Below are 1,153,433 nucleotides of genomic sequence, written 5' to 3' on the forward strand. Positions count from 1 at the left end.
AGTTTTTCTTTAGGGAGAAAAGGGCCATTTTTTTAGTTGAAAATCATATTGATGGAAATGTTTTGACCAGCTCCAGTGACAATCTTGTGCCTGTTGCAAACACACCTTTTACCAAGGGTGGCCAAACGTACTGACCCTCCGAGAGGCATACAACAATATTCAGAAGCTCAAGAGCTGGGGCGCGCCTGCCGGGGCTCAGGGCTTCATCCCTGCTCCTGCTGAAGCCCTGAGCCCCAGCAAGTGTACCCCACAGGGCTGAAGCCCCGAGACCCCCCGCCCCACTAGGCAGAAGCTCCTACCCCACCACCCTGCTGCAAGGCAGAGGTCCCAAGCTCCCTGCCCCCAGTCTGGTAGGTGAAAATGAGAGGAGGCATGTAAAGTAAAAGACGCATGTGGCCCGTGAGCCACTGTTTAGCCACCCCTGCCTTATACAGTGAAACTGTGGCTCCTGTTCTCTTCTCATATCCATTAGTTCAATCATTTTTCCCCTCATAGATTCCAAGGCCAGACGGGACCGTTGTGATCATCCAGTATGACCTCTTGTATATCACAGGCCAGAAAACTTTCCCAAAATACTTCCTTGACCCGATCTTTTAGAATAACCTCCAATCTTGATTAAAAAAGGGCAGAGATGGAGAATCCACCATGACCCTTGGTAAGTTGTTCCAGTGGTTAATTGCTCTCACTGTTAAAACATTAATTTATTTTGGGAGGGAGGCGGTGCACGTTGCTAGAACGGGGACTGTGTTTGAAACAAAGCCCCTACTTTCTCCACGGTGATGCTCCATGCTGTATCTCTCTGGCAGAGGAGTGCACCAAGAGGCTGTGGTTATTGTTTTGCTTTTTAAATACCCGGCTAGTTACCGCAGTCCTTTTTAAATTTTAATGCATTCCTATAAAGACTTTTCTTGCGTTCTCTAGCATCAGATACCGTCTGACAAAGAGGAGCGGTGAGACATAAAGAGCACTGTTCAAACGCATGTGAGAATCTTGGTTGAGACTTGTGACAGGTCTGCTGGTTGCCTTTTCATAATGATCTCCCAGTTTTATAAGTCCATTTTAGTCTTTCCAGTGCATCAGTCTTCCGTACTAGAAACTGCAGTGAGTGAGGTGATCCACTCCAAGTCTGATATGACCCGACCCTCAATATATTGTGTCCCGTGGGTGTTAAAGCATATTATTCAGCCCTTTCTGATTCTATTACACCTTTTTTGAAGAAGCATCCCAAAGCACTTCACTTAGGAACCACTTCCCCCACCCCTGCAACTTGGTCTGGGGTGGAGAGCAGCAGCTGTTTGGCAGCACGCAGCAGCGAGTCCAAGCCAGGAAGTGAAGAAGAATATTGTATCCCATTGACCCTACAAGGGGGATTAATGCAGAGGAAATACAAGTACAGTAGCTGGAATTCAGCAAGTACAGCAAAGCTAAACAAATAAATGTACGGGATCTTCAGTTTCCATCGGTGATCAAGGCATTGGTTTTACATCTCAGCCAAGAGGTGGCACCTGGAGCTTCCCCAAGGCCCAACCAGATGATCACAGTTGTCCCTTCTGACCTTATATGAATCTACCACTCTCGTAGGACTTTGGTTTACAGGGAGGAGTGTGAGTCTCTACTAAATCAACCACGGATCCTACTTTTCCTTTGGGGGGGTCTCCCATCCAGATACCAACCAAACCTGGGCCTGCCATGAGAGCTCCTGTGATCACCGCTTGAGGGAGTTCAGATAGGCTGGCAATGGAATAAAACAGGATGAATTGCCAAGAACTAGAGAGATCAGATGATCACATCAAGGAGATGAGGGTTGGAGAAGGCCTGTTAGATTATCCAGTCCAGTTCCTGGCCAACATAAGCGTGATCATCGTGGTATGATTTTCCAGGACTTCGTCCCTCTCTTAAAACTGATGCTTTTCATGTCATTGAGGTTCATGACTAAGGGCTTTCTGCAGACATATAGTAGCAATATGGCGTGAAAGGCAGATCAGAAAAGGTTGAAGGGTTCACATTTAAGATAAACACTCAAAAAACTCCAAATACTCCATCCCCTGGACTATCCAGACCGCAGCATCTGAAGTGAGTAATTGCCAGAGGTGACGGCATGAAGCCCAGGAATCCAGTCACAGGGAGCACTTGGGACAATACCTGCTCTTTGGAATAACCTGGTGTGTTCCAAAGGCAATGCACCAGATCTCAGAATTTCCCCCATGGATAAAAGGATTGGGGCCTTTCCTACAGTGCCCTCCTACTCCCAGACCAGGCATTGCTCTTGCTGAGGCAGCCCATGCCCTGGATGAATTCTGTCTGAGCTCTCTCCAGCAATCCAGGGAAGAAGTATCCAGCAGGGTGAGTTGTTTTATTTTAAGCCTCCTCAACAAACACAATCAAAACCTTGCAGACTCTTCCCTCAAAAGTCTGTGCAGGCTGCATAGTTGCTTCCCCAAATCTGTCCCTCATGCCAGTAATCAGAATTTCCTGGCTCTTCCCTCCGAGCTCAGCAATAAAAGACTCCATATGGTCTCATAGAATCATAGAATATCAGGGTTGGAAGGGACCTCAGGAGGTCATCTAGTCCAACCCCCTGCTCAAAGCAGGACCAATCCCCAACTAAATCGTCCCAGCCAGGGCTTTGTCAAGCCTGACCTTAAAAACCTCTAAGGAAGGAGATTCCATCACCTCCCTAGGTAACCCATTCCAGTGCTTCACTACCCTCCTAGTGAAAAAGTTTTTCCTACTATCCAACCTAAACCTCCCTTATGTCCTTTTGATTTCTGGTGCAAGTCCTCTCTGCAGTAGCTCCAGGAACAGTTCACTGGGACCACGGCCCCTCAGCTTTCTGGAGGGTTTTGCAATCCTCTCTTTCATTTCCTGCTGCCCTCTTTTAGAAGGGTCAGTGAATTAAGTCCCAGCCCTTTCTCAGGTGCAGTGAGCAGGGCTAAGCAGCCAGCCAGCAGCTGCAGGCCTTTGGGCCCAGACGTATTCCTTATATACCTTCACACCATATCATGCTGCCAGCAGCTGCGGTCAGTGGAGACTCCTGAACCAGAGCCCTCTGGACATGAGAGAGAAGAGGAAGCTGGTATGATGTTCTCTGTGGTCCACTCAGCACTGGGACTCCCTCCTATGCTCTGCAAAATAGCCTGAGTTTATTGGCCTTTATTTGCTTTCCTTTGCTGCAATGGAGTGGGAAGGCTTGGGCTGGCATTCTTCATTATGTTTGTCCTACTGGGTTTTTGTTGGTTGTTGTTGAGATGATGGCTGGTGGCTGACAGGAGGATAATGGCTGAGGGTGCTGCTGATTTTATAATTGGTCTTTTTAAGGAATTTATCAGCAGCCTCTAGAGTAAAGGCAATCAGTGCCCAGTCTGCCAGGAGGCCAAATTCCTTTGGGCTTTTCCATAATGATAGCGAATGATTAAATGACCTAGAGCAAAGGATACCTGCTCCCACCTGCTGGGGTGTTTGTCTAAACTGAAATCAAACAAATTCATTAATCTGTGCTCAAAGGTTTCAAAATTGACCATGGGGGTTTTTTGTTTTGTTTTTTTGGCGGGGATCAGTTTTGGGGAGCACTACGTGAGACACCATAAAGAGGGCCTGACTTTCAGAAAATACACCATCCCCACCCTCTAAAAATTGAGCCCTTTTACTGGTGTCTCAGGTTGGACACCCAACATCACCAGCCACTTTTGAAAATCTTGGCCTGGAGCAGTATCGCTTAGGGGGCAGGGAATACGGTGACCTTTTAAAGGGGATGGTTCAGCTGCACCGAGATGGGAGAGGGCACTAAACCTCGTCAAAGGCTTTCCTCACCCTCCTCAGCCTCCTGGCTTCAAGTCAAGCAATGACAAACCCTGGGATCTGCTGACAGTAGATTACATGTGAAAGATACTCAAGAAATGGGATGGGCAGATGTCTCTTTATTGTTTTGTTTTCCAGCTAATGTTGTACCCATGAATCTCATAATTTGGTTCACTGATTGAACCAAAAAGATTGAAAAAAATTGTTTTAGATCAAAGCAAATGTTGTGTTCTATCTGAGATGATTTATGGGGAATCATTTAGTTTTGTTTCATTGGGAGAGCTAAATATCATGTAATGGGTTTTTAACATTAAAAGTAGGTAAACTCTGACACAAAACAGCTTTTGGAAAGAAAATGTCAAAACATTTCATCTTGACATTTCTGAAAAGTTTTCCCCCTTTTTTTTATTTTGCCAAATCTATTTGCCGAATGCAACCTGAATTTGCAAATCATTTTGATCAGCCTGAATCTGCCTATTGTCAGCAAAAAAAAAAACGATTTGCATAAAATGTTTTGCCCATATCCAGTGATCATAATAATGGACCCTAATAATGGGACTCACTGACTAAGGCTGTTACCTGCATCAAGAAATGATCAGCTAAGAACATGCCTTTCTCCGAGTTTCATCTGAGCTCCCTCACCACTGGCTTTTTGTTCTCCCTCATCAGGCCAGAGATGAAACAGAAGACTTGTCAATCACTGGTTCTTATGACAGCAGCCCACACTCCCATCTCTCTAGAAGTTTCTGCCAATGGCAGTGCTGGAGCCTCAGTGTTTGCCGTGCGAGTTTCAGTTATATATAGTGCATCTAAAATAAAAAAATTCCTCAGAAAAAAGCCTAATTTTAGCTGCTACTCAAATCTGCAGATTTGGAAGGAAAATCTCACACGAATTATTCTGCAGATTCTGAGTCACTCGTGTGGGAGCACGGAACTGCACACGGAGTGACATACACAGCAACACATGAAGGTATTGATGCTAATAATAGCTTACATGGAGAGAGCTCCTTTCAGCATCCCACGGGGCTTTAAAAAGTATCAGGCAGATGAACAGTACACATCACTGCATCCACCTCTGGGGTGGAACACGACAAGGGCCCGATCCAAAGCTCCGTGAGGTCAAGCCTTTCGGTCAAGCTTTGGAGCAGGCCCCAACTTTTTAGCAGGGCACAGGAAGATGATAGAGCAAGACAGAGGACTGACTCTGCAAGTGCTTAGTAACTTTTCTTACCTGAGTAGCTCCAGGGGTGTCAATGGGACTAATTCACATACTTAAAACTGAGCGTGAGCTTAACTTTACGGTGCTCAGCATCCTGAAAGATCAAGCTCTGTCAGTAGCTACTGAAATCTTGCCCCAGCTGATCGATTGGTCATGTGCGTGAATGCTTATATCAGTACTATGAAGCTGGATTTGAGCTAGTGACCTTGTTGGTAACCCCCTAGGCATCCAATCCCACCCCCCCCCCCCCGAAAAAAACTTTATTGATGTTTACAAACAGCTGAGCCTAATTCTGACCTCATTTGCCCCATGGTAAACCTGATGTAACTATTGAATTCAACTGAGTTATTTCTGATTTACACCAGTTTATATGAGCTCCGATGCAGGCCCACTGATTTTTAACCACGTGGCTTGTAATCATTTGATTTTCCTGGTTATGTTTAGTGACTTTCCTAAAGGAAAGTTAATCCTCATTGGTTTAGAAAAACGGGACTATGCTGTTCTGATCTGATGTATCGCAAGGACAAGCCACCAGTTTGATATTTCTGTGTTTTGGGCTGTACTGACTAAACCGTACTGTGTGAGTGCTACATATTAAAACAAAGAGCTGGCTTCATAAATTACCTTTATCCAGCAGGTGCCCTTCTTCCAGTAAGTTGAAAAAAAATATTGTTAGGGTTCCGATTTACAAAGGTGTACAGTGAATAAAATGACTGTATAATATCACAAGATTTCTGTGGGCCATATTGCTCCTGCTACAATTACAATTAAACGATACCAGTAAAATGAGCAGGTTACGTTATCTGCATATTTTAGGAGTTGAAATAAAAGTACATTAAACTTGCTGATATGTAGAATAAAATCAACATGACTGAAGAGAAGCATTTTTCACCATATAAATGATTGATTAAACTAATGGGGCAAAACCACAGTGAGGGAAACTGAACAGATCTTTCTAATTCTCGGAGGCCAATGGGATTTCTGAAATTGGATCTCTGTGTTCTGTCTGTACAACAAGTATCACTGCATCTGGGAACTTGGTTACAACTTGGCTATGTCCTAACTGGCTAACTGATAGAGCTCCAACAATAATTGTAAATGGGAGAATCGTCGTCCAATGGGGATTTTTTAATGTTTTGTTCAAAAATCTGTTTAAAATCTCTAGATGATTAGTTGAAAGGACTTGTGTCCAGTTAAAAATCATATATTTTAAAAAATGTCCTGGCCTGCCAGCAGTGGGGCCAGTGACTCTTAAAAAAGATTTGGGGGTTGTGACAGATAATCAGCTGAATATGAGCTCCTGGTATGATGCTGTGGCCAAAAGAGCGAGTGCAATCCTGGGATGCATAAACAGGAGAATCTGAAATAGGAATAGAGAGGTTATTTTACCTGTGTGTTTGGCATTGATGCAACCTCTGCTGAAACACTGTGTCCAATTCTGGCCCCACAATTCAAGATGAATGTTGATAAATTGGAGAGGGTTCTAGAAGAGCCACAAAAATGATTAAAGGACTTGTCATAAATATAAAGGGAAGGGTAAACCCCTTTGAAATCCCTCCTGGCCAGGGGAAAGCTCCTCTCACCTGTAAAGGGTTAAGAAGCTAAAGGTAACCTCGCTGGCACCTGACCAAAATGACCAATGAGGAGACAAGATACAAGAAAAGCTGGGAGGAGGGAGAGAAACAAAGGGTCTGTGTCTGTCTGGATGCTGCTCTTGCCAGGGACAGAACAGGAATGGAGTCTTAGAACTTTTAGTAAGTAATCTAGCTAGGTATGTGTTAGATTATGATTTCTTTAAATGGCTGAGAAAAGAATTGTGCTGAATAGAATAACTTTCTGTCTGTGTATCTTTTTTGTAACTTAAGGTTTTGCCTAGAGGGGTTCTCTGTGTTTTTGAATCTAATTACCCTGTAAGATATCTACCATCCTGATTTTACAGGGGGGATTTCTTTATTTCTATTTACTTCTATTTTTTATTAAAAGTCTTCTTGGAAAAAACTGAATGCTTTTTCATTGTTCTCAAATCCAAGGGTTTGGGTCTGTGGTAACCTATGCAAATTGGTGAGGCTTTTTATCCAACATTTCCCAGGAAAGGGGGGGTGCAAGTGTTGGGAGGATTGTTCATTGTTCTTAAGATCCAAGGGTCTGGGTCTGTAGTCACCTAGGCAAATTGGTGAGGCTTTTTACCAAACCTTGTCCAGGAAGTGGGGTGCAAGGTTTTGGGAAGTATTTTGGGGGGAAGGACGCGTCCAAACAGCTCTTCCCCAGTAACCAGTATTAGTTTGGTGGTGGTAGCGGCCAGTCCAAGGACAACGGGGGGAATATTTTGTACCTTGGGGAAGTTTTGACCTAAGCTGGTAAAGATAAGCTTAGGAGGTTTTTTCATGCAGGTCCCCACATCTGTACCCTAGAGTTCAGAGTGGGGGAGGAACCTTGACAGGACTAGAAAACATGCCTTATATGGATAGACTCAAGGAGCTCAATCTATTTAGATTAACAAAGAGAGAGTTAAGGGGTGACTGGATTACAGTCTATAAATATGTACACCGGGAATAAATATTTAATAATGGGCTCTTCAGTCTACCAAAGAAAGGTATAGCGCGATCCAATGGTTGGAAATTGCAGCTAAAGAAACTGACTGGAAATAAGACGTAAATTTTTAACAGTGAGAGTAGTTAACCATTGGAACAATTTACCATGGGTCACAGTGGATTCTCCATCATTGGCAATTTTTAAATCAAGAAGGGATTTTTTTCCCAAAAAAATCAGCTCTAGGAATTATTTGGGGGGCATTTCTATGTCCTGTGTTACAGAGGAGGTCAGACTAGATGATCACAATGTTCCTTTCGGACTTGAAGGGTACAATGTACTTTGGCCAGTGCTCTTCATTATCTCTCTACTGATTTTTGAGTCTGCTGCAATCTTTACCAGCACTGATTTTATATTTTCTTCCAGATCAGTCAGAGTGGGAGGGACAGGTCAGTTCTACAAAGCGATCTGGATCTCACAGAAAGCTGGCTCACTTGAACAACATTTGTTTTAACACACCTAAATGCAAGGGCAGACATCTTAGGAACAAAGAAGGTAAGTGATAGCTATAGGATGGGGCTGGGGGACTTTAAAAGCAATGACTAAGGCCCGGTCTACACTGGGGGAGGGGAATCGATCTAAGTTACCCAACTTCAGGTACGTGAATAGCGTAGCTGAAGTCGACGTACGTAGACCGACTCACCGCAGTGTCTTCACTGCGGTAGGTCGACTGCTGACGCTCCCCTGTCGACTCCGCCTGCGCTTCTCGCTCCGGTGGAGCACCAGAGTCAACGGGAGAGCGCTTGGTGGTCGATTTATCGTGTCTTCACTAGACGCGATAAATCAACCCCCGCTGGACCGATCACTCAGGGGTAAGTGTAGACATGCCCTAAGGAAGGGACTTAGGGGTCGTGGTGGAAAACCAGCTTCACATGAGCTGTGCAATGCAGTGTCAGAGAGCAAATGTGCTTCTTGGATGTATAAAGAGGGACTACTGAGTAGAAAGAGAGGTGTTTTTGCCGCCATATATGCCATGAATGAGACAGTCACTGGAATATAGTGTCCAGTTCTGGTGTCCACATTTTAAAAAGGATGTTGACTAACTGGAGAGGATTTGGAAAAGAGCTGAAAGGCAGATGTGAGGTCTGGAACCCGGGCCTTACAGGGAGAGATTAAAGAAGCTCAAGCTATTTTCTTTGTCCAAGGGAAGGTTGAGGGTACATCTACGCTGAAAAAAACAAAACAAAACAAAAAAGACTCGTGGCAGGGAGTTTCTGAGCCTGGGGCAAATGCCTCAGGCTCACAGCACTCATGATATGGGGCTAAAAATAGCAACATTCAGGCTCATGTTGGAGCCCAGGCTCTGAAACCCTGTGAAGGGAGAGGGCCTCAGCGCTGGGGCTCCAGCCTGATCCCTACTACCTACACTGCTATTTTTAGCCCCATAACCCAAGCCCTGTGAGCCCTAATTCATTGACCTAGGCTCTGAGACTCACTGTCCTGGGTTTGGGGGATTTGATTTGGCGGCGTGGATGTGCCCTAAGAGGTGACTTGATCGCAGTCGCAAGGACCTACATGGAGAGAAGAGTTCTGGTGGTGGAGGGCTCTTTCATTTAGCAGACAAAAGCAGAAGAGGGGTTAAAAAAAACCAACGACAGTGTGTCTACAGGTGAGAGGTCTGCTAGCCACAAACAGGAGGAAAGCAGCAAAGAAGACGTGCCTTGCTAACACGCTGCATTGCTGATAGGTGGCTTCGGTTCTTCCTGGCTCTTTGGCCATGTACTACGCAACCCATATTGACCCTGTTTAGCTCTCTGTCTCCCTGTAGTGGCAAGTCCACACTAAAGGTTTATGAGTCTATTACTGCTCTCTGCTAGCAAACCTGGTTTTCTGCCTTAGCCAGTAACAGTTTATGCTTTTAGATCCTAGGGGTTTTGTTCACTTCCCACTGACATCTCATCTAGCGGTATTGTGCTCGAAGAAAGAAAAAATTATGACATGGGGCCCAATTCTCCTTTACATAAGAATCCAGTTTCATCATTTTTTCCCCTTCCTCTGTGAGCTAAGGTGACCTGTGACTAAGGCTTGAATAAAAATCCTCATTGCCTACTTACTCCAAGTATGCAGCGTGCATGGGTCACATGAACTGCACTGCAAACAGAGATGCCGCCTGAATGAAATGGAGAAATACAAATAATCTCTCTGTACTGTATGATAATGACCAAAAAGTAACTGTCTAAGGGCGCCAGAAAACTCTGCCATGAATGCAGCATTTGTACACTGAGCCTATTTACTTAACAGGTGTCCTCTGGGCTGCGATGCCAGGCTTTGCTTGCCAAGTTTGCAGAGAGAGGGAGCCAGTTTGAATAAACAGAGGGGGAAAGACAATTCTGAAGGCATTTTCTTTGTTATTTAAACAACGTTTATTGTAATGAGTATACAGAAAGTACAGTGCTGCTTTGCTGCATGACTACAGAAAGGAGAAGCTGTCTACATATTTTCTCCTAGTAAATGGGAATAATTTAGGTTAGCCCCAAAATGCAGAGCTTTTCACTGTTTTCAGGATGGGTTTTGCTTCATTTAAATAAAGTCTAGCAAGTGCAAAGGGCTGGATTTAAAGATTCTCCTGCACTGTTTGGAAAACAAAAGCCAACAACATCATGCTGTTGTGTCCCCAAGGTATTCTCAGTGCACAGTCAATAAGTCCTGCTAACACAAGCCTCTAAGAATCAGATAGTGAAACTGACTACACAGAAAGTGAAATTGACCAGCCCCCCACTATACTGGCCATACTTAGGGAGAGTGAAAAATGTGAGATGCCTTTCCGCCAGAAGAAAGACACTCACAATACTGACATCCCTTATGCTCCACAAACCCCCAATCAACAGTAACAAGAGGAAACTAATAACATAAGAAAAACAAAAGCCCCACTATGACACAAAGGCCCCTTGGCAAAGAGTCCCCTGTTCTTTGCAAACAACTCTCATCACAGACCTGACAAACTCACGACATCAAATACCTTGCTTACAGGGTATTTGTCCACCAAGGGTAACCTATAAGGTCTCTACTGAAAGCTTGCAACTTACCGATGTTCACAATCATGATGTGATGTCTATATGGGTAATATTTAAGGAATAATATCACTATGTTGAAGTTTATGCCTTTATAGTCTTAAGGTTGAAGGAGTCAGCCTGTTTATGCAGGAGTGAGGTGCCAACCCTCCCTGGTCAGCTGGAGAGTTAATGCAAGGTTCAGTTGTCCACCCTTGCTCCAACCCAGAACAGTCAATGGAAAACCATCAAAGACAACTGCAGCCAATGAAAACCACTTGGAGGTAAAAAAGGAATGTTGTAACAGACAGGGGATCATCCTGTCTATGAATAAAGACAAGAGATTGTTTCAGTTGAACACAGTGGGGAGAGACACTCTATATCCATTCATTGAGGAGACATCTTGTTGAGCGGGGATGTTTTTCATGGATGATTGGATCCTGGCTCCTGAGAAGCCAGCCAGCTCTGCAATGGACTAAACTTTGGGAAGAAAACCTATTGTGTTAGATAGGGAATTAATAAATGTAGACCCAAGTTTGCATTTTATGATTTTTGTTTTGTAGTGTTTCCATCACTCTCTTTTGTTTCTAGAGGAATCTGCTCTTTCATAAGTAAATCTACTTTTGTTTCATCACAAGTGCTGTGCGTTATACAGAAGTGGTGGTCTGAGGTAAAATGGGTAAACTGAGGCACACTGCTCCTTTGGGGCAGAGGATCTGAGATTTCTCTGCGTGGCCTACATCAGGAGCTGGATATCACAGGGGAATGTTTCAAGGGGGCAGGGGTGCACCTCTGGTTAACCTGCAAGATGAAGTCAGCACGGTAATAGCCCAGAGGAGAGCGCTTGAGGGGCTGAAAGGCTGGTGGTGCTGCAGTGCTAACACCCAGCTGCCGCAGGTAAGACTCCCCCTTGCTAGAGGCTGGGGTAACAAGGTGGCTTACAGTCCTGGGTACCCCAAGAACCATCATATGTGCCACACACAGAGCTCTTTCCCCAGAAAGGGAGGTGTGCCTGAGACCCCTTTGAATCCACGAGGGACTTTGCTGTTGCGGCTGGTTGGAAGGTGCTCAGACACCGCAGTGACGAGCAGCCGTTTAAAGCCTTACGATGGAAAGCTAAACAAACGGTGTCAATGGCAGCACATACACCTAATTCTTAAACATGACGTTTAAATAAGCTAGGCCCGAGCCCAGCAATCTGATCCAAACACAAGGATCCCTGTGAGCAGATGGTGCCAGAAGTCCTGGGTTCAATTCCCACTGATTATAATCATGGCTGCGGCCAGCATTCATTAGTCACACAGCAAGGGCAGACACCAAGGGAAACTTAATCTGTACTTGGACTCAGGGCAGACAACCGGGACCGCCCCGGTTTGGGAGCTGTGGAGGACAGTTCAGGTCCTGGTGCAAGCTGAGGTGGCCCCAAGTACCATTCCTTGCTGCGATAGCCTTTCTGGGTAAATCTACACTGTGATAAAAGGGACTGTGGGGCAGGGGGCTATGGCCCCTTCCACTTTTTACCTGCCGTAAGGGGAAGCAATGGGGGGAGGGGACAGAGAGGAGCGAGCGCAGGCAGAGTCTCGGAGAGAAGAGGTGGCGGGGAAGGGGTGAGGACTTGGGGGGGAGGGGCAGCGTGAGGGCGGGGCTCAAGGAGAAGGAGCAGTGGGGGCAGAGGCTGGCAAGTGGTTTGAGCATCTGTGGCCCTCCCACTTTTAGGGTGCTTCTGCTGCTCTTGGCTGCTGGCCCAGGTCACCTGACTTGGGCTTGCAGAGCTATGAAATTGCCGCGTAGATGTTCAGACTGAGGCTGGAGCCCAGGCTCTGAGACCCCCCGAGAGGGGAGGGTTTCAGAACCTGGGCTCTAGCCTCAGTCTGAACATCTACACTGCTACTTTTAGTCCCGTAATGCAAGCCCCACAAGCCCAAGTCAGCTGACCCGAGCTCTGAGACTCGCTGTGTCGACATACCCTGTGGGGAATAGGCGGGGTGCAGCTGCTCCCCGGGCTGCCCCAGAATGTCCCCTGCCTCCGGGGCTACAGCAAAGGTGGCGGACCTCGCTGTGGGCTGAGGGATTTCGTGGCAAGGCAGGTGGGGTGAGTAGAGTGGCCCCACCGGTGCCATGTGGCTGCATTACGGGGCCAAATTCCAGTTCTGTTCAGCTAATTTGCTCACTGAGCTAATCTCCATGCCAACAACAGTGACCCACTTGGCTTACACCCTGTCACACAGCTTCCTAGGCTACACCTGTCCCTGCCACAGTGGCAGAATTTGCTTTGCTCCACAAAAGCTACTTGAGTGCACTCCTGATGTCTTTGGCAGCTCAAGAATGGCTTGGCCAACTCACACTGAACCAGGGGACTCCAAGCTGAGATATTGTATTGTATTATATGCCAACATTTTTATGGCTGACTTAGAACAACACTTCCTCAGCTCTCGTCTCCTAGTACCCCTCCTCTACTTGTGCTACATTGATGACATCTTCATCATATGGACTCATGGGAAGGAGGACCTTGAAGAATTCCACCTGGATTTCAACAATTTCCACCCCACCACCAACCTCAGTCTGGACCAGTCCACACAAGAGATCCACCTCCTGGACACTACAGTGCAAATAAGTGGTGGTCACATAAATATCACCCTATATCGGAAACCTACAGACCACTATTCTTACCTACATGCCTCCAGCTTCCATCCAGAAAACATCACATGATCCATTGTCTACAGCCAAGCCCTAAGATACAACCGTATTTGCTCCAATACCTCAGACAGAGACAAACATCTACAGGATCTTTATCAAACATTCTTAAAACTACAGTACCCACCTGGGGAAGTGAGGAAACAGATTGACAGAGTGAGACAGGTACCCAGAAGTCATCTAATACAGGACATGGCCAACAAGGAAAATAACAGAACACCACTGGCCATCACGTACACCCCCCAGCTAAAATCTCTCCAGCATATCATCAACGATCTACAACCTATCCTGGAAAAGGATCCCTCACTCTCACAGACCTTGGGAGGCAGGCCAGTCCTCGCTTACAGACAGACCCCACAACCTAAAGCAAATACTCACCAGCAACTACACACCACACCACAGAAACACTAACCCAGGAACCAATCCCTGTAACAAACCCCATTGCCTACTCTGTTCCCATATCTACTCTAGCAATGCCATCATAGGACCCAACCACATAAGCCGCACCATCAGGGACTCATTCACCTGCACATCTACCAATGTGATATATGCCATTATGTGCCAGCAATGCCTCTCTGCCATGTACATTGGCCAAACCAGACAGTCTCTATGTAAAAGAATAAATAGACACAAATTGGACATCAGGAATCGTAACATACAAAAGCCAGTAGGAGAACACTTCCATCTCCCTGGACATTCAATAACAGATTTAAAAGTAGCCATCCTGTAACAAAAACACTTCAAAAACAGACTTCAAAGAGAAACTGCAGAGCTACAATTCATTTGCAGATTTAATACCATTAACCTGAGCTTGAATAGGGACTGGGAGTGGCTGGCTCACTACAAAAGCAATTTTCCCTCTCCTGGAATTGACACCTCCTCATCAGTTATTGGGAGTGGACCACATCCACCCTGACTGAATTGGCCTGGTCATCACTGGTTCTCCACTTGTAAGGCAACTCCCTTCTCTTTGCGTTCCAGTATATTTATGCTTGTATCTGTAATTTTCACTCCATGCATCTGAAGAAGTGTTTTTTTACCCACTTTATTGGGTATTTTATGCCCAAATAAATCTGTTAGTCTTTAAGGTGCCACCGGACTCCTCGTTGTTTTTGTGGATACAGACTAACACGGCTACCCCCGATACGTGACAGGCTGAGGTATTGTGTGCTGGGCTCTTGCTAGATGTAATTAAAAATGGAAGATGAGCATAAGCCCCCAAAATGGAGATTTATAACGCAAATGGTGACAAGGCCGGATTTTGTCTTTATACCTGCAGCACACAGAGCAAGGAGGATCTTGTCCACCATGAGCAGACGTTTAATTAGATAAGTACTTCATAGTCCTGCCTTGCAGCCAGTGTGAGATGAGTTTGGTGGTCTCTAGTGGATGGATGCCCTCTACACAGGAGTCAGAACTAGAGCTTACCTCATAGAATCTTTGGAGAGAAGCCAAGGATTGAGTAGACAATGGAGACTGGTCATGGGGTCGGAGCTGGAGCCCACTGGTAGGAGAATTTGGGCAAAGGTTGTATAATGACTTTTATCTTAGCTGTCAATGGGGATTAAACCCTGGACCTCCAGCGCTAAGCACATGAGATGCTGCAGCTTGAGGTAAATGACTAAGACACATAACAAGTTTGTAATGTCAATGGATCAAGCATAGAGTGGGACACAACACCCAGTGAACTGTGGGTTACTAATGTACTACTGTATCCACCCTGGGGGGAAACAGAGGGTTCTTGTCTGCAGGGCTGTTAAGCTGGCACCAGTACTAAATTCATGCATACAGTTTAGTAATATTATCTTCCATTGTCAGGGCAGCTTTCATGCCAAGGCATTTTGTACCTACATATCGCTGAATTCTACGGCGCCATGACCTTGATGGGCCTCTAAGCACTACTGCACTACAAACCATAGAGAATAATATATGTGACAAAGCTCTATCCTTGCCTCCATGGGTCCCGCGTTTCCTGGCAGATTTCGCTAGCCTCAGTGGTTCACTGTGACCCTCCACGTAACCCTTCTCTCTCTAGAGACAAGGTCACAGTCTACTGAGCCATTTTCATCATAAGCCAGCGAGGGAGGTGAGGAGAAGTTATCCTTCCTTGCACAGTCTCTGTTGTCTCCCAGTCTCAGTGATTAATCAGGGGGCAAAGGTTGGGGGCCCACCCTCTAGTCTGGGCTCCAGCCCAGGAACCCTAATAGTATCAGCTATGGTAGCTGACCTTTTAGAAACATGACATGTAATATTCCCTGGGCTACTTCCCCCACAGCAGCCCTCAGTTCCTCAAGCGCCACTTCACCCTTACCTCAGGGCCTCCTTCCTTGTGCCTGATATGGTGTGTACTGTCAGTCTCTCCAACAGCACAACTTCCTCCCACAGCTCCTGACATACACACCCACCTGACTGACGGGGGGTCTTTTAACTAGTTTAAGCCAGTCCCTGATTGGCTTCAGGTGTCCCAATCAACCTAGCATTCTCCCTGCCTTCTGGAAAGTTCTTAATTGGCCCCAGGTGTCTTAATTGACCTGGAGCAGCTGCCATTTCACTTATCTTGGTACCAAGGATTTGTTTAGCCTGGAGCTAATATATCTATCTCCCACTACTTTTCCATAGCCATCTGGCCTTGCCCCAACACATATACATGAGTGAAATACAGCCAACCAGCCCAGAGCACCCTACGGAACAATGGTGGAGAGGGAAACCTGGGACAAGTCAAACAAGGTAACCTACGGCTTGTATTGAAAAGTGCCATTAGCTGTTTAATGACAAAGTTTCCTCTGCATCTGGTAAATGTCAAAGCACTCACTTTATGTACTGATGAAGGGATGATGTTGGGGTGAGAGTTTAATTTTGAACCTATGAGGCATTTCAAGCCTGAGGCCCCATTTTCTTCTTCTTAGGAGGCAAGCCATTCCCCATGAAGCCAGTGGAGGCTAGGGCTTGTCTGAACAAGAATGTTGCACTGGTGTAAGTTGAGTCAATAAAAAGCGTTTCCTGAGCTGGGCATGGTGCTAGTCGCAGCCTCTGGAGGTGAGAGAGCGGCTGTTAGATAACAGTGTGTCACCTGTAAGTGGGCTTGGGGAAGCTTGGCATGAAGTGGGGGAAAGGGGAGTGAGAGGAACACTGCGCTGACTCAGCACCTCTTTGGCCACGATCTGCTGACTCAGAACTGCTGGCTCACACCCAAATCCGCAGCGTCAATTCTCCTCTTAATTTTCACTCTCTATTAATGAATCTAACACCAGTCAGCTAATTCTCCATCTCTCCCCCCACACGCACAGCCCTAGCAACCACAGCACTAGCTTTCCTCACACCCGGGAGAAGCCTCGCTGCTGGCTTCCCCCTCTGGGAGTGGGGGGGCTGCTCCATCTGCACACCCAGCTCAGTCCAGCGCTATCTGCTGCGACTGCCAACCAGGGGGCCAATTAGTGCCAATCATGGGGCGTTTCTTCTGATCTACCAACTGTCCGCTGAGGATTAGATGTGGTTCCTGTCACAGTTTCAGGGTTAAATGTATCTTTGGCCCCCTCATGCCCTGGGTCTTCCTTGAGGGCACCTAGTTAAGATGTCAGGATCCCAGTCGTCATCTCTCTCAGGCTGAGACCCACATCTCTCACCCTCCAGATGGGGCTTGTAGTCCCTCTGTACCTCACTGACTGGGATCCAGCACCTGGGTTAACCGTTCTCCAGAGGCTACAACAGTGTATGCCGGTTACCAGCCAGATTTCATAAAGCAAAATACATTTATAGGGTAAAAGCATTGCAGGGCAAATATATAAAAACCAATAAACATTCCTACACCTCAGAGTTACGAATACCCTGGGAATGGAGGTGGTTCATAACTCTGAAAAGTTTGTAACTTTGAACAAAACGAAAAGGAGGACTTGTGGCACCTTAGAGACTAACCAATTTATTTGAGCATAAGCTTTCGTGAGCTACAGCTCACTTCATCGGATGCATACTGTGGAAAGTGTAGAAGATCTTTTTATATACACACAAAGCATGAAAAAATACCTCCTCCCACCCCACTCTCCTGCTGGTAATAGCTTATCTAAAGTAATCACTCTCCTTACAATGTGTATGATAATCAAGTTGGGCCATTTCCAGCACAAATCCAGGTTTTCTCACCCCCCCTCCCCCACACAAACCCACTCTCCTGCTGGTAATAGCTTATCTAAAGTGACCACTCTCCATACAATGTGTATGATAATCAAGGTGGGCCATTTCCAGCACAAATCCAGGGTTTAACAAGAACGTCTGAGGAGGGGGCGGGGGTAGGAAAAAACAAGGGGAAATAGGTTACCTTGCATAATGACTTAGCCACGCCCAGTCTCTATTCAAGCCTAAATTAATTGTATCCAATTTGCAAATGAATTCCAATTCAACAGTTTCTCGCTGGAGTCTGGATTTAAAGTTTTTTTGTTGTAATATAGCAACTTTCATGTCTGTAATTGTGTGACCAGAGAGATTGAAGTGTTCTCCTACTGGTTTGTGAATGTTATAATTCTTGACATCTGATTTGTGTCCATTTATTGTTTTATGTAGAGACTGTCCAGTTTGACCAATGTACATGGCAGAGGGGCATTGCTGGCACATGATGGCATATATCACATTGGTGGATGTGCAGGTGAACGAGCCTCTGATAGTGTGGCTGATGTTATCAGGCCCTGTGATGGTGTCCCCTGAATAGATATGTGGGCACAGTTGGCAAAGGGCTTTGTTGCAAGGATAGATTCCTGGGTTAGTGGTTCTGTTGTGTGGTATGTGGTTGTTGGTGAGTATTTGCTTCAGGTTGGGGGGCTGTCTGTAGGCAAGGACTGGCCTGTCTCCCAAGATTTGTGAGAGTGTTGGGTCATCCTTCAGGATAAGTTGTAGTTCCTTAATAATGCGTTGGAGGGGTGATCCAACTAATCACCCCCCGCTGTTTTTGGTTCCTGAAGGAGCTGTGGTGACCCTTCCTGCCAGAGTAGCATACAATCCCTGGCCCACAGATACATAAACATACATCCCTGGCCCATGTCTACACTGCTGCTTTTGTTGGTGTAACTTATGTCACTATGTTACACTGACAGAAGCGCTGGTGTGGACAGAGCTTCTCCCACCATCATAGCTAATGCCGCTCGTGGAGGTGGTTTTACTATGTCGATAGGAGAGCTCTCCTCCGCCCCCGGCTTAGAGCAGGTACACGAGCGATCTTACAGCCGTGCAGCTGCGTCCGTACAGCTCTGCCACTGTAAGTTTTCTAGTGTACACATGGCCATAAACTTAATACAATACGGTCCCCCAAAACATTGCATGTGGCTGCAATATCCATTACCGTTGCCACAGCAACACAGTCTGGCCACTGTCCTACATAGCTGGGAGTAAGCATGTAATATCCTTGGATACACATACTAGTAAGCAGAGGTCTCTATAAACCTGTGTAATTGTGCGTTCCTAGGCCAAACACTACAGTGCTGTAAATTGCAGACTGTGTTGTTCAGTATCTGGGTGTCTGTGGCAACCTAGTGCAAGTTACATAGCCTTTGCGGTCAGCGGGTGTGCAACACGAATAACTTTCACTTAGTCTTCTGGATCTTTAGCTCCATTGACTGCTGCTTGATACCGTGGCACAAAGCAACCTTAAGATCAGTTTAAGCAGCAAGTGGCTTCCATGTCACAGCTGTTCCCAGCGTTGCAATCTGGGAAAAAGGGGAAAGGATCAGAACATTCCCATTCTCCAGCAGTGCCTACCAGCTGCAATGGACCCTTAAATCATGCTGAGGACCTAACCAGCATCCAAGCCAGTCCCAGGATTTGGGGCAGCCCTGAACATATCTTGACAGCAGCTGAGGATCTAGTCACTAACACACAGTGTACCACATGCACAAGGAAGCTGATTTGCTTTGAATTTCCTGGCTTTAGTGTATTTAAAATCTCAGACATAACATTGCATTACCACAATTTAATTAAGTCCTTCGTTCCTAGAGAGTAGGCCTTGGCAGCCGGGCTCTGAAATACTTAAGTGGAATGATATAGGAGTGTGGGAAAAGGCTGCATTATGTGTCCGAGAAGCTAATTAGGAACAAAAATACGATATAATCCCAGCAAGGAGCTCTGATGGCCTCAGGCCAAAGTAAAACCATATTAGGCCTCCTTACCTGGTAAAGACACTGCAAGTATGCAACAAGATTGGATGGTTTCCTAAAAGATCTGCTCTAGGAATTATTCTGGGGAAGTTCTATGGCCTGTCTCATACAGGGGGTCAGACTAGATGATCACAGTGGTCCCTGCTGGCCTTGGAATCTGTGGATTTTATGGTAGTAGGAAATTAGAATCCCAGCATAAAATGTCCTAACGACTTGCATGGGTCGATAAATGCACAGAGGCACTGCTTAGTGGCTAACACAGGGGGCCCTTCATTAGGAAAATGGGATTCTATGCTTCACGGAGGAGCTTGATTCCCTACTGGTCACAAAGTGCTTGGAGATCCTCAGATGGAAGGTGGTATTTAAGAGCAGAGTATTGTTACCTATGTCCCTGCATCTTGCATTAGGCCTGTTCTTAATACACTGTCAAAGCTCTTTATATTGGGGATTGTAGTGTGTGAAGTGGCAGGTCCTCTGTGGGAGATGATGTGTATTCCATACCTTGTAATGTGGTGGCAGGGATCATTGGTTGAACAGCTGGTTGAACAGCTCTCATAATGCTAACTAGGACTATGCCGCCTGAAATGTGTGGCCTGAACGCCTTTGAAGGGTTCTGTCTTTTCTGCTCAGAGATCCCATGGGGGTAAATGTTCACTGGCACTGAATGGCTCCACCAAGCTATACTGAGACACCTCTTCTGAGGCTTCTGGAAGAGGTTGTGTGGACTTTGATGTCATTGACACTCTGATGACATGCAGTTCCGCTGTATGTCTCTTTCTAATCAGACTCAAGGTGCTGGTGCCCTCTCACTGCCTGGCCCAGATAGGCCAGAGGAGAGCAGGCTGGCTAAAGACCAAGGACTGCACTAACTTCCTATCTGATTCTGCATGCAACCTCTGGGTACCAATATTGGTCTTTAAATTGCTGCAATAAGATTATCCTCAAGAGCTCAAGGGACTTTGGCACCTAATTCCCACTGAAATTCAGTGCGGAACTACCTAAGGAAAATCCTAGCCTATGTGTCTTGGGGCCTTGCTCCTTGAGAGACCTCTCCCTGTTCAGTCATAGTTCTGCAGATCAGCCATTGTGCTCCGGCTAACTGTCCCTAGAGTAAATGCCTGGAGGCTGAGAACAGTTCACAAAGGAAGGCCCTTGAGTTGAGGAATTCACCTCCTCTGAGGGCCAGAGAGCCTGGGTTTGCTAAACTTTGGGGCACAGGATACAGCCTGTCAGTATTCTCAGGCATCGGCCTAAAGAGCAAGAGTAGCGGGGACTGATGTTACCTTTGGTTGGGGGTAGAGTCTCAGGGTACATCTACAGTGCAAAAAAAAAAAAAACCCCACTTCAGGGAGGCCCAAAGCCTGCATCAACTGACTCTGGCTCGTGGAACATTGCTAACGATAGCAGTGTAGATGTTCCCATCAGGCTGGAGAGCAGGCTTTGAAACCTGGCAAGGGGGGAGGATGTCATAGGCCGAATGGAAATGTCTGCAGGGCTATTTTTCGTCCCCTAGCACGAGTCCGAGTCAGCTGACCAGGCTCTGAGACACACTAACGTGCCGGTTTTTTTGCAACGAAGGAGTATCCTCAGTTAACACTGGTTGCCCATCTGGTGGTGTTTGTGTGTTTTCAGATTTGTATCTCCACGCAGGGGGAGATTTAATGGGCACATTTTTAAAAACCGGAAACAAAAACTGAAGTCCTGCTGGGGACATCGGCTTTGAAGAGCAGCGAACGAGAGTGGTAATTGGTCAGAAACCAGTCAAGCGTTGTTATTTGGAGCGCAGCAGGACCCACAGTGTAGTAGCCAGTTTGCAAACATATAATAAGATGCCCCTTGCGCCAAAGAGCTCAGTGGAATGTGGTCAACAAACAGGGTTAGGAAGGGACTATCCATCTTCATGCTTCAGGAAATAAGCCAACCTCTACTAATGGGGGGTAGGAGGAAATTTTCCCTGCAATTGAGTTAATTGCAGCAGGGTTTCTTGCACATTCCTCTGAAGCACCTAGCACTGACCACTGTCAGGGACAGGATACTGGACAAGATAGACCATGGGACTGGTCCCCCATGGCAATTCCTCTGTTACTGCAGACAACCTCTACAACGGCAGTAGTGTCTGTTTGTGCTGAAGAAGACAACTGTTTAAAACAAACACCCTGAGCCTCCTGAAATGAGTACTTTGCCCTGCCTTAGTTCCTGGCATCCAAGGATCTCCAAGTATCTAACAAACACACTAAATAATAGTGTCTCTCCTCTTACATCATTATTTTTACGCTGAGCCCAGTGCATGCTGGGACAGGACTTTGGGAGTTTAGTCCACGTCGTGTGTGCACTGCAGTCATGATCCATACGCCTTCAATTCATCAATTCCGCGACCGAACACAGTGCTTTGGTGGACATAATGCCTCTAATACCTTAAAGCACTACTGCAGTATCGGCAGCAACACCTGCAGCAAAATCAGTTGGGCTGAATGCAGAGCTGACTCCAGAAAGAAGAACAACGCAAGCTGCACTGCGTTAACAGTAGAACGCCAGCCTGTTGTCAGAGACCGCTTGAGCCTTTCTTGGGGTGAAAAATAAACCCCAGCTGTATGGAGTCCAGAAGAGCATGTGTGTGTGTGTGCCTTTAAAATAAAGATATTGACTGTTAATAGTCTGGCAGATTCTTAAAGACTGATGGCTGCTGGAATTAGTATGATAAAAAACCACCTAAAAAGAGGATGTGATCAGGTACATTGTCCTGCCCTACGAGCAAGCAAAGAACAGATCTGCAGCTACACAACAGGTTGCTGTAATCCCATCACACCCAAACCGGGTAAATACTTACTAGGTGGGTGATCACCGTGAACACTTATGTACCGCAGGAAGTGCTGAATCCTGACTTTAATGGGAGTTTTGGCTGAGTACAGACTTCAGAATTTGGGACCACACCCATCCTTTGTTTCCATCGGCCTATCCAGGTTCCTAGGCCATAGCTGTCACCATGGTGACTGGACCTCTACATGATGTCATTAAATCAATGTGAGGTGTTGTCACTGATTTAACTACAACCTGGATTTTGTCCTTGGTCCATAGAGTGGGCCTCGACCTGCTTTCCACCGAAATCAATAGCAAAACACCTGTTGATGTCAACAGAATAAAGACCAAGAGAGGGAGGAGGGCTACTGCACTGGGACCCAGGGATTCAGTTTCCAACTCTGCCATTGACTCACTGTGTGAAATTGGGCAAGTTATTTAATAGCTCTGTGCTTCATTCCCCTATCTGTAAAATGGGGATAATAATACTTCCCATCACCCAGCCTTTGTATGACTTGTCCGTTTAGACGGTAAGCTCTTCAGGACGGGAAGTGCCTCTTACGTGGTGTCTGTACAGCACCTAGCACAATGAGGCCCCCGATCTCAGTTAGGCCTCTAAAGGCTACTGTAACACAAACAACAAGCAGGCCCCATATCTGCGCCATGCTACGGTCTACTCTATGTATCTGTGCTAATTTGGCTGCAGGAAGATCTGAAACATTCTCTGAATTTTTAAATGTCTTACAAGTTTTATTTTTACAGCAGAGCTGCCAAAGGTGAGCCTGGTCTCACCACCTACGCATGCACTTTACAAAAAAAATAAAAGGACTGGGTTTTAATGTGCTAGGAGAAAGTCCTGAAATCACTGCCTACAGGCAGAGTGGTATTTTAAATCTTCCCAAAAGAGTTGATGATGGCAAGACCCTTAAATTACCACCTACATCCACACACCCACATATGTGTGCGCTCAGATTTCTGTGTTAAAATCTGTAGGCACAGAGCCCCAGGAAACAGACTTTTTTTAGACAACTGGGTTTAGGTTTCCTCTGCATTTGTTGACAGAACAGAGGTGAGAAGCAGAGAAGTATGTGTGCAAGCCCTAGATCCCAGCTACAGCTACAGGGTATTTTTTGTAGAAAAGTACAAGCTCCCTCTGGGCTCATAGACCTGAACACTTAGTTCGCAGCAAGCAGGGGTATAACAACCCCACCCTAGCCTGCTATGCACTAAGTGTCTGTGCGGACCCAGCAGCTGCGCACTAAAAGCACTGCCGGGTGCTTTGATCTAACCCACTTTGAAATGGGAGGAGACTAGAGCGCACTGGGGTGCTTTTAGGTACTCTTACACCCCAGCTTGCTGCAAACCAAGCGATCATGTTGATGGGAGAACAGGCTCGCTCCACCTTGAGCTTTGCCTGTCTCCGGATCAACCTGTGGTTGGGGTCTGAAGACAATGGGAGAGTGTCAGCATCACATCGGGGCAACTGGCTCTGCCGTAGCCCCTCTGTGGGCATATGGTGAAAAATTCTGACCATCAGGCAATCAGTCTTCTTCTTAGCATATGCGCAGCATGCCTCAGGTGGCATGTGACCGGGATTCATCACCAAATTTGGTCTGCTAGTTGAATCATGCACTTCCCCAGCCCCAGGCCAGGCACTGATGAGGAGAGTGATGTGAATGCTGATCCATGTGACGGAGCAGACAAACTGTCACTAACTGGCTAGACATACCCAGGCTTTGTTCACAGAATGGTGGAGGTGGGGGCGCAGAGGAGGGCTTCCACCGTCACCACACAGCCCAAAGTATCTCTGTCATTTTGATTTCCACTTCACAAATCCCAGTCCCCAGAGCCTTTCAGTGCCCTACAGCAGAACAATCTCTTGAGCCTAGGTTCCTTTCCCAGCCGCCAGACCCTGAGCATCCACCCTACCATCAAAGTCAGTGGGAAGGGTGGGTCCACAGCACCTCTGCAAATCAAGCCCTTAGGCTGAGTCAAACTCAATCAGCATTGGCCTAGCTCCGCTCCCACTGAAGTCAATGGGCATTTTACCACTGAGCCCGCTGTCAGCGTAAGGCCAGGGCTGAGTGCTTCGGAAAGTCCCGCCCTTGCTGTGTAGAATACGCAGCTGTGGTGCAGGAATCTCCCTTTTTCTGCCTAGGCTGCCAATCTCTGATGCAGATGTCGAAGTCTGTTCTTCTTATGATTCTCTTCAATGCCTCTTCCAGATGTCGAAATTATCCCTAGAGCTCTCTGGCTCCCTGTGGTTCTCCTCCATACGTTTTGCATGTTTTCTTCTGATGGTTGGAACTTGACACTGAATATAGGTAGAAAGCTGTATTTAGGGTGGCTAATTAGAATACAAATAGAGCATGCAAACATGCCTCCTTAGGCTGCAATTGGTATTAAGTACTTAACTCCTAGGTTCAGTTCATGGCTGCTGCTGACTCAGTGTCCCATCTGCCTCAGTTTCCCTACTTTTAAAGTGGGAATTATTATACCTACCTATGTCAAAGGGGAATGAAGATTTGAAGAGTACTTCGAGGGCTTTGGATAATATATGAGTGTAAAAGAATTGTTGTTTCTAATAATAATTAAACCAAAACGGCACAGAACTTTGAGAGGGTTTCATACCTGCCCCCCACCCCGATCTCTATAATGGTCCAAGCCAACACCTCAACTACAAACACCTGCTGCAGCATTTGAATTCTGGATCCAAATTTCACAGTGCAGGCCCATCTCATGACTCAGTCGCCTATCAAAATACCACAAGGTGTCTGCCTCGTTTCTTAAGGATAATGTTGTGTATGGCTCTGCAGGAACCACCAGCTGGAGCTCCATCCTGAGGTCTCTCCATCCTTGCAGAGAGTGCTTTAGAGCGAGGTCTTTTGTCGTTCAGAAGCAACCCCTTCTTGCCAATGAAGGTGCAGGGTTTGATGGTTAGGAAAGGTGGGCTCAAGAGTCCACATCACAGCCACCGCCAAGAAAGCTGGCGCCCTAAAACACTGATAGCATCAAGGATTAAATGCAAGTGTATTACAAAATGCGGGAATAAATGTAACTAGAGTCAGCCCTTTGAGTCTGGTCCAAGTCATTAGTGACAATAACCATGTGGAAGGCATGTTGTATTGTCAGTTCCATTACTGGTCGGCCCAGGGTCCACATCATAACTGCCACACACAAATCTGGCATCTTAACATATTAGTAGCATCAAGGATGAAATGAGCATAGAGATGGGCACCTGATATTGGCATAGGAGCAACACCCCAGTTGTGAGTCTTCTCCACAGACAGGCCAAGGATGTGACATGGCGTGTGAACTGTTCTCATATTCCTAGATTTGTTCTTTCCAGTTCATGGCGGAGAGTCATTGACAGTGGTGTAAGGAAAGCTGGCAATGCTTATTTTTATGTTGTATCTGCCTTCTGTGGAACTCTTCAAGGCTCTTAGTCCAGCACCTTTGGCCAGCATTAATTCACTCCTCATTTTCTACAAGAAGATCCCAGTGACGTTACCTTTTCTGAAAGTGAAGAGATTTCTTCCAGCAGGACTTAACTGTTTTTGAAGTGCAGAAATGGACAGCACACATTCTGCTGGTGACACCACCGTTAGAATCAGAGAATATTAGGGTTGGAAGGGACCTCAGGAGGTCTTCTAGTCCAACCCCCTGCTCAAAGCAGGACCAACCCCAACTAAATGCTCCTACTAATGCAGTCCAATATGCCATTAGCCTTCTTGGCAACACTGCTGACTCATATCCAGCTTCACATCCACTGTAATCCCTAGGTCCTTTTCTGCAGAATTGCTGCTTAGCCAGTTGGTCCCCGACCTGTAGTGGTGCATGGGATTCTTTCATCCTAAGTGCAGGACTCTGCACTTGTCCTTGTTGAACCTCATCAGATTTCTATTGGCCCAATCCGTCTAGGTCACTCTGGACCCTATCCCTACCCTCCCGCGTATCTACCTCTCCCCCCAGTTTAGTGTCATCTGCGAACTTGCTGAGGGTGCAATACATCCCATCATCCAGATATTAATAAAGATGTTGAACAAAACTGGCCCCAGGACAGACCCCTGGGGTACTCCTCTTGATACCAGCTGCCAACTAGACATCGAGCCATTGATCACTACCCATCGAGCCTGACAATCTAGCCAGCTTTCTATCCACCTTATAGTCCATTAATCCAATCCATACTTCTTTAACTTGCTGGCAAGAATACTGTGGGAGACCATATCAAAAGCTTTGCTAAAGTCAAGATATATCACATCCACTGCTTTCCCCATATCCACAGAGTCAGTTATCTCATCATAGAAGGCAATCAAGTTGGTCAGGCATGATTTGCCCTTGGTGAATCCATGTTGACTGTTCCTGTTCACTTTCCTCTCCTCCAAGTGCTTCAAAATGGTTTCATTTCATTAACCTGCTCAGCCTCGTCTCCAAGAATATAGATGTCCTGGAGCTATATGATAATAACAAGCATTGATGTCTTTATACCCAAGGTGGCTTCCCACTTCCATGGGGTTGGAATCGTTTCAAAATCCAAGGCTCACTTGACCCTTCTGTGAACTTGCTGATTGAGGGCAGGAAAAAAAGGAAACCCTTCCCTTAAATTTCACTGGACATTTTGTCAGCTCAAGATGCTTTTCCTGGAGGAGTCCCAAGATTGCTTTGTCTTTGAGGTTGGGGAGCACGCCAATGCAGGCTTTGTTTCCAATCATGTTCCTTCCAGTAATGCCGGTTGGAAAGTCACACCTGCCTCGCATGATGAGGGCGATTTCTCCTTTTTCTTGAAGATTTCTTGAAGATAAATTTCTGGCAACTAAAATAAATCAGAAACGTCAAGCCTAACAAACAAAGGGCTCGTTAATTAAAGAAGTTCCGTCAGTGATAGAAATAGGAAGCTTCACAGAGATTTGGTTGGGGTTTTTTCTGTCAACATCATCATAAACCAAGCCACCATCAAGGGCAGTGTGAGAAGAGACCTAGAGAAGAGCGGGGAAGTAAGTGACATTATCAAGGTGCAAGCAACAAATCTTTGAGAAATAAAACATGAATATCTTTACTGCAGATGGAGTTGGAAGTGATGCTTGTTATTAAAGTTGCCTAACACTTCCCAGTATAACCCAATCATAAGTGAACTCTTCTTCTTACTTTATCCTGAATCAGGTCACTGCTACTTTGTTGTCCCTCTCTCTGTTATGTCCATCTGTTGTCTCTTTTCCTGTACATGGATTGTAAACTGTTTAGGGCAGGGCCTGTCTTTCTATTATATGGGTGCACAAGGCCTAATCGAATTAGGCTTCTATCCTTGACTGAGACCTCTACACACTATTAACTCGGTACAAATATTTAGTAGTAAGAGAGCTGTCTGGGTGTTTTTCCAGAGCTGTTACAGGTATCTTAGGATCCAGTAAGCATTTCAAATTATTCCCTCCAATGTGCACTGCTTTGTATTTACTGCGGTTGGTCAAGATTGGAGAAGACCACTTGGGTGAAGAGAATTGGATCATCTTGCTTAATGCTTGAGGTTGCTCAAAACTACAGTTCCAGAGCACCCATCCTCTAAAAATCAAGCCCGTGTAAAGTCTCTTTCTGGGTACCCAAAAATGTGGGCCCTTGTCTACACCAAGTTCAGAGATGAACATTTAAAACAGATTTAAATTCTGTCTCTTTGAGTCCATTGTGGTCTTCATAATGGGACTCTCTCTTTCATGACTAGTTTTTTATATATTAACAAAAACAAAACATAACACAAAAGCCATAGGTTTATAAATGTCCAAAAGGAGAAAATACTTAAGTATCAGTAAGCTAAAGTATTATTTATGCCATTTAAGGACCACTAAACTCTTAAGAAGTTGGCCTGTGGTAAGAGTGACTATCACTTGAAATGACTGCTCCTTCTTGTCTCCCCTAAGGCAGAATGCCTGATTCCTCCAGATATTAGTGGTCCCTCTTGTCTACATGCAGCTGGTAGCAAGCCTCTCAGATAGACAGACCAATGCTAACTTTGCATGAGCTAGGATGCTAAAAATAGCAGCATGGACATTGCAGCATGGGCATGGGCTTGGGCTAGCCTCCTGAGTCCATGGATCTGAGCTCAAATGGCTAGATTGAGCCACTGCCCATGCTGTAACATCCATGCTGCTATTTTTAGCACGATAGCTCCAGCAAAATTAGCACAAGTCTGTCTACCCAGCGTGGGAGCTGCACTACAGACATACCTCTGTGATAGTTAGAGACAAAGAGAATTTACTGAGGGTAAGTAGTTTGTTTGTGGTGCTCTGTGCAAAATCATTTTTCACTCAGAAAGTCATCAGTGCCTAAATGGATGCCTTCTTGGTGCTGAAGTTGTGGCTTGGCATTTCTTCGGGAGAACGCTGAAGATTTTATCCCAAATGGATGCTGCTTGGACACCATTCCCCAATGGTAACTTTACAGAGATTTACAGCTGCAACTCAATCTTTTCTGGGTTGGATTCCCTGGGAAATGTGCGACTTTCACTCATTTAGCATAAGAATTTATAGACCTGTGTGACGGGGTGGACTGGCCCCACACTGGATCAGAAGGGGTTAATGCAGCGCTCTTAGCAGCCGAAGCCACACCCCCTCGACCCTGCTGGGTGTGCTCCATCTGCTGCTGCAGTATAAAAGGGAGCAGCATAGCCAAGGAGGAAGGACACTTGGTAGAGGTTCCGGCCCAGGAGCTGTTACAGCTGTTACCTACAGGAGGTGAAGAGCCCAAGACCTGGACCAGAGGCCTGCCGCTACCCTATGGACCGCTGCTGCAGGAAAGCTGGTAGAAAGTGACCCAGGGAGGGTAAGGGAGTGGTACCTCCTACCCTCATGAGGGCAGCATGTTTCGCTGGGATCGCCTGCTGATCCAGTGACTGACCGCTGCGCAACTGTTAGGGCCCTGGGTCGGGACCCGGTGGAGTTGGGTGGGCCTGAGCACCCCTACCAGGGCCACCCCCCCCTGCTGACGGCCCCTCAGGCACTGGCCACTTGGCCACCCTACCCTACAGTCGAGAGTGGCTGTATTGACTCCGGCCGCTAGGCCACACTGCCCTGCCTCTGAGGGTGGTTGTATTGATGCCGGCCATTGGGCCACGCTCCCCTGCAGTCAAGGGGAGTCCTGTTGACTCTGGCCACTGGACTATGCATCCCGGAGGCTGAGCACAACCATATTGACTTCACTGTGAGGCTACCATGCATGTACCCCACCCCGGGGTAATGGGCAGTACTGGCCCCTCAACAAGCCGCTGTACTGGGCAAGACCATGGTCCATCTTACCCATTAGCCTGTCTCCAACAATGGCCAGCACCAGTGATTCAGGGGGAGTGTACAGAATAGGGCAATTGTAGAGTGATCCACTCCTGTCTTCCACATCTGGCTCCTGGCAGTCAGAGGTTTAGGGTCGCTCCGAGCGGTTGCATCCCTGACCATCTTGGCTCATAGCCATTGATGGTCCTATCCTCCATGAACTCATCTAGTTCATTTTTGAACCCCATTATGCCTTTGGCCATCACAACAGCCCATGACAATAAGTTCCACAGGTTAGTTGTGTGTTGTGTGAAAAAGTACTTCCTCTTTTTTCTATTAAACCTGCTACCTATTAATTTCATCGAGTGACCCCTGGTTTTTGTATTGCAGGAAAGGGTAAATAATTCTTTATTCCCTTTCTCCACACCATTCATGATTTTACAGTCCACTTTCATGTCCTCCCTTAGTAGTCTCATTTCTAAGCTGAACAGTCCTGACCTTTTTAGCCTTTCCTCATATGGAAGCTGTTCCAGACTCCTGATAATATTTGTTGGCATTTTCCAGATCCACTGTATCTCTCTTGAAATGTCAAATACGCTTTGACAAGACTAGGTTAACTCTTTTTGCTTATGATATAAAGCATCCATTATTGACTTAATTACTACGTGGCATGTGACCTCACAAGTAATGTTGGTTGTAACCCTTTCCCCTTTGTCCCAATTAACAGTAAAACATTCATGTTGCATAAAGTCCTTATTTTAAATAATTGTATTTAACAATAATCCTCTGTATATTGAATATATTATCTTTATTTCCAAGCTTCCTAGAAATAATATTTATATCTCAACCCAAGCCTTCTATTAATTTTCTTTGGACATGAATCAATTTACACAGGTATCACAATATAATTTATCCAATAATTTTGAATCAAAACTTTAAAATTTCCCAGTAACTTTAGTGTACTTTTCAACATTCAAATAAAATTAATACCCAGTCACTATAATTTGGTGAATATAATATGTGTGCATTTTTATTATTCAGTACTTTAAATCACAGCAGGAAAACAAAAACTGCAATACAGTATAACTTTGTGATGAAGCAGAGAAACCCCTCCAACACAGGAAGGGTTAAAGAAAGCTTTTGGGTTCAGCTTGCTCCGCCCCGCTATACCTGTAACCAATGCCAGGCTTGGAGGGAGAGATAAAAGAAGGGAACCTGGCTCAATTCAGGGCTGACTGGCAAAGAGGCAGGAACCAGCTGTCTTCCTGCCTGAAGGGAAAGAGCACAGACCTGCCAGTCAGGGCAGCCACCTGGAAGTACACACTGGGCGCCCAGCAAAGGGAGGCTACAAAGTAACCCCAGCACCAGAGGTAAGGGACTGAGTGAACCATAGAGACATTGTGGAGCTTGGTGGCATGGTGGCCCTGCCTGAAAGAACCTAGAAACCCCCCCCCCCCCCCCCCCCGCACACACACACACTGTTCCTCAGACTTCCTGTTAACTGCTGGAAATGGCCCACCTTGATTATCACTACAAAAGGTTTTCTTCCCCCCAGCCTGCTCTCCTGCTGGTAATAGCTCATCTTAAGTGATCACTCTCCTTACACTGTGTATGATAAACACCCATTTTTTCATGTTGTGTGTGTATATAAATCTCCTCACTGTATTTTCCACTGAATGCATCCGATGAAGTGAGCTGTAACTCACGAAAGCTCACGCTCAAATAAATTGGTTAGTCTCTAAGGTGCCACAAGTACTTCTTTTCTTTTTGTGAATACAGACTAACAGGACTGCTACTCCGAAACCTGTCAAATCTTGTGGTCAACCAGTAAGGCTAGAAATGGCTTTTTTCCTAACTGGAAGCTGAGATTCTCACCATAAACACTTGCCTCTAAGTATCAGGAGACTCATGAAAAAATCATGAGAGTTGGCAACACTGTGATCTGAAGCCCACTGACATCAATGGAAATCTTGTCCTTGACTTGAGCGGGCTTTGGACAGAACCATGCAATGGGTTTTTCAGAATCAGGATCACAAACTTTAAAATGACATGGCAGACTTTAAATATCTTAATGTTATAAAAGGACCAAAGAAAACACTGAACAAAACACAACCTCATCCATTATATTTATTCATCTTTAAGCTAGATTTTAAGAAAGGAGAAAAACAGAGCGGTCTCTCTATAGTGCAGCTAATTAAAAACATAGGAATGTTTTGGCTCTGATATTTTTTTCCCCGACAAACCAACTCATACACCAATTAAAATTATCTTTAACACCTTTAAAGAGGAAGCACTAATATTGTTAATGTACAGGCTTTGAACATTTGTAATTGGGAAGAACTATAGCCTCCATCTGTAGTTTTTAGTGGCTCTTGCATATGAAGGATCATTTAAACTTGTCTTAAATGTTCCATTCAAAATGCCTCTTTTAACTGTAAATCTGTTATAAAAGATGCAAAAAAGCACATGCCCACATATCTAGATGTACTGTATATGTATATGTGTACACATAGATGAGTGTGGGTGAACATATGCCTATGTATATGTAAAATCTCTCCCTGGCTATAAATATGTCATAACATTCAGGTGTACTTAGCACATCCACTTTTCCATGATTTCAGTTGGAGTTGTGGGTGTTCAGAAATCTGAAACTCAGCCCCACATGTGATGGGGTATCTATCCCACACAAGGCCTGAACAGGTGAAATAGGCCAATAAGCCTTCTAGGAGAGCCAGGGCCTGATAAGGCCGAATGGCTGAAGAAGCCCAGCTTGGGGAAGAGCTGGGCGAGGCTTATCAAGAGAGGAAATTCGTGGTGGGAAACGAGTGAGCAGCCGGCAGAGGGGCCTTGGTAGAGGGGGCTGAGAGGAGCAAGGGGTGAGTGGGGCCTTGGGGGCGGAGAGGAGTGAGCAGCAGGTGGGCAGGGGGAGCCTGGGGGAGGGAGGCTGAGAGAAGTGGCTGGGAGGCAGCCTCAGAGGAAGGGACAGAGCAGGGACGAGAAGAGGCAGAGCCGGGTCTCAGGGGAAGAGGCCGAGAGGGAGCGGAACCTTGGGGGAAGAGGCTGAGCCGGAGCAGGGCCTTGGGGCCGTGTCGGGGGTGGAGCAACCACCAGCAAAAACAAAAGTCATCATCTGTGGCCACCAGGAAGCTCCACTGGTAAATCTAGAGGGCCAGAAGCTAGAGAAGAGAGGTAGGAAAGAGCCCAGGGAAACAGCAACGGGGTCAGAGACTTGGCTGCTTCCCTGGGCTGGAACCTGGAGTCATGGGCAGGCCTGGGTTCCCCTACCAGCCACTGGGAAAGTGGCATAGATTTGGAAGTGGATCAGAAGACTGTCTGAGACTGAAGCTAAACAGTTTGTCCAGGAGAGGACTATAGTGACCTGGCCAGGGGGGCTGAGTCACAAAGCTGGAGCATGCCGAGACCAGAGAGAGAAAGAGACAACGCCACCCCCAAAGGAGGAGGTGCCAGACTGAGTGAGAGCTGATCCCCGGACCCAGCCACAAAGGGGGTGTCCCAACAGTGAGTGAAACACTACGGTGATGAGTGCAGTATGAGCACCTTTACAGAGTACTTCAGGCATAATTCTTCCCTTTTTAGCCCTGCAGAGCTGAGCGATAGAGGAACTTAAATGTTACTGATGCAGCACTGAATATAACCCATCCTGTGCCTTGTGGTAGTGCAAATTTGGATGGAAATTCCTCATTTTGAGGGAAAAAAGGATCTCTTTGGCAGAGAAATATTGTGTAAAGAAAGAAGTAGCAGCTGTGGAGCGTCTCAGAAGTTTGCAGCGTTAGAAGCAGTCAGAGGGATGATGGAAGGACTGCAGGCAAGGCGGTCAAAGAAGCACGTAAATGCAATTTATCCCGTGGTTCTGCTATGCTATAAATATGTAATCGCACCACAAGTGGAGGTGATAACCATGTGATAAATAATCGTAGTGCATGGTAAAACAAATCATCAGACCTTTAAAGCACTGTGAAGCTGCCAGATGGGATAGATCCATATCATGAGACCATATTATTGCTTAGACCCGTTCAAATGTTGTGGAAGTGCCATGCTGAATAACATCCTGTTCCTTAGAATGCTGTTTTGTAACTCACCCTGCCATCAGCCTGCAACTGAATATGCCGTAGAGCAAACATCTCACCGCCCATCCACTGCCTCTTAAACGGCAGCATGCACTGATGAAATCAATGCCATTTTTATCACTTTCCCCATAAATGCATAGATGTATCTGTTCGGCCGAGAAAATGTACAACTGGCGAACTCAGATGATCCTCCTTTCTCTAAACCTGAGGCATCAAACCCAGCATGACCAGTGCCATGAAGAAAGTAATACCCTTTCTGTAAATGTGTCCTTTAATGTGCAGGCCAGGGCTTTGGAACGGTTGAAATCTAAAATTACTGATCTTTCTGATGACCTCTGATGGAAGGGTCACTCTCTGAAACTCTTCAAATCTGGGAATTTTTTTTTAATGAGCCCATCAATATGCAAGAGGAGAATGGAAATTAATTGTCAGGCACTGGAATCTGGTTTAAAATGATTGTCCTTTCCCGTTGCCTGTAGCGGCAACATCCGATTGAGGTTTTCTTCGATACTCAGTAGCCCATGGCGAACGAGCATACCAAGTTTGAAGACTCTAGCCCAACAGGGTCATGGGAATTGTGTTCCAGGGCTTTGCTGAATCGGGGCCTGTACAGTTAAAATGCACTATGCTGAGCACTGCTTGTTTGACTTTCCTTCTGATATTAATTACATCTTTAACCTCTTCCCGCTGCAAATAATGGAGCTCGAATATTTGGGGTTTCAGAAGGCAGCCGCGGATGTCCACTGTAAACGACACCTCCTGCTGTACAACTCACATGCCTCTCCCCATCACATGATCATTACAATGGGCCACATTCTCCCACCCTTACTCAGGGGGGAGTAGGACCTTACTGTGCAGGTACCTCCATCAATTTCAGTGGGCACTATTCCTGGTGTAAGGTGTTATCCAGTGTAAGGGTAGCAGAATCTGGCTATTGCAAGTAAAATGACTAATGAGTATTTCTGCCCCATGGGCAGAGATGTCGTGAGACTTTCTTGAGATTCAGGTACCTGATGCAATTAATGCCCTAACCTGCAGTTTTCCTTCTTGCTGGGCCCGACAGCAGTGGCTGTGACTCATACATAGAATATTTTACACATTTTCTTCTCCGGGAATAGAAGGCCAAACGTAACAGACTGTAGCAGTAACCCGCTTACCCTGAACAGTAGTCTATGAGGGAGCTTTGTCGTGTGAGAACAACATTTTTCAATAGATGATTAAAGGACTGATTTGGCAGTAATTGTGTTATGAACGAGATGACAAGACTTCTTCCACCAGCCAGTTATTATTTATTATTGTCACATGCATGAGCGATGGGAATTTGGAAGGGTAATTTCATGATTTGTTCCTAAGGGTATGTCTGGACTGTGTACACTTTAACGTGAATTCAGTGCTGGTGAAAGACTAACCACCAGACTAATGGCCCTGGAGGCTGCAGTCCCCTTTCAATTAATGGAAGAGGGGGTAATACGGGCAGGAGCTCTGCAGATTTCCTCCACTGCATTCTGGAGCATGCCTCAATCATGACCTGCAGGATCCATCTCTAATGAGGGAGACGATAGATAAGCCTCCCTAGCCTAGTCAGTCCTTTGTCTCTCTGCTCTCAAGCCATGGTGGTGTGGACACTGGGCCGAGATTCATTCATTTTAATGCCCACCGCATAGCCCATAAGTGTTTGATTCCACCCATTCCCTCAGGTTATTATTTCTGGGTAAGCCCTTGCCCCTCCAATGGGGGGATCCAAAGAGCTATGCAAAGCCTAGACGCAGGCAGTGTTCTCTGCCCCTGACAATGGTAAGGAAAAAAGACGACTAGGGAGATATGATAGAAGTCTGTAAAATCATGACTGGTGTGGAGGAAGTAAATAAGGAAGTGTTATTTATACTTTCTCATAACACAAGAACTAGGAGTCACCAAATGAAATTAATAGGCAGCAGTTTTAAAACAACCAAAGGAAGTATTTCTTCACATAACGCACAGTCAACCTGTCGAACTCTTTGCTAGAGGATGTTGTGAAGGGCAAGACTATAACAGGGTTCAGAAAAGAACTAGATAAATTCATGGAGGATAGGTCCATAAATGGCTATTAGCCAGGATGGGCAGGGATACAAAACCATGCTATGAAGTGTCCTTAGCCTCTGTTTGCTAGAAGCTGGGAATGGGCAACATGGGATCCACTTGATGATTACCTGTTCTGTTCATTCCCGCTGAAGCATCTGGCGTTGGCCACTGTTGAAAGAGGTGGTGGAATCTCCTTTCTTAGAGATTTTTAAGGTCAGGCTTGACAAGACCCTGGCTGGGATGATTTATTTGGGGATTGGTCCTGCTTTGGGCAGGGGGTTGGACTGGATGACCTCCTGAGGTCCCTTTCAACCCTGATATTCTATGATTCTACAAATCTATGAAGACAGGATACTGAGCTAGATGGACCATTGGTCTGACCCAGTAGGGCTGTTCTTATGTTCTTAAGTACCCAACAGCTTCCTGCCTTCCACCATAAAAGTGTGTGCTTTGGGGTGCTGCTTGTTCTCCCCATTTGGTTGGTTTCTGGTGAGTGGGGAAGGACTATTGACCTCTATGAGAGTCCCGCTGTCCGCACACCTGGAACAGGCTGCTGGGAACACTGAGCTCTCAGAGGAGCTTGTTCACTGCAAAGGGAGCAGTTGAGTATGGCTGAAGGTCAGTGACGTATGGGGTCACGATGCCTAATTGAGGTCTTGCGGTAAAATGACTCTTAGGTAGCAGACACAGAAACAGTCACAATTTAACACTGGGTTTTATTCTGCTTTCTAGTGCAGTATTTCACAGCTGCATACAAACATGAGCACTGGTTTCTCTAGTAGCATGTTCTCCCTTAAACCCCAGCCACCAGCAGTGTAGGTGGAGATGGCTAGCAATGATCTGCAAGACCAGACCAGCTTTATAGGGCACTAAGGCTGCAAACAGATCTAACTCCTTGGGGCAGCTGGGCTCTGCCTCTTGTCCTAAAGGACAGCTTGTGCTTACTGGGAGCCAGCGTTCTCCTGACCCCATTTGAAGCAAAGTATCTTATGTGGCTCTGTACTGAGCCGGTGTGGCTCCTCGCTGCCCAGGAGGGGGACGAGCCCGTCCGGAGGCCGGGGTGGGCGGAGCTAGCTCTGAACCCGCCCCTCAGAGGGTCAGGCGGTGACCTGGAAGTATAAAGGCTCGCCCTCAGAGCTCACTGGAGGGCCAGACGCCGGGGAGACCAGACGCCTCCAGCCTCACCCGTGACTGGGAAGCCCCTGCGGCCCAAGATGCATGCCAGGACTGGCCGGGCCTGCCCTGTGCCCGCCACCCGGAGGAGGTGCCGGGCCTGCCCTGTGCCCGCCACCCGGAGGAGGTGCCGGGCCTGCCCTGTGCCCGCCACCCGGAGGAGGTGCCGGGCCTGCCGCTCGCCCGCCACCCGGAGGAGGTGCCGGGCCTGCCCTGGGCCCGCCACCCGGAGGAGGTGCCGGGCCTGCCGCTCGCCCGCCACCCGGAGGAGGTGCCGGGCCTGCCGCTCGCCCGCCACCCGGAGGAGGTGCCGGGCCTGCCCTGGGCCCGCCACCCGGAGGAGGTGCCGGGCCTGCCCTGGGCCCGCCACCCGGAGGAGGTGCCGGGCCTGCCCTGGGCCCGCCACCCGGAGGAGGTGCCGAGTCTGCCCTGTGCCCGCCACCCGGAGGAGGTGCCGGGCCTGCTGCTCGCCCGCTACCCCAAGGAACCCATGGTGCTGGACCCCCTGGAGGACACCACCGAGACTCAGGGACCACAAGAGGGGGAGTCAGGAAGTAGCCCAGGGGCAGCCGACCCTAGTCCGGCTGTGGCACGGCCAGAGCCCATGTCAGTGTGTTGCGGCCGGGATCCCCACTGACACAGCAACAGGTCTTCTGCTGCTGCTGGGGCCCCGGGCTGGCACGCAGTGAAGTGGGAGGACCTGCGTCCCCCCGCCACCCAACTCACGGGTGGCCGTCTCCCCCTCTCCAAGACTGTTTGGAGGCCTGGGCTCGCTACTGTTTGCATTGTCGCCGCTCAGCCCTGCCTGAGGGCCTGAGCTCCTGACTCATTATTGCCCCGCCCTGACCTAGGGCCCCGGCATAACTGTACTTATTTTCAGCCTGCACAAAAGCTGCCAGGGAAGACTTCCGCGGCCGAACTAATTCCCCAATCCTCAAGCTGTGCGTAGTGAGCCAGTGTGGTTTCCCTCCGCCCCGGAGAGGGTCGAGCCCCGGCTAGCCCCTTTACAGGCTCCTATAAGGGCATGTCTTCACGAGCAACGTTAAAGTGCTGCCACGAGGGGAATAGCTACCAGCACTGGGAGCCTGGCTCCCAGCACTGGTGCACGGTCTACTTCACAGCGCTGAAACTTGCAGCGCTCGGGGGGGGGGTGTTTTTTCACACCCCTGAGCAAGAAAGTCGCAGCGCTGTAAGTGCCAGTTCCCTAAGCCTCCAAGACAGACCATTCCAACCAGCCACCATAGCAGTGCATCACCGTGGGGTCAGTGCAGACCGGCTGCACTGCAGGGAAGCAGGGATTTTTATCAGCCATTCAGAATCAGGAGAAGCATTACAAAAATTTCCTTTTCCAGGCACGTTCCGTTTTTGACCCGTCACCCTTGACAGTGGCCTTTTGAGACCTAACATTGAGATGAACCAGATGGCCCAGAAAATGAGCAATGGCCTCCAAAGCCTTTCACCTACAGATTCCTGGCTTTGATCCATCCCATGCTGGTAGTGACTGGTGTGTGATACGAGGGATTGTGAAAGGGGGGTTGTACATCTATGGTAGGACCCAGTTTTCATAAGACCTCCCGACCTAGCTGTCTCTATTGATCTCATTGGGACCTGTTGCATGCTGAACTCTACTGAAAATCCAGTCACTGAATTTGTGCCTAAATGGGAGCTCAGCTGTCTCAAAAATTCTGGCCACTAGTTACTAGTGGCCTGATGCTTTATCACAGTCACAAGACGAGAGGGAAAGTCATATCAAACATCAAGCAATTTTCAGACACTAATCTAAAAGAAAGCTCTTAATTCATGCAACGTAAATGGTCTCCAAACCACTTCTCCAGTCTCAGGGCCTAGCGCTGGTACCTGTTAGTGGTATCAAGGCTTCTCTGGGCACTATGTCTCCTTAACCATTTTTGCTCATTTACTTTTCTAAATTCCCTCTAGCTTGTGAACATGCTTCTGTTACTGAGGTGCCCAGCTATGCATGCCATATTCCAGGTGAAATTGATCATACTGGAGCTATGTAGAGTAGTAATATCTCCTCTGTGATGTGATGCAGCCCAAAAACTGTATTGACTGTCTCGGTCACCACATTGCGCCATAATTTGAAGCGCCATTGTCCACCTAATTAAGTCCTAGTATTCCCTGCAGACAGTTTTTACTTTCTCCAATTGCTCAAGGCACGGTGTTGCTGGAGGCGCTCCCTTTGGATGAGACAAAATGACTGCCTTCAACCTTCAGGCTGCCTCTCCTGACTGTCACCAAACTTTCTGGAAACATCTCTAGCCTGGGACGAGATGTTGCATGGGAAATTTCAGGGAGATCGCTTTGTCTTTAGAGACATTCCAGGGAGGGGATAATGGGAAACTGTGTATAAGCTAAACAGCAGAGCAGCCATTGCTGTTCCAGCAACATTGCGTATTGGCTTTACACTTACTGTAAGCGAGAGAACCACAAATCCAAGTCAAGTGCATGGAGCGTGGAGGACACAATTATTATTACTATGAGTAACACCTAAGCATGCCTATAAACATATAATAAATCAGTGTCCTTCCTCTTGTTTTTATTTCACGCACAAGATTTATGAACCTGTATATTTAGACTGTGGATTTAGAGTGCCTGGCGCACAGTCCGCTCTTGGCACAATAAAAGGTTTTTCATGGCATGCTCAGAATCTCCTTTGATTTGGCTCCACTTTAATGATTTAAAATAAGGAATCCATCCCAGACTGCTGAGGGTTTGCTCAAAGTTAACGAGGTCAAGAAGACATGTAAGGTCAACTTTGACTCTCACTTTTTGTGTCAAATTTAGCTTTCTAGTCCTGAACTTTAGGGCTTGGCATAACTCTTCATAACTCCATTTGTCAACATCTCTGCTCTCTTTCTTCCTAATATCCCATTCACCCTCTCCTCTCTATGACTCCCACTTCTGTTTTCACGCCTTCTTCTACACTGCCCCTTCTTTCTGGTGCTGCCTGCATGCACCCATGCACCAGTCAGGAGATGATTTTCGAGTTGGGGTGGGAAAGGTGGTGATATTCATCCAAGCTCTGCCCACAAAATAAGCTCCACCCATATGAGTCACCAGAATGCCTTGCCACTCCCAGTAGATGTTCAAAACAGGTCTCTGAGCTCCTTGAGCTTGGCTTCCCCTTCAGAGAGGTGCCAGTATGGGCCCCTACCATCTATTTCTGAGCCCTGGCAGCAGAAAGCAAGAGTTAATAGATGCAGCTGGGAAATAGTTGCCACTGGTTAGCCCGCCTGCAACCTGCTTAAGGAAGCTGTTATGCTACTGGGAGTGAGACGGTAGTTTGGGAATGTGATGGGAGAGATTTTGTGGTTTGCTTTTTAAAATCTTATTTTGTTTTAATTTATTTGCAAGAATGCTGTGTTTGTTCCAGCTTGGAAAGTGCTTTCAAGACACCTTTGAAAGGAAAAGTGTGGACCTCTTGTTTTGTTTCTTCTGCCCGCATAAGTGACCCTGCTTTGACTGGGATGGAAGAATCTCAGAGGCTGTGGCTTGGCTTGGCTTCTGTTCCACTTGCCTCGGGCAAGGAATGGGGCTTGGGAAGGCAATAGGGAGTTTTGGAGTCACACCTGGGCTGCTGCCTTTGTTCAGGGCTTAAGACTGGGCCTTGCCGTTGCAGGGAGGTTGAGAGCTCCCCTTGGGAACTGAGGGACCACCAGGGGCTGTATCTGACATGCATCCGCATTCATGCATGATTCCTACTGACCACACTGGGAGCAAAATGGGTGTTTCCGATGGCAGAGTTAGGCCAGTGTGTTCCAATTAACACAAGATTCTAGTCACTTCTCCTGCTTGTGTCTCCTTTTAGTTCTGACCTCACTTTGCATGTAGGGCCATAGAGATCACCCATAGTTCTGTTTGTCTGCTGTTTCCTCTCGTGGGTGAACCTTGCCTGACCAGTCTCAGTTCTGGAGCCCAAAGGTGAGTCTGCACTTCTTGGAGAGGGGACACTTCTCCTCCTGGCAGAGATTCCTAAGGGCTTGGGTTTTTTATACCCCCCTACCTCCTCCCCCAACAAATGCTGAGAACCCACAACTTCTCTTGAAGTCAATAAGAGTTCCAAGTATTTGAACTGCTCAGGATTAGGCTGTATGTGTTTGGAAAGAGAATTATTATTATTTTTATTTGTTCTGTAGACCAGGGCCCCATTGTGCTTGGAGCTGTACAAACACAGAACAAGAAGACAGCCCCCATCCCAAAGACCTAACAAACACGTATCATTTCCTTTTACAAAGGGCAGCACTCTTCCCTATCACACAACTGTGTGCAACAGTGGTTCTCAACCTTTTCCATAGTGGGACGCACTTCCTGTCTTCATTTGAGAAGAGCAGAGTGAATGTGACCTCTAGACAGAGAATTCATGTTCTACAGCAATAGCCCAACTGTGTAAAACTCACAACAGCAGCTAAAGAAACCAATCCTAGATGTAATTTTCTCACAGGGCTTTTAAAAAATGCTGTAGACAGTTTGGCATTAAAATGGTTCCCAAAGTGACACCTTTCTGATTTCTTGTCATAAGGCCGCTAACCCACAAGTAGGGTGAGCTCTTAAAAGCAAGAAAAAAGGTTGTCCCATTAGACCACATCCAGCGTCTTTCTTTGATGCACATAAGGCATGTGAGAGCAGGGAAAAGTCTGCCTCATACTAGCTGGAAGGAAGAATAATTTTAAGAAAGGTCTCTTTGAGGCTCTGCAGGAGATCTATTTTACATAAATGTTTAATGCCTTTCTGGTAGCTCATCAATAATGGAGTTTGTCCTTTTCCATGAATTTTTGTATGCAGTTTGGGACAAAACCTCAGGAGCCAGCTCTTCCAGCCAAACTGGGATTACCCAACAAGTCGGGGTCAGACTGGGAATGTCAGCTCTAATAAAAATACAAGCGTGGTGGCATTGGTGGTTAAAGCCTCTTTGCTGTCATTTGCCTGTTTTCCTGGTAGTTGTGTGCGAGGGAATGCTGGGTGAGCACAGCAGGTAAAGGCTTATTTTGGATTGCAATTTACTCTGCTGAAATGGCCACTCGGAGTGGAAGTTAGTCAGGGGTGTAGGGAAAGGGCAGGCTGGCCAAGGGAGTGTGGGAAAGCAGCCTAACGAATGCCCTTTTGTTTTAGCCTAGCTGGCCACAAGGCTTAATTGCACCCAACCAAGCAAAAAGGCAGGCGGCTCACAAGATGGCTGCTTCTTTGCACTTGCATGCGTCTGGCTTGAGCCATCACAATTATTGCCCAGGAGGAGCACTTGAAAAGGGGCTTGTCTGCACAATAGGATGAGAAGCTGCATTGGAGTGCAGGGCTGGGCATGGGTATCTGAGGATGAGGAAGGGATGCTCCCTCTTCTGGTTCTATCTCCTTGCAAGAGTCTGCTACCCTGTTCAGCTGCTATGCAGTCTGTCTTTTTATTTAATACAGGGGGTCCCCTGGTTACACTGGGGTTGCGTTCTTGAAAAGGGCAATGGATACTGAAATGACATACTGGAGAATTTTCCGCATAAGAAATAATGGAAGGATGCGTTTGCAACTTCACCACACTCACCTATGACAATGCTTTTTCACCTAAACAGTGTACCTTTTTCCAAGTGACATGTCCAGTACATATTTTACACATAAAACATTGAATAAAATAATGCAGAACCCTACTAACACTGTTCAAACATATAGAACATTTTAATACAGTAAATACAGTACCGTAATACAGTATAAAACAGTGTCAATTATGCTAAACTTAGGTAGGGTGGCAGCTGGATTTTCTTGGGCTGGCTTTTCCAGGGCTGGCATTTTGGTTGCAGAAGTTTTTTAAAAGGATTTTATCCACGTCTGCTCTCCTGGGTGAATCTTTGAATGGTAGATCTCCCTGTAGCAAGCCACTACATCACTGAGCGCCCTGGAGATTTTGGCAAATCGTTCACGAAAAGGATCACCGCTCTGTATGATTTCCGTCATCTCATCCAGCAATCCAAAGAAACAAGAGAGATTTTTTGTTGTCAGACTCCTGGCTTCCTGCCCTACATCGTCGTCATCATTGTCCTTGCTTTCTTTGAATATCCGTTGTTGGTCCAGCTCAATCAGTTTCTCATTTGTCAGTTGCTCAGTGTGAGACTCCAACAACTCCTGTACATCCTCCTCCTCCACCTCCTTGAAGCAGACATCCTTTGCCAACTTCATAATTTCTTGCTCGAGAGCAGGAATGCCATCAAATCCCACAAAGCTGTGGACAGCGTCTGGCCATGCACGGCGCCAAACACTGTTCATACACTGCAAAGTGACCTCTTCCCATGACACGTCAAGGTTCTCCATGCCCTTCAAGATGTTGTAGGACTTCCAGAACTCCTTTACACTGGGATTTCATTCACTTGCCACCTTCATAAGCAGCATGGAGAACATCCTCCATAGGTAATAAGCCTTGAACATGGCCAGCGGACGCAAGTACAGTACCGTACTGTACAATAGGGGAATGTTCCAATTCACGTCAGTCCCGATCCATGCAAATGATGGATATGTGAATCGGGTCCAATGTAAATTAGAACATGTTCCCCTATCGATAAGCGATAGATATCTGAAACAATGGATAAAGCGGAGATGTATACTGGGGACTCCCTGTACCTGGATGGGAACGTCTTACCTGGCTGGTCCTAGTGTTGCCACCCTCTCTGAAATTATCCCACTGTTCTGCTGTTGGTGTTTCTACGGCTTTTCAGAAGGGACAGAGTCAAATGTTAGAATGAGAGAGATTGCAGGCTACTAAAAAACAAAACCTTTCAAAGTGATTACAAACTCTGTGTTGACTTTAAAGGAAGAGGGAGAGAGGGGAAGGTTTAAGGATATATAACTGGAAAGCCCAGGAGCATGTGCTTTAATTAAATTTATCTGCCTGAGTCACCCCTCCCCCACCGCAGCTGAGACTGAGTCTGTGATCATGGTAACACGCTGGATTTGGTGGCGTCAGTAATGTTTTCCTTTAGCCTTGTCTACACTAAAAAAACCTCTTCTGCGCTGTCCCACCCTTGTGACTTGGTTGATAGTAGCAATGGGGGGACAAGGCAACAGCCGCCAGCTTGTTTAAGCAACACGGCCCACACACCGTGCTGAGCGGGGCTGGAGAATGCGGTGCTGACAATGTTAGTGGCCATCTGGGGCTAGGGACCGTGTAGTTGCTACTCTCCTCGGAGCTGACATAGAGGCAGCAACAGTGGGAATCTCAGCAATAAGATCCTAGTGTAGACAGAGCCTCAGAGAGCTGTGGGGCAGATTTTTAAAGGTATTTAGGCGCCTACCGATGCAGGTAGGCACCTCTTAGGATTTAAAAAAGCTTTCTTTGACTTCAGTGCAAGTTAGGCATCTGGGCACCTTTGAAAATTCCACAAAGTGCCAATCTGCATCTTTAGGCCCCTGAAGGTCTGTCCATCAGTGCTTTCTGACCGGAACCCCAATTCTCTTTCCGGCTGTGCAACATCTGGATTACGGCATCAAGCACAAACCCAGCAGGTCGAAGGTTGGCCTGTCTTTGCTATTTCTAGAGCACTGATTGCCAGGTGGCCAGATTCTGAACTGCCTCCTCCTGTTGAGGAGTACTGTCTCCTGCGAGGAGTCACACAAGTCATTCTGCTGAAGCTCCGTGTAAGTCAGGGTGGCAGAATCTGGCCCTTAATGCCTACACTTAGCTGAGACCTTGGTTTGACTAGGGCTTGCAAAATGGATTTACCTTTTCTGTTAAAGGCTCCCTTTACCAGATATTAGAGTGACGTGCTATAGCTGCACATTTTGTAGGTGAGTTTTAATCTGGTTGTCTGGAAAACCAGGCTTTTTAAATCAAAGAAATGTATTAAATGAAAATAAGTAATTTTTAAAATTTGTATTGGGGTAGCACCTAGAGGACCCAACCCCATTGTGGTAGGCACCGCACAAGCAGTACCTGCCCTGAAGAGCTTACAATGTAAGTGAAAGATGAGAGCACAGGGAGATATAACAGACTGATGGTGAAAGCACAAGTTAACACCTTGTGACTTAAGGCTTAAGTGCTCCATACTGCCAGGTACGAGACCAGATTCAGTTTGCAATATCTCTGGGCCTGATTTTAAACTCAGTCACACCCTAACACCATTGACTTCAATGGAGTTACTCCAGATTTACAGCAGTGGCAAAGATCCATTGTTTCAGTGCTGCGAATGGTGTGGAGGGAAGCTTTGTGTGGTCATTCAGCTCTGCTCCCACCGGCTTACTAAAAGAACAATGTTCCAATGCCTTGGAAAGGAGTCTCGTCCTGTTTCCTTTCTCTGGAAGAACAGAGGTTGCACTGGAGGTCTGGCAGGGTGCGTGTATCTCTACAAAACAATGACGATAAGACGTTATGTAACATACACAACTGCAGTTTCAGGTCAACAAGTTTATTGTAAGCAGCCAAACTGCAGGATTGCACAAGCTAAACAGGGACAAGGTTGGTCTGTATCTGGAGGGCCGACCTTTAAGGGAGAGGCAGGGTAGTGCAGAAAACATAGCCAAAGGCTATCTTCCCTGTGAGTCAGTATGCCCGATGCTGGAGGAGACCTTCATTCGGGATGAGAACGAAAACTCCTGACTGCTTGTAGTCATGAAAGATCCCACAGCATTGTTTTATAAGACTAGAGAATATTAATCCCAGACCCTGATGAGAGCTGGGCAAAACTTTTCGGGCAAATAGTTTCTTTGTCAAAAAGTGCAGTTTCAGATTGACTGAAAGTAGTCACGACTTCATGTCGAGTTTGCCAAATAGTTTCAACCATGCTGAAGAAATCAAAACAGTTCAGTGATATCAGAATGAAATATTTCATTTTGACCTGAAAAAGCTCATTTAAACTTTCAGGCATTTTGACAAAAGAAAGCAAAGAATTCACAAAACAGCCAGAGAAAGAAGCATCACCACCACGCTTCCCTTGTAAGCATTAACCCAGGGGCTAGGAAATTTACCTGGGATGTGGGACACCCCGGTTTGGTTCAGTTCCCCCAGCTGCCTGACATGAAGAAGAGACTTGAATGGGGTCTCCCACATTGTAGGAGCGTGTCCTAGCCACTAGGCTATGGGCTAGTCTGGTATATGTGAGTTAAAATTTTCAGGGATGCAGCAACAGCAAAACCACCACCTTCTCCTCTGCCAGTGAATTGGTGAATCCTTGACTTGTTTTTGTCAAAAAACCTGAAATTTTGGAATTTCAACATTATAGAAATATTTCAACTCACTTTTTTTTACTTTTCAATTTGCCAAAAAATGTTGTCTTTGTTTTGACCTGAAATTATTTGTTTTAAACTGCCAGCAAGCTGAAAAATCTGTTATTTGCCCAACTTTAGTTCTGGCCTCATTCCAGGCTTGGTAATCATATACTCCCTACTTAAATACCACTGAAACTTCCAACTGGATGTGGTAGTCTTCTTCACCTACTGTCCTAAACTCTTGTGTAATGGTTTCCATGCTGTTCAACAGGCACTGTGTTCTAATGCAGAAGTGGCTGCATTTCAGCAGTGGGTGAACTGCATTTAAGAACTGGTCAAAAGTTAATTTGACACCAGTGGCAAGATTCCCATTGATTTCAGTAGGCTTTGGATCAGTCTCCTAGTTTGTATTTCAGTTTACAAAGTGCTTTGGGATCACTTACAATGAAAAGCTCTATATAAATTGAAGTTACTGTTATTATCACTTATAATTATGTGCCTCCCATAGGAATAAAACTTTTTTTAAAATTGTTTTACTCCGTTATTTATCAGATCTTGGATTAGAGTTTAAGTATATCGACATGTCTGATTAAAGGGTATGGAGCCAGCTAGAGGCTGGTTGCTTCATTTTCATGAGATACTTTGAGTCATGATCAAGCGTAGATTTTCCCCCTCTCCAATTTGATAAAATGGGACCTTCCTTCCCCCCTCCCCCAACACAAAACATCTGCTAGAGTTCACCAGTGAGATAATATGGTATTTGGGTTTGCTGTGGGAAGAGAAATGGTATTTCTCTTCCCACAGCAAACCCAAATACCATATTATCTCACTGGTGAACTCTAGCAGATGTTTTAAGGATACATGCATTCATCCTGATGATATAGATAAACATAGGGAAACAACGGAGAATGATTTGCAGTCTCTTTCCATACTCCGGTACACTCGTGTTGCTTAAATGAGTCAAATGTTTTGACCTTAAAGAGATGTTCTTAAAATGATAAAAGTCATGGGCCAAATTCTTAACTGCTGCGAACTGGCATAACTCCATTCACTTCAGTGACACTATGATGATTTACACCAGTGGAGGATCTAGCCCTGTGTAATATAAAAAATGTTTTATGTGGGGTGCTTGTTAATTTTAGTGCTAGTGAAAGCTGACACATTTGTAACGATTAACAGTGATTAGTTTTCTTCAGTCTCTCAGCTGACATAATTACGACTACATTCATCCTTCCAATTTAAACATGTTTATTGTACATGCAGCTACAATTAATTAACTATGCTGGGAGATGTAATAGGGTGGTCTGCCTCCTCTAAGAGCAGTGGGGCCTGAGCCCAGCCAATCCCTATTTCAAGGCATGGACCTTTTAAGGACAGGGGATCAGCAGACAAGTTGGGAATAGGGGCCAGGTGTTGAGCAGGTGACTGCCTCCGGAAACACTGCTGTGAGCTTGGGCGTGGCGGGGAGTATGCCATAAGGAGGTATTAAGGAAGGTACTTTGGAGTGGGACCACAATCTAGATGCTGGGGGAGCCTGCCTGAATCACAATGTAGCCCCAGGAAGGAGAGTATGATGGGATCCCCGAGGTACAACCTGGAACTGGGGTACCACTGTCCCCCTTAACTTTCCAGCCTGGGTGTCTCTCAAAATGCTTTGCTAGTGACAAGCAGCAAACCCCTCCAGGTGCTGTGATCACTCAGCACAATAGCATGTGGAGACCCACACCCAGCTAGACTGTATGAATGTTTCCTGAGCCACTCATGAATCACACGGAGAAAGGCACCAGCTGGTTCCCCCCCCACTCCCAGCCTTGCACCCCCAGACTATACCGTCTTGCCCTGGTCAGAAGCCTGATCAGTGTAAGTTTATTACCCTGTCCACCCCTCCCTCAATGTGGAGAGGACACACACCAGCCTTTGTACCAGAGCTGAGATTTCTCAAGCACTTCAACCCAAACATCCTGTTTTAGGTAAAATATAAAACAGATTTATTTGAGCATAAGCTTTCGTAGACTAAAACCCACTTCATCAGATGCATGAAGTGGAACATACAGTAGGGAGGTATAAATATGAAAAGATGGGAGTTGCCTTACCAAGTGGGGGATCAGTGCTAATGAGCCAATTCAATTAAGGTGGAGGTGGGCTATTCTCAACAGTTGTCAAGAAGATGTGAGTGGAAATCACTTTTGTAGTCCTAATGAGCCAATGTAAACAAGGTGGCCCATTTCAAACAGTTGACAAGAAGGTGTGAGTATTGGCCAAACCGGACAGTTTCTGCGCAAAAGAATAAATGGACACAAATCTGACATCAGGAATTACAGTATAACATTCAAAAACCAGTAGGAGAACACTTCGGTCTTCCTCAACACTCAATAACAGACTTACAAGTGGCAATTCTTCAACAAAAAAACTTCAAAACCAGACTCCAACGAGAAATGGCAGAACTGGAATTAATTTGCAACTGGACACCATCAAATTAGGCCTGAATAAAGACTGGGAGTGGATGGGTTACTACAAAGACTAATTTCCCCCTGTTGATCCTCACACCTTCTTGTCAAGTGTTTGAACTGGGTCACTTTCACCTTAATTGAATTGGCTCGTTAGCACTGACCCCCCACTTGGTAAGGCAATTCTCATTTTTTCATGTGCTGTGTATTTATACCTCCCCACTGTATGTTCCACTCCATGCATCTGATGATGTGGGCCCACGAAAGCTTATGCTCAAATAAATTTGTTAGTCTCTAAGGTGCCACAAGGACTCCTCATTGTTTTTGCTGATACAGACTAACACAGCTACCACTCTGAAACATATAAAACAGATTTATTAACTACGGAAAGATAGATTTTAAGTGATTATAAGTGGTAGACATAAGAGGTCAGAGATAGTTATCAAAGAAAAGAAAACATAAATGCACAATCTAAATCTTAAAGTTTATTACAGTAGGCAGTTTTTAGATCAAGCACTTTTCTCACCCCGCTGGGTGTTTCAGTTTTTAATACACAGGCCTCTCTTAAGCCTGGACTAATCCCCTCAGTTGAAGTTTTCGTCTTTTCGGGGTTCTTGTTGCTTCCAGCATAGGTGTGGGAGGAGAAAGGGCAAGGCATGCCGAAACTGTTCCCTATTTTATATCCTTAGTCCATGTGCCTAGAGACACTTGCCCAGACATGTCCAGATGGGCTTTGCGGAGTCATAGAGTTGAACCGTCCCCATTGTGTGGTGTTTGGGCAGCTGTCATTGAATTGTAAATTCCTTGATTACAACACCCTTGCTGATGAATGGCCATTGAGCACCCTCCTGAGAGTGGTTTGCCTTCTTGGTATGTCCCTAGCAAACTTACAGCATATTTCGTAACAATCATTCAGCAAAATCCTATAACTTGATATACACTAACAATATACATAATTGGACAGAACAATCAGAACACTGGGTTTCAGCAGATCATGACCTTTCATATGATATCTTACATGGCATGCTTTGTATGAAATATATCATAATTATATGACTGTGGTGAATGTGGAGGTTCCAGGGTGCTGCTTTGAGGTACAGAGTTCCACAGAGGGCTGTGGAGCCCCTGAACCAAGGGCAAGAAGATTGTTAGTCCAGGGAGCAGGTTAGGAAGAGACCTAAGGAAAGGACTCCAGTGAAACCAGGGGCTGGCGGAGGTTTTCGATTCAGGGGGAATTCTGCAGGAGTTGGGTCTTGAAGCCCTGGAAGAAGAGTGAAGTGGAAACCCCAAGAAAGAGGGAGGATTTGGGCCTGTAGGGCCATAGGTGAGCGTATGCTATAAAGTAGAAATTCCCTCCAAAGGGGGACTGTTGTTTTAGGTACTCTGGGCTATGAATGAATTAATGGGAGAACCAGGAGGCAACTGCAGGCAGGGTGCCTCTAGTGTCACACCACGCCACGCGGGGGAGTGATCTACCCCTTTAGAAATGTAAAAGTTCTAGAAATTTTGAAGGCATGGGAGAAACCCGGTTTTCTTCTGTTTTTTTGGGATAATATGGAAATCTGGGGGAGAACTAAAATATCTACAGTAGTCACTTATTGAAACTAAACTTTATTTACTTCTTTAAGAATGAAAAATGCATTATGTATATGTATTATGTAGTTAGCATGAAGAATGTACTGTTCGGTATATTTATGAAATAAATAAGTATAAATACTTTACTTTTGAATAATGACAAACATACCTAGTATTAGAGATGGATCTGCACACTAAGTACTTAAGTGTATTTTTTTTTGCCTGCTGACATCTTTCTCAAACTGGGGAAAAAATTAAAATTTCCCTTGTGACTTCTCTAATCAGAATCTGTGTCTGAAAGATCCACAACTTCTGATTCTGAACTTTCACTGTGCTTTTCACGTACTTCATTAAACTGAAGATTTGCATGAATGGAAACAAGCTCCTCAACTCTTTCACATGTGAGCCTGTTTCTTGATTTTGTGTGTATATTTATTTCCAAACATCGACCAGTTTCTTTCACATGCTGCAGAAGACGGAGGAGTCAGAAGCAGAAGAGAAGCAAGAGGAGTCAGAGGTTGTATTGTATAAAGGCCTTGCCACTATGGTTTAGGAGCAATATGTTTGCCAGATTCTCCGTTTGTGCTCCTGGACCAAATACCCAAAGAGTGTCTGTATTCAGCAACATTTGAAAGTATTTTTCCAACATCGAGTCCTAAGTGTGTTGTTTGATTAGTAATCCAGTCATATAAACACTGCTATCATCACTAACATTATTCCCTTAGAACCTTGGATCTAAGAGGTTTGCAACATCGTGTATTGATTTGCAGCAAAATTTTTCCTGTCTACCGATAAAGACCTTCACTTTTACTTCTTCCTGGCTTGTGAGTGGAGATGCACTTAGATTGTCAAAACCAGTTGACTTTCTCTTGGCTGTAAGTTGAGGAATGTCTGACGAAAGGGCTTTGTCTGATTCAGATACAGTGATTGCAGAAGCAGTTGGCTGAAGAATCTTCAGTGTTCAGCGGGTGAATCCAAAAGATATCATCAGCAAGTACAGTGATTCAGACACTTTTCACTACTTTAAGATCTTCAGTTAGCATCATTTCTGGAAGATCTTCTATGTTTTTTAACAAACCTTTAAATACCATCACTACAGTTCCCCATCTTGGTTTGCTGGAAAATTTGCGTTACCATTTTATTCTTAGCAACACGTTTTTTCCTGCTTCTTCTTAAAGACTGCAGCTACAATATGAGTAGTTTTCACACATTTTATAACTTTTCTTTGCTCTTTTATAGATCGCTTCCAGTGTGCTCAACTTCATGAAATCATTAAGAAGCAGGTTTAGGCCACAGGAAGCACTTCCTAGTGCAGTAATACATGGATATTTGTCCATGATGACATCTCATGCTGCTTTCATTTTATTGGCATTGTTAGTCAGCAGAGCAAATATTTTCCCACTTCCAATCTCCTCTAGTACTTCACATATTTCACTACTAATATACTCTGCAGTATCTCAGGGCTCTCCTGTTTCCATGCATTTGTTAAAAAAACTGGTGGAGGTGTTATCACAAAGTTTATAATTCCTGCTCCCTCCCTACATTTGTCCACCCTTCCGTAAGTACTGCCCGAGGGCTTTATTGATTTTTTTCCCTTGTACAATCCACATTACGTGTTTATATTCTGACTGTAAAAGAGGCTTGCTCGGAGAATGTGTGCTGGGTAACTGGTAGGATGATGCGAACTGTTTAAATGCTGCCTTCCAATAAGTGTTTTCAGTGACTTATAATGGAGTACCAGAGGCCTACGTTGCTCTTGCGAGAGCTTGGTGTCACGGGATGGTCCCCTTAGAGTCCTTTCCAACTGGCTACAGCCACTCCAGGGCTTTTTGACCACACCCATGCTTTATTGTCACTGCCTTGCCCACTGGGGAAGAGCACCCCGTCACAGGTTTCTCTCTTCAACCACCATCCTCCACCTCGGAAGGGGAGGAAAGGACTGCACAGCAGCCTCCTCCAGGCCTATGAAAGAGGGTGAAGATCCCCTGGAGCTGCTGGAGAAGTAGATGTGGAGTTGATGGGGGGCAGGGAGGTGAGCAGAGGTAGGGATGAGAGCCTCTGCAGTGGAGGCCAAAATGACCTTAATAAATTGGGGAGCGCTAGCGATGCTAATTCTCTCTCTCTCTCACACACACACACACCTCCCCACTGCAGGGCAGGGGGAATCAAACATCAAAAGAACAAAAAACAATATTATCTTAAAAAAACAATCTCATGACTTTTTGCAGGGGGTCTGACTTGATTTTGGAATCTTTGGGATTGGCGATACTGTTTGCTCTGCGTTGCATGGCTAGAGCAGCCATGACTCAGTAGTCATGAAGTGCTTGTGCATTCGGCCCATTATGTCTTATGTTTACCTTTTGAAGGAGTGTTCTGTGACTTTCAGTGGGTGCTGAACCGATTCTGCTGAGTATGACTGTTTGCCATGACACTGCATACTGCCATTGGCCTCTTCTTTTATTTTACTGACTTTCTAGTATACTTTTCTTAATGAACTAGAGGGTACCAGGTCCCATTAGAACTAGGCCCTTCTGGCCAAAATTCAATGAATCCTTCAGTTAATCCCTTCTGGTTTCTACTGGAGAACAAGTAGTAACCAAATAGATTCACTGTTCCATACCAAAACCTCATTGCCAACTGAAACAAGTAGGAACTAGCTGAAAATTGGTGGTGGGTGAAATTCTCCTCTTTTGTATCAGTTCCTTTTCTGTTTGCATTGGACTTGCTTTGGTGAAACTGAGGCGATTTTCCTTGGGGTATTTTAATAGAAGAACTAGAAAACTGTTTTTCTCATAAAGGATATTGGTCCGGATTCTCCACCAGCGAATTTAAGCTCCTTGTCTTCAAGCATGGGAGCTTGAACTAGACATAACTGTACTAGACACTAAAAACCATGGACTTGATACTGGATTTATGGTTCATGACAACAATCTGTAACCCACTAACCCACTCTTTTTGTCCTGTGACTGCAGAGGTGTTAATGGGCCATTCTACCTTGACTGGTCCCTTACAATACATGCTAACTACTTACGCTAAACAGTCTATTCCATCTTGCAATTAGCTGTGATGCTTGGAGTAACTTTCCCAGACCTGAAGAAGAGCCCTGTGTGGCTCAAAAGCTTCTCTCTCTCTCTCTCTCTCTCTCTCTCTCTCTCTCACCAATAGAAGTTGGTCCAATAAAGATATTCCTTCACCCACCTTGTCCCTCTAATATCCTGGGACCGACATGGCTACAACTACACTACATACTGATGCTCCTTTGTCTTGGACCTTTGGCAATGGTGCAAAGTGAGAGCCTAACACTAGCATTCTGATTTAGCCCTATTTGTACCTGCTTTTGCCAGGTGTAAATGATTACACAGAAGTCCAGTTTAAAATCTAAATTCAGTATTAATTATTATTTTTATCACTTCTATTGTGGCAGCACCTAGAGGCCAACTAAGTCAGGACCCCACTGTTCTATGCCCACACAAACATGTAGAAAATTGCAATCCCTGCCACAAAGATTTTATCATCTAAAAGACAGGACAGAACAGGTGACTGAGACAAAAGAGCAGGGCTGGATGGGGTGAGGGCTGTGGAAGGCAGAGTAGCAAAAATAATAGGATCTGGACAATTCTTAGCTAGTCAATGACAGTAATTAGAGTTCAAAAACCAGTAGTAGAATATGGATTTGATTCTGTTCCTATTATGGTCACTGGGAGCTTTGACTTCAGTGGCAGCAGAATTAAACTCTTTATATGTAGATTTAAACATTTCAAATAAATATGCTTTAAAGCGCGCTCTCTCGCTCTATTTTTTATCTCTCAAGCATGTCATGAGTTCAGGATTCTGTGTTTTGCCTAGCAAGATCGATTGCAGCCCAAGCAGCTAGAGCATCATAAAGAATGAAGGTTCCACTTGTCCTTCAGATGTTAGTACTGTCAGGAAGAACCCTGACCTTAGGTTTAGCAGTTAAAATCCCTCTCAGTTTACCCTTAGCAGTGCTCTTGTTGCCGGTTTGGAAGGGCATCCTCCTTATTTTAGCTTCATTGAAGGGGCCAAATTCTTTTCTTGCTTACACCATGCAATGCCAGCTGCACTGGAGTAGGATTTACCCTTCAATGTTTATTCTTGTCTTTGATCCAGGCATCTGTGTGGCCTTTTTCTTCTTCCTTCCCCAAACTGGACCAAATCCTTTTCTCACTGAAGTCGATGGAACATGGAATTTGCCCCAGTGTCCGTTATTGACTTCAAAGTCTCCTTCCCCACCACCTGAGTTCAGTTCTGTTCACTCCCCATTGCATTATGACTATTGCGCCCAGCATGCATTCCTTTAGCTCTGTTGACATTAATTTCATTTGCCACTTGTCATCCCGAGCCACAGTAGTGAGGAGGTTCAATTTAAACTCTCCAGCGTTCATCAATGAAACTGATCACTTGGGTCACTTAGAGCATTGGACACGCTTTATTGATGAGATGATTGACTTATCACTACCGAGGGTGCAAAGTTTATTTTTTCTAATTCACAAAGCACAATACTTCTAAAACCGCAGGGTCAGCTCTTAGCGACACTGATGGAAATCTGGAGATGCCTGTATTGACTTCACTGGAGTTAATTCAGAGTTTTCCCAGCGTAACTGAGATCTGAACATGGCCCACAGCCAGAATACAAACTCTCTATAGCCAGTGAATCTTACCCATGACGTATCATACCTGCCAGTTAATCACTACCATGGGACATTTTTATTGATACCATTGCAACATTTGATGAAAACATCTGTTTTGTGTCAAGATTTGATGGGCCCTGGTCCAAACCTCTTTTGGACTTTAAATGGACTGAAATAAGGTTGTTTGGGGAATGCTCAGTGCTCTCTGGCCTGGCTTTACTGTTGCTGTAATAATGTTTTATTAAACTGCTTGCATATAACAACAAGGTACAGATATGCTGCAGTGAGCTAACGGAGTTGCACTCTTTGAGGAAATCTCTGATCACTATCATGTAGCCCTAAAATTTGGAGGTAAAAGCCAAACTTGTGTTTCTTTAGAGGAGCATTCAGACTGGCTTCCTCTGCTGATATTTGCAAAGAAATGGAGAGGTAGTCCTCCAATATTCCTTGCAGTTGAGCAAGGAGTAGGTAGCTTTGGCAGCTTTGCTTATGGTTTCTTGTTGCAATTGTATTAGGAGTCTGATGGATTTGGTGCAGAAGATGTGACGTGTCCTCAGTACACCACTCGCCAGAAGCATGTATTTAAGACCCAAAGCTGCTGTCTCTTTCAGGTCAATCTATTTACTACATGTAGCTCTTTACCTTTTTCCCCAGCTGCATTTCATGGAATCATTGAACTGCCAGGCTGAAAGGGACCTTTAAAAGATTATCAAGTCCAGGCCTCTGCACTAAGGCAGGACCAAGTATACCTAGACACTGTTCTTAAAAACCTCCAGTGATAGGGATTTGACAACCTCCCCTGGAAGCCTCTTCCAGACCTTAACTATCCCTCAAGTTAGAAAGCTTCTCCTCATATCTATCCTAAATCTCCCTTGCGCAGATAAAGCCCATTACTTCTTGTCCTACCTTCAGTGGACATGGAAAATAATTAATCACCGTCACCTTTATAATAGCACTTAACATATTTGAAGACTGTTATCAGGTGCCCCTCAGTTGTCTTTGCTCAAGACTAAATATGACCAGTATTTTAACTTTTCCTCATAGGTCAGGTTTTCTAAACCTTTTCATTATTTTTGTTGCTCTCCTCTGGACGCTCTCCAGTTTGTCCACATCTTTCTTAAAGTGAGACACCCAGAAATGAACACACTACTCTGGCTGAGACTTCACCAGTTTTGAATTACAGCAGGACAATTATACTCCTGTTAATACACCCCAGAATATTAGCCTTTTCATAACTGCATCACACTGTTGACTCATATTCAATTTGTGATCCAGTATAAACCCCAGATTCTTTTTAGCAGCATTACTGCCTAAAATGCATCCAATGAAGTGAACTGTAGCTCACGAAAGCTTATGCTCAAATAAATTTGTTAGTCTCTAAGGTGCCACAAGTACTCCTGTTCTTTTTGCGAATACAGACTGACACGGCCACTACTCTGAAACCTGCCTAGCCAGTTATTCCCCATTTTGTAGTTGTGCATTGGATTTCTCCTTCCTAAGTGTAGTACTTTGCCATTACTGAATTTCACTTTGCTGATTTCAGACCAATTCTCCAATTTGTCAAGGTCCTTTTGAATTTTCATCCTGTCCTCCAAAATACTAGGAACCCCTCCCAGCCTCTGCTTACACCAGCATTATTTGTGGGCTCTTATTATCGGTATTCAGATGGCTGCCGGCTTTGTGAGAAAATGTGCATGCATCTCAACAGTTTTAGCAAGAGTGATGATTTATGTTAAAATTCACAATGGAAAGGGAACAAAGTTATCTCCTATTTTATTTTTATTCTCTTTAAGATTTGTCATCTATTCAAGGAACAGAAACAATACTGCGTGACTTATAAATAAGAGTGAACTGTTGAAGTGGCCACTTTTGCTAATTCATTATTGCTCAGCCTATTGAATGAGAACTTATGCATAACTAGGTCTTAAGGAAGGATTCTGCCAATGCACTAGTTATGTCTAGATGGCTCTAGATCACTACTGTCACGCTTTGGTTAGGGAAGTGGTGAGCTGAATCTTCTGCTATTCTTAGCCTTTAGCCTTTCCATCTGTAACCTTTGATTTAGATAGTCCCATTAATATGATTAGATGCAAACTTTAAAAATAATGTCAGCCCAAGGTTCGGTCCTTGATTTGGCTACAGGTTATTTACTTAATTCAGTCTAAGAACCGTGAGTGACACGAGGGATGAAATTCAAACTGTTATTATATGATCAAACTAAAGCAAGTGTGCACAAAAACACTACAGGTTTCAGAGTAACAGCCGTGTTAGTCTGTATTCGCAAAAAGAAAAGGAGTACTTGTGGCACCTTAGAGTCTTTTTGAAAAACACTACAGTTTAACAACTTAACTCTACATTTATACTCACAGTCCAAAGATGTAATAACACCAAGGGATGTAGGATCCTTCCTTTAAGCTGTGTTTGATGGTGTATGGAGCGCCCCCTACATTTGGAGCTACCCTATTGATAGTACATTATAATAAGCCAATCAATGTTAAATCTACCTTTTTACCATAACTATTCTTCTGCTACCATATTTAATCTTCCATACCCCAAAGCCAAATATCTTCTTTTTACTATTAATATCAAACATCCTTCTAATTATCATGTGCATCAACGCAAATTCTGCCGTTACTAATATTCCACAACATCCCAAAAATCCCTGTACAACACTTGTTAAAACCAAAATATATTTACTATATGATCCAAGATTATGCCTTGAGTCACTTCTATTAATACCTCTATTCACTCATGCTAACAAACCTAACTTTAGCTAATACAAAGCCTAATCTTCAGGCCTAAAGGCGTGCTCTCTATTTGCATTTCAACACATTTTAAATAAGCAAACAACACCCTCATGGTCTACACATCCACAGCCATGGGTGTGTCTGCTTGACCCAGCTGTTTCATCATGTCTGCCCGTAAACTGTAAGATCTCTGGAGCAGGGTTTGTTGTCTTCGTACTTGTCTATACAGCACCTTGATCCATGACTGGAATTCGTAGCTATCCCCATAATAGAAATAACAACATCAAGACTAGTTTGCAAACAACTTGCAAAGAGAAAAACAGGCTAAATTTACAACCTGTTATCTACAGTGAACAGCACAGCTTTTGGTTCTGAGAGAGCTGGAGACCATCTAAACTCCCATAAACTTGGGATATAGTCCTAAATTTCAATTTCCTTTATTTTTTTTATTGTCCAGTTGTTTACCAATGCAGCCTGTATGCAAATTCCTCTAACAACTGCTGGCATGGCTTATCACAAATGATGAGTTCTAATGATCTTTACAATTATACATATACTTCACTGAACACAAAGACAGGTTTCAGAGTAACAGCCGTGTTAGTCTGTATTCGCAAAAAGAAAAGGAGTACTTGTGGCACCTTAGAGACTAACCAATTTATTTGAGCATAAGCTTTCGTGAGCTATAGCTCACTTCATCGGATGCATACCGTGGAAACTGCAGCAGACTTTATATATACACAGATAATATGAAACAATACCTCCTCCCACCCCACTGTCCTGCTGGTAATAGCTTATCTAAAGTGATCATCAGGTGGGCCATTTCCAGCACAAATCCAGGTTTTCTCACCCTCCACCCCCCCACACAAATTCACTCTCCTGCTGGTGATAGCCCATCCAAAGTGACAACTCTTTACACAATGTGCATGACAATCAAGTTGGGCTATTTCCTGCACAAATCCAGGTTCTCTCACATCCCCCCCACCCCCATACACACACAAACTCACTCTCCTGCTGGTAATAGCTCATCCAAACTGACCACTCTCCAAGTTTAAATCCTGGAGAGTGGTCAGTTTGGATGAGCTATTACCAACAGGAGAGAGAGTTTGTGTGTGTATGGGGGTGGGGAGGATGTGAGAAAACCTGGATTTGTGCAGGAAATAGCCCAACTTGATTGTCATGCACATTGTGTAAAATCAAGTTGGGCTATTTCCTGCACAAATCCAGGTTTTCTCACATCCTCCCCACCCCCATACACACACAAACTCTCTCTCCTGTTGGTAATAGCTCATCCAAACTGACCACTCTCCAGGATTTAAACTTGGAGAGTGGTCAGTTTGGATGAGCTATTACCAGCAGGAGAGTGAGTTTGTGTGTGTATGGGGGTGGGGGGGATGTGAGAGAACCTGGATTTGTGCAGGAAATAGCCCAACTTGATTGTCATGCACATTGTGTAAAGAGTTGTCACTTTGGATGGGCTATCACCAGCAGGAGAGTGAATTTGTGTGGGGGGGGTGCAGGGTGAGAAAACCTGGATTTGTGCTGGAAATGGCCCACCTGATGATCACTTTAGATAAGCTATTACCAGCAGGACAGTGGGGTGGGAGGAGGTATTGTTTCATATTATCTGTGTATATATAAAGTCTGCTGCAGTTTCCACGGTATGCATCCGATGAAGTGAGCTGTAGCTCACGAAAGCTCATGCTCAAATAAATTGGTTAGTCTCTAAGGTGCCACAAGTACTCCTTTTCTTTTTACTGAACACAAAGTGCCTGATAGAGCTTTCATGGACTTAACAGACCCTTCTCTCTTGCAGGAGCACAGGTCTCGTCTCACGACTTCCTTGCAATTTTAAGACAGGCAGCAACCATTAATTCAAAGTTTACAATGTGGGAGAGAATGATTTGTTCGGTGAGTTTCTTGGCACTTACATTAGCAAAGTGTTACTTAATTTGTGTCCAGTTTAGTTTTTCCTCTTATGGTTGTATGTAGATTATTGGGTTGTTTTTGTTGCTGCTGCTGCTGCTGTTATTGCAACACCCAGTGCAGCTACACGCAGAATGTAGACAAAGATGTTTAAACCTATTCCCCTCATAGACTTTCGGAATCTGATGCCATTGGCAGGAAGGCTGCCAAAGCCCAATCTCCAGGTTATAGCTGTAGCCCATGGAGTTCTGTACTGGGGCCCATAGCTGCCTTCCTCTTCACAACAGAGATTTCACCTGCAGAGAGACTCAAACATGAATGTAATACTCAAACTTGAGCCAAGCAGAAGGCCACCTGGAACAAGTTGGAGAACTGTACGCTCAGATCTGTAGTCTTTGTAGCCCATGCTTCTGTATTAATGGCGAGCAAGCGGCAAAGGCAGGCTGCTTCCAGTATTTACGAATGGGGCATGGTCTTTGTGGCTCCCAGAATGTTACTAAAACAGCTCTCACCTCAGCAAAATGAGAGCACTCGGTATTAATAAAAGAACGACACCTGGGAGGAAGTCCAGAAAGTGTGTGGAAAAACACGTAGCTTTTCAAAATCTCTGATCCTTAGGCAGGCAATATCTTGATGTGGTGATCGCTCATCTTCACAAATTAGCACTTAGTGTTACCTGGGGTTTTCAGAACCCCCAAGAGTGGTAACTTAATTATTTCACTCTGGACAGTGTCAGGAATAAATTAATCGAAACACAGCAACTCCATCTGATCAAGGATTAATGCAAGTAAGCGTGCTCTTGTCTAACACTGCAGTTTATTAGATTTAAGCACACACAGACATAAGCAATAGGTTTAGAACATCCCAGATATTTACCTAAACTCTGGCACGGTATTGAGTAGTTAACAGCAGGTACGCAGGGGCCAGTTGCTCACCCGCTGGGGAGAAAAGCTGTCAGCAAAAATGTCTCTCAAGACGGCTTCAGAGGACTTACATTCTATTAGCTAGGTTTTTTAATAACTATCTTCTACAAAACACATAGGTCATAATGACTGCTACTGGATCATCACTTTTCCTAACTTTCAATAAACTTCTAATATCAGAGGCACTTAGTCTTCCATCCACTTATCTTCTTCAGTCTCACTTACTTACTTTCCTTCCCATTCTCCATTCTGATTAGCAGAAACTGCCTCCTAGATTTTGACCTTGCCTCTAAAATCCTGCTTCTCAATTAACCCTTAACTAGGTGGTGTTCTGTTTTATTAATTCATGGAGGCTGAATGCACATAATATGGTTGCAGTTGGCTTAGACTGGGGCTCCACTGTGCTAGGAGCTTAGGAACACATGAGTCTCCACCCCAAAGGACATACAGTCTCAATGGACAAAACAGACTAAGGAAGTCTTGAAGTAGTCAGAAACTGAGACTTCAGCAACCTGCCCAAACCCTCACCAAAAGTCTGTAGCAGCCCTAGGGTTGGGTTTGAATGTGTAAGGGGGTGTCCATATCAGGAGAAAGGGGTAGGGTTGAAGAGAAATCAGGATCCTGAGACTGACAGTCCCCACAGCCAATGGGGAGAGGGCAGTGCTCCAAGTCAGCTGGATTGACAAGGCAGGCAGGCCAATGCGGGAATCAAGAGCCTGCCACCCATCCTGCGTGTGAACTGGAGCTGCCTGAGCCAGAGTAGAACCAAGCTAAGGAGAGAGCAGCAGCCTGAGCTGAGCTGAGCTGAGAGAGCTGTGGGCCAGAGACAGAGGGGCCGGAGAAGCAGCCCAGAAGGCAGAGGTGAGCGGGAGGCAGAGCAGCAATGAGCCAGAGGAAGCAGAGCTGGGGAGCTGGAGCAGCACAGGCCAGCTGCGCTGATGGTGCGCCAGGGCTGAGCTACAGCGGGGAGCAGTGGGGCCAGAGCTGGGATAGTGGATGCCCACTAACGCTACAGCCGAGTGTGTGGAGCAGCTGGGGAGAGCGAGGTGGGATCCTGATCAGAGGGCCCAGCTTAGGGAGATGTTGCCAGACAAGACGCCTTGAAGTCCGGACTTGGAGGTGGGGACGCAAACCCAATGGGAAGGTCAATGCTGTGGAGAAGGGTCCTCCCACCTAGAGCCTGAGGGCGTGTGGCCACCACTAGAGCTGGTGTCTGACCCACAGTATCACTGCAGCACAGCCAGGGCCTGGGAGGGAGGCTAGGGACATGTGAGGAATAGGCTGGGAACTTTTCTGAAATTGCAAAGACTGCTGGTTATGGTGTTCCCCAGGCCTATGGAAGGCTCCCATTCCTTTAACCTCTTCCATTTTCCCCATATTTTTCTTACAGTTGCTGTTTATTAAATTGTATTTGGTTTAAACTTAATGTAGTGATCACTGGGGTCAGGGAAGTGGCTGGTGAGCGGACAACATCCTGGAGTGGGGACACCCTAGCCCCTGCACTAAGTGACCATGACAAGACGGGGGTTAAGCCTCCCAGGAATCCTGGACCCAGCTTTATCAGGGTTACGAGGATTGCCGCATGGTAGAGTGGAAGAGGAGTTCTCAAGGTCAGGTAGGTATCCAGGTAAAGGGAATTGGAGCGAGGACTCAGATCCTTTTGCTATCTGATTCCACCGGGGTAGTACAGAAGCCAGGAAAGTTCCCCACAATAGCAGGACCATTTTGCTGCTTACAAATGTCCTGCGTCCCAGCCTAATGCCTTAACCACAGGAGCATTCTTCCTGTACAGCTATGATATGCAAACTCTAAACAGGGTCACACAACTGGCCAGCACAACTTCTGAGGCAGTTCACTTGTTGGGAAGAAAGTTGATGCAATCAAAGTCTGAAGAAGCTCTTTGTAAATCAGAAACAGAACAACCATCCCCAAGATGGGGTATTTTTCTGTATATTTCAAGACCCTGTGCTGCTTGCTTGTGGCACCATATAGGGCTACATAAACTGGGAACACGGTTTGTGTGTATTCCATGCTGGAAATAAATCTGAATTTCTAACTCTGCTTTCTCTTCTAATATTTAAACCCCTGGGTTTGGCAAATTTGTCTTTTGCTGACTGCAGAGAAATCCGTCAGGATTGCTGTGTCACCGCTCCGAATCCATCCTCTGCCTACTTTTTGGAGAGTTGATGCAGTTTTGCAGCGCTCTCCAGTTGGCAAACACAGACTATTTTATCTTCGTATCCACTCTCTTGTCACTGCTACTTAATCTTGCATTAAAGAAATGCAGTTCTCTGCCCCCTCAAATAAGCTATCACATCATGGGCCTCAGTCTCTGTAGTCCAGACAGAACGAGTCTCAAACATGTGAATGAAATAATCAGCTGTTCATTCTGTTTTTTATCCCCCTTCAATAAATGTACCAGTTTGGACACTTTGTGGTCTCTTGCTGCTCCCCATAAAGGGCCTGCACTTACAATACGCCAAAGGTCCTTGACCCCTCTTGAAAAACAGTAATAGATAAATAAATATTGGTAATAACAAGGACCAGCCATAATGCACGTAAGGCACTCTTAGATCCTTGGAAAAGCGCCATAGAAATATACAGAGTATTATTACTGTATTATTAATTAACTCAATTATTGATATAACAGCATTGTTTCATACACAGAACCAGCAAGATGCACACACTGCAATCCAAAGCAATTATGTTATTATCATCCTACCTCCTCTCCTCTGGAACACACTGTCTGTTGTATCTTATGTAGGGACTGTGTCGTTTATTGGTACATGCACACTTATAATAGCACTTTTTAAAAAAAATTATTCTCACAAGGCTCAACGGGAAGTAAACACGACCAGTTTTGAAAATCACTAGACTGTCTTGAATTTTGCACATTGCTATTTTGATCTTAGGCCAGGTCTACATTACAGACCTATAACAGTCTGACCGCGTCGCTCAGGGGTAAAGTCCACCCCCCTGAGCGATGTAGTTATACCGATCTAATTCCTGTGTAGACAGCGCTATGGGGATGGGAGAGCATTTCCCGTCGCCACAGCTACAGCCTCTCGGGGGGGGTGGACTGACTATGCCGACAGGAAAAGCTCTCCCGTTGACGTCATAGCAGTGTCTTCACGAAAGTGCTACAGTGGCACAGCTGCACCTGTATGTGAAGACAAGCCCTTAATCTGAACTTTTTGTGGGACAAAAAAAGAACAGCAAAAAACAGTGTGTGTCACCAGATCAGAGGCATTTGCACACTGCAAGCAGGACAGCAGCCTTTTCTTATCAGTGCATTTTTATGGCCTTTGTCCCTAAGGGATTTTCTGCAAAGGCCGCACCAATAAATGATTTATCAATGCAGCAAAAGATCAAGGAAACAGCTCTGCTTGTGGTTTGGCGCTGTAATATCTTGAAGTTTATGGAGGCTTAGGTGGCCTCTCAGCCCTTTTAAAACTTTTCTGGCAGGGCTATCAGTGCAGCATTACATTTCTGAAAAAGCAGTAGGCTTGACAACTCCTTGTTAAAATGAAATGTCGTTTAAAGGCCCTATCAAGAAAATCTATCCTTATAACTCACTTCTTCCGTGAAGCCGTCCAGTGCTTGCCCACTTCAGTAAAACTGCTGTCACATACCTAATAAAAAAACAAACAAACAAAAAATCTAGTTATGCACTAAGACAGAGCTATTCCGTGGGTCACCAAGTGCATCGTGTACCTGAATTGGATTGTCAAGCCATTTAGATTGTAAATGCCCCCGGAGCCGGGGCTGTGTTTTACTATGCTTTGTACAGAACTGAGCACACCGTCAGCACTTTAATAATAATGTAGTTAATTTTATTTGTATGATGTTTCTGGTGGCATTCACCATGTGCTAAGCACAGGCAAACACAAAGGAAGGCACGTTCCCTTCCCCAAAGAATTTACACTGTTTTTATGAGTAACTCATAACACCTACAATGATCAAAACTGAACTGACTCTTCTTCTTTCACGCAAACTGTTTGCTTTTTTGCACCTCTATCAGCCTGGAATGGTTGGTTTTGCTTTAGGGCCATCCTATATCTGCAGTGGTGTCATGGGCCAGTAAAACCACTTTTCAAGGGAGGAAATTAATTCTCCACCTAGGGTGACCAGGTGTCCGGTTGGCAGTGCTGCTCCCTGCTAGCCTCCGCGATGTGTGGCTCCCAGGCAGAAGCCGGCATGTCCCCCGTCCGGCTCGACACATAGGGGCAGCCAGCAGGCTCTGCACGCTGTCCCGCCCGTGCAGCTCCCATTGGCTGGGAACCGTGGCCAATGGGAGCTGTGGGGATGGGGCCTGCGGACAGGGCAGGGTGCTGAGCTGCCTGGCCGTGCCTCCATGTAGGAGCTGGAGAGGGGACATGCCACTGTTTCCAGGAGCTGCTTGAGATAAGCGCCGCTCAGAGCCTGCACCCCTGACCCCCTCCTGGGCCCCAACCCCAATACCCCTCCCACCCTCCAAACCCCTCAATCCCAGCCCACCCCAGAGCCCGCACCCCCAGCCAGAGCCCTCACTCCCCTCCCATGCCCCAACCCTCTGCCCCAGCCCTGATTCCCCTCTCGCCCTCTGAACCCCTCGGTCCCAGCCTGGAGCACCCTCGTACACCCCAAACCCCTCAACCCTGGCCCCACCCCAGAGCCCGCACCTCCCAACCCCTCTTGCATTCCAACCCACTGCCTCAGCCTGGAGCCTCCTCCCGCACTCTGAACTCATTTCTGGCCCCATCCCGGAGCCCGCACCCCCAGCCAGAGCCCTCAGCCCCTCCCGCACCCCAGGTCCCTGAGCCAGCCCAGTGAAAATGAGTGAGTGAGGGTGGGGGGAGAGCGAGAGACAGAGGGAGGGGGCCTCAGAGAAGGGGCTGGGGCAGGGGGTGGGGTAAGAGTCTTCAGTTTTGTGTGAGTAGGAAGCTGGCAACCCTACCTCCACTTGATGACATGAAAACCTTTTGAAATTGTTTCTCATCACTTGTTTTCTTGAAGAGTTTCACAGAATCTAATACAGGTCTGGGGTATGCTGTTCAGGTTTGCAAGCAGGCACTTGCAGGCTGACGTGCCAACCTCACTAACTAGGGAGAGAGCTGTTGGTTCTCAAGGTATTGTACCGGTGACCCCTTTCACACAGCAAGCCTCTGGGTGTGACCCCCCTTATACATTAAAAACACTTGTTTATATATTGAACACCATTATAAATGCTGGAGGTGAAGCGGGGTTTGGGGTGGAGGCTGACAGCTTGTGACCCCCCCCCCCATGTAATAACCTTCCGACCCCCTGAGGGGTCCCGACCCCCAGTTTGAGAATCGCTGGTCTAGAGGGTGTCCTAGCCATGATCTGGGAGGGCTGTGGGGCAACAACAGCACAAGGACTGGTGGGGAGAAGACTGGAGCCAGGGGAGGAGCTCGCAGGTATGGCATTAAACCTGTGTGTGTGTTTGGTGAGTGGGTGGGGGGTAACTGGAGTCCAGCAGGCCAGGAGCTTGGGGAGAGGGGACCAGGGGATAGCCAGGGCCCAGGGATGAAGTGGGCAGGATGCCGGCAGAGGATGAGGAGCCAGGATTGGGACTAGGCCCAAGTATGGGAGGAGCAGGGAGGAGGAGAACTCAGGATCGGGATTGGGACCAGGGCCAAGGAGGGGGATGAGATGAGGAACCGAGCCAGGATCAGGGCCAGGGTACGAGGAGCCAGGATCGGGGGCCGGGGGCCAGGATCGGGGCCAGGGCACGAGGAGCCAGGATCGGGGCCAGGACACGAGGAGCCAGGATCGGGGCCAGGGCACGAGGAGCCAGGGCACGAGGAACCAGGGCCGGGGGCCAGGATCGGGGCCAGGGCACGAGGAGCCAGGATCGGGGCCAGGGCACGAGGAGCCAGGATCGGGGGCCGGGGGCCAGGATCGGGGCCAGGGCACGAGGAGCCAGGGCCGGGGGCCAGGATCGGGGCCAGGGCACGAGGAGCCAGGATCGGGGCCAGGGCACGAGGAGCCAGGATCGGGGGCCGGGGGCCAGGATCGGGGCCAGGGCACGAGGAGCCAGGGCCGGGGGCCAGGATCGGGGCCAGGGCACGAGGAGCCAGGGCCGGGGGCCAGGATCGGGGCCAGGGTACGAGGAGCCAGGGCCGGGGGCCAGGATCGGGGCCGGGACTCGAGGGAGGCGGGGGCGGAGGGGCGCGCCAGGCTCGGCCGGGGCGGGGCCTTACCCCGGGAGGGGCGCGGGGCGGCCCCCTGCGGAAGCCCCGCCCCTTCCTGCCCGGCGCGCGGCTCGCTGGGAGATGTAGTTGGCGAGGCGGCCTCCGCGGGGAGGGGCGGGGCGGTCGCGCGGTCACGTGATGTTTGGGTTGTCCCCGGCGCTGCCCGCACAATTGCAGGTGAGCTGCGTGCGGCGGGGGGCGCCCGGCCTCGGGGCGGGGACCCGCCTGCAGACGGATGGCGGGGGATCTCTGGGGGCCCCCCTGCAGAGAGAGCAGGGTGTGTGGGGGTCGGGATCCTGGTTCCCCCTGGGGAGAGAAGGGGGGGTCAGGGCCTGCAGGGCCCCCCCCGGGGAGAGAAAGGGGGACGTGTGTGGGTGGGTCAAGGGCCTGCGGGGTCCCCCTGGGGAGAGAAGGGGGGGTCAGGGCCTGCAGGGCCCCCCCGGGGAGAGAGGAGGGGGTGTGTGCGTGGGTGGTTCAGGGCCTGCAGGGCCCCCCCCCGGGGAGAGAAGGGGGGGCGTGGGTGGGTGGGTCAGGGCCTGTGGGGTCCCCCTGGGGAGAGAGGAGGGGGTGTGTGCGTGGGTGGGTCCAGGCCTGCGGGGTCCCCCGGGGACAGAAAGGGGGACGTGTGTGGGTGGTTCAGGGCCTGTGGGGTCCCCCTGGGGAGAGAAGAGGGGGTGTAGGTGGAGGACCTGGGGGGGGTCTCCATGCAGAGAGAAGGGGTGTGTGGCTGGAGAACTGGGGGTGGGGGCAAGGTGTCCCCATGCAGAGAGAAGGCGGGTATGGGTATGGGTCTGGGTCAGGGGCATGGGTTGTCATTTTCTCCCTTTGCAGCAGAACGCCTCATTGTTTTTAAGGGTATCTGTGTATTTCTCCAGTGCCCGAGCCTGGTCTCTCTCGGGAGCCTTCTGCAAACGAGGAGGGTGCAGGTATTAGGGAATCATAGAATCATAGAATATCAGGGTTGGAAGGGACCCCAGAAGGTCATCTAGTCCAACCCCCTGCTCAAAGCAGGACCAATTCCCAGTTAAATCATCCCAGCCACCTGTCCCGTAGGAGAGTCTGAGGTCCGGGTGGCTTCCCTTCATCTCCCCCTGTTGGTCCCCACATAGTGAGGGGGAGAAATGTGCAGAGGGGAGCTGGCTCACTAGCTTGACCTTTGCAGACCTATTCATGTGCCTCCCCCTGAGGCATTTCACTGAGGGTGTGTGAATGAATACCAGCAGTTTGAGCTCTCCCATCTCTCCTGGGGGTGCCCCACAGAGAGTGGGAGGTGGGTAGGTGTCAGTTTTACCCATGTCTCCTCGTGGAATGCTCCCTCCAGAGAACTGCCTGCAGATGTCACAGCTGAGCTCTCCTCTCAACTTCTCCTGGGGTGCATCTGCAGAGAGTGTGTGTCTTGTACGGTGGCAGTTACCTGAACTCCCCTTCCCCTGTGTCCTTCCAGATCAGAGTGTTTTTCATGCATAGCAACCACAGGATTTTGTTTTCAAATGGCTTGGGGGAAACACATTCATGGTACACCTAAGTAGATGGATACATTTTCCCCCTCTAGCTGGAAATGTCACTTTGAAGCTGTTTCCTAATGCTTTTTTTAATGAAAACAGTGAAAGTTGGATAATACATAACCTCTCTCTGATATAGCAACCTTGGATGATAGTCAGTTCTGACCATTGTTAAATAAAAGGTTTTGCTCACTTATGTCACTCGTGGATATGATATGGTGATTGTTGTCTTGGTGACTACTACCTGGTATTACATGGCATGTTTTTAAAATGGCATTTATCACCTCTAGGAAGGTGTTACTAGCAACACCTCTATCAGAATCCAATAATGCAAGCAAAACTTCTTACAACTTTTTTCAGGTTTAGAAAGCATCACTTTCTACACAGCGCTTGAGTGATATAGAGCAGGTTTTTTCTGTATATTTTTAAATTTCCAAAGAGCTAAATGTCTTTATAAATGCCCATAAAACTAGATTCATAGTATAAATATCAATCAAAATCAAACGTTTAAAGGGATGCTGTCAGGAAATATAGGTCCCATCTGTGTCTTGGTTTATAAAATATATCAAAAATAGTTTCTGAAACAGCAAAAATGTTTTCACAAATGATTTCACAACATCAACTGAAAACCACTTGTTTGAATTTCAAATAGTCTCCTACAGCGTTTACAACCCAGTATTTGCACGTGCTTAACTTTAAGCATGTGAATATGTCACTACCTGCATGTGTAAAGTTAAGTAGGGATGTAAATGTTTGTGTGATCAAGACAAAATGTTGAAAAGCAAGCTAGATTTTAAATGTTCCCCCGCCCCCGTTTCAACTAGTAGTGGTGACAAAGGTAAGACTCATCCTTTTAAAACTATATTTACCCTGGTAGTGACCCTTTTAATTAAGCTGGTATTTTTCTTAGTCATGAGGGCAGTAAGGTATTGAGTGGCATATTATCCCTCTTGAGCTTTTTATTGGGTTGATTAATGATGACTCAGCCCCAGCCTACGTCTCTGACTTTTAATCTTATAGCATTTCTCCTCTGCTCAGTCACTGACTCCAGCCTTGATGTCCTCTTTGTTTTCGTTTCCCGCTCTTGGCTCTGACTTCTTCAGTGATGACACCTACATGCAGAACGCCTTCCCTGTGCCTGCTAACCAAGCAATAAATGTCTCTCATCATTCCCTCCTAAAAACTCAGTTCTTCCACACCACCTACAAGCAGTGAGTTAATGTAAAGAAAACCCCAAATGTGGCTTTAATGGAAGCACAGAGACTTGTGCCCAGCGTAACTGCAACCAGGTTATCTTAGCACTGCTGTAACCCTGCAACCCTTGATGTTACACTCTTCAGTGTCATGTTGTGAAATGAGATTGTAGGGCATATGTCTTCTTCTTGGCTCTGCAAAGCGTGTAGCAAATTTTTGGGTGCTGTATAAATATGATGTATAATTTTGAGCTCTGAGTCTGCAAGCTACTCTGCCTGTGTTTAGGCGGATGCTACTGACTTAAGTAAAGCTATGTGTTAGTGTAAAAGTGTGTCCAGGCAGAACAGCTTGCAGGATTGGGGCCCTATTTTACAGGAGTGTGTCTGCTCTGGAATCAGCATTCTTAACAGTAGTTGGTATCACTGTTACAGAACCCATTGGTAAATACTAGTAAAAACTTGAATCCAGGATATGGGCTGTAAAGTTAGTGGCTGAATGGAGGATGATAGACCCGTACTAGCATCTATATAGCATCCATTATTGCAGTCCCTATGTAGGCAAATTCCCACTGAAGTCATCACTGGGATTTTTTTGTGTGGATAGCAGTTGTAGAAATAGAGCCTGAAAAATGATTCCCTTTAGAACACATACTTGCAGCGTTCCTAGAGAGAGAGTTTTTTATATGTATCTATGTTACCATAATGTGAAGTTTGCAAAATCAAGCTTTCAGAAGTTAAAAGATGCCAGACTTTATGCCCAGGCTGCCTCATTTCTGCCTCTTTGTGTGTACGCATTATAATGGTTACTTACACAAGGTTTATTTTAAAGAAAAAGGCAAAGCCAAATTCTGACAGCAGCAGTAGGCTGTTAACCTGTGTCAACAAGCTACTAGAGGAGGCTACCTAACACAATCAGAGAGTGTTAAGAATGCATGAACAGCCCCTTTTTACGGACAACATTGCTAAGAACGTACATTTGGCAGATTCTTTCTGAGAGGCAGCGTGGCTAAATGCATCAGACTTGGGACTTCTGTATCAGAGATTTGTGTTCTGTTGCCAGTTTGTGTAATCTTTCAGTGGGGTACTAGGCCCTGCTCAGTTCTAAATGTTGTGCAGGGCACTAATTAACAGAGGTGAGTGTAGAACTCATGGCTTCTTGATTCCCAGGCCAATGTACCCCAGCGGCCAATGGGTATTGGGAGGAAGATCTATTTTGTGGTCCATCCAGTGGAGTACTTTGCATTTGTCCTTACTGAATTTCATCCTGTTTACTTCAGACCATTTCTCCAGTTTTCCAGCTCATTTTGAGTGATAATCCTATCCTCTCTAAAGCACTTGCAACCCCTCCCAGCTTGGTATCATCCGCAAACTTTATAAATATACTCTCTATGCCATTATCTAAATCATTGATGAAGATATTGAATAGATTAAAATAGAAAGAACTATAAAAATCTTTTTTTTTTTTAAAAAAATCCTTTCTGCTCTCTGACTTTCTACGCTTCACTTAGCTTGGGGAGTGAACCTAGCTGAATCACTTTCACTTGGTTTCCCATGCATAGGGGATTGTCAGCAGGGACATATGTAAATCTACAAACTTTTAACTGATTTAAAAAAATCATAAAACATTTGTTCTTATTTTGAGTGAAATTCACCTCAGTGCAGTGTGTCCGCATGAGGCCCTTGGCACCACTTAAATTGCAAATCTCTTAATTTAAAACTTTAATTTGCCTGGAGCTCTGATTTTACAATGAGTTCAGCTCCGAGTGGCATATGTGGCAGTGGGAGCTCCAGGCAGGCACAGGAGACTATTTTCATCCAGTTTATATAGGATTGGGGTTTTAGTTGGTAAGGAGAGCATTGTGCAGCCATTCTGCATCAGGGTGAGTTTGGCTCATAAAGTTCCTGATCCAGCGTTGGGATTCACAGTTGCAGACCCATATGACTGCAGGACCCTACACAGGCTCTGGGAAGTTCAATTATGTGTGGATTGTTTCGTCCAACTTGTGATTCAAGCACATGTGTAAAGTTTAGCATGTGCTTAACTACTTTTCAGAACTGAAGCCTTAATATTTGTGTCTAACCTATAGTACTTGACAGTATCTGTTGTGGTGACATTACATGTTATCAATGTTCTCTCTAATTTTTTACATCCATGTATGGAATGAATTTTGTTATGTGCACCAATATGGAAGTGACGTGTGGTGGGGGTTGGTCAAGGGGTTCGGAGTGTGGGAGGGGGCGGAGGACTGGGGCAGAGGGTTGGGGTGTGGGGGAGTGAGGGCTCTGGCTGGGGGTGCAGGCTCTGGGGTGGGGCCGGGGATGAGGGGTTTGGGATGCAGGCTGCGGCGGGGAGAGAGGACTCCCCCCAGCCCTCTCTTGCCACAGCAGTTTGGGGCTGGGTGAGAGTCGCCTCTCCCCGGTCACGGCAGCTCTGGCTGGGCTGGGCTGGTCCGGGCCAGGGGAGAGGCTCCTCTCCATGGCCCTGGCAGTTCCGGTGGGGCTGGGCTGGGTCATGGGAGGGCTGCCTCTCCCTGCCTGTGCAGCCATGTGGCTGCACAATTTACAGGGAACTTAGTATGTTATGCTACCTGTTTTTTCTTGTTGGATGTTTTCTTTTTAATATACGAAAATAGAAAATAAATGTTTAAAAGGCTTAAGCTATTTATCTTGACATTGCAAAACAGAATATTCAGTATTGCTGGGATGGATTTGAAGATTAGAAATTGATGATTTTGCAGTGGCTACTTAATGATGATAACCAGCTCTTAGATCTCAGAGTATTGCAAAGGATGTCAATATTATTATCCCCATTTTACACGTGGGGAAATGTAGGCATGGGGCAATGAAGTACCTTGATGAAGGTCATCCAGCAGATCAGTGGCAGAGCTGGGAGTTGCAGGTGTCCTGAATCCCAGTCTGATGCTCTGTCCATGAGGTCACACTGCTTCCCCACGTATTATCCCCTAATCATTATATAATAAGACACTCAAACACAATAGCTCTAATGAACATACGGCTATTTCCACCAAATGATCAGTAATTTTGGCATTTTAAAAACATTGCTGTGCATTTTTAATTGGCATTCTACTTCTGCTAAAGGGATCAATGTAAGAATTGCACTTAACAGTTTTCTTTACCTGTATTGCTAATAATACCCAAGATTATAAAACTATAAAGAATTAAATACATCTGATTTACTTGTACTGTTTGCAGAGTGGGAGAGTGGGTGTCCCTTGTTTGTATGTCTCTTGTCCCTTTCTTGTACAGTAAAACTACCGGTAAATTTCATCCTCTGGTTCTTGTGATCTGGCACGATGTTGTTGGGAGTGCTCAATGAAAGAGAGAGAGCTGTTTAAAAAAAAAAAAATCCTCCTCTCTACATTCACTCTGATTTCCAGCCCGCCAGCTCGTAACAAATATTTTACTGACAATAAAATTGCATCGTCAAAGACAGGCTGAGGAAGTTGGAGTGTTTATTTACACATATTTGTAACTTTGTTTTGCAGGATTGGGGTCTGAATTGATAAGGAGCACATTTTTAAATCTACTGTACTTTGGTTGTGGTGGGGCTTATCCTCAGTAGCTATTAGTGTTTGCTGCTCACTTGCTGTGCTATTTAATCAAAAGATTGCTGGGAAGGATATAAACTTTTATCCTTCAGGGCATGAGCATAGAATGATGGGGGTTAGGAAGAAACTTTTCCTATTCACAGGTTACTCCATAACTTGTTCCTCCAGGGATTCTTGCACCTTCCACTGAAGCATCTAGAACTGGCAGTGGTCAGAGATAGGATATTAATATGAATCACTACTCTGATCCAGTATGATAGCTCCAGTTCAGTTAGGAAATGAATTGTATAGTTAAGTCTGGGAGGGATGCATGCAAAATAAAACTACAAAGTTTATTCCAACTTCCTCTTGGATGGAGTATCAAACTAAGGGCTTGTCTGCACTACCGGGGTAAGTCAATATAAGTTAAACCACTCCAGCTATGTGAATCATGTAGCTGGAGTCGATGTAGCTTAGGTCGACCTAGTATCTTCAGTGTGCTCCGTCGACGGAAGGCGCTCTCCGGTCGACTTACCTGACTCTTCTCAGAGAGCTGGAATACTGGGGTCGACTGGAGAGTGCTCTGCCTTTGATTTAGCAGGTCTTCACTAGACACACTAAATCGACCCCGCTAAATTGATTGCAGCAGCATTGATCTCTCCGTAGTGAAGACCAGCCCTAAGGTTTGGTCTACGCTGCAGATGTATATCAGTATAACTACATCACTAGAGCGTGACAAATCCACACCCCTGAGCAGCGGTGCTGGAACAATTTTTGTAGTGGGGGCGCTGAGAACCATTGCCCTGTATATCATGGAAACCACTTCAAGCAAGGGGTTGCTGCAGCACCTCTCCCTCCCCAGTTCCAGCACCTATGCCCCGGAGCAAAGTAGTTATATAGACCTAACCTCATGTAGACAGCATTGTGTCAGCAAGAGAGTTTCTCCTGCCAATGTAGCTACTGCCTCTCGGGGAGGTGGATTAAATAAGCCGATGGAAGAGCTCTCTCCTGTTGGCTTGGAGCATCTTCGTTAAAGTGCTAGAGTGCTGCCGTTGCACCAGTGCGGTGTTTTATGTGTAGATGTGCCCTAAGATGCAACATTTGTCGTATTGCAAAGCTGTATAGTCTTAAGAAATATGTGGATATGAAATGTCACGTTGTTTTAGGGCTTGTTGAGCAAATGCTTATGATGGCTTATGTGGGTATTTTTTGTCATGCTATCTTTATAAATTCTCAAAAGTGCAAATTAATTAGCTGTAAAGTGTTTTGTGCTCTTTACTGTGTAACATTGTCATTTTCTTTTACATTCATTCCCCACACTAATGAGGCCTGTATATGGCACAAGGCATGGCTCCACTACAAAGATTTTAAAAATCAGTTAGGCAACCCTAGAACATTAAGTTAGGGAAAACATAAATATAAGTCCTGCTCTGAAGTTCTGATACTTCAGAATTCAGACTCAGGGTTAGTTTACATACAGAAGTTGCATGCATGTAACTCAACTTGTGATGTTTCTGCATTGATTTAATTGAACTGGTTCAGCAGCATTACACCTTTAGCTAAAATCAGTGCAATTTCTGTATTTACACCCGTTCTTGCTTAGGACAAAAGGAAAGATTAGAGAGCACAGGAGTGAAAATCCGTGGTTGAAAGCAAGGTAAAATAGGTGGATGTTGAAGAGGCGTGTCAAGACACTTGACATTGATGAAGAAGGATGTTTTGAACACAGGGAGGGGTGTGTGTGTGTGTAATTGATCACATTTTTTTCCTACGGGACACCGGCCTCATTCAGTGCGCAGGATGGATTGTGTGCACTGAATGAATAGTATTTTTGTTTTATTTTCATCGTTCAACGTGTGGCCCTGGGCTTCTTTTACTGCACACTCTTCAAACTCTGCTGTGAATATGGAATCATTAATTTCCTCATAAACTTTCCTATGCCACTCATCCCTGTAGCATCTGAGTGGTTCACAAACGTTACACAAATTTATCTTTGCAGTACCTTTGTGAGGTTATTCCCAATTTACAGATGGGGAACTGAAATACAGAGACATCAATGTCAACTGTCAACTAATTTTGGGTGCCCAGTTTGTGGCATCTAGGACCTGACTTTTCAGAGTCCTTTGCCTTATGTAGCGCCTTGTGTTTATGACACTTCCATTGACCACAGTTGGGAGTACTCTGCGCTTCAGCAAACCAGACTCAAGTGGAGTAAATTGGCCACCCAGAAAAGGAAGACCTATGAACATTTTGATTTGACTTGCCCAGCATCACACAGGAGCTCTGTGGCAGAAGCAGGGATAGAATCCAGTTCTCCAGGGCAGCCATGAGATTATCCTTTCTCTTGCAGCAATCCCCTGCATCATTCAGTACACACCTTTCAACTTCTGCAATGAATGAGGCAGGGTCCTACAAACAGTTTCCTTCATTACACAGCCCTGATTCATCCCTAGAGCAGGTCTGTCCTGTAGAAAAAATACTGTTAGAGATGGGTTTGTCTCTTCTGTGCTCTCAATCTCCCAGCTCTGTTCCTATGCCCTGGCCCACATTGACTCTGGCTTCTGGGAGGAGCAACTGCAAGGAGAGTCATGCTCAGCTGGGATCTGGAGCAAGTTCTTTGCAGACAGAATCATTTGAGAATTTAGCTGCTGAGCTCTAGCAAGTTTCTATTCAGTATGTGCAAACTGAGATTTTCAGAGGTTCATAACTTTGACAAATGTGGGTTGATTTTCATGCAGATGGCAAAAGGCACAATCGTGACACCAGGGCAAATCCTTGCTCCAAAGCATGGAGGTGCTAAAATTTCTTAGCAAAACAGCTGTAAGAATAATTTAAAATGGGCAAACCATACAGAATCATAGGGTTAGAAGGGACTGCAAGGATCGTATATTTTCCCCTAACTTCATTCTGAGAAACAGCGGAATCATTTTTGTTGAAACTGTCTAGAACAATTCAGCCCGAGACAGACATCTAAGTTCCAACATGGAAAATTTCAGCATGAATGGTTAAAGTTTGGCCAAGTTATAAGCAACTGAAAAGAGGGTCTTTACTAGGAAGTGTTGGGCAATCTTTATTCTAGGTATTGCTACCTGTATTTCTTATAATATGGCAACTAAATTGCTATGGATCTGTTTCTGTATAGTTTAAGATGAATAGGCATATCCTATTAAAAATTTGAAAGAGCTCATAGACCAGGGATCAGCAACCTTTGGCATGTGGACCTCCAGGGTAAGCCCCCTGGTGGGCCAGGCCAGTTTGTTTACCTGCTGCGTCTGCAGGTTCGGCCGATTGCAGCTCCCACTGGCCGCGGTTCACCGCTGCAGGCCACTGGGGGCTGCAGGAAACAGCACGGGCCGAGGGATGTGCTGGCTGCCACTTCCTACAGCCCCTATTGGCCTAGAGCAGCGAACCAAGGCCAATAGGAGCTGCGATCGGCTGAATCTGTGGACGCGGCAGGTAAACAAACCAGCCAGGCCCACCAGGGATTTACCCTGGCGGGCTGCGTGCCAAAGGTTGCCGATCCCTATCCTAGATCATCTATAACGTCTGTCTACAAGCTCAGAGCTCCTGATGGAGAAACTTTCAGATACTGCACTTGGTTCTAGCCAGAAGGCTTTTGTTGTGCAATTTGTTTTATATTTAAATCTTGCGCTAAAGACATTTTTTTTAAAAAAAGGCACTGCCGTTTATCTGTGTAGTAATCTGTTTAGTAATGGGAAAGTTAGATGAGACTCTGCAAGAACCTAATAGAACTGTGCTGACTCACTGGCTAGCATCTTATTTAATAAAATGCTGTGAATGACTGATTTTCTTAGCTTGCTATTTATTTCTCTTTCATCTGCCTTGAAATGGGAACTGCAGACGCTGATCAATTGAGTTTGTATAATTTTATTGTGGCTCTTGTAAGTACAGTACCTCTCTGCTAAAATGTGCATTTGTCACTTTCTGTAGTGGTACCATTTAGTGAATACCTCTCTCCTTCCCTTATTTCAGTTGCATCAGTCACTTATGGGGGCTATTTTATCTCTCTACAGTGGTCAAAGTATACCAGTGCTGCCACATGTGTGGATAATCTGGTAATATTAGGAGATCCTCCATTTAAGGTGCTAACCTAAAAAGCATTGTGTGAAGGTTTTTTGCTGCAGATGTTTGTTAATGGTAATCAAAGTGAACTTTTTATGGTAGTTACTGTAACAGGCCTATGTGAAATCTGGATCTGGAGAGTTAAGTAGATGATATCACTAATTAGCAAAAAATTATATTGTCTGATATGCAACCTTACAGGTGCTGTGCAGCATTATGGCTTAGAGCAATTTCTTCCTTCACTGTGTTTCTTAGCATCTTAAATGTAGCTTTCAAACTGTATTCTTTGAGCAGGCATTTTGTGTCTGTGGCTGTTCATACAGTGACACAACCTAAAGAAGTAGCTGTTGTTTACTAGTAGACCTGGGTGAACGTTGGTAATTTTTTCACAAAAAATGTTATTTTTTTGACCAGTTTTATTTATTTTATTTTATTTGTGACAACCTCAATCTTCTAGTGCTTATTGGTGCTTTTGCCTGAGCTGTGCGTATAAACATATTACTAAATGAGTGGCAGTGGCTTTTGCATGATTCCTAAGCATTGTGGGGATTTCCTTAATGCCACCAGCATTTGGGGTCAGATCATTAGCAGGTGTCAATTGTCATTGACACCTGCTGAAGATTTGCTTCTTTAAGAAATCCCTTCTCCGTTTAGATTGTGCCTTTCTGCTTGCTTTTATTAAAAGCATGCTGCCCCATCTAACCCATGCACATTTGTAGTTGTAGGAATGGAACATTGTCCTGAGAGCCAGTAAGTTCATAAATACACCCTGCCAAGTCTGGGCATGTCCAGTTTCTTGGCTTGCCTGTCAGTATCGCTTCAGATGGATGGATGAGTTTCAGAAGGTCTGGGGCTCCTTCTTCATTCTGTTGAAGTAAGTGGGGATGGAGTAGTGGGCGGTTGACTAGCGATAGTGAAGTTCGCAGGTAGAATTACCAGTTCATTGACCCCAGTGCTGGAATATAGGTGGGTGTTCTCGCTCAGTTCTGAAGTGAATCAGCAGAACTGTTAGTGCGGAAGCATGCACAGATCTGCCAGTGCTATATGGCCTTTATTGAAGTTCTCTTACAAGCAATAAAATCGTTCACAATTTTAGTGGTGGTGCAAAATCAAGTCATTTTAGTGGGAGCTTTTTTTCCCCCTAATGATAACCAAGGTCAAAATATTAAAACTTTGATACTGAAAATGATATTTAGGCAGCCAGATATATGTGATGCTGATTTTCAGTGTGCAGAGAACCTGCAACTTCCATTACATATAAGTGCCTGACTGAAATTAAGTGCCAAACATTTGGTATCCAAATTTGAAAATGCTGGCCTCAGGCTTTACACTACTCTGCTTTGAAAAAACTACCGTTTCTTCAAAATAAAGTACTGATCATGCAACATAGTGAAGTTTCATGGCTCCTCATTTACTATAACTCATTCTCATTCTAGCCAAATGTCAAAACTGGGATCCATTGAAATGAATCTTATTGAGTGGTATAGAAAGTATTGTGATATTATAATAAGACAGGATGCTCGACTCTGAATTTCCCTTCTATGGTACAGGGATGTATGACAAATCTGTCCAGATGCTATCTTTTCCCCTGGTTTCTAGCATGATTGAAAAACCAGGGTGAAAGTGAAGAATTCCCTCCACTGACAGTATATAATACTCAGCTGAAGTATCACTCGAGCGTCAGGTAGATGGAATCTTCCCTGCAGTAGAAGTGCAGAAAAGATTCCATTTTCTCTTGTTAGCTTCCCATGTACATCCATGCATTTCAATCACAAATGTTCTCATTTCCACCCGGAGATACATTTTCTCCTTTCCTCTTTTGTTGCTCTGGCCTGGATCTGCTCTCCTTCCCCGTGATGGCTTCCTTTAATATCTAAGTGTGGGAGAAATCTCCATAGCATTTTCCACAACCTGCCCCATTTCTCACCTTCTTCCCCAGCCAGGGTATTATCTCCTTCCATTCTTATTCATTTCCCCTTCTCACAGTCCATTTTCTAAACTCTTTTTGTATTATTATTAATAGCTTGTATTGTGGTAGTGCTTAGGAGCCCCAGTAGTGGACCAGGATACAGCCCTATTGTGCTAGGTACTGTACAAACACAGAACAAAGAGACGGCCCCTGCCCGGAAGAGCTTACAATCTAAGGCGTGGTCTACACTGGGGGGGGAGGATCGATCTAAGTTACTCAGCTTCAGCTAGGTGAACAGCATAGCTAAAGTCGACGTACTGAGGTCTGCTTACCACTGTGTCTTCACTGCAGTAAGTCGACTGCTGACGCTCCCCTGTTGACTCTGCCTGCACCTCTCGCTCTGGTGGAGTACCGAAGTTGACGGGAGAGCGCTTGGTGGTCGATTTTATCGCATCTTCACTAGACGCGATAAATCGACCCCTTCTGGATCGATCGCTCTGGAGATAAGTGTAGACATGCCTGAAGTATCTCCTTGGTTGCCCACCTGTCGTCACCATCAGTGTCATAAAGGGCAGCATGCGGAAAACACAAGCTAAAGCTTTTCTTATCTAAATGGAGCTTCTCTTCTCCCTAATGCGCAAAGTTTTAACGTCCTTCCTCCTTTGGCCCATCTGACAACTGCTGGGGCTTCTTCTTACTGGTCCTTCAGTGACTGAAAATCTGTATGACACCTGTAGCCCCTACTCAGTGGGACCTTTTTCTGTCAAATGCATTTGACCTACCCTGCCTTCAGCAATAGGGGAGGAGGGGAAGTATCCTTACCAGAGGTAAATCGCATGCTTACTCAGCAAGATCAAGGTCTGACAGCTTATTGTGGAGCTTGTGCTAGCTTGACTCGGAACAATACATCTAATTGTTGGAGTGTATACTGCAGCTATGGAGGCAGGGCGAGTAATACATTTGTCCATTCATTTGTGCATTTTAAATGCTTGTCTGACTCCACATACACCACCCTCCATTCCTTTCCTGCCTCGACCTGTACACAAATACATAGAGAGCAAACCTCAGAGAGCAGCCCAAGCATTGCAAAAAACTATTGGGCATATGTTCTGACTTCACTGAAAGCTGTTCTTTTCCTCAGCTTTTCCTTCCTTTTGTAACTAGCAGCACCACCTTAGAGAGACAGCCCCTTTCTCTGCACTGCATCTCAGCACGCGAGAGGTTAAAATTGGAAGCTACAGTTATTTTTGGCCCTCTCTGTCCCGTATTTACAGGGCCTTTGAGACCCAGGCCCCATTTCCTCTGCTTTACAGTGTCAGATCTCGTTATCCCACATTGTGGCCACTGTGCTTCTGGTCAATGAAAGTCTGCATGGGAATGTCCTTGAAGCCTGTTCAGAAAGGGGCTTATTGTTGAATGAGGATCATCATCAAAGCTTATTGCTCCAAACCCGCAGCCAAGATCTGGTGTGGTCACTTATCTCAAATAGCTCCTTGGGAGTACAGGAGGTTTATGGAGGGTGCTGCATCAGACAGCATTCAAGGGCTTCCTTGCCTAGGCTCTCCGCATTCACATTTGGGGTCATTCCTCAGCTTCCACTTGGTCATATTGTCACCAGTCTTTGCCACCCTAGCTCAATTTAGAGTACTCTAGTGTTTTCATTTGAGGTCAGTGTGTGGAGGGAGTTGTTCTGTAGCAACCAGGTTCTCTGAGGCCGCAATAGAAGGCATAGACTTTGAGTGAGGAGACTCTCCCTAGCGGCTCAGCATACTACCACTCCATCACTTGCCTGCTTAAGCAGGTTGGACCTGGTTGGATATTGTATCTGGTCTCCTGCATGGCAGTATGCACAGTGCTACGTGAACTAGGCAGGAGTGACCACTGACTCCCTGGTTGGGTAACTGGGCTGTGACCCTTGGCTCCCAACACAGTGTTTGATAAATAACTCTGCATTCTGGGTGTCATTCCCTGGGCCCATTTACATCTTGCCAAAAATAATTACTCTCTTGGAGAACAGAGTTTACTGATGAGAGAAGGCAGAGAAAAGTGCAAGTCATCTGCAGTTCAGACTCTTCAGACTCCCTTGTTAGGGCAGCAAGGGATGAGTCTACACTGCAGTGTAAGCCCAGGGTTTGTAGAACTCAAGTTAGCAGACCCTGGGTTTGTTAACTTAGGGCTTCAGCATTTACACTCATTTGTAACCTCAGGTTAGGAATTGTTGAATCTGCACTGCATTGTGTGGGCCCAAGTCCAACCACCATTATCCCAGACTTTCCTAGCACCCTAGGAAAAGGAGAAGGTGTGTTTAAGTTCGGGAGTGTCTGAAGGTTTGCCTCTGCACCCACAGGGCCTAGGCAGCTGGACAATGAGTTTGAGCTCTCACGATTTGGGGTACTAGGCAGCAGTTCTGTGCCCTGAGAGTAGGCCTAGACACATACTTGAGACTGGGAGAGTGGTTGGACTCCGTTCAGGCTCTGTTAACTTAAACCACTCTGGAATTCCCCTCATAGCAGTCTGGTGCGTGGCTCAGAAGGGAGTGCCCTGACAGATCTGAGACACCATAGTCTGGCCATCCAAGCACCACTGAGCCATCTGGTACTGACGGTCCCATCCCTAGTCCGGCTGTCAGAGCACCTTGGATCCTTCTGGTTCTGATGATTCCATCCATAGTCCAACCATCAGAGCACCACGGAACGGTCTGGTTCCATCCATAGTCCGGCCACCCACCTGCCATTCTCAGCTTCTGAAGAATCTTGTAATACCTTCCTCTCCCCAGTGAAAGGTTCCTCACCAAAACATTCTCCTTGAGTCTATAATAGCAGGCAAGAGAAGAAAATGTTATCCCTTCCATTGTATATAACACTGCTCATTTTCAAAGCACTTTACAGTCAATACCGCCTCCATGAGAAATAGCAGGCATTACTCCCATTTTTACAGATGGGGGGAAACTGAGGCTGGTTTATATATGGTCAGTGAAGAACTGGGATTACATCACCATTTCCTGGTCCCCAGTCCAGTGCACAGATCAGCCTATACCTATGGTGTAGCATTTAAACACTAGGTTTTCTCTTCAATGAAACTTTAGTATGCAAATTATTTTCAGAAGAAACCTTAAGGTGGTTTTGGCACTGCAAGTAGGACATCAGAGCAGTGTGTTTGAATAAATATTTAAGCCAGGGATTTCATCCAGAGGGCGAATGGGGCATGTTTATTCTAAAACTTTCCTTTCTACATTGAATTGCTGTTGTCCTAACAGACTGAAATGTATGTACCTTTGGAAAATACTCGATTAGCACTGGCAAAACGGAGATTAAATTACATTTTGTAACTCTGGGTTTTGAGGGCTGCAGAAGCACTAAACTCTAGTTGCCTTTCATTTGTAAATGATTACTGAGCCTTGGCCAGGGAAGAGTTTTCTAGTGGCTACCGGAAGTGGGATGAGGAGTTCAGAGATCTGGGTTGTATTTTCTGCTCTGCCGCTGTCTTGTTATGTGAGGCTTTGCAAGTCACTTCAACTCTGCTTCAAATTCTCAAGTTGCTAATGGATTCACTAAACGTGTGTGAGGTAGGGAAGCTTAAGTGTTTGTGCAGTGTGTTGAAACCTTTGAATGGAAAGTGCTACACGAATACAAATTGTGTTATTTGATTTTATTCATTGCCAATTTCATGATGGTACCACTGGAGAGGGAGGCAAATAAGTTAAAAAGTTTGTGGAGGGGGGGAGTGGGAGAAAGGTAGCACTTTTGTAGTCCTGAATCATGATTGTGGTAACTGTTTCTTCTGGGCATCAACGTTTAGAAAGTAAAGAAGTTCTAGGCTAGTGAAATGTCTGAAGTTTATTTCTAGTGTCAGCAGGTTTCACTTCTTTGAAAAGGCCACTCAAAACCTAGCTGTATTCCTCCTCCTCCAGCCAGTGAGCTATGTGAGTGTAAAATAAAGGTAGTCAAGTATCATGTTTCATGGGTTTAAATTGATGACTGCTGGAGTCAGGAAGGAATCTTTCTCCCTCCTGCTAATGCACACCATTGGACATTTGGCCAGATATCGTCTTCTAAAGCATTTGGGTTCGGGCCACCGCTAATCTTGATGAACCAACAATTGGATATGTTATGGCAAGTGCTACATTCACCTATTTGCCAGACCTGCTGTATTAGCATTCCTTTCTATTTTGCCTGACCTCTTGTTTAGTACCCAAGGCCCTACTTAACTTGCGATATTGCAGAAATTGCAGGTTCTGCAATATTAATTTTCCACCGCAGTTTTGACAGCGGGGGCTCTGGCATGCACGGAGGCTGGCAGCAGGAGCCCTGGCTGCCCCAAGGCTGAGAGCGAGAACCCCCGTGGTCAGCCCCGGGCCACGGCTCTCAGCCCCAGGTGGCCGACAGTGGAAAATCACGGAAAAGTAATAATGCATTTTATTACTGCAAATAGTAAGGTCCGTTATCACTTTTCTGCAATTTTCCATGGCTCGTCTGCACCTCAGCCGTGAGTTTTTGACAATCTTCCCGTGATTCAAGTAGGGCCTTATCAGTGTCCCCACTTGCTCTTATTTTTGGCCTTTTTTAAAACCTTTTTCTTTGCTTTAGCCGCTCTGCAGATTTATGAATGGTCCAATTAAAAATTAAATCCATACACAGTATTGATGGGTGGGTTGAGGAAACCCCAAATTTCCACACTAAAGTATAAATGTTTCACGGGACAGAATAAAAAATGTAACCATGTATATTGAACTGTGTGTGTATGGTGGTGATGGATTCTACTTCAGCAGACATTGGCTGGAAGGAATTGATTGAGGTTTGTTTGTGGAGCAACACAGTTACCCTTTCCAGGGGATAAGCATGCTGCCTCTGCACTGCTTATAACTCAAGCAGACTGTCCAGAATGGTCTTGAACTTGAAGCAGGGGAATGCACTACACTTGTTTGTTTAACTAAGATTCACCATGAGCCAGATTTGTCTGCTATTGGTTATCAGCCATAGTAATATGCCAGGTGGAGGGATGGGAGGGCCTACAGCTGTGATATTATATTTTATATTCCTCATCCTACAATGTGCTTTAATTAACTTTGAGTCTTTGGATATTTAGCCTCCATTGTCAGGGGGAAATCTTTTCAGCTCTGTCAAGTTACATGTCAATGGCTTTTTAACTATATACTCTCAAGTGCTACTTCATTTCTTTCTCCAATTGTCCATTTGCAGCATCTTCCTAGAAGTTTTAAAAAATTGTAATTGAAGGGCTGATGTTGCAGTGTGTACTCAGACTCCTGCTCAGTTCAGTTCTAATGTTGTTCCTTTGTGCTTTGCCTGCAGGGTTGGACCTGTGTAGCATCTTTCATCAAAGAATCTCATAACCCTTAATTAACCCTCATAACCCCTGTTTTAAAAGTGAGAAAACTGAGAGATTGAGAGGTTAACTGACCTGCTTAAGATCACCCAACCAGTCAATGATTGAAGTGGGAATAGGACCAGGAGCCTTGAATTTCACTTTGCTTGCTTTGACTTTCCAGTAGAGGATAACACATTGTAGATCTTAAAAGAAAATCTTTTTTTTTAACAGAATTGTCCTTACCTGTGTAATTAATAAGACTTATATTATGATGCTTGAATATTTTGAAAATCTAACTTTTCCCCAGAAGTGCTGTTCACTGTTTGCTTTTCTCTTATCTTGGATAATGATGAGTCAGCTTCATATCTTTCTAGTCAGTTTCAGTTTCTGGACTTCATGAGAGACCGTTCGAAAGGTTGGTGGAGATTTTGTTTATTAAAGACTTGAATTTAAACAGAGAAACTCTCTTCTAATACAGTCTCTAGGGGGGAAAACCCCTCACTGGAACAGTTCTGTCTGTCATGAGTTTTTTAAAACTTTGTTTTTACCAAACTAAACTGTGATTCTGCTTTGATCTGACAGTGTCCTTTTATTTTACATATTTAGCATCCTGTATTATTTAGGTTTTGAATGTATATAGAATCCTGTTATTCCCAGCCAGAACTGAACACTTTCAAAGCAGGCCTTGATTGCATGCCTTAAGCAACTTAGCAGTCGTTGCAGCTCACCTTGTAAAAGTGATAACTTCTTAAAAATCAAAACAGCCTTCTGAAACGTTAACAGAATATCTGTGAGAACTTTAGTTGTAGCTCATGTCTGTACAGTGCCTTGGTGGAGTACAGCACTATATAAAGACTGTTAAATATTTAAACCACTCGTATTTTGGGAAAAGCAGCTTATCTGAAATTCACTCATTGTTCATTTCCCTGCCAAGACCAGAAATTAAGATCCTTTCCCTTCCTGTATTTGAAGACCTCATTAATGACAAAAACTGGGCTTTTTCATTCCGCTCCAGGGTGTTGTGATATCTTCAACTCTTTTGTGCAGGAAACTGGAATCTGGCTCTCTGCTCTCCATACATAAGAAGCATTCAGATAAAAATATCTATTTGGACTCAGTAAGTCTGCACATATACTATGCTAAAGACTTGTGATCTAAAGCAGGCTTTTGATAGATCTTAACAGGTATGATATCACTTGTCAATCAAATTAAACGCCTACCTGACATCCTCCTACTATTTCTCTGAGTCAGTTTTCTTTGGTTTGGTCATAAAAACACCTTATGATAACCATAGCAACAAGAAAGACCCGCCTCTCACATTCAGAATCATTACCATGATATTTCTCTGACATAATGTGAATGTTGCATGTATATCTGTGATGGATTAAAAACCATGCTGGTGCTGTGTGCATAGGTGTTGACTTTCTAATGTGCTGGAGGGGTGCTTCCCCCGGCTCTGCCCCATGCCCTGTCCCCATTCCACCTCTTCCCCAAGGCCCCACCCCCACCTTGCCTCTCCCCCCCCATCTCTTCCCACCCCGTTCCGCCTCCTCCCCTGAGTGCGCCCTGCCCTCGCTCCTCTCCCCTCCCCACCCCCAGCGCCTCCTGCACGCTGTGGAGCAGTTTATCCGTGGCAGGCGGGAAGTACTGGGGGGAGGGGGTGGTGCTGATGGGGGGCTGCCAGTGGGTGCTCAGCACCCACTTTTTTCTTTTTTCCTCTAGGTGCTCACCCTTGGAGTCGGCACCTATGGCTGTGTGTACATATAAATGAACCCCTTTAGTGAAATTTTTTTTCACAAACAAACCATACTTTGCTATTAGTAAAGCTGCACTAAAATCACTGCAGGAGCATTATTAATTATTTGTGTTATGGTAGCGTGTTGTGTAACTTCAATCAGAGATAAGGACCCCATTGTGCTAGGCACTGTATAGAAACAGAATCCTAGAAATGTAGGATTGGAAGGAACCTTGATAATTCATCTAGTCCAGCCTCAGCAATCTCTAGATCATCCGTGGTAGATATTTGTCTAACCTGTTCTTAAAAACCACCTTTAATCTAAATCTTTCTTGCTGCAATTTAAGCCCATTGCTTGTTGTTCTTGGATAAGGAGAACAATTTATCACCCTGGTCTCTACAACAACCATTTACGTACTCCTGTTATCAATTCCCCCTCTGTCTTCTCTACTCCAGACTAAACAAACCCAATTTTTTAATCTTTCCTTGTGGATCATGTTTTTTTAGACCTTGAATCATTTTTGTTGCTCTTCTCTGGACTTTTTCCAGTTTGTCTTCATGTTTCCCAAACGGTGGTGCCCGGAACTGGACACAATACTCTATTTGAGGCCTTACCAGTGCTGAAAAGAGTGGAAGAATTACTTCTTGTGTCTTGCTTACAACGTTACTGTTAATAGATCCCAGAATATTTGCTTTTTTGAACAATGTTACATTGTTGATTCATATTTAGTTTGTGATCCATTATAATATGTAACAAAGAGAGAGTCTGTCCCAGAGAGCTTAGAAAGGACCTGATTGACGAGACTCGTGTGGTGGGGATGGATGGGAGGACGGGCAGAGCTGCTGCTAGGCATAAGTAGACTTAGGCTATGTTGCTCCAGGGTGTGAATATTCCACCCCCCGGGCGATGTAAGTTACACCAACATAAGCGTTGGTGTGCACAGCGTGATCTCGGTGGGAGAGACATAGTTCAAGCCACTTGTGGGAGTGGGTTTTTTTATGCCGATGGGAGAGCTCTCTCCCATCAGTATAGACTGTTTTCACCAGACACGTTGCAGTGGCAGCAATGTACGGATAGACATACCCTAAGCAATTGCTTGGGGCCCCGAGCGGCTCGAAGGGGCCCCCTATTCATTATTAGTATGTGTTGTGTGGAGGGGGGCAAAACTATTCCTGTTTAGGGCCTCCAGTGGGCTATCACTGACACTGGAGGATGAGGTAAGAGAATGAACAGAGATGAGCAGAAAAGCAAAAGAGATTTGTCGCGTGTGGTGTATTGAAATAATTTAACGTGGTCTCTTGTACTTGTAGAGGTACACGTTCAAAGCATTGCACAATTATTAAGGAACTTGAGAGGTGGGCATAATGTTTATCCACCTATGAAATAGGGGCACTGAGACACAGAGAAACATTTGAAGTGTAGGTGCCTAGATTTAGGGCCCTGATCTTGTATTTGGGAGGCGCTCTTGCACTCATTGACTTCACTGGGAGTGGCAGATACTCTGCTCCCCAGAAATCTAAGTCATTTTTATTTAGGCATTGAAATAGGAATTAGATGCCTTATGGTAGGCATCTGAGTTTGAAAATGTCCTAAAGCCACATTGGAATTTATTGGCAGAAATCAGAGTAGAAGTAAGTGTTCCTGGCTTTTGGCTCCAAACTCCATCCTCTAGACAAAGTAGCCTTGTCTTTAAGACTTCACTATGAAGAATCTTGCTACATCTGAGCTCAATGTAGGCAAATTTTCCTTTTTTTTTTTTTTTTTTGAGTTGAGATAAATCATCAAAATATGTAATGTTTGTATAAATGTAACATGTAATTGATCGGATGAAGATAGATAACTGCAGTTGTCAGGCATGGCCTCGATAACTCACTCAGAGCTTCACCATCTTTGTGAGTTATTGGAATTTTGAAAAGAGAGCTTCTGAAACAGTAGCATACAGCAAGCAATTAGGAAAGGACTGTGCTTTCCCAGAGAGATGGTGGTGGCATTAGAGGGATGTCTTCTCACATGCAGTGTTACCAAGAACACTGAACGTTTTCTGATACAGCATGCAGGTCAGAAAGAGACACAGGCCCTCCAAGAGCCTATGTCAAAGGTAGCGGGGGCCCGACATGTTTGATTTTCAGTTACAGAGCCATAACTGGTATGGGACTGGGTTACCTGACCTTCTCTTCTACCTGCAGTGGTGCTCCAGCTGGATTCCCCCTTCGTTATAATTTGGAGAGTGCTGTTGGCAGAATGTTCTCCACCTTGGTTCCCAGTCTGGAGAATTCAAATCCTTACGCCACTAGCCTGTGGTGGATTAGTTGTCTTTTTGGGTGTGCTGGGTAGGGCTTGATGGGTTTTTTTATTGTGTATGTTATTGGTCTGTATCACTCGTGTATTTGCTGATAGGTGTTTATGTAAACCTTAAAGCTGGATGAGTGAGGAGCTTTCTGTTCTGCTGTGTAATGTGTATATGGTGTGTGTGTATAAAGTTATGCAATGGGTGTCAATAGAGTTTTATAAATAAATGGTGGTGTAGAGAAGGATTGCAAGACATGGCATAAGCAACATCAAATTATTTCCACAACGGCTGGACACAAAATGTCATCAATGGTATTATGTATTGGAGCCTTGTCTTTAGAAACCATAAAATCTGACCCCTGTACAGTACAGTAACAGGGAAGAAATAGTTGAGCAGTTTGACAAGATGTTGCTGACTAAAATAGCATAGACCTAATTTAGGGAGAGACCAAGAAAAACCCTTGAAGAAAAGTATAGCATCTCAGAGGGCAGGTTTTTGAAGAGGTAGAAATGTACTGCCCATCTCTTACTGGTCAGGGAAGAGATGGTGATAGGGTTGTAAAGACCTTCACTGGGGAGAAGGATTTGAATGAATAGATGGAGCACCTCAAGGAGGGCTTTCACTCTGAGTGCATTTTCGAATTGGAGAACTTCCTTGCATGGTGCTTTCAGTATAGAGGTGGCGAATGTCGCTCTCCCACGTGAGGAGATGTGGTAGTCTTGAGAAGAGTATGGAATGCAGTCTAATGGCTTTTGCTGGATGGCATACTCCAGGAGTCTGATGCTAGCTCCGCCACAGGCTTGTGGATGTTGGGCAAGTCACTGAACGTATCTCTGCCTCTTTAGTTGAGAGACGATGATATTTACCTGTATAAGGGGAATAATCAGTTGTCTAATTTTAGAAATTCTAAAGTGGTCTGTGCCTGAGTTTGCTGTGTGTGTGTGTGTCATCTGAAAGTGTGGGGACTTTGGCGGTTTAGCTGGAGGGAGTGAGACATTTGAGAAAAATGGCAACATTTCCAAAAGGGAGCATTTTAAAAATGTTTCCTCTGCAAATGTTAGTAAAGACTTGTCCTTAAAAGTAGTGGATAGAAAACTCAAATGCCTTCTGAAGAATTAGTCTCCAAATTTAGTGCAATAAATTCAATCATTAAAGTATGAAACAGTCCTGCTTTAAGTGCGAACCTCAGTACAACCCTAACTATGGAGTATCTACAGACATCGCTCTAATATATATGTAGAGAGAGAGAAAATGATTCCTTCTGGGAAGTAGTAATTTTTGAGTTCAAAGCTAATTGAATAATCTTTATGGCGTCTTTATAATCTCAGGCTAATTTCAATTTATGAGATGGTTACTTGGTTTCGCTTTTGTGTGACCCACAGTCTCCTCTTTCTTTTGTTTCTAGTTACTATTTCTGTGCTTGCTCGCTGTTGCTACGCTGCCTGTGTGGTTGGTGGATGATGCTCCCTGCTTTGTTGCTTTTCATGAATGATGTCATGAAGTGGGTTTTAGCCCATGAAAGCTGATGCCCAGATAAATCTGTTAGTCTCTAAGGTGCCACAAGGAGTCCTTGTTGTTTTTGCTGATACAGACTAACATGGCTACCCCTCTGAATTCTGTTGAACAGTGGAATCAGTACAGGAGAGAAGCAAAATAACTTTCTTCCTGGTGATTTTGAGTTCTGCCAGTACTGCTCTTCAGGGACCCTTTCTGTCCTTATCAATCATGATGGTTAATCCCAAAGGGACGTAGCCTCCTTGCAGATCAAGGGCCACCTGTATCGATCTCTAGCTAGGCCCATGAGATAGTCTGGTTGGATGTTCAGTCTGTGACCCTCTCAATGCCTATCTACCATTGAATATATGCACAGCATAGGATTTGTTCTTCTGTTCAGGGCAAGACGGAATGTCAAATATGGCTCAGATGCCATGGTAATAAACACACAGACACTATCTCCCTACCTCTGTTGTCCCAAATAATAAAGGTTCCAGTTCTGTGTCTGCTGCGGTTTGGCCGTATTTATGTGGGGATGATGTGGATGGTTCAGTAAACATGTTAGCAGGAGAAGCTTTCAGTTTAAAATTAAAAAGGGGTGGGGAAGAAATTGGGGAACTTATCTTAGGATCCATAATTCTGTCATGTGAACAGAAGAGCAGATCCATGCTGGGAGAGAATAAAACTGTAGGTAAGAGAACTAATTTTGCTGTTCCTCTTGTGTGACCCCTAATGTTCTTGGTCCCTAGTTTGTGCATCTCTGGGCTGGTCTGAGCTTCTTGAGGGCAAAGTGCCGGCCCCTTCAGCCACCCAGAGAGGTGACTCTGTTATGTAGAAGAGTGTCCAGGATGGGTTAAAAAATGAAAGTGGAATGCTTACAAATGCTCGTCTTCCTCATTCCTATCAGGTGGATGAAGCAATTTCAGGAGCAGATTTTTCATTTCCGCTCATTTCTTCCTAGTTGGTGGTCCTCCGATTTCCTTGTCCGGTCTCTTCAGTTCAGTAAGGAAGCATGCTCGCAATTGAGTAGCATTATTTCAGGCTTCTAAGCTAAAAGACATGTTGATGAGGCAGAGAATCTCCAGTGTCCATCACGGCTCTTCAGTCACTGGTGACTATTTCTTTGATCCTTCAGCTGCACGAGGCTTCACTTGTCAAGGTGCAATGGACTGGCCTTTTAAAATGTCACTTGTACTGGTGATTGCAGCACCAGGTGTTGTTTAAAGGAAACTCTCAATTCTTACCAGGAATGCTGTTATGGTCCCTAGCACTGTGGCTGGAATAGCTCTGCTTTGCTTACTGCCCTTTCATACCTGAGCTGCAGGAAACTTTTTTTCATTCTGTGGTTTTTGATCTACCCTTCTTAGGATATACTGGAACTCGGAGAAATAGAGGGATTGAAAGGGATTCTTGGAACCCATCAAATAGCACTTATATTTTATTTCTCCTTAAACACACCACTACTTCAGCGTCTGATGTCATTATGTCTGTAAAGGATTTCCTCTTACCCTACCTCTGTCATCCCATGATTTGGGGAGACCTAGTAAGCAATAGGCATGTATTTTATAGAGTATCCCATGACATGAGGAATTGGCCTGTAGCACCAAGTATACCTTCAATATTTAGTAAATAATATGCAATACAGCCCTTTTTACATTTTACACATACTGACTGACCACCAGCACTTGTTAATAAGATGAACAGAAAACAAAAAAATCAGTGTTTTTAAGCTCCTCTCACTGGCCCCAATCTGATCCCTATTTTGTAGCCCAGCCTGGCTAGGAATATAATAGTGATCTCACCACTGTTCCCAGTACAACACTTAATGAGTTCCTAGTGCTGAAGCGGTCTTACAGGTACAGAACCATTACATCTCACTCCCTGCCAGATGATCCTTATGCTGCTTTTCCATTAATATTCTGATGCAGTGGTTCTGTCCATTTCTTCTCTGCAGTTTGCTATCAGTATGGTTTCCTCTTGGTCCAGGAGCACCGGTGCTCTTTGCTATCCTTCCGGTGTTTCCCCTGTGGAACACACTGCCCACAGGATTTCAGGTTCCCAAAGTGGATTGGGACTCTTGCACTGGTTTATTTTCCCAAGCTCCAGGTTCTCTTTCCTTTTTTATTTCTCTTCCAAGCAGATTTTTTCCATCAAACGCTGCAGGGAGATAGAGGTAATTTACCTAGAGGGGAAAAAAATAAGCTTTGTTTTCTTTATCGAGCTCAGTACTTGATTCCATTCCCGTTTACTGTGGTTTGGATTATAGGATTATCTGAGCTCTGCAGCCTCTGTCCACCTGGTTCTAGGTTTTTCTGACAACAGCCTAAAATATTCTGAGTGTGCTACTTCTTAAGAGTTAGTAATTTGCATTTTCTCCACCCAAACTTCATATGCATGATTGACTCAAAGCTCTAGGCACCAACTCCCCCTACTGGTCAATTGACAGATTGCAATGTATTTCCATATTTAAAGAGGATTGATTAGGGTCCCTCACAGAGAAACCCAGGTTGTTTACATCTGACTAAGTTTTGTTCTTGCGGCCCTAGTCTAATTCTAGTTAGTGATTTCAATTAGACTATGGGTATGTCTTCACTACCTGCCGGATCGGCGGGCAGCGATTGATCCAGCAGGGATCGATTTATCGCGTCTAGTTTTAGATGTGATAGATGGACCTTCGAGTGCTCTCCTGTTGTCTCCTGTACTCCAACGCCATGAGAGGCGTAGGCAGAGTTGACAGGGGAGCGGGAGCAGTCAACTCACTGTGGTGGAGACACCACGGTAAGTTGATCTAAGGACATCAACTTCAGCTATGTTATTCATGTAGCTGAAGTTGCGCAACTTAGTACAACCCCCCCCCCCCCCCCGACCTCCCCCCCCCGTGTAGACCAGGGCTAAGACTCTCAGACCTTAACTATCCACATAGGATACAAATGTCAATGGCGCACAACCCAATTGTGCCACCACTTTTAAAAATTTCACTGGCTAACTATTGCCCTGGCTTAACTGGATCAGAAACTGCGTTCTCTCTCGGTCTTGCAAACCTTCTGTCTATAGGGTAGGGTGATTATCCAGCCCTTCTTAACCATGTAAATCAGTAGGCTCTTGGCCAGCTTTTTCGCCCTCTTGGCCTCCTTTAAATAACTATAATTAAGCTCCACTAATGTCTTGTGCATAGTAATTGAGAATTTCACTTTTCCCTTTTTCTGTCAAATTAGACAGTCTTGCAACAGGCCTCATGGCTCATACTTACTATGCAGGTGCAGAGCCATTTACTGAGACATAAAATCATCACTCATAAAGTTTGCAGATGACACATGGATTGGGAGAGTAGTAAATGAGGAAGGGGACAGGTAACTGATACAGAACAATCTGGATCACTTGGTAAACTGGGCTCAAGCAACCAATATGCATTTTAATACGGCCAAATACAAAGTTATACATCTAGGAACAAAGAATGCACACCATACTTACAGTATAGGGAACTCTATCCTGTAAAGCATTGTCTCTGAAAAAGATGTTGGAGTCATGGTGGATAATCAGCTGAATATGAGCTCCTAGAGCAAAGCTGTGGTCAAAAGGACTAATGCAATCCATGGATGTATAAACAGGGGATCCTCATGTAGAAATGAGGAGGTTACATTACCTTTGTATTTGGCACTGGGCTGACCACTGTTGGATTGCTGTATCCAGTTCTGATGTCCAAAATTCAAGAAGGATTAGAGTAGGTGTGACCGTTTGTGCCTGGAGGGGCCACACTGAGATTGATCAGTCAAGGCAAACAGCAAAGAATGGGGCAGACGATCCCCCAAACAGGTGGTTATTCTAATAATTAGATTCACCAAGCCAGCGACAAAACAGCTTCTACATTACCTTGCTGGTTACCCAGAGCCCAAAAAACACAGCTCCCTGAAAGCAATCCACTCCTGGGCTCCCACCCAGACAGATTCTGTTAATCATATATAAAGTTCTACCAATCCAAAGGGATTGGACACATTACCTGCCAGGTCAATGAATATTTCAGATCTTACCCAAATACATACTTCCAGCCAATTCTTATTAACTAAACTAAGATTTATTACAAAAGAAAAGAGAGAGTACTGGTTAAAAGAACATTATACATACAGATATGAGTAAAGTTCTTAGGTCAGTTCATAGTAGAGATGGTGAGCTGCTGAGTTTAAAAAGTTCCCTCAGAATCAATTTCATAGGTTGTAGTCCAAATAGGCAGTCCATATATAGAGTTTGTTCAAATTTTTCCATGAGAATTAGCAGGGTCATCCAGACTGGAGCTGGAGACCTTAGTCTTCTGACTGTAGCTTCCCGTGATCAAGCTTAAGCAGACCTGAGATAACAGGATCAGGTCCTAGAGTTCTTCTATAGATCTCTGACAGGCTACTATAGCCTCTTGACAGCATGACAACACAACAGACTTTCCTTGAATGCAGAGTAAGTAATGCACATTGTTGCTTTGAAGTAAAAATCCCTATTTCCTATGTATACACAAGTAAACTAGTAGTATTAATTAACATGGCAATTATCCATTCAAACAATCAAAGGATTTAGTTCTGGCACAGACAATTTAAGATCAAGACCATGTAAGTAATATTATTTCCTGCAATATCTTAAATCTTTGATCTTAAGGTTAACTGAACCATCTGTAAGCATAATATAATGTAATTAAGACATGAAAGGGAATTAGCATCCACAAGCTAATCTGGTTACATGGTTAACATCTAACAAGATATAGGTAAACACATACAATTAGTATTCACCTCTAATTCTCTAACAACACAGGTTTGCATTTCAAAGCTCTAGCCTATTTAACATGGCTTTGTTAGCTATTTATAAGGAATGGCACTAATTACCATTTATATACGTTTCTAATATGTCTTTAAAGGTTGAATTTGAGTCACTTAGCCTGCTAGTTGCTTTAACCCTTTCTGGTTCAGTGTCACTCTGGGTTTAGAGAGTTTCATTGGTCTTCATGGCTGAGGATGTGAGGGAGATTCCCAAACCTGAGCCATTCTTTTTAGGTGACAAATCTGAGGAACTGTCCCAGATTGAGGTGGTGTTAGAGGAGGTTTTGGAACAAATTAAACAGTAATAAGTCACCAGGACCAGATGGTATTCACCCAGGAGTTGAAATTGCAGAGCTACTAATTGTAGTATGCAACCTATCATTTAAATCAGCTTCTGTACCAGATGATTAAAGGATAGCTAATGTGACACCAATTTTTAAAAAAGGATCCAGAGGTGATTCTGGCAGTTACAGGCTGGTAAGACTAACTTCAGTACCAGGCAAACTGGTTGAAACTATAGTAAAAAAAAAAACCCCCAGAATTATCACACAGATGAAAATGATTTGTTGTGGAAGAGTGAACATGATTTTTGTAAAGGGAAATCATGCCTCACTAATCTACTAGAATTCTTTGAGAGGGTCAACAAGCATGTGTACAAGGCAGATCCAGTCAATATAGTGTACTTAGATTTTCAGAAAGCCCTCACCAAAGGCTCTTAAGCAAAGTAAGCTGTCATGGGATAAGAGGGATGATCTTCTCATGGATCGGTAACTGGTTAAAAGATAGGAACAAAGGGTAGGAATAAATGGTCAGTTTTCAGAATGGAGAGAGATAAATAGCGCGGTCTCCCAAGTGTCTGTACTGGAATCAGTGCTGTTCAACATATTCATAAATGATCTGGAAAAAGGGCTAAACAGTGAGGTTTGAAAATTTGCAGATGATACAAAACTACTCAAGATAGTTAAGTCCAAAGCAGACTGGGAAGAGTTACAAAGGGATCTCACAAAACTGGTGACTGGGCAACAAAATGACAGATGAAATTCAATGTTGATAAATGCAAAGTAATGCACATTGGAATACATAATTCCAACTATACATATCAAATGATGGGGACTAAATTGGCTATTACCAGTCAAGAAAGAGATCTTGGAGTCACTGAGGATAGGTCTCTGAAAGCATCCACTCAGTGTGCAGTGGCAGTCAAAAATGTGAACAGAATGTTAGGAACCACGAGGAAAGGGATAGATAATACGACAGAAAATATCATGTTGCCTCTCTATAAATCCATGTTACGCCCATATCTTGAATACTGTGTGCAGATGTGGTCACCCCATCTCAAAAAAGATATATTAGAATTGGAAAAGGTTTAGAAAATGGCAACAAAAATGGGGTATGGAACAGCTTCCGTATGAGGAGAGAGTAATAAGATTGGGACTTTTTAGCTTGGAAAAGAGATGACTAAGGGGGATATGACAGAGGTCTATAAAATCATGACCGTTGTGGCAAAAATGAATAAGGAAGTGTTATTTACTCCTTCTGTAACACAAGAAGTAGGAGTCACCAAATGAAATTAATAGGCAGTAGGTTTAAAATAAACAAAAGGAAGTATTTCTTCACACAACACACAGTTAACCTGTGGAACTCTTTGCCAGAGGATGTTGTGAAGGCCAAGACTATAATGGGGTTCAAAAAAGTACAGATACATTCATGATGTATAGGTCCATCGATGGCTGTTAGCCAGGATGGGCATGGATAGTGTCCCTAGCCTGTGATTGCCAGAAGCTGGGAATGGGCGACAGGGGATGGGTCACTTGATTACCTATTCTCTTCATTCCCTCTGAAGCACCTGGCATTGCCCACTCATGGAAGACAGAATACTGGGCTATATGGACCTTTGATCTGACCTAGTATGGCATTTCTTATGCTCTTAATAGTCATGAGAATGATGAAAGCATTGCTAAACATGCCCTATAATGAGATGCTCAGGTAACTCAAGCTATTTAGCATAACAAAGAACAGGTTAAGAGATGATTTGATCACAGTCCATAAGTACCTGTGTGGGAAAGAAATATTTGGTATTAAGCTTGTTACTCTAGCAGACAAAGGAAAACATCATCCAGTGGCTGGAAATTGAAGCTAGACACATTGAAATCGGAAATAAGGTGCAAATTTTAGCAGTGAGGGTAATTAACCATTGAAACAATTTACCAAGGATTGTGGTGGATTGTCTGCCCTGGGCAATTTTAAAATTAAGATAGGATGTTTTTTATAAAAGATGTGCCCTAGTTCAAACAGGAATTAATTCAGGCAAGCCCTGTGGCCTCTGTTACACAGGAGGACAGATTAGATCACAGTCATTCCCTTCCTGCTTTATAATCTGTGAATTGCTGAGTTTACAACAGCTGAGAAGATGAATTGTTAATGGGTACAATTCTATTTTTGCCTTATTTCTTGAAATGTTTTCATTTGATGCTTCCTGAGAGAGAAGAAAGGAAGCTGAGAGGAAAGCAGAGCTTTCATCCGACTGGATCACAAGCATGAATATTGACAAGAAGATAGGCAAGGAAAGTTCCTCCTCCTGGATAGCTTGGCCTGAAATGCTGTCACCTAATTTATAGGCAGCAAAACATCCTCTGTGGTGGTCCCATCTCTGGGGGTAGGGCAGGGGCAGTTGCAACCATCTAAAGAGCGTGAGGTCAGGCAGAACTACTCTTGTTACCGATTGGACGATCATCTAGCTTCAGTATTCATCTGTTCTTACTTTGCCTCTGCAAAGGTTGGTCATGGATGGTGGATCTCAGGGGATTTGGGAATGAGATATGGAAACTTTGAACCTCTAGTTGATCCATTTCACGTTTGCCTCAGGTGGATAGTAACTGGATGTTGTCATCTAATTTCTGTATGAAATGAGTTGATAGGTCTCAGTCCTGTTCCTGTGGACAGATGCTCACCTCAGAAAATTACCATCACAGATTGGTTCCCAGGAGGCCAAAAAGGAAGCTGAACTGATCTCACACTTCTGGTGTATTTCTATCCAGATCAGAGTGAGGCATGTGGCTTGGGCGTTGAGAGGGAAGCTTGCATTGGGGCTGCCCAGAATGCTGACTAGGGGGATAAAGAGAGAACACCAGAATCCATGTCTGTCACTCTATTGTATCTTGCATGAGTGAGAAATATATTAAAATATAGGTGGGATTACTTGGAAAGTCATCAAAAGAATGAATAAGTAGATACATGAAGGAAGCAGTTTGTTGTTTATGTAGAACTGTGTGTATTTATGTGTGTATACTGGGTGAACTTATACCTTTTAATCTGGTATGACGCTGGGAGAAGTTTTCCTACTTTCTTTACCACATTAACAAAATTTGTGTAAGACTAAAGAAATCCCTTTTGCACCTTCTAAATGGATGATTGAGCTTTCAGCAGTTACTTTCTCACTATGGAAATCTTTAAACCATTATACTTGTTTTCTTTAGCAATTGTATTAAAAACAAAGTGAGTTGTTTCATCTTTCCGAAAGTGCTTTTTTCTGCCTGCTGTGTGCAAAAGCATTTAATTGATCTTTCAGACAGTCTAGAAAAGAGGAGGGTGGGAGGAAAAGATATTTCACGCAGCGCACAATTTTTGAGTTTTGTCTCAAAATAAGAAATGACTTTATCACCATTTATGTATTTAGCCACACATTTTATGCATGTAGTGTAATTATGTTTTGTCAGCATACACAAGTTTTTGAAAAACCCACACCTTGATCAATATTATCCAGCATATCGCAGGATACTGTCATATCTGTCACAGTATAAAGCTCAGGGTGGCTCGAGAGGTGGTTTTGTCATAAACTCAGTGTTGGTTATTACAGCCCTGACTGGTGCTATCACCATTATTTCTGTGGTAGTTTTTGGTGTGGTGTAGTTCTGATTTTAACTGAGGGAGAGGTTAGTAGCGTTTGCAGAAGGACATTACAATAAAGATAATTAAAAATAGGATAAAAAATCCCCTCATTTGCCAGACTTAAGCAGACTAGTATCCCCCTAGACCTGTATTCTTCAGAGTCCAATGCCAGGAGGCATCAGAGGTAGATGTAAAACACCCTCCACTCCCTCAGAAATGTGCAATACGATATTCCAGAGGGGAGATTTCTTTAGGAAAGAAGTCTGGGCAAAGTAGGAAATGATTGTTGAGGTCTTCCTTGGCTGATGAGTTTGCCACCATGCTTATATGAGGCTTTGGCACTTCTTTTCTAAGCTAACATCTTCTGAACCACTGTCAGATGATGTCAAATTAAAGGCCTGAACCCCTTCAAGGAGTATCTCATTTAGTATTTTGGATGTATCGAGACATACCTGTCTGAAACTTGACATGCCCTGGAAGATTCTTCTTGAGAAGATTTCTGTCCACAAAACCTATAGGTAACTTTCTTATGTAGCGTTATGATTGGTAACTGTGAGAAAGATAGGGTATTGAAGCCTGATCTTTAGATTATGTAATTATTTATATTATTATATTGATTACTTAAGAATGTGCAGTTATTACTTTACATGTTCTTGTCGCAAGATCAGGCTCAGGATTATTTAAATGATTATATACTTGGCAACCCTGATGTGTACAGTTGCAACACTTGCACTATAGGAACTTTCCTATATTTACAAATAGTTTATTAATACATTTAGCACAGTCACAATCACCCCAACTCAGTAAAATTGATGGAGATATGACAGAATGTACATCTGCACATCCATATACTCACACCATCCCTGGTAGAGCAATCTGAAATGTTAGCCATCATCTTCCTCATCACTCATGGCCATCATTCTGGCCCATCCTAAGGATTACATCTTCTTATTCCTATCACCCCTAGGCTGGGATGCAACTTTCATAATATGATACTCTGACAACACTATGTTTTGATGCATATTCAGTAGGGGTATTTCCCTTTTTCCTTATTTGCATATCCTTACCTTATTAACTTTGGAATGTCCTTCCCCTATAGGTTAGTACAGCAGTGATCTTAACTTATTATCATATACGTCAATTCTTTACCATGGCACTCTTGTTGTTAGGTGTCGGTGGATGTAGCTCATGTACCTGTTATGTATATCAGTTCGTTGCCAGGACACTCTTGTGGTTGGACTCATGCTCCTGTGGTCAGAAATTCCCCTAAAACACTCTATTTTCAGCTCCCCATTACTTGGGGTTTCCATTTGGAAAGTTTCTGTGCAAAGTTTATCTGTTCAGAGTTCGTGAGCCTCAAGCCTTATGCTAACTTGCTGAAGCTAATGTCTTACAGTATACAGGCTTGTAGGTTTCTTGCATCAGTGCTGAAAAATAAAGCAGAATATAATAAAGGCAAGCTAGCCACTGGGCTACAGTATAAAACAAACCTTGGTTAAGCAACAGCTCAAGTGATTACCTGTATCACTCTTTTCAGGGTTCTTTTAATTTTGATTGCCACTTGGGTATCTCACGTGTGCTAATTGGTTAGCAACTCTGGTGTTGCTAATACAACAGAGGAAGAACAATCCAAAGCTAGATCACAACAGTTTAGTCAATTACTTATGTACCTGCCAGTTCACCAAAGTCATCTTCCCAATGGATTTCGAGCAGTCTGCTCTTTCTAATCTACTTTCCCACAAATTATATTAACCACAGGATCTGACTAACACTCCTATCTAACATAAACTCCTACATTTATGACAAACTATATAGACTGAGTGCAGTGCAAGAAGCTTTCACACTTGGTCTCATTTTATGTCTCTATACACCTGGAACTTGAAAGACTATGAAATCGTTACCAATAGCAGACACATGTACAGTGTTCTACAAACGTAGCTAACAGCAATTCGTTTAGTTTTAAAGCCACTTTATAACAACCTCTGTTGGAAGCTGTTACAAAACAAGGAAACCGACTAACTCTGTGACAATCTGGGCATGAGCATGCACGTTTCCTTACTAATTAGACACTCACTTTCAGGAAGTGGTCAACTGATTGATTAGAGTTGCGATAAATGAAGTGCGGGGAAGCTCTGTTTTATGGACACCCAGCCAGCCAGTTAGCTATAAAATTCCTCTTATTAGTTGTTCTCTACTTGTTTTACCTGCAAAGGGTTAAAAAAGTCCAGGTACAAGGAAGGGAGTGGGCACCTGACCAAAAGAGCCAATGGAAAGGCTAGAACTTTTTAAAATTGGGGGAAAAATCTTTCCCTTTTTGTGCTGCTGCTGTTCTCCGGGGAATAGGGGAACATGGTAGCAGTTATGCTGTGAGAAGCTGAAGGCCAGGTCTAAAAATCATCAGACTCATACCTAGAATTGGTTATTTGGAAACCCAGATATGTAAGTAGATCAGCAATGTCTAGAAAGACATGATTAGGTTTATTTCTCTTATTTTGTAAGGCTTGTGGACTCCTCTGTGCTAACCCCAGATGCTTTTGTTTTGCATGTAACCTTTAAGCTGAACCTCAAGAGAGCGATCTTGATACTTAATTTTTGTAATTGTTTTTTTTTAAATCTAGCAATAGTCTGAGCTTTCAGATGCATTTTCTTTCTTTTTGTTTTTTTAATAAAATTTACCTTTTTTAAGAACAGGATTGGATTTTTGTGTCCCTAGGAGGTTTGTGCGTATGTTGTTTAATTAGCTGATGGCAACAGCTGATTTCCTTTGTTTTCTTTCTCAGCTCTTCCCTGGAGGTAGGGTGAAAGGGCCAAGGGTACCCCACAGGGAAGAATTCCCAAGTGTGCCTTCCTGGGTCCCAAGGGGTTTTTTAGCACTTGGGTGGTGGCAGCATCTTCCCATCCAAGGTCAGAGAAAAACTTGTGACCCTGGGAGTTTAATACCAGCCTGGAGTGGCCAGTATTAATGTTTAGAATCCTTGTGGGCCCCCACCTTCTGCGCTCGAAGTGCCAGAGTGGGGAAAGGACTATCATGATCATCTAGTCTGACCTCCTCTGCATTGTAAACCACAGAACCTCACCTTCCCACTCCCGTAATAGACCCATAACCTCTGGCTGAGTTACTGACATCCTGAAATCATGGTCTGAAAATCCAAGTTACAGAGAATCCACCATTTACACTAGTTTAAAACTGCAGGTGACCCATGCCCCACTCTGCAACAGAAGGCAAAAACCTCCTAGGGTCTCTGCCAATCTGACTGGCGGAAAAATTCCTTCTCGACCCCAAATATGGTGATCAGTTGGACTCTGAGCATGTGGGCAAGATCCACCAGCCAGACACCTTGGAAAGAATTCTTTGTATCAACTCGGAGCTCTCCCCATCTAGTGTCCCATCACTGGCAATTGGAGATATTTGCTGCTAGCAATTGCAGATCAGCTACGTGCCATTGTAGGCAGTCTCATCGTATCATCCCCTCCAAAAACTTATCAAGCTCAGTCTTGAAGCCAGTGAGGTTTCTCCCCCACTGCTGCCCTTGGAAGTTGAGTTGTCTGCTCTCACGATCCAATCAGGGAATGAGATGTCACCATTTGAGTTCTTGCAACTGGGGCTGATATTGTCCCATCTTTGTGCAATGCATCTCGTCATTCCAGCTTGCATAAGACAAATTAGGCCACACCTGTTGGTACAACCATCTTGGGACATGGCAAACCAGCCACTGTGCAAGTTTTTGTCAGCAACTTACCTCGGCAAGCTGCTTTTTGTGGGCCTCCACTGGGATGCATCCCTTGGCTAACTCTGCAGTTATGCTTGCTCAAGTTGTAGTTTCTCCTTCCAAACTCTAACTGCTGAAATGTCTAGTTTAAAATTCATATAATTTATACAAAGTCCCTCCCTATTCTTTGATGCTCTTTAAACTTGTTTTAACAATCCTTCATACAACGCAAAATCACTTCAAGAAAAGGAGTACTTATGGCACCTTAGAGACTAACCAATTTATTTGAGCATAAGCTTTCGTGAGCTGTACCAATGATACGCTTGTCATCACATCTGCTGCTTGCCAGGAGCTAGGATTCATGATGTGATGGAGAGACTGCCGAGACTCATCAAGTTCTTGGATTGCTACCCCTTCCTACTTCTCCATGTGGGCACCAATGATACTGCTAAGCATGACCTTGAGTGGATCACTGTAGACTACATGGCTCTGGGAAGAAGGATAAAGGAGTTTGAGGTTCAAGTGGTGTTCTCGTCCATCCTCCCTGTAGAAAGAAAAGGCCCGGATAGAGACCATCAAATCGTGGAAGTCAATGAATGTCTACGCAGGTGGTGTCGGCTTCGGATTCTTTGACCATGGGATGGTGTTCCAAGAAGGAGGAGTGCTAGGTAGAGACGGCCTCCACCTAACAAAGAGAGGGAAGAGCATCTTCGCAAGCAGGCTGGCTAACCTAGTGAGGAGGGCTTTAAACTAGGTTCACCGGGGGAAGGAGACCAAAGCCCTGGGGTAAGTGGGGAAGTGGGATACCGAAAGGAAGCACGAGCAGGAGAGCGCAAGAGGGAGGGCTCCTGCCTTATATTGAGAAAGCGGGACAATCAGCGAGTTATCTTAAGTGCTTATACATAAAGTCAAGAAGCCTGGGAAACAAGCAGGGAGAACTGGAAGCCCTGGCACAGTCAAGGAATTATGATGTGACTGGAATAACGGAGACTTGGTGGGATAACTCACGTAACTGGAGTACTGTCATGGATGGATATAAACTGTTCAGGAAGGACAGGCAGGGCAGAAAAGGTGGGGGAGTTGCATTGTATGTAAGAGAGCAGTATGACTGCTCAGAGCTCCGGTATGAAACTGCAGAAAAACCTGAGAGTCTCTGGATTAAGTTTAGAAGTGTGAGCAACAAGGGTGTTACCGTGGTGTGAGTCTGCTACAGACCCCCAGACCAGTGGGATGAGATGGATGAGGCTTTCTTCTGGGAACTAACGGAAGTTACTAGATCGCAGGCCCTGGTTCTCATGGGAGACGTCAATCACCCTGATACCTGCTGGGAGAGCAATACAGCGGTGCACAGACAATCCAGGAAGTTTTTGGAAAGTGTAGGGGACAATTTCCTGGTACAAGTACTGGAGGAACCAAGTAGGGGCAGAGCTCTTCTTGACCTGCTGCTCACAAACGGGGAAGAATTAGTAGGGGAAGCAAAAGTGGATGGGAACCTGGGAGGCAGTAACCATGAGATGGTCAAGTTCAGGATCCTGAGACAGGGAAGAAAGGAGAGCAGCAGAATACGTACCCTGGACTTCAGAAAAGCAGACTTTGACTCCCTCAGGGAACTGATGGGCAGGATCCCTTGGGAGAACAACATGAGGGGAAAAGGAGTCCAGGAGAGCTGGCTGTATTTTAAAGAATCCTTACTGAGGTTGCAGGGACAAACCATCCCGATGTGTAGAAAGAATAGTAAATATGGTAGGCGACCAGCTTGGCTTCACAGTGAAATCCTTGCTGATCCTAAACACAAAAAAGAAGCCTACAAGAAGTGGAAGATTGGACAAATGACCAGGGAAGAGTATAAAAATGTTGCTCAGGCATGCAGGAGTGAAATTAGGAAGGCCAAATCACACTTGGAGTTGCAGCTAGCAAGAGATGTTAAGAGTAACAAGAAGGGTTTCTTCAGGTATGTTAGCAACAAGAAGAAAGTCAAGGAAAGTGTGGGCCCCTTACTGAATGAGGGAGGCAACCTAGTGACAGAGGATGTGGAAAAAGCCCATGCCCCAGATCCATTTCCTCTACTGCATCCAAACCCATCAAAGATGTTAGCGAACCGATCACGAACAGTCACACGAACAGATCTTGCTAGTATGGCCTTTAAGAGCTTGAGCCTTCACCATTAACTGAAGTGCAAACCTCAGAGGTTGGAAGAACACACTGCACAGGGAATTAGTAACATAATACATAATAGTTCACCTCTAGGTCATGAATTCATGTCTGTCCATGATCAGGAGAGACTAAACACAGTTCAGTGTCTGGTGATCATAGAACATCAGGGTTGGAAGGGACCTCAGGAGGTCATCTAGTCCAACCCCCTGCTCAAAGTAGGACCAATCCCCAATTAAATCATCCAAGCCAGGGCTTTGTCAAGCCTGACCCTAAAAACCTGAGAAGAAGGAGATTCCACCACCTCCCTAGATAACGCATTCCAGTGCTTCATCACCCTCCTAGTGAAAAAGTGTTTCCTAATATCCAACCTAAACCTTCCCCACTGCAACTTGAGACCATTACTCCTTGTTCTATCATCTGCTACCACTGAGAACAGTCTAGAGCCATCCTCTTTGGAACCCCCTTTCAGGTAGTTGAAAGCAGCTATCAAATCCCCCCTCATTCTTCTCTTCTGCAGACTAAACAATCCCAGTTCCCTCAGCCGCTCCTCATAACTCATCTGTTCCAGTCCCCTAATCATTTTTGTCGCCCTCCGCTGGACGCTTTCCAATTTTTCCACATCCTTCTTGTAGTGTGCGGCACAAAACTGGACACAGTACTCCAGATGAGGCCTCACCAATGTCGGATACAGGGGAACGATCACGTCCCTCGATCTGCTGGCAATGCCCCTAGTTATACACGCCAAAATGCCGTTAGCCTTCTTGGCAACAAGGGCACACTGTTGACTCATATCCAGCTTCTCGTCCACTGTAAACCCTAGGTCCTTTTCTGCAGAACTGCCACCGAGCCATTCGGACCCTAGTCTGTAGCGGTGCATGGGATTCTTCCATCCACTCTGCACTTGTCCTGTTTGAACCTCATCAGATTTCTTTTGGCCCAATCCTCCAATTTGTCTAGGTCCCTCTGTATCCTATCCCTACCCTCCAGCGTAGCTACCTCTCCTCCCAGTTTAGTATGAGCTGCAAACTTGCTGAGGGTGCAGTCCACGCCATCCTCCAGATCATTTATGAAGATATTGAACAAAACTAGCCCCAGGACTGATCCTTGGGGCAGTCCGCTTGATACTGACTACCAACTAGACGTGGAGCCATTGATCACTACCCGTTGAGCCCGACAATCTAGCCAGCTTTCTATCCACCTTATAGTCTATTCATCCAGCCCATACTTCTTTAATTTGCTGGCAAGAATACTGTGGGAGACTGTATCAAAAGCTTTGCTAAAGTCAAGAAATAATACGTCCACTGCTTTCCCCTCATCCGCAGAGCCAGTTATCTTGTCTTAGAAGGCAAATAGATTAGTCAGGAATGACTTGCCCTTGGTGAATCCATGCTGACTGTTCCTAAACACTTTCCTCTCCTCTAAGTGCTTCAGAATTGATTCCTTGAGGACCTGCTCCATGATTTTTCCAGGGACTGAGGTTAGGCTTACTGGCCTAGAGTTCCCAGGATCCTCCTTCTTCCCTTTTTTAAAGATGGACACTACATTAACCTTTTTCCAGTCATCCGGGACCTCCCCCAATCGTCATGAGTTTTCAAAAATAATGGCCAATGGCTCTGCAATCACATCCGCCAACTCCTTTAGCACCCTCGGATGCAGCACATCCAGCCCCATAGACTTGTGCTTATCCAGCTTTTCTAAATAGTCCCAAACCATTTCTTTCTCCACAGAGGGCTGATCACCTCCTCCCCGTGCTGTGCTATCCAGTGAAGTAGTCTGGGAGCTGACCTTGTTCATGAAGACAGAGGCAAAAAAAGCATTGAGTACATGGCTATGTAAAAGAAAATTAGCTCTGGTCATTGATTATATATCCCTGTCTGTGTCTCTCTATAGAGATATAGATAAATCTTTTTTAAGCTTTACCATTTCCATACAGTGACTGGAAGGATCGCATCAGCTATTGGGACTAGCTGGAGAGGAGGAGAAAGCAGTTATTGGTTAACTTCAGCTAATGACTGAAGTCCAACCACTTTCAACATCTGCTGCCAAGTTCTAGAATGGGAAATGAGCAGGGTATGTCCTTCTCCATGCCTGCCAATTGCAGAAGAAATGAGGAAATTCTACCACTCTGTACCTCCTGACAATTCACTAATGTTTGTAAAATTTCAAGTTTCCTTTTCACATGCGTATCTTTTTCAGTTTTGGTGAAACAGCTAAAAGCGACCGTAAATTCTTGTAGATTGGTAAATGTCACAAGCACAGTTCAGCTACTCTTGTAAGATTCCTTCATAAACATTTAAAAGAACAATAAATCAAATGTAGTGCTATGTGCTAAAGGTCTGCTGTGGAGCCTGGTCTGTGCAACAGAATGCCCTAAATTATCTGTTGGATGGAGGTTGTGATCCAATTTCCTCTCTGCATTTGGGAGGTTGGGATGGGGTGAAAAAGAAAACGAAAAAAAAACCTGCTTCAAATCAGTCTGGAGGCAGCCGTGCTATAAGAGACTGAAAATTATATTTTTGAATAACAGCCCCAAAATAAATCCTAAACTGCGTCCATAATGGTGGAATGAGCATGCAACTGGCAGGCATACAGAAGGACACCTCTGAGTCCAACCACTTTCAACATCTACCACCATATTCTGGAATATGGGGTGAGCAGGCTGTGTCCTTCTGCCTGCTTGCCAGCTGCAAAAGAAGGTGGTGAGTCTTCAATACATGGTAAGCTGTTTGCTGGTGGTAAAGATCTCTCCCTGCCTTTTTCAGCACCTCTTTAGAGTGGGAACTTCAAGAAATGTTGGCTCTTTCACTGTTTTGGTTTTTTTGTGGGCTATTTGGATGACTTATCAGAGATTTACTTCTTCCACACCTTTCCAAATACATGGGCATCCTCTGGTCTGAGCATTTACTCCTGCTCATTCCACCACAATGGAGGCAGCTTAGGATTTATTTTCGGGCTTTCTGTTTTCAAAAAAATAATTGTCGGTCTCTTATAGCATGGCTGCCTCTGGATGTATTTGAAGCTAGTTTCCTTTTTTTTTTTCCTTTTTCACCCCTTCCCACCCCCCCCGAAATGCAGAGAGGAAATTGGATCACAACCTCCATCTAACAGATAATTTGGGGCATTCTGTTACACAGACCAGGCTCAGCCGCAGACCTTTAGCACATGACATTGCATTTGATTAATTGTCCTTTTAAATGTTTATGAAAGAATTTTTCAAGAACAGCTGAATTGTGCTCGTGACATTTACCAATCCACAGGAATTTACAGTCGCTTCGCTGTTTCACCAAAATGGTAAAAGATAAGTTTGCAGAAAGGCAACTTGAAATGTTATGAAAATTAGTGAATTGTCAGGAGGTATGGCGAGGTAGAATTTCCTATCTGATGTAAACTACGTTTTTACTCCCGTCTCAAGTACATCAGCAGCTACACAAACTTTTGCCTGTAATAACCACTTATTCCATCCCACCTAAGTTTGCTGTCAGAGAACGACAGCTTTTTTTTTATTTAAGCATTGAAGTGATAATGCTGGCAAGAGTAACTCCAATGTGCAGCCTAACTTTGTATTACTCAGTCTCAATACTATATGTAGTCTAGGAAGGATTGGATTTTTATCGGTAAGTGTCAGAAAATGTCCATTTCACTTATATATATATATATATATACACACACAGACAAAATATTTATAATAATTGAAATTTATAGATAAGGAAAGTAAGAAAAATGCTTATTGAGAATTTAATAACATTTGATTTAAGAATATTTACTTTTTATATTTTGACATGATGTTGACAATTTGTATTTTAACAGTTAAGCTTTAACATTTTGAATCTCAATGTCTACTGTCATTAAATAATTTTTGTCTCACTTCCCGCCATAATTTCCTGGAACTGTGAAAATTTAAATTGATAAAAAGAAAAAAAAATGCTTAGAAGTAAACATCAATATTATCTATCAAAATTATAAAAAAAAGTCAAATTCTGCCAAGCGTAAATATATGTACTTAACAAATCTTAAGGGCAAATGTGTTAAGCACAAAACATTGTCATTATAATAAAATACAGAATTGTAGTTACATAGGATGATTAGGAGCGGATTGGCATCTTGCTTTCTCTGTGTGGTACAGTGAAGTTTGTAATTATAAGGACATAGGAATTGTCAGACTGGATCAGACCCAAGGTCCGTCTAGTCCAGTATCCTGTCTTTCAACAGTGGTCAATGCCAGGTACCCCAGAGGGAATGAACAGAACAGGTGATCATCAAGATGGAAGAAGCGATAGGCCAGTGGTCCCCAAACTTTTCAGGGCCATGCGCCCCCTTACCCCTCTCCCCTGCCTCTGTGCTGCCAGGAGTGGGGGCGTGGCTCCTGGGGGTTGGGGGGATGTGAATAGGAGTAAGGGGCGTGGCGGGGGGCTGAGGCTGGGGCCGCAGCTGGTGGGACGGGTCTGGGGCAGGGAGCATGGCTGGGGCCAGGAATGGAGCCACAGTCAGGGGCTGATTCTGGGGGTAGGGCTGGGGTTGGAGCCACTGCCAGGCCACTGTTGGGGGATGCGTCTGCGGGTAGGCCTGGGAGCTGGGGCCGTGGGTATGAGCGGGGCCAGAGCAGGGCTGGATGGTGCTGCCTCCCTACCCACTGTGGGGGCTGGCCTGGGCCCAGCTGTGCCCCCACAAGCTTTCCTCCATGCCCCCATGAGGGGGCACGCTCCACAGTTTGGTGACTTCTTCCAGAGACTGACCAGTTGTTATTACCCTCAAACTATGTTAACTATGTGCCTGCTTCATGATGTTCTGCCTTTTTCCAACCTTGCACTTGTGTAGACATAAAGGGTGACATTTTTTCCAAAGCCACGTAGGGGATGTAGAAGCACAAATTCCACTGAAATTTGTATCATAATAGGGGATGTATTCAAAGGTACAAATAAGGGTTCGGCACCTAACCTCCATCTGTGCCTTAGAAAACTTCTCCATGTGTCTGAATCCCCGAGGCAGCTTTGAAAATCACTGCTAGCAGGTATTGATAATAGGTGATTTTCTGTATGTGACAGTCTGTTATCCTGCATATGTTAGTGCATCATGATTTCACTTGTATACGTTTATTTCCTCTTCAAAGTGTAGCTGTGGTCAGAGAATGGTGTAAGTCCTTACTTAGTGTCACTTGACTCACATCTGCTCGCTTCACAACACAAAAACATGTTTTCCTACTGGTTAGCTCTGCAGAGCCACTACCATGGTGGGCGAGTGACCTGAAGTCTGTTTTGCTCATGTGTCACTCACTGAATTGTCAGCTGAGTTCCAGCCTTCATGTCTTGGCTACTGGTAATGATTTAATGGTAATGATTTAAGGGAAAAGGGAGTGCTTGCGAAAAGTTTTTCACTGTTGCTTGCTGCGGTTTGCATCTGCTGGTGTTTTTATCAGAGCACATCTCATCGGCATGGTGCTTAAAATGCATGGGACAGCTTGTCTACAGGAAGGCATCATTGCTAAAAGCAGTGGAGCTGACCCAGTGTTCATGGTGGGCAGTGTTTGCAAAATTTCCTTGGTGCAGGTGAGGCTTAAAAGGCCAGGCTGCATGGTCAGATCTTAGATGGAGTTTGTAGATCTAGCAGTTATCTTTTGAGTTGTAACCGGAGCTTGGTATTTGAACAATCCTTTACACTTCTCTCATGCCTTTTATTCAGGAATCTCAACGCACTTCATTTGGCCCTCCCAGGTAGGGAAATACTGAGAGAGAATAATTTATAGAACCTCATGGTGTGATGTCATTTTGTTAGCGTTTAACCACATTTTAAGTATTCAATAAAATATAGTTCCTGAATTAACAGAGAAGATTGTCATTGCATTGGGTCCTTTGTGGTTTTGTGTGAAGTCCTGCTGCTGTGTGAGATAAATAAATCATTATAGCTGCATTCTTAATACCTGAGTATTATGAGTAGTGTTGCACAGAGCTTTATTTGGAAAGTTTGCTGAATTTTCAGCTTAGTGTACACACTGCAGAAGTCTTGATTTTTTTTGTAATGGTCTTAAAATCTGTAGATACACATTTTCTTTGCTTCCCATAAACTGCAGAATGAAATCTGTGTTTCTAGGGACTGTCTTTTTTGCTTATTTGTGTGTTTAGGGCTAACACAGTTTGGCTGATAGATGTGCCTTGTTGAATAGGAGAGGCCTAGAGGTCAGCCAGGGTCTGCATGGGAGAGGGTCTCCAACTCCCTAACAATCCACACGCACCCCTAAACCCTCCCCCAACTGTTTCATACTTCTCCCACCCAAACCCAACAATCCTGAAGGTTCACTTCCAGGATCCAGACCAGCAATTACTTCCCTCTCCCTCAGCTCCTCCGTTACCCCTGACTCCCCCAAGAAGCAGTGCGGGAATTATGTTGTATTGTGTGTGTATTGAATCATTACTCAGAGTTCTGTATTAATATACCTTAGTAAAGAATCTATTTGTCAAAAACATCTTTTGAATCTTTTTTGTCCTCTGTTTTGTTAGACATACTTGCTGACATTTTGAAATAAATTACCAAAATAATTGAAATGGGCGTGATTATATTGTGTTATTTTGGCAAATAAAATATGCAGAATTTTGTGGAATTTTAAAATGTGCACAGAATTTTTAATTTTTTGGTTCAGAATTCCCCCAGGAGTAAAGTTCTTCCATAATTGTTCATTATGGGATTTCTTGTACTGCCGTCTAAATCAGATAGTACTGTCCACTGTCTGGCGAGATACTGGAATAGATGATCCGCTCTGATACTCTATGGCAATTCTTATGATCCAAAGTTAACTAGAAACAACTTGATTCATCCACTGCTTGTTTATCTTAACGTGATGGCTGATAACGTAAACTGAGATTTACAGGTTGACCTAGTTCATTAGCAGGGTAAGTTTAAAGTGATAAACACAAGTGATTGTTACTAATCCTAGCAGGTTTCTGGTGTTGATAGACTTGAATGACAGCTGGGAGGGTACTGAGTAGATTGGGAAGGACATCACTGAATTTATTAATGTAGAATGCAGTGGATAGAAGAATGTTGCAAAAATGTCTAGATCAGAGGTTTTCAATCGGTGCGTTGCACCCCCCTTTGGGGGGCACGGGGGAAATGTTTTGGGTGGCATGGCTGGAGCCCAGACCAGCCCCTACAGAGGGCGGGCAGGCAGGGAGCGCCGCCCAGTTCCTCTCCTGGCCCCGGCCTTGGCTGTCTGCCCTGTACCAGGGGTCCTGGCTGCCTGGAGATCCGTTCCCGGCTGTGGCTGCCAGCTCCATGTCTGGGGCAATGTTCCCTCTAATTTTTTTCCATCCATGTGCAGAATAAATTTTGTTATGTGCACCGAGGTATGTGCGGATGTGTGCCACCAGTAGAAACAAAAAACCTAGATATGATCTATATTTTTAAAAAGTTATCGTAGGGATAGTTACTCCAGCCAGGACAGGTTAGGCATTTTTAGAACTCACTACCCAAAAAAGTAAATTTAAGTGTAAAAGAGAAATAAAAATTATGACATAGACCAGTCAAAACACTAAAATAACACTCTGAAAGAATAAAATTACAGAGAATATATGTGCATTGCAGAAGGAACCAAGAAGTAACAACAATAATACAAGTATGTGTTGGGAGGTGAGTGTGACAGAGACAGTATATGTGTGTGTGTAACAGAGGGTGTGTGTGTGTGTGTGTAACAGAGGGGGTGTGTGTGAGAGACACAGAGATGGTGTGTCACGTGGTGTGTGTATGTTTGTGACACTCAGACTGTGTGAGTGCGCGTGCTGGCTGCTGGGGAAAGCTGTGCGCTGTCTCTTTAAGACACTCACTGAAAGCTCTCCTGCTCTGTCCTGAGGCCTATTGTCTCCCTTCCCCCATGCTGAGGAGATGGGGTACATGGGTGGGGGGAAGAGAGAGAGACTGTATGAGCTAGCTGCTGGGGAAATCTCAGAAACTGTGCACTGTCTCTTTAAGAAAGGCACTCAGCCACTCACCATTCAGACAGTCCTCCTGAGCCAGCCTGTCCCCTCTGCCCTGCTTTGGGGAGATGGGGTACAGGGGCGCCCTGACATCAGCACCGTCCCCCCCGCCCCCATTATGCACAGCCAGCAGGAGAGTCCCAGGAGCAGCTGCAGGACGGAGCAATGTGGGCGGAGGAGCATTTGAATCTCTCCTGCATGCCGCCCAAGCACGCAGCTTACAGGGAACACAGGTCTGGGGTCCTGCCTGTCTGCCCGGCATAATGCATAAGCTCGAGGGGATGAGGTACTTAAATAAAATGGGTGAGGTTATTTTTTTTTTTTTCAGACTCCCTGAGCAATCATAGTCAAAATCAGGCCGAAGTGCTGTCTAAATATGGGTTTCACAGCTTTAACTTCAGGCACTCAGGTTTTTTTGGCCATATTGTTGTTATTAGAGGTTGGGTGAATGGGAAGGGTGCCTGTTAGAGCAGGAGGGGGGCCTGTTTGTTTATCTAGTCCATCTCTGGCCACTGCAAGATTGTTTCTGACCACATATTTGTTAGTGCTTGCAGTGTATTCGTTGGCTATCATTTGTTGGTTTCCAAAAATTCCTCTCCTTCCCAGTCTGATCAGCCAGACTCGTAGTAGCCATAGGTTCTGGGTCTATAAGAAGATGCCGTGATAAAGTTCCCTTTTTTCTCTGGCCAGACTAGTAGAACAGCAGTGCTGAATACATGTATTTTCCCCCTTTTTTCCCTTGTTGAAGGAAAATAGCAACAGGGGAGCTCCCTGAAAGAGATCAGCACTAAAGAGAATTGATTTTGCAGTTTCCAAGTCATGATAAACCTAATTTAACCCCCTCTGTTCCCACTACTGCTCTGAACCCCACTGAGTAGAACAGAACCCCAGGCAAACTTTATTTGCATAGGGGTTAATTATTGCAGTTCATCATTTATGAATCTCTGGAGACGAGCATGGCACTATATAAACAAAGGCAGACAGGTACCCTGAAGAGCTGAAAAACAAAAGTCCCCTGGTGGATTTGACTGTCCAGTGTATTGGTTCTGCTGTAATTGTTTTGTGTACACGATTTCCAGAAAGCAGCACCTCCTGCTGTCAGCTTGGAGTTGAAAGACTGTCCCGTTTTGGAACGGGTACCATGAGCGAGTGCTGTATCTGGGACACCTGGAGTAATCAGAAAGGGAATGAGTGAGTGGCAGCATATTTTACGGTCTGTTTGTCTTCTACAATGGCCCTTTTTAAAACATGATGTGACTAAAAGTCTTGCAACATATTTGTAATTGGTTTTTTTTTCTGGTTGGTATGGGGGAATTCCCGGAATTCTTCCTCATCTCAGCGTTCCCACTTCCACTCCGCTGTCCCTCTGGCTTAAGAAAGCTGCAGAGGGAAAATGTTGCTTGTGGTTGGTAGCGGATGTGGAGCCTTCCACCTTTAGGGCACCAGTGCAAATCTTGATCGGGATCGAAAATTCTCATCTGATGGCTGTTTGTTCCATTATTTTATTTTTGTCATTATTAACGTACATAAATGGAGAAAATATAATCATCTGGATTATACTGATGTTTGTCCTCCTTAATATTAACCTAATAAATTCACATTTATAGCACACAGTGTCCGAATGAAAATAGCTACTCCATCCTCCCCACCTTGATGCTATTTCATTGTTAGACCCATGTCTTAGAGCTTCTGGAATTTTTTTCTCTTCGTATAGCTTTCCCTGTATAAATCATGTAAATCATCACCAGCTGCTGTATCGGTCCCTTTTTATGGGACTACCTGCTGTGTTTGCGTCTGCTTATTCCCTAGTATTTTTAAAGGATCCATTTGGGTCTTTTTGGCCGCTTGTCTTCACTTTCAAGGCCTTTCCCAGTCAATCCCCACCTTTCCTACCATCTCTCATCCACTGTTGAGCTGTCGATCCTCACCTCTGAGCAGCCTGTTATGTGAGCCTTTATTTCCTACATGTTAAATTTTCAAGCAAGGACCTTTATATTTTTTCCCTTGCTGCCCCATGCGCTTCAAAGAAGCGCTCTGTAAACACCCACAAAACTAACTCATTATCTTCCTTCCCCTCTTAAAACTCTCCTTTGCCGGGATGCCTACAAAAAACTTGACAGTGCTGCTGGCATGCTCTGACCAATATTCTGATCAACATTGTCTCATTGTTTCCTTGCACTCCGCCTTTGGTCTTTCTGTATCCATCTTTTGTCTTATACTTCCCTTTTAAGCTCTTTGGGACAGGGACTGTCTCCTGGTAGAAGGCTTTTGATTATTTCATTGGAGATGCAGGTTAGACTTGAGGGATGATAATGACCAGGCTGTAATCATCTTTGCGTTTGTTTTTCTCCTGCCTTCTTGTACGACTACCGCTCTACAAGCTCTTCACGTGACTTTTCAAATACAGTCAAAGGCAAACTGCTTGCTTCTTTCAGAAATCATGGCTGTGTTTGTGTGGTGCTGAGGAGGCTATTTAAAAACAATATATAACACTGCTGCTGGCACGTGACCTCAAATCAGATCACCCATGTTGTACCTGTGTTGTTGGATTGGCGGGCTGGCGCTCTGGTTACATCCATGGTGTAAGTGAATTAGGCCCCCAGGAGCCTGTTTTTATTACTGTTTTATGTGGCATGATCTTGTTTTTCTCACTTTTGCACACAAACTTGCTTGCACTGTTGTTCCCTATAGAATAAATGACTACGTTTTAGAAAAGTGAAGTGCGCCCTTCTAAGTGAGAGAGAAAATTACTGACACGTGAAGCACGAAAATTATTGAACATGCAGCAGTTTGCAAACAACCCCCGCCTCGCAGCCCTGCTGCACCATCTCAAAACCAAACACAAGCAGAGGGCCAAATTCCTCCCTGGTGTAACGCCATTGTGGGAGCCAAATTCTTCCCTGGTGTAACTCCATTGGGAACACTGAGAAACAGTGGAGTTGAACCAAGAATGGATGTAGCTTGTTCTTTGTATTCCAGTAGCACCTAGGGGGCCCAGCTGAGACCAGGGCCCCATTGTGCTAAGCACTGAACATACTGGGGGTGACACAAAGAGCTTACAGTTTACCTGGACAAAGCAAAGTGGGGAGAAGGGAAGTATTGTTATCCCTGTTTTACAGATGGGGGAGCTGAGATATAGAGGGGTCAAATGACTTATCCAAGGTCATGCAGGGAATCTGTGGCAGAGGTGAGAAATGAACCAGATCTTCAGAGTTCCAGTCAGAACCTTAACCATAAGATTGTCCTGATGGCAGGAGAAAAGACAGTTCATCCTCCATGCCTATATGCTGAGACTGCCAACAAAGACACTTCTCTAATAGGTGCTGTGATGTTGCTCTCTATATGCTTTATGGAAGTATGCTTATGAATATGACATAACTGGAATATGCTTTACGCTAAATACCCCTTGTATGGTGTTATTAGAAAGCTTGTAATCTACTAAGTGTGTTCATCCTATTTATTTGCATGTTTTATTTCTATATCTGGAGTTAGGAGAATAAGATCTAAACTTGTATCACTGATGTAAACATATTAAGTGAAGGCCATTAAGGGTGCTCCAGAAACAATCAGTTGTAAAGGGCCTAAGTTACTTGAAAGCCTTCCTGTGTACGTGTGGGCCAGCCCATGGGGAATGGAGACTAGGGGTCTTACAGTGACATGTGACCATGTCACCTGATGATGAAATCCATCTTAAATCTGGTACTTTTCCATTTAGAAGGAGGGGTGGGGACTCAGAGAGACAAAAGATTCATGCTCTATGCCAAAGCTATAAAAGAGGGTGGAGCTGGATAAAGGAGGCTGCCAGTCATGAGAGAACCCCTGGTTACCACCTGGATCTAACAAAGACTGTACCGGGGAAAGGATTAGGCCCAGACTAGGAAGGAGTCTAGTCTGTGAAAGAAGCTCATTGGAACATCTTTGAGGGTGAGATATTACCTGTAATCAGTTTCTTAATGTATTAGGCTTAGACGTGAGTGTTTTGTTTTATTTTGCTTGGTGACTTACTTTGTTCTGTCTGTTATTACCTGAAACCTTTTAAATCCTACTTTTTATATTTAATAAAATAACTTTTGTTTATTAATAAACTCAGAGTAAATGATTAATACCTGGGGGAGCAAACGTGCATATCTGTATCAGTGATTGTTGTTTTGTGAACAATTTATGAGTTTACCCTGTATAAGCTTTATACAGGATAAAAAGGATTTATTTGGGGTTTGGATCATATTGGGAGCTGCGTGTCTGGGTGCTGGAGACAGGTAACCTGCTGAGCTGTTTTCACTTAAAGCCTGCAGCTTTGGGGGCAGGCCCAGATCTGGCTGTGTGTTGCAGCAGGCTAGCATGTCTGGCTCAACAAGGCAGGGTTCTGGAGTCCCAAGCTGGCAGGGGAAACGGGCTCAGAGGTAATTTCAGCATATCAGGTGACAGTCTCACGGGGATCTCTGTGACTGAACCCATCAAAGATGCTACCAGACTTGGGTCATCAACTGGTTTCCTCTAGGTCATCACAGAGACACCAGATGACGGCAAATTTCAACCCCTACAATGAAAGTTGGAATCACATGGGAGACCTACAGGTGAAAAGGCTGCTATCTCTTCCCATTAGGGATGCGGTTGGGGAAGGCGACTGCATGCTTTAGTACAGTGGTTCTCACTGTGGGGCCCCTATCTGGGGGTGGGAAGGGAGTGCCCTGTATTCAGTCCCCAGTATTGCTCCGCCTCCAGGCCCAGCTTCTCCCTCACTCCCTTTCTGCCCCCCAGACCAGCTCTGTTCGCAGCCTTAGCGCCACTCTGGCCCCAGCCTGGCTCTGCCCTCATTCCCTCTATCCCCAGACCATCTTTGATCTCAGCCGCAGCTCCACTCCATTCCCTGCTCTGCTGTAGTAGCTAGGGCAGGGCACAGGTGAGGTTTAATGTGAACTCCTTTTGACCTTGGGCAAGTTGCTCTTAACCTCTTTGCCTCGATTTTCCCGTCTGTTAGTTGAGAATGATATTCCTTTCCTGCCTTGGAGGGGTGCTGGGGATGAAGAAATGTTTGTGCGGTGCTTTGCAGAGAAATCCCTCTGTAAGAGTCAAGTGCTGTCCCATTGTTACTTCCTGAGCTGCCTGGTTCTTCCAAGTTTATAAAACAAGCAAAGAGGACCTTGAACTACTGCCTCTGGGGAGGTGTTGGAAAGCTGAGGGCAACAGCATGTCGTCTGTCTTGTTCGTTTATCTCCCAGAAGGAAATATTTCCTCTCGTCTCCACAGAATCAAGCTGCAAGATTGTCTTACCCCCACTGCCCCAGTGAATTGGCTGCAAAGGGGCTAACTGTGACAAACTGACCAAGTGGGAACCTGCCTGCCAGCCTGGCTCTGTGACCTTTTCTGACCTGAAACCTTTGAAGAGTCAGTTATGAAATAAGAGCGAGCTCGCCCCCGCCCCCAAGGTCACATGCTTCTCACATAGAGCCGTGCCCCATACTCCGAGTTAGAGGCTGCTCTGACTCCGCTAGCCGTGTGTGGGGAAGAGAGATGACATGACTCGCGCTGTTGATGATAATGGCTTATGTGATCTCACTTCATTATATTTGATTGGAGCACAGAAAGTCCCATCTGTATTCATGAGCCAGTGAGTCTGCAGGGGGTGGGGTGGGGAGAGAAGCAACATTCATCCTTGTTATCAAACCCCATATTCCTTCAGCAGAGGAAAGCAGCTCGGCAGAGTTATGCTGGGGGCTGGTGCACAGCTGTGCATGTGAGGATGGAGCAAGGCTCCGAGGTCATGGGAGAACTCTTCACCTCTGTAGTAAGGGAAAGAAGGGTTAGGGAGCCCCTGTGCTGGCCTGGAAATTTGGGGCTGCTTCACATTATCTGGGACCCCCTGGGATACAAGCCTTTTGCTTTGGAACAGCCTGGGCGAAACAGGTGTTTGTAAAGCTGTGCAATCTTTCCCTCCCACCTTTTCTTTCATAGAGAAGCAGGGAAAGGTGACTCATTCCACCAGCCTACGAGGAAACTTTAATGAAGAAATGCATTAAAAAAAACTCCTCCCATTTGGGGAGGATGGTGCTTCTATTGTCTTCGGTTATGAGATAATAGCAGTCAGGCTGTTACTTTTTATTACTTTATTTTTAATTGTCAATTAGTGAAAATATTTTACTGTCCTCTTCTTGATTAATCTGCTGCCCATGTTGGGATCAGAGCTGAGTATTAAAATCATGATTTGGGTGTGTTTAATTTGCCTTATGTTAATTGTCACATTGTGCTCTGAAAAGCCCTGAGGTGCCTCCGGGCCCAGCTCTGGGAATCTGGATGGGACCCTACTAGAGTCGCAGGGTAGTTGTGAATAGGTGAGCTGTTGCATCACCTTACAACCATATATGCTTCCCAAAAGTAATCGGAGCAAATGTAATGATTCCTCACTGGAAAGGAGATGGTGGAAGATTGGCTTTCTTAGGGTGCTTGGTTTGGGCGTCAAAGCTTTTCATCTCTATATGGCATATTCCCTTCTAACCAAAGTTAGTAGTGACCAAAAAGTTACCATGTAATGGGTGTTGGCTTGTGTGAAATGAATTTTGGAATCCACATCACAAAAATAGCTTATCTGGGACTTGAAAATTTTATCGCACCCCTGCTAGTGCAAGGATTGAAGCCTACTATCCAGGGTGAAACATTTTTTGTGTCACCACTCTTATTTCCTATCTTCCTCCCATTCTCCACCAACTCCCCCCCAGCCCCCCCAAAACAAAAAAAAACCCAACCTGCCCGCCCCACCCCCAAAAAAACAGGTTCTCTCTAATTCAAAGGGATAAACGTTATGTTCTGTATAAATCTGGAGCCCCAGTTCCTCCTTACTGAAAGAGAGGAGGAGCATCCCCTTCATCTCCTGACTGCTCCAATGCGGGTGTATGTCTCCTCTACTCTACCCTTCATTCATCTTTCTGGCTGCTGCAAAGGGTGTGTCCCCTGTGCCCTATTCCTTTCCCAGCCTCTGTTTTGTAGATCCTCGTCCCTAGTGACTTGCTCCACAGACTGCTTCTAATGCTACACACACTGCTGCCAATCAGCAGCACAGTTAAACGGACCTGATTCTGGTCCATTCACTGCTATCTGCAAGATCCTGAATAGCCACATTCACTCTGTTGTAGCTTGGGACAGCTCTGAGCAGCAGCAGAAGCACTGGGTCTATCTGCCTGCAGGTTCATGAAGATAACACTGGCTCTCATAGACGCAGTTCACTTGAAAAGTTGTCATTGTAACTATAAGAGTTAGAAGATATCTAACTGCTACTTCTCCCCTCCTACCTGCCTGTTTTGCTTGTTTAAATGGAAGATTGTATCCTGCAGAAGTGGATGGCTTAGACCCTTACACTCACTACAGAAAGTCTGTCAATCTCCACTGGTGAGTAAACTGCAATCAGACAGTGCTGTCTTCCAGCAGTATACTTCCTTGAAAGAACGACAGTAAGAGAAAACACATTTATTTCACATAACAAAACCTTTTGTCCACAAATGCTTTCCATTCATCATTTTTGGAATTCATATTTAAGGCAGAGAATGTGAGACAGTGCCTAAGTTAAGGGAAACAATATTACACATACCCGAAGAATGTTTATTTTTTATCAGTTTTCAGGAGGAGTTCAGTTTGTGCTATAAAAAGGCTATACTTTGCTTCTGTGCTTTTATACTGGATTCCTTGAAGTTGTAGTGTTATACCTGTAAAACCAGTAAACCCATTAGCTTTCAAGACATCCTATACAGATCAGGAGCAAACGTTGCAGCCTTTGAGACACTGTATATTAGTGTTCAGAACAGTGAGTGGGGAACTGGATGTGAATGTTCAGACAGTGGGTAAATTCTGTCATGCTCTGGGACAACTGGGTCAGTGATTGAAGGGTGTTCTGGCAATATTCAGAATTTCATTTGGCTTTACTCGTTTTTCCCAACTTTAATTTACAAAGGTTTAATGGACCTTGATTGTAGTGTCATAATATAATTTGAGGATGTGAACTGCAGTATTTCTTTACCATAACCTCTGCATTTTGTTCACCTTTATTTAAATACAGAAAGGAAAATGTTTTCAGAGGGGGGTGAGGAGGCGAGAGAAACGGGGGGGGGGGGGGGGGGAGGGTTTGCTCTGAGGTTGACCCCATCCATTTTTATCTCGTTATATGTCATTTTTACCTAATGCTTTTATATTATTTGAACTGTGCTTGGGTTTTAGATTTGATGCAGAGATGAAGTTGCTATAACAACATGATGATTCACATAATTCCAGTGACAATCTGCTGGGGTTTATTTTTCGATCATGAAGGCTTATTTGGTTCTGATGGGGATTTCTACCTGTTTTCAGTTAGTATGCTGCATTGTTTTGCCTATACAATTTTTTGGGGGTTACCACTGCTTATAATAATACCTGCCTGTTATACAGTGCTTTTCATCCCTAGTACTTCACAAAGGAGGTCAGTGTAATTACATTTTACAGATGGAGAAACCAAGGCACAGAGAGAAGTGCCTTGCTCAAGGTCATTTATCAGAGCAGTGGCAGAATAGAACCTAGGCATCCCGAGTTCCAGTCTAGTAATCTATCTACTAGACCAGGCTGCTTCTCCAGTTCCTTCTTGGAGCTGAAACTAAGTTGCTACAGGTTTTGACTTGCTAGTCACTGCCATTTAAAAAAAAACCCCAACCTTTGATTCTCCATTTGGGTCATGGAATCATGAAGATGTAGAGCTGGAAGGGATTCATAGAATCATAGAATATCAGGGTTGGAAGGGACCTCAGAAGGTCATCTAGTCCAACCCCCTGCTCAAAGCAGGACCAATCCCAAATTAAATCATCCCAGTCAGGGCTTTGTCAAGCCTGACCTTAAAAACTTCTAAGGAAGGAGATTCTACCACCTCCCTAGGCAACGCATTCCAGTGTTTCACTGCCCTCCTACTGAAAAAGTTTTTCCTAATATCCAACCTTGCAAGAGGTCATCTAGTGCAGCTCCCTGTGTTGAGGCAGGATTAACCATCCTGGGTGGAGTGTGTGCAACTCATTCTTAAAATCCTCATGATGGGGATTCCACAACCTCCTTAGGTAACCTGTTCTAGTGCTTAACTATCATAGAATCATAGAATATCAGGGTTGGAAGGGACCCCAGAAGGTCATCTAGTCCAACCCCCTGCTCAAAGCAGGACCAATTCCCAGTTAAATCATCCCAGCCAGGGCTTTGTCAAGCCTGACCTTAAAAACCTCGAAGGAAGGAGATTCTACCACCTCCCTAGGTAACTCATTCCAGTGTTTCACCACCCTCTTAGTGAAAAAGTTTTTCCTAATATCCAATCTAAACCTCCCCCACTGCAACTTGAGACCATTACTCCTCGTTCTGTCATCTGCTACCATTGAGAACAGTCTAGAGCCATCCTCCTTGGAACCCCCTTTCAGGTAGTTGAAAGCAGCTATCAAATCCCCCCTCATTCTTCTCTTCTGCAGGCTAAACAATCCCAGCTCCCTCAGCCTCTCCTCATAACTCATATGTTCCAGACCCCTAATCATTTTTGTTGCCCTTCGCTGGACTCTCTCCAATTTATCCACATCCTTCTTGAAGTGTGGGGCCCAAAACTGGACACAGTACTCCAGATGAGGCCTCACCAATGTCGAATAGAGGGGAAAGATCACGTCCCTCGATCTGCTCGCTATGCCCCTACTTATACATCCCAAAATGCCATTGGCCTTCTTGGCAACAAGGGCACACTGCTGACTCATATCCAGCTTCTCGTCCACTGTCACCCCTAGGTCCTTTTCCGCAGAACTGCTGCCTAGCCATTCGGTCCCTAGTCTGTAGCTGTGCATTGGGTTCTTCCGTCCTAAGTGCAGGACCCTGCACTTATCCTTATTGAACCTCATCAGATTCCTTTTGGCCCAATCTTCCAATTGGTCTAGGTCCTTCTGTATCCTATCCCTCCCCTCCAGCGTATCTACCACTCCTCCCAGTTTAGTATCATCCGCAAATTTTCTGAGAGTGCAATCCACACCATCCTCCAGATCATTTATGAAGATATTGAATAAAACCGGCCCCAGGACCGACCCTTGGGGCACTCCACTTGATACCGGCTGCCAACTAGACATGGAGCCATTGATCACTACCCGTTGAGCCCGACAATCTAGCCAGCTTTCTACCCACCTTATAGTGCATTCATCCAGCCCATACTTCCTTAACTTGCTGACAAGAATACTATGGGAGACCGTGTCAAAAGCTTTGCTAAAGTCAAGAAACAATACATCCACTGCTTTCCCTTCATCCACAGAACCAGTAATCTCATCATAAAAGGCGATTAGATTAGTCAGGCATGACCTTCCCTTGGTGAATCCATGCTGGCTGTTCCTGATCACTTTCCTCTCATGCAAGTGCTTCAGGATTGATTCTTTGAGGACCTGCTCCATGATTTTTCCAGGGACTGAGGTGAGGCTGACTGGCCTGTAGTTCCCAGGATCTTCCTTCTTCCCTTTTTTAAAGATTGGCACCACATTAGCCTTTTTCCAGTCATCCGGGACTTCCCCGGTTCGCCACGAGTTTTCAAAGATAATGGCCAGTGGCTCTGCAATCACAGCCGCCAATTCCTTCAGCACTCTCGGATGCAACTCGTCCGGCCCCATGGACTTGTGCACGTCCAGCTTTTCTAAATAGTCCCTAACCGCCTCTATCTCCACAGAGGGCTGGCCATCTCTTCTGCATTTTGTGATGCCCAGCGCAGCAGTCTGGGAGCTGACCTTGTTAGTGAAAACAGAGGCAAAAAAAGCATTGAGTACATTAGCTTTCTCCACATCCTCTGTCACTAGGTTGCCTCCCTCATTCAGTAAGGGGCCCACACATTCCTTGGCTTTCTTCTTGTTGCCAACATACCTGAAGAAACCCTTCTTGTTACTCTTGACATCTCTGGCTAGCTGCAGCTCCAGGTGCGATTTGGCCCTCCTGATAACATTCCTACATGCCCGAGCAATATTTTTATACTCTTCCCTGGTCATATGTCCAACCTTCCACTTCTTGTAAGCTTCTTTTTTATGTTTAAGATCCGCTAGGATTTCACCATTAAGCCAAGCTGGTCGCCTGCCATATTTACTATTCTTTCGACTCATCGGGATGGTTTGTCCCTGTAACCTCAACAGGGATTCCTTGAAATACAGCCAGCTCTCCTGGACTCCTTTCCCCTTCAAGTTAGTCCCCCAGGGGATCCTGGCCATCCGTTCCCTGAGGGAGTCGAAGTCTGCTTTCCTGAAGTCCAGGGTCCGTATCCTGCTGCTTACCTTTCTTCCCTGCGTCAGGATCCTGAACTCAACCAACTCATGGTCACTGCCTCCCAGATTCCCATCCACTTTTGCTTCCCCCACTAATTCTACCCGATTTGTGAGCAGCAGGTCAAGAAAAGCGCCCCCCCTAGTTGGCTCCTCTAGCACTTGCGCCAGGAAATTGTCCCCTACGCTTTCCAAAAACTTCCTGGATTGTCTATGCAGCGCTGTATTGCTCTCCCAGCAGATATCAGGAAAATTAAAGTCACCCATGAGAATCAGGGCATGCGATCTAGTAGCTTCCGTGAGCTGCCGGAAGAAAGCCTCATCCACCTCATCCCCCTGGTCCGGTGGTCTATAGCAGACTCCCACCACTACATCACTCTTGTTGCACACACTTCTAAACTTAATCCAGAGACACTCAGGTTTTTCTGCAGTTTCGTACCGGAGCTCTGAGCAGTCATACTGCTCCCTTACATACAGTGCTACTCCCCCACCTTTTCTGCCCTGCCTGTCCTTCCTGAACAGTTTATAACCATCCATGACAGTACTCCAGTCATGTGAGTTATCCCACCAAGTCTCTGTTATTCCGATCACGTCATAGTTCCTTGACATCACCAGGACCTCCATTTCTCCCTGCTTGTTTCCAAGGCTTTGTGCATTTGTATATAAGCACTTGAGATAACCTGTTGATCGCCCCTCATTCCCAGTATGAGGCAGGAGCCCTCCCCTCACAGACATTCCTGCCTGTGCTTCCTCCCGGTATCCTGCTTTCCCACTTACCTCAGGGCTTTGGTCTCCTTTCCCCGGTGAACCTAGTTTAAAGCCCTCCTCACTAGGTTAGCCAGCCTGCTGGGAAAGATGCTCTTCCCTCTCTTCTTAAGATGGAGCCCGTCTCTGCTCAGCACTCCTCCTTCATGGAACACCATCCCATGGTCAAAGAAACCAAAGCTTTCTCTCCGACACCACCTGCGTAGCCATTTGTTGACTTCCACGATTCGACGCTCCCTACCTAGGCCTTTTCCTTCCACGGGGAGGATGGATGAGAACACCACTTGCGCCTCCAACTCCTTTATCCTTCTTCCTAGAGCCACATAGTCCGCAGTGATCCGCTCAAGGTCATTCTTGGCAGTATCATTGGTGCCCACGTGGAGAAGCAGGAAGGGGTAGCGATCCGAGGGCTTGATGAGTCTCGGCAGTCTCTCCGTCACATCGCGAATCTTAGCCCCTGGCAAGCAGCAGACTTCTCGGTTTTCCCGGTCAGGGCGGCAGATAGATGACTCAGTCCCCCGGAGGAGAGAGTCCCCGACCACCACCACCCGCCTTCTCCTCTTGGGAGTGGTGGTCGTGGAACCCCCAACCTCAGGACAGCGCATCTCATGCCTTCCAACCAGCGGAGTCTCCTTCTGCTTTCTCGCCCCAGACATATCATCTGGTCCACTCTCCGCAACGATACCTGTGGAGAGAACATGAAAGCGGTTAGTTACCTGTGTCTGTGTTACTGGAACCCGGACATTCCGCTTACCTGTTCTGGAGGTCACATGTTGCCAAGCCTTGTAGTTGGAAGGCTTTTTCCTGATCTCTAACATGAATTTCCCTTGGTGCAAGTTAAACCAGTTGCTTCTTGCCCTACCTTCAGTGGACATGGAGAACTGTTGAGCACAGTCCACTTTATAACAGCCATTAACATATTTGAAGACTGTTACCAGGTCCTCCTCCCCAGCTTTACAAGCACCCAGTTCTTGCACCCTTTTTGTTCTCTGTTTGGAGAATCTTCCTCCCAAAGGGGTGGTGTTACAGGGCCCATCCCCCCTGTTCAGAGTGATGTTCCTCCTTATATTCTACTGTCTTAATCTCTGAAGCATCCAGTGGGAAATTGACGGAATCAGTAATGTACCATTGACCAGCCTGAGCATTAAATTAGAGCCTCTTTATCATGTCCAACAAATGAAATCCAGTTGACAATGTAAAAAGGTCCTGGCTTTCTGTCCTGCCTAATTGTGTTGAATTACAATTACATTCTGAAGGGAGAGCCTAAGAGGGGTCAGTGTAGCTTTAGATGGAATAGAAATTTGTAAATGACAAAAGAGGCGAGGGAAGCAGCAGACACGTAGCAGTTAAGGCACTAACAGAAATACACCACACTTTTGTATTATTCAGAGCTGAGTGCTCCGTGCATTAAATTTCTGAGTGTACGTATGCACACTGCTCTTGGTTGTGTTAGTGTTTGGGGGTAATCTGAGTTGAGGAAGCAGCCCCTGGACCAGGAAGTACGCCAGTGGGTGTCACATGGCACTATTAGCCCATCATACAGCAAATGCTTCTGGCAGGGGGTGATCGTTAACATGATGATGTAGCTGTTCTTTCTTGCCTCTGATTTCTGTTGTCCTGTGGTGGTCAGAGCTGTCTGTTGCTGTCTCAGTAAAACCTATGGCAGAGAACACAGTCACTCATGTATCTATTTGTTTTCATGTCTTAGATAAGTGGCTCCTCCCCCCCTTCTTTCTGTCATCCAGAGTTGCACTTGCTCTGCCTTTCTAGTGTGCCTTGGTTGTATGTAGAAGAGATACAACTGATTATGCACCGATTCTCAGAGTCTGCAGAAGGGATAGGCTGACAATCAATCTGAAAAAGAGAAAGATCATGTATTAACCTGTGCCAGGGAAACCCTACACAAAACTGAAAATCGCCATTAGCAACACACAGCTGAGTGCAGTTATAGGCTTCTGCTGTCTTGTCAGTGTATTGTCAAATGATGATACTACAGACAAGGCGCTGACAAGTAGTATCAACAAAGCCAGTTTATTGCTTGGCAGACTATCAGACTGAGTTGGCAGCAACATGGTATTAAGCTTCAAACCAATCTAAAAGTCTATACGTTGTGCTGTTCAACTTACATGGGTGTGAGACCTGGACCTGGGACAGGCATCACATTAAGCTTCTAGATAAATTCAATTTACTACATCTGCGTGCCATGTTCTGCATCAAATAACAGGATAAAGTTACCACTAACGAGGTTCTGGAGCTTAGTTACGTCCCAGGGATCAAAGCCGTGCTCATCGCACCCCCATGACTTTGGGCTGGCCATGTGTTGAGGATGGCCAACACCTGAATGCCAAAGCAGTTGCTGCATGGGGAACTGAAAGTGGGCAACCGCATGTGCGGTGGCTAGAAGAAACACTTTAAGGACACACTGAAGCATCCCTTGAAATGGTGCAACATTGGAGTTGGCAGCTGGGAGTTGTCAGCAACAGATTGACCATGCTGGCGAGCAGTAGTCAACAGTGGGGTTCCCCAGTTGGAGATTAATCACTGTATGGCTCTTGAGGCACAGAGGCTGAATCGTAAACAGTGGCGGACTCAGCAGGCACAGATTATAATCTCTTCTTCGGCATCGAGCTACCTATGCACTTCCTGCAGAAACGACTGCCACTCACCCGTTGGCTTTTTTAGCCTCATCCATACTCACAAGACCTAATACAATCGTCAGGGTCATCTTTGGGCATGCAGGACAACAACATGTGTGCCTTATTGTTGTATTTACGTACCCCAAGTAAAAATACTGCAAAAGTATCAGTACTGAAAAATAGATTCCAGTAAGATATTGATGATATGAGACTGTACCACAGTACCAGACTCAAGGCTGGCAATACAGCTTTTATATTATCATTGTAGGTAGGGCTGGAACATTTAAATGTCCATCTGCCGTTGTTTCCCCCTAGGTGGAGTTTTGATCCCCTGACCAAGCTGACAGTCCAACCTGATTCCAAGTGATCTTATCCCTGGCATGGACTAGAATCCTCCTAGTGTGATATGCTTGACTCTGTGCTGAAGCCGAGGCTGGTAGGAATAACCTGGTTGGAATGCTGCTTCTGATCATGTCTATGCAGATGCTGTGGTGGAAGTGAAGATGCCCTTCTTTCTTCTCTTCCCTTAGAGCTGTGGCATTGCACAGTCTGCTAGCCTTGGCCTGTAACTCCTATTATGGGCACTCCTGCTATCTCCCTGCCCACTGCATCTGTCTCAGTCATCGATAACGTGCTGACCTGAGAGTGGCTAGGCACTGCCATATTGATGGTTGAGGACAAAAGGTGGTTATGTCTTACCAAGCCATTGATGGGGCTCTTTTGGCAGTAGGGTAAATTCTCCTCTGAGTTATGTGAACCCTTTAACATCCCAAGGTAGACTGATGAAATGGGTGTCTGGCTACGATGGTGATGGGGGTGCCTTGATCTCAAACTGGAAGAGGTAATTGTTTGTGGAAATAGCGTAACCACTACTCACACCTCCAGTCCCACCCCAGAAATATAGGTCCCGAGTGTGGGAAGCTGAGCGCACTGAGCCAGAAAGTATCTGGAATAGTCCCATGCTTGTTGGAGAGGGCATGATACCATGAGCTAACCTGGAGGAATTCTCAACCTTGTGGACAGTGAACTTACCTGGAACAATCTGTTTTAGAGACTCCAACAGCAGTGTGAAAGAAAATTTGGTCAGCATAGCAGGGTCATGGAGGTGCCAGAGAGGGCCTGTATACCAGCCAGCTGCTGGGGCATGAAAGTGAAATGAGGGGAGGAATGTAAGGGTAGGAGGCAGGGATTTCCCTACACCCCCCCATGGGGGTGTTTACCCCCCACCCCGAATTTCCCCAACACTCCTCCCCCCCAGTTTTGTGAACTAGTTACATGCAGTGTTGCCAATTTAGTGATTGTTTGGAAATTTTGAATTGAAACTGAAACATTAATACACACTTTAAAAGCATATAATGTGTATCATAAAATACGTGTATCTGAAAAAGTGTAATAGATTTGAAAAGTATGAACATCGACTAGCTTCCTTATACAGCTGTTGTTTTTTATGACCATGTCAGTGCATTCATTTCGGTGATGTTGGCCAACCTAATACTTTCAAATTATGATTTGTTAACAAAGTCTAAATGAGCTCTCCCTGACAGCTAGTGATGAGCTGGGGGTTGGGGGGAAAGGCTTCAGGACCAGATTGTATTTACACTCACGCCTAACCTACCTAGGTATCCACCAAATAGAGCTGTGTTGCCCAAGTAATAGATTTTGGCTGGGGTTGGGTTACAAATCATTTGAATGCGGGGGGGTGGGTAAAGAAATGTTGTTGTTCCTATTGTATGAGTAAAGGGCAGTAGAATTGTACTTAGCCTGTGCTGATTGAGGGCATCAAGAGAGAGGGTGGGGGCAGGTGTTTTGCTTGCTGGTCTGCCTGATCACAAGTACAATTTGACCTGTCCCTCTCCACTGTTTAAAGACAGAACTGATTAGGCGCCATAGATAGTCTTTTGTTGTGTTAAGTGATCACTACAGCTGAAATCACTGATAATCAGGTCTAAGTTCTTAGACCTGCTGTGGGACAGTGTTTCTGTGGAAGAGACGGCCCAGCCTGCACTAGCAGCGAGGTTCCCCCGCTGAGAGCTCAGCTGAAATCACTTGAGAGCTGGGTAGAACCTCAAGAGACCAGGTCGCAGAGGTCACAGTTGCAGGTGGCAGCAGAAGGTGACTGTGCAGGCCATTGGCAACAGAGCAATGGAGTGAACGGTGGCACAACAAAAAACAGTGGCCAGAGCGAACAGTGAGCAGCTGGAGGAACGAGCAAGGTGCCTTCTTGCCCCCCACCTGGGAGGTGAACTCATATGAAAGCACCTCTGAACTCTGAGTTTCCACTGACCAAGGACAACACCGGTGAGTGTTAATGAGGCTGTTAAGAATGCTGGAGACACAGCATAGTTCATGCAAACAAACATGGCTGTGGCATCATACTTTCTATAGTGACAAAGTTCCTGCTCTACCTTGGTGGGTTTTGCACTTATTGGCGGATTTGCTCGCCTTGGAGCTTCACGGTAGCCCGCAGCTTGGTCGTTTTTCTGAACCCACAGTCCAGGTCGACTCCTCCTGTGTCTGACCAGGAGTTGGGAGGATTTGGGGGGAACCCGGGCCCCCCTCTACTCCAGGTTCCAGCCCAGGGTCCTGTGGAATGCAGCTGTCTAGAGTGCCTCCTGGAACAGCTGTGCGACAGCTACAACTCCCTGGGCGACTTTCCCCTGGCCTCCTCCCAACACCTTCTTTATCCTCACCACAGGACCTTCCTCCTGGTGTGTGATAATGCTTGTACACCTCAGTCCTCCAACAGTCCGCGTTCTCACTCTCAGCTCCTAGTGCCTCTTGCTTCCAGCTCCTCACACACACACCACAAACTGAAGTGAGCTCCTATTTAAAACCCAGGTGCCCTGATTAGCCTGCCTTAATTGATTCTAGCAGCTTCTTGATTGGCTGCAGGTGTTCTAATCAGCCTGTCTTAATTGTCGTCCAGAAGGTTCCTGATTGTTCTGGAACCTTCCCTGTTACCTTACCCAGGGAAAAGGGACCTACTTAGCCTGGGGCTAATATATCTGCCTTCTATTACTCTTTTGTAGCCATCTGGCCCGACCCTGTCACGCTATTTAGGCAAGAGATACCACACACTACAAACTGGAGGCCAATGTTAAGTGCATTGTCACTTGTTCATCCTGAATTTGAACACTGATTTCAAACAAGACCAGCAAATGCTCACTATCTTTCTGCAAGAAACTCAACTGACTGGCTAGATGTATGTGGTGCAACAGTGAAAAACTCAACAGTTGAAAAAGTGAAGAACTCTCTCACCACATTCAAAAAATTTGCATACATGGCTGATGAATGCACCAATGCAAATGGTCATCAAGTATTAAGTCATTGTGTACGTTATCTTGATGTCAGTTGTAGGCCAGTACATGCATTTCTAGATGTTCAAGTTATAGAAGACTGATTGGCTGCATCTGTGACAACCCACATCTTAGAAGAGTTAAATGCTTGTCAGTTGGACCCCTGACAGATGGCTGCTTGTGCATTTGATGGAGCTGCAAACTTCTCTGGAAGACATGGTGGAGCCCAAGCTTTGCTCAGAGAAAAATGTAAGCCTAGTCTCTCCTATACACACTACAGAGGCCGTCTACTCCAACTAGCATTAGTACGAGCTGCAGACTCTTCAAAAGACATTAAAAAAGCTATAAATTTAATGTATTCATTATATTCTTTTTTCAGCAAGATTCCAGAAGACTGAATATCTTGGAAAATATAGAAGATACACTGGGACTGCAGTTCAAATTAGTCCAACCTGGGAAAATCCTCTGGCTTTCTCATGAGTGATCCTTGGCTGTTGCCTTAAAATTACTCCAGCCATTATTACTGGCTCTGGAAAGTATCTACCAAGCTGGGATGGATCTAAGTAGTGAGGCTGGTGGATTACTTTTGCTACTATGTTCAGAGAAGACTATTGCCATTCTCTCTCTTGTAAGTCTACTGTTGAAACCACTTGGGTCATTAAACAATGCCATCCAGGCATCTGCTACAACAGTAGTAGATCTTTGTCCAGCAATAGAAGCTACATTTGGATCAATCAGGGAGCTATCTATTGAAAAAGTACTGGAAGAAGGAAAGACTTCAGTCCGGAAGTTGATTAATGAAGGCATTTATATTGAATCCTTAAGCGAAGAGGACAAGAAGTGTTTGTTAAGACAACTGAAAAAGTACACAGACTTGATTCTTAAAAATCTACAACAGCGACTTCTAGATTCTACTCAACGTCTACATAGCTTTTACAGATCCCTGTCTTTTGGGGGGAGGGATAGCTCAGTGGTTTGAGCATTGGCCTGCTAAACCCAGGGTTGTGAGTTCAATCCTTGAGGGGGCCATTTGGGATCTGGGGCAAAAATTGGGGATTGGTCCTGCTTTGAGCAGGGGGTTGGACTAGATGACCTCCTGAGGTCCCTTCCAACCCTGATATTCTATGATTCTGTAAAACACCGACAGTTGAGTGGAGTGAGGCACTACCAGCAATGGGGCTGCCATGTGCTCAGGACAGAATAGAGAATTTGAACCCAGAGTGGAATATCATACGACGAATGAATGAAGATTTGACTTCAACTTCCTTTTTATCATCACTAGTGGCTCGACCCGATCTTTATGCTCTGTTTCCTGGGCTGAAAGAAGTAGGAATTCATCTCTTGCTACTCCCAGTCACAACAGCTACACTTGAGTGTTCTTTTTCATCACTGAGTAGAATTTGTGTTTTGAAAGAAGTCTCCTTCTGCCTGATCATGTGAATGAACTAATGAGCATATCAATTCAAGGAATGGAAGTACCGGACACACGAGAAGCCACCAAAGATGAATGCATTGCATTCAAGAAGTTCATTAACAGAGTTGTGCAAAATTATAACAAGAAACCAAGAAGGATGTAGATGTTGTGCTCCATAGAAGGCTTGAGTAGCCAATTTTAATTTGCGTGGTGATTTTAAAATCTAATAAAATGGTCATGAAACATTTTTCAGTTTTTTACTATGGTGCCATTATTTACTATGGTGCCATACAGCCCACCTTCACCCTCATGGTCTCACCCCTTTTTCCCCCTCCACCCCCCCATAAATTTGAACACCACCACCTAATTTCAATTCTTGAGGAAAACACTGGTAGGAGGTGTAAATAGTTTCTGAACAAGTGATTCATAGCTGGAGATTGAGTGTCTTGAAGTTAAGTGCCATGAGCCAGCATGTGCCCTGACTCTTGCTCCCACAGTGCTAATGATGTCTGCTGGAGTTGCAGAGGGTGAAAGGGTAGGCATAGTCTGGCCAATTGCATGCAGTGGTGGTGTTCTGTTCTTGGGGATCAGTGTTACAACTTGGCCCTGCGCCCCAGTGTATGGTCACTACTCCGTTGGATCCCACATGCTTCCAAGCCACCTGGGTCTGGGCAGTCTAGTCACTTCATCTAACTCTGGGACCCTAGGCTCAAACTGTGTTTGTGGCTGGTAGAGCCAGGGAGCTAACACTCATCAGGCACAGGCAAGCCTTCCTCACAGTCAGGGCAGGTGGTAGCGAGGTGCCTTATAACCCTGGGTAGCCCTTGGAAACGTCATATCTGGGTTCAAGTCCCTGCTTTGCCACAGACTTCCTGGGAGACCTTGGGCAAGACACTTAGCCTCTTTGTGCCCCAGTTCTTCAACTGTAACATGGGGATAATAGCACTGCCCTGCCTCAAAGGGGTCTTGTGAGGACAAATACATTCAAGACTGTGAGGTGCTCAGATGATCCTGTTATGGGGGCCAGATAAGTACCTGTGGTAGGCAGTGGAAATTCAAATAGATTTTTAAAATTCCTTTCTTCAGTAATCGAAGGTGTTGTTATTGACACAGGTAAAAATCGCTATATTTTACATCTTACATATCGCTATATTTTACATCTTACATTTTACATATCTTGGCAGTGTGTCTGTGTGTGCCCCAGAGGCAACTTACGTGTGAGGAGGGTTGCTATATTTCTGCCAGGTATGGCTCTTGTGGCAAGTCAGGAGAATTCCAGTAGAACACACCAGGTAATATTCTAGACGGCAGCCTTGTTGAACATGGTCTGACTAATCAAGGAGGAAGCTGTGTCCCCCTTGTGTGACTTCTCTATTAGTATTGTGTTTCTGTGAGTCTGAATGGCATTTTCATTTATAAGGGAGGGGATAAAGGAAAGCTGCCCACTTCCTGTGGGTCAAGCACATAACTCAGCAGGAGAACTGCTCATAAAACTGCATCATCATTACCAAGCCCTTGAGGATTTTTGCACCAGTGACTTCAGTGTGGCCTGATCTCTGAAATGCATCAGCTACTTTTGTTTTTCTGAATGCAGTGACAATTCCTCTACCAACAGAGATTGATATCCTGTCTCCTCCAGTGACTGGAGGCTTCAGGTGAAGCCCAGACCCATAATACTCCTCTGCTAACTGGGTGAATATACCTTGGGTTCCGAACATGGATGATTTCTTTCTGGCCCTCAGCTGGTGAGCCACGTAGACCCTGAAGCATGAGGATTGACCCTCTTTCTCGTTGCCGTCCCAGCATGTGTCACTGCGGATAGGCGCAGATTCTCCGCCGGTGTAAGTTCATCATAGCTCTGTTGTCGTCAATAGAGCTGGTCTGCTGTAATCCAGCAGAGGATTCAGTCTGCTGTTCTTAAAGTGTTTTGTCCTTTTTGTGACTTTCAGTAAGATGCCTCCATTGCATCCTGCCCTAACAAGTTCTTTGAGCCTGACTTTTCAGAGCTGATGGGCATCCACAGCCCTTACTATTGTCAGCTGGGATTGTGGGTGCTCAGCACTTTTGAAAATCAGACCTGTCCCTTTCAAAAAATGTATTTACTTCTATCTTATTAGGGTCCCAGGGTGATCTCTCCTTTCAAGGACTCTGTATAACTCACTCTGCTTGGGAATTACCAACATCCTGTATTTCATTAATTAAACTGCACTTGCGATTTCTACCCTCTTGGCCGCCCCCCGCCCCTTCCCTTTCATGTCTGACCCTCTTACTAGGCTGAGCTCTTAAGGCTTCTGTCGTATAATATACTAGCTCTTATCCTATTCTCATCACTGTCTATGTGGGCATCTTCCAGTTGCACATTAAGCAATGTGACTAACATCTGTTGTGGGTGGCTCGTTCTCTCTCTCATCTTTTCATGAAGGGGAGAGTTGTGTGTGCAGGGGTGTGTTTTGTTTGGGTTAGTTGGGTTTTCATTTTAAATGTATCTGCTCTCGTGTGTTAGAGAAGGCAGGTTGGTGAAGCGTGCCTTGGAGAAGAAGGTGGGGACGTTTGTCTGGGCCTGTTTTCTCGTGAGTTTGTTCCATAGTCTTGAACCAGTCCCTGAGAAAGTTCTGTCTCCTGCACAGATGAGCTTTACCCTTATGTTGGAAGGTTCCATTGTCTGAGGAACAAAGTTTTTGCCTGTGGTTTTTACCCTGGAGCGTCAGGTAATCTTTTAGGTATGCTGGGCCCACTCCATTGGTACATTTTGAAGCTAAAGGACTGAGACCATGACTCACTGTTCTATGGCAAGCCAGTTTAGTGAGCGCAGGACAGGTATGGTGTACTCATGGCATCCAGTGTTGCTGAGCAGACATGCTGCAGTGTTCTGTACTAGTTGGAGTTTCCTGAGGGCTGATAACCACATGCCTAGGTTTGTAGCATTGCTGGAGTCCAGATGGGAGGTGACAAAAGTGCGTATACGTGAGGCCAGGTCATCCTTTCCCAGGAGGAGGTGAAGTTTCCTAGCCAATGGGAGATGATAGAAAGCATGATTAGCAGATGTTGCTTTGAGAATGTCTAGTATCGGTGAAGGATTACAGGAGAACTCAGAAGTTATGGCCTGAATGGACCATTTGTGGATGTGTATCTTCAACCGAAGGAGACTACACAGTGGCCGCAAACTGTTCAAAATGCTTTCCTTTGCCCACCAGTATCCCTTCTGTCTTGGTTGGTTTCATCCTCAACAAGCTGTTTTTCATCATCTATGAGCTTATCTCATCCAACTGGGCCATGCTGGGGGTACTGGGGTTATGTGTAGTGAGAAATAAACTGTGTGTCCCCTGCACATTCCTGGCAGCTGTGTCTATCTTGTCTGACTAGTTCTCCGACTGGCTGCATGTAGATGTGGAATAGGACCGGAGAAGGATTGTGGTGTGGGTGCCGTTTCCCATCTTTACTCCTTAGGTATGTCCCGCCAGGAAGGACTCAAACCATGTTAGCACATTCCCATGTTACCCCTGCTACCACTGTAAGGCAAAACAGCAGTGTCTGGTGGACAACAGTGTTGACTGCAGCACATAGCTCCAGGGAGATGAGAATAGATGTCTGCCAGGATGAGGCCTCGGCTGTGCCAATCACGAATAGCATCGGTTACTCATGACTAGGGCCCTACCAAATTTGTGGCCATGAAAAATGTGTCAGGAACCATGAAATCTGGTCTTTCGTGTGCTTTTACCCGATACTATCCAGATTTCATGGGGAAGACCAGCGTTTCTCAAATTGGGGGTCCCGACCCAAAAGGGAGTTGTGTGTGGGAGGTCCACACAATGTTATTTTAGGGGGGTCATGGTATTGCCACCTTTACTTCTGTGTTGACTTCAGAGCTGGGCAGCCAGAGAGTGACGGCTGCTGACTGAGGGCCCAGCTCTGCAGTCAGCCGTGCAGAAGTAAGGGTGGCGACACCATACCAGGCTGTCCTAACTTCTGCGCTGGTGCTAGCAGGAAGCTGTCTTCAGAGTGAGTGTGTGTGTGTGTGTGTGTGTGTGTTTGTGAGTTTATATAAATATAAGCTAGTGTGGTATTGATTACTGTAAAATTTAAAATGGAAAGAGCATTGGACTTGGGGAGGTTGTTCAGTATATGGACCAGAATCACCAAAGATGTTGCAAATCACTAAACTTTGGATTTGAATAAGTAAAGGACATTGCTATTCATTATTAATCAAACATGGGAATTGGGATAGTTATCACGTAAAGACTTTTCATTTCTGATAACAGATTGATGGCTAACGGGCAAAGGCATTTATTAGTATTTTCCAATTAAATCCATGAAAAATAGTTCTTACAGCTATTGCAAGGGACCGTGGCATGTTAAGGACCCTCTGTTTACTGATGCAAAAGGCCATCTATTGTAGTCCATTTGCTTGAGGATAAAAGTGTTGGCAGCATGTAGCCGCAGCACGCTATTGGATCTCTCAGAAACTGGTCAGTACCTGGCTGATACGAGACCACAGGAGAATCTGGTGGGAGACCTTCCGAGTGGTTGATTAGATAGTGCCTTTCCTTCTTTATCAGCACCCCACCAGCATTAGTAGTTTTGTGCTTCTGAAGGTTCCATTGTTTGGATGAGAGAGAACTGAAGTCCTGGTAAGGTGCCAAAAAACCTTGGCCAGTGCTTATAGTGGGAATCATCTGGGGCATGATCCAATGGGACTATTCACATGCTTAAAGCTACACATGTTCTGAAGTGCTGCACCAGGGTCACCATGGTCGGTACCTGGCAGGATTGAGGCCCTAAAGAAACCAGGCCCTTCCTTAAAAGCGATTGGTGGAAGTCGAGAAATCACTTGAGTTTTGTCCCTCACCCCTCAATACATAAATACACCTGGTAATCTGGAAGATTTCTAAATCCCTTAACTCCTTCATTTGTTTCCTTATCTTTAAAATGAGGATAACCCTCATTATCTCAGAGAAGTTCTGATTAATGTGTGTAACGTGTGATGTGAGCGATAAGTGTTGCTTGGTTTTGTGCTCAGTCGTGATCTGCAGCCCAAAGTACATGAGATGTTCCTGGAATCCAGAAGTCAAAGACATAGAGCAGCTGTGAAAGTATCTGTGTCTGAAAGCAGGGAACGTGGCATATTTCCCTCCACCCCAACACCACTCAGCAATCTCTGTCTTTCGTTCCAGATTGCACAGGATTCTTGTCTGACGGGGAGAACAGAATACAAGCAACTCTACAGGACCGTGTTTCCAATATAAGGTAAGGGGGAAAGGTCTTGTCTATGGTTGGCGAGGTTGGTGTGAGTTGGGAGGTGGTGGAAATCTTGGACACTGGTTGCACAGTCACGAACATCTTGCACATTTGGCCATAAAGGATGGGTTGGTTTTGGTTCTTCATCATGCATATTTAGAGGCACAGCACTCTCTCTTTGGCTCAGGGTTTGCACAATGGGGCTGTGGTCTGTTGAAATATTAGGCTCCGAAACAAGGTCTGTCCAGGTAGACGTTCTGTTCCCTGCAAGGCTCCCCACAGGCTCCAGGTAATGTTATTTTGAAGATGTTAAGCTGTGTCTAAACTAAGTGGCATTTCAAATCATGTTAGTTAACGTTATGAAAAAAACACCAGTTTACTCAGTCTGACCAGACTCTCAGCCATACTTGTCTCCCTCCTACTCCTGCATTCTTGTTGTCCCTACCACCTGACATAGCCCACCCTACAGGTCACTAGCTAGCAGAAGTGGGTCAAATGCCGCACCCCTGCCTGCTGATCCTGGTGTGGGCTCTGCCTGTAGGACGTGCATCTCATAGATCCTGTCTTAGTCTGCCCCAGAGTGGAGATGAGTCGTGTTCAGAGTGCATTTTAGTCTTGTCCCAGAGGGTGTATTCTACAGGATGTGTTTCCAAATGCATTTCCAAATGTTTTTTACACTAGCTGGCTGATTCCTTCTGCTGCATTTCATTGGTAATGTATGTCCATTGGCCAATGTTTTGAAATTCGGTTGCTTGAAGCTGAGCACCTAAAGTCAGCTGGAGCTACAGGTGCTCAGGAGCTCTGAAAGTCAGGTCCCTCAAATATAGACTTTGTGGGTGAACAATTAAGTTACCCCTGTGTGAAAAGTTTTGCCATTGGGCTTAAGTGTGTTGTGAAATGGAAACTTACGTGTAAAGTGCTCTAAGAGATGCCCTGATTTATGGTCTGTGGCTCTGCAGGTGTGTCGACTTGCACTTGCTAGGTCCATGCCACTCCAGTGTGTTCAAACCACTATCCTAACACTGGAAGACTGCGTGCTTGCTAAAGTTACCTGGCTGGGCACTTGCCATCTGCTTCACCAGCACATTTCACAATGAATAACTCCATTCTTGGCCGAGGGAGCACAAGCAAAGATGCATTCAGTGTGTACATAACTTTTCCTATAATCGCTGCTTTGTTCTCCCTTGCTTCCAGAATTCCTACACTTCAAGTTGTAGGAGGCAGCCCTTGATTTACATAGCTGCCTTTTTCGTTAAGTAGCTTGGGCTAGTAACTAGCTAGTAACTGTGTGTTTCAGAGTTAGATCCCATAACTCCAGCATTGATAGGAGGGAGAGTAGGGTTTTGAATGGCTGTTTTTGCAGCCTGAATCCAGTCTTAACTTTAATGTAAATGATTTGTTCACTATCTGACCTGAGAGTTAGTGACCCTTTACCAATCACACTGCTCTGCAGCCTTGGTTTGCCTTTCTTTGTTCCTTGGGAAGTGTGTGCAGGTTTGGGTTATTTTAGGGTTTGTTTTAGGACTCTTAGTCAGTTTGTCGGTGCCACTCTATTTTCTGCAACTTTACAGCAGGGATGTGGGAGCTGTAGACGGACTCCTGGTTTGATATCAGGAAAGCGGCTCCGTTCTGTATGAACGCTAATGGGCATAGAGACTTCAGCTCCCTGGTCTATCCAGGTTGGCTGGTCAGGGTAAGGGAAGCTTGCAATGTTGTTGCTCCTCCTCTGTGGATAGAGAATTTCACTGTCCAGGGCTGTCCTCCTAGCACCAATTTTGCCTAAAAAACAAATGTAAAGATCTAGCATTCTAAAGCGTCAGATCGCAGCCTGTCCCGGCAAGAGATGTACAAATCACTTTCCCTTTTGTTGTGTAACTAGCTACCCCTGAAAAACAAATTTCCCTGTGTGGGCTCTCCCACTGGGTTGGTAATTCTCCAGTTCTGACTTGTTTTGGTACAAAATTTCCTTTGCAGGCTGAGGATTGAAAACTAGGTCATGCTGGAATGTGGCCTTGAGGAGTTGTAACTAACCCCTTTGCACTCGCTGTAGACAAGCACATTGTGTTTAACATTGCAGACTTTTAGCAGTCAAGGGAATTAACCATTGGAGCAGTTTATCTAGGGATGTGCTGGAGCCTCCATTGCTTGGAGTCATTAAATCAGTATGCTGCAACTTGACCAGACGTTACGGGCTTGATGCAAGAATCACTGGGTGAAATTCCCCGGTCTGCGTTATACAGGAGGTTGGACTACGTGATCGTAATGGTCCCTTGTACCTTTAAATTCTGTGCGTCATGTCAACTGGGATTGGGCCGTGGTTTACCTACACTAGGCTGATGTGATGTTAAATGTGACAGCCTGTCTGCACAGACTGCAGTTGTGTGTAGTATCGTGTGCCCTGAGAGGGCTTGTTTACCCATCCTGTTGTGTGCCCGTTTCTATGGTATCTGAGCACATTCTGATACTTGCTGCTCACACTGTGCCTGTCTGCTCTGGGCATTGCAGTGGAAGCCATGTTCAAGGTTCAGCCACCCACTCAGTGGGTCAAGGACATGAGGAATGCATACAGGAACTTGTGGGAGGTTGTTCGGAGGTGGGAGGGGAGTTGCTCAAAGGCTGAGGGTGTTCTCATCCATGGCTTTGCCTCTGCCCAGGGCTCTGCAGGGGGCAGCAGCCGGGATTCAGCATGCCCCTATAGTTTGAGACTGTCTCTCGACAACCCCTGCTTGGATGTTTACCTGTTGAAAACACCCTTCAGAGCAAAACTAAAGATTCAAAATAGAAAGATGTCTCGTGGTTCAGGGATTCTGAATATATCTAAATCTGAGTTGATGGTGTCCCTTTGAATCCTACCTAATTCAGCAGGGTTTAGGTCGCCATACTGGTAACCTTGCCCGACCTGGGACTGACACAGAGTGACCTCTGATTAAGCCAGATGAGTGTCAGACTGCTTTGCAGTGGGATTTGTAGCTTTCTTCCACACAGCTGCATTGTGTGATGCTTACCCTGCTGATAGACTTCAAACTTGTTTTCTTTTTAACTTTGATACATTACCAAAGGAATGGTACAAGAACTAGGGATCACCCAATGAAATTAATAGGCAGCAGGTTTAAAACAAACAAAAGGAAGTATTTCTTCACACAACGCACAGTCAACCTGTGGAACTCATTGCCAGAGGATGTTGTGAAGGCCAAGACTATAACACGGTTCAAAAAAGAACTAGATAAATTCATGGAGGATAGGTCCATTAGCTATTAGCTGGGATGGGCGGGGATGGTGTCCCTAGCCTCTGTTTGCTAGAAGTTGGGAATGGGCGATGGGGATGGATCACTCAATGATTACCTGTTCTGTTCATTCGCCCTAGGACACCTGGCATTGGCCACTGTTGGAAGACAGGATACTGAGCTAGATGGACCTTTGGTCTGACCCAGTGTGGCCATTCTTATGTTCTTTTGTAGGTTGTGTACTGGCTGCTCTTACCTCTTTTAGACTGAAGCATGCTGGCACGGAGTTCATGTTTTACTGCAGCATGCTCAAAATATTGCCCTCTTCCAGAGCATGCTAAAATAAATGAAAAACTTGAGACAAAAGCCATGCTCTGCATCTGACCTCATTGCCATGTGTTTCATGTTCATGATCTCTTTTTCAGAGTAGCAGCCGTGTTAGTTTGTATCCGCAAAAAGAAAAGGAGTACTTGTGGCACCTTAGAGACTAACAAATGATCTTTGTGTGTGTTTGTGAATTAAGCCACTCACATTCACGGCTAGTGAGGTAGTATCAGAATCTCTCTTTTATAGATAGGACAACTAAGGAATGGAAAGGTTTCTTGCACCAAATCATACAGCAGCTCTGTCGCAGAACTCAAACTTCCTGACTCGCAGTTTTAACCACCAGATCATTCCTCTGTCACCACTGCTACATCCTCAGAGCTGGCCAGTATATTCCCACTCTTCGTGGGACTAGTTCCCTAGACGGTATTTCAAAAGCACTGTAGGATCTTTGGGTGCATGTTGGTGCTTGCCGATATTGTGTTCTTTACAATATTCCTTGGGATATTTTTAATTAAAAATGTGATGCCACCAAATGGCCGAATTGTGTGTTGCTGCGTTCCCTCTGCTGCGCCTAGTTCCTGCGATGTGCTTCCCTGTGTTTTAAACATGCATAATTGCAGTTAAATAAAATAATCACCATCCCCCTGGGAATAAGTGTGGGACCATTCCTAACAAAAATGTCTGGAGAGCGAACAAAATGGACTTGACTGTCCAGTTTGGTAGGACTTCTCTTCACTGTTCTAATTCTCTCTGGCCTTTAAGGAGATGCTGCCATAAGCTGTCTAAATTGTATCTCTTTTTAAAATATTTTCTCTCTTAATTCTTTGAAATAACCATCTGGAAGCTGGAAAATGCCACGTCGTTCTGCACCAGCTTGGATGACTCGCTTTCTCATTTGGGTAACTTTATTTTAGACTTCCCGCTGTTTCTGGCAAAGCTCAAAATTATTGTGGCTTAAAAACGTCCTTGTTTGAGTATAAGCTTTGATGCCTCCGCTCTGGGAGGTAGTGTAAACTGCTGTTGCAGCAGAGGGTGCAGGCGAGCACAGAGGTGCCTGCCTCAGTTTGCTGACTGAGATTATCTCTGCAACGTTGGAGGTAAAATGTAAAGGAGCTGGTCATCCTGTTCTCTGGGGTGATTCATTGGTCTGTAGCTAACACCAACTAGTATCCCATCTTGTGCTTTGTCTGCTAGGAGGTCGATCCATGAAGCATTCAAGATAATTTTCTTTGCTGTGTTATTAGTGACTCGGAAACAGGTAATGCCATATTGGACATAGAGTGCCACTCCCCCTCCCCTTTTGCCCACTCAGTCCTTCCTAAACAGTTATAACCATTGATTGTAACATTCCATTCATGCATATCATCCCACCACATTCCAGTAATACCAACTAGATTGAATTTATGCTCATAAATGATTAATTCCAGTTCTTCTTGTTTATTACCCAGGCTCCTAGCAGTGATGTATAGGCAATTAAAGAATTACTTCTCTTCCTGACTTTTGGTTTGTTGGTTAGTTTTTTTTCCTCAACATCTTAATTTTGGTGTGTAATAAATAAGTTCTCATATGTTCCCCCTTTTTACCCTCCGCTTTTGTTATTAGTTTAACGCCCTCCTGATTGCTCTAGGCTGCCTGCCCTCAAGGAGATTGCCTCCCCCTCAGTAGAAGGGGAACCACTCCAAACTATACAGCCCTGATAGAAGGGGGACCAATGTTTCACAGAACCCACACCCTCTGCCCTACACCACTTACCTAGCCAGCGGTTCGCTTCCAGAAGCTTCTCTCTCCCTTCGCTCATGGGACAGGAAGGATCTCAGAGAAGATTGTTTGGACATTATTCTTCTTCAGTACGCTTCTGAGTTCCCTGAAGTCATCTATTAGCTTTGAGAGATACTTCTCATGTTATATATCCCTGTCTGTGGGAAAAGAGGGGTGCTGAGGGAAGGGCGAATTTGTTTTGATGAATGGCAAGGGGCATACAGGACAATGGAAAGCTTGTCATTGCTAAGGGCAAACCTTGGATATCGTTGTCTAAAAGATCTAGTCAAACTCACCCAAACGTTGTGGGCTCAATGCTGGAATCACTGAATGAAGTGCTATGGCCCGTGCTATGCAGGTGGTTGGACCAGACTGTAGTGATATCTTGTGGCCTTGAAAACATCTGAGGCTGTGAAAACATGTCTTCTCCCCAGCCTTCTCCTGCTGTGCTGTGGTCTGCTACACCAGTGTGGACTTGCTGTGGCATCTGTGCTTGGTAGGCACAGGACCCTTTCCTCCATTTCCCCACCCCTCCCCTGCCTTCTCCAAGTCTGGATACTTGGGATTAAGGGGGAGGAATTAGCCTCATGTAAATTGCTTTTTAATGTGTCTGTATTTTTGGGTGTTGGAACTGGACTAAATATTCAGGGTTTAAAAATAAAATAAAATAAAAAATCCAGGTTTTTCCATTGCCTGGTGTGGAATCCTCTCTTCTGGGTCTTAAAGCCACAGTCGATGTATGGTGACCTAAGTCATAAATTTCCTCCATGGTGGGAATTACCATGTGAAATTCTCTGGCTTGTGGTTCGCAGGAGGAGGGCAGACTGGATAATCTTAATGCTGCCTTAAAATCTATTTGAATCTTTGTGTGAGTTGCACATGAGCCTGGCATGTGGCAGGAGAGATGTTATTAGCAGTGCTGTCTGGAGCAGACAGTTCTCAGCATAGATGAGCATATTTTGTTCTGTCTGCATGGCCAGGCTTAGCTTTTCCTCCTCCATAATCTTTGGCTATCATGTGTTTTGAAGGCTTCCCTTGGACAAGGGCAGGTCTCTGAGCAAGCTTCGGAGGGCAGCCAGCATATTCCTATCAGCTGGTGCATCAAATTCTTGTGAGGATTTTTGTAAGAGAGACTGATCCTTCAGACACTCCTGTTAATGCAGTGTGGAAAAGAGAGGCTTTGGGTTGCTTTTACTTTTAAGGATGTGAACGGCTGAATTAATTAGTAGCTGAATGGGTAGCAGCCCTTGAACCTGATTGCCTGCAAAACTGGGATCACTACAGAAACAAAATGAGAATCCCCCTTCTCTTTTTGAGTTTTCTGTCCTAAAGGAGAGAAATTGGGGTGAGATAGTAATGTAGTCAGGGTGTTGAGTTGTGGATCACATGGTTGCGTATCTCAGTGCAGTTCTAGAATAGAATTTAATGGTGGTTGCAGATCACAGCAGAGGAGCCAAAGGATCGTAAGATATATTTGAGGGTTCCACACCAATGGTAACCAGAACCCAAAGGTTATTTCCCATCTAACAAGACAGGAAAGCTGTGGTGTAATATGAGAGATTCTAATCACATCTTAAAAGAAGGTAAATCCAACCTTTCCTTTAGTAATTGGTTATTTTTTTTTTAATTTCAAAATTTCAATGCAAATTGAGAAGTTTTGATGGAATTTTCCTCATTTCCCCTTCCACCTTTCAACCGGCTGCATTCTGTCGTGAGAAAATAGCTTTAAAAAAGTGAGGTGACTTATACAGGGAAAAGGCTGGGTGATTAAGCAGTAGCTGTTAGCGAGAGGCACAAGCACCATTTGCAGCGAGTAGTAGTGAATCAGTGAGTGACGGTTATTTCTCAGAGGGGTGTTGCGAGTTCACCTTCATGACAGCTGCTATTTGTATTTGCTCATAACTGCCCCAGCTCCTGCTTTGGGATTAAAACTATCCAGGGTGGAAGTGAGTTCTTTAGGAAATTGGGCAACATTCATGAACTGTTTGAATTAGGAAGAAATTTACTTTGCCCATTTGTTGTTTGTGTACAAACCGTTTGATAGTCCACTTCTGACCCCTGCCCCAAATGGGCTGAGGTTTAAAATTATTATTTTTTCTGTTGTGTTTGCAACCAGATGTTGCAAATGGGATCTGGGCACCTTTGTATTAGGCATTTTATGAACACAGAATAAACTTCACATGTGACTAGTTCTCAGTGAGGAGGAGTTGCTTGATAAGTTATAACCTGGGGCAGGGGGAGGGTGAAAATAATTGTAAAAGCCTGATAGGCAACAACTTAACTAAAAAGCCTATGGCATTAAGAATCTTGTTCTTTCCACCATTTAGAACAAACCTGTTGTCAAGCTCTAGGCATTTTTACCATAAAAACAGCATTGTGCATCAGCCACAGCGAAGTTAACAAAGGTGAACAAAAAAACCTCCCTTGCCAAATAAGAACCTGCAGCTGCAGGCTTTGTTTATGGAGAGGATTGAATTTAAAAATCTTCTGGGATGTGCCAAACAACCCCAGAGTGCCAGCTAGGGAAGGGGGGATTGTTTTTATTCTATTTCTGCCTCTTAAACTAAAACAGGGAGTGTGCGAATGTGTATGTATGTATGTATAATAAAAATGGTAAAGCAGCATTGAGGCTGAACATTTGCATATCACACAAAATAGTCAAGAAAAACTTAATTTGAGGTTCCAGTCGCCAGTCTTACCTGGCTATGTGAACATAAGTAATAATGTAGACTCCTGGTGAGACCATTAAATGCCTGATCCTGCAAGGCGCTAACTGTCCTTGGCTCCCACTGAAACCAGCCCTGCTTGAGGACGTGCAGCGCCTCACAGGATCAGCCACTCGGTTTTGGGGAGTCTAACTTGAGATAACAGATCTGATTTTCCATAACTCCCTTTGACTGCAGGAGGAGCTCTGAGTGCTCAGCACCTCTGCAAAGCAGACACCAGTTATCTCAAGTTTGGCACCGAAAAATAATAGCCCTAACTATCTAACTTAATATGAGCTATGCGCAGAGCAACCTTGTGTAGGAACCTTTTCATTTCCTGGATCGGTGCTCAAGCTTGCTTCCTTATTAATGCACTTATTGCATTTAATATATATGCTGCTGTTGAAGGCTCCAGGCCTGCAGTCTGCTGCATGGTGGGACCCCATTGCCTTGGCTGGGACTTCACCCAGTGGTGTGTGGAGTGGCTTGCGGAGCTGGGGCCACATGTATTGTGACTGTTCACTGTAGGTTCTGATAAGGAAGGAGACATTTTTGAGCCTGAACTATATGGCAGTCCTTGTACTTCTTAAAAAACTATTCTGCTGGTAAAGGTCATCATAAGGTGATGACAAATATCTCTCCCCCTCTGAACTTCCCCCAGTAAATGCACCGTGTGCAAGGGAAGGAGCCATGGAACAGGACTTTCCCCACTTGACCCTGAGAATCTCCATCCACTCATCCAGTAGTGACCATCTTTCTGTCCCATCACAGTGTCCCATAACGGTTGGTCCAGGAGCTTCTCCTCTGCAGTGCGTGTTTCCTGGAACAGCCTTTCTGTATCTCCCTGCCTCACTGGCTCCGCATCTTTTTTCAAATATCATCTGAAAGTGTCTCTCTTCTCCTCTGCCCTTGCCTCCATAAATAATATCAGAGGGAAGAGGGAAATTAACTTGGAGAAGCTTTTTGATAGTTTGTATGTCAGATGCTATATAAACTAGTTATATTGGATTGCATTGCTCTCCACTTCAGTGCAGCCATTGATTGCTCACTGGCTCTCGGCCCATTAGTGCCGTTAGGTATTTCGCTTTCCTTCAGCCAGCGCTTTTTCTTTTCTTCCTAGTTAATGAAACCGGAGGAGCGCTGCACTCAGATCCCATCTTCAGCCAGTTCACTTCTCCCTGATCCTCCCTCTGTCTCCGGAGAAGCTTTCATCTCTTATTCTTGCCACCTCCTGGTCGACAAGTCAGATAATTTGCAGAGTAGTTCGATTGTCCTGCCGGTTGGCAAAGGTCATTGCTCGCTGAAAGCTTTGGTTATAGGACCATTGTTTGTTATGTGTGTTACAGTAGATGGAACAAAACATGTAGGGACTGGCCAAAGGATGACAAAGGGGGCAGGTCATGGTGGGGGAGCAAATAATTCAAAGGATGCAAAGGCCCAGGTTTGAAAGGAATCCATTCGGGTGGGATAGGAGAGAGGGTTATAGCAAGGAGAAATGGGATAAAACTGAGCAAAAGAATACTTAAGGCTGAATATCAGGAAAGCCTACTTAAGAGAAATGGCTGTTAAACTGGAGAAGTTTCCTAAAGAACATGATGGAAGCACCATTGCTTTGATGGTATACGACTAGCTTGGACAAAATATTAGAAAACACAAGCAGAACAGTGTGGTACTGACAGGGGTAGGTGGATGAACTGATCTTATTGTTCTCCTCCTCCCCCATCTCTTAATTTCTTTGATTAGAGGTGCCAGTGTAGCTCGGTGCCATATACGCCCACTGTCATTGTGTATATAATGCTGAAGAAAAATAATGCTTGGCTTGCTACAGAGCTGATTGCTCTAGATGTGCCCATCAGTAACAAAGGCAAAATGCCAGCCTTGAAAAGTTTATAAACTAAATTAGGCAGATCATGACCTGGGATGAAAAGGAGGGGAAACAACCAAAAACAAGGGGAAGGGGAGAGCGGCTTGTAGGGTAGACAGTTATTTATAAGGAAATCAGGTCATTTAGTTTGTTGTCTAATTATAATGGAAGGATAGGAGAGAAAGTTAGATTGTGATCAGAAGAGTTGGCTCATGAAATTGAGGGGATAAACAATTCTCTCTCTAAAAAATTGAACACATTTTGGAATTGTTTTGCAGCGTGGAACTGCTCCTTAACAGTTATAGGACCAGAGATGGGTAAAGCTTCTGTTTTTTCATAATTAATCTTGAAGTCTGAATGGCTTTCCAAATCTGTCACACAGTTAAATCAAATTTGGAAATGCTATTATTGGGTTCGTTAAGTGTCAAATGGTTTCACCTGAGTATTGTTCTGTGTTCTTTGCCACAAACATTGATCTCTATTTAGCTCTTTACTTTTATTATAAACTGAACAGGAATTCTTTCTTGTACCTGTTCCTGCTTTTGTCAAAAGAATTAAAAATGCACACAACACAGCTTTGCTTTATTTTTATCTGGAGCCTGGAATAACAAGTGGTCTTGCTGGCCAGAAGAGAGTTGCATGGGCAGAAACTTACATTGGAGTGGAAGCATGCATATTATTTTGCCTGGTTCTAGCCAGTAGAGTTCCTCATTTCCTGAGCACAACAAATTTGTTGAAATTACAACACCTGTGAAAACCTGACCACACCCGAGATAGTGTAGCTTTGTATCTGTTTTTCTTGTGTGATCATTAATGTGACTTGTAACTTTGTTCTCATTTCTAGCTGTAGAAATATTTTGCTTTGGATTTAAAAAGTAAACAAGAAAACACTAAATTGATGGGTTCCTTCTGTTTGATGTAAGGCTAACAAAAACAGATCCATTTGTTTTTAAAACCTCTAGAGACAAAACAAGTCTTAAAGCTATGAGGAGGAGGGGAGAATACGGTTTTAGGTACTTCATAGCTTTGCTCGTTGGTGCTGTTGGCTCATTCCTGACTAAAGCCAGGCCTGTTCGTTTCTCGTCCCCTGTTGTCTCATTTCGTCTCTTCCACTACAACTGCAGTATGCAAATAGTTGAGTAAGGGAAGGATGATTTGCACTCCCACCACACAATAATGAGTTATTCATAGTTAGCAATGGATGAAATGCCGGGTAAAGGAGGAGGAATGGAGATGATGAGAGAGAGGTGATAAAGAGACATTTGACTTCCGAGACAACACACGAAGCAATACAATTTCACAGATCCAACATAGGTCAGGACTATTCGAGACCCTGCCGCAGTTGGTGGGTTTTGTTACAGTTTCCAAAGTAATCTCTCTCTCCAAACATATGAGACATTGGTCAGCATCCTAGATGCCTCACAATTAGGGTTCAGACCAGGGTTCTGAACAGAGATGGCTCTAGTGGCACTAAAACAATGACGTCTTTGTGGTCATGAACACAGATAACTCCAAGCTTATACTGCTGGGCTTCTCTGCAGCCTCTGACACGGTGGACCACAGTGTATCACGAACACGCTTACATGACACAGCAGGAGTAGAAGGCCCAGCAGTACAGTGGCACTCATTCCTTTTTGACAGAACTCTTGAGTGGTGATGGGTAACTGCCCTTCCTCTCCAGAGGTGCTCCCCTACTGGGATCCCTCCTACCCCCACTTCTCTTTAATATCAACATAAGACCACTATCAGAGGGGTAGCTGTGTTAGTCTGTATCCACAAAAACAACGAGGAGTCCGGTGGCACCTTAAAGACTAACAGATTTATTCGGGCATAAGCTTTCGTGGGTAAAAAAACCCACATCTTCCGGTGCATGGAGTGAAAATTACAGATGCAGACATAAATATATTGACACACAGAGAAGGGAGTTACCTTACAAGTGGGGACCCAGTGTTGACCGAGCCAATTCAATCAAGGTGGATATGGTCCACTCCCAATAATTGATGAGGAGGTGTCCATACCAAGGGAGGGAAAGACCCCTGGGAGAGAGAGTGAGATCCCCTGGACTCAGCTGCCAGCAGGATGCTGGTGACATTCACTGTCTACCTCAACTGATGCAACCACTACCACGACTAGAACATCAGACTGCTTACAGGATGATGAGCCGCTGGTGCAAGAGGAACCCAGGCATGACTGGTTGGAAAGGGGAAATGCATTGATGAGTTGGCCATCTCCACCTCCCATCGAAGGCTCGCAGCCCACATTCGTCAAAGTGGTCAAAGCCTTGGGGTCCTGCCAGACTCATAAGAACGGCCATAGTGGGTCAGACCAAAGGTCCATCTAGCTCAGTATCCTGTCTTCTGACAGGTTTCAGAGTAACAGCCGTGTTAGTCTGTGTCCGCAAAAAGAAAAGGAGGACTTGTGGCACCTCAGAGACTAACCCATTTATTTGAGCATAAGCTTTCATGTGCATCCAGTGAAGTGAGCTGTAGCTCATGAAAGCTTATGCTCAAATAAATTGGTTAGTCTCTAAGGTGCCACAAGTACTCCTTTTCTTTTTGTCTTCTGACAGTGGCCAGTGCCAGGTGCCCCACAGGGAATGAACAGGTAATCATCAAGTGATCCATCCCCTGTTGCTCATTCCCAGCTTCTGGCAAACAGAGGCTAGGGACCCTCACTAAGCTTGGATGACAAGGTAGCATCTGTTTCCCAAAATGCCCTTTTACCTCCAGCGTGCTAGGAAACTCCCAGATGAAGACCTGCCCACAGTGATCCCAGCATTCGTCACCTCCAGGCTGAATTACTGTAACTTGTCTCTGAGGCTGAATGTGTTCACAGGCTCCAGATGGTACAGAATGTGGCTTCCAGCCTTCTCCTTGGCTCAGACTGCCATGAGCATACCTGGCTCATGCTCAAATCCCTCCACTGTCTCCAAATCAGCTTACGATGCTGGTTTAAGGTCCTAATCTTCGGAGCAATTAATGGATCAAGCCCCAACTAAATCAAAGATTGAATTTTGATCTATGAACTACAGTGACAGCTGTGCTCCTTTGGGGCGGTGCAGATCACTAAGCCCAGCATGAAGCATGTGAGAGCTGAGCAGAGTATTCTCGGTCATGGGAATCCAGCTATGGAACAGTCTTCTAGAGGAGATCAGGAGAACCCGGAGTCTGGCCAGCCATAGGGAACATTGCAAGCCCTTCCTCTTTAAGAAACCCTTTCCAACATAAATGATGCACAAACCATGAACACCCCCTACCATTCCCCCCAGCTCCCTACCCTGAACAGAGTTTTGACACTAAAAAAGGAGATGTGCCAGAGACGCAGAAGCGGCTAGGGACTTTGCTATTGGTTTTACGTGGTAGATGCTCAAATGCCCTGGTGATAGATGGCAATATAGAACCCTACACGGATAGATAAGATAGTTATTGGACTATGCCAGGTCCAGCAGGTAGGAATGAGCCACCCCACCCTCCTGCCCCTGCATTTGTCCTGCAAAACTCATCTTGGGATCCAAGAGTTAAATAGGGGTCTTCAAAGGGCGTGTCTTCACCACAGAGTTAGCTGTTGCCCCTAACGCAAGCTCCATCCACACACAAAACCCTTTAACTTGAGTGTGTGGTGGTTCTTGAACTCAAGCTGGCCGATCCGCCGGGGTGCAGGCTCTAGTTCGAATTAGCACAACTCCTCAGTTGCTAACACAACCACTCTGTGTAACTTCAGTGGGATTGCGCAGTGCAACTGCTCTCACTTGAGCTTGGCCTAACTCAAGTTAATTTGACTGTCGATTTGTGAGCTCTGCGATGAAGATGTAGCCCAAGGATTTTGGTAAGACAGATTTTCCTGTCAGATACACCCATACAGTCCTATTGTCTTCAAATTCTGTCACCAGTTACATGTTTGCAAACCATATTGTTTTTGGGTGTAACAGTGGGCAGAATTGCCACTTGAATTTATTTAAGAATTCAGCTGCTGATACTGGAGGCAGAATAGAATCCAATTCACTCTCCTTTTGCTGTCTTGAAGTCTACGAATGAGCCCCCTCTCACAGAGCATTATAACTGCTGGTCCATCATGCTGCAGTTGGAAGTGTTGTCCTTACCTCTGAGCAGAAAGCCTTCTGAGTGGAGCCTTCTGCTTTCTGTTATGGGAGATGTGTTCCCATTCACCCAGCTTTTTGGTTTGCCTCATGGCCATAAAGCTATTGCTTGTCGACTCAGGGTTCCTTTCTAAATGTTTTCCTGCAAAATAGCTCCCTGCCCTTTATGTAAATGTAACAATTCTATTAGCATAGTCTGAAGATGCATATTAAACCAAACAGCCCTAATCCGTTTTTAAACATCACAGTTCATTAGCAAGTCTGTCCTTGCTGTGAGAGAATGCAGCCCTTAGCTGGTAGTGGATTCGGGTAGCTGCTCTGCATAAATACACTGGGTGAAATTTGAAATTTAATTAACCCCTTAGCTGCTGGACATCAATGGCACCTCCCCTGCCACTGTGTTCCATTGACTTGATCGCACATTCAGTGATTAAGACATACCTGCAACTTGTAGCAGCTGTGGTGCGGCCTGGTCATATCTGACACCCGTTCTTCCTTTTCCAGCTGTAGAGGAACCTCAGTCTGAGTGGGGGTTGGGGAACTGTGATGTAGCAGGCTGCTGATCCTTCAGGTGGCAGTTCTGCAGCTTACAGTGCAGAGGACAGAAGAGAGGAAAACATTCTGTGTGCCGAGGGAGATGTTGTGCGCTAGTTAAATAGTTGAAGATGTGTGCCTCAATTCTCCACCTGGTTTAAACTGATTGCTTGCTTGAGTCAGGAATGTCTGCCTCCTACACTTCTCGCCAGACACTGACTAGGTGCGTGATGTTGTTTCTTTTCCCTTCCCTTCCCTTCCACTCACATATCACGACTTGGCCACTGTCAGACTGTAAACAAATATTATAGCAATTACGTAAAGAAAAACTCTTCTTACAGAATGTTATTAAGCATTCAAAATCCAGTACTCAGAAGTTAGGAAATACCACTGAGTTGGTAAGTTTCCTGATGGTGGGGTATCTTAAAATGCTGCTGCAGTTAGGATGTAATCTAAATTATGTCAAGGGAGCCTAGAACATATGTTTGTATAAAACTATATGAACACATGAACCGGAGCTAGCATTGAAATGCAGAGTTTGGGAGTGGTTTTGTGTTTCAGATCCACAAGTGAGTTCCCAAGGACAGCCCTCTGGTAAGAAGCTCTGCTCTCTGTGTCAGACAACATTGATGTGATGTGATTTTTTTGCCTGTTCTTAGACCCTGCTTAGAGGCTCCAGGCTTCTTTTCAGCCTCTGGCTAGTAGGTGTCATTTCATAGAACCATAGAAATGGAGGCCATCTTAGAGACCTCAAGAGACCTGCACTGAGACAGGACCAAGTAAACTTAGACCATCCATGATGGGTGTTTGTCTAAGACCTGTTCTTAAAACCCCACAATGTTAGAGATTTCACTACCTCCTTAGCTAACCTGTTCCAGTAAGTAACTATCCTTATAGTTACAAAGTTTTCCCTAATATCAAATCTAAATCTCCCTTGCTGCAGATTAAGTTGATTACTCCTTGTCCTGCCTTCAGCGGACAATGGAGAACAATTGTTTGATTATAACAGCCCTTAACGTATTTGAAGACTGTTCAGAGATTCCGAGATTCCAAGGCAAGACGGAACCATTGTGATAATCTAGGCCGGACGTCTGTATAACTCTGGCAAGAGAACTTAGGCAAAATGATTCCTAGAGCATATCAAACATCCAAGCTTGATTTAAAAATTGCCCGTGATGGAGAATTTACCGTGACCCTGGGTAAATTATTCCAGTGGTTAATTACCCTCACTGTTTAAAATGTACAGCTTATTTCCAATCTGAATTTCTCCATCTTCAACTTCTAGCGAGTGGATCATGTTACACCTTTCTCTACTAGACTGAAGAGTCCATTCTTAAATATTTGCTCCCCATGTGGGTACTTATGGATTCTAAGTACTTCTTCACACAACACACAGTCAACCTGTGGAACTCATTGCCAGGGGATGTTATGAAGGCCAAAACTATATGTGAGTTCAAAAATAATTAGATAACGTCATGGAGGATAGGTCCATCAATGGCTGTTAGCGAAGATGGTCAGGGATGCAATCCCATGCTTTGTGTGTCTCTAAGCCTCTGACTGGCAAATGCTGGAACTGAACAATAAGGGGATGGATCTTTTGAAAAAGTGCCCTTTTCTGTTCCTTTCCTTTGAAGCATCTGGCATTGGCCACTGTTAGAAGACATTTCAGTAGTGGTTGCACTAGTGCCAATGAAAGAGGTAATATAACCTCTCTACCATAGTCACCGACTCTGTGGGTGCTCCGGGGCTGGAAAAAAATAGTGGATGGTGAACACCCACTGGCAGCCCTGTGGCTCAGCACCTCCCCCACCCTTGGTGCTTCCTGCCCACTGGCAGCCCTGCTGATTGGTTCCTCCTTCTCCCTCCCAGCACCTCCCACCTGTCATGATCATCTGTTCCGTGGTTTGCAGGAGGTGCTCAGGGGGAGGGGAAGGAGCGGGAGCAGGAAGAGGTGTGGTTGGAGTGGGAAGAGGTGGGGTGGGTTGGGGAGTTGGAGGAAGGAGTGGGGCCTGGGGCGGAGTGAGGGTCGAGTACCCCCTGGGATCTGAGTAAGTCGATGCCTATGCGTTCTACTCCTACTTGAGATTCTCCTGTTTATGCAACCAAGAATTGCATTAGCCTTTTTGGCCATGGCATCTCACTAGGAGCTCATGTTCAGCTGATTATCCCCTACGACCACCAAATCTTTTTCAGAGTCACTGCTTCCCAGAATAGAGTCTCTTATCCAGCATACATGGCATACATTCTTGGTTCCTAGATGTATATGTTTACATTTAGTCATATTAAAAGACACATTGTTTGTTTCACCCAGCTTACCAAGCAATGTAGGTCACTCTGTCAGTGACCTGTCCCTCCCCCAATTTTTGTGGTGTTTTCATTTTTTATCAGTCATGATTTTATGTTTTCTTCCAGGTCATTGATAAAAATGTTAAATTGCGTAGGGCCAAGAACCGATCCCTGTGAACCCCACTGGAAACACTGATTCAGAATTGCATTTTGAGACCTATTATCAGGTCCCCACTCAATCATTATATCTCAGTACTAAATATGCCCAGATTTTTTAACCTTTCCTCACAGGTCAGGTTTTCTAAACCTTTGATCATTCTTGTTGTTCTCTTTTGGACTATCTCCAATTTGTCCATATCTTTCTTAAAGTGTGACACCCACTGTGGGACCCAGTACTTTAGCTTTCAGCACTGCCGAGCAGAGCAGAATAGTTACCTTCCATGTCTTATCTACCACACTTCTTTTAATACACCACAGAAACATATTAACCCTTTTCTCAACTGCATCAGATTGTTGGCTCATATTCAATTTTTGATCAACTATAACCTCCAGATCCTTTTCAGCAGTACTACCGCCTTGCCAGTTATTCCCCATTTTTTTAATTGTGCATTTGATTTTTCCTTCCTAAGTGTCGTACTTTCCGCTTGTCTTTATTGAATTTCATGTTGTTTGTTTCAGACTAGTTCTCTAATTTGTCAAAGTTGTTTTAAATTCTGTTCCTGTCCTCCAAAGTACTTGCAACCCGTCCTAGCTTGGTGTCACCTGGAAATTTTATAAGCATTCTCTCCACTCCATCATCAAAATCATTAGTGAAAATATTGTGTAGTACTGGACCCAGGACAGACCGCTGGAGGATCTCACTAGATACATCCTCCCAGTTTGGCAGCGGACCATTGATAACTACTCCTTGAATATGGCTTATTAACCAGTTGCGCATCCACTTTATAGTAATTTAATCTAGACCTCATTTGCCTAGTTTGCTTATGAGAATGTTAGACTATGCCAGAAGCCTTACTAAAATAAAGATATATCACATCTACTGCTTCCCCCCATCCACTAGGTTAGTAGCCCGGTCAGATAATTTTTTTTCCTCTAATTGTTTTGTGGGAATTTTCTTGACGAGAAAATGTAGGAAGCCCTAAATAGTAACCATTAGCATATAGGGTAGTGTCCCTGTCCAGAGGAGGTGGAGCGCATGATGGCTTTTTCTGGGTATTTTTGTTTATTGTCTGGCCAATGGCAATTGTTGACTCTTTTTGATTTTAATGCTGCCAGCTGGCAGGCTTACTTTATCAGTGTTTTGGTTCTTGGGGCTGCTGGCTTAAGTTTTAATTAGGGCACTCCAAGCTTCTGTAGGGGTGTCTCTTCTTTAAAATTTGGTTAAAATGTTTTCTTTTGAAATTGACGTGCAATGCCTAGCCAGTGGGGTGAATTAAGGACAAAGAAACCCTGATGGGAACAGCAGTCAGACTTTTCCTCCATGGTTTTTAATTTATTTGTTTTTAAATCTTGATCTTCACAGTTCTTACATCAGCCCTACCGGAAGCTTGGAATTAATTTTTCCTTATCCCATCAGTCTCATTCATGTTTTGGTTTGTCACCACAATTGACTGATCCCTGGGAACCTCCGTTTTCCTTACCTCTGCTCCTCTCTCGTGCATGTCCATCATGGGGGCCAAGTTTGGAGCTTGGCCCCACAGGAGAATGGGGTTTCAAAACACTTGACAAATGGTTAGGCAGCTGGTGTGCTGTGAACATACTGTAATGACTCCCAGTTACATTGTGCTGCCTGTCTGTTGTATCTATCTGTTGTCTCATTTTATGCTTGGACCAGAAGCTGTTTGTGGCATGCACGCTGTCTGTGTGTGCGTGTGTACGAACGCATGTGCAGTGCAGTGGAGACCTAATGCCTGACTGGGGCCTCTAGGTGCTACCATAATACAAATAAGAAACAATTTTCTTTGCCCAGTGTATATGTAGGTTATGGCTCCTAAATCAAAGCTCTGATCTAAAGAGCGCACCTTGGTGCGGTTCACATCTGCTCGCTGTGTGCCTGTCTGTTAAGCCGAGGAAAGCCAGTGTTTATTGCACGCTGTCTACCGTAACTCCAAGGGAGTGAACGGGATTCTCTTCTGCCTAGTGCACAGCATCATCAGCTCAGTTCCAGCTGTGGCTTCGTTTGCTGTTGGCTGTGATGTATGGGTACAGGAAGAAGAGCCTGATTTTCGGCTCTTGGGCCAAGCGGCAATGAAACAGATACATCTTGTTTTGATTTGCCAAAGGAGAGAATTTTAACATAGAAGTGAGGGAGGGACAAATTACTATGAAACAAGGATATGTCCTTTTTGGATTCTTTTTCCTGACCACGACTGCACTGAACCTGGGAAAGCCAGAACTATGGCCCCAATTCAACAAACGGGGTGTGTGTGTGTGTGTGTGTGTAAGTAAAAGTCCCATGGGACTTCAGCATGTGCTTACAGTTAAGCGTGTGCTTTAGGTTCTTTAACGAATCGGGATCTGTATGTCTTTGAAATTTCATCTCTTCCCTGCTTCTACTCCCCCTTGGACACCTTTACCCCCTATTGGAGTGGGCACCTCAAAGTTTCTCCTATTGGCCTTCTTTTTGAGTACTGGACTCTGTATTTTGTTCATCTTCTTCAGTCAGGTTCCATCTTGGTTCTGGGGTGGGTACGGCTGGGCTGGAGGTAAGGTTGCCGCTGCCTTTTCCAGTCCAGGACACATTCATTGACACACAGGGTTATTTTGCTCGTTCCACATTATTTTCAGGACAATGCAATGGTCCTGGGCATGGGATTTCCCATATAGACTTGGCAGAGTCTTGCTAAATTTCCGTTGGGTTGTGGCCCTACCTGGCTTATGCCAATAGTTTAATCCTTGCTGGATCCCATAGTAATTCCCAGTCCTGGGGATAAAGTCCCAGAACAAGGACTCTGTGGTGGTGTAGATTCCTGCTTGAACAAGATGTGCAGAGTATTAATCCATGAAGATATGAAATACACAGTTTCCTTGGGTTACCTCTGACATAGGTAGCCCTGTTGTTGTTCCCACAGGGTCCGGAGGAAACCAAGCCTGTGTTTCTGGTGCGGTTTACCTGAGAATTTTGGATAGACCTGTCCTTGGGGACAAATAGCTGTTGCAATTCCTTTTGTGTAGGGAGGTGTCTGAAGGAGAGCTCGGGGCAACTTTCCATCACTGTGAGCAAATTTCAGGCCACATGCTCCTGGAGAAGAGGTTTGAAAGGAGCACCGCGGGTACTGTATGTTCCTGGGCTGGGAGAGAATTCAAATAACACGGGAAGCTGGTAACGCTTACCCTTGGCCGTGTGTGAGTATTCTGAAAATAATATCTAATAGAACACCGCACAGTGTCATTCCAGCGGGATCATGCTCTACTGTCCTAGCGAGATGGGAGTCTTTGCTTTTGGTTATAGGTTTTATGATGGAGGAGACCTGTGAAAACGACTGGTTTGCTCTGTAGAGAGGCTGAATATTGATGAGATATGCTTCTTGCCATGCTGTGTGGGAAAGAAGGCAGGCTTAAGTTTGCTGAATTTCAGAAGTGTGCACACACTTGTCAATATCTGGCTCCCAATAACATGCTCTTGAATATTTTTCAGAGTTTATTTTTTGGTAATGTGTGTGTGAACTTCAAAAATACATTATTTGGCTTATAAACCTTAGCTCTGGAGTGGAGCATTTATGTATGTAAAAAAACCCACACAACCACAACACACCTGCTGATGTATGAAATGGATATACAGGCTTATGTGGAAGGAAAACTAGACATACACTTTTAAGTACCACTGAAATTCAGGGGACTAGGAGAAATTTTGGGGTAACAGGCTCCAGATTGATGGCTCTGGAATCTGAAATCCTCTTTCTATCTACAGAACAGGTTCAACATCGTCAATACTTTGCAGGGAAAAATAGGGACAATTGGCATTTGCCATGGGAAAAATACTATTGTCGTAAAACGTTAGTACATCACTAAAGGAAATCCTGCCATTGAGTTTTTGCAGAAGCTGTTGTATTTACTACCATGTTAATATACTGGAATGAAGCTGTATTAAAATAGTATAGTGAAGTCATAGTGACCGACCATGGTATTTGTGTAGAAACTCTACTATTATTTACCAACAGTCAAACACACAATATTGTGTGAAGATGTCGTGTAATATTTGCTATAGTCCACAGTACTGTCCCATTTACCATAGTGTGCTGAGGCATGTGCTAGAAGCACACTGTAAGTAGTAAAAAGAAAAGGAGGTCTTGTGGCACCTTAGAGACTAACCAATTTATTTGAGCATAAGCTTTTGTGAGCTACAGCTCACTTCATTGAATGCATCCGATGAAGTGAGCTGTAGCTCACGAAAGCTTATGCTCAAATAAATTGGTTAGTCTCTAAGGTGCCACAAGTCCTCCTTTTCTTTTTGCGGATACAGACTAACAGGGCTGTTACTCTGAAAACTGTAATTAGTGTAACTTACACTGTAATGGTCTGTCCTGAAACCTACAGTTAGAAACATAGGCTGTGATAGAAACTCCACTGAAGTCAAGGGAAAGACTTACACTGATGTCCATTGGGCTTTACTTTGGACACGTAAAGCAGTGCAGCCCTTCCTCCTGTGAGTAGTACCTTTTAAACGGGAAGATATGGTTGTTAAAGACTGTTTTATTTGCTGTGCTTTTACTTTAGTTTCTATAATAAAATGTCTCATCATAATCATACAGTGTGGTGTAGTATTTGGGTTATAAGACATTGCACTGTATAAAATTTATCTTAATTGACTAGTAATAATGGCAGCTTTTCCCAATGGGTATTTTTCTGCTGTAGGATGCTGGTCTCTATGGGGCTGATCTGACCTTCCTTACTTTAGGAAAATTCCCACAGCCTATAATAGGATAAGGAGTAGCCTGTTAATTCATCCTCCTTTTTAGACCAGTGATCAAGCTGCGATAAGGGACGGTTCTTAATGTCACCTTGTCATTTGTTCTTATTTAAGTAGGATCATGAAGAAACCCCATATTCTTTAGTGTCTCCAAAATATGCTTTACAAATAAAAGGCAAGGTCCCTGCCCCACAGGTCCTCCATTTTGATTTTAGATGGGACACAAGCGAGGGTGATATGCTAGTGCAAGGGCGAGGGGGTGAGGAAGCAGACCCCAATTTCTCAAAGCACTTAAGTGTGTGCTGAAGCCTCATTGTGCCCTTAAGAACTCCCGTGCTGGGATGTCCAATCTTGGTATTACAAAGGCACAGCTTTACAATTTGCCACGAGTTTCAAGGCAGCACCTACTTTGCATATATGCATTTGCATAATTTTTAAATGAAAAATGTAGCAGTGCTATTTGCTTGTATGTGTGTCTTCCTTGGTTCTGGGAGGGGCATTACTTACTGTTGAATGTCAGCAGCCCCAAAGCAACCTCAGAAACCTTGATCAGTTTTGCTTCCACTCTGCAGTTAAAGGGAAGGAACAGTTACAAGCCACAGTTTAGGGCTTTTGTGGGCTGCATCCAGTTTTTATATTGGTCAAAATTCACTGCCATTTGTTTCTAGCTCAGTGAGAAATTCCCTGTGATTGAGGGATGTGGCTGTTACTTAGCATTTTCAGGACAGTGCTGTATGTTTGTACAACACTTCTAGACTGCAAAGAGCTATGTAAGTGCCATGGACTAATGTTCCCATTTTACAGGTGGGGATACTGAGGCACAAACCCATGTTCCCAAAGAGAGAGCAGAGCCAGGTCTAGATAAATTTTTGGCTCCCAGCCCTGTGCTCAGAGCTCTGGAGTTTGCTGTTTATCTGAATGCTCTGCCCAGAGGTTTCTTTGCTGGTGGTATGGATGCTATTTAAGCACCAGCACTCATTAATATTTTTCTCCTCTGTCTGTGGTTAGTGCTTCCTTTTCACAAGCTTTCTCAATTTTTGAAGCCTTCCAAGGCCAAAATATGACAGAACAATGATTCTTGGTTGAGCATTGTGTTTTTACCCTTCTATTATGTTCTTTTGTTGTCTTCATTCAGTGGATCACAGGCACCTGATGGGAAGTAGTAGAGGAAAAGACCAAATCAAAACTTCCATCAAATTCCGTTTTTTAATGTTCTTCCCCACATAAAAAGGTGACACATAATCAATCCTCCAGTGACCCAGCTGTTGTGCTCAGCGGCCTTTTGCTTGGATGTTGTTATTTTCTAAGTGCAGGTATCACTCTTGGGCTTTAAGTGTGCTTTTGAATGTGGTTGTTTAACTATACCTCTGCAGGATAACACTTTTCATCAGAGGTTCTTGGTGCATTTGACAAACATGAATTAACTAAGTCTCCCTATCCCCTTTTGCAAAGGTATGACCCCCCTTTTACAGGTAGGTGAACGGAGGGATAGGAGCTAAGTGGCTTGACCAAGGCCACATTAGTGAGTGAGTGGCAGGGTTAGGAAGACCCAGAAGTCCTGACTTTTGCAAGATAGCATTCCCTTGTTTGTTGCTGAATTTGAAATTGCTGCAAATTTTTGCATGTTCCCAAGTATCCTTTGCTTTTGACTCTGGCTCTCTCCTCCCCTCCTTTCTTTCACTTCTTTTCTGCCTTTTCATATTTTCTGTTGTCTTCATGATGGGCTGAGAAATGGAATTACTCGTGGGGGAATTCTGCACCCCTGTGGGGATGTAGAATTCATACCCTCTTCAGATTTCGTGGCTCCCCCGCAGAAAAATGGGGGAGCAAAGAAATCGGTGGGGAGCAGACGCTCCTTCCCCTGGCAGCCTGGGCGCGTCTGCTGGGAGCAGCCAGCAGCAGAGAGCAGATCACCGTGGTGGGGGGAGGAGGGAGGGTCTGTGTGTGTGTGAGCATCCATGGAGAGATGTTAAGGGGGTGGGGCTGGGCGCCTGCCTGCGTGCGAACCAGTCGGAGGGAGGGCATGGCTACACTTGCAGATGTAGAGCTCTGAGTTAAACCCGCCTTCGGAGAGCGCAGAAGGGAAAGCGCTGCAGTCTGTCCACACTGACAGCTGCAAGCGCACTGGCGTGGCCACATTTGCGGCACTTGCAGCGGCATTGGGAGTGGTGCATTATGGGCAGCTGTCCCACAGAGCACCTCTTCCCATTCTGGGGCTGTGGCTTGTGGGAAGGGGGTGGGGGGCATTCTGGGTCCCGTCCCAACGCCACGTGATGCAGCGGTTCGTATCCCAGCAATCCCTGTGCTTCCGTCCACATTTGGCACCATCTTTCAGTGTTTTTTGTAGTGTGCGCTCTGTCTTCCCTTTCGGTCTGCGAGAACGGAGCCCGAACTGCTTCAGAGTATGCTGACGAGTCTTGCCAACATGTCACGTTTGGCCGTCGAGTTATTCCTTATGATCCAAAGTGACAGTGAGGGTTCTGACGATATCGACTGTAGTAACATATACGACACGAGTTTGCTTGTGGCATTCACGGACAAGCTCACCACCGTAGAACGCCACTTTGGGGCTCGGGAAACAAGTGCTGAGTGGTGGGATCACAGGGCTGGGTGGTGAAGCTACAGGTGTTGGAGGCGGCTGGTGGTGGTAAGAACGCGGATGTTGGGGAAAGTGGGTTGGAGGTGACTTGGGAGCACAAGGGAAAGAGTTTTGGGACAAGGGCTGCAGTGGGGGTCGGGCACGATAGTGTTCTGCCTGCATGGCGACGAGCGCCTGGATCGAGTCCGCTTGGTGCTCCATTATGCTTATCAGCCGATCCGTGCTTTGCTGCTGGAGCACCGTGTTTTTGTGCCGGCGGGCCTCATTCTGCTGACGGATCCTCCTTTCACTGTCCCGCCACTCCTGCCCTTTTCGATTTTCATTACTTGAATGCTGCATTACTTCATGCAACGTCTTCCTTGTTTCTACGTGTTTCAGAGAAGCAGCTGTGTTAGTCTGTGCTCGCAAAAAGAAAAGGAGGACTTGTGGCACCTTAGAGACTAACCAATGTGTTTGAGCATAAGCTTTTGTGAGCTACAGCTCACTTCATCAGATGCATGCAGTGGAAAATACAGTGGGGAGATTTTATGTACACAGAGAATATGTAACAATGGATGTTACCATACAGACTGTAACAAGAGTGATCAGGAAAGGTGAGCTATTACCAGCAGGAGAGCGGGGGGGGTGGGGGGAGGGAACCTTTTGTAGTGATAATCAAGGTGGGCCATTTCCAGCAGTTGACAAGAATGTGTGAGGAACTGTGTGTGTGTGGGGGGGGGGGAATAGTTTTACTTTGTGGAATGACACATCCACTCCAAGTCTTTATTCAAGCCTAAGTTAATTGTATCCAGTTTGCAAATTAATTCCAATTCAGCACTCTCTCGTTGGAGTCTGTTTTTTAAGTTTTTCTTGTTGAAGAATTGCCAGTTATAGGTCTGTAATCGAGTGACCAAAGAGATTGAAGTGTTCTCTGACTGGTTTTTGAATGTTATAATTCCTGACGTCTGATTTGTGTCCATTTATTCCTTTACGTAGAGACTGTCCATTTTGGCCAATGTACATGGCAGAGGGGCATTGCTGGCACATGAAGGCTTCTACGTGGCCTATTTCTGATTCTTTGGAGTCTTTTGGCCAGTGATAACACAGACGGCTGAGATCTCAAGGTTGCATCTGTAAAGGCAAAATGCAACACTTAACAGAGGCAGCATTGTTCACACCAGACAGAGCAATGATTCCCCTGTACTTAAGGGCAAGCACAGTCTACACAATGGCATAATTTGCCTGTCCCAAAGCGAGCACACATAACCCACAGGAGCCCCAAAATGGTGAGTAAGCACAGGGTCAAGCATGACAGATTGTTTCATGGCTGTATTGTCCTCTGGGTTTCTGTGCCTTGGGGAGAGCCAACAGCGGCAGGGGACCCCTATACCGAACACTGTTCCCACATTTTCCACAGGAGTTCGTCCTGGAAGATATCTCGCTGCTGAGGGTGACCTGGGAAGCAAGGGAGGGTCTTCTACTGCAATGCGGATTCCGCCCTGGCCCATATGCAGCTTGCCTGTGTGCAGCAATGGTCCCCCCGCCCCTCATGGCACAGTGGTGCGGACAAGTTAGCCTTACTGGGACGAGAAACACAGTGGCTCTCTCGAGAAACCTGCCAGGCACATTGCCCAAGTTCTGGATGAGACCTTTGAAGAGATCACTGAGGCCGATTACCATGATGTGAGAGAGCACATCAACGCCCTATTCCACATCTAGGCATGCATGCAGCCCTAAGCCTCCTCACCCCAAGAGCCCGCACTGAATAACTTCCTTCCCAAAATAAAAGCTGCTGACTGGGAACCTCCTCTGGTGTTTGTCCTTCCCCAAGCACCGGCCGCCACGACTGGCTACCTTCTTCCTAGCTTGAGAACAGCTCCTGGCTGCATGCATCTAGGGATTCTGGAGTGTCTTCCTCTGCCTCAGCACCCTCACTCCCACTTTGCTCCTCCTCCTCCTGCCTTGTTGGACTGGGCTCTGAGGTGTCCATGGTGGTACTCGGAGTGGAGGTGGGGTCGCCCCCAAGTACCACCTCCAGCTCTTTGTAGAAATGGCAGGTTGCGGTGGCAGCACCGGAGCAGCTGTTTGCCTCACGGGCTTTGCAGTAGGCATTCCGCAGCTCATAGAATCATAGAATAACAGAGTTGGAAGGGACCTCTGGAGGCCATCTAGTCCAACCCCCTGCCCAGAGCAGGACCAATCCCAACTAAATCATCCCCGCCAGGGCTTTGTCAAGCCTGACCTTAAAAACTTCTAAGGAAGGGGATTCCACCACCTCCCTAGATAACGCATTCCAGTGTTTCACCAACCTCCTAGTGAAAAAGTTTTTCCTAATATCCAACCTAAACCTCCCCCGCTGCAACTTGAGACCATTACTCCTTGTTCTGTCATCTGCTTTCACTGAGAATAGTCTAGATCCATCCTCTTTGGAACCCCCTTTCAGGTAGTTAAAAGCAGTTATGAAATCCCCCCTCATTCTTCTCTTCTGTAGACTAAACAATCCCAGTTCCCTCAGCCTCTCCTCATGAGTCATGTGTTCCAGTCCTCTAATCATTTTTGTTGCCCTCCGCTGGAATCTCTCCAATTTCTCCACATCCTTCTTGTAGTGTGGGGCCCAAAACTGAACACAATACTCCAGATGAGGCCTCACCAATGTCGAATAGAGGGGAATGATCACGTCCCTCGATCTGCTGGCAAAGCCCCTACTTATACATCCCAAAATGCCATTGCCCTTCTTGGCAACAAGGGCACACTGTTGACTCATATCCAGCTTCTCGTCCACTGTCACTCCTAGGTCCTTTTCTGCAGAACTGCTGCCTACCCATTCAGTCCCTAGTCTGTAGCGGTGCATTGGATTCTTCCGTCCTAAGTGCAGGACTCTTCACTTGTCCTTGTTGAACCTCATCAGATTTCTTTTGGCCCAATCCTCCAATTTGTCTAGGTCCCTCTGTATCCTATCCCTACCCTCCAGTGTATCTACCACTCCTCCCAGTTTAGTGTCATCTGCAAACTTGCTGAGGGTGCAATCCACACCATCCTCCAGATCATTTATGAAGATATTGAACAAAACCGGCCCCAGGACCGACCCTTGGGGCACTCCGCTAGATACCGGCTGCCAACTAGACATGGAGCCATTGATCACTACCCGTTGAGCCCGACAATCTAGCCAACTTTCTACCCACCTTGTAGTGCATCCATCCAGCCCATACTTCTTTAACTTGCTGACAAGAATACTGTGGGAGACGGTGTCAAAAGCTTTGCTAAAGTCGAGGAATAACATGTCCACTGCTTTCCCTTCATCCACAGAACCAGTTATCTCATCATAGAAGGCAATTAGATTTGTCAGGCATGACTTGCCCTTGGTGAATCCATGCTGACTGTTCCTGATCACTTTCCTCTCATCTAGGTGTTTCAGAATTGATTCCTTGAGGACATACTCCATGATTTTTCCGGGGACTGAGGTGTGGCTTACCGGCCTGTAGTTCCCAGGATCGTCTTTCTTCCCTTTTTTAAAGATGGGCACTACATTAGCCTTTTTCCAATCTTCTGGGACTTCCCCCGATTGCCATGAGTTTTGAAAGATAATGGCCAATGGTTCTGCAATCATATCCGCCAATTCCTTTAGCACTCTCGGATGCAACACATCCGGCCCCATGGACTTGTGCACGTCCAGTTTTTCTAAATAGTCCCGAACCACTTTTTTCTCCACAGAGGGCTGGCCGCCTCCTCCCCATGCTGTGCTGCCCAGTGCAGTAGTCTGGGAGCAAGTCTGCCTTGTTCATGAAGACAGAGGCAAAAAAAGCATTGAGTACATTAGCTTCTTCCACATCCTCTGTCACTAGGTTGCCTCCCTCATTCAGTAAGGGGCCCACACTTTCTTTGGCTTTCTTCTTATTGCCAACATACCTGAAGAAACCCTTCTTGTTACTCTTAACGTCCCTCGCTAGCTGCAACTCCAGGTGTGATTTAGCCTTCCTGATTCCATTCCTACATGCCGAAGCGATATTTATATACTCATCCCTAAAAAGAAAAGGAGTATTTGTGGCACCTTAGAGATTAACCAATTTATCTGAGCATAAGCTTTCGTGAGCTACAGTTCACTTCATCGGATGCATCCACAAAGTAAAACTATTTCCCCATGTTTATTCCCCCCGCCTCCCCCCACGGTTCCTCACACATTCTTGTCAACTGCTGGAAATGGCCCACCTTGATTATCACTACAAAAGGTTTTTTTCTCTCCTGCTGGTAATAGCTCACCTTACCTGATCACTCTCATTATAGTGTGTATGGTAACGCCCATTGTTTCATGTTCTCTCTGTATGTAAAATCTCCCCACTGTATTTTCCACTGCATGCATCTGATGAAGTGAGCTATAGCTCACGAAAGCTTATGCTCAGATACATTTGTTAGTATCTAAGGTACCACAAGTACTCTTTTTCTTTTTATAATTTAAGTGAAAATCCAAGATTATAACGGGAATGCAGGGTATTGGTTACCAAGTATTTGTAACTTAACTTTCATGTGTTTAGGAAATGCTGAACAGTTATTGTGAGATTTTTCTCTATGGTAGTTTAAATAAATTACCAAAGTAAGTGAAACTGGTGTCATTATATAGCATTATTCTGACAAATAAAATATGCAGAATTTTGGATTTTTTTGATGCAGAATTCCCCCAGGAGTATTGAGTGCCTGGCTGTAAATGGAGTGAACCAGAACATGAATTCTTCCCACTAATATTCCTCTGTTTTCTGTAACTCCATTGCATGTTCTTTCGTAATGTCTCTTTTAATTTTAAAGAACTCTTTCATTTGAAGACTTTCTGATTCAGACAATATTGATGTGTCTAATCTCTGCTGAATGAACTTAATTCTTTTTATAGGCAAGACCTTGCAAAGACCTTCCTATTTTTCTCACTGAATATGTATAAAACTTTAATATTAGCTCCATGAGTCTTGCAATGTACTTTTATTTAAAGATGGGAGTCTTTTCTTTCTGTTTTCGGGAAGGAGGTAAGGGAGAACTGTAGGGTGAGGGGATGGGGGCCAGGAATTAAGAGATCAAAAGAAATGTAGATGGTATTGTCACGGTTCCTCCCCCACTCTGAACTCTAGGGTACAGATGTGGGGACCTGCATGAAAAACCTCCTAAGCTTATCTTTACCAGCTTAGGTCAAAACTTCCCCAAGGTACAAAATATTACACCTTGGACTGGCCGCTACCACCACCAAACTAATACTGGTTACTGGGGAAGAGCTGTTTGGACGCGTCCTTCCCCCCAAAATACTTCCCAAAACCTTGCACCCCACTTCCTGTACAAGGTTTGGTAAAAAGCCTCACCAATTTGCTTAGGTGACTACAGATCCAGACCCTTGGATCTTAAGAACAATGAACAATCCTCCCAACACTTGCACCCCCCCTTTCCTGGGAAATGTTGGATAAAAAGCCTCACCAATTTGCATAGGTGACCACAGACCCAAACCCTTGGATCTGAGAACAATGAAAAAGCATTCAGTTTTTTACAAGAAGACTTTTAATAAAAAATAGAAGTAAATAGAAATAAAGAAATCCCCCCTGTAAAATCAGGATGGTAGATATCTTACAGGGTAATTAGATTCAAAAACATAGAGAACCCCTCTAGGCAAAACCTTAAGTTACAAAAAAGATACACAGACAGAAATAGTTATTCTATTCAGCACAATTCTTTTCTCAGCCATTTAAAGAAATCATAATCTAACACATACCTAGCTAGATTACTGACTAAAAGTTCTAAGACTCCATTCCTGGTCTATCCCTGGCAGAAACCAGCATACAGACAGACACAGACCCTTTGTTTCTCTCCCTCCTCCCAGCTTTTGAAAGTATCTTGTCTCCTCATTGGTCATTTTGGTCAGGTGCCAGCGAGGTTACCTTTAGCTTCTTAACCCTTTACAGGTGAGAGGAGCTTTCCCCTGGCCAGGAGGGATTTCAAAGGGGTTTACCCTTCCCTTTATATTTATGACAGGTATAAATTGTTCAGAACACCCAACAGAAAATGTGACTCTTTTCTCTATCTACTTATATGGCCTTTGTAAATGTTAATGATTCATCAGCACAATTCCCCTAGGAGATGTGATCTATCTTATCCCCGTTTTACAGATGGGGAACTGAGACAGTGCGATTAAGGCTCCAATTGATTCATCCGTAAACACATGCTTATGCCTCACTGAAATGAGTGGTGTTCAGCACAAGCTCATCGACACTGCGGATCAGGGCCTGAGTGATTTGGCCCAGGTCACGCAGGACATGTCCTGAGCTCCTCTGCTTTAACCACAAAACCTTTCTTTCTTCTTGTTTTCCCTTAAGCTGTGTAGAGAATTGCACTCTGCTAATTACATAGCCCTGAGAAAAAAGAATGAGGAGTACTTGTGGCACCTTAGAGACGAACAAACTCAGTGCTCTACCAAACACTGAGGATGAAAACACCAGTGGACCCCGCAATTGATGGTAGGCTTGAGCCAAAGCCAGCTTGTCTAATCTGGATCCCTTTGAATTTGGGAGTGTGTGGTGGTCAGTGTTGAATTCCCGGATTCAAACTCGCTGCTTCCGTTTTGGTTCTGAGTTTCCTCCCAAACCAAAAGGGGTCTGTGTTGCAAGTTCCCCCTCTTCCCAAAATGTTGTGTCATGATCTGTTCGCCAGTTGACCATCTGACTGCTACTTTTACCCCAAGGGTGGCTGCATTTCAGTGGCAACCTTATTCCAGCCCATGTATCGCAATAATGATTTTTGCTTCTGTGGTTCCTCTCATCATAGAATCTCAAGCTGCTTTGCTATAAGGTAGGTCAGTATTATTCCCATGTGTTTTATAGATGGGGAAACTGAGGTACAGAATGTAAGAGATTTTCCAAGGCCTCATGTGTTAGTTATGAGGCCATCCTATCCCTATATACTGTATAAACCACTTTGAGATCAGTTGGGCTCAAAGACCCTCTGTAATGTAAAGAGGCATAACTTTCAGTGAACTTATTTGTTCTTTGGAATTATGCTTGGCATAACTCAAGTTTTTAATAATTTCAACAGATAATATTAATGTTTATTTTACAGCATTTTAAATCGATTACATTTTTGCAGTTGCAGGACATTTTTGGGGAGGGTCAGGCAATGAGGGAATCTGACAATAATTATGCAATGGTCGTATACCAAAAGATTCAAAAATTGTCATCACATGTCAAAATATACAAAATAAATATCCTTAACTCATACTCCACTACGTTCTCAAGCAGCATTTTTCCTCCTTTGCCTGGATGTGCATTCTGGTTATTATCAATGGAAATATTTTATTAATCCATTTGTGTATGCGTGTGGTGAAATCGACGTTTACTAACATTTACCAATAAAATCCAATCCTTCGAGCGGGTGAAGTGATAAGCACAAGATGAAAAATTACCCCAAATGCAATAATTAAAGTTAACTCTCCTCTCGGCATTTGGATTTTATTTTATTATTTTGAAAAATGCTCATTTATAGTTGCCCAGAAGAGTTCCATATGTCTCTGTTTGTTAGGACCAGTGGAGCTGTGCTGAAAGAACAGCTGCATCAGTCCCATTATAGCTCACAAGCACTGCTGTCTAATTCATTGCCATTACAAAAAGGCTTCTAAAATTATTTTGAACAGTTAACCCCAGAGCTGTCTGCTTCTATTATGTTCATGTCGAAAGTGCCCTCATATTTTGTGAATAGGCTGCCATTAAATTCAGCATCTCCCGCCATTCCCTCCCTCCCGACACCTCATATCCTCTCCTGTCTCACTTGCATATTGCTGGCTTCTTAAGAGAAGTAAGGCAGCAATTTTCTTTACTTGGAGATCACAAGTGAAATATCAGAAAATAACCCCATTTATGGTGTTTATCATCCCTGGAGGAGAAGCTTTCTTGAATAATTTCTTGTAGAAACTGGGTAAACCTTAACCTCCATGATGTTTAGGAGAGGACTTTTCGCTTTTCATGTCTGAAGGCAGTGGTTGTGTACAGAGGTTTAGGGTTGATTAAAATGTTGGATCCATGTCTTGCAGCGCAGTGATCTCCTTGGGGGAACTGGTGGAATACCCCATTGCTGGGGACACTTCCATGTCTGCTGGATGAAGCACTGTAGGAAACACCATAGGGAACAATCCTGAACTGTCCATGCGGAAAGGGATGCATGTATTGAAACAGATGTGACAGTCAGGCCAGATGGCTACAGGAGAGTGATAGAAGGCAGATATATTAGCCCCAGGTTAAGTAGGTCCCTTTTCCCTAGGTAAGATAACATGGAAGGTGCCGGAACAATCAGGAACCTTCTGGAAACAATTAAGACAGACAGGCTGATTAGAACACCTGTAGCCAATCAAGAAGTTGTTAGAATCAATTAAGGCAGGCTAGTCAGGGCACCTGGGTTTAAAAAGGAGCTCACTTCAGTTTGTGCTGTGTGTGTGAGGAGCTGGAAGCAAGAGGCACTAGGAGCTGAGAGTGAGAACACGTACTGTTGGAGGACTGAGGAGTAAAAGCATTATCAGACGCCAGGAGGAAGTCCTATGGTGAGGACCTCAGTCCCTGGAAAAATCATGGAGCAGGTCCTCAAGGAATCAATTCTGAAGCACTTGGAGGAGAGGAAAGTGATCAGGAACAGTCAGCGTGGATTCACCAAGGGCAAGTCATGCCTGACTAATCTAATTGCCTTCTATGACGAGATAACTGGTTCTGTGGATGAAGGGAAAGCGGTGGATGTGTTGTTCCTTGACTTTAGCAAAGCTTTTGACGCTGTCTCCCACAGTATTCTTGCCAGCAAGTTAAAGAAGTATGGGCTGGATGAATGGACTATAAGGTGGATAGGAAGCTGGCTAGATTGTCGGGCTCAACGGGTAGTGATCAATGGCTCCATGTCTAGTTGGCAGCCGGTATCAAGTGGAGTGCCCCAAGGGTCGGTCCTGGGGCTGGTTTTGTTCAATATCTTCACAAATGATCTGGAGGATGGTGTGGATTGCACCCTCAGCAAGTTTGCAGATGGCACTAAACTGGGAGGAGTTGTAGATACACTGGAGGGTAGGGATAGGATACAGAGGGCCCTAGACAAATTGGAGGATTGGGCCAAAAGAAATCTGATGAGGTTCAACAAGGACAAGTGCAGAGTCCTGCACTTAGGACGGAAGAATCTCATGCCCCGCTACAGACTAGGGACTGAATGGGTAGGCAGCAGTTCTGCAGAAAAGGACCTAGGAGTGACAGTGGATGAGAAGCTGGATATGAGTCAACAGTGTGCCCTTGTTGCCAAGAAGGGCAATGGCATTTTGGTGTGTATAAGTAGGGGCATTGCCAGCAGATCGAGGGACGTGATCGTTCCCCTCTATTCGACATTGGTGAGGCCTCATCTGGAGTATTGTGTCCAGTTTTGGGCCCCACGCTACAAGTAGGTTGTGGAAAAATTGGAAAGAGTCCAGCGGAGGGCAACAAAAATGATTAGGGGACTGGAACATATGAGTTATAAGGAGAGGCTGAGGGAACTGGGGATGTTTAGTCTGCGGAAGAGAAGAGTGAGGGGGGATTTGATAGCTGCTTTTAACTACCTGAAAGGGGGTTCCAAAGAGAATGGCTCTAGACTGTTCTCAGTGGTAGCAGATGACAGAACAAGGAGTAATGGTCTCAGGTTGCAGTGAGGGAGATTTAGGTTGGATATTAGGAAAAACTTTTTCACTGTGAGGGTGGTGAAACACTGGAATGCGTTACCTAGGGAGGTGGTGGAATCCCCTTCCTCAGAAGTTTTTAAGATCAGGCTTGACAAAGCCCTGGCTTGGATGATTTAATTGGGGATCAGTCCTGCTTTGAGCAGGGGGTTGGACTAGATGACCTCCTGAGGTCCCTTCCAACCCTGATATTTTATGATAAAGACGGTGTTGGGAGGAGGCCATGGGGAAGTAGCCCAGGGAGTTGTAGCTGTCGCACAGCTGTTCCAGGAGGCACTCTAGACAGCTGCAGTCCACAGGGCCCTGGGCTGGAACCCGGAGTAGAGGGCGGGCCTGGGTTCCCCTCAAACCTCCCAACTCCTGGTCAGACACAGGAGAAGTTGACCTGGACTGTGGGTTCACGAAAACGGCCAAACTGAGGGCTGCCGTGAATCTCCGATGTGAGCAAATCTGCCAATAAGTGCAAGACCCACCAAGGTAGAGGAGGAACTTTGTCACACAGACTAGAGTCAAACCATTAGTTCCTCTCTGATTTGGATGATTTTTTCCCTCCCCCAGTTCTTGTAATGACAGAATAAACCTGATTAATGCTCTTCTGGTCTTGTGTCATGGTCCAAAGGGGGAGGTTTGGATTATCCTGCTGTAGAGTTGACAGATCAGCTGTTGAAGAGCTGGGCATGGGGGAAGTATTATTATTATTTGTATTACTGTAATGCAGTTACAGATGCCCCATGCTGCCTAAAATAATTTCCATTTATTATTCATTAATCTTCTTTGGCTCCCAGGTTTGCTGTAATATTAGACATCTGTGTAAAAATCCTGACTCCTTAGCTTTAAGAGTGCATTTTCCTAGGCGGTGTTTGTGCTTCTTCCCCGTTGGTTTGCTGGGAGGAAATAAACACGGCAAGATCTGATTTTTCAAAGCAGTGGCTCACTAGGAGGTGTTAGTGTGCCCACTGGTTTACGGACAAGGAAAGAAGACAGCCATCATTGCAATACGAACGATTACTCAGCAGACGTAGTGCATAATGGTCAGAACAGAGGAAATGGAGGCAGGACTCCTGGGTTCCAGGCTGGACCCCTGACTATCCTGGGCAAGTCACTTAGCTGCTTTGTGCCTCAGTTTCCCCCCTCTCATATGGGGATAATACCTGCCACACAGGGATATTATGAGGATTAGTTAATGTTTAGAGCTTCCTGAAACTGTGAAGCCCCATGTAAAAGTAATGTCTGTTACTTCTCTCACCCATTGTCTGGGGTGGGGCTCGGGGGACAGCAGCAGCAGTGCCCCGGCAGAAGGCATCACTCCTTACAAGAGACGTCATGGGGCTGTTCCTGCTCTCTGTGCATTTTTTTTTCTGCTCCTTCCCTCCCTCTGTCTGCCTTCAGCTTTTTATCCACTGTCAGAGCATGAATAGGTCTCAGCGAGGAGAGAAAATGGAACTGATTTGGGATCAGTGTCTCCTGGGAGAGAACTAAAGAGACGGCAGTGGGAACAGCAATAGGAGTCCATTATAACAGTAATAAAATGGAAAGGGGGTTCTACATGTCTCTTGAGGAAATGAGGATCTGACCGTAGCAGAATCCACCTGGATTGTTCCCTGCATGTCCTGAAATTCCCTTCCTCAGTGAGCTCATCATGATCCTAGTTTTGTTTGACAGCATAGAGTTTTTGCTGGGCAATCTTTGTCTTTTGTATTTGATGGACTTATGCTTATCAGCCCATCCTTCCATTTTCCTGCCTGCATTGTAGAGTGACTTTTGCTGTGGCTGGAGTGTCATGTCAGTCAGGGCTGGAGCTGAGAATGGGGAAAAGGATTAAAAGCAAGAATCTGTTCTAAGTCGGACGCTCAAGTTTGAAGATGAGCAAGTGGGAGCTGTCAAGCTCATGGTCCGACTACTGCAATGTTGTGTGTCAGACAGGTGCCAAGATTGGATGCTGCACATGTAGCCATACCCCTCTGTAGCACACCCACTTGTGCAATGCCATACCAGGGGGCGGGGAGGGATATTGTGATCATCTTATGTCCTTGGCCCCTGTATCTTCTCTTCCCCCCAAATATAATAAAGCAAACCTTTGAAGTGCACCTCAAGATATGGTTCTCTCCTCAACTCTTTTCCCTTTCTTTCTGTATTTTTTGTAGTTCTTACAGTCCTTCATTTGCATTCAGTTGAGAGTCGTGGTAGGAGACCCACAGTGAATGAGACAATACTCAATATACATGGAAACAGGTAGAAGGATAAGTATCTCTTACCTGACAGGAAACCAGCTTTTCAACTTTTCTGGTGATCAGTCCCCCCAGACGCAGACTTTAAGAACATATTTTCAGCATATACAGAATTCTTACACAGTGTCTGTGCACATGTTTCACAATGATATTGATGACTAGTGTGATACCAGCTTTTATTTGAAACCTCACATGGCACTCTGGTGAACTGGAATATAAACACCAGACTCAGGAGATCCCTGTAACCTCCCTGCACCCCCTTGCCAGGTGGCATTAAGGGGTTCTTTGGGTCACAGGAGGTAAGACACCTATTTTCCTGTCCGGTCATTTCTTTATTGTATGCCTCACAACGTATGCCTATTTTCGTAGTGAGCCACAAATGAAATAAGAGAACATGAAATTGACAAGAAAGGAAATCTACAAGGTGAAAGAAACAGTAGGGCGGGGGAAGGCTGAGGGGGTCCTGTTTATGAATAAAGACAAAGGATTGTACTGGTATATCTTAAGGGGCAAAGAAACAAATTGAGTCCTTCACCTAGGACACAAGCTGACAGCACATCTGTCTCATGAAAGGAGGGTCACAGCTGTAAAGCACTGCAACAATTTTGGGTGAGCATTACTACAAGAGATGAGCGTATCTAGTTAATTAAGTCTAGGCTCTAGAATGCGTGTTATGATTTTGTTTCCTATGTGACCATTTGTTTCCAGTACTTCTACTTGCTGTTACTTGACTCTCTGTGCTTTGTTAGATAAACTTGTGTGTGATTTTGGTGTAAATGTATTGAGGTGCTGTGTGTTCAGTGGAGCAGTCGTCTGAGGTGGAACTGATAAGCCCTGTTTCTTGAGAAGCCGAGAAACTGTGAATATGGCAAGGGTCCAGTGGAACAGGGCTGGACAGTTCAGGGAGACACTTGGGAGGGTTGGATTGTGCCCATAGCTAACCTGTAGACAGTGGGACCTCCGGGCCCAGAGGGGAATGCTTGTGTTGCCTGTGGGTGGTGGAGTTGGGGAGCTGACGTCCACCAGGGACTGACTAGCCTCCCAGGTGGTAGCAAAGTGCTTCACATCCCTAGGTACTTCTGGCAAGCATCAGAGGTCGTGGTCCATGATGAGGACTACTATCATCATCATCATCACCACCGTGTTCCCATTACGTCTCTGTTGGTTAGGGGAGTGACGAAGCTCCTCCACTCCTGTCTGTTTCTGGCAAGTCTTGCAATGGTTCCCCAGCTGTGCCTCAGGGTTTCATCTCGGCTTCCACAGCTCTTCGCCATGCTGCTTTTGGGCAGCCTCATTTTCGCTTGCCTTCAGGTGTCCATCTTATTGCTACTGTGGTTATGGAATCCGTTTCCATGCGAAGCACATGGCCAATCCATCTCCAGTGCTTCCTGGCAATGATGGTGCTCATATCCTCTTGGCTGCACTCTGTCAGTAGATCTTGTTTTAAGATTGTTCTGGGCCAAAAGATACAGAGGATTTTTCTGAGGGAGGTTGTATGGAATGAAGACAGTTGGGACATGTCAGACTTTCTCATTCCCCAGCATTCTGCACTACAAAGTAATATTGAAAGTACGCAGCTCTGATAACCTTGAGTTTGGTTGAGGGCTACTAGATGCTATGGAAGTACAAACAATAAATAATAACAATAACCCATTGACTTCAGTAGGCTTTGGATCAGGACTTGAGTGCATACAAATGGGTACATGCCATTGCATGTGGCTAAATGTGAACGTTTGGCTCCAAATATATTCCTGAGAAACAATCTGCTTAATTTTCCAGCCAAAAGGTAGTGCTGATCGCTGCGTTCCTTTTATGGTCAATTTCTGCTGTTCCTAGAGGGAGCGATGATTCGATAGTGCCTAGAACATACACTCATTGAGGAAAGCATGGGCGAGACACCCAGATATGGAGGGATTGAAAAGTCATTGATAATAAGCAAATGGATGCTTTATTTGGATGTGAGCAATATGTGAGCAATGTGAGTATAGTGCCTTTTTTCAAGATTCAAAATGCTTTAAAGAATTACAAATTTGTATACAGGTTTAGCTCTAGTCTTCCATTAGAATAGACAAATACCAAAATCTAAATATATTTACTTTTCCTCATCCCAGAGTTGCAGTCACCTTTGGGATGGGACACAACGTCTGTATAAATTAAAAACTCCAGTAATTAGATTTAATTCCTTTGAGAGGTGAGTGCTCAATGAATGCTGACATAAAGGAAAGAAAAAGGACTTTTTCAAGGCATTTCTTAGAGATGCTGTACATAGCTCTGTCCATGAAGCTGCTGTTTGATCAGTAATTGTTATTTTAGCAATGCTTTTGAGCAGTAAGTCCAGTATGGCATAAGAGAATCAGATGCACTCTACTCAAAGCCTTGGAGGTCAGACAGTTTACCTTACATTGTAAGGTAAGTTTGTTCAAGTTTGTTTCTTTTGTTCTTTCTTTTAAAAGGAGAAAAAATACTTTCAAGTGAAAGGCACTTACCTCCCTGCTGGACTCTATCCATGGTAAACTTGCAGTTTTAAAATTAGGCCTTAAAAAAAAAAAAAAAAAAGTTCACAGCACCAAAAAAACTCTTCATCTGCCAAAAGTTTAAAGGTTTAGTTTTCCCCTTTAAAATCAATTAGCAAATTTAAAATGTCATCGATATATATATAGGCTGTAGATACACAATGTGAGCGTTCTGCTGGATGTTCTCATTTGGTGGTTGTGCGTGGAATCGGCCGCGGGAATCACATGCTGAGCTTTTCTCGTGAGTCATGCTGCCTCCCGTTAGAAACACTCCAATCCAGCCTTGTAGTTGTGCCATACATCATCATCACTTCCCCCCATTCTGTTGGTCTAGTGTCAGTTTCAAACTCCTACTAAGACTGTCTACACTGCAAGTGGAAGGTGTGATTGTACCACGGACAGGGACACCTATTCGAACTGTAATCTAACTTTAACAGCGGTAGTGCGGACCATGGTGACATGGCTTCAGCATAGGCTAGCAACCGGAGTACAAGACCACCGGTCGACCTTGGATATGTACTCCGGTTGCTCGCCCATGTTGAAACCCATATCACCACATCTATACTGCTGCTGCTGCCTGAGCTAGCTAGATTAAAGCTAGCAAAAGGATGCCTAACTGTATGGCAGTCAGACCTTCGCTTGCAGCATAGACATACCTGAGATGTAAAATAGGCATCCAAGTTTTAGGGTCCCGAGTCTAGGCACCCCACTTGGAAAGTTTTCGGTCCTTTCCAAAAGTGAACACTTCAGCTCTGTTATCCGATTGTCAAGATGGAAGATTCCTGCTGGCTAGCTAAGTTCATACGTGGCCCTTGTCAGTGTAGTATATTTCTGCTTTTTAATTAGTGACTGTTACCTATAATGTTCTTTCTGGCATTCAATGTAGTGATTAGAACACTTTTTGTAAGGCACTGGAGTTTTCACGTGGCTGTGAATAGTTAAGTTGAAGAACAGGAAGTGAAGGCACTTATAAGCATGCGGTGTTATACCCTGCTCACTGTGAATAATCCACATTTTTACTCCCTACCTGGTAACTCAAATAAAAGAACATAAACCTCAGTCTTAGCTTTCCCTCTTTGTTCCTAGGCTTCTCCTGTAGGAACACTTCAGTCCCAACTTTAACCTCCTTGTCCTGTTGAGTCTAAGTGGATCCACCTGCTGGTATGTCCCAATGGTAACTGCACTGCACCTTCATGCCGCATTCAGACACCTGCTAACAGGATGCATCAACAGCTGTCTAGTGTGTTGATTTTTGTATTGGTTTCCCTAAATGGGGCTGTCACTTGAGTTTGCCCTGCCCAGACCTGATGTCTGCTGGCTTGGGAAGCAAGCCTGCACTGGTAACGTACTCGCTCAGACCTCGTTGTTCGCAACAGTAGACCCCTGTAGGCCACTGGGATATGAAGAGAATAAAGGAGGAAATGATATCTAGGGACTAGACTGACTGTAGCTGGAGATCTGAAGTGGGGGAACGTTACTCTTAGCTAAGATGGAGTTCCCCCATAGGGGAAAATTGTGCTAATCTCGTTCCGTCTTTGGGAAGCAAACGAAGACAGGAAATTAGATTGTTGGGTCCCGGTTAGATAAGACATTAGAGCAGAGGTATCCAAATCTTGCAGTTCCAAGGGTGGTGTGGGTGACTTGCCAGGAGTGCCAAGGCAGAAGTTAGTTTTCATGTTCATTTAAATAATTTTTGAGACGGTTCTTGTATAACAAGTGCAATATTTGCCTAGCCTTATTCCAAATGCTGAAACTGGCTGCTTTCATATTTGTAGATCGCTGTATATATGTATTCACGTATTTTAATTTCATTCTCACGGAAAACTTGAATGTAGCTGTATGAGTATATGAATACATGTGTGTGGATATGTATTATGGAGGAGATTTTATGCACTGCTTCCAACAGAGATGGATTTATCAAGATCAGCTGCTAATGGATAACGTCTTCTCTGTCAGTAGATGCACTTTTGAGACACAGCCTTGGCACAGTACGCACACATTCACCTCCTCCTCAAATCGCTCCCCCATGCGTATACGTTTAAAAAAACTCCAAATCCGGAAAACGAAGACACAGAAAGCTCCATTCTGAAGCAGTCAGGGTTGCAACACACACAACATGCCTGACACAAACCCACAAAGGAAAGGAAAGGAATTCTGCCACACAAGGGATGCATGCCTTCCAACATCCCCAATAGCAGACTGCCCCCCTCCTACCACAACATACTGCAGCACCAAGCATCCATAACAGTATCGGGAGGGGGAAGATTAGTGAAGAGGTGTGTGCAGAGCGGAGGGTTGAGGCTGTGGTGTATTGGCTGTGGTCGCAACAAAGTGTGCGCCTGGGGATGGGAGAGTAGAGGATACGTACTTGTTGGGTGAGTTCATTCTTATTTATTTGCTTTTGTTGCATGTGTAGCAACTGTAACTATTTCACACTTAAGTTCCTGTGTTTAAAAAAAGTGTGTGTATTGAAGGCATAGCGGGTAGAACTGACAGTATAATATGTCTCTGTGTGTACGTGTGTAATTGTACACGCACAAACACAGTACGCACACAAAAACCTATCTTAAAACAACTTCGAAGTTGCAAAGTCAAGGACTGAAAAGTTAGGGAATGCCTGACTTAAAGGGGGTGTGTGTGTGTGTACTCTAATCTTTCGTACAATGTTTACAACAGTGATTTTAATTCAAGGGATTCCATGCCTCCTGTGTAATACTAAGGCTGTGGCTACGCGACAAGGCTTTTAGCAACACGTCCGTGCCTCTAGAGCCGTCCCGCTAGAAGGCACGCTGTGTAGCTGCTGTTTGTCGGCAGGAGAGCTCTCTCCCGCTGACCAACATCTTCCACTCTCCACGAGCTGCTGAGGCTCGCTCGGAAGGAGAGCGCTCTTCACTCCGGTGCTTTTCGTCGGTAAACCTGTTGTCTTTCGGGGTGTGTGTGTTTTATTAACACCCCCGAAAGACAAAAGTGTTGCTGACGACGTGCCAGTGCAGTCAAACCCTTCCTGTCTTTGTTCCCAACTTAAGTGTGACATGCTCGTTGGACTCAGCGAGGGAATGCTGTTCCTCTCTCATCTCCTTTGCCTCCTCATCCTTGTATGTTCGCCTTCCTCCCTGAAGGACAAGAGGCCAGTTGCCCTAGGCTTTGGCATCTCGATTCCACGCTACCATAGGTGGGGTGCTGAGAACTCTATGGGCTTTTTGTGGCTATACTGAATCACTGGCTTTCTGAGGCATGGTGACGCAAATCTGCGATCTAGGCTGAGCTGGGAAGAAGATTGCCAGCTCCACCAAAGAGAACGCACCTTTCTGAATGACCCCTTTCCCATCCTCCTCAGTCCTGGCAGCAATTAGAGTTTTGTCACCTCCTGTCCTCTTCCTGCCCTGCCTTCCTCAGACAAAGATCATGCCCGCCTCAGCCACAGCCATCCTGAGCTGCCGCATACGTCCCCAAGAACAGTGTGTTTAATGCTGGGGAATCTGTGGGTGAGGGAGGTGCTATGTTGTGGGCTGCTGGTGCTCCGGTTATGTTCAGAGTGGTGGTGGTGGGGGGCTCTCTTTGAAATCTAAACATCCAAAGCGGGTTTGGTCAGCTCATTAGGGCTAACGAAATTGTTATTGGTCTTCACAGTGTCATGGACAGGGAAGCTTTGAGGCTTACGGTGCATCAAGATCACCAGCTCCCATGAGACAAGAGCAAAGAGGGAGCTCTGAATTGAAATGGCAACACATTTCTAGAAGATAAATGAAAATAATTTTTAAAATATGCATAGTTAACCTGTGGAACTCATTTCCACAGGATATTGTTGAAACTACGACGCATACTTTCTGCTTCTGTGTGCTTTTCACTTAAGGGTCTTAACACGTTAGAAACATTTACCCTCACAACACTCCTGAGAGATAGGAAAGCAATATTTTGCTATTCAATTGATGGTAAAGTAGAGTACAGAATGGTTAAATGGCTAAAGTAACACTGCAGCTGAGTACCAGCATCAGGAATAGTGCACACGGCCCTGACTGCCCTAATTAAGGGATTGGACACTTAGACGAATAAATATGACATCTGCATTTTACCTTAAACTTGCTGCTGAAGGGCAAAAGGTCAGATGGGCTGTTAGATGGGCAAAAAACGGGTACACACTGCAATCTTGAGGTGTAGCCCTATTTGGCAATGCATGCTATCAGTATTTGAAAAGAGAGCCATTTTGCTTGGAAATGCAGGTCATATGATATGCTTCTGTTCCCTGAGTTGATGAGGTCTTGCTGTCTAAATCAAGGTTCTGGTAAAAATGCTCTCAGTCATGAGTTAGAATATTCTGCAATAATCACTGAAAATTCACTGCTTCAAATATTCCTGCTAGTCAACTGATTTGCTAGAATGTTCCTGGAAAGCAAATGCAGTAAGGATGCAGGCCCAGCCAGTGGCCAGCCCTTTAAAGATTCAAGTTTATTTGTGGAAAACTTTTTTCAGTATTCACCCAGAAGTTTTGTCCCCAACTTGCGGCTTCTCAGTTGGTTGGTTGTGTTTTGTGTTTTTCTTCAAAGTTCATTTAAGATGATATGGCTAAAGGGTGACTTTGGTAACCTTTAAAACTGCCATTTAAAGTACAGTTGTAATCAGAAAAGTGACTCTGCAAGTGACCTTGTGGCACAGGGTCCAGTATTTCTTCTCTCAATGTTGTCCCAATGTGCTCAGTTTACTATACACAAAAAACTGATTTTTGTTTTTTTCCCTAACTAGCAGTGCTGCAAACTCAATCTGGAGAACTGGTTGCTCTTTCTGTTTGACGTTGTCACCGGTGACAAAGATTCAGCAGTCCGAACTGAGCTTGACAGTTCTTTTGATGAAACGTGAGGCAGAACAGACTCCCATCTCACTGTTCCCGATGCTTTTGCGGTGCTAATGGGAGCTGGACCTTGTTTTGGTCAGGAAGGGTAGTGGAGCTGACTCTGAGACACACAGGGAGCAGATGCATTTGGTAAGATGGTGTTATTTTTACATAGTCCCTCTTGTGTTACCTGATGCACCTCCAGAGTTATCTGTAACCAGCGAGGTTGGGTCACTTGTTAGTGCTCAAATAGCTGTATGTTCTGAGACACTCACCTGTACAAAGGAATTCCATATGTTCTCAGATTGTTTCTTTTCAAATCAGAACACTGCCACCGTCTGTCTATATAGCGTATTGGTCAAACACCTGGAATCATCTTATGTCATTGTGGTGGGGTAGGCCAGAGCGGCTGCACAGAAGGGCAGTGAATCAGGAAAAGGCCTACTGGGTGCCAATCAGGGCCAGTATTACAGCCAGCCAACCAGGGCTAGGCTAGGCCCTATATAAGGCTGCCCAGGAAGGGAGCAGGCAGTCTGTCCCAGACCTTCAGGGGGGATGGTCGGTCTTCTAAGCAGGAGACAGGCAGCTCGGACAGAGCAGTGCTGGGCAGGCTCGGGGAGCATAGAAGGGCTCCAGCCCAATACCTGCCAGATTGCGGGCCCTGATAGAAAGGGCCTAGAGAGTGTGAAGGGCCAGAGGGGAAGTAGCCCAGGGATAGTTAAACAAGGGAAGAGATGGCAGGCAGGGAGGCTGCCACTAGAGGGTCCCTGGGTCGGGACCCAGAGTAGTGGGTGAGCCTGGGTCCCTCTCTTCCTCCTTGTACAGCACCTGGCCATGGAAGGGTGGCCGTGACAGGCCCTTGAACAGAGGGGCTAGACTCGAGGGGCTGTGGTTGGCCACTGCAGCAGGAGCGAACTGGAAAGACTGCTGTTAACACCTCTCCCCCGCCCCCCACCCCCCCAGGAAGGGGGCGAGTGTGGTGGACTTGGGGGCACTGCTGGAGGGCAGTGTCCGGAAGAGGATGCCACGAGCTGGGAGCAACATGGGTCGAGACGCCAGTCAAGGGCGAGAGACGGACGGGACACCACCGGCAGAGGGTGCTCCACATGAACTGAGCTATTTCCCAGAGGTACCAACAGGAGGCGCTGCGGTGGTGAGTCCCAACCCCGTCGCAGTCATTTGTCTAGTTTTCCAGCCAACATAACTTGTGCCCAGCCAGGTAAGCATTGTTTACACCAAACTTAATGGTGGCTATTTAGAGTGGAACTGCACTAGGCAGACACTGAAGAATAATAAGACTTTTTAAAATCTGCATGTGCTGCTGAGCATCTGTGCTTTTTGTCCCTGTCCCCTACAGCTCGGTAATAAGTTGGCTTACATGTTACAATTGTATTACAAAACCCCTTTTTTTTTTCTTTTTTTTTTTTTAATGTGTAATATATTAGACTTGTTCTGTCTTAAAAAGCCCCAGAAAAAAACCATCCAGTTGCTCCTGTCCAATTGTGGGAGGATGCTGGAGAATCTCATTATAGCCGACTGGCTCTTTTAATGTGAAATGTGATTCCATAAATACAACCAATTAATGAAATAGGAAGAGCAGAGCTAGAATGTGCTTCTCCTCCCCGTTCCCGTTCCCTTTGGCTTGAAGCCTCCCTTATGACCGAAGATGAGAGTGAGCGAGGGAGAGAGTCTGATTGCTTGTATAGTTCAGATGGGGGGCACTTAAAGAAGCTAAATCGTTCTGTTATCTTGGATGGAACCCAACTGGCAGCATCTGGAAGTGCCTTCTTGACAATCCGCAGTACATAGTTAACCTGCTAGTACTCAAGCCATTAAGCTAAAACTGCTCAAGATTAAGTTGTCCGTAGCGGCTGTGAAATATTCAAAGTTATTTGGTTTTTTTGATTAATCCACTTTTATTTTGGTGCTGCTTCATTATTCTCTGATGCCATCTTATGAGAGACTCTGCATGAGGTGATACAGATTCGGCTCGGAGGCACGGTTAGGGGACTAATTGTTGGTGATTAAATAAATTACACACAATTATTACACACAGCCCTATTGGCTGGAAACCTGGGCATACCAGTAAATTATTTTTTCGGACCCGCTGGCTTTCATTTGCTCTGCTCTGTCTTTTTATCCTGAGACATAGAGTGGAAGGAGGACATTGGGTAAGTTTAAAGGAAAAGTCTCCAGTCCCATTGATGTCTGTAGGGTCTGGGAGAGTGCTCTGCATTTTCCTGGGTCTGCTCCAAAGCAGGCAAGCTACATAAGCACTAACACACCTTGCTTTCTTACTTCTCTCTTTTGTCCTCAGATTTTTAAATGATGTGTAACGGTTCTCATATAAATCTGTTTTCCTGCCTAGAATGTAACTAGTGGAAGCTCCAGCCTTGATACACTGAAAACTGGTCTTGACAATGCGATGGAGAATAGACCAATGGTACAATGCTCCACTGGCCCCAGATGGATGGATTTGATTCTCTAATTAGATCTTTTCTATCTTTGGTTTCTAGGCCGTTGTATAGACTGTACCATTAAGGGATCTTGCCATTCTGCTGCAGCATGTTCACTTGAACTGAATAAAAGCCTCACTAATAATCATAATTTTATATTTATATGGCCCTCTTCACTTGGCTGGATCTGTAATTCTTCCATTACATACACAAATAGCAGTTTTGTCCTTGGCAGAAACAAAATGTCATAAATTGGAGTTATTTTTAATTGATATTTCTAACCTTAATTGTGGCAGGTTGTTGGTTCTTCAGACTTTTCCTCTGGAATGAAATACACAGGTAGCGTTTTCACACTGTTGAAAGGCACAAAAAATGAAACCCAATACATTCTGTTCTTGTTTGTCAATGGGAAGAAATAGCCATTTAAAATATGAATAATGTAGATTGGATGCAGGAGTTTATGGGAAATGTTGAACCAGTTCTGCTCATTGAAACGAACTGAAAGTTCACTCAGTAATGAGCCACTCTTTGCTATGAATAAACTGTGAAAAGTGCATTTGGAAATGATTTTTAATGATAAAACTGACATTTTGGACTCCTGGATGGCCATGTGGGAGCCCAGTATGTACACTACGAGACTGTGAAATGGGACTAGTTGCTAATAAAAGAAGAGAAAAAAAAAAGAGGACATTTCTAGAGCATCTTCTATTCTGAAGTTGGTTGGGGTTATATGAGTGTAAGTGAGAGCAGAATTTGGCTTGTTACATATACAGTAAATACTTTGCCCAATGCTGAAATGCAGCCCCTTCTGGGGTGGGAGGATAGTACCTATTTAACAGCATACAGAAACACTATCTAACAGTTTCACACAGGAAGCTTTCCAGAGTGAGAATTTTAGGGAGGTTGAATGGTACTATCCAAGTGGGAATTTAGCCAGGACACTTGGGTTCGTGTCCTCTTTTAGGGAGGAGGAAAAATGTGCCGAGGGATCCTTTAATGCTCCCCAACTGAAAGTCCCAAGGGACAAGTAGCGGGTTGTATGAGTCTCTCCATTGAATTTCTATCTGCTGTGTTGTCGGTTTTCTCCTGGACAGCAATTTCTGGTCAGTCTGTTGGTGCGTTTTGTAGGATGGCATGTTACTGATGCCTTTCTGCATCTTCAGTGAGAGTAGACTGAGTACCCAGCTGTGGATTAGCGTGGGTTGATTATGGTGGCAGATTGAGCACCTAATTATTTGATCCTGGAGCACCTTTTAGCCAATGTGTTCTGGATTTGGGGCATGCTTGTTGCTAATGCCCAAGATCTTGTTAAGAGTCTGCCCGTTAAAACACACAACCTAGCGGAGTGTTTCTCTTTTCTTCTCTTTCCAGGTATGTCATAGGGTAGAAACTTACTAATTCACCGTCATGAATTTAAATGAAAATGAATTAAGTTTTTTTTTTTTTTAAATTTAAATAACCCTCTGCACATTGTGCAAGTGCAGAAGAACTGAGTGGAACAAGCAAGTGGAATGGGAAAGTCGCATTCATGAGCCGAAATTTGATCTAATTAGTGTTACTGAAGCCTGGTGGGATGATTTGCATAATTGGAATGTCAGAATCACTGGTTATTACCTGTGTAGGAAGGAGAGAGTTGATAAAAATGGATGTGTGTGCGTGTGAGGCAGTGACACTCTCCATTAAAGACACCGTTACTTGTTTTAAAGTCACTGATAACTCAGGAGAACAGGATCTTGAAATCATACATATAGGCAGAGGGTGAACCATGGGCTTGGGGAGGCGAGCCACTGGCCCAGCCCTCCTCTTCTGCCTGAGGCTCTGCCCCTCCCACCTCCCTTCCCCCACCAGAGCCCAAAGCCCCTCCCCCACACGACCACCAGTCGTCTCCCCCCCCCCCCCACGCCCAAGCATCCCGGGCGGCCTGACCCTCCGAAGCCCCAGAGTGCCAAGTGGGCAGTGCCCCCCCGAACACTGGGCGGGCGGCACAAGCACTGGCTCCAGCCACCCAGAGTCCCTGGCTGCAGGCCGGCCCCAGCCATGGGGGAAGAACTGCAGAGCGCCAGTGAGAAGCAGGAGGGAACCTGCGGGCGGAGCATGGGCGGGACCACATAGCGCTGTTTGGGGAGGCACAGCCTCCCCTAGCCTTTTATCCTCGCCACCCATGATCATACAGATCAGTGTGCTAACTAAACCCAAGAAAGAGGTACTGGCAAGGCTGTGATATAGACCACTGAATCAACTGAAAGAACAGGATGAGTTACTCCGCAAGCACCTCTCTGTAATGTGTGGAAAGAAAAACTGTGTTATGTAGGACTTCAGTTTGGGAGATGTATGCTGGAGGTCTCCTGCAGGCAGTAGTAAAACATTATTTAGAGTTTCTAAAAAATATCGATTTTCTGACACACAAGATTTTTCACCCAACATGAAGTAACTCTATCTTGAATCTCATTATTACAGATAAAGATGAATTGATCTCTGGGCTGGAAATTGCAGAGGGACCAACGATCATGACCTGATCACATTTGATATGAGCAAAGAGAAGACAGTCCCAGTGAGTTATGTGTATACATGGTGTTTGGCCAATGTACATGGCAGAGGGGCATTGCTGGCACATGATGCCATATATCACATTGGTAGATGTGCAGGTGAATGAGTCTCTGATAGTGTGGCTGATGTGATTAGGCCCTACGATGGTGTCCCCTGAATAGATATGTGGACACAGTTGGCAACGGGCTTTGTTGCAAGGATAGGTTCCTGGGTTAGTGTTTTGGTTGTGTGGTGTGTGGTTGCTGGTAAGTATTTGCTTCAGGCTGGGGAGCTGTCTGTAAGCAAGGACTGGCCTGTCTCCCAAAATCTGTGAGAGTGTTGGGTCGTCCTTCAGGATAGGTTGTAGATACTTGATGATGCATTGGAGAGGTTTTAGTTGGGGGCTGAAGGTGATGGCTAGTGGCGTTTTGTTATTTTCTTTATTGGGCCTGTCCTGTAGTAGGTAACTTCTGGGTACTCTTCTGGCTCTGTCAGTCTGTTTCTTCACTTCCGCAGGTGGGTATTGTAGTTGTAAGAATGCTTGATAGAGATCTTGTAGGTGTTTGTCTCTGTCTGAGGGGTTGGAGCTCTACAATACAACCGCATTTGTTCCACCACTTCCCTTCACATCAGGCACACTGTCAGAGGCTTGTTCACTTGCACATCTACTAATGTGATATATGCCATCATGTGCCAGCAATGCCCCTCTGCCACGTACATTGGCCAAACTGGACAGTCTCTACGTAAAAAAATAAATGGACACAAATCAGACGTCAAGAATTATAACATTCAAAAACCAGTCAGAGAACACTTCAATCTCCCTGGTCACTTGATTACAGACCTAAAAGTTGCAATTCTTTAACAAAAAACCTTCAGAAACAGACTCCAACGAGAGACTGCTAAATTGGAATTAATTTGCAAACTGGACACCATTACATTAGGCTTGAATAAAGACTGGGAGTGGATGTGTCATTCCACAAAGTAAAACTATTTCCCCATGTTTATTTCTCCCCCTGCCCCCACGGTTCCTCACACGTTCTTGTCAACTGCTGGAAATGGCCCACCTTGATTATCACTACAAAAGGTTTTTTACTCTCCTGCTGGTAATAGCTCACCTTACCTGATCACTCTGGTTACAGTCTGTATGGTAACACCCATTGTTTCATGTTCTCTGTGTATATAAAATCTCCCCACTGTATTTTCCACTGAATGCATCCAAAGAAGTGAGCTGTAGCTCGTGAAAGTTTATGCTCAAATAAATTTGTTAGTCTCTAAGGTGCAACAAGTCCTTTTTTTTTTTGTGGACACAGACTAACACAGCTGCTACTCTGAAACCTGACATTTTTAACAGTAACACCAAGGAGTCCGGTGGCACCTTTAAAGACGAACAGATATATTTGAGCATAAGCTGTCAGGGGTAAAAACCCCACTTCTTTTACCCACCAAAGCTTATGCTCAAATAAATATGTTCGTCTTTAAGGTACCACCGGACTCCTTGTTGTTTTTATGGATACAGACTAACATGGCTACCCCTAGATTTTTAACAGTGAGGATGATTAACTATTGGAGCAAACTACCAAGGGAAGTGGTGGATTCTCCACTGTAATTCCACTCTCCAAGGTAAATGAGGTTCAAACGCAAACCATCAGCATATCAGAAGAATCAAAAGTCAATTAAATTTTAAAAATCTTGTCAGTTTTAATAATCTGAAGCAGTGTTTGTGAAATAGGGAAAGACTTTTAAAAATAATGCAATGGACTTGTGTTTGTGCTCATGTGTGCATAACACTGCTCTCCACTGGACAGACCCAGAACAAGTCTGCTATGTTTCCAAGACTCTATACTGCTTAGAGGTAAACAGTGACTCTCTTAGTTGCTCCGCTTTTGAAGCAGGTGAATCGGAATTCTGTTTATCCTGCTTGCAACTGTGAAGTGCTGAGTAACTGTGCCCAATGTGAAATCTTAGGTGATCATAGATTTGTTAAAAGAAAAGGAGTACTTGTGGCACCTTAGAGACTAACCAATTTATTTGAGCATGAGCTTTCGTGAGCTACAGCTCACTTCATCGGATGCATGCCGTGGAAACTGCAGCAGACTTTATTTATACACAGAGAATATGAAAAAATACCTCCTCCCACCCCACTGTCCTGCTGGTAATAGCTTATCTAAAGTGATCATCAGGTGGGCCGGATTTGTGCTGGAAACGGCCCACCTTGATTATCATACACATTGTAAGGAGAGTGTCACTTTACATAAGCTATTACCAGCAGGAGAGTGGGGTGGGGGGAGAGAGAACCTTTTGTAGTGATAAACACCCATTTTTTCATGATTTGTGTGTATAAAAACAAACATCTTCTGTATTTTCCACAGTATGCATCCGATGAAGTGAGCTGTAGCTCACGAAAGCTTATGCTCAAATAAATTGGTTAGTCTCTAAGGTGCCACAAGTACTACTTTTCTTTTTGCGAATACAGACTAACACGGCTGTTACTCTGAAACCATAGATTTGTTACAATCTCAAAAAATAAATCTCATCTGAAATCACTATTTCAGCTTTTTTTCCACCATTAAACTGTGTTGTGAATTTTTCATGGTTGTGATGCATCCCCCTGTTGCCTAATATGCACATTGCAAGTTCTGTCTTTGTTTAGTTTGTGCTCGGTGCCTTGAACCATTGGGCCTTGATGTGTGCCCATGGCCACTGTGGTACAAAAAATAAACTGGCCCAGGTTGGCTGCAAATTGAGACTCAGTTCGTAGGAAAGGTTTGTGAACCTGTGATAGGGTCCCTCGGGTGCAACCTGGACTGCTGGAGAGTCTTCCAAACCCACCGCCTGGGCTGTCCTTCACACTCTGATGCTCATGTCAAGCTCCAAGCCTCTGACAGGCACTGCACTTACACAGCCACTCACAAAAACAACGAGGAGTCCTTGTGGCACCTCAGAGACTAACACATCTATTTGGGCATAAGCTTTCGTGGGCTAAAACCCACCTCATCAGATGCATGGAGTGAAAAATACAGTAGGCAGGACAGGAAAAGATGGGAGTTGCCTTACCAAGTTGGGGGGTGAGAGCTAAAAAGGCCAATTCAATCAGGGTGGATGTGGCCCATTCCCAACAGTTGACAAGAAGGAGTGAGTATCAACTGAGGGAAAATTACTTTTTGTTGTGACCCAGCCACTCCCAGTCTTTATTCAGGCCTAATTTGATGGTGTCAAGTTTGCAAATTAAAGCTTATGCCCAAATACATTTCTTAGTCTCTAGGGTGCCACAAGGACTCCTTGTTGTTTTTGCTGATACAGACTAACATGGCTACCCCTCTGAAACCTACAGCCACCCACAGGCAGGAACACACTCAACTTGGTTACATGAATGCTCTCCCAGCCACTCATGAGCCATCAATAGGGAGGCTCCAGCCAGTTCCCCCGAGCTCTAAGCTTTGCACCCCAGAACTGTACCGTCTTACAGTGAAAGTTTAAGTAGTTCGCCACTCCCTTAGTGTGAAATGGACACACACTTGCCTTTGTAGTCTGAGCTGAGATCCCCCAAGCAGTTCTTCCAAAAACACAGAGTTTTAGGTAAAAATATAAAACAGATTTATTAACTATGGAAAGAGATTTTAAGTGATTATAAGTAGCAGGCAGAGAGATTAGAGTTGGTTACTTCAGAAACAAAAATAAATGTAAAAAGAAAAGGAGTACTTGTGAGACTAACAAAGTGCCACAAGTACTCCTTTTCTTTTTGCGAATACAGACTAACACGGCTGCTACTCTAAAAAATAAATGTGCAGCCTAAATTCTAATTTAAACAGACTAAGCAAGATTTGAATCAAGCCGTGTCTCATCCTAACAGGTGGTACAAGCAGCTTACAGTGCCTCAATACAGAGACTGAACCCTATTCCAGCCTGGGACCAAACTCCCTCGTTCAAAGTCTTTTTCTTCCAGATGATTTTCCAGGTGTTGAGTTGGGGGAGTGGGGCGGGGGAAGGGAAGAGGCAAAGTGATGAAGTCACTCTCCCTCTTTTATACTTTTTTCCAGCTGGCTAGAAAGACCCTTGCTGTGACCTGTGTTAGTCCATAGCATAGGTACTTTCTCGGAGAAGTCTCTGGGATAGTGGATTGGGTGTGGATGAGCCATTAACCCCTGTCTGGCTGGTGATTGCTCCCCCTTTGTTGTATGCCCTGGGTGTTCCTGAATTCACAACATATAACAATACTTCAAAACTTCACATACAATCCAACAGGATATTAGTGTTGAACAGATCAAGACTTTTAAAATAATTCCTCACTAGGTTTGCTTTGTACAAAACACATCATAATTATATGACAGAGGTGAATATGGGGATTCCAGGCTGCTGCTTTGAGGTACAGAGTGTCCCAGAACCTCAGTGAAAATTTCAACAAATCTAGGATGAATTACAGGTTTTTCGTTAGACCACATGTTTTCAGGCTTGGTTGCAAATGTTTCACCCAAAAATATTTCAGGCTTGGTTGCAAATAGTGAAAACCCATGTGCCCTACTTAATCAGATTCATGTGGGTAAGGAGGAGAATGTTCTTGGGGGTTTGGAGAATCCCTGTAGTCTGATCACTCTCGTGTCGGGGGGTGGGGAAGAAAACCTGGATTTGTGCTGGAAATGGCCCACCTTGATTATCATACACATTGTAAGGAGAGTGTCACTTTACATAAGCTATTACCAGCAGGAGAGTGGGGTGGGGGGAGAGAAAACCTTTTGTAGTGATAAACACCCATTTTTTCATGATTTGTGTGTATAAAAACAAACATCTTCTGTATTTTCCACAGTATGCATCCGATGAAGTGAGATGTAGCTCACGAAAGCTTATGCTCAAATAAACTGGTTAGTCTCTAAGGTGCCACAAGTCCTCCTTTTCTTTTTGAGGATACAGACTAACATGGCTGCTACTCTGAGAAATGTAGTCTGTGTGTATCTTTTTCTCTCACTTTACTTATCACATGGGCAGTTGTTCGTAGATTGCTAAGACCAGAAGGAGCAGTGGCATTCCTTTACTCTGATTTCTTGCAGAACCCAGACCTTGAAATGTCAACAAGTGGTTCATTCATCAAGCCCCTAATTTTTGGGTGAGCTACAGCAGATCGTTTAGAAAGACATCCAGTCTTGGTTCAAAGACCTCAAGTGATGGTCTACCCCATCCCTTGGTGAATGTTTGTAGCTGTTAGTTTTCTTCAATGTTCAAAATGTGCATCCAATTTCCCTTTTGATCTTTGCTGACTTCAGCTTCCGGCCACTGGATATTGTTATCCCTGGTGACATAAGGAGTAAAAAATATTTCAGTGCAATGTGATTTTTGAATTGAGCTGAAGTAGGGAGAAAGGAAAAAGCTATAAAGCTAGAATTAGGAGCTTTTAAATAGCTAATACATAGCACTTATATTCTGCATCAGGGCTTAAATATCTTGGTTAAATGGCTCAATCAATAGAGTTTCCTCCCCCGATCATATTGATTGTTATGTTTAAGACAGAGATTTCATATTATTCTTGTCTCTGTGTTAGGTGAGCAAGAAGTTGTTTTAAAAACTTTAGTTCTAAAATGTCATTCCTGATTGAAAATTTTTTATGAAATGTTAATTTTTTGGGGGTGGAGGGTTGTTTCTATGGGAGATGGCAACTGTGTGGAACATGTATTATCGATCCTTGGAAAGTGTGGAAGAAAAATCCAGGCTTTGTACAAACCTTAGAAGCCTTTTTCTGTCTCTTATTTACCATATGTCATGTCAAGTAATTGTAAGCTTTATGTATTATCTCCTTTGTTCGTAAATATTTTTCTTCTGCTGTCCTTCCCTTTTTAGTGCACAGAACACTCCTGTAAACAAGATGGTACATCTTTAAAGCTCTTGAGTGGCAGAGGAAGGATAATAAGACTAAGAAAAATGAACTCTCTCCAGACCCTGTGAATGGCCTGAACTAAACAGAGCACATGTTGACTCACATACGTTTGCTTTGTAGTGGCAATTATCAGAACCAGGGCAGTAGGAACATGCCAATGCGGAGGTTAAAGGGCTACTCTTTGCAAAAACACTCCTGAACACCAAATCCAGAGTAAGGGCCCAGTCATGTGAGGTGTTGAGCACCTTCAGCTTCCTTTGGCTTTCTTGTGGTATAAGGCCTCCATCTTCTATGGTGTCTTTTATTTAAAAATGGAACCCGGAATTAAATAACAATAGAGGGAGCTGGAAATGAAGAGGCAAGGGAGGAGCGAGATGCTTTCAGCTGAGATTTGCAATTAGATGGAGCGTTTGGGTGTTTGGCTCTGAGGAGAGATGCAGAGGAGAAGGCACTTGCCCTGAGAGTGACAAGAACGTGTGGATGGTCAAAGAGACTAGTATGAGCAGAGGGAGTTGGGATGGGAATAGATGCACAAGGTTCACTTGGATTTGTTAAAGCCTGACTGATTTTTTTAACAATACAAATGGAGTGGAACTCACTGTAAGGGCCATGTCTGACCTTTCCCATAAGTGACTCTTTTAAAACATATAGTAAAATTTTGTCTGAACTTGAGCTTGAAGTGCTCTCTACTCTGAGGCTACTTTTAGCTGATATATTTGATGAAGTCATTTAGGACAGGGATTAGTACAAAGCATTATTATCCCTGTGTTTTGCTCTACTTTTCAAAGCACTGGCCTGTTTTAATTAACCCTTGCCGGGCAGGTAAGTATTATCCTTATTTGACAGAGAAACTGAGTACAGTGAGGGAAAATGACTTGCCCATGGCCACGGAGGGAGTCAGTGGCAGAGCCGATATTGTAACGCAGGCGTCCCTGTCACCCATTTGCGTGGGCAGACCTCCCCACCATGCTGCCATTATCTATAGGAAACTGTGGTGACAGGTAAGGTACAAAGACATAGACAGCCTGTGTTTGTAGTTTAGCGTGCACCTTCACTTGTTCTAAGTAGAGTTGGCTTCCCAGGTTTTTGAAACGTCTTTGTGCCCATCGAGCACCAATGATAGCTGTGAGCCATGAGGATGTGTGGATGGAAGAGGAAATGTCTCATTTTTCCTCCTTCCTCTCTGACTTCCCCCACATGGGAAGCATGTGTCCTTGCTGGAGAATCCAGTGCTTGAGGTGGAAAGGAACCTTCACTAATTTAAAGCTGCCTATTTACTCATTTAGAGGGAAGAAAGAGGGCAGCATTCCTGGCTTCTCCCAGATCTTGCCGGTGTAATTTCCATGGTGCTGTTACCGCAGTGTCAGGTGTGGGACAGGTGGGTTCAGGGAAGGGGGTAAAATGCATGGGGCAGTTTTGTTTATGACATAGGAAGAAGTCAGGTTAGAGTAAGGGTTTGTGGGGCTGAGAGTCAGGGCATAGATCAGCTAGCAAAGCTCAGCCTTCTCCCACCCTGCACTGACCTGCCACTCACCTCTTCCCATACTCTCTGAGGGGCTCTTCCACCTGCTTTCCCTGGAGCTGACAAGCTCCCTGCCAGGGCTGGTTCAGACAATGCTGCCAAACCTGCAGGCACAGAGTGGCCTGGGTCATGTGAGCTCCGCTCACACTGGCAAGCTGGTGCCACATGGCGTTGCTCCGAGCTGCTTGGGCTGGCAGCCGGTAGCCCTTTCCAAAATTTTACCATTTGTGGGTATGTTCCCTGCTGACTCCCCCTCCACACCCGCCTGTTAGGGCCCAGCACTGGGGCCTTAGTGTCGGGGAGCAGGCTGCACACTGAATCGCGGGCCTTGGCATACAAGGGGCTGCTCAAATGGCTTTGTAGGGGGAGTGGCATTGGTTGAACTGATTACACCCCGGCATTCGGCATTTCTGCCTTGCTCTGTCAGCTGCTTTGTGCTCAGGGCACTGAGCTGAAGTGGGCTGATGGCTCTTGAATTTCAAAGCCCTGACTCGTTTTCACTCGTGCCCTTCTGGATCTGGGAGCTCGAGCTGTTCTTCCCTCCTCGCTGCAGTTGGCTCTGCAGTAGAGCCCCTCTGGGGAATCAGGACTCAAGGCCCCCTCTGTATGTCCCCTTTAATGTTGCACCCTGCTTCTGGGGAGCAAGGCCAGCAACGAATATGGTGTTGCCAACCCCAGACATTCAAAAATCATTAGTCAGGCTCACCAAAGATCATGAGATTGGCTTTAAAATCATGACATGATGTAAACATACCAGATTTGGGTTCTCTTTATTTGCCTTCCGCTTTTGGAGCCTTTAGGGTGCACTGGGGTTACATTTTAAAGCTTTCTCCACAGCCACGAGGGCTAGAAGAGGGCTACTTTTTCTTTAAGAATTGAAGGCTGAAATCATCCCATACCCACTTGACTCCAGGCGCTGGGGCTTTAAGGAAAACAACAATGATCATGAGACTCATGACAAAATCATGAGCGTTGGTAGCACTGTGAATGGAATTAGACTGCGGTTTTCTATTGCACTTTTCAGACCCAAAGCACTTTGCGAAGCAGCGGATTAGATGCTGGTTGAGGCAGCAGGACTGCAGGCAAACTTGGCTGCTCAGCAGTAGTTTGCACTCGGCTGTGAATATCTGGATGTTTTATATTCACGAACTCAGGTATTAGATGAAAAAGATGTGAGGACAGGACAGTTCCTAGTGGGACACTGTTCGGCGAGCATCTTCAGGTTCCCTGTCTTTTGTCTAGTTTTCTTACCTCTTTCTCATGCTCTCTCTCTCCTTCATTTCTTGTGGAAAAGGGGGAAGGACAACTGACATAGGCCTCATGGTAGAAGGGATTTGTAAGTGTGATTTAGTGGCTAGGACGCTGGACTTCGGCCACATGGATTCTCTTCCTGCTTCTGCTGCTGACCAACTCTGGGTCTTGACTGGGGTCTCTAGGCAGTACTGGAAAACAAATAAATAGTAATTGAAGGAGGAGAGGACGTGGTAGGCTGGGTCAGGGTGGGAGCTCCTGAGACATCCGTGAAACTGGGAGGAGTGCATGCAGTTGGGCTGGAGACCAAGCAGTGGTTGAGATGGTGAAGAGAGGTGGGAGCTAGGTTATGAAGAGCGTTGAAGCCAGGATGGGAAGCTGAAAGGACAGGGAAAGCCAGGGAAGAAGGGACGAGTACGTGGGTGAGGTGGCAGGAGCAGGGGACATTGCATTGGAAAATCCTGCTGACAGAAGGCACATCTTGGATAGGGTTCTGCTGAGCTCAGGATAGCTCACTGGGTCCCAAGCTGTGGTCTGCTGATGAGATGGCTTTTTTAGCTGATGCCTTTGAACAGAATCAGGCATTTATTGAGGGCAGGCCACAGAAAGAGGGGTTTAAAACTGGTGGGGAGGGAGGATCCCATTTTGCTCCTGGGAAGAGAGAAGTGGGTTGAGAGCCTAAACCTTCTCTTCCCCAAAAACATTCCTCTTAACTCTCATCCCAAATCGCCTGTAAAAGCAGAAGAGCCCAAAAGGTGCGATCAGTGTAATTCCACTGACCATCTCAGGAATACATGCCCTGTGCTAGGAGGAAGAGGGCAACCAATAGCTCTTGTTAGTTCTGCTGTCCTCAACACAGAAACCCCCCAAGCAATTGGAACCGATCATATTGGTTTTGTGAGGTTAGCTTCTGCAGAACCAGATATGGAGCACTTTAAGGCTGTCCAAATTGATGGCAGGGAATACTTGGGGCAGAGGGATACAGGGTCCCAGATCTCTCTGGTTAAGCAGAGTGTGGTCCCAAAGACCAGTATGCTACCTGGCCAAATGGCAGAGATTGTGGCGGTGGGCGAATTATGGCAGATTCCTCATACCACTAGCTAAAATCCATGTGTTTTGGGAAGGTTTGGAAAGTGTTTTGACTGTGGGGGTAATAGAACACCTCCTATTTGACCTGCTCCTGGGTAATGATTTTTTCCGTGTAGCTCAGGTTAAAGTATTTGCCTGCAGCAGGAGGGAGTTTTATGCTGGGACCCCCGAGGGAAAGGGTAAGGTCTCAGGAGTTGCTGAGAGAATGGGAGAGAGTCTCCTTGATTCTTCTGCAGCAGTGAGAAACCACATGCTTCCAGTGGGAGGGTGGTTGAGACCAACTCCTGCACTGCAGCTGGAGGCAACACCATATCAGGAAGGGATGAGGGTGTAATGCCTGCCAGGGAGAGAACTGTCCAGATTGTTAGCTGCCAGCAGCTTGCAGCTGAATCAGAGGCAAAACCAGGTCTAGGGAGCATAGAGCAATGTGTCCCAGAGGAGAGCCCAGAGAAGGGGCAGGGGATCTCAGAAGCCACAGAGGTGGGTGAGGATTCCTGTGACTCTGTAACACAGGGAAGCAGGGTGCTTCCAAGTATGGGAAGGGCTGAGACTAGCTCTTTTCCAGCAGAAGGCAACATGCCCTCCAGTGCAGGGGCAGGAGAGGTGTCCTCAGTGATTAAGGAAACCATCCCAGTTTTTAGCTGGCAGAGTTTTGCAGCTGAACAAGAGACAGAACCCTTCCTCGGGAGCACAGAGGAATGTGTCTTAGGACGGGACCCAGAGGAAGAAACTGAGGAAGGACTAGTAGGGGTACAAGAATGTCTCTTCCCTAGTCATTTGGGACAGGATGCCCAGGACACTCAGAGTATGGCTGGGTCAGCATCTGTGCACCCAGGCAGTCAGCCTGTGACCCAGGTTTTGAGAAGGAATGGTGTGACTGACTTCGTGGAAGGGAGCCATCACACAGCTGACTTCTCAGGGACAGAGAATGGGGTGGCAGAGGGCACACGGATGCTATTTCTGAAAAGTTTTTGGAAGGTAACTGTGTCTCTTTACATCAAGCTGCAGCTCCAAAGCGTGGGACAGCAGAGGAGTTGGGACCAGGAAATTGCCAGGGGGTCGTTTGTGAGAACAGAAGTGACCCATCTGACAGAGAAGGGAGTGTTTTCCCCCAGGCTGGTGAGACACAGAGAGCAGTTATGGGAAAGCTGCTGGGGAAAGGTGACTCTGATCAAAGGGTAAACACACCTAGCCCACAGAGCATAGGTCATAGTCTCCTGGGAAAAGGGGGCAAGGAAGGACTCAGTTCTAGGAGGGGGAAACACCGGGTAACCCCAAAAGGGGAGCTGGATTTTCTACATATGTACAGTCCTGGGGTTGGGAGACTGCTCCCCAAAGGGCCAGCCAATGTGCAGGATCCCCCTGGACTCTTATCTTGCCAGACCCTGATATAGCAAAATGCCAGAAACATGATTAAATTAAGAGCCCACACAGAAGGGAACACCGGAGGGAAAGAAAAGCCAGTAACTGATTACATGGGAGAGAGTCAAAGGACACCATGGGTAATGAACAAACTAACCTCAAACTACATTATCTGAACAGAGGGCATGGTATCATAAAGATACTAGTAAACACCCATCTGTGATACATTTTTTGGTATTAATGTTAAGTTTTGGGATAAGAATTTTGGCACGGATGTTAAACCTGGTAACGCTAGTTCTCAGTTAATACCTGTGAACAGATTTACAGCTGATCACAGTAGAGAAACCATAACAAACCTGGTTTGCTGTGTGTGTGAATGGGGAAACTGAGGCACGCTGCCTTGTGGCCTTAATGACTGGATGCCAGGTTTACATAACACAAATTGTCTTCAAGCTAGTCAGTGACTAATCCTCTTGCAGTAAACTAAGAGGGGAGGTGTGATGCTCTGTACCTCGGGGGAACACCCTGCACCCCCATCTTCATCTTTATAAAATGACTGTGTGGTATCCAGTGCAAAGTTTGTTATGTTGGATGTCTTCGGAAGGCTCATGATGCACTGAGCATGGTTGTTGCAGTGATGTTAAAGTCATGTAAATAAGGTTATAGGTTATAATTTCATGTATGTAGTTATAAGGCTGAAAATGTATCCTCATAGCTTAAAATAAGCCCAGGCAAAACTCTCCAAGAACAGAGAGGCAGTTCACACCTCATCAGGGCATGGATGGGACAAACCCAGCCCAGCCTCACAGGAACAATGGATGCTGGCCTAGGCAGCAACAAAAGAATCTGTTAGACACTTGAGGGAGTCACCCCCTTCTTTTGGTCAGTCTGGGACTGCGTGAATGGGGAAACTGAGGCACGCTGCCTTGTGGCCTTAATGGCTGGACTGCTTGAGATAATGCTCACCCGACTCTGAAGGGGGGGCAAAGCCAAGAGGGAAGAAAGGACATGATAAAAGGGAGAGACGTTTGCCATGCTCCTCCTCTCTTTTCTACCTCCATATACAGACATCACCACCAAGTGACTGAAGTGCTGATCAAAGGGGAGAGCCTGGCTGAAGAGCAACCACCAGCCTGTGGTGAGAAGCATCTAGGTTTGTAAGGACATTGAAAGTGTTAAGATCAGCTTAGAATGCGTTTTGCTTTTATTTCATTTGACCAAATCTGACTTGTTATGCTTTGACTTACAATCATTTAAAGTCTATCTTTATAGTTAATAAACCTGTTTGTTTATTCTACCTGAAACAGTGCGTTTGGTTTGAAGCATGTCAGAGACTCCCCTTGGGATAACAAGCCTGATACATACCAATTTCTTTGTTAAATTGATGAACTCATATAAGCTTGCAGTGTCTAGCGGGCATAACTGGACACTGTAGGACGGAGGTTCCTAGGGTTGTGTCTGGGTCCGGAGATAATGGCTAATGTCATTCAGTTGTAAGTAGCTGGGAACAGCTTAGATGCCAGAGGCTGTGCGTGAATAGCCAAAGAGTGGGGGTTCTTACACCAGAGCAGGGTAAGCCTGGCTCCCAGAGTCAAGGGTTGGAGTGACCTAGCAGATCACCAGTCCAGATAACACCAGAAGGGAAAGTCACACACATACCCACAGTTTTTTCTGTTTGCTGGTCCCCTTAAATCCACACTCACTTAGGGTCCCAAAGCTGTTCCAGTAAACAAAAACAGCAGGCATCTCAAGCTGTGACCTAGAATTTAATCTGTCATCCAAGATTTACTAACTTTCCATGCAGTTAAATTCTCCTTTTACTGCATGTGTTTAGTTCATCTAGTGCTATATTTACTACAATAGATAATATGAAAGGTCTTGTACATGCTGACATAAAAGGAGATTTTTGTTCAGAGTTGTGTTTGCATAAAAGAAGCACTGTGGTAGGAGAGATACAGTGACTGTTGTAAACTTCCATTATCAAACAAAGGTTTAATGTTGTTCTGAGATCAGAGGGAAAGATAGATGTGTGTAATATAATAATTCATAGAGAACAACACTAATGGAAAGTAGAACACACTCTGTTTGCAGCAGGCATTCCTTTGTAAAAAGGATATTAGAAGACCAAACAACAAAAAACATCTGTTTTAATATTTAATGCAGAAGGGCAAAGGTGCAATTTGTCTATATAATTTAAATACTTCCACCTAAATAGAAGTAAGAATAGAGTGTAAACAGCTACCAGGGAGGAAAGTTGTGTTTGCTCTTTCAGTTACATACTGAGAGTAAAATAACATATTTGTTGTTGGGGATTGAAATTGACTTGGATCAATGGTTTTTAAGACCTGTGCTTTGAAGGGGGTTACTGATCCTGAAAGCAGGGCAATGAAAAATCTCACACGCCTGATAAGAAATGGGCAGAGTTCTCTAGAGATTGACATGGCTTAAGCCATCATTTTCTGCAGGGTGCATGAGATCATTAAAATAAACGGTTCCCAGTTCTAATGGTTGTGGAGATAACCTTCCAAGTGTAAATCAAATGGAAAAACATTGCAGTACTGTCTGCAGACTCAGGAAGATTGTTTCCATGCCTCTGTTGCTGCTCAGAGCTTTGCTGGGCAGCAGTGAAGATCTCCTCTATGTCAGTTTTATGCTGCTGCAGAAGCCTGTATGCACTGCAAGAAGTAGGCAGTGGTGGTGGTCATGAAGTGTTGTGTGTGTAGCATATCAGACCTTTTCTCCTCATCCTTGCAGCAGTCAGGAGACCCCGAAGGCATGTAGCACTGGTCCGTCTCCCTTCCAGCAGCATGTGTGTTTATATGTGAGATGGTGGAGCTCACATTTATCACACCTACTAGCTGGAGACTGATATCTAAAATGGCTCCCTAAGGAGGGTCCAGGTACCTGGTGCCCTGATAAAAATCCCAGTAACTTCCCCCTTCCTAGCAGATGGGGGTTTTCACCAGGTTGTTGTCCCCTTGGCCTCACTATTCGAGTCTTTTGCCTTCTTCCTTTTCCACATTTGGCTCTGGCTACTAGGTGTCTGGTACCTTTTTCAAGCCCTGTCTGAAAACATTTGTACTGGTCTGGCCAGAATGCTTCTAGCCTTCAAGGTTAAAATAAGTATCAGACTTTTTTAAAGTCATGGCATTCTGATTGTCCTCTTGCTTCCTGCAAACACCCCCTCCCTCCTTCTTCCCCCTCCACCCCCACTTCACATTTCAGTTGCAATATGATTTTACTAGCCACTGTTTCTCAGATCCAGTGGAGTTGATTCATACATTGTTGTTCAAATACTGGGGTTACAACATTCCGGTTACTGGGAGGTGGTGTTATTGTTATTAATTATTATTATTATTATTAATAATGAATAATATTTATTATAGTGGCCCCATCCAAGGTTAGGGCCCCATTGCACAGGTCACTGTACAAATGCAGAGTAACGATACAGTCCCTACCCTGAAGAGGATGTGATCTAAATAGACAAGACAGATGAAAGGAGGGAAGACCAGTGACTTGCCCACGGTCAGCTAGCAGGCCAGTGGCAGAGCTGGGAGAAGAACCCAGATTTCCTGAGTCCCAATCCAGTCTAGTGTCGTACCCATTAGACCACCAAGCCTCTCATAGGTATTATTGTATAGATGTGCAGCAAACATTTCTAGCCCTGATGGTTCATAAGATATAAGACTTTTAAAGTTGCCACTGGTCTCTCTCTGTCTAGCAGTGATTTTATGGCACTGGTCCAAAGTCCTGGATGGTAGAGCAGTATAATTTTGAGTTTCTCTGCTGTGGTCCTACTTCACATTGTCAGGGAGTAAGTGAAAGAAGTTAGGTATGAAATGGCTCTGTTCTGGTGGCACCTAGGGCTGGAGATGATTTTGGTCGATCATCTAGCCTGGCCTCCTGTATCACACAGGCCATAGGACTTCCCCAGAATAATTCCGAGAGCAGACCTCGTAGCAAAATATCCAATCCTGATTTAAAAAGGGCCAGTGATGGACAATCCGCCACAACACTTGATAAATTGTTCCAGTGGTTCATTGCCCTCCCTATTAAAAGTGTTCGTGTTATTTTCAGACTGAATTTGTCTAACTGCAATTTCCAGACAGGAAAAAATAAATTAGAGAGGTACTGACAACCTCCAGCTTCCAGGTAAATGACTTGCTTAAGTGGTTGTGTAGCTTAAAGGAAGGACCTGAATGAGGAGCTCATATGACAGCAGAGTGTGGAGGGAAGGGAAGAACAGAAGGAGAAAGTCTAGGGGGGAGTGGGAGGAGGTGAGAAGGGGAGCAGAGAAGTGAAAGCTGTTTGTTGCACTGCAGTAGAAGAGTTCTGAGGTACAGTACTAACCTTAAGTCAGTGGTGTTAATGTGAAGTTACATCAATCTTAAAATTGTTAGTAGCAGCTAATGATGATTTATAATATTGAAACACTCATTAATCTGGAGTAGAATTTCTCCTTGCATTGGCCTTCCCCACCCGAACCCTTCTGCATAACAGCCTTGCAAACATCTCAGTCTCACCTCTCTGGGGAGTGAATGGTTTGAAGTGGCAGCTGTTTCCTCTGCTAGGGCTTCCTGGTGGACAGCTGGTATGTGCTCATCATTACAGCTTGCCGCACTTTGGTGTATCGGTGAGGGTATCTGCAGGTGTGTTGCCTTCTTCTGGCCGGCCCTGCTGTTCCCACCTACTTTCTGCCTCATTGTTGTGGTATTGAGCTCTTTGCACGTGTGGGCTTTGAGGCTTACATTTATTTCTTTCTGTTACGCAGGGCAGTAAAGTCAGATGCTTGTTAGCCAGCTCATAGCACAGCAGATGCAGCGGTAATCTAGTAATGTATAGTGACTGGAGACACTGTCCATATTGCTCGCACAGTTTGAGACAGAGTAACTAGAAACAAGGTTCGGCACAATACCCGCAGCTCAATGAATTGCATCCCCATAGGAGCTAAAACTGCAGTTTCTGCCTTATTAATTGAAAAAAGCTGGTCCGCTAGAGAAAGCGACTGATTTTTTACAGTAGGCCCTGAAATGAGCACTCGTGCATCCTCCATACAATTGTAATAATGATCTTGTATTGACAGAGCAACGTACACCCAGGGGATCCCAAAACGCTATTCAAATATCTGAATTGCAAATAAATTTGCTTCGCTGGGGTTGCACAGGTGTGAAGAGAGTGGTGTGTTTGTCTCTGTTTGTGTGTGTGTACAGAGGCAAAAAGCTGCATACAGTATTAACCTGAATGTTCCACGTTTCCAAGAGGCAAGTGACATGTTCGGTATTAGAGCGAATAGAGAAATGCCAATTATTTTCCCTGGGAAAATTTGAAAAATGTCATGTTTGATTTTTTTTCCCTGAAGTTGATTCCCCTGCCCCCAACCCCAGATTTAAAAAACCGACATCTAAAAAAATTGCTTTTTGAAAACGGAAAACCAAAACTTTTTACCTTAAACAACAATTTTTACGGAACAAGATGTGACTTTGGGTTTTTCAAGTAAAAACTGGAAAATGTTGCCCAAAATTGGTCTCCAAGCCATTTTTATTAACAATGTTTTAACAAAAGCAAGCAAACAAGCAACACCAGACAAGTGAACCAGCTCTAATTGAATTCCCATCTCCTTGTTAGGGAAGAAAAAAGTTAATTGTTGTTGTTACAGTAGCATACAGAGACCCTCATTAGGATGAAGACCTAATTGTGCAAAGCGCTGTACAGACATATATAAAAGAGCGTTGACTTTATTTGAACAAGTCACTTCCCTTCTGTTTGCCTCGGTTTCCCCTATTCCCAACAAGTCATTGGTGTGATCCATGATGCTGCAAAGACTTACACACATGATTAACGGTACTGCTGCAAGCAATGACATTGATTTCAGTGGGAATAATGATAAAAACCTCCATGTAAGGGATGAAGATGTTGAAAGAGTTCTTCATAGTGCAGCTGTGCTGAGTGGGTCTAAAATTGATTGGGACAGTATGTGGAGTTTTGTAACACCTTGAATAGCCTCTTTCAAATCCAGAAGAACACAACCCGCATATCTTAAGGGCATGGGAGTGGGATACTGAACCATGCCTATTTGGGGCACCCGACTTGAATGCGGAGTTTTAGGCAGTGAATGAAAGTTGTTACCCTCTGATTGCTGAGCTTGAGGCCTGGTGGATCTGCAATTGGGAGGGGTGATTACAGCACATGTAGACATACCAGAGCTAGATCAAAGCTAGCTTGAGTTACAGTAATAGTGAAATTGCAGCTGTGTGGGTGTCTGCATGGGCTACCCTGTGTACATACTCGAGTGGCTGCCGCCTGTGCTAACTTGGCTTCGCTCCTGTTGTTACTTGAGCTCGCAAAATCAAAGCTAGCTTGGGCATGTCTATGCTGGGGTTGCCACCTTTCTAATTGCTGGTAACTGGACCCTGAGGCCCCGCCACTTCCCTGAGGCCCTTCCCCTTGCCCGGCCTCCTTCCTCGAGGCCCTTTCCCCATCTCCGCCTCTTGCCCCCCAGGCCCTGCTCCCTTCCTTCCCTCCCCACATCACTCACTGGATTGTCTCAAGGAGCCTGCCTGCAGGTAGGAGGTGGCTCAGCTGAGCAGGGGCTGGCGCGGGTTAATGACCTGGTGCCTCCCCTTGCCCTGTGGTAACCGGACTTTTGGTTCCAGTGCCGTTTAGCCCCGAAAACCAGACTCTCCAGGTGAAAAACGGTCAGGTGGCAACCCTAGTCTATGCATGGTGCAGTCACCTCCCCATTGCAGAGCAGACGTACCGCTAGGATTAAATTCACCCCTGTGCAGAGCGTAGGGTTGCCAGGCATGTGGTTTTTGACCAGAACGGCTGGTCAAAAAGGGACCCTGGCGTCTCCAGTTAGCACTGCTGACCAGGCTGTTAAAAGTGTGGTTGGTGGCATAGCGGGAGTCCGGGGCTAAGGCAGGCTCCCTTCCTGCCCTAGTTTTGTGTGGCTGCTGGAAGCAGCCACCAGGTCCTTGCGGCTCCTAGGCGCATGGAGGGCCAGGGAGGCTCCGTGCATTGTCCCTGCCCTGAGGGCCCACACCACAGCTCCCATTGGCCGGGAACCACGACCAATGGGAGCTGTGGAGGCGGTGCCTGCAGGCACGAGCACAGTGCACAGAGCCTCCCTGGCTGCCTGTGCAGGGCTGCAAGAACCTGGCGGTTGCTTCCTGGGAGTCACGGTAAGTGCTGGCGGGATCCCGAACCCCCTCCCTCACCGCAACCCCTTCCCCAGCCCGGAGCCCCCTCCTGCACCCAAACTCCCTTCCGGAGACTGCACGCTGGGGCCTCAGGGAAGGGGTGGGGCAGGGGTGCTCATTTTTGTGTGATTAAAAAGTTGGCATCCTTAGCAGGGGGCCAGAGCAAATCCTATGCACCACTTAAAACTTCCTTTTAAAATTCACCCAGCCTGCAGATGTGTACGCCAAACAAAGCACCCTCATGACTACAACTACAATACCCACCTGCGGAAGTGAAGAAACAGATTGACAGAGCCAGAAGAGTTCCCAGAAGTCAACTACTACAGGACAGGCCTAACAAAGAAAATAACAGAACGCCACTAGCCGTCACCTTCAGCCCCCAACTAAAACCCCTCCAACGCATTATTAAGGATCTACAACCTATCCTGAAGGATGACCCAACACTCTCACAAATCTTGGGAGACAGGCCAGTCCTTGCCTACAGACAACCCCCCAACCTGAAGCAAATACTCACAAGCAACCACATACCACACAACAGAACCACTAACCCAGGAACCTATCCTTGCAACAAGGCCCGTTGCCAACTGTGCCCCACATATGTATTCAGGGGACACCATCACAGGGCCTAATAACATCAGCCACACTATCAGAGGCTCGTTCACCTGCACATCCACCAATGTGATATGTGCCATCATGTGCCAGCAATGCCCCTCTGCCATGTACATTGGTCAAACTGGACAGTCTCTACGTAAAAGAATAAATGGACACAAATCCGATGTCAAGAATTATAACATTCATAAACCAGTCGGAGAACACTTCAATCTCTCTGGTCACACAATCACAGACATGAAGGTCGCTATCTTACAACAAAAAAACTTCAAATCCAGACTCCAGCGAGAAACTGCTGAATTGGAATTCATTTGCAAATTGGATACTATTAATTTAGGCTTAAATAGAGACTGGGAGTGGCTAAGTCATTATGCAAGGTAGCCTATTTCCCCTTGTTTTTTCCTACCCCCTCCTCCCCCGCCCCCGGCGTTCTGGTTAAACTTGGATTTATGCTGGAAATGGCCCACCTTGATTATCATACACATTGTAAGGAGAGTGGTCAGTTTGGATGAGCCATTACCAGCAGGAGAGTGAGTTTTTGTATGTGTGTGTGGGGGGAAGGGGGGAAGAAGACCTGGATTTGTGCTGGAAATGGCCCACCTTGATTATCATACACATTGTAAGGAGAGTGATCACTTTAGATAAGCTATTACCAGCAGGAGAATGGGGTGGGAGGAGGTATTGTTTCATGGTCTCTGTGTATATAATGTCTTCTGCAATTTCCACAGTATGCATCCGATGAAGTGAGCTGTAGCTCACGAAAGCTTATGCTCAAATAAATTGGTTAGTCTCTAAGGTGCCACAAGTACTCCTTTTTTTTTTTACCCTCATGACTGAAACCCTTATTGCCAGCTTTGGCTGAAAAGGTCTGGACTGAATCACTTACAGAGGCTGAATTCCCTTCTCAGCCCTGGAAAGGGGTTCCTGCCTCCGGGTTGAGTCACAATGGCAAGAGACACAGACTGGGGGTAGCCGAAATTCCTCCTGGCCTTTGCTGTCCCTTGGATAAACAGTCTTCCAGCATTTTGGTTTGAAGGCCTGTTGGTGGAGCATCTCTCACCAGAGCTTCAGTTTGCTTAAAAAAACTTTTAATTTTAAAAAAAATACAGATTGCATCCTGCATAGCTTTTGTTTGCATACTCTTTCCTGCTGACCCCGGACTTCTCTTATTGCATCAGGTTTGTGTCCAACCTTGCTTCGTAAAAGCCTGCCCTCTTGAGAGAGTAAACAGCAGGTTTGTTGTCAGATGAATGTTCAGTTCAGTCTCTAATGGATGGACAGATGCTCACAGCCAGAAGTCCAGAATTAGATCTTCGTAGGCAAACGGTAAATACAAATTCCCTTTGGGACAGAAGGGGAATGGAATCTGTCATCTAAGGAACCAAGCACAGTAAGAGTGCAAGTCCTGCGTTGTGAGTAAGCTTAGAAGGTGGAAGGATTCGATTTTTATCGGTGAGCGTCGGTAAATGATGAAAAAAAATTTCCACTGATGAAAATTGAAATGTACAGAGAGGAAAAGTTAAAAAAAATATGCTTCCTGAAAACTTATTAGACACTGTCATGAAATAATTATCTGACGCTGCCATATAATTTCTTTCAACTGTGAAAATTTAAGTGGATAAAAATGGAAAAAATGCTTAAAAATAAACATTGATCTTATCCACCAAAATTATTTTAAAAAATTCAAATTCTGCCAAGCATAATTACGAGGGATCGTAGACTAAAGAAGGCTCTGTTTTGAAAACTCGATCTTAACCTATGAAGCGATTTGATGCGACAGGGATGCCTCTTGCCTAGTTTCTGCCCAATTGTAGCACCTTGCATCAGAAAATCTCAGTGCTTTACAAATATTAAAGAACTATTAAATCAGTTGAAGAAATCTGACAAGCCCATTTGAGAGAGAGAGAGAGGGAAGTATTACTATCTCTGTTTTATAGATAGAGAAATGGAGGCCTAAGGAGTATGGAACTTACCCATGGTCCCACGGGAAGTCTATGGTGGAGCTTCTCTGAACTGTGCTGTAATCCACAGGGAAATCTTTCCCCTTCATAGTTTCTTAAGCCTTGATCTTGCAGTGCGTGGTGTGCGGGTGAGACTCCTGTATGTATGTTAGGTTCATTACAGGATTGGGGCCTTCGAAATGACAGCCTTTTCTTCTGCAGTGTAAGGCAATAACATATCCTTCCTTATGTTGATATCCAAATAAAAAATCTGAATGTGTGTGAAAGGATGCTGTCAGCTTAGAGAAGGCTTAATTTCTTTTAAAGTTACAAAATCTGAATATGTATAAATAAAACAATAACAGAAAAACACAACCCCCCCTCACTTTTTTCCTTGGGCGCTTGTGGACGAGGGAAAACCCACCAACATAATAGTATTGTGCTAGTGCGGCAGAGCTAGGGAATGAGGCCGACGATAGCAAAGCTGGAAAAGGTTCAGCTAGTTTCAGTGTCCATGCTAAGTGAAATGCAAAATGTAAATTTCTGAAAAGCTGCAACATCAATTAAATGCTTACAATTCTTTTAGTTTTCATCCTCGGGGGTGTGGGGGGGGCGCAGGAAAAGAGATGCACAAATATGGAGTTGAAATAAAGAATGCATAAGGCTTTTTTATTGGGGAGTAAAAGGAAAAATTAAGAGCATCTTTATGAGGTGTCCTATCACCCCCCACCCCCAAAATGGGCACATAGCCAGGGAAGGATAATCGGATAAGGAGAAAACTGGCCCCATAAATTGCAGAAGGATAGATTTTGTTTAAGATCCATTGGTCTTTTTTCTGTGTGTAACAAACTTTAACACAAGTTGTGATCAAAATTTGAATCCTTAGCACCAAAGCACAGACTTTGAACTATCACTGAGCTTAAAGGAGCTAAATTAGCTGGCAGGAGTAGTGTAGGCTATTATACTTTATATGGACTAGCCATTAGCAGATGGCTTCCAGTGCCGAGGAGGTGAGTGGGAAGCGAGTAGGTCGAAGTGTTGGGAAACACAGCCCTCAGGGATTGTGAGCTAACATTGGAGGACTGTCAAAACCTATGCTCCGTAACCCGTCAGCTGTATCCAGACTGCAAAGTAGGTGGGTTAGAGCCCACTTTAGAGCAAAACCCAAGTTCTAACCTATACCTCTAGCTGGGCAAACAGACCTGGGTTCAAAACCCCTATACATCCAGGTTTTTAAGGGTTTTGTGTGTGGGCAGAAGCAAGTTTGGGCTAAAAGCTGGGGAAAAGCCTGGGTAAACTCTTCCGTGAAGACATACTGGGACCCAGGAACCTGTTGGTGCCAACTAGCAAGGGGCACAGAGACCATGCATAAGGGGTCACAGGACTCTTCTGAGTCTGATATTCACCAAAAGAGCATCATGGGAGATCTCAGATAAAAGCTGGTGCCACACAGGTCATCATTATTGTAGCAAAACATATGTATGGAGGTTGTGTAAGGAGTTATGTATATACACTGCAAATGTGTTCTTAAAGTCTGTGGCCAGGGACTTGTCACCAGCTAAGGTGAAAAACAGGTGTTCTGTCAGACAAGACATGTTTATCTAGCTGGCTGTTTACATGTAAATTAAGTATTGTATAGTTCACAGTGGGTCTCCTCTCACCAGTCTGGACTTAATGCTAATAAAGATTTGTAAAAATTTCATAGAGAGAGAAGTAACAGGAAAAGCAAGAAGCAAAGTGGGGGAGGGGAGGAGGAGGGTGGGCTGGCTATGTTGAGGTTCACCTCAAAGATTTGTTCTAGTATATTTAGGGAACAGAAAAGACACCCTGTCTTCCTTTACCGAGGAAGTGAACAGGCAGTGAGTTTACTTCATGAAAGAAGGGTCTCAACCAGGTTTTAATGAAAACACTGGAGAGAACTTTGGTGTAACAAGCTTCTTTAGACAAGAGGTTAACCTGTGAGTTAAGTTTAGTCTCTAGCAAGCGTGTTACGATTTTGTTTTATATGTAACCATTTGTCTCCAGTATCCTTCCTCACTATTATTTGAATTGCTGCGCTTTGATAACACAATTATTTTTGCTTTCACTATAACTATATCTAAGAGCTGTGGTGTTAAGCAAGGTGATGGTCCTGAGTGAATCTTACAAGCTGGCGTGTGCTGTTGCTTTGAGCACAGCAGGCCTGGTAATTCTGACAGTGTCCAATGGATAAGGGGCTGCACAAGGCAGGGAACGCTGAGAGGACTCGAGGCTTGGTTTGTGCCTTTCACTAGACTGAACAGAGAGAGCAAAGGCTGTGGAGGCCTGGAAGGCAGAGCTTTTGCTGCTGGAGGCTGGTGGTTTCAGGGAGCTGATCCACAGCAGGCATGGATAAGACTGCTTCACGCTAAGGCAGAGTTGTGAGGCACCTCGCCACATCTGGGTACCTCTGGGGAGCATCATACATACCTTAACAGAGGACGTAACACATGCTTTATGAGTGTATTACACATGGAAGTCTGAAAACTCTTATTTTCTTCAGGCCTCGCATTGCCTTGTCCAACACAGAGACATGTTTTTGAGTGTTTGTTGTTCTCTCTTAAAAGCTTAACTCAATTTTAAACAAGATATAGGCACAAAAATCAAATTAAAAAGAAAGATACCAAGATAGGAAAGATACCAAACTAAGAAGTCACTGATAATGAATGGAACGTGAGAAATGATATTAAAGGAGCTATTAAGTTATAGGATTCCTAATGCTTAAAAGCTGTTCCATTTTGTCACGCTTGAGAACCACTCTTAAATTGTTCAATCAAGAAGTGAATGGATTCAGTGGTTTGTAATATGAAGTTGTGCAGTCACCCTTCTGATCTTGAAAGCTTATTTTAATGTTGAAGGTTAATACATACCGGCGATTGCCATTATATATTGCATATAAGATGTACTTTGCCACAGTAAAATAACGTAGGCAGTAACTAGCAAGTTTTTTAATGGTGGTGTCAAGGTTCCTTCCCCACTCTGAACTCTAGGGTACAGATGTGGGGACCTGCATGAAAAGCTCCTAAGCTTACTTTTGCCAGCTTAGGTTAAAACTTCCCCAGGGTACAAACTATTTTACCCTTTGCCCTTGGACTTCCACTGCCACCACCAAACTTTATCTGGGTTCCTGAAAAAACGTAGTTTGGAAACATCTTTCCCCCCAAAATCCTCCCAACCCTTGCACCCCACTTCCTGGGGAAGGTTTGGTAAAAATCCTCACCAATTTGCATAGGTGACCACAGACCCAAACCCTTGGATCTTAGAACAATGAAAACGCATTCAGTTTCCTTACAAGAAGACTTTTAATAGAAGGAAAAAAAAGAATCACCTCTGTAAAATCAGGATGGTAAATCCCTTACAGAGTAATTAGATTCAAAACATAGAGAATCCCTCTAGGCAAAACCTTAAGTTACAAAAAAGACACACAGACAGGAATATTCATTCTATTCAGCACAGCTATTTTCTCAGCCATTTAAAGAAATCATTATCTAACGCATACTTACTAGATTACTTACTAAGTTCTAAGACTCCATTCCTGTTCTGTCCCCGGCCAAAGCATCACACAGACAGACACAGACCCTTTGTTTTTCTCCCTCCTCCCAGCTTTTGAAAGTATCTTGTCTCCTCACTGGTCATTTTGGTCAGGTGCCAGCGAGGTTACCTTTAGCTTCTTAACCCTTTACAGGTGAGAGGATTTTTCCTCTGGCCAGGAGGGATTTTAAAGGGGTTTACCCTTCCCTTTATATTTATGACAGGTGGTCACTGCATTTGAGAGTTTTCTGTCGATAAACGTTTGCATACTCAGCTGTATTTTCTGATTATAGCATGTCATCTAATAATTTTACAAACTTGTTTTAGTTTGGTTCTTAGTTAGTTGGTACCAGAATAATTGGTTCATGGAGACCTTGAAACAAGGTGTGACTGAAATGTGTTGCCTGTTAGCCAACCAGCAAGAGTCATTAATGGATAGGCCAGCTTTGTGCATCTTGAGCTCACCATGATGTATTGCGATAGAGTAAGTGAGGCTTGGAGGTAGACACAGGTCAAAACACAACATGAACATTCCTATAAGTGACATTCCATTCTACCAATGATCACACACTTATACAACCTGCTACCATAGACTCTTCCTTTCTGACATGAGCCCATATCCACGCACCAGCTTCTTCAGAGGAAATCCTCAACCTTTACTGTTTTGTCCAGATGTTGCGTGCATATAGAATCATAGACTTTAAGGTCAGAAGGGACCATACATAGGTGAGAGGTTTATTGCAGGAGTGGGTGGGTGAGATTCTGTGGCCTGCGTTGTACAGGAGGTCAGACTAGAGGATCGTAATGGTCCCTTCTGACCTTAAGAGTCTAGTCTGACCTCCTGCACAACGCAGGCCACAGAATCTCACCCACCCACTCCTGTAACAAACCCCTAACCTATGTCTGAGCTATTGAAGTCCTCAAATCGTGGTTTAAAGACTTCAAGGTGCAGAGAATCGTCCAGCGAGTGACCCATGCCCCACACTGTAGGGGAAGGCGAAAACCCCCTAGGGCCTCTTCCAGTCTGCCCTGGAGGAAAATTCCTTCCCGACCCCAAATATGGCGATCAGCTAAAACCTGAGCATGTGGGCAAGACTCACCAGCCAGATATCCAGGAAAGAATTCTCTGCAGTAACTCAGGTCCCACCCCATCTAGCATCCCATCACAGGTCATTGGACATATTTACCGCTAATAGTCAAAGATCAAATTAATTCCCATATATCGGTGTTTGCCATATAAATTAGATTTTTCCTTTACAGTGGCCATTTTAAGCTTGTCCTTCCACTATTCCAGGAGCTCCATCCTCAGTGGCTGGGGGAATGGGTGGGACACAGCTACCTTGAAAGGCAGAGGATATTGAAGCTGGCGGACTCACTGAGAGCTGCTGCAGTGCTTTCGGGACTGTGCCGTTAGGGAAGGTTCCCCGTGCATGAGGCACTGCTGAACGTAGCTTATGAACCCTGGGTGGCTACTACCCCTCTGGTCCTCCTCAGAGAGTGGTTCAGGCTTGTGCTCTTGCTTCCTTCAGGAGCTGCACAGCACACTGGATGATTTTGTGCCCTGTTAGCATTAGCACAACCCTCCGTGGAATTCAGTTTCCTGATTTAGGTCCATGGTTTAGGTCTAACTTGCTTCACAGGAAGTGAGGCCTTGACTCTAAGGAAGATCATAAAGGATGAGATCCTTGATGGTTGAGTAGACTGCTCTTCCATCTAAAGTCCTTTACAGTTGCATGGGGAATAGGATGCAATTCGAAAGCGGAGGGAAGGGAGACAGTGTATGGTATAATGGGAGAATGAGTAGCTCTATGTCTTTCCATGTTTAGCCAGTAGAGACATCTATGTCATTCTTCAATCACTGTACTACCTGTGTCACAATAAATTCCTTGAGAACTGAAATATGAGATAAATCCACCCTGCCCATATACTCGCGGAGGAGTGTTTTTCCGATACCTTTAAATACGACTGATGGTCATAGAAACTTGCTGAGACACATTTCTGAAAGGGTGAAGGGAAAGGAAGGGGCAATGTACTAATTGTAAATTAACCGTGGTCTCTTATATCTCTGACCAGAGAACATCCAATGGAGACCAATTAGTTACTGCATCTTTTGTTTTGCTTTTAAGAAGCATAATGCTAAATTGATCAGTTGGGTCAAGGTCAGATAAAAATTGAATATTTAATGTGTTACAAACTCCCTTCTCACAGAGTGATGGGCTGGGAAGCAGAATCAAATAGGATGGAAAGCTTCAGTTTTTGTCCTGTTAACCCAGTAACCTGAGATATTACAGCAGGCCTGTTTGGGAGAGTTAAATTATTATCGTTGGAATTACTGTAATTCCTGGAGACTCCAACAGAGAGAAACATAGCAATAGACAATCTTTGCCTTGAACAGCTTACGGTGTAATGATGCAGGCCCAACAAAATGTGGGAGGGGGGCACAGAGAGATAATGGACTTGCCGACATTCACAAACAGGAAGTCTGTGAAGGATCCACAAATTGAACTCGCCTTTCCTGAGTTCCACTGTCTTTACTGCAGGACTGTCTGGATAAATCCATAGATATCAGTCACTAAATTGTGGTAGATTCAGGTTCTAAAAGTAAGGGGCTGGGTTCTGACAGCGTTACTGATGTTAAGTAGCATCTTTCTACATGAGTCCCACTGGAACCGTTGGGATTATTTGCAGAGTAAGGTACTACTCAGGGTGAGTTGGAGTGGCAGAATCAGGACCAAAACTAACAAATGGAATGAAAAACACCACCTCTGTCTGGTCTATCTGTGAACAGAGGCTGAATGAGATCAAGAGTCTGGCAAAGGTAACTTCATATAAGAAAAAAGAAAAGGAGTACTTGTGGCACCTTAGAGACTAACCAATTTATTTGAGCATGAGCTTTCATGAGCTACAGCTCACTTCATCGGATGCATACCGTGGAAACTGCAGTAGACATTATATACACACAGAGACCATGAAACACAATACCCCCTCCCACCCCACTGTCCTGCTGGTAATAGCTTATCTAAAGTGATCATAAAGTTGGGCCATTTCCAGCACAAATCCAGGTTTTCTCACCCTCCACCCCCCCACACACAAACTCACTCTCCTGCTGGTAATAGCCCATCCAAAGTGACCACTCTCTTCACAATGTGTATGATAATCAAGGTGGGTCATTTCCAGCACAAATCCAGGTTCTCTCACTCCCTCACCCCACTCCAAAAACCACACACAGAAACTCACTCTATGGATGTAGAAGCCCTCTACACCAACATTCCACACAAAGATGGACTACAAGCCGTCAAGAACACTATCCCCAATAATGTCACGGCTAACCTGGTGGCTGAACTTTGTGACTTTGTCCTTACCCATAACTATTTTACATTTGGGGACAATGTATACCTTCAGATCAGCGGCACTGCTATGGGTACCCGCATGGCCCCACAGTATGCCAACATTTTTATGGCTGATTTAGAACAACACTTCCTCAGCTCTCGTCCCCTAATGCCCCTACTCAACTTGCGCTACATTGATGACATCTTCATCATCTGGACCCATGGAAAAGAAGCCCTTGAGGAATTCCACCATGATTTCAACAATTTCCATCCCACCATCAACCTCAGCCTGGTCCAGTCCACACAAGAGATCCACTTCCTGGACACTACAGTGCTAATAAACAATGGTCACATAAACACCACCCTATACCGGAAACCTACTGACCGCTATTCCTACCTACATGCCTCCAGCTTTCACCCTGACCACACCACACGATCCATCGTCTACAGCCAAGCTCTGCGATACAACCGCATTTGCTCCAACCCCTCAGACAGAGACAAACACCTACAAGATCTCTATCAAGCTTTCTTACAACTACAATACCCACCTGCGGAAGTGAAGAAACAGATTGATAGAGCCAGAAGAGTTCCCAGAAGTCACCTACTACAGGACAGGCCTAACAAAGAAAATAACAGAACGCCACTAGCCGTCACCTTCAGCCCCCAACTAAAACCCCTCCAACACATTATTGAGGATCTACAACCTATCCTGAAGGATGACCCAACACTCTCACAAATCTTGGGAGACAGGCCAGTCCTTGCCTACAGACAGCCCCCCAACCTGAAGCAAATACTCACCAACAGCCACATACCACACAACAGAACCACTAACCCAGGAACTTATCCTTGCAACAAGGCCCGTTGCCAACTGTGCCCCACATATCTATTCAGGGGACACCATCACAGGGCCTAATAACATCAGCCACACTATCAGAGGCTCGTTCACCTGCACATCCACCAATGTGATATATGCCATCATGTGCCAGCAATGCCCCTCTGCCATGTACATTGGTCAAACTGGACAGTCTCTACGTAAAAGAATGAATGGACACAAATCAGATGTCAAGAATTATAACATTCATAAACCAGTCGGAGAACACTTCAATCTCTCTGGTCACGCAATCACCGACATGAAGGTCACTATCTTACAACAAAAAAACTTCAAATCCAGACTCCAGCGAGAAACTGCTGAATTGGAATTCATTTGCAAATTGGATACTATTAATGTAGGCTTAAATAGAGACTGGGAGTGGCTAAGTCATTATGCAAGGTAACCTATTTCCCTTTGCTTTTTCCTACCCCCCCCCCCCCCCCGACGTTCTGGTTAAACTTGGATTTAAACTGGGAGAGTGGTCAGTTTGGATGAGCTATTACCAGCAGGAGAGTGAGTCTGTGTGTGTGTGTGTGTGTTCCCCCGGGGGAGGGGTGGGTGGTGGTGGTGGTGGTGAGAAAGCCTGGTTCTGTGCTGGAAATGACCCACCTTGATTATCATGCACATTGTAGGGAGAGTGGTCACTTTGGATGAGCTATTACCAGCAGGAGTGTGAGTTTGTGTGTGTGATTTTTGGAGGGGGGTGAGGGGGTGAGAGAACCTGGATTTGTACAGGAAATGGCCCACCTTGATTATCATACACATTGTGAAGAGAGTGGTCACTTTGGATGGGCTATTACCAGCAGGAGAGTGAGTTTGTGTGGGGGGGGGCAGAGGGTGAGAAAACCTGGATTTGTGCAGGAAATGGCCCAACTTGATGATCACTTTAGATAAGCTATTACCAGCAGGACAGTGGGGTGGGAGGGGGTATTGTTTCATGGTCTCTGTGTGTATATAATGTCTACTGCAGTTTCCACGGTATGCATCCGATGAAGTGAGCTGTAGCTCACGAAAGCTCATGCTCAAATAAATTGGTTAGTCTCTAAGGTGCCACAAGTACTCCTTTTCTTTTTGCAAAGACAGACTAACACGGCTGTTACTCTGAAACCTGTCATATAAGAAAGTAATTGACAAATTTTTGGCTAACCCCAAACCAATGAAAAACATGGGTGTTATAATTCTATTACATTTTGTCACATACGTTTTGTCTCCTAAAGACAGCACGGCTACATAAATGGTCTGTTCATTCACTGCATGAGTGACATTAGACATCTTGAGTTTATCTGAGCAAAATCTATTTTAGTGGAAAATTCTTGACCCTGGAAGCTAGGTGAGGAATAATTTGGGGACTAAATAAAGTGGGGGAGTAGAAACTGAACTATGTTTAAAAATATTTTGGAATCAACGTTGATCAGTGAGAGTGTCCTATAATAATTTCAAATACAAAGTTATCTGTAAGATTTTTCCAGCAAATTGCATTGCTGCTTTGGGGCAGGGAACAGGTAGAGTCTTTGGCTTCCATCTCGTCAAAAAGAAGCATAAGTTTTGGCAACAGCAGATCTGTAAATATTTTATAGAATTCAGTAGGGAATCCATCTGGACCAGCGTTCTTTTTTTAGCCTTCACTTCTCTTATGGCTTAATTTTATCCACAGAGAACCGCAATCTTAAAACTTCTTGAATTGACTTTGAAAATGTGTTTTGAAATAACCCCTCACAATAATGGAATAGAAGCAAGTATTTATTGTAGATCTATTTAAAATGGGCCTATCCATCCCCTTTGCCGCTTGTACACACTTTGTTTTACAATGAAAGCATTTACTTACAGTACCTGCGATATAGGCAGTATCCCTCAGAATCTAATTGATGTAACTGTTTATAATACTCAGATGAAGTAGCGGGAATATGCTTTTTTTCCTCATGAGTATTTAATAATTAAGAGCCAAATTGTGCTGCCTTTGTTTACGCAGAGCACACCTTCTTCCTTGAGCGGTCTCATGGAAGTAAAGGAAACTGTACAAGGAATAAAGTAGAACTTAACATGATGAGTATGTATATCCCAATCTAGTCCCAGGCTCTTTAAAATTCATGGAATATTTTGGTTTAATTGCTTAATTTTATGTTTGGAGTTACACTAATTAAACTGTGCTTCAATTCCAATGTTTTGTTTCATTTCATTTCATTGCCTACGACTTGGGCATCATATATATTGTTTTGAAAGGATTCCCTGCCTGATAAGTCTCTCTCATTGTTGCTTTTGTGGCTTCTTTTACAGTCTGGAAAAGGAGATTTGGGTTCAGATTTGAAAGAAAACAAACAAAAAATTCTATATTTAATTTAAAGGTAGTGTTTTCCATCTTCCCATAGTAGATTTCTCTTTAAGGTTTTTCCAAGTAAAATTAGACATGATCTGATGAGGCAATATTCTCTACTGTGAGGGTTTAGAAAAAGAGTCCTTCTCTTTGGGATTAACTAGCCATCCTAGATCATCCAGACTTGACTTTCTAATCAGTGATTTTAAAGCGTTATGAGCCTTGGGAGGTATATAATGTGCCATGGATCTGTACTCCTAGACACTCTCAGTGACTGCAGTCATTTCCACAATGTAAGTAAAAGAGCAACAGATAGTAATACTTCTACTGAAAAGGTTGCTGCCCGGATGAATATTTTGTTTCTCTTCTTGGATGGGGAGAATAATTCATCTGAAGCTGAGATCTTGCCACTGTTTTAGTTCCAGAATCAGAAAAGGATACGTCTCTTGAATCAGTTCAATCAATCAGATTCAAGAGTGGTTTGCATCATTTATGAGCATGTTTGCTTGGCATTTCTAGTCTCTCTACAGGACCCATCTCCATCTTGGAACTCCCTAGTGGTTCAGGTAATTTTCTCTCCTCTGAATATATTTTACCTCCTCAGAAAATGGAATATTTCCTTATTTTTCCATTGGCTGTATTAGCCTTTGAGCATTACCCGAGGGTATTTATTATCCCAGGCAGTTTTAGGCTGAGAGTAAATTCATAAGATTCTAAGGCCAGAAGGGACTGCCATGATCGTGTGCTCTGACCACCAGGACATGCAGATTGAAGCTGGATTGAAAGTACGTCTTTTAGAAAGATGTCTAATCTCATTTTAAATGTCCGCAAGTCCACTACCCCTCTTGGTAAACTGTTTAATTGCCCTCACAGCTAGGAAATTGCATCTTACTGCAAGGCTGAATTTGTCTAACGTCAGTTTCCAGCCGTGAGATCTCGGTATGCCTTTGTCAGCGCGGTTGAATGGCTCTCAACCGTCACATCTCTTTTTCATGTGTAAGTACCTGTACACAGAGATCAAGTCACCTCTCAGTCTTCTCTATTTCCAGCTATTAAATCAGCAATCCAAATGCATTTAACTAGGAACCAGCCTGTTTCCATAGATATTTTTAATAGCATTCTTCAGGAGGAGGCTGGTAGAGAGGTTCTGTTATGGTGGATCATATTAAAAAAAGTTCTGTATTAAAATCACAAATGAGTTTGATTCCCCATTGTTTAAATTCCAGGGTATCACTAATTAAGAGGTCTCTTGGTTTTTGGTCTCTTATTTTTACTGTTTCTTTCCCTCTCTGTGTGAAACTTGCAAGCTGCTGTTGTGTTAGTACATCCTAAGACAGAGTCTGTTCTCAAAGCAATACTTTGTAACAACAACTACTCAGGCAGAGAGAGACTCAAAGCGATACTTTGTAACAACAGAAACAGCACACAGAGACGCCCTGCCCTTTTGTTGTATTTATCTCGCTTTGTTAACAATTGTGATTAAAATAGAGATAGAGGATGTATGTGGATGGGTGCTTGGTGTGGATAACTGAATGATCAGGGAGGTGCCAGCCTAAGAATCCAGTGTCCATTGACTGAAGAAGGCGTCAAGTGGAAATAACCAGAGGACCCCCGGAGGACAGACTGGAATCCACCCAACAGCCTCAAGAATGGGAGAACCAAAGAACAAGATAACATCTGGCAGCATGGAGCTGTCAGGAATGTGCCATCTGCTGATTGATTCAGCAACAGCATGATGAAGCAGTTCCCATAGACTGGCATAGGAAGAAATTCCTATAAAAATGGACTCTAGAAAGTGAGAATTTTGGGGTCTGATTCTGCAAACCAACTTCCAGGAGCATCTGACAAGGCCCTGCTCCCTCCTCGTGTCCAGGCCACCTGGCCAGTGGCTTGGCACAAGCAACTGTAAGGCTGGTAACTATGATAACAACCTTGCAGAATCTGTCTCTGTCTGTGTGTTTGTGTGTGTGAATAAATATGAGATTGAATGGAATTTTATAGCTATAACTAACTGCTTACTATGATTCTTTCTGTATTCACAATAAATGTTGCATTTTGCCTTATTAATAAGATCCTTATTTTGCCTTTAATATGATCCTTCTGGTTTTTATTTTATTGGTATAACAGTTCTCCATGTGCTAATCATAGGCCTTTCACATAGCTGTAGTAGTGCAGGAACCATGACTGCACCTAAGGAGGATGCAGAACTCTGACTATACAGGGAGACGATTTCATATGAATAACACTCTCTACATCTATCATCTAAGGATCTCAGAGCACTTCCTACTGAATTCTTACAACACCCCTTAAGGTGGTTGGTTGTATCCTCGTGTAAATGGTGAGTAAACCGAGGCATGGCGAGGTAATGACTTTCAGCTCGGAATTCTCAGCACTTGTGAAAGTGAGGCCCTAGGGGTCCTAAAGTTAGGCTCCTCAATTGGAATCTGTATAATAAGTGGCAGCTTTCATTGTCTTTTAATGGGAGCTGCTGAAGGCTCATTGCTTCTGAAAGCCAGGCTACGTATATAGGAGCCTAAATGTGGGTTGAGGAGATACATGGTAGGCTCCCGTTTTTGAGAATTTCGGTCTGTGTGTTTAAAGCTAAAACGAGAGGTCACATTTGAAAATCCCATTGTGCGAGGCACTGTTGAATAAGAGACTGTCCCTGGCTTGAAGAGCTTGCAGTCTAAATAGACAAGACAGAGAAAAGGTAGGAGGGGGAAGAGGTACAGAGAGTGGAAGTGACTAATGTCACATGGCAAGGGAGTGGCAGAACAATGATTATAACTCCTACTCTGATGCCCTGTCCACTAGTCCAAGCTGCCTATGTGCATATTTGGTGGCTACTATCTTGGCAGAGTTTCTACAGCTTAAGCTAAAGAGTCAGGCTCAGTAGCTGGGACTGGGAAAGACTCACTTTCTCTGTGGATCGGACAAAGAGAGGGACACACAATACACATTAACCACTGCTTATGCTCAAATAAATTGGTTAGTCTCTAAGGTGCCACAAGTCCTCCTTTTCTGTTAACCACTGGGTTGCTCTCTACATGAGCTATCATCTGTGCCAGGAATTCTCTTTCTCATTTGTGGTCCTACAGAGGAGGGAAAATTACCAGAACCACGAGGGAGCTCCAATATATGGGGATGGGTACTGTAGAGAGACTAGAATGCAAAGCAAACATACTCATAAATGATGCAAACCACTCTTGAATCTGATCGATTGTCAGATTTATTTTTGTGTGTCTCCTCTTCCCTTCAGCCCATCACCAATGCCTATTTATTTTTCTTTGTCAAATCTCCTTTATTCACCATTATGTTTTCTGCTGTTTCGCTTACTGTACGTGCTATTTCATGCTTTTCATTTCATTCTTGAGTTTTCAGTTTCATTTTCCAATAAAAACACTTTTCTTCTGTACAACTTGTAGCTGTAATTTTCCTGAATGTTTTTTTTTCTGCTTCTATAGATCTGGACGTCTTCATATATATATAAATAAAAATATATATATTTGATAATATAACAAAAGAGAAGGGTGCAATAAGATATTTGAATTACAAGTGTTTTGGAGCATATCCTAACTCCATTACAGAGTTTTCTTCATTGCTATTTATTCATTCATTGTAAAATGACATTTTCGTAAAGGTTTGAAAAAAAAAAACCTGTCAAACAAACAAATCATGTTTAAAAGTGCAGAATGGGAGGAAAAATATCCTATCAGATCTGAACTCCTGCCCTATATGTGATATTAATTCACAAGAACAAACAAGATCAAACCAAACAATAATAATAAATCGGGGCCTATTAGGTTAAATGAGCTGGATATAGAATAACATTTAGCATTTTATATTTCTTTAATGTATGTAGTTTTGTTAGAATTATACCAAAAAAAAAAAAAAAGAGAGAAAGAAAGAAAACCCTAAAAATCCCATCTATTGAAGGGACTAGGCACCCTGGCCATAAATAGCAAAAATGAATCAAATAAAACAGCCAGCAGAAAACACACCCCTTTCCACCTCCATTTGATTCTTCTCAGAGCCCATAGCACTGTATGCTTTCATAGCTGGGGACAATCTGGGTCCAGACACCCCAGGGGGAGCTTGGGCTGGGGGTGCAAACCTCCAAAGAATAAGCAATTGAACCAGCTGGTTGTATACAGTGTTATTGTGGTATAAAAATATGTTGGGTAAGATCTATTGTGAAAGCTTGCAGTGTCTGAACTTGATAGTCATTGTGAGGTATGTGCATAGACTGTGGTTCTGAATTGATGTATTTGTGTAGATATAAAGCTGAGCTCATAATTTTGTGCTGCAATATTCAGCTCCACCTTACAACAGGGAGGTAGTCAGCCAAGCAGGGAGGGGATGAGGCTAGCTCCAAGCACCTAGCATTGTACATAGAGTGGCCAAGCGCTCAGGTTTTGACTGGAAAGTCCGGTCGAAAAGGGGACCTGACAGTGCCCAGTCAGATCTACTGACTGGACACCCAAAGTTCAATTACTGTGGGTAGGGGATGCGGGGAGGTGCTGGGTCATCACTCGCACCAGCACCTATTCAACTGGGGCACCTCCTACCTGCATTGGGCGCCTGCAGCTCCCAGTCCCGGCTCTGCAGGTGAGTCCCTCCTGACATGGGCGGTGTGCGGGGGGGAAAGGCAGAAGGGGGAAAGCAGCGAGCGAGCGATGAGGGGGAGTGGAGAAGAAGAATGGATGGGGGCAGGGTCTTGGGGTAAGAGGCTGAGTGGGGTGGGACCTCAAGGGAAGAGGCAGCCAGGGAAGATTCCGGCACTCCTGCTGCAGTGTCAGTTTTTTAAATATTAGCAAGTTGGCAACCCTAACTGTACAACCTAGGAAAAGACAAATGATGGACATTCGAGTTAATGGAAAGACATTGAAACTGAAAAGAAACCCCCAATCTTGGAAAATGAAGAAAAGAGGGAGTTTCCTCCACTGTGAACAACCACGAGTCTTCATGACAGGAGGAAGGGTGGGGGGAAACTTTTTAAAAGTCGGCTTGTGGCTGAGGATTTTTTATCCAGAAATCAAGGACAAGTATCTAGACAGGATGTCCCTGAAACTCTGGATCTCCTCTATGCTGGAGGTACACTGAGAAACTGTTCAGAGACAATAGGTAACTTATATTAGAAAAGAGCATTTGGCTAATAGAGATGTGGAAACCTTGAAGCTGGGCCTTTGCTTATTTTCTGTGTAACTTGTATGTCTCTGCTTTTCCTTACTGTTCATCTTTGAGTCTGTGATTTTCCTGTTAAATAAACTTATTGTTTATTTTTGCCCCAAGTAAGTCTCTGTTGCGGAATCTCTGAGAAGTGTGTGCGTGCCAAAAGGAACTGATAACTGGGGTCAGGTTTCACTCATGTGGGAGTGATGAACCAGAGGGGGAAAGTCTGTGTGTCTGGTAGTTCGGAACTTGAGGTGGCCAGATTTGGGGAGACTGGGGTTCAGAAGGGCCTTTGCAAAGAGTCACTAGGCTTCTGGAAGCCAGGGTTGCTCTTATATTTGTGTGTGATGGTGATAGCCATCCATCCATCAATAACCAGCAATCAGGAAAATGGAGTGTGATGATGATCACTATAGTGCAACGGGCAGGCTGCTGGTGAAAAGCAAAGCAGAGTGATTGGAGGAATGTTGTGGTGAAATGCAGGTTTGAGGCGCGGTGCAGCTGTTTGCATTACATCAGCTCAGGATGGCAAGCTGAGCAATGTTAAGGCCCCTGACCATGGAGTTTTGGAGGAAAACTCTTGCCAGAGAGACTGTTTCCTCCCTGTGATAATGGGAAGTGTTAAGCTGACTCTTGTCGGAGGGCAGAGTGAGCCTGTTGCCATTTAAAAGGGAATGTCCTGGTGCTGCTTGTGTCCTCCCCCCTCCAACTGTGCATGGGCTGTGGTTATAATGTGATGTTTGCGTGAGTTGCACACAGAAAGGAGCTCTTCCACTCCCTTTGTCAGCAGCAGGAGTTTGCTGGCTTCAAATTTGCTTTTCCGGTGCTTCTGCATAAACAGGATCCTACTGTACCAAGCCAGAGAGAAAAACAACCGCCCCTCGCCACCACCCCCCTTCCCCACCACACAAGCCATGGAGGTCGCAGGGGAAGCATTAGACAGTGCCAGGGGAGAGAAGCCAAACAGGTTTGCCCTAAAGTTACCTGAGGGTGTACTGACAATGCTGCTCCCATGCCTGTGTGCAGACTGGCAGGCTGCCTTGGGGAGCTGCTAATGCCAGTTAGTCTTAGCAAATGCACTATTTGAGATTGTTTTGGCCCCTGTGCCTTCCCTTGAAGATCAGACCATTGTCTTCCCCCTCTGCCCTCTCTTGTGCTACCCAAAGCCACTCTCCTTCCAGCTGAGAGGAACTGGATGGTATTTCCTCTGCATCTCAGCATCCTCACAGCCCCAGAGCCCTCAAGGGTTATGATGAAGTCCATTTGAGTGTATTACCATTGAATTCAGTGGTAACAGGACTGGGCAATGAAACACCAAGGGTTCTAATTACTTCTTTCTGGCTAGATCTCAGGGCCTGTACACATCCTTGAGCTCTCTGCTGCTTTTGAGACTAGATCATTAGATCTTTTCCAGGGTGGATTTGATTTAAATCATGATTTAAATCACTAGTCAGGAAGACTCGATTTAATCATGGATTTCTACATAAAAGTGCATTCTTTTTGGTTGTTATAACCTTAATACATATTCTTCACGACTCAGAGACAGATGTAGGTTTCATTTTTAGAAGGTACACACTATACATTTTTAAAGTGATTTATTTTGAAAACTTTTCAGATTAGTTTTACAAGTATATCAGAAAATGAATGATTGTTTGGTTATTTCATTTACCAAAGGTAATTGAAGCAGATATTTATGAAGTCATTGGAAGGTGAACTATCTTCGATTCAACAGATTAATCATTAATATTTGGAGGATTTTCTTGCCATGCTGTATTTTAAGAGGAGAACATCACCAGACAGACATTTAAATTGTTTTATTTAACTAAAACAACAACATTATGTATTCTGGATTTTTTTTCTTCAACAGCAAACATATACTCTTTTAACAAAACAAGCATATGCATTTTTGAATTTAGTTAAACATTCAAGTTTTTTAAAATCAGGTTTGTTTTTGTTAAAATTGTTTTTAACTAAAATAGTTAATGAAATATTAAAAACCAAAATACCAAAAATTAAATTGACTAGGTGAGCCAGGTCAACATGAGAAACTTAAAATATTGGCTTCTGCAGCTAACTCAGTCTTCTTCACCTTCATTTTCCGGTTTGTTCATAGTCTGGAAAAGAAAATCAAGCTTTCCTGCTTTTTCAGGTCCCAAACAATTTCTCAATTTGGAATGAATATTTGTCCAAATATTCTTTCTACACTGGCAGAAGAAGGTACTGCTGTTAAAAGTGAGATTATCACTTCAACAGTCTTTGAATCCAAGTGCTTGCTTAAGTGACTTCTACCAGTTTGCGGATGTGACTTTCTTTAAAACATCATCAGCAAACATGTATTTCTTGAATGGTTCTTATTCCCAAACTGGGTCTCTTTTACAGCCTGCTGCCACTATAGGTTTTCCCTTCTAGTGAGAGCTTGGTATGGTAGATCTCAAATCAGTGAAGGCTACACTCAGAAAGACCTCAAGACTTCTGGAATATGCTGCTCAAACGAGTCACCTACTACAGGACAGGCCTAACAAAGAAAATAACAGAACGCTACTAGCTGTCACCTTCAGCCCCAACTAAGACCCCTCCAACGCATTATCAAGGATCTACAACTTATCCTGAAGGACGACCCAACAGTCATACAAATCTTGGGAGACAGGCCAGTCCTTGCCTACAGACAGCCCCCCAACCTGAAGCAAATACTCACCAGCAACCACATACCACACGACAGAACCAGTAACCCGGGAACCTATCCTTGCAACAAGGCCCGTTGCCAACTGTGCCCACATATCTATTCAGGGGACACTGTCACAGGGCCTAATAACATCAGCCACACTATCAGAGGCTCGTTCACCTGCATATCTCCCAATGTGATATATGCCATCATGTGCCAGCAATGCCCCTCTGCCATGTACATTGGTCAAACTGGACAGTCTCTACATAAAAAAATAAATGGACACAAATCAGATGTCAAGAATTATAACATTCATAAATGAGTCGGAGAACACTTCAATCTCTCTGGTCACTCGGTTTCTGATCTCAAAGTGTCTATCCTTCAACAAAAAAACTTCGAAAACAGACTCCAATGAGAGACTGCTGAATTGGAATTAATTTGCAAATTGGATACAATTAACTTCGGTTTGAATAGAGACTGGGAACAGTTGATTCATTATAAAAAGTAACCTATTTCCCCTTGTTTATTCCTTTCTCCCTCCCCCCCTCCCCCCGCTGTTCCTCAGACGTTCTCGTTAAACCCTGGATTTGTGCTGGAAATGGCCCACCTTGATTATCATACACATTGTAAGGAGAGTGATCACTTTACATAAGCTATTACCAGCAGGAGAGTGGAGTGGGGGGAGAGAAAACCTTTTGTAGTGATAAACACTCATTTTTTCATGGTCTGTGTATATAAAAACATCTTCTGTATTTTCCACAGTATGCATCCGATGAAGTGAGCTGTAGCTCACGAAAGCTCATGCTCAAATAAATTGGTTAGTCTCTAAGGTGCCACAAGTCCTCCTGTTCTTTTTGCGAATACAGACTAACACGGCTGTTACTCTGAAAGCTGCTCAAACAGTTTCACTTTTGTTTCTATTGCCTGTCCCTCCCTTCTCACATTTATCTCCAGACTTCTTCTCCTCGTCCAGATCTATTCCGCCCCCCAAAATCTTCTATTCATTGAACTTGTTGAAACTTTGCACTTTTAGAGAGAGGTAAGGGATTGACTCTGTGTACCTAAATTTGCAGAGGGACAATAGGGTTGAGGTCTGTTATTTCTCACCCATATTTATTTATTTAAAACATTTTTGCTGTTAACAAGCATTTTATCTCTGGAGACACAAATCCACAGTTTGAGAACTGCAAAACTAAGCACCTCTGATGGTACCTTCTAGACTGAGCACTGAGTCCCATTGGGTAGATAGAAAGATTAACCTAAATCTGTACAGAAGCCCCTGGACCATCATAAGATTGGGTCCCTAATCCATGAACTATTGGAACTCATTTACAAAACTTTTCTGAAACGTTTAGATGAATATATTGTCTCATCCTATAGAATTAGAATTTATAATCCCTATTCCATGATGAGATATCTTTGACCTATAATGTATCTTAAATAAAACTCTTTTAGATAGGTTTTTTCCTCAAAAAGCATTTTATAAAAAAAATCTGATTTCAATTAAAAAAAAATCAGATTTTTTTAAAAACATCATTTATTTTTATCCACCCTGATCTTTTCCCCTTAGACCAGGGGTTCTCAACCTCTTTCTTTCTGAGCCCCCTCCCCCCCAATGCTATAAAAACTCCACGGCCCACCTATGCTACAACAACTGTTTTTCTGCATATAAAAGCCAGGGCTGGCGTTAGGGGGTAACAAGCAGGGCAGTGGCCCTGGGTCCAACGCCACAGGGGGCTCCACAAAGCTAAGTTGCTTAGGCTTTGGCTTTAGCCTCAGGTTGTGGGGTTCGGGGCTCCGGGCTTCAGCCCCATGCGGTGGAGCTTCGACTTTCTGCCCTGGGCCCCAGCAAGTTTAATGCCAGCCCTGCTTGGCACACCCCCTGAAACCTGCTAGTGACCTCCCTCCTACCCCCCCCCCCCGGGGGCCCCCGGACCCTTGGTTGAGAACCACTGCCTCAGACCATGTATCTTCTCTTTAATTCCCCCACGTTATCCTCTCCGGTTATCCTGCTTTCCTGACCACTCCCTTTAAACTGGTGATCTTCCTCTTTCCCATTGCCTGCGAGAGTACCCCCCCAGGACTCGCTGCTAGACTCTTTCCCCAGTCACATGTATTGTAGCAGCACCTACAAACCCCAACCAAGATTAGGGCACCGCTGTGCTGGGCGCCAAATATACACATAGGAAGAGACAGTCCTTGTCCTGAAGAGCCCTAAAGAGACGAGACAGGCAAAAGTGTGGGAGGAAAAATGGAGGCACAGAGAGTGGAAGTGCCAAGGTCTCCCAGCAGTTCAATGGCAGGGCCATGCCGAGGACTCAGAATTTGCTACCCAGCCATGCTGCCTTTTGTTGCGGCTGACTCAGAAAGCTGGCAGTCCAGGAATGTCGGAGTGAAACTCACCATGTCTCCTTCCCATGGCCTAATTCTCAGAGATGCTGAGCACCTCCAATTCCAGCTGAAGTCAGGGAGAGCCATTAACACTCAGCTCTTCTGGAATTCAAGTCTTCAGTCTCCAGAGCCATCCAATCCCTGCTTCCTTTCTTCTTTTTCCCCACACCCACCTCCCCATCCAAACCCTTTAAACAAACAAGGAAAAGAGGTGAGGGGTCGGGGGGGGGGGGAGGAGTGATTGCAAGAGATATTCATAACCAGGTATTGTGATCTGAATTTTAAAATCAGCTTAGCGGGAGTGTGAAGAAAAGTTGCAAGTTTTGTTGTTGTTTTTTTTTTTTTTGAGGGGGGGGATCATTTCCCACTTATATCCCTTTTAATATCTTTCCATTTTACTTTCCTTCCCTTCCCCCCCTTGCTTTAGTTATTTTCCCAATTTACTAATAATGAGGAACTGGCTATTTGACAATGGGTATTTGGACTGAGGCCTTGTCTTCACTGGGGGAAAAAAAAAAGCATGTGTGTTACTTGGAGGTAGCATCTTGAGATGAAGTCCTACTTGAGACAAGGCATGGGTAGTTGTAACTTCAATGTAGCTAGGCAAGGTGGTCAACCCTATACCCATTCTATCCCCCACTTGGGGTTGACTTCAACCAGCTACATCAAGATAAATTTAAAACTGCCAGGCATTGTCTCCACTAGGATTTTACATCAAGGTAGCTAACTTTTTTTTTTTTTTTTGCAGTGAAAACAAACTGAATTGATGTTTGGGAGCTGATTGGTAGCGTCTCTTTTGTCCTACATTTCTTCCATTTCCTTTGTGGAGTCTGAGATTTTAGTGACTTTTTTTGTAAAGCACTTATTGGTCAAGTCTTGGTGTTTTATCTCTTTTGTGACTCAGACCCATTGGTGCGGTGTTAGTTTTTCCCTCCATATTAATGCATTGCTTCCCTTGACGCTATCAGGTGCTGTCTGGGCATATCAGGGGGAGAATAAATCCCTAAGCATGCAGCTAACAAACCTGAAGTAGAACCTCGGGTAGCCAGCTGAGATGAGGCTTTTCATCTTCTCCAGTTTATAATTGACAACCTGTTCCTTTTCTGTAACTCTTGGCATGACTGGCAGGTACGGTTTGCTCAGTATAGTGTTAGCGTGTATGTTTGTTTTGAAGAATGGAATCTGTCTCTTTGAAGTGAGCTGTAGCTCACGAAAGCTTATGCTCAAATAAATTTGTTAGTTCCTAAGGTGCCACAAGTACTCCTTTTCTTTTTGCAAATACAGACTAACACAGCTGCTACTCTGAAACCTGTCTCTTTGAGTCTGTCTGTGTGATCTTGGGCTTCTTTTGGACACACACAACCAAATAAATAAATTAATTAAATAAATTGCACTCATCATAAGTTGTTTTAAACTAGTGGCTGACTGATAAGGAGTTTGCCTCTTTACGCTACCTTGTTTTGTCAGCAGTCTTTCCTGTGTCCCTCATAAACTTTTTGATGAAAGAGACTTTGAGATAGAAACTCCTTTGACAGCAAAGCACTTATAAGGAGAAGATCAATCCAGTCATCTAGACCCTCTCTTCCTCCTTCCCTGATTGATGTGGGATTGTTCTCTACAATGTATTAGAATATTATCCGGAGCTTAGTTGAATTTATTATTGAGTAACTCAGGTGCTGGGTTCTTTCATCAATTCTCTTGGGCGAATATTTCACATTCTAAAAGATTCTGCTATCTCACTCAAATTCACATTTACTTTCTACACATTACATTTTCGTGGATCATCCTCGCAATTCCTCTCCCTCCTGCATCTTCATACCTTTTCAAATAACTGCCGAGAGTTATCATATCCAAATTATTTGAGTTTTGGCCAGACTATACTGCACATATTTCTTTCAATCCTTCCTGATAAATGGATGGGTGTCTTAAAAAAAAAAAAAGGTTTAGATCATTTTTTCCTTCTAGTTTGCAAAACTGTTTGGTTTCTTGCCTGTGGACATTTTGTGTTACCATAATTTCAAATACCTGCTTGCATGATTGACAGGGAGCATCAGTGCTTGCTTTTGCCACTTGTTGGTCACAAAAATATTTTTAAAAAATGTGCCACTTTCATGAAAAAAATGTTTTTGTATTAATCAGTAGCATTTGAAACAAAGGCAGTCCAAGCCCTGCATTATCTCATGATGGCAGGAGAAGAACTTCCAGTTCTAATACAGCCGCTGTGAAATGAGGTGGGGATCTTACTAGGGTTCGTAGGGTAACTTTGAAAAAGGTTTGGGACTCCTGGTGAATAATCAGCTGTCATGAGCCCCCAGTGTGATGCTGCGGCCAAAAGGGCTAATGTGATCCTGGGATGCATAAAGAGGGGAATCTCAAGGAGGAGTAGAGAGGTTATTTTACCTCTGTAAGCTCTCTGGGGCAGGGACTGCTATTTCTTGTGTTTATACAGGGCCTAGCCTAGCACAGTGGGTTGATCTGGTTGAAGCATCCAGGCATTGACACTCTTAATGTTCTATAAAGGTCAGAACTTGAACTGGGGGAGGGAGGATGTCATGTATTGTACAGTCCTGTGTGCCTTTGAGAACCGAGAGCATTGGAAAATCCTATTACTCTGCTTTGTTACATTATTTCAGCAATGGTATATTTTTCTTTATTCGAAGTACAAGCACTTTACTTCACACCAGTCTCTACTGTGATTGGGGCCGTGAGGAAATGGGGGAAAGGATTTGAAAAATCACTTCTTACCACTCATTCATTTAAAAACTGGCCAGGCCACCGCCCACTAGGGAATGCACTACGTAAAGAACGCTCCTTTGGCTGAGGGAGGGGAAAAAACGTTGCTCGGTGTTTTTATTCCCCTTCTTCCACTCTCTCTGATCAGCACTTGTCTACACTGACAATGCGTCGACCTAAGTATGTCAGCCTAACCACTGGTTTCAGAGTAACAGCCGTGTTAGTCTGTATTCGCAAAAAGAAAAGGAGTACTTGTGGCACCTTAGAGACTAACCAATTTATTTGAGCATAAGCTTTCGTGAGCTACAGCTCACTTCATCGGATGCATACTGTGGAAAGTGTAGAAGATCTTTTTATATACACACAAAGCATGAAAAAATACCTCCTCCCACCCCACTATGCCTAACCTCTATGCCTCTTGCAGTGGAAGTTTTATTAAGCTGGCGTAGTGGGTGACTTACAGCCGTATGAGTGACATTTTAGTGTAGACATTTACAGAGTTAGCTTGACGTAAACTACCTTGTGTTGACCTAACTCTGTAGTGTAGACCAGGCCTTAGAGAAATCCAGATTAGGGTTGCCAGGTGTCCAGTTTTCAACCGGAATGCCTGGTCAAAAAGGGACCCTGGTGGCTCTGGTCAGCACCGCTGACTGGGTCATTAAAAATCCAGTGGCGGGGCTGGCAGGCTCCCTACCTTGCTCTGCACGGCTCCCCGAAAGCGGTGACATGTCCCTCAGCTCCTAGGCGGAGGCATGGCCAAGGAACCATGGCCAAAGGGAGCTGCAGGGGCGGCACCTGCAGGCAGAGGCAGCCTGCAGAGATGCCTGGTCATGCCTGGGACATGTCACAGCTTCTGGGGAGCCCTCCGAGGTAAGCGCCGCCTGGAGTCCTCACCTGCTTCCACATCCCAATCCCCTACTCCAGCCCTGAGCCCCCTCCCACATTCTAACTCCCTTCCAGAGCCCTCACCCCCTCTTGCACCCCAACTCCCTGCCCCAGCCCTGAGTCCCTTCCGCACCCTGAACCTCTCATTTCTGTTGCCACCCAGGAGCCTGCAACCCTAGCCCAGAGTCTGTACCCCCTCCCACACCCCAATTCCCTGCCTCAGCCGAGAGCCTCCTCTCACACTTCAAACCTCTTGGCTCCACCCCCCAGCCTGGAGCCCCCTCCTGCACCCCAAACCCTTCATCTCTGGTCCCCCTAAAACCCGCACCCCAACCCCCTGCCCGGTGAAAATGAGCAAGTGGGTGAAGGTGGAGGAGAGTGAGCGACAGAGGGAAGGGGAATAGAGTGAGCGGGGGCGGAGCCTTGGAGAAGAAGCAGGGCAGGGGCGGGACAAGGGTGTTTGGTTTTGTGTGATTAGAAAGTTGGCCACCCTAATCCAGATTGAAAAGATATACGTGGGGAGAGAAGTGATCAGAGCAATTATTCACTGGTTGAAGAGGTCTCTTCTTTTCCTCCCTTTATTGTCCATCATAATGAATTTGCTTTTCCCTACTAGTTAAGATCTTCTCTGAGATATGGTAGTGTTAGATTGACTCCTTTTAATGATCTCCAATTAATTAATTAACTCCTTTTACTTATTATATTCTATTTAGAGGGACCTTTCAGATCCTTTGCATTTCATAAAGGATGTTGTTGTTTTTGAATCCTGACTGAACTGCATGCTTTTAAAAATTTGTTTCTGTCTCTGTCATCCTTTGCGCTAATTTACACTCCAGTCAGTCTGGGGCACGTGGTGGTGGGAGGAATAGTTCAGGGAACATTAAAGCATGTTAAAAACCATGAAAACATAAGAAAGAAAATTGTGGCACGGGGTGTGTGTGTGTTAAAAAAACAGTTTTGTGAGTGTCATAATGCACAGACCTCTAGGGGTCTGAATTAATCAGAAGGTTTAAATTAGGAATGGATTTGGCTTTAGGAGCCAGGTTGTCATCTTGTTTTCTGATCTCTGTTCCGCTGCTGACTCACTACGTAGCCTTGGTCAAGCCACTTCACCTTGTCTGTAAAATGGGGCTAATATTTTATTCTTTACTTCACAGGTGGGTTCCGTTTCAATGCCCAACCAGGGACTTGGGTGCGGCTGGGCTGCTAGGCTCGATCCATGGCTTTAAAACGTCAATGTGTTATGTACCATGGTGGGATGCGTTCTCAGTGACCGGCTCTCTGTCCGTTAATTTAGAGACGTAAATAAGAAAATCTGTACTTGTGATCTGAGGTTCCAATAAAAGGTCTCTGCTGGGTGAATTAAAGAATGGCTGTAGGAGCACATCTGGCAGAGAGAAGGGAGAAATGCTGGAATAGACCTGATTCTGTCCAGAAGAGGGTGGTATCGAGCACAAGCTCACCCTCGTCTTCTCTTTCCTCTTCCCAAGGAAGGGTTTGTACATAAGATCAGTGGCTGTAAGCATTAGCTGGATGCCGTCTTTCTGACATGTTGTGTGGAGATCTGTCAGTAAATGTTGCTACTTTATCATTCTGACAGGTCTTTGAATGTGTGTGCGTTTTTGGCATCCAGGCAAGGGAATAAGAAGTCAGACTCACAAAAATTAGGGATAAAAATGGTCTCTGTCACTTGTTTGCCTGCAGAAAGTTCTTTGGTGCCTTTGTCTTGACCAGCATTAAACGACTCCAGTGACGACACTTGCATCTGGGAGGGGGAAGACTATGTCACAGTCTAAATGATTTCACCCTTAGGGAATCTTACCTGTTCATCTCTATCTTTTCTTTGCTCAGTTTCACCCTCCTTGAACCATATTTAGCCACTCTTCTCGCTCCTCCTTCCATTAGTTGTTAGATAATAATAACCATTCTGTTATCCTTCACGGCCTCCAAAACGTTTTACAAGCACAAACTAATTCACAGCTAGGGTCAGTGAGTGGCATTATCGCCTTATTCTCAGTAGGGAATCTGAAGGGAAAAGGTTAAGGGAGTTGTTCTTGGCTTCACTGTAAATCGTTGCTGGAGCACTTCAGAATTCTCGTGTCCACATTGCCATGTTTTTCTGTTGGACCAGGCTACTACTACGTTAGCCATCTCCAAGAAGCGTTTCTAGAGAGGCTGCCCATGAGTATCCCTGTTGGTACAGACCAGTGCTTGAAGAGCTTCTCAGAAACCTTGCACTTGCAATTACAGGGTCTTCCTGTGAGCAGTAGGAATGGGGGGTTTAGAGAACAGTATGTTTAGTGGTGGGAGCAGAACATCTAGATGTAGTAATCCATGATTCTGTCATTTTAAACAGACTGTCTGCCAGGTGCCTCCTTCCCACAAAGTGGGATTCCCAAATTTAACTGTGGTCCTAGCATCTGTGTGCCTGTCTCTGCAATATCTTCCTTACTGGCTCCTTTATCCTGTTGATATCCGATGCCAATGCACACACAGTGATTGTATCTATTAATTTGAACAAGTGTAACACCCCTGTCTCTGTTTATGTCTGCATATGGATCATCCAAAGTTAATAGCTTTGCTCCGGCTACACAGGAGAAAATTACAGAGCCTGATTCCCAACCCCTTCTTCCCTCCTTCCTGTTCGTGTACAGCAGCTTTGCATTAATATTCATAATCCATAACCAGCGAAAAGGAAGATGAAGCCTGGATTCCTGAACTGACTTGAAATTTAATTTTGCTGTTCACTGAAATATGTAATACTTCTGTTTTTGCTTCGTGCATTGATAGATTAAGACTGTTCTACTGTTCATGCAGGGTTCACAAAAAACAGACAGCATGGCATGAAATGGCAAAGAGAAGACGGCACTACAAAAACCCAACTGATTCACCCAGGCGACGGCTCAGTGCAGCAATGGTGGGAACATTTTGGTAATAAAGTATCTCTCTTCCTCTGCCATTTTCTCCTTAGAGTAAGAGAAGGGGTGTTTGCCCATTAGCTAGGCTTCAGTTAAAACAGAATGTCACACCATGGCCAAGTGAACTGATAATGCCTTTCATGAGCATATATCAAAATTGTTTTATTACCATTATCTAAGCCTCACGGCCCTTGCAGCCTTGTTGGTTGGTGTGGCCTAGAAGAGAAGCAATGGAAACCAGTGTTTAGATGCTGGTGGTTTCAGACTCCAGAAGCATTTTCAGTATGTTGCAGAAAAGGTGATGGATTACTCCTTTATTCCCCGAGATCTACTCCTCCTCCCTTCCTGTTGGGCCATACTATTGAGCTGGCCACCAAAGTATCTGAAAAACCTAACTGCTCCTATGAGGAAAAAAATCTTGTTCCCAGGAATAGACCTTATAACCTCTGTATCCCACCTGCTTATTGTGTCATGATGCTATCCCTGGGAACCCAGCTTCTCCATTGCACCTAGTCCGTGAAACTTTTGTGATGTCACTGATGGAGGACGTCTTCTGGTCACCACACATGGCTACTCTTGCTTCTCTGGAGTTGAATTAGTCAGCAGTGGGGTCTGCAAGCCAGTGATAGCCAAGCTAAGCAAAATACATTCAGTGCACGGAGTCCTTGCAGTCATCAAAGGCGTGGTCTACCCTGTATATCTCAGTACTCCACAGCGACTTCAGTACCTACCCCATTAGCCTCTCCACCTGAGCCGAACTACCCTGCTCCTGAGAAGCATGTGCAATGGTAGCCACAATGAGCAGATCAAAGGCTGCCAATTACTTTGGAGGACTTAATTCCTGGAAGAGATGTTTCCATGTTTGGAAAAAACGAAGGATGTAATGTCCCGAAAGGAGCCTCGCCATGTTTCTGACGAGGTCTTTGGAACAACAAAAGAAGCTGCTTCCCTCAGAGAATCTATGCTGGGTTTTACTTTGAGCCCAGTGCATGCTGATTTAGGATTTCGGGTATCTGCACAGTGCTGACTAAACCCCCAGGCAAAGCAGCCATGATCAAGTGTCTGTGCTTTGAATCAAGGAGTTCCCAGTCACCTGGGACAGCCCATGGATCTTACCCTTCCCTCTAGAATCTCCTGAAGATCAAACTGTTTTGTATAGAGTTCTAGCTATAAAGAGTACACCCCAGTCTCTCTTCGGGTGTATTGTTCTAAGTTCTGGGGCAATTTGTGCTAGAGACTGTAGGCTCATTAGGGCTTGGTTACTTCAGCACATCTGGCTGCTTGGATAGCCATGCACAACTGTGCCAGAGGAAGAATTACGGATGTTGACAGCTGGTGGCCTTGGCAAGAGATTAGCCAAGGCCACTTGATCAGCCAGTGGAGACTTTGAGAGGAGAATTCCAGTCTATAACAAGGTTGAGGCACCTTGGTGGAACAGTGTTGATGGGGAGTCTTGCAGCATCTCTGTCTTTGCCATGGAGACATAGCACTACTTCCATCTCCAAGCACCTTTCACCAGCATTGAAATTAACTTGGAAACCAAAGTGGGGATGGGGGCGGAAATACACAGTCTTATCTGGCTACCTGCTCACTCTGTCCCAATACACTTGGGACACCAGCTCTGGATAACTGCACTGAGCAGTCACTTCCTGCAGGTAATTTTGAAGCTTTTAAACATATTGCTTCCTAAACTTGCCTTGTACTAAGCCACCAGAGAACAGAATGTTAATATTGCAAACACCACAAAAGAACTAAAAGCATAAATTAGCTCAAAGACACTTTTTTTTTAAAAGTAATCTCCTTACAGCTATTCTGATTGACCTCTGACACATTCGGTATGAAGCTCATCAAGAGTATAGGGATTCGTGCAATTATATCAACTCAGTGTTAAACCCAGTGATTTTTAGAAATACTCCGACGATAGAGCTTGTTCAGAAGTTCAGGATCTCGGAGGAAAAAGAGTGGCATCTCTCCAGGTGATGTTCCAGAACGATATAGTTTTTTAAATAATTGAATAAATCCCTGAAAACAAAAGCCTGGAAAGTGACATGACTCCAGCATAATTGACAGATTGGAGCCTGGAGAGCAAACCATTTGGAAAGGACTTGGCATTAATATTAATATTATGCAAATATATGTGGTATATCTCACCAGTGATCTAAAAGCATTTCAGGGTTAGTAAGTTTAGCCTCACAGCATCCTTGCAAGGCAGGTCAGTGTAATTCTATCCATGTTACAGGTGAGAAAACAGATTTAGGTGTTAAGGTCAAGATTTTCAGAAAATGCTCAGCTATCCCCTTTTGAAAATGGTTTGTGGTCTGGAAAATAGGCCTTATAATGAGAACCTAAAGAGGATCAATCTATTTAGTTTATCCAAGAGGACGTTAAGAGACAGTGTGATCAGTCTGTCACCTACATAGGGGACATGTATCTTGGCTTTTCAATCTAGGAGGCAAAAGTATAGTAAAACCCAAAGGCTGGAAATGGAAGTTTGCACAGTTCAAACTGGTAGTAAGATGCAATGTTTTAACTGTGTGGAACAGCTCACCAAAGGATGTGGTTTATTCTTCTTCACTTGGAATCAAAATGGATGCCTTTCCAAAAGATATGCTCTAGTTCAACTAAAGGCTGTAGAGTCTGATGCAGGGATTAGAGCGTGAAATTCTCTGGCCTGTGTTATATAGGTACACTAGATGGTCCCAGTGGTTCCTTTTGGTTTAAAATCCTATGAAGAAGAGTGTCAAGTTGGTCAACCAAAAACGGAGGCAACCATTGTCACAAGTCACTTCTGAAAACCTTGGTGTAAGGGACTTGCCCATAGGTTTTACAGCAAGCCTTTAGCAGAGGTGGGAACAGAACTCCTAGGCTGTTGCTCTAATCACTGCACATATTCAAGGATTAAAATAATTCTAATCCTGAGGTGTGTTTGAGAAATAAAGAGGGACCTAGTTCTGGTACTTTTTGTTGTGGCCCTGCCGTTCCCCAGGGAGGAGAGATGCTAATGGAGGAACTCACGGCAATAAAGTGAATCCATAAATAGAGCTCGAGGTTCTTCATGGATGGGAAATTGGTAACTTACCCCAGAGGAACAGCCTGTGTAGATGGGTGAAGGTAACAGTATTGCTCATCCTAAGTTTCCAAAAATCATGAATCAGGATCCCCCAAATCCCAAAATTTTAAATAAGAAATTGTGATTATTTTCATTTGTCTTCTGGTTTTGAGCCGGTAGGATTCACATTTTCAAACTTTTCTCCACAACTGTGAGGGCTAAAAACGTATATTAAAAATAATAATAAAAAAAGAAACAAACAAACCTGAGATCCTGTCAGGATCACATGACTCAGGAGGCAGGAGCTTTAAGAAAAAGAGCAAATGTCACAAAACTCACTGAGGGTTCCCAAGACTGAGAGAACACCATAGTCTGGGATTAACATCACTCGATGGAGACACTTATGTGGGACTAGATTGAATGAAGCTGCTCTGGGAGCTGTAAATTCCACTTTCCTGTGCCTGCTAAGCCCCCTCTAGTAGACCTCTCTTGTGGGTCTCAGGCAGGGACTCTTGCTGCGCTGGGTAAGAGCTCTGGCAATTGGAGTGGCTAATGGTAAGTAAGATGCTCCATCAACATGTTCTAAGGCCACACCTCCTTTCTTGTTAGTGCCACCCACCATTTGGGCGGCAGTAGCCTCCTTTGATCACCCTCAAAGGGAACGTTGTGGCCCCTTTACACCAATTCAGCCCGCCTTGGTGGACTTTCCATCGCTGGAAACCGACCTTGTGTCTTTTGGTGGCCTCGCTTTGAAGTGAAGCTAGCTTTTGAGTGATATGCAGCGCAGAACAAGCTAACGCCCCGATCCTGGAATGGGATCTTTGCAGGCAGAGACTGGTTGTGTGCAGGCCCAGGAATCTGCCCACACAGATCTGATGGCAGGATCAGGCCCTAATAATTCAAGAACAAGCCAGAGTCCTCAGCTTTTGATTCCCCGTGATGCGAGCAGGGAAGCTGTAGCTTTTCTGGACTCCTCCTGTGCCCTTTTGTCTGCATCTCACCTGTCTAGATGATGACTCTGCCTGTCCCATCAGAGAGTGCTGGGCTGACCTAACCTAATGGGAAGATAATTTAGTATTTAGTCCGTGGTTTACAGCTCCCTTTTCATTAGCTGTATGTGAGTGAGTGGTTTGTCTGCCACACGTGGCCTGTGCACCAGGGGTGACTGCAGTCTCTCTCCTCTTTGACCCATTAGGCCCATATACAATCTCCGCTAACTCAAGATTTCCAGAGCTGTATCCACTCCCAAGCAGATGGTGTCTGTTGCTTCCCAGCCCCCAACACATCATCAGGGAAACTTTGGGTCTGGTCCATTAGGCAACACAGTCTCTCAGTTTGCATTAATAACGCAATTCAGAATAAAGTTGTGCTGTGTCTTGGAAGGATAAATAGCAGAGGAATTAGGAGGTGTAATTGGGTGTCTCATTCTCCACATCACCTGTTTCTTTACCCAGGGCCACACAATCGGGGGTGGGGATCGGATGGCAGAGCAAAGCGTTTAACACAAGTTCTCACTCCTAGACTGTGTCTCTGAAGATCAGAGCCCTCAGGCTTGGTCTCCTCTTGCTCCTCTCATGACTCCTTTTCCTCTAGAATTCCTGCCTCCCTTTCCTAATCACATTCCCAGCTGGAGGGCAGGGCGATCCTAGGACTTTGCTTCTGTTCAAAAGGGAGGAAGTGATGATCCAGTAGTTAGGCTATAGAGTTCAGGGCCAGAAGTCTGACTGCCTTTATATCACAGGCCGCCAACACCACTCAGCACCTGCTCCCTAAACCCAACAGCTATTACAGCTCACAGGAGACTAGACTGCTATATGCCACAGGGAGAGAACAGGAGGGACCGAGGTGCACCAATGCCCGAGGCCCCCTCAAAGTCAGGGAAATGATGAAGTGAGATATACCCAGATAATCCTGGTAAGTGATGCACACCCACATGCTGTGGAGGAAGCTGGACCCCTCCCCCCACTCCCGGTCACTGCTAATCTGACTTGGTGGGAAATTCCTTTCTGACCCCCCACACGGCGATCTATTAGACCCTGAGCATGTGAGCAAGAACCAGCCAGCCAAGCCCCTGAGAGAGAGAGAGAAAGCTCAGTGCCACCTGAAAGCACTGGCCCTCCCCATCCAATGTCCGATCTCCAGCCATGGCCGTCCCTGATCCTTCAGAGGAAGGAAACAAAAATACAAAACCAAACCAAAAACCCTCCCAGAAAACGTGCATGGGGAAGGAATAATCCCTTCCTGACCCCTGCCAGTGGTCAGCTGGAACCCTGGAGCATGAACTTTCGGAACATAAGACAGAAACCAGAGGGCTGCTGAGCCCTGCCCCCACCATCACAAGGAACCCTATCATACAGTCACACTCATCAGTTTCTCCATCTCGCTCTCAAAACTAATTAAGTTGTTTTCTCCCCCAGCTCCTTTTGGGAGGCTGTTCCAGAACCTCACCCCTCTGAGGGTTAGAAACCTTCTTCTAATTTCCAGCCTGAATTTGTTTGTGGCCAGTTTATCCCCATTTGTACTTGTGCCAGCATTGTCCTTCAGTTTAAATAGCTCTGCACTCTCCCTGGTGCTTACCCCCCGATGTATTTATAGAGGGCAGCCAGATCTGCTCTCGGCCTTCTTTCTGCCTGGCTAAGCAAGTCGAGCTCTTCCAGTCTCCTCTCATAGGACAGGTCCTCCGTTCCCCGACCATCCTCAGAGCTCGTCTCGCCCCCTGTTCCAGTTTGAGTTCATCTTTCTTGACCAGAATTGCACACAGTATTCCAGGTGAGGTCTCACCAGAGCCTTGTGCAATGGCATTAATACTCTGTCTCTGTCCCTGCTGGAAATGCATCTCCTGATACATCCTAGAATCACATTTGCTTTTTCACAATCGTATCACATTGCTGGCTCATAGTCATCCTCTGACTGAGCCTCACATCCAAGTCTCCATCCTTCTCTTCGCTTCTAAGTGATGAACCCCCAGCTTGTAGCAAAAATTCTTAATATTAGACCCTAAGTGCATGACCTTACTTTGTACTATTTCTGTCACTAGCCTGGGACTCAGAAGACCTGAGTTCAGTTACCTGCTCTGCCACAGACTTCCCGTGTGATTTTGGGCCAATCACTTCGTCTTTCTGTGCCTCCGTTCCCCCCATCTGTACAATGGGGATAACAATCCTTCCCTGGCTCACAGAGGAGTTGGGAGGATAAGTAGATTAAAGATCATGAGGAGCTCAGATACTGCAGTAATGGGGGTTGTAAGTAAAGCTACATTTTAGCAGAGGTATTTTTATTGAAAGTCACAGACGGGATGCAGGAAATAAACAAATCATGGAAATGTACACAGGACTGGCATTAGGGGGTAGCAATCAGGGCGATTGCCTGGGGACCCCCGCCACAGGGGGCCCTGTGAAGCTAAGTTATAGGTGGCGGGGCTGAATTAGTGAAATTTTGAGGAAGTCACAGAAGTCTCGTAAAATCACAGAATCTGTGACGGATTTTAGCCTTAGTTATAAGTAAGGCTACGAGTCTGTCACAGATTCTGTGGCTTTACTGGACCTCTGTGACTTCTTCAGCTTCAGCGCACCGTAGCAGCGGGGCTGGAGCAGGCTATCTGCCCCCCGCCCAGGAGCAGTGGCCTGGGGCTGACAGTCAGCCCCATCTCCCGAAGCAGTGACCCAGGGCCAGCAGTCAGCCCCTGGGGCTGGAGCATCGACCACCACCACTGGAGTAGTGGCCTGGGGCCAGGTCAGCCCCCAGAGCCAGTGGTTAGCTCCTGCTGCCGGAGCATTGGCCCAGCGCCGGTGGTCCCAGCGGTCAGCCCCCATCGCCAGAGCAGGGGCCAGTGGTCAGCCCCCAGGCTGGTCAGCAGCTGCCCAGAGCCAGCAGTCAGCCCCTGCTGCAGGAGCAGCAGTCCTAGGCTGCCGGAGCAGAGGCTGCCACTGCTGGGTTGCCCCCAGGGGCCGCCAGAGCAGCGAAGTAGCATCCAGGGCTAGAGCAGTGGCCGGTGGGGGTCCCACTTTTAGGTGTCCCCCCCCCCGTGTCTTTAGTAAAAGTCGTGGACAGATCGTGAGGTTCCGTGATTTTTTTTTTTTTATTGCCCATGACTTGTCTGCGACTTTTACTAAAAATACCCATGACAAAATCTTGGTTGTAAGTATCTAGATAGAAGTGTTGTCTTGTGAGTCCTAGCTCCGGTTCCCAGCTCTGTCACTGTGTGCTGCAGTTTTACTCAGCTGAAAACGTACCTACTTCATGGGGATGTTGAGGCCTAATTAATGTTTGTACCGTGTATTGAGATCCTCAGCTGAATGACACTAGAGCGGTGTGAGGAACTGTATTTATTGTTCTCTATTAGTTATGCTTTTTGTATTGGTTCGTGCCTTTTGATTCCTGTACTCAGTTTCTTTTTCACTGTAGCTTCTCTTGTCTGGCTTCTCGGAGCTGAATCTCCCTCTAGGGCTATTCCAGCTTCGCTCCTGGGGGCCAAGTGTACGGGAGGCTGGTTCTGCCGCAAGGCCTAGGAATCTCGTGGCACATCCCCTCTGTGCAGAAATGCCGCTCAGCTGGTGGATGAGATCTGCAGCTTGACAGGGAACTGGAGTGCAAATGGGAGTCGATTAGCTCTTAGCTTTTTTTTTTTTTTTCTTGAGGCAGAGATAAATTGCCCTGCTCTCCGTTTGTGTGGCATTTGCTCCAGTCGGAAAAGGGCAGTAAGTGGCTCCCCTGGGATGTCACAGATTCCATTGCCCATACTAACGGCAGCAGTAATTTTGCCTGGTGTCGTGTAGCTTCAAAATAAAAATGTGCAGCAGCTGCCTGTGGCCAAAGTCCAAGTGGAGGTGTGGGGTCCGGAGACTCTGGTCTTCCTGCAGGATGATTGAAATGAAGTGCTGCAGTGCAGACCGCTGAGCCGATTCACTGCAACAGAGACTTCGCCTGTCGCTGCAGGCTTTGGTAGCTGGTACCATGAATAAATTGAAATGAATAAATCCCTAATTCATACAGAAACTGCTCTTTCGTACCTTCGATACACCTAGGCTAGATCATTCATAGGTAACTCCAGACTTGTATTTTCAAGCTCTTTCCAAAACGGGGCACATGCGTTATCCCCATTGTATGCACAGGCAAACTGAGGCACCAAGCAGGTGTCTTTCTTTCCTGAGGTCACACATCGAGGCTCTGGGAATAGAACCCCGGGTCTGCTGACTCCCCACCTCCTGCCTTAGCTGCTGGGACCATGCTGCTTGTGTATGTACGTGGGGGGTGTCTGGGTGTTTATTATACCCTTCACCCCAACATGCAGACACAGCTGATCAGCTCCCAGTTCCTGCCATCTCCCATGCTGCAGGCACCATTTCCAGTGAAGGGATCTCCACTGAGCAAGGACAGAAAAATCATTGTTGTATGGTCCTCCTCACGCTCTCAGCAGGGAATCTACTGTCACATCCATCAGCCCCATCTGCAGCCAGAGAGCTTCTCCATCCACTGCCCTTCTTCCTGGCCTCACCACCACAAGCAAGGAGAAGGGGCTGCCGTTTCCATTTCTGCTCCCTGGGAGTCGGGGAGCCAGCACCACTTGTCATGCTGCTTCTTCCCCTGTTTGCCACTTCTGCCACTTCCTGGCTACCTACCAACCCTGCCTCAGCACGTTGGTCCTTATTTCTTTGGGCCATCAGGTCCCCAGGGCCTCCAGGGTGAGTCATGTTTGGCCCTTCAAGTCCTGGGATCCCCTTGAAATAATCTAAGGCTTCTGGGGCAGTGGTTGCTGCATTTTGCAGAGGCAAGGAGGAGGTGGAGGAGGAGATTTAGGCTTGCAGCTGCCAGAAGTGTATTGAATTCAGTCCATTGCTGCTTGATGCAGCATCTTTTTACAGGCAAGGAGGAATAACTCTGGCTGCAGTTTTTGTACTGGAGGCCCAGGAGATTATGATATGGCCATAAACTGTCTGTCTAGAGCTCGTCAAGCCTGCAGTATGACAGATAGACTCCTGTCCAGCTCTGTAGCGAAAATGCTGCAGAAGGCAATGGCTGCCTTCCTTTGCTAACACTACCCTGCACTTGCCTTCCGCCTGAGGATCTCAAAGCACTGTGCACACGGTAATGAATGAAGTCTCCCAACCCCCGAGGTGTTACGCTCATTTAAGGCACAGAAAGGGGAGCTGATTTACCTGAAGTCACACAGCAGGTCATTGGAAAGGCTAGGGACGTAACTAAGGAGACATGAGACCCCTCCCCTCTCACTACTGGTGGACAAGGTTACTAGGAAAGCTCTGGGCTTTGTTTCCTTTGCAGGATCTTTTAGGCAATGCTTGTGGACTTTAGCCAACTGTTCTTTCTTTGTGTCCTTTTTCAGCCTTAAGAGAAAATCTCCATTCACCGCTGTGTAGAAAATGTCTTATGGTTCCATTGATGGGAGCGGATTCGGAAGCCGGAACCCCTTTGGAGGTCCATCGAGACAAGGATATCAACCCCTAGGTAAAGTATTGATTGCGTGCTGTACTTTACCCTACCTGACTACGCTGGGGAAGGCAGTTTTAATTGCTAATGTATAACAAGGCTGATGTACCTCAGTAGACAAATGCTACACTATATGATAGATCATTTTGCGTGGTGATTAGGTACAAGGAAGTCAAGTTAAAGATCTCCTCCAGCCCCTCTTTTCTGACTTCAGTACTGAGAGCTAGACAGAAGATGTGAGTTGCTTTTCAATTGCTCTCACAACACATCATAAAATATCAAGACACGTCATGCAATAAGTCATAGGAATGTAGCATTGCCTAGGCAAATTATATTGTTGGTCCCTCTAGACTAGTGGTTCTCAAACTTTTGTACTGGTGATGCCTTTCACACAGCAAGCCTCTGAGTGCGACCCCCCCCTTATAAATTAAAAACACTTTTAAAAATATATTTAACACCATTATAAATGCTGGAGGCAAAGCAGGGTTTGGGGTGGAGGCTGACAGTTCATGACCCCGCATGTAATAACCTTGGGAACCCCTGAGGGATCCCGACTCCCAGTTTGAGAACCCCTGCTGTAGACCCTGCAGTAGCCAGTACCTGATGCTTCAGAAGAAAACATACATCACCACTGCGCACCTAGTTACTGTACAGTGCTATGTAGTGTGTGATTGTTCCCTGAGCAGCATGCTGCCCTTTCAAAGCACATGATTTAATCACCATTGTTCAATCTTTTAGGGCTATCTTGTGCAGTCCTTATGTTGAGGATCAGTTGTGCAAATAGTCCCGCTGACTTCAGTGAGGCTGTTTGCATGAGTAAGTAGTGACCAACAAGAGTAAGGGCTTGTCTGCATTGCTGGGTAACACGTGCTACTGGGGTGTGATTTCCAAAGCGCACGAATGTGTTGCACATTAATTGACCCGTTCAGACCTTGCTGGTGCACTAAAGGTTCCTTGGTGCGCTGAAAACGATAGATTAATAGAGCTGAAGGCCAGAAGGACCAGCAGATCATCTAGTCTCACCTCCTGTCTCTCCCAGGCCACCAGCACCCGCACACTAAACCTAACAATTGAAATTAGACCAAAGTATTACAGCCCACAGGAGACAAGACTATTATGTGCCACAGGCAGAGCTAGGAAGGAGGGAGGTGCACCAATGCTTGAGGCCCCTGCAGTGGCAGCATAATGATTAAGTGAGATATATCCAGATAATCTTGGCAAGAGACCCGCACCCACGTGCTGCAGAGGAAGATGAAAAACCCACAAGGTCACTGTCAATCTGACCCAGGGGGGCATTTATTTCTCTGTTCCACATATGGTAGACCCCGAGCATATGAGGAAGAACCAGTCAGCCAAGCACCTGCGAGAGAGAGTGAATGCTCAATGTCACCTCACAGTCCTGGCCCACGCTGTCCTGGGTCCCATCTTTCGCCATCTGCATCCCTGATGCTTCAACGAAAGGGGACCAAAAACTCGCCTAGAATGCACTGCGGGAGAGGAGGGGAGAAATCTCTTTCTGACCCTTGCAGGTTGACCATGGGAATCCTTGAAGCACGAGCTTTTAGTAATATAAGACGGAAAGAGGAAGTGATCCCCACCCAGGGCAGTGTGCTGAGCTCTGTCTCTGATCATCACAAGCAGTCGTGAATTTGGCCAGCTCTCTCTGATTAAGTTGTTTGGACTCATGGCTCCTATTGGGAAGCGGTTCTAGAACCTCACCTCTATGATAAAAACCTTCTTCTAATTTCCAGCCTGAATTTATTTATGGCAGTTTATACCCATTTACGCTTGTGTAAGCATTGTCCTTCAGTTTAAATAGTTCTTCACTCTCCCTGGTGTTTACCCCCTTGATGTATTTATGGAGAACAAACATATCACCTCTCAGCCTTCTTTCTGCTAGGCTAAACAAACCTAGCGTTTCCAGTCTCCTCTTGTAGAATAGGCCCTCCAGTCCCCTGATCATTCTAGTAGCATTTCTCATTACCTGTTCCAGTTTGAATTCATCCATCTTGAACATTAACATAATGCTGTTCCAAGTACAGTGCAGCACCTTAGTGTGCTTTAGAAATCACACCACGGTTGCGCATGTTCCTATACGGTGTAAACAAGCCCTTAAGGATTGCACCGCTGGGCTCTTAATTTGCACCGCTACTGATGTTGACAATGCTCTCAATCTTATTTAGCTCCAGTGACAATATTTAATTCAGTAATATCTTGCAACAGTGAGTTCCCCAGGTTGGCTTGTGGTCTAGGTGAAGATATATTTTTGTGATTCTGCAGTTCCAGCTTTGCAATATCATTGGCTGTCTGCCTTGTTCTAATATAATAGGATGTGTGAGGAATGCTGGGGGCTGCTCAGTTTTCACGATATCCTCAGTTTTGGGGCGTGATCGAATTACTGTGTTGCATATTATGATGCTTGCTTTTGCATGTTGCATGGTGGCTCATTCTGCTGGGTTTGATTCCAGCAGAATGTATCAGTCATTGAACTAGTGCATATAACATGAGTAGCATGGGTGAGAATTTAGTGTACGACGTTGTTTACCATATATGTTCAGCTGGGGTCTTTTGCTTGCAGCGTTTTTAGAGGCATTTGTGGGGACTGGAGATAGAACATTTCACGGGCAGACATAGGATTCTGTTCCTGTCTTCTAGGTGTATTTACAATGGGAGTGATTGGAATGATGTGCAGAGGGAAGCTGGGCATGATGTGTCCACCGTGGGTAGTTTACCTCACAGGGATGCTGCATCTAATCTGTGCAGCGTGCTATTACATTACAGCAGTGGGCACAGAGAGTCACTCGGTAAATACATGCAAACCCAGAAATAACATTTAGCAAATGGCTGCACTTTTCTTTTTTAACCAAAGCTCAGAAATAATCTCCCTGGCCTCCCACCCCCTTCTTTCCCGAGAGGCTTTGGAAATGGTAAAGTAAAAAGAGGCAAAGCATCCAGATGTCAACCTGTATGTTTTAAATGGTCTCTAATGCACAGTGTGAGGCTGCACTTTATAAACGCAAACTCATTATACAACTGTCATGACACAAAGGGGAGCTAATGACTGCAACCTCATGCTTTAGCTTTCTGAAAGAATTTGCTCTTGTGTCTGCCCTCCTCTGAGGCAGACAGTTATAGGAAATGTGTATCCCTATCGGGTATTATGGGGAAAAGGGGGTGGCAGACTTTTCTGCTCAGATACCACGGTAATGAGTGAGCTATGGAAACCTGGAGAGAGCCGTGGGCAGGAGCATGGGGGTGTATAGCATTACTGATGGCAAGGCTGCTTTCTCTCCACTCACAATGATGGGGAGCTGATTCCTTGGTGCATTCCCATGTGTGTGGAGGGGGGTATCCTAGTGTATAGTCCACCTGGTGGTCCTAGAGCAACATGGAGAGACTGTGATGCAAGGGAAGATTCACACCTCTAGAGGAGCTGCGATAGGCTAGGCAAAGAGGAGGGAGGAGGGCCCTGCCTATCCCAAGCCTATCCTAATCTCAGTGCACATGCCCCCTAGGTAATTTTGCTGTCACTGTGCATCTTCAGCGCCATTGAAGGGCTGACGTTTGCCATCTTAGCAGGAGACCAAACTACTTTGTATACATTGCTATACAGTGGGTGGAAACACTCAGATGTTCCAGGAAGGGGGCTCAAAAACGGACCTAGACAGGTGCTTTTTGGAGTTTCAAAGTCTACATATTTTATTCTAGGGATTACATCCGTTTAAAAAATCATCCATTTTAAACCAGCAAATTATCTTCCCTCTGTCACTAATTATATATAGGTGATCAAAGCAGAAGGAGTTTTATAAACCCCATTTGCTTGTCACAGTTTGTGCTGGTTGATTTCGTGTGAAATCCACCCCTGTGCAGAGAGCCTGGGTGAAGCCTATGCACCATGGTAGAGGCTCTGTGCTAGCACTTTGCAAATGGGCTGAAAATGTTCCACGAGGAATGTTTCCTTGTGTCCAGTCAGGTGTTCCCACGAGAAGGGAAATAAAAAGTGGAAATGTTTTCTGGGTTTTGGTTTTCTTATGAGTTTTGGCTTTTTTTTTTTTTTTAAACAGAATTTTAAGTACTGAGCCAAATTCAAGTTTTTAGTTTTAAGCAAATGCTCCTGGAAGGATTAACTCTCTGGAAGTGAAGCAGAATGGGGTATTCTGGGAAGCCAAAGAACAGTGACCGCAGAAGCCCAGAACGCAGGGCTAGGTTAGTGTTGAGTCTTTGTAAGATGTTATCTGGTCCACAAAACTTTGACATGGAGTCCATCCTTCCCCACTCTGAACTCTAGGGTACAGATGTGGGAACCCGCATGAAAGACCCCCTAAGCTTATTCTTACCAGCTTAGGTTAAAAACTTGCTCAAGGTGCCAACTTTGCCTTGTCCTTGGACCCTATGCTGCCACCACCAAGCGTGTTAAACAAAGACCAGGGAAAGAGACCTCTTGGAGACGTCTTTCCCCAAAATATCCCCGCAAGCCCTACACACCCCCTTTCCTGGAGAGGCTTGATAATAATCCTCACCAATTCGTACAGGTGAACACAGCCCCAAACCCTTGGATCTTAAGAATAATGAAAAATCCATCAGGTTCTTAAAAGAAGAATTTTAATTAAAGAAAAGGTAAAAGAATCAGCGCTGTAAAATCAGGATGGAAAATACTTTATAGGGAATTCAGATTCAAAACACAGAGGATCCCCCTCTGGGCAAAACCTTAAAGATACAGAAAACAGGAATAAACCTCCCTCTTAACACAGGGAAAATTCACATAAAACAAAAGATAAACTAATCCGCCTTGCCTGGCTTACCTATACTGGTTGCAATATTGGAGACTTGGATTAGGATGGGTTGGAGAAGATGGATTTCTGTCTGGCATCACTCAGTCCCAAGAGAGAACAAACAAGTAAACAAAGAGCACAAACAAAAGCCTTCCCCCCCCCCCCAGCACCCCCCAAGATTTGAAAGTATCTTGTTCCCTTATTGGTCCTTTGGGTCAGGTGCCAGCCAAGTTACCTGAGCTTTTTAACCCTTTACAGGTAACAGGATGTTGTCTCTGGCTAGGAGGGATTTTATAGCACTATATACAGAAAGGTGGTTACCCTTCCCTTTATATTTATGACAATCCCTCCTGCTCTTCTCAGGCTGTGTTCAAGTACAGATCGAAGAAGACAGGTAGGTTTATTTTTCAGGCAAGTGGAAGTGAATCTTTGAGTTGCTCAGTAGTGTGCGTACTTGCTTGGCTTTTGAAAATCAAGGGATTGCCTGTCTCTCTGGCTTGCTGATTCCTTCTTCTCTCCCGGGCCCTGTCGCGTGTTCAGTGCTTTAGGTGCTTTCTAAAATTTTAGAATGGAAGCAGGAAGAGCCTTGGTCTCATTTGCTAAGCAAAAACCTCTGAGTCAGGAGCCCTGGGTTCTGTTGCTGCCTTTGTTTCCTCATCTGTATAAGAGGATATCATCAGCCTATCTGACAGGGATGTTGACTTGGTTTGGTCATGTCTGTTGAGCAGTTTGCCCTCTTACTGTGCCTTCTATGTGAGAATTCCAAACGATTATTCTTTGTACTACAATAAGTATTAATAATTACTTTGCGACTCTCCTGGTTTTTGGCTGTCCCCCAAGGGAGTGTGTGTTGGGGGGGGGGGGGCAGAAAGCGGTATAAATAGAAATTAATAAGATGAAACTGGGGGCCCTGTTGCTCGGGGACATCTGGACGAGGGCTGGCCGGACCACTAGAACATACAGCAGGGAGCAGTTCTGTACTAGCTGTGGAGTGGGTGGGTTGGCCTGGAGAACCTTTTTGTCTTTCTTGCATCTTATCTCTGTGCTTCAGTGTCATTTGAGCCTCTGCTGTGTTCTTTGCCCTTTAATCCTGATAGAGCGAGTGACACCTGCGGGCTGTCTTTCGTTGTAGGAGTCCTAAATATTATTGTTAATTAAATGTCAAGGGAGGCTGATTTGGAAACCCGTATTCTGCCTCCACTCTCCCCTGAGACGGATTAATGAGTTAATGAGAAAACTTTCTCAGTGTAGAAACCCCATGGTGAGGTCAGAATAAAGGGGTATGCCTCCTTTCGTCTCCAACATATATCTGTTTGCCGAGTGCATATAATCCTTGATGGATATATGTGTGTTCTTGAAAACAATGTTCTTTACTTTATGTTTACCAAATCAGTGCCAGCACCCCCTTTTTCAGTAACAACCCTACAAAAACAAACCAAGGTGTGTAGCCTGGTAGTTGTTAGGGGGCTTTTCCATTACCCCCTCCTCTGGTTTTTGTCATGGAGACAGAAAGCAGAAGACTGGAAATCCGAAGTGGAGGCAATGCAATATTTATTGGGGTTAGTTTTAAGCAAGCATATCCATAGCTCTGATACCACAGAGCCTTGTTTCCCAGTGTCCTGTCCGCCCCCCTCCTTAGCAGGCATAAATATACCTGCAATGCACACCCTCGTTCCCATCTCTTACAATTTATGGTCATGTTTTGTTTTGGAGGGTCCTGAGTCTGGGTTCTTCATCTCACCTCTTTTGTATTCCATGGGAGGGGTAAGGAGTGAGGTTGTATTTTGGTCAGGGACAGGCATTTCTTTGGCCTTAGTGTTTCTTACACCTCCCCCCAACCCCGTTGCCCTTCCTGACTGTTGCTTGACCTTGCCTTGAGATAGGAGTTGAGGCAGTCTTCAAGTGTACGCTTGTATATGATACTCCCACCATAACCAGCAACACTTTAGCTGTTCTTACGTGTTCCCATTATACTAACAAACCCATCTGACTAGACAGAAGCAACATACACAGTGTCTTTGTTCACACATATTAGTAAGAATATAAAAGTATCAAAACTCAAGTGAGCAAACAAGACCCAAAAGTCTATCTCGGGCAAATATACAGGCCTGAATTCTACATTATCACTAACACTTCTAATGTGCAAACAACAAAACAGAACCATGAATTGCGAGACCCTGTTTTTATGAGCCCGACTATGCAATAACAAACCAGAGTGGTGCAGTGCTCTTGGGTAGCCCTACCATAACAAACTGATGTGCCTGGCATGTTAATCATATGCCAACAAGCTATTGTGTCCAGCCCAGAGCTGTGGATGATGAGACCCTATAACAAGATCGTATGTATGCACCATGAAGGAAGAAGAGCATTCGGGAAGAAATGCTCATCTTTCAAGAGTTTATTTTGGAGATCAAAGAAAGGAGCAACCAAAAAAAAAAAAAAGAGCTTTAAAAAAAAGTGTTGAAGATACTTTGAAAAAGTTCCTTGCCCAGATGTATTTCCAGTGCATCTTGGCTCCTTTTCCTCTGAGCTAGTTACTCATGTACTCATCTAGCAAGAGAAGATAAATTATTTGGAAGGGAGGAAAAAGCCTTCCCAAGCTGACATGGTGACAAATGGAATTGTAACTATTAGAATATTCGCAAAAAGAACACAAAAAAAATGTTTCAGAGGAGCAGCCCTGTCCGTCTGTATTTGCAAAAGGAAAAGGAGGACTTGTGGCACCTTAGAGACTAACAGCAAGAATGTTGTTGCTCATGGAAGAAATCTGATAACAGGGTCTTGGATTGCACAGTCTTTGCCCTTTTCTAGCCAATCTATTTAGAAAGATGTATGGATTCCTTTTGCTATAATTTTGGAATGGATCTTGGACCCAAATTTATGGAGGTTTTGGGGCCCAAAAATACCTTTGTTGAACGGAAAAAAGGCAAAATAAAAATGTTCAGATTATGCAGAGCATTTTTCATTTATGACATATAGCACCTGTTATCTGGAAGGATCCCAGCATGCTTTACAAAGTACACACAACACACAATATTACTGAAATGCAGCCACTTCTGGGGTGGAGGATGGCACCAAACTGAGGCAGAGCATGCTGAGCAATAATGACATATCTTTGGCTAATACGCTGGGACAAATTCCTGCTCTCTTATAAACTGCCACCTGGTGCCCACACAGAACAGACAGGGTCCTTATTTCTAAGGTCTCATCCCAAAGACTCGGATGAAACTGAATTTCCAAAAGTGCACTTTTCTGTATGTCCAACTTTCAGTTGTGCGTCAGAGGTTGCACACAAAAGTCAAAGTTGGTGTGGATGTGCAAGACAGGATCATGGAAGAATTCACCAGTGAAGATTCACTGTTAAAATGTGCAGAACTCAGCTTCTCTGCCTGGAAAGGGTGAAAGACTGAAATGATCCTGGCGGGATAGGAATTTTTTTCATATAGGAGGTGTCTCATCTGTCTGCAGTACACTTAAAAGAAATGAAACACTGTTATAGTGAAGTTGAAATAAAGCCCGGAATCGTTAATGTGACAGTATGCAAATTACAGCCCTGCTATAGTGAACTCATTCTTCCGGGGTTGCTGTTCTATGGGGGGAAATGAACAGAGATCCACTGCCTATAAAAATGCATAGAGATCAAAATAATGCAAATGGCATAAGTTAAAATGCCACAGGCCAAGTAATTCTTAAAGGTGCTTCTCTGTTCTTCACTTACCTTACTGTGCCGTGGTAATTTTAAGGTGGGATAGGGTGAGCGAGAGTCATTTTACATTGCAATAGTGAGGTGTAGTGGAGAGGGCAAAGGAGACTTTTGGATTAGTGGTTAATTCTCAGGAATTGAATACTGTGTCACAAAGCAGATAGGTAATGGCCTCTCACCTGTATAATTCTAGTGCAGCCATGTCTGGAGTTTATGTTCGCTTCTGGGCACCCATGTTACTGCAAAGTTCAGAGAAAAGTAGTAAATAAACTTTAGTGAGATGGAAAATGAGCTTCTCTTTCCTTTCAAGTGCTCACTTACGTATAATGTAAAATCCTAACTACATAGGTGGCTTCACTCATGTACTATTATTTATTATTATCCAACTACCTAGGAGTTCTAGTCATGGACTAGGATCCTGTTGGCCTAGGTGCTGTACAAGCACTGAACAAACAGAGGTCCCTGCTCCACAGAGTTTACAATCCAAGTATAAGACGACACAATAGGTGCATATAGGCAGACAGGAGCGCGAGGGAACGAGACTACATTTATCAGCTTGATAGGCACACCAGCAGCCTAATTGTTGTCACGTTTTTTGTAGGTATCACGGCAAGCAAGAGTTTAAGGCAGATTTTGAAGGAGGAAAATGAGTTAGTTTTATAGGTGTTTACAGGGAACTTCTCCTAAGCAAGTTAAAATGTGCGTCTTCTAATGCAGACTCTTTACTGCATAGTAACACATGTCATGCTCTGTTTACATTGGGTACCTTCCAATAGTTCCAATGGTTTGGAGAGTTCTTGGCTCCAGAAGAGTTCACTAACAACAGGGGAAGCGGATAGCATCTTTCAAACTAGTCAGGCTTCCAGTGGATGCTCGCTGAGCCCTGCACACCTGGGCAGACAGCATGTGCAAGACTTTTAAAAGTGTCTGCTGTCAGCAATTCAAACCAGATTGTCACATGCATGCATGTGCTTGCAAATCAAGGTGCAGTAGAGTGTGGGTGCCCTCATGTTTTTGCAGATACACTTTTGGAAATTCTGTCCCTATAATGTTAAAATCTTTTTATTGATAAAAAAAGTTGTTGTGTTTTAATGACAAATTGGATCTAATTTAGGAAGAAAAAATATATCAAATCTTTCAGACTGCAGAGAAGCAGTTGATTAGGATCGGGCTCTGGGGTTCTGTTTCGTAAGGACATAAGAATGGCCATACTGGGTAAGACCAAAGGTCCATCCAGCCCCGTATCCTCTCTACTGACAGTGGCCAATGCCAGGTGCCCCAAAGGGAGTGAACCTAAGAGGTAATGATCAAGTAATCTCTCTCCTGACATCCATCTCCACCCTCTGACAAACAGAGGCTAGGGACACCATTTCTTATCCACCCTGGCTAATAGCCATTAATGATGGCACCTTAGAGACTAACCAATTTATTTGAGCGTGAGCTTTCGTGAGCTACAGCTCACTGCTCATGCTCAAATAAATTGGTTAGTCTCTAAGGTGCCACAAGTACTCCTTTTCTTTTTGCGAATACAGACTAACACGGCTGTTACTCTGAAACCAGCCATTAATGATGTCAGCAGTTATTCGCTCTCCTTCCCTGCTATATATGCTCTGTTTTAAACAGCTTCTCTTATGGGTGTTTGTTAAGCATATCTATTATCCTTTGCCTTAAATAGCCCTGCCTGAAATTATCCTCAGCTCCTGACTCTTAGATTCATCCCCCCTGGTTTTCCATTCCATCACCAGACTTTAAAATCAACCAACAACTAATCCGTGAGGATTCGATTAACCCTATTTGCAATCTGAAAAATTCCCACTGCCGTTCTCCAGTGAGAATGAGCCTTCCTGTTTTAGCCTTTCCTCACCCTTTAGATTCTTTAGGCCGTCATTACTTTTATTGCTGGTTTCCCCGGTATTGTCCCATTCTCCAGTGCAAATGTGGGACTGCACTCGGTTCTCGAGGCTGGATTTAGCAAATGCTTTATGCAGCAACAGTATCACTCTCTCCAAAGCCACAGTGATATACTGACCATGCACAACAACCAGCGCAGCATATTCCCCTTAGGGTTAACGACAGGCCATTATACTGGTCCCTAGGGCGTCACTGTTACCAACCTCCTATTGAACCGTGCATGTGAAGCTGGGATTGTTTGGAATGGGAGGTAGCTAATGAGCCAAAGTCTTGTAAAAGACACACTGCCACAGACTACTGGCAAGAACCTTGGCTGGTTATTTAATTTCCTCTGTCAAATGAGAATAGTACTTACTTGACATTGTAAAGCACCATGAGATCCTTGGACAGACGGTCTTATGCAAGGCTGGTCAGACTTGTACTCATAAAATGATAGGTTTCATAAGCCTGAGAAAAGGAAGGAGTGACAGAAACAGAATAAGAATAATGGACTTTAAAAAGCAGACTTTAACAAAATCTGAGAACTGGTAGATAAGGTCCCAGAGGAAGAAAATCTAAGGGGTAAAGAGGTTCAGGAGAGCTGGCAGTTTCTCAAGGAGACAGTATTAAAGTACAACTGCAAAATATTCTGATGCAAAGGAAACACAGGAAGAATAGTGAGAGGCCAATATGGCTCCAACTCTTTAATGACCTGAAAATCAAAAAGGAATTCTACAAAAAGTGGTAGCATGGACTAATTGCTAATGAGGGGTACAACAGAAAAGAAAAGGGGTACAGGCATGGAGGGACAAAATCAGAAAGGCCAAGGTACAAATGAGTTACACTTAGCAAGGCACATAAAAGGCAATAAGAAGAGGTTCTTCAAATGCATTTGGAGCAAGATGAAGGAAAATGTAGCTCTTCTACTTAGCCGGGAAGGAGAGCGAATAACTGATGACATCAAGAAAGCTGCGGAGGAAGCCAAACTAGGGAAAGAACAGGTTAAAGAATATTTAGATAAGTTGAATGCATTCAAGTTGGCAGGGCCTGATAAAATTTATCCTAGGATACTTAAGGAACTAGTTGAAGCAATCTTGAAACAGTTAGCAATTATCTTTGAGAACTTATAGAGGACAGGTGGGCTCCCATATGACTGGAGAAGGACAAACATAATACCAATTTTAAAAAGGGGAAGGAAGGGGGAATTATAGAACAGTCAGCTTAATTCAATATCTGGAAAGATACTGAAACAAATTAGTAAACAATTATTAAGCGCCTAGAGAATAATAGGTAATAAGTAATAGCCAGCATGGATTTGCTAAGAACAAATTACGCCAAACCAGCCTAATTTCCTCCTTTGACAGGGTTACTGATCTAGTGGACAGGGATAAGGTGACCAGATAGCAACTGTGAAAAAACAGGAGAGGGGGTTGGGGGTAATAGGCGCCTATACAAGAAAAAGTTCCAAAAAATGGGAATGTCCCTACAAAAACGGGACATCTGGTCACCCTAGATAGGGAGGAAGCAGTAGACATGATGTATCTTGATTTTTAGTAAGGCTTTTGATCCAGTCCCACATGACATTCTCATAAGCAAACTAAGGAAATGTGGTGAAATTACTATAAGGTGGTGCACAACTGGTTGAAAGTCTGTACTCAAAGAGTAGTGATCAGTCATTCTCTTTCAACTGAGATATCTAGTGAGTCCAACAGGGCTCAGTTCTGGGTCTGGTACTTTTCAGTATTTCATTAATGACTTGGATAATGGAGTGGAGAGTGTGGTTACAAAATTTGTCAATGTCACCAAGCTGGGAGGTGTTGCGAGCACTTTGGAAGACAGGATTAGAATTCAGAATGACCTTGACAAATTGGAGAATTAGTCTGAAATGAACCAGATAAAATTCAATAAAGTCAAATGCAGAATTACAAAATGGGGAATAACAGGCTAGGGGGTAGTATTACTGAAACAGGATCTGAGGGTTATAGTGGATCACAAACTGAATATGAGTCAACAGTGTGATGCAGTTGTGAAAAAGGCTAATATCATTCTAGGGTATATTAACAGGAGTGTCTTATAGGAGACACAGGAAGTAATTGTCCTGCTCTACTTGGCACTGGTGAGGCCTCAGCTGGAGTACTGTGTCCAATTCTAGGTGTTGCACTTTAGCATAGATGTGGATAGACTGGAGAGAGTCCACTGGAGATCAACAAAAAGATAAAAAAAAGGTTTATAAAACCTCACCTCTGAGGAAAGGTTAAAAAAAACTGAGCATGGTTAATTTTGAGACAAGAAGACTGAAGGGGGACATGATAAGTTTTCAAATACATTAAGGGCTGTTAGAATAATTGGTTACCATCTTCTTCTCCATGTCTGCTGACGGTAGGACAAGAAATAATGGGCCTAATCTGCAGCAAGGGAGATTGAAGTTAGATTTTAGGAAAAACTTTCTAATTTAAGGTGGTTAAACTCTGGAAGAGGATTCCAAGGGAGGTTGTGGAGTCCCCGTCATTGGAGGGTTTTAAGAACAGGTTGGACAGACCCCTGTCAGGGATGGTCAAAGTTTATTTGGTCCTGCCTCAGAGCAGGGGCTGGACTCAATGACCTCTCAAGGTCTCTTCCAGCCTGACATTGCTCGATTCTGTATTTCTATTATTATTACCATAGCATATTATTTCATTGAGAGCTTAAGAAGTACTGCATTGACAGCTTATACCTTCCATGAGCCAGATATCTCTTCCCAGTTACACTGATTGCAGTGTGAACTGCGTAACTGATGGCAGAATTTGGTCCTGATGTAATAGTGAGAGTATACAAGGCACTTGCTGCCTGACACACCTCATTGGGGCTGCAGGTGCTTTGGACTTTTCACGGTAGTAGTAGGGAAATTAAACACGGTGAAAAGTGGCTGCTTTAGCAACCCAGTGCATTAGCTGTTTTCAGTTAATTGAATAATTTGCTTAGTTTTTTTTTCCACTTGAGTACCATTAAATGCACCCCTCCATGCTGCAGAATAATTACTGGTAAAATTCTCATTGACAAACTCAAGCTGTTTATGAAGTTAGTGCCCGCACAGGTGCCAGGTTCCCTGTGCCCCAAGAATGAGATTTTCTTTTTATTCTGACACTTGGTTTGTAACTGCCAAATTTAACACATCAGAAATCCATCAAACCTACGCACAAGATTGCCTTGCAAGATTGCCTGCAGCATCAACCCAGTGGACAGAGTTACCCAGCCTTGGCATGCTATGCTGAGGAATGGGAGATAGGTAAACTACTCCTGCCTCTTCTCACTGCCACTGGCTCTTCTTCATCTCCTTTTCACATCCCTCCATTCCCACATAGCTCCTTTTACCGTGATTTTGGACACTGACCACTCACTCCTGATGGTAAAAAAAAAGCCTTGGGATTTACCAATATCCTAGGGATTGTGAAGTATTTAGAGCCATGCATTCCCCATCCATGTAAAATCACACAACAGGGGAAGATTTGCAGCAGTCTGCAGTGTTGGAGTGAGATATGTTACACTGCATTGTCCCTTTGACAGCGAAGGAATCGGGGGAGCTGTGCAAGGGGCAAAGGGCAGGCCTGTAAATTCCAAGTAGGGTGGAGTTTTGTGTGAGACTCCTGATAAAAACCAGGGGACCACGGTCCATGTGAACAGAATAGCAGTCCCTCAATGTTCTGGTTTCATGGCAATGAGGTCATTAAGTCCCTTTGGCTAATTCTGTGATAACTCTGATGGTGTTTGCAAGGCACGAAGAAGATAATGCTGACTTGGGCCCCAAATCTAGCAAACGCTTAAGCACTTGCTTAACTTAAATACATGAGTAGTCCCGCTGAAGTCAACTAAAATTAAGCATGTGGTTAGCTGCTTTGTAGAATCAGGGATGCATGCTTCTTCCAGAGTGGCTTTCACTTACTACAATGCTTTGTTAGAGGAACGGCTTTCTAAATGCTTGTGCTTCACTGACCCCTGTATTATCTGAATGCCTTGAACAGCCACTCACCCCTGACGACTGCTACTCCTTCTTCATTTGTATAAATGTAGCACCTATAAGCCCTTGTCACGGGTCAGGACCCCTGTGTGCGAGGCGCTGTACAAACACAAAATAAAGAAGTTGCTCAGATACTGTGATAATGGTAAATGGATTACCTAGATAGACAGACTGGCAGAATTGAGAACAGAACCCAGCGGTGTTGATTGTTGAATCTCTGTTCTAGACACACGGCTTTCCCCGTGTGTCAGAGGAATTTTTCTAGGACTAAGAGCATACAGCCGTACTCAATCTGAACCACAAAATAAGATCACCCACTCTACGGATTCAAAAAATCGTTTAAAAAAATATATATATATAGTCAACAAAACATGTGTTGTGTGGTAGGTTTCTCCATGGTGTTTAATCCTGTTAATAACGTTGCAGAACATAAGCACTGAGCTTTGTTTTTTCCCTGGGGATGTTCCACCTCTGTGCCGCCCCAAGGCCCCGCCCCCACTCCACCCCCTCCCTGAGGCCCTGCTCTCTTTCTGCCCTGCTCCAACCCCTCTCCTGAGGTCCCGCCACTCCCTGCTCTCCGCCCTCCCCCAAGCTTCTCCCGCAGCTGCTGAACAATTGTGGCTGGTGGGTGCCGAGCACCCGCTATTTTTTTATAGCCATTAAAAACCCATGGCGTTGGCACCTATGTTGCAGAATATTCTTTGTTTCCCTAATCTAGTTGCCGTCGTTTTAGAAGAGATTTCTGCTGTTATGTGACACTGATCTTACCAGTGATTTAATGAATAAATGAAACTTAAATATAGAAGATACGTTGCAAAAGCATAATGAACAACTTGTTTGTAACAAAAAAAAAACAAAAAAACTTTGCTAATAGATCTAACTTTGAAACTAATTCCCACGCTGAAAACTTCTGCCCTTCCTTCTAGCCGTTATAACTTTATAAGTGTTCCTCCTAATCTATGTTTCAGTGATGCTAACTGGTGAATATATTTACATAAGTAACTAGTGAATCATTTTTACAGAAAAACCCAATGGAGTAAACAGATGTGTTAATGAGCCATATCAGTGCTGTAGAAATAGCCTCTCTCATTAAATCGCCTCTGGGGTAAAGATAAACTCTGTTAGTAACATTTCTTCCCTCACCTCCCAACCCTGGTGTTCAGCATTGCTCTTCTGAGCTCCCTCACCAAAATAAGTGTGTTAAAAATCATACCTAGGGCTTCCATTCTTTAAAAACAAAATCAGTGTTACAGGCGACTTCCTGGACAGTATACAACTGGAAGTACCAGCTGCAGCTATAGGGAGATTTTGAACTATTTAAACATCTCCTCAAAATAGCATCTCTTGCGTTGCCCATTCCGTCATAGTTCAGACCCAAGTCTTAAGAAGGGGATCCTCTCCCCACTCTATGGTCTTTACATTTGTGGGAATCTGTGCCTTCCTATGGACAAAACTAAGTGTGGTAAACACATTTCCCTGGTTGTCTCAGCAATCGTTTTGTCATAGCATCAACCCCACGTCTGGGTTCAGAGTTATTCACATTCTCATGCTATGGACCTAGAAAGTGTTCCAGGGTGGGTTTACTTCTCTGTAGGGGCAGGCAATCTCCTTGATTTTGGACTTGTGGAGTTCTTCCTGAAATCCATCCATCCAGAGTGGAGTTTGTTTAGGGGATGTTATAGGGCCTGTGTTATACAGGAGGTCAGTCTAGATGGTCACAGTCGACTCTCTTTGGGCTGTGGACTCTATGAATCCTCACAATTACTTCTTCTGAGTGGCCCAAACGTCCATGTGCATTTGAAGGATGTAAACACTAAAGGGTCAGCGGTGTATTTTGAGTGACATGAGGGGTAAGTTGGAATAAGAAAACTGAGCAAAGGGAAACAAGTTTAGGATGAATATTGGGAAATATTTTCTACTGGTGACATATATTAGACTGAGGAAAGGAAATGGTAGAAGTCCCTTCAGTGGAGCCGTTTAACGGTCTGTTACATGAAGCACCAGGGAATATGTTGTGGAAAGCCACTCACATTGCTCCACTGGGGATAATCTAAATGACCTAAATAAGTCTCTTTCATCTCTAATTTCTCTGTGTCTGTGAATCAACTTCCCTTAACGTACAGTATCTTTAATGTGTTGACTCATCGTCTCTCTCCTGGGTAGTCACAGTCTGTATGTAGTTAAGTGTTGCATTTGTTCCTTGAGTTGAAATGTCTGGATTTCAGCCATTGTGTCTGGGAAGTCTGTGGCCAGTTTTAGACCTTGGTCCTGATAGAATGGAGTGGACATTGCTGTTTTATTTGTTACATCGGTTATGGTCAAGATTTCTGCCTGCAGCTTTTTGGCGGGGGAGGGTGAACACAGAGTTTGGGTCCTGGGCACAAAGTTTAGCAGGTACAAACTGCACCATAATATCTGCATTGAGTCATAATATTGACTTTCAGTGCTGCAGTGGCTAGTCCCATGGAGCTGAGTTTTGCGTCTGCTTTAGTCAGGTTGTGTTCATACCTGAATTACAGGGAAATGAAGGGATTTGTGTGTGTAAGTCTCAGTTGCAATACCATTAGCCCACAGAAATGTCACACTTAGCAGTTCAGCCTGATGCTGATGGATGGATGACTCACCAGAATGGTACTGTCACACGGTGCATCTACCTGTGATATTCCCACTGGAAAGGTTCCTTTTAATCATGCTTTTAACGGTTCTCCTGGCTTTACTCAGAGATCAAGACTATACATTCGCAGCATCTTGTCAGATCTTGTATGGGGTTAGAACAGACACATGGCAGCTGCTAATGTGTGAAGCACATTGTATGAAACAAAGCACAAACATCTCCTGCCAGTCAGCAAAACCTCCTCAAGCTAATACTATACAACTCATATTTGAGTGCGTCTAATTAACCCATCCGAGAATGCATACACAGTCACGTCCTCCAATCCCGTTACTACCTGGTATACACACTCCCTCATGCACCTCTGACTGTCCATATGGCTGGATTTTTCCTCCTTTATTTTTTACATAGCATGAAGCGCATTCAGGCAATATCCGGCTATGTTAGCTACTCCACCTGCAACAAAGTACAGATTCCAAGGCCAGAAGGGACCATGGTGGTTATCTTGTCTAGTGGTTCTCAACCTCTTGGGCTCAGGACCCATCTGTAAATATTTATGGCCTGTTGTGACTCAGTAAATAGTCTGGGGATGGAGGTCATGGGGTGGTTTTTGGTAGGGTCCTGCCCCCCTCCCTCCCCAGTGGGGTAGGGTTCTGCACAGCACTCAGCCCACAGTGGCAAGCTCCAGCAGCTCCTGGGCTGTGGGACCGGCTGGGCTTGGCTCTCTGTTCGAGGTGGTACAACCTCTCAGGTTTGGCCCCGCCCCCCTGACGGGACCAAATTTTTGCGACTGGAGTTGTGACCTGGCTTATGGAGTTGCAGGGCCACTCACTCATATTTGGCCTAACTGGACTCCTGTCGTCATGACAGCTGGTCCAAACCTGAGTGGTGTTGGGACCCCAGAGGTTGCAGTGCCTGGAGCAGGTAGGCGAGCCCAGCCAGTCCTGTGGGACAGGAGTTGCCACGCGACCATTTGAAACATTTTGGAGACTCAATTACAGACCGGTAAGTTGAACGTCAGTACTGGGCAAATTAGTTGAAACAATAGTAAAGAATAAAATTGTCAGACACATAGAAGAACATAAATTGTTGGGCAAAAGTCAACATGGTTTCTGTAAAGGGAAATCATGTCTTACTAATCTATTAGAGTTCTTTGAAGGGGTTAACAAACGTGGACAAGGGGGATCCAGTGGACATAGTGTACTTAGATTTCCAGAAAGCCTTTGACAAGGTCCCTCACTAAAGGCTCTTACGTAAATTAAGTTGTCATGGGATAAGAGGGAAGATCCTTTCATGGATTGAGAACTAGTTAAAAGGCGGGGAACAAAGGGTAGGAATAAACGGTAAATTTTCAGAATGGAGAGGGGTAACTAGTGGTGGTCCGCAAGGGTCAGTCCTAGGACCAATCCTATTCAACTTATTCAAAAATGATCTGAAGAAAGGGGTAAACAGTGAGGTGGTAAAGTTTACAGATGATACTAAACTGCTCAAGATAGTCGAGACCAAAGCAGACTGGGAAGAACTTCAAAAAGATCTAACAAAACTAAGTGATGGGGCAACAAAATAGCAAATGAAATTTAATGTGGATAAATGTAAAGTAATGCACCTTGGAAAAAATAACCCCAAGTATATATACAATATGATGGGGGCTAATTTAGCTACAGCTAATCAGGAGAAAGATCTTGGAGTCATCGTGGATAGTTCTCTGAAGACGTCCACACAGTGTGCAGCGTCAGTCAAAAAAGCAAACAGGATGTTAGGAATCATTAAAAAGGGGATAGAGAATAAGATGGAGAATATCTTATTGCCCTTATATAAATCCATGGTAGGCCCACATCTTGAATACTGCGTAAAGATGTGGTCCCCTCATCTCAAAAAAGATATACTGGCATTAGAAAAGGTCCAGAGAAGGGCAACTAAAATGATTAGGGGTTTGGAATGGGTCCCAGATGAGGAGAGAATAAGAGGCTTGGACTTTTCAGCTTGGAAAAGAGGAGACTAAGGGGGGACATGATAGAGGTCTATAAAATCATGAGTGGTGTGGAGAAAGTGAATAAGGAAAAGTTATTTACTTGTTCCCACAATATAAGAACGAGGGGCCACCAAGTGATATTAATGGGCAGCAGGTTTAAAACAAATAAAAGGAAGTTCTTCTTCACTCAGTGCACAGTCAACCTGTGGAACTCCTTGCCTGAGGAGGTTGTGAATACTAGGACTATAACAGGGTTTAAAAGAGAACTGGATAAATTCATGGAGGTTAAGTCCATTAATGGCTATTAGCCAGGATGGGTAAGGAATGGTGTTCCTAGCCTCTGTTTGTCAGAGGGTGGAGATGGATGTCAGGAGAGAGATCACTTGATCATTACCTGTTAGGTTCACTCCCTCTGGGGCACCTGGCATTGGCCACTGTTGGCAGAGAGGATACTGGGCTGGATGGACCTTTGGTCTGACCCATTGTGGCTGTTCTTATGTTACCACTCCCTCAATTTTTGTGTCAACTGCAGACTTTATCGATGGTGATTTTATGTTTTCTTCAAAGTCATTGATAAAAATGTTAAATAGCATAGGGCTAAGAACCGATCCCTGTGAGACCCCACTGGAAACAAAACTGCTTGATGATGAGACCGCATTTACAATTCTATTTTGAGAACCATCAGTTAGCCATTTTTAATTAGTTGAATCATTAATGTACATGCAGTTTATATATGTATTAGATACGCAGCTTAGGTAGTTTATGTTTCATATATCAGATTTATAATATCAAAGTGGCTCCTTTTACATATGACACGCTCAAGTGGTCTTTTATTTTAGACATGGGTCATTCCGTGTAGCCCAGTGTATAATAAAGTGTGTAATACTGTCATTCGAAATCGCAATAACATATGTAAAAACACATGCAAAATGTTGAACTTGTGATAAATCACTTCTGTCTACTTTTCAGAGTTAAAGGCAAAACATGTCTCTGGTCTTTGCTCTTAAATTTTAAAGGCCAAATGTTCTTGCAGATAGGTAGGAACTGCAGATGGGCTGGAACTCAGGGGATCTGGAGTCTATTCCCAGCTCTGCCACTGATGTGCTATATGACCTTGGACAAGTCACTTCACCTTTCTGTGCCCCTTCCTGCAGACCTTAATCACTCCTGTCTGTTTAGAGTGTAAGCTCTTTGGGGAAAGGACTGCCACTTTCTATGGGCATTTATAGTTTGACTCTCTATGGCCTCCCATAATACAAATAATTACTATATCAGCATTCTCACACTATATCTGTATTTACAAATATTTCCCAACAATACCTTTTAAACTTGTTCCTTGCAACAGGGCTGGAAGAAAGATTTATATGCAGTCTTTTGTGGGAGGTGATGAATAAAAACTTAGATATATAGATAGATACATCCATTTACACAAACTTTGTATCTGCATATTTGCATGTTATATGCACACACATAAACTGTCTCAGTATATGAAATGACCAGTCTACACGAGATGATGAATGTAAAATGATGTTGTTCAGCCACCTTTTCGCTTTAATATAATTTAATTTTTACTTTCCGTTCCTTGCAGTTACAGTATCCAAAAATGTTGGAAATAACCTCTTTTTTCCTCTACTAGTTTTGACTTTTGGTAGGGGAAAGAAATGGCAGCTAGAAGTGAGGAGGGATTAAAGATCAAACATCATGGGAAAGGAACTGACAGATGTAAACAGGTAGAGACTGGGCTTTGGGCTTAGCTGGGATTGGAAGGACATGTGGGAGCAGGAAGGAGTTTGGGATTGAACATTAGGTTTTGTCTGGTGAGGGAAGATTCAGTTAGGATTGGGTATTAGAGTGTGACTGGGCACTTGGATAATAAGGGTACCCTATAAGTACTAGGTACGTAGATGGTTGTTGCTGTGTGGAAGAAGCAACAGTGTAGGATCTAAGACATACATTAGGTCGGTTTAGGCAGGCTTATGAACGCATGTTGGGTAGCAGAGACGGCTATTTTAAAGAATGGCAGCAAAGGTCAAAGGCATTACCTATTTATAAACTAACTAGTAAGTAAATGTGAGTTTAGCTGGTAAATGGGAGACTGGGGGGAAACCTTGGCAGTGATTATTAACTTGGCTGCTTTGCTTTAGTGACTTTCTCATTTCTGTGCCAATGTGATCATTTATTGTCCATAAAGCTTGGGGAATGAATGAAGTTTGTTAGCTTGTTCTCCCTCTGCTGGCTTGCTCTGAACTGCAGAACATGTGATACTGTACAACTTACATAAACTGTGGCTATTTATTTTACTCAGTGATAAACAGAGACATTTTTGTATGTTTGGATATCTAGAATTTAGAAGACAATCTCCACCTCGTTATAACACTGTTGAAGTTCTGGACTAGAAGGGGCATGGAATAAGATTAAGTGCTGCAGTTTTATTAAACTGTAATAACTCATCCATAATACTCAGCTTGGATATCATGTCTCTGAGGATTTTGAAGCACTTTAGAAAGTGAGTGTTAGGCCCATTTTATAGATGGAGAACCCAAAGCACAGAGAGATTGAGCAGCTTGTCAGAAGTCATGAAGATACAGTAACTCAGCTGAAAATACAGCCCAGAAGTCCTGACTTGGAATTCCCCAATATAACCGCTTGCCTCGCACACTGCTTCCCCAGGTGTTTCTCGAGTGCTGACGTGCTAAGTTTCTAAGTGATGCTGATTTCCGCGGAAGCATGTTTTCTCCTGCATTCTTCGGGCAAGATGCCTTCAAATTTGGTTCCTTGGTTTCTCTGTGTCAGAGATCATTTGTCTTTAATGTTGTCTTGAGAGATGATTTCAAAATAAAATGAGAGTGCATGGCTTCAGCAGTGCCCCTCTGTAAGGAGGACCAGGCGGGCTGGAGCTCTGCACAGAATTTCCAGGAGGTTGTCCTTTAAGAAGTCCCCAGCATCTACCAGGAAGGAGAGACTCAGCAGAAGCAATTGTAGCCTTCTGCCCCAGGGGCCAGGGCCTATTGTAGTCTTCCCTCCCGCCCCTAACCCTTTTGCAAAACCAGATTTTTGGAGGTTCCCCTCAGTAGCTTCCTTCCCATCTCAGCAAAAACAGAGGTACTCCTGTGATGTCAGCAGTTCTAGTCAGTGCTTAGTAGGTCTGGGAGTCTGACTGTGAGTGGGGGAATTTGGGGAAAGGGGAGTGACAGAAAAGATTAGGTATCAGAGAGGCTGTAAGAACCACTTCTCAACCATGTCTTCAGGGATCTTAGAACATGAATGAACGGACAGTCTGTTCAGTGAAAAGTCTTAGGGGGTAAGGTTCTCACTGCCACTCTGACACCTTTACTCTGCACGGAGATGCCCGTAATAGCCCAGGGTAGGGATTTTCTCATTCTCCTTTCACCACTATCAGAGGGGTAGCCATGTTAGTCTGTATCCACAAAAACAATGAGGAGTCCGGTGGCATCTTAAAGACTAACAGATTCATTTGGGCATAAGCTTCCGTGAGTAAAAAACCCACGTCTTCAGATGCATGGAGATTACCAACATTGTCTGAATCATAGAATATCAGGGTTGGAAGGGACCTCAGGAGGTCATCTAGTCCAACCCCTTGCTCAAAGCAGGACCAATCCCCAACTAAATCATCCCAGCCAGGGCTTTGTCAAGCCTGACTTAAAAATATCTAAGGAAGGAGATTCCACCACCTCCCTAGGTAACCCATTCCAGTGCTTCACCACCCTCCTAGTGAAAAAGTTTTTCCTAATATCCAACCTAAACCGCCCCCACTGCAACTTGAGATGATTACTCCTTGTTCTGTCAACAGCTACCACTGAGAACAGTCTAGATCCATCCTCTTTGGAACCCCCTTTCAGGTAGTTGAAAGCAGCTATCAAATCCCACCTCATTCTTCTCTTCCACAGACTAAATAATCCCAGTTCCCTCAGCCTCTCCTCATAAGTCATGTGTTCCAGACCCCTAATCATTTTTGTTGCCCTCCGCTGGACTCTCTCCAATTTTTCCACATCCTTCTTGTAGTGTGGGGCCCAAAACTGGACACAGTACTCCAGATGAGGCCTCACCAATGTCGAATAGAGGGGAATGATCACGTCCCTCGATCTGCTGGCAATGCCCCTACATATACATCCCAAAATGCCATTGGCCTTCTTGGTAACAAGGGCACACTGTTGACTGTGTCTGTGTGGCACGAGCCTTTCCCAGAGAACTTGTTCTGTTCTTTGATTGGTTTGCAATGCCACTGTCTGACATATCCTGGCTGCAAGACCAGTTGACTTTGTGGCAGCCCAAAGCACATCTTCTTTTTTTCCCACCGGTGGCGATTGTATTGATTTGGTTTTATTTAGTACTATATTAAATGTGTGGTGTGTCATATTTAAGGGGAGATAGCCCCTAGCTTGCCTATGACAGCTCTCTAAAAACCCACCTGGGAGTAATTGGTTCTTCCAAGTGGCTGATTATAAAGATCAGTTAAAAGCGTACATCTAGGGGCAAAGAATGTCGGCCTTACTTACAGGATGGGGGACTCTATCCTGGGAAGCTGTGAGTCTGAAAAACATTTGGGGGTCATGGTGAATAATCAGTTACACATGAGCTCCCACTGCCGTGCTGTGGCCAAAACGGCTAGTGTAATCCTTGGATGCATGAAGAGGGGAATCTTGAGTAGGAGTAGAGAGGTTATTTTGCCTCCATATCTGGCACGGGTGCGACCGCTGCTGGAATCCTGTGTCCAGGTCAGGTGCCTACAATTCAAGAAGGATGTTGATAAATTGGAGAGGATGCAAAGACGAGTTGTGAGAATGATATAATGATTGGAAAACATGCCTTCTAGTGGTAGGCTCAAGGAGCCGAATCTATTTAGCTTAACGGAGAGAAGGTGAAGGGGTGACTTGATTACAGTCTGGAAGTGCCTACATGGGAAGCAACTCTTTAATAGTGAGCTCTTCAGTCTAGCAGAGAAAAGTGTAAAACGGTCCAGTGGCTGGAAGTTGAAGCTAGAGAAAGTCAGACTGGAAGTAAGGCATGCATTTTTAACACTCAGTGTAATTAACCTTTGGAACAGCTCACCACGGGTCGTGGCGAATTCCCCGTCACTGACAATTTTTATATCAAAATTGGATGTTTTTCTAAAAGATCTGCTCTAGGAATTGTTCTGGGGAAGTTCACTGGCCTGGATTACACAGGAGGTCAGATTAGATGATCACAATGGTTCCTTCTGGCCTTGGAATCTATGAATTAGTAAAGGAGTATTTGCATGCACTAAATAGGGTAAGTCAGGGGAGTGGAGTCAGGAGGAGGGTGCTTCTGAGGAGAAGAGGCTTGTAAGGGGAAGGCAGAGGGAAAGTTGTCCCAGGGAAGGAACAGGAGTAGCCCAGTAGAAGGAACCAGGGGAAGGCTCCAAAGAGACTGTTCCCCAGGGGAAAGGAGCCAGGAGTACCTTGAAGAGAAGGAATCAGTGACTGTTTCCAGGGGACAGGAACAAGAGCCCTGAAGGAACGAACCAGAGTTTCTCCAAAGTTAGTTGGCCTTGACCCTGGAATAGCAGATGCCCTGCGGGTACCAGAATAAAATCTTGCTGATGTTCATTAATTTCTGTTGCCAGTAATGAGACCTTCTGAAGGGGTTGTTCTTTAACACACAAAGTCTGTTTGGATTTGTCTGTATCCAGCTGACAGTAAACTAAGGCAGGGCTCGACCGCAGCGCCTCGCCTGAATGCTAGGGGGTGCACAGTGGGAGGTGGTGTGTCTGCAGGGGATCATGGGATGCTAGCCGTTCTGCAAATCTACAGAGAAAAGGGGCTTCCAGTGGCAGAAATGCGACTTAGCCAAGCCTAGCCCATGTTTACTTGGCACCTATGCCACTGGCAAGTATCCATGCAACTAGTGAGCAGGCACAGTGCCATCCTAACAGATGGGCATGAGGGTAGGCAGCCAACGCATCACACAGCATCTTGTATGTTTGGCAGTGCAGTACATGATTCCCAACTGGAAATATTGAAACAGGCTGTGCACTCCGAGCTTACACACACACATCGAGGGTCTGGCTATCGTCAATCCAGCCCTGAGCTGCATTGATTTCGGAAAATTAAATGTAGAAAAATACTGCCCGATGCGGCCTGCTGTCGTTTACGGCGGGGCAGCTGGCTCTTGTTGACATTGGAGAATCTGTTGCCAAGAAGCGAGAGGAATCCTCATCAGTTCTTCACCTCGTCCCACTCTTTGCTAGTACTTCAGCTAAGTAGGCGCTCACCTCTGGGTCTTCCCCTCTCCACCGGAGCCAAGGACAGTCTCATTTGGCAGCTTTACAGGAATCAGATTATAAGCGTGCCAGATAGAAGCGCGTTAATGGAAGGTCAGTGTGTTTTATCCCTTTCAAATCTACACTTTGCTGTTGCTTACTGTGGTATGATGACGGTGCTTTGTTTATCCCAAGCTCTTCAAAGGCATTAAGGGTGATTTAAGGAATTAAGTCACCAGCATCCTGGTAAAGTAAGTAGGTAGCTTCCAGTTTCACAGATGGGGAATCCGAGGCACAGATTGGAAAACATTCAAAAGCATCTGTGAAAATAAATCCACCTGAGGATCTCCACCCAGATGGTGGGAGAACCTGGCTGCACCCCGTTATTGGCACTAGGTGTCTTCAGCATAGGCCCCAGGTCCTTACAACTTGCGAGGAGCCCTGCCCTTCCTTCCTCTCTGGCTCCCCCTGGGAGTTCGCTGCACTCTCCGTAGGGTCAGGGTGAAGATCTCCCGGCTTGGAGTTTACTCTGTGGCTCCAGGAGTCCCTCCAGCAGTCTCCTGCTTAGGGCAGTCTTGCTCCTGCCCCCACAGCTGACTGACTGATGGGTCCAGATGGGTGGGACTAGCCCTGCTTCCCAGGGCATCTCTGGCACCTTCCTTGTCAGGATGGAGTCTATACACGCCGTCACAGCATTTCAGTATCAGGAGCCACTGTCCTACATTCTAAAAGTTAAAGCCAAAATTTTAAGAGACTTTAGGTGTCTAAAGATGCAGATGAGTGTCTAATGGGAGTTTTTAAATTCAGTTTTCAGAGTAACAGCCGTGTTAGTCTGTATTCGCAAAAAGAAAAGGAGTACTTGTGGCACCTTAGAGACTAACCAATTTATTAGAGCATAAGCTTTCGTGAGCTACAGCTCACTTCCTCAGATGCATATCATGGAAACTGCAGCAGGCTTTATATATACACAGAGAATATGAACCAATACCTCCTCCCACCCCACTGTCCTGCTGGTAATAGCTTATCTAAAGTGATCACCAGGTGGGCCATTTCCAGCACAAATCCAGGTTTTCTCACCCTCCACCCCCCCACACAAATTCATTCTCCTGCTGGTGATAGCCCATCCAAAGTGACAACTCTTTACACAATGTGCATGACAATCAAGTTGGGCTATTTCCTGCACAAATCCAGGTTTTCTCACATCCCCCCCACCCCCATACACACACAAACTCACTCTCCTGCTGGTAATAGCTCATCCCCCTGGATGAGCTATTACCAGCAGGAGAGTGAGTTTGTGTGTGTATGGGGGTGGGGGGGCTCACTCTCCTGCTGGTAATAGCTCATCCAGGGGGATGAGCTATTACCAGCAGGAGAGTGAGTTTGTGTGTGTATGGGGGTGGGGGGGATGTGAGAAAACCTGGATTTGTGCAGGAAATAGCCCAACTTGATTGTCATGCACATTGTGTAAAGAGTTGTCACTTTGGATGGGCTATCACCAGCAGGAGAGTGAATTTGTGTGGGGGGGTGGAGGGTGAGAAAACCTGGATTTGTGCTGGAAATGGCCCACCTGGTGATCACTTTAGATAAGCTATTACCAGCAGGACAGTGGGGTGGGAGGAGGTATTGGTTCATATTCTCTGTGTATATATAAAGCCTGCTGCAGTTTCCATGATATGCATCTGAGGAAGTGAGCTGTAGCTCACGAAAGCTTATGCTCTAATAAATTGGTTAGTCTCTAAGGTGCCACAAGTACTCCTTTTCTTTTTAAATTCAGTGGGAGTTAGGCGCCGAGTGGGATTTTCAGAAGTGCGTATCAGCATCTTGAGACACCTGAAGACGTTTACACTCGGGCCATTAGGCTAAGTCTGATTGAAAGTCAGTGGGACTTGGCCTCCTAAGACATGTAGGGTACAAGTACTATGCAGCTCGGAGCGAGCCGCCCAGCCTGGGCACACAGACGCATATCAGCTCTGCTCCAGCTAGTGCGCTAGAAATAGCAGCGTGGATGATGAGGCACAGACTAGCTGTCCCCTCCTTACCCCTGGGTCAATGCTCGAGCAGCTAGCCCATACTGCTGCCCATGCTGCAACATCCAGACTGCTCCTTTTAATTCGCTATCTTTAGCAGAGCTAGCGGGCATCTGTCTACCCAGGCTGGGAGGCACGCTTCTGGTTGCAGTGTAGACAGACGGACAGCTGCTTTTGAAAATTTTACCCAAAGAGGCGAAGGGGTGGTGTAATGGTCCCTCGCCCTCTCGTGGGGCGGGAGGCCGCTCAGTCTGGTCCCGTCTAGCCAGGACCAGAGTCCGTAGGACAGTCGAGCCCAGAATAGGGCTGGGTGACCAACTGTCACAGTCAGGCTTTACCCTGAGCTTGGGTGGCTCAAGCTGTCAGCCCTTAAACAGAGTTTATATCTGAGCTGGGGCCTGGGCTCAGGCAGCCAGCGACCAAACAGTCTCAGGGCTGACTTTAGCCTGGGTGGAGCTCAGGCAGCCCGCAAAGAAACAGTCTTCAAGGGTGACTGGTAAGGGAGGCTCCTTCTCCAGAGCAGGAGCTTCTCAGGGAAGTGTAGGGAGTTGGCCCCCCGGGGTGGGGTCGCAGGGGGACGTGGGCCCACCCTACTCCACCGCATCCCAGCCCAGGCAGGAGGAGATTCAGCCGCAACACGCCGACTGAACCACAGCCGGCTGCACTGGGGCTGCCCCTGGGCTACTTCCTGCCTCCCTGGTGGTTGGTACCTGTGGCCTCCAGGCCTCTTCTGGCTCCTCGGGGTACACGGCGGCAGGCACTCCGGGCCAGTCCGCGTTGGCGTCTGGGAATCGGGAACAGCCAGGCATAGGTTCCTCTGGGACGCTGCAGAATAGGCAGAGCGTCCTCCTCCTCCGCAAGCTCTGCCCCAACTGTGCTGCAGGGCCAGTCTTTTATACTTCTGGCCACGCCCCGCTACTTCCAGTGGGTGGGGGGGGGCGATCTAGGCTCCGCCCTGCAAGGGGAGTGTAATGGTCCCTCGCTCTCCCTTGGGGAGGGAGGCTACTCCGCCTCACTACAGGTGGGTTTCGAAAATGAGTGTGTGTACATAGACCTGTATGCAGGTAGCCACTACGGAAACACACAGCCCTGGTCTACACTAGGACTTTAGGTCGAATTTAGCAGCGTTAAATCAATGTAAACCTGCACCCGTCCACACGATGAAGCCCTTTATTTCGACTTAAAGGGCTCTTAAAATCGATTTCCTTATTCCACCCCTGACAAATGGATTAGCGCTTAAATCGGCCTTGCCGGCTCGAATTTGGGGTACTGTGGGCACAATTCGACGGTATTGGCCTCTGGGAGCAATCCCAGAGTGCTCCATTGTGACCGCTCTGGACAGCACTCTTGTCAAGGTTCCTCCCCCACTCTGAACTCTAGGGTACAGATGTGGGGACCTGCATGAAAACCTCCTAAGCTTATATTTACCAGCTTAGGTCAAAACTTCCCCAAGGTACAAAATATTCCACCCTTTGTCCTTGGATTGGCTGCTACCACCACCAAACAAATACTGGTTACTGGGGAAGAGCTGTTTGGAAACGTCTTTCCCTCCAAAATACTTCCCAAAACCTTGCACCCCACTTTCTGGACAAGGTTTGGTAAAAAGCCTCACCAATTTGCCTAGGTGACTACAGATCCAGACCCTTGGATCTTAAGAACAGTGAACAATCCTCCCAACACTTGCACCCCCCTTTCCTGGGAAATGTTGGATAAAAAGCCTCACCAATTTGCATAGGTGACCACAGACCCAAACCCTTGGATCTGAGAACAATGAAAAAGCATTCAGTTTTCTTACAAGAAGACTTTTAATAGAAATAGAAGTAAATAGAAGTAAAGAAATCCCCTCTGTAAAATCAGGATGGTAGATACCTTACAGGGTAATTAGATTCAAAACATAGAGAACCCCTCTAGGCAAAACCTTAAGTTACCAAAAAGATACACAGACAGAAATAGTTATTCTATTCAGCACAATTCTTTTCTCAGCCATTTAAAGAAATCATAATCTAACACATACCTAGCTAGATTACTTACTAAAAGTTCTAAGACTCCATTCCTGTTCTGTCCCCAGCAAAGGCAGCATAAAGACAGACAGAGAGACCCTTTGTTTCTCTCCCTCCTCCGAGCTTTTGAAAGTATCTTGTCTCCTCATTGGTCATTTTGGTCAGGTGCCAGAGAGGTTACCTTGAGCTTCTTAACCCTTTGCAGGTGAGAGGAGCTTTCCCCTGGCCAGGAGGGATTTCAAAGGGGTTTACCCTTCTCTTTATATTTATGACAACTCTCAACTCAGATGCACTGGCCAGGTAGACAGGAAAAGAACCGCGAACTTTTGAATCTCATTTCCTGTTTGGCCAGCGTGGCAAGCTGCAGGTGACCATGCAGAGCTCATCAGCAGAGATGACCATGATGGAGTCCCAGAATCGCAAAAGAGCTCCAGCATGGACCAAACGGGAGGTACGGGATCTGATCGCTGTTTGGGGAGAGGAATCCGTGCTATCAGAACTCCGTTCCAGTTTTCGAAATGCCAAAACCTTTGTCAAAATCTCCCAGGGCATGAAGGACAGAGGCCATAACAGGGACCCGAAGCAGTGCCGCATGAAACTTAAGGAGCTGAGGCAAGCCTACCAGAAAACCAGAGAGGCGAACGGCCGCTCCGGGTCAGAGCCCCAAACATGCCGCTTCTATGATGAGCTGCATGCCATTTTAGGGGGTTCAGCCACCGCTACCCCAGCCGTGTTGTTTGACTCCTTCAATGGAGATGGAGGCAACACGGAAGCAGGTTTTGGGGACGAAGAAGATGATGATGATGATGAGGTTGTAGATAGCTCACAGCAAGCAAGCGGAGAAACCGTTTTTCCCGACAGCCAGGAACTGTTTCTCACCCTGGACCTGGAGCCAGTACCCCCTGAACCCACCCAAGGCTGCTTCCTGGACCCGGCAGGTGGAGAAGGGACCTGCGGTGAATGTACCTTTTAAAATACTATACATGGTTTAAAAGCAAGCATGTGAAAGGATTACTTTGCCCTGGCATTCGCGGCTCTCCTGGATGTACTCGCAAAGCCTTTGCAAAAGGTTTCTGGGGAGGGCAGCCTTATTGCATCCTTCATGGTAGGACACTTTACCACTTCAGGCCAGTAACACGTACTCGGGAATCGTTGTACAACAAAGCATTGCAGTGTATGTTTGTTGGCGTTCAAACAACATCCATTCTTTATCTCTCTGTGTTATCCTCAGGAGAGTGAGATATAATTCATGGTCACCTGGTTGAAATAGGGTGCTTTTCTTCAGGGGACACTCAGAGGAGCCCGTTCCTGCTGAGCTGTTTGCCTGTGGCTAAACAGAAATGTTCCCCCCTGTTAGCCACGGGGAGGGGGGAGGGTTGAGGGGGTAGCCACGTGGTGGGGGGAGGCAAAATGCGACCTTGTAACGAAAGCACATGTGCTATGTATGTAATGTTAACAGCAAGGTTTACCCTGAAAGAGTGTAGCCACTGTTTTATAAAATGTGTCTTTTTAAATACCGCTGTCCCTTTTTTTTTCTCCACCAGCTGCATGTGTTTCAATAATCACAGGATCTTCTCCTTCCCAGAGGCTAGTGAAGCTTAGAAAGAAAAAAAAAACGCACTCGAGATGAAATGTTCTCCGAGCTCATACTGTCCTCCCTCACTGATAGAGCACAGACGAATGCGTGGAGGCAAATAATGTCAGAGTGCAGGAAAGCACAAAATGACCGGGAGGAGAGGTGGCGGGCTGAAGAGAGTAAGTGGTGGGCTGAAGACAGGGCTGAAGCTCAAATGTGGCGGCAGCGTGATGAGAGGAGGCAGGACTCAATGCTGAGGCTGCTGGAGGACCAAACCAGTATGCTCCAGTGTATGGTTGAGCTGCAGCAAAGGCAGCTGGAGCACAGACTGCCACTACAGCCCCTGTGTAACCAACCACCCTCCTCCCCAAGTTCCATAGCCTCCACACCCAGACGCCCAAGAACGCGGTGGGGGGGGGGGGCACCAGCCAACCAGCCACTCCGCCACAGAGGATTGCCCCAAAAAAAGAAGGCTGGCATTCAATACATTTTAAAGTTGTAAACTTTTAAAGTGCTGTGTTGCATTTTCCTTCCCTCCTCCACCACCCCTCCTGGGCTACCTTGGTAGTCATCCCCCTATTTGTGTGATGAATGAATAAAGAATGCATGAATGTGAAGCAACAATGACTTTATTGCCTCTGCAAGTGGTGATCGAAGGGAGGAGGGGAGGGTGGTTAGCTTACAGGGAAGTAGAGTGAACCAAGGGGCGGGGGGTTTCATCAAGGAGAAACAAACAGTACTTTCACACCATAGCCTGGCCAGTCATGAAACTGGTTTTCAAAGCTTCTCTGATGCATACCGCACCCTCCTGTGCTCTTCTAACTGCCCTGGTGTCTGGCTGCGCGTAACCAGCAGCCAGGCGATTTTCCTTAACCTCCCACCCCGCCATAAACGCCTTCCCTTTACTCTCACAGATATTGTGGAGCACACAGCAAGCAGTAATAACAGTGGGAATATTGGTTTCGCTGAGGTCTAAGCGAGTCAGTAAACTGCGCCAGCGTGCCTTTAAACGTCCAAATGCACATACTACCACCATTCTGCACTTGCTCAGCCTGTAGTTGAACAGCTCCTGACTACTGTCCAAGCTGCCTGTGTACAGGTTCATGAGCCATGGTATTAAGGGGTAGGCTGGGTCCCCAAGGGTACATATAGGCATTTCAACATCCCCAACAATTATTTTCTGGTCTGGGAATAAAGTCCCTTCCTGCAGCTTTTGAAACAGACCAGAGTTCCTGAAGATGTGAGCGTCATGTACCTTTCCCGGCCATCCCTCGTTGATGTTGGTGAAACGTCCCTTGTGATCCACCAGAGCTTGCAGCACTATTGAAAAGTACCCCTTGCGGTTTATGTACTCGCTGGCTTGGTGCTCCGGTGCCAAGATAGGGATATGGGTTCCGTCTATAGCCCCACCACAGTTAGGGAATCCCATTGCAGCAAAGCCATCCACTATGACCTGCACATTTCCCAAGGTCACTACCCTTGATATCAGCAGATCTTTGATTGCGTGGGCTACTTGCATCACAGCAGCCCCAACAGTAGATTTGCCCACTCCAAATTGATTCCCAACTGACCGGTAGCTGTCTGGCGTAGGAAGCTTCCACAGGGCTATCGCCACTCGCTTCTCAACTGTGAGGGCTGCTCTCATCTTGGTATTCTTGCACCTCGGGGCAGGGGAAAGCAAGTCACAAAGTTCCATGAAAGTGCCCTTACGCATGCGAAAGTTTCGCAGCCACTGGGAATCGTCCCAGACCTGCAATACTATGCGGTCCCACCAGTCTGTGCTTGTTTCCCGAGCCCAGAATCGGCGTTCCACAGCATGAACCTGCCCCATTAGCACCATGATGCATGCATTGGCAAGGCCCATGCTTTCAGAGAAGTCTGTGTTCATGTCCTGATCACTCACGTGACCGCGCTGACGTCGCCTCCTCGCCCGGTATCGCTTTGCCAGGTTCTGGTGCTGCATATACTGCTGGATAATGCGTGTGGTGTTTAATGTGCTCCTAATTACCAAAGTGAGCTGAGCGGCCTCCATGTTTGCCTTGGTATGGCGTCCGCACAGAAAAAAGGCGCGGAACGATTGTCTGCCGTTGCTCTGATGGAGGGAGGGGCGACTGATGACACGGCTTACAGGGTTGGCTTCAGGGAGCTAAAATCAACAAAGGGGGTGGCTTTACATCAAGGAGTATTTCAGGCAGGACTTCACGGAGAGTTCCAATAAGAAATGGTGCACTTAAGTTATTGTTCTTTTTGGAACAAGGAGGTTAGCCTGGCCTCTGATTGATACATGGCTAGATTTACCTCGCTGCACCTTCCCTGTGAGTGACTGCAGTGTGACCTAGAGGAATGAGTCCCCTAGACGGGGGAGGAGGCAAATGAGTACAAAACAAATCTGGTCTATTTCTTGTTTTGATCCACTCCACCTATCTTTTACATCTTTGGCTGGCAGCAGACGGTGCAGAGGGACTGCATGCCATCCACATCTCATGGCTGCTCGGCAGAAGATGGTACAGTACGGCTGCTAGCAATCCGTATCGCCTGCCTGCTCACCATAAGACAGTTCAATAGGACTGACTGCAGGACTAAAGAGAATGACCTGGTCAAGTCACTTCAAATTTAGTCCCTGCACCCATGTCTGCCCAGGCGGTCCCAGCCGACGTGGCCAGGAGCACCTCGGACACGACGATGACGGCTACCAGTCGTATTGCACCGTCTGCTGCCAGAAGGCAAGGGGTTGCTGCTACTGTGTAGCAATGCCGTACCGCGTCTGCCAGCACCCAGGAGACATAGGGTGACGGTTACCTGAGCGGGCTCCATGCTTGCCATGGTATGGCGTCTGCACAGGTAACTCAGGAAAACAGGCGCGAAACGATTGTCTGCCCTTGCTTTCACGGAGGGAGGGAGGGAGGGAACGGGGGCCTGACGATATGTACCCAGAACCACCCGCGACAATGTTTTAGCCCCATCAGGCATTGGGATCTCAACCCAGAATTCCAATGGGCAGCGGAGACTGCGGGAACTGTGGGATAGCTACCCACAGTGCAACGCTCCGGAAGTCGACTCTAGCCTCGTTACTGTGGAAGCACTCCGCCGAGTTAATGCACTTAGAGCATTTTCTGTGGGGACACACACACTCGAATATATAAAACCGATTTCTAAAAAAACAACTTCTGTAAATTCGACCTTATTCCGTAGTGTAGACATACCCACAGAATCATAGGTCATCAGATCCAGGCCTCTCCGCTGAGACAGGACCAAGTAAACCTAGCTCATCCCTGGTAGGTGTTTGTCCAGCCTGTCCTTAAACACCTCCAATAATGGGGATTCTGCAGTCTCCCTTGGAAGCCTCTTCCAGAGCCTGACTACCCTCCTCATAGCTAACCTAAATCTCCATTTTTATTTGTTTGTATAAGGCATGTGCAAATGTGTGCAGGTGGTTCTCAGATGAACAATTAGTTCGTGGCAGGCTGGGGTGTCTATCTCTCCTGCACTGTTTCCAAGTGGTGCCTTCTGCCATGCACTAAAAATTCCCTAGTGGATTTTAGGCTGCTCCCCCCCTTTAAATGGGAATAGTTTAAAGTGCACTGGGGAACTTTTAGCACCCAGCGGTAAGGTCCACCTGGACACTTAGTGGTGTAGATTTATATGTCTTCTTGCTGCGAATTTAATGGTCGTATAGACCAGTTCTGAGTGCCTTAGACGCTGCTGTTTGGGGTGAAGCTTGGGCTCTGAAGCTGAGCCGTGCTAGCCTGAGTCTGTCGACCCAGGCGGGGAGGCTTGTTCCTGCAGACTCCAAAATGCTGTGTAGACGTACCCGACGTGTGACTTGCCCAGTGTCCTAGAGGGAAACAGTAACGGATTGAGGAATAGAATCCATGAGTCCCGATGCTACTCAGCTCTAAACGCTAGATAACATTCCCATACCTACTAGCGCTCACTGTTCCTAAAGGTTGCATCTAGATGACAAGGGGATTGCTGTGCTAGAAATATGTGCACAGACGTAAAAGTAGATAAAGGAGAGAGAAAAAAAAAAAGCTGTGTTAAGAGGATTAAAAAATAATACAAACATATTTTTGTACGGAGGTCAGCAAATGTGGCTCTGGATTCACACAGGGAGCAATTCTGTTGTGTAAGAACCACACTGAATGAGACCATTAACAGAGTCACTTCATTAAGTTTCAGAAAATTTCCAAATTTTTGGGAAGCAATTGAAGGTGACATTCTGAATAAAATAAGACTGAATGAACGCTTTACTCTCTCCCTCCCCTCCTACCTCCCCCATCTTATATTTGCTACTGTCAAAAGGGCACAAATCACAGATTCGTAAAGATACATTCATTCCAAAACACAGTAGAGAAGGATTTTGTCTTTATGACAAAACACAGCAGGAAGATTTTATCTTTAAAATCAGATACAGCTGTCAGTGCTTCAGGTTTATTTAATGTAATGGAACATTGAAATGGATAGGGAAGGATAAAATACGTTTGGCTACTTTAATGGACTTCTGAACACTGGCTGGCTGGTAGGGCTAGTGCAGTGCTTTTCAGACTATTTATATGCAGCCTACAAAGTGTTAGCTGGACACAGTGCCCCCACCTAACCCCCCCACAAACCCGTATGCTCAGCACCCTCTGCCCAGAGACCCCTCCACGGATTGGGGCTAGGAGTGGAAAGCTGGGCGTGGGGCAGGGACCCCGACCCCTGTCGTGTGGGCCCGGGGGGCGTCCAGGACCCTGTTGTGCGGGGCTGGGCAGCAGCCGGATAGCCGGACCCTGAGCCCCGCTGTGCGGGCACAGCAGCTGGGAGCCCGCCCCGCAGCAGGGCAGCCAGGAGCTGGCAGCCCAGAGCCCACCATGGCAGGGCAGCCGGGAGCCTGGAGCCCACGGCTGGTAGCACACAGCTGATTGGGCTGCATGCGGTTGAGAACCTCTGGGCTAGGGGTATGAAGCCAGCATCTAACAGCAGCAGAGTAGCTAAAAATCTAATTTTCATTTGGTAAAAGAATGAGTTTTTCAAATACTAACTTGATTTTTTTGTTTACTTGTTGCTCTTTCTTTACTTTCGTCCCTTCTATAGTCTTCAATTGCTGGCTCTTTTGTACTTGTTCCTTTTGTTTCCTAATTAGTGGAATTTCAGAATTTTCATAAATATTTATTACTCTTTAAAAAAAAAAATTGACACTCAAAATTCTCATCTGTGCTGCAAAAAGACAAGCCGAGAAAACTTGAGTGTTTTCTCTGAGAAAAACACACAATCAGACACGCAGTTAATAAGCCAATCGTCTGTACTATATTTGCAATATACACCGCATTCTGATAGGTTGAACTTCCACAAGTCAAGACAGCTGAAATGCTTTGGCCTAGCTGTACTCCGTCCTCCGTATTTGCAGTTTGACTTATGGGACAATGGGACTTAAGCTCTGAAATCACCAAGAGGCTTGGAAAATTCCACCATTAAGTGCCTAAAGATGGATATAGGAGTCTAATTTTTTTTTTTTTTTTTTTTTAAATACACAGGGCGAAATATGAAGTCTGAATAACTTTGTTAATGTATTGGAACTTTCTTCGTTGTTAACACTGAAGCAGTTTTTGTTCTGAAGCGACAAAGACTCTTTATGCCGCTGAGAGAAACATTATTTAATAAAAATATAGTTTCAACCTCTGATGCTGTAAATACTTAGACACGTGCTTGATTTTAAGCATGAGTCGTCTCACTGGGGTCAATGGAACTGTCAAGGGGAATAAAACTATGAACATACCTCAGTGTTTGCAGCACAAGGGCCTTAATTTTCAAAAGTTTGTGTTTTTGCCTGTGGTTATTTTGTAAAGCTCACACAAGATACCTCACTATTGATGATATTTAAAACAAGCAAGTAAACGTTGATAATGTAGTTCAGTATACATTCCAATCTGAGGTTTCCATAACACAGTTTTTCAAATTAGTTCTACAGAGCCTCAAACAAATTTTAATAACAAGGATTTTTTTTAAAAAAAAATCAAGTGTTTTAAATCAAATTACTTAAATCTTTGTGATTTTAAATTGCCCCGCCCTGAATGACAGTATGCCAAAATGATAGGTATTTCTTTGCAGGATGCATAAATGAAGTTAAGATGAGTTTTTTTAATTATCCACAGCAGTGGTTCACAAACTTGGTTTGTGGCTTGTTCAGGGTAAGCCCCTGCCAGGCTGCGAGACGCTTTGTTTAGAATCATAGAATATCAAGGTTGGAAGGGAAGGGACCTCTGGAGGTCATCTAGTCCAACCCCCTGCTCAAAGCAGGACCAATCTCCAATTTTTGGCCCAGATCCCTAAATGGCCCCCTCAAGATTGAACTCACAACCCTGGGTTTAGCAGGCCAATGCTCAAACCACTGAGCTATCCCTCCCTTGGAGCTTCTGCAGGTATGGCCATTTGCAGCTCCCAGTGGCCACGGTTCGCCGTTCCCGGCCAATGGGAGTTGCGGGAATTGGCAAGGGCCAGGCCACCGGTTCCTGCAGCTCCCATTGGCCAGGAACGGCGAACCATGGCCACTGGCAGCTGCGAGTGGCTCTACCTGTGGACGCTCCAGGTGAAGAAAGTGTCTCGCAGCCCGCCAGGGGCTAACCCAGAACAAGCCGCAAACCAAGTTTGGGAACCTCTGATCCACAGTGACAAATTATTTTTTTTATTTTAAAAGTAAAGCAACAGCTGCCCAAGTTGCCACCATGTATTGCTTAGAGTGCAATTGAAAATGAAATATGTGCCCGTGATATATTTATTGTTCATATTTCAGTAACACCAAGAGCCCTAATCATGGTGCAGGTCCCCATTGTACAAACACAAGGTAATAGACAGTCCCTGCCCCAAGGAGCTGACAATCTAAATATATATATGATTTTGACTGCCATTGTTCTTTGAAGACGGTGATGGATTTACACATTTTTCTGAAAATAAAGGAAGGACTAGACTGCTTATTCTCTGGGATTTAAAGTAAGAGGGGATGGGGCAGATGCTAGCTCCCTTTGCTGTGCTTAAAGCAGAAGGAGAGTTCTGCTTCTTCCCTGGCTTGGCAAAAGCAGTGCTCCTCCACAACTCGCCCCTCTTTGAATCATAGAATCATAGAATATCAGGGTTGGAAGGGACCCCAGAAGGTCATCTAGTCCAACCCCCTGCTCAAAGCAGGACCAATTCCCAGTTAAATCATGGCTGGTGTGAGGAGTGCTACTTCTCCTGTTTTGATCTGCATTAATGGCTGTGACTGTCCACATGTGACCGGGGCTTAGTTGAGCTTATATGGACCTGAAGAATTCAGATAAAGGGCATAGAGATATGCCCCATGGTCTATGTGTACAAATCTTGGTGTGGTTTGTACATGCTTGGTTGGGAACACTTCAATATCCAGCCTTTCAAGGAGCCAGCCTTAACATGGTGAAGTTCCATGCTCGAGCCTACGACTACTGCAGATGTGCCTTCCTCCACCCATGGGGATGCCTTTGTATCTTCCGCTGCTGGAATTGCGCCTCATATCGATGGAGAGCTCAAGGATTATACTCCGGGGTATCCCATGCTAAGAAGAGAAGGCCCAATTTTTGACCGCAAGAGACCGAGACTTCTGTGCCGTCAGCTGCTCTTTCGGGCCAGGATCTTGAAAGCAGGTCCAATGACGCAATTCAGGTCCCAGAACTGGGAAGTCGCAGCAATGTGAGGTAGCCCCAGGAGGAATTACCCAGGGTTCCAAGTGGGCTCACGCAGTCCACAGTGAAGGTTGTGTTGCTACAGTTTCACTGTTCTGGGACCCAAGCTAGCTAGATTAAAGCTAGCTCAGGTATTCCTACAGGAGGTACAGTCCTAATACCCAAAGTGGCATTAGGTAGTTGTGGTTGGGCCACTTGCACTCATCATCTGTTGGAAACGTTTCTGTTTGTCAGGGTTGTTTGCCCTTCTCTTCTGTTTTCCCATGCTTGCTCTTTTCAGTTTCTGTCCTTCTCTCCCTTGCTTTTCTTGGCCGGCTTTCCTCAAGTGCAGGAAGTGACATTGGTTTATGGACCTGCATAAATGCTTTCATAGTTTGGTACCAGCATATTTACATTCGCTTTTTCCTTGGTGCATGCTGCAACTATGCCCTACACTCATACCGACTGCTCATCTCAAAGTGCCTAGAGCAAATGCTGACTATTGGAAGACTGCATCCCATAGGGGAGGGGTCTGCAGCCCCAGACAACTGGAAGAACTGCTTCCTTCATTGAAACAGGCGCGCGCATTGTTTGGGTTTAGGAAAACTTCTTAATGCGTTCTGATCTGAAATGGGGAACATTACCCGGAGGCTCAGATGGATTGTCCTGCGTTATACCGCATGTAAGAATATACGATTGCCCTCCCTTGAAAGCCTGGCCAAAATGCATTTTGCACGGATATCCACGTGAGCAACTTTTTCAGTGCAGTAACTCGATTTCCCCTCAGCTGCTGACAGAAGGATGTACGTGGAGACATTTCCCTTGAATGTGGTTGGATTAATTATCGTTTATAAAGTGCTATAGAAGTGCTAATATTGATGGTCATTATGTGAGGCAAACCTGCGGCCTGACCAGGGCTGCAGCAACTCAGTTGCAGTGACTCATGCCTCCAGCAGAGCCTGCAGTGACCCAGCCCCCAGGCTGCAGCAGCCTGTCCTTGATCATGGCCCTGGTCAGAGGACCCCCCCAGGCACAGATATTTCACTGACGCCACCTGGGCTTCAGGTTACTGTGTGCAACAGCACTACCAGGAACCCTCCTGCTGCCTCGCAGTGTAACAGATTCCCCAGGCTTCCAGTCTGCCCTTGATCTGGCTCCTGTTCCTGTCTCAGCCTTACCCGAGCCTTGTTCCAGCCCACTCCAGGCTTGTCCGTGCCCTACCCTGACCTTGCTCCAGCCTTGTAACTGACCCACTCCAGCCCTGCATCCCTCCATGACTCCCAGACATTCAGACTGATTCCAACCCAGTTTTGACCTTTGGCATGCATCAAGACTCCAACTCTGATACTGATTTGGTTTGTCTGTACACTGTGACCTTGGTTCTGACCCATGGCCTGTCCCCGGGCCTGGTTTCAGCAGGGCCTTTGGCCCGGTCCTGACCCTACCTCTGGCTTCGACCACTGCTCCAACCCACCAGGCTTGACTGCCTGGATCCAGAGCCTGACACATCGGACAGCCTCCTCTCATGTGATGTTGGCTTGTGCTGCAGGCATGATTCACTGGTGATTAAAGCATGCGAGTGGGAGTCAGTTGACCTGGGTCCTGTTCTGGGCTGTGCAACTGACTCGCTCTGTGCCCTTGAGTAAATCACATATCCTCTCTGCCCCTTGATTTTATCTGTCTGAAAGATGGAGATATCACCTTGCAACGAGTTAGTTTGTTACTGGCCTGTGAAATGGTGTGCGTGGAGTTAAGACAAAAAGTTGACTAGAAGGCTAACATAAGGGCTAGGAGATCGTATGACAACTTGTCTCATATTTATTTCCTGTTCTGGAAATGAATATTAATTTGCTAGAGATTTTTTTGTACTAGTTAATCTGCAGTCAAATAGCCATTGTGGAAGATCTCATAAACTAAGTAGTGATTGGATGGGTAACCTCAGAGGAAACCCATGTATTGCAAGAAAGGGAAACCTGGGATTGAGTAGGCAGCACTCTTTTCTCTGAATTAATACTGGGTTAGTGTCCCAGCCTGGTGTTATGGGTTATAGTCATACTAGTCCCCAGGGGGTTTGAAACAGAGAAACTGACCCCAATTTGTTACATGGTGGCGGTGTATTCCAACATGGGTAAACCTCTAAAGGAAGGTCTTCGCTACCCGCCGGATCGCTCTCCCTGCCACAGCCCCGGGGCCGGAGGAGCTCCGTGACCCTGATGATTTTTGTGGGGGTGCGTGCGCCCCTGCTTGCCCCCCTTGTGCGTGCCCCTGCATGGTTTCCATGGTTTCCATCATCAGCAACCCCACTATAAAAATTGTTCCAGCACCCCGTATATAGTTATACTTTTTTACTCGGGCTGTCGATTAATTGCAGTTAGCTCCTGTAATTAACTCAAAAAAATGAATCACGATTGTGACCAGGTCCCAGCGGTGCCAGTTGTGGTCACTCAGTTAGGGTGAACTGCAGAGAATGGGGCAAACAGTCCCCAAAAAGCTGGTGAATATTCCAATATTTAGATTTACCAAGCCAGAATAAAACGGCTTTTTATTACCTTACTGATTACTCAGAAGTCCAAACAACACAGTTCCCTTAAAGTGATCCAGCCTCAGGCCTCCATTCAGGTACCTAAGTCAAATATGACGATTTCTGAAAATCTTATTTCATCCTATAAAAGAAAAGTTTCTACCAATCCCAAAGGATCGGATACGTCACCTCCCCGGTTATTGAATATTCCAGACCTTACCCAAATACGTGCTACGGCCAATTATTCTTAACTAAACTAAAATTTATTAAAAAACACGAGAGAGAGAGAGTATGGTTAAAAGATCAATATACAGACAGACATGAGTTGAATCCATTGAGGTTCAAATTCATAGCAGAGATGGTGAGCTTTGTAGTTGCAAAGAGTTCTTTCAGAAATAGTTCACAGGTTATAGTCCAATGTCCAAATACCATATTCAGGGCATACCAGCATAACTGGGACCTCAGTGTTGCTACTCAAACTTCCCCTGATGAAGCTTAAGCAGATCCTTGATAACAGAATCAGGACCCAAGGATCGTTTATACAATTTCATGTCCTCTTTGACAAGTTGGAGTTCAAAAAGTAATTAACGTGACTTTGAAGGAGGTCCATCGCCCTACTTAGCTATAGAATTAACATCAGGCAATGTTAATTCCTCCACCAGTCACAGTACGTTTCAAAGAATACCAAGATAGCCCGTGTTTACAATTCATTTAAATGATAGAATGTTCTTTTGACCTCTGAATTATCAGAATACAGCACAGACAGGGATTGTTGATTACATTGTCGACCCTACTCATACATATGTAAATACACAAAACCACAACCATTATCTCCCCACATGTCTTTTGAGGGTTATTTATTTTGCAGGATGTTTAACCCTTTCTAGCCATGCGTCACAGGGGTTTAAAAAAATTATCGTGATTAATCACAGTTTTAATTGCACTGTTAAACAATAGAATGCCAATTGAAATGTATTGAATATTTTGGATGTTTTTCTACATTTTCATATATATTGATTTCAATTACAACACAGAATACAAAGTGTATATTATTTTTATTACAAATATTTGCACTGTAAAAATGATAAACAAAAGAAATATTTTTCAGTTCATCTCATGAAAGTACTGTAGTGCAATCTCTTTCTTGTGAAAGTGGAATTTACAAATGTAGATTTTTTTTTGTTAAATAACTGCACTCAGAACCAAAACAATGTAAAACTTCAGAGCCTCCAAGTCCACTCAGTCCTACGTCTCGTTCAGTCAATTGCTAAGACAAACAAGTTTGTTTACATTTACGGGAGATAATGTGGACCACTTCTTATTTACAGTGTCACCAGAAAGTGAGAACAGGTGTTCTCACGGCACTGTTGTAGCTGCATCACAAGTTATTTACATGCCAGAAATGCTAAACATTCATATGCCCCTTCATGCTTTGCCCACCATTCCAGAGGACATGCTTCCATGCTAATGGCGCTCATTAAAAAAAATGTGTTCATTAAATTTGTGACTGAACTCCATGGTGGAGAATTGTATGTCTCCAGCTCTATTGTACCCGCATTCTGCCATATATTTCATGTTATAGCAGTCTCGGATGATGACTCAGCACGTGTTCATTTTAAGAACACTTTCACTGCAGATTTGACAAAACACGAAGAAAGTACCAATGTGAAATTTGTAAAGATAGCTACAGCACTCAATGCAAGGTTTAAGAATCTGAAGTGCCTTCCAAAATCTGAGAGGCATGAGGTGTGGACCATGCTGTCAGAAGTCTTAAAAGAGCAACACTCTGATGTGGAAACTAGAGAACCTGAACCATCAAAAATAAAAACAACCTTCTGCTGGTGGCATCTGATTCAGATAATGAAAATGAATATGCGTAGGTCCGCACTGCTTTGGATTGTTATCGAGTGGAACCCGTCATCAGCATGGACGCATGTCCTCTGGAATGGTGGTTGAAGCATGAAGGGACATATGAATCTTTAGCACATCTGGCACGTAAATATCTTGCGACGCCAGCTACAACAGTGCCATGAGAATGCCTGTTCTCACTTTCAGGTGACATTTTAAACAAGAAGCGGGCAGCATTATCTCCTAAAATGTAAACAAACTTGTTTGTCTGAGCGGTTGGCTGAACAAGAAGTAGGACTTAGTGGACTTGCAGGCTCTAAAATTTTACATTGTTTTATTTTTGAATGCCATTTTTTGTACATAATTCTACATTTGCAAGTTCAACTTTCATGATAAAGAGATTGCACCACAGTTCTTGTATTAGGTGAATTGAAAAATACTATTTCTTTTGTTATTTTACAGTGCAAATACTTGTAATCAAAATAAATAAATAGTGAACACTGTACACTTTGTATTCCGTATTCTGTGTTGAAATTGAAATCGGTATCCACAGTTACATTTGATAGACTATAAATTATGTGTAGGTATGTATAAAAGACTTTCATGCTTTAGGGCATAACTGATACGGGTTAGAAATAAATATCCCTGTTAGGTAGGGTATTCTTTAACTGACAGTGGGAGTCCTTGCAGTGTCCAATGAGCCTGTGGAACTCATTGTCACAAGATATAAGCGAGGCCATGATTTTAGCAGGATTGAAACAGATTAGACATGAATATGAATAACAAAAATATCCAGAATATACATCCTTCTGCTTTGGGATATAAAACACCTTCTAACTATTGCAGTTATAAGGGATTGTTCCATGAGGGAAGATTGTCCCAGGGCTGCACACTTACAGAGTTTCTTGCACCTTCCTTCAGTCATATGGTGGTGGCCACTGTCAGGATACTGGACTTGTCTGATTCCTATACACCTATCTGCTTTGCCTCATGCAGGTGTTGTGTGGTGAAATAATGTTTTGTAAAACTACTTTGCGGTGCTCTGATGAAATGTGCTTTAGAAGGGCAGAGTACAGTTGTTATGATGCGAGAGTAAATATCCATAAAGCTGCATTTGTATAAATACAAACAGGGTAGGGATGGGGCAAATAAAATAAAAGAACACATCTGTTTTTATGAAAGTAGTTGCGATCTCATTGCAGGGCTTGTCAATGAATAATGAAGCAGGCTGCTGGGTTTCTTTTCCTTTGTGCCTTTAGCTGAGATTTATTTCCTGGAAGTTTACGAGGCCCACTGGCGCACTTACTGGGAGGTTTGTAGAGGGTTCTGCATTATTGCTGTGTGTGTAAAGAAAAAGAAATAGGGGGTTGCGGGGTGAGTGGCTAACCAAACCCCTTAGTACAAAGCGCTGTTATGTTATCTGCAGAGGTCCCCTGGAGGTGGAATTGATGTGGTTCCACCTCCCGAGGGCATTGTGCATTGGGGAGCTGCATGTGGGGTGCTCACCCTTCGCATATTGAGGAGCATGAGGACTCTGCAATAGCAGGGAGCAGGCCAGGGTGTCTCTCCAGTCTTCCTTATTGGCCACTATTGGACAGAAATAGCCTCTGCGGAGCAGCTATTCTGGCACTTCACAGCTTGAGGCAGAATGTTTCTTTCGCCTACCCCACCCCAACCCTAAATTTGCATTGTGTCCAGCCTGCTACATAAGCTGTGTTCCCGGGTTTGACCCTTACTAAGGGGATGAGGGGATGGACACTCTTGGGATTAAGGCACAGGGCTGGTACAGAGGAGACCTGGGTTCATTCCTCAGATTCCCCGTGTGATGTTAGGCAAGTAACTTCCTCTCTTGTCACCTCAGTTCTCCATCTGTGAAATGGAGACGACACTTCCCTACCTATGTGGCAATAAATCAATTACTGGTTGTGAGACTCGTGCAAATAAGGTGAATGATGAACAGAGATATGGATGTGTCTTGATACATAGGTAGAAAGCAGACGAGTTCTCCATCTGCTTTTTTGTGACTCTGGTGAGAATCTGCTGTGTGTGGTTTCTGTTATTATCATACTTTCTTTTATGCCGTCTGCTAAACTTAAACCCAATAACTGCGGCTTCCGCCCCCACCCTCCATTTTGTGGTCTTAGCAAAGTCTGCTTGCCATGGCAGTTTATTATGTATGTCACTCTCGTGGTGCATCTTCGGGGCTGTTCGTGCAGCTTGATGTAAGTTTTGCCCAACTGGCTGTTGTTCTCGCATTCTAACTGTAATGTAGACAAAAGAAAAGTGGTTGGAGGAGGGTGTAAAGCTGGGGATGAGAGGCAGGCAAAGACATGGCCAAAATAACCGAATGGTGATGATGCTTTGTAGAACATCAGATCCTTTGCTCCTTCTGCGGCTTGTACTAAGTTTTGCCCAGGCAAACTCCTATGGCAGTTGGAGTATCTTCTTGGAAAGACTAAACCCAATGAGAGTTTGTCTGAGTAAAGCCCTCAGTGTATATCATTGCTTGCATGTACATTGATATAGCTTGATTTGCGATTTTGAAGTAAAGAACCGAGAGGTTGGTTGCGAATTACTTTAAATGTCCTGTCTTTAAAAAAAATCCCAAGAGCATGCTTCCCTCCCCCTGCACTCTCCTGTTTGCTTGTGTACTTGGAACAGGGGGAACAAGTAGATGTCTCCTTTCTTGGCCTTGTGGAGACAGTACTCTGTGTCTTGGGTTTGGGATACTTCATGAATGTTAAAGCTTCCTGTCACTTCAGCTGGGTGCAGTCATCTGAGTAGGTATTTTGTCTCTGCATGTTAAACAGCTGCCACATTTCCATGCCAGAGGTGGTTGTATTTCAATAGTGGGTGAAACCATTCCTGTGCAGAGCATATAGAGCCATATCCTACTCTTTTACACTGGTGTAAACCTGAAGTAATCCTATTTGTAATTTGAGGTGCATGTGTGAAGGGGGTGGTCTCAGATTTACACAATGTAACTGAGGGCAGGATCTGGCCCATAGGTTGGAGAGCCCTCTTGAGTGCTTTGGGATCTTTGGAGAAAGTAGCTGTTTGGATGCCAGTTGTTATCCTCTAAGAAGTGGCATTTGCAAACCACAGCTGCAAACCAGAGGGCTGGTTTTAGTAAACTGACTTTAGGATAGTTTGTTTGCTGCACGACATAGGCACCTGGGGACAATGGAGAGAATGAGACATTAAACCCAAGTCTTTGTCTAGACACACAGAATGAGTGAAACCTGCAGTGAAGAGTATGGACCATCTTCAATAGGTAACTCATAGACTTTGAGTGGTATTCACTTTGAGTGGTATTCCAAGGTATTCAGTTCAGTTCTGTTTGATCTTTAAAGAACCACATCCATGAGAGGCAGCATGTTTTTTTCTCTTGTCCTTGAATGGTCCCTTAGGCTAGATTTCACTCTGTACCCGGTGGATACAGGAATTCATGTGCTGCGGAAGAGTTGGTGCTTGTTGCAGCTTAGCAAAGGTGTATGATGCACTCCTACTTGTGATTGTCATGCCCAGGGGTCAGCCATTGTGGGTGAAGGCCCAGGTGCCCTTTGAACAGATAGCAGGGGTTGTCCTCACGCTATCTCCAAAAGTATTTTTATTTGGGATACTACTTTGGATCCTTTTCGTGACCTGCTGTAGTGACCTGTAAATCCATCTCACCGGGGGGCAAGAAGCCTTTGAATGGGAAACGCCCATCTTCCCCTCCATAGATGGAGCGGGGGACGGAAACATGCACGCACCCGCTCTGTCTGGTGGTTATAGCACAGAGGTGTCAGCCCAGCTCTGATGCGGACTCCTGCTCTGGCCCGCTTTAAAAACTGTGCCTCTGTTTCCCCCGCTGTATTTAAGATGCTTTACTCGCAGTACATGGTGCTGTTCCATTTGAGATCTGTGTTGAGGTGGTTGTCCTTGCTCTGTGACAGTAACAAAATAAACTTTCATACTGTGGTGCCAGTTGATAGGAGAAAGCGTACCTGGTTCTGACTGGAGGAGTCTGGGAATTTTTCGGTGTCGGAGACAAAAGTGATGAGCAGGAATTGGGATGTAGCTGCCTGCTGCAGAGTTTTGGATCACTTTAATTCCACTGGCCCCAGACGTGATGCGTTGTCATAAACACCCTGCCTTAGATTATCCTTTGTGTGCTTAGCACTGCTCTCTTTGTCATCCTCTTGTGATTTGAAAGCGTCAGATATGGATACCTCTCTGTGGACAGAATCTATTACATGTCTCTGCCAAGCAGAACCATGTTGTCTGCTTTATTTCCCCTCCTGTCTCAAACATGCAATCTGTTCTTTGTCAGGGCTCAGCTAGACACATTGTTGAGCACCAGTGGGACTCCCTCTGCAAAGAGTGGGTCCTGTAGCTGCTTCTCTTCTTAGTTTCATTATCCATCTCAAATGGGTTTTTAATGTCTTAGCTGAATTTATGGTGCTGAGGACTTCATGCACCTTCAGTTTCTCTGGCAGCTTGGCAGGGAGAGTCTGACTGATGGGCTCCCAGGTTCTTCATGACCTAGAGGAGAACTAGCCTCCAGGGTTGCAAATGACACGGGATCTGTGTTTGCCATTAGCAGGTTCCTGCGGAGTGTGAGTGACAGAGCTTTCAGCTATACTTAATGAGTTGTAGTCCTAAGTTATAGTAATTACAGGTTCTTGCCACATGAATCAGTCAATAGAACAGGAACAGCAATTGTACATACAGTTCTGCCACTCTGTCCTATATTTTTCTTTCTGTCCACTTGTGAGCAGGTGCCTTTCCCGAGCTGCTGTGCAAACACCATCTATACACAATGTAAAATCCAAATCTTTACCCTTCATGGGGTTTGACTTCATTAACAAAGACATGAGCAGTAACACAACAGGATGTAACTCAAACCACCTCCACAGGCATGGCTGCTCCCAGGGATCCTTTCTCAGAACTGTTCAGCCCACACCCTAGGTCCTGTCCCTCAGAGAGCCACTCTCATTTCCCTGGGATTCAGGTGGGATAAAAAGCTACCTGCCTCAGTGAGTCTAATCCATTTAACCCTTTCTCCACAGGATTTACCTCATGCTCTCTGAGTGGAGCGTCTCAGGGAAACACTGCCAACTTGTTACAGCTAATCTGTCTTCTGCTGCCAGGCTCTAGGGTATTGCTCTCCTGTCTCCATTTCCCCAAAGAGTGGCTCCTAGAAATAGCACACGGATCGTAGGGGTAGGTGGCTTGTACAGGAGCCTGGGGACTGTTTGTGAGGGGCACACTCACTCATGTCAGTTTTAATAGTCAGATGAACATATGCTGTTTTTATTAGTCAGTAAATCTGTCAGGAGAGGAGTTGAGACATTCCAAAGTTTAAAGGTAATTAAAGTCTGAGTAGTTCATAAAGCAGGATGCAGCCTTAGGGGCCCTGGCGAGGCACTGAATGTTTCAGGTACTCGACAAAAAGATTCCAGACATTCAGGAAAACAACATGGGCCTTCTCTAATGTGAGTATATCCTAGAGACACAAAGAACAAATAAGGCACTTGCAGCTTATTCCTCTGGGGATGAATGCAAGATAGTTCCCTACTGCATGTTCTCTGCTGTGTTGTCCAGAGCGGTTTTAAATGTCCTCTCATCATGGGGCTTCAACTATTTCTCTAGGTGACTAATTCAGAGTCTAATAGTTCTTGCTGTTTGGAAATGCTTCCTGATGTCTAACCCAGTTTTTCCTTTCAGCTTAATTGCCTCCTGTCTAGTTTCCTGCTTCACCTTCCTGGATTCTGTAGAATAACAAACCATGATTGCAGACACTAGTCACTGGTGCTGAGCAGCCACAGGCTTGAAAAATGTCACAGGCTCAAACCCGGGAGCAGTTTGGGAGGTAGCAAACAGGTATCACGTGACAGGTGGAGTAAGGCACCATTGTTATGCTTAAGGAAACAATGATAGCGGTTATACAGGAGAATGCACTTTTTAAAGCAAGAAAAAAAAAGGGGGGGGGTCTGAGCATCGTCTATAAAGAACAAAGGCCAGTAGACTCTGGGGTGAGTGAATACAGTATTCTCCAGTGGGCATCATTCAAATTTGGCATTTCTACATGTGACGTCCCGTAAAACTTTGGAAGGGATGCTGTGTATTGCATGAGAAAAATAACATCTTTAACTGGGAGCTCTTCAGGAGTCCATCACTTGAGAGTTTTACAATGGAACTGGCCAAGACGTTGGAGAATATTCTGTTGGAGGGCAGTATTAAAAGGAAGAAATAGCTGCCTCAAAGGGTGAGACACCGTAACGCAGGAAATATGAAAATGAAAGTCACTAAGGAAATGTGAACAACAGTTGTTGTAAACTAATGGACTGACTAGTGCACGCAGCCTGGAAAATGGGGATTGTGGAAGCATCCATCATGGCTTTTTCACTGAGCATTTTAATGCATTTATCCTTTTCTTTTTCCAATGAATCTTACTCTTGTAACTTGCATTTCCTCCACTTGCAAAGGGTTATGTAGCATGGATAGGACAAAATGGTGCTGCTTTGATTTGGAAGGGAAGAAGAGGAGGGAGGGAGGAAGGAAGGAAAAATAGGCAGGACCTCTGTGCTATTTCACTAGGAGGGTGGTGAAGCACTGGAATGGGTTCCCTAGGGAGGTGGTGGTATCTCCATCCTTAGAGGTTTTTAAGGCCCGGCTTGACAAAGCCCTGGCTGGGATGATTTAGTTGGGGTTGGTCCTGCTTTGAGCAGGGGGTTGGACTCGATGACCTCGTGAGGTCCCTTCCAACCCTAATCTTCTGTGATTCTATGTACTGCTCATAGGTTAGAGCTTATTAAAAGTACACTTCTGCAGTGTAAAATGCCATCTATTGTTCTGGGCAGTTCCCGTCCTGTAGGGTGGAATCAGCTGAATTCCTGGGGAGGGAAAAAAAGAGAGAGTGAGGAGTCATAAGCACCAAGCTGAAAGTCCATCTTAAAAAAAGAAAGAAAAAGAAAAGAACCCAGCCAAACCAAACACGGCCCTGTGCACGACCCTGTGCACATAATTCCCCCTGAGGAGAGGAGAAGAGAGTGAGTGGACCACACAGTGCGCATGGGAGTCACATTGCTTACTGCACTTCTGGAAGGCGCTCAGATACTATGGTGATGAAGTCAGTGTAAGATCCTATATTACAGAATAGAATTGTAAGTACTAAGACTGTAAATAGCCACGTTCTTTGCTTCGTCCAGAGTTCTCCAGAACAGTGCGTAGCAGGCCCTGACAATATTGAAATGATGGCAGGCAATGGGGTGAGCGCTGCTATCTGACATCCTTTTGGAAGGAAAGAAACCAGACGTGGTAAGAAAAACGAAGCTACTTGACCTGAGTGCTTCCTTTGAGTCTGACTCAGCTTAGCTAACTACAAGGACAAACCCAAGTTCTTGCCTTTGTTGGCTGTGCAGAAGCCAAGCCAGCACCAGGAGAGCCAGTCTGTTCTGCCGTGTGTCCTAGCATCAGAATTGACAGTTATGCAGAATGTTGATTACTGGTGCGGGCGTGAGAGGTAGAAAGAACAATTGGATAGCTGGATTTTAGGTGTGTTCTGCCATGGCAGATGGAAAAACATCATTTGACTTGTAATCTGAGCACATTTGTGGTTCATTTGTCGAGTAGGGATAAACATGATATCGTACAGCATCAGGCTGGTGTTGTCTTTTTCTGACTGCATTACATTACGGTACCAATCCTGTAGCCCTAATGACTTCAGGGTTATTACTCACATAAGTAAGGTTTCAGGATTAGGCCCCTTTGAGAGAACAAGTAGAAGTGTATGGATGTAAACTCATGTGTTTGCTTTAGCCAAGAAGCATTCAGCTGTAATCTCTTCAGGGCAGGGACTACATAATCATATGTGTTTGTACAGCACCCAGCACGATGACACCCTGATTCTGGTTGGGGCTTCTGAATGCTATTATATAATAAGTATTCAATAGTGAGCACTTAGCTAGCTGGCTCACCCTGCCAAGCCATGTTGGCCTGTGTATGACCATCATCACTGATGTTAGCACATTTATGCAAGCAATGATTAATGATACAGAACCAAAAGAGAACAGAAACAAATGTTTTTTTTTGTAGGGCTTGCATATATTGCTGTTATATTTTAATAAGCTCCTGGTAAGAGAGCAGTAGAATATTTAAAAAACAAAACAAAACACACATTAATAACAAACAAACAAAACTAAAGCTGTATCAATTCCAGAGGGAATTCCTGTCTACTTACCCTTCATAACTGCAGTAGCTGAGTGCTTCCATTTGGAGACTTAACAATTTGAGGTACAGTAGGTCATATTTTGGGACTGAAGCATCTAGAATATGTCTCCAGTATTAGTGCTGGAAAGAGTGGATACTTGGTGAGCTGTCTTTGGTCTGGCAGCTAGGCAACATCTCTAAAATGGGTTCATAGTAGCATGTAGGACAGATACCATATATTAGACAAGTAGGGAAGGAAGTGTGGCTGAGATGCTAGGCTTCTAGGTTCCATGGATTAGTCCACGTGTTACTCATGGCTGGATCTGATTCATTAGTGACTCAGTTCTCCTTTACATTTCATAGAATTCATAGAGGCATAGAATATCAGGGTTGGAAGGGACCTCAGGAGGTCATCTAGACATATTTCAGGTCTATATATTCTGTGGAGCTCAGTCAGGGTGTGGCCAGCTTAACATGCCTGTGTCAGAAGCTGACAATGACGGCTTCAGTCCTGCAGGGCTGAATTTGAAATAAGAATCGAATGGTCCACAGTACTTTACGAAGCATTAAGCACAGCACGTTGTGCCATCGGAGTGGATGCTGACCACAAATGCATTGGTCACTATTCACTCAACATCTTCTCCCATCAAGCTGTAAACATCCCTGAGAAAGGGATAATCATATAACGATTATATTGAAGAGGTTTGTTTCCCCATTGTACAAACTAATGTACAGTTATGGGCACCTCTTATCTCCATAGAATCCTAGAGAAATTAGCTTGGGATTTGGGACTGGGGACTCCTGAGTTCTAATAATCACTCTGTCTCTCTGACTCACTCTTTGTCCTCGGGCTAGTTCCCTAATTTCAATGGGAGCTATGGCAGCTCAGCACTTCTGAAATCAGGCTCACCATCTGCTTCTCCATCTGTAAAATTGGGGTAACAGTAGTGCTTACCTACCTCCTAGTTAATGGGTCTGATTCTCTGTTGATGTAACTCTGCTGACTTCCATGCAGTTATTCCAGCAGGAATTTAGGGCCCCATATTTTCAGATCATTTTGAAAATATAAATCTCTATGTAGGTGCTAACTTCTGTCTCCCAAGAAATGTGCTGTTCCCCTAAATAGATTCAGGTGGGAGAAATGGTAAGTGGAGCTGCTGGCTGTTCTGGTACTGTGATCCTGACCTTATGAAATGGGTGCTTAGATACCATGCACACCACTATGGTATAAATCCTTAGTTAAGAGGTGATCTTTTTCAATAGGGCTAGGTTAATGGAATGATAGTATAGAAACCAGAGGATTTTGAGCCAGCTGGAATGAAACCGGGGCATTATAAGTTTGAATTTGGCTTGCCTGGGGGCTGCAGCAGAGCATTGCAATGCCGCCGAATTTCCACCAGCGTAGAAAAGCCTGTCTTCTAGGATCCTGCACATGAAAGGAGAAATCCCATCATGTTGACTTACATTTCCTCAAAACGGCGGCGCACATGAACACACACCAACAGCTGCACTAACGGAGGCTAGAGTTCTCCCTGTCAAGAAGCTGCATTGATGCCTTTGAGGAAATGGAGATGTGGTTCCAAAATTCACTGCACATCATCTTGCTGCTTATGTGCATACGAACCTATGGGTTGTCATATCTTAGTCAAATGCTGTGTGCAAGGCTGTCCCCAGGCTGTGTGAGCTGGGGCATGCTTGCATTCTCCTGTAGGCACACTACCCCGCCTTTTCCCATTGCCCTCTTTCTTTCCAGCTAAAGTGCTCTCACTTTCGCAACACCTGCAGTCAGAATCGGAATCGTTTTTATATAGTGTAGCACATTCAGTTCATGTATTTATTTTAGCCGCTGGGCTCGCTCTCATTGCCACAGCATCTGAGGGCTCTCGTGTCTGATTTACCTTTTAATACTCACTACACCCCTGTGCTGTAGGTAGGTTAATAGTATTATCCTCTTTTTGCAAATAGGGAAACCGAGGCAGAAAGGTTGCATAGGATCAGAGGACTTACCACACTCACTGGATCAGACTTGTGGTCCATCTAGTTCAATATCCTGTCCCTGACAGTGGTCAGCACTAGATGTTTCAGAGAAAGGTGCAAAAAGTCCAGAGTAGGTAGGTGGGGGATAAAACCTGAATCGTGAGATTTTTTTGTCTTTCAAAACTCTCTCTCTTCTTTTCTTTTTTTTTTCTTTTTTTTCATTAACTGTTATGACTTTAGATATTCTTGTTATCCATTTAAACATACAGGCCCTCTTTGAATTTTATTTAGTTATTTCTTGACACCCACCCACCCCGTGGCAATGAGTTCCACAGCTTAATGGTTCATTGACTGGAAAAAAATACTTCCTTGTCTCAGTTTTGTATTTGATTCCTTTCAGTTTCATTGAATGTCCCCTTGGTCAATGAAATTGAAAGGTAGCAAATTAAAAACAAATATTAATGGTTACGTGTCTTGCCTAACCTCACAGAGCAAATGAGTGGCAGAGCTGAATCTGGAACCCAGGATCTACTGCCTGTTCCTTTTCTCTCTGCCACGCTCCTTTTCTTTGTGGAGGGCAGGTTCACTAGAACTGGGGACAACATGCTTTGTAAGCTGGATATAATGCTGGTTCAGGTTCTGCTGAAGTCAGAGAGTCTACGCAGGCCCTTGAAGTTAAGCACATGCTTAAATACTCCAAAATCTAACTGGATTTTGGCTAGCGTGCTCAGCACCTTGCAGGATTGAGCCTATAGTTGATTATACTTATTATTGTTATGTACTTAATGCAAGTGGATTTCTCAAGCCAGAATGCACTCCATAAGGAATCAATAGTAATATTTTGCCCTTCTTTAACACCTTTCAACTAAACAACTCAGACGCTTCACAAACATTAATGAATTAACCTTCATAGCATCAAAGCATGGCAGGCCAATTATCATTCTTATTTTATAAATAGGGTTACTGAGCTGCATAACAATGAATGGTTTTCCCCAAGTCACGCTGTCAGCTAGCAGAGCCGGGAATAAAACCCAGGAATCCTTGCTGCCATTCCTTTGTTTGCACTACAGTTAAAAGCCCACAATTTTTAAGTGGGGGAAATAAAAAGGAAATGTTTAATACACCACACAAAAATCCTCTGGAACTCAATGCCACCATATATTCTTTAGGTAAAGAACTTAGCAAGTTTGAGAAAAAAGTATTTTAAATATTTAAGGATATCATTTGCAGTGACACTATCTAAACGGGAGACAACTCTCATTCTTCAGGGACTAAACCAACCAGTATCTGTTTTGGGCCAGGGCGGGGGGAGGACTCCACTCCCATGCCCCCAGGAAGCATTTTCTTGCATAATTGTCCCATATGGGGAGTTTACAACCACCTCTGGAGGTTTTGGCACTAGCCTCTTTGTGATACAGAATACCAGATTGGAGATGTCATTGGTCCAGTCCAGTATGGCAATTCTTATGTTCCTCCACGGGAAACCATGCACTCCTCTCAGAACAAGAAAAGGAGGACTTGTGGCACCTTAGAGATGAACAAATTTATTTGAACATCAGCTTTCGTGAGCTACAACTCACTTCATCGGATGCATGCAGTGGAAAATTACAGTGGGGAGGTTTATATACACAGAGAACATGAAACAATGGGTGTTACCATTCACACTGTAATGAGAGTGATCAGGTAAGGTGAGCTATTACCAGCAGGAGAGGAAAAAAAACCCTTTTGTAGTGATAATCAAGGTGGGCCATTTTTAGCAATTGACAAGAAGGTCTGAGGAACAGTGGGGGGTGGAGGGGGGGAAATAAACATGGGGAAATAGTTTTACTTTGTGTAATGACCCATCCATGCCCAGTCTCTATTCAAGCCTCAGCTAATTGTATCGAGAACTTGGAACAGTTTATTTCGAGTTGTGGATTTTAAATACCATGGGTCACACTGAGAAGTTAGCATTTGGCCACAGGTTTCAGAGTAACAGCCGTGTTAGTCTGTATTCGCAAAAAGAAAAAGAGGACTTGTGGCACCTTAGAGACTAACCAATTTATTAGAGCAGAAGTGAGCTGTAGCTCACGAAAGCTTATGCTCTAATAAATTGGTTAGTCTCTAAGGTGCCACAAGTCCTCCTTTTCATTTGGCCACAGTTACTATTTCACCTACCATAGCTTGTCTGTACACTGGGAATGGAATGTGGGTACTCATCCTAGGGCTTGACGACCCACATTGGGGTCATGAACAGGTTTCAGGGGGTTGCTGCCATCTTCCCTGTCCTTATGGTTGGATAGATCGGGGAAGGGGGGGTCCTGAACCTATTGTTTTTTCTTTTGTAACATGGGGTCCTATTGTAGAAATAGTTGAGAACCACTGGGATAGAAGAAAGCTGTGGTGGTGTCTCTGGGCCATAGTTGACTTCTTAATGGCAACCACTGCACATGCAATTCCACTTCAGAATGGGGTCCCTCTGTCATCCTTCACCGTGCTCTCCAGAAACTCCATCTCACCTACCTCCACACACCCTGAACTTAAGTTCTCCTGGAACCTCATCGGCTAAAATAAAGAGCTAATGGAAAAAAGAGCTTTGCATAACAGAACATAATTGCCAAATGTGCGCGAAAAGGTCTTAATTTATGTTTCTGTTCTCAGCAGATAACAACATGGTGTTAGACAATACTGTGCTATGAAACATAGAGGTCTTGCGGAATGAAAGAGCTTTTTATTTGGTCATTTTCTTAAAAAAAAACCACCTTATTTTGCCTCACAATGGGGCTGGTGGGAGGAGACAAAGTGGCCGAGGTAGCTGAGAAAAAGCAAAGATAAGCACTGCAAAATGTGTTTGCATGTATGTATGTATGTATTTATTTATTCAGCATGCAAGCAAAGTTATTCAGGGTGGAGGGAGATGTAATCAGTGAAATGGATTGCTTTATTCATTCTTTGAACAATTGTAGCGCCAGTCTTTTTCTTCCATTTGCTTCCCCTCAGTGTGATACAGAAATGTCTCTTGAAAAAAAAATTTATTTCATGTTTTCTAAAGGAAAAGTTCGTAGTTTAATTAGATTAGACCAGGGGTGGGCAAACTTTTTGGCCCGAGGGCCACATCTGGGTATGGAAATTGTATGGCTGGCCAGGAATGCTCACAAAATTGGGAGTTGGGGTGCGGGAGGGGGTGAGGGCTCCAGCTGGGGGTGCGGGCTCTGGTGTGGGGCCAGAAATGAGGAGTACAAGGTGCGGGAGGGTGCTCCGGGCTGGGATCGAGGGGTTTGGAGAGCAGGAGGGGGATCAGGGTTGGGTCAGGGGTGCAGGCACCAGGCGGTGCTTACCTCAAGCAGCGGAGGTGCGGCCAGGCAGCTCTGCGTGCTGTCCTGTCTGCAGGCATCGCCCCTGCAACTCCCATTGGCCAAGGTTCCCGGCAAATGGGAGCTGCAGGGGCAGCGTGCGGAGCCCCCTGGCTGCCCCAATGCATAGGAGCCAGAGGGGGGACATGCCGCTTGGAGTGGGGAAAGCCCTGGACCCCACTCCCCAGCTGGAGCTCGAGGGCTGGATTAAAACATCTGGAGGGCTGGATGCGGCCCCTGGGCCGTTGTTAGACCATGCAGTATTGTTTGTCAAGTTGATGGTTGTTTTAATTAAATTATTACAGTAATCAGAAGGCACGAACTAGTGATCTGAAAACAGGGGTGGGAGTCAGGAAGTCCTGAGTGGTAACCCAATCTCTGACATGGACCGTCTCTAACTTTGGGCATTTCCCTGCCTCAGTTTCCCTATTTGTAAAATGGGGGGAGGGTACTAATATTTGTGTGTCTCACGGAGAGGTCAGGAGGATGGATTGATGTCTGTGAAGTGCATGGACCACAAGATAATAATGTAAGTGATATACAGACAATAAAATTAAAAGTACATTCAAACTTGAACAATTTATTGGACAGCCACTTTTTATTCACACAAGAGAATTGGAGGCCTCTCTGAGCTGCTTTTAATCACAGCTGTTGTAGTGAGGATCCATTCTGACACAGTCTTTTGTAAAAGTAATATACAGAAATGTATAGCTTTGAAATTACAACTAAATTGCAGCTGACAAATGAACTGAGAACTTCTGGTGATACATTGTTGGGGTTTTATTTAACCCTTAAACCCACTGTGCTGCTAATTCACACAGTTCAGGAATGGGCAGTGCGTTTTGTAGTCACTTGTTTGTAAAAGCGAGGCATCAGTAGATCCATTTTCTCTTATGACCCACATCATTGCTGTGTTTGAGGTACTGTGGGTTTGAGCCAGTGCCTACTGAAGTCAATGGAAAAACTCCCAGTTACTTCAATGGGTTTGGATCAAGCCCTGTATTTGTATTCTCTCTTTCTCTCTCTTCACATACATTACACCGTATATATATTAATATACACTGCAACATTCATTTAGGAAGTGTCAGCTTAGTCATGTTGATGCACTTAGAAAATATTACTGTAAAACATGAAATCTACATGCCATGTTTGTTTGGTATGTTCTAACCTTCGTCTGATTAGAATAATTACGTTTCCGCCTGAGCCACAGATGCAAAGTGTGTCTATGTGATTTTGTCTGAGTGAAAATTGTATTTGCACAAAGGTGTGTTTGTGAAATGCCCAAGTATAGCTCATGTATCTTTGCCTAATTTTGACATAGTTTGTGTGGTATCATTTACAATTTAATGAGTGTTGCGGAAGTAACTATTTGATGGATCAGTCATTAGGTTTTGTCTGTGGAGACACTATATGGAACAATTGGTTGGAGGTTGGTATAACCTTGGTGTCATGGCCATATTCTGATTTGGGTACCTATATTCTGCTGGCTTATAATTTTTCTGCAGGCACAACTGGATACAGGCTATTCTTCACCTCCTGTTTTAAACTGTTGGGCTGTGCTCCGGGGCACTGTTAACGAGATGGTGTGTCTCACCCCAGAGGAGGGTGCATTCCACTGGTGGGTGAAGTGGTTAGTGTGCTGTATTGTTGCGGCATCACCAGTCCCTGTGCGCCTCATTGCAGAGCAGAGTGCTGCAGCAACACTGCCTCAGTTTCCCCCAACGGAATTTCCAGCCCACTCTGCTGACTAACATGGCCCAGCCCTCCAGTCGGATCACTGCATGAGTTCCAGGGTCGCTGAGTCCAAAGTAACGGTCCAAAACAAACACAACATAAAGGAATCTTTGTCCCAGCTGGGTTGGTTTTCTGCCTCTCTGGGGTTATTTGTTCTTCTGCCCGGTAGCCTGAACTCTGTCTTTCCCTTCTGGTGAGACGCCTCCGTCACAGCCTTATTCAGTCACCATCGGGAGGTCCACACCGTCCCGTGTCAGGGACTACTTTCCTTCTTGGGGGACTCTGACAGGCAGAAATCTCACTCAGCTCCTGGCTCCCCAAGTGAGAGCTGTAGGTCTGCTCTCCTTCCCAGCCAGCCGCCAGCTGCGGGCTCGCCTCTTTGTAGCCCTTTCCTTCATGACTGACATCCGTGGTGGGTGGGGCTGATTGAGTTTACAGCACTTTGATAACCCTTTCGAGGTCCATGTGGGGTTGTAACCCCCACATGTTATGTGTGGAGTGGAAATCTATCAACTTCATGAAAATTTGTTAGTCTCTAAGGTGCCACAAGTCCTCCTTTTCTTTTTGTGTGTATATAGTAATTTGTCAAGCCCTTTTCAAAGAAAGGTAAGCATGCATGTATATATGAGTATTTTATTATTAATAATATGTCTGACTACCGCATCCAGAACAATTGTCCTTCCCCTGACCTCAGCTGTCTCTGCTGCAGTTGTGGAATGTGGAACACTGTCTTCTAATGGTATTAATTTTAAGCTCCTCCTGGCGACATATAATGCCCTTCCAGTTGCAGGTTTGAGCGACCAGCAGTGAGACAGTGCGGTGCTGTGTAATTTCTCATCAGGAAGGCTACTCTCTGATCTTTCTAGACCCGATTGCCTAACCAAAAATATTTCCCAAACTCCATTGCAGGGGCACCTGGGCAAACATGCCTGGTGCGGAGTTACAGATTACTGTGAAAGAGTCAGTATCTTTGTATGCGAGCTGTAGGACATAATGCATTGCAACCACTGTGGGATTTCCCTATATCCCTACGAGGGGAAAGCCTATTGGCTGTGTTTGCCAGGAAACAAGTTTGCCTATCCTAGCTAGACAATGGATGGCATCTTGCCTTAGCAGTCTCAGTAGCACTGAAAAGGCAATAGCCAGAATGTTAATCTTTTCTTTTCCTCGTTGCATGGTGCTGTTGGACCCTGAGGCAGCTTCTCAGACAGATTGATGTGTCTGTCACATCAAATTAAACTCTGTTCAAAGTTGCTTTATTGACTTGACTGTAATGCAAGGATTGCCAAATCTATTACGTAGGAATTAAATTACTATTATCTGTGCCTGTCTCTCTGTGTTCAGTTGTCTTTCATCCTATAGTCTTGGAGTTCTGCTTGCCCAATTTAATGTCATTTAGTCCAGCAACGCCAACTATGTATCGGTTACGGTATCGGCTGAGCTGCCAAAGCAATCTCCTTTCAGAGCAAGGAGAAGCTACAGCAGAAATGTGGCTAAACATAGGGCTTGAAATCTCAGTGAGCAGATCGCTTGGTTCAGCTGCGGCACACTTTCTTTTGCGCTGTGCTTCTTGTGGCGGTTTGTTTCCCTCACACGCATTCCTGAAAATTACTCAATGTGGTGAAATAAGCCAAACTTTTACGCCAAAATGGGCTAACCCTGGCAATATATTGGGGTTAGGCTGGTTTTTACTTTACTCTGAGGTTTGTCCATCACCAAACTTCTATGCCAGGGCAGCGGCACTTGCAAACAGGATTGTGTTCTGTGTGTGTGTGTGTGTGGTGAGTTGTGGGGAGTGCTGCTGGATCAGGACTCCTGGACATTGAAGATTTCCGGATGACACCCTGCCCTGCTCCACCCATACCTAGATGGGACTCTCTTTACGGGAACGGGGAAGGTTGTGTCCATTCCCACTCTCTTGTCAGCCATAAAAGGGCCCCAATAAGTGGCCTTGGTGGTGTGGATTCCTATCTACCAGGGATTCTGGAACAATTTGTATAGTGGCGGTGCTGAGAGCCATTGAACCAAACTGTAAACCCTGAATCTGATAGAAACCACTTTAAGCCAGAGGGTACAGCAGCCCCCACATCATCTGTAGTTCCAGCACCTATGTTGTCTACTGGGAACTGGGATCAGACCACTATACTCACTTTGCATACAGTAGATCACAATGAAACCATCAAATGGTGACAACTTCAGGTAACTTCTTACCTGGGTTGGATTTCAACTGGGAACCAAGAGCTGAAACATTCTGTGTCTCATTAACAGCCTTAGAGCCAGCGAGTCCCTACGGGTTATTTTCTGATGTTATCAACAAGGACTTTATAACTTATGCATTCAAGGCAGATAAAACTGTGATTTCTTAATGTACACTAGCGTATTTTTTCCTCTGGCATTCCCTCTATTAATAAATTGAGTTTTCTTGTCTAACTAGTGTATAATAATTTCAACAATAGCTGTTCTTTGTTTAGCCTCTATTTAGATTTCTCAGAATTTATTTAGCATAACTTTTACTGGCCATTTGGAGAATAGTCTACCCGTCCCCACAGACGGACAGACAGACCCACACACAGACAAATGCTCCTGTTCGTGTCTTGAACTTGCATATCAATGGGAGAATGGGGAGATCTGTTACTAGCAACTGCTGGTTATAGATACACCTGGTGTAGTGTATAATTGTACATAAATTAAGCATGTCCCTTAGGTTCTTGGCATATTGATCAGTGCAGTTCTTGGTTTTGGACTGAGCATCCTTATCCTGGAGCTTTGGAGCTGTCACTACACCTGTGCCCACTGAAACATTATTACAAAAGCCACCTCTTTAACGGCATGATCCAAAGGGCATCTGAGTATTAGGAGTCCCTGGTTCCATTCCCATCAATTTTCCAGACTTGCTGTGTAGACTTGGTTAGGTTATATAAACTCTCTGTACCTCAGTTTCCCCATCTGCAGAAGAGGGATAATAGCACTTCCTTATGTAACAGGATGGTTTAGGTTCATAGATTCCAAAGCCAGAAGGGACCACTGTGATCTGAACTTCTGCATAACACAGGCCAGAAATGATTCCTATTTGAAGTGGAGTATATCCAAGTTATGAGGCTTCAATGATGTTATGCGAAACACTTTGATATCTCAGATGAATTGCACCATCCCAGTGCAAAGTGGTGGTAATAATCCTACGTGCACAACAGGTAGAGAAAAAGAAATGCCTTTCTGTCTTCTGATGGATCCAAAATATTCCTTACTCCTGTCTCTTAATGTAACATTAACATCCACACTTCAGTTACTGAGTGCAGGATAATACCTGTAACAATCAGTTGAGATTTACTTATGGATATTTATCTTGAGGATTATACTGTACTGTAAATGCCTGCTTCAGGACAGCCTGCACTTATTAGCGTTTTGGTTAAATTAACCAAGAGATCTTAAAAAAGGCACCAAGATGAAATTCAGATCTGCTTGCATGGATAGTCTTTGATTTAAAAGCAGGTTAAGTGCTGTCAATTTCCAATTACTCTATAGCCTCTAGGGCATGGGAGCTCTGCCTTTCATCCTTCCTATACTTTTGATCTTTTTTTAAGACAACAAAGTAGAAATCCCTGGCTCACTTAGGCAGAACAGGATTTTAATGATACTCAAAAGTTGGGTATAGAGAGGTGCAATTTTTAAAATTTTGTTTTCCACCCGTGCAGTGTTGGTAGATGCAAAAAGTTATTGGAATATTTGAAGTTCCCTTGTTCATCTCTTCGGTCACCTTTTGCTAACTGTGTGCCTGTATGTAGAGCTGTATAGTGCTAGATGTAGAAAGAATGTGTAGGAAATTATTTTTTGCCTGACTGATCATAATAGTAAGTGGCTATATTAAATTTCAGAGGGTGTCTTTCCTCCCTTAGGTTCATAGATTTTTAAGGCCAGAAGGAACCATTATTCTCATGCAGTCTGACCCTCCTGTGCAACCCAGAATTTCACCTTGATTTCCCACACACTTCTCATTAAGTGCAATAGTATTTGGCAGTTATATTCAGTGCTTTCCCCCCTAGGATTTGAGGTGCTTTCCTAAGGTAGGGAAAACAGTTATTCCCACTGACCAGGTGGGGAAACTGAGATCTAGAGAGAGATTCAGTGACTTGCTTGAGGTCACACACAGAGTTTGTGTGGCGTCTGGACAAGAACCCAACAGTCCTGGCTCTCAGTCCTCTTTGAAAATCACTTCTCCATGGTAGTCTGGCTAAATGACTGTAGCAGAGGCTTTAGAATCCAGATTGCTTTCCTTCTGACTACTGAAATGCAGCCACCTCTGGTGTGGAATGTAGCTGCTGTTTATCAGTATTTCCATTACCAACCTCCTTTCTTCTTTCCCCCATGCCCTTCAGCTGCTTTAGCCGTTGGAATATCCAAACCTGTTACAAAACCCCATTGAGTGAGTTGTGTATTGTTCATTGGGTGCTCGTTTTATATCGGTCTGTTTTCCGTAAGTACTGAATGACATCCGTAGGGCTGCGGGTGCTCAGCACCGTGGACAATTCGGCTGTTCGTCTCCAGGCCGTGAAGACGGACTTGGGTGTGGGCCTGCCTGCGGAAGACATACAGACCCAGGATTTGGACATCAAGATGCCCCCGTATGCCCGGTTTGAAGTCTAATCCATCTGCTTCGTTCCCTTTGATTAACCACATTGATGTTCAGCTTCACCCATCGGAACTGTCGTGGATGACCCTGAATTAGGTCAAGTTTCGTGGTCAGCCTCCTTGCCTGATTCATGGGGGGGTGGGGTGGCAGGTGGAGGAAGGGGCTTGGCTCCTTGGTCAGCACACACACAAAAACAAAACTCACTGTTTCCAGGAAACTCTCATTCCATCCTGTTGACTCTTCAGAGAGAATTACAGCCCAACTCAGACTGCCTTGGGCAGCTTATTTATTCTGCACCTCATAGAATATCAGAGTTGGAAGGGACCTCTGGAGGCCATCTAGTCCAACCCCCTGCCCAGAGCAGGACCAATCCCCAACTAAATCATCCCCGCCAGGGCTTTGTCAAGCCTGACCTTAAAAACTTCTAAGGAAGGGGATTCCACCACCTCTCTAGGTAACGCATTTCAGTGTTTCACCACCCTCCTAGTGAAAAAGTTTTTCCTAATATCCAACCTAAATCTCCCCCACTGCAACTTGAGACCATTACTCCTTGTCCTGTCATCTGCTATCACTGAGAATAGTCTAGATCCATCCTCTTTGGATCCACCTTTCAGGTAGTTAAAAGCAGCTATCAAATCCCCCCTCATTCTTCTCTTCCGTAGACTAAACAATCTCAGTTCCCTCAGCCTCTCCTAAGTCATGTGTTCCAGACCCCTAATAATTTTTGTTGCCCTTCACTAGACTCTCTCCAATTTATCCACATCCTTCTTGTAGTGTGGGGCCCAAAACTGGATACAGTACTCCAGACGAGGCCTCACCCATGTCGAATAGAGGGGAACGGTCACGTCCCTCGATCTGCTGGCAATGCCCCTACTTATACACCCCAAAATGCCATTAGCCTTCTTGGCAACAAGGGCACACTGTTGACGCATATCCAGCTTCTCGTCCACTGTCACCCCTAGGTCCTTCTCTGCAGAACTGCTGCCTAGCCATTCGGTCCCTAGTCTGTAGTGGTGCATTGGATTCTTCCGTCCTAAGTGCAGGACTCTGCACTTGTCCTTGTTGAACCTCATCAGATTTCTTTTGGCGCAATCCTCCAATTTGTCTAGGTCCCTCTGTATCCTATCCCTACCCTCAAGCCTCTGTCCTTGGAAACCTCAGGCACTGCATGCTCTTTGCACTCATACTAAATGGCTGGGAAAAGAGATTTGATTTATTGCAAAAGACTCCTCTCTACCTGGAAGAAGGGAGAGGAGTGATCTGTGGCAATGTTTTTTGAATCGTGAATTGCAGCAGTTGGCAGAGATCTGTGTATCTTCCCATATCAAGTCCAGCCATTTCAGGAAATCCGCAGGTTCCCAGCCCAGGATTGAAGTGGTCAGAAAGACAAGAAGGTCACTACTAGGTTGAGATTGCTGCTGGCATTTATCACTGGCACCTGGGATCTGGGTTGAACTCCTTTTCTGGGGCAGGAGCCAAAATGTATGTGGCAGTCCCACTTGAATCCGTGTCTGCAAACGTCACAAATCTGTTACATAGCTGGCAAAGACGGCAAATCATGCACAGAAGAAGCTAGGCACTGGACTAGTGTAGGGCCTCCTGTACGTCAGGATGGGAGCTGCAAAGCCATGATAGGTTCAAGCCATGATAGGCATCCAGAACTGGAAGAACAGGGATTTCATTTTTTGAGTCTGAGGTACTGTGCAGAGCTGTGTGAGATCCCTATGCTACAATAACAAGGAGGAGATGGATGTGGGGGCTTAGGTTTATCAGCAGAACTGCTTGCAAGTCTAGTATTGATGGGCAGAGAGAGATCTTTGTGGGGCTGAGCTACCACAGATAAGACTAAGGTGCATCAGTAGACCTGTCGTTTTGTGACATTAAGTAGTGGCATACCAGCCATCACTCAACTTTGCAGAAAGGGGTTGGAATCATGGGTGGGACCCAGTGGGATCAGTGTGCTGGTATGTATATTTTCGATCAGACCTACCAGCCTTGATGCTGACCTTTTCACAATCCTTCATAGAAAGCTGCTGTTACGGGGGGAACACTAATCTAGGGAAAGTGGGAGGCTGACTGTCTCTGTAGCTATTTTGGCAGGGTCGAGTGAAGATTTCCCCCTTAACTCTCCATGGAACCATTTAACCAAAGAGATTTGATTCACAAAGGTTTTACTAGGCAGCTTCAAGTATCGCATGTGGGTTCTGCGTTGAGCTGTCAGCTCTTGAGTTGCTGCTGGGAATGCTGACTCCGTATTGCAGTGAAGCAGATGCGAACATTTCAACCTAAGAGGAGAAATAGTGTCTGGGTGGGGATGGCCCTTCTCTAACTACACTGGTTACACAAAGTGAGAACCTGACCCTGAGTGGTTTTGATCACCCAACACCTCCTAACAACTACAGTGAATTCAGGCCTAGTGCATGTAGGGGGCATTTCACCTGCCTCTGAAGTGCAATCCCCTCTGAAGCCACCTGGTGTGGAGCTATACCACCTTGAGTTGTGATCTTGCAATTGCTCAGCTCATCTTTTTGCAAGGACTGTGATTTTTTAGTCCTTGGTGTCGCAGTCCTCTGGCAAGTTTCCCCTTGGCTACGCTGAAGTTAGAGGATTTGTTTGCCGGAGAAAGGAGAAGGGGCATGAGAGAGGTGGAAATGGGGATGTGCTAAAAGGAAGTGTATCTGCAGCTGTGAGTCAAGATAAAAACTCCTCGTCTTTCTGATCCCCCTTGAAGAAGAAGAAGATATTTGCCGTGTCATACTCAGGATTTGTCTCCTCTGTGTGTATCTGTCTGTCTTTCTGAATCCTGTTTCCAGTTCTCTGTCAGCAAATGGAAAACACCAGTAATGAGAAATAACTGTTCGGGCTCAAATCCAAAACCATGTTTCTCCCCTACCCCATGCTCCTTACTGCACTGACAATGCATTTGCGGACACTTTGTCTTGGGTAACCTCTGCCTTCCAAGGGTACTGTTAATCTCAGGGACTGTGCACGTGTGTGTCCCCCAGCAAATGTAATGTAAGACTCTTCAGGGGGATGGTAAGAGAACACAACTTCACAGCCCTCCCAGCTCCGTCTTTGCAACAGCAGTGACCTTGCAGCTACAGCCCCTTCTCCTGGGTGATTCCCTGCCGTGGGGGGAATGGATTGTCCTGAACTTTGGGGTACCGCCCACCCCTTCCGCCCACAGCTGGAGATCGACAAATAATTTGTCGTCTTTGTCTCAGTGGCTCCTCCGTGGGTCTCTCATGCTTGGACGCTGCCCAGCAGAAGTTGGCGATATGAAAAGCAACAGCTCAGCTGCCGTGTTTGTGGCTTTCTGCCTACGCAGAAGGAGAAAGTATTGCAGATCTCGTCGCTTGAGTCAGGCCAGGGCGGAGCGCTTGCTCCCAGGTGTCACTGCCAGCCCTTACCAACAATGCGTACGGACCCCCTGGGACATGTCAGGTGGGCTCAACAGTCGGGGCTGCAAGCGGTGCCACTTTGCAGCGTTTTCTCCCACACTGCACACCTGAAAATGGCACGGCTGTGCCTCTGCGGCAAGGTGCACTGTGTAGCCACTCTTTATCCCCGGGTGAGAGCTGTCCCGGTCACAAACTAAAAGCAGCTCCAACCAGGGGCCGTAGCTTCCCGCTGCCAAAGCGCTGTCCACGCTGGCGCTTTTGTCGGTAAACGGTTGTCCTTCAGGGGGGTGTTTTTTCACTCCCCTGAACGACAAAAGTGTTAATGTCGAAAGTGCCAGTGTAGACAAAGCCTTAGGCTACAAGAGAGGAAAGCATTTAAGCACGTGTTTTACCTGTAGGCATATGCACTGTTCCATTGCAGTCTTGTGCTTAAAGTCATAGAATCATAGACTATCAGGGTTGGAAAGGACCTCAGGAGGTCATCTAGTCCAACCCCCTGCTCAAAGAAGGAGCAATCCCCAATTTTTGCCCCAGATCCCAAATGGCCCCCTCAAGGATTGAACTCACAACCCTGGGATTAGCAGGCCAATGCTCAAACCACTGAGCTATCCCTGCCCCCCCAGTCCAGCTTTGCTAGATCAAAGCCTTAGTATGGATAGCAGCACGGTATGCTGTTTAGATGTTAGGAGCTGCGGACTAGGATTCAGGACTCCTGGGTTCTCACATGTCTTAGAGAAACTAGATACTGAGCAACAATGTTAAAGTAGAGGCTTTCCCAAGGGGATGCAGGGACCATTTGTAGAGAGATCACATGCAAAGATGAGTAATTTTTTACTTACAAACTGTCTCAGTCGTTTTGTGTGTTCTAATTACCAAAGATACTGAGTGCGTGGGGGGCGGCGGGGATGGCTGACCTTTAAGACCTAGAATCGACAGCTGAAACTCACTAATGGTGATAGTTAATTGGGCTGTTCTGGAAAGGAACTAAAAATAAATGCGGATGACCCCCAGCTCTGTGTCTGTATCTCATGACCCAGCCAGTGGTGTGGAATGCTTAGCCCAGCATTGCGTATGGAGTGGGATGTAAATGAACATGAGCTGGCTGAAGTCTGGATAAGACTAAAAGGAAGTTGGCAGATTGAGGGAAGTGGCCAGAAGATGTGATTTGACCCTTTTGATGGAGGATGTGAGCTCCTCATTTGTTAGATTTCACAAGTGGGAGGATATTATTGGATCCTCAGGAGCTGACCATAAAGTAGCAGCTTTTAGACAGATTTCTTTTCCCCCTCCCTCCCCATCTTAAGCAGGAAACGGTTGTCTGACTTTCTGGCACAGATTTGCTGCCAGCGCATGCCTCCATTGCCTTACGCTTAGTGTTCTGCATTGTGCTCTACTTTAGTGATACATGATATTGACTCAGAAACAGAAGCTGCTCCAGAATGTGGCAGCCCACTTCAGTAAACAGCGAATCTCCTGGGCATCACCTAACACCAGTGCTCTGGGATCTTCACTGGCTGCTTAGAAGGTTCAATGTGGAGTTTAAGGGGGCGTGGTTTTGCCCCATGTCTGCTTATTGGAGAGAATTCTTATTCTCATTTGCTTGACACTCGAGCTGGGTGTCCATTGGCATGGAAGAGGTGGCATTGCCTGCTGGGTGTTACCATGAGGGGTCTTCAGATTTGTATCATGCTCCTATCGTGGCCCAAAATAGCCTGGATTTGTTGATCTCTAGGGGACGTTACATCTGTTTAGCCTGATGTAGATTTTCACCAAAATGACGGTGATGAGCATGATGATAATACCGCCTCGCTCTTATTTCACACTTTTCATCAGTAGCTCTCCAAGCGCTTTGCAGAGGAGATCATAGAATCATAGAAGATTAGGGACCTCGGAAGGTCATCTTGTCCAACCCCCTGCTCAAAGCAGGACCAGTATCATTAAAGGGAGTCCGGAACCCAACCCCCACTGACTGTCATAGGGCTCCGAACTGCCCTGCCCACAAACATCGGGGGGGGGGGGGGGGAGGAGAGAGGCATGATAAGGGCTAGCAATTGTGGTGGTGAGCTTGACCCTCTGCTCAGTTGTTTTATGGTTTCGGTGTCGGGGATAACAGGTGGTTTAACTGTTTAATGTTGATTGTATTTTTAATTTTATGGCAAAGCTACCTGGAGCCTCTGAGAGGCTTTTCCTAAATGTATTAGGAATGGAAACCTGCACTGCTCAAACACTGGGACCTGGCCTGCTCTTGGAAAGAGGCAGCCCCTCCTGGCAAAAATGAAGATACATTTGCACCCTCTCCCTTCCTTGGCCTGAGAAATACTGCAGAAAGATACTGTGCGGGAAGGCTGCCCTGTCTGCTTGGCTGCAGCTGCTCTTCTCAGCCCAGCTGCCTGGGGTTGCTTGAGGGGTGTGCCCGCTTTGTGAAAGAGCAATCCTGGGGTTTGGGAGGAAAGTGAATAGGAGTGAGTGGAGGCAGCTGGACCTGATATCGTAGTGAGTGGATCAAATGCGTTGCACCCACATCTGCTCTGCATAGAACTGTCTTTTCTCGGTGTGAGCTGCTGGGATTTTCTTTTCTGTTGTTGGCAGCTGGGGAAGAATCAGTGCTGGTTTTTAGACCAGAGAACAAACTGATCCTGTCACGCTAGTTGTATGTCCTATTCTCCCTTAAGGACAGTGCCATTGTTTCAGAAGAAAATTTGAGTGAGAGGGTCAAAATTGTGTCAGCATATAGAACCTTCCCTGTCCCAAACAGCATCATGAATGAGAAAAAAAAAAAGGCAATTATTGTTTTCCTAATGACCTGACCCAAAGGTGGGGTTGGGGGTAGGTGGTGGAAGACATAATGTTGCATATTGACCGATGAAAAGTCAGGGGGACAAACCAAGATAAGGGGAGTGGGGGTGGGAGGGGAACTGCCCTCCTGCTCCCCATGGCAAACACTCTGCTTAGGGAATAGGGTGAATGGGTCAGTGGAAAGGGGGAAGTCTGAGCTTTATGCAGCCGCGTGAACTGGCAGAGGTGGAGTTCTGGGGGATTGTTCCAGGTGACACGCAGTCACACCGAAATGCACATACATGGTTAGCCCGGGCACACGGATTTCAGGGTGACTGTGTCCGTAACCTGCCCTGGCAGAGGAAAGGGGAATTTCTTGGAAAGGGTGGGGGAGCTGGTGCATCTCACATGCTTCCTAGGATGCTTCGTGAGGAGATTTCTGAGGCAGATGTTGCTGACTTTACACAGGGTGGGTGGGAAGAGCGTTCAGTAGGAGGATGCGGGAGGGAAAGAAAGGAAGGTGAAGTAGGGAGGCTGCGGGGAGAGGAAAGGCATGAAATTAGAGTCCTGCATTCTCATAAGGGCACTAAGTGACCAATCCCACTCGAATGATCATCTCTGACTCCAACTTACCCCCCACAGCCCCGAACACAAGGCTTCTCCCTAGCCCTTTAAAAGCCAGTTGATGAAATATCAGTAAGCGGGAGTGTGGGAGAGCAGAAATTTGGCAGCCGTCCTGCTTCTTCTCCTAGAACATTGTATTTTATTATTGTGGTCCTGACGTAGTCTGGATTTCAGAGACGTTTCTTGCTGTCACCCTGCTGCTAACCTATTCATTTGTCTTGCTAAAAGTTGCATAGAGAAGAGGTGCGAGGGTTGCTTGTGCAAAAACAAACGTGTAGTACTATCCTGCCTTCTAAACTGGGTCAGAGAGGTTTATTCCATTCCAGACTCAGCAGCACCATTACAAAGACAATGTCAGAAAATAACCAAAGCGTTTTCCAATGGCATTTGAACGGAGGCTGCCAGGTAAAAAGCAAGGGTCCTGATTCGGCTCTCAGTTCCACCAGTGTAAATCAGGAGTAACTCCACTGAAGTCAAGTTACACTGGTGTAGGACAGATGCAAGTTCAGAATCACATCTGGTATATTTTAAACTGCAAACAATCCCCCCCCCTCCTCCCAATAATGCAAATTTCCCTTTATTTGTTTCCCGAAAGCCTTAAATTCACTTGATTTTCAAAGGTACTGAGTACACAGAGCTCCAATTAACTTCAGTAGGAATTGGGGATGCTGAGAACCTCTACAAATCAGGCCATGGGATCCTTGGAACAGAGAGAATTTTTAATACATAATTTGCTTTTCACCATCTGCACTGTTTGTTGTTTGCAAGTCACTCAGGTTGGATGATGAGGCCAGTTTTCAGTGTCTTGTCAGTTTCACTTCCTAGTTCTCATCAGTATCACAATGTTGCAGTGTTTGGATTGCAGATACTGCAGGGGGTATTTAAAAATCTTTAGTACCCTGTTCTTATTTTGTGGGAGGGAGAGGTAGTGTGCGTTTGTGTGCAAAATATGTTCTGTTAAGGTGAGATATTGTGGATCAGATTCTGATCTTAGTTTCTATACGGTGGTGTAAATTGTAAATTCAGAGTAACTCGATTTAAATGGTGACACTCTGAATTTGCATCTCTGTAGCTGAGCTCACAGGTTGACCCATAGATGGATTGGGTCTCTCTTGGATTAGAGTTGATAGGTGCAATATGTACTTTTGTGAAACATTGCCCCATTATGGTCTTAATTGACAAAGTGCTCTTGTTCAGAGGAAATACAGAATCAATTTGATATGGTCTTTAAAAATCACATAGCTTTATGTGTGTGTGTGTGTGTGTGAGAGAGAGAGAGAGAGAGAGAGGTGGAAGGTTCACTGTCCTAACCAAATACCAGTTGGAGAAACTACATGCCCACTGTAGCTTCAGCTGAATGTAGGAAACATTTTGATTTTTTGTTCTAAACTGTGGTGCAGACTTCTTTTGCATTGTTAAGCTCTGCCTTATAGATTGGTAGCTCTTTGGCCACGTCTTCTCTTCTGCTTTTGCAACAACAAATACATTCTTGATGCTTAACAAGAAAAAATAATAAATAATGGAACAAGTTTAGTTGGGGGTTGGTCCTGCTTTGAGCAGGGGGTTGGACTAGATTACCTCCTGAGGTCCCTTCCAATCCTGATCTTCTATGATTCTAAGTTCCACTCCACCTGTAGATGAGGGGAGACTGTCTTTTTGATATCCATTTGCATTCATGGAAGCGGGGGGGGGGGGGGAGACGATGAATGGAGTACTCAGTAAATACTGGACTGCTTCTTTGGTCTCTGTGTGAAGTATTGTTATAGCTGTGTTGGTCCCAGGATATTACAGAGACAAGGTGGGTGAGATATAGAAGTTGGTCCAATAGAAGTAGTACCTCACTCCCCTTGGCTCCTGGGGGTTTGATCAAACTGGGTTACTCTGAAAACCAGGAGTCTCCAGGGAGAAAACAAAAATGAGAAGGTTTGGCAGGTCTGTGAGGCGGAAACTAAACTCAAGTTAGGGAATCCTAAAACCACTGGCCGGATCTATACTAAGTGGGAATGAATCCCACAGACATCTTTATTACGCCTAGGTGATAAAAGAGGTTAGAGCCAGTTTACTCACTGTTGATAGTCAGTGCTATCGGAGACAAAGAGAATTCAACATCTGAACTTTACCGATCCCAGTAAGAGGCACAGTTTAGTTAGTGGCTTTTAAATTACTCTCCCACTTCAGATACATGTTTATTGCTAACACACATGGTCACACGTGGGAGGGCTGTGCTGTTAGGGGTGCTTTTGTAGATAAAATGCAAATCCAAGGTCCTGACCATTTATGGTCATGAAAAGTCCTAGGACATTTTGCATGAGAGTTAGTCCCAGTGTTCAGGCCAATTTCTACTTTGGTTAATTTTTGCAGTCAAATTAAATCGCTCATCCTACCTCTTCTCACCATGAAGTTCAGTTGAATACAACATTCATTTTTGCTTTCTGTCCTAAACTGCTGTTTAGTGTTGCTGTATCATGCTCCACCTAAGAGGTGGCTGCATTATGGTAATGGCAAAAGTGATCCATCTGTGTATGTGTAGAGGGCAGGGGCTGCGAAGCACCATTTGAAATGTGTGTGGGCCATAGATTTCCCCCTCCCTCCCCCCCCGAAACTCCTCTTTCCCCTCACGCGTTCCCCTCCCAACATCAGCCTGCCCCCCCAGGCCCATGACCACCTACACCCACCCGCTCCAACTCTGAGCGAGTGGCAGTGTGACCTGGCATACGGGATTGTAGTGCCGCTCACATTTGGCCCAACTGCCCCCCTGACATGATGAAGGTGTGGCCAGGCCAAATATGAGTGAATGGCAGGGTTGTGACCTGGCACATGGGATTGCAGTGCCACTTAGGTTTGGCCCAGCCCAAAAGTGGTCAGACCATGGTCTGGGTGCTCCCCCACCCCGGCTCCACAGTCTATGGTAGACAGACAGTATTGGTAACCTTGTATTAAAAATTTTAGTATGTTCCTGTGTCATGCTGTCTGGAGTGGCTCACCACTCTGAGTGCCTATCTCAGGGCAGACTGTCAGAAAACAAGGGCATACACCCCAGATCGATGGTTTGTTCTATAATTTGATTTCATCAAGCTAGTAACAAATGCAAACTTCTAGATCACTATACCTGTCTTACCAGGGAGTCACAGAAACTCCCCTTAGACTCCCCAGTCTATCTTGCCACCCAGACAAAGTGAACTTTGCGATTAAAGGTTACTTAAACCTAAAATCACGCTGCATCAGGTTTGTCCGAGTCCCAAGAGACAAATCACTTACCTCAAATCAACTGGTACTCCAGGTCTTACACCAAAGACAATGCAGGCAGCCAGTTCTATAGTAAACTAACTATAGGTTTATTAGTTAAGAAAAAGAATGAGAGTCATTGACCAGTTTAAGCAGGTAAAATATAATAACAGGTAAATCACAGTTTGTAAGTCTAAATGGTGGCAGTGATGTAATGCACTGCCAGTTTCCCAAAAGTCTTTCAGGGCTACCCAGAATAATTCTGGGGATCTCCATCTTCTCGTTCAGTTATTCTGCCCTGTTAGAATCCAAACAGTCCAGAGATGACGGATCATTTTTTGTACCCATATTTATAGCTCCTTTACATGACTATACACAATGTAAATGTTTGCTGTTGCATGAGACAGGAACAGGTAAGTGAGAACAATATAAGTAACAACCCATTCATTTTCATGAAGTTTGAACACCCAATACACTCTTCTACATTTAACAATTACTTCAATCTATCCTAATAGCAAGTGAACTGGCCTGTGGCCCTAGATTGACCTAGTCTGCCAGCGTCAGACCCTGCACCGTATAAATATTGGAAAAGACTTCTGGGAAGAGGAGCTTACTGAAGGAAAACTCCATTTCTGTGTCCATTCATTTTTATTGGCCAGTTGGCTGAGCATTTCTCTCCAGGTGGCCTCTGTCACAGCTTGTGCCACACGCTCTCAAAGAAACTGTGGAATCACCTGATCAACATCCTCTACAGCAAACAGGGAAAGATTAAGAATGAGCTCTCAAAAATGGATACTCTCATAAAAAACCAACCTTCCACACAAACTTCCTCGTGGCTGGATTTTACTAAAACTAGACAAGCCATTTACAACGCACACTTTGCTTCTCTACAAAAGAAAAAGGACACTAAACTTTCTAAACTACTACATGCTACAAGGGGCCACAGCAATGGTTCCCTCAACCTACCTAGCAATATTGTTAACCTATCCAACTATACTCTCAGCCCAGCAGAAGCAGCTGTTCTATCTCGGGGCCTCTCCTTCTGCCTCTCCACCCCCACGAACTTGATACAGTTCTGTGGTGACCTAGAATCCTATTTTCGACGTCTCCGACTCAAGGAATATTTCCAAAATACCTCTGAACAGCATACTAATCCACAGAGGTCTCCCTACCAACACTACAGAAAGAGGGATTCTAGGTGGACTCCTCCTGAAGGTCGAAACAGCAGACTGGACTTCTACATAGAGTGCTTCCGCCGACGTGCACGGGCTGAAATTGTGGAAAAGCAGCATCACTTGCCCCATAACCTCAGCCATGCGGAACGCAATGCCATCCACAGCCTCAGAAACAACTCTGACATCATAATCAAAAAGGCTGACAAAGGAGGTGCTGTTGTCATCATGAATAGGTCGGAATATGAACAAGAGGCTGCTTGGCAGCTCTCCAAAACGAGTTTCTACAAGCCATTACCCTCTGATCCCACTGAGAGTTACCAAAAGCAACTACAGCATTTGCTCAAGAAACTTCCTGAAAAAGCACAAGATCAAATCAGCACAGACACACCCCTGGAACCCCGACCTGGGATATTCTATCTACTACCCAAGATCCATAAACCTGGAAATCCTGGGCGCCCCATCATCTCAGGCATTGGCACCCTGACAGCAGGATTGTCTGGCTATGTAGACTCCCTCCTCAGGCCCTATGCTACCAGCACTCCCAGCTACCTTCGAGACACCACTGACTTCCTGAAGAAACTTCAATCCATCGGTGATCTTCCTGATAACACCATCCTGGCCACTATGGATGTAGAAGCCCCCTACACCAACATTCCACACAAAGATGGACTACAAGCCGTCAAGAACACTATCCCCGATAATGTCACGGCTAACCTGGTGGCTGAACTTTGTGACTTTGTCCTTACCCATAACTACTTCACATTTGGGGACAATGTATACCTTCAGATCAGCGACACTGCTATGGGTACCCGCATGGCCCCACAGTATGCCAACATTTTTATGGCTGATTTAGAACAACGCTTCCTCAGCTCTCGTCCCCTAAAGCCCCTACTCTACTTGCGCTATATTGATGACATCTTCATCATCTGGACCCATGGAAAAGAAGCCCTTGAGGAATTCCACCATGATTTCAACAATTTCCATCCCACCACCAACCTCAGCCTGGTCCAGTCCACACAAGAGATCCACTTCCTGGACACTACAGTGCTAATAAACAATGGTCACATAAACACCACCCTATACCGGAAACCTACTGACCGCTATTCCTACCTGCATGCCTCCAGCTTTCACCCTGACCACACCACACGATCCATCGTCTACAGCCAAGCTCTGCGATACAACCGCATTTGCTCCAACCCCTCAGACAGAGACAAACACCTACAAGATCTCTGTCAAGCTTTCTTACAACTACAATACCCACCTGCAGAAGTAAAGAAACAGATTGATAGAGCCAGAAGAGTTCCCAGAAATTACCTACTGCAGGACAGGCCTAACAAAGAAAATAACAGAACGCCACTAGCCGTCATCTTCAGCCCCCAACTAAAACCCCTCCAACGCATTATTAAGGATCTACAACCTATCCTAAAGGATGACCCAACACTCTCACAAATCTTGGGAGACAGGCCAGTCCTTGCCTACAGACAGCCCCTCAACCTGAAGCAAATACTCACCAACAACCACATACCACACAACAGAACCACTAACCCAGGAACTTATCTTTGCAACAAAGCCCGTTGCCAATTGTGCCCACATATCTATTCAGGGGACACCATCACAGGGCCTAATAACATCAGCCACACTATCAGAGGCTCGTTCACCTGCACATCCACCAATGTGATATATGCCATCATGTGCCAGCAATGCCCCTCTGCCATGTACATTGGTCAAACTGGACAGTCTCTACGTAAAAGAATAAATGGACACAAATCCGATGTCAAGAATTATAACATTCATAAACCAGTCGGAGAACACTTCAATCTCTCTGGTCACGCAATCACAGACATGAAGGTCGCTATCTTAAAACAAAAAAACTTCAAATCCAGACTCCAGCGAGAAACTGCTGAATTGGAATTCATTTGCAAATTGGATACTATTAATTTAGGCTTAAATAGAGACTTGGAGTGGCTAAGTCATTATGCAAGGTAGCCTGTTTCCTCTTGTTTTTTCCTACCCCCCCCTCCCCCCAGATGTTCTGGTTTAACTTGGATTTAAACTTGAAGAGTGGTCAGTTTGGATGAGCTATTACCATCAGGAGAGTGAGTTTGTGTGTGTATGGGGGTGGGGGGATGTGAGAAAACCTGGATTTGTGCAGGAAATAGCCCAACTTGATTGTCATGCACATTGTGTAAAGAGTTGTCACTTTGGATGGGCTATCACCAGCAGGAGAGTGAATTTGTGTGTGGGGGTGGAGGGTGAGAAAACCTGGATTTGTGCTGGAAATGGCCCACCTGATGATCACTTTAGATAAGCTATTACCAGCAGGACAGTGGGGTGGGAGGAGGTATTGGTTCATATTCTCTGTGTATATATAAAGTCTGCTGCAGTTTCCACGATATGCATCTGATGAAGTGAGCTGTAGCTCACGAAAGCTTATGTTCTAATAAATTGGTTAGTGTCTAAGGTGCCACAAGTACTCCTTTTCTTTTTGCGAATACAGACTAACACGGCTGTTACTCTGAAACCATCCTAAAGATGTTTTTCTTTGGCTCTGTTGCAAGGACTTGCAGTGCTGTACACTTGTAAAATACCTTTGTTTATGTTTTTGACTGACAGCATAGTCTGCTAAAATGCCGGTTGTGAGCTTGCTTTGCTGTGGCATCACCTTCTCTGCTCTGTGCGTGTGTGTGTTTGTAGCTTTTGCTGATTTAGATGCACAGAATTTCAATCCATTTCTCCTGCACCATCCTTCTGTGACACCCGGAGAAGGAAACACCCTATATGCAACTTTCAAAGAAACCACCGAAGCTATGAGGGAAGCCAGATTGAATTACGCAAGTTATCTGGCCAAGATACGTGGTTTAAATCCTTCTGTTACTGAAAGTGTTGTGAGATCTGGGATGATCACAAGTGGTTGGAAACTTGGTTTGATACCCTGTCAAAAAAAACCCACACCTTCAGCAGTGCAGCACTCAATAACTTCATGTTGGAGCGGTAGTCTAGAATTGTCATAGGGACAAGAGTGTCCCCTACTGGAGTCAAACCATCACTTTCCTGTATGCAACACAGATTTTTCTTGGAGAGATCCCATCCACGTACGGTCCTGTCTTACTCCTACTTACCATGTGGGTGCTGACATAATCACAGTGCGTGGTGGGTACAACTGCAGACTCTTGCCTCCTCTGCAGTCTTGCATTTGCTAGAATAACCAGTGAAGTGTATTTTATGGGCTGCCAGCTTTCAGAGTTCTGAGGAGAGCTCTCCCATCTCCCACACTGTTCATCTCAATCTGACTGTCACCGCTGTCGAGGTAATACTGCCTGTCACACAGTCATTATCTTTCCCCTCAGCTTGTGACTCATCATAACACTGGAAGCCCTCCAACGCAGAGCTGGTGAGGGTAATCTCATGAATGATGTATTTTATCGGCTGGGGGTCACACACTTTCACTCATTTTTATTACTAACCTTTTATCCAAAACACTTTTTGGTTATCAAGATTATACTTTAAGATTTTGATTAAAACATTCATAATTTAGAGGCAGAAAAAAACCCCAACCCAGCAACATTTGTGATTCTCATTGTAATCCATCTTGCATTGTAACAAAAGGTTTAAGGATTTCTGCCTTTCTGTATGCATCCGATGAAGTGAGCTGTAGCTCACGAAAGCTTATGCTCAAATAAATTGGTTAGTCTCTATGGTGCCACAAGTACTCCTTTTCTTTTTTGTCTTTCTGTTGTTCGGCGGGCTGATTTCTCTATGATATCACTTCCTGTTTATCACATGGGCAATGCCAAAATAAGGAAAAAAAATCCTTTTTTCGTGTTGCCGTTAGTCATGTAAGATTATTAAAAGGACATTTTAAAGGCATTCCAATGATGAGTGCATCAATAAAACCTAGCAATTAATAATGCTTTTTAAAATAAAAACCAGTATTAATTTATCTTACCAATAAATGTTTAGATTATTAAAGCTTAAAAACACACTCCTAGATCACCCTTTGTGTTGCCCTGTTTACATTTTGCATTTCCTTTAGTTTGGACTATGAGGGCAGGTTGGTCAGTTTCATGTACTGTTCTTTCATGTACTGTTGCTGCAGTGCTATAATATTTGGGTTGCAGACACTTCTGGGACTATTTCAATGCAAACTATAAAAACTGTTTTTAGTGAAGTTAAATATATACAATCATCAAAATTTTTTGGGGAAACATTTTAAATCTCCTTTTTTCCATTGCCTAAGCTACTTGAATGTCCCTATAAAAGGCACGTTGAAACCACCCTAATGCATCTTTCTGTTAGTTCTGTACAGCACAAAGAATGAAATGTGGATTAGGCATTCCATGTTGCGAGGGTGGGCGATGGGAGTTGATATGGAAGTTTTGTAAGTGAAATGTGCATTTTCCATTTGGCTGATTTATTTCAGTCAAAAAATGAATGGTCTTAAAACTCTCCTAATCCACTCTGAGTAAAAATGATTCAAATCGTTTGTGTTTTAAAACCTCTTAAACTGTGTCTTGGTAATAAATCAGAATTATGCAAAACCTTTAATATTTTCCTCCTCATTGATTTAAAAAGTAGGAACATTCTTAATTATAAAACTACCCAGCTGAAACCAAAATTCCACATTACCAAAATTAGAAGTTGCTTAATTCCTACCACAATACCTCTAGGTTTACTTATTTTTCAGAACATTCATAATCTTTTAAAAAAATGTTAAATTTAAAGTGTACTTTGTAGTGGAAAAAGGAGTCCAGCTGCAAGCCCTGCAAGCTAATTTCCACGCAACAGATGCAGAATGGGCATATCAAGTTTCCCCATATTGTCCCTTCCAATATGCTGAATTCATGACTGGGAAAGGACCACTCCAGTGGGAAGGAGGAGGATAGAACACTCTCTGTGATGGGACGGTCAGCAGCTCTGCTAATTGTGACAGTTGGCATTTAATTGTGATCACTCGGAACTGGACTGAGATCTTACTAACTCATTCCATGAAGCCAACAAACTGACATCATATGCAAATATCCCCCAAATCACTATTCACCTAAAATGGATTCATATCAGTGACCCTGGAGTGAAAGACTCCTTATACCTATGTCTTGAGGCTTCCAGATCTCCCTCTGCTAAATAAATTAGAAAAACTGTTTTCTTGTTGTAGGAATCAAAGGTTAGTGGGACAGGGTCTCAAAATGGCAAGAGATGCACAAATGTGCAAAATTACCTTATGATAAACCCGATCAGGAATTCTATGTGTTAGTGGGCTGCAGACTCAGTCTGGGATCTCTGTTTGTAGTTGCCACTCTTCCTCTTATCCTATCATTCTGTTTTCTGGTAGTGCTTCATGCTAAGGTTTTTGTCTAGGTTGTGCAGGAAACCTGTGGCTTTCTTTGCCGAGGCCCCGGATATGGTCTTTCAAGGTTCTTTGTCATAGTTCCACTTTTCAGTCTCAACACAAACCTTCTTCAAGTCAAAGCAAACTTGATCAGGTCCAGGTTGCTCTTGCTCTGGGTGGACAGACTTATTTATTGTTATATTTTATTTTCTGAGAAAAGTACAAGTGCCAAAGTCCATCTGAATCCTTCCTGAGGCATCAAACTTTGCCTTGTGTACAAATGAGGCTCTGCCTTCCCTGTCTATCCTGGGCCGCTCTTTGCATGTCCTTTGTGTTATTAAATTCCATATGTTTTCCCTCTCTGTGAGTTATGTTTGTCTGAGGGATGCTTTTGGTCTTTTGCATGTTCCTCTGGCTGATGAATATCACTCCTGCCATGGCATGTGCTCTGGCTTCATTCTTAACACACAGCCCAGATAGTTCCATCTTCTTTTCTGAGTAACTTCGGAGATGAGGAGCTGGTGGACTCTGATGAATCTCAGTATTTATTATAAATTCATTCAATTTAATACCTCAGAATTTGCTGAGGCATTTTGCTTTCGAAGGCATTTAGACGTCTACTTGCATATTTGGTGGATTTCCAGCTTTCACATCCATATGTTAAGATGGAAATAACATTCAAGCTGAAAATTTGTAGTTTGGTCTTTAAACTATAGATTTTTGGTGACCAAATCTTGTTTAAGAATGCAGCTGCTGCCTTGTCAATTTAGGGCATTATTTCCTTCTGGATATCCCCATTGGTTTGCATGTCATGGCCAAGGTATATAATTGACTCACGTCTTGAATTTCTTGGACTTCTAACATAATGCTTGAGTTGGGAGTTGCTGTGGTTCTTATTGACTTTGTGTTCTCATAACTGATTATTAACCCAGTCTTTCTGTGATGCAGGACAGTCTTTTGGTCTTTGCTTACATGTTGGTTAAGCTGTCACTTGGAAGAGCTATGATATCAGCAAAATCTAGATCTTCTACCATTCTGTTAACAAACCGTGCAATGCCTGTGTTCTGGGTGATGCTGGATGAGGGCTCGCCTGCTGCCAGAGCACCTCTCCAGGTGGCATCGGGCGCTCTGGACACTGCCGCCCATACCATGGCATCAGCCATCTCTCTGCGCAGGGCTTCATGGTGGCTCCTCTCTGGTCTTTCCTCGGAGGCTCAGCCATCAATTCAAGACCTGCCTTTCGACAGGCGCACCCTGCTCACAGAGCAGATGAACATTAAGCTCCTGGAAGGTTCCCGTATGACCCTAAAAACATTGGGCCTGTACGTCCCCGGCCCTGCAAGCAGTTTAAGCCACAGCAACCTCAGAGCCAGGGGTGCCACCCTCACCGCAGAAGGTCCAGGGGCTACAAGAGGCGCCCTGGCCACCAACCCCTATCTACATCCCAGATGGGCTTGACCCGCAGTAAAGAGATGGGCAAGCACCCGTTTTGAGGGTGCCCCCGAGGGCAACCTACTGGACCGTTCTCCGGATCCTTCCTTCCCTCTCTTTGCCAACCGCCTTTCTTCCTTCCTCCCTGCGTGGGCGTGTATAACATCAGACTGATGGGTCCTCAGTACAGTGGCGCAGAGTTACACCCTTCAATTACTTTCTACCCCACCTCCCCATCCCTCTTCAGGGACCCCCTCACCAGAATCTTCTTGTACAGGAAGTAGAGGGTCTACTACAGCTGGGTGTGGTGGAAGTAGTTCTGTGGAGTACAGGAACAAGGGGTTCTATTTCCAATACTTTTTAATTCCCAAAGCCAAGGGTGGTCTGAGGCCCATACTAGACCTGCGGGGCTTGAACGGCTACATAGCAAAATGGAAGTTCCACATGGTCTCCCTGGCTTCCATCATCCCCTCCCTGGATCTGGGAGACTGGTATGCTGCCCTCGATCTGAAAGATGTGTACTTCCACATTGCCATCTTTGAGCGACACAGATGCTTCCTCCAGTTTATGGTAGGTCCTGACCGCTATCAGTTCGCGGTCCTTAAGTTTGGCCTAGCGGCAGCACCGCAGATATTTACCAAGTGCATGTCGTTGGTGGCAGCTTACCTCAGATGTCAGGGTATCCAGATCTACCCATACCTCAACGATTGGCTCGTCAAGGGCAACTCCAGGTCCAAGATCCAAAGGGACGTTGCGATGCTGCTGCCATGTTGTGTTGCCTCGGCCTGTTGGTGAACAATAACAAATCCATGTTAGTTCCAGGACAGAGGATAGAGCGGTGCTTGACTTGACCTGCGCCAGGGTGTTCCTGTCACTGGAGAGATTCAGGGCACTGATGGACTTCATCGCGGACGTCTCCATGTTTCCCCTGACCACAGCTAGGGATTGCCTGCGCCTACTAGGTCACATGGCAGCATTCACATATGTGGTGCGCCACGATAGGCTCCAGATGTGACCCCTGCAGCAATGTCTGGTGACGGACTACTCCCAGTCCAGGGACCACCTGGAAAAGGTCATTACCAGCCCTGTGTCGATACTTACCTTGCTGCGATGGTGGACCAACCAGGAAATTCCTGGAAGGAGTCCCTTTCAACAGCAGTCCTCGCTCAGTCAAGTTGGTTTCAGACGCCTTGGACCTCAGCTGTGGGGCGCACCTTGGCACCCGCCAGACCTGGGGTATGTGGTCCCCAGAGGAGTTGACACTACACATAAATATCAAAGAGCTTAGGGTGGTGCGCAGAGCAAGCACAGTCTTCCTACCTCACCTGTCAGGCAGAGTGGTCAGAGTCCTCACGGACAACACAGCCTCAATGTTCTATATCAACAGACAAGGTGGAGCGCGATCCTCACCCCTTTGCCAAGAGGCACTCCATCACTGGGACTTCTGCATCGACCATGGAATCCAGCTGGAAGCATGTTACGTCCCGGGTGCCAAGACATGCTAGTGGATCACCTAAGGAGGGACTTCTTCTATCACCACAAGTGGATGCTCCACCAGGAGGTAGCCGGCATGATCTTCCAAAGGTGGGGAACTCCAAGTGTATTTGTTTGCCACCAGGCAGAAAAGGAGGTCTCACAGGTTTTGCTCCAGACGGAGTCTGGGCAAGGGCTCCCTCTCCAACGCCTTTCTCCTGAAGAAAGACTGAAGTATGTGTTCCCTCCGATTCTGCTCATCAGCAAGGTCCTAGTGAAAATCAAGAGGGACAAGGCTCAGGTTGTCCTGATTGCCTCAGTATGGCCCTGCCAGCACTGGTTTGGGACGCTATTGAGCCTGTCGGTGATCCCTTCTGGCCCCTACCGAACCGACCGGACCAGCTGTCACAGGATCACGGACGACTCTTGCACCCCAACCTGGCTTCCCTCCACCTCACGGTGTGGATGTTGCGTGGCTGAACCCTGAGGAACAGGCCTGCTCAGAAGGGGTCCAGAAGGTTCTCCTTGAGAGTAGAAAGCGCTCGAGTAGACTTACCTGGCAAAGTGGACAAGGTTTTACCCCTGGGCGGCCAAAAGAGGCATCTCCCCTTCGCATTCTTCGGTGCAGTCGATCTTGGACTACCTGCTTCATTTAAGGAACCAGGGCCTGATGCACTCCTGTATCAGGGTGCATCCGGTGGCCATTTCTGCCTTTCATCCGTCCATCCAGGGCAGATGGTGTTCTCCTATGACATGACAGTCAGGTTCCTTTGACTTGTCAAGAGGCTCTTCCCTCAAGTCCACTCTCTGGCCCCTCAGTGGGATCTTAACTTGGTTCTGTCCAGGCTCACAGACCCGCCCTTTGAGCCTTTGGCCTCATGCTCCCTGTCTCACCTATCGTGGAACGTAGCTTTCCTGGTGGTGGTGATGCCGGCGAGGCAAGTCTCCGAGCTGCAAGCCCTGACCTCAGAACCGCCATACATGGTCTTCTATAAGGACAGGGTCCAGCTCCGGCCCCACCTAGCTTTCCTTCCCAGGGTGGTGCCCGCTTTCCACATGAGCCAGGACATCTTTCTTCCCGTCTTCTGCCCCAAGCCCCATTAAACTGGTGAAGAGAGGTGTCTTCATGCTTTGGACGTAAGAAGGGCTCTGGCTTTCTATCCAGATCAGACAAAGCCTTTCCGTAAGTTGACTGTAAGCATGCGGACTCACCCTTGCTCCTGCTGGTAGTTGTCGGAAATTAGCTTGTCCAGCCACCGGAGCGCCCTCTGCAGGCCGGTGATCTGCCTTACTGCAGGCCCACGTGTCGCTCCCAGGACCCGGTGCCCTTTTCTCTGGGGTGCTGCCCCCCTGGCAGTACCCCCCAACTCTCAGGTTCTGGGTCTCCCCACCCTCTAACCCCACCTCGCCTCAGTCTGGGCTACTGCCAGTCCCCATCTAGCCCCACTCTCTGCGGCAGACTGCAGTATAAGCCACTCATCACAGGCAAGGGGGCTCGGACCTGCTGCCTCTGCCTACCTATGGGCTGCCCCTCTGCAGCCCTGCACCTGTTCGGCCTGTAGTCAGGCCGGCAGCCTGGGGCTTTCCAGGCCAGAGCTCCCAGCCACTCTGGCCCTTCCCCAGCCCTGCTCCAATCTAGGTGTCCTGCCCTGCAGCCAGGCCCTTCTCCCTCTACAGGCAGAGGGAGGCTGCCTGAGGTTCTGGCTCACAACCTCTTATAGGGGCCAGCTGGGCCTGATTGAGGCATGGCCATATCTGAGCCTACCTTCCCCAATCAGCCCAGGCTTCTTGCCCCAGCCACAGCCCTCTCCGGGGCTGTTCTAAGCCCTTTCAGGACAGGAGCGGGTAACCACCCTGCTCCTTTGACTCAGTTTTTCATCTCTACAGCTGATAGGATGAAGCGTCTCCCAGTATCCATGCAGAGGATTTCTAACTGGATCATCTTTTGCATTTGCACCTGCTACGAGTTAGGGGGAGTCCCTCCACCGTTGATGGTTAGAGACCACTCGACTAGAGCGCAGGCATCCTCGGCGGCCTTCCTGGCACATGTTCCGATTCAAGACCTCTGTAAAGCGGCGACGTGGTCCTCAGTGCACATGTTCACGGGCCACTGTGCCATCACGCAGCAGGCCAGGGACGATGCTGGGTTCGGCAGAGCTGTGTTGCAATCTACATGTCCGTGAACTCCTACGCACCTCTAGGGGTCCTCCTGGGAGTCACCTAAGTTCAGTGGACATGAGCAAGCACTTGAAGAAGAAAAGACAGTTACCTTTTTTACAAACACCAGTCGGAGAACACGCTAACCTCCCTGGACACTCAATTACAGACCTAAAAGTTGCAATTATTGAACAAAAAAACCTTCAAAAATAGACTCCAACGAGAAACTGCAGAACTGGAATTAATTTGCAAACTGAACACCATTAAATTAGGCTTGAATAAAGACTGGGAGTGGATGAGACATTACACAAACTAAAAACAATTTCCCCATGCTAATTTTCCCCCTACTGTTACTCACACCTTCTTGTCAACTTTTTGAAATGGGCTATCCTGATTATCACTACAAAAGTGTTTTTTTTCCCGCCTGATGATAATAGCCCACCGTAATCAATTACTCTCATTAGAGTTGGTATGGCAACCCCATTTTTTGATGTTCTCTGTGTATATATATATATATATATATATATATATATATATATATATATATATCTTCCTACTGTATTTTCCACTGCATGCATCTGATGAAGTGGGCTTTAGCCCACAAAAGCTTATGTTCAAATAAATCTGTTAATCTCTAAGGTGCCACAAGTACTTCTCATTCTTTTTGCTGATACAGACTAACACGGCTACCACTCTGAAACCTGTTACCTTTTTCTGTAACTGGTGTTCTTCGAGATGCGTTGCTCATGTCCATTCCACAACCCACCCTCCTTTGCCACTGTCAGAGTTTCCGGCAAGAAGGAACTGAGGGTGAGGGGGAACCAGTGGCACCTATATGCCACGGCATGTGCGTGCCACTCCAGCCGGTCCCCTATGGATACTGCTGAGGGAAAAACTTCCAGCACTGGTGCATGTGGCAAGCACACACACCTACGTTGAATGGACATGAGCAACACATCTCGAAGAACACCAGCTATGGAAAAAGGTAACTGTCTTTTCCTGAGGGTTACCCCTAGAAAAAGTTTATTCCCGCTGTGAGGTTGGAGTCATGGAGTCTCATGGTGAAAGAGGTCCCATGCTGGTGTTCACTCAAATGTTGATCAGTCTGTTTCTACCCATTTTCTTTGCCAAAGAATGGCTATTTGACAGGTGATTGCTCATCAACTTTGAAGACATCTGGCTAGAGGCGTCAGCTTGTCCTTTGTCTTTGAGAAACAGTCAAAATTTCCGCTTGTGTTTGTAACTTTACATGTAAAGTTGCTACATACGTGTCCTCATGATATTATTGATCAGGGAGTTATTAGTTTTCAAATAATATTTCATAAGGAATATTTTGTACAAAGATTATTACAGTTGCATGTAGGGTGTGACTGCAGGGGTGCATTTGGTCACAATCAGTTAATGCCAGTCAGCCTGGATTTATGGAGAGTAGATCCTGTCAAACTAACTCAATATCTCTTTTTGATGAAAATACAAGTTCGGTAAATAAAGATAATAGTGCTGACATAATACACTTAGATTTTTGTAAGGTGTTTGACTTGGTACCACGCAGTATGTTGATTAAAAAGTAGAATGATATAACATTAACATGGCATACATTAAATGAATCAAGAACTGGCTAATTGAGAGGGGAATTGTCATTGTGTGAGTGTGGGTGATTGGTTCTTGGCCCCATGCTATTTAACACTTTTATAAATGACATGGAAGAAAACCTAAAATTATCAGTGATAAAGTCTGAAGATGACATGAAAACTGGGGGGCTGAGTGTGTGTGTGTGTGGTAAATAATAAAGAGGACAATAAAATGTGTGTTTTAGTATGACTAATGTATATGTCTAGGAACAAAGAGTGCCAGCCATACTTACAGGATGGAGGACTCTATCCGGAGAAGCAGTGACTCTGAACAACTTTGGGGGGTCATGTGTAGATAATCAGCTGCACATGAGCTCCCACTGCTGTGCTGTGGCCAAAAAGGCTAGTGCGATGCATGAAGAGGGGAATCTCCAGTAGGAGCAGAGAGGTTATTTTACCTCTGTATTTGGCACTGGTGCAACCATTGCTGCAATGCTGTGTCCAGTTCAGGTGTCCACAATTCAAGAAGGATGTTGATAAATTGGAGAGGGGTCCAAGAAAAGACATGGGAATTATTAAAGGATTAGAAAGCATGCCTTATAGTGATAAACTCAAGGATCTCAATCTATTTAGCTTAACAAAGAGAATAGTAAGGAGTGACTTGATTACAGTCTGGAAGTAGCTACATGGGGAAGAAATATTTAATAATGGGCTCCTCAGTCTAGCAGAGAAAGGTATAAAACAATCCAATGGCTGAAAGTTGAAGCTAGAGAAATTGAGACTGGAAATAAGACACATTTTTAACAATGTGAGTAATTAACCATTGGAACAATGTGGTGGATTCTTCATTATGGAGAATTTTTAAATCTTGATTGGATGTTTTTTCCTAAATAATATGCACTAGGAATTATTTTGGGGAAGTTTCATGGCTTGTGTTGTATAGGAGGTCAGACTAGATAATCACAATGTTTCTTTCTGGCCTTGGAATCTATGTATCTATATCTTCTTTCCTTCAGAGATCAGAGCAAGACTCCTTTTTGGTAATATTCCTCTGAGAGCCTAGTTGCGGACAAGATGCTCCTTGAAATGAGCAGTATAGTCTAACTACTCTACCCATATATAAATATGAAGAGAACTCAGAGCATGGTCCATCTCCTGAATAATATTAGATTAGATGCAATGATAAAGGTTCCCTAGAACACACATAAAATTATCCATTTTATTGTGTGGTACATTAAAGCGCCAAGAGGTAAAGTGATTAGTGGAATGTGTCATTGGCAGAGCTGGGAAGAGAACGTAGGTGTCTTCATTCCTAGCCTTCTGCTCCAACCATTAGTCCCCACTGATAAGATGATATGGGGATGGCATAACTTGCACTACGTCCCTGGCAGTATCTATACCCTTCTAAAAGTTAAGGACAAGCAGGAGAAATATAGAAATGGCATGATTATAGAGTTAGTCATACACCTAGTACAGGTTGCTGTACTCTTCTTGTACAGCAGCTTATTAGCACATATGCTAAAGAAAGAAACAAAAGAGAATAAAAACAAGTTAATTAAAAATAACACAAGGCAGGTCTGATTGAACCTTGATTATAATCTGAAAATGTATTTATATTAATGTTTCCTTTTTTTATTCATAAGCCATTTCTTCTTGGTATGCAGAACTGTGTTCCTAAAGCTCAGTTCTGATTTGTTTACATGTGCTGAATTTCAAGGCAAGATATTTTGATGGGGGGAACACTGAGTCATTTTGAAATTGAACTGGACAAAGCACCCAAGGACATACTTTACTTTGACCATAGCATGGTCTTGATACCCTAAAAAGTCTTCTCCATCTCTAAGCTGTGATTTGAGTTCAGTACAAGTGGATGACATCCTAAAATCCACTGCCTGACACACTACAGTCATAGGAAATGTTGCTCCCTTCCTGGGTTGTATATACCACAAGGGCATGTTATCTATACAGTAAGGTGCCGGGAATGTCATTGTGAGTTACTGTGAAGCCTATTATGTCTGTGGTGTCAGTGGAAAGCAATGGAAGAAGATACAAGCATGGTTGTGGGCATGGATGGTGGGTATAAGAGGCTTAGGGAGGCAAAGCCTCCCCAAACGGGGCAAGAAATGCGGGATGCGGTGCACCTGCCTTTGGAGGCGCACTGGCCTGCCACCTTTGGAGCACCACCGCTAGAATCTCCCGAGAATTGGGGGAGCCACCGGCGTCCGGAGCATGGCCCCGCCTGCACTCCTGCTCAGTCTCTTCCCCCATGGCCCTGTCCCCTTCCGCCCCTTTCCCCTGAGGCCCCTCATTCCACCTCTCCTGCCCCCTCTGCCTCTTCCCCCTCCGAGGCTCTCCCTGCCCGTGGTTCTCTGGGGGAGGGGGCAGAGAGGTGCAAGCAGTGGGCGCTGGTCCTCGAGGAAGGGGGCAGAGAGCAGCAAGCCGCTAGCAGGGGAGCTTTGGGGGGAAGAGGTGGAGAGGGGGGTGGGGTCTCAGGGCAGAGCAGGGAAGAGACCGAGCGGTGGTGGAGCCTCGGGGTGGAGCAGGAGGTGGGGCCATGGCCTGTGCACTGTAGCCCCCCCATGCTAGGGAGCTTCTAGTGCTTGCACCCAGCCTTCCCGAATACAAGAGTAACGCACCATCTATGATGGAGGGCTCTTTTTTGTTCGGAGTATCACCAGGCTGAATCATCACTGGAGTTTGCAGTCTGTTACCATCCAGTTTTTTAGTTCTCAGCCATTTTGGCTTTATGGATTATGCCCATGTGGTGTGCAGCGACAGTAAGGCGTGTAACTATGCCATGCCAAGAGTCCTAGACCATTGTGGGAGCAGAAGAAACTCAACCAATCAGTACTTTTACTCTGCAACTAATTTGCATGCAGCGGTTTCATTGGTTGTATGAGGGAGACCACACAGATTGTAGATGACTTGGTCCCAGTGCCGTACCTTTGTGTCCACCTGCCACGCACACAGATCTCCCAAGACAACCCGCCTCGACACAAATCAACACAACCACCTACACCACAACACAATCAGCAATAACCCCAAATACACACAGCCCCTCACCGCAGCACGCACCCCTCTTTTGTCAGCTGCACAACTCCCCACAACTCTCCCAGCACAACATAAATCACACACAGAGTTTTGCCTTAGCGGTTGGTATCCATAGGGCCAACTGTGGTGCCCCCTTCATTGATGCGCTCATGCATCAGGATATCAGACCCTGCCAGCACTAGGCCCTCTCAGTTCCTTCTTGCCACCCGTGGTGGTTAGTTGGAGTGCCCTTCCTTGCATAGCAAGGGCTAGCGGTTTCAGCTCTTCTGACTTCGAGCCTTATGGCCTTGTAAATGGTTTGTTTATAGTAGTTAGTGTTAAGTAGTTGTTAAGTGTAGTTAGGAGTTAGAAGTCAGAGTCCCAGTGGGGACCTAGCCCCAGGCGGGGCATGCCCCAGTCTCCAGGGTTTAAACCCTGCATGGACTGTAACAGGCCTGTCAGTGACCCCCACAGCAGTTCCCTCAAGTGCCTGGGGGAATCACGTGTGAAGGACAAGTGTCGTATTTATAAAAGAATTTCAACTCAGGACTCAGAAAGAGCAGGATATTTGTTTGCATGCTCTCCTCATGGAGGCTGCCTTTCGTCTGGCTTCTGAGACGTCCTGCCAGGACTCGCCTAGTACCTCGGCCTTGATGTGCAGCGCACCCCCGGCACTGGTCTCCGCCCAGCACCGCTCCCCATCGCCGGCGCCCAGAAAGAAAACGAAGAAGCACTGCTCCCCAGCACTCAACAAGAAAGGCCGTGGGGCATCGTGCAAAGGACCTAGTTTGGGCCACCCTGCCACTCTGGAGCCATGCGGACGTGCCTCCTGAGCTGGGGCCCTTAGCCCCTTAAAGGATCCATCACCAACTTCCGGGAGCAGTAGGGGACCCAAACTTCTGGCGGCATTGATGCTTTTCGAAGCTCCCCCGGTGCTGAGAGAGCAGAGGCCTCTGCCTGTGCCGCAGGATGCGGTAGAGGCTCCCTTTGAGGGCAGGCCATCCCCTAAGGCCCCTCAGGGGGCAGTGGAGCGCCGCAGATCCCCCTATCGGCAGCGCTCTCCATCTCTGCGTCACAGATCTCCGGTGTCACAGCCCAGATCCTCTAGAGCTCGCCCTCGGTCACCGGCATCGTGATCCTGGTCCACGCCATCTCAGAGAGGATCACCCAGGGGGAGGCGTTGGTCTCCATTCTACTGGCACTGTTCATCCTCCCGCTGATCCTCCTCTAGACGCAGATCCCGGCACCTGCCCCATGGGAGCACTCCCCGTCGCGGTTCTGGTCCCCCTAGTCCAGGTTGTCTTGATACTGGCACCGATCCTCCCACTCAAAACACTGGTCTCCGGCAGCAATGGTCAGCAGGCAGACAAAGGCGTTGAAGGCCCCACCGTAGTCACCAGAAGGGGATTCCTCCAGCAATTCAGCCCCTCACCATGACCCCACCGGCGCAATTGGGCAACTGAGGCCATGTCGACTTCTACGGCATCGCCTTGGCAGCATGTCCAGTGGCCAGCGCAGTGGCCTTATTGGAGTGCTTGGGGCATGCAGGTGATGATGCCCCCTTCGCACCGCTCATCTGCTGTCACTTTGGAGCAACAGCTGGCGGCACCAGGCTTGGTGCATGAGAACCACTCGGAGGTTGGGTTAGAGGAGAGGGCACCCACCCCAAAACTCCGCCCCCCCCAGGGGATGATGCCCTGGGTTCCCGGAGTAGCCAGTCATGGGACCCTTGAGGGCCAGCTTTCTGAACGATTTTAAACACCAGGCCCTGCTTCGACGAGTGGCTGAGAACTTGGGCTTAGAGGTGGAGGAGATGGCTGAGCAGGCAGACACCTTGTTGAATGTCCTCTCAGCTTCCACCCCTGCCCATGTTGCACTAACAGTGCATGACGTGGTCCTGAAAATTGCCAAGGCCCTCTGGCAAACCCCGTCGTCCATCCCTCCCATCTCCCAAAAGGTTGAAAAGAAGTACTTCGTCCCAGCTAAAGGATTCGAGTACCTATTTCCCACCCACCTTCGCCCTCGCTGGTCGTCTCAACCAAACACTAGTTCAACACACAAAAATAGAGGCCAAAAGACTGGACCTTTTTAGGAGAGAGATTTATTCAACAGCTAGCATGCAATTCTGGATGGCGAACCATCAGGCCCTCTTGGCAGGTGCAATTTAATGTATGGGACTCCCTCCATAAGTTCGAGGAGTCCATCCCTCAGGGTCTGGCCCAGGAATTTGGCACCTTTGTGGAGGAGGGCACCGCGGCGGCTAGGTGCTCTCTCCAGATGGCGTGGGATGCGGTGGACTCGGCGATGAGGGGGGTCGCTTCGGCGGTGGTCTTGAGGCACAGTTCCTGGCTTCAGACCGCCGGCCTGTCCCAAGAGATGCAGACCTTTATCCAGGACTTCCCGTTCGATGGGAATGGTCTCTTTTCGGAGCAGACAGAAGCAAGGCTGCATGGGTTGAAGGACACTCAGCCCATCCTTCGCTCACTGGGCATGCGTACGCCTCAGTCTGCATGGAAGCAGTTCCAGCCGCCCCTGCCACCAAGGCCTTGTCAGCCTCATCAGGGGTCTGCAAGGAGAAGGGAGAGAGACATGAGCATTAGTCATCACTGCCCTTCCTCCTCCCGCTCACTGGCACAGCCCAGCCTGGTGAAGCATCCCGGGGGTCAGAAGCACTCATTTTGAAGGTGCGCTCAAGAACGATGGCCCTCAATTCCCCAGATCCACCTTGTTCTTTCCTCGACCGTGTTTGTCCCTGCCATTCAGCCTAGTCGCGGGTCACCTCGGACCGCTGCGTGCTGGACATAGTATCTTGGGGCTACACCCTGCAATTTTCAGTCACCCATCACTCCCACCCCCTCTCCTCCCTGTCCCTCTTCAGGGACCCTTCTCACGAGCAACTTCTTGTCCAAGAGGTTGAGAACCTCCTGCACCTCGGGCGGTGGAGGAGGTCCCTCGGGACATGAAGGGAAAAGGGTTCTTTTCCTGCTACTTCCTAAATGATCTGGAGGATGGTGTAGATTGCACTCTCAGCAAATTTGCGGATGATACTAAACTGGGAGGAGTGGTAGATACGCTGGAGGGGAGGGATAGGATACAGAAGGACCTAGACAAATTGGAGGATTGGGCCAAAAGAAATCTGATGAGGTTCAATAAGGATAAGTGCAGGGTCCTGCACTTAGGACGGAAGAACCCAATGCACAGCTACAGACTAGGGACCGAATGGCTAGGCAGCAGTTCTGCGGAAAAGGACCTAGGGGTGACAGTGGATGAGAAGCTGGATATGAGTCAGCAGTGTGCCCTTGTTGCCAAGAAGGCCAATGGCATTTTGGGATGTATAAGTAGGGGCATAGCGAGCAGATCGAGGGACGTGATCGTTCCCCTCTATTCGACATTGGTGAGGCCTCATCTGGAGTACTGTGTCCAGTTTTGGGCCCCACACTACAAGAAGGATGTGGATAAATTGGAGAGAGTCCAGCGAAGGGCAACAAAAATGATTAGGGGTCTAGAACACATGAGTTATGAGGAGAGGCTGAGGGAGCTGGGATTGTTTAGCCTGCAGAAGAGAAGAATGAGGGGGGATTTGATAGCTGCTTTCAACTACCTGAAAGGGGGTTCCAAAGAGGATGGCTCTAGACTGTTCTCAATGGTAGCAGATGACAGAACGAGGAGTAATGGTCTCAAGTTGCAGTGGGGGAGGTTTAGATTGGATATTAGGAAAAACTTTTTCACTAAGAGGGTGGTGAAACACTGGAATGCGTTACCTAGGGAGGTGGTAGAATCTCCTTCCTTAGAGGTTTTTAAGGTCAGGCTTGACAAAGCCCTGGCTGGGATGATTTAACTGGGAATTGGTCCTGCTTCGAGCAGGGGGTTGGACTAGATGACCTTCTGGGGTCCCTTCCAACCCTGATATTCTATGATTCTATGATTCTAATCCCGAGAGCAAAAGGGGGCCTCAGCTTCATTCAGGGCACGCACGCACCTAGAATGGAATGGACACAAGTGACACATCTCAAAGAATAACAGTTACGCAAGGTTGGTAACCGTTTGTTTTTAATCATTACTGGAATTCGTGGTCTGTAACTGGCCAATTTTTAAGTTCTCAGCCACTTTCAGCTCTTCTACACACATGACTTTAAAATTACACCCATGCGACAGCACTGCCTTTCAGCCATGAGTGGGTGTTTAAGTTTTTAATCAAAATCTGCTCTGATAGGTTATTGTCTTCAAAGGCTGGCTAAAAGAGTAATATTTTGGGGAAAAACCCTTGCATTGATGCATCTTGTTTATTAAATCTATAATCTGTGTATTCCTTTCTTCTTCTTTTCTTCTTTTTTCTATTATGGTAGCATCTAGGAGCCCCAGTCAAGTATTAGGTCCCAGTTGTGCTATGCACTAAGCAAATACAGAACAAAGAGATGCTCCTGTCTGCAACAGCTTACAATCTAAGTAACACTTTGTGTGCTGAAATTATAATGAGAGTGATGCAGGGCAAGCACAATTTTTGTTTACTTTTTTCAAGGCAGGACAAAGTAATAACTAGACCATTCCCGACAGGCCTTCGTCTCCATCATTGGAGGTTTTTAAGAATGGGTTAGACCGGGGTGGGCAAACTACGGCCCGCGGGCAGAATCCAGCCCATGAGCCATTTAGCCAGCCCGTGAGCTCCCGCTGGGGAGCAGGGTCTGGGGCTTTTCCCACTCTTGGCGCTCTAGCCAGGGCGCTGGGTCAGGAGCCGCACCACACGGATTGGCCCCGCTCTGGCACTCTACCCGGGGTGCAGGGTTGGGGGCTGCTCCACGTGGCTCCTGGAAGCCGCACCATGGCCCTGCTCCGGCTCCTACGTGTTCTAATGGCCCCCTCCAGTGCTGCAATGGGAGCTGCGGGGCAGTGCACACGGACAGGGCAGCGTGCAGAGCCACTTGGCCGCGCCTCCACATAGGAGTCAGAGAAGGGACATGCCACTGCTTCCAGGAGCCGCTTGAGGTAAGCGCCACTTGGAGCCTGCACCCCTGAGCCTCTCCCCATGCCCAAACCCCCTGCCCCACCCCTGATCCCCCTCTCCCTCTCCAAACCCCTCGATCCCAGCCTGGAGCAACCTCGTGTACCCCAAACCTCTCATCCCCAGCCCCACCCCAGAGCCTGCACCCCCAGCCAGAACCTGCACCACTTCCTGCACCCCTCCCCCAGCCCTGATCCCCCTCCTGCCTTCCGAACCCTTTGGTCCCAGCCCAGAGCACCGTCTTATACCCGAAACTCCTCAGCACCACCCCAGAGCTCGCACTGCCAGCTGGAGCCCTCACCCCCCCCCTCACCCTACTCCCCTGCCCCAGCCCGAAGCCCCCTCCCACACTCTGAACTCCTCATTTCTGGTCCCACCCCCAAGCCCACACCCCCAACCAGAGCCCTCACTCACTCCCTCACCCCAACCCCAATTTCGTGAGCATTCATGACCTACCATACAATTGCTATTCCCCGATGTGGCCCTCAGGCCAAAAAGTTTGCCCACCCCTGCGTTAGACAAACGCCTTTCAGAAGTGGCCTAGTCATTACTTCGTCCTGCCTTGAGTTCCGGGGACTGAACTAGATAACCTGTTGAAATCCCTTCTAATCCTACACTTCTACGATTCTTTGACACTTATTTCAATCAAATCTTCTTAATAATAAAGTGGATCTCCAACACCTTGTAACAGTAGACTCTGAAAAGATTAGGTATCATTTTACCCTACCTTTCTGCCTTCTTCACTGTACTGTTTGAACACCTTAATACACATTGCATCAACTAACCTCATGGTCTAGTCTGGTTTCCTCCCTGCTTCCCAGAGACCACCGTTCTTGTTCTCCCTACCATATGTACTGCTTTTCCCTCTCCATTTTTTTTTTTTTGGTCTTGTCCTTCTTTACCTCCCCCTGTCATCTTCTATCTTTTTGGGTTTAGTTTAATACAGCTGAGGTGAAGAAGTCAGTTTCTTTTTTGCTCGGAAGACCTTGAGGCTAAAGGAAAGTTGCAGAGCCGTAGGCCAACTTCCAGGGGCCTCATGAGTTTGATCCTATACAGGGACAGTTTCATCGGCCCAGCAGAGTGTGACTTTCTTTGGAGATTGTGGTCTTTGGGAGCATGTTGTTGTCTTAGACAGTGTTGGCCAATGCCATGGAGAGCCTTAAAGATGCAAATTGAAACCTTGTGTTCTGTGGGAAGCCAGGGTAGTGTGGGAAGCCAGGATAGTGAGCAGAATGTTGGGGGCAGTGGGGGAGCGAGAGCCATTCCAGATAACCTCTGGTCTCCAGTGCTCCAGAAAACTGAAGCCTTTTTAATATCGGTGTGTTCAATCCTGTTAGTAATGTGAGTTGCGCTAATTCAGCCAGTTTGTCCTGATGATGTGAATCACAATGGCCAGTTCGTTGTCCAGCAGTTTAGGGCACTGATTCCTTACAGGCTGAAGATGGAAGAAGTTGTTTCTGGACGCTGTGGCTATTTGAGTGTTCAGGCAGTTCATATAGATCCTGTGGCTATGAACTAAGATAACCGCAGGCATCCCCCTTCAACACAGGATGCTGCAACGATGGTAGCTAAATCTTGCAGATGTTTTTTCCCCTCTTTCTGGCATCATTCATCTTGCCCACGTTCATTTTGAGCCAGCTGCCTTTCACATACATGCTGATCTCATACCGACACGGAGAACTTCAAAACATCAATATGGTTTTAGATGCCTAAACTTTAGTCACCCACATGCACAAACATGGACATGTCTCTGTGGGTCCCGTCTGTAAAATGGGGATAATAGCCATGCTTCAGAGAGGTATTGTGAGGATAAAAACATTGTGAGTGGCTCAGCTACTATAGCAATGAGGGCCACATAAGTATCCTGGGTAGAGAGATTTAACAATTGTCCCTCTCCCTTTCTTCATACCAGTTACTATAATTATCAGTCTCTTTCTCTCCAACCTTCTAGATCTTTCAGGTTTGGTACAAAAATAAGTTCATGAAGGCAGCTGATTACACCAGGCTGCAGAAAAGCCACTAGCAACTGTAAATTAGTGTGAAATAATTAATAGGCCTGAATGATTAGCATTGGCTACCCTGGCAATTTTAATTAGTAATAGGGAAGTTCTTGTAGATGCCTGCACCAATTTTTGTGGTCTTTGACCTGTACTGGATCCAGTTTGATGTTCTTTACAATACAGATCAGAAAAGACAAGACATAAGCCTGCTTTGGCTCCAGATCTGACTTGTTTTCAAGATGAACCGAAAGAGGTTTCCAAGACCCCCAGACTTCTGTTTTCCCTCCCACAGTTGATGTCAATAACAGCTGGAGCTAATGACTGATTTACACAGTGCCTGTCAGCCTGAAGGATCCCAGTGTGCATGGCAAGCTGTAGATCTAGGAATCACTTCTACCACGGGTGAAATACACGGGGTGAAACAGACCAAATGTTGGTAAACATGAGAATGAGAGCTGTGAACTCCTGAGTTATTGCTCCTTCCAAGCTCTGACTCTGACTCCCTCTGTGGCAAATCACTCCACCAGTCCTTGTCTACAGGAGCATAATATTTTTCTCCCTCATATAGGATTAGTTAGTTAATGTATTTGGATGATGAGATCTGCATAGGGCCTGACATTTGATCTACCTGAAAAGTGCCTTGTTCATTCCATATATAAAACCTGCCGTGCTGTAGTGTTTGTTTGTTTTTTTAATATACTTAAAGGCTCTTGGTTTCTCTTGAAAACCTCACATGGAACATCATCCAGTTCTTAAATGTAAATGTATTTCATCTCCTTATTAAGATGGGGAAAATAAGGCAGTGAGATCAAATGGCAGCGACTCTGGAATGGAACTCATGTTACTTCGTTTCTGTTCTCAGCCCTGCCACTGCCCTGTTGTTTGACCTCACACTAGTCCCTTCACCTGTATCTCTTTCCAGTCTCTGTCTTGTCTATTTCGATTGTAAGCTTTCTGGGGCACGGCCTGTCTCTCACTGCGTGTATGAAGAGTGTTAGCACAATGGGGCACTGATCTCATTTGGGTCCCATACATGTTGTTGTAATACAAATAAACAATTACAAATACTTTTAAAAGAACCCCTCCTACCATTTTGGTGTGATCAATTGAAACTAGGATTTACATTCTACCATCTGCAGCAAAGTGAACTATTAAGCACTCACTATTTTCAGGGCTTTTCAAATGCTTCGGATCACATTTTCAGGGGACTATGTTTCCATAAAATTGCACGCAGACACATTTTGCTCACTCATATTGGTTAGCTGGGTGCTGAAACGCCTGGTTCATACACACACATGTGATGGCATGTGCAGTTTGGTGGGGAAACGTTCTGAGGCTTGTTCGAAACCGTGGAACAAAAATCACAAGCACCCATGTTGGCTGCTGCTACTTTAGAAAGTTGAGAAAATAGAAATAATTGAAATGCTGTATTCCAAATGTGAGATGCAAAAAGTGGTAGCAATGGAAGTTGTTTATTTTTCTTGATGCCTTCCAAGGGGATGATGCCAACAAGTGAATGGAAAAGGAAAAAAAAATAATTGGAGACTAAAGTGGAGGAGAATTGATTTGCACATGTGTTTCTGCAACACTTGTACCGAAAACTCCATGCTGCCTTTAATATCTCAGCTATAATTACAATTCACCTTTCCTCATTCGTGGCACTGAACTGTATTAGCATCAGGGCATGCAAAATATTTACTGCATATTGGCAACCCCATAGTTCATCTCGGTGAATCGTAATATTTTAACACTGTGCTTTATGAAGTCTGAAGCATATAATTTTTATTAGCCACAACTGTCTTTCTTGTTCTCCCCCTCCCTTTCTTTTTATGGTGTCAGTAAGTATCTGAGCTGTGGCATCTCCACTTCACTTGGCAATGTGGATGTGTTCTTTTGAAATTGCTTTTTTCAATAGGGAACTTGTACTTGTTACTCTCGCTGTTGCAGCCCTCCTGAACAGTCACAGGGTGAGAATCGCTTCTCCACATGTGTAAACTCTAAACTGCATCTGAGGTTTAAAGCTAAAATAGCACAACCTCAAAAATAAACAATGAAATTGCCGTTGTGTTACAGTAGGAGATGTGGGGCTGCAGATGGGGTCAAGAAATATCAAGCAGGTTCCAGCCTGTTTAACAGATCAGCACTTCACAATACATTGTACTCCTTATTAAATTTGTGGCAGCTTTCTAGCTGATGTTGAAGATGTTTTGTTTAGAGGTGGTTCCCTTTCTCCATTGCATATCTGAGGGTTCAGCATGTGTGTCTTGTTAGTCCTATTATAACTAATCTAATTATGTTTCTGGCCCCATTATCATAGTGTTTGAGCATCTTACAATCTTTAATATATTTATCCTCATAACTCACCCCTGTGAGTCAGGGCAGTGCTATTATCTTCATTTTACAGGTGGAAAAGTGACTTGCCAAAGGTCACACAGGGAGTATGTAGCAGAGCAGGGAATCAAACCCAGGTCTCCCAAGTCAGCGTCCTAACTGCTGAGCAATCCTTATGCTCTTCCTCTGGTCTTAACTTTCAGAACATTGCGTCGATCAGTAAGGTATCTACAAAAGTGTTTCTTCCCTCTCACATTTCATGATCTCCAATATGCAGGCATATGTTGCTCCCACATCTGATGGAATCATCCTAAATCCCGCTTTCGGGGTGATTCAGCATTTAAATGGATCCTTGTAAACTCCTGCTGGTTGATTTTACTCCTGCAGGATGGTCCCTCTACAGAAGCCCATGAACCACTCTGGTCCATGCTGTTTGGGGAATTTAATGGAATACTAACTGTGTTTCAGTGAGTACTGTTCTAGTTGTGGGTTGTCAGCGTTTTCACTTTGGGGACTAAGCTGTCTTTCACCAGACACGCCTGTCTGAGTACATCTCAGTTTGCTTGGGTCCCGATTCAGTAATGAACTTAATCATGTACCTAACTATAAGTACACGAGTAGACCTATGCAGGGACCTTCCTGAATCAGGGACCATGTTGTAATGTCACCCACAGTTCTGACGCCCTCAGCAAAGAACTAAAGGGCTAATAATGCACTATTAAAAATTTTGCCATTGACTTAATGGGAACTGGATCAGGCTGTGAATGAATTAAATTTCTGGGGAGAGAGTTAAGCATGACCTGATTACTTCTGTTCCGTAATTCCTGGCTTTTGCAAGTTAGAATGAAAATATAAGGGACAAGTTAAAGGAATTGAATTATGAGGAAGGAATTAAAAAATTAACCATGTACCTCTTAGTGAAATGCCAGCTAAAGTAAATCATGGGGATGCCTGTTCAAACTTGCTCCTACCCCTCCTTTTTTGCTATTGAGGCTGTGAGGACATTGATGGGATAGGGATTTTCATATAAATTTAAAGGTGGGAAATGGGAAAACTCTGGTTCATACCAGCTGGTGCCACCTTCTGCTCAGGGACAGATATAGGCATGTTCTTTCATAACTGGGTGCTAACAGAAGGGATTCAGGCAGACCAGTAAGCGAGGTGGAGGTCACCAGGGACTACAGCACAGCTGATTGCTGCCAGCTGGCTATCTGGTTGCTGCATATGCGGGCAGGCACAAGGAATCGGGAGCAGAAGGAAGATGAAAATCCCACCTGGAGAGACTGGGATGGAGAGTCTGTTGGGGCCAGGAGATGGGGAAAGGTTTGCCTGGGGAGGTCAGTGTTTTTTTAGGGGGGAGCATGAAATTAGAGGTTCAGCACCATATTTGGCCTTCATCCACCCTATCTCTTAGGGGTGTGGGTGTGAGCCCATGTATGTATACACAAAGAGGCCTGTTAAACTGTAATCCAATTCTGCAAAGAGACATTGTAAGGAAGGCATTGTGTTCATTTCTCATTGGTTGCCTTTATCGAATATGCTCACTCTCTCTCTAAAAGAAGTCCTTGCTAATTGCCGCGCCTTCAAATGCTCCCTTGTTCAGGGTCAAGCTGGATTCTTACTTTCTCACACCTGCCTGACTTCTTGACAGGAACGTTGTGGGTGAGTTATGTTTAAAGACTGCTTTGATGATTGAGGATCTGAGTTTTCAGCCTAGCCTCAACTAGTCTGGTGGGTGCACATGGTTGTGTCGTGTCTCAGATTAAATAATAAATGCATCAGGGTGGGAGGCTAGTTTTACTGTGTATTTGTACAGCACCTAGCACAATGGGGCAATGATTCTAAAAGGGTCTTATACAAATATTTAGATAATCACAGTGTTGCATGTGCAACATGTGGCTACAATCAGGGAATCGGAGGTGAGATTTTCAGAGCCACCATTGGAGTTGGATGTCCTATTCCTATTCATTTGTATGGGAATGTGTGCATCCAGATGCCTTAGGCAGCTCGGAAACTATCAGCCTAGGTGCCTAAATAGAATCACTTGCCTCCAAAATAATTGTGGGTGAAAACTGCACTACAGTTGATTGTGCCTGCAAATTCTGGGCACATAAAGAAAGGCAGCCTATAAAAACCTGCCCCTGTAAATGCTCTGTCTCCGCTCCATAGCCTGTTGATGTCAGTGGAGGGATTCCCCTTTACCTCAATGAGGTTGTATTTGGGCCTATAATTGTTAGAACCAGTGTTTCACTTTCAGCCCATTAACTTTCAGAGGTAACTGTGTGTTTGTTAAATATGTACAACCACCACAACAAAGTATAGGGAGAAAGCTATGATAAATGTCCCTCTCTTTGGTGCATGCTGGTTCAGAGACTCTGCTCTGATGTTAGTCTCTTGCTAAGCAAGGCACGGCGATACGCTGGCCAGATGTATTAACATGCGCTCTCCTACTTGTCTTGTTGCAGCCACGCAGATCGATCCCAACGAACTCCAGGAATTGTTTCAGGAAACTTCAGCCAACATCTTCCGAATTAACTCCAATGGTGCGTATAATGAAAGGCTTCCTAGTCAATTGTATGCAGTCCTGCTGATGACTTGTAAGCATGTATACCGCGTTCAGCAAGCCCTCTTGTCAGGGAGCAGATATTAATGCATTTTTGCTGATTGGCCTCATGAGCTCCAGCACACGTACAATACACTTTTCTTTATAAGATGTAAAAATATTCCCCCATATGTTGCATTAAATAGGCAGAGAGATATTCCCATCCTTACTGAGATGGCATCCTTTTCTATTTTTAATTATATCATCTGTTACAATAAGGAATTGGAAGGCAGAAAGGTGGAACAAGCTACACGGCTTCTTTGAAGTGTTGCAATGCTGCAAAGTTCAGAGCCTGTCATATTAGCTTGCAAAACAGCTACTATTTCCTTTATTCTTCCTTCTGTATCAAATGGGAATGCTGTTCCTGGTAATTCCTCATGTGTCTGTTTAGGATACTGCTTCCTAAGGGCCCAGTAGGTTAGGGTGCTGAGTGCCTTTTGAGAGGTGCTCAGGGCCTTCAACACTCCTCGAAGGTAATAGGAGGTGAGGTTGCAGCACCTTGGAAGATTCAGCTGTAAGATAGCGAATGACAGAGGGAAGTGCTCTCTAATGATTAGAGAGAAGGCCTGGGAGTCAGAATTACTGGTTTCTCTCCCCTGTGCCTGCAGTGACTGACACATCATAAGAACTGAGGTAGGTAAGGAATAGGATCAAGTCACTATAACTAGGAGTCAAGACTTCTAGAATTCAATTCTGCCTCTTCTACAGACCTGCTGTGTGACGTCAGGCAAGGCTTTAATATCTCTGAGTCTCAGCTTCCCCATCTGTAAAACTTGTAAAAAAAGATGCTGAACCTGTCACCGAAAAAATAAAAAAAGAGTCAATTTCATTAATAACACAGAGGATCAATGAGTTTATCCTGATTATAGAGTTATGCAAATTAGTGTGTCATAAAGATCAGGGCCAGAAGAGACCAATTGATTATCTAGTCTGACCTTCTGTGTATCCCAGGCCACCAGCATCCACGCACAAAATCCAACAACAAAGGAAATAAGACCCACAGGAGATCAGTCATTTATGTGCCACAGCAGAGTCCAAGGGGTATAAGTGAGTCTGAGGAGCACCAGTGTATGAGGACCCTGCAGTGGAAGGACAATGACTGAGAGAGATAGACCCAGATAATCCTGGCAATTGACCCACTCGCCGCAGAGGAAGGTGAACCCCCCGTTCAATGTCACTGCCAATCTGATCTGGAGGAAAATTCCTTCCTAACCCCACATATGGCGATCAGTTAGACCCTGGGCATATGAGCAAGAACCAGCCAGCCAAGCACTTGAGAGAGAGAGAATGCTCAGTGCGACCCCGTCCAGTGTCCTGTCACCACCTGTGGCCATCCCTAATGCTTCAGAGGAAGAAGATACAACAACCTCCCAGAATACATTGCAGGGGGAGGGACATCCCTTCCTGACCCCTGCCAGTGGCTTGTTGTAACTCTGAAGCCTGAGCATTAGGAACATAAGATATAAACTGAAAGTGACACCCTGGGCTGTCAAGCCCTGCTCCCCAACCATCACAAGCAACCCTCTCATGCAGTCCTTGCGGCTCCTGGTGTCTCAAAGTTAAGGGAATCCCTGCTATAGAATAGAAATTTCAGCAATTTCCCTTTGGCCAGTTCTACACTACAAAGTTTTATTGGCACCGCTTCTACACTACAAAGTTTTATTGGCATAGCGGTGCCAGTCAGGGGTGTGAAAAAGCCACAGGCCCTGGCCAACATAACTAGGCTGGTTATTTCTCTGGTGTAGATTCAAGTATGCCAACAGAAGAGTGCTTCTGTCGGCACAGCTAATGTTATGTCTACACTCAGGGTCTTTGCCAGTATAGCTTTACCAGTATAGCTATAGCAGGAAAGCATTTGTAGTGTAGACAAAGCATTTGTGATATATGTGGGGGTGAGGAATCATGCACTTAGCAAGCTGAATAGCAATAAGAAAGAATGGATTCCCTGCTAACCTTTGAGATGCTTTGTGGTGGCAATGGGACTCTTGCTGCTTCAGAGGACGTACTTCCAGGAAAAAGCCAAGTGCTGCAGAAGGGGGTGAAATTCCTCCGAACGAGTTCCGATACCATGACCCAGCATGGTGCTAAGGTTAGTCTTGCAGATTGAATATAGACCTCAGTTTCTGGCTGCTTACGGTCATTTCAGAATCTGTGACACTTCTCAAAAGAGATCAGGATTTATCATAAATATCCTTGTCCGATTTCATTTTGTATGTAACCACTGAATTCTGCCTGAACTTTCAAGTATTTATAGTACTCTTCACTTCTTGTTCTGAACTGCTGTTGTGTGATGTTGTGTTCTCCATCACTAGTGTCTGCATTTCAGTGCTGTCTGAAGTGATTTCTTTATTCCTCTGCTGGAATAATGGTGCCAATGCTTTATGAAACATGGTGTAAAACTGGAAAGGGTTCAGAGGAGAGCCTCAAGAACTGAGGACTGGAAAGATACAAAAAGCCTCTCTTTATTTAGCTTACTGAGAAATTCAAGAGGTGACTTGATCAAGGTTTACAAATACCTACGAGGGGAGAAGATAACGGATAGTACACGGCTCATTAATCTAGCAGACAAAAGCAGAACAAGATCTAGTTATTGGAAGTTGAAGCTAGACCAAATCAAACTTTAAAAATGAGGGTGACCAAGCATTAGAACAGCTTGCTGAGAGGCATGATGGATTCGGCATCACTCGGAGTCTTTAAATCAAGATTTGATGTCTCTGTAAAATGTAGCTCTTGTTCAACTGCAAGTGATGGTCAGGAACTGCAAGATGAAATTCTATGGCCTGTGTTATGCAGGAGGATGGGCTGGATCATCAGAATAGTTCATTCTGGCCCTAAAATCTATGAATTTATAATGCTTTTAAAGCACTTGGGTATCCTTTGGAATGAAGAGATAACTATAAAATAGCTTCTTGATGCTGTACTGGTCACTGATGTTGTTGCAGTTATTTTTGCCTTCTGTGATCAGCTGCTCTTACTGAGATTATGCACTGGCACTCACAACCCTGGGGAAGGCAGGCTGTTACAAAGATTGGTGCGACCAGCAAGGGGAAAATGTCCTAGCATGAGGTTGGTGAAACAGCAAAATTAGGTAAAACGATGCAACAAAAAGCTGGAAGAGGATCTGTGGAAAAATTAGTGGCACTCAACCTATTAGAATAACATGTAGTGCTTTTCATCCATAGATTTCAAAGTGATTTACAAAGGAGGTCAGTATCACTTTACAGATGGGGAAACTGAGGCACAGAGCAGGGAAGTGACTTGCCCAAGGTTACCCAGCAGGCTAGTGACAGAGCCACGAATAGCCAGGTCTTCTTAATGCCAGCCCAGTGTTTTATCCACAAGGCATCACTGTTTCCCTATTGCTTCACTTGCTCCTGTAGAGTTAGAGGATTTTGAATCATAGCTGTAGCCAGTGGCGATGATGCAATTTATATTCTGCTAGTTTGCTATCTCATTGCTTAGAAATCATGATGCTAGGTGTCTAAGAAATATGTAGTACGAGAGTAAACGTTTGGCTTGTTTAGGTGGCCTATATTTTTGAAGCCATGTTTTGGTCCCCTTCCCTGTGTTTTTGTGTCTACTTTCCTCATTCCTCTTGATGTTTAGGAACTGTCCTCTTTGTGGGTAAGGAGGTTTGCCTGATAACTATCGGCTTTTGTGTTTGGGCCAGATTTTTTTTTTTTAATTCCAAGGTTATGGATTACATTTAGCTGATTGGGGACTTTTGTAGTAACTTTTTTAAAAAGGGGTTTGTGTTCTTTTTTTTTTTTTATTGAGCAGCACTTAGCTGCCACCTAGTAAATGCCTTATAAATAAAGAAAATAAACACCACCAATAAAGGGAATTGGTTCGGTAGATCATGTCTGAAGGACTAATCACTAAAGAATGCACTGGAGGGAGCAATCCTGCACTGGCCGGTTGGAGCATCAGAATGCTCTAATAGGGATCTTCTATCTCAGATTCCTGCTACTTGCTTGTTAATGATGTCACATGACAGGTTGGTGCAGTGTGCATCCCATTTCTTTGATCTGAGGGGCTGAGCAAAGGCTTCTGTACTGTCCCCGAGGTGCTCTAAAATTTTGGTAGCCATTTTGGGACCAATTGCTTTTAAAGCTTCCAAGAGAATATATGGATATTCTGAGTCAGATCGTCAATTTACACAAATCAGTGCAGTTCCTGTGACATCAGTTACACTCACTGGGGATCTGCCCCACTGTGTTTAAATATCACATATACTGATCAGTGGTGTAGTGGTAAAAGATTAAACTTCATATTCCCCAAAATGAGAAGTGGGTAAACTCCATTTACCCACATTTATCCTCAACTACACTGCTGATGCTAAAGCTAGAAATGACTTCTGGGTCACCCAGCCCAAATGCTCTTGCACTGAGCAAAGAGCCTGTGACACTTTAAAAGCAACGCCACTGTATTGGGTCCAAAATTGGCCTTTCCGTGGCTCTGCAACTGGTGTTGACATATTAATTGTCTCAAACAAATTTCTTTGCTCTAAAATACAAAATATCAAAGATCTATGCTGCTGTTACACAGAACCTATGGAAGATCAGATCAGCCTGTCTTCCATAGATCTCCCTAGTTTGGCAGTCCGAAGACATTAAGGGGGTAGCCTTCACTCTGAATTGCCATGGTTTTCTCTGCAGAAGTCAAAAACATATCATCATGATGAACTACTTCTTTCCTACTTGAATGATATACATAACCCTAATACATTCTCATCAATTGAGTACATTTGAGAATGCGTAGGCCGCCTTGACTCATTCTGTTATCTGACGAGTTCCTTATGGCAAGTACCATACTGTGTGTTGCTGCTGCATTGAGTTCTTCTCTGAAGGTCTAATTGGCCTTGAAATATTTTTAGAAGCTGTCATGTTTCATCTTGGAAATGGGCGATATATAGATTGCACTTTAGATTGATTTGTTAAGAATGTGGATATAAAAAACTCAGGAGGAAATTATCGTACGTGGGAGACCTCTAGAAAGGTTAAACTCTGCTGTTAGAGAAGCTAACGGACATTAGTGAAAACTCTCAATTTATCCTTTGGACCTCTCTGTATATCCTACAAAAAATAATTATTAGCTAAAGTGTAACGACTTCGGGGCTCTCATATTATTGCATCTCCAAGTGCTTTACAAAGCATTGAGTGAGATGCTGGCACTGAGGTGAATGTATAGCAAAGGCGGCAGCTGTTTGTGTTATCAAATTGTCCATACACCGCTGTGGATACTAGATCCTGTTTCGTAGAGAAGAGGAAGTGTTGGCCAAGATACCCAGGTGATCCTGTTACTATTGAACACCTTTTAATTTCAACCTAGGGAAGCCCAAAGGAGATAAGTGAAGGTGGGGAGGTGACCCTGGTTTACAGTCAAATCAAAGGATGACTTGGAGGTATACAAACCCCTCACTACACAGGAAGGGTTAAAGAGCAGATCTGGACTCAGAATGCTGCACCCCACTGTTCCTGTGAAGCACGCCAGACTTGGAGGAGGAGCATTAAAAGAGAGAAACTCAATTCTGAAGGCCCCAGTCCTGGGCGATGGATAGACCTCTCATTCTCAGCTCCCAGAGTGGAGCACAACAGAGAGCCAAGGTGCCTTAGATTTCCTGTGGATCTGGAGTAGCAGTATAGATGACTGATGGACCCTTGTGGAAACTGTGGGACAGAAGGGCTGGTGCCAGTCTTTATCTCTGTTAGAATAGTTCTCTTTCCTTTGGCATAATGGGACCCTGCCAGCAATGCGAGGCACCTGAGAAGGCAGGTCAGAGTAGGAATTAGCCCAGGGAAGAATCAAAAGATCCAATGAGACAGACCTTAACTGCTTGTTGCAGGTCTCTGGGCTCGAACACAGGATAGAGTGAGGGAATGGGTTTCCCTACAACCTCACTGAAGAAACTAGTGTAAAGATCCCAAACACAAGGGCCAGAAGGACTTTGTTGGGCCTAGACCAAGGCTGATGACCTGTTTTGGGACTACTGTTGAGTTGAAGTCGGATTAACCAAAAAAGATGTGAGACAAAATGTGACCTGGCTGGAGGGCCAAGTCACAAGACAAAGGAAACCACCACAAAATCTGAATGGTTGGTTGATGGGGTTACAGAGAGAAAATAACCCAAAAGAATAATGCCTCATCCAGGTACAAGATAGCACACTGGCTGGTGAGTCACTTCATCACAGACTGCATCAGGCATCCAAATCCCCTAGGTTGTTTTGAATATCTCATCCCTAGTGTACAAGATGGAAAAATACATGGGAGGTAAAAGGCGGGGAGAGAGGGCAAAAAAGGGACCACTGGCTGAGACCCCTACTGAAGTTAACGTCTTCACTTCTCCAATATATGACTCATTTCTGAAATTTGGATGCATTAATTATTACAGCTGTTCCAGCCTGTGCCTGGCACTTATATGGATGACTCAAGATCTCATTGACCGTGGCAACTTTAAAAGGGTCATATTGCAGCATGAATTTGTGGGAATTTCTGAACTGTGTTTCAGGGACTTGGGTGTGTGGAGCTTTACGAACTGTGATGACAGTGAATGTTTACTGTGCCTTTAGGAACAGAAACATTCTGGATGCAGAGCTCAGCAGATTTGTCATTAGAAGTAGCTGGTGTCGGTGGGAGATTGAATCAAAGAATGAAGTGGGATGGATGGATGAAGTTTGTAAGCAAGGACCCTCTCACTTCACTGTTTTGTTGATACTCTTTCTCCTCCTGTAATTAAAAGCATGCTAATTAAATTAAAAGGCTTTATTGGTTGTTTGGGTTTTGGGAAAGATAACAAGGACCAAGCAGGCTTTGTTCTATTCTTGGGTCTTTCCAGCCAGCTGGCAGAGATTTTATGGAGAATGCAACTAATATTCCCCCTCCTTTCATGTGCAAGCTTTCTTCTTTCTCTCCATTTCCACTTAGAGCTAGTCAGAATTTTTTCATAGAAAATTATGTTGAAATTGAAAATAAATATTTTTGTTGATTTTTAGTGAAAAATCTAAACTGGAAAAAATTCAACCAAACTTTTGACTCAAAACCAAAAAAAAAAAAAAGAAAGAAAGAAAATTGATTAGGAAATGCCACTGTGATGCCTCATGGGAGTTGTAGTTTGCGTGCCTTGTGCTCCCATTCTCCTTTATGGGCTGCTGGGCTTTGTCTGGACTACATTTTCCATGATGCAGAACAGTCCCCCTTCTTGCTGAGCAGCCATGGTGCATAGCTAGCTCATTGGGAAGATGGGGTCAGAAAACCTGGGAACTACAACTCCCTTGGGCGGCTTTTTGGAATTGAAACTTTTGGTATTGAACCAAAAACCTTTTAATTTTTAGGTGTTCCGCTTTTTGATGAAAAGCTGGAATTTCCCATGGAAAAGCGGACACTTCTCATGAAAAACAAAAATCTTTAGTCAAAAGCCCAGTTTTCCATTAAAAACCAGTTGTGATGGAAAAAAATTGACCATCCCCAGTACCTCAAGGTGGCAATACAGTTCGTCACACCACCCAGGCTCCTGAAAAGGGTAATTCTTATTGCTTATGTAGCAGTTTTCACTGTCAAGGTATGTTACAAATCGATGAATTAATCCTACGAGAGAGAGAAATATTACTTCTGCCTTACTGATAGCAAAACTAAGCCACAGAATAATGAAGTGGCTTGGATAAGTCACAGATGGAGTCAGTGTCTGTCAAGGTTCCTCCCCCACTCTGAAAGCTAGGGTACAGATGTGGGGACCTGCATAAAAAACCTCCTAAGCTTATCTTTACCAGCTTAGGTCAAAACTTCCCCAAGCTACAAAATATTCCACCCTTTGTCCTTGGATTGGCCGCTACCACCACCACCAAACAAATACTGGTTACTGGGGAAGAGCTGTTTGGAAACGTCTTTCCCCCCAAAATACTTCCCAAAACCTTGCACCCCACTTCCTGGACAAGGTTTGGTAAAAAGCCTCACCAATTTGCCTAGGTGACTACAGACCCAGACCCTTGGATCTTAAGAACAATGAACAATCCTCCCAACACTTGCACCCCCCTTTCCTGGGAAATGCTGGATAAAAAGCCTCACCAATTTGCATAGGTGACCACAGACCCAAACCCTTGGATCTGAGAACAATGAAAAAGCATTCATTTTTCTTACAAGAAGACTTTTAATAGAAATAAAAGTAAATAGAAATAAAGAAATCCCCCCTGTAAAATCAGGATGGTAGATACCTTACAGGGTTATTAGATTCAAAACGTAGAGAACCCCTCTAGGCAAAACCTTAAGTTACCAAAAAGATACACAGACAGAAAGTTATTCTATTCAGCACAGTTCTTTTCTCAGCCATTTAAAGAAATCATAATCTAACACATACCTAGCTAGATTACTTACTAAATGTTCTAAGACTCCATTCCTGGTCTATCCCCGGCAGAAACCAGCATATAGACAGACGGAGACCCTTTGTTTCTCTCCCTCCTCCGAGCTTTTGAAAGTATCTTGTCTCCTCATTGGTCATTTTGGTCAGGTGCCAGCGAGGTTACCTTTAGCTTCTTAAACCTTTACAGGTGAGAGGATTTTTTTCTCTGGCCAGGAAGGATTTTAAAGGGGTTTACCCTTCCCTTTATATTTATGACAGTGTCAGAACAAGGATTAGAATTTAGGATTTCCTGGCTTCCAATTCCACAGTCAGGTGATGAGTCCATACCAGTTATCTGTTCTTTTTCATGACCTAAGATACTAGAGCAACCAGTGATGTATATATGTTTGTACCATTGAGAGTGTCTTGAGAAAATCCAAGAGATAAGTAATAATAATAGCCTGTATTTATTTAGTGTCTTTCATTGTGTATTTGTCAAGTGCTTACATACTTGATATGTTAAATGCAAGAAGGAAAAATAAACAAATCTACTGTTGATTCAACATTGAGGTTCAGACATCAAACATTCAAAAAAATGTTTTCTTCTGGATTTAACTTAGTCACTTTTCTGTATCTTGTATATTTTGTGGCATAGATTAAATAACATAAGTAATAAAAGCCAACTTATGTTGTTGATTTACAAGAGTCTCACTGTTAGCTTTAAAAATCTGCTGGACTGATTTTGATAAATCTTAAGTCGTCGTGGAGTGCAAAACAAGTCAAGTTTCTAGCTGCAGCCATTCCAATGGGAACATATGGAAAAGGTAGCTTTTTTTTGGTTTGTTTTTCCCAGTTGCAAAATTCAAAAGCACCTCTTTGGCTCAAAGTTAAAAAAAAAATCACTCCCTTCGGCTGAGACAAAACATGGAATTTGTATGAGGAAGTCCTGAACAACTGAAACAGGAAGATGAGAATGGAAGCTGGAACTCAGCTTTTAAAATATAATTAAGTCATTCAGTGCCTCCCCTCCCCAGCAAGAGCCTCCTGAGTTGCCTTTTACAACTCTGGTGACTGTACCTGTTAGATCTAGAACATTCTGGGTTGGCAAAGTTCAAAAGACGTGTTCCTGCAACTTGGGAGACTAAACTGCACAATGAAGTGGGGCAGGGCGTAACTTGTGAAGGAGGACCTTACCACCTCCTGCCCCAGTGATAACGTGACGCATTTTTTGTTGTTGACATGGTTGAAGCAAGGAACCAGGAAAATGATCTTTGCTGCAGCATTTTGAATGGATATGAGTGTGGCATGATGGGATTTATCGAGGCCAGAAGGAGGAGGTTGCAGCAGTCAAGATGCAAGAGGATGAGGCCTTGGATGAGAGTTTAAACTATTCTTGCTAACTACCTTAGAGCCCAGGGTGCTTATTGTGGAGGTCAGCCTGCTCTTAACTTGCAGGGTTATGCCTGCTGTAATTTGCCACTTCACGGTGATCTCTGGCCTGATTGAAGGCTTTTTACAGGTCCTGATCCTGCCAGGTGCAGGATCGCCTTGATTCCCATGGGAGATAAGGATACTCAGATGCATGTAAGATCAGGCCCATTGCTCCAGGCCAGTCCTGCTTTGGTGCCTCCGCATCCCTCATAAACATAAGAATGGCCATACTGGTTCAGACCAATGGTCCATCTAGCCCAGTATCCTGTCTTCTGACAGTGGTCAATGCCAGGCGCTTCAAAGCGAATGAACAGAACAGAATCAAGTGATCCATTCCCTATCATCCAGTCCCAGCTTCTGGGAAACAGAGGCTAGGGACACCCCGAGCACGGGCTTTCATCCCTGACCATTTTGGCTAACGGCTATTGATGTATTTATCCTCTATGAAACGATCTAATTCTTTTTTGAAGCCAGTTATAGTTCTGGCCTTCGCAGCATCCCCTGACAATTAGCTCCACAGGTTGACTGTGCGTTGTGTGAAGAAGAACTTCCTTTTGTTTGTTTTAAACCTGCTGCCTATTATGTGATGGGATAAATAACACTTCCTTATTCACGGTCTCCACACCAATCATGATTTATAGACCTCTATCATATCCTCCCTCAGTTGTCTCTTTTCCAAGCTGAACGGTCTCCGTCTTTTTAATCTCTCCTCATATGGAAGCTGTTCCAGACCCCTACTCTTTTTTTTTTTTTCCGTTCTCTGTACATTTCCAATGGAGAATTGGAAAAGGTACAGAGAAGGGCAACAAAAATGATTAGGGGGATATGGGGTGACCAGAACAGCACACTGTCTGCAAATCGGCCTTGGCCTGCATTGCATTCTGTACGTGGGCCCTTCGTGCACACCGGAAGGGAGGGGAGCACAGAGTGTTTGTGGAGTGGCAGTTTAACTGCCATGATGGTTTTTTATGGCTTATGCCAGCTCAAGGAGAAACCACTGATGGGACAGGGGAGGGAGCGGAGCCCTAGGACGGATTTGGGCTCAGGCACAATGGTTTCCTATTACACGGGGGGGGGGGGGGGGGATTTTTGCCTGAATAAAAACCTCAGCATTTGGATGAATCATTGGCTTGGCGCGTGATGCCTCCTCACATTCACGGCTTGTGACCAGCCTCTTCTTTGGAACAGAATGGGATGGAATGAGACTCGGGGAGGAGATGAACGAGAGCACGGGTGAGTGGAAAGCGGCAATGTATGTTGTTTCTTAGCTCCTCGGGAGTTGCATACTAAGGCACACCAACCACAAACAAAATCCTCGGTGAGGTAATTACCGGGGATTTATGCCTTCTTCTGAAGCATTTGGCATTGGCCAGTGTCGGTGACAGGATTTGGGGCTAATTGATTTTTTGATCTGTTCTGGTAGAGCAGTTTCGGTGTTCCTAACAAGGTGCGGGTTGACAAGAATGAACGCACGCCGTCTGGGAGTGGGGAAAAATGAATGTCTGTCGTATAAGGATGGACAAAGCGTGACCCATGGAGATCAACATGCAGTTGCAGCCACCCTAGTCACTAATACAAGGGTGTGAGGTTTGCAGAGACTCGGGATCCCAGCAAGCAGTTATCGCTCTTTCGCTCAATGGAAGGCTGCTCAGATGAAGATGTACAGTTGCATGTGGGAGCTGTGGAATCCAGAGGCTATATCACTGGGTTAAAGAAGAAGGTGGCTGCAGGCTGTTCCATTTTTACACTACCTCAGTGCTGCTCACCAAAGGTCCCTCACCAAAGGCTCTTACATAAATTAAGTTGTATTGGGATAGGAGGGAAGATCCTTTCATGGACTGAGAACTGGTTAAAAGACAGGGAACAAAGGGAAGGAATAAATGGTAAATTTTCAGAATGGAGAGGGGAAACTAGTGGTGTTCCCCAAGGGTCAGTCCTAGGACCAATCCTGTTCAACTTATTCATAAATGATCTGGAGAAAGGGGTAAACAGTGAGGTGGCAAAGTTTGTAGATGATACTAAACTGCTCAAGATAGTTAAGACCAAAGCAGACTGTGAAGAACTTCAAAAAGATCTCACAAAACTAAGTGACTGGGCAACAAAATGGCAAATGAAATTTAATGTGAATAAATGTAAAGTAATGCCCATTGGGAAAAATAACCTCAACTATACATACAATATAATGGGGCTAGGTTAGCTACAACTAATCAGGAAAGAGATCTTGGAGTCATCGTGGATAGTTCTCTGAAGACGTCCACACAGTGTGCAGCAGCAGTCTAAAAAGCAAACAGGATGTTAGGAATCATTAAAAAAGGGATAGAGAATAAGACAGAGAATATCATATTGCCTTTATATAAATCCGTGGTAGGCCCACATCTTGAATACTGTGTACAGATGTGGTCCCCTCATCTCAAAAAAGATATACTGGCATTAGAAAAGGTTCAGAAAAGGGCAACTAAAATGATTAGGGGTTTGGAATGGGTCCCATATGAGGAGGGAATAAGAGGCTTGGACTTTTCAGCTTGGAAAAGAGGAGACTAAGGATGGGACATGATAGAGGTCTATAAAATCATGAGTGGTGTGGAGAAAGTAAATAAGGAAAAGTTATTTACTTGTTCCCATAATATAAGAACTAGGGGCCACCAAATGAACTTAATGGGCAGCAAGTTTAAAACAAATAAAAGGAAGTTCTTCACTCAGCGCACAGTCAACCCGTGGAACTCTTTGCCTGAGGAGGTTGTGAAGGCTCGGACTATAACAGGATTTAAAAGAGAACTGGATAAATTCATGGAGGTTAAGTCCATTCATGGTTATTAGCCTGGATGGGTAAGGAATGGTGTCCCTAGCCTCTGTTTGTCAGGAGAGAAGTCACTTGATCATTGCCTGTTAGGTTCTCTCCCTCTGGGGCACCTGGCATTGGCTGCTGTTGGCAGACAGGACTGGGCTGGATGGACCTTTGGTCTGACCCAGTATGGCCATTCTTATGTTCTTATGCTCTGGGATCCACTGGACTAATCTGATAATACCATGAATGTGAGATTTACCTTTTTGTTCTTAAATTTTAAAAATAATGTAGACTCTTTAATGTAGCAGCCAATTGACTCTGCAGCCCATGTGTCCTTTGTGGGGTGTCTTACTTTAGGATTTCAAATCTGCATCTAGAATTCAGGGTGAAAAGTACATTTACTTGGACACCAACAGTCTTTCAGGCTGTACAGTTGGGGTAGATGTTTAACAGTGGTCAGACATGCTTGGAGTTGAACCGAATGCCGTATTTGGGAGACACGGCCTAATTTTCCCACGGGACATATTGACAGTGAACTTGAGGGGGTCACAGAACATATTGACAGTGACCTTATTCTTCTGGAGTGTGGAGTAGAGCTCATTTAAGGTTACCTTAAAGGTCATTTTCCTTTCCTGCTACTCTCTCACCATATCTCTTTGCTTGACTGTCTCCACTGGCTCTTCATTATCCACATACAATTTAGATTAGCCTTGCTTTCCATATGCTCCCGAACTCTGTTCCAGCTTTATCTCCTGCATGGCCTCCTTCTTCCTTTTAATTCATTTATACTAGACTGTTCCGTCCTCTTCTTCCTCTATTACATATTTTTCTCCTTTCATGCCACTCCTTATCCTTAGATCATTAATTTAAACCAAGCATTCTTCTGTACCTCCTCTGAATCTTTTTAGAAAATGTACCACAGAAAATGACCAAAGGGCACTCTTGGGCTTGTGTTGTTCAATTGTAAGGTCTATGGGGCAGAGATTTTCTTTGGTTTATCTGAATTGTTGTAAATCTCTTTGTACAGTTATGGTCTATAAATATAACAAATGTGTATAATACACCCTCAAGATGCAAAAGGATTATTCCACATTATTAATTTCCTCTCCTGGAGTTAGTATTGTTGGACCTTCAGCTCTTGCTGTGTTCTGTGTTTTTATTTATCCATATGTTAGTTATTAGCAAAAAGGTTTGAAAGAAACCCCATTTAAAAATATAAATACTTTTGTCTGAAATGTGGTGTCATTTCTTTCTCTTTTCTTTCTTTTTGTGTTGACAGTGACTTCCTTGGAAAGAACCCTTAGATCCCTTGGGACATCGAATGATACACAAGAGCTGCGAGATGGACTGTGAGTCTAGTTTGGATTGCTGTGGATCTCTGTCTCTCTTGTTCCATATTATTCCCATCTATTTTCTCTCTTCTATTTTCTTATGTTCTTATGATGTTCCCCCCACACACCCCTTATAAAGCTGGACAACTTTTTGCACAACTCCTTTTTGATACTTCACATTTATGATTAATGTTTATAGGAAGTGTATTGATTTTATAAAACTTCCCTTGTGCCGGTTTGAGAAGGACGGTGAGTGGATAAAGGAAAACGACTGGTTAATTATTTTTGTAATGTGAATATGATGGCCAGAATTGGAAGCTGAAGTAGGTTTTTCTTGCCAAGAACAGTCAAGCGAGGAGGAGAGAAGAGGGGATAATGGGAAGACATAAATTTATAGCTAAAAACAGCTTATTATCGTGTCAAAACTGACATGGGTCAGCACACATAAAATGGTACAAAATAGTATGTTACATCTCACTTCTAGCAGATTTGGGTAGTCTCTCTGTGTGTCTCTCTCTAACACTAACACACACACATTTTCATTGTATACACACTAAAATAGCTTTTCTAAGTGTGCTGCAATTTCCTATTAAAATGCCTCTTTTATAATGGCCAACAAAACAAAATCTATCCTCCTTTTTATGAATGTAACTCATGGGACGTATATCTCATGGCAGAATCTGGGGCTGGAGCACCCCTCGGAAAAAGAAAAACTCAGCACCTATGCTCATATTCCCTGTTATATTTTCTCCTTTTAAAGATGGAACCCAAGATTCCCACCTTCTTTCTCCCCACTTTACCCTGCCAAGATCCTATAGTGTAGCCAACACCCTCTGGAACAGGAGGATGGGACTGAAGTAATTTTTCAAGCCTTCAGTGGCCTTGCTGATTGTTCACCACCGGGCTGCTGCTTTTTGTTGATGTTTCATCCACACAGAACGTCTAGGTGTGTCTGAAACATCCAGCACAGAACAGGTGTGTTTACCTGAATGTAACTATTCCATTTGTAGCAGATGACAGGACAAGGAGTAATGGTCTCAAGTTGCAGTGGGGGAGATTTAGGTTGGATATTTGGAAAAACTTTTTCACTAGGAGGGTGGTGAAACACTGGAATGCGTTACCTAGGGAGGTGGTGGAATCCCCTTCCTTAGAAGATCTTAAGGTCAGGCTTGACAAAGCCCTGGCTGGGATGATTTAGTTGGGATTGGTCCTGCTCTGGGCAGGGGGTTGGACTAGATGGCCTCCAGAGTTTCCTTCCAACTCTGTTATTCTATGATTCTATGATTCATTTAGCCACCTGGCAGGTGTGTACTTTCTAGATGGCTAGCTCAGTTGGTAGAGCATCAGACTTTTAATCAGAGGGTCTAGGGTTCAAGTCCCTGGTCAGGCACAGAGAGTCCTTCCTCCTGTGGAATCTCCCAAGAACTTCAAAAGGCACATCCTCCTTCATGTTACTTTCTAGATGTCGCTCATGCACTAGGCTGTATTAGGCATAGCTCCCTTGCCTCCTGGATGCACTGAACAGTTCAGCACTGTAGTTGCCATTCTGACATAGCACTACCTAGTGCATTATTCATGGCAGGCGGTGTTTTACCTGAGAAATGTGGTATAGTCAGCTGCTCCTCCGGTGCTGCTCCTTGTTAATTGTTCAGAAGAGACCTCTGAGCTGTGCGTGCTACCTCTGCAGCAAACAGTTCCAGTTTAATCTCTTTCCCCCTCCTCAGCACCCAACCCCCCTTGTTCTGAGGCTGTCACACGTTTCTCCTTGAGTATCCTCTAACCCAGAAAATGTTCAGGGAGCAATGAGTGAACATTTGGTTAAGTTTGACTTTTCGTGTTACTTTGAAGACAGCATTTGAGTAGAATTTTATTTAGATAATAAAAGTGCCACACATTCTGATTTCGTATTTTGTGTCTACATCCCTCTGATTAGAGTGAAATTGGTGGGGGGGGGAGAGAAGAGGGGGGCTTCACAATAAATAGGTTCCATTGTATTTGTGTGTGATGAAAGACCCTGCAAGATAGGTCTCTAGAGCCAGCACAGTCACTGCCAACTCTTGTCGCTTCCTCGGTCCGGTTGGCATCAGCCCACTTGTTTGTCTGCCACAGCTGTTTGCAACACGCTTCACTAGGAATGGAGGCCTTTGCCCCTGTCTGATTGTCTGAGTGTTGGGGTTTAAGTTCCAGGACCTCTTTGCCATCTGGAACCCCTCTTTTGAGGGTTTTAGGGTGAACCTTCTCCACACACAACAGCAGATTGTTTAGTAAGAACAAGATTATTTTAAAACAAAAAAATGGAGTTAAAAATGCCTTGCATAACATACCTAGATTTATAGTTTGCATAAGCTAAACCAGGCCAGGCATTCTCACTGAAAGTTACCGAGGGAAAACACAGTCCTTAAGTATTCCAAAGAGCAATCTGTGTCTGACTGCAGTTCCAACCCCATCCTGTTCTGAGAGCAAGTGAATCTCAGCTGTCTTTCATGCATTCAGAGATCTCACCACACCCTGCCGCAGCTTTGTGTCCAGCCAGGCTTCCCATCTTACTCAAGACCAACCACCTCCACTCTGCAAACAATTTTTCTGAATTACCTACATGTACAATGAAGTGGGGTAAAGTAAGGGGATTGCTGCTTTTTCTCTGGGTTTGTCTAGTCAAGGCCTAAGAGATGGCCCACTGGGGATACAAAACCTTTAATAGCTACCTTTTGAAAGATTAACAACACACCCCTGAGGTTGTATTTCAGAGACTAGCCTGCCTCAGAAATAAAATGGTTTGTTCACTTGTTCATTGAGTAGGGTAATTTCACCTGGTTTGATGGAGTTTTTTCTAAATCTGAATCACACCCCCTCAAGCTCTTTGGCTATTAAATATTATTTTATTTACAGACATATTCATTCTGTCACAAAGGGTCACCGGTGTCCAGGGCTGGAGTGCACATAATTCAGTGGTCCTGGCAATGTGTATTCCTCCATCCCCCTCTAGTGGCAGGTCTACATAAAAGATGATAGCCTTCTAATGCTATCAGTTGCTTTATTAACTCAAGGGTTAGAGGACCGTGCTGTGGATTTAAAGATCCCAACCCTGCTGATGATCCATGTGGGGGACAATATGTTTCCACAGAGTTAAATATTTGGTGGTGTCCCCCACCCCCAATTTTGAAGCTTTAAAACTTTTTAAGCTTTAAAAAACTTAGTTTGGGATGTACTTTCCTATGTTAAAAGAATGTTAAGGTTGCATCATCAAGCACTCAAAAGGCCCTAATCAAGGATGCTTTTGTAACCTTAATTTGGTCCCCTTTTGCATATGCATTATGATGATACACTCTTTAATTGCTTGGTCACATGTTGTTTCTTCCACAGGACCCCTTGCCTCATTCAATGCACAAGATGGATGTGCTCTGGGTATAAATCAGGGTTGTAGTGAAGAAGGCTGTTGTCGGTAGGACCTCTGCCTTATTTGTTGCAATAGTTGGAAGGTATGTCATGAATGATCCAGAGGATGCAGGGAGAGAAAGGATAGTCTCATGGTTAAGGGAGTTGAATGCTGCCCTGAAGAACTGAAATCTATTTCTGCCTCTGCCACACAGTTTCTGTGTGAGGTTGGACCAGGCACTTAAACCAAAATGTTCACAGCTGGCTGTGAATTGGGTGTTCCTCATTTTCTGGTTGCCCAACATTAGATGGGTGATTTTTCTGGGCCTTCGTTTCTGTTCCTCATCTGTAAAATGGGCACAGTAATACCACCTGTTCTCACAGTGGTGTTGTGAAGATATATTGAATAATGTTTGTAAACTACCATGACAGGCTCAGTGAAAAGCTCATGAGGAAAGTAATAATTCTGTATTCAAGCACTGAGTTTGGTTGTGGTTCAATAAATAATGCACAGGGACCACACATTGAATGAGGAGCATCAAATGGAATATTCAATAGTTATCCATCAAAGGAATGCTGCCTATTCTGTGCATTGAATGAAGCCAGATGTCTGGTAGAAAAAAATGGTATGTGATCATGTAATTAGACTGTCATGATGCATATGCACAAGAGGGCTGAATTAAGGTTGCACAGACAACTTTAATCCCAGCATTTCCTAACTTTTGGGTGCTTCGCTTTGCAATCTTAGAGTTCTTTTAATGTAGGGTTTTTTGAAGGTAGATAAGCGCAATGCTTTTGTTAAGATTTGTGCAATGGCCCTGATGTAAGTACTGTGCTGAAAATAAAGTCCAAAATACTTTGAGAATAATGAATTTAATCTGAACAGCTCTGGCATGAGACAAGGGCAATGGTTCTTTTCCCAAGTGAAAAGGAAAGCAGAGCTTTTGGATTGCTTGTGGTACTCTGCTTTCAGCCATGCTGTGTCCCTGCTAAGCACCTGTTCTCCCTTGGGGTGCATACTGTGCCAAAAGACATTTATGGCTCACCACGCTGTTATTCAACAGCCGTGATTGAAAGAAAAAGATCATATATCTCATTGGTTATTGAAATCGCTAAGTAACCTGCAGAACTTTTCAGGAAGGCTAATTACTTCATCAATTTGGTTTGCCTTCTCACTACCCCCAAAAGGCAGTATCACATGCTGTGAAGAACTGCCAACATATTTTGTGGAGAAGGTTACCCAAATGTGGGATGCTCTCTCCACTGAAAAAGAACCATACAGTGCTCCCAGAAAAAGAAACATCGTACTCGCAGTTTGAGGCCTACCTGCACAATGAGAAACACTTGACGCACTACCAGAAATCTGTATCCCCACATTCAACTCAAGCCCATGCCCCTCCTGTTTTGTTTATTAAATATTCAGGGGACAAAAAGGTGTCTAACTGAAAATTCTTGGTGCCCCTCAATCTGGAGTAGAATTAGAGGTTGTTTCACCTCTCTACTTGGAACTGGTGCAACTGCTGCTGGAGTACTGAGTCCAGTTCTGATGTCCACAATTCAAGATGGATGTTGATAAATTGGAGAAGGTTCAGAAAAGAGCCACAAGAATGATTAAAGGATCAGAAAACATGTCTTATAGCCTGACTATTCTTTATATTAACTTTACATTTTATAACTTGGAGGTTTGGGCTTTAAAATATCCTCCATTAAAATATTTTTTATTCCTAAGAAATTCAAATTCCTTTTTTTAGAAAGTGAAGAGTAGAAAGGTATTTTAGAGTAATAATTTACTGAAAGAAGATTTTTAAGTAAATCAGACAGCAGCTTTTAAGTGTCAGCATGGTTAATTGCGGGTAGGATTTTAATAATATTTTATAGGGGTTTGTTTTTCTTCTTGTATAAGCTTTAAAAAAAGATTTCCATAAATATTTTGAAGTGTCATTTTGATTCTATTAATATGTTAAACCCTTCAAAGTAATACCTTCTCTGTTCAACTCAAAGCAGCTGGATTAACTTTATCTGTCCTTTATTTATCACTACTGCCATCAATTTCTGACATGAAAAATCGTATTGGTTTGACAGTAAAACAGGATTACCAGACTGCACCATTTACATTTAACTATAATGCCCTGGCCTCATTAATAATTATGTCTTATATTTATGTGACATCTCTTATCCTTTAGAATCCTAAAACACCAGAAATGTGACATCTATATGATAAATTGCAGAAGCATGTGATAAACTTCAGATAAATAAGTTTATCACACACCTTTGACACATCTGTCATCTGGCCATTAATCTGCTTCTCTGAGACATCTCTTAATATTCCAGTCCCCAGGTGGATTCAAACAGCTGCCATTTAAAAAAAAAAATCAGCCTGCCAGGGAGACTGCCATGGGATGTTTACCCCCCACTGGCAGTGAAAGGGTTAATTGAAGCCGGAGAACAATTAGTGCTCCTGTTTGCACCTGGAAGCTGTGCCAGGCCCAATTTAGGATTAATTAGCTGGGGAGGAGCTGTGTGGCTGAATTAAAGATGAGTCCCAACTGAGAGTCTGTAGTTAGAACACTGGACTGGGGATTGGGAGAACTGGATCTTGTTCCTATTTCAGCCACTGACATGCTGTGTGAACTTGGGCCAGTTTTCTTCCAATTGTGTTTCCTAAAATTAAAACATGCATGTTCCTAGCTTCAGTAGAATTTGCAGGTTCCCAGCATAGCTAAAAGCCAAGCTACTTATCTGAAGTTTAGAAATGATAGCCTTAACTTCTCTGTGTAAAATAGAGATAATACTTGCCCACCTTTGCAAAAGTACTTTGAAATCTTTTAGTGAAATGTTCAATGTAGATTGATTGATATAATTTTATTCTTATTTATTTCTTCAGACTGTTTAATTTATTTAATGCCCATTCTGATCTCACCTTTTCAATAATATTCATGTCTTCTCTTTTGCTTCCATGAACAAAATGATATTTTTGTTGTTTTGCTTCATTTCTTACATAGTGATAACTTGATATCATGAAACAATATTTCAGTAGGTTAAAGAGTTCAGCGACACTTTGAAAAATGGCTTGAAAACTTTTAATCACTTCTCCCTCCCGCTCCTGTACTGAAAGAGAGCAAACTGACTTTCACCATCTATTAGCATTGCCAGCAATGAGCAATAGCCTTGTAGTCTGATTTAGAACGTCCACAGGCATAAAGCTTGGAAATGCTGCATTATGAGATGCTAACTGGAGTGACTAGCCTTTGGATTCTAAGGCACATTTTTGTAAACATCCCTAGGTCAAAAACTCTTTAAAGAAATGTCTCGAGTCCTTGTAAATGGTAGTCCCCGTGGTTGCACATTGCACAGTGCAGTTCAGTGACAGAATGGAAAGGAGCTTGTGGGTAGATGATTACTTAATATTTCATGTATACACACACACAGTATATGTTGCTGTCAGGGCCAGGCATTCCCTTTGCAGTCAAGTCCTTAAGGGGCTGACATGTTAATCCAAACATGCTAATGTTTAGTGAAATACTTACATTAGCTCTATGTGAGGTCTCATTTATTTCCCGAGATTTACATCGACCCTAAAGCCAGGAGCTTCTGCCCTTCAACTAGCCTGGCATTTCTTCTGATCCTTTGACGTTGATTGTTGGGCTGTGGCATTTTTGCAGCATGTCTATGGAAGCAATTAACGTTCTCTGGAACATATGCTGATATAATTAGGCTAGCGGGTTTTTTTTTTTTTTGAAGGTCTACTTTGTACGATAGTGGGATGGTGTGCTGTATGGTTCTTTGGTGAAGAAATCAGTCTAGCTTGGTGGTAATACTGTGGTTCCTACAAGTTAGTCCTTTGTGTAATAGAGGAGTCCATACATGTTCCACTTTTAAAACTCTCCATGGTGAGAGCCATTATCTAGCTAAAGGACCGTAACACATTATTTGGGAAGGAAGGTGTAGGTTATACCTGCAGAATAATGGGTTGATTTTAAGCAAAACAAAACTTAGTCAAGGCTGAAGGGAGGTCGTTTAAACCATGGAGGAGTCTCCTAAGAGAACTGGAGGAAACAACATCATGTGAGTAACATAAAACTAAACTAGAAAAATCATTTGAGAATACATCTGAGTAATGCTGGACAAAAAAAAATAAGAAGACAGAAGGAGAGAACTCCAGGCACCTTTTTAGAATGACTGCATTTACTTGTCTGTTAGCCAGCTGTTTACTGATGTCACGACTGGGATTTGGCAAGTTGCTTAATGGATTTATTCTACAGATTTATTCATCCCTTAGGGATTTATTCATCCCTTAGGTTGGTACCTACTCTTGGTTAACCTTGTTACTTGTTAATATATGCAGATAAATGTGCATATATTATTTTGAGGCAAGTCAAACCACAATAGAATTAGGTATGTCCAACAGAGTATTACATTGCTATACCCTTTTTCTGCGCTGGTGTTCACTTTTTTTTTTTTTTTTTTTTTGCTAAATTTACTAACCGTTGAAACTATTGGATTAAAAAAAAAAACTACTAAGTTTCTAAACTCTTGTGGTTGTGGAGAAAAGCTGGACCACAGTGTAGCCTAAAGGCTCAAAAGCCACAAGGCAAATAAATAGAGCCCAGTGGTTTTTGGGAGGCCTGATGCATGATTTTTGATTACTTGGGGTTGGCAGTGCCTCTAATCTGAAGCACAGTGATATTATATTTTCCTCAATGTAAAATAGCAAGTCACTTTCAAACCATGGAGTAGAACTCAATAGTTCCTGAGCCTCTGACATGTACTCAGGCCACTAGACTGTGCCCCTCTCTCTCAGATCACGTGAATCACAGTGGGGAAGAATGATGTTGAAGTGGATCGAAAAGTATGAAGAATAACATCTGTGGCTGGAGTCATGAAGATAAGAAAGAGGTTAATGCTGCTGATACTCTGTGAGTGCCTCCTGTTAGAAGATAGTAACTCTGAGTGCAATTGCTCATTTCAGTATAATTGTCAAATAATACAGGTGTTGAGTGTCTGATGCCTGGTGTATTTCATCACATGTGCCGTGCTGTAAATGTTTCTGACCATGGTACAGAATATCAAGGTAATCAATAAAACAGCATCAGAGGGCATAAGCAACAATGGCAATCACTTTCTTCAATAAGCTAAGGAAAGATTTGGAACGCTTAAGCATCTGAGCGAATAGGTGGCAAATGGAGTTGAACATGGATTAATACTGGTTAATGAGACAACTTGGGAAGGGAGTGGACCTAAACAAGTCAATTCTTTGCCCAATGGATAGTCACAGTAGCAGGCTGACAAGACATTTGGATTGTAGAGATGATAGTCCCCTAAAACCCTCTTCATTGATGTGCAGCTAGAATGCAGAGAGAAAACCCAGACGTGCTGCATTATTTGAAGACTATAAATCAAAGGAGATAAGATAATTGCAATACAGAGAGTAGTGAGTTCACTTGCTGTCCCCACTAGAATAATATATTTTAGCAACATTTTAGCCATACTGTACAGTATGTAAAGGTCAGTTTGCATTTCAATTATAAATCTCAGTTAGAGGTTTAAAAAGGACACTGAAATTTTTAATGGGTATTTTTCTCAATTCATTTTTGGTAATGATCTTGTGGAATGTGAATCACATTTTGCCCTTATCCATTGAAGGATCTGAAAATGCTATGCAGGTGAACATTAATTAAATCCCCAGTGAGGAAAGTACAGATGCTAATATTATCTTCATTTTACAGATGAGTAAATTGAGGCACAGGGAGGTTAAATAAATTATCCATGGTTACTTAGTGAATTATTCAGAAATCTGGTAATAAACCCAGGAATCCTAGATCCCAGTCCCTTCATCTAGCCGCTTGTGACGTTTCACTCCATTTTTATCTGTTTATAAAGGTATGAATTAATGAATTCAATTTTACAGAAATAAGATTCTTTTTCTTCACAAAACTTAAAACATTAGTATGAAACCAACTTTTGTTTATCTGTGCATTTGGCTCTCCATTTGGCAATCAGAGGGTGGAGGGGTCAGAGCTGGGACATGGGGTTGGGGCACCGGGAGGGGGTCAGGGGTGCAGGCTTCAGATGGCACGTGGCCAAGCGGCTCTGCGCGCTGTCCCATCTGCTGGCGCCGCACTGTGGCTCCCATTGGCCACAGTTCCTGGCCAGTGGGAGCTGGGGGAGGGAGGTGCTTGGGGCAGGGGCAACGTGCAGAGCTCCCTGGCTGTCCCTACATGTAGGAGTTGGAGGGGGGACATGCCACTGCTTCTGGGAGCCATACAGAAAGCCCTCGACCCCACTCCCTGGCTGGAGCGGAGCAAGCCCCCAACCCCACTCCCCGATGGAAGCTCGAGGACCGGATTAAAAGTTCTGACGGGCCGGATGCGGCCCGTAGGCAGTAGTTTGCACACCCCTGCTATAGAGAATACTCCTGCACTGGCTAGGAGAAGGTGGACTCTGTAATTTTAATTAGTTCTCCTACATCTCTAATATCTATCATTTCAGGCTATTTTGGGTCTTAGAAGTTCACCTATGCCCACTGATTATTCTCTAACAGAATACATAGTTTTGTATGTCACGTCATAATTGGCTGCTGTGAAGATGATTCTGAACAGTGGCTGATGAAGCACTTGTCTACACTAGACCCTTGGCCGGTATAGTTAAGCCAGCAGAGGCCGCCTAGTGTAGATGCAGCATAAACTGGCAGAAGGATTTTTTTCTGCCAGCGTAGCTACACTACCTCCCAAACAGCCTTGACTACGTCGACAGAACCACTTTTTGGTCGGCATAGCTGTGACTATACTGGTGGTTTTGCTGGAATAGCTATGTTGCCTAGGAAGTGTGATTTCCCCCCCACACACACACACACATTCCTAGCTGACAAGGCCATGCCAGCTATAGAGCTCTCTCAGCCTTTTATTTTACATACAGTAACACAAGGAACAGCCATGTATCATGTAAGATGTTGACTGTAACTTTGTAGCATAGTCCAAGCCTCAGGCTAACCAGGGCCTGAAACCACCAGAATTTGTCCCGTTCCAAAGATGTATCTTTCTTTCTGCTGTCTTATAGGTACTTGCCCAGATGGACCTTCAGTCCAAACCCAGCAGCCTCCATCCTAACCAGGTCCCTTCTTCCCCTCTCTCTCTCTTTCCCATCTTTCTGCTTGTGGACCCTGGCCTTTGGTTTGGCTTCTCTGTTGATCTAAGTGCCCACCCAGCCCAGGGACTGGAGTTGTACTCCTTGGATCAGTCTTTAATCCATGCCTGATTATGATGAACTAGACCAAAGCAGGAGCAGATGAACTCCTGTGTAACAAAGGTCCTGTTTTCATACAAATGGCCCTAAGTAATAGGACAGGAGAAGGTGAGGAAATACCCAGAAAATAGATCACGTAGTGACAAGATAATTTCCAAATAGAGATTTTTTTCCAAGTTTTCTAACGTGGCATCAGCAGCTCTTCGAATGTCACACTTTCCTCCTTAGCTATGCCTGAGTGACCAAGTAACTAACAAGCTGCCAAAAACAAAGGAGCAGGATAACAGGGTAAAGGTTACCTATTTTTAACTAGATTATGGGCCAAAACATATGAATTGGATCATTAGAAAAGTGAATGTAACTGTATCTAGAAAAATAATTAAATTTATTTCCAAATCTAGATGGGGATTCTTTTCCCACATAAGCTGGGAAAGGTTCCCTTTTCCCTACTCTTATCTGTTTTATATCTGTCTTACCTCAACCAATTATGCCTGGGAGATGGGCAATTAAAAAAGAGCATCTGTTTTGCCAGGATAGTGCTGCCTTTGGCATTACACTTGACATAAAGGTTTTCTACTTACGGGGAGGAAACAAGAGGAAAAGAGAGAAGAAAAGATGAGAGCAGAAAACTTGGAAGTGACTGTACTGAATGATTACTAGGCCTGTGACTTGACTTGCGTGGGGTTTGTGTGAATAACAAAAGTGTTTGCCAATGGAGTTGCAAGGGGATCGGTCCACTCAGTGGGAAACTAGTCTGCATAATTTGTTGCTCTTACTCTCAGGATGACTTGTTGGGTCATGACAATAATGATGTTCTGGGCCTCCACGCAAGCCAGACAAAGGGTTGCTGGGCACTTCTCCCAAAGCAGGGGGCATCCTTTGAAAAGATTCAGGACATCTCTAGGCACCGTGCTGTTGACAGGGTACAGCGGGACAGATTGTCACAGAGAAACATCCAAGCTCCTATCAAACATACAGCTGTGATCTCTGTGCTTAGTGGGTTAGTGTCTGCCTGCAAAGTCTTAGGACTGACATCAGCTGGACGTAAGCCACCAGAATTGGCACTGAGACACTGGACCAGCAGAAAATGGTGGCTTAGTAAACTGGAATAGGGAGGATTCCATACATAAGGATAGTATGGGAGAAGGCACAGAGGGGAGTAGGAAATGTATATTGCATTGTAGCGTTATTGGTGGGGGTTGAGGAGATGTTGAAATGTGGGCTAGGTGGAATGGGAGAGAGGGTTTGCCATGAAAGAGGGGAGAGATTTAGGATGAGGGAGATACAACTCAATATTCCCATATCCCCTCTCATTTTCCTAGAAGCAGGGTTGTTGAACTGAAACCAAAAGATATCCTGGAAAAAAATGGAATAATCAATTTTTTACAAAAAGAAAGAATTTTTCCTTAAAAAAACCCAATAAATCCCTATTGTATTCAAAAATCTACTCTTAGCACATTATGGGATGATTGTAAAAGTGCAGAGACACCTGGAAGACACAGTATTTGAGCTCCAAATAATTGCTGGATAAAATGAAGAGTAGGATTGATTTCAGAAGAATATTATTTATAATAGTTAAAAATATAAAAAGGTGCCTGTCTTTTTATGACATGATGTATTCGGAATAGAAGGGTTTCAAGAGAACCTGATTTCTCTAATCCACACTCCTTATAATTTGTACACAATATGTTGTTATTTATTACTGTTTATTTGCTTTATATTATTGTAGTGCCCTAGATGTGCTGGGTGCTGCACACATAGGGTAAGTCTATACTGCCATTAAACACCCATGGCGCTCTCATGCTAGCTTTTGGGGATTGGGCTAAGGGTCTGTTTAATTGTGGTGTAGACTTTCAGGCTTTGGCTGCAGCTCAAACTCTGAGACCCTCCCACCTTGCATATTCCTAGAGCTCAGGCTCCAGCCTGAGCCCAGACATCTCCACTGCAGGTAAACAGCCCAGCAGCCTGAGCCCCGTGAGCCCGAGTCAGCTGGCAGGGATCAGCTGCAGGTTTTTAATTTCAGCAGAGTTAGTGCCACAGATACAGTCACCAGTCCAAAGGCAGCCGCTCTTCAGCCAGATTTAAGGAAGACAGTGAGAGACTGCATAACTAAGGCTCTTACCTTGGAAACACTTACATGAATAACTTTATTCATGTGAAGACAATGGGATTCCTCATGATCTTAAGTGCTTCACTGGACAAGGCCTGCTAAAGTCAACGGGTGTCTTTCTGTTGAGTTCAATGGGCTTTGGATCAGGCTCTTAGTCATTAGTGCACATTAGTGAGGCTGTGCAGTATGTTAGAGGAACTATCTGGTTAACCGTCTGGTTTTCACTGGGGGTGAGGGGAAACCTTGTGTAGTTTATTAACAATTTAGATTTGGGTGGTTTTAGATAAAATAGGGTTTTTTTAAACCTGATTTACTTTTTATAGCAGATCAGTGTGATATTTCACTCAACAGGGAAAATGGCAGTAGACAGAATAGGGTCAGTTCTTGGCTAATCATTTTCCTTTTCTGAGTTTCAGACTTCATTAAGAAAAATAAATCATGGAAATCTTTCTATTGAACCTACAAAACCTACATTTTGACCTCAAAAGTACCCAGCCACATCCCATTTTAAAGGAGAAACCTTGCTGAAAATGTCGCTTTCAGACACCTTTGTCCAGTTGAACTGATAATACCAACAGTTCTTCAAGTGGCTCAGCGTTTTTCCACTTGTGGGTTTTGTGCCTCGTGGAACAACACAACAGTAGAACGTTCTCCAAGCAGTGCCCTTTACAGTGCGTGCTCACCGCCCTCTTGCCTCTCCCCTTAGTGTTTCTGTACATTCTGAGGGTGAGACTGTACAAGGGGGCGCTGCACCCTCTCCAGCCTCAGTTCCTTCCAGCTGCTAAACCAAATGGAAGTGAACTGCTCCTCTCTCTCGGATCTGGGGTTTTCTCCTATTCAGTGCCTCTGGATCATTTTTTTCTAGTGTAGTTTAAAGTAGTTATAGTTAGTTATCAGAGTTTGTAGGTTCAATTCCGTGTAATGGCAGAACCAAAGAATAAGCTGGGATTTGAAGAGATGTGCTCCATGTTCTGTTGTCTTCCCAGCATCGGATCATAGAATCATAGAATATCAGGGTTGGGAGGGACCTCAGGAGGTCATCTAGTCCAATCCCCTGCTCAAAGCAGGACCAATCCCCAATTTTTGCCCCAGATCCCTAAATGGCCCTCTCAAGGATTGAACTCACAACCCTGGGTTTAGCAGGCCAATGCTCAAACACCTAAGCTATCCCTCCCCCCATGACTATATTAGGTACTTTAAATGCCTCGTGGAAGGCCACTCTCCTTCTAAGTGTTCTGTTTGCCAGGACTTCACCCCCGGAGTGTGTAAGGAATGGCAGAATAGACTGCAGGTGCTCCTGCTGAAATAAGTTGTTGTTGATAAACCGTTAGGTTCTGGGTGATTTTTGGAAGCACAGATTAAGAGTCATGTTTCACCTCTGGTTGCTTCATCTAGCAAGACTAAGGTGCCTCAAAGATCCAGGGGTTTGGGGTCCTCATTGGTTCCAGTTCCTGTTCCTGTTTTGTTGGATCCTCCTGTGAAAGCTGTCAAGGTGTCAAAAACACCATCTGTCTATCTGGCTTCTAAAGAAACGGAGGATCATGCGATTGGTTCCAAAGAAAAAGGTGGGGGAAAGATGGCCACCGTTAGCAGTTGTAGATCCTAGTCACTATACATCAGACTTGTCAGATCCGTCTGTTTCTGGTATGGCCTCTGCAGTTCTGAGTCTGAAACTTAGGATGGTTCCAGGTTCAACTTCAAAGCCCAGCAGTGCTGAGGTAAGTATCTCTCTGAATTCTGTGCTCTCTAAGTCTGTTGCTTTAGCACTGTTATTCGTTCCCACTCTAGGGCTGTCCTCCTATCTGAAAGCACCACCTAGGAGCTGGGAATACAGGGTTGTATGTGTTTGTGGGAAGCAGGGTAGGACACAGAGATATCTGCCCCCAAAAGAGTTCACCAACCTCCTGATGTCAGCTCTGTGCCTTCAGCCCAGTAGTCATTGTTTTGGCTCCAGAAATACCACTGTGGGGGTAGTTGGCAAATGACTTTAGCTGCGGACTCTGTAGTCTTGCTCTGCAGTGCTCACCATGTGTGCAAATACAACAGCAAAGAGCACAGTGTATGTTACTAGGTGTTTCAATACGACAGTGATAGCATAGAAAGCTCTTGGATGTGGTAGATAGGTGACGTCTGATTTCATTCAACTGAGGAAGGGACTAATCTAACTGTAGATGGACAGCCTTAGTTTTGTTTTTTTTTTAATATATATTTAACCACCTGTCAGTGAATATAGACTTCTGCTGTTCCTGGGTCTGAGGTTACAAATAAGACTCACCCATGTTAGTCTTGGTGAGTCTAAATGTGTAGTGGGTTGTGAGAGGGAGTAATGATGCGTGAGGTGTCATTTAAGGTTCCCCATCTCTCCACTGCCCACCCCACTATGATTGTCTCAGACTTCTCTCCAGACTGGGTGGTTACTCTTTATGGAAAGCCTTTCCTGTGGGGAGCAGTGAGTGCCTCCCACGGTGGGAGAGCAAGACCTTGGCAGATGCAAGTGGGGAACAGTAGCTTAATCTGCGTGGAGTGCCTGGGTATTTAGCCTTTTAGAGTCATCAGTTTGTCATGGTTTCTCTGCATCAGGAGAGACCCAGCAGCATTGAACAATCCATGATCAATCTGTGCCTGTGTGTCAGTCCTTGTGGGTGGAGGAGCTTTTCCTTCTGTTGTTAATCTTCACGGGGCAGGGATTGCTCCAGCATTTAAAATATCGTCTTGGGATGGAAGGTGTGGCGTGACATGGATTTGTCCTGAGGTGACTAGTGATGAATTCCTTATGCCTTCTAAGCAGCAGAAGGAGGCTATAATTCAACCTGCGTGCCCTCTCCTTTTCTTTATGTTCCACTGCAGGGCTTTCCCCCTACCAAACGGCTACCACGTGACTTCTTCCTGCGTGTCTAGGTGGCAGGATGGGAAATGGGGAAGATGAGCTAGAAAACATGTGCTTGTTTCTTTTCTTCCTGTCAACGATCTCTACAGCACCTATGCTCTGACACCAGCTTCCCTAAAGGAAAACCCCTATTCCTCTCTCTGGCTCCCTACTTTGGCTGCATCCCACAACTGGAGGAAAGTAATAAGGCCATTATTTTATCTGCGAAACACTGTTTCCTATCCAGATCAATAGGGAGAGCTGTATTAGCAGCATGAGTCACTGAGTTGATGGCTTTGCCTATGCAATACATCCACCTTACGTCAGGCTGGAGGTTGAAATATAGAACACAGTGACAGGTTTGGAATGTGGCTCCCTGATGGCTGTCATGGCAATGAATGTCACATTAGCTTGTTGATCTGATCTTCTCTGCATATTTATCCTCTAAGCCCTGGCCCACGTTGGGGAGTGTGGAAGGGCCATGCTTGTGGGACCCACCAGGAGGAATTCTGGCACATGCAGGGACGGTTTCTCCTGGGACTCCTGGTCAGCATGGAGCGGGCACAGAACTACCCTCACTTCACCCTTGCTTTGGGCAGCTGACATATGCCTGGCAACTAGCAGAGGGCTGTACCCGAGAGTCCTAATCGTATCACACCCACCCCTTTTGCAGAGGTATAAAATGGGCAAGGCTGATCGTATAGCCACTGCAGGCAGCCCCATTAGAACCTCTAGCTTATAGTGTGCATTGATGACATACGATTTATTATTTTATTAACAAATTAGTTTGATGCATGAATGTATATCTGCAAAGATGTAAAGGGAAAATAACTTGCATAATATCAGGCACCACCGTGATGAAGGGGCTATAAAGACAGATAAGACTGGATCCTCATACCCATTGAAGTCATTGGGTTTTGAATCAGGGCCACTGATAATGTAACATGTTCAGGTGAAAGAATAGCGGCCGAATTCTGTGACTGAAGTAGCTCATTGCAGCCCATGTGCTTGATTTATTGCACATACCCAAATTTATCGCTACCCTCCACTCACTGCCATGATTGTGAAGCACCTCCTGCTTTTCCCGGTATTATCCAGTAGTCTCCTAAATATCAAAATACAGCGTGCAGAAAGCCTGCAATGTTCACAGCATCAGGGCGGCAATGCTAGTCATGACTGCAAGAGGGAAAGGTTGCTAGAAGGCATCTTAGTTGACGTCAGAACCAGAGTTTTTTATTTCTTTTGCAAAATGCCTTGTGTGTAAATGCAGTGCGACATTGGTAGCAGTGGAAACTGAAAGCTTCTGTTGAGCTGCGGAGTGGGTAGAACCTCTCAGTATGTGTACGAGGCTCCCCGCGCCTCCCATCCAACGTACCTCAACCCTGAAGCGAGAACCACCGTGCTCTGTGGAGACAGGTCACCAGACAGCAACCGTGTGGTGACAATTTGGTGGCTACTGATCCGGGCGGAATTTGATCCTATGATTTATCAGCAGAAGGCTGTATAGCAAAGGACAGTTGTTAGGGCTGACCTCCCTCTAGACTCGTGGAAATTGCCCCACTTGGCTGGCCAAAGGCTTACTTGAGCTGTCTTCTAGGGGAGGCATTGTGACCTAGTGGATAGAGCACTAGGCTTAGACTCAGGAGACCTGGGTTCTATTTCTGGCTATGTTGTTAGCCTGCTGGGTTACCTTGGGCAAGTCACTTAACTTCTCCGTGCCTCAATTTCTTCATCTGAAATTTGGAGATGATAATTCTTGGCTACTTCTGTTAAGTGCTTTGAGATCTATAGGTAGGTGCTATATTATTTTTTCCTGCTGATGTAGTATTTACTGACCATTCTGAATTTTAAATGCTTTCTACCCTATATAAGGCTGTCAAGGTTCCTCCCCAACTCTGAACGCTAGGGTACATATGTGGGGACCTGCATGAAAACCTCCTAAGCTTATCTTTACCAGCTTAGGTCAAAACTTCCCCAAGGTACAAAATATTCCACCCTTTGTCCTTGGATTGGCTGCTACCACCACCAAACAAATACTGGTTACTGGGGAAGAGCTGTTTGGAAACGTCTTTCCCCCCAAATACTTCCCCAAACCTTGCACCCCACTTCCTGGACAAGGTTTGGTAAAAAGCCTCACCAATTTGCCTAGGTGACTACAGACGCAGACCCTTGGATCTTAAGAACAATGAACAATCCTCCCAACACTTGCACCCCCCCTTTCCTGGGAAATGCTGGATAAAAAGCCTCACTAATTTGCATAGGTGACCACAGACCCAAACCCTTGGATCTGAGAACAATGAAAAAGCATTCAGTTTTCTTACAAGAAGACTTTTAATAGAAATAGAAGTAAATAGAAGTAAAGAAATCCCCTCTGTAAAATCAGGATGGTAGATAACTTACAGGGTAATTAGATTCAAAACATAGAGAATCCTTCTAGGCAAAACCTTAAGTTACAAAAAAGATACACAGACAGAACTAGTTATTCTATTCAGCACAATTCTTCTCTCAGCCATTTAAAGAAATCATAATCTAACACATACCTAGCTAGATTACTTACTAAAAGTTCTAAGACTCCATTCCTGGTCTATCCCCAGCAGAAAACCAGCATATAGACAGACCCACAGACCCTTTGTTTCTCTCCCTCCTCCCAGCTTTTGAAAGTATCTTGTCTCCTCATTGGTCATTTTGGTCAGGTGCCAGCGAGGTTACCTTTAGCTTCTTAACCCTTTACAGGTGAGAGGATTTTTCCTCTGGCCAGGAAGGATTTTAAAGGGGTTTACCCTTCCCTTTATATTTATGACAAAGGCAAATCAAAGGCCTTTAACTGGTCCCTGTGTATGTAAAGTGCCACCCAACAAGAGACATTCTACAATTCCTACTGCTCGAAATACTCTCCAAAAAATGTGTGTCAGCCCTGAATGCAGCAATAGTCCCCAGTACACACTGGAGATGCAAAGCAGGAATCAAGTCCGTTTATTAGGGTTAGAAATGGGTTCTCATTTGTTTTAGCTCCTTGGAGAAAATCATCAACAACGGTGTTATAGAACATCCTCCCACCACCTCATAAATATTTTTCATTAAAAAAAAAAAGACTACCTACAATTGTTCTTGCATTATTTAATCCAGAGTTTAACCCAAATTAACCATGACCTCTGAAAATTAGGTGAGCTATTTGCTACCTATGCCACCATGTAAATCAGTGGTTCTAAACTCTTTCCATACCATGACCCTCTCTTTCCATACCATTCCCTCTTCCCTCCACGTAGCTTGGACGTAGCCAGGAACCCCCTCCGATCCAGCTGGTCATGTGCCTGATGTCTTGTAGTTACAACTCCCAGACTGAGAACCCATGCAGTATGCCATCTGGTTCCGCTGAGTCAGGCTATTTAAACTACACAACTCAGAATGCTGTGTCACTGACATGACTAAATGCTACTTAACAAAGTGGCAGGGGGGTGGGGAGGGAGGAAACCTTTGCCATTGTTCTTGTGTGTGTGAGAGTTAAGTTTTGATGATCATGTCACCTTGGGATGTTTGAGTATGGCTTTTAAATACAGGTGTGGCTAACTGTGTAATTATTGCTGTCATCCCCCAGTTGTGAAATATAATACCAAAGGGTGTTATGACAGGCAGATTCTGATTGGCTGATTGAGAGGTTATAACTTCACAAGTGTGACTTGTTAGCCAATTAAAATTAGCCAACTTCACAAGTGTGACTTGTTAGCCTATAGAAGCAAAATATTGTAGGAATGTACTAATACATGGCAAATGACAATAATATCTAGCACGTTATGTATAGTGCTTTTCATATCTAAAGAGCCATACAGATAATTAACTAATTAGTTACACTGCTGGGTACACAAGTAGAATAGAGAACAGTTAGGCGGTTGAAGACCTGCCTTCCTCCAGCGCACCGATCTGATAATATTGAGAACAACATCTCCATCAGGAAGAAGAGAGTCCATTTTTAACTCTGTCTCCAACTCCTTGTCCCCTCTCCTTCAGTCCCACATTTGTGGTTAACAGAGGAGTGTAAGGTAATCCTCCTGGGGTGCATAATAATCCAGCTGTGCTTTCCAATAGCTACCGTTTTCTGTCACTAAATAGTTAAGTGCATTTCTTTCAATGCTAGGGAAAGGGGTTGCATAGGCAGACCTAGGAACTGAAGTCCTCCCTTTCCTCAACTGAAGGGTGCAGCTGACTGGCAGCAGCAGTGCAGGTTAACCCCATGCCTGCTCCAGTGCCTCAGTCCTAATCTCTAGCTCTGACGGGGTAATTCAGGGCTTGGCTACACTTGCAAGTTAGAGCGCATTAAAGGAGCTCAGGGTGTCCTAGCTCACTACCTGTCCACACTTGCAAGGCACGTAGAGCGCTCTGACTCCATGGCTCGAGTGCTCCTGGTACTCTACCTCGGCGAGAAGATTAATGCTTGTTGCACCTTGGCTGAAACGCCCAGGCGTCAGTGTAAACGAGGTGTTGCATTACTGCTCTCTGATCAGCCTTTGGAAAGGTCCCATAATCTTCTTAAGTCAAGTGGCCACCCTTCTCATTGTTTTGGAATTGCTGCAGAAATGCAGATATGCCCTTTGAAAGCTCCGTTTCTGACAGCCAGCTGCTTATCTGCCCCGAGACAAAGCAACCATTAGTGTGGAATGCTGTGTGTGTGAGAGAGAGGCGGGGTGTGTGTGTGGGGGGGTGTCTGCTGCTGTCTGAACTTACAAGACAGCATGCTGACATGCTCTCAGCCTCCCCAAAAACCCACTCTCTCTCCCCCCCATACACACAACACACTCCCTGTCACACTCCACCCCCCCTACCCATTTGAAAAGCACGTTGCAGCCACTTGCATGCTGGGATAGCTACCACAATGCATGGCGCTCTGTGGCCGTTGCCAGAGCTGCTAATGTGGCCACACCAGTGCACTTGTAGCTGTCAGTGTGGACAGATTGCAGCGCTTTCCCTACTGCGCTCTGTGAAGGCTGGTTTAACTAAAAGCACTCTACATCTGCAAGTGTAGCCATACCCTCAGACTCCATGTCAGTTCAGTCCTTGGCCTCTTTCATGAGATTGCCAGCTGGAGACACTATAAAACCAACCAACCAAAGGAGTGTATTGAACGTAGCCACTCTGGGCTTTGCTTTGTGCAGCCAGTGTTGCAGACTCATGGACTGATAGCTTTCCAGCGACTAGAGCTTCCTAAAAAATCAGCCCCAGCTGCTTCAAGTGGCACTATCATCTCTTTGTGATGGACCCCGACTTCCCGCTCTAGTGTAAATCCATTGAATTACTCTAAGGATGAATTTTGTTCCATGTTCTTAATGCATTCCCGTGGGGTTGGGGGCGCTGGGAGGCAGGGCAGGGAGCAGTTTGCATTATCCAGTGCTAAATGGAGCAGCTGTACCCCAGGGGAGAGCGAGTATCTGCACCACTGCTGTCCCCTCCTGCCCAGGCGGAGAGAGAATCTTTGTTGTATATTTGGGGAGCCCCTAAGACTCCCCCGCCCCATTCCACTGGAGTCTTCCCAGAAGATATGCTTAACCGGGCATCTCCCAGGTGCCCGGGTCACCCCTTCCCTGGCCAGTGTCACCCACTTTTGGTGCTCAGTGGGCCTGCTCGGTAGCCCTGTGGCTGATGTCATAGTGCTGCTACCTTCTCCAGGGCACACTTCCCATGACCAGGAGCCCATGCCCAACTTCTGCCTGGTTGGTCTCAAGCCCCAGTAATTTTACTTGCAGCAGAGAGAGAAAGTGTGCATGTGTGAAAGTTGTTCCAGTATGCCGCCTCCTGGCCAGATGTGGCATTACAGCACCTTTGCCTCCTTTCCCTCCATTGTCCTTTAGCCAGCTGTGGCCATTAGGGTGCCCTGGCCCTCCAGGCCGACTACTTTGCAGAACACTGTCCCTTCAAGGGCCACAGAGTCCTTTAGCAAAGTCCAGCAGAAATATACACAGAACCAAGCCTTCAGCCTGGCTGGGCTCAGCTGGCAGCCATCTTATTGCAGGTGTGTCGTTGCTGCACTACACTGTCTAACCACAAGCTTGGAGTCTGGTGGCACCTTAAAGACTAAACGGTTTATTTGAGCATAAGCTTTCGTGGGTAAAAACCCCACTTCTCCAGATGCATGGAGTGAAAGTTACAGATGCAGACATAAATATACTGACACATGGAGAGAAGGGAGTTACCTCACAAGTGGAGAACCAGTGCTGACCGGGCCAATTCAATTCAATACAGGGTGGATGTAGTCCACTCCCAACAATAGATGAGGAGGTGTCAATTCCAGGAGAGGCAAAGCTGCTTCCGTAATGAGCCAGCCACTCCCAGTCCCTATTCAAGCCCAAATTAATGGTGTTAAATTTGCAAATGAATTTTAGTTCTGTGGTTTCTCTTTGAAGTCTGTTTCTGAAGTATTTTTGTTCAAGTATAGCTACTTTCAAATCTCTTACAGAATGTCCAGGAAGATTGAAGTGTTCTCCCTCTGGCTTTTGTGTGTTACCATTCCTGATGTCTGATTTGTGTCCATTTATTCTTTTACGTAGGGATTGTCTGGTTTGGCCAATGTATATGACAGAGGGGCATTGCTGGCACATGATAGCACATATAACATTAGTAGACATGCAGGTGAATGAGCCTCTGATGAATAGTTGAATCCCATTAATTTGGGCTTGAATAGGGACTGGGAGTGGCTAGCTCATTACAGAAGCAGCTTTTCCTCTCCTGGAATTGACACCTCCTCATCTATTGTTGGGAGTGGACTACATCCACCCTGATCGAATTGGCCCAGTCAACACTGGTTCTCCACTTGTGAGGTAACTCCCTTCTCTTCATGTGTAGTATATTTATGTCTGCGTCTGTAACTTTCACTCCATGCATCTGAAGAAGTGGGGTTTTTACCCACGAAAGCTTATGCTCAAATAAATCTGTTAGTCTTTAAGCTGCCACCGGGCTTCTTGTTGTTTTTGTGGATACAGACTAACACGGCTACCCCCTGATACTTAACCACAAGCTTCTGTACTTTGATCAGCCTAGGGGTTGGCACACTCCTCCCTTCACCCAAGCTACAGCTCTGGAAGGTCTCTGTTCTCAGGCAGGCTTCCAGCTGTCCCCTGCAGAAGCCTATCTGCTTTTCTGTCCACAGTCCTTTTCTTGGCTGCTTCCTAGAGAGTGGGAATGCTCCACCTCCCTCCTTCTCCGGTCTCACCCCTCCAACTGGCTCACTCAGCTCTTTATTGGGGCGGGGGAGCTTCCCTCCCCAGATGGGCTATCTCTAATTAGGCCTGGCCCACCCTGTGGATGCAAGCAGGCTGGTTAATTGGCCTCTCCTGCCCATATTAACCCTTTAATGACACGTGTAGGGTAAACACCCCATCAGTGTGTGAAACACAATGCGCACACAGCCCCCTGCGCATAGGGCCCTCTCTGGCAATGTGGAGACATGTCCCAGCTACACGCTGCTGGGACCAGAACTATTTTCTTTTCTAGGGGCTTGTTGCGGGAAGAGTTTTGAGTGAAGCTGATTATGGTTGTTAGAGCCCTGGAGATTGCAGCTTTCTTGTCTCCACAGAAGAGTAAAAGCATGGGGACCACCACTAGGGGCGAGAGGGGAGGTCAGTTTCTGTGATGCAGTTTAGTCCTCTTCACTCTTTCCTATATACATCTTCTATAGCTTGAATTATGACGACGACAGACTAGATTCTGCTACCTGTGCATTAAGTACTACCTTACCCCATGGGAATCCCATTGATTTCTGTGCATCGATTCATCCTGCAAAAGGCTGTGACAATCTGGCCCAGAATAACTCGGCGCTGTTTCAGAGCAGCGTTTGTTATACTAGAGTCATGTGACTATCTATTTTTAATATGCGTAACTATGTACATTTCATGGAATGTGTTTACACATGGCTGCCATTGGCATTAACAGCAGAATGCGGAGTTCACATGTTAAAGCTGCCCCTCTCTCAGTGGGGAAGAAAGAAGTCCATGGAGCATTGTGCAGACATCCAGAGTAAGAGCTCTGCAAACTGAAAGGGCTGCAGTGAGGAAGTGTACGTCTGTCTTAGCAGCAGTGGCATGCAGCCTCTGTCGTCCCTAGTCCATCCTTCCCTTACAGTCTTCTGCTTCGTGATCAGTTGTGACATGCCAACAGCCTTAGCCTGAGCAACGAAAGTCCATACATTTTCCAGCTCATCAGAAGTCTCTGTGACCTTGGCTGCCTTTCAGAGGTCTGCTGCCTTGGCTCTTCTTGACATGCTTGAGATGTGTAACTTCTCCACTCTTCGCCTTGCCACCTCTTGCCTAGGTTAAATGGGAAGGAAGACGGAATTAAGTATCCCTGTGAAGTGAAGGGGATCGGCAGGCTTTGTACATGGCGTTGCCCTGCGGAGTTTCTGATCAGAGTCTGCTTCTGGTTTTCAGTCAGTTTTCCTGCTTTAAAAATATTAATAACTCCTTGCACTTCAGCAACTTCAATCTGTGGATCTCGAAGCACGTCAGAGCAGGGACACTTTTACTCCTGTGCAAGGGGGGTATAATGACTACACCAGGTGCAAGACAGGGGAGGATCACTCCTTCAGAGTCCATGAAACCACCAGGAGGGATGACTCAGCTTTTTATCTTTCTGAGGTGGAGAGGTTGAGTGCTGTTCACTGGGGACGGGTCTTTCAAAGGAGATTTTAAAAATAAAGTTGTCTGTTCTGCACGCACATTAGCGATCCCATGGTACTTGGGATTTCCCTGGTACCTTTGGCCAAATCTCCTTCCCCTCCAAGCTGCTGAGATCTGTGCTCTGCTTCGGTTGGTAGCTGCACTCCACATTTGAGGAGAACATGAGCTGCATTTGGTCCAAGAGAGAGTGACTTTGGATGCCTCTGTTCTCCAGAACTGGGCTGCGAAGGAGATGGGAATTGCAAAAAATAAGTTACCAGGGGGAAAGAGGTTATCTGAGGGAGGACAGGAGATTGTCTTTTGTAAACAGTGAAAATGCCAACTATTCCTTGCTCTTTGGAGCAGAGACAACTGAGGTTCGTGTACGGGGAGTGGTGACAAGTATAATAATAGGTTACACTGAACTCCCTTGCATGACTCCCTCAGTCGAACATCGCCAGGGTATCAAACTATAAGAGAGGTAATATTAATCATAGCACATTATCGTATGGAGCACATGCTGAACTTCCCACAGCTCCTTTCATCCCTCAGGTTTTGCAGTCACTGGGGCTGTGTAGCTGAAAATCAACCGAAAGCCTCTCTGGGCTTGTCTACACTGGCACTGTACAGTGCTGCAAAGTTCTGGCTCAGGGGTGTGAAAAAACACCCCCCTGAGCGCAGCAAGTTTCAGCGTTGTGAAGCGCCCGCCTAGACAGTGCCCCCCAGCGCTGGGAGCTGCGCCCCTCACGGAGGTGGGTTTTTTAGAGCACGGCAGAGCGCTCTGCTGCGACTGCACAAGCCACGGTAAAGCACTGCCGTGGCAGCACTTTAACATTGCCAGTGCAGACGAGCGCCAAGCCTATGTTGTGAGATGGTGGAGGACGTTTTGTGCCTGGTTTAAAAGTTAACTAGGCCTGATGAACATCTGAAAGCTGGGGCCTCTCTCTGTAAGCACTGGGTGATAGTTGAAGTGAGTTAGCACATTAACCTTGTCCTTTGGAATTCAAGAACAATTTGGTGTCTTCAGGCTTTCTCCACAAGTTAGAGGGGTGGATGCATTAACACTAATATGCATTTGGCCACAGCAGTAAGTGGTGGGGTCACTTTTGTGGGAGATGATTGTCAGCACAGAACACAGAGGCAGATAAAAAACTTATTTTGAAACCAACAGTAAAGGATCTGGGGGGGAATGTGTGGAATTTTTATGGCGAGATTACATTTAAAAACAAAACCAAACAAACTTTGTATACTTGAACATTTGTGTACCCCAAGTGGATCTAACATACCAGAACAATATTATTACATTTCATTTATACAGCACCTTTATCGGAGATTTTCAATACATTCCAGACCTGTCAAGCCTCTTAGCACATCTGTTTCCACTGTTTAATGATGGAGGTAAGGAGACCATTCAAGTCATTTTGATAATTTAAATAATAGATAACAATAAGAAAAGATGCACGCCTCCCAGTCCTCGTGCCCAGTCCACTGGAACAGCATATCTGCAAAGGTCTTGCGCAAGACCACACATCAAGTCAGTAGAAACGCTGGGACTAGAAGGCAGGAATTCATGCTGTGACCATTAGACCTAAGTAACTAAGCTACATCTGCCTCCTCAGTTCAGCTCTCAGCACCTACCTTTTCACTTGCTGCATGCTGAAGCCATGTCTACACTACAAAATTAGGTTGCCTTAACTTACATCGGCATACAGCCGTGGCAGTAATTACATCGCTTAGAATCATAGAACTTAGAATCATAGAATCTCAGGGTTGGAAGGGACCTCAGGAGGTCATCTAGTCCAACCCCCTGCTCAAAGCAGGACCAAGCCCCAATTTTTGCCCCAAATCCCTAAATGGCCACCTTGAGGATTGAACTCCCAACCCTGGGTTTAGCAGGCCAATGCTCAAACCACTGAGCTATCCCTCCCCCCTTGTGCGTGTCTAGAATTTGATCCTTGTATTGGTGGTACATGTCCTCAACAGAGCACTTGTATCGATTGTACAGTCAGTGTGGGGCATTGTGGGAGGGCTCCTGAAACAGTAATAGTCAACATAAGCCATGCAGTGTCTACACTTATCCTGCATCGACCTTGACTCTGTGTTGCTTGTGAAGGTGGAGTCATTAAGTCGGCGTAGCGGGGCAGTTACGTCTGTGGGAGCAAAATTTAAATGTAGGCACTTACATAGGTCAATGTAAGCTGCCTTGGCGTTGTCCTAACTCTGTAGTGTGGACCAGATCTAAATATTTCCGTATGTCCTTTGTTTGACATTTCAGCTGAGAGATAGGGAAGCATCTTAATTCCTGTGATCCTGTGTGTTCATGGCCAAGGTTTTTAACAACCACAGGACTGAATCTCTTTCTCAGGCCAGTAGAGAATGAAAATCCTTACTGTATCATCTGCCACCTGTTCACTAGCTTGTGTGAAGTGAGTCGGTCATCTTCATCCAGTCTTTCCTCTCACAAATAACTGATGATGCTATCCCTTACCAAAAACAAAATAAAGTACTCTACGATAATGGTCAGATACACCACCTTTTACAGCAGTGTTATTACAGAGTCTGGGGTGATTCGTGTAAGCATTAGCAGTATGCGTATAAGGTTTAGTTCGTCATCTGAACAGAGAGGCCATAGATTTGCCAAATGTGGAAGAGTAAAGAACAATCTTATGGTAAAGCATTTGATGGGGATTCAGATCTGGTTTTGGTTGCCTGTTCTGTCACAGACTTCCTGTGTCACTTGGACAAATCACTTAATCGCTCTTTGACTCAGTTTCCCATCTGTAAAATGGGGATAAAAACACTTCCTTTCTCCCACACCTTTTTCTGTTTTCTAGTGAGGCTGCAAACTCTTCAGGGCAGGGACTGTACATACAGCACATAAGACAATGGGGTCCTGATTTTTGTTGGAGTTGCTAGGTGCTCTTGTACTCCTCCTCCTATTACTGATACTTTGTTATCTTTAGAGATGATCCTTTCAGGACAGGGTTTGAGGTACTCGACCTGGGGCACCTTTCAGCTGCAGCCACATCAACTTAGAAGGGACCCCACACCCCAAAATCCTCTACAGGTCTGTTTCAAGGACACAGAAACACAAGGGACCTAGAGAATCACCATACTCCCTAAAATTGTTTTTTTCTTTATTAATCTGTGTGGAAATTAGAAACCCAATTAGCGTTGCCAAGCTTATTTTAAGCACAATACATGTCAAAGTGTAATTGTTCACAAAACAATGCAAGCTGTCAAAATAAATAATTAAGGCCTTGCATTAGAAGAAACAGATGTAAAGTCAACGAGAAGCAAATTCACAATGTGCCCCAACATGAACAGTCTTTTTACCTTCCTAGATGAGAAACTAATAAGGACGTAGCACAGACCTCAGGGATGGTAATATTGCTGTACTAGGAGACGATAATGGCTGCCACAAAGCAGGTTTGATCTGTAGCTAATCACAGACCTACTTAAAGCTAAGGGGTGTGCTAAGCACCTTTTCAAGATTAAATGGAAGAAGCAATTAAGCTCCTTTATGCAGTGAGATAGCTGGAGACAATGAAAGCTGCCCGTCCAAGGAAATGAACCCAGTGGCAAAGGATGAGCAGGGCTGAGTGGGTGGTCTGAGGTCTTGCCATGGGACTGGTTGCAAATGCAGGGGCTAGGGAATTGATTTATTATGTCTGTAAGAGAGGCAGAAAGCAAGAGAAGCAATCCTGAGAGTGTCCCTGAGAGGGAGCAGAGAAACAGAGCTGCTTGGGGCAGAGGACTTGCTTGGAAATGGAAAGCAAGGAAACTGCCTGTAGTGTGTGTTTCATACTGTGTTCAGAGAAACAGGACTTTGTGAAGATTTCCTTCTAAATAAACACGATTTCATCAAAGAACTATTTGACTTGTGTCTTCAATTTCTTCTCCTAATGGAAACAACTCAGCCAATATTCAGAGCCTTGCTAACTGCTTGGGCCAAAAAGCAACAATATCTTTGGGCAGCTGTAGGTCATCTATTTCAGCTGGAGATGGTAAAGACATTTTCTCCTGGAAAGCAAAGTGGCAGTGCCAAGGATCAGTGCTCCTGGCTGATAGAAAACTAAGCTGTGAAAGATTTAGCAAGAAACCTAGAATAATTAATTTCCACTCCTTGTTATACTGTAATTGGATTTTAATACCTAAGCTTTAAAGAAGAATTTAATTTAATTTAATTAGGACACTTAAAATCATCTTTAAGCCATATTTATGGGCTCTCCTGGTGGCCCCTAGTGATAAAGCTCTGTAGTAATGCCAAGTGGAAGTCCCAGTTTTGAGTCCTCTCCACAGATGTCACCTCCTCATTTCCTGTGGCCGAATGCTGGTCCCATTACAGTCAACAGCATATGCATCTGTTGCCTTCAAGAGGATCCAGTTGGGGGAGCTTGTGCTGGACTACACTACCCTGGTCTACACTTGGGGGTGGGGTCGACCTAAGATACACAACTTCAGCTACGCGAATAGCATATCGTAGGTCGACTTACCTGGCCATGATGACGGCGGCGAGTCGACCGCTGGTCCTCCCCCGTCAACTCCGTTTCCACCTCTCACAAGCTGGAGTTCCGGAGTCGATGGGGAGTGTGTTCGGGGATCGATTTATCGCGTCTAGAGGAGACGCGATAAATCAATCCCCAATAGATCGATCACTACCCGCTGGTCCGGCGGGTAGTGAAGACCCTGGCTAGTGCCACCCTGAATGAAGGAGTGTAGTGTTTGGAATTCAAAGGGAGTTCCTTTTCAGTTCTTTTTAGCTAGAAAGAATGGGCTTTCTGGGGTATGGTGGACTGGACTGTGTACTTTTGGGGCCATAGAGAAGACTCTTATTGCCCTGAAAGAGCTGTAGAGAACTTGCTTTCAGTCATGTCATTCTGAGATCTGCTACTGGTTTCCATTTAATCATTTGATTGGCATAAGGAGAAGCTGCCTCGCAATCCTCGGGAAGGGGATTAACATTCACAGAGGCTGAGCTTTCAGGGAGCATGTGTAGCCCCCTAAAAACGCATGAAGATCTGTTTGGCTGCACAAAAGGGACGTTAGCCCTGGGGGTACCCACCCTGCAGTGAAAATCGTGTCAGGAGTCCAGCATGCTGGATGTCTTGTTTTGTATCCCAGTATGTATTTTTGTCAATGATGATTATCTCTTAATTGAGTTCTCTGGTGCTTGTTTGTAAGTGAATTAATTATTGTTCAGGACTGGGATTTAGGAAAGTTTTGCTGAATCAAGATTAATTGTTTCGTTTTCTGTTAATGCAAGAGAGAGTAGGTTTTAAATCAGGCAAAACGTGTTGAAATTTTTCAACAGTAGCAGGTGTATGAGATACTTTTGTTTGCTCTGGGATACAGGGAATCCTTTTGGGGGGGCTTCTTCCCCATTTTCTTCTTCCATTCTAAACCCTGCAAGAAGCTTTCTTCCAGCTGGGAAGCCCAGCTGAATTTCCTTTAAGTGCACAGCAAAATCTCCGCTCGGGTGGCTGCAGTATTTTTAGTAAAAGTCATGGACAGGTCACAGCAGTAACCAAAAATTCACGGCCCGTGACCTGTTTGTGACTTTTACTATATACTCCTAATTAAAACTTGGGCCAGGGGTGATCCGGGGGGGGCAGTCTCGGGGTGTTGAGGGGTGGCCCAGGACCCCCACTGGTGCTGGGGTGGGGAGGTGGGCAGCGGTGCACAGCCCGGAACCCCCGTTGGTGCTGGGAGGAGGGCAGGTTGGTGGGGCTCGTGGGTTCCCTACCGGGCTTCATGTGTTCCTGCAACTCCTAGCGGGAGGGCTCAGGAGGCACAGCATCTATTGGCCAGGAACCACAGAACAATGGGAACTGTGGGGGTGGCGCCTGTGGGCGAGGGCTGTTTGCACAGCCCCCCTAGTCCCCCTGCCCAGGAGCTGTGGGGACATGCTGGTGGGAGCTGGGGACTCCCCCACGTGAGCACCCCGCTGCACCCCAACCCCCTGCCCCAGCCCTGAGCCCCCTCCCACACCCACACCGCTGCTGCTGGCCCAGGGGCTGCCTGGCTAGGGCAGCCCTGAGCCAGGACCGTCCGCTGCAGAAGTCACGGATAATCATGGAGTTTGTGACAGACACTCAGCCTTACTGATATTGTAAGGTGCTAATATTTTGAAGTACATGCTTCATGGATTAAGAAGTAGCTAATTGACAAATCTAATAGTTTGTCATTTGGGAATCATCATCTATGGGGGTGTTTCTAGTGGGATTCTGCAGGGAATGATACAAGTCCCAATGTTTTCATCAGGAAAATAAACAGGAAGTAAATGTAAAATCAATGCTGATAGATTTGCAGGTGACACCAAGAAAGGTGAAGTAGTAAATAATGAGAACAGGGTGGTCTCACAGAGGTGACTTGATTACAGTATATAAGGACTTTCAAAATGGGAAAACTGAGTAGTAAATGGCTTTGTAATCTAACGGAGAACAGCATCACAAGAACCAATGGCTGAAAGCTTAAGATAGACAAATTCAATTTAGAAATAAGACACTTTTTTTTTTTTAGCAGAAGGGACAATTAACCATTGGCACAAACTATCAAGGGAAGTGGTGGATTCTCTGTCTTTTGATGTCTTCAGATCAAGACGGACTGCCTTTGTGGAAGATATGCTTTAGTCAGACACAAGTTACTGGGCACAATATAGGGGTAACTGGGTGAAATGTAATGGCCTGTGTCATACAGGAAGTCAGCCAAATGATCTAATTAATGGCCCTTTCTGGCCTTCAATTCTCTGAGTCTGAACAGTAATGGTTGTTCAAAAGCCTTTCATTTCTTTTTGTCCATTGAATTTGATGCCCCAGAAAAGAGTTGCCTCGACATCACTGAGGACCCAAGTGACAATCACAGAAAGGAAGCAATAGACCCAACTGCACTGTGAGTTTCCCCACACTAACCCACCAGTGTCACTCTTCTGGTGGGGCCACCTCGAGGAGATTTCTCAGTACCCATGTCCATTCCATCATTTTTTCTTTGCTGAGATTGCCTACAAGGGAGCTAATTAGTACTATTTGCAGAGGTGGTTTTTGTGAAGTACACACCTGCGCTCTGTGGACTGTGTTTACCACATATAGACCACTAAATAGCCATCAGATAAGTTCTGGTGACTACCAATCAGGGCTGGACTTGACCTAGATGGGAAAGACTCTGTATAATACCAGGTTTCAGAGTAACAGCCGTGTTAGTCTGTATTCACAAAAAGAAAAGGAGGACTTGTGGCACCTTAGAGACTAACCAATTTATTTGAGCATAAGCTTTTGTGAGCTACAGCTCACTTCATCGGATGCATACTGTGGAAAGTGTAGAAGATCTTTTTATACACACAAAGCATGAAAAAATACCTCCCCCCACCCCACTCTCCTGCTGGTAATAGCTTATCTAAAGTGATCACTCTCCTTACAATGTGTATGATAATCAAGTTGGGCCATTTCCAGCACAAATCCAGGTTTTCTCCCCCCCCCCCCAACCCACTCTCCTGTTGGTAATAGCTTATCTAAACAAAAAAACTTCAAAACCAGACTCCAGCGAGAGACTGTTGAATTGGAATTTATTTGCAAATTGGATACAATTAACTTAGGCTTGAATAGAGACTGGGAGTGGCTAAGTCATTATGCAAGGTAACCTATTTCCCCTTGTTTTTTCCTACCACCACCCCCCCCGACGGTCTTGTTAAACCCTGGATTTGTGCTGGAAATGGCCCACCTTGATTATCATACACATTGTAAGGAGAGTGATCACTTTAGATAAGCTATTACCAGCAGGAGAGTGGGGTGGGGGGAGGTATTTTTTCATGTTTTGTGTGTATAAAAAGATCTTCTACACTTTCCACAGTATGCATCCGATGAAGTGAGCTGTAGCTCACAAAAGCTTATGCTCAAATAAATTGGTTAGTCTCTAAGGTGCCACAAGTCCTCCTTTTCTTTTTGTATAATACCATTAATTCCCTGAGCACAAGCACTGCCTCCTTTTAGCCTTCCTTTAAATAGCACCAAGAATGGTCACAGAAAGTTATAATGAAAACAAAGAGAACACATTTAGAGAGGATAAAGGAGAGTGCTGTCGGCAGAGAGCACCTGGAAGAGAATAAGAAGGAAATGCAACGGGACTATGAAGGCATGAACCTGAACGCTACCTCCCCTTCTGTTTACAGCTAACTTGGGTTATAAATAGAAGATAATGGAATGTGTGTCCTGCAGGAACCGTGAATAATTAAGAGAGTTTATGTACAAGAGCAAGTAGAGGTCAGGTAGATAAACTGAAATAATACTCGAATTTGTTTGCAGAATGACTAGCACTGCTTGGTTAGAATCTCATTTTAATGACAGGAGTAGAAAATAACTCCTGAAAATCAATGGGCATCATTCTACCCTGTTACTCTGGTGTAAATCTAGAGTAACTCCAGTGAAGCGAATATAATTACAGTAGTGTAAAACTGGAGGCAGATCATGCCTAATACTTCTAGCTGCTGAGATAAGATGTCACTATTTATTACTTTTAATAAAGTTGAAGCCCAGCTGAGATCAGCCCCCATCTTCCCCCTCCCCCTCGTGTGCTAGGTGCTGCCGCAAAGAGCTTACACTCTAAATATACAAGGCAGAAAGGAAGTAGTAATTATTCCTATTTTACACAATGGGGAACTGAGGCATAAATAATTTAAGTGACTTGGCCAAGGTCTCACATGAAATCCCTGGCAAGCCAGGAATTGAACCTCGATTACCTGAGTCCCATCCCAGTGCTTTAACAGCAAAACCATCCTATGTGATCTTAAACAAACAAACAAAAAGTAGTTAGTTTGTGCAGCTTCCTTTTTAAATCTTATCATCTTTGAAAAGAAGGGCAAACTCGTGGCATCAGGTTGTGGTTATGCTCCCACTGCCATGACGTCTGCTCTCTATAATGCAATGTGACAATGTAAGAAATGGACCTTGCAAAAGTAGCCCTCCAGCTATGTGTATGTGGGTTTTTTTTCCGTAAAAGCTAAACAAGAGCAAACCCTGATTCCTCGCACCTTGCACTCCATATCTGCATGGGGCACATGAATGAATAGCAGCTTAATGCAAATGTATGGGTGGGTTGTTCATAATTGTTATGATTGGACGATTTAGTTGGGGTTGGTCCTGCACTGAGCAGGGGGTTGGACTAGAAGACCTCCTGAGGTCTCTTCCAACCCTAATATTCTATGATTCTACGGTTGCTCTGGTATACTAGACCTCTCAAGGTACTCTCTAGTGTGCTAGGTGTATCATGACTAAGAGGCAACCACTGAAGGCATGTAAACTCCGAGACCTATATATTCCAACCCTGGTAGATCCCAGTAACCACTCAGATGCACGGCTGAAGTGAAGGGATATTTTACTGGAGTTGGCAGGCAGGCCTGTTGGGAGAAATTTGGGGCCCCAGTACAACGTATTCACTGCAGCCCCACCCCCTGCCATTTCACCCCAGTCACAGATGTTTTGGGGAGCCCTCTGAGCTCAGGGTGCTGGTACAGTTGTCCCCCTATTTAGCCCCTCTCATCAACCCTGCTGACAGGAAAGGGAAAGGTGGCAAATATCCCTAGGTATAGTTACTTAACCAGTTATAATTCAAGATACACCCTGCAATTTTTACAGTGGCCCCTAGGAACAGTCCAAGAGAGGGTTTGGGCCCCAGAGGCCTTGTAGCAGCGGTGCCTGGTTTGAGCCTGAGTCCCATGGGGCTTGGGCCTACACTCCATTGTTTTGCAGTGTAGATGCAGGTCAGGTCAGGCCTGGGCCCCCCAGACTTGGGTTCTGAGAATCTGCCAATTGTGGCACTCTGTACTTCAAAGCAGCACTCTGTAACCACCATATTCACCACTGTCATATAATTATGATATGTTTTGTACAAAGTGTGACTTGTAGGATATCATATGAAAGGTCATGATATGCTGAAGCCCGTTGTTCTTTCAAAGTATGTATATCATTAGTGTGCATGAAGTTATGAGATTTTGCAATATAGTTCTTAGTGAAATATGTTCAGTTTTACAAGGCCATTTTTTGTCCTTGAGATTCCAGGAGGCACTCTTGCCTGGGGATACTGTGAACATATGAAATGCCTTGTTTGATGTCTGCTTTTAGGCCTTTTGAGCTCTGATGGTTCTTCCATCTCAGCAGCACGGGCCCACTGCAGCAAGTCCCTGGGTTGCAGAACTGTCGCAGAACTGTCACAAAACACTCTGAACAGAATATTTTCCAGGGTGAACTTCTAGCGGATGTTCAGGATAGGGCCAACAAGCTGGTGCAGTACCAAAGGGAGAAGCGTTCACGGCAAATGGAAAGGCACAGCCACGCTGCAGAGTGAGAGAACAGATTCAGTGCATGAGGAGAGGCTTGCTGTGCAGTTTGCTTATGGCCACCAGAACACAGACTCCGGCTGTACTCACACCATGGCCTGAGTCCTTTCCGTGCGTCCATGTGCTGCAGACCAGGAACACTTTGGACAATTCCTTGGTTGGGTGGCCCATGCGATTGGGACTTAGCAGCTGGACAGGGTAAATCTACCCTGGGAGGCCTCCAAACCCCTGCTGACTCCTTCCCCGCTGTGGGCCTTCACTCCCATTCAGACCCTCTCCCCCGTGAACACCCCCACCCCCCTGCTGTAGCGCCAAGTGGAAGGAAGGGAAAGGAGAACGTGGGTCAGGGGACTCACAACTGTAGCTTTGTTTGGAAATGGTCGCACTGCTCAAGACCTTTGCTTTTGTTAAAGGTTTTGGTGTTGGTTTATTACTGATGTTTTGGTTTGCCAGTGGCAGCTGGCCTGCCTCACAAAGGTTTAATCTTGTGCTTTTCTAACGTATGTCCTGAAACAAAAGGTTTTTATTTTAATAAGAACTTGTGCTGCCATCACTACTTCACATCATATAATGTGTGTTTCAAATAATGAAGATAAACACATGATAAGGGACAACTGGGAAGTTGTATGCAAACACTATTTCTCGGTACATTCGTTACATCAAGCCATCCTGTAAATCCACAGTTCTTGCCACTTGCCCCCCCACCCCCATTTCATAAGCGGTCATGTGATTCATCGGTACAATGAATGCCAGTCAATCCCCCCATTTCATAAGTGATCATGTCATTTATAACTAAAGTTCATGGCAATCCACCCCCCATCCCACACATACAAGTTATTGTTTGATGTAGCAGTACCGCATTTACTGTAAAGATTTTACAAGCACATTCACAAGGTACTACTCTCTCTCTTCCGTTGGCCCGTGCTAGTCCATAATGTGGAACCACAGAGCATCCATGATTTGTGTTGCCCGGGTGCATCCAGCTTCAGCTGTGATAGGTGCACAATTCAGCAATCCATCACTGTCATAGTTCCATTCAGGGGCAAATGACTCACCTTTGGCTTCACAAAGATTATGGAGAGCACAACAAGCCACAATAATATGGAAGGCATGATGACACAGGTATCCAAATGTGTCTATAAACAGCTCCAGCAGGATTTCAATCTGCCAAACACACACTCAGCCACCATTCTGAACCTGTTGAGAATATAACTGAGCCTTCTTTGGCCAGGCCCTCTGAGATTGGGATATGGTTTCATAAGGGAAGACAAAAGGGGTCCCCCAGGGTAACAGCGGGGACAGTAACTCTATTCATGACAATGAATTATCCCAATTATCAGGAAACCCTGAAATCATGAACTTTTCCAGTGCAGTCCATGTTGGTGTCGATAAATCAGCCCCTGTGGTTCTCAAGGGCCTGCATAAAAATGGTATCTTACCTTTTGCAGTTTATGTACTCGTGTTCCTTGAGGAGGGCAAACTATGGGCACAGTAGATGTTGTATATCTTCACTTTAGTAAGGTTTTTGATACAGTCTCGCATGACCTTCTCATTTAAAAAAAAAACGTAGGGAAATACAGCCTTGATGGAGCCACTAAGGTGGGTGATAACTGGTTTGAAAATTGTTTCCAGAGAGTAGTTATCATCAGAGAGTAGTTATCAGTGGTTCACAGTCAAGCTGGAGAGGCATAACGAGTCGGTTCCACAGGGATTGGTCCTGGATCCAGTTCTGATCAATATCTTCATCGATAATTTAGATAATGGCATAGAGATTATACTTATAAAGTTTGTGGATGATACCAAGCTGGGAGGGGTTGCAAGTACTTTGGAAGATAGGATTAAAATTCAAAATAATCTGGACAAACTGAAGAAGTGGTCTGAAGTAAATAGGATGAAATTCAACAAAGACAAATGCAAAATACTCTGCTTGGGAAGCAACAATCAATTGAACACATATAAAATGGGCAATGACTGCCTAGGAAGGAGTACTGCGGAAAGGGATTTGGGGGTCATAGTGGACCACAAGCTAAATATGAGTCAACAGTGTGGCCAAAAGAGCAAATGCAATCCTTGGATGCATAAACAGGGAATCTCTTGTAGGAGCAGAGAGATTATTTGACTTCTATATTTGGCACTAGTGTGACCATGCTGGAATATTGGGTCCACTTCTGGTGCCCACAATTCTAGAATAATGTTGAAAAATGTGTTCAGGGAAGAGCCATGAGAATGATTGAAGGATTAGAAAAACATGCCTTATAGTGATAGAATCAAGGAGCTCAAATTGTGTCGTTTACCAAAGGGAAGATTAAGAGGTGACTTGATTACAGTCTGTAAGTATCTACATGGGGAACAAATACTTGATAATGGGCTCTTTAATCCAGCAAAGAAAGGTCTAACACAATCCAGTGACTGGAAGTTGGAGGTAGACAAATTCAGACTGGAAATAAGGTGTAAATTTTTATGAGTGAGGGTAATTAACCATTGGGACAATCTACTAAGGATGCTGGTAGATTCTTCATCACTGACAATTTTTAAATCAATATTGGATGTTTTTTCTAAAAGAGATACTCTAGGAATTGTTTTGGGGAAGTTTTATGGCCTGCGTTATGCAGGACGTCAGACTAGATGATTACAACGCTCCCTTCTGGCCTTGGAATCTGTGAATCTAAGCCTCTCCTTATGGTGAGAACTGTTACTCCGAGGAGTAGTCTTCCAAGGGAAGTGGTAGAAGTGTTACCTTGAATGATTTAAAATTGAATGAGACTGATCGTCTGTGGTAAGGAACAATCCTGCTTTGGCCCATGGGAGATGGCTTAGCAGATCATAGAGGTTTTTCTTTCTCTAGTCACTATGATTCCATTTGCCATCTTGTCAGCTGTTTGCATTTGGAGCAGTATTGTTCTGAACACTGTCAGTGTTAAAAAGATGCTACCGATAGACGTTAGGGGGCATTTTTCTAACATTTTTTCCTCATTTTTTTTTTCTTTTAAATGACATCATAACCTCTTGAAACCTTGAGGCTGAAAGCTGGTTTCTCACAGAATAGTCATGCCTCCATCCTTCACAGGCGTCTATACTTTAATTGATCTGGTAACATTGCTCGCAAGCCCTGAGTTGCTGGCACTGATTGTTATTTTTCAGGGGGAAAGAACACTGACTCCTTTTGTTTTAGGGTTGGGAGACAAATATAAATCTATTCACATTGACTGAGGAAACTGATAAGGGGGAATCAAATGCTGAGCCAGTCAACCTTCACGGCATCCCTTTAAGAAAAGTTGCTTTGGCTTACTTATAGATTATTATTGTTGTTCTGAAGGAGATAGGACAAGAGATCCCTTTAAAAAAAGTATTTTTGAAGGCAAGTGAGTTTAAAATCAATCTGAGACTGAACCAGTGGGAAAGAGGAGAGATTTAGTCAGACACTTTCTGCAGCAATGACCCAAATGTGAGGCAGTTTTGTGAGAGAGGTTTCCTCAGACTATCAGAAATAATAAAACTTCTCATCAACAAGAAATGAAGAAAAACTGCCCCTGGTCCTGGGAGAAAGAAGAGACACAGCAGATATGACATCATGCTACATTCAGTCTGCCCCCAGATGAGGAATGGATGGCAATGGGAAACTAATGTAACAAACCCCAAACAATATGTAGCCCAACCATGGGCAGATCTTACTTACCCCTGACAGGTTTCTCTCTCTTCTGTTTGGTAACGTGTGGAACTTGACATGCCAATAAAATTATGTTGAAATTGAAATGGAACCATAGCTAATCCTTTCGGGCTGTTCCAGTCAGATGCAAGCTCTTCTCTTGGTAGCTGCAGGAGGAGAGGACAGAAGCAAAATATAACAAAACACACCTAAGGAATTTCTTGAGCCCATTTTGCTCCTCTTTTGTTTGTCATTGGTTAAAGCTGGATAATGGAATAGTTTCCAGAGTAAGTGTGGTCTAGGGGTGGAATCGTACCTCATTCAAGTCAATGGGAGTTTTGTCATTTATTTCAGTGAGGCCAGGATTTCACCCTCAGACTTCAGAGGCAGGACATGAAGGCTACTGTGAAGCAATATTTGCCTAGGCAGGAGAATTTTCTGTAGTGGTAGGGGAGTATCCATCATCAAAAAATATTCTTCAGTGAATTCACTGCCAGTGAAAGGTGCTGTATTGACAGCTCCAGAGATGGAGGTCTTTTGTTTATTCAGAATGCTGGTAGGGCAAATGTAGCAACAGTGCACGCTTTCACGAAAGAAGTGATCCCTCACCTGAAGTGGCCACTTCTAGTTTCCAGGGCCTGGGGAGATCTGTATTCTCCTTAACTAGACTGCAAACAAGCTGAGAGACAAGGTGGGTGAGGTAATATCTTTTATTGGACCAATTTCTGTTGTTGAGAGAGATCAACAAGCTTTCAAGCTACACAAAACTCTTCCTCAGGTCCAGTCAGTGCCAGTTGTGATTGTACCCTTAGTAATGTGGATCCATAACCCAGGAACTGGCCTGAGGCCACTAATTCCTCTCATGTCAGCCATGGAGCAAATCAGATGGTAATAAATTAAACTTGAGCTGAAATTAAACAAAACCAATCTTTATATAGGAGCCATCGAGCCCCCCAGCTTTAACAGTCTTATTAAATGTAAAGCTATTCACCGACCGTGAGCACTGGATTAAAGGCAGCTGTACTAGAGAAGAAGAGATGTTTGAACAGGGCTCTCTTTTCATTAGAGAAGAGTCTACTTTCTGATCCGCTAGCATTTTCTCATCTCTTAATTTCAATGACTGTATTTGAATGGCTTTGCCTTTGGTCTTGAAGCTAACCTAGAGGCAGCTCAGGTGTGTCTGGGGTTTGTAAGTGCCTCCAAGCACTAGTGTTATACAAATAATAATCAATAAATGTGAGGTAGCTGACAAGCATGTTAGAGAAGGGCATCTTTTCTTTGGTAGGCCATGCTATCGTTATTCACTGAATTCATTCACTGTTGAGGTTCTCCAGTTTTCCTTTCTGTAAAAAAATAAGTCAACTTTGGTCAAGAAAACTATTTTTCTGTGTTCACTTAGAAGGGAAACTCATTATATTTAGGGTCTTTCTTCTTTGATGTCAGCATTTGAGTCAGATGTTTTGATGTGTGACCCCTTAATTTAAAATAAAACCAATAAAACACTGCAGTAGCACCATGACATGGTGTTTGGGGTCTTTAAGGCATAATTCTGTTGTCTTTTTTAATAGGTGTTAGCAGCATAGATCCTTTGGCACTAAGTATGGCAGCTGTCAAATATACCTACTAAAATCATTATTTAGTGTTCTTAAGAATTTGTGTTGAAGCCAAGTTTTTGTATTATTCAGTAATCAGGAAGTCCCTTTTTGATGGACTGTATATTGGGTCAGAGTTTGTCAGTCCCTCACCTTTTCAACGGGTCTGATTCTCTGCATAGTTGTTTATAACAGTGCAAGGTGGTTGCAAAGTGGTTGTTATACACTGCCTTCCTGATTTGGTAGCATTTTCCAGTATTTAGAATCATAGAATCATAGAATATCAGAGTTGGAAGGGACCCCAGAAGGTCATCTAGTCCAACCCCCTGCTCAAAGCAGGACCAATTCCCAGTTAAATCATCCCAGCCAGGGCTTTGTCAAGCCTGACCTTAAAAACCTCTAAGGAAGGAGATTCTACCACCTCCCTAGGTAACGCATTCCAGTGTTTCACCACCCTCTTAGTGAAAAAGTTTTTCCTAATATCCAATCTAAACCTCCCCCACTGCAACTTGAGACCATTACTCCTCGTTCTGTCATCTGCTACCATTGAGAACAGTCTAGAGCCATCCTCTTTGGAACCCCCTTTCAGGTAGTTGAAAGCAGCTATCAAATCCCCCCTCATTCTTCTCTTCTGCAGGCTAAACAATCCCAGCTCCCTCAGCCTCTCCTCATAACTCATGTGTTCCAGTCCCCTAATCATTTTTGTTGCCCTTCGCTGGACTCTCTCCAATTTATCCACATCCTTCTTGAAGTGTGGGGCCCAAAACTGGACACAGTACTCCAGATGAGGCCTCACCAATGTCGAATAGAGCGGAACGATCACGTCCCTCGATCTGCTCGCTATGCCCCTACTTATACATCCCAAAATGCCATTGGCCTTGTTCTGGTACAAATGACTACGCAAAGCACAGACAAGAGAGAATGAAGTCCTGAGTATTTTTTTTTCCTCCTATGCATAGACTTCACTTCAGGGAGAGAAGAGAGATTATTGATCTTTCATCAAGTAATTTTCTTCTTTCAGCTACGCACATTGGACTCTTAACAGCTACTCTTAAAATGAATCCATTTGTTTCCCCCCAAAGAACAAATCTGCTATCAGCAGCAGAGTTCCTGATAAGTGGATTTAGAGTTTTTACATTTCAATGGGTTGGAGCAATTAGGGACTTCCATCATACCTCACTGTATCTAAGGTTTCAGAGTAACAGCCGTGTTAGTCTGTATTCGCAAAAAGAAAAGGAGTACTTGTGGCACCTTAGAGACTAACCAATTTATTTGAGCATGAACTTTCGTGAACCACAAGTACTCCTTTTCTTTTCACTATATCTAAGTTCATTATAAATGTTGTGCATTGCCTTGTCCCAGCAAAAAAATAGAATTGTCTTTACCAAAACAGAAGTTCAGAGCCTGTCAACTTAAAACTCTTTATTTTAGACATAACTTCCTAGATTTCTTCTGTTTGTGTATCTTTTTTGTTATATATCTCTACCAAATTCTTACTGGAGAAATATATTCCATACGTTTACTTTTTTTGACACTGCCAATGCCCGGGGTGGCCAACCTGAGCCTGAGAAGGAGCCAGAGTTTACCAATGTACATTGCCAAAGAGCCACAGTAATACGTCAGCACAACCCCCACCCGCTCCCAGGGCCTCCCACCCACCAGCAGCCCTGCCAGTCAGCTCCTCCCCGCACCTCTTGATCAGCTGTTTCCTGGTGTGCAGGAGGATCTGGGGCGGGGGGTGGGGGGAGGAGTGAGGGCACAGTGGCTCAGGGGACGGGGCAGGAAGCGGTGGACTGGGGAGCAGGGCCTGTGGCAGAGCCAGGGGTTGAGACGCATTTTAACTTCTGAAGAGCCGCATGTGGCCAATGCATTTTAATGGCCACTCTCTCACCTTGGAAATGCACATTCTCTTACCCATGTACTAAAACCCTCTCATCATGCACCATGAATGGTGATTTGAATAACTCTGTAATAGCACTGCCTTTTGGGTGCTCGTGCAAATTTTACTGTCCGTGGTATCCCCAAATGTGGTCCTTATTCACATGGCCACTCTTGCGGATGTTTTATTGGCCAATAACGTGCCCCATGTTTTGGTAATCTAGCCACTAGGCTGCTTTATGAGCCAATATGAGCCAGAGGATGCTGGGGAAGAGCAGTGTGTGTAATGCTCTGGGAATTATGCGTTATTGTCATCTTACAGCCTGAAGGATCTTTAAATCAATGAAACGTGGGGCTGGGCATGACAGAAACCTCACCTGCAGTATTTGCTTTTACGTTTTGTGCCTTTTGGAAACTTTGTCATTAAAAGAACAACAACAACCAACCAGACAGATCTTTCCGCCTTCTGTATTTTAGTTGCTGCAAAGGAAAGACAAATCAGAATGAAACATAATCTGAACAAAAGTACAGCGAAGGAAATCGAAAGAAACAATTATTCAAAGATCAAGAACTTGGAATTTTGAGTGCAGAAAAATATTAACCTCATCTGCACTTCACAGTTTGCCCTTACAAGTTCAGAAAGCTGCAGTGACGTGGGGTTTAAAGGGGTTTATGAAGTATACAGCATAGAGCAAAGTGTGTCAACTGAGCTGCTGAGATCCATTTCTCATCTCAGTGCAGTTCCTTTTAGTTGTCTTTATATTCTTAAAAAAATCAAAAAGCCTTTTAAAGCAATTTGTCACTACACGTTAGTATTTGCTTCCTCTTCGCTAGACTATCTAGAAGCTAAACAAAATAGATATCTGCCTGCATATAAGAAGTGAGAGTATGCCAACGCTGCATAAAAAAGGTGTGTTCTTAACTTGAGTTAGCTAAGGCTAATGCATTGGGGGGAGGGGTAGCTCAGTGGTTTGAGCATTGGCCTGCTAAACCCAGGGTTGTGAGTTCAATCCTTGAGGGGGCCATTTAGGGATCTGGGGCAAAAATTGGGGATTGGTCCTGCTTTGAGCAGGGGGTTGGACTAGATGATCTCCTGAGGTCCCTTCCAACCCTGATATTCTATCATTCTATGAACTCATATCAAACTAACAGCGAAGACACAGAAATTCAGCTTTTAACTCAATGCTGATAAAGGCAAAGTAATGCACATTGGAAAACATAATCCCAAATATACATACAAAATAATGGGATCTAAATTAGCTGTTACCAGTCAAGAAAGAGGTTTTGGAGTCACTGTGGACAGTTCTCCGAAAACATCCATTCAGTGTGCAGTGGCAGGTAAAAAAGTTAACAGAATATTAGGAACCATTAGGAAAGGGATAGATAATAAAACAGAAAATATCATAATGCCACTATGTAAACCCATGCTAGGCCCACACCTTGAACACTGAGTGCAGTTCTGGTTTCCCCATCCCAAGAAGGATATACTAGAATTGGAAAAGCTAAAGAGAAGGAGAACAACAATGCCTAAGGGTATGGAACAGCTTCCATATGAGGAGAGATTAAAAAGACTGAGACTTTTCAGCTTGGAAAATAGATGACTGAGGGGGGATATGATAGAGGTATAAAAACCTATAAACCTAAAATCTAAATCTATAAAACCATGAATGGTGTGGAGAAAGTAAATAAGGAAGTGTTATTTATTCTTTTATGTAACACAAGAACCAATGAAATTAATAGGCAGCGGGTTCAAAACAAACAAAAGGAAGTACTTCTTCACACAGTGCACAATCAAACTGTGGAACTCATTGCCAGGAGATGTTGTGAAAACCAGAACTATAATGGGGTTCAAAAATTATTAGATAATTTCCTGGAGGATAGATCCATCAATGGCTATTAGCCAAGATGGTCAGGGATACAGCTCCATGCTCTGGGTGTCCCTGGCCTCTGATTGCCAGAAGCTGGGAATGGATGACGAGAGTTGGATCACTCAACGATTTCCTGGTTCTGTTCATTCCCTCCAAAGCACTTTGGAAGACAGGATAGTGGGCTAAATGGATCATTGGTCTAACCCAGTATGGCCACTCCTATATTCTTGTGTAATTGGGCATAGCAGTGTGAATTCAACTACTGTCTCCCCAGTTGGCTTGAATTTGATCTGCTAACCCAAATTAAAAGTCAGCTTGCCTTGTCTTCACTGCTATTTTAACGCGAGTTAAGAACTCACCTTCTTTTTTGCACTGTAGGCATATCCATAGTATTACTACCTCACTCTTTTAGTTTACCCTTCATTTCCCAGGTTGTTGTGCTACTGTTTTTTATCTCAAAACAAATAAACTTTGTGAGTTCAATGCTAATATTTAAAATAAGCTTTACCTGAAATTATGATGTAAGAAGAGTAGGAAGGTCTTTCTCTCTCATGCTCTGCCTCCCACCCCACCCAAAAGCTGAATTGCACAAACTTTAGTCATGTTGGTGTGTTCTTATATTAAATCAATGGAACTTCACATGAGTATTCACCAGTGTGGAGAAGGATTCTATAATCTAGTGCTTAGTGCTTTTATAAAATAAATCTTATTTTTGGTAGATTTTGCAGCTCCTTTAAATATCTAAAGTAAATAGATTTCCATTTGCATCCTCCAGAGTCTCAAACATTCAAATTTAGGTGCAACATTCATTAACACTGATGTGAAGGTTTTATAAAGTGTTTGCCCAATGACTGAAGTAATAGATGGACTTCTGTTTAGTAGAACTGAAATCCCACTGGATGTCTGCAATATGCGTTTTTTCAGTCTGTGTTCTTACATAGCCTATTAAAGAGGGAAAAGAGCTGATGGTAACAAATTCAGTGTGTATACAACCCTTGATCCAAGATGGTTCATAAACGTTATGGTCATGTACCTTATGTTTAATCTCCTCCTGGGGTTGATGTAACTTTTAAATCAATCATATTTTCTTTGGCAGTTGTGTTCCTTCTTATAATACGCAACACACAGTGTTCATCTGATGAAGTGAGCTGTAGCTCACGAAAGCTTATGCTCAAGTAAATTTGTTAGTCTCTAAAGTGTCACAAGTACTCCTTTTCTTTTTACGGATACAGACTAACACAGCTGCTACTCTGAAACACACAGTTGTCATCACTGTTGATAAAGGTGCCTTTGTACTGTAGTAACAATTGTGGGTATTTTTTCCTTTCATTATTAAGGATGAGTTTCTTGGAGGTGGTAAACTGTTATATTCCCTCTTTCCTGTGTATGCTCCATTCTCTGTCATAGACTATGAAAGAAACACATGCGCCATATCTCTCTTTACAGTTTAAGGGTTCCCGTTGATCAAGAGGTCCCTTTCTCGGCAGTAGTAGACATTAGTTCGAATTGACAATCAGGTTTGCTTATTATCCTCTGACTGATGGTGCCACTTTTAATACCTTTCATTCCATACTCTGGTCCTGACTGAGGAAAGCACTTAAGTACATGCTTAAATTTAGGCATATGCTTAAGGTCTTCCTTTAAGTCAAGATATGCAAAATACTAATAACAAAATACAGACTAACTCTGAAGCCAAATTTCTATGCTTTTTGTTACAAACTCAGGGTGTATATTTTTTTTAGTGAAAAGGGCCCATTTTTCAGTGAAAAATGACCTCTTCTTGAGCAAAATCAAGCCCGTTTCTGAAATGAAATGAGCCCAATGTCAAGCAAAACAGCTCTGCATCAGAAGCTTGTGAAGCTTAACTTTTCTGCATCTTTTTAATGTGAAAGTAGCTGAAAGCAAAAGACCATATGTGGCGGTGCAAAAATCACATGAAACAGCAAAACTTTCAGTACGAAATTTCATGACACAATAATAGTGATATTTGTGCATCTCTATATCTGTGTTTCCTTAAACCTTTCCTACTCGAGGAGACAAAGTGGCTGCTTTTGTTTATCAATGATAGATTCAAAGTAGGTTTCAGAGTAGCAGCTGTGTTAGTGTGTATCCCCAAAAAGAAAAGGAGGACTTGTGGCACCTTGGAGACTAACACATTTATTTGAGCATAAGCTTTTGTGAGCTACAGCTCACTTCATCGGATGCATACGATGAAGTGAGCTGTAGCTCACAAAAGCTTATGCTCAAATAGATTCAAAGTAGTTTCTCAAGAGGAGCTGAGTCAATCATTCATTTGCTCACATCAGTGAACGATCTGCCATGTTTACTTTTTGCAGCAGTAACCGCTAAAAGCAAGACCTAGAAAAATAATGAGCTCCTTTCATCCCTGGAGTAATTCCACTGAATTCTATTTGTTCCCATTTATTTTTTATAGCAGAGGCAGAAGATCAGTGAATGGCAACAGTTGATTTCACATGGGATTCGAGGTATTGGGCACATTCGGGGTGTTCAAACTCTTATACCAGTGAATAGAGTTGAGGCCAGGAAGGAATTTTCTCCCAGGGCAGATTGGCTGGGACCTTAGGGTTTTCTTGCCTTCCTCTGCCATGCGGGATGCAGGCCACCTGCTAGGATCACCTGGTCATATCTCACCTAATCAATCCTCTGCCGTTGCAGGGGCCTCGGGCATTGGTGGTCCTCTTGGTCTCTCCTGTTCTCTGCCTGTGACACCCAGTTTAGTCTCCTGAAGACAGAAATGCTTTCATCTAACTAAAGTTTTGGGCTTAATACAGGGGTGGCTGGGTGAAATATTATCCCCTGAGATAAACAGGAGGTCAGACTTTATGATCTGATAGTCCCTTCTGACCTTAACTCTGTGAAACTATAATTACAGATAAAATCCATTAAAACAACAAGATTTCTCACCGTGCATATACACACACTCTCTCTTCTCTCTCTCCCCCCTCGTCCCCTCCCCCCCAAATCTACATTAAAAAGGAAATGTTATGACTGCAGAGTGAAGTGCTCAAAGGTCGGGAAGTGAGAACGTTCAAGTTGCCTGCATGATGTGCAGTGAGTGAGGCACAGGGCCAGGCAATGTCCGATTATGATAAAAAGGAATATTGAACATCGGCTTTTTTCACTGAACAGCCTCCGATGAGTGCAGTGAACAAGACAGGGAAAGGCCTGCGGGGAAAATACCATCTGCTCCCTACTTCCCATCGGACACAGGAGGGACAAGAATACAGTTTCTCAGTCTCCTGCTCCTTATCTGTTTTGGGGCTTCTGGGATGGGGGAGGAGTAGGTCTCTCTGTCTCACCCTCCCAGCTCCTTGTGCTACATTTCTGCATGCCGCACACCACAGGAGGAGCGGAAGAGCCTGCAGTGTGGAGCTAGAACTGGCAAAGCTACTGAAAAATTGGCATCACACTAGCCCACGGCAGTTAGTGGAGCACATTACCCCAAACCCATACCCAAAAGCTGCAGCTGTCAGCTCCAAGACACCCTCTTCTCCGGCAGCCCCTGTAGTCATATGGCAGAACTGCCCTGGCTCTGCACCATCCATCTGAGCTGAGCTGGCAGGTGAGGAATGCACTCAGCACTCTGGAAAAAGCATGTACCAGCAGCTGTGTGTGGACATTTTCTGGCTGATGCATGAAAATGCTGCTGCCAGGATTGTGTGACTCCATACTACTGCAGTCTTTTAGGCACAGTGTAGTCATTAATGGGGAACATAAGAACGTAACAACCATACTGGGTCAGATCAAAGGTCCATCTGGCCCAGTATCCTGTCTTCCAACAGGGGCCAGAGCCAGGTGCCCCAGAAGGGATGAACAGAACAGGTAATCATCAAGTGACCTGTCACCCATTCAGGAAATGCAGACGTCACAAGGCCGAACTGGGAAAGAATAAGCTATGGAGCCCAAATCCTCAGGGTTTGATGAAATTCACCCTGGAATGCTAAAGGGATTAGCAACAGTGACACTGGAACCACTGGCAATTATTTATCAGAGCTCACTGAGGGCAGGGGAGGTCTCAACGGATTGGAAATGGACAAGCAGCCATTTTTTTTTGAAGGAGGGGGAAAGTAGGACCTAGGAAATTGCATACCAGTAAGTTTAACTTCAGTACCACGTAAACTGCAAGAACAATTAATGAAGTAGTCAATTTGTAAGCACCTGGAGGAAAATAAGGTGATAAACACCAGGCAACCAGGGGTTCGCAAAACCAAATTACAACCAATTAATTTAATTTCTTTCCTTGATAAACTAACAAGCTTAGTGGTTAAATGGAAAGTGGTGTATGTGACATAGCTTAGCTGTAGCAAGACATTTGCTGTGGTTCCAACTGACCGTCTTATTGTGAAATGAGGTGGTACGGGAATTGCTGCACATTTGGCAAAAATAGAGAGGAGTGGGAGAGAGAATGAAAAAGTAACCAGAAGTGAAATTTATTACTAGTTTGATGTAAAGTTCAGAGCTGTTGGTAAGCCCACAGGATCGTGTTCTGGGTTCATTCTGATTTCATATTTCTTGGTGAGGGCTAGTGGTCAGCTGCCTGTAAATATTTAATATGATTGTGGAGTATGATCTCTGATTGGAATGAAAAATGTAACCTTCTCCCTCTTACAGTGTTGCTGGATATGTCTGTGATTTTTAGTGAGAGATGTAAAATGGAGTGCCTCACAGTTAGACATTATAGAGCCCATGGAGGTTTCTGCAAGGATTAGGGGCTTACCTACAATGTCCTGGCCAAATTCTGGTTTATGTAAATACACTCTGCCTTTGTAACATTCTCTGTATAACTAGAACTGGATACAGTATATCTCAGTCCTAAACTATTGAGTAATATAGCTGTGCTTCATTGAATTCTTGCCATGTCCTGCCCTAGAGATGGCTGCATTTCACTGGCAGGTGAAGTGCTTCCTTTTCCTTTAAAAAACCCTGAGATAACTTGGGATGAATGGCACCACAGAAATGTATGGTATACTTAACTTCATGGCTGAAACTGGAAACCAGTGGCCCAGTTCTCCCCGACTTGTACTTTGACTAATTTGCTCCTATGTGAAGTAGGCGTATAAATTGCCAGATTACAGTTGTACTGTTTTGCACTCCCTTTGCCCAGATGTAAATGACTGCACAAAGAGCAAGTCAGTGGAGCAGCAGGTCCTAGACGTGAACATAAAACAGCGTAGAACTCTGTCTTGGAGGTAAAACAAGTAGATTTAGCTCTTACTGTTGAGACCTAATGATACAGCAAAAGTACTCTAAAAGTTGATTAAATAACTACCTCTTCCAGCTTGCCTTTCTTCTGTTTGCTTTTGCAATAAATGCTCAGTTGAAAGATGCATTGTGCTTTAACTTCTCTCTGCATATGCAAGCAACAGCAGAAAATCTAGAGGATAAAGCACGATATTGCATCTTGGCCATAACACATTAATTCACCAGTTATAGTTGGTTATTCTGTGCTCTCCATTTAAAGGCTCTTACTGCATCAGCAGTTGCATTACTATATGCAAGTGTGTCTTAATAGAACAATTCATTTCATTGAGCAGGATCCTCAGCTGGTGTAAACTGGCATTGTTTTGGACTAGTCTGATGATGCTGTGACAATGCTTTGCAACATTGCTCCACTGGGAATCTCAGGAGCTGGTCATTGATTCTTGTTGGGTCTTGGATCTGTATTTTGATATTGAATCTATATCTTTGTCTACTAGATTAACAACTTTTCATGACATTGGATCTTCTTATGTTTTTGTGTGCTAGATTAGCAATTGTTTGTTGCCCATGCAGGTACTTATGGACTGTGATCAAGTCACTCTTCTCTCCTGGGGTCTATCAAGGAATCTCAGGAGTACCTCTTGCCACTGTAGCTGCTCCCGTGGTCAGTAGAGTTTGAAGCCTAGAAGAATGTCTGAAGCTATGCAAATTATTATGCATGTAAAATTAAATATACAAATGTTTATAATTTATGGGCCCAATCCTGTGCGATGCTGAGCACTCTCAACTCCCATTGACTTCAGTGCTTCATAGAAGCAAGCCCTACGACATAAAGGAAAATGGTAACAATCTTAAGGTTTAAATAATGATTTCCTTACACTTCCGTGGTGTGCCTTCTTGTTTTCATGCTCCTGACAACTAAAGAATGTAGGGAACATACGTAAATGCAGATGCTCAGCATATCAATGCTTGAACCAGAGATTTGAGATCATTGTGTCATACCAGGGTACAATCCAGACCAATATGTCACTATGTCATCACTACCCTCTAACATGGGGTGCCCTTTACAATGCTTTGCTGCTGTAGCCTCCAGCCTGGACTGCTAAAAACAGCCTCCAGTATGCGAGTCACTCCCAGCTACGTCTGTGTGTGTGTGGCAGCCAGATAGCCACACCTTGGCTCTTACCAGCCAGGGTTATTCAGCAGGGTGACCCCAGCACACCTCCAGCCCTAGATTCCACCTCCCAGGTATGTATGTCTTATACCCCCAAGCCCACTCTTGTTTATATAAAGTCTGTTATTTCTTTAACAGAAATACTATTCAGACAACTTGTTACATCAAATGTAGTTTCCCAGACACTTCAATTTAAACAGACTGGATTGGATAAAACAATAAAACAAGTTTTTTAACTAGAAAGAGATTTTAAGTGAGTACAAGTAATGAGGCATAAGGATCAGATACAGTTACAAGAAAAATAAAGCTAAAATGCAACTGGTGCCTAACTTAACAAACTATGTTAAATTCAAAACGATTTTTTCTCACCATTTTCTTTCAGCAGTCTTACTGACCAACTTCTTAAGTCAGGATCCCTTCTCCCAGAATCCAGTGAATGCTTCCTTTGTGGCTTCTGGTTCTGTGAATGAGATGGGCAGGAGGAAAGAGAGGGGAGCCTTGGGGTGTTTGTCCTTCCTTTTTATAGTGTCAGTCTTCCCCTTGAAAAACATTTCAAGCCGAGATTCAGGAGAAAAAAGAGTTTATGTGGAAAGATGTTCCCTGCTGTTTTTTCCCACCTGTTGGAGCTTCCTTTGTCTCCCCCTCCTGCTTGATGACTCTGTTTACTGCTTAAATGCAAATTTGACAGTGTACACATTCCTGTTTGCCAAGTTCTGCTTGGGTAAGGCTGTGGTTTGGAACATGTGTTAATAACATCATAAAGGGAAATCTTATAACACAACATCGCCACATATATTCTATCAGGGCAATAATGACCAGCAAATTATGAGTTTTCAAATGATACCTCACAAGGCATACTTTGTACAAAGATTATTACAATAGTATGTAGGGTGTGGACACAGGTGTACTATCTGTTACAGTCATATAACCCATCTCCCCACATAGTAAACAGTAGTTTTTCGTTTTCTTTTAGAAAAACAAATTACAATTTGTGCTACACTTTCCAGTTGCTGTGCAAAAGACCTTAACCAGAGTATCATCTTATGAGCATATAGTATACGATAGAGTATGCTACCTGTCTTAATTATAGTCAAACCTCCTTGATCACCAACTTCTAAATGCATAAAATTGTTCAGCTGCTTTGCAAATCTTAGACACCAAATGGGATAGAAAATCTAAAGAAGTTTAAGCTGGCACAGTAAATATTCATAGATTCATAGCTTCCAAGGCCAGAAGGGACCATTGTAATAATCTAGTCTGACTAGGGTGGCCAGGTGCCCAAAATGTCTGGTCAAAAAGGAGACCTGAGAGTGTCCAGTCAGATCTACTGACTGGATACCCAAAGTGTAGTTACTGGAGGCGGGGAGGTGCTGGGTCCCCACCCATGCCAGCCCCTACTCAGCTGGGGCCACTTCCTACCTGCGTCGGGCGGCTGCAGCTCCCAGCCCTGGCTCTGCAGGCAAGTCCCTCCTGACCTGGGCAGGGGGAGGGGAAAAGTAGCGAGTGATGACGGGGAGGGGGAAAGAGGAGTAGATGGGGCAGGGCCTTGGGGGAAGAGGCATGGCAGGCGTGGGTCGTTGGGTGGAAGATTTGGGGCAAGGGAAATTCCGGCACTCCTGCTGAAATGTCTGGTTTTTAAATATTACCAAGTTGGCAACCCTAAATCTGTCCTTCTGTATAACAGAAACCAAAGAACTTCACCAAAATAATTCCTGGAGCAGATCTTGTAGAAAAAAAATTCAATCTTGATTTAAAAATTGCCAGTGATGAAGAATCCACCACAACCCTTGGTAAATTGTTCCAATGGTTAATTACTCTCACAGTTCAAAATGTATGCTCCTATTTGCCATCTGAATGTGTATAACTTCAACTTTCAGGCATTGGATCGTGTGATACCTTCCTCTGCTAGGTTGAAGAGCCCATTATTAAATATTTGTTCTCCATGTAGGTACTTATAGATATATTCTTGATATGTACTTGAAAACCATGGTATTGCTCTTTTGTTAGGGCGCAGATGTGTGTAATAGAAATCAGCTGTACCCTTTCTGAAGTGTGCTTCTCCCCCTCTATTCCCTCTTCCACCGCCCCTCCAAAACAGAGCTTTGGCTACAGTGTTGGTGTCATAACTGTTGCAAACAAGTCCCTGTCTCAATTCTGGTTTTAATCGTGTGCTTTAGTCTTCAGTTCCCGTGCTGAACTGTTGCGTCAAGTTGCTGGACCTACTTCTGTATGGCCCTAGCCCCTGAGCAGTCATTTACAGTTGTGCAAAATGAGCATAAAATGCTGCCATGTTGATTGAAGAGTTGTCACCAGAGGTAGCTGTCTTGCTGTAGCGGATGAAAGGATTCCTTATATCGTATGTAATTTATAAAGTGCTTTAAGATCCTTTTTGATATAAGAAGCAGTATACATTCTAGGTTATTAGGATGATATTTGATAGTTAAGGTGTTGTAAACTCCATAAATTGGTTTAGAGAAATGGTATCTAAAGGGAGGGTGCCATGATATCCCCTTTCTTGGCAATATGTGGTATCTATCCACACAATCTGATCTGTAATCTCCACCATGCCCCAACTGTGAACTTTCAGCTGGGGACTTGACCTGTCAAAAATAGCTGACAGTGATTATCCTGAAAATGTCCTGAATGCATCAGTCTAGCTCTATCCAGTCTGTTATTACTGTGCTTGTCGCTGGCATCTAAATATTTTGTGTATGGCTGATGCAACCTTTTAGACCCCTGTGTGCATGTCTGCATCTACCCCAACAGCTGTACTTCCATAATAATGTGTGTTTACTCCTTTCAGCCTGCTGAAGAGGTAGGATTTTGCACAGAAGATAAGAAGTCATAGAATCATAGAATATCAGGGTTGGAAGGGACCCCAGAAGGTCATCTAGTCCAACCCCCTGCTCGAAGCAGGACCAATTCCCAGTTAAATCATCCCAGCCAGGGCTTTGTCAAGCCTGACCTTAAAAATCTCTAAGGAAGGAGATTCTACCACCTCCCTAGGTAACGCATTCCAGTGTTTCACCACCCTCTTAGTAAAAAAGTTTTTCCTAATATCCAATCTAAACCTCCCCCACTGCAACTTGAGACCATTACTCCTCGTTCTGTCATCTGCTACCGCTGAGAACAGTCTAGAGCCATCCTCTTTGGAACCCCCTTTCAGGTAGTTGAAAGCAGCTATCAAATCCCCCCTCATTCTTCTCTTCTGCAGGCTAAACAATCCCAGCTCCCTCAGCCTCTCCTCATAACTCATGTGTTCCAGACCCCTAATCATTTTTGTTGCCCTTCGCTGGACTCTCTCCAATTTATCCACATCCTTCTTGTAGTGTGGGGCCCAAAACTGGACACAGTACTCCAGATGAGGCCTCACCAATGTTGAATAGAGGGGAACGATCACATCCCTCCATCTGCTCGCTATGCCCCTACTTATACAAGAGTACAAGTATACAAGTCATGGCTTATACAAGTCATGGCTTACTAATCAGGAATGATGGAGCAATGTCTGGGGTCACAGCTGCATTTGCCCAGACTTAAAATGCTCTCTGTAACTTCTCAATAATCATTTGTATAGCATCATAAACGACCATGTACATGCAATAGGGTATCTCACCTGCCCCAAAGAAGTTACACTCTAAGACTTTTCTACCCAATGAGCAGGGTTAGCTTTGTCGACAGGAGAGCACTCCTGCTGACAACGCTCTGTTCATACTGGCACTTGTCAAGGCAAAACTTTTGTCTTGCAGGGTTTTTTTTTTAAAAAAAAACCATCTCCGAAAGACAAAAGTTTTGTCATTCAATTGCCAGTGTAGACATAGCCTCAGGCAGACAAAACAGAGACCTGATATTGAACAATAGTTCAGGTAAAGGAGAGAGTGGTGAGATTACTGATGAGGAGAAGGAGATAGAAAGAATTCCTGGAAGGAGGTGGCTTTTAAGGAGAGATGTAAAGGGACCACATGATGGAGAAAAGTGGAGGTTTATTCCAAACAAAGAGGTCAGCGTGAATGAAGGCCCCCAGGTTCAATCTCAATACTCTTGAGTGCTTGACTTCACAGCTGTGGCATTTTTAACATAAAAAGAAAAGGAGGACTTGTGGCACCTTAGAGACTAACCAATTTATTTGAGCATAAGCTTTCGTGAGCTACAGCTCACTTCATCGGATTCAGCTCACGAAAGCTTATGCTCAAATAAATTGGTTAGTCTCTAAGGTGCCACCTTTTCTTTTTGCGAATACAGACTAACACGGCTGTTACTCTGAAACCATTTTTAACATAGTTTTTTTAGTGTTGTTTGTGTGCACGTGCACACACACGTTTTTAAAATAATCAGACTTGTGTGGTTAAATCCCCCAGTTGCTTTGAAAATCTTCCATGCAGTGAGTGTTTATGCTCCTTTTAAGAAAGCGTGTTTTGAAATGCAGCCTCATATCTGAAGGCTCCTGGCCATCCTAGAAATAGCAATTATGTGTTCTTCTCTCATCCTAAATTCTTTTCCAAAAATAGGCTGAACATTAAATGATTATTAAAGTCACTCCGTTCTTCTGGTATTAATTTCAGACTTTCTGGTACTGTCCGCAGTGTGTCTGTAGATCCCTGATATGAGCTGAAGCTGTTCTGAGACCCTGCCAACTCATATAACATAAGCAAACTAGAGAGACAGGGTGGGTGAGAGAATATCTTTTATTTGGATCACCTTCTGTTGGTGAGAGAGACAAGCTTTCAGTCCACACATAGCTCTTGTTCGGGTCTGGGATAGGTACTCATAGCAAGGTAGAACAGAGTGTTTCGCATAAATAGCACATATTGTAAGGGACCATTTAAGGTAGAGTGGCCCATTAATGTCTCTGCAGTCATAGGACAAAAAGAAGGGCTTAGTGGGTTACAGATTGTTGTAATAAGCCACAAATGCAGTGTCTCTGTTCAATCCATGATTTTTAGTATCTAACAGAATAATGAATTTAATCTCCCACTAACAACTTCCTTTTGTCCCTTTTGAAGTATCGAGTCACTTTTTCTCTTTGAAATTGTCTTGTTTTGCTGTTTGTTTAGTGAGCTTGGAGCCAGTGTTAAGTAATTTCCTTTTTGAGCCTTTTACAAGTGTAATCCTAAAAAAACAATGTAAAGTGAAACTGTATGTTTAATTGGATTAGTATGTGGCCTTTCACCTCTGGAACTGGCATGTAAATCCATCCCTGGGGTTGTTTATGGCAGGGAGCCTCAGATGGAGGGGAAGATAAACATGATGAACCCCTTTGTTTTCTCTAACTCTCTGCTGCTTCATTTGAAGTCAGTCCTAAGGGTCTGATCATATTTTGTACTTTGTTTTTCACTAAGAATCTCAAAACCTTGTACAAACAATACTGAACATGCTTCATTACACCCCGGTGAGGTAGATGAGGGAAATGGAGAGATCACTTTGCTTGACTCTCACTTGAGCTCATTTTAAAACTGGATAAATGAAGCACAGCTGTGGTAAATTGAAGCAAAAATGGCTTGACTAAAATCACACAGCAAGTCAGTGGCAGGGCTGGGAATACAATCTAAGATCACAGTTCCTAGTTCATACCATTACTTAGTGCCTACAAATAAGCAATTCTTAGTCTAGGACCTGTCTGAACTGCATGCTGGGAAATATACATCCAATGGGCCATACTTCCATATTAAAGAAAATGGCAGCCATGGGTTTGATTGTAGAATTATGTGGGCTAAGCTTTCACCACCGGTGGTTTATAGAGTACAGTATCTTTGCATCCTTTCTTATAAACACACACAAATCAGAAAACTTTACTCCTCCTAAGAGAATTCCATCCCATTTGTAGTGCTGCAGTACATCATGATAGCCATTGTAGTTCTTTTCAGCATATATAAAATATTCACACTATATCTGTATCGATCATATATTTAACTTACTAGTGTGTGGCTGATTTTTCTCAAAATGAAATTGTGTTAATCTGAGACACCCCTTTAATTAACTTGCACTGTTCCATAGGGAGATGGATATGGAGGAAGCTAATAATAATAATAATAATAATAGTAGTAGCTGCATATCTTATTACTGTTACATATTAAAGTAAAATAAAATGCTGCAGGAGGTGGAATTCCAAGGCCTTTATTTTTAATGAAGATCTTAATAGCATTTACTGTAAATTAAATATAATCACTGTCTGATTTCTGAATGTATCTCTGAGGCTGAAGCATAGTAAGTTAATTATGCTGACAAGACACTTGCAACTACCAAAGTTGAGCACGACAGTGTTGTTAAAAATGTGTTTTAAAAGGAGGATGGAAAGCAATTTTTTTAAGGCAGACAAATTGAAGGATCCAAGTTACAAGTTTACACCAGACTTGAATGTATTATGTACTTCAGGGGTTCTCAAACTTCATGACACAGCGATCCCCTTCTGACAATAAAGTTACTACTACATGACTCTGGGAGGGAGGGGTCAGAGCCTGAGCCCCACTGCCCCAGGTGAGGGCGGGGAGGTCTGCAACCTGAGCCCCGCCACCCCCATCTGGGAGAAGGGGAGGCAGCCAAGCCCTGCCGCCCAGCTGGGTGTGGAGCTTGGACTTCAACTTCATCCCTGGGTCCTAGCAAGTCTAATACTGGCCCTGGCAACCCCATTAAAATATGGTTGTGACCCACTTTGGGGTCCCGACTCACAGTTTGAGAACTGCTGATATATTGTATGTAAGGTCAACATTTGTATTGGAATCCAAACAAAGCTGGGCTTTTACTCAACTTCAGACATTGAAAATAATTGAATGTATAGAATTAATGAGGCCTTTTACTTTTGGGATGGGGATTGTCCATATGGAAATTTCCAACTTCTGTAGATAGACAGTTTTTTGAGGTTAAGAAGGTGACTGAGGATCAACTCTAGTGTCTTGTTCTATATTAAATTATATTAAAAGGAAACATTTGTTAAAGGCTCAATCATGGAACCCTCACTCATGGAAGTCATGCACCTTCCTTAGAGGTTTTTAAGGTCAGGCTTGACGAAGCTCTGGCTGGGATAATTTAGTTGGGGATTGGTCCTGCTTTGAGCAGGAGGTTGGACTAGATGACCTCCTGAAGTTCCCTCCAACCCTGATATCCTATTATTCTATGGTAGGGAGGGAGGTTTGGAATCTAACAATAATCTAAAAATTATTATTCCAATAATGAATTATTGGGATCATAAATAGATGACCTCCTGAGGTCCCTTCCAACCCTGATATTCTATGATTCTGTGATTCTAAGGAAATTCCACCACCTCCCTAGGTAATGCATTCCACTGCTTCACCACCCTCCTAGTGAAAAAGTTTTTCCTAATATCCAACCTAAACCTCCCCCACTGCAACTTGAGACCATTACTCCTTGTTCTGTCATCTGCCACCACTGAGAACAGTCTAGCTCCATCCTCTTTGGAGCCCCCTTTCAGGTACTTGAAGGCTGCTATCAAATCCCCCCTCATTCTTCTCTTCTGCAGACTAAACAATCCCAGTTCCCTCAGCATCTCCTCATAAGTCATGTGCTCCAGCCCCCTAATCATTTTTGTTGCCCTCCGCTGGACTCTCTTCAATTTTTCCACATCCTTCTTGTAGTGTGGGGCCCAAAACTGGACACAGTACTTCAGATGAGGCCTCACCAATGCCAAATAGAGGGGAACGATCACATCCCTCGATCTGCTGGCAATGCCCCTACTTATACAGCGCAAACTGCTGTTAGCCTTCTTGGCAACAAGGGCACACTGTTGACTCATATCCAGCTTCTCGTCCACTGTAACCTCTAGGTCCTTTTCTGCAGTGCTTTCTCCATGTGCTTCTTGGATGGAGTCAAAGAACAGGCAGGGAAGAGAAGAGATGCAAGAAGGGTAAGGCAGCTGGAGCTCATCAGGCAGCCAGGCCCAGCTGCTTTATATCCCAGACAGGAAGAGGAAGCCAAAGAAGGGGATGAGGCTGCCCTGACCACCAAAAGAGGAGGCTGGGGATGAAAATATATTTGTGCCCTGGAAAGACTTTCTTTTTGAGCTGGGTTTGTTCCAAGAAGAAGGAGCTAGAAGGGCTGGAACTGAGGGCCTGGAAGAGAACACCTTTTGACAGTGCCTGCAGTCCTGGGGTAGAGTGTGGTAGTGGGCCCAAGGCAGGGACGCTGTGGGACAGACGACCTATGTGTGTTTATTTTCTGTATGAACTACTAGCCATTAGTTACAGGCCCAGGTTGTGTGGAGTGATAGCAAGATAAATGATTGTCTCCCTTGTTTGCCCTCTCATCACTCCATAGAGATACTATGGACTCTGGTTGCGGTGTGCCACTGAAGTGGCAAAAAAGGTGATTTTCTCCAGATGCCTCAGGAATCTGTGTTACTTCTCTTCAAAACTACCAGGCCTTTTCCTCTGCTTGAGTTTGGTAGAGAAGATAATAGGTGGATCTGTATTTCTAATGCAAACATGATACGTTTGATTACTAACTTGATAGATTGGCTGCATAGGACCGTGTAAAAATGGCTGCGTATGGCCATGTAAAAATGACTTCTAAGCCTCATGTAGTGATCTGCTGTGCATGTATTCAGGTGATTTCTCTGTTTTTCTATTATGTTGGATAACCAGTAAGGTATTGGAAGCCTATTTTTAAGAAGTAATTGTTCTGTTCACGAGTAATTTATGCACTTGTTTTTCACCTTTCTGCCCAACTTTTAACAAGACTTCACCCTTCTAGCAGAAATGAGCAATACAATACGAGTGAGGGGTTGGGATTAATATCTACCTGCTGACAGCCATGTTTGATTTAGCTGGTAAACTTCTTTGGGCGGAGTCTGGACTAGAGCCATCAGGGAGAATTAGGCACCTAACTGCCACTTTGAGTGCCTAAACCCAACATTTAGGTGCCACTGGAATTCACAAAACCACCGCACAACTGTTGGCTAACCTTGTAGTTGCATTGCAGTGCCTAAATCCCCCTGCTAAACCTCATCCTGACCTACTTTTACTGCCTGATACAGAATCTGTCTTCTAGATCTTCCATGGCAATGCCCTCATGTAGCCCTCTGTGTCTCCCTCTGCCCTGCACAGCAGGGAGCAGGCTGTCAGCACTCAGTAAATCCAAGAAATAATAATCATGACCACTGGAGAGTCAGATAACAGAATGGATTAGTCTTGCTTCTTGCTAGCATATTTAACCGCCTGTACCCACAACTGCATTATGTGCACCTTACCAACTGGTAGTACCCTCTTGGTGTAAATTACAGGTCAGAATACCAAACCTCATGCTTACCGACTTCGTCCTCATCTAGCTCCTTCATCACATCTCTTTCTGTTCTCGACCCTCTTTTTCTTTTTCTCTCTTTCTGTTCAGCCTTCCTCTCCTCCTTTGTTATTGCCAAAGCAGCTATATGTAACAGTCTGTCTGCTTCCCTCCACCCACCACTGACTCCCTTTGCACCATCCCATATTAAACCACAGATCCCAACCCATATCTCTTGCTGACTACAACAGGTGACCATTTGCTGGATCCCCTCTCTAACATTTACTATTATCCAACCTTCATGTTGCTGCTTCTGTTATGTATACCTGCCATCACAGCTTCATAGCATAGCCTGTGTGTATATTGGTGTTATAGCAGGAATGTGTTATGAGAGTTTTTTGAGTGAGTCATTATAAAATTAAATTGTAATTGTAATTTGCATGGTCTCTTTTTTTCTACAGGCATGCAACCCAGCAAGAGACCAATAAAACCATTACTACCAGCACCAAAGCTATCAAGCAGCTGTCTGAGATTGTCAGAGGCTCATCTAGGGTATGTGCCTTTTGGGATGCCATTTAGATAAAAGTTTGTTTTTGTTTTTTAAAGATAAGTGGTGGGCAGCAAGTGCCTTAAAGTTGCTGAGCTCGGTATCTTTATAATTTTCTTTGTTTTGATATGGTGATAGTGTTAAATTGCATGCTGCCTCGATAAATCATCATTGCAAAACGGATTCAAGGGACCTCTGAGGACTTGTGGAAAGAGCTCTCTCCTGAGGCTGGCTCTCATTAAATTAGAAATCTATAGTCACATAGTGAAATCCCAGCTCTTTCCTACACTGTGTTTAAAACTTAAGAGCCCACATGTCAACTGGAGTAGCAGGGGAAGGTCCCATGGAAGTCCCTAGACACTAGTTAGTGATGATGTCAAGAGAGGAGCAAATTTCACACTGGGTAGGAGTGAGTCTACAAATAGGTGAAAGTGGATGTAAGTGACAAAGGAGTGACAGTTGCATGGTGTGGCATTCATCGAGTGCAAGTATGTTCAATTTACATACTGAGAGGCAGAGAAGGGAAAATTAGAGCATGCTGAAACTCACACAAAGGATGCTGCTGGTGGTCCCCTTACACTCAATGGCCCGGTAGGTAGAACACTCACCCAGGATGGGGGAGACAGGGGTTCAAAGCCTCACTTTGTAACTTAAAGTAATTCCTCACCATATTATAATTTATGCCATGCTAGCCCCAATTTTCGCAGGGGCATATTCAGCCCCTATCCATCAAGACCTTGATAATGCCCCCTGCAATGTCATAAGTCCTGCAAGCCTCTCTGGGAACATTTATTTAGCCACATGCAATCAGGCTACGATCAAAAAGCAGGTTGGGCTAAACAAGACTTAAAAAATAAGTATCTTGTGCTGGATCCCATGCCGAAGGTTCCTCGGTTTGACCTTCCATATTTATCTTGGTCAACTCTGAACCAAATCTGAACTAACCTTGGCAGATGCAGACATCTAATGCACAAATTGAAAATCAAAAACTTCCCAGTGTGCAAGTGTGATTCCCCACAACAGACCATCGAACATATCGCTACCTTCTGCCCAATTTATAAATATGAAGGAGGCATTACTGCAATAAATTCTGCTACCCCTGATGTAGCCATTTGGCTTGATCAACTTCAGGTGAAACTATAGTTGCTGCTCTACATCAGACATAGGAAAGAAGGAGAAGGAGAAGAAGCTCCTAACATAAGTGGGTGCATCTCCCATTGACTCCCCCACATTGGTGTGGGTTACACCCCTACTGGTTGTCCAGCAATTTCTAACAATTTACCACTTACACTCATTTTCTGACCAACTTGTTTCTAATGTGTAACTTACCACATTTATGTCACTGCTGAATTTGGCCCATCACATTCTCATTGGAGAAGAGGCCAGGGCTTGTTGTGTGCTCATAAGAATGGCCATGCTGGATCAAACCAATAGTCCATCTAGCTCAGTATCCTGTCTCTGACAGTGGTCCGTGCCAGATGCTTCTGGAAGTTGGAGGTTTAGGGACACTGGAGCATTGGGTTGCATCCCTGACCATCTTGCTAATAGTTGTTGATGGACCTATCCTCCAAGAACTTATCTAGTTCTTTTTTAACCCATTTATACTTTTGGCCTTCACAACATCCTTTGGCAATGAGTCCCACAGGTTGGCTGTGTTTTGTGGGAAGAAGCATTCCTTTTTGTTTGTTTTAAGCTTTCTGCCTATTGATTTAATTAGGTGACTCCCTAGTTCTTGTGTTATGTGAAGGGTTAAACAACACCTCCTATTCACTGTCTTCACACCATTAATGATTTTATAGACCTCAATCGTATCCCCCCTTACTCATCTCTTTTCTAAATTGACCAATCCCAGTCTTTTTGATCTCTCCTGATATGGAAGCTGTTCAATACCCCCTTATCATTTTTGTTGCCCTTCTTTTTACCCTTTCGAATTCTAATATATCTCTTTTGAGATGACCGGATCTGCACGCAGTATTCAAGGTATGGGCGTACCATGGATTTATATAATGGCATTATGATATTTTCTGTCTTATTATCTATTTGTGTCTTAATGGTTCTTAACATTCTGTTAGCTTTTTTGCCTGCCACTGCACATTGGGTGGATGTTCTCAGAGAATTCTCCACAGTTACTCCAAGATCTCTTTCTGGAATGGTGACAGCTAATTTAGACCCCTTTTCTGTGTATAGTAGGGATTATATTTTCTGATGTGCATTACTTTGCGCTTATGAACATTAACTTTCATCTGCCATTTTGATGCCCAGTCACCCAGTTTTGTGAGATCCCTTTGTAACTATTCACAGTCTTCTTTGGACTTAACTGTCTTGAATATCTTTCTATCATCTGCAAATTTTGCCAACTCACTGTTCACCCCCTTTTTCAGATCACTTATGAATATGTTGAACAGCACTGGTCCCAGTACAGATCCTTGGGGGACCCTGCTATTTACCTCTCTCCATTTGTGAAAACTGACCATTTATTCCTGACCTTTGTTTCCTATCTTTTAATCAGTTAGTGATCCATAAGAGGATCTTCCCTTTTACCCCATGATGGCTTAGTTTGCTTAAGCACCTTTCGTGCTCATCTTGGAGAACAGAATCAACCTGAGTGTTTATTAAATGACAGACCCCAGGTAACACAGTAATTCAGTAGCTAAAACAAGAATATAATCCCTGTCTCTCAACTTCTAGTCCTTTACCCACACTACTAGAGCATAGACCCATGAACCATACCTCCCCCTTACTGGATTTTCTCCTGGTGTGCTCTCAGCAACCTGTGCTCTCCTCACACCTGCTCTTCCTGTAGCTTTCACTACCTAACCTTCCGTTAAACCACCCATGCACCTTCGGCTCCCTCCCCACCCCTACAGTCGCTTCTGCTTGATGTTCCCATATGATATGCTCTCCCACTCTGCATTTGCCCTCCTTGTGGTGTCCAGGGCTGCTGCTCCCCCAAACTATCCCTGCATCTTCTCCCTCCCTCCCTGGTGTTCTCCAGAATTCCATGTTTCCATCCTTCCTAGACACTGCTTCAAGTATCTCTCCATCTAGAACAAGTATTAGTTGAACTGCCCAACTCAGGGTTTGTCCAAATATTCCCTAAGGGGCTGAAGCTGTGTTAATGTAAAACTCTACGTTGTTTTATAAAGGAGCACAAGCATTGTTTCTTCCTGTTGCCTGCCTGTATTGAGTGGTAAAGAAAAGGATGTACCAGCAAATGAATACTCTAGCGAGGGTCGCGGTAGCCTTTGTCAGAGAGAGAATGAACTGTGGGGCTGTTGAATGGCCAGACTAAAGCTGGCTGGAATGAAACAAAAGGTGCCTCACTGACTTTATAGAGATGCGATGGCCTGGCCATTCTCTGCAGATCCCCATGTTATTTTGTGCAACACAAATTGGGTCCAGGGGGAAGTCAAATAAGGCCAGCTGAAAAATATTAGCAGTGCCTTATTCTTGAATAAAGAACAGGAGGACCTGTGGCACCGTAGAGACTAACAAATTTATTTGAGCAGAAACTTTTGTGAGCTACAGCTCACTTCATCGGATGCATTCAGTGGAATGCTTATGCTCAAATCAATATATTAGTCTCTAAGGTGCCACAAGTCCTCCTTTTCTTTTTGCAACACAGACTAACACGGCTGCTACTCTGAAACCTGTCATTATTCTTGAATGTCATTATCAGCCTTTGAAGCCCAGGTGGATTCCAGCAGAGGAGGCTATGATCAGAACAGGTTTCACTGTAGTGGATGTAAAGTTTTTAAATTAAAGAAAGTATATTTAAGAGCAGAAAGGAAAAGAGATGCAAATGTTTATGGTAATAGGAGAAATAAACTCACAACTCTGTGTTGATATCACATAATAACTTTTCCTCTCCCTGGTCAATTAATTTAACAAATCTTTTTTCACTCTTCCTTTATAACAGTGTGTAGCTTAAATAATTTAACCTACAAATTTTGATGTAATCCTGTAGACTTTGTCCCTTATATAAAACAAATGGCTCTGATAGGGATTGGTTGCTGGGTCTCTAAGTCACTCTGGAGGAATCTGTGGACAGTGTTCCAAAGTTTTCCTCTTGTAAAGTTTCTTATAGCATGAGAAACCTTCCATTGATTTAAAGCTTTGTGGTCAGTCCCTTCTGATCCATTTTTCTGTGTACCGCTTTGCACAAGAAGTTTTTCTTTTCCAACAGTGATGTGCCACCAGCCAAGTGCATTATGGGTTTTTTTTCCTACCTTCCTTTGAAGCATCATTTATTGACTGGAATTGTTGGAGGCAGGAGGCCCACCTGGGTGAATTCATAGTATATCAGGAATAAAGATTCTGGTGTAGATACACCAGTGACTGGATCCATGCGAGAGAAGGCAGGATGCTGATCTAGCTGGACACACAGTCATGCTGGGGCTATCTCTAACCAACATTAAAGGGCTCACACAGAAAAGCCCCGTCTAACACTGGGTCAGGCTAGGGTTCCAGTGTTTCTTATGGGGCTAATGTTAGGTTTGAATGGTCTCATTAGATAAGTTCTTCAGGGCAGAGAATATCTCTGAATCCATGTTTGTAAAGCATGTTCAAAAGTGATGGTGTTCTATCTCTAAAACGGGGATCATGTTCCCATCTTCTAAAGTGCTTTGAAATCTCAGGATGAGAATTGTGATGTAAGAGCCAGATGTGATTATTGTTATTAAGTGATTTTTAATAATTTAATAATGCATCTGCCATCCCTTATAAAATCTACCTCCCTATTCCTCAGCAATGTCTGAAACACTAAAACATGCACAAAGTTGCTAGATGTTTTTGAGCAGTGATTGTAATAGACTATAGTTTTTTTTAATGATGCCCCCTCCCTTTCTCCCAACATACCCCAATGCAAACCTGAATATTTTAGCCCACAAGGGTCTTGAATTTTAAGATGCAAACTTCAAGGGTTCAGAGTACTCTTCTGAACCACGGATGGTTTCTGGAAGATGATCCAACACACACGCTGATTAAAAAATAATATAGTGTTGGTCCCAAACCCTCAATCTTCGAACCATAATGCTGCTGCCCATTGAACTAGAGCACTGCTGGCTGAGGCCTCCTTTTTTACTGAAAACCTAATTTTAAGAGGTCCTGCTTTCTTTGAAGTCAGTGATAAAATTCTTATTGACTCCAATGGGTGCAGGACTGGGTTTGGATGGATTTTGGTCAAAACAGTTACCGGGGGTGGATTAAACAACCTGGGAACTGGAACTAGGTGGGGAGACACACCCGCAGTGATCTGGGGCCTGAAACCATGTGTGCTGATGGCTCTGCTTTTCATCCAGCCCTTCTTGCTAATTGTGATATTCTGCTACTCCTCACTGGTGGTGGATTGCAAAGTTCTCAGTCAGGAGCGGTGGGTGGCAGGGACTGTGTTTGGAATTTCATTAATGTCCATCACCAAGCACTCATTTTTCCAGTTATCCCCAAATAGCTAACATCTAAAGGAGGGACTCCCCAAATCCATTTGCTAAAGAGGCTCTTGAACAATATTGCTACCAGAAAATAGATTTTAATGACTAGAGATTTTATTTTCAATCACTGAGCCCATGAATAAGGGAGAATGCTTTTCTTGTTCTGGGTACCATGGTGAGCAAAGACTATCTTGGCTCTTGTCGGGCTGTGTTTGTTTGTGATAAAAATAAGCTGCACATTGTTTGCAACTGTCATGTTATCCATTACTAAGTCTCTCAATGCTGCTTAGAGTATATTAAGTATAAGTTATGGGAGTCTCTACGGTGCCACAAGGACTCTTCGTTGTTTTTGGGAGAAGCCGTGTTTGTCAAACAGAGTGGAGTATGGCCCCCCATTATTTGCTGAAGAAGGTTTAAAAATAAAATCATAAATCTGTTTATTCTTACAAGGAAAGTATTGTTGTTATTATTGTTATTTATTTATTGTATTTATTAGCATCATTTTATTAGTGTTATTTCTGTATTATTACAAGTATTTATGAGGTACTCATCACTGTACTAATTGTCCTTTATAAGATATAAATATGAAAGGCAACTTTCCCATATACTAGAACAAGTATTCAGTGACCCCTGACTTTAAAGTGAGAGAAACATAGTAAAATAAGAAATTCCAGAATGGCAATTAGAGGGAAGGTCTGAGCAAAGAGTTCCATCTCGTATTCTCTCATAAATGAGGTAGGGTTTCAACTAAGGCGAATGTCCCAGGGAAGTGAATTCCAGAGAGGAGGGCTTGTTACTGAGGACTCCCTGCTTCCCAGCATGTTGGTAAATGTATAGACAAGCCGTCCTCTGATTAGAACTCTTTTGTCCCTAAGCCAATCAGAATGAAGATGATTATTAATGGCATAGCACAGACCGAGTACAGAATGATCCATCAGACAAAATGGTCAAATCAGTCATTCGTCATCATCCAAATAAACTCCTTTTGATGTGACATTCATTCTCCCAGAATCAATGTCCCCGGCATTAAAGACATTTGGGGTCTGCCTTGGCATTTAAAAAGGAGCTGCAGGAGACCAGGCTACAACAGTCTGTTCCACTGATAACATCTCTTCTGTAGATGTGTTGTCATGAACTAAATGCATGAATTAAAATGTGCTGTCTAGAGCATCATGCTGTAATATGTTTGCTTTTCATTTTCAATATGCCTATATTATCGCACCGTCTTGTGTGTTTGTTGTATAATGGATAAAGAGTGTGTGGTGTTGTGTTTTGTTTTTGTTTTTGTATTTTTTGCAGCTTGAGAACAAATACTTGTTTTCCCAAAGGAGAATATGGGGATTTGTAACAAGAATTGCAATTATTGATTTCTTGACTTTAGCATCATTAGTATGACATGATAATTCATATCAATTAGATCTGGCCGAATAGCGGAAAAGGCATTTTTCGGCGTTTTTGGCAAATTTGACTGATATTCATCACATTATATACTCACTGAATAATATTGCTGATTGAATGCTGCAAAACGTATTTCCTGAATATGGTGTTCTGTGAGTACTGGTGAAATTTATCTACTAATGTGTTCTTCAAATATGGTTTGACCAGCCCTAAAATAAATGTCATGATGTCAGACAGACTTCCTGTGAAATCAGATGGATAAAACCTGAGGTCTTTACTCAGATTTTGCCTGAAGTCAAACTCCCACTGACGCCAATGGGAATTTGCCTTAGGTCAGATCTATACTAGGAAAGGTTTGCTGGTATAACTATACAGCTTATATTGACAAAAAAGTAATTTTGCCCTTGTAGATTGTACCAGTTTCCTGAGTGAAATAAGCTATACTTTTTTTCTTGGTATAAGTACATCTGCATTAGGCTTTTGCTTGTATAAAAATGTCATAAAAATCACACCCATAAGCGACTTCCCTACCAGCAAATGTTTATTCTTTAGACTAGGCTTTAGTAATGTCAGAGTGAAATATAAGGGCTTTGGGATTTGGCCTGTTGAAATTAGACATGCAAAAGGCCTTTTAGGTCATGTAGTCCAGATACCACATGGATGAGCATCATAGTCTATTTATTAAATAGATAATAAAGTATTCTAGGAGACAACTAGTCTATGATTGTTCCCTATTGTATTTTCTCTTGTATTGTTTCTGGTCTAGTTTATTTGTCCAACAATAGTGTCCAGCTCTTTCCTTTTAAGTGTTAGGTTGCATAAACTAGGCAAAATCAGTCCTGTTTAGTATATACATAGGCGAATATATGGAAAACTCAAAGGGTAAAGCATCCCCTTACTCACTAGCCAAAATAACTTGCTGTAGCACCTTGGCATTTCTAGTAATTCAGATACTGTTCAAATACCAAGCAGATCTAATGCCGCTTAGCTTAGGAGATCTTGCAGGATTACTGCTCAAGGTCATACACAATCACTTTCTGCTGAATTGTTGGCCATTTTATTGGTTAGTAATGATTTTTTTACTTTACTTTTTGTCTTTTAAATACAGCAAGAGCGACTTCAGCTGGACAGGTTGAATAACCAGCTGTCTGATGCCATCCAGCGGTATGGAGCTGTGCAGAAGGTAATAGGGCTCCCGCACTTCCTTTCACTTGTTGATGTGTGGATTTGGAAGTATGTTGATCAACAGCAACTATGGACTCCCAAGAGCATGGAACTGGCCAACAGGGTGTCTCAGGTCTTATATAGCATGATTATTGTAACATATCTGTACTGTTATTGTGTGGCACAGTGTATTGGAAATACTGCAAAACCTTTAGTGAAATAGCAACATAGAAAATAATTTATTGATGAACTGGCTCCATCCCGCCTTGGCTGAATGTCAGTACTGCAACGGCATCACAGCATGGTGCAGCGTAGGGTAACACAAGAGCTGCAGGATGGCTTGTGTGGCTTTAGGAGAGCTGAAAGAGAAAAAGAAACTTTAGTGTGCAGTGTTGCTCTTACCTATGCAATTTAAAGGGATGCTGTCCAACATTGTGAGGCTTAAACATTGACCTACCTTGACAGCTCTGCTATATTAAAAGTTTAAGACCCTAAGGATTCCAGAGGCCTATAGCTGAATAGAAAATACTACAACAGCTCAAACTGTTAAATAAAGCAACCAAAAGCCAATCCTCTCCTTCTGTTTTCCCTTCCCACCTTATTCCTGGGTGACCGTCTCCATTTGCAAGGTTTCACCAGTCATCTCTATTGCTGATGACTCACAAATCTACTTCCCCAACCCTGTCCTTTCTCTTATTGTCTGTTTCTTATCGTCTGTTCCACATATGACAGCCTCAGAGGTAGAGCTGGTCAAAATTCGGAATTTCCGTTCCACAGGAGATTCTGACATTTTAAAAAAAGAAAAGGAGTACTTGTGGCACCTTAGAGACTAACCAATTTATTTGAGCATGAGCTTTCGTGAGCTACAGCTCACTTCATCGGATGCATGCCGTGGAAACTGCAGCAGACTTTATATACACAGAGAATATGAAAAAATACCTCCTCCCACCCCACTGTCCTGCTGGTAATAGCTTATCTAAAGTGATTATCAGGTGGGCCATTTCCAGCACAAATCCAGGTTTTCTCACCCTCCACCCCCCCACACAAATTCACTCTCCTGCTGGTGATAGCCCATCCAAAGTGTCTTGGATGGGCTATCACCAGCAGGAGAGTGAATTTGTGTGGGGGGGTGGAGGGTGAGAAAACCTGGATTTGTGCTGGAAATGGCCCACCTGATAATCACTTTAGATAAGCTATTACCAGCAGGACAGTGGGGTGGGAGGAGGTATTTTTTCATATTCTCTGTGTATATAAAGTCTGCTGCAGTTTCCACGGCATGCATCCGATGAAGTGAGCTGTAGCTCACGAAAGCTCATGCTCAAATAAATTGGTTAGTCTCTAAGGTGCCACAAGTACTCCTTTTCTTTTTGCGAATACAGACTAACACGGCTGTTACTCTGAAACCTGACATTTTAAAGAAAAGTTTTAATTTCAAACCAGAATGAAGACTAGAAATTTTGAACTTTCCTGCAGAAAGAAAATTCTGAATTTTTTGTTTGTTTGAGAACAATTGAAATGTTTCCTTTTGGTTATTTTGAAACAGAGCAGCTAGCTACCCCTGGCTCAAGGGGACTCCCTGGGCTTTCCGGATCCGTGACTCTGGGGCAGCTGCACAATGCAGTCTGCCCCAGAGCTGAGGGCCCCCAGGTTTCCAGACTCTCTGCAGTGGAGTTGGAAGCCAATAGCCTGAGGCTGTATCTGAGCCTCACAGCCTGGGTCGAGAGATTCAGACTGGGGGAACTCGCACTCGCGCTCTAACTATAGCTGTGTAGAAGGCACTTTGAAGTTGCGGCTCGAACCGGAGCTTGGGCTTTGACGCTTCGAGAGGGAGGATGGGCTTCCGAGCCTGAGCCCAAGCCAGAGCTGCACAGCTCTTTTTAGAGCACTAGCGTGAACCCTGCTAGCCCGAGTCTCTCCACCCAGCTTCTGTGGGTTGTGTAGACCTATCTAGGAGCCACTGCTAGAGTCAGGTGTCCTAGGTCTTCCGAGTCAACATGGGAGTGCTGCCCTGGAGCTACGGACTGTGTAAGCCTGGGCTCCCCAGCAAACCGCTAGGCGACCTGGCATTTCAGCGGAAGTTCATTGAAACGGAACCGTTTCCACAAAATGCTTCCGTTTCAACGAACTGGCATTTCCCAGCAAAAAAGCCACTTTATCGGGAAAAGCCCTAGCCAGCCATACTCAATGAGGCATCTACCTGAGTGCTCCAAATCCTGTTCAAGCGCAGCCTGGCCAAACTTGAGCTCCTTACTTACCCTTCTTCAATGGGAGTTCCATGCGCTTGTGTTGAAAGTTGGGAAAAGGAGGATTTTGTGCAAATGAAATATTTGAAGCATACAATCCAGCCCTAACACTTGCATACAAGACTCTTTCTGTGAGGATGTAATGGACTTTTATTTATTTTTATTAAACACACACACAAACCAGTTATATTTCTGATGGGTACCAAAGAGGTACCATCAGGGTAAAAGTCAGGTATCTGAATAACAACTAGTTCTTTCTCTGGCCTTGATTTACTACTTTAACCTGTACTTAATTTTAAATGTGGGCTGTCCCACCCCTGCTTAGCAAAGCACTTTAATTATGTGCTTAGTTGTAAGGTTACGCTTAAGACCCATTAAAGTCAAGCATGTTCTTAAGTGCTTTGCTGAATTGGGGCCTTTGCTGATAACACACTATATCATTGAAGTTGAAAGCATTTATTGTTTTTTTTTAAAAACCCTCATTTACACAACACCATTGACACAGTTTACTTTTTTGCATGTGATGGTGGAAGTAGACTGGGAAGATTCACTTACTGTTTCTCTTGCATTAGAGGCAGGCTGTTAGTTTGGGTTTCCAACACTGCTGGAAAATGTTTTTTTTTAAAAGTTTCCATAGAATCGTAGAATATCAGGGTTGGAAGGGACCTCAGGAGGTCATCTAATCCCACCCCCTGCTCAAAGCAGGACCAATCCCCAACTAATTAGCCTTTAAAGTGTGTATATAGAATAGCAATGCCACTGTATTATTTCTACTCATATGTCTCTTCATAGAACCTTTCCTCCTCTGTTTCAAAAATCTAAGTGCTGGGTCTAAATTAGATAGCACTGTCTCGTTAACTCACAAGTCAAAAATATCTGTGTAATGGGTTTGTTTGTCGTTAGATACATGTTCATCAGCATATTCCATCTGTGCTGTGCATGTGACTTTTTAAATAAATCTCATAGTGCCAAAATTAGCCGTTGCATTTTGTGAATGCCCGGTTGCGGCAGGAAGCTGAACTGGCTGGTAAATTGCTACTTACCCACATCCTGACTGTCATTTCTTAAATGCATATTTTGTCACCTTGTCATGCTTGAAGCTTAAATGACTTAATTCCTGAAAGGTCTACCTCTTCAAGGCAGTTTTTCCATTGCTAAACTACAGGGTTATTTTAATTTCTATTCTTTTTTTAAATGTAATGTGAATGAAAAAAGAATTTAATATGATTTCCTCCCTGCAATATTAGACCACTGATACATCAACGCCAATCCCTTTTTTTCTTCTTTGGCAGAAAATAGCAGAGAAGTCCAAAGCTTTGCTTCCTACGGGGCAGAGAAGCAGCAAACAGGTAGGTATGTGTGTTTGAAGTTTAGAGGGCAATAAATCAACCATTAATAAAGTGCTAGTCTGTAATCCCCTTACTGATGTTGAGTAGCTCCATTGAATTCAATGGGGTTGTTCCTCCTTTCAAAATTGTATATCATTCAGTTGCATGTGTCACCCTTGGCCAATGGCAATGATCGTAGAATCCTAAAAAATAGAAATGTTGAATTATCTTGTTCCGTCCCTGGCTAATACAGGTCTGTTCCCCACCATATGCTTTCTACTATTTTGTCCACTCTGAAATGTCTCTAGAAATGGACTTTCCTGAGGAGATTTTTTTCACGTCTAACTGTTTTTACGAGTAGGGAATTTTGCTGATACTGCATCTCAGACCTCAATGTTAAGGTGCAGTCGCCTAGGGAATTTCTACACTCCAATAAAAGACCTGCAGAGGCCTGGGTCAGCTGAGGGCCGTAAAACTGTAGTCTACATATTAATGCTTGGGCTGTCTCCCGGGCTCTGAGACCCTGTGTGAGGGTGGTGAGTGTCAGAGCCTGGGCTGCAGCCTGAGCCCGAATGTCTACACGGCTATTTTTGGCCCTGCAGCCCAAGGCCCTTGAGCCGAAGTCAGCCGACCTTGGTTCTGAGACTTGGTGCCGTAGGCGTTGTATTGCAGTATAGGTATACCCCTACTCTACATTATTTATGTATTTTACTTTCTCCTATGTATTTACACATATGCATTAAAGGCGCCTTTCCCAGGCTCTAAGTGCTTTGATAATTACTAAACATAATATATCAAAAAATGACTAATCACCAGCCAATCCCATAAAGGGACTTAGATGCCCAGAGCAAAATTCATCCTAAATGCAACTCCAGTGGCTTAAGTAGAGTTACACCCAGAACATAAGAAAGGCCACAATGGGTCACACCAATGGTCCATCTAGCCTAATATCCTGTCTTCTGACAGTGGCCAATGCCAGGTTCTGCAGAGGGAATGAACAGAACAGGAGATCCTCAAGTGATCCATCCCCTGTTGCCCATTCCCTGCTCCTGGTAAACAGAGGCCAGGGACACTCAGAGCACGGGGCTGCATCCCTGACCATCCTGGCTAATAGCCATTGATGGACCCTATCCTCCACAGACTTATCTAATGCTTTTTTTTTAAGCCCTATTGTAGTTTAGGCCTTCACAACATCCCCTGGCAATGAGGTCCACAGGCTGCCTGTGTGTGGTGTGAGGAAATGCTTCCTTCTGTTCCATTGGGTGACTCCGAGTTCTTGCGTTACGTAAAATGAAGTTGTCCCTCAAATTCTACATTGTGGCGTTCAGAAGAGCATGTAGGTGCCTAAAAGTACTACTGGAACACCAGAGCACCATACCCAACTCCCCACGTAAGTGTCTACATTTGAAAAAGGGACCCGGAAGTTTCCTTCGAGGGATTTTTGAAAAAGATTCCAGTCTGCCTGTAAACTCACATTCCCCCCTCCCTTGTTATTGTTCTTAGTTGGAGCTCTGACCACCTTGCTTCCTAAACTCCATCCAGCCCGTGTTTAACATCTCTGCATGTTAATAGCGCTGGTGCTTATCCATAAGGAATAGAGCTGTGAGGAAACCAGAAATCCCTTCCTGCAAAATATTCATATTTTTGAAAAAAAAAAAATCTTGCCAACATGCAAATGAAATGTTTCGTGGGAACGGTTTCAAGAAAAAAATCCATTTCAGGAGGATTGAGAGGGAATGTTTCAGCTTCCCAGCTTGCTTGCCCTGAAGGCTCTTGACAATTACACTCCTGGCGCCCCTGGGAGAAAGGGAAGGGCAAGGCATCAGGAAAGCAGAGCCACTGCCCTCTCTGGCTCCAGGATCTGGTGGGGGGGAGGCCGGAAGAGAGTCAGGGTGCTCAGTGTCAGGCACCCCCCAGTAAAGCTTCTGTCGGTTTCACTGACCAAGAGAGAAGTTTGACAGGAATCTTCCAGCCAGGCAGCCCTCATTTCAATTTTTGCCAATGGAGAATTGATTTCTTTCTTTCTTTTTTTTTTTTTCTTTTTTTCTGTGCAAAACATACTTGTTGTTGCATAAAACTTTGGATTTGTGAAATGGCATTTTTCATGTCTAAAAGCATCTGATTTAAAAAAAAAAATTGACCATCTCTGCTAAGGAGCTGTTGTGAAGAGTGGGATAGATTCACAGATGATCCTGCAACTATGGAAAAGAAATGGGCTAGAAATTCATATTAATTTGCACGTTTCAAATAATTAAGATTCTGTGTCTGACTTTGTTGTAACTTAGTTGGTATTAGTTGGTGAGGTGTTAGTGTATTTCTTTAATCTCAGATAAAGCTGTCTTGTTAAATGGTTCCATTGGCTCTCTGCACCTTGGAATGAATATACTTTAATTGTGTTATTAAGTTATGTGTTTATTGCCTTGTGATGTCTTTTTTCCCCCACATTCCCCCAGCAAGTGGTGATCAGTCATGGACAGAGTATTGTACATGATCACAAAGGCATATTCTTGTATCTTAGTTGGCCAAATCCTGATTCCACTGAAGTCAATCTACAAACTTCTGTTGGTTACAATGGGAATACAATCTGGCTCATTGTGAATATGATATCTTTGGTGGAAACTAACACCCTAAGTCAAGAAACCATCCAAGTACCTGCTTAAAGGTAAACACATGCTTAAGTGTCCTTCTTAAATTAAGGATGCCTTCCTGGACTGGTTTAAACTAAACTGACCTCAGTGGAGCTAGCCTGTTTTACACCAGCTATGGATCTTTTGTGGACAGAAATATTAGACATATTGGGCCACATTCTACTTCATCAGTGTAGCCACACTGCCTTTTGTATATCACTGAAAGCAAATTTTAACCCACATCTTTTAAAGAAAATAGGTAACTGTTAGATCTTAACAGATTTGCTTCCGCTACATATTCTTCATAAACTAAATCCTGAACCCACAAAAGCCAATATTAAACAATCACTCGATTGAGATTTGGCCCTCAAAACCCCAGTAATTTGGTGGAATTGATCTAATATTCAAGAGAGAACTTTTATTAGCTTTAGGTGCTTTAAATGGTGAGCAAGAAAATTATTCAAAGCTGCGGTTAAGGATCTAAATGGATTAAGGGCCATTTCTTTGTCTCCAGTCAGGACTAAAAATTAAGCTGACATGAGATATTGTCCCCTTGATAAGCTGTGACGTTGGAGGCATCACCAGTCTACAGTCTACTGATCTGAATCTCAGGCACATTGAGTGTCCACAGCTTATATTCAACTTAACAGGAGCATTGCTGACAGCCCCTCTGAAAATCAGGCCATTGATTTTTAATGAGGATTGGTGAAATTATTTGAACCTTTATTCAAAATCTGAACCAGCCATTCCTGGAGAGTACTCAGCCCCTTGCAGAGTTGAGCCCAAGATGGCCAGCTCTGCCACTGCAGATCAATCATAGTTGATTTGTGGATGACAGTGATGACAGAGAGGATGACAGTGAAATATTTGCCCAGATAAAAGATAAAATTCCAGACAAGTGATTTATAAATAAGTTGAGAAATGTTATCAGGACAGAATAGATTTCCAAAGGAAGGAACTAGCATCATGGATACCAGAAGAATCCAGTTTGTATTACACAGTGAAAAATTTTAAAATAAATGTTCCATTTGTTTTACTGCTATGTTGCTACTGTGTTAGACATCTCACAGTCAGTCACTGGAGTGGATGTCACCAGTTGGCAGAATCCTCTAGTTCGTGGCGGGATTTCATGCTTGTCATGATTTGATGTTTGGCTTGTATATAACCACAGCTGAGACACAAACTGGGACTGTCCAGGTTCAAAGATAGCATGTTTACTAAGTGAAGCAGAAAAGATTTTTCGCTCTGGCTGAGCTTTTAGGGGCTGGGCTAAACATGTCTCAGCTGGAAGTCCCTTTTCTTCATAACTTACACTTTGCCAGTTAAAGTTGATGACTTTTTACTTCAATGCATGTGAAATGGTGGTTATGAAATGTCCTTTTGTGGAAATTCATACCGGCCAGGCCCACATCTTCAAAACATACTCGTGTACATACGCAGATTTGCATATGCCCAGCTTGGGTGCCAGCAATACCTGAGGTACGTGTGCTTGTATGTGCAATTCCCTGATGGACATGCTCAGATCAGCTTTGAACTTGTGTGTGCATATATTTGCTTCTATAATCCATCTGAGATCTTTTTGTTTTCTCCCTCTTTAAAATATACAAAAGAAATTAAATGTATAAAACTTGCTGATGTTAAAGCAGTGACTGTTATGCTTGATTTCCCCCCCACCTGCATAGGAGTCAGGAAATTAAAAAAATTATGGTTCCCACAGCAACTGCAACTCGACTATATTGTGCATATTTTAAGGCTTTTAAGTTAACACCTTGTACAGCAATACAAAATGCAACATATGTGTAGGAGAGCTGATTTGTGCTCGTTTTGGAAATCAGACAGTGAATTTCCTGATGCTTGTGCATGGAAAAATCTCCATGATAATGCTGCCATAATGCAAAGAGTTGGTTCCCCCCCCCCCCAATTGCAATTTATTGTAACAGGTTTGAAAACTGATGACATCCCTGCAATCTTCTACTTGCACTGGTGGGCAGGCATACTGAGATGTTCAATTACCTAAATCCTAATGAGAGTCCTTTAGGGAAGTAACTAATTTCCTTTGCATTCCTTCTCTGGTGGCAATGATTTAAAGCAGTGGTTCTCAAACTGTGGGTCGGGCTGGCTGAGACTTGCTGGGGCCCAGGGCCAAAGCCCAAGCCCAAACCTGAAGGCTTCAGCCCTGGGAGGTGGGGCTAAGGTTACAGGCCTCCTGCCTGGGGCTGAAGCTCTTGGGCTTTGGCTTTGCTCCCCCCTGGGGTGATGGGGCTTGGGTGGGCTCAGGCTTCGGGTGTCCTGTAGTAATTTTTGTTCTCGGAAGGGGGTCGCGGTGCAATGAAGTTTGAGAACTCCTGCTTTAAAGGATGCAAAGTGAAACTTCAAAAGACTTTCTTTTAATGTATTTGAAATAATTAATGTTTAATGAAGTATTCTGTTTTGCTTATTTGGCTTTACAATATCTACCAAAAGACACTGGTCACAAGCTTAGACTCCTTTAACAGGCACATAAACACACTATCAAATGTAAAAAAACAAAAGCCAGAGGCAACTCCGCAAAATATGGCTGTACCTCCTTAAACCATGTAGCAAAGGAGAATTGAGGAAAAGTATCTTGTTCTTCTCAGTTATTACTTCTCATATAACATCTCCTTCCCCAAACACCCACTGAAAGAGGAGTCTTGCAGTGTGCCATAAATCATAGCATCATGGAAGTTTAGGTCTGGAAGGGACATCAGGGGGTCATCTAGTCCAGCATCCCGTGCCCTGCAGTGTGCCCTGAAGATAAACAAGTACAAGCTATGTTGGGGAGGTTGGATATTAGGAAAAACTTTTTCACTAAGAGGGTGGTGAAACACTGGAATGCGTTACCTAGGGAGGTGGTAGAATCTCCTTCCTTAGAGTTTTTTAAGGTCAGGCTTGACAAAGCCCTGGCTGGGATGATTTAACTGGGAATTGGTCCTGCTTCGAGCAGGGGGTTGGACTAGATGACCTTCTGGGGTCCCTTCCAACCCTGATATTCTATGATTCTATGATATTGAATGAAAAGGAGGAGTGAGTTCTAAAGCTGAAGGGCTCTCAAGTACCCTGCCATTCCATCAATTACACTGAAATGGACCAGAGCAGATCCAGCTTGAGCACCATCGCTAATCTTGAATGGGTCAGCATGTCAGCAGCCCCAGTGTATTCTGCATAGGTGAACTCTCTTCAGGGCTCCTTCTTTTGCTCAAGGTTCTCACAGAGTCTTCAGTTATTATAACTGGTCAGGAACTCGATTTTACTTATTAATTGACTGATAATGGAGCCCCTCAACAAGGATACTTCCTGACTGATCCTTGGAAAAGTTTGGAAGGGAAAAGTACAACTTTGTTACAAATAAGGAATAAAATGTAAACTGGAACTTTCCCAGAAATTGGCAAAATCCAAACTGACAGTTTAAAAAAAACCTGAAACACATTTTTGTTCTGGTGTTTTTAGAAAATAAAATGACTGTAATTCTGATAGTATAATGCCACCCTCTTTATTTCCTCCTTCCCACTCAGGGGAAGAGGATAAATACTACCACTGAACAGAACAGTTGCCAAAAAAAATGTTTGTAGTTTTTATTTTGTATGACTACTTGACCCTTTCTTTCAAGGGTTAATAAGTAAAATTTCTTGAAAAGACAGCTAATAAACCTCTGTTTACATTCAAAGAGATTATTTCTGCAAATCACACCAATTTATCTCAGCTTTAAATGCACTTCCCCCTTGCAGGAAGTGTGACTTGTGATTCTTTTGTGTGTGTGCACCTGTGCATTTGCACACTTGTCTATGCATGTGTGTGTGCATCTCTCTTTAAATTCCTCTTTGTTGCTGAATACAACAAAATTCTCATTTGGGACATTAAGATTTAATCTTCAACTTTAACGAGAATCATCCATTGACATTATACATAATTTATCATACCTCTACTGTGGCCACAATCTAAAAAGACAATATTTGCCAAACCTGGTATGTGAAGTACTGCAGTTGAGACCTGATGAAATGTCCATTCAAGTCAATCCACTTACTTCAGTGGGCTTTGGATTGTCCCTTTATTTCCTATACTTAGAAGAGGAAATATTTGTGGTAATTTTGTGGTATTTATTGTCCTGTTATTGTCATTATCTATTTATTTGTAGTACCGCAACACCTAGGAGCCCCAGTCAGAGAGCAGGACCTCATTGTGCTTGGAGCTGTACACAACCAGAACAAAATGGCCCCAAAGAGATTACATTCAAAATACATTATGACTGGTCAATATAAATTATGTCCACAATGACTTTAACGTAACTACTGTGTATCGTACTTTTCATCCCAACTTTTTTGCAGGATTGCTATGTCAAAATGATATATTCATCCTGAATCCAAACTGAATAGACATGATTTTTTTTTTAATACAAAACATCCTCTTACAGTCACAGAGACTGATAAAAAGAAAGCTTTTGCATACAAATGGAACAGATTTTTATTATGATCGTCTAACAAATGGCTCATCCTAACATCAGCCCCAATTCCTAATGTTTTGGGCTAGCTGGTATATTTTAAGCAATCAGGATTGTCTTCAGCTTCTCTAGTAAATATAATGTCAATTGGTACATCTGTTCAAGGTTATTTCATCGTTAACCACCCCCATAATGAAGAAATATGTTAATTGAATAATTTTCTTCTGGTTCATGACCCTTCACTGGGAACTGAAACAAGACTTGATTAAACTAATGCAGTCACCTGATCAGACTATAGAAGACTTTATAGCACTCTGATTAGCTATGACATTGATTAGGAGATAGTGAGTGAATGATCTATAGGCTTTGATGGTGAATCCTCCGTGTTCAGTTCTTCAGATAGACAAAGTAACCCTTTCACCCAACCCAAACTTTCTCCATAAAGCTATCAAGGGTTCTATTTAAACTAATTGAAATAACACTATCATAATTACACTCCTTTTATTTTTATTGCATTTTATTTTGGTTTTTGTTTGTTTTCTTTCCAGCCCTTTAACTGTTACACAGAAGCTTGACTGCATGCGGCAAATGTTCAGGGAACTTGGAGTTAGTACAAAGCTATCCCAAGTACAGCCTCAAATTTTTAATCCTTTTGGAGATAGGAAAGAGTATCTCTAGTCAAAGGCTTTGTAAGTGGACTGTCTCATATATTTAGACCTGTTTTAAATCTGTTAGAGGAGAAGGGAGGCAAGCCCCTATTCCTCAGGGGCAGTGCATGTGTTTGTTTGTTTGCATACTTGCTTGCTGGTTGTTTTGTTTTTTAGTTTGCAGGGGCTGGTAGGAGGCTGTGTGCTGTGAAAGAAGCAGAGCCTTTAATCATAACAGAACCCCGATTAGGGGTCATGGCTTTCCTGATTAGGGGCGGGGCTTCCCTGATTAGGGGACCTTTCTAGCTAAGCAGCCAGCCCATGGCAGAGGAGCCAGCAAACTGAGCTCGAAACAGAGAGTTTGTAGCGGAAGTCTGGCAGAGGATGTATGTGGTGTTGTGTGTTTGTGTGTGTGTATTTTTTTTTCTCCATGACAGGACCTTAGGAGGGAGGGCTATGACAGCTGCAGAGGCAGCCGCGGTAGTGATCCGAGGAATGGAAGAGACAATGAAGATGAGTGGGTGTGGAAGCTGCGGCACATACGTTGTCCTGGAGTGGGTACCTGAAAAGTGCTTCATTTGTATGAAGTGTCACCTGGTACAGCGGATGGAAGAGAAGATCTGAGGTTTGGAGATGCAGGTAGAAACTATGGTTGAGTTTTGAAGGGGATTCAAGCAGATGATGGAAGGGAAGGGAAGAAGGGTTGAAGGGAAATCTCAAGACTCGCAAGCTGGACTGGAGAACTGTGAGGGTAGAGTGCTGGGTGAAGAGTGTGGCCAGTGGAAGCGTGTGACTACAAGAACCAGGCAGAGGAAAAGACTGGCTAGTGAACGAGGAAAGAGAGCTCAGGAGCAGGTTTGCTGAGTTGGAGACTGAAAATGGGGTACAGCAAGCAGTAACAAGAGGTGGGAGGGCAAGAAATAAGAGAAGAGCGACTAGTCCTACAAGAAGAGAGGAAGAGTCAATGGAGATTTCCTGGGGCTCTGAACTCTGGCTGACAGAGAATGACTTGCAGAAGACTGCAAGTGAGAACACAAGACAAGAGGACTTGCAGCCAGAAAGAACAGAACAGAGAAGGCTGGGGAATCTCATCAGAACCAGGAAGAGGCAGGTCTATGTGATTGGGAGCCCCCTACTAAGAAGAATAGACAGACCTGTGACCAGATCTGATCCAGTGAATAGAAGGCTATTCTGTCTCCTGGAGTTAACATTTGGGATGTGAACCTGAGGCCGAAGAGGATCCTAATTGGAGCTGTAAAGAATCGACTGATTTTCCTTAATGTGGGAGCAAAGGATACAGCTAGATTTTCACTGGAATGCATCCAGGGAGACTATGCCACGCTAGGGAAGATGCTTGAAGAAGTGGAGGTTCAGGTGGTCTTCAGTGGGATTCTACCTGTCCATAGAGGAGGAGAGCAAAGGCAAGACAAAATTATGATGATCAACAGATGGCTCAGGCAGTGGTGCTATAAGGAAGGCTTTGGGGTGTTTAACCACTGGGAGGCATTCATGGACAGAGGACTGTTCTCATGGGACGGACTCCACCTGAACAAGGAGGGGAATAGACTTCTGGGATGGAGCTTGGCACAACTGATTAAAAGAGCTTTAAACTAGGAATTCAGGAGAGACACTTGAGAGACACTCATGCAATATCCATGCCTGTTTCTAACATTGTGTGGGAGGAAAATCAGGTAAGAGAGGGTACAGCAATAGAGAAAGAAACAACAGAGGGTAGGTGAATGGATAGCAATACCAATGACACTAACCATCAGCTAGGCGATACTGGCAGTAGAATGACTGTACCTAATTAGGCGAGGAATCTGGGAAAAGCCAAGCGGAAACAACTAAGACGTCTGTAGACCCATGCAAGGAGCCTGGATAACAAAATGGAGGAACTAGAGCTACTGGTGTAGGAAGTAAAAGCAGACATTACAGAGATAACGGAAACACGGGGGTCTAGCAGTTGTGGCTGGAGCATAGGCATTACAGGGTATGTATTGTTCAAGCCAGATGGAAATAAAGGTAAAGGTGGTGGAATAGCATAGTATAGTGCAAATGGTGGATTCTCTCTTCCTTTAAGTCTTTAAATCATGGTTTGAGGACTTCAGCAACTCAGACAGAGCTTATGGGTCTGGTATAGGAGGAGGTAGGTGAGGTTCTATGGAACGTGATTTTCAGGAGGTCAGATTAGATGATCACAATGGCCCCTTCTGTCATTAAAGTCTATGAGACTATGGCCCAAAGTAGTTTCTTTATGTTTGAAATATATGTTTGTATTAGACAGAGGACATGTTCCAACCAACATGATCACAGCTTTGTTCCAGGATGCCAGAGTGCTTTACCGAACTATATACATCACTTGCTTTCCATTCAATTTATCCTCCACTTCCTGTAGTTCCTTCCTTCCTTCCACTTCCTGTCTCTGTGATAGAAGGCATCAGCTGTGTAACAGGACACAGGGCCACTGCACAGCAAGGTCAAGAAATGAGTACTCCACATTAAAACTCCAGGGAAAATGTAAATTGGCAGAATGGCATTTCTGGTATCAGACCTTGAATTTGAACAGGACACTTGGGTCAACTCCTCTTTCATCAGTGGTAGTTAACAATTATGTTGTGATGGGGTCAGCCCAAGAACACAGATGATCAGGATTTCAGTTTTACACCTTACACAATGGTCCAAACCTTTTTGGGCCAGATTTTTAAAAGGTATATATAGATGTTGCTGGGCACAGTATTGCAATGCCTCACTGACTGTGGTGTCTGAATTGCGTTTTCAAAAGGGATTTAGGCACTAAAGCAGGGGTGGGCAAACTGCGGGCCGCATCTAACCCATCAGACCTTTTAATCCGGCCCTTGAGTTCCCACTGGGGAGCAGGGTTGGGACCTTTCCCCACTCCTGTGCTCCAGCTGGGGAGCGGGGTCGGGGGGGGGGGCTTGCCTTGCTCCTCTCTGTGTGTGCAGCAGCTCCACCTGGCTCCCAGAAGCAGGGACAGTCGGGGCTCCACACGCTGCCCTCGCCCCAAGCGCCGGCTCTGCAGCTCCCATTGGCTGAGAACTGCGGCCAATGGGAGCTGCGGGGGCAGTGCCTTTCGGATGGGGCAGCACGGAGTGGCCCTGCCTCCTCGTGGGAGCTGGGGGGTCGACGGGCCACTGTTTCCAGGAGCTGCTTCAGGTAAGTTTTGCCTGGATCCTTCACCCCTGAGCCTCCCCCCACGCCCCAACCCTCTGCCCCAGCGCTGATTGCCCTCCAAACCCTTTGATTCCAGCCGGGAGCACCCTCCTGCACCCTAAACCCCTCATCCCCAGTCCCACTCCAGAGTCTGCACCCCCAGCTGGAGCCTCACCCCCCCCCCCATGTGCCCCAATCCCCTGCCCTAGCCGAGAGCTGCTTCCCATCCTCCAAACCCCTCCATCCCGGCCCGGAGCACCCTCCTGCACCCCAACCCCCTCATCCCCAGTCCCACTCCAAAGTCTGCACCCCCAGCTGGAGCCTCACCCCCCAAAGGTGCGCCCCAATCCCCTGTCCTAGCCGAGAGCTGCTTCCCATCCTCCAAACCCCTCCATCCCGGCCCGGAGCACTCTCCTGCACCCCAACCCCCTCATCCCCAGTCCCACTCCAAAGTCTGCACCCCCAGCTGGAGCCTCACCCCCCCATGCGCCCCAATCCCCTGCCCTAGCCAAGAGCTGCCTCCGAACCCCTCCATCCCGGCCCAGAGCACCCTCTTGCACCCAACCCCCTCATCCCCAGCCCCACTCTGGTTGCGGGTGCAGACTCTGGAGTCCTCGTCCCCCCCTGTGCCCGCTAATCCCCTGCCCCAGCCGTCCTGCCATACAATTTCCAGACCGAGATGTGGCCCTCGGGCCAAAAAGTTTGCCCACCCCTACACTAAAGAGCCAAAATCTCATTGACAGTTGATGGGATTTAGCTCCTAAATACGTAAATACCTTTTGAAAGTGAGATGTAAAGACCTAAATCAGTTCAGTGGTGCAATGCTGAACACAGCAATGCCTAAATAACATTACAAATCTGGGCCTTCAGTTTAAAACTGAATTATTCGCAAAAGATAGAAAGGTGAACTTCCAGAGACACACTGTGGGGACAAAGCTGCCCTCTCCTGAATTAAGGATACTGCTTCCCAACAACACCCTGGATTTTCCTTGGCGATCTCCCATCAAACTCCTTTCCATAGTTTATCCTGCTTCATGTGTGGGGTTTGCCAAAAATCATAGCCACAGGTGGCGTGGTTGCTGATTTAGCTGGAAAGTGGAGCTGTCTGTATCTGGCACATGGGCGAAAGATTTCCTATTCACTGACTGGATTTTTTTATTTTTTTATTTTTTGATAGCTCAAAAGGCAATAGGTCATTCGTAGGAGGAGCAGCGAGAGAGCGATTCTCTTGTGCTAAGCCTCCACAATAGTCTGTGTGCTTTGATGTTTAAGCCAGTTTATTCAGACATTCCCGTCCCATACCCCAGTCTCTGAGTCATTATCAGAGTCTTCACACATGCTGAATGACAGGTTGTTTTGTCTGAAATGAGCACCCCAAGACTCACTGCCTTCCTATGTCAGTGCTTGCAGTTGTATTCTTTAATCCTGCAGCTGTTCTCTCCGCGCTGAAGATGTAGAGCCCAGAGAATGAGAGAGTTTGGGAAACGGTGACGCCAGGGGTGTGTGGGTGGCTTGTGATGTACTGAAATGAAACGCCTGCCTGCATGTGCCTTGTTAATTAGAAGACAGTGCTATGGGGGTTTGATATTAGTGAGCTAGACTCAGTCACATAACATAGTGTCCACTTTAGTGAGCCTCCCTAGTCAGTGATTGCTCTATAACCTTGTAATTGACTTAATTACTTAAATATTTACAGTGTCCCCATATGCTAAGTATAAGGGAGAGTGCAAACACTGACACAGAGTTATTTAAAAAAAGAGGAGGACTTGTGGCACCTGAGAGACTAACCAATTTATTTGAGCATAAGCTTCCGTGAGCTACAGCTCACTTCATCGGATGTAGCTCACGATAGCTTCTGCTCAAATAAATTGGTTAGTCTCTCAGGTGCCACAAGTCCTCCTTTTCTTTTTGCGGATACAGACTCACACGGCTGCTACTCTGAAAGGTGTTATTTAAGGCCTAACTGGAAAGATTTTACAGAGGGCCACTGTATATAAGAGTGTAGACAGGCAATCATTGCCCAGTCTGTATACAGACCTTATTGGGGTCTTGGACAGTGCTTTTGCCTATGTTCCTACTAATGCCGACCTCCTTGCCCAGTGCACAGAGTGTACATATAGACAGTACGGTGGTATGCAGCCACGGCTAGCACGGCTGCCTGTAGGCTGACCCGTGCCAGCGATTCCTTGTCCAATGCACAGCCTGTGTGGGATGTGGATGCAGTTTTTCCCCCTGCAGTTGGCTTTGTGCAGGATTCCGTGTTAGAGTTAAAACAAATATAGGCTAAATCTCTGGACTGATTAACATTAGTATTGCACTGTAGCAAATGTAAGGTCTCAGTAGCAATAAAATAAAATAAAAATCAAGCTAATTCCTGGACTGGTTATGTTTGCTTGGATTTTGTTCACTGCACAATTTTGTTTTTATTTTTCTTCCTTGAGCAGGAAGCTGCTGATGTAATAGGCATGTCGTTTATGCTCAGTGGAAGCGGTGGGTGGGTTTTGCCTGGGTGATGGTGATGCTTCATCATTTAGATGACCTCATCCATTTCCCCGCCCCTTCCCCCTTCAGAAATTACATTGCACGAGCTGAAATTGACTCTTGCCCTGGCAAAAGTCATGCAGTTACCGGGAAACAAATGTGAAACCTTACCCAGTATGTCACCTTGTTCCAAAGTGAATGCAGTATTATTTAATGCATTTAAACCCCTGAGGAGATGGATTATTGAAAGGAAGAAAACTGTATTCTTCTAAACCTTCTTTGACAGCAGCGTTTATAACGTGATTAAAGTGAATGGCAGTGGTATTTTCCCCAGAAGAATACATTTAAAAATAGAGTAACCCTTGCATCACTAGGATGAAGATACAAGTCCTTGGTAAATTGCGTCAGTGAACCGGAAACAGACATCCCCTTTTCAGCTTTGCCTCGCTAAGATATAGCACACAACCAGCAGCACAGGGCGTGAATCTACAACACAGCCTTGCCTGTATGTATATTCTGTTCACAGGGCAAGGAGAATGGTAATATAGAATGGCATATAGAGAATGGTAATACAATTAATGCCGATCAACATGGGTTTGTGGAAAATAGATCCCTTCAAACTAACTTGAGATCTTTTTTTTGACAAGATTGCAAGTTTGGTTGGTACAGGTAAGAGTGCTAAAGTAATATACTTCTGTAAGGTGTTTGACTTGCTACCGCAAAACATTTTGATTAACCCCCTGCCCCCCACTCTCCTGCTGGTAATAGCTCATCTTAAGTGATCACTCTCCTTACAGTGTGTATAGTAACACCCATTGTTTCATGTTCTCTATGTATATAAATCCCCCCACTGTATTTTCCACTGAATGCATCCAATGAAGTGAACTGTAGCTCACGAAAGCTTATGCTCAAATAAATTGGTTAGTCTCTAAGGTGCCACAAGTACTCCTTTTCTTTTTGCGAATACAGACTAACATGGCTGCTACTCTGAAATCTGTCATTATGTTAAATGTAAATGTACACCCCTATGACTAAATAACACAGTTACATGATGGGGACTCTATCCTGGGAAGCAGTGAACGGGTGAGTTTCTAGTGGAGTCTGAAAAAGATTTGGGGGTCATGGTGCATAATCAGCTGAATGTGAGCTCCCCGTGCGACACTGTGTCCAAAAGAGCTAATTAGATTCTCCTCTTTATGCATCTGAACAGGACTAGAGAGGTTATTTTACCTCTGCTTTTGGTAGTGGAGCGACTCCTGCTGGAATACTGTGGCCAGTTCTGGTGCCCAGAGTTCAAGAAGGGTGTTGGTAAATTGAAGATGGTTCAGAGAAGAACCAGGAGAATGATTAAAGGATTAGAAAACATGTCTTATAGTGGTAGACTCAAGAAGCTCAATCTATTTAGCTTAACAAAGAGAAGGTTAAGGGGTGACATGATCACAGTCTATAAGTACCTACATGGGAACAAATATTTGATAATGCGCTCTTCAACCTAGCAAAGATATAACAAGATCCAGTGGCTAGGAGTTGAAACTAGACAAATTCAGACTGGAAATAAAGCATTAAAAATTTTAACAGCAAGAGTATTTAACCATTGAAACAATTTTCCACGAGTTGTGGTGGATTCTTCATCACTGGCAATTTTTAAATCAAGATTGGATGTTTTTCAAAAAGATCTCGTCTAGATGAAACAGGAATTGATTCAGGCAATTCCTGTGTGGTGCAGGAGGTCAGACTAGATGATCACAATGGTCCCTGCTGGCCTTGGACTCTATGAACCCTAGTGCTTGGACTCAGGTGCCAATCACGTGGGCTAACTATGCAGTATAGACATAGCCTCAGTGTCACGGTTTTTTGTTTTTTTTTTTCCTTCCTCCCATCTTGCTCTGCAGAAAAGTAAGTTGTTTTGACCCATTTGTGGAGCAACTTATTTCTCCAATGCACCTGACCAGCTACTTGGTCTGGTTAGTAATTGGATGGAACTGGGGCCACTTCCTCCTTGTTGGAAGTGGTAGTGTGGTGTCGTATGTTCCCTCTTATCATGTCTGGTAGACCCACAATCTAAGCAGGGTCAAGCTGGGGAGGAGAGGGGCCTTAGCCCCCAGATGGCTGAGGCAGGGCTTACCAACGAAGTTACCTCATGAAATAGCATATTGGAAAATCAGTTAATTCCCCTGAGTTTAAGATTCTTCTTTGCGTGGTTGCACGTGTGTATTCCACTCAGGGGTGTGTCCGCCCGGTACACTGGAGAGTTTTCTGCCACACTGCCGTTTGTGGCAGCTCATGCCCCATGCCCAACTTGTGGGCTGTCCTGAGGTAATGTAAGGGCTATGCTGCCCCTGCCCTTCTCAGTTCCTTCTCCTTACACATTGCCTGAGTTAGAGCTTCCTGGTTGGTTTGCTTCACAGTTGTTTCTTCTGCGTAGTCACTGAGTTTAGCTCTCTACCTTCCCCATAAATAGCTAGTCAACAGTTAGTACCCAGGAATTAAGTTTCCTTTGTAGTTTTATTTTATCTTAGCTATTTTAGTAGTTAATTTTCGTGCTGGGCACTGGTGGCATGAAGTGCTCACTGGATTTAAAGTGGCAGCCTGTTGTATAGGGTATTTGCTTAGTGGTCTTTGACAGACCCTTGGACCCAGACTCTTCTCCTGGAGAAATTGATTGATAGGATAGGGGTGCGCACCTTCATGGGTTGAAAACTTGAGTGTTATGGACAGAATGAGAAGCAGCTCTTTGTATCAATGTCCTCAAGCTTTGGGCAGTTCATGTGCTTTTCTCCCTTACGTGGAGGGCTTGTCAGTTAAGAACATAAGAATGGCCATACTGGGTCAGACCAAAGGTCCATCCAGCCCGGTATCCTGTCCACTGACAGTGGCCAATGCAGGTTCCCCAGAGGGAATGAACCTAACAGGTAATGATCTAGTGATCTCTCTCCTGTCATCCATCTCCACCCTCTGACAAACAGAGGCTAGGGACACCATTCCTTACCCAGTTCAGATACTGATTGACAATACAACTGCGATATACTCTCTAAACAGACAGGAAGGGGCATGATCTGATCAGCTTTGCCAAGAAGTGATGAAACTTGGGGACTTTTGTATCAAGGGATCCATTATTCCCATTGTCGCTCACTTACTTGATTCCCAGAACCAGTTGGCTGATCATTTCAGCAGGAAATTCTCCCAGAATCATGAGTGGTCCCTCAAGAACGGTGTACTGAGAACCATCTTCCAAGTCTGGTGTATTCCAGCATTCAACCTACTCACAAGAAAAGACCAGAAGAAATGTTGTCAGTTCTGTTCTTGATTGGGTCACAGTCCAGGCTCACTAATCAATGTCTTTCTCATGTATGCTTTTCCCTCTATTCTACTCATCCTACTAATTATTCTCTAATTGAGGCAAGATCACACTGAGATGGTTCTTTCTGGTTCAGCCTGGTTGAGACCGTACTGGTTCTCGGATCTTCATAGTGTCTCAGTTCAACTCCCATGGCCTCTGCCTCCTCTTCCAGACCTGCTGTCCCAACAGCATAGATGAATGTGGCACCTTGATCTAAAGAGTCTGCACCTCATGGCCTGGCTGTTGAGTAATTAGATCAAATGGAGAAGTGCAGTTCAGTGGCAGATCAAGAGATATTACTTAATAGTAGGGAGCAGTCCACTGGGTCCACATATTTAGCTAAATGGAAGCATTTTTCAATCTGGTCCACTAGTCACGGAGTACAGCTACCGGAAACTAAAATTCAGGATGTTTTAAAATACCTGTTATACCTTAAATTCTTAGGTCTTTCTCTAAGTTCCCTGAGAGTCCACTTAGCAGCGATCTCAGCTTCCATCCTCCCATTCAAGGAGATAAATTGTTTTTTTTTCCCCCAACCCTGTGGTCATTAGATTGTTAAAAGGGATTGTTTAGTCTTTTCTTCTTGCTAAAATTCAGTACCTCTTTGGGATATCACTGCTGTATTAGCCATTCTGATGGGTGTCCATTTGAGTCTTTGGCAACCTGTTCTTTGCTTCACCTGCCCCAAAAGACATGCTTTCTCTTCACCATTATGTCATCCGGAAGAGTGGGTGAGCTTCCAGCTGTGATGGCAGGATCTCCATATATGTAATTGTTCAATAAAATAGCCATGATGCTGCATCCAGATTTTTAAACTAAAGTGGTATCAGTTTTTTGTTTGAACCAGACAAGATACCTATCTGTCTTCCCCCACAAAGCTGCACTCAAATACGAATGGACAACATCTGCATACTTTGAACATAAGGTGAACACTGGCCTTCTATCTGGACAGGACCAATCCTTTCAGGCTGTCTCCTAGGTTCTTCATTTCATATGCTGAAAATAATAAGCAAGGCACAGACAGTTACCAGATGGATTACTTCCTGGATCAGGATGCAGTAGAGGGTAGGGAGAATTTCTTCTCCACTGACACTATTGGCTCGTTCAACAAGAGCTCAAGCTACCTTTTCTAAAGGACCTCCCCATGCTGGACATTAGTGCAGATGCTGCGTGGTCCTCGGTGCGTACTTTCACTCATCATTATGCCATTACTACTGCTTTCAAGCTCTGATGCAAACTTTGGGAGAAATACTGCAGACACTGTTTATATAGACTCTCAGACTCACCTCCTAACAGTACTGCTTGTGAGTCATAGAATCATAGAATATCAGGGTTGGAAGGGACCTCAGAAGGACATCTAGTCCAACCCCCTGCTCAAAGCAGGGCCAATCCCCCCTCTTTTTTTTTTTTGTCCCAGATCCCTAAATGGCCCCCGCAAGGATTGAACTCACTACCTTGGGTTTAGTAGGCCAATGCTCAAACCACTGAGCTATCCCTCCCCCCGTCACCTGTTAGTTACCTGCCTTTTCGACATTGTGCTTCCAGATGTGGTTGCACATGTTTTATCCCATGACCCACCCTCCATGCCCTCTTCATTGGAGTCTTGAGCCACACATATTCCAGTACGAAACCACTGAGAGGATTTGGGCAGTGCCGCCTTTACGTAGTCTTGGGAGGGACCAAGAGGATGTGCCGAGCACGTAAGCCACCCCACACTATTGCTGCAGAAACCTCTGTCTCCAGTCATAGGCGTAGTTTGACGGCTGTATTTCGGTGGGCAACACGTGTAAGTGCATGTGGGTGAACACGCACTGAAGCCAGTTCCCCTGGCTCACTGCCTCTCCCCCCCAGCCTGGAGTGGTACCCGGGCTGCTGGTGCTGCGGGGGGAGATGGGTCAGCTTGTATAGGGGCACCCCCGTTGCTGCTGCTGCCTGGGTGGCAACTTGAGCACAGGAGCTGTGGCCACTCCAGCACTGGCTGCTGCGGTGACCCTGCTGCTCTGGTGCCTCCCGGAACTGCTGCGGCTGCCGTCCTGCTCCCTCCCCTCCCCACCCCATCCCCATCCCTCTCCCCGCTGTCCCCTGCCTTTATCCCCCTCCTCCCTCTCCCCCATCCTTCTCTTCCCCCTGCTCTGTGCCATCCCCCTTCCTTCCCCACTGCCTCTTCCACCTTTCCTCCATTTCCCCTGCCCCACTCCACCCCCTTGCCCTGCCCCCGGGCACTCACCTTTGTACAGGAAACAGGGTGATGGCCATGCAGGGCCCCCAGGACACGAAGATGACGATGGGCACTAGGACCCAGGAGGCAGCTTCCCAGAGTGGCCACCCTCACCAGGGGACAGTGGCCAAATGAGTTGAAAACTTGCCGGGGGAAGGGAGGCGCAGCCTGGGAAGGACGGAGCCCACCCCCTGCTCAGCACTTGCAGAAATCAGGGAGCAGTGGCATGTGACCTCGTGTCTACATTGCAAAGGAAAGCCTGCAGCTGGCCCATGCCAGCCTGTTCACAATTGCGGGGCTTGAGCTGCAGGGCTGTTTTGTTGCTGTGTAGATGTCTGTGCTTGGGCTGGAGGTTGAGCTCTGGGACCCTCCCACCCACTAGGGTTCAAGACCATGGGCTCCAGCCCGAGCCTAGAAGTCGACACAGCGGTGAAACAGGCCTGCAGCCTGAACCCTGCGAGCCTGAGTTGGCTAGCATGGGCCATCCGTGGGTGTCTAGCTGCTGTGTAGCTATACCGGTACCTTCTGTTTGAGAAAGCAATTAACAAGGGGTTCTGCAATATATTGTGTTTGCGTATGAGTGAGCAAGGGTGATGTCTCCATCTAGTGACCACCCCAGAGAGGATCAGGAGTCTATTGCTGTAGCAATCAAAATGAGTTTGCTGCTGACTAACTTGGTAGAGACCTGGGTTTGGAGTGAAAGAACAGAAGTTCTCTGCTCTGCACGTGTACACTGTGGGATTTATCGAATAATTGTGTCTATTTTTTGCAGCCATACATCAAGTCCAGCCTAAGACAGTACTCTAATTTTGTTAAACGTCCATCAGTTGAACTGTGGACCAGTACACAGCCTAATGAGGTCCAAGCAGTACCAAATGTCAACATCCAGAATGCTGTTAACTTAATGTAGTGACTAAATCAAGGAACTGGGAGTCAGAGCTCCTGGGTTCTGTTCACAACTCTGCTAAGGACTCCCTGTGACTTCCTGAGTAAACTATTTAGGCTTTTTTTCTTCTTCTTCTTCTTCTTTTTTTCAAATGTGCCCACTAACAGCACTTTTACATTTTTGGCTGTCCAACCTGAGATGACTTGGATCTGATTTGAGCACTCACAGCCATATTCAAAGTTTTATGTTGTGGGTATTTAGTACCTCTGAAAATCAGGGCCCATTTAGGTATCTCTGTATCTGAGCTTACCCCTCTGTAAAAAAGGCTATAATGTTATTGCCAGGATGACCCAGTGGTTGGGGCACTAACCTACTGGGCTTAATTCCCTGCTGTGCCACAGACTTCCTATGTGACCTTAAGCAAGTATCTTCGCCTCTCTGTGCCTTGTCTGTTTAGATTGTAAACTCTGCAGAGCAGGGACACTTCTTCAGTATGAGTATATACAGCGCCTAGCACTTTGGGGCCCTGATTCCAGTTGAGGCCTCTAGGCACCACTGTAATAGAAATAATAAATAATCTGGGTTCTGGGAATGGGTGACAGGGGATGGATCACTCACTGTTTACCTGTTCTATTCATTCCCTCCAGGGCACCTGGCGTTGGCCACTGTTGGAAGATCGGATACTGGGCTAGATGGACCTTTGGTCTGACCCCGTATAGCCATTCTTATGTTCTGTAAAATAGACGCTATTTAAATTCAAATTTTTACATAATTTATTTAAGCAATGCACATTCCCGTGCCTAAAGAGCTTGCAATCAAAATAACGGGTCTGATTCTGATCTAGTAACATCCATTTTAGCAGTGGTGTAATTCCAGTGACTTTAGTACAGATACTCCTAATTAACATGATCAAGCCCAAGACTTTGCCTCTTTTGCTAATAACTGAAATGTTACTTAGCCTTGGTGTCCTGTTGAAAATTTCATTGTGAATTATATTGTGCTGCCAAATTAAGCTCCTGCTCTAGTTTCACCTGGACACAAAATTTTTCCTCCCTTTCTGTGCTCTAACATTGCTGAGCTCAGTTAAACAGCATCTGGATTCCACCACAGAGGTGGCCACATTTCAGTGGTGTCTATTTTATATAATTTCTTTGTAAGGTGCTTTGGGATCGGTTGGGATGAAAGGTTCTCTATAGATGGTATATGAAGTTGTTGTTGTTATTATTAAGTTGATAGCAATATCTTGTAACAATGGAGAGAAAGAAGGAACACTAAAAACACATTATAAAAATATCGGTTGCTCCTTGTAGCTTCTGCCCTAATGTACAATGGCATGTTAGCAAGAGCAGGTAGCAGAAACGTGTCCATAACCGCCACCTTTGCTTCAAGAGACTGTGCCAGATGTGTTGCCACTGATCCTGAAATTAGGGGCGCAATCCAAAAAGGGTGTCATCAGCAAATAGTGGTGTGAATGCCACACTTGTGTGTGCATGCACCCACGGGCGCACACACAGGCAGAAATGGAAAGGTGGCCATGCCTCAACTACCCTGTTGAACAGGTGTATTAGTAGCTATCGCCATAACGCAGATGATGTTTCCTTACCAGCATAACACTGACACTTCGCTCCCCAAAATGGTTAAGGAAGTTGGAGTTGAGTGATTCATGGAACGCATCATGTATGCTCCCTGCTTGTGGGTGTTACAAGGCTTGATATGCCATTGCGATGACAAGCTGTCAAGAATGCCTCTTATGGCTTCCTCTGAGGTAAAACACTGTAACACTTCGCAGTGTCCCATTCTTCTAGCCTCCTTTAATTAAAGAAAGAACAGGAGGACTTGTGGCACCTTAGAGACTAACCAATTTATTTGAGCATGAGCTTTCGTGAGCTACAGCTCACTTCATTGAATGCATCCGATGAAGTGAGCTGTAGCTCACGAAAGCTTATGCTCAAATAAATTGGTTAGTCTCTAAGGTGCCATAAGTCCTCCTGTTCTTTTTGCGAATACAGACTAACACGGCTGCTACTCTGAAACCTTTAATTAAGGGTGTGTTACAGGAGGGCTCTCATGAAGGGCATTTGGCAGATAGTGCTGCCGTGCAAACACGTTCATTCAGACCGGCGTGCGTGGCAAATGGCTCCGGAATGATGCAGTATTGTTGTAGCTGCATTGGTCCCAGAATATTAGAGAGATAAAGGGGGTGAGGTAATAGCTTTTATTGAACCAACTTCTGTTGATGAAAGAGGCAAGCTTTAGAGCTACACAGAGCTCTTCTTCCGGTCTGGGAAAGGTGCTAAATACAAGGTGGTTGAGATTGTTTAGCATAACCAGTTAATGCATATTCTAAAAGATCATTCAAGCTGTAATGGCCCGTTAACACCTCACGAGTTATAGAACAAAATGCGGGGGGGGGGGAGGGTTGGGGGAAAGGGTGCTAGTGGATTACAGATTGTTGTAATAAGCCATAAATCCAGTGTTTTTATTAAGACCAGGATTTTTAGTGTGTAGCAAACTTCCGAATTTTAGCTCCCAGGCTCGTCTTTTGAAGGTGTTGTGCAGGTGTCCTTTGAGGACAAGGACTGAGACGTTACGTACGGCACGATCACTTTGTGAAAAATGTTCATCGATGGGTGATGTGGAATTTTTTGTTTGGTTTGGTTATTTTTCAGTGAAGGTTCATTCAGGAGCATAGGGGTTGCCTGGTTTCACTCACATAGTTGTTATTGTGGGAGTTAGTGCACTGGATGAGGTTCCCGACATCTGATAGGCATGTGTAGGATCCATGGCTCTTGAAAGGTGTGTTGTGGGATATAATGATCATCGTAGCAGTGGAGAAACAGTATGTCTGCAGATTTTACATCGGTTGTTCTGGCGGGGGTTGGAGCCACTTTGAGTTGGTGTGTCTTGGTCTGTGGGAAGCTTGCCTCTGATGATGAGTTTGGTGAGGTTGGGGGGTTGTTTGAAGGCCAGAAGATGGAGTTCGGGCAAGATTTCTTTCCGGATGTGGATCCCATAGAGTGTGGGTTGTAATTGTTTAGTAATACCCTGTATGGGTTCCAGTGTGGTGTCGAGGGTGACAAATAGGGGTGTGTTGTTCTCCCTCCTGCCTACATTGAACTCTTATCCTGGCCCCCATCTGTCAGTGCTCACACTGGGTACTGCGCTCACCTCTCACAGTTAGAGAGAGATCCGGATAAGATTGTGTCCAGCCCCTGCATGACTAAGCAAAGTAAAAAGAAGGTGCAAAGAGTCCTACCCCGTTCACTCCCAGCACCCACTGTGCACAGAAGCAGCTCTTGCCTAGGGAGTTTAAGAGCAGCTTCGGGTTACTGTCACAGATCCCAGGCAAACACTGGCTTCTGCCCACTCACTGGCCTGCTGTGAGAGAACCCAGCTGCTGAATCCCTAGGCATTTTAAGCTTCCCGGAGCCTGACCAGAGCCCAGTCACTTGGGGTCCCTAGGCATACTCTTAAAGCGCAAACCCTCTTTCCAGCACATCTCCCGAGAGCTGGAACCTGCTGTCAAGCTCACTAGACCCTGGTCTGAGTGCTGACCCTCCATTCTTCCCTGTGTCTTGAACACACCCTCTCCCAGAACTCCACCCACAGGCGTGAGTCTGCTGGGTTACAGTTTCTTAGGTGGCAGGAGGCAAGTGTTACATATAACACACAAAGGCAATTTACCCAGGATTCTGGCGCCATTGTTCTTGTACTTAATGGATAAAGCCCAAGAATGTACAGATCAAAGAGAAGACAGACATCCTCAGTGCACTGCCCCTCACTAGCTCACCCTTCCCTTGGAAGCCTCTAGGGGACCACCTGTGTTCAGGAAGCTAGGCAGGATCCCCTGTCTCACCATTATGCTACATACTGGGTTGTTTCTCCCTCTTCTTGAGCTGGAGAAAAATGGCTGCTGAGTAAAGCAGCTCCTGTCCTTTTATAACTTTTAGCCCCCTGTGTCAGGTGCCATCCTGCTCATCCGCCTCAGGTGATCACAGACCCCTGCCAGGTGATTTCATTGCCAACACCACCTCTCCCCAACAAACCAGTTCTGAGTAGAAGCCAGCCTTTTGTCTAGTGTGGTTCCTTTTTGAATAAGGGACCTGTGACATTACCCAGTGTATAACCTGGACCGATGAACAGTTGTGTCCCCTCAGTTCTCCAGCCTGAGGTTCCTTTTACACTGCTTTGCTGTGAGAACTACCGCTCCTGGTCTGCTCACCCACAGCCCCCAGCAGATAAGTTACTGCCACTTATATTGTATGAGTGCTATAGACAGCCACTCATGAATTACATTACAGGGCAACATCAGCAAATTCTCAGCCCCAGACTTTCCCCAGAAATGTACGTCTTGTACTGCCCAGCTCTCTCCTGGATAATACAAGCTCATATAAAGTCCATCATTTTATTAATAGAAAATGATATGCACAAATCCTGTTATTCCAAGTGGAGTTTCCCAAACGCTTCAGTCCAGACACACTGGTTTAGATAAAACAATAAAACAATTAACTACAGAAGGATAGATTTTCCGTGATTACAAGTAATAAGGCATAAGAGTCAGAACTGGTTACAAGAAAATAAAAGTAAAATGTAACTAATGTCTAACTTAACAAGCTAAGTGAATTCAAAGCAAAGGTCTCTCACCACATCTTCTAGCAATCTTACCGGCTGAATTCTTTCAGTCAGGATCCCGATGTGATGATGTGATGCAGCAGGGAGGGGGGAGTGTTGACCTGGGAATGTGCCCTAGGGATGGGAGACCTGAGAGCCTGTAACCTGAGCCAGAAGGGGGAGGGGGAGGTAACACCTCTGCCGGGGAATGTGGATGGAGGCTGCAGCAGGGAACCTGCTGGGTGAGTTTAGTTTCAGTTTGGGGCTGGGTGGAGGAACGCAGGGAACCCCAGGGCTGGGGTCTAAGCTCCCTGCTCCCCCAGAAGGACTTGACTGAGGGATCCTGGGTGCACCCACAAGCTCTGTTTTGGACTGTGTTCCTGTTGTCCAATAAACCTTCTGTTTTACTGGCTGGCTGAGAGTCTCAGTGAATTCCAGGAAGAGGGGTGCAGGGCCTGGACTCCCCCACACTCTGTGACACCCTCCCCCAGTCCAGTGCTGCTTTCTTTGTTCTTCAAGTGTTATGGATGTCATGGGAAGAGAGAAAGGGAGAAATAATTTGGGGCATCCGCTCTCCCTTCTTATAGTTCTTTCTCTTCTTTGAGAATCATCTCCAACTGAGGTTCAGGAGACAGAAAGTCTGTGCAGATGGAAACTCCTAACTGTTTCTTTGTCAAGATGTGGATTTTCACCCACATCCTTTTTCCTGCCAAAGAATGGCCATTTAACCAGATGATGGTCCATGTGATTTTGTTGACACCTGCCTCAGGCATTAGCTTGCCTTTTGTCTCTGGATAACAGGTTTGTGACTGTTGTCCACACTTGAAACATGTCTTAGTAACATCATACAGTAGAATCTTGTAACTTTACATACAATGTTGCCATACATATTTTACAGGACAATAATGATCAGCATATTATGAGTTTTCAAATGATATCTCACAAGGAATACTTTGTACAAGCTTTATCATAGTATGAGCATACTTTGTACAAGCTATAAAAAGCGTTAACATAAGGGTACAGTCTGTCACAGGACCACCACAGTTTAATTGTCCTCTGTTGTTAGGATTTTGCCACTACCCCTGTTGGAATTCCGATCCAGCATGGAGGTGAAAGGACAATAGAGAAGAAAATACGCTTTGCCTTCAAAATGGAGTTTGCAGCTGGGTAGAGATCCATACAGAGAGTTCATTATCTCATGCAGAACTCATTAGCTGTATCAACAAATGCCCCAAATGGTCACAGCTGGCACCAGTGTGCTTTATCTAACCTCTGTAAAGGAGGTATGGCTGAATCTGTCCCCCATGATTTCTACCCCGCACCAAGAAAATTGTGTAGCTTTGGTTGAGTATCACTTTGATTTTTTTTTCTTCGTTCAGACCTGGATCGTAGGGTGAAACTAAGCCACTGAACCCCTGCAAATCAAAACATCCCTGTCTGCACCTCTCCGGGGCTCTAGCTGTGGAAATCCCAGTTGCAGGGGGGAATATTTAAATTTAAGGACTGCATTTTTAAAAGGCTGGATAATCTCATAATCAACTACACTGATAATTTTTCTGCAAAATGGACTAATCAAAGCTTATGCTTCTGGGCATAACCATTCACAGAAAGTCAGGAAGGCAATTTCTCCCATCTTGTGCAATTGCTAGGTGATTTATAGGACATGATGAGAGTTGGCTTCCAGTGCAGCATGAGTGATTGGCCTCTACTTGAAGCTGGAAACAGAAGACTTGATGGCCTAATGTGTGATCCCATCCGGCAGCTTGTATGTGATTAAGCGCTCCATGTAAAGAGCCGCACACCAAAAGCCATTTGCAGTACACAACAAGAAAAGCTTGTATTGGTCCTAGAAAACCTATCAACAATGCTGCATAATCTTGAGTGCCATCTACAGGCACGCTACATTTTAGCTAACTACGTACACGTATACAGGCATCCATTTTGTAGAACACTCTGATAACAGTGATGGAGGAGAGGATTTGATGGATCATAAACACTTGTAGTTTGTTTATTGTATGACAGTAGTGTCCAGAGGCCCTAGTTAATCTCAGATCCCCATTTTACTGGATGCTGGGCAGAAACTTAGTAAGAGAAAGTGTGACCCACTGGTCAGCGTGTGCGTTACACGTCCCCTTCTCTGACAATCCACAGAGGTTATCGGTCTGTTACCACTGAGCTACACAGCCTGCTCATCAGCTCAAACTCTAGAGACTCAGGCTTTTAGCTCAGGAGTTCTCTGGCTCAATCTCCAGTGTCGGCCAGATGGCAGCTCTCATGATAGTCTCTATCCCAAAGGATGTACAGTCTAAGGCCCCAATCCTGCAGTGCTCTCTGCCTAGGCAGACTGTTGTTAACTTCAGTGGGACTGTGCATGGATGGGCACAGGTGTCTGCCTGCATGAAGGATCAGGCCTAACTACTACAGGACATGTGTAATAGACAAATGTAAGGGGTGGGAGAGAGAGGGCTAGGGTAACAGTGATAGGAGCATGCGATAATGGAGACCAGCTACCTGCAAAGTTAGCAGATTTTTTGTTCATTTTAAGATACAAGTTAGCATGAAATATTAATGATATCAGTTAACTCATATCTGTAGAAACGTTCGTGATAACAAGTAATGTTAATAGTCCTGATTGTCATAGGTATCCTTGTAGAAATGGTCTGTGAGCAGGGATTTTAAAGACGGACAGAGAGGAGGTTTCAGTGGCCAAGGAGGGCCTGAAAAAATGGTCAACCTCATCAATTTTCGTTCATGAATGGTGAATTGTAAGAAAGGTTGGAAGAAGTGTTTTCAGTGTGTTTCCCCCCCCCCCCATTTAATTGGTCCCTCAGGTTTCTTGAGTGTTTCTCTTCTTATCTCACAAATATGCGTCTGTTGCATTTGGGAATTTGTTTGTGTTTGTGTCAAATGTAGGATCTGCTCATTTTGGGATATTTTTTCTTTTGTGCCCAATGACATCAATCACTATAAAACTTGCTGTACCCTTATCCAGCATTGTTTACTGCTTTCCAGCCTCCTGGTACTGGCCCCCTACAGAGATCCAAGTTTGCTCGCAATCATCTTAATCACTGCTTTATTTTCCAGAATCCCAATGGAAGTAAAATCTGCCTCTCCCCCCCTCTCCCTCCTCCTCCCCCCACCCTCGATCCAGGGGCCTTGAAAACATTTAGAATGTGAAGTAGCTGGGGGAAAAATACACACACACACACCCCATTGGAAACCCGCCAGTGTTCCAGGGTCGACACTCCACAGCAGAGTGCATGGCACCTGGGTCACTGGGGACTTTTAGGCTCCACAGTCTGTGGCAAGTAGCCCTGGGAGCCATGACTGAAGCCAGGTCTCTTTGAGCTGCCAGGCCCCCTGCTTGAGCTGAGGCTCTCAGGGCTGCCAAGGTCCTTGCCACAGAGCTAGGAGACTGGAAGTCCTGGGATTGGACCCTAGGTCTTCCAGGATCTCAGGCCATCTGGTTCCCATGCTTCCCAGTCAGGAATAGTGAATAGCAGCTGTCAAACAGACAAGAATGTCAGCTTCCCATTTTTCGTTGCAGGAACACCATATTTTTGTGTTTCTGAAATGAAATGTTCAGGGATCTCCAGTTCATGAAGAAATATAGGTAACTTTGTTTTCATTCTGAATCAGAACAAAAGCAAATTTGGAATGATTGAAACTTCTTGTCATCCGCCCCATTTCGGCCAGCTCTCCTTGTCACCACAACCTCATCTTTCAAAGCAAGGGGTGAGGAGAAGGTCATGCTGTTCGTTGCATGGTGGGAGATGTTGGTAGAGCCGGACGTCCAGAAAAGCACAGTGTCCTGAGCAGTTGCACAGATGGCACATGCCTTTCACAGGCCCACTGTTGAAGTCTCCAAGAATCAGAAGAGGGTTGGCCTCTTGTAGACATTCTTTACTTTTAGCCAGTCTCATTGCATTTTAGCAATACCCTGAATTATCCTTACAATGCAGTTTAACCCCAAACATTGCATCATGAAATAAATCAATTCTCTCATTCACTTGCACTGGTGTTTGGGATTGGGTCATCCATAAGGCATAAATTAGCTTTTGCAGGTCTCCTATACTAAGATGTATGGTAGTCGCCCTCACTAACAGTGGCATCTGGTTCCTTTTGGCATGCTCTTTCACTGACTACTGCGCAGATATCTTTGGTTCTGTCACAGGGCCTAACACACAATATTGGAGCTGGTCTGCAGTATCTTTTCTGTCTTGGAATTGTTTTCCTTTGTGATTCACTCTCACTGTATGTGTGAAAATTAGGCTCTGGGTGAAATGTATGCAGGAAATCCCACAGGAAAGATGACTTGGCAGGTTGTTCTGTAAAACTCTTCCCATCAGCTCTGAAGGAAACAGTAATGCCTACAAGCACCTTTTATTAATCTGGGCTTGGCTCATGTGCTACAATACAAGAGAAGAACAAAAGAAATCATTGAATTTCATTATTGCACTGGTGTGAAATAAGATTAGTAAGGATCTACCTTGTATTTGTTTAGAACCTTTCATGCTGATGGAGCCTAATGTGTCTCACAAACATCACTAATTGACTATATACTCTGTGGGCCAATTTTTGAAGATCGTACTCTGTTTTTCTAATCTCTTATTCAGGCAAATTCCATTTGATGATCCTGATTGAGGACTCTTTTTTTCCTCCAGGATTTATTTCTCTAGATAGAGTACTCACTTCACCTCCACAAAAGTGAAGCCACCTCTAGAATAGATCATGTCTGCCATTGTAATGGCTCAATCCTGCTGACAGTGAGAATGTTGCCATTATCTTCAGTGGGAGTAGGACTGGACACCAAAAGTACACTGCAACACTAGACAGAAGTTTAGGACAAGAAGTGCAGAATGTTCATTTGGGCATAAGTTTTCGAGGGTAAAAACCTCACTTCCTCAGATACATGGAGTGAAAGTTACAGATGCAGACATAAATATACTGACACATGAAGAGAAGTGGAGAACCAGTGTTGACAGGGCCAATTTGATCATGGTGGATGTAGTCCACTCCCAATAATAGATGAGGAGGTGTCAATTCCAGGAGAGGCAAAACTGTTTCCACCCCACCACCAACCTCAGCCTGGACCAGTCCACACAAGAGATCCACTTCCTGGACACTACAGTGCAAATTAGTGACAGTCACATAAACACCACCCTATATTGGAAACCTACTGACCTCTGTATTTACCTACATGCCGCCAGCTTCCATCCAGGACACATTAAATGATCCATTGTCTACAGCCAACCCCTAAGATAACAACCAAATTTGCTCCAATCCCTCAGACAGAGACAAGCACCTACACGATCTTTATCAAGCATTCTTGGAACTACAATACGTACCTGGGGAGGTGAGGAAACAGATTGACAGAGTGAGACAGTGCCTAGAAATCACCTACTACAGGACAGGCCCCACAAGGAAAATAACAGAACAGCACTGGCCATTATGTACAGCCCCCAGCTAAAACCTCTCCAGCACATTATCAACGATCTACAACCTATCCTGGAAAACAATCCCTCACTCTCACAGACCTTGGGAGACAGGCCAGTCCTCGCTTACAGACAGCCTCTGAACCGGAAGCAAATACTCACCAGCAACTACACACCACACCACAGAAACACTAACCCAGGAACCAATCCCTGTAGTAAACCTCGTTGCCTACTCTTTCCCCATATCTACTCTAGTGACACCATCAGAGGACCCAACCACATCAGCCACACCATCAGAGGCTCATTCACCTGCATGTCTACTAATGTTATATGTGCCAGCAATGCACCTCTGCCATGTACATTGGCCAAACCGGACAGTCCCTGTGTAAAAGAATAAATGGACACAAATCAGACATCAGGAACGGTAACACACAAAAGCCAGAGGGAGAACACTTCAATCTTCCTGGACGTTCTATAAGAGATTTGAAAGTAGCTATACTTGAACAAAAAAACTTCAGAAACAGACTTCAAAGAGAAACAGCAGAACTAAAATTCATTTGCAAATTTAACACCATTAATTTGGGCTTGAATAGGGACTGGGAGTGGCTGGCTCATTACAGAAGCAGCTTTGCCTCTCTTGGAATTGACACCCCCTCATCTATTGTTGGGAGTGAACTACATCCACCCTGATTGAATTGGCCCTGTCAGCACTGGTTCTCCACTTGTGAGGTAACTCCCTTCTCTCCATGTGTCAGTATATTTATGTCTGCATCTGTAACTTTCACTCCATGCATCTGAAGAAGTGAGGTTTCTACCCATGAAAGCTTATGCCCAAATAAATCTGTTAGTCTTTTAGGTGCCACCAGACTCCTTATTGTTTTTGTGGATACAGACTAACACAGCTACCCCCTGATACTTGACACCATGTTCATTTGAATCTGTAGTATCTATTTTGACAGGCGGAATGTAATTACTGGAGCATAAATTTGTCCAGGACAATGGGACTAATACTGTTAATCTTTAAAAAAGCCATGGAATCTTTCATGATCACCAGTGGTTAGAACCTCACCTTTATATCTCAGCCAAAATCTGTTCCTCCAAAACCAAAACACACCTAACAGCACACTGGGACGTCAGCTTGCCAGAGCCTTAGAGGGATCACGCTTTCCGAAATGGCTCCGAGTGCCTGCCTCAGGGCAGACACCGCAAACTGGTGGTGTGTTCTCTAATTGGATTTCATCAAGCCAGTAACAAATATGACCCCCTGGATAACTGGAATAGTCTTTACCATCCAGTCACTGAAAGTCCCCTTAAACTCTCCAGTCTGTCTTGACACACAGACAAACTGGACTTAGTGATAAATGGTCGTTTACACCAAATATCACACCACATTCGGGTTGCTTCCACTCCCAAGAGACCAGTCACCTACCCAAGATCAATTGGTGCCCTAGATCTTACACCAAAGACAACACCTTTAGCTAATCCTGTAATAAACTATGTGAAGGTTTATTAACCAAGAAAAAGGAATAAGAGAGCTATTTACAGGGTAAAGCGGGCAAACATACACACCAATGAGTTACCATCTAAATCCTAAGAGTACAGAGTTGTAGTGAGCTGTCAATTCAAAGTGTTTTTCAGGGCAGACCCAGGAGGCAGTCCCTGGGGTTATCTGGCTTCAGTTTAGAGTCTGTGACCCTTTAGATTTCAGACAGCCAAAAAGATGGAAACTTTTCCTGTGACTTTATTTTATGTCCTTCATTCAGCTTCCAATCCCACAGGATGAGCTTCCTTGCAGGTAGCATTTCCCAGGTGCAGTAGGGACATTAACCAATCCTTTGTATTGCGATGGCCCTTGATGACACATCTGATTTTGATAGTCACTGTGGATGGGCAGGGGAACGATTCCTGGGCCTGATTTCACATGTTCAGAGCAAACATTTTCAAAGTTGTAAAGCAAAACATGCATATTTTCTTGCAACATGGAATACAGACATTGCAAATGAGATTAATATATGTAGCAACTTCCAAGCATTTCATAGAGTCTAAATGCATTCGTATAAAACTAATACCTATTTTGAATACAACTCACATACAGGGGAACTGGTCTGGACTCCAGCTATAAATGCGTCAGTTCTTAGCTAATCCCTGCAGCCTGGGCAAGAGCCGGCATTTGGCCTGCTGGCATCACAACACCTAACAGCACACTGGGCCATTGGTTTATCACAACCTTGGAGGAATTACTTGGTTTACTGAGTCATGCACACCATGGAAGTGTCCCATCCAAGTACTGACTGAGTACAGCCAATTATTGAGAAATGTATGGATCTGGTCTATGTCTGCAGGCTAGTAAAACTAAGCTATGTTCAATCTGAGCAGCATCGGGGGGAAAACAAGGACTCTTGAGACAAATGGAAAAGAAAAATGCAACATAAATATAGGTTAAATACTCCATAGAAAAAGCTGTGGGCAAAATTCTGACACCTTTACTCACACTGAGTAACACCTTACTCCACAGGTAGTCCCATTGGATCTAATAGGACTTCACACAGAGTAAGGCACTATTCAGCATAAGTAAAGATGTCAAAATTTGGCCCAGTTTTAAGAGATCTTTCAAGGAGCACAGTTGAGCCCAGGAAATGTGCATGCAACATTTACTCTGTCCCCTCATGCATGTGTATTATGACACAGGGCAAAATTCTGTTCTGAATCACTAGTGTAACTTCAGAGAATCAATGCAGTTACTGTGTACCAGAGAGTCTTTAATTACCAGTACCCCTCTATAGTAAATAGGATTGGGTGTGTCTGCCAGGAGGTGTTGGCAAAAACCAATTTACTAGGGGTGTAAGAGACAAATGAACAACTGGTTCATTTGTCTGACTATAAATGGTATTGGACACTTAACTGCAGTAATTCTTATTCACAAATGGACACATTTTGTGTTGCATGCAAATGACAGTATTTGAAAGGGTTAAACTAAGGGCTGTATTTTGGGTTGGAAAGGACCACCACCTTGCTGCCCCAGACACATGTTAGAAATATATTTGGGATGTTGGGAATCCCATCTTCCTCAGTTCCACTGATCCATTAGGGTCAGGTGATGGTATCCCACACAATTGATTATTTTTGTGATTGTGAGGAGCTGACTGTTCATCTGAGATGGGGACCATGATCTATAAATTATAATAATCTGAAACTGGTAGTCAGATTACTCTTGGTTCTGCTTCTGGCTCACCATGTGTCTCTAGCAACTCCCTCTTATCTTCCCTCTCTGTCTCCCACTTCCCTTTCATCAGCATCTTCTGTCCTTCATTCACTCTTGTCAGGTCACAGTCCTCTCTTCTTCATCTGTTCTCTCTCTCATTGTCTCCCCACCTCCCTTCCTCTTTGCTTAGAACTTTTGGCAAAGATAAGATTCCAGAACAAAGAACAATTAAGTCAATTCTGTGACATATGTTTTCCTTTTGTAATACGTGATATGATCAGTTGCATTTCTGCCCATAACCATGCTATTAATGTTTAAATTGCTCCTATTGATATAATGATACCTATTGTGAAACTGACAATGTAAATATGCTTGAGGAACAGCTAGGAAAACAAGATAAGAATATCTCAATGCCCAGGGGAAGCACACAAGATGGAGACTAATAGAGAACATTATGCATTTTGCTCATCACCAATTTTTCAATAAAAGCAGATTTACAAACTGCAGCAGCTTTCAGCATATTAAGTGTGTAGCTCTGAAATGAATTGGGATTAGCAGGCAGCTTCGTCTAGTTACTCCTGGTCATGCTGGGTTCTGCAGCAATCAGCCCTTGATTGAAGCTTACCTTGACAAATTTTTCCCACAGATTGATTCTTGGTCTGGAGACCTTCGATGTTCTGTTCATGTCTGTACATTTCAAGAAAGGCCAATAGTCATAATATCTGGATGATTTTTAAATCAATATTAACAATCTTTTTATTTCACATATCAACAAGAATGTTTTAGGAATGTGTCAGGCAGATAGGTCACTGCTTTCAGGATCTTACCCACTAATGAACTGATCCCACAAGGTGCTAAGCGCCTCCTCAAAGGAGCTGAGCACCCAGTTTGGGTCACTTAGCACCTTGCAGAATAAAGCCCTATATAGAAGGATGGGATTAATCTTCATAACATACGAGCACAGCCTGTGGGGGGAAAGGGAGAGGAACCGGAAAGGTGGTGCGTGGGACCAGAATTGAAATAAGGACCTCTCTGTTTCGGCATTCAATACTCTTCCCTTGGCTGTCATGGGTGCCTTATCTAATTTAAATTGACCTTGCAGCTTCTTCCCATCTATTGTGTCATTTGAGCATTACAGTGTGGAGAAACAAAGACTTCTTGTCTGAGCAGTACAAATTCCATAATCTGTGTCTCTGCACAGTAGACTCTATTGCTTCCTCTCAGGATACAACATCAAGGATTTTACTTTCTATTTCCCCCCCCCCGCCCCGTTTGTTTCTAATGCTGTGTTTATTAGGAAAAATGATATCTGCTGTCAGAGAAAGAGATAATTCATGCAAGCAATCAGTGCTGGGTTAACCGGAGAATGAAAATGTCCTGGACTGTAGCAGAAACTCACATACTGAAAGTGTTCTCTTGGCTATCCATCAAACAATCAATTACTGTAGCCATTAGTCCCCTTTAACCACACATTATATCAATTTACCAGACGCGCCAATGTCCAGGTCATAACCCTTTAAAGATGAGCAAATACAGAAGGAATCTATTAACGTTTTGATGCCGCGTGGTCTTGAAAGGTAACAATATATAGCTTTGATCACTCCATGTCCTTCCGGTATCTTTAGCCTATTAGAGGCCCAATCCTTGAGGAATGCCGAATGCCCTCCAATGTCAGTGACTGCAGTAGGAATTGAGGGCCTTCAGCAGAAGGCACTCAGCACTTCTCAAGATGGAGCCCTGTCTCTGGTAGGGAGGAAGAGAAGGTCATTCAACTGAAAAAAATGAATAGAGAAAATCAGTTTGTTTTTTGTCATTGCCTTGGTAACGCTTACAAACAACTGCCCTCCTCCTGTAAATGCCCAAGAGAAGTGAATTTCCTTAAAAAAGGAAATGTGGGTGGGTGGTTAGTGCAGCATACTGGCAGTCGGTCCCAGCTTTGTCACTGCCTCCTTGGCCATGTCCACCATTCAATAAATTAGGCATGCTAGCCACCCTTGGGATCCACGAGCACACGCAACACAGCACTCAGCCACATGTGAAGTTCCTGTCAATTGTGCAAGCTGATTCTTCCGTTCGGTATAGCCGTGCTGCAAGCAAGTGTAACCATCTAACCACCATGTTATCCTCAGCTGTGCCAGTCTCCCCCGATGCAATGCCAGTATAGGTAGCAATTGGTACCAGAGTTGCAAATTCTCTTTCTGCTGCAATCCCAGAATGGTCCTGCTCTTCTCTTCCTCCCAAGCTGGTAGGATATAGGGCTGAGGAAGTATCTGCTAACCTCTGCTCTGCCCAGTTGCCTGTCCCTGAACCCACACCCTGTATAGCAGCATTGATGAACACGAAGGCAGTGTAGTCCCTGGTCCCCACAATGCATACGTGACTCCTCATGCCGAACAGAAACATTTACAGGAGACAAGAAAAATGTGAGCAGGTACAAATATACATTATACTATAGTCATTTTGCACCTGCCGTAGGGAGCTGTGCCAGGCATTATGGGATAAGTGCAGAAATGTATGTGCTCTTCAGTGTTTGCAGGGACCATTCTGTGTGGATGCAGTACCTTGTGCACTTGAAATAGGATTCCTAAGAGGGATGTTCTGAACCGATGCAAGCTGCAAGCATACATTTCTCTAATGTAGACACAGTTACTGTGTGACTTTGAGCAAGTAACTTCTCAGTGCCAGAATCTAATGCTTATCCACCTCAGAGGATATTGTGAGGCTTGAATGCCGTTCTAGGTTTGAAAGTGACTGTGTAAAAATGTCCTCTTTTTACAGAAGAGACCTGCCTCCTGTGTGTGTTCAGAGGTAGATCTGCCAGTTTTAGAGTAGCAGCCGTGTTAGTCTGTATTCGCAAAAAGAAAAGGAGTACTAGTGGCACCTTAGAGACTAACCAATTTATTTGAGCATAAGCTTTCATGAGCTACAGCTCACCTCATCGGATGCATGAAGCTCACGAAAGCTTATGCTCAAATAAATTGGTTAGTCTCTAAGGTGCCACTAGTCCTCCTTTTCTTTCTGCCAGTTTTAGTGACTAAAATGAGGTTTTAGTTCTGTGTATTCCTGCTAGCCATGCAGAGCCAATGCAGGCAGCTACAGGAAAGTGAGCAGGATTCTGTTCCATCTGGTGGATCATCAGTGAAATTGTTTGCCAAGTTTCAGTCAGTTACACAGGTGTAATTCCATTGTTAACACTGAAGTAGCTTAGGTCTGAGTCAGGTGGAACCTTTATTAGTAATAAGGATGTGTGAAATGGAAAGGACCCAAATTTGATTCTCTTTGAGACTAGCAGCCGGGGGAGGGAGGTGGGAATCAACTTTGTTTTAACTTGTAAATTGAGCCCATCTGCTAAGAAAATTATTGAGAGACAATAAGCATGTAACCACCAGCTGCAGTATTTGCAGTGGTTTTTCAGAATACACTTTAGCATTTGCAAAATCATTGGATTTTTTTGGATGAAAGTGCTAATACAAAGTATAGAAACTGTTATAAGCTACAGAGCACGTGATCACCCCGGGTTATTACTTATAGTCCTGGTCTTGACTGTTCAGGAAAGATATTTTTAAAAAAATGAATACAAATAAGGACAGCAGAAATTACACAGGGGCTGGAATATAACACATCAGATGAGAAAATGAAGAAGCTAAATGTATGTAGTCTAGGAAAGAAGACCCAGAAGAGACATGATTACAATCTATAAATATCTTCAAGGTGACAATATACATGAAGAATAGGTAATTTATTTACAATGTTAGATGATCTGATGCTAGGGCTGATGGCCTGAAGCTAAAGAAGGAAACATTTAGGGTAAGTATTGAGGGGAGAAAGTTCTTACATTAAGAACAATTGGAATAGGCTTGCTGAGAGGTGGTCCAGACACTATAACTGCAGAAATTCAGCAATATAAATAAGACAACACAAGGAATATGAATAGTATGTGAGCCTATAAAAAGGCAATGAAGTCATGATCCCAAGGCTATCTGTGGACCATCTATCTACAATACAGTTAGGTAAGCTAGTATCCCAATGTTCTCTGGAGAATGAACACATGTTGAACACTTATGCTGTGGTGATAAGCTCCTGAGGGGCTGAACAGAAAATTTTTCAGGATTTTTTCTTTCTTTCTATCTTCACAATTTATTATGCTGAAAATATTTTGATAGTTTTTCAAGCTAGTAAAAACCATCGGATGTTTGCTTGCTAATCACATATTATGGGTCTGCTGGGCTGAACAGTTTAGTTAATGAAAGGTCACCATCTTGATCTCTATATAACACAAATACAATACGGAATATTCCAGGAAAATAAATCAGTCTGTAGCGTTCCCATGTACCCACTTCCTACTTCTTGCCACCATTTGAAAAATTAAGTTAACAACTTTTTGCCCTATAAAGAACTTACATGGAATAAATTAGCTAAGAAGCAAAATGCTTTCCACTTAATTCTCCATGGCAAACAGTCTTGGATATGCTGTTTTATTCAGTTGAATAATATTTGTGCTTCCCATTGTTATTTCACTTTGCATTCATTTTGATTGCAAATATACATATGTGACAGAATTTGCCTATAATCTTCAGCTCCTCTTTCTTGAAATCTCCAGTGTATCAGTAATAACTATATTGTTGTTGTTAATGGAAATGAGGTTTATATATGTTTTCTTTCTTTTGTTGTTGTTTTTGTTTTGTTAAACTTTGTTGATCTTGTACTGAGAGTTGCCACCCACCTTGTTTGTCTGGATGCAAATCCACACTGTTGTCATGTGTGACCCTGTGCATGTCTCTAGTGCAGCATCATGCTGCACACAAACATCATGCCACAATCACAATAAATGTTTATTAGCTCTCCCTAGAGGGCAGATTATTCAGGTTCATTTTGGCCCTTTTCTACCTTTCTTTGAAACATGCTTTGCAGACCTCTGAAGGAGGTCAAAGTCTATACTAGATAAACTGTTGGACTATTCCAATCTGGCAATGTGACACTAAGAACATCCCAATGCCAGAGGGCAAGGGGGCTCACTGGCTATTGGGTAATGAGTTTCATCTTGTCTGATCAGTCCAATGTACCCCAATTCATTATTGTTATAATCTGTATCTAAAAGGTGTCATAATATGTCATTGGAAGGTTCATAGCTCACTAATCATTAATATTCTTGACTGATGTATGTGCACGGTATGTGTTAAGAGTTATGGATTTATTGCTGGAATTATGACTGAAATGTGTTTAAACCAGGCAGGTCAGGGGGGAGTTGGTAAACAGGTCTGACCAGGTCTGGAATAGAAATGAAGCAGGATTGACCAGAGACAATGAGATTGCAATGTTCATGTGTGGTAAACAAAACCATCAACGCTCACAAGGTGGTTGGGTGTCAGCATGTCTGGACCAACCTGATCATCAGGCAAAGACCATACATTGGCATGCCAGATAAACAAAGCTACCAAACTAACAAGTCGGGGAAGAGACAGCATGGCTAACCCTTAGCAGGAAGAGGAATTTTATTTGAGCTCTAAAGAGAGGCGGGGTCTGAGCCTCAAATGATCAGCAATTGAATCACTTTGCTGTATTACTGTATTATAGAAGTGTATTGTGCTAGATCTTTTGTGAATGCCTGCAACAGACTGGTTATTAATATCATTTTAAAATGCATCTATTACCACTATAGGAAGGATTAAGAATACTCATTGATACTATGCCTAAATAGTGTGGGCAAATGAAGGAAGAAACAGTTCCTACCCTGACAGGTGGGAATGTCACAGCTATTTATCTGTCTCCAATGAAATTAAGCAAGGTGTGACCAAAAACAATGGAAGCCCCATTTGCATAGAAATTAGCAGGTGGATGGGAAGGCCACAGGAAGGGAAGAACAGCATGAGGTGATCCTGCCTCTCGTAACAAAGAATTTTGGGAGACATAAGCGAAAGCCATTTCAGGCCTCCATCCCTGGGCAGATGAAAGAGGGGAGAGTTCTTGCAAGTTGAGAAAGAAGGGTCCTTCAGTCCGGGGGGAAGGGGGGGCTAGAGTCTCTGGGAACTGGACTATAGAATGAGGGGAAGAGATCTCCTATGATCTCTTTCACCTGGGAGACAAAGGATGTTCTTCCACTGGAGAGGTCCTTGCCAAAGGGGTGGTTAGCCCTTTTGAGTTATCTTGCTGGAAGCATGCAGTAAGGATTTTACCTTGAACCCGAACAGTAGTGTGTTAAATTAAGTCTTAGCCATTAGAAACCCTATTTTTGTTTTGTACTTGTAATTCTTTGTAGCTTCATGCCTTATACTTGAACCCACTTAATCCCTGCTCCTTTGTTAATGGAATTGTTTATTTTTATTATAAACTGCCTCAGTGCTGTGTTTAACTTGCCGTGAATATTACCTCCAGTTAAAGTAATAAACTGTTGTATATGGTGACTCTTTACAGCAGCAATGTACCTTATTATTTCTCTGGGTGATCCAGGAGAGGGCTGGACACTTCAGGGCAGGCGTTGTAGGGTGCTTTGAGCAGGGGGTTGGACTAGATGACCTCCTGAGGTCCCTTCCAACCCTGATATTTTATGATTCTATACTTTAAGAATCCCAGTGCAGTTGAACAATACAGAGGCTGTGAAATGGGCAAGCTTTTTTCACATGTTAGCCTTGGTGCTCAACCCTTTACAATAGATTCTTATGTTGAAAATATTTAACTATAGAAAGTATAGAAACCATTCATATAACTATGTAAACTATGAAAACATACATCAAAGTTTGGGGCAGTGAAGCTATGGCAGCAGTCAGCAGAAAAAGTGTTAAAGGTCTTAATTCCCAAAGAGGCTTTTATATGTCCTCCTGAGGTCAAAGTTGTTCCTAAGGTGACTGAGAACTCTGACAATTTGAAAAAGCAGTTAATGGCTAATAGTTATGAATTCTTTCACTGTGCATCACAGAGAACGTAGCCCACCAATGCATTTGTTTGGTGCTGATATATAATGCCATGTGCGGACTCCATTTTGCATAAATACCGTGAGCATGCAGTAAATCTTGTCTTGGTCATTTGTTCCCTCTCTGAGATGGGAAAGGACTCACTTGGAAGAAGAGGACTTGTTTCCCTTTGCTTTCCCATCAGCTTCCTCCTGCTCTGTTTTAATCCCCCTTCATTCACTCTAAGGATAATATGATCAGCAGGGTTTTTGTGGCTGTGCTGAAGGTGAATCTCTCAAGGGCAGGGCATTTTCATTCAGGGACCTTTGTCTTTTGAACTTCCTTCCACTGGAAATCAGGCTGAGTTTGGTTCTTGCCCCCATCTGAAGCCAAAGAAAGATTTTCCTCTTCGCATTATAAAGGATGCTACCAAAGGAACTGGTGGCATTCTTCCTTTTTTTCATTTTCTTCTATAATCAGTGTCCAAACTAACTATCCGAAAGCATGACTGTCTAATGGGAGGTGCATAGAATGTGGTTCTTCTTAGATAACCATGATGCTCCTACTAATCCTTGTAATTGGTACCTAGATACAGAAATGATGGCTGTATGAGAAATTCAGAGAGGGAGCCTGTAAGTGGAGTGGTTTTCTGCCTGTTCTCAGGTTACAGAAGAGATGTACTGTACAGTTTTCAGCTGTGGCGTCTGGAAAACTTTGCCAGTGGGCAGAATGCTGTGGAGTTTAAGAATTATGAGGCTGTAATTCAGACAGCCAGGAAAGGGCAGAAGCAGTTTTTTAAAATGTGATGCTGTGCAATAAAAAATAACAGCCAACACACATTTATGCCAAACCTAGGAAACATTTGTCTGTGTTGTTTTGCATATATACAGATGCTGTCTGAAGCTGGTGACAGCAGAGTATCCGAGTTTGGGTGTGCATGGATGTTTGTGATCAAAACTTTGCTGGTTAAATGAAATGGATGATTTTAAAATTACTATGAGCTTGTGGAGAAGGGAATGTCTATGCCTCTGCTCATCATTATTATTCCACTTCACACACATTGCTGCAGGACCATCTGTTGGCACTGTAGATAAAAGCCCTCTAAAGGGAAAGAGAAGACTGGAAGTAGAAGCGGGCAAAGCTTTTTTCTTACAGAGCATGCCTAAGGATTTAGTGATAGTTACAGGTAGGTACAAATAAGCAGGTTATAGTTACAGTGAAAGGTTGTACTGAAGACTCAGCTCTCTCAATATCTGACACAGGTGTATGCCATCATTTCAGGGAGCCAACACATGTTGGTGTGAGGGTGAGTACAAGTAAGACTAATTATTCTTTGAGGGAGTTCTATCAGAAGAACTCTCCTTTTAGATTTAGGTTGACCTGGGTCACCCGGGGCTGCAAAGACACGCTATCTGTGAAGAGCCCTTTTGTTTCAGATTGCTGAGCCTCAAAATAGTGGTTTATTTCTCCTCCACCTGAGCTGTCACAGGCACATAATTTAACTCATCCAAGCTCAAAGTATAGTAAGCTCAGCTAGGGAACGGAAGAACCGTGTGAGGTCAAGATCTCGAGGGATGGAGAGGTAATAAGCTCTTGCAACAAGAGAGAAGAAAACAGTAGGGGAGATGAACTAGCTGCTCTTCTACCAAGTCTCTTCCAGTGCCAGCAGTTCCACGAGACTAATAAGCCTGTCTATAGGCTTCATGACCTCAGCGATTAGAAGGATGAAAAATGCTAAACACAAATATAGATGTGCTGAAATACGAACTGATATTACAAATACCTCCCACTATTTCACTGTCCCTATAGCTGCAAGTACTGGCATATAACAGAAAATCAGTAGAACTGATGGTTTATTTTTTGCTTGGCTTTGGTTCCATCTCATTCCAGTCGAAACTTGACCAAGTGTTGATAAGAAAAACAACAACCTTGGAAAGATCCTAGTTACAATAAATGTAAAGGCACTACAGACACAAATACAGACACACACACACACACTCTCTCTCTCTCTCTCACACACACACAGTTTATTCTCAGACTACGGTGGTATATCATAATCATATTTACATAGTTTAAAAAGTTGGAGTGATTTCTGTAATTGTGCTTGTTGAAGCTGCAAGTGCTATGGATAGAAGATATATTATTTAAAGCAGCTGTAGTTTAGGAGCTGAAATTAATGTCTCTAACAGTGTCTAATAAAGTTCATGCTGAGTGGGAGAGAAGGGCATGGAATGGACACATTCTGATTGGATTTTTCCCCCCCATTGACATGGTAAAGTACCTCTCATACGATAACGGAGCTCTGGTTACCAATCACTGCTACTCTCTTCTGTGTGAAAGATAATGCAAAGTTGTAATATCACTATTTCACTTCTCTAAAAGATTTAGAAGTCCCAGGCCACTTGTTTTGCAGCTGCCGGAGGCTTTTCTACCTGTAATTGCTTTGGGCTTCTGCTTGACGAGATACATCTATAAATCTTTCTGAGTTTGCAAGGTTAGTTGTTTTGGAAGGATGGTTTGAGAAAGATTATCTAATCTAATTTGTGTCTTTTTAATGTAGCTATATATTGCAGCTGGGAAGACAGAGCTGGCTATTCCACATCATTTTTGTTCATGCCAACATATGTACTAAAAATTCACCAGTAACATTCCAACATTGTAACTAATGGTATTGCAAGCGATGGTCTTTTGGGCCAGTGCTGTAAAGCATTTTAGTGTTCTTTAATGGAGGCATTCTGGCCTCATTATTCCAAGTATAATTAAATGTTAATCTTCATGCATGCTACTGAGAGTGGGATTATCCTCATGAAGGTTAGTCCGTCTCTTTAGATGTATACGCGTACTGTAAAGTAAGAGATACACATCTCTACATTGCTGTGTTTGCAGTTTGTGCAAATGCTACAGCCAAAAAGTTCCCTAGATGAGATGTGATACCTTACATGAAGAAAGGTAGGTGTGTGGGTGATTCCTTATTGTGGTCGTATTCCTGCTAGGGGTACAGGAAATCCTGAGGAGTAAAGGAGGGAGAGCACCCCAGTTTGTTTTATAATATGGTGTGCGCAAAGTTCCTACTGCATTACAGATTTACGTGATTGTGAATGGTTGTCATGGACCTGCTTGCCATTTGTAGTATTCAGTTTGATTACGTGAGCCAAATTCTCCTCTCTGTTACATGGATATAAATCCCGAGTGATTCTGTTGAAATCTGGCAAGTACAGCGTGCCCAACAAGGCTAGGTATTGTTATTATTACATACAGGACCATCCTTAGGATTTATGGGACCCTATGTAGTATTATTAAACCAGTGCCCCTATGCCCGATGGCAGCCCGGGCTCGCACGTGTATTTTAAATAAGGGTGATCTTTTGAAGGATTTATTTTAAAAAAACCTATATCTGAAGATCCAAACATTTAAGGCTAAAGATGAATACTCAGATTGTGCATCTAAAAATGTTTGCAAAATTTTTTAGAGTTGTTATTTTATAATCTTCAGCAACACACTAATGAAATATTTTTACAGCAAATTTTAAGTGAAGGTCCTGTAGACGAACATGTTCCGAGTAAATATTACAGTCCTGCACACCAGGTGTTGTCAGTAAATTCAGAAACTGACAGTAAGTAGTGGGGGTTGGCAAGTGCTTGTTAAATGGCTTCATTACCATGTGAGGTTTCAGAGTAGCAGCCGTGTTAGTCTGTATTCGCAAAAAGAACAGGAGAACTTGTGGCACCTTAGAGACTAACCAATTTATTTGAGCATAAGCTTTCGTGAGCTACAGCTAATTAACTTAGGCTTGAATAGAGACTGGGAGTGGTTGAGTCATTATACAAAGTAAAACTATTTCCCCTTGTTTATTCCTCCCCCCCACACACACACACCCACTGTTCCTCAGATGTACTTGTTAACTCCTGGAAATGTGCTGGAAATGGCCCACCTTGATTATCACTTCAAAAGGTTTTCTCTCCCCCCACCCCACTCTCCTGCTGGTAATAGCTCATCTTAAGTGATCACTCTCCTTACAATGTGTATGATAAACACCCATTTTTTCATGGTCTGTGTGTATATAAATCCCCTCACTGTATTTTCCACTGAATGCATCGGATGAAGTGAGCTGTAGCTCATGAAAGCTTATGCTCAAATAAATTGGTTAGTCTCTAAGGTGCCACAAGTCCTCCTTTTCTTTTTGCGAATACAGACTAACATGTCTGCTACTCTGAAACCTGATTATGACGGCAGCTTTAATTATATAAAGTGTGTGTGTGGATGGTGAAGAAGTTGTGGAAATGTTACCTGTGTTTCCCCTGGTCTTCCAGAATTAGGTTGCCATCCAATTGTAAGACCTGCTTCCCACAAGTTCTGAGGACACTGACAGCTTTGTCATAACCATTAATAAAACAAATAAATAATAAAATAATAAAAACAAGTAATAAAACAAAGGTAAGCAAGTGACAGAGTTTTGCATGCAAGACCTCTTAATAGCATCTCCGTCTATTCTCCCACCTATTCAAAAAAGAAAGCTGTGAAAGACAGCAGCCAAGAGTTGAGATCATGTGGACAAGGGAGCCGTGATATTTCAAGGATCCCTTATTCTGGAGACAGCCAATGGAGAAGACTGTGTTCACCACTGACATAATGGAATATGATAAACTGAATTCACATTAAGCCTAGTTAGGGTTGAAAAGTCAGCAAAATATCAGCATGCTATAATTTTATTAAGATGATGTTGAAGTAAAAAGAAAACGGTACAGAGTTTAAGCATAGAAGTTTCTGGTTCTTAGGGAATAAGGTGCAGATTATTAAGGGGTGCAAACACACGTGTGTTAGCTTCATCCTGTGCCTCAGCACTTCCGAGCCTTTCCGTCTGGTACCTGTCACACTGTTTTGTCTGTTTCTTTTAATTTCCAGTAGGAGCATAACTTCTATTGAGCGTCAGTAATAGTGTCTTGAAAGTTAGATGTGTAAACAAGAGCTATAGTTCTGAGTCACGGACAGAGCAACTGTTCTTTGTATGGGACATTCTCTGGTCCTCTAAAGATATGCTGTGCAGGATCTCTGGTGTACAGTAGATATGGGAGCTATAAGGTTGTGCTTTTGGGCAGAAAAAGAGAGGGCATATAGTGTTAGGTGGCTTAACTTTTCATTTCCGCGCTTTGATGATTTGTTGTTTTTGTCACGTGTCTCGTGTGTGGCAACTTGAACCATTTCACAATTGAGTTTTTGTGTATTAGTTTCCCGCATGTTTTTTTTCCCCATTAAAGTGTTTAAGCAGCCGAATGGGGGTGGAACTCCGTGGAGGTAATTTCTGGATCTGTGTCACAGAAGCGCAGCCATAGGTGCTGCCACAGCCCGTGGCTTGAAGTGGTTTCCATCGTATACAGGGTTTACCGTTTGGGTCAATGGCTCTCAGCCCCCCAAGTGCAGTTGCGGAAGTGAAGATTTTTATCTGCTAGAGAAGTACAGCTGCTGACAGATTTTATATCCAGCCGGACAGATACAACTTTTTCTATCAAGAACTGCACATAAACCCTTATTTGTAGGATAAAATCTGATAAAACTATAGCTGCAGGCAGAAGAGATTTTATCCTACAGAGAAGATTTTATCCAACGGAGATAATGTGCCTTGGCTACTGTTTGTTCATTAGTTGTCACATATGTTGAATAAGAACAAAAAATGACCCTTAGTCCTAAAATAATTGTTTTCAAAAACTATCCAGCACATCGCACATACTGAACTTTTTCACCTCTTTACCAATACCTTTGCAGATACAGTGTTTGTTTTAAAGATACACACTGGCAGAAGACTGCCACAGGCAAACTTCAAGAACGGATCAACTTCGAGCACTTCCTATTAAAAAATTATAAAAAGAATCTAAACAACAATTGCATAGAAAATTCAGATAGCATAGAATCTAGCACCATTTCATACTGAAAAGCTACATATGTATAGAGGAAACCAAGAAATTATGCCTCATTTTAAACCCATCTCAGATTGCAACTTTAACTATGGAAGATCAGCGAGTGTCTCTGTTATAACTTTGTTGATTATAAGTGTAACATTTTCAAATACAGTAACAAAAAAATTCAAAATGTAAAGGAAATACAAGAAAAAAACAATTAAAATACAATTTACAATCCAAAATATTAAATCGAATTAGATTTCTTTACACATTTAAATCCAAGTCTTTGTTAGCTGAGAGTTTCCATTTGGTGCTGCTTGAAAACAAGGGGTTTGTTCATTCAACCCATTGTATGAGGGCCACATACTACATCAAAATAATCAGCAAAAAATGGATCACAGTAGCCAACCATAATGACTCTATGGAGTGAACACAACTCCATTTTTATGTCTTGCAGGAAATTATAGCCAGCACACATCCTATTCTTTCTTTAATACAGGATCACTCATTCATGTGGCTTCTTTGCAAGATGTCCAGGAGACAGATTCACAGAGCTGTCTTCAGTGACTCTGAAGTTAACTCATGTCACCAGTCTGTTTAATAGGAAGAACATGAGTATATTGTGCTTGGACCATAATCTATTTAAACACATCAGTGCCCATGCTTTTTAAGGAGATATTGGAGCCATATCTGTTGTTGTGGTAGAGGTGGATTATTGTGGATTTACTTATTTACTTATATTGCAATACAGCACCCAGAGGCACCAGTCAAGACTGCAGCCCCATTGTACTGCAAAACTGCATAGGACGACATGGACCCTGTCTCAAAGAGTGTTAACTCTAATTTAAGACCAGACACAAAAATGAGTGCGTGTAACAAATAGGGAGTAGAGGAAGATAGAACAAGAGTAACAATGAGAGGAACACATGGTTACATAGAGTAGCTATGTGCATAGTTTGATGGTGCCAAGTCATCTGATGTATGTTTGTTGGGGTGGTAGCTTTCCCCCTGATCCTGTACAGCCACTTCTGGAAAACACCAAACAAATTTGATGAAGGCGGTATGAATTGTGTTTGGATAGCCCTGTGAAAATGTGACCGTGATGACTGTGTGTGCAACTCCCATTAACCTTAATACGTGAGACGTTGCTGAGTTGAGAAGAGACCTTCATAGCTACAAGAGTTGCATTAGGGTACTCCAGGGTATTTCATTGGTCGATTAATACGTACCTCAGGTCGTGTAGGCAGTCTGCCATATGCTTTCAACTGTCTGACACTTCTATTAGTGGACCAATAATACACCCCCTGGAATGTCTTAATGCTATTAAAATGTGGCTTGGTAATTTTAAATGCATTTGTAAACCTCATTTTTGTGATGAGTTTCCTTTTATAACATATCCTTCCACTCCAGAAAATAGCTCTTAGGGAAGGAGAGGAAGAAATAATGGAAAATACTGATGGCAAGAATCTCCTTCTCTATTTATAATTTTGGGGAACATTGTTTTTGAATGTTTCCCCCCCTTTTTATGCATACAGATTGATTTCCCCAGTCACGATTTTCAAAAATGGGTGCCTAAAGTTAGATTCCTAAGTCCATATTTATGCACCTAAATAAGTGGTCCAATTTCCAAATGCCCTGAACATCCAGCAGGTCCAACTGAAGTCAGAGAGCCAGATGCACAGCATTTCAGAAAATCCAACACATATTAGATGATGAAATAGGACCTTAAGAGTTTGAGTTTAGGCACCCATTTTGAAAGTCTTGGGCCCTGTATTCCCATCTCTTTGTTCACCCTTCACACTTCCTCCAAAAAGCACAGATAATTTTACAGGTACTGTTTCGCTCTTCAGGCACATACCCCATGGCTGGGGTCATCATCCCTTTCAAGGTGACCAGACTGCTTTCTTAATGCAGTTTTGAAGACCCAATTTTGCAGGGTGTTGTGAACCTCAAGTGAGCTGCTGAGAGTTCTTGATTCTCATTCATTCAATGTAAATTGAGGGCAATTGGCAACATTCAGAACCAGGACCATTGCAAAGTAGCAAAGTATTTCCTTCCCAAACCCAACCCCTGAGAGACACTTGTGGCTGAGGTAGCAATCACCATGTCTTCCTCCAATTTCATAATGTTGCAAGCAGCTGGACTGCCATTTAATTTAACTTTTGATAAGCGAAACTGGGAGCAATGCCAGTTCGATGGCGCTACTTACGTGTTTAATGTTATACCATGCGGAGCCTTAAATGCTTCCTAAAAACGAACACCTGCTGTGTGAGCCGCCAGTGAGTTAATTCAAAAAGCAAACCAAAATGGAACCATGGGTTGCCCATAGTGATAACTGTATTATCGTATTGCTGTTGCAGCTCTCCTTCCTACTCACGTCAGGCACACGGTTCGTCACTCTCTGATAACTCGTGTACTGTAAATTAGATCATAAAGTCTTCAGGGTAGGGAATTTGCGTATGCTCTGGTAAAGTGTTGAATACACTGTAGGGTATCGTAGACTTAATAAGTAATAACAGTGGGACTAATGTGCTTAAACTTAAATGTGTGCATAAGTGCTTTGCTGGATCAGGGCCTGTATGTTGAGATATATATGATATGACATATGATGAGAGAGATGATGTGGTGAAGGCATTGGCCTGGGTCTCAGGAGATCTCAGTTCAATTCCGAGCTCTACCAACACTTCCGTGTTACCTTGGGCATGTCATTTGACCTCTTCAGTTCCCCATTTATAGAACAGGGATAATTCTTCCCTTCTCCTGCCCATCATCTGTCTCAGCGGTTCTCAAAATGTGGCCTATGGTCCACATGCAGCCCAATTAGCGTACAGCTGCAGCCCAGCTCTGTGCTAAAAAAATATTCAAAATTTGCCACTCTGGTCTGGCAGGGGGCAGGGCTGGCTGAGGGGGAGACAGCGTCTTGCAGCCTGCACCAGCGTTCCTGCCAGCAGGAGGCTGGTGAGTGCCGCAGTGGGACACGGGGTGGTAGAGTGGGTCTTTGGGTAGGTTTGGTGGGGGGCTCTGGAAACCAGGGGGTTTGCCCCATTTTTTAGGTGGGGCTCCACTCCTGGCCCCTCTTCTCAGGTCCTGGCTGCCAACCCTGCTGGGTGCTCCGCTCCTGGCTCAGTGCTCAGGGTCCTGGCCGCTGCCCAGCCCCACGCAGCCGTATTTGGGGTATGGCTGCCTGGCCCACACCCAGGGCTCCACTCCTGGCCCCACTCTGGGGACTGTGGGCAGTTTTATGATGCGGGGGCACTGTGGTTCTCAGCCTACAGCCCTTAAAACACATTCCAAAGGCACTATATCTGGTACATAGAGCTTTGTTTTGCATAATCTGCCTGGTAGGTAAAAGCAGCAACCATGCTGTTAAATCTAACCCTGCCTTACATCCTTTCTCCCATCTCAGCAGAGTCCCAAGACCCCCTTCTCCGACCTGGCTGATGATGAGAAGATTTTTAATGGAGGAGATGGCATGTGGCAGAACCAGAGTCAGGATCAAGCCCTGCTCTCGGAAATCACAGAAGAGGACCTGGAGGCAATCCGTCTGCGGGAAGAAGCCATTCAGCAGATTGAGGTCAGTAGCCTTCACTACCAGCTGGCTTGGAAGTGGGAGTGGTCATTAGCTTAGCCACACGGTAGACACTCTGAAGAGAAGACGACGTTGGTTTTATATTCTTGGTGTTGTGACACCTCCATTAGGTTTTGGGAGCATTTTCAGGTGTGTATTACAGTGGGAACATGTAGAGCAAGGAAGAATTACAGTGCCGTATAGTCACTGGTGAAAGTTAAAGGAATTAGTGTTTAGGATTAAATGTTTAAGCATATAGTTTGTCTCATCGTCTATCACGCTGCAGAGTCTTTGGGCTCAGTGCTGCAGTGCTGGTTCAGGCAGAGCTCTCTTGTGATCAGTGATAGCTTTGTGTGCATACAGATCAGAGGATCAGACCCAGTGAGTGAGAGACATGGAACAGATGCAGTTTACTGGCATTCTTTCTGCTGTTGGCTGGTTGTCATACAGCTTATATACAGTAACTCCTCGCTTAACGTCGTACTTGCGTTCCTGAAAAATGCGACTTTAAGTGACACGACGTTACGCGAATCCAATTTCCCCATAAGAATTAATATAAATGGGGGGTTAGGTTCCAGGGCATTTTTTTTGCCAGACAAAAGACTATATATATAGTATAAGTTTTATATACAGTATACACAGTATAAGTTTGAAACAATTTAATACTGTACACAGCAATGATGATTGTGAAGCTTGGTGGAGGCGGTGGAGTCAGAGGGGGGGATATTTCCCAGGGAATGCCTTGCCGCTAAATGATGAACTAGCCCTCGACTCAGCCCTCAAAGGTTAACACGTTGTTAATGTAGCCTCACACTCTGCAAGGCAGCACACATGGAGGGAGGAGACACAATAGACGCATGGCAGTGGCTGCAAACATTCCCTGCAGAAACTGAACGTGATGATGAACCCATGCTATCCCACTGGAGCGCACCACTCCCGCCACTTTCCAAAGTGCAGGGGTGGGGGTGGTGTTGCACGTGTGTGTGAGATATCCAGTGAGTGTGTGTGTGAGAGAGAGAGAGAGACAGAGACAAAGTCACACACACGGTGTGTGTCTGACAGAGAGAGATAGACACACACCGTGTGTGAGAGAGAAGCGCATTGCCCCTTTAAGTATGCTGATCCTACTCTAAGTACACTGCCTTTGTAAGTAGATCAGCAAGTTGAGATAGCAGCTGCTGCCAGGAAACTCCCTCCATCCTGAGCCCTGTCCTATCCCCTCCTGCTCTGTGGAGATGGGGTACAGGAGCGGGGGGGGGAACAGGGAGAGGGGGACACCCCCAGACATCAGCACTCCTCTTCCCCCTCCCTCCACAGCAAGCAGGAGGCTCGGGGAGCAGCTCCAAGGCAGAGGGCAGGAGCAGCACACGGCAGTGGCGGGAGGGACAGCTGAACTGCCCGGAAATTGATAGTCTGCTGGGCGGGTGCCGCACAGGGAACTTAGGGGAGCGGGGAGCTGATGGGGGGGCTGCCGGCCCACCCTGGTTCCAAGCCCCCACCAGCCTGCTGCAACGGGCTGCTCTTCCTGCCAGCAGTAGACAAAGCAGGCAGCTGCCAAAGAACGTTATAAGGGAGCATTGCGCAACTTTAAACGAGCTTGTTCCCTAATTGATCAGCGACATAACAACAAAACCTCACTTAGCATCGTCCTAGTTAAGGTTGAGTTACTGTACCCAGATATGTTGTTGGATGCTAGGTTGAACAATCCACCTTACTCTATACATACACCTACTTCCTGCTTCCTCTATTTCCATCAGCAGTCAATGCCTAATACCAGTGATCATGCAAAATAAAATACTGTAACCCTCCTACCTTAATAATTAAATATTTTGCTCTTTTATATAAGAATCTGTCGGTTCTTAACGTAGTAATGGTGAAGAAAAGGAATCAAATTACAATATTCCAGGCTTATTTTTTACTAAAAGGCAGCACAAAGGTTTATAAATATAACGTCAAAAAGCGCCAAAAGCTTTTTTTTTTTTTTTAGAGATATGACTGAGTCATGTATACATTTTTTTCTTTTAAAAAAATCAGTTTTCACTTTTGGAATACTCAGTTGCTTGAATTTAACCGATAAATGAATGAGAACAGAGAACATTTCCACTCACAAACTTACGCACGCTTAAACTAAGGATGAACCTAAAGATCTGATTTATTCTGAAATCCTAACATTTGATTAAGAAATACATGTTATTCTCTAATTGAATTCAGCTACTTTTATCAGAATGAATTTGGATATTAGCATGTCAAAAAGTGTGATGCAAATCAACAGTGCAAGAAGAGGACAAAAGTTCAAACTGTGATCCAGTACACTGCATCTTTGAGAAGGGAATATATGCTGCTTTTAAATAGAGATAAGAATTAGATATGATTCAGTGTTTAAAATGGGAGACTTATTTTGTCTTCTAGGGGTATATCTCTCTTTATGCACACCTTGCCTCGGCTCAGGTTGGTTGAATGGTGGTGCTGATATCCAAGATACAGAAAGTCATTGAATATTTTTGTTCCCTGAGGTGAAACTGTAAAAGGTTATCCTCCATTTTAGCATCTGTACCTGTCTGTGAGTGTGAGTTTGACAGCAATATCCAGTGAAAACCTCTGCTGGAATCTCTCGTGGCTGAGCCTCCTGCAGAGCCATCTATAATGTGGTTCACTGCAGTATGTTGCATATATTTGTACCTTGGGATGTTGCTGCTCTTAAGTATACTTAAGTGTTTATTTTAGGTTGTACTGGTAAAAACATCTTGGGTATTGTATACAAGTAAACGCAAATTAAAATATCCCCAGTCCAATGACCTGGATATTCCTTCTGTGTGTACAATTTACAATAATAGTATTGATGAACTGAAGGGATAAAAATGATCCAGGATGGACTCACCTGAACAAGATAAATTTACAATGTCTTGAAGATAGTACAATCCTAAACAGATGCTTACAGATGTCCTAAAAGCACTTTTTTACAGAAGGTAGTCAACAAAGTGAAAAGGCCCAGCCTTCCTATCAAGATGTAACATTTAGAAAGAGACCAAGGACAGTCTGGCTGATTGCAGCTGCCCTGTTGGGGTAGAGGATATAGAGATTCATGCGGGCATTTGGGGCGTATGTCAATATTAATTTCACAGGTGCTGTACGAATACTTTGCACTCTGCTTTCTCCTGTGTTTCAGTCCTGGAAAGCATGGCTTCTTTTTTTTGGAGGGTGGAGGGGACGTTTGATATCTAAGAAGCATGGATGTAATTGTATTTTCCCAGGAAGTGGTAGAGATGGGTCATATTCTTGAGACATTATTGAGAGAATGTAGCAGCTTCCTTTCCCTATACATGTTCCTACCGTCTCCTGCCCGGCACAGAAGACATTGTCACTTCCCTGTAACTGAAAATGCTAGATGAAAGCTTCCTGTGCTGAGCAGATGGAAGATCCCAGCAGGCGTGGAAGACTTCACTCCAGGTGCTACAAGGTTGTTAAAAGTACACAGACATAATGCACCTTTATTTTAAAATAAGATTTTTATTGATTTTGTAGGCTTTCCAAGTGTGACTCCCACCTAATGTTAATTCCCCATTAGCTAAGTGTTCGATAATTCACTCAGCCACTTTGCATATGGTGACAGGGATTCAGGTTTCTGTTTCTAAGAATCTGTTTTTCCACTGACATCACAACCGAAATCCACTTTGCATTGATAACTGGTACTGTACATTCATTCAATGACCTTGCAAGGGCTACACAACATACGCATTCTTGCATACAGAGCTTCAGTGATTCTTTAATTAATAGGAAGAGGGTGACATATAAGAAAATTAGCATCGTGTATTATGTCTCTCCATCATTATGCTGCATTAAGCAGATATTAAGCAATCCTTCAACCTATTTTAAAAGAAATGTGATGAGAAGGATATGGACATTTTGAATTGTGCCTGTGGCAAATTGCTGGCACTACTCTGATGGGTCTCGCACTTTCTCTTCTTGGGGCAGGGGTGGGGGGGTGTTCAGGGCACCGTTTCTTGCCCCTGAACTGGGGTATTAACTGCCCCACTAGTGTCCTAGAGGAGGGGAGTGGAGAGGGAGGGACCCGGGCCCGCCCGCTACTCTGGGTCCCAGCCCAGGGGCCCTAGGGATAGCGGTAAACCACTAGAACTAGCGGTTCCTTCCCCTGGGCTACTTCCCTCTCCTGCCCTTCAGTTTGTGGGGCTTCCTGCCCTCCCTTTGCACAAACCAGGTGTCCCTTTACCTAGGGTCTTGGTCTTCTTAGCCCACCACAGCACTTCTCCAAACTCTCCTCTGCTTCCCTCCAAACCGTTCTCTGCTCCAACGCCGATCCACTCTGCTTCAACTCCTCCAAACCGTTCTCTGCTCCAACGCCGATCCGCTCTGCTTCAACTCCTCCAAACCGCTCTCTGCTCCAACACCAATCCACGCTGCTTCAACTCCTCCAAACCGCTCTCTACTCCAACACCAATCCGCTCTGCTTCAACTTCTCCAAACCGCTCTCTGCTCCAACACCAATCCACGCTGCTTCAACTCCTCCAAACCGTTCTCTGCTCCAACGCCAATCCACTCTGCTTCAACTCCTCCAAACCGTTCTCTGCTCCAACGCCAATCCACTCTGCTTCAACTCCTCCAAACGGCTCTCTGCTCCAACACCGATCCGCTCTGCTTCAACTCCTCCAAACAGCTCTCTGCTCCAACACCAATCCGCTCTGCTTCAACTCCTCCAAACGGCTCTCTGCTCCAACGCCGATCCACTCTGCTTCAACTCCTCCTCTTGTCTGATTGAAGCAGGGGGGGAGGGGTTATCATGTAACTGGCTTCAGGTGCTTTAATTAATTTATAGCAAATTTTCTTCCCTCTACAGGGAAGAAGGCTCCCTTCTGACACTCTCCTGCTGTCCTCTGGCCTGGGCTTTCCTTGCTTTTTGCCCCTGCTTTAGTTCCCCCCGCCCCGCGACCAAGCCAGATGCTTTTTCTTCGGTTTTTTTTTTTTTGCTGGGTTTTTTTGGTTTTTTTTGCTGCCGTTCGAGTGCTAGTCGGCTGCCAGCTTGCCTGCCAGCCCCCCCACGCCTGCCCTCGGACGCTGCTACTGCTTCAGCTGCAACCCCCGGAGGAGGGGGGGAGGACTGCCGACCCGCTTCCCGGAGGAGGGGAGTGGATGCCCCCAGACCCAACCGTTTTGCTGTTCGTTTGTGGACCCGCAATTAATTGTCTTCTTATCTGCTTGGCATTTTTGGAATGCTCCACAAAGACCGGGAGAGAAGACAGCTGATAGAGACATCGCCCAGGGAAGCTACAAATCATTGTGGAGGAGGCCGTAAGACTGAGTAACTTTTGAACTGTACTCTCGTGTGGGGGGAGTTTGACTGTGTCTTAACTAAGTTTGTAGGGGCACAGGGGGTGTGGCACGGAGCTGCCTCCCGATCCATCGGTGCCCCCCCAACACTACTGCAACCGTCACGGCCCCCCCGCCGTCCGTCCCTGCTGGCAACCTGCCATCTGCCTCTAGCCTCAACTGCTTGCTTTGAATTTCGTCATCCGGACCAGACACAACAGCCAACCAAACGAGACTCTTTGGATAAACGCATGTGGGTCCGCATTCCCCCCACCCCCGCCCCCGGACTGCCCTCCCCACAGTTTGCCCCACTACCTGACCCCCAACTCCTGTTTTCCTTCCCTTGTCCAGTCCGACACATTTGCCCCCCCCCAGCCTGCAGCCCAATAGGGAGAAGTGGTTAATCTGTTTCCCCCTCCACCCACTTCCTTCTGGTGTCTCCCCGTCTCTCCCTGCTCACGATGGTGGGGAATGAGAGGGGTGAGGCCCCTCTAACAACCTTAGTTGCCCCTCCCCCACCTACCCCCCTGCCCAACCCCCAAGACCCCTCCCCCCACCACCACTGCTGCCAGGGAGCCCACTATCGGGTCTACTATTCCACAGGAGAGGCCCGGTGCTACCTCTGCCGATCAGCGGGGCATGTCTGAAGAGACTGCCCCTTGGCCCGGCGGGGAGGAGCACCCGAGACCCCCGAGACCAGGCAGGACATCAGCTCCGTCTTTGCCGACGCCCCTGGCTGCCCGACATCTGAAACTACCTCTCCTCCTGCTCGATCCACCGCTGCTCCTGCCCGGGCCCAAGAGACACCTCCCCTACAACGCCCAGACGAGCAATCCAGCAGAGCCTATGGAGGAGGGTGCAGCAAAGATATTACCGGGCATAGAAGAGGGCCCGCCCCAAGGAGAACCGCCCCCCCCATGCTGCCTCACCGTTACCCCCCTGAGCCCCTGAACCATCGCCTCTGCCCCCCAACACGACCCCTGCTAACCAGCCCCAAGACGATGCTATGGAGGGCTGGACCCTAGTCCAGGGAAAGCGAGGCAAGTGGAAGGCTCGAGCTCCGCTGCACCCATCCGATGCAGAGGCCCCCCCGGAAGACCAGGAAGGGAGGCACAGACATTGAGCCTTCTGCTATGCCCACGAGTGAGATCCATCTGCCGGCGTCAGGAGGGGAAGGCAAAATAGCACTGGAAGGTAGAATCTCCCCTCCACAGGAGACCCTCCCCTCCGAGACCCCTGAGGAAGCCCCTTCTGCCCGAATATCACCCGAACCCCGAAGCGACTGTCGTAGCGGGCGCCAGAGGGGAGTCCCCCGGGGTGGCAGAAGACAACCTTTCCTCCATGTATGAGGAGATCGAGGCCCTAGGTTTGACCCTGGTCACCCAGGGAGAGAATGACCTACTGCCAGCTGGCCTCAATCTGGGAAACCTTACCCCAGTCCCCCTTTCCCCATGCTCCCTCCCCCTAACCGCCTTCCCGGGCAAGCACCCTGCAGAAGGTGGTCCACCACCTGAGGCCATGGCTGCCAAATCCACCAAAGAGCCTGCACCGAGCATCATTGGGAGCCCCCTCCCCACCCCCTTAACCCTCAAATCTGTTCGGGAGGCACCACCTCTTAGCTGCTTGCCTCCCGAAGCCCAGAGCCTCGCCTCTGCCCCCGCCCCCACCCCTGTCCCTGCCCAATCCACCTCCTCCTGAAATGCTATTGCCACCCCTGGGGTTATTTCTTTCCCATTTTTTGCGGATCCCCCCCAAAGAGCAGCCTTTGCATTTTCCTGCCGCAACCCATTAGGAGCTGCAATTTTCCCTCCGCCATCCTCTTCTACCCCAAGGCTTGAGATGGACATAATAACTTTAGCCTGTCAGATGCCCCGTCGGTGGTCTGCACCCTGCCTGCCCGCCTCAGCGGACCACAAGGCTGCACCAAGAGCCCCACCAGGGAATAACCCGGAAATCGCAACCCCACCCCCCCATGAGCTGCGAAAAGTGTTGCGAGAGTTTTTAGAAGACATCCGTGGCTCCCGCAACAGGGTACAGCTAGCTCTCCAGCTATGGGGGGACTTTGATCACATCCTCCAGGCCACAAGGGCCCTTATAAAGGAGGGTAAAGGGAAAGGAAGGCATGGTGTCGCAGCCTATGGGCGGGCCCGCAGCTTCTATGACGATTTACTCACTTGCGGGATGGGTCACGGATTATTGTGCGACCCTCCGGGGGCTGCGAACACCCCCGCCAACAAGGAACCCCCACCCCCCCCGCCCTCCGCATGACGCTCCTCATTATTGCAACTTTGAATACCAGGGGCTGTAGGATGGCTCTCCGCAGTTCCCAGGTGCTCTCTTACCTTCGGGAAGGGGGGTACTCTGTGGTTTTCCTGCAGGAGACCCATACGGATCCGACCGCCGAGGACAACTGGCGGCTGGAGTGGGGGGACGGGGTCTACTTCAGCCACTTCACGATTTGACAAGCTGGAGTGGCGACCCTGTTCTTCCCCAACCTATGGCCCGAGGTGCTAGGGGTCACTGAGGCCGTGCCGGGCCACCTGCTGCATCTCTGAGTCCGTATGGAGGGGCTCGTGGTCAACCTCGTTAACATCTATGCCCCGACAACAAGCCCGAAGCGGCCGCAATTCTATCAGCTGGTGTCCAACTTCCTCAGCACCCTAGATTCTCACGAGTGCTTAGTCTTGGGAGGGGACTCCAACACCACCCTCGAGGTACAGGACCGTTCAAGGGCCGAGCTAAGCCCGGCTGCCACGAACATTCTCCGAGGAACAGTCGAACATCACTCCCTAGTAGACATCTGGCGTGACCACCACCCAGATGACATTTCCACGTTCACCTTTGTCCGGGTGGAGGCCCATTGGTCACACCACTCTCGGTTGGACCGTATTTATTTATCCCGTTTCCATCTTTCACAGGCCCACTCCTCCAACATTCGGCCGGCCCCATTTTCCGACCATCATCTAGTCACCATAGCAGCCTCCCTCCGTGCAGAGAGGCCGGGGCCGGCCTATTGGCATTTTAACAACAGCCTGTTGGAGGATGAGGGCTTTGTGACGTCCTTCCGGGAGTTTTGGCTGGCCTGGCGAGAGCAGCAGCGTGCCTTTCCCTCGGCGCGGCGATGGTGGGATCTAGGGAAGGTGCGCGCCAAGCTCTTCTGCCGTGACTACACCCAGGGCACCAGCCGACGGAGAAATGCAGCGATAGAGCAGTTGGAACGGGAGGTCTTAGAGATGGAGAGGCGTGTGGCCGCCAGCCCCGAGGACCCGTTCCTCTGTGGAGCGTGCCGGGAGAAGTGGGAGGAGCTCCGGGCCCTCGAGGACCATCGGGCCCAAGGTGCCTCTGTTCGATCCCGCATCCGCCTCCTTCGGGAGATGGATCGCGACTCCCGTTTCTTCTACGCCCTGGAGAAAACGAGGGGGGCCAAGAAACATGTCACCTGCCTTCTAGCAGAAGACAGCACCCCCTTCATGGATCCAGTGGAGATGTGTGGGAGGGCCCGTGACTTCTACACAAGCCTTTTCTCCCCGGATCCGACAGATCCTGGCGCTTGCAGGGTGCTCTGGGAGGAACTCCCCACGGTCAGCGTGGGCGACCGAGACCGACTAGAGCTGCCTCTCACCCTGGCCGAGTTCTCGGAAGCCCTCTGTCGCATGCCCACCAATAAATCTCCGGGCATGGATGGGCTGACCATGGAGTTCTACCGCGCGTTCTGGGACATCCTTGGCCCAGACCTAGCCATTGTCTGGGCTGAGTCTTTGCAGGGTGGGGTCCTCCCTCTTTCGTACAGGCGAGCAGTGCTCGCCTTGTTGCTGAAGAAGGGGGACCTCCGTGATTTACGAAACTGGTGTCCTGTCTCGCTCCTTAGCACGGACTACAAAATCGTAGCGAAAACAATCTCGCTGTGGCTAGGGTCCGTGATGGAAGGCGTGATCCACCCAGACCAGACCTATACTGTCCCGGATCGCAGCATTTTTGACAACCTATTTCTAGTCCGAGATCTTTTGGAACTCGGGCGTAGAGACGGTCTGTCGTTCGCCCTCCTGTCTCTTGATCAGGAGAAGGCGTTCGATAGAGTGGACCATGGATACCTCCTGGACACTCTGCAGGTGTTTGGATTCGGACCTCAGTTTGTGAGTTTTCTCCAGGTGCCGTACGCTTCCGCGGCGTGTCTGGTTAGGCTCAACTGGACCCTGACCGAACCGGTCAGCTTCGGGCGAGGAGTATGGCAGGGGTGCCCCCTCTCGGGCCTGCTGTACGCTCTGGCAATCGAGCCCTTCCTCTGTCTCCTCCGCAGGAGGTTGACGGGGTTGGTGCTGCGGGAGCCGGAGCTACGGCTGGTCCTGTCGGCGTACGCCGATGACGTGCTCCTCGTGGTCCAGGACCTGTGCGACTGGGCGCGGGTGGAGGCTTGCCAGGCCATCTATTCGGCAGCCTCCTCCGCCCGAGTCAACTGGGTCAAGAGCTCTGGCTTGGCGGTGGGGGACTGGCGGCAGGTGAGCTCCCTCCCACCCGCGCTTCAGACCATCCGGTGGAGTGCGGGTCCACTGCTCTACCTAGGCGTTTACCTTTCTGCCACGCATCCTTCTCTGCTGGAGAACTGGCAAAATTTAGAAGGCGGGGTGATAGAGCGGCTCCGGAAATGGACGAGGCTATTCCAATGTCTCTCCCTCTGAGGGAGAACACTGGTGCTTAACCAACTAGTCCTGTCCACGCTCTGGTACTGGCTCAACACCCTGGTCCCGGCCCTGGGTTTCCTGACCAACCTCCGGACATTGATTCTAGAGTTCTTTTGGTCAGGAATGCACTGGGCCCCTGTTGGGGTTCTTCATCTACCCCTGAAGAAAGGAGGGCAGGGCCTGAAGTGTCTGCACACTCAGGTCCGTGTCTTCTGCTTCCAGGCCCTGCAGAGGCTCCTTTACAGTGCAGGTAGTTCGACGTGGAGCATATTGGCGCACGCCTTCCTGCGCCGCTTCCAAGGGCTCCGATACGACCGGCAGCTCTTTTATCTCCGTCCGAGAGGTTTTCCACGAGACCTCTCCAGGCTGCCGGTCTTCTACCGGACCTCCTCCGGACCTGAAAACTGTTTTCAATGACTAGGTCTGTGGCGGCCACCATGGGAGCAGATCTCCTCGCAGAGCCCCTGCTACACAACCCCCAGCTCCATGTGCAGGCGCGGAGTCCCGCTCGGTGCGCCAGAGTTTGGTCCTGGCGGAAGCCACGAGAGTCAGATACCTCCTGGACTACGACCGGGGAGACTGGCTGGATCCCGTAATGCTCGCTCGGCATATGGGGCTCTCCAGACCTCGTACCGCCCGGCGCGTACTTCAGGAGGTGAAGGCCACCTTGACGCCCACTGCTCGGGCTTATCTCAACCGAGCCCTGCGCGAGGGCGCACCCCGCCCACCCTCTACCCCAGGCCCGCCGGACCTTTCAGTTGGGCCCTTACCCCGTAGATCCCAACAAACCCCTCACCCTTTCACTGCGAGCCGGCTGCATAAACTGCAGCCGGTCAGCTTCCAAATCGCGCCACGGAAATATGTATACACACTCACGCTTCACACCCTTCACGCCCACACTCTGGTGTCCCGCCCCGATACAGAGTGGCGGGACCTCCTGCCACCTTTGGAGGGTGATCAACCTCGGTGGGCCAGCCTGTATTCCACCTTGGTCCTGAGGCCCGTCGGGGACATTAGTTGGCGGCTCCTTCACGGAGCTGTGAGCACAGGCGTGTTTTTGACACGGTTCACCCCCATCCCGGATACTTGCCCTTTTTGCAACGTGAGGGAAACCCTGGTGCACGTATATTTAGAGTGTGCCAGGCTGCAGCCCCTTTTCCGGCTCCTCACGAATATTTTATTACGCTTTTGGCTACACTTTTCCCCTCACCTTTTTATCTACACACTCCCCATCCATGGCCCCACAAAATTGCGAGATCTCCTGATTAACCTCCTCCTAGCCCTAGCTAAAACAGCCATTTATAAAACCAGAGAGGGGAGGTTGGCTAATGAAGCATCCTGCGATTGTACGGCCATTTTCCGATCCTCAGTCCATTCACGTACCCGGGCGGAGTTCCTCTGGGCGGCGTCCACCAACTCCCTTGATGCCTTCGAGGAGCGGTGGGCGATGTCCGAGGTTCTCTGCTCGGTGACCCCGTCCGGTTCCCTCCGTCTGACCCTTTGATTGAGGGGTAGAGCGAGAGACCCCAGCCCCAGCCGTTGCCGCTGTGGATACCATCATCACTGTCACCTAGGAGGGGTCCTATCACACGTGGTGTACGTCCCCCCCACCCCCAAACCGCCCACCTCGCAGCCGTGGCCATCTTGTCGGGCACTCTCAGGAGAGGAATAATCGGTGACGCTGGGCGTGGCACTAGGTAACTCGAGGGGGTGGAAGACCACGAGTGTCGAGGAAGCCCCCCTGCTCTGGGTCCAGGCTAGCCTGAACACTTCTCCCTCCTAAAGGCTGCTGTGTTATACCTTGTGTTTGCTTTTGTTTTGTTGCATAGTTTTGCTTTATTTTTTTTGGTGATTCTTGTAGGTGTTACACAAATAAATTTTTTTTCTGCTTAAAAACAAAAACAAAAAACAAAAACACTCTCCTGCTGCCCTCTGGCCATGCTGTATCACAACCACACATCTCCCCAGCTCTAGCTGGATATACCTTATTATTGTTTGCAAACCTCACATGCTCAGCCCTGGATGACAGTCACTGTTATTGCTGGAGAAGGCGCCAGGAGCAGGTTCCCTGGCCTCTGCTCAGCCGGGGCTGGGGATGGCCCCAGCCGGGCCAAGAACTCCCCGCTCCTGTGGACCCAGCCCCCTAGGAGTTGGCAGGATTGGCTGTCCTGGCCCAGGGATGTGGGGCTGGAAGTTCCTCCCAGAGGAGACATCTGGGACAGTCATGCATCCCTCCATTTACATTGTTCCCCACCTCTGTTAGCAGGCACAAGTCATCTATGAACTGGAGGTTCTTTGACATGTGTGGTCCCTATTTGTATTCCACTACCTGGTCTCCATGATCTCTCCTGCGGACTGGACTACACAGCAGTAAGAGGGACACTGGAGAGTCATCAACCCGCATGACCTATTATAGCCTCAGCTGTGAGCACGAGGGAATGCACTATGCATGTGTGAGTCAACAGACACTGCTAAGAAATATTTCTGGACTCAGATGCATGCCGCGCATGCACACCCATGTATGGTGTACAAATAGGGACAACACATCTCAAAGAACCTCCATTTACAGGTAAGTTACCTCCTCAAATTGCAGCAAGAGAGATTTAGGTTAGACATTAGGAAAAACTTCTTAACTGTAAGGGTAGTTTAGCCCTGGAACAAATTGCATAGGGAGGCTGTGTAATCTCTGACAGAAGAGGTTTTTTAAGAACAGATTAGACAAACACCTATCAAGGATGGTCTAGTTAATACTCAGTGCAGGGAACTGGACTAAATGACTTTTGAGGTCCCTTCCAGTCCTACATTTCTATGATTCTTTGAAACATCCAGTTTGTTCAAAAACACCAATTCACTGTAGTATATTGGAAACTCATAGTCATTAGAGATAGTGACAACCTATTAGCTTGACATGTCCATCCCCTGGGAGTCAGTATTGGATTGTTCCCTACAGAATATGCTTGAATATATTGTCCATTTAATTTTAAATGACCCAAGCTATAGGACTGCCTCCATTTATTTTGGGAGACTATTTCATGGTTCAGTAGAGTTCACTGTTGATGAAATTCTTCCCTCTATTCTTCTTAAATATCCCTTTCCTGTTTCTCAGCCCTCTACACCTAGTAAAACTCTATTAGGCGCTTTCAATAATTCTTCTTCCTCCTTGACATTTACACTCTTCAGATACCAACAGACAGTTATTGTCCTGCTCACAAGTCAATCTCCCTTGCTCTTCAATCACTTTATTTCTGTTCTCTGTATTCCATCTAATTGTCACAGTTCAGGGCAACTGAACCTATTTTTCCCAGCTTGTGGTCCACCAAGGGCACCCACTCTAGGCCGCTGGCTCCTCAGCTGTCACCTCTCTTGGGTGGAGACAGATGTCTCTTTCCCTCCTGACCAGGGGTTTTTCTAGACTGCACAGTTCCCGGCTTACACTGTGATATCCACAACAAGACAGACCACCTCAAAAGGTCAGTGTCTCTGCTTTGCTTCCTTTCCGAAGGCTATGAAAAAGCTGTAATTGCCAGCAGTCACAAATTACCCCACAACTCTTTATAAGCAAGCACATGTATTCTTAAGGTGAAAGCTTTACAGAAAAAACTTATTACAAACAAAGTTCCTATATATTTGCTAAAAAAATTACCAGTGGGCACCCAACAGTCTTATGGGACCTAAGTAATCCTTCCACTCCTCTCAGGAAGAATTGGGGGCCCCTTGGACAGAAAGTCCTCTCCATTTTCTCAATCAGAAAGAAGGCTCTGTGTTAGTTTAAACTTGGGCTATTTATCCAAAAATCATTTCTTTTTCTGTTGGTCTTTGGAGAATCCAGTTTGAACTAGTATATGTGAGCTGCTTCAAGTGGTGGCATGCCTTTGCAGCTTCACAGCCTGAGTGAATTTGCATAGTCACCCCTACACACATACACGCACCCACATGCACTTCTTAATTCCTGAAGGAGCTGTGGTCAGCTTTCCCCATAGAACTACCTTCAACCCCTGGCCCGCAGTGATACATAAACTTAATACAGCAAGATCTCCAAAAGATATTGCAGGAAATTGCCATATCTGTCACACTAATTTACTCATTTTCTTCTGCTACCAAGATGTTTGGAACTATATATAATGCCTAGTTGTGGTCACACCGGAGCAATGTAGAACAGAACTATAAATTCCCCAGGACCCTGAGCCAGTGGCCATTGAAGTCAAAGACTTCCACTAACTTCAGAGGTCGTTGTATAAGGCCCCTAGACTGTAGCATGATGACATTTGTGTTTACATCCCAAAATGACTGTATTCTCTGCACCCCTGTATTGTATTACAATCTGATAACCAATGAGTTGATCATGATAATCTCCCTTAGGTTTCTTTGGTATTATTGCTTGGGAGAAGGTAAGTTAAGAGTATGTTTTGGGGAAAATATATGTACAAGTCTGAAAGTAAAATGGTGGAAGCACAGAAATAACAGGGAAGCCTTCGGGAAAGAGGGAGATTCTTTAGCAAGTGATGATATGAACAAGTAAAGCTAGCTATGCCGAAAGGCTGCTGTGAAGATTGTTTTTCTTGCTCATCACTTTGATCGTACCATGGGTATTCATCCATTGGCTCCCTTTCTCCATCACATTAAACATAAGCTATTTGTCTTTACTTTGAAGGTCCTATGGGGGGACCTATTTTGAAGTTAGCATGGAAATAATGTAGTCTGGAGAAGTTGTAGAGGAAAAAACAGGGCAAAAACATTGTTTCAAAATTGCACTGGATCATGACTCTTTGTTCTCATCATGACCTGAACTGTGTGCCTTAGTAAGCTTATTTTGGGAATGTTTTTAAGTGATATGCAAGTTAGCATTGTAGGAGGCATGAAAATATGGACTGTGATGGAAAATTGGGATTGGGATGGCTGTTGATGAGATCAAAGAGCTAATCAGTACAGTTGAGAGATTTATAAACTCCCTTTATGCTGAGATACTGGATTTGCTCCTCGGTTCCAGGGAGAATTCAAAGCATTTTTTTTTTATAGCTTCTAGTCTCTGGAGTTAAGCGCTCTCATTGTAGAACACAGTGGACCAGGTGTTAAAATGCAGATAGATATATCTTTCAGTCGGTTGTGTCTTCCAGTTGATTTTGTATTTCTGAACGCAGGTGTTGCAGTTTTGTTTTTGCTAAATTCACTTTTCCCAGGGGAAATAATTAAATCCATAAATAAAAAACAAACCAATGCTAAGCAGAGTCCATTCTAACTTATTCATTTATTTATTTTCTTTCCCACTGGCTGCTGAATGATTGACATCTGTATATAAATGTCTGTCTGACCCATCATTTAAATGCAATCCATCCACACTGGAGGAGGTAGGTATGTGGTAATATACCATGTGGTACTATGTTGTTGTAAATTCATTTGTCATGAACCTTTGACCACTTCACCAGCATTCTGACTCTAATCCATTTCTCCTAGGCATACTTCAAACATTCCAAAACTCTGTGCAGCCTCAAGCAGCTGCCATTAATCATCATTGTCATCTTCGTCATTATCAACAACCAGAAAAATGTTTCCATCTTCCTCCCAAACATGATTCTGGTTTGAGTCTTAGGGTCAGCAGTGTTTAGTGCTTGACTCTTAGGTCTAGCATTTCATGTTTCTCCAGGAAGGAGATCAGCTTCTCAGTGGGACACACAGCATTTATTTCTGTCTCTGGAAGATCCTGAGATATCAGACATTACAGCTGTGAGGGTATTGTGTATGTGGAAGCTATTTGATGTAAATTTTAGAGGTTTCTAATATCTACTAATTATAGCTTTCCTCTTCCCTGTTAGAGTTATAGGACCAAATCCAAACCCCATTGAAGTTAGTGGGAGTTCTTTCCATTGACTTCAGTGGGCTTAGATCAGACTTATAGTAACCAAAGCACAGATATTCAGCTACATGGGGATGGATTTTAAGCATGTGCTAAAGTTTAAGCATTTCCTTTACAGAAGGAAATAAAATAATAATAATAATAATAAACCCACACTGTACTACACACAGTGTACATAAAACCATCTACATTATTTATGCATACATAAATATACATCCCTCCACCCCCGTCTCTGTCTCTTTGTCACCAAACAACCACAAGCAATGATTCTGCTATTGCAAATGTCTATGTCTATCCACCTTCTGTCACATCTGCATGTACCACGATGTAGATGCCAAAATATGGGGCTTTAAATCATCCGCATTATTAAGTATATAGATATTTATAGGGTTTTGTATGTATATACGCACATTATATTTGTGAGTGTGTGTGTGTGCATATATACATACACACAGTGTGTATAATGTGTGTGTGTGTATATATATATGCATGCGTGCGCACACACATAATGTTTGTGAATTTAAAAAAACCCACCCTATATCTGCACACATAATAATGTGGATGATTTAAAGTCCCATATCTTGGCATCTGCGTAGTGATACATACAGATGTGACAGAAGGATGGATAGATATAGACCATGTGCAACAGCAAAAATAAGCTTGCGATGGAAGCATTGTTTGGTGACAAAGAGTAACGGTAGATTCTGATGTTAGTGCTGCCTGTGATGGAAAAGATGCCTTTCCTCTTCATGACTTACTGCGCTTTTGGGTCCTAATTTTCCATTACCAGATGATGACTCTCTCACAAAGGGCAATACCTTACACAGGTATTACATCTTTCTGTAGTGACGTGTACAGTAGAAACACGATGTGCTGCATTAATACAGCTGTTTTCTATTTTCTTTGTTGTAATTGGCTGGCGTAAGGGACTTGGAATTGCAACTTTCCCATCAAACAAAGGCCAGTTCATTCCCAATTGATAATTAATAATATGCTAATCAATGTGTCATAAGCCAGCAAAGATTTTTTTTACCCATGTGCTCTGGGGGTGTGCTGTAGTTCTGACTTCTTGAGCTCTTGGGTTGTGCTCTTTGTTCTGCCCTTGATTTGTGTGTCTGATCTTTGGGGAAATCATTTCTTATAAGAACTCTGTGCCTCAGTTTGCCCTTCTGTAAAATTGGGATAGTATTTGTCTACCTTTCTGAAGTATTGTGTGGCTTAACTAATGCATGTAAAGTGCCTTGATCCATGGAAAAAGAGTGTTACAGAAGAGCAAATAGTATTGTTACCGCCATATCTGCCCATCCCTCATCTTCCATAGCATGTCGTTGGAAACATACCCCTCCCCTCCATCTTTGATGGGTACAGCATGTAAAAAGTCAGTACTGATGGGTGCACCTCTGTCATTTTCCTCTAGCCCTGTCTTCTGAGTTGTAGTGGGAGTTTACCTGATGTAACTCTTGAGCAACGCACCCTCCAACCCAACCTAAAATAGCTTAATTCACTTCAGAGGGAACCCTGATCTACCTTCTTTTGGCTCATGTTGGGTGGTTGAGGAAATTGAAGGTGGGAGAGGTGAGAGAACCCTATGGGTCCCTGAAAGGAAAGGGATCATTGGGATTATAAGGAAGGGGTCACTGAAAAGTTAATTAAAATCAGCATAAAGGAGAGAAGCATTTTATGGTGAGGTGTAGTTTCTGTTCCCCCCCCCTGTTTAGCAAGGGGTCCCTTGCTCTTCATAAATTAGCCATGACAGTGATGTTCTCACATAAAACAGTAAATGTAGCAGGCAATTTTGAGCATATAAATTGAGTTTTGGATGCTGACACTGAAGACTGTTATTAATTTAATTTTCCTTGCCCCCTGCAAACTTGTAGTGAACTCTTTTCTTTTCTTTAAACTGCTTGTCAAGGTTCCTCCCCCACTCTGAACTCTAGGGTACAGATGTGGGGACCTGCATGAAAAACCTCCTAAGCTTATCTTTACCAGCTTAGGTCAAAACTTCCCCAAGGTACAAAATATTCCACCCTTTGTCCTTGGATTGGCTGCTACCACCACCAAACTAATACTGGTTACTGGGGAAGAGCTGTTTGGACGCGTCTTTCCCCCCAAAATACTTCCCAAAACCTTGCACCCCACTTCCTGGACAAGGTTTGGTAAAAAGCCTCACCAATTTGCCTAGGTGACTACAGACCCAGACCCTTGGATCTTAAGAACAATGAACAATCCTCCCAACTTGCACCCCCACTTTCCTGGGAAATGTTGGATAAAAAGCCTCACCAATTTGCATAGGTGACCACAGACCCAAACCCTCGGATCTGAGAACAATGAAAAAGCATTCAGTTTTCTTACAAGAAGACTTTTAATAAAAATAGAAGTAAATAGAAATAAAGAAATTCCCCCTGTAAAATGAGGATGGTAGATACCTTACAGGGTAATTAGATTCAAAACATAGAGAACCCTTCTAGGCAAAACCTTAAGTTACAAAAAAAGATACACAGACAGAAATAGTTATTCTATTCAGCACAGTTCTTTTCTCAGCCATTTAAAGAAATCATAATCTAACACGTACCTAGCTAGATTACTTACTAAAAGTTCTAAGACTCCATTCCTGGTCTATCCCCAGCAAAGACAGAATATAGACAGACACACAGACCCTTTGTTTGTCTCCCTCCTCCCAGCTTTTGAAAGTATCTTGTCTCCTCATTGGTCATTTTGGTCAGGTGCCAGCGAGGTTACCTTTAGCTTCTTAACCCTTTACAGATGAGAGGAGCTTTCCCCTGGCCAGGAGGGATTTCAAAGAGGTTTACCCTTCCCTTTATATTTATGACACTGCTCCTTCAAGTTGTGAGGTTTTTTGTAATCAGTAGTAGTTTATGGAGTAAGACAGGATTTTATGTACCAGCATTTGCCTACCCCATGGGCCAGTTATAACAAGTCAGAATACAGAACAAAGCATTGTTTATGAGCACACAATCCTAATGGAAAAGCAAGGGCAAAATCTCCTTTGTAATGAAGGAACAAGACACAGCAAGCAATGTATTTTTCCGCTGACTTCAGTGGGCCCAGGATTTAGCCAGAGAGGAGTAGCCTGAATACAGGGCGAGGAACCAGGAACTGATGAGTTCTTATCCTTAAATTGACACTCTCCTTGGCTTTTGGGAAGATGCTGAACCTCTCTGGAACAATTTTTCTCTCATGTAAAAGTGCCTGAGAGAGAATCTAATGCAAGTTCATTTGTCTAGCTGTCATCTGTGATGAAACTCATGTCACAGGTACTAACCCTGCCCATGAAGCACCACTTTGAGTGCAAACTAGGAACAGATCACGGTGGAGCTGGGGCTATGCAGTCTAGTGGATTTTTTTTTTTTTACTCACTGTTCATCTATTAATATTAGATTGATTTCTCTTTTAACTCATGACTGTCAATGGGAAAGAGCAAAGGGCAGGTTTTAAAAAATCCATTTTGAAGACTGTAAGATGACTACATTATCAGATGATACAAATGATGAATGCCTTAAGCAAAATATGTGCTGCTCAGCTTACTTGAAAATATTGAGTGTCACTTTCAGAAATCCCACAGGAGCTTGTAGTCCCTGAGTTATGCAGTATCCCCTATTTGTGCCAACAACAACTTTATAACACCGCATTCAATCACTTATTCTATACTGCACGTGCAAATAAGTTTGAATCAAAGTGATATAATCAGCTGTGTGTTGAATGGCTGTTAGAGGTGTGCCATTCGTTTTAAAAGGATGTTTGTCCGGATTTTCAAAAATGTTTAAACACACACAATTGGGACCAGATTTTCAGAATAGCTCAGCTCCCATTTAGGCACCTAGATCAGGTGGCCATATCTTCAAAACTGCTCAGTTCCCAGCCATTCCAGTGACAATAATGAGCGTGGCTGGTTGCTGAGCACTTTTATGGAAATTTTGCCACTTCATTTCGGTGCCTAAGTGGGAAGTGACCTTGTTGGAAATGCCAATCACTTATGTAAGTGCCTAAATAGAAAATACTGGATGCTGAACACTTCTGAAAGCTTGGCCAGTCATGGGGAAAAGGAGAGGGTTGAATTATGAGTGAGAGAGAATCATAGAAATATCAGTCTGGAAGGGACCTCGAAAGTTCGTCAGGTCCAGCCCCCTGCATGGATAAAAGGAGAGGGTTGACACGAAGTAATCAGCTCAATCTGCAGCAAGGGAGATTTAAATTAGGTATTAGGAAAAAATTGGAACAGGCTTCCAAGGGAGATTGTGGAATCCCCATCATTGGAGGGTTTTTTTGAACAGGTTTGACAAACACTTGTCAGGGATGCTCTCAGTATAAGGCATCAGCTCAGGTGGACTTAGATGATCTCTTGAGGTCCCTTCCATCCCTACCTTTCTATGGTTTCATGATTCTCTGAGTTAGGCTGGTGCCATCACAATAGGATCACTCCACTATAACTGTGAGGTGTTTTTGGTGGTTAATTTTTTAGTGGATAATAATCTGTATGACAGAGTTACTGGCCTAGTGGATGGGGGGAAGCAGTACTCATCATATGCAAACCAGGGGAATGTAGCCTAGTTTGCATATGATGTTTACTTTAAGGAGGGTGCACAACTGTTGAAAGACTGTATTCAAAGAGTACTTATCAGTGGTTCATTGTTAGACTGGGAGGATGTATCTAGTGAGGTCCTGTAGTGGTCAGTCCTGGATCTGGTACTATTCAGTATTTTCATTAATGACCTGAATAATGGAGTGGAGAGTGTGCTTATAAAATGTGGGGCAGACACCAAGCTGGGAGGGGTTGCAAGCATTTTGGAGGACAGTTTTAGAATTCAAAATGACCTTGAGAAATGGAAGAATTGGTCTGAAATGAAAAAGATTAAATTCAAAGATAAGAGCAAAGTACTTCAGTTAGGAAAGAAAAATCAAATGCAGAATTACAAAATGGGGAATAACTGGCTAGGTCAGGAGTGCCCACCTACAGCCCACCAGAGCATTTCATAAAGCCCGTGGCTTGCTTCAACACAATATATTAACGACCGATTCATAAGTGTTTTGTCATCATGTTTACATCAATTTAGTTGACACAAGTGTGTAAATAGACAATATTGTACATAGAAACAACCTGTCTAAAATACATACAAAACAAGGTGAACTTAAAATACAAGTCAATACAGGTGACTTTAAATCTTATTAAAATATGTCGAATCTGGTTGGCATATATGAGGTTGTGCTTAGGTTTATGTGGCCCTCCTGTGTAATAAGATTGGGCACCACTGGGCTAGGTGGTAGCTTTGCTGAAAAGGATCTTGGGGTTATGGCTGATCACAAATGGAATATGAGTCAACAATATGATGCAGTTCTGAAAACGCTAATATAATTCTGGGGTATATTAACAGGAGTGTTGTGTGTAAGACATGGGAGTTAATTGTCCCGCTCTACTTGATGCTGGTGAGACCTCAACTGCATCCAATTCTGGGTGTTATACTTTAGGAAACATGTGGACAAATTGGAAAGAGTCCAGAGGAGAGCAACAGAAATGATCAAAAGTTTAGAAAAACTGACCTATGAGGAAAAGTTTTTTTTTAAAAAAAACAACAACCCAACTGAGCATGTTTAATCTTGAGAAAAGAAGACTGAGGGGAGTCCTGATAACAGTCTTTCAATATGTTAAGGGCTCTTTTAAGGAGGATAGTGATCAGTTGTTCTCAGTATCCACTGAATAGGCTTCCAAGGGAGGCTGTGGAATCCCCGTCATTGGAACTTTTTAAGAACACTTTAGACAAACACCTATCAGGGATTATCTAGTTTTACGTGGTCCTGCCTCAGTGCAGGAGGCTGGGCATGATGGTCTCATGAGGTCCCTTCCAGCCTGACATTTCTATGATTCTATGTATAACGGTAGTAGTTAATATTTATTCTCCTTTAACTGAAGTAGTAGGGCCTGTACTTTGGAGCAGAAGGATCAGAGCTCAGTTCATGATGTATAGTTCTGAGTGGCCATGATTTGCACCATAGTAACAACTGCAAAGTCCTAAATTGCCATGAATTTGTTACCATATTCTCTAGTCCTGGAGGAATTCTGTGCTACTGTGCATGTGCAGAATTCATGTGCTGAGCAGATCCCCCCCCCCCCCCCCGCAGAAAATAACTTGTACTGGAAAGTTGCTGCTGTTATGCCTTTTGCCTACCAGAGGCTGCTTCAGTGCTAGAACAGAGCAGCCGCTCCCAGGCCAGCCGCAGCTGCCAATAGGGAAGAGAAGACGCTGCCTTCCTGTTAGCATCCTGCTGGTTGGGCCAGGTCAGGAGACAGGGGATATGGGAGGACAGACAGTGTGGGGCATATGGGGTTGCTGGGGGTCACAGACTGGAGTTCATATGGGTTATTGAGGGGAGGACAGATTGAGGCAGGGGTTGAATAGGAGTGGAGGTGCAGGGCCACATGGGGAGAGGGGAAGGACATGCAGGGACACATCGTGGAAGGGGATGGCTGAGTGGGTGCACAGGGACACATGGGGATGGGGTTGGGGTGCAGGGACACATGGGGGTGTCTGAGTGGGGGTGCAGGGACACATGAGGACAGGGGGAGGAGGTGAAGGACCACATAGGAAAAGGGGGTGGCTAAGTGGAGGTACAGGGACACATAAGGAGTGAGGTGCAGGGACACGTGGGGATGGTGTGGGGGTGCAGGAGCATATAGGGATAGGGACAGATGTGCCTGACTGAATTGGAGAAGCTAGGGGTCAGCCTTGCTCTGCATGGGGGAGGTTCCCTAACAATCCCTTCCCACCTCCCAAAAAAAACCTGTTCCATACTTCTCCCACCCCTACCCAACAACCTTCCAAGTTCACATCCAGGCTCCTTCCCAGCAATTATTTCCCTTTCCCTCAGCTCCTTCGTTACCCCGACTCCCCAGATCCTTTGCTCTGCTTCCTGCAGCAGTGCAGGAAATACTGGTTCTGTATTGTAGTTTAAATGAATTATTACTCAGAGTTCTGTATTAATATGCCTAGTAAGGAATCTATTTCTCAAAACAAACAAACAAACAAAAACCCAAACTTTTCCTGAATCTTTTTCATTGTCTGTATTGTTACAGACATACTTGCTGACAGGTATTTTGAAATAAATTACCAAAATAATTGAACCTGGTATGATTATATTGTGTTATTTTGAAAAATAATATAGGCAGAATTTTTCAGAATTTTAAAATATTGTGCGCAGAATTTTTTTTATGCAGAATTTTTAATTTTTTTCATGCAGATTTCCTCCAGGAGTACATATTCTCGGTCCCATTTTGCATCTGGGGAAGCTGAGACACACTGAGCCTCATTCATTGCTGTGCTGCTGCAGCTTTAGGCCAGCGTAGCTTATAATATGTAAGTGATTTTCCTAAAACCCGAGAATCAGAGCCAGGATTAAAATTGTACACTGAATTTCTCGGCAGTTGGAGAATACTGCTGCTGACAAAAGATGATTGTAATCTATCCAGTTTGGATGAAGCTCAGGGAAAATGCTAATAGTCATTTGTAACTGACGGCAGATCTTCCCTACAGGGGGAGCTTGCTGTGCTTTGAAGTTTAGCCCATGATATCATAACTTTATCAAGTGAAGCTAAATAGCAGCCTGTCTCTCTGAGGACACATAGCAGATTGCACTGTCAAGGAGAAAGATAACTTACTGCCTTGGGAAGAATCTTGGGATATAATGTTGGAGATATAGGGGAAGGGAGCAACTAAGACGTGTACACTTTAAACCAATCTGGAGGAAATACTACAGGTGTGTCAGTTGTGTTGGATGAAAATTTGTTGAACTCTTAAAATAAAATTCATCTCTTTCAATGCCCTGGGATGGACAGGCTGAAATTCTCCTAACGGAAGTGGGTACAATGCTCAAAGGTCACGTGCAGAGCTCTGCATCAGAGATGTTGATTAGCATATGCTGATTTTAAAGCCGAGGTTCACTACTAGCCGCACTATTGCAGGGAGCTTGTGCTCTAGGTGCTATTGTACAGTGGCATGTGGCATATATCAAGCTTCTCAGCAAAATCTTTCTCCCAGGCTGGTAAATGGGACAAATTGCGTACTGCCACTTGTGTCGGCAAAACTTGTGTGTTTCACCGGGGGGGCTTTTTTAAGTACTCGTGAAAGACAAAAGTTTTGTCGACAACGTCACAGTATAGACAAGACCTGTGAAGCAGAGAGTGTGTCTAGGGAGCTGTGCTGAGTCAGCCAAGTGTCATATTTAGTACCTTTTAGGCGGACACGCTAAACATATTGTTATGCAAATTTCAGCTAATCAGCCTGATTTGATTAGCAAATAGTGGCAGCATCCAGAGCCCCAAGATCACACAGATAACATGAGTTCCTGGGTCTTGCTGCATTCTTTATATAAAATATCCCTAAAATAAATCCACTGAAACACCTCTGTCTGCACTGAATGCATTCAATCTTCTCCTTCCCTCCCTGCTGCATTCCTTGCTAGATGTGGATAAAAAGGAAGCAACCAGAATGATAACAGAACTCTATTTATTACTGGTAAACTAAGCCTCTCAAGTGGAACAAATCAGCATCCAGCACCCGCACCCCTGTGTCTGATGAGAGGACTGTGTTAAAACAGAATCAAGACAGGCTGCGTTCACTTTAGGTTAGGGCTTTCTGCACAGGAAGTGCTCATTTGGGAGCCTGGCCTGGGGGCTGAAGGAGCTCAGCACCTGACAGGATTGGGCCCTCCAGAAAAGGAAGGTCTGAGGAGTGCTTTCGATTTTCCTGCCTCCCCATTTTCAGCCCCCATGTAATATGTGGACCCTCTATGAATCAGCATCAGCGAGGTGGTGGTAGGGAAGCATTCTCCATCCATAATGTGGGTTGGTTGGAAGGGGCAAGAGACAAATCCCAAACCTTATAATTCAGATAGCCTTCCCAAGTCTGTACTTAGTGCTAAAGAGGGAGAAATAATTCACCACTGGCAGATGGCGATAAGCCATGCTCCTCCACTCAGTTTATCAGGCTTCTGTTCTACACTACTATGAAGGGTTAAGGAAGGTGACTTCATGCTTTGTAATCGTAAAGTCATGTTACACACATCAAACAAAATGAAAAAGAGGACTGTGGAATTGCTGAACCAGTGAATACAGAGCTTCACACGCACACGGCGGGGGCAGGCAAGGAACCAGCCGTGCTTCTCTTTCCCAGTCATCTGTCACCCCATTTGAGGATTAAGAGCTTTGCATCTTTTAGTCCTGAGTCTTTACATTTAACTCCAGATGCTGCTGAAAGTCACACACTTTTACAACTCGCCTATTAAGATTTAAGGGAAGTCTCCTCCTTTTGTGGTTTTTATGTGGACCACAAAACAAGGATCTCTGTCAAGCTTTCTTACAACTACAATACCCACCTGCAGAAGTAAAGAAACAGATTGATAGAGCCAGAAGAGTTCCCAGAAGTTACCTACTACAGGACAGGCCTAACAAAGAAAATAACAGAACGCCACTAGCCGTCACCTTCAGCCCCCAACTAAAACCCCTCCAACGCATTATTAAGGATCTACAACCTATCCTAAAGGATGACCCAACACTCTCACAAATCTTGGGAGACAGGCCAGTCCTTGCCTACAGACAGCCCCGCAACCTGAAGCAAATACTCACCAACAACCACATACCACACAACAGAACCACTAACCCAGGAACTTATCCTTGCAACAAAGCCCGTTGCCAACTGTGCCCACATATCTATTCAGGGGACACCATCACAGGGCCTAATAACATCAGCCACACTATCAGAGGCTCGTTCACCTGCACATCCACCAATGTGATATATGCCATCATGTGCCAGCAATGCCCCTCTGCCATGTACATTGGTCAAACTGGACAGTCTCTACGTAAAAGAATAAATGGACACAAATCAGATGTCAAGAATTATAACATTCATAAACCAGTCGGAGAACACTTCAATCTCTCTGGTCACGCGATCACAGACATGAAGGTCGCTATCTTAAAACAAAAAAACTTCAAATCCAGACTCCAGCTAGAAACTGCTGAATTGGAATTCATTTGCAAATTGGATACTATTAATTTAGGCTTAAATAGAGACTTGGAGTGGCTAAGTCATTATGCAAGGTAGCCTGTTTCCTCTTGTTTTTTCCTACCCCCCTCCCCCAGATGTTCTGGTTTAACTTGGATTTTAACTTGAAGAGTGGTCAGTTTGGATGAGCTATTACCAGCAGGAGAGTGAGTTTGTGTGTGTATGGGGGTGGGGGGGATGTGAGAACCTGGATTTATGCAGGAAATAGCCCAGCTTAATTGTCATGCACATTGTGTAAAGAGTTATCACTTTGGATGGGCTATCACCAGCAGGAGAGTGAATTTGTGTGGGGGGGTGGAGGGTGAGAAAACCTGGATTTGTGCTGGAAATCACTTTAGATAAGCTATTACCAGCAGGACAGTGGGGTGGGAATAGGTATTGTTTCATATTCTCTGTGTATATATAAAGCCTGCTGCAGTTTCCACGATATGCATCTGAAGAAGTGAGCTGTAGCTCACGAAAGCTTATGCTCTAATAAATTGGTTAGTCTCTAAGGTGCCACAAGTCCTCCTTTTCTTTTTGCGAAAACAAGGATTGTAACTTCTCCGAGACCATCACCTGGTAGGAAGCAGACCCAGGAAATATGCTGTCAATCAGTGGGTTTTAAATATAAGTAATCTTCCTCCCGACACCTTTAAGAAGTTTGGTGACAGGGGGTAATTTTACTTGTAGAAATTGTGGGATAGATCCTCAGCTATTGTAAACCGATGTAGCATTCTTCACTTCAATGTCTGTTTACACCAGCTGAGAATCTGGCCCTTTAAACTTATGTCTTGGTTTCTTTTGTTATTTTGTATGGTTTTCACGGTCCTCCAAAAAAGCATGATGTACAGAAATTACTCTGTGTATAGCTCTCTTTTCCCCTTAGTATTCTGAGAAGATTGAAAAGATCTCCTCTGTTTACTAGCTAAACAGACGAGGTGGGTGAAGTAGTGTCTTTTATTGGTTCAACTTTTGTCTCTCTCTCCAACAGAATTTGGTTCAGTGAAAGATATTACCTCTCCCACCTTGTTTCTCTCATATTCTGGGACCAACACAGCTCCCTCAAAACTGCAATTTACGAGTTAAGAAATATTCCATTTTATCCTGTGATTAGAGCGCAGGGGATATAACTGAGTTCTGTTCCAGCCTCCTCTTATACAGATTTGCTGTGTTACCTGGGGAGGGGAGAGGAACTTTACTTCTTTGTGCCTCAATTCCTGGTCAACGAAATGGGGATAATACTGACCAAAACTGAGGGTGTCGTGAGACTTACATAATTAATGTTTGTAAAGCATTTAATAACCTTTTTTAATAGTTTTCGGCCAATATCTGTTGATTTGAATTCAAATATTTTATGTAGGGCTGTCAATTAATCGCAGTCAACTCAGGCAATTAGAAATTAATTCATGATTAAAAAAATTAACCACAATTAATCACACTGAGAGGGATGAGGTGTGGCGCCGGCTTTCAGAAGTTTTAAAAGAGCAATACTCTGTTGTGGAAACTACAGAACCCAAACCACCAAAAAAGAAAATCAACCTTCTGCTGGTGGCATCTGACTCAGATGATGAAAACGAACATGTGTCAGTCTGCATTGCTTTGGGTCATTATTGAGCAGAACCCGTCATCAGCATGGATGCATGTTCTCTGGAATGATGGTTGAAGCATGAAGGGACATATGAATCTTTAGCATATCTAGCATGTAAATATCTTGTGACACCAGTTACAACAGTGCCATGCAAATGCCTCTTCTCACTTTCAGGTGACATTGTAACAAGAAGCAGTCAGCATTATTTTCTGCAAATGTAAACAAACTTGTTTGTCTGAGCTATTGGCTGAAAAAGAAGTAGGACTGGTTGGACTTGTAGGCTCTAAAGTTTGACATTGTTTTATTTTTGAATGCAGGGTTTTTTTGTACATTATCATGAAAGTTGAACTTACAAATGTAAAAGAGATTGCATTACAGTACTTATATTAGGTGAATCGTGAATCTATTTCTTTTGTTTTTACAGTGCAAATATTTGTAATAACAAATAAATATAAACTCAGCATTGTACACTTTGTAGTCTGTAAAAACAACGAGGAGTCCTTGTGGCACCTTAGAGACTAACAAATTTATCTGGGCATAAGCTTTCATATCTGTGTTGTAATTGAAATCAATATATTTGAAAATGTAGAAAACATCAAAAATATTTAAGTAAATGGTATTCTGTTATTGTTTAACAGCACGACTAATCGCGATTAATTTTTTTAATTGCCTTGACAGCCCTAATTTTATGTAATCAAACAGGCAGCAGCAATGGCTTTGGAATGACAGTACTTTGAAAAGTGAGAGGTTTTTCCTGCGGGTGTTAGAATAACACTCTCACAGTAGGTCAAGCTGAAGGTGCAGTTGAGCAGATGGCTTTTTAGTCCACGTTCTCTGATGTTTCTTTAACCTTCAGCCAGGTGTGGTGGTGACTCCTCGTCAGATATCAGGTGGCGCAAGTCCTGCTGAGATGGTTGGTGCCTCTGCAGCATCGGCATATCCTTAGCAGTGATAACAAATCTGTTGGGATCTTACTGGTAGTGCAGTGTTAAATTATTTGTTCTTTCTTCAGAAGTGAATTTAGAGATGGTAAGTGGTGCCAGACTGACAACCTTGTATTGGTCACCATTCCATTCCTTTTGCATCCTAATATCTTGTTTACTTTTTTGTCCACAGCTGAACGTTGAGCAGAAATTTTAATTGAGCTTTCTACAATGACGCCCCTTTCTTGAGTTCATAAAGTTAACTTCAAGCCCAGTAAGGTGTACAAGTAATTTATTTTTTCCCTCCAATGTGGATTGCTTTGCATTAATTTAGGTTGAATATTGTTTGCCATTCACGTGACTTGGCTGTGTCTCTCTGAACTTCCTCACAGTCCTCCCTGGCTCTGACTAACCTAAATAACTTTGTGTCAGATTTTGCTACCACACTGTTTACCCCCTTTTCCAGATCATTATTACATATATTAAACAACACATGAACTGAGAGGCACCCTGGTCTTAACCTTTTGCCATGATGAAAATTGACCTACATTTTGCTTTCTGTCTCCAAGCCAGGCTTTGATCCATGACAATATTTTGCCTCTCACTGCATGACTACTTAGCTTCTTTAGTAGCCTTTTGTGAGGGACATTATCAAAGACCTTTTGGAAGTCTAAAAAATTATTAAAAAAGAAAAGGAGTACTTGTGGCACCTTAGAGACTAACCAATTTATTTGAGCATAAGCTTTCGTGAGCTACAGCTCACTTCATCGGATGAAGCTGTAGCTCACGAAAGCTTATGCTCAAATAAATTGGTTAGTCTCTAAGGTGCCACAAGTACTCCTTTTCTTTTCGTGAATAGAGACTAACACGGCTGTTACTCTGAAAAAATTATGAGACACTCAAGGTAGCTGAGGTAATCTTTATTGGAGCAACTTCTGTTGGTAGACGGTGCAAGCTTTTGAGTTTGACAGAGCTCTTTTTCTGTGAACTTTGAAAGCTTTCCCCTTTCACCAACAGAAGTTGGCCCAATAAAAAAATTACCTCAGCTACCTTTTATTTTTCATATCCTGGGACCAACACAGCTATAACACTGCAAAAAAATAAATTATATCACTCAATTATGTCTCTGTATCTACTACATTATTGACATGTTCAAAGAATTCTAAGAGATCAATGAGACACCATTCCCTTTTCAGAAATCCTGCTGGTTAGACCTTATATCATGATCTCCATGGTGTTTTATTTTTAATTGTCATTTCAAACAGTTTGCCAGGTACAGATGTTGTGCTTACTGATCTATAATTCTTCAGATCAGGTCTCGAGCTTTTTTTAAAATATAGGTACATTTGTTTCCTTGCAACCCTCTGGAACAGTGGCTGTTTTTTAATGAAAGATTGCCTATTTTTGTTAGCTACTCAATCGCGCTAAACTTAAGCTCCTTCCAAACTCTTGGATGTACTGTCTGGGCCTTGTGACTTATGCTTTTTAAATTATCGGTTTGCTTGGGTACTTTTTTGGTGATCCAGCAGACCCACCAAATTGTTCTCAAGCTCCCAATTTCTGGTATTCTTATAGATTCTCTTGTTGCTTCTTCTTAATTCTTTAGCTATTTGCACTTCAAAATCCATTTGACCATTCCAATTTCTTTCTTACTTATCGCCTGCTTTCATTTGTGCTCCTCTTGTACTCTGAGGATAGACTGACTTAAAAGAATACATCTTTTCTGGTCCTGATGGTTCCTCAAAAATGATTTGATATGAATTTTTGATGGAGTCTCAGTACATTCTGGTCCTCCCTAGTAATGCATCTTTGGTTGTTGGAGAGATTGAGTAGATCTCGAGAATTGTGGGTAGCTGAGCTGCATGACTAAATGCATTTAGTATAATGTGACTCTGTGGAAATGAAAATACTTTTTATTTGTATCTTAGCTTCATTTTTCTACTGAACAAACTAAAAATCTTCTGGTCAGGGATTTCAAGGCAAGCTGGGTAGTATTTTGGCAAGTTGCCCTCTGGCCAAAATCACTGCATGCATTGGAGAGAGAACAGAAAAACATTTTTGTCCTCATTATTGAAACTGTTAGGTTTAATTTCATTTTAGGGAGGAAAATCAATTGAGTCATTCTGAAGAAATCATCGATTTTTAGAATTTAAGAGAACCAAATAAAAACATTCAGGGAACAGACATATTGGCCATCTTTTGAGGGTTGTTCCTCTGGGAGAAACTCATATGCAGCCACAGTATGACTTGTTGGCAAATTTCAATGCTATCTCTTGGTGCAGTGCCCTCACATTGTGACATGACCTTATTGTGTGACAACACAATAGTTCAGCTTAGGCCAAGATTTTGAAAGTTGACTAGTGATTTTGGATGCCTGACTAGACACACTTTAAAGAGGGCTGATTTTAAGAAGGTGGCTGCTTAGCACTCATTTGAACCCTCTTGACTTTGTCTGAACCTCTGAGATGGTGGTTTAGCTGCAGCCCTTGAACAAATAAAGCCACCCTTTCTGAGATACATGCACCCACTGTATGTCACCAGTGCCAGTGAGCCTGTGGATGGTCAGGTTGGCTTTCCATTCAACTTAAATTGCAGCCTGATTTAAGGTGTACTATTAATATTAATTTAATGTATCAATTTAATTCTTAATTTAATTAATTAATAATACTACTAATAATTAATCATTAATATTATTTTGGGTAGTATGGGTTTTGGGCTTGCCAATCTGTTTTGATCAGAAGATAAAAGTTCTTGTCCTGAATCAGGCTCCACTGAATTTACAAAGGACCCTCGCGGGTATGACAGGAAGCTCACACTGACACAGATATAGCCTTAAAGACTTTTTATTAAAATCAGTAATAGTAAGTAAATGGTAAAATACTCAGAATTAAAAAATGCATTACTGTTATTCAAAAGATACATATGATATTATAGTATTATATGCAACAAAGCTTTGGTTAATATACTCACACCCTTCCTTGATAACCTGGTCGTAAGATCCCCAGGACCAGCCTTGCAGTTCAGGTTTCTCAATTCTTGAGTGAGTGATACAGTGCTTAGAAGAAACTAATGCTAAGAGCTATCAAAACTAACTTAGGGTTTACTTGACTAACAAAGTTAAAATCAAAACCTAATAAACAAACTAAGAATAAAACTTAGGGAGACCATGTTTAGCCTAGTTCCCTGGAAACTTAAAGTTTAAGAAGTATAGCCTACTAATAGTAATAGTCATAGTAAATAAATAGAATAGAAAGAGTGAGATAGAGAGAACGGAGGAAGTAAGTGAGAATACTCTAGCGAGGTGGGTTACCTCTTTTATAGGGCACAAGTGCCGGAAATCCTTTCTCCTATGCCCAAATTTCATTCCTCAGCCACAAAATGTGAGGGTACGCTTACCCCATTGGCTAGTATGTTTGTGCATATTGATGACATGTACATACGCACATAAGTTTACTTGTGGTGTACCTGTTAAGTCCGTGGGTACGAATTTGAAAAACCCCCTATGTTATTCTTCCACTGTCTATTGGTCTAGATAAAAGGTCTTAGACATATGTGTGGGTACTTATCTATTTAGGTAACAAGATATAGCTCAACTTTACTTTCTGGGTAAAAGTCTTAATACAGATATGCTAACTTTGCCTTAGCTTAACATACAGGTTTTGGCCTGTAGGTCTCTTGCATTATAGCCAAACTTACTTTAATATAAATCTATAAACCTATTACAATAAACCCAATACTTAAACTCTAAAAAAAGATACATATATGCAAGCAAGCAGGTTAGTCCTACAGGCTACTCAGTGTTCTAAGGGGCTTTCCGTACACATGGTCCAAGAGAGAAAGCCACACACCGTCACCCTGGCTTCAGAATGTAAAACCAGGAAGAACACTAGGGCGTGGAACCACTGCTGGTTTTTATTTTCCTTTCTCATTTTCCCAACACATAGGAAAGTCTCAGCTATTTCTGGCCATTGAAACCCTTGTGATCCTCACCAAAAGGCCTCCTGCCCTCCCTTTTAGAATTGGCTGCTAATGAAGTTTGGACTCTCATTTTTCTTCTTTCGGACCTCATTGACAAAAAAGGGCAATGTTGACATGAAGCATTTTTCTCCCATTTGTGTCATGGCAGAAATACCTGGGAGATTTACAACCTGCAGAGGATATTGAATCTGCTTCTGCGAACAAAAATTGAATCTGTCCACACACTCATATAAGGTGTGCTAAAAACCTTGAAGAAATAGGAGAGAAACAGAGATCTGGGGAGGCGGTTGCCAATTGAAAACCCTTTCTGTGCACAGAAGGAAATTGGATTTCATGGAGATAATTTCATCATCACAACAGCTGCACAAGTTTAGCTATTCAGTCTTCAGGAGCAGGGAAGCCATCGCTATAACATTCAAGTTGAGACAGGAGGGGCAGCTGTGTAAGAATGTACCTAATAGCACTTTACCTTCCCAATGAAGCTTACTTAATGTTAATTGTTATTTAGGATCCTTCGATCAGAGGTGATAAATAAAAGTGCATAGTATATCAGTAACCTCAGTAATGGGTTTGATTGGCTTTATTTGTGGCTTATGAATGTATGAAAAAGCCAGAGTAGAAAATAAAATAACCCTCTCCCTCTGCTCTCATTCCAGCACCCTGGCAGAAGTGCCAGGGAGGAAATCCCCCATGGTATTATCCCTCTGTAAGGGTACAGCTACACAGGGATAAAAGACCTGCGGCATGCCTGGGTCAGCTGACTGAGGCTCATGGGCCTTGGGCTGAGGGGTTAAAAATCACTGTGTGGACATTCTGGCTCGGGCTCTAGCCCAAGCCAGAATGTCTACAGAGATATTTTTCACCCCCGGAGCCTGAGACCTGTGAGTGCAAGTGAGTTGACCTGGGCCACCCATGGGTTTTTTATCCCTGAGTAGACGTACCCTTAGTGCACATGGCATGATCCAATAACTTGGCATCGGTATAGTCCTGTGGGTATAGGATGTCAAGTGCAAGTTCATGTTCCATTCAGTTGTATAACGTTCAGCAAAATCACATTGGCCTTGAGTGCATGATCTCCTCTCTGCCTGAAGGGTTACGTTGTTTTACCATGTAAGTGTTATAGAAGCTCACAGTGGTGATGCTGTCTTGCTACTTAGAAGTCTATTTATTAAGCCATTGAACAAAGTAAAAGTTACCATTAAGGCATAAGCAATGCTCATACTGAGACAACAGAGGAAACACCTACACTGTAAAGTAGCACTTAACCTTTCAGTGTCTCTGCTTGGTACCAAGAATCTGAGTCTAAGGCTTTGTCTACGCTAGCTCTTTTGTTGGTGAAACTTTTATCAATCAGCAGTATGAAAAAACCACAACCTGATGAACAAAACTTTCACCGACAAAAGTGCCGGTGTGGACAGCGCTATGTCGACAGGAGACGCTCTCCTGCCGACATAGCTATCGCTGCGCATTCGGGGTGGTTTCATTATGCTGGTGCCATAAGGCGGCTACACAGGAGACCTTACAGCTGTGCCGCTATAAGGTCCTTAGTGTAGACATAGCCTTACTGCAGAAAAATCTAAGTTCCCAGTTTTTTAGGGGCTGAGGGTAGCCCCATTCATGATGGGCTAGAAGATAGCAAATAATATTGCTAATAGTGTAAAATCTCCTTATGGTCAGTGAAAAATAGGTTCATTTCTGTTCAGTTTCCTCTCTTTGGGCCAATTCTGTTTCTACTGAAGTCAGTGTGAGTTTTGCTGTTTGTATCAGTGAGATCAATTTTTGGCTCTTAATTATTTAACTAAACAGAATTGTATAGTCACACACACACACACACACCGCTTTGTGTCTTTGCAGTCTGGATTCAAATTCAGGCCTTATGGCTGCTAGGGAACAGTGACAAGAATGACTAATCCCATGTATAATTCCTTGGGTAAAGTTTCCCTTCTGCAGAAGCTTGAATCAGATCGCAGCCTATTCTCATTTGATTTAGGTAATTCTGGGAAGGCATGCGGATCACAGGAAGAAAGAATGCAGAGGGCCTTCCTGTGAGATGAACAATCCAATTTCTGCTCAGCAAAGGAATAGGGGAATTTAAAATCAGAAGCATTAACAGAGACTTTATCAGGAAAAAGCAAAAAAGCTAAGAGCAAACAGAAATGCAGCCTCAATTTACTGAAGTTTAACTTTTCCAGTGTTAACTATAATACAACTTCATGTTAAGTGATTACAGCCCCAGTAAGTTAAAGGGAAAAGGAAATAACTGCAGCTCATCGTTTTCATCTTACCTTCCCCTCTTCCCCCCCAAGTTAGAAATAAAGGGAAAGATAGGAGAATGGGAAAGAAAAAGAATAAAATTGCATTTGGAATGAAGCCCTGGAATCGGCAGCTGTTAGCAGCCTCAGGACAAGTGATAAAATGCTACATTAAAGTAGCCACAGTGTGACAGAATAAGCAGGATGGGAAATAGCTTTATAAATGTGCTTACCAGGATAAACAGATGTGATTGAGGGCACCTCCATTCTGTCACTGAACACTATAAAGGGCAGCAATTTATGGCAATCTATTTTCTCATGAAATAACAAGGAGGTTTCAGATAGAGGTGAGGGCTCTATGCACACGTCAGGGATAGAATTTGAGTAGAAACATCTCTCCTCCTCTAATAAACCATTCTGGTAGTACAATAAATCAAAACATGTGTGTCCTTAATAATTCACAAGCAAGAAGGGGGGTAGGGGTTGAGTGCAAGCACTGATGGTCCTTTTGAAAAGTAGGATCCTATTTTCAGACACCCATAGTAACTCTGGGTTTGACACTGGTAAAATACGCAAAGGACATTGGGCCAGATCCTCTGCCCTGGCTGAGTCCTGAGAGGCACAGGACCTTGATGGGGAACAGCTGGGGGTGGGAAAGGTGGATTAAAGAAACCGCTGTGTTTCTCTGATCCTGGAGGCCGCTGAAGGACAGTTAAGCCCCTTTAGAGCTGGTCTAATTTATACCATCTGATAACAGCTCCTAGGCACTGTTGCACAGTCTGGGACTGTTGGACCACAAGTTGCAGTGGTCAGGCTTTGATGCATCCTTTAGGCTGGTGGTGGGGATGCTTAATGGGTGGGACAGAACAATGCAAAATGGGGTGTATTGTGGATGTGCAAATGTACTGTCGTGTACTTTAGTGTCTCCTTCAGTGAATACAAGAAACAGCCAAATCCAGACCAGGTTGGTAAAAGCAGAAAGTCATTACCATCTGATGGCTGCTCAGTGAGCTAGGCATAATGAGGTGGGTCTCAGTTCAGTAACCGATGCATAGATGTCCACATTACGAATGTTAACATACAGCTGGCATTGTTGTTAGCCTGAATGAGCCAACTTCCCTTTCACCCACAGAACTGGATGATTCAAGGTCAGGGTTGAGTCTCATGACCAGGTCTCCCAGTTCTGTGCCCATTCTGTAGATAAATGCAGGGCTTCAATCTCCAAACCTGTCAATCTGGCCCTTTCTCTGCCAAATAAATACAAATATATTTTCAAAATAAAAGAAAGGACAAAGTTTGTTGCTGTCTAAAATGTTGCAACAACTGAGGTAGCGTCAGTTATATTGGATTGTCCACATCTACAGAACCTTCGAGTCCCCTAATCTACTGGCAGTGGATGAACAGCTGCCACTAAGAACCAGACTGAGAATGGTTATGAAACGATAATTCTAGCCTAAGGTCACTAGCTATCCAGCTGGAGTAGAAAGTAAACCAGTGACCCAGAGGTTCCTATTCCCTTACCAATCACTCCAGCGATGTCAGTGATCATGAATTGATTTGGTCATGGACTCATCTCAACCAATATTTGATGTTAATTAAAATACGATGACAAGAAAAATACTGCATATATTTATATTTTGGAATGCTACCATGCTATAAATAATCATAATAATTAATTAATAATTAATGAGAGAGACAAGGTAAATGAAGTAATATATTTTATTGGACCAACAGATGTTCCAGTAAAAGATATTACCTCACCTACCTTGTGTGTCTCATATCCTGGGACCAACATGACTACAACAACACTGTGAATAACGATTAATAATTCAAAAGGTTCCTAGGTTCTTCTCTGTCATATGAGTATGCATTCTACCAGCCACCCATGAATGGAAGAAGGGATTTTGGCCCAGCTTTTATCTGGGAGACTAGGATAACAGATGGGTACAGCAGGACCATGTTGTTGTACAGCACATTGATTTTAGAGGAGCAGATTTCCTCAGGTGTGGTTGTGGTGACCTTCTCCCTCCTGCCCCAGATATTCTGAATGTTTCCCTCTTCCAACCAGCATCAACTCAGTGCTACCTAGAATGAGCCAGGGCCACCTATTCAGTATTAGAACCTTACTTAGCCTGTTGACAAAATAGAACTGAGAGTTCAAAACAGTCCACTGAAAGTTTATTTTAATGCTGGGAGCCTCAGTTAGGAACAGCTGAATAAATGTGTTCAAAAGTTTCTAATAACATTGAATGATGAATCACATTTATTCTGAATTAACATTTTCTTGGGAAAAAACTGTTTTACTTCTGTATTGGGTAAATGCTGGCATAACAAGCATAAAAGAGTTTGGTCCATCACTTCAGACATGCCTGACAGCTTCTAAGAGCAAGTTTTCCCAACAGACTTGATTGATGGGCCTTGGGTTGATAGCATGGGTTGCCTACAAATTTTATTGTTCTCTGCTAATAAAGTGAAATCCTGCTGTCTGATTTGTATCTGTAGCTGTGTAATGACCTAAAATATCTTCATTACTTTTGATAAATTGGTGAAAGTTTATTGTTTGCTGCTGTTTATTTTTGTGGGTAGAGTTGTTGAGCAGAACAGGGGTGACTGTCTAATTTCATCTTGACAGACAGCAATGGGGAAGTTGTGTAATGGGCTGCCTCTTAAATGTACTTCACTATGAGCACCAGAAACTTGAGCTCCCGGATCTGCATTGGTCGTATGTCGTTCTGTTCTATGCAGCTGTAAATGTCTTGACTTGTTACCTGAGAAATCCCCCTCTCTCCTGATGTAACACAGTCTTACTGAGATCCACAGAGGTGTTTGAACTAGAGCTCCATTGGTAGGAAAGGGACAAAGTTGTTGTGATTGTCATTTCTATTAGTATGCAAGGTTAAAGGTCACAGTAATATTCTTTTTAAGTAGTAAAATATTCCCAGTGTGGGAAGCCATGCACTACTGACAGTTGTAATGCAAGAAACTGTTATGCATATCTGTTATGATTAAATATACATGCCAGTAGCAACTGGACTCTCTTGTCAGAATAGAATGTGTGTAGGGGATACCTACAAATGGAAAAGGGTCTCTTCCTGCCTCCATTTAGTCTCATGTTACTGAATTCAGGGTCCTGCTCACGAGGAATCAGGTAAGTCCGCTCAGTTGTGTGAAAAAGACTACCCAAAAACCTAAGGCTCTCATTGTGCTCTGAAGGTGGCAAGACTATGTCTCAACCTGATCTCTAGAAGAAGCTCTTCCAAAGCTATGGGCCTCCTATCAAAAAAGCTCTTTCCCTTACTCCAAGTAGGGATGCTCTGAGCCCTGTCACCTTCAGTGACTCTGAACAGGGACCATTAACAGAAGCTTCTCCTGAGGTAGCCAGGCCAGCCCATTCCAGGTTTTGGAAGGTGAAGACGGTCAACAACATTCTGCTCTAGGTAGCTAACCAATGTAACATGCAGGGGACTGGTGTGACATGCTTTTGTCCACCTGCTTGGGTGGCTTTGGGGAGGCAGATTACAGGGGCAGGAGGGTAGGAAGGAGGACATGGGGAAAATCAATTAAAAACAACCCCAACAACCAAAAATATGATATATATTCATTTTTATCATATATATAAAATTTGGAGCACTATTGTAGTATGAAAAATGATAATAATAATAATAATAATTAATAATAATAATAAACATGGCACATTGGTGGCTCTCTTTTAGCAAGGGGTGCATTCACCTAGCCATTCATGGCTAAGAGAAGGAATTTTGCCTCCAGCTTTTATCTAGGAGCCTAGGATCAGAGATGGATCTAGCTGGATAGATCAGAGATGTACCATGATGTTGTACCACACATTGATCTTAGATGCCATGGATGTGGTTACCATTTTTCCCCAGATCTTCAGAATCTTTGCTCAGTGAATCTCTGTGTTGTCTAGAATGAGCCTGAGCCCCCTGCTTTTCATACATGTCCCTGTTTCATCCAGACACCAGAATATCTGGAATAACATTTGTACTAGGGAGGAGAAGAAAACTGTGTGCCATCAGCACATTGTTGGTGTCACGAGCCAGGGTGTTGCACAGTGTCTCCCGGCAGTCTCACACAGATGTTGAATAAGTGGCCTCACTTCCCTTTGGAAACTCCCAAAGAGGAAAGAGCAAATATCATGATCCTGCCTACACTTGCTAGAGCCTGCCGAACCCCAAAATCCCTGATGTCTAAAGCAAGATGTGTTGAAAGGGAATTGCTGTACAAGCTTCTGTGCTATAGTGGAGAAGTGTCAGTCATTTAGACTTCTGTAAACTTTAAAGAAACCTGATGTTAATCTGGAGAATCCCTGTCTTACCCTTAACTTTTAGATTGGCCTAGCTACATCACTCTAGGGTGTGGAAAATTCACAGCACTGAGCACAGTAGGTAAGCTAACCTAGCCTCAGCTAGGTCAATGGTCTGCTTGGGGAGCTGGATTACGTACACTGATGGAAATACCTCCTTTCTCGATGTAGGAACCGTCTGTACTACAGCGGCATGGCTGAAGTGCCCATAGTGTAGACATGGCCCAAGTTTCTTTCCATGGACCATTTTTTGTGCAAAGCTTAAAGAACAAAACATAGTCCCTTCTGCAGCTGCCACTGAGTGATTCATTTCCCTTTCCACAGTCTGATTTGTGGCATTTCACACAACCCCTGGCTGCGGTAGGCCTGAAGCTGGTGAGGCAGACACTGAGCATGCTATAGATCAAATAGTCTCAAGCCTCTGAGGCTAAAGGTGCCAAGATGCATTGTGTTGCTCTGCAACACCTCCTATTCTCTGATCTTCGGAGAGTCTTTGACATTGTTATCTATAACATCTCCATTAAGAGATGCTCACCCTCACTCCCTGCTATTAACCTACAGGCCACAATGCAGGAAAGTGGCACAGGTACAAGAGGAAAAAAGTAAGAAACTTGTGCTCTGGGTTCTGATCTTTGTTACAGAGTGTAAATATTGAGTTGCTACCTTGGCTTTAATGGATTAACTCTGGCTCTAGTACCTTGTGACTAGAATAACAATCTGCAGCACTGGAGGATAATGCAGGAAAGAACCCAGTACTTCCCCCTTCCCCACCCGCAGAGAATGGATTGGATGATGCCCCGCAGTCCAGTGTCTCATTTCGTTTGCAACCAGAACTCCCAGAGGGGTCACTGGGGCCCCAGTTCAGGAAAGCACTTGTGCCCATGTTTAATTGCCTTTCAGAATTATGGCTCAAGAGATGTGCTGGCACAAAGAGTGTAAGATCAGGGCACTGTGGCATCTTTTCCTAGTTCCAGTTTCTGTGTTGTTGTAACTAATGAGAAAGGTGAGTCTAGAAGTATGTTGAAATTGTGACACATGTTTTCCCTGTGTTGTTTGTACAATATACCAGAACACGGATAATAGTTATCGAGCAACTCTGAGTACTTTAATCAGCTAGTGTAAGCAGCTGTGTAATTTCTGCATTATTAGTTCAGGACTTGCTGTAGCCCAGTGATGATAACCACTCATTTTAAGCACAGGGATAATTATTCATCTATTTATTTCTAGTGTTGTTTCGTTATCGGTAAGTTACTGTAGTAAAAGAGCTACCAAGCTCTCATGTGTAAAAACAAATTGCTCTACAAATGCCGCTCCACCCCGCCCCTTTTATTCTTATTTAAAATGAACAAATATTTGCATTTCTATCAAAATGTTATCACTGATAATGCAAGGAGTTTATTATACATTACTAGTGTTTTTTTTTTTAATGAAGTACTTTTAGTGACTTACTTTAGAAGCAATAAAAACCCCTCAATTACATTTTACAAAGTTAAGTAGATTTTTTTGTCTGCATTTTGGTGCGAAAGACAACTAGTTAATTTGGTTTGAACAAAAAAGTGCAATATGCTTTTCCTGTTAATAACAACTCATTTTTCCCATATATGAAAAAAAAGAAGCTTACAAGAAGTGGAAGGTTGGACATATGACCAGGGAAGAGTATAAAAATATTGCTCGGGCATGTAGGAATGTTATCAGGAGGGCCAAATCGCACCTGGAGCTGCAGCTAGCCAGAGATGTCAAGAGTAACAAGAAGGGTTTCTTCAGGTATGTTGGCAACAAGAAGAAAGCCAAGGAATGTGTGGGCCCCTTACTGAATGAGGGAGGCAACCTAGTGACAGAGGATGTGGAAAAAGCTAATGTACTCAATGCTTTTTTTGCCTCTGTCTTCACTAACAAGGTCAGCTCCCAGACTGCTGCGCTGGGCATCACAAAATGCGGAAGAGATGGCCAGCCCTCTGTGGAGATAGAGGTGGTTAGGGACTATTTAGAAAAGCTGGACGTGCACAAGTCCATGGGGCCGGACGAGTTGCATCCGAGAGTGCTGAAGGAATTGGTGGCTGTGATTGCAGAGCCACTGGCCATTATCTTTGAAAACTCGTGGCGAACCGGGGAAGTCCCGGATGACTGGAAAAAGGCTAATGTAGTGCCAATCTTTAAAAAAGGGAAGAAGGAAGATCCTGGGAACTACAGGCCAGTCAGCCTCACCTCAGTCCCTGGAAAAATCATGGAGCAGGTCCTCAAAGAATCAATCCTGAAGCACTTGCATGAGAGGAAAGTGATCAGGAACAGCCAGCATGGATTCACCAAGGGAAGGTCATGCCTGACTAATCTAATCGCCTTTTATGATGAGATTACTGGTTCTGTGGATGAAGGGAAAGCAGTGGATGTATTGTTTCTTGACTTTAGCAAAGCTTTTGACACGGTCTCCCATAGTATTCTTGTCAGCAAGTTAAGGAAGTATGGGCTGGATGAATGCACTATAAGGTGGGTAGAAAGCTGGCTAAATTGTCGGGCTCAACGGGTAGTGATCAATGGCTCCATGTCTAGTTGGCAGCCGGTATCAAGTGGAGTGCCCCAAGGGTCGGTCCTGGGGCCGGTTTTATTCAATATCTTCATAAATGATCTGGAGGATGGTGTGGATTGCACTCTCAGCAAATTTGCGGATGATACTAAACTGGGAGGAGTGGTAGATACGCTGGAGGGGAGGGATAGGATACAGAAGGACCTAGACCAATTGGAAGATTGGGCCAAAAGGAATCTGATGAGGTTCAATAAGGATAAGTGCAGGGTCCTGCACTTAGGACGGAAGAACCCAATGCACAGCTACAGACTAGGGACCGAATGGCTAGGCAGCAGTTCTGCAGAAAAGGACCTAGGGGTGACAGTGGACGAGAAGCTGGATATGAGTCAGCAGTGTGCCCTTGTTGCCAAGAAGGCCAATGGCATTTTGGGATGTATAAGTAGGGGCATAGCGAGCAGATCGAGGGACGTGATCGTTCCCCTCTATTCGACATTGGTGAGGCCTCATCTGGAGTACTGTGTCCAGTTTTGGGCCCCACACTTCAAGAAGGATGTGGATAAATTGGAGAGAGTCCAGCGAAGGGCAACAAAAATGATTAGGGGACTGGAACACATGAGTTATGAGGAGAGGCTGAGGGAGCTGGGATTGTTTAGCCTGCAGAAGAGAAGAATGAGGGGGGATTTGATAGCTGCTTTCAACTACCTGAAAGGGGGTTCCAAAGAGGATGGCTCTAGACTGTTCTCAATGGTAGCAGATGACAGAACGAGGAGTAATGGTCTCAAGTTGCAGTGGGGGAGGTTTAGATTGGATATTAGGAAAAACTTTTTCACTAAGAGGGTGGTGAAACACTGGAATGCGTTACCTAGGGAGGTGGTAGAATCTCCTTCCTTAGAGGTTTTTAAGGTCAGGCTTGACAAAGCCCTGGCTGGGATGATTTAACTGGGAATTGGTCCTGCTTTGAGCAGGGGGTTGGACTAGATGACCTTCTGGGGTCCCTTCCAACCCTGATATTCTATGATTCTATGTGCAATTTTTGTTCCATAACAACTCCACTTATTTGCTTCTTTCATGTCATTCATTTCCTCCTCCCTCCCGCTCCTCCCCTCACCCCCGGGTCTGTCACGATCACATTTGCATTGTTGTACATTGGATTCACAGCTATTCAATGGCCCCAAGATTAACAGAACCAGTTGTTGTAGAAGTAAATATCTTTCTTTTGTTTTCTTAGCTCTTGTAATATATGCTCCAACAGGAAGTCATTGATCACTCCTGCAGCTGTATCTCCATTAGGTCTGTTGTTCATATGTGTTGTTGTGGTGGGTTTTTGTTGTTTTTTATTATTATTATTATTATTATTATTATTATTTATTATTATTTTATTATTATTTTTAATAACGTGAGGGAAAATAAATTTAAAACAAACAGAGCAACAATAATGTCAAAGGTCTGGTTTCAAACAGCAGAAGAGAAGCAATACTTTGGACTGCACATAGGACCTTTAGTGCTAAATCTTGCTTTTACTACAAGCGCCGAGTAAGCGATGGCATGTTGTTGCTTGGCCCCATGAACAGACCAGGAAGCCCATTGTGACTCTGAGGGTATGTGTACGCTGGAGGTGTAATTTCCGGCTTGGGTAACCATACCTTTGCTAGCTCTGATCCCATCCGAGACATTAGGCACGTACTTGGGCAGCTAGCCCCTTGTGCCATTCACACTGCCACAGCTACTTTTGTATTTTTAGCACGCCAGCTTGATCAAAGCTAGCGCAGGTATGTCTACTCAGGCTGAAATCACACCTTCCAGCTGCAGTGTAAACATACCTTGAGTCAGAGTGCCCCTCTCAGCTTCCCCTGCAGCAGGGGGAAGTGCCCTGTGCCAAGCAGTTACCTAGCATAGTGTACTTCTCATGGCATACTGGCACAGCTATCCTGGCTGCCATATTGGGGGATCAAAGCCAAGCCTCTGCCCATTCTCTTTACCATTCCATCCACTCAGCTGCAGGAGAGGATGTAGCAGCTCTGTGGAGTCTGTCTCCCCCACACTGCTACCCACAATGTGGGTTGCCGGCACTAGGAAGTAAGGTATTGCTTTACATCTTTTCACTTCTCCACACAACCCTGTGCACATGATCCAACCCTTCGTCTGAGGATCTCAGAACACTTTACAAACAGTGGCTAAGTATTACCACTTCTGTGTGAGCCAATTCAAGCAGATATGAGATTATATCACCCTCTTCAGAAATGCAGCCACCTCTGAGGTAGAACAAGGCAGCTGTTTTAACAGAACACAGAAACACAGTGCCATAATTTAGGCCAGGAAGTGAAAAGTTAGATATTCAGTTGAAACTGTAGGGTAAATGTAGGTTGTCAGAAAGCGTAAAAACTGTCATGGGATCTTTAATGTCCATATACGTGGTCAGGACTTTTGATTTTACTTTTCACCTAATAGGCAATTTCCTTAGAGTTTAGAGCTGTTGTGGCTACTTCTTGTAGTGATAAACTGGGGAATTCCAGAGAAGGGGAGAGGAAAGGGAGAAAAGGATTAGGTATAATTTATGAACAGCAAGTTTAAGCATTAACCATGTGCAGCCTCAAGAAAATTCAGCAATGAAAGAGGAGGTAGAATAATTTATATGGCTAAAGTTGAGCATAGCAAGGAATATCAGCTCGAACTAACGAAGGGAATATGTAAATTAGACATTAGGAAAAAGGTTGTTACAGCGAAGTCAATTATTTGGGATTTGATGGCTGATTTCCAAAGGAAGCTGTCGAGTCACTGTCACAGAATGTTCAGGTGTAGACTAGAAAAAATCATTACGGGTTTAGTACAGAAGTTCACCATTAAAAGGGCCTTTCAAGCCTTAGGTGCTGCAAGTCTATAATGCAATTCTAATAAATCATCCCTTGAATGCCTTGGCCCAGTATTTACATTTTAACTAGCTTAGATATTCATTGAAAATATTACACTGGGTGAGTGACAACAACAGGATCTTCTAATTACTGCAGTCCCAATAAGCCAATGTCTGGCGTATCCACAATATGCACTGTTGACTAGGGAACACACAGAGGGGATAGTGAGGATAGCCATTATCTGTGTACTGGTTATGATGTTTCTTTTCTTTGGGCTAGATCATGCCATTAAGACATGCATCCCAGCACTGTACCAATTTAATTGGGGATTGGTCCTGCTTTGAGCAGGGGGTTGGACTAGATGACCTCCTGAGGTCCCTTCCAACCCTGGTATTCTATGATTCTATGATTCTAACCCAGGACAAGCCTCAGGAGACATTGTGTCTCAAGGAGGCAAATGCCTGCCACAGCTCTTGAAGAGCTAGGCTGCGGTGTCACACCTCAGATGAGTGCAACCCCTGCAAATTGGCTAGCTCTGCTGGCTGATGTGTAGCAGATTGAGTCTTGCAGTCCTGGAGCTGCTAGCAAGGAACATTCCCTGTCTTCAGGAGAGCACTGGGGACTGCAACAGTGGCCATCCCCTGTATGCAAGACTCCTTTAAGGGCTAGCTCCTTTTTGCCCTAAATATCCATTGCTGCACCCAGTTAGTGGCAGGTGTAGGCACCATGGTCCGTTCATCATTGCCCCTTGCACTTGAGTGGGCTTAGTCACTTCAGCTCTGTCACAACACAAGGCTGGTGCATCATTAAAAATACCTTGCTAAGAAGGCTATTTGCACCACAGGTTCCCTGAGAACAGTTTAGCACTTGGACATGGTGCATTTATAGTAAATACACTTTGCATTTATTTGGAGCCTTATCTCCCAAACCATTTTAGAGTCCAATATATAGGGAATACTTCACCAGCCACTGAAATGCAGCAAATTTCTCTGGGGAGAAATTTTGAAACTGATTATACACAGGCTGAGCTAGAGCCCATGAGGAAAGATTTTTATCTTCCTACAAAAATGTTGGTGAGGAAAAAAAACAAAACATGTTTCTTTTGAAACTTTTCTTCAAAGGTTTTCAGGTGTTTATCCTCAAATAAACAAACCACGGAACAGCTCTAAATTTTGGAAGGGTTGATTTTTCAATGAAAACTTGAAAAACTTCACGGAAATCAGACATTTTCTGTGGACATTTCCATTTTGCCAAAAGCCATTTCTCATCAAAAGTTTAGAATGAAACATTTAGACAAATTCTAGCCTTAGCTTCCTCCTCGAAGAGTAATTTCACTATGCAACCAGCCCTGGAAGCACTCCAAGTCTTATACTGCCTAGAAGGCATTAGGTCATATTTTTTTTGTCTGGCTCAGTCTTTAAAGATGTTTGATTTTCTACTACTGGAAACACAAACCCTTATTTAAAACACACACATAGTCATTTCTAGTAAGGTTGTCCAGGGGTTGGTCGTTAATGTGTTAGTTAATTATAAAGAACATCTCGTCAAACCATATAATTAGAGTAGCTAAAGCAGAATTAAACAATGATGCTGAACCGATATAAAATGGTTGACATGCAGCAGATTGTCTTTCCTGTTTGTTTTCTTTTTCAAGTTATTTTAATTAATTTTGTGCTGGTGAAAATTCCTGAATTGTGACCTGTCCTGGAAACTGGAGTAGTTGTTATTTAGTATTTGGTTTACCATAGCATCAGGGCCTCGTTGTGCTAGGTGCTGTACAAACACAGAACAAAAAAGATGGTCCCTGAGTACTTTCTTGCCAGCAGTATGATGCATACTTCGCCACCACTGTGCTACAACCTCAGCTCGGAAAGCTGCCTCTGCGGGGCAAGGGTGGTTGTTACTTCAGATCCATTCAATCCATGGCGGCTGGCTGGAATTTGTAAATCACCTGTCTCCATTGAATGCCTTAGATTACACTGCTAGCACAGGTGCCAGTTGGCATTGGGTAATGCAGACCTCATTACGGTCTGAACTGAAACCATAACATTGTTTCACACCCACACGAGCCAGCATTCAGCTGATGCTAACCACTTTCAGCTAATTCCATACTGAGAAGGATTTGAACCCGCAGCCTAGCAATGAAAGATTCCTAGTTGTTACATTGCCAGTTCTCTCCCTGATTCTCTAACTGCCCCTCCACCCCCCAAATGAACCATGTACTTGATAACTGCAGATCACACTTTGCATTCAGTTTCATATTTAAGTAAAATAATTGAATAGCAATTGACAGTTTAAGATTACACTAATTGCTCAGTTTCCCAGAACACTCCTAAAAAGAACATGAATTTATCCTTCATATTTTTCCAGTTAAATGACCCTCATGGAAATAAATCCAGAGTACGGAATTAATAGTGCTGCAAACAAAGTGTATAAAGAGTGGAGACTGCTTAGCTTTTTGTCATAATCTTTGTACAGTTTCTATTTTGTGAAGATAAGAACATACTGTCTGCAATAAACTTCTCTTTCCTGAGGCTGGTATCAGTCAGTTTGATAGATTACTGCTACATCCCTCAATACCTGTATTAGTTTACACACCAGAGTCTGAGGTATATAGGAGAAAAAGCAAGTGTGTGTGATATTCAGTTCAGGTTTTGGTTGTGGATTTCCATGTCCTTGATTACTTAGTACACTGTAAAAAGAAAAGGGTACTTGTGGCACCTTAGAGACTAACCAATTTATTTGAGCATAAGCTTTTGTGAGCTACAGCTCACTTCATCGGATGCAGTCAGTGGAAGATACAGTGAGGAAATTTATATACACACATGAAAAAATGGGTGTTGTCATACACACTGTAAGGAGAGTGATCACTTAAGATGAGCTATTACCAGCAGGGGGGCGGGGGTGGGAAGAAAACCTTTTGTACTGACAATCAAGGTGGGCCATTTCCAGCAGTTAACAAGAACATCTGAGGAACAGAATAAACATGGAGAAATAGTTTTACTTTGTGTAATGACCCATCCACTCCCAGTCTCTATTCAAGCCTAAGTTAATTGTATCCAGTTGAGTCTCCGACTCAAGGAACATTTCCAGCACACCTCTGAACAACATACTAATCCACAGAGACCTTCCTACCAACACTACAAAAAGAAGGATTTTAGGTGGACTCCTCCTGAAGGTCGAAACAACAGACTGGACTTCTACATAGAGTGCTTCCGCCGACGTGCACGGCCTGAAATTGTGGAAAAGCAGCATCACTTCCCCCATAACCTCAGCCATGCAGAACACAATGCCATCCACAGCTTCAGAAACAACTCTGACATCATAATCAAAAAGGCTGACAAAGGAGGTGCTGTCGTCATCATGAATAGGTCAGAATATGAACAAGAGGCTGCTAGGCAGCTCTCCAGCACCACTTTCTACAATCCATTACCCTCTGATCCCATTCAGGGTTACCAAAAGAAACTACAGCATTTGCTCAAGAAACTCCCTGAAAAAGCACAAGAACAAATCTGTACAGACACACACCTGGAACCCCAACCAGGGGTATTCTATCTGCTACCCAAGATCCATAAACCTGGAAATCCTGGACGCCCCATCATCTCAGGCATTGGCACCCTGACAGCAGGATTGTCTGGCTATGTAGACTCCCTCCTCAGGCCCTACGCTACCAGCACTCCCAGCTATCTTCGAGACACCACTGACTTCCTGAGGAAACTACAATCCATCGGTGATCTTCCTGAAAACACCATCCTGGCCACTATGGATGTAGAAGCCCTCTACACCAACATTCCAACAAAGATGGATGACAAGCCGTCAAGAACACTATTCCCGATAATGTCACGGCAAACCTGGTGGCTGAACTTTGTGACTTTGTCCTCACCCGTAACTATTTCACATTTGGGGACAACGTATACCTTCAAATCAGCGGCACTGCTATAGGTACCCACATGGCCCCACAGTATGCCAACATTTTTATGGCTGACTTAGAACAACGCTTCCTCAGCTCTCGTCCCCTAATGCCCCTACTCTACTTGCGCTATATTGATGACATCTTCATCATCTGGACCCATGGAAAAGAAGCCCTTGAGGAATTCCACCATGATTTCAACAATTTCCATCCCACCATCAACCTCAGCCTGGACCAGTCCGCACAAGAGATCCACTTCCTGGACACTACGGTGCTAATAAGCGATGGTCACATAAACACCACCCTATACCGGAAACCTACTGACCTCTATTTCTACCTACATGCCTCCAGCTTTCATCCAGATCACACCACATGATCCATACAACCGCATTTGCTCCAATCCCTCAGACAGAGACAAACACCTACAAGATCTCTATCAAACATTCTTACAACTACAATACCCACTTGCTGAAGTGAAGAAACAGATTGACAGAGCCAGAAGAGTACCCAGAAGTCACCTACTACAGGACAGACCCAACAAAGAAAATAACAGAACGCCACTAGCCATCACCTTCAGCCCCCAACTAAAACCTCTCCAACGTATCATCAAGGATCTACAGCCTGTCCTGAAGGACGACCCATCACTCTCACAAATCTTGGGAGACAGGCGAGTCCTTGCCTACAGACAACTAACCTGAAGCAAATACTCACCAGCAACCACACACCACACAACAGAACCATTAACCCAGGAACCTATCCTTGAAACAAAGCCCGTTGCCAACTGTGTCCACATATCTATTCAGGGGACACCATCATAGGGCCTAATCACATCAGGCACACTATCAGAGACTCGTTCGCGTGCACATCTACCAATGTGATATATGCCATCATGTGCCAGCAATGCCCCTCTGCCATGTACATTGGTCAAACTGGACAGTCTCTATGTAAAAGAATAAATGGACACGAATCAGATGTCAAGAATTATAACATTCATAAACCAATCAGAGAACACTTCAGTCTCTCTGGTCACTCGATTACAGACCTAAAAGTCGCAATATTACAACAAAAAGACTTCAAAGACAGACTCCAACGAGAGACTGCTGAATTGGAATTAATTTGCAAACTGGATACAATTAACTTAGGCTTGAATAGAGCCTGGGAGTGGATGGGTCATTACACAAAGTAAAACTATTTCCCCATGTTTATTCCCACCCCCCACTGTTCCTCAGACGTTCTTGTTAACTGCTGGAAATGGCCCACCTTGATTATCACTACAAAAGGTTCCCCGCCCCCCCTCCCCATGCTCTCCTGTTGGTAATAGCTCATCTTAAGTGATCGCTCTCCTTACAGTGTGTATGATAACACCCATTTTTTCATGTTCTGTGTGTATATAAATCTCCTCACCGTATTTTCCACTGACTACATCCGATGAAGTGAGCTGTAGCTCACAAAAGCTTATGCTCAAATAAATTGGTTAGTCTCTAAGGTGCCACAAGTACTCCTTTTCTTTTTGACAGGTTTCAGAGTAACAGCCGTGTTAGTCTGTATTCGCAAAAAGAAAAGGAGTACTTGTGGCACCTTAGAGACTAACCAATTTATTTGAGCATAAGCTTTCGTGAGCTACAGCTCACTTCATCGGATGCATACTGTGGAAAATACAGAAGGTGTTTTTATACACACAGACCATGAAAAAATGGGTGTTTATCACTACAAAAGGTTTTCTCTCCCCCAACCTCACTCTCCTGCTGGTAATAGCTTATCTAAAGTGATCACTCTCCTTACAATTCTTTTTTGCGAATACAGACTAACACGGCTGCTACTCTGAAACCTGTCATTAGTACACAGTAGATTTTCTTAGAATCATGGAATCATAGAATATCAGGGTTGGAAGGGACCTCAGGAGGTCATCTAGTCCAACCCCCTGCTCAAAAGCAGGACCCATCCCCAATTAAATCATTCCAGCCAGGGCTTTGTCAAGCCTGACCTTAAAAACTTCTAAGGAAGGAGATTCCACCACCTCCCTAGGCAACGCATTCCAGTGTTTCACCACCCTCCTAGTGAAAAAGTTTTTCCTAATATCCAACCTAAACCTCCCCCACTGCAACTTGAGACCATTACTCCTTGGCCTGTCCTCCTCTACCACTGAGGATAGTCTAGAATCATCCTCTCTGGAACCACCTTTCAGGTAGTTGAAAGCAGCTATCAAATCCCCCCTCATTCTTCTCTTCTGCAGGCTAAACAATCCCAGCTCCCTCAGCCTCTCCTCATAAGTCATGTGTTCCAGACCCCTAATCATTTTTGTTGCCCTTCGCTGGACTCTTTCCAATTTATCCACATCCTTCTTGTAGTGTGGGGCCCAAAACTGGACACAGTACTCCAGATGAGGTCTCACCAATGTCGAATAGAGGGGGACAATCACGTCCCTCGATCTTCTCGCTATGCCCCTACTTATACATCCCAAAATGCCATTGGTCTTCTTGGCAACAAGGGCACACTGCTGACTCATATCCAGCTTCTCGTCCACTGTCACCCCTAGGTCCTTTTCCGCAGAACTGCTGCCTAGCCATTCAGTCCCTAGTCTGTAGCTGTGCATTGGGTTCTTCCGTCCTAAGTGCAGGACCCTGCACTTATCCTTATTGAACCTCATCAGATTTCTTTTGGCCCAATCCTCCAATTTGTCTAGGTCCCTCTGTATCCTATCCCTCCCCTCCAGCGTGTCTACCACTCCTCCCAGTTTAGTATCATCCGCAAATTTGCTGAGAGTGCAATCCACACCATCCTCCAGATCATTTATGAAAATATTGAACAAAAGCGGCCCCAGGACCGACCCCTGGGGCACTCCACTTGACACTGGCTGCCAACTAGACATGGAGCCATTGATCACTACCCGTTGAGCCCGACAATCTAGCCAACTTTCTACCCACCTTATAGTGCATTCATCCAGCCCATACTTCTTTAACTTGCTGACAAGAGTACTGTGGGAGACCGTGTCAAAAGCTTTGCTAAAGTCAAGATACAATACATCCACTGCTTTCCCTTCATCCACAGAACCAGTAATCTCATCATAAAAGGCGATTAGATTAGTCAGGCATGACCTTCCCTTCGTGAATCCATGCTGACTGTTCCTGATCACTTTCCTCTCATGTAAGTGCTTCAGGATTGATTCTTTGAGGACCTGCTCCATGATTTTTCCAGGGACTGAAGTGAGGCTGACTGGCCTGTAGTTCCCAGGATCCTCCTTCTTCCCTTTTTTAAAGATTGGCACTACATTAGCCTTTTTCTAGTCATCCGGGACTTCCCCCATTCACCATGAGTTTTCAAAGATAAAGGCCAATGGCTCTGCAATCACATCCGACAACTCCTTTAGCAGTCTCGGATGCAGCACATCCGGCCCCATGGACTTGTGCACATCCAGCTTTTCTAAATAGTCGCTAACCACCTCTTTCTCCACAGAGGGCTGGCCATCTATTCCCCATGTTGTGATGCCCAGCGCAGCAGTCTGGGAGCTGGCCTTGTTCGTGAAGACAGAGGCAAAAAAAGCATTGAGTACATTAGCTTTTTCCACATCCTCTGTCACTAGGTTGCCTCCCTCATTCATTAAGGGGCCCACACTTTCCTTGGCTTTCTTCTTGTTGCCAACATACCTGAAGAAACCCTTCTTGTTACTCTTAACATCTCTCGCTAGCTGCAGCTCCAGGTGCGATTTGGCCCTCCTAATTTCATTCCTACACGCCCGAGCAATATTTTTATACTCTTCCCTGGTCATATGTCCAGCCTTCCACTTCTTGTAAGCTTCTTTTTTATGCTTAAGATCCGCTAGGATTTCACCGTTAAGCCAAGCTGGTCACCTGCCATATTTACTATTCTTTCGACACATCGGGATGGTTTGTCCCTGTAACCTCAACAGGGATTCCTTGAAATACAGCCAGCTCTCCTGCACTCCTTTCCCCTTCATGTTAGTCCCCCAGGGGTTCCTACCCATCCGTTCCCTGAGGAAGTCGAAGTCTGCTTTCCTGATGTCCAGGGTCCGTATACTGCTGCTTACCTTTCTTCCCTATGTCAGGATCCTGAACTCGACCAACTCATGGTCACTGCCTCCTAGATTCCCATCCACTTTTGCTTCCCCTACTAATTCTTCCTGGTTTGTGAGCAGCAGATCAAGAAAAGCTCCCCCCCTAGTTGGCTCCTCTAGCACTTGCACCAGGAAACCACCTTCTTGAACCTCATCAGATTTCTTTTGGCCCAATCCTCCAATTTGTCTCGGTCCCTCTGTATCCTATCCCTACCCTCCAGCGTATCTACCACTCCTCCCAGTTTAGTGGCATCTGCAAACTTGCTGAGGGTGCAATCCACACCATCCTCCAGATCATTTATGAAGATATTGAACAAAGCCGGCCCCAGGACCGACCCCTGGGGCTCTCCACTTGATACCGGCTGCCAACTAGACATGGAGCCATTGATCACTACCCGTTGAGCCCGACAATCTAGCCAGCTTTCTATCCACCTTATAGTGGATATTCTTCTTCTGAGCAGCTACAGAAAAACTGTAGCTGACAGTATTAGAAGCCCTTTTCTTTTTTAAATGAGTAAATGGTCCCAAGCAGTTCAAGATATGTCATCTCATTGATATATTTATTCCCAGTTAAAAGCATTTTTCATAGGATTTCACATGAACTCACGTAACTTGCTTTCAGTAATTTGTTGCTGAACAGGCCTGTGGCTCACTGGAGCGGTTCAGAAACCTCTATAAAATAACTAGGCACTATGGTCTAATAGTTCCTAGTGCATAGTCATCCACATCATAACCTACCCATCGCAATTTCACCTAATTAGAGTACTTGTTATTGGGCTCTGCAGAGAGGCCGAGGGTTAAATGGGCCATGAAGACTGAGTTACTCTCTTACCCATAGAAATGCTTTTCCAGGTCAGGGATGGTGAATAATTGTGGGGTGAAGTTTGTGTGACAGCTGTGTCTGCTGTAATTTTTCTGTGGATTCTATGTTCAGTTGCCTATCATGAGCTCTAAAGTCTATTTTTTCAATGAATTCACTCCATCAGGGAAACGTTTTGTATAAATGACATTTTTGTATCCATAATGCAGATGCTACCATGTCATCTTGTGCTTGCTTATTTGTGTTTAATTTTATTTCTTGGATTTTTTTCTGTAGCCCTTATCGTAACAGCCTCTGAGCACTTTCCAAACAGCAATGGATTTAGCCTCACAAAAGCTCTGTGATACCTGGAGAACTGAGACAGGTGCATTGCCCAAGTTCACATAGTAAATCTATGGCAGAGGTGGGAACAGAACCCACATATCTAGATTTCCAGGCCAGTTTCTCAAACACAAGGGCATTCTTCCTTCAAACTCTGTCTATATGCTGGGGCTCGGAGGTGTTTATATTTTTGTGGTGGCAAAGTAGCAGAAAACCTCATCTTCAGGGGATCACGCATTCGGTTTGGAGTGTGTGCGTGTTTTCCTGCCTTATCACAGTACAAATGTGTACATAAATGAATAAATTCACAAGCTATAAATATTAGGTGTGACCAGCCTAATGCATTTTTGACATTATTTCTTCCAAATATGAATTGCAAAGTCCCAGAGGCCTCAGTCATCTGGACTAACAAAATGCGGCAACATCAGATGCTGAGCGAAAGGAAATAAGAATTGTGGCATTATCACTGTCAGAGAGCAGAGCAGATATTATCGCTTGTACTCAGGAGGGTAATGAAACACCTTCCTCCGTCATTTACTTTGTGTGCAGATCTTCACCTTTTCCCTCACTGCCAGCAACTCCCCATTGTAGGCTGGGTGAGCATTTGGAATGTGGGTAAGGGATGTTCATACCTAATTAGGAAACACATGCTCTGTCATGCATCACAGAAGACTTTTGAAACATTATTCAATTTGTTCTACCCCTTGACGTAGTCGGGTAATTTTTTGGTTCCCTGCGCAAGAATATCACTTCTCTATTTTCTGACGCGAGCTGTTCCTTGCTCTCCTCTCCCTGATACCAAACTATCATTCCATTACCTTGAAGATAAAATGGAATCAAATGCAGCTTTTGTTGTCAAAAAAGAAGCAAGGAAAACCAGTTATTTTTGTTTATTTGTCTGCTATCAGAACATTTCAGTGTTCACACTTATCTTGAAATGTAGTGTTTAGAGGCGAATGGGGGCTGAGATAACCGTTCTGCATTGTGCTGGTTCAGACAGAATTAGACTGCATTTTATCTTTGTAATCTGCCAAGCCTCAACCCTTTATCTACCATCTTGGGTGACGTTCTTTTGGAGGGGAGTGGGAGGGGGAACAATTTACACACACACACACACACGCTGGAAGGGGTGGTCTTGTGAGATTGTCTGATGGAATATGCACATTTACAGTGGTGCCAATCCAGATCACAGCCTCAGTGTATTAGGTGCTACATGCTTACAAAGAAAGAAAAGCCCTGCCCCAAAGAGTCTATAAACTAAATAAAAAGAATGAGGAGGACTTGTGGCACCTTAGAGACTAACAAATTTATTTGGGCATAAGCTTTTGTGGGCTAAAGCCCACTTCATCAGACTAAATAGGGACCAAACACAATAAGACATACAGAACACAAAACAAGAGTAAAGGTAGTAGGAACCCAAGGTTGCATATAATTTTAGCTGAGGGCACAATTTGGAAACGTCAGTGTTTTGTGTGTGTCTGTAAAAAGTAGATAAAAGATATTAAATAACCGCTCATAAGAAGAGGTGACTGAATAATTGTTTGGGTTTTTTTGGTTGGGTATCCAAAATGAAAAATCTGGGAAATGAATCAGTTAGTTTAGAACCAAAATGAAGTTTTACATACCAAAATGAAAAATGAGAAATTTAAAAAAAAAATCATTCAGGTCAAATGAAATGGTTTGAATGTTGATTCAAAACAAAATATCAAAATGGTTTGTTTTGGAAAAAAATTGAGGGGGTGGGGAGGGGGAACTCTTCACTGAATTCAACCTGAATTCACAGATAGTTTTGGTGTCCTGAAAAAAATCATTATTCAGTGAATTTACTATTTGCCCAAATATTTCGCTCAGCTCTACTCACAAACCATCTGCCTTATAAGTTGCTATTGTTATTATATCTCTTGCACACTTTTGCTAGTCAGCATCACAAGTAATGACACTTATCTTTAGTCCTCAATGTAGAGAAACACCTTCAAGAACAGACGCCTAGTGGCTCAAGGGGCGTGGCAATGGCATGGAGAACCCTTCATCTCTAGGTCACTAGTGCAAAAGCAGCCCAAGTTATTAGTGATTGAAAGACTGATGGGTGTCTGGTGGCTGATATGAAGTGAGCTGGTGTCTCTTGGTCCAGTTCTTAGTGAGCATGTGTGTATATCACAAAAAATCCGTCACAGCTGATAACCAATATACGGTCTGCAGCCCCAGTGGACGGGCCAAGGACTGAATAGTTTATGGTGACTAAATTGCCCTTTTAGCCTCTACCTCAGTACTGAACCATGTTGCCAGGGAGTAGTGAGGGGAAAGCACATTCTGTCCCTGCATCTTTTCTGAATAAATAAAGGGCTTTGGTGTTCCAAGCCATCAGTCTAGCACCATTCACCACATCCGAATTCACTCCACTACATTGGCCAGAGATGGACTGCCATATTACAGTAAAAAGAAAAGGAGTACTTGTGGCACCTTAGAGACTAACAAGTACTCCTGTTCTTTTTGTGAATACAGACTAACATGGCTGTTACTCTGAAACTTGTCATATTACAGTAACTCCTCACTTAACGTTGTCCCGGTTAACGATCGTTTGTTGTTACATTACTGATCAATTAGGAAACAAGCTCATTTAAAGTTGTGCAATGCTCCCTTATAAAGTCGTTTGGCAGCTGCTGCTTTGTCCAGTGCTGGCAGGATTCTCTGGAAGAGCAGCCCTCCCATCTTGGGGATTGGAACCGGGTGGGCCGGCAGCCCCCCACCCCCATCAGCTGTAAGGTATGTGGCTTGGCAGCTGCCCAGCAGCAGTTCAGGTGTCCCTCCCGCCACTGCTGTGCTGCTCCTGCCCTGCCCTCTGCCTGGGAGCTGCTCCCTGGAGCCTCCTGCTTGCTGGGGGAGGGGTGGAGAGGGGTGCTGATGTCAGGATATCCCCCTGTTCCTGCCCCCCACCCCCGCAGGAGGGGACAGTCACAGGGCTCAGCGTGTGGGGGGCGGGGGGGATCTTGCAGGAAGCTGTTGCTTCCTGTCTGAACTGGCTGATCTGCTTAAAAGGGCAATGTACTTGAAGTGGTGTCAGAGTACTTAAAGGGGCAATGCATGTCTCTCTCTCTTACTCATGCATGCACGCCCCAGCACTTTGGAAATTCCACACCTGTGCAGCCATGCATTGCTGTCAGGAGGAGGGAGTGGTACGCTCCAGCTGGATAGCATCGGTTCATCATCATGTTCAGGTTTTTGCAGGGAAGTGTTTGCGGCTACTGCCCTGCATCTGTTGTGTTTCCTCCCTCCTGCCTCAGTCCATGCTGCCTTGTAGAGTGTGAGGCTACATTAACAACAGCGTATTAACCGTTGAGGGCTCAGCCGAGTACAAGTTCATCATTTAGCAGCAAGACATTCCCTGGGAAATATTCCACCCTCTTACTCCACCACCTCAACCAAGCTTCAGAATCATTCGTTGCTGTGTACAATATTAAACTGTTTGTTTAAAATTGTTTAAAACTTATACTGTATATGTATATAATGTCTTTTGTCTGGCGAAAAAAAATTCCCTGGAACCTAACCACCCCCCCTATTTACATTAATTCTTATGGGGAAATTGGATTCGCTTAACATTGTTTCACATAAAGTCTCATTTTTCAGGAACATAACTCCAACATTAAGTGAGGAGTTACTGTACTGTGTTATTTCTCACCTAGGCCCTAATAAATGAATCATGTTAATAGGGAGAGGTTTCCAGCATCCTTCCTCTCTATCCCTCCCTGTTCGGAGGCCCTACGTAATGGCATCGCAATGGTCTGATAAGAGCTAGACATCACGCCTTCCAGAGCCCATCTGCTCAGCTCCTGCTGTTGAGCACAGTGTCTCTGCAGTGCTCCTGGAGCCTGCTGTCCCCAGTTAGCTTAGGGACTGAGATGATGAAGCTCAACAGAGCTATTTTAATTATTCAGCATGGTGCCATGATGGCATTGACCATTAAGACAACAAAATAGAGCAAGAGAAGGAAAAAGAAACTCCCAGTGCTGGTTGTTGAGCAGTCCCAGAGGAGGTCTAACTCAGGCTGTAATTGCTGTTCTGGATAGCTTCTGCCCTCAAAACAATTTTCTGCTAGTCTGTTGTTGCTTAGCCTGGCTCAGTTTGATTTATAGGATGTCATTTTTTCTCCCCAGCTGTAGACAAGAGAAAAATATTTCCTGGAAAGACTGTTGTGGGTGAAATTTAGTTTGTGTCCATCTAGCATCAAAGAAGCTCTCTGCCTTTCTATGTCCCTTTGTTATACCAATAAAATAAAAACCAGCAGGATCTTATTAAAGGGAAAAAGGCAAAATACCACATTTATTGTGAATACAGAAAGAATCATAGTAAGCAGTTAGTTATAGCTATAACATTCCATTCAATCTCATATTTATTCACACGTTCATTCATACACACACACACAGGTTCTGCAAGGTTGTTATCATAGTTACCAGCCTTAGAGTTGCTCATGCCAAGCCACTGGCCAGGTGGCCTGGACATGAGGAGGGATCAGGGCCTCGTCAGATGCACATCTGATGCTCCTGGAAGTTGGTTTGCAGAATCAGACCCCAAAGTTCTCACTTTCTAGAGTCCATTTTTATAGGAATTTCTTCCTATGCCAGTCTATGGGAATTGCTTCATCATGCTGTTGCTGAATCAATCAGCAAATGTCACATTCCTGATGGCTCCATGCTGCCAGATGTTATCTTGTTCTTTGGTTCTCCCATTCTTGAGGCTGTTGGGTGGATTCCAGTCTGCCCTCCGAGGGTCCTCTGGTTATTTCCACTTGACGCCTTCTTCAGCCGATGGACACTGGATTCTTAGGCTGGCACCTCCCTAATCATTCAGTTATTATCCACACCAAGCATCCATCCACATACATCCTCTATCTCTATTTTAATCACAATTGTTAAAGCGAGATGAATACAACAAAAGGGCGGGGAGTCTCTGGGTACAGTTTCTATTGTTACAGAGTATTGCTTTGAGTCTCTCTCTGTGAGAGTAGTTGTTGTTACAAAGAATTGCGTTGAGAACAGACTCTGTCTTAGAATGTACTAACACAATTAGCAGCTTGCAAGTTTCACACATAGAGGGAGAGAAACAGTACCAAAAATCAAGAGACCCCTTAATTAGTAGTACCCTGGAATTTAAACTATGGGGAATCAAACTCATTTGTGATTTTAATACAGAACTTCTTTAATATGATCCAACACCTTCTCCCTCCTCCCCCTCCCCCCCCCCGGAAGGGATGGGAAATGGGTTTACACTATGTTTGAGTTTAAACACTGAGAAATGTCCATCCTTGTGCTTTTTTCTATGTGCGACACAGGCTGGGTAGTGGGAGGAATGTGTTCCTGAGAGTAATGCACACTGAGCACCGTAAACGGTGCTTCCCTGTGATAACACATTTTGCGCATCTGGAGTGGGTGTTCCCCAATGGTTACATTTGCCTTGGCCCTGGGAGAGTGCTGTTGGGTGGGGGGGACGGGGGGGTTATCCCAAGGGTAACACATTTTAGATATTTCCTGGGTTGCTTCCCTGTATTGACGTACACAAAGATATGCTGTGTTTTACTCCCTTTAGATCCTACGCCAATATCTCTGTCTGCTTCCAGTTCATTTTATAACAGCCCTTGTTGATCATTCATAGAATGACTGGCAGGGCTGACCCAGGAGTTTGCATATAGAATTCTACATGACCTGCAGACACAGATATAATTAATTTAGTTGTTAATTTAGATTCATCCGTCTAATTTTTTTTTTAAGACTAGAGGTTCTCCCTATAAAGGGACAAACCCTGAGCTTTCTACTCAGTTTTTTTTTTATTCTGTCCCTACTCAGGCAAATTCCTTTTGATATCTGTGGGACAGTTCCCTGAAAAGGGATTAAGTCAGTATTGATCAAGAACTCCAGGATGTGGCCAAAAGTGAATGAGAAGGGACAGTGAGGACATCCCTGGCCTGTCCCTTTGGAATGCAAATGAAATCACCTCTTGTTTATTTAGCATTGTTCTTGTGGCTGGAATTTAGAGTGTCCTTAGAGTAAGGTTACATGTGGGGCCAAATTTAAATGTTTGCCATATTGCTAAACTTTGACACCTTTAGGAATGAGAATGGCTGTGGGAGGAGCTAACATTTTCATTGCTGTTTTTGTGAATATGTTTAAAATGTATGTTCTGTGCTCAAATGTGCTGATAGGATTTATAATCCAGGCTGTCTGCTCTTTGGCTTTAAGAATGCTGAAATTGTGGGCATGTTAAAATGAGCCTTCTGTTGGGAGGTGTAACATTCTTGTTAACCAGGGAGTTAATAGTTCTTAAAAGAATTTGTAAATTATCCCTGTAAAACCATCTGAGCCTGGTGATTTTCTAGGGTTTTTTTGTTCTTTGTTTTTCCCTCTCTGTATGTAAGATATGTCTAATGCAGCTTGTTTGTGTTCCTTGAAGTATGAGAGCGTTAAACAAATTATACATACATTATGTTTGCCTTGGTCATCTCCTATCTCAGCTACTGCAACCATCCCTTGTGTGTCCCCCAGTCTTGCCACATCCGTTTGCCTCTCTTCCTCTGTCTAGTCTACACACAGTATAAAGGGCCTGGTCATTCAACTCCACGGGAGCGCTCACAACTCCCACTGAAATCACTTGACAGATGGCAAACACTCACCGCTTTCCAGAGGCACTGAGCACCTTACAGGCTAAAAAATCATCTTCTGCCACCAGTCTAACCATGTAATTCCCTTCTCAGACTCTCCACACTGACTTCCTCTTGCTCACTAAAGCTTATCATCCTCACCTTCAAACTGCCACACAATTTCTACAGTGGAACCTGCCTTCTTGGCAATGCTTTACTACCATAGTGTTACAGAGTGTGATCTCGTGTTACTTAAACTTCATTACTTTTATAAAATATTCTGTGGAACATTTACTAGTTATGCATATTCTCATACATAATTAAAGCTAGACTGCACTTGACAAGGAAGTGAGCACAGTGCATTTTGTGCTGCATTACCCTATCCTTTGTTTTTTTTTAGCTTTTGTTTCTTGTATTTGTTCACTTGCTCGTAAATTTGCCATATTCAGTCATTCGCAATGGTTCTCCCAGGCTTCATTACAAATTAATGAGATTTGACTACATTGTATAATTAAGTACTGTTCTACTCACAATTACATAATAAACCTCAAAAATGAATGTAGATACTCTTGGAACCATTTATAAATTAATCAAAGGGGATAATTTAGTTGTCTAACCATCAGGTTGGGGACATTTAGACTCCTTTGCCCCCCGGATTCTACTCCAAGCCGGCTTAAAGTAGCTGAATAGGCTACTGTTCCGTTAACTGTGTGAGGGAGTCTCTTACAAGAGATTTTAAAAGTTAGGGGAGGAAATCATCTCCTATGAGAAAATGTGTGGGATGAGTCTGAGGGGAGAGAGAAACTACACTTCTCCATGAGAGCATTCTCACATGTGTTGTCGGGAATACGTATGTGTGTTTTTTTCCCCTCAGTGTCCCAGTAGAATCAACAGGGCGCTCCTCCCCAAGAACATGTGAACTCCCTTGGATTTACAGTAAACTAGGGTTGATCTCCTATTTGCCTTGCATCTATGCACCAGCTCTGAAAACACCTCTCTGCGGATCAAAGGAAAGTTAATACTGCCAAAAGTGGTTACCATGCGTGGATCATGCCCTGAGAGTTTGTCTGCTCCCTGTGGACATTAGTGGTCCAGTGACACTTCACAGAGGAGTAAGGGTTTGCTCTCGCTCTGGTGCTATGCATTGTATTTGGCACGAATTGATTAATTTCCCCCCTCCCCAGATTTATCTATATATCAGAAGTGCTGTATTATGGTGGCACCTGTATTAAAATTTTGTGTTAGTTCTGTTATCCCTGAGCAGCCTTCACTCACACTCAGCATAATGTTTTTGTGTCCTAAGATAAATAGGGCAGCAAAGTCGGATCTTTCTGCATGAAAGGCACTATAAAAAATCAAGTCATAGCAACAAGTTATGTCAGAGTGTCCTTTTCTGGTATGCTAATAGAAGCCTTTTCTGTATTGCATTCAGTATTATCCCATTTACAGATTCATCATTCTTATTAGAGCCAGAGTTACATGAAGCCAAGATTTGATTGTAAATGTTCTTACATGCTAGGCTGTTACAGGCTCTAATTTAGAAACAATATTTCAGTTGCTGTTTTTTAATTCAAAGAGCTACTGTTGCTTTAACTAGTTAATGTTTTGACACTTTGAAGAGGTGTAAACAGATCCTTTCATCACTTAGCTTTGCTCTAACTGACCTAAAGATAAAGAAATTTCAAAATCTGACAGTCTTTCTATCAGCTCTCCATTCACTTAGTAATGGTATTTCACCACAAACACGCAACACTGAGAGAACTTGAGTTAGTATATAAGAATCAGCGGTCCTAAATGAATTGTATCGCTCAAACACAGCTCCTTAGAAAAAGGGGAGGGCTGGTTTTTGTTCTTTGGTGCTGCACAGTTATTCTAAGCAGCTATGTAGTCTAATTTTTTGATTTCCTCCTTTTACAAGGCAACTCAATTGGTTCAAGTGCAAAGTTTGATAACTGAAGTGCAACAAATTATGGTGTTGTTTAAGGGCCCTTTTAAGGTATAGTGAGAATATTTGGTCATCACTGTTCTTTGCAGAAGAAAAAATACATGTTTCCAAGCTTGAGAAACCGGGCAACTCTTTTGGGGTTTGATGTGTCTGTTGATCATTAACTGTGACCTTTCACCTTTTCAGAGTGACATGTTGGACGTCAACCAGATCATTAAAGACCTGGCCTCTATGGTTTATGAACAAGGAGACACAATAGGTAGGTATCACCATTAGTGTTAAGGTATGTCCTTTATTATCTGATTTTGCCATTCAGATCTGAGGTGGCAACTCACCTACAAAAGAGTTTAAGGGGCCAAAATGATCCCAATTCCATGGCTGCTTAAGACAACTGAGTTGCCACTGAGACCATTCGTCTTGTACTAGAGGGGATTCTGTACATGGAAATCTCCTTGGGTTTGAAAAGCTGTCCTCTGATATTTGGGATAGTTACTGGTGGTAGTAGCATAAAAATAGATTTCACAGGAAGAACAATCCATTGGCTGTTGGATATCAGGAGGGGAAGACTTAGCCATAACTAGAATGGGAAGAAATTGTTAATCTTCCTCTGGAATTGGAATGAACAATTAGTGTAGCTACAGAAAATTGTATAGCTTGATTCTGCTTAATAAAGCTTCAGCGATAATATTCTGACACACACACAGTCCAAACATATGTCTAGAGCCTGACCCCCTCCTTGCTCCCCCGCCAGCAGGGTTTTGGACCATAGTGAGACAGCATGCTTGTGCTTTGGTGGAAGGCAGGGGAACAGAGGAAATGCTTAGCCATTGACTGTTTTTTTCTCCAACGTCAAGAGCATCATTGACAGGGAGTGGAGACCAGTGGGAGTAGGGGGAAGAAATGGAGGCAAAATATAGGAGAGCCACATCTTTTAAAATGTCCTGTCCCCTCAGCTCTTTCATGACCATCTCCGGTTACAGCTAAAGGAAGGAAGGGTCAGCTGTGTTTCTCTCCCTCTTGTTTTACAGTGTGTATGAGATAAAATGAACTATCCAGTGCCTTAAACAATTGCCAAAATTTCCTAAGAACCTGAGCGCCTAAGTTAGACTCTTAAATCCATGTTTAGCGACCTAAATATAAAATAAGCCTGATTGGCAGAGATGCTGAGCACTTGCAGGTCTCATAGAAGTCAGTGGGAGTTGGACCAGACCCTAAGAGGGAAATCACAAAAGGAGAAATACTTCCAGTCTGACTGTTGATCACACTGTTTCCTCGCCTAGCACACAGTCTTTGGCAAGCATCCGTTAAGCTGCAGACATGTCCATCCAAACAGAAATATGCAAATGCCATCACATAGACTGTTCATTCACAGACAGAGAGCAAAATCAAGATGATGTCTGCAACAATTCATTTTTGATCTTGTGCTTGTTTGGCAGTTCTTTTTGTGCACAGATAACTTCTGAATCTGCTTGGGCTTCAGGAGGCGTATCAGATGTTAATGCCTCGAGGGACATGACAACACACTTCAGTTAGTTTCATGACCCTTGTCACGAATTTCCTTACGGCTAGATTTATTTTTAAGCCATTACCCTTGTGGCCCCAATATTAACTTGCCTGGGAGAAAGCGGAAAGCTGTAGAAAGTAGGACCTTTTTGTCTTTAAACCAGCATCATGCTTTTATATAGGAGGTGTTCTTTTTCCAGTAGCACTGTTAACCTTTTTCTTTCTTTCTGAGTAGCTTTTCAGTAAATCAGCCAGTCAAGATATCCCCCTACTCAGCTGCTGCAAGTTCCCACTGTTTATCCTTTGAGGTTTATGTTACACACAAACGAGAGGAATCAGAAGGTAAAGGGAATTGAAACGCCCACAGTGAAAATTCAACATTGATGATGATCAGGGGGAGTTCTCATCACATCCAGGGGTTTAATTTCCACCTGTTATACATAGGAGATGAAAGTTCTGCAACTGTCACTCCCCCACTAAGTATTTTTTTTTATTTAAATGAGGAGAATCAGGCTAGCCAGCAAAACAGGCTCTTGTGTCCATGATACAAGATCAGATCTCACACTCACTTGTGCCTGCCCTGGTCTTCCTGGGAGCAATAGAAAGGCAGTTTGTGTTCACCTGGTGGAGGAGGCCTGTGTTCTTTCAAGGAACCTTCTGTAGCTCACCTAGCTGCCAAGTTGGCTAGCTTCTGAGGCAACATGACCACAGCCCTTCTTAAAGGGAAGGAAGTTTGTTGCCATGCAAGGGATGGGCGGAATGAATGAAGGAGGAAAAATGTAGAATCCTAGAGGCTGCATCTCTGCCATTTTGTATTTTCTGTTCATATATCACCATCCCTAAGGATTGTGATCGGTGTTCCCAGTAGCAGTAGTTTCCTCTGTTTTAGTGGTTAAATGAACGTGTAACTGAGAATCACAATACCAATGGGCCGGATTCATTAAAAAATAGTGACACAGATTATCATTGCATCAGGCACAAGAATCTTTTCAGTCCAGGGCAGTAGCAGGCCCGAATGGTTTCAAATACATATAGATACTGGATCATCTAGTCTGCCTCCCTGCCACGTTGCAGGATATGATCCATAAATCTATACTGGATCCCCACTAACAGTCCTGTTTTACTCTAGCATTGGTAGTGAGTGAATGATCACCTGTGAGAGGTTGCTCCTTTGTATAATTGACACAAGCTCTCATGAAGGAAATGAAGTTAATTCCTGTAGGTAGTTATGCAGACAGCAATTTCAATGGCACTGGACTTTTCCCATGTGTTAGTTGAGATGTCAATTTACATATGTAACTCTGAGAGAAACTCTGACAGGCTTGCACAGCCATGGATCAACAAGTGGGCGGGAGTTTACATTTTCAAAAAGGATTCAGACATGGGTGTGGGAAACACTGCTTTTTTATTAAACAATATAAGGTAGGTGTGCAAATCCTCATTTGGAATTTACACGCTACCTTATTAAATAACATATAAATACCCAGCATTTGGTACCTTTCTAGGAACCAACCTCAACATGTTGACATGCAAGAGAAGTTCCACACCAGAGTCTGCGATTGCTGCTCAGTTGGTTGCTTCTACTTCTGACCCTGCTGCTCACGGGAATGTTACTATGTTCACACACTATACTGCTGGAATGCCACGTCAAGGACAACACTCACGGACCAAGACAAGGAAACCCAATTTTAGTCCACAGGAGACTGAAGTGCTGGTGCAAAAGGTCGCCAAACACTACCAGCTACTTTTTGGGGCTTTAAGGGGGACCCCAGCCAAGAAGCACAGAGTGTGGAATAAGATCCTACAAGCTGTCAATGTTCTGGGGTACTGCAGGCGGGACATGGGGGATCTGAAACACAAATGGCGAGATCTCCGTGGGGTAGTGAGGAAAAAACTTGGGGAATATCAGAGAGCTGCCGCTGGAGGAGGGCCACCACAGTCCCTTGTCCTCACTCCAGTGGAGCGAATGGTAGCAGAAACATTCTCCACTCAAACCATCCAAGGACAGAGTCAAGGAGTTGACACCTTGAGAAGTAAGTTACACTGGTGCAATTGTCAGAGCAACATTTACCTATACAAAAGCACACACACATTAAGACACTCTACAGTACTCATCACCTCAAAATTTACCCATCATTCTCTGTCAAAGGATATTTTGTACACTGTATGGGCTGGTTTCTCCTCTCACATACACTGATGTAAATCAGGAATAACTCCAAGAAGTCAATGTATAATTGGTATTTGTGCGAGGAGAATCTAGCCCTACATCGAGCAGATTTGAAGGAGACATCACTGACATAGCTGGCAATATCATTCTCATTAGCACATGATTTGGGCGAACACACATCTGCCCATCTCTGGAATCTGCTATGTGTGTTGCAAGAGGGAGTCAGGATGATTGAAATAATGTGCACGTTGCATTTTTTTAACCCATGACGGAAAAAATACTGCTGTTCTCATGCCCATCAGGAAGAAGGAGATGCTTTCCTCTCCCATATACATAAACAATGTCTTTGGTATCCCGAAACAGTGCAAAAGCCAATTCCTTAAGTAAACCATCCTACATCAAACATCACAAGTAAGTTCACTGTTTGCAGCTTCATCACATTTCTCACAGCTGAGCGCCAGATTATTCTGAAAGCATTTTACTAGGATTATAACGATTGCTCATCCCACCCTCCACCCCTCCCATCGGGCCATTTTGCCACCAACACTCGTTCCTCAAGTAGAGCACATACATACCCGCAACCTGGTTCCTGAAAAGAGTAAGAGAACCACAGACTGGTACATCCACACAATCAGTCCAAGACTACAGCACAGGAAACACAGGAACTCACTCTATGCTTTATTCGCCAGCTCCAGCTACCTCTTTGTCATACCTAAAGGTGTACAGATCAACGGTGTACAACTTTCACAGCAAGACCTGCTGGCAGGGAAAGGAAGCTGTGTGACATGAAGATGAGAACTTTCTTCACCCCTGTTTTTCTTCCATGTCTTATTGTCACATTTGCCACCCATCCGCCTTCTCCTGTTGCTGAGTCTGAGTTGCGTGGGTTTTAGATTTTGGTTGATGCTGAAATTGCACTTAACCATGTCCTGAAGTCTGGACATCTCGGACTAAGAATAATAAGGCTGAGGAAGGGAAATTCAGTAATGCAGCCTGATATGGAGGCTTGAATAGTTTAGAGAATTCACACACCTGGTGTATACCAGCCTAGAGCGTACAGGCCTGCCCAGGAAACAGGAGAAATGTGGTAGTTGGTTCATCTTCTTCTTACATTGAGGGAGAGAGAAAATTGTCCCGGTGGGTCAATAAATGTAGTCCTTGAGCTGGGCTGATATTAGTTTGAATGCAGCATTGTCATTTCCCCCCAGTCTTAATAAATGACTCTATGGAAGGGAAATGTGTTTGTATTGATGTAAATGTGGGATCACTGAGATTATTTGTTTTGGGGGTTGGGGGAGCATCCTACACCAGTCTCTTCTGTCCCCTGGAACTAGCCCTGTTTGGCCAGCATCATTTCCCATAGCTGGGTACTTCCATCTTGACTTGAAGGCTGATGTCTTTTCAAAAGAGTGACGCTTCATTTGCAGAGTCATAGGATTTAACATGTAGCATGCTTAATAGAGTTTACACACCATCCTGGGATCCACCAGAAAGAGCCATCACTCCTGTCCTCTGCAAGCCTCTTCATGTCCCTTTGGAAGACTCTTCATGTATGTTCCGTGACTGATCGCTTCGTGGCACAGAAATTTCTTTGTTATGAAGAGTCCTCTGGAGACTGAATGGAGTCTGCTGTCAAATACAATAAAACGAGAGAAGTTGGAAAATCAGACAGCTGGATCATTAACTAAACTGTCCTGTAGCTCAGTTGGGAATCTGAAAAATGAATGCATCCTGGGAATGGTCCCTGAATACCTGGATTTAACATTCTGGTAACCTTTGTACAACAGAACGGGGTCTACATATTCATATCCATTCAGTTGGTAACACTTCCTAAATATCAGAGGAGACAATTATATTGATGGATATATTTAAGCATTCGTTGGTTCTCTGTGCACTGCAGAATCCTCACTTGGCTCTTTCATGTCTAACCGTTCCTGGGGTAAGACGTGGAGTTATGTGTCAGTGCAGGGCATCACTTCTGCAGAAGTTGTGCACAGTGGCATCCAAGTCTTTCTGAAGTTGCTATTTATCTATTTCATATGAGGCACACATTTTTCATTTTATTTTGAAGGCATAACCCAGAATCTGTTGAACCAAAAGTGTATACTTTGGAGCCAGTTTACTCTGTCTTCTTCTCAACACGATTATGACTAACAGTTTTATTATAGGTTTCAGAGTAGCATGCCATGTTAGTCTGTATTCGCAAAAAGAAAAGGAGTACTTAAACAGTACCATGCATTGTAATAGCGTTTCTCTCAGGAGGCAGGCAGAGGTTTGTTTAATCTTCTCTGTTCTTCTCATTTCACCTATAGTGGTAGGGGGTGCAAGGAATGTATGAGTCTTCCTGTTTTATGTCTCTGTGTTTAGAAGTCTTTGTCTCTGAGTTTCTGTCTCTTACTTTATTGGTTGCACATTCTTTTTATAATGCTAATGGTGTTAGAAAGACAATGCCTGTGTTTTGTAAAGAAAAGAGTAATGGGTGATTACAGACTTATACGTTTACTAATGCCTAAAGATGTGTCTGCTGTTCTGTATTTGATCTTCTTAATGTGACTGGGTTGGTGTAGTTGCAGCTAATGAGCCAACTAATTTTGTACAAGAAACTAGCTGCGTAGACAAGGGTCTCTTCTTTTTATGATGGGTTTTTTGTTGTTTTTTTTTTGCCACCAGTAGAATTCTCTACTGCTGTGAATATGCAGCCCCGTTCATCTGAAGTTGTTATCAGGAAGCTGCATTGCTGTGCTCTGAACTCCCAGAAGTCCTGGGATTGAGCTGGTAGGGTCATAAATGTACAAGCAGCTGAGTTGTTGGTTTATTTCTGCTGGTAGGCGTCACATTCTATCTTATAAGGGTAGAGTGTGGGATAGCATGTTACAAATAGGTTAAGTAAATCAAATCAACCACTGCAAGGGAAAGACAAATCATAAATATCATGGATTTTACTTTGGAGGCAAAATTCAGCCTTTCCAAAATAACAAGCAAACATACACACCCTTTTTTAAAATGTATCGGACACATTGTCTTGATATTTTCCTCTGACTGGGAAGAGTTGACACCTTTGGATAAATCCACTGAGTTATAGGAGTAGATAGATTATACATTTGGGTCTCTGAGATTTTATTTTTTATTTATTTTGGCATAATTATAGGTTTGAATGGACTTGCAAAATATTCTGAGCTTGATAATGCATGTAAAATGAATTTTGCATAAATGATAAGCTATTGACACTATGATATAATTCTGCAATTTGCATAGGTTTTATGGAGGTTTAAATATTTCCAAACCACATCTTAAGGGCATCTGTCATTTACAAAGCAGTGCAAATCACTGCTTTGTCTGGGACTAAAGTCATGTTAATATTAGTACACTACTTGACACCCACTTCTGCTGGTATAAACTAGGGCACAGGGCCCTTGAAGAAGGCAAATCCAGCAAGCAGCAGATTGTGGCATTTCATGGTGGTTATAACGTCTGCTCCACTTTGATCTTCAAGGAGTCAATAGCAAGATTTCTAAAAAGTGCTGGCTTGGTTCACTCATTTGGCACAACACCTTGGCAGGGGTCTTTTCTGTTACCCTTTGCGGAAATGAGAGCTGCCATCTCCCATGAGAAACCCTTGGATAGCGTAGAGATGTGGATGCTGTCTGCCCTCCATTGGGGATTAATACCCCCAGGTCTTGATGGCTCAGGGAGCTACAAATTGTACCTCATTACGTCAACCTGATCCACTTACCTTAATTTATAAATTGGGAGAGCACATATATTACATACTCTATAGACCTGATTTTGCATATGGATTTACACACATTTTGATATGCCCAAACACTGTCATTTTAAGTTTTATTTTGGAAGAACTCCCATATCTATCAATGAGAGGTAAGTCCTCAATCCAGCACGGAGCAAAACACGATGTGTCCTGTGAAGTGCTCTTTGAGTTAAGGATTCTCAGCACCTCACAGTCACAGACCCTAAAGAATGACACAAGACTTGATTCATACTATGTACAAATTAGAACTGGTTGAAATTTTTCTCACTAAAGCATTTTCATCGAAAAGTGGCCTTTATTCAAAAAAGGAACATTTTGACATTATGTTCCATTTTTCACAGTGTCTCACACTGTATTTTTACTGACATTTTTTATGGAAATTTTTTTGATAAAAATATAGTAATCATTTTGTTTAAAGAAATGTCATGAAAAATGTTTTGGAAAACAAAATGGACCCATTTCAAACCCTGCAAACAAGAAGCAATTTTAAATGTGTTTGCAAAATCTTTCTCCTGTTCTTCAACCAGCCCTCACACAAATACCTACCCAGTGAAACCAATTAATAATGGCCATTGTGGGGATCCTGATTTTGTCCTATTAAAACCAGTGACTGTTTGACACAGTGCAACAAAAAAAATGAAAAAACCCACCACCCTGAGCACTTTGACTTAGGTGCCATTAAGTATGGAATTCACTTTCACTTATGTAATTTCACATAGAAGATTTTGCTGTCCATTAACATGGGTTGATCATAGACAGCAGGTGACCTTAAGCAGAGGTGTGACAGGGTAGGGTCTCATTCTGGTCTCTTTTGAAGTTACAAATAGTTGGAGACCTTATTCAGGTCAGCACCTTATGTGGTTTATTTTGCAGTGTTTTCCCCACCACTTTCACAGAGGAGTGCAGTTCCCTGTTTACAGTTTCATACAGTCCTTAACTCCCTTAGCCAAGGAGAGGTGACACAGAAAGGATCTTCCTCCTGGGAGATCCCTCTGGGCTGTGACTCTGAAAGCTTCCCTCTCTCTCCTTCCCCACCTTCCCCTTTCTTTTTTACTTTCTGCCTAAAGGACTAATTAGCCTTTTAGCACTCCAAAGCGCAGCCCAATCCATCAATTAGGCCCAGTTCTTCTTAATCAGTTCTACCCCAGAGCAACTAATCAGAGATGCAGTGGCCAGAGTGCTGGATCAGCTGTTGTTTCCCAGCTCTCTGTCACAACAGGGTATCACCGTAAAGAAATAAAATGCAAATCACAATGCTTAGCACTTCTGTAATTTTGTTCTCTTCAAAACATTTAATAATCCTTGATTAATACCCTTGTGTGGTAGGAAGGATTAAGGCCCGTTTGAAAATCACAGCCCAAGTGACTTGGCTTACGTCACACAATGAGTCATTGTAGTTGGGATCATCCTGTTGTGTGCATGCAGGACCTCCTATTAAAATCAGTGAAGTGTTGGACAGATAATTGGCTGGATGATCTGGCCAGTAATTCTTGGCTACCGTGTTTGTGTTTTGACACCTAAACTACATCTCTCTCACCCTCTCTCCCTTGTGTGGAAATCAGTGGAAATCACTAGTTTGCCCAGGACTTGTCTTCGCTGCTAAAAAAGGTGCATTTTTTACCTCAGGGTAGCTAACACGCATGAGCTGCCCTGAGGTAAAACCACAGAGAAGACCAGGCACTTCAGTTTTACTGCCTGGTAAATCATGTCTTTAACAGCTCTATACCTCTTCCAGGGGCTGACTTACGGTAAAACTAAAATGCCTGGTCTTCACTATGTTTTTTTTTCCCTTGGGATAATTCATACATGTTAGTATCCGCAAGTTAAAAAATTGCATCTTTTTTAGCAGTGAGGACAAGCCCACCATATTACCTATGTATGCCTCATTTTTCATGCAGTGCTAGCTCTGTAGTCTTTTTTTTTTCCCTGCCCCTTAGGATTGCAAGCTACTGTAGCAAATGTTAATTAGGACCTTTCATCTCAAATCTTTTGTACTCCTGGCAAAGCTGGAGTTCTGGACATTAGAGGAACCTGCCAGCTGGGCAGGCTGCTTGCCCAGTTTTTTGCTTTTCCTCTGTAACATCACACCATTACGTATGTAACGTTTGGGTAATCATTCAGTAAAGATTCCTTGTACTCTGGGTGTTTGCATTGTGGACTAATTTAACATGTAGTGTTTGCAAAGCATGATGCTGGTTGTCCTGAAAAAATCATCATGGAATCTAAAGAATTTTGTGTTGCTTTTCCATGCTTAAAAAGTTATTTCCCTAGGAAAAGGGCCTGTTAAATTGCAGCTGTTCATGAAAGAAGAGGTGTAATGTCCTGGGATCCTAGGTAACACTAGGGCAGAAAACAACAAGCTGTTTTGCTTTGATTAGACAAATCAGATTACTCAACTTTTTCTGAATTTCCATATAAGGCTGTTCTATTATCGGACAAAGAGTGACTGTCCTCTTTAATGACAGGTTTCAGAGTAACAGCCATATTAGTCTGTATGTGCAAAAAGAAAAGGAGTACTTGTGGCACCTTAGAGACTAACCAATTTATTTGAGCATAAGCTGTAGCTCACGAAAGCTTATGCTCAAATAAATTGGTTAGTCTCTAAGGTGCCACAAGTACTCCTTTTCTTTTTGTCCTCTTTAAATATATCTCCTATAAACTGGCAACCTTGCCTTGCTTTATGCTCCCAAAATGAGCATGTCTCCTATTACCTGCTATGGCTTGTTTCTGATTGTCACTTGTTACCTTATTTACCTTGTGTCATGTCCCCTCTCTCCAACCCAGGTACATGTGTCTAATTCCCAGGCCTTGTCCAAACTGGGAGATTATGCTGTACAAGAGCACGACCTTGTACATTGTGGAGTTATGGTAACAGAACATGAGACAGTTAGGATCAGCTCGTGTAAACTGTTGTAGCTCCATTGACTTCCATGGAGCTGCACTTATTATACCAGCTGAGAATCTCTGTAGACAAGCACTGTCCTGTTTAGCATTGTCCCAGCTGGTCACGATATTCCGAGCATATGCACAATGTTCCTCACGTGGCATGTGACCAGGATTCATCAACCTTAGGGCTAACCACAACTAGCTGACAAAATGTTACACCTGATATTCCCTGTCTATGCTATGTGCTAAGTCACATTTAGCATCACGTCATCTACCTTGACTCCTCAGAGTGTGTTCTAGCACAATGTAATTTCCCAGTGTAGACAAGCCTGTATGGACGACCATGGAAGCTGGACACACATGTTAATTGCTATTTACCAAGCACTGATTAAATTCCCATAGCTAGACAGACATCAAGAGAGAGACACTCCCAGCCCCATACAGCTTTCCCTGCCCTAAAGAACATGCTCAGGCACCACTCTGCTTTTCCCACCCCAACTCTTTGGTTTCAGATGGAAAGGGCATGCTTTTTTTCATTGTCTGTATGATGATCTACTGCTAGAGACTCCTGAAATACCCAGGCACTGTGAGCTGACTTAAGAGTGTCCAACAGAAGAGAGATCAGAGGTTGCACTGGATGGTAGTGGTTTTGAACATGTGTGTGAGAGTGATTTAATGCCATTATTTTCTGCTAGCACTGAAAACAAAAAGGGGAGAAAAGAATCTGTCATTATTCCAGCAGTATACTAGAATTAACATAAGACTGTAAATGAACCCTTTGGGGCTAATAGATAGACAGAATCATAATAGCTCTCATCTGTCCTTATAAAGGCAAATTTGATAGGCTTCTGGGCCAAACCCTGAGCTCATCATGCAGTTTTCACTCCATTCCCGCTGATCGTGCAAAAAGGACGATTTGGTCAGAAACCAGCGACTAAAGTGGATCTCTGCACAGGCTCAGGCCTCTGTTGCAGGGTCAGGTCCTTGGTTAAAAACTGTTTGAGATGCTCAGGATTTGGCCGTTAAATTAAGGCATCTCAATCCTTAATAGCACTGCCCGTAGAGTTTCTGCTCTGCTAATACAGATGCATGTATTAAAGAATTAAAAAGAGTAGGACCTCCTCCCCAAGTTGTGATGAATGCTTTTGAGTAGGTTTCCACACGTTAAACTCATTTCATTTTCTTTAAGGTATCAAAAGTGCCCAAGTGTATTAGCAGCCTTACAAAATTGTTTCATTTACAAAACAGAATAAAACAAATCTTCTGAAAAGTATCTATGAGTGCATAACAGCATCTGAAAGCTCAGTTTCCCGCACTCCACAGAAATGTCCTTTTTTAATGTTCTCTGTTTTGAAAATAGAAGAATGAATTAATTAAACCAATTTTCTGTACCAAGGATCCATTCAATTTCCTAATGATGTCATGTAAAGTCTTTCCATTGACTTTATAGAGAGTTGGATCAAGCCCGGAAATCTTATTCTCAACTTTCTGCCTATAGTACTTTCCCCCAGGTGATTTATATCTACCCAGTGGTATGCTTTCTCCTCTACAATGCAAACGGGCAACTCCCACTGAGATCAGTAGTCGCTGTGTGCACGTCTCTGAGGGAATGATTTGGCCATGACTGTGATATTTATATTTGAAACACAATCTAACTCTTAATTGCAGCTTTTGCAACATAGATGTTGGTTTCTAAACACAGGACTGGTGTCCATTTAAAACATTGCTTTCTTTGACTGGCATGTATTGATTTTTCCCCCCAACTGGCTGCACTCTGTAGTTATTAAACCTTCTATTCCCAATGTTTTTTCTTCACTCAGAGGTAAAAAGTGAAGATCTTTACAGCAGGACAAATCAAGAAGCACAAACATAGTATACCTCCTGTATCCCATTTTAGAATGTAACTTTCATCCAATGAGATTACCAGTCCTATAGAAGCCCTGATCTATTGGAGTCCATGGGATTCTTTCCATTCTTTCCAGGCCCATAACCTCTCCATTTTGTATGATATTCACCCATTACTCTGCCTCTGACTGTGATGATTTAGGCTCCTTCTTTTTGCTAAATTTTGGGTGACCCTTATGAGCACCCCCTAGTTTTCCAAACTCGCAAACAAAAGGATGTGTGGATCTTTCCTGTTTGTTCATGCCCTCCCCCCCACCATTAAATCGCTGCATTGTTGTTGGTGTGAATTATTCCTTTAGCTTTGTACCATGTAATTACCTTCTATTATCTTAATTTACAGATAGTATTGAAGCCAACATTGAGACTGCATCTTCTAATGTAGAATCAGCCAATCAGCAGTTGGCTAAAGCCAGTCAGCACCAAGTAAGTTGGTCTAAAAAATCCTATAGATACATTCAGTAACATTATTTAAAATAAAACAGTTGAAAGCTGTTTTATTTCCATGAGCACATGGCAGAAACTCTGCTGTGTTCTTGCACTACATGGAAGTATAATAAAGAGTAGTATAAGTGAAAGCTAAAGTCTTTCATATGATTAAATGACTAGTGTTGGCAACTTGGATTTGGAGTAGTCATTTAGAGATCTGCATATTAAAGAGACATTTCCCAGTAGGAAACTGAGCAATTAGCTACTGTTGTTCTTGGAAGGGTGGCATAAAGAGTGCATCATTTAAGCATATATATTCTTCTTACTGGAATGTTTCTCTATAATCAAGCAACTCAGTGTTGCCAGCAGACAAGATGCAGTTGGTAAATAATGGGTAAGGAAATGGTGTTCAGCACTTTTTAAGGCAATTTTCATTTTGTTTGCATCAGAGCAAGAGTAAATTACACTAAAAAAAAATTAGTCTTGTTTGAAAATAGCTGGACCAAAAAGAACAGCTTGACTTTTTGAGCTAAATACTTCCTAGGCATGAAGACAGGAGGGAAAAAAAATCCCAAATCCATTAAAACTTCATTATTATGTACATTGGATTAGACAGACCAAAAGTTGTTAAGGTAAACTTTGTTTTTCTGAAACATAAATGTATGAAAGCCCAAAGTTAGTTGCTTGTATCCAAACTTGTAGGCATTTTTATGAAAAATTATAGCTTAGATTACACGTGAGTGAACAGAACCTTCTCTTTGCTAATTAATATAGGGCATAAATCTGAAGATCTTACTCAGCAAAACTCATTAGGAGTGTTGCCCGAGTGGAGACTGCAGGATTCTGTTCACAGGAGATGAAGTAGTATGCTTTTTAGAGTCTGCCCTGATTCTCTGATCATAGGTACTGTAGGTGATTAGGCACGTAATAATACTGTCTGTTCGGGCAGAAGCATTTCTGCGGAACATTGACATGACCTAAATCTATAGAGGGGGAACACTGAATATATGTTTGGGGCAGAAGCGCACATTTATGCACAAATCTCTAGGCAATAATGTATTATAGGCAATGTTGTGGTTGGAATAAATTGGCTATGTTCATGAATTACCCCACTTGCCTGGAACAACCCAAGATTACTGAACTCTGCTTAACAGAATTTCACTGTCAACAAACTTTAGATGCGATCCATGGGATTTTACTCTGGCCTCTTCGTAGAGTCTACATTCCAGATCCCTCAAGTGCATAGCATAGTGAACAGAATGTCCTGTATGGATAATACTATGTAAAACTAAACCACCGTTTTATGTACTTAGTGTTGGATGTTTATAAATACATACTTGAGACAGACTGATGAGCTGGATGACTTTGTAGATCACTTGGGTTGAAAGGGGCTGCACTGGTTGGAATGTCACACCCTTTAAAGCCATTAGAATTTGTTGCGCTGCTCCACACTATCTCTCTGTGTAGCTTCCTTGTTTTATTAAACTGTCAGTTTGCCATTGTATACCCCTATTACCCACAACCTATGGCAAGTTGGGGTTCTCCTATAAATGCAGGCTGGCTCACATGCATTTGTTATGTATCTCTTCTTTATATTCTTTATGAATGTGTTGAAATATTTGCGTTTGAGATCGACTGTAGTCCTTAATAAAGGGATCTCTGTTGGGAATAAAGTTAAAGTGATGAGTTACTTAGCATAGTGTTTAAGCAGAGCATAGAACATAGCTTCAGCAATGCAACATGGACCACTGGCCTCAACCCAGACATGACCATAACAAAGCATAGGTAAATAGCTTTTCTTTAACTCTTACAAAATAGTTTTCAGCCAGTGATAAAATATTTAAGCAAATACAAGTATGCTCCGGCTAAGCAACTTTGCCCTGGTACTTCACTTATGCAACTGTTTTCCCCTCAGCCTGCGATATCTGTGCTGACGACAGCATTTTGCTCCTCTGCTGTGACTCCCCCCATCCTCCCTCCTATCTGTCTATCTATCTATATGGAGGAAACTGGAAATTTCTCATTACATAAAACCCATGCGAGAAACACACTGTAGCTTATCTTTAATGGCTTTGCGGCCTCCCCTGTTTGAGTTTGTGCATGGAGACTTGTTCAATTTGCCACAGATGTACTTGCAGAAGAGGGGCATCTGCTTCATAATGTGTGTATGGATGTATGAACACATCTCTGTGTATGTAAGTGTACTTGAATAATAATTTATCTCTCTAGTAGCAGAAAAGAATAGCTTCTCCAGTGGTTAGGGCACTGTCTTAAGACTTGGGGGTGAGGGTTTGAGGTGTGGGTTCAAGTCCCAGTTCCCCAACAGATTTTCTGAGTGACCTTGGGCAAGTCATTTAGGCCCAGATTTTTAAAGTCTTTAGGTATTGCCTAAATCCTTTTAGAAAACTGGAATTATGTTCCTAAATCAGTTAGGTGTTGTAATGCTGAGTGCAGCAATGCCTAAATACCTTTACGAATCTGGGCCTTAGTCTCTCTGTTTTTCATTTCCCCAGATGTATAGCAGGGAAAATAGCACTTTCCCACCTCATATTGTGAAGATAAATATTTTAAAGATTTTGAAGTGGTCAGATATGGTGACAGGGGCTCATATACCTACTGTAGATAAAGGTGAATACACATACTCTCTGTACCTATCCAGGAGTTAAATGAAGAGAAATAATATTCTAAGTGTGTCTTGAATCCTTGGCTACTGCTGTAAATCTGTGTAGCTCCATTGACTTCTGATTTACACTAGTTGAGATCTGGCATGCTGTATCTGGGCTACAAATGGGAAGTGGTGGGTGAATTTCTGCTGACCATGATATTATGAGTGAAAGAGGTGCTAAGTTAGCCCAGAGGCATAACCGAGTTAATTATTTTAATGAGGGTATTCAGTGGCCTGATATTACTGTGTTCAGCATTGGACAGGCTTAACCTTCATAGATGACCACAAACTGAATATGAGTTGTCAATATGATGTAGCTGCAAAAAACACTAACATGATTCTGGGATGTATTAACAAGCGTGTTGTATGTAAGACACAGAAGGTAATTATCTCGCACTACTCGGTACCAATGAGGCCCCAGCTGGAGTACTTTGTCCAGTTCTAGGCACCACATTTTAGGAAAGATATGGACAAATTGGAAAGAGTCCAAAGGAGAGCAACAAAAATTATCAAAGGTTTAGAAAACCTGACCTGTCAGGAAAGGTTAAAAAAACGGGGCATCCTTAGTCTTGAGAAAAGAAAACTAAGGGGGGACCTGATAGTCTTCCAGTATGTTCAGGGTTGTTATAAAGAGGACAATGATCAAATGCTCTCCATGTCCACGGAAGGTAGGACAAAAAGTAAGGCGCTTAATCTGCAGCAAGGGAGATTTAGGTTAAATATTTGAAAAAACTTTCTAACTCTAAGGGTAGTCAAGCTCTGGAATAGGCTTTCAAGGGAGGTCGTGGAGTCCACATCACTGGAAGCTTTTAAAAACAAGTTGAACAAACACTTTTCAGGGATGTTCTAAGTTTACTTGATCCTGCTATAGCACAAGGAGCTAGACTAGATGACTTCTCAAGGTCCCTTCCAGCCCAATGTTGCTATGAATCTATAATTCTAGAGACACAAAGGGTAACAAGAAAACATTGTACAAATACATTAGAAACAAGGGGAAGACCAAGGACAGGATAGATCCATTACTCAATGGAGGGGAGTAGGGAAACAATAAAAGAAAATGTAGAAATGGCAGAAGTGCTAAATGACTTCTTTGTTTCAGTTTTCACCAAAAAGGTTAGTAGCAATTGGATATCTAACATAAAGAATGCCAGTGTAAATGTGGTAGGATCAGAGGCCAAAATAGGGAAAGAACAAGTTAAAAATTACTTACACAAGCTAGATGTCTTCAAGTCACCAGGGCCTGATGAAATACATGCTAGAATACTCAAGGAGCTGACTGAAGAGATAGCTGAACCATTAGCGATTATCATGGAAGATGGGAGAGATTTCAGAGGACTGGAAAAGGGGAAATATACTGCCCATCTCTAAAAAGTGAAATAAGGACAACCTGGGGAATTACAGACCAATCAGCTTAACTTCAGTACCTGGAAAGATAATGGAGCAAATAATTAAGCAATCAATTTGCAAACACCTAGAAGATAATACAGTGATACAGTCAGCACAGATTTGTCAAGAACAAATTATGTCAGACCAACCTATTAGCTTTCTTTGACAGGGTAACAAGCCTAGTGGATAATGGGGAAGCGGCAGATGTGGTATAACTTGACTTTAGTAAGGCTTTTGATACTGTCTCGCATGACCTTCTCGTAAACAAACTAGGAAAATACTACATAGATGGAGCTACTATAAGGTGGGTGCATAACTGGTTGGAAAACCATTTCTAGAGTTGTTATCAGTGGTTCACAGTCAAGCTGGAAGGGCATAATGAGTGGGGCCCAGCAGGGATCAGTTCTGGGTTTGGTTCTGTTCAATATCTTCATCAATGATTTAGATAATAAGCTTATAAAGTTTGCAAACAATCCTAAACTGGGATTGGTTGCAAGTGCTTTGGAGGATAGGATTAAAAGTCAAAATGATCCGGACTAACTGGAGAAATGATCTGAAGTAAACAGGATGAAATTCAATAAGGACAAATGCTAAGTACTCCACTTAGGAAGGAACAGTCAGTTGCACACATACAAAATGGGAAATGACTGGCTAGGAAGGAGTACTGCGAAAGTGGATCTGCGGGTCTTAGTGATCAGAAGCTACAGAGGAGTCAGCAGTGTAACACTTGCAAAAAAAGCAAACATAATTCTGGGCTGTATTAGCAAAACATGTAAAGTAATTCTTCCTCTCTACTGCTGATTAGGCCTCAACTGGAGTATTGTGTCCAGTTCTGGGCGCCACATTTCAGGAAAGATGTGGACAAATTGGAGAAAGTCCAGAGAAGAACAACAAAAATGATTAAAGGTCTAGAAAACATGACCTATGAGGGAAGATTGAAGAAATTGGATTTGTTTAGTCTGGAGAAGAGAAGACTGGGGGAGGGACATGATAACAGTTTTCAGGTACATAAAAAGTTGTTACAAGGAGGAAGGAGAAAAATTGTTCTTCTTAACCTCTGAGGATAGGACAAGAAGCAATGGACTTAAATTGCAGCAAGGGAAGTTTACGTTGGACATTAGGAAAAACTTGCTAACTGTCAGGGTGGTTAAGGACTGGAGTAAATTGCCTAGGGAGGTTGTGGAATCTCCATCATTGAAGATCTTTAAGAGCAGGTTAGACAAACACCTGGCAGGGATGGTCTTGATCAGAGTTTTTCAAACCATGGGTCATGGGTTGCGGCATGTAAGGTGCCAGTTCGCCTTGCTCTGGTCAGCACCGCCGACCAGGCTGTTAAAAGTCCCACCAGCGGTGCTACCCAGCTAAGGTAGGACATCAGAAGCAGCCAGCAGCAGGTCTGGCTTCTAGGCAGGGGGCCACGGGGCTCTGCGTGCCGTCCCCGCCCTGAGCAACTGGCCAATGGGAGTTAGGGAGGTGGTGCCTGCAGGTGAGAGTCACGCAGAGCCACTTGCATGCCTCCGTCTAGGAGCCAGACCTGCTGCTGGCTGCTTCTGGGGTGCAGCATGGTCCGTGGTGCACCCCGGCTGCACCGCTGACCGGGAGCCACCAGAGGTAAGTCCATACCCCAACCCTGGGCCCCAATCCCCTACCCTAGTCCTGACCCCCGCCCCCAACCTGGAACCCCTTCCAGCACCCCAAACTCCTCAACCACAACCCCAGCCCAGAGCCTTCACCCCCCAGCCCAGAGCCCTGACCCCCTCCCAGACCCCAACCCCATGCTCCAGCCCTGAGCCACCCCAACCCAGAGCCCCTCCTGTACCCCAGAGCCCTGACCCCCTTCCACACCCCTGCCCCAGCCCAGAGACCTCGCCCACACCCTGAACCCCTCATTCCCAGCCCCACCCCGCAGCCCTCTGCTCCAGCCCTGAGCCCCTCCTACACCCCAAACCCATCATCCCAAGCTCTGGTGGGTCACGGGCATCAACAATTTTCTTCAACTGTGTCCCCAGAAAAACATTTGAAAATCACTGGTCTAGATAATACATAGTCCTGCCTTGAGTGCAGGGGACTGTACTAGAAGACTTCTCGAGGTCCCTTCCAGTCCTACAATTCTATGATTGATTCCATTTCTTTTTATTATGTACTAATTATTAGTTGCCTTAAATTTATTTTTCTGACAGATGACTAGAGCACAATCTAGGTCATTGAATTCCATCATTCTCTGAAGAAAAACGAAGGAGATAAAATGCTGAGGGTGTCATAAGTGTTAGTCATTATCAGCAATGCAACATAGGGTCACATTTCCACATGAAATCTTCTGACTTCACTCCTGATCTCCAGAGGCTGGCTTTTCTCAACTTCACTGGTATTAGGAAATGAAGGTTGGTGTGGGCCTGAAATGAAATTCCAATGCACTGGACTACCACCCCCTGCTTTTCACTTACAGGAATGCTCTGTATCTTTTGGGACTATTTGATATAGACAGATCTATCAGTGGATCTGGAGGCTACCAATGAAGGGCTGGCTTCAGCATGTGCAAAAAGAGTGACTCTGGATTTTTTTTATGTTCTCTCTTTTGTCAAACAGAGGTACAGCAGGGTAAACAAAAAAGTTCCACTACTTTGTTCTGAGCTCCAGTTTTACCTTCTCAGATTCTTGAAGTCCCTTGGCATTTTGAACCTTGCAATGCAATTCATAGTTACTTGTGTTCTGATAAAGGAGTGCTACTGTTCTGAAATTTGTAGGGCAGTCTTGATTTCTATAGATTTGTCCTTGGAACCTTATTTGCCCAGCACATAAATCGACCCAAATTTATTTTGTTCATACTATGATGATGTAGTGTCATGATGCAATGAGATTGGAATGAGACTGCATTATGATATGCTGAGAAGTCACTGGAAATTGATGCCACATAATTGTTGCAATGCAATGTGAATGTAACACAGCATGATTACTTTGTCTCATGGGAATACGAGAGTGGGAGTGCTCACAGGTCAGAATCCTAACTGAGGAGTAATGGCAGACAAGTGGTAACTAATTTCTTGTGGGTTATTGCTTAGATGTGTGTGTCTGGAGAGTGAGTATGGCTGAATATGCTTCTCATTTTCGTAATTAGCACTGACTGAAAGTTTTATTTGGGGGATTTTAAAGCTGTTCTGTAGTGATTCTGTCTATGAATGTAATGGGAGCTAAATAAAAAGTCCTGACGTGGACTCAAAACATTGCAAAGGTTCTAAGCAAACTACATTAAAACAGTGATTTTTTAATTTTACAGTTAAGCATTTGTTTGAACCCCTTCCCCAAAGGTAGGTACAAAACTTTCCTACCAGCCAAAATTCCCATGGTTCCAAGTCATGACAGTCCCTTCACAAATAAATAAATCTCCCAAAATGTACTGAATTGCTAATTCATGTCTTGCTTATTCTAAATGCATCCTTTGTGTTCTCCCAGCAGTACTCCCATCATAACTCCTTTCTATTCTCCAAGCTGAAGCATTACTTCTCTGTACACACTAACACCAACCAGCCCCTTTCAAAAATCTTAGCCCCCTCCCACCCCGCAATCCACTTCCATAAGCATACACAACTGATCTCCTCACTTTCCAGGTTCTTCATTCCTCTCACATCTCATTCTCTTGATCTCCTCTCCTACCATTTCATCTCGCTCCCGATATCCCTACATCTTCCCTCTCCTCTACGAATTCTGGACTTTTCTCAATTCCCCCCTCTTTTTTTCATTGTCGGGGTTGACCCTTTGCTGCCGTCATCACAGTTACCTTGAACAGTCTGTTCACTTGCATTGACCCTACAAATTTGTTTGTCCCATTCAGGTCAAAATCCACCTTGTAAGGAATCCTATATTCATGCTCTATGGTCTGCTTCCCCACTTACTCACAAGAGTCCTTTCTAACCTTTTATTTTATTTAAAGTGAATTTAGTAATGTTGTATTGCACCATTGTGGGTTCAGCTCTGGTGGCTACAGTTTCCAGCTTAGCAGAGTGAAAGTCACCTCTGCTACTTGCTTCAGATTTATTGTCTCTTGGAACACATAAAGACATATACATACATTGAGAAGTACAAGGTCTAGTTTGTTTTGTCAATTTTGTTAAAGTTACAATTAAGGTTATGAGTACCCAAGCATACAGAAATCCCATAAAGACCTACGCACAAGTTAGAAATATAGTCATACTCACATCCTTAATGATATTCTTAAGGTCTGATGTCTGCCTTGCCAATTGATCATCAGTAGAGGGATGGTTCTTGGTGCAGGTTTCCCACAGGGGACTCATTTTACCCAATCTGGGAGCCTTCTTTTCTCTTGTGATTCTGACTACACCTAACACCCTGTGCATGTGACTTGTACTCAAAATTACTCTTACAGTTAATTTTTCACAGTACCACCCATTGGTACATCTTTTCCCATAATCTTGTGGCATAGGGTCATTCTTTGGTCACTTACTTATGTCAGCATTTCTTAAGCCTATTACCTAGTATGGCTAAGCTAAAACGTACAGGCCCAAGCCTGCAGGCCTTGTGTTTCAGCCCTACTTACCTAGATACCTAATGCATACTTATCCCTTCTGACTACTGATCAATCTATTATTCTATAGTCCTACAACTTAAATCTATTTAATATACAGTTATTATATATGACATAGCATGTCAGTTAATCATAACATCATACAACACACAATAAATGAATGATAAAATGAAGTAATGATCTACACCTTCATGCCGTTCCTTGTCCACTGTTCCTGTCTACTCTCATATTTCTTTATTGTAGCAATATCTTGTGTAGTTGCAAGGTATTTTGGTATGAACAATGCCTTCTACAGTTAAACTGTATTGTGTTTTAACTTCCAATGACAAATAGGTTGGTGCAGGTGGTTCTGATAAAAACGTATGCTTTCTTTTCTGCCTGCTCCAGTGGCTGCATATGAAAGGCGGGCTGAGATTACAGGTTGGAGAGTGTTTTATTCGGAATCAGCTTCTGTCTGTATGTGTGTTTTATCTTATTGTAATGCGGCCCATTACAAAACAGCTGCTTACCATTGGAAATGGTATTCGAGTCAGCTGCAGTCCAAGTGATAAACGAGATGAGTGAATGCAGGAATTTAACCTCAGCAAGGTCTGAGCTATAACATTTATTTAAACCCATCTTTTCCTCTAAACAATGGCTCTGTGTGATCAAATATTTATTGGGATAAGGTTTATTTAGGGCTTTCAGATGGATGCTTGTGAGTGGTAAGGGGCAGTTTTTCAGGAGAATTCTGATTGCATCTAAGCATCTCTTCATTCAGACTATCAGGGGAGATGATTTCTGTAGCTAGGTGTTAGTTTAATCACCTTACTTTTTGAATCGTGGGCAGTGGTTTGTTTACAAGAAAGAAACTTTGTCCATCGCATGTTTTGGTCCAAATGATTCTATGTTTTCATGAGAGAAATGTACTGTATAGAGTGTATGGCAGGACATGTCAATGAAGCGGAGTCTGTTACCTAAGGCCAAGAGTGAATTCAGCCCGATGCATACTGGGCATAAAAACATCAGGATGCAGTAATTTTACATAAACTAAATTTCTCATGGTTGCTTATTCAGGAACATAACCTTTTGTAAGGAATGGTCATTCCATAAGCACTTAGGAGAGCTAGCAAACCAACCAGACAGCTGCAGGAAACAGATGGCTTAGTAAAGTTAGGTGTGTTGGCAAGGCCATAGTGAAGTCATTATCTCCTCAGTAGGGGGTGATTCTTTGTTTAAAATATCAGACCAGACATTCTTCATTATATTTAGACTGAACCGTTTGACTTGAAGGGAATTAGAGACAGTATTGTCAAGCTGACTCAGAACTGGAGCATTTGTGGAGTTCATGTGAGTTCATTTGCCGCTGATAGGAGTTCAGAGTTTATGCAGCATGATGTCTTACACATGTGTGACTGGGTGTGTGGTACATGTCCCCATGCATGGGTGAACATGTGTTTTTTTTCCTCGTGGATATTGATGTTCAATATAGTGACTAAGCCCCTGACCCTACTTTGCTTGTCTGATATGCCCAGGTGGTCTGGAGGATATAGTACTCATTAGCTGAGGTTACACTGCCAACTCATCTTTCCTAGCAACAAACTATGGCCTGTTCCAGTGCTTTCCTAAGCAGCTGAACGTTTCCTTTTTTTGTTATTGGGCAGCTACAGGACATAGTTTGGAGAGCCCAGTCCTTAAAATCATCTCAAACATTCCTGGAAGTGCTTTATTTTAGAAATAAACCCATTAACTGTATATCATTACAAATCAATGGTGCTAACTCTTTAAAAATGTCCAATATATGTATATTTTAGCAACATGGCCATGTAGTCATACCTCCTAGTTTGTGATCTTCTCATGTCTTGTAAACTCAGTGGGATTGAGATTCACTACTATTTGAATGTGGGATCTTCCAGAAGCACAGAGCCTATTGCAACGAGTCATCTTAGGATCAGTCCTTTCCCTCGGACTCATTGCCGAACCAGTGTCCCAGCATTGAATTAAGGGCTCTGCTCCTGGAGAATGGTGCCTTTCAGATGAGATGGAAAACAAAGGTCTTGATCACTTATGGTATGAAAGAGCCTATGACAAATTTTGCAACCATAGGGGTATTAATTACCTAAGAGAGAGTATCCAGAATGCTTAAGGATCTGATTCTAATCTCACGTACACAAGCGTAACTCGGGACCAGGTCCATTGAAATCAGTAGAGTTGCACCAAGGTAGCACTGGTGGAAAAGAGAGAGGAATCAGGCCTTAGAAATCTAACCGTTTCCAGCACTGCTGGAAAGTCCTTGTGTCTAATTTTCATTTACCTTAAGATCCCCTTTCTCTGAGTGTTGTAAGTGTAATTGAGAATCAGGCCCCTTGGGTGCAACAGCAGCAGTTTACAGTATAATCCATTACTACTAATATTTGGTATATTTCTTTTGGTAACACTTTTGTACTTTGCAAGCCAATAAAGCTATTGGACCTGATTTTCATATACTCGAAGCCCCCTTTACATCACATTGGCGGTGTAAAGGAGGCTTAGGGCTTGTCTACACAAACATTTAGTTTGTGGCAAGCTGGAGTGTGAGTCTACCTAGCACTATCCTGCTGCGCACTATTTGTCCGTGTGGACTTTGCTGATGCACACTAACAGGTCCCTGGTGCACTTTGATCTATTCCCTTTTCAAAGCAGGGTGGATCAAAGCACACTAAGGAACTGTTAGTGTGCTTCAGCTTGCTGCAAACTAAATGTTCATGTAGATACACCCTGAATCTAAATGAGAGTCAGGCCCATTGACATTAAAATCCGATATTATATTTAAGCTCTTGTTCTGGTGCATCCTATTTTATATGCAAACCAGATACTTGGTGCTAAAACCTTACTAAAATCCTGATCCTGAAGCACTAAAATCAGAGGACAGATTTCCAATAACTTCATTGATGTAGGATTTTGTCTTAAATTAGATGCCTCCTTGTGATTATTGGCATCCTAAATGAGCAACATATTGAGGAACTGAAACTATTTGGTAAATATTCAAAACCAACCCCCTGCTCTAATCATATCAGAATATCAATCCATCTGCCGACCTCTGGTATCTTGTCTCTTTCATTGTTTGACACCTAGTGCTTCAGCAGGAGGTAAAATCTCCCAATAGTGCATTTAGGGCCTGATGGCAAAAGAAAGAGTCCCACTGAATTCAGTGGGATTTGGATCAGTCTTTTAGCCCGTTTGGCCCCACCTCCTGAATCATAAGATTTGATTGTTCATCTCCTAGCTTGCATAACTACAGACAGTGATATTACTGGCCATACTATTATACAGATTTTTAAAACCAACCCTAATAATTTACCAATATCAGGGAACTCCACAAGATGACTTTACAGCATAAAGAAATATTTGTTTTTATTTGTGTGAAACATACTTGTGTATCTAATAAGGCTATTGTAAGGGTAAGTGAATTAATATTTGTGGTGCTCTTTCATAAATGTGACATACTATGTTAGTGCTAAATACTCTTCATAATCGTTTTGCTATTACTACCATTTAATTTCCAGCATCCTTCTCTTTTTCATATTATGTGAAAAAAGAGGAAAACTGATTTTTTTTCCCCCTCTGATTGTTGTTAGGAAGCTGACAAATGTCATTTACTCTTGGGATAAATTTAAAATGAAAACCTGATACTTTCCCCACTTTTTAGGCAGAGGCTGAAACTTGTTTGTTAAACTAAAATCAGTGACTGCTTAGGTGTATTTGTAACACTCTTAAAATAAAACAGACCCGTTTAAATACTACTAATGTGGGTTACTTTTTTTTTTCTTTTTTGAACTTTGTGTTCTATAAAGTTTTCACAGATCCAGAGACAGTTTGGGTCAATTAAACCAGTGTAAATCAACAGTGATTCATTTGGGTCCTATTCTCCTGTCACTTGCACACGTTTCACACAAGTGTAAATTTAATTGACTTCAGTGCACAATGTTTTTCCTCTTATTTACACAATGTGTAAGTTAGAGGAGAAGCATGCCTTCCGCCCCATAATTCATTCTGTGTAACCTACAAAGCACCAGAAACTTATGTAGCCGGACACCAAACTCCTAGATGGAAATGTGACACCCTGTAGACCAGAATCAACAGTGATAAAAAGATGGTGCAAGTTACCTGTAATTAGATCAGAAAAGAGGTATAATTTGTGAAGTTTTAAAAATGAGTTCCTCGCATACAGAGGGGCCCAAAGAGAAAGCTGTGATAGGAAAAGCAGCCAACAAGGAGGTTGTAGATAATTTATCCCATTCCCTTTACCGATCCTACACCCGCTGTATCTTGAACGCTTCTATTGCTTTTCTTGCTATGTTCCCTCTCCTCTCTTGTCCCTAATTACATCCCCTTTCCTGTGACTGCCAAATTGGTGTAAGTTACAGTTACATCCGTTCCTTAACCAATTTACACCCCCTCTTACTTCATTGCATAATTTTGCACCAGGACTTTTTTGGGAGTTGCACCTGCTGTGTATAGTTCCAACAGTGTAACTGAAGAACAGACCTCTGGGAATAATTCTGCACCGGCAGGTAGTTGCACAAGATGATGTAATGGACCTGTACCTCCAGCTATTTTGTGTCACTCTAGTGCCTCAAAGCAGTTGCAAAACCCTGCATAACCGGCCAGATAAATTAGATTCACAGCAATTTTACCCCACCAGGCTATACCAGTAAATCTGGCCCCAAATATCTTTTCTGTCTCTTGTTTGCATGATTCTTATCATCTGATGCTGTTAACCTGCCTTTTTAAGCAGCCGAAACTCTAACATGCAGACTCTCGAGGCTTGTTTCTAATATCACAGTCATGTTGTAAATAAGGAGCGGCTCTAGTGAAGTCCAGGGGGTTAAACTGTTGTAAAAATGTAAGTGAGATCAGGCTCAGACTCTAGGAGCATGATTCTCCTTTTGTGTAATTTAGGAGTAACTCCCCTCAAGTCATTGGAATTGCTCAGTGTAAAACTGCTTCCAGAAAAAAAATGGGTTTTCCAGCTGTGTGTGATGTTCTGAGCCTGAGAAAGTACAGTGAGCCTGATTCTCCTCAGACCTACACCAGTTTGACTTCACTGGAGTTACTCCTCAATTATATCAGGGCTAGTGAGCGGAGTATCTGACCCAAAGCTTATTTCAACCTGTTAAAGACTGTGGCCCAGATCCTCAGCTGGTGTAAATCAGCATAACTCCATTGAAGTCAATAGAGGTACACCAATTTACACCAGCTGAGGATTTTATCCTTGTGTGTCTCCTCATTTCTGTTCCAGTGACACTCCAGTAACATCAAGCCCCCTCGTATAGCGTTTTGTTAGTCATTGTCATTGTTAGCAATGACACATCTATGTACTTTGCCACATTATGCCCCACTGCTTGAGCAGGCACTGACCAGCATCAGCGTAGCTTGTGTATTTCATGAGAATATTTCAATGTGAAGTGGTCCTGATGAGAATCCAGCATCAAATTGCCCCTTCCTGTTTCGTTTTTTGCAAGAGGAGCAGATTTAAAATGGCTGCTGGCCCCCGGAAGAGGAAGGAAAAGTTTTCTCCTGTAGAACTTGAGATTTTGGTGGCAGAGGTGACCAAAAATCACGCTAGGCTCTATGGGAGTGAGAGAGTCAACCTGAGCCAGCCAGAGAGGGAGAAGATATGGTGCAGCATTGCCAGGAAGATCAATGCTGTCGCCCGGTCCCCCAGGACCCCCCGGGACCTCCGGAGGAGATGGGATGATATGAAGAGGCGCACCAAGGAGAAGCTGGTGGAGATGAGTCGCTCAACGGGGGAGCCCAGACCTGATACTGTGGTGGTGCGGATTTTGGAAAGTCCTTTGCTTGGGCAGGAGGAGGCTATTAAAGAGGCTGAGGCCAGAGTGGTGGCAGAGGAGGAGGATGGTGGTGGTGGTGATGGTGTTATGCACACTGGTGGCCCTCACATAACTCTGGAGCTTCAGTCAGGTAAAGAGTCCTAAACAAAACCATTCATCCCATCCACACACATCAGCAGACTGGGGAAAGCTGGGGGAGGGGGAGGAGCCTTTCTCTAGAAGGTTATCTTTGGTGGCTGTGACGTGGTCTCCCCTGCAATGTTAGATTGCTACAGCCAACCTTATGGCAAGAGAGGACTCTGCAAATGAAATCTCAGATCCAAATAGGCAGAACCTCTCACACAACAGCTTTTGATTCTGGAGTCTTACATTCTCCCCCTTCCCTCCCCCCTTTCCCCCCCACCTCCGCCCCATCCTTCAGGACAGGGATGTCTCCTTGTACAGGAGCTTGGAGTTACTCAAAGGAATTCACCCTGCAGAGCAGGAAATCATCTACGGGACATGAGGAATTTTAATGTCCCAGGACCTTATCATCTAATATTTCAGATGAAACAATTACATGAGAGAGAGATCCCTCTGGTTCACAAATACAAAGCACAAGACCTATTGAGACATTCACATGCACACAGTCAAACTAATGCCCCTTTCCTGAGCTCATATGCACACCCACACAGCAGACATCATTCCTTTAGCATATTAACCAAAAAGGCTGCTTTCTGTGTTGCTAACGTGTAAAGAACTCATGTTTTGATATTTTGATCCCCCACAGATGAGGAGGAGGAAGTGCCTGGTTGCACATGGGTGCCTTTGAGGACTATTGAAATGCCTATGCCAGCTGAGACAGATGCGTTAGAGCAGCGGGGGGCACTGCACACTTCAGTTTCCTCTCCCTCCCCACCTTCCTCCCCACAGATGCAGCAGCGGGCTGCCTATGGAAGGCGGTCATCCCAGACTGCCCGGCATCCTAAGCAGAAGTACAACATCTCAGAGTTTGAGAAGCAGCTGATGGATGCTCATCTCCAGCAAAGCACCCTCTTGTCCTCCTGGTACCAGCAGCAGAGTTCCCTCATGATCCAGCAGAACCTCATCTTGGAGAACTTAGTGGAACAGAACAAGAGGCTGGCAGACAATGTCGAGTCACTCAACCGGACGCTGGAGAAGCTGGTCGACTACCAGCATCCACGCAGGGAGACAGTACATTTTGTGCAAGACTGCACCCCTGAGACTTCTGCCCGTCTGCCCTCCCGGATAGCCAGTGGCGAGTCTGTGGGGCAGTCAGGGATCGAGGTGTTCTCGGGAATGATCTTGAAAGTCGAAGAGGAGATCTAAACAGAAACACAGAGTCTTCTCAAATGCCATTTTCATAGTTTTTAAGGACAGTTCTCTAAAACAAATACTTTTTATGATGGGTAAAAAATTCCTCATGATTTGTAGGTCACGGTAAATGCTACAGTAGCTCTTTTTTTAGAGGGTCAAGATTCTTGGGTATATTCTACATGTAGCCTTTTTTGGTTGCCCAGTATGGGACAGGATATCATTCTGTTTTATAACCAGCAGCGCTGTCCATTTATGAGAAACAATTTTGTATCAGTTCTTTTTATTGTGAAAGATATTTTCTTACATAAATCCAAACCATATAAAAATAAACTCTGTTCATATTTATCTTTACTCTTAAGAGTCTGTCCCCCGTGGATATTATTCTTTTCCGGAAACATTTTTAGGTTTAAAAAGAAAAAAAGAAGAAGAAATCATTGCTAAGGCCGTAGAACTTGAGGGCCTGATCCTGCTTCCATTGATGTGAAAGAGAAATTTGTCATTGAGATTGATGGGAGCAGGACGGAGCTCTTATTGTTATTTGGATTATGTTTGCTGATTTAATAATACTGGGTAGAGTTCTTTTATGAGCAAATAAGACAGTTTGTTTTCTAAGTATAAGCATACGGAATTCCATTTATTCCCCCTTCAGTCTATCCCGACCCTCTCACTAGCTTTGTGTTTGAAAGACACATGATATATCAATGAATGAGACATTTAGGACTGTAGGAATATAATACTCAATAATACAGTTCAACTTTGCCATCTTGCACTAATTTTATCACGAATCTCATGATATTTGTATTTTTCTGAAAGCCTCAACTCTTGGGGAATACATGAGCATCTGAGTTTTCCTTTTAAAAACCCTAAATGTCTAGTCCACATGGTTTTAGAGAAAAGACTGAAAACATAATGTGGCTCCAGAGAAAGAGAACCCTTGACTTCGGCAATAACTCATACCAAATCAGATTCAAGGTCCATGTTGTCCAGCATCCTGTCTCCAATGGAGACTAGCACCAGATGTTTTATAGGAAGGTGCAAGAAACCCCACAGTGGGGATAATCTGCCCACCATGGAGGTCTCATCCTGATCCCTAATATTTAGAGAATGGCTTATGCCACAAAGCCTGAGGCTTAATATCATCTTCCAAGCCTTTTTGTTTGCATTAAGTATTATAACTGTGGATATTCTTGTTATCCAGATCAATAGCCAATCCCTCTTCAAATCTTGCTACGTTTTTGGCCTCAACAACATCATATGACAGTGAGAGCCACAAGCTAATTATATGTTGCTTGAAAGAGTATTTCTCTTTATTGGTTTTGGGTTTGCCGCCTTTCAGTTTCATTGGACATTCCCTTGTTTTTATATTTGAATTGGTTTTCTTCCTTTCCAATACATAATCCAGTGTGAGAGTGTGAAACTGCTAGGGCACACCAAATCAGTTTATTAAGAATCATGCCACTCTCTGCTCCTGCAAAGGGTAAATTGATCTAAAATCGCCATTGAAGAAATAACCAAATCAATTCTTGGTAAGAATTAACACAGTTCCAATTACCAGACTCTTGCCAGAATCCCAGTTTTTTTCATCTAGTGCAAAGAGTTAAATCAAAAACAAATGGTGCTTGGCTATAGATCCTATATCCCAACCCCTCTGTTGATCTCAGAATCCATTTTAACATTTGCAAACCAGAAGGCAGTTATTTGAAATAGCTTGCTGCTTGGAAGGATTCACCTTCACTGAATGACTTTGGCTACATTGTGGCCTTATACACCTTTACACTCAGGCAGCTTTAAACCACTCTTAACAGTATAAAGGGGCCTTAAAGTAAGCATAAATATAGTATACACCCACTTTAAGGTCTGTTTTTGCTGTCAGAGTGGTGTAAAGGGTCCTTAGTGTCAAAGACAAGCACCCCTGTGTCTTTTATTCCCTCTTGCTCTAAAGATTATACCATTTTCTCGGGATAAGCATCTTTCAGATAGCACTATAAAATATTTTCTTTCCTTTCCTCCTGCTTCCCTTATATTCATAAAACACCCAATGAACCAAGTAAGTTCCCTCGGAGTGTAATACGCTTTAACATCAGTGCACAATAATGAAGTTTACATATTATAATTATCATTTGCTATAAAAAGCTGAAGGTTTGCATTCATCTGTACGTTTGTAATGTGTTAAACAGCAAGCACTTAACATGTCTATAAATGTAATGAATGTGTTTGAGGCGATCTTCTATTTCTGATAGTGCCCTTCTTCCCCAAGGATCACAAAGCATTTTACAACTTGCTCTGTAAACTGGACATACAGATCATTTCTACCAGCACTGAAATTTCATCCCTCTTGGAGGTGAAACACAGCAACAGTTTCAGGGTAGGTCTCCCAGTGTCTCTAATGATGGTCAGATCAGGCTCTATTAGCACACAAGCCCACTAGAAAACAGTTTAGTAAAGGAAGAAAGGAATCCAGTTGAAACAGCAGGAGGATTGACATTGACGGAATGTAATTACCCATGCTGGAGTGAGCCCAAACAGTGGTATCTCCAACAACACAGTGCCCCAGTGACTGATACAGAAGACTACCTTTTGCTGTTTCTTTCTGAAGTGTTTGGATGTGCCTTAGAAATCTCCCATTCGCGTACCCACAGGCCCCAACCCTATTTGGCATGTGAGATCACAGTGCTGCGTGGAACGTAAAGTACAGGCCATATTCAGACTATGCCACAAGCAAATAATTATCTCATGAAAAAACTTTGTAGCCAGCAGGTGTTCTGCTTTGGCTAATTTTTTTCAAGCTTAGGTCGGTACAGTGAGGGACCTAAAGCCATATTTAGGACTGGCCTGATTTTCAGCTATGCTGAGCACCTACATTATCCATTGGCTTTGGTGGGAGCTGCAGTTGATCAGAACCTCTGGAAATCATTTGTTTTGTCTCTCATTCTCCAGCTTTCTCCACAAAGGGGAGTGGGTCAGTTACGGTGCAAGCCCCCTGCACTCTTCCATAGAGCCAAGCATCAGGGGGTTTGGTTAGCCAGACCTGGCGCTTGCAGCTGTGGAACTATGGAGCAGCCAGCGACCTAGGCTGGTGAGGCATGCTGCCTGGAGAACAGCACAGCAGCTGAGGCCAGGACAGCCAGGGCACAGAAATGCTGAAGTTTTGTTGGAACACATAGGGGAGGGTTAGGAAACTTTATGCTGGACTAGATCATGGGATCATGGCCTGGAGAGGGGAATCTGGCTGCCTGGAGAGTACAGTAGGGAGGGAAAACCCCTCCTCAAAATAAGTTACTGGGAAAATAATCAACACATTTTACATCAACGAAGATTTTCAACTATGAGCAGCCAGCCATAGGTGTGTGGGATAATGTGAAGGTGCAGGGATGGGAATTAAGGGTATTATGTGACAACAGGATAAAGTAATGTTGCAGGAAGCTTAGAGGTTATTGCTCCAGCAATTAGTCCCATTCTACCGCAAAGCATATGGGACCCTGGGTGATGGTAATAATAATATCTCACAGGTTTTAATTTGTTAACATTTGTAAAGTATTTCGGGAAATTCATGTCTACATATTGCAATGATTGCTGCTTAATAGGTACCTTGATAAATCGTTAATGCAAATATATGTAAACCCAGCCACAACACTAGCAGTGTTGCCAGTTCTCATGATAGCCAGATATTTTCTTAAATCCCCAGCTTCTGGAGTCATAGGGTTACATGAGAATCTCAGCTTTCATTTTAAACAAAAAAGTAAGTTTCTAGCCCTTATCACTGCAGAGAAAAACTTGAAAACATGACCTAAGTGCTCTCTCTACATTTAAAAAAATGGAAGGCAAATTAAAAGAAATCATATTTTATTACTCTGAAAATTATCCTATCATTATTAAGCCAGTTGCATTCTATTGTGCCAACAAACACAGAAACCTTTATATTGGTCTTGGTATGTATGTTGATTTGAGAATTTTATTCTGTGCCCACTGTTTTATCACACAGATGAAAAGTTTGTTTTCTTGCAGTATGACAACTGCATTTCATTCAGTCCTTGGGTTCTTTACAGGATGGAGGGACTTCTCAAACCTGTACTGACTGGTAGATTCTCATATTGTTGTTGCTGACACTTATTCAACAAGGAGACTGTTGAGTTGGTAGCCCAAAGAAGTTCCTTTATCACTGTCATTTAGGAAACCTGGATTTGATTCATCAGCCTCTCATTTTCCACAAACCAACAAGGGATGTGAAGTCAGCCCAGGGCATTTAGAGAATGTAATATCTTGTGACATGCAGGAATGATTCCTCTTCTGCGGATGACTGGGTGACATTAATTAATGAACTCCAGAAACAGAAGAATGGCAACTGAGATTCAGTCTCTCTAAGGTACATAAGATGAAGAATAGAGGTAAATCAGCAAATCATTCAGAGTTCCAAGCCGCATGGAGAACATACTTCTTTGCCCATCTGGAAATAGGAGAATTGTTAAACATTTAGCCACATCCTGTTTCCTGGAGCAGATTGAATTCTGGATCCTGCGATAAGGAGAGGGCTTAGTTGCAGCTGTGAGTCAGTCACAGGGGATAATGTAGCACAGCTGCTCGGTTGTCCGAAAGATCAAGGACTAAGAAGTAAGAGGAAAAGGCCATCCAGTGCCAGCTGCATGGATTGGACTGTCTGAGTCAGGCGTGAGGAACACTTTGCCTGTAGGACACTTATGGGGTTGGGGGAGGGGGCAAACAATGGTGGCTCTATCTACCATGCAGATTTAATTCACATCCTTCTTAACTTTTCCTGGACACTCAGTTTGGAAACACTTTGGCTGATGCAACATAGATCAGAATAAAGCCATAAAGGCAAATTTAGTTGTATTGCTGTGAATTTGGAGTAACTTCAGTGGCCTTACACCAGAAACCTCCTGGTGTCACTGAGAGCAGAATCTGGACCACAATCTAGCCCTGGAGCTTCTTGTCCAGGGGAGCATCTCTCACTTCCTCATCAGTTCCATGCTTTGGCCTTGCTGATCGGAGAAGTAATGAAATGCCTGCAGTGTCTGCCTGGCTCGGAGGTACCATACTGCATGGCACCCACGTGCATCGATAAACGTCACCATATGCTTGCACCAGCTGCCAGAAATTATATTACTCCCGCCACATCAACCCACAGTCTCATTCGTCAACACTGCCTACAGAGAGAGAGAGAGAATGAGTGCATCCATTTTTTACTTCACTCAGGCATCCCTTGAATTTTAGCATCAAAAGCTAATTAGAACTGAACAAATTGAGGAAAGGATGTTCTTATGCAGATCGTAAACTGGCTGAGCATGCACTTTGTTTGCGTAAGTAGTGAAAATATCAACTGCATCACTTCTAAAATCCAAGAGCCAATGTTTTGCCCTTACATATACCCACACAGCTCTCATTGCAGTCAATGGGAAACAAGCATGCATCCTTAAGACAGCATTTTGTCTGAAGATTGGAAATACAGTGGTCTGTCTACTTAATGTAACTCTTCATCGCCATAGTATTTGTGCACTTTATGTGCATTAAGTAAAGAGTCCTCACAACAGCCCTGTGAGGTGGGAAAGGACCATCCCAGTTATACACCTGGAGAAAATCTGGAGCAGAGTCATAAACTGATGCTCAGTTCCTCTGACTACCAGTCTACTGCTTTAAGTGGAAATAGGGTGTAAATTTTAATGGTCAGAGTAATTAACCATTGGAATAGTTTACCCAGGTTATGGTGGACTCTCCATCACTGACAATATTAATGTGTCATTTAGAAAGGAAATCTTAAAACCAAACAATAAATTGCTCAGTGTGAATTACTGGATTACTCAGGGTATTGGTAGGGTAATATAGAGCTTTCTCTCCTTGGTCATTGCTTTAATTCTAGTCCAAATTGCTGGTAGTCCAAGAGTTCTTACCATCTGATGGCAGCCTGGCGGTAGGGTGACCAGACATACCAATAAAATTGGGACTGTGTCAATATTTAACTTTGTCCCGCATCCCGACCTATGTACAATCAGGACGTCGTTTGTCCCGATATTGTAAAGTTGCCAGGCGTCCAGTTGGTGCAGGGCTGGTAGGCTCCCTACCCAGTTCTGCGCAGCTCCCTGGAAGTGGTGACGTCTGGGGGTGTGGGCTCCGGGGGTGCTTACATCAGGCAGCTCCCCGGAAGTGTCGACATCTCCCTCTGGGTCCTAGGCACAGGGATGGCCAGGGGGGCTCTGCGTGCTGCCCCGCCATGAACGCCTGCTCTGCAGCTCCCATTGGCCAGGAACTGCAGCCAATGGCAGTTGCAGGGGCAGTGCCTGCGGGTGAGGCAGCTCACACAGCTGCCTGGCCGTGTCTCCGCCTGGAACCCAGAGGGAGACATCAAGACTTCCGGGGAGCCACCTGAGGTAAGTGCCCCGGAGCCCATATCCTCTCCTGCACCCAAACCCCCTCCCACAGTCATAAAATCATAGAATATCAGGGTTGGAAGGGACCTCAGGAGGTCATCTAGTCCAACCCCCTGCTCAAAGCACCCTGAACTCTCCCCTGCCCAACTCCCTCCCCCAGCCCTGAGATACTCCCCCCCCTCTTGCAGCCAGGGGTGGGAGCCAGGGCCATGTGCCCCTGACCTGCAGCTTCCTCGAGCGGTGTGCCTCCTTCCCCCATGGCTCCAGTGGGGCTGTTAGTCTGTGGCTCTCCCCCCCCCCACCTCCCATGTTTCCCAATATTTTCTTCTTGCCATCTGGTCACCCTACCTGGTGGTCTATGTGAAACGAGATGGTGGGTCTCAATCCAGTTCCGATGGAACAGGTGTCCATATCTTAAAACCCATCACCACAGTTGTTATTAAGGCCACATCTATGCTACAGCTTTTTCAAAGAATAGCTGTATTGGTCAAAGTTGTGAAGGGGTGTGATCACTGACGTACATAAGCGGTGCTAGCAAAAGTGTAGACAAAGTTATACTAGCCATCATGTGCCAGCAATGCCCCTCTGCCGTGTACATTGGCCAAACCGGACAGTCTCTACACAAAAGAAGAAATGGACCCAGATCTGACATCAGGAATCATAACATTCAAAAACTGGTAGGAGAACACTTCAACCTCTCTGGCCACTCAGTAAAAGATTTAAGGGTGGCAATTTTGCAACAGAAAAGCTTCAAAAACAGACTCCAACGAGAAACTGCTGAGCTTGAATTAATATGCAAACTAGATACCATTAACTTGGGTTTGAACAGAGACTGGGAGTGGCTGGGTCATTACACACATTGAATCTATTTCCCCATGTTAAGTATCCTCACACCTTCTTGTCAACTGTCTAAATGGGCCATCTTGATTATCACGACAAAAGTTTTTTTTTTCTCCTGCTGATAATAGCTCATCTTAATTACTTAGCCTCTCGCAGTTTGTATGGCAACTTCCACCTTCTCTGTATGTGTGTGTGTATAATATATATATATCTTCTTACTATATGTTCCATTCTATGCATCCAATGAAGTGGGCTGTAGCTCGCGAAAGCTTATGCTCTAATAAATTTGTTAGTCTCTAAGGTGCCACAAGTCCTCCTGTCTTTTCTACTAGCAAAGCAATTTCCCCAGTGTAGCTTTTTACACCCAGGAGTGTGTGTGTCAGATAAGCAGTACCAACAAAAGCAGTTTTGCAGGAATAAGTGCATATCTGCACTAGGAGCTCTTTGGCAGTCTAGCAGTCTCTCTACTGACTGGTCAGGCTATGGAGACGGGAAGACTCCTCCATCCGCCACTCCTTGGCGGGAAGCAGGGGAGTGGGAAGTTAATGCTGCTATTGCCTGCCATGCTTGTTCAGTGAATGGAAGACGCGTCAACAGGGCTGCAGACCCAGTGCTTTTCACAACAGTGAAATGAATCATAGAATAGAATCACAGAATATCCGGGTTGGAAGGGACCTGAGGAGGTCATCTAGTCCAACCCCCTGCCCAAAGCAGGACCAATCCCCAACTAAGTACATCTTGCTTTGTTTTCTCTTAAAAATTAGTCTGCACTGGATCCCTGGAGACATTTATTTTCAAGCTAAAATGATGTTATTGACAATGGGGAGTTGAAAAAATAGAGAAAAAAATTAAACCAGTACTTACCAGATTCCTTTGATGAGAGAGGATGGTTACCGCTTAGAACGTACACCGAGAACCTAGTGGGGCAGTGGTACATGCACGAGTTAAACACTGAAGAGAAGCAGCAGGGCTACACAGGATTGGATGGGACCTGGGACATCACCTCCAGTCCCTCACTGTCACAGGCAGTTTAAGCTGCGGGGGCAGGTATGTTTGTTTTTTAGACGTTTGTGTTTGGTTTGGGATTCTAGCTAAGCAACTGGGGGAAATCTGCTTTAAATTCTGAGATCCTGTAGCTATTCATATACAGTTTATTTTGTAGCCAGCTGAGAAGTATTGTTTACAGCTCCCAGCACCCACCGCCCTGGAAGAGACCTGAACCCTGCTCCTGCTCCCATTGACTTCAGTAGTTCAGGACCAAGCCCCTAGAGTAGGTCATCTAGTCTCATCCCCATTGCGTGGAGCTGGCTTGATTTTATTGTCCCTCAGCAGGCCTGATTGATGGCTGTCAGTAGATTTGAGCACTTCTAGTGAAGATGATTTTTTATGCTCCTTTGGCAGTTTGATCCATTGCCTGGCGTGCTTTTATGGCAGTGTTTTCTAAGCATTTTTGCTAAGAGTTAAACTACAGTTCCTCTGCTGCAGTTTTAGCCCCACACTTCTTGCTCTGACCCCACTGTCTCCTTTTTCACATCCCTTTGAGTTCATAGGTGATTGACCTGTTATTTCTCCAGAGCTTTTCTGAGCCTTTCCATATGTCAGCACATCTTATTTTCCAGACCTTTTAGAAATTTGATTTGCTCCCCTCTGAAATCCATTCTGGTTTATCCAGAAATCACACCCCCAAGAGAAGCCTGGATGTAAGCTAGGAAAGCAAAGGGGAGAAATCCAGGTGATGTGTAACAGTTTTACATAAATATATGAATTGCAGCACCAAAGAACTCCAGTGGACCATGTAGTCTGGTAGCCAGTTCTCATAAATGACCAGCATCGGATGCTGAAGGGATAGTAATGCAATACTGGGTCTGAGTCTTATCTCACTTGAACTGGCATACGTTAGGAGTAGCAGCACTGAATTTAGTGGGGTAAAACCAGTGTGAGCAGAATTATATTGATTAGATATAACACTATGAACTCCTATAATGCACCTAATTCTAAAATACTCCATGACCAAATTTTGTCCTGAGGTGTATGTGTGTGTGCAACTCCATTTACAGTCAGTGAGAATTGTGTGCACACATCCATGACCTGAATTTTTCTCTGTGGAGGAGATATCTTTCTGACCTCAGCTGGTGATCTTCTTATACCCAGAAGCAGATGGAGTGACAGAGCACTTATAACTTGCCTTTGTAGCATAACTGCAGATGCTGTTCTGTGGAGACTTGCTATATTTTTGTTTTGTTTTATTTTTTTCCCCAATAGCATTAAGCCATCAGAGCACATCAATGGTTCATGTATTTATTTTTTTCCAGACCCAGGTCTGTGAGGTCTCCTGGAATCCCATCTTACATAGTAGTTCTGGCCACGCAGAAAATTGCTTTTCAGGGTGAAAAGCTGCTTTTTTCGCTTGGTTTTCCACTCAGCTCTACTTTAGATTGGGGACTGAACATGATGAATCGATGCCAACATTTTTCTCTTTGTAATACTCAGTGAGAATGAAATCCCCTATACCCACTTCCACACTGAGGTCTGATCCCCATATCCATGCCTAACACAGCCTTCATTTTTGCATACTAAAGTTTTCCTGATGTTTATATACATGGAATTTACACCTAATGGAATGAGAGGGAAAGTGAACGTGCTCTTGCATTTTTGAAGTCCCGTTCTAAATCAGGAAGAAAACTGCTCACAGTAGTCCGCAGTCTTCCATGCAGTCCGTGGAAGAGGCCAGACCACTAATGCCAGCTCCCTCCCAGATGGAGGCTCAGAAATGCCAGTTCTAATTTGGAGATGGGCCCAGTGACAGTGTGCAGGGGCATTATCTGTTCCTGGTGAACAAGGAGTTAGATCTGCTTCTTGATGAACAAGGAGTTATGTTCAGCTCCTCCCTCTCCTTGCACACGTGCTTAGGGGAAGGGCTGTACATTGGCTGATGGGGTGACAGAAGGGGAGAGTGGCTTTGGGAAAGTTGGGCTCCACAGCCAGGATCAAAGGATTGGGGGGAATCCAAAGTTTTCCATTTCCTTTTTTGCTTAATGCTTTCTTGTTCTAAGCATTATTCCTTATGGAGAAGACCCCTCCTGATTGCCTCTCTGTTTTCGACTGCTGTGTCATGCTACCAGTTCACAGATCTGAAACAAACTACGAAATCCAAACAAAACCTCAACTTTAAAGAAATTCAGACTCAGCTTATAATTATGGGCTGAACCAATCCCCCACTTCCCCCACCCTCCATGAGATCTCTTGGGACACTTCGCTGAGACATACAGGCACCCTCTGCCTTTCCTTTATGATGGTCATATGCCAGTTGTTTTCCCTTGGCCAGCAGCATGTGGCAGCCCACCTTATGGGTGACATAGATTCATGTCCACTAACTTGAATTGCCAAGTCAGGTTTATTTTAGCCTTGTAAAGCACAGGAAAGAGAAAGTTGAGGGACATCCTGTAACACCAAAGCACAGGTCCCAGGCGGTTTAGTGAACTCATTACCTCACTTACATTCAGTGATATAATCTCTGGGCCCAGGGAACTTGTTAGTTCTCTGAGCTGACGGCTTGCTTTCCAGCAGGAGACAGAGGACTTGTCTTCACTGCAGTATTGACTCAAGTTATGCCTTGACTGGTTTCCCTCCAAACACAAACACTTAACTTCAATGCGGTGATGCTTTTACCTGGAGTTGGTAAGCCCATCAGGGAGTACGGGCTACATCTTAAGTTAGCACAAGTCTCCAACTGCTCACACAGTCACCCTGTGCCACCAGTCCATTTGCTCTGTGCCATACGAGTGTTATGTCTCAGGGCAGCTGCCTTCATTCGGATCAGGCCAACCTCAGAAGAGTTAACTCTGCAGTGAAGACCTAGCCTAAGGACCCTCCTGTGGATGGTGCTGTGCACAGTCAACTACCAATGGGATTGAAGATGCTCCATCTTTGGGGAGATCCCACCCAAAAGATGAGTGGGAGAAAGGAGGGGGATGGTATGCATTGAAGGAAAGAGAGCAGGTTGTCCAAAGAGGAGCTTGCAGATTGGTTGAACCCCCCCAAAAAACCCTGTTGCTCATAAAGGAGTAATGCCAGAAAGCTGATATGCATTTGTGTCCCAGTTTTGCATCTTTGAACTCTTCAGGTGTAAGTGAAAGGGACCATTATCAGGGAGGTAAAGAGTAATGCAAATGAGAACTCCAGGAGGGAGAAATGGATTGTAAGTGAACAGCTTTAAACATAACCTAATTGAAACATTGTTTTCTTTCATTTTATTAATCATCATCTTAATAGGATTAAAACAATTATTTTCTATCCTTGAGCATTGTTTTCCTTCTCAGAAGAATTCCATATTTATATCTTAGTTTGCTCATTTTCTCTTTTGGGGGGCATTAATTAAAGAAACAATGTATCTATAGCTAACTGAGTTCTTCTTCCCACGGATAATACACCAGACAATGAAAAGCCAGGAAGAATTTCTGCCACTTCCTTATTAGAAGGAGAATTATTTGCTGTTATCAATCCCCATCCTGTGGCCAAGCGAAGCTGATTTGCCTAGTTGTCTTTCCCAGGGTTGGGTCTGGAGACATGACTTTCATTCATTGCATTCATCTTACCCAGTATAAATCTGGAGTCACTATTGAAATCAATAGTTACTCTGAATTTACCCTGGGGAAGATGAAAGCAGAATTTGGCCCCCATTTTAATTTTCAGGCACATCAGATTAAATTATCAGAAATTGGATTGCATTAAAGTTTACAGTGGCCCTTAACAAGTCAGCGCTCCTTTGCAAGCAGGGCTCTTGAAAATGGCATTTAGTTGATCAGGTTTTTATGGATTCTCACTTCAATGGCATTATAAGCCATCCCTGCAGTGCTTCTGAGAAATGTAAATGGAATTGTTTTCCCCCACCCCAGTAAAGGGAGAGCATTTGTATATGTAAAGAGTCCCTTAAAATCCCTGTGTATTTCCCCTCCAATAGCTCAGCTATTTCTGCTGTCCCAAATGGGAAACTCTGCCACATATGTGACCTTCTCTTACGTGTTAAAAGTAATGCAAAGTATAAAAAATAACCCTGGGCAAAGATTTAAATCAATCTGTTCTGTGTTGAATAAATACAGGGAAGTCAGATACCTGTAGGCAGTGGGGAAAATCTCTGAGCCATTGCGAACTGTTTAAGGGGACGGGGAGATGGCCATTCCAAGTAAAGTGTTGCTGCATTTGAGGTCATATTTCAGCTTTATAACTTTCCAGCCTGCCAGTTTTTTTTTTTCAGGCACCCATTATAACTGAGTCCGTGTAAAGTAATCTCAAGCGACTCGCTATCCATTTCTCTGTAAAGTTCCTTCCTCATTCTTCCCATCTTGACATTTCAATAGCCACTGTTTTTCAAGACCTGCCTGGCCTTTGGATATGCTGTGGAAAGCTGTAGGAGAAATGTTTTCAATTCTGTCTATCTAAGGTATTTATATGACTGCCATCATCCAAATATCTGAGTATCTCAATACCCTCAATGTATCCTCACAGCCGGAGGTGAGCAAGTACCATTGTCCCCATTTTACAGAGGAGACACAAGGAGAGTAAGTGGCTTGCACAAGGTCACTCTGGAAGCCTAATTGAGCCCAGTCCTCAAAGGTAAGCACTGGGCCTATGGGGCAATCTTTCTTCTCCCACATAGGGTAGAATTCACCTCAGTACAGAGAGTCCGGGCATGCCATGCACTAGAGCAAGTCTTGCTCCTAATGACTTTGCCCTGGAGTTCTCAATCTGGGGGTCACGAATAGGTGAAGGGGTGTTAGGACCACCCTCCCTTTCTTTATGGCTAGATGGGACTATGAGCAGATGGTCCCTGCCCTTTTGTCTCTTTCAGAATAGAGTCACAATATGGTAAAGGTTGAGAACCATTGAGTTAAATTCACATTGTCTCTTTGGTGGCTTTATTGGCAGTCTTGGGGGGAATTTCAAAGACTCTAGTGGCCGTAGAAGGCCTCATGGGGCCCCAGTTTTCCATGGATCTCACACCTATTGGATACATCGGACCTGTCCCTGTTCTTGAGTGTGAGTGTGGCACCGGCAGAGATCAAACTGACCGGGCTGTGAAGGGGAAGGAAATGGATAGGGCATCACGTGCTATTTTACGTGTCCCTACAAACCAGAGGGCTCTGTGTTGCTCTGGGTCATTGGAACTTCAAAAACATATTAAGTATAGATGTGAATTTTGCCTACTTATTGCATCTGGGTATCTTATGCCACACTTAGGATCAGGACTCAGATTATCTGTGCAAACAGAAAGCTATGACGCAAATTGGCTATGTATACACTGCAGCTGAATTGCTCTTCCAGTGATTACATATCTTCAGTGTGATTTTCAGAAGCCCCTAAGGGAGTTAGATGCCAATACGCATTGGCCTTTATTGATGGCCAGTGTGAGATGAGCACCTTCCTCCTTTATCAGCTTCTACTAAGTGCATTAAACAATAGGAGAGGACCATTTATTTCAGTTTGTCCCAGTTTTTATTTAGTTCAGACAGTCCGATTTCCTTTCCCAGACCTGAAGAAGAGCACTGTGTAGCTTGAAAGCTTCTACTTTCCACAGAGGCTGGTCCAATTAAAGATATTACTTCACCTCCCTTGTCTTTCTCATTGCTTAGGTGTCCATTTAAAATTCCTTCCAAGCACACAGTGTTCTTAGGGAGTGATGGCCACATGTGCCTCTTATTGCATCGTGTCCTGAGTGGGAAAAGCAAACACGGTCGTCTGCTCTGAGGTGCTGTCATTCAGAACAGATACCAATCATCGAGTTACCATTATCTGCCTTCACTTTACAGCATTTTTAGCCAGGCCTATGAGCAGAAGATGAAATATCTGCTATCAAACGAGACTAGTGCTTTTGCTGGAATAGAAATGTTGCCAAAAAAATCACACCCAGAACCGATATTACTCTGCTAATAAAAGTTTCTCCTGTAGACCTGGCTTTAGTCTCTTTGCCCAGATCCTCAAGGGTATTTAGGCTCCTAAATTCCATTGATATCCTGTACCTCAGGATAATAGCACTTCCCTTCCTTACAGGCATGTTGTGAGATTAAGAAACTAAAACAAAAATTGAGACGCTTATATACCATAGTAGTGGGGGCCACATAAGTACCATAGATAGATTACCATGTTTGTTCCCTCTCCCGATATGTTTGTGAGATGCTGGGACAGAGTGCTGGGAACTAATAGCTGAGCCAGCACTCTGATCACTTCAACACACATTAATGCCCCTCCCCGAGCCTAATAGTGGATTAAAATGGGCTGGGGAGGATTAAAGAATGAATTAGCCCATTAAAACAGAGGGTAGAATTTGGCACAAGAAGGAAGGACTGGGGAAGAGAGGCCAGTTAGCGGAGCCTGCACCAAGAAAAGGCTCAGAGGGCTGAGGTGAAACTGCTGCTGTAAATGATGTGGTGTATCGATCTGTAAGATGGCAGGAGGAGCAATGTCAATAAACCACATGGTGAGGCTTAACAGCAAAAGATCTCCAAACAATCTGTGTAGACAGAGCAGAAGACACGAGCCGGACCTCACGCTGTCACAGATGCCTTTAGCAAATGTATGGTACCTAGAACAGAGGTACTTGTGCAAAAGACTCTTCTTTGTATGCATTTGAAATCATGATGTCAAAGGGGTCTTGGTTCTCAACCTGAAACTATACGTCTCTGCCACAGCGATATTTACTTCTGTTTATGTAACTGGTTTGTAGAGGAAAATATATGTATCTGTTACAGCCATACATGGACATTTCAACAGATGTCAAGTCATAAAATCACTTACCTCTGTTTCTTAGAGGCAGTTTATGATCACTGGGGATTGTGCCTTTGGACAGGGCATTGCCATATTGATTAAATGCCTTGGACTGTTTCAGGAAAAAAAGAGGTATTGAATCAATAGATTTCAGAGTAGTTGCACTTCAGTCACTGTCCTTGTCAGGCTGGAACAGAAATAGCTCACGGGTGGGGTGGCTGCACACAGCATTTGAGGGAGTCAATTTTAGAAGAAAGCTAACTGTAATGCATTCCAAACCCAGTGAGAGAGAAAATAATGGATTTAGCAGCCATTCCAGTGTTGTTGGAGATACCAAATCAATATGGTTAAGGAAGATCAGGAAGAATGTGTGTGAACCAGAGAGTTACTTATGGTACAGGTTGCAGCTTTGTTGGCACTGAGATCCAGATCCTGTGAAATCTGAGTGCCTCCTCAATAACAAAGAACTTATACAATGCTTTTCATCCACAAATGTCAATGTGCTTTACAAAGGATAACATCCCTAACTTTTGCCCAAGGTCATGAACCAGTCCATGGCAGAGGTCTGAATTCTGTCCATGATACACCATTGCCCTCCTTTGAATAATAGATTCTAGTTATTATAAAGTGTACAAATCTGTGATTTATACTCTCAGAATACAGTTTTGAAGAGGAAGATACTTGTTCACCATTTGTTTGCTAACCCTTTGTTCAAGTTCTCTAGCCTGAAGATCTGAATTCTAAAGCTAGTTGGGTTTATGAGGAATGAATTTAGTGAGCTGGATCTGCAGACTCTGGGCATTTGCCCATCTTACTCAATGTTGTAATTGTCTCCAATAAGTGATTGAGATTTTCTAGCATGATTTTCTGTTTATAAAGCTGTACTGTGCATTTCCTATGGTTCTGTCCAGTAGCAGAGGTGAGGGGCTCCAGGACTGGAGTAGCAGAGCCGTGTATTGAAAATCTGGAGTAGCAGAGGCATGCTGGGTGCAGATTTGATCAGATTATGTCTAGTTCTAGCAGTTGCGTTTGAAGAGAAAGGAGGTAAATTAGAAATTTAACAATTGTGAAACGGGGCAATGGGTTTGGGGGCACTTGTGTGCCAGATACAGCTCTTGGGCCCTTTAAAACTGGGATCTCTAGTTTCAAGGCACTTGGCTGCTTGGGGTGGAGTATAACAAGAAGGGGACAGTGGGTGAAAGGGGAAGAGCATTCCTCCTCCCCTCTTTGCTGGCTGAAGCAGGGGATGATTGCCCAGTGTATGTCAGACGACTGGCTTGTTGGGGTTTTTTTGGTGATCATTTGTCAAATAAGCCCTGAGGAGAGGGCCTCCAAAAGTACTGAGGCTTGGAGCTTTATTCCCTTCCTCAGATACCATCCAATTTACAGACTGCTGGATCTGGGAGCTTAATCCAACTACATGAAGAGTGTTGCTGCTTAGTTCGGGTTTTCACAGAATGTCACACGTCCCCAGTGGTGAGTGACAAGTCACTTAGCCAATGATCTACAAGATAAAAACATTGCACCATGAGAACCATTTCACAGGCTGAATGCACTCTGAGAAGGGGGACACTAGTTATCTAATAACTTCTGGAACCTGATTTCACCTATGTCCTACTTAGATTGTAAGCTCTTTGAGGCAGGGACTGTCTCTTTGTTCTCTGTTTCTATAGTGGCTAGCACAGTGTGGTCCTGGTCCATGATGAGGGTTACTTAGCACTATGGTCATACTAATTATTATGATTATTATTTATTATATTTTATTTTATTTATTAATGTGTATGTACAGCATGTAGCACAATGGGAACCTGATCTCGGTTGGGCATGCAGTTTTCTGTACATAGAAAAAAACATGAGAAGAAGTAGATCATATATATAATCCTACTACTAAGAAAAATAATTAGCAAGTGTTGTCCCTCAATTTTGATACAGTCGAATTCAACCAAAAGGGAAAAATAAGGTTGTTGTACTTATAAAGAATTCAATATTTTATTGATCAAATGGCAAAATACTACTTTTGCATGATGTTGGTGCTGGGTCTTCCTTGTCTTCCCTCAGTAACAATGGAATTTCTGAGTAAGTCTCTTCAACAATAGCATGATATGCTTTATGTGAATTAGTTGCAGTACATACCATGCATTAACATCAGTAAAGTGTCATACTGGGGAAATTTCAAAAGTCTGGAAGAGTGCTAATGTTGTATCAAATTCAAGAAAGGCCACTAAGATAACCTGGGTAATGTTAGGCCAGTTAACCTGGTATCAGTCCTGGGCAAAACAGTGGCATAGCTATTACAGGATGCAACTGATAAAGAATTAAAGAATAGGAATATAATTAATGCCAGTTAATGTGGTTTTATGAAAACTAGGTCTTGTCAAACAAGCCTCATTTCATTAACATTACATAAGAATGGCCATAGGGGTCAGACAAATGGTCCATCTAGCCCAGTATGCTGTCTTCCAACAGTGGCCAGTACCAGATGCTTCACAGGAAACTAGTTAACGGAACAGGGCAATTATCAAATGATCCGTCCCCCTGTTGTCCAATCCTAGCTTCTGGCTGTCAGAGATTTAGCGACACCCAGAGCATAGGGTTGTATCCTGACCTATCCTCCAGTAATTTATCTAATTCTTTTTTTAACCCAGTTATGCTTTTGACCTTCACAACATCCCCTGGCAATGAGTTCCACAGGTTGCCTGTGCGCTGTGTGAAGAAATACTTCCTTTTGTTTGTTTTAAACCTGCTGCGTACTAATTTCATTGGGTGACCCCTAGTTCTTGTGTTATGAGGAGGGGTAAATAACACTTCCCTATTCACTTTCTCCACACCCGTCATGATTTTATCCCTTGATCATATCCCGCATTCGTTTTTTTCCATGCTGAACAGTCCCAGTCTTTTTAATCTATCCTCATTTGGAAGCTGTTTCCAATTCTAATATCTTTTTTCAGATGCGGTGACTAGAACTGCACATAATATTCAAGCTGTGAGTGTAGCATGGATTTCTATAGTGGCATTATGATATTTTCTGTCTTATTACTTTTTCCTTTCCTAATAGTTATTTCATGAGATTACAGGTTTGGTTGATAAAGATAAATGTAATATCCGTAGACTTTTGTGAGGTATTTGACTGAGTACCCCTCAAGGTTCTGATTAAAAATCAACACTATACAAAATCAATACCGCACACATTAAATGGATTAAGAACTGGCTAAATGACAGATCTCAAAAAGTTGTTGTTAATGGGGAGTCATCATCAAATGGGGGTGATTCTAGTGGGGTACCACAGGGGTTAGTAGTAGGCCTTGATGCTATTCTACAAGTTTTCTCCCAATCAACATTTTTATGAGTGATCTTGAAATAAATATAAAATCAATGCAGATAACATTTTCAGTTGACATAAAGATTGGTATATAATGATGAGGACAGGACAGATGTACGGAGTGATCTAGATTGCTTGGTAACCTGGTAAGCCAATTCAAACAAAATTATTTTTAATACAGTGAAATGCAGAGTTATACATCTAGAATACAGGCTCCGTCTACCGAATGGGGGACTGTATCCTGGAAAGCAGTGACTCTGAAAGAGATTTAGGGGTCATGGCGGGCAAACAATTGAGTAAGAGTTCCCAGTGCCACACTGTGGCACAAAGAGCTCTCATGACCCATCGGTGTATAAACGGGAGTAGCAAGAAGAATTAGGGAACTGATTTTTATCTCTGTATAGAGCATTGGTGATGTTGTTATTGGAATATTGTGTCCAGTTCCACTGCCACATTTTTCAAAAGGATGTTGAAAAATTGAAGAGGATACAGAGAAGAAACACACACAAAAAAATGATTTGAGAGCTGGAGAAAATGCCTTACAATGAGAGACTTTGAGAGCTCCATTTGTTTAGTTTATCAAAAAGAAGTTTGAGAGGTGACTTGATTACATGGGGAGAAAATACTGGATGCTTGAAGGGGTCTTTCATTTAACAAAGAAAGATGTAACAAGAGCTAATGGAAGCTGTAGCTAGACAAATTCACTTTAGAAATAAGGCACACATTTTTAGCAGTGTGGGTGATTTACCCATTGGAAGGAAGCACCAAGGGAAGCAGTAGATTCTCCGTGTTTTCATATCTTCAAATCAAGACTGGACACCTTTTTGGAAGATACACCAGTGTCAACCCTCAGTTATTGGGCTCAATACAGGGGTAAGTGGGTGAAATTTATTGGACTGTGATATTCAGGAAGTCAGAATGATGATCTAATGATCCCTTCTGGCCTTAAACTTTATGCATCTATGAAATAATTAAGTTGTTTCTTCTCACAGTTACCCTAGTCTTACATGTCTGCTGTGACTATATTCCTGATTTGTATCAGAACGTTAGAGGAGAGACAGATCCTGAGTGAGAACTCACTGTAAATCATTTCTCTCCATGGTAGAAAGGACTGTTATGGATATTCAGGGCTCAGCACAGCTAGACAATGTAGAGGCTGCCAAAGCAACCCCACCTCTATGTGTCTACCTTATGAACAATAAAATCAATTGGCCCTGGCTCTGAAAGCATTAAGGCTAATCTTGCAAAAGTGCCTTCCTCAGCAGGAACTGTTGTTTTGAAAAGTTAACAAGGGATCTATTGGAAAGACTGCATGCCCTAGCAAGGAAGGTTGACACGTTTAATGAGGGTTAAACATGAATTAGCTCTATGCCCTAAAACCACAATAAATATATTCTGTCCCAGCTAAGAAGTTCAACCTTCTGTAGCCTACTTGGCTCAGACTGAGTACAAAGCTCTGGCTGCCTATGAAATTCGGTTGTTGTGGATTCTGTGCTGGTTGGCAGTACAGTTCTCCATGACAATCAGTAGTTGTCTCTAGATAAAGACAAAAGGAACTCTCCAGGGAGCAAGAAGAGGGGTTAGTACAGTGGCCTGGGAGTCCAGACATATGAAGTCCGCCAGGGCCTTATCTGACCTTAGGCAAGCCACTTAATCCTCTCGGTTTGCCCCTCTCTAAATGGGTACAGTTATACTTCCCTAGCTCCCAGGGGTTGTGGGAGGCCTGCCTACCACCTCTAAATCGCTTGGAGGTTGTTGAGTTGGAGTTCTGTGGAAAGGCAAAGTAGCAGTAATGTTTTCAGAGCAATCCGCAGGAGGTGGCCTTGGAAATGTGCTGTTTAAACGGTAGGTTTCCAGAGCTGGGTTTACAAAGTGAGTCACTCAGACTGTGGTACAGTGTGTTGCTCAAGGGTGGAAGCCCAGTGAATGCTTTAGTGTGACTCCCATGCAGAGCAAGGACTCTGGCAGGTCAAGCAATTTCGTTTTCATCCATCGCTTCAGTTGGGGCCATCCTGAGTTTGACCCCATCCCTTTTCTACAAGTTCCAGCTCTGGCTTCATTTGTGCATCAATCTGCCGTAGAATTACTCAGTTGCCTAAGTTTTGTTTACCAGGGCTCCCTCTCCCCTTCACTCTATCAGTGGGTGCCAGCCTTCTCAGCCTGTTTGTTCCTTCCCTCATCCTCCTCTTGTGCCTTCCCCTTTGCTTGGGACATAATCCCAATGTGTTACAACCCCTCACCCTTACCTCATTCTGTTCCCTCCTAAACCATCATCAGCCCACTAAAAACCAAACCAACCAACCAATACTCCTAAGGCACGTCAGGAGTGAGGGGCATTGGCACAGGTGGGAGAACACAGGTAATTGTAGATGCTGCCTACCCACCCAGTACACGTAGTTCAAGCCACTGCTATTATGTCCTTTCTCCCTCATTACTGGGATTACAGTAGCACCTTAGAGGCCCCAGCCAACACTGGGGGCCCCATTGTGCTAGGTACAGTACACATGGTATGAGATAGTCTCTGCCCCAAAGAGCTTGCAATCTAAATAGGCAAGCCAGATGACGTGGGGGAGAAAAGGAGTATCATCATCCCCACTTTACAGATGGGGGAGTAAGGCACAGAGACATTAAGTGACTTGCCTAGGGTCACACAAGGAGTCTGTGGTAGAGATGGGAATTAAATCCAGATTTCCTGAGTCCCACTCCAGTATCTTCACCACAAGATTAGTATCACTGTCATGAGCACTAACCAAACTCGCACATTCTTAGGTTGGAAACAATGGATACAGATACACTTGCGGATAACTTTAATTCATATATTATGTTATCATTATAACAGCTGGGGGCACAGAGACATCTGAATTTGAACTCACTCCCTTTCCCTTCCCCTCTGCCTACCTGTCTGATTTTCACCCAGATTTATGCAATTCTGGTCTGTCTCTACCTTAAAATGTTGCTATGAAAATGGAAAATAAATACATTTCTTTTTGAATCTGGTAACAAAGGTTCCAAACAGCATCTCTTATTTCCTTTAAAGACACTGCAGGCTTGAGTATTGTGACTGCCCTCCCCATAAACCTTCTCCTTGAAAATACATTCTCTCACATTATTGTGCCCCAACTGGTAGCCACTTAAAGCAGCTCAGTGTTAGCATCAAAGATGCATCATTTGCTGTAGTACAATGCAATGGTCTACCGGAGCTGTTTTGCACACTCAGTAGCTCAGGCTTTGTGAAAGCTTTTAATCCTTCCTCTTTTCTCCATCCCTGAGGTTTACAAGCCCTTTGAAGAGTGTTGCCCACTCCATTTCTCATCACAGTTCTACTTCAACTAGCAGGAACAAATGCAAACATCCAAAAAGAGAATCTGAATCGAAACTGCTCTGATCTGCCTGTTATTATTCTCTTGAGGGAGTGATTATTTGGAAAGCACTGAAGTCATTTCACTTGTGCTGCCCAAGTGTATGGAAATAACCAGGTTGGATCCAAATGGATTCCATTGCAGGTGTTGATCAACCATGGAGGGAGTGAAGGAACGTGCTGTATCCTCAATGAATCAAACTGCATGCATTGTAATACAGCTAAATGTAAGCTTCTCATGCAGCTAAATGTAAATGTACACATGTGGAAACAAAGAATGTAGGCCATGCTTACAGGAGATCTATCCTGGGAAGCAGTGACTCTGAAAAAGATATTGAATCTATTTCCCCATTGTTAAGTATCCTCACACTTTCTTGTCAACTGTCTAAATGGGCCATCTTGATTATCACGACAAAAGTTTTTTTTTTCTCCTGCTGATAATAGTTCATCTTAATTACTTAGCCTCTTACAGTTTGTATGGCAACGTCCACCCTCTCTGTATGTGTGTGTGTATATATATATCTTCTTACTATATGTTCCATTCTATGCATCCAATGAAGTGGGCTGCAGCCCACAAAAGCTTATGCTCTAATAAATTTGTTAGTCTCTAAGGTGCCACAAGTCCTCCTGTTCTTCTTGTGGATTCAGACTAACAGGGATGCTTCTCTAAAACCTGAAAAAGATATAGGGATCATAGTGGGTAATCAGCTGAACATGAGCTCCCAGCATGATGCTGTGTCCAGAAGAGCTAATGCGATCCTGGGATGTATCAACAAGGGAATCTCCAGTAGGAGAAAAAAGGCTGTTTTACATCCGTATTCGGCACTTGTGTGGCCGCTGCTGGAGTACTGCGTCCTGTGCTGATCCCACAATTCAAAAATGGTGTTGATAAATTGGAGAGGGGTCAGTGAAGAGCCATGAGAATGATAAAAAGATTATAAAACATGGCTTATCGTGATAGACTCAAGGAGCACAATCTATTTAGCTTAGCAAAGAGAAGATTAAGGCGTGACTTGATTACCATCCATAAGTATCTTCATGGGAAACAAATATTTAATAGTGGCCTCTTCAGTCTAGCAGAGGAAGGTATAACATGATCCAAAGGCTGGAAGTTGAAGCAAGACAAATTCAGACTGGAAATAAGGTGTACATTTTTAATAGTGCGAATGATTAATCATTGGAACAATTTGCCAAGGCTTGTGGTAGATGCTCCATCACTATTTATTTTTTTTCTACAAAAATATGATCTAGGAATTATTTGGGGGAAGGTTTGTGGCCTGTGCTATGCAAGAGGTCAGACTAGGTGATCACAGTGGTCCATTCTGGTTTTATAATCTGTGAATCTATGAGCCACTGCAGGAGGGGAAAGGGCCTGAGAGGTAAAACATAACCATGTAGTGGTTGAACAAATAATTCCACATAGCAAAATGCTTCAGTTTGCTTGAGAGGATGGGTTCGAAAGAGTGGCAGACCTAACTCGGGAAAGGAAGAAAAAGAACCCCAAACCTTAAAATGTGTTTTAATGATTCAATCATCCCTCTGCTGGCTTAATATCAAAAAATGCTCAAAAAAGTCTACTTTCATAGCTTTTCCAGTGCTCAGAAATGTTGATAATTAACTGATCTGCTCCTGTCTCAGTCAAAAAACCTCTTACTGTTTGAAGAGCTGTCAAAATGTGAAATTATATATACACACTTATAAAAATCTGAGGTACCTGACAATTATTGTGGCTTCTTTGTAAACATAGATGAATCTTTCGCTGACTTCTTCCTAACCTCCCCATGTTCATGCTGAGAAGGAGGGCATACTTTTTATTTAAAGACAGATTTTCTAAAGTATTTACACTCATACAAGTGCAGATAGGCTTCCAGTGGAATTAGTCACCTAGGTGACTAATTCACATTGATTCCAAGAGGAGTTAGGCTCCTAGTGCTTGTGCCTAGTGCAACTTTAGGTACCTAAATACCTTGAAATTCTGTCATAGAATCATAGAATATCAGGGTTGGAAGGGACCTCAGGAGTTCATCTAGTCCAACCCCCTGTTCAAAGCAGGACCGAGCCCCGACTAAATCATCCCAACCAGGGCTTTGTCAAGCCTGACCTTAAAAATTTATAGGGAAGGAGATTCCACCACCTCCCTAGGTAACGCATTCCAGTGTTTCACCACCCTCATAGTGAAAAAGTTTTTCCTAATATCCAACCTAAATCTCCCCCACTGCAACTTGAGACCATTACTGCTTGTTCTGTCATCTGCTACCACTGAGAACAGTCTAGAGCCATCCTCTTTGGAATCCCCTTTCAGGTAGTTGAAAGCAGCTATCAAATCCCCCCTCATTCTTCTCTTCGGAAGACTAAACATCCCCAGTTCCCTCAGCCTCTCCTCATAAGTCATGTGTTCCAGTCCCCTAATCATTTTTGTTGCCCTCCGCTGGACTCTTTCCAATTTTTCCACATCCTCCTTGTAGTGTGGGGCCCAAAACTGGACACAGTACTCCAGATGAGGCCTCACCAATGTCGAATAGAGGGGAACAATCACGTCCCTCGATCTGATGGCAATGCCCCTACTTATACATCCCAAAATGCCATTGGCCTTCTTGGCAACAAGGGCACACTGTTGACTCATATCCAACTTCTCGTCCACTGTAACCCCTAGGTCCTTTTCTGCAGAACTGCTGCCGAGCCATTCGGTCCCTAGTCTGTAGCGGTGCATTGGATTCTTCCGTCCAAAGTGCAGGACTCTGCACTTGTCCTTGTTGAACCTCATCAGATTTCTTTTGGCCCAATCCTCCAATTTGTCTAGGTCCCTCTGTATCCTATCCCTACCCTCCAGTGTATCTACCACTCCTCCCAGTTTAGTGTCATCTGCAAACTTGCTGAGAGTGCAATCCACGCCACCCTCCAGATCATTTATGAAGATATTGAACAAAACCGGCCCCAGGACTGACCCCTGGGGCACTCCACTTGGTACCAGCTGCCAACTAGACATGGAGCCATTGATCACTACCCGTTGAGCCCGACAATCTAGCCAGCTTTCTATCCACCTTATAGTCCATTCATCCAGCCCATACTTCTTTAACTTCCTGGCAAGAACACTGTAGGAGACTGTCAAAAGCTTTGCTAAAGTCAAGGAATAACATGTCCACTGCTTTCTCTTCATCCACAGAGCCAGTTATCTCGTCATAGAAGGCAATTAGATTAGTCAGGCATGACTTGCCCTTGGTGAATCCATGCTGACTGTTCCTGCTCACTTTCCTCTCCTCTAAGTGCTTCAGAATTGATTCCTTGAGGACCTGCTCCATGATTTTTCCGGGGACTGAGGTGAGGCTGACTGGCCTGTAGTTCCCAGGATCCTCCTTTTTCCCTTTTTTTAAAGATTGGCACTACATTAGCCTTTTTCCAGTCATCTGGGACTTCCCCCCGATCGCCATGAGTTTTCAAAGATAATGGCCAGTGGCTCTGCAATCACAGCCGCCAACTCCTTTAGCACTCTCGGATGCAACGCATCTGGCCCCATGGACTTGTGCTCGTCCAGCTTTTCTAAATAGCCCCGAACCACTTCTTTCTCCACAAAGGGCTGGTCATCTCCTCCCCATGCTGTGCTGCCCAGTGCAGTAGTCTGGGAGCTGACCTTGTTCATGAAGACAGAGGCAAAAAAAGCATTGAGTACATTAGCTTTTTCCACATCCTCTGTCACTAGGTTGCCTCCCTCATTCAGTAAGGGGCCCACACTTTCCTTGACTTTCTTCTTGTTGCTAACATACCTGAAGAAACCCTTCTTGTTACTCTTAACAAGAGTTAAGAGTCCCTTGTACCTTTGTCTTTTTACATAGAGCACTTTAATGAATTGATTTTGGCGAAACTGTCCTTAGAATCCTGTTTGCTGACTGACCTCCCCTCCCATAGCCGAAGGATGAAAGCCAGTCTCAGGAGCAGTGGTTTGGGTTTGGACATAGATACTCAGAAGCAATCTATTAACGACTGCTGTGACCCAAGGCACTGGTGTATTCACACCTACACTCTACTGCAATAATATTTGTACAAAATGTGCCTTGTGAGGTATCATATGAAAGCTAAGAATACACTGACTATTAATATTATTGTAAAATGGATGTGTTAATAATATATGTGAAATTATTAATTCCCCCCTGTATGATGTTACTAGAACATGTTTTAGACCAGGCATCCTAGCCTAGGTAAAGGTGATAAACAGTTCTGTCCTAGACAGAGGAATGTGGGTTTACCTCAAATTGCGTATTAGCAGTAAACAAAGCCATCAAGCTAAACAAGTAGGGTTTATCCTGATCCTGAGCTTGAGAGATAGAGAATTAACATGGCTTTTGCACCCCAGAGAGAGACAGGAGACTGAATCCTCAGGAGGCCTTCCTGACTTGTAAGACAAAGACTATCCCTTTGGGGATATAAGGAACAGAGAGACTCCATCTTTATCCTCCACCCAGGAGACAAAGAAACCAAGTGATTTGATTTCTGTGAGGGATCCTGGCCAGTGCGCCCAGTAAAAAGCCAGAAAGGAGACTTGAACAAAGACTAGTATCAGGGGGTAGCCGTGTTAGTCTGTATCCACAAAAACAACAAGGAGTCTGGTGGCACCTTAAAGACTGACAGATTTATTTGGGCATAAGCTTTCGTGTGTAAAAGACCCACTTCTTCAGATGCAACTGAAGAAGTGGGTTTTTTACACACGAAAGCTTATGCTCAAATAAATCTGTTAGTCTTTAAGGTGCCACCGGACTCCTTGTTGTTTTTAAACAAAGATTGTATCTTGCTAAATTAAGTTTTAGACTTTTAGATGCGTGTTTTATTTGCTTGTAACCATTTCTTCCTTTTTACCTCTTTTACCTAGTCACACTTAATCCATGCTCTTTTGTTAATAAACTTGTTTTACTTTACTATAAACCAACTCAGTGCTGTGTTTGAAGGGAAGGGTGCATTTACTCCAGTTAAATTAATAAACTGTGATGTCACTGACTCTTTAACAGAGCAGCAAACTTAGTGTCTTCTGTAAGTGCACAGAAAGAGGTGTCGTGCATTGCAGAGAAACATCTCTGAGGAGCTCAGGGGCTGGAGTTCACTGATGGTTACGTGACTGGCGAGGTTTGGGCTAGGAGAGCCTTGAGGAGTTTGATGATGAGGCAGACAGGCTGGTGTGGCAGGGAACTGACACAGTCTAATAGCCAGCAAAACTCACCCTTGCCGAGACAGAGGGGTAAAACAGTGGCTCACAGCTCTAGGTATCCCCAGCAGCATGTTTGAAAAGGCCTACTATCCTTCTTTCCTTGTTGATTCAGTATCAGCATAGTATCAGCATGGATTAAGCAATGTAGCACCACAGCCATCTGGCCTTCATACTGAGCAAAAGAAAAAAAGAAAGATCTTGATGAAATGTCAGTGTCTAAGTTAAACTCCATTCCATCTGCAAAAATGAAATATATTAACAATCAGCAGCTCACTGTTTACATTCAAAACATGTTGGTCCAGCTTTTTAAAAGAAGGGGCTTGCAAATATGTCTGTACTTGCTCTTCTTCTGTTCCCCCCCACCCCCAAAATGTGCTGAGCCTATCTGGCTAACTCAAAAGTCTTTAGAAGTTAACTCCTATTGGCATGAAGCACTTCTTTTCTGACATGAGTGGTGCTGAAAGAATCCAAGAAGTGACTCCTAACACCAGTTCTCATCTGCAACAGGAGCAATTAGATCAGGCCATCAGAACCTGCCCCTTCCTACTGCCTTCTCCCTTAGCAGTTGAGTAGTCTCTGTGTGTGACCTATATATGGGCCTGCATCCTCACTCTACTCCAAACGGTATCCTCGATTGCTCAGTCCACTGCAGTGGAAGACAGGATGCATTCAGGGCAGCTTCACATGGTTTATCACACACCAAAAGGGAAGAAACAATTATGGGATTCTGTGACAACATGACCTATGACCATAAGACCTCATGCGGTGCAGTACTTGAACTGATGGCCTTCTAGCTCACTTGCAAATGCTACCAACTTACCCTTAAGATGCTTACTATTGTGTTCTCTTTGTAGAGCTTTTGCTCCCCAAACTGTATGTCCACCACCTCAAAATGTTTCTTGTGTTGTTTTGTAGATAGAAGTCCAAAACAACCTCCCAGTCCGAGCATTTGTGAACTTCATATGTGGCCTCTATAAGGAGCTAAACTAAAATCCTAGATCCAAACACTGTTGAATTTGGAGTACATTTGGATCTGGATCTGAACTCCTTGGCTGGCCCCTGTCACTGTAATTAACGAAACCAAAATTCTTGATCTCAGCACACACAGTCTCTGGGAAGGTAAAGCATACATCCAGATCTCTACTCAACATTCTCTTTTGCAGCGGATGTATAAAACCTACAATCCTGTCTGCATTTGATCACAGTCCTGTCCGAGTGATATACCAGGAAAATTCCAGTCATTTCCACCAACTCCTCTTCATTTGGGTGCGATCCCTATGTAAGTAATTGTGCCTAACCATGGTGGAGATATGCCAAAGTACCCAACTTGAACTTGTTGGTGGGTGAGAGTTTGATGGCAAGTAGTGTAGCTAAACCAGCTGCAGAACCTATCGTTTCTCCACAGAAGTACTCCCAATGCTGCTAACACTGCCCTCCACCCCCATTAGTGAGCTGCCTGCATCCATCCTGATTGCATAATACAAGAAAAGACTGAATGAGAGGCGGAATTAAGGACATGAAAACATCAGCAGGCGGGGTCATGAATATTGGACACCATTATCACTGGCATGCTGTGCTGTTGAAAACTAATGATGCTCGGAATGGAACCTGTACATCTGGCTTTCTGAGAGGGATCTGGGTCTGCAGGAGTCAGCTCTGATTGCCAGCAGTTTATGTCGTCGGATATTACTGTAGATGAAAGGAATTTGATTTTTACAAAGAGCTTTTTCATCATTTAAAAAAAAAATAATTCCCCACTTGCTGCTGCTATTTACCAAAACCCGTTGGAAGCTTGAGACAACAGTGATTGCAACACAAACACTGCAGCGCTCAGAACCCAAAAGTGAAAATAAGAGAAAACAAAAAGTGAAGGTGACTTCAGTGTCCTGGCTGAGAGAAATGCAAAACTAAATAGAGCATAAGTAGTGAAAAGTAAATTGGATTTATAAAATGTTGAGTTCTAATAATATAAGTTGGTGGTGATTACACACAGACATAATATGGTGCGGTTGATAGGGTTGCTTTAATTAAGCTTTGTTAATTAAAGTGAGTTTCTGCATTGAGAGGTTAAGTGTTTAAGGCTGAAAAGCAAGTAAGCAGGACAGAGGTGGGAATAAAACCCAGCATTTCTGGTGCCCATTAGAAAAAGTAAAGCCTTGAGGAATTTGCTTCTAAAAGGAAACTCATCGGAGGACTTGAACTTTGCAAATAGATATAGGAATATAAAAAGACACGGCAGGTTTTACAACCTTGTCACCATCAATCTTAATATAGTGTAACTGTAGTCTGTAAAATAACATGCTCTTTAATTCTACTTATATCATTTCCTCCCTTTGGACCAAGTCCTCAGCTGGTAGAAACAGGTGTAGTTTCCACTAGTGGAGTTTGGCCGTTCCCACCAGCTGAGGATCTGTCCCTTTTTGACTTCAAGTTAGTTTCTTTATTTACTGAAAAATATTTTTTATTCCTATTAACGCTGCAGATTCCAAAGCAGCTATGAAAGAGTGAGTTAGATACTAGTCTGCCTTGTAAATCCCTGACAAAATTGTCATCTAAGTTCTCCTTGTAGAATCTTTGGTACTGGCGAGGATATACGAAGCAAAAAGAAGAGACACTTTGATGGTCAAATCCCTGGGAAATTTTATGGCACTGGCTGTTAGACAAATCAACATTTGCCTTGTAAAGTGAAAGAACTCGGTCCAGGCAGTGTTGAGAGAGAAGAAATATGGAAGGCCATGATGTTATTTTGACAGTCACTTTTCTGATTACAACTGCGCTTTAAAAGTATACAGAACAGATGATTATTGAAGATCACTTTCTGCTCAGCTAGTAAATCGGATGGGAGCCCAGCATGCTATGTACATTTGCTTTTCAAAACACATCTGGGAACGATTGGCAGAACAGACACTCAAGTTCCTGAGTTATCCGATGAATCAATTATGCAATTGAGCGACTGCAGTTGCATCCATGGCCCAGGAAGAGATAAGTTGTAGTCTTTGACGTGCCTGCTGTAAAGGAAGGGAGAGAGGTGATCTCATTTCTTATTTCAATTTAGAAAATGCACTTTGTCTATCCAGTATTCTAGGGGAAAAAACTCAACCCTGGACAGAGGACCAGCCTAATGTGTGTACACCAACATGAGTTCCACTGAAGCCCTCAAACCAGGCTGGAAAAACCACAAAGATGGCCTCTATCATGGTGTTTTAGCACTTTCCTGTCTGGTGTTGGGAGCATTTTGCTTTCCTCTGAAGTTTCAGACATACGACAGTATGCACAGGCAGGATATTGGACTTGATCAACCTTTCACCAAGTCTATCTCATCTGTCTCTGTGAAGAATTTCTATAATTCCCATCACTGCAGTATCTGAGGACTGGTAGAAGCTGATATTACTGTGGTTTAGCAAAATCTTTTAACCTTTCTTATAAGTATATCCGAAACATAAAAATAAAAACAGGCTGTCTGGGAAATGAACCCAACTCTGTTGGACCTCTCAAGGGCTTTGATTTAGAATGGATTTATGATTGTAAGGAATGCTCAGGTTGGATTTTATTTGATTTGGATTGCTTCTTTTGATTTGCCCAACCTTTCTTCTAGGCAACAGGACTGTCAACTCCCGATGTTTTATATCCCCCAGTTGAAGTTTCCTCCCTTTTACTTAAATGTGTAAGTGAATTTAGTGTTCACTTTCCGTGTCAGCTCTTGAGACTAAAGTCCTCTGTTTATCCTGACCAGCCACAGATCAAATAAAACAGCACTGCAAGTTTCCTCATCAATCTGCCTCACTCTGAACAGAAGGAATAACCTCCAGGGTGAAAGCAGAACTTCAGCCCTTTGTCATTCCTGTGAGAATGCTCACAAAGAGCCAATAGCTGCATAGGTCACCTAACAGTCATTGGGTGTCAATGATTCTCAGTCACTAGCAACCCAGGCTAGGTTTCAGCCTGGTTATTTCAGTGCGGAATGATGGAACTCTCCATTTCACATTCCCACTTCTCTCATTCATCCAATCTATGTTTTGAGCTTTGTCATATTAGTATTCATATTCCTGAAAAGTCATTTAATCAATCAGTTCAGAGAGAGAGAGAGAGATCTGAGTGCAGGGGACTGGACTAGATGACCTCTCAAGGTCCCTTCCAGTCCTATGATTCTATGATTCTTGAAGGCCCGTTTTTGAGATAAGTGTTGCAAAATAAGCATTTGTTGCTATTGCAGAAGTTATGAAACAAATGGTCAAACTAAATATACTTGATTCTGGCTTCACACTCCTGTAAATGAGGAGCAGCTCTTTTGAAGTCAGTGAAGTTACAACAATGTAAAACCAGGAAACCTTGGATCAGAATTAGGTCCTCAGAGAGCTGATTTTATTTATATGTATTTTTGTGATGAGTTGATGATGTTGCAAATATCATTCTCAGATGGAATGCCAGGTTAATGCCAGGAGAATAGCCAGCTTTACAGATATAAATCTTCCCCTCGTTTGCAAAAAGAACTCGTGTTTGCAATTGGACACACATGCAATAAATAAACTCTTCTTTAAAAAAAAGTGCACAGATGAGTTGCTGAATGCAGCATTGGTGTGTAGGTACCAAGAATTTATCCATTTCATGAAGCTGAACACCTGGCTGTTTAATAGAGGTCACCAGCTAAATTAGTTGGAAATGGCTTAGCCAGACATATGGAAGCAAGGCTGGATTAGAACTAAGTGAATTCTTGCTTTGGCCACGAATGTGTGAAAATGAAACTAAATTAAGTCGCCTCAGCCCTTTCGCTGGCACAAAGTGATATAAATTGGTTTCATTAAAACCCCTCACATATGTTCAGATGTTCAGCCCTAACCTATTACATTTTGTGCAGTTGCCGAAAGCGAGTAGCTGAGTGGCATTTTATGTAGAAAATGAACAGGGGACACATAGAATTTCATTGCTTCCTAAATGAAAAGGCTGGGAAGTTGCAGTATAAAATTGATTTTCACATATGGAAAAGTTTTCTTCCTTATCACCAACTTTGCGCCTCTCTCTCATTCTCTCTTTATTCCCCTCCCCCGCATTGTTTTCCACTTATTTTGCTAGACATGCATGTCATTTTCATCCCCATTCATTCATGTTTCCAAATTACATTTTTGTTTTCCAACTGCAACATCTGACAATGTTGACATGGAGGCTGGGGGGCTGGAGCGTGACTTTCTTGGAGCATGCACTCATCTTGATATTATTTTCTCTCTCACCTCTGGATGAAGTACCTGTGAGGGGTATTTTGTCAAATAAATAAATAAATAAATAGATATATCTCCTGACTGTACTTACAGAATTTGTCTGTATTCTACTTATGTCCCCAGCCTTGCCAATCCATTTGTCAGCTTCTCCGACAGTCACCTTCATGCCACCTTTGACCCTAACCACCCTAACCCTAACCCATGCATGGTACAACCTCCCTAAACTCATCCACTTCTGCTGCACTGCTGATGATGAATTAAGTTGACTTGTATATAATTGCCTGTTATTGTTCCCCATCACCCCAACCTTTGTCTCCTGGTCTATTTGTCTTTAGATTGTGTGCTGCTTGCAGCAGAGGCTGACCATTTCAGAATCCTTGCAAAGCATCAATCACATTGTGGCAACTGCTGTAAATACAGTATGAATAATAATAATGGCTTCTGGGCTAGTTGATTGTTGCTACCTTCATGCAGTGGGCAGAATGCCAGAACCTCATGATGATGTACTCTTCACATGGGGAGAATGTGAAGAGTGCTTTACCTTGTGTGCCATGCACATGGAGGTAGCAACAAATTGTGTAATGTATGTTATTAGGTTTGAGAGATCAGTGCCTAATTCCAGTCTTCATTTTATGGAGTCTAATTCCTTTATAAAGGAGGATCTCAAATGAGTGACTCCCATATAGGGGATGATAAAGTGAGCCCAGATAGCCCAAGGTTACTAGTGGAAATTAGAGCTTGTGTCAGGGCAGAGGTGGCATGGGATTAGGGCATGCCACTGAGGGCATCTTGAAAAGTAATCTGTGGCAGATGCATAGCTGGGCACGGTTAGCAGACGGAATGAGAATTGTTCATCCTCAATGCAGAATAGTGATGTTGGTGTCTCGTACACCAGATTAAGTACTGACAACCCTGAAGCAACAAGATCTGGACTTCCCATCAAATGTCTCCAGTTCAAAATGCATTTGAAAGTTGGACCACAGAAACAGTGGTCTCTGTGAAGGAGTTCACATTGCATAAAAACACCACCACAACTGACACTAATTGGCAACCTTAGCTTCAGCAGAGAGACCATGGGCTGAATGCACCACGGAGACCGAAATTCCCTCTCATCCCTTCACATTGTACCTCCATGTTAGGAATAAGACATATTGTGGGACAGTATGTTTGTGGTAGCTTCTACAGGCACTGCCCACACTGTACCCATTCTGTGGTGAGCAAAGGTGTGTTCTTAGCTCAAGTTAACTAACATGAGGTAAAAGCCTAGTGAAGACCAGTCAATTTGTAGTTTTCACCCAAGTTAGCAGGTTGGGATAAAGACTACGGGGGAGCCTAGGATATAACTTGACCTGCTAACTCATGTGAAAACTACAAATTGTAGTTTTCACCCAAGTTAGCAGGTTGGGATAAAGACTACGGGGGAGCCTAGGATATAACTTGACCTGCTAACTCATGTGAAAACTACAAATTGCCTTGTCTTCACTAGGAGTTTACCTTGTGTTAGTTCACTCGTGTTAAGAGCACATCTTTTTTTCTGAGTGTAAACCCAGGTTACTGAGAACTTCAGTCTCCGAGGTTGTCAAATGGGCATCTTTCTCTAGCACCAAAGGCAATTTAAATAAATTAAATCAGACATTTTGCCAAGGAATTCTCATCTCTCAGTGCCAGAGCATTAATTGATAACACCTCTTTAAAATATCCACTCAGTCCAGTCACTTTCACACTGTTGCAATTTACTGCATGGAATAAGGGAAGTTAAAGATAGAAAACCTTGGTTCAATCACATCGCTATTATTTATCTGTCATTCTCAGAGCTCCAAAATATGTGCCCTTCCCCTTCCCGTGAGTGGGTATAGCCAAAAAGAGACATTATGACACAGATACATGTCTCTCAGGCAATCCCAGAGAGGTATGGGCTCATGGTGGTCAATGCTTCCCCACTGGCCTTTTATAGAAGGGCAGGGAGCGATATTAGTGTACATTAACGGGGAGACTGTTCCAGACCTAAGAGGCAGAGTGAAAGATGGCATGAAGAGAGGAGTGTGCCGGACAGTGAATTGGGTCAGAAGGCAGGTAATATGGCCCAGTGGAAAGGGCCCTGGATGGGTCCTATTGCCATCTCTACCACTGACCTGCCGTGTGACTCTGGTCTAGTCACTTCATCTCCCCGTGCCCCTGTTTGCCCACCCACCTTCTGTCTTGGCTACTTAGACTGTAGGAACTCTTTGGAACAGGGACACTTTCACACTAGGTGTATATATAGCACTTGGCACAACAGAGCCCTGATTGAAACTGGAGCCTCCCAGGGTATGTCCACACAGCGATTTGGAGCCCATGGGAGTGAGCCTCCCAGCCTGGGCTGACAGACTTGATACGGCAGGGCTTGTGCTAGCTCCAAAAACAGCTGAATAGATGGTGCTTCGAAGTTGCAGGTCAGGCTGGACCTTGGGATCTGAAGCCTCGGGCACAAGCCGCAACTTCAAAGCGCTGTCGATACAGCTATTTTTAGAGAGCTAGCATGAGCCCCTACTCGGGCTGGAAGACTCACTCCCATCCAAAATGCTGTGTAGACATAGTCTCAGTACTTCCACAATAGACTGAGACACAAGAGAATAGGTGAGTGAGTGCAGTGTGGTGTAGTCCTTCAAAGGGGAAGAAGGAATAGTTGAATCATCTATAGAATATGGTTCAAGGGTCCTTCAGGCATGTGGATGTGGTCAGAATGTTGGAAAAGGAAGATAATTTGGAAAAGGAAGATAATGGTGCCTTCACGATGAGACCAAAGGAGGATGAGGAGGAGAGAAGGAAGTTGTAGTAGTTGAGTTGGAAGACAACTAGAGCCTGGATCCATAGCTTGGTCATCATCATCTGACCCTCCTCCCAGCAAGGTATGATTGCTCTCTTCACCTTTGTTCTCTGCCCAGTCTAATTACCCTGAACTTAATAAAACAAACAACTGTGCACATGATGTTTATTCCAACATCCTGTGGTATAACTGAGCTAATTATACTCAGCCATAATACAAGTGTTTGAATCAGCATGAAGGCAGTTCTTACAAGGGAATGAGTTCAGGGAAAGATGATTATTCAGGCTTCAGTGGTTTCTAGACTTTCAAAGTAGCACAAATATATTTTTATAACCAAGGCCCCAAATAATGATAATTACAATGATTACATAGTAGCTGGCGTGTGCTCATCTTTTATAAATCCATTATACCCCTCGCCTTGTATGGAGGCAATAAGTTGTGTATTCCTCTAATAGAAATGTATTGATAGCAAGTTACTTGTTAATTGCTATGAACGTCAGTAGCAAACCTGCGTCAGCACATCTGTGGTTCGCTGCTTGACTGAGAGATCATGGAATCATAGGATATTAGGTTTGGAAGAGACCTCAGGAGGTCATCTAGTCCAACCCCCTGCTCAAAGCAGGACCAACCCCAACTACATCTAAATGGGGAAATCGACAGTGTCACTTGGATGAGCATTGGGAAGAAGTGCTGTGTAGTGGTTGGAGCAGGAGACCTGTCATCATGGGTTTATTTCTGGTTCTTCTGCTGACTCACTGTGTGATCCAGGGAAAATTATATAGGCCAACATTTTCAAACATTTTGACATTTTCAAAGGTGATCACTGGGAGTGCCTCAGTTTTGGGCTAACCAACTATAGACATCGTGGGTCTGATAGTCAAAGGTTCTGAGAACCTGCAGTTTCCAATAACTTCAGTTGGAGTCATGGGTGCTCACGGCTTTTGAAAATCAGGCTGAAGTGTCAGACACTGGAAACGGAGGCAAAATTAGAGGCTGCCTTTGAAAGTTTGGTACTTAGTCTCTGTGATTCAGTTTTGCAATCTGTAACATAAATTGTTGACAATTCCTCACCACACAAGGGTGTTTGAGAGGCTTAACTAACATTTTAATTACCTTGAGATTCTTCGATGAAATAATCTGTCTGTGATGTAAAACAGATGTAAAGGAAGGCTGGAACCTCGTTATTTTATTCAAACATAGGGTAGACTCTGATCTCGCTTACATTTGTGAACGTCTGGAGTAATTCTGATTACATTAATGTAGTTACCGCTGGATTTATGCCTGAGCAGAATCTGGACTGTGGACAATTTTCAACTAATCTAACAGGTACTAGGAAAGAGTTTTCCATTGATCTTCTCTAGTTTAAGTCACACCCTTGTGGGTGATCACAACAGGTGATGAGAGGGACTTCTGCAGGACAGGTTTCAGAGTAGCAGCCATGTTAGTCTGTATTCGCAAAAAGAAAAGGAGTACTGGTGGCACTGTAGAGACTAATCAATTTATTTGAGCATAAGCTTTTGTGAGCTACAGCTCACTTCATCGGACGCATACTGTGGAAAATACAGAAGATGTTTTTATGCACACAGACCATGAAAAAATGGGTGTTTATCACTACAAAAGGTTTTCTCTTCCCCCACCCCACTCTCCTGCTGGTAATAGCTTATGTAAAGTGATCACTCTCCTTACAATGTGTATGATAATCAAGGTGGGCCATTTCCAGCACAAATCCAGGTTTTCTTCCCCACCCCCCACCCCCCAAACCCTAAACTATTACCAACAGGAGAGTGGTTTTGTGCTGGAAATGGCCCACCTTGATTATCATACACATTGTAAGGAGAGTGATCACTTTACATAAGCTATTACCAGCAGGAGAGTGGGGTGGGGGGAGAGAAAACCTTTTGTAGTGATAAACACCCATTTTTTTCATGGTCTGTGTATATAAAAACATCTTCTGTATTTTCCACAGTATGCGTCCGATGAAGTGAGCTGTAGCTCACGAAAGCTTATGCTCAAATAAATTGGTTAGTCTCTAAGGTGCCACAAGTCCTCCTTTTCTTTCTGCAGGACACTAGATAATCTCACTGGTGCAGCTACATTTAGGAAGGAGATGAAGGGATGAGAGTTCTCTTCCACCAGGGCTTATGAATGCTGCAGTTTATCAGATGATCATGGGGTTGGTGTCACTTCAGACTGATACGAGGAAAGGAACCAATATCTGCTGGGGAAGGCACAAGAGGGACTATAACATTAACTTCAGGCTCTGAAGGAAAAGTCTTTGGACCTGATTCATCATAGTCCTAGGGAGACTGCACCAGCTAGGCTGTGTCAGCTCTTCACTGGCTACACTGCAGTCCCAAGCCCAAGTAGCATTTCAGGTGCTGTTCGGAAGCATTCAGGGCAGGCAAGAGGAGGGAGGAGGTTTGGCCAGGATGGATGTGACAGTTCTGAAATAGGGGCACAATTTAAGGTAGCCCTATGGGCACGTTAGGGCACACCCTGAATAGGAGAGACGCAAGCTGCCTCTTTCTATCCCTGCCCCTCGAGGAGGTATGAACCGGACCCTCTGTGTATGAGCAGAGAGTCACCCCACCAGCCTGACCCCTCACCTGCTTCCTTCCAGCTGGAGTGCGAAGGGGTTGCTATTTGTCTCTAAAAGCCAACGAGCCCTAAATTACCTTTTAAAGAGCCCGAAAGAGGAATGTGCTAGTGTGGTGCAAAAGCCTGAAGAGACTGTAAGAAAGCGGATTTCTGTGGGTAAATTGTGAATGAGTAGTTTTCCCTGAACGGTTGTTTAATTGAGCTGCAGCTGGAGATGATTATGTTTGTTTTTCCTTCAGTGTCTCTCATTTCCTTTCGTTTCCGTTAATTCCTGCTTTCAGTCGGTATCTGTTGCTGTACAAATTTTAAAATGCTCTAAAAGAAAAAAAAGGCAAAAAGAAAGTATTTCGGGAGCTTTTTATGACAGTCGCTCCTGGAGACACCTGTAAACTATTGAGCTGAATTGGGCTGCAGCTGCTGCTGACTAGGTTTGATGCGAAGGGGCGTGACTCACTTTGCTTGTCTTTCCGGCATTCGCTCTTCCTTCCAGCAGGTTTTGCTGGGGTGACTATCAGGCAAGGCAAGATGTGATTGATGCTTCTTGGAAGAAGGAATCGAGGGGAGAACCTGCATGGATATGGGGTGTTGAATCCATCATGGTCATGGCTGCTGGCGGTGAGAGCCAAATTGCTGTACTACCAAGGCAGACGATGGACCTGATGGATGAACGGTTCTTTCCAGCCCACTGTCTTACCTACGTAGCAGACAAACAATGACTATAGAGGGCATAACTGACAATATAAAAGTCCTGGTTATACTCCCTCCTGCCCTACAGGCTCTCTCCTGCTCTATTTTTGCAGGTGTGAGGTTTCCTGGGGACTGTTGTGTTGCCTTCTCTAACCTCTGTTGTCTTCTGCTGGGGCCGGGCAAAGGGATCAGAAATAGAGGCTGCAGGAAAATGTATTACACCACAACTGCCGCAGGTATTCATCCTTGTTGAAATTCACCCTGGTGCAACTGGGAAGTGCCCGGGTTATTCTGAAGGCTTAGCTTGTACCCATGTGCTGTATAGACCTTTTGCTAGCTCTCTGCACAAAAGTGAATTCTGTCCCATGAGAATAATAAGGTTTGATCCCTCCCCCACCTACCTACCTTATCCCTGGGGGAATTTCCTTCTTCCTACTTCTGAAATGAAGATTCAGTTGAGTAGCAAGAGAAGTGTATCCCAGTAGAGTCATACTCATCCATAAATAGATCTGCCCTCCGCAGGGAAAAGGGTAAACTTTTTCACCCATAGGCCACACTGTTATTACAAATTGAAGATCTGGGTCCCAGCTGTTGCCACTGAACCGTCGCTGTTTTATACAGATGCGTCATATTACCCCAGGCCGCTGGTTTTTTGCTTCACCACCCATTACAGTTCTTACACCCTGGCTCCCTTTTGACAAAATAAAACAATCAGCTATTTACTTTTTATGCTGGGCCCATCCTCCTACTTCTGCTCCTGCTAACCTCTGATGGCAACAGGAACAACACCAAACACAGGGCAACTGGTAGTCAGTCGCATGTCTATGCCATGGCTTAGCTATTGTGACCGTGTGAAGGTTTCTGCTGCACTATTGAGAGCTGGGGTCTCTTAACAAAAACATTCTCTCTCATTTCTCATGTTGATGCCAGTTGCAGAATCCCTGTTTAAGTGTCTTGCTCTGTCCTCAATTCCTTTGCCACACTCATCTGTTCTGCCTGCCATCAACGCCTTGCACGCCCCCTTGCTCAGCAAAAATACCCCGAGGTTGGGTTCATGAGCTGACATCTGTGCAAGATATTCATGTGCAGTCAAGCTTCCCATTAAACATCTCCTCTTTCAAAGGATGTTCCTTAGCGACTTCAATGCTGCTGAATGTATCTGGCACCTGTGGACAAAATGGACTGCCAGTGCTACCCCCGTGTGGCCACCAATCCTTGTGCCATGATTGACAGTTAGTCCTGTGTGTTTCTGGATGTCCACAGTTCCGGATACCATTTCCAGGACCTGCATTATATCATTATGTCACAATAGTGCATTGTAGCATGATGGCATTTTGAAGCAACGCCATATTGTGACATTGCAATGCTATCAAAAGACCACAACCAGATTGTGATGGCTGAGTTTGTCCTTGGCTGACACACCGTCCCAGGTGTGTCCATGTGGTAGATGGGAGCCTCTTGAGCCTCTTACTAAATTTCTGCCACAAAACTGAAGAATAGGCTTGAGTGATTTCCCAGTATCTGATAGAGTGTACCATCTTTCTGATACAACTAAATCTTCTCTACCAGAGATGCCTTTTTTCTAGAGTACATAAATAATTCTGAAGAGCCTTTTATTCTTTTGGAATGGAACAGATAGCACCAAATGGCAAGTATAACTCAAAATAAAGTTCCCTGGAAACGGATCATCCCCCATGATCCCTTTCCCTTATGTTGCAATTATGCAATTTGAGTTCTAGGCTTTATAACCAATAAACTCATTGTATATGTCGGCAAGAGATAACAAGCATTTTCAGCAACATGAAGCTTAATATTCATTGGTCAAGTGGCACTGCCTTTTCTTACTTAAGGTTTTAAGAAAGTGTTTCTCTTTAAAAGCAAACCCTTCCTTGATTTACTTTCAATGGGACTCCACTGGTGTTTAAGTGGGATTCCACAGAGTGTATATCAAGGTAGAGTTTGCCCTAAAAGGGGAAGTAAACAAATAGCTTTGCAGTCTGCCCCTTGTGCTCTCTAGTAGCCCATGTGTGCTTGGCACATGATGTTATATCACAGTCTAAGGGGGATAATTTTTATAGGAGCCCCTTGTTAGACTATTGCCAGCACATCACTGGCCACGTATTACCAGTGGAAGTGCTAACATTTCAATTTGTTGGCATTGCAAACAAAAGAAGCTGTATTATACCAGTACACAAAAGTTGTGTTGGGACTCTGCAGTGGAAGAGGTTAACGCGAATTTCAAACCTGAGCTACAACAAAGTCATGTTTAGCTTTCGTTATGATGCAGAGGGATTGAGGAGCCAGTGCATCAATCCATAGCAACTCCTACTCTGCTTGACATCCTACTTTCTGTAATGAATACATTTCTTGCATTGCTGCATGCTTCTCCCAGCGTAGATATATATGATTAATATGCCTTGTCTTTTATAAACAAACCTAATGCAAAGCCAATAATGTGAGTCTCATTTCTTTATTGCCAAACCAGCAGCTCAGCATTGTTTGGATGTATATGTAAAGGAAGGAAGATGAATGTTCACTCAAGCTTGGGAACTAGAGCTATAACAAATTTACGGGATGAAAAGTGCACAGCAAAGTGAAGAGAATAAGTCCTGGGAAGGCCTCTGCTTTGCCCCCCTCAATCTTTTTTATTTTAATAGCAATCGCACCTTAATGTACACACAACCAACAGCATCACACCACACACACACTAATGGAAACAAATGCATTGCAATAACCTGGAAGCTTTTATCACTAATGAGATCCTGCAGGAATAAAGGGCTATCTTTACACACGCCTAAAACAGAGATGGATTAGCACTTTCTCAAATAATTTAATTTCTATTAACCATACAAGTTGCTGAATTTTTCTTAAACACCTAGAGCTAGATTAAAGCAATCTGGGGCTCTCAGCACACCTCCACCCCACTGACCACCACCCCCTTAGAAGTTGGATCAGTTGGCCGCCTCCAATTCAAAAGTAGCAAGCATGGGGTTGAGTGGCACCCTTAAGGCTGGGAGCCTAGTGCACAGTGGTGGTAGTGTTTGGGGGGCTAGATGGCTTCCTCCATGGATCTAATGGCTGCATCTTCTCCCTCTGCTGCAAGCTCTGTGCAGACTCACACAGACTTCTCTATATCAGTTATAATTGGTTCACATGTTCATGTGTAGCTGCTTCCCCAAGGTGTGCCTTAGACTCCTCCCTTTTCTCTCTTTGGTGCTTGCTATCACCAATATTTGGAGAGGCTTCTCCCCTCTCCTTGCATGGGATGAGACCTGGGTTCTTTTTTCTTGGTGCACGATGCCTCCACTCAAAGTGACTCTTCACTGTGCCATATGCTCAGCGGTGCTGTACCTTGAGAAAATCAATGATAAAGCTACCAGCTGGCAAAGCATGTAGACCTCAGTACACTCTAGACAATAAGGTAAACAAAATAAACTCTAGCAAAGAAATATCACTCCAGAAACAACAGTATAACAGGGGGGTGACTCTGTTGGGAACAGGAAACTAGGATCTTGGGAAGGAAGGGGTTAAGATCAACAAACATTTACGAACAAATCAGTTCTCCACCTCCTTACACAAACTGCTCCCACTTTACCTCTCTTCCTGAAGCAGGTGATAAGTTGAGGCTGAGTGTCCTGAGATACAGTGTCGTCATGCTGTGGTGTTTGCCAGGTTAAACAACCATCACTTTACTTTTTCTTCGCACCCCGGTGTGGAACCCTTCCAGGGTATCAGCAGGCTCTCAGTAGCCAATGCCAGGTTGGATCTCTCTCTCTCTCTCTCTCTCTCTGGATGTTGGTCACTGCAGTGCTGGAGCAACCCGATAGGTGCAACTAGCGTCTCAGAGCAGCACAAAACCTCACATCGGGGGAAAGGGTACTCTGGAAGGGTTCCCCTGACCTGTCTTCCCTCAGCCCCAAACACTGGAACTCTTCCTTTCTCTGAAAGTCCTGTTGGCCCCTTTCATCCGTTAATTTCCTGAGAGCTGTTCAGCCCTGGCTTCTCATCGGCCCACTGGGCTTCTCTTTGAGATCATCCTGTGCAGAAAACCCTCAGTTTTCGTCTGTCTCCACCCCTGATTCCAGCCATGCTGGGAATGGGGTCAGAGGGCTTTTGCAGCCATCCTAGTTGTAGCCCTTTTGGTAGCGCCCCCTAGAGACTCAGCTCAGAGCTCCAGAAACTGGCAAATTCCAAGTGAGTAGGTTGCACAGGATTTCCTCTGCAAATCATAGGAGATGAAGGATGGTCCAGTGGTTAAGACAGTAGCCTGGGATTTGGGACACCAGGATTCAATGCCCTGCTTCCAGTGTGATCTTGGGTAAATTGCATACTCTCTCAGTGCCTCAGTTTCCCATCTGAAAAACTGGGATTACGGTACTTCCCCAGCTCACAGGGATGTTGAAGATAAATGTATTAGACGTTGTGAGGTACTCAGGTTCTATGGTACTGGGGGCCATATACGTACCTCAGAAAGATAGGAACAGATACTTCAAAAAGAAGAAAGCTGAGATGCTGATAACAACACTCAACTCTGGCTCAAGGCTGTTCGGCCTGTGCCATAACCTGGCCTTGTAAGTACTACATTTTTACAAACATATTTTCTGTTTTTTTTATTGAAAGTTTTCTGACTAGCTCTAACAAGCATACATGGTGCTTTATACAGACACTGGCCAGATCCTCATCCAGTGTGAACTGGTGAAGCTCCATTTAAGAGCAGCTCCATGGAATATTGTCTTCCTGCTCCCAGCAGCTTACAAAGTTTGTCATCTTGCTTGTATTGCAATCAACATGAGTTTTGCCATTGATTTCACTGATCTAGTGCCCACTGAAAACCAGGGAAAGACTCCTGTTGACTTCAGTGGGCTTTGAATTAGGCCCTAATTCAGTTCCTTGTGCTGCACAGCATAACAGTTCAAACACAAGAGAAAGCAAGGCTGATGTCAGCATGGAAATCATAATGTCACTTATATAGTGCTTTACAAATATAAACTCATGGAACCATACTACATCTCTGGTTTGGTAGGTCAGTATTATTATCCCTCATTTGTAAACTGGGAAACAGGCCAAGCTGTTATGTAAATTACTCAGGGCTACACAGAAAGACATTTATAGAGCTGGGATTAGACCCCAGACTCTGAGTTCTCCAGCCACTAGATCAAATGGACTGTCAAAGATCAAAGAAGGCTTTACAGATGAAAGCCGCATCTGTCCAGTGATGTACTGTAAATAGCTTCAGCATGTATTTAGCAGAAATATTTGTTAGATGTACTTCTTGATATGTTAACCTTTAATGTGATTTTGGAAACACAGATAGGTGATCCTGTTAGATCCCGTATTTCTGACTTCAAGTAGCCCGTGGTCAGCGCACGAGAGCTTAGCTTGAACTGATTCCAAGTGGTTATTCTAAAACCGCTAAGAATATATACTGAGTCACCTAAATTCTGGGTTTGTGAAGGAAAATAGATTTTCAGAGCAAGAGCTGGAGAAATGTAAATGGAAGAGAGTTTACATGCAGCATGGGCAAGAATGCTGAAGATAAAAGGGAAACAAGAATCAGTAAGCATCCTTGCCTATTATTATTTGTTTCCAGTATCTCCCACAAAGCGCCAAACACTTTCTAGGTTCCCTATCCCAAGTAGCTCACACTGCTAAGAGAGATGAACAGGGGTTAGGTGGAAGGAGTGCTATGTTTGAGAATTCAAGGAGGGCCAACAGGACCACAGAAGGTAAACAGAGTAGCTGTTTTTAAAAAGGGGGACCAAAGAGGACCAGGAGGATTATAGAGCAGTCAGCCTTAATTCAATACCTGAAAATATATTGGAACAAGTTATTAAACAATCAGTTTGTAAACACCTAAAGGATAATAGGGTTATAAGGGATAATCAGCATTGATTTGTCAAGAAAAAACTCATGCCAAACCAATGTAGTTTCCTTCTTTGACAGGGTTACTGGTCTAGTGGATTTAGAGGGGGATGATGTATCTTGATTTTAGTAAGGCTTTTGACACAGTCCCACATGATATTCTCATAAACAAACTAGGAAAATGGGGTCTATATAAAATTACTGCTAGGTGAGTGCACAACTGCTTGAAAAACCATGCTCAGAGAGTGGTTATCAATGGTTTGCTGTCAGACTGGGAGGGTGTATGTAGTGGATCTCACAGAAGTCTGTATGTAGTGGATCTCACAGAGGTCTGTCCTGGGTCTGGTACTATTCTGTATTTTCATTAGTGACTTGGATAATGGAATGGAGAGTATGCTTATAAAATTTGAGGATGACCCCAATCAGGGTAGATGCTTGCAAGCCTATGGAGGACAGGATTAGAATTCAAAATAACCTTGACAAATTGGAGAATTAGTCTGAAATCAGAAAGATGAAATTCAAGAAAGAAAAGTACAAAGTATTTCACTTAGAAAAGAAAAATCGAATGCAGAACTACAAAATGGGGAATAAGCAACTAGGTGCTAATAGCGCTGAAAAGGATCCGAGGGTTATAGTGGACCACAAACTGAATATGAGTCAACAGTGGAATGCAGTTGTGAAAAAGGCAAATATCATTCTGGGGTGTTGTGATTGGATGTGTACTCCACTCCCTAAATGGGTTAATGTGTGCCTAAGAAGTCAATTAACATGCCTGGCTGCACCTGCGTGAGAGGAAAAAGCCAGGCTTAATTAATGATGAAGCCCAGGAAATTGAGACCAGGAGGGACTGCCAGGGGAGAGAGTCTGTAATTACTCTCGGGGAATAGAGAAGTGGTGAGGAGGTGGCCCAGGGGTGGGCCTTAAGAATCCTAGCCCTGAAAGAAGGGTCAACCTAGAGAAGTTGCAGGGAAGAAGGCGTGAGAAAAGCTGGATGGGAAGGAGCCCAGGGAAACAACAGCAAGGAGTGGAGCTGCATAAACATTGGCTGCTGATTATAGGGTCCTTGGGCTGGAGCCCAGTGTAGTCAGAGGGCCCAGGTTCCTCTACCAGCCGCTGGCAAAGGGGCATGAGCCCGGAGAAGGGGATAAGGACATTGGAAAGCCCTGACGTGAGGGAGTGAGGACCAGGGGCCTGTAGTTGAGGTCAAAGACCCTTTTGTGAGCTCATTGGACTGTTTTCTGTTGGACTTTCTGCCAGCCCCAAAGGGGTGGATTAAATGTTGGCCTGGCCAGAGGGAGAGAGACTGCTGCCATGACACAGCAACCGTTGACAGAAGACGCCAGACTGAAAGACAGCTGCTACACCTTGTCTGGGCAAAAGGGGCACCTTAGTGGTGCGTGATCTCCCTTCATAGGTGTATTAACACCGTGTAAGACATGGGAGGTTATTGTGCCACTCTGCTTTCCACTGGTGAGGCTTCAGCTGGACTGCTCTGTCCCCTTTGGGGTGCCACACACTAGGAGACAGGTGAATAAACTAGAGAAAATCCAGAGAGAGCAACAAAAATGATCAAAGGTTTAGAAAACCTGACCTATGTGGGAAGGTTAAAAAAACTGGGCATATTTAGGCATGAGAAAAGAAGACTGAGGCGGACCTGATAACTGTCTTCAAATATGTTAAGGGCTGTGACAAAGAGGGTGGTGATCAACTGTTCTCCATGTCCACTGAAGGTAGACTAGAAGTAATGGGTTTAATCTGCAGCAAGGGAGGTTTAAATTAGCTATTAGGAAAAAAAATTCTGACTATAAGGGTAGTTAAGCTCTGGAATAGGCTTCCAAGAGTGCAGGGGGTTGGAATGCCTGTCATTGGAGGTTTTAAAGAACAGGTTGGTCAAACGCCTGTCAGGGATGGTGTAGGTTTGCTTGGCCCTGCCTCAGTTCAGGTGGCTGGACTTGATGACCTTTCAATGTCTCTTCCAGCCCGACATTTCTATGATTCTATTTATCAGGAGATTTGCCAAGTTGGAGCTTGACCACCTCTTTTGTGAAATATGTATAACTATTTACTTGTCCATCTAAGGTTTTCCCATAGAAGCGTAACAGAAGTAATAGGATCTTAACTGTCCGGAGGGTAAGAGCCTTGTGGATGAACTCAGGAAGAGCATTACAAGTATAGAAGGCAGCCTGGAAGAAGGTAATGAAGGTGATTAGGTGAGAAGTTGACAGATGATTGGATGAGCTACAATCATTGGTGGATCGGAGCAGGTGGAGGGCTGAGGTGACATGAGATAAGAGAAGGAAAATGGAGTGGGGCTGATATATGCAAAGCTCTGTAGGTAGTGACAATCTTGAATATGATGCAATAACAGAAAGAGAGAGGGCTTCAAAGAGGGGATCGGTGGGATTGAAATGGCAAGCAAGGAATATGAGTGTAGCAGCAGGACTTTGGGCAGAAGCGGGAAATATATTTGGGAGGCTATAGAGGAGGATGTTGCACTAGTCAGGTCAGGAAATAAGGGCTTCAACTTATTCAGACACCCGGATGTTCAGTGGGAAATCAAAGTCACATTTGCTTGTGTTTCAAAAGAGGGGAATAATTTGAAGACATTTTAAATATATTTATTATTATTATTTTACTTTTACATCATAATTAGGATTTTAATCACGGTGTAAGAACTGATGAGGGCAGTTTTTCTCCTGAGAAGAGGATTCTGTAAAATCAGATATGCAAGAAAAAAATGGAAGGAGAAAATATCCTGTGCGTATGCAAAAGAGAACTGACATTAACACAAAAGATAAAGTAATTCTGTACTGCACTACTGATTCTGTGGTCATTGTTGCTGTTTGGTGGTTTAGTTACATGCATTCGTGAGTACTGAATAGGGGTAGTAGTGGGAAGAAAGGAGAGGAGCAGAGAAAGAGACAAAATGATCGGGCAACAGAAGTGGATAAATAGAGAGGTGACATAGCTCTGCCTTGAAAGATGGTATTTATGGGCTATGGTCTCTTGTAAAAGGTTCCAGGGGAAAAAGAATTAATCCAGGATATTGTTTCTTTCGTTGATGATCTTGTCCCTCATAATTATTGGTATGTTTGTTTCTTTTGCACAACTGTCTGAAGAAAAACACACCTGAAGAACAACATCAGGTGCCATGTCATAGGGAGAACTTCGACCAGATCATGGATTATTAAGAGTCTAATGTGCTGTTGTCATCCTGGAAGATAACAGCTATTGGTAATTCAGTTCTCCTTATTTGGAATATATTGCCCTGCACTTAGAGCCTGCTCCAAAGCCCACTGAAATCAGTGGGAGCCTTTCTGTGGATTTCACTGGGCTTTCGCTCATCCGCTTAGTTTATTCTGTCCACAGAATACAGGACACCTAGTTTTCTACAATGCTTACACCTTGTAACATTCCAGTTGTAGTTCTTCCTTGCACTTGTATGTACATAGTGTGAGTTTGGAAGCACTACAAAATGCAAAATGTTTGAGGGATGCTCACTCCCTTCCATGTACCTTTTTGTACTTCCTACATGTACAAAGCAGCGAGCCCAAACTATGCCCATCTCTAGACACCTCCTCATTCATTTCCAGAGCCAGTTTCATATTATCCTTCTGGGTTTTAAAACCTTCCATGGACTGACTCCACCGTCCATCACACACTTTCTCTCTCTCTGATTATTTAGCACCGGCCTCCTCTGTCACTTCCCAGAGTACTTTGGCTGCTGGTGGGGGAGCCGTCTCCTCTACAACTCGTGCACTTACCACATTTGTTCTGTCTCATTTCAAACCTCAGCTGAAAACTGTTCCTCCTTGCCTGCTAATTTTTCCCTTCCTCTGCTGTTATTTAACTCTGTAATGGTATTATTTAATTCTAAAGCATTTCAGGGGCACAGTTGGTTTGAAAGACTCTATATCAAATAAAGTAGTGTACTAGGTAGGCAATTTGTCATGTACTACTAATGCTAATAGGCATTTTACATCTGGTTGGTCTCAGTCACTGAAAACAGACTGCGTTATTAAACCTCTCTTTTTATTAAGATTAAATGGCATGTTTGTTTACTCCACTGCAGAAATGCTAAGAAGCTAAATTCTCTCTCCTTTTTTCATTCCTGCAGGTATAGATTTGTGGATGTAGCACACACACCCACACACACACACAAACTATTGAATGATATAAAAATCTTCCCTAATAAGCCCTGAAATCCCTATCTAGTAAAGGCTGTAATGTCACACAGGGACTAATTGACAAGTTTTAAGGAAAGAGAAGGATTCTGGAGAATGAAAACCAACATCTATGAGCCATAATTGGGCAAATTAATAGCTACTTGAAGTCACTTCTTTGGTTAGTATCCCATGAAATGGCAGAGAATGTGGCAGAGTTTAGCTTTGAGCTGCTTCTTGCAAAATCATCTCCCCCCTCAGCTTTGTGTGTGCATTGACAATGGACCATCCTTCATCACATCAATGGCAATTTTAACATTCAAAGGCAAAGCCTTCAGCTTCATCAATTCCAGACGGGTGAGACTTATAGAGTTTTCACCTTTTCCTTTGTTTGTTGCTGAGGTTTCAACAATAATTTTACCTAGGGAGGTGGTAGAATCTCCTTCCTTAGAGGTTTTTAAGGTCAGGCTTGACAAAGCCCTGGCTGGGATGATTTAACTGGGAATTGGTCCTGCTTTGAGCAGGGGGTTGGACTAGATGACCTTCTGGGGTCCCTTCCAACCCTGATATTCTATGATTCTATGATTCTAATTTGCATTTATATGATAGTTTTATCTGAGGACTTTATTGCTGTCAAACAAGGAGTCAGTGATGAAGCCAGCAATGGAACCCAGGAGTCCTGGCTTCCAGTCCCAACTCCTTTGAGGGAAGCTCTTTATTTACCTCTTTTTCTTCCCACCCTTTGGTCACTTTTATACATCACTGGCTATCTTACTGCACTCACTGAGGAGAGGAGACATCACAGAAGCTTCTCTAAAACATATCTGCTTCTCTGGGGTCTGGGGTCAACGGAGGTATGAGTCACCTTGTGTATGTCTACAGTGCAAAGAGAAACCCACGGTACTGAGTCTCAGAGCCAGGTCAATTGACTTGAGCTTGCAGGTTTCGGGCTGTGGGGCAAAAAATAGCAGTGTAGATGTTCCCGCTTGAGCTGGACCCTGGGATCTCAGACCCTTCCCCCTCGCCAGGTTTTGAGCCCAGGCCAGCCCATGGCCTGAGCCCCGTGAGCCCAAGCCTATTGACACAGGCTCTAAGACTCAGTTCTGCAGGTCTCTTTGGGTTTTTTTTTTGCAGTGTAGAGACAGTGCTTGGGCCGACAGTAGAATGTATGTGTGAGCTCTATTGCTAGAAGACCTAGAGAAACAGAACTGTCTGTTCCATCTATTGGGAAGGGGGAAAGCCAGCCTTGGCCATCTTCATTTACTTAAGTTATAGTGTTATTTATCCATAATTCCACCTACCAAGTCTTGTTGCATGTTTTTGAATTTGGTTTGCTGTGTAAACATGAGAATAGATTCTTATCATTACTGTATTCATGAAGGGCAGAGGAATTGTGCAGGATATGCCCTGGACAAGGGGTACTGGGTGTAACACCAATGGACTTTGGATGGGTAATAAGCTCTGGCTCAGCAAAGACAATGGGAAGAGCTTTGCTCTGGAGATGAGGAGCCCTATCCCAGGCAGCAGGAACTTCTTCTGCTCTAGGTTCCTTACTTGGAGGCTCTGCATCCTGTGGGGTGGGTGTGAGTGGAATCTCTAAAACTGGACCAGATAGACCTATAGCAGTGGTGGAGCAGAGCTCACTCCACAGCAAGACAAGTGGTGGTAGCAGCAATGGAGTTGAAATCACAGACATCTCGAAGTCGGACTTGGTTGAGCAGTTCTGTCTGGATTGAAGGAAATCAGCAGAAGAGAGCCACCCTGGACACCTCTGACTACCACGGAGACTACCTCCCACCCCTGAATTTCCCCCAAAACATGTTTTCTGCATTGTCCAGCCCTCTCCTGGGCAGCTCAGATATTAGAGGTCTGTTGCCCCTATAAAGGGTCAATATGCAGCAGTTTGATACTTTATATGGAGTTACCCAAGCAATTCAGTTTAAACACAACACTGGATTAGGTTTGATTTAAAAAATAAAACATGTTTATTTAACTACAGAGAGGTAGATTTTGAGTACAAGTATAAGGTATTAAAGTTAGAAGTGGTTACAAGAGAAATAAAGATAAAACACTTTCTGATAGCTAAAACTTAACAAATTAGATTTGGTTCCAGGTCAAATCTGTATCACAGATTGCCAACAACATTATTGATCAAATTGTCAGGTCAGGAACTCCCCCAAAGGCTGGTTCCTGTGTCTTCTTAGGTGAGAGAAAGAGATAAGGAGAGAAAGCTTGGAGTGTTTTTGCCCCTCACTTTTATAGTCCAGTCACCCTTTGAAATGAATTGTCTGAGGGTCACCCCGAGATAAAGTTCATTCCAGCTATGAGGACAGAGACCTGGAGTCTTGTGATGAAAGAGGTTCCATGTTGTTGTTTGCTAAAATGCCAATCAATCTGTTCCTGTCACCCTTCATTGCCAAAAAATGGCCACTTGACAAGTGATCGCCAATCAACTTTGACACCTGGCTAGAGGCGTCAGCTTGTCAGTTTGACTTTGAGAAACCAATTTTTCCCACTCCCCGGGCTTGTCTGGTAAACACGTGGCAGTCATGATTTCAACTTACGTTCATAACTCTTAATATGCCTTTTGTACATACGTTACTCAAAAATATTGATGATCAGCCTGTTGTTAGTTTTTAAATGGCATAATTTGCACAAAGAGTGTTACAATCTTGTGTAGGGTGTGAATATAGGTGTGTTTTGGTCACACTAGTCTATTCATTATGATTCAAAAATCTACACACAAGCTAGACCATCAAAATCAGGCAGAACACTCTGGATTGTTTTGCTCCTAACGTAGTGTGAAGATTTTGGCCCAGTGCAAAGTACTTTTAGACAAATCAAATAATTAAGCAAAAAGAAAAGGAGTACTTGTGGCACCTTAGAGACTAACCAATTGGTTAGTCTCTAAGGTGCCACAAGTACTCCTTTTCTTTTTGCGAATACAGACTAACACGGCTGTTCCTCTGAAACAAATAATTAAGGGCTCACCTATGAACCCCATTCTCCCACTGAGCCACTATACACATGAGTAAGCTCCATCACTGGCAATTTTTAAATCAAGACTGGATGTCTTTCTAAAAATATGCTCTAATTCAGAAAGGAATTATTTGGGGGACGTTTCTGTGGTCTATTTTATGGAGAATATTAGACTAGATGATCACAATAGGCCCTTCAAGCCTCAGAATCTATGGCTCAATCTGGCCCTGTGTGATGAAAATGTAACTATTGAATTGATAGCAAACGAAGATGAAGCTCGGGGCCTTAACTTTAGGCATCTGAATCCCTATGTAAGCACCTAAATGAAAGTAGCTGCAATCTCAAAAGTGCTGAGCACCTCCAGCTCCTGTTGACCTCACTGGGAACAGCAGGCATTCATTACATTTGAAAATCAGGCCACTTTGGTTTAAGTGCCTGAATATGGATTTAGGTGTCTAGCTGTCGGCAGCTAATTTAGACATTGTTGGCCTTGATGCCGTTAGATTATAGGCCCTGATCCCACTCTTGCTAAATTCAGTGGCAAAAGTGCTGTGAGCGTCAGAAGTGCAGGACCAGCCAGGTAATTTTGTGGCTAGGTTTCACAGTGTGTAGTTAGCATGCATGGATATGTATTGCTCTTAAATGTGTCATAGGAGGGAACTCATCTTGCTCTATGAATATCATAAAAATATAATGAGAATTACAAAGGAAAAATGAATCCAACTTTTATGTAAACTAAACGCAACAGTGCAAAGACTATTCCCTTAATTCATGCCACAGTGTCCTGGGAAAAATTAACATGGCATTTTGATTCTTCAACTAAAGGAGTTTAACTGTTTTCCAATGGCTGCAGAAAATTCGGGACTCATAAAGATAATTAAGTGTTGTAGAGACAAGGGTCCATTTTTGACCCAGAGGGAGAAAATAATAATGAGGACATTTTAATAAAAACACCCCCTAAAGAGTGTTTGAACTTTGAAATATAAGGGAAACAATTTAGCGACTAGGCTAAACAGACTTTACAAATCTATATTAATTCGGATTTGTTAAATTAGCCACTGGAGGGCTTGCACAGTGTTCCTTGGATGCGAGAGAAATATAAAGGATAATGTATTAAATATTTGAATACAGGGGGCCAGATTTCCACTAAAATCAGAACCCTTTGTGTTGATCTGGCAGTGCGAAGGGGCTAGAAAGCAACTGGCTTTTCCTAGCTAGGGATTCCTTCATTGTGGAGGGATAGGGTGACTGTATGTCCCATTTTGGCTGGGACAGTCCCTTTTTTAAGCCCTGTCACGGCCATCCTGACGTTTTTGGCAAAAGTGGGCATTTGTCCTCTTTGCTCTTGCCAACTGTTCAAGGTGGGAAAAACAAACAGGACAAATGTCCGCTTTTGTCAAAACAATGAGGTGCAGAGGAACATGGGTGGGGGGAGAAGCAGCAACGTCAGCCCCATGCCGGGGGTAGGGCAGGGGGGAGGCAGGGCTTGGGCAGGAGGCAGACAGGGCTCGAGCAAGCAGTGATGCTAGCCACAGCCTCATGTGGTGGTGCAGGGAAGGGGATGGACTGAGTGGCTCGGGCCAGCACCGCTTGGGGAGGGCACCTTGAGCGAGCGACTGGGGTCAGCCCCAGGCAGGGGTGGGAAGAGGGCTCCAGCTAGTCTCACACAGTGTCCCATTTTGCTTTGGGGAAATATGGTCACCTGATGGAGGGGTCAACAGTTGGCATAGATCTGGCATGTTGGCTCCATGTTGGCATAGATCTGGCATGTTGGCCCAGTTGGCTCCATGTCTGCCCCCCCACACACACACATTCCCACAGCCCCTGGCATAGGAGCAAGAGCAGCGTGGCCAGAGCTGTACTCCAGCTATTCTCAGGTGTAGGGTTGCCTCTTGGGGAGCCATAATTCTGCAGCATAGACCAGAGGAGCATTCCATTTTCTGTGCATTATGCCAGAGCTGGGATAGAACTGGGTGCAGAATTAGGAAGCTGCAGCTGGCTCATTTGTGTCCCTGCATTCTCCGTGAATGCCAGATGCAGCTGAGAGGGATGTGTAGTTTTCAAACCAAGCTTGCTCCCTAGTTTATGCTTAGATATAATTGCAGGCAGAACTATAATGGAAATCAGACATGACTTACTGTGCTTAGTTTCTTCAAAAATAAATAAAATGAATAAATAAAAAATAATAAATAATAAATAAAATAAATAAATAAAAATGAATCCAGTCTCCACTCAGTGATGGGGGAGGGGGCATCTGGGAGGTGGGTATGGCTCCCTGATTGAGTGCCAGCCTGTCACTGTCATTAATTGGAGCATCCAAGGAGCTTATGCAACTGGCATAAAATCCCTAAGAGACTTCATGTCAGTTGAGAATCAGTGTAGCAGAGCTATGCTCTTCCATTCTTCGACCCACCCCCCATCCCCCCGGGAACACCCTCTATGGTGGGCTGGGTGGCTGGTGCAGGAGCCTTCCCTCCAGAAGAGCAATTGTCCACTGGCTATTTCTAGTATATGGGAGCTCTGGACCCAAAAATCTCCCTACCTTTTAGCTGCAGATTGCTCTAGATTTCATAATGATAGCAAACAAAAAATAAATATCATAGCATGGGGCAAGTAAGTATAGTTTGTGTCTGAGCTGATACGTTTTCAGGGTGGTTTTGCCGGGCTGCGTTTTCTGATACATGATGTTCAGACCTGACCCTGCTTCTACTGAAGCAAACACAAAGGTTCAAACCCTGAGAGTTGCTGAGCATAGAATCATAGAATCATAGAATATCAGGGTTGGAAGGGACCCCAGAAGGTCATCTAGTCCAATCCCCTGCTCAAAGCAGGACCAATTCCCAGTTAAATCATCCCAGCCAGGGCTTTGTCAAGCCTGACCTTAAAAACCTCTAAGGAAGGAGATTCTACCACCTCCCTAGGTAACTCATTCCAGTGTTTCACCACCCTCTTAGTGAAAAAGTTTTTCCTAATATCCAATCTAAACCTCCCCCACTGCAACTTGAGACCATTACTCCTCGTTCTGTCATCTGCTACCATTGAGAACAGTCTAGAGCCATCCTCTTTGGAACCCCCTTTCAGGTAGTTGAAAGCAGCTATCAAATCCCCCCTCATTCTTCTCTTCTGCAGGCTAAACAATTCCAGCTCCCTCAGCCTCTCCTCATAACTCATGTGTTCCAGTCCCCTAATCATTTTTGTTGCCCTTCGCTGGACTCTCTCCAATTTATCCACATCCTTCTTGAAGTGTGGGGCCCAAAACTGGACACAGTACTCCAGATGAGGCCTCACAAATGTCGAATAGAGGGGAACGATCACGTCCCTCGATCTGCTCGCTATGCCCCTACTTATACATCCCAAAATGCCATTGGCCTTCTTGGCAACAAGGGCACACTGCTGACTCATATCCAGCTTCTCGTCCACTGTCACCCCTAGGTCCTTTTCCGCAGAACTACTGCCTAGCCATTCGGTCCCTAGTCTGTAGCTGTGCATTGGGTTCTTCCGTCCTAAGTGCAGGACCCTGCACTTATCCTTATTGAACCTCATCAGATTCCTTTTGGCCCAATCTTCCAATTGGTCTAGGTCCTTCTGTATCCTATCCCTCCCCTCCAGCGTATCTACCACTCCTCCCAGTTTAGTATCATCCGCAAATTTGCTGAGAGTGCAATCCACACCATCCTCCAGATCATTTATGAAGATATTGAAGAAAACCGGCCCCAGGACCGACCCTTGGGGCACTCCACTTGATACCGGCTGCCAACTAGACATGGAGCCATTGATCACTACCCGTTGAGCCCGACAATCTAGCCAGCTTTCTACCCACCTTATAGTGCATTCATCCAGCCCATACTTCCTTAACTTGCTGACAAGAATACTATGGGAGACCGTGTCAAAAGCTTTGCTAAAGTCAAGAAACAATACATCCACTGCTTTCCCTTCATCCACAGAACCAGTAATCTCATCATAAAAGGCGATTAGATTAGTGAGGCATGACCTTCCCTTGGTGAATCCATGCTGGCTGTTCCTGATCACTTTCCTCTCATGCAAGTGCTTCAGGATTGATTCTTTGAGGACCTGCTCCATGATTTTTCCAGGGACTGAGGTGAGGCTGACTGGCCTGTAGTTCCCAGGATCTTCCTTCTTCCCTTTTTTAAAGATTGGCACTACATTAGCCTTTTTCCAGTCATCCGGGACTTCCCCGGTTCGCCACGAGTTTTCAAAGATAATGGCCAGTGGCTCTGCAATCACAGCCGCCAATTCCTTCAGCACTCTCGGATGCAACTCGTCCGGCCCCATGGACTTGTGCATGTCCAGCTTTTCTAAATAGTCCCTAACCACCTCTATCTCCACAGAGGGCTGGCCATCTCTTCTGCATTTTGTGATGCCCAGCGCAGCAGTCTGGGAGCTGACCTTGTTAGTGAAAACAGAGGCAAAAAAAGCATTGAGTACATTAGCTTTTTCCACATCCTCTGTCACTAGGTTGCCTCCCTCATTCAGTAAGGGGCCCACACATTCCTTGGCTTTCTTCTTGTTGCCAACATACCTGAAGAAACCCTTCTTGCTACTCTTGACATCTCTGGCTAGCTGCAGCTCCAGGTGCGATTTGGCCCTCCTGATAACATTCCTACATGCCCGAGCAATATTTTTATACTCTTCCCTGGTCATATGTCCAACCTTCCACTTCTTGTAAGCTTCTTTTTTATGTTTAAGATCCGCTAGGATTTCACCATTAAGCCAAGCTGGTCGCCTGCCATATTTACTATTCTTTCGACTCATCGGGATGGTTTGTCCCTGTAACCTCAACAGGGATTCCTTGAAATACAGCCAGCTCTCCTGGACTCCTTTCCCCTTCAAGTTAGTCCCCCAGGGGATCCTGGCCATCCATTCCCTGAGGGAGTCGAAGTCTGCTTTCCTGAAGTCCAGGGTCCGTATCCTGCTGCTTACCTTTCTTCCCTGCGTCAGGATCCTGAACTCAACCAACTCATGGTCACTGCCTCCCAGATTCCCATCCACTTTTGCTTCCCCCACTAATTCTACCCGATTTGTGAGCAGCAGGTCAAGAAAAGCGCCCCCCCTAGTTGGCTCCTCTAGCACTTGCACCAGGAAATTGTCCCCTACGCTTTCCAAAAACTTCCTGGATTGTCTATGCACCGCTGTATTGCTCTCCCAGCAGATATCAGGAAAATTAAAGTCACCCATGAGAATCAGGGCATGCGATCTAGTAGCTTCCGTGAGCTGCCGGAAGAAAGCCTCATCCACCTCATCCCCCTGGTCCGGTGGTCTATAGCAGACTCCCACCACTACATCACTCTTGTTGCACACACTTCTAAACTTAATCCAGAGACACTCAGGTTTTTCTGCAGTTTCGTACCGGAGCTCTGAGCAGTCATACTGCTCCCTTACATACAGTGCTACTCCCCCACCTTTTCTGCCCTGCCTGTCCTTCCTGAACAGTTTATAACCATCCATGACAGTACTCCAGTCATGTGAGTTATCCCACCAAGTCTCTGTTATTCCGATCACGTCATAGTTCCTTGACATCACCAGGACCTCCAGTTCTCCCTGCTTGTTTCCAAGGCTTTGTGCATTTGTATATAAGCACTTGAGATAACCTGTTGATCGCCCCTCATTCCCAGTATGAGGCAGGAGCCCTCCCCTCACAGACATTCCTGCCTGTGCTTCCTCCCGGTATCCTGCTTTCCCACTTACCTCAGGGCTTTGGTCTCCTTCCCCCGGTGAACCTAGTTTAAAGCCCTCCTCACTAGGTTAGCCAGCCTGCTGGCAAAGATGCTCTTCCCTCTCTTCGTAAGATGGAGCCCGTCTCTGCCCAGCACTCCTCCTTCATGGAACACCATCCCATGGTCAAAGAAACCAAAGCCTTCTCTCCGACACCACCTGCGTAGCCATTCGTTGACTTCCACGATTCGACGCTCCCTACCTAGGCCTTTTCCTTCCACGGGGAGGATGGACGAGAACACCACTTGCGCCTCCAACTCCTTTATCCTTCTTCCTAGAGCCACATAGTCCGCAGTGATCCGCTCAAGGTCATTCTTGGCAGTATCATTGGTGCCCACGTGGAGAAGCAGGAAGGGGTAGCAATCCGAGGGCTTGATGAGTCTCGGCAGTCTCTCCGTCACATCGCGAATCTTAGCCCCTGGCAAGCAGCAGACTTCTCGGTTTTCCCGGTCAGGGCGGAAGATAGATGACTCAGTCCCCCGGAGGAGAGAGTCCCCGACCACCACCACCCGCCTTCTCCTCTTGGGAGTGGTGGTCGTGGAACCCCCAACCTCAGGACAGCGCATCTCATGCCTTCCAACCAGCGGAGTCTCCTTCTGCTTTCTCGCCCCAGACATATCATCTGGTCCACTCTCCGCAACGGTACCTGTGGAGAGAACATGAAAGCGGTTAGTTACCTGTGTCTGTGTTACTGGAACCCGGACATTCCGCTTACCTCTTCTGGAGGTCACATGTTGCCAAGCTTCTTCACTGGCCTCTTGGCTCCTCTGTGCAACCTGCTCTATATCTGTAGAGCTTTGTGCCCCTAGAAGCCTATCCTGAGTTTCGTCCAGGAAATCCTCAGTTTCCCGTATGCAACGCAGGGTTGTTATCTGTTGCTCCAGACCTTCAATCTTCTCTTCCAATATGGAGACCAGCTTGCACTTTGTACAGACAAAGTCGCTTCTGTCCTGTGGAAGAAAGACAAACATGGCACATCCAGTGCAGGTCACAACAGCTGAACCCCCCACTTCCATATCACCTTCCTACTATGAGCTTCCTCAGAGCAGTTTGCAAGATGTAAGCCTCACTGGGCTCACTCCAGGCGAACTCCCAGGCAAACTCCTTCTGTGAGCTGCTCTGCTGTCCCCGCTGCTCAGCTGGTTCGCCGCCGCTCAGCTGGTTTGCGAAGCTCTGGCTATTTTTAAACAGCCAGGCTTCCCTGTCGTAAACAAACAGACACCCTACTGCCCGCCCCCTGCAGGCTAGCATCCTTATCTCCTCCTGAAGTCGCTGGGAGGGAGGCGGATTTGGTACCCACAGGATGAAGTTCCAATGCTTGGTGTTGTGAGGTCCGCGCACCCATCATTCCCCATCAGCCACGGTCCCGCTTAGACCGTAACATTACTGGATGGCATTCTACAGGACACAAATGGCTGGTCTTCAAACCCTTATTGTAACTCTCATCAAGGCTGTGCTTCCAACTTAGCGCACTGTGCTAAACACAATTTATGGCAATATTTTTTCCTCAGTAGCTTTTTGTGGAGTGTATGCAACTTATTCTGCAGACTGCTGGTTTTCTAATTTATTATCATCTATTTTGTGGTCTGCATTTTAAATTCCTTTAAGTGCTGGCAGCTGAGGAACAAGTTTGAGAGCGATCACTAGTCAGTCCCAATTCCCCGGTGCAGTGTCAATGTGCTGTTTATAAGTCACTAACTAACCTCCACCCCAGAGGGTGCGGCATTTCAGGAGTAGGTAGAGTAATTGCATTATATGTTGCTCTGTTTAAATTTATGATGTGCTCTGGTATTCTACTGTACATAAGTCTTTATGTTGTTGCTGTTTATATTATAGCCACCCCCTAGAGGCACCAGCTGAGATCAGGATCTCATTGTGCTAGGCACCATACAAACCCATAGAAAGAAGCAGTCCCTGTCTCAAAGAGCTTGCATTCTAAACAAACATGTCAGTCAAAAGGTGAGACGGTAAACAGAGGCATATAGCAAGTCAGATCACCTCATATGTTCACGCATCAGGCCAGTGACAGAGCCTGATCTCCTAATTCCCCCTCCAGTACCCTATCCACTGGACTATGCCGACTACTTAAATGTCAGCCAGTCTTTAAGGATGATATTCTAAACTTATTTCACTCTCATTGTGCACAGGTACTTCACTTCATATGGTCCAGTAGATCACCTGCTATTATAGTTCCTAGGTGCAATGAGCCTGAGTATAACCCAGAATTTCAATTTTAACTCCGTAGTTCCCTGACATAGTGACTTTTACCCACCTATTATTGGACACCAAGTCAGAAGAAGAAAGTCGCAGTTGGAGGAGCAGTGTCAGGAATGGAACCCACCACTGGGAATTGAAAGAAGGCATCAGTGGGGGGAGCGAAACATCCGTGAATCACAGGGAGAAGGGAGAGATTCTTTGTGATTTGTGTCAGAGAGTAGAATGCACCAGTGTCCCAGGAAGGGATGCTAGGCGAGATGGTCAGATCCAGGCCTGTGTTTCTAACTAAAATTGAAAGGTGAGGGGGAAAGAGAGGAGACGGAAAGGAGACACATGGGGAGGAAGGAGACCCATTGATTTGATGTTAGTAATATTCCGGGTTCTTATCCAAAGGGGTGCTACTAGCATGCAAGGGGTGAATTTGCACCAGCCGCATGAGTAGCGCTGTTGGAATTGCAAGGTGACAACCTGAGGTTGTGAACCATGCAGCCGATAAGTCAAAGCACACTTTGAAGTGACTTATGGACTCTGACCTCCCTTTTGGGATCTCCGTTGGCAGTTGGGCATCTAGGTCTCTTGGGCAGCTTTGAAAATGTCAGCCAAAATTATGTAGGATGTAAGATAAACATTGATGTAAGATGAATATTGCACAGAAGATATAATGGAACCCTTCTCCTGGGAATTATTTCAAGCCATCACCTATAGCTGTGCCTATGTATCTATAGGGAGATCCTCTCTTTCACCAAGGAATCTATATTCTTCCCTAAAGTTAACCATCTCTGTCCAGTAGCAGTGCCCAGAAGGACAATGCTAAACATTTCCATATCAGGGCAGTGAAAATGTGAATGCCGATAATGCCAACAACACCGTACACAGCAAAATACTCAAGCAGTGACTTCAAGACTCCACAGAGAAGTCCTGTGCTTTTATTTTTTCTTATAATCTATTCCTCAGGCCCTTCCTAATGATGAGGTTTGAAATGTCTGGGGACGGTCACAGATTTTCTGGAAATGCTCCATTTTTAACTGTGAAACCTTTCTTGTGCAAAGACTGTCCACTCTGCATCCACTTGCTGTGCCTCACACTGAAGCACTGAGCATGCACATAGGTCATAATCTGTGCTGAGAAGATGATGTAATGTAGTATGATGGAGGTGGAGACTGTGATTCGGGAGTCCTGTGTTCCCATTCCCTGACAGTGGCCAATGCCATCTAACCTCGGTGTGCTGCAATGTTCCCATCTGGGGAAATAAGATCCTCGTCTCAGGAGTGTTGTGAATGAGGCTTAATTAATTTAAGTTTATATGTTGGGATTTCCAAAGCAGCCTGCTGGAGTTAGGCGCCAGTTCTCACTAATATGGATGCCTAAATCCTATAGACTTTAAAAATTCCCAACTTTTACAGGCTTTGGGATCCTAGAACAAAAGGAGCTATTAAAGTACAAAGCATTGCAGTAATTTTATTATTTTAATCTTCAATTAGCACAGAAAAAAATGAACTGTTTCTTTAGTTTCTCAGCCACCTTACTTAGTATTTTAAACATGTAAATACCTCCATTTATATCCCAGATTTTTACAAGCCATAAAGGTTATTTTATTCCTGAATTCTTGCAAGTTCCAGTCAATGCATTCCTCAGCAGGTTTTAATTCCACCATGTCAATGGAATGTGGATAATTTGAGGACTATTTTACATTTATTGCATCATAAAGGATGTTCACAGTAAAGGGCTTAATTCAGCATACATCATAAAAATTTAAGAAAATAATATGCATAAAAACTCTGCATGCTCCTGTATTTAGAGTGAAAGGAAGACACTGACAAGCATATTGCAAGGCAAAAAGTGCATGCAGGAAAATATTTATAGGTCTTGAGAAGAGCAAGTAGGGGGACAAACCTGCCTTCTTACGAAACACAGAGGGGAAGCTGCCCATCTGGGGCACTGAGCATGTATTTTGTCTTCCTTGTATGCCTGCGTATTTTTTTTGTTGTTCAGAGCAAAGAGGGTGCCCAGAGGGCTCCTCAGCTGGTTTTGTTCAGAACACTTCAGCTACATGAAACTGGGGAATAGCAGCTTGACTGGACAAGGATCAGAGGAGGTTCTGAAGGTTTCTTATGCCATAGCTATTGTATTCAAGACTTTCTGTAGTAGTGGAAGTTGGGGTCTGCTGGTACACAGGACTCTGTGAGCAGCTGCTCAACCAAGGGCTATAACCTCTTCAGATTTCACAAGCTAAGGTCCTTGCACCTGATCCAAAGCCCAGTGAAGTCAATGAGAGTCTCTTAAAAGGTGCTCAATGCCTCATGTAAGATCCTGGGACCTCTTCACCCTGGAGGAAGCACTCTGTGCCTCACAGGATCAGGCTCAAAGCAAAGGTAGGACACGTCAAAGATGGGGAGAAACTAAGGTGTTGGAGAAAGTGGTCATTCAGTCTGTGGCATTGTCGGAGTCAACTCCAGCATGGTGGAAGTGCTGCTGAAGATGCTTCCCTGGCGTAAAGCACTGTAGCTCCATTGACATTAGTGGAGATATGTGAATTTGCACCAGTGATGGTCTGAACTGCTGCCTTTCCGATATTGGGGTCTAGACCATTTGTGGTTATTTTAGATTTCACAAGAATCTTCACATCTTTCACAGGAATATGGAAGTTTAATCCTGGCTTCCTAGTCAAATTCCAGTCTGCTTAGCCTATTTACGTTTCTTTGTTACGACTTTGTTCTTTTCCATTTGGAAAAAAAATATTTATTTCCAATGCAGATGAAGTGAACAGGATTCTTTTGCTTTTGTTTTGATTACTTACCTTTTCCAACTCCATCATTCATGATGCCTGGCCTGAGTCAAGTCTTAGGCAATCTGAAAGACATGAATGAGAGTTAGGTGCCTATCAGATGCCCTTTTGCCTTTGAATATCTCACTCCAGATGGTATGGTATTGCAGATCATCTTGATATCCTACCTGTTCAAATCCTGTTTTAGTTCTCAGTGCCTCAGTTCCTCCTTTTTTAAGATAGGTATTAAAGTACGCCTTCTTCTGTCTTCTGGGACCTCACCCATCCTCCATGAGTTCTCAAAGATAATTGCTAACAGTTCTGAGATTGCTTCAGCTAGTTCCTTAAGTACCCTAGGATGAATTTCATCAGGTCCTGCTGACAGCACCACTGTGACACTCCCCGGTGTGCCCAGCGTTGTGAGGCACCTCACTACCACCTGCCTTTAGTACGAGGAAGGTTTGTCTGCTCCTGCTATGGGTTAGGTCCTTGACTCCACCACCCATGGGCAACACAAGAACTCCCCTCTCAGCTTGCACAGGCTCTGCTGTCCTTCTCCAGGTTAGTGATAGGCACACTCCAACCCCAAGCCTGAGCATTTCCGTGGTGTGTCCAAGCCCTGATCCACTGGACATTCATGGTATTTGCAGATTTGCTGTTCCCAAAGAAGCTGTGCACTCTAGTTTACCAGTCCCACATCAGATCTCTGCTCCACTTGACACAGCACTTAGATATGTTTATAATAAAAACAAGCCAAAGTTTATTTAACAAAGAGAAGAGATTCAAAGGATGACAAGTAGTAATATTGGAAACAAATGGTTACAACTAAAATAAAATCTTGACACACATTCTAAAACGTAATTTTATTCAACTAAAGCTCACCCCAAAGACCTTCCAGCATCTTTCAGCCAGGGCTGGCTGAAATCCTTTTTTCATGAGACAAAACATGCAGCCAGCTTGTCTCCTTATAAAGGATACTTGTCTGTGTTCTTGCAACCCCAGATACAGTGCGCTCCATTTTTAAGAGTCACTGATATATAAGAATCAGCCGCATACAGTGATCAAAAATACTGGGACAAAATCATTCCTCTGCTAAAATACTCTGCTTATAAGAATCAAATCAACCGTGACTGATGTGATTTGTATAACAGGAGTGCACTGTATATCAAACCAGTCCTTTGATCTTTATTCATAAACAGGCCACCTTCCTGCTGTGTGTTCCTTTCTTGTCAGTTTTACAGTCTTGATTAGCTGGTGGCTCCATATGCAAATAGATTTGCATTGTGAGATACACAATGACCAGGCAGAAATATAAGAGTCTACCACACCTTGCCTGAACAGAACCTGTCCAAGGTACGTCACCTCCTGGTAACCTGTCTTTAACTTCAAGCTTAAAGCACATAATTTTCAGTATAGGTACATAACTTCTTAAATATCCGTACATGCAGTTTGCAGTGATGATGATGACCAGTGGGCTGTTGGCTCTCTGTAGAGACCTTACACGCTCTCCTTTGGTGAATTATTGTGCACATACTTCTTCACCCGGGGATCCCTGTAATACTCTGTGTCCCCCTTGCCCTTTGGTCACACCCTTTGGTATTAAAGGGCACAGTATGCATGTAGGCTACTCTATTGTTACTACTGCTGTAACAGATGAGATTGACAACCTGCAGTATGTAGTGCCTGAGACGGGACTCTGATTTGCGGATGCTTAACAAACTGGGAATGGAAAATATCGATACAGATTTGGCATTAGCATCCCACCCCCGGCTCCTGCACATTCAGAATGGGGTCTCTTGTCTCAATCCATCTGCACAGCTGCAACCACCAGTCTGCTCGGGCTATTTTTGCTACTCTCTGCACCTGAGATTCCTGAGCTCAGAAAATGAATTCACATATTGCAAGTAAAAGGGAAAAAAATAACCCCAAACCCTGAAGGACAGTTGTGTGTTTGATATGCTCCGCAGATTCTTAAGGCATTGTTAAAAATTTAGTGCTGAACATAGCAAGCTTAGTTTGCTTTACAATGCACGCTACCCTCTTTTATGTACCACAGCAGTTTTGTATTTGGAAATTGAAATGATGCTTACTTTGGAGATAGTTTCACACCAGGCCTGGCATTTTATCGGCTTTGAAACCCAGTGCCCTTTAAGTGCATATTGTCAATGGCATAATGAGGAAACCTAGAGAGAGTCCCGGCTTGGACATAACAGTGGGGATGAGAGTGACTAATTTTGATCAAAATACGCAGCAGGAGCAGCACTGGATAGTGAAGTGCTGCCTAAGTAAATAGTAATTTGGGTGACCCTGATTAAAAACTTTAGAAGTATTTACAGCAAAGCATATAGCAGTAATATATCCCATTCTCCAGACTCACTAAACAATGCTGGATGTACTGTAGAGCCTTGCTAGCCAGCCATGTCTATCCATGACCCGATGATCCCTGCAGTTGGGTATATGAGGAATGTGCCCTTCCACCCACGTGTAGCTTGCATGACTCCAACAGGGCTCTGCAAGGCCTGCCCATCCAGCTCTGCCAGCTGGATCAGAACCCGTCTTAACATCTCCACCGTCTCTTACACCCAGCTCTCCCTGTCCACCTTCTCCCTGCGTTCCTGAATCGTCCCAATCCCCTGCTCTCTCTCTCCTCTCTTTGACCCTCACCTGACGATCTCTTATCTACCAGCTGTGTCTCCCAACCCTTCTGTCTCTCTCCTGACTTGTCTCCATCCCAACTCCCTCTCTCTATCTTTCCTTCCCACTCCACTGAATCATTCCAGAGTAGCATAAATTAGTAAAACTATTCAAAACCAAGAGCAACCGCAATCATCTTTGGGTCAGCTGAATACCACAAGACCCGACCTTCATTGCTTGCTTGCACAGATAACAGAGCAAGCCATCAGCTTGGATAAGATCTTTGGGTGGGGGGGGTTATCATGTTTTACTCCCATTCATCTTATTAATATTGCAGCTGTCACACCCTATATGCTCATGTGTTAGCTTTAACCCAGCGCACGGTAATGCGTTGATCCCTTTATTATTTGAATCAGTTTGGTCTCATGATATTTTTCATCCATGCTGAAATGGAGAGAATGAAATTGCAACAGAAAGTGCACACACACAAATTGTTAATATTTGACCTCTGGAGCGAACTCATTTTCACGTGCCCCCGGGATATTTGTAGGCATCGTTTCTTTGTGTGTTACTTTGGCTGTAAAACTCCAGCGTTTCCCCATGGGCTCCTCTAAGTGATCTCAAGCGCACAGAAATAGTCTTTTTCCTTTGGCTGTCATGAGTATAGCACACAATTAGTGACAGCATCCCCGTTGGGTGATGGTATTCTTTTATTTACACACACACACACACACACCCTCTTACAAGGAGGAGGGTTTGTTTCTCTGCTTCAGTATGAAATAGAGAGGGCTGCTGCTGCAGCACTGGGGTTTTAACAGATGGGGAATATTAAACCTTCACATATATGTTTTCAGAGTGTAAAAGGATTGATTGCCACAGAGCCAGGCACTAAAAACTTGTTTTCATACAAAGCATGTTGTGCGGTTGGTTCCTTCCCGGTGGTAAAAAGCATAGATGACTTTGACTCACTGGCTGTCTATTTGCATCGTCCTTGGTGGTCAGTGCCCTGATGGACAATTAAAAGATTGCAGAGCCTGGAAGTTGATATTTAAATAACCTCACCAGAACATAATGAAAACTGCACCCAAAATTCAGCCGCTATCCTAAAGGCTAAATCCTGGGCTGGGCTGCATTAGTGACCAAGAGTGGAACGAGGGCATGGGGTGTGATCATCCAAAGCACCCCCCCTCGCCCCCCCCCCGAGGCAGTACTACTGAGAAAATCTTGCCCTTCCCTCTGGGTCAGAGCCGTCCCTTTTGCAGCAGAGCGGGGGAGCATGACCCAGGAACACACCCAGTTCAAAGGGGGCTGCTGTGCAGCAGTGCACAGTGAGGATTTGAAAGTGGGTGGGTGGATGCACTTCTGTGTGACTCCATCAGCTGTTTCTATCCTGCTGGGGAAAGACTGTTACTGCTTGGAGAGTGGAGTACTATAGATGGGCAGGGATGGTGTTCCTAGCCTCTGTCTGCTAGAGGCTGGGAGTGGGTGGCAGGGAATGGATCACTCGATGATTACCTGTTCTGTTCATTCCCTCTTGGGCACCTGGCATTGCCTGCTGTCGGCAGACAGGATACTGGGCTAGATGGACCTTTGGTCTGACCCAGTGCAGCAGTTCTTATGTTCTTATTAGCCATGTAGCAACCTCTGGGCCTCACTGCACCATGCGTGGAGCTGGGGCATCATTCCTTCTCCTGCAAGCCTCAGCCCCAGCATAGGGTTTGGCTGTGTGACAGAAAGCTGGCTGGGTTTGAGGGTGTCTCTAGCCTACCATCGAGCTGGTGAGCCCTACCTGGGGGACACTGCCCTTGCTGAGATGCCCTGCACTGCACAACCCCACTGTTCACCATAGGGAATCAAATTCAAATGAAACTATCTGCAGCTAGATCGGTATGAGGGCCATCTAGAATTGAACGTTCCAGTCCTAATCTCTGTTGGTCAAAGAAATTGTCCTGCACCATAGACAATCCACAGTGGACAACTTCTTCAGTGCAGTCAGCAGTCAGCCTCACTGGTCAGATACTCTATGCCCTTCACAGCTTGGCTCCTGGCACATGGCCCTTCGTGATCCAGCTTCCGCAGCAAATCACCAGTGCTTCCTCTTTTCACTTCCTTCTCTACCCGCCTTCCAACCGCCTCCTCTCTGGTGGATTCTCAGCCCCTTCCCCAGCAGAAGCTGCCTGCTTGGGTGTCTCTCCCCAGGACAGCATTCTGTGCTGCTACATACCAGCTACAGGTCCTAAGATTACCCCTCTTGGTCAAAACTGCAGCAGATGCTAGTGCTAGGGCTTCAACACAGGACCTGCACCCTCCGTGTTACAAGCTACCCCACAGAGAAGAGCAAAGTGAGAGTAGCATCTCCACCATTCCTGAGCTGGCTGGCCATGCAGGAGAACGTGCTGCGTCTCCTTCAGAGGCACATGAGCCGGACTATTCCCTCTGTTCACCTGTAGCCTGCGCTAGGCATCAAGTCCACTAGGAACAATTAGTGGTAATTCCAGACCTCATCCTTTCCTTGGTTAAGTTCTCGTTTTGCTAACCAGCCCCCTTTCCCCCCTCTCCACTGTCCAGTTTTTCTCAAGATCTATATATATCTCATTATTTGCCTATATATGAAGCTTATTGCTTTCTGATTCCCATTGGACATGTGGAACTGATGTCCCTTTCCGAGGGATTTATCAGCAATTATAAATAAATCAGTACAAATAGGTTTCCCGGGACCTTCAATTATGCACACTAGCTTGGTGCTAATGAGATGCAGGATCAAATTTAAATCCATCTGATTCTAAATTTAGGGCCAGAAAGGCTTGACTGAATCCACAACTTTGCAGATTGTGTTTGAAGCCAGCATGGTAAGGCATGCTAGGTCCTATGAAGCAGCCTGTATACAGGCAAAACTCCCAATGACTTCAGTGGGAGTGTTGCCTGAGTGAGGATCACAGGGTCAGATCACTGGCAGATGGGGACAAAAAGGTTCTACAAGGAATATTGATTCAAGTGAATCACAGGGGAACACTAACATCAAGTGCCACCTTATGGGGATGGAGGATGGGCTCAGTGCAAGAACTCTGGTTACCCATCAAAGCAACAAAACCAGCATATGCTCTGTAGAGAGGTAACAGTCTGCCTGGTCCTATTGCATTTCTCACATGGCCTAGAAGACTGACACATAATGGTGAAGTCAGACACCACCACCACCATCTCATTCATGAATCCATAGAGGGAAACCATCTAGAAACCTAGTTGCTACTCCACGGGGAAGTGGAATGACTATGAACCAGATTTACACAAGGCACACAACTGTGAATGCATCCTGGCTTAGCCAAAGATCATTGCATCAAGGAGCATGGTTGCTGAGTTCTGCATTTGTCAGAGGGAATCCTGCATTAAGACATTCATGAATAGGGAATAGCAGCCTAGCACAGAGAAGCAGCCTTCCCTTATAACCAAAGCAGTATAAAAATATCTAAAGAGAAAACGCCCTGATCATTCCGGTAAATGTGCAGTGGCTTACATGACCCATGTTCTCCAGGCTAGTACCTCCAGTTCCATGTACTCTTTACACATGCCTCCAGGGAAATATTTATACACTCTACACCAGGGGTGGGCAAACTTTTTGGCCAGAGGGCCACATTGGGGTTCTGAAACTGTATGGAGGGCCGGGTAGGGAAGGCTGTGCCTCCCCAAACAGCCTGGCCCCTGCCCCCTATCCACTCCCTCCCACTTCCCGTCCCCTGACTGCTCCCCTCAGAACCCCCAACCCATCCAACCCCCCTGCTCCTTGTCCCCTGAACACCCCCTCCCGGGACACGACCCCCCTGCCACTAACCACCTCCCCGGGGCCCCACCCCCTATCCAACCCCAGCTGCTCCCTGTCCCCTAACTGTCCCAACCCCTATCCACGCCTCTGCTCCCCGACAGGCCCCCTGGGATCCCACCCTCTATCCACCCCCACCCCACTCCCTGTCCCCTGACTGCCCTGATCCCTATCCACACCCTCACCCCCTGACAGGCCCCCCGGGACTCCCACGCCTATCCAACACCCCCATTCCCTGCCCCCCCCGGACCCCCTGCCCGTTATCCAACCCCCTCCCCGCTCCCCGCCCCCTTACCATGATGCTCAGAGCACCAGGACTGGCAGCTGCGCCGCCCGGCCGGAGCCAACCACACCGCCGCGCTGCCCGGCAGGAGCTCGCAGCCCTGCTGCCCAGAGTGCTGGCAGCATGGTGAGCTGAGACTGTGGGGGAGGCGGGACAGCAGGGGAGGGCTCGGGATTTGAAATGTCTGAATGGCCACTGAATGGGAATTACTGAAAAGGGCAGGCTATTCCAACAAGAATACATTTTATATGGTTTGCATCAAGGGACCACTCCACTTCTAAGGCTTACTCTGATGCCAGGAATTGAGCCATCTGCTTATGCACACGCTCCACATTACTTCCAGCCTCCAGTTCCTCAAGGATGGCCTCTCCATGAGATTGAAATCAATATCCAAGTCTCAGGTGGCAGTTTTCCCTCCTCTGCTGGCCTTAGCCTATTAACCAACATTAGTAGAGATGCCAGCTCAAGAGAGAGAGACATTTTGTCTCCCCTGTCAATTTCTCTTCTTTGAGAAAGGTATGTCCACTGCTCCATGCCACCCTACTCTCAGGGCTATGCTGGGTAACTGGGATATGCTGCATAAGTTGTTACCTTTGTCATGTCTTGGCTGAGTTTATGTAGCCAATTGTGACTCGATTATGTACATACCATCTGCAGAGAGAGAAGAACAAATTTATTGCTGGTGCAAGAAGGCACAGTGGCCAATGATGTCTATGGGAATAGTAAAAAGAAAAGGAGTACTTGTGGCACCTCAGAGACTAACAGATTTATTAGAGCATAAGCTTTCGTGGGCTACAGCATGCGGCTACAGACTAACACGGCTGCTACTCTGAAACGTATGGGAATAGTGGCCATTTACTCCGGCTCTGGATTTGGCCCAGAGTATTGAACCTTATTTGAGGTTACATGTTAACAGTTTGTTCTTACTGTAGCTTTGGCAAAGGAAGTGAGCGGGATCTCACGTAGCTACTTCATCCGTTAACAGTTTCAGCTGGTTCTCTCATGACCAATAAGAGGCCCCAACCCATTTGCAAGATGAAACGTGTGTGCCTTTCTCACAGAAGAGAAACTAACCGAGACACTAACATGTTTCTTTCAATGTTTGTGTTAACATAAAAATGATCATTCAAAAGGATATCGTATATCCAAACGAATCACCGTCTCCAGGAAATTAGATGATGTGATATCTTTCATTCCAGAGCACTCCAAAGTGCTCTCTGTACGGTGGCCACAGTTGTCAAATGTAGCTGCCTCTCACATGCCTAATTTTCACACAGAGGTGCCCAAACTGGCAGGGGTGGTGTAGACGTGGCTCGATTTTATTACTGACAGTTTTAATTAGTGAAGACGATCTGAGATCAGCTGCTAACAGAGTTTTGTAATTGCTTGGTGGTGGTGGGTTGTGCTGAATTTTTTGGCTGTCTTAGAGCCTTTCATGCTCATTGCTAATAGAAAGTAAGTGATAACAAGTGGCCAAGGCCTAGTTTGGAGGAATCCTTCCAAGTTAGGAGAATTTTTAATGAACAGTTTGAAATTGATCCATATTCTGTACCTTGCACTTGAAAAAAGTTAGTCTTTAAAAGGCTCCATGCACCACTTAACTCAGAAACTGGCAGAGGATGAAAGTACAACATATTGTCGGAAAAACTGCAAATTTCAGATTACTCTGTGAAGAGCGTAGGTGCTCGCGCTCTCTCTCTCTCTTTCATTACTTGACTTCTCATTATTTTTTACTAACCATTTAATATCAACCAATGGGCAGAATCCTGCCCTTTATTGCGTGGGTGCATTGTGGGAAAGGGAGCGCAAGGGATCTCTTCCGCACCCCATCCCAAGCAGGAGTAAAGCAGAATGCAAACCTAATTTTCTCTTCACTGTATCAGCATCCTGTAATGTGGGCTCCCACTCTGTGTTGGAAGGCTTAGCCCAGGCATGGCTGGGGAGCCTGTAGTTTAAGCACAATCCTTTAGCCTTCTCTGTGTGTCCCAAGACCTGATGGATTTCCACACAATGATGGTTATCTCCAGACTAGGAGATTTAGAAGCATTGCCTGTCCTCAAGGAGTTACACCTAGCTCTCCACTTACCATGTGTTGCAACGTATTCTACGTGGCTTCAAGTCCTGTTAAGACTATTGACCCTCCAGTCAGTGTTTCCACAGGAGGGAATCATCTGGGCCATTATTTGGAAAGTACATTGAGATCTTAGAAAGAAAGGTGTCCTGTTGTAAATATATGATGTTGCTATTATTATTAACTAGAACTTCAAGCTAATTTGTAAAGTTCAGTTTCCTTCATAAGGCTTCCAACAGCAGTTGTCTGTTGCAGAGATCTTAGAATTTGAAGGAGCCCACTGGCCTTAAATATATTGTTATGATCCGAGTCCTCCATTTTTAATGAAACTCACAGCTATTAGAAGCAGACAGCTTGTGCTGACAGTCTTGCTTACCTTATTTAACCTTCTGCAGCCGTCCAGGAGTTTAGCCTCCAAGAAGAATATCTGAGAAGTACAAAATCTTTTTCCAACTCACTGACTTGATGGAGAGCATTTTATTGACATTATCTGCACTGTATCTTTAGGGAAAGGTACAGAGTCTATAAATGGAGAGGTTTGTGAAATTCATGTCCAGGAATCAAAGAAGAAAACAGCAAGGTAAAGTATTCTTGACAGGGCCACCTTCTATTTTCTGAACTGAAAAAATACTTTCTTTTTTATCAATGCAAATGACTGTATCTGGGAATTTTGACCAAGACCTAAATCAACCTCAACTAGTCTTTCACTGAAGTAGATTTTATCATGCAGAGCTCACTTATGTTCAGAACATTAGCTTGTGAAGGGACTTAATATAAAATCACAGTTCAGGGCAAACAGATTTTGCATGAGAAATAGCTTAGTTTACTTCATCCTTGCAAAATCAGGTACCAAATCCTGGAATCTTTAATTTACATCCTTCTTGCAGGAAAAGGGTGTCTTTTACAAGAGGAACTCAGTGTTACTGAGTGGACTGGACACTGGAGTTCTGGTTTCCATCACCAGGCTGTGCCACAATTTTCCCATGTGATCTTGGGCAAGTCACTTGATATCTCTGTGGCTCAGTTCCCTTTCCTCCTGCCTGTGGCTTGTTTTGTCTATTACACTGTACTGTCTTTGGAGCCAGGATCATCTCTTACCATGGCTTTGATAATTTTTCCTAGTCAAAACAAGTTTAGGTCAGATTTAGCTAGCACATGCTAGCTAAGCTTGACTGAAATCCAAACTTTTTGGCATTGTAGATACAGGGAAAGATCTTTAACTCAACTTTAGCTGGTCACATTCTAATCTAGGTAGGATCTCAAGAAGCCTAGGCTAGAACATGACCAATTAAAATCAAACTTAAGGTGTTACACTGCATCTCGACTAGGAAAAAGGCTGAATTTTGGTTGAGCCTAGCTATCAGTGTTAGAGAGTGGATAGTTCACTGGTTCTTACTCGCCCACTGAACCGCCCTTAGGGGGATTAAAGTTGCATAGAAAATTTTACAAGCTTCAATTTTGACAAGTTCCTAAGGCATCGTCAATTTGGCAGGGCTTAGCCTGCCTATGGAAGAGTGGGCAAGAAATGTTCTCCCTTCGATGTCCTGAGATCTGGCAGATCCTGGAGCAACAAAGAATGGGGATATTGATACCATGAGAAATGCTGTTCACCTTCCTTTCAGTGGACCTGGGGATAAGAAGCATAGGGAATATTGCACAGAGATTCCATGTTTCTGGATATTTCAGATATGACGTGGAATTTTCATATGGTAACTTTGGAGGACACGTCCCATTCAAAGGAACTTGGGCTTCTAAATCAGTTAAGCTCTTTTGAAAATCTCACTCCAATATCCCAACTTCAGAGTCAAACTCAGTAGCTTTTTGAGATTCTCTCGCTATGGTCCATAATCCCTGATTCACTCCTCCTTCAGACGATGCTCACACTGAAGCCAATAGGAGTTTTGCCTGTCTAAAGAGTGAAGGCTTTGGCCTGTAATTATATCATTGAGCAGAGAAAGCATTAGTAACAGAATGTTGTCCCCGCCCCAAACCTCCCAGTTACTTGCTGAGGCTAGGTTCAGGGCAAATTGGCTAGAATTTCCTTCCCTTACAGTCAGTCCTTGTTGACAAAAGAGCTTCTGATGTTAATTCTCCATTGCATTGATTTGTAGAATTACTCTGCTTTTCATACACTTGAATGTCTTAAGCACTGGCCAAATTTTCAGCTGATCTGTGTAGAAAATGATCGCATGACAAAGGGAGGAAGAAGAAATGTAATAACTATTGAGTAGAATATTTTCAGCCATTGATCTGACATTGATTTAAGCCTTACAATGAAAATGGAAATGAAGAACTGAAAATGAATTTGCCTACATAAAACTCACTTTATATTAAATGGGTTAAGCAAAATCCAAGAGAAATATTTTATTTAATTTATCGTATTTATTTATTTAACCGAATAATTTTGATATTCCTGAATGATAGGGACTTACAGAGCTGGGTAGAGAATGAGTGAGTGCATTATGCAGGTTTACTGAGGTATATCCCCACAGATCAAGCTTTGAAGGTGGGCATCCCAGCTTGTCATTACTCTAAAATATGTTTTTTTTCTAAAGGGCCTCTTCTGAGCACACTGCTGAATCGTTCAGAAAGGTTGGTTCCACACTGTGTAGCAGTTATGTGATTTGGACTGATATTCACCAGGAAATATACTGCGATTGTCCAGTCGTAATCTACAGACGGCTTCACTTCATCTCTTTGTTGTAGTAATTGGGGCCTCGTATGCCTACTTTAATTGTTAGCCTAACTGGTGAAAAGTGGGTAAAGGTTCATAGATGTGAGAAGGAGACAGGCGGCATTAATTTAAACAAAGCATCTACTGATAGCACTCAAGGAGTGTCATAAGATTATGACCGGTAAACAAGAGGAGAAGAGGATCAGAAATCAATGAACCAAAATTGGTATGTTGGAAATTAGGCCGAATTGGTGTACAAAATAATGAGAGAATTATTGCCTTTTTGGGGCCTGGAAAAAGAATCTTTGGGAGGGGAAAAGGGGGAACTTTTTATCATCTCAATGGCTGAGGCAGATCGGATTGACAGCAGACCTTGATATTCCAGTGGGGACATTGACTATCATCACTGAACCAGTGAAGACCCCCAACCTGATATGTGTGAGATCCTGCTGTCTTCTCTTTCCACATATGCTCCTTTCTGTCCCCCTGCATCTGCCTCCTGTTCCACACCCCCCACCCCACACTCAGCTTTTCAGCTCATCCTGAAATCAGCTATATTGCATGGCACCGACACGAAAGGATTAGATGACCCATCCAGCTCTGCCCAGCCTAAGGAGGACTAGTGAAGAAGAGGGAACTGACCAGATCAACTAGACAATGTCCCTGACTGGGGAGGTGAGCCAGGGTCCAGAGCAACAGCTGTCGTGGTTATCATCATCCATGACTGCTCGGCTGCTCTATATCCTGAAAACAACAAAAACCTTATTGTCTCCATATTTGCTATCCTATCTCTTCCCTCCCTTCTGTGTCCATCTGTCTGTCTAAAACAAGAAAGTGACTATCATCCCCAACTCAGAACTGAACAGTATGAACCCCTTTCTTCTCCACCATTGACTGTTTCACTAAATAAGAGACTTCAGCCAATATTCAAAGTGGAACTTTGATAGGTATCGATTAGATTTGTTTTCATAACCAGTCAGTTTCAGTTTCAATGCTCCTTACTTCATTTCAGTTCTTCTCCTTTTGTTTGTTTCAAATCAGTCAATTTCTAACCTTTGTCAAGTATTTTATAGTGTGTTTTATAAGCTCCCGGAGAGCTCCATGTATCAAATCCCAAACCTTGTGTAAAACTATTTAATGTAGGACACTTTTAGAGTCATGACACTTCAGGCCCTTTATTCCATCTAAAATAATACAACACACCTTCTTTACTCTGTGTATTATAGCCTTTCCCCCTATGATCTATTAGTATGCACCTTACAGTACAGCTAAGACTATGTGGTCTCTTATAAGACTATGCGTGTCTATTATAAGGTTGTAAGCTCTTTAGGATGGGGACTATTTACAATTCTGTGTTTGTCCAGTATGTAGCACAGGGGGGTCCCTTTCCTGGTTGTTCCCTTGGTATTACTATAAAAAATGCTTAATATTTTATTTCACAGCACCCAAAAGTACCTTATACACCTTACAATACAGTTAAGACTATGTGGTCTCTGCACTAAAGAACATACAATTCAACTAATCCTCTCCCCACCCCAAAAGGCATGAGAATTGTCACGCTGCAACTGCACCTTCTGTAAAAGCACAGTGTTTTCAAAAGTGCTCTATTTTTCAGGGGGGAGGGATAGCTCAGTGGTTTGAGCATTGGCCTGCTAAACCCAGGGTTGTGAGTTCAATCCTCGAGGGGGCCATTTAGGATCTGGGGCAAAAATTGGGGATTGGTCCTGCTTTGAGCAGGGGGCTGGACTAGATGACCTCCTAAAGTCCCTTCCAACCCTGATATTCTATGATTCTTCAGCTGGTCACACATGGAAATTTGTCTGCTTATGTATTAACAGACTATTATTAGAGTATTCATTTACGTTATATTCATAATTGTTCCTTCACCTGAAGGGATCATTCACTTGTTCTGTGCATGAGGATCACAACACTTACCATTGTAATGCAGGCACTTCTGGTGTGGAACTCAGTATTTGTTTGTTAGTACACAGTTTAGGACAGGAAGAGAAGGAAACTGTATATTGGAAACTACAGGAAGAAAACAAATGGGCAGATATTGCAGTCTGGCCAGGACACTGGGGTTAACTCCCCTAATCGTTCACAAAACAAAATAGGGATTTTTAATGAACACAGATGGTGAGGACTTTGATTTTCCATCATAGCCAAAAGACAGCACAGTGCCTGCTGACTCAATGCCAGACCACTGGTTTATGAGTGACACTGAAATAAGAGGCCCACATACTAAATTACCAGCACTGGGATAATGCGTGTAATATGATTTGCAATAACTAGTCTTGGCAAAAGTCATGTGGCACTAAATAAAGTCAACTCATGCCTGTTAGAACCTATATTTTCTAGAAGGTCTCCCACTTAAGTTGTAACCAGATGAAAACAGGCATAGCTTGTGATCACCGCCTAGATCATATCTTCACAGTGATACAGCTACTGTGTATTTTGGGTCTGTTCTGATACAGACTGCTCCCAAACAATCTTGGAAGCAGATCTATAGCAATCTGTGATTTTACATGCCACTGAAGTGAAACTTTCAGGAAGAATCATCCAATGCATTTGCTTTTGTATAAGTCATTGGTTTTTTAATACATTTCACTTAAAATAAGTGTCAGATTTCGGGATAGTGAGCAGTTCTATTAAAGACGATTATGTCTGTGTGTTTTTCCTTGCTCCCATACAGTGTAATTTGCTGGGATTTCAATGCATCTTACTTACCCTGGCATCCGATTTCACGGATAACACTTAGGGGAAGGCCATTTATTTTATTTAATGATGTAATTACCCAGGTACCTTGTTTATTGCATTAGTGCCCACATCCACGTCAGCCTTGTCTTCAAGAGAATTAGTATCATTTGTCTCATTCGGGCTGTATAACTTTATGCCTCAATTATTCTGCACACTATCACATAAGTAACATTGCCAGGATCTCTATTAGATGGGGACACCAGACGACAGGGAAATTTAATACCCTGGCATTTTCAGCTGTGGAGCACTCGGTCCTGTTATTAATCAAGGCTTCAGGGACTTTTTCTCCTACAGATTAAAGATTTCAGCAAAAGGGAATCATGCAGGCTTTAAATACTGTATTTTTTAATTAGGGACAAACTCAGGAACATCACTTTGCATTACTTCTTCTATAGGTGTAATTTAAGAGCTGATTGGTAATGAGCCAGTTTGGGAAAATGCTCTCACCTCAGACCTCAGCAATCTGCTGTTAGAAAATGATCTTCTGCATGAGGGACACAAATTTCTATCTTGCGCTGTGCTGCATAGCAAAGGAATTGTGGTGATTGTTCTTCCCCGAGGGTAACTGTGTCTTTAAGAAGGACAAGCCCAGTTACTCTACCTAGTGAGCAAAGTCAAGCTCACAGCATCCCTACTGATGACACAGGAGCAGTTATGTAGCAACTATGGTGTAAGGTGCAAACAATTGCTGAAGTTACAATACTTAGCGCTGTTAACCTGAAAGCACTGATACCGAATACTCTTTACAGCTGTCTGAAGAAGGGGCATATTAACCCTATTTTACTGATTGCACAGAGTGTTTAAATGACTTGTGCAAAATTACAGAGTCAAAATCTGGATTTGAAATCAAGAGTTACTAGCTAAAGATGCGTGGGAAGCGTTTTCAACAGCCAATGAAATTTTTTAAGATTTTGAAACATTTTACCATCCCATAGCCGGACAAAAAGGTCAAAATCTCAAAAATTTTTGCAAACTGAAAATCTGAAGAAAAAAAAAAGCTCAGGTCAATCAAAATGTTGCATTTCGATAATTTCAGAATACTTTTCTTCAATTTTGACTTTCATTGATAAAAAATATTTTTATTATAAATTCAGTTTTGAAACAAAGGAATTACTGCAAAGCAAACGAATTGAACTGTTTCATTCTGAAAAGGGGTTAAAAGCAGCCCTAGGGAGGCTACACGGGAGGCAGCCAATCTGCAAAGAGACTGCTTGTCCCTTCATATGATCTCCACATGACACAAACAGACAACCTCATTTCGACAACCTCCAAAGTTTATAAAACTTTTGTTTGAAACGGGAAGTTTGTCAAAACTGACCCTTTCCTGCAAACAGTTTTGGTTTAAAAAAATTGGCATTTTGCAACAAAGAAGTGTTGTCAGAAAATTCCCCACCAGCCCTAATCCTGTCATCCAGACCTGTAACTAGTTCACTGCAGTACATTGTCTCTTGCAGTAGATGTGAATGTTGTAGACTTTCCTATCTGCGATATTAGGTAAGTAGCACCCAGTGACACAATTGGGGCCTGGAGATCAGGGCAGAAGAGAAGAAACACAAATACAGCCACAGAGTATTGCTGCTCAGCGTGTGTACGCCCTGGCCAAACTGGGGGTTGTGAGTCACTCAGGACCCCTAAACTTGCCTGTGTCCAAACCATCACCATCGCCATTTCAGTAAGATTGCAGCACACAGCTGCTACCTTGGGCATCTAGCTGGTATTCTGGCAGGAGAATACTTACCAGTTGCTGGCTATTCTCTGGCTGTCCGCCCCAGGGAGGATTGCCCTCCCGATTAAGGATTCACTCACAGAGCCTGCAAACATTCTTTGGAGTACGCTGGCTTCAGTGCCGCCTGGGATGACATGTTCAGAGAAATGCTATTTTGGACTTATACAGAGTTTTGTTCCCACCCAGTGCCTTATTCCCTGATTGTAACTGTGGTGAATGACAAGGCCTGGCAGGGCAGGTAAAAGTCTACAGCCAAGGGGATGGACATAATGGGTAAAAATATCTATATCCTCGCTTCCCTGCAAATGCATATTGTAAACCAGCGGGCATTGCTGTCCCAATACGCTTTTGTTAATTGGACAACTATGGCTAAGTTCATGGACCAATTACCTGAGGCTTCCAAGGAGGAATTTTGAGCCTGTGTAGCTGAGGGTTGTCTGGTGGCCAGGATATCTTTACAGTCGGCTTTGGGTGTGGCTGAGACATCGACCAGAGTTATGGCCTCAGTGATAATGCAGAGGGGGGTTTCTTGGCTGTAAAATTCTGGCATTGCACTCGATATGTAGCAGATTATTGAGGACCTGCCTGTCGATGGTTAAGTGCTTTTTTCCAGAAAAGACTGATGAAACTCTGCCCTTGTTTAAAGACTGTAGGGCCACCCTATGCTGGTTGCGGGTGTATACTAAAGCCATGCAGAGATGTCATTATGGTGCACAGCAGCAGCATCCACAGTATCAAGATAGTTAAGACCAAAGCAGACTGTGAAGAACTTCAAAAAGATCTCACAAAACTAAGTTACTGGGCAACAAAATGGCAAATGAAATTTAATGTGGATAAATGTAAAGTAATGCACATTGGAAAAAATAACCCCAACTATACATACAATATGATGGGGACTAATTTAGCTACAACTAATCAGGAAAGAGATCTTGGAGTCATCGTGGATAGTTCTCTGAAGACGTCCACGCAGTGTGGAGCGGCAGTCAAAAAACCAAACAGGATGTTAGGAATCATTAAAAAAGGGATAGAGAATAAGATGGAGAATATCTTATTGCTCTTATATAAATCCATGGTACACCCACATCTTGAACACTGTGTACAGATGTGGTCCCCTCATCTCAAAAAAAATATACTGACATTAGAAAAGGTTCAGAAAAGGGCAACTAAAATGATTAGGGGGTTGGAATGGGTCCCAGATGAGGAGAGATTAAAGAACTAGGACTTTTCAGCTTGGAAAAGAGGAGACTAAGGGAGGGACATGATAGAGATATATAAAATCATGAGTGGTGTGGAGAAAGTGAATAAGGAAAAGTTATTTACTTGTTCCCATAATGTAAGAACTAGGGGCCACCAAATGAAATTAATGGTCAGCAGGTTTAAAACAAATAAAAAGAAGTTCTTCACACAGTGCACAGTCAACCTGTGGAACTCCTTGCCTGAGGAGGATGTGAAGGGTAGGACTATAACAGGGTTTAAAAGAGAACTGGATAAATTCATGGAGGTTAAATCCATTAATGGTTATTAACCTGGGTGGGTAAGGAATGGTGTCCCTAGCCTCTGTTTGTCAGAGGTTGGAGATGGATGTCAGGAGAGAGATCACTTGAGCATTACCTGTTAGGTTCACTCCCTCTGGGGCACCTGGCATTGGCCACTGTCGACAGACAGGATACTAAGCTGGATGGACCCAGTATGGCCATTCTTATGTTCTTATGTTCACAGTACTGCCCACACCACCCCCTTTGGGAAGTCCTTCCCTCCCCTGAGGCAGTGTGGCTACCCCAGAAAGGTTCATAGATCCCAGAGGCAGAGGCCTTCAAGTTCTGAGTTCAGCCAGTTGGCTCGTCTCTCTCCCCTTCCCCCAGCATCTACCAAATGCCCATTTTCACTTGTATGTCCAGGACAGAGACGCAGTTGTGACCTCTGTATCCTTGCCCTCCCCTCACCCTTCAGGGACAGGCTGGCTTGCTTTCATGATGTTTGGGGTTCAGTTACCACTGCCCTCTGACTGTGCCACACTCTGTGTCCCCACCCCACCCCTTGCAATCTACTGTCCAGCCACTTCCTTCAGTCGCTCCAGCACTCTCTATGCCCTTGCCTCAGGGCCTCAGTCTGCAGATCCCTGCAGCCTGCCAGGAGCTGCCTTTAGCTCTCTGGGTCTCTCCCTGAAGCACTGCTCTGCCCAGGGGGCTTGCTACCCTCCACCTGCAAGGCAGCCAGTCCTCCCTTCTCAAGCTCCAGGGAGTAACTGACTCTGCTCTTTTCCGCAGTCCTTTTTATATGGGCCAGCCCAGCCCTGATTGGCTGCCTCCCGCACAGCCTCCCTGGGGCTGCTTTTAACCCCTTTTCTGCCAGTGTGGGGCAGATGCCCCATCACAACAGGTCATCCTCAAACTGAAAGTCAACTGTGCCAAGCTCATCCTCATTGCCCCAGCATACCTGAGGCAATGTTGGTTCTCTGACCTTGCGTTATAGATTTGGCATCCCATATCTCTTCATCTTCACCCCAACCTCCTGACTCAGAATCACGGTCAGATTTTTCATCCTGCACTCAGTTGGCTCCATCTCCCTGCCTGGCTGCTGTGTGGTAAATGAGGAGGACGAACAAGGTTCTCAGGCTGTCCAACAGGTTCCACTCACTAGTAGAAAGCCTTCTACCAGAATAGACTATCCGGAAGCAGTTATTGATGTGGTGGTTCAGTTCAGCTGAAGCTGGCTTGTTTCCAGGACACCTTGTTATATCTTCAGTCATTGGACTGTGCACTTAGCTCACTGAAGGTGCATCTGGTGATGATTTCAGCGTTTCAGCCTCCCATTCATGGAAGATCAGTATTTTCCAATGCCATGATATCAAGGTTCTTGAAAGGAATCTGTCATCTCCATCCACCGGTATGAGAACCAATTCCTTTGTGGGACCTTAATATGGTTTTAGTAGCTCTGATGTGTCCTCCTTTCCTACTTTTGTGTATACTGTTGTGGCCTGCGGTATTGTCAACACCACGCAGTCAAGAATCAAGAGTAAGGCCTCCAAAAATCATGAGATTTTTAGTAATACATTTTAGATTATTTTTTTATTTGCCTTCTGATTTCTGAGTCTCTAGGTTACACCCGGGTCATGTTTGGGTCATGTTTTCAGAAGGGATATTTTGACTCCACGAGCTGGGGCTTAAAGAAAATCAGACATCAGAACACTCCCAATAAAAGCAGGAGAGTTGGGAACACAGGATCTGGAGGAACGAGCCAATGAGTGAGAGACAGAAGGATGTGAGTTCAAATCCCACCTCTACCCCGACTTGATGTGTGGCCTTAGACAAGTCATTTCTGTTCTCTCTTGCAGCTTCTCCTTCTGTATTAAGGGGATAACATTATTTAGATGTGTCATGAGGACTAATTACTTAATTATTGCAAAGTGCTTCAATATGTAAAGTGCTGTGGAAATGCTGAGGATTACTGTTATTATCTTGGGGATAATGAAGACTTTAGTTATTGTGAATATTTTTTTTAAAATAGCTGCGTGGCCAAATGTCTATAAGAAGCTGTCATTTATAAAGTAGGTTTTGTGAAGGGATTTCAAAGGAGAGAGGATCATGGGAGTTTTAAGTGCTAGAGGGTAGAACTGACCAGGGAAGAAGGCATGATGCTCTACTGCAGGGGTGGGGAAACCTTTCGGCCTGAGGGCCACATCGGGGTATGGAAATTGTACGGCAGGCTAAGAATGCTCACGAAATTGGGGGTAGGCGTGTGGGAGGGGGTGAGGGCTCTGGCTGGGGGCGTGGGCTCTGGGGTGGGGCCAGAAATGAGGAGTTCAGAGTGTGGAAGGGGGCTTCGGGTTGGGGTGCAGGGGAGGTGAGGGCTCTGGGGTGGGGCTGGGGATGAGGGGTTTGGGGTGCAGGAAGAGGCTCCAGGTTTGGACCGAGGGGTTTATAGGGTGGGAGGGGGATCAGGGCTGGGGCAGAGGGTTAGGGTATGGGGGAGGGGTGTGAGGGCTCCGGCTGGAGGTGCAGGCTCTGGGGTGGGGCTGGGAATGAGGGGTTTGGGGTACAAGAGGGGGTCCTGGGTTGGGATTGAGGGATTCAGAGGGCGAGAGGGGGATCGGGGCTGTGGCAGGGGATTGGGGCGTGGGAGGGCCTCGGGGGTGCAGGCTCTGGGCGGCGCTTACTGCAAGCAGCTCCCAGAAGCATGTCCCCCTTCCAGCTCCAAGGCGCAGCCAGGTGGCTCTGCGTGCTGTCATGTCCGCAGGCGCCATCCCTGCAGCTCCTATTGGCCGGGAACTCCAGCTAATGGGAGCTGCGGGGGCGGTGCCTGCAGACAGGGTGGCATCTGCGGAGGGAGCAACACGCAGCCATTCCTCAACGTACTACGTAGGAGCCGGAGCGGGGTCATGCCGGCTACTTCCTGGGAGCCCCCGACCCAGCTCCCTGGCTGGAGCGGGGCAAAGCCCCGATTCCTCTCCCCGGCGAGAGCTCAGGGCCGGATTAAATGGTCTGATGGGCCGGATGTGGCCCACGGGCTGTCGTTTGCCCTCCCCTGCTGTAGTGACTGGGGCACTAGACCGGAAAGACTGGGCCTGGTTCTGTCTCTGCTGCGTAACCTTGGGCAAATGTTTGTGCCTCTCCTTCCCTTTCCATTTGCTCTCTGTCTTCCAGCACAGACCATGAACCCTTCAGAGTAGGGCGAGTATCTTATAATCTGTACAGTGCCTGAAACAATGGAGCCCTGATCTCAGGTGAAGCCTCTGGGTACCACTACAATAAGAAGGTACAGAGATGAGAGCAGGAGTAAGTAATACATAAAAGTGGTCCTGGCCTGCAAAGTTCAGATGTGAACCAGGGTTAACTTTAATCCTAAACTGGAAAGGATTCAGATCTGGGGTTATCATTTCACCCTGAGAAGGGGACCTTCGTGGTGAGATTTGAATATGAGACTTGAATAATGAATACAGATGTCCCCATGATACAGCGTTGTTTGGCTCTGGGCTTGGTGTATGTGGAAAGTGCATGGGGATGCTTGATGAGATTTGATTTGTCCCTCCTATGTTCCTCTGCCGTTCTCATCTTTCTGGTGCACTTCTCTGTGATATTTCTAATAGAATTCAGTGCTTGACCTGTTAGACCCATGGCTATCTTCCTCCTCCTCTCTCACACGCCCAGGTAGAAAATTGCTGACGAGGCTTGGTTAGATAAACCGGCTCAAGAGGGTGTGTGGAAGGAAATTAACTTAAGCTGACAGCCTGAAATCCTTCTGCCTGCCTTTCCCTCCAGATAGCCATTCAGTGCACAAGTACAAGTTGCATGTGTAACAACTTTTACATGAAGGCATTTGTGCCGCTAAATTCCTCCCATCATCCCTTGAGCTCTTTACCTCTGAAACTGGATTTGCTGCAGCTTCCATCTCTCCAGACCTCTCTTCTCCCAAAGCAACCTGACTCTCATGCTGTCCACGCCCATTCAGGGACCTGTCAAATGGTGACAGCACGATCTACAGGCAGCTTCCGAGGAGGAGACTAAGCTTATAAGTGCCTTAGAATTTCACATGGAGACGGGTTTTCCTTTGTCATAAGAGCTGACGGCACCTTTTTATAATCAAAATGCAAACTCCCTTCCCCTGCTCCGGAATACAATTGAGAGTGACGGAATTCATTGCCGAATGGAGACTGATGAAGGACTTAAAAAAGAACCATAGATCAAGAGAGGAAGGCTGTGAGTGTGCAGATAGTGGGCAAAAAGCTTAAAAACTTCAATCTCTTCCATGCCGCTGAAAATTACCAATCTTCTTATCTCGGCAAAACCTCATTATGCAAATAGTTGTCAAGTGGAACACTCAAATTGGCAAAATTTCTTTAATGTAGCGTTTCCCCCCTCCTCCCCCAAAAAAGTCTGTTTTACTCCTGCAATAAGTAAATGATTGATCACTCTTGCTGTTTCAGAACAGCATGAACTGAAAAATAGTGTGGTAATGCTCTGTACAGCACATGCTACATTTAAACAGGAGAGGGAGATGGCTCCATGTTCAGAACGTGGCCTGTCACTGAGAAGTGATCAAGTTAGTTTATTTTCCTCCACTCGATTGCTGATTCTAATAGTGGGTGGAGGGGGGGGAATATGTGGGTGGACTGGGATTTTCAGGGACCAAATTGCTCAGCCCTCCCTCTCTCACCTCCCGGATACCTCCAGCCTCTCTCACCTCCCGCCATTTCCAAGTGAAATATAGAGCCTGTGCGTTGTGTGAAGGAGTACTTCCTTTTCTTTGTGGTAAACCTGCTGCCTATTAATTTCATCCGGTGAGCTCTGGTTCTTGTGTTATGGGAAGTGGTCAATAACACTTCCTTAGTCACTTTATTAACACCATTCATGACTTTATAGACCTCAACCATATCCCCCCTGAAGAAGTGGGGGTTTTACCTAGGAAAGCTTTTGCCCAAATAAATCTGTTAGTCTTTAAGGTGCCACCAGACTCCTTGTTTTTGTGGATACAGACTAACACAGCTACCCCCTGATACATATCCCCCCTTAGTCATCTCTTTTCTAAACTGAACAGTCCCAGTCTTTTAAATATCTCTTCACCTGGAAGCTGTTCCAGACCCTTAATCACTTTTGTTGCCCTTCTCTGTACCTTTTCAAATTCTAATATACATATTTTTGAGATGGGGCAACCAGAACTGCATGCAGTATTCAAGGTGTAGGTATACCATGGATTTATTTAGTGGCATTATGATATTTACTGTCTTATTACCTATCCCTTTCCTAATGGTTCCCAATATGCTGTTAGTTTTTTTGACTGCCGCTGCACATTGAGCAGATATTTTCAGAGAACGATCCACAAGAACTCCAAGACCTCTTTCTTGAGTGGTAACAGTTAATTTAGACCCCATAATTTTGAACATACAATTTTCCAATGTGCATTACTTTGCATTTATCAACATCGTACTTCATCTGCCATTTTGTTGCCCAGTTTTCCGGTTTTGTGAGTTCCCTTTGTAACTCTTCGCAGTCTGCTTTGGACTTAACTATTTTGAGTAATTTTGTATCATCTGCAAACTTTGCCACCTCACTGTTTGTCCCTTTTTCCAGATCATTTATAAATATGTTGCACAGAATCATAGAATCATAGAATATCAGGGTTGGAAGGGACCCCAGAAGGTCATCTAGTCCAACCCCCTGCTCAAAGCAGGACCAATTCCCAGTTAAATCATCCCAGCCAGGGCTTTGTCAAGCCTGACCTTAAAAACCTCTAAGGAAGGAGATTCTACCACCTCCCTAGGTAACGCATTCCAGTGTTTCACCACCCTCTTAGTGAAAAAGTTTTTCCTAATATCCAATCTAAACCTCCCCAACTGCAACTTGAGACCATTACTCCTCGTTCTGTCATCTGCTACCATTGAGAACAGTCTAGAGCCATCCTCTTTGGAACCCCCTTTCAGGTAGTTGAAAGCAGCTATCAAATCCCCCCTCATTCTTCTCTTCTGCAGGCTAAACAATCCCAGCTCCCTCAGCCTCTCCTCATAACTCATGTGTTCCAGTCCCCTAATCATTTTTGTTGCCCTTCGCTGGACTCTCTCCAATTTATCCACATCCTTCTTGAAGTGTGGGGCCCGAAACTGGACACAGTACTCCAGATGAGGCCTCACCAATGTTGAATAGAGGGGAAAGATCACGTCCCTCGATCTGCTCGCTATGCCCCTACTTATACATCCCAAAATGCCATTGGCCTTCTTGGCAACAAGGGCACACTGCTGACTCATATCCAGCTTCTCGTCCACTGTCACCCCTAGGTCCTTTTCCGCAGAACTGTTGCCTAGCCATTCGGTCCCTAGTCTGTAGCTGTGCATTGGGTTCTTCCGTCCTAAGTGCAGGACCCTGCACTTATCCTTATTGAACCTCATCAGATTTCTTTTGGCCCAATCCTCCAATTTGTCTAGGTCTTTCTGTATCCTATCCCTCCCCTCCAGCGTGTCTACCACTCCTCCCAGTTTAGTATCATCCGCAAATTTGCTGAGAGTGCAATCCACACCATCCTCCAGATCATTTATGAAGATATCGAACAAAACCGGCCCCAGGACCGACCCTTGGGGTACTCCACTTGATACCGGCTGCCAACTAGATATGGAGCCATTGATCACTACCCGTTGAGCCCGACAATCTAGCCAGCTTTCTACCCACCTTGTAGTGCATTCATCCAGCCCATACTTCCTTAACTTGCTGACAAGAATACTGTGGGAGACCGTGTCAAAAGCTTTGCTAAAGTCAAGAAACAATACATCCACTGCTTTCCCTTCATCCACAGAACCAGTAATCTCATCATAAAGGGCAATTAGATTAGTCAGGCATGACCTTCCCTTGGTGAATCCATGCTGGCTGTTCCTGATCACTTTCCTCTCATGCAAGTGCTTCAGGATTGATTCTTTGAGGACCTGCTCCATGATTTTTCCAGGGACTGAAGTGAGGCTGACTGGCCTGTAGTTCCCAGGATCCTCCTTCTTCCCTTTTTTAAAGATTGGCACTACATCAAAATCCTCTTTTGACTCCTCAATCTGGGACAGTTCCTCAGATTTGTCACCTAAAGAGAATGCCTCAGGTGTGGGAATCTCCCTCTCATCTTCTGCAGTGAAGATTGATGCAAATAATTCATTTAGCTTCTCCACAACAGCCTTGTTTTTCCGGAGTGTTCCTTTAGCAACTTGATCATCCAGTGACCCACTGATTGTTTGGCAGGCTTCCTGCTCCTGATACACTTAAAACATTTTTTGCTGTTAGCTTTTGTGTCTTTTGCTAGTTACTCTTTACATTCTTTTTTAGCCTGCCTAATTGTACTTTTATACTAAACTTGCCAGCGTTTATGTTCCTTTCTATTTTCCCTCAGTAGGATTTGACTTCCAATTGTTGAAGGAAGCATTTTCACCTCTAACTGCCTCTTTTATTCTGTGGTTTTGCCATGTTTTTTTTGGTTCTGAATCTGAGCCTCTTTTATGATGATTTTTAAAAGTGTCCATGCAGCTTGCAGGCATGTCACTTTTGTGACTGTACATTTTAAATTCTGTTTAACTAGCGTCCACATTTTTGTGTAGTCCCCCTTTCTGAAATTAAATGCCACTGTGGTGGGCTTCTTTCGTATTCCCCCCCCCCCCAATAAGGATGATAAATTTAATTACATTATGGTCACTATTGCCAAGCAGTTCAGCTATATTCACCTCTTGGACCAGATCCTGTGCGCCACTCAGAACTAAGTCAAGCATTGCCTCTCCCCTCATAGGTTCCAGGACTAGCTTCTCCAAGAAGCAGGCATTATTGGTTTCTAGAAGTTTTATCTCTGCATCCTGCCTTGGGGTGACATGTACCCAGTCAATATGGGGATAGTTGAAATCCTCCATTATTTTGGGCTTTTCTGTTTTTGTAGCTTGTCTAATCTCCTTGAGTATTTCACTGTCACCATCTTGGTCAAGTGGTTGGTAAGATATTCTTGCTGCATCCTTCTCTCCAATATCCTTTTGTCCAGTAAGGGCGCTCCCTCTTCAGATATCTCCTCCGCCCAGAGGCATAACATTCCCCACACTCAGACACCACCTCTTGATCCTGGTGCCTAGCTTCTTCTCTCTCACTGCAGCGTCTACGGGCCCTCTCTCGAAGCCCCTTAAGCAGATAAAGCTGCTGCTCAACTAGCCAGGCCACACAGACCCTCAAGTACTCTGACACCATTTTCTCCACCTCCACTGTCTCTCAGCAGGCAATAGTCCCCACAGTCTTCTATCTGCTCCTTGTATCAGGAGTGACCGTGTGCATGCATTCTTCACCACATGTAAAGGGGCATTTGTGACTCACCACCACGGTGCCTCCTGCTGGCTGTCCTGGGAATTAGCTTGGGGTTTGCTAGTATGCCCTTTGGGTGGTGTCTTGCCCATCGTCTCATCTGTCTCCACCTCCAGATCCATCACTCCCCGTACCGCGTCATCCTCTTCTGGACACAGTCCTCCTGCCGTGTCCCAGTCAGTCCTTTCCCCCCTTCCGGGGTACCGACAGTCCTCAGTCCAACCACTTGCCTCAGTGGCAAACTGCAGTCCCAATTCTAGCTGCTCGTTGCAGTGGCAAACTGCAATCCATTCACCAGCCACTCCCCTCAGTAGCAAGTGGGGGCAAGGGAAGGTGGGGACCCAGGCCTGTCCGCTACTCCGGTTCCCTGATCCAGGGATCCAATAGCTGGCAGCCAGGTACTGCCCCTCCTCCAACTCTGCCATCTCCTTCCCTGGGCCACTTCCCCACAGCCCCAGCACCTCTCCTCTATCCTTGTATCAGGGCCTCAGTCTGGCAGCCATCAGCCTGGAGCTTTCTCCTACTCTGCTGACCCTGCCCAGCACTGCTCTGTCCATGGTGCTCCTCCCTCGACCTTCAGGGAGTGACTGCCTCTGCTTTGCTCAGCAGCCCCTTCTTATATGGGCCAGCCTGGTCCTGATTGGCTGTTCCAGTAAAGCTTCTCCTGATTGGCTGACACTATAAGCCTTTTCCTCATTGGCTGCCTCCCGTGCAGCCTCCCTAGGGTGGCTTTAACCCCTTACCTACCAGTGAGGAGCAGCCGCCCCATCACACAAGCACTTATAAAATTTGTCATTATTTAGTTGTCTGCCTTTAAGTGATGTAATTGAATGGGACTCTTTCATTCCTGTGTTTCTCTTCAGCTCCTACCTGTAGAATCATAGAATCATAGAATATCAGGGTTGGAAGGGACCCCAGAAGGTCATCTAGTCCAACCCCCTGCTCAAAGCAGGACCAATTCCCAGTTAAATCATCCCAGCCAGGGCTTTGTCAAGCCTGACCTTAAAAACCTCTAAGGAAGGAGATTCTACCACCTCCCTAGGTAACGCATTCCAGTGTATGTACTTTATCAACTTCTATGTTCTCCTCTTTTCTAAGATGTAGAGATTCCCTATTAATAGATCCTCCCCTAAGGGATATCTCTGAACGAATTGTGTGCTCCTTCAGACCTGTCAGCTTTTCCCTAGCCCTAAGTTTCAAAACTCCTCTACAAACTTTTTAATATTACATGCCAGCAATCTGGTTCCATTTCGGTTTAGGTGGAGTCCATGCTTCCTGCACAGGTTGCTCCTTTCCCAGAAGGTTCACCATTTTCGAATAAACTTAAAACCATCCTCCCTGCACCACCATCTCATCCACATACTGAGATCATGCAGTTCTGCCTGTCTAACTGGCCCTACATGTGAAACTGGAAGCATTTCAGAGAATGCTACCATGGAGGTCATGGACTTTAATCTCTTACTTAGCAGCCTAAATTTGGCCTTCAGGACCATTCTCCTCCTTTCCCTATGTCATTGGTACCTACATGTACCACGGCCAACAGCTCCTCCCCAGCACTGCACATAAGTCTGTCTAGATGTTGAGAGATCTGCAATCTTTGTACCCAGCAGGCAGTTCACCATGCAGCTTTCCTGGTTATCACAAACCCAGCTATCTATATTTCTAATAATTGAATCCCCCATTACTATTACCTATCTCTTCCTAATAACTGGAGTCCCTTTCCCTGGAGGGATATCCTCAGTGTGAGAAGACACCATGACATCATCTGGAAGGAGGGTCCCAACTATGAGATCGTTTCCTTCCACTCCAGTTCTCCTTCCCCAAGACTTTCATCCTCGTGAACAGCACAGGGGCTGTCAGACTGGGAGCAGGACTGCTCTGCTGTGTCCCAGAAAGTCTCCTTTATGTACTTCTCTGCCTCCCTTAGCTTCTTCAGTTCAGCCTCTCTGGTCTCAAGAGCCTGTATTTGGTCTCTGAGGACCATGAGCTACTAGCACTGAATGCACATATATGCCATCTGCCCACAAGGCAGGTAATCATACATACTGCATTCAGTGCAATAAACTGGATAGCCCCCGCTCTGCTTCTGGATTTCTGGGCTCGAAGGAACCATTAAGATCATCTCCTTTGACCCTGCATAACAAACCATAGAATTTTACTCAGTAATTCCTGAATCAAGACCACTGCTTCTGGATGAGCTAGAGCAGGTCTCTTAGACATCCACTCTTGATTTGAAAGCTTCAAGTGACAGAAAATCCACCACATCCCTAGGCAGGCTCTTCCAGTGGTTATTTACCCCCATTGTTAAAAATGTTCATCTTATTTCTAGTCTGAATTTCTCTAGCTTAAACCTCCACCCATTGTTCTACCTTGCTCTGCTAGATTAAAAAAAACCTACTGCTATCAGAAATCTTCACCCCATGTGGGTCATAAGAACATAAGAATGGCCCTACTGAGTCACACCAAGGGTCCATCTAGCCCAGTATCCTGTCCTCTGACAGTGGCTAGTGCCAGGTGCCCCAGAGGGAATGAACAGAACAGGTAATCATCAAGTGATTATCAGAACAGGTAATCATCAAGGTCCTTATAAATGGTGATCAAGTTACCTCTCAATCTCTCTTTGATAAATTAATGAGATTGAGTTTCATGTCTCACGGTAAATCGTGTGTTCCAGAATGTGACTCATTCTTCTGGCTCTCTTCTGAACACTTTCTTGTTTGTCAACATTCTTTCTGAAGTGTGGACACCAGGACTGGACACTTTATTGCACAACATCACTGGAATCACTCCTGATATACACCAGTATACGTGAGAAGATCATGTGATGTGTGATTCTGAAATAAGAGAAAGAGTAACTATTGTTTGAGCCTTTTGCTTTTCATATTCTTCTTAGTAATTTGTTTGCGGAGCTAATTTCTAGGCCCTGATCCTCATGGTGCTCCACTGACATCAAGGGGTCTGCTAATGTGGGGCCTTAGCCCTGGAACTTGCAACTTGTTCCAGGTGAACATATCACTGTGTCCACACAGATCCCTACCAAACTCAGTGGGACTCTCTGTGGGTGCAGCAGTCTGGCCACAACACAGCAGATTGTGGGATCAGGATCCTAATTTGATGAGCCTCAGGAAAAAGCAATATGGAAATAGCCCCCTTTATTGTAGGGCTAATGAATACTTCCTGTAAGCCTAATTCCTCAGAAGAGGCGTTCCTGGTGGTTTACTCAAAGCTGTCATTTCCCCCTCCCGCCCCCGCCCCCAGTGGAATATATGTTTTTTTTTTAAATTATAGCATTTGTCATCCACTTAGAAAATATGGGATTTTAGACAACATTACTTAGGAAATAAATACACTTCATACAGATCGATCTAAATTGCATATCTGAATAATTTATCTGAAATGCAATCTAAGTATGTACAAATAGATTTATCTAAAATGCCTCATTTTATGCATACATTTACATGGAAAATATAATTTTAATAATTCCATTTGGAAATGATGAGGCTTTTATTCAGGACAAGCACAACGTCTGAGCAATCTATATAGTCGCTCCTCCTCTCAGAAACACTCAGAACCTTCTCCCACACCATGTGCCCTTTTCCTTCCCTTTCTAGCTTTAAAGGTGGGGCGCTATTTCTTTGAACTTACATAGTGTCATTAATCTTAGAATCCTAAAGCACTTTCCAATCATTATAATAAAGCTTCTATGATTCTGTGATTCACAAGACTTTCTCTATGAAGTAAGATGGTATGTCAGTTTTACAGGTGAGAAAGCTAAGGTGCAGAGAGGTTGACTGATGTGCCCAAGGTCACACTCTGACCTACTGGCAGAGCTGGGGATAGAATGCAGGAGTCCTCCTTCTCTGATCTCACCAGTAGACTGCACTCCCATCACTTCAGACAGGACCCAGCATCTTCAAAGCTGCATTACTTTAAACATGCCCAGCTGAAATTTCTGTGACTGCTCGTCAAGCACACAGCAGGGTGTGAGTGTGTAAGTGTGTGATGAGTTGCCTCTGAACCTGAGTTACCTCTGAGCCTGAGCCTACTAAGCCTGATGAGTCACATTTCCTGCTCAGGGATGACTTAAGCTCAGCAGTACCTCAGGCTTAGGCAGGTTCAGAGGTAACTCATCACAGCTTGATCCTATAATTAACCCTCTAATACAGTGGTCCCCAACCTTTCTTGTGGGAATAGCATATTGCTGTTCCCAGAAGACTGTGGCAGGCGCCAGACACCCCACCGCCGAAATAAGCATTGGGGACCCCTGCTAATACGTAAGATTGGCCTTTCATTGATGTACCTGTAGGTTTCCAGTTCAAATCTGGTCAAGGGCAGTTAAACAGGCATTACTGTGTGATGGCTGTTAGGTTTTGAGCTACATTAGGTGAGTTGCTGGGGAACAGTTCTGAGTGAACAGGGGGTTCATTTTCGTTCCTAGTGGGCAGCTCTTAGTGCTGCCACCAATAACATTAACATTGTTGTTAGTAATCATAGCAAAGGCTAAGCCTTGAATGGACCACAGAGACAGAACTTCTCGTTTCCCCTACAGGTGGTCCTTCAGATCAGGGTTGGAATGCAGGACTAGAGGGTGGCTCGGGGAAGCTGGCATGGATGCAGCCCATGTTCTATTTCTTCTTTGGAGGACTTTGTTTGGGTGTCAATCCAGCACCTTTACCCAACAGCAGAGTTACACAAGAAGGAGTTAGTGCCCTTCTTGTGTATAGGAGCAAAGAAATCTCTAAAGATTTTGAATCCATTCGTTTAAAGTACAATAAACTAATCATAAGGAAAAGATTGAAGATCCTGAAACCAATGAGAGCACTGAACTGGAAGCAGAACTGGTTTCTTTATCCACAAACCTCATTTCCAGCTTCTGTTGACTCATTGCAGTTCTGAGCAGACAATTGGGACCGATGCCTGAGCCCAGCTAATGAGAACAACAGAGGGACTGCAAAACTCAGTAAGCATGCTAGTTACACATTCATCAACTCAGATACCTTAAATATCCAGAGGTATACAGGGTACCAAGTAGGCTGTGATTTCATCAGCTCTCACAAGTTAAGCAGGGCTAGTTGAATTTGGATGGGAGACCTCCAGAGACATTCCCAAGAGCTTCAGGAGTTAGTGCTAATGATTTAGTAAGCTTCCCTGGGAATCAGGACCCCACTTGAGATTAGAAGGCTGCTGTAAAGTGCTGTCATTTGGATGTGAAATAACACTGAGAGACACCTCTTATTGGTAAAAATATAATGGATCCTTTCTTTTAGAAGCTACTTCTTGTCAGCTTTCCAGACAAAAAGGTCTAGAGATGCATCTAAATATTTAGATGGTTATCTAAGCTGAACCTCTGAAACTGTTGTAGTTTTTCCATTAAGAATTATTATTTCTGGTAAGGGATTAAGCTGTGGGAGCAGATGAACTCTGACGAAATAAAGATCCTGCTTTTATGCAAATACGCCTAGGAGTCAAAATAACAAAAATACCCCAATATCTATTTAACATCATTTTTGCTAAATACAATGTTTTACAAAGACTTCTTTTTTAGGAGGCATCATGTGTATCTTTTTTAAGACAGGAAGAATAATGCAGGGAAGTAAAAGCAACAGGTACACCAGCCTGCCATCTGGGTCATTATCTGAGCTTCATTTAAACAAATAAAAAAAATTCAAAAGATCTTTGCATGAAAAGAATGAAAATCAGCAAGAGAGAAAGAAACAAGATTGATGAATTAGTGCCTAGAATAAAGATGCTCAATGGAAATCACGCTTTTCTACCTTTGGCATCAGTGCCAGTGAAAGAGCCAAAGCTTTAAGGATGGCAGCCCTTTGTATCATTCCCATAGCCTCTAAATTGTTGGAAGCAGGAGGGACCAGATGTTAGAGGATGGCTGGAAACCAAAAGAGGTCCAGGAGTTTCCTTCCCCTTTGAGCTATCTTGACATCAACTAACAATTTGCTTCACACTGCCATGGCTGAAACAGGCTCCCTTGATTTACATGTTTCATGATGTTTCATTACTAGATGTGCTATATATATAGATATTTTGCTGACTATTTTCAACATATTTAGTGACTTTTGTGCTCATGCAAGGTGTCGGGTTGAGGGCCCTGGACAATGAAGACCCCTGTTTACAACCGGAACCAATAATGTATAAGCAAAGGCAGAGCTAGCCTCTCTTCACTGCCAATGTGATTCAATCCACACACCACCGCTAAGGAGGGGAGAGTAGTTCAATATCCATGGCTCATTTGGTGCTTGGCCTCTCTACCGCTAACAGTTGTGGTGGTTTTGAGATGTGAACATCTGACTTTTTTTAAATGCCTAGTGCTTTGTGTTTTGCTGTTATAACTCATTTTTGGAACAAAAATATTGCTGACACAATATTGATGGCTGTCATGTAAATTGGACACCTCCAGTCTCGCGCTGTAGGCACTTCACTTCACAATAATCAACATGCAATATTCAGTGAGAAAGTTAACAATCTGGCAAACCAGCGGATGGTCTACATGCTATGGTACTAGTTTCAGACTCAAAAGACCTAGTTTTAATTTCCTGCTCCACCACAAACTTCCTGTGTGACCTTGGGCAAATCACTTTGGTTTCAATGGGAGTTAGGTGCCTAAATAACTTTGAGGATCTGGGCCTTAGTCTCTCCGTACCTCAGTTGCCCCATCTGTCCAATGGGTTTGAGAGCAGTGCCTGGCCTCAGAGGGGTGTTGTAGGATAAATGTATTCGACTGTCAGGTGCATAGATTCTACGATAATGGGGCTATATAAGTACCTTAACTAGACCGACTCAAATATTAACACAAGTCCATGACTATCCTAATGACAATGAACCTGAATCAAACCCCCTATATTATGTCCATCAACCGACCTCCTCCCCAGATCCCCAGCAAAAGAGGTGAGCTTTGCCATGCAGGTTAAGAAATCTGGGCTCTGGTTGATCAATATCATCTGCATCGCTATAATTTAAGTCCTCGTAGAGTACTATGAGAAGAAGATTGTGCCATACGTCATTTGAAAGTTATTTTTCCCTGGATCCAAAGCCTTAAATCTGATCTATGACCTTGATGTCTCAAGGTATTAATGGTACAATATAATACAACTTCTTTGTATTTTGCATTTCATCCAAGCTGTATGCCAAAATGCTTTATAACTTTCAGGTGAAAACCCGAGTGCATGATTTGGCCACAGAAAATACGTAACAGCCAAAAGAGAGCAAAATGATAGGGTGGTTATACTTCTCTTTAAATCTAGTCATATGGTGTAGCATAAACCCTCCAATCTAGTTCTAGGCAGAGGGTGAATGAGTGAGTTTCCTGTTGAGGAAGAACTTGCTAATGTCACAATTCCTGAGGTAGCTGCACCTCAGACCCCTTCATGATCTCTTTGAGGGCTTCTCACTTAGCTCTTAGGCCTCTAGCCGTCACCTGGCTTGGAGTGGAATCCTGCAGCTCACTCTAAACTAAGAATGTAGGCTGTAACTCACTGTGATCACCTTAGCAAGTCTGACTTTAGTTCAGCATCTGCAGTCCTGTTCTCTCTGGGGCATTCACAGGATTACCCAGTGACTTGTCAGCCTTTAAAAAGCAAAGTAGTATTTATTCAGAACAAAAGCATGACAGAGTAAACATAGCTTAAAAGTAATAAATAACTTCCATGCACATCTTAGCTTACCATACAGTCATCCATCTTCACATGGAGACGATGATAGGACCAAAATACTGTAAATCTTTTCTGCAGCGTCTTCCCCTCTGGGGTCACAGGGTCATGCCAGTTCTCCCGTAACTATCCCATTGAGCATGAACACAATTCCCAGTCCATATTGATGTAACATTTGTAAAGCTGATATTACAGTCTTTGGACATTCCATCTGTCCATAATATCTGAAGTGACAAAGAGCCACCTCCTATCACTTCATGCATCTCTTGAAAAGCATCGTGAGTTATTGGCCTCAAAGGGATAACTGGGTGAAATTAGGATTTGGATTATATGTGACATTATGTTGATTAGGATGGATTACCAGCAAGGATCTCTGCATTGTGACACAGACTGTACTGATTTACCTTGGAACAGCAACAGACGACTTCCCAAGGTCTGTACTACATAAAGTTAGTAAAGCCAAAGAAGCATTGAGTCTAGTGGACTGGGAGGAGGGGGGTAATTAAACAGCAGATAACAATGATTTGGAAAGGAGAAAGGAATGACCGGGTCACTGAAAAGAAATAAGCACATCAGTTACAAAATAAGCACATCAGTTACATTTGCCCCTCAGTGTTGATAGCTAAATCAGAGTTATCATGGAGAGAGGATATAATAAGATGCTTCCTTTTGTCTTCCCCGAAATCCAGCTTCTGCAATTGAATGTGGTAGGAAAACCCCTTCACAGCTGGAATTTGTGCGCTAACATTTCTTGAGTACAATTTGGTTCAGTTGCCTGACCTATATTTCTTGGCAGAGAGAGCCATATTCTTTCTCAGCTCAATTGTCTGATTTCCATCAGAAGTTTGCTGCTGAGCACTGTGGCCACCTGGAAATGGGTTCTTATGGCTATATAATAGATTTTAAAAGAATCAAAGAAATAAGAAAGAGAACTCTTACTAGAGTGTCTTCTCCACTCAGTAACTCCCATTCCTAAACAGCAGTGCCCCTTCTGATATGTTCTCTAGTGCTTTGTCAAGTACAGTTCTAAGTGACTCAGGTGATGGGGACTCCTGTGCTTCCCTTTGGGAAGCTATTCCAAAGTGTAATAGATCTCACCTGAAATCTAGCCTCAATTTCTCTCAGGCTTAATTTATTCCTTTTACCCCGCATGGAGCACCCTAAGCAATTTCTGTCCTGTGCTTTCATGTCTAGTTATTTCACCCCCAACAACTCTGTGAGTCCTCACTTTTGTCATTGCTAAATAAATATTTGCCTTTGTAAGTTCCCTCCCACTTAGGGCAGAGATTCTACCAATAGATCATTTCACTTCCCATAACGTTATTAATTCAAAGTAATGCTACTTTAAAGGCTAGAGAAAAATAACTGGGATGGAGCAGCTAACTGGGCGAGTCTCACCATTTCATTTCCTATGTTGCAGGTACTCTTGTATTGTCGAATCCTGTTGTTGTATCCTAGGAGCCCAAGGCCTCTGTGGAACGTAGACAGGCCTCTCACCACAGTGGCTCAATGACTTTGACTCCCCCCCCCCTCCTTCCTCTCTGTTGTGTGTGTGTGTGAAAAAATCATCAGATTTTGTCCTTTCAACACCATTTAATATATTTGGATCATGGAGAATAAAGTGGCAGTCTCATAGTCCCTAGGAAAGTAGCTAGTTTTCCTCCTCAGTGGCCCCAGAGCAATCCACCAGCTTTTTCAAGCCTCGCCGCACTATCAGCTGTCAACCAGTGCCATCCAATAAAGTCATTCATGATTAATTATTCTTAAATGACAGCAGCATATTGAAACACTCTGATAGCTGCTGACAGTGGGAATCCAATTAACCTGAATTACTATCTTGATTGTGGCCCAATTAATGTCAGCTGTGCCATGTCAGGAGGGAAGGCCTGGCTAATATAATTGTTTAATTAATTCACTGTAATGGGTGAGTTGATGTGAGACATCCCCCAATGCCTTTTCCCCCCCCCCATTGAACATTAGTTTTTAAAGAGAAAGGTAAAGGTGCATGCTGCCTACTGCTCTTTGTTTAGGTGAGTAAATTAAATTCCTTCCTGAATAGGGCTTCGGAAGAGTGCTTGTGGAAGAGCAGAACAGTTAAACTTGCTATGATCATCCTACTACTGCCCATTGCTCTAGTTAGTTTGCAGTGTCCTCTGGCTAGGCGGATTTGCTAAGCGATAGCTGGGACTTCAGTTTGAGAGTATCAAAGAGAGGACTGATGCTGACTTGACTTCCTGACTTGTCTGTCTCTTAAAAACATGCTGGATGTTCAGAAAACTGGTAATGAGGAGGCCTGGATCTGTTTAGCCATTAAAATAGGAAATTGGGTCAGGGTGACTGAACGTTTGTTTGGGTGCTTTTTCCTATGTCTGTCTGGTGCCCTGAGATTAGTTCATGGTCTCAGCCTGGTTCCAGGTGAATAGGGCACCCATTACAAAGCAGCACCTGCCTGGCAGTTTTGGGAATGAGTAGGAATAGAATTTGAATGACTAGTGGGTCTTGCAGCGGAGGCATATTGGTCATGTGGAGCTAAGTTTGCTGCCACTCCCCGTGCTGTGGCTCTATGCTGGGGGCTTTAATATCTGTAATTACCAGTCAGGCACTTTTCAACAGCCCTGAATGCACTTTTAAAAACCTGCCCTATCACCCTGTGTAGAAAGGCCAACAACAGGAAAGAGAGAAGCCCAGCAAAGCATTTTAAGGCCTAAGTGGCGTCCCTGGCCACTGACAAATAAGTTTGAGTCTGTGAACTAGATCAAGAGAAAACTTTCCTTGATCTTCTTGAGAACCTTAAATTATCCCTAAAGAGATAGACTCAGACTGATTACCAAATAAGAGGATTAGAACTAAAAAGGAGTGCTAAATGCTTAAAGAAGCTAGCATTAAAAAGATGAACTCAGTAAATTAACATGGTAAGTATGGAGGCTATGACAAGAGAAGGGGGGGGAATATATATATTTTTTCCTCCTGTGGAGCTCAAATGTAGATTTAAGCTCCTGTCATGGGTGCCAGGAAAAGAGGAATGGAGTGTTAGAGGCTTTCATCAGCTCCAGATAACTAGAATTGGAACACCCTCAATAAGTTGAGAGGTTTGGTTCACAAGAGTACCTAAAACTGCGAACACTTATTGCAAAAGTCTTCAAAGCCCTGGGATCATGAACATTGATCTGAGAATGCCCCAAGAACAGGCTTTCTCATGAGATTTCTGGTTCTGAATTTTCCAGTAAATATCATCAGAACATTCTCTCTCCTGGTATCTTTAGTTTGGGTGGAACCCAGAAGTACATACGAGAATTTCTTAGAAACTCAAAACCGTCTGTGGTTTGAGTTTGGGATGAAGGTTTGACAGAGTTGTATTATCCAAACTGCCCACTCCGACAGACAACCCTTGAGGCAGTGTACCTCATTTGAAAGTTTCTTTATGTAAGCCTCACACTGTGAGGTGGTGAGATCCCTCATCTTCCCAGGAAGCTTCAGGCTCTTCTGACCTGGGCCAGGAGACCAGCCTGGTACTGGCCCAATCGAGGATCAAGAGGATTCGAACTGCACCTTTGCAAGCACCTCCCTTCACATACACGATTTGAGTGAAGAGCTCCTCAGGCACAGTCCAGCATCTGGCCCTGTGTATTTTAAAGAAAACCGTGTCACCACCTACTTTATTATTTCATCTCGGCAAAGCTTTTTCTAGTGCATCAGATTTTTTCTTGTGCATCACTATAAAGATATCTTAGACAGATACATAACTGAAAACGTTTTGCCTGGGCTAAAGGTTATTTATAACTGAGTTGCAAAATGTGTTTTAGCATCAACCTCTTGCTCCCATCATGTTGGGGTTTTCTATTTCTTCACTATCTTTATCCATCAGAAGAAATATTCCTAGTTCGATGTTTACTTTCACGGTCTAAATGGGTTTATTATGCTTGTTTGCTATTACAGGTGTTGTAAATTGGCCACAACTTGGCAACCTGTTTTTTTTTTTTAAAGGCAGATTCTTTTGGAGTTTGTGAATTATGTTCTTTAACAATATTTTTTCCAGGCAGTGTGAAACCACTCAAGGACATAAGTAATTTTGCCCCTTTCATGGCAAGCTAAATGAACAGATTTTTTTACAGAATGCCCTGTAATTGTTGCTATTAATGGCTTTACTTTGTAGAATGATCAGTGTCAATGATCGTTGCAGTACACAGCTGAGCCCCATTAAGCTGTCCACAGCATTAGAATCCTATCACCACGCTGTTGGCATAAATGGACCTCCTGGTTGGCACGCTTGGTAGAGAGAGGCCAAGGACTGAACTTCCCTTTTACACTTAGAAACGATTCCTGTTGGTGAGGTTACAGGGACATTGACATGGAACAGTGTAAAGGAAACTTGCCTGGCTCCTGCCAGGGCCATAACTATTCTGTGAATAACCAGAAGATTTGTGTCTGTGATTGTCGGCATCTTTCTTTTCATAAGGACTCTATTTATTGGTTTTGTGACAGTCACAAAACCCACACAGCCGCCAGTCCCACAAAAATTCACTTGTAGAGCAATTACTATTCATTTGTTTTATTCTCCTGAAACGTGTGCTAGAGCCATGGCTCAAATATGTGGTACACCAAGTTTCATGATTGTGAGGCAGAACTAAGGACTAGAGCCAGCTAGGGAGCATGTGCATTTACTTTAATAGAAATTGGATAGGGGCTCAAATTCAGAGATCCAGGGCTTCTCCCTGGGAACTCTGTGACATTAGGGGGGAGAGAATCAGGGGGAGAGAATAGCTCAGTGGTTGGAGCATTGGCCCGCTAAACCTAGGGTTGTGAGTCAATCCTTGAGGGGGCCATTTAGGGATCTGGGCCAAAAATTGGGGATTGGTCCTGCTTTGAGCAGGGGGTTGGACTAGATGACCTCCTGAGGTCCCTTCCAACCCTGATATTCTATCATTCTAATCACGTTCTTTGGCAGCATTTAGCTGTCTTAACCACGAGACTCTCCTTTCTCTTGCTGCAATCCCCTGCCTCATTCACAACACACATTCCATCTTTTTGCAACAAATGAGGCAGGGGGCCTACAGAGAGCAGTTTCTTTCCCTTGGAAACCCTGATTCAGCCCCAGAGCAGTTCCATCTTGTGCACTGAATGGAGCAAAGGTCCTATGGACAAAACAGGATGTGGTAATGTAGTTAAACAGAAATTCCATCATCTGGAACTACCTTAACCCCCTCACCCTTCTTAGAAATGACTGAACCATTTCAGCTGAAACGAAAACAAATAATAATTAAGAATATAATAATAATAATAATAAATAATTGATTAATTAAATTAATTCATAAATCAGGCAGACACCTGGCATGAAAAACGTCAGCCTGAACAATTTAAATTGAGCAAAGTTAAAAGCAACCAAAAGCAGGATCTTGAAATGGAAAGCACTAGGCAACCTTAACTGTTGGTGTTGCTATCTGTGCTATATGTAATTTTAGTGGTAACATCCCTATTTTACAGATGGGGAAACTGAGGCACAAAAGTTAACTGGCTTTTGTTAGCTCACATAGCAATTCAACTGTAGAGCAAAAAATAGAGCCCCAATCTAACACACGGTTCTGTGCTTTATCTGCTAGCTCATGTGTGGGGTTTTGTTTGTATTTTCCCTTTAATGCTGAACTCCTAGCTGTCCTGAACTCTGATCCTTTGTCAAACCTTATCTGGATCTCTAGTTGCAAAACTGGGCAGGCAATCTCAGGAGAAATTTCTTTCTCCTGAAATTGCCAATACATCCTGCTTCTTGATGAGGCAGAAATGTACTGCTTCTCTCATGGCTTTTCTACTTCTGATCCATCGGAAATGTGAAAGCACACAGGCTGCTGTGAAAAATGAAAAATAATAGAGGCTAAAATGTTATTCAGACATTGGAAAACTCATTTGGGTTTATTTTCTCCTAACCAGTTTCTCATCAGTACTGATTAAAAAGTAAGTCAGCTCATGCTTAGGCTCAAATCTATCTCCGTCCCAACTGACCCAAGACACACAGGGCCCAATAATTCCTTGCTGTAACTCCACTGGCTTCAGTTGAGGTGCACCAGGGCAAACTTGTCCAATACTGTTTGTTAGAACAATTAACTGATACTGGAAAATTTGGACTTTGAATTGGAGTTTGTGGGAAATTAAATGAACTCAACATCCTTTAAAGGAGCATCTCTTGGAGTTTTTTGCTGTGCTTCTCATGTTATGACTCTATTGTACATTGTAAAGCCCCATGTCACACACATGGGCTTGGGAGGGTTGAGACATTGTAATGCAGCAATAGAGTCAGCTTGTAAATCCCTGCTATGTGATGCTAAGTGCAGAGCTGTGCATCTCTTTACTCCAGGGGTGGGCAAACTACAGACCGGGGGCTGCATCTGGCTATCCAGACGTTTTAATTCAGCCTTCAAGCTCCTGCCAGGGAGCAGGGTCCAGGGCTTGCCCCACTTCACATGGCTCCCAGAAGCAGCAGCATGTCCCCCCTCCAGCTCCTACGTGTAGGGGCAGCCAGGGGGCTCTGCACACTGCTCGCGCCCAAGCGCCTGCGGACAGGGTAGCGTGCAGAGCCGCCTGGCTACACCTCCATGTAGGATCTGGAGGGGGGTCATGCCGCTGCTTCTGGGAGCTGCTTGAAGTAAGCGCCGCCCAGAGCCTGGACCCCTGACCCCCTCCCACACCCTAACCCCCTGCCCCAGCTCTGATCCCCCTCCCACCCTCCAAACCCCTCGGTCCAAGCCCGGGAGCATCCTCTGCACCCCCTAGCCCCACCCCCACCCCAGAGCCCGCACTCCCAGCTGGAGCCCTCCCCCACTCACACCCTAGCCCCCAGCCCGGAGCCCCCTCCCGCAGCCTGAACTCCTCATTTCTAGCCCCACCCCTGAGCCCACACCCCCACCCGGAGCCTGCACCCCAACTCCCAATTTTGTGAGCATTCATGACCCACCATACAATTTCCATACCCAGATGTGGCCCTCGGACCAAAAAGTTTGCCCACCCCTGCTTTACTCTCTATCACAGAATGTATTGCTCTTTCAGAGGCAGATTGTCATGCCTGTTTTCAGTTTAGTTTACTCACTGGTATTTAGCACTTCGCTCCTAACTAGTTCTCATGCTGCAAAACATCAGCAGCAAAGTGATAAATGCTTGTAAACTAGTGAAAAATAATCTGTCTGGAAGGAAATTGTGTGTAGTTTTAAAAATACTCTCAGCTACAAAGCACTGTGGTTTTTCAGAGTCTCTTAAAGAAGCCTTCTGCAACTCCTTGTATTGAAGCATATTTGTAATAAGGCTGTTTCTGATGAGACTAAAGGGATTTGGTTTTCCGTGTCCGCTGACTGTGTTCCATAGCAAAAGCCGCACCTAACATGTTTATTAAGAGCTGCATGCAAACAGCTGAAGGCAAGAAGCTATCTGTAGGGCACAACAATAAAAAGTTTTATTTTCCAACAAACCCAATAACAATGCAACATATTCTTGAGCGCCATTTACTGGCAGCATATCTATTAACTATTTACTTATATACAGCTTTGTCTCTTCTATGGAAAACTCTTGTAAACTTTATAACACAGGGATTCACTAACTCCTAACAGTGACTTTATAGAGCACTGATGATATACCATTCTCAGAATACCTCTTTGGGAGCCTGTGTCATGTGCACCAGGGGGTTGAGGAAGGATACCTACCTTGATCACTCACTGTAATGTACTGGTTGATGGGTATGTGCAGCGTTGCCTCAACTGGGTGGAGTCAGACTTGCTGAAGTGTCCGTTTTGTTCTCAAGTGGCTGGAGGTCTACACTGAGGATACTAGTATTGCTATGCAAGATTAAAATAGCTGCTGAAGGTAGATGGCTGCTTTCTAGGGTAGGAAAAATGAATTGTCAATCTAGGGAATTAGTAAATCACATTGTGAGCCTGGTGCCTTGAAAGAGACCATAGAAATGTTAGCCATTAACATTTTGTCATCTTCTTCTTCTTGCTTTAAAAGAGCAATATTAAATGTCCACGTCTAGGTTGGTGATCCAATTGATTGCTTCAAGTGATGCGTAGGGATGGCAGAGATATCACCAAGGTGTGGGGTTTTTTGGACATTGAGTGATGAGGAGTTCCATAATTTGAAAGCTATTTCTGCAGTCGCAAATAGGTTTGTGTCTCAGTCCCCATTTATGGAGAAGGTAGGCAGATCTGCTGTTTGGATATTGGAAAATCCTTGTTCCTCATTCAATGAAACCAAAAGATTCTCGTGTTGTGATGAATTTGGGTGGGTGGAGGAATGCCAGTATGGGAAGCCATGGTTGTAGCGTTGATTTTACATTGCCTGTAATGACCCACATGGTGGTGTTGAGAACTAATGTGTCCAGATGTGTGAGCAGTATCCTGTGGTAGAGTAGACAAGGGCCAGTGAAGTGTAGAGATTTTTTTCATCGGCTCCCCAGGTTGATCTTGCCACTTTCTGAATGAGATTTACATGCATCTTTATTTTATCATGAATATTTTTCAAGTGCTGGTGGTATGTAAGGTATTTGTAATTGTCAGTGATGTTAAGTAAAACAAAACTGAAAGAACATAAGGTCGCAAAGTCATGCACTCAAAAGTTAGGAAATGCCAAAATTAAAGCAGCTTGTGCAGCCTTGGCAACAGCGCCTAATTGATGGGAGGAGCTATTGCAGGGAAAGTCCTGCTCAAACCCTGCAGCCCCGGCCTGGAACATGCTCAATGCAAATGGCATTTGGCAGCTAAAGTCTCCAAAGATTCCAGCAAGTCTCTACTGAGCATGTGTGAACTGAGGTTTTACAGAGGCTCATAACTAAGCCAAATTTAGGTGAGTTTTCACAGAAATAGCAAAAAGCGCTTCCCTGATACAAAGAACATAAGAACGGTCCTACTGGGTCAGACCAAAGGTCCGTCTCGCCCAGTACCAGTAGCAGTGTTACCAGCTCTACTTATAACACACGCGTGGGAGAGTAACACATTGTAGTAGCCATGAGAAAACTAAGAAGGAACGGAAATTGCTTCAGGGGCAAAGTGGTAGATACATTGACAAAGTTGCTGGAGAAAAGGATAAATTAGTCCACGAGATAGAGATTAATGTCTGGGATGGGAGGGGATCGAGGAAATAATGAATGGCACCAAATCTACCTAAGCTATATCCATCAAGTTGGTGTGGGATGGACTTTTCCTGCTAAAAATACGTTATGTTCTTATAAACAAAGTGGCTGCTTCTTTCTCATTTAAATACACCGAAAGGTGCGTGCTAATATTATTGGTTTTTTTATAGCCACTCTTCAGAAGCAGTGATATTTAATAGTAAATTTATGTTATTTTTAAAGAAGGTACACCATAAAGATCACCAGATTTGGTCAGTGTGTTTTAATTTATGCACACTTTAAAGGTTACATTCCTCAGTTCCCTTTTAGTAACACAGTCTGTTTATTTCATTATAAGGTCTGATTGTGTACAACATGACTAAAGGATCTTATGAAATACAATGGAATATAATAATAATAATGTTCTGGAAACCTGTTATCAGGAAATTGTTTTCTCAGAGTTCAGTTTTACTGTAACCAGAGATTTTAGTCGAGCTGAGTTCACAAAGGGCCTGATCCTGACGTGTGCTGATTACCCACAATGTCCAGGGAAATCACTGGATTTAGAGATAAGTAGTAATTTATACTTGTATATTTGTGTGTCTCCCTTCGCGGGGACCTGCTTGGAGTATCTGGAGAATGATGATATGCTAAGGGCTAGATTGAGAAGTCCTAACTCATTTTGGTGAGCACCTACTAACATGAGTAGCCCTGACATTTGCGATGTTATTCATGTCGGTACGTGCTCACCTATATTGAGATTGCACAGTCTTGCCTTTAGATTCTGATACAGATTGCATATAAAATGGACCATCTTATATTGTACTATTTTCCCCTCCTGCAACAAAGGAAACAACTACTTGAAAATAAATGAAGATGAGTTTTCATTGCCCAACAAGGGCACTTAAAAAATTCCCTCATGACAACTGCAGACTGTGAATGAATGTTTTTTTTTTTAAGTTCATGGTGGTTCTGATATTTTCAGGATAGGGTTGGGATCCAGGAGACAGAGTTCTCCCTGATGGATGAATCCTCAGAGGCTTCTTTGTTTTTCAAGCGATTATTTGAGCCATCTAGAAAGTCTTTTAGTATTACTGAAGTGTTTTCAAATTCCTCTCTCCCTTGGTCATCTTTAGCCAGTCCTTTCTGGTTAGAAATTATTTTGTGTAATGTGCATAAAATATTCCTGCGAGTATAAAGCCGATGGGATCACTGTGATCTTATTTGCTGCGGAAGAGGGGTGGCTTCTTCTCTGCATGATATCAAGGTTCCTCTAAGGCTTTTTGTCCAGAAAATGGGTCACCATTTCCTCTTGTACTGAGAGAGAGAGCGCTGTGTCGTATAGCTCTAATGGTAGGCAAGGTGTACCCTAGATGTTTACATCTTGTAGAAGAGCAGGAGGGTGAGGAAGAAGGGTGAAGTCCTGTGGTAGAGTCATAGTGCTCCATGCATTACTCCTTTCCTTTGGCGCCCTTATCCCTATCCCTGACATGTCCCCTATGCCAGAGGTTGTATGTGGGAGCAGCACAGAGAGATAAAGTCATTGTGGAGATGAGCTTGGCAAACGATCACATGCCTTCATGAAGAACATCCACTCCCTGTAGATCCTTCACCCGTTTTCCTGTAGAACCCATGATAGACAGAAGGAGTGCTGACGATGCCTATGTCCAGCAATAGGCTGAGAAAAAATCCTGGAATCAGACACATCAAAGACAGAAAAGCCCTTGACAATTTTGTGTGAAACTCGTTGCCATTTGATGGCTCCACATTTTCTTGACCCTCTAAATATAGGAACAGCACCAGTTTTTCCTGGGCTCGCTACCCCTTCACAGCAGCAGAATAAGGACAATGGATTTCAAAAAAGTGGACTTTCACAAACTCAGAGAACTCGTAGGTAAGATCCCATAGAAGAAAATCTATGAGAAAAAGGAGTTCAGGAGAGTTGGCAGTTTCTAAAATAATGAATAGTAAAAACACACCAGCATACTATCCTGATTCAAAGGAGAGATAGGAAGAATAGTAACATGGCTCCATCAGTAGCTGTTTAATTATCTTAAAATCAAAAGGGAATCCTACAAAATGTGGAAACATGGACAAATTACTGAGGATGAAAAGTACAAAAGAATAGCATAAGGGTGTAAGGATAAAATCAGAAAGGCTAAGGCACAAAATAATTCTATCTAGCTTGGGCCATGAAAGGCACTAAGAAGAGGTTCTATGAATACATTAAGAGAAAAAGAAAGAGGAAAGAAATTCTAGGCTCTCTACTTAAAGGGGAAGGGGAGCTAATGTCCAATGACATCAAGAAGGCTGAGGTATTTAATGCCTATTTTGCTTCCGTCTTCACTGAAAAGGTAAATTGTGACCAGGTACTTAACACAATTCAGATTAACAACAAGGGGAAAGGGAACACAAGCTAAAAGAGAAATAAGAGGTTAAAGAATATTCACATAAGTAAAGCTATGTCTACACTGCAAACTTTTGTCCCCAAAAGTTATGCCATTTTCATTAAAATGCTTTAAGTAAACCGCTGTTGCATGTCCACACTATGGTCCTTGTGTCGGCAGAATGCATCCATGCTAGCAGCTTTTGCATTGACACGGAGAGCAGTGGGTAGCTATCCCACTGTTACTCCTGGGGGAATTCTGGGGGAGCTGCCCGAGGTAAGCACTGCCGAGCCAGCACCTGCACCCCTTACCTCCTCCCACGCCCCAAGCCCCTGCCCCAGCCTGGAGCCCCCTCCCATACTCTGAACCCCTCGGCCTCAGCCCTCACCCCAAGCCTCCTCCCGCACCCCAACCCAGTGAAAGTGAGTGAGGGTGGGGGAGAGCGAGGGACGGAGGGAGGGGGGATGGAATGAGCGGGGACGGGGCCTCAGAGAAGTGGCGGGGCCTCAGGGAAGGAGCGGAGCAGGGGAAGGGGCAAGGGTGTTTGGGTTTCTGCGATTAGACAGTTAGCAACCCAAACCCTGCCATCAGCCCCCACTCCTTCCAGCTCTGCACAGCACAGCAGTCTCTCTCTCTCTCTCACACACACACACACACACCCATCCGCCTCTGCCTACTTGTCTCTGTGTTCCTAGTCCGGGAGAGAGCAGCATTCCATGTTAATGATTTGCTCCTTGCTGCCAGAGCTCAGCTCTCAGAAACTTCCCAGAGCTTTGAAAGGGAAGGGGCGCGTGTCTGCAGGGCAGTTGATTTCAAAACAGTGTGCAGAATGGTCCTGGCAGGCATTGTGGGATACTGGGGGAGGCCAGTTGTGGTGATATAACAAATGACAGTGTCTACACTGACGCTTTGTAGCTTTAAGTTTACTGAAAAAAGCTTTGTCGCTCTCATCGAGGTGGTTTTATTTTGTCACCGAAACTGACGAGTTTTGTCCCCCAAAGTGGCATTGCAGTGTGTACACCTCCGCTGGTTCATCAACAAAAGCTGCCTTTCAGTGACAACATTCTGCAATGTAGACAGGCCTTAGATGAATTCAAGTCAGTAAAGCCTGCATGAAATCCCCCCCTGGGTACTTAAGGAACTAGCTGAAGCAATCTTGAAACCATTAGTTATCACCTTTGAAAACTAGTGGAGGCTGGGTGAGGTCCCAGAGGACTGGAGAAGGGCAGACATAGAACTTATCCTTAAAAGGAGGGGGACATAGATGACCTGAGGAACTGTAGACCTGTCAGTGTAACTTTGATACCTGGACAGATTCAGGAACAAATTATTAAACCATCACTTTGTAAGCACCTAGAGGACAACAGGATTGTAAGTAATGACAAATCCAAGTTGGCGAAAAACAAATCATGCCAAACCAACCCAATTTCCTTCTTTGACAGGGTTACTTGTCTAGTATATGGGCGGAGGCTGTAGATATGATATATCTTGATTTTAGTAAGACTTTTGACACAATCCCACATTACATTCTCATAAGCAAACTAAGGAAATGTGGTCTAGATGAAATTAATATAATGTGGGTGCACAACTGGTTGAAAGACGATACTCAAAGAGTAGTTATCAGTGGTTCGCTGTCCAACTGGGGGGGATGTTTCTAGTGGGGACTGTTCTGGGTCCTTTACGATTCAATATTTTCATAAATGACTTGGATAATGGAGTGCAGAGCATACTTATTTAATTTGTGGATGACGCCAGGTTGTAAGCATTTTGGAGGACAGGATTAGAATTCGAAATAACCTTGACAAATTGGAGAATTGGTCTGAAATTAAAAAAATGAAATTCAGTAAAGACAAATGCAAAGTACTACACTCAGGAAAGAAAAAAATAATTGCACAACTACAAAATAGGAAATAGTCTAGGTGTTAGTTCTGGGGGATTATAGGGGATCGCAAATTGAATATGAGTCAAAAATAAAGTTGCAAAATATGCTACTATCATTCTGTGTTCCATTAATAGGGGTGTCATATGAAAGACATAGGAGGTAATTGCCCTGCTATTCTCGACACTGGTAAAGCCTCATGTGGAGTACTGGGGCCCACTCTGGGCACCACACTTCAGGAAAGGTGTGGACAAATTGGAGAGAGAATCCAGAGAAGAGCAACAAAAATGGTGAAAGGTTTAGACAAGCTGACCTAAGAGGAAAGCTTAAGAAAACCGGTCATGTTTAGTCTTGAGAAAAGAAGACTGGGAGGGGACTTGCTAACAGTCTTCAAATAAATTAAGGGATGTTATAAAGACGATGGTAATCAGTTGTCCTCCATTTTCCACTGAAGATAGGACAAGACATAATGGGCTTAATCTGCAACTCTGGAGATTTAGGTTGGATATTAGGAAAAACTTTGAATCATAAGTGTAGTTAAGGTGTGGAATAAGCTTCCAAGAGAGATTGTAGCATCTCCGTCACTGGAAGTTTTTAAGAACAGGTTAGACAAACCTGTCAGGGATGGTCTAGGTTTACTTGATCTTGCCTCAGCGCAGACAGTTCGACTAGATGACTTCTTGAGGTCCCTTCCAGCCCTACATTTCTGTGATTCATTCCAAGCCAGCTTTTGAAACTCTGAGCAACAAAGATGTTTTCTTTTGCCCTTGCAACTGTATTTTCTTAATAATTTCCAGGATGTAAGTCACTCCTCTGGGCCCAGTGCCTCAGCAGCTTTTAATGGTTCTAATTGCTTGACTATCTATTGTGGCATAATTAAAAAGCCTTTTAACATTTCACTTCCCTCCCATAGATAAATAGATTCCTGCCTGTAGGATGTGACCTACAGCTTCTTCTGTGGAACATTAAGGCAAAGGATTCTTTCAGTCTCACAGTAACATCCACCTCTCCTGTCACTATAAAGCACTTTCAACTCATGTCCCTAAATAGCCCCACTAACTTCTTCCCTGACATTTGGTATTCACTATTTCAATTGTGTGTGTAAAGGGCACTGTCAGGCTTAAAATATGTCCTTACCTATAACATATTACTTATAAATCCTGAGATTAAAGCAAAAATAACTACTGGTGCACACAAGTGTATCAATGCTGTTCTACACCAGCCGAAGATCTGGCTCATCTGCTCACCAGACTAAGCTGGGTGGTGTAGGTAGTTCTGCCTATAATTAAGGTTGCCCAACATTTTCCATTATAAGGTCCTGGTTTTAGTTGTTTTAACTTTGCCAGACAATTCAGGCTGAAATTTTCCACTCTAGGCAACTGCCTAAAGAGGTTTGTTTGGCTTGGTTATTGGCTTTCTGTTTGCTGTTTGGTTTCGTTTGTTTAAATTTAAGCTAAACAATCCAGGCACCTTCAAGAACAAAATGAGGGGGAAATGTGGTGTTTTCCCCTGTTACAAATTCATAGTACTGTTTTGTTGAGAAGCTGTAGTGCCTCTGTGCTTTGGAACACTGACTTGAAATTTGGCAGTGGGATGCATTAGTGTCCGGGATGTGCCTTTTGCCATTCCAGTGAAAATCTGACTGAATTCTAAACCTCCAAAAAATTCTAGTTTGCACATGCTCATTGGAGACTTGTTAGATTTTTGGCAGCTAAATTCTCTGACATTTCCATCTGCATTGAGCATGCTGTGTCCCCTTACAGCTCCTACATGCAAACTGGATGGCACATTGCCCAGAGAGCGACTGAGTATGCTTCATCCTGGGGCTGCAGGAGCTGAGCAGCAGGACTGTTCCTGAAATTGGTTGTCCAGGCAGCGAAAGGGTGCAGTGGCACCAGGCACAGGAACTGAAAGCGGGAAGACTTGTCAGTCCTATGCTCTCAGTGCTTCCTCGCTGGCACTCAGGCAGCCTGGAGGAGAATGAGGAAGACGTCTTGCCTGACTGGAATTAGGGTTGCCCACTGTCTAATCACACAAACCCAAACACCTTTGCCCCACCCCTCCCCGAGGCCCCGCCCCTTCTCTGAGACCCCGCCCTGCTCACTCCCTTACCCCCTCCCTCCATCGCTCGCTCTCTCCCACCCTCAGTCACTTTCACTGGGCTGGGACAGGGGGTTGGGTGTGGGAGGGGGTGCAGGCCCTGGGCTGGGGCCAAGGGGTTTGGAGTGTGGGAGGGGGCTCCAGACTGAGCCTGGGGCAGAGCGTTGGGGTGCAGGAGGGGGTGCGGGATGCAGGCTCTGGGAGGGAGTTTGGGTGCTGGAGGGGGCTCAGGGCTGGGGGAGAGGATTGGGGTGCAGGAAGAGATGCAGGCTCTGGGAGGGAGTTGGGTACAGGAAGGGGCTCAGGGCTGGGCCACGGGTTTGGGGTGCGGGAGGGGTTGTGGGCTCCGGCCGGGCAGCGCTTACCTCAGGCGGCTCCCAGTGCTTACCTGCCTGGGACTAAGGCAGGCTCAAACCACTCCAGCCTCTGATGTCACATGCTAAACTGGTTCAGCTCTGATCCGGTCTGAAAAATCCTCCATGGAATGCACAGATGCTGCAGGAACTGGAGTTGGTGGGTTAGCAAGTGATAGTCTTCCCTGTGCATAAGTGTTGAACCAAAGACCATAGCATGCGATAGAGGGCAATGTACTGAGAGAGGTGCCATCTTTTGGATGTAAAACTGGCATGCTGATGTATCCTTGATGACCAAAACTTGATGATGCTTTTTTTTTTAAGAGCAGCAGAGTTAGTTCTAGTGCCATAGTCATATTCTAGTTTTGGTACTTATATTCTGCTTGCCAAAGGGCCTCTTGCGAGTTCATTTGGGTATGATATTCTTCACTTCCTTTCCTGAGCTATTGTGAAGTGTTCCTGTTCCTATTGAACCCAGAAGTGGTTGCATTTTATGGCATGTGAAGGGATTCCAGTATATGGCATTACAGTTGTGAAATTCCTGTGGATGCTTCTGGATAAAAAGTGGTATATGAATGCAACATATGCATGTAGTATATTATTTATCCCTACTCAGGTATTCTATGGCATGCTAAGATTTTTGAATGGAGACTGAAATACAGATGAAAAGTGCAAACTGTCTTTGCAATGGAATGAACATTTGCCTTAATGAAAAATGAAAGAACGAGATGAGGAATTAAGAGGAAAAGGCTGTAACACCTAAAACAGATTATAGAAGCATGTTGGAGCGACATGCTAAATCCATAAAGTGGTGATATAAAGGGAACAGGAGCCATTATTGTAATTTGTCAACCAGGACAGAACTTATAAAATGTTTATACATATAAAATGTCTAAGAATAATGAAGTCAATCCTGCTCTAAGCTAAATGGCCCGCTAGCATTCCCTACTGATGCAACAGAGTCTATGGTTTTTAGAACCCGACAAGAACTAGTCTTTTCAAGATAGTCTTTGTGATTTTAAGCAGAGGCAATGCTCCCTTATTGACTTGAAATTACTTAAGGCTAAAGGTAAACAAAAGGTTGCAGCAGGCCCATTATCTCATGTGCTCAGCTCTTCAGAATGTATTTGATTAAGTTCCCCCTTGGAAGTGAAGCTTAAGTCATTGAAAAGGAGAAATTTACCTTTATAGGTGGAAAAATTAGTTAAAATTATAGAGGATGATGACGGGAAGGACCAGGGCCCACTGACATTCTCCTCACTACAATCACGGCAAATTGACTGAGACGCATATGCCGACATGATCATAATGCTCCCCACTCAGAACCAGAGAGAATTCCTTATCAAAACATGCACAAGAAATTATGTATAGTTAAAGCACCTAAACCCTTAGTAGTGTGTGAGTAGTTGCAAACTGGATGAAGGAAAGGAGACCCAGGGTAAGTACTTCTGCCATGGTTTAGGAACTGTAGAGAGGTCACTAGAGACCTCAGCATTTTTATTAAAGATCTCTCATAACTGATATTAGAAAAACCTCATAGAAACAAAACATCAACATTCAAGTTTCTCAATGGCTTTGAAATGCAAAAGAGGGTCCTTTTGCATCCCATGGCCCCATCTAGTCCAGTGTTCACAAAGTATGTACGATGGGCCTAATAGTCCATAGAGTGAGGTAATTGGACAAAGAGGCAGTGAGGAATTTGGGCATTGGAAGGGGAGGTGGGTCCATGAGCGGACCCCTGTCACTTCTAAATAATTGGAGACCCACTGATCTAGTTTTAAATGATAGCAAATGCAATTTAATTCAGATATGTATGGTGCAATGATGCCATGAGCAAAGAATTTGGAATTAGTGCTGACTAGGAAGGTGTTTACAGCACTGACCAGGAAAGAAAGTGGATGCCAGTACAAAAATTAGCTGACTCCTTTATCCCAAAGTGCTGCTATAGCTGTAAGAAAGGACTGTAGATATATGTAGTTGCTTGATTATGCCTCGTTGTTATTATCTGGGTTCGTGGACACAGGGCTGGAGGAAAGAGCTCACTGTCTCTGACGGGCTCTCAGCGTGAGCGGCATTATACTGTGTGAGCTATATCGGGGAACTCATTTAATGTGCTATTATATAGTGCATCCAAGCAAGAGCCTGGATTAAAGTGAACCCATGATTCCAATGGCCTTATGGGACTTCCATTATTCTATCCAGTTAAACAGGGAATAAGGAATTGCCCCTCAAGAGAGAGGTTATAAATAGATAACGGCAGTATTACAGCTGTGGAAGATACTGGGTAAACCTAAAAACAGAGAATGGCCACCCTGGGTCAGACCAATGGTCCATCTAGCCCAGTGGCCTGTCTTCTGACAGTGTTCTGTACCAGAGGCTTTGGAGGGAATGAATAGAAGAGGGCAGTTTATCTAGTGATCCATCCCCTGTCATCCAGTCCCCACTTCTAGCAGTCAGAGGTTTAGGGACACCCAGAGCATGGGGTTGCATCCCTGACCATTTTGTCTAATAGCCATTGATGGACCTATCCTCCATGAACATATCTATTTCTTTTCTGAACCTAGTTATGCTTTTGGCCTTCACAACATGCCCTGGCAATGAGTTCCACAGGTTGACTGTGCATTGTGTGAAGTACACCCTTCAGTTTGTTTTAAACCTGCTGCCTGTTAATTTCATTGGGTGACCCCTGGTTCTTTTGTTATGTGAAGGGGTAAATAACATTTCTTTATTGGCTTTTTCACACCAGTCATGATTTTACAGAGCTCTAACATATCCTCCCTTAGTCGTCTCTTTTGTAAGATGATCAGCCCCAATCTTTTTAATCTCTCCTCATATGGAAGCTGTGTCATACCCCTAATCATGTTCTTGATCTTCTCTGTACTTTTTCCAATTCTAATATATCTGTTTTGAGATGTGATGACCAGAACTGCATGCAGTATTCAAGGTGTGGGCATACTATGAATTTCTGTAGTGACTTCATGGTATTTTCTGTCTTATTATCTATCCCTTTCCTAATGATTCTTAACATTCTGTTAGGTTTTTTGACTGCTGCTGTACATTGAGCGGATGTTTTCAGAGAACTATTCACAGACTCCAAGATCTCCTTTTTGAGTTGTGACAGCTCATTTAGACCCCATTATTTTGTATGTATAGTTGGGATTATGTTTTGTAATGTGCATTGCTATGTATTTATCAACACTGAATTGCATCTGCAATTTTCTTGCCTGGTTATCTCATTTACTTCTGCTTCAGACAAATGTGGACGTCAAGGTTACAACTTCCAGGAGCAAAAATCTGGCTCTTGACCTTAATCTGAATGGAAATCAGGGTGCTTGGATGCTGAAGCATCTTTGCTGGCCTAAGAAATTACCTATATTTTTGCATGGCTGGGATTATTACAGATTTCTGCCGAGACAGCCCCTTCTCCTGTCAGTAGGAAGGTAGTCGTGATCCCTTTCACCAATCACCTAGCACTGCCCAAATCCCTGATTTAACGTGATGGCAATAAGTGAGTGTCAGCTGGTGATGGCCTGAGTAGGAAGAGCAGTGGGTGAGGAATGTGGCTGCGAGTTTCAAGGGAGGCTTTTCTCTCAGGAGGGTGCACAGAAGGGTGGATCTGCACTGAGTAAAAGGCATGTCTTCTGTAGCCTAGCATCCTGCATGTGACTCAGCCAGTCCTGGAAGTGGAGATCGATGTGCAGCGATATTTCTTCAGACTTTCTCTGCATCGTCCAATGAACACATACATGTATTTTGACAGCAGTGTGCCCTTGTTGCCAAGAAGGACAATGGCATTTTGGGATGTATAAGTAGGGGCATAGCGAGCAGATCGAGGGATGTGATTGTCCCCCTCTATTTGACATTGGTGAGGCCTCATCTGGAGTACTGTGTCCAGTTTTTGGCCCCACACTACAAGAAGGATGTGGATAAATTGGAAAGAGTCCAGTGAAGGGCAACAAAAATGATTAGGGGTCTGGAACACATGACTTATGAGGAGAGGCTGAGGGAACTGGGATTGTTTAGTCTGCAGAAGAGAAGAATGAGGGGGGATTTGATAGCTGCTTTCAACGACCTGAGAGGTGGTTCCAGAGAGGATGGTTCTAGACTGTTCTCAGTGGTAGAAGAGGACAGGACAAGGAGTAATGGTCTCAAGTTGCAGTGGGAGAGGTTTAGGTTGGAAATTAGGAAAAACTTTTTCACTAGGAGGGTGGTGAAACACTGGAATGCGTTACCTAGGGAGGTGGTAGAATCTCCTTCCTTAGAAGTTTTTAAGGTCAGGCTTGACAAAGCCCTGGCTGGGATGATTTAATTGGGGATTGGTCCTGCTTTGAGCAGGGGGTTGGACTAGATGACCTCCTGAGGTCCCTTCCAACCCTGATATTCTATGATTCTATGATTCTATTTATTTCTGTTTCCTGTTTTTCTCTTAGCAACGAGCCAGGAAGATGAAGTGCTGCCTTCTCTCTGTCGGGATGGCCGTTCTGCTGGTTGTTGTCGTAATTATTGCAGTCTCAGTCAAACACTGATCCCGCTGAGATTTCTACAGGTGGGAGTTTATATCTGACTCTTTATCATGTGATATGGATGAAGGCTGGGATAAGTGGATGGCTCAGGGATGTGGTGATGACTAGAGTGGTGTATCTCTAATTTGTTGGTTCATATCCAGACCTCAGAAGTTAGATGTGACAATCATTACCCTCTAAAGGATGCTGGGGGGCCTAGGTGAAATGTGTGAGTGGTCACAGTCCCATTCTAGGTAGACATGGGGAAACTTGCACTGCTGTTTTCTATTCTGCACTCATGCTTTGAAGAAATTGAGGCACTCAGACTCCAGGGCAGTTTTCCTGGCATCTTTCACTAACTTTCTATGCATGCCGAAGCCTGTCCGATGTCTGGGCCAGGCTGAGATTGGCCCTTGGTGGGCTTGCAGAAATCTCCCCCTCACTTGTGCAGCCCATGTGAGGAATGCTACAGCCGTGTCTCCTGCCTTCTTCCGTATCGGGGGAACAGTCTGCACCACGGATAGACCCTGCACAGTGTGTAATGCCTTAATCACAACGAGCAGCTCAAGAGACACATCACTTCCTGAGGAACCCTCCCTCCCCCACTCCTCCTGATTCAGATGGCTCTGCATTGCCCTCCAAACAGGGCTCTGTCTAAATTGCACAATTTATCTCTGGCTTTTTTTTATCTGCACAATTTATTTCTCTCTCTCACATACAACAAACTGCGCAGGCCAGATTCTGATCACGCATGCCAGCGTAAATCTGGCATAACTCCAGTGACCTGAATGGCATTACTCTGGATTTGCACTGGTGTGTCTGAGAACAAAATCCAATCTCATATGCTACTTTATGTGAGTATGGAGCGATGTTAGGGTGTACAAAATCAAACATCCTCAACTCCTGGAAATCACAAATCTTATCAAACCGTGGTTAAACCTGGACGCATTTAAGGCCTACTTGGGCATGTCTACACAGCAAAGAAAAACCTGCCGCTGGCCCATGCCAGTGCGGCTTGAGCCACGCAGCTCTTACATAGCTGTGTAGACATCCGGGCTTGGGCTGGAGCCCAGACTCTAGGACCCTGCGAGGAGGGAGGGTCCCAAAGCTCTCAGCTGGCACGGGCCAGTTGCGGGGTTTTTTTTGCTGTAACACTTTTTTTTTAATCCGTTAGATTGGTGCAGTCACAGAGCCAGAATAACCTAATGGTAATGAAAATCCCAGCAGGAAAATTGGAGTTAATCTTCTTTCAGAATTTCATGTGTTTGGGGAGGGGATCCTAATGACTCAGTACAGCCCTCGGAAAAGCTGAACACTCAATTTTCCCGTCATCCTTCAGTGGTTGAACCACTAACGACCTAGTGCATAAAACACCAGTTCCTCAACAGCAGCACCAATAAAAATATAAAAACTGGACTGGATTATATTGGATTCAGCCTGGACGTGTCCTCTTATTTCATCTCACATGAGACAAGCACCAACATGGTGACGTAATGACATCTGACCTTTATATACCACTTGTCATGCAGAAGGAGCCCCAAATGCTGTACAAACTACTCATTTATATACAGGTATCACTTTACCCACCTCTAGGGAGAAATGCATCAGTTGTTTGTTTGTTTTTTTCCATGCCCAACAGCTCTGCACAACAATTCAAGGCAAAAACTGAAGTATCTAATTGAGAGACAGAAAATAAATACTCCACTTTGAATGAGGCGAGGACACTGAACCTAACATCCCGAGACTTATAAAATGTGCTGTGAGATCTATAATGAGGACAACTAGTTAGGACTCCAGTTTTACATTTCATCCAGGAGAGGCTACAGCACAGGGCTCTTGAGTCTTTGCTGGACCATTGCTTTATTGCTGAGTCAGTGGGAAAGTAACTGCCTGCTAAATCACTTTTGATTTTTCTCCCATCCTCGTACTGATCAGGCCAAATATCTCTAGCTTTCAAGTTCACATCCCAGGATGAAATACCTTAATGTCACTACACTGAGAGCCCCCAGACCCAGCTGATCATATTTTGGACCTAGCTAATGATTCATTTGTAATAGATTTTTTTTAAATTATGATTTCAGCAACCCTGATACCCCCAAAATAAATAAAGGTCCTTATTACAGGGAAAGGCAGGTTGTTCTTTCACAAATCAGATGTGAAGCAGGCACAGCAAATCCATCCCTTCCATGGGATTCATCGTTTGTTCCTTGAAAAATAAACAAGAGAGTGGCTCTTGCTTTGAATTTCCTAAGTAACAGCGGTGCCATCAGTTCTTCAGCTCAGTGCGTGCAGAGAGACCAGCTGTTCTTATGAAATCTCCAAGCCCTGTCCTAAGTGTGTCACTTCATGCCCCGAGGCATTCTTGACTGAGGATGGAGAGAAAAGCATCCATTGCATCCAGCGAGGTTATGGAGAAACTCCTGGAGATGTATGTACGTTTTTTTGTTTCCACCTCGGGGATTATGAAGTAACCAGGCATTTTGGAGTCAAATTGCTCATTATGGAACCATGTTGCAGCTGCTCTCTTAGCCATTCTGGTATAAGTCACTGAACATCTTAAAGGGATAGTATCCTGGTGACTCTCCTAGAAACTCCCTACCTTAACAATGCCTTTGCTTTATAATTGTTAGAATTCCTGATCCTGGAAGCGTATCTCCATTGGCTCTCTCTGCCTGACTTATACACAAAGTGTTTCAGCCTTTGGACTCAGTGCCAGAGTCTAGGAAAACCAAGAGAATGCAGAGAAAACCCACTAAAATGATTTGAGGGCTTGGAACAAATGCCTTACAGTAAGAGAGTTAAAGAGCCCAGTCTGTAGTTTATCACAAAGAAGATCAAGAGATGACTTGATTATGGTGTGTCCCTTAATGGGGAGAAAACACTGGGCACTGAAAAGTCTCTTTAAGAGAGAATGGCATAACAAGAACTGATGGCTGGAGCTGAAGCCAGACAAATTCCAGTGAGAAATAAGGCACACAGTTTTAACAGTGACAGTGATTAATCATTGGAACAAACTACTGAGGGACATGGTGGATTCTCCATCTCTGGATGTCATCAAACACAAGTTGTTGGGCTCAGTGCATGGGTAACTGGGTGAAATTCTATGAACTGTGATAGACATTAAGCCAGACTAGGTCCCTTCAGGCCTTAATCTATAAATTTAAGAAGATTTGGATAGAGGTAATCGTATAAAAGAGCACTTCACTTCTCAGTTGCTGATTCATATTCAGCTTAAGTCAGTCAAGACTTCAGTGTTGTTGCCATCTGATGGCAGCTTGGTGGCCTATGTGAAATCGGTCCACCAAGTGCCCTACATCCGTATCTCATATCATGGCAACTATTACCCTCATTAGCAGTCTCAGTAGACTCTCTATTTCTTGGTCTAATCTGTTCCTCCCTGTGCTTTGGAGCTTTGCTACATAGTTCAGATTCAGATGTTAACTTTCCAAAGTTCAAGGGTGGTAAGATCTAAACATTCAGGCCCTTCTATACTTTTAACTAATTGAGACACAACCTTAAGGGAACCGTTAAATGAAATACCTAGCACAGTTTCTAATTCCTTTCCCTCCAGTTTGGGGGCCCAATTCTACATGGAAGAGAGAATCAGGCCCATGGGGTTTAACCATTCCCTGAAGATATGGTGCACTCTCTTATTCACTCTCTTTCAGCTTAAAGTGAAATAACCATCAGATCAAGCTGGAGACATTGCTTTGACTTTTTTTTTTCCTTTGCAGTCACAGATAGCCATGTCCAGTCCATTTAATTGGTGCATTCTGTGATGAAGTGTTTATCTCACCACTCAGAGAGGACACAGACTCTAGCAGCTTGTTTGATATGTTTTTTTCCTCATGCTTTCAGGTCTTGGCTATTTTCTTTAATGTCTTGTACTCCGTTATGCCCCTCTGTGCTCTACACCTGATGTCCTGACTGCAGTGGGAATAATAAAATCCACAATTTTAGTGCACAGCCACTGGGTATGATCTGAGGACCATAGGAATGCCTCTATCAAGGGCTTCATGCTGTATAGCCTAAGCCACTCCTCATCTCAGAGCCTGAAACCTAAGAGATTTCTGAACTACTGGATTTTGCTAAATCAGCCTCAGAGAGCCCCACTTGGTGTCATTAATACTGAACTTTTCCAGTACACCAGAGGACTTTCAGAGACAATACACAGTACCCTGTGGAGCTGAGGGAAAGGATATTTCCAAGGCAGGAGACATCAGTAAAATACCAGTGAATGCAATTGGAGACTCTTTCTGTGGAGATTATATATACTGTTGAGGACACCGATGACAAAACTGACAGCTTGCGTTGGTGATCCGTGTGCACCCAGAACATGGTGCTTACAATGCTCTCTCTTCGCCAACTCAAGCCTAAATGCTGGGCACCCTCACAATGGAAATTCTGTGGCACGTTCTGTGTGTTTCTTGCATGGTGCCATCATGTTGCAGCTGCAACAGCAATTCCCGACTAAGCGACAATGTGGGATGTAACAATAAATTGACCTAATGAACATTGTAAATAAGGGAAAAACATGGCTAGCTTTGTTCCATGAAATTGCTTCTTGCTTTTTAAATTGATACCATGGGGCCAGTTTTACTTATTGGCTCTGCTCTTACCAGTGCAAGGTACATTTCTTAGTGGTCATGAGAGAGACCCAATTTGCAGTCCTGTATCAGTCTCAAGAGCCACAGAGGACGTTGTCATATTTGCTAGCTGCCAATCACAGGACTGAATTAATCCACCACCCTGTTCCCTGAGCTGCCTGTGTCCTTTGTGTTCAGGAATGTACAAAGGAGCCAACAGTCAATAACTTTGCAAAAGCTCTTTTGTTCTGGAAGTGATTCTCCTTTTTTTCATCGGGGTATATTCAAGATTTATAGTCTCTTGATCTATAATTAATGTTTCAGATCCTGAAGTCCTTACTCAGTTTTTACTCTGGCAAGATTATTGGGCCAGATTCTTACACTGGTTTAAATGAGATCAGAATCTGGCTGTCAGTTTCAGAAGGAGTATTGATGGAGTTTTCTTAACACTTCATCTGATCTTGATGCTTGTTGCCTGCGTGCCTCTGTGACTTCACAAGTATTTCCATGGTACCAATTGCAGTGTCACAAACAGAAGCATCTGACTACAGCTGGGCAAAGGTTTTTCACTTTTTTTTCTGAAAAATGCTTTTGCAGGGAAACAAAAATTTGAAATAGTCAAAATGTTTCATTTTGACTTTTTGATTTGACAGTGTTTCAATTTTAAATCAGGCCAGTTTAAAAAAATATATATAAAAAGGGTGAAAAAATATCTTAAACAGCCAAAATCAAAATAAAATAAAAAAAAAATCTTTTGAATCAATTGAAACGTTTTGGTCGACTCAGTATGAATCAAAAGTTCAAAAAAAATTGTTTTGGGTCAATTCAAAATGTTTAGGTTGATTTGAAACTAATTTTTTTCAAGTTTTCTGATTCAACCAAAAACCTTGAAAAAAATGAGGTTATGGTTCAAATCAAACTGGACTTTATTTTGATTTTTCAGTTTGGCCCCCAAAGCAAAAAATCTGTTATTTGCTGATCTCTACCTATGAGTTCAAGGACAGGGCACCTTGAGCAAATGAAATCTTAAGAAACAGGATCCTACTTCATGCAAAAGTCCTTTTAAAGTAGTGTACAAGGGAGGAAAAATATAAAGACCCCATAATATGTAGGAAGACTTATTCCTAAATAAGTTTTGCTATAATTCATAATTTCTCCCTCTTAAAGGGCTTAATCTTCAAAATGTTGAATGCTTGAACGGAAATCAGTCAGAGTTGTAGGCGTTCATCATCTTTCATAGGCCAATTCTAAGCTTGTGTGGCATCTCTTTTACAATCTGTAGCATAATTTAGCATTTTCCCTTGGGTTTCTAGTGCATATTTAATCTGAGAATCTCAAAGTGACTTGTGAACATTAATTTAGACTTTGAAACACCCTTAAACATTTGCCATGACAGCCCATCTCTAAGCATACAGTGAAATAGCCTGATTTTCAGAGGTGCTAAGAATTCAGTTTACATTAACACCAGTAGGACTTACGGGTGCTTGGCCTTTAGGATCATGAGGTTTTTGTATCCCTTACGTATATTTTTGTTATGATACTTCCAGATGTTCTTGATAGCCATATAAATATATGATTCCTTTTGTAATCTTGTTACATTCATGGCCTCAATGACTTCTTGAAACAATGAGTTCCACAGTTTATTCAGACATTGTGTGAAATACTATTTCCTTTTATCAGTTTTGAATTTGCCATCTTTTAATTTAATGAAATGTCACTTTTTGTTCTTGTATTATCAAACTAATATTTTCCCCCTGTTGTGCTTAAGTTATCTCTCTACCCGCTTTTTCTGTCTTGGGTGGTCCAAGAACCAGGTAGGTCCTGGGGTGCTGGTGGTGAAGTGGGATGGAAGCAGAAGCAGCAGACAGTGTTTAGTCATTGTGGTTCACTGATTCTTCTGCTCATGGGCTTAAGTGGGTTTGCGGATTTGGTGGAGTCCCTGATTTTTTGATATCACGGTGATAGCGTCCCCTTGCCTGGAGAAAGGGAGAGTTCTGATTGCCTCCTGAGGGGGGAAGGACATGGGCGTAGCTCCTGGGTCCACATTCAGTCTCAGTGTCTAAAACAGAGGATGCTGGCTCTGTGTGTGGGTGTGGCGAGAAGGTGGAGAAGGCAGCAGATAGGCATGGTTGTGCTATTCTACCCTAAGCCTTGCCTGCATGAATATTGTCTCCCAAAACAATGAGCTTTGTGAATGTCATACCCATGTCAGGCTCAATCAACTCCCTGGGAAAATCTTTGAGGTCTTGAGGCTTTTGCGTGTGGAACAGAGAGGAAAGGAGGAAGAGGATGCTGACTTAAAAGACCAAAGGGGAAATATTAGCAAAATCTTTGTTTTCCCATATTATATTATTAAAGATATATTTTTGTGAGTAACCTCGAAATACAATTTTAAAAGTGTGGCCTTTAATGGTAGACCTTTGGGGATGTATTTCCCATTGCTACAGCAAGGCGAGTGGGGTTATTACATAATTGTGTCTACAAACTCAGCTGCAGAGAATACATAAGTATCTGGTTATTTTTTCTCTATGGACAAGGTTGCTAGTGCATTAACAGAAGCCCTGAAGAGGCTGGAATGCCCAGCTGCTCTGATTAGTGATCCACAGAAGTATGAAATATATGCCTGTTGGGACAGGGAAAAATAACCCGTTGGACTTTCTCTGGACCAAAATCTAATTAAAGGATGTACCAGGATTTCTCTGGAGACAATTGGTTACAGGAGAATTATTTTATCAGTGCTGTTAGAGAAACAGATAAAGAACATCTTAGAAACAGCACTCCAGGGTTTGTAGTGAGTCGTGAACAATTATGTGTTTTGCCGGTGGGGAACCATGTTTTTGATTCCACAATCTACTGAAAATCCACCACGGCAGCCATTTATACTCAGTCAGTTGTGCGTCTCGAGGTTCACAGGCAACTGTGGAGACAGGGAAGGTTTTGTGAGCACTCCTCTATTTCCTGTCCACCTCTTGCTAAAGTAATTCACTCAGTCTCTTACAAATGGGATCTCTCCAAAGGTCAGGAGTGTCCCATAAATAAGACAGGTTTCAGAGTAACAGCCGTGTTAGTCTGTATTCGCAAAAAGAAAAGGAGTACTTGTGGCACCTTAGAGACTAACCAATTTATTTGAGCATGAGCTTTCGTGAGCTACAGCTCACTTCATTGGATGCATACCGTGGAAACTGCAGCAGACTTTATATACACACAGAGATCATGAAACAATACCTCCTCCCACCCCACTGTCCTGCTGGTAATAGCTTATCTAAAGTGATCATCAAGTTGGGCCATTTCCAGCACAAATCCAGGTTTTCTCACCCTCCACCACCCCCCACACAAACTCACTCTCCTGCTGGTAATAGCCCATCCAAAGTGACAACTCTCTACACAATGTGCATGATAATCAAGGTGGGCCAATCCCTGCACAAATCCAGGTTCTCTCACCCCCTCACCCCCCTCCAAAAAACACACACACAAACTCACTATCCTGCTGGTAATAGCTCATCCAAAGTGACCACTCTCCCTACAATGTGCATGATAATCAAGGTGGGCCATTTCCAGCACAAATCCAGGTTTTCTCACTCCCCCACCCCCATACACACACAAACTCACTCTCCTGCTGGTAATAGTCCATCCAAAGTGACCACTCTCCCGACAATGTGCATGGTAATCAAGGTGGGCCATGTCCAGCACAAATCCAGGCTTTCTCACCCCCCCCCTTTTTTTCTCCAGGGACACACACACACACAAACTCACTCTCCTGCTGGCAATAGCTCATCCAAACTGACCACTCTCCAAGTTTAAATCCAAGTTTAACCAGAACGTCTGGTGGGGGGGGGGGGGAGCTAGGAAAAAACAAGGGGAAATAGGCTACCTTGCATAATGACTTAGCCACTCCCAGTCTCTATTTAAGCCTACATTAATAGTATCCAATTTGCAAATTAATTCCAATTCAGCAGTTTCTCTCTGGAGTCTGGATTTGAAGTTTTTTTGTTTTAAAATAGCGACCTTTTACATTGGTCATTTACATTGGTCAAACTGGACAGTCTCTACGTAAAAGAATAAATGGACACAAATCAGATGTCAAGAATTATAACATTCATAAACCAGTCGGAGAACACTTCAATCTCTCTGGTCACGCAATTACAGACATGAAGGTCGCTATCTTAAAACAAAAAAACTTCAAATCCAGACTCCAGCGAGAAACTGCTGAATTGGAATTCATTTGCAAATTGGATACTATTAATGTAGGCTTAAATAGAGACTGGGAGTGGCTAAGTCATTATGCAAGGTAGCCTATTTCCCCTTGTTTTTTCCTACACCCCCCCCCCCAGACGTTCTGGTTAAACTTGGATTTAAACTTGGAGAGTGGTCAGTTTGGATGAGCTTTTGCCAGCAGGAGAGTGAGTTTGTGTGTGTGTGTGTGTGTCCCCGGGGAAAAAAAGGGTGGGGGTGAGAGAGCCTGGATTTGTGCTGGACATGGCCCACCTTGATTACCATGCACATTGTAGGGAGAGTGGTCACTTTGGATGAGCTGTTACCAGCAGGAGAGTGAGTTTGTGTGTGTGTATGGGGGTGGGGGGATGAGGAAAACCTGGATTTGTGCTGGAAATGGCCCACCTTGATTATCATGCACATTGTGTAGAGAGTTGTCACTTTGGATGGGCTATTACCAGCAGGAGAGTGAGTTTGTGTGTGGGGGGGTGGAGGGTGAGAAAACCTGGATTTGTGCTGGAAATGGCCCAACTTGATGATCACTTTAGATAAGCTATTACCAGCAGGACAGTGGGGTGGGAGGAGGTATTGTTTCATGATCTCTGTGTGTATATAAAGTCTGCTGCAGTTTCCACGGTATGCATCCAATGAAGTGAGCTGTAGCTCACGAAAGCTCATGCTCAAATAAATTGGTTAGTCTCTAAGGTGCCACAAGTACTCCTTTTCTTTTTCCATAAATAAGATTGTCTCAGGGCATCAACGAAACCTGGATAAAGAGATGTATGCACCTCCTTTTTATCTCCAGCTGCACTTGCAGGCCTCTGGGCTCCTTATTGCCGAGAAGAGCCTTGTCATAAATGTAAAGGGAAGGGTAAACACCTTTAAATCCGTCCTGGCCAGAGGAAAAACCCTTTCACCTGTAAAGGGTTAAGAAGCTAAGACAACCTCGCTGGCACCTGACCAAAATGACCAATGAGGAGACAAGATACTTTCAGAGCTGGAGTGGGGGGAAACAAAGGGTTCTCTCTGTCTCTATGTTGCTTTTGCCAGGACCAGAGCAGGAATGCAGGTCAGAACTCCTGTAAAAAGTCAGTAAGTAATCTAGTTAGATATGCGTTAGATTCTGTTTTGTTTAAATGGCTGAGAAAATAAGTTGTGCTGAATGGAATGTATATTCCTGTTTTTGTGTCTTTTTGTAACTTAAGGTTTTGCCTAGAGGGATTCTCTATGTTTTGAATCTGATTACCCTGTAAGGTATTTACCATCTTGCTTTTACAGAGTTGATTCTTCTACTTTTTCTTTAATTAAAATTCTTCTTTTAAGAACCTGATTGCTTTTTCATTGTTCTCAAGATCCAAGGGTTTGGGTTTGTGTTCACCTATGCAAATTGGTGAGGATTTTTATGAAGCCTTCCCCAGGAAAGGGGATGTAGGGCTTGGGGGGATTTTGGAGGGAAAGACGTTTCTAAGTGGGCTCTTACCCTGTTATATTTGTTAGACGGTTGGTGGTGGCAGCAATAAAGTCCAGGGACAAAAGGTAAAATAGTTTGTACCTTGGGGAAGTGTTAACTTAAACTGGTAAAAATAAGCTTAGGGGAGTTTTCATGCAGGTCCCCACATCTGTACCCTAGAGTTCAGAGGGGGAAGAAACCTTGACAAGCCTGAACTCGTAGGAGAAGTTAGAGAGTTAGCATTATGTGACAAGTCGTCTCTCCATGTTCCACCAGCAGGTGCTTTGTGCACTAATTCCCATGTTTCTTTCTATAAAACACTGTGGGAAAGGTTCTCAAAAGAACTCTAGGGCCATGAATCAAGTTAGGTCTAATTCCCTGTGTGTGCTGAGTCGTTTAGAGATAATGGGAGAAGGGCACTAGAAATTGCTGTCCAGCTTATGGCTGCAGTCCAGTTCAGCACAGACAATGGGTTTAATAATGTATCTTTGGGCAGGGTGTGTGTGAAGCATTCTGAGCTGTATACACTACATAATGTATAATGTTTATGATTTTGTTCCACTGCCTCAGAATCTCATTTGGACACTCTCTTAGCATGCCCAGAAATGTCTCTGACACTTTTCCCACGCCTATCATGAAGAAGTATTATCAAGAAACTTGCATGAGGAATGCTAGCAACAAGCCTCTTAAGTTTCATAAGCTGGCCAAAACACAGACCCCCCCCACACACACACACTTGAAATGGCCTGTTTATAAACACTCAGCTGCCATGAAGAAGATGATACCTAAATAAATATATCTACGGCCGTCAGGTCACCAAGGGCAGTGTGAAGTCTCTGCTACTGAAGAATCAATTTTCAAGGCCTGCTTTGGGCTACTCATTCTTCCAGTGTTGTTTGTACTGGGTTCAGGTGTGGTTGAACCATTATTTTAACACACAGTGCCCCCTAGCCCTTTGCACAGTATTGTGCTAACCCTGAGCGTGTCTAATTGCTGCAAGCTACAACGGATGTGGAACACAGCATTGCTCCAGCTTTGAAGGCTTTGCATGTTCAACACTTAAATCTTGCTGTGAATCAGACAGGGGAATTCTCAGACTGTACTACGATCCTTTTTTATTGTCTTAAAGACAGTCAAAATGAAGACCTTATACCAAAACCTGCCTGATTGGCACATAAGAGAAGACAAGGTTTCACCTCATCACCAGACTATCTGCTCTGCTGGGTGTGGTTTGGTTTGATTTTCTTTTTCTAAATAAACCACTCTCCATGTGATTCTGAATTGCCTTCTTGGTCAGTGGATTCATGCACAAACCAAATCTGATTCAAGTATTTATCCCATGCCAGCTAAATAACCAGGAGAAAAAATTACCTTTTGGGTTTTCTCCAATTCTGTCTGCGTAATGAAAATCTGGAGATTAGTAATTGGGGAGGGATGAATCAGAATTGTGCCAAATCTTTGCCCCAGACATGATATAAATTGTTTTTAAGGTTTAAAAACATTTTCCCTGCTGATATAAACATTGTGGTCCAGAGCCTCAGCTGATGTAAATTCCCAGGATGAAATCCTGGCCCCACTAAAGTCCAGTATAAAAACTATCATTGACTTCAATAGAGTCAGGATCTCACCTCTAGTACTTTGTGGGCTTGCTCAGGCCAGAGACATTGTGATCCTTTGGTTTTACTTTTCAATGGCCCAGTCCTCAGGTGGTATAAATGGAAGCAACACCATTCAGCACTGGAGTTAGGCTCATTTTCACCAGCTGAGTATCTGACCCAGTATTTCACAACCTCAGCTTCTAGTCCTGGCCTAAGCCAGAAAGAAAAGGAAATTATTTTATCTTCCTCTGAAGTATCTGGCACTGGCCACTGTCAGAGACAGGGTGCTAGACTAGTTTATCCATCACCCTGTGCTCCTGTGAGATATGCCAAAGTTTTCAAACAACAACAAAAAGCGAATCTGTCATAACCATAAGGGTAGCCTAAAATTCCTCCTTACCTGTAAGGGGTTAAAAAGCTCAAATAACTTGGTTGGCACCTGACCAAAGGAACCGATGGGGACAAAAGATACTTTTAAATCTGGATTGGGAAGAGAGGCTTTGTTTTGGGTTCTTTGTTTCTGTGTTCGTTCACTCTTGGGACTAAGAGGGACCAGACATCAATCCATGTCCTCCAAACCATTCTGAACCAGTCTCTCATGTTACAGAAATTGTAAGTACAGCCAGGCAAGGCATATTTGTTTATCTTTGTTTTCTCAACTTGTGAATTTTCCCTTTGCTGGAGGGAGGTTTATCCCTCTTTTGTTGTAACTTTGAAACTGAGGCTAGAGGGGGTTCCTCTGTGTTCTGTGCATCTTTTGTTACCCTGTAAAGTTATCTTCCAACCTGATTTTGCATAGGGGATTTTTACCTTTTCTTTTTTTTTTAAATAAAATTCTTCTTTTAAGAACTGATTGATTTCTTTTCAGTGTCCAAAGATCCAGGGATTTGGGTCTGTGTTCACTTTGTAACCAATTGGTTAGGATATTATTCTCAAGCCTGCCCAGGAAAGGGGGTGTAAGGGCTTGGGGGATATTCTGGGGGAACAGGAACTCCAAGTGGTCCTTTCCCTGATTCTTTGTCTAAATCACTTGGACGTGGCAGCATACTGTTCAAGGACAAGGTGGAATTTGTGCCTTGGGAAAGTTTTTAACCCAAGCTGGTAAAAATAAGCTTAGGGGGTCTTGCATGCAGGTCCCCACATCTGTACCCCTAAATTCAGAGTGAGGAAGGAACCCTGACAGAACCAGTCATTCTCAATCTGCTAGAAATGTTTGTTTCTCATTTGCTTGAAGAATTTGGGATTCTCTGTGTCTTCTCTCCACCAATTTTTCCTTTCCCTCATTGGGGCTTTCACAAAAGGATAGCCAGCATCTGGGGGTGAAATCCTGACCTCTCTCCATGGCAAATCTCCCATTGAGTTCAATGGAGCCAGGGTTTCACCTGATATTAAAGTGTGAATCGCTGCTGTCTTGTTAGTCTTTACACAACTGGTGCAGGTTACTTATGTCTCTGCATTAGTAAATTCCCATGATGTTTTCTGGCTTTCTAGAATCTCCCTTGTCTCCTAGACTCCTGGGAAGCTGTAACCCATTTACCCTCAGCAACAACCAGAAGAGGACCATTGCTCATACTACAGACATAGCAGGATGTGCTTTCTCAGCCTATCGAGTCCCTGAGGCTAGGACTGCTCTACCCTACTCCATAATTCTGTGACTAGAAGTAAGCTGTGGTTACTCCACTCCTGCAGGATAGCAACTTTGTAGTCACAGTGCCCCTGGAGTACCTCGCCTTAAGGGGACAAGTGTTTGATGCCATCACTCATTTACACCAGGACATTGTCAAATTTTGACTTCTCGGTGAGCCGTTAAGAGCGGGCGGCGGAATGATCTGAGTACCGGTTGTCTGGCTAAACTCACAGGTATTTATTAATCTGCTGACATCCCTATTTTCCTGATGCTGTATTCAAATTGCAGTGTCAGTAGAATTGCCTGTTGTTAGAATTCCACTTTACCGAAGCCATCCTACTAATTCTTCTCTGAAACCAACACGCATACACACTAACAACCTGATGCACGTTAGCTATAAAACACTTGGGTGGGAGGGGAGGAAAATCCACACCTATGATGGTGATGTGGGATAAACCTAGTGAGTGTTTCAATTACAGAGAGGAATTAAATAGCCTGGAGTTAATCAGCAGCCAGATTTCACTTTCATTATCATTTTCATGTAGCTGAAGGCCCAAATACAGGCAGCTAGAGCCGCAGGCCTGTTCTCTATGTGTCCATGTACACATGGGCACGTCCTTTGGAAATAGGCTGGCTTGCAAAAGAAAGTGGCCTGTAGACATGCAGATTTATTGCAGAAATAAACACTGTTGATTCAAAGTGGCTATTACAGAACAATGTGCGTTGTAGGCTGATTTGCTACTGGAGTGACCTGAGCCCTGCGTGCACACTTTCCGTATTGGAATGATTTCTGTGCATCATGTGTCAGAGCATTCTTTTTCTTTTCAATGAGTGGTAAAGAAGGGCCATCACTTGCTCCCATCCTCTTATAAACTGATCAAAGAGGAGAACAATGGTTCATTCCTGTAGAGAGACAGAAATCCCCTCTTCAGGTAATCATTGCTGTTGTTTGACTTAAAAATGTGCTTATCTGACAAGCTCTATGTGAATGCACAAAGAAAGAGAGTAACTCGTCTAGTATCAAGGTAGATGGAAGCCATTCCCCCCACATCCCTCCATAGTCTTCCTCTGAACACTAGGGTGGGATTTTCAAAAGCACTTAAGGGACTTGGGAGCACCATTCCCACTGACTTACAATCGTGAGTGAAGAGGGGAGCCTGGCACCATGCTATGAAGGTCAACAGGCTCAGCTTCTGGAAGACCAGTAAGGGGAACACAGGCCACTTGAGGACTCTCCACTGAGAACACGCCGCTTCCAGTCCCCAGATGTTTAAATCAAGGGAGATATCAAAAGGGTCCCTGCTGTCCCTGGCTGCAGTAGCAATGTGATCGTTGGGCTGCCAGGTGTCCTGCATCTCACGTGGCGCTCACCCATCCAGCAGCCCTGTCACGCATTTTTGCTGCGGAGATCTTGCGTGTCCAAGATGGACGGCAGTCCCGAGAGGTTGGTGGTGCCTGGTCTGCACACAGCCAGACATCCATGCGGCCTCTTTGTTTCCCCTCTTGTTGCGCTCCTGCTGGATCCCAGCAAGGGAAGAGCTGGCAGAGGTGGCAGCGGCAGGCAGTGAGAAGTGAGGGCTCTGGTTCCAGACTCCCTCAGCCAGGCACCGCAACCTCATGCTTCTCTCCAGCGTTCCCCCGGCCCACTAAACATGCTGCCCCTGCCTGAGAAAGCCTCTGAGGGGAAAGCAGCCCTACCATACATTCCAGTTTATAGACATATGTCAATGATTTCTAATTATCCAAATTGGCTCATATAGCTCATACAGTGATACATGGAGCTGCCCCAAAGTTGGCAGCCATGAGGATTGCCATTTAGAAAGCAAGGAAGATTTAACGGCTTAGCTAGCAGAAGTCTGCATCATTTACCATAGCTCTTCGTAATGTCTTTGGGCTTGTCTGTGCTAGGAGTTAAAATGTTTTCAGCAATCAATTTGGCTGAGCTGGTGCTGAGTACAGTTCACCTCAAGGGTGGACATAATGATTACCCAGAAGGCGTTTTGTTTCCTTGGCTTTTCATCGTCACGGTGGACCGCTTCCCTTACATTGTCCATTGCTTGCTTTCCTCATGCCTTCACAGTAAATCGTTCTCGTGCAGAGAATGCATGGGCTTCTTTTTGAGGCCCATCAGTTCGCCAGAGGAATGGCGAATACAAAGTGTTCCCCTCGCAAGGAATCGAGAAGGCATCGTCTTTCTCTGCAGGCCCATGGAAAGAGACTGAGCGTTGAACCCAACTCCAATATATAGCTACTGTGAAAGATAACCGCACTTACCGTGATGACACTTTGTGTCCACAGCGAGCAAGATGATTCACCAAAGTGGGTAAATGTCATCATCCCCATTTTAGGCACGGGGAGACAGACTCCGAGATGAAAAAGGGGATAAGAAATTAGTGGTGCTCTGGAAAAGCTCTTGAGCACCTGCTTAACTCTGAGCACATGAAGCAGTCTCCTTGAAGTCAAGCAGAGGTAAACCTTCAAAGTCAATGGATCTACTCGTGTACTTAAAGTGAAGCAGTTGCTGTAAGTGCTTTGCTGACTCAGGCTGTTAAGCCCTAATGTCGTACAGCGAATCTCTAGCAGCTGGGAATAAATCCCATGTCTTCTAACTCCAAGGCGTGTGCTTCCCATGCACAGTGGCTTTTGTGCGGTTGTTTTATCAACGCTTTCTCCTCAGTACTCGCCCATCCCCCAGCCAGCCTACCCGCCAGCGCTTCAAAACAAAACTGGCAAGAGGATTAGCCTCTGTACTGTAATTCAGACATCAAATCTCCTTTTGAAGTGTGTTGGAAAAAGTTTAGCCCTGACAGTCCTGTTTTGTTGCGCTATCTCCTGATTCCCAAATAAAACATTCAAAGCTGAGGGCTTTCTTTCTTTCATATTTTTAAGTCCCCTTTTGATGTTCTGTGAGCTTTGCCTTTCTTTCTCTCTCTTTTTTTGAAGTACTTAGAGAAGAAAGTTCATTTTCTTTAATTGCGGTTTCCACCACCATCAACAAAATCACCACTCCATAGGTCTCTTGGCTTTTGTTTTCCTTACTGCTGCTTTTACTCTTGACATTCAGCCTGCCCAACTAATCCTGATCTGACACTTTGTAAAATCTTTATTCTGTCTCAAAACCCTGCTGTGAGCCTTCTCCAGTGCTTCCAGCATTTGCATTTACCATCCATTCACATGTCTAAATCGATGTGGTTTTCTTATCATCAAATAGCCTGCCAGCTTTACAAAAAAAGGACACAAAGTTAATGAAATCAGGATTAAAACTGTATCAGCATTTAGTGAGCTCACTGGGGCTTGGCCTAAGCTTGGTATGAGGTCCAATAATTTGTTTTAACTCTCTCTACTCAGAGTAATAGCTGAAATGATAGTGCAGGTAAGTCCACTTCCTTCTGTTTGTGAGGATAAGAGCATTTCAGAAGAGAGATACAGGGCATTTTTTTTTCTGAAGGAAAACACACGTGTTGGCTTTATTCTGTTTCCCCCCATTTTAATTCCTGAGGAACTCTACCCCAAAGAGAGAAATAACTCTTTGGAGAAAAAGCCTGTATCGTTGCTGGCATGCAGTCAGAACCTCTCATTATGCCGATTTCATAGACTCTGGCCTAGATCTTCAAAGATATTTAGGTGCCTAATTCCTATTGTAGTTAGGCACCTAAATACCTTTGAGGATGTTTGCCCATGTACCTCTTGCTAGGTGAGAGCGGCAATCTGCATGCCTATCACCGTGGGCTCTGAACTCCTAATATGCCCCCAAGCAAAGGCCTTGTCTACACTACGAAATTACTCCAATTTTACAGAAGCTGATTTTTGGAAACAGATTGTATAAAGTCGAGTGCATGCGTCCACACTAAACACATTAATTCGGCAGTGTGCGTCCACAGTACCATGGCAAACATCGACATTCTGAGTGGTGCACTGTGGGTAGCTATCCCACAGTTCCCGCCATGCCCGCTGCCCATTGGAATTCTGGGCTGAACTCCCAATGCCTGATGGGGCCAAAAATTTGTCACGGGTGGTTATGGGTAAATGTCATCAGTCAACCCTCCCTCCCTCCATGAAAGCAACAGCAAACAACCATTTCACGCCCTTTTCCCTGGATTGCCTGAGCAGACACCATACCACGGCAAGCCTGGAGCCCGTTCAGCTCACCACAGCAGTTATGACCATTGTAGACACCTCGCAGGTTATCGTGCAGTTTATGCAGAACCAGAACCTGAAAAACAGGCAAGGAGGTGATGGCAGTGCGGTGATGAGAGTGATGAGGACATGGACACAGATTTCTCTAAAACCACAGTCCCTGGCAATTTGGAGATCATGGTGTTACTGGGGCAGGCTCATGCCGTGGAATGCCAATTCTGGGCCCAGGAAACAAGCACAGACTGCTGGGACCGCATAGTGTTGCAGGTTTGGGATGATTCCCAGTGGCTCCGAAACTTTCGCATGCGTAAAGGCACTTCCATGGAACTTTGTGACTTGCTTTCCCCTGCCCTGAAGCTCAAGATTACCAAGATGAGCGCAGCCCTCACAGTTGAGAAGCAAGTGGCAATAGCCCTGTGGAAGCTTGCAATGCCAGACAGCTACCGGTCAGTCAGGAATCATTTAGGAGTGGGCAAATCTACTGTGGGAGTTGCTGTGATGCAAGTATCCAACGCAATCATTGAGCGGCTACTATCAAAGGTAGTGACTCTGGGAAATGTGCAGGTCATAGTGGATAGCTTTGCTGCAATGGGATTCCCTAACTGTGGTGGGGCTATAGAGGGAACCCATATCCCTATCTTGGGACCGGACCACCAGGGCAGCCAGTACATAAACCAAAAGGGGTACTTTTCCATGGTGCTGTAAGCACTGGTGGATCACAAGGGATGTTTCACCAACATCAACATGGGATGGCCAGGAAAGGTTCATGACGCTCATATCTTCAGGAAGTCTGGTCTGTTTAAACGGCTGCAGGGAGGGATTTACTTCCCAGACCAGAAAATAACTGTTGGGGTTGGTAAAATACCTATAATTATCCTTGGGGACCCAGCCTACCCCTTAATGCCCTGGCTCGTGAAGCCGTACACAGGCACCTGGACAGTAGTAAGGAGCTGTTCAACTATAGGCCTAGCAAATGCAGAATGGTGGTAGTATGTGCATTTGGACATTTAAAGGGTTGCTGGCACAGTTTACTGACTTGCTCAGACCTCAGCGAAACCAATATTCCCATTGTTATTGCTGCTTGCTGTGTGCTCCACAATCTCTGTGAGAGTAAGGGGGAGACGTTTATGGCAGGATGGGAGGTTGAGGCAAATCGCCTGGCCGCTGAATATGCATAGCCAGACACCAGGGCGATTAGAAAAGCACAGCAGGAAGCGCTGCGCATTAGAGAAGGTTTGAAAACCAGTTTCATGACTGGCCAGGGTACCGTGTGACACTTCTGTTTGTTTCTCCTTGATGAAAACCCACCCCCTTGGTTGACTCTAATTCCCTGTAAGCCACCCGCCCTCCCCCCTTTGATCACAGCTTGCTTGCAAAGGAAATAAAGTCACTATCATTTAAAAACCATGTATTCTTTTTTAATTGATTATAAAAATAGAGAGTTAACTCACAAGGTAGCCTGGGTGAGGTGTGGGAGGAGGGTAGGAGGGAAGGAAAAGGCCACTTCAAAGCTTGTTGAATGACAGCCTTCTCTTGCTTGGGCTGTCGACAGGGGCGGAGTGGTTGTGTGCCCAGAGCCCCCCCAACCCTCCCCGCATTCTTGGGTGTCTGGATGAGGAGGCTATGGAACTTGGGGAGGAGGAAGGGTGGTTAAACAGGGGCTTCAGCGGCAGTCTGTGATCCTGCTGCCATTCATGAACCTCCAGCAGATGCCGGAGTATATCCGTTTGATCCCTCAGTCGCCCCAGCATTGCATCCTGCCTCCTCTGATCTTCCTGCCACCACCTCTCATCTTGATCATCCCTCCTGTCCTCACATTCATCGGCCGCTTTCCTGTACTGTGCTACTGTGTCCGTCCACACATTCTGCTGAGCTCTGTCAGTGCCGGAGGACTTGAAACATTTGCAGCTGCGGGAGGAAAAAAAGGGAGTGAAGTATTTAAAAAGATACATTTTACAGAACAATGGCTATACTCTTTCACGGTGAACAACACTATTCACATTACATAGCACAAGTGATTTCAGTAAAGGTCGCATTTTGCATCTTATATTGAGTGCCTGTGGCTTTGGTGTTAGAGATCACACACGCAGTGCCAGGCAAGAAAATTCGGCTTGCAGGTGGTCATGGTAAGCCATAGTCTTTTGGCTTCTGCAATCTTCATAACAGCAGCACCATCCTTTCCCATACCAAGCAAAGCCCGTTGAGTTGGCTTGGCTAACTGCGGGGAGGATTTATTTTCAGCCACAGGCAAACAGCTCAGTAGGAAAGGCCACCTCTGAATGTCCCCTTAATTAAATTCCCCTATTACAACCAGGTTACCATGAATGATATCACTCTCCTGAGGATAACACAGAGAGATAAAGAACGGATGTTGCTTGAATGCCAGGAAACACGTGGACCATATACTGCCAGGCTTTGTCATACAATGATACCAGATTACTTGCTACTAGCATCGCGTGGTAAAGTGTCCTACCATGGACAATGGAATAAGGCTGCTCTCCCCAGAAACCTTCTGCAAAGGCTTTTAGAGTACCTCTAGGATAGCTTCATGGAGATGTCCCTGGAGGATTTCCGCTCCATCCCCAGATACGTTAATGGACTTTTCCAGTAGCTGTACGGGCCACAAATGCATCCCAAGTCCTCAGGGCAAATTAATCATTAAAAATGCTTGCTTTTGTAACATGTATTATATTTAAAAAGGTACACTCACCAGAGGTCCCTTCTCCGGCTTGGTTGGGTTGGGAGGGTATTTCAGTCAGGATGATAAAAAGATCCTGGCTGTCAGGGAGTGCTGTGTGGTCTCCTCAAGCTCGTCCTCCTCCTCCTCATCTTCCCCGTCCGCAAAATCCTCAGGCATGGTGGAGAGTACCCCATCATTGGAGTCCACGGACAGGAGTGGGGTAGTGGTGGCAGCCCCCCCTAGAATTGCATGCAGCTCAGCGTAGAAGTGGCATGTCTGGGGCTCTGTCCTGGAGTGTCTGTTTGATTCTTTGGTTCTCTGGTATGCTTGTCTGAGCTCCTTAAGTTTCACACAGCACTGTGTGTAGCCTGCTGTATCCTCTGTCCACCATGGCCTTGGAGATTTTTTGAAATGTTTTGGCATTTAGTCTTTTGGAACGTAGTTCTGGTAGCACGGATTCATCTCCCCATACAGCGATCAGATCCAATACCTCCCGTTCGGTCCATGCTGGAGCTCTTTTTCGATTCTGGGACTGCATGGTCACCTGTGCTGATGAGCTCGCCTGGCCAAACAGGAAATGAGATTCAAAAGTTCCTGGGGCTTTTCCTGTACACCTGGCCAGTGCATCCAAGTTCAGAGTGCTGTCCAGTGTGGTCACAATGATGCACTGTGGGATAGCTCCTGGAGGCCAATACCATCGAATTGCGACCACACTAACCCTAATTTGAAATGGCGATGTCAATTTTAGCACTAATCCCCTCGTTGGGGAGAAGTACAAAAATCGATTTCAAGAGCCCTTTATGTTGAAAAAAATGGCTTTGTTGTGTGGATGGGTGCAGGGTTAATTCGATTTAACGCTGCTAAATTCGACATAAACTCGTAGTGTAGACCAGGCCTAAGTAATAGCAGCTTGGTTTAATGTTTCGATGGAGGATCTAAGTGAATGTACTGCAAGAAGTGGCTTGGGGATGTAGTTGGTGGAGCACTGAATCCTCTGAGCTGGTACTTATTTGCATCACGGAGGACACACCTTTTAAAGGTCCATGCCGTTTCATGTCTCCTCAAACAAGAGAGCCCCACTGGGAGGAAAGAAATCTGCAGACCGTGCTGAATGGTGGAAACTTCACCTCTTCTGAGTCCTTCAGCCAGCCATTTGTCAGGGGCGGTTTGGGGGAGCGAGTAGCTACAGATCCACGCCCGCGCTGCTGCGGGTGCTCAGAATGGTGAGGGGGAAGGGTTCTGAAAATACAGAGTGGGGACTCCAACTCTGACTGCACTCAGCCTAGCCAGAGAGGTTTCACAGCCTGCTCCTTCTCCTCACCGTGTCAGCTTGTTGCTAGCCAGATATTGCTGTGAGGGAGGAGAGCCGCTAGAGAGTCCTTTCTGCCCATCCCACTGCACTTTTGCTGTCCCTGTAGCCACTCAGTGTGAGTCCCAGGCACCCACTAAAATAGCGGTCAGAAGGACGCACAAAAAGGGAGTGCATCCTCATGGGAGAGGGCAATCCACCAGTCCTTCCTTCCTGCTAAGAGCACAGCCTATGCATGCTGCTGTGACCCTGAGTTCCCTTCCACCAAGCCCCCATACTCAGGCCTTGCACATGTTACAGGAAGGATGGGTTGTGGAGTGGAGAAGGTACTGGTTGGAGATAGAAAGATGTGGATTCAGTTCTTGGCTCTACCCTAAGCTGTGTGAGTTGAGGCAAGTCTCTTAATTGATCTTAATTAGGATAATAGCACTCCCCCACTTTGTCTTATCTATTTATGCTGCAAAGTCTTTGGGGCACTTCCCCTTCTGTAAAAATGGGGTAATACTTCCCTACCTCACTGCGGTGTTTGGAGGATGAATTAACTGAGGTACATTAGTTGCTCAGTTACTATGGCAATGAGGGGCCATAAAAGTCCCTAGATAGCTAACAACTGTACAAACGCTCTTTTGTCATGTATTTATTAAGTTAATAAAAATGAAGCTACTTAAAACATTCATGAGCGTCAAGGTCTCACAAAAGTTTTAGACAAAAGAAAATAATTGGAATTAATATGGGCATGAAGGGAAGCACGCTATCAGGCTTTATGAAAGCTTTGTTCAAGGACTTTCTTCTCATGCTATAGATGGTATTGCTGCATGTAGCCACCTGTAAAATCCATTAGAAATGGGTTTACAGAGGGGTATTGTGGAACGGGAGTATGTCGGGAATGCAGCTTTGTCCATTCTAGAGCTCAGCCTGAACACAGTTTCTGTCTTTGTGGGCATAAAAAGAGATTGCACTATTCAGTGCTAAGCACAGTTATATGCCTCACCCTCCTTTCATAAAGGAAGGTAAGACAGTGCTGCTCAACTGAAGGCATTTTAATGCAGACATTAATATTACCATTGCATGCTTTTCATCCACCAAGCCTTTTGGAAACATGAACTTAACTCTCAGAGCAGCCCTGTGAGATACATAGCTCTTAATATTCTCGTGTTACAGGTGGGGAAGCTGAGTACAGAGCGGTTAAGTGGCTTGCCAAATGCCATACAAGAGAACCAGGAGTAGAACTCAGGAATTTAAGGCAACCAGTCCTGTGTTCTGGCCACTAGATCCAGCTTCTCCTCTCAAGCTGAGAAATACAGTGTAACAGCGCGCATCATTCTGGGATGTATTAGCAGGAGTGTTGTAAGCAAGACACAAAAAGTACTTCTTCCGTTCTACTCTGCACTGATATGGCCTCAGCCGGAGTATTGGGTCTAGTTCTGGGTGCCATATTTCAGGACAGATGTGGACAAATTGGAGATAGTCCAGAGGAGATCAACAAAAATGATTAAAGGTCTAGAAAACATGACCTATGAGAGAAGATTGAAGAAATTGGGTTTGTTTAGTCTGGAGAAGAGAAGACTGAGGGGGGACATGATAACAGTTTTCAAGTACATAAAAGGTTGTTACAAGGAGGAGGGAGAAAAATTGTTCTCTTTAACCTCTGAGGATAGGACAAGAAGCAATGGGCTTAAATTGCAGCAAGGGAGGTTTAGATTGGACATTAGGAACAACTTCCTGTCAGGGTAGTTAAGCACTTCAATAAATTGCCTAGGGAGGTTGTAGAATCTGTCTTTGGAAGTTTTTAAGAGCAGGTTAGACAAACATCTGTCAGGAATGGTCGTTATTACATAGTCCTGCCTTGAATGCAGAGGACTAGACTAGATGACCTCTCGAGGTCCCTGCCAGTCCCACACTTCTATGATTTTATGATTCCTTTAAAAATGAGTTTAGAAAAATGGACCAAATACTTCCTTGTTATAAATCCACTGAAGTCATTGGAATTGCCCCAGCGATTAGTTTATTTTATTAATTTCAGGGCAGATACCATGAAGTCTGCTGGGTCTATTTTCTGCCCACTGATCCCAGCTATTGGTGTCTTTGTGTAACTAACGAACTGTAACAGGTTGTGGCAGGTCACTTTCCTTCACGATGAAAATTTCTTTTGTTTTTATAACATGTCATTATTTTCCACTCTGTCCACTAACTAAGGTGGAAGTTTAATATATTTTCCCTTGTTAATAATCTGCTCTTTTGTGTGTGGGGCAAATATTGATCATGCTTCACCTGTGTTTGGAATAGAGCTCAAAAGATGATGACTGTATTCAACATCCTTTCTTGTATCATGGATTATCATGTCAAAATCCTGTGGGAGCAAGCACTGAGGATTTCACCTACTGGCTCAGATGGGAGTGCTGTATGGTCAAACCAAAGGTGGAGAGGTGTTGAGATCCTGGCTGTGATTTTGGCTCATCTCAGCTTATTATCATCTTTCTTGATTTAAACACCACCTGAGAAAGGCTGAGTGACCATAGCTATCATTAGCTCCCATGGGAGTTGCAAATGTTGGAAAATCAGGCTACTTATCTAGGTGCCCAAATATGTTTTGAAGTGCCTACGTTCAAAAATGTTGTCACTTTGCTGGATCAAGACCTTATTGATGATATAGCAGGCCAAAATAGCATGCGTTCTATGTCAAATGTGTAATTAAATACATGTAGGGAATGTCCAGTACAGTTACTAATGATCCAATTTGTATAGCCATCCTGAAATGCATATACTCATCTGATTGATGCAGACTGGTCACAAAACTTAGCACATTTGGAAATACTACAGAAAAAAGATACTGTTGCATTGAACCAATACCCTGCTATTTGTGAAATATTTGTGATTGCCTGCACCCCCAGTTTTACATTTGAGAAGGTAAATGCGCCATTGTGGTAATTAGTATCTAAATCCATTGCATACCAAGGCAGTATAGGGCATTGCACTGGGACTCAGGAGATGTGGGTTCTAATCTGGCTCTGCTGATGGGTGAGCACGTGTAAGTCATGTCTACCTCAGTTTTCCCTTCTGCAAACAAGGGATAATGATACTGGCCTCCTTTGAAAAGCATTTTGAGATCACTGGATGAAAAGTGCTATATAAGGACTAGGTATTATTATTTATTAAAGGCATTACACAAGTGCCTTTCGCCTGGAGCTATTAAGCCCAGAATTATGATCTAATACATATGAATTACTTCAATGAATGTATCATTTTCATATCTTTATCCTCTTTGTTACAATGGCCACGATTTTGCAAAGAACTTAAATATGTGTCCCACTGATTTCACTGGGACTTAAGTCCCTGTTTAAGTACTTTGCTGACTCAGGGCCAGTAAGCATGGGTTTTGTATGTTGGATTGAATCCTGTTTCCCTTTTCATTGTAACCTGAGTCACTGAATGGGGTTTATCCATTTGTTTCCTGCAAGTGAAGTTGGCAGCTCAATGAGCAAGAGTCTGTCCTGATGAGAACTGAATAGTGCTTTTTTGAGACTAGAGGAATAAAAAGATGATGATGATTGGAATGAGGCTCATGAAAGGAAGGTTATATTTATACTCTAGTGTTTTTCCTTTAACTTTAGCCTGGAGATACATTTGTCAAAGCAACTCAAATTACATCAAATGAGAGCCATTTGCCGCTAATGTGAGCTGGATACTGTATGTTTTGACATTTTTTTAATCATCTAAATTTTACAATTTTTTTTACTATTTATGTGAGATTCTAGTAAGTGACATTTCCCTCCAATTATGCTGGCTATTCTGTTTGTTTTTCAGTGACTGTGGACATACCTTTTAATTTCCATATCAGAATAATAATAAGGAGGCTACAAAGCAGGAAAGAGCCATGTTTTCCCCTTTGTCTGTATAACAATAATACCACTCATCCTTGGCATTTACATAATGCCATGCATCATCCAGAGATCTCAAAGCACTTTATAAAGCACATCTCATCATTCCTCGTGTATTGATAGAGGAAGCTGAGGCCCACAGTTCAAGTGATTTGACCAAGGTCACACAGCAAGTCACTAGCAGTAGAGCCAACTATAGAACCCAGGACCACTGATGCCCAGTCTTCCACTCAGTCTGCTAAATCCTAGCTATGTTTTCTATAGCTTATCCCCCATTCCCAGCCTGTGCTCGCTACCTTTCCAATTAGACGTGGCTAAATAAGATTTAATTGTGAGTAGATCTTCAATTTTTGGTGATGGAAGTAGTGTGATTCCTATTTAGATTCTTGTGCTGTGCCCATTACGGTGGTATCTGAGTACATGTGGTACAAGGGAAAGTTGGAAATAAGGAAGGGAGTGGATTGTAACCTATTCAGGGCAGGGACCGTGTCTCCTATGTGTCTTTAAAGTACCAACAATAATGGGTCATGCTCCTTCCTGCAAATTCTTCCATCGGAAACTTACACCTCCAGCCTCTCTCCTTCTTCAAAGTGTTGTGGCTTCCAAGGAACAGGGGTCTTTTTCTGAGATACAAATGCTCCAGCATGCTCTCTGCTGTGCTGATGACGTGGCACATTAAGGACTGACATTTTGGGGAAATGTTGCTGCAAATCTAAAGGGACGTTGTGAAGATGCATCATCTAGCTGAATAGCCCAACTTGAAGATCGCTGAAGTTTACCATGCAACCCCAAATGAGCCTCTTAGGTTTGTAGAAATACTTCCCTGGAGATGTAGCCGCCTTATCGTACCACTTCCAGCTGTCACAAGAGCTCCAAAGAGCAGGCTGCGTTCTGATCTACATCTTTCCCAGTATGCTCTGCTGTTGAAAATATGTATCCATACTGGCCTTTTATTTGCACAGTGGCTATGGGGGTGGTAATATTACTGGGAAGCAGCACTGAAGAGTTAATCCTGTGTCACCTCTGATGGGTTTTTATTCGTGGTGGCCAGCCTCCAAAATCCTCTTTTTCATTTATGGAAGCATCACGTTTAAAATGCAAATTCCTTCCGATTCTCCTCCTCCTTCTCCATCTCTTTCCTTTGAAGTATCCCTTGAGCTCTTGAGGTGTCATGAACTTCCAATCCACTGTAATCAGCAAACTTGCAAAATGATCACAATACACCAGCTCAAGTGAGGTGAGCTCTGCCTCACTTGGGAGTCCCAGCTTGCAGGAGCAGCTGCTTTAGTGGTTCAAGGTGCTCCATGCATGCATGAATGTGACTGTCTTGCCTCTTGCTACTAGCTGGGATGTGGAGGAACAAAGAATATCAGTTATACCCCTCTGAAAACATCCACTATCACCTGGCACTGAAAGCAATGCACACTCTGAACTGTTGCAATGTCTGTGGCCAGCGGAAGATTTTGGGTGGAGGAAACAGAGGAGAAACATGATGACTCCAAAGTATCAAAGTGGTGGGGGTTGTGTATACCTGCAGGTGGCCAGACATAAGAGTTTGATCAGTTACCTGAGGCCACTATTCAGCAACTGGACTAGCTGTTTCCTGTACATTACTGCAGCCCGCACTTGAAATCAGGAACCATGTAGTCTCTAGGCAGCGGCTCTACCAAGTGAGACAAAAGTGAGCTTTTATCAGTTTAAATGGGCAAAGACAAAGTAACATATATCATAATTAACCTGTGGAATTCACTGCCACAGGGTAACACTGTAAAGCAAATAGCTTATAAAGATTTATGTAAAAATAATTGAAGACCTATGTGAATAAGAATATCATCATGCAGTTACACTAGCTAAGATAAAGTGTTATTTCACCCACTGGGTACGTGAGGGAATCTCACAGTTAGCCAAGTGGAGGGTTTTGCCTTTCTCTAGGCCATCCCGTTCTACCTATTCTCAGACACCTGCCAGCCCAATTTGGCATCTCATGTACTAGGAGGCAGCATGTAGTTTGGCACCTCATGGACATATTCGCTGTGATTGAGCTAATGGTAGCTATGGTCATGCCGCCCCAGCCAGAACTTATTTTGTGCATCACTCACAAACCTTGACCAGCCTTGAGTTGCACCTGCCAGGAATATTGGAACTTCTATATAAAACCCATTTCTTCTCACAGTTGCGTCAGTTCAAATGAAAAAGACATCACAGGGCACAATAAGCAGAGAGAGAGAGAGAGAGACATGGGTGTGTAGAGGGGCTGCAAAGTCTCTTTCCATCCCCAAATGCTGCTGTGTTCCTGAGCTTGCCACTTACCACAAACATCACTCATAGGAAGGTTAAGAATGCCTTGAATTTTCTTCGCCAAATTCCCTGAGCAATGCTGGGCTTTGTATGCTCCAATGGTATCTGGGAGGCCTCCTGGTGCTTTTGAGTGTGTTTGTGGTTTTATTAAATGGATTTTGTTCTTAATTGCATTGGGATTGTGCCTTCTGCCAACAGGAAACGAGAAAGGCAGGTTCCGTGGCCTTTTCAGCCAGTATAATCTAAATAAATTCATGAATGCACAAAAACACATCTACATCCCTTCCCTTGCCCAGCAGCCTGTGTTGGCTCAAACAGCTCAGATTTGCTGTAATCCCCTTTTCCTCTCCAGTAACCATGTTAGAAGTCACCCTCTGTGTCTTCCACTTGCTTCTAATTACTTTAGTTTTTACTTCCAAGAGTACTGTTTTATGAACTTTGGGAATTGGAAGGCCTCGAGTAGTTTAAAGAAGGGGGATTTCCCTCAGCACTTTGGGAACGAGGAAGTCACACCAGCAGAAACACTGGAAGGATGCACACTTCAGTTATCCATCCGTGAGAGCTGGGAATGCTCTGAAATGACGTCGTTAATTTTTAGTACCCCAACAAATGAATCACTAAATCAGGGTTATCAAACTAACAGGACTTTAACAGTAGGAAATAAAACTCTTGAAGGATTAAGTCTTGAGCTGATCGCAGGGCCGGCTCTAGGCACCAGCAAAGCACGCACGTGCTTGGGCGGCACATTTCCAGGGGCGGCATTCCGGCCAGCCTTTCTTTTCTTTTGCTTGGGCAGTCGCGCTCTCGGAGCTTGGGGTGGCAAATTTTTTGCTTGGGGCAGCAAAAAACCTAGAGCTGGCCCTGGCTGACCGGAGTTGGGAAAAGGGTCTTTTGTGTGTTGCCAAAGTTCCTGTATTTTAATATCTCCGAACACAATTGGGACCATGTAAATCTTTCTAAGTTATTTATTAAGGCACCTATCACCCTAGTATCTGATCTATTCCTGCTGAAACATGCATTCACTCAACTGATAGTTTTAACACATAAAGTCTCCTATTTTTTCCTTGCAGACCATAGTCATATCCCCTGTTTTTTGAAAATATCAGAGGTGATAAATGATCATCTAATCTATCACCCCCTGGAGTGCAGGGTTGGCTCATTAGAGGAACATATGCTTTGTCCAGTCCAGTTGAATAGGTGCCAAGCAATGAGACTTCCAGTAGGGAGAGTCTATTCTACAATCCAATAGATCTCACAGTTAGGATTCCCCTGCCCCCTCTTTAAATTACTCTGTTTTCCTTTTCTTCATTTCATCCTAGTTATCACCATTATGACTACCTTAAACAATTCCTCTCCCTCCTTGGGCTCAAATCCTGGTCCCACTGAATTCAATAGGAATTTTGCTGTTGGCTGCAATTGCACTAGGTTTTTGCCTGGGGTGTTTGTACTCTTTAAATAGGCATACACAGTTATCATGTTTTCTTTAACGTTTGGCCAAGAGGTACAGGATACTTTTTCTTCACTATTTCCTGAATCACTCTAGTGTTTTAGTCAAGTATGATGCTGTTTTCTGATTTGTTTCAGATATAGTGAGAGCTTATTGGCATTTCTTACATTGTAAGCTCTGCAGAACAGGGAATGTGTTTGTACAGCACCTAGCACAATTGAGATTAGCACCCTTGGACACTACTAATGTAATGTGACAAAGTTCCTGCTCTACCTTGGTGGGTCTTGCGCTTATTGGCGGATCTGCTCGCCTTGGAGCTTCGCGGCAGCTGGCAGCTTGGCCATTTTCCTGAACCCACAGTCCAGGTCGACTCCTCCTGTGTCTGACCAGGAGTTGGAAGGATTTGGGGGGAACCCAGTCCCGCCCTCTACTCCGGGTTCCAGCCCAGGGTCCTGTGGAATGCAGCTGTCTAGAGTGCCTCCTGGAACAGCTGTGCAACAGCTACAACTCCCTGGGCTACTTCCCCATGGCCTCCTCCCAACACCTTCTTTATCCTCACCATAGGACCTTCCTCCTGGTGTCTGATAATGCTTGTACACCTCAGTCCTCCAACAGTCCGCGTTCTCACTCTCAGCTCCTAATGCCTCTTGCTCCCAGCTCCTCACACACACACCACAAACTGACGTGAGCTCCTTTTTAAAACCCAGGTGCCCTGATTAGCCTGCCTTAATTGATTCTAGCAGCTTCTTGATTGGCTGCAGGTGTTCTAATCAGCCTGTCTTAATTGTCTCCAGAAGGTTCCTGATTGTTCTGGAACCTTCCCTGTTACCTTACCCAGGGAAAAGGGACCTACTTAGCCTGGGGCTAATATATCCGCCTTCTATTACTCTCCTATAGCCATCTGGCCCGACCCTGTCACAGTACATTATATTTACTAGTGACAGTTTTTAATACAAATCTCTCTAAAGATGCTCCACACTGTCAGTTTCTACTTTAATACAGGGCCTTTCTTCTCAAAAGAAGTTTACCATTTCAACTATAATGGACTTGCTTCACACATCAATTAAGAGTATCCTACTAAAGGGTGAAACATGGTAGCTCATACCAACCAGCTCATAGCAACAATATACAAATGAAACTATAGAGGGGATTTAAAGTAGAGAAAATAGAATTTGACTAGGACATCAAGCTAAACAGCATTGAAGAATTTTTAATAATCACTGGCGATGAAGACCACAGTGTCATGTCCAACAGACAACCCTTTGAGCTAAATAGCACTCCCCAGTATCTTCCTGGGGTAGTAGATCAATTGAAATTAGACATGGGGAAGGGAAGGAAAATGTCATCTGTTGAATTACTCAACATTTCTTCTTGCAACTGACCAGGTTGTATTTGGAGGTGTCCATTTCAATACTGATTAGACCTCCTCTGGTATCTGAAAATCCAGGTATTCTGTCTGAATCTTGCATCATTACTAATAGTAAAGATTCTGAAACTGGTACTTAGCTAATAATAGCCCTGTTAATTATTCAGATGACAATAGCCATTCCACCTCACTCGCACATAGCCGTGTTGGCTCTATAATGGTAACTGTAGTGAAAACTCATTTTTGTCAATAAAATAATCCAAAATTCAAAGACACCCAGCGAAGAGATATGATCAGATGCCTTCTTTTTGTTGTGGCCACCATTTCTTTCTGAGCCTCTTTTTTACTGTAACCAGTTTCTATTATATTCAGGTACCTTCAGCGCCAGATTTACACCTTACACGCCCCTAGGCACATCCTCTCTGGTGCCTACAGTCAACCTTCATGTTTTCCATAAAAAATGAAATGAAAAGCAATATAAGCACAGCCTCCCTGGGAAGGCACAAGACCCTCCGCCACGCGTGGCATTCCCAGCCTGAGCTGGGGCGCAACCCAACCGCCCCAGGTGAGGCGCAACGAGGGGACTGTACCTCTCCCCATGACGAACGGTCCCTGGGTGTCATCCATCCCTCCTGCAGCCCAGTGCTGCAGCCGTACTCTCCCCATGCAAGTGAATGGGGCACTGGCCATGCCCCTTCTCCTTCTTCCTAACTGGAAATCCGGCCCTGGGTATTTTTTTGACTCCCGTCACGTTATACAAATGTCCCTGGCATTAACCAGCTTATCCTTACAAGATCTCTGTAAGGTAGGGATGTATTATTATCTCTGTTTTACAGAAGGAGGGACAGAGAGATTCAGAGCAATATCCTGCCACCTTTACTCAGGCTATGTAAGAGCAAGGAACTGTGGTGGAATTTGGTCCTGAGTGACTTCTCCAATATTCCACAAGAGCCTGACATTGAGCCCAGGTCTCCTGAGTGCTAAGTCAGTGCCTTAACCACATGACCAGCCTTCCTCTCCCTTCTGCTGTCTGTGGAAATAAAAAAGATGACAGATCCGAGAGCCAGCTGAAGCTGGGGACAAACCCCAAACACATGCCCTTGTGAAATAGATGCAAAATCCAACTTAATACTTCATTTATACCTTCCCTCTCCCTCACAGTGTGTGATGGTGTTAACCATGGGGACACTTGTATAAGCCCTCTGAGTATGGAACTCCCCTTCAGAAGAATTTCCAGGCAATAAAGGTTTGTAGAACCATTTCCTATGACTGAAAGAATTAACAAGATGGCCAGAATGCAAATGCTCCCCTCTGCTTCACTCCTCCTATCCCCTGTGTGCATGTTACAGACCATTAAATGTTCCATGAATTAGTTTTTATGTTCCAAAGAGCTCCTTACCATTGCCTGTTTTAGCTGTTTGGTAAAGCCAGTCACTGTAGCAAGAAAGTGAAATGTTAAACCAACTTGCACTGGGCAGCAACACACACAAACATAAACCATAAAGGATTAAATTGCTACCTTGCAAAGAGAAAGAACTGAGAATCTTCCTTGCAATCTTCACTGAGCTTCTCATCATTCTTCGACACTAATGCTGGTGAAACAGAGATTAGAAAATCTGCTATTGAGCTAAATGGAGACTGCAGCTGGGAGATAAGTGAACCAGTGTATCTGTTCAGGGCTCATTTGTTCAACTTCGCTCATTCAGAACCATTCTAACTGAGAAACATGGGCCTGAATACAAAATTCATGGCTTGCTCAGTTCCTCCACCACTGCCCAACCTCCTTCAGCAAGGCTGAAGCGTCAATCACAATAGCGAGGAAGGTTTCAAAAGGGTGGCTTTTAGGTTCAATCACTGGGGTGGATTCACCCTGTGAACTTTGTATGTCTGTAGACATGCTACCTCAGGTTGTGATGTCTTACTTAAAGCTCTCAGGTCTGGCCTGTTCTTGTCTGGGAGACCTCTAGAGTTGCAGTAGGGGATAGTGCTGATGATTCAGGCGGTGGCCTAGTGCCTTCTCAACTAGTACTGAAACAGGGCCCCAGAATGGCGTTAGGGGGCATTGGCGTTGCAGATGGAGTTGCCAGGGTCCTGAGTACATGTTGTCATTAAAGATCCCATTGCACTTTCCCAAGAATTCGCCACAGAGTCGTACCCAAATTCCAAGCTGGGTAATTGCTCTCCTGACCTAAATTTCTTATGCTATTTCATTTGGATACAGTATTTTTCTTATTTTATATTTATTATTGCTACTGCAATAGCGTCTAGAAACACCACTTGAGGATCAGCATCCCATTGTGCTAGGCACTTTACAGATATGCTGACAGAAGTCAGTCCCTACCCCAAAGAATTTGTCAGTTAGGTTATGGCAGGATGTCACAGGGGTGTGAGATAACCTAATAGGAAGGACCAGGGAGACAGAGGTAATAGCAGAGCAAACACGTTATTGTGTAATAAGTAGGATATCCCGCAGTCATTCCGCAAAATGACTGCTTCATTCCACCCAAGAGGTGTGTGATGCTTCTTGGGGTTAGGTACCTCGCTACCACCTGCCCTTAGTGTGAGGCAGTCTTGTCAGTTCCTGCTGTGGGTCAGCTCCCCAACTCCACCAGCCACAGGTAATACAAGCACTCCCGTCTCAGGCCACATGGGCTCTGCTGTCCCTCATGCAGGCTAGTGATAGGAACCCCCGAGCTTTCTAAGGGTGTCAAGCCACTGGGCTAGTCACAGAATTACCAGGTTCTCTCTTCCCAAAGCAACAGTACACCACAGTTTACTAGTCACAACACATGCCGCTTAACACACAGCACTTAGAGCTGTTCATAGAGAAAACAAGTCTACGTTTATTTAACAAAGAACAGAGATTCCAATGATAGCAAGCAGAAATATTGGGAACAAAGAGTTACGTATAAAATAAAATCATAACCCACATTCTAGAGCCTCAACTCAACTATCAAGATGCCCTCTTGACTAATAAGGTACTGCTCACCCCGAAGTCCTTCTCTCAACATTTTTCAACCAGGATGGCTGAGACCCTCTTTTCATGAGGTCAAGCCCACTGGTAGCTTGTTTCCCCCAGTGAAGGATCCGGGGCATCTATCGGCATCCCTAGATATATGGACCAGTCCTTTGTTCTTTACCAGTAAACAGGATTCTCCCCTTTGCTATTCACCTCGTCCTGTTAATTTCTTGTCTTGAAGTCCCTGCAATCTCTTCATTAGCATTTGACTCAGTATGCAAATTGACTTCCATTGTAAGACACACAGTATACAATGATCAGCTAGGGAGATAAGTGTCTCCCTCCTCCTGTGCAGTGAAATCAGTCTTGCACCGTGCTGCCTCTGGGTGACCTGCCTTTAGCTACAAGGTCTTCAGAACATAAGTTCCAATATGTATATAAATATCTCCTTTCATATTATCCACACATACATTTTGCAAAGATTATGATTGGTGTGACACAGGCTTGCAGTAGAGATCTCACATGACACTCCTTAGTGAACGAGACTGTAAATATCAGACTCAGGGGATCCCTGCAACCCTCATGTACCCCTGTGCAGCGATACCTTTGCATAGAGTGTATCGTTTGGATGATGGGGAGTGCTTGAATTGTTTTTTTTAAATGATGCAGTGATCCCATTTCACCAGTTTTTTACTTCCTTCAGCTACCATCTCCATCCCCAATTGAAATACTCATCTGTAAGCACTTCACAGGAAAAATGTCTTCTGAAGTCAAAGAGTTGTTTGTTTTTTAAAGAAAAAGAATAAGAAAAAAGGCTAATTTAATTAAATTTTTGCTATTTTTCAATATGACCCAGATTCAGTAACACTGAAGTCAACACAACTTCTCACCATTCTTAAAGTTAAGCACAAGCCTAAGTGTATGGCTGGAATGGGAGCATTGGGAGCACTGACTTTAAGACTGAACGATGGGAAGAAGTAATTCCGGAAAAGGAAAGGACAGGAGCAACTAACCCCCTGCAGACAAACACCCCAGCTTGCCAATGAGTGATTTCAAAGAAAGGAGTTGTTACAAGGGCTCAGGAAGTGTAATTTGCTGAATGTGACTGAGATGTGACAATTAAAAGGAAATGACTGTAAATGTAAATTACCATGTGCCACGTTGAAGGCACTAATACATTTAAAATACAATAGCGCAGACATCTACAATTGGTAATGAAGGCCATAATCACTTTATATTCACAAAGGAAATGGTATAATAAATCCTACATAATGCAGTTTGCGGGTTACCTTGGCATGAGCACTTGAATCAACAGGCAAGGAACATGAAGTCCGAGAACTGGAATATACATTAAAATTAGGGCATAAGAATGTCATGAAATGGTGACCTGAGTAATATTGATTCCTATTTAGTGGGGTGAGCTAGCAAGGCAGAGTCCATGACGTAATCGAATTTTGCTTTGTTGGTACTCTTTCTTGCAAAAAATATAGAAATACATATATTAGAGTCCACCATGTCTTTACGTGCAGCTTCTGTCTCTTCCATCAGTAAAACTAACTGTCATAAATATAAAGGGAAGGGTAAGCCCCTTTAAAATCCCTCCTGGCCGGAGGAAAAATCCTCTCACCTGTAAAGGGTTAAGAAGCTAAAGGTAACCTCGCTGGCACCTGACCAAAATGACCAATGAGGAGACAAGATACTTTCAAAAGCTGGGAGGAGGGAGAAAAACAAAGGGTCTGTGTCTGTCTGTATGCTGCTTTTGCCGGGGATAGACCAGGAATGGAGTCTTAGAACTTTAGTAAGTAATCTAGCTAGGTATGTGTTAGATTATGATTTCTTTAAATGGCTGAGAAAAGAACTGTGCTGAATAGAATGACTATTCCTGTCTGTGTGTCCTTTTTGTAACTTAAGGTTTTGCCTAGAGGGATTCTCTATGTTTTGAATCTAATTACCCTGTAAGGTATCTACCATCCTGATTTTACATAGGTGATTTCTTTACTTCTATTAAAAGTCTTCTTGTAAGAAAACTGAATGCTTTTTAATTGTTCTCAAATCCAAGGGTTTGGGTCTGTGGTCACCTATGCAAATTGGTGAGGATTTTTCCCAAACCTTCCCCAGGAAGTGGGGTGGAAGGGTTGGGAGGATTTTGGGGGGAAAGACATTTCCAAACTACGTTTCCCAGTAAACCCAGTTAGAGTTTGGTGGTGGCAGTGGAGATCCAGGGACAAAGGATAAAATTAATTTGTACCTTGGGGAAGTTTTAACCTAAGCTGGTGAAAGTAAGCTTAGGAGGTTTTGATGCAGGTCCCCACATCTGTACCCTAGAGTTCAGAGTGAGGGAGGAACCTTGACACTAACGTTCTGACACAAAAAGGAAAAAAAAAAGAAGTCCCTGCTGCCGGTCAGTTGCAACAGAAATTATTTTTTGGCTCTAATTAGCATCAGTTTAATGTCCTGTGTAAAAAGATGGAGTCACAGAGTGTATGAGCTAAACATGCCTTCTCAAAAATGTCTTTAATTTCAGTGGTTGGTAGGCTGGAGATATTAAGAAAGAAATATTATTCCATTATGATCCAGCCAAGAAGGACCACATATGGGCAGTGAAATTATGGAAGTGAATTTAATGGTGCAACTGTAGAATGGGGAGAATAGATTATGTGTTTGGTTCTGGATAATATATAACAGATCAAATTCTGCTTCTAATTTCTCCGGTGTTACACCAGATGTTACACTGGTGTAACTAAGAACAGAATTTGGCCAGACATGTATATACCACCTTGATGAAATGGGATAAGTTCTTTCTGGCATCTGCATTAGAACGATTCCAAATACATTGGTTTTACTATACAGGGGCTCATGCAAACATTTGCTTGCAAATTCTTCTTGTTGTAGTGTTGGTAGGAGGGTTCCTGTAGGTCAGTGCACTGTTCAGTGGTGTGTTGAAAATATTCCTTGAGTCGGAGATGGCGGAAGTAGGCTTCCAGATCACCGCAGAACTGTATGGGGATGGTGGGGCAGAAAGAGAGTCCCCAAGATAGGACAGACTCTTCTGCTGGGCTAAGCGTGTGGTTGGATAGATTAACAATATTGTTGGGTGAGTTAAGGGTACCACCGTTGTAGCCTCCTGTGGCATGGAGGAGTTTAGATAGTTTACTGTCCTTTTTCCTCTGTAGAGAAGTAAACTGCGTTGTAAATGGCTTGTCTTGTTTTTGTAAAATCCAGTCGTGGAAGTTTGTGTGGAAGGTTGGTTTTGTATGAGAGTCTCCAGTTTTGGGAGCTCATTCTTGATCTTCTCCTGTTTGCTGTACAGGATGCTGATCAGGTGATTCCTCAGTTTCTTTGAGAGTGTGTGCCCCACAATCTCTCACCATAGTCCGTGTAGTATGTCAATTGCAATGGATTTTTTACTTTCAGTCCATTTGGTATTATGTCCATCTGTTTGCACTTGGAGGGGAAGATGATGTCTGTCTGTATCTGTGCGAGTTTTTTCATGAAGTTGATGGATTTCCATAACAGAAAGACTTGAGCAGGTGGCAGCTGCCAGATACTTGGGCTGCATCATAGACAGGGCTGGAGGATACGCGAGAGATGTGGAGTCTTGTATAGCAGCAGTTGCTGCCATGTTTCAGGCCCTTCAGTGGCCTCTGTGGGAATCTTGGGGCATGGAGTTTGCTATGAAGCTGCAGATCGATAGAACCGCAGTTATACCAGCTTTACCATACAGAAATTAAATGTGGGCTCTGAGGAACACTGAAGAAGATTGATGTTTTCGATTCTCATTGTCTCTGTCAATTGCTCCGTAGCAAGTCTCAGGACAAGGTCAGAAATGACGATATTTGAAGCTGAATGCAGCAACTCCTGCCATCACACTGGCTCGGTTTTAGCGGCTTTCTTGGTATGGACATATTGTTAGGCTGGAAGACCAATGAATTATTGAATTGTGTGTCCAAGGACTGCTGCTCCATGGCTGGCAATCATATGGGCATCAAAAGCTTCAGTGCCATGACAAAATTGCCAGTGATGGACATTAACTGAATATTCAACCAGATCACCTTAAGCACCTTGCCAGAGATCAATCTGGGTGACACTTGCTTTGCAAGCAGGCCACGTCCCTTTCAATTTGCCATGATGATGATGTGAAGACTTGGAAATATGGCTAATTATGATGTTGTTACTATTTATTTGTATTTCAGTAGAGTCCCAAAGGCCCATTTAGGTTTGGACCTCATTCTTCTAGGTGTTTTACACTCATAGGCCAAGATTTTCCTAAGTGAGTAGAGATTTAAAGTGGTTTGATGTTTGGTGCCCAGCTGACCATCAGAAAGTGATGGTCACCTGCCCTCTGAAAATGGGGAACCTGTAAGGTCTGTCTAATTGGGTAGCAAAAAACGGAGACACTCAAAATCATTAGTTACTTTTGAAATTCTTGGTTATAGAGCCCAACTCTGCGACCCTTATTTAAACAGCATTGTTCCTTATACTGCAGATAGTCCCATTGAACTCATGAATATTCATATGGAGATGTTGTTAGCAGGGAGGGTAGGTGGTTGTTAGGGCCAGATCCTGCTCTGACTAAAGACAGTGGCAAAGTTCCTGTTGACCTCATTGGTGCAGGATGGGCCCTGCATTGATGCAGTGGTTCTCAAACTTCATTGCACCGTGACCCCCTTCTGACAACAAAAATTACTACACTATCCCAGGAAGGGGGACCGAAGACTGAGCCTGCCCAAGCCCTGCTGCCCCAGGCGTAGGGGGGGGTGTGGCAAAGCTGAAGCCCAGGGGCTTCTGCCCTGGGTGGGGGCATGTAACTTTAGCCCTGGGAGGTGAGGCTTTGGCTTTGGCTTCAGCCCTGGGCAGTGGGGCTTGGCTTCAGACTTGCTGGGGCCCAGGGCCAACAGCAGCCTTGGTGACCCCATTAAACTGGAGTCGCGACCCACTTTGAGGTCCCGACCCACAGTTTGAGAACCTCTGGATTAGAGCATTTGATATCTTAATTAGTAAAGCACCTGTAAAACTACAGCCTGTAACACAGAAGCAATAAGATTATCTGACCCATCCAGTCCAGCCTAGCAACACAATTCGTTAGACTTAAAATGTGTTCCTACGCAGTAAACAAAGCCAGTCTAAAGTTATACCAACTGTCATAAGAAAAGATTAGAGTGAGCAAAATCCCATATTTTTTGGATAAATGAAAGTTGTTGCAAGTGTAAATAGATAGGCCTACAAAATTTGAGAACATGTTTTTGGAGCCTCATTAAAAGTTTATCCTTATGTTTTTCTCCTCTCATTACTAAATGCTCATTTGCAATTCCATATGCTAATCAGCATCCACAGTTTTGCTCATCTCCTGTGCTTTGTTCTAATTCTATCTTTGTTTGCTCTCCTTTTCATGAGCCAGTCTCAGCCTGGGTAGTGGAATTTCATCATTATTAACTTTAAATGACAATCCAGCCTCCGAGTGGATGATGTCTCAAGGGAATCGGTAGCTGCATCCCCGGTAGTGCTCAGTAAAGAGAACAGAGAAATTGGGAAGCTCCTAAGAGGCTTCATTATAGATCTGAACTGGGGAATCAGAGCCCAGAGTGGAGACTGGGAAGCAGGGGAGCTCCTGTAATGCTGCCGGACAGATTTGATCTGGAAGAGAGCACAGAGACAGACTGGAAAGTACGGTGTGATGAACTATTTAAGTATATGTGATCATGTTCCCTGAGGATAGCTGACCTACAGTGTGGATAAAAGCCTTTCTACTGCTGACAGCTGGGTGAGATAATTGTTTAACTCACACAAGAGCTATCAGTGCTCCTGCTTGTGACAACCACCTGCTATCTGGCGACTCTTATGTCTGCTGTAGATTGGCACTGTCCCTCTGAAGATGAACTTCGACTAGCCAGGTGGAAGCGATTTGGCAGTGTACTGGTCCAGGATGTGTAATCATAGTGCCTTCTAGTAGCTGACTCACACAGAGGAAAAGCATCCTACCACTACTGATAGCTGAGGGAGACTTTCCTTTAGTTTCGAACCTGGGTCCTGTCCTCATGAGTATCTGCTTTACACAATGACCACGCTGTCTGCAGCACACAGATTTGTTACAAGCAGTGCGGTAGCACAGATTGGAGCTGGGAAGCAGAGCACAGAGGAAAGATGGGAAAACAAGGGAACTGCTGTAATGCTACAGCACATGTATGAGTTTAGGAGGGGAGGAAAGAGGCAGAATTAACCACAGAATTAACAGTTGCTTTATTCTTTTTATCGCTGCATATTTTTTATTCTTCTTCCTGCTTTGCTTAAACAAGAATAAAAAATATATCTCCCCCTTCACTCAGGAAAATTACCGGTACTCAGCTCCTGCTGGGCAGCGTGCCAGCACTCAGCTCATGCAAGCTCTTTCTCACTTTAAGCACTGGTCCTTAATAATGGAAAAATACGAACAAAGGAAAGCAAAATATCGGATAATATATTGTGTGTCTTTTGAATGCACTGAAAGAAAATATTTAAAACCATACGGTTTGCCAGCTTGGATAATACACGGGAAATATTTAATTTAACTCTTCAGTCCAGCTCCGATCTCTCCCGGCATGTGTCCTGTGCATCCTGTCTTCACGTTTCTGTGCTGTCCTCCATTACAGTGCATGCCTCTTACCTCTTGAATGTAGTTTGTCAGGCCAGAATGTCCCTTGCTGGGAAGTAAAATAATGGAAGTTATGGCGGGCATTAGAGACTGACAATATATTTACATTGCAATTGGAGATGGGTGTAGACATACCCAAGATAGCTTTGATCTAGCTAGCTCTGGTAACAACAGCAAAGAAGACCCAGGAGCATGGGTGGCAGCACACGATGTGCAGCCCCAGCCGGGTCCCTGTGTATGTACCCTAGTGACTAGCCCATGCTGCTGCTGCTTCACCGCGATTGTTATTGGAGCTAGCGAGAGCAAAGTTAGCTTGGGTAGGTCTACACGTCGACATACCCTGGATGGTTTAAGGGCTGCATAATTTTCCCCTGCAGGAGCTGGATTTGACCCAGGTATGCTAGGTGATCTGTTTGACATGAACTGGTGGTCTCAGTTCGCATCTTGGGCCCTGATCCTAGTACTGGCTCCATGCCCCGGCTCCTATGCCTGTTCGGATCCCTACTAAAGTCATGAGGGCCCAGGTGGAGCTCGTAGCAAGATTACAGTTTTAGTGGACAGGAGTTAGATTTTCAAAGGTGTCCTACTTGCATTGGCTTTTAGTGGAAGGTTGGCACCTGTGTCTTTGAAAACCTCCCCCGAGTCATAAAAACTCACCGTCATCGCTAGCACGACCCAGCATTCTTGTTGGCAGCCGTGATGACAAGGCTAGGGTTGGAAGCCTCCCTAGAGACTGAATTAGCCTCTTCATCTTAATCTGGTGCCTTCAGGCCTCGGCAGAGGCCAGTAGTGGGGCAGTTTAGAGACGAGTGCACTGCTGCTGCCTATAATGCACCCACCGTGAGGCAAAATAAAGGATGTCCGTATCCAGCATTGCTATTCTGGTACTTGCACTAGCATTAAATAGATAATTCTGTCTTTACCCCTACTACCCCCCACTCCCTCGGGAACACCTTGTGACATACAGCCACCCATGATATTTCCAAGGGGTAGTGCCCTTTAAGAGGTTCAGGAGCCCCCTTATTCCCCAGCCCCTGCAGAACTAGGAATTTGTGGGCACCTGGCCCCAACCTAGTAGCACCAGAGACCGTGCTTTTACGGCTTCAAGAGTATTGAGGAAAACAATTCTGGGCACTGTAAGTTACTTTGTGGAGCTGGGAGACTGACTGAGGAGGTTTAGGAAGGGGAAATGAAAAGGGGATTAATGGGCAGGCTCCAGGGGTACCTTCCCAGGCACACCCTGAAGGACATCAGAGTGTAGGGTTTGTGCCCTGCCCCTTGGGACTGAGCACGACCAGATGCAGCCTAGGATCAAGGCTCAGATGTCCAAGTCTAGAGACCTGATGCTGTGACCACTGAAATAGCTGGCAAAGCTCTGTTCATTTCAGTGAGGGAAGGCATCAAATCAGGAAAGGCTGAGCTACAGAAGTGGTTCAATAATGTGTGAAGCAGAAGGCTAGGGAGAAGAGGTGTGTGATTTCTCTACCAATTCTAATCATGTAGTGAAAATAGTCTGCAGGGGAGACATCTGGAATAGTTTGAAAAGCGTCAAGAGGATTTTTATGACAAATATTTATTTATACAATTCCTGATAATAACATATTGAAGTTGACACATCAAGCTAGAGAATTACACTCACAGAGAGGAAAAATACATCTTGGTAGAGAAATGCTGGTGAGCACAAAAATACACTGTAAAACTTAGGGATGAAAAACCTTTTGGTGCAATGAGTCCAATACCTGGGGACTGATCCAAATCCCATTAAAGTCTCCCATTGATATTACTGGGCTTTGGCTTAGACCCCTGGACTCCAGTGTCCCATCCCCTCCACTTTCTAAATAAGTCTAAGAGATGTCTAAGGGCGTGACTACATGGTGAGATAGAGCAGAACAAGCCAGAGTGTGAATCTACAGCATACCAGCTTCTGTGTATTACCTCACCGTGTGTTCACTGCTACTGCACTGACAAGTCCTGGAGTGCTTTAACATGCCCTCTGAATTTGGCCCTTAGTATTTATCATCTTCAAATTCCTTTATTAATCTTAACTGATTAATCCTCACACAACAGCCCTGTGGGGTAGGTAAGTATTAGCCAGCCTTAATGGAAGGAATGGGAGCAGTGAAGTTAAGTGACTCACCAAATGCCACAAGGGAGACACTGCCATAATTCTGACATTAGAAGAGAGGCGTTTGAATCAGAGGTGACGTGTAAGGGGGTTTGGGGTAGGTGGATGTGAGTCTGTGGGAATCTAAAAGAATCAAAGTTGATGTAAATTACATCAGCTTAGACACCCTGAATTAGGCCCGGCGTCAGTCAGTTTTAGATTCCAGTTTTACCTTCAGTGACCTCGGTGCTTGCTTGATAAACAATATTCAAAGAGTTCCCCATGGATCCACAAGGTGAAACTTATGCAGGAGCATTAGGGTCACTTATAGTAGCAGCAGTTCTTCCGTAACTCGTGTTCAAATACAGATCACATGCAGGCTGGCCATCAAGCAGTGCTATCTTCTCTACATTGCTCCATCAGTGTCCATTAGCCTTGATGGGTCAGGACCACGTCTGGGACTAAGAGGGGAATGTAGACCCTAGCCTCTCTGCAGAGAATGCCAACAATGTTTCCAAACTGTGATAGTGGGTTTTCTTACCTAGGCATCTGCCTGTTAGGAACTGAATCGAGGCCACCAGCTTATTTCATAAAGGCGACTGAATGGCTATCACTAACTTTTATTCTGCAGTATATGTGGGGTTACTTTTATTTCCTTTGGCTATTTCTCTGCCGTGTGACTGTTGACAAACATCTTTATAACAAGTGCTGCTAAATTTTCACTTGTTCACCTCCTTGGAATGGGAAAGACAAAGAAATCCCATGAACAGTGACAGTTTTGAAGCCTATTGTTAGTGACTTGTTCATCACAATAATTGAAATAGGAGCTAAAGGTCCTATTGTTCCCTACACTGACTGTATGCCGCTTCCTGTCATTCTTCCATCGGGGGCTGTCATCTTCCTCTAACACCATGAGATACAGGACCCAAAGTGATCTCTTTAGATCCAGGGAGTCCAGGGCTATTTGTGCAGCAACCATATGACTCTGCACTGGCCCCTACCTGCCTCCATCCCCGTCCAGACACTCGACAAAACATCTCCTGTGAGTTATGCTACCAAAGGCTTTCCTTGTAACCTGTCCGAGGGAGATGCCCAAAGAAAGGGATTATTAATACCAACATGGTCAATATGAGCTCACCTGGAAAAATCCCATGGACTTCAGGTGTGGGAACAATGCCACTGAGAGAAGCTGTGCCCTGAGCCGACTCCCTTCATCTCTGCTCTGCCCTTCTACAGAGGTAGGGGAAGACTGGGGTCATAGAAGCACTGGGGATGATAGGGACTACATAAAAAATACAGTACATGCAATATTAATGATATCAAATTCACAGAGCACCTTATGTAGAAGTCAGAATAAAGCTGCCATTGACACTAGAGGCATGTATGCAGTTCTTGTGAATAAATAGGTTTTTAATGCAGCCTTGAGAAAACTAATAGGCCTGTTATGTCTCACCTCCAATGGCAACTAATTCCATCAAAATGAAGCATAAGAACCCCCAAAGGCACATCCTATCGTACTGTGTCTAACACATGGGAGAAGTAATGAGCCTTTAGCTGTAGACTGCAACATGTGCTCAGCTTCATAAAGGAAGAACAAATTGACTAGATAGTTAGGTCCAACCCAGTTGCTTTTGAAAAATAAACCCAATCTGAGAAAATAGTAAGTATTTATTTTGCAGCAGGTGAAGGCCCATTCCTAAAGTGCATGGAAATGTGTGAAACATAAAAAAGGACCCAGATGACATTCTCACAACACGAGAGCCTGCCAACCCCACAGAGACCATCACCACCAACGAGGCCTGGGTATAGTGGGCTGTGTCTTGTGTCTGACTTTAAAATCAATCCATTGCCAGTTTATGATCCAGTGGATATAATGTACTTGGACTTTGAGAAAGTCTTTGACAAGGTCCCTCACCAAAGGCTCTTAAGCAAATTAATCAGGCATGGGATAAGAGGGACGGTCCTCTCCTGGATCAATATGTGGATAAAAGACAGGAAACAAAGGGTAGGAATACATGGTCAGTTTTCAGAATGGAGAGAGATGAATCGTGGTGTACCTCATGGATCCATACTGGTACCAGTGCTGTTCAACAAATTCATAAATGATCTAGAAAAAGGGTAAACAGTGAGGTGGCAAAGTTTGCAGATGATACAAAAGTATTCAAGATAGTTAAGTCCACAATCACTGTGAAGAGTTACAAAGGGATCTCACAAAACTGGGTGACTGGGCAACAAAATGGCAGATGAAATTCAATATTGAAAAATGCAAAGTAAGGCACATTGGAAAACATAATCCCAACTACACATACAAATGGTGGGGGGCGCTCTAAATTAGCTGTTACCACTCAAGAAAGAGATCTTGGAGTCATTGTGGGTAGTGCTCTGAAAACATCTACTCAATGTGTAGCAGCAGTCAAAAAAGCGAACAGAATGTTAAGAACCCTTAGGAAAGGGATAGATAATAAGACAGCGTATATCATAATGCCACTAGATAAATTCGTGCAATGCTCACACCTTGAATACTGTTTGCAGTTGTGGTCACCCCATCTCAAAAAAGACGTATTAGAAGAGGAAAAGGTACAGCGAAGGGCAACAAAAATGATTAGGGGTATAGAACAACTTCCATATGAGGAGAGATTAAAAAGACTGAGACCGTTCAGCTTGGAAAAGAGATAACTGAGGGAGGATATGATAGAGATCTATAAAATCATGAATGATGTGGAGAAAGTGAATAAGGAAGTGTTAATTACCTTCACATAACATAAGAACTGGGGTCACCCAATCAAATAAATAGGCAGCAGGTTTAAAACAAACAGAAGGACATACTTCTTCACACAATGCACAGTCAGCTTGTGGAACTCATTGCCAGGGGATGTTGTGTAGTCCAATACTATAACTGAATATAAAAAAAGGTCCATCAGTGGCTATTAGCCAAGATGGTCAGGGATAGAACCCCCATGCTCTGGCTATCCCTAAGCCTCTAACTGCCCGATGCCAGGACTGGACAACAGCAGATGGATCACTTGATGATTGCCATGTTCTGTTCATTTCCTTTGAAACATCTGGCATTGGCCCCTGTCGGAAGACAGGATATTGGGCTAGATGTATCATTGGTCTGATCCAACATTCACATTCTTATGTTCAGACTGCAGTGTGTCCTCCATTGTGCTAAGCCAGATAAACAGGCTACTCGGCATTTCTTTGTCTAGGACAACGTGTTTATCACCTCTGCTGCTAAAACATAGTTTAGGAACTTATTTCCAGCACACATACATAACTCTTTACATACCATCCATACGTACATTACACAATGATATTAATGACTGGTGTGTCACCAGCTTTCATTTGAGGTGTCACCCAACACTGTTTGCAGGTAAACACTCTGGCAGCTGTGTGTGAGATTTAGTGAATGTGTCAGATCTGATAGGAGTTATGGCTGGGTGGGCCCTCTGCCACTTAGGGCCACGCTGTTACAAGCATTTAACTCTGCTACTTGTCCATTGAGACTCACGGCAGCCTGTCTTCCTACCCCATTGCTGAGTGTGGTGCCCAATCTTTGTGCTAGATCCCGGGACCTGCCTCAGCTTCATGTGTGCACACTTAAGGCTATGTCTGTATTGTACACTACTGGCCGTGGCGTATAGGGTATGTGTCGCTACATGCTGCAGTGAAAAGCAAGCTGTGTGTTTAGCTACGTGTGTCAGTGGACGTCTGAGGCAGTGGGGAAAGGCTCTGGTAGCCCATCACTGCCAGCGCCTTTCTCTGCGATAAGGAATGGCTGTGGCAGGAAGGAGGCAGTGGATAAAGGCTCCTGCTCTGGGGAGCTGCAGGGCCTTTCCCTGCTGCCTCCGCCCTACCAGAGCCTTTCCCTGGAAGCGGGGAGGCAACGGGACTCTAGTCTGCTAAAAATAGCAGTGTAGCTATGGGAGGTGTGGCTTGCGCAGGTAGAGAGCCATGTAGGGTCCACACCCACCAAAGCCGTGCCTCACTGTCTACACTCCTGTTTCTACCCATGTTAGGGATGGGTGCAGTGTACGTACTTTACACGCCACCGTAAGGAGTGTGCAGTGTACATGTACCCTACGTGTAATGAGTTATTCTAAATCATAGTCTCCTGTAATCTGACTCAGTATTATTATGGTTGTGGGACATCCCAAACGCTTTAGATCAAAAGGCTTCCCTATTCACCAAAATAAACTTTCCCCCTTCAGTTGATTCAAACCCCCATGCAACTCCCTGCCTTACGTCAAGCAGGACCTTAGAAATAGAAAGATTTTCTAACAAACCCCGCAGGTGACCAAATCCAGATTCTGTTGGAGTGAGAGAGGAAGGAGGAGTGCGTTCCTGATTCGGTGACTCCTGGATCAAGGATTCCTTGCCACTGACCCCTTTCCATTGGAACCAAGTGACTCCTACGGTATTTCAAATGGCTCAGCAGTTTGCATGGCAATGAATTCAGTTGTGGTCTCTCGGTTAGCCAGGACCAAACCATTTAGGGATATAGACTCATAGACCTTAAGATCAGAAGGGACTATTATGATAATCTAATCTGACCTCCTGCACAACACAGGCCACAGAATCTCACCCACCCACTCCTGAAATAAACCCCTAACCAATGTCTGAGCTATTGAAGTCCTCAAATCACGGTTTAAAGACTTCAAGGTACAGAGAATCCTCCAGCAAGTGACCCATGCCCCACTCTACAGAGGAAGGCAAAAACTCCACAGGGCTTCTGCCAATCTGCCCTGGAGGAAAATTCCTTCCCAACCTGAAATATGGCAAACAGCTAAACCCTGAGCATGTGGACAAGACTCACCAGCCAGACACCCAAGAAAGAATTCTCTGTAATAACTCAGATCTCATGCCATTTAACATCCCATCATAGGCCATTGGGTTGTATAGGTCAAAACCAACACCTCACACTACACTGGGAAATCAGTAGGCAGAGAGTGCAAATCACGGAATACAGATGTAATGCATTCCCTGCAAGAAACACCACATAATATGCATGCAGCTGTATTTTGCACTTGTACTTTTCAAACATGCCTGTAAAGCATGTTGTAGCTATTCAGTCACACGTTAACAAGGTGTGGATAACCTTAATAAGATTTACAGTGAAACTGCTGATTAAGAACCTATTAATAAACTGATCTGGGCAGATCAATAGACAAAGAATTGCCATCATCTAGAGTTATGTGAAGACACACACATCCTTTCGTCAAGGTTCTAACATAGCTAGGAGTGAGTGGTGATTCTGGCAAGCTTGTTAAAATGTAAGCTGTTAAAACGATGATTCGGATGCACTACTGATCCTCTGAAACATTATAAGATCAGGAAAAATGCATCATCAGCAAAATGGAGAGAAATAGGAGAAAAATGCAATTGGTACCTGCTGAGATTTTGACAAAACCAATTCACTCTTCCCACTGCCAAGAGATAAACAATGATTGTACATCCAAGATAAACTGCAAGGCAATGGAGATAACGCCCTTGGCATTAGGAAATCAGGTTTAAAATAAATGTGTACAAAGCAGCATAAAATTTGGCACCCTCTGCACAGCACCTAGTTATACAGGATATGAGTACAAAACCAGCCACAGAGGACCATCCCACTGTAGTCAAGAGCTATAGTCACTGAATTCAAGCTTTGTATTCTCAGATTCTTGGGCTCAATCCTAATTCCATCATTTGCTTCTTGTATAGCCTTGGGTGAGCCAGTTATAGTTCTCTATGCCTTTATTAACTAACTTTAAATGCCTATAATAACTCTTAACCTTCCTTGCAATTCATGAACCTAAACTCAACATACATAATCAGGCAAAACTCCCATGTGGCCACATTCTGAGGTCATGATTCAGTTTTTACTCAGGCGAAGCTCCCATTAATGTCTGCCTATAACATGAGTGATAGACTGACTGTTGTCACTCAGGAGTGGCAAATGTTGAGCTTTTAAGAATGATTTCCATTTGTATAATATGTATTTTACTGGTGTGGGATAAAAGAAGCACACACAAATTATGTGATTTGTCTGAAGCAACAAAGAACGCTTTTTCAATGCATAGGATAGAGCCCAAGAATCCCAATTTCCACTCCCCTATTCCAACCACTAGACCACACTCTCACCTTTGATTGTTAAACTGTTGGCAGCAAAACTGTGTGACCTTCTCTTTAAACAGTTAAGTCTTCCATCAAGAAATTCAAACAAAAATCAGAGCGTATGGCAAAAAGGGACAAAAGCATGATTGCACCATCCTGTGATAATCTAAAGGAATAAATTATAGATAAGAATATCAGCATTTTGGGAAGAAGGCAGAAGATGTGTTTGGAAACTCCAGTCACCAATGAGATATTAACAATCAGTGCCCAGCAAAGATACAAAATAATCAGAAATTCACACACACACACAAACACCCCCCCCCCCCCAAAAAAAAGTGAAGAAAGGTCTTTAGATGGAGCAGTAAATGGCAATAAAAATTGCAGAGATCAGAGCTGTAAGGAGCACGGGCGGAATGCTGTGTCTCAGGTTACAACAGAAGACTAGAAGCAAGGATTCCTAGAGTCTTTACCTGTCTCTGCAATTTAACCTCACTGGGCCTCAATTTCCTCATCTGCTTTTCTCCCAGAGTTCCTTCATCGCCAACTAATAATCAAATTTCTCTTTTCTTGAATCTCACCTGGGATGAAATTCATGTCTGTTCAGAGGGCCAGAACAAGACTTATGCAACACTGAAATCTCACTTACGCTCTATTTTTGAGAGCTTAAATGGAATTTAAGTGGTGCCTGGACTTTGTACTGGACCTCTGCATAGAGGAGAATTTCACCCCAATGTCTACATTTTAGCATCCAGGAGAGCCCTGTAAATTTAAAGTAATTTTTGTTGGCTTAACTTATGCTATGACACGGACCCAAACAGCTGGAATAACTTATCTGTTCTCTTGAAATACAAGACAATATTGTCTGTGTTTTAGAAACGTACCTCTTACCCTTGTGAGTGTAAACTGAACTCAAATTGTGGCTTCTGCTTAATGTTGCTGTTTCCTATTGACATTGAGTGCCGTGCCATGCAAAGTGCGTAAGATTGCATGACCTCTCACTCCCCAGACCCCTCAAGAAAATAAGATTAGTATCCCAGAAGGCTACATGGTGAACAAAATATTTATAATAAAAATGCACGTCATATTTTCCTACCTTCATAAAATTATAGAACCTGGGGATGGAAAAATATCTTTTAGGTTACCCTGCTGCCAAAGCATAGTTGTTCCATACAGTAGTATGAAGAGATTCTAATTTCTACACTAGATAGTACTCTCCAATGATTTGTCCATTTTTGTTTTAAACGTCCTTTTTGATACAATTTCCCTTACTCTTCTGTTCTCTAGTCTAATAGAGTTCAGTGTTATGAGTTTTACTTGCTTTTCAGGCTAAAACTTCCTTGGCTTAACATACATAGGAAACATGGGAATTGTCATAAAGGATCAGACCCAGGGTCCATCTAGTCCAGTATACAGTCTCCAACAGAACCTGATGCTTCAGAGAAAGGTACAAGAACCCTGCAGTAAGCAGATGTGGCATAATCCCCGCTCATGAAGGTCTCATTTTACCGGTGTGGGATAAAAGAAGCACACACAAATTATGTGATTTGTCTGAAGCAACAAAGATTATCTGGAGGATGGTGTGGATTGCACTCTCAGCAAATTTGCGGATGATACTAAACTGGGAGGAGTGGTAGATACGCTGGAGGGGAGAGATAGGATACAGAAAGACCTAGACAAATTGGAGGATTGGGCCAAAAGAAATCTGATGAGGTTCAATAAGGATAAGTGCAGGGTCCTGCACTTAGGATGGAAGAACCCAATGCACAGCTACAGACTAGGGACCGAATGGCTAGGCAGCAGTTCTGCGGAAAAGGACCTAGGGGTGACAGTGGACGAGAAGCTGGATATGAGTCAGCAGTGTGCCCTTGTTGCCAAGAAGGCCAATGGCATTTTGGGATGTATAAGTAGGGGCATAGCGAGCAGATCGAGGGACGTGATCGTTCCCCTCTATTCGACATTGGTGAGGCCTCATCTGGAGTACTGTGTCCAGTTTTGGGCCCCACACTTCAAGAAGGATGTGGATAAATTGGAGAGAGTCCAGCGAAGGGCAACAAAAATGATTAGGGGACTGGAACACATGAGTTATGAGGAGAGGCTGAGGGAGCTGGGATTGTTTAGCCTGCAGAAGAGAAGAATGAGGGGGGATTTGATAGCTGCTTTCAACTACCTGAAAGGGGGTTCCAAAGAGGATGGCTCTAGACTGTTCTCAATGGTAGCAGATGACAGAACGAGGAGTAATGGTCTCAAGTTGCAGTGGGGGAGGTTTAGATTGGATATTAGGAAAAACTTTTTCACTAAGAGGGTGGTGAAGCACTGGAATGCGTTACCTAGGGAGGTGGTAGAATCTCCTTCCTTAGAGGTTTTTAAGGTCAGGCTTGACAAAGCCCTGGCTGGGATGATTTAACTGGGAATTGGTCCTGCTTTGAGCAGGGGGTTGGACTAGATGACCTTCTGGATGACCTTCTGGATGTCCCTTCCAACCCTGATATTCTATGATTCTATGATCATTGTAACCTCTGATAGCTAGAGGTTGGCTTAAACCCTGTAGTATGAGGTTTTATATCCCTTAAAAAATTGGCTTTGAGTATTATAACTGTGGATATGCTTGTTATCCATATAAATGTTTAATCAATTTTTGACCCCTGTTAATTTCTTAGTCTTGCCATCCTGTCGCAATAAGTTCCACAGGATAATTACATATGTGAAAACATATTTCCTCTATCAGATTTGAATTTGCTGCCTTTCAGTTTTACTGAATGTTCTTTTGCTCTTGTGTTTTGAGAGAGGGAGAACAGAAGCTTCTGACCTAACTTCTGTAGATCATTAATTACTTTATTTACTTTTTAACTATCATATCCCCTCTCATTCATCTCATGTCTATAGTAAACAGTCCCAATCTTTTCAGGCTCTTTACTCGCCCCAATCATTTTAGTGATCCCGTTGTTCCTAGTTCTAAATCTCTGTGTGCCACCTGAAATAACTCACTCCCCTCTTTTGTGAATGCTTGTACTCTTATCATATTTCCACTTCGGCACGATTAAGACAAACTGTAGATATTAATTTGCTTTAATCATTCTTCATAAATCTACCTTTTCATCCTCTGAATTATTCATTGACAATTTTTTGCTAATGCAGTGCACCTAGACCTAAACACAGTATTCTAGTTTTAGCAGAACTAATCTACAGTTCTTCGTTAAGGTCTCCAACATGGTACAAAGAGTAACGATAAACTTCAAGGTGGCCACACTTCCTTGGACACAACTTTTACTGGGTGAAATTCACCCGTCTGCGGAGGACCAGCACAAGGTCTGTGCACCACTTACATCCTATTTTGAAGGCTTAAGTGATGCATAGACATCTGTTTGGGGGTGAATGATTTAGTTGGGGATTGGCCCTGCTTTGAGCAGGGGGTTGTACTAGATGACCTCCTGAGGTCCCTTCCAACCCTGATACTCTATGATTCTATGAATTTCACACTTAAGGAGCAGAAACAAAGAAAGGGAGTTCCTGCATCAGCTATCTAGGTGGTTTAGAGTCGACAATACCAGCCATTAACGATTATCTTGTTTCTTGCTGTTAAACTATTGTTGAGTTTTTCTGGTAAGTGACTTGGGAGACGTCCCTTTCACTGTGAAGGGAACTTGCCTCCTAAATCACTAGGAGCCAGATTTTCAGAGGAATTTAAGCACCTGAAGATGTAGATAGGTGTCTAGTGAGATTTTAGGCACCTGGCAACTAACCTGCTTAGGCACTCTTGAAAATTCCACGAGACACCAATTTGCATCTTTAGGCACCTAAATACTTTTAAAAATCTGTCTGTAGGTGCTTTGGAACATTCCACCCTAAATACATGATTTGTCCTGCAAATAGCTTCATTGTTGAGTGCACATAGCACATCCAGAAAACTTTGAGCCTTGGGTCTGAAAAAAAAAGTTACTAGACAAAGGATATTTTATAGCTTTGTTATTTAATGCAACCCAAGCTGTTCCTAGTGTATTTTTAGGTGGTTTATTTTGTTTAGTTTGTGACTCACACAAACATAGTGAGGGACAACAAAGAGGATGTCAGGTTCCATTACTGTAGTCAGACGGTGAATGACAAGGGCATCTGGTCAATAGAGCAGTACAGAAAATTGCACTTTGTCTGGCAATTAAGGGAACAAAAAGGAAAGATTTCACTTTCCGATTTTCATTTAACTCCCTTAATACAACAAGATTCTGCTTAGGCAAGTTATGTAGGCAGCTCCTTGGTAACTAGTTTTGCTTTAGAAACACTTTGTGTAAAGGAGGCAGGGAAGGTGATAAAACATTTATCTAACTTCCAGTCTTTGCTTGATGCCTTGATGACTCAGGGCTTCCCTGAACTAGGAACACGACCCCACTGGTGACAAGTGGTGTCAGCAGTGGCTGCAGCTGAACCACCGCTAAAAAAAGTTTGTTAGTCCTTGCACCTTATATCGTGCTTAACATCAGTTTGGCTATGAGAACTAAAAGGCTTTTCATCTGCTGAGTTCTACATAAGAATGGCCCTACTGCGGGAGACCAAGGGTCCGTCTAGCCCAGTATCCTGTCTTCCAACAGTGGCCAGTGCCAGGTGCCCCAGAGGGAATGAACAGAACAGGTAATCATCAAGTGATCCATCCCCTGTCGCTTGTTCCCAGCTTCTGGCAAACAGAGGCTAGGGACGCCATTCCTGCCCATCCTGGCTAATAGCCATTGATGGACCTATCCTACATGAATTTATCTAGTTCTTTTTTAAACCCTGTTATGGTCTTGGCCTTTACAACATCCTCTGAATTCAGATTTCTGTGTTTCTCCTGAAGGACCTAAACCAGAGCCTTTCCCAGCCTATGCCCACCCTACCTCTTATCTCTTGTTCACTATTGAAATATCGACTCCTGCCTCTGATGGACCCAGGATTGTTCAATTTTCAAAGAAGCATCTCTGTGCTCTCTCCCATGCTTCCCCTAATGCTTGAGAGGAGCATAAACATCCACAAAGCCACCTCATTGTCCTCTTTAAAACCCCCCTTTAAAATTATCTGTTGCCACAATGCCTACAAAGAGCTTGACAATGGTTGGGCCACTGTTGTGCTGAGGCCACTGTGTATCATGCTGACCAGTAATGCCTCTCTGTTTCCTTGTACTCCCCCTGTCTATCTGTGTCTATCCGCAATCTCTTGTGTGATATTTAGATTGTAAGCTCTTGGAGGCAGGGACTGTCTTTTTTGTTCTATGTCTGTGCAATGCCTAAGCCAGTGGGATTCTGGTCTACGACCAGGGATCCTAGGTGCTACGGTAGTAATACAAACTGCTGGGGGTGCCACTAATGGCTTTAACTGTTGGAATGGGACCAGAGGCTCCTGAATTCAATGGCTAATTTCTCTGCGGCAGCGGAATCTACGACTTGTACAAAAGGGAATTGGGACCAACGTCTTGTCAAGTAGATAATGGAAGGACCGGTTCTAAAGAGTTTTGTGTTACAGTGCATTTGCCTGCCATTATTTAATTCTTCTTCTGTTCTCTCCATTATTTGGCATTGGCATCTTTTTGTTTGTTTGAAAAAAGAATTCATAGATTCACCTTTTAATTCACCTGTAAATTAAAAATAATGCATTTTGTTTAAACCCATCCATGCCAGGAAAGCCAGGGTTAAGGTGACCCTGTTCTAACTAAATACATCCATTTATCATGAAGTGCAGGGCCACATAAAGCTTCAAAGATCCTGTGCTTTTGTGAGCCCCAGCAAAGCAATAATGACAGCACAACAGAGGGAGTTTGGAACTGAGTTCCTTTGGCTTTGATTTTCCCAATACTTGCTATATTGGTGAATGTCATTGTTACAACATTTGAAGTAACCAATTAGTCATTTTTAATAGTTTACATGTAACAATACCCTATGAACTTTGGGAACATAAAAGAACACACTTCCCCCTGCCCCCACCTCAGAATATCATGGAAAAACTAAACAATCCCAGGCTTTCTAGTCACTTAATAACAAGCGGCTCCTGCTAGAGATCATGTCCCTCATAAACCCTGTCTGGAAGAGGATGTTGGTGTTACGCACACCTGCCACTCTTGTGACAATCCTGTCACCCATTGGATTGTGAAACACTCATTTGGCACCTGAATGTTGCCTTCAAAATGCTCACAGATCCCCTCCTTCAAGCCTGTGGACACAGTTTCAGTGCATTCCTTTCTAATCATGACAGTGTAGCTCCGAGTCATCCCATCTCCAAAAGGAGGATGGGAGCACTTTATCTTCCACAAAGAGGTGATATTCAGACTACCTTCCAGCCCAAACAATCAGTGATAGGAGATAGTGATACATCCTTTCTGTCCCCATGTGGGTCATGTAAAAGAAAGTAAGTAAGTAAGCATGCAAAGGACACTGAACTGGTCTGGTGACTCTCAGGGCAAGTATATAAGCCTCACAGGAGGAACCGCAGCTGAGTCTGCTCAGTGTCACTTCAGGGCTTGAAACTCTCTCCTGCCTGCTAGCTGTGACAGACTCCCTTGAGTCTTAGCCTGCTCCAGCCTAGCTCCTGCTCCAGCCCTGTTCTTAGTCTTGCTCCAGCCCTGCTGTTGCTCCCATCCTGTTTCTGGTCCTGCTTCAGCCTTGCTTTCACTCCAGCTTCGCTCCAACCCTGCTCTGGACTCCTGGGGCTGGCTCCAACCACTAGGCATGACTGCCATGGCTCCAACCCACTATATCTGGCCATCCCCATCACGGTTTCTGATACAGATCCTCCTTGCCTTACTCCCTGCTGATTTTCAGAAGGCTGCGTGTATGAGTAAGATGAACAGAAATTGGCCCCAAACTTGGTAGCCGTGACTTTTTCTCCTTGTCTGTCCAATACTCTAGCCTTTTCCTCTGAATATGGAGCAGAGACGCTTCCTGCTGGCAATACTACACTGCAGGCTTAGTGCACACCACTGTGCCCAGAGAAGGCTCATGCGCACACCTTGTAAGGCTGCATTGGGCCTGCTTTGAGCAGGGGGTTGGACTGGATGACCTCCTGAGGTCCCTTCCAACCCTGATATTCTCTGATTCTGTGATTCCAAATTTACGTAACAACATGAGATCTTACTTAAGCTCCATCCCTACACTTGTTCTTCCCTCCCCGGAGGGTGGATGCATAGCTCTTCCTCTCTTTTGGTGCACAGAGGCTTGGAAACTTCTGCTGAAGAGCTGCTGCCCAGAGGAGAGCCTGGGTAATTGCACTGGAACATTCAGCTCCGTGAGGTCATCTCCAGCATGTTGCACCAGTGCTCCTGACAGATGTTTCCTCTTCAAAGCTGTCTCTTCTGAGGTCTTCTATTCAAATGTGATCTGAAGGTAATATAGCGAAAGGCATTCAAATGCAAATACTCGAAGGCAAGCAACATATGGCAGAAGTGGCTGAGTGTGTCTGCAAAGGAATATTTAGATTTTCTTGTGCATAACGTTTCATTAAAGAGTCAAAATGTGACGATGCAGGCATGGAGGGGAGGATGGACACAGCCTGTGTTGTAATTCCTGCAAGTACTGTTTCGAGAGATAATTTGCTGAAGGCAAGTTACATATTTATTAATTTTTAACAATTGCAGTTTTATGGGGGGGAAATTAAACCTCTCCAATTTAAATACAGATTCTAAATGACATGTAATCCTCCCACTGGTACCACTTACAAGAAACAAAAGGATAAGGCAAAGGCAAGCATCTTAAATCTCTGTCTTCCCCCCCGCTCTCCCCCGGTGGCATTTGAAAATGTGAAACCAACAAAGCAAATCGTTATAGTATTATTTTCAAAAATGGATTACCATGTATATGAGTGAAAATAGCTCTGATAGTTACACTAACTAAGAGATCAATATTCAGGACTCTCAGTCCTCATGCTTCAACTGATCACCAGCTATGGATCAGGAAGGAATTCCCACCACAAGCTGATCTTTAAGTCTTTTAACCCCTCCTCCTTCAGAGCCCTTCTCCAAAACCCAGTTCTGACACAAAGCCCACAGAAAATTAGCCCATATTTAAATAGTTAGGCTGAGGGACATTTAGGGAATGCCTGTATGCATCAATGTCACTGCAAAATGGATGTCTTTCTAAAAGATAAGTTCTAGTTCCACGAGAAGTTATTGGATTTGAAACAAGAATTACTGGAAGAAATTCCCTGGTATGGAATATATAATAGGATGTGATAATCATAATGGTCCCACTAGGCCTTAAAATCTATTGAGCTAAAACTTAAAAACAAATAGTAAACCTATGTAGGTATCGAAGGTTGTATATATTATTGTGTCCCATTCTGCCTCTCTTCGTATGTTGTTCCACTATACTGTAAACCCTTCAGGGCAGGCAGCGTGTTTATCTCTATGTTTGTGCAGTTTCAGCAATGGAGAAGAGTGAGGGGGGATTTGATAGCAGCTTTCAGCTACCTGAAGGGGGGTTTCAAAGAGGATGGAGCTAGGCTGTTCTCAGTGGTGGCAGATGACAGAACAAGGAGCAAGGATCTCAAGTTGCAATGGGGGAGGTCTACGTTGGATATTAGGAAAAACTATTTCACTAGGAGGGTGATGAAGCTCTGGAATGAGTTACCTAGGGAGGTGGTGGAATCTCCATCCATAAAGGTTTTTAAGGCCCGGCTTGAGAAAGCCCTGATTGGGATGATTTAGTTGGTGTTGGTTCTGCTTTGCGCAGGGGGTTGGACTAGGTGACCTCCTGAGGTCTCTTCCAACCCTAGATTCTATGAATGGAGTCCCAATCCTACTTGTTATAATATAAATTAATTATGAGATGATATTACAGTTTGGTTAATCACTGGGATATTATGCTTTCTTTTGAACCATTCAGCATTGGCCAGTGTGAGACACAGAATACCAGACAACTAGCCTTGGTGACAAATACAATCCTTACACAAGCGGTGACCGAAGGGGAGGGTGACAAAAGGCAGGCATTGCTGTTGTGAGATGTTGAAAAATGTATTTAATTGAAAAGCAAAGAAAATTTCAGTCGCCACATACCCTCATCCTTCAAGGTCAAGTATTCTGTGTCAACCTCACAAAGTAAGTGTGCACATACACACATTAATTATACAGGCTTAACATTGATATATTTTCCCTCTGACTTTTGTAATACATTTAAGTGGGTCATGACAAATTTGACTTTGAATAAGGGGTTGAAAATATGAAGCAAAATCTGCAGTGCCTGAAGTACAGAAAAGTGTCAGAACAGAGCTTGAGTGTCCTACTGTGGCCAGGCATGAATACTGCCATGGAGGATAAGGTGTTCAAGTGTGAAATCTGCCATCAGTACAAGAAAGGGAATGCAAAAGAACCAATGAAACTCTAATAGATTCTTCCTCACCTTTAAGCCAAGTGTGGCCCAGGTCTATTAGAATTAAACTGGAAAAATTGCCACTTGTTAGTGGAGGGTACTACTTAATGGTTTTAAAAATTGAGCTATTGCAGAATACACTGAGTGACAATGAACTAACACAGGTTAATTGTAATTTGCTTGCCTTGGGATTCCAGATGAGTTATTAAAATAACAAACGGTGGGGCACAATTCCAGAGTGAATCATGTCAGCAATTCATTTTGATACACTGTTCACAGCACATCAACCCCTTACTATGTCAAGTGGATTATTAGAGAAGTTGGTACAAATAATAAAAACCTTGATTTTAAAAAAACCCTGGTGCATTCAAGGGTTCTGTAAAATATGACAATACACCTCTCAGTGCTCTGGAGCAACAGTTCAGAGCTTATGAGCAGTAGGACATTGGTGCCAGTATCTAACAAGTTTCTTGAGCCACAGAAAATTAACCTTGAAGTGGTTGCAAAAGAATTATATGCCCAGAAACTGGAACCGAACCAGCTTTGTGACAAGAATGCCAAACAGTTCTCTACATTGCAAGTGGGAAAGAATGCTGGCTGCCAAACAGAGACTATAGCATCCGCCCCAGGTCATCCCTCAGAGCCTATCCTAGGTGAGGAACAGAAGATACCGAAATAAAATTAGGAGAACACTGGGGCTCAGATCCTCAAAGGTACTGAGTACTTAGGCTCTGCTCTGCTCAGCATTTCAGAAGTCAGCAAGCTGTGCAGGAAGCTAGCCAGGAGTGACGTGCCAAGCAGATGGGTGGCAAAAGGGGCAGGGAGAGGGGAGGACCTTAGGCATAAGCAGCTGATCTGATGTGCCTGGCTGATGGACCAGAGATAGATGCCTCCTTCTGCTCAGGATGCTCAATTGCCAGCCCACTCCTTGAGTTAGCCACCTAAGACAGACCAACCATTAATGTAGCACATGCCTTAGCAGTCAAAAGCATCTCTCTATCTCCTGCTCACAACTGATACTTCTCTGATGCTTGCTCCATGTTCCCAGCTGTCTTCTGTGTGGACACTGCCCCCACACCTATCTTGTATCCTGCATCCAGACCTCCTGCTGCTCCTGGGCTCTGACAGGTATCAGGTCGTAGGTGTGCTTCGAGCACACCTGTGGGATTGGGCCCCACTAGTGAGATGCGTGTTCCCCCACTTAATGGGAGAAACCTGTTTTGGTGCCTCCCAGGCTTTGGTTTGAGCTAGGGCTCTGTGTGGCTTGTTAGCTGCTTTGCAAATGCCACCTAGCCCTGGGATGCCAGCGGGACTGGGATGCCTTGGGGTTAGATGGCACCTAAATGGTGGACTTAGGTGCCAACAGGGGCAGATAGGGGCCTAAATACCTTTGAGATTCTGGGCCTGGGTGTGTGTTTTGAAGACGTTCAGAGTGCTCCTGACAGTGCTTTTGTGCTGCCAGTACTAACAGCCACCCATTGAGTCGGTGACTGTGGCACAAACAAGGAGCAGCAAACACAGCTACAGGTGTCAGATCCTCCCAGCGTGGCTGAACAGGCCTCTGCAGAAGGAATTCTTGAGAAGCTAGAAGTGCTGTGTGATGAAAAAGCCCTTGAGCGGCAGAGATAGAAATTACTAACAGGTGTCCAGAAAGATGGAGACTAATCTGTCAGGGGGTCCCGGGAGTCATTTCTGCTGACCTCCATCCTAGACGTCTCCATATGTGTATTGCATGAGTTGGTTCTGCCAGTGTGAGGAGGTTGGTTCTGGTTGATGTTATGCTTGATTTGATCTGATTTTTAAAAAAGGAAAATATGCCCAGAGTCAATGGACACTCATCTCCATCAAGTAATATTTTGATAACCCTGACCCATGTCATGTGTCTGGAACCACGAAGACCAGTCTGGGAGTCATCCCTTTATGACAGTGACTCTGTGCCAGTCTTAATATCCATGCTGTTGGCTCCACATAACCTTTCTGAAAGCCTGTTAATCCACTAGGTGGCTTGTCCTTGAGCATCTTATCATCACTGACTCAAAGGGAAGCGAGCCACCTACTGAGTCATCAACAATACATCCTGCAGCACCGAGTTCTCCTCTGAGATTTTCAATCGAAGTACTTACACAGCCCAGCCCCACTTCACAAGTGACATCCAAAAAGCCACAGCGCTAGGTGGTACAGCTGCAGGAGAAGCAGCCTTCTAAAGCTCTTATCCTAGCCCAGAACTGGCAGAATTATAGCTTGATCCAGCTCACACTAAAGTCAGTGGTAAGACTCCTGTTGATTTCAGCGGGAGCTGGATTGTATCCTTAATCAAAGGAAAACTCCCCATTTATTGACTGTGACCCACAAACCTCTAGGATCCTAAATTGATGAGGCTGATGCTGAGTATTTTGAGAAGCACTGGAAATTCCTCCTTATACAGCGGAAAAGCAAGACCTCACCCACTCTTGAGCAGAATACAAATGGTTACAAAACAGTGCATCTTGGTAATAGCTGTTGCACTTACCATTTTTCTCTCCTTCGTTCTCTTTCTCCTTTCCTTTTTCTTCTTGGTAAATAGCATCCACCCATCTGTTAAAACTAAAAAGGTCTCCCTCAGCTACTATCTATTAAAGTACCATATGGCTGAGGTGTAGCCTGCGGTGGGAAGTACTACAGAGACTATCTCTGAGATTACAGCGATTTGTGCATTTGAGGTTTAATTAAGTAAGTGCTTTTTAAGCAGTGTTTTAGCCTTGCCTTAAATATCTGCAGCCAATGGGGAAGGGGAAAGAGGAGGGAATTTGGGTCTAAACTATACCATGGCATGAATCATCAGCACCTCCATCCTCCTCATTATAGTACCGCATCCTCTTCATCTTAAAAAGAAAAGGAGTACTTGTGGCACCTTAGAGACTAACCAATTTATTTGAGCATGAGCTTACGAAAGCTCATGCTCAAATAAATTGGTTAGTCTCTAAGGTGCCACAAGTACTCCTTTTCTTTTTGCGAATACAGACTAACACGGCTGTTCCTCTGAAACCTCTTCATCTTGACGCTTGGGCACCATGGAGAAAGTGGCCTCCTGATAACTCATTGCTGACCTCTCCCATCTTGGTCCATGTCGCTTTCCTCCTTCATTACTGAGCATGGCTGCTGCAGATACTGTTTTTAGTTTCAGTACAGAACACCATCTGTTCCAGGGGAGGAAGGAGTTGTTTATTACAGGATGCACATACAGTATTTCCCAAAAGCTTTGTTGGGGGAGAGAGTAAGGGGAAATGAACACCTTCAGATTTCATACATACATAAGGCATTGCATGTTGCTCTGCAGAAAGCTATCATCACCAAACCAATAGGAAGCCAGATATGGAGATGGGGAGGAGAGGACAAAGACCACCAGATCTCAGTCCAGCTCCCAGGTTTAGAGATTAATACGACTGGGACTTTTCAGCTTGGAAAAGAGACGACTAAGGAGGGATATGATAGAGGTCTATAAAATCATGACTGGTGTGGAGAAAGTAAATAAGGAAGTGTTATTTACTCCTTTATTCCACAAGAACTAGGGGTCACCAAATGAAATCAATAGGCAGCAGGTTTAAAACAGACAAAAGGAAGTATTATTTCCACACAATGCACAGTCAACCTCTTTGCCAGAGGATGTCATGAAGGCCAAGACTATATAACGGGTTTCAAAAAAGAACTAGATACATTCATGGAGGATAGGTCCCTCAGTGGCAATTAACGAGGATGGGCAGGGATGGTGTGCCTAGCCTCTGTTTGTCAGAAGCTGGGAATGGGTAACAGGGGATGGATCACTTGATGATTACCTGTTTTTTTCATTCCCTCTGGGGCACCTGTCATTGGCCACTGTCGGAAGACAGGATACTGGGCTAGATGGACCTTTGGTCTGACCCAGTGTGGCCGTTCTTATGTAACAGGTATCCACACTGCAAAAACCACCAGCTCCGCTGACACTGATTAGCTTGCTTTAAAGAAGTCACTTCCCAGGCTGAGGACTGATCAGATATAGAGACTTAACTATGTTCTCATCCAGAGAGCTGTCCCTTCTGGCAGAATCTCCTTGAGCATGCCCAGGGTGTGCTCTGCATCTTACTGTGCGGTATGTACCTACATGGCACAATTGAACTCAAAGTTAGTAAGCGCTGAATTTATCTCCTTTGACTCCCAGTGTTCTCCAGGAAGGGTGGGGAAGGAGGGCAACCCCTGGTGGCAGCAACAGCAGGTCTTGAGAGTCCGAAGCAAAGTCAGTGCTTGCAGTCATTAGCACTTAGCGAGTCACTGAATTGCCCCATCACGTGTGGCTGTCACCTTTTTTCACAAAAGGCAGGATGCTAAGAGCTTGCCTGCTATGCCACCGCCCAGCAGAGAACATTGACTAGGGAGCAGGGTTAGAGCTACCTGTGGTATTCCTGGGCCTGGCCATCCTAGCAGTTGCCAGCTGTTGGTCCAGGGTAGGAGTCTGGATAGTTGCGGAGAGGAAACTGACAATAAATATTATTTTAAGTCCCATTGTTATTCTCCTAGAGGGTGAATTTTCTGCCTAAGGTGAGGGCAACACCTGTTGTTTGGTGAATGTAAGTAAATGTAGGATTAATGTTTTACCTGAAGCCATGATGAATAGTGCTTCCTATGAAATCAGTCTGACAAAAGTCGAGGGCAGTGCCAAAATGCCTTGCTGGTTGTTATTGTCTAGGGAAAAAATCCTAATACAAGCAGCAACCACAACAACAATCTTTTGCTTTTCAAACAGCACCCACAATCATGGAGTTAGACGTGACAGATTTATAGGTCTTTTCCATCCCACAGCTGATTCATGATTGTTCCCTGCTGTCTGTTCTCCAGTGTTTTGTCCAGTTCAGTTTTCCTTCTTCTATTGTAGGCATTTCCAAGACACCAGTCACGGTGGTATCAGAAAGTCATTTAAAAAGTTGTAAGCAATGGGACTTCCACCACTTCCCTTGAGACACTCTTCCACTGTTTAATAGACTTCACCCTTAGGAAAGATTGCTTCCTATCCAACAGCAATGTACATGAGCGCGGTTTCATATCCTTCTTCTCCAACACCCCTTGGAACCCCGAAATAATTCCTCTCCCTCCCTTCTTGTTTTGCCTCCTTCAAATACCAGAAGGTAATAATCAAGTCAATGAATAAACAGAATTATCATCATTGATATGCACAAGTGGAGCAAATGGCACTATGCAGAATATTCAATAATAATCAACCTTTCAATTACTGTTAATATTTACTCTTCTTTTCCTTCTCCTCAAAAGAAAATAAAAGACACCACCTGAGCTCCTCCAGCTCTCTATAGTGTATTGGTAAACACAATGCTAGTATACAGAAATGAACCTGGCAGGAGGCAGTCCATTACCCTGGGAATTATATTAGGCTGATTGAAGGGCTGCGTGTGCTCCATGGTAGAGAAGGCGATGAAAATGATGTTTTTGTGTATACAGGACATTACACCGAAAATGGGCTTAATGGGCTTAACTACATCGTAGGTGGAGAATGTTAAACAGGAACAATTAGATTACTATTGATAACGTGTAGCATGAAAGGTCCTTTCTCAACACTTCCCCGCCTTTCAAATACCCCAGTCTAAGAAGACAGAACTAGCAGTAATGGGATGAAACTGACCAAGGCGGTTAGAGGGCACAAGGGAGAGGGCATGGTAGAGTTCCACTCTGTTATGCCTATCCACCACTGGTCTGTCGCCCCCACACCTCACGACTTTGGGGGAAATGCGGAGAAGAGCCAGCCAGAGACTCCAGTGGTTAGGGGCAGAAGCAGCCAAAGCAGGGACCTCTGGACATCCAATCAAAATTGTGCAATGGTCTCTGACTTCCTCTGCCCTGTGCTGATTGGCTGTTTGCTCCAACTCCCTCCCTCCCTCACAGCCTGCTCACCTCAGCTTCACTCCACATTTGTCCCTTTTGGCCTCTTCTCCTTACCTTGTCCCCGTCATCCTGCATCCTTAACCCTTTCCATTTAACTGATCTCCTCCAAATTAAACTCTCCATCTCCTCCCCACACCCCCAATCATGCAACTAATACAGCATTTGCCACCATCATATTGTTCACTCTGCTTGTAAGTTTTCCCCCTCTCTGGCTCATAAGAATGGCCATACTGAGTGAGACCAAAGGTCAATCTAGCCCAGTATCCTGTCTTTCAACAGTGGCCAATGCCAGTTGCCCCACAGGGAATGAAAAAAAACAGGTAATCGTCAAGTGATCCATCCCCTGTTGCCCATTCCCAGCTTCTGGCAAACAGAGGCTAGCGACATCGTCTCTACCCAACCTGGGTAATAGCCATTGATGGATCTATAATCCATGAACTCATCTAGTTCTTTTTTGAACCCTGTTATAGTCTTGGCCTTCACAACATTCTCTGGCAAGGAGTTCCACAGACTGACTGTGCATTGTGTGGAAATAATACTTCTTTTTGTTTGTTTTAAACCTACTGCCTATTAATTTCATTTGGTGATCCCTAGTTCATGTGTTATGAGAACGAGTAAATAACACTTTCTTATTTACTTTCTCCACACCCGTCATGATTTTATAGACCTCTATCATATCCCTCCTTAGTTGTCTCTTTTCCAAGCTGAAAAGTCCCAGTCTTATTAATCTCTCCTCATATGGAATGCCATACCCCTAATCATTTTTGTTGCCCTTTTCGGAACCTTTTCCAATTTCAATATATCTTCTTTGAGATGGGGCGACCACACTCAGTATTCAAGATGTGGGTGTACCATGGATTTAGATAGCGGCAATATGATCTCTTCTTTATTCAGATTGTAAGTTCTTCAGGACAGGGGACTGTCTACTATGTGTTTACAGCACCTAGCACAAAGGGGCTCGGGTAATTAGTAGTAGTCATAATGATCAGTAAGCATCTTACAACGGTGGCACAACTAAGAGTTGCCCAGAAGCAGTTGTAAGTGACATCAGGTCTGGCCCTAACAATCAGTTCTCATGCAGGAGAGAGTCGGCCTCAGCTTCTTTTCCCCCACTTTAACCCAGGTCTTCTCAGACAGGCCAATTCTCTGCCCTCACCTTGCTGCTTATTTGCCATTTGCTCTTGCAAGTCAATGAACAGTCAGTGGACCCAGAATCATACTTGCACTCAGTGCAGTGGATCAAGCCTAGTGCTTCACTTACCTGTGCACACCAGCCCCTGCTGCACACCATGAATGGATTTGTAGGATTCAGCCCAGAATATACACTCAAGGGTTAAATAATTGTTAGGGTTGGGAAGGATGCAGAGCAGATTCCTGTATTCTAAGTCCAAAAGGAACCACTGAGATCATCTAGTCTGACCTCTTGCCTCACACGGGTCATAGAACTTCCCCAAAACAATTTCTGTTTGAACTAGAGTGTATCTTTTTAGAAAAAAAACCATCCTTCTTGATTTAAAAATTAATCCAGTCCATTCCATTTGCTTCTTTTCTCTTAAGATTGAATATGTCTGTTCCAGCTTCAGTGTGAACAAGGCTTTCCTTTTTTCACCTCATAGAATAAATTTTGCTTGTAGCTAAACGCAAGTGCCGAGGCAAAGATCTAGTACTGCCCTGTAGCTATCGGTAGGTGTGCTCCCAGATACAGTGAAAAGGAAATGATATGTTGAATGGGTGTTAAATATAATTTGTACACCAGTCAGACTAGGGCTACATTCCCTACTCTGTGAGCATTCACCTCCCTGAAATTGTCTCTCTGCCACCACAGGTACTTTGATCTGAATAAGCAACTTGCGCTACTGAAAGTTCACCCAAATAGAAGGTTGAATGCAAGTAGTTCTACATGTTTCCATAGGAATATAGGATTTATAGCAAACTGGTGATTTGTCAAGTCAGGTACCAAGCAGTGGCCAGTCCCTGGTGTCTTCTCTGGCCAGGTTCTCCTCATCATGTTCTCCTGAGGGTCACCCACACAAAGCTATAATTCTCTCTCTTTTCCCTCCAGTAAGAAGAGATTGCCAACTGTGAGGCTTCCAGCCGTATTGTCCCCAGGAAAAGTGGACAGTGGCTGAATAGACTCGAGAGACGCTTGCATGATTGCCTTAAAGAAACCACGACCCCTGCCCACTCACTCCTAAAGCTTCTGAGAGTCCAAAAGAGAAGGGAGTATTCTTAGCTCCGAGTATGGGAGAGGGAAGACTAGACTTACACCTCTTGACTGAGACTTTCTGAGCTCATGCTGATTTGGGGAACAGGATAAAAAGGTCCGAAGTGGAGGTCTGTACAGTCCTGCAGAACTGGTGGCTTGTGTGTGGGTATGAAAAGGTTAAAGAATAAACAAAACCTGATGGATGCACAAGAACGCTTCAGAGCACAGCTTGGGCGGGAGGGCAGGGAGGAAAGTAGGCCCTGCAAATGCCAGTGTCTGTGTCTTTTCAGATAAATCTTTGAAATGGCCTTTTTGCAATAAAAGGATGACTAAAAAGTCTCTGTGGGAACACAATCTCTGCTGATCTCCACAAGCTGCTGTCTCCTGAAAGCTGCCCCAGCTGCAAAGAGAGATGCCCTTGACACCACTGGAGTCACTTTCATGGCAGCCAAGAACAAGAGGAAACCTCCTCCTCCTCTGAAGCGTTAGCAGATTCCAGAAAAAAATGCATGCCATGCTCTCCCCTTATTTTTCTTGCTTACCAGCGACAGGATTCCTGACTATTAAGCTAACAACTTCACTCCCCCCAGGCAATCCTACTCATCTGTTAAAAATAAATAGGTAAATACAAAAATGAGTAGCTACACGGAACTAATGCAGCCGAAAGTGCGAAGAGAGCTCATTGATGGGGAGAGCCGTGCAATTTTCTTGGCTATTCAACGCCATCTGTTTAATGTCACTTAGATTAGATCTTGTGCAGATTGCGCTTTTAACCATTTTTTCAAGGCAACGGGATGAAGTCAGAGTTCTTCTGCCACTTATAATCTCTGCCTGGATTCTCTCTTCTCCCCTCTTTTGAAGAGGATGGCACTGGAGAAGTTTGCTCATGTTGTTACTGGCTTCCCAAAAGACTGTCCCAGAAGAGAGTGCTATTCTTTGTGGAATAAGATAATGATACTGGATTCTGGGGTTGAATGGAAGCCATCTAGGCTTATGCAGCAGTTTATGAGCCGGAAAGTTTCTGCTGGGTGTGATGTCACTACTGCTGTAGCAGAGAAGTAGAAATCCTTTGCTTCCTTCATCCCAGTGACTTCGGTTTGAAAGGGGTCCATCCTGCCTGAGCTTGTCTGGATCAGCGTGGTTTCGGTGCCAGCTTGCACGTGTTTCCCTCTTTCCAAACTTTTCGGGTGCAAGATGTCCAAAAGCATACCGGTCTGTGTCGGCAGTGGAGGAGTTGATGGAGCCTGGCTCTGAAGTAGCAGGCGAGCTCTGCACTGAGCTGGTCAGGCTCTCAGACCAGAAGTGGCATGGTAATGCCCTAGAGGAGGGAGTGAGGACGAGCTGGGCGGGGGTGAAGCTCTAGGAGCTAAGGGCGATGGGGGCCAGATTCATGGGTGGTGTAAATCCGTAGCGTCAGTGAAGTCCGTGGAGCTATAGTGATTCCCACTAGCTGAGGGTATAGCCCATTAGCTCCCAGTGCTGGTGGCTTCGTAGGTGTCCTGTTGGCGGACGCTAACAGGGCCGGATGACCTCTCACGACCTCAGTTTCACTTCTAAAGCAAACGCAAAATAGTGTGTTCAGGGCATACGGCAACTGTCTGAATCAAGCAGAAAACACCTACTGGAAACGGAAAAGCAATTATGTCCAGGGTTGGACATTAGCCGGAGCCCTTTGCAAAAATTCCCAGTGCAGCTCTAGAGCTAGAAGGCAGAGAAAAGTGACATGAGACAGAGTTGTCAAGGAGACAGTGTCATGGTGTATTATGAAACCAGATGTGGTTTTGGGTAGCTAAGTGACCAAAAGAAAACTGCACTCACCCTCTACTACTGCATCGCTCTGCTAGGGGGAGTGACTGGAATGCGTTACCTAGGGAGGTGGCAGAATCTCCTTCCTTAGAGGTTTTTAAGGTCAGGCTTGACAAAGCCCTGGCTGGGATGATTTAACTGGGAATTGGTCCTGCTTCGAGCAGGGGGTTGGACTAGATGACCTTCAGGGGTCCCTTCCAACCCTGATATTCTATGATTCTATGACTGTGGAGGAGAGAAGAAGTGGGTAAGCTTACCCAGAAGCAAAAGATTTTTTGGCAATGAAAATATACCCCTGGGATCTGAAATGTGACTTACTGTTTAGTCAGAGCAAAGCATCCCGTGTAATTGTCAGCAAGCTGCACTGAACATTGCCACTTGAATCTAAGTTGCCTATAATGGCCCATGGAACTTGTAACATTGGTGGCTTCCTGCTGCAACATGCCCTAGACACCTGCTTATATATGTCTCCCTACACTTGGTTTCAGGGGTGTGTGGGAGTAGCAGTCTTTGCTTCACCTCCCCACCCGAACTCAACTAAATACTTCCTCTGTTTGCCAGAAGCTGGGAATGGGCGACAGGGAATGGATCACTTGATGATTACCTGTTCTGTTCATTCCCTCTGAAGCACCTGGCATTGGCCACTGTCAGAGGACAGAATACTGGGAGAGATGGACCTTTGGTCTGACCCAGTATGGCCATTCTTATGTCCTTAGATAAAGCTCTGGGCTGGAATGGAATCTCTCATATAAGAAATGTTCTGTTTGATTTAGCTAATGACAGACAGAGATGAGCAAGGCTGGTCTTGTGGTTGAGGCATTGGAGGAGGGGCTCATGAGATGTAGGTTTAAATCCCAACTCTGCTACAGACTCCCTTTGTGATCCTGGGCAAGTCCCTTAACACATCTGTGCCCCAGCTGTAAAATGGTGGGGGATCGCACTGCCTTTCTCCCAGCCTTTGGCTGCCTTGGCTATTGTGACTGTAAACTTAGTGGGGAAGGGGGGGTCTCTCTTGCAATGTGTATATACGGTGTCCAGCATCCTGGGCCCCCAATTTTGGTAGTGAAGATACTGTGTTATGTAAGCCATTCCCTTCCCAAAATGTCAGTGGGAGAGATCCAGTCTCATACTCTAACCGGAAAAGGGGTTGGAGGAGCTCTTTTCTTTTCCCTCTCTGACCAGCCTGCTTCTGTTTGTTGATGAATGGGGATGGATTTGGTGTATTCTCAGCCAGCAACAGCCGAATGCCTGCATTTGAAGTCCTGCTCTTGTGACCAGCTCAGAGTGTAGGAGGGACATTTCACAACAGCGGGTACATTTTACGGGGATAAACGCGGTGCTTTTGAAAGTCAGGAAATAGGAAGTCATGTAAACACCAGGTTTAGTATTCTCAAAACTTCAGATTTCAGCCGATCCCCTTCTATCCTGATCCCCAGCATTCCCAGTCCTGCCACTCACCATCCCCAAAGTGCAACCAGCACCGTTCACTTCTGATCTACAGCGTTCCTTGTTATTCCTGCCCTGCATTTTCACCTCAGTTCTGACCAGTGGAACTCCCTGTTGTTCCCAATCCTTAACACAGCTCTACCAAAGCGCTGTAGTCCTTCTCTGCAACAGCCCATTGCTAATCCAGTTGGGGATTTCCCACTGGAATGTGCCCTGCCAATGCACTGCAGTCTGATTTGGAATATCCTCTGCCAAGCCAATCCTGGGTCACTCCTCAACTGTGACGGGTCGGAGTGGATTCTCAAGGACCCCTTGCTAAAACTCTAGCATGAAAATGAAGGGAAGTGTGGAATGCCTGCTTCTAATGGAATTACACCTTCTCTGGGTTCTTGCTAGAGACAACTTCTTCCGGAGGTCTTCATACACATCCCAAAACTCACATCCGTTTATACAGCTGAAATCTGTGCTATATCGTCAATAGACTCAGTGGTCCAAATCTTGGCCCCATTATAGTTTGAACAAGTAGTACATCAAACTGCATTACAGAACATTAGCGCATGGTAGCAGGGTCCACCCAGTGAATTACTGCGGTGTAGATTCACACCTTGGCTTGCTACACACTAGCTCGCCATGTAAACAGGCTCTTAACTGCCACTTTAGGCACCTAAGTCCAGCATTTAGGTGCCACTTGCATTCATAATCCTATCATTCAGCTGCTGCCTAGCCCTGTAGGCCCTTAAAATTCATGGGCACCAAAGTTTCCCTCATTAACGTTGCCTAGGTGCCTACATTTGTGCCAGCAGGCATTCATACTGCTGCTTGAGTCCTGACAACAGTGAGCTGCTCAGCACCTAAACCCTGGTAGCATTCACAAGCTAAGTGTTCCCACACCTGGCTTGTTTGCAGGGCCTGATCTGGTAGATGTGCTCTTAGTACACCTACTCCTAGGCTGAGGTGACCTCTCCTCCCATACCCCATGGCCCAGTGGTTAGAGCACTGGGCTCACATGTGGGAGAGCCAGGTTCCAATGCCACTCCTGTGGACTAGGGTTTGTGCCCAGGTCTCCCACCTCACTGCATGAACCACTGGGCTCTAGGAAGGTAGTCTGGGGCGGGTGTCTCTCCATTTCTTCTGTTGCAGCTGGCCAATTTGTATGAAATACATAAATATTCGTGGGGCCAGCGAAGGAGAATGACTCCATGGCCTAGTGGTTGCAGAATTCCCCTTTATGGGAGAAGACCTGGGCATCTGCTGTGAACCAGGCAGAGTGGAGATTTGAACTAGGGTCTCCCTCAAGTGCTCGAACCAGTGGGGTACTAGGTATAAGCAAGGCACCACCTCCTCATTTCTTCTTGAGAATGTGCTGATGTCACTTAGGTATCTGTCTCCAGGAGAGTTTCCAAGGTTGTGAATCCCAAGTAGAGGGAGTTGCCTCCCTCCAGTTCAGAGTTAGGTCCTAGTTCCTTTTGATGGGCGGGGCTTAGCCCACATCCCTCTCCTTGGCATTTCCTATTGGCTGGCTTAGGCAGCTCCCCACTTAGCATGCTAGCTTCCATGAATCCCAGTCTTAAGCACCTACATCTCCCCATACAATGCATGGAGAGCCTGGGTGACTAACTCAGGGCTGTGAATGCCACTGGGAGGCAGGGCACCTAAAAGGTAGGTATTGCAATGCCCAAGACCCCCGTGTGAATCTAGCCCAGGGTGTACGACCATTAAAGAACTCTTGTTAAATTACAGGCAGTACATCACTGATCCTAAGCGGAGATAGCCAGCCGTGCCAAATCTGACAGTGGCTTTTGTGCCATGGACAAATATCCACTAGGGACAAGGGTAAGAGGGTTTGTATAATGAAAAGAAGTTATGTGTAGCAAAGGGGAATATAATTTATTTATCTGCATAACCTTTGTGGCAAATTAGAGGAAAAGAATTATTTAAAAGGGAGCAATATATGTTGCTAGAAAAGCAGACTTTACTGAAAGCATCCCCACAGCCCCGTAGATTGCCTCTGAACAAGGCCTAGATAAAAACTCAGCTCCACCAGATTCACTGTGTCCGTGGTGCAGTTCTCAGATTAATCTGCTGTCTGATTAGATTCAGCTTTGAAGAGCTGGAATATATTGTTGTTTGCCTTGGCTGTCATGTCATGTTTTTTATTTCTTCTTATTTAATTGAACCCAAGTAGACCGCCACGAAGCAAATAATAGTGCAATGATAACAATTATGTATTTATGTCATATCCCATGTCCAACAGGCTCTGGGTAACTTGGTGTAATACCATAAATAAAACATACGTGCCCCAGTTTTCAAACATGGGGCCTTAAAGTAAGGTACCTAAGGGCCTAACCATTCCCACTGTAAGGGTTGTGAGTATTTTACCGGGAGGTGCTCAGTTGCTTTGGTGATGGGCAACAGCGAAAAGCCTCCTGAGAGTCTGCAGAAGAGAAAAGTGAGGGGGGATTTGATAGCAGCCTTCAACTACCTGAAGGGGGGTTCCAAAGAGGATGGATCTCAGCTGTTCTCAGTGGTGGCAGACGACAGAACAAGGAGCAATGGTCTCAAGTTGCAGTGGGGGAGGTCTAGGTTGGATATTAGGAAACACTATTTCACTAGGAGGGTGGTGAAGCACTGGAATGGGTTACCTTGGGAGGTGGTGGAATCTCCATCCTTAGAGGTTTTTAAGGCCCGGCTTGACAAAGCCCTGGCTGGGATGATTTAGTTGGGGTTGGTTCTGCTTTGAGCAGGGGGTTGGACTAGAGGACCTCCTGAGGTCCCTTCCAGCCCTGATGTTCTATGATTCTATGAGAGATAGAGTATTGGTTTCAGCTTATCTTTGGGTTTTATACTGCTGTCCCTCCCCATAGCATCTGAGCACCTTCCACACAAAATCAACAGCAATAGCAAGGACCCATAAGCTAATGGTTCAAGCAGGGAACTGGAAATTCCAGCTTCTCTGCCCAGCCCTGTTACTGGCTTACTGTCTTCCTATAGGCATATTCTCCTAATCTCTTGGTGCCCATCTGCAAAATGGCCAGGATCAACAGTGATCCCCAAATTAGCAGAACATGCCGATGTGGAGAGGTTGGCTATCCTGTGGCATGAAAAGACAGTCTTTGTAAACCGGGAACAGAAAATGGGCCTGTATAATTGTATTAACAGAGCATCTCAGTGTCCCACAGCTCAGGCAGGGAGGGGTGCTTTATAATAACACTGATTGATATTATTATAGGATAGATATGGCGCACTCAGTATGCAGCATGGGACGGGAAAATGTGAGAGAGCTCCGGCAGGGTGGGGAAGCAGAGCAGGAGGTAGGAAGGTAAGCAAGCACCCTTAGTGATGTAGCACAGATCTGAGCAGAGCGCGGGCAGAGGGGAGATGCAGAACTTCTGTGAAGCTGCAGCACAAGGTCAGAGCAGGGTAGGCTAGCGCTGCGGGAGGGAACAGTGAAGAAATGAGGGGACTGCTAAATTGCTGTCGTGTTAATGCCACTGAGTAGCTGCAGTGCACGGGGAGGAGAGAGGGAGGCAAGGAATGTTTCAAAGTGGACCTAAGGCTGCCATTGTGAGGCAACTGAGAATTCTCTCAAGTGTGGATTGAAGCCACTTGCTTCCCCCAGCAGAGTTTCAGCATGGGGAGAGGAAGAGCGTGATGTGCTCTGGCAATCTTGGCCAGATGGAATGGTCCACAGGGGGCTGCTCCAGCCCATCTGCAGGAGAGCAGCCCTGTGGCTGCTCTAACGTGCATCTGGGGCAAAGCTGCAGCGCCAGCCTGCAGTTTGGTTGGATTTCAGAGAAGTGCATGTGCCGCCCCCTGCTGGGGTAAATGGGGCTTGGCTCCTGCTCCTGCTTTTAGCTGGAGTTCTACACATTGAACGATGAACAGATACTGTATTAGTCACAGGAAGCAAATGTCCAAGACAAACAAAACTTGCCCCCTCTGGCATTCCTTTTAGCCCACTGTAGTCTCTATATCTTCCCCTCTCTATGCTGAGCACAAGCACACACAGCTATTTATCCAGATGACACTGCACTCATTTGACTTTTGGAAACATACAAGGACATTAAGGCTCATTTCCCTGACAGCAGTTAACCTTAGTGAACTACAGCCTAGCCATTCAGACCAACTGCTCTCTATTATTCATACTAATGGGTGAGGGGGGGATGCCCCTTATAATTTAGGGGGGTTGGAGCAGCAGGAATGAAAAAAACTAATTATAAACAGGCTGCTAGTCACTGAACTCCCCGAGAAGGAAAATAACAAATAGACTAGACACCGGAGTGGATGAGAGCGTATGAGACTGATCCAGACATCCAAGTCAATGGAAAGACTCCCTTTGACTTCCACAGACTTTGGATCAGGCCCCAGAAAATTCCCTGGGCCCCGTTCTGCAAACTATTACTCATGCAAATAGTCGCACTCAAAGGACGGAGAGTGAACGAATAAGAATGAATGAAGAATGTCAGATAGAGGGAGTGAGAGAAGACTTGAGTATCACCAAGGGAAAGAGCATGGACCTGATCTTGGGCTCCTAAGTTGTTAAATATTATTGCACTGAAGTTAGATCAGCCTCCCTGGCACTTTTTATTTCTTAACATGTCGAGTTCAGCTGCTAACTTGGCATAATGCTAATGGCTTCAGGGTAGCAATGCCCATTGACCCCAGTGGAGGCCCTGTCCTGTTAGATTCGGTAAGCTCTTTTGGGTAAGGATTGCCTTTTTATTATCGGTTTATACAGCACTGTGAAGTCCTGGTCCAGGCCTGTGGCTCCTGCATGTTACCACACTACATATAAATCACAATAATCATAGGCACTCTGTCAAAACTTTAGGATTTGGAGGGATAAAAATCCTTTCTGATGGTCCTTAAAAGGGATTCATGTTTCCCTAAATTAAACCCCAAATGAATATTATACCATGCTGGCCACATGGCCCAAACTCTCTCTCAGTTGGATTGTGGCCACAGCATCAAAGGATCCATCTCCAGATATAGACACAAGACAGGTTTGCGTCCCAGCCCAGCGATCAGCTAGTCCTGATTTAAGTAGGTTTTGTAATGTAGATATTTTTCTGCTCACAAATCAAGATACATAATCCCCACTTGTTACACACCCTGCCAAAAATTACAGTTCCTGTTGGTATTGGAGCTTGTTTACGTGTCAAACATATGGTGCCCCTCATCCCAGTGCAAACAGAAAGCTTGGATTCCAGCTCCTCAGAGGGAAAAGCCAAGCCAAGATCCATGGGATTTCCTTAGGCTGAGCTCTCTCTCATGCACACACACAAAATGTTATGAACCATGGCAGCTTGTCTTAAAAAGGCATTACTACAGGAATGGCTTGATTGGGCCAGATTAACTCCAGCAACTTTTTACAGGGAGAAGAACAATGCTGAGGAATGTGATCAGCTGTGCATCAATTTTTGGACACCAATTTTACTCTTTTATGTGGCCAATTACCATATCGATACTTGGCACTTACAGACACATCCATCTCCTTCTCAGGGCTTGGTCTGTCCTTTCACTCTTCTATTGGATCGGGGTATGGCATTCCCCGGCAGAGTACAGGGAGAGAGAAGAGGATGTTTTTAGAGAGCTAGGCAAGTTTATATGATTCCTATTCTGGCTTCTCCCCATAGCCTCTCAGATCTCATGTGAAACACAGTCCAGTGGTTTTGTGATGATATAAGTACAATTCATTTACTGAAGATGAAGATTTTACTGTTTCCTTTTTAGCAGTTTATGCTGTTTACGTGTGTTCATGGCAAACCGTGGGTCTTACTCTGTGCACATATGGCACCTTCCACACTGGGATCCTGATCTCAATTGGGGCCCCCAGGTACTATTCTCAGACAAATAATTGCTACTAAAATAACCCACGTGGGTTTGTATTTTGTGAGTTTTCAGGGTTTGGTCATTCTCCTCTATTTTGGTATCTTGTTGGTTTACAGTAAAGTAATCTTTTCTTTTTAGTACATCTTCTGAAGGATTTCAGGCATAGGCACCAATAAAATGTCATGGGAAAGTGATCACGTACAGTAAAGTAGAGCCTGGTTTTATTATGTGGCCAAATGGCAACACGGCCAAAATTGCTATGGTCTCACTTGTGACCTAACCTAGGATTTGAACCCTGCTTCCTACTCATTAACGGCTAGTGCACCCCTCCATTATTTTTTTTAAAAGGCCAGCCTTGCTGCCTTCTGGTGCTGGGCTCCACTGGTAATACAAATAACAGCGCCAGAACACAGTTCCCTGCCTAAGCTTTCTCCCCAAGCTTGGCCAAACCCTCGTCATCTCCACCCCCACTTCTGCCTCCTCCACGAGAGAGTCTCTGCTCTCTCCTGTATGCCTAGACTGGCTCCAACCAGGCACACGCTGATGGGATTGCGTATCCACCTTACAACTGATTATATATTTATTTGGGAATGTCTCGACTAGCCATCCTTCTGTGGGCTGGCACTTTATATCTGCAACTCTCAGAGAAACCCATGAATACTTATCCGTTATCCTTATCTTTGCAGAGCACCTGATCTCACCATGAAGTGGAACAGACTCTGAAGATACTTCACATTCAGGCCATATATCAATTTCGGCTTTACTTGATATGTGATATTAAAACTGCTGTAACCAATAAAGACTGTAATTGTATGAAAGCAAAGCTAGGTTTTGTAACATATATTAGTGATCATGAATTTTTTTTTTCCTTTACCTCCTTCACTGAAGACACACACTGTATTTGATCTTGTGTTATGGATTTTACTTGTCCTGTGTATCTGGGGAATGTTATTTCATTGCTGCTGAAGCTTGGTGTTTAGAGTGCTTGAATATGTATAACTGAGAGTTCAGCTTTATAGTTTTTTTCTTTCAACATGTTCCTGATCGCTAATTTTGTTCTTTTAAAGCCATGGAAGTCAATGTGTTTTGTTGGTTTCTTTTTTTACAGGGTTTAAAAATAATCTCGTACAGGCAGAGGAAATTCACGTACAGTAAACTGCTACTTCAGAAATTGCTCTTCTGGGCAAAACACGAAGACATTTTAGGATTACGCATATTATTAGCATACAGATCAGTTGGCTGTTTAGTTGATGCAGGGGTTCTCTGTTTGGAAGAGAACTATGTTAAGGTACCATTTAGTTGGTGCCAGCTGTGTCCAGCTGTGTTGGTGCACCAACACCTTGGTGCGCTGTGCAGCTCACACCCATGTCATCTGCACTGGAGCATGGTGTAAACATAGCCTTAGACTCTCAGCTCTACATACACAAAACAACACCTCTCAAAGGCCCTGTTTGACACAGGGACAAAGGGACACAGCAATGGAAGATCAGAAAATAAGATCAGTTATTTCACTAGGAGGGTGGTGAAGCATTGGAATGCGTTACCTAAGGAGGTGATGGAATCTCCATCCTTAGAGGTTTTTAAGGCCCGGCTTGACAAAGCCTGGCTGGGATGATTTAGTTGGGGGCTGGTCCTGCTTTGAGCAGGGGCTTGGATTAGATGACCTCCTGAGGTCTCTTCCAACCCTCATCTTCTATGATTAAGCCCTGCCATACCTCGCTGGCAGGAAGTATATAACTAGAGCTGATTTAAAAACAAACAAACTGGAAAAGAAGCTCATATAATTGCAAATTGTATTGAACATGTAATTGAAATAAATGTTTAAATGTTTCATTTACTGAAAACCCAGTTTCCGTTAAGAAAATGTAGTTTTCAGTAAATGAAAAAGGTTGATAATTATTTTGATTAAAATTTCAGTAAAAGATGTGGACAGTTTTCTGAGAAATGGAAATAGCATCAATTTTTCATGAAAAATTGCATTTTTTTAAAAGAGGCCATTTTTTGGCAAGAAACAAACACAAACAAAAACCTTTTCATGTGAAAAATGTTGACCACCTCAATACATTACATATCTCTGAGCACTAAGGAAGTTAAAAAACCTGCAGCAAACCGGATCCGAAGTCGCTGCATTGACATCTGTAGAGCTATGCCAGTTCACACGAGCTGAGGATCAGGTTGTTAAGAATGGCTTGATCATGCACCATTGTCTCGGTGGAAGCTTTGGCATTGACTTGGCTTGTCAATTGAGAGGTGCTGAAATCAATGGTGCGTAGCACTGCTTAAGGGTAAAAAAGCCTAAATACTAATAGAATCAGAGAAATTCGGTTTGGCAAAAGACCTATGCCATCATTGAATAGTATATCTCCCAAACTAGCAACTAAATTATTAGTTATATACATAGGTAATATGTAGAAGTTACAATTAAAGCGTTGGATGAATGGAAATTTACATATTTTCAAGTGAATTTAGTCCTGGCAAAAGACACAAAATTTGGTGCCTACTCTTCTGTCTTTATATCTGGTCCTGGGGTTATCACCTCTGGTGATGGTTTGCAGCTCAGTATCCCTCTGCAATTCAGGCCCTGAGCTCAGACTACCAGCAAGTTTGCCCAGTCACATCAGGGGTGGTAGTGGCTTGTTGTGATCTGCATGACACCTGTCCTGGATTGAGACCATCAAACAGCTGTTAGATAGTAATCGTTTTTGGTTACTAGAGCCTGAGGGCCTTTTAGCCAGTGACCCAGAGATGAAAGACTGTGTTTGAAATCCCTTAGCCGTTTACTAATCCTCAATGGGAGCTACGTTAGTAATGTACCATCTATTGACAATGAGAAAACATATTTTAGAAATAATGATTCTGTGAAATTGCTATAAACAAATGTATTCACTTCGAATTTATGTTTTTCATTGATTTGCACACTATGAAGGCACATTCATCCTCCCATTTCCATGACAGATTAATCCAGCAATACCATTAAACTGCTGTTTACTCTGCCGATGCCCATATTCATTAATATAAATACTCTGAATACACACATTGGCACTGTCTCCTCTTACTTACCATATCACACAATGCAGACTTCTGAGCGCAAACCCCCAGGAGCTGGCAGTTCTGGTTGGGCAAAATGCCCAACCAGAAGCACGGGGAGCAGCTGGATGTGGATAATGAGAACTGTATGAGACGAGAGAGAATTCTAAACGCTCCTTTTATGGGTGTTACTGAGGAGTCTCTGAACCCTGGCAAATGTGGAAGAAAGGTAAAGAGAACATGACTCAAACAATTGAAGAAACACAGAACAAAAACTTAATGAGCTGAGGCCAGTTCTAGTCACTAATGAGTCAAACTTCCATTGACTGGGAGTCTTTGTCCAGTGTCTTAAGAACAAGTCGTCACATCACAAAAGCAGCACCCAATGCCATGTCTGGCAGTAGTTTCAGCACCATAAGCCAATGATTAACTGAGTGTAGAGGCCAAACGCCTCTCTGACCCCCAGGTCTGTGCTCATAAATATTTGTAGGGGAATATAACAGAGCCGCACCCATTTTTAGGGACATATAGAGGAATACATTCTCCAACCTTGTCAGTTCTAATTTTGTCTTGGCAAACCTTGCTTCTCTATATCTATTTTACCTTAGGTACTTCTACTGTACCCATTACGATGTATCATGACCACTAAAATTCACTGATAAAAATGTACCTAATAAATGAAATGGAAGACACCTAAAATCTACTATATTAGTGAGACAGCTATTTCTCCTGTGCACTGTGGGTTTGAGCCAAAGCCCACTGAAGTGGGAAATATCAAGTGCTGTATCTCATCATTCACCAATTTCGCTCATTTCCTACCAAGCAAGTTTCTGAGATAGAACAAAGAATTGGATTTCTTTCACATATTTCTCCTCTTTAGCACGCCAGACACAAAGCAAAAGTGAAGAGTGATAAGACAGTTCAACAGATCACTCACTAACTACTTATTAATCTGCAGTTCTATCGGTCTCAGGGGCCTCAAGCCATTGGAAATGGCTGCAATTCATCCATATTGTATGAGTGCATTAACCCACATAATTAGGTAGAGCCCTTTCCAAAGCAGCAGCCCAGAGCATATAAATGATCCCTCACATGACTTCTGAACTGTGCTTCTCATGTGTTCATTTATTACAGCTTTCAACACAGCAGAGTTGAGTTGAACCTAATTAGACCAAAAAGAAAAATGGTTCTAATTGGTCCGGGGCAACTTAGTGAAATGTAATAAGGAAGTTTAATTGGATGCTTCCCTGTATTGATGAGCCTATAATTTATGATTTGCGTTGGACAGCAGATGAGCTCCGCCTTACCTTGCCTGACATTGCCATGGACAGAAAATTAATAGATTTAATTCTACTTAAAAGTAAATTGGTTGATGCTCATACACAGTGATGATGGAAATTGACCAGCTTCACAATAGAATGCTGCAGGTTCTGGGCCTGGGATGCTGTTGATAATTGGCATGTGTCTTCAATTTGTTGGGTTTCAGTTAGCAAAACAGTAATAACAAATAAATGGTTAGAAAGTCATTAGGTTATTAGCTTTTTAAACCCCTATTCCACTGTACAAAGGGTTCAGTGAACGTCTCACTTATCATAGTCCAGGGATGGAAGCCACAGTATAAGCAAACACAGATCTGACCCCGATGTGAACAATTTAAGCTTTTCACTAGCCATAACTAGGGTTACGGGAGAGCACAGAGAAAGTTGTACACTTAGAAGATTTGCCCTGCTGCTTTCATTAGCAATTCTGAGGTTTATTTGTTGACACCTCCGCAAGAAAAGCAAGCGCCTCAAACCTCTGTCACTGGGTTCCAGTGTGGGGGTGGGGCGTAAATGTGTGAAAACAGGAAATGGATGTTCGTGACTATCCATCAGTGCTCGGATTCTGCAGAGGAGTGGAAGCCATGAAAGGTTAGATGTCACATCACTGGAAATACAGGAGGAAAAGAACAGTACGCTAGTTTGTTGGGGATTTGGTACATGGAGAAAATATGGCTTGTGTCTTAGGACTTCTTGCAAAGCCCAGCGGCATAAAACGTACAATGTAAAACATAAAAAGAATTGGCAAAGCCTAAAGCTTCTAGTGCTGTATTAAACATGACCTCTTAAAAGCCTTAAGGGACTCACACAACCTGAGAGCAGAGATTACATAAGCATAACTGCAAACATATAACACATGACTTATGAGGAGAGGCTGAGGGAACTGGGATTGTTTAGTCTGCAGAAGAGAAGAATGAGGGGGGATTTGTTAGCTGCTTTCAACTACCTGAGAGGTGGTTCCAGAGAGGATGGTTCTAGATTATTCTCAGTGGTAGAAGAGGACAGGACAAGGAGTAATGGTCTCAAGGTGCAGTGGGGGAGGTTTAGGTTGGATATTAGGAAAAACTTTTTCACTAGGAGGGTGATGAAACACTGGAATGCGTTATCTAGGGAGGTGGTAGACTCTCCTGCCTTAGAAGTTTTTAGGTCAGGCTTGGGCTGGGATGATTTAATTGGGGATTGGTCCTGCTTTGAGCAGGGGGTTGGACTAGATGACCTCCTGAGGTCCCTTCCAACCCTGATATTCTATGATTCTAACATGAGTTTGAGGTTAGCTGATAGGACCTTCCACACACCTAGGGTCCCAGAGCTCGGGGTCCAGTCTGAGCCCGAACACCTACACAGAGATTTTTTTAGCCCTGGAGCCTGAGACCTCGAGTCAGCTGACTTGGGCCAGCCACGGATGTGATGTGGAGCTTTTATCCCTGTGTAGACGTACCCTATGCCTTAAAAGATTTCCACCTCCAAATCTTTCTATGATCTGGTTCCGTGGCTGTAGCTGTGCTTCTGTCCGTAGTTGTGGGGCTGATCCTATGGCTGTAACCACGCTGTCTGTGCTCACTTGTGGGGCTGACTGTATGACTGTAACCAAGCTGTCTGTGCTCAGTTGTGGGGCTGATCCTATGGCTGTAACCACGCTGTCTGTGCGTAGTTGTGGGGCTGATCCTATGGCTGTAACCACGCTGTCTGTGCTCAGTTGTGGGGCTGATCCTATGGCTGTAACCACGCTGTCTGTGCTCACTTGTGGGGCTGACTGTATGGCTGTAACCACGCTGTCTATGCTCAGTTGTGGGGCTGACTGTATGGCTGTAACCATGCTGTCTGTGCTCAGTTGTGGGGGCTGATCCTATGGCTGTTACTATGCTGACTGTGCTCAATTATGGACAGGCTGCATCAGTGGTGTGCCTGGTTCATGGCCTTCCTTAGGAAAGAATTGCATAGTCCCCAGCACATGGCTGATAACACTGCAGCTGCTGGAGTTCTTTGCATTGCATTTTTTTAAGTGGACTCAGCATGTGTCTGCCATCACGAGGGAGCAGCATTTGCTCTCTCTCAGACATTAAATTTATTTCAGAATTGCTCAGATTACTTGTATGGTGATTCACAATGTGGGACCAAGGCATCTAGCTGAGTCGCTGTTTCCCTTGCAGCTGAGTCACTGCTTGATAGCTGCTGCTAGGCTACGGGCCAGTTCAAAATGCATGTTTCAGTTTAGTCAATTGGTAGAGCCCTGCAAATATCCACTTTATATCTGTGGATATCCACAGCCATGGATATGGATAACCATGGGCTAGGTTTGCAGGTCATGGATGGATGCAGATCAAAATTTTATATCTAGAACCCTGCAAATCTGTGGATATCCGTGGACCATATTTGCAGATTGCAGTTCAGACGTGGATGCAAATTTTGTATCCATGCAGGGCTCCATCAATAAGCTCATTAAAAATCTGAACTTGCATGATTCCTGATGTCAGATTTGTGTCCATTTATTATTTTGCGTAGAGACTGTCTGCTTTGGCCAATGTACATGGCAGAGGGGCATTGCTGGCACATGATGGCATATATCACATTGGGAGATGTGCAGGTGAACGAGCTATGCAAAAGAATAAATGGACACAAATCTGACATCAGGAATCATAACATTCAAAAACCGGTAGGAGAGCACTTCAACCTCTCTGGCCACTCAGTAAAAGACTTAAGGGTGGCAATTTTGCAACAGAAAAGCTTCAAAAACAGAGTCCAACGAGAAACTGCTGCGCTTGAATTAATATGCAAACTAGATACCATTAACTTGGATTTGAATAGAGACTGGGAATGGCTGGGTCATTGCACATATTCAATCTATTTCCTTAAGTTAAATATCCTCACACCTTCTTGTCAACTGTCTAAATGGGCCATCTTGATTATCACTATAAAAGTTTTTTTCTCCTGCTGATAATAGCTGATAATAGCTCATCTTAACTAATTAGCCTCTCACAGTTTGTATGGTAACTTCTAACTTATCTGTATGTGTGTATATATATATCTTACTATATGTTCCATTCTATGCATCCGATGAAGTGAGCTGTAGCTCACGAAAGCTTATGCTCTAATAGATTTGTTAGTCTCTAAGGTGCCACAAGTCCTCCTGTTCTTTTTGCGGATACAGACTAACACGGCTGCTACTCTGAAACCAAAAATTCCACTAATAGTTACTTTTTGTTTGCGGTTGTTTAACTAATTATCTATCCACTTAATGGTAGTTCTACTGAACCCACATTTCTCCATCTTACTTGTGAGAATGTCATGTGGGACTATGTCAAAAGCCTGGCTAAACTCCACATATATTATGTCCACTGCATTCCCCCATCCATCAAAGTAGTTACCTTGTCAAAGAAGAAAATCAAGCTGAATGGCATGATTTGTAGTAAAGCCATGCTGGCTGCTTCCTCCGCCAGATATTTTCAAACTGAATGTTTTATACTAGGGATGTCAAACGATTAAAAATAATCGCAATTAATCATGAGATTAAACAAAATAGTGGCAACTAATTGCAGTTTTAATTGCACTGTTAAACAATAATGGAATACCGATTTAAATGTATTATAAATAGTTTTGGATGTTTTTCTACGTTTTCAAATATATTGATTTCAATGACAACACAGACTACAAAGTGTACAGTGCTCATTACAAATTTTTTTTTGTATTACAAATATTTTCATGGTGAAAAAGATAAACAAAAGAAATAGTATTTTTCAATTCATCTCATACAAGTACTGTAGTGCAGTCTAGTTATCATGAAAATGCAACTTACAAATGTAGATTTTTTTTGTTACATAACTGCACTCAAAAACAAAACAATGTAGAACTTTAGTGCCTACACATTGAAGTATGAAGGGACATACGAATGTTTAACATATCTGGCATGTAAATATCTTGCAACGCGGGCTACAACAGTGCCATGAGAACACCCCTGTTCTCACTTTCTGCTGACACTGTACATAAGAAGTGGGCAGCATTATTTCCCGTAAATGTAAACAAACTTGTTTGTCTTGGTGATTGGCTGAACAAGAACTAGGACTGAGTGGACTTGTATGAGGTGAATCGAAAAATACTATTTCTTTTGCTTTTTTACAGTGCAAATATTTGTAATAAAAAATAGTAATATAAAGTCAGCTGTGTACACTTTGTATTCTGTGTTGTAATTGAAATCAATATATTTGAAATTGTAGAACAACATCCAAAACTACTTATAACACATTTAAATTGGTATTCTATGATTGTTTACCAGTGTGATTAAAACTGCAATTAATCATGACTTTTAAAAAAATCTAGGTAATATGTTTTGCGTTAATCGCATGCATTAACTATGATTAATTAACAGCCCTATTCTATACATTGCTCTAATAGCTTCCCAGATATCTCAGACACACTGATTGGTCTATAATTCCCCAGTTTGTCCTTTTCCCTCTTTTTAATGATGGGCACCACTTTAGCCCTTCTCCAGCCTTCCAGGACCTCTCCTGTCATCCATGAGTTTGCAAATATTATTGCCAGTGGCTCTGAGATTTCTTCAGCTAATTCCTTTGGCATTCTGGGGGTGAATAACATCAAGTCCTGCTGACTTGCTGTCATAAATATAAAGGGAAGGGTAAACACCTTTAAAATCCCTCCTGGCCAGAGGAAAATCCCTTTCACCTGTAAAGGGTTAAGAAGCTAGGATAACCTCGCTGGCACCTGACCAAAATGACCAATGAGGAGACGAGACACTTTCAAAGCTGGAGGGGGGAGAAACTAAGGCTCTCTCTGTCTGGGTGATGCTTTTGCCGGGGACAGAACAAGAATGGAGTCTTAGAACTTAGTAAGTAATCTAGCTAGATATTCGTTAGATTCTGTTTTGTTTAAATGGCTGAGAAAATAAGCTATGCTGAATGGAATGTAGATTCCTGTTTTTGTGTCTTTTTGTAACTTAAGGTTTTGCCTAGAGGGATTCTCTATGTTTTGAATCTGATTACCCTGTAAGGTATTTACCATCCTGATTTTACAGAGGTGATTCTTTTACTTTTTCTTCTATTAAAATTCTTCTTTTAAGAACCTGATTGCTTTGTCATTGTTCTTAATATCCAAGAGTTTGGGTCTGTGTTCACCTATGCAAATTGGTGAGGATTTTTATCAGGCCTTCCCCAGGAAAGGGGGTGTAGGGTTTGGGGAGGATTTGGGGGTGGAAAGATGTTTCCAAGCGGGCTCTTTCCCGGTTATATATCTGTTAGATGCTTGGTGGTGGCAGCAATAAAGTCCAAGGGAAAAAGGAAAATAGTTTGTACCTTGGGGAAGTGTTAACCTAAGCTGGTAAAAATAAGCTTAGGGGGTTTTCATGCAGGTCCCCACATCTGTACCCTAGAGTTCAGAGTGGGGAAGGAACCTTGACACTTACATTCATTCAAATTAATCAGAAGATCTCTGATGTGTTCTTTACTTATCCTGATTTGCATCCTTTCCCCTTTATTGTCCATGGTAACTTCTCTCGGCATCTGATCACGCACTCTTTTTTGTGTGAAGACAAAAGCAAAGTAGGCATTGAGCATGTCAAGGTTCCTTCCCCATTCTGAACTCTGAGGTACAGATGTGGGTACCTGCATGAAAACCTCCTAAGCTTACTTTTACCAGCTTAAGTTAAAACTTCCCCAAGATACAAACTATTTTACCCTTTGCCCTTGGATTTCCACTGCCACCACCAAACTTTATCTGGGTTTACTGGGTTTAGTTTGGACACATCTTTCCCCCAAAAATCCTCCCAACCCTTGCACCCCACTTCCTGGGAAAGGTTTGGGAAAAATCCTCACCAATTTGCATAGGTGACCACAGACCCAAACCCTTGGATCTTAGAACAATGAAAAAGCATTCGGTTTTCTTACAAGAATACTTTTAATAGAAGTAAAGGAACCACCTCTGTAAAATCAGGATGGTAGATACCTTACAGGGTAACTAGATTCAAAACATAGAGAATCCCTCTAGGCAAAACCTTAAGTTACAAAAAAGACACACAGACAGGAATAGTCATTCTATTCAGCACAGTTCTTTTCTCAGCCATTTAAAGAAATCATAATCTAACACATACCTAGCTAGATTACTAAGACTCCATTCCTGTTCTGTCCCTGGCAAAAGCAGCATACAGACAGACACAGACCCTTTGTTTTTCTCCCTCCTCCCAGCTTTTGAAAGTATCTTGTCTCCTCATTGGTCATTTTGGTCAGGTGCCAGCAAGGTTACCTTTAGCTTCTTAACCCTTTACAGGTGAGAGGATTTTTCCTCTGGCCAGGAGGGATTTTAAAGGGGTTTACCATTCCCTTTATATTTATGACAGAGCAGCTCTGCCTTCTTATCATCTTCTCTTACCGGCTCATCTGCTCCATTGAGCAGCGGGCCCACACCGTCCTTGATGTTTCTTTTTTGTCTGACATATATGAAGAACCCCTTCCTGCTGTCTCTAACATTCCTTGCCAGCTATAACTCATTCCTTGCCTGGGCTTTCCTGATTTTTGTTCTTCCAGGCTCGTGCTATTCCCATGTATGCTTCCTTGGTGACATGCCCCTCCTTCCATTTCCTGTACGTATCCCTATGATGTGGTGACGCCCCCTTGTGGAGAATGAGTGGTGCTAAGGAAGGTACCAATAGAGCTAAGAATGTGTGTGGAAGTCCAATGTGAGAGTGCTTCGGGGGAAAAGTGTTTGTAGGGTGTGCATTAGAAAGGCTGTGCATCATGTGAAGGATGTGCCTCAGTCTAAGACAAGAGAGCAGCCACATATTCTGCATCCAGAGAGCGCGCGTTTTGGGGACTGCCAAGACAGGGGCTGAGGATGGTGCAGGTAGGGAGAGCGCTGAAAGATGGCCCGACAGAGACACTGGGAGAACGCTGGAGTTGGCAAAAGCTCCGTGCATCTGTCTGTCTGAAGGATTCGTATGGTGTCTGCGATTCTTTTCATTGCCTAGGTAACAAGGAGATCACGGCACTTCAGAGTCAAGAGCCACTAGCATTCCCTCTGTTTGTTCCCCAGATTGCAGGGTGTGCGGATTGTATGGTCGGGGATTGTTGTTTAGTCCTGTTGTTCATTTGCAAGGGAAAGTCTTTACTGAAGAGCTGTATCTTGCCTTTTGATCTGAACACAGCCAGGTTTGGGCTTCTTCTGATTCCTCCTGGCAAAACAGTCCACTGCCAGGGTCCCGCCCCTGAGAATGCTGCTCCCCCAGCACCTGTCTGTCCAGCAATCTCGCTAACTGCAGCAGCCCGGCACACACAGTTTTCTTGGCGGGTGAGTAGCCAAACCTATTCCATCAAAGGTTTTGTAGCTTAGCAGCAAGGCCTTGAATTCTGTACTGAAATGAACGGGAGCACTGGCGAAGCCCAGGTGTGATGTGTGCATGTCAGCCTCTGTCTCTGATATGGGCTGCTGCCTGAAACCTGTACCGGTGAGAGAATGTGCGTGTCTGAACACGAGGAGGCTGCAGGGTGTGTCACGGAGGGCCGGGGGGACGGTAGCCTACCTGCACAGTGTGCCTGACAAAGTGACGGCAGGAAATGTTTCTTAGGTTGTGTCTATGCTGCACTCACGGGGTGTGGTTGCCGCTCGAGTGGACATAACTGAAGTAGCTTTAAGCTAGCTAGCTTGGGCACGGGAGCGGTGAAGCTGCGGCCTTATGGGCTTCGCTGTGTATTGTACAAGCCCACCCAGAACACTGGGTAATTACACACGGCCAGCCAACCCTGCCATGGCTTCACCGCTCCGGCACCTGCTCTAGGTAGATTAAAGCTAGCTCGGGTATGTCAATACCCCAGCTGCAGCCACACACATTTTCCAAGTGAGAGCAGTGACAGGGGTGGCCAGAGAGCACTTGGGGAAAGTGCTGTGGGGCTAAGAGAAACGCTGCACGGAGAGCCTGGCGGACAAGCTGAAGCGCATGCGTGTAGCAGAGAGCATATGCCGTTTGTGGGACAGTGCCTGAATAGGAGGTGTGGCCACGCTAAGTGAAGGGGAAATCCATGGGGTTGCGTTTGTACTGTGATAAGCTAACGACAGACAGGGAGCTCACCAAACTATGAACGTAACTTTGGAGGCCAACACGTCTCACAGCAGCAGATAGGCCTGACCTGTGTCTGTCCACCTCCTTATTGCCTTCCCCTACGTCTTCAGTGGGGTGTTTCTCTGGCGTGCCATGCCAGCAGCACTGTTACTGGGCATGGATCGAAGCACAGACTCGGTAACTCTTCCTCTGGAAGGCAACAATTATAATGCTAGCATGTTCACAAGCAGTTCCCTCCACGGGGACATCTGGATAACCGTTGCATCTCCCAGAGAACCACTTCCTCCCACTGATAGTCACTAGGGAAAACTACCTCCTAGCTGGAAGGTGACGCTGCTTACTGAGGACAAAAAGAAAAGGAGTACTCGTGGGACCTTAGACACTATCAACTTCCTTATACTGAGGACAGTGCGTGTCCCACTTCCCTAAATCGCACGCTGACCCCTCCAGAGCTTCTAAGCTCCATAGGAGGAACCGCTATAGCCATTCTAAGATTGTAGACTTCACAAGGACCAGGCCCCATCTCCATGTTAAATGCTATGAGGAGTAAACTAGGCAGTCACTAGGAGAGAGCTCAGATGCTCCATTGGGGCTTCCCAGTTTCCAAAGCAGACAATGCAGCTCATGCTCAAATAAATTGGTTAGTCTCTAAGGTGCCACAAGTACTCCTTTTCTTAATTCAGATATTGCAAACACTGCAGGGTCTGAGACTGCTGCTGCATTCTGCCCCATTTCCTGAAGGAGCTTAGAAGATTTCTACGTGGCCTTATGTGGTGATAATCATCAGGCCACTTAAGCAGGCTGAGGGGCTGTGCAGCAGACCGTTGCATTGACGTGACTGCCACGCTACATGCATATGAAGCTGTAAAATGGGGCATTACGAAAGGACTTATCGGACTGTGGAAGCTCCTGAAGAAGTCACTCTATCTGGCTGGGGAGCACCAAACATCTGGTGCTTGGCTGAAGTTTATTCAGATGCTGAAATGTTCAATGAGGACAGTCCGTCGACGGAGCTCTTTCCATGTTGGAAACAAGATCAGGCAGTGTCCTGGGTGAAGGTTCAGGCCAAGTCTTCTGTGACACCAGCAGATCATAGAATCATAGAATCATAGAATATCAGGGTTGGAAGGGACCTCAGGAGGTCATCTAGTCCAACCCCCTGCTCAAAGCAGGACCAATTCCCAGTTAAATCATCCCAGCCAGGGCTTTGTCAAGCCTGACCTTAAAAACCTCTAAGGAAGGAGATTCCACCACCTCCCTAGGTAACGCATTCCAGTGTTTCACCACCCTCTTAGTGAAAAAGTTTTTCCTAATATCCAATCTAAACCTCCCCCACTGCAACTTGAGACCATTACTCCTCGTTCTGTCATCTGCTACCATTGAGAACAGCCTAGAGCCATCCTCTTTGGAACCCCCTTTCAGGTAGTTGAAAGCAGCTATCAAATCCCCCCTCATTCTTCTCTTCTGCAGGCTAAACAATCCCAGCTCCCTCAGCCTCTCCTCATAACTCATGTGTTCCAGTCCACAAATCATTTTTGTTGCCCTTCTCTGGACTCTCTCCAATTTATCTACATCCTTCTTGAAGTATGGGGCCCAAAACTGGACACAGTACTCCAGATGAGGCCTCACCAATGTCGAATAGAGGGGAATGATCACGTCCCTCGATCTGCTCGCTATGCCCCTACTTATACATCCCAAAATGCCATTGGCCTTTTTGGCAACAAGGGCACACTGCTGACTCATATCCAGCTTCTCGTCCACTGTCACCCCTAGGTCCTTTTCCGCAGAACTGCTGCCTAGCCATTCGGTCCCTAGTCTGTAGCTGTGCATTGGGTTCTTCCGTCCTAAGTGCAGGACCCTGCACTTATCCTTATTGAACCTCATCAGATTTCTTTTGGCCCAATCCTCCAATTTGTCTAGGTCTTTCTGTATCCTATCCCTCCCCTCCAGCATATCTACCACTCCTCCCAGTTTAGTATCATCCTCAAATTTGCTGAGAGTGCAATCCACACCATCCTCCAGATCATTTATGAAGATATTGAACAAAACCGGCCCCAGGACCGACCCTTGGGGTACTCCACTTGATACCGGCTGCCAACTAGATATGGAGCCATTGATCACTACCCGTTGAGCCCGACAATCTAGCCAGATTTCTACCCACCTTGTAGTGCATTCATCCAGCCCATACTTCCTTAACTTGCTGACAAGAATACTGTGGGAGACCATGTCAAAAGCTTTGCTAAAGTCAAGAAACAATACATCCACTGCTTTCCCTTCATCCACAGAACCAGTAATCTCATCATAAAAGGCGATTAGATTAGTCAGGCATGACCTTCCCTTGGTGAATCCATGCTGGCTGTTCCTGATCACTTTCCTCTCATGCAAGTGTTTCAGGATTGATTCTTTGAGGACCTGCTCCATGATTTTTCCAGGGACTGAAGTGAGGCTGACTGGCCTGTAGTTCCCAGGATCCTCCTTCTTCCCTTTTTTAAAGATTGGCACTACATTAGCCTTTTTCCAGTCATCCGGGACTTCCCCGGTTCGCCACGAGTTTTCAAAGATAATGGCCAATGGCTCTGCAATCACAGCCGCCAACTCCTTCAGCACTCTCGGATGCAACTTGTCCGGCCCCATGGACTTGTGCACATCCAGCCTTTCTAAATAGTCCCTAACCACCTCTATCTCCACAGAGGGCTGGCCATCTCTTCCCCATTTTGTGATGCCCAGCGCAGCAGTCTGGGAGCTGACCTTGTTAGTGAAAACAGAGGCAAAAAAAGCATTGAGTACATTAGCTTTCTCCACATCCTCTGTCACTAGGTTGCCTCCCTCATTCAGTAAGGGGCCCACACATTCCTTGGCTTTCTTCTTGTTGCCAACATACCTGAAGAAACCCTTCTTGTTACTCTTGACATCTCTGGCTAGCTGCAGCTCCAGGTGCGATTTGGCCCTCCTGATTTCATTCCTACATGCCCAAGCAATATTTTTATACTCTTCCCTGGTCATATGTCCAACCTTCCACTTCTTGTAAGCTTCTTTTTTATGTTTAAGATCCGCTAGGATTTCACCATTAAGCCAAGCTGGTCGCCTGCCATATTTACTATTCTTTCGTCTCATTGGGATGGTTTGTCCCTGTAACCTCAACAGGGATTCCTTGAAATACAGCCAGCTCTCCTGGACTCCTTTCCACTTCAAGTTAGTCCCCCAGGGGATCCTGGCCATCCATTCCCTGAGGGAGTCGAAGTCTGCTTTCCTGAAGTCCAGGGTCCGTATCCTGCTGCTTACCTTTCTTCCCTGCGTCAGGATCCTGAACTCAACCAACTCATGGTCACTGCCTCCCAGATTCCCATCCACTTTTGCTTCCCCCACTAATTCTACCCGGTTTGTGAGCAGCAAGTCAAGAAAAGCGCCCCCCCTAGTTGGCTCCTCTAGCACTTGCGCCAGGAAATTGTCCCCTACGCTTTCCAAGGGAAATCGAGGGACGTGATCGTTCCCCTCTATTCGACATTGGTGAGGCCTCATCTGGAGTATTGTGTCCAGTTTTGAGCCCCACACTACAAGAAGGATGTGGAGAAATTGGAGAGACTCCAGCGAAGGGCAACAAAAATGATTAGGGGTCTGGAACACATGACTTATGAGGAGAGGCTGAGGGAACTGGGATTGAAGAATGAGGGGGGATTTGCTTTTAACTAGCTGAAAGGTGGATCCAAAGAGGATGGATCTAGACTATTCTCAGTGATAGAAGATGACAGGACAAGGAGTAATGGTCTCAAGTTGCAGTGGGGGAGGTTTAGGTTGGATATTAGGAAAAACCTTTTCACTAGGAGGGTGGTGAAACACTGGAATGCGTTATCTAGGGAGGTGGTGGAATCTCCTTCCTTAGAGGTTTTTAAGGTCGGGCTTGACAAAGCCCTGGCTGGGATGATTTAGTTGGGGATTGGTCCTGCTCTGGGCGGGGGGTTGGACTAGACGACCTCCAGAGGTCCCTTCCAACCCTGATATTCTATGACGCTGACTGGTTCTCCCAACGTCAGGGGGGTTTCACGGCTCCTAGCAGGGCTGCGTTTGGCTTGGTGTGAATGGAAGTGGGTTCCTGGTCACCTTTTCAAAACCATCTCAGTGAAACCAGTTGCTTGGGGATGGAAAAGCTCCTCTGTGGTGTTGCAAATCCCAGAATGGCCCCACATGTTGCTGGCGCATGGGGGCGGGAAACTGGTCATCAACAGAGACTGAAATTGACCCGTGCAGCTGCCCATTCCGACATTTGCCGCCACGGCTCATTGAAAGGATGTAGGAGCATCGTCGGAGAAACAGTTTCCAGAGGCATGATGCTGCTAGGAGCCAAGTGGGGAGTGCACAGAGGAGCAGCAGCTGTGCCCCTCCTGGGCTCCTGCAGCTTTTGGGCTGCCAACTCGACAGCCGTGGCTAGACCTGCCAAACCACGCCCCTCCCTGGAGTGGGTAGCACGACCCGCCAGGTGAACATTCCCCCTGCCCCTTGCCCTCCCGGAGAGCAAGCGCCAAGCTTCTGGCTTCCATCTGCACAGGTGCGGAATGGCGGGCAGTGAGATCAGAATCAGGCTGGCTGACTCTTGCGCATTACAAACAACGAAAGAACATAGCCCCTGATAGGATGCCATAGGGATGAGAAACCTAGATGATCCTAGCTAAGCATCAGATAAGTAATAGACTCCACAAACCAGGAGCCTGACTGACATATCCCATATTCCACCCGGATTCTGGTCTCAGAACACACATATACCACTACCAAAATCAGCCAGCACAGAGCACAGAATAGGGGCCTAAGTGTTTATAGCAAATGTTAAAAGCATAGTGTTGGGGAGGGGCGGGGGGTGAGGTCATGGCTAGCGTCAGGCGGTCCTGAGATCTAATCCCAGCTCTGCTACTATCCACTTGTGCTGCCAGGGTCATGTTGCTTTTATGTTCTGACTCAGTTTCCCGACATGCAAAATGGACGACTAATACCAACTTCCCTCACAGAGGTGCCGGGAGGGGTAACTCAGTAATGGTTGAGATTATGGGATGAACGGTGCAAAAGGAAGGTAAACCATAACTCCATCTGCCAGGGACTCGGAGCAAGCAGAGGTCATGGCAATCTAGAGCAGCCAGCAGCTCGTTGCTGAGCCTACCCTCAGGAAGGGCTTTGGTGAGGGTCAAATGGACTCACACGAGCACTGCCCCAGCGGTGGCCATGATCGCTGGGGATCCGTTTTCATTCCTGAACATTGTCAAATTCTTGACAGCTGGGGCTCACATTCGTCACAGTCAGGGTCCTATGCACGAGCCAAACAATGCGTCTTTACAAGGCCAGTGTCAAGCTGTCCTGCAGTGTGTACCACCCTCAGGGCAAACTGTTCAGACACAGGGCACAAACCCCAACTTGGTTGTGCGTTCTATACTTAGATTTCACCAACCAGTTATCAAGTGTGAATTCCTCCAGCACTATTACAGTTTTACCATGGAGTCACAGACAGTCCCCTTGGGCACTCCGATTTATCTTGACACCCCGGTAAGTTTGCCTTTGTGACAGATGGGCCCTTATACCAAAGATCACAGCAATAGTCAGGTTACTCCTGGGCTAGAGTTGCCAACTTTCTAATCGCACAAAAACCAAACACCCCTGCCCCGCCCCCTTCTCCGAGGCCCTGCCCCCGCTTGCTCCATCCCCCCTCCCTCTGTTGCTTGCTATCCCCCACCCTTCTGAACTTTCACCGGGCTAGGGCAAGGGATTGAGGTGCACGGGGGGGTGGGGGGGGCAAGTGCTCCGGTTGGGAGTGCAGGCTCTGGGGTGGGGCTGAGGATGAGAGGTTTGGGGCGCGGGAGGGAGTTCCAGGCTTGGGCAGCAAGTTGGGCTGTTGGGGGGGGGGTATGGGCTCTGGGCTGGGGTGTCCAGGCTCTGGGTGGGGCTAGAAATGAGGGGTTCAGGGTGCGGGAGAGGGCTCTGGGCTGGGGTCGATGGGTTCAGAGTGCGGGAGAGGGTCTGGGCTCCAGCTGGGGGGGTGTGGGCTCTTGGGTGGGGCTGGGGATGAGGGGATTGGGATGCAGGAGGAGGCTCAGGGCTGGGGCAAGGAGTTGGAGTGTGAGGGGGGTGCGGGGTGTGGGCTCCAGGAGGGAGTTTGGGTGTGGAAGGGGACTCCGGGCTGGGGCAGGGGCTTGGGGTTCGAGAGGGGACTGCGGGGTCCCACCGGTGCTTAGTGCGGCATCCAATCAGGAGCCACCTGAGGTAAGCACCACCAGGTCAGAGCCCACACCCCAAACCCCTTCCTGCACCCCAAGCCTGCACCAGGTCGGAACCCCCTCCCGCACCCTAATTCCCTCCCAAAGCCTGTCAGCCTTGAGCCCCCGCCCCGTACCTCCTGTACCCACCCTCCCTCCTGGAAATCACATCCTGCACCCCCTCCCACACTGCCATCCCAGCCCTGAGCCCCCTCCTGCACTTCAGACCCCTCATCCCTGGCCCCATCCCAGAGCCCACACCCCTAGCCAGAGTCCTCACCCCATCCCACACCCCAACCCCCTGCTCCAGCCCAGTGGAAGTGAGTGGGGAGGGGGAGAGTGAGTGATGGCGGGGGAGATGGAGTGTGGAGGTGGGGCCTTGGAGAAGGGTGGGGCAGGGGCATGGCAGAGGGCAGGGCAAGGGTGTTCAGTTGTGTGCAGTTAGAAAGTTGGCAACCCTAACACAGGGGCATTGGCAGCAGGAATCAAACCTGGGACCTCTTGAGCTAAAGGCACGAGTCTCTACTGCCAAAGCTAAAAGACACATCTCTTTTAGCCAATGCTGTAGAAGGCTCATCAATTTCTAGGTGGCCTAGACACCACTAGGGGCGACAGAGTGCCACTTCGAGCAAGGAGGGGTTACAAAGGTATCTAGCAAGCCAACAACTCCTCATTGAACCCACCTGATTCCAGGGTGGACTAGTGGTTAGGGCACTTGGGAGGCTCTAAGTCAATTCCCAGTTCTACGACAGACTTTCTGTGTGGCCTTGGGCAAGTAACTTAGTCTCGCTGTGCCTCAATTCTCCATCTGTAAAATGGGTATAATAGCACTGCTTTGCCTCACAGCATTGTTAAGGATTGTGAGGCATGCAGGGCCAGGTCCTCAAAGATATTTAGCCACCTAACTTCCATTCATTTCCACAGATACTATGTAATTGGGGCGGGGGGAACCTCTAAGTACCTAACATAAGAGTCTGGTCTCACACCACTGTAAATTGAGTAACTCCACTGAACTGGTGAGACGAGAAGCAGGCCCTGTGTGCAAGTCTCCATAAACAATAAGGACAAGCTTGCTCTGTTACCTGAAGCCAATGCGATGCAGGCAGTCCCAGTGCCACCAGCAATTCCCCAGTGGCATAGGGTGACCAGACAGCAAATGTGAAAAATTGGGACAGGGAGTGCAGGGTAATAGGAGCCTATATAAGAAAAAGACCCCAAAATCGGAACGGTCCCTATAAAATCAGGACATCTGGTCACCCTCCAGTGGCAACACGGTGGAGTGTAAGGACTGAAGTCTCCAGAGCTATGCAAATCTAACTACAGTCCTGTCAAGGGTCCTTCCCCACTCTGAACTCTAGGGTACAGACGTGGGGACCTGCATGAAAGACCCCCTAAGCTTATTCTTACCAGCTTAGGTTAAAAACTTCCCCAAGGTACAACCTTTGCCTTGTCCTTGAACCCTATGTTGCCACCACCAAGCGTGTTAAACAAAGAACAGGGAAAGAGCCCACTTGGAGACGTCTTCCCCCAAAAATATCCCCCCAAGCTCTACACCCCATTTCCTGGGGAAGGCTTGAGAAGAATCCTCACCAATTTGTACAGGTGAACACAGACCCAAACCTTTGGATCTTAAGAACAATGAAAAAGCAATCAGGTTCTTAAAAGAAAAAAAATAATTAAAGAAAAGGTAAAAGAATCAGCTCTGTAAAATCAGGATGGTAAATACCTTACAGGGTAATCAGATTCAAAACATAGAGAATCCTTCTAGGCAAAACCTTAAGGTACAAAAAGACACAAAACCAGGAATATACATTCCATTCAGCACAGTTTATTTACCAGCCATTTAAACAAAAGGAAATCTAATGCATTTCTAGCTAGATTACTTACTAACTTTACAGAGTTTCTGAGACTGCATTTCTGATCTGTTCCCGGCAAACGCATCACACAGACAGACAAACACTTTGTTTCCCACCCCCCTCCCCCGATTTGAAAGTATCTTGTCTCCTCATTGGTCATTTTGGTCAGGTGCCAGCGAGGTTATCTTAGCTTCTTAACCCTTTACAGGTGAAAGGGTTTTGCCTCTGGCCAGGAGGGATTTTATAGCACTGTATACAGAAAGGTGGGTACCCTTCCCTTTATATTTATGACAAGTCCCCTGGTGGCAGCAGGAAATAGTGTGCCCTACCATCTAATTGCCACATTAGAGATGCCACAGTGTAGCTAACAGATGGGGCATTATTGGTGGGGGGCTAAGCCTCACCATCTTCTAAGGACCAGCTGTCTCCCTCTACCTATAGATGAAATGCTCCAGCTCTCCTTACAAATCTACAGAGGCAACCTCATGGAGAAACCGGTCACAGATCCCTCAACATATCTTGAGACTTCCGCATTGGCCATCGGGTTGTTTACCACCCTCAGCTCCAAGATATGGCCACTGAAAGAATTACATCTCGATGGGCACATTTCTTCCCGTTCAGCTGTCTTCCTCTCTTTCCGCTCCACTGACAGAGGCGCCGACTCTGTGGGTGCTCTGGGGCTGGCGCACCCCTGGGGAAAAATGGTGGGTGCTCAGCACCCACCAGCAGCCCCCCTATCACTTTCCCCTCACCCCCATCCCAGCACCTCCCACCCACCACGAACAGCTGTTTCGCATCATGCAGGCGGCTGGGAGGGACAGAGGAGGAGAGAGGACACGGCACGCTCGGGGGAGGTGGCATGACTGGGTGGGAAGAGGCGGGGTGCGGGTGGAGCAGGGACAGGAAGAGGCAGGGTGGGGCCTTGGGGGAAGGGCTGGAGTGGGGGGACGGTGCCTGGATCAGAGCCGGGGGTCCAGCACCCACCGGCACTTTGGAAAGTTGGCACCTGTGTCCACTAGTATCTGCTATTATAAACAAGCTGCTCTTAACACAAGTAGAATTCAAAGGGAAAAAGCAAGCAGCAGGCTCATTGTAAGTAACAACCAGATACATGTGCAGTCTAGTCCTATTGGGGCTTTCTAGCTGGCTTCAGGATTTGAAGCTGGATCAGATGAAAGTGCTGATTTCCAGAGAACAGCAACAACACTCGACACCCCTGCAAGTATGTGTAGAAGTGCAACTAGGCCACGAAGAGCCAGTGTGTACAGATACTCTGTCCTGATATGTAAGTGTGTGTGGGGCAAATATTTGCCTTTGTGTCATGAAACCAGACCCCATAATAGCTAAGTAATGTAACAGTGGCACTGCATGGATGCCAGTTACAGATCTTTTATTCATATCCTAGTCCTTGTTACAATCTCATTCAGCCTAACACCAAGTGAAGGCCTCAGCAGAGCATCACTATTGATGTTAGCTCGTCTTTGTAGCTGGAATTCTTTACTGCACTCACCACTGTGTCACAAGTATAATCTGTAAACTGACTTCAACGGGGTCCTGGTTTGCTATTCACTGGACCATGCTGCTTCTTGTTGCTCTGTACCATTTGAAAGTTTACAGGCTTTCCTGTGGTACACAAGGTTGGTTCCAGCTCTAAAAGGTCTTGAGACATGAAAATCAAGGCAGAATGGAAGCAGAGGGTAAAAGGTAAGATAGTAATCGGAATGACGTGATTCTAAGGTAACAGATCAATGCCAGCTCGGATGAATCAGCCTACTTGTGTACCTGCACCATTATTTACCTGTAGCACGAGGGTGCTGAGTACAGAGTAAGCCTCTCTTTGCTCAAGTCCTTTCAGATTGCTATGCACCATTGGAAAGCTAATATTTCCCAGCTACTTGCCAGTTGTAATGGGCAGGGACTGTCTCTTCCTATGTGTTCATACAGTGCCTGGCACAATAGGGCCCTGATCTCAGTGGGGGCCTTTAGGCACTTCTATACATAAGCTACTTCTCCTCCTCCTACTAATAATAATTGTTTCAATTTTCCTTAATTAGTCAATGAGGTTGGAGGGATGAAGTCCTGGTTGTTCATGGGACATGACCTAAAGTGGTGAGTGGTCCATCTTACCAGGAAAATAGCTGGCCACTTCACAGGTGGGTCAGGATGCTTTCAGCACTACCCATCACTGTCCTGTACCCTCGCTTCCAGCTGTTTCATGTGTGTAAGAATCATAGAATCATAGAATATCAAGGTTGGAAGGGACCCCAGAAGGTCATCTAGTCCAACCCCCTGCTCAAAGCAGGACCAATTCCCAGTTAAATCATCCCAGCCAGGGCTTTGTCAAGCCTGACCTTAAAAACCTCTAAGGAAGGAGATTCTACCACCTCCCTAGGTAACGCATTCCAGTGTTTCACCACCCTCTTAGTGAAAAAGTTTTTCCTAATATCCAATCTAAACCTCCCCCACTGCAACTTGAGACCATTACTCCTCGTTCTGCCATCTGCTACCATTGAGAACAGCCTAGAGCCATCCTCTTTGGAACCCCCTTTCAGGTAGTTGAAAGCAGCTATCAAATCCCCCCTCATTCTTCTCTTCTGCAGGCTAAACAACCCCAGCTCCCTCAGCCTCTCCTCATAACTCATGTGTTCCAGTCCCCTAATAATTTTTGTTGCCCTTCGCTGGACTCTCTCCAATTTATCCACATCCTTCTTGAAGTGTGGGGCCCAAAACTGGACACAGTACTCCAGATGAGGCCTCACCAAGAGAGGGCACAGTTTGGCTTGTGAACTTCACAGCTGCAATAACCTGCCCTACTTTTTTTTGCATTGAAGATAAATGGTGTTGTGTGGCAGCAAAGAGCGACTCCACAGCTAAAGCTGTCTGGTTTTTAAGGGACACCACTGGAATCCCTAAGATGAGGCCTGCCATAAAACTGAGACCAACTGTTAAGGTGCCTGTCAATTTCTCTGCCTAACAAACCTTGACAGTGGAGCGTTAAAGGAGAAAAATCAGAAAAAGAAAGCTGTTACACGGTTCAGGTGTGAGATGCAGCACATTCCTGGATAAATTGACCTCAGAAGAGTTAGGTTCAGAAGCGCCGGGAAAGAGGGAAACCAGGTGGCCCTAGAATCCCTACGAAAATGATTGTGTATTCAGCGATGTAATTGTTGTGGTTTTTTCATTGTCTGTGTACTGCTCCGTTAAATCTCTCTGACCAGTTTGTAAAGCCTGGCAGCTTTTGAGTTCAGTCCACTGCAGATTGTCACAGAACAGACATACACATTGGGCCAGATCCTCAAGTAGCATAAACTGGCATAGCCCCATTTACTACAATTGAGCTATTGTGATTTGCACCAGCTAAGAACCTGGCCCATTGTGTGCTCGCTCACAGAGACTTTACTTTTGTTCTCTCTTAGCTATAGTGGATCCCACTATCAGGCACTAAACAAGCTGCCTTCTCTGAGTTGTCAGTCCCTGCCACCCTGCAACGTGAATGCAGATTCACTGCATTCATAGATTGACAGAGCACAGGGCCAGTTTTGCTCATCTAGTCTGATCTCGTCCATACCACAGGCCATATACCCTTTATTTCTAGGTTAAATATGTCTAGCTTCAACTTAAAGCCACTGGATCTTATTATACCTATGTCTGCTAGACTGAAGAGCTCTCCATTGTAAAATTCTGTTCCCCCTGTAGGTACAAATAGGCTGTGATCAAGTCACCCCTTAACCTTCTCTTTGTTATGCCCAATAGATTGAGCTCCTTGAGTGGATCAGAATAAATCTTATTTTCAAGCACTTTTAATAATTGATTATGGCTCCTCTCTGTACCCTGTCCAATTTTTTTGAATTGTGGATGCCAGACCTGGGCACAGGATTCAAGCAGCTGGCACACCGGTCCCAGATACAGAGGTAAAATAACCTCTGTACTCCTATTGAGAATCACCTGTTAATTAGCCCTTTTGGCATCAGTATCATACTGGGCCCTCATGTTCAGCCATGATGCCCAAGTCCTTTTCAGAGTCACGGCTTCCCAGGAGAGAGTCCCCCATCCTGTAAGTATGGCCCGCATTCTTTGTTCCTAGACACAGGACTTTACATTTTGCCGTATTTAAATACATGTGGTTGGTTTGCCCTCAGCCCACCCAATGATCCAAATGGAGGAAGAAGCAGAAGTCATTGGACTGCCATATCAATCTACGGCTTGTTTTATAATGAATGTGTTGGATGAAGCGTAGCCGACAGGGAAGAATTTTCCTGGATTTTATAAAAGACTTCAGTTGTTAAGCCTGAATTCACAGTGCCAAACTGTGCCCTCAGACCTGATTGCAATGCAACCCCTTTTCCATTCCTGGATTTGCTCAGGTCTAACCGGTTGGCTGTGTTGGCTCTGCAGGGCTAGCAGGAGTAAATGGCAATAAAAATCTTAATTTGGTCACTAAGAACATCAGACAAGCTTCTGAATACACTGAGGGAGCAGACCTATGGCCTTTTCTACATTAGGAAGTTATATAGGTAAAGTTAAAGGAGCCGCTGTCGTGTGAATGCAGTGATACCAGTATGAACGTGCTTATGAACGTACAGCTCATTCTCATACGGGAAGGGGAATAACCTATACTGGCATGAGGCATCTTGATACCAGGATAATTGCATCCGTGCTAGGGGTTGCACTGGTGTAACAACTGGTGTAACAACTCTACCACTACAATTCTACTTAATATTGATGCATTGTGTGTAGACCAGGCCTAAGAAGCGACCATTTTTACATTGTCACTTTTCAGAATGGAGCCATAATTCCAGAGTTTAATTTGTGCCAGGGCTGAGCCCCGACACCTCTGGGCTTGGCAATTCACAGCCCCGGCACCTCTGGGCTGGGCAATTCACAGCCCCAGCACTTCTTCCGTTACAAATTACGCCCTGTGCACTTCTGTGTGTTCACTCAGCTTCCGTTTCCTGGGAGCCTGCTTCCGCCAGCCCAGTCCAGCCTAACCTCCCGTGGACTTCCATGGGATTTTGACCTGTGAGAGAGTGGCAGGCTCTGGCCAACGTACCTAGAGCAAAAGATTGATCAAGAGAACAAGTGATGGGTAACTACAAAGGGATACATACAGTGAGTGGCAAGAGCAAAGCCTGAATGATTTATGTGTTTTCACCAGATCCCTGAGATGTATTTACATCCCCATCTTCCATTTCCTTATTTTCTTTATATTTTTAACAGTAGGAGGACCCACTGTCAATCGTACACACTGAGGGGACTTTGTCCAGAGCAACAGAGTTGATTTACAGGCTTGCCATTTGGCTGTGTGACTTCAAACATTTTGCTCTGAACGGAGAGACATATAATTTCCACACCACTGCCCTGAGGTGGAGTTACAGCTTTCTGATCATACTTAAACTATATGGCATGAAGTGTCCTCTCTCCACCTATCGATAAGGGCCTCAATTCAGGACAGCACTTAAGCTTGAGCTTCAGTCCCATGGAAGTTAATGGGACTGAAGAACAAGCTTAAAGTTAAACCCGTGGTTTGGGTGGGATTTTCCAAAACATTTATGAGTGCCCAGCACACAAGTCAGACTGAAAACCACACACTCAGTGCTTCCCTGACGACGGATGGCTTTGAGGACGAATGCTGTCGTGGTGATTCCGAACGGGGCCGAGAGGGCACAGGCTGGCATGGCCTGACTATCACCAGAAATTTGGAACAGCCATGAAACTCATGATTTGTTAATTGTAGTAGCTGAGTAGCGCCTAGAGGTGTTAATCAAGTTTGGGACCCTACTGTGCCGGCCATTGTGAATTTACCATCTAAATAAGTCCCTGCCTCAAAGAATTTACTATCTAAATAAATTGAGTTACCAGGGTCACCCCAGATGAATGCCAATAAATCTATTCTGTCACACAAACACCACAGCATATCCTGAGTATTGCACATCTATTTTAGGGTACCAGGGTTCAGACCCCAATCACAGTGCTTAGCTCTACCTCTGACAGATACCCAAGGATAGCTTCTTCATACTTAGCTGGTCCTGACAATAATGTTTCAGTGAACAGAAGGAATGTTGCAGAGGATTTACAAAAATTATTGGGACTTCTTTTTGTGTCCTTCCACCTACATAGTCAGGTGGCCGTATCTACCATGAACCTAACTATGTGGAGCAGAGATGGAGCCATTGCAACCTCTGAAAATGACCAAAAATTATGTAAACTGTTCATAGAAATATCAAAACTTTATAGCCAGATGTCTTGAGCCCTTCCAGGACTAGAAGCAAGTGTTGTTTGCCACATAAATAATCTTGAGGTCCCACTGGGAGCTCCACTCTCAACCAGTATCAAGCTCCCATTTCTAGCCTTGCAGAAACAGGAGATATCAAAGTGATGTCGTATTTATATACAGAAAAGCTGGACTGGAGCCTGTCCAGGCTCACAATTCCAGGGGGCGGGGATGGAGAATTCCACATCTCAGGGAGAAGAAGGGTTTTCTGAGGCAAGTAGGTTTATAAACACTGGCAGCTGCTCAGAGCTTTGGCTCAAGACTTGAATTGTAGGGGATAGCTGGGGGTCCGATGTACCCCCATTGCTCTGGAGCAGCCATCTTGTGCTCCAGAAGGAAAGCTTTTATTAAAATAAATCAGTACATGAATAAATAAAGTCCACAGCCTTCTTGATTGCAAAGAAAATCTTCAGAATATGATCCCAATGTAAACTGACTGAATGAAGTAGGCCAGAGTGTGCAGACAGCCTGGAACGATAGCTCTGAAAGCTGTGTCTGGTCGCCTTCATCTCAATGAGGTGTTGGCTCACAAGCCCAACAACGATTAATTTAAATAGCAACATTCATTGTTAAGTATTTCACTGATGATCAAAGCACGTAAGATAGGAGAGGAAGGGGCGTATTATGAAGAGCTGCACAAGGAACCCTAAGTGAGGGGAGGGCTCCTGCCTCATACTGGGAATGAGGGGCGATCAACAGGTTATCTCAAGTGCTTATATACGAATGCACAAAGCCTTGGAAACAAGCAGGGAGAACTGGAGGTCCTGGTGATGTCAAGGAATTATGACGTGATTGGAATAACAGAGACTTGGTGGGATAACTCACATGACTGCAGTACTGTCATGGATGGTTATAAACTGTTCAGGAAGGACAGGCAGGGCAGAAAAGGTGGGGGAGTTGCATTATATGTAAGGGAGCAGTATGACTGCTCAGAGCTCCGGTACGAAACTGTAGAAAAACCTGAGTGTCTCTGGATTAAGTTTAGAAGTGTGAGCAACAAGAGTGATGTAGTGGTGGGAGTCTGCTATAGACCACCGGACCAGGGGGATGAGGTAGATGAAGCTTTCTTCCAGCAGCTCACGGAAGCTACTAGATCGCATGCCCTGATTCTCATGGGTGACTTTAATTTTCCTGATATCTGCTGGGAGAGCAATACAGCGCTGCATAGACAATCCAGGAAGTTTTTGGAAAGCGTAGGGGACAATTTCCTGGCGCAAGTGCTAGAGGAGCCAACTGGGGGGGCGCTTTTCTTGACCTGCTGCTCACAAACCGGGTAGAATTAGTGGGGGAAGCAAAAGTGGATGGGAATCTGGGAGGCAGTGACCATGAGTTGGTTGAGTTCAGGATCCTGACGCAGGGAAGAAAGGTAAGCAGCAGGATACGGACCCTGGACTTCAGGAAAGCAGACTTCGACTTTCTCAGGGAACGGATGGCCAGGATCCCCTGGGGGACTAACTTGAAGGGGAAAGGAGTCCAGGAGAGCTGGCTGTATTTCAAGGAATCCCTGTTGAGGTTACAGGGACAAACCATCCCAATGAGTCGAAAGAATAGTAAATATGGCAGGCGACCAGCTTGGCTTAATGGTGAAATCCTAGCGGATCTTAAACATAAAAAAGAAGCTTACAAGAAGTGGAAGGTTGGACATATGACCAGGGAAGAGTATAAAAATATTGCTCGGGCATGTAGGAATGATATCAGGAGGGCCAAATCGCACCTGGAGCTGCAGCTAGCAAGAGATGTCAAGAGTAACAAGAAGGGTTTCTTCAGGTATGTTGGCAACAAGAAGAAAGCCAAGGAAAGTGTGGGCCCCTTACTGAATGAGGGAGGCAACCTAGTGACAGAGGATGTGGAAAAAGCTAATGTACTCAATGCTTTTTTTGCCTCTGTTTTCACTAACAAGGTCAGCTCCCAGACTGCTGCGCTGGGCATCACAAAATGGGGAAGAGATGGCCAGCCCCCTGTGGAGATAGAGGTGGTTAGGGACTATTTAGAAAAGCTGGATGTGCACAAGTCCATGGGGACGGACGAGTTGCATCCGAGAGTGCTGAAGGAATTGGCGGCTGTGATTGCAGAGCCATTGGCCATTATCTTTGAAAACTCGTGGCGAATGGGGGAAGTCCTGGATGACTGGAAAAAGGCTAATGTAGTGCCAATCTTTAAAAAAGGGAAGAAGGAGGATCCTGGGAACTACAGGCCAGTCAGCCTGACCTCAGTCCCTGGAAAAATCATGGAGCAGGTCCTGAAAGAATCAATCCTGAAGCACTTGCATGAGAGGAAAGTGATCAGGAACAGCCAGCATGGATTCACCAAGGGAAGGTCATGCCTGACTAATCTAATTGCCTTTTATGATGAGATTACTGGTTCTGTGGATGAAGGGAAAGCAGTGGATGTATTGTTTCTTGACTTTAGCAAAGCTTTTGACACGGTCTCCCACAGTATTCTTGTCAGCAAGTTAAGGAAGTATGGGCTGGATGAATGCACTATAAGGTGGGTAGAAAGCTGGCTAGATTGTCAGGCTCAACGGGTAGTGATCAATGGCTCCATGTCTAGTTGGCAGCCGGTATCAAGTGGAGTGCCCCAAGGGTCGGTCCTGGGGCTGGTTTTGTTCAATATCTTCATAAATGATCTGGAGGATGGTGTGGATTGCACTCTCAGCAAAATTTGCGGATGATACTAAACTGGGAGGAGTGGTAGATACGCTGGAGGGGAGGGATAGGATACAGAAGGACCTAGACAAATTGGAGGATTGGGCCAAAAGAAATCTGATGAGGTTCAATAAGGATAAGTGCAGGGTCCTGCACTTAGGATGGAAGAATCCAATGCACCGCTACAGACTAGGGACCGAATGGCTAGGCAGCAGTTCTGCGGAAAAGGACCTAGGGGTGACAGTGGACGAGAAGCTGGATATGAGTCAGCAGTGTGCCCTTGTTGCCAAGAAGGCCAATGGCATTTTGGGATGTATAAGTAGGGGCATAGCGAGCAGATCGAGGGACGTGATCGTTCCCCTCTATTCGACATTGGTGAGGCCTCATCTGGAGTACTGTGTCCAGTTTTGGGCCCCACACTACAAGAAGGATGTGGATAAATTGGAGAGAGTCCAGCGAAGGGCAACAAAAATGATTAGGGGTCTAGAACACATGAGTTATGAGGAGAGGCTGAGGGAGCTGGGATTGTTTAGCCTGCAGAAGAGAAGAATGAGGGGGGATTTGATAGCTGCTTTCAACTACCTGAAAGGGGGTTCCAAAGAGGATGGCTCTAGACTGTTCTCAGTGGTAGCAGATGACAGAACGAGGAGTAATGGTCTCAAGTTGCAGTGGGGGAGGTTTAGATTGGATATTAGGAAAAACTTTTTCACTAAGAGGGTGGTGAAACACTGGAATGCGTTACCTAGGGAGGTGGTAGAATCTCCTTCCTTAGAGGTTTTTAAGGTCAGGCTTGACAAAGCCCTGGCTGGGATGATTTAACTGGGAATTGGTCCTGCTTTGAGCAGGGGGTTGGACTAGATGACCTTCTGGGGTCCCTTCCAACCCTGATATTCTATGATTCTATGATTCTAAGTGACAGAACGTTTTGGTGCCAGGAGTGGGTGGGATATGAGAAGGTAAGAAGGAACTAGTTTCAAAGAGCCTCACAGAGACCAGCAACACATCTTAGCCCCACAGAGGGAAAGCCGACCCCAATGGGGCATTGGAGCATCACCAGGAGGCAGCTGACCCCAAACAGCACAGAAGAGCTTATGTGTGTATGCGACCATCAGTGGGGTGAAGCCAAGCTCAAGGGGTCCAGTGGCTCAGTACAGCATTCCTGATCCCATTTTGAACACCTCCTATGAGTGGCATCTCATGTGGGCGGAGCTTTGGAAGAGTTCTGCTGTCCCCGATGGTTTCACTGTGCCACTGGTAGGGCTGGTTATACCGAACCTCCAACTTACAGCCAAGTTGTTCTGCTAAAGTAAGTCTGCATTGGACGAGCCACTGTGTAGATGGGGCAGGATGGAACCAGGGTCTGCTGCTGGAATAAATAACCTTTTCCTCTGTCATCTACTCAAATGTGTTCAGTAGAGACCAAAAATCAGTACTACCGGATAGCTGTATTAAATTAAATAAGTTTAGAGAGATGGGGTGGTGGTGATGGTGTGAGGTATTATCTTTTATTGGACCAACTTTTCTTGGTGAGAGAGACCAGCTTTCAAGCTACACAGAGTGCTTCTTCAGGTCTGGGAAAAGTACTCCGAGTGTCACAGCTACATATAAGGTTGAACGGGTAGTTTAACATAAGTAGTTAGCACATATTGTAAGGGGCCATTCAAAGTGAAGTGGAAACCTTGACTAGCTGCATTAAATGAAATGAGTTTAGGGAGAGAAGGTGGGCGAGGTCATATCTTTCATTGGACCAACTTCTGTTGTGAGAGAGACAAACTTTGAAGCTACACAGAGCCTCTTCCCCTTGAATGGCCCCTTACATTATGTGCTAACTACTTATGCTGAACTACCTGTTGGAGCTTGTATTTAGCTGTGACACCCTGTCTTTGAGCACTTTTCCCAGACCTGAAAAATGGCTCTGTGTAGTTTGAAAGCTTGTCTCGCTCACCAACAGAAGTTGGTCAAATAAAAAATAAAAACACCTCATCCACTTTGTCTCTCTAATATCCTGGGACCAACAAAGTACAACTACAACTACAGCAACCCTGCATACATGAAATGAGTTTGGCAGTTTCAGTCCATTGTCAGTGGCCACTTATCAAAATACCACCACTCACGACAGCACCATGACTGGTGGCTTCAGCAGAGAGACTGAGGACTATAAAAGGGCTAGAGCGACTTAGCTGCCCTCTCGTCACTAGAGACACTACCTGCAGAACAGGATGAAAGCACGTTGGTGATGCAGTGATGGCAAAACTCACCCAGCTGCTACGTGTTCTGTGGAAAGACAGATGGCATCAGTCTCTAGACTGTTGCCTTCACCAGCACTAAGTTCATCTGGAAGAAGCAAAGGGTCTTTATACAGCCTCATGCTTTGCAGGTTTATATTCGGCACCACTCCAAATTTGCTACAGAATAATATATATAGATATATATAGATATTCCATAGCTTACCAGAGGTCACTTTTTCAAACATCACATATGGTCATTGGTTAAGTATTTCATTACAGAGCAGATAAAAGCCCCAGCTGTCTCCAGTGGTTAGCATTGCCATGTTTTATTTATTACTTTTTGTACCTATTCATCATGAAGGACACCTGGGTGTCCTTTCGTTAACCTCCAGTTGAGTTCACTTTTGGATGGCAACTTAAGATGGTGATAGAAAAATGAATAAATAAATACATACAGACATAAATAAATAAAATAAAAATTTAAAGGCCCTGAAAACATTTATTAGATCACTTTTCTTTCTTTCTTTTCACAAAGAGGAGGAGGGGCATGCAGTTTTCACAGGGGAAAAGCATAAAACAGTGACCACTGAACATTTATATGAATAATGACAAGATTGCAGTTAGACCAACTAGGATAATTAGGACAAAGGCTTTCCATCGTCATACTTCAGGACATAAATTTATCAGCAACTGGCGTAAGGACCATCGGACTGCAATTGCTAAGTCCCTAAATTACTTTTGAGAGAGAAGCAGGTAGGGTTTTATAATTACCCTCCTATTTGAGCAGCATGGATCTCCCATTATGCAACACAAAACCACATGAAATTCATCTTGTTCCATTGCAAAATACGGACCCCCAACCCAGACTGACTGAAAGGTTTAACATTTTGACTGAGCCCAGAATGCCAAGCGACTGCTTAAAGCAGAAAACACAGGAGGGCTAATGGCTTTGCAGGGCTTCAGAATGAAACCAAGTGAACCGGGGGTGCTGGAACAATTTATATAGTGGGGGTGCTGAGAGCCATTGAGCCAAACTATAAACCTTGTATAGGATGGAAACTACTTCAAGCCAGAGGGGGCAGCAGTACCCCCACACCTCAAGTTCTAGCACCTATGAAGTGAACTGCTCTTTCAGCTTGAGGTAGGCCTGGGTCAGAACCTCAGGTCCCAATGCCCCTGAAAAATGGAGTAATTTGGAGCTGGCTGGAATGTCACAGATGATCCCTATGTTTACAATGGAGCTGGATAAGAACCTCACATCCAAACACCCCTGAATTTTAGGGAAGTTTGGATCTGCATCCAAATTTAGGACACAATGGTACAAATTGAACAAGAGCTATGAGAGTGATTAAAGGATTAGAAAACATTCCTCATAGTGATAGATTCAAGGAGCTCCATTGATTTTGCTTAACAGAGGCCAGGTTAAGGGGGGACTTGACCACAGACTATACAAATCTACATGGGGAATGAGCATTTGATAATGAGCTCTTCAGTCTAGCAGACAAACAAGATCCAAGGGCTGGCAGTTGAAGCTACACAAATTCAGACTGGAAATCAGGTGTATATTTTTAGCAGTGAGGGTAATTAACCATGGAAACAATGTACTGTGTGTGATAGTAGATTTGCCATCACTAGCAATTTTTTAATTTAGACTGGACATTTGTTTTTTTTAAAAGATTTGCTCTTTTAAAAGTTTTTTTAAAAGATTTGTTCAAAAGGAATTGTTTTGGGGAAGTTCTCTGGCCTGTGTTATACAGGAGGTCAAACTAGATGATTACAACTGCCCCTTCTGGCCTTAGAATCTGTGAATAGTGAGTGACAGAACAGAGCCATCCAGCCCCAAAGGGAGCCTGGTAATACATCCCTTACTCCCCCCATACAGCTGGCAAATGCATAACAAAGATGGATCCAAGCTCCTGTTGCACCCCACCCTTCTCGTTCCATCTTTGGGTAGAAAGGAAGCAACCCGGCATACAGGTTGAAATTCCACCTGGCTATTACATGGGCTGCATCAATGTGGAAGTGCTCCCCACCCCCATGACAATGTACAACCAGGCAGAATCCAAACTAACCCCGTCTCTAAAATGGTCCAGACCAAAACCCTGGCTCCAAACTCCTCTTTCAACCGGGGGTGGGGGGATGGGAGAGAGGGGTTTAAGGTCCACATATGGCCCCTCTCTCTGGTGCTCAGGCCCAGCTCTAGCATCCAAGCCATAGGGGTTGTTCAAGTCCCCAGGTTTGAAGCAAAATGTAAGGGGTGCAAACTGTGGTGAAGCAAGCCAAAGACAAGATTTAGTATTGTGGTTATTACAGTAGCACGAAGAGCTGTCCTGAAGATCTTACAGTCTGAGAAAAGGTGCAACAAGTGAGCATAGGACAGCTGGAAGGGGAGGTGAAGGAGGGGGAAGGTAACAGCAATAGGACCATGCAGTTGCATACATTAGCTCAACTTCAATGGAGCTATGGCTGAGGATCTGGCCCTTTTTGATTAAAGTGGGTCATTGAGCCTTGTTTGAGGCACCCATCATTGAATCATGGAAATGTAGGAGTGGGAAAGACCTTCATAAGTCATCTAGTTCATTCCCCTGCACTATGGCAGGACTATGTAAAACCTACACCATTCCTGACAGGTGTTTGTGTAACCTGTTCTTAAAGACCTCCAATGACAGAGATTTCACAACCTCCCTCATCAAGTGGCAGCATTTGTACTTTATTGGTAGCAGGATTGCCCAGTGTCTGAGAGCAGAGGTCCATTTCTGGCTGACTTCAGTACTGGTTAGAGCTAAGGAAGAGCTTCTCTTCTTAACCAATAAACATTGTGCTTGAACAGTAACAGCCAACTGGCTTGCAGGTTACTGGAGGAATCATACATGAGATGTTTCCATCAGCAGCATCAGCCTATGGACAAGGGCATGACTAATATTGTGCAGCTCTGTTCTTGGTTTTCTCTTAGTGCTAACAGCCTTAGGGCTAAAAGCTTTTGTCCTCTGTGCAGACTGCAGGATGGAGTGTAAATTGGCAAAGTTCCATTGGTGATGAGCTCCTTCACTACCTGAGAATTTAGTCCGTTATGTGCACAGAACATGGTGTTGCATTACAACATACCAGCCTCGCCCCAGATTGGCAGGAGCCTGCCAGATTTGGGAAAGCTGGAGGCATGGTTTTAGAAGCAGGTAAAGTGAGCCTATTTTGTCAAACCCACTCAAACACCATTAAGACTTGAACTTGAATGTTATAGCACGAGCTGCATGTTCCACTTAAGAGATTAGCTTGTGGTGTCCCCGGGCCAGATTGCGCCCTGAGAACCATGCATCGCAGGGACCCATTGCATCTAAGTCTCACCTGGTTTCTACAGCTGCCTCCATGGCATGTTTCTCTCCCATCCTCTGAACAGCAGAGAGCTCTCAACAGGACAATAATCCAGTAGGATCTCTATGGAGACCTTCAAAATAATTGTCCATAGGTCATCAGAAAGTAAGGACTTTTAGTCCCTATTGAGATGGGCTAGATTCTATCTGATGACCTAGAGGGGAAAGATGCTGGATCCCCAAGTTACCCAGTTCAGTGTTCTGAACACAAACGTCAGATCTTATGAGATTTGTCCACCCCACTCCCCAAAGTTCTCAACCTCACCATCCCTGTGCAGAGCTAACACTCTAAGAAGAAAGTCCACTTTTTTCTTGCAAGAGGTGGAAGCATTCCTCACCCCAGAGGGAGCCAAATTCTGGCAGAATGTGGCACATGAGCAGGTGCCAGGAAATCCAGACACGGCAGAGGAAGAGGAATGAAAATTTTTTACCCAGATTCTGCCACTACCCAAAATTCAGTGAGGCTGTTCCACAAACCCTCTGCACCAGGAGCCACAAAGACAATTCCCGGGAAGGGATTAATGATCAGAGGGCTCATTCATACATTGTATGGGTACAACCCCTGCCCTACCATTGGTACATATGCACCCAATCACACACATACGTACACATTATTCCTACTTTAGGCCAGACAAATCTGCGTGAGCTAAAAGGAAGACTTTGACGGGCTATTGCTATTCAGAATACAGATACGTATTAATGCTGCTTCTGTAGAGTATTTGCCCACCCGTAACAGAACCATTAAAACACTGGTCCCGGGTACGTCCCAGAGGCTGTATGTTGCATCTGATGTCAAACAGTTTGGTTAACAATTGGCATTTCTGGCTTCCTGCGGGAGGCGGCCATTGTACTAAAAATGTAGGTCATTGCAACACTAGTAGCAGGGGGCCCAATGTCAAAGATGGTAAACTAGTTTCCCTTCAGCTTTAATACTGGCTGTACAATTAAAAATATAGCTTTGCTCTTCACTTTTGAAAAGCAATGTGGGTAGAGGAATACACAGGAGACTAGGACTCAGGAACTCCTAAACTCTCAGGGCTTGGCTACTATCAAGGTTCCTTCCCCACTCTGAACTCTGGGGTACAGATGTGGGGACCTGCATGAAAGACCCCCTAAGCTTATTTCTACCAGCTTAGGTTAAAAACTTCCCCAAGGCACAAAATTCTTGCCCTTGGACTAGGCTATGCTGCCACCACCAAGCGCTTTAACAAAGAACCAGGGAAAAGGACCACTTGGAGTTCCTCTTCCCCCAGCAATCCCCCCAAGCCCTTACACCTGCTTTCCTGGGGAGGCTTGAAAATAAACAAGTTGAGCACAGACCGGCTTGGGTTTCTTGGGACCCTAAGAACCCAATCAGATTCTTAAAAAACAGAACTTTATTAGAAGAACAAAACAAAGATAAAAGAAACTCTCTGTAAGATTAGAATAGAAGATAATCTCACAGTCAGTCAGATTCAAAACATAGAGAATCCCTCTAGGCAAAACCTTAAGTTACAAAAAGTCACAAAACAGGAATACACATTCCCTCCAGCACAGCGAATTTACTAGCCAAAACAAAGAAAACCTAACGCATTTTCTAGCTAGATTACTTACTAACTTTACGGGACTTGGAGGGCTTGCATCCTTGATCTGTTCCTGGCAAAAGTATCACACAGACAGACAGACAAAAGCCTTTCCCCCCACTGCAGATTTGAAAGTATCTTGTCCCCTCATTGGTCATTTTGGGTCAGGTGCCAGCGAGGCACCTTCTTAGCTTCTTAACCCTTCACAGGAGAAAGGATTTTGCCTCTGGCCAGGAGGGATTTTATAGCACTGTATACAGAAAGGTGGTTACCCCTCCCTTTATATTTATGATATCTACCCAGCAAGTTAGCGCACAGTAAGCCAGGGTGGGAATCAAGCCGCAATACATTTAAGCAGTACTCTGTGACTTTTACTGCACTGAGGCAGGGTCCACAGGACAAATTATTGCACGCAAGCTGATGCGCTGTTGATTCGCACCCTGGTTTGCTGCTCCCTAACTCTCCATGTAGACAAATAGCCCAGTTTCCTAGGAGTATTTGCTGTTCATTATTCATTGCTATGGGAACAGTCATTTTCATTATGTGGTATTTTCTCTCTTCCCTGATTGGATGAGAGGAACTGTAATAAAGAGGGGTAGTGAGGGGCAGGTCACTGGGTCTTTGAGTCACTCAGGAGAGGTTTGAGATGATTTGTGAGATGAAGAGGAATGCGCCAAAGCTGGTTTACATTAAAAACCCTCCTTTTGGGTCACTTAAGCCAGGTCCTGCCAGAGCCAGCACCACTAGGATAATTAGTCTATAATACTTAAACAGAGATCAGATTTGTTTGTCACATTCACACCAAGTAATTTCGTGTGTAGCTCCACTCACAAAGGGTGTAGCGAGATCCTTGTCTTCCATATTTGGTTGCATCTAGTCAGGAGGTCCACATGGTCCAACCCACCAAAGAGGAGATCACACACTTATCTGTCTCGTTTAACTGCATTACAGCCAGGGTTCTGGCCCAGGCTTTGGGGACGGAGTCCTTCCACATTGTGTTGAATAGCTCTAGTAAAGCACCGTGCAGCAATATTTAATTTCAAGTGTACTCGCTGAATAATACCGCTATCCATTTTTCTGTCACCTGTTACTATTCACCATGCTCATTGTCACAAGCCAATTAGCATAAGAATATAAGAATGGCCATACTGGGTCAGACCAAAGGTCCATCCAGCCCAGTATCCTCTCTACCGACAGTGGACAATGCCTGGTGTCCCAGAGGGAGCGAACCTAACAGGTAATGATCAAGTGATCTCTCTCCTGACATCCATCTCCACCCTCTGACAAACAGAGGCGAGGGACACCATTCCTTACCCATCCGGGCTAATAGCCATTAATGGACTTAGCCTCTATGAATTTATCCAGTTCTCTTTTAAACCCTGTTATAGTCCTAGCCTTCACAACCTCCTCAGGCAAGGAGTTCCACAGGCTGACTGTGCACTGAGTGAAGAAGAACTTCCTTTTATTTGTTTTAAACCTGCTACCCATTAATTTCATTTGGTGGCCCCTAGTTCTTATATTATGGGAACAAGTAAATAACTTTTCCTTATTCACTTTCTCCACACCACTCATGATTTTATAGACCTCTATCCTATCCCCCCTTAGTCTCCTCTTTTCCAAGCTGAAAAGTCCTTGTCTCTTTAATCTCTCCTCATCTGGGACCCGTTCCAAACCCCTAATCATTTTAGTTGTCCTTTTTTGAACCTTTTCTAATGCCAGTATATCTTTTTTGAGATGAGGGGACCACATTTGTACACAGTATTCAAGATGTGGGCATGCCATGGATTTATATAAAGGCAATAAGATATTCTCCGTCTTATTCTCTATCCCTTTTTTAATGATTCCTAACATCCCGTTTGCTTTTTTGACTGCCACTGCACACTGCGTGGACATCTTCAGAGAACTATTCACGATGACTCCAAGATCTTTCTCCTGATTAGTTGTAGCTGAATTAGTCCCCATCATATTGTATGTATAGTTGGGGTTATTTTTTCCAATGTGCATTACTTTACATTTATCCATTTTGAAGTTCTTCACAGCTTCCTTTGGTCTTAACTATCTTGAGCAGTTTAGTATCATCTGCAAACTTTGCCATCTACTGTTTACCTCTTTCTCCAAATCATTTATGAATAGGTTAAATAGGATTGGTCCTAGGACTGACCCTTGGGGAACACCACTAATTACCCCTCTTCATTCTGAAAATTTACCATTTATTCCTACCCTTTGTTCCCTGTCTTTTAACCAGTTCTCAATCCATGAAAGGATCTTCCCTCTTAATCCCATGATAACTTAATTTACGTAAGAGCCTTTGGTGAGGGACCTTGTCAAAGGCTTTCTGGAAATCTAAGTACATTATGTCCACTGGACCCCCCTTGTCCACATGTTGTTGACCCCCTCAAAGAACTCTAATAGATTAGTAAGACATCATCTCCCTTTACAGAAACCATGTTGACTTTTGCCCAACAATTTATGTTCTTCTATGGGTCTGACAATTTTAACATCTTTTGTTGCAACACCTGAGCATTACACCAACCAATTGTCATTAACAGGGTATTGTCAACACAATCTCAAGCAACCACGCCTGTTAGTAGCAGATCACAGCGATCTGTTGCAAATGAATTAAATCTTTGCTCTGGACAAACTGATTGGCAAAAAAAGGTAGTTTATTCCTAAAATGGACTTTTCAATGAATTTTCAAATGGCTTGAACTGTTGCAATCCAAAACTCTATAGTGATTCATTGGTATTGTTAATAGTAGGGCCTAAAGTCCCTAACCAAGATTGGAGCCCCATTGTGTTAGGTGCTGTACATACACATAGTAAAAGACAGTCCCTTGCCCTGGGGAGTTTATAGTCTAAATAGACAAGACAGACAAAGGGTAGGAAGAGAGGCAGTACCACTGATCCCTATGTTACAGATGGGGCTCAGAGGCACAGAGAGATTCATGCCCAGATTTTGAAAGATATTTAGGCAACTCACTCCCATTGATTTCTAAATTTGGGCCTGCGCAACTTGCCCAAGGTCACACAATGGGTCTGTGCCCCCCTGGAAATTGATTCCAGATCATCTGCATCCCTGTCCAGAGCTTTAACCATAACACCATTGCCTATGTCATAGCACCTAGGTGTGCCTGATTGGTCATATTTAACCCAACTTCTCTAACATTGTGAACCAGGCTGTGGTCCCAGTTCTGCCCTCAGCTAATGAAGGGTGAAGTTCTATGGAGTTACATGCATGTAACTGATGGCAGAATTGGCCCCAGCCAGGGTATCTTAATAACACTTTGGGACAAAGTGGGACAAAGGCTACGAAGTCCATCTAGGTCTAGCTGCTGCCAAGCCCCATGGTGCTTTTTCATGGGCATATAGGATTGGAAAGGACCTCTTGGGTCATTGAATCCAGCCCCTTGCTATTCAAAAGGGTAAAAGTGGGCCCCACACTACAAGAAGGATGTGGAAAAATTGGAAAGAGTCCAGCAGAGGGCAACAAAAATGTTTAGGGGGCTGGAGCACATGACTTATGAGGAAAGGCTGAGGGAACAGGGATTATTTAGTCTGCAGAAGAGAAAAATAAGGGGGGATTTGATAGCTGCTTTCAAGTACCTGAAAGGGGGTTCCAAAGAGGATGGATCTAGACTGTTCTCAGTGGTAGCAGATGACAGAACAAGGAGCAATGGTCTCAAGTTGCAGTGGGGGAGGCTTAGGTTGGACATTAGGAAAAGCTTTTTCACTAGGAGGGTGGTGAAGCACTGGAATGGGTTACCTAGGGAGGTGGTGGAATCTCCTTCCTTAGAGGTTTTTAAGGTCAGGCTTGACAAAGCCCTGGCTGGGATGATTTAGTTCGGGATTGGTCCTGCTTTGAGCAGGGGGTTGGACTAGATGACCACCTAAGATCCCTTCCAATCCTGATATTCTATGATTTTATAACAGTGAGGTGGCAAAATATGCAGATGACACAAAACTACTCAAGATAGTTAAGTCCAAAGCAGACTGAGAAGAGTTACAAGGGGATTATGATTAACACTCAAAACTGGGTGACTGGGCAACAAAATGGCAGATGAAATTTAATGTTGATAAATGCAAAATAATGCACATTGGAAAACATAATCCCAACTATACATACAAAATGATGGGTCTAAATTAGCTGTTACAACTCAAGAAAGAGATCTTGGAGTCATTGTGGATAGTTCTCTGAAAATATCCACTCAATGTGCAGTCGCAGGCAAAAAAGCTAACAGAATCTTGGGAATCAATAGGAAAGGGGTATATACTAAAACACAAAATATCATATTGCCTCTAGATAAATCCATGGTAAGCCCACATCTTGAATACTGCATGCAGATCTGCTCACCCCATCTCAAAAACGATATATTAGAATTGGAAAAGGTACAGAAAAGGGCAACAAAAATGGTTAGGGGTCTGGAACAGCTTCTAGATGAGGAGAGATTAATAAGATTGATACTTTTCATCTTGGAAAAGAGGGGGTATATGATAGAGGTCTATAAAATCATGACTGGTGTGGAGAAAGTAAACAAGGAAATGTTATTTACTCCTTCTCATATCATAATAACTAGGGGTCACCAAATGAAATTAATAGGCTGTAGGTTTAAAACAAGCAAAAGGAAGCATTTCTTCACACAATGCACAGTCAACCTGTGGAACTCTTTGCCAAAGGATGTTGTGAAGTCCAAGACTATAACAGAGTTCAAAAAAGAACTAGATGAATTCATGAAGGGTAGGTCCATCAATGGCTATTAGCCAGGATGGGCAGGGATGGTGTCCCTAGCCTCTGTTTGCCTGAAACTGGGACTAGGTGACAGGGGATGGATCACTTGATGATTACCTGTTGTGTTCATTCCCTCTGGGGCACCTGATATTGGCTACTGTTGGAAGACAGGATACTGGGCTAGATTGACATTTGGTCTGACCCAGTATGGCCAAGGTCACCTCATCCTATAATCCCATAACACATTTATCAATCTCTATCTTAAAACCATTTAAATTTCTTGCCCTCTCTTCTACTGGGAGGCTCCTCCAGAATCTTGTTCCACCGATGGTTAGAAAATTTCTTCTAATTTCCAGTCACCATTTATTCATGACTACTTGAGCTCCATTTGTTCTTAGCCTTCGCTTGGCCAGGCTAACACACCAAAGTCAGTCTCCTCCTCAGTTTTCCTTTTAGGGTTATCTCTAGTTACTCAAAACATTCATCGACACGGACAGTGTTGCTGTCTTTGGAAACTTGTTCCACACATTCATTATCCTCAGTGCAGAGAATCTCTTTGCAGTACTCCCACAAGGAATGGCTCGTTTGTTTTCACATTTTTTGACCCCTGTGATATGCGTTCAGTTAACATGTACTTGAAGAGTACAGCTTAAGGTATGCACCAAGCAAAGCATCAGTCTTCAATCTGAATTTCCCTAATGTCTGGGAGGAGAACGGACAGACCTCAAAATCGTCTGCAAAGAGAAACTGACCAACCCTAGTCATTTCTGCAGGGCAGTTAGCTCCATTTTTACAGTGGAAAACTGACTGGAAATATTTTGTTCTGTATTATGCTTTGTCTACCTGCACCTTGACAGTTCTTTTCCAATGGAGCGTTAGAAGCCAAACATTAGAAAAGTGTGTTACAAAATTTTGGGCCTAGTTATTGTAAGTTCTGTTTTCATTTTAGTTAAAAAATAAAATGGACAAATGACAAACTATTAATTCAGCATTAAGAAGGTAGGAAGTTCTTAAAGCAAAGGGCCCTAATAAAATAATAATAATAATAAATAATATTCTGTCGGTATACATTTGTTTTCTCTTCTTTTATACTTTTCGGGACAGGGACTATTTTTTTTTGTTCTGTGTTGTACAGCCCCTGGCACAATGGAGTTCTGGTCTATCACTGGGTTCCCAGGCAATAAAATAAGAAACAGGAATACTAAAGAATTATAAAGAGCTAAAACAAATGCCAGGAAACATGACAACATGCAGGCAGATCCATTCCTAAGCAGAGCATTTTTCAAAGTTTTCCTAGATGCATCAGCGGGTCTTTAATATAATGTTGTGAAATAGAGTTTATTTCTTGTAGTGAACAGAACTGATTCATCACAGGGAACATATGGCTTCCCATATGATTTAGCATTTGGGTCTCCACAATGTAACACATCATTGGAGTTAACAGTTGTGCCTGAGTTTTGCCATGCTAAGAGCTGTTACTTAGTTTGCCCTATTCCCACAGATCATTTTCCTTTTCTAAAAGTACATTGGTCTGCTTGTATACAGGAAATGTTCAATACTGCACCCTTCCATTTGAGAGGAGACTCTGTTTGGGCTAGATCGTCGGGCTCAACGGGTAGTGATCAATGGCTCCATTTGTAGTTGGCAGCCGGTATCAAGCGGAGTGCCCCAAGAGTTGGTCCTGGGGCCGTTTTGTTCAATGTCTTCAAAAATGATCTGGAGAATGGTGTGGATTGCACCCTCAGGAAGTTTGCAGAGGACACTAAACTGGGAGGAGTGGTAGATACGCTGGAGGGTAGGGATAGGATATAGAGAGACCTAGACAAATTAGAGGATTGGGCCAAAAGAAATCTGATGAGGTTCAACAAGGACAAGTGCAGAGTCCTGCACTTAGGATGGAAGAATCCCACGAACTGCTACAGACTTGGGACCGAATGGCTAGGCAGCAGTTCTGCAGAAAAGGACCTAGGGGTGACAGTGGACGAGAAGCTGGATATGAGTCAACAGTGTGCCCTTGTGGCCAAGAAGGCTAACGGCATTTTGGGCTGTATAAATAGGAACATTGCCAGCAGAACAAGGGACGTGATCATTCCCCTCTATTCGGCATTGGTAAGGCTTCATCTGGAGTACAGTGTCCAGTTTTGTGCTGCACACTACAAGGAGGATGTGGAAAAATTGGAAAGAGTCCAGCGGAGGGCAACAAAAATGATTAGCAAAAAGAACAGGAGTACTTGTGGCACCTTAGAGACTAACCCATTTATTTGAGCATAAGCTTTCGTGAGCTACAGCTCACTTCATTGGAGCTGTAGCTCACGAAAGCTTATACTCAAATAAATTGGTTAGTCTCTAAGGTGCCACAAGTACTCCTTTTCTTTTTGAGAATACAGACTAACACGGCTGTTACTCTGAAAAATGATTAGGGGGCTAGAGCACATGACTTATGAGGAGAGGCTGAGGGAACTGGGATTGTTTAGTCTGCAGAAGAGAAGAATGAGGGGGGATTTGATAGCTGCTTTCAACTATCTGAAGGGGGGTTCCAAAGAGGATGGACCTAGACTGTTCTCAGTGGTAGCAGATGACAGAACAAGGAGCAATTGTCTCAAGTTGCAGTGGGGGAGGCTTAGGTTGGCTATTAGGAAAACCTTTTTCACTAGGAGGGTGGTAAAGCACTGGAATGGATTACCTAGGGAGGTGGTGAAATCTCCTTCCTTAGAGGTTTTTAAGGTCAGGCTTGACAAAGCCTTGGCTGGGATGATTTAGTTCGGGATTGGTCCTGCTTTGAGCAGGGGGCTGGACTAGATGACCTCCTGAGGTCCCTTCCAACCCTGATAGTCTATGATTCTATTCTATGATACATGAGAAATTGGCCCCCTAACTGAGCTTCCAGGATTGGCTCCTTCAGTAATTAATGCTTGGACCACATGGTTGGCTGGACCTTTTGGAAAGTGTGTTTGAGCTGTGAAATAACTCATGTGAGCAGAAATCTTCTACATTTGAACATCTTGCCTTCCGGCTAATTCAGTAATTACGTGAAAACCACACTGTACCTCTACAGATGGCTTCCCTCCCTTCCTGGGAGGCACCACATTTAGTTTCTGCATTGCATTGTCATGTACTCATTACATGGCCAATCACATGATTAATATATGCCACCTGGGTGAAATGTGTCACGGAGTAATCCCCACTAGATTTTAAATAATATTTATATAATAAAATAACAACACTATAATTGGCCAGGTTCTCCTTGATATTTACTGTTGACTATATATGATGCAACAGGATATATTTGAATTAACAGTGTATTTGAAGGTGATGTGTTTAATAATATTCTATTCTGCAGTATATTAAATGCATGTGTTATATTAACACTCATGTGCTGTTCATTAAAGATGAATGGAACAGGTCAGAGAACATAGCCAAACCAAATGGCTGCCTAACAATCAAACCAAACTCGAACAGAGAGGACGGCCTTGTTCTTCAGGCACTGGGCTCCAGCGAGCTGAGGTAATTCCTGGCTCTTCCATAGACTTCCTTTGTGACCCAGGACAAATTACTTAATTCCTCTTTGTCTCAATGCCCCTTTCTGTAGAAGTAGGATAATAATATCCCTGCCTCAAAGGATATTGTGAGGATAAATCCCTTAATGATTGTGAGGTGCTAAGATACCATGGTGATATAATGACCTAGATGGATAGATCTCAGAGAATTTCATCTGACTGACTGGACAACTAGCATGGTGAACGTCAGTGTAAATGGGGTAGGATCTGAAGCTAAAATAGGGAAAGAACAAGTTAACAATTACTTAGAAAAGTTAGAAATACATCCTAGACACTTAAGGAACTGGCTAAAGAGACCTCTGGGCCATTAGTGATCATCTTTGAGAATTCATGGAGGATGGGAGAGATACCAGAAGACTGGAAAAGGGCAAATATTGTACCTGTCTATAAAAAGGGGAATAAGGACAATCCAGGGAATTATAGATCAGTCAGCTTAACTTTGGTACCTGGAAAGATAATGGAGCAAATAATCAAACAATAAATTTGTAAGCACTTCTGAGAAAATAAGGTAATATGTAACAGTCATCATGGATTTGTCAAGAACAAATCATGTCAAACCAACCTAATATCCTTCTCTCACAGGGTAACAAACCAGGTGGATGGGGTGGGGGAGGGGAACGGTAGATGTGATATATCTTGACTTCAGTAAGGCTTTTGATACTGTCAGATATGACCCTCTCATAAACAAACGTGAGAAATATAGCCTAGATGGAGCTACTATAAAGTGGGTGCACAACTGGTTGGAAAAGTGTAGTTAGAGAGCAGTTATCAATGCTTCACAATCAAGCTGGAAGGGCATATAGAGTGCGGTCCTACAGGGCTCCGTCTGGTTCTGTTCAATATCTTCATAAGTGATTTGGATAATGGCATAGGGAGTACACTGATAAAGTTTGCGGACGATACCAAGCTTGGAGAGGTTGCCAGCGCTTTGGAGGACAGGATTAGAACTCAAAGTGATCTGGACAAACTGGAGAAATGACCTGAAGTAAATAGGATGAAATTCAAAGGAAAAATTCAAAGTATTCCACTGAGGAAGGAACAATCAGTTGCACAATCACAAAATGGGAAATGACTGCTCAGAAAGGTGAACTGCGGAAAAGGATCTAGGGGTTATAGTAGATCACAGACTAACTATGAGTCAATAATGTAATACTGTTGCAAACAAGTGAAGATCATTCTGAGATGTATTAGCCAGCATGTTGTAACCACAACATTAGAAGTAATTCTGCCAGTCTATTCAACACTGATAAGGCCTCAAATGGAGTATCATATCCAGTTCTGGGCACCACACTTTGGGAAAACTGTGGAAAAACTGGAGAAAATCCAGAGAAGAGCAACAAAAATGATTAAAGGTCTAGAAAACATGACCTATGAGGAAAGATTAAAAAAAATGGGTTTGTTTAATCCGGAGAAGTGAAGACTGAGGGGGGACATGATAACAGTCTTCAAGTACGTAAAAGGTTGTCATCAAGAGGAGGGTGGATAAATTGTTCTTAACCACTGAGGATAGGACAAGAAGCAATGGGCTTAAATTGCAGCAAGGGCAGTTTAGGTTGGACATTAGGAGAAACTTCCTAATTGTCAGGGTGGTTAAACACTGGAACAAATTACCTAGGAAGGTTGTGGAATCTCTGTCATTGGAGGTTTTTATGAACAGGTTAGACAAACACCTGCTAGGGATGGTCTAAATAATACTTATTCCTGCCTCAGTGCAGGGGACTGGATTAGATGACTTCTCGAGGTCCCTACCAGTCCTATATTTCTATGATTCTATGATCTGGGTAGTTGTAAGAGAAGGGATCCCTGCAGAGGTGTGTGTTCAACATCTGAAGGGAGAAGAAATACCTCATGTTATATTTGATCAACCATACTCTGGATGACCCAGCACCAACACTGACAGGATCCAAAGCTTGCTGCATCTTCACCACATTGAGCAGGAGGCTGTGCATCAAGGAGGAAAATGGAATGATTCTGGAGGACCTCTCTTTGCTGTATAGCTACAGTATGTATATTTTATGCTTCTTTGTCCTCTCCACTGCCTGGTTAAATCTCGAACGACTCCGCTGTGTATAGCGGCAAACAGCCATTTTGTGTCTGTTTCAGGCCCACATTTTACTTTTGTTTTTTCTTGTTTTTTTGTTCTTCTCCTAATCTGAAGTAAAGACCATACACGGGAACGTATTGTATGGGGTAAAAGACACATTATATGTAACAAGAGAATACAATCCATAACCTTATTTCCTCACTAGTGTAACATACTGGTTAGTGTCTATATTCATAGATTCATAGATTACAATACCAGATGGGACCACTGTGATCACCTAATTTGTCTTCCTGCATAACACAATCCACTGAATTAATTCCTGACCCTAGTATTTCGAACACAGGGCCTTCTTAAGTATATGTCAGAAGTTCTCAAACTGTGTGAGCGCCATTCAGGTGGTCTCCAGATAGTTCCCTCTAAGGGTGGCCACACCCGAGAGAATGAAGGGCCACCCACCTAATTAGTGGAGCGTTCACTAATTAGGTACCTGGAACCTGGAGAAGATGTACATGTAAGGTGAGGTGGTGGCACTGAGGGGAATAGGGGGTAGGTGGGAGGGGGCAGTGGGGTGAGAAAAGGGGGTGCGGGGAATCTGGGACGTGCAGGGCTGTGGCAGCCAGAGAAAGAGGCGACTTTCCCCAGCTCCAGGGCTGCAGCAGCAGCTGCAGGGGAGAGACGGCCCTCCTCTCCAGCCTCAGCTCCGTGGCTGCTGTGGCTGGGGAGAGACCCCCCTCGTTCCCAGCCCCAACTTGGGGGCTGCCCGGCGGGGTAGAGAGGGCACATCCATCGCATTAGAAAGGTAAGACGACTGATATTATAATATGAGTTGTGTGTTGTTGTCTGTAGAACCAAAAAACATTAATTATTAAGTTTTTTTTTTTAAATATAGCGCTTTTATCCAAAGCACTTTACAATAGTTAGCTAGTGGTACAAACAACATTTGGAAAGATCATTCAGTGGTCTGCCGAGACCCTCAGCAATTTTCAAGTGGTCCGCGGAAAAAAAAAGTTTGAGAACCACTGGCATGTGTGATCATGGTTCCCTCTAGTGGCCAGTGTTGCAAGATTATATAAACTCTAACTCTGGTACAATTAAAAGAAATACTAGCACAACTAGTGGTAGGCAGCTAGGTTATTTTTGCAGGAGAAAGCCTTTAATTTGGTCTCTGTTCATGTGGTCCCAGAAACAATACATTCCAGATACGTCATGCTACAGAAAGAGAATTGTTACCCTTCTCCGGTCAGATGTGCTGACAAACCAACCAGGAATTGCATTTTGTTGTTTGTTGTTGAACATTTGCCAAGGATAAGCGAGAGTCCCCCTGCTGCAGGAAAACAGAAGAGCATGAAATTGTCAGAAATCTGGTGATTTGGGAACCTCTGAGAGGTAAACTTTCTAAAGGGGGAATGCAAACGTGCAATGCTTCCTCACACAGTTATAGAAAACAAGTGCATATGCCCAGGATAGTCACTGCGCCTGCCGTGTCTGAAGGCCTTAAGGCCTAGAAAAATGTGTGTTTCACACACAATAACACAGCGTGCTGCACAACTCAATGAATTTTACACAAAAACTTGGCGGTCTGCTGGCTGGGGCACTGGATTGGGAATCAGAAGACCTTGGTTCTATCCCTAGCCCAACCACGGATTAATTATATGACTATCGGCAAGTCGCCTCTCCTCTCTGTTGAAGGCTTAGGTTTTTTTGCATCCAACTTTTTGTCTGTCTTGTCAGAAGTTCTTTGGGGCAGGGACTGTCTCTTACAAAGCGTATGTACAGCACCTAGCACCAACAGGATCCTGGTCTCAAGTTGAGGCCTCTATACAATTAATAATGACAATAGGTTGTAGTGGAAAATGTGGTAGCTGTTAAGTGCATGGTACTGAGGCCTGCTCTACAGTGGGAAATTAGGTTGGTGTAAATACATCGCGAAAGGATGTGAAAAATCCACACCCCTGCTGCCAAGTGAGCCCTCCTAAAATGTGCAGTCCCCAATACGACTGTTTAGCAGGTACAAACTATTTTATACTCTGCATTTGGTTCTTTAACAAAAGGTGTCCCACCTTTCTATTTAAAACGCTTTTTATTTTCATGATAGAAATTCTCGGACGTTCATATTGATTTTTCTCCCCTCTGCTTTTATGTTGCCCGCAAATCAAATGCGATAATAACCTCTGAGAGGCTGGGAAGAGCATATTTATCTCCCTAGGCAAGGTCTGGGGAGGATAGCTCAGAGCCATGGCATCGCCAGAGCGGTTATATTTCCATTCATTAACATTCTCTTTTTATATGTAAAAATATATAATTGGGACTTTCCTTACTGGAAACGTTCGGTGCATCTTCAGCTGGCAGCTGAGGATCACAGCGGTAAAGCCTGAACCTAAGAGGTGCTGAGTGCTTTCTGAGACCTGCTGAGCACCCTTGCTCCCAGACACTCGGTATCTTGCAGCAGTAGACTCTTAACTTGCCATGTTTTTTGTGATGATGATAATATCAACTTTTCTCTCGCTCTTTTGTACCATGCTTGCAAAAGTGTGTCACATCACCCTCCAGGGGCTGGTCCACATAATGGATAACAGGCTGACAGCTAATCAGGTTATCTTCCAAGGTTATGTAACAGCTGTCTGTGCTACAGTGCCACAGGTTTTGGGACCAAACACTTTTGACAAACCGTGCTGGAGATGGTTACACTTCTGGGGCCAGATCCCCAGCTGGTGTGCATTGGTGTAACTCCATCATAATCAATAAAATTATGCTGATTTACACCAGCGAGGGATGTCGTCCTTCACCTACACGTCCCAACATTCCTCACATCGTTGAGTAAATATCATCGCCCTTACTTTGCAGATGTGGATGAGACACAGAGATGTCAATGATTGGACCAACAATGTATTAAGTTCACAGCAGAGATGGGAATCAAACACAGGTCTTCTGTGGCAAAGTGCCATGTTTCCTGGTGCAGTTGATTAACTCTTCGCCAAATTCAGATCACTGTCTCTGTTCTCTGGTTCATGCCAGAACACTGGGTGCGTTTCTGTTTCAGAAGATTAAATGCATTCCCAACTAGAAGCTGGAAAAGCCAGATGTCTCATGAGGCATTCTGCTCTTGCCAGATTTCCAGTTCACTTATTCATCTCTGAGAGACTGGGATAATTTGTCTGAGGTTCGGTTGAATATCCAAAACCTCTCAGCCTGGCTATTACTAAAAATTGTTGTTTGATTGCCATTTTCACTAAAACTTGAAAAACTTCCCCGCTTGCAGTTATATTCTCAATCACTGCACGGGCATCGAGCCAAGCAATGCTGGGCAAATGTGTCTGTTTTTGGTTTCTAAAAGCAATCAGCAAAATTCAAAACCAAATCACTTTAATATGACATTTCCCTTTATTTATTTTGGAGACAGCTTCTGAAATTCAGACCCACTTTGGATCTCCGGCTCCCCCTTTCTGTGACACCCCAGAATGCATAATGACAACCCTCTCAGGCGATCAGCAGGATTTGATCCCATGACCATTTCTACTAAAAGCAAAAGCCTCTACTGTTTGAGTTTAAGGAGAAGCCCTTTCAACAAGCAGCTGCATAAGACTCTTAACCTCTTAATGCACTAGGGAGAGCCAAAGGCCCACACTGTGCTCCTGTAGGTTATCTGTACATTCTTCCCATTCTTCATTTAACCCTGTTACTCCTGGTTATACTCACAACCCTAAATAATTCCTATTCCTCCTTGGTGCCGTCACATACCAAGTTACCAAGTACCCTCTTAGTCTTCGCCTCGGCCAGCCCTATCTACTTATCAGTTGGAGTCTTTCCCAAACCAGCCCCTTCCACTGCTGAGCATGTCCGTTGATCTACTTTGAGCTCTCACCAATCTGTAGGGTGACCATATTTCTCAAAGGGAAAATGGGACACTGTGCAGGGCTGGGCTGAGCCCTCCCTCAGCATCCCTACGCGGGGCTGGCCGGAACCACTTGCCCAAGCCCTGCCTGCATCCCGCACAAGGCTGGGCTCACTGCTCACCTGAGCCCTGCCTGAACCCTGGGCAAAATTGTGGTTGCGGCTCACTCGAGTCTGCCTGCCCCCTGCATGAGCCCTGAGTCGCCCCCTGTGTGGGGCTGGCATCACTACTCCCCCCACATCACACCCCATTTTTTTTGACAAAACCGGGGCCTTTGTCCCATTTGCTCTTGCCAACTGATCAAGCCAGGAAGGGCAAATGGGATAAATTCCCACTTTTGCCAAAAAAAGTCACGATGACCGAGACAGGGCTTAAAAAAGGTACTGTCCTGGCCAAAACAGGATGTATGGTCACCCTACCAATCAGTCAGCCTCTTTCAGATAATGAAGTGCCCAGAACTGAGCTCGTTATTCCATGGGCAAGGCCATAGAGAGAGACATTGCAATCCTGATCCAGGGCCATGTTTCCAGCCAAACATCACGTAGGCCTTTCCAGCCACCATGCCATATTGCAAGCTAATGGCTCATTGTTATCCATGCTCAGCCCAAAGCCTCTGGGATCATCTAGTCTGACCTTCTGTATGACATAGACCATAGAATTTCTATGTCCATCTTCCAGTCTCCGTAGTCAATACCATTATCTAATAATTTATCCTGAGTCCATGAAGGACATCTCGAGGAGAAGAATGGATCATGTTTAAATAAACTCCCAGCCCTTTGCCCAACCTGGATTCCACACATACACAGGGCCTGCGAGAAGTGTTTCTTGAAGATGAGAAACGGAGAAATAATTTGAAAACAAATTTTGTCCTCACAATAGGCTTTTCTGAGCCTCATGCTGGCAGGCAGCCATGTTGTTTTAAAAAGAGTGACATTGGCATGATGGAACAAAAATGTCAGAGGCTGGAAATAAGTTCTCAGACAGCTTTAATACTAGCTCCATGCTTTTTATTTTTTTAAAAAGGAGGTTAATATTTAAATATTAAACAGTTTGTTTCTATAACCCTTCTGCCAAGTGTTGTCAGCAACAACAAGGGCTGGGTTTAGACAGCGAGGTTTTCCTCTTAAAATTGGCAAGCACAGCAGCTCAAGCCCTCACCCAGAAACCTGAAAAACGAAATCACTTCCTGGAGTCCCTTAACCGGCAATACTTCCCTACCTGCAAGCATTGAGTCTGTCTAGAAACGAAGGGAAAACTATAAAAGGAACAAGGAACTCAGCATTAATTTGGGAAAACCTGACAATAGAGCAACCAACCATATGCTTATAAGAATAATAAGTAAAACACCCAGCCCCAGTGTCCCTACCTGCTGGTGTGAATGTCAAAGAGACAAAGGTCTCTTTGACAACTCACTCTCCCACCATCCCGCTTTTCCCTCTGATGCACCCCACTCATGGTTTGTTGTCAGTGGTTAATGAAGTCCCAGAGCTTGGAAATGCACTTATCTCTAGCCCCTAGGGGGATTCCTGGTTTCCACTAAGAGACAACTAGTTACCATCTCTGGATCGGCTCTCATTGTGTTAGCACCTCTAGCTGTAATGCTGTATCTGCACCGTCATTTTCCCCCGTGCCACCATCTCTCCCCACAATGCTGTCTCTGAGCTGGCGCAGTTTGGTTGGAAGTCACCGCGACTCACCTTAGTTATGGCGATTTCACCTGTGGGTGCTGGGTAAAAGGGCCCTTAACTGGAGCTCATTCGGCTCTGCTCTCTGCAGCTTCAGTGGAGAGCTACCATCACCTCTCCACCACCAAATTCATCTCTCAAGATTTCCATTCTGTCATTACTCTGTAGAGGGGGCCCCTTGAGCAGAGTCCATGCCACCAGGGATCCACTCCTCCCGAGGCAGTAAGAAGCCCTTTCCCCCACCCCCCTTCTCTTCATGTATTTACAGCTCTACTGCTTAGCCCTTTGAGACTAACGTTATGGTTATAGGTTTCAGAGTAGCAGCCGTGTTAGTCTGTAGTCGCAAAAAGAAAAGGAGGACTTGTGGCACCTTAGAGACTAACCCATTTATCTGAGCATAAGCTTTTGTGAGCTACAGCTCACTTCATCGGATGCAGTGAGCTGTAGCTCACGAAAGCTCATGCTCAAATAAATTGGTTAGTCTCTAAGGTGCCACAAGTCCTCCTTTTCTTTTTATGGTTATAGTGACTATTCACTTAGGCTAGGCATGTGGGAATTCTCCAAAAAAGGGCATATTTTTGGAGTTTAATGTACTCACCCTACCCACATCCACCTCATGTGTCACTTGAAAGCATACGTTCAGATGGGGGATGAAGAGGACCTGTCAAGTGGTGCCGTAAGCCTGTAGGTAAGGTGAAACAATGGTACCCAAAATGGGAAAGTGTCATTTTTTGCACCATTCCAAGAACACTGCAACATGACTATGACAAGTTTTTACTCTTTAAGTCAATTTCAACACCTTAATGTTGTGTTAATTGGCCAAAGCGACCAAACGACAATATATTAAAAGATTTATATTGGTTTTGCCTGGGCATTTTTCAGAAATGATTAAACTGACTAGCATCTGGCAAAAATGGTGAATATCAACATTTGCAGTGCACTGACATGACATGTTTTCGCATCACATAGTCTCAGTGGTCAAAGTATATAATAAGAATGTTCTAGATTATTATATAATAGTGATTATAATAGTTTTCTATATTTTCAAATGAAATTTGCTGATCAGATCAGTCTCACACTGACATTTGTACACCAGTAGTCATAGAATCATAGACTATCAGGGTTGGAAGGGACCTCAGGAGGTCATCTAGTCCCACTCCCTGCTCATAGCAGGGCCAATCCCCAATTTTTGCCCCAGTTCCCTAAATGGCCCCCTCAAGGATTGAACTCACAACCCTGGGTTTAGCAGGCCAATGCTCAAACCACTGAGCTATCCCTCCCCGTGTGCCCACAGTTTGCACTGCATAGTGGGTAGATATAAATGTATGTGAATTCCTACTGTAATGCTTCTCCATTTGAAAGCTTTTGCACATACAATGTAGCATCTAATCTTCCTAGGTGAAGGTTTTAATTTGTAATTGCCTATGCATCAGTTCTAGTCTTTGAAATATTCTACAAACTAGCTTTTTAATTCAGAGATACTTATGCACAAGTCAGTATTAGTGTTAGAGATGACAATACGCAGTTTTGTATTATGAATATGCAAGAGCTATGAGAGAAAGAAGTGACTTAACAAGAAGCAGTGAAGACAAAGTCCACAAACAAGCCCTTGCCTCTGCACTGAAGCAGGATGAAGAGCATGCTACAGCTCTTACCAACCATATCATCAGCTATTTAATAAACCCATTTGACCCTGAATCACATCCAGAGGTGCTTATCAACATGTCTGTTGGACTGCATGTAACATCAGATGTACAAGAGACTCTCCTGCAAATAGCAGCTGCTGGTGAAGAACAGACAGATTTGAAAGAGGTGCACTTGATTCTGATGGTACACATAGCTTCTTCAGCCCAGTCAAGAAAGCCGGCATCAAAACATTTGCTGACATGGCCAAGAAGACCAAATTTAACTCTGGCAAGGAAGGGACAATCCAGAAATTGTTTGCCGCAGAGTAAGATACAGAGATGATGTTTCAATGGTAACTGTTCTTAGTTACCAGGTAGGACCTCTGCCTATGTCCTGTTCCATGCTGATGGAACAATGAGAAGAACAGACAACACTGAATTAGGACATCTGCTGGAAGTTCAAGTTGAAATAATCCATGAGCTAAGAGCATGCAACAAAGAAACCGCAGTGTACATCAGACATGCCATGGCTGTCATACAAATGATAGCTGGAGAAAACTTCCACACTTTGGATGAACTGGCAGTTGAGTACTTGAGGTGGGTCCTAAAAGGATTTGACAAAGCTAATTCTGTAATCGAAGGCTTTGACAGATACGAAAATAGTAGCTCTGTGAAAACTGCAGAACAGCAGCACCAGAAAGGATCTTAAAGGTTGGACGCAAGAAATATCCGGTGATTGGTGGATGCTCTGTGCCTCCATGGAAAGTTTCTAAACATGGCCTCCGACAAGCAATCACTTGTAAACTTCTGTGACTATATGGTTCAAAATGCACCTGAGAGTGTGGGAGCGCACCCAACACATACGCTCCTTCATATTGGAAGCTTGTCCAATGGTGAAGTAGCAAAATCTATCACCAGTAGAAGTGTTGAAGAAGCCCAAGAGTTGTACAGTACTCCAGAGGAAGTGGGCTCAAGGATACTTCTGCATGCAATATGTACCAATATGGCTTTTTGGGTCTCTTGGTGTCAAAGGAACCTTAGTAATTGGTCACCTGGTCCTTGCTGTTCACTACTTTCCAAAAATGAAACAAATAGATAACATGTAGATTGAAACAGGCACCATTATCAGCACAATTGACAAGCATCACTTCATACCTGTGCATGCAATTTGTGACGCACTCACTCCTGACTTCTGCAACGTACTTCCTCCTATACACACATTAAAAGGATGTGATTCTGTGTTATTCCCATTTGATATTGGGGGAAAAAAATTGGTGTTTAGTGTTGTCAGAACAAAGGGAGCTTATCGCTTCAGAGATCTTGCCAAACTGGGAGAGAGTGATGGACAAGCTGCAATTTCTGTAGCAAGGAAGGTAGTACCAGTGTTGTATGACCAGCGGGAGAAAGAAAAAAAAACAATGGAGACCTGAATTGCTTGTGTCTCAATCTAGCCATTAAAAAGTACAAGTCACTGGCCAAAATCCCACCATGGGAGGACAGTTTTGATCAGAAGAACATCTCGGCAAACAAAGATTTGCATGTCTTCGCACATAGGTAAACCAGATATTGCATCACCATTGCAACATGGATGGAAAAATGTGGATGATGAACTATTTCCTGTATTCCTCAAGGGCCCAATGGCATCTAAGCTTCTACAAGACCTTATCTGTGCCTGTACCAGTAGGGGTCACTGCACAATCCATAGTGTCTGTAGTCAGAACAATCTTCCCTTGTAACAGAACTGTATACATGCCAAGGCAATGAAGACTGTCATAACCCAGGCACTATTGACAGAGATCATGAACAAGATGATGATAATGATGTCGACTAGAAATGTCACCAGCACTATTACATTTCAATAATACCTGTGCACAGTTATTATTAGATTTTGTTTTACCCTTTAGATTGTTGTTGTGATGCTTTGAAGTCACAAAGAAATCAAATTTTATATCTTGAAATAACACATAGAGTCATTCAACTAATACAAACAAATGCAAATATTTCAAAGTGGTCTTTTAATGTGTTGATGGTGTCATTGTTTATCTCCATTTCTATGGTCCTGGCACCACCTGACAGCTCCACATCATACCGAACCTTAAAGTAGACATAATAAGCTTTCTAATGGTGTGTGGTGTGCATGTGTGTAGAGCAGGTACATTACACTGACCAAAGCGGTGGTGTCTGCCATTCCCCTAATATTAAGTATAGTTCTTTTGCCTTTTCATCACACAATGAGGATAACAACACTTCATTACCACTACACCTGAAACTTAAATAAATTGTAGTGACCAAAACCACCAAAATGTTTGCACCAACATACACAGTGTCATCCATGCAAATGAAGTCTGGCTCATTCTGTCTCTTCCTTGAGTTTTCATCAATATATGGTATCAGAGAGCTCCTCCCTCTAGGAGCTTTGGACCACAGGGCTACATCTCACTATGAATAGCCTCAGGCTTCTCCCCACGTATGGCAGTGCATCTCCATTGACTTCTGCGGAGTCACTCCTGACTCCATGATATACAAGAGGAGAAACAGGGGCAAGCTGTTACTCCTTTTTTTCTGAATTTAAATTAGAGAAGAGCTACAACACTGAATAAATTTGCAAAGACAGTGTGCTTTTCCTTTTAAGAGATACAGAACTTAATTAGCATATCGCCTCCCTCTCATAGACTCATAGACATTAAGGTCAGAAGGGACCATTATGATCATCTAGTCTGACCTCCTGCACAATGCAGGCCACCTAATCTCACCCACCCACTCCTGCAATAAACCTCTCACCTATGTCTGAGCTTTTGAAGTCCTCAAATTATGGTTTAAAGACTTCAAGGTGCAGAGAATCCTCCAGCAAGTGATCCGTGCAGAGGAAGGCGAAAAAACCCTCTTCCAATCTGCCCTGGAGGAAAATTTCTTCCCGACCCCAAATATGGGAATCAGCTAAACCCTGAGCATGTGGGCAAGATTCACCAGTCAAATACCCAGGAAAGAATTCTCTGTAGTAACTCAGATCCCACCCCATCTAACATCCCATCACAGGCCATTGGCCTATTTACCATGAATAGTTAAAGATCAATTAATTGCCAAAATCATGTTATCCCATCATACCATCTCCTCCATAAACTAATCGAGTTTAATCTTGAAGCCAGATAGGTCTTTTGCCCCCACTGCTTCCCTTGGAAGGCTATTCCAGAACTTTACTCCTTTGATGGTTAGAAACCTTCCTCTAATTTCAAGTCTAAACTTCCTGATGGCCAGTTTATATCCATTTGTTCTTGTGTCCACATTGGTACTGAGCTTAAATAATTGCTCTCTATAAATATATCAGAGGGATAAATACCAGAGAGGGAGAGGAATCATATCTCCCCTCAGCCTTCTTTTCGTTAGGCTAGACAAGCCAAGCTCCTTGAGTCTCCTTTCATAAAACAGGTTTTCCACTCCTCAGATCATCCTAGTAGCCCTTTGCTATACCTGTTCCAGTTTGAATTCATCCTTCTTAAACATGGGAGACCAGAACTGCACACAGTATTCCAGGTGAGGTCTCACCAGTGCCTTGTATAATGGTACTAAAACCTCCTTATCTCTACTGGAAATACCTCGCCTGATGCATCCCAAGACTGCATTAGCTTTTTTCACAGCCATATCACATTGACGGTTCACAGTCATCCTGTGGTCAACCAATACTCCAAGGCCCTTCTCCTCCTCCATTACTTGTAATTGATGCGACCCCAGATTACAACTAAAATTCTTGTTATTAATCCCTAAATGCATAACCTTACACTTCTCACTATTCAATTTCATCCTATTACTATTACTCCAGTTTACAAGGTCATCCAGATCCTCCTGTATGATATCCGGTCCTCCTCTAAATTGGCAAAACCTCCCAGTTTTCTATCATTTGCAAACTTTATTAGCACACTCCCACTTTTTGTGCCGAGGTCAGTAATAAAAAGATTAAATAAGATTGGTCCCAAAACCGATCCCTGAGGAACTCCACTGGTAACCTCCCTCCAGCCTGACAGTTCACCTTTCAGTATGACCCGCTGTAGTCTCCCCTTTAACCAATTCCTTATCCACCTTTCAATTTTCCTATTGATCCCCATCTTTTCCAATTTAACTAATAAGTCCCCATGTGGCACGGTATCAAACGCCTTACTGAAATCTAGGTAAATTAGATCCACTGCGTTTCCTTTGTCTAAAAAATCTGTTACTTTCTCAAAGAAGGAGATCAGATTGGTTTGGCACGATCTACCTTTTGTAAAACCATGTTGTATTTTGTCCCATTTACCATTGACCTCAATGTCCTTAACTACTTTCTCCTTCAAAATTTTTTTCCAAGACCTTGCATACTACAGATGTCAAGCTAACAGGCCTGTAGTTACCCGGATCACTTTTTTTTCCTTTCTTAAAAATAGGAACTATGTTAGCAATTCTCCAGTCATACGGTACAACCCCTGAGTTTACAGATTCATTAAAAATACTTACTAATGGGCTTGCAATTTCATGTGCCAATTCCTTTAATATTCTTGGATGAAGATTATCTGGGCCCCCTGATTTAGTCCCATTCAGCTGTTCGAGTTTCGCTTCTACCTCAGATACGGTAATATCTACCTACATATCCTCATTCCCATTTGTCATGCTACCATTATCCCTAAGATCCTCATTAGTCTCATTAAAGATGCAAAATATTTGTTTAGATATTGGGCCATGCCTAGATTATCCTTGACCTCCACTCCATCCTCAGTGTTTAGCGATCCCACTTCTTCTTTCTTTGTTTTCTTCTTATTTATATGGCTATAGAACCTTTTACTATTGGTTTTAATTCCCTCTGCAAGGTCCAACTCTACCTGACTTTTATCCTTTCTCACTTTATCCCTACATGTTCTGACCTCAATAAGGTAGCTTTCCTTGCTGATCCCTCCCATCTTCCACTCCCTGTAGGCTTTCTGCTTTTTCTTAATCACCTCTCTGAGATGCTTGCTCATCCAACTTGGTCTACAACTCCTGCCTATGAATTTTTTCCCCTTTCTTGGGATGCAGGCTTTCGATAGCTTCTGTAGCTTTGACTTGAAGTAATCCCAGGCCTCCTCTGCCTTTAGATCCACAAGTTCTTCAGTCCAATCCACTTCCCTAACTAATTTCCTTAATTTTTGAAAGTCAGCCCTTTTGAAATCAAAAACCCTAGTCGCAGATTTATTTTTGTTTATCCTTCCGTTCAGTTTGAACTGAATTAGCTCATGATCACTTGAACCAAGGTTGTCTCTACAACCATTTCTTCTATGAGGTCCTCACTACTCACCAAAACCGAATCTAAAATGGCTTCCCCTCTTGTCAGTTCAGCAACTACCTGATGAAGGAATCCATCAGCTATCGCATCTAGGAAAATCTGAGCCCTATTATTATTACTAGCACTTGTCCTCCAATAAGTTAAGTTAAAGTCTCCTATGATCACGCAGTTTCCATTAGTATTTACTTCATAAAAAACATTAACGAGGGCTCTATCCATATCCAGATTAGAACCCGGCGGTCTATAGCACCCCAAGCACTAGCCCAGGGGAGGCTCCAGTAGTTTTCTTCTCCAATGTAATTTTTGCCCAGACGGACTCTGTCTTATCCATTCCATCGCTTCTTATTTCTTTACGTTCTACCTCCTCACTGATATACAATGCTACTTCTCCACCTTTACCTTTATTTTGGTCTTTCCTAAACAGCACAGACCCTTCAATACCCGTACTCCAGTCATGACGACTATTCCACCACGTTTCCGTTCTCCCTATAATATCTGGTTTCACTTCCTGAACCAGTAGCTCTAGTTCCTCCATTTTGTTTCCTAGGCTCCTCACATTGGTGTACAAACATCTTAATTTTTGCTGTTTGGCCTCGCTCACATTCTGTACCCTATTAGGCACGGACATTCTACAGCCAGTATGACCTATGAGACTGGTATCCACACAGCCCTTCCTCCTTATGCCCATTCTCCTACCCATGGCTGTATCCTTTCTTACTTTGTTTTTTTCCCTCTCAATGCTAAAATCCGGCGTGGAGATTACCTGGACATCTCCCAATCATCTCCCCCAAATTCCTAGTTTAAAGCTCTCTTAATCAGTTGTGCCAGCCTCCATCCTAGAAGTCTATTTCCTTCCCTACTCAGATGAAGTCCATCCCGAGAGAACTGTCCTCTGTCCTTGCATGCCTCCCAGCAGCCATACATCCCCAAACCCTCCTTATAGCACCACTGCCTCAGCCATCTGTTGATAGTCATAATCTTGTCACACCTTTGTTGCCCTTCTCTAGGAACAGGTAGAATCCCACTGAAGATCACCTGAGCCTCTTTAAGGGACCAGACATTAAAGCAGAGGACAGGGAAACATGGCCCTTTAAGATCTGTGGGCAACAGTAGCTCTCAGTTTAATATAGACTCTTAAAAATTAGAGATGGAAAGACATGAATTAAAACTCTACATCCAAATACCACTGAACTTGGGAGACCTTCAGATCCAGATCCCAAAATCTGGGTATAAACACCCCAAATTCTGAGGCCATCTAGTTCCACGTCTGAAAATAGTGAATCAGGTTGATCACTATGATAAGCACTATGCTAGAAATCTTAGTGAAGCTAGATTGGCCCAGAATAGTGAAAGCCTAAGGACTGGAAAAGCACAATAGATTGAATTAATCTGTGCCGCAAAGCCAAGAGGTATAGAAGAAGTGGAAATATCTCACTCTGATCTTACAGCACAAAGGAGCACCAGAGATGTTCACGTTTGAGAAACCATTTCAATCTGTTCCAAATCTAGAGCTGGCATCTGTGATAAGGATATTGTCTCCTAGAAATCGGCTGGAGACCACCAAGCTTGTTTTACTAAATGACCTTATAGGGCATGGAGTATTGCTCACTAATGGTATTGCCAGGATGTTTGCTGGTGACTACAGGTTAGATCCCTGACACGACATTGAGCCATCCAGTCAGTTACCACGACCTGCCTATTACTACCCTCTCCTCCTCACCAGCCTTACACTTTTAATGTGGAGCTATAGCTGTATAAGAATGGCACTTTATTACTGCATATACCAGCTCCCTGGGTGCCCTCCCACTCCACTTCTTTTTACAAGCAAAAGCAAGGTTTTCTGTTGTTTTCAGCACCACATAGCCAAGCTAGGTTCTACTACAGAGCAACTTTATCTTGCATGGCTTTAGCCAAAGTGAAATGAAAAGGAGCAATGGTCTCAAGTTGCAGTGGGGGAGGTTTAGGTTGGATATTAGGAAAAACTTTTTCACTAGCAGGGTGGTGAAGCACTGGAATGCGTTACCTAGGGAGGTGGTGGAATCTCCTTCCTTAGAGGTTTTTGAGGTCAGGCTTGACAAAGCCCTGGCTGGGATAATTTAGTTGGGGATTGGTCCTGCTTTGAGCAGGGGGTTGGACTAGATGACCTCCTGAGGTCCCTTCCAACCCTGATATTCTATGATTCTATGAAATCTGAACTCCCACTCCAACTGGTTTATTATTCTACTAATAATACTTGGTGCTTGCACTCAAGATTATCAAATGCAATTTGCAAATATTAATTAAGCCTCATAAGAGCCTTGTGAAATAGAATAATCTCTGCTTAACAAATGGGAAAACTGGGGTCAGAGAAGTTAAATGACTTGACCAGGGAACACTGTGACAGAACTAGGACTGGAACCTAGAGCTCCTGACTCTCAGCTTGGTATCTTAGGTAAAAGACTATTTTATAATGTAGACAGTAAAAGGAATGCAGCTTGTTCTTCAGGTGCTAAGGTGGGCTTTCCAATATTAGACCTTTCTTGCTTTGTTTTCTAAAGCACAGCTCCCCTAAGGGAGCCACTGACAGAAGATAAAATAGGGAGCATGGTGGATCTCTTTTTTTTCAGACCCCATCAACACTATTCATTAGAGCCAAGCTGTGTAAAAGTATTTCAGAAAACGCTTTGTATCTGGATTTTCACCTTCATTTGAAGTCACTGTCCATTTCTCAAACTGGCTATTTTTGCATCAAAAGCATGCAATATTTTCAGTTTCCAGCACTGAATTTCAAGGGAAACTTTCACTTGCCACTTTCTGGCAAATGATTTGGAAAAATGGGAGCATTTTCAAATTTGTAATAATGGGAGAAAAACAACCAGTTCATTGCGACTATTCCATTCACTTCCCTTATTAATCACATCAGTGCCACAGAGCTGTATAATCAATGTCGGGAAAGAAGACTGAATAGAACACTCTCCACCCAAAAATACTTACACATATGTGTGCTGGAATTGCTTCATCCACCATTGACATAAAGCAGCCTCAGGTATAGGACACAAAGCTCTTCAACAGTACACAGGAACATGGCTCAATCGTCTAGGGCAAGAAGTGAATAATACAATATCCAGAGGGAATTTAAGCTGGGCAACATGTCATTACTCAAACTGGAATTTAGCAAGGAGACCAAAATCAGCACCACTGCACTCAGGAAAAGGGCAGTGGAATCTTTAATAGCAGCATGAACTCTTGATGCTATTTTTATATCTCACCACCACAGCACTCCAACAGATATTGGTTCAGAGAGCAGCATGCCACCACTTTGACTCAATGAACCAATACAAAGCCCTGCACGGCATTTAAACCATCTCAGCTCCTGAGTGCTTGCTGCATGGCACAGAAGAAGGGGTTAAGGAGCTAAATGAAATTAATACGTAGTTGTTTCATCAGTGCATAATGGAAACTTCAAAGTAATCTGATCAGCTATGTTCTAATACACCCGAAATCCACCACCACAAAGAAGAATGAACATGCAGCAAATTTTAGGCTAAATTGCGTGACTAATTCTGACTTTATTGAAATGAACAAAGACAAATGAGGAGCTACTTGTTCACACAGTCAGTTTCAGCGGGACTGTACTGCCTTTACTGTCATCCTTTAGACCAGAGGTTCCCCAACTTTTCTTCATGTGTACCCCCTTCTAGAGCTACCAGCTGGCTGCATACCCCTACCTTTCTCATCACTGATACTTTGTGTGTTCTTCTTAACACAACCTGTCTTTAATATCTGTCAATATGTCACTGTTGCATACAGATATAGTTATAGTGTGACGTATACAACTGAAAAAACAACAACCCTGAGTACGTTCTGAGCTCAGTTAGACTGGACATTTGCTGGGCAACTGAACTCGCGATGTATGGTGTTTGGAAGTGAGGGCTCTGTACATAGAATCATAGAAGATTAGGGTTGGAAGAGACCTCAGGGGGTCATCTAGTCCAACCCCCTGCTCAAAGCAGGACCAATCCCCAACTAAATCATCCCAGGCAAGGCTTTGTCAAGCCGGGCCTTAAAAACCTCTAAGGATGGAGATTCCACCACCTCCCTAGGTAACCCATTCCAGTGCTTCCCCACCCCCTAGTGAAACAGTGTTTCCTAATATCACAGATATTAATATCAAGATACATCAGCATCTCTGTATATCTGTTTTCTCAAGTTCTCATCTTGAAGTAAATTAATGACCATATTTTATATAACAAATTCCCACAGAATTTTAAAGCTTCACCTGCATAGCCTATTCTGAAAATGAAGTGAATAAAATCATTAACAAATAAAATCCATCATTGCACAATTTCTCCTGCTTACCCCTCCGAGATGCCTTGCATACCCCCACAGGTACGCATGCCACTGTTTGGGAACCCCTGCTTTAGACTAGCCGGTCACTGTCTTTTACGGGGTTCTATGCCTAGCACAGTGGGGCTGTGATCCTGCCTAGGGCCTCTCAGCAGCAAACAGTAAAAATCACCATGGACATTGCTGGCCTCTGAATCCCTCTGACTCTCTGGACTGAGAAAGGAGCCCGCTGTATGTGAGGAGGAAAATGAAGTCACAGATTCATGGAGCTATATGCTCCCCTGTGTTCTGAGCGGCCGAGGACAGCAATGCAAATGCATATTATTCATGTACAATCAGGCCTGGGGGGCAAATGGAAGGGAATAGCTGGTAAATGGCGTCATCTCCCACCCAGCCTGAATCAGTGGAAGCCTTCCTGCACTTACACACCAGTAATGCAGTGTGGGAATGGTCCATCAATGGCTCTTAGCCAAGATGGTCAGGGATGAAACTCCATGCTTTGAGTGTCCCTAGCCTTTGTTTGCCAGAAGCTGGGAGTGGATGATAGGGGACGGATCATGCAATGATTGCCCTGTTCTGTTCATTCCCTCTGCGGCACCTGGCATTGGTCACTGTTGGAAGACAGGATACAGGGCTAGATGGACCATTGCTCTGACCCAATAGGGCTGTTCTTATGTTCTATGGAATTTAGGGCTCTGTTAGGAGAGATACGAGAAGCCAGGAATCAGTCACTCTAGAACAGCATGTGTCCCTTCCAAACCACGATATGAAGTAGAAATCGCCAGGGGGATTTAAGTTCCTTACAGGATCAGCTTCCACACCATGCACCAGGGCCCAAGAGCAGCATGACCTCCAGCTTCAACTTGAAACGCAGATATCCCCCACTCTCCCAACCCAAATACATGGAAGCATAGGGACTGCCAAAGTGGATCAGACCAAGGATCCATCTAGTACAGTATCCTGTCTTCAACAGTGGCCAGTACCAGGTGCTTCAGAGAAAGAGGCAGGATGCCCTGCAATACTCAATCATGGGATAACCTGCTCCCAGGGAAAGCGTCCTCCTGACCCTGATAGTTAAAGGTGACTTAAGCCCTGAAGCATGAGAGTTACATCCCTGTCCAAAACTCTCTTTTTTAAAACATTAAATATTAAAACTCTGGATATACTTTTTATCCATAGAAAGGCCTAAATTCCTTTTTGGATCCTGCTAAGCTTTTGGTCACAGTGGTGTCTTCTGGCAGTGAGTTCCACAGGCTGATTTTACCTCATATCGAAAAGTATTTCCTTTGATCAGTTTAGAATTTGCTATCCCATATGAACAAGGAACTGTGCAGAACCCTAAGCACACAATCTAAGATATTGATATGGCCACCATTACCTGGTATCTGAGTGCCTCACAATCCATATTGTATTTATACCCTGTGAGGTAAGTGACCATTATCCTCATGTTACAGCTGAGGGACTGAGGCACAGAGAGACCAAGGGCCAGATCTCTATATGTATTTAGGCACCTAAATAAATTCAATGGAATGTAGACACCTGAATACCTTTAAAAATCTGGCCCTTAGTGACTTGCCTGAGATGGTTCCCCAAGAAGCATCTGTTAGATCAGGGATTTAAACCTATGTCTCTCAAGTTCCAGACTAGACCACTAGGCCATCCCTCCTGTCTGACATGTCACATGGCAGCACCGATGGCTTTGCATTGTGTCTCATCACTAGGTCACTATAGTGAATATAACACACCTGGTGAGCCCCATGAAGATTTCCACTTTGCTTCTCCCCTATCTGCAGTCTCACAAGGAACTGTTCTTGTTTCTGAAGAAAACACCACCACCACCATCCCACTGAAAATAATAGCCATGTCTACTAGCAGAGAAATAATTCCACCTTGCCATGCTGGTAACCTACAATCTCCTGGCTCATTACCTGTGCATATTAGAACAGGGGCATGCTCATTCTCTTGAATCATAGGTGAGGTTACACGCTCACTATAGGAACCTGAAGATTGAAATTGCACAAAGGCCAATTTATTTTCAAATAGTTCAGTACTAATGGGCTAGATAAAGATCAGCCTGAATGAATGATTCAGAATTGTTCCCGGTATTCTAGCTCACCGGGATCTGAGCTACAGCCAGATGAGCTGAGTTGGCAGGTCCCATCTAACCATCACCCACTACCAGCATGACCACTACCCCACGCACCTGTACGAAGCACCGCCTAGTGCTCTGTGTAGACGCCACAGGAAGCACTGCAGATGAAAACCCCTTATTAGGCCTGATTTGAACAGAGTATGATACTTCAAAACCAAACCGAGCGCACAAACTTTATTCGGCAACTGTCAACGTTTTGAATGCGTTCACACCCTCTTTTTGTGTTCACTTTGAATGGATAGGCTAAGCAACAATTTTATCAACTGAAATGTTCACGTCAACAGCTATTTTTAAGGGAGTATTGAAGAATAGTCACAGCAAGTGAAATGTCTGTCACTCTTCTACATCTACCTTCACCGTTGTATTTTAGCATGCACAGGTAGTATTAAATTTATCTTAATTCCCTCCTGGTAAGGTATGGAAGTATTATTTTCCCCATTTTATTGGTGGGCAGCTGATGTGCAGAGATTAGTTGAGTTGCCCAACGTTGCATGAGAAGTCTGCAGCACTGCTAAGAATTGATCACAAAGCTCCTGTGTCCTTTGTCGAGTCATCCCTTGTAGGATCTTACTACAAGCTCATCATTGTGATCATTCGGGAGTGGTGATAAAAGCTGACATGGGCCATTCAATCCATATCTATGAGAATTCATGCTTGAAACTTGATTCTAAGTGTCAGGGCATCAAAACGTGTGTCCAAAAGAAAGAGATTGATTGTTGAATATTAAATACACAGAACCAATGTTCATCAAAAATCTACAGATGAAGAATGACTTGCTAAATAGAAAAAGAGGCTTCACTTGTCAACTAAATTCATGATTAAACATGATTCGCCCAGCTTTGAGTGAAGTAGGACAAGGTGATGTCCAGGACAAAATGCTGGTGTGACTGCGGTCCGGGGGGTGGGGGTAGGGGTAGGGGGGCACACTGAGGTTACTCAATTAGGGCAAACTGCAAAGAATGGGGCAAACAATCCTCAAAGCTGGTGGCCATTCCAATGCTTAGATCCACCAAGTTAGCCTCGAAACAGCTTCTATAATACCTTACTGGTTACCCACAAGCCAAAACACAGTTCCCTTAAAGCAACCCAGCCTTTAGCTCCCACCCAGACACCCAAGTCAAATATGATGAAGATTACTGAAAATCTTATTCATCATATAAAAGAGTTCTACTTATCCCGAAGGATCAGGCACATTGCCTCCCAGGTTAATGACTATTTCAGATCTTACCAAAAATACACACCTACAGCCAATCTTTATTAACTAAACTAAACTTTATTAAAAAATAAAAGAGCGAGAGTATTGGCTAAAAGATCAGTATACATACAGACATGAGTATAGTTCTGAGATCAGATTCATAGCAGAGATGGTGAGCTTTGTAGTTGCAAATAGTTCTGTCAGAATTAGTCCATAGGTTATAGTCCAATGTTCATATTCAGGGTGATCCAGGTGGGACTGGAGATCTCAGTCTTATGACTCAAGCTTTCCCCGAAATAAAGCTCAAGCAGATCTGAGATAAAAAGGATCAGGTCCCAAGAGTTTTTTATAGAGTTCCTGGGCAGCACAGAGTCCCTGAATGAACAATAGGCCTTTGACATAACCTTCTATTTCCCAAACATCACTGATAATTACTACATGGATTAACATAAGGTAATTTATCCATTCAGCAGTTTATCACAAACTTTAAAGAAACATACAGACAATGACATTATTTCACCCAAGATCCATCTAAATGTTAATATTCCCTTTTGATCTCTGAATCAGTAGCTACAGTAATATACAGGAACTGTTTACATGGCTAACAGCTAACAAGATATAAGTAAATACATACTGGTATCACCTCTAATTCTTTAACAATACAGGTGTGAATTTCAAAGTTCTAGCCTATCTAACATGGAATTGACTTAATTACCATTTACATACTTTTCTAACATGTCTATAAAGATTGAATCTGGGTCATTTACCCTGCTAGTTGCTTAACCCTTTCTAGCCCAGCGTCATAGCTGGTGACAGAAAATGGGTGTGTTGGAGAACCTGTTTGGAAAGCTGTGAAGATTAGTGCCTAAAATCTATAGAAATCATTCCTGACCAAGGATGGATGAATTGTCAATGTGATTGATCAAAAATATGGGTTATCAGCTCCCCCTAAACTGCTGGATATATGTTTGTTGGGCCAGTGCAACTGGATTATTTGGTGTCCTTCCAACAAAAAGCTCATCATAATTATAACATGTTGATTGCAAACAGGGATCTTTCTATCTTGGGTCATATATTAAATAAATGTATCATCTGATCATGTCATAAATAGCCACAGATTTATTCTCAGAACCCCTCTTTGAGGTAGAGAAGAATTATTATCCTCACTTTACAGATGGAGCTCTGAGGCCCACAGGCCCAGATCCACAAAGGTACTTAGGCAGCTAACTCACAATGATTTCAGTAGCAGTTAAGCACTTTAGAGGACCTGGGCCGGAGAGATTGCATAAAGGACTTGCAGAGCCAGGAATTTAATCCGGTTCTCCTTCTGGAGCCTTAACCAAAAGACCAGAATTCCTTTGCTGATGTGCCTGAAACACTGTGCCTTCTTCCAGGGACTCCCAGTTCTGACTCAATCGAGAGCCAGACCAGCAGTTTTCATAAAATTGTCACAGAATGGAGCCGCTTGCACATGGTAAATATGCAGATGTGGCTCAAGGAGATGGTCCCATTGATGCTCCATGTTGACCCAAGCCAACTACATGGAAGATTGCCCACTAGAACCTGTACTCTGAATGGTCTACACCTCTGCCTGAAAATAGGCTGCATTGTGGAACGCCACATTTGGTCCCAAAGCTGCCATTTGACCCTCCCATTCTGACGGCCATAGTGAAATTTACACCTGGTGTATGTGTTCACTTCCATGACTGGCTACTCTCTGCTTGCTGCAAGGGGGGCAGATGTACTGGTCTGAACTGCCTGGAGTTATCTGCACTGGGGAAGAAACCAAAGATGTTTATTTCAAGCAGTTTGCGGCAGGAAAATGAGAGACAAGGGAGCACAAAATTCAATTATGCACAGAGTGTTATGCATGTACGTTTTCATGATTTGTATTGATTCATGTGCATGACAGATTGGTTATAAATTGGGTAATATATTGACTTGTAAATGAAATACATTGGCTTGTAGTTGGTGTATGGAATTCTCAGAGCCTATATGACATTTTAGTTGTGTGTGTAAAGAATCGCTGTTATTCCTGTGTGTGTATGATATAATTGGGTTACACGGGTAGTACGTGGGTCATTTATGGAAATATATTGGCACCACAGTATCTCAGGTTGCTGCTGCCATCCATGAAATGAATTGATGGGGCCGAGTCCGGCTCCTAGAGAACATGCAGACACATCCCCTCTCAGTTAGCATCCCTCTTGTCAACCTCAGCATAAATCCATGACTGATTGGGCAGGGAGACCAAACTCCATCCACCTCAAAGGTTGAGCTGTCTTGGTATGGGCTGCGTGGGAGGAGGCTGGCAGACTGCTGCTGGCTCTGACGTACCTCCTGAGGGGGAAGGAGTGCTGTTGATCCAGCACAAAAAACCAAACAATGAAACACCTGCCCCTAGGACTCTGCGCAGCTATGCTGGCAAGACCTTCAACACTACACCCAGCGTTGGAGTAAGGCAGGCTTAGGCCTCAGGCACATCACAACATGGGTCCACTCCAGCTCCATGGACATAGCCCTACCTCCCGCACTGCTGGCCCACCCAGCCCTTACAAGGGTGGGAAAAGGGGCCCCCTTCCCTTCCCAGGAGCCGCAGCAGAGCCAACATCCCCTTGGGAGCCAGCTTGGTTTTCAGCAAGAAGCACCCCCGGTACCTAGCCCAGCAGCCTGAGTCTAGGGGCTTGAGGGATTGGGATGGACTCACTGTACTCTTCTCTTCCTGATGCACACAGAGGGTAGACAGACAGAGGGTAGCTTGGGTAGACAGACGCACCAGCTCTGCTCGAGCTACTGTACTAAACATCACAGCGTAGCTGGGTATTAGCACGGGCAGCAGCTCAGACCAGTTGCCGGAGTACAAACCTGCCCAGCCCTCCCCAAGTACATGCTCTGGTGGCTAGCCCAAGCTGAAGCTGTGCTACCCCAGCCATGTTGCTATTTTTAGCCCACTAGCTCAAGCAGAGCTAGCACCTGTCTGTCAACCCAAGCTGGGAAGCATCCTCCCAGCTGCAGTGGAGAAATAACCAGAGTCTTCTGCTTGCGTGGTGTTGGTTGCACATCCCCTTCCCTCTACCCCAGAACAGTTAATCTTGGCATTAACACCCCATTAAGGTGAATGGTGCCCTTCATGCCTCTTAGACATATTGTCTCAGGCTCTGTGCAGACTCCGGCAGACATCTCTCCACTGGTTATGCTCAGGTTACATTTTTAAGCTTTTTTCCATCCCAACTATGAGGTTTGGGAAGTTTCTCTTTGGAATGAGAGCTGAGATTTGGCTCCAATCACAAGACTTGGAGATTTGGGACCCCTGGCAAGAGCCTTTATTGCCTATGCCTGAATCTGTGCTTGACTAGCCTGCATTAGTTGCTAGCTGTAGTATTTGGATACCTCTCCAAAGCTTAACCTGAAGCTCTAAGGCCACCAGCAGCAGAGCAACCTATTAAACAGGAACATTTCTCTTTGTCCAGTTAGAACACAAAACCAAAACCCATAAAGGTCAACAGAAAGACTCAGTGGGTTTTTGGGATCACATCACCAGTCCTGCATTGGCAGGATGACTAACACGGTCTTCTACGACTTTGACTTCTACGAAAGAGGCATACAGCTCTAAGGCCAACAAGCAGAGGACTGGATGCAAAAGTGGAGTCATTTAGAATCATAGAATATCAGGGTTGAAAGGGACCTCAGGAGGTCATCTAGTCCAACCCCTGCTCAAAGCAGGACCAACCCCCAATTTTTGTCCCAGATCCCTAAATGGCCCCCTCAAGGATTGAGCTCGCAACCCTGGGTTTAGCAGGCCAATGCTCAAATCACCGAGCTATCCCTCCCTCCTGAGATTTACAAGAGCTCCAGGGGTAGATGGTCAGTTGGTAGTGGAGAGGCTTATGGACACCCATGCTAGGGTATAGGAGAGGGGGATGAAGGTGGAAGGGGTGAATAGGTCCTGGTGAAGTTGGTTTTATACAGCCCTTTCCATAATTCCCATGTCCTGCTCTCTGGAGATGGACTTAGTCAATGATTTGTCCCTTTGGACTGAGTAGTTCAACTGGTGAAAACTTGAAAGTTGGTTTCTTTTGGGGGTTGAGGAAGAGAGAAGGATTTTTTAAATCTTATCCTTTATTCTATAACTTACAGTTCTTATAGCAGCGCTAGTACTTCAATAATATTTATAGAGCTCAATTATACCATAGACAACTGATATGAGTTACTTCAGTATGTTTTAATACATGGTTTAAAATCTCCAGAGTAGAATATTCGTAGTGCTCACTTGTGGCTGAGATGCAGAAAGAATGAAGATCAAGTTTGCATTACGTTACAGTGGTGGTTCCTCTCTCCCGTTGAGGTTCTGTCAGCTTTCCCAGTTCTAGTTCCACCCCAAAACGACTGAGGCTAGCAGTGTGCACTTATGGAGCAGGGAAGAATAATTCCTTCCTCTTCTAGAACCACTGGCTGGAATCCTATGGCTTGTGTTATGCAGGAGGTCAGATTAGTTGTTTACAGAGGTCCCTTCTAGCCTTTTAATCCATGAACCAGATCTTCAGCTGCTGTCAATCAGTGTAGCTGCACTGAAGGGAAGACTCCAACTGGATCAAGCTTCTGCTGAGATTAGGTGGAACCTGAGTTTTACCATCTCTAAACTATTCTGCAAGACCCACGACTTCATACATGCATTTCCTTACTGAGTAGGCGTGGCCTCCCCACTGCACTTGGAGTATGACCTTTAGGATAAGAATCTATGGAAGAGGGCGAATGGATGGTTAAGCTTGCATTAGTGGGCACACGTATGCAAGAGTGCCCAGATCCTGTTGTGATGGGCACTTTAAAATGTCCCTCATAGAGCTCGTGGTGAAAGCCTATGGAGAAAGCTGATGAGACATTAGACCTGTTCTGGGTAGCCCAAATGTTGAATCAAAAAGGATTTGTACAATAACCATGAGACCTGTTCTTTATATGTGGTCACCTCTGGTATATATATCTTGCGTATGAAAGACATGGCATTAAAAGGATCTCTAAAGCTGCGAGCACCTAACATGGAACTCCAGCTTCCCTGAAAGCTACTGGCTGCTCAATGCTTTTGAAGAATCAAGCCACTTATTTAGTTGGCTAAACAGGGACATAGGAACTTCAACTTCAGGCTTCCACTTTTGAAACTCTTGGCCAGCATTTTGAATCACCATGGTATTGATGAGAAGACAGCAGCTTTAATGACTGATCCTCCTTTTGATGTACTCCACAGGGGTAAAGCTGTCCCACTTCCTTTTCCCAGATTTGTATCATCAGTGGTTTCTGAGTTCTCGAGCACTAATTTCCTGGTGTTCTTTCTGAAATCTCATCCTAATCCAAAGGAAACTAGAGTCCATGCCCTAAGCATCAGAAGGGCTTTGAGTTTTTAAATGGGTAAGGCTAAGGCATTTTGCAGCCTTTGAGGATCAGAGCAAAAGGAATGCCATTTCCATGTAACATCTCTCCAAGTAGATCAGCCGGTGCATTGAGACATGTCATAGGTCAGCCTGGGTTTCAGCACCTACGGCTCTTAGGACGTGCACACTACTAAGCCTGAAGCAGCATCAGTGACACTGTTTTGTAATGTTACCCTCATAGCAATGGGAGTGGCTCCCTGGAGTTCTACCTTCACATCTACATAGCGCTACTCTGATGAACCGGCATCTGGATCCGACACTTGCTCTGCAATCCTTGTCTGATGAAAACTTCTCCACGCACCTTCCAAGTGTCTCTGCTCACTGCAGTCACACATGTGGGAATAGAGAGAAGAATAAAAAAAAAAATAATGAAGCTGGCTGGAATTTTCCAACATTCAATTTTTCAATGAAATTGTGTGTCAAAATTTGGAATTTCAATGAAAAAAATCTGGCCATTTTGTTCGTGTGTGTGAATTCCCTTCCCCCACATACCTGTTTTCTGACTAGCTCCAGGAAGAACAGTAACTGGCCACAATAAGAGTGGCTCTCCACACGCCTTGCCTCTGCGTATTCTTGCTCACACAAGACTCTTGGACAAGATTTGTGTAAGACCCTAGCAATTTGGGATCCCTCTATTTGCGATGCCTCTATTTGGGATGCCAACCTGAAATACCGGATTTTCAGAGGGAGGAGGTTCAGTGTTTTCTAAAAGGCGCCTCAAGAGGGGCAAACAAAAGCAGAGACAACCCCAAGTTACTAACTGCTTAGGAAAACGTCACCCTGGGGATTCATGGAAGGAACTGAGGTGGCTGGAAGCTGCACAGAGGTTTATAACCTCATCTCTGAAACTTCTGGGGCTCTGCATGGAATATTGAGTGGTGCCAGCTGGCACCGAAGTTCTAGAACAGGAGTGGGCAAGCTATGGCCTGTGGGCTGGATTCGGCCCTCCAGCCATTTTAAGCCGGCCCTCGAGCTCCTCCTCTGGCACTTCAGCTGGCTCCTACACGCTCCAATGGCCCCCTCCTGCGCTCCAATGGGAGCTGAGGGGGCGGTGCCGGAAGACGGGGCAGTGTGTAGAGCCAGCCTGGAGCACCCTCCTGCACCCCAAACCCCTCATCTCCATCTCCACCCCAGAGCCCACACCCCCAGCCGGAGCCTGCACCCTTTCCTGCACCCCAACCCCCTGCTCCGGCCCTGATCCCCCTCCTGCCCTCTGAACCCCTCAGTCCCAGCCCAGAGCACCCTCCTACACCCCAAACTCCTCATCCTCAGCCCCACCCCAGAGCCTGCACCCCCAGCCGGAGCCCTCACCCCCCCACACCCCAACCTCCTGCCCCAGCCCTGATCCCCCTCCCACCATCCAAATCCCTCAGTCCCAGCCCAGAGCACCCTCCTACACCCCAAACTCCTCATCCCCAGCCCCACCCCAGAGCCTGCATCCCCAGCCAGAGCCCTCACCCCCCCACACACCCAACTCCTCCGCACCAGTCCAGGGCTCCCTTCTGCACCCTGAACTCCTCATTTCTGGTCCCACCCTAGAGCCCGCACTCCCTCCCACACCCCAGCCCCAATTTTGTGAGCATTCATGGCCTGCCATACAATTTGGCCCTTGGGCCAAAAAGTTTGCCCGCCCCTGTTCTAGGAGGTCCTTGAAGCACAGCAGCCCCAGGAAAGACAAGGCTGTGGAGAGGAAATTCTCGTGATATATGATAGTCGTTATAATTAGTAAGTGGTTTCCTCTCTCCCCTGCCCCCCCCCCCCGCAACTATCCAAGCAAGGGCATGGAATGAGAGTGCTGCAATTTGAGCTGCCTTGCTATCAGGGAAGCTCCAAGCAGCCACCATCCCTGAGCTATAAAAGGTATGAAATCTCATCAATTTCCACCCAACTAATCCAAGCTGACTCAGCTTTGCTAACTGCGTCTCCATGTCTCAGCCTCTATCTATCTTGCCACCGTGCATTAGCTTCTTTCTAAGTCCCTCACCGTGCATTAGCAGATGGCAAGATTTATTACTGGGAGCTAATAACCGCGTGCGTTGCATGTTGTTCCACATAAAGCAGGCTCTGAGAAATTACTGTGGACACTAATTGCACTGGACTAAATAATGACAGGTTGACACCATTATTGTCAATGATCCAGAGATTTACAAGAGACAGGATGCCCAGGGTTTAAGATGAGGGTGCTAACTGTATCGCTGAACCATGCATCTTGCAACACCTTTCCCCTTATCCACGTAGAGTAACTCCACTGCCTTTGAAGGTAACTAGCACCCTTCCTCATTCTGCTATCACCTCCTAACAGTGTCAGTGGAATACAGCAAGAGATAATTGAATCAGCAAGTGAGAAATTCTGTTTGCTATACAAGCCAAAGAAAACCAAGCAGAGTTAGTCAACAGTAGGGTGGGCTTAATCAGATCATAACACACAATAGTGGGTATCATCCAGCTTTGTGTTTAATTTGTTTTCCCTGTCTTCTTAATAACATACAGTGTTTACCCAGGGTGTCCACACTATGATATCTGAAATGCCACAAGATCAGCTTATTCATAATTAATAGAAGATAATTAAGGTAGCTTGGATACTGTTGTGTGGGAATGGCTGGAAATGCTGACGTTATAATGGCAACTAGTCCACTGGCCCAGGTTGCTAGCCAAAGAACTCAGCTGTATTAGCTTCAGTTTGATTCAATTAGAGGTTACTGGCAAGCTACAGAGGTGTTGGCAGAGGACAGAAGAAGGATCCTTTGGGTCTCTGTCAGAGCAGGGTATGATCCAGCCACAAATTGGTTCCACACTGCTGCATTCAGGGTTTGAATCCCTTTTTCATTATGATACGCTAACAGGCTGGTACACAGCATGATGCTCTCTCTCATTTCTCCTGCAGCGAGGCTTAGCTGTTCCTCAGTTTCAGTTCTATGGATGTGGAAGGCATGTTGATGTGTCTGCATAGTGCCTAGCCCAAAGGGGCCCCCAATATAGATCAGGGTTTCTTGGCTCTGCTGCAGCACAAATACCAAGTGGGCAATTGAATTTGAAAACAAGTAACAGCCTGAAGTCACTGGTTCCCATTCAGTTGTGTCTAATCTACAGTGGAGCCTGGAAATGCTCCAACATCTAGCCTCACAACTGGTGTGATCAATAAATCATGAGCCAAAACAGGTTTCCTCAACCTGTTACTGAAGGAGCTGCTTACATGAGATCTGGGGGTGCTCATCACCTCTGAAAATCAGAACGCTTCCATTTGGAAGCCTAATTATGGAGTTAGGTACCCAAGTAGGCACCCAGGTTTGCAATTTTGGGGCTAAGCGACTTGCCCAAGATCACAGAGTAAGTCAGTGGCACAACTGCTATTATAAGTATGCCATTGAAGTTAATGGGAGCTGATAACACTATGCGCCTTGGAGGATGGTTGGTCTTGTGGTTATGGTGCTGCACTAGACTTCCCCAAACCTAGGTTTAGGTCCCAGCTATATCACAGGTGACCTTAGGGAACTGACTTAATGTCTCCCTGTCTTAGTTCTCCATTAGTAAAATGGGGTATAACAACATTTTCTATCTTGTCTGGTCAGCCTGTCAGCTCCTTTGGGCAAGGACGGTCTCTTACAATGTGTTTGCTCAGAGCATAGCACAACACAGCACCAATTTTGGGTCAGGCAGGCACTACTGTAGTACAAACAAACCAGTGCTCTGACCGCTAATCCCTCTTGTAGCTCATTGCCAGTGCAACTTTGGGAGAACTGATGCCGGAAAGGTGTACTAGGACATGATTACTTGAGAGAGACTTAGACAGATGGCTGGATAACTAGCATGGTAGCCTCTAACTTAAAAATCATTCAATATACATTTGAAATAAGACCTCTCTTAACTCTCCCTGACAAATCCCTGTTACTCAGTGTCCTGGGGTCACCTCTGCAGTTCACAGACTGCAAGCCTGATGTGGCATTTTTGTAATGAAAACAGTATTTCATAGCAAACTATAGCATCTAGCGGCCTCAAGATAATTACCAGCAATTCCAAGTGGACAGAAATATGTTATCAGTAATAATTTTACACACTTTACCCACAGAGCAGGCAAGAACACAGCACCCTGCCTGCATAATGCCTGGAGCAAGTATGTGTTACTTTTCTCCAACTTAAAGCAAAGGAGTGTAGCTAGGACATGCCTTAATTAGTAGGCTATCCTTTCTCTCCTTTAGTAGCCTCTATAGAGCTGGCAAATAACGGATTTTTTTGGTTTGGTGGCAGTTCTGAAAAAAACAAACAAACCCCAACAATAGTTCAAGTTGAATTGAAACTGACATTTCAGATTTTTCAGTGACTCAAAAAAAAATCAATTTTGGGTCTGTCCCAAGGCAGCAATTCAAATCTCCCATAGCCCAGGGAAGTGCCTAATCATTAGGCTCAGGTTATAAAGGAGTTTTTTGAGGGAGGGAGAGGATGGTGGCAACTCTACCACCATTGCCTGCTCCTCTGGGCATTTTATGATTGACCAAAATCATTCGTGTCAAATTCACAAATATTTTCAGGTTAACCCAAACTGCCTTTTTTTGTTGACGAAACTGTTTGTCCAGAAAACTTCACCCAGTTCTCATCCAAAACTCGGAGCCATCTCACCCAGGCAAATGAGACTGATTCAATGTTCAAGTCCTTCTAGCTACACAGCATTCTAAACCGCACGATCAACCAGCCAACTTGAAACGCTCACAACCTGAAAACTCCTGAACGGATTTTCTTCTGCTTTTTCTTCTTTTACCGATTTCCAGAAGACTTACAAACCAAGTCGGCTCCAATGGTGATATACATTGCATCTTACTTCATGTCGCTGCGTGTAAGGCACAGGTAGCTGAGGGAGAGGCAAAGCGTAAGGGCTACATTTTAGAAAGCTCTAATAATGTCCTTAAATTCTTTTCTATATGTAAGAATACCATGAACTTAAGGCCTGATCTACCAGAGCCAAAATTCTTTTGCCATTGGCAGAGGGGATTCTTGGTGTTTGAAGGGGATAAAGCTGAATGTTCTGGAGTTATTGGACTATAACCTTGACACCAGGGCTGAATATTAGCTGTCCTGGGCCCATAGCCCATAGAGCTAACTTAGCCTTTTATTTTACTTGGCAAGGACCCTATAGGCCTATATCCTATAAGACCTTGGCTTTAAGCAGGTTAGCATAAGTGAAGCATAGACCTATGACCCTCAACATAAATCAAATGGCCCAATAGTTACCTGAGCGTTTAGGGAACTGGGAACAGCTTGCTTAAGAGAGAAGTCGTTACATAATGAGACGAGGCAACCACAGAAATCTTGAACTGATACTGGGCTTGGATATATTAGGATAAAGTCATTGGCAGACTTGTGTTAGCAGTAGTTGACGTATATGATATCATAGAATCATAGAATATCAGGGTTGGGAGGGACCTCAGGAGGTCATCTAGTCCAAGCCCCTGCTCAAAGCAGGACCAATCCTCAACTAAATCATAATGAGCTAAAAGGTATTAATATGTTAACCTATAGGATAAAGACACCCCAGTATTATGAGGGTGAGGAAGTTAGAAAGAGACATGGGAGACAGGGCATCTGAATAAATATTCATGATAGTCCCCAGGCCCTATAGTAGGCCAGGCCACCATGTAAGCAAGAGGTGAGCTTTCCCTCTTTGACCCTTTAGCTCTTCATTGTCATCATCGATCACTGCCCTTCAGGCATTGGGGTCTGGACCATCGGATGCATTTGGCATGTCAGGGACAGGGCTGGTCCTTTGTCTTTTACCAATAGATCCCCAAGGAAGCATGTGAGTATATAAGTATATGAGCATATGCAAGGAATGATATTCCAGATATCCCCAAAACTATATTACTGCTATTTGTTTACATGGTTTGGCGCTTTCTCGTCTTTACTGATTGCATTAATAAAAGTGGCTAAGGTTTTGCTTTGCCCTCAGTGCAAGTGTCTTTGTCATACAGCCAGAGCTCCCTACGAGATATCAAACTTAGTTTTAATTTTGTTGTGTCTGATTCTGGGACTAGAACCCTATTACCCCCAGCTCATTAGATGAATATTATGAGGCAACCAAGACAATTATAAACCATTAAAGAATCAAGCTACAACCACAGGCCAGTGGGGAAAAAATCCAGACTTGTAAGTAAAGAAGGAATAATTTCCCTGGAAATTGATTTTTTTTTTAATAGTGTACGTATGAGCTGTTCAGAGGTTTGGAATTGTAACAGTAGGCCCAGGGGAGGTGGATTAGTGGGCAGAGTCCAGAAGAGGCAGTCAAAGACGCATATGATAATTTATCACATGAATAGCCCTCCACAAAGGCAATGTGTGTGAGAGAGAGACCTGGGTTTAGTCCCATGCCAGTGAATCATTGTGTTATTATGGGCAAGTCATACCCACTAAGCAGTGTGCTCTACTGGAAAGAGTACAGGACTGGGACACAGAAGCCCTGGGCTCAGGTCCTGGCTAGGTGATTTTGGGCAAGTCACTGTCCCTCTCTGTGCCTCAGTTTCCCCAGCTGTAAAATGGGGGTAACAACATTGCCCTGCTTCGAGATCTACGGAAGGAAAGAGCTGGATGGATATTATTATTATTTCCTCCTCTCCTCATACCCTCTCTCTCTTCCTTCTTGCATACACCTCTTCTCCCTGCCCCCTTTTTCTCCTTCTCTTTTCTTTGTTGTTAAGGCAGAGTCTCTGGGAAAGCCAAGTGAGCCAAGCCAAGTCAAAGAAGTGAATCCAAGACACCTCCCTCCAGCCCTTGTTCAGGGGTTGTGCAACACTGCAGTCTTTACTACAGAGACTTGTATTACAAGGCGTCTGGTGCCATTGCCAGCATTAGAGTCCCCAGTGGGGGTAGGGCTATGGTCCTCTGCATGTCTGCTGGCCCTACTGTGAGTTGCAGTCCTCTTCAAAGGGCCATCCACCCTGAGCTCCTAAGGTGCAACGGTGGGGTTTTATAATAATAAAAAAAGGCAGCAACCAGGGCTGGTTTCATTCTGTCTAGGGGCCTGTGATGGGGTGTCTACCCCACACTGGAAGGGGTTACGGTGGCCAGATAGGCCTATAGGTGCCAACCCTGTGGTTGCTCTGGGGTTCAAGCACCCACTAAAAAGGGTGGCACTCAACACCCGCAGGGCCTGCTTAATCTTTTGTGGGCTCCATTGCCCGGACCGTGGCCCTGGCCCCTGCTCCACCCCGAGGCCCCACCCCTGGTCAGCCTCTTCCCCCAAGGCCCCGCCCGTGCTCTTCCCTGAGGCCTTGCCCCCATTTAGCCTCCTCCCCGCTGCGCTACGCCCTGAGGCCCTGCCCACTACTCGCACAGAGGGACGGGAGGGAGAGAAGCACCCACCGGCAAAAACAAAAGTCAGCACCTGTGGGTACGCCTATTAACTACCCAGGCTGTATTGAAAGGAGAAGCCAGGGAGGGCTGGGATCTAATTGCTGATGGTGCCCAGCTAAGGAGGAACAAGCAGGGCCTATATATGCCAGGAAGCTGGCAACAGAAAGAGGCTGCAGGGAAGCAGGCTGCAGTTGCTCTCTGGGCGAAGGGAGATGCTTCAGGGGCTAGAGGTAGTCCACGGTTACTCCCTGAGAGGAAGGAGTTGGGAGGCTGATGAACCCAGACAGGGGGAAGCCAGGAAGGTAGGGAAAGGCTCAGGGGAAGCAGCAAGGTAGGACAGTGCAGGTCTTGGCTGCTGATTAGAGGGCCCCTGAGCTGGAACGTGGATTAAAGGCTCCCCTACCAGCCAGTGGGGATGTAGCACAGATCAGGCAGAGGACAGTGAACTGCCCAGGAGAGTTTGTTGTGGGAAATACTTTTACACCCCCCCAGAAGGGGGGAAACCATGGGGTGACCTGGCCGGAGGGCTAAGTCACAAAGAGGAGGCTGCACTTTCTGGAGCAAGACAGGACTGGTGAAGATACCCCCCAGAGGAGGGCGCAATGCCAGGCAGAGCTAATCCCCAGGATGGCCAGGAGCAGGCTCCACTAGCGGTGAGTGGACCCCGTGACAGGGTCCTCTGCTAAAATGAATCATTTTATGGCTCAAGCCCCCAGCCAGAGCTGTACTCCAACTTTTGGCTATGAGAAATTACAGTAGAGTCTCCCTCAGCTTTGTAGGTTTTTCCACTCACAAGCACTCGGGAGTCCTTGGGAACATGGATCCACAGACACCTTTCATTTGGGGTAAAGGCAAAAAACTGAAACAAAAATCTATATTTACTTACAATGAGCAAGACCCAATCAGTACAGCAGGCATATCGCCAAGCTCAGTCAATTGTCTGGTTTGTTGAGGTCCGGAATTTAGTCACATAATCTCCATCCACTGTGATGCCCTACAAGGGTCACCCAGAACTGCAAGTAATTATGTTACCGCTCTGTCTCAGCAAGAGGGAGCTTTGCTACTGCTAAGCTATGAGTCAGCTCCCCGACACACACCAGCTCCTGACCAGGGAGCTTCAGGACGATACTACCCTTTCAGGGGTGGTGACCTGTAAGAAATCCCATGTCTATTTATGTTGCTTGTGGATTTTAAGTTGGCTAACGATTATAGTGCTGCATCACCCACTACAAAACTGGTTCTCAACTCACTGTCTGCCGAGGCAGGTGCTGGGAGGCTGCTGGGTGATTTGGGCCTGTTGTAAATGTTAGGAAGTGGAGAGCTTAAAGTATTGCTATTTTATGATTCTAGTTATGCCTGTTCTTTCTTCATCCCTCATCCTTTGTTCCCGGGACGTAATAAAGTTTCCCCTGTGGTTTTGCTGCTTTGGAGATTGTGATAATTATTTTATTCCTTGTGTATCAAACTAGATGCCTAGTAAATTATTTGGTAGTAAATATTTTCCCAAGGGACAGCACTCCTTGCGTTCCACATGCTAGGAGGGGATGCCTTGGATGGAGGCACGAGGTGCCAAGAGAAAGGACCCATAATCCTGAGGTGAAAGGGGAGAAGTCACTCCAAGCAGCAGGCACAAGGGAGAAGGTTTTAGCCTCAGGGATGGGGTTACATTGTAATAGAGTCAGCGTACCCAGACCTGGAAACAACTGGATTTCTCAGGGAGTCTACAGTGATTCAGCCCATGAAGTGAAACTCAACATAGGAAGTATCAACACATTAGCAACAAGACACTGCCTTCTTTCAGAAGCATCCCTAGATCAATCTGTAGAGATCAAGGAAGTGTGCATGGTGAAAAAGATAAAATCAAAACACTGCTGTGAATGAACTAGGTGGGTAGCCATTTTCTGCTCTCCTCCACACCTGGTGTGACCCATGCAGCTGCTGTGGTGTAAATGGAGCAGAATTTGAATGAGTATTTAAATAACCTCTAGACATACAGCACACAAATCCTGCACCCACTGGAGTGATGGCATAAGAAGGAAAGGACTGTTTATACTTAAAGCATTAGGCTAGGACTCAGAAGAGGGGGCGGGGGGTTTCAAACCCTCGTGCTCCACGGATGGCCTCTGTGATCTTGGAAAGTCACTTAATCTCTCTGTGCATCAGTTCCCCAGCTGTACAGGACGGATAATAATACTTCCCTTCTCCCTACCCTTTGTCTTGCCTATTTACACTGTAAGTTCTACGGAGCAAGGATTGTCTCATTATGTGTCTGTACAAGACCCAGCACAACTGAGCTCTGATCTTGGTAAGGGGCTGCAGGTGCTGCCGTAAATATGAACAGCAGCATGAATCAACATCAGCAAGTGCAGGATCAGACTCATAATGAGAGGCTCAGACCTGTATGTTACTCTCAGTTACACCTGCAGGTGTATTTGTGAAGCTTGAAAAACTGCTCCGTTTCCTTTGAGATGAAAGGCCTCTTGGCATGTAAAATATGATTCTTACTTCAAACCACGTTCCTTAATTTAGAGATCTGAAGTTATTACAGCAACATGGCACATTTGTCATCCATTGTGGGTATTAACATAAATTTTTAAAGTATGTTGTTTTAAATATGCATTCAAAACAACTAAAGGCTTTTTGTTCAAACATTAAAATTGTAAAATTACCTCACAATTCCTCAGTAATAATTAATTATATGATTTCAACTCCACGGGCCAAATGCAGAGCTGGCAAAGGCATGGGAGTTGCAGAATCCAGACCATTATTGATTAATATTCTGTTGCTTGCCTGCTTTTCTTTAGCTCTCCCAGTATGCATTAGACCTCCTGATTAAAGGGGGGGCCCATGGCTGTGCAATAGGGACTAGGATTGGGTATGTTGTTGGTTCACATCCCTTTTAGGTTGGTTGAGTCATTACCATTTGTGCGACATGAGAATCTTGATTCATTTCCTTGCAGACAATTGCCCATGCCACAAGTCCTGGTGACTCATTCTCTCCCTACAGCTAAGACCAAGGATTGAATTGGACAAGGAGACTGAACAGCTAAATTATACCCTCTGAGATACAGGTGCATCAAGGGAAGCTTGTGCTGCTGTGTCTGCTCATATTGTGTCTATCCTTGCTGGGGAAAGAGGGGACTTGGGTCTTCATGGCCAATAAGCTCACATCTTTCTTAAGCAATGCATTCAATAAAAGATGTGAATCTGGTCTGTGTGTCTCTCTTTTACTATACTTTGAGTTTATTTTGGTTTGGTGTAACTTGCTCATGATTTGAAGTGTTGTGAAAGGGGAATCAGGCCCCAAAGCAGCCTACCTCAAACACTAGGGGTGAAAACTCAGGCTCCTTGGTTTTTTATTACGCTGTGGGTTAGACACGTGCACCACATGCCCGGAGCTGGAGAATTTGAAAGTAGTGTCCATTCGTCTGCACTTGCCCCCGGCTCATGCTGTGCCTCTGACTGAGGGGATAAAAGGAGGGGTGGACCAACTGTGATTCCTTCTCTGCTGTGAATCACATATGATCCAAATCAGAGGGGAAGAAGGCGGGTAGTGGAATACAGATAAGGACCACACATCTCCAAGAACCTCCAATTCCAGGCAAGTAACCTCCTTTTCAAGTGATGGTCCCTATTGTATTTCCATTGTGGGTGACTGACAAGCAATACTTAAGTAGGAGGAAGGTGCGAGGATGTAGATAGGAGAGTTGAGTGTAGGTCCACCTTTCCAAAGGAGGCATTAGCAGAAGAGTCCTACACCAGGGCATAATGTCTCATGAACATGTGAGCAAAGCCCCATATGGACACTTTATACGTATCAAAGAGGGGTTCCTCATGAAGTGATGCCATAGTTGTTGCTTGCCCTCTTGGAGGGGAGAGGGAAGGTTTGATAGCTAATAGCAGGGAAGAATGCAGCCAGAGACCCCTTTGGAGATTCTCTGGGTGGAGATGGCATGCCCCCCTGATTCTTTCCCTAATTGGTTTTGTTCTTTGCAGATAAAAGGCCAAGGGCCACCAGACATCAAGGGAGTGGAATCTCTGTTCCTCTGAGAGAAGCGTGAGGTTTTGGAAAGAACACAGGTAAGTGAATAGATTGGTTTGGGTGAAATTCTGAAACTACTCTGGGTATGAAATTGGGACGTAAATGCAATGAAACCTTATCCTTGTGTTATATAGTGTAAGGAGGATCCACCATCATTGCTCCAAGCTTGCCAACTCTTCTGGCTGAGGTGATGGCTACAAGGATGAGAACTTCATGGAAAAGGAGAGACATGGAGCCTTGTGAGTGCTGAAAGAACAAGGTTCAGATTCCACTGGGGAATAGGTTTCCAATTAAGCCTTTCCAGAATCTGGTCGTCAGTGGGTGTGCGAAGACTGAATAGCCTTGAGAAGGTGAATGGTATGCACTGATTACTGCCAAATGGACTCATAAAGGAGCTAATGGACAGGCCTGATGTCTTTAGAGAAAGGATATAGTCTAAGATGAAGAATATCTGCAGTTTCTGGGAAAATGAGCCTGATGTGCCCAAGAAAAGCACCTCCATTTAGCTAGGTAATATCTTCTAGTAGAGTCCTTTCTATTGTTAGAAAGGGTGTCTCATAGGTCTGTGGAACATGAATGTTCTAAGGATGATGCCCATCCAAAACCAAGCTCTGAGGTGAAGTGGATGCAGGTGCTGTTCCACTGGGTCAGGAGCTCAGAAAACATTGGGAGGATGATTGGAACTTGAGATGTCATGTGTTCCAGGCTCGGAAACACAAACTGTCAGGACCTGTAGGGGGTGCCTTGTCTTGCCAGATTTTGCACAGAACTTGTGGCAAGAGTGGTAGCAGGGGGAAGGCATGGGGTTCCCCATACAGCAAAAATGTTGCACAGTACTGAGCCATGGCGCTCCCATTCGTGGTTGACTGCAAAATGTCTGCTGAGGGAGTCTACAAGCACATTTCTCCCCCCCCCCCCAAAGATAGACTGCCAATAGCGTGATTTGATTGATGACACCCCTGTTCCACAGGCTGACCAGTTCTGCACACAGATCTCGCTTTGTAGAATATCAGGGTTGGAAGGGACCTCAGGAGGTCATCTAGTCCAACCCCCTGCTCAAAGCAGGACCAATTCCCTAAGTTTTGCCCCAGAACCCTAAATTGCCCCCTCAAGGACTGAACTCACAAGCTGGGATTTAGCAGGCCAATGCTCAAACCACTGAGCTATCCCTCCCCTTCTCCTTGCTTGTTGATGTAGAAGACTGTCAGTAAACTCTGCCAACTTGGAGTAGTTCAGGAAGTCATACTTAGCAAGGAGTACCTGGTAATTGGCTATCCTGAACTGAACTGGAGTCTACATGATGAAAATACCTTTCTTCCCAATAGGTTCAGGCACTTGCACTCTTCATCTGCAGGAGAAGACCGGGGTTGTTGCTGCCTGGACATTTTGGAAGAAGCCTGGATCACCAGTGAGTTGGGAGCTGGAGTGCTAAACTGTTCTAGCTGGCTTCAGTATGGCTTCATTAATGGGGAGTGCTATTCTGTTAGATCTGAATGAATGGATGGATGATCTCTAGAAGTACGTGCTGGGAGTCTTGGACTTCAAGAGGAGTCTGTAGTTTTCCAGCAACTTTGTGAAGAAAATCCTGGAACGGTTTGAAGTCACTGGTGCTGGTGGGGAGAAGGAGACATAGGTGTCGCCACTTCATCTGGAGATGAAGAGGGCAGTCTTACTCATTCTGGCAGAACTGCTGGATCCGGTGTGTATTGCTTTTCCTTCTCTGCAGGAACCAGAGGTGGATCTGAGTGTCCCCTTAGAAATGTTGCAAATGGGTGACTCCCTAGGAGATTGGACTGACTTTGCAAGGGGGATACTGGCCCCTAGGCCCCCAATATGGCCAGTAGGAAAAGTAGAGAGGGGGTCCTGGAGGCCCCCCATGGCATGGGGTACCAGTGACTCTGAAATGGAGGAGGTGGAGGTTGGTCCCAAATTGGTGTCGGTCTTTTGTGAGGCGGAGGATACATGGGGTGAAGGAACAAAGGTTCATTGAGCAGTTCGGTGTGTCCTGATGAAGAGAAGGCTGGTTCTGGTTCCAGTGACAGTACTGGTGGTATTGTGGGAGGAGAGTTGCATCCCAAGGATGGGACGGGTGACAAACTCCTCCTCGTGGTCAACTGCCTAGGAGGTGGTGTTATCGCTCTGGAAATCAAGGGGCCCTTTGGAGCGGGGGATTCTGGGTTCTGGGAGAGTGAAAATGTCCAGTTGAGCAACAAGGGATTCAGTTCTCCCAGGTGTAACAGGGGTTCTACCTGTCCAAGCCACTGTAGCTGGAAGAGATTCTGTTATTGTTGAGGAAGACGGTGCTGTGGATACTCAAAGTTGGCGATGATCTTTGTCAGTGATGGTGGATCCCAGGGTTTGGGAATTGCCAAGGATGACAGTACCAACAGATCGTGGTCCGGTACCGATGTAGCCCTATGTTTGTGGGCTGTCTTGTCATGCCTCTGGGACTTTTAGTACATCCTAAGTCCTCTTAGGCCAAACTGATGGGCATGCTCAGAGCTGAATCTGACTTTCTTGAAGTGGATTTAGAGGAAGACTTAGTCTCATGCTTATGAGACCGCTTCCAGGATTCCCGACAAGATCCCACCAGGGGATCAATGGGGGTAGACTCTCCCACACCAGAGTTGGAATTTGTAGCAGGAGGCACACTCCTTGCTGAATCAGGCTGATGTTCCCTGGCCTGTGTCCAATTGAGGCCTCATGGCCTTGTCCATCAGATGTTTCCAAAGATACAGTTCCCACCCTTCTCAGGTACAGCTGGGGAATGACAGGCAGATACTTCACCTTGTTGTGATGTGGGCTTTCCCAAGGCAGTTGTCACTGACAGGGAAGGACCATGGGCAAGAAGTGCACAGTTTGAAGTCCAGAGTTTAGGCATAGTCCAGTACCTGTATAGGGGGTTCTGGCCTGGATCATGTCACAGCGAGAAGGAACTGGAGAGATGGTCAGTCTGCCCTGCCCTTTATCCTCTTGGTCAGAGGCAGGAGGTGAGCCAGGGCACTACTTTTAAATTCTCCGGCTCCAGGCACATGCTACCCATGCGAAACCCACAGTGGAATACAATAGGGACCATCACTCGAAGAAGAAGAATAGATTCAGTGGCCTGGCTCCTCACTTACCTCCCACACCCCCTCCTGGCCAGCCCCAAATTGGTCTGGGTCTTGTAGAGGGCTTTATGCATTTGCTAATTTCACCCTCTTTGATATGCTTCATGAGGCTATCAGATGGTTCATGACAGCTGCAACACAAGTTAAAAAAAAAATATATATCTATCTGTGCCTGGCTTTCCAGCTCTCTGTTTGCTAACTTCTATAGCAGCCAAACATGAATGAAGGGCTCTCTTCCTGTCTCAGTCAGTTCTCTCTTTCTGTCTAAAGCAGGTTAACTGGGAGACTAGTCAACATGCGCATGACAGTAATCAACGATCAAATGCGTGAATCAACTCCCTTGGAACCGTTCGATTCACAAGAGGACGCAGCTGAATATTGCTCTGTCACAGGCCTGTCAGTCAAGTGGCAGCATGAAGACCTCTGTTGACACACCCATCACCGTCACTCAGGGGAGAAGGGCTTTTCTTTGCAGCCAGTGCTGCCAGGCTGCTTTGTAGCATCAAGAGGACGTTGAGCATATGGGCTGGCATCCAGGCGATCTTCTCTTGTGATTGAAGTTGAAGAGGCTCTGCTGCTTCTTCTCCTCACTGCGTCTCTCGGGGAAGAGCTGTGAGACGAAATCCTCCTCCTCCCTGCTGCTTTGCCTGCTGCTTCCTCCACTCTGTGGGACCCACCATCCCTCACCCAGAGCCTATTGAAGCTGACAGCTCCTAGCCAGCATCTTCACAGCTGAATAAGGCTCACGAGTTAAACAGCAGTTGCTCCTGGAGCACAGGATGGGGAAAAGCATTATGGCTGGTAGAACAGGTACTAAGGAATCAATCCTTCCCCTAAAAAACAAAACACTAATGGGGTAGACCCACAGCTTCTATAAATCAGCATCACCCCCAATGAATTCAAATGGAACTACAGCAGTTTACACCAGTGGAGAATCTGGCCCCTGCAAGTCCTTTAACAGCCTTAGAATTCCATTAAGAGGAGAACAATGATGTAACCGATCCATTCCTCTGCTACAGAGTTTTCCATGGAAGGGGGGAAATGGGCAATGGTTCTGTGAAAAAGCTGGCTGCAAGGCCAGAGTTAGGAGTGAATCGTGTGTTCTGCTAATATGTTGTACTGGGAACATGCTGTCATGAATAAAATAGTCTTCATGAGATGAGAGCATGATCTTTATAATGATGTGCTCTCCCTTACACTAGTGCCCAATGAATGATTCCTGCATGGCACAGGACCTTGCAGCGAGAGAGAAGATTGGTCCATTTTTTGATAGAAACATTCTGCTTTGGGTGCTTAGATGCAGGGTGGATGGTAGCATTGCAAGGGTACTTGCAGCAAGAGGAAGACACTATGTTGGGAACACAGTTGATGACTGAGTAGTTGTCTTGCCAACCCAATAGATTTTTTGGTCTCTTTTCTGCAAACAATTCAACTTACTCATGTTAGGGTTGATTGTCTTTGTTTGTGTGGGTTGTTGTTGTTTTTATGTCTTCAAAATGTCAAATAAGAACGAGGGTTTTAAAAGGTTGTATTTCTGGTATGTTTGCAGTGTGCTTTGTAATCAGAGCCCACGCGAAAAGTTGTTTTAACAATTTAAACACAACAACAACACCCCAGTACTCTCCAAACACAGCAACACCTACCAAAGATTTCTCCCTGTTAAGAGACGTAACTGTCATGTCTCCATGTAACTGGAGTCAATTATCTACCATGTCAGCTACTGGGAAAGATGAGACTACAAACAAATATAGGAGAGCATTTGGATTTCATAGCTTCTTTCATATTCAGAGTATGTCTAAGATTTTTACAAAGCAACAAGTCAGAGTGAGCTGTAGCTCACGAAAGCTTATGCTCAAATAAATTGGTTAGTCTCTAAGGTGCCACAAGTACTCCTTTTCTTTAAGGCAGAGAGAGAAATCCATAGCAATAAAATGCAATAAAAATAAAAAAACATAATAAAAATTATAAAAATATTATGTATTATATATTTATTATTTATATTTTTATTATTATATTATTTATTATATTATATTATATTATATATATTTATTTATATGCAATAAAAACACATGGTCAGCAATAATTCACTGAACCTTGGGCAACATAACCTGTTTTACAGAGAAAGGAGAAACTACCATGGACCTTTGGAGATACCTTGGACAGAGAGAGAGATGAAATACAGCAGACAGACACAGACGGAAATGTGAACTAGAGCTGTGCAAATGTATTTTTTAGTTATCTGGTAGTTCAGAAATTTTTTAAAACAAACATTTGAGGTTTGCCCTAAAATGAAAGTTTTCTTAATTTTTGGCCAAAATTTTTCATTTTGGGTTGAACGTCATTTTGGGTCTAACAAAACTTTTAGACTTTTTAAGCAGTTAATCAAAAGGGTTATTTTCTGACCGAAACCAACAAGAATTCACAAAAATGTTTTGGTTGACGTGCATCTAAATTTTTTTTGCCAAAGGAGAGTTGTAGAAATGTGTTGCCCAGTTCTAATGTAAACCAATACTGCACATGATAGAGAGGGCATGGAAGGTCTCTCTGAACTCTTTTTAAAATGAGTCATTGAATGTTTAACACCCACTTGGACAGCCCAAATAGAAACCTCCACAATGGAATGTTTATTTAAGAGAAAATATGAGTGAACAAATATGAATTATTGCCCACTGATTTTCAATCACTGTTAGCTTAGATTAGATTTGAAGCGATAACCAGCAGTTAGATGCTTTGCAGCCCATCACCAAACAAAAGGTACCACTACAATTTTCAGTTGTACAATTTTCAGTTCAGTTGCTACCGCCAATTAACTAGCCAACATGGTACAGCTCCTTCCAAGCTATTGCTGTCAGGTTTCATTTTCAAGGATATCTGTTTTCCATTCCTCACACCAACCAATACGGTACAGTTTCATCTCAATTCTGTTTACCTGAAAGACTCAAGATTTTTTTCATTTCAGATCTCCCTTTGCCTTGCATTTTCACAGCCACAAGACACGGCTGTTCTATGGGATTTTCAGGTGCAATCAGTGCTGGCCTAACTCTACTCCCACTGAAGTCAATGTGGAGTGTGGGTCAGTAAGGGCTGGGACTCATTACTACAATATGTGAGCTTCGGGTACTTTCATGAATCTATCCTCACAACACCCTGTGAGGGGTTGGGAAGGAATTTCTCCCTGGTCAGACTGACAGAGACCCCTGGGGGAGGGGGCGGAAGGTTCACCTTCCTCTGCAACATGGGGCATGGGTAACTTTGCAGGTTTAAACTAGTGTAAATGGTGGATTCTCTGTAATTTGACATCTTTAAATCCTGATTTGAAGATGTCAGTAACTCAGCCAGAGGTTATGGGTCTATTACAGGAGTGGGCAGGTGAGGGTCTGTGTCCTGTGATGTGCAGGAAGTCAGACTAGATCATCATGATGGTCCCTTCTGGACTTAAAGTCTATGAATCTAAGTGTGCGTTCCTTATCTACAAAATGGAGATGAGATGCAGGATAGATTAAGTGACTCGGCCGAAGTCAGGCAGGAAGCCCGTGGCTGACCTAGGATTTGACCCCAGGTCTTCTAAGTCCCAGTCCCATTGCCAGTCTAGTACACCATCTGTCCTACCTCCCTCTTCCACTGTTCAGCTTAATTCTGAGCCTATTGCTGGGATGCCGTCAAGGCAGAAGTCTTGGGTCATAAGTGGCTGTGATCTCAATGGGGTCCAACATACAGGTGCTGCTAGCTGAATTTCAAACAGATCAGACTCTCCATCAGCATTCCCTAATGACAGTGCTAAATTTCCTTACAGATGATTCAATGATTTTGTGGAAATTACAGCTGTCATCTTCCGCCACCATGGGCACAGGATATATAATTAGTAGCCAAAAATAATTAAAATCTTGCAAATGAAAGGCAGGCATGTAAAACATATGAGCATTCAGGCTTGTCTGACACAGCATCATTAATAAAATGCATAATCTGTACTCCGGCAATGTAGCTGACTCACAGTAAGAACGTTAGGTTATTCACTCAAGTGTTTTCAGTGGTAAATGTGTATTTTAAATATAGATTTGAGTGTGCAGGGGACATTGCTATGTTAATAAAACTTTAATTTTTAATTGGATTCTCTCTGCCAATTCAGTTTCCCTCCTCTCTCCTGATTGCTGCCTCTTTTATTCCACCTTATTTCAAAGCACTGAAAATATTAAAAGCTGATAGAGAAAGTTTGGTCTGTTTCAATCAAGGTAGGCCATTTCCTGCACAAATCCAGGTTCTCTCACCCCCTCACCCCCCTCCAAAAAACACACACACAAGCAGGAAATGGCCCACCTTGATTATAATGCACATTGTGTAGAGAGTTGTCACTTTGGATGGGCTATTACCAGCAGGAGAGTGAGTTTGTGTGTGGAGGGGTGGAGGGTGAGAAAACCTGGATTTGTGCTGGAAATGGCCCAACTTGATGATCACTTTAGATAAGCTATTACCAGCAGGACAGTGGGGTGGGAGGAGGTATTGTTTTATGATCTCTGTGTGTATATAAAGTCTGCTGCAGTTTCCACGGTATGCATCCCATGAAGTGAGCTGTAGCTCACGAAAGCTCATGCTCAAATAAACTGGTTAGTCTCTAAGGTGCCACAAGTACTCCCTTTCTTTTTGCGAATACAGACTAACACGGCTGTTACTCTGAAACCTGTCATTAGCTAGGATAAACTCTCAGTCTTCAAGGTCTTTGCTGTTTGTCAGAAAGAGTCAGGTAGGAATACCCTGTCAGTCTTTCATGGGACACTATATTTTAACAAATCCACAGGCCATCTCCAAACCTAGTGACTGTCACCATCCTTCACACCACGGCCACTTGGAACTTCACATGACAGCAAAGATAGACCTCAGCACAGGCTTGCCCCACTTGAACTAAAGGAGAAGGTTCATTAGCTGTAGCAGTGTAGTGACACAACAGAACAGTTCTGATTCCATCTAAGAGAGGGCAGTGGAACACACATGCACAAAGCTGACTAGCTTGTTGGGATCTGTTGTTTTTTCACTTCCAGCAGGAATCTCAGAAATACAGACAGACACTTTTATGACGTTGTTCCCAATAGCTTCACTAATTGCCAAATCTTGGGGCCCCTATTCCCTTTCTGGGACTGAAGGCTACTTCTAATGCCCACTCCTCTCTCTGTAACTTGTAAACCTGCTAGAAGAGATCAGTGCTTAGGGTGAAATCCTGACCCCATTGAAATCAAGAGCAAAACTCCCCTTGACTTCAATGAGGTCAAGAGTTCCACCTTAGAATCCAGCTTCCAACATAGCCTCCCTTAAACTGGGCTATTTTTAAAGCCTCTCTACCATGCTTTGTACCTATTTATAAAGCAAAGATGTCAAAGGATATTGCTTTGCTCCCTTCAGTCATATAGCTGTGGGGTTATATTGTCTGGCAAAGGTCCCCACATCTGGGAAACTTGTGATGGTGGTTTCACTAGAAGGGGTGAGCTAGCAATCAAGAGGTCGGCACTCTGGGGCTTTGAGAACTCTCAAGCTACCAAAATTGTAAATATCCCAGCAGTACGGGAATCACTGTTTCCAACTTCCTTGTACGCTTTACAGCTGCTCGTGTTTTTTCCGATCTGCAAAGCATTTATTTTTACAAATCAGGAGCATGGTGGGGGGGAATCAGCAAGGCCCAAGGTCTCAGGCACATTCTGACTGCAATTTGTGATTGGCTACAAAAATTCAGCTTGGCAGCCAGTGGCTAAGAATATAAACAGCTGGCAAGTAATAGGCTCAGGAAATCCTCAGTGCAAGTGGTAGCTGGACCAGAGCCTGTTTGCCTTACTCACATGAGCAGGTAATGAGTAGAGTGAAAAATGTGGCCCAGCAAGAACAGCTGGTTTTATATAAAATATTGGATTAAAGAGAACTATTTCTCCTACTTCATGGGAAATTATATATTATCTTGTCACTTGCCATTATTGACTGTAGCAGAAATACAACCTGGCATTTGTATCTAGAACCTTTTAAGGAACAATTTTGCAACTATATTCTCATAATGTTTAATTTGATAACAGCTGCAGTCAGGGCTGAGGACAGGGCATGGAGTGGGAGTCAGGGAGTCTCATTCTCGCACACATGAAAATTTGGTGGAAGGGTTCGATCAGGAACCAGGAATAGGTGTAGTCCCATCTTTGAGGCCAAGATTTTAGTTGGGTTAAAATTATTGGTCATTTTTGTATAGAGGTGAGACTAACCACCTACATTAGTAAGGAAGAGATATAAACCTTCATGTTTCTGGGCATAATCCAACCTCTAGTGGATGGGGGTTGGGAAGAAATTTTCCATATAGACTCAGACTCATAGATATTGAGGTCAGAAGGAACCATTATGATCATCTAGTCTGACCTCCTGCACAATGCAGGCCACAGAATCTCACCCACCCTCTCCTGCAATAAACCTCTCACCTATGTCTGAGCTATTGAAGTCCTCAAATCATGGTTTAAAGACTTCAAGGTGCAGAGAATCCTCCAGCAAGTGACCCGTGCCCCATGCTACAGAGGAAGGCGAAAAACCCCCAGGGCCTCTTCCAATCTGTCCTGGAGGAAAATTCCTTCCCGACCCCAAATATGGTGATCAGCTGAACCCTGAGCATGTCGGCAAGATTCACCAGCCAGATACTACAGAGAATTCTTTCCTGGGTAACTCAGATCCCCCCCACATCTAACATCCCATCACAGGCCATTGGCCTATTTACCATGAATAGTTAAAGATCAATTAATTGCCAGAATCATGTTATCCCATCATACCATCTCCTCCATAAACTTATCGAGTTTAATCTTGAAGCCAGATAGGTCTTTTGCCCCCACTGCTTCCCTTGGAAGGCTACTCCAGAACTTCACTCCTCTGATGGTTAGAAACCTTCATCTAATTTCAAGTCTAAACTTCCCGATGGCCAGTTTATACCCATTTGTTCTTGTGTCCACATTGATACTGAGTTTAAATAATTCCTCTCCATCTCCGGTATTTATCCCTCTGATATATTTATAGAGAGCAATCATATCTCCCCTCAGCCGTCTTTTGACTAGGCTAAACAAGCCAAGCTTCTTGAGTCTCCTTTCATAAAACAGGTTTTCTATTCCTTGGATCATCCTACTAGCCCTTCGCTGTACCTGTTCCAGTTTGAATTCATTCTTCTTAAACATGGGAAACCAGAACTGCACACAGTATTCCAGATGAGGTCTCACCAGTGCCTTGTATAATGGTACTAAAACCTCCTTATCTCTACTGGAAATACCTCGCCTGATGCATCCCAAGACCACATTAGCTTTTTTCACGGCCATATCACATGGGCGGCTCAGTCATCCTGTGGTCAACCAATACTCCAAGGTCCTTCTCCTCCTCTGTTACTTCTAATTGATTCATCCCCAGCTTATAACTAAAATTCTTGTTATTAATCCCTAAATGCATGACCTTACACTTCTCACTATTCAATTTCATCCTATTACTATTACTCCAGGTTACATGGTCATTCAGATCCTCCTGTATGATATCCCAGTCCTCCTCTAAATTGGCAATGCCACCCAGCTTGGTATCATCCACAAACTTCATTAGCACACTACCACTTTTTGTGCCGAGGTCAGTAATAAAAAGATTAAATAAGTTTGGTCCCAGAACTGATCCTTGAGGAACTCCACTGGTAACCTCCCTCCAGCCTGACAGTTCACCTTTCATTATGACCCTCTAGTCTCCCTTTTAACCAATTCCTTATCCACCTTTCAACTTGCTTATTGATCCCCATCTTTTCCAATTTAACTAATAATTCCCCATGTGGCACAGTATCAAACGCCTTACTGAAATCTAGGTAAATTAGATGCACTGCATTTCCTTTGTCTAAAAAATCTGTTACTTTCTCAAAGAAGGAGATCAGATTGGTTTGGCACGATCTACCTTTTGTAAAACAATGTTGTATTTTGTCCCGTTTACCATTGACCTCAATGTCCTTAACTACTTTCTCCTTCAAAATTTTTTCCAAGAACTTCGATAATTGCCCAGTTTAGGGTTTCTGGGAACTTTCTGTGCAGTGTCTGGTGCTGGCCATAGTTGGAGACAGAGTTGTAAACTAGATGGACCGTGGATATGATCCAGCCAGCAATTCTTATGCTTGTACGAACATCCATTTTGAAAAAAGAAAATAAAAAAAAAATAATAAATTATCTTTAAGTCCAAAGAAAATCTTCATTATGGACAAAGATTCAGGTGGCTGATGTCATCTGAATCAGTTTGGCCACAGTTTGGAATAGGGCCAGCTGTGTGTTCCTAGATTGCACAACTCTGTAGGATGCTGCACAACATAAGGATGTAAATGACTGTATCAGAAGGAACCTCATGCTTCTTTCAGGCTTAGCTGGTGATGAGATGGACTGCCCTGGAGGAGCCTGGGATGGAGATGATGACTAAGCGAGTTCCAGGTCTATACCCAATGCGGTGTACATTTCCCAATCTGCTGGTACAGCTATTCTGTCCAGTGCATGGAAAGGGAAATGAAACCTAGACTCTTTTCACTGCCTGCCCTCTTCTACCCACCTGCATGGAGTGGGGAATATAGTGGTTCCCTTGCACCCTCTTACTCCAGACCAAGATGTGGCCCTTAATCTTTATTATCCAAGGATCTCAAACACTTTCCTAACATTAACTCATTAAACCAGCAATACTTCTGGGGCAGGGACTGTCTTTTAGTTACATGTTCATACAAAGCCTCGTGCAATCCTTAATGGGAGCAGCCAGGTGCTATACAAATAAAAATATTCCTATCAAGGAAGGATCCACATTTTATAGATGGGTAAAATGAGCCACCAAGAGCTTAAGGGACTTCCATTTGACCATGCAATGGATCAGTAGCAGAGTCAGGACTAAAATTTATAAGCCCCGAGTCCTTCTCCTCAAACTACCAAGGTCACATGTAAATTATGCCAGTGGAGTAATCTAACAACCTAACAGGGGCTGACTGTAATGAATGCAATGTTAAACTATACTGAACATCCACCTAATGCCTGTAAACCTGTACATCTCTTCTTAGGCTTTCCTGTAGCACCCATTACCATAGTAACTCAGTCCTGGTCCCCCAAATGACAACATTATTCCTTGGATCTATGTTGGCAATGCAGAGGAGACAAGCTCCAGCCAGCACAAAATAATCGGTGGATTCATCTTTCCTTCCATCTAATTAACAACAGAGAAGCATTCAGAACACACCACTTTTAGATAAAATAGAATTCCTGATAGAGAATGGCATTTATAATTAATAGCCAGCTAGCTGAAGTGGTAGCTCTTTACTTTTAAGTGTTCCATTACTGTAATTTCCCTTGAAATTCATTGTAACAACACTAATCACAACGAGGCGATTTGGCTTTGAGTTAAAGGGACACTGTCAAGGTTGGGAAGGCAAAGATTTGACCAACTACCGGCCGTGTTTGGGAACATGTGGGTGAGGTGCTTGTCTCTCCACGTTCCTGCTCTGCTTCAGTAGCCACACACTGGAGAAGTGCTGGAGACTTGCTTCGCAGGAGAACAGGGCTCAGAACGGCAAGGAACAATGCCATGTGCAAACTGACAGAACCCTTGTGTGATGCTGCATAATTGATATTACCACTGTTATGCAATTGCAACAGATCTTGTACAAAGTAGGTCATGTAAGATGCCAATATAACGTTTCCAATCAAATATGATTATCCTGGTTAAATCCATGTATCATCTTCGTATCTAAAATTATGAATATTAGCCATGGACTTGCGTTTTATTCATGTGTTGTATTCCTGGGTAACACCCACCAGATCCGATTTACATCAAGGCCAGACAGCTATATGTTGATGGCCCATTAAGGACACTTCACTCTAACAATGAGCCATAAAAGAAACTCATCCCAGCCAGTAAGACTTCCTGCAGATGCCTCAGCAACATTATGGGCAATGGCTGCCTACTGTAAGTCATCAAAGCATGGAAGGACACGTGATATGCTCCTATGACTCTGGACTCCATCTTGGGCCAGTAACTTTCCACAAACAGAGGCTGTGAGCTTTGTCGGAGACAATAAATTTCCAGGCACATGGCAGAGAATATAAAAGACCCCAGAGATATTTCCATTTTGCTTCTTTCCTGCCCTGATTCTCTGGCTTGTGAATTTACGGACTGAGAACCTTCCAATCTTTTGGAAGTTACCAGAGAGACTTTACAAGCCAGCTGTCTATTCCATCACTGCCACAAACCTGATATAAGGACTTTGCAATTATTTGTTTGTATATGATCTATTAACCATTATTAACTCTCCTTTTCTTTTATTATTAAACCTTTAGTTCTTAGTTACTAAAGGATTGGCATCAGCATGATTATTGGGTAAGATCTGAGTTATATATTGACCTGGCTAAGTGGCTGATCTCTTGGGATTAGAAGGACCCTATATTTAGTGAAATTGATTTTCAGTAAGCACTCATCACCAGTGTCTGGGTGGTGAGCCAAGGGCTGGAATGCCTAAGGAAACTGAATTTTTGGTTTCTTTTTAACCAGTGCGGTGAGACAGAAGTTTACTTTTGTTGCTGGCTTGGTACAATCTAAATGAGAGAATAACCACCAGTTTGGGGGGGGTCTGCCCTATTTCTCAGCAGTTTGTCCTGAATTTGGCATCCGTAGCTGAGATCCATGCCACTGAGACATGGCGACACCTTGTTAGTATGGGACGGGAACAGATGCATTATCTGTGTTTCCCCTTTGTCTTTACAAATCTCACTTTAAAGGGATGTCAAAGGGATTTTAAAAGACATCGGGTTGACGGCACTGGAGAGTGAAATCCTCTCTTCAGCCACAAGGCAGGCACAGCATAGGCAGCAGTGCTGTGAGCGCCTCCGAGCCCTGCTAACGAGCCTCAGAGCTGACAGGCAGGTCACTCACACCTGACTTTAGGTGTGAGAGTGGAGTTCATCCTCTCTGGACCCTTCAGTCCTTGGCCTATCTGCAGAGGCCGAGAAAGACCACCAACTAATGCCGTTTGAAATGAAGGCCTCTGTTTTTTGGTGGGGAGACCAGACACATTGCCTGTCAGCTGAACCAGCCATCTTTCCTGAATTGGGGTCTACATACCAATACAACCATAGCATGTGAATTGTGGGTCCAACGCTTATAAGTTCAGTGAAAGGAAAAAGAACAGAAAAAAGTGTGGTGACCATTACAGATATAGAAAAATACATGATTTTCTCATTTAGGACCTCACAGGAATATCTTATTTGAATGACAGAATTCTAATAGCGAGTTCCTAACAGACAAACACTCATTAAGGAAGGCATCTGACTATAGTCCGTAACTCAATTAAACTCCTGAGCTAACTCAGATTGCTAGGCTAGAGCAAGTTTCTGAGCTAAAAATGAATCTCCCAAGATGGAGAGAACTTCTGAGTTATGCTACAGTCCCAGGCTTAAGTAAGCCTCTGAGCTGTGCTGAACTGCCAACCGGGAATGAGCGCCTTACGACTGGACCAGACGTCTTACTAAGCTAAGCTTCCCTAATGGCATCAACTCCACAGAGCAGACATCTAAATAGATGAAACCACTGAACTCCTTTAGGTCTAGAACATGATTTATAGTTCTTTAGCTCCACCTCCTAATAGGTTCTGGGCAATCAACCCTCTCCTTATGGACTCAAAACGCAGTCTCACAGCTACTAGTTACTGTAGCCTCTCCCAAGGAAATTCTACCAATGTACTTCCCCCAGATAAAAATACCTAAGTCAAATCAATGGGAGTTGGGTGTCTAAATCCCTTTGTGCCTTTACAAATTTTCCCCTTAGCCTCTATTATTTCAAAATAGAGACAAAGAGAAAGAGCAAAGGAGAAACCAACTCTGCAGTAGGGGCCCTGCAATTGGTTTGTGCTTTCCCCATTTCTCCTTGGGGCTCAGTAGAAACTTTCTAGGGTGGGCTGCACCATGGCAATCATTTTATGCCCATTAAGAGACTGCACTGAAAGGACCACACACCTGCCTATGGGCTCAAACAGAACCTCCAAACATTGCAAATTCTCCTGCCAATAGAAAGAATCCTACGCACTGGCTAGGATGCCATCATATCATGTTTATATAATATTTATAATGCCTTGCATTTCTACAGCATCTTCCAGCAGAGGATCTCAAAGTACTTTACAAATTAAGTCCCACCAAGGTGGGGTAGGCTCATTATTTTTCAGAAAGGCAAAACTTATACAGGGTAATTAATTGATTTGACAATGTAAGGCAGTGATTTAGCTAGGTCTCTTGATGCCTCACCCTGCATTAGCTAGACCAGGTGTCTCTCTGAAATAACCCCCCAAGAAGCCCAAAAAATTCACCTGTGGCAGCTCAATATATAATGCCGACCCTTCATTTGCCATGGGTAATATTTTACAGTATATCTCTTGCAAATCATTCCTTTTAAAAGCATTGTTATGTCTGTGACTAATGATTTATTTTGTCTTTGTTGCCGGATGTGAGTCTTTCCAAAAAGCAATATACAAATCTCTTAAAGTGGGATTTCAGGGTTGTTTTTAATACAAGTCATAGATCTTTACATTGGTGGAATGAATATTAAAAGACCTACCGCAACAGTTTTTGCTTTAAATATTTCCACCCCCAGATTTCTCCACCCCCAATCATATGTATATCTTCCAATTCTTCCAGGGCCCTAGAAATGACAATAGAAAAGGTGCCTAGAGTTTTTTCAGGGAATGTCTAGAGATTGGAGTTGGAGGAAGTTTTAGTGCCCAAGTGGTTGCAATGTTTTTAAAGTATCTTCTTTTGTTATTAGATAGGAGATTAGCCCTTGGGCTTTAACATTAAATGAAATTGAGGCTATCAATATGAGCTGACATGGGGTTAACATGGGCAATCCACATTTACTTCACTAGGAAGAGCTGTGTTTAAATAATCAAGTAAGAAACAGTCCCTGCTCAAAGAGTTTAGTGTGCGATCCATGAAGGTACTTAGATACCCAAGTCCCATTTTTAGGCTCCACTTCAATCCACACACCACCTGCTCAGCTGCCGTCAAACCCCGTAGGTGCCTACGCTCACGTGGTGCCTATGTTTTGGTATCGGAGTATGTTCCCAGCAGCCTCGCTCGAGGTGACTGTATGCCTATCTCCCGCCTAAACCCTGGAGTGATTCACAAACCAGGGAAGACGGGCGTTCAGCTCCTTAAGTCACATGCAAGGACCGCACCTGGTAGGTGGCCTCTGAGCATGCCTACTGGATAGGCCCCTGTCATAACCATAGGGGTAGCCTAAATTTCTCCTTACCTGTAAGGGGGTAAGAAGCTCAAGTAAACTGGTTGGCACCTGTCCAAAGGAACCAATGGGGACAAAAGATACTTTCAAATCTGGTGGGGGGAAAGGCTTTGTTTTGGGTTCTTTGTTTCTGTGGCTGTTTGCTCTTGGGACTAAGAGGGACCGGACATCAATCCATGTTCTCCAAATCTTCCTGAACAAGTCTCTCATATTTCAGACTTGTAAGTAACAGCCAGGCAAGGCGTATTAGTTTACCTTTGTTTTCTCAACTTGTGAATTTTCCCTTTGCTAGAGAGGTTTATCTCTGTTTTGTTGTAACTTTGAAACTAAGGCTAGAAGGGGTTCCTCTGTGCTCTTTGAATTTTCTGATACCCTGTAAAGCTAACTACCAGCCTAAGTTTACAGAGGTGATTCTTTTGCCTTTTTCTCTTTAAATAAAATCCTTCTTTTTAAGAACCTGACTGATTTTTCCATTGTTCTAAGACCCAGGGGTTTGGGTCTGTGGTCCTGTCAAGGTTCCTTCCCCACTCTGAACTCTAGGGTACAGATGTGGGGACCTGCATGAAAGACCCCCTAAGCTTATTCTTACCAGCTTAGGTTAAAACTATCCCAAGGCACAGATTTCTTTCTTGCCTTGGGAACCAGCTTAAGTTAAAACCGGATATGCTGCCACCACCAAGCGATTTAAATAAAGAACAGGGAAAGAGCCCACTTGGAGACATCTTCCCCCAAAATATCCCCCCAAGCCCTACACCCCCTTTCCTGGGGAAGGCTTGATAATAACAATCCTCACCAATTGGTACAAGTGAACACAGACCCAAACCCTTGGATCTTAAGAACAATGAAAAATCAATCAGGTTCCTAAAAGAAGAATTTTATTTAAATAAAAAGGTAAAAATCACCTCTGTAAAATCAGGATGGGAAATACTTTACTTTATTTAGCCTGGCTAAGTACACCCTATCCACTAGGCTAAAGGGGAGTTCCTCCCCCAAGCTGTTTTGTTTTGGGTCCTGCCGGCAATGTAGGTATTCGTCTACCTACTGCCCTTGGTATCTGGATCGCAAGCAAAGATAGGCACCTCCCAGCAGCCTGGATTTGGGCGCCTATCTCCAGGAGTGTTACCCAGGGTTCTTTCAACCCAAAGCTCTTAGCAACTTTCCTCTGTGTGAGGGGGTGTCAGTAGATAAATCAATGGAGACATGGCTGTCCAACCAATAGGTCGCTGGCACAAACAGGACAATACAAGAATGCTCTCACTAAAAGCTAGACTTTACTTATTATCAAGCACTTACACTCATCCTCAACAGGTTAACAAAATGCCCCCAACCCTCAATAACTACTGAAGTTGGGTGTGGGTCTTGAACGGCGCAGCGGCTGTCTTCTGATTGGTCAATCTTCCTTCTGCAGTTGGGGACCCCAAGAGGTATCCAGAGGGAGAGTCCCTGAAGAGTTCAACTACCCCAAACTTTCTTCCCTTATTTATTCATTAGTATTACAATAACACATCACTCAAAGAAAACTTGTTAAGCAAGTAATTTCAAACAATTTCAAGGTTTCCCTCTGATCATCAATTAGCCAGATGTGTTTTTTTTTCAAGCCTTGAGGCCCTGACAAACACATCCCTGAGGGCACATATAGATAAGCTTTCTGTTTTTCCTTAAACGCATACCTCAGCAATTTCAACAGAGATCTCGTCAGGAAGGACGCGGGTTCAAGCTTCCCTTCTGTGGTCACCCAAACCCCCTCCCCTCCTGACTTGGTCATGCTAAGGCTGCTGCATAGGCCCACTCACGGCCTGCTGGTTACTTTTAGCAATAAGTATTAGTGGTCCAGGCACTTTACTGGTCCACTAAGATCTCCCCATACAAGAGGGGCAGGGTTTAGCACACACCAGCCTGGTTGACATCTCCCATTGGCTAGCTTAGGTGGTTCCCTGCCTAGTGTGCTGGCTTTGTGGATCACATTCTAAGGAGCCCATCTCTTCCCATTCATTGTACAGGGAGCCTCAGTGCCTAAATCAGGTTTTGTGGATCACAGTCTTGTTCCAGTGGTTTTCTAGGCAACTACCAGTTAGGCACTGCATTGCCTCAGTCTCTCTGTGGATCTGGTCCTTACAAACTAAATAGCCAAGACAGGCACAGGAAGTTTCATTATCCCCATTCTACACAGAAGGAGTGGTGGTCTAGAAAGAGCGACTGATTTGCCCAAAATTGTAGAGGTTAGAATTGAATCTAGATCTCTCAAAGCCCAAGTTAGTATTTTAACTACAAGACCAACCTTCTTCTCAAAGGAAGCTATTTTCCAACATATACAACTTGGTATTCTCTATGTTGTAAATCCTGTACACATATGTTAAAGACTTCTTTCCCAGAGTCAAATACTGATGGGATGGATAGTGTGCAAAAGTCATGGAGGGAGTTTCAGTGGCTTTTAAGGAATACCTTGATATTTTGCATGCAGGATGTCTCCGAGTCACATAAATCACCACCAGAACTGACCCTCCCTCCCCTTTGTCTCTCTCCTAGCGGCAAAGCCAAAGTTGCAACCCTGAGCATGGACCTTACCTATCTAGGCCTTTATACTGTGCTGTATTTATATAGCTCCCCTGACCCATTTGCAGGCATTTCGCCCCAGGCTGGGTGTCTGCACCTTTCAGACACCGGTGGAGGGTTTTTCTTGGCTCAGTCACTAAATACATCAATGACTATAAGGTGCTCAGATACTACAGTAAAGGAGGGCATATAAGTACATAATCTAGACAGAGAGAGTCACTGGGTGAGTACCCAAAGCCGGGTCCCTTGACTAAATGTCAGTCTAAATAAATGTTAAGAGAAAAAGGAGGATGTGAGGAAGGCTGGTTCTGTGGTCAAGGCACTAGGCAGGCCTCCAGGAGGCCTTTGTCCAAATCCTGGCTGTGCCACAGATTCCAGGTGGACAAGTCAATCTCTCTGTGCATTGGTTTCCTGGCTGCAAGGTAGAGATGATGCTTCTCTCTCTCACAGCAGTGTTCTGAGGATAGGCAGAGCAATGGTTCTGAGGTGTTCAGATACCAGAATGATGTGGCCGTAAAATTAGACAAACTCCTGGAATGAGCTCCAGGAAGGAGAGGTGTGTGGGTGTCCAAATTTCTTGGTTAAAGTACAGTCAGGGTTGAGACTCCAGAGAAAACAACAACAATAATTATAATAATAAAGTAAGTGAAAAGATTTCGTTGCTCATTCAAAAGCCTCTGGTGGTCCAGGTTTGGTCCACATTCCGCCTATTGACTACCCTTGAAGTAGGTCAACCCAAGCTCTGTTAGCCTGGTCTGGCTGGCAAACAAAATGATTCTCTAGCTTCCCCTAGCGGATCATTACAATTGATTCCAGGGCCTCTATAAAGGCACTACACTACCTAGAAATGTAACTTCTCAGGCCTGTAGGTTTCATTTATTCCATCAGACTAATAACCAGACAATAACACTGCATTTTGTGTGCGTGCGCTTTCATTTTCAATCTTTGTGCCCTTTCACTGTTCCCACTCACAATACAAGTCATAGTCTTGAGGCTTTTCTATCCCTTAATCTCTCGGCATTTTGATGTGTTGCTTTCTACATACTCATTCGCTCATGCGCTCTCTCACTCTCTGATCCTTGCTTAATGTCCTTTTAGGTGACTCCACTTGCTCTTCTGCATCGTCTCTCAGAAAAGAAGGGAAGTGAAAGGAAGCAGTTTGATATCTTAGCGCTTTTTGGACTTTAAATATCACCAGTTACCAGTGCAACACAAGACAAGCTGCACAGTTCCCTACTGAATGTAATTGCTGGCTTGGTGCTATTGTGACTACAGCAATTGTCAACATCTGAGAGTTGACCCTATAGTTCAGCTGCTGTCTTGAGGCTGAAACTAGCACGGGAACAGCTACTCAGGAACTTTCAATAGTACTGTGTTTTTTAAACCTTGGTGGCAGCATGGTCCAGTGGATAGCACCTACTAATGGGACTTTGAAATGCTAGGTTCTGTTCCTGGCGCTGTCACTTACTTGTTAGGTGACCTTGGGCGAGTCTCTTTCCTTCTTGTTTTTTAAGTTGTAAGCTCCTTGGGACAGGGACTGTTTCTTACTATGGCTTTGTACAATGCATGGCACAACAAAACCCTTGTATTATCTCTGCTTGTATTCATACTATGGCTGTTGATTAATCACAGTTAACTCACGTGATTAATTCAAAAAAATTAATAGCGATTAATCGCTGTTTTAATTGCGCTGTTAAACAATAGAATACCAATTGAAATTTATTAAATATTTTGGATGTTTTTTCTACATTTTCATATATATTGTATTCTGTGTTGTAATTGAAAACAAAGTGTATACTGTTTTATTCCAAATATTTGCACTGTAAAAATCATAAATAGTATTTTTTAATTCACCTCCTACAAGTACTGCATTGCAATCTCTTTGTCATGAAAGTGCAACTTACAAATGTAGATTTTTTTTTTGTTACGTAACTGCACTCAAAAACCAATCAATGTAAAACTTCAGAATCCACTCAGTCCTGCTTCTTGTTCAGCCAATCACACTGTCAGTCACAGGAGGCTTTTAATGATGGGACTTCTCAGAGGATGGTCACTGATGGGGAGTGCAGGATATTGAAAATGCCCTGAAATAGCCTGGGGATCAGTGCACCCCAGCACCATTTTGTGATACATGATAACGGGCAGAAAGTTGTCTAAGAGGCAACTTTCTGTCTTAAGGCCACAGAAGGGATGGTTGGCAGAGTATGTGTGAATGATTATGATGTTTGTAAAGCCTGCTAGGGTATCCTCACTGTGAAAGGTGCCCAGAACTTTCAGGGAGCCCCACTGGAGTCAATGCCAAAACACGCATTCACTTCAGCTGGCACACGGTCAGGCCTTGAACGCTTGCTCCTGGTTTGTAACTTGTTCAGTCCTAGGGCCAGATTGTGTAACTGAGGCCCATGCCTGAGCGGAGGGTGATGCAGACACCCTTGTAAAATGTATGGCCTTGTGGTTAAGGCTTTGGGCTGCCACTTGGGTGCAGTTCCAGGCTCTGTCTGTGTGACCTTGGGCCTCAGTTCCCCATCTTATGCTTGTATGTTATATCTCTTTTCTCCCACCCTATGGGTGTCATGTCCATTCAGACTGTAAAGTCTTCAGGGCAGGGACTGCCTTTTACTGTGGGTCAGCCTGTGCTACATGTCTTCATGTTGACGAGGGCCCAGATCCTCAGTGTTGTGTAGGTTCCTAATGCCCCTTTGGGTCTAGAAACTTTCACCACAAGGGGTCCTACAGAAACCAATGAAACCAGTGTTGTGGAGCATCAATGCGACTATTGCAACTGGCCCTATCTGTTTGTACAGCATCTTCATGTTGGCTGGGACATCTAGGGACAAATTATTAACAACACTGTTCCTGGGGAAGTTCTGGGAGGGAGAGTGCTTCATGAGGCCCTGGGGAACATAGCAGCCATGTCAAACGTTAAGTGCTTCCCTCTGATCATGATAGAAGCAGAATTAGGCCCTTGGCTTAGTTTTTATGTTGTATTTATCAGCACTGCATGTCAATCATGCAAATATATGCAAGTTTGGGCACATCGTTTCACATACCCCTTCCTATGACATTTCAGGTCTTGAGAAGTTTTTCAGAGTGAAATTATTTATGATTATTATTATTATTATGTGGTATTGGAATGTGAAGAAAAATAAAAAGTTTGTGCTAGTGAGTTTTTAACATGAAAACTTCAACTGGTTGAAGGGATCTCTCCATCACTGCTAGAGACAGCGTGGTCTCGTACTGCATACAGGAATCCTCCTTTTCCAATTCCCACCTCTGTCACTGTCTGGCCTTAACCCCATGTTGCACCTCTGTCTCTTTTTACAAACGTTCTGCACCCGATCCCCAGCTGCTGTAAATTAACACCATTCCACTGAACTCAACAGAACAATGCCAATCTACACCAGGTAAGGAGCTGGGCCATTATTTAGTAAGGTATTACAATTCTCTTTTGAGGCACCATGCTATCTGTTCATATCACTACCGTGGATGAGAAAATTGAGACTCTGGGAGGATTAGACCATTATTTTAAAAATTGTCCCCTAATTTGGTTGCCCAAGCTTATGACTGGCAACAAGACACACCCAGAACCTGATTTTCAGAGGTTCTGGACCCCACAACTCCATTGGATGTCAATGGGATCTGCGGTTGCGTAGGCCTGGATCCTGAAATCCATTTAAATCAATAGAAGGTAGATGCCTCTGAAAGCCTGGCCCTACAGCAGATGTCTAAAGTTGTACACCCAAAACTGAGGCTATCAAAACTAGTTTTGAAAATAATGACCTAAGTGACTTGCCCCATGTCACTCAGCCAATGTCTACACGTATGGTGCTGTAGAGGCAGTATATGCTACAGTCAAAGGCTCCGGCAGTGGAGAAAGGCTCTTTATTGTCAGACTGCTGCTTTAGCCTCTAGACTACGCTACCTCTTAGAGGAGAGGACCCTTTTATTTCGAGGTAGCCAAGATGTTTCCTTGCAGAAGCTATGACTTCAATTTATAACGGGCACTTATGTAGCTCAAGCCAGCAGGACTTTGTATCACCACTATGCCATTTCTTCTGGTGTTTCACTGAGGTGCCACTTAATACGACATCACATGACCTAGGCTGGCCCAGTACAGTGGGGCTACCTGCAGGAACTGTAATTCTATCAAAGTATCAAGTACCCCGTGAGTGGCAAGTTGCGATGGGGATTGGGCTTACTGATGGCAATGCCTAGCGGTTAGGTTCCTGGACTGCCACTTCCCCCCACCCCCAAGACGGGGCCTCTCGGCAGCAACCACTCCAACATCCTGGCCTTTGGTAGGTGGGGACTTGGCCCTCCCAGGTGTGTCACCAATTAATTTAGTGAGTCCCCTTCCAGTGTAACTGAGTCCTAGACATATACAGAGTCCCATGTCCAACAGGAAGGGCCTTCAGTCCAACTCTGGACCCTGATAGGTGGCTCACCTTCACCTCGAGGCTTTCAGCACCTCTACTCCCTCATACTTCTGAAAGGGAATTTTCTGGTCCTGCTGTAACAAGGGTGGTTGGTACAGGAGCCTGAGCCCTCCCACTCCATCAGTCTCCAGCCCAGAGCCCCGTGGGAAGCAACAATATCAAGCACCTTGGAGTGCCTCAAGGCTGCTTCCCTGGGCCACTTCCTAGCATTCATCCCCCACCCCCCAGTCTCAAAGTCTAACATAAGAAAGAAAAAGAAAAATCGCTGAACCTTCAGCCCAGCTGGGCTCACCTGGTAGCTGCCCACTCACAGCAAAGGCTTCTGAAGTTCCCTTGTGCAGGAGCTCTCAGGATAGGTCTGTTTCCTCTATTCTCTGTCCCCTTCTGAGCAGATGGGCTTCCTTTTAAGCTCCTCCTTCAGCTGGAGCATGCTCTGCATGTGCAGGGGGAGCGAAGTCACCATGGCCCAGAACTGCTCCTTCAGTTCAAATCTGCGGTTTATACAACTGTTGCCGGCACCCAGTGCCGAGAGGCTGAACAACAGCTTGAGTGGTTCGTTACCCGGTGTGCTACACCCAATAATCACAACGGGGTGGAGAAGCAGAAAAGTTTATTTGCAGCTGCAAAAAGGTACAGGGAGAATAAAATCTCAAATCCTGCACAACAGAGCAGGAAGTTACACAGGCTTTTATACATCCTTTTTCCCAGCATACTTGTCCAATAGCAAGCTGCCCCAAGTATCCATATAGCCAGCCAATCCAGTTCCCAGCTAGTTCCCTGATTCTCTGTATCATTTGTTAAACTATACATAAAGCTGCTTTATTCAGCATTGTTCTTCCATATCTCCCCTGTTTGGCCTTGCTTAGTTTCAGGCAGTCTGACTCTGCAACATACTGTTGCAGATTCTCAGCATAACTGCTGCGAGTGCCTCCAGGCAGGAGGGGGGCCAAGGACACCGGGGCCTAGTGCAAGGGGGCTTCATCGACACTCGTGGTCTTCCATCCCCTCGAGTTACCTAGTGGCCATTATACAACCCACCACACAGGTCTTCATTTTCCACCAATAGACCAGAGCAGTCGCAGCACAGACCCTTACACAACGGTTACTTTCTAGAGCTCTAGCAAGGAAGTGCAGCTTGTCTAAATGCTGTTCTTTCTTGATATTATTTAGACAGAATCAGTGTTCACACCCATTCATTCCTCTTGGAGGCACAAATGAAAACAGTGGGCAAAATTAATAAAGATAAATTGAAAAATAACATGGTATTGATTGGCCAGCTTTCCATTATGTTCCACAGCATCACTCAATCTCCCATTACACAGATAACATGCTGTTATTTATCGCAGCCCAGCATCCCTCATAGCAAACTTCTCTTACTCTAAAGAATAAATTGCAGGGGATTGTGTCTTCCTTCAGCTGAACACCTTTATGGTTTGGATTAACTGAATGCAAAGGCACACAGCAAAGGGCTAGTGGCCATGTTTAAAAACATACTGTCACCAGGGATCTGACCATCTTGTCCAAGGATTGGCCTCAACAGGGGCAACGTTCCAGTTACACTGCCTCCTAGTGGCTTGTTTTGGTAGCTGTAGATGTATTTTTAAAAACAGGCATTGCATTCTGAGAAGTATTGCTCTGAAAAGAAAATTGGCCAGGGTGACGGCTAAGCAGAAGCAAAGTTTGAGCTCCTGGAAAGGTCTCCTGTATGTGTCTGTGATCAATTAAATTACACCTGCTGCCATACCTGAACCCAAAATTAGGAACATAATAATAGCCCAAAGCATTTTCTGAGGGAGGAAGTACCCTACATTTTAATTAATTAATGGCATGCTGTCTAGGTACAGTGTCATATTCTGTCTCTCCATTTGCACCTATGGAATCACATCAACTCTGAGATGGCGTTTACACTACCTATTTCATTGAGACACAACAGATATAACTGTGGTGTAACTCACAGCAGGTTTGACAGTACATGCGGGTAGATATTTGTGGAACACTTCCTCTCCTTTGTAAAGCTGTATGGATAGGAATCCTCATTATCTCCATTATAACAACAGGGAAACAGTCCCAAAGAAGTGAAACGTCTTGCCAAAGGCTGCAAAAGGACAATCCTGTATTATCAAACTCAAGCATTCAAAAATCAGCATTCATACCCCCAGTCATGAGAATAGCTTAGAAATAATAAGATAAAAAAGAAAGAAAAAGAAAGCTGAGATTCTCATATATATATACTTGGCTCCTGGAGCCAGAGTTTTAAGAAAAAGACCAAATATTGGGAGACTTGCAATAAAATTGTGAAAGCTGATAACATTCGCATGAGTCAGTGGCAGATCCAAGAAAAGAAGGCAGGTTTTTTCTCCACAAGTAACTTATCCTGTGTGTTACCCTCAGATGGAAAGGCTGTGTAGGTCTAAACTCCAACAACACACCTGCAGCTGGCCCTTGTCAACTAACTTCGGCTTGTGGGGCTTGGGTTGCGGGGCTATAAAAGTGCAGAGTAGACTCGGGGTGAAGTTAGACCCTGGGGTCTGGGACTCTGCCCCCTTGCAGGGTCCCAGATCTTGGGCTCCAACCTGAGCCCAACCTGAGCCCAAAACATCCACACTGCAATTTTATAGCCCCGCAACTCAAGTGCTGTGAGCCCGAGTTAGCTGACAAGGCCAGCAGTAGGTGTTTTCTTGCAGCGTAGACCTACCCTGACTCACTAAGCAGAATTTGCTAATTATATGAATAACGGCTCTTTAGTGGTGTTATTGTTTACATTATGTACTATTGGATGTTTCTTTGCTTAACCCAAGAATGAAATGCAAATGGGCTGTGCACTAGGTCCATGCACAATCCAACAAACCATAGCACCTACTGGGAATTCATTTCACTCAGGGGGCAATGGTGAGGACTCACACTAAGAGTCATTTTTCTCTCCACACTGAATATGGAACTTTCTTGTTCAAAGATGACAATATTATTTCCCAAAACTACTCCCTCTCTCTCTGCTTCACTGCCGTGCTGCTAGAACTTTGCTCTGACACTGGCTGCCTGGCTTTCTGCCATCCCAATATCCTCATCTCTTTCCACTCACCATCCTTTGTCCCCCCTGCATAAACAGTCTTTATCGAGAATTAATATTTAATAGAAACCATAGAGCCAGGAATATAGCTGACTAAACCTGCTCATATTCTGGCCTTGAGGAGAAATTTGTCCAGTTGATTCACTTAAATTATGAAATCTCAAAAGTTTCTCTGAATTGCCATCTGTCAGTATCAATTCCTAGCAAGGACACTTAGAATGAGGATTGATCTCTAAGGCTGGTAGCCTAGATGTAGCATGTTCAACCACAATGAGCTGAGCTGGGCTTAGTTCAGTGAGTAACATATGGTGTTGCTCTCCACCACTGGCAAAATACAAACAGGTTTGAATCCTTATGTTTTGGTCCTATTTAGGCTTAATCATTCTGAACTCAAGCATTACATTAGAAAACAAAAGAATACAAGAAGTGAGTCTATTCACATACATTTGGCAGTAACACGCAAACCAGTGTGGATGTCCAGAATGAAACAATTGACAAGATGGCAGCTGCATTCACCATCTTTGGTAATTTGGTAATTGAAAATCTACAATGTAAAGCCCAGAAGACAGATCTTCAACTCAAATGTTACTTCCCTCTTAACATTTAGGTTTGAAAGCTGGAAGTCCACCAAAGGTACAGACAAATGTCTAAATTCCTTTGAAAGCAAAGGCCTTTGAAAAATATTAGTATTCAATTACATTATTTTATAACAAATGCTCAGATTCGTTTGCCTTCGACAACTCCTTATCTCTACAGGTAATCAGAAAAGAAGACGGAAATATATGGGACACGTGTTAAGAATGAAGCCAAAGCATCTGCCTTTGGATCTTTGGAGGAACACCTAAAAGGGGCTGACCAAAAAATCTCTGTGTCAAACACAACTTTGGGAGGGAAAGGATATGGCACTTAACCACAAAGGGGACATGGAAAGGGATGGCAGACCCTTGTTGATGTCTTAAGCAATGTCTGATGGCTAAGGAAGGATTCAGAGGAAAGTGCGTCATTGAGATCTTTTGCGTTCACACATGCACAAAGCTGGAACAAGGAAAATATGTGAATTCCAATGAATTCTTAATGATGAATTCTTATTAAATTAACATATATATATATATATATATATATATATATATATATATATATATATATATATATATACACACACACACATTATTATAGTGTTATAACAACTGTCTGTGGTCAGTACGAGGGACTTGGACCTGGGATCTCCAGTATTAAAAGCATGAGCTGAAGGATCAACTCCTCTAGCTGACAGCTGTAGCAGATGCACATTTATGTGGACAAACCATATGTGGGCTGACACATAACACAACAGTGGGAGCTCCATAACTGTGCATGACACTTTACAGACAAGCTTGAAGGCAAGGACCCAGTCCTAAATTGCATACAATATGAAAAGAACTTACCCGCTAAATGAGTGGTTTAATTAAGATTTATGGCCTTAATCTTATTTAGCATTTATGAGTTTCCCATAGATTTTGCTATTGTATGTTCCCCAGAATCTAAGCTTTTATTTTTAGAATAATGAAGTTTCTATCCCTTTTGATTGCTCAAATAGCCTTCAGAAACCAGCAGCCTGGCCTTGTAAAGAATAAATCACATTAGCCAAAACTTGATTGCTTTTCTTGATAGAAACACAAAATTAGTAGATGAAAGGGCTGCAGTAGATGTGCTATGTTTTGATTTTAGTCATGCATTTGACAGTGTGTGTCATGCAATTTTACCTGAAAGAGGTATTCAGATTGCTTTGGATAGAGCTCAGTCATGTGGATTGCAAACTGCGCCGATGGACTGCAGCATACTGAGCGGGGCAGAGTAAGGCTGAAGTCAATGAGAGAGGCACGTGGTCAGGAAGACATCTCAGAATCTGGCCCTCCATGAATGAGGGCATGCTTGTGCATAAGCTCCATAAATCAGCCTACCGCTCAGAAGAGTCCAAGCAAAGGTTGAGCTGAATGTGGCCCTGTCAGATCTCAACAAGGCCAAACCGGCAGCTGTCTCCCTGACTTGTCAAACTCCACACAATGAAGACATGGAAAAAAAAAATGAACAAAGCACTACTCTTCCTGACAAGCAAATACAACTTGTCACTTCTGCCATCACTGCTCAATCAAAAGGAAGGGAGCCATTATTCCTAATTACAGGGGAGTGAAAACACAGTTTATCAGTTACTCCTAGCTGAAGGCTTGCTTCTGGGTGTGCAGAGAATTAATTTTCCTACAGTAACTCTTGGGAGACAGAAGATTGGTTCTGGTTGATTTATAGGGTCAGTATTTATTTTTATTATTATTTCATGAACAACCTCCACTTAATCATAAAGCATCCAGAACCTGACTACGAAAGGAGCCCCTCCGTTATTCATAGACAACGTCTTTCCCAATCACAGACGCTTCCTTGGTTAATAATATCAGTACTAAAAAATCCTGGCTGAGATCAGCGCCACGGAGCACCTTGTTTATTTCTTATTTACTTTTAATACCTAAGGGGGTGCTGGCGATAAGCAAATTTGTCCCTCTGCTGTGGCTCAGGAACTAAGGATTAATGTTTCCTGATTCTCCTACCTTCTGCAAGAAGGAACATGCCTCGGTGTTTAAAAGCCTGGAACTAGGAGCCTGGAGATGTGGCCTCCAGCCTATAATTCTGCTGCTGGTGCACTGTGTTCCGTCAGGGCTGGGTTAGGGGAAAGGCACTCTGGGCACATCGGCACCACAGCTAGGGGTGTCATTCCCAGCTTGGCTGGATGCACACACGTCAGCTCTGATCGAGCTAGCATGCTAAAAACAGAAGCGTGGCCATGGTGGCATGGATTAGCCGCCCGAGTACAATCTCGTCCGAGATCCTAGGTATGTACATGGGCAGCTCGTGTTAAGCACCAGGCCGTGGGCGTTTGTGCTTAGTGGTCAGGGTGGAAGGCTGACCTAGTGGTTGGAGCAGAGGTGACCAGGGCCTCTAGTAGTCAGAGCCCACAAACTAGTAGTCAGAGCCCACATCAGGGGTTACCAAATCCAGGGAGTGAGGCAGAGCTGAGAGCCGGGGATCAAGAGCCGAGGGGCGGAGCTGTGGTCAGAAGCCAAATACCAAGTGCAGGGAATGAGACAGAGCCCAGGGTCAGAGACAAAGTATCAGCCCGAGCAGGGGCAGGAAACCAGGAGTGGGTGCCAGGAGGAAGGAAGCTACAGCCAGAGATATGGTGCTGCTGCCAGGCTTAGGAATTTGCCTGCTGAAATCTTCAACCAGTCAGGGGGCAAGGTTCATGAATCAGCTGCGTCTGAGATCAGCTGTGGGTCCCTGACAGCTACCCTGTGCCACCGCACCAGCCTTGCTGTAGTTAGCCTGCTAGGTCAATTAGAGCTCTGCCTGTATGTCTAAACCAGCTGAGAACTACACCGCCCAGTTCCTGTGTAGACATGCCTAGCACTCCAGCTCCTTTGTAGGACTGGCAGAACAATTTCTGTCTAAATTTCTTTTCAGTGGGAAAATGGGTTTTTGATGCAATGAAAGTTTTCGCAGCCAGTGTCAGCTTTCTTTGAAAAAGTTTGGTTTTTCATCAGAAAACTCAAAACCCCCAAATTAAAAAATTTGCATCTGAATTTTTTTTTTCAGATTTTGGCAGATTTCAGCCAATTATTTTTTGGTTTTTGATTGCCAAGCCCCTCCTCTCTTCAACCTCCCTTCCCAAAATCAAATCCCTCCTCCCACAAAAGAACATGGGTTTTGGTTTTTTTCCAATGAAAAGTCTAAAATTTCCACAAGGGAATTCCCATCCCTCACCCCTTGACCAGCTCTGCTTCTAGAGGCTCATGTTCAGATGAGAATTTTAGCTCATTTATTAAAAAAAAAAAAAGCATTGTTTCTAGCCTTCACGGCCTCATTCTTCTTAGTACTGAAAGCTACGGTCATGCTAAGAATGGGAGGGACCATGGCACAGGGGTGGAGTCATGTCGTGGGTTCTGTCTAGGCTCTAGACTGCCTTACTTTGGCTTTTCGCAATTTTCTGAGGGCCTAATCCTTTGACCTTTATGCATGTGAATGGGGCTATTTGTGTTAATAATGATTGCAAGACTGAATCCATAATCTAAGTCTAGACATCTTGGTTAGTACTAGGAACACAGACTGCATTCGCTCAAAGACGTAATTATAAGCCTGTGAGTCTGACATTAATCCTGGATAAGATAATGGAACAGATGAAATGGGACTTGATTAATAAAGACTTAAAGGAGGATAATGTAATTAATAGGTTTATGGAAAATAGATCCTGTCAACTAACTTGTAATCTCATCAAAAAAGATATCAAGTTTGGTTGATGAAGGTAATAGTGTTGATATAATAGACTTCTGTAAGGTGTTTGACTTGGTATCGCAGAACGTTTTGATTAAAAAACTAGGACAATATAAAATTAATATGGAACACTTTAAAAGGATTTAAAACTGGCTAACTGATAGGTCTAAAAATTTAACAGTAAATAGAGAATGGTCATTGAGCAGGTTTCCAGTGGTGTCCTGCAGAGATTGGTTCTTGGCCCTACATTATTTAACATTTTTATCGATGATCTGGAAGAAAAACCTAAAATTATCACTGATCAAGTTTGCAGATAAGTGACAAAAGGTGGGGAGTTATTTTTTCACAACAGTGCACTCCCCAAGTGTAAGCTGTGTGATTGGCTGCACATGTATCCCGACTGTCCAATTAGTTACCTGGGAAGGCATGGCTCCAGGTGAATGCAGCATCAGAGAATATAGAACATGGGATTATTTCTTTGTGTGCATTTTCAAAGCACCACTGAAGCAAACACAGGAGACTCTAATTAGGCTGGGCCCATGTGCATAGCAAATATGAACAGAAGACACAGATTCTTAATATGGAGGAACTGTTTAATTCCACTCACCACTAAAAATGCTGCCCTTTCTGGGGAGGGACATGGCAACCATTACAATGACACTCTGCCACATTCCGTAACAGAGTAAGGCAGTGAAGAAAGATGTAGCCTAGTGCCCTAAGGACAAAGGAAAGGCACACCTGTGGCTCTTAAAATAAATCACAGCCGTAATCATTCAGAATAATTACTAATTAATATATCTTCAAGGACCCCCCTGCCTGTCCTTTTCTATTCATTTTTCAGACAATAACAAGTATCACCCACCTGAAGATCACAGGTGCTACCCACACTGATTACTTCTCTGTAGTACCAGAAATACCTCAGGTAGGGGGGGTCTATATACATAATCATAGAAGATTAGGATTGGAAGAGACCTGAGGAGGTCATGTAGTTCAATCCCCTGCTCAAAGCAGGGCCAACACCAGCTGAATCATCCTAGCCAGGGCTTTGTCAAGCCGGGCCTTAAAAACCTCTAAGGATGGAGATTCCACCACCTCCCCAGGTAACCGATTCCAGCGCTTCACCACCTTCCTATTGAAATAGTTTTTCCTAATATCCAACCTAGACATCCCCAACTCCAACTTGAGACCATTGCTCCTTGTTCTGTCATCTCCCACCACTGAGAACAGCCTAGTTCCATCCTCTTTGGAACCCCCCTTCAAGTAGTTGAAGGCTGCTATCAAATCCCCCCTCACTCTTCTCTTCTGCAGACTAAATAAGACCAGTTCCTTCAGCCTCTCCTCATAAGTCATGTGCTCCAGCGCCCTAATAATTTGCATTGCCCTCTGCTGGACTCGCTCCAATTTGTCCACATCCTTTCTGTAGTGGGGGGCCCCAAAACTGGACACAATACTCCAGATGTGGCCTCACCAGTGCCGAATACAGGGGAATAGTCACTTCCCTTGGTTTGCTGGCAATGCTCCTACTAATGCAGCCCAACATGCCGTTAGCCTTCTTGGCAACACGGGCCCACTGTGCATGGGATTCTTCTGTCCCAAGTGCAGGATGCACCCCACTGGAGAGCACAGACATTGCTCATGGCTAATGGCCCAGTAGCGCCATCTACTTAAAAGGGGTTTGTAGATGAAGTTGGGGGGTGGAGGTATAAAGCAGTCCTCTTCACAGAGCTGGCTGGCCACATATGATGGGTGATGGACCTGCCCCTTTATTGTGCATTACTGATGCAGCACAGAGCCCTTCAGCCTGGGTCTACAGCACAAACAATGGCTTAATAGGCCCCGGTCTGGCCTGTGGTATCATTTCCTTTGCCCAACACTTCTCCTTCAATCTTACTTTTCATTCTCACCTTGTTACTTCTTGTTATTTCTCCCAATTTAGCTGATCTGAAGCACTAGCCAGAAATTACGGGCATAAAAGAGAGATATATCTCAGCAGTAAACCGAATTCTCTTCTATTTCTCGTGATAGATAGGAACGTTACAGGAATTTTCCCCTCTGGATTTGGCAATGTTTTATGGGGACTGAAAAGAAAAAAAAAAGAAGTACCAAGCATATACACAGCTCTGTAGCTAATCCAAAATCCTGGTGTGCTGCATCAGTGCGTATTTACTGAGGATCATTTGTTAGAAGTAGGGCACAGAATGAACTGCTTTTTAGGCCTCTTTGAGGAGAGGCCATTGGTTTTGGCACAGCAGACATCAAGCTGCTGGGAACAGTGCTTTCTACATTAAACATTGCATACAGGTAAAGCAGGTTCAAAGAGCTACATCAGGAGACATTAAAGAGTCAGCATTTACCATCTGTTACCAGGCGCTGACTACAGATACCTCCTAGCTTGTCTTTATAGAGTGCCTAGCACAAGTATATAGAGAGGGAATAAAAAAGGGCGGGGGAGGGAGGCACCTCAAGAGGGTACTCATCACCCCTGTGCAAGATCAAGTCCTGGGATATCATGCTACCATCTACAAGGGCTTTCCTTCCAGAAGCAGCCCACTTATTCAGGCTCTAGGGGAAGAGTCGGGGAAGTGACACTGGGTGCACAGGGGATAGTTCCCTACAAGAAGGAAGTCGGGCCTGTTTGTAGAACAGCGGCTATCCTTAAAGAGCTACCCTTAATATCTTTGCTCATTCCCTTCTGAGATTTTTTTCCTTTTACAGGTAAGGGTGTTAGCCTGTGAATTCAGCATCTGGGGTTAAATAACCTCCTCCGCCACAGACTTCCCGTGTGACCTTGGGCAAGTTCTCACTGCAGCGGGGAGCGAGCCTCCCAGCCAGGGCAGACAGACTGGCACTAAGAGGGCTCGAACAAGTGCTCTAAAAATAGCTGTCTGGATCTTGCAGCTCAGGCTAGAGCTCGTGTTCTCAAGCCTAGGGGGCTGGGTGGGCTTGAGAGCCTGAGCTGTAGCTTCCACCCTTGCTGGAGCCCCGCTAGCATGAATCTGTCTGCTTGGGCTAGGAGGCTCCTCCTAGCTCCCGCCTAGGCAAACTCTTAGGGTAAAATTTACAAAAAATGCCTAGATCCTCACAGGTATGGGACTTAGGTGCCTAAATAGCTTTGAGAATCTGAGCCTTAGGCCCCACTTCCAAAGGGACTTAGGCTTCTACATCACTTAGATGTTTACGAAAAGGTTACCTTTAGTCTCCCAGTGCCTCAGTTCTCCTCCTGTAAAATGGGGATAATAGCGCTGCCCTACCTCACAGGGGCCATGTGTGGATAAATCCCTTAAAAAATTGTGAGGTGCTCCAATACTTTGGTAACAGGGGCCATATAAGTACCTAAGATATACCTAGATACAGCTACCTTTGGTTTCAGCACAGACACACTTTTCACTTTAATTGCAATGAAGCAGATTTGCAGCAACTGGAAGCAGCCCTTTCCTTGGGGTTTTATATTTTAAACATTACTCTTAAGCTACAGAAATAGCCTTTGAAAATATCCACGAAACAGCTGTAAGGGAAGAGGGAGAAAAAGATTGATAACGTTCAAATGTCCTTAAACACCTGCATGACTTTTTAAGCTCGTGGTGACTCAAGCTGCCCTGTGTATTAGCACAGACCTATGGGAATTGGGGGCACGGAAAAGAACCTGGTCCCCTAATTGCCAAGGAAACCAAGCTAAGTGCAGCGTGTCCCTTAAATCCACCAGAATACTGAGATATTGATGTCACCATCAACAGCCCAAGAAGATAAAAGAGTAAGTAGCACCTCATGGCAACGAAATCTGAGGTGCTGTATATTAAACTTCGGAGCAGTTGGCTGTGCTGAATGCAAAGTACAAGGAAGGTTAAAAGGAGCATGCAAATCTAAGGGCTGAGATGGCAGAGCTGAAAGCAGAGGAGGGAGGAAAGAGAGTGAAAGTGACAAGGCTGTTGATTTTATTATTAGAGGTGGCCAATCTAATTTGTATAAACCAATATAACAAAATTGTGATCACATAGAACTTCTCAGTTGCCTCCTGTACTGCAGCCCATGGCCAATCACAACAGCAGCAGGGAATTATGGGCTCGATGCAAGAATCACTGGATGAAATTCTAAGGTCAGTGTTCTGCAGGAAGTCATGCAAGATGGGCCCTTATAATCTATGAAAACTCAGTACTTCCTACTCCAACATCACAAGGTGCTTGCCAGTTCAGGCAAAGGAGAATCCCCATTAAATGTTAACAGTGTAGGGCCTATGACACAGATTTGGGCTGTTCTGACTCTACCCCATAGAGAGCAGTGGTGCACATATACACACACAGCTTATTATATTAAGAATCTACCCAAGCATATTGGTGCTTTTCTAAGCCACTCCCTACTGAGAATTCTCCTATCACTACCCAGATGGTCAAATCTTGAGGGTCCTGATTCTGCTGTTGCTCAGTCCTTGCACAGGCCAATTCCCATCAAAGTGAGTGGGGCCAAACCCTGAGAGGTGCTGAGCACCAGCCAAACCTGGACGTCCTCACTCACATTTTACTCAGATAAAACTCTTGCTGACTTCTGTGAGAATTTTTCACACTACATATTTTCTTCACTATCAGGGTCTAGACCCCAGTTCCCAGCCAACAGCTCCGTGACTATTATGAACCGCCCTGGCTCAAGCGATGAAGCAACATTGATGGTGTTCCTGTGCATTCCATACATCTACTTTGTGCAGGGACCGCTGCAGAGATCAGACCTCAATTAGTGGTGTTGCTGATTAACTCTGGCTCCGCTCTGAATGCTATTTTTTGAAGCAGCTGTAATCTCTAAATCATGGCCCTCTGCAAGATCTTAACAATGGCAGAGCATTACCTGCCTTTTCCAAAGTGCTTTATTTACTCAGAAGATTTATTTGTAAACCCACAGGAGGTTTATTGTTGCTGGTTGCGGACAGGCAGTGCATTGCTTTCCCCCATGTTGAATGTGGTCGTATAAAACCACGCTTGAGGAAGGTAGTAAACTGGTATTTGGTGCATCCATTATGAAACCGCTTTAATTATATTGGCACATAAGCTCCTGCTCCTTAAATTAATTCCTTTGTAGCTAATGATTTCCTGGACATTTTCTACATGCTTAATTTAATTTAAATCATTCTCATGGGAGAAGATAGATGGCTCTTAACAGGACACAGGCTTTGTGGTTTTGAGAACTGGGTGGTGGGTGCCATGTTGCAGAGGTCAGGTGGAAAGATTTTTACCTGCCAAGACTTGCATTCATGCGTCTATCTCTCTCTGTCCGTTGTCCATCTTTCTGATCTCCGTCTATCAGATTCTCAAGGCTGCCCAAGTAGATGCTTAATTCTCATTAGTATCATTTTGGTTCCACTTCATATTAAGGTTCCAGTTATACATTGGTTAATTAGCCCCATCACAACCATTAAGAGATCTGTTTATCATTTATTGACTCTTTTATAAACAAACAGGCCACAGCTGAGGGGAATCAGTGCCCAAGGAATCCCAAGACTCAGTAACGGAGCTGGGTTGGAGCTATAAAGGCAGGAAATTGGCAGCAGAAAGGTGCTGCTGAGAAAGACTGTAGTCACTGCTTGGGAGAAGTGCTTGAAGACCCTGGGGACAGTAGCCCACAGTTATTCCCTGGGAAGGGGAGTTAGGAGGCTGGCAAACCCCAGAGAGGGGGGAGTGCCAGATTGCAGGACAGGGCTCAGGGAAAGGCAGTGAGCTTTAAGAGGGACTGTTGGCTAGAGTGTCCCTGAGCCAGAACCCGGAGCAGAGCATGGGCCCGGGTTCCCCTGCCAGCTGCTGAGGAAGTGGTACAACTACACAGTGACTAGGAAGACTTGTCAGTGGGAAGAGACTGCCAGAAAGGGAAGCCATTTGGTGACCTGGCCAGAAGGCCGAGTTATGAAGAGGCAGCAGCCGCTCGTGGAACGAGAGAGGAGTCACACACTCAGAGAGCGACAGACACCATGCAACCGTGGGAAGGGGCACCGACCTGGTGAGCTATTCCCCAGAGGTGCCATCCTGGCCATGAGTGGTACACCCCATCACAGGGGTTAACTGATGGTTACAGAGTCTACTGGTGTGCCTGTAACCATCAACAAAATCTACTGCTCATCTCTGTAACGTGCTTATAACATCCATGAATTGTTTAGTAATCTTCTATGAGCCAGTTATGAATGGAACCTTAATATAAAGCAAGGCCTTAATTTTCATCGAAATTGGGCATCTACAGCTTTGCAGATCTCAGCCCTGATCTTAGATCTTTCTAGGATATTAATCCATGTACGTCGTCCGGACACTGTAGCATCAGTAGAACGCTGGTCGTGTGTAGCAGGACAGCTTTTGGGACTCTGAAGCGTGCCTGCCCCAGAGGAGGCGTTCTCTTGTCAGTGCAACAATATTGTCCATAGTTGTATTTAGACGATGGCTTCTCCAGGGGCAATTCCCTCAACAGCCTAAGGAGGGAGTGGGGGAGGGAAAAAACTCCCTCCCCCAAACCCACTCCAAAATAGGTGACACCACCTTGTAAAATGGCTCCTCTTTCTACATGCAAAATGACACAATGTAGAATTATTTTAATTCTGTGGCCAAAGTTCCTATTTTGTGTTCTCTCTCCTCCCCTTTTTCTTTCCTCATCTCCTCCCTCCCCCCATATTTTTCTAGGCACTCTACAGCATTTTTAAATGGCTATTTCCATTTAACCCATTTCTCATCTACATTTTTTCCCTCCTACATTTCCCTCTATTTTTTCATTCAGTCTCTCATTTCCCCCTCCCCCAGTTCTCATGTTAGCACTTTTAATACAATAATGACAATGCTTAGCTCTTATGTAGCACTTTACCCTCAGTAGATCTCAAGGGGCTTTACAAAGGAGGCCAATATTATCCCCATTTTACAGGTGGGTAAACTGAGGCACAGAGCGAGTGGGTCACCCAGAAGCAAAGCCAGGAATGGAACAGAGGTCACTCGAGTCCCCGTCCAGTATGCTATCCACTGGGCAACACTGCCTCCCCTACAGAGACTACTTTTCTTTATTTTGCCTTAGTCTGCTTATTTGTTTGTATAGCAGCTCTGCCTAGCTGCCTTCATCAGGATTGTGGCCCCATTGTGCCAGCACTATATAAACACCCAGTAAATGGCAGTTCCAACTTTCTGCATGGTCTCTGTGTCCCACCAAGAAATGTAGCTCTGGTGCCAGGGTTGCGGATACTACATAGCTTTCTCCTACCCATCAGACTGGAGCAGGTGCAGAGACGGGCTGCGAGAACAAGCCGAGGAATGGAAAACCTACCCTGTGAGAGGAGACTCCAAGAGCTCGGCTTGTTTAGCCTAACCAAACAAAAGCTGAGGGGCGATATGTTTGCTCTCTCTAAATACATCAGAGGGATCAATCCCAGGGAGGGGGAGGAACTGTATAAGTGAAGTGCCAATGTGGACACAAGAACAAATGGATATAAAATGGTCACCAACAAGTTTAGGCTTGAAACGAGAGGAAGGTTTCGAACCACCTGAGGAGTGAAGTCCTGGAACAGTCTTCCAAGGGAAGCAGTAGGGGCAAGAAACTTAACCGGCTTCAAGACCAAGGCGACGTCTACACTGGCACTTTCGTTGTTAAAACTTTTGTCACTCAGGGGTGTGAAAAACCAGCTTCCTGAGTGACAAAAGTTTTAACGCTGAAAAGCACCAGTGTGGACAGGGCTTCGTTGGCAGGAGCCGTTATAAGGTGCGCAGTGTAGACGTAGCCTGCGCCTGATAAAATTTATGGAGGGGATGGTATGATGAAACGGTCTACGCTGGCACATAGCCGAACTGCGACTGCTAGGAGCAAATATGTCCAATGGCTGGTGATGGGACACTAGATGGGGAGGGCTCTGAGTTACGACAGAATTCTTTCCCAGGTGTCTGGCTGGTGGGTCTTACAGAAATGCTCAGGATCCAATAGACCACTGTATTCCCCTGCTCAGACTGGCAGAGACCCTGCGTTTTTTTTTTTTTTTTTGCCTTTCTCTGCAGCATGGGGCATGGGTCACTTGCAGGTTTAAACTAGTGTAAATAGTGGATTCTCTTACTTGAAGTCTTTAAATCATGATTGAGGACTTCAGTAACTCAGCCAGAGGTTAGGGGTTTATTACAGGAGTGGGTGGGCGAGGTTCTGTGGCCTGCAATGTGCAGGAGGTCAAAGTAGATCATGATGGTCTCTTCTGGCCTCCAAGTCTAGGAATCTGAGGGCAAGTTTTTGCCTGTAATGTATTTTGTCGATGGTGTGTATATTGCATGGGATTTTATAAATGATTGCTTTGCCAGATAGAAATGATCAGTTGTAAGAGTACTCAAGCCAAACTGATCATTGGTTTGGTTTTGTAAAACCCAAACCCAGCTGTCAAGGTTCCTCCCCGACTCTGAACGCTAGGGTACAGATGTGGGGACCTGCATGAAAACCTCCTAAGCTTATCTTTACCAGCTTAGGTCAAAACTTCCCCAAGGTACAAAATATTCCACCCTTTGTCCTTGGATTGGCCGCTATCACCACCAAACAAATACTGGTTACTGGGGAAGAGCTGTTTGGAAACGTCTTCCCCCCCCACAATACTTCCCAAAACCTTGCACCCCACTTCCTGGATGAGGTTTGGTAAAAAGCCTCACCAATTTGCCTAGGTGACTACAGACCCAGACCCTTGGATCTGAGAACAATGAACAATCCTCCCAACACTTGCACCCCCCTTTTCCTGGGAAATGTTGGATAAAAAGCTCACCAATTTGCATAGGTGACCACAGACCCAAACCCTTGGATCTGAGAACAATGAAAAAGCATTCAGTTTTCTTACAAGAAGACTTTTAATAGAAATAGGAGTAAATAGAAGTAAAGAAATCCCCTCTATAAAATCAGGATGGTAGATACCTTACAGGGTAATTAGATTCAAAACATAGAGAATCCCTCTAGGCAAAACCTTAAGTTACAAAAAAGATACACAGACAGAAATAGTTATTCTATTCAGCACAATTCTTAGCCATTTAAAGAAATCATAATCTAACACATACCTAGCCATATTACTTACTAAAAGTTCTAATACTCCATTTCTGGTTTATCCCCGGCAAAAACAGCATATAGACAGACACACAGACCCTTTGTTTCTCTCCCTCCTCCCAGCTTTTGAAAGTATCTTGTCTCCTCATTGGTCATTTTGGTCAGGTGCCAGCGAGGTTACCTTTAGCTTCTTAACCCTTAACAGGTGAGAGGAGTTTTCCTCTGGCCAGGAGGGATTTTAAAGGGTAAACACCCTTCCCTTTATATTTATGACACCAGCTGAAAGGGTTTTGCGAAAACAAGACTAAGGGTATGTCTACATTTCAAGATGGAAGGCATAATTCCCAGCTCAAGGAGACGTACCTCTGTGTTGTTGGCAAATAGGTGCCAGCTCTTGCCAAGGCTTTAGGCCTCAGCAGAACTCTGACAGATGTGTTGCTGGAAACCAGTCCTGCTTACTGTGTGGGTTAAGATGGTTATTGAACTTCTAGCCATGTGTTTAGTGTGTTGACTTTATGACATGCTTGTTTAAGTTGCTCCGTGCATTAATCTCACTTACAATCTTGATCACATGCTATAACATAATATTCAAGTTTTTGCTCTGAAACGGTCAACCTGTCAGAAGCGATCCTCTCATGCTCATTAAGAAATCATTGTGGGACATCACAATACAAAGACATCGTGAATAGCTCCTTCACATATCAGGAAGAGGCTACCTGCATAAGGCCTTGTCTCATCAGCTTGAATTCTGGAAGAAGCAAATAAAGATAGCTGGCAAGAAAATGTTTCCTCTGAGTTACAAAAGAAAAGCAGCGATCCCTGGGGTCAATCTGGGTTAGCCTTAAAAGAAAATCAGTGTTGACAGCTTGCTGCAATTCTGTCACCTTTTGACCAACTCATTTAGTATATATACGTTGCCCACTTTAACCTGTAAATAACTCATTTATTTTTCCTAGTTAATACATCCTTAATTAGTTTACTATAGGATTCTCTACAAGCATTGTCTTTGGTGATCTGAGGTACAAATTGACCTGGGGTAAGTGACTGGTCTCTTGGGACTGGAAGCAACCTGAATCTTTTGTGATCTTTGGTGTATGGCAACCAACTAGCATTCAGTCCAGCATGCCTGGGTGGCAGTTAGACTGTAGTGCCTAAGGGGACTGTCTGTGACTCTATTGTAAGACTATTACAGTGCTTCAGGAATTCAAATGTTCCTGGGTTTGTGAAATCTAAGGATAGAACATACAGACAGCTGCCTGCCCTGCTTCCTGACCATCTGCCCTGAGGTTGGCACTCACAGTTGTGAGCCACTCCAGACAGTGCAACACCCCACGCTAGCTCTGATTGAGCTAGCATGCTAAAAATAGAGGTGCAGGCCTGATGGCATGAGCAGCGGGAGGGGCTAAGTGCCCCTCATTCAACCCTCCCTTCCCCCGGCCCAGCCCCTAGGTATATGCTTGGGGCAGCCAAACTCTGTTACCAGTATGTTGCAGTGAGCTAGAAATTTCTCCTCCTGATCAAAGTGTAGACACACTAAGGTATCAACCCCCACAGTTTGGCTGCTGGTGCACTGATTTGCTGCCTCTTCTGCTGACCAGCCTTGTCCCATTGTTTCCTTGTACTCCCCTGCCTTTGTGTCTGTTATACCTGTGTCTTTGTACCTTTGTCTCTTTGTTTTTACAGTGCAGTATTACAACAGTCTATGAGGAGGAATCAGAGCAGCTTTGCTTTTCATATGATGGAGGGAAGGAGGATGAATGACAGAATCTTTTAAGAGTCTCTCCTCTTGACAGGGTTATTTCCACAACTTAAGTCTATCACTGTGTATCTCACTATCCAGACCAAAAGCAGAGCTCAGAAAAGCTGTGGCATTTTCTGCTACCATAGCAGAAGTATTGGACATCTGAAGAGCTTGCTTTCCCTCATCTCATTTCACCCTGTCATTAATAAGTGATTATATTATCATTGTTACCTTCTGTGTCTCTTCACTGTTTCACAGTGATGAAGAGGATGCACAGTGCTTCAGCTATTTAGCTTTACATTATAAGAACATAACAGCCATACTGGGTCAGACCAAAGGTCCATCTAGCCTAGTACCCTGTTTTCCGACAATGGCCAATGCCAGGTGCCCCAGAGGGAATGAACAGAACAGGTAATGATCAAGTGATCCATCCCCTGTTGCCCATTCTCAGCTTCTGGTAAACAGAGGCTTGGACACCATCCCTGCCCATTCTGGCTAATAGCCATTGATGGACCTATCCTCCATTAATTTATCTATTTCTTTTTTGAATGTGCTTTTAGAAGTCTACTGTACGAGTAGAGATATTGGTTATAAAGCTCATAGTTTTTCCGTTGTGTTTGTTGAGCACTGGTAATAGGCCCATTATTACTATTTATTTTGTGTACTATGGTAGCACTTAGAATCATAGAATATCAGGGTTGGAAGGGACCCCAGAAGGTCATCTAGTCCAACCCCCTGCTCAAAGCAGGACCAATTCCCAGTTAAATCATCCCAGCCAGGGCTTGGTCAAGCCTGACCTTAAAAACCTCTAAGGAAGGAGATTCTACCACCTCCCTAGGTAACGCATTCCAGTGTTTCACCACCCTCTTAGTGAAAAAGTTTTTCCTAATATCCAATCTAAACCTCCCTCACTGCAACTTGAGACCATTACTCCTCATTCTGTCATCTGCTACCATTGAGAACAGTCTAGAGCCATCCTCTTTGGAACCCCCTTTCAGGTAGTTGAAAGCAGCTATCAAATCCCCCCTCATTCTTCTCTTCTGCAGGCTAAACAATCCCAGCTCCCTCAGCCTCTCCTCATAACTCATGTGTTCCAGTCCCCTAATCATTTTTGTTGCCCTTCGCTGGACTCTCTCCAATTTATCCACATCCTTCTTGAAGTGTGGGGCCCAAAACTGGACACAGTACTCCAGATGAGGCCTCACCAATGTCGAATAGAGGGGAACGATCACGTCCCTCGATCTGCTCACTATGCCCCTACTTATACATCCCAAAATGCCATTGGCCTTCTTGGCAACAAGGGCACACTGCTGACTCATATCCAGCTTCTCGTCCACCGTCACCCCTAGGTCCTTTTCCGCAGAACTGCTGCCTAGCCATTCGGTCCCTAGTCTGTAGCTGTGCATTGGGTTCTTCTGTCCTAAGTGCAGGACCCTGCACTTATCCTTATTGAACCTCATCAGATTTCTTTTGGCCCAATCCTCCAATTTGTCTAGGTCCTTCTGTATCCTATCCACTTAGGAATGTCAATCAAGGCTCAAGGCCCCATTGTGCCAGGCACTATAGCAGACAGGTCTCCTTCTTTATGGCAAGAAAAGACTCCTATTAGTTTCTCTGGGCTTTGAATCAGGCCCAGAGTGTTTAGCATTCTACAGCAGCAGTTTTCAAAGCCGGTCCACCACTTGTGCAGGGAAAGCCCCTGGCGGGCCAGACCGGTTTGTTTACCTGCCGCGTCTGCAGGTTTGGCCGATCGTGGCTCCCACGGGCCGCGGTTTGCTGCTCCAGGCCAATGGGGGCTGCAGGAAGCAGCGCGGGCCAAGGGACGTGCTGGCCACCCTTCCCACAGCCCCCATTGGCCTGGAGCAGCGAACGGCCAGTGGGAGCCGCGATCGGCCGAACCTGCAGATGCGGCAGGTAAACAAACCGGTCTGGCCCGCCAGGGGCTTTCCCTGCACAAGCGGTGGACCGGCTTTGAAAACTGCTGCTCTACGGAGCCTGGTGCCACAATCCCTGTGTCAGAGCGTACAATGCGAGATGACAATCAGCAGACAACACAAAGAAGATCACTACTTCTGATGGTGAATTGACACTAGACAATAAGGGGAGTTTTCTCCCAGTGTGACCTTGGTGCTTAATTGAGGCAGTTCCAAAGTAAACCAGTACTAGAAGCTCTGCTTAAACACCAAAATCTCAGCAGGCCTCCCAGGTAAAAGGCGAGAGCACCCCAAGCATCTGCTCCTGAGCCAAGACACCAGAGGCCCAACTTTCAAAGGCATTTAGGTGCCTAAAGATACAACTGGTTGGGGGAAAAAAGTTCAACAAACTTTTCCATGGGGGGGGAAATGTAGTTTTGTCCAAACTGAAACGTTTTGCAAAAATCATGTCAATTTCAACAAAAATTCATTTAAACAGAATAAGTTCAAGCACCTTGTGAAGGAATCTGGCCAACATAGGGGTCGTTCCATTGGAACTGCCTGAGGTTTGACTCAAAAACTGGTTGTAACTTAATTGTGACTGGAACTTGCTTGAAAGTTTGGGGGTTTGAATGAAACTCAGGGATGCAAACCAAGGTGAATTCAGACTGAAGAAAAAGCTCAAAGGAAGTGAGCCCTGAAACTTTTTTCCTGTATAGTTCTAGCAAGTGCCTTCATTTTCATGACCTATTTCTCTCTCTCCATTGAGATCTCCTTGCCTTTGTCTAATACACGACAAGGTTTCATTTTTAGTCAACACTGTGTAAGCAGCACTAAGTACTCTTGTTTAAGAGGGTTTAGTTTCTTTAATCTCAAAGGCACCTCTAGCTTTTTTGCTTTGAGCAATGGGAGAGAGAGAGAGATCAGAGTGAGTACCTGTTCATTTTCATTACACATGGCGGTTGAAAATGAAATCCTCCCAGAGTTACGCCATGGTCCTGTGAATGAACCTCCAGGAATGCCTCTGGCGAGGCCAGCAGGAATCCTATAACAATCTCTGATTTAAAAGGCTACTCACGCTTTGCAGGCACCCAGGGCTGTTCTTGAGAGAAATCATGAAGCCCACTCTTCAAAGTTTTGCCAGGCAGAACTTCCCAGGAAGATACTGGGATTTTGACTGTGAAAGGCATCAAGATTTAGATCATTGTTACTATTATTTGTATCGTGGCGACAATATGCTAAAGAGTTTTTGAGACAGAGGGGAAATGGATTCTCCAGACAGCTGTGGCTGCTTTGGACCACTCCTGCACCCATCACCACCCCCCCCATACCCTTCTCCAGCATGGGGGGGGGAGGGGGGAAGGGAGAGAAGGGGTGTGTCTGGGGCATTTCAGGATTGGAGCAAACCTCTGCTATGCTAGTGGGGTAAGGCAGAGCCACTCCCCCACTGCTTTAGCTCATATCCAGAGTCAGCAGCCCAGGAGCAGGGAGCAACAGCTGGTTCCTTGATAGTTTCCCCCATTAAACGCATCAAGTAGAACTCTCATGCGGAGGAGAATTCAAACCACTGGATTTCTACATGTTTGCAGGGGTCTGCTCAGACTGAGTCAGTTGCAGGGTTGGGGCCTGGGATATTATGGTGATGGGCACTATAGAAATAGCTAAGATAGAGAAGAATCGTTCCTTCGCTGGGCTGGGCTGGGGCATGGCAAATGTTTTACAACACACAGCAACTTGAGAGATGAAGAAGGATGCAGTGCAGTACAGATGCTTCTAACAGGTGACCCACCAGCACCATTAACGTCCATGTTCCTGTTGCTCTAGAATATTAATTTTTGAATACCCATTTGTCATGGGCTGCCGAGTACAGAGGAAATCCAAAATCTGACTTTTCCGTCAAAGCTTGTCCAGGGGTCAGGGATTGCTCAGGACCCTTCAGGTTCCCTTCCATGGATATTAAGGGAAACAATTTATAACCATGATGTTACTTTCTTCCGTGCAACAGTCATGTTGTGCATGAGACCTAACAATTGGGGAGCTGAAGCTTAGCTGAGATCACTGATTGCATTAAAGCCATGAACATTTCCATAAATAGGTTTATTGGGCAGGTGACAGCCAACTGTACATTGATGTAATCATTACGTGCTGCTGTTCTAAAAGACCACGCTGGGGAAGTTGCATGTTATGGCATATTCAACCAAAGGCATTATATCGGAATGTTAGTGGCCAGGCATCAGTACAGAGAATGCAACCTTATTCCACACAGCACCATCTAGCATTTCCGCAACATTTAGACAGGTCCAATTAGATGGTAATAGTCTCTCTAGCCTAGCTCACAAAGGTATAACAAGATCCAGTGGCTGGAACACCAGGATTAACACTCCTACCTATCTAAAGTTAAGTGATTTGTTCTTGCCAGGAATTAAATCAGTGGCAGAGACAGGATTAGAATTCAGGATTTCCCTTCTAGTTCCATGATCAATTCACTAGACCATGTGGCCTGCCAGTTAAGCACAATGGGTCACATCTGGTGTAAATTGACCTAACTGAGAAGCTGACCCAATATTTTGTAGTGAGTTACTCTTCCTTATGTTTACAAGACAAGGTCATAGAATATCAGGGTTGGAAGGGACCTCAGGAGGTCATCTAGTCCAACCCCCTGCTCAAAGCAGGACCAATCATCAATTAAATCATAAATTTGGATCTTGGCTTCGTCTGCATAATTCTTGGAATCAGTATATGGGAGGACAAAATTTGGCCAGAAGTGATTAGAAACTGGAATGTCTTTTATATTATAATGTTGTTTTCCCTTTAATTTAACAAAAAGGGAAGCTCGTCCTACAGCAAGCAATTATATCCCATGGCCATAATAAACCCCAAGCCATACCCATCTTCTTACGATTATACAGCATGACATCAGGGCTTCACTTCATACAAAGCAGATATTAAAAGCAGCTTTATAGCTGCTTCTCATTTTCAGTGTGTCTCGAATTCTACTGTGGTTACTGCGAAAACAAAAAACTGTCTTCGTATTGTTATTCATATCACAGGGCATCTTCCAAATTATATATCCTTACAGAATCCACTTAATATGAGTTTCAACACGATGCTTATAATGGAGCCTCGACTCGTTTTATTCCAAGTACTATAATGCATAAACATTTCTAAAGCTTCTCAGCTATGCACGAATGTACCCTATAGAAGAGAAAAATAAACATAATTTGATGCTAAACTGCCAACTGAACATGGCATGAGAGATTTCTGAACCACTATCTAGTCATTTGTAAGCCTCCTACCAATAGTTAGCCATTTTTTTCCATATATAAAAGCCATCCATTTGTGTACTGGTCTTCCTTAATGATTCTTAAAATCAGCACTGAAAGAAGCACAGAGTCTTCCTATCCTGAAGGTGTATGACTATAAACAGCTTCTGTGGCTAATACCAGTTTTTAGTAGCAGCATTATTGCTCCTTTGTTATATTTACCGCATTGGAAAGGCTCAGGATCTCAGAAGTAATATGGAGCTTAAAGGAAAAGACTGCAGGGGTTTGCTGCAATATTTAGAATGTAAGCTCCTTGGGGCAGGGAGCCAGCTTTTTGGGGGTGGGTGGGTGGTGCCTAGCACAATGGAGCCCTGATTCCACACTGGGTGCTACCTAGATACAAAAAAATAATAACAAAACCCTAAATGGCTACAAAAGTACTGGCTGAATCAGCACTTGACCTATCTGCCTCTGCAGCTGGAGGAGAGGAACACCCCCAGGATTCCTGCTAGGGGATGACAGAAAGAGGTAATGCCTCCTCAAAACACTGATCTCACAGAAGTCTCTCTGGCCAGAACTTTCAATGCTTGGCAGTGAAGGGGTGAGGTTAGGGGATTTTAGACAATCATGCTGATCCTGGTTATATTACCTCACCTGCTTCTGCCCTTACTCCACACTGTGGAACGCCCCATCCAAGTGATTCAGCCAGGAGCTCCGGAGAACCGGACCACTGTGGAGCTAGAAGGTAGTCATGAGACTGCATGAGACATTGGTCTTGTTCCTCTGATACAGGTGTAATTCCATTGGTTTCAACGGAGTTGCCTGATTTACCCCAGAGATCAGAATCAGGGCCATAGCCCCAAACACTTTATTAAAACCCAAAGCTCTCCAAGGTTCTTTTCTTTGACTAGTTTTGGCATTTTTAAAAGTAAAAACAAACCAACAATCAAGGTTTTTCTGGTCAGATGTGTTATTTATAGCCACACCTTCCATGCTGCTCACTGTTCCCTACTGAATGATTTCCTTTCTTCAAGTTGGCACCATTATATTACTGGAGGCAGGTGTTCGACTTGCAGGCCCACAATGAACAGGATTAGTGCTTGGTCCTTTTTTGAAGATCAGTGCTCTGTCTGCATTTCTTCATTCCTCTGCTACCTCTGTAATTTCCCATGGGTTTTGGGATCATAACTGTGACTGCTTCAGTAAATTTGTTTGCTATTTCCCTTAATATCCTAGTGTGTATCTCATCCAGCCTGGCTGATTGGTATATGTTCATATTTCCCATCTTGTCCTTTACTAATAGCTATATTGATTAATTATTTGTATTGCAGTAATGTCTAGAGGCCAGGACCCCATTGTGCCAGACAGTGTACAAACACAGAACAAAAGGGTGGGCCCTGCCCTGACAAGCTGCCACTCTACAGTATATTTATAAGGGGTCTCCTAGTTCTCTACATGGATCTCCTTTAAAATCCATAGGCAAAGAGAAAAACCACCACCATTCCACTATCACGGCCATTTTTAAGTCATCAGTTTCATACCTTTCTCCATTTACCAATGAACCCTGCTTTCTCTCTTCTCCTCACTGTATTTATAAATCCTGACTTACTCTCTTTAAGCCTGTGACTATTACTTGGCCATTCTGCTATCTTGCTGCCCATGCTTTATGTCTGAAAGTATTCACTGATTGTGCTCTCATTTAGTTCTCTTGCATTTCCCTTTACAGCACTGGTACTGCTTGAACCTCAGATCTTGGAATAGTCCATGCAAAATCCTACTGGCCTCTTCTTTTCCTTTGCAGCCTCCTTTTTCAGAGGAAGCCCCAGTGCAGATCCCCATATCTATCGTGTCTTCTAGCATTCTCCAGATGCCCTCCGCACTTCCTATACAACCACACTGGAAATCACTCCTCTCCCCACCTATTCAAATGGGAGCTGTATTTTCTTTGGGTCTGACCCAGAGCCACTGAAGTCAATGGCAAGATCCACATTGACACTGAGCTTTGGATCAAGGTCACCTTGGGGGAAGATTTTCAGAAGTGCTTATGGGGGGTTAGAATCAGAGATTCTGGTGACTTTCAATAAGATGTGTGCTCCTAAATCCCTTAGGTGCACAGCTGGTTGGGAAATGATTGTTTTGTCACCACCTAGCCCCATATAACATTTTCAATGAAGGTCAAACATTTGTGGGGGGGGGGGTTGTTATTTTTTAAATTGTACATGCTCCTTCCCACAAGAATATCAGTTTTGTCAAAAAGCCAGGCTCCAACAAAATTATATAGATGGAAAAATTGACCAACTCTTTTTAGGTGCTTTAGAAAAAACTCTTCCTTCAGATGATAAAGATGGCAGGTTCCTATCCAATAGTTGATCATTCTTTTTCATTGGCATACTACAATAATTTTGCTGCAATTTTTCCTCTTTTCTCCTAACTAGATGGAGTGATGAGAAGAACTTTTGCCTTCCACTGCAACTTTTCTTTAAGCCAAGGTTGTATAAACGCTTTCACACATGGGCAAGTATCTTTTAGGCTAGACAGCATGCTTCAATTATCTCAATGTATCTTACTTTTCAAAATACACTTGGTTGCTCCTTTTGATTTACTGGCACCCTCTGATAATTAGTCCTCTTTCTTTCCCCTTGCTGGCTTTGTTTGATAAGGGTTTTACTAGAGCTTCGGCATATGTAATTTAGAAATCCCACTTGTAATGCAGTACGTCTCTTTCTCTGCGCTCTGTCCCAGGCTTGGAGCAGAACAAAAGTCTAATTGCCACTGTTTACAAATTGTTCTGCTTGGGAGGAGTTGTGGCTGCATTTGATAAGTTAAGATGTAAGCGATGAGAAGATAATGACTAATTCATTCTTGGAGCCATCTAAGACTTCAAACAAAAGACCAAGTTCATTTGGAAGGTTCATAAATTATGTCAAATCAAATGTAAAGAACTTTAAAATAGGTTGGGGCTGTGGGCAGGTAATGATTTACAAGCTGGTTTTGATCAATCAAAAATTACCAGAGAAGTGAGAAATGGGCTTTACATGAAGCTAAGGCCCATTCTTATTAATAAGTCCTGCTACCACAAAAAGAGCTCCAAGGCCCAGGTCAGGACCAACTCCGGATTGTGTGAACCTGAATGACAACATGGTTCCTGACCCCAAAAACCCTGTGGTATGGTTGATTCATTATTTGTACTATGGCAGCACTGAGGGCCTCAACCAAGATAGATGTGCTTGGGGCTGTACAAACACAAGTGTAATTCTTCCACCAGTTGTCAATGGCGGTCACAAGGACTGGATTCAATAGCTATGGCTCCCTCTTAAAATGAGATTACATCTAGCTCAAATGTCTGAGATCACTAATTAGCTTCCCTGACTGCCCTTAACGAGCAATACTGCCCTACTCACATACGCTGCGTCTGCATAAGAAACAGGAAAACTTTACTAGGGGGTGGAAAGGGAACACAAGATCAACTTGGGAAAACACAGCAGCTATTTATCTATCTTTCTTCCAGGCAATGTTAATAATAGTCCATTAACTTGGTCCCTCACCCATAGGCATAAACATCCACTAGCAAATATCCCTTCTCTTTCACCACTCCCACCCTGAAAACCCCCACTCACAGTTTGTTATCAGCAGGTAGTACAGTCCTAGAGTCCTGAGATGCAGTCACATAGACCTGTCTCTTCAGAAATACAAAGCAAAATCCTGAGCAAAGTCCTTGCCTCCTTGGCCTTCAATTCCCCTTCCCAACCAATTCTGAATATGTGTTCGGTTATGGTGACTTCTAAAATGTAACTCAAGGAATTCTGGGTAGAAAACTTATGCAAATGATGCCCTACTTCCACCTTTTCACCAATAAATTGTGGCAGAGAGCATTTCTCTGGATTTCTCCCTCTGGAGCATTTCTTTATCTGGAGTTGTGGGGTATCTTATGCAGATGTGGAAGCTGAGGCCATTCTTCCCCCTCTATTCACCAGCATATGGGAGCAGAGAACTTCTTGCGCCCTAGTGCTTCAGGGCACATGGTTTACATTGTCATGAGGAGAGGTTCATTCCCTGTACAGGCCACCACTTGTCACACTGCACCCTGGATGTGTTGCTAGCAGCTGGGATCAAACCTAGAACATCTGGATCTTAATACATGAGCCTTCACTGTTTGAGCTAAAAGACCCACCTGTTTTCCAAGGTTGTAGTAGATGCAACCACCTTTCAGTGGCCTAGCCATAACCAGTCACTGACTGAGCACTGCACTGACTGGGGGTGGGTTACATAAGAGACACTCCAGATCTAAATAAATGAGGCAGACAAAAGAAGCATTTAAAGGGGAACTGAGGTACACAGAGAGATGAAATTCAGTGGGATTTAGGTGCCTCAGTCCTTTATGCCCTTCTGAAAAATCCCACTCTAGCTGATTTATTCAAGATCACCCAGGGAGCCTGTGGGTTCTCTAGTCCCCATCCAGAGCCTTCAGGATGTTTATTTTACAGCTCAGCTCTGAGGACTTTAGATTCTAAAACGTATTTCCAGGAAGCAAGGGAGAGGCAAGTTCTGAGCAGAGTGTGGGGAGGAATAAGAAGTCTCGCCTGATCTTGAGCCTTGTCCCAAACAAAGGCGAGATTCTGCAAACATTAGCATGTCTGAATGCTCTTCTCTCAAAGGTTTGCCTGAGTGTGTAATTGCTACCACTCAAGCTTAGCTGGAGAGATATGGCATGCTAGTTGTAGTCATACATACTAAAATATTAGGGGTTAGTGTCTTCTCTTTACGTCCTGACAGCCTTATCCTTAGAGCCAATTAACTGCTTCTTCTCAGAATGTAGCCTGCTGAAGGCAGGGAATTCAGCAATAGCTGACTCCTTCATTGTAGCTCTCACATAAACTGAGAAGTCAAGCAACTGTTTCTATCTTGAGGCCTTTGGGGAGCATTATTGACTATGGAATAAATGCTTTCCTTAGCCCCTGGTAACAGGATCAAAGGGTGACAGCATAAGCACAATAAGGGAAGTGCGGTTGTGTGGTTAGAGCAAAAGGACTGGGTCAGGGTCAGCTAGAGTTGTCATCGTCTGGGGCACATTTACTCAGTCTTACTTCTCTGTTTCTATCTGCACCTGAGCAAAGTCACACATTTGGCCCTAGACACACTGCATTTTCCTTTCCTTGAGGGAGGCAGTATTGCCTAGTGGTTGGACTGGGACTTGTGCTAAGATTTTCCAGCATGGGTACCTAAAGTTACACACCTAGATAATCCATATTTAGGCAAGTGGCCTAGGTTTCACGGGTGCTGAGCACCCACTTTCCTCATTGACTTCAACAGGCTTACACCAGGGATGAATGTATGTCACTGAATCCTAAGCTGGACTCCTTTGCATTGTATGTCAAGACCTAACATTGTGGGTCTAAGCGTTCTTTAAGAGCAGATTACTATATTAACACTTTTAAAACTTGCTTCTCTGTGGGGATGACTGGTGCTAATATGGTTCAGTTGGGTATTCATCCCACATTTAATGCTTTGTTTGATCTAACTACTTTATTAACTAATAGCACTGGTATCTAGGCAATTCTTCAAAATAAAAGAATACAATTCATCTTGAATGCACAGGCCTCGATTTCTGCATTTGAAGTGGAAGTGTGATCTTGTAGATAAAGCAATGGCCTATGACTAGCAAGGCCTGGGTTCTACTCCTGCTCTGATGATGGGGTAGGGTGACCAGATAGCAACTGTGAAAAAACGGGACGGGTATGGGGGGGTAATAGGTGCATATATAAGAAAAAGTCCCAAAAAACAGGACTGTCCCTATAAAAATGGGACATCTGGTCACCCTACACTGGGGTGATCTTGGGCAAGTCTAACCACTCAGTGCCTCAGTCTCCCCATCTGTAAAATGACAGGTCATCCTTTGTAAATCACTTTGAGATCTACCGATGAGACATACTAAAAGAGCTAGATCTTAGACTAGATGACCCTTGTGGTCCCTTCTAACCCTATGATTATTATTTAGGGTCTCTCCAAAAATTCCCGCTTCCCCTAACTTGTTGACTTGGCCTATGTTTTTAAAAGTTCTAATACTTTTAACATACACAAAACCATTAACTTTGTGCAGTTGGGAGGGAGGCAGGGTTAGGAGAACAAAGTCAGGGTTGATGCAGTTGAGCTGTCAGCTAGACTAAGAACCAGACATCTGTTTGCTCAGAGAGTAAATATTCCTGCAGTCATCCATTATGGTACAGGTATATACCTGGGGCAATCCTGAGTCGTTGGGTGTCTCTCTAATTTATCAACATCCTTCTTGAATTGTTGACACCAGAACTGGACATGGTATTCCAGCATAGCATTCCAGGTTGCACCAGTACCAAAAAGAGATTAAATACATTCTACAAATACATTAGAAGCCAGAGGAAGACCAAGGACAGGGTAGGCCTGTTACTCAATGTCGGGGCGGGGGGGGGGAGAACAATAACAGAAAATGTGGGAATGGCAGAAGTGCTAAATTACATTTTTGTTTCAGTTTTCACCAAAAAAGGTTAATAGCGACTGGATGTCTAACAGTGAATGTCAGTGAAAATGAGGTAGGATCAGAGGCTAAAATAGGGAAAGAACAAGTTCAAAATTACTTAGATGAGTTAGATGTCTTCAAGTCACCAGGGCTTAATTAAATACATACTAGAATACTCAAGGAGCTAACTGAGGAAGTATCTGAGCTTTTAGTGATTACCTCTGAAAAGTCACGGAAGACAGGAGAGATTCCAGAGGACTGGAAAAGTGCAAATATAGTGCCCACCTACAAATAGGGAAAGGAGGACAACCCAGGGAAATACAGACCTGTCAGCTTAACTTCAGAAACTAGAAAGATAATGGAGCAAATAATTAATCAATTTGTAGACACCTAGAAGATAATAAGGTGATAAGTATAAATCAACATGCATTTGTCAAGAACAAATCATGTCAAACCAACCTAATGGCTTTCTTTAACATAGTAACAAGCCTTCTGGATTCTGCGTGTGGGGAAGGAAAGTGATAGATGTGGTATATCTCAACTTTATAAGGCTTTTGATACTGTCTTGCGTGACCTTCTCATAAACAAACTAGGGAAATACAACCTAGATGGAACTACTATAAGGTGGGTGCATAACTGTTTGGAAAACTGTTCCCAAAAAGAAGTTATCACTGGTTCATAGTCAAGATGAGAGCATATCAAATGGGGTCCCACAGTAATCAGTTCTGAGTCTGGTTCTGTTCAATATATTCAGCAGTGATTTAGACAATGGCATAGAGAGTACACTGATAAAGTTTGCAGATGATACCAAGCTGGGAGGAGTTGCAAGTGGTTTGGAGGATAGGATTAAAATTCAAAATGACCTGGACAAAGTGGAGAAATGGTCTGAAGTAAACAGGACAAAATTAAATAAGGACAAATGCAAAGTACTGTACTTGGGAAGTAACAGTTAGTTGCACCCATACAAAAAGGGGAAATGACTGCCTAGGAAGGAGTACTGCAGAAAGGGATCTGGGGGGTTATAGTGGATCACAACCTAAATATGAGTCAGTGTAACACTGTTGCAAAAGAAAAAAAAAGCAAACATCTTTCTGGAATGTATTAGCAGGAGTATTGTAAGCAAGGTACAAGTAGTAATTCTTCCTCTCTACTCCATGCTGATTAGGCCTCAAATGGAATAGTGTGTCCAGTTCTGGATGCCACATTTCAGGAAAGATGTGGACAAATTGGAGAAAGTCCAGAGAAGAGCAAGAAAAATGATGAAAGGTCTAGAAAACATGACCTATGAGGGAAGATTGAAAAAACTGGGTTTGTTTAGTCTGGAGAAGAGAAGATAGAGAGAGGACATAACAGTTTTCATGTACATAAAAGGTTGTTACAAGGAGGAGGGAGAAAAATTGTTTCTTAACTTCTGAGGATAGGACAAGATGCAATGGGCTTTAAATGCAGCAAGGGCAGTTTAGGTTGGACATTAGGAAAAACTTCTTAACTCTCAGAGTGGTTAAGCACTGGAATAAATTGTCGAGGGAGGCTGTGGAATCTCCATCGTTGGAGATTTTTAAGAGCAAGTTGGACAAACACCCATCAGGGATGGTCTAGATAATACTTAGTCCTGCCATGAGTGCAGGGGACTGAACTATGTCCCTTCCAGTTCTATGATTCTACGATCCTTGCTAGTTGGCTTCAGAAACCTGTCCATCTTAGAATTTCATCTTGGTGCCTTGATTCCAGGAAGGCAGCACACCATCCTGTTGCCCATCTGTCCCTTGTAGAATATCCTTTTGAGTCTTCTGAATATTGAATCTTCAACAAGGAATGTTTGTTGGAGAACTCTTTGTAGGCAAACTTGATTTTCTAACAGCGTGGGCTGAGTTGCCACCCACCTCTGTCCTGTGCTCTCTCGGTTCCCTTGGAGTCTTGGACCTGCTAGATCTTGAGTGGTATCTTCTAGCTTCCATGTTGAGGACCTGATATCAATTTGAAACTTCTAGCTGTGTGGAAGTCCTGCTGCTTCTCTGCTTTCTGGTGGCCACAGTCTGCCTCTCCTTATCTGTCTCCAGGCATGCACAAACACCACCAAACCCAGGAGAGAACAGCGGCTGCATTTGAGCACAGGCAGAATCAAGCATTTTTATCAAGAAAGTGTATTTACCAAGAAATGCGGCTACTTGGCTGGTGATCATGTAGTTGCCCAAAGCTTTGGTGGGGTGATAAGATTGTCAATGATGGACATAAACTGTATATCCAGGTTGATCACCTTAAGGACCTAGCTAGAGAGGATCGGAGTGTTTTTAGTGAGGGCAACTTGAAAGTTTGAGTGAGTGCTTGACTGGTTGGCTGAAAAGGGCAGGAGTTGGGAGTGTTTTGTTTCAGGTGAGCCTGGCTGTTTAAGAAAGCTGGCGCGCCGCGAACCAGCTGAGCGGCGGGGAACCAGCTGAGCAGCAAACAGCAGGAGTTTGCCTGGGAGTTTGCCTGGAGTGAGCCCACTGAGGCTTACACCCTAATGACTTCTCTGAGTAATTACTGCATCTCCTGAGGAAGCTCGTAGTTGGAAGGTAATATGGATGGGGAGTGTTCAACTGTTGTGACCTGCACTGGATATGCTATGTTTGTCTTTCTTCCAGAGGACAGAAGCAACTTTGTGTGTACAAAGTGCAAGCTGGTCTCCATATTGGAAGAAAAGGTTCAAGGTCTGGAGCAACAGGCATCGACCCTGCGTTGCATAAGAGAAACTGAAAATTTCCTGGACAGAGGTCAGGATATGCTTCTATGGGCACAAGGTTCTGAAGATTCAGAGCAGGCTGCGCAGCACGGACAGGAGGATGGTGAAGAAATCTGGCAACATGTGACCTCCAGAAGAAGAAGGGGGAACATCCATGTACCAGCAACGCGGACACAGGTAAGTAACCGTTTTCATGTTCTCTCCACAGGTACCATAGCGGGGAATGGCCCAGATGATACCTCTGGGGGAAGGGAGCAGAAGGAGACTCCACCAGTTGGAAGGCATGAGATGCCCTGTCCTAAGGTTGGGGGTTCCACGACCACCACTTCCAAGAGAAGGAGGCGGGTGGTGGTGGTCGGGGACTCTCTCCTCAGGGGGACTGAGTCATCTATCTGCCGCCCCAACCAGGAAAACCAAGAAGTCTGCTGCTTGCCAGGAGCTAAGATTCGCGATGTGATGGAGAGACTGCCGAGACTCATCAAGCCCTCGGATCGCTACCCCTTCCTGCTTCTCCACGTGGGCACCAATGATACTGCCAAGAATTGGCTTGAGCAGATCACTGCGGACTACGTGGCTCTGGGAAGGAGGATAAAGGAGTATGAGGCGCAAGTGGTGTTCTCGTCCATCCTCCCCGTGGAGGGAAAAGGCCGGGGTAGGGATCGTTGAATCATGGAAGTCAATAAATGGCTATGCAGGTGGTATCGGAGAGAAGGCTTTGGATTCTTCGACCATGGGATGGTGTTCCAAGAAGGAGGAGTGCTAGGCAGAGACGGGCTCCACTTAACGAAGAGAGGGAAGAGCATCTTCGCGAGCAGGCTGGCTAACCTAGTGAGGAGGGCTTTAAACTAGGTTCACCGGGGGAAGGAGACCAAAGCCCTGAGGTAAGTGCGGAAGTGGCATACCGGGAGGAAGCATGAGCAGGAGCGTGTGAGAGGGGAGGGCTCCTGCCTCATAATGAGAACAAGGGGCGATCAGCGGGTTCTCTCAAGTGCCTATATACAAATGCACAAAGCCTGGGAAACAAGCAGGGAGAACTGGAGGTCCTGGCAAAGTCAGGGAATTATGATGCGATTGGAATAATGGAGACTTGGTGGGATAACTTGCATGACTGGAGTACTTTCATGGATGGGTATAAACTGTTCAGGAAGGACAGGGAGGCCAGAAAAGGAGGGGGAGTTGCACTGTATGTAAGGGAGCAATATGACTGCTCAGAGGTCAAGTACGAAACTGCAGAAAAACCTGAGAGTCTCTGAATTAAGTTTAGAAGCCTGAGCAACAAGGGTGATGTTGTGGTGGGAGTCTGCTATAGACCACCGGACCAGGGGGATGAGGTGGACGAGGCTTTCTTCCGGCAAGTCACAGAAGCTACTAGATCTCATGCCCTGGTTCTCATGGGAGACTTCAATCATCCTGATATCTGCTGGGAGAGCAATACAGCGGTGCACAGACTATCCAGGAAGTTTTTGGAAACTGTATGGGACAATTTCCTGGTGCAAGTGCTGGAGGAACCAACTAGGGGCGGAGCTCTTCTTGACCTGCTGCTCACAAACCGGGAAGAATTAGTAGGGGAAGCAAAAGTGGATGGGAACCTGGGAGGCAGTGACCATGAGATGGTCGAGTTCAGGATCCTGACACAAGGAAGAAAGGAAAGCAGCAGAATACGGACCCTGGACTTCAGAAAAGCAGACTTCGACTCCCTCAGGGAACTGATGGGCAAGATCCCCTGGGAGAACAACATGAGGGGGAAAGGAGTCCAGGAGAGCTGGCTGTATTTTAAAGAATCCTTATTGAGGTTACAGGGACAAACCATCCCAATGTGTAGAAAGAATAGTAAATATGGCAGGTGACCAGCTTGGCTTAACAGTGAAATCCTTGCTGATCTTAAACACAAAAAAGAGGCTTACAAGAAGTGGAAGTTTGGACAAATGACCAGGGATGAGTATTTAAATATTGCTCGGGCATGCAGGAGTGAAATCAGGAAGGCCAAATCACACCTGGAGTTGCAGCTAGCGAGGGATGTTAAGAGTAACAAGAAGGGTTTCTTCAGGTATGTTGGCAATAAGAAGAAAGCCAAGGAAAGTGTGGGCCCCTTACTAAATGAGGGAGGCAACCTAGTGACAGAGGATGTGGAAAAAGCTAATGTACTCAATGCTTTTTTTGCCTCTGTCTTCACGAACAAGGTCAGCTCCCAGACTACTGCACTGAGGCAGCACAGCATGGGGAGCAGGTGGCCAGCCCTCTGTGAAGGAAGAAGTGGTTTGGGACTATTTAGAAAAACTGGACGTGCACAAGTCCATGGGGCCAGATGCATTGCATCCAAGAGTGCTAAAGGAGTTGGTGGATGTGACTGCAGAGCCATTGGCGATTATCTTTGAAAACTCATGGCGATTGGTGGAAGTCCTGGAAGATTGGAAAAAGGCTAATGTAGTGCCCATCTTTAAAAAAGGGAAGGAGGATGATCCTGGGAACTACAGGCCGGTCAGCCTCACCTCTGTCCCTGGAAAAATCATGGAGCATGTCCTCAAGAAATCAATTCTGAAGAACTTAGAGGAGAGGAAAGTGATCAGGAACAGTCAGCATGGATTCACCAAGGGAAGGTCATACCTGACTAATCTAATTGCCTTCTATGATGAGATAACTGGTTCTGTGGATGAAGGGAAAGCAGTGGACGTGTTATTCCTCGACTTTAGCAAAGCTTTTGACACGGTCTCCCACAGTATTCTTGTCAGCAAGTTAAAGAAGTATGGGCTGGATGGATGCACTACAAGGTGGGTAGAAAGTTGGCTAGATTGTCGGGTTCAACGGGTAGTGATCAATGGCTCCATGTCTAGTTGGCAGCCGGTATCTAGCAGAGTGCCCCAAGGGTTGTTCCTGGGGCCGGTTTTATTCAATATCTTCATTAATGATCTGGAGGATGGTGTGGATTGCACCCTCAGCAAGTTTGCGGATGACACTAAACTGGAAGGAGTGGTAGATACGCTGGAGGGTAGGGATAAGATACAGAGTGACCTAGACAAATTGGAGGATTGGGCCAAAAGGAATCTGATGAGGTTCAACAAGGACAAGTGCAGAGTCCTGCACTTAGGTCGGAAAAATCCAATGCACCGCTACAGACTAGGGACTGAATGGCTAGGCAGCAGTTCTGCAGAGAAGGACCTAGGGGTGACAGTGGACAAGAAGCTGCATATGAGTCAGTGTGCCCTTGTTGCCAAGAAGGCAAATGGCATTTTGGGGTGTATAAGTAGGGACATTGCCAGCAGATAGAGGGATGTGATCGTTCCCCTGTATTTGACATTGGTGAGGCCTCATCTGGAGTGCTGTGTGCAGTTTTGGGCCCCACACTACAAGAAGGATGTGGAGAAATTGCAGAGTCCAGCGGAGGGCAACAAAAATGATTAGGGGACTGGAACACATGAGTTATGAGGAGAGGCTGAGGGAACTGGGATTGTTTAGTCTATGGAAGAGAAGAATGAGGTGGGATTTGATAGCTGCTTTTAACTACCTGAAAGGTGGATCCAAAAAGAGGATGGATCTAGACTATTCTCAGTGATAGCAGATGACAGGACAAGGAGTAATGGTCTCAAGTTGCAGTGGGGGAGGTTTAGGTTGCAAATTAGGAAAAACTTTTTCGCTAAGAGGGTGGTGAAACACTGGAATGCGTTACCTAGGGAGGTGGTGGAATCCTCTTCCTTAGAAGTTTAAGGTCAGGCTTGACAAAGCCCTGGCTGGGATGATTTATTTGGGATTGGTCCTGCTTCGAGCAGGGGGTTGGACTAGATGGCCTCCAGAGGTCCCTTCCAACTCTGTTATTCTATGATTCTATGATCAAGGGATTGCACAATCTTCAAGGAGACTGCATGTTGAGGACGATAAAGATGAAGAGTCAAAATGAATGGAGGCGGCTCTGTAGACCTTTATTCATCTCCCCCATTGTGCAGGAGCTTAAGGACCAGGAACAGTCTGGCCCCAGTAATTGAGCCCATGTGTATTTCAAGAGATTAGCCTCAGATCAGGTAGGCCAGATGTAAGGAATCTCTAGAGGGAAGCACATATGCCATTCTCATAGCCAAAAGCCGATGTCCATACGGGTGGATTTAAAATTAAACAACTTCAGAGTCTGTGTCCACAATTTCGGCCTTGGATGGCTACTTGATAGAAAGCATTTAGGAGAAAGGGGGGGCACTGAAGAAAGCAGGGAATTAAAATGCTTACAGGGATAGCACTGCACGAGGAGAAAAGATTCAGAGAATGCAGTGCACACAACCTGGGAAAAAGTGAGAGGCTACAGGGGAACGTGATTCTGGAACTGCACAGAAGGACCCTACAGAGGTGCAAGAGAGACCATGCTACTAATGACAGACAAGAAATGATAGACTTAAATGGAATGAAATGTGTAGCTGCTGATGGTATCTTTGAGAAACAGCATGAAAATAAGTCTAGGTGAAAGCCAGCAAGACTTGGAGGCTGCCGCAGGCCCTTGTTAGCGTAATTGCCATGCCTATGTGTGAGAGCAAACATAAGCTGCTCTCTCAAAGGCTTCCCCAGATGAATTTGAGAGAGAGAGAGAGAGAGACTTAACACAAATGGCAAGAGATGTCATTACAACAAGCATTTGTCAGGAGCAACAGATGCACCCAGCGCCACTCATGGCTGGAAGACTTCCAAGGTAGAATGGCATGAAGAGCGATTTACTGAGCACCAGTGTGCTCAGAGTTATATGGGACATCAGAGGGAAAACGCCGTGTTTGGCCTACAATCTGAATTAGAATAGGTCAGATACAGGCCAACATGTTCTAATGTGGGTGTTATAGTTAGGGTTTTATCCATATTTACCACTCGCTAAACAAGACTGGCCTGATTTTCCAACTGTCTGCGTACCTGCAACTGTCACGGATACATCAGCATTTGCTGGAGTCTCGGCCCCTCTGGGTTTAGGAGCCTGACTTTAAGACATCCAGATTTGAAAATGTTCGGCATCTGCCTACAGGTGCCGAAACAAACACTTAATGGGAGCTATGGGTTCGTAACATCATGTTTTATTTAGGTGCAAGTGTTTAGACACTCGAGTGGGAACACTTGGAAACTGGACATATGGATGGACTTACGTAGGTCCAGGTCTGAAAGGGTGAGGTTTTTTTACTCATTTTTTAAAAATTGTGTAGAGGCCCCAATCAAAACTGGAGCCTCATTGTGCCAGGTAGGTGCTGTACAAACACACAGAAAGAGGCAGTCTCTGCTCTAAATAGCTCAAAGTCTAAACAGACAAGGTGGACAAAGGCACAGAGAGCTGAAGTGACTCGGCCAAAGATACATAGCATGGCCATAGTAGCATCACAAATAGAATCTAGATGGCCTGACCCCCACAGGGCCCTGCTCTGTCCATTAGACCTCACTGCCTCTCAGTGGTGGATCAATATTATTAGACTGCAAAGAAGAGATGGGTTCTGAGGAAACTGAGGTACAGAGCAACTGTTGATAGGAGACCTGGCTTCCAGTCCCTGCTCTCCTGACTCCCAGGCTCACAAGCCAGCCACTGGACAGCACCTGCTCTGCAGAGCTTTTGGTCAAAATAGACCAACTGTGAGAAACAGGAGTTAAAGTGATTTTCCTAAGGTCACATAAGGCAGTGGCAAAGCCAGGATTAGATTACAGGTTTTCTGAGTTCCATTCTGCTGCCTGCTCACTGGATCAAGCTGCCTTTCTAGAAGAACAGAGAGACAAGGTGGGTAAGGTAATATCTCTCTCACCAACAAAAGTTGATCCAATAAAAGATATTACCATACTCACCTTGTCTTTTGAGTATTCTGGGATCAACTTGTGACGGGTTCAGTCTCAGAGATCCCCTTGGGACCACCATCTGATGTGCTGAAATTACCTCTGAGCCTGTTTTTCCTGCCAGCTTGGGACTCCAGAACCCTGCCTTGTTGAGCCAGACATGCTAGCCTGCTGCAACACAGACCCAGGGTCTGGGCCACACCCGCAAAGCTGCAGACTTAACCGAAAACAGCTCAGAAGGTTACCTGTCTCCAGCACCCAGACACCCAGTTCCCAACGGGATCCAAACCCCAAATAAATCCATTTTACTCTGTATAAAGCTTATACAGGGTAAACTCATAAATTGTCTACCCTCTATAGCACTGACAGAGATGCACAGCTGTTTGCTCCCCCAGAGATTAATCACTTACTCTGGTTTTATTAATAAACAAAAGTGATTTTATTAAGTATAAAAAGTAGGATTAAAGTGGTTTCAAGTAATAGCCAGAACAAAAGTCACAAAGCAAAACAAAAAACATGCAAATCTAAGCCTAATACATTAAGAAACTGATTACTGGTGTTAGGATATAGATATTCAGGTAAAGGCCTATACTCTAAGAATTTAAGTGTATTCTTATCACTTAGCTAATTTTTGAGGTATAAAAGAAAATCAAAATCACTGTCTGCTGGTGTAAGGTCCTTCTCTTACTGTGACAGTCTGAGGCCCAGTTCTTAGGCCAAGATCTTTGGCTAAGCAGTAGAGGCAGCCATAAGCTGGGAAGCGACCGGTCACATCCTTACATTCCAAACTAGTCACATTGAAAGAAGGTGCTATTGGACTGTTAGGAATACAATCCCATCCTAATAATGCTTACCACCTCCAGAGAAAGGGAAGTGCCTAGAAAATGTAAAAGGAAACTTAGTTTGATAGCATCCTGTCTGGCAAGAACTCACTTATCAATAGCTGGGATATGAAATCCTCATTTCTGTGTTGTTCTATCATTGTAGTCCCCATTTCCCTATTGTTTGTCTGTATAATCTCTGTCTGGTTCTGGGATTGTTTCCGTCTGCTGTATAATTAATTTTGCTGGGTGTAAACTAATTAAGGTGGTAGGATACAATTGGTTAAATCATCATGTTACAATATGTTAGAATTGGTCAGTTAAATTTCAGTAAAATGATTGGTTAAGGTATAGCTAAGCAGAACTCAAGTTTTACGTTATAGTCTGCAGTCAATCAGGAAGTAACAGGGAATGGGGGTGGGGAATTGGAATCATGTTTTGCTAAGGAGGGGAATGGGAACAGGGACACAGGTGTAAGGCTCTGTGGTGTCAGAGCTGGGAAGGGAGACACTAAGGAAGGAAACTGGAATCATGCTTGCTGGAAGTTCACCCCAATAAACATTGAATTGTTTGCACCTTTGGACTTCGGGTATTGTTGCTCTCTGGTCATGCAAGAAGGACCAGGGAAGTAAGCAGGTGAAGGAATAAGCCCCTAACAACAGGTAATCTCACCTTTAAAGATGTTCCAATAAGCTTCTTTCACAGACTAGACTCCTTCCTAGTCCGGGCCCAATCCTTTCCCCTTTTACCGTCTTTGTTAGATTCACCAGACATCTCAGGTGGTAAGCAGGGGGTTTCTCATAAGTGGCAGCCTCTTTTGTCCCGCTCCACCCCCTTTTATAGCTTTGGCACAAGGTGGGAATCTTGTCTGTGCTTGTCCCCACCGCCGCTTCATCAATGGAAAAAGTACAAGGATTAAGATGCATTCCAGTTTCATGTGACATGGTCGCATGTCACTGTAAGACCCCTAGTCTCCATTCTTCCTGGGTTGGCACACATGTACACAGGAAGGCTTGCAGGTAAACAATTTACAACCAATTGTCCTAGTCAATGGGAGCCTAAACCAAGATTCTAAACCACCATTAATGGCCCACACTTTGCATAATTACAATAGGACCTCAGAGTTATACTTCATATTTCTAGCTTCAGATACAAGAATGATACATGCATAGAAATAGGAGGAATATATTCAGTAAGTTAGAACCTTTGTTATGACACCTTACAAGAGACCTTTTGCATAAAGCATATTCCAGTTACATCATATTCACACTCAAACATATTTCCATAAAACATATGGAGTGCAATGTCACACAACTCCATTGCATTTCTAGAACAAAGCATTTTCCAGGCAGGCCCAACTTGCTGAAATGGGGCACACAAATGATCATTGCCACCAATGGGCTTATGGGGAGGGAAAAAGAGACAGGGAGAAACTCTTAATGGAATTTTCCCACTGCAGTTTGACTTGCCGCATTTATCCAGTGACCACAGTAAATCATGAGAACAGTGGTTTATTTGCTTAACATTGAATGACTTATGTGGCATGTCAGCGGAGCACCCAGGAGAATAAAGTGCACCAGAAACGACTCTCTAATTACTCTTTTCAGATGAAGTAATGATCTTTAATGTGCGGTGGATCTCATTAATTAACTCTCTAACTTTAATGAACTCTTTGCCTAATTCACCTGCCATAATGTATTATCACAAATCTCAACTTAACAGAGACTTCTGATTTTGAGGAAGGGGGAAAAAACATCAGGGTATGCAGACATCTTTCCCCCACCCCTTATTTATGCGTCTTTCTGTCGCAAATCTGGAAGGAAGGCAAAGAGGTGGGTATAGTAGCTTGGGTGGGTAGGAACATTTCCTATCCATGTCTGTGATACTAAACCCAAGCCATTAACTTTCCACTTCTGGGAGGTATCCCTAGGAGAGCTGTTTAAGAGTTAACACAAGGCTCACCCATTAATAGTTGGGTTTTCATTCCTCCAGCACTCTCTGCTGGTTCATCTTAACATAAGAACGGCCCTACTGGGTCAGACCATGGTCTGTTTTGCCCAGTATCTTGCCTTCCAACAGTGGCCTGTACCAGAGCTTCAGGGGGAGTGTACAGAACGGGCAATTCTGGAGTGATTCACCCAGTCTTCCACTCACATGGCAGTCAGAAAATTAGGGTTGCCCTGAGCATGGGGTTGCATCCCTGACCATCTTGGCTAATAGTCATTGATGGAAGTATCCTCCCTAAACTTATCCAGTTCTTTCTTAAAGCCAGGTATCCTTTTGGCCATCACAACCCCACATTAGCTGTGCACTGAGTGAAAAAGTACTCCCTTTTGTTTGTTTTAAACCTGTGGCCTATTGATTTCATCAGGTGACCGCTGGCTTTTGTATTGTGTGAGAAGTTTAAAGAACACTTCTCTATTCACTTTTTTAATGGAATTCATGATTGTATAAAGATCTGTCATATCCGCTCATTAGTCATCTCTTTTCTAAAGCTGATGAAGCAATCTTTTAGTCTCTCCTTGGATGGAAGCCATTCCACACCCCAGTCATTTTTGTTGCCCTTCTCTGATCTCTTCAAGTTCCCCTATATCCTTTCTGAGATGGGGTGACCAGAAAGGGATGCAGTATTCTAGGTGTGGGTTCAGTATGGATTTATATAGTGTCATTAAGCTATTTTCTGTCTTATTATCTTTGCATTCCTCTGATTTCCCAGTCAAAACACTGTGTTGAAACCGCATTCCTTGCCGCCAGATGATGTAAGGAGAATGCTGTGACAGGGTTTGATGGTCTGGCTGGAGAACCACATGGTTGGCAGTCAGTGTTCCACGAATAAAAGACACAGAAAGGAGTTTGGGCTCTTGGTGGGGCCTAGCAGAAGTATGTACATGAAACGAAGCTCTCTGCTGACTAGTATAGAGCTTAAAACTGTATGTGGCCAACTGTTCCTGGGACCTATAAACAACATAAACTGAACATTCTTCCTAAATACTAAATAATTCATAGCCAGATAAATGTTTTATACCGAGGTGGCCCAAACAAATTCCTCCATGGTGGAGGAAACCACTGCACACTCCAATGGTGTCTGGGAGGAGAGAGACTCCCCAGGGGATGTGATAGATGACCTGTCGCTTGTGTTCTTGGCCAGAGCAGCTCAGTGTGCAATGCAGGGACCGACCCCACCCAGGCTCCCAGTGTGATGTGATAGTTGACCTAAGCAGCCTTTTCCATCTTCTGCTTCTAAGACATACATACAAGATGCTCTTTCGTGTGACTTGTATCAAATCCACGTGCTGCAAAACACACACATTCCTGCAGAGCTTGCCCTGGAGTCTGCTCCTTCAGCTCCCAAAAAACCCCCAACACAAGCCTCTACCACTTGAGCTAAAACAAGATTTCATAGCTAACAGTAACAGTAGGTCCTATATTATAGACCCAGCCACTTGGAGACACTACTTATTCACTCACACAAGGCCGGTTCACTTCAGATTGACCTCAGCACTTCTGCTAGGAGTTGCCTTGATTCTGAAGTCTGTTTGATCTGTGACTATATTGAACATATACTTTTTTTTAAGTGAGACTCTTTCCAACCCAGGGCCTATGCAGGGAGGCCTGCTTCATGCAGCCCTGTTCTGCTGTATCTCTCTCCTACTTCACTGTTAACTGCAAGAAGAAGTTCTCAACCTCTGCAGGTTTCAGAGTGGTAGCTGTGTTAGTCTGTAACAGCAAAAACAATGAGTCTCCTCTAAGGTGCCACAAGGACTAACAAATTTATTTGGCCATAAGCTTTCGTGGGCTAAAATCCACTTCATCAGATGTATCATGGGCTAGAACCCACTTCATTAGATGATACATCTGATGAAGTGGGTTCTAGCCCATGAAAGCTTATGCCCAAATAAATTTGTTAGTCTCTAAGGTGCCACAAGGACTCCCTGTTGTTTCAACCTCTGCAGTCACCTATCTGAATTCCATAGTCTGAGGCTCATTCCAGCACCCCGTTGCCCCCTCCAGTCACTCAATGTATGATGATATATTTACCTGCAATTATATGATTGAGCCACTATACATCACTGTGCACCATACAGCATTGTAGACTGTGTGCTTGGACCCTGGTAACCAAGGGAGACAAAGCTAGAAGTCAAGCTGCGTGGAAGCCTGTTTGTAATTGTGGTTGCAGTGGTTTTATTGAAGAAATGCCTCCTGTCCAGGACACTCTCTGATTCCATATATCATAGCATGATGTACCCTTCCACATACAAATGCTTACACCTTGTCTAGCTCACCCATTTGTGTCACCCCATATCCCACCCAGCTCTGACAATGCAATAAATGCCTGACACACAGGACTGAAGTTAAACTTTATTTCCTGGCCCTATTACAGATACTTGGTCAAACTGCTCCCAGTGGGAAAAAAAACTCTTCACTTGTCTTCCTGGCACTAAGGGGCATTTGGGCTTGTTAATCCCTGGAGCCCACCAAGAGTCAGGTAGCACATGGGGTAGAGGAACCAGCACAGATAGTCAGAGGCCTGGGCTATGCTGCTGTGTTGCAGGAATATGTAGCACTGATTCAGTGCATCCCCCACTGCAGCTTCCACTGCCAGGGCCCCTCTTAGAATCATAGAATATCAGGGTTGGAAGGGACCTCAGAAGGTCATCTAGTCCAACCCCCTGCTCAAAGCAGGACCAATTCCCAGTTAAATCATCACAGCCAGGGCTTTGTCAAGCCTGACCTTAAAAACCTCTAAGGAAGGAGATTCTACCACCTCCCTAGGTAACGCATTCCAGTGTTTCACCACCCTCCTAGTGAAAAAGTTTTTCCTAATATCCAATCTAAACCTTCCCCACTGCAACTTGAGACCATTACTCCTCGTTCTGTCATCTGCTACCATTGAGAACAGTCTAGAGCCATCCTCTTTGGGACCCCCTTTCAGGTAGTTGAAAGCAGCTATCAAATCCCCCCTCATTCTTCTCTTCTGCAGGCTAAACAATCCCAGCTCCCTCAGCCTCTCCTCATAAGTCATGTGTTCCAGTCCCCTAATCATTTTTGTTGCCCTTCGCTGGACTCTCTCCAATTTATCCACATCCTTCTTGAAGTGTGGGGCCCAAAACTGGACACAGTACTCCAGATGAGGCCTCACCAATGTCGAATAGAGGGGAACGATCACGTCCCTCGATCTGCTCGCTATGCCCCTACTTATGCATCCCAAAATGCCATTGGCCTTCTTGGCAACAAGGGCACACTGCTGACTCATATCCAGCTTCTCATCCACTGTCACCCCTAGGTCCTTTTCCGCAGAACTGCTGCCTAGCCATTCGGTCCCTAGTCTGTAGCTGTGCATTGGGTTCTTCCGTCCTAAGTGCAGGACTCTGCACTTATTCTTATTGAACCTCATCAGATTTCTTTTGGCCCAATCCTCCAATTTGTCTAGGTCTTTCTGTATCCTATCCCTCCCCTCCAGCGTATCTACCACTCCTCCCAGTTTAGTATCATCCGCAAATTTGCTGAGAGTGCAATCCACACCGTCCTCCAGATCGTTTATGAAGATATTGAACAAAACCGGCCCCAGGACCGACCCTTGTGCATGAGAGCTGAACACCATGAGTAGCTCTGGATTTGCAAAACTAACTTGGGTCTTGTTGTATCTGGCCAGGGGAGAAGTATTTGGATAAATCATTCTGGTTTTGCACCCTCTCTATTTTCTATCAACTGTGGTTGTCACGAACGCACCAAAATCGTGATCAGGGAGGCTGCCTCAGTGAGCAGACAATTACCGTTCATTTCTTTAGCCGAAGTATAAGTTGTCCAGAGGAACTCTGTTAAACAATGGAACAACAAATACAGAGTTAGACTTGCTACTCCAAGCTTAACTCCCCCTTAGGAGCTGCAGCAGTCTCAGAGCAGAAGGTGAACTTGCACAGCCAAGTTTCTGCAATACTTGCTGTCCTTGAGTTAACCTACCAGAGTAGGTTGCCTAGGAATTTCCTTGTTCTTGCTAATTAAGTGAGGCTCCTTAACATGGCTTCTGTCACCATCCCACGTACTACACCAAGCCAACCTAGAATGGCCATATGGATTCCACAGATTCAGTTGGGGAAGAGGCAGGCATCTTAACCAAGTGTAACCCACAACTTCTGGTTATGGTGTTTTGTCCCATATAGTGGCAACGAGACAACTTAGAGATTAATGAGTCTGCTGCAGCCTTAGCTGACAGGCAGTTGGCTTTTAGGTCATGTGATAGAGGCTCATGCACCAAGCTCCAGAGGTCCCTGGTTCAATCCTGCCCTCCAAAGACTGGGGTCTGTCGGTATTACAAGTTGGGGCTCATCCAGGATTTCAACTGGGAAGTCTGAGGCTTGGGACATGTTTCCTCAGCTAGGGAAAAATGTAACCCACATACCTTCCAAGAGTGGTGTTCTGTCTCATGTAATGGCACCGAGACCACTTAGAGAGAGATAAAATGAGTCTGCTCTACAGCCTTACCTAACAGCCAGTTGGCTTTTGAATCATGCATTAAGCTCCAGAGGTCCCTGGTTTGATTCTGCCCGCTGCCGACCAGGATTTCTCAGTGTTACACAAGGAAGCCCCAATATAGCGGCACCAAAAAGTGTATAGCTTTGATTTGACGGTGTATTATTGACAATAAATTTTTTAAGAACTTCCCTCATGGACCTGAACCCTGAGCTTTAAACCACCATACTTTTCCACTTCTGGATCCTATACCCAGTTCTCTTCAATCCCACTATGACGACACGCTCCACTCACCGCTAGCATGGTGCCTGTTCCTGGTCACTGTGGGGAATAGCTCGCCGGGTTGACGCCCCTTCCTGCAGTTACACTGTCACTCCATCTCCCTCCCCGGTCTTCAGCCCATCTCGTGCTCCATGAGCTTCTGCTGCCTCTTAAGTTCAGAGGATAGGTCCACCAATGGCTATTAGCCAGGATGGGCAGGGATGGTGTTCCTAGCCTCTGTTTGCCAGAAGCTGGGAATGGGCAACAGGGGATGGATCATTTGATGATTACCTGTTCTCTTCATTCCCTCTGAAGCACCTGGCATTGGCCACTGTCAGAAGACCAGGTACTGGCTAGATGAACCATTCGTCTGACTCAGTGTAGGTGTTTTTATGTTCTCTTCATGACTCAGCTCTCCAGCCAGGTCACTATATAACTTTTCCCCTTTTAAGGTACCAAAGGTCCTTCAACAATTCTGGATCGTCTTCCTATTCACAGCCTCAGGGCCACTCCCTCAGGGGTTGGCAGGGGAACCTGGGGCCACCCTCTGCTCCAGGTTCCAGCCCAGGGACCCTTTAGCCATCAGTCCAGGTCTGTTCCCTCTTAGACCTTATTGCCTTTCTCTGAGCCCATTCCTACCATCTGGCACTTCCCCCTGGGGTTTGCCAGCCTCCTAACTCGCCCCTTGCAGAGAACAAACGGTGGGTGATCTGCCTCTGCAGCTTCCAAACACTCCTCCCTGGCAGTGACTGCAGACTTTCCCAGCAGCCCCTTTCTGCTGCCAATTTCCTGTCTTTACAGCCCCAACCAGCTCATTCCTTCTCAGCTGGGCTCCCTCCTGAAGTGAAGGGATTGCTTGGCTGCCTGATTCCTCTCAGCTGTGGCCTGTTGGGTTAATTATCCCCCTTCTCAATCTGCTTTAACCCTTTTAGGGCAAGTGCGGGGTAAACACCCCATCACATCCACCCTGCAGCATTGCCTTCTGTCTTAGCCCTTGCACTGCCCCCCACTCTTCCAGCTTTGCCATTACAATGCAATCCAGACTGGCATCACTGTCTCAGATGTCAGTCCTTGTTATGTTTCTAGGATGCCTGAAGGTGTGATGCGAGGTGTTTGGCACCTCCGTTTGGATTCACAGCACAACTAGGGATCCTGGATCCTGCACTCCGCCCCCCCCCCTCCAGAGCTGTCAGTGCACCTCAGTCCAGCCCTGCCCCCAACACTGCTCATCCCTCATAGCCCCCACCCCCAGCTCTGTCAGCAAACCATAATCCTGACCAACAAGCTCCCCTGCTATGGCAGTCATGGCCGCCTCACACAGTTTCACCTCAATCCAGACCAACAATTCCTGTGATGACGTCTACTCATCTGTAACTGAGAGTGGTGCCAGATGGAAGTGTAGATCTGAACAGATCTCCATCAGGCAGTGGCAGGAGACCAGATGACTCATTTTCACTTCTGGCCTAAACCAAGATTCAGTGAGGTTACAGTCTAGGGTCTGAGGGTGGGACTGGGACTTGGGGCTCGGAGATTTGAATCCCATCCCTCATACTGACTTGCTTCGCTTCAATAAGCAAAGTCCATAAATCCAACCCTTTGGGAACACTACACTTCTCATATGCCCCCCTGTGGTTGCAGAGTCGGCTGCCTGCCTCTTATTAAATGCTAATACCTGCTTTCTCTTTGTACCCACATTAAAGTAGCTGGTGTGATGTCACCAACAATAGCTGTGCATAGAATTATTTGCCTTGGAAGGTTCCTCCAGTGGGCCATCAAGTCCTTCCCCATGGCATTATAAGCATATTGATTCTATTCTCTCTAACACAGATATATGGGGGTCTCATCTGGAATGACTCCAGTGGTAGCAATTCCACAACCTCCCATAGCAGCTTCTTCCACTGTTAGACTGTTTGCAATTATAATGTTTCTCTTGAGGTGTTGCTCAGACCTTCCAAGCTGCAGCAGCTTCAGCTTGTCACGCAACATCTTGTTCCACTCTAGTTGAGTGATGAGAATAATTGATCCCTGACCTTTGCATACCATCCCTTTAAGCAACTACCATGATTCCCTTCTGGCCTCTTCTCACCAGTCTAGACATGAACAGTTCAATCAAACTCTTGCTATCATAAATCTTACAGGATGTTGCAGACTTTCATCATTATTTTGTTTCTGTCCTCTGAACTCTCTTAAAAGAACAGCTGATGCCCAACACTGAATGCACTCATCTAGCTGAAGCCTAGATATTGCTGTGTAGACTCAAAGTATATTGACCAGCAAGCTTTTCCCAACCTGATGGCCACAATTAATTTTGCTGGATATTTTTGGGGTGAAGGTGGGATGGCAGAGGAGAGCCTCATGTTGTTTTCATCAGATTTTCGTGGTGATAGGCTTAAGCTAAACAGATTGAGCTCTGAGTCTCCTTATCAAAAAGGAGATCAAGAGGTGACTTGATTACGATGTACAAGTACCTTCACAGGGAAAATATACTGGGTACTAAAGGGCTCTTTAATCTAGCAGAGAAAGGTATAACAAGACCCAACAGCTGGAAGTTAAAACCAGAGAAACACAAATTACAAATAAGGCACAAATGTCTAACAGTGAGGATGACTAATCTTTGGAACAAACTAGCAAGGGATTCTCCATCTCTTGAGACTTTCAACTAAAGACTGAATGCCTGAGTCAAACATAAGTTATAGGAATAAGTGGATAACATTCTATGGTCTGCCAAACGATCAGTGGGGCCATTGGATGACCAAGGTGCTAAAGGAGGGTTCATGGAAGATAAGGCCACTGCAGAGAAGCTAAATGAATTCTCTGCATTGGTCTTCACTGCAGAGGATGAGGGAGATTCCCATGCCTGAGCCATTCTTTTTAGGTGACAAATCTGAGGGACTGTCCCAGACTCAGGTTTCGATAGAGGAAGTTTTGGAACACATTAATAAAATAAACAGTAATGAGTCACCAGGACCTGATAGGATTCACTGAAGGGTTCTGAAGAAACTCAAATTTGAAATTGCAGAACTACTAATTGTGGTGTGTAGCTTACCACTTAAATCAGCCTCTGTACTGGGTGACTGGAGAATAGCTAATGTAATGCCAATTTTTTAATAAGGCTCCAGAGGTGATCCTGGCAATTACAGGGTGATAAGCCTAACTACAGTACCAGGAAAATTGTCTGAAACTATAGTAAAAAGCAGAATTATCAGACACACAGATGAACATGATTTATTGGGGAAGAGTCAACACAGCTTTTGTAAAGGGAAATCATGTTTCACCAATCTATTAGAATTCTTTGAGGGGATCAAAGATGTAGACAAGGGGGTGATCCAGTGGGTATAGTGTACTTGGACTTTCAGAAAGCCTTTCACAAGGATCTTAAACACAGTAAATAGTCATGGGATAAGAGGGAGGTCCTCTCATGCATCAGTAACTGGTTAAAAGATAGGAAACAAAGGGTAGGAATAAATGGTCAGTTTTCACAATGGAAAGAGGTAAATAGTGGGGTCCCCCAAGGATCTGTACTGGGACCAGTGTTGTTCAACATATTCGTAAATGATCTGGAAAAAGTGAGGTGGCAAATTTTGCCGTGATACAAAATTATTCTAGATAGTTAAGGCCAAAGCAGATTGCGAAGAGTTACTATGTGATATCACAATGATGAATGACTGGGCAACAAAATGGCAGATGAAATTCAATGTTGACGAAGGAAAACAATCCCCACTATACATTTAAAATGATGGGGTCTAAATTAGCTGTTAGGGATGAGGAAGAGTTTATGAGGGGCTCCTCCCACCCTTTCCAGAAAGCACAACCCATATCAGAAACCTGCTGCCCCAAGCCTTTTTCTTTTCCCCAGTGTCTGGCCATGGTCCCCTTTGCTGGCTACTTTCCCATTCTTCCTCCTTGGGACTCCATGGAGAAACTCACATCAGGTCCTTTCCAGTCTCTTCTAAGCTCCAGGCAGCTCTTTTTATATCTTGCCTTCTATCCCCCCAAGGTGGCTGTGCTGTAGCGTCTAATCATCTGGTCACCTGACCCCTCTGGGACTGCAACTCCCTTAAGGCCAGGCACTCTGGGAGATGAGCACCTGGAAATGGACTGAACTAACCCAAGCCTGCCCTAAAGGGAAAATACACTCCTGAGTGGTAGAATTTCATGCTATGTATAATTATGAGGCCTGACTCTGAAAGTTGGGCATAAGCATTTGCACATGGAAAGATGTGTCTACAGTTTGTTGGACACAATTATTATTGTGTGAGCAAAGCTAGTCAATGTGCTTACAAATGGTTACTTGCATTTCTAACTGGCTTTTTGCACATACCCAGTTTGCAACTGGAAAAGCAGTCTGTATGCACAAAAGTTTGCCAGGCCATAGCAAATACATTTTCCCCTGCATAACTGTATGAACACAGTTCAGAAAACCAGACTCAATGCCTAGAGCAACAGGTGAATTCACCATAAGAGACAGCTACCAAAACCCTATATTTAAGTTTATCTAGACTCAGAGAAAGTGTGGCTCTTATTAATGCAACTGTATTTGCAGACAGTCTTGTTATAGTTATAGAAGAACAGAAGGAATATAGATTATTCATCCCACGGGAAGGAATAATACTCTTGAGATGAAGAAAGCATCTGTAGTCAGGAGATTTTTTTTTTAAACTAGGTTAGATACACTCTGGAAAAATGAGAATTGGTATTCAATGTAAGCACATTAATTATGAGGAAGGAACACTAAAAAACAAAATACAACATGTAGTTCCAGAGGGATCACATTGCAATTTAGCATTAATGACCACTGATTGCAGTGTGTTATCTTCTTTCATTCTAATATCACACATCACAATGAGGTCATTTGTTATTCAGATTTCAGAGTAGCAGCCGTGTTAGTCTGTATTCGCAAAAAGAAAAGGAGTACTTGTGGCACCTTAGAGACTAAAATTTGAGCATAAGCTTTCGTGAGTTACAGCTCACTTCATTGGATGCATAAAGTGGAAATCTCCTCACTGTACTTTCCACTTTATGCATCTGATGAAGTGAGCTGTAACTCACAAAAGTGTATGCTGAAATAAATTGGTTAGTCTTTAAGGTGCCACAAGTCCTCCTTTTCTTTGTTATTCAGAGGAACCTCACTTGCATTTCCCTTACTGTCCTGTTGAAATGGAGAATTACTTAATAATTAGTTAATGGATACTGAAAAAAAATATCCCTGTTTTCTTCCTTGCCATGACATGAAACTAGATCAGGATTAGATCATCTCTGCATTTTGCCCAATCCATGGGTAACTGATTTAGGGTTACATAGGGAACAAGTGTGTTACCTCCTTCCCTGTAGTGCTCTTGATGGGAGGGACAGGAGCGCAGAAACAGCTCACAACAGAATGCCAGAAAATACATAGGCTCTCTCACCATTTTAGACTCAGGGAGGGTTTTCTGGAATGTGGCAGACTTATGAGCTTCTTCTAGTATTCATAATTTAGCTTAGATGGTTATTTTCCTGGGGTGACAAGGAGTAATTGAATAAAACTGTGCAAAGGGAACTTTTCTGAACAGTGAGATCTAATACTTTGCAGAGTAAATAGTGGCTGTCCCATTGGTTGGTTAATTTAAACTAGACTGGATGAAACATTCGTGCATGTGCTGTAAGGAACTAACCTGCATTGGTAGGTGTTGAAGTCAATGTCCTAAGAGACCTTTTCTATTTCTAATTTCTATGATTTGTATTAATCTTTCGTGCACAAAAATCTTTAGTGTGCAAGTTAAAGAGGAAAACAATTGAATGAACTGAGTGAAAAACCAAGAATGAACTATCACGGAATCATAGAATCATGCACCAACCCCAACTAAATCATCCCAGCCAAGGTTGTGTAAAGCCAGGCCCTAAAAACTTTTAAGGATGGAGATTCCGCCCCCCGCCCAGGTATCCCATTCCGGTGATTCACCACCCTCCAAGTGGGATAGTGTTTCCTAATATCCAACCTAGACCTCCCCCACTGCAACTCGAGACCATTACTTCTTGTTCTGTCATCTGCCACCACTGAGAACAGCTGAGCTCCATGCTCTTTGGAACCCCCCTTCAGGTAATTGAAGGTTGCTATCAAATCCCCCCTTCACTCTTCTCTTCTGCAGACTAAATAACTCCAGTTTCCTCAGCCTCTCCTCGTAAGTCATGTGCCCCTGTGCCCTGATCATTTTCGTTGCCCTCTGCTGGGCTCTCTCCAATTTGTCCACATCCCTTCTGTAGTGGTGGGGCCCCAAACTGGCCGTAATACTCCAGATGTGGCCTCACCAGTGCAGAATAGAGGGGAATAATCACTTCCCTCCATCTGCTGGCCATGCTCCTACTAATGCAGCCCAATATGCCGTTAGCCTTCTTGGCAACAAGGGCACACTATCTGGTGTGCATGGGCAGCACTGACCTCTGCAGGATGGAATCAGAGCTGTTCAGCTATTGATCACGTTCTATACCACTAGCCAGTGAGGAAGATCCTCTTTAGCTCATACTGTAGTGGTCTTGTCTTTTTGGAGCACGAGAATCTGAATTTTGTTATCTCGGGTTTTCATACGTATATAGCAAACATATTGCAAAATTTCAGTGTGAGTTATTTTTATTTTAGATCAAACAACACAAACAGAAAAAAACAAACAACAAAGTATGAAATCTCCAAGTCCTAAGCAACTCAGGATTCGTCACAACACCATCTGTCGTTAGAGCCTGCTTGAAATTTCCCCCCAGCTTATTTTTCCTTTTACAGCTTGAATGTGTATTCATTTCAACCAAACAAAGAATACCCTTCCAGGCTAGAGCTTTCCTCAGCGGCAATGATTTAAATTGTGGATGTTTGAAAATATAATAATTGTCCCAGATAGTCATATATTTACATCTCAGTGTATCAGACTAATCTTATGTCATCTAAGAATGGCATTTTGGATTCCTATCTTGACCTTTTGTTCTTTGGAAAGCACAAATTGGAAAACAAAGTTTAAAGTCAGCTGGTTCTTTTAGTTTCCTTTGCAGGCTTCACTGTTGCCTACTGCAGTCCCACTGGTTCTCAGTTCCAGTTTCCTTGTCCAGCCAGTCCCAGGTTCCCCATCCCGCACCAGCACCTCATCCAATCTTAATCTCCCCCTGGCCAACAGGCTCTTAGTCTTCCCTCATTTCCCTCCCACGCTCCAAGTCCCAGTCTCTTTGTCCAGCCAGTCTGTCTCCTCCTCACCACCTCCCAGATTCCCTCTCCCCACCTACCAGCCTCCAGTTCCAGTCTCCCGACAACTTGTCCCAATCTACTTCCCCTCCTCCCACTCACAGGTCTGGCTCTTGTTCCCTTTGCATTCAAGTCAGGCAGCCTTGGTCCAGCAGAGGATCAATGGGAACACAGGAGAGACAATCTCCCTGCTCTCATTTCCAGTGCCCAGACATGGCCCCAACAGGGCCAGTCGCAGCCCAAGGATGCAATTGCTCCAGCCCAGGGCTTCCTGCATGTCCAGTGCAGACATGTTTGGGGGGAATTCAGCTGCTAAAATCTATGAAGCCTTTACTGAACATGCGAGAACTGCTGTTTTTCAAAGGCTTCTAACTTGGTCAAATTTGGGTGGATGTTCATGGGGGTGGCCAGTTCTGACGCAAAGGACACCCAGTTCCAAATGTCAAGTCCCTCCTCCAGAGCAGAGGGCGTTAAAGATGCTCAAAGAAACGGTTGCCAGAATCTGTGTAGTGCCTTCTGGAAACACTCTGCCCTTTGCTTCAGCAAAGGGAGATGCTGAAGTGCAGAAAGGATTGTGCAACAACATTACCCCAAGCACCCTGTTACATGGACAGATTATTATTTATTTTAATTATTTATTTTAGTTGCACATGAAGGTCCCCCATCAAGATCGGGGGTCCATTGGTCTAGGCACTTAGCAAACACAGTGAGAGACTAAGTGTTCCATGGCAGAGACTACAAGATAGACAAAGGGGGGAGAAGAAAGCAAACTTGCCCAAGGTCACACAGCAGAGACTCCTGAATCATTATCATGCCTTATCTACTAGATCATACCTTTGCACTAGGAGCATTTGCCCTAGGATGTGATCATCCATAATTCCTGATGGATGCAGAGGGAATGCTGCTTACATCATGGTGGTTCTGTTTCCTGCCTCCACCAATCATCTGACCCTTTATTTGCATGGCACTCTTCTAGAGCTAATCAGGAAACAATTTTGTCCCTCTACTAAAAATGTAGACAAAAAATTATATTTTTCACCCCTTGAAAATTTCCTTCCAATTTTTTTTTTTTTGGTATTTCAGCAGCCAAAACCCTAGAGCTTTTCAAAGAAATTTTGCAGCAAAATTGAGAAAAATTTTTTTTTCCCCTAAATTGATTCTTTTATGTTTTCAGTGATCAACACTGAAAAACCGAAAGCCAATTTTCAATTTTTTGGGTGAATACCCAAGAATTTTAATAAAAAATGGTCATATAACCAGGGAACAACTCACCCAACTGCAGGTCTCTGCCGGTATGTCTCTGTCCCAACAACATCCAGTATAGTGGGACTTCAGCCCACTGGCCCAAAACAACCTTCAGTCCTACCCCTTTAGGGCATTTAAAATTCAAAGATAATCAGAGGTGAATAAAACAAATCAAAGCGCAGGTCACTCCACAAACCTTTGGTGGGGTGTCATCCTCGTATTCAAGGTTTCTCTCCTAAGCAGTCTGTGTTTCCACCGATTCCCTTCCCAGGGAATCCAGTAGGGGTGTTCTGGGTGGCAAGTAAGCTCCATCTCAGGGCTGAAGTCACGCTTCTCTCCCAGCAAGAGGAAACAGAGCTCTGTCCTCCTTCCTGGTCAGCTCTGTTCTGGGCTAGCCCCTCTCCTTTTATCTTCCCTCTCCACACCTGCCATTGGCTGCAGGTGTAGCAAGGCGGGGCCAACTCACTCCACAGGCTTCCCCTAACCCTTTCCTTGCCAGTGGAGAGCCTGTCAGTTTCCTTAACCCTGTGATTGCCAGTGTGGGGCCTCTCTGCCCCATAAAGGATAATTTTTCTCACACACACACAAACACGAAAAAAGTTTCAACAGAAAATTTCCAGCTTTGTGCATTTCCTTTCTCTTGATGTTTCTCAGGCTATGTCTATACTGGCAAATGAAAGACAAAACTTTTGTCGTTCAGAGATGTCAAACCCCCCACCCCGAGACAAAAGTTCTCCCAATGACAAGCACCGGTGTGAACAGCACTATCCTGCCGACAAAGCTAATGCCGCTCTTTGGGGCTGAAAGTTTTTTGTTGGCGGGAGAGCTCTCTGCTGCCAACAAACAGCGGCTACACTGCGTACCTTTTAGCAGCACCGCTGTGTCACAAAAAGCTGTGTAGTGTAGACGTAGCCTCAGGTGCTTAAGTCTTTCTTAGTCCTTAGTGCTCGAGCCACCAGTAGTTTAGTTGTTGGCTATGACTTCCCAGTGCCCCATTTGTGCATGGAATTGCGTGCCCAAGGACTCTGGGTGGCAAAGTCTTAGTTTATTCCCAGGGTTAAAGGTCTTCCTACTTATTGTTTTTAATGGGGGTTTTCTTCCCAATAAATGCCTTTGGGAGCAGGTATTTCCAGAGATCAGGTCTGTTTCCTGGGTGGCCTTAGTCTACCTCACTTGGACATTTTCTCAGTCACACAACTCTGCCGGCTTTTCCCCTCTGCCTTCTTGGCATCTCATTGTGGTGGAGTCTTCTCCTTTCTGCTTTGTTACCATCTTGTCTTAAGGAACCTCAGTAACTTGGCTTATTTTCTGTGGCATTATTGCTTGGTCTGTCTGCTTTTTAAGTCTCTAAACCAGTCAAAACTAAGCCCTTGCTTCCCACTCTGGGTTCTTTGTACATAGTATACTTTTTCAAGCTAGGGAACTGACCCCAGTTCAGTTTCAGTCTGCACTCTGAGGGAAACAACTGCCCATTAATTACCTCTCCTGTTCGTAGTGGCAAATGTTATAACGACCTCGGTGGCTCCTTGCTGGGCACTGTGTTAACCCTCCAGTGCCATATTCAGCTAGCAGAGTATCCTGAATCCTTCCAGCACAGTAAAGAGAAGCATCGCCAGAGGCTACATGGGAGCAGGAGCTGTCTCCTGGTGGCAGCAATCTGGGAGCTGGTTGCAAAGAGAAGGCTGGCCAATTTGAGGACAGGGGTTGAGAGATGGGCTGAGAAGCAGCCTGCTGCTGGCAAAGGGGGCAGCAGTAGATATCTAGGGGACAGGTGCACCCACAGCACTTGCAGTGTCCCTCTGCAGCTGGGTCAGGTACAATATAAATGTGAATCCTCCATTTTATGGAGCCGGGGCATTGCAAGCAGGCTCTGCTTGGGAAACCAGGCGGGAAGACATCTCCTACTACATCTGTGCAGAAGGCTGCATAACACTGGGGAGCACAAGTGGGTTTGCTAGCGCTTCCCATAGCACATCACACTGCAGACTGGGTGTATTTTGTGAGGGAAGGGGGCACAGCCATGGATCCAATGTGCCAACAAAGGTGCTTTCTGGTTTGAAAGTGCACCTATCTCCTTGTCCCCCACCTCTTTCTCGATCTCAAGAACCATATGTTGGCCCACTAAGTTTAAAGACACGTCCAGTCTTTATGCAGAGACTTCACAGATTCACTTGAGACTTGTGCCAGGCTCACAGAGAGGTTCGTGATGACTCTGGTGTGAGGTACTGAGTTTCACAAGGTTTGGGATTTTGCTGGGAACCTTCCACATGATGTGAGATGTTACCCACAGGTTGGAAAACGACAGACCAGGCCCTAAAATGATCTTCTTACCTACACTTTAAATATATTCTCCTTTTATTACTTTTGAGCTTCTGAGAATGATTAATCAGGATTTAATGCTTAGATGAGGTGGTTGATTTTTTAATCACTAAAGCACAATAAGGAATGGCAATCAATCATGTAATGGGTTGTTCTGAGATTTTTTTTCTTAGCCCCAAGGCAATGAGCTACCAGCCAGCTCTGAAAAACGTTCTGCTTCACTTCATCCGCTGCTGAGTTCCTGAACAACATTCATTTTCCCCGTGTAATTTATACACAAAAGTCAAACTCACAGATCCTCTCCAATTAGCACCATGAAGAAAGATGTGGGGCAAAAATATTGTGATAGATGCATAATTTTCTTTTTGTTTCGCTGTGCTTCCTGCATTACCTTCTCAAAAATTACCTGCAGTAACTTCTCAAAAATATTAACGCTGTCTCACACACACTCACTGTCTCTCGTTTGAGGAAACCAGCTGAGGAATTCAGGGTTAAAAAAAAGAGAAGCTTGTAAATCACTGTGTGTTATTATTGGGAAAAATAAATGAAAACTCCTCGGTCTTCACAGGATTGTGCCATTGTGTTGTAACTTTTGCTTGTTCAATAATCCCCCTCTGCCCCCCCCAAAAGAAAATAACAACAACAAAAAAAGTGTGGAAGGATTGATCAGTGTTTCTTTTTTAAAATATACTGTCTTTCAGATGTCTTCTACCACCTCCGCTTATGTGTTGATCGAAGAAAACATGCCTCGGCAATTTTTAACTTTAAGCAAAGAAACTTTTCTTTCTTTTCATAAATAAAAAAGAAAAGAAAAGAAAAGAAAAAAGGCCAAAGCTGGAGTCTTTAGGATAACAAAAGCATTGCTCTGCTGGGTCAGACCAATGATTCCAGCATTCTCTCAGTGGTTCCATATGCCTGAGAATTGTGGGGGGCCGGATAAAATGGATTTTGGGTCTTGGCCACATAGACATTTTCCTAATGGATCCATCAAGTAATCCAATATCCTGTTTTAGAGAGTGGCTGGTACCAAATGCTTCAGCGGAAGGTGAAAGAAACTTGAAATGGATAATTGTGAAATAATTAGCACGTAATGGAGGTTTCTTCCTATCCCCCATCAGTTAGAATTATGGTCATGCCCTGAAACAGATGGGTTTAGACACCATACCTCCGTTTTAAAAAAAAAAAACTATCTAGGGATGTCTATTTAATACTTAGTCCTACTTCAGTGCAGGGGAGTGGACTAGATGACCTATCAAGATCCCTTCCACTCCTACGTTTCTATGATTCTATAATACGACTGGATTGTTCTCATTGTCCCTATAAATATCTATTCCTTTTTTATCATATAAAGCTCTTGGCCTCCATTATATCTGGCCTTGAAATCTATGTTTTCTAGTGGCAAGGAACTCCACGTGCCAATTGTATGGGATCATTTAGAGAGGTGCAAAGAGCACAACAGGTCACATGTGGTTACATAGAAAGTAAATGTTTTATTAATAATAACCCAGAAGGGGCACAAAATTATGAGCACTCCCAGATATGGTGAGATCTATATTATTAACTTTTTAACTGTCTGCAATCACCGATTAGAAAATCAGGGACTTCTGCAGGTTATGAATGAGGCTGCTAACCCAAGTTTTCTCACTGCTGTCTGTTGTTATTAATATTGATTTGTATAACGGAATGCCTAGGAACCCCAGTCATGGATCAAGACCTATTGTGCTAGGCACTGTACAAACACAGAAAAAAAAGTCTGGGAAATCTCACATTATCCCATTGGTGACTGGAAAGATAACAATAGTTACCAGTGCAGAAAGTTTCCAAATCAATATCAGAATACAAATTTTTGTTTTGTATCTCTGCTCAGCGGAGAACCATGTTGGAACATCAGGAGATAAAATGCTCTGACAAAGCTCAAGCAAACAAAGCGAAAACCTAAACACAGTATTTCTGGGAGTTAATGATAAGAATGCTAGGTGCACACTAGCTCCTCATGTTAAGCAAATTCATCTCTAAATAAGGAGGATTCTGTTGTCATGTTATTTAATCTTCGAGGGCTGCATTCAATAAAAATACCTTCCATTGAATAGGAAGGGGATACGCAGCAGAATTGTAGAGCTTGAAGGCTCTGTTTTAGGGTAAAAGTCACCTCCATGCATGAAGTCAGCACATGTCTTTGTGAACACCTTAAGACCTCAGAATAACTCTTAATACATTTTAAGGCCAGAAGGAACCATTCTGATCAGTAAGTCCAACCTCCTCCAGAACACTGGTCATAAAATGAAGAGGTGCACAGGCTTTGTACTTGTCCTCTACACGGGATGGATTTTACCCTTATTGATCATTTAAATGTTAGATACAGAGGGAATCACAAGACCATAGAGGAGAGAAGGATGGAAAGGCCCAGAAGCAACACCATGTGTTTGCTACTATGAATAATAAACAGGAGTTTCCAATGGGATGAAAACTCTTATGCTTCAGGGCATAAGCCAAGCTCTAACTATTGAGAGTTAGGAGGAACTTTACCCACGTGAACAGTTATTCCATAAATTATACACTGTAGAATTTCTTGGACTTCCTCTAAAGCACTTTGTAGCAGCCACTGTCAGAGACTGGGTACTTGAACTGACGGAGCAATGGTTTGATTCAGAGTGGCAATGGCTATTTCCCTGTGATCCAGTGCCCATAGAAGTCAATGGGAATCTTTCCATTGAGCAATGGGCATTAGATCGGGTTGACAGGACTGGGTCCTTACTCAGTATCAAACATGTTGTGAATGATTATTATTGCTACTCCTAATAAAACATCAGAGGATTGGAACACTTAAAGAAACAGGAGCTAGAAGCAGCTTGACTGATATCATCAGCAGGATCTGAGATACCATCTCTGCAATTCTGCTAACGTTTCTATCCACAGCTGAAAACAGCCACAGTCGCTTGAGACAGACAACAATTATGGAGATAGGTCTGTGACTGAATGCACTCGTGTCTGCATCCTAGACATGACTGTAGCAGTCTTTGTACCAGGTCTGACTTGTAAGGTATCATTTGAAGACCCATGAATTGCCGGTTAATATTGTCCTGATAAGATGCTTGGCAACATGGTATGTGAAGTTATAAGATTTCCCTGTGTGATGGTATTCACACATGTTCCAAACTGAGGTTGGCAAACAGGTCTGTCTCAAACAAATGAATGTGTGCACTGCTTAATGTGCAATTAAGAAGCACAGAGAGTCACCAGGCAGGAAGAGAGACAAAGGGAGTTCAAACAGGTGGGCAAACCAGCAGGGAATATCCTTACATATAGACACTCTGTCTCCTGCCTCTCAGCTGGAACTGTTTTCCAGGAGTGGGACTGACACTGTAACATAGAGGAATAAATGCCTCAGGTATAGGCGGCCAAGCTCCCCTCCTTCCCCCTCCCTCCCAGTGCCTCCTGCATGCCGTGGAACAGTGGAGCACTGGGAGGGAGAGGGAGGAGCGGGGATGGGGCATGCTCGGCGGAGGGGGGTGGAAAGACACGGGGTGGGAAGGGGCAGTGCCTTGGGGAAAGGGGTGGAGTGGGCGTGGGGCTGGGGCAAAGCAAGGACAGGAAGAGGTGGGGGGTGGGGCTTGGGGGAAGGGGTGAAGCGAGGGCGGGGCCTGGAGCAGAGTTGGGGGTCAAGCACCCCCCAGGTAGAGAAGAAGTTGGGGCCTATGCCTCCTCTCTCTATCCCTGCATATCTATTCACCGCATGAGGAGGGACAAAGGAAGCAGCCATTAAACAGAGGAAGCAGTCCTGGCCTAAGAAGTTTGGTCAGAAAGACTGTTGAGAGCATGTGGTGACAAAAAACTTTGCTCTGAATTTAACTTGGTTTGTTAAGTTAGGCATCAGTTGCTTTTTATCTTTATTTTTCTTGTCACCATTTCTGACTTTTATGCCTCATTCCTTGTATTCACTTAAAATCCCTCTCTCTGTTACTAACCTTGTTTTACTGTTTTAGCTCATCCAGTGTGTTTAATTGGAAGTGTCTGAAGAACTATTTGAAATAAGAAAAGGAGGACTTGTGGCACCTTAGAGACTAACCAATTTATTAGAGCATAAGCTTTCGTGAGCTACAGCTCACTTCTTCAGATGCATATCGTGGAAACTGCAGCAGGCTTTATATATACACAGAGAATATGAAACAATACCTATTCCCACCCCACTGTCCTGCTGGTAATAGCTTATCTAAAGTGATTTCCAGCACAAATCCAGGTTTTCTCACCCTCCACCCCCCCACACAAATTCACTCTCCTGCTGGTGATAGCCCATCCAAAGTGATAACTCTTTACACAATGTGCATGACAATTAAGCTGGGCTATTTCCTGCATAAATCCAGGTTCTCACATCCCCCCCACCCCCATACACACACAAACTCACTCTCCTGCTGGTAATAGCTCATCCAAACTGACCACTCTTCAAGTTAAAATCCAAGTTAAACCAGAACATCTGGGGGGGGGTAGGAAAAAACAAGAGGAAACAGGCTACCTTGCATAATGACTTAGCCACTCCAAGTCTCTATTTAAGCCTAAATTAATAGTATCCAATTTGCAAATGAATTCCAATTCAGCAGTTTCTCGCTGGAGTCTGGATTTGAAGTTTTTTTGTTTTAAGATAGCGACCTTCATGTCTGTGATCGCGTGACCAGAGAGATTGAAGTGTTCTCCGACTGGTTTATGAATGTTATAATTCTTGACATCTGATTTGTGTCCATTTATTCTTTTACGTAGAGACTGTCCAGTTTGACCAATGTACATGGCAGAGGGGCATTGCTGGCACATGATGGCATATATCACATTGGTGGATGTGCAGGTGAACGAGCCTCTGATAGTGTGGCTGATGTTATTAGGCCCTGTGATGGTGTCATGAATAGGTCGGAATGAATAGGTCGTCATGAATAGGTCGGAATATGAACAAGAGGCTGCTCGGCAGCTCTCCAACACGAGTTTCTACAAGCCATTACCCTCTGATCCCACTGAGAGTTACCAAAAGCAACTACAGCATTTGCTCAAGAAACTTCCTGAAAAAGCACAAGATCAAATCCGCACAGACACACCCCTGGAACCCCGACCTGGGATATTCTATCTACTACCCAAGATCCATAAACCTGGAAATCCTGGGCGCCCCATCATCTCAGGCATTGGCACCCTGACAGCAGGATTGTCTGGCTATGTAGACTCCCTCCTCAGGCCCTACGCTACCAGCACTCCCAGCTACCTTCGAGACACCACTGACTTCCTGAGGAAACTACAATCCATCGGTGATCTTCCTGATAACACCATCCTGGCCACTATGGATGTAGAAGCCCTCTACACCAACATTCCACACAAAGATGGACTACAAGCCGTCAAGAACACTATCCCCGATAATGTCACGGCTAACCTGGTGGCTGAACTTTGTGACTTTGTCCTTACCCATAACTACTTCACATTTGGGGACAATGTATACCTTCAGATCAGCGGCACTGCTATGGGTACCCGCATGGCCCCACAGTATGCCAACATTTTTATGGCTGATTTAGAACAACGCTTCCTCAGCTCTCGTCCCCTAAAGCCCCTACTCTACTTGCGCTATATTGATGACATCTTCATCATCTGGACCCATGGAAAAGAAGCCCTTGAGGAATTCCACCATGATTTCAACAATTTCCATCCCACCACCAACCTCAGCCTGGTCCAGTCCACACAAGAGATCCACTTCCTGGACACTACAGTGCTAATAAACAATGGTCACATAAACACCACCCTATACCGGAAACCTACTGACCGCTATTCCTACCTGCATGCCTCCAGCTTTCACCCTGACCACACCACACGATCCATCGTCTACAGCCAAGCTCTGCGATACAACCGCATTTGCTCCAACCCCTCAGACAGAGACAAACACCTACAAGATCTCTGTCAAGCTTTCTTACAACTACAATACCCACCTGCAGAAGTAAAGAAACAGATTGATAGAGCCAGAAGAGTTCCCAGAAGTTACCTACTACAGGACAGGCCTAACAAAGAAAATAACAGAACGCCACTAGCCGTCACCTTCAGCCCCCAACTAAAACCCCTCCAACGCATTATTAAGGATCTACAACCTATCCTAAAGGATGACCCAACACTCTCACAAATCTTGGGAGACAGGCCAGTCCTTGCCTACAGACAGCCCCGCAACCTGAAGCAAATACTCACCAACAACCACATACCACACAACAGAACCACTAACCCAGGAACTTATCCTTGCAACAAAGCCCGTTGCCAACTGTGCCCACATATCTATTCAGGGGACACCATCACAGGGCCTAATAACATCAGCCACACTATCAGAGGCTCGTTCACCTGCACATCCACCAATGTGATATATGCCATCATGTGCCAGCAATGCCCCTCTGCCATGTACATTGGTCAAACTGGACAGTCTCTACGTAAAAGAATAAATGGACACAAATCAGATGTCAAGAATTATAACATTCATAAACCAGTCGGAGAACACTTCAATCTCTCTGGTCACGCGATCACAGACATGAAGGTCGCTATCTTAAAACAAAAAAACTTCAAATCCAGACTCCAGCGAGAAACTGCTGAATTGGAATTCATTTGCAAATTGGATACTATTAATTTAGGCTTAAATAGAGACTTGGAGTGGCTAAGTCATTATGCAAGGTAGCCTGTTTCCTCTTGTTTTTTCCTACCCCCCCCCCCCAGATGTTCTGGTTTAACTTGGATTTTAACTTGAAGAGTGGTCAGTTTGGATGAGCTATTACCAGCAGGAGAGTGAGTTTGTGTGTGTATGGGGGTGGGGGGGATGTGAGAACCTGGATTTATGCAGGAAATAGCCCAGCTTAACTGTCATGCACATTGTGTAAAGAGTTATCACTTTGGATGGGCTATCACCAGCAGGAGAGTGAATTTGTGTGGGGGGGTGGAGGGTGAGAAAACCTGGATTTGTGCTGGAAATCACTTTAGATAAGCTATTACCAGCAGGACAGTGGGGTGGGAATAGGTATTGTTTCATATTCTCTGTGTATATATAAAGCCTGCTGCAGTTTCCACGATATGCATCTGAAGAAGTGAGCTGTAGCTCACGAAAGCTTATGCTCTAATAAATTGGTTAGTCTCTAAGGTGCCACAAGTCCTCCTTTTCTTTTTGCGAATACAGACTAACACGGCTGTTACTCTGAAACCTATTTGAAATAAATAAGCTGGCATATTATTATCTTAAAGAAATAACAGATTTAATGTCTTTTTATTGTCCAGGAAAGGGTTGGGCAGTACAGGACATACATTTCTGGGGGGAATTCTAAGGCTGGGTGTGCGTTGGGGGGTCACCCTGTAATATAACCAATGGCTGGTAAGAGCCAAGGTGTGGCTGGCTGGCTGCAGCTCATACACAGCCAGAACTGGGAGAGACTCGCATGCTGGAGGCTGTTTGAGCGAGCCGAGCCGGAGGCTACAGCAGCAGGGCATTTTAAAGGCAACTCCAGGAAAGAGGGCAGAGGTGACACAGCTACTCATTAGTCTAGATTGCACCTTGGGCATGTCACAATGTCGAACAGCAAGCAGGACTGAATTCCGCTGGTAATTGCCCTGCACTAAATGCAGTGTCAAAATGTGCTGGATCTCAGCTGAAAACAAAACAGAACAAAAAAACCAAACAGAACCCCTTTTGTTTTTACTCCTCGGAGCTTTTAAATGTGCCTAGGTGGAAAGCTGTTCGGGACCCCTTTGCACTCGGAGTGGTGCTGTCAGCTTGAGTCTGAGAGCTCCCAGAGTGAAGGCAGAAAAAAACATTCTCTATCTCCCACACAATGGGCCATAGTCAGAGCTCTGCTGGAAATACAAAGTCTCACGCTCTGAATAACTGCGGTCTCGAAGTGTTGTGCTCTCTCAGTAGATCCCATCGGCCCTCCCATCTGTTATTGTAGCTCAGCCAGAGAATTCACGTGGGAGGCTGAACAGAGACCTGGTTTTACTTTGCTTTGAACGGGTGTACTTACAAAATACTTTGTTAGGAGATGAAAGAGACATGAGTCATCGGGCCTAAAACATCTTGATCCACAATAGCTCTGATCTAAGCCGGAGAACAGGCTCTCAAAGACGGATCCTGGTGCACTTATTCCAGCCTGGAGATTTGGCTGCCTGGATGGAAAGAGGTGCTCATGTGATGACATACCTTGGTTGCCGGTGTCTGAGGCTCTGTCTGTACTGCGGCTGGAAGTGTAATTTCCAGCTCAGGTAGATGTCCAGGTGCTAGCTCTGCTTGAGCTAGACTGCTAAAAATAGCAACGTGGCTGCAGCAGCGTGGGCAGCGAGCGACCTGACTACAGCCCTATCCAAGATCCGAGGTCCATATGTGGGCAGCTCACCTGAATCGCCCCAGCCACTCCGGTATACGACAACCAGTACATGTGCGTCCACCCGAGCTGGGAACCTCCCAGCTGCAGTGTAGACATAGCATCAGAAACATGTGCACAGGAGCTCACGCCCGGAGTTAAAATGCCTCTGGATCCATTGCGGACCATTCTAAGAGGTGCCACTCCATTTTCTTTAATTGGCGGCGAGCATGATGAGCTGGTACCCATACTTCTGATGGTGGAGAGGCGTCTCACCCCACCCTGGTGAATGCCGGGGAAACACCATCTTTCTGGGAGAGTCTGGCTTCCTCGTTGGGAGGAGATGGTTATTCCTGACCGGCATAATGTGAGGTTGATATCATAGTGATGATGGGGTTATAAATGTCTAGAGTTGTAGATTACAAATCACACAGGAGAAAAACATGGGAGCCTCTCCTAGGAACCACAAAGTAATCCTGCTTTTCAGAGGGCCTTACCCAGGATGAGGTGGGTGGAAGGACTAGGAGCCATCCTTACCACCCTCCTTACCTGAGGAGAAGGCTCACTGGGGCTGTGTCATATATATATGATCAACAGTTACCACTGCCTGCTTTAACGTATCTGTTACAAAGGGATGCAATAACTCACGGCGGTTGTGCCTTCTACTCACAGCAAACCCTAATTTAAAAATAATGGACCTGCAACCAAGCTAAGGTACCCCCCCAACCAACTCCAGAGAAGTCAATGAACTTGCAGCAGGTGAAAGGCAAGGTATAATTCGGCCTAAAATGGCCAGGGGATGCTTTGCTCTATTTGGGAGGAAGGCTGGTCCATTGATTAGGGTGCTAGCCTGAGTCCTGGTAGAATTGGTTTCGATACTCTGCTCTGTTACAGGCTTCTTGCGTGAGCTCGAGTCAGTCGCTTAGGCCTAGATCCGCAAAGGGAGGTAGATGTTGCAATGCTGAGTGTCACGGCGCCTAGAAAAATCTCAAGAACGACACTGCAATCCACAAAGCCTGAGTTAGGCCCCTATGTTATGAATGGGGAGAGATGGGCACCTTACAATGTGATCCACAAAGGCAAGTGCACTCGGCAGGGTGGCGCCTAAGCTCCCAGTGGGAGATGCCGACAAGAGGACTGTGTCCTCAGCCCAATTCTCCCCCCCCCACACGATTCTCAGAAATAGGCACCTAAGTCTGGGCTGCAGGGAGACACCTAACGCTGCTAGTGATCCACAAATGGGAACCTGCCCCCCGGTGGCTTTGGTGCCTAAGGCATTTGGCACATGCTGGCCTCACTCCACACAAAGTAGTCGGAGGAGGAGCCCCCCCCACCTTACAACTTTTAAGTCCAGTGGTTAGAGCACTCACCTGGGATGTGGGAAATCCAGGTTCAATTGCCCCCTCTGGCAAAGGGGGAGAAAGGATTAGAACAGGGGACTCCTGTGCTATGGGATATTCTGATGCAGGGCTCCCCCAGTCTCTCCTGGTGAAGCTGATCCAGTTTGTATAAATATTGCAAGCGAGATTGGAGGAGGGGGACTGGAGTCCGGGTCTCCAACTTCCCAAGTAGGCGCCCTAGCCACTGGCCTACAGCATCATTCTTTGGCCCGATAGCTATTTAAGTATTTACAGTGGGACCCTATCTGGCACACAGCCTCTGAGCATGCCTGCTGGATTAGGGCCTGCATGCGACTTAGGCAGACAAACAGCTATCTGCCCCCCATTCGTGAGTTACGCTGGGGCTTAGACTGGAGAGAGGGGTCCAGATGCCTAGAGTTGTGGCAGTAGTACTCACGCTCCGAGGCAGAAACATAAGTACCCGGGGAACTTTCTACTGCAAAAACTTCTACACTAAATGAGTTTAGGTGCCTATAGGTTTCGGTGACGTTTTATGGCTCGCAGTGGAGTCAAAATCGGGACTTAGGCACCTAAACCTGAGATTTAGGCACCGAAGTACCTTTGTGGATCTGGGCCTTACTCTCTGTGACGCAGTTCCCTAGCTGGAAAATGGGCTTAAAAAGTACTTCCTGCTCTCACAGGGGGTGTCACGAGGATGAACCCATTAAAGGATGTGAGATAATAGGATACTGTGGTAAAGGAGGCTATAGATGAAACAGCAAGCTAAACACTATTCTTTTCCAGGTACCGTGCACATTGTCTGTGATTCTGTATGCCTCAGTTTTCCCCATGCATAAATACTCCTTTGTGAAGTGCTTCAGGAACTACAGATATGTGCTATACACAGACCATGTGTTGTTACTACCTGGAAAGGATCCAGTTTATCAACAAGCATGTTCCTAGTAGATGGGACTGTTGATTTTTTTCCAAGGGTAGTGATGCCAGGGAAATAATAAAGACAGCATTTGATTAATGTATGCATTTTAGTTCAGATACGTCAGAGGATCATATAAAGGTTGACATCAATGTGGAAACATAATTGATGGTATTTCAGATCGCATCCATCTTCACTTGGATGCACATTGATCTCTGAACGGGAAAAAAACGCCCACAGAAATATTAATTCTTGCATTCAATTACTTTCCCAAAGTAGTTTTCTTATAAAGGCTATGAGTGGAATGGAAGGGCAGATAGGGTCACCGAGATCATGACTCAAAGTTCAGTCCTGAGCTGAGCGAGAACAGACAAAGGTTAGAGCAGGTAGAGATTCCTGATCTTGATTGTTCAAACAACTGCTGAGATGGAAGGAGGTGGGCTAAGCAGATAAGACAGGACAAGCACTGGAAAAAAGGTTTCTTATTCCCACTTGGAAGGACTTTGCTTTAACAATAGTTAGAGAAAGAGATATTAGATTGTCTGGTCCATGAATTGGTCCCTACAGTATTATTTTTCAGTGCTTTGTCCAGACCACTTGTAAATGACTTAAGAAATGGGGCTTCCACCACTTCTATGTATCAGTCCATTGGTCCAAGTAACTATACAGCTGGCATCACTGGAATCTGTGATCACCAGTTCTCACCTACAGCCTGTCTCTTGTCATTCATTTCCAGATACTCATTTTACAGTGACCTTTTTCTTAATTTCATCCCCTGACTCCACATTATAATCCCTCCCACTTCCCTAATGCAAGATGCACCTCTTTATAAAGAGGAAGCAGCAATAAACTGACTGGTACATTTTCTTCCCCCACATTGAGATCACCTTCCAAAGAATAGCGAATGGAATAAACCTCCACGATACTTTGTAGCAGTGAGTGCCACTTGTTAATTGTGTGTTGTGTTCAAAATATACATGTGCTGCCTTTTCATTTAATTGGTGCCCCCTTGTTCTGCAATTATGTGAAGGTAAAATAAGAGGCAACGGACTGAGGGTAGAGACTAGAAAGGGTATGGACTTCGGACCAGATCCTCAAAGGTTTATAGACACCTTATGCCCATTGATTTCTATGGGAGTTAAGCACCTAAATACCTTTGAGGATCTGAGTCTCAATGACCTCTTCACCTCCTTCTCTGCCCCAAGAGTTCTACATTTTCATGCTAGCTAAATAGCTTGGCCTGACTGGAATGTAGCCACAGTGAACAATTGAACCACCTCTGCAAACCAGCCATCGCTTCCTTGAGTTTGGTTTGTGCCTTGGAAACTGTCCATTGGAGCAGCTTTGTGAACTTTTCTGCTCTGTCTGGATAACCTTGAATGTCATTTGGATAGTGCATGGCAAGATTGGGCCAGATTCACCATCATCCTTGTAACCTCTACTCCTGAGAAGCTGCACATCAATGTTGCTATTACGGGGTCTCACATGCAAGTCATGCCACCATCTCATTTTCCTCTGCTCGGGCTTCCCAACAACTTCACATAGGCTTTTCTGTGTCAAACACCACCCAGCCTTGGGGTCTGGTTTATTAAGATATAGTTCAAACGGAAGCATAACAAACTTCCACCCCGCCGGCTCATACCTTTGGTGCCAGTGTCTTAGTCCTGCCTGTGCTGAGGTTTTCCTCCCACAGATTTTGTCCCTGCATTCTGGCCTTCCTAGCCGGCTCCTGCAGGCATTCACTTCCCAGGCCCTCTGCCTGAGAACTAAGGAGGGAATCCCCAACTAACACAGCTCAGACATCCCTCCTACTCCCTTGCTCACTGAGCGCGGCCTGTTCTTTATATCTCCGATGAGGCCTGGTTTTGAGTCACATCATGTGACTTCTATCATGTGACCCTTCCAAACTCATTCCCTTCACTTGGGGAGACAGGTGATACCTTGTGCAGGGAGACTTTGAGCCCCCACTCTCCCAAAGGGCCAACTCACCCTGCGACAGTTGTCCACGCCGGCTGGGAATCCCCCCCCACCCCAAAAGAAGATGCTCTCTTTGACTGCATCCTTGGCTGCCATTGTCATTATTGTTTAATAGTTTTATTGCAGCAGTGCCAAGGGGCACCAATCAGGATCAGGATCGCATTGTGCCAGGTGCTGTACAAATGGATAGGAAAAAAGATGTTCCCTGCCCTGAAGAGTTTACAATGTAAGAAAGCAAGTGACTTAGGAAGGGTGACGAAGAGGGATACAGACAAATATATACAATTTTAATATATATTTATATTTTAAAAATAGTATTATCAATCAATAAAGTTAGCATCCACCACCCCCAACTACCCTTCAACCTAGCCATAAATGACTGTCTGGTTTCTTATAGGCTATGAGACGAAGATGGGTCTTCAGGAGGAAAGTGCGGGTGGGTCATGGTTGGGTTCAGAGATTGTGTTCTGTGAGTAAGGAGCAGCCTGGACACAGCAAGTCTGTGAAATGAACCCAGAATCTCCACAGCACTTGCTGGATTTAACTTGATGCTTTGATGAAGGCCAAGGGCATTTTACTCACATTAGCACTACTTGCACCTGACCCTCTGAAGTGAAAAAGATATCGAAGCTAGTCTACGTGTGTGCTTGGTGGAAAGCAAAGCACAGGAGAGCAGCTTCATTCACTGGCCTAAGAAAGCCAATTTCATAGCATTTGGCCCTTTCGGGAGAATTTTGGCTGTGCTAATTTTCATGTTGTTCTCATGTGGTAAAATACCGACTGTATCAGATGTCTTTTCATATCCATGAAGAGTTCTGGTGACACCCACTTTATACAGGTATAAACGAGAACAAGACAAGGAGAAGCAGGCGCAGTGGGACAGTGGAACTAGAATCAGAACCCAGGAGTTCTGGTCTCCAGTCCTAATTCTGAGCACTAGGGGCCTGATCCCACTCCTACAGAGCATGCCCACCTTGAACACAGACTTCCCATGTAACCGTGGGCAAGTAACTAGTATCTTTTTGGCCACATGACACCTTCTCATACAGAGAAAGGATGGCTTTGTAGTTAAGGACTGGACTGCAACTCAGGCGATCTGGATTCAGTTCCTGTCTCTACCACACTTTCTATGTGACCTTGGGCAAGTCACTTAATCTCCCTATGCCTCAGCTAGCCAGCTATAAAATAGCACTTCCCTACCCCGCAGGGGTGTCATCAGGATAAATCCATTCAGGATTGCGAGGCACTCAGCCACTACAATAATGGGGCCATATAAATACTGTAGGCATTTTTAAATGATGTTGTGGGAGTTGAATCAAGCCCTTGATTCTTACTCCCAGTGTGTCTCCTGAATCAGAATGAGTCTCTTTCGCTGTCAAATTTGTGTTAAGGACCAGGCCATGGGCAGTCTTGCCTAATGGTCAAGGCAGGAGGCTTCCCTAGTGGTTGGTGCAGAGGTGACCAGGCCAGTGCCCGAATCAGGAGCTGAGTTGTCAAGTCCAGTGAGCGAGCCAGAGTTGAGAGCCAGGAATCAGAGCCAGAGGATCAGCTGGAGTAGGGGCAGGAGCCAGGAATGGAAACCAGGAGGAGGAAACCAAGACCGGGAGCCAGGGACAAGAGGCAGGACCCAGAAACACCGCTGCATGCAGGGAACACCATTGAGCAGCCAGAGACCGGGGCTTGATGCAAGATTTAGGAATGTGCCCGCTGCAGTTTTCATCCAGTCAGGGGGGCAGGTTCATTAGCAGAATCAGCTGGGGGCAATGAACTGCCTCTGTGTTCAGCTGTGGGTCCCTGACAGCTTGTGTGGTTGGAAGGCTCCAAACATCCCAATTTTGTGGTGGACACAACCCACAACAATCCAGTTCCCCTTCTTCTCCCCTCAGTATATTTACACTGGGCCTCATGTTTGCTAGGGAGGTCTCCAGACAGGCATGACAACCTACTACCATTCTGCTGGCCAGTTTCTCTCCGATTCCTAGATCAGGGGTTGATCTCTGTGACTTCCATGTCAATTCTTCTCTGGCGCCTTTATTTTCTGTAACGGTGGAGAAGAGGAGGTTGTAACTGGTTTTGACAGGCACGATACTGATATCTCAAAAGCCTTAGGGGGCAAAAAGAAACCCTTGATAAAAGTAGGATTGAAGATGAATCGTTGTCGTGTGAAGATTCCTGATAAAACACCCCACAAAGAGATTACTTGCCTGCAGTGCTGAATAGCTGCAGCAGTCACGGCGGAGTGAAATGGAGGAGATAGAGGAAGTCTCATTTCAGAGTGCGTTTATCTCACACGCAGCACCCTCCCTGCCTCAGGCTGTGGGTGGAAGCTGCGCACTGCTGCACATGGGGACTGTGCAGTCTTCAGGTGTGAACTTTGCAGGACCTGCGATGGATGCTGTGAGCCTGAAAGGTGGGTGGACATCTTTGGGTGCTAGAGATGGGAGCAGTGGCGGGAGTTTGGGGGACCACTATCATAAATATAAAGGGAAGGGTAACCACCTTTCTGTATACAGTGCTATAAAATCCCTCCTGGCCAGAGGCAAAATCCTTTCACCTGTAAAGAGTTAAGAAGCTAAGGTAACCTCACTGGCACCTGACCCAAAATGACCAATGAGGGGACAAGATACTTTTAAATCTGGAGGAGGGGGGGAAAGGCTTTTGTCTGTCTGTCTATGTGATACCTTTGCTGGGAACAGATCAAGGATGCAAGCCTCCAACTCCTGTAAAGTTAGTAAGTAATCTAGCTAGAAAATGCATTAGGTTTTCTTTGTTTTGGCTTGTAAATTCTCTGTGCTGGAGGAAATGTGTATTCCTGTTTTTGTGTCTTTTTGTAACTTAAGGGTTTTTCCTAGAGGGATTCTCTATGTTTTGAATCTGACTGCCTGTAAGATTATCTTCCATTCTGATCTTACAGAGTTGTTCTCTTACCTTTTTTTGTTCTTCTAATAAAGTTCTGATTTTTAAGAATCTGATTGGATTTTTTGGGTCTTAAAAATCCAAGGGGTGTGTGCTCATCTGGTTTATTCTCAAGCCTTCCCCAGGAAAGGGGGTGTAGGGATTGGGGGAATATTTTGGGGGAATAGGACTCCAAGTGGTCCCTTCCCTGTTCTTTGTCTAAAACTCTTGGTGGTGGCAGCATTTTACCTAATCCAAGGGGCAAAGACTTTGTGTCTTGGGGAAGTTTTAACCTAAACTGGTAGAAATAAACGTAGGGGGTCTTTCATCTGGGTCCCCACATCTGTACCCTAGCATTCAGGGTGGGGAAGGAACCTTGACAACCACCAAAACTAACAGATTCCATGTTGCTCTAGAAACCTGGCTTCCTTTTTGGCAGCATGAGTCCTTTCAGAAGACGAGCAAGCGCTGCTGAAACAGGCAGCATGTGAGCCATGAGAATGGGAGCAAAACACCCTAAGTCAGAGTGGGCTTTAGGGAAGGGCACCAGCCTGGGGATAAGGCGCCCTAGGTTCTAGTTTTGTTGCTGTCGATGACCTGCTTGGGCAAGCCATTGCCTCTCTTTGTCTTGTCAACACGGACTCTGAGCCCTTTAGGGCTGTCTCTTGCTGCATGTTTGCGCCGCACCCATGTACATGGTGGCAATTATCACCCCTGGAACCTCTAGGTACTACTGTAATAACCAATGATATCAGCAGAGACTATCTTGACCAAGTCTTCCCATAGAGTCCAGTTGCCATCAAAAAGACATTGCTTTCCATTTGTGTTTATGTTGATTCCTTTGCCTTAGTTCGGCAGAAAAATCTAAAGCGGCTATTGAGCCATTGCAACACTAAGGTACACGAGGTGGGCCAGCCAATTGGCCTGAAGTTAAGGGCCAAAGTTAAGCTTAGATCAAACCTGCCACCAATCTCTGAATCTCAATCAATATTAGTATTCAAGATGTTTGGTTAAAGGCTAGGCTTAGGGCAGGGCTAGAGTTAACTTGTACAAACAGTGAACCTTTTCCCTCCAGACATACTAAAATATCGTAAACCTGAGGCTACCTTAACTGCATACTAAGGCCATTAATGACATAGTGGCAGTTTGGGTAGGACTCAGATCCTCCTGCTCCGAAAGCACACTCTAGCTAAGTGAGAATCCCATTTAGCTACTAACAATATAGAACCTATGACACACAGATAAGCAGTTCTTATAACATCCAGTCGAGGGCAGTGGTTAACATTAGACAATACATTGCAATATGAAGCGAGACTGTTATTGGCATATTTTCAGCCCTGCGAAAATAGGGACACACAGGAATTTTCTGGGAGAAAGCTTTGTTATTTCTGGATCAGGTTCTACACCTTACAGATTCAGAAAAGTTTACTAGAAAAGATCCAGATCATCGCAAAACATTCACCTTAAATTGTATTTTGAAAAACCCATTACAAATTAATTCGAGGCCAAAAGCTGAGAAAGGTTTGCACAAAAAGGTTTACCCACCTCTTTTTAAATACATTAAAAAATCATTGTTGTGATTTTTAAACTAAAGTGTTTCACCTAGCTCCTATACTCTTCTTTGAGCCTGTTTGCTATCAGCGGGCCTGATTCTGCTCTTGCTTTGGCCTTGATCCTCAAAGCACTTAAGAAAGCAATTAAATTTAAGCATGCCAGCAGTCCAATTGACTTACTTAAAGGTAAGCAACTGCTTGAGGTCCAGAACCTCAAAGTTATCTAGGTGCTTAACTCCCATTGATTTTATATACCTTTGAGGATCTGAGCCTAAGTCCTTTTAGAGCAGGGCATTCAGGTGCTATAACTGAGAACAAAATATGATCCTTTGTATTTCTGGTAAGGGAAATCTTCCAAAAACACTAATATTCCTTGGTTCAAGTCACGCTTAACAGGGCATTCTGACAATGCATGTCCATTATGTCTTGAAGTTCTGGTTCTGTGTTGAGTAGTGCATGCCAACGTTACAAAAATAATGATGCGATCACTTTCCATAATTTGCCTATTATCACAGAGAATTAGGGTGCAAATTATACATTTATATACAGGGCACAAATGGTTGTGCTAATTCCAACCATTCAATGTGTCCTACATATTATGTACCGTATGGTGTCTGTGGGCAAAACAGATAAACAGTGGAGCTTCTGCAAATTTAATGTTAGGATCAGCATTATGTCAAAAACTGCTTTTCAAGGAGCAAGAATTAGCTTGTTACGTCCAGCAAAAGCACATAAGGGAAGAACAGAAGGTTTCACTTTATTTGAAAAGGATCATAAATACTGCTTTACATCTCATTTAAATGCCACAGGCAAAAGTATTTTTGAATAAAATTATTTTTTATGAGAAACAAAAATATTGCACGGTTAGATGCTAGTCTGAGTAATGAACATTCAAGGCATTAAAAAGAACACCGGCAAGGTTTGAATTCTGGTTTTAATAGCGTTCAAAATAAAATAATGTTCTTAGCCCCAGTGAAAAATAAGTTTTGGTCACAAGACTTCCACACAGAGAAGAAGGATGATCTTGTGGTGAAGGTGGCTGTCTGGGACTTGAGAGATCTGGGTTCAATTACAAGTAGGGTTGCCAACTTTGCTCGGACAAATTCCTGGAGCTTTCATCATATGACAATGTTTAATTAAAGATTAATTGTTAATAGCTGGAGACTCCAGGACAATCCTGTAGGGTTGGCAACCCTAAGTACAAGCTCTGCCACAGACTTTCTGTGTGACCTTGGGAAGTCACTTCACCTGCATTTCCCGTTCCAGCGTTTGTCTGGCGCATCTGATTAGACTGTAAGCGGGTCAGGACAGAGGCTGCCTCTCGTTCTGTTTATGCAGTGCCTTGTACAGTGGGGCACTGACCCTACATGGGGTCTCTAGGTTTTACAGTTATAGTGATAATAATGTACAGTACGATAAACCAAATATTTTAATAAAGGGATGTGTGCATGTGATAGAAAATTAACACAGAATTACGGGTGGTCTGTTCATGTCAACGGTTTCTGATATTATTGTAAACACAAGTGCAGAGTCTGGATGATCTGAAGTGTCATTTGAGTATAAAACATATATCTCTGTTAATACCTTTCTATTCACAGCTGGCAGAGGGGGTTTCATCCATTTACTGTTGTGAATTTGGTGCTGGTGGAAGATGCCATAGAAGTAGAGCAAAACTTTCTATCTGACAGATCAGGGAGAGGTTGGGAAGTGTCAGGAATCAGGCAGGAATCAGTCTCCAGGCATTCTCATCACTACAGCTGGCCTGCAGCAGCTGCCTGATTAGCTATACAACCTGACTGGCTGCCGAGGCCAGCAGGCTGGCTCTTAAGCCAGCAACAGCAGCAGCTTGCTGGCATCTCAATGCTCATGCCTGCCATGATGCCTTCTCCTGTGTTACTTGGTTCCTGCAACTCCTGCTTTGCTCCCAGTCTTGCCTCTGTCCCATCCCTGCCTTGAGCCCTTCCTTGCCTGATACCCTGCTCATTCCAGTTCCTGACCTCCAGTTTTGACCCTTGGCTCTGGCTCCTGACTACCCTGGCTCTGGTATCCAGTTCCTGACATCTGGTTTTGACTCTGGCTCAGACTCCGGCCACTAGGCCTGCTGCCTGCTTCAGCCACTAGGCAAGACTGCCCTCATCCCAGTCTGCTGACTAGTTGCAGCAGAAGCATTCCCACAGCAGCCCTTTGCCACTGTAGCTCAGCCCTGACCTCCAGGGACTGCTTCTAGTAACAAGAGGGCCCTTCGTTCTTCATACCCTTTTCATTCTTATAATCCCTGGTCTCTCCACCAGGGCTACCGTCCAGGAAGGCACAGATGAGTTATTACGGATTAGTTATACTGTGGTAGCACCAGGCCACGGCCTCATTGTGCAAGTGTGACCAGGGCTCTCTTGTGTCAGCTGGCAGAGCGCACAGTGGTTCAAAGGGTTACAGAGATACCCTAGGCCTGGTGTCTACATACTAGTTCATGAAAGGTCTGTGTCACTCTGGACCTCACAATCATTGTGCGATGAACGTACAGATAATATGTAAGGAGTTATGCACATACACTGAAAAATATGGTCTTAAGTTCTGTGACTGGGGTCTGGTCACCAAGAGGGGAGAAACAGGTTTCTTTCAAGCAAGAGATGTTGATCCATCTGTCTGGCTAGACGTAAATTGAACGTTGTACGGTTCACAATGGAGGCCCACTGACAGTCTGAGCTGAATGCTAATGAAGGGGCCGTGAGCTCTCCCGGAGTGGGAATTTACAGGAAGAACTAAACCAGCACCAGGGAGGCCTGTTTACAAGTGAAGACTGGATTTTTGGACCCTGGCTGCTGGTACAGAGCTACACTTTGCATCCTTCACTGAGGGGCCAAGCGGAGAGCGCACCTTGTGTCACGGCAAAGCAATCACTGCCCACCTGGCTGAAAACTGCTGGTGAGTAATACTTGCTTCTAGAATGTGTGTTGCTTTTATTATATGTGTAAGCCTTTGTTTCCAATACTTCCATCTACTAGCTTCTTCTTGAATCTCTGTTCCTTGTTAAAGACACGCCTGGTTTTTCCTGTAAGCCAGTCAAAGGGCTGTGTGTTGATCCTGGGTGTAACTGGTGAAAATGCTAAGCACTTTTCCTTTGGGAGCAGCAGATTTGGGAATTCTGTGACTGTCCAGAGGCACGGGGCCTGGATGCTGCAGGGAGATTTTCGGAGGGTTCGGGGGCTGGTCTGTGCCTATTGTTCACTTGCAAAGAGAGAGCAGGGCCTACTTAGGTCTAGAGGGGCCTGCTAGTGTTGCCAGAGGCTGGTGGAGTTGGGAACTGAGCCACAGAAGGTACAGACCAGGCTCCCTCATGCTAAGGGCAGGTGTTCGTGGGATACCTCATAACTCCGGGTACCCCAAGAAAGTGTCACAGAGAGGCACTGTACAAACGTGGTGAATGACAGCACTGGGCCTGAAAGATCTGACCATCTAAAAGACCAAGCTCCAGTTGTGATGGTGATAGTGATGTGTGGTGGGTGGCTGGGAACTAGGACGTGGACCTGTTTTGCATAGTGGCTACCAAACAACTTTCAATCATTAGCGACCACACGGACACACAACCACATGTTCACTATACACTGGTTATCGTAAGAGGTCAGCACGAACCAGTGCTGAACGTTAGAAGCTGCTCCTTCCAGCATAGCCTTTAGGGATGAATCCCAAGTTCAAATTCATCGGGTACAGCTCAGTGGAGCCTTCACTCTTAGAAACACCCAGAGTGAAGTGGGGAGGAGTCATCCTTATTTTTGCAAAGGGGAAAAAGCGTCAGATCCATTTCATTGGCAAAAAGGCACTCATTTGCCTTCCTGCTATTTGCATAGCTGGTAAGCCATATATTTGTCATAGTTTAAACCAACAACTGCACAAGAAAACAGCAGGAATCCCATTTAACCTCATTTATCAGCATTCTCCACAGAGGTACTAGGCAGATTGAGCTGCTAATGAATTATTTAAGATTGCACTAGATATTAAATGCTTTGAATTGTGGGCAAACAGCCAAACAAATGCCTTGCAGAATGTTGATCTTCTAAAGGGAGCTCCAGGACATGCTGGCTAATAAATGACGGTGTTCTTGTAGGTCAATTATTTGTGTAAGGGAAGCTGTACCTGGGGCTAAAAACAGGTGTCTCGGGGAGGCTTTCAAGGCAAAAGAACAACACTGCAGGATATCTGGGACCTGGGCACTGTTTTCAGCTCTGACACAGAGCTGCTGTGTATTTGTGTAAATGACTGAACCTCTCTGTGCCTGGATGTGACACAAGAATGCCCAGCTGAGGTGAGGTCTGTGTGAGCTAGGAGATAAGTTCTGATCTAACCACAGATGGCGGGGAGGGTGGTAGGGGGGGTACGAGCTACAGCTGATACCTGGAAAGCCAGAATTGCTCCTTGTTCAATGCCCCAGACAATGGTAATACCTAGCACTCTGCCAGTGTGACCTAGAACAGGGGTTCTCAACCAGGGGTATGTGTCTCCATGGGGGTATGCGGAGATCTTCCTGGGGTACATCAACTCATCTAGATATTTGCCTAGTTTTACAACAGGCTACATAAAAAGCACTAGCCAAGTCAGTACAAGCTAAAAATTGATACAATGACTTGTTTATACTGTTCCATACGCTAGATCAGCGGTTCTCAAACTGTGGGCAAGTTTGTTTTAATGGGGTCACCAGGGCCAGTGTTAGACTCACTGGGGTCCAGGGCAGAAAGCCGAAGCCTGAGCCTTGCCTTGCGGAGTGGAAGCAGAAGCCTGAGTTTTTAAGTGAGGTGAAACTTGGGGGGACGCAAAACAAATCAGACTCCTGAAAAGAAAAGGAGGACTTGTGGCACCTTAGAGACTAACACATGTATTTGAGCATAAACTTTCGTGAGCTACAGCTCACTTCATCAGATGCATTCAGTGGAAAATACAGTGGGGAGATTAAGGTTGCAGCAGTATGGAAAGGTTGAGAACCACTGATCTAGGGAGGGGGCTCTCAACTTTTTTCTTTCTCAGCCCCTCTCCCCCCCACACAACATGCTATAAAAACTCCATGGTCCACCTGTGCCACAACTATTTGTCTGCATATCCAGCAGATTAAAAGCCATGGCTGGCATTAGCGGGTAGTAAGCAGGGCAATTGCCCATGGCCTCAACCATGAAGCTAAGTTGCTCGGGCTTCGGCTTTCTTCCCTGGGCCCCAGTGACCTTAACACCAGCCCTGCTCTCTGGTTTATTTTGGTGGACCCCCTGAAACCTGCTTGCAGACCCCGGTGGAGGTTGCGGGGGCTTGGACCCCTGATTGAGAACCGCTGATCTAGAGGATGGAGAAGTGATAGCTAGAAATCTGGCAACCGGCTCCATCCAAGCGAGCAGTAATCAACAGACTCATCTGATACCATTTACATCCTGAGCTACTCTTGACATCCAAGCCAATATCCTTTCCTTTGTTTACTCTTCTTGAATCTGCTAAGGTGGTTAGTGTTGTTATCTTATCATTATTTATATTATAGTAGCACCCAGAGGTCTCAGACAAGACAATGGCCCCACTGTGGTAGGTGTTGTACAAAGCAAGACACAGTCACTGCTCTGAAGAATTTACAATCTAATTAGAGAGGACAGACAACGGAAGTGTTGTTATCTCCACTTCACAGGTGGGAAACAGAAGCATTGAGTGACTCTGCCCAGATCATACAGGAAATGTGTGGCAGAGTTGGGACTTGAACCCCACTGCCTTGTGTGGCAATACCACAAAGCCGTCTTTATTACTTTTCCCTGTTGAATCATCTGCTTCCAGCTTTTGGAATCTTTGCATTGGCTGGCGAGGTGAATTTTCTTTTCAGTAATACGAGACATGCAGAAAAAAATTTTGCTCGCAATGTGTGTGTGGGGAGGGCATGGAACGGGGATCACAGATGCCCAGAGAAAATTGTGGCTTTAAGAATTTGACTCAGACATTGAAAAAGAACAAAAATCATTTTCATGCTCAAGGTGAGTTCCTGCCCTCTTCACAGGATTTGGATGGCACAGGTCGTGTGGGATGAATCTCTCAGGTTGTGGCTGGTGATGTTTCTCTTTCACAAAAGTCCCTATTACCTGTGGTGTTGGTAAAAAAGTTATATCATAAGGTAGGGGAAATTTTCCGAGTTACCTCCAGCAGGAAGCAGAGGAAAAGAACCCCAGGAAAATGCCATAAGGGTTTCTTTTATTTTTATCTTTAAAAGAGGCACAGATGGGTTAGAGGATTTTGCTCAGTTAAATCCAGATAAATGTAGTTGAAAGAGACATTTATGATCTTCCTTTATTTAAAAAATGTTCTTGTAGTGAATTTCAAGGCATTGTTTTCATAAGATACCATTTACTATGAGAGAGAGAGATGCATTTGGGAAAACACAGAGGAGACTATTAGTCGCTTTGAAGCAGCAAGAGTTGCCCAGGGCTAAGAGAAGGTTGCAGGGGCAGAGAGCAAATGAACAGCAGCGGGACAACTGGATGAAAGGTCTTGTCGAGCTTGGTCTTGCAGAGAGGCAAAGGAAGGATCCTGGGAAGATGGTGATATAGTAGAGTACGGGGGTGGGGGGAGAGAGTATGCATCACAAGAGCATTGCGCGTACAGCCCTGGTGATCCCTCCGACTAGATGACCATGCTTTAGATTCCCAGCTGGTGTAACTTGGTAGAGATCCATTGACTTTAAATTAGACCCACCGAGGATCTGACCTATAGGGCCAGATATCGTAATTTCTCCTTTTTCTTCCCCATTTCTGCTCTGTTTCACAAGATGTCGAAAACAGCCACTCAGGTAAAAATAATCCACATGAGCACGCCATATTCTACAGGCTCTAAAAAGGGCAATGGCATAGTAACTTCACTGATGCTGCTGGCCGCCCTTGCGTTTAATCCAGCCAACACTTAGGTCTCATCTTAGTCTCGCTGCCATGCAGGTTAATGCAGCTATTCACAGTAGCACCTGCTGCCCCTGGTAGTAAGTGTTTGCAGGATCCAGGTGAAGGCCACAAGGTTGGCAAGACGAGGTAGCGCAGGATGCAGAAGTCACCATGTCTAAGTGGCCAAGAACACTCGACAGACTTCGTGCTTGGCAATGCACCATGTGGCAACACGCGCCAGAAGGTGGAAATTGTATGGTGCTCTGAAGTGTTGTGTTCCAACGGCCACCTGTAGGCCCTGCTGTTGCTCACTAAATGGTACTCGGTGCACATTTGAGACCGTACTACATTAACGTGCAGTAGGTACCTTTTAGAGCATGTTAGTGGGGCGTACATGGGCAGCTACAGCGCATCACTTGAGATCTCTCTACAGTGTCCAGCCCTGTGGGGCGCATTGCTGCACTGTACAGAGAAGCTCTCAGATATTCCTTGATATGATTTATTTTAACATCGTTCGTTAGAAATTCAGGGCACGTTTTTCCAGATTTTTCTTGGAAGCCGCTAATGTCAGATGCCAAGTGGAAATCTGATTCAGAATAAAACCACCCAACTCTTGTATAGTACTTTTTATTAGTGGTTCTCTCCACACTTAATAGAGGAGGTCAGTATCATGAGCCCCATTTTATAGATTGGGAAACTCAGGGACAAAGTGACTGGCCCAACCCAAGGCCAGTGACTCAGCTGGGAATAGAGACCAAGTCTCCTGAGTCCCCATCCAGTGCATGAGCGACTAGCCCACCCTGAGTAATGGGAGTGGAGATGTGACTGAAGAGCTGAGTAGCCCTAGTGTGCAAAACCACCATGAAGGCCCACCTAGGCCAGACTTTGTTGCACTGTAATGCACTCTTGCTGACATGCAATGTGTGTTGAGCTTCATCTAAGAGGCAACGCGCTCGTTTGTCTTTTTACATTTTTTCCATTGACTGGACAACTGTGGGAATAGACTGGAGAATTGCAGACACCGCCTTATGTGAGAAATGTTGTCAAATCAGAGGGGATTCAGAAGAGCCACCTTGAGAAGAACAATCAGAAGTGATTGATTTGTAGAGCCTGTTAGCTTAGTGATGACTAATGGGGTAGGGGTATGATACAAGTGCTCGAAGGGTATATATACTAAGACTGGGGAAGAGCGAATGGGGTTGACTGGGCATATAATTAGGAACTATTGGGATGAATCTGAACAAATGATGAGCAAAGAAAATGTTGAAAAGCAAAATATGTCCTAACACTGATATCTATTAGACTGGGGAATATTCTCCAATAGCAATTACTATCGTCACTAAAAATCAATACATTGGAGAGTATTGTGTAAATAACAAATATTCTCCATTGGCAGGGGCCTGGACTAGAGGCACTGTCCTACTCCCGTGAATGTCACAGGCAAAACTACCATTACTTTCAATGGTCCTGTATCAGACCCTGGGTGACCAGAGAGATCTTTTACATCTCTTATGTTGGTAATTCCAATACTTTATTACTTTGCTTGCCATTCAGTCAGTTAAAAGGCAGGTGGTATGAAGGAACGCCTATGCGCACACTGCTTCTTGTGCCGGAGAAGCGTTAGAGGTTAGACAGACACCTATTTTAAGTACCATCTTGACATTAAAGAAATTGGGAAAAATGCCCCCAAAATATTTTTCCCCACCATCCCCCAAGTGGAAAGCAACATTTATTCGGCAGCTTGGGATAAATTATCACATCAATTATTCACAATACTTAATGCCATCAACCAGAAATGAATTTACCAGACGCAATCTGGAACCTGACACAAAAATCAATGGAGTTCAAAGGCCTTTGCATGCAATGAATAATTAACTCTGTTCTCTCCACGGGTGTGTGTCTGTGGAGGGGGTTGGGTAGAACAAATGGGTCACCCGATGTTGCCTACGGGGGAAGGGGTGAGTTGAGGGAGAATAGCGACTGAGGTCAACATTGAATTCTCACTTTCTATGCAAGCCAGTTTTAAGCTTGTCTGTACACAAACACTGTACCACTTCAATTATACTGGTATAGTTAAAGAGGTAGAACCCCATTAGTATGGATATAGTTATTTTGGTGTAAAGGTGCTTTATACCAGTGTCACTATTCCCATGCAGGAAGGACCATGAGCTATTCTGATATAACTGCATCTATATTAGGGGTTGCACTAGCAAAACTATCAGTTAAAAAAAAATCGCCCCTCTAACCGAATAGTTATATGGCGCTAAAACTGTGTCTATAACACACTTTGGAGACCAAGAGGAAAATTTTCACCAGCATCCTAATGACTGCTTGTCCACAACAGAAACTTTTGCTGCTTTAATTATACCAGAATAGATAAAGCTGCACCACTCCCAGAGTAGAAGCAGTTACATCGGTATGAAATTGCTTCTCCTGGTGTAGCATATTCCAGTTTGGAAAGTGAAAGAAGTTATCTTGGTATAAGACACCTTTATACCAGTATAACTGTGTCCTGACTAGAGTTTATACCAGTATAACTATATTGGTTAAAAAATACCTCCAATGTTTCTGGATCTCATGATCTTCTTGTCAGTCATATGATTCTGGCCAGGGCTGGAACTAGTCTCCCAATCATAGAAATAGCTCCAGCCTTCTGGGGAATTTCAGCTTTTCCTCAGGGGTGGGGAAGCCAGTCTGATTTAGTTGGGGATTGGCCCTGCTTTGAGCAGGGGGTTGGACTAGGTGACCTCCTGTGGTCCCTTCCAACCCTGGTGTTCTATGATTCTATGATTGGCTGCCCTTTCCCATTTCTTCCACCTCCTGAGGAAGAGCAGCCAATCAGGGCTTCTGCAGGAGACAGGCACAGCTCTCATTCTCCTCCCCTCAGAACCAGAGAGGATTTTTTTTTGGATGGCAGGGGAGGCGGCAGCAGCAGACACCATTCTCACAGGAGGGGAGGAAGTAGAAAGAGCCCAGCCACAAAGGCATCTCTGCTCACCCCCCCCTTTTGGGGAGCGTGGGTCAGTTTGCTACATCCTTCTGCCTTCTCTCCATCCCTGGAACACCAGGCCTGGGAACTGGGAGAAGAGGATGCTGCTGCAGCTGCTCCCCCCTAACCCCATCCCTGGAGTAGGAGGAGGAGCAAATATGCAGGTGTGTGGGGGGGAGATCTGATGGGAGGGTTTGCATAATTAATTGCTGGGCTTGGAGACATGGAATTAATTAATTAAACTTTTGGGTGCTTGGGAGAAGCTGGAAACTCCGTGCCATCAGGCAGCAGCATTTGCTCCCCCAGCAGGGCCAGAGTCAACCTGCTCAAATAAATTTGGGAGAGTTGGCAATATTTATTGTCAGCTACACACACTGATGGGCCCAAAGAGTTCAAAAATCAAAAGAGAGGACTGACAAACGCTGTATAACCTTTACAAAAAAATCTCCTGATTCCTAAGCCAATCTCGTGAATTTGAGGAGCTCTTACTCATGATTTTTGAACTTCTGGGACTGGCAATACTGCTCACCCCTAGCTGACAGTTTTCTAGTGTAGACAGTACCTGAGGAGCTTAACCCCCACTTTCAAAAGAGACTCAGGCACTTAGGATGTAAGCCTCACTGGTTCCGTTTATTGTTTGTTTTGCGGTCACACCTAGGAGCCCCAGTCATGGACCAGGGCCCCATTGTGCTAGGTGCTGTACAAACAGAACAAAAAGTCCCTGCCCCCTGGGTGGGTAAACTCTCCGTCCTGCCTATACGGTCCCATCCAAATAAATCACTAAAGTCTTCTTCAAAGAGGTAGCTTCTGATAAACAAACAAACAAACAAATGAAAAGACCAAAGAATGACTAGTAACTAGAGCTGATCAAAACACCAGGCCATCTGCTCATCTGGGGTAAATTGGTGTCACTCCCCTGAAGTCCGTGAAGACATGCCTATTTACACCAGCTGAGGATCTGGCCCTGCATTCATGAACATTCACTCCAATGCTTTGTTCAGTCATGCTTGTCACCCTTATCAGTGGCTATTCATGATGGTTTGACTAGAAGTGAATCTCCTTTTTAATATGGAACCCATCCTCCTGCCACTCCTTATGATGGGATCCCTGGGGTGCAGCCTGGGACCACTGTGCCCCCTTATCTCTCCAGCCTGGGCTGTCTCTCACAGTGCTTTGCTAGTGACAAGCAGCAAACCCCTCCAGGCGCTGTTATCACTCAGCACAACTGTACGTGGAGACCCACACCCAGCTAGATTCCATAAATGCTCCCCGAAGCACTCATGAATCACACAGAGCAAGGCACCAGCCAAATTCCCCCAGCTCCCAGTCTTGTACCCTAGGTATATACTGTCTTGAACAGCTCAAGACCCTTTCTTGAGCAATGCAAGTTTATTAACTTGTTCACCACTTCAGCAATGGAAAGTGGATATACATCACTCTTTGTGACCTGAGCAGATTTACCAAGCACTTCAGGAAAATTCACTGGTAAGGATAAGCATTAAAACAAGTGTATTGTTTACAAAAGATAGATTTTAAGTAATTAAAAGTGATAGGGAAAAAAACAGAAATAGTTACCAAAGAAAACAAAATAAGTGCACAATCTAAATCCTAAATCTGTAAGATACTAGGCAGTATTTTGATTTAGCAGTTTTCTCACCCCACTGGATGTTACGTTCATAATAGACGAGCCCTAAGTCAACCCAGATGATGCCCTTCCTATTCTGAAAATAGGCTTTTGTGGGCCCATGCTCACAAGCCAGGCCTTCTTTCTATATCCTTTACTTATGAGCCACATGACTTACTGTAAACACCTCTAGTCCCCCTCTCACTTCTAAGAGTCTTTGGAAGGGAGCAGAGAACATAAGAACAGCCATACTGGGTCAGACCAGTGATCCATCTAGCCCAGTATCCCGTCTTCTGCCAGTGGTCAGTGCCAGATACTTCAGAGGGCACAAACAGAACAGGGCAATTATCGAGTGATCCATCCCCTGTTGTCCAGTCCCCGCTCCTGGCAGTCAGAGGTTTAGGGACACGCGGAGCATGGGGTTGCATCCCTGACCATCTTTGCTAATACTCGTTGATGCACCTATCCTCCATGAACTTATCTAGTTCCTGTTTGAACCCAGTTATAGCCTAGGTGGCACGGTCACTACACTGGTGACTCAGGAGACCTGTGTTCAATTCCTGGATTTGCCACTGCTCTGCTGGGTGACCTTGGGCAAATCACGTCACTCCCTATGCCTCAGCTTCCGTGATGCATAAAATGGCTATATTGATAGTGGCCTCTTCTGTAAATCCCTTTGAGATCTATGGATGAATAGGACGATATCAGAGCTATGTATCATTGTCATTAAAGGAATGCTCCAGCGTGTTGGAATCCTGAGGAAATTCCAGTCTATGCATGTCACAATGTTCCACTGAACTGGTTTCTTTTCTTCTTCTCTCCACTACTCTGCCCCCATCCTCCTTTCCTTTTGTTCTTGTGCTGCTGAACCCGACAACGAAACCATTTAGCCAAGAGCTGGGGGAAAAAAGAAAGTTGACTAGAGGAAACAAACATGCACTAGAATGATAAAGTGGTGAGGAAGTGCTAAGGGTGCAGCCTGACTGCTGTGAAGTGTTACAGCTATTCTGAAATACATCAGGAAAACATTTTGCTGAGATCAGTTACCAAGGCACAGAGCCTCCAGAGCATTTAGAAAATATCCAGAGAACAATGCCGTGTACAGAACAAGACCAAAACAAACTACAAAGCAATCTTTCTTTCCAATAAACTTGTGAATATAAACTGGAGTCAACTAAAGCTATTGAAGGTTACCTGGAGATATCAGCCATTTAATTCTCAGCCTTTATAGCTGGCAGTAGAGCAGAAGGGAGAAATCCTAGATCTTGTCTACACACGGGAATTCAGTTGTATGCAACTGAAAAATTATTTTGCATTGCTTTGAAGCACAAGTGGTTCATTGTGTTCATGCATTACTGAATTATGCTAAGGGACACTTGCAGTTTTGCAGTGTATTCAGGGAGGTTTTTGAAAGTGTGATGGGATATCTTTGGAGACTGGGGAATTGTGGGAGAAGGCTGCCAACTCCCACAGTTCCCCTGGAGGAAGGAATGGTTTATGATGCTCAATGCAGCAGACCTTCCAGTCAGAGATGAAGAAACTGTGATTGGTAGAGCCAGTTAAAATGTACAGCAGAAACTGACAGAAAAGTTTTTTTAGTTAAAGGGAAAAATTTATTAAAAGTACACTTTTGGCCAAATTTTGGGGTTTTCATCAAGAAAAAAATGAAACCCCAAATAGCTAAAATATTTTCAATTTGGGGATTTTCAGTGTGACAAAGTCTATAAAATTTCCTAGAAAATGTTGACAAAAAAGAAAGATTTAATTTGCATTAAAAGTTATGACAGAAAAAAAAAAAGTCCTGTCCCACTCTGATTGGGTTTAAAAGGAGGCCCTGTGCACGAGCTACTATAAAACTATAAAGGCTTTGATTAGTATTAGAATAGCACTTAGTAAAGATGGGGCCCGTTGCCCTAGGTGCAGCATGTTTACACCAGTAGAGGTCAGAAAGAAGTCTACCACTCTCCACCTTAACCTTTGCTAGGAATAGGAATAGAATGGTGGGCCTCGGCCAAAGCCTGCTGAAGATAAGTGAAGTTATAGGAAAGATTTCAGAGTAACAGCCATGTTAGTCTGTATTCGGAAAAAGAACAGGAGGACTTGTGGCACCTTAGAGACTAACCAATTTATTTGAGCATGAGCTTTTGTGAGCTACAGCATCCGATGAAGTGAGCTGTAGCTCACGAAAGCTTATGCTCAAATAAATTGGTTAGTCTCTAAGGTGCCACAAGTACTCCTTTTCTTTATAGGAAAGTGATACCGAAGATATGATTTTTTAAAAAAAATCAAATGTAATCATGTTTATATTTTTACAGAAGCCGCAGGTACTACATCAGGAGGAGGCAATGCTATCAATTATATTCATCAGGGTTATTTTTCATCCTGTGCCTGGCATGGAGGTTTAATGGCACAAGGCGGTCTTAGTATTTATATTAATGTAGCATGTAGGAGCTCTAGTCATGGACTGGGACCCTGGTTTGCCAGGCACTGTACAAACACAGAACACAAAGATGGTCCCTGCCCCAAAGAGCTCACTATCCTGTAGCGATCTAAGCGCTTTCTGGGAAGTACAGAGCAGCCTCAGCTGGCACAGAAGCCATTGATAGGTAGAGGGTGATCAGCAGATAGAGGCAGTCTTGCCTAGTGGATAGCACACTGGACTGGGACTTAAGACACCAGCATTCTATTCCGTATTCTACTACCAGCTTTCTGGGTGACCTTGGTTAAGTCAACCATCTGTAAAGCAGGGATAACAATACTGACCTACTCTGCATAAGAGCAGAGTATTATTATGATGATGATGCACACTGAAGGAGATGCTCATTGGATCAGGCCCTTTACAGACAATAAAGCATCATCGCGTTGTCATTTTTGCTGGGGAACAAGGGCACTTAGTGGTGAAATCCACTCCTCAGAGTGGGAGTCGCAACACATCTTCCGATCAGCTCTGCCCAGAGGAGACAGTTATTTCATACCAGCAGTTCCATTGTATTCAATTAGCTCCCACGTAAACACAATGAAATACAGCGATATTTGCACATGCCCCCCTGGTGACTGGCTTGCATTGCTATATGGATACTTACGGGGGAAGGCATCGCAGAGTAAATTTAATAGTTTTGCAAAGCGTCATTCTTTCCAACAAGCTCTAATTTTTTTCACATACTTCATCATATTCAATGATACAAACTATCTAGAGATAAAGTACTTGCAATTTTTGTACAGCAAAAGAATAGAGCAGAGCCAGCAGAGGAGGTCATCTGCTGCTGATTCTACCTTCCTTTCCCACCCTACAACTATTAGATTTTTTTGTTGTAAAACTCTATTATTATTTTTAATGGTAGCACTAAAGGGGCCCAGTCAAGAATTGGGGCCCCATTGCACTTGGTGCTTCACAAACCAATCACAGAAAGGGCACATTACAATCTAGCTTTATGAAAAGACACAACAGGTGGATGAAGCAGAGAAATCAGGTGTAGTGGGTGGGAAGAAGTAAAAACCCCCTTGTGACACATGGCCAGAAAGGGTTAAGCAGCTCACAGGCTAACTGACCCAGATTCAACCTTTAGAGATGTTAGAAAAGTATGTAAATGTTAATTAGGGCCATTCCATGTTAGATAGGCTAGAACCTTGAAATACAAACCTGTATTGTTAGAAAATTAGAGGTGATACTAATTGTATGTGTTTATTTATAAAGTAAATTAAATGTTAGCCATGTAAAAGGACAGTTCCTATCTATTACTATAGCTACTGATTCAGAGATCAAAAGGGAATATTAACATTTAGATGAATCTTGAGTGAAATAATGTCATTATCTGTATGTCTCTCTTAAAGTTTGTGGTAAAGTGACCAGTGATGATTGGGAAATAGAAGGTTACTTCAAAACCTATTGTTCACCCTGGACTGCATGGTCAAGAGACTGCTAGAAAACTGTATAAAAGGCTCTTGGGACCTGATCCTTTCATCTCAGATCTGCTTGATGCTTTATGCAAGGGAAGCTTGAGTAGTAAGACTGAGATCTCCAGTCCCATCTGGATCACTCTGAATATGAACATTGAACTATAATCTATGGACTAATTCTGAAATAAGTCTTTGTAACTGCAAAGCTCACCATCTCTACTATGAATCTGATCTCAGAACTGTACTCATGTCTGCATGTATACTGATCTTTTAACCAATACTCTCTCTCTCTTCTTTTTAAATACATTTTAGTTTAGTCAATACGAATTGGCTGTAAGTGTGTATTTGGGTAAGATCTGTAATATTCATTAACCTGGGAGGTAATGTGTCCGATCCTTTGAGATTGGTAGAACTGTCTTATATGATGAATAAGATTTCCAGTAATCCTCATCATAATTGACTTGGGTGTCTGGGTGGAGGCCTAAGGCTGGGTTGCGTTAAGGAACTTTGTTTTGGATTCTGGGTAACCAGTCAGGTATTATAGAAGATGTTTTGAGGCTCACTTGTTGGATCTAAGTACTGGAATGAGCACCAGCTTTGGGGATTGTCTGCCCCATTCTTTGCAATTTGCCCTAATTAAGTAACCTCAGTGTGGCTCCCCTGGGGCCCCAGTCACATCCATAATCAATGAAAGTATCTGTATAGAGAGAGGAAAAATGGGCTGGTGGTTAGAACACTAGTCTGGGACCTGGCTTAGATTCCCTGTTTTGCCACAGATTTCCTGCCTTTCAGGGGTGTTGTGACGATGACTACATTAAAGATAATGAAGTGGCAATGGGGAGGGCTGTGGCAAGGGGGGCCTGTGGAATTACCTTAGCCAGATTTGGGACAGCGCTAAGCAGTTGGTTAACTTTAATCACATGCTTTCCTGAAACGGGACCAAAATTGCAATTTTTTTTGCATGTGCTGGGGAAAAAAGTATCTTTCCTCATGTATTTTTAGAAAAATTGATTAAAAAAAAAACAACTGGCTCGGCAGCTGTGGATGGCTGTGCAGATGTTGAAAACAGCTGGCAAGTTGCTACCTTTTCACAACGCAGAGCACTTCATGCAACGCTTCCGGTTGCATCTTGTGTAACTTATTTTTGCTACGTGTTTTGACAGCATTCTAGCAGATATCCTATTTGCATCACACATTCTGTGATGTGACTGAGTCTGTGTCATCATTTACACTTCATGTATGCGCCCTCAGTCCAATTAACCCAAGGAGTGACTTGCTAAACATGCCCGACCATTGCTATTGGAACAAAACTGCTATTTTGCTAAGCCGGCGGAGACGCCTTTGCATATAAAAGCAGCTACAGTAAAATACAATCAGGTTCTACTCAATAATCCTTAATTTTCTGGGCAAGGAGTCGAACTGCATGGAACTGATACCATTAAAAGGATGGAGCTTCCCCCCCCCCACTTAACTTAAATCTGTTCAAGGGAGACAGTCAACTCTAAATCTACTCAATTAAAAAAATTAGTTAGGAGTAGTTTTGCATTCTACACTTGTCCCTGAGTCTCCCTGCCAATTTTGGTAGTTTAACTATCATTATTTATCTATTTTTAGCATGTGTTTCTCTCCCTGGTTGCTGTGTGGAAGAGCCACACAAGCCAAAAAGGAAACTGACTACACAGAAGAAACTGTGAAGAGGGGCGGCTGTGAGTTACAGCAGCTTTAAATGCTCACCTAGGCTTGGCTATGCTGGCCCAGAATAGCCAGAGTGCAGTACCCTCTGGCTACACCCCCTACTAGTCAGCATGTCCCCCAGGCCCACCAGCTCTAAACCCACTGTGTCAGGAGGACTTCCTGGTGTGGAGATCTGTCTGAGCATTCTGCCACCAGAGCAGGGGCCATGGATGGAGCCTACGACATTGCCTGCTTCTGGGGCAGGGACTCTTTATTTTGCCTGCTTACAGCATCGACCCCATTATTGGTGCTAAATAAATAACGTTTGTGGCACACAAATAGATGGCCCCTTAAAAGATTATGGCTCTATTTCACTGAGTAGGTCTTTCGGGTCTGATGTCATGAGGTTATATCAATGGAATATGAGAATATAAGAATGGCCATACTGGGTCAGATCCATGGTCCATTTAGCTCAGTAGCCTGTCGGCCAACTGTGGGTGGCCAGGGGTTCACCAGGGGTGGCTTAGACTTGCTGGTGCCCAGGGCTGAAGCCTGAGCCCCACCATGCAGGGCTGAAGCTGAAGCCTGAGGGCTTCAGCCCTGGGAAGAAGGGCTCAGGCTACAGGCCCCCTGCCTGGGGTTGAAGCCCTGGGGCTTTGCTCCCTGCCGGGGTGGTGGGCTTTGCCCCCTCCCTCAATCAGGGCAATGGGACTCGGATGGGCTCATGCGGGCTCAGCTTTGGTCCCTCCTCCTGGGGTCATGTAGCATTTTTGTTGTCAGAAGGAGGTTGCGGTGTAATGACATTTGAGAACCCCTGCTCTTATCCCATGATTGCTTACTTTGCTTAAGAGCCTTCGGTGAGTAGGGTTGTCAGCCCTCCAGGATTGTCCTGGAGGCTCCAGGAATTGAAGATTAGTCTTTAATGAAAGACTATATCATGTGATGAAACCTCCAGGAATATGTTCAACCAAAATTGGCAACCCTATTGGTGAGGGACTTTGTCAAAGGCTCTCTCAAAGTCCAAGTACCCTATATTGGAAGATTTTCTGCACCTTGAAGTCTTTAAACCACGATTTGAGGACTTCAATAGCTCAGACATAGGTGAGAGGTTTTTCACAGGAGTGGGTGGGTGAGATTCTGTGGCCTGCATTGTGCAGGAGGTCAGACTAGATGATCTAATGGTCCCTCTGACCTTAATATCTAGGAGTCTATATCCACTGGATCACCCTTGCTATTTTTAAAAAGCATTTCACTCTTGTGACTGTTCCTTTTACATTTTCATTTAACTAGGTTCCTGATTTTTGTGTAGGTCTCCTTGTTGAAGTTAAAATGCTAGTGTGATGGGTTTCTTTGGCTCCCCTCTCCTCCACCCCAAGGATGTTAAATTTCTGGAAGGGGAATTGTTCCCTTTCCTCTTACACTCACTTACACTTACAGTCTCTAGCACTCACAAGTAACAGACAGTATTTTTAATCCTTTGGGAGGCTCCGAATGATAGGGATACCATGCCAGCATGTGGTTGGATGCCTTGTGATGTACTAACAAGGGCAGAAGGAATTGCCAACCACAACAGTCCTCTCTGAACTATTTCAGCAGCTGTTAAATGGGCAAACAGTGAAGTGGCAAAATTTGCAGATGATACAAAATTACTTTAGATAGTTAATTCCAAAATTGACTATGAAGAGTTCAATGGGGACTTTATCTCGGTTAGATCCTATTCTAGGCACTAAACTAATATGAACAGTAATATACAGGGAAACTGAGGCAAAGAGGTTAAGTAACTTTCCAAAGGCGAGACAGTAAATCTGTGTCAAAGTGAGGTCTAGCATGCTGATCTTCTAATTCCCATGACCAGTCATTCACCTGTACTTCCTTTTGTTTGACCTTCCTTTCACAGAAGTAAGGACAGACTTTTTTTGATTGACTGGGTCACGCAATGAAAGAGGATCAGATTTACTAGTCTCTCTGTCTGTCTCCCTCTCCAAATCCTTGGCTTTCCTGAGTGGAAAGGTTACAAAAGCTTGATTCCTTCTGAGAGTTCTGTTGTTCCACACTCAGCCCTTAGGAAGCTACTGAAAATAAAGCAGGGCTTTCCCATCCCGTACGCATTAACGTACCATGCTGAACAATCTACTCCTGCAAATACCAGTGCCAGACCATGGGCCTCAAATCTGGCCTAATCTAATTTATCATTGGGAGGTCACTGTGTGCACAAGGGCCAGGGTGAATCAAGGCATGAAGATGGGGTGGGAGAAGGAAATGTTACTGGAGGTGAGAAAAAGAAAATAACTGGAATGTGGACAAATGAATTCAGCTCAGCCTCTCTCTCTCTCGCTCTCATCACAGAATATTTAGCCATCATTGAGGGCTTGACCCAATGTCCGCTGAAATCAATTAGAGTCTTTTCATTGACTTCAGTGGGCTTTGGAGCAGGCCCTGTGTTAGTATGTGTAAATACAGTACAAGATAAGAGGAAAATGCATGTACCGTCTACTCACAGTAAAAGATAAGAGAAAAAGTGCACATCCATCAATTACTGTGAGTAGAAGGTGAGAGAAAAGTGCACATCCATCTTTTACTGTGACTGCAGTAAGTAAATGTGTAACTAAGGAATAACCAATCTGGCAAAAAACCTGCCAGGAATCCTGAGCTCTCTAGAGACAGAGACCTCATCATGCTTTGATCCTGAGAGATGAATTATAGTATCACTGGTATGAGACATTCCAGTGCCTGCCAGCAAATCTTCTGGTGTATAATAGATACACAGGGATTCAAAAACTTTTCTCCATTGCATCTTAGGTAGAAAGAGATAAAAGGACAGCTGATTGTGTGTGGGTCTAATCAGATGTATGAATTAGCACCTCTAATTAGCAGTGTCAGGTTTGCTGAACAAAGAGAGGAGCATGTTTCTCATTGTTGTGGAAGTGGAAAAAAGCGCAGACATCTTAGTCTTCTAGGAAGAGCAAGAGTCAGGCTAACTCTAACAGCTAGTAATGCGAGACTTCCAGGCAGGGCCTGGGCGAGTGCAAAAGAACCATAAGAGAGGTCGTTTTGACCTTGTGCTCGATAAGAATGGAACACAAACTATAGCAAGAACTACTGAGAAAAGAAAGATATCAGGAAGGAATATGTATAAACAAAATGCAGTTGTTGATCATTACTGTTGGTAACAAAAGGTATACGTGCTTGCCTTAATTGTAGACCTGCCGTCGTGCACTCTCCCTCTTTTGCAACTGCTTGAGAATAAACTGCCTCTGACATGTTGCAACCAACCTAAGAGCGAAGACTGTGTTTATTCTTCCACACTGTATTCCTCTTAAAAAAAACCAAACAGGCCCATGTCCATTCATTTTAAAGGAGACCCAGAATAAAGTGAAAATAGCAGAGGAGCTGGACAGCATGTAGCTTTTGGGTATTTCCTCTGGACTGCGGTACTTGAACTGATGTCTTAGGTTGTGCATATGTTGAGCTGACCAGAGAACAACAATGACATTCTGCAGCAACTTCTGAGTTTTGTAGGTTTTTTGGTTCCTTTTTGCAAATACAGAATTGTGGCAGGGGGAAGTTTGGGCACGTGCATGCTTCACACGCTGGGTAGGTCTACACTGCAATAAAAACCTGCCAACTGACTCAGGCTCATGAATCTGAGGCTGCAGGGTTATAAAACTGGAGTGTAGCCATCCAGGCTCAAGCTGGAGCCTGGGCTCTGAGACCCCATGAGGAGGGCGGCTCGCCAAGCCTGAATGTTTACACTGCAAGTTTTAGTCCCACAGCCTGAGCCCTGTGGGGCTGAGTCAGCTGACCAGGGCTCTGAGACTCGGTGCCAGGGGTAGATTTGTGATTGCACGGTAGATGTACCCTCTGTAGCCTGGTGATTAGGGCATGGGCCTGGGAAGCGGGAAACCCAGGTTCTGAACAGAGCTTTTCATTCCAGCTCACTCCAAGTCAGGCCAGTTCCAGAACCACCCAGCCATAGAGTCTCTCTCACCCCCAAAATGTTCCTGATGGAAGTTCTGTGGAAACCAATACATTTCTGCAAGAAGGTCCCGACAGCTCTAGCAAAAGTATTCACCCCCCTGGCAGAATATAGCTACAAGTCACAGCAGCGGGGGCACTTGTAGTGAACTGGGGCATTCCTTGGTTGGGACCGAGCTGTGTAGATCTGCTACATGGCTTCTGCACCATCTAGCAGAATTCATTGCAGTACCCAACCCAACCGGGTGCCTGAACTCAGCAATCAGCTGGTCCTTTGGGACAAGATGCTTTGGTATTTGCTAGACTAATCAGTGGCCGAGTTGGTCTCAAGTAGCAGGGAATGTTCTGTAAGCCCCTGCAGAGCTCTGAATGACAGGAATAACGCTGCAGCACACGGTTATGTGGCTGGCTCTTTTGCTAGCAAGGGAAAGAGCAATCGCTGAACAGCAAGTTCCTTCTTGAACGATGTGAAAGCCTGCTTAAAGGTACAAGAACAGACACCAGGAGCTGACTCTGCCGTCACAACAGGCTCTTCCCTCTCTAGTGGGACTTTACAGCCCTTCAACTCAGATAAGCCGAGTTAGGAGAAATACCTGGGCCAGAAAGTCCCACTGACAAATCCCCTGCCCTGGCTCTACTGTCTTGCTTAAATCATTGTTTAGGGAAGCCGCAGGTCACTGTGCAACCACTGAGAAATGGTAGAAGCCAGCCCAAATTGCAGTCTTGGGGCATTTATTTGTTGTGTGGTGTTGTGAATAAAATACGATGGCAGCCTTTGACTGTCTCAAAGTAGTGACCTAAATAAACACATGTAAAGTGCTCCACATTGTGGATCGTTATTCACAAGACAGACGTGTCGAGATGCCCCTGACATCAAGGCGCTCTTGTGCCAGCTGTTGGACAGACACAGATCAAGAGGCTGTCCTTGCCCCAAAGAGCTTACAATCAATATAGACCAGGGGAGCGTTATCATCTCCATTTCACACATGCTGATGGATGCACAGAGATCCTCAGTGACCCAGGGAGCTCTTCAGCAGAACTGGTCTTGAAGTCAGATGTTCTACGTACTAGTCCTTTGTCTTAAACCCCAAACCATCTGGCTGCTTCCTTACGAGAGTGTACTTCTCAAAGAAAACGTTAGTGCTGCTAAGGCTCCACAAAGTCACAGTTAGCACCCACAGCACAAGCATTTGGATGAGCCCCACATAGAGAGACGCTGCCCCATACAGAGAGCATAGCAATCATCCAGTTTAGGCAACACAGAGCTGCAGATCACATGATCGAGGTCACGATCCAAGGCAGAGACTGAACTTCTATCAAGTCATCGATATAAACAGGAATTTCTGAGACACCTTTGGTAACCCTGGGAGCAGATGAGCAGCCAAAATCACCTCCGAACTGCCAACTGCTTGGAAGGACTTGTGAGAAACCCCATCCGCAATGGGGGTAGAACACCAACCTCAAAACCTCACCATATCTACAAGATCCTTCCCCATCCCTCCCACATCAGCTCTAAACTTACCCCATGCAGTGCGCACACATCCCATACTGCTTCACCCCAGTCCTGCCTATGGATAGGAAAGCAAAGACGTTGTTCCATGTGGGTATGATGGGGATACCCATGATGGGGATGAGAAAGGCTGTGGTTCAATAGTACATTGGTGATGGAACCACAGTTTATGTGGTCTCACTATCTTCCCCAGTGGCTTCACAGACACATTGAATTGGGCCTTGCACTGGAGATTCCTTGGAGCAGATGAATAATCACCCCCCAAACCAACCCTTGGAAACTGGAATGGATAACACAAGACTACTCCTGCAAGGGAGCAGACAGCTCGACAGAACATGATCAATGGGATCAAGGCTGCTGCTGAGAGATATAATAAAACCCCTGGCTGTACCAGGCAGCTACAAGCAGTAACCTACTGTAGCACACATAGACAGGGCAGCAAATTCTTCCCTCTAAAGCAGAGGTGCAAACCCCCCACCCTGCATTTGGGTGTAATTAGCAATTACATTTGTGCATCCAAAGCAGAACTGAACCTTGTAGCCGTATATCAGACATGGCCTGGCAAACAGTTTTTACTTCCAAATCTGGAAGGTCCCTCAGGCAGCCCCAGGAAAGGGACTAAGAGAAAATGCGTGTAACTGGCCCTCCAGAAGAGTAGAAGGACTCATCATCCAGCACACCCTCTTTCATACACGGGCACTGGGGTGCAGAGAGACTAAGCAACACAAGGTCTCTTCATGATTCAGCCCTCCAGCCAGGTCTGGATCAGTTCCACTCTCTCCCAGGTACCAGCACAAGTAGTTCAATGATTTGAGTCCTGACTCTGGCCCAGCCAGCCTTGCTCCCCATATCGCAGGGCTTCCATTAGTTCTCACCTCTTGTAATAGGGGGTTTCATACCACCTTCCTCAGCAGCTGGTAGGGGAACCCAGACTCCGCTCTAATCTGGGTTTTAGTCCAGGGAACCTGTAGAGAGCAGGAAAGCTCTGTTCTCTCAGACCCCTTGCAACTTCCTGGACGTCTTCCTACCTTGGCCTGTCTCTAGGCCCCTTTTCCCAGCCCCAATGGCACTGGGGCACTTTTAATAGTGGGGGTGCTGAAAGCAGTTTTTACTTTTTACCTCATTCCCCCACCTTACTCCTGTCTGTGCCCCCCTCTAGCCCCCAGAGCTGGGGCTGGGAGCAGGGCCGTGTCTCCAGGAGTGGGGGACCCAAACAGGGGTAAGGAGGCCGAGGCTGGGGCCACAACTGGGGGCTGGCATGGGGCCAGGGGCAGAGCCCCGGGTGCATGGCTGGCAGCCAGGACCCTGGGATCAGAGCTCCAGGCATGGGGCCAGGAGCGTGGTGCCGGGCATGGGCTCCCAGGGACGGGGCCAGTGGCCCAGTGTAAAACCTGGGGATGCTGCAGCATCTCCTGCACCCCTAGTTCCCAAGCCTCTACCTAGCCCCTCACCACACTCCACAGAGTTCTGTCCAGCTCTGGTGACCAGTCACACCTCCCAGGGCTTTCCCCTGGGGACCCGGTTCCCACCCTTTTATCAAGGCTCAGCACAGGAGCTCACTCCCTCCAGTGGCATCTCAGTAGCTACCCTGGGCTGTTGTCAGAGTTGCCATCTCAGGAGAGAGCCCAAGACCATCTCTTCTGTTTACATTAGCCACCAGCTCCTCCCCAGCTGGGTCTGATCCTTCACTGAGCCTGGCATGCCCCAATTGAATATGCCAGCTGCCCTTGACTCTTTCAGTGCGAGCATGGGATTATAGACCCATCACAATGGCTATTAGTATAGTTTCTTCATTTAATTATAGACCTAAGTGTTTGTGTAGAGAGGAATGGATTTCTGCCCTGGCCTGCTCCTTTTCTGCCACCTGAGAGTCCCTGTAGCAGACTGCGGACTCACCGGCATGGCCACCTCCTGCTGGCCAGTGTCTCTTCTGCCTCAGGCCTGGTGTCCCTCCCAGACCCAGGTGCCCCCCTCCTTGGGGTTCTGCCCACAGTAGTACCCCCACACTCTGGGTCCACCCCTCCCAGGGGAACCCCCAACCCTCTATCTCCACCTTGCCTCAGTGGCTACTACCGGTCATCTTCTAGCCCCCGCTCACTGGGGCAGACTGCAGTGTAATAGCTGCTCATCATTGGCAAGGGGTTAGGACCAGCTGCCTCTGCCTGAGCTGCTCCTCTACAGCCCCAATACCTGTAAAGCTTCACCAAGGTCTCAGCCTGGAGCTCCCCCAGCTCCTCTTACCCTTCCCCAACACTGCTCTACTTCAGCTACCTTGCTTTCAGGCAGCTAGCCCTTCAGCTCCCAGTCCTCTTATCAGGGCCAGCTGTGCCCTGATTGAGCTAGCCACACCCGGGGCCAGCTACCCAGCCACAGCCCTCTCCAAGGGCTGCTTTTAACCGCTGCTCTCCTGGAGTGGGGCAACTGCCCCACTACAGTCTCACAGGAAGTGCAGCCTTCCTCAGGCCCCTTGCTGCAGATGCCCAGCATGGGGGGACCCTAGCAAATATAAAGCCAGCATGAGGCATGTCTCAAGAGTGGAAAGGGGTGGGTTGGGGTCAGGGAAAGGGGGCAGCCCACTCCAGAAGGCGGATGGCCCTTTAGGGACTGTTGGCAGGTAACACAAATTAGAGCAGCACCAGGTCTGAGACTCAGGGAATATAACCAGCTCCATGAGAGCCAATGGAGCTCACTAGACAGTGTGCATCCGATGAAGGGAGCTGTAGCTCACGAAAGCTCATGCTCAAATAAATTGGTTAGTCTCTAAGGTGCCACTAGTCCTCCTTTTCTTTTTACTAGAGCAGCAGAGAGTGGGTCTCAGAATGCTTTCCCACAGTCACCCCAGCAGACCCCTTCCTCGGGCAATACTCCCTTTTCAGTTCATGGCCATCTGCAATGCAGACTCAAGCCCACCCTTGCAGGTGCTACTGTGTTCCCCTATACCAAGCTACTGTGTTCCCCCCTATGTGAAACAGAAACGGCCTCTTCCATAAGCCCTGTATGGAAATACCCTCTGTAATTGGAGGCGGGGGTTTTCTTCCTGCTGCAAGTAGAACCAGTGTTTGCCGCCTCTCATCTCCACTCGCTTTGATACCGATTTAGAAAGGAAGAGCCTTTCCCAAGGAAAAGGAGGAAAAGAAAGAAGCCCAAGAGTTTCTTAACAGAAAGAAATGCATTTTTTTAGCCATCATTAAGCTTGCTTGGGGTTGACCCTTGTCTGGGACAGCCTGGTAAATAGGAAAAAGGAAGGCTGGTGGTTGGTTTGCTGATATTTTTTTTTCCACTTTCCTTGAGGAAAAGGGTTGTAAAGTCTCAGACAGAGGGAAAAAATAATACCCACAGTTTCAGAAGACAGAAAATACAAACCAGCAGGGCCCTGAGTGGTCTTGCTTCTCTTCCCATACTAATAAATCCTCCTTCAAACCAGCAACAGTGCAGACACCTAGGAGAGAGCTTTCTATATTTAATATGTCCCCGGGGCATCAGCAGAAGCAGGGACAGCAAACCAGTTAATTTAATCAGCCAGTGTTTTTCCAGTGAAGAACGGCGCCATACAATACTTATAATGCATTTAGAGGTTGCAAACCTAAGCCAGCCTTACCCTCTTTTATCCGCTTGTATTTGCATGATCATTACAAGCCAAGAACAAGCGGACTGGGTTTTGTTTCCCAGGCCGATGTAGATTCTTTATTGTTGCTGTTATTATCGTTGGAGTCTGCTGGGGTTTTAGAAGGGAAAGTTTTCTATCGGGCCTCTCAGCTGCAAGTATGAAAACATTTGACGAATGAGTAAAATAGAAAGAATAAGACTTTGTACTCCAATCGCTGGAAGACACTAAACAAATTAGCATGACTAAGACAAACAAATCTCCCCTCCCCTGCCCTCCCCTCCAGATCTCCCTGAGCTGAATTTCTGTCCTATGGGGAATTCCAAGATTGTGAGACCTGTTTTTGTCCCAAATTGGGAGCGGAAAAAAATCTAAATAACAAAACTTTTCACTGAACAAAAAATGTTGGATTTGGAAATGCTGAAATGTGTCAGGTCCAGTTAATGTTAATCCCTGTGTCCACTTGAGATCCCTGGAAGTTGTAGTTCTGGGTTCCTCATGCTCCCATTTGCCCCCACAGCCCTGGTCCTCAACTAGACTACCTCTCCCATGATGCAATGCGGTCCCTCCGTGTGGCTGAGCTGCCACAGTGCCTCATGGGAAAAATGTTTCATTCACAATTTTCTAACCGGTCCTACTCCCCAGCTTGTGATCTGCACAACACTTGGGTATGGACTCCTGCCTCTTTCCCACAGGCAGTCTCCCTCTGCTGCATCTCAGCGGTCATTCTTTTAGCCCCGAACCTGAGCACCTATTCAAGGGTGGGCACAAGGCGAGCCGGAGTTAACCCCTTGCTTACTCTTTCCATTGATATTCAGCAGTCTGGGCAGAAAGACTGAACACCGAGGCCCTGTTCAGCAATGAACTCTGCATGGGGGCTCCACTGGTGCAGAGTTCCTTCCCCACAGAGCTTATTGCAGGATCCAGACTGGAAGGGCTCCCCGGTGGTTAGAATTAGTCTCTCGCTCATTAAGGGTGGTCTCTCCAGGGGCGCAGGAATGGTGAAGTAGCCTGGGGTAAATTGCACTGCTGATGCCCACGCTGTACAGCCCTGGAGCTTTACAGTTCTACTTGGCCTGCAGGGTGAATTCCATTGAATTTTGCTGAGTACCTTTAAAAGGAAACAAGCACCCCTTTCTGCTGGAGAGATGGGCTTCAGAGGCTTCAGAACTCTGTGTCCTCTGGATACTGTTATTATTAATTATCTGCAGTACGGTTTGTGCCTAGAGGTCTCAGCTGAGACTGGCTGCCCCACTGTGCTAGGTGCTCTACAGACGCATAGAGACAGATAATCCCAGCACAGAAGAGCTTTCAGTCTTGACAGTGTGGGAGGGGAAAGGAAGGTGAAGGGACTTGCCCAAGGTCACACAGCAGGTCAGTGGCAGACCCTGAACTAGAACTGTAGCTTCTTTGGGCCCCGTCCAGGTCTCTAACTGTGGGAACATGCTACATTCCAGTCTCCATGACTGCAAAGCCAGCTCCTTTCTATTAGCATTTCCAGAATAACAGGGGCGAGCATCCCAACTTTTGATGGCCTATCTAAGCAGAGCCTTTTGACACATGCCCTGGTCCCTGGTACTAGCTGTAAGCTATTGATCTCTTCCATGAAACAACAAGCGGAGCAGCGTCCTCTTGTTCACACCATGCAGCGCAGAAGAGTGGAGCATTTCAAAGGGACTATTTCCAGCTCTGATGAGAGCAGCTCCGGGGCATAGAAGCAAAGCCCTTTTGAATTAAAATCGTGAAGAGCTGTATTGACAGGCATATGATTACAGTACAAATTGCTCTGAATAATTCAAAAAGAGTCGTCTCCAAAGCTTGATGGCAACCCCAGTCTGGGAGGATGCAATTATAGCTGGAACCTGCTGTCTGGGGCAAGGATTTCTTTTCCTTTTTGTTTATTTTTTGAAACAAAATGACAGGGCCGAGAGAAGGAACTGAGCAGCCGTGGAGAATCGGAAGCAAACAAAGTAGCCAGTCCACACACAGAGAGAGACTATTGCGCCTGTCTCTTGCTAAACCCACAAATAACCCAAACAAATTCTGGCAGCAGTTCAAGCACTCCTTCCTCTAATAAAAACAATGTTGATTTGTGCCGGCAGATACAGACAAAAGGCTTCGAAGAAAAGCCGCAATGAAATATCAAGTCTGATAATGAAAATGCAAAATGTCTCCCAGGTATTCGCTGCACTGTTCCTTATTCTTTATTTTAAAGTGATTCAGTGCCTGGGAAAGATACTGGATTGTCATCCCTGGAGACCGTAGTCTTTAGTTACCCACACAACAGGTAGAGGACATCAGCAGCTGTGCCTTGACTCCACAGGATCTCAGCTGGTGCTGGTACCAGGAGGTGAGAGGGCAGCACAATGAGTCGTAGAACTCACAGTGGAGGCTATTAAGAATACCAATTAGTGCCGATTGTGATCATACTATGGACACTAGTCCATTAGGGATTGGATTGAGGCCACTGAAGTAGCGATCAGATAACCCTGGGATAAATGTGAAAGAAAAAAAGAAAGATATATAGGGAGACTCTGTGCTTCAGAGGATAGGGGATCAGTGTGGGAGTATGGAGACTGGGGTCTATGTTCTACCCTGCTGCTGACCCTGGGGTACATCATATTGCCTCGGTTTCTCCTCTCACCCTTTGTCTTATCTATTTATATTGTAAGCTTTTTGGGGCAGGGACTGTTCCCTGACTATGTGTCTGTACTGCAAACACATAACTACCACAATGGGGTGTTGATTTCGGTTGGTGCTGCTGTAATATAAATATCAAATAAGAAGAGACACACATTTCAAATAGAGAACAAATCGGTCATCAGATAACTTGTAGGCACTGGGAACAAATCTGTCCCTGCATCTCTTTGTCCACACAAAGCACCCAGGAGCTCACTTTTTAGAGTTTCTTCCAGCAGACGCACACACAAACGCACACACACAGAGCAAACTGCCCGGTCTCTGCACCTCTACCTGAGAAGGAGGAGCAGCTGGTCCCACAGGGATCGGTCTTGGGTCTGGTTCTGTTCAATATCTTCATCAGTGATTTAGATAACGGTACAGAAAGTACATTTACAAAGTTTGCGGACGATACCAAGCTGGGAGAGGTTGCAAGTCCTTTGGAGGACAGGATTTAAATTCAAAATCATCTGGACAAACTGGAGAAACAGTCTGAAGTACGCAGGATGAAATTCAATAAGGACAAATGCAAAGTACTCCACTAAGGAAGGAACAATCAGTTGCACACATACAAAATGGGAAACGACTGCCTAGGGAGTACTGCCAGAAGTGAAAGGTAGCCGGTACGGGCAGGTACGGCATACCGGTAAGCACTGTACCGGCAAGGCCGCTGACAGGGGGCGGTGTGGGCAAAAGGGGCAGCTGCCCTGAGGCCCGGTGATTAAAAGGGCCTGGGGCTCCAGACAGCAACGGGAGTACCGGTAAGTCCTTTAAGTTACTTTCACCCCTGAGTACAGCGGAAAGGGATCTGGGAGTCAGAGTGGATTGCAACCTAAATATGAGTGAACAGTGTAACACTGTTGCCAAAAAAGCAAATATCATTCGGAGATGTATTAGCAGGAGTGCTGTAAGTAAGACACCAGAAGTAATTCTTCCGCTCTACTCCGCACTGATACGGCCTCAGCTGGAGCATTGTGTCCAGTTCTGGGCACCACATTTCAGGAAAGATGTGGACAAATTGGAGAAAGTCCAGAGAAGAGCAACAAAAATGATTCAAGGTCTAGAAAACATGATTTATGAGGGAAGATTGAAGAAATTGGGTTTGTTTAGTCTGGAGAAGAGAAGATTGAGAGGGGACATGATAGCAGTTTTCAAGTACATAAAAGGTTGTTACAAGGAGGAGGGAGAAAAATTGTTTTTCTTACCCTCTGAGGATAGGACAAGAAGCAATGGGCTTAAATTGCAGCAAGGGCGGTTTAGGTTGGACATTAGGAAAAACTTTCTAACTATCAGGGTTGTTAAATGCTGGAACAAACTGCTGAGGGAGGTTGTGGAATCTCCGTCATTGGAGGTTTTTAAGAGCCGGTTGGACAAACACCTGTCAGGGATCGTCTATTTATTACATAGCCCTGCCGTGAGTGCAGGGGACTGGACTAGATGACCTCTTGAGGTCCCTGCCAGTTCCACACTTCTATGCTTCTGTGACCTGGCCAGCTGTTGTCTATGTGGAGTCTGTGCCCACCAACACATTTTTAGGGGGAAATTCACCCCTGACTGTCGCAAAGGCCAAGTAACTGGGCATCATGTGGGGAACTAAGTGGGCACTGAATTCATGCTCCCAAAGCATGTGGTTGCTATTCTAATATATGGGCTGGAACAGTAATTGCTGCCCTTGATGTGAGGGTTTGGAGCTCCTGCAGCAGCATAAATATGGATCCTTTAGCCCCTTTCTCATCTTGTCCCCACCGTGCTTGCCTATTTGGTGCCAGCTTGGAAACCTGCAGCCTGCAGGAGGCACCGCACTTGGTCACTCTCTTTGACACCCGCTTAAAGGTTAACCAGCTCTCAGAAGCTGCAATGCAACAGTGACCTGGGCTCAGGATATAAACATAAGGCTTTAGGAATGGCCACACTGGGTCCATCTAGCCCATATCCTGTCTTCCAGCAGCGGCCAGTGCCTGACGTTTCAGCGGGAATGAACAGAACAGGACAATTTTGAGGGATCCATCCCCTGTAGTCCAGTCCCAGCTTCTGGCAGTCGGCTGTGTAGGGTCACTCAAAGCACGGGGTTGTGACCAATCAGAGTGCTGTATTCTGATGAGGCCATGGGTCAGGTTCTGTGCCGCATCCCTAGGCGGCTCAGTATGAAAGACGGAAACGACAGCCCCAGGGGCAGGCAAAAGCCATTTTTGTGCTGTCTCACTTGCTGCAGCAGCTCCCAGTTTAAGTCAGGTGGCCCTGACTCTTCTCTAAGTTACCACAGCCTCCCCATGGCCTGGTGCACTAGCCAGAGTGGCCGTAACAATGTGCTCTATGGCCCTGGGCATGGCTTCTTCCCCAGCATACCCCTATAGTGACCCCAGTGTAACCCATGCTGCTTAGTGGGGCACTCTATCGCCCTCTAGTGGCAACTAAACCACCTAGAGATTGATGAGCTTACTATAGCTTGGCTAAGAGGAAGCCATCTCTTAGCTCAGACAGTTACAGGTTCATGTATTCCCTAGGCAGTCGTTTCCCATTTTGCATGTGTGCAACTGATTGTTCCTTCCTTAGTGGAGTACTTTGCATCGGTCCTTGCTGAATTTCATCCTGTGTACTTCAGACCGTTTCTCCCGTTTGTCCAGATTATTTTGAATTTAAATCCTGTCCTCCAAAGGTCCCAGGTTTGATCCCAGGTGCTGCTGACTGGGGTCTGTCAGCGTTACAGCAGCATAGTACCCGTGCTGGGGAAATTCTCCCTTGGGTTTTTATAAACTATTTATACCTACCCACTGCTGAAGTGGGTCTGGCCTCTCTAAACCACTATGGACAGAGCTCTGGAACCGGCCAGAACCTTTCTCCTTCACTGGCTCATGTCATTGAATTAATCCTTCTCAATAAACACAGGTGTTATTGTTTTTTTCTGCACCCACAATTACTTCCCCCCCCCTGCTCACAATCACTTCTGCACTGCAAGCTCCGAAACAGAAAACTCAGGGGCGGTGAAGCATGCATGCGAAAGGCAGGCAGTGCGCCCTATGCGGTGCTCAAGTGCTGCACGGAGAGCTCTGCACTCAAGCTGTGCGGACATTGCTGAAGAACGCCAGGCAATTTTTCTTCTGTAGCCAGCACAGCCCTAATAATGTGACGAGGCGCCCCTGTGAGATAACGACGGACGCTGGCAGTGATGGATTTCGGAATCGTTGACATAAATATGGAAGAAGTAAAAAAGAAAGCTGGTAGAACAAGTTGCAGCGGGGGAGGTTTAGGTTGGATATTAGGAAAAACTTTTTCACTAAGAGAGTGGTGAAACACTGGAATGCGTTACCTAGGGAGGTGGTAGAATCTCCTTCCTTAGAGGTTTTTAAGGTCAGGCTTGACAAAGCCCTGGCTGGGATGATTTAACTGGGAATTGGTCCTGCTTTGAGCAGGGGGTTGGACTAGATGACCTTCTGGGGTCCCTTCCAACCCTGATATTCTATGATTCTATGAACACTTACAAGGTAAGAGCCAAACACAGCATTGTGGCAAAGGGTTGTGACAGCCTGAACTGATGAGAGAAGAATACAGAGAGACGTGTTTGTATCTGTGAGGGGCAACAGCAGTTGTTACAAGGATGTGCTGGGTACCTAGGCAGATTTGACTGGCTAATTAGAGTGCCAAGCCTTCCTTTCATCTCTGGAGATATCTACAGTTGGCTGTAAATACCTCCTCCTATACTATGGGTGAGAGATTTAAGTTTCACTGAGTTGTATTGTACTGTGTAACTATAGTGCAAAACCCATGTATCCAACCTAAGCCTAGAATCCACTCAAAACATAAACACAGCATATTTTAAATCAAGTGTCTCAAATAAATATTTAATTTAGGGCTGATAAGGCACTTTTCGCATCTCAATTACATACAAAAATGAATGAGCTTTATAAACTATGTAAGTCCCACTTCCGATTATATAGTTATTAAAAGTCAATGAATATGCTTTAATAATCATTAATATTTTATACATCTAAAATAACGATTGCAATCATAAGGACCTAGGAAGTGCTAGTGTTGATCAGACCACTGGGATCTTTTCTCCAGTAGTGACCAGTACCAGCTGCCTCAGAGGAAGGCGGAAGAAGCCCTGCAGTAGGCAGTTATGGGATAACCTGCCCTAAGAAAACGTTTCTACTTTACCCCCTGAGTTAGAGGTTAGTTTATGCCCTGAAGCATGAGGGTTAATAGACCTGATCCAAATCCCATTAGAACCAACAGGAGTCTTTCCACTGATTTCAATGAGTATTGGATTAGACCCTAAAACCTGTCTGAACTTTCAGGGTATTCTTCTTCTACTTCTTCTTCTTCAGTGTGTGCCCAGCCATTTGATAGCATTGTCATCAAGCAGATGAAGAGCTGGTAGCCTGCCATCAAAGTAAGTTAGCAGGCACTTGTCTGGCATATGCAACATAGTCTGAATTTGACTGTGTCTACATCGCTGCACTTTTGAAGGGATTGGGTGCACAATTGCCCTGTCTTTTACAAACTAGTTCAGGGATGACCACAGGTGCCTTGGCAGGTCAAAACCTGGTGGGCAGATGGTTGGGTGAGTGATGAGACAGTGAATACGACTGCCATCGCTGACCATTCATTATGCCAAGAGGATTCCACCTCCATGTTCTGTGGTGGCATAAGTGATCATAAAGGCCATCTAGAAGACAACGGTGTTGGGTGGATGAAGAGCTCTGAGTACAGAGGCAAGTCACTGTTCTCACAGATCTTGGCCAAGATGGAGGCTCCCTCACAGCAAATATGGGGTGGTTCTATATTAGTAAGTATTAGCAGCCATGGCAAAGGAGTTGCACATAAAGTATTGGTAACAATTCACATAGCTTTGTTAAGCTCTACATTGACCAGCCTCATGTGAGACAAGTGACCGGAGCATAGTATTCTGCTGTTGAATAGCTGAGGGCAAGGGCTGGTGTTCTAAGGGTCCAGGCATTCACACTCCAGGTTGAGAAGCCCAGTTTTCTGAGCAGGTTGTTCTGAATGCTAACTTTGGCTGCTGTCTTCTTCAAGTGATTGTGGTACGTCAATGACTTAACCAATGTCACACCGAGGTAAACCGGGTTTAGATCATGCTGCGGGCATTGGCCATTTAAGAAAATATTTAACTAGTGGCTTGTGCTTGCATTATGCAAATGAAATATGCTAGAAACTGTCTCGGAAAAGCTCAACTGTAGGTGCCATTGACTACAGTAGTCTGGCATGAGCTTCATATCACCACTCAGGCAGTGTCATTAGCGATGGTCACATCCAGGCAGTCCTGTCTTTAGATTTTGTTGAAAAACATTTTCAATAAAGGTGATTAAGGCCAAGACTTGATCCTAGGTGCTGACGTCCTTTCCTGAACCCTGCCTGCTCAACCTGCAAGATATCATTCAATGCCAGAGCGAATTGTTGGAGGATCAAGTGCTCAAACACCTTGAAACTCACTGACAGCAAGGATATTGGGCAGTCACTTGTCACATTGTCAGGGCCCTTGCCCGGCTTGAGAATGGCAATAATATTTGCCTGATGCCAAGTGCATGGTAGTTTCTTCTCATTAATGACCTGTATATTGAAATTAGTGAGCCACTCTGACACCTTTGGTCCAAGGTGCTTAGCGAATTCTGGATAGATGTTATCACACCCCGCTGCTGGGCCTGGTTTGATGGAGTTAAGGGCCTTATGTAGCTCATTGACTGTGAGTAGCTCTGGTTGACTCCTGCCCACATTCTGATGTTGAAGTTGACACCATTTGTCATATACTTTGTGTTTAAATCACTTCTCTAGCGGAACCTTTGCTACCCACATTAGATGTCTTGTAACCTCACTGGGCTTAACCAGTGAGTGATTTTGGCCTGGAAGTTGTTGAGCAGCAACCAGTGGATCAGGTTCCAGCACTTCCACTTGGAATAACTGAAGTCAAGCTTCTCCACAGATTCCTTCTACCCAGTGAGCCTGGCGGTGTCCAGACCCTCAATCAGATGGTCTGTAATGTCTGGGTCACCAGTTAATTCAAATTTCCTGAGCAAGGCTTGGTAATCGGCACTCAGGCAGGGAGTATAAATCGGTCAACAGCCCTGTGGTATAGCTGAACATGTAGCTTTGTAAATGGCTCCTTGGAATTGACAGTAGGCTTCATCGATTGGGATACAACCTGATGGAATGAGCGCAACACTACATTCCAGTTTGTTGCAGAACTTTTCCCAAGATCTGCCTTTTGAAAATTCCACTGAGGCTTGAATGAACTGTGAATGATGGGTAGCTGGAGCCTGACGTGGATGAGCAATGGTCTATGTTGGCTGTGAGGGAAGCTATCAAGTATTTTACTACTTATTGGTTGTGGATGGCCAGCTAGCAAACTGACCCAACAAAGATCAGGTGAGTACTTTTGACCATCTGGCTAAGAGAAATGTGCCACGTTGTTTTGCATCATGAATCAACACAAAGTCATTGTTAATCACCCAGTCCATCAAACCCTTACTGTCATCATCCAAATCAGTGTACTCCCACTCAGAGTGATAACGGTTGAAATCTCCAGCGAAGGTTGCTGGATGATGTTCTTAGCGTATGCGCAATGTGCCTTGAGTGGTACGTGGCCAGGATTCATCATGGAATTTGGCCTGCTGCTTGGATCATTATCAAGTGTTGGGAAGACCTGCTGGGCCCAGTGTACACTTGGCATTTTATGTACGTTGGCAACCCTAATCCCTAGTTATAATATTGGAATAGTGTGGTATCACAAAGAAATATGTTTTACTATTAATATTTTTACTATTCACCCCTTTGTGCGCAAACCTATTGCTGTTGCAAAAAAACTCCCCAAAAGTATGAAAAATCATAATCTAGTGATGCAACACAAAACACATATCTAGTAAACAAACAAGTAATTCCAAAATACCAACAAACCATACCACTGGTGGATTAAATGTTGTTTAGAGCAGGTCCAGGAACCCTAAGGGCTGAAATCATTAGTTTCCTGGGTATACTCCTTGGTTTGACTATAAAAGAAGTTTAATGATTTAGTTAGGAGCCAAAGGTGTTTCCCTTGAGTCTTTAGACCCTAGATTAAAACACAAGTGGGTAAGAGAGAAAAAATATTAATATATGCTTTATTTATCTGGAAATATAAAGGGAAATTTGCAAGAGATAAATGGAACATTTTACAGTAAAGGCTTTTTTCATCCAGCATGTTGGGGGAAAGGGGGATGCTGGTAAGTGAAAAATGCTGGTTAACTAAGAGGGAGGGAGTTTGGGTGCAGGAAAGGGCACGGGGCTAGTGGTTGGGGTGCAGGGCGCAGGCTCTGGGAGGGAGTTTGGGTGCAGGAGGGGGCTCAGGGCTGGGGGTTGGGGCATGGGAGGAAGTGCGGGGTGCCGGATCCAGGGGGCACTCATCTACGGCAGCTCCCTGCAAGAGGCTACCTGTCCCTGCTACTCCTAGGCAAAGGTGTGGCAGGTGGCTCTGAGCGCTGCCCCCGCCCTGTCCCACCCCAAGCACTGATTCTGCAGCTCCGATTGGCCGGGAACTGCGGCCAGTGGAAACTGCGGGGGTGGCACTTGCAGGCAGAGGCAGTGCGCAGAGCCTAGGAGCAGCCAGGACAGCGCCCCCCAGATCCGGCACCCCAAAACTCCCCCCACGCCCCAACTCCCTATCCTGAGCCCCCTCCTGCACCCAAACTCCCTCCCAGAGCCTGCACCCCCTCCCATGCCCCAACCCCCAGCCCAGCACCTCCTCCTGCACTCTGAACCCCTCATGGCCGTTCCTCTGCCTAGGAGCAGCAGGGACATGTTGCTGCTTCCGGGGAGCCACACGAAGCCAGGTAGGGAGCCTGCTGGCCCTGCGCCAACTGGACTATAAAATGGACTTTCCATGAAGATTAGAAATGCTGGTTTATAGAGCTTTCTGGTTGGCACAGGGCCAGATAACACAGCTTTTCCTGCATTTTGATGAATTAAAACCTATAACAATAACCATGATACATGGTGTGGGTAGCAAAGGCTGCTACATTTTGCTTGTTAGAGGTTTCGATACTTTCTGTGTCAAGAAGAAATATGATTTGTTGCTGGCTTCCTTTACTATGTTGGGTACGTCCGGAATCGCAACTAATTTGATCTCTATTTTTGGAATAATAATGCACAGCAACTGATTTAAACCCAATAAGTTTTGTGGCTGCAATTTGACTAATATAAATATGCAAGTAACAAAACAATATAAATACTTATACTTGGTTAGATATCTGTAGATGTAACTCATGTACCTGTTATTGTTTTGTATGTCAATTCATCACCATGGCACTCTTGTGTTTGGACTCATGTTCCTGTGGTCAGAAATTCCCCTTAAACACTGTATTTTCAGCTCCCTGATACTTGGGGTTTTCTGTTGGGCTATTTATCTGTGCCAGAGTTCATGGGCCTCAAGCCTTATGCTAAAACTGCTGAAGCTAATGTCTTACAGGATACAGGCCAGTAGGGTCCATGTACTACTGCTGAAAATAATAAAGGCAAGCTAGCTCTATGGGCTACAATGCCCAGGTCTTTTCCCCGAGTTGATACAGATAATTCAGACCCCAGAAATGTATATGAATATTGCAAACTATTCCTTTCAATGAGCATTACTTTGTCAACAAGGGATTCCATCTGCCATCATTTTACCCAGTCACCTGGCTATTTAAGGCCCTTCTGGAATTCTATGCAGTCTTCTCTGGTCTTGATTACACTAAACACTTTGATGCCATCTCTAAAATTTGCCATGTCACTGCTAACCCCCTCTTCCATAGAGTTTATAAATATATTACACAAATGTCAGTCTGACTATGGAACTTGTGGTGTCCCCCTGCCATAATGAAAACAGTCAATCTGTAGATTCTTTGACAATTTGTTTCCTCTTAGCCAGTTTCTGATCCAGTCCTTTGCCTCTCACCTACATCTGAACTTAGTGTTCTCAAAATCCTCTTGTGAGAGATTATGTCAAAGGTTTTTGGAGAGCCTAAATAAATCATGTTGAGTTTTTCTCCCTCTCACCCCTTGGTCACTGGGTCAAAACCAGCCCAGGATGGCTGTGAAAAGAAATTGACACATTTACTTCATAGTTTCATAGCGTTTAAAGCCAGAAGGGACCATCTGATCATCTAATCTGACCTCCTGAATAATACAGACAACTAGTTTTCACCATATATCGAGCCCAACAACTTTAGTTGGACAAAAGCATTTCTGTCTTCAGGAGACTAAACTGTGTGTCACAGGCAGAGAACAGGAGAGACCAAACTTCCAACAATGCCCAAGGCACCTGAAATGGCAGGGAATTGATTGAGATATGCCCAGATGATCCTAGCAGATGATCCATGCCCCATGCTGTACAGCAAGGTGAATTCTCCCTCCCCCATGCTCCCTGACAATCTGATTGGGGTGAAAATCCCTTCCTGACACCAAATCTGATAAGTGTGATCCTGAGCAAGTAAATAAAACTTACCTGCCAGGCATCTAGAGAGAAGATTCTCTATGCCATCCAGTGTCCCATCTCCCGTGGTGGCCAGTCTCTGATGATTCAAAGGAAGGCAAAAAACTAATCTCAGTATTCAGAGGGGTAGCCGTGTTAGTCTGTATCAGCAAAAACAACGCAGAGTCCTTGTGGCACCTTAGAGACTAACAACTTTATTTGGGCATAAGCTTTCATGGGCTAAAACCCACTTCATCAGATGCATGGAGTGAAAAATACAGTAAGCAGTATAAATATTACAGCACATGTAAAGATGGGAGTTGCCTTACTGAGCGGGGGGGTCAGTGCTAATGAGGCCAATTCAATTAAGGTGGAATTGGCCTATTCTCAACAGTAGACATGAAGCGGTGAATATCAAGAGAGGGAAAATTACATTTGTAGTGCTAACGAAGCCAATGCAATCAAGGTGGACGTCGCCCATTTCCAACAGTTGACAAGAAGGTGTGAGTACCAGCAGAAGGAAAATTACTTTTTGTAATGACGCATCCACCCCCAGTTTTTATTTAGGATGAATTTGAATCAATTGTGCCTCAGGGAAAAAAATCCTTCCTGACCCCTACAGATGACTGGCTGAGACATGAGATTTGATTATACTCGTTCTATGGAGGCAATATTCATCTCTCTGCAAAGGGCCAGTGTAACCCGCTGGTGAGTGTGTGTTACTGGCCCCCTCTGTGCCCGATCCATAGAGGATAGGTGTGGGTTACATCCCTCCCTAGATTGGCTTGGCTTGTTAACTCCACCTATAATAGCTTATTCCTTTAGCTCTGGAGGTCTCTGGTTCAGTCCCCAGTATGGCAAAAGGCCTTTGCTCTACTTATGTTCTTCTTAATACCTCAAAATATGGTTTAAGTGGAACTAGATAGTGCTGTCAATCAAAGGCGCATTCAACTCACAAAGAGTCACCCCCAAGTGTCCTTGCTATAGGTCACTGCAAAGGGAATGAGAACTACTGGCATGCCCAGAATGACTCCAAAAAGTAAATGCCGAGGTGGTGCAAACTTGTTTGCAAAGTCCTTGATGAAGACAACAGAAGGACAGCGCTTTCCCTGTGCAAAGGGGAGATGCTTGCTCAGAATTTCCATTTTGTCTAATAATCAATTTATGTAAATTTAAATACATTACATATGCATGTCTAATTTGGCTGCTCATAATGATGACAATTGCAATTAAGCTACCCATTCTCTTGGCAGCAGCAAATGGGGGCTGAACACACAAAAAATTTGTTTCCGGTGACCTTACTACAAACTTACCGGTGAACTCTAAAAATTGCTCTTTCGAAAATCTGATTTTGCTAGCCTCTTAATAAACATATACACTATTAGCGTGTTTATGTTTCGGCCCTTAGGAGTCAAACATCCAGGAGACAAATTCACAAGGAGAGAGACTGACTGTGAAAGCAAAATGTCTTCCTTTGTATTAAGTACAATGGCTCCAGAAGGCTGAGTGCTCCATAGTCATTTAAAGCAAACTCATGCATTTAAGGTGGAACTACAGGAAAAGAAGGTCTTTTTTTTGCCGGGAACTCAGTGGTGTTCAGTAGAATTCATCCTACAAAGGTGAGGGAATTTTAAAGCTTCAGAGTGAAGAAATTAAAGGGGCCAAATTCCACATTCATTTATGCTATTGTGAATCCTGAGTGAGTGGAGTTACGTTGGTTTAACAAAGAGCAGCATTAGTCTCTGTACTTCACCCGGCTCTTCCCTCCACGTGGACCTCGAGGCACTGATTCTGGGGCTGGGAATGAAATGGGAGGCTCCACATCTTTAAGGCATTTCCTATGAAGCTGAGATTTGTCAGGAGAGAAGCTCCGTGAGGGAAGAAGAAAGGAGAGAAAGAAATCAACCACAACGTGCGCACTGGCATTCAGATATTATGGTGATTAGATTGACAGATGAGATAGATAGTAGATGCTAAGCTTTTTCATTCCCAAAAGTCCTCCCAGGCCTCATTGCGAGGGCTAAAATAGTCCAGCCAACAGGTCACCAAAGGATAAGAGCAGTGGGGTTGGGACCCCATTGTTCCCCTCAGAAGGTGCTGCCAGGGCAGCTGTGGAGGCGGAGGAAGGCATGGTCAAAAGGAAGGTCAGACATACTATTAATTACGGCAGGGGGATGGAACTGGTGCAAACCACTCAGGCAAATAACGAGCCTCTAGATGCACCTCCCTTGCCTGGTGAACAGGTGGACACACCACCAGTAGGGATGGCGGGAGGGCCAATCAGGAACCAACAAATCCCACATATCACATGGGCCAAGGGCACCCTGAAGCACAGGGCTGAAGGGAGAGGATGAGGGTCCCGGTTCACAATGGAGAGCACAGAGCACAACGTTGCTGGGGGCACTTTCCATAGCACAGTCATGGTCACAAAGGCTTAACCAATGGAATTCCAGCTCTTATCCCTGTACCCTACGTATCTAGGTCTATGCCCTGCCACTGGGTACTCATGCTCGTGCTATTCAGAGGTTGGGCCATTTCCATCCCATCTCACCCTGTCTGGTGTATTTTGCTGCTGCAGCACATGGTACAGCCATGGATGTGTGAGTGCGTGATGGGGATGCTGTGTACCATGAACTATAGTGTTTAAGATCAGAAGGAATCAGAAAATCATCTAATCTGACCTTCTGTATATCACAGGCCACCAATGCCCACACACTAAACCCAACAATCACATTAGACCAAAGTAAATGAGACCCACTGGTGTAGTCAATGATTTTAATGTATTATCCATTTATTGTGTGCTGTTATGAATCAACATGTTATATTCTATATATTCATTTTATGTTAAACAGAGTTAATTTGTAGGATTATAAAAGTATAAGATTGATCAGTATTTAGAGGGAATCATGTATTAGATATAAGTAAGACAAGCCGAAATGCAAGAACCTGTAGGCTGAGGCCTGCAAGATTTTAGCTTAGTTATTTTAGGCCTTGGAGATAAGAAAAGCTGACATAAGTATATGAGTGAGCAATAGCCCGATGCTCTAAGATGACGGGAAAAGAGAGACCAAGTGGTAATATTGCGAAAATTTAGCCGGAAGATTAATTTTAAATTATAAAAATGTTGTAAAAGTACATCTGGTCTCCAACATGTGTCTTAATTACAGGATACAGGTGGTACGTCAATGTTAATGAGAATAAAGAGAACCTACGCAGCCTATAGAAATCGGGGTCCCTTATGTTCCTAGAGGCACAGACCAATAAGAAAAGAGAGGGCTGACACTTTCATGTACATGTGCAGAATGTAGGTACAGACCAGAGGCGGGCAAACTATGGCCCGCGGGACACATCCGGCCTGCAGGACCCTCCTGCCCGGCCCCTGAGCTCCTGGCCTGGGAGGCTCGGCCCTGGCCCCTCCCCCGCTGTACCCCCTCCCCCACAGCCTCAGCGCGCAATGCTGCTGGTGTAGTGTATTAAACTGCTCCGCGTAGGAATGTGCTCCTGGTAGCAGTTACGGAGAGCAATCTTCTACACTACACCTGCGCAAAGCTCTGGGCGGTGCGGCTGTACCGCCGCCAGCCACCGGTGCTCTGTGCTGCGCGGTAAGGGGGCAGGGAGTGGGGGGGGGCGTAGATAGAGGGCAGGGGAGTTCGGGGTGGTGGTCGGGGGGGTATGGATGGGGTCAGGGCGGTCAGAGGGCAGGGAACGGGGGGCTTGAATGGGGGCAGGGGTCCCCAGGGGGTAGTCAGGAAGGAGGGGGGGTTGGATGGGGCGGTGGGGGGGCAGACAGGGGCAGGGAGCAGGGGGGAGGTGGATGGGGCAGGGGTTCTGGGGGGGCCATCAGGAAACGGGAGGGTTGGATGGGGCAGGAGTCCTGGGGGGGCCATCAGGGGGCGAGAAGCAACGGGGGGCAGATAGGGGGCGGGGGCACATCCTGGCATAGCCTCCCCTAACAAACCCTCCACACAATTTCCAAAACCCGATGTGGCCCTCAGGCCAAAAAGTTGGCCCGCCCCGGTATAGACAGAATCATTTTATAGAAAAGGATGCCCAGAGTGGGAAAATTGAGCTTCCTGTGGGAAACTTCCAGCAGGGACCATCCCCGTATTGATAATCAATCCATGAGAGAGTCATGAGACTCTAACACCGTCTGGGAGGATGTGAGTATGTCTGTAGTTACAACTGGTGATCTATAACTCTCAATCTAGAACAGGCAGAAATAACGCTGTTGAACTTGAGACTGTAGCCGCCAGAGCCGAACCCATGGTGGTGTAATATAATTAACATTAAATAAAATAAAATAAAAGACTAGACTATTTTGTGCCTCAGGCAGTGAACAGGAGGGACCAAGTTTCATCAATGCCTAAGGACCCCGGAAATGGCAGGGTATTTATAGGCTCTCAATAAAGTGAGATATACCCAGATAATTCTGGCAAGTGACCCACACCCAGGTGATGCACAGAACAGAACAATAGAATCCAGCACTTCGACCTTCTCTTGTAACCTCTCCACTGGGCTATTTCTGCAGAGGAAGGTGCAACCCCCCAAAAGTTACTGCCACTCTAACCCAGGGGAAAATTCCTTCCTGACCCTCACACATGCTGATTAGTTAGACCCTGAGCATGTGAGCGAGAACCAGACAGTCAAGCCCCTGAGAGAAAGAGAGAAAGCCTCAGAGCACTGGTCCTCCTCACCCAATGTCCCATCTCCAGCTGTGGCCATCCCTGATGCTTCAGCGGAAGGAGACAAAAACCCTCCCAGAATACACTGAGGGGGAATAATCCCTTCCTGACCCCAGTCAGTGGCCAGCTGACACCCGGAAGCATGAGCTTTAGGAACATAAGACATAAACTGGAAGTGAGCCTCAAGGCTATTGAGCCCTGCCTTCCCCCCCCACCCCCCATCACAAGCAACCCAACATACAATTGCTCTTACAAAGCTTTCTTTATAAAGCCTGTTGTGCATCATGCTTCTTTAGCAGCCTGGGCAAGACATGCTCATGTGAGGTAGGGTGGGGAGAGAGTTGAGGATGGGAACACTCATCCTTCCATCACTGCCCAGGGTTATTTTCAGAGGTCTGATGCTCTCTCCCCAGATTGCCCACTCCACAAGAGAGCAGATGGTTCTTTCCTTTGTCCACATGTCAGGTCTCCAGTGGGGAGGGGTACAATGCAGTCCTCCCTTTTGGGACAAAAAGCATCAGACTCTGCTCTCAGTTACACTGGTATAAATCCAGAGTAACTTCATTGACTTTGATGGAATTAATCCAGATTCACTCCAGGGAAAATAGAACAGAATTTGGCTCATATTGCACAATCTGCTTTAAACCCAGCTTGGGGGTGGATGCATGTGATTGTGAGTAATGCATCTTGGGCCAGATCCTGAGCTGGAGTAAATGGAATTAGGGTCATTTACACCAGCTGAGTATTTGACCCCTTGATTCCTTATGCTCTATATCGCAGTCTGAGGCACAACTCTGGATCTGGACAGAGGCATCTCAACTGATGAAAGATTTCTGCATTAGACAAGCTGAGTTACACCTTCTAATGTGAACAAACTGGTTGAATGAGGGAATGAAGCCACCCCCCATTGACTCCTCAGCTACCCACCGAGATGGAAAATTACCCATTTCCTGCAAAACTTTGATCTGCTAATTATGTTCATTGATTCTGGATGGGGAAATGAAGGAGCTGAATTCAGCTCTATATGTACGGAGCATTCTTAGAGCAGGACTAGCTTCCAGCAGACCCCAGTCTTCATGCTGATGCACAGAACAGAACAGCAGGATCCAGCCCTTCGACCTTCCCTTGTAACCTCTCCACTGGGCTATTTCTTCCTTTCAGTTCTCCAGGTGGCTTGTAACATCTGGAATTAAATTCCACCAACCAAGCGGTGGAGGCAGCCTAGAGGCAGCCCCCTTATTACATGGGTGCATCAAGTCTGTTCTGAAATTGGACTTTCAGCCCATCAAGCCCCTGCAGCCACACAGGAATAGACCAAAAGGTGAATGATCGCTACGGCCAACGGTTCCGCTAAGCATTGAAAAAGAAGCTATACAATGGGCAGCAATATCCATTGAGCTGTCTACAGTAAAGCCGTTGTCCATTTCCATAGTTGATTTACTAAATTTAGGCTCCTGTCCTAAATTTATCTGTATGTCAATATATATGTATATATAGAATCTTACTATATGTTCCATTCTATGCATCCGATGAAGTGGGCTGTAGCCCATGAAAGCTTATGCTCTAATACATTTGTTAGTCTCTAAGGTGCAACAAGTCCTTCTGTTCTTTTTAAGGAAGGAGATTCCACCACCTCCCTAGGACACCCATTCCAGTGCTTCACCACACTCCTAGTGAAAAAGTTTTTCCTAATATCCAACCTATACCCCCCCACTGCAACTTGAGATCATTACCCCTCGTTCTGTCATCTGATACCACTGAGAACAGTCTAGATCCATCCTCTTTGGAACCCCCCTTACTGGTCTATGATTCCCCAGATCACCCCTAGAATCTTGTTTAAATATAGGTGCCACAAAATATAAATGAGGCAAGAGCTTATTCAGGGTCAAAACAGATTAGACATTTATATGGAAGATGAGAATATCCATTTGTACAGTCCATGAAAAACAGATCCAGAGGATAAGGGCTTATATTAGGACTCAGAAAGACCGGGGTTCTATTCCTGCCACTGACCTGCAGTGTGACCTTGAGTGAATCATAACTTTCTATGCCCCTCCCAGAATTTGTCTGCCATTTCTATTTAGGGTGTAAACTTTTTGGGTCTGGGACTATCTCCTACCACGTTTGTGAAGTGCCTAACACAACGGGGCCCTGATCTCAGTTGGAGCCTCTACTTACTATTCTAATGCAAATAATACTACAAGGTTAAAATATAGGATGTAAATGTCCATGCTTCAGGGCATAATTCAACAAGCTGTTGATGGGGGAGGGGAAGCAATTTTCTTATGGCCAGGTTTTTATTCCATAATTTTTCAGTAAGTGTTTTCGTGAGCTTTCTTTTGAAGCATTTGGTATTGGCCACTAGTAGAGACAGGCTACTAGACTAGAGGGATCCCTAATCTGATCCTATGTTCTAGAATCATGCTGTAATCACCACCATGACCTTGACTCTGCCCCACAAGAGTTGCATCCACGTAGTACACTCAGATTGACTTAGGCAGCATTGTGTAATGTTACTTTTGCAGCTCGGCTGAAGGAAGTCTGTGCGTTCAGTGGATGCCTTTAAGTGGACGATATAAGATAAGGGAGTGATAGTGAAATTGTTAACCTGATTTATGAACCAACGGTTCAACTCTTGCTCATGCATGTCTGGCCTGAAAGCGTTCTTGAATGTATTTTTTTGTTGATAAATATAGTACCAGCCTAAAACAGTCCATAGCATGGGAAGTGAACATCTGTAATTGTGAACATCTAATGAGCACCACAATCCATTTCTATCTTGATATCTGACTTAGTCATGCATTGACTTAAACGTTGTGTTCTTACAAACTCTTTAATAATATCAGACACCTTGAGGAAATATGCAATTAGATCTAGTTTGTTCATTAAGAGTACATAATACTTTTGCATTTATTGGGGAACTCGTGATAAAAAAGAGCTGAGCACGTTCCTGCTTTGAACGTGGAAGTGGCTTTTCGCTCGGAATGCAGCAACGGAGTGGATCATACCTGGTGTCATGGAGGTCTGTCTAGAACGTGAAACCACATCAGAGTGAAACCGCATGATACTCTGTGCTCTGTAGAATACCACTTCCCATGGTAGCGTTACGACCACCGAACTTGCACCTCCGGATGACTTTTTAATAAAGTTGTACTCTTTCCACCTCAAGTATTATTTTGGGGATTTGTTGCTTTTCCAGGGGCAAAAGCTATGATTGTTACTTGAGGGTTCTTTGCCTACCGGAAATGGAAACTTAACTCTGAGTGGATTGGCTTGCTAACTGCTTTTTTTTTTTAAGCTCTAAACAATGCATAATAATTCATTCATTCGAACTCATTCTGATTTCTCAAACGAGGAGCATCACCGTTAGTTGGCAATTGGTTGTTACATTGCATTCACCTCCAAAACTGATCTTCTTGTCGTAGGTCAGAGGCTAGAAAGTAGATTTAAAAAATTCAGAAAAACTATGGGGTCTAACTGCTGAAAATAGAAAGGATTGTGATGGAAGCTTCGGGGTTCAATTCTCCATGGTCTTTGAGATATGACGCCAATTCATTATAGATCAAATTACTATGAAGGCTCATTAGCATCAAACCAAGCAATATGTAAGCATGTCCAAATTTATATTCAGCGTCGATGATATTCTGAGAGGGTGGGAGGTGGAGGGGCAAGCTGATCTCATTTGAACATTTTAAGAGAGGATCATGCCTGGAAAAGTTCCAAGACAGTCTGTTCAAGCTGGGAATTTCCTTTCATGGTGTCAGGATTCACGGCCTACAGCAGAGTCAGTCTCTGGACAACCTAAGAAGCTCTGCCTGATTGCTACACCTCCTGATTGGTGCGAAGAGTCTTAAGCCCAGAAGCACCCTCAACAGTTCAGCAACTGCTCAAAGCATTTGCCCATGGCTGTGATATCTCCTGCGCCTACTTGTTCCCAGCCCTGCCTCGCGCCTTGCCCCACTCCAGCTAACCTGTTTCTCACCCTGAGCTTCAATTCCTGGCCTCTGACTCTGGCTCTGGGCTCCAATTCCTGGCTACCAATGCCTGCTCTGACCATTAGGCATGATTCCTGCTCCAACCACTAGGCATGACTATCCACATCCAGGTCACCTAACACATGCTCGATGAGTGTTCCAGAGGACTGAGAGTCTAGAATTAATACACATAGAATCATAGAATATCAGGGTTGGAAGGGACCCCAGAAGGTCATCTAGTCCAACCCCCTGCTCGAAGCAGGACCAATTCCCAGTTAAATCATCCCAGCCAGGGCTTTGTCAAGCCTGACCTTAAAAACCTCTAAGGAAGGAGATTCTACCACCTCCCTAGGTAACGCATTCCAGTGTTTCACCACCCTCATAGTGAAAAAGTTTTTCCTAATATCCAATCTAAACCTCCCCCACTGCAACTTGAGACCATTACTCCTTGTTCTGTCATCTGCTACCATTGAGAACAGTCTAGAGCCATCCTCTCTGGAACCACCTCTCAGGTAGTTGAAAGCAGCTATCAAATCCCCCCTCATTCTTCTCTTCTGCAGGCTAAACAATCCCAGCTCCCTCAGCCTCTCCTCATAAGTCATGTGTTCTAGACCCCTAATCATTTTTGTTGCCCTTCGCTGGACTCTCTCCAATTTATCCACATCCTTCTTGTAGTGTGGGGCCCAAAACTGGACACAGTACTCCAGATGAGGCCTCACCAATGTCGAATAGAGGGGAATGATCACGTCCCTCGATCTGCTCGCTATGCCCCTACTTATACATCCCAAAATGCCATTGGCCTTCTTGGCAACAAGGGCACACTGCTGACTCATATCCAGCTTCTCATCCACTGTCACCCCTAGGTCCTTTTCCACAGAACTGCTGCCTAGCCATTCGGCCCCTAGTTTGTAGCAGTGCATATTGCCCTGTTCTTCCCTCAGATATGCACACACTGCTTATGTTAACACAAACTAGGTACCTTTTAGTTCACACTAGCAGGGTCTAAATGGAGTAGTTACATCACGACACTTCAGTGTGTACAGGAATTCACACTCCTATATAGTCTGCACTGTGGGCCATGTGGACAAGCTCTTTCAGCCCAGGATCACATTATCTCTTATCTTTCTCTTTGGTAAATAACAGATTATGCTCCTTGAGTCTTTCACTGTAAGGCAGGTTTTCCAGACCTTGGCTCTTTAATGAACCCTTTCCAGACTTTGTACATTTGTTTGGAAGTGTGAACACCAGATCTGGACCCAGCATTCCAGTAATGGACTCACCAGCGCCATAGACAGAAGAAATATAACCTCTCTATCATTGCTCAACACTCCCTATACATCCTGGGATCATGTTAGCCATTTAGCCAAAACACTGTTCTGGGAGCTCATGTTCAGCTGGTTATTCATGATGACCCCTGAAGACTTTTTTCCAGTCATTGCTTTCCAGGATAAAGGCTGCAATCCCATAAGTGTGGCCTGCATTCTCAGTTCCTAGATGTACATCTATTTTGAATTGTTCAGAGTTCCGGCCCAAGAGCAAACAACAGAATTCCCAGCTAAATTGCTATTTCAGACCTGGCATTCAGCTTGGCCATCAGATTACAAACTGCTGTGAAGAAACAAGAGGAGCTATGTAGTATGAAATGCTAGTTTCCTACATCTCCAAAGTAAGATGGAATTTTAATGTCACACCCCCACCATCTTCTAACTTTAAAATGCCAAGGCAATTTTTGTGCACTGCTGTCTTCACCCCCTTCCCTACCCCAGAAGTCAGCCCTGTGCGAAATGTGGGTTTGTTACAGTGCAGCTGTGGCTTCAACGTGCAACTCTCTCAAAATGTGACACTTGTGACTGCAACATAAATAACGTATCTCAATGTGCTTAACCCACGTCGGTGACTTCCTGCCATGAAAGTACAGAAGTGGGGGAGTTTTACATGGGCAGGGTTTAGGGCTGGAGGAGAACAATGCTGAAAACTAAAATTCTCCGTTTAACCATGAACAAACGGGATGATGGTTGCAAGCACTGAGAGTGGCAGTGTGAACTAGTGAACTGGGATCTGGGATCTGAATTCTACTCCTGCCTCTGCCACTGACTTCTTGGATGACCTTGGTACCTCAAATTAGAGGCCACTTTTGAAAATGCGGCCCTAAAGCCTTGCGTTTTCCTCATGTGTAAAATGTTGATGTTACGTTCCCAAGGGTGTTGTGAGGATGAAACAGCTGCCTTAGTACACAGCTTTGAAGGCATAAGGCATGAGATACTGTAAGTTGTATACTGCTATGCATCAGTGTCCCTTAACCTTCTTCTGGAGAGGACACTTCTCCTGCAGAGAGGACAAGGCAGTATTACTCATTAAATCCAGGGAAACGCAACGTGGGTGCCAGTTGCAATGGTGAGTTTTGTGATGCTGACGTCTGCCCACTACGAAGTGGAATGAGCCCCTCGGGGGGAGGGATAGCTCAGTGGTTTGAGCATTGGCCTGCTAAACCCAGGGTTGTGAGTTCAATCCTTGAGGGGGCCATTTGGGGCAAAAATTGGGGATTGGCCCTGCTTTGAGCAGGGGGTTGGACTAGATGACCTCTGGAGGTCCCTTCCAACCCTGATATTCTATGATTCTAATTCCTTCCACATGCTCTAGCATTTTAGTTTTGTTCCTTGCTTCCACTGCAGGATGACTTGTTCCAGGGAGTGGGGATTGTGTTCTTGGTGGATCTAGTTTTGGTCTGGCTCAGGCAGCAGATGTTTACATGCCTGTCTGTTTTGCAGATGTGTAACCGCATCCATTTGCTCTTTGCATGGAAAAATCACAGTGCACCATGCTTCCATCTCCATAGTCAGAATAAATTCTCTCAATGTCTTTTTCCTTTTCCACATTGCCTTGTTGCTGCTGTTAATGCCGCTGCCATTCTGACAACAAACAACATCGGTGACCTTTACCGAAACGCAGAGCTACATTGACTGTGCCTTGCATCGTGGACGATCCATAATGCAAGTTGGTTTCCTATAGCCCACCATTTATGCAGAGGAGTCAGAACAATGAGTCCAGCTGATTTCAGTCTGCAAGTAAATGCGGACACTATATATTGTACCAGTACCTGTCTTAGAGCTGGAAGGTGAGGGCTATGCATGTTCACATGAACCTACAGACCATGCTTTGCTGCGGCTAGTGTGTCAGCCTTTTCATTTGACTTGTATGAAGGTAGAGGTTCTTTATGCCCTCTTATTACGTAGGTTGTGGCCACCATTTTTCTGGGCACTATACAAAGACATGGTGAGAGATAGCCCTACTCCGATACAGGTTACAGGCTAAGAGACAAGGCAGGCAAAGGAAAAGAAGAAGGAAGTATTATCATCCTCAGCTGGGGAACTGAGGCACTGAAAGATGAAATCCTGGCACCCTTGAAATCATTGGAAAAACTACCATTGACGTCAATGAAGCCAGGATGTCACCTGTGGTGACTTACCCAAGATCACACAGGAAACATGTGGCCGAAGTAGGAAGTGAACAATGCTCTCTGGAGTCTGCATCCAGTACTTAACCCCAAGACTCACCTTCCCTCCTCTTATAGGTTTCAGTACTTCCTCCTCTTGCACCTTACTTATTAGATTTATCACCCCAAAATCCAGAAATCTAACACCCATGTACTGCTGTGTTTTCCTTACCCTGTGAACCTACTTCCTTACAAAACTTCAACTATAGAGCATGAGGAGATGAAGGAAACACCTGGAAAGAGGACACCGAGGCTGATTTCTCCTTTCACTCCCAATGGCTTGACACCGGTGTAAGCTCCATTGTCTTCACTGGATTTACACTAGTGTAAAAGAAAAAGGCTCAGTAATTCTAACTGCTCTGTGCACCACTTTGGAACTGATGTGTCACCAAAGCAAGAACAAGACCCAGAAGAAGACAATGACCTAGAAGAAGACTCTCTTAAACAATGCTTCCAGCAAAGCTCTCTCCCTCTCATTTACATCAGGGAACCAGGCAGGGAACTATCCACCAGCAAGAAGTGCTGTGTGTCTTCATGTACTTGGCAGATTAGACATCAAGGAACCCTGCCATTTCCACTTCCAAGAAGAACTGTAAGAAGCAGTGAAAGCAGTTTAGATACCATATAAGTGATTTTAAAGACAAACTATTGCAAAATGCTCTAATTATTATCCTTTTAGCTATCCTTACTTGCGCTCTTGCTTGAGGCTCTTGGCAGATGAAATCAAGGGAAACAAGAAGTATATTTTAGTTAACAAGCTTCCTGGGCTAAAAATTCCTCTCAACTGCATAATTCAAACAAATTAGAGAGAGAGAGAGAGAAAGAGAGAATTAAAAGAGCTAATGAAAAATATTCCATTGCTAATTTAATGTTTGTGGTATTGCAATTAATACACATCAGTCTAGTCAATAGGAGATTGCACTGCAGGACAGATTTTTGCAGAGTAATAGAATCACAGAAGATTAGGGTTGGAAGAGACCTCAGGAGGTCATCTAGTCCAATCCCCTGCTCAAAGCAGGATCTAATCCCCAACTAAATCATCCCAGCCAGGGCTTTGTCAAGCCTGACCTTAAAAACCTCTAAGGATGGTGATTCCACCACCTGCCTAGGTAACCCACTCCAGTGCTTCACCACCCTCCTAGTGAAATAGGCTCAGTATGGTTTGCTGAACTGTCGTACATACTTGGGGACGACTCCATGCAGCTTTCACCTGACACTTGGCCAAAGATTAACTGTCTGAAAAATGCCACTCAAGAAAATCCTCTGTCCATGATGGCTTTTGTCATCTGATGAAATCAGCCAAAGCAGGTTATTGAGTAACCTCCTCTCACTGTCAAATGTATAGTCACAGAAGCTAAATTGGATGCCAAATGCAAGATCAAGAAAAAGACTACTTGTGGCACCTTAGAGACTAACAAATTTAAAAATGCAAGATTGTTTCTCTTCTCTGTTTTGGATGGATATAGGATAAAATTGTGCACACCTTGGGCCTTGTGGATCCTTGCAGTCGGGCGGAGCGAGGGACAAATTGCTGCCTGACCCATGCTCTAAAGTCCTTATTTGGTTTTTCTCAGCCCTTGTTCAGCCACCCCTAGTGATTTTAATGGCAGTGTTGCCTGAGTACAAATCTCAAGATTTTGGCTGCTTTTCAAAATATTGGAATAAAAAAGTTATCAGCCATTCTTGAAACAGGAGTTGGAATAAATATTCTGTAGGACCTCACCAATGACTGGGAGAAGAGTGTAGTTTGCAGAAGGGAGTTTGCTGCTTGAATTATCTGCTTTTGATGAAACTCATATTTTTCCTGTAAGACATTTGAACCAGACTTGGTCTTGGACTTCACACCAGAGCAGAAGTAAGGGGGGAAATCAGTCTCTACAATAAGAAAAGGAGGACTTGTGGCACCTTAGAGACTAACCAATTTATTAGAGCATAAGCTTTCGTGAGCTACACGAAAGCTTATGCTCTAATAAATTGGTTAGTCTCTAAGGTGCCACAAGTACTCCTTTTCTTTTTGCGAATACAGACTAACACGGCTGTTACTCTGAAACCAGTCTCTACAATCTTTCCTTTGCTGATGCTTCCCTTTATACGACCATGTAGACATCAGAATTTTTGGTACTAATTGCCCTATGGTCTCCAAAGCATGTTGAGGCTAGTAATAGTAATAGTAATAATAATACTTGAAGACAGAGTTCTTGGCAGAGCATTTCAATACAAGCTAGTAATAGCCAGGGAGCTTAAAGTAACTGGTTCCAGTGCAGGATTTACTTTTGTAAAGTTCTCCTTTATTGCCGCATCCAAGATGCTTAGTGCAGAAATAATTTGGTAATGCCTATCTTTTAGAAAAAAGTAATAATGAGTAATAGGCAACTAATTACTTCAAGGTTCCAGTGAGCAGAAATTTGTAACAGATTAACTTTAGAAAAATAATTATTAACCCACTTCAAGTATCTATCCATTGTCCCACCCAGGAAAAGACAATGGTGGACCATTAGAGTTAATGGGAAGACACTGAGGGCAGGTCTAAACTACAGAATTACTTTGGTACTATTACACCGACCTAAGCGCTGACGTAGACAGCGCTGTGTCGGTGGGAGAGCTTCTTCCACCACCCACGGCTACTTCTTCCCCCACCACAGCTACTGCCTCTCGCGGAGGTGGATAAACTGCGCCAACAGGAGAACTCTCTCCTGTCAGTGTAGGGGGTCTTCATCAGAGCACTGCAGCTGTGTTAAATGTCGACTTACCCCTGAGACAACTCCAAACTGAGAAGAACCTCCTGCCTATGGAATATCAAGTCAAGAGGGAATTTCCCTGCTTTGATTCATCGTGGACTGAGAGAGGGAAAAAGCCTTTTAAAAGCAGGCTTGGGACTGAGGTTTTATGCAGAACATGGGGGACAGTCTTGAGGCGGCAGGGTGTCTGTGAATGTTGGATCCTTCTTCTAGTTAGGGGATATGCTGGGAAAGTACTTGAAGGCAACAGGTTACTCTTATCGGAAAAGCGATTTTATCTAATATGAAAGTGTCAAGCCTGAGGTTGGGTCTTTATGTTTATTTTAAAGTCTTCCCTGAAAGTGATCATGGAACACAGTGGCAAAGTGTGTGTGTCATGTGACCCCTCCTCCAGAGGCTCATTTACTACAGAATAATTGCCTACTACTGTTGCCAGTCAAAGGAGTTACTCCTTTAGCTCAAGTTTTAGAGCTGTGTACTGTGGTGCTGAAAGTCCTTGACTGAAACCCTGCTGCTGATGACTTATGGTAGAGGAGGAATCAATGAAATGCAGGGCTTGAAGGAACCTCAAGTCATCTTGTCCATCCTCCTGTACTGAGGTAGGATTAAGTAAAAAATCCCTGGTTGATATTCAAAAGCCTCCATGGATGGGGATTCTACAACTTCCCTTAGTAACCTCTTTGAGTGCTTAACTATCCTTATAGTTAGAAAGTTTTCCTAATATCCAACCTAAATCTCCCTTGCTGCAAACTAGGCAGATTACCTCTTGTCTTACCCTTGGGAGACTTGGAGTACAATTGGTCACCATCCTCTTTATAACAACCTTTTCCATGTTTGATGACTTATCATGTTGCTACTCAGCCTTTCCGTCTCTAGAAAAAAATGCCTAATTCTTCCAGCCTTCCTTCATAGCTCATGTTTTCTAATCCTCTGACCATGTTTTGTTGCCCTCTTCTGGACTCTCTCCAATTTGTACACTTCTTTCTTAATGTGCGGCACCCAAAACTGGACACAGTACTCCAGCTGAGGCCTCACCCTTGCGGAGTAGAGTGGACCAGCTACCTCCTATGCATTTAATGTCAATACACGGAAGCATTCTGCATGAAACTCACTCTCCTCAAGTGGCTGTTGTTGACACACGATTGAGAGGAGTACAAGGGTTTATAGACCTCTTGGGAGAAGTCCATATTGAGGGGGTATTTTAACAGAGTGGGTAAAGCTTGGCAGATGGGGGCACAGAGAAGAGTGCAAGACCAGGGCCCACATGGGGCCAAGAGTGACAAGTGGCAAGAGGACTCAAAGGCATGGCATGTTGTGTGGCTTGGGTAGAATGAAGGGGACAAGATGGAGAAACACTGTTTGGGTTGTTGGCATGCCACCCCTGGATGGAGTCTTCTTTCCCACTGACTTCACCAGAGGTTGCGGAGGTTCATCTTTGCATCAGAGCTCAGCACCTCACAACATGGAGCCCTGAGGTAGGTAAATCATGTCACCCCCTTGTCTTTACTACTAGATTGAAAAATATCTTCCCACAGATGGGTGAATGGGGGACTGGCTATGTGAGAGGAATTGCACTGCTCATACAAAACACGGACGGATCCAGAACCTCAGCTGGTGTAAATTGGAGTTGCTCTGTGGACTGCAAGTGCTCTGTGCTGATTTCCACCTATTGACTGGTTCTTTTCCTCCCTCCCCTGAATGTGCGGATCTGCAGACAGACTCTTGAGCTGAAGAAGTATGTTGTTTATTTGCTGCTTCGTGAGTGATCAGTCCACTGAGACAGGGCACAGCATAGGGTTAAATGCAAGCACACCCCCACATTCAGGTGCTTACCTTAAATACACTGTTACAAAGTGATTCATTCTATATTTTATGAACACTTTTTCTGCCTACCACTAAGATCAGTTTACTAACTCAGTTGTTTACCTGATTGGATTGCTGACCAAGTTGTGTACCTGATCAGGTTGCTGTCTCAGTTTTTTACCTGGCTGTTCTCTTTCCTTGCCAGGCATGTCTTTTCACATGTCCCAACACCTGAAATATATATTCTACATATTACATCCTACCACACCAGTTGAATATCTGACCCAGAATTCCTGTCAACCTTGCTTCCTCATCATTAGACCAACACACCCAGGCATGGCACATCCCATTTTTGTCTGCTCTCTATCCTTCATTTTACTATCAGTCCTGCTTTATTCTTGTAGCCTGGGTGTGATATGAAATCAATTTCACAAGGCTTTAAAAAGCAGTTAAAATGTGCAACATAATTGTTTTTTCCCTACCTGAAGGCGAGTAACTGGCCAATACAATTTCTTGGTAACAATCATTTCAGTCTTGGAGTGCTAGTGTCCTTCCCTTGCCCATGCTTAATACTGTAATCTAATTGGTTTTTATTTATATTTGGTAAAAACGCCAGTCTACATACTCCTAATTAATGTCCACCCTACTTGCGGGCTTTAAGTTCACTTTCAGCAGATCTTGCCCCAAGATAGAACTTGGACAATCTGATGAAAATAGGAGATGGTGCATTTCTTGCCCTTGAAGATCATCCTTAGTTTGATTGCAAAATCATATAAGGCAGTGACACAAAAGAGCTACTAGACTTCCCTTTTCACTCCCCTACCTGCAAAAGATTGTTCCCTGCAGTATATTTTGTGGTTCTTTCTCCAGTGTGATTTCAAGGGTAAAATTTCCAGAATAACCTCAACTCAGCTTCTAAGGTTGCATGCTCAGGTTTTTGTGTGCTTGATTTTGGTTGCCCTTGTTTTTTACGTGCTAAAAAATCTGACATGCAGTGATGGCAATAGCAGAGGCAAATAATCATAGTCCATTCATGAACTCAAAGCAGCATTAGCAGGCCGGTGCAGCTTGAAGATGATCATCCAAGTTCTGGGGAGGGAAAAGAACTTGGACATCCACAATGTGCTCAGAAAAATTAGGACATGGAAATGTACAGACTGCTTTTGAACATTTGGATCAAAATGTCTTTAGGGATGGAGCTTCCACCACTTCCCTCAGGGATTGTTAAAGACTCTTATAAGATCTCACTGTTAGGAAGTTTCCTCTTAATATTCAACCCAAATTACCTTTTGTCTGTTTAATACTAATGATGTTTAGCATTTGTATTGCACTTTACAGACCTACATAGAACCTGGCTATCCATGGATCTCCAAGAGTGCAAAAGAGTGAGTGTTATTCCCATTTTACAGATGGGGAAATAGTGAAGTTGAGGCCAAACTTCAAACTTGAGTGCACCAAAGGGTAGGCAGTTATGTCCAATATGTAGGCACCTGTCAAATTTTCATGGGCCCAGAGCATTAGCAGCCCCCATTGTATTCAGTGGGAGGCATGAGTGGTCAGCGTCTCTGCAATGTTTTAACTCTGTAAAGCTTTTTTTGAGATTGAGAGCAACATTTTCACTGATGTTGGATGCCTCCATTTTGGGTTGATCTGGCACCTAGAATCAGTGGCCATGTTTGGAGAATGTGGCTTTTGTTTAACAGAGCATTGTTTGGTGTCTCTAGATAGATCATAGAATGTCAGTGTTGGAAGGGACCTCAGGAGGTCATCTAGTCCAACCCCCTGCTCAAAGCAGGACCAATCCCCAATTTTTGCCCCAGATCCCTAAATGGCCCTCTCAAGGATTGAACTCACAACCCTGGGTTTAGCAGGCCAATGCTCAAAGCGGCGGCGGAGAACCAGCTGAGGAGCGGCGGAGAACCAGCTGAGCAGCGGGGACAGCAGAGCAGCACACAGCAGGAGTTTGCCTGGGACTGGTAAGTATCCGAGTCTGTGTTTGTTTGCTTGCTGAGGAAGTATCCGAGCGTGTGTTTGCTGGGGGGGCAGTGTGAGAGCCTGAGTGAGTGTCTGATTGGCTGCTAGCCTGCAGGGGGCGGGCAGTAGGGTGTCTGTTTGTTTGCGACAGGGAAGCCTGGCTGTTTAAAAATAGCCAGAGCTTCGCGAACCAGCTGAGCGGCGGAGAACCAGCTGAGCAGCGGGGACAGCAGAGCAGCACACAGCAGGAGTTTGCCTGGGAGTTCGCCTGGAGGGAGCCCAGTGAGGCTTACATCTTGCAAACTGCTCTGAGGAAGCTCATAGTAGGAAGGTGATATGGAAGGGGGGGGTTCAGCTGTTGTGACCTGCACTGGATGTGCCATGTTTGTCTTTCTTCCACAGGACAGAAGCGACTTTGTCTGTACAAAGTGCAAGCTGGTCTCCATATTGGAAGAGAAGATTGAAGGTCTGGAGCAACAGATAACAACCCTGCGTTGCATACGGGAAACTGAGGATTTCCTGGACGAAACTCAGGATAGGCTTCTAGGGGCACAAAGCTCTACAGATATAGAGCAGGTTGCACAGAGGAGCCAAGAGGCCAGTGAAGAAGCTTGGCAACATGTGACCTCCAGAAGAGGTAAGCGGAATGTCCGGGTTCCAGTAACACAGACACAGGTAACTAACCGCTTTCATGTTCTCTCCACAGGTATCGTTGCGGAGAGTGGACCAGATGATATGTCTGGGGCGAGAAAGCAGAAGGAGACTCCGCTGGTTGGAAGGCATGAGATGCGCTGTCCTGAGGTTGGGGGTTCCACGACCACCACCCCCAAGAGGAGAAGGCGGGTGGTGGTGGTCGGGGACTCTCTCCTCCTGGGGACTGAGTCATCTATCTGCCGCCCTGACCGGGAAAACCGAGAAGTCTGCTGCTTGCCAGGGGCTAAGATTCGTGATGTGACGGAGAGACTGCCGAGACTCATCAAGCCCTCGGATCGCTACCCCTTCCTGCTTCTCCACGTGGGCACCAATGATACTGCCAAGAATGACCTTGAGCGGATCACTGCGGACTATGTGGCTCTAGGAAGAAGAATAAAGGAGTTGGAGGCGCAAGTGGTGTTCTCGTCCATCCTCCCCGTGGAAGGAAAAGGCCTAGGTAGGGAGCGTCGAATCGTGGAAGTCAACGAATGGCTACGCAGATGGTGTCGGAGAGAAGGCTTTGGTTTCTTTGACCATGGGATGGTGTTCCATGAAGGAGGAGTGCTGGGTAGAGACGGGCTCCATCTTACGAAGAGAGGGAAGAGCATCTTTGCCAGCAGGCTGGCTAACCTAGTGAGGAGGGCTTTAAACTAGGTTCACCGGGGGAAGGAGACCAAAGCCCTGAGGTAAGTGGGAAAGCGGGATACCGGGAGGAAGCACAGGCAGGAATGTCTGTGAGGGGAGGGCTCCTGCCTCATACTGGCAATGAGGGGCGATCAACAGGTTATCTCAAGTGCTTATATACAAATGCACAAAGCCTTGGAAACAAGCAGGGAGAACTGGAGGTCCTGGTGATGTCAAGGAACTATGACGTGATCGGAATAACAGAGACTTGGTGGGATAACTCATATGACTGGAGTACTGTCATGGATGGTTATAAACTGTTCAGGAAGGACAGGCAGGGCAGAAAAGGTGGGGGAGTAGCACTGTATGTAAGGGAGCAGTATGACTGCTCAGAGCTCCGGTACGAAACTGCAGAAAAACCTGAGTGTCTCTGGATTAAGTTTAGAAGTGTGTGCAACAAGAGTGATGTAGTGGTGGGAGTCTGCTATAGACCACCGGACCAGGGGGATGAGGTGGATGAGGCTTTCTTCCGGCAGCTCACGGAAGCTACTAGATCGCATGCCCTGATTCTCATGGGTGACTTTAATTTTCCTGATATCTGCTGGGAGAGCAATACAGCGGTGCATAGACAATCCAGGAAGTTTTTGGAAAGCGTAGGGGACAATTTCCTGGCACAAGTGCTAGAGGAGCCAACTAGGGGGGGTGCTTTTCTTGACCTGCTGCTCACAAACCGGGTAGAATTAGTGGGGGAAGCAAAAGTGGATGGGAATCTGGGAGGCAGTGACCATGAGTTGGTTGAGTTCAGGATCCTGACGCAGGGAACAAAGGTAAGCAGCAGGATACGGACCCTGGACTTCAGGAAAGCAGACTTCGACTCCCTCAGGGAACGGATGGCCAGGATCCCCTGGGGGACTAACTTGAAGGGGAAAGGAGTCCAGGAGAGCTGGCTGTATTTCAAGGAATCCCTGTTGAGGTTACAGGGACAAACCATCCCGATGAGTCGAAAGAATAGTAAATATGGCAGGCGACCAACTTGGCTTAATGGTGAAATCCTAGCGGATCTTAAACATAAAAAAGAAGCTTACAAGAAGTGGAAGGTTGGACATATGACCAGGGAAGAGTATAAAAATATTGCTCGGGCATGTAGGAATGTTATCAGGAGGGCCAAATCGCACCTGGAGCTGCAGCTAGCCAGAGATGTCAAGAGTAACAAGAAGGGTTTCTTCAGGTATGTTGGCAACAAGAAGAAAGCCAAGGAATGTGTGGGCCCCTTACTGAATGAGGGAGGCAACCTAGTGACAGAGGATGTGGAAAAAGCTAATGTACTCAATGCTTTTTTTGCCTCTGTTTTCACTAACAAGGTCAGCTCCCAGACTGCTGCGCTGGGCATCACAAAATGCGGAAGAGATGGCCAGCCCTCTGTGGAGATAGAGGCGGTTAGGGACTATTTAGAAAAGCTGGACGTGCACAAGTCCATGGGGCCGGACGAGTTGCATCCGAGAGTGCTGAAGGAATTGGCGGCTGTGATTGCAGAGCCACTGGCCATTATCTTTGAAAACTCGTGGCGAACCGGGGAAGTCCCGGATGACTGGAAAAAGGCTAATGTAGTGCCAATCTTTAAAAAAGGGAAGAAGGAAGATCCTGGGAACTACAGGCCAGTCAGCCTCACCTCAGTCCCTGGAAAAATCATGGAGCAGGTCCTCAAAGAATCAATCCTGAAGCACTTGCATGAGAGGAAAGTGATCAGGAACAGCCAGCATGGATTCACCAAGGGAAGGTCATGCCTGACTAATCTAATCGCCTTTTATGATGAGATTACTGGTTCTGTGGATGAAGGGAAAGCAGTGGATGTATTGTTTCTTGACTTTAGCAAAGCTTTTGACACGGTCTCCCATAGTATTCTTGTCAGCAAGTTAAGGAAGTATGGGCTGGATGAATGCACTATAAGGTGGGTAGAAAGCTGGCTAAATTGTCGGGCTCAACGGGTAGTGATCAATGGCTCCATGTCTAGTTGGCAGCCGGTATCAAGTGGAGTGCCCCAAGGGTCGGTCCTGGGGCCGGTTTTATTCAATATCTTCATAAATGATCTGGAGGATGGTGTGGATTGCACTCTCAGCAAATTTGCGGATGATACTAAACTGGGAGGAGTGGTAGATACGCTGGAGGGGAGGGATAGGATACAGAAGGACCTAGACCAATTGGAAGATTGGGCCAAAATGAATCTGATGAGGTTCAATAAGGATAAGTGCAGGGTCCTGCACTTAGGACGGAAGAACCCAATGCACAGCTACAGACTAGGGACCGAATGGCTAGGCAGCAGTTCTGCAGAAAAGGACCTAGGGGTGACAGTGGACGAGAAGCTGGATATGAGTCAGCAGTGTGCCCTTGTTGCCAAGAAGGCCAATGGCATTTTGGGATGTATAAGTAGGGGCATAGCGAGCAGATCAAGGGACGTGATCGTTCCCCTCTATTCGACATTGGTGAGGCCTCATCTGGAGTACTGTGTCCAGTTTTGGGTCCCACACTTCAAGAAGGATGTGGATAAATTGGAGAGAGTCCAGCGAAGGGCAACAAAAATGATTAGGGGACTGGAACACATGAGTTATGAGGAGAGGCTGAGGGAGCTGGGATTGTTTAGCCTGCAGAAGAGAAGAATGAGGGGGGATTTGATAGCTGCTTTCAACTACCTGAAAGGGGGTTCCAAAGAGGATGGCTCTAGACTGTTCTCAATGGTAGCAGATGACAGAACGAGGAGTAATGGTCTCAAGTTGCAGTGGGGGAGGTTTAGATTGGATATTAGGAAAAACTTTTTCACTAAGAGGGTGGTGAAACACTGGAATGCGTTACCTAGGGAGGTGGTAGAATCTCCTTCCTTAGAGGTTTTTAAGGTCAGGCTTGACAAAGCCCTGGCTCGGATGATTTAACTGGGAATTGGTCCTGCTTTGAGCAGGGGGTTGGACTAGATGACCTTCTGGGGTCCCTTCCAACCCTGATATTCTATGATTCTATGATCCCTCCCCCCTTGCTTGACACACTGGTTAGCTCAATCACACTTTGGGTTTTTTTCCAAATTAAAAATGCTAATGTTAAAAATTGCATTAAAAAATATGGAGCCTTGAACCTCTGGAACCACAAGTTCAATTCCAGCGCATTTAAGTAGCTACCGAAAGCTGTAACCATTCAGTGGCACATGTGAATGGAGTTGGTAGACTCTGTCCAGTTCAGAGAATACAAGTGGCCACATTGTGACAAGCAGCCACCTCACTAGCAGAATCAGCTGAGAGCCAAGAGATTCAATGAGCAGTGAAATCTGAAATCCTAGGGCTGAGGTGTGGGTGACAACACAGGGGAGTTTGCATCATTCTTGCCTCTGTTCTGCAGATGAAGAGAGGACTTCAGGCACCAAGGTTGTCAATCTAAAACTAAATCCATGTCCCTCTACAAATCTCTTTATAAACTCTTTGTGTTTTTAAGTAATAACATTAACAAAGTTGGCTTGGCTGAATGCTTCCTGTCAGTATAGATATTCTGCATCTGCTCTAAACTGATCATGGCACACAGATGTGCATCACATTATGAGATAGCAGTTTGCCAGCTCTCCGAATTGCCGTTCGTTTATCCAGGACATCAGATTCAAAATGATAATTGCATGAAACATTTAAGGATGGCAATAATCAGAATAGGCATTTTTAAAATGACACCTGGACACCTTCTGTCTGCTCCCTGTGCATGTGTCTTTGAGATGGAGCCACTTATTTTAGCGACAAAAACTAGTTTTCTATCCTATTAGAGTACAGTGCTCATGCAGCCATGGGAGAGTGAGATGGAGTCTCTTCTGCCTTGTACATCAACTGCAAAATCGTCAGCTAATCTCTGATTGCTGGGTCTTTATTTTCTGCATGAATGGGAGAGGCAGAAAGCAGTGGCAGATTGGTGGATCCCAGATTTGGATTTGACTTGTAAATGAACTGCAATTTGAATACTTGGTTGATTGAATTTTTCCAGACCCCTTGCCTTTGGACAACAGGTTCCTATTGCCCTGAAGATGCAACTGGAGATGGGCCTGGGAAGAAGTGCACTGCCCACACTGGCCGTGCAATAGTGGAAGTCAGCCTCCTAGGCCTAATCAGCCAATTAGGCTGCACAGGGGGGAGATTTAGGCTGGAGGAAGTTAATTGGAGGGAGGCTAACCTGTGAGAGAACAGGCCGGGCTTCTACAAAGCCAGGAGGGGGCTACAGTCACTCCCTGGAGGAAGGGAGGTGTGCTTGGAGGCTACCAAGGCAGGTAGCCCACAGTTACTCCCTGGGAGAAGGGAATTGGCAGGCTGGCAAACCCAGAGCGGGGAAGAAGCCAGCCAGGTAGGAAAGGCTCTGGGAAGGTTCAAGAGGGAACAGAGCTTGGCTGCTAATGTGAGGGTCTCTGAGCTGGAACCCAGAGTAGTGTGGGCCCAGGTTCCCCTACCAGCCACAGGGGAAGTGGCACCGGCTGGGCAGGGAATGGGAAGATTGTCTGAGCCTGTTCATAAGAAGGGACTTTGATACCCCGGGAAAGGGAAACCACTTAGTGACCTGGCCAGAGGGCTGAGTCACAAAGAGGAGGCTGCAGTCCCTGGAACGAGAGAGGGGTCACAGAGAAAGAGACAGAGTACAACAGCCAGAAGTGACATCTGCCTGGCAGAGCTAATCCCCAGAACCACCAGTGGTGAGTAGGGATCCCAGTTGGGTGTGATGGAGCTAAATTATAATGACAGATCCCAGCTGGGTGGGATCCAAGAGAGGACTACTTAAATAGAGCTTCAGAGTAACAGCCGTGTTAGTCTGTATTCTATTACCAGCAGGACAGTGGGGTGGGAGGAGGTATTGTTTCATATTCTCTGTGTGTATATAAAGTCTGCTGCAGTTTCCACGGCATGCATCCGATGAAGTGAGCTGTAGCTCATGAAAGCTCATGCTCAAATAAATTGGTTAGTCTCTAAGGTGCCACAAGTACTCCTTTAAATAGAGCTGTGAACTCAGTCAAGGGGAGAAGAGCCAGTGGAGAGGAACAAGGGGAGCTCCCTCTCTGGGAAAGACTTGGGGGAAAGCCAGGCTGGAAGAGGGAGCAGATCAGACTCATGTGGGGTTGAGATAGGTCCTGCTAGGAACAGGGAGATCCCTGCAGTAAATTTCTGGAGTCCTTGGGGAAAAGGATGCTGCGGCAGAAAGTCTTTTGGGGAAGAAAAAGCTTAGGAGAATCTCTGCAGGACCTGAAGACTTTAGAGTGGCCTCAGAGGACATTTGGACTTATAGTTGGGCCTTTGCTACTCCTGGAAGAGGCTTGCTCTTTTCTGTGACTTGGCTGGAGGGGCAGGGCACAGAATACCCAGACAGAGACAGCCAGGTGGACAGAGACAGGTGATGGAAGACTCAGACGGGAACAGGCTTTGCAGCACCAAGGGAGTGGCCATACAGAGGTGCAAGAGGCAAAGTCCCTGTAGTGCTAGGATCTGACACCAGGGGGCATTATGGCAGTAAAAGCAATCGATTACATACACAGGTGCTCTACTCCGACCACACATTTCGGAGTTGGATGCAGAAGAGAAGAATGAGGGGGGATTTGATAGCTGCTTTCAAGTACCTGAAAGGAGGTTCCAAAGAAGATGGCTCTAGACTATCCTCAGTGGTAGAAGAGGACAGGACAAGGAGTAACGGTCTCAAGTTGCAGTGGGGGAGGCTTAGGTTGGATATTAGGAAAAACTTTTTCACGACGAGGGTGGTGAAGCACTGGAATGGGTTACCTAGGGAAGTGGTGGAATCTCCTTCCCTAGAGGTTTTTTAAAGTCAGGCTTGACAAAGCCCTGGCTGGGATGATTTAGTTGGGGATGGGTCCGGCTTTGAGCAGGGGGTGGGACTAGATGACCTCCTGAGGTGCCTTCCGACCCGGATCTTCCAGGATTCACTTCGTGGTCAGACACACGGACCAATGCCTGAATTACTCCCAGTGCAGCACCCAACAAACAGAGGGAATCCATTGCTTCTGAACTCAGAAAGGAAACTAACTTGCTGTCCATAGTTTGTAGAACCATTGTGCCCTTCAGCTGGGATTGGGAAGGATTGGTCCTTTCGTGTGCTGCCATGCATTCTACTCTCAATGGTCAAAAGCAAGTGAAAAAGCACAGGATGTGTGGCTTAGGCTAGCTCCACCCTGCCAGGAAAGAGCTGGTTCCATTAGAACAGAATGGGATGGCCGTGGTCATCGCCCCGGTACTGGAATTCATGAGAAGCACACGCCGCCAAGCTTTACTTCAAAGGCCACAGGGGGAAAGGGGGAAATAGTGAAGCTATGGACAACACAAGTATGACCCCTCAGAGGCATCCTTTATAACCTGTCCCGATGGTGTGCCCAGATTGGTTCATGCACTTAGTAAAATATCATGCATCTGCCTTTTGACTAGAAGAGAAGCAAAAACTTGTGAACTGTGCAGTGATCTCTGCCAAAATGCCTTCTCTATTTGCATCACACTGCAGCACTGAATCTGCTAAAATAGCACAAATATGAATTAATTACATTGCAGTAGTGCTTAGCGATCCCAGCCTGGGATCAGGTCGAATTGGACAAACCAGTGACACAAAAAGTCCTAGCCTAGAGAGCTCACCATCTATCGGAGGTTCCTATGGGTCCCCCATTACAATAATATCTGCACATCACATAGTCTTTAATGTATTTATCCTCACAACCTCTTTGTGAGGTAGGGCAGTGTGATTATCCCCATTTCACAGATGGGTACTAAAGAACAGAGAGACTAAAGCCCAGAGCCTCAAATCACCAGGAGTTAGATGCCTAAATATCTTTGAGGATCTGGTCCTTAGTGACTTGCCCAAGGTAACCCAGGAAGTCTGGGAGGGACCAGGGAATTGAGCTCAGGTCTCTTGAATCCAGTGCTATCCGCCTAACCCCTTGACCACCGTTCCTCTCCAGGATGGAGACAATGCACAACAGGCAAATAAATAGACAAACAAGTGAAAAGCAGGAGGACAAGGTAACAGCAGAGGCAGGTTCACTTGCATTGGATAGTAGTCATGGAGGTAACCATAGTACCAATCTAACTAATGACAAGATACCAGTAGAGACAGGAATTGTTGCATCAGTTAGTCACAGAGGTCTTTGTAGTCTAGACACAGGCTGACCAGTGCCAGAGGGACATCAGCACAGCAAAGATGGGTTTTAAGAAAGAATTTATAACAGGTTAATTTGGTGGCTTTGCTAATTTGACAAGGGAGTTCTTCCCATCACAAGGTATCGTGTCACCATTAAAGACAATGGAGTTTTTATCATTCAGAGTTAGGCCAATGCTGTGCGGTTTCGAAACCCGTCCTTCCTTATGCAAACCTTCACTCTGCAGGAGGTCCATCTTGGTGATCATAAATGGTCCCTTCTGGCCTAAAAATCTATTAATTGAAGACCAGTGAAAGTGCATTCAGGCCCCAAAATGAATCCATGGAGGAAGATGACCTACGCAGACACAATACATGTGCAAAGACAGATGATGGAAGAAGGCACGAGAACGCAAGTGTGACGGGTCTGCTATGGAATCTGTTTTGAGGGACTATCTTCAGGACATTCTCTGGTGTGTAGGGCATCAGCCAACTGAAGATTCGAGAGGAAGTCTGCCAGACTGTGCGACAGGACGTGCTGCTTGGAGACAGTTCACAGAGACTGAACATCATCTGTCAATGCAGATGGTGGTGGTGGGGGGGGGTGAGGAGGGACAGGGATTGGGGGAATACGAAAGGAGCAGGAGATAAAGCAAGAAAGTGGCAGTAGGATGGAGAGCCCTTTTTCGGAACAATAAACAATCAGGATAATTGGATGGTAAGTGCTGCTAACTCAGTATTAACTATGACTTCATCTGTTGAATCTTGCTTGGCATGCAGCTGTAGGGGCCAGAGTTTCCAAAGAGTTCAGGGAGAGCTTTCCCAATGCTCAGCACCCACAACAGGGACCGGATTTGGTAAGAACTCAGCCCAGTATTGTGCGTTCAACAAGGCCTCTGGTTTTGGTGCTGAACTGGGCCGCTGCACTATTTTAAACATGCTGCCTATGCTGGGTGATGATCAAAACAGAATAAACAGCCGCTGGAAAGATCCCAGCCCCCTCCCACCCAGCCAATTCAAACAGTGCCATGTGGGGAATGCAGAAATGTCTCTAATAGGGACACAAATCTTGGATGTGAACTTCCCCAAAGGTACAGGGGTGTTTGCATCCAGCATTTGGGGGTCGGGTTCAGATCTAATCATTTCGCATTGTGCAAGGAGGAAATTGGTGAGATTCAACCACAGGCATCAAGGGTGGGGGGAACGGATCCAGAGGGGTGAGGACCTGGATGAAACCTTGTGCCAGCTGTTCTTCTCTCTGCAAATTGGCCTTAACTAAATGTGAAACAGATTGGGTTTAAGGTTGCTAAATCTTGTATTTTTGTCTAGACTTGACTGCTTTCTAGTAAAGTGCATGCAGGGGCTATAAGCTGCATAATGTTATTGCTGTTTGCTGAAAACAAGCATTTTGCTCTGATAGGATAATTGAAATTCAAGCTGCACTTTATACAATTTGACATTAATTTTGGTTATTTGTGGGATGAAGTTTGCTCCATCCAATGAGAGCCGACAGTAAAGGAGAGCACTGGAAATGGAAATACACAGCACCATTAGGTGCAAGGCTTGATTTGTAAATCGCATAGATGGGAATAAAACAGGGGATGGGAATAAAAGTGGCAAAGCTCAGCTTTTCACATGCTAAATAATTCAAGAGGGAAAACATTACAAGTACAGCAAAAGCAGAGAGTGTGAAAACAATGGCATCTGAGTCGATCAGGAATGCCAAGCTTCGACGAAATGTCATTTCAGTTCGATTAAAGCATAAAATCAAGATTATGCATTGCTTAAATCTGGGACAAAGCATGTCATTTCGGTAGCGAGTTCTGAAAAAGTCAAAGCAACTGCCAAGCCTGGAAAAGACAATGCCCAGAATGATAGCAGAGCATTCTTTAATTTAGCAGAGAAAGGCACGGCAAGATCCAACCCCTGGACATTGAAGCCAGCAAAGCTCAAAGTGGAAAGAAAAGAAGCTTTTATTTTTTACCAGTGAGGGCAGTTCCCCAATGGAACAGATTCCCAAGAGAGATGATGGATTCTCTATCACTTGAGTTTTACATTGAGAATGGGTGTTTGGCTAAAAGACACACCCTAGTTCAGCCACTGGGCTCAATGCAGGAATTTCAGAGTGAAATTCTATGGCTGGAGTTTTCCATGAGGTCAGTTTCAATTATCATAATGTGACCTCAAAGCTATTACTCTAAGGCAGGTGAAATTGTCCTCACGCCATAAAGTGAATCCGTGGGTACCATGCATGTGAAGACAGATGATGTGAGAACTACAGAGGAAGCAAATGTGCTTGGACTGCGCTGTTCTACCACTGACGGCTACCCTGCCATTCTTCTTTCCTGCAGGCTAATAGCTGGAGGACGTGACACCAGTCAGCAGGAAAAGACTCCGAGATAGCTAGAAAAACTGTCAGCTAAAACTGAGTTTGTTTCGATTAAGTTTATACTGGGTCTAGCACTGATTGAGGTTTCTGGGCGCTACCCAATTTAAGTAACAAATTAAATATTTTTTGTTGTTTGCAGTGGTGTTTATTGGATCAACAACAGCTGCTCCATTAATATTTGTTGTTTGCATTATTGTAACAATAATAATAATACAGCTGCAACCATGATCAGAGTCCTGGTCACTAGGCACAGTACAAACATATAAAACTTGTCTGCATGGGGACGTTCAGGAAAATTAACCCACATTAACTGAAGGTGTGAATTTGAAGTTGTCATAAATATAAAGGGAAGGGTAAACCCCTTTGAAATCCCTCCTGGCCAGAGGAAAAAAACTCCTCTCACCTGTAAAGGGTTAAGAAGCTAAAGGTAACCTCGCTGGCACCTGACCAAAATGACCAATGAGGAGACAAGATACTTTCAAAGGCTGGGAGGAGGGAGAGAAACAAAGGGTCTGTGTGTCTGTCTATATTCTGTCTTGGCCAGGGATAGACCAGGAATGGAGTCTTAGAACTTTTAGTAAGTAATCTAGCTAGGTACGTGTTAGATTATGATTTCTTTAAATGGCTGAGAAAAGAATTGTGCTGAATAGAATAACTATTTCTGTCTGTGTATCTTTTTTGTAACTTAAGGTTTTGCCTAGAGGGATTCTCTATGTTTTGAATCTAATTACCCTGTAAGGTATCTACCATCCTGATTTTACAGAGGTGATTTCTATTTACTTCTATTTTTATTAAAAGTCTTCTTGTAAGAAAACTGAATGCTTTTTCATTGTTCTCAGATCCAAGGGTTTGGGTCTGTAGTCACCTAGGCAAATTGGTGAGGCTTTTTACCAAACCTTGTCCAGGAAGTGGGGTGCAAGGTTTTGGGAAGTATTTTGGGGGGAAAGACGCATCCAAACAGCTCTTCCCCAGTAACCAGTATTTGTTTGGTGGTGGTAGCGGCCAATCCAAGGACAAAGGGTGGAATATTTTGTACCTTGGGGAAGTTTTGACCTAAGCTGGTAAAGATAAGCTTAGGAGGTTTTTCATGCAGGTCCCCACATCTGTACCCTAGCGTTCAGAGTGGGGAAGGAACCTTGACAGAAGTGGATTAATTAAACTGCATTAAACCCCTATGTGAACATCCTCATTCAAAATTAAAGTGGCCTTAATTTGGTTTAGTTTAATTCACTTCCAAAATGAATTAAGCTAAACCATATTAAGGTCACTTTAATTCTGAATAATTGCACCCACACAGGGCTTTAATGTGGTTTAACTAATCCACTTCAAAAATCACACCTTTTGTTAATTTGGGTTAATTTTCCTGGGTGTCCCCATATAGAAAAAAACCCCTAAGATTATTATTATTATTTTTATTTCATTATTATTTGTATTTCATTAACACTTCGATGCCTCAACTGAGATCAGGGCTCCATTGTTCAGCGTATAGACACAGAGTGAGACAGTCCCTGCTGCAAAAAGCAGAGAGGCTAAATATATAAGACAAAGAAAAGGTAAGAGAAAGAGAGTATTATTAGCCTCTTCTTGCATAGGGGGAATTAAGGCACTGAGAGATTAGATTACTAATTTAGGGTCACACCAGAAGTCTGTATCAGTGATAGGACTTGCACTCAGCTCTCCTGAGCCACCGTGCAATGCCTTCACCACTAGACCATCCTTCCTCTCTGCTAAATAATAATTCTTGGCAGTGGATATTCTGTGGGAGAGCGTTGGAGGGTGCAGAGCTTAGGGAGTACCACATCCCACTTCCAGTCTCCATCTGCTCATCCAGTTTCAGTTAAACTCATTAGAATTAAAGGCACACAGTTATCTTGGAAATCATATTCCTATCTGGACAACAACAGCTACCACCTCGGATTGCCTTCGCTGACAGTTTAACGAGAAGTCAGTGTTTGTCTGCATTTTCTATTTGTTTTCTCGGTGCATTTGATGGCCTCCAAATATTATTGGAGGCTGAGCTTCCCAAAGTTTCCTAGAGGATTTATTCACGCAGCTCTTCCTTCATTCAGAAAGGGTCATTCATCCACACTTCTGGTCACGTGCCCCCTCTCAAAAACTTTCTTAATGGGGTTACATGTAGTCTGATCAGTATTTGGTCATATGCTGATTCCATGTTTAAACACAGCTTGTGCCTTAGAATTCAGGATCTGTAGCCCTAGATCTGTGGGTAACTGCAGTTTAATTTCCCAGAAGTCCCCCCATCATGGCAAATTTTCCTCTAGTGATGACAATAGGACATTGCTTTCACTGTTTTTATTGACATTTTTCCCTTTTCATCAGCTGTTCATGCTGGTTTGTTGTTGTAGGGTTGCTTGTGAAGACCAGCCAGCGCACACTGGTTGGTTGTTGTGGGCTCATTCATGGAAGCGGGTGTATTGTTTTCAGGTTGCTTGTGCGTGCTGGGCTACACATGCTGGTTTGTTATTGCAGGATTTCTCTTGAAAACTAGATCACTCATAATTATTTATTTCTAAATAGCTTTATGTTTGTAGAGTTCTGGCTAGTATATAATTTGAGAACCCTGTCTTCATCCATAGAAAGGGAGGCCCTGCTAATTTGGATCTTGTCTCTTTAAGGAATTAGCAATTTGCTTGTGCGTAGAATAAAACAAGCATTTTTTTTTTTAGATGGAAACAGGTTTTTAAAAGCCTCGATAAAATATTAAAGTTTTTAAAAAGTGCAGGTAATACATATTTTCAATTTCTCATGGCAGCATGCATCTAATGTATAGTTTTCAGAGTAGCAGCCGTGTTCGTCTGTATCCACAAAAAGAAAAGGAGGACTTGTGGCACCTTAGAGACTAACCAATTTATTTGAGCATGAAGTGAGCTGTAGCTCACGAAAGCTTATGCTCTAATAAATTGGTTAGTCTCTAAGGTGCCACAAGTCCTCCTTTTCTTTCTAATGTATAGTATAGCCAGTATATAATATCCTGAACCGTTTCACTATAGAATGTAGTAGCCTTCACAACAGAGGAAGGTTTATCTCACTGACTAGTAGAATCTGAATGCCTGAAGTCATTTATTGCCTGCAACACACGCACACACACAACTTCCAAGCCAGTTAAAATATGTAAATTTCACTTAAGAAAAGAGCAACGCTAAATTAAGCTTTGCAGCTCTGCCAAGGTCAATAGCTCCACAAAAATGCATCTGGATCTCAGGATGGATGCAGAATACACAAAGGGCTAGGCTATATCATCTTCATTCACACTAGATGGTACCTTGCTCCATCAGTAGTGGAAATCAATCAGCTGATTTGTGAAGGAAAATAATTACCCTAGGTTAGTAAGCAGGGCTTAAATGCTCTATTTCCCGGAGCCCCCCATGCCCTTCCCCATTCAGGCTTGAGGCTTCAGCCCCTTGGGGTGTACTGGGGTTCGGGACTTCAGCCCCACAGGGCAAAAATATTTACTAGAGCTTCACTCCAGAGAGCTCCGGCTGAATTTAAACCCTGTTAGTAAAGGTGGTAGATTCAGGTCCATTTATAGAGACTGGATTTTTGAAAGTGTTGGTCCAGATCCATCTATAAGGAAGCAAAAAATAAGAGGGGTACAAATTCATTTTTATAGTTGTATTACTGTTCCACAGAACTCATTTGAGATAACCTTCTGATGAGCTAAAACACAACAGGATAAAGGAAAAAATGATTAAATAGAAGAAAACTGCCAAATGAAGTCCCAATACGCTCAGAACAATAAAAAATCCAACTAATGTTGAAAGGATCACCTAGAACTTCTTGGAACCGTATGGGTTCTACAATATCTGGTAGAATCTTTTTTGCTCAGTACCGGAGAAGCGGGGTTTTATGTTTTAGCTTTGACCTTCTGGCATCCATCTAAAATAAATTGTGACTTTCCAAAGTATTTCACTAGGAGGGTGGTGAAGCACTGGAATGGGTTACATAGGGAGGTGGTAGAATCTCCATCCTTAGAGATTTTTAAGGCCCTGCTTGAAAAAGCCTTGGCTGGGATGATTTAGTTGGTGTTGGTCCTGCTTTGAGCAGGGGATTAGACTAGATGCCCTCCTGAGGTCTCTTCCAACCCTAATATTCTGTGATTCTATGAAAGTCTTCTCGAGCTACTGTGAGAACCCAAACTTCCCCCTAATGTCTTTTCTCTAATTTGCTATATAAATGTGAGTCACCCTTATCAGCTTAAACAAGACTGGCTCTGTAAAATAATATCTAGAGGTTACGTATCACTTTGTTTTGGCCATCAGTGTTCATGGAATCTCATACTACATTCATGGATGAGCTTAGGGATGCTGCTTGAAGTTCTAAAAGCTTTGGGTGAAGCATTCACTTCAGCTGGAATGCTTCATCTGAGCTTCAATGGAGAAGGACAATTAGGAAGGCTCATGGTTTCTAGAATTGGTAAAATTAACAGAGCTAATGAATTTGTTTAGTAGCTGAATGGAAAGCAAATGATTGACAGTAATTAGTCTCTGCAGTTGGTAGCAGAGGAGTTAATCAAATCACCCATACCACGATTGATTAGACACATGATTTATCAGTTACTCTGGCTAAATCCTTCATAGGCATTATTTTTCTCCTTTACGATGTTAGTCTGGTGTCTTTACAAGGCAGAGAATTGCTTAAAATGAATAAAACGTCCAGCGAACTGAAGGTTATATCATTGTTGTAACATGACTTGAAACCATTAATCTCATGGGAGAGAAGTGCAAGTGGCTAGAGAAAGACTAAATGGGATAATGGTCCATTGTTGGATGCTACATTTTGTGGAGTTAAGGGAGTAACAAATAGCTAACAAAGATAAAAGTGGAAATTAACATGATGATAGTAATCTAGAGAAACTCATGATACCATATGCAATCCAATTCTAGGGTTATTTTCTTACCAATCAAAAGAACTTTTTTCATCTACACTATTGCACAACTGGCCAGGTATATTATGAGCTTTATTTTATTTATTTATGTTGCAGAAAGTCATGGAATCTGTGACTTCCATGACCTCCGTGACAGACACGGAGTCCTACCCATAACATCTGGCTGAGTTACTGAAGTCCTCAAAGCGTGATTTAAAGATTTCAAGTTACAGAGAATCCACGATTTACAGTAGTTTAAACATGCAAGTGACCTGTGCCCCATGCTACAGAGGAAGGCAAAAAACCTCTAGTGTCTCTGCCAATCTGACCCGGGGGAAATGCCTTCCTGACCCCAAATATGGTGGTCAGTCGGACTCTGAGCATGTGGGCGAGACCCACCAGCCAGACCCCTGGGAAAGAATTCTGTGTAGTAACTCAGATCCCTCCCCATCTAGTGTCCCATCACCAGCCACTGGAGATATTTGCTGCTAGCAGTCGCAGATCGGCTACATGCCATTGTAGGCCGTCCCATCATACTGTCTCCTTCATAAACGTATCCAGGTCAGTCTTGAAGCCAGTTAGGTTTTTTGCCCCCACTGCTGTTCTTGGAAGGCTGTTCCAGAACTTCACTCCATCTAATTTCAAGCCTAAACTTGTTGATGGACAGTTTATATCCATTTTTTCTTGTATCTACACTGGGGCTTAACTTAATTAACTCCTCTCCCTCCCTGGTATTTATCCCTCTGGTGTACCTACAGATAGCAATCATATCTCCCCTCAGCCTTCATTTGGTTAGGCTAAACAAGTCGAGCTCTTTGAGTCTCCTCTCATAAGGTAGGTTTTCCATTCCTCAGATCATCCTAGTAGCCCTTCTCTGCACCTGCTCCAGTTTCAATTCATTCTTATTACATATGGGAGACCAGAACTGCACACAGTATTCCAGATGAGGTATCACCAGTACCTTGTATAATGGTACTAACACTTCCTAATCTCTACTGGAAATACTTTGTCTGATGCATCCTAGGACTGCATTAGCCTTTTTCACAGCCGCATCACATTGGCAGCTCATAGTCATCCTGTGATCAACCAATACACCCGGGTCTTTCTCCTCCTTTGTCATTTCCAACTGATAAATCCCCAGATTATAGCAAAAATTCTTGTTTTTAGTTCCTAAATACATGACTGCACTTTGTACTATTACATATTATCCCATTTCTATTGCTCCAGTTTACAAGATCCCTGAGGAACTCCACTAGTAACCTCCCTCCAGCCTGACAGTTCACCTTTCAGTATGACCTGTTGTAGTCTTCCCTTTAACAAGTTCCTTACCCACCTTTCAATTTTAATATTAATCCCCATCTTCTCCAATGTAACTAATAATTTCCCATGTGCAACTGTAGTAGTAGAAGTAGGCATCTTTCAGTCTCCAGAGACTGTGTAGCCACCCCGACAGGTAAAGAATTTACTCAGTTGGTTTTATGGCAGCTGCGAACCTGGCTGAAGAGACCCACTCGAGAGACAACCTCTGCCGCATCTGTCACATTAAAAGGAGATGTTTCGGACCTTTGGGCTCTGCCTTCTGCAAGCTCTTTTCTCCTCTGCTAAGCTGGACGGCTTCCTCTCGGAGCTCCGGAGACCTTTGTTCAGCTCTGTGTTCCAAAGGCTGTGGTCCTGAGTGTGATCATCCCAGTTATCGACATCCATGTCCATTTCTTTGATGTCTTGCTTGCACACATCCTTGAAACGCAATTTTGGGTGTCCTTTGGGTCTTTGTCCAGATGTCAATTTGCCGTAGAGATTGCCTTTGGGACATGCTCATGATTCATTGGGCACACATGCCCAAGACTGAGGAGGCATCTCTGTTTCAGGGGTGTTTGCATGCTGGGTATGCTGGCCCATTTGGAACTGTATCAAATGCCTTATGGAAATCCAGGTAGATTAGATCTACTGCATTTCCTTTGTCTAAAAAGTCATTTATCTTCTCAGAGAAGGAGATCATGGTTTCTTTTGTAAAACATGTTGTATTTTATCCCAATTACCATTAACCTCTATGTCCTTAACTACTTTCTCTTTCAAAATTTGTTCCAAGACCTTGCATACAATTGAAGTCAAACAGGCTTGTTGTTTCCCAAATCATTTCCCCCCCTTTCTTAAAAATAAGAACCATATTAGCAATCCAGTCATAGGGTACAACCCCTGAATTTACAGATTCATTAAAAATTCTTGCTATTGGGTTTGCAATATCATGTGCCAGTTCCTTTAATATTCTTGGATGGAGATTATCCAGACCCCCTTTAGTCCCATAAAGGTTTTTGAGTTTGACTTCCACCTTAGATGTGGTAAATTCTACTGCCTTGTCTTTGTTCCCATTTGCCACCCTGCCACTACACCTAAGCTCTTAATTAGCCTAATTAAAACTGAGGCAAAGTATTTATTCAGGTGTTGGGCCATGCCTAGATTATATTTAATCTCCACCCCGTCCTCGCTGTCCCACTTCCTCTTTCCTTGTTTTCTTTTTATTGATATGGCTATAGAACTTTTACTATTGGTTTTAATTCCCTTTGCAAGGTCCAACTCTGTTTGGCTTTTGGCAATTCTCACTTTGTCCCTATGCTTTCTGACCCACCAAGAGGTAGCTTTCCTTGCTGATCCATCCCATCTTCCATTCCTTGTAGGCTTTCTGCTTTCTCTTAGGGCAGATCTACTCTATCACTTGAGTCAATCTAATTTATGTCACTCAAGGGTGTGAAAAAGACAGAGAGCTGTCCACACTGGTCCTCTGTCAGTGAAAAATGCTCTCCTGCCAACATAGCTTCCACCTTGCGGGTGGAGTAATTATGCAGCTGTGCTAATGTAGTGCTTCTAGGGTAGACCTCCCCTCAGTCACCCGTTTGAGATGCTTGCTCACTCAGATTGATCTGCAGCCCTTCCCTATGACTTTTTCCCCCTGGCCTGGAGGCAGGCTTCAGATCGTTTCTGCAACTTCGACTTAAAGTCATTCCAAGCCTCCTCCACATTCAGATCCTTGAGTTCTTCAGTACAGTCCACGTCCCTAACTAATTCCCTTTATTTTTTAAAGTTTGCCCTTTTGAAATCTAGGACCCTAGTTGCAAGATCTATTTTTGTTTATCCGTCCATTTAGTTTACACTGAATTAGCTCATGATCACTCAAACCAAGGTTGTCCCCCACAACCAGTTCTTCTATGAGGCCCTTACTACTCACTAATATCAAATCTAAAATGGCATCTCCTCTTCTTGGTTCAGTGACTACTTGGTGAAGAAATCTGTCAGCTATCATATCAAGGAAAATCTGGGCCCTACTATTATTAGTAGCATTTGTCCTCCAGTTTATATGTTTGAAGTTAAAGTCTCCCATAATCACCCAATCCCCAATAGTATTCATTTCATTATAAAAAAATAAAGAGGTCTCTATCCATATCCAAATTGGATCCTGGTGGTTTGTAGCATACCCCAAGCACGATCCCAGGGGAGCCTCTAGCATAGAGGTGGGCAAACTACGGCCTGTGGGTCACATCTGGCCCGCGGGACCCTCCTGCCCAGCCCTGAGCTACTGGCCCGGGAGGTTAGCCCCAGCCCCTCCCCCGCTGTTCCCCCTCCTCTGCAGCCTCAGTGTGCCGCGCGGCCTGGCACAACACTCTGGGTGGCCGGGCAGCACAGTTGCAGAGATGGAGCCTGATCCGGTGCTCCAGGCAGCACGGTTAGGGGGCAGGGGGTGTTGGATAGAGGGCAGGGGAGTTCGGGGGGCTGTGGTCGGGGGTGCGGATGGGGTCAGGGCAGTCAGAGGGTGGGGAACAGGGGGGTTGGATGGGGCAGGGGTCCTGGGGGAGCAGTCAGGAATGAGAGGGGGGGTTGGATGGGGTGGCAGTCAGGGCTTGAGGGTCCGGGGGTGGTCAGGGGACAGGGAGCAGGGGGTGGTGGATGGGGCAGGAGTCCCAGGGGAGCCGTCAGGGGGCAAGAAGCAAGGGGGTCAGATAGAAGGCGGGACAGGGCCATGCCTGGCTGTTTGGGGAGACACAGCCTCTCCTAACCAGCCCTCCATACAATTTTGGAAACCTGATGTGGCCCTCAGGCCAAAAAGTTTGCCCACCCCTGCTCTAGTAGCTTTCTTCCCCAAAATGATTTTGGCCGAAACAGACTCTGTCTTCTCCATTCCATCACTTCTAATTGCTTTACAGTTTACCCCATCATCAATACACAATGCTACTCCATCACCTCTTTTCTTTTTCTTTCTTTCTTTCTTTCTTTCTTTCTTTCTTTCTTTCTTTTCTTTTACTTTCACAGCACATACCTTCAATGCCTGTACGCCAGTCATGACTGTTATTCCATCATGTTTCTTTTATCCCTACTCTAGTGTAAATTAAAAAAAGCTCTGAAGAGGCAGTGATGTGATGGAAAGCAGAAAAGTGTCTTGATTTTTAGAACTAGCCACCACCCAGGGGATATTGACTGACCAGAAAGGATGAGGTTGGGGAGGGCAGTTTGGGTCTGGAGTGCATCCCTGTCACATTAATGGAGGATTGTCTCTACACTAAATCCAGGAGTGCTTTTTAATCTTGTCATAACACCTAATGTATAGGAAACAACAGCAAATAGAAATATAAAATATTTTAGCAGGTGCCACTCATAAGCATCCACCAGAAATCCCACAACTGACAGCAAGGGGAATAGACTAGAAGCTGGCAGGTCCTCTGAACTGGAAAGCAGAAAAGGTCATTACTAGGAAGGTCTAAGGACCAACAATTCCCTGCTTTACCCTCTGAATGCAAACCACTGTGCGGGTTCTTCTTCTCACGGTAGGAATAATCTGAATGAGCGACTGGGCAAAGGGCTGCTGCCAGACTAAATAGCGGCTTTCATCAGCACTGCATTTGCAATGTATGGGCCCACATCAATGAGGTCAATGGGAGTTTTGCCCCTGACTTCAATGACAGCAGGATTAAGCCCTGTATGAGCACCTGTTTTGGTGGCCATTCTGAGCGCTTCCAGAATTTAGCTCCTAGGAAACAAGGAGTAGCTGTGAACTAATGATTGTCAAGTTCTGATATAGAACACCTGACTGCCACTAAGTACACAAGGAGATTTTTAATAGATTCCTAGATTTTAGATCCAAAGGGACCATTATGATGAGCCACCTCTAATTCCCTTTATTTTCTGATGGGAAATAGTGGTCTAGTTCCCTTAGAGATATTTCACATCCCCCCTTTGTTTTTCCAGGGCTTAATATAGTTCCAGTCATCAAAGTATCACATATAATGGGAGATAACACATTCCCCTTCAGCTGTGTACAGGGGACATGTTAATGTGAAATATTCAGCGTCAGTGTAGTTGATGAAAATTCAATCCCAAAAATGCCTTGCTGTATCTGTATTCTTCATTCCTTCTGCCCAGGAAACCCAGCCACTAACGGGAGCTATAGATCTTGCATATTGCTGTATACTACTGTGTGCCAAGCTTTTAATACTCCTGTTGTAATGATAGTAATTCATTCATTTCCCCTCCCTAGTGCAGCTAATCAGATAAGTGTATTATGTACAGAATAACTCTTGAAGGATTTCTTTATCACTCTTCTATAGTGACTCTGTGACAGCCGCCATCTTGACAGAAACACTGGGGATTAAACCAGGGACTTCCAGAGCTAAGATTATGAGCGTCTGTTCCTTGAGCTAAAGAGAGACAGCTCCCTAGCTGGACCTGTAAAAGACTCCTTTCTTCTGCAGATCAGGCACAGAGGTAGACCTGTAACTAGATCTGACCGGGAACTGGATTTTCTATTCCATGGGAAATTCTGCAATTTCAAAAATTTTGCTGTTCCAAAATAGAATGAAAACAAAACAAACAAAAAAATCAAAATTTCCTATGAAATGAAATTCTGGAAACGTTCCATTTTGAGTCAGTTGAGATGCTGTGTTCTGATAAATTTGAAACATTTTGTTTTCTGATTTCAAACTTTTAAAACCTTTTCAACCTTATTGAGGTTGCAGGAACAAACCATTCCGATGTGTAGAAAGAACAGTAAATATGGCAGGCGACCAGCTTGGCTTAACAGAGAAATCTTTGCTGATCTTAAACACAAAAAAGAAGCTTACAAGAAGTGGAAGATTGGACAAATGACCAGGGAGGAATATAAAAATATTGCTCAGGCATGCAGGAGTGAAATCAGGAAGGCCAAATCACACTTGGAGTTGCAGCTAGCGAGGGATGTTAAGCGTAACAAGAAGGGTTTCTTCAGGTATGTTAGCAACAGAAGAAAGTCAAGGAAAATATGGGCCCCTTACTGGATGGGGGAGACAACCTAGTGACAGAGGATGTGGAAAAAGCTAATGTTTTTTTTTTCAATGCTTTTTTTGCCTCTGTCTTCAAGAACAAGGTTAGTTCCCAGTCTACTGCACTGGGCAGCACAGTATGGGGAGGAGGTAACCAGCCCTCTGTGGATAAAGAAGTGGTTCGGGACTATTTAGAAAAGCTGGAAGAGGACAAGTCCATGGGGCCAGATGCATTGCATTTGAGGGTGCTAAAGGAGTTGGCGGATGTGATTGCGGAGCCATTGGCCATGATCTTTGAAAACTCATGGTGATCGGGGGAGGTCCTGGATGATTAGAAAAAGGCTAATGTAGTGCCCAGCTTTAAAAAAGGAAGGAGGAGGATCCGGGGAACTAAAGGCCAGTCAGCCTCACTTCAGTCCCTGGAAAAATCATGGAGCAAGTCCTCAAGGAATCAATTTTGAAGCACTTAGAGGAGAGGAAAGTGATCAGGAACAGTTAGCATGGATTCACCAAGGGAAAGTCATGCCTGACTAACCTAATTGCCTTCTGTGACAAGATAACTGGCTCTGTGGATGAGGGGAAAGCATGGATGTGTTGTTCCTTGACTTTAGCGAAGCTTTTGACATGGTCTCCCACAGTATTCTTGCCAGCAAGTTAAAGAAGTATGGGCTGGATGAATGGACTATAAGGTGGATAGAAAGCTGGTTAGATTGTTAGGCTCAACGGTTAGTGATCAATGCCTCCATGTCTAGTTGGCAGCCGGTATCAAGCAGAGTGCCCCAAGAGTTGGTCCTGGGGCCAGTTTTGTTCAGTACAAAAGAAATCTGATGTGGTTCAACAAGGACAAGTACAGAGTCCTGCATTTAGGACGGAAGAATCCCATGCACTGCTACAGACTAGAGACCAAGATGCTAGGCAGCAGTTCTGCAGAAAAGGACCGAGGGGTTACGGTGGATGAGAAGCTGGATATGAGCCAACCGTGTGCCCTTGTTGCCAAAAAAGCTAATGGCATTTTGGGCTGTATAAGTAGGATCACTGCCAGCAGATAGAGGGATGTGATAATTCCCCTCTATTTGGCATTGGTGAGGTCTCATAGAATCATAGAATATCAGGGTTGGAAGGGAGCTCAGGAGGTCATCTAGTCCAACCCCCTGCTCAAAGCAGGACCAATTCCCATTCCCCCCCCCCAGATCCGTAAATGGCCCCCTCAAGGATTGAACTCACAACCCTGGGTTTAGCAGGCCAATGCTCAAACCACTAAGCTATCCCTCCCCCAAACACACAATTGTTCAATCACACAAACATCTCATGACAAAGGGTAAAGAAAGGTTAAAATAAATAAAAAAGACTTCTGGCAAACAAGCATTTATCTCGTAAAATCCTCAAAAAAAGCTATGCTAAATCCTGTCATCTGGAGTAGTGTGTCCAGTTTTGGGCCTCACATTACAAGAAGGATGTGGAAAAATTGGAGAGTGTCCAGCGACAAAAATGATTAGGGGACTGGAACACATGACTTATGAGGAGAGGCTGAGGGGACTGGGATTGTTCAGTATGCAGAAGAGAAGAATGAGGGGGGATTTGATAGCTGCGTTCAACTAGCTGAAAGTGGTTCCAAAGAGGAAGGATCTACACTGTTCTCAGTGATAGCAGATGACAGAACAAGGAGTAATGGTCTTATATTGCAGTGGGGGAGGTTTAGGTTGGATATTAGGAAACACATTTTCACTAGGAGGGTGGTGAAGCACTGGAATGGGTTACCTAGGGAGGTGGTGGAATCTCCTTCCCTAGAGGTTTTTAAGGTCAGCTTGACAAAGCCCTGGCTGGTATAATTTAGTTGGGAATTGGTCCTGCTTTGACCTCCTGAGGTCCCTTCCAACCCTGATATTCTATGATTCTATGAAAACTCTTTAAAAATATATATATTAAAAACCCTCACGTGAATATTGTTTTGAATTGAAACGTTCCATCCAAAACAATATACATTATCAGAAAGCTTTTTTTTTTCAAAACATTCAATGGAAATGGTTTTCAAAGAAATATAGAGACTTTGATGAAAACAGGATTTTTCCTTTAAAAATGTGGACAAAAATTCTGACCATCTCTACATAAAACTCTCACTACTGGGTTACAGTTGTATGTAGTGAATGTTATTGCTAAGCTTACGCATGAAGTTCCATGATAGCTTCTGGTTTTCACATGCTCCTAACTTGCTCAAAATTTCTCCTTCTGGGCTGAAATTCAGGATCTTCTGCATCAGCCCAAATGTGAATTTATTTTAAGCTGGAGAAAAAAAACACGTATTGAGCCATTTCCCCCCTATCAAAGTGAGAAAAAAGACCAGAATATCCTTTGCTTAGAAAAACTAAAGGTTCTTTTTGTTAATTGGTTTAAATAATTCAAAACCAGCTGACCATCACAAAATTGGTAAAAAAGTACATGATGCATTGTGAGCTGATGCCCTTGGCTCTATGGGGCAGTGCTGAAGAGAAGACCGAAGTAAAGACTTCTTTTCTTCCCAAGCTCAGCCCATAGTGGGGCCACATGGATTGAAACCCAAGTGGCTTGGGAACTGTTTGGAGACTTGTTTCCTTCAAATCTCTGAGCCAGTCAGCAGAGATGGCTACCCTGATGGAAAGGAGGGTGGTCTGTGTGTGCTGGATCCTGGAAAGGGGTCTCCCTTCCTGGCACCACAGGGAATCATGGGAGGAATTGAGCCACCAGGTGCCTCTCTGAAGCGCAATGGCTCCAGTGTTTTCCATGGTACAGTTTGGCTTCCCAAGCTCCTGTTATCAGTGGCTTTGTCTAAAGGCCATATCTAATTATGTACTGAGGGCTAGAAACAGCCATTCAGAGGATCTCAAAGAGGATAGAGAAGTACTGTACCTCCCTTCGCGCCCCCCCCCCCCATGCATTGGGATGATTGCATTGCAACAAACTGAAATAATAGCCTAGAATGACAGGTTTCAGAGTAACAGCCATGTTAGTCTGTATTCGCAAAAAGAAAAGGAGCCCTTGTGGCACCTTACAGACTAACCAATTTATTTGAGCATGAGCTTTTGTGAGCTACAGCTCACTTCATCGGATGCATACTGTGGAAACTGCAGAAGACATTATATACACAGAGAGCACGAAACAATACCTCCTCCCACCCCACTCTCCTGCTGGTAATAGCTTATCTAAAGTGATCACTCTCCTTACAATGTGTATGATAATCAAGTTGGGCCATTTCCAGCACAAATCCAGGTTGTCTCACCCCCCCGCCCCCAAACTCACTCTCCTGCTGGTAATAGCCCATCCAAACTGACCACTCTCCTTACAATGTGTATGATAATCAAGGTGGGCCATTTCCAGCATAAATCCAAGTTTAACCAGAACGTCTGGGGGGGGGTAGGAAAAAACAAGGGGAAATAGGCTACCTTGCATAATGACTTAGCCACTCCCAGTCTCTATTTAAGCCTAAATTAATAGTATCCAATTTGCAAATGAATTCCAATTCAGCAGTTTCTCGCTGGAGTCTGGATTTGAAGTTTTTTTGTTTTAAGATAGCGACCTTCATGTCTGTGATTGCGTGACCAGAGAGATTGAAGTGTTCTCCGACTGGTTTATGAATGTTATAATTCTTGACATCTGATTTGTGTCCATTTATTCTTTTACGTAGAGACTGTCCAGTTTGACCAATGTACATGGCAGAGGGGCATTGCTGGCACATGATGGCATATATCACATTGGTGGATGTGCAGGTGAACGCGCCTCTGATATTGTGGCTGATGTGATTAGGCCCTGTGATGGTGTCCCCTGAATAGACATGTGGGCACAGTTGGCAACGGGCTTTCTTGCAAGGATAAGTTCCTGGGTTAGTGGTTCTGTTGTGTGGTATGTGGTTGTTGGTGAGTATTTGCTTCAGGTTGGGGGGCTGTCTGTAGGCAAGGACTGGCCTGTCTCCCAAGATTTGTGAGAGTGTTGGGTCATCCTTCAGGATGAGCTATTACCAGCAGGAGAGTGAGTTTGTGTGTGTATGGGTGTGGGGGGTGAGAAAACCTGGATTTGTGCTGGAAATGGCCCACCTTGATTATCATGCACATTGTAGGGAGAGTGGTCACTTTGGATAAGCTGTTACCAGCAGGAGAGTGAGTTTGTATGTGTGTGTGTGTGTTTTTTTTTTTTGGGGGGGGGCGGTAAGAAAACCTGGATTTGTGCTGGAAATGGCCCACCATGATTTTCATGCACATTGTAAGGAGAGTGGTCACTTTGGATGGGCTATTACCAGCAGGAGAGTGGGGTGGGAGGAGGTATTGTTTCATGGTCTCTGTGTATATAATGTCTTCTGCAGTTTCCACAGTATGCATCCGATGAAGTGAGCTGTAGCTCACGAAAGCTTATGCTCAAATAAATTGGTTAGTCTCTAAAGTGCCACAAGTCCTCCTTTTCTTTTTGCGAATAGCCTAGAATGTCACTCTTGAGCTTTGCTCCCAGCCTGTGGCCTTGATGCATTTTGGCAAGGAGCTCTGCATCTGTCGTGCCTGATTGCTTCCTTCCCTTGAAAAAGGGACAATCGTCGAGGTGAGGTTGCTCTTTTTTGACTGTCCTTCATTCCACGTTTTCACTGGCTGCTTCTGCCTTCTGCACAGACCCTGCCTTCGCACTGTCGGGGGGCAATTGACCAGAAAGAAAAGCAGAACATGTTGTCGTTCCTACACAGGGAAGCCAAAGGCTGTGAAATTAAACCTCTTGTTGGAGGGCTGCGTGCGTGTGTGTGTGTGTGTGTGTGTAGGGGAACGGGTTATTCCCTCACATTTTGAAATGTTGAATGTTCTTGTATAAAAATGACAAGCAAGTGAGAGCAATTAATAGTGTGGGTAGGGTCGGAGCTGGTTGGGGTCCTAGTATCCAGGCTATGATTCTGTCATGGAGGTCACAGATTCTGTTATTTTAAGAGATGTCTGCGAGTTCTTTGGCTTCTGCTACAACCTCTGGCAGTGGGGCTCAGGCTTCCTTACTGTCTTGTTCATGACATTTCTACAATGTATTGTTTATTGCCTGCATCCTGTCTGTGGCTTTTAATAAAAATACCCATGCCAAAAATCATAGCCTCGCCTGTGAACAGGTTATTGCATAACTGTCCACAAGGGAAGTTCTCGCACTTTCCTTTGAAGCATCACATTTTGGCCACTTGCTATTTGTTATAGCATAATTGCAGTTGCACAGACTCGGGTCTGTCCATGCTGCAGCTGGGCGTGAGCTTCCCAACATGGGCAGACAGATGCACGCTAACGGCAGGACCAGCAGCAGTTGAGGTCCCCCCCCCAGAGTACATACCAAGGAGGTTGGATGGGATTGTACACGGGTGTCTAGTCCGAGCTCCCACGACCAGCAGAGCTGGGAAACATGCTCCCAGCTGCAGAATAGACATACCTGTAGAGGCTCCAGTGTGCTAGACACTGCCATGAAGTGCTCACAAATTGAGCAGGCAAGGCAGAGAAAGGATGGCAGGGGAAAGAGCCTGGCCCAAGGTCACCCATCGGATGTGTGGCAGATGGGGGAATGGAACCCAGGGTGTTCCCCCTGCATCCCAGTTCAGCAAGTGTCAGACTGTCAACTAGGAGGAAGACTGGTCTGATACGTTACGGCAATTCTTATGCAGAGCGTGTTCAAACTTAGACTACACTGGCTGCCCCATTGCTCCTGGGAAGTGGCTGCCTAATGTAAATAGAGTTTAATAGTATCAGGAGTTGTAATTCAAGTAAAGCGGACAGTTCCAAAGCCCTGGCTGTAATGCATTCATGGGCGCAATGGTCATTACCCACGTGAGTTCTGTGAGAGCGACTCTGCAAGTCGTCTAGGGTTAGTCACTTCACATCCAACTAAATGCGGCACACGTCACCCACAGTGGATGGCTCTTGTTTTCCGGCTGGGTGCTGTGGTGACTGTGATAGAATTGGAGCCTGAGATGCTTTGCAATTCCACACACAGCTGTCTAGAATTGGTCTGAGGGGGAAAGCAATGAAAGGTTTAAGTCACTGAAGAGTTACTACAATTTTAATTTAAAACTTCTAATGTCTTTAAACTACACTGTAAAGAGGTGAGACAACACCAGGGTAGACGGGGGTATGGACAGAATTCTAGCTCTAGAATTGCAGGGCTGTCCTCCTTAATTGAAAGCTATGCATCTTGCTGTCACCTCCTCCTACTGGAAGATCTTGGGGGTGAATTCACAGCCCTGTAATTGTGGTATCACATTCATTATGACTGTCCTGGGAGACACTTACTCAGCAGAACGTTTTTATTTCAGGATCACTTGACATCTATTGTTGTTCTATAGCACACATTCCTTCATCAATTAGCTGCAAAAGGACTGCAGGTTCAGGAAAGACAGGGAATTGCATGGGGCCATTAAACTGGTGTGTACAAGGGATATGTCAAAACCCCATCATAGAATCCTAGAATATCAGGGTTGGAAGGGACCTCAGGTGGTCATGTAGTCCCACCCCCTGCTCAAATCAGGACCTGTCCCCAACTAAATCAAATCATTATTAAATCATTATTATCTTCCATGTATATATTTAATCCTAAAAGGCAGCAATGCATTTATATAGAAATCAGTTCACTAGCCAGCAAGAAAATGCGGCCACCTCGGTGAGGGGACACATTGCCCGTGTAACAGAACACAGTAGTGCTATATCATGGCTGGTGAGGAAAAGTGAAGACTGCTGGACCCAGCTGAAATTGCAGAAGGAATTTAAGGTAGACAATGTAGAACTAGACATCGGCGAGGATATTGCGGTAAACACCTCTTGGGGCTGGTCTACACGACAAGTTACTGCACAGTAACCTACAGTGGTGTAGCCATATCTACATGGGACATTAGTGTGTGGCAAGCTGTATATGCACACCCTGGCTTGCCGTGCAGTCACTTGCCATGTAGGCAAGTTCTTATTCTAGCAAAAAGCAATTTGGGATGTTATTATTTATTGTGTTATTGCAGGAACACCTAGAGGTTCTAAACCCACATCTTCCAATTCCAAGTCTAGTGCTGTACCCACCAGCCCCTCTTTCTGTTCTTCTTATGGCCAAACATGGTCAAGAACTCAGTTGCATGTTTCAACCAAAAGATGCTACCGCCAGCAGCCCAGGGGCTCTTGAAATCATTATGGGGCATTGGTTCAGTATGAAATCTAACTACTGCATTATCAACCTCTCTTAATGCACCATTTCACAAACTGAGACACACAGTGGTACATCTTCTTAGATACTCTAAAGAACAAGAACTAGGACCATTTGCTTGTGTTGTTTATCTCTTCAGGGTTGGGACTGTCTCATAGTAGGTGCTTTTACAGAATATGGAAAATCAGGGCCTAGGTTTCATTTGGAGAGGGTGGGTGGAGGCGTATACATAGTTCTCCAAGTTCTAAACTTTCCTTTGAAAAATCTACAGCTGTTGTGGCTTCAAAGAAGTTTTGAAAAATGTGACACATGTGTAACTGCTGCTGAGTTGCCTGAGTTTGCAAAGAGCCTGAAACAATAGTTCTGAGTGTGAACTACCCTGTGCTTCTCCGTGGGTAGTAACTCAAATCCCAGTGATGACACTGTAAATGTCAAGAGTATTTACTGTTTCACTGCCCCTCAAAGTGGGTAAGAAAGGAGAGGATGCATCACATAATGAAGATTTACACAATCTATTCTGTATCGGGGGTAGCAGTGTTAGTTTGTATCCACAAAAACAACAAGGAGTCCGATGGCATCTTAAAGACTAACAGATTTATCTGAGCATAAGTTTTCATGGGTAAAAACCTCACTTCTTCAGATGCATGGAGTGAAAGTTACAGATGCAGACGTAAACATACTGACACATGAAGAGAAGGGAGTTACCTCACAAGTGGAGAACCAGTGTTGACAGGGCCAATTCAATCAGGGTGGATGTAGTCCACTCCCAACAATAGAACAACCTATTCTGTTTAGTCAGGGTAGGCCTTTAATAACACACAATAAGTAAAATGGGGGAATGACCAGTTTCATTTTCCTGAAGGAGGGATCAGCTTTCAAAAGTTTAGGAACTGTTGTCTTAATCCAATAGTTATATGTCAAGCCATTGGACTGATCTATTGTGAAATTATTTCATTCCAATCTCAACCTCTATTGTAATCTGGAAAAAAAAAACATCCATCAGAAATGCCCTAGCTTGGGTACAATATTACAAATAGTTTGTTTTCTCCCCCTCCTGTTTGGCTGTCTGCAGATGAATAGAATACTAATTTGTTCCTGGCATCACACGATTTATGCTGAATGGCATTTTCTTCTGATTTAGCCTGATTGGTCAGCAAAATGGAATGCATGGAGAAACACCACAGAATTCGTATATAACCTAAGAAGAAGAAAAGGTAGAGTTCTGTTTTGCATTGTTCTGTATGCAACAAAGACCCAGTGAATGGAGAAAACATTTAAATAAAAATTACTCTGAAAGCTACCCCTTGCAGTTTGTAAGTAACTTGCTCACTACTTGGTGGCCCTCTGTGGCCAGCCATGGCATCGCAGCTCTCTCGCTGGGCTAGCACCCCATGTTTTTGTGCCTGGTGACTCAGCCGTCCAGCTGAGTCTCCGTCTTTAGTTCACGCTTTCTGAGGTCCCAGTTGTCCCGGACTGAGTCCAAAAGTGTCTTCAATACAAACAAAAACCCTTCCTCCTTCTCTGGGGTGCTTCCTCAGCCAGTCTTCGGCTCAGCCTGCGGCCCCCCTTACAATGGACTCATGCGCCCCCTTCTTAGGGGGCCAGCAGGGGCACTCACTCCCATCCTTGACTTTGGGTTCCAGCCCACGGTCCAGTACTGCAGAGCTAGGCCAGCTCCTTTACCTCTATCGCTGTTTTCCCTGGGCCACTTCCTACCTCACCTCTTTACTTCCCCTCTAGGTCTCCCAGTCTCTTCCCTGCCTGAAGAGATTCTTGGCTTCCCTGCCTAGAGAGCCTTCCTTACTGACTCTCTCCCTGCAGTTTCCTTTCCTGCTCTGAGCTTTTCCCTACAGATTCAGGACCTGCCAGAGCCTTCTTGCTCCCCACCTGACTTTTCCCTCCAACTATTTCCTCCACCTGAGCTCTGTGAGCACTTAAACCAGGCTCCTTCTATACAAGAATCCCCTGGTTTCTCACAGGCAGGGCTCATCCTGCAGTCAGGGCTGGCTTAGCCCCAGGCTCTCCAGCCCAAGGGCAAGTCACCCTGTTACACAGTTATTTAGAGAAGGACCTTCACACACTTGGAATAAGAAAGAACATTAATAGAAACACATCTGCTTGGCTGATCATTTTTCTGCGTCTGTCAGCTCTTGAATTCTGCATTCCAGGCCTTGTTGACACTGGGAAGTTATACCAGTAGAAACTAAAGTCTGAATTTAAACTGATATAGTTATACCAGTCTAAATATATTGGCTTAACTAACTGGTAAATGCTTTTCTGTGAAGATAAGCCCTCAATCCAGCTTCTTGTAGGAACAGAGGAATTGCCATACCATGAGGGCCGACAGGAAATTTCCTATACAAACTGGTTTCTGCAGATGCATCACAGTCATATGTCTAGAGTGACCATATTTTCCTAAAGGGAAAATGGGACACCGAATGGGGCCAGCCCAGGCCCGCCTGCTGCCCACCCAGGGCTAGCCCGGCCTGAGCCGCTCTCCCAAGCACTCCCTCCCACACAACTGATGGCAAGAGAAAATGGAAGAAATGCCCAGTTTTGCCAAAAAAGTCAGGATAGCTGGGGCAGGTCTTAAAAAAGGGATTGTCAAGGACAAAACGGGATGCATGGTCACCCTACATATGACTCGCATGATGCACCATGGTGGTGCAGGAAAAGGGGAAACCATAGTGCATCATGGGAAATGTAGTCCAGTCAGGGAGCACAGTTCATATAGGAGAGTGGGAACATAAGGCACCTGTACTACAGCTCCCATGGGGTGCCACAGAAGCATTTCAGAATAGAAAATTACGGTTTTCAACAGAAAGTTCCAGATTTTTGATTTTTCCATGGGGGCTGGGGTCAAATTCCAACCAGCTCTACATATCAGATCAGATCAGTCCAGCATCCTGTCCCTGCATTAACCAGTACCTACTGTTTCAGTCCCCTAATATCATGACTGCCTCATGGGCAGTCTAACCTAGTGGTCAGAGCAGGAGACAGGAGTCAGGCTGGGTCCAATACCAGGAAGTCACAGTTCAAGACAGATCAGAGGAGAAATCAGGTGTCAGGAGACAGGCAGGGTCAGGTTACCAAGAGATCAGCAGCAGCCAATAGGAGCAGGTATCACAGGGGAGGTAGTCCAGAGAAGGGAGAACCCACTGGCATGGACAACTTTCTCTTCCTTTGCTGGCTTCATATAGAAGCTGTGAACCAATCAGAATGCCCAGCATTCTGCCAATAGATTCCAGGACTGGGTTCTCTGTCGTAATTCAGCTCCTATTCTGATGATAGCTAGGGTGGCAGGTTGGAGTGTACTAGTACCAAAGTGCCCTGTGGACCAGCGTTCAAGACCTGTGGTTCCTGACACCTAGGAGCTTAACATCATATGTGTTGCATGAGACAGAAGAAAGTGATTGAGCCTTATGGGATTCTGTAGCTGCATCTTTGAGACAGAGCTGCAACTTCCTGTCACGTCCAAGCACAGTGAAAGTCTGTCCATCCTAGTTTACATAATAGCCCCCCACTAATAGTGCTGAGCAGGATGTGAATTCAGAACCACAGTACAGACCAACACAACCTACGCTAAGTTAGTGATTCCATTGGCTGGCAAGAGTAGAAGGCTGTTATCCACTAAGTGGACTAGCTACTAGAATAGGACAATACACATTAGATCTCTGAGTTGATTCAGTTATGCCTCATTCAGTTACAAATGCTGCGGGCAGATCTCAAAGTGTGAGCATGGATGTTTTTTTTCATTGCCATCACTTAAATTAGAATATCCACCAACACAACAAAGCATGTCTCAGGACTATATTCTCGCCTGAGACAGTGAGGCTTAGTTACTATTGGAAGCAGCAGCTAGTCAAATTCTCAGTCACATTGTCAGGAATGGTAGATTTGAAACTGAATGGTAATTGCTGTGATCGTTCCTGCTGAGTGAAGATTTTCATGAGTACTAGTGAATCATACCACATTTCTAGAGTGGCCAATAGAAAACCCTTACACAAGCCTTCATTTTCATGATCAAAAAGTATAATTTCTACCCCGCTCTGTCAATATTAGATTGGGTCAAGAGTGGGATTGTAAATTGTGAATGGCTTTTCCTTGCTTTCCTCGTTTTCCTCGCTTATCTGTGAATGTTCACACAAACGATTCTTTATTTCCACGACTATTTGAGGAATGGTTGTTCTTTATGCAAATATCCATATTTATATGTGGATAAGGTTATTTGCACTGAAATATTTGCACTTAAAGGGCTTTCTAACCTAGCCGGCAAAAGCATAACGAGATCCAATGGCTGGAAGTGCACATTGGACAATTCAACCTAGAAATAAGATGCACATTTTAAATAATAGTCCATGGGAATACCTTCCTAAGGGATACTGTAAATTCTCCATTATTTGAAGTCTTTAAATCAAAATCAGATATTTTTCTAAAGATCTGCTAGAGCCCAACCAGAAGTTCTTGAATCACTTGGTGAAATTAGATGGCTGTGATTATAATAGTCAGTGATTATAATAATCACTTCAGTCCCCGATAAAATCATTGAGCAGGTCCTCAAGGATCCATTTTGAAGCACTTGGAGGAGAGGAAGGTGATCAGGAACAGTCAACATGGATTCACCAACGGCAAATAATGCCTAACCAACCTGATTGACTTCTATGATGAGATAACGCGCTCTGTGGATATGGGGAAAGCAGAGGATGTGATATATCTTGACTTTAGCAAAGCTTTTAATACGGTCTCCCACAGTATTCTTGCCAGCAAGTTAAAAAAGTATGGATTGGATGAATGGATTATAAAGTGGATAGAAAGCTGGCTAGATTTTCGGGCTCAATGGGTAGTGATCAACAGCTCGATGTCTAGTTGGCAGCCAGTATCAAGCGGAGTGCCCCAGGGGTCAGTCCTGGGGTTGGTTTTGTTCAACATCTTTATTAATGATCTGGATGGTGGGATTAACTGCACCCTCAGCAAGTTTACAGATGACACTAAAATGGCGGGAGAGGTAGATACGCTGGAGGGTGGGATAGGGTCCAAAGTGACCTAGACAAATTGGAGGATAGGGCCAAAAGAAATCTGATGAGGTTCAACAAGGACAAGTACAGAGTTCTGCACTTAGGAAGGAAGAATCCCATGTGCCGCTACAGACTAGGGACCGACTGGCTAAGCAGCAGTTCTGCAGAAAAGGACCTGGGGATTACAGTAGACAAGAAACTGGATATGAGTCAGCAGTGTGCCACTGTTGCCAAGAAGGCCAATGGCATATTGGGCTGTATAAGTAGGGGCATTGCCAGCAGATCGAGGGAAGTGGTTATTCCCCTCTATTCGGCACTGGTGAGGCCACACCTGGAGTATTGCATCCAGTTTTGGTCCCCCCACTACAGAAAATATGTGGACAAATTGGAGAGAGTCCAGCGAAGGGCAACAAACATGATTAGGGGGCTGGAGCACATGACTTACGAGGAGAGGCTGAGGGAACTGGGCTTATTTAGTCTGCAGAAGAGAAGAGTCCAGGGGGATTTGATAGCAGCCTACAATTACCTGAAGGGGGGTTCCAAAGACGATGGAGCTCGGCTGTTCTGAGTGGTGGCAAATAACAGAACAAGGAGCAATGGTCTCAAGTTGAAGTGGGAGAGGTCTAGGTTGGATATTAGGAAATACTATTTCACTAGGAGGGTGGTGAAGTGCTGGAATGGGTTACCTGGGGGGTGGTGGAATCTCCATCCTTAGAGGTTTTTAAGGCCCAGCTTGACAAAGCGTTGGCTGGGATGATTTAGTTGGTGTTGGTCCTGCTTTGAGCAGGGGATTAGTCTAGATGACCTCCTGAGGTCTCTTCCAACCCTACTATTCTATGATTCTATGGTAGTGCCATCTCATAGGGGCATTATGATCTATCAGGTATTTTCCATCTCTGGATTTCTATGATCAGTGAAAATCATTACTTACCAAACTTATTGTAAGCCATGCAATTTTTTTTACCTTTATGCAGTAAAACAATCAAGTCATCTTCCATCTCCTGCTCAGTCAAAAGGTGAATTAACTTAATTTTCCACTTTGATCTCTTTATTCAATGGGGAGCACTGGAGTGTTGTATTCACAGTGGCCTGTGTTGCTAAACAGAAATACTGTTGCACCTTGAACCAGTTTGAGCTGGTTCAAATGAAGCAAGGTTCCTACAGAGAATAGTGTTACCAACCCTGCCTATAATGAACTGGAACAGTCACGCCTAGAGGTCACAAATGCATGGATCACCATGGATAGGTCTGTCAGAGAGGATGGGGCACAATCTTCTGGCCATTTACTGATGGATGAGTTTGCTTTGTGCAACCCTGGCCATTTTGGCATCCAGTAGCGGTGAGGAGTCCAAAGTGGCTATGGACTGATTTAAAGATCTGAGGGCAGATGCTCGTCACCAGGAGGCAGGTTCTTACCTGTTCTTACCAGCCTTGCCTCTAAGTCAGATTTTAAAAGTCACTTCCTTTGGGTACTTGTGTTGTCTGCTCTGTGCTGGCTTTTCAGATCAGGCTGAAGGCACTTTTACTGCCCATTTTTAAAAATTGTTCTTCTGAATTGCTGGAACCAGGTGATTTCCACACCTGAATTTGTAGCACCCTCCCTTTTTTTAAGAGTGGACACTGTGGGCAAGATTGTGACTTGGAGAAAAGGGGGAGTAACAATTCCACTTACATTCCTGGGCGGGATACCTGGATCTTGGCCCCAGGGGCACAAGAATAAGGAGGCACTGCATTCCTGTTTATTCTCCATTCCCACCCAGAGAGGCTAGGATGGGAGAGAAGTGGGAGGAGCCTTGGATCCAAATCCGGTACCTATTAGCCAGCTCAGGACAAAGTAATTTACTGCTGGTATAAGCCAGGACCAGGAGCAAAAGGATGAACAAAACCATGCTCTGAAGTGTCCCTAGCCTGTCTTTGCCAGAAGATGGGAATGGGCGATAGGGGATGAATCACTTGATGATTCCCTGTTCTGTTCATTCCCTCTGGGGCACCTGGCATTGGCCCCTGTCAGAAGACAGGATACTGGGCTAGATGGACCATTGGTCTGACTCAGTGTGGCCGTTCTTATGTTCTTAACTGTGATTCAGGCCCACCTCTGAGTCACACTGTCTCCCAGGGCTACTGTGCGGCTATGCCTAAAGCCCCAATCTAGCCCTACATTAATGTATATTTGCGCTCATTTGGCAGGAGTTTGTGAAAACATGATTTTTCTGCACACCAGAGCTCCTTGCTGATGTAAGAATGCCCGGCACTGCCTTGAAAGTCAAAAACCATTACAATAGCTCTTTCCCGAGGCAACCCAGTTAATCTGAATTTCACAAGCCACATACCTTTTTCAGAAACGATTGCACGCCATATTACATATGGTGTGTGCCTGTTAATTGTTTTCAGTAAAGCAAATGTTACTAAACCTGTGTTATCAGCGTGTTAAACATGTAGTGTGTTGTCTTGCTTTGCTCTGCTGTCCAACCATACTTCATCCATACAAAAACTCATCTGGGTGGAGAGAATTTGACCGAGATCTAATGCAAACCAAACTGTATCAAATAGATTTCTTGGACACTTCTGAGGATGCACTGTGTGTGTAACTCAGAGTAGCTAGGATATGAAGCCTAAATGTGAAGCCTGAAGTTATTTGTAAATAAATGGTTTATCTAAAAAAAAGAGAGAGCATCAAGATTTCCTGTTGAAAAAGACGTCTGTGTGGAATGTAAACAGACGTATGTGTGGAATATTCAACAGTGCCGATAGGCAGAGAGGCCGTGACTTACATTTATATCTCACCTTTCATCCAGAAGGATCCCAAAGTGCTTTGCAAGCAAAATTATATTTAGGAACCCACTACTGAAATGGAGTCATTTCTAGGGTGGAACATGGCACTTAGGAACACTGAACAATCTGTTAGCACAGGAGGGGAAGAAGAATTCTGTACAGCAGGGGAATTTTAGGAAGCATGGGCATTGTGGGCCTGTGATGGAGTATGCACCCCACACAGGCCCTGAAAGGGTTAATGTGGGCCTGAGGAGCCAGATAGGGTACCTGGCTGCACCTGGAGGGAAAGCCAGGATTAAATGAACAAGATGCTCAGCTGGGCCGGAGTAGGTTGGATTATCAAGCCAGGAAGTTGCAGCAGAAAGGGGATGCAGGGAGAGAATCTGGGAGCAAAGAGGAGGGGAGGTGAAAACCGAAGAGGGAGGATAACTCCTGGGATTGTAGCCCTAGGAAAAGAGTCAGCCCCAGAGGAGTTGTGGGGAAAGGAAGCCTGAGCGAGCTAGATAGGAAGAAGCCCAGGGAAACAGCAGCAAAGGGTGGAACTGTGCAGATCTTGGCTGCTTGTTATAGGTTCCCTGGCCTAGAACCCAGTGTAGAGCGTGGGGCTGGGTTCCCCGTACTAGTCCTGGGACAGCTGGTCCAGAGACTTCATTTCAAAAGAAGGGGAGGAGTATAGTGACTTGGCCAGAGGGCTGAGTCATGAAGAGGGAACTCCCTGAGTCTTGGGGAGAGAGAGGGGCCACTGTGTGAGGAAGGGGATGTCAGACCTGAGTGGAGCTAATTCTCAGACGTAACTACAAGGAGATGCCCCTAGCGGTGAGTGAACCTTGTGACAGGACTACATTCCCATGGGATGTATATTAGCAGAGATCCACTGAGGTCTACGGAGCAACGTTGATTGACATGAGCTGAGGTTTTAGTCCATCATTTCTTTTTTATCTTTGTGTTATTTAAAAACAAAATGTTATGAAGGTGATTTTTTTTTCTCTAAATCTTTTCAGTTTTAAGGTATTGCAGCTTTCTCTACCGTTTGGTAAAAGCAATCCAGTATTGTTGGCAGTGGATAGTGCTACATTTCTCTCCTATTGACTGTTTTAAAATAGTTCTTCTTTTCTTTATCCTGGGGGCAAAACAATCGTTTAGATAATTGAGAATATAAAAGTGATTTTATTTGACATAACTACAGTTTAAACCCCTGTCAGATAAGAGTGAGGTCAAAGAGAGCATCTGGTAAAAGACTCCCATGAAGGCTTGTATGAGGAAGCTGAGCTGCTCAGAGACTTTTTCTGACCTGGTTAAAACAGTCTCTGACATCAGGTTATTTTGTGTTTCTCAAGCTTAGGCTTCAGGAATCGGCATTTTGCATTATTTTGAGGATATCTAGCTTTCCACTGTGGATAGAGAGAGGAGTGGGTTACCTTGAAGCTGATGGAGTTTTGCTGTTGACTTCAATGGGGCCAGGGTTTAATCTGTTTAGAACTTGGAAGTGCTGGTGAAAGGTGGTTAGTTCAACAACCCGGTGGCCCAGATTGCCCAATCATAGAATCATAGAAGATTAGGGTTGGAAGGGACCTCAGGAGGTCATCTAGTCCAAACCCCTGCTCAAAGCAGGACCGATCCCCAATGAAATCATCCCAGCCAGGGCTTTGTCAAGCCAGGCCTTAAAAACCTCTAAGGATGGAGATTCCATCACCTCCCTAGATAACCCATTCCAGTGCTTCACCACCCTCCTAGTGAAATAGTGTTTCCTAATATCCAACCTAGACCTCTCCTACTGCAATTTGAAACCATTGCTCCTTGTTCTGTCATCTGCCACCACTGAGAACAGCCCAGCTCCATCCTCTTTGGAACCCCCCTTCAGGTAGTTGAAGGCTGCTATCAAATCCCCCCTCACTCTTCTCTTCTGCAGACTAAATAGGACCAGTTCCCTCAGCCTCTCCTCATAAGTCATGTACCCCAGCCACCTAATCATTTTTGTTGTCCTTTGAATGACTCTCTCTAATTTGTCCACATTCTTTCTGTAGTGGGAGGCCCAAAACTGGACACCGTGCTCCAGATGTGGCCTCACCAGTGTGGAACAGAGGGGAATAATCACTTCCCTTGATCTTCTGGCAATGCTCCTACTAATGCAGCCCAATATGCCGTTAGCCTTCCTGGCAACAAGGTAATCCCCAGGTCCTTTTCTGCAGAATGGCTGCTTAGCCAGTCGGTCCCCAGCCTGTAGCGGTGCATGGGATTCTTCCGTCCTAAGTGCAGGACTCGGAACTTGTCCTTGTTGAACCTCATCAGATTTCCTTTGGCCCAATCCTCCAATTTGTCTAGGTCACTCTGGACCCTATTCCTACCCTCCAGCGTATCTACCTCTCCCCCCAGCTTAGTGTCATTCTGTCTGGCTCAGAATTACCTCAGACTGGGATGCTTTTCTGGCCAGGGCTGGCAGGGACAATACCATGGAGACCAACCTTCCTCCCAATACCACCCCTGATTCCTCCAGCCTTCCCCCTCCACAGACATGGACTCTGATCCATATGGATCACCCATGAAAGAACTTCCTTGGGATGGGGGAAGCTCTCCTCTTTCACAACCCATGGAGGATACACAGATTTGAGTCCATTCTAATAGCAACATCCATTTTCGTTAGGAGACTCCATTCCATCCTGGCAGATAAGGACTTGGCCGTGGTTAGTCACACCTTCATCATCCCATGCCTGGACAACAGCAATGCAATATACCTGGGCACAAAGCCATCAAGCCCTTAGGAAACTCCAACCAGTGCAGAATGCTGCAGCTTGTCTCCTTAGCAACGTGGGCTACCATGAGCACATCACACCTGTCCTCTGCTCTCTGCCCTGGCTTCCCACAGAATAATTAATCAAGTTCAGAATCTCAGTCCTTATTGTCCAAATGCTCAATAGCCCAGGCCGAGAATATCTGAAAGCTCTGGGACAGATACCATAGCCAACATATCCACTCCTCAGGCTCAATGGAACTTCCTACCACAAGACTGGAACTCATCTGTGCAGGAGACAGGGCGTACTTGGGAGCTGGTCTGAGACTGTGGAATGAGCTCTCACAGGAGCTAAGGACCATCCCAAACCTCCCCACCCTCCACTCCAAAGTGCAAGGCATACTTGGTCAACCTCCCATCGCTAACAAACATAGAGGAATGTGTATATTTCAAACAAAACCAAAACCTGACTGAAACACAATTCTGCACATACAATTCCTCCCATGGGGAGGGGAGGAGTGAGAGACTCAATCACACATGACAGATATTAGTCATGTCACTTAATGATGACTGAAGGCACTCAGATATGGTAATGGCATGGGCCATATGAGAATCTATCTGGAATAGACATGCTGAAGAAAAGGGGATTGTCCAGCTCACATTTATGGATGAAAGAAACATGGTAGGTGGTCAGAGTTCATGAGTAACAAAAAGCACTTAATGTAATCTTACCCTCAACAGTTCATTCACGTGGCTATGTAACCAATATGAGATTATGAGGAGGCATTTCATGGGATAGTGCATGAATTGCTGTTCGGTTCTATCTTATCCAATCTTGTTATTAAGAGCTAGATGAGAGTACAGTATGAAATTCAACTTTTTTAAAAAATGCATGCTATTACATTTGGGGAGATATAATTTGAACCCCAGAGTTTCAGCAGCAGGGAGACACCTAGGAAACAGTGATGCTAAAAGAGGCCTATGGGTAAACTAGACACCAGTTTGCACTAGCAAAAAATGGTCAGTGAAATTCTGGACTGTGTATATGGAGCCGTGTTACAGAGCAGGGATCAAACAGTTCATTTTTATATGGCTCTGGTGAGATCACACTGTCAACACTGCTTATAGTTCTCAGTACCAAAACTATACCAACAAGATTAATTGACTTCATGAAAGAGACACAGACAAGGTGAAGGAAACGAGCAAGAACACAATATTTAATTAATTAAGGGGGAAAGGGGGCTGACTAGTGAGGAAGAGTTAAAAGGACGAAAGCCCTGATCCAGCTAAGATGTTAAACCCATGCTTAACATTAAGCATGGAAGTAGCCCCAATGCTGTCAAGAGGATTACTCGTGTGTTTCATTGTAAGCATGCAATTAATTGATTTGTTGGATCTGTGCCTAAATAAACAGAGCTTAGCCAACTGTCAGATGAAGTGGAATATAACACTCAATTGGAGGATGTGATGACAAAAGAGAGAGATGAATGGTTTAGGGTTTTATAGGGACAAGTAGGTTATAAGGAGGAACCTAGAAGTCATTGGATTCAATTATGAAAGAGAAATTGTAGTCTAAATATTAGGGATAACAGCCAGCTAGTGGATGACAGAAGTGTCCCCCGGGAGACTGCTGACAACATTACTGCATTAAATTTGGAAAGGACATAATCTAGGGAAGAAGGATGATAAAAAAAAGGGAAGAGGGAAGATCCTGGGAACTACAGGCCAGTCAGCCTCACCTCAGTCCCTGGAAAAATCATGGAGCAGGTCCTCAAAGAATCAATCCTGAAGCACTTGCATGAGAGGAAAGTGATCAGGAACAGACAGCATGGATTCACCAAGGGAAGGTCATGCCTGACTAATCTAATCGCCTTTTATGATGAGATTACTGGTTCTGTGGATGAAGGGAAAGCAGTGGATGTATTGTTTCTTGACTTTAGCAAAGCTTTTGACACGGTCTCCCATAGTATTCTTGTCAGCAAGTTAAGGAAGTATGGGCTGGATGAATGCACTATAAGGTGGGTAGAAAGCTGGCTACATTGTCAGGCTCAACGGGTAGTGATCAATGGCTCCATGTCTAGTTGGCAGCCGGTATCAAGTGGAGTGCCCCAAGGGTCGGTCCTGGGGCCGGTTTTATTCAATATCTTCATAAATGATCTGGAGGATGGTGTGGATTGCACTCTCAGCAAATTTGCGGATGATACTAAACTGGGAGGAGTGGTAGATACACTGGAGGGGAGGGATAGGATACAGAAGGACCTAGACAAATTGGAAGATTGGGCCAAAAGGAATCTGATGAGGTTCAATAAGGATAAGTGCAGGGTCCTGCACTTAGGATGGAAGAACCCAATGCACAGCTACAGACTAGGGACCGAATGGCTAGGCAGCAGTTCTGCGGAAAAGGACCTAGGGGTGACAGTGGACGAGAAGCTGGATATGAGTCAGCAGTGTGCCCTTGTTGCCAAGAAGGCCAATGGCATTTTGGGATGTATAAGTAGGGGCATAGCGAGCAGATCGAGGGACGTGATCGTTCCCCTCTATTCGACATTGGTGAGGCCTCATCTGGAGTACTGTGTCCAGTTTTGGGCCCCACACTTCAAGAAGGATGTGGATAAATTGGAGAGAGTCCAGCGAAGGGCAACACAAATGATTAGGGGACTGGAACACATGACTTATGAGGAGAGGCTGAGGGAGCTGGGATTGTTTAGCCTGCAGAAGAGAAGAATGAGGGGGGATTTGATAGCTGCTTTCAACTACCTGAAAGGGGGTTCCAAAGAGGATGGCTCTAGACTGTTCTCAATGGTAGCAGATGACAGAACGAGGAGTAATGGTCTCAAGTTGCAGTGGGGAAGGTTTAGATTGGATATTAGGAAAAACTTTTTCACTAAGAGGGTGGTGAAACACTGGAATGCGTTACCTAGGGAGGTGGTAGAATCTCCTTCCTTAGAGGTTTTTAAGGTCAGGCTTGACAAAGCCCTGGCTGGGATGATTTAACTGGGAATTGGTCCTGCTTTGAGCAGGGGGTTGGACTAGATGACCTTCTGGGGTCCCTTCCAACCCTGATATTCTATGATTTTATGATTCTATGATTCTATGAACCCCCCCTGTGCTTGCTGGGGGAGGGAATGTATGACCTAAAAGATCTTTTCCATCTTGTACTTCTAGGGATCTATGAAATAAACTTGCCAGCCTCCTCAAAAACAAAGCATGAGCTGAATCAATCTCAAAATGCATCAATAAGAAAGATGGAAAATAGCAAAATCACATTTCAAGATGATATGGCTGAGAATGACACGGTGAGATGGATGCAGTGAGCACCTCTTGTCAACTGAATACACAACAAAGAGCAAGGCTGGGCGGGGCGGGGCACGTATGGGGCTCAATGATGAAGCCAATAGCTAGACTCCCACTGAGCCTAAGAGAAGCAGGATTGGACCCCAAGCAGAATAGGTTATTGCATTTTTGGGCAGGAAAGTTTACAAATGTAACTGTGATTTCTGTCCACCATCATCTCACTGCTATGCAAAAAGCTGTAACAAGGACTAGGATGAGGCAGATTCTGTATAATACACCCCAAAGCTGGGTGTAAGGAAAACACTCATTGGCAGGGCAGCCTAGCGGTCAGTCGGGCTGGGGTCCCCAACTAGGTTCTCTGCTGAAGGCTCAATGTCTGTCATTGTCCTCTCTTTGTTGTAGGGGGAGCCAGGCTCACCCTCTCCACCAGGCTTTGATCTGGAGCCTAATGGTAAGCAGCTACACCTTGGGGTGCTATGCAGCTGCCTCCCTAGATCTCTTCCTACCACTGTCTCCTCTTCTCACAGGGTAAACTAAAAACCAACTACAAAATTAAGGTTTTGGACATTCAAAAATGCCCAGTCCCTCCTTTGCAGGTTTGGTCAGGCCAGAATCTCCAAGGCTTGGGTGGCAAGCCATAAGAACATAAGAATGGCCCTACTGGCTCAGACCAAAGGTCCACCTAGCCCAGTATCCTGGCTGCCAACAGTAGCCAGTGCCAGGTGCCCCAGAGGGAATGCAGAGAACAGGTAATCATCAAGTGATCCATCCCCTGTCGCTCATTCCCAGCTTCTGGCAAACAGAGGCTAAGGACACCATCCCTGCCCATCCTGGCTAATAGCCATTGATGGACCTATCCTCCATGAATTTATCTAGTTCTTTTTTGAACTCTGGTATGGTCTTGGCCTTCACAACATCCTCTGGCAAAGAGCTCCACAGGTTGACTGTGCGTTGTGTGAAGTCTTGTAAGCTTCTCTTAGAACAGCTGGTTCATTGACTAACCATCAAAGTCATTTGAGTTACTCGAAGGTACTCAGTCTCTCAGCATACCTAAGGAATATGATCTTAACATAAATCAGACTCAGTAAATATATACCATAATGTAAGTTGCTGAAAAATGCAGAAAGGAATGCTATATACAGTGCTGTTAAAAAATTTATTTCTATTTTTGCAGATTTCATAGGTTCCTAGATTCTAAGTCCAGAAGGGTCCATTGTGGTTATCTAGTATGATTTCCTATATTGCACAGTCCATAGAACTTCCCCAAAGCAATTCCTAGGGCAGATCTTTTACAAAAACATCCTGTCCTGATTTAAAATTGCCAGTGATAGAGAATACACCACAAGCCTTGCTAAATTGTTCCAGTGATTAAACTCAGTGTCAAAATGTAGGCCTTCTTTCCAGTCTGAATTTGTCTTACTTCAACTTCCAGCCATTGGATCTATTAGACCTTTTTCTGCTAGATTGAGTAGCCTATTATTAAATATTTGTTCCCTATTAGGTACTTATAAATCTACAATCAAGTCACCCCTTCACCTTCTCTTTGTTAAGCTAAATAGATTGAGCTCCTTGCATCTATCAATATAAGGCACGTTTTCTAACCCTTTAATCATTCTCCTGGCTCTTCTCTGAACCCTCTCCAATTTAGCAACATCCTTCTTGAATTGTGGACATCAGAACTGGACACAGGATTCTGGCAAAAAGAAAAGGAGTACTTGTGGCACCTTAGAGACTAACCAATTTATTAGAGCATAAGCTTTCGTGAGCTACAGCTCACTTCATCAGATGCATATCGTGGAAACTGCAGCAGACTTTATTTATACACAGAGAATATGAACCAATACCTCCTCCCACCGCACTGTCCTGCTGGTAATAGCTTATCTAAAGTGATCATCAGGTGGGCCATTTCCAGCACAAATCCAGGTTTTCTCACCCTCCACCCTCCCACACAAATTCACTCTCCTGCTGGTGATAGCCCATCCAAAGTGACAACTCTTTACACAATGTGCATGACAATCAAGTTGGGCTATTTCATGCACAAATCCAGGTTTTCTCACATCCCCCCCCACCCCCATACACACACAAACTCACTCTCCTGCTGGTAATAGCTCATCCAAACTGACCACTCTTCAAGTTTAAATCCAAGTTAAACCAGAACATCTGGGGGGGGGGTAGGAAAAAACAAGAGGAAACAGGCTACCTTGCATAATGACTTAGCCACTCCCAGTCTCTATTTAAGCCTAAATTAATAGTATCCAATTTGCAAATGAATTCCAATTCAGCAGTTTCTCGCTGGAGTCTGGATTTGAAGTTTTTTTGTTTTAAGATAGCGACCTTCATGTCTGTGATTGCGTGACCAGAGAGATTGACGTGTTCTCCGACTGGTTTATGAATGTTATAATTCTTGACATCTGATTTGTGTCCATTTATTCTTTTACGTAGAGACTGTCCAGTTTGACCAATGTACATGGCAGAGGGGCATTGCTGGCACATGATGGCATATATCACATTGGTGGATGTGCAGGTGAACGAGCCTCTGATAGTGTGGCTGATGTGATTAGGCCCTGTGATGGTGTCCCCTGAATAGATATGTGGGCACAATTGGCAACGGGCTTTGTTGCAAGGATAAGTTCCTGGGTTAGTAGTTCTGTTGTGTGGTATGTGGTTGTTGGTGAGTATTTGCTTCAGGTTGCGGGGCTGTCTGTAGGCAAGGACTGGCCTGTCTCCCAAGATTTGTGAGAGTGTTGGGTCATCCTTTAGGATAGGTTGTAGATCCTTAATAATGCGTTGGAGGGGTTTTAGTTGGGGGCTGAAGGTGACGGCTAGTGGCGTTCTGTTATTTTCTTTGTTAGGCCTGTCCTGTAGTAGGTAACTTCTGGGAACTCTTCTGGCTCTATCAATCTGTTTCTTTACTTCTGCAGGTGGGTATTGTAGTTGTAAGAAAGCTTGACATAGATCTTGTAGGTGTTTGTCTCTGTCTGAGGGGTTGGAACAAATGCGGTTGTATCGCAGAGCTTGGCTGTAGACGATGGATCGTGTGGTGTGGTCAGGGTGAAAGCTGGAGGCATGCAGGTAGGAATAGCGGTCAGTAGGTTTCCGGTATAGGGTGGTGTTTATGTGACCATTGTTTATTAGCACTGTAGTGTCCAGGAAGTGGATCTCTTGTGTGGACTGGACCAGGCTGAGGTTGGTGGTGGGATGGAAATTGTTGAAATCATGGTGGAATTCCTCAAGGGCTTCTTTTCCATGGGTCCAGATGATGAAGATGTCATCAATATAGCGCAAGTAGAGTAGGGGCTTTAGGGGACGAGAGCTGAGGAAGCGTTGTTCTAAATCAGCCATAAAAATGTTGGCATACTGTGGGGCCATGCGGGTACCCATAGCAGTGCCGCTGATCTGAAGGTATACATTGTCCCCAAATGTGAAGTAGTTATGGGTAAGGACAAAGTCACAAAGTTCAGCCACTAGGTTAGCCGTGACATTATCGGGGATAGTGTTCTTGACGGCTTGTAGTCCATCTTTGTGTGGAATGTTGGTGTAGAGGGCTTCTACATCCATAGTGGCCAGGATGGTGTTATCAGGAAGATCACCGATGGATTGAAGTTTCCTCAGGAAGTCAGTGGTGTCTCGAAGGTAGCTGGGAGTGCTGGTAGCGTAGGGCCTGAGGAGGGAGTCTACATAGCCAGACAATCCTGCTGTCAAGGTGCCAATGCCTGAGATGATGGGGCGCCCAGGATTTCCAGGTTTATGGATCTTGGGTAGTAGATAGAATATCCCAGGTCGGGGTTCCAGGGGTGTGTCTGTGCGGATTTGATCTTGTGCTTTTTCAGGAAGTTTCTTGAGCAAATGCTGTAGTTGCTTTTGGTAACTCTCAGTGGGATCAGAGGGTAATGGCTTGTAGAAACTCATGTTGGAGAGCTGCCGAGCAGCCTCTTGTTCATATTCCGACCTATTCATGATGACAACAGCACCTCCTTTGTCAGCCTTTTTGATTATGATGTCAGAGTTGTTTCTGAGGCTGTGGATGGCATTGCGTTCCGCATGGCTGAGGTTATGGGGCAAGTGATGCTGCTTTTCCACAATTTCAGCCCGTGCACGTCGGCGGAAGCACTCTATGTAGAAGTCCAGTCTGCTGTTTCGACCTTCAGGAGGAGTCCACCTAGAATCCCTCTTTCTGTAGTGTTGGTAGGGAGACCTCTGTGGATTAGTATGCTGTTCAGAGGTATTTTGGAAATATTCCTTGAGTCGGAGACGTCGAAAATAGGATTCTAGGTCACCACAGAACTGTATCATGTTCGTGGGGGTGGAGGGGCAGAAGGAGAGGCCCCGAGATAGAACAGCTGCTTCTGCTGGGCTGAGAGTGGTCACATCAGTGCCAAACACACAGGTAAAATAACCTCTCTATTCCTACTCGAGATTCCCCAATTTATGTATCCTAGGATTGCATTAGCTCTTTTGGTCACAGTTTCACAGTGGGAGCTCATGTTCAGCTGATTACCCATCACAACCACCAAATCCTTCTCAGTCACTGCTGGAGAAGTCACTGCTTTCAAGAAGGTACAAGGAAAAACTGTTAGTACATTTCAAATTACTTTGTAGCCATGATCATTTTTGGAGTAACAGCTAACACAGGAGCAGAAGTTTAACATCTGTCCAGTCTATATTTCCACATATTCATAGACTCATAGATACTAAGGTCAGATGGGACCATTATGATCATCTAGACCAGCGACCAAAGACTCTCACTGACTATAATAAAGTCCGGATTTCCCCACTAAATATTTTCCAGGAAAACAAAATTTGGATTTCCCAGCTCTTTGTTTCTTTTGTCTTATTCTGAAAATGATAGCCAGATCTGTTCAAAGCAACAATACTTCTATCAGTGTCACCTTTGAGCTTTTCCATTACGTTTTGCCAAACTACACAAGGGGGACACTTCTCGTTTTAAATTCTGCTTGATGCTGCAGACATCAGGTTTGTGAGCTAATACATCATGGTTATGTTGGTCCTTTCATTCAAGAATCTTGTGATAATTTACAAATAATCACAATAATGATAAGAGCTGTACAAGAAAAAATGAGGGAAAAGAATAAAAGGGAAAGAAGGGGGAGGGGGAAGGAAGCAAAATCCAAACCTTGAATTGGTTTGGTTTTTGAAAACCCAAAATGAAAGTTACAATTTTCATTTTATCTGGAACTTTTTCTGTTGAAAATTTAAATCAAAATTGAAATGTTTTCATGAATTTTGACAAAAATGTTTTTTCCCCCAACCAGTTCTATAATGTATGAATCAACTAATTCTTACAACTCCACAATCAGGCAGGCATTGTTGTTATTATTATTATTATTATTCAAGTTTTACGGATTTGGAAAACTGAGCAATGAAAATCTAAGTGACATGCAAAGTCACACAAGAAGTTTGGGGGTAAAGCTGGGAATAGAATTCAGGTCTCTTGATCACAGAATTAGCCCTTCCTCCCTGTTAAGTACAAGTATGTGAACACTTTGTCTTGAATGTCCCTAGTAGTAATACTAAATACAGTACTTCTCAGTGCAGGAAGTTGCCTCTTGGATTACACTACCCAGAATCCTTAAGAGGAAGATGAGTATATACGTGTTTATACAGGAAAAGAAATACAGTATGCTGCATTATTAGCAATAAACCTCATGGTTCTCTGGAACTCCTTAGAGGAACACAATTCCAAGTCTACAACATAAACCACGGCCTTCATTAATCATTCATATAGCTATGAAGGACGAGAAAAGAAATCAAAAGGGATAATAATAGTTAATTAAGCTTTCTGAGAACACGTAGGAATTATTTTAGTTATCAGGATTCAGGATGCTGCAAACTATGTCCATTGTGACAATCCCCTGGCTTTTAAAGTAGCCGATTCGGAGCCTGCAGCTTTTACAGCACTGCCTCGCCAGAGAGATTAAATGTTTAGTGCCACGCAATGTATTACTGATGCTCTTTTGACAGCATTTCATGCCTCATTTGCTACCAAAGTTATCAGATTTTAGTCAGTGGCCAAAGACTAAACTGACTCTAAAAGGGCTCCTTTAAGGTGTTGATACATGAGATTAGAACAATTCAGAAATAATCTTGATCTTTTCTTCACCCAGGGCTTAAAGCAGTGGTTCCCAACCTTCTCTAGTTAACTCACTGCTCATTTAAAAGGAAACACTTGAAGTAACTATACCCTTGAAACGATTTCCATTTATGTCTGGCTTATAGCAGGTAAATCATCTCAAAAGGTACCATCAAGTGGCTGTAGGACTGCATTTAAATTGGATGTAACTATATAAATAAAAGAACACGCATTAAATGGAGGAATGGGGAGTTTATGGAATCTGATATTAATGGAAACATTTCCCTGATTTATTTTAATTATAATGAAAACTCTCTTTAAAATGTATTGAAACACACCAGCCTTGTGCTTCTGCATGGGGACCAGAAAGTGAAGCTGAGTAACTACTGTATAAACTCCATCCAAAAGTCGCCAGCATTGTGCTGGTGGTGTACATACACATGGTAAAAGACTGTCCCTGCCCCAAAGAGCTTACAAAGTCAGCAGACAAGAAAGCCAAAGGGGGGAGGGAGGGGAAAAATTACCAGCCCCATTTTATATGGTTGGCAAAGTGGGTCACAAAGAAACTGAATGACATCCTGAAGATCAGTGAGAGACCTGGGTATTGAACCTAGGAACTATGGTGTTGAAGGTTACATACACTAGAAAAAGTCACCTGAATTCCAGTCTTGTTCCTTAACCCCCAGATCGTCTTTCCTTTCCAGTGGAAGCCCCTTCAGTATGACATGCACCATATAATGCAGGACATTCCATCTAAAATAGCAGATGGCCACGCCAAGCTGTCACAGCTTCAGGTCCCGACAGTGGGTGAACCCTCAGTGTCGGTATGTCTTCAGTGGAACTGGTGTATACGCTAAAACCCACTAACCCTTTGGTGGAGAGCTTCCCTCCGCAGATCACAAGCAGGGCTGTCCGCTCACACATACTAGGAGTGAGGCTAAGGCTGTCATATTTCTCCGTCCCCTGTTCCCTCTCTGAAAGAGGCTCATTACCTATGTTTGGAAGGGTTACAGAAGCTGCCTACTGGCTCCCAACAAACAAGGGAGAATCACAGGTGTAAAACTGTATAAGCAAGAGTACAGTTCGGTCCCAGTGTCCTGTCTAATTCCCCAAAGTACATCGGTTTCAGAGCAGCAGCCGTGTTAGTCTGTATTCGCAAAAAGAAAAGGAGTACTTGTGGCACCTTAGAGACTAACCAATTTATTTGAGCATGAGCTTTCGTGAGCTACAGCTCACTTCATCGGATGCATACTGTGGAAACTGCAGAAGACATTATATACACAGAGACCATGAAACAATACCTCCTCCCACCCCACTCTCCTGCTGGTAATAGCTTATCTAAAGTGATCACTCTCCTTACAATGTGTATGATAATCAAGTTAGGCCATGTCCAGCACAAATCCAGGTTTTCTCACCCCCCCTCCCAAACCTGGATTTGTGCTGGACATGGCCCACCTTGATTATCATGCACATTGTAGGGAGAGTGGTCACTTTGGATAAGCTATTACCAGCAGGAGAGTGAGTTTGTGGGGGGGGGGGGGGGGCGGAGGGTGAGAAAACCTGGATTTGTGCTGGAAATGGCCTAACTTGATTATCATACACATTGTAAGGAGAGTGATCACTTTAGATAAGCTATTACCAGCAGGAGAGTGGGGTGGGAGGAGGTATTGTTTCATGGTCTCTGTGTATATAATGTCTTCTGCAGTTTCCACAGTATGCATCCGATGAAGTGAGCTGTAGCTCACGAAAGCTCATGCTCAAATAAATTGGTTAGTCTCTAAGGTGCCACAAGTACTCCTTTTCTTTTTCCAAAGTACATCCCATTTCACAGAAGAATTCCTGTATCCCAGGGCATTTTAAGCTGCTCTCAACTCCAATGCTTAAGACCATGGGAAGCTGTCGAGGCACTCAAGCTGGACGTGTAAGGCTAGGGATGGCTAACTTCAGCCTGAGCCATGCATTTTTCTTTTATCTCACCATATTGGACTGGCAGCAGAGGACCATAACAGGCCAAAGCATAACATGACAGGCTAAAGCATAACAGAGCGGTTTATCTACTAAACAGACTTTCATGGCTGGTACAGTGCACACCTTATGGTTTATTGATGGCAACATTTCCTTTGACATAGTCCTTAAAAGGCCCCCTGTTGACCTGCTAATTTTTTATCTTGGCATTTGGAAACCCTTATTATAAAAAAAAAGCCCCACCCCCCTTTCCTCTTTGCATCTGAGTTTCAGGAAGCTCTTTAGCTAAATCAATTGCCAGTAATTTGAGTACTATTTCTGACTGTGCCTAAATCATATTTGATTGGGCGTATTGTGTTAGCTCTTACCATGAACTGTATTTCACTGCATCTGAATTATTCCAAGTGTTCCTCTAATCCTCTCACTTTCCTTCAATTCAAAGATGAATGTCTTGGTTTTACACAACGGTATTATCAAAACCTCCTTCTCAAGGCTAAGATGTCTGCAAGAATCATTTTTCATAAAAATGTGTGGCCTGACAAAGAATTATTATAATGTGTTAGGGAGATTAGTTCATTTTCACTCAATTTCTGCCTTCCCATTCATCACGCCAACATTGCCAGGACTTCCAAAATAGTCTATGGGAGGCAGAAAACTTGGGCATGATATTTTCTGTCTTGTTATCTGTCCCTTTCCTAATGGTTCCTAACATCCTGTTCGCTTTTTTGACTGCCGCTGCACATGGGGTGGATGTTTTCAGAGATGTTTTCCACCCAGAGCAATAGGTCCGGGAGAGGTAGGTGGTCAGGTGGGTACCCATGCATGTGTGCTGGCATTTGCTGTGGATTCAGTGGTATTTCACTGTCACTTTAGCAGCAACCACTGATGCAGCACATCCTCCCTTTTCACCACCGACAGTACCTGTGTAGAGTTATTGAGCATGTTGTCAATTCTCAGCCATTTTTGCCTTTATTAATTTTAATTCTCTCCTTGTGCATTAATGTATATCTCAGAAAAAGCGGAGTGGAATTTAATGGAACAAAAAAAAAAAGGCAATTCTCTAGCCTGAGGGCTATTCCCTGCTGACTAGCACAAGCCGGCCGCAAATGCCCTTCTGGCATTAAAATCTGTGAACAACGGAGCTTCTCTGAGGCAACACCTACAGGTCAAACCATTGTGTGTAGGGTTCACGTGAGCTACACACCACAGTGAAAAGCAAGCAGCATCCAGGCTGCAGCTAAACATGCCAGCAAAAGGCTCTGGCAGAGGAGAGGCAGCAGGGAAAGGCTCCAGCAATGGGCACCTGGCAAAGCCTTTTCCCACTGCCTTTCCCCTGCCAGAGCCTTTCTCCACTGCCAGTCTGTTCCTGTGGTAGCAAAGAGGCAGCGGGACTGCTAAAACTAGCAGTTCAGACATGGAGGCGCAGCTTGTGTGAATGGAGAGCTGTGTAGGGTATATACATACCCATGCCCTTCTTTACTCTCCTAAGTTTTGCCTCACCATCTACACTGCTGTTTAAACCTGCACTTGGGGGGCAACCCATGCTTGTACTCTACACACCTAAGTAAACATTTCCAAGAATCCTTTGTAATGGACAGTGGCAGGCAACCGCAATGCTGGGGATGCTGCCAGCTCCTCGCAAAATAGAGCTACTGGCACGCTCATCTCGGCTGTTTCTGATTTCTTGCATTGTGCCTCTTTATAAGAACCATGTCTCCATCTCTCCTAATGGTTTCACAGCCTTTTCCGGTACTAAAGTCTCCCAGATTTTGGAAATTACCAGTCAGTGTATGAATCTGAGAGCTGCTCATTTACCTCTGTCTGCTTCCAAACTTGCCACCTGTCCTACCACTTGCTCCAGTGGTTTGGACACGATATTGTCATCTTCAATTAAGGTGTTTCATGTCTCTGAGAACAAGCTATTTATAAACTGGCTGAGAAGAATGGAATCTTTTATAACAGCTCACTGTTCATATTTCCCAACTTGCAGTTAACCCTAGTGATCTCAAAAAGAAAAGGAGGACTTGTGGCACCTTAGAGACTAACCAATTTATTTGAGCATGAGCTTTCGGGAGCTACAGCTCACTTCATCGGATCACAGTGATCTCATCACCACAATACCCTGGTCTTTTTCTCTTTAGTGGAGCTAAGAAAGCCCTGCCAAAGTTAACCTACTATGCTGATGCTAATGCATGTACAGACTTCTTTTGGTGCTATACATGGGCTTGTCATTCATATCTGCTGTGCAAAATAACCTAGCCTTCCTCATGACTTTGCAAACATTTTTCTTTTAAGAGCTCTATCGGAATTCTTCACTGATGGATCTTCACTGGCAGCTTGCTGAAAGAAAGCTTTTGCATCAGCATCTAGGAAGCATCCAGAATCTTGTTACATTTCCATCAGTCCATTCACTTACCTTTTCATTAGCTGATATTTTCTCATAACATCTGAAAACTTGCAATCTGGAAGGGTATCCATAGATGTTATTGCCACCAGCTGTAATCAGAAGCTAGGAGAACACTTAACAATCCTACTTAAATAGCAGGGAGAGAGACTTCTACCACAAGTTTCAGTGCTCAAGGTGAGTGCTCTCATAAATTACCCCTTCCAGCCAGACTACAGACCTATACAGGGTACAGAGAAAGCCTTGATGGGTGATCTCCTTAGGTCACTGGATAGGGGCCAGATGACCATGTCTATCCTTCAGTGGCTGGGTTGGAGTCAGTCTGAGAGTCTGGGGGTCAGGAGGTGGATGCGGGGCTGGCGTGGGTCAGTAACAGGGCTGGAGCAAGGTCAGAGTTGGGCATGGACTAGGCTGGAACAAGGCTTGGGCAAGGCCAGGGCAGGAACAGGAGCCAATCTACAGCAGGCTGGCAGCCTGGGGAGTCTGTTACACTGCAAGGTAGCAGGCGGGTACCTGGCTGGAGAGCAGGGCCAGTGAAATGTCTGTGTCTGGGAGTCATCTGACATTGGCTCTGCTCAGGGTCAGGCTGTTGCAGCATGTCTGAGGGCTGGGTCACTGCAGGCTCTGCTGGAGGGGTGAGTCATGGCAACTGAGTGAGCAGCCCTGGCCTGGCTGTGGGTTTGCCTTACATCAGTTACTTCCTTCCCTGGAGCTTGGGCTGAGCCAAGGCTAGGCAGGCCATTTGTCCGGTTTTAAGTGGGATAGTCTTGGTTTTGTGTGGTTTGTCCCCTGTCCGGTACTGATATAAAACCAGGCATGGTTTACACACAGGACGCCATTTTGAAAAGCGTGCCATCCTGCCCCCACCAGCATGACCTCACACAGTGTGCATGATCGCAAGATCGTGCCTCATGGAAGCCGCCATTTTGAGGAACGAGGTCATGCCAGCAGGGGCAGAGTGGCACACTCTTCAAAATGGTGCCTCTGTGCAGCGTGACCTTGCAGGTACGACGTGTGCATGGTCACGCCCGTTGGGGTGAGGTCACACAGGCAGGGGTGGGGTCTTGCAGGCAAGCCTGGGCCTGCTCCATTTGCAGAAGGACTGGAATGTCTGGTATTCCGGGGACGCACCAGAGGCTTCCTTAGCCAAGGTGCCACTTAGAAGTGGCACCTAGTGCAGCAGGCTGCATCCCACTTCCTAAGCCGAGCAAACCAATGTGAACAAACCATGCCAGTGCTCCACACTCTGCTTTGGCACCAGCTAGACTCAGGTCCATTTCAAGGTCCTTGACCTCCTCTCTAAACTCGGAAAGGTCGAGGGCCAAGTTATCTCCCGGACTCCCAATCTCCTGGCAATTTACGACAACTAGAGCTAGGGGTTTCTCAGAGAAGAGCCTGCTTGCACAATCAGTCTGGCTTAGCCTGAATCTCACTAACTTGGAAAATACTGCAAGATGCATCCTGTTTAAATGAGATTTCCCCCAACCAATTGTGTAGTAGGACCTCCAAACAACCATCAGCCATCAACCATCTTGCTTTATCACTGCAAGAAACTAGCTTAAAGATTTGGGGAGGAAAAGTAGTACTTTCTAGATAAAAGTTACGTATCTGGCATCCCAGTGAGTGCTCAGATACTATAGTAATTAGTGCTAGAAAAATACCCATAAATAACTAAGTCTCAGCTCTGTAGATAAGCTGTGATAACAGCAGCAGGTAGTGAAATTCTTACCTTGTCCACTCTGGTCATAAAGGTCCAGACCCCTTATCACAATAGAAACACAAATATAAAAAGTCTTAAAGTAAAATGAAAAGTCACTTCTCATTGTACAACCAGGGAGAAATGCGACATTAAACAAACGGGAAGAATCAAGAGTGGAAAGTACCCTGGAATATTAAAATGCTGTTTGTTGTAATAAATTTAAGATGTTATTTTATCCCAGGCTTGGACATTTGTATTAAATATATGATTTTTAATCTTAGTATTATTATCTGTATTACCACAGGGGACTTAGTCATGGACCAGCACCCCATTGTGCTATGGGTTGTACTAACAGAGAAGAAAAGGAGGGCCTTTGCACCAAAGAGATTACAAGAGTAAGACAAACCACAACACATTGATACAGACAAACCGACAGTGGAGGACAAGGAAACAATGAGACAGTGCTGGGAAGTATGACAGACTGTGGTATCAGCACACCAGCAGCCCCTATAATTTGGGACTATGAGAATCATCGGTGTGTCATGTAATATTTAATATTTATTAATATGACAGTAGCAGCCAGAGGCCCATTTTGCTAGGCACTGTGCAGACACATAGAGACAATGAGTGCCCCAAAGAGTTGACTGTCTAAAGAGACAAGACAGATAAAGGGTGGCAGAAAGGAAACGCTACTATCCCAATTTACAAATGGGGACCTGAGGCACTAGTAGATTAAATGACTTATCCAAGGTCTGTGACAGACCCAGGAACTAAATCCAGATTTTGTTGAGTCGTAATCTAGTGCCTTAACCACAAGATTGTTCTTATGGTTTATAGAAAAGTCATAGTCAGCACTTGGGTGAAGGAGTGAGCAGATGAATGATCTTCTGCTGGTTTACCCTGAAGCTGCATCCCTTGTTTCCAGTAAGCATATGAGGCTAAGATTTTGTCATGGCTATTTTTAGTAAAAGTCACGGACAGGTCACGAGCAAAAAAGAAAAAAAACACGGGAAGCTGTGACATGGGAAGTCCGTGACTTTTACTAAAAATATACCTGACAAAATGGGGGTCTGAGGATCCCCACGCTGCCTGAAGTGGGGCAGCTGTGCAGGGAGTAGGATCTGTTTGCAGCAGCTGGGGGCTGCAGGGTACCCCTTGCCACCTACAGCTCCAGGAGCCCCCCACTGCCTGTGGGAGCCGGGAGCTGTGGGGTGCCCCTGCCTCCCATGTCACCTGGGAACTGCGGGGTTGTGGGGTTCACGGACCATGGCAGGGAGACGCAGGGCTTCTTGCTGCCCGTGGCGGCCAGGAGCTCAGGGGTTCCTCCACCACCGGGGTTTGGGAGGTCGCTGGAAGTCATGGATTCCGTGACTTCCGCGACCTCTGTGACTAAATCGTAGCCTTAAGCATAACCTAATGAGGTAGAAACCCAGCTTCACTGTGGTCTGACAGTCAAAGCATCCAGGTCACATTCTGCTGGGCTAAAACAACAATCAAGGAAGATTTATTAAATCCGCATCAGGCCACGGAGCCAAAAGCTTTAATGGAGGCGAGCCTCTGAAATAAGCTAATCTGGGGCACTTCTAATGTCCAGACCCAAGGCCCACCAGAGCTTCCAGCTGTTAAAATACAGGCAGGCTCTGTTTTGCACCTCCGTGAACAGAAGCCAGGAACCCTCCTGTCCCTGAGACAGTACAATTATATGTAGGGTGTCGGAGGCTCAATGCCTGTAACTGATTGCTCTCCGCGCTGAGGCTTCCCCCACCATGGGGCTGTACCGCACGAAGCACAGGAAATGATGCCATGCAGCCTGGCAGCTGGAAACGGCCCTATCGGTTCAGATCGCAGCCTCTGCCTGCTGATAAGAGAGCGATGGAGTTTACAGATGGAACATTTGTGGCAGCGATGTTTTCCTTCTCCCCGGCTAACGGTGGCTGATCAGAGGAGAACACAAGCAGACGAAAGGCAGCACGTCTCGTCTGACCTTGTCATTCTAAATGGTTGTGGCATTGCCAAGAACACTAGCCACCCTCTCTTTTTCTCTCTAGCCTTTTTCTATTTCCCTGGTACAAAGTTCCACCCGCAATAAACAAGGGGGAAAACTCAAGAAGATGGGGAAAAAAATGTCATGATGGTCCCTACTGACTCTGCCCAGATGCATTCTCACTGCTAACTTCTCCCTGTGACATAGCTACACACTTCACTGCCAGCAGTTAATTACAATTGTTTGTAGCTAGGAGGAAGGAGTTAGTAGGTAGAGACTAGGAATGACAACTGGGTGCTATTCTCAGTTCTGCTTCTCAATGCACTGGGTGACGTGGAGAAGTCATTGCTCAGTGTCTCATTTTAGCCACCTGTAAAATGGGCATAATGCCTAGCTACATGGCAGGAGGGGTGGGGCTTTATTAACTAACTATTACTTGCTTTGTAGGCCTTGCAACTCAAGCAGTGCAATGTACTGTCTTGGGAACACTTTCATATAAAGGTAATAATTTTGGGGTTAATTTCCTTTTTGTTTGGAGAGACAGAATTGATTGGGAGAATTCCACTTTCCATGGCATCAGTTGGCCAGTTACCTGAGATTTCTTAGGGTGCCCATAGGGGCTTTCTCAAGGAAATTCTCTTGTAATTAACTGACTAGAAAGCCGTCATTAGCACAGTGAAAGGGTTGTAGTGAGGAATCCTCATCATGTCTGATGTACCCTAGCCAGGACATGAAGGGACTGAGCTGGATAGATTAGGGCCTCTGAGGGGCAGCACCCTTGCAGCTGCTTTAATGGTGTGGGGCTGAGTTCAGTTTGAGGCTGGTATGTTTGCTGTGACCAAACAAAAGAGGTGTCTCCACAGCCGATGCCCCCAGCATTGATGCTGTTAAATGAAGACCCCTGGCTCCATTTTGTCCCTGGTAAGCTGCATTTGTAATTTATTTTAATCATTGCACTGCTGTTTCCCTCTGCATCCTCTGTGGGAGAACAGAAACCAGCGCAATCCTCACTGCAGGGTTGTGAATCCCTTTTCTACCAATTTTTGAGCCTTCCTTTTCAAGGTTTTCTCACTGTTTACCATGAACACTAGCTAGAGAGGGCTGCATGGCTCTGCCCATAAGGGATGCCTATGGCCCCTGCTGGCATAGTGAACTCGGCTATCTAGGGGCCTGATAATTGTCACTAATGCTGGGGTATGGCATGAATCAAGGTGCTTGAACAACACGAAGCCTGAGGCAGAAAGCCGTTTTCTTTGGCCAGAGATTTCTCACTCTTTCCTCTCCTCCTAAATGATCCAGTCACCTTTAAAAAACAACTGGAATAATCCACAGAGCCCTATCCTGCTATTATTATAACCTTGAAAATAACTAAGGCTTTGGGCTTTATAGCCATTAACAACTATTACTCCAGACACCTTTTACAGCAATGAAAGCATGGGCACCAGCCTTCCAGTCATTGTAGGCTCCTTTGCAAGGCTGACCTTTGATCTTTCACTAGCTGGTGCTAGAAATAAACAAGTTTTTGTGTTGTTCGTATTATTATTCCTTGACCTCTGAAGGTGTCCCTCTGCCTTTTCTGCTAGCCTGGTTATTAGAACAAAAATGTGGCAGGTAACTGGCCTGACTCCTCTTCCCCCCCGACCCCCCGTGCCACCCTGGCAGCTGTCCCCAGTGACAGTGTAACCCACCAGGGTCTGTCACCGCTACAAATGGGGGCTAGTCCAGGATTTCAGCTGGGAAATCTGAAGCTCGGGACGCACTTCCTCAGCTAGGGGATGTATGTAACTCACACGCCTTCAGGGTGTGGTGTTGTGTCCCATCTAGTGGCACCAAGACCACTTAGAGAGAGCAATTAATGAGTCTGCTCTACAGCCCCAGCTAACAGCCAGTGGCTTTTAGCTCATGCGGTAGAGGCTCATACACTAAGCTCCAGAGGTCCCCGGTTTGATCCTGCCCACCAAGGACTGGGGTCTGTCAGCATTACAAAAGCACTGTTTGCTGAAGACACCCCTTTGTATGCAGCTAAGTCCCACTGGGCGAGATCCACAGCAAGTGTAACTTGGTCCAATTTCATTGACTTCATTGGTGCTGCCTCCCTTTACACTTGTTGATGATCTGGCCCTCCAGATCAAATGGCACTGAAGCCATTCCTGGCACAGAAGACAATGATGCTATCCCCATGGACACCAGCTGAGGATCTAGACCCATGTCCTAGAGGAGTAGGTTTATTTCAACCACATTTATCGCCCAAAGTGGAAACATGTAGGGAAGGGAGAAAAGTGGGACAGATTCCAGCCTAGAAAGAAGAAAAGGAAAGTTATCGGTAGATAGTACAGCCTTTCTGATTTCCCAATGAAACGTTAAAATAATTGAGGTTGATGAGCAGGGTAAATTTCCCAAGAGTAATGCCTATTAGAAAATGAAACTGTCTCTCCATGGAAGTGATTTTAATCTTGTTCCTTGAACCATGTAAAATGAGATGGATCAAAGCCCCAGAGACCATCTTGTAGGGAATGATCTATATTGGCATCAGGGATGGCCTAGCTGGCCTAGCTGTAATCCAGTTTCAATTTCTCTGCTTCTACTCAATATAATGTTTGAATTAAAAAAAAAAAGAAAAGAAAATTTGGTTCTACCCCCGGTCTCTGCAGGCAATATGCAAAGTGACTGAGTTTCACTGGAAGTGACTGCATGAAATGAACCCTCATTTGAAGTCAATAAAAGGCCTCCCATTGACTTCAGTGGTCTTTGGATCAGGCTCTTAGTGGATTGGACATAGGGATGGGAGACTTGGGGCAGTATTTTCAAAGTTGCTTAAGGGATTTAGGTGCCTCATGACCACTAAAATGAATAAGACATGGGCATTTGAATTCCTTAGGAAGCTTTGAAAAATTTCATTTTTGGATTCTAATCCCAGGTCTATCACGAGTGTGCGAGGTAGCACTGAGTAAATTATTTTCCCTCGCTTTGCCTCAGTTTCACCTTTGTAAACTAGTTTACTTATGGCACAGCTAGAGCTAGGTGAATAATACAGGGCAAATAGTTTATTTGAGATATTTCACCTTTTCTTCCCTGCTCACAAATTGCCTGCAAGCAGATTTCGATTTTCTCAAATATATTCCATATTTGACATTATTCACTTGACTAATTTCAGCAAATCATTTCTGGGCCGTAGCTTATTCATGAGCAAGTTTGCTGCGAGTATTTGACATTTCAAGTTTGAATCTTGGGATTTTTGACTGGACAAAGGTCACACACTACTTTTCCATTCCTCAGTTAGACGTGCAACTTTTACGATTGGATTTTGTGCAAGAATATTTGTGATTGTGAATTTCAAATGTGCTTCCTATTCATAGTCTGCAATAATCACTTAACATTTACTGCTTTGGTGAACATTAATGATTATTATTATTTGGTATTTGTATTACTATAGCAGCTGGAAGCAGGTCATGGGCCAGGACCCCATTCTGCTAGGTGCAGTACAAACAGTCTTACTAGAAAATAGTCACTGAAAGCAGCACGAGCCCATTCAAAGAGAATCAGATCAAAACTTTCAGAGCACACTTACTCAGCTTTTTCTGCCTTTTTTCACCCAGCTGTACCCTTAAGTGTCATGTGGCTTTATAATGTATGCAAAGTGCTTTGAACACATCGAGTTCTATATAAATGCCAATTGTTATTAGTCTCATTACATTTGGCTAATATTTAATACTAAAATGCTAATGGGGCTTACTATAAAATAGATCTGACAAGTGCTAATTATTATTAAAGAGTCTCCTCTAAAATTCTTTGTCCATCTTTCCATGGTTGTATGAGTTGCAAACTCAGTTTTAGTATTTTCCTGTGTGCCCGGAAACTCACCAGCCCCCCTCAAAAAAGCTGTAAAATGTCACTTTGGTTAATAATAAAGACACTGAAGTGGTTATAGAAGCCTTTTGTCAAATGCAGATTCTACATATCCTGCCCCACCCCCATTCCTTTTATATCTCTATCATCCCATTTGGCTGGAAATTAGCATTATCAGGCAATTTCTGAAAGAGGGGAAAAGCAGATGAGAAGAGGAAAGTGAGTTTGGTAAGGCCACACGGTTCCTGTGGTGAATAACCTGCATTGTTAGAGTTTCATTTCAGTTGTGTCAGTTTCCATTTCTCACCCATGTTTAATTTTGAATGCTGTTCAATTGGCCAGCACAGTGTACCAAATATTTATTCTTTTCCTATCCTCGTGGTTTTGTACTGAGAGTGGAAATATAAGTTTGGTTCAGGAATCGCTTGTCACTTGTTTTTTTTTTTTAAAAAAAACAATGGCCCAGTTTCCGTGCTCTATCACCCTGATGGAAACCTGGAGAAACACCATTAACATCAATTGTATAACACCAGCTTTGCACCTGGGCACCTGGGAACAGCAACTGATTCTATAACTGATTGCTATAATCGATGTCAAAGGGACGAGATCAGAGATATCACTAGGGATTTAGACCAGGTTATATTATCAGAGAAAATCTGTCTGTGCTTTGGTTAAAATGCATAAGAAGAAATTATATTAAATTGATAACAAATAGTAAAAAAAATAAAATCTATTGTATATAGTGTCATTCACTCCGAGGGATTCCCTGCATAATTTACAAACTATCATCTCAATTCAGAAAAACACTTAAACTAATGCTTAAGCCCTACGGACCTCAATGGGACTTAAGTGTGTGCTTAAAGCTAAGTACGTGCTTAAGTACTGCCCAGAAGAGGGATGTTTTCCTGAATCAGAGCCCATATGTGCCATCCTATTCATACTGAACTCACTGGGAGTTTTGCCTATGGGTGCGGGAGAAGACGGGCTTCACTGTGAGAGAAGATGGGCTTGTAGTTAAAAGATGGGCTTGTAGTTAAAACTCTGGACTGGAGCACAGGAGATGTAAAGCAAAGCAAGCAGGCCACTGCATTTGGTACTTGCTGACGATTCCAAATGGCCTTCAGATGTAGCCCTATGCAGTGCACATGTTGGAGACACAGCATGTTCAAACTGCAGTGCCTGGCGCTGGGCGATTGGAAGGGGTGTGCGGCCATGGCCCTCAGCAGCCCCGTCCTGCTGCTTTGCAGTGTCTAGCATCACTGGCAGTGCTATCTTTCCTCATGCTAAAAGAAAAGGCGGACTTGTGGCACCTTAGAGACTAACCAATTTATTTGAGCATAAGCTTTCGTGAGCTACAGCTCACTTCATCGGATACATACTGTGGAAAGTGTAGAAGATCTTTTATACACACAAAGCATGAAAACATACCTTCCCCCACCCCACTCTCCTGCTTGTAATAGCTTATCTAAAGTGATCACTCTCCTTACAATGTGTATGGTAATCAAGGTGGGCCATTTCCAGCACAAATCCAGGTTTTCTCACCCCCCCACCCCCCCCACACACACACGCAAACCCACTCTCCTGTTGGTAATAGCTTATCTAAAGTGACCACTCTCCTTACAATGTGTATGATAATCAAGGTGGGCCATTTCCAGCACAAATCCAGGGTTTAACAAGAACTTCTGGGGGGGGGGGGGGATTAGGAAAAAACAAGGGGAAATAGGTTACCTTGCATAATGACTTAGCCACTTCCAGTCTCTATTCAAGCCTAAGTTAATTGTATCCAATTTGCAAATGAATTCCAATTCAACAGTTTTTCCCTGGAGTCTGGATTATCATACACATTGTAAGGAAAGTGGTCACTTTAGATAAGCTATTACCAGCAGTAGAGTGGGTTTGTGTGTGGGGGGGGGGGGTGAGAAACCCTGGATTTGTGCTGGAAATGGCCCACCTTGATTATCATACACATTGTAAGAAGAGTGATCACTTTAGATAAGCTATTACAAGCAGGAGAGTGGGGTGGGGGAAGGTATGTTTTCATGCTTTGTGTGTATAAAAGATCTTCTACACTTTCCACAGTATGTATCCGATGAAGTGAGCTGTAGCTCACGAAAGCTTATGCTCAAATAAATTGGTTAGTCTCTAAGGTGCCACAAGTCCTCCTTTTCTTTTTGCGAATACAGACTAACACGGCTGCTACTCTGAAACCTTTCCTTATGCTTGCACTTAAGGAGCTCAGTTAAATGGATCTGTGGGGATGCTGCCCTCAGTGGTTTCCTGAATTAAATTGCAACCCACGAGCCTCAAAATCTTGTCCACAATATACAGAGTACCATCCTTACAGCCACGGGACCACATTGCCTCCTTAGATAGGTTGCATGGTTCATGAGTTAGTTGTGAATGTCTAGCAGACAAAGGGAGCTTGAATCTAATAGATCAGCAACACGAATATTTTAATTTCCAACTCTGCTGATACTCATATAGGATCTTGCAAGGTGCTGAGAGCTGATTTCAATGGAATTAGTGGGTATCCAGAACCTCTAAGGAGGCACACAGCACCCTACAGGGTTGGGCTGTGACCAGGGTTCGGGGGGGGGGGGCACTGAGATTGCTCAATGAGGGTAAAATGCAAAGAATGGGGCAAACAATCCCCCAAACTGGTGGTCATTCCAATACTTAGATTCACCAAACCAGCAACAAAACAATTTCTTCAATACCTTATCGGTTACCCAGAAGACAGAAACACAGTTCCCTTAAAGCAACCCAGCCTTAAGCTCCCACCCAGATAGCCAAGTCAAATATGATGAGGATTACTGAAAATCTTATTAATCATATAAAAAGTTCTACCAATTCCAAAGGAACGGACACATGACCTGCCAGGTCAATGAATATTTCAGATCTTACCCAAATACACGTTTACAGCCAATTCCTATTAACTAAACTAAGATTTATTGAAAAAGAAAAGAGAGAGAACACTGGTTAAAAGATCAGTATACATAGAGGTATGAATAGAGTTCTTAGGTCAGTTTCATAGTACAGATGGTGAACTTCAGAGCTGCCAAAAAGTTCTTTCAGAATTAGTTCCATAGGTCACAGTCCAATGTTCAATATCAGTGTGGCCCAAACTGTAGCTGGGGATCTCAATCTTCCCCTGATGAAACTTAAGCAGATCTGAGAGAACAGGATCAGAGCCCTAGAATTCTTTTTATAGTTCTCTGGCAATCTCTTGACAGCAAGTATTCCTTGAGTGCAGCATCGTGACTTTGAAGTAGAATCACCGATTTCATTTGTATACAAAGGTAACTAGTTGCATTCATCAGCATAAGGTAATTGTTCATGAAGCAGTTCATAGACAGCTTACTACCGACTTCAAAGAGATATATAGACAATGATGTTATTACATTCAGGTTTCGTCTTAATGTTAATATTTCCTTTTTGATCCCTGAATCAATAGAATATACTAACAGACAGGAACCGTCTGTTTACATGGCTAACATCTAACAAGATATAGGTAAACACGTACAATTAGTATTTACCTCTAATTCTCTAACAACACAGGTTTGCATTTCAAAGCTCTAGTCTATCTAACATGAAATAGCCCTAATTGCCATTTACATACTTTTCTATCATGTCTCTAAAGGTCAAATTTGGATCATTTAGCCCGCTAGTTGCTTAACCCTTTCTGGCTTAATACCTGAAAGTTGCCAATACACTGTTATTCCAATGCAGCACACAGAGCAGGAAGACAAGGGGAAGAATGAAGAGAGAGGTTTAGTAGTGATGGCCCTAACCTGGGACTTGTGAGACCAGGTTCCATTCCCTGCTCCACCACAGTCTTCCTGTGTGCCGTTGGGCAAGTCATTTAGTCTCTCCGCGACCTTGTTCCTCATCTGTGAAATGGGGCTAATTGCACTGCCTTACCCCCAGAGAGTACATTAAAGATTGTGAGGTGCTCAGAGACTAACAATGATGGGCACCATCTGAGATAGAAATAGTCACAGTTGTCTTATGTCTTAGAGGTTTTTAAGGCCTGGCTTGACAAAGCCCTGGCTGGGATGATTTAGTTGGTGTTGGTCCTGCTTTGAGCAGGGGGTTGGACTAGATGACCTCCTGAAGTCTCTTCCAACCCTAATCTTCTATGATTCTATGTGCATAGTTGAGTTTTCATGCACAGGCTATAAATTAAAATACCAGGGAGATCTGGACATATTAACTGCTAAGGACTGATTCTGATTAAAATGGGAAGGAGTTTATTATTCCATAGGTGCAAATGGATCTATTTTCCCCTGAAGCATTTAGAGGGATGTATTCTTGTCAAGGCCCCCTACGTCATTTCAGAAAGCCTTATGCCATCTGGAAGAACCAGCTCAAGGTATCTGTGTCACAGCATGCTAAATTACAGGAAGGTTTTAAGCTTCTAAATAATTGCTTTTGAAGAGGGAAAACCAATGTTCTCTGGCCTGTTTTAATTTCCCTTCCCCATTTGTATGGCTGATGTATGCCTAAAGTGTCACATTAAAAGGCACTGTACCTTCTGCCTCAGTGTCATTTTCACAGTCTTAATCCTAGCAAAATCAATGACTGTCCAACAGACTCAGCATCGGGGAGAGCTTGAAAACTCTATTTGTTTGTTATAAACCAACAGGCTGGAAATCATGAGAGCAACAAATCAGGATTGATCTGCGGTGCAGTCTGGCACAGAAGAACAGGGCCTTGCAGCAAGAAGGGCATCGCTTGGAAAGTGACGGAGCAGCAGAGGGAGGCAGACTTTATGGCAGTTTTGGAACAGAAGCACGTTGCCGTGTTCCCACCAGTGGAAATTTGAGGGAAATTCAAAATTCTGCCTCAATGTTTCTATCATTTTTTTTTCTGCACAGATTTTTTTTTAACAAAGAAAACACTGATTTCACCCCCACACCCAAAATACTGAAGTTTTTTCCCCATAAAACATGTCCACCATTTTTGACCAACTCTAGTTCAGAGATTTGGCCTTGCCTGGATAAGCACCCAGGATCTGGCTATTTCTCTAATCCATACCCGAACACCTCAGTTCTTGGCAGGTCTCCTGAAAACAGAATTTCTTGCAAGATTTCTAGTAACTGGACTGTCAACCTAGCACTGGATTGGAAAGCCCTTGTGGGATTGTATTAGCTTTCTAAACATAGTTACTTGCTGTAAGAGAATGAGTTGTGTGGGATTCTTGTGGGGCATGAAAAGGTGCAGCTAACACAAGTGAAAGATGCGAGTAATGCAAATGACTTATGAGGCCTTAAATAACTGATTACAGCATTTTATATCTTCAGAGATACAAAAAACTTGACAATAATAATAATGGGTGAACCTCACAATGATTGGAGGTTCAGCTGAGTCCCTCAGAGATACTTATGTCTCTGAATCTCCTGGATCTAGGGGTACCAGATGTCCCGATTTTATAGGAAGAGTCCCGATTTGGGGGTCTTTTTTTTATATAGGTTCCTATTACCCCCCACCCCCTGTCCCACTTTTTCACATTTGCTGTCTGGTCACCATACCTGGATCTTCAAAACTGGGATGGAAGTCTAGTAAGAACAGGTCTACATAAAAGATTTCTTGTATCTCCTACCTTGTCCAGGCTGAAGAACAGCCATTCTTGGGGATAGTTCTGCTCTTCTGCATCCTATCCCAGTTGGAAACAAGAGCAGAGGTAGGTGAAAATGAAAACAACTGGTGAAGTCCTGACTCCACTGAAGTCAATGAGAGTTTTGCCAGGATTTTGCCCAGTGTATCCAAATCTTTCCTAAACTTCAAAACAGATTCAATTCAAGTTTAGAACAAATTAAGGTTGGGGATGTTCTTATTTGACACAGTTGACTCAGCCTGAAAAGACTTTTATTTTAAAATCAAGGAAAAGCAACAAGAAAGGTCAAAAGTCAAGTCTTCATGAGGGAGCACACTGTGTTTCTCCTTTTCTTCTGTAATAAGCTACAGCAACTCAGAGAACAAAATGGCCACTGTCACTGCAATTCCTATAAATTTAAAGGTGCAGTACACACACAATAAGGGCATGACAGGTTCATAGCTATGCCACGTGTATTGGAATCTACAGATGAACTCAGCAAATCCTGTGGAATCAAAGGAAAATGTACTCCTTGGGGAACTAAAGCAGTGGAAACACCATCACCCAACTAATCCGGATAGAGTGACTAGCAAAGCCATTTTGATACCATGCCATTGCGGAACATACTGTAGCACTAAAAAGAGCTTCTTAATAGGTTACAGATCATATGGACATGCAGTGACAGACCTTCTGCGGTCAGTGGGCATTGAGGGACCTTGCAGGATCAGCCCCTGTGTGCAAAAATTGACAAGGAAATCCTACTTAAGCAAATGAGAAGAAGTGAGAGATCCCCAGGCTCAATAAACCCTTTCGGCTTGGAGATCACCGGCCCTTCACAGTCGTGGTTTGCAAGATTTCTGTGACCAGTTAGAAATAAAGACAGTGCCAATTTCTGCTGTTAAATGCATTCTTTTTTTAAAAAACACACTTGGGCACGAAGCCATGGATCTTGCTTAGTGGGTGGTTATAGTTGTATGTAAAGAGTGGAGATTAAATTAAGCAACGCGGAAGGTAGTGCATCTTTTCTGGGCAATTACACATACCTTGTATAATCTAATGAGCTGTTACTGGCCTCTAATGTAACATTTAAAGAGGTTTATTGTCCTTTTTCACAGTTTGCTGAATTGTAGACGTTAATTGATTTCCCAGGGAAAGTTCTCCCCCCTCACCCTAAAGCCCTCCACCTCCTTTAAAAAAATACAGAAATAGAAATGTAGGCAAATGACTACAGTCATCAGTGATTAAATACAGCATCTTTAAAGGAAAGGTAAGGTAGTAATATCTTCCCTAGTAGTAATCTCCAATAAAATAATAAATAATAATCATCATCATAACAATACTTAACTCTTATATCCATAGATCCCAAAGGATGACAGTATCAAATAATATTAATAGTTTTTGAAAGAAAAGAAAACCTATCAGTATTAAAACTGCACAGTTCTGTTACAATGACCCCCCAAAGCCTATGAATGACAGTGGAACTCATACAGTTATTTAGGCCACAGAAGACTGCAGTAGGGTTGTGAAGTAGATTCATTTCCCCAAATCTTCCCTCTCCTACGTGCTTGAAAATTACATCTGGTCCCCAGAGACAGGGACCATGGTTTTGATAAAAGAGTGGTTAGGACTCGTTCCTGTTTGCATAGAAAATACATTAAAAGAAAGACGTTCTCCACAATAAACATCAACACATTCATCTCACAACTCAGCCCTGCACCACGCCCTGTAGGTTAGCAAACCTTTCTCCTCTTGGTCTCATGGAGGATGTGAATTCTGGAGCTGAGGACCCTTCAGTGGAGACACCCACCCACTGTCTGCAGAACTCCGTTAAATTGAGTAGGGATTCAGAGAGTGGACCACTTACCTGAGCCCAGGGAATGTAAGCTTGACAGTCCCAGTTTGTACGGGGGCTCCTGGAGGGTGACTGCACTGGGCTTGGAGACTGGGCTATCATGTCCAGCCTAAGATGTCCCCTTCAGCACAGGGCTAAACCATATCACTGGGAATGCCAGTGCCACTACCATGATATACTCATTCTGTGGGTAAATAAATGATGTAGCTTTCTGGGCTGTCAATCCAGCACTTTTCCCCAGCTGGATTCCCCTATCCAGATCCTTCCTTCAAGCACTTCCTTCATTAACATATCTTAAAAGGGCACTGTAGCAGACTGGGTCGGCTGAACTTCAGATGGATGGCTGGAGAATGTATTTTCCAGCTCTCCATGTGCTAAGATGAACGGCAACAGTTTTGGTGGCTCAGAGGTGCTAATGTGGGTAGTTATATAGAGAAACGCCTGCTTGGATTCCCCACCACCTAAAAGCAAGCCTAGCACAGAGGACTTGCATGTCAGTGCCGTGTAGATTATAGGACTAGAGAGATTGGAGAGACAATTCTACTGAGCAGCAATGAAGATCATAAGAGTAGGGAGCTAGTAGGCAAGGTTCTCATTTTCTCTCCTGTTTCTTTTTGTTCAGTAAGTGACAACAAATGGATATTGGGGGTTCTTTAAGGTGTGTGCTACAGGAGTTATAGGTGGGATTGGTAGCACTGCCTATTATGAATGTTGCTGGACACGTTCCATTAAAAGTCTCTGTTTTTCAGTTTATAACTTTGCCAAATTTTAATCATTCAGGCTGAAATGTTCCACAGACTATGTCTAAGGGGTCCACAAATGTTTGTCATTGCCATAGAACAGTGGTTTTCAACCTGTGTTCTGTGGACCCCTGGGGGTGTGTGCAGACTATAGCTAAAATTTCCAAACGGGTCCACACCTTGTTTCAAAAAATGTTAGGGTCCACAAATGGAAAAAGGTTGAAGACCACTGGTCTAGCGAATACTTAGTCCTGCCTCCGTGCAGGGGACGGGACTAGATGACCTATCAAAGTCCATTCCAGTCCTACATTTCTATGATTCTACAGGGTAGACTGTAGACAGGGTGAGAAGTCCAGGGAGGGAAACTAGGACTGGGAGCCAATGGGTGGAGAGGGGGAGACAAAGATCAGAAGATGAGCCAGGATTAGGGAACTGCAACTGGATGTGCCAGGAAACTGGGGTCAAGGAGTTGGGGCAGGTGATGGGGAAGTGGGACTAGCTGGGCAAGGAAGCTGGGACAGACATGATAAGACTGCGGAGCGGAGGCTGGGACTGGGTAAGCAAGGAGAATGGGATTGGGATAAGGAGCCTTGTGTGGGGAAGAGACAGGACTGAGACAGGTGGATGTGGATGGGGCAGAAGTGGTCACACTTGGAGGAAATGGTCAGAAGACTCTGCCACTGGAACCCGATCCCCTCCAGAGCCTGGAATGGAAGCTAAGATTCCCAAATGTCCCCATTGTTGTTAGGAAATAATTGTGGCACCTGCTGGCGGATGTATGTCTGATCCCCATCTCGTGCTGGTCCAAATAGAGGATGACAACCTACTGCTCCTATCAGTTACTTTGTTATCTCAAGTGGTGGAGGTCTGTGTGGTGGATCTAAAGGTTCCTACCCTGCTGATGAAGGATGTAGCTGTCAATACAAGGCCACGTGATGGAATTTATGTTTTTTCAGCTTGCTTTTTTAAATACTAAGGTATGTTAAGGAAAAGTTAGCACATGTGACTCCATTTTGGTTTGGGGCCCACCATTGTCTAAAAGCAAGCACATCATACACCAGGAGGAGTGATCCTTAGATACTGAATCCCTGTGAAAATCCTCCTCCTTGTCTCCAGCCTGCCTTGACTCCCAATATCTGGTTTTTGTCAGTCTCTAACTCCCTATCTCTTGGCCTTTGATGTGAGGCCTCCCATCCTGATAATAAAAGGTACTGATGCATGGCTTTAGGACCATGCTGTGTAATTAACATACTGGTTTAGCACAAGGAATGCACCAAGCAGGGATAGGTGGTAGATAAGAAAAGGGTTTGTTTATTGGCTAAGGTTTCCGATGCACGAGGGCAACATGCTTTGCTAAAAAGTATATAACCTTTGTATAATCTGTATTCAGGGTCCCCTCCTGGCTAGCAGGGGGGCACCATGCTCCGAGCGTAATAAACTTAGTGTCTTTTGGGAACTCTGCAGTTGTGGACTTTGTTTCTGTGCCTCAGCCTAGATTCGAACTGTGCGTGACCTATCAGGTATAATTTGCAGCATTGGTGTGCGTGTCCTACCAGGTGTAATTCGCAGCAGTTGTGTGCGTGTCCTCTCAGGTGTAATTCGTAACAGGTAATTATACACACAAAGCTATTTTAAAAGAACATTATTAAGGTTGCAAGTTAAGCACCCTGTGAAAGGGGGGTACCTCAAAAAGGTGGTGAAATGGTTAATATGGGCCTGAGAGGCCAATTAACACACCTGGTTGTGCTTGGAGGGTGGGCCAGGCACAATTAAAGATGAGTCCCAGCTGGGGGAGGAGCTTGTTGGTTTCTATAACAGAAGGAAGCCCACAGTAGAAGAGGCTTCAGGGAGAGAGGGGAAAATCCTGTAGTTTTTCTCTGGGTAGTAGTGAGCAGAGAAATTGGGAAGGAGTTAGCCATGATAGCAGAGGGTTGCAGAGTGAAGGGGATTCTTGAAATGGGTCTGAGAAAAGGCCAACCCATGGGCAGACAGCCTTGTGGTGGACTGGAGTTGAGGATCTAGACAAGGACAAGACTCCAGGGAGGTAGTCCCTGAGAGTCAGTGGAATAGAGACATGTGGAGGCCTCAGGATGCATTAAAAGTTCAATCCAGGAGAAGGGGCTGAAGTTGCTTTAATTGTGGCTGATGTTTGAGTTTGGTTAAAAGACTCCAAGGAGAAGCCTGGGGTTTGCAGCTCTGATAGGACAGTGGAACAAAAGAGGAGGCCAAGAGGTCAGAAGATAGCAAACATGATGACACAGTATTGTGTAGAACACTGTTCATATAGCATAATGATATCCCAGAAGGGGAGAGACTTTAAAATGACCTGGCTATAGGCCCAAGTCTCAAAAAGAGAGACCATGGCAGTGCTGGGGCAGCTGTCACTGGGGGGCGCTAGATAACGAACAAGCTACTATGTCAAGCCCAGTCACAAGGAGCACACCTGCGGTGAGTGCAGTCTTTTACACATACCACAGTTAGGACATGTCAGAATTGAGGTCACCTGTGCAAGTCAGCCCCCTGGTATGTGTGCATTATAATACAGTCTTTAATTTCATGTTCAGATCTTATTTTTAACACAGAACACCTGCCTCCTTCCATGCACAGATTGGACCTGCCCTCAGGATGAATCAGGATTGTGGATTAAAAGAGGTTCTGTCTGTAGGACCACTGTCTCATTTGTTGCAGAAATGGGAAGGTGTGTAGTGAATGAGACGGGATCGCAGGAAAAGAAAAGACAGTCTCATGGTCAAGGCATTTGAATGCTGCCTTGGAGAACTGGATTCTCTCCCTGCCTCTGCAAGTCACTTAAACCACACTTTTCCGATGTGCTCACTAATTTTCTGTGCCTCATTTTCTGGGTTCCTGATTTAAGAACCCGGGGGTCTGATCTGTAGGTGCACTGAGCACTCACCGCGAGAATTAATGTCAATGGGAGCGGTGGCTATAAATGTCCAAAACAAGAGTTGCTGAGCACTTGAAAACCTGCCCCCTGGTCATTTAGCATGTGCTAAAAGGCTTGAAATCCCAAATTCAGAGCACTGTACAGAAACAGCCATTCAGTGTTCCTTGCTCAACAGCCAGTAACATAAAGAGAGAGAGAGTCAGATATCAATCATCTGCTAATAGCACTTATCCTTTCAATATGGGTATATCAGTGCATCAGATGGATGTTTTAGTGTTGGTGGCAGTTTCCGCTTGGGTGAGGGGCGAACATTTTCACATCCGCCAGCATGAATGAGGTCAGTTTGCAAATACAAACTGGTAACCCTAGGTGATGCCAGCACGGCTGTCTGCCAAGAGCATGCGTTTCCAACCATTATAATTCAATCCAAGCCTGTCACACAACCAAGCGTGGGAATGTTTGAATTCCTGACAAGACCTGACCCCACATGGCAGAACCTGCTGGAGAATCTGTTCATTGCTTTAATATATGGAACAAATGGCAGGGAGTTTCCCTGAAACCGTCATATGCTGGCATCTGCCAAAGGAATCATCCCATGCCTCCCCTACCACTGACCCCTGGGTTGGCACACAAAAGTGCTCGCAATTGCAAAAGCAATAAAAGTGTAATTAAAATCACCAACACAATGAAATCATCAGGAATGTTGAGGCCCTTGGGCAAAAGGAAAAGCTATAACAAGCAATCAGTAGTTAGAATCCAATTAAACATGCCTATTAAGTTGCCCGTTTTTGGCACTGACCATTGTAAATAAAAAATATTAATACCTATTGGTCATGGTGTTAAGTGCTAAATAAATACATAAATATTCCTTCTACACTTAATGATGGCTAGGTATCCAGATAGTGTATTTGCTCTGTACAAAGAGCTTCCAGGTATTTTGAGCATGAAAAGCAATACAGACTCAATTCTCTCCTAAGCATTAATTTCTGCTCTTTTTCATGTAAGTGCACTTTTCTGGATCTGAACTAGCGTTTGTCTATTATTGAAATCTAGTTCTGAAATAACCTTCCCTGCAATTATTAATCCTTTATAATTAAACTGGATATTTCTGGAAATATCCATGTGTCTCTTCGGTGAATAGAACCAAGATTTTCAAAAGGGATGAGTGAATTTTTGATGCCTCAGTGTTTTGGGGTGCCCAACTTGAGACAGCTTAAAGGGTTCAGAAAAGGTTCAGAGAAGGGCAACTAAAATGATTAGGGGTTTGGAATGGGTCCCATATGAGGAGAGATTAAAGAGGCTAGAACTTTACAACTTGGAAAAGAGAAGACTAAGGGGGGATTTGATAGAGGTATATAAAATCATGAGTGGTGTGGAGAAAGTGAATAAGAAAACGTTATTTACTTGTTCCCATAATATAAGAACTAAGGGCCACCAAATGAAATGAATGGGCAGCAGGTTTAAAACAAATAATAGGAAGTTCTTCGAACAGCACACAGTCAACCTGTGGAACTCCTTGCCTGAGGAGGTTGTGAAGGCTAGGACTATAACAGGGTTTAAAAGAGAACTAGATAAATTCATGGAGGTTAAGTCTATTAATGGCTATTAGCCAGGATGGGTAAGGAATGGTATCCCTAGCCTCTGTTTGTCAGAGTGAGGAGATGGATGGCGGGAGAGAGATCACTTGATCATTACCTGTTAGGTTCACTCCCTCTGGGGCACCTGGCATTGGCCACTGTTGGCAGACAGGATACTGGGCTGGATGAACCTTTGGTCTGACCCAGTATGGCCATTCTTATGGGCCTGATTTTCAGAAGGTGGGTGTTCAAGTCTCTTCGAGACCCAAAAATGAAGGCACCCAAAATCACTAAGGGCCTAGACTGTCAAAGGAATGTAGGTGCCTATCTCCCATTGATTTCAATTGGAGTTAGGTGCCTATATCTCTCTGAAGATCTGAGCTTAATCACTTTTGAAAATCTTGGCCTTGGTGTCTAAAATTAAGATCCTAAGACCATTTTCTGGCACCCAAATAAATGCCTGGATTTTCACATATGTTGAGAACTCAGCAGCTCCCACTCATTTCAGACAGAGCAACACTTTTGAAAACATAACAACTGCTCATCAACATGAGTTTATGGAAAACAGATCCCGTTAAACTAATTTGATATCATTTTTATGAGATTACAAATTTGGTTGATAAAGGTAATAGAGTTGATATAATATACTTAGACTTCTCTAAGTCATTTGACTTGGTACCATATGACATTTTGATTAAAAAATATAAAATTAACATGGCACATATTAAATGGCTTAAAAGCTGGCTAGCTGACTATTGTAAACAGGGAATAATCATTGAGTGGGTGTGTTTCTAGTGGGGTCCCGCAGGGATCTCTTCTTGGCCCTATGCGATTTAACATTTTTATCAATGACCTGGAAGAAAATATAAAGTTATCACTGATAAAGTTGGCAAATGCCAGAAAAATTGGAGGAGAGTTAAATAATGAAGAGGACATGTCCCTAATACAGAGTGATCTGGATCGCTTGGTAAAATTGGGTGCAAGCAAACAATATATATTTTAATACAGCTAAATGTAAATATATACATCTAGGAACAAAGAATATAGGCCATACTTACAGGATTGGGGACTGTCATAAATATAAAGAGAAGGGTAACCACCTTTCTGTATATAGTGCTATAAAATCCCTCCTGGCCAGAGGCAAAATCCTTTCACCTGTAAAGAATTAAGAAGCTAAGGTAACCTCGCTGGCACCTGACCCAAAATGACCACTGAGGGGACAAGATACTTTCAAATCTGGAGGCGGGGGAAAAGGCTTTTGTCTGTCTGTGTGATACCTTTGCTGGGAACAGATCAAGGATGCAAGCCCTCCAACTCCTGTAAAGTTAGTAAGTAATCTAACTAGAAAATGCATTAGGTTTTCTTTGTTTTGGCTTGTAAATTCGCTGTGCTGGAGGGAATGTGTATTCCTGCTTTTGTGTCTTTTTGTAACTTAAGGTTTTGCCTAGAGGGATTCTCTATGTTTTGAATCTGACTGCCTGTGAGATTATCTTCCATTATAATCTTACAGAGTGTTTCTTTTATCTTTGTTTTGTTCTTCTAATAAAGTTGGTTTTTTTTTAGAATCTGATTGGGTTTTAGGGTCTTAAAAAACCCAAGCTGGTCTCTGCTCAATTTGTTTATTCTAAAGCCTCCCCAGGAAAGCAGGTGTAAGGGCTGGGGGGGATTGCTGGGGAAAGAGGAACTCCGAGTGGTCCTTTTTCCTGGTTCTTTGTTAAAGCGCTTGGTGGTGGCAGCATACCCTAGACCAAGGGCAAGATTTTGTGCCTTGGGAAGTTTTTAACCTAAACTGATAGAAATAAGCTTAGGGGATCTTTCATGCGGGTCCCCACATCTGTACCCCAGAGTTCAGAGTGGGGAAAGAACCTTGACAGGGACTCTATCCTGGGAAGCAGCGACTCTGAAAAAGATTCAGCGGATAATCAGCTGAACAAGAGCTTCCAGTGAGACTTTGTGGCCAAAAGGACTAATGCAATCTGTGGATGCATAAACAGGTGAATCTCGAGTAGGAGTAGAGATGTTATTTTATCTTTGTATTTGGCACTGGTGAGACTGCTGATGGAATACTGTGTCCAGTTCTGGTGTTCACCAATCAAGAAGGATGTTGAAATATTGAAGAGGGTTTATAGAAGAGTCACAAGAATGATTAAAGGATTGGAAAACATGCCTGATTGTGATTAAACTTCTTGAGTCTATCATCTTAACAAAGAAAAGGTGATGTGATTATAGTCTATAAGTACCTACATGGGCTTTTCAATCCAGAACAACAATATTCAATGGCTTGAAGTTGGAGCTAGACAAATTCAGACTGGAAATGAAGTGCAAATTTTAAAGGGGGAATGTAATTAACCTAGAATCATAGGACTGGAAGGGTCCTCGAGAGGTCATCTAGTCCAGTCCCCTGCACTCATGGCAGGACTAAGCATTATCTGGACCGTCCCTGGTAGGTGTTTGTCTAACCTGCTCTTAAAAATCTCCAATGATGGAGATTCCACAACCTCCCTAGGCAATTTATTCCAGTCCTTAACCACCCTGACAATTAGGAAGTTTTTCTTAATGTCCAAACTAAACCTTCCTTGCTGCAATTTAAGCCCATTGCCTCAGAGATTAAGAAAAACAATTTTTCTCCCTCCTCCTTGTAACAACCTTTTATGTACTCAAAAACTGTTACCATATCCCTGTCAAGGTTCCTCCCCCACTCTGAACTCTAGGGTACAGATGTGGGGACCTGCATGAAAAAACTCCTAAGCTTATCTTTACCAGCTTAGGTCAAAACTTCCCCAAGGTACAAAATATTCCACCCGTTGTCCTTGGACTGGCCGCTACCACCACCAAACTAATACTGGTTACTGGGGAAGAGCTGTTTGGACGCGTCTTTCCCCCCAAAATACTTCCCAAAACCTTGCACCCCACTTCCTGGACAAGGTTTGGTAAAAAGCCTCACCAATTTGCCTAGGTGACTACAGACCCAGACCCTTGGATCTTAAGAACAATGAACAATCCTCCCAACACTTGCACCCCCCCTTTCCTGGGAAATGTTGGATAAAAAGCCTCACCAATTTGCATAGGTGACCACAGACCCAAACCCTTGGATCTGAGAACAATGAAAAAGCATTCAGTTTCTTACAAGAAGACTTTTAATAAAAATAGAAGTAAATAGAAATAAAGAAATCCCCCCTGTAAAATCAGGATGGTAGATATCTTACAGGGTAATTAGATTCAAAAACATAGAGAACCGCTCTAGGCAAAACCTTAAGTTACAAAAAAGATACACAGACAGAAATAGTTATTCTATTCAGCACAATTCTTTTCTCAGTCATTTAAAGAAATCATAATCTAACACATACCTAGCTAGATTACTTACTAAAAGTTCTAAGACTCCATTCCTGGTCTATCCCCGACAAAGACAGACTATAGACAGACACACAGACCCTTTGTTTCTCTCCCTCCTCCCAGCTTTTGAAAGTATCTTGTCTCCTCATTGGTCATTTTGGTCAGGTGCCAGCGAGGTTACCTTTAGCTTCTTAACCCTTTACAGGTGAGAGGAGCTTTCCCCTGGCCAGGAGGGATTTAAAAGGGGTTTACCCTTCCCTTTATATTTATGACAGTCCCCCTCCCGGTCTTCTCTATTCCAGACTAAAGAAACCAATTTTTTTCAATCTTCATAGAATCAGATAATCATAGAATATCAGGGTTGGAAGGGACCTCAGGAGGTCATCTAGTCCAACCCCCTGCTCAAAGCAGGACCAATCCCCAACTAAATCATCCCAGCCAGGGCTTTGTCAAGCCTGACCTTAAAAACCTCTAAGGAAGGAGATTCCACCACCTCCCTAAGTAACGCATTCCAGTGTTTCACCACCCTCCCAGTGAAAAAGTTTTTCCTAATATCCAACCTAAACCTCCCCCACTGCAACTTGAGACCATTGCTCCTCATTCTGTCATCTGCTACCACTGAGAACAATCTAGATCCATCCTCTTTGGAACCCCCTTTCAGGTAGTTGAAAGCAGCTATCAAATCCCCCCTCTTTCTTCTCTTCCGCAGACTAAACAATCCCAGTCCCCTCAGCCTCTCCTCATAAGTCATGTGTTCCAGTCCCCTAATCATTTTTGTTGCCCTCCACTGGACATTTTCCAGTTTTTCCACATCCTTCTTGTAGTGTGGGGCCCAAAACTGGACACAGTAGTCCAGATGAGGCCTCACCAATGTCGAATATAGGGGACCGATCACATCCCTCGATTTTCTGGCAATGCCCTTACTTATACATCCCAAAATGCCATTGGCCTTCTTGGCAACAAGGGCACACTGTTGACTCATATGCAGCTTCTCGTCCACTGTAACCCTTAGGTCCTCTTCTGCAGAACTGTTGCCTAGCCATTCGGTCCCTAGTCTGTAGCGGTGCATGGGATTCTTCTATCCTAAGTGCAGGACTCTGCACTTGTCCTTGTTGAACCTCATCAGATTTCTTTTGGACCAATCCTTTAATTTGTCTAGGGCCCTCTGTATCCTATCCCTACCCTCCAGTGTATCTACCTCTCCTCCCAGTTTAGTGTCATCCGCAAACTTGCTCAGGGTGCAATCCACACCATCCTCCAGATCATTAATGAAGCTATTGAACAAAAACTGGCCCGAGGACCGACCCTTGGGGCACTCCACTTGATACTGGCTGCCAACTAGACTTGGAGGCATTGATCACTACCCTTTGAGCCCGACAATCTAGCCAGCTTTCTATCCACCTTATAGTCCATTCATCCTGCCCATACTTCTTTAACTTGCTGGCAAGAGTACTGTGGGAGACCGTGTCAAAAGCTTTGCTAAAGTCAAGGAACAACACGTCCACTGCTTTCCCCTCAACCACAGAACCAGTTATCTCGTCATAGAAGGCAATTAGATTAGTCAGGCATGACTTGCCCTTGGTGAATCCATGCTGACTGTTCCTGATCACTTTCCTCTCCTCTAAGTGCTTCAGAATTGATTCCTTGGGGACCTGCTCCATGATTTTTCCAGGGACTTCCCGCATAGGTCATGTTTTCCAGACCTTTAATCATTTTTGTTGCTCTTCTCTGGACTCCCTCCAATTTGTCAACATCCTTCCTGAAATGTTGCGCCCAGAACTGGACACAATACTCCAGTTGAGGCCTAATCAGCACAAAGTAGAGTGGAAGAATTATTTCTCTTTTCTTGCTTAAAACATTCCTGCTAATACATCCCAGAATAATGTTCACTTTTTTTGCAACAGAGTTACACTGTTGACTCATATTTAGCTTGTGGTCCACTATGACTCCTAGATCCTTTTCCACAGTACTCCATCCTAAGCAGTCATTTCCAATTTTGTATGTGTGCAATTGATTGTTCCTTCCTAAGTGGAATACTTTGCATTTGTCCTTATTGAATTTCATCCTATTTACTTCAGATCATTTCTCCAGTTTGCACAGTAACTTGGGACCAGATCCTCAAAGGTATTTAGGCACCTAACAGAAATACTTGTGTCCAAGCCAGCACTGGAACTTGGGCTCTCTGATTCCTGTGCTTGTTCTGTTAGATTATGGTGTCAACTGATAGCTGAAAAATCTTTGCTGTCCATAAATTGGCAGGTACCTACCCCCACCTTTGCCCCAGTGTTCAGAAGCCTTTGCATCCTTGCATGGGTAACTTCAAAGTTCTCTAATTACAATATAACAGCAAGACCTCTTCAAAATGAGTGGAGCGCTATCCATGGGGTGCTAAAATATTACCTTGTGTTTCCCTTAATCTGAGCTGCTTGGTTCACTGTGGTAGGCTTCACTGGTCCATCTAGTACATCTATTTAGCTTGTTTAATTTTCATGCAACTGCTTTATCAGTCTAACTCCATGATGTGCTGAAATGACAACATCTGCATGTGTATACAATATTAGTGAACTTGCAACCCCAGAACCAGGTTTAACCAGTGTTTTTAAAGACTCACAAGGCATCTGAACCATCAACCATTGCACAAATCAATCTGGATGAGATGCTTATGAAAACCATTCAGCAGTCACTATCTGAAAACAGTTTCAACCAGTTTCCTTATTTAGAGATGGCTCCTTTAAGACTCAGTTTAGCTTAATTCTTAAAGCAGTTTTACAATGAGGGAAATAACAGATTAAACTGTTTTCAGGGTGTGGAACAGACTGTAGACCTGGTTGTCCCAACTGCTGTGTGGAGCACCCTTCCCAAAATTTAGTAAGTTCCACAAAGGAGCAGCTGCTGCAGGGCTCCCTGCAGCCTCATGCAGAAGCAACTAGAGTTCACAGTGACCAGGAGGCTGGCCATTGGGTTAGTGGGTGGGAATAGGGCACAGCCACAGAATCCAGCCCAGCATGGCTTGGTTTTCTCCAAGGTCTTGCAGCCCAAAGAAAAGAGGAGTAAAAAGTAAAGTGGTCACAGGGAATTTAAAGTAGGCATCTTGGTGCTTTAAGGAGCTGTGTATTGCCAAGTGGTGGGCCTGTGCCATGCATCTCTATTGGCTTGGACATGGGTGGCAAGCTGTTACTCTATTCCTGCTGGGTGCTTACCAGTACATCCCTGCCCCACTCAGATGTCTGTGCCATTTCATTGATCGTTCCCTGGTTGGAGCTGTCATATTTCTATGATTGTGCCCTGCTCACGTGTGCTTTTTGGCTGATACCCAGAGAGAGGAAAGACAGATTGTGATTCCCAATATCATAATGAGCCCGAGCCTGCAGCCATTAAAGTCAATGGTAAAAAACCTCTAATGGTCTTCAATGGACAAGAATCAGGTCCTAAGCCAGTTTACACTCAGCGGAATCCAGTATAAAGCTAGCCTGGTATGTTTTATGCAATTAGGCCCTGATTCTACAGATGGAAATCAATGAGCTAAGCACAGGGGTCACACTGCAGAATTGGGCTTTCATTTATCTCTACTATAACTGAGTCTTCTTCGGCTTAAGGTGTGCCTAAGAGATCCTCAAAAAGGCCTGCCTATAACAGCAGAACATGCTATATAAGTTTTCAAGCGGGGGAAAAACCCATGAAATTAAAAATGGAGATATTTGGCAGGGCAACAAGCTCGCACTAATTTTGAGCAATGAAAATCTGCTGGCTTTCTTCTTAACTAATTAATGCAGAATGTCAAATCAGAAATCAGCAAGTTAGGCAGAATAAAGAACCAAAAAAATTAATTAGCTTTTCGTAAAGATCATAAAGTGGAAGAGAATCTGGTGGAAGGAAAATGTTAATAATTACACACTGTTCTTTGAACTCTAATTAAAACGTTGAATTAAAAAGTTACAAAGAAATTATTAGCAGCCATGTTACACACAGGAAAATCAGTCAGAGTAACAAGAGAAGAAAAAGAAAAGGGTGGAAAACGTTTGGTAATTGAAAAAGTAAGTTGAGCACATTTTCACCTGTCAAAGGTTCTGATTTGGGCAGGTGTGTTCCTGATCAGGAAGGGTGGGTACTTAACTTTAAACATGTATTAAAGTCCCACTGAAGCCAATGGGGAGCTAAGCAGATGCTTAACTTTAACTGAGAAGGGATGGATTTTGGCACATGCTTGTTACCCTGTCACTTTAAGAAACACGTAGACAAATGGAGAGAGTCCAGAGGAGAGCTACAAAACGATAGAAAAGAACATAACCTACGAGGCAAGTTATTTAAAAACCTGGGCATGTTTAACTTAGAGAAGGCTGAGGGGGGACCTGATTACAAATACGAGAAGTGCTGTGCTAAAGAGGACAATAAGCCACTGTTCTCCATGTCCACTGCAGGTAGAACAAGAAATAATTGGATTAATCTGCACCATGGGAGATTTAGGTTAGATATTAGGAGGGTATTTATGCGCTGGAACAGGTCTCCAAGAGAGGCTGTGGAATCCCCATCACGGGAGGTTTTTAAGAAGTTAGATGAATACTTGCCAGGAATTCTCTAGGTTTACTTGGTCCTGCTTCAGCACATTAGGTAACTTCTTGAGATCCCTTCCAGCCCTACATTTCTATGGTTCTATGATTCATGCTCCATACAGTAAATATGCATTTTTGGGGCTCCGCTGTACGTAATGCAGGAGCTTTGCTTCTGCTCTCATTGGTATGCTAGTGTATTATGTCTCTACATGCTATTACTGTTCTGTTGCTATTACAGTAAAACCTGTTCTACCCAGCAATTCACCAACCAGAAAGTTCTATAAACCTGCATTTCTGATAGTCATCGAAATTCCGGTTTATAGTCTGGTTAGCATGAGGCCGGCACGGGGGTCTGGAGTGCAGGCTCTGGGAGGGAGTTTGGGTGCGGGAGGGGGATTGGGGCTCGGGCGGGGGTGCGGGGTGCAAGAGTGGGGGCCATTCACCTCAGGCGACCTGTCCTGGCTTCTCCTGGGTGGAGGCGCAGCAGGCGGTTCTACTCTCTGTCCCCCCACCCCCCAGCATGGCTCCACAGCTCCCATTGGCTGGAAACCATGGCCAATGGGAGCTGCGGGAGCTGCGCCTGTGGGCAGAGGCAGCACACAGAGCTGCCTGCCACGCCTCTGCTTAGGAAGAGCTGGGACAGGTTGCCACTTGCAGGAAGCTGCCCAAGGTGAGCGGCCCCCAGATCCAGCACCCCACACCCCCTCCCATGCCCCAACCCCCTTCCCCGAGCCCCCTCCTGCCCCCAAACTCGCTTCCAGAGCCCATGACCCTCACCCTGTCCCACACCCAAACTCCCTCCCTCTTAGTTAACTGGCATTTTTCTCTCACCAGCACCCTCCATTCTCCCATCATGCCGGATAAAACAGCTTTTACTGTATTATTATTCTTTACTTATTTTACAGTGGTGCCCAGGGGCCTCAATGGTAATCAGGGTCCCATTGTGATAGGTGAAATACACACACAGTACAAGAGACTCTCCCTACCCTGAAGAGTTTAGAATCTAACTAAACAAGACATACAAAGATTGGGGGTGAAGGGAAGTAACATTATCCCTAGTTTACAGCTGGGGAGCTGAGACACCCAGAGATGCTCAAAGTCACAATCTGTAGCAGTGCCTGGAATTAAACTCAGTTCTGCTGCCTCCTGCTTCAGTGCCTGGACTACTAGACCAGCCTTCCTGGCTTTTGAGTTCTTCCACAGTCTCTCTCAGAAGAAAATAAATCCTTTCAAAAAGTAAGTAAAAGAGTAACAATGATTACCATTGTTCCCGTGTGGAATGTTACAGCAGGGAGTATAATTATGGTACCATCTTTAGATTCATTATATTATTATATCAGCTCATAGGTGCTCAGATACCATGGAGATAAGCGTGGGGTACATTATCTGAATTTATTTCGAGCTGGATAATAACATATTGATATTGCACCTTTCATCCTGATGGATCCCAATGAGCTTCAGAAAATAATCTATCCCCTCCCTTCCCAACATGCTGGTGAATTGGCTCAGGTGGGAGAGATTTCCACTTCAATACCACTTTTTGCTGCACTCTTGGATAAATGTGGGGGTCTCCCATCCAAACACTCACCAGACGCCACCCTTCGTGTCTCCTTGAGCCTGGGAGGTGGTAGGAATGTTCTAGTTCAAGAGGACAGAGGCAGAGTTTGGAAGGTGAAACAATTCCAAGCCCGGGGAATGGAACAAAAGCAGTAGGGAATCCAGAGAGTAGATGGGATTGGCTCATCTGGGGAGGAAGTCCCAACAAGTTCAGGGAACACTAGGGGAGATCTGGGATTTGGGAATGGGGTAGGGGAATGAGGTGGGAGAAGGGAACTGGATGACAGGGAAGGAAGGCAACACCAGGATCAGGGAGAGAGTAGGAGATGTCAATGAGTTGAGGCTTTGAATGGAAGGCAAAAGTGGGAGCAGGACCCCTCAGAGGGGATGGAAGGAAAGAATCTGAGTGGGATTCATTCCAAAGCAAACTGACTCATAAGGGTGGGGAGGGAGCAGCAGAAACTCTCATTTATCTTCTGAACAATACCAGATGCCAACTTGGCACTATACAGATGTGTTTCAGGGAAGCACTTAAGCACCAAAGTCAATGGGACTTAAACACATGCTTAAAGTTAAGTACTAGATTAAGCACTTTTCTGTCGTTGGGCCTAGGAGCTGATCTAAAGTCCACTGAGGCTGGAGCTTCTTTGTTGATTTTGGGCTTCAGATCAGGCCCTAGGTGATACATAAGGAAACCTCCAGGACCAGTGTCACTTTTGTACAGTAAGATGCATTATAACAGGCATCTCAAACTCAAATCACCACGAGGGCCACATGAGGACTAGTACATTGGCCCGAGTGCTGCATCACTGACACCCTCCACCGCCGCTGCCCCTGCCCAGCCCCCACTCCACCCCTTTCATGAGGCCCCACGCCTGCTACACCTCTTCCCACCCCTTCCCTGCCCCCATTCAAACCCCTTCCCCAAAGTCCCCACCCCAACTCCGCTCTCTCCCTGCCCCTATTCCAACCCCTTCCCCAACTCCCTGCCCCTGCCCTGCCTCTTCTCCGCCTCCTCCCCTGAGCAATCGGCTTCCCGCTCCTCCCCCCTCCCTCCTGGAAAGCGCTAAGTGCCACCAAACAGCTGTTTGGCGGCGGGAAGCGCCTGGAGGTAGGCAGAGGAGCGGGGATGCAGTGTGTGGGAGTGGAGGAGGGGGGCAGCGGGTGAGGGGAGCTTGGCAGCCGCAGGAAATAACTCTGCGGGCCACGTGTTTGAGACCCCTGCTTTATAGCATTGCACGGTTACCTTATGTTAATGACATACTATGAGACTCTTTGTTTTACCAGTCAAACATCATTTCAGCTAACTTAGACAAAGTCTAACACAGATCAGGCACACAAGGGAAGAAAATTCCAAAATAAAATGAACTTGATCTCACCAGCTACAGTGCTAGCTGGCAGCTGTATTTAACAGTGACAATTTCCTGTGGATTTCAATGTTCTTCACTTGGATCCAAATGGACCCCATTTCCCCTGTTTAGGGATTGATCTACACAGGGTCCTGGGCTAGGACCTGGTAGAGAGGGAGGGTCCACGTCTCCCTACTGCCCCCTCTGGCCTTACAGACAAAGACCAGTGATCTAGTCATTAGGCCACCTGGCCACAGAAGATTTTATCACAAGGGGTCATTGCTCACCACCAAACCTCATAGTCTGAGAACTATTTTGAAAACTGAGGAAGGGACAAACCCCTTCAACAACAGTCAAAGTTAAACTCAAAATTAAGACATTAAAATTGGGAAAATAGATAGGAGGGAAAAGGAGAGAAGCTTAATATCACAAAGTTTTGATAGAGCAACTAATAAACAGGCTATACCTCTCAGTGCAGGAAAAACAGACGTCTGGACCTAAACATATGATAATGAAATACTTTAACTGACAGTATCGACTGACGAGACTGAAGAGGAAGACCTCGAGTACAGAAGCATCTACCACAATATGTAATCAAGACCACAAAGCTGATGGAAGAGGTTGGTAGCAGGTCTCATCAGTACAGCTTTAGGGACTTCCATAGGCTAATTTATAACTGTATTTGTGTATATAGCAAGTTTATTTACACTATAAAATAAGTTATATAAGATTTCTGTTATAAGCGAATGGATCAGGTAATAAATGAAAGAAAGAAAGAGTCAGCTTATATTGGTTGTTCACAAATTGTTTTCTTCAATTATTTGCTATTTGTGTTGTGTAAGTGGTTATCTGAGATACAGGGTATTTTCAATTCTGTTCCCTGACTGGATCATAGGAAAGTACAAGGTTAACCAGTAAGCATTAGGCTTACCGTTAACCAACCTTAACTGTTAACCCCAGTGGCCCCGTACCAACTGGAGGGACCCCAGCCCATTTAGTTGCTTAACCGGTTAACTTTTTTAACCGATATTTACATCCCTATTGGATCACTGCAATTTTTTAAACAGAACAATAAACAATCATAGAAATGTATGGCTGGAAGGAGCTTGAGAGATCATCTAGTCCAACCCTCTGCACTGAGTCAGGAGCAAGTATACCTAGACCCACTCTGACAGGTGTTCACCTAACTTGTTCTTTAAAATCTCCCATGACAGGAATTCCACAACCTCCCTTTTTTCTATTAACTTTTTATTCATTTTTAAAAGATATATATGGAAAAACAAACACAACAAGCTATACATAAACCTCTCATAATGCATAAACTTCTCAAAAGTGATTAACCATTTGCAACCTAACCTTAGCCATGCTTAACACATTTAATTGTATATAATATGAATGGTTAAAGTATAAACCAATTATCTGTATTACACAATTTACAAACAAACATAATTTGTTTATAAAAAATCCAACCAGTTTTTAAAAAAAATATTAAAATAAGATGAAGAATAGAAGCAAAATTCAGAGGAAGTAGGTAGAGTGCCTTTAATACTATCATTCAGATACTTCCAGGAAAGCATCCCATATCTCTGATTTTTCTTCGCTATTTCTGTTACAGTACCCAATTCTTTCCAGGGTGGCCAAGCTTACAATGTCTATGCCCCAGTCATCACTTGTTGGTTGCTTTTTGGAATTCCATTTTTATACTACTAGTCTTTTAGCAATTATTAGTGCTCCACTGAGCCAAAGTTTTTTCCAGCTTTATTGAGTTTCCAGTTAACATACAGTAAGTTTGAAATTACATGTTTAGCACATAACACAATTTTATTTGATAGGAAAAATAACTATAATTAAGTTCTGCCCAAAAACATATGGACATAGGAGCATTCCCAAATCCTATGGGTAAAGTTAGCACCTGATGAATCACAGCACCAGTGTTTGTCTGACTTAGGCCTGGTCCACACTAGGGAGGGGGGAAATCAATCTAAGATATGCAACTTCAGCTACGAGAATAGGGTAGCTGAAATCACTTACTTCGCCTCCTCGCCGCTCGGAATCAACGGCTGCCGCTCCCCGTCAACTCCGCTTCTGCCTCTCGCCCTGGTGGAGTTCTGGAGTCGAGAGCGGAGCAATCGGGGATTGATTTATCGTGTCTACACTAGACGTGATAAATCGATCCCCGATAGATCACTATCCGCTGATCTGGCGGGTAGTGTAGACGTGGCCTTAGTGACATCTGTTTTGATTAGTTGGAGACGGGTCCAATGCATCCTCCATGTGTTTTTCAGATGGATTCATCTTCAGCTGAGGTCCAAGGAATAGTTTGGAGCATGGGTTACAATTTGTTTCCATTGGTTAGCAGAGAATAATTGGCCAAATTCCTCCTCCCATTTCTTTTGTAGGGAATCTTTGTTTAATTCAAATTTGCTGGCCAAATGTGCAGATAGTGTTGCCATAGGTCTTGTCAAGCTGGGTAATATCTGGAGAAATTGAAGCAGTTCAGGTGGGTGCATGTGGAGCAGAACAATTACCTTCCTTATCACCCCAACATGATATTAGCCGGGTTTTTTTTTTTGCAACTGCATCACATTGCTGGCTCATATTCAATTCATGATCAACTATAACCAAGAAATCCTTCTCTGCAGTACTACTGCCTAGTCAGTTACTCCCCATCTTGTATCTGTGTCTTTATTTTAGCTTTCCTCAGTTTAGTACTTTGGACTTGTCTTTATTGAATTTCATCCTGTTGATTTCAGACCAATTCTCCAATTTGTCAAGGTCATTCTGAATTCTAATCCGATCGTCAAAGTGCTTGCAACCCCACCTAGCTTGGTGTCATCTGCAAATTTTATATACATACTCTCCACTCCGTTATCAAAGCCATTAATGAAAATACTGAATAGTACTGGACCCAGGACAGACCCCTGCAGGACTCCAGTTTAACAGTGAACCATTGCTAACTATTTTTGAGTACAGTCTTTCAACCATTTCTGCACAGCCAATATGGTCATTTAATCTAGTCCATATTTCCTTAGTTTACCTATGAGAATGTCATGTGAGACTGTGTCAAAAGCCTTACTAAAATCACAGGGTCCAGAGCCCGGGCTCCGGCCCGAACCCGGAAGTCTACACAGCAATGAAACAGCCCCACAGCCCGAGTCCCACAAGCCCAAGTCACTTGGCATGGGCCAGCTTCAGGTGTTTATTGTAGAGACCAAAGGCAAGCACATGTTTTTCTCAAGCAGAGAGGGGAATGCTGCATTTAGGTTGGCTGCCTGTTTCCTCTGAAGCATCAGGTAATGACCCCAGCTGAAGGCTGGGTAGGGTACCAGAGTAACCTCATGGCCCCTGACCCAGTATGGCAAATTCTATGCTCCAGACATTTGATTCAGAAATACAGTGTAGACTCCAGGGAGCTAACAGATCATGATCTGCACTAGAAGCTTTAGGGGGTTATTTTCTAAGAATAAAATTTGACTGGAACTTTAATAAGTAAAACCAAACCTTTAAGGGGAGAATATCATCTGCAGACCTTATTTTTGCGGGGAGGGGAGTGATGTCAGGGGAGTGATGTCACATGATCTCCCCCTTTCCTCACTTCTGTACAGCACGGTAGGGTTTGGGGAAGAGACTTCCACCCCACCCCTGCTCCCAGTGGCTAAATAACACCTTCATATATATATATATATATATATATATATATATATATATATAAAAAAACTGGTTTCTCTCTCTCTCTCGTGCACTCTGTGATATTGAGAAGCGGCGCCTGGAGCGACTTGTTCGACACGAGCACTCTGTCTCTGTCTTCATGCTTCCATTTCATTTGCTCCTGTGGGAAGCTGCCTCGGCTGTCTCCCCGGACTCTGAATCGCAAGACAATATGCCCAAGCATTGTGCCTGTGGCAGACGGAAGGGGAGGCAGGCTGCTGCCAGTCGTGGAGGTTAAGAAGCTGGGCTTGGTCTTGCTGCTGCTGTGCCTTTCCTTAGTGAGGTATAAGGCCAGATCCTCAGCTTGTGTAACTGGCATGGCTACACTGGAGAGAATCACACCAGCTGAGAATCTGGCCCAGAGGAGCATAGACAGATGAGGCCAGTCTTTCCACCTGTGCAGGACTACTCCTCCCCCAGGCCCTGCACAGAGGACCCTTCACTCGGGCTGTGCATGAATGGAGCTGCACATAATGGAGTGAGTAGAGATGGGGAGGTGCCTTTCTTCACAGCACTCTCCCTTGCAGGGCCTGTGCAAGACATAATACAACTGGGGTGGGGTCCCTTTATGTCCTTCTGAGACCCCGGCCCCAGCTGCTTCTGAGAAGCCACAGGGGGCTTGTGCCAGCGGCTACTGTGGAAGCCATGCTGCCTGGCATCGGGGAGGGAGTAGATTAACAGTGTTCCTTGCAGGGCCACTCCCATCTGCACATGGAAAAGAGCTTTTTTTCATTGCAGAGGCAGTATGGCCTAGTGGCCAGAGCACTGGACTGGGACTCAGGAGACCTGTGTTCTCTTCCCAGGTCTGCCATTAGCCTGCGAGGCGACCTTGGGCAAGACATGTCCCAGCTGTGTGCCTCAGTTTCCCCTCGTGTAAAAATTAGAATGATGAAATGGACTTCCTTTTTAAAGCACTTTGGGGTCTGCTAATGTAAAGTGCTTCCCTGTCAAAGAGTTTGCAATCACAATGAAAAAGGGAAATGAAATAAGTATTATTGTTCCACCTGTGTGAATAGCGGAGCTTCTTAGTTCACTGTTCCAAAAAATCAGAAAATAAATAATTTCTGGTTGACCTGAGAATGAAATTTTTGGCAAATTCTAAACTCAAAGTTTTGGTTCGGGTCAAAGAAAACATTTTTGAGCTTTATTTTTTTTTTTTGCTTTTTTTTCTTTACATTTTTAAAATAAAATTGAAGGCGATTTTGACACGAAAAGTCACTGTGAGCCCTCCCCAAAAAATCAAAACATTTCATTTAAAAAATGTCAAAACAAATTGCTTTGGCCTTTTCAAATTTTTCCAAGATTAATTCAACCATAAAACCACAAATTTGTGAAATGTTTTCATGCCGCCGAATCTGCATTTTTTGTCAAAAAGTTTCAGCCGACAAAATGTCACCCAGCTCTAATTATTATAATTATCTCACAGATGTGGAACTGAGAGACTGAGTTAGCTAGGATCACATGATCATACAGTAAGTCTTTGGCAGTGCTAAAATTTAAACTCAGGTCTCTTAGGCTATGACTACACTGTAAGAAAGCTTACAACAGCACTGCTGTACCGATGCTGCTGTATGATCTCCTTTGTACCCACTCTATACCAACGGGAGAGGGATAGCTCAGTGGTTTGAGCTAAACCCAGGGTTGCGAGTTCAATCCTTGAGGGGGCCATTTGGGATCTGGGGCAAAAATTGGGGATTGGTCCTGCTTTGAGCAGGGGGTTGGACTAGATGACCTCCTGAGGTCCCTTCCAACCCTGGTATTCTATGATTCTATGAGAGCTCTCCCACTGATCTAAGTAGACCACTCCCATGAGTGGTGATAGCCATGTCTGCAGGAGAGCATCTGTCCACAGCAGAGAGTGCTGTCCATACCGGAGCTTCTGTTGGTGTAACTTATGTTGGTCAGTGATGCGGTTTTTCACACTCCTGAGCGACATAAGTTTTACTGACAAAGGGTAGACCTAGCCTAAGTCTGATACCTGAACAAGACCAAGAGCTCCACGCTGAGGACTTTCTAAATCTTCTGGTCAGTCGGTTTCACTACATCAAGGGCCCCCACAGCTGCACCTCATGCTCTGACTTTCTCCTTTCCCTTCTCACTTCTGCAGCTTTCATGTAAGCACCAACAGCATAGGTTCTTCTCTAATCAATATTCAGGAAGGCTTCGCATTGCTGACACCAACCATTCTGAAGGCTTGGCTAGTCAAAGAAAGTACATGAAAGTAGCCATCAGAAGGAGAAACTGCTCCTTAATCAGAGCTTTCTTGTTGAGGGATTTAATCTCTTTAAAACCATATTTTCTGATGGTGCAAAGAACAAAAAGGAAATTCTTTGATCAAAGTTTACTGAGTATTTCCTGTCATTTGCAATCCAACTGCACATTGCTTACTCAAGAGACCCAAAATTCCACCTTTCCGGACTAGTCTTTAGAGTAAAAATAATTGTGACGATGCATACAGGGCAAGAAAACCTGGCTGTATTGTGTATGGTATCTTCTGTGCAAACCCTACTCCAAAGCCACTTGCAAAGTTCATGAATGCAATTACAGAGTTAAATAAAAACCAGAGGAATTAAAAAGTGTCAGCAAAGGAAGAAATAGGTTTGCAGAAGAGCTGTGGAATGAAATGGGAGCTGATGATCCAGTAAATCCAGAGAGAGGCACATCTTTCTAGCTCTCCGGAGCGGCAGGGGATCGCAGAGATTGTTTTCAGATTGTGTGGAGGTACAGAGAGGAGACCAACGTTGGGTAATTTTTAGTGGTTTCTAAGTGTTATTGGTTACCATTGTTCTCTCTCTGAGGCCTGGCTCCCAGGGTTCTAAGGGAGCCCGATTTTACAAATGGAGGAACATGAAAGCTACTACCAATAACACTTCTAAAGCTGCCCTAGAATGTTTCTAAAAGTAACACAGGCCTCCCGAACAACTGTGACGAGAAACTTCGTACCATACCTACACCCAGCAAGGTACTATCCCCTCGATCTAGCAAACCGTGTAGGCCCGACCTTAACTCTAAGCATGAGTGGTATCACTGAACTCAGTGGGTCTCATTCTGATCTCATTTTACATGGGTTTGCACCACTGCAACTCAGCTGACTTCAATAGCTACTTCTGATTCACACCGGCACGAGACTAGAATTAGAAGCCATAGGCTGGATTCTCTGATCTAAATTGTCTGTGCCCCCTCCCACCTCAGCACTCCCATTCCTGGAGAAGCAGGATAAGTGACATGTTGGGATCGGAGACAGGGCAGGGAGAGGAAGGCAGCATGGTAGATGCTCCTTCCAACTTTAACCTGATGCAAATATCTTCCTCCTGACTTCCTTCTCCAGCATGACCAGGAATAGCCCAGGGTAGCGGGGGGTTAGAGAATCTATCTCATGACTTGCATGAGTAAAAATTACTCAAGTGAGGAGAGATTTGCAAAATCAGGACTCCTTGTTTCTGACATTTGGTCTGACTGGTGATATCAAGAGTCAACACAGATTGATCATTCCTTCCCTAACCTCCCCCCGGTAGCAATTATTTGATACTCTTAACTAGTGTAGTGTACAAGGTCCCTGCATGGCAATGTAATCAGCACACTCCCTGGGTGCATTGTGAGAGATTCAAAACATTCCTTGTGACTCATTTTTTAAAAAAGTGGCATTCAACAGAGTTTTTGCCATGCATTCCTATTTCAATTAATTATGTTAATAAAGGTTATGGTAATGCTAATGGGGACTGTATTGGATAAGATGAGTTGGGCTGATATCAAAAGCTCCTGGATTAACCCTTCTCTTAGCATAAGTATTTTAAGTTAAAATAATTCTCAGGTAACATTTGTATCAGAGGCAAATTAACTGGGTTTTGCTAAAGAAATGATCTTAGCAATTCACTGTATTCTCTGCCCTACTTTGCTACACTGGAGTTGAAATGAAATGCTGTACTATAATGAGGAAGGGAGCGTGACTTAGTGTTTGGAGTAGGGAGAAGTAAAGGAGGGAAGAGGAGAAGAAGAGAGGGACAAGAGGCAGAAGAGGGAGATCAGACAGCAACAGGAGTCATACCACAATCCAACCAACCTCATGAATCTGTCTTGGATACCAGCTAGTTCTAAATAGCTTCCAATTTGCATGCTGTGTGCATCCATGGGTCACTGCTTGGCCATCCAAAGGATCTGTTCTTCCCTCATGTTAATACGTTGAAAAAACACTCTTTAAGAGTCACATTAATGGGATAAAAGATGACAGTCAGGATCACCCCATATCTGCCTGGCAGCAGCTGGAAATCAAAAGGTTCCTAATCTACACCGTATTCCACAAATGCTTCATAACATTCAACTTGCCTCTATCTGAGCTGCTCTTTTCATGGCATAGTTTCTTGTCAGTCTCTGGGGTATAAATGCAATTGTGCGCCTCATCACGGAATCACAGACATGTCAGGCCAGAAGGGCCTTGAGACATCATCAAATCCAGCCCCCTGCACTGAGACTGGACCAAATAAACTTTCCCCCAACTGTCAAAGTTGTTTGTTGCTAATTGTCCAAATGGTGAAAGGACAGCGGGAGCTTTGCCTGAGCTAGGGTTGTGTAAACATTGAGGGAGGCCCTAAGGATTTGAAGATGCCCAGTAGAACCACAGAGTTATGGACTCACTGGTCAACCACCCACCTCATTTGGAACTGGACGTTTGCAATCAGGCAGCAGCAGAGACAACAAACCCCAAAACAAACAAAAAGCAAATACAGTGCAGTCCTGCGTTAAACATAAACTACCAAAAAAAAGGGAACATTAAAAAAAAAAGGGTTGACAAGGTAAGGAAACGTTCTGGACTTGTTTCATTTACATTAAGCTGGTTAAAAGCCGCATTTTTCTTCTGCATAGTAAAGTTTCAAAGCTGTAGTAAGTCAATGTTCAGTTGTAAACTTTTGAAAGAACCAGAATGTTTCGTTCAGAGTTATGAACCGTCTCCGTTCCCGAGGTGTTCGTAACGCTGAGGTTCTACTGTCATAGGAAAACAATTGCTTTGCTGTTATTAATAATTGTTTGTCTTACTGTAGCACCTTGAGGCTCCAACAGACTTCAGATCCACTTTTGTGCCTGGTGGTGTTTGCACACAGCCCCAGCCCCAAGAGTTTACAATCTATAAACAAACACAGACCAAGGAAGTATTATTATCCCCATTCTACAGATGGGGAACTGAAACCCAGGATAGATTTCATGACAAGGCCAAGGTCACACTAGAGTAGCGTCCTCAGTCGCAAGACCATCCTTGTTCTCATTGGAGCTGTACTGATTTATATTCTGCACTGCTCTGAGTACAGTAAGGAATCTGTGGGCACCTTCCTTTTGTAATCCCAGCTTTTTCTTTTCTCTATGTTGTTAATCGATAAAATTCATTTGATGAAGAAAGAAATGAATAAGTCATTGGCTACTGGAAATTACCACTTTTTTTTTTTTAACTATACTGTATTCCTCAATGTCACAGGCAGGAAAAGTAGGGAACATTGAAATTGTATCTTAAAGTCCGGCTATGTGGCAGGAACATACTTTATTTTACATCTCTCTGCGTAAAGATCAGAATATCTATTTCCCCCTCTCTCTAACTGGTGTATTAAATGCTTGTCAGAGCTCTTTGCATGATGAGCAATAAAAGTCCAATTTCAAAATGACTTTGCAATAAAAACTTTTGAACAATGTGTGTGAAATAAATGTTCTTCCCCTAACTTTTCACTCTCAAGAAAAGGCGAGGTTTGGAACATGCCTAGGATTATTTCCGATATGCGATTACAAGGGATGAGCGGAAAGATCCTGCCCACTGCACAGAAATACAGGCTGTTGGAGTGCAATCGTGTTAGCTCTCCTGAGAAAAAGCAAGGAAGTGTTGGGATGGGTGACCTTGGGAAAATCCAGTATGCTGTAGGAAGTGGTATTGGTAACTCAATAGCTTCCGACAGAGTTCATTTGGATGTTCACTTAGGGCCTGTTCCAAAGCTTTTTGAAATAAAAGGGAGTCTGTCCGTTGACGCAATGAACTTTGGAATGGAATGCTGGTGGAAGACTCCCTTGGATTTCAGTGAGCTCTGGATCAGAGCCTTCACCTGCACTGACTCTTTATCCCTTTATGGTTGCACCTGCATTGTAAAGCCTGGTTTGTGGGACCCGGGCTTGTGGACTTGGTGTTTCCAAGCCCACGTTTGGCCGTCCATACTGGGGTATGAGCCTGGGCTTAGAGTTGTGGGACCCGGACCTCACAGCCGTGCTAATGCATCCATATGACACCATGCAAACTTTCTGACTTGGAATCTCCACAATTGATCCTTGAATTTAGCCATTATTGATACTCTCAGCAAATGTTCTTGGGAAGCGGTTTTACCCCTAAAGATGTACAGAAAGTTTATATGTGTTGGTTAGTCGCTAATGAACATGTGCTTGCATCATAGTGGGTTTTTTTTCTGTTTCCTGATTGGAGGAGGGTAACTCTCATACTCTTGAGCACAGCCGGAAGAAGACGTGAACTCTGGTGAGGTTTTTTGGGAATGTTGTTTCCCTGCTGGGTGAAACAGTTCCGGATTTCACTCAAAATGGAATCCATAGCAGGACTATCACCATGTGTTTGTGGGGAAGAGGTTGGGGGGGATGATACAGAGGCAACCTGCAGTGCCTTTGCCACATCTATTTCTGTGGATAAGCGGAGGGCCGATCTCCAGGGTCGTCAGTATGTGTGACCTATTCAGCACTGGTGAGGCCACATCTGGAGTACTGTGTCCAGTTTTGGGCCCCCCACTACAGAAGGGATGTGGACAAACTGGAGATAGTTCAGCAGAGGGCAACTAAAATGATTAGGGCGCTGGGGCACATGATTTACAAGGAGAGGCTGAGGGAACTGGACTTATTTAGTCTGCAGAAGAGAAGAGTGAGGGGGGATTTGATAGCAGCCTTCAACTACATGAAGGGGATTCCAAAGAGGATGGAGCTCAGCTGTTCCCAGTGGTGGCAGATGACAGAACAAGGAGCAATGGTCTCAAGTTGCAGTGGGGGAGGTCTAGGTTGGATATTAGGAAAAATTATTTCACTAGGAGGGTGGTGAAGCTCTGATATGGATTACTTAGGGAGGTGGTGGAATCTCCATCCTTAGAGGTTTTAAGGCCTGGCTTGACAAAGCCCTGGCTGGGATGATTTAGTTGGGGTTGGTCCTGCTTTGAGCAGGAGGTTGGACTGGATGACCTCCTGAGGTCTCTTCTAACCCTGACCATCTATGAGTCTATGACCTCTTTCAGCAGCACTAAGATCCCTTCCAAACAATACAGAAGAAACAGAAATCTGCCTCTGGGCTGGAATTCTGATCCCCCGAGCACAGACTATCACAGCAGTCACAAGTCACACGGTCCCCCTCACCCGCTGCTTTGGAACCCACCATTCCAGCTGGCAGCGGATAGTGAGGCAGAAACCTGGCTTCCACATCTCCTTTCCCTGACTCCCAGGGAAGGCATCTGAACCTCCTGAAGAGCGTCATGGATTGCCTCTTTCTTATGTCATCTGTTCCTACTTGCCCACGGATAACAGCCCTGTCAATCACAAGCATTTCCCGCACCACACGCTACGCGGCTGCTCCCACCACAAACTCCAGAGCTGCACTGTGGAAGGTCTGTCCCTTGTGCACTTTTCTGAGAGGCGCTGAGAAAAGGGTCATACTTTTTAACCTCGCCCACAGTCCTACGGCGTGTTCTAGGCAGCAGATCAACCAGTCTACAGTCAGGGCTTGTGCTAGGATATCAGCATCACAAAAAGCCTGCGCACCAAAGATGGGCTTCACCCTCAACCCTGTCTCTGGTTATCTCTGGCTGTTGCTCTAGGAATCTGGATGCTGTTTGGTGGCTTGCAGCCACTTTGCAGTGTATGTAAATTACATCCCCATTTTTAGGGTAACTTTCTCACTCCTCCCATCCTCTGCCCCTCGAAAAGGGGAACAACTTGCATTGCAGTCGTGGCACAACAGCGAGCGAGGACCCAGCTGCAGCGCCCTCCCCCTGCAGCATGCATGCAGGGCTTGCACTTGCAATTGTGAGCGCTTCTCCAAAATCAAACCTGAAGGAGCTGCACTAGCTGGGCCTGCTAACCCCTGTGAAATGTCTTGGCTAGCAGCCCTTTCGGGGGGAGGATCTTTCTCAAAGAGCAGTCAAACATCATGTGCAAGGGAGACTTCCCTCCTCCCCCTTATGTCCCAGCACCAGGGTGAATCACAATGTGGCAGGGGGCACAGGTAGAGGTTATAGCAATGAGAAGCACACTCCCCATCCCCCCATGTTCAATGCAAATGAGATCTCTCCTCCGCTCTTCAACTTGGCTCAGAGAGAAGGTTCTCCATGACTTTCCCCTTGTTGAAGTGAGGACTCACCAAGCAAGGGAATCTGAAACGTGAGCAGGATTGGACAAGGTGGAGGTTGTGATAAAACCCTGGGGCCTTATTCCCAGGCCACTGCTGTAACCACTACACCACGCTTCCCTGAAGGTGTAAACAATGCACAGGAATGACCCCAGTTACCCTCTGTGAGCAAACCTGCTGCCTTCCCTCACTGCCTTCTCATCCTCTAGCATTCAGCTCAGTCTCTGAGCCAGGGCAGCATGGCTGTTTCCAACTCAGCATGACCACATGGGAACTGTGACAAAGTGGTCACAAGGGTTCCATGATCTTTAGCCTGGAATAGAGGAGAAGAAAAGCATGTGTCGGGGAGAGAGAGATCCCAGCTCGACACTGAGTATTGGAGCATTTTTCTTCGGAACCTGCAGGGACATGAAGATGAATGGGTCCGCTTGTTCAAATGGCAAAGGATCAAAAAGCAATTTGCTCTGACAAGGTCAGAAGGGGCAAGTAGCGGCGTTTTATAACACTTCGGGGGGGGGGGGGGAGCATAAATAGAGTGTGCATATACAGGAGAGGAGGAAAATAGTTTACAGTGAACGATACAGCAGCAGCAAAATAATGGAGTGTAATGGGAGAAATTGTGTATGTACCACTGAATTCATTAGGCAACCTCACTGTTTTTGAGGCCAGCTAACTGGACACAAAAGTGGTGCAAGATCATAGGAAGAGCTGATAGAAAACAAGGCAGAGAAGAAACTAAAGCAGGATTTGTGTCTGATTAATGACAGACACGAGAAGAGATGGGAGTAAATGAGAAGAAAGGTATTTCTCAATACTTGCTTTGAGTGGACAAATACTTTTCATGTTGATAACATTATGCATAACAACAACACTCATACAGAACTTTTTCCATCAGTAGATCACAAAGTGCTTTGTAAAGAAGGTCTGCATTACCCCCATTTTATAGATTGGGAAATGGATACAGGGAGACATTTAAGTGACTTGTCCAAGACCATCCCGGAGACCAGTGACAGAGCTAGGACCAGAACCTAGGTTTTCTGATGACCAGGTTAGTGCACAAGGCATTAGGCCACACTCTTTCTCCCTCATGTAAAGCCTGACCCAAAACCCATCGAAGACAGTGGACAGCCTCAAAGCACTTTGATACTACAGCTATCCAGCCATGAATGGAGGGGAAATTTGGGCCACAGACATCATAGCAATCTCTTAGGCTTCTGAAAAGTCCGATAGAGTGTAATGGGGTGACACCCACCTCTTGTGAGCGCCCCCGGTGGAGGGTGTGCAAGCCTGCAGTTTTCTCAATTTCTCAGCTCACGGTGCCCCCTGTCGGCCACTGTGCTTGTCAGACAGGTGTTTGGTGATTCAGCCCTCAGCCAAGTCACCCACAGTCCATGTGCAAACAAACCAAACCAACCCCTTCTGGGATACGTTGTCCAACCAGGTCTATCTCAAATCCCTCAGTAACGTCCTGTAGCACTCCGCAGGCTCAGTCCCTTCACAGTCCAACAGGGTCCCTCACGGTACCTCTCCACTGGCAACGTCTCTGTAGCCCTCCCTGGGCTCCGGTCCTCTGTCTGAGACACAGGGCCTCTCTCAGTACCCTAATGACAGGTTTCAGAGCAGCAGCCGTGTTAGTCCATATCCGCAAAAAGAAAAGGAGGACTTGTGGCACCTTAGAGACTAACCAATTTATTTGAGCATAAGCTCAAAGCTCTAAGGTGCCACAAGTCCTCCTTTTCTTTTTTCTCCATACTCTAGTTGGCCAGCTTATGTGCAATGGTTCCTGCTTTGGGCTGCAGCAGTGCCCCCCAGGGATTCCTTCCTGGAGGCTTTTTACCTGACCTTTAGTCCTCTGACCCCATCTCTCCGGCTGGGTCAGTCCCAGTTCAGTCCCCTTCTGGAGGGGAACAGTTCTGCATACAGTCCCTTCCCTGGGTCTGTCTACACTCCCTTCTCTCAGAACACAGCCACTTCCCCAGTGGCTGCTGGGGAGTGCCAGCAGGAGCCCCACTCACTACTCCAGGTCTCAGCCCAGGAACCCTCTAAGTAGCAGCTGTGTGCCATGAACCTTTAACTAACTGTGCTTCCCTGGGCACTTCCCCATAGCCCATCTTAATTGAATCCTGGCAGCCATCCAGAAACTATTCCCTTACTTCCCCAGGCCCTGCTAGCAACTACCTGTTTTAGCCCTTGCAGCCAGCCAGGAGCATCCCTTGCTCCCCCAGACTCTGCTAGCAGACCGATCTATCCAGCCCTCTCAGCTCCTGCAACCAGCCAGGAGCATCCTTCGCTAGCCCGATCCCTGCTACCAGACTGATCTAGCCAGCCCTTACAGTGCCTACAACTAGCCAGGAGTACCTCTTGCTCCCCCAATCCCTGCAAACAGACTGAACTCACTCTGACCCTGCTCCTCCTTTTATACAAGCCTGCTAGGCCATCATTGGCTGCTCCCTGCAGCCTCTCTGATTGGCTGCTTCCCCTGCAGCTGCTCTAGCCCTTTTGGAGGACCTCTCCACTGCTCCATTCCTGGGATGAGTGTAGATGGGTGTGGCAGGAGGCCTTTATGCCTAGTCTACCCCATCATGTCTTTCATGTCCCTCACACAACATAGGTGGGGCCTCATCAGAACAACCCACACTTAGTAAACTGCAAGGAGCTAAACTGATTTACCTTGGAAGGACATAGGGGTAAGCAGACTCTGAAAGTATTTGAACATAGCATTTGAAGGTGTCTAGGTACTGCGAGCCTGAGCCTTCCAACACTCATCCATCTCCCCTCTGGAAAATGTCTCCCCAAATGGTGACCACTATGCAAATTAAAGCAAATAATCAACAGTTTAATGGTTGTGTTTCCTAGGGGGGCACTAGTTAGTGGTTACACATTGATTCTCTGAGATACTTATATCTGTAAACATGGGTTTATAAAGTGCAACCATTAATTAGGTTCTCCTGGAAACATGCTCTGGAGTCTACTATTATTTTGCAAGTAATTGACCCAGTGAGGGATTCTTTTTCTTCTTCTTCTTTCAGTAAATTAGTGATGCTCAGAATTTTCCAAAATCCAGTGAAAATGTAAGCTGAGGTGGAACAGGGTGTGTGTTATCTGCCATGGTGCAGGGTTAGGGAATTGCTATAATTGCCTTTCAGTACAGTCCAAATTCAATAAATCTGTGGATGGAGGTACCAACCATGAAAAGCAAAGAGGAAGGACTATTTATTTTCTTAAACAGCGGCCACACAGGGTTTCCCATCTCTGTTAGAAGCTGGATCTCTGTATAATTGTCAGTGACAACAGGAATAAAATAAAATGATAAAAAGGGACATCTTCTTTGCTTTGAGCTTGGAAGAGAGTTCAAAGAGACAGAGACGGCTGTTTGAGACGCTACTTTGCAAATTCTCCTCTGGCAGCATCTCTGAGAGTTTGCTAGAGCTCAAACAAATGATGAAATGGATTTCTCTTCTTCAAAAGTCAAGGGATGGTCAAATACATTCTACTGTAGCACAGTGAAACTAAATCCCAGCCCCAATGCTCCACCTGAGTCAGAGGATATTTATTTTATATATTTTTGATTATCCTTAAAATGGTGTTTATTGATCCCCTCCCATGCCACATCACACAAAAGACAAACTATAAAGCCACCTTCACAAATAATGGATTGATCCAATGTTGGTTTATAATAAACATGTCAGGCTCCCCAGGGAAGAAGTTCAGATATTTCCTAGAAAGAGCAGACTGGTTCGGTGTTACACCAGGACTGCTGTGTCCAAGGGTGAACCTCAGTGGACATGTCTTTTCTCCACAGCAGAACGTCCCTTGACCTGCTCCTTTGGTAAATGGCCTGTATATTTTTTTTTCCTCAGTTGGCACAATAAAAGTGTTGCCTACTCCAGCAAAATTTTCACCATTTACTACACAGACTCTGACTGGAAACCCGCAGCATCTGTATCCAGAATCTCCACAAACATGGCCTACATATAGGCACAAATAGAGAAGGAAATCCTGGGGATTGTAGTTGGTAATGAACCTTTTTACAGTTATGTCCCTCAAACAACATTTGTGACTGAAACTGATTGCAAGCCTTTGTTAACCATTTCAAAGGGTATGTCTACACCGCAGTTGAACTCTGCAGCTGGCCCATGTCTAAGGGGCTCATAGGGATTGGGTCTAAGGGGCTGTTTCATTGCAGCGTAGACGTCACAGCTCTGTCTGTAGCCCGAGCTCTGGGACCCTCGCAGGGCCCTACAGCCTGGGCTTCAACCTGAGCCTGAAAGTCTACACCACAATTAAACAGCCCCTTAGCCCAAGCTTTGCGAGCCAGATTCAGCTGGCACAGGCCAGCCATGGGTTTCTAGCCAGCCAGGTGCCAGCTCATGCCAAAGCCCCAGGCCTCCCTGAATGCTTACAAATGCATGGCTGGAAGCCAGGCCAATTCACCTGTGCATTGGCATAGATCAAAGTGATTGCTAAATGTATAAGAATGTATTTGGTGTTTAAACTTCATGAAAACTAATGGGATGTTACTTGCACTGTTTTCACTTCTCAGTGTCCCATTATCATGTAATAGCAAACATTACATTGTATATATCCCTGTAACTAAATAACCCAGGGAATGAAAAAGAAGCCTTGTATAATGCAAATGAAGAACTTGAACAGGAAAGTGCTAATTTCAAAGCAAGGGGTCATTGTGTGCAATTATTGCATTCCTCACTCTCCATCATCAAAGGAAGAACCAACATGGGTGGTGACCCTGTCAGCTTGATTACTGTGAGAAGAAGCTGTAGGCATGGATTCAGGGAAAGATCCTGTACCTATGGACTGCTTAGATTCGAACAGGGTGGAATAACTGAATGAGAAGACAGATCCCCAGGTTATTCTGGGTAGTCCTGAGAGACTTTCAGGAAACTGGTGGATTACTACATCTCTGCTACCATTTGTAATTATAGACTGTGTCATACATATAAAGGGAAGGGTAACCACCTTTCTGTATATAGTGCTATAAAATCCCTCCTGGCCAGAGGCAAAATCCTTTCACCTGTAAAGGGTTAAGAAGCTAAGGTAACCTCGCTGGCACCTGACCCAAAATGACCAATGAGGGGACAAGATACTTTCAAATCTGGAGGTGTGGGGGGGAGGGGAAAGGTTTTTGTCCGTCTGTGTGATACCTTTGCCGGGAACAGATCAAGGATGCAAGCCATCCAAGTCCTGTAAATTTAGTAAGTAATCTAGCTAGAAAATGCGTTAGGTTTTCTTTGTTTTGGCTTGAAAATTCGCTGTGCTGGAGGGAATGTGTATTCTTGTTTTTGTGTCTTTTTGTAACTTAAGGTTTTGCCTAGAGGGATTCTCTATGTTTTGAATCTGACTGCCTGTAAGATTATCTTCCATTCTGATCTTACAGAATTGTTCTCTTATCTTTTTGTTGTTCTTCTAATAAAGTTCTGTTTTTTAAGAATCTGATTGGGTTTTTTTGGCTCTTAAAAATCCAAGGCTGGTTTGTGCTCATCTTGGTTATTCTCAAGCCTTCCCAGGAAAGGGGGTGAAGGACTTGGGGAGATATTTTGGGGGAAGACGTCTCCAAGTGGGCTGTTCCCGGATTATTTGTTTAAATCGCTTGGTGGTGGCAACGTACCAGGTTTTTAACCTAAGCTGGTTCCCAAGGCAAGAAAGACATCTGTGCCTTGGGGAAGTTTTAACCTGAGCTGGTAAGAATAAGCTTAGGGGGTCTTTCATGCGGGTTCCCACATCTGTACCCTAGAGTTCAGAGTGGGGAATGAACCCTGACAGACTGTGACTCACCTGTACATGTATTTTACCTGCTTTAAGCTCTCAATAATTCTCATTTCCTTTTCTTAGCTAATAAACCTTTAATAAGTTTACAATAGAACTGGCTACCAGCATTGGTGTAAGATCTAGGGTACCAATTGATCTGGAGTAAGTGACTGGTTTCTTGGGCCCTGAAGCAATCTAAATGTGGTGAGACATTTGGGGCAAGTGACCTTTTATCACAAAGTCCAATTTGTCCGGGTGGCAAGAGAGACTGGACCATCTAAGGGAACTGTCTGTGACTCTATGGTAACACTGGTATAGTGATCCGGGAGTTCACATTTTGTACGGGCTTGGTGAAATCTAGCTATAGAACATACCAGCAGTCTGGAGTGTCTGCCCCTTTTTTCTGACAGTCTGCCCTGAGGTAGGCACTCATGGTCCTGAGCCACTCCAGACAGCGTGAGAACATGGTTACCATTTACCTTTTCAGTGAAGATTGAAGCAAAATAAGCATTAAACACCTCAGCCTTCTCAATGTCATCAGTAATTAGCTCTCCTTCCCTGCTAAGTAGAGGACTTACATTTTCCTTAGTGACAGGTTTCAGAGTAGCAGCCACGTTAGTCTGTATTCGCAAAAAGAAAAGGAGTACTTGTGGCACCTTAGAGACTAACCAATTTATTTGAGCATAAGCTTTCGTGAGCTACAGCTCACTTCATCGGATGCATTCCAATGTTGTACCTCACGAAAGCTTATTCTCAAATAAATGTGTTAGTCTCTAAGGTGCCACAAGTACTCCTTTTCTTTTTCCTTAGTCTTTCGCTTGCTCCTAATGTATTTTTGAGTATGGTCTTTCAATCACTTATGCACCCACAATATAGTAATTTAATTTAGTCCACATTTCCTTACTTTGCCTATGAGAATGCCATGTGGGACTGTGTCAAAAGCCTTTCTAAAATTAAGATACATCCCATCCACAGCTTCCCCCCTATCCACTACGCAAGTAACCCTGTCAAAGAAGGACATTAGGTTGGTCTGGCATGATTTCTTCTTGGCAAATCCATGTTGGCTATTACTTATGTAACCCTTCTGCCCGTCAGAGTTGGCAGCAACAAGGGCCAGGTTCAATATCTAGGGGTTCCATTCCAATAACACAATGCAAACCGGCTCGAGCCCCCACCCAGTGACCTGGGACAAATATATACCACCCCCGCTGGGCGCCTCCAAGAGGCAATACTTCCCCTCTCGCAAGCACATAGTCTGAGTGTAGCAAAAGCCTTTTAATAACAGAGAGAAACAATGTGGCATTATGTTGGGGAAACACCACCAACAGGATTCATAACACAACCCATGAGCAAAAACAACCCCACCCCAGGCAAATTGGGGCATGCCCTTTTCCCTTTGGTTCTTGAGTCCAGCAACCCCAAATCACCCAAAGTCCCAAAAGTCCAATGCCCCAAAAGTTTCTGTCCCTGGTCAGGGCAGCCCCAGAGTTCGAAAGTTTATCTGCGGAGCTTTACCTCCCAACCTGGGTGGAAATGGGACGGGGGTAAGAGGCATCTTACGTGATCTGAAGCTGACCGCCCCATGGCTCCATAGCTCCGCTCCGCCAGCCGCCCCACGAACTCCTTCGCTCAGCTGCGCTCCGCTCCGCTCCGCCAGCCGCCCCACGAACTCCTTCGCTCAGCTGCGCTGCGCTGCGCTCCGCCAGCCGCCCCACAAACTCCTTCGCTCAGCTGCGCTCCGCTCCGCCAGCCGCCCCACGAACTCCTTCGCTCAGCTGCGCTCCGCTCCGCCAGCCGCCCCACGAACTCCTTCGCTCAGCTGCGCTCCGCTCCGCCAGCCGCCCCACGAACTCCTTCGCTCAGCTCCACGGCCCACAAGCAGCTCCTGCCATCCACACACTGCTCCGCGTCGAACTGCTCCACAATCTATCTTCAGGCTCCCCCACTACTTAACACAAAACTCAGTGATTTCAGCTCTTAGGTGAATTCAGCTTGTAGTAGGGGAGCCCCAGTGCTGGTGCACTGTCAGCCCAAAATGAGCTCAGCAGCCTATAACTAAAATTAGCTCTGATATTCCACAGTGGAGAGAGGAGGAAGTGCAATTAGCATGTAAGGCCCTCACCAAGGGGCCCATGCCACCAAGTATTAATACTTGTCCCCAGCCTCTCTCCATTCACACAGTTTTGGAACCCATGACCCTTGCCTAGCGAGTGCTACTTAGTTGATGGTGAATCCCTCCATCATAACAAAAGGCCACGTACAGTTCCAAGCACAGTTCCCATAATCAGGGTAATAACAATTTATTCTTCCTGCCCCAATAACAGAGACACTGGGGATCCCACAGCAGCCAAAGTGACCATTTGGGCAGCTATGGTCTCATTCTAGGCGTGGTGGGTGTGCCTATGCAAATGAGATCAGCCCCTGAAGTTCTTTTCCACAACTTGCCACACCTCACCACCAGATGTCAGGGTGGAGCTCATCCTGACACTGCTTACACTTATTACCCTGTTATATGCTGGGTGCTTACAAAGTGATTGCTTAATTGTTTGTTCCAATATCTTTCTGGTACTGAAGTTAGGCTGACTGGTCAGTAATTCTCCAGGTCCTCTTTGATCCCCTTTTTAAAGATAGGGACTATATTTGTCATTCTCCATTTGTCTGAGACAAAACCCATCCTCCGTGAGTTCTCAGAAATAATCACTGAACCAGTTCTGAGAGTGCTTCAGCAAGTATCTTTCATGAAGACTGAAGCAACATAGTCATTATGCATCTCACCCTTCTTCATGCCATCTTTTGTTAGCTCTCTTTCCCTGCTAAGTAGAGCAGTGGTTCCTAACCAGGGGTACATGTATCCTTGGGGGTGTGCAGTGGTCTTCCGGCGGGTACATCAACTTATCTAGATATTTGCCTAGTTTTACAACAGGCGACATAAATAGCACTAGCCAAGTCAGTGCAAACTAAAATGCTATACAGACAGTGACTAGTTTATACTGCTCTATATACTAGACACTGAAATGGAAGTACAATATTTATATTCCAATTGATTTTATTTTAGGATTATATGGTAAAAATGAGAAAGTCAGCAATTGTTCAGTAATAGCGTGCTATGATACTTTTGTATTCTTATGTCTGATTTTTTAAGGAAGTCATTTTTAAGTGAGGTGAAATGTGGGGGAATGCAAGACAAATCAAACTCCTGAACGGGGTGTTGTCGTCTGGAAAGATTGAGAGCCCAGAAGTAGGGGATCTACACTTTCCTTAGTCTTTCACTTTCTTCTGATGTGTTTATAGAACTTTTTCTTATTGCCTTTGTCATCCCTTGCGAGGTCTTAGCCTTTCTGATTGGGCCCTACATGCTTGTATTATTCTTTTGCACTTGCCCTTAGCAATTTGTCTGTTTCCACTTTTTGTAGGATTCCTTTTTGATTTTCTGATCATTAAAGAGCTCCTGATGGAGCCATGTTGGCCTCTTACTACTCTTCCTCTCTTTCCTTCGCATCAGACAGTTTGTAGTTCTGCTGTTATTATTGTCTCCCTGAGAAACTGTCCTTTCTCCTGAAATACTTTTCCCTTTAGCTTTTCTTCCCATGGGACTTTCCCTACCAGTTCTCTGAGTTTGTTAAAATCTGCTTTTCCGAAGGCCATTGTCTTTATTCTCACACTCCTTCCTTTCCTTGGAATCATGGAACCTTATCATTTCATACTCACTGTCACCCAAATTGCCTTCCCCCTTCAAATTCGCTACCAATTCCTCTCTGTTGGATCCTCTTGGGAGGCGCTTGTAAAGAGAACCTATCATAATAATAAAAAGAAAATGAGTACTTGTGGCACCTTAGAGACTAAGGTGCCACAAGTACTCCTTTTCTTTTTGTGGATACAGACTAACACAGCTGCTACTCTGAAACCTGCCATCATAATGATTGCACTGGGTCCAATTCCATCCTCTAGACGGCATTAGAGACCAACAGCTCTGAAAACAGACTATAGCTGTCCTCATTGGTATTGTACATCTCTAAAGTCTTCAGGTGAGATCCTCAGCTGGCATAGCTCCACTGACACCAAGAGAGCCATGCTGACTTCCACCTGCCCAGCTAGTCTGCTTGTGACGGAATCATATGGGAAAAAAAGAACTGGCAGGTTTCAGAGCTGTGTTTCGAAGCAACATCAATAGGAGCAGCTAGTAATTTATCTGACACTATGCAATTAGTTACTAATTTTAGATGGGAAGAAGCTTCTCGAATTGATACGTGTGCTGTTATGCTGCACACTGTCTTGCTGATTTCACACTGTGGAGAGGCAGTGAATGCTAGACCCATTTGAAGTATAGATTTCAACGTGCTGGAGAGCATATGGCTACTTAGACTGAGAACAGGAGGAGAGATTAATAAGACTGGGACTTTTCAGGTTGGAAAAGAGACGACTAAGAGGGATATGATAGAGGTCTATAAAATCATGACTGGTGTGGAGAAAGTCAATGAGGAAGTGTTATTTACTCCTTCTCATAACAAAAGAATTAGGGGGGCCACCAAATTAAATTAATAGGCAGCAGGTTTAAAACAAGAAAAAGGAAGTATTTCTTCACAAGCGCACAGTCAACCTGTGGAACTGTGCCAGAGGATGTTGTGAAGGCCAAGACTATAACAGGGTTCAAAAAAGAACTAGATAAATTCATGGAAGATAGGTCCACCAATGGCTACTAGCCAGGATGGGCAAGGATGGTGTCCCTAGCCTCTGCTTACCAGAAGCTAGGAGTGAACGACAGGGGATAGATGAATCACTTGATGATTACCTGTTCTGTTCATTCCCTCTGAAGCACCTGGCTTTGGCCACTGTTGGAAAACAGGATACTGGGCTAGATGGACCTTTGGTCTGACCCAGTATGGCCATTCTTATATAGGATGTTTGCATCTCGGCAAGAATTAAAAGGATACAGGGGTTCCAGGGGTTAGAATTTGTCCTGTGGGACAATAAATGCATTGTACCACTGCTTCTCAATGTTGCAATATTAACGTCTTCAAGATGTCGTGGTGAGATGATGCACCTGCATCATCATTGTGTGGTCCAGTGAGGCCCTAAATTACTGTAGGAGTGGGGTCCATCTGCATTTGGGCACTAAAACATTGGGGCAACCCCAAAATGAGAGACCTAAGAGCCTACTCCTTACCACCACCTTTCCACCTCCATTCAGAGCACATCCTAAATGATTATGGGCCAAGGAATACATGAATAACAGAGAACTTGCTAAAAACAGACAGTCCGGGAACTGAAAAAAGCAGGGTTGAAGTCACGCTACTTCCTGTTCACCTAGGGCCTGTTCCTGCCAGTCACCGAGCATCCTCAACTCTCCATTTAAGGCAGTGGGAGCTGAGGGGACGAAGCGCCTCGCAGGATTGAGCCCTGAAATAACCCAGGGTAAAACCAGTGTGCTGTCCTATTAGAGACAGAAACTTACTTAAAACCTGCTGACTTTTAACTGAAGGCTCATTCTCAGAAAACACAGCAGCCTAGCTGGCTCTCTCTGGGGAGGGATTCTCACGGAAGCTAACCCTCGCTGCTTTGGCAGGAGCAGTATCTGACAATGCCTTAATGCTCGTATTCAGTTCCAACCTTCCTTAGAGCAAACTCCCCCCCCCCCCACCACCTACCCCCCCCCCACACACACACACACACATTCGTGGCAAAACATGGAATTCAATTCACTCCTGTTGCTTTAATTCACATTTTTGCCTGCAGCAAAATCTGGACCCTGCTTGCTGGGTTACCTGCTAGTTGGCAAGGCAACAGAAACCACAGCGCTTATGTAAATTGTATCTGGCAGGCGCTAGCCATGGATGGAGTTAAGGATGAGCTTGTGGGATGATTGGTCCCTGCCAATTTTTGGAGGGGCATATGAACCCATTTGACCCTGCTGCATCAGTCAAACTCCTGCCTTCTAATAGGATGCAGGCCCCAAAGGAGTGTGTAGCTAAGCAACTCATTAGCATGATGAGGATTGCACTTACACTGAGTTCTCTTAAGACATGACCGTTCTGTGCTGAAACCCCTCCTTGTTTTCACCCTTGCAATTGAGGGTCGGGCAGGGGATTTAGTACTGAGTGCTATGCAGTGCCAGGGACAATCTAGCAGGTAACTTGTTCAATGGCCACTGCTGTGCACCCCCTGAGGACTTGCTGGGCTAACAAAACGGTGTCCCCGTTCAATATTAGAAAACCCACAGGAAACTGCTTGTGAAGCTGTTCCGACTCACTTGCCTTCATTGCCACTTTGAATTAACAAGCGACTCATTGTTTTGTCTATGTGTGCAATTATATACCAGACAGCTTCCTGAAAGGTTCATTTATCATCCCAGTAATACAGTACATTCCTCACCTGCCAAAAATATGTACTGTGAGAGCTTGCCTCCTCGACACTCCCCTTGTACTTCCGTCTGACACACATTCAAGGAACAAAAATTCAGAATCTATTTTCTTTTGCAGTGTATTTCCCGCTCCCACCACAAAACCCAGCTTTGCTGCACCCTCTACTGTTTGTGGCAGGTACTGTTGCTGACCCTCTTTTCCAGCTATGTTTCTTGAGGCACACGGTGGAGTCAAGTGACTAAGACTCGGGATTTGCTTAGTGACCATCATTTCCTCGAGACCCTGTCTTAGTTATTAAGCCCTGGCTCCCAGAACCTCCGGCACAGGAGCTGTGTGGTTTTGGACACAACAGGAACATTTAAAGCCTTGGTAGGTGCTAAGCCCCAGAGCCTAAATACCTCTGAGAATCTGGGCCTAAGAGCCTACATCAAAATCTTGGGTTCATCATGGCAACCTTGAGATAGTGACAGATGGTCCTGGCCACATGCTGCTCTTCAGCCTATAGCACGGTAATCACTCCCCATCCAGGGCTGAGCATCATATTCTCCAACTGGGAGTCTGGGCTTTCCCTACTTGCCACCCAGGAGGTGGACCAATCCTGTCGTCGGTTCACCTCCAAAGACTTATAGACCCAGTGAGTCTGGAGAAAGCCTGAGAGCAGGGTGTCCCCCTGGAATGGGACTGGTGTACCAATAGACTGGTTAGATGTATTACTTAGCTGTTGTCCCCTGCTAGGTGAGCAATGTCCCCAGATCACTTTGGTTCACTGAGTGACTTCCACCAGCTAAAGCACAAGGAAAGGGGATTCAATCTGGTGGGGGCAAGGCATGGTGTGAATCAAGCCAACAGCAGGCAAAGGAATGTAGGCATCCCTCTGGCCCAGCTGTGAAACAGGCTAATGGATCTTTCCTCTCCCTTTCTGTAGTATCTGCAAAATCTCAGCCAGAGACCGGGCAGACTCATCTACCCAGGCTGACTTCAGTCAGTGTTCATCCCTATCACCCACTTGTGCTCATAAGGAGCCTTCCACGTTTTTCCCAGTAAAGAGCAAACTGCTTTTGAAGTGAAAAGAGTGGGATTGTTTACCTTAGAGAGGAGATGAAGGACATGTTGAGAGGAATGGATGACATAGAAAAGATAGGGTGGATCTTCTAATCCCCATCTGAGACCACAAGAACAAGGGTTCGGTGAAACAGGTGACAAATTCAAAACCAATGAAAGGAAAAACTTTTTCACACGATTCATAATTAGCCCATGGAACTCATTGCCACTAGATGTCATCTGTTCTATATAGATTCTTACATTGCTTTCATCACTATATTATCTGAGTTCCTTCCAGTTGTGCATCAAGCAATGCGACTAACATCTGGCATGGGGTCAGAAAGTATTAGACACCCAAATGCATAACAAGCATATCTAGAGTTATGACAGTAAATACTTACGAGATATTAACATACAAAGAGTTTTGGAAGGGATCTAAACCCTCAGGGTTCAGGTCATGGAACCAATCTTTAATAACTGGGGGCAAGGAAGGAGCTTATCCCATAGTGGCCTACTACAAGGTTTCTTGCACCTTTCTCTGAAGCAGCTGGGAGCTGTCGGAAACAGGATACAGGACTAGATGGACACCTGGTCAGATCCAAGAGAGCAATTCCAGTGTTTCTAAAGTGATTTCTCTGGGTCTGAGGAATCAGAAACAGATTTCCCTGTGGGACTTTGAGCCAATCCATAAATGGAAGATTATGAAAGCCCCATAAGAAAGACAACTGGGGCTGACGTGACATTCAGGACACACCTCTGGACTCACTTATGTCCCCAGACCTTTTGGGGTATGTCTACACAGGGATAAAAGACCTATGGAAAGGCCACGGCTGGCGAGAGTCAGCTGATTCAGGCTTGTGGGGCTCAGGCTGCAGGGTTAAAAATTTATGTGTAGACATTTGGGTTCTCTGGGACCCTCCACCCTCCCCGGGTCCCAGAGCTCAGGATCCAGCCCAAGTCTGAACATCTACAGAGCCCAAGACCTGTGAGCCCGAGTCAGCGGACTCAGGCCCGCTGTGCTTTTTTTTTTAACGCTGTGTAGATGTACCTTAGACGAGGGGGCATCGATTGAGGATGTGAATGGGGGAATTGTTAGAGGAGCCAGGAAAACTGGGATAGGACCTAAGCACTGATGTCTGGGTCTCTTTTAAAAAACAGGCAGCTCTCATGAGCATCCTGTTAGGTAATTTTATTGGTGGCTTATGCTAAAGATAGTAAGCACACACCTGGAGCTTAGATATATTTACAAACACAATTACAGTTAAAGAGTAGCCGCATGTGCGAATACACACGCAAAGATAATTGCACTTGTATTGTTTCTGTAACACTGCCACTTAGTGGGCCTGTTCTTACATGCGGATCTGAGGGCACTGAGCACACGCAGACTCCCGATCAGAGAACTGGGATGATAAACTAGGGATCCGTTTCATGAACAGCTTGTGTGCATGTGTCCTCTCCTGGCTTGGGAAGGGAGGTTTAAGCTGCAATAATGGGGGAGCGGCCTTAAAGTGAGATATTTAATAAAAAAATGATCCGTGACATCAACCCTTTAAACCATCAGCATTTTCATGGTTACAGGCTTTTGGGAGGAAGAGCTCTGAGGCAGTCAGGCTGCCTGCATGAGATCAGGCAAGGGGGGAAAAAGGTAAGGATGAGGGTAGGAAAAGACAGAGGTAATAATAACAGAGGTCCTAGGGGGAGGGACACCGGAGCCTATTCCTATTGAAGATAGGGACAGGATGTGTCCAGGATGGAGAAGATCAATGCAACAAAGTCACAGGGTTACCTGGGTCCTTAAAGTGCACCTACCACTGTGTTTCTGACTGACTTCTAACCTAATAGAAGGTCTTCAGGGCTCTCAGGCATACAGTTCCCTAGGAATTACCAGCCCCAGAATGTTTCTTTCTGTGTGGAAACCGGGAACAGGGCTGAGCCGGACCGGGAACCTGTCATTGGAAGCGTTATTAGGATCATGTTGATGTTGTGTTCACAGAAAAAAAACAATAAAAATAGTACTGGAATGGAAGTTTAAGGGTGAAGAAGAACCAGGAAGGAGGGAGACAAAGAGTGTCTTTCTGCCACCTTTATGAGGCCTGGGTTCAGCTGGGATCCATTCCGGCCCGTGCTGCATGTTAGAGCACCCTAAAAGCTGCTCTCACTTATGGCTGCCTGGTCACACTCTGAAGGGCCATTCTGGTGGGTAGGGATATCAGAGGCAGCTTGGCTGTGTCCTTTCCCCTGTGAAGTCCCCCTGAGCTGGGGATACAGCTCACTTTCTGGTTTTCCTGTGCTGCTGGGGTGGCACAAAGCAGCCAAAACTTGGGGCTAGGGACAAGTGGGTATGGCATTTAAAGGAGAATCATGTCAAATCCTGACTTTAGAAAGGTGGGAGACGGGTTTATTGGCTCCCGAGGGGGCTGATTCTGCAGCCCTTCCCCGCTGAGTAGCCCTGGCATGCATTCAGTGGGCCTCCTTGCTGCAGTATTATTGAGGGTCAGTGGGGGGGAGGAGGCGGGGAGCAGAATAACCCTCAGACCACTTTCATCACTAGCTCACTCTAACAGCCGCACAGCATGGCCCGCGCATGAGGGCATGATTTTCGAGTTTATTAAGGCAGGATCGGTTGCACTTAACTAATATGCATTGGTGCATGCAGGAAGAGCAGACTGCGGACTGCAGGTTTCCAGGGGCCAGCAGCCCTGACTCACAGGAATAGTTTTGCCGAAGTCAAGAGAGTCACTCCCTGGAGCCAGAGTTACAGAGCAGCCCCCGGCTTGCCGGGGATGGAGCAGATGACAGCTGCGCTCGGCTTTTTATACAGAAGCGAAAGGCTCCGAGCAGGAGGCCACTTGAACTGGCCCTTAACGCCTCTGGAGGCTGCCTGTGCTCATCAAAAGCCAGTGCAGCCATTAGCCACCCTTTCGTCCCTAGACAGTAGTCGCCTTAGCTCTGAGTGGATGGCTGCTGCACCTGTTCTGTGGCTAAACAGAGGACTTCACGCTCCTGGGCTGTCCGTCAACAGGTACAACATTCACTTAAAGAAGCGAACGCCTCGGTATGGTGACCAGACGTCCCAAGATTATCGGGACTGTCCCGATATTAGGGGCTTTGTCTGATATATACAACTATACCCTTCCCGCCCCCCGTTCCCTCCAAAAAACAGTGTCCCTATTATTCACACTTGCTGTCTGGTCCCCTTATGGCTCAACAATATCCATCATTAATAAATAAACCGAGGGACAGCAGCAAGGGGGAACAGTGGGGAAGGAAATTGAATCAGGGTTGCACTGAGCACTGGAACCTCCCATTGAAGTCCCTGGTACTTGACGTCTTTCCGGATGCGGCCGTGTGACATTCACAGAAGAAATGCAGGGCTCTGATACTGGCAGGAGCAAGGCAGACCCAAGGGAGGGCCAGTCACAGACGACACTGCAATAACGGTGGCAGACACCAGATCAATATTAGCTGCATTAGAAGAGATCATTAAGGGGGCCAGGTTGAGTGCTCAAGCCAGCAAAATCCATGTGTTTTGGGTTACTGGAAGATAGAGTAAGCATGACAGCTGAGCTGGAATCCAGAGGAAAGCTGATGTCTGCTTTGTCGGAGAGGCCAGCAAAGCATTGGGGGAAATGGTTTTACATGGAGTTGAATGACAGGGATGGCACATTAAGAGCTTTACACAGACATCCCCCTGAAGTTCCAGCAGAGAGAAGAAAAGGCAGAGAAAGAGAGAGGGCTGCCGGCAGGCGGAGCGCTGTCTCCCCTGAGAGATGGCATGACTGACACAGGAGACTCTATCAAAGAAGGAAAATGGGGCAGGGAGAGATAGAGAGAAGGAAATTGACCGGGTGTGAATCGCTCCTGGTGACTCCTCCATTGCACTATTAGAAAGGGAGCATAATCTAATGGCTGAAGCACTTGGCGGTTTTGAATCAGGAGACCTGAGGTTTTTTTTCCTGGCCTGGGACCAAATAGGGCTCCAAGTCTATTCTAGACTGGCTATGTGACTTTGAGCAAGTCGCGTCACTTCCCTGGTTGTCAGTGTCCCATTCAGCCAAAGGCGCATACTCATCCTGACCTACTTCATGGTGGCCTGGAGGAAAAGGAGTGGAACTTTCACATCTACAATGCAGGTGAGGAATACAGGTCTGGTGGTTAAAATACCGGGTTGGGAACTGCATTCAATTCCTAGCTCCTGGGTGACCTCGGGCTAGTCAGTTCCCTGTCTACAGAATGAGGCTGCCGATGAGAATCCATTGGTCTATTTTTCTGGTTAGATTATAGCTCTCTGGGGTAGGGGAGTCTGACTCTGTGTCTGTACAGCACCTAGCACAATGGAGCCCTGATTGCCACTGGGGCCTCTAGGTGCTACCATCCCAAGATGATACCCACAAGAGGGACACTGGGAGTTGATGCAGCAAAGATTGAAGATGCAACTATGAGCAACCTGCTGAACCTGGAAGAACAAGGATGAGTCCATGTTACCACCTCTTGCAAGCTCTGGGACCCTGCATTATTTCAACGCTACAGATGCTTTGAGTTTCTGGACTTGTGCAAACCTGAAACGCAAGGTAAAATCCCAGCATCCTGTAACTACGCCAGCTGCTTTTGCCAGTCAACCTGCCTCCAGAGTCATGCAACTCTAATCCCAGGGTAGGCAGCAGGGTCCAGGGATTAGGGCCCAGGATTTGGGACTCAGGAGACTTGCTGTTTTTTTTTTTAATGGCTGTACCACAGAGTCACTGTGCGATCTTGGGAGAGTGATAACGATTTGCTGGGCACTTCTGACAGGCCACTTCTTGAATTGGCTCAATATGTATTTAGGTGTCACATTTAGTTAAAATTGAGTATTTCAGCTTAACCCCTCTGTGCCTCGATTTCCCCACCTGTACAGTGAGTATAATACTACTTACCCACCTCCCCCCAGAAAACATGCCGAGCACTACAATTGAAAAACATTATAGGTTACATGCTGTCTTTTTTGGGCTCCACCTACCCCAGGAGACGCTGTGCTACAAACACACCTTGGGACCCAGTTCCTTTGCTCCAGGAGAGAAAGAGAGATATGCTGGCCTATAATAGCAGCAAGCTCGGGATACCATCACCTTAATTCTGACATCCGCTAACTTTTGAGTACTGCATTTGCAACCCCAAAAATGTGCTTTTAACAAGGTTTTTTGTTTCAGGCAATAATTTGTTCTTCTTTTTTCCCAAGCAAATTCAAGAAAGAGAAATTCCATCATGGAACCCCTATTGAGCCCCAGCTTGGATCATCGGCAAGGTTCAGACCTTCGGACCCACAGTGCAGACCTCTGCCGCTTGAGCTAACAGAGTAATGGTTAGCAGTAGTAGGTTGTTATTCCGTCTGAGGTGCTACACTGGAGTCGGATGAGACTTTGTCAATGGGTTTCATGGATATCTGCCAATAGCAGAGGCATGTGGAGACTGAGTGTTACTGGGTTGAATTCTAGTATTTGTAAGGGAGTGTGCTCTTGTAGTTATAAATCCTTCTGCCCTTAAGCTGTCTCTGTCCTCCTCTCTTCCCATCCATTCCCTACCCTCTGCTCTGGATCCCCTCTCCCTCTGCTCCTTTCCATTCTTCACAACCCGCCCCCACGCCTCGAGACCAATGAGAGCACAAGAGAGACACAGCTCCCCCTGTTCTCAGTTCCGTGAACTCCGGCTTGCCAGGAGGAGCAATTGCAAGGAAAGTCCTGGTCAGCCCCTGCAGTCCTGGAATTGAGAATGCTCCGTGAGGAAGTTGCATTTGGAGTCTGATCACACATAAGGGCTCTGGGGGGCTGGAGCATGCTCAGTGTGGATGGAATATTCAGAGAATGTAGTTGCTAAACTCTAACAAGTTCCTACTGAGCATGTGCAGAGTGAGATTTTTCAGAGGTTTGTAACTTGGTCAAATGTTAGTGAGTTTTCAGTGGAATGGCAAAAGACATATCCCTGACAGCAGAATAACCTCATGGCCAAATGTCAAGATCTTGCTCCAAAGTTTGGGTACTAGAGCTTTTCAGAGAAACGGCTGTATGCATTTATTTAACATGGGCAAAACAATTCGCTCCCTTAATCTTGCTGTTGGAAACAGCATGCCTGTTTTTGGCTCAAACTTTCTAAAAAAGTTTAGCCTGAGGCAGACACCTACCATGGGAAACTTCAGCCCAAATAGTTAAAGTTTGGCCATGGAAAAGGGGGTCTTATAATGAGAAGTGTTGACCAATCTTAACTATAGATGTCACTACCTGCTCCACTTAGAATAATGAGCCATCAGATTTCTCTCAGATTTACTTACCCACTTTAATTTTTTGCATCAGAACAATAATACTGGATGCTTTTAATGGATGGGGTTTTTAAACATGCCTTTGTTACACAAGCTAATCAAAGACACCCCAAGCCCTTATCTGTGTGGATGTTTGAGACGAATGGGCGCTTAGTAGAAGAGATCGTTCAGATTAGTGTGTGTGTGTGGGGGGGGGGGGAATATGTATTTGGAGCTGAGGAACCTGAAAAATTCCATCAGGAATTCAGACTATATAATTAAAAGCAGGGATCAGTAACACTTCATTTTTGCATGAACCAGCAATTTCCTATTTTATTTCAGCACAGCGAACCTATTAATAGCAACTTTTAAACTCTACTTTCATTTCTTTCAGCCTGTGAAGACATCCTGGTGATTCTTAGTTATTTTCAAAATGATTCTGACAAATTGCATTATGCCCCGAGCTTGAATCTCAAATACATTGTATATAACTGATGTTTTCCTGTCATGGTATAACATGCCGCTGTTTCCTGCCTTTATGTATCCCAGGTACACGTGGGTTGTGAATATTTTATCAATCTCAACATCTACAGGGGAAGAGAGGTTGCTCATTCAGTAAGTCACTTATTCATAATGACTTCAGTGGAGCAATACCAATTTACATCAGCTGAGGGTCGGCTCTTAATCTCTCTTGCTTCAGGTCCCCTCAGAAAAAAGGAAATAGTAATAATTCATTTCTCCCATTCTTTGCCTTGTCTCTATAAAGTGTAAGCTCTTCGGGGCAGGGCACTGTTGTCTCTTGTGCTTGTCCAATTCAGAGGAGCCCTGGTCTGGGCTGGGTACTAGTAATTGTCATCTTAATGAGCCACAGGTGTTATACATGAAGATGCGTCTGTGATTGGTTCATTGGCGCTATGAATGTGTGGCAGTCTCCTGGGCATTCTTTGGTGGTTTCAGGACCTCGCTGCAAGCTTTCCCTCACCCCAGTTTCTCTCATGGTTCCTCAAATACATTTGGTACAGCTTTTGGAGTACATAAATAGCTCCTTTTGCAGGATTAATTTATTACCAGAAGACACACTACCATACAGCATAATCCTCCCAGCACAGTGCTAACAGCCCCTCTAGCTTGTGGGTTTCTGCACCCCGTTTCCTTCCCAGACATGGTTCCAGGTCTTGCTCGCAGAAATCAGTGGGCTCACGTCTCCATCACTCCCTAGCTTTCAGCCCTCTATGGCCATGGGTCTCTGGCCTGGGGAAGTTTGCAGGTCACCCTCCAACTTCCATCCTGTTTTCACCTATCTACTCTGACTCCAGGGCTCCATTGGGATCTCTCACCACTGCCCTCTTCAGGGCTATCCCCTCCCTGAAACTCTCAGTTCTGCTTTTGCACATGCTTTCTGGACTCCTCCCTCTCAGGGTTCTGAACTCTCATTTATAACAACTCCCAGGGGCAGCCTCACCCTCCTCTTTATGCCAAATGAGGGTGCACTTGGACTGGAACAGAAAGCTAGGCCCAATTTCGTTTAAGGAGCAAGCCACCCTGCTACAGGGATGATAAGCAACACACCACTCTTCTAATAGTGTCTATGAAAACCAACTGTGCATGTTGCAAAGTCACTCGGATTCTACTTACACAACAGCTGTGTGTGGGCACATCTGTCCTGCTTCTTTGTTTCTTCTGATTTTGTTCTTGGGGGCAAATTGCCAAACCAATTAAAATGGTGGCTTCCACATCCTTCTTGTGCTTTCACCAAGGGGCGAAGTGCGAGGCTAATCAAAATGCTGGCTGCTGGTGTTATTAAAACCATAATTTCAGAAACAAGTCTCCCTCCCGTGAAGCGGGAAAAAAGCTGATGGGCGGCAGATGTGGAAGGTTGTCTCATCAGCAGTCCAGCCTGTGTGGACAAAGGTGATCCCCATACAAAGTAGGGGGCTTTGAAAACTGCACTGAATGGGGATCAGGCAGGACTTGAGGCAGAGACATCTGGGCCAATGAGAACTATCCCAGAAAGGGTTTCTACAAATATGCTCAATCCAGGGTTCAAATTCCCTTTTGAAAAGATCTTGTTGGCCAAACAAGCTAGAAGCTCCACATCACCCCACCCAGAGATGGGCAAATATTTTGACATATTGTGGCAATTTAATATTGCTCAAGGTTACTTAAAGACTAATATCTATGATGGAAGAATAGGCATGGCAATAAATGGCTTTCACAGGCTTTGGATAATAGCAAAAGCCAGTTACTGAGAATGCAGGGAATCCTGTTATAAAGGTCGATATGTGGGACTCCCTGCTTTGAAGTGAGAAATCTCTCAGGTCCTGCTCCTGTACAGTGCTAAGTGTCCTCAACTGCCATTGACTCCAATACCTCACACGGTTAGGTCCTACGCCCAAATTTGCAAAAGTATTTAGGCTTCTAAAGTTGCAAGGAGGCATCTAGTGGGATTTTCAAAAGTATCTGAGTGATTTGGGCACTTTGCTCCCATTGGATATCTTGGGAGTTTAGGCACCTAACCTGCTTAGGTGCTTTTATACATCCCTCTAGGCACCTATTTGCACCTTGAGGTACCTAAATATGTTTGTAAATCTGCCCCTAAATCCATAAAACATGGAACATCCTAAATCAGGCACAGATGCAGAAGCAAAATTCCCATCTTGCAAGGAAACAGTGAGGCATGTTAGTATCAGTGAAGGTCAGGATATTATTGGCTCTAATTAACACATACGCACAAACACACACAAGCTGTAAACATTCTTGACCTGCAGTAGTGTGGCTCCTAGAACATGAAAGTCTCTCCCAACTTTGAATAAATTATGCAAATCAAATAATAGATTCATAGATTTTTAAGGCCAGAAAGGACCATAGTGACCATCTAGTCTGCCTCCAGGTGTCCATTAAACTACCGCCCTTAATTGAGGGAAAGTCACGGGGTGATCTTTCTTCTCCCAAGGGCGGGGGAGCTCGTTCTCGGCTGACACTTCACGTGATCGATCAGTCTGGCCCCACGTAATGAGCATTGAAGTAATTCTGCTGTCACAGCTCTGAAAACCTCCTCTGATTCAGCAGAGGTCATTGTGCTAGCATGGTGTCTAAGGGCCGGATTCTGATCTCATTGAGAGAGGTGTAAATCCAGAGCTGAGCCATGGATAGCAATGGGGCTACTCTGGATTTACACTCTTCTGGTCCCACTACTTCTAGCAAGGAAAATAAGATAGATATGAGGATACCTCAGTTACTCTGCACTTTATTCTTTGTCTTGACTCCTGCACATAAAAATCTGATGTATGAATCCAATGTCTCCCAAGAATGATACTCAGCAAAATCTGTCCATTTGTTGTAGTTAAGTCCTATTAGAGAAGTACGTTCCTTTAATGTTTCCAGGAGTGAAATATGTGCTGCCCTGTACTAAAAAGGGTGAACAAAAAAAAGTCTCGGAGGTGTCTGCTCCCAAATGAAGACAGACTGCGGACACTGGTGAGAGCTTGTCTACAGCAGTGAAATTACCAAGAGTGAACTTGCTTGAATTCACTGGTGTATCTCTGAACTCTGGCTCCTGGGCAAGGTCCATACTTTAACAGCTCATCACAGGAAAAACAACACTATAGAAAAAGAAGTGATGGTGCTTGAAGGGAGAAATCCAGAATCAAAGCTAGAGACTTGGACACTGTCTGGCATCAGTATTTCCACAGACTGTAGGCCTGATACATGCACAACCAAAAGCTCAGATACAGAATGGACTCTTTGCTTCGTGATGTGTGTCTATATGTCACTATGGCCTGGTCTGCACTTAAAAATTAGATTGACCTGTCTATGCCACTCAGGGCTGTGAAAAATTTCACATCTTGAGTGCCAGAGTTACTAGCAGTAATGGTAGCAGTAGTAGGCATCCTTCAGTCTCAAGAGACCATGGGTATGTGCCTCTGGGAAGTAAAGAATTTACTCAGTTGGTTTTAGGGCAGCTGTACCTGTGGCTGAAAAGACCCTCTCAAGAGAGACAATCTCTGTCACATCTGTAACATTTAAACGTGATGTTTTGAGCCTTTGGGTTCTGATTTCTGCAAGCTCTTTTCTCCTCTGCTAAGCTGGACGGCTTCCTCTCAGAACTCTGGAGACCTTTGTTCAGCTCTTGGTTCCAAAGGCTGTGGTTCTGAGAGTGATATTCCCAGTTATCCACATCCAGGTCCATTTCTTTGAGGTCTCGCTTGCACACATACTTGAAACACAATTTTGGACATCCTTTGGGTCTTTGTCCTGATGCCAATTCGCCATAGAGGATGTCCTTTGGGATGCGCACATCAGTCATTCAACACACATGCCCAAGCCAGTGGAGGCATCTCTGTTTGAGGATTGTTTGGATGCTGGGTGTGCTGGCCCATTTGAGGACCTCAGTGTTGGTGACTGTCCCTCCAGGAGATTCTAAACATTCAACAAAGGCAACGCATATGAAAGCTGTTGAGTCTCTTTTCCTGATGAGAGCAAAAAGTCCATGTCTCGCTTCCATACAAAGTGTGCTGATAACACACACACGATACACACAGATCTTTGTGTGTTCTGTCAGTTTGTAGTTTTGCCAGACCCTCTTGCTCAGTCTAGACATTGTTGTGGTGACTTTTCCAATGTGTATATTGAGTTCCATTTCAAGTGAAAGGTTGACTGCAATAGTGGACCCCAGGTATGTGAACTTGTTCACCACTTCAAGTTCATAGTTGTTGACCTTGATGGAGGGTGCTTCCTCAACTCGTTGGCACACTATGCTCATCTTTATTAGGCTTATGGTGAGCCCAAAGTCTTGGCAGGCTTTGGAAAAACTGTACATGAGGTTTTGGAGATGGGCTTCTGGGTGGGTTGTCACTGCTGCAACATCAGCAAAGAGAAGGTGTTGGATAAGGGCCTCCCGAGTCTTGGTTTTAGATCTGAGTCTTGCAAGATTGAACAGCTTTCCTTCAGATATTCTGTGCAAATAGATTCCCTCAAAACCCAAAAGCTGATTTCAGTATCAGGGAGAAGAAGATCCCAAACAGAGTTGGGGCAAGTACACAGCCTTGCTTAACTCCTCTACGAATCTGGAAAGCCTCAGATACTGAGCCGTTGCATTGGACTATGACTGTCACCATTTCTAGGCTCTTACTCGATTGGTTCCATAGTTAGGTTGACTTAATCCCTGGGTATAGTTGCAGCTAGGTTGACAGAAGAATTCGTCCATCGACCTAGCTACCGCCACTCAGAAAGGTGGATTAACTACACGTGTGGAAAATCCCCGTCTGTCTGTGTAGGAAGTGTCTACCCTGTGGCAGTACAGAGCCATAGCTGTGCTGCCGAAGCAGCTGTAGAAGAGACACAAACCAGACTATATCCAAGTGTTCCATTGTGATGCTGAGCCTTCATGTTGTGATGCCGTGTCACCGTCTCTGATTCCCAGGCTATGATACTACATTGCAATGTTTCATTCTTGACCATGGCTTCGTGAGGGAGGCATGGAATGCTTGAGAAGGAGAGAGTGGGCCAGCGGGTTGCCCCTCACCTCCAGAGGAAAACTAGGAGAGTGCAGGAAGGAATTTGGGTTTTCAAACTTTACTCGCAAAAGCAGAAGCTGAATCCCCTTTTTTCCCCAAGCTTGCCCAGGTGTCCCGTTGCAAAGTGATGCTGGAGTTCATTACACCCAGCAGTAAGTGTTTGGTAGGATCCGGTGCATTTGCAGCAAGAATGTGAACTTAAAAGCATAGTCTGCAAGTAGTTGGCAAGCATTAAATGGTTACTAGGCAGTATGATCTAGTGGACAAGCATGATTTCTATTCCCAGCTCTGCCACAAATGTGTTGCATGAGCTTGGATAAGTCACTTCCTCTGTCTGGAGTAGGGACTGCCTCTCACTATATGTTTGTACAGAGCCTAGCATAATGGTGTCTGCAATCTTGGTTGCAACCCTTAGATTTTACTGGGACACAAGCAATAGATCATATTTATGGAGACTTAGGGAAGTGACTCAGACCGATAAATCTGTAACATGAAGAATCACGATGACACATCACGCTCGCTTAGAGCTGCCAACTTCCTAATCGCACAAAACTGAACGCCCTTGCCCTGCCCCGCCCCTTTACAAGGCCCCGCCCCTTCTTCGATGCCCCACCCCTGTTCACTCCATTCCTCCTCTCTCGTCACTCGCTCTCCCCCACCCTCTCACACTCGGTCATTTTCATCGGCTGGGGCAGGGAGTTGGGGTACAGGAGGGGCTGAGGGCTCTGGCTAGGGGTGTGGGCTCCGGGGTGGGGCTGGGGATGAGAGGTTTGGGGTGTGGAAGGACTCAGGGCTGGGGCAGGGGGTTGGGGCACAGGAGGGGGTTTGGGGTGTGGGCTCTGGGTGGCGCCTACCTCAGGCAGCTCCCGGGAAGCTGCAAGCATGTCCCTCTGACTCCTAGGCAGAGGTATGGCCAGCCCAGGCAGCTCTGTGCACTGCCCCTGTCTGCAGGTGCCACCCTCACAGCTCCCAGTGGGTGCGGTTACCAGCCAATGGGAACTGCAGAGCCGGCACTCAGGGACAGGGCAGTGCGCAGAGCTCCCCTGGCCACCCCTATGCCTAGGAGCTGGAGTGACATGCAGGCAGCTTCTCGGAAGCCCCACGGAGCTGGGTACGGAGCCTGCCAGTCCTGCGCCAACCAGACTTTTAACAGCCAGCTCCTTTTCGACCAGGTGTTCCAGTCGAAAACCAGACACCTGGCAACCCTAAGCTCGGTGGGGGAAGCAACCTCAGCATTTTAACCATATTCATTTTAAACAATAATTTAAAACATTTTAGCTTTACTTTTTTAATATAATATATAGTATGTATTAGAATTAATTCAGGGTGAAGGGAAGTGGGAGAGAGAGAGAAGTGCAGGCCCTGAATTATTTTAATGAACAAAAGCCGTCTACATTTCGGCAAGCTCAGTTTATTTGCTGCTGCTTTACTGGGACAGAGGCAATCTCCTGCATTAGCCTGTTGACGCATTTCTAGTAATTGTAATTGATTGCTGTTGGGACCCCGTTCCATAGTGAGCCTTCAAAGCAATCCACACTAATGGCTGTGCTGTCAAAGCACAACTCTCTGACGACGTATTACTCACCTGCTAAGGGTTATCATGAGAGGGCACTAAGAAAGGGAAATGATTCTCTGCCTTTCTTAAACATCCATATTTATTTCTGGTTCAGAAGGATGCTCAAGAGGGTTCTTTCTTGTAATTAAACAGACTTTGTCAGCTGCTGCCGTATGGATTTTTCTTTAACACTTTTGTTATTTGTAACTTTCTTTTAGAAGCCTGAAAATATGGTTGATCCATCTGGCAGACACTGATCTCATGAGCTGACGTTCCCTTCCATGGACCCTTCCACTGATGCTTTTGTGTGTGTGTGTGAGAGAGAGAGAGAGAGAGAACTATGAAGTATTTATTTTTAAGTGGATTTACAACTGCAAACGCTCTGCAGACTAACAGGGAGGTTCAGGTACCCAACTTCCCTTGACTTTCAATGAAATTGGCCACACAGCCACCCTTTGTGTCTCTGCAAATCTGTCCCTAACATCCTGTAGTTTGCCACAGGATGGATAAACACAGGCTGTGGTACTGCAAGCTTCTCTAATATTTCCTTCCAATAGGCCCCTGTCCCACCTTCTAGGGGCCCCCCAGTAGATGTTGTCTACACTAGAGTTTTTTGTAAAGGGTAGTCTAGGCACTCCCAAAAAGTTTGCTCCAGGAGTACGGTAATCTCCCAATGTCTGGGACATACTGAGCATGTTCTCTTCAAACATGTTAACCACCTTGAGTTAACTGCCAATCAATTTACTGCAGATAAAATCTCGTGTGTAGGCAAGCTCTACAGTTGAAAGAGTAATTCATGGGTCATTTAGATCCTTGGGCTGTCTTCTGAGGCCATTCACAAAGGTGCTAACTGGGGCAATGTTTTTGGGAAGTGGGCATCTGTCCCATTAGGAACTGGCCTAAGAACCCAAGAAGCCATTTCACAAAAGCCATTGAATAATTACCTGATGGTAATGATTTTTGGTCACCACCAAATGGGCCAAATTTCACGACCAGTGGGCCATTTCAGAGGTTCTGTATCCCAGTCCCCTGATCCATCCATGATAACAGGGGCTTCTAACACCATCCTTTTACTGCCAGTCTTATCCTCTCATTTGGAGCGAGACAATCATTGGACACACCCATTGTAAGGATTGTCAAACCTCTAGGATTGTCCTGGAGTCGCCAGGAATTAAAGATTAATCTTTAATTAAAGAGTATGTCCTGTGATGAAAGCTCCAGGAATATGTCCAACCAAAACTGGCAACCCTAGTCCATTGACTTTAATGGGTCTTGGATCAGCTATAGATCGCAAAGCACTTTTCAAAAGGGGGAGTGAGAACACTGCCATCAGATGAAGTTCCAGTATTTTACAGACAAATGAGACATCCACAGGATCATGTACCATATCTAGCTTAGTCTATGCTTAAAAGTGAGGTCGGCGTAGTTATATTGGTCAAAGGTGTGAAAAATGCCATCCTGGCCCCCAGCATCGACGAAGATATGTCAATAGAAGAATGACTCCGTTGATGTACCTAACTTTATTAGGGGGAGACAGTGTTCCTACCCCTTCCATCAGTGTAGGCTGAGTCTACACTACAGGGCATAGGCACTGACTCCATGGATGCCCCAGGGCTGGAGCTCCCATGGAAAAAAAAGTGGGTGTTCAGCACCCACCAGCCACAGCTGTTCCCCACCCCCACTCATCAGCTGATGGGATCGGCACTGCCACCAAACAGCTGTTTGGCAACTTGGAGAGGGGCTTAGAGGAGGGTGGAGAGTGGCCGGTGGGCAGGGGCCTTGGGGAGGGGGCGGAGTGTGGGGGGGAGGAGGTGGAGTGAGGGGGGTGCAGAGCAGGGGCAAGAAGAGGCAGAGAGAAAGCTGGGCCTTAGGGGAAAGGGCAGCATGGGCAGGGCTTTGGGGCCAAGCAGGGGGGTTGAGCACCCCCAGGGAAAAGGAAGAGTCCGATGCCCACATAGCTACACTGGCATAGCTTTTTGGTATAGCCTCTGTAGTGTAGACACAGCCTAGAAATTTTGCATTTCACTGCTGTCTCTTGTCTCTAAATAGCATGCTCACCCTGCTAACAGCAACAGGATGAGCAAGGGGAAGTAAAAAGGAATATAGCCTAAGGCTAGTGTTAGGAGTAATATCGCTACTGTTTGCTGGAGGGAATTTCCTCCACTGAACTCATGAATGAAACTTCTTTGTGTGGCACTGGAGTCCAAAGAGCAGAGCCATACTTTAGGAAAGAAAGCATCTGCAGCTGTTTGGAGCTTCTGTGTCTGAACAAGTGAGATCTTTGCCTCACTTGATTTTACCCTGCTGCATGTATTCACAGGAGTGTTGTAAGCAAGACACGAGAAGTAATTCTTCCGCTCTACTCTGTGCTGATTAGGCCTCAACTGGAGGATTGTGTTCAGTTCGGAGCTCCACGTTTCAGGAAAAATGTGGACAAATTGGAGAAAGTCCAGAGAAGAGCAACAAAAATGATTGAAGGTCTAGCAAACATGACCTATGAGGAAAGATTTTAAAAAATGGGTTTGTCTAGTCTGGAGAGGAGAAGACTGGGTGGGGGGACGTGATAACAATTTTCAAGTACATAAAAGGTTGTCACAAGGAGGAGGGAGAAAAACTATTCTCCTTAACTTCTGAGGACAGGACAAGGAGCAATGGACTTAAATTGCAGCAAGGGTTTAGGTTGGACATTAGGAGAAACGTCCTAACTGTCAGGGTGGTTAAGCACTGGAATAAATTGCCTAGGGAGGTGGTGGAATCTCCATGATTGGAGATTTTTAAGAGCAGGTTGGACAAACACCTGTTCTAGATAATACTAGTCCTGCCATGAGTGCAGGGGACTGGACTAGAAAACCTCTGGAGATCTCTTTCAGCCCTACAATTCTATGATTCTATGGCACTTTGGGGCAAGCGTGACCCCCCTACGTGCTCTTTCTCTTTGCTCAAAGCAGAGAGAATAATGGGGAAAATGTCCAATAATGTATCCCATGGATTTAGTGAAAGGAATTATTTGCTGTGGAGAATTCTGAAAACAGACACATGGTTTGGGTTCCTTCAGGTTGTTAAAATTAGGTGCTCCATTAGTTTGGGATTTCCAAAGGTGCTATGGGGACATTGGGTACCTATCACCCATGTAAAGCCATGGTCAGTTGGGCGCAATATGTGCCTTTGAAAATCCCAGCCTCAACTTTTATTACTGATGGACCATGACCCCATAACCTCTCCTAGCCAAACACCCACACACCGTGGAGACCTTTGAATGCAGATTTGCAACTCAGGCTCTTCTCGACACTCTACTGAGCATCTGTGAGTAGCAGAGGTTCCTATCCTGAGAGGCGGCCCTAGGAAGCCTGATTAATTCTCTCGCAGTGGGGGACAGGGCATGATGTGTTGCTGTTGGTGATATGGGCCCTGACATGAGAAGAGCTTTGTCAGAGACATACCAGACCTGTCAGAGTCATACAGTACAACAAATTTACGAAGCACATCCATTTGATTATCCATAATGTGGCCTATTCTCTGCCTTTGCCTGTTTCTATAGCTTTGAGAATAAATAATGTTTAAACCCTCAAACATGGGCTGGTTTAAAGTTATGATACTGGTGCCTTCTAATATCATTCAAATCCCCATCTTTAAAGAAGCAGTACAAAGTTGCAAAGAATCGTAAGAATGAAGGATGGCAAAGGTTGATTCCTCTGCCAATGCTGCACCCAGTTTTTAAATCTGCATGCCCAGTACTGCATTTGGATATTCTATGTAGTAGCTAGCTGCCTAGAAGGGTGATTTGGTAGCTCTCTGAAGGTAAATCTTGAAAAGACTGAGATGAGATTGTGAGGAGAAGGTTGTACTTTGAAGATCCCACTGTCTCTATAACATCCTTGTCTATATTCACCTACATAGGCAGAAGATAACCAAGACTAGAGGACTCTGGAATCTAGCAGACAAAGGCATATCATGGTCCAAAGACTGGACTTTGAAATCATCAAAGTTCACACTGGAAATAGGATGCATTTTTTTTGCAGTGAGGGTAATCAACCATTTGAACCCATTAGCAATGGACATTGTAATTCTCCATCACTTCGTGTCTTTACATCAGGACTGGATGTCTTTTTTTTTTTTTTTGAATAAATGCTCTAGTTCAAACACAGATTGTTAGGCTCAATGCAGGAATAATTGGGAGACGTCTATGGTCAGAGTTTTGCAGGAGCTCAAAGTAGCTGATCACGATAGTTCCCCCCCTCCCCCCGCGCACCACACATCATGATGGTTTGATACTTAGCAACAATTATCCATGCATTCCTGGCCTCCAGACTTCTTACTGTAAGTTGCTATACCTAGAAATGAAACCCACTAACTGGTTAAAGAAGCTGCAGTTGGTTCAGAACACTGCAGTGCATCTATTCACCTATTCAAGACAGGCCACCAAGAGAACATAACACCAGTGCTGTACTCTCCTCACTGCTCTCTGGCTGACGACCAGGTCAAATGTATGGTTTCGGTCCTCATCTTCAAAGATCTCCATGGCAGTGGCCCAAGTTACCTGAAGGTGTGCTTCACCTTGTGTGAACATGACAGCTATGTTCCACCATAACCATGGAAGAGTACTCTCAAGGGTGAAGCTTGTGTGTGGGAGAGAAAAAACCCCCAGCAACTGGCCTGTGAAAGTGGAACTTGCTCCCAGAGAAGGTTGGGACCACCGAGAATCTCAGTGCCTTCACAAGAAAGTGCACACCCCCCTTATTTGAAAAAATATATATATATCTCATGAGTGCACTTCATAATTTCAGTAGTAGCTCAGATACCATGGTAATGGTATACACAAACAGATGGATAGATAGATAGATAGATACCACAGAATATGCACCAAAGAGAAAATGTCCAGGATACACTCCTTAACACACTTAAAACTGCCTTCAATAAACAAGGACACCACCAGAGAAGTAGATCGCATCAGGGCACTGGTCACCCAAATACCCCAGAAGAACCCGCTTCAATACAGAAAAAACAAACAAACAAACCACTGACTGCACACCCTTAGTTTTCACCTACCACCCCACACTAGAACCCATATGAGGTATCATCAAAAAATTACAATCCATACTTGATGGGGACCACATCCTGAAAGAAATATTTCCCAACCCACCCAGTCTTACCATGTTCCTCATTAGAAGGAAGCAAGCTCCCCATACATCAGGATACCCAACTCAAAGGGTTGCCAGACTCTTCCAGAACAACAGATGTAAAACTCGCAGACATATCTACATTGCTTTTCTGATCAATACCTCCCACAACCAGCCTTTCAAGATCCATGGGTCCAACACATGCCTGTCACACCATGTGGCATACCTCATCCAGTACATCAAATGCCCCAGGAGCAACTATGCCAGTGAAACCAGACAATCATTACGCTTTCAAATGAACTCACACAGAAAATGATAAAAGAGAAAAGCATCCTGACACCTGGGGGCGAACACTTTTCACAAAGGGATCACTCCATATCTCATCTCTCAGTCCTCATCCTCAAAACAAACTTGCACAACACTTGCACAAACCTGGGAAGTTAAATTCATAACTCTGCTGAATACAAAAAACATAGATTTAACAGAAACACTGGTTTTATGGCCAATGACAAGAGTTTGTAACATATCCTGCTGCCTATTAATCTTCCATTGTCCTACAACTTCAGAGGTGTTAATTGTCCACTTTATTTTATGTGGTCTCCTACCACATGTGTGAACCCCTTAATCTTAACAATCTGCCCTACCTTGTATTTCTCTTGGATATTCTGATTAGCTCTTCCAGACTTGAGGAATAGCTCTGTGAAGCTTGAAAGCTTGTACCTTCTACCAACAGAAGTTGGATACAACAACACAGCCAACAAAAGTTAGATGAGAGACAGAGATGATCACCTTAATGTGGTATTGGATGCCCTAAATATTATTCCCAAGTTTAAAAGTTGGGCCCCCCAAAATATATATTCACCAATGGTTTTGCACTACAGTTTTAAATGTTCCAGGAAAGGAGAATTCTACTTCTCTTGGGAGAAAAATAAACAGTCTAATAAACTTGACTGTTAGAAACTTTCACTCTGATATTCAGCATACAGTTAATATTCTTTTCCATGTGGTTTGTTTTTTTCATCTTGAAGCAAATTTAAGTTATATATTTTAAAAGTTTCAAATAACTCTACAGAAAAAAATTGTTCTTTTCTGGCAAGTAGAGAAATGACTAAGAAGTTCATCTGTAATTAAAAATTAGCAAGCATGAGTTTTTGCCAAATAAAGGCTTACCATCTCCGGAACTTTTACAGATTAGATCTCATAATTAGGATTAAAGCTAATTACTAGAAAAATAACTAAGACATTATTCTGGGACAACTGCTGGAGATCAACAGGGGTTAATACAGATACTGCTACAATTTCACCATACACTGCCAATCAACTATTGGAAAGATGGATTACATTTATAATATGCATGGAACAACTTCCTGAGGAACAGGGGATGGGATGAGTCAATGTACTGTGTATAAAGTGCTTTAAGGTAATTAAAACCATATAAACACAAGGTATCATTCATTACCAGTATTACTCTTCACTAATAAGGATACAATTAAAGCTTAGGTGACACTTTCATCCTAAGCCCTGTAACACAATCAACATTTTAAGAGGGATAAATGATCATTTTCTTGAAGAGCAAAGGATATTTCAGGCTATAAGGGCATGATCTAAATCCCACTGGAGCCAACGGAAATCTTGCTTGCAACTTCAGTGAGAATTTGATCAGGCTCTAAGTGAAACTAAGATGGGATTTTTAAAAGAGGAGTTTTTAAAGGAGCATAAATACAACTGTCATGCAAAGGGAACTGGATTTCTAACTGCCTTAGGCTATGTCTACACTACAGCTTATGTGGCCACAATTTACGTTGCTCACGGGCGTGAATAAACCACCCCCCCGAGTGACATAAGTTACACCAACATGAGCGCTCATGTGCACAGCACTATGTCGGTTGGAGAGCTTCTTCCACCCACAGAGCTTCTGCCAATTTCAGAGGTGGTTTTATTATGCCAAAGGGAGAGCTGCGTCACAGTAGCACTGTACCTGTGGACAAGCCCTGAGTCTCCTTTGAAAATCTCAGACATAAATACTGAAAGAGCAGTTCTACCCCAAATGTCATTCAATTCAGTAAAGTGCTTAAGCCCACGATTACTTCTCATTGAGGTGGGATTTGACGATGTGATTAAGTGCTTTTCTGAACAAGGATGGACTTAATGCACCTGCGTAAAATTGCATAGTTCCTTGTTAATTGCATAAAGAAAAGGAGGACTTGTGGCACCTTAGAGACTAACAAATTTATTTGAGCATAAGCTTTCGTAAGCTACAGCTCACTTCATCGGATGTATGTAGTAGAAAATACAGTTGGGAGATTTTATATACCCAGAGAACATGAAAAAATGGGTGTTACCATACAGACTGTAATGAGAGTGATCAGGTAAGGTGAGCTAAAGGAGGGGGGGACCTTTTGTAGTGATAATCAAGGTGGGCCATTTCCAGCAGTTGACAAGAACCTTACCTACTCTCGTTACAGTCTGTATGGTAACACCCATTGTTTCATGTTCTCTGGGTATATAAAATCTCCCCACTGTATTTTCCACTACATGCATCCGATGAAGTGAGCTGTAGCTCATGAAAGCTTATGCTCAAATAAATTTGTTAGTCTCTAAGGTGCCACAAGTACTCCTTTTCTTTTTGCTGATACAGACTAAGGCGGCTGCTACTCTGAAACTTGTTAATTGCATGTAATTGATTGCATCAACATTTTGCTCAGTTTACAAACAAAATGATACCCTTCCTTCTCCAGCTGCTGGGCCTGAAATTCACCCTGGTCTCTTTTGGCTTCTTGACTATCTGAGCCCTTTCACTGACCAGGATGTTCTCCACTTATCAGATATGGAAACCAAACACCAGTTTAAAGCTTCCTAATTGCATCACTGCTCCATTGAATAGTTCTCTGTATTATTGAGTCTATTTATGTCTTCTGCAGTCATACTCCATATGAAACTAATGCACCAGTACAGGCCTTTCTGGAGTGTGAAACCCACATGCACCTTGCTACAAAACATATTATTAAGGAAAGAACTGGCCAAATGTCCACATGGAGAAATCTGTTTAATCAGTTTCCCACACTGCAGTTTCATTTGAACAGAGTATTCTTCTTCACCTCTTTTCCAAAATATTTTGTGCTGTGTGAAGTTAAACAGCTGCCGTGTTCCCCGCCAGACATGGCTGCACTTCAGAGGTGAGTGAAATAATTCTTGTATGGGCAGCTTGCATAATCCCTTAGTAAAAACTTTGCAGAGCACTTGGGGATCCATTTGAAAGAAAGGGGCTATATGCAATGCAAGGTGATTATCACAGACAGTCTCCACTGAGAAAAATAAAATCAAAAGGACTATCATACCTGTATCCTTTAAAAAAAATCTTTACTTCTGGGGCTTATTTAGAAACACAGAACACAGCTGAATGGAGAGCAAGTTCACCCAATCTGGCTTTCCAGCAGGAACACCTTCACTATGTACAGTGTCTGTCATTGAAGAGTGCAGAGCATTTATGCAGAGTATTTCTCTATTACTGTCATAAATATAAAGGGAAGGGTAAACACCTTTAAAATCCCTCCTGGCCAGAGGAAAAACCCTTTCACCTGTAAAGGGTTAAGAAGCTAGGATAACCTCGCTGGCACCTGACCAAAATGACCAATGAGGAGACAAGATACTTTCAAAGCTGGAGCGGGGGGGAGAAACAAAGGCTCTGTCTGTCTGTGTGATGCTTTTGCCTGGAACAGAAAGGAATGGAGTCTTAGAAGTTACTAAGTAATCTAGCTAGAAATGCGTTAGATTCTGTTTTGTTTAAATGGCTGAGAAAATAAGCTGTGCTGAATGGAATGTAGATTCCTGCTTTTTGTGTCTTTTTGTAACTTAAGGTTTTGCCTAGAGGGATTCTCTATGTTTTGAATCCGATTACCCTGTAAGGTATTTACCATCCTGATTTTACAGAGCTGATTCTTTTACTTTTTCTTCTATTAAAATTCTTCTTTAAGAACCGGATTGCTTTTTCACTGTTCTTAAGATCCAAGGGTTTGGGTCTGTGTTCACCTGTACAAATTGGTGAGGATTTTTATCAAGCCTTCCCCAGGAAAGGGGGTGTAGGGTTTGGGGAGGATTTTGGGGGGAAAGACATTTCCAAGCAGGCTCTTTTCCGGTTATGTATCTGTCAGACGCTTGGTGGTGGCAGCAAAAAAGTCCAAGGGAAAAAGGAAAATAGTTTGTACCTTGGGGAAGTTTTAACCTAAGCTGGTAAAAATAAGCTTAGGAAGTTTTCATGCAGGTCCCCACATCTGTACCCTAGAATTCAGAGTGGGGAAGGAACCTTGACAATTACAATACATTGTCCTTCTGAGCAGAAACTGCAGACTCTGCATTTTTCAACTGTAGCCACTGTGGAGTGCTACAATGCATGGACTGCTTCCCCATCCTGGATTTCAATTCATTAGACCTAGTGGTTTCCACTAGGTCACCTATTCCACATGGTAATGACCCCATGAGTTAAATAAATCCTTCAGGGACATTAAATTTGAAATGTCTAATTCACTCTCAGTTCATGATCCAATTTTTGCCCTCGTCACCTGCCACAAATAGATTCCTATCGAGGTCCTTGTGTAGCCCTCCTAGGTCATTTATAACTCAGAATTGAGTCTCTTTGTTTTCTCTTTGAGGCTCTTGAATTTTATGTCCTGTCTGAAACCCAGACCTAGTACAGCACAGAAAGTACGTGACCTATAATACTTCAATCCTGACCTGAAGTGGCCAGCTCTGGACTAAGAGGTTAGTCCGCTCTTCATGTCCATCTACTCATTGGCATCTCTGCTGAGATTGCCAACAAACAAGGATGTCAGCTCATTCCAATTGTTATGGTGGTTTTGTTTCGATGGGCGCTTGTCCACTAGAAATGGGGCTTGAGGTCACCTACACTAGGCCACCAAAGAGCTATCATCTGTAATAAACAGTGATAGATACAAACCAAAGTCTCAGATTCACACACCCCTGAGCTTTGAGGAAGTTCAGATCGGGATCTTGATCTTCACAGCTGACACCATTATTGTATTTGGATGTTATAGTAGCTAACGGAGAGGAAAGAAGTATGGCCCAGTGCCTAGGGCACCAGGCTAGAAACCGGGAGATTGAGGTTCAAGTCCCTGCTCTGAAACAGACTTCCAGTGTGACCTTGGGCAAGACACTGTGCCTCAGTTCCCCATCTGGACAATGGCACTTCCCTACCTCCTGCAGGTGCTGTGAGGATAAATACATTGGGACGAGTGTGAGGTGCTCAGACGCTACAGAGGTGAGCACTACAGAGAGATGGAAAAGATCCTCAATAGAGTGAACATGGACGCTGTGGAGTGGGAACTCTCTGCTGGACGTTCTTCCTGCCCCCACTCGAGTGAAAAGAAACCAAGCATCTGAGCATGGAAGTGGGTAGAAGAGAGTGAGACAACAGGTGCATCCAGAGCACTCAGTTTGCAGCACAGTGCGAAGAGAGGTACTTGTGATAAAGACCTCAGACAAAACTGGGAGGACAGCACTGAGTTCCAGGGGAAGGCCCAGAGGGGAGAGGAGGGCTGACAAACCCACCCCACTTCTGACAGCTGTCTAGAGAAGTTTACAGCTGGTGATAGGGAGTGCAGAGGGAATAGAAATCCAAAGCCACGTGACCTCTCTGCTTGCCACGAAAGGCCCCTTGCTGTGTTACTGCACCTCTTTGCTGGCATCTTTAATCCTTGCACATGCACTTTGGAACCAGCCTGCTACAGCTCCAGGGGATCCCTTCCTTCCAGAGCTTTTGATGGCTTTTAATCAATGGACCTTTCGCTCCATTCTCATCCCACCCTCCCCCTTGATGCTGGCATTCAGTGGGAAGCTGCTAGCTGTCTTCTCCCTTTGTTCCTTGTCTGCTGTGCAGTGAACTCCCCCTGGCAAATTGTCTTGGACAAGATTCTCTATTCTCCATGTGAGACATGTCGATATCCCTGGGAAAATCAGCAACATTTACTTTTCTCTCTCTTTCCCAACCCACCATGGGACTTTCCCTAGTCTCGTTTTCCCGCTCCCTGTCTGCTGTCTGTTTCTCACTGGGGTAGACAAATAAAAAGAAAGGAAAATGAAGTGAGAAACTTGCAGGAAATCAGGGATGTGCTTAAATAATTGAATAATTTATTACAATCAGCTGGCACCACACTGTTTACAGAAAAGCAGGGAACCTGAAATGGAACTGATCAATTGATTAAACAGCCATCTCTCACACACTGTGTGGGGGGGGTGGAGGGTGAGAAAACCTGGATTTGTGCTGGAAATGGCCCACCTGATGATCACTTTAGATAAGCTATTACCAGCAGGACAGTGGGGTGGGAGGAGGTATTGTTTCATATTCTCTGTGTATATATAAAGTCTGCTGCAGTTTCCACGGTATGCATCCGATGAAGTGAGCTGTAGCTCACGAAAGCTTATGCTCAAATAAATTGGTTAGTCTCTAAGGTGCCACAAGTACTCCTTTTCTTTTTGTTCCCTAGTGGAAAGACATCAGGCTCCGATTCCTAAAGTTGCCGGGGGAGAAACAGGCTGGCTTTGTTGTTTTAAAAACACAGATGTTCTGCTTTTCTTGCCTACCTTCACCTGAACTTCTGCTGCATTCAAATCCAAATTAGAATTCTCTGCTACTTGGAAGAATATATATTTTATGGAAATGTCTTAAGAGTACTATGTACTGAAAATTCCTTCTAGTAGGGAATGAAAAGAGAATCAATTGAGGCTCAAAATTTAAGTTTTCTTTAAAAAATCTGTTTTTAAAAGTGTTCTACAAAATGTATTAGAAATATCTTCCTAAGCCTTCTTTTTAATTTCAGTGGTTTCCTAAAAATGTATTTAATCACTTCCCTTATGCTAGTGCATGAAAACTAGAAGGTGAAATTGAATATAAACAGCAAGTGAAACTGTCCAGTTTACTTTCACTGTCCAAGGTGAGTTGAAATGCAAAGAAGAATAGATAGATAGATAAAAACAAAAGGTAAAAAAGCAAAATTCATTTTTAAATTCCTTGTCAGCTTTCATAAATGAGCATGCTATATACCTCTACAAGTGAGGGTATATATTTTTTCTATATTTGCATTGTTCTTTTACCCTAGTTAAGTGATGATTAGGGGCATGGAGAGCTCTCCAATGAGGAGTGACTGAAAAGACTGGGATTATTTAACTTGGAGAGGAGATGGACAAGAGCAGACATGATAAAATTGTATATAAAATAACTAATGGTATAGAGAAGGCAGCTCACAATATTCTTTTCTTCCTGTTTCATAACAACACACGAAGCAGAGGACAATCAATGAAGGTGAAGGTGGAAAACTCATAACTGATCAAAGGAAATACTTTTTCACACAATGCACCACTGGCCTGTGGAATGCATTGCCACAAGATATCAAAGCCAGATGTTTAGCAGGATTCACAAGGGATTTAGGCATTTATGTGGATAACAAAAATATCTCGGGTTCTAAATTGTGAATTCCAACCAAAGAAAACAAGAATTTGGTCAGGGACATAATTCCCAAGCTTCATGGATGAGCCAACCTCTAACTATCTGGGGTTAGGAGGAAATTATCCATGGGGGCAAGTTATGCCATAACTTCTTACTTCAGGGTTCCCTGCACCTTCCTCTCAAGCAATTGATATGGGTCACTTTTGGAGGCAGGTCCTAAAGTGGGTGGACTGGTCTGATCCCAGTATAGCAATTCCTATCTTCCTCTGTTAGTCAGTGTCTGACCTAGTCAATGTCCAGACCTTTTAGATAAATGGTAACTGTGCAGCAGCTCTCGATCACTAATACTGACTGTTCTAGTCAAGACGACCAAAGCACAGTGCTATGATTGGTCCAAAATGAGATCAATCAACATCTCTGGCATCTTGGATTCTAACTTCATGGACCAAATTTCTAAAATTCAGAACTTACAAACTAAAAAGTAACCCTTAAAACTGGCTGGTTCAGTCAGTGGCCAGGTCTACACTACAAACTTACATCGGTATAACTATGTTGCTCAGAGGTGTGAAAAATCCACACCCCTGAGCAATGCAGAGATAGTGACCTAGTTCCTGGTGTAGACAGAGCTTCTCCTGCCTACATAGCCACTGCATCTCGCGGAAGTGGATTAACTATACCGACAGGAGAAGCTCTCCCATCAGCATTGTAGTGTCTTTTCTAAAGCGCTACAGGGGTGCAGCTATTTAAGTGCAGACCTGCCAACAGAAATAGAACCACTGCTCCTTTCAAATGATCCTTTTGAAAATGAAAGGACAATAGCAAGTGACAGATTGTTTCCTTTAATAGAAACACACTGAAATTGCAGCAGAGGAAGACTTCAAAATGAAACAGTTCTCACGCTTACTAGGGCCAGATAATACCCTGTATGCACTCTCCACTTCTTAGCTATGAGGGTGAAGTACGAAACTGTAACAGGAGGGGCTTCTAGGAGGCAAGCTAATACCATCTTTCACACAGCTGATGGCTTGAAATCACAGTGTCCAGGGAGATTGAAGTGTGTTCCTACTGGTTTTTGAATGTTATAATTCTTGATGTCAGATTTGTGTCCATTTATTTTTTTGTGTAGAGACTGTCCCTGGACAGTCCCTGGACTCTCCCTGGATGCTCAATAATAGAATTAAAAGTAGCAATTCTTCAGCTAAAAAACTTCAAAACCAGACTCCAATGAGACACTGTAGAACTGGAATTAATTTCCAAACTGGACACCACCAAATTAGGCCTGAATAAAGACTGGGAATGGCTGGGTCACTACAAAAACTAATTTTCCCCTGCTGATACTCTCACCTTCTTGTTAAATAGCTCAGTGGTTTGAGCATTGGCCTGCTAAACCCAGGGTTGTGAGTTCAATCCTTGAGGGGGCCATTTAGGGATCTGGGGCAAAAATTGGGGATTGGTCCTGCTTCAAGCAGGGGGTTGGACTAGATGACCTTCTGAGGTCCCTTCCAAACCTAACCTTCTAAAAAAAAAAAAAGTGTGATACCTTGATTACACTGGCCTTATTAGCATTACAAAAGTGATTTCCACCCCTTCTTGTCAACTGTTGAGAATAGCCCACTTCCACCTTAATTGAATTGGCTCGTTAGCACTGACCCCCACACTTGGTAAGGCAACTCCCATCTTTTCATATGCTGTGTATTTATACCTCTCTACTGTATTTTCCACTCCATGCATCTGATGAAGTGGGTTTTAGCCCACAAAAGCTTATGGCCAAATAAATTTGTTAGTCTCCAAGGTGCCACAAGGACTCCTTGTTGTTTTTGCTGATGCAGACTAACATGGCTACCACTCTGAAATAGATCTCAAAAGTTATCTTCAAAAGATGCCAGTATCATTATCCCCATTTTATGGAGAGGGAAACTGAGACACATAGATATGAAATGATGTGCCAGGCTCACCCATTAGGTCAGTAGTACTGCCAGGAACAGAACCCAGGTTTCCTGAGTCAGTGCACTAATTTCTAGGCAGCACTGCCTCCCTGGATTGTTATACTATTGACTTCTATTATAGGAGCAACTCCAGACCCCAGTTTGGGGTCAGCCCATCCACTGTGCTAGGCTCTGTACAGACATATTTAAAAAACAGTCCCTGCCCCCAAAGAGTCTGCAGTGTAGATACCAACTGATCACAGCAGGTGGACCTAACAAGTTTTGTGGGGAGAGTCAGAGGACAAGGTCACAGAAAAACAAGAAAATGTTAGCACAATTAGTTATGGCTCACACCTGGCTACCCATAAAAAGCCATGATCCCTGAATCTATTTAGGTTCTATGTTCCTAGGGGCAGGAAGCTTGTTCTCTTGAAAAGGACCTAGCCTACTGTGAATGTGATATGTTATAAATGATAGCAATAATATATTCAGGTTAATTGAGTTCAGGTTTTTTGGAGCAGTAACTGTATGTGTTAAATTATAAAATACACTGTAAAAACACACAAACAATAGTCATTGATACTCAGTAATTTCCACACAAAAATATAAATGCAGTGTTTCAAAGACAAATACATGCACACAAAAAGGTTATTAAAATCCTTGTGATCCATTGGGTGGGAAAAATAGAGCAGCCTCTATCATACGATGAAGGTAAAGCATCACAGAAAGAGCTGTTTTCTTCTAGAACTGAACAAGGAACTTTATGAGATTAAAGGAACAGTATTATCCCTAAAGTTACTCTCTCTGCCTCTATACTTCACTGTGGCACTTCTACCTACAACCTTCCTCTACCTTTTTTTGCCTGACTTCCTGCTCCAAGTTTAAAGAAACAGTGCACATAGCCTCACATCTTCCCTCTTTTACTTTATAAACAATTTTCAAGAAGAAAAATAAAATATTATTGAAAAACAAATGATTGATCCAGACAAGTCACTGGCTTCCCCATTCAGCTGTGTTGTGTTTTCTTTTTGGACCCGCAGAAGGTTTTGTGTCCAGCTCATTAATTTGAATTTTGCAATCTCAAAGGTTTCAATAGGTTCAGGACTCTTCTCAACTGGATCATCTCTTTTGGTGTTGGCAACTCTCATAATTTTATCCCAAGTTTTGTGAAACTAGTGTTCTTAAAACCTCAGCTCCTGGAGTCATGTTATTTCACGAGCCTCTCAGCTTTAATTTTTCAAAACAGTTTCAGGCCACCATAGCTGCAGAGCAAAACTTGAAACCATGAGCCTGAGTGCACCCGAAAGGCTCAGAAACCAGAAGGCAAACGGAAAGAAGCTCACATCTATTATTTTTTAAATAGGTTTGTTTTAACCCGAACTCATGATTTTTTGGAGCCTGACTTATAATTTATAAATGTTGGAGTTGGCAATACTGCTCTCTTAACTAACCCTTCGAGGGTGAGTGCAGCTAACATGGCAATTTGGCAGGGTTTGGAACCAGATGCAGATGGCACACCAGCTTCCGTGGTACGTACATTGAACAGTATGCACCACATATGACCTCGGCCGGGGGCAGTGACGTACACCAGCAATGATTTTTCATCTTTTAGAAAGACTAGAATTGCTTTGAGTTTAGAGACCCTGGAAACCCAGGGGACCCCGAGGCTTCTCCTGCCATTATAAACGGAGTATCTGTTCATTGTTGTTTTTATTAATAAAGTTGACCTTAATCTATGAGCTTTGGGGGGAAGTGCTCTAGTCTGGAGGACAATATTTAGGGATAGTGTCCCTTTATCATGTGATTTCTTGTTAGCACCTTTAGCCACATGCTTTAAAAATTATACCTTAATTTCAAGGCCTTCAATGTAAATATGTAAGACTTAAAGACCCCTTTGATTCCCAAACCACTCCCAGACACACTCCCACCCCCCAAAAACCCAGCCCTCTCACAAAATCAGATCCCAAGCAGAGTTCCTATCCCATAAAGAGGCAAGTACCAGAGACTCCATGGAACCCACTGTTGTCAGCTGTTGGCTGCGTGTGTGTTCTCTCTGCCTGCTGCATTGGCTTTGGCCAGATAGCCCATACAGCAGACTTTGAGCAAACTGCCCAAGAAGACCAGACTCAGATTCAGTAGGGAAGGCACTCAGCTAGGTTTTTTGCCAACAAAACATGGTATTAGTATCCCATAGATGCTACAGGGTCACTAATATATGCATGCCCGTGACAATGGACCAGGGCAATGAACAGCTGGACTTTACTTTATCCCTTTGGCCAGACAAAGACCCGCTGTGACCCCTCTTTTATACACTGATACAAACAAGTTACCTATTGTCCCTCTGATGTGGTTAGTTACCACCTTTAACCTTGTACATGTTGGTTCAATACATCACCCTGTCATCCTAACCATATCTTTAGGAGGGGTCAGTGTGTCCCTGTATCATCCCTGGGGAGTGTGTTTACACCACAATTTTGTATCGGACTTTTCTGGTACTATCCATCTGGAATGTGTTTCCATGACTGGTTAGTGCCTCGGAGTGTTTGTGGTTTTGTAACACCAGCCCTGTTCTTGCCAAGTTCATATATTGGACAGTGAACCTGCAAGCAGGCATCTGCTTTGTATCAGGGCCTGACTTTTGCCCATAGCCGGACTTTTGCTAACTTTGCTTTATAGCACCAGGGCCTGACTTTAGTTTGAGCCTTAGGCCTTGTACCAGGCCCTTATACCAGGGCTCATGTCTGAGGCTCTCTTTCTACTACTCCCACTAGGAACTTTGCTATGGCTTTTGATTTTACCTGGAAGGCGTTCAAATACTATGGTGATAGGCAGCCGTATAAAAGCTCTAAGATAGATAGATAGATAGATAGAGCTCTTTTTTAAATACACAGATCTCTTTTTTTCTATTTCCACTTTAAAACCTCAGGACTGAACATTGCTAAAGCTAAAGCCTATTTTAGTAGTTGTCAGGGCTACATATCAATTACATCCAGTCTGAAGCTCTGGCTGTATTCCTACGTGAACGTTATCACTTTTCTTCAGATTTTCCTTTCCATTGGACCAGGCAGCTCAGACACATACTGAGTCCTGCAAATCCCCTCAAAGCTCCATTTGCTGTATAATCTGAGGGTTTATGCTTTGATACAAACCTTTCAACGTTCACTGAATCTTTGGGAAAGCCTCTTCTTTTCCTTAAGTATGCTAGGCATGTTCACCTAATCAAAGCAGTCCTCTTCCTTCCACGTTTATTATATAATGTCTCTAAATGCTTCTTAGCCTAATTTACTTAAGGGATGTTAAGAAACATAATCAAATGTTCACAAAATTTATTTAGGCCAGAAAAGAATTAAGAATTGCTCTTAACAAAACAACCTTAAGCTTCCTTTTTATTTAGGAGGTTATGAGTCTCTTGATTTCTGATTTTTAGTGCTGTTTGTGCCACGTTGTGGATTAGACTCAGATCATGAACACATTTAGTTGTCTATCTTTAGAGCACACTATGAACGAAGGAGCTGGCCTAATTTGCAGCCTGTGCCGAGAATACAGAACATTGATAAAGTCTAATGGTGGGCTACGAAGAGTGCCAAATGTCCAGATCCTCAAAGGTTTTTCATACATTCAGAGAATCTAAGACCGGGAAGAACAATTGTGATAATCTAGTCTGACTTCCAGCATAGCACAGGCCATAAGACTCACCCAAATAATTCCTGTTTGTACTAGAGCATTTCTTTTAGAAAAAAAAGTCCAATCTTGCTTTAAAAATTGCCAGTGATGGAGAACCCACCATGAACTTTGGTACATTGTTCCAGTGGTTAATTACCCTTACTAAAATGTATGGCTTATTTCCTCTCTGAATTTTTCTAACTTAACAAGAGCCAGTGGCTTGGGTTTATAACTTTTAGCCTGCTTGATTGAAGAACCCATTATCAAATATTTTTTTCTCATGTAGGTATTTACAGACTGTGATCCTCAAGTCACCTGCTCTTTGTTAAGCTCATAGATTGAACTCCTTGAATCTATCACAATCAGGCATGTTTTCCAATCCTTTATTCATTCTTGTGACTCTTCTCTGAACCCACCCAAATTTTTCAACATCCTTCCTGAAATGGAGACACCAGAACTGGACTGAGTATTCCAGTAATGGTTGCACCAGTGCCAAATACAGACGTCATACAACCTCTCTACTCCTGCAGGAATTCCCCGTTTATATATCAAAGGATTGCATTACCCTTTTTGGCCACTGGGAGCTCATATTTAGCTCATTATCCATCCCTCCATCCCCCAATCTTTTTCAGAGTTACTGCTTCCCAGGGTAAAGTCCCCTATCCCGTAAGCCTACATTCTTTGTTACTAGATGTATATATTTACAGTTTGCCATTTTTAAATGCATGTTGTTTGCTTTTGCCCAGCTTACCAAGCGGTCCAGATGCTCTGTATCAGTGACCTTTATTATTTACCTCTCCCACAGTCTTTGTGACCTTTGCAAACTTTACCAGTGATGATTTTATGTTTTCTTTCAGGTCATTGATAAAAAAGTTAAATAGCATAGGGCCAAGAACTGATCCTTGCAGGACCCCACTGGAAACATTCCTGCTCAATGATTATTTCCTCATTTACAGTTACATTTTGAGACCTGTCAGTTAGTCAGATTTTAATTCTCTTAATGTGCACTGTGTTAATTTTGTTTCATTCTTGTTTTCCACCAAAATACCCTGCAGTACCAAATCAAATGCCTTATAGAAGTCTAAGTACATTTCATCAACCCTATTACCTTTATCAACCAAATTTGCAATCTCATTTAAAAAAAAAGAAAAGGAAAGGAAATAAAATCTCCTCACTGTACTTTCCACTTTATGCATCCGATGAAGTGAGCTCACGAAAGCTTATGCTCAAATAAATTGGTTAGTCTCTAAGGTGCCACAAGTACTCCTTTTCTTTTTGCGAATACAGACTAACACGGCTGCTACTCTGAAAAAGAAAAAAAGATATCCAGTTAGTTTGACAGGATCTGTTTTCTATGAACCCATGTTGATTGGCTTTAATTAAATTACCCTTCTTTAATTCTTTATTTACGGAGTCCTGCATCAGCCACTTTGTTATTTTGCCCAGGATTGAGGTCAGGCTGATAGGCCTATTATTCCCTAGGTCATCCTATTTCAGTGGGAATTAGGCACCTAAATACCTTCAAGAATCTGGGCCTAAGTGACTTAAGAGCATGAGTGCTATTGACTTTCAATGGCTCGCTGAAAACAACAGGAGCTGCTAATTGAAAATTGCACAAATTAATTAAGGTGCCTAAACAAGAGCAAAGCTACTTTGAAGATCTGGCTCCAATTATGGATGCTGAGCTCATTAGAAAATCTGGCCCATAATATTTGGCCCAGTTTTGGCATTTACACTGGCTCACAATCATCGGGGATTAACTATGGCTCCACCCAGTCTTTTGCCAAGCCCAGGAAGGAGGAGATTTGGGTGGCAGGGGTGAGGTAGTGATGCTTTCAGTAGGAAAAGCAGAAATTGTTACAATTACAGGTGGGCCGAATTGGAACCTTTTCGATGAACTCACTGCTTTCCTCCAACCTTGGTGTTGCAAATAAAATCATCCCTGAAGCTGAACAATCCCAGTGTTTGAGTTTGTTTCTAATAACACCATAAACCAAATGATGAGGTTTCACAACCTCAGAATGTTGGATCATATTAAAGAAGTTCTGTATTAAAATCACAAATGAGTTTGATTCCCCAGAGTTTCAATTCCAGGGTATTACTAATGAAGAGGTCTCTTGGTTTTTGGTGCTGTTTCTCTCCCTCTATGTGTGAAACTTGCAAGCTGCTAATTGTGTTAGTACATTCTAAGACAGAGTCTGTTCTCAACGCAATTCACAGAGAGAGAGACTCAAAGCAATACTCTAACAACAGAAACAGCACCCAGAGACTCCCCGCCCTTTTGTTGTATTAACAATTGTGATTAAAATAGAGATAGAGGATGGATGTGGATGGATGCTTGGTGTGGATAATAACTGAATGATCAGGGAGGTGCAGCGAGGTGCCAGCCTAAGAATCCAGTGTCCATCGGCTGAAGAAGGCGTCAAGTGGAAATAACCAGAGGACCCCCCGGAGGGCAGACTGGAATCCACCCAACAGCCTCAAGAATGGGAGAACCAAAGAACAAGATAACATCTTGGAGCTGTCAGGAATGTGCTATCTGCTGATTGATTCAGCAACAGCATGATGAAGCAATTCCCATAGACTGGCATAGGAAGAAATTCCTATAAAAATAGACTCTAAAAAGTGAGAACTTTGGGGTTTGATTCTGCAAACCAACTTCCAGGAGCATCAGATGAGCATCTGACAAGGCCCTGCTCCCTCCTCATGCCCAGGCCACCTGGCCAGTGGCTTGGCATGAGCAACTCTAAGGCTGGTAACTATGATAACAACCTTGCAGAACCTGTGTGTGTGTTTGTATGAATGAATGTGTGACTAAATATGAGATTGAATGGAATGTTATAACTATAACTAACTGCTTACTATGATTCTTTCTGTATTCACAATAAATGTGGTATTTTGCCTTTTTCCCTTTAATAAGATCCTGCTGGTTTTTATTTTATTGGTACAACATTTTGGTGGAGAATTGCGAAAGGGGGAATATTGGTAAAAAAACCTCAGTTATTGTAAATATTGGTGTACACACCGCCAGCTCTAGTGAGCTAGGCATTTCTATTAGGTTAACCAGACCTGCTGGCCTCCGGGAAGGTAGCAGGGGACCTGCTGGCCTCCGAGAAGGTAGCAGGGAAGAACAGGTTAACCGGACCTGCTGGCCTCCGAGAAGGTAGCAGGGAGAAATAGGTTAACTGGACCTGCTGGCCTCTGGGAAGGTAGCAGGGGACCTGCTGGCCTCCGGGAAGGTAGCAGGGGAAAAACGCATAGATTAAGCTATGATTTCAGAATCTAGGCTGTGTCACTTGCTAAGTAATACCAGCAGTGACAAAGAGATTGAAATATCCATGTTAAGATGTTTAAAAGAAAACAGGGTAAGCCAGTACTAGAGGGAGGAATGGAGTCAGAAGGAACTCCAACCTCACCTTTTGTTAAAGAAATTACACCTTTTAAACAAATCCTTCAAAAATTTGGGCACAGTCCTTGGACTAAACAAGCCCTAGCTGATGTCTGCACTATTTCGGACCTAGAGGATAGATTGGCTCAGTATATCCTCATATACAAACCTTCTAGTGCTGCCAAAAGAGATGCAGCAGCAATTTGGTTGTTGTGGGAGGCATGTAAGGATTCTTCCCTCCGCTTGTCTTCATGTAAAGAGGAAAAGGCACAAATGGAAAAGGGAGCAGACAATTGGAAGGTGCTGGCTACAAATACCCAAAGCCAGCTGAAAATAGTGAAAGAGGCACTCCAGGAATACAAAAAGAGTGAAAAAGTTAACTCTGAAGAGGCTGGAGGGAGGCAGGTAAAGGGGGAGAAGGTCCTATGTAGGGCACCCCCAGGCATAATTACAAAGAGAAAAGAGAGTAAAAAAAAAAAAAGTTAACTCTGCAGAGGCTGGAGGGAATTAAGCAGTTAAACTTTGTATTTCACCCAAACAACTTTTAACCGAAAATGTTAAAAAGGAAAAGTGTTAGAGAAAGAGCATTCTTGGTTTCTTTGCAGCCATTCTGAAAGAAAAATGGGCCCTTTTCCAAAGGAATGTCTGTAAATTAGCCAGGCAAAAATAAACTATCTGATTAAAATCATTTGACTGGACAATTTAGTCAAATTTGCTAAAAGAACATAAGAGGGTTCTATTGGAACTTAACTGCCTCAAATGTATAAAGGGAATGTAAGATGTACAAAACAGAGCAGTGTGGAAGGGATGTTAAGGAAAAGAAAATGTGTATGTGTCTGTCTGTGTGTAAATACGTAAAGTTCTAAGGACCAGTTAGTTTTGTTTTTGTTTTAAATAATGCCACTAAAAATCCATTTGACTCTTTAATTCAAAGTTGCAAAACTGACAGACCTTTTTGCTAGATACAGGTAATTAGTGTTGTTTGGCTTTGGGATTTGGCATTTAACCCTTAAAAGGTAACTCAATGCTTTACAAAATTTAAAATGTTTTTAAGTTGTGGCTGCAGCAGGGCAGTCAAAATCAGGAGAATATAAAAAAAAAATTTTGGATTCTTTTTGTTTGTTTGTTTTTGTAACAAAATAGCAGATGAGAGTTGTAGTAAAAAAAAAAAATTAAAAAAAAAAAGACAGTGCCTCTCTGAAGCAACAGCAGGGGTGAAGTGCACAAAACAAAAAGAAGCAATGTTAGAAACACTGAGTCTTAAAATGGCTCTGAGTAATCAGACTGTCACTTTGATAAAGGTACATGAAAACTCTGTAAGCAAAAAAAAGAAATAGTGACACCTTATGTAAAAATGGATCTGGATAATGTTATAGAAGTTAAACTATGGAAGGAATGTGCATTTGCCCCAGAACATGTGCAGGGTATATTGTAGAAGGGGCAAAAGAAATGCAAACATACCATGCTACTTAATTAAAATGCTATTAGGGCTCCAAAGGGAGCCACAATAGGTTGGGTTTTCTTTTTCAGATTGCTGTGTGTTTTGGAAGCAGAAGTTAAAAGTAATCAAAACTCTGGTGAAAGTTGATTGTGTCCCTTTTAAGATAGACTCTCTGAGCTGCTGATGGCTTTAAATCCAAAAGCAGGAAGTTTCTGTGAAAATGCAAATTACCTAAATGATGAAGGAAAGAACTAGCAGCACAAAGGAGCTGCAGATAAAGGACATACCTGGTCAGCAAACAAATTGTCTAAATAAAAGGCATGGGATAACAAGATAATTTTAATAAATTTAATGATAATAAGTATCCCTGTAACAACGTATAGTGTGTATGATTTTTGGAAAAATCCTTTAAGGTCGTATGGTAATGATGCTTCTCAGTTATTACCTGTAAATAAAACTTAAAGCTTAACACAGCAGGAAAAACATTATAAACTTGGTCTGCTGTATAAGAAGGAAAACTCAGGGATTTAATGACTAAACAGTGGGATAATTTCCCCATAACCCTTAAAAGATAAAAGCCATTGAAACCTGGCCTGCCTATAGAACAAAAACAGGAAAATATGGGGGCAATTTCTCTGTTTTGCCTGCAATCAGCAAGGGTATTTGTAAAAGAAATATTTTAAGCAATAATCTGCCACCCCAAAAGGGGTAGAAACATGTTCTTTTTGTCTTTCAGAAAATCAGGAAAAGCTGCCAGCTGAAAAGCAACCCAATACCATGAATCTACTGTCACAATAGAAATTGTGTTCTGTGTTCTATGTTTTGTCTTGTGTTTTGTGTTGTTGCTAGCACTGTTGTGTGTTTAAAAAAAAAATACTGAAGACCTGCAGGAACTTAAAAATAAATTAAGCTTTCTGTCCCAGCTACAAGACAGCCTGATACAAAAACAAGTACATGCCAATGTAGACTTGGTCCAAATTGGTCTGGGTAACCTAAAAGGCCAATGGAATCTTTAGTAATGGCTTAATACTACCACATGGCTTATCCATAAGAAAAAAAAAATATTAGAAATAGGAAACTACACAGCCATAGCTATGGGATGCACTGAAATGCAGATACTTGCACTCGCTACTTTGGAACACAAAATGTTCTGGGTCATATTGGGAAATATTAAGGGTTTGATGCATTTGTTAAAAAAGAAAGAGATCATTGTTTGACACTTATCAATATGAATGGATGCAATATGTTTCCACTATTGTAAACCAGACTTATTAATGGGAGAAATTGTTGTCAAAATTGCACACCAACAGTCCCTGGAGGCAAAGGTATTGAAGGTTAACCCACTCCCCATATTACACATGGGATCCTTTTGGCTACCCTGGACCTTGAGCCAGTGGGCTGGGGAGGGAGGGAAGCTATTGGACACTAGAGGTTGTACCGAATGGACTCCTCAAAAGTGGGTGTGCCTCACCTTGCCTGTTGCCCCAGAACCTTGTAGTAAAGATACATCACTAGGATCATGTATGTGGCAAGAATTGGAATCACAAACTCAAATTGCCTCACAGTACTTTCTCTTGAATAGGCTACATAGAAAGTGACACTGACGATTATAAATCTTAGTGTCAAAAGGGGGATTATGTTGGATCATATTAAAGAAGTTCTGTATTAAAATCACAAATGAGTTTGATTCCCCAGAGTTTCAATTCCAGGGTATTACTAATGAAGAGGTCTCTTGGGTTTTGGTACTGTTTCTCTCCCTCTATGTGTGAAACCTGCAAGCTGCTAATTGTGTTAGTACATTCTAAGACAGAGTCTGTTCTCAAAGCAATTCACAGAGAGAGAGACTCAAAGCAATACTCTGTAACAACAGAAACAGCACCCAGAGACTCCCCGCCCTTTTGTTGTATTAACAATTGTGATTAAAATAGAGATAGAGGATGTATGTGGATGGATGCTTGGTGTGGATAATAACTGAATGATCAGGGAGGTGCAGCGAGGTGCCAGCCTAAGAATCCAGTGTCCATCGGCTGAAGAAGGCGTCAAGTGGAAATAACCAGAGGACCCCCCGGAGGGCAGACTGGAATCCACCCAACAGCCTCAAGAATGGGAGAACCAAAGAACAAGATAACATCTTGGAGCCGTCAGGAATGTGCTATCTGCTGATTGATTCAGCAACAGCATGATGAAGCAATTCCCATAGACTGGCATAGGAAGAAATTCCTATAAAAATAGACTCTAAAAAGTGAGAACTTTGGGGTTTGATTCTGCAAACCAACTTCCAGGAGCATCAGATGAGCATCTGACAAGGCCCTGCTCCCTCCTCATGTCCAGGCCACCTGGCCAGTGGCTTGGCATGAGCAACTCTAAGGCTGGTAACTATGATAACAACCTTGCAGAACCTGTGTGTGTGTTTGTATGAATGAATGTGTGACTAAATATGAGATTGAATGGAATGTTATAACTATAACTAACTGCTTACTATGATTCTTTCTGTATTCACAATAAATGTGGTATTTTGCCTTTTTCCCTTTAATAAGATCCTGCTGGTTTTTATTTTATTGGTACAACAAGAATCTAAGTCCCTCTGCATCAGCTCATCTCCAGTGAGAATATAGGCCTGGGCTACATTTAAAATCGAGGTCAACTAGCTACTTCAGTCAGGGATATGAAAAATCCACTCCCTGGAGTGACGTAGCTAAGACAGGCGCCCTGATGTAGACACAGCTAGGTCCATGGAAGAACGCTTCCGTAAACTTAGCTACCACCACACAGAGAGGTGATGTTCCATCACTGATAGAAAAACCACTTCCATTGGTGTAGGCTGTGTCTACACTACAAGGTTACGCCAGCATAGCTACAATGGCATAGCTAGTGTAGAGACATCCAAAGACATTATGCAATAGTGGCTTCTGAGACAATGGGGAAACCATTAATGGTTCACACTTCTCTCTGTGCCCACTTTCTCTACTTGTTGCATTTGGTAGCCTGACCACACAGGCTGCATATAGATGGAGCATGAGCACTGACATACTCACCTCTCTTGTGGATTAGGCCCTAAATAGTCTGAGGTGTGCAAAGCTTTCTGAATCAGTTTAGTCCATTTCTATCAAGCAATCCTTGGGAAGGTCACCTGCAAGATAAGAAGGTTGAGGATACATTAGGGGTCCCTGGGTAATTTCTTCTGCAGATTCTGCCCCTGGGCTGAAGTAAATAGCGTGGCAGCCCCTTGGCTTCGAGGTAGTTCTCAAGATGACAACTGTAGGATTTCCTAAGTGTAGACTGATCTTAGCTCTCTGCACAGAACATGCATACGTTTGAGGCATCAGGCCAACAGGGAAAATTATAAGTGTTAGACAAGTAGGGTACATTACTTCCAAACCTCAGAAACAAGCAGGATGAGCTGCTAAACAAGTTGGACTGAGGGCTACCGAGGAGCACTGTGAGATCAGTTGGCACATCTTTTTAACATTCCCTGAAAAGTCAGGGAGTCAGTAAATTAGAGAGTCCTTTGCTGCCAGGGACATTGCACATTGCTGCTAACAAACACTTGATGGTGTGAATTAATGTACGGTATGTGAACAATAATAACTATGTAGGCTATGAAAAGGGTGAAGTTGTTGTGGGATAAATGACTTAAAGAGCTCACTTTTTCCTCTCTTCAGGAATTTTATTAATGTGGATAAGTGCCATGAATAAGAAGGCCATTACCATAACGCCCCTTGAACTGTTTTGGAATTATAGAATAGATATAATAGATTTTAAGGCCAGAAAGGTCTGTTATTATCCTGTAGTCTGATCTTCTGTGTGACACAGGCCATAGAATTTCACTCACTGATTGCTACACTGAGCCCAACAACTTGTGGTTAAACTAGAGAATATCTATTAGAAAGACATCCATTCTGGATTCAAACACTCCAAGTGACAGAGAATTTGTTATATCCACAAGCTGTTCCAATGGTTAATTACTCTCATTGATTAAAACAAAAGAAATCCCCTCTTATTCCTACTCTGAATTTTCCTGACTTCAATTTCCAGTCACTGGACCCAGTTATGGCTGGGCCTGTTAAATTACAGAGTGCTCTAGCATCAGATATTTCCTCCCTGTTTAGGTACTTATTGATCATGATTAAATCACCTCTTAGCCTTCTCTTTGTGAAGCTACAGAGTGGCTCCCTATTCACGCTAGACCTAACACCAGAGAAGATAGAAATATAATCTAGCGTTGCTTTTCAGACTTGGTCGAAATTCAGAATTTCCATCTCGCAGGATAATGAAATTTGGATTTGTCCTGAATCCGAATGAAAAGTCAAGAATCTCGGATTTTTTTTCAAAACAAAATATTCCAAAACTATTTTGTTTTGATCTTATTGAAATGTTTCATTTTGACTTTCTCATTTAACTTTTTACATTATATTATATTATATTATATTGAAATGTTTTGACATATTAAATTATAACATAAAAATCAAACTGAACTGTATCAGACTTATTAAAATGAAATGTTTCAATAATTTCCCTTAGAAAATGTTGACATGATCAAAACATTCTTGTGAAATGTTTTGATTTCATTGGATCAGCATTTGCCAACCGAAAACTGTGTCAGAATTCTTTCAAGCAGCTCTGTTGATTTTGCTTGTCTTTATTTTAACTGTGTTGTCGGTACAAATAATACCCTTTGAGACCAAGAAATTTCCACCCGCCTGGGCTTTCCTGGGAATCCATGAAAGGATTCACACGGGCAGTTCAGCTCATCTGGGACAGCCTCTTTCTACCTGTTTGGAGAAAGGAATTTCTCAGCACTGCCACTTAAACTGAATATGAGACCACACTGTTATCGTCTAGAATGTGAATGAAGCAACACTACAGTCAGATAAATTGTCACCCAGATTGCCGGACGCAGGCATTTTTTATACAATATTACCTTTTTAATTTCAAATCCACAATTATCCAGTAAGAGAAATCAAATCTCATGCTATAGGGCATAAGAACCCTGATGGAAAATCCTCTAGAATGGAATAGGCATGAAACCAAGAGGGATCTATAGAAAACATAACGAATTCTAACAAAAAACTACTCTAAAAACCTATAGCGAAATATCGCCTTTCTCTAGGGTTTTGACCTTTCCTTTAGAATTCTGCAGCAATGATAAAATTTTCTATTCAATTCTACAGGTTACTCCAAAGAAATCTATAGGAAATTTATCATTCTCCATCCAGCTCTGTAGGACTTTCTGGTGCAGAGGTCAGAAAGGATCCTGTCACCCTACTGCAAAATTGTGAATTCATCCTCCTCTGCCGCACCAGGTGTTGGCCAATGCAAGAGGCAGCCTAATGAACTACTTGCCTGATGGCCTAGGCTACACATTGAAGCCAAGGCTTGCATTGAGTGAGGAGAGAAGGGTCTATGAACTGGTCAATGGCAGCACTGAAGTTAATTCGGCCTCCCATTCCAGCCCCTGCGTGATGCTGTATAGCATATGGGTGACCATTTGCAATATTATCGATACCAATATTACAAAATTGCAGTGAATCTTATACCAGATATGCTGTGTAAGGTATCAGTGGAAAAGCTGTGCTTTACTAAATATGATAAACTTGTTTATATGCATGCATCATCTTTATATCATGAGTTATAAATATGTGTATGTGTGGTATATTGATATCTCAAACTTGTGCTGTCTCTGGGTGACACCCCTAGACTGACTGGCATCAGCACTATCCAGCCTGCTTGATGGCCCATCAAGGTCAATCAGCTGTACAATGAACCCACAGAGAGAAGCCAGGGGCTACGCCTATGAGTCAGCAGGACATGTAGGGAGATGCCTATGGACAGGGGACACCAAATACCTTTCCATGCCCATGTGCTGTGATCTTATGTTTAGGACAAAGGCTGTACAAGCCACATGGCAAAGGATGCAAAAAGGCAGCTGCATCACCTCCATTTTGTCTTCAATCCTGCTTCTCACCTCTGGAGTCACTTCTTTACATTCTGAAGCTTTGAACAAAGGACTGATAGACCCATCCAAGCTTTGGATGTGTTCCAGAAGGACTTTCCAAGCCAGCAAACTCACCAGTGCTGCTAAGACCTTGATATATGGACTTTGAAGTCATATGTATGCATCTGATTGCTTTGACCATTTAACAACTCTCTTCTCTTCTTTCTTTTCTTTTCATTTATAATAAAACCTTTGGTTTTGGTTACTAAAGGATTGGCTGGCAGGATGGTATTTTGCGTAAGATCCAAACTGGTATTCATCTGGTAATGTGATTGGTCCTTTAGGGAATCAGAAGAACATTTTGTAAACTGAATAAAGTTTTCAGTAACTTCTCACTTCACTGGACCTATTTACTGATTGGGAGCTAGAGGCTGAAATGCAGTAAACAGGGCTGAGTGATGTCTTTATTTTTTTTTTAGCTTCTGGATAACCAGTGGGGGGGATCAGGAGCACAGTTTGTGACTGGTTGGTGAATCTAACTATAGTGTCAACCACCAGTTTTGTGAGAATTTGCTCTCCTTTTTCCAGCCTGCCTTCAGCTTGATGATTGCAGTGTGGGCTGCCCTAGGCACCTCGAGTCACACCCTGAATGCACCTGTAGCATCTATAGGGACCATAGATTGGGCAGGAGGGGGATTTCCCTGGTGCAGGAGCAGTGTAGGGCTGATGTTGGAGGCCCTACAGTGCCCCCATTTGCAGGCCTCAGTATAGCGGGTATGTCCAGAGTGAAGCAAGGGGGCATGGGAGTGGTCACAGTACTGGCTGCTGCAGGGATGCTGATCTGGGGCTGGTCTGGGGCAGCTGCCATAGATTAGAGCTCTTCTAACTTATGCCCGGGGGCATTCTGGCCCCCGCAGCAGCCTAGCATCCTGAAAGTACAAAGGCACCTTTGCCTCACCTCCCTCTGGGCGCCTCTTTCTGTGCAGGGCCACTCCAGACACACAGCATAGAATCATCCCAGTGTGTCTGAGGTGAGTGCAGACAAAATGCGTTTAGCCACTGGCATCAGCTTCCTGCTCTGGCTGGTTAGGATGCCAGCCTGGGACTAAAGTGACCTGGTTTCAATTCCCAGATCTGCTGCAGACTGCTTGTGGGACAGGGTCTCTGTGCCTCAATTTGACATTGAGATTTGACATTGACATTTGACATCTGTAAAATGGGAAGAATATACTTCCCTACCTCACGGGGGTGTTGTGAGGATAACGGGATTAAAGACTGTGAGGCACTCAGAGACTGTGGCGATGGGGGTCACATACATACCAAAGATGTTTTTTGAGTTCCTAGTGTTGCTGTCATTGCTAGAGTCTTCTGGTCCCTTTTCCACTTCCTAACAACCCACAGCCCTGTGTGACTAGATGTTTTTGCTCATCGTCCTTTGGCCAAGCATCCAAATAAACCAGGTTGAGATTCCATACAATTTTTATACATTGGGGTGGGGAGAGAAGTGTTGACTTAGTAAATAGTTAAATATTACACTTCCCAATCAATGGGGAAGTCCTTCAGCCATAATATTTCTCGACTGCAACAGACTCATAGGTTGTACCATACTCCTCTTGGTATGGTCTGTCGAAAGGAATTCATGCTGTATCTGTGTACAGCAAAAACCCCAGTGCACATCTAAGCATCAAAGGCACTTAGGGCAAGTGGAGAGATGCAAACGATGTTTAATTCAGTATACAAAACAATATCTGACTGCAACAAGCATGCTGAAAGGAAATAATTCTCCAAACATTTGGAACACCTTTTGGGGGAAGAACAGCCAGCTGCCGAGTGGTTAAAGCTTACCATATGCATGCAAAAAGTCTCTGGAAGCAAAGGAATGGCATCTTAGAGTCATCCCCCTGCTCTCAATGCACTTTTCGGAATCAGCAAGATCAGAATGGATGGAAGCTATTCCAAATGTGTGCTCTAGGTCTGATAAAACATTGGGGGCAAATCCTGCCCCTCCCTCTATGGCAACAAAAAGCACTCATCTCGAATAGAATGGGTGTGGTTCCAGGGTAGGGTGGGAGAGGATTTGGGGGCCCTGCAGAAAGGGATCCCGTGCACTGCAGATAGCTTCCGCATAAAGCTCATTATGCCCCAACATGCAGAAGGGTTTGGAGGAAGGGAAGGGAAAGGAGAGAATCCATAAACCATTGCTCCCTGCTGAGGGCTTAATGTAAATGCCGTTGAAATCAGTTCAAAGACTCCCATTGACATCAATATCATATTGCCCCCTATAAATCCATGGTACACCCACATCTTGAATACTGCGTGCAGATGTGGTCGCCTCATCTTAAAAAAGCTAGATTGGAATTGGGACAGGCACAGAAAAGGGCAACAAAAATGATTAGGGGTATGAAACGGCTTCCATATAAGGAACGATTAATTAGACTGGGACTTTTCAGCTTGGAAAAGAGAAGACTAAGCGGGATATGAGAGAAGTCTATAAATTCATGACTGGTGTGGAGAAAGTAAATAAGGAAGTGTTATTTACTTCTTCTCATAACACAAGAACTAGGGGTCACCAAATGAAATTAATAGGCAGCAGGTTTAAAACAAACACAAGGAAGTATTTTTTCACACAACGCATAGTCAACCTGTGGAATGCCTTGCCAGAGGCTGTTGTGAAGGCCAAGATTATAACAGAGTTCAAAAAAGAACTAGATGAATTCATGAAGGGTAGGTCCATCAATGGCTATTAGCCAGGACGGGCAGGGATGGTCTCCCTAGCCTCTGTTTGCCAGAAGCTGGGAATGGGCGACAGGAGATGGATGACTTGATGATTTCCTGCTCTGTTCATGCCCTCTGGGGCACCTGACAGAACGCTGGGCTAGATGGACCTTTGATATGACCCAGTATGGCCGTTCTTACGTTCTTAATGGGTTTTGGATTAAACTCTTAGGGAAGCAGAAGTGCATGTGAAACTTCTGAAGCCATGAGGTCCCTGTGTGAACTCGGTGACTGGTCATGGGGAACAATCCCAGTAGGACATTTCCTCTCACACAAACCCCAAGCCTGGGTAATCTGGCTTGGCTGACAGGAGAGGGCTCCAGAGAGGTCTCATTATCCATGTATTTTAAATGATCTGGTATTAAATATAGAATATTATATATAGTATCCAAACAATGGGGCTTGGATATATATAGCCTGAATCTCAGACAGTGACTTGTTCTCATCCTCCTCTAACCGCTGGGATCCAGATTGTTATTACCTCATAAAATGGGCCATTCACCTCTTCAATATAATTTACTGACTATCTGAAATGAATAATAGAACAACACAGTCCTATGATTACCATCTACAGGCCAGGTCCAGCAGCCCCGATTAAGGCAGAGCTGCCACTGAAGTTGGTGACTGAGGAGCACAGGAGCAGGCCCCTGTGCTATTAAAGCCAGCTTTATGCTTTATAATGGGTTTTGAATGCCTCCGTTTGGCAGCACAGAGGCTGTTATTCTGCCAATTAAAGAGAAATCATTGTTTATGCCCTGCTTAAATCGGGGGCATTATATTTATGATTATGTGCTCCTCCCTCTGCAACAAAAGTCATTGGGGATGTGGCTGACCGAGCCTAGGGTAAAATTCTCAGAGCACCACGGGGAGGGCATTTTCAGTGGAAAACCATGGGCTGTAGAACCTGCTTCCTCTGGAGGCCAAAGCAAAGTGGTGTCTCTCTTCTTGCAGAGCTCGACACGAGACACGCCTCTTTGCAAAGGCTTCATCCAGACTATAGGCCCCATCCAAGCACATGGACCAAAGGTATAAAACAGAACACAGGGCCCACTGCTGGGCTTTTCTCCTGACCCCACCTCTGCTGCAAGCAACAAAGACAATTAGAGGACTGGAGACTCCAACAGAGGAGACTGGCCTAGGTTTAAAGGACAAACCTGTATATTAAGGACTGCAATATCCAATGGGGTGAGAAAAAATGCTTAATATAGATGTTGCCCAGTCTAATAGGATTGAGAGTTTAGACTGCGTGCTTATATTTTCTTTTCTTTTGGTAATTAACTCTGACTTTTTGCCTGTCACTTATAATAATTTAAAATCTATCTTTTGTAGTCAATAAACTTTTTTTATTGTTTATCTTTACCTTTGAGTTTGCCTGAAAAATCTGGTAAATCTGCTCAGGTTTGCAAAGGCTGGTGTATGTCCACTTTCCATTGCTGAAGTGGTGAACCAATTAATAAATTTGCACTGCTTGTCTTGAGCAGTGCAAGACAGTATATTCCTGAGGTACAAGCCTGGGAGCTGGGGCAATTTGGCTGGTGCCTTTCTCTGTGTGATTCATGAGTGGCTCTGGGAGCATTCATGCAATCTAGCTGGGTGTGGGGCTCCACATGCAGTTGTGCTGAGTGATAACAGTGCCTGGAGGGGTTTGCTGCTTGTCACTGGCAAACCACTGTGAGAGACAGCCCAAGCTGGAGAGTTGATGGAGCACAGTGGTCCCACCGTCCCAGGTTGCACCCCAGGGATCCCATCACACCTGGAACTTGGAAGGCCTGCTGTACCACAGACTTTGGATATGTCTGCACTGGCCCTGGAGGTGTAAATTCCAGCTTGGGTAGACATACCCACACCAGCTCTCATCGAGCTAGCTTGCTAAAAATACAAGCGTAGCTGTTGCAGTGTGAGCGTCAGGACTGGCTAGCTGCCTGAGTTCATGCCTGGGGTTTCAGATGAGATCCTACACAGGTTGCCTAATCAGTCTCCATTGCGCACAGCTGTCAGGGACCAGACCAGCTAGGCCCAGCTTCCTGCCGAACTGCACTGCAAGGCAACCAGTGAGCCCAGCTCCACTGCCTTGGAACTGATTGGCTGCTGGTTAGCAGCCCTGCTTATAAGCCTGGCCCCCACGGCAGACCAGCAGCTGCTCAATGGGTACCGGGCCTTCAGCTGTGCTTGCCCTTGCTCCAGTCCCCGCTCCTGCTCTGCTCCAGCCCTTGCTCTCCTCTGGCTCCATTTCTGGCTTCAGTCCCTGGCTCTGCATCTGGCTTACGACTCCAGCTGAGCCTCCAGCTCCAGCACGTGGCTTCTGTCCCTCCAGTACTGATCCTCAGCTCATTTCCTGGACTCTGTCC

General features: G+C 44.5%; 1 protein-coding gene and 1 non-coding gene across 13 annotated transcripts; both read left to right on the top strand.

Annotated features, from left to right (window-relative positions):
• Positions 1-66,543: 66,543 nt before the first annotated feature.
• Positions 66,544-759,662, top strand: TSNARE1 (t-SNARE domain containing 1). Of its 12 annotated transcripts, XM_078851414.1 has the most exons (19): positions 66,544-66,628; positions 136,584-136,656; positions 180,104-180,341; positions 181,017-181,410; positions 185,105-185,198; positions 191,000-191,249; positions 197,328-197,413; positions 232,729-232,842; positions 242,219-242,340; positions 342,976-343,053; positions 356,939-357,008; positions 416,614-416,704; positions 424,635-424,709; positions 428,226-428,282; positions 477,523-477,690; positions 539,906-539,978; positions 552,287-552,369; positions 566,447-566,906; positions 567,546-569,051. In XM_078851414.1, the coding sequence occupies exons 9-19, from the start codon at positions 242,256-242,258 to the stop codon at positions 568,103-568,105; spliced, it is 1,800 nt and encodes a 599-aa protein (XP_078707540.1). In that variant the 5' UTR covers positions 66,544-66,628; positions 136,584-136,656; positions 180,104-180,341; positions 181,017-181,410; positions 185,105-185,198; positions 191,000-191,249; positions 197,328-197,413; positions 232,729-232,842; positions 242,219-242,255; the 3' UTR covers positions 568,106-569,051. The 12 variants fall into 12 exon arrangements, with proteins under 12 accessions (XP_078707540.1, XP_073186090.2, XP_073186092.2 ...); XM_073329989.2 differs by lacking the exons at positions 185,105-185,198; positions 191,000-191,249; positions 197,328-197,413 and having other exon boundaries at positions 232,729-232,828; positions 567,546-569,050; XM_073329991.2 differs by lacking the exons at positions 185,105-185,198; positions 191,000-191,249; positions 197,328-197,413; positions 232,729-232,842.
• On the top strand, positions 358,309-358,380 carry TRNAK-UUU (transfer RNA lysine (anticodon UUU)). The gene has a single exon. It is a non-coding gene; the product is annotated as a tRNA-Lys (tRNA).
• Positions 759,663-1,153,433: the final 393,771 nt, after the last annotated feature.

This window comes from Lepidochelys kempii, chromosome 2 (assembly GCF_965140285.1).
Source record: "Lepidochelys kempii isolate rLepKem1 chromosome 2, rLepKem1.hap1, whole genome shotgun sequence".
Classification (NCBI taxonomy): domain Eukaryota; kingdom Metazoa; phylum Chordata; order Testudines; family Cheloniidae; genus Lepidochelys; species Lepidochelys kempii.

Bases quoted from the DNA above. Each gene is read 5' to 3' on its own strand.
- TSNARE1 (XM_078851414.1), top strand. From the start codon at position 242,256: ATGTCTTATGGTTCCATTGATGGGAGCGGATTCGGAAGCCGGAACCCC. The intron at 477,691-539,905 runs GTCAGTAGCCTT...TCACCTTTTCAG, and splicing joins AAGCCATTCAGCAGATTGAG to AGTGACATGTTGGACGTCAA. The intron at 566,907-567,545 runs GTAAAGAGTCCT...GATCCCCCACAG, and splicing joins AACTCTGGAGCTTCAGTCAG to ATGAGGAGGAGGAAGTGCCT.